Raw genomic sequence first — 994,967 nt, 5'->3', positions numbered from 1 at the left:
TGTTGTGAGAAAAGAAGCATTAGGCAGACAATCTGAGAGTAGCCGTTGTCTGTGTATGCTCTTGGAAACAGTGAATTTTATGTAGCTTTCCTTCCCTGAGCATGAAGAACTTGGGATGGTTCTATGCATTTCACGCTAAGCACATTTTTACCTTTTACAATTGTTTTAATCCTCTAATACTGCTAATTCTTTATGGCTTGATTTCTGTCTCCTTTCCCCTCTCCTCCTTCCCCTGCAAGTGGTGAATTAGTGGGTAATTTAAAGCCTTTTTCTAAAAACATATTGATAAAGTTTATACTTTGAAAAATACAGTGTGCTCTAAGTCCAGCAGCTACCTTTTTGGGAATGCGTTTAGTATAAATTACATATTCAAAAGTGTCTCCTGCCAAAAAAAACCCTACCAGAACACCTAAACCCATACTCTTAGGGTCTTTTTCTTTCTTACCTCCCATGTGTCTTGTAAGAACAGCAATATCTCAGGTAAACACAAAGCGCAAGATGTCTCTATCTCACACACATTCCTGCTGTTGAAGTCGCAGCTGAGGTAGTTATAACCACTAAGTCACTATGCAGCTCAGGTCAGCAATAACCAAATGTGCGTTACCCTTTGGCAGTTGGGGTTTTAATCATCCCTTGCATAACTTCCATTGTAAAGACAGTGCTGAGCAGGACCTCATCCCTTGCCTTCCTCCTGCTCTTTATGTTCCTGGCAATGACCTTGTCCTTGAATTCAGCCACTGGTGCAGGTTGTCCTGGTGCTTAGAAGTGACAAAACCACCTTATTCCCCTTTCAGGCCTGAGCAGTGTGATGGATAAACTGATCACTGCCAGTACCATGCCGTTTCGTTTGTTTTAAAGGAGTGTGCTTGAGAGATGAACTGAGTGCCTGCTATGGATTTAGTTTTCTCTGATTTTGGTTTTTATGGAAATGGTAACACTGTTGAAACAAAGAATATTCCAAGATTGAAAGTTGGTTGTGGAATCTCTGTCTTCAGAGAGGCTCAGACTTGGCTGGATGGGTCCTGGCACAGTCTTAGTTTGCTGGACCTGCTTTGGGCACGGGGCTGGACCAGACATCTCCAAAGAGCCTTTCTGAAGTATGGGGTTCTGTGGCAACAGCAGCTCCTTTTTGGGAGGCAAAAAATAATATCAGCAAACAAAATAGACTTAAAAAAATTGTCCCTTTTTAGTATTATTTTTATATTATGTATAAAATATTATGCAATTGTTTGCTTGGGTTTGGAACTTTCTGCTCATTTGGCTGAATAGAATAATGTGTCCACTTCACCTCTGCTAGCACCAGGGAACAGCTGAGTTGATCCTGAGGGGGAAATGTCCTGTTGTGAAATGCTGGAAGTAGGTTGATTTGCCTCTGTGTTTATATGAGTTTGGCATTCAAGATAGCCCTATGCAATCTTTACACTTTTAGTGTGTGTCTATGCACTGATGTATGGCATGAGATCACCTGTTTTTGTTAGAACTCCTCATTTTGGCTTGGTTTGGTTTAGGCTGTTTCGGCAGTCATATATGGCTTGCTGAATCATAGTCAATGATCTTCCATCTTTCAGAAGCTCTGGCACATGAATTTCCTCCTTTCTAGATCTGTTGGGTTTTGGGTGAGTTTGTTGTTTGCTGCAGTTGTTAGGGAAAGGTGTGTCTTAATCTGCTGGAGCCAGTGTGGAGAATTTACAGGCAATTTATGCTTAAAACAAGAAATCCTAATAAATACTTCCATAATCCATAACAAATACTTCATCCAGGCCCCCAGGCAATGTGTCCTGATGGCAAAAGCAAAAAGGTTGTGAAAGTTTAACTTCAATTCTGACTCTTTCGGTAACTCCCGTGGTCCTTGTCCATGTTTAACTTGTCTTGTTCACATCTTAGTGGATCACTTTTAGAAGTAAGACAAAGAGATCATATTTCCAAAAGGACTATTACATTTCAACTCCTGAGGGGTAGGTTCGTGTGTGCCAAGTTACCGTCTGAAAAGACTGAAGTTTCTAATTGAGTTAAGAGGCTTCTGAAGCTTTTATCTCAAGTCAGATGTGCATGCACAAAGGCTTTCTGTTCAGCAGATCAGGAGGGCTTTGCACCTTGTTGCCAATGCTGCTGTCCTTACTGCAGCAGTAGGTTCCTCAAATACAGTGGTCATCTGCATCTCCCTTGTAGAACCCCCAACATTTCTTATGCTGGCGAATCTCTGGAATTTAACTGAGAGCAAGGGCAGGAGGAAGGTCTTTATTAACATCCCCCAACCAAATAGAATGGATTGTTGTAGGGTTTTTTTACTGTACCTGCAGACTGTTTCATTTTGAGGAGGAATGTTGGTATTTGAAGTGAGAACAGGTTGTTTCATGCTTATTCAAGACCACAAGTACTAGAAATGCAGCACTGGGACCTTTGGAGATTGAGATGGACACGTTTGCCTCTTGATGTAACCAAGTTGAGCATCTGGTGGCATCAATAGCCCAAAGGGACTTCCTTCTTTTTGAAGAGCTCTTTTACACATTTAACTAAAGGAATGTAAGGAAAGTTCTCAGTCAGTATTTTTCACACTTGATACCAATGTAATAAAATCACATTCTTTTCCTAGTTTTTTAATACTTTTCTCCTACAGTATCATCTCTTCTTGTGTATTGATCCTGCCGGTGTGGCTTTCTCAGTTTCTAATGCAGGACAGTACATTGTTTTATTACTTTTCTATTACATTTGGTAACATGCTTCTTGATGCAGACATGCAGTCCTTTCTAAGGAAAACTTCAAGTAGAAGGTAATTGCACTGATTATTTTGGTTTTAAACTCCCTTTTTACTGTAAGACTTCCTTTTTGCATCTGCTGTAGCTGTTTGACATACTGTAAATAGTGCTATGTATAGCAAATTCTGAAATGCTGTGGATACCATTCCTTCTTGTTCTTGCTTTTTGGAATACTGCCATATTTTCCAGTATTGAGATATTAGCTTTGGGTTTTAAATGTTGTTATACTTTCTGTTTGCATCATAGAATGAATCCAAGGGCACAGTTGCTTTATTACAGTGGAAATATTTAGGGTTCATCTGAGTTTGTAAAGTATTTCTTCCTTCTTTATGCACATTTCTCTCACACTGTAAAGATACAAGGACAGGTTTTAAGCCATCACTGTGCTTGTTATCTGTGCAATGTTTAAATGCCAATCTTTGATATCACTGTTAGATAACTTATAGCATTAATGTAATATCCATACTATCAATTGTAGCTGTCACACGTGTTCCGTGCTTCTTCCAACATCTGATTCTTGTGTCATACGAAGAACTGGTCTGTGTGGCAAAATTAGTGGAATATTAGGGATTTGGGATCCAAGTTGCAATGTCTTGCTCTCTGTCCCTCCATGAGTGTGAGATTGTTGAGTGCAGTGGATGTTTCAGTGCTCTGAACTAAGAAATAGTGTTGTCTCTCTGATTGCCCTCATGAGAAGGCCATTGATGACCTCTCCATCAGTAGTTGCCTTTTGCTTCTGTAACCCTTGGAAACAGGAGAGACCCAAATTCCAGCCCCATTGTTTAGCGTTAGGATGAAGAACAGCAAGTTTTGCCTCCTGTTTCTGAGGGTTAATGACTGGAAAGATGCATTCAGCTGGGATGGTTTTAATCTCAAGGTAGGGGAGGGGGGTGTTGTGTGTGCTTGATGTGGCACCTAATCAGTTTTATCTCATTTAGTGTGTTTTAGTTGCTTTTTCTGTATTGTTTCTTTGCCTGAAGTGTTAATATGAATGTAATGGCTTGGCCAAATCACTACAAAAGGTGGGTTTGTGATACTCTCTAGTATCAAGCAGATGCAGTTAAAGGCTACCTCCTGTATTCTTCCATAGATGAATTCATTTTTAAAGTGAACCTACTGCTAAGCAGCCAAAATGCTCCCAAATGAACTATTTGTACTTTGTTTCTTGCTGGTGAATTAGCAGTGCCATACTGTGATCTTGGATGGCTGCTTGTTGCTCCTTCAGAAATGTGGCACGGTCGCTTTTGGTCAGGGTTACTCGATAGCAACAGCTCCCTCTTCAACCTCTCCCTTTACTCGCTGAGTTTGTAACACTTGTGTCCAAATGAGAAATGCTTTTGTATTGTAGCTATTGGCCCCAAAATGTCGTGTTTTCACTGAAAATGGTATGAAGGTGCTTGAAATCTATTTTGAATCTGAGGTAAAAATTATGTATTGAAATATTTTTTTAAGGTATTATTTAGCTAAGTTGACACAAGACTGTAACAATGAAAATACTGCATCATTCCCTGCTCAGATCATGATAACCTTTAAAATGGGGAAAACAAACCAAACCACCAAAAAACCACCCCAAACTCGAGTATGTTCATATGGTGACTGTTGAGTGTCAGTTATATGCAAAGCCTTGGCTGTAACTCAACCTCGAAATAAGTGCACACAGACTAAAGGTGCTTTACCTGACCTGAAATGAAACTGTACAAAACTGTGTTAACACATCGCATTTTGTTTACAATGAATCCAGACAAGCTTCCTCATGTCACAATTAACCACTCTGCTGACAGAAATACTACCTGTTGAAGCACAACGCACTGGTGTAGTCTAATAGCAGTGTTAGAGTTTATTCTTATTTATTTAAAAGTAACTGGGCTTTATGCTTCAGACATTGGCATCTCAGAAGTGAGTTTGCTGGGATTATATGCTACCTGCAATTTCATAATCTTCATCTTTGGGTGTAGACACTAAGGAAACTTCTTGATGGCAGGGAGGATTGATGTTCTGACTTTCTGCAGGCCAGTTCCTATTGAGCATTGGTGAGGGACTGAATAAATCAGCTCAGTAATAGCTGAATGGGGTAAAATCCTGGAAGTTTTGTTCAGTTCTCAGTTATAATTTAACAAAGCTCCTACCAAAAGCATGAATACAGGGGTTTGCTGTAGGGTAAGTGGCTGCTTTTCCGGCAGTATGTCACTACATCTTATATTACAGATCCATAGACACTATTGATGTTGCTGTGGCCTGGAAGGGGTTTCGTGCTGCAGGTGTGCCGTACCACTTCCCTGTGAGCATATTCTGGGGAAACAATAAGAGTGATGTGCTGTGCTTTCTAGACCAGGTCTGCAAATCTGAAGGAGTATTGGGAAGGAAGGAGCCCTGTGCTAGGGGCTTGTCATGCATTTTTAGAAGAGAAATGCCATCTGTGCTATGCCAGCTACCCCATCCCTTGTGGAAATGAGATAAGGAGGTGAGGGGAACCATTTTATTGCAGAGCCGCTAAAGAAGCATTTGTGAAGGTGACAGTTGCATTACACTCTCTTGGTTTTCCTCCTGGCTTCCCTGTGGGAGTGCAGGCATAGCTGGGGTACAGCCCCTTGCAGATGGGAAGCAGGCAGCCCCCTGGAGTTGCCTTCTGATTTCAGCCCTCTGTATTGAAGTGCATTGGACTTGGGTGGCACAAGGACAGGGGTGTTTGCTGGATTTGGAGGTGTGAGAGGATGGCAAAAGCCAGTCTTGGGAGCTTTGCACGCGGCAGCACTAAGTGGACCCGCAGCACAAGGTGAAGGCTGGCTGCTCCCTTCCTCCCATCTAAATATCCTCAGAAGAGGAATTGCTTTGAGTTTGTCCATGCACTGGGTCAACCGATGCATCTTAAAACTACCTGTGGCTACTCCTCAACCACCAACCTACCTATGGTCTTTTGAAAAGCCTGGTATTTGCATTACAAATGTGTTTTAAAGGGCATATTCATTTTTATGTGGCTCTGATGAGTGCACAGATTTTAGCCTGTTGTGGTTTCTTAATCCCAACCTTTTGGATGTGCTGTTTTACCAGGTTGCTTTAGTTTTGTTATTCCCCACACCCTTTCTTTAAGCACAACTGAAATACCTGCTGGAAATCGTCAGCAGGGATTACAGCTATTGACTAACCTGGAAGCAAGCCTTGGAATTGTCCTGAAATATAAAGTTTTCTGGCCATCTTATGGTTTTCTGAGTGTGCTTGACAAGCATGAATTGTGCAAAGGTCAGCGAGCAAGCTTGGGAGATACTAATCCCTTGGCTTGTGCTCTTTTATTTGCTTTGTTAGGTTAGATTTCCTGTCAGAAAACAAAAATACATTTAATATCGACTCTATTTTGTATTTCTCATCTTTTCTTGTCTTACAATCCATGAATAGAGGAGGCTTCACTCATGCCAGTGTATGTAAAATTGCACATTATTGCTTGCCACATACTTAACTCGCAGCACATCTGGTCTGTGCTTTCTGGGCACGCCAAAATCTCTGCTGCTTGTCTGTGTGCTGTGGGTAGGATCAAACCTGTTGTGTATCAACAGAAAATACAAGTTTGTTTCTAGATTTCATCAAAGTTAATTCTCTGTCAGCTGTGAGATGTTCGGATCCCACTGTTTCTGTGCTGTGAAAGCATAAGGTATACTGACATGAATTTTGTTACTCCTGATACATTTTCTCATAGAACTTCACAAGGCTGAGCCCTTAAATTGCTCATTCCCAGGCAACAACTTTGTAAGTGTATTTTAAATAACATATCTCTGTTTGCCTGACCTCTTGCTTCTAAACTTGAATCTTTAACTGATGCTCCGTTGTCTGTCAGTGTTGAGTCCCCTGCATGTTTCCCACCGAGAGATTGTTGCATTTTTCCACTTATTACCTCGTTTCAAGCAGTAGAAATAAGTTGGGGAGGGATGGGGTTAGATATTATGTGCTTTCCTAAATGAAGTTTACTTAAGGAGTAATTCCCAGTAGACTGCTTGGGAAAGCGAGGCATTTGTTCACGGAGGGGAAGGAAAGAAAAGAAAACCCCAAGAAACAACAGATATTTAGTTTTAGAATTACATATTTTGGAAAATCCAATTATTAATCAGGTGCAATCTGGAAAAGTTCTGTGCTGTCCTGAAGAGGGTTACCCACTTGTTTTCTGTAACTTGTTGACAAAGCTTAGTAGATTTTATGTATGGACGTATGTATGTGAGTATCCACGTGTGTGTGTGTGTGTGTGTGTGTATCCACACACGTTGGTGAGAGCAGGCCTGTTCATAGACTGTTTAGAAAAGCTTCAAAGGTGGTATCTTGCTGGAAATAATAAGCACAATTTCCCTGTTTTTTGCATTACAAAAATCCCTCAATTCAGGGCAGTTCAGGAGTCAAGATCCAGGCCCAGATTTCTGTGCAGCAAAGTGGTTAACTTGATCTTGGGAGGGCGAGATGGAACCCAGAATGTATTGATTAAATCCATATTTCTGTTCTTTGATTTTGGTACATTGCAGGTTTCACTGACATCTGTGAAGGTGTTCATCTTCTGTTTAGTAGTTGTCAAAATGTTTTTTAAATTATTTTTTATAAAATAACTGAAAAAGAACCAAAAATCCATTCAGAAATTTAATATTGTAAATGTTTTCCCTTGGATCCAAATGTTTGTATGACCAGTTAAAGTTTGCTATTTTTTTGAAAGAAGAGAATAAATAAATATGACGTTAAGGGCCTCATTTCAAGTGGTACTAAATGTATGTTGAGTAGTTTGTGTGTTGCATCTGTAGCCGGATGTCTTGCGCTTGCAGCATAGCGATGATGTAGTTCTGTCTGGCTAACAGTAGCACTTGTAATACAAAAAGCAGCCAGAAAAATACCTTCGATTGACTTTGAAATGCATCATCAGCATTGTAGAATTTACCACGTAGATTGTAAGCGTCGCTTTATGTTACTCAGCCAAGGCTTCACGTAGGTGTGTGTAGTTTAAACACATGCTGTGTATCTTGCTAGCGTAGTTGAACATTCGCATGATGCTGTGTGGCGATGCCACTTTAAATTAAGCCTTAACAAAATGAGAAATCTGTCAGAGCTTTTTTTCCTCAGAGTATGCAAAAATACTGTTTAACAGAGCAGGATGTTCCTATAAAGCTCAACCAGTAGAAATCTCCTCACTTGAGGAAGAAAAGGAAACTTGTCGATCTGTATATACTGTGACTGACCTCTTGAGGCACTGGCTGTCACTGTTGCTCTGCAGAAACCAGGCTCGCAGGCATCTCTCTGCAGCCTTCCAAAACCAGGCTTGCTCAAACCTCAGCTTCTTTCTTGGTGGTTATTGTTGATCGTATTTTCTTCCCTCCCCTGCTACGAAATCTCTGCCTGAAGGAGGATTGTGATTTAACACTTAAACTTACAGCGCGAAAAAGCTGTTTCTTGAGTTTTGTGCTTGCTTTCAGATAGTGCCATCGTCTCCACTTCTTAATGACTGACATAGACTCCTTTAAACATTTGAAATAGAGGCAAAGAAAGCATTGGGGACCCAGCTTCCTTTATTTTTTTGTCTGATTTGGATCTACCTCATTGAAACAGTTGGGTGCTATTGACTCAAATTGTTGAGGAGATTGGCAGAAGCGACCAAACTGCGTGTGCTGACCGACCTCTCCGGAGGCGGCATTTGTGAACCAAAACCTCTGCGTTCATTGTTCAGAGACAACAATATTGTGTTTGAGTTTGATTCTTTGTGCCTTTCTGTTTTGTTGTTCTTTTCTTTTCCCAGTGCATAACAATCAAAAGTCATCATCTTAATGAGAAACAGTAAGTGAATTTTGACCACAAAGTTTAGGAAAAGAATAAAAGCCACAAAATGCCATTTTAGCAAGGTTTAAAGTATTTATGTCTCAAGTCAGAAAATGTAGTGTCACAGCAGACCTAAGCAATGAGAAGTACCCAATAAATAAGTTTTGGAAGCATATAATCCCAACCCTGGCTGTGTACGTCTCTGTGCTTATATACATATACACACATATAGAGCACAGTTTGTTGTGTGGGTATGTGTGTGCATGTATATATAAAATAGATGCATGTGTGAGGGTGAGGGTATAAAACATCATTGACTTTTCCACAGTTTTGTATGTAACAGTTTACAACTATGTGTAAGTTTTTCTACTATGTGAAACCTTTTTTACTTAAAAAAAAAAAATAATTCCTTTTTGGAAAATTTTCAGTTGTGATAAACTATCATTTTTTGAAGTTTAAAAAGAGATAAAAAATATTACTTTTTACCAGTACCTAATGCAGAGGGGAGATTCTCTTCTGTAAAATTGTATTTAGTTTAACTCATAAAGAAAAGTCTATCTATGGAACTATAAAAGTGCTGACATTCCATCGTGGCAGGACTTCAGAGCTGTTTCCTACAGGCTTTCTGCTGCAGAGAAGACGTGAACAAAAGGAAGATGCCTCTGTTCAATGTGTTTTATAAAACTCCATCAGGTCTGTACTTAAGCTATATTTTCTAAAGCCTAATCATACTTTTAATATGCTGCATATAAATGATCAGCATGGTTGCACTTTCTCAAGAATAATGTACGCCCTGCAATTGGCTCATGGATAAGGACTTTAGTTTTTTAACAAAACCAATAGTACTTTGGGCAGAAGGTAATATTTATATAGGTACCTCAAGAAAAAAAAAAAAGAGCCTGAAAATGCTGCATTTTGTTCCTTTAACATTTTTCATGTAGCAGTTGTTCGCTTTGATTTTATTTTCTTAGATGACTAGCTACCTGTTTTGCTTTGGGGGACCCTGATAGCATTTTAGACCGTTGTGTTCTGTTGATCTCGTAGAATGTAGTATCCTTCCTTGGTTTCATGCAGTAGTTTGGGATGGGAATTGCCCTGGTTTATGTACACAAGGGGAGGGGGGACCACGAGGAAATACGCTTTATGTAGACATCAGGAAAAGGATACTATATTCCTAAAACAGACAATACATGTTCCTACTTCTTAATTATTAGTTTTTGGTTTGCTCGTACTGCTTTCTTGATTCTTTTCTCAAATACGAGCGTGGAGAGGGGCAGCTTGTAACGGAGGAAACCCAAACTGACCAAACTCACCCTTCTGGGTCCATGTTTTGGGGGTTATGGAGAAGCAGCAGGACATGAGCTTGGCCGCGCTGTGTGCCATACGCTGTTCAGGAGTTGTGCCCCGTCTCTGAGCAGGACCCATTCTGCTCTCTGGCCGCTTGCTGGTGTGGGTGCGTTGTGTACTTGTTTCCGAGTCAGTAAAAACCTACAAATGTGCAGAGATGGGGAATTTCTTTGTTGAGAACTGTTGAAGGAAGCTTCCAAGGCTGTGAAATTGAGCATTTATTGTCATGTTTTTAAGCTTAGGTGGGTCCTTTTCCAAGTTTGTTTTACAGCTTGCAAGGTAAAATAGTTTGCACTACTTTTGCAATAAACTCATGAAAAACCTAACAGTTTCTGTTTTGGTTTCTTACTGTATATATACAACTAATACTAAAGATTTAGCATAGTGTTTTTCACCTCAAAACATAAGACTTGTAACAAGCTCAGAATGCTGTAATTCCTGACAAAATAATGATGTGAATGATATTTTATAAAGTTATTTTGTATGGTGTCAATTTTGTTTTGCCTCATAGTATGTCAATAAAATAAAATTCCTCATCTTTACAAGTTGTTGTTTGATGTCTTTAATTTGGCCGTTTTCTGCAGTTACCTGTGGGCTGGGAGACTTTGTGAGCACACAGGGGGATGTATGTGGCCTAAGAAATGTTCCATAGTGAGTAGAGGATCACAGAACTGCAGAATCACATAGGTTAGAAAAGACCTTTAAGACTGAGAACAACCATTAACCTGGTACTGCCAAGTCCACCACTAAACCATGTCCCTAAGCACCACATCTACATGTCTTTTAAGTATCTCTGGGGATGGTGACTCCACCACTGCCCTGGGCGGCCTGTTCCAATGCTTGACAACACTTACAGGGAAGAAATTGTTCTTAATATCCAATTTAAACCCCCCCTGGCACAACTTGAGGCCATTTCCTTTCATTTCCTTGCTTGTTGCTGGGGAGAAGAGACTGGCACCACTTCACTCCATCCTCCTCTCAGGCACTTGTAGGGAGCGATCAGGTCCCCCCTGAGCCTCCTCCAGCCTAAACCCCCCAGGTCCCTCAGCCGTTCCCCATCACACTTGGGCTCCAGGCCCTGCACCAGCTCCGTTGCCCTTCTCTGGACCTGCTCCAGCACCTCCATGTCTGTAGAAGAGCAGGAAGATGTCTCATGAATGGGAAGCTGCTGAATGCCACTAAATGGAGAAACCACGCACATGGGTAAGAAGTCCCTCGGTACTATCCAAATAGCAGTTACTTTGCAGCATTGGTGCTGGTTTTTTCTTGCTGCCAGAGGTCAGAATCAAATCTAAAATTACTGATTGCTTGGTAGCTCAGAAACTTAAGAGTCCTAGTGGCAGACTGGGGATCCTTGCAGCAGAGATCCTTATGCTGTATCACTTTTTGCTCTGTCAAAGCATAATCCACATTTTAAGTTTGCTGGTCTGGAGGCTTTTTGTGACAAGAGAGAGCCAAAAAGTTCCCCTAGTCCCACTGCCAGCCCTTGCATTATACCTCTTGGATGTATTTCAGGTGGTTCCATGGGCACTCCGGACTTCAGAGGCAGTATGTGCTGCTTTTAACTATCTTAAAAGTTATAAATCTCCAATTATTTATGGAAGGTCAGCCTTTTGGAAAATACTTGCTTGAAATCTTACCTTTTGTTGCTTTCTGAGTGATTAAATACCAAGAAGTAGCTACTCGGTGTTTACTGTAAGACATCAAGGGGAAGGGGATATCCAAAAGAACTTCAAGTATGCTGAGGAGCTCCTGTTGGGAGCCCAGCCCTGCTGGCACAGAGTAGTTTTACTCAGTAACATGAAATAATGTCCCAGCAGTCTTCCATTTCAGACAGAGCTTTAACTTTCCCCTTGTTTTTGAAATGCGGCTTTGAATTGGACGTGGTTTTGCTCTGTGTCAAGCTCTAGGGGAAAACAAATACCACTTACTGGGTTTGATGGCAACGAGCCTTGGTGGATACAAGGCCTTGGAGATGGCTGTGGCAAACGCTGGCAGCTCTGAAGTCCCCATTGAGGATTCTGGCTGAATGAATACAGAAGGGAGTTCAAGATCTTGTGGTCTCACTAATTAACAGAATATGTTCATCATCCCACAGGAAACTTCTAAAGGGGGTGAAATACGGTGATTTGTACTTAGTAACACAGTTCTTTTGTCATGTTTTGCAAGCTTAAGAAGTTTCATCTCCTTTGAGCAGCTTTGGCTGGGGGGACGATCTCACCAGTTAGCACTGTAGGGGAATGTACAGCAATATCTATATAGTGATAGAGTCATCCTGGAAAGTGTCTCCTGGCCTGTGTTCCGCTGTCTGAAGTCCCTGACCACCTTAAACAGGCCAGGATACCCCAAGGAAACACCAGCAGCAGCTTCCTGCTTTGCAGCTCACTCCCCTGCAGTGCAGGAATGTTCAGCAACTGCAAGCTCTGGACACTCCAGAAAGAAAAAGCAGTGCTCCTCATAAGCAAACCTGGCACCTTCCCACTATAACCCTGCTCAGGACGTCTGCCATTTTGTTGAGATTTAGCTGTTTATTGTGACGTTTCCCATAGGAGATATGGACGGAGACCTGACCGCAGTACCTGAAAGGCTGTCGTTGGCATCATGGACTTTCCTGTTCCTCCTTTGGGTGCAGGAAGGTCTGCCCGGGCCATGGTGGCTGAAGCACTCATAGTTTTGATCCATGAATCAAATCTAAAATTACTGATTGCTTGGTAGCTCAGAAACTTTCAGAGTCCTAGTGGCAGATTGGAGATCCTTGCAGCAGAGATCCTTATGCTGTATCACTTTTTGCTCTGTCAAATCATAGAATCATAGAACCACAGAATAGTTAGGGTTGGAAAGGACCTCAAGATCATCCAGTTCCAACCCCCTGCCATGGGCAGGGACACCTCACACTAAACCATCCCACACAAGGCTTCATCCAACCTGGCCTTGAACACCGCCAGGGATGGAGCATTCACAACCTCCCTGGGCAACCCATTCCAGTGCCTCACCACCCTCACAGGAAAGAATTTCCTCCTTAGATCCAATCTAAACTTCCCCTGTTTCAGTTTGAACCCGTTACCCCTTGTCCTGTCACTACAGTCCCTGATGAAGAGTCCCTCCCCAGCATCCCTATAGGCCCCCTTCAGGTACTGGAAGGCTGCTATTAGGTCCCCACGCAGCCTTCTCTTCTCCAGGCTGAACAGCCCCAACTTCCTCAGCCTGTCTTCATACAGGAGGTGCTCCAGTCCCCTGATCATCCTCGTGGCCTCCTCTGGACTTGTTCCAGCAGTTCCATGTCCTTTTTATGTTGAGGACACCAGAACTGCACACAATGCTCCAGGTGAGGTCTCACAAGAGCAGAGTAGAGGGGCAGGATCACCTGGTTTTCCGTGTGTGTCCTCCCTTAGGGTGCACAGCTCCTCCACCCAACCACCTCCAGCTGGATTGTTCTTTCTCCCACTTCCCCTGCTCATCACATCTTTGGTCTGATACTGAAAGATATCGGTTGTGCAGAGCAAGGGCCTCGGAACTCATTGTGCTTGCTCCTTCTCCCCAGGCGCACGCCGTGGCGTTTTGCACCCTGGCCACAAGGCCAAGGTGACTGCCAGAGCCAGCGTTGAGGACATGGTGCATGCCAGGTCTCTTCCCAAGCAGTCTGGCTCTGCTCAGGCTGTGGAGCCACTGCTTGGGCTATGGGTGTGAGAGGGAAAGGACACATTCCCCTCTGCTGTCACCAACCTGGGATGCAGGACAGCGAAGCATGGCTGGCTGCTGGTGTGTGCTACCTGTGACCAGGTACCAGTTGCGAACAGAGCCCAGGTATGTGATGATGTGGTCAGGCAGTGGCCTTTTACCACTGCAGCAGAATTTCCTCCTTCAGCTGACCCTCAGAGGTCCTGTCCCAAGGAAAGCATTTTGTCTGTAGTCCCAGTACTCCCAGTTGTGTCATGGTGTCACATCGTGTCCTGGACACATCGGCTGAGCACGCAGGGACACGCTCCTCCCCAGGCTCATGAGCTTGTAGTGACTGAGGAACGTGTTGGGGGTTCTGGTTTTCTCTTGGGGGTGTCTAAAAGCAGAGTGTTGGTGTTACCTACCACATATCATAGAATCATAGAATAGTTTGGGTTGGAGAGGACCTTAAGATCATCCAGTTCCAACCCCCCTGCCGTGGGCAGGGACACCTCACACTAGACTGTGGGCAGGGACACCTCACCCAAGGCTCTGTCCAACCTGGCCTTGAACACTGCCAGGGATGGAGCATTCACAGCCTCCCTGGGCAACCCATTCCAGTGCCTCACCACCCTCACAGTAAAGAACTTCCTTATAGAATCATAGAATCATAGAATAGTTAGGGTTGGAAAGGACCTCAAGATCATCCAGTTCCAAGCCCCCTGCCATGGACAGGGACACCTCACACTATCCAATCTAAACTTCCCCTGTTTAAGTTTTAACCTGTTACCCCTTGTCTTGTCACTACAGTCCCTAATGTCCCTCCCCAGCATCCCTATAGGCCCCCTTCAGGTACTGGAAGGCTGCTCTGAGGTATCCGTGCAGCTTCTCTTCTCCAGGCTGAACAGCCTCAGCTTTCTCAGCCTATCAATCAGTGGTAACCATCTGCTGAGTTACCAGGCATGATCAGACACTGCAGATGATGGATAGTGGGAGATACTTGGGGCTGGCAGCTATTTTAGCACCTTTTACCAAATCACCAATGTTGTTCTTCATAAACTATACCTGGCATCAAGAATGGCTTTAAATAACTCACATTTCAGAGGATGCTGCATAATGGACAAGTGGATCAGCTGCTCAGACAGATTGAGAACAGAAAACACTGACTCTGAAACTAATCAGAACTGGAATTTCCATAAATGCAGCAGGAAACTTACCAGCCCTAATGCCTTTACCTCAAAATACCTGTGTCCAGCATAAAGACTGCTTTGCCAGGGCTGTTTGAGGTTGCTGCAGTCTTTGGTTGTGACCACCTAACATAACTGTGGGCCAGGTAGTGTCTGGCCTTTGTCATTAGTACCAGTGAGCTGAACAACACTGATGCCAGCTCTGTGATCAGGCTGGTCCTCTGTGACTCTTCAACACAACTGGGGTGCCGGCCAGTGGTTTATGCACTGTTGTGATTTAAGCCCAGTCGGCAACTCAGCCACGCAGCCGCTCCTGGAGGGATGGGGAGGAGAATCGAAAGAATGTAACTCCCACAGGTTGAGATAAGAGCAGTCCAGTAACTAAGGTATAACACAAACCACTGCTGCTACCACCAATAATGATAATGATAAGGGAAATAACAAGGGAAGAGAATACCACCGCTCACCACGCACCGACTGATACCCAGCCTGACCGAGCAGTGATCTCGCCCTTCCAGGTAACTGCCCCCAGTTCAGGGCATGAACGTGCTGTGGTATGGAATACCTCTTTGGCTAGCTTGGATCAGGTGTCCTGTCTCTGCTTCCTCCCGGCTTCCCCTCCTCCCTGACAGAGCATGAGGCTCACAAAGTCTTTGGTCAGAGTAAACATTACTGAGCAGCAACTGAAAACATCGGTGTTATCAGTGCTGTTCCCAGGCTGAAAGTCAAAACCACAGCACTGCACCAGCTACTAAGGAGAAAAATGACTGCTGCTGCTGAGCCCAGGACACCGCCATGTTTTTATTTATCTGATTTATCCCTATACTATTTACACTTCAGAATCATGATGGAAGTTTGTGCTGGGGTACAAGTACCTTTTCTGTTTCCCCAGAAAAGCTGGCAAGGACTGGACCCATGAAATGTTTGGTGATGGCACACAGTTTACATACCCTACTGCAGACAATCCCCTCCCTCCCAACAGACAGCATTCAGCCCTCAGTTTTCCCACAGATTTCCATGCATTTTTAATAACAGTATTCAAAAAACCAGGCAAACCAACCCTTTCAATAGTACAGCTCTGTGTGCCCACTTGGGAATTTCACTAGAGAGAAAGCATCACTTAGCACTCACTGCAGCGCTCCTGACACAATACCATTTCAATTTATGGTAACTTTGGGAATATTTTTTTAAAGTACAACATACTTTTGATCTTTTCAAGTAATAAGAGCACTTCTTGTGTGGCTCAGTAGCTTTACTCCTCTGCTAGTGTCTGATCTTACCTGCCTAAAGCCCTTTTTTTGCTTTCTTAGAACAAACCTGGAGTGTGATGGATTATAGAGTTGCCAGAGCTTTCTGTGTTGTGTTTTAAGAGCAGTTGAGTGTCTTTCTGTCTTCTGCCTAAGAGAAGTATTAGTATTTAGGCCGGATTGGATGGGACTTTGAACAACCTGCTCTAGTGGAAGGTATCCCTGCCCATGGCAAGGGGCTGGAACTGGAGGATCCTTAAGGTCCCTTCCAACCCAAACCATTCTGTGATTTCTTTGACTGGGAGTACAAAGTAAGTCTTTACCATACCATCCAAATTAGGGTGTTGCTGGTGGCATCTCCCTTCCTAACTGATTTAGGGCGTTTTGCTGCCCAGCTTTCTGGAGCGAGAGGTTTTGTTTCTTAGGCATGTTCTCATGCTTACTTGAGGCATTCTTCACACCCAGGGAGAGACTCTGGTCACTTCTCTCATTCTGATGACAACACTGTGCAAGCAGTAGCTGTATATCAGCAGAGGCTGACTGATCTATTTAGTATTGCTGACAGGGCCTACTCAAAGCAGTACAAAACCTTCTGTCCCTGCTTCCTTCCTGGAAGGATGAACAGTGAGAGTGCTGGACTTGTATGCTGATCATGTTGTGTCTGAAGCTGGACAGAACTGTGGAAAGTCTCTGCATCAACTCTCACTTTTCATACAAAACATTTATTTTTAATAAGTTGCATATAAAGGTCTACACAGGACGGTTACCATTTCTATAGTAAAAAACCCAACAAAACAAACCCAAATGATAAATCCAGCTCTGTCACTCAATAGGGAAAAGGGTTGCTCATCCTCACCAATCCACATCTAACAGACTTCAGTGTGCATTTTGGTAGAACACTTGAGACAAATTCAAGAAGTAGAGTTCACTGAAGGTTCTACATGTACATTTAAAGGTTCTAGATGTACATATTTACATACTTATCTAACAAACACGTGTACTTTATACCACCACAGCCGCAGAACCACATTAGCTCTTGGAACACATCTCATCCTCTACCCCATTTCTGTGCTGACATGGCTATTTGGGTTACATTACAGAAGGAGCAGTTTTTACAGAAGACTCTTTCAATTGGTTTGGTCTATACTAATGCCCCAGCACAGTCCCAGAAAAGTGAGAGTTCGATTGGTTATTTGCTCCCTGAGGAGGAGAAGGCTGAAGATAGTAAACACTGTATAAAACACTTCCTCTTACCTCATCATCCGCTCTAAGGGGAAATACAAATCGGGGAAGGAACCCGTTCTAGTTGGAGGGTGAAAGAGCTTTTGGACTGAAAGCTGCCCTTAGGAAATTTTACATTTGGATAATGATTGTCTGAAGAAGTAATTTTAAATCACCTGAGCAAGTTCTGCTGTCAGATTGGACAAGGCCAATGCAAGGTCCTGCACCTGGGTCACAGCACAAATGCCAAGCACAAACACAGGCTGGGCAGAGACTGGATTGAGAGCAGCCCCTCAGGAGGACTTGGGGGTGTTGGTTGATAAAAAGCTCAACATGAGCTGGCAGTGTGCGCTTGAGCCCAGAAACCACCTGTGCGCTGGGCTGCATCAAAAGGAGCATGAGCAGCAGGTTGACGGAGGGGACTCTGCCTCTCTGCAGCACTCTGGTGAGATCCCTCCTGCAGTCCTGATCCAGCTCTGGGGCAGCAGCACAAGAGGGATGTGGAGCTGCTGGAGTGAGCCCAGAGGAAGCCCTGGAGATGCTGCATAGGGCTGGAGCAGCTCTGCTCTGGAGCTAGGCTGAGAGAGCTGGTTCAGCCTGGAGGAGGCTCTGGGGAGACCTTAGAGCAGCTTCCAGTGCCTAAAGTAGCTACAAGGAACCAGGAAAGGGGCTTAAGGGCATGTAGTGACAAGACAAGGGGGAATGGCTTTAAACTGACAGAGGGGAGATTTGACATTAGGTATTAGGAAAATATTCTTCACTATGAGGATGCTGAGGCGCTGGCACAGGGTGCCTGGAGAAGCTGTGGCTGCCCCATCTCTGGCACTGTTCAAGGCCAGGCTGGATAGGGCCTGGAGCAACCTGCTCTAGTGGAAGGTGTCCCTGCCTATGGCAGGTGAGTTGGAACTGGATGATCTTTGAGATCCCTTCCAACCCAATCCATTCTATGGCTTTTATGATCTACATTAGCTCTTCTTACCCCACCATGTTTCTGAAGAAAGAATTCCATTCTTCAACAAGTGTAAAGTTCAATTTCTCAACTTCTTAAAGCAAAAGCAGATGGCTCAGTATATAAATATATCCAGCATCTGGATTCTCAGTCACAAAAATAACATCTTTTACAAAACAGAAAATGGATCAACTATGAAGCAATTCTCCATGGACTTAAGATCCAACATCTTCAACAGCTTCATCTTCATCCTCTTCCTCCTCATCCTCTTCATCATCTTCACCCATGTCTCCATCCTGCTTCTCTTTTTCAAGCATTTTTAGATATTTGCTAGCTAGGATCTTCTTTGGCAGGATATCTGGAAGGTAGAATTGTTTCTTTTATAGTTAGTTTGAATACTTATATTGCCTCATTAATACTCTTGCATCCTTACCACCAATGAAATAAAGTCAAAACTAGGGTTTGTTAAACTCACTATTATTTAAGTGAGTTACTCTGACCTATACAGCCGTAAGAACAAGAGGGAATCACCCACTCGCAGTACAAGTAACCAAGAGGAAGAAACATATTTTATGATGGATTACTGACAACTGTCTTTGCTATCTGCTCATGCACATTATTTATTTCATGTAAAACAGTGCTCAACTACTCGACTGCTTTAGATTCAACAAGCCAGCTACCCCATTTCTGTCCTGCAGAAGCAGTTTTCTGTGTTAAGGTACTTGTTCAGGGCAATAACAACAGACCTGAGACAAAGCAGGACTGTGTGCTCTGGAAGTATTTCCATGGGGAACCCAGAGACAGGTTGGGCTGGAACTATCTTATTCTCCACCTATTTCCTTGAGGTCTCAAGTATTACAACAAAAACCCAGTATCAGTAAAAAGTGTGCGCACACACATTTGCATACACACATACATATATATAAAGAAAGGAACCATATGATGACTCAGTTTGAGAAACAAGATTTACAGATTTAAATGTGGGATTCTGGGGCCGCATAATTTCTCACATGAAGATGTGCTGTGATCTTGTTTTATAGGCTGAAAGCTTTCAGATGGAGGTACTATAATTCAAGAAATGCTCAAGGCAATATGCTGAGATCTCCTTAGCCTTGTGTAATTTTGAAACGCCAGAAGAATTCGCATTCACAAAGAGATTTAAATCAGGTATCAGGAAGAAATTCTTCCCTGTGAGAGTGGTGAGACACTGCTCAGAGAAGCTGTGGCTGCCCCATCCCTGGCAGTGTTCAAGGCCAGGTTGGACAAAGGTGCTTGGAGCAACCTGCTCTAGTGGAAGGTGTCCCTGCCCATGGCAGGGGGTTGGAGCTGGATGAGCCTTAAGGTCCCTTCAACCTAAACCATTCTGTGGTTCTATGAAATGTGTTCAACGATATAGATTATGGGTTCCAGTTCAATGGTACACAGAAGATTAATGACCAGTAGGAGAATAATGCAACAACAGCAAGATTTCATTTTGAGTATTACATACTGGCTTTACCATCATGCTGTAGATACCTGCAAGGAACTGAAAGGTCTCGCACTCTTCTGCAGTATGAGACAGGTCACTGTAAGTTAAAGCGTTCTTCTCCTTGCCTTTGCCATGTTTGTAGGAGTATGCAGCCAAATACTGAACAAAGAGTTCCTAGAAAATTAAAACAAAAGCAAATTGTCAAACTAGGAATGCACATATATAGCTGGCAGCAGTTTTCTTCAATCCTTACTTAAAGGCACAAGCACCATATTTAACTGCACATATACTGGACACTGTGCTGAGAATCATTTCCGAGAAGTTTAAGGTCAGGTTATGGTTGCATCTCTTTGGAGCACAGACAGCAGGCTTGGCTTCTCGGACATAACTTCAAACACTTCCACAGTGCAGCAAATGCCACTCGGGATCAGGGAGCAGCAGCATCATTTCCACACAGGCTAATTTACATTGACTGCCAGCGGTGGAAATAAGAACGTCGCGATCGCTCCAGACTCGGAGCTCAGCTGGACGGCGAAAGCCGCTTTCGCACAGCGGGAACCCGAAGCGTGATGCTCCGTGGCCGAGTGACAGGCACAGGCAGGAGGGAGGAGGCGCTCCCTGGGGACGAGGCGGGCGCTGACACAGCGCGGCCGCGCTGCCCGGAGGCAGCGGCACCTCAGGGAGGCACAGGCCCAGCACGGTGGGGAAGAAGAGGGGTCGGCGCAGGGCGAAGGGAAGAGGGACCCGGTACCGTGGCTTTGGCGGTGAGGAACAGCGCGTCCTGGTTGATGCTGGAGACCTCCGGCGAGCTCTTCATGATCACACGGATACGCGACAGGGGCAGCGACACCAGCCGGTTCTCACCGCCGCTCAACCTCGCCGCCATCTTTCCCCCCGGACCGGCTCCTCCACCGCGCCGCCCGGCGAGCGCAGTGCGGCCCCCGCGGCGCGCTGGGAGCTGTAGTCTCCGGCCGCCATGGGGGGCCCCCCGCTGCCGGCAGCGGGACTACAACTCCCGCCGGGCCGCGCGGCCGCCGCCCGAGAGCCGAGCGCAGCGAGAACTACAAATCCCATCCGCGCCCGCCGCCGCCTTCCCCCGCGGCGGGGCCCGCGGTCCCGGTGTTCCGGCGGTCCGTGCCCGCTCCGGGCCGCGGGGGAGGCGGGTTTCCAGGGGGGAAAGGAGGGATGGGCAGCGGGGCGGCCCTTCCTCAGCCCCTCGACACGTGCCTTAGCCCCAGGCCAGAGCCTGACTTTTGGAAACTCGTTTTAAATGGCAAATAGGCACATCCTATATAGACGTAGTCCAATTACAGGCCAGTGGCTACAAAATTGTTAACTCAGACTGTAATTACAGCCGGCTAAATACCTCTTTTGCTGCTGTAGTACGCTAAAAGGGAATGCTGCCTGGTACTCCTGACATTTGTTTGTGGTATGTTGAGGTGTGGAGGGCACATGGAAACTATTAAGTGATTATGGGGTTTTGTCTTTATTATTAACACGTTCCTGTGTGTCTACTGTGCAGGTACCTGGTTACATGGTTACATGTCAGCCTCAGCCCGCTGAAGGCAGTGGGTGTTTTGCTACTGATAGTGTTGGGTCCAGGAGTTCATCTGTGCCCATTTGGATAGGAGCTACTGTACTACTGAGAGGGAGTCAGCTGTTCCAGAAATGATGAGGCATAGTTTGCATTTCATTAATGGGTTGAATAAATAGTTTCCAATATGCTTTACAAACAATATGCCCGATGATTAGTGTTGGTAAGAAGTCTGCTAAGGTCACTAATTAACATGAGAGAGAAGAATCAGAGAGCCACAGACTGGTTTGTGTTGCAAGGGACCTTAAAGCTCATCCAGTCCCAACCTCCTGCCACAGGCAGGGGCACCTTCCACTAGAGCAGGTTGCTCCAAGCCCCTGTGTCCAGCCTGGCCTTGAACACTGCCAGGGATGGGGCAGCCACAGCTTTTCTGGGCACCCTGTGCCAGCGCCTCAGCACCCTCACAGGGAAGGTTCTTTGGAACAGTCTTTTCCATAGTATACAGTGCTAGTTCACATAGAATTTAGGGAGGAAAGGGATGTACCCATAAAGATCATATGAAATGGAAAATACAGGGTCTTTGTTAACTGAATATTACTAGCTTATAAAGAATTTGTCCAGTAGATAAGGACAAGGCTTTCCTACAGATGACACTGATTTATTAACAAAAGATAGACCCTTAAGCAGTTGTAAGCACCTTAGTGCAAGGATAGTACAGTGATCGCTTGCATCAGTTCTAACATTACTGTATTTGGAGACCTCTGTTACAGTTAGCTATTACAGATAACCTACATCTCTTAGACTGCATAATTCCCTTGAGGTTACAACTTCTGTGAGGCCGTTCTGTTTAAGCTATAGCTGAAGCGAAGCACAGTATCCTATAATACCGTATGGATACTTAGCAGGCTGGTCTGTCGGTTCCTTCCCTTCTCCTTATCATCTTGCGACATCTTGTGGACACAGTTGACATTACTATGACAGTGAATCCCTCCCATGATTTCAACGTACATATAAACCCCTCAAACTACCAAGATTTCTGAGGATGTCGAGCTATTTGGATATCAATTTAGGGTCAGTATAGATCCCATGGGCTCAAGGGACCTGCCTGCAGTCATTCTACTCATCTGTGGACAATGCAGTTTAAGGTGGTCTGGACAAACCAGGACTCACTCTTTCTCCTCTTCTAGGTCCTATCTCATCATCAGATATCTCCTCTTTTCCTGTGCAGTGCTCCCTGAAAGGCCACAGTGGGACAAGTCTGTGTTCTTCAGTACTGTGATGGGCGGATGATGCCTTCCACCTGATAGATAACAGGAACACGAGCACAGCAAACTTAAAGGCATCTTTCCATGCTGCTAACACAACTCTGTGGGAGACAGAATCACGATGTAGCTTGTGGAGCATAAGATGGGTGTGCTCACACTCTGAGAGTACCATGATATTGCAGTGTCACTGATGTTTAATCATTTAACTTTTTTTAGTATACTTTGAAACAGCACAATTAATGTTGTACCAGTAATGGAATGTAACCTGTTCCTAATTAAAACAAACCAACCCATAGAGTAGTTCATAGTAAATTTTCTCCTGAATCACAAGTGAATTGGGATTGTTATTAAGAATTCTTTGTTAAGCCTGACTGGGAACAGGTAAAATTAATCTCTGCTTCAGAGAATTCAGAATAACAGTTTGCCTAAAAACTTAATACACCCTATTCAGTATGGACTGTTTGTACTAATTACAAACTGCGAAGCAGCATCACATCTTAGTCTTTCCTTTTCTCCTATTACTTGACTCACCAGTCTGCGCTTGAGTTCTTTCTGCTGTGCTTTGCAGACCTGAATAAGAAACTGCTCAGTGCAGGTTATTTTTGAACTCTCTAAATAAATTATGTCTAATAAAAGAGTGGCCAGAGATGCTATTCTTGTTCTTTAGGGAAGAATTGTTTCTTGTTGCTGACATTCTATTACAGAAAGTGCATAAGGCAATTCTAGCTGCACTGAAGATCTTGCATTTATTCTAGAGAGAGTATTACCAGAATATGAGGCAAAAAACTTCCTGAAGAATTTTCTTTACATAAAACCAGAGCATAGCTAAAAAGATTTGCCACTATGTTGCTGAGTGATGTTTTAAAACAAATTCATACACATTTAATAAGACTAATTAGAGGAGTAATTAATCTGTAATCACAAAAAAAATCACAATTATATGAAGAACAGTGGATAAGTGCTGGACTAGGGAAAAATCTGCTGGTGTCAGCAGACAAGGAAAAGAGCTGAAGTTGGTCTGGCAAAATATAAATGCAGTATGTGCATAAGTTGTTGGCACAGACAATAACAAATGTAAGGTTATATTTAAAGAAAGAGGTATCTAGCACAAGATGTATACTGTAACAAAAGAAATCCACTGCTGCAGCAGCATTCTTTAGAATTCAGATTTGCAGTAGAGCCATATAAAAGCAGCATTTATAAACCAGACAATGATGAAACAGAAATGTTTCTTGCGCAGTGCAAAGAAAAGCTGTTCTGTGGGGATCTGGTGAAGTGTTACTTGGTGGTGATAAGAAGGTTGCATCATATTCAAAATACAAGATAATCAATCATAGATTAAGAGGTTGGAAGGTACCAAAAGGATCTGAGCAGTTGGTAAACTGTATGTTACTGCACAAATGCAAATAGAAAATGGCTGAACTGACAACACTCACTTCAATGTATGTAAACATTTGGAGGTCTCGGGTAAGGCTCGCAGTGTAGCAGTTCCTCCATAAGCATAGCGGGAGCAATGAAGATTATCAAAAGCAAAAGTAAATTAACCAAGCTTTCAGGCAGACAATACCATGTGTAATGTTCCATTTCTGTTTTTGACAGATACACATTTAGGCAACTTCTCTTTGGAGTTGTTCTACCACATGGAACTATTCAGAGCATTACTTAGGAGACTGAGTAGCTTAATGGCAATAAGGGAGCTCTTAAACACAGCATTTGCAGAGCCACAATCTAAATCATCTTCTTGAGATAATAAAATATTAGATACTACAGTTGGGGCTGTTCAGCCTGGAGAAGAGAAGATGTGGAGACCTCAGAGCAGCTTCCAGTGTCTGAAGGGGGGCTATAGAGATGCTGGGGAGGGACTCTTCATTAGGGACTGTAGTGACAGGACAAGGGGTAACGGGTTCAAACTTAAACAGAGAAAGTTTAGACTGGATATAAGGAGGAAATTCTTTCCTGTTAGGGTGGTGAGGCACTGGAATGGGTTGCCCAGGGAAGTTGTGAATGCTCCATCCCTGGCAGTGTTCAAGGCCAGGTTGGACAGAGCCTTGGCTGACATGGTTTAGTGTGTGAGGTGTCCCTGCCCATGGCAGGGGGCTTGGAACTGGATGATCTTAAGGTCCTTTCCAGCCCAAACCATTCTGATTCTACGATTCTCTGGGTCACTGGGGCAATCAAGTCAGGTGCCAGTATGATCTATAGCTACAGGTTCTCAAGGCCAGCAACCTGCTCTAGTGGAAGATGCGCCTGCCCATGGCAAAGGGTTGGAACTGAATGAGCTTTAAGGTCCCCTCAACCCAAACCATTCTGGTTTGGGGAAATTGGGGATTGCCCTCACCCATGTGCAGGACCTTGCACTTGGCCTCACCGAACTTCATGACATTCCCACATCCTCCACTAGAAAAGCTCCCTACCTCTTGACACAAAGCTCATGCTTCCCAGTCTTCAGGGCTTTTTTTTTTTTTTTGCCCTTTAAGCTACAAGGCACCAATGGCTGATTTGAGGATGTGGAAGTGCTGGGAAGGCTCACTGACGGCCGCTACTGAAGTTTCCAGTTACAGAGCGGGGACAGCGGCAGCTGGGATTCACCTGCCACGTATGCTCACTGCTTTCAGCGAACTCCTCCTGTTCTGCGAGGAGTAGCTCGTGTTTGCAGACAGAAGCTGGGGTAGCGACGGGACAGGCACCACGGGCAGCAGACTGAGAGCGACCGATCCGCTCTCCACATGGCACCCGCCCGCACCGCCGCTTCCTCACGGCACCGCTGCCACACGCGGACCGGCCGCCACCGCTTCCTCACGGCACCGCTGCCACACGCGGACCGGCCGCCACCGCTTCCTCACGGCACCGCTGCCACACGCGGACCGGCCGCCACCGCTTCCTCACGGCACCGCTCCCTTCCCGACTCCCGCCTCCCGCCCGCCCAGTGCGCATGCCCGCGGTCCCCCATTGCCGTCAGTTCCGCCGCACCCCGCCCCTGCCCGCCCCGCTCGTCCGGCAGCAGGAGCAGGCGGGGCCGGTTCCTGTCCCGGCTGTGAGTGCCCCCCACACCTCCCTCCCTCCTTGGTCCCCCCGCGGCGGCCGCTGCCCCTGTACGCGAGAGACCCGGCCCCGCAGCGGCTCCTCAGGGCCCGTTCTTCTCCCGCTCCCCGTCAGACCCCTTCCTTGCTGGGCGCGGGGGGTGTGTGCCTGCCGCTGGGCTTGCCGCTTGTGTTAACGTGCGTTTCCTTTCCCCTCCTAAACTCCGTCGCGCCCAACGCAGGGGTCTGGAGGGTTGTGGGGCAGCGGAGCGGTGGCGGTGCCCCATTCGGAGCGGGGTGAAACCCCCATCCCGTCTTCTCTCTTCCTGCCTTCCCGCCCGCTGCGGCGGAGCGCGGTCGGGGCCGGATGCTGCTCCGCTGCCTGCGGGGATAGGGAAGGGGTTTTATAGTACCCGGTCTTGCACTGTCAGTAGTGATGGGAGCCCTTCAGAGCGCTGCTTTTCCACGGCTTGTGCTAATGGGTTCAGAGCTCTCTGGTTCGGTTTGGTCAAACCGGTAGTGTCAGTGTGAAGCTGTGCTGCGGGTTTGTTATTGTTGTTGGTTGCTTGTTTGTTTCTCTTTGGTTGTATGTACGTGTCAGAGGGTGCTTTGGAGCTGAAATTTACCAAGGGGTCTGTGTGGTTCGGAGGGCTCAGAGGGGATACGAGGGCTTTGCTGTGTGCCGGTTCATTGAAGACGCAGCTGCAGCACAGAAATCAGTTTTACGTAACTCAGTGGAGAAGGAACTCTAAATGTTTAATTATAAAAGCAGAAAACATTGCCTGCTCCTTCTGATGAACCTGCATGTGTTTTGAAACAAGAATGATTTCACTTTACTTCAAAAATAAGTGTTTTGGACTCGATTTTCCTCTGCCTGGCCATGTGCGAGCATTGGCAGCTGTGTGAAGTTTGGCCGTTTTGATTTGGTGTTGGTTTACATCCCACCTCACAGTTTCCCATATTTCCCCAAGATATGGACGGGGCTTGGAGCAGCCTGCTCTGGTCGAAGGTGTCCCTGCCCATGCTGGGGGTTGGAACTGGATGGGTATTTAAAGTCCCTTCCAACACAGACCATGGTGTGTTGGGATAGACTGAAGAGCCTGAGCCCCAGAGGAATTGCTTCCTCAGTGGCAAGCACTTTGTGGCTCTGGTAGAGAGAGTCTCTTGTTTCCCCATGTGTTAGGTTGCCTTGTGTGGCTGTGCAGTGAATAGGAAAGTAATTTGGTTGGAAAAAAAAAATGTATGGATTTTTGTTTGTGGCCATACTGATACATGACTGAGAACACTCCTTGAGCACTGTATAGCTGTGTCAGCAGCTGCATAACTAAATATTTAGTAAAATGCTGAAAGAAGTATTAGTATTGTAATACATGCATAAGAAGAAATTCTTCCATGTGAGAGTGCTGAGGCGCTGGCACAGGGCGCCCAGAGAAGCTGTGGCTGCCCCATCCCTGGCAGTGTTCAAGGCCAGGTTGGACACAGGGGCTTGGAACAAGCTGCTCTAGTGGAAGGCATCCCTGCCCGTGGCAGGGGTTGGAACTGGATGAGCTTTAAGGTCCCTTCCAACCCAGACCATAGAATCATAGAATCACAGAATGGTTTGGGTTGGAAAGGACCTTAAGATCATCCAGTTCCAACCTCCTGCCGTGGGCAGGGACACCTCACACTAGACCATGTCACCCAAGGCTCTGTCCGACCTGGCCTTGAGCACCGCCAGGGATGGAGCATTCACATGCTATGATATATACTGGATGCAGAAGTGTTCAGCATGGAAGTCCTGGTTTGATTCAGCAGCCATGTATACATGTGAATGTTAAAAAATAATATGCATTTTTCTCTTACTAGCGCGCAGTTGGTGCAAAATGAGCGTTCCTGACTACCTGCAGTGTGCTGAGGACCATCAGACTCTCCTGGTTGTGGTTCAGCCGATTGGCATTGTTCCTGAAGAGAGCTTTTTCAGGGTCTACAAGCGCATCTCGGCAGTGAGTCAAGTTAACGTGCGCGACTCTCAGCGGGTGCTGTACATCCGTTACAGGCACCATTACCCCCCAGAGAACAATGAGTGGGGGGATTTTCAGACACATCGGAAGGTTGTGGGGCTGATAACTATTACAGACTGTTCTTCTGCAAAGGACTGGCCTCAGACATTTGAGAAATTCCATCTTCACAAGGAACTGTACAGTGCTACTCTCTATGATTCCCGCTTGTTTGTCTTTGGGCTTCAAGGAGAGATTGCAGAGCAGCCCCGCACAGATGTGGCATTCTATCCCAGTTATGATGAATGTGAAACCGTGGAGAAGAGAATAGAAGATTTTATCGAATCCCTATTCATAGTGTTGGAGTCTAAGCGACTTGACAGAGCCACTGATAAGTCTGGAGACAAGATCCCGCTCCTCTGTGTTCCGTTTGAGAAGAAGGATTTTGTAGGTCTGGACACTGATAGTAGGTAAGCAGCTATTTTTGTCACTTTGCAGGTCTTGAGAAAACATGTGTGGCACTTGGTAGTCTTTAAATAAGCCTATTAGAGAGGACAAAGCACACTTTGTTGCAAGAAAGGTCATGCCCCGTTCTTATTGTGCATGTCTGCTGCAATTTAAGAGAATCTAATTTGTAGTCTGGCTATATTTGATGTTTTGAATTTAGATATATTTAATTTATGAGGCTAATCAGATAGGAGGATGAAGTCACAGGAAATGTTTGTCAGATTCTGCTATAAAAAGACTTTTTTTCTGGAAAGCTTCAAATGGTTTATAGATAATGCAGTATTAACAAAGAAATTCAGTTAACATTGATGAAAATTGTTTATTATGTTGAGTAGTATCTGACTAATCCTACTTACCATGTTTTTTTCTCCCTAAGCCTCTGTCTACTTTTTTATCAGTGACCATTTGTTTTGGTGACTAAGTCCAGCATCTTCTCCTGTCCCTTGTTTTATTTGTTTGATCTTGACCCATCTTGTTTTCCTGTTCTTCTCACAAGTGTTTTACTGTTGCTCTCACAAGTGTTCTCTTTGGTTTTGTGTATGTTATAGATCTATTTTTCTCATCACTTCCTAATCATCTGCATGCTCAGCTTTCAGATTTGAGTGTTACATAGTTCTTGTGTAAGGGATTAGTAATTCTGGCTTGCTAGCTACGGGTGGGTGCAAGATCTGTTTGAGTTCATTCTTCACAGTCAAATCCAAAGGATGGAAGCAACTGTCTTCCTTTTTTCTGGGAAAAGACAGAGGTGTGGAAGCCCTATCAAAATCCATAGTATGTATGGGAATAGTATTTTCATGTCTGTCTTGTATTGCTAGGGATGTAGCAGGGGTTATTGTGTGGAAGAACTCAGAGATATCTGGACAAGGTTGTCCAGAGCTCTCCAGGCAGGCTTTTGGAGCTTCTGATCGTGTTAAATCAGCTCTGCCTGCATAGTTAGTCCTAGCCTTAGAATCTATATGTAAGAATGTGATACACTAATTAGTTTCTAATTAGTTTGAAGCCCTCCATTAAATTGTCTCTGATTGCTTGAAGGACCAACAGTACCTTTCAGCTCTGCTCCTGATCCTCTTTGCTCTTGGGCAGTTGAACTTGCTCTGATTTGCTTTACCCAGTGTTGTTCCCTACCTGAGCTACTCTTTCAGTGTTCCGGGTAGTCCCTGCACTATTCGACTCTGTATAGCTGTATAAAGTACTAGGTTATTAGTTTTTGTACTCTGCATGGGTGTGGTAAAGTTGTGTAGACTAGACAAGCGCTTTTAAATTAGTGGCTTTAATTACTCGGTGTGGATGATTACCTTAAACGTAATCACAGAGATTTCCTTTTACAATTAGCTAAGAAAGCTGAGTTTTGGCCAAAAATCTCCAAATCAGAATTAATTATGCTGTTTGCTTGTGCCTTCTAATTAACATGCTTCCAAATTCTACTTTGGAAGTCAGTTGCTTGCATAAACGACTTATTTATAAGCAGTGGCTGTGTTGTAGCTAGTGGCTAAATAGTTCCTGGGAAGTTCTGAACTGGTGGGGACCTAAAATAACAGTCAGTGTGTTTGTCCACATGTATCCAAGAGGGGATTTTACGCTGTTGCCCTGACGAATTGAAACAAATTTAGTGTGATGCTTGAATTCTGTGCAAACCCCCTAATTCTGTAAATATATGGGTTTATACAGAATTAACCCCTGGTTCAGACAGACATACAGCATTGCTGGATGGTTTGAATACCGCAATTTTTCCATCAAGTCTCGATCAGTGGATATACCATGTTGCTGCACTTAACTGCCCAAAGAAAAGTTATTAAATACTCTCATCTTCCCTCTTTCAGTTCAGGAGTAAGAAAGTTTTTCAGCTTTATTTTGCTGTGGAGTTGGGACTTTTGATTGCTTTAAAACTTAGGATTTATATATGAATATATAAGATCTTTATATTCAGTTTAGTACTTTGCATGGATGAGGAAGCAAATATTCCGAATGCCTGGAGATTTTTAATATCTTTGAATTTTCTAACAGAAAGGAGAAGTTTATGTAATCCCAAGTAAGCTCAGAAAAGGAGTTGTCCTCTCCCTGTGCACAGTGTACCTGAGGTTCACTGCACAGGGACCTGGGCACCTTTCATGGAGCATGATGCGTCTCTGTTTCTGTGTTCTAGGTCACAGAAATTCAGGACCATGAAATGTAGTTGAAATAAGATTAGTTTATTAAACTAACCTACGCTTTCAAGCCAAAGTCTTGCGATGTGTAATAGTATATTGCATCATTATTTGGATTGCAATATGAGGTTTTTATTTTAGTGTGTTCTCTTTTGCAGTGACAAGTTACCTAAGGGGAAACCATTGCGTTAATTCCTAATAGGGAGATGGAGGCCCTGAAAGAACCTTCTTCAACAGAGTCCGGTGTCTGTTTTTGCAGGATGTGGTGTTGTATAATGCTGTTTAGAGAGGGGTAAAGGTTACCTGAATGCACATGTAAGAACATCTAGTAGAGTAACTTTATCTGCATTGTTGGTTTTGAGTCTGTCAGGATAATGAGTCTGAAGAATGAATTAAAAAGAAGGATATTACTGAGATACTGAGGCAAATGAGACAGCTTGTTCTGGATTATGTGGAAATTTCTAAAGGCTTAAAGGCAAAGAATATCCCCATACTCTTCTTTATATATATCTTATGTTCCTTTAAATTTATTAATATAATGTATCCTGACCTCTCAGTCAGTGTGCAACTAACTGGCTAAAAAGCACAAATAATCTGTATTAAATAGATGGAAGAGAAGGCAGTGAGAAAGAGATGAAAAAGAATGCTTGTAATAGAGAGTATATGTCTTTGCTGCTGTAGTTGCAGGTATCTGCTTAGGCTAAATAAGAGAATCTCTTCCTGTAACTTCCCAAAGTGAAACTAAATTTCACAGTGTGTAGCAAAGGTCTCATTATCTATAGAGTGCCGCTGTAACCTTGAGCTAATGAACAGGGTTGATAGATTTGGTTAAAGAATGTTAAGAAGTTAACGTTGGACATAGTAATTATGGTCATGTGATTTAAAGACTAAATGAAAAGTACTGAACTTTGGTTTTGTATCTTAGAAGAGATTTTAAGCAATTTATTGTAAAATATTAAGGTTAGTACTTGTGTTATGAGCAGGACTAGATACACAGAACTGATCTTCTCTCTCACACTGTTAGTAAGATGAGCATGAATTTGGTTGTATAACTGCAGTATGACGGGCTTCTTGTAAGATGCAGAGTTCATAGAATCATAGAATCAACTAGGTTGGAAAAGACCTTAGGAAGATGTATTATGCTCTATTTCAAGTAAGATAATTCCTGGAAAAAGTGGAGCTGATCTTCGTCATTTGCAAGTTAGTTGGGTAATGAGCAGAAGAGGCAACATTCCGAGATCTCGTACTGAGATGATGGTGTGCACAAACCCACTGTATTATTTGTGCAGATTTTTTGGCTGATAGAAAAAATAATGTATGAAAAATAGTGGGCTTAAGTCCTAAGAGGTTTTGAGGAAAGATTGAGATTGTTCTGTTAAATAAAAGTTGTAGGACTGGGAATCTGACCTTGGTTTAATTCCTAGAGCAAGGAACCAATAGATGATCTTGGTAAACATGTTCCTTTTTGTTCCTTCAGCTGCAAATTAGGTGAAATATTGATGTGATCATAGGGCTGCTGAGAATAATAGAAAAAGTTTCTGAAAACAGTTGTACTTGCTAGTTATTTGTAGAGGCCAGGAGACTGATTGAAAAGAATGAAAATGCATCTTCTCATGATGATACAAAGGTCCTACAAACCTGAATCTAGGAAACCTACTTGCCAGAAATACCAGCAGTCCCATTTGTTTAATTTGTCTATTTTATTTATGTTTTCGGCTGAAAAAAAGAAACATGCCCATGTATGATTATAAATCTACTTGGATAAGCTCATTTTAATGTTGTTTACATCAGTTTGTGTCGTCTTTTTTAATACTGGTAAGGCATCCATTTAATAGTAGTGAGTGATGAGAAAGTAGGGCTGTATTTATAGATGTGTCTTTCTCTACACGATATCGTAGATGGGATTTGTTTGCTGATTTATTGATGATACCTTAGTATGTGTATGTGGCTGTTAATTTTCTTTCTGTTCTCTGTCTTTCTAATTTTTGGTTTGTTCCTTGTTTTTTTTTCCTCCCTTCTTCTCTCATACTGCCCTGTGAGTTTGTTGTTGGGTCTAAAAAGGTAGGCTGTGATTGCGTCTATTTAAAAGTAGTTAGCTTTCTTCCATCTACTGCCTTTCCACTCCGCCTTCATTGCATATTTTAGTGTGGCTTTTTCTCTTTCTTTTTCAGTACACACAAAAATAATTGCTGCCTGGAGCCTTACAACTGTGATTGACCCGTTTTTGGCACATTTGGCAATTATATTTGGTAGCAAGGCTGAGTTCTGTTGTAGGACACACATAATTTGCTTAGGCGGCTGCTGGCCTCTGGAATTTGCTTTATTTTTGAAACTCCAAAGCCATGAAGCTGTTGCTGCCTGTGTTTGGTTTCCAAATTCAAAAGTTCTGGCAGTTGATCAAGTGCTGTAGCTGTGTCTTTTCAGTCGGGATAATGTAATGATTGGTGATACCTCTCTAGTTGTGCATGCTAACTGGAATTAGCAGGATTTGATGGACGTTTTTTTGTTGAAGCACTTTGCATGAATACTTTTGCAAATTCATTTTGCATGTTTCTTGTTTTTAAATTTGGCCACTTTGAAAAAAAAAAAAAAGGGGGCTTCAAACCTATTGCTGGATGGTTTGTAGTGAAAATAAATCCTGTCTTGAAATATAATATTGTTGCTCTGAATTTTCCATAAAATTATGCTGGGATCCTAGAAAAGAGTTGGGAATAAAAGGGTAAAGCATGTGTCCTTTATGAGGTAGAAATGGAAATGGTGTTGAGTGGTGCTTTTTGGTTCCTGGAACAGGTTTGTTCTCCAGTTTGAAGCAGTAGTAGCACTGATAGTCATGATCATGGTTATTATTCTGAAGAGAACATAGAAAGTGTGTTAGGTACCAAATTATCCTTAGAGAATAGGATTTGAAACAAGTTTTGTAGTCAACCATATGTGTAAATGCTTTGAGGAGAGGATCTTCTGAAGGAGTTTGGATGACTAATGCTCTGGAGTATTCCACATGTGACCCTGCATTATGTCACTGCTTTCCTTGAGGGTGTTTCCAAGTGCATCACACTTCTGAAGGGGCTTGCGGTATCTTTGGGTGAGACTTGGGTGTATCTTTGAAACTGGATGTCTTAAATGATCTTCTAGAGGAAAAATAAAGAGAAATGGGTCTTAGGAGTAAGGTCCTACAAGGAGCTGACCTAGAAAGGTTGTCATCTTATCCTAGAAGAGGTAGCAGTTAATATGCATGGACTTTCTGCCATCAAACAGATTAGAATTAAACAGTGTTTTAATAAAACAACTAAATCAGAAGTTATCTGTAAGTTTCTCACTTTCAGCTTCGTGGCAAGATTCTTCAGGTAAAGCTGCGAAGCAAAACTAGCAGGGTGTTAAAATGAATAGTCATAACTTTTTGGTGATATATATACACATGCATGATTTTTCCATTAAATTTGCACCTCAGTATGCTCTGAAGAAGCCATCAGTCACTTAGACATACTTGTAATGACCTGATATTATAAATTAATATTAGATTTTCTTCACAACAGGCTTCCCAAATACCAAGTAAATGAAGTTTTGCTGTCTGTGGAGAATGGGTTTTGCTTCAATAGAATCATGGAATAGTTAGGATTGGAATCTTTGCCTTTTGTCTTTTTGGACATACTTGCAGTAATTGGGGCAGTGCAAAGAAGCCTGAATTCATTGTATCTAATTGTGAGCGTTAAATTAAGACACAGTTTATACATATGGTGCAAACTTACTCCATGATTAGTGAGAAAATGTTTTCCAGGAGGATGGTGAAGGCTTGCAGGGACTGTAGGAGATAGGTCCTATCTTGGCACCACACTGAAAAGCCTTAAAGTAGGTGGAATGAATTCAGTCTTTGAATAATTCATAGTAAATTTCTTCAGCACCAGGGATAAATTATCTGTTTGTTTATAAATAAGGAGAGTTTCTAAGAGAGATGTGTTTTATATGAACAATATTTATTGATGTCTAAGTGAATAATGCATCCAAACTTTGCATATATTGACATATGCATAAATCTGCACCAAAATCAGGTATTGGTTAGGAAGAGCTGTTGGTGAGGCTGTATGATTGAAAGGACCTTGGTTTTAGGTTCTGATTTAGGAGTCTGCCACCATCTCTTCTCCTTTGGCTGTATGACTCATATTTATCAGCTTAATCGTATGCATTCTGGAAACCCACTTAAAAACTACAGTTTTGAGAGAATAAGAAGTGTAATTTGTCCATAACAGAGAGATCACTTGAAAGTGCAGAGAGAAGAAATCTGAAGTGTTACCATTTTTGAAGGGAATTAGAGCTGTGTAAGGAAAGAACGATTCTCCAATTCCCCTATTTATTCTGTAGCACTTTTAATTTCACTCTGAAATGCAGAGATTAGTAAAGCCTGACTTGTAAACAGCTTGCACTCTCCTGTACAATACTGATTTGAAAGTACAGAATATCTTTTTGATGGAGGTATTTCTTTCTAACCCAAAACTCGGATTGAAATCCTGATGAGCTTTGGTGCCTTTCCATGGTTTGTGTAGAGCAGCTTTAGTTTGCACTTTGAATTTTCTTGCCTTTTTTAACTTAAGAATATCTGTAAAGTAGATGCCTGTTGAAAAAATAAAAGAAATAGCGCAATTTTTTGACATATCTGAAACATAAAGGACAAGGGTCATAATTGGCTTCATTTAATGTCATCTTCACATCAGTTGTGAATATGATGTGATAGATCAGAGAAGTGGGAACATTTATATAGGAGTTACTTGTAACTTTTTAGGCAGAGAGGAGCAATAGGAGCCATGCTTCTTGCCTCCTTTTATCATTTCTTGTAATCAGTGACACTGGTTCTGGTTGCTTTTCTATTTAATTTTTAGAAGGGCATTGTATGTGCTTCCCTGTATCTTCTCTTTTTAAATGTCCTCCGTCCATATAGATCATTTACTTTCTCTTCATCTTGAGCTGTTCTTTTTCAAAGCAACTACAAGGAATGAGGCATTTGGTGGCTGAATGCAGTGGTTATCCTTTGGAATTGCTGCTTCTCTAGTGTAAAAAAACTCAATCCAAGAACCTCATAAGCAAACAAACCAGTAACATGTCATTGCTTTTATTATTACCATTTCTCCCAGGCTTTCTTCCTTAAAATTTAAAGGAAATAATTTAATATGCATATTCCTACCCATACACTTTCTGTGGTTCTGTCCTCCTTTTATTCCCCTCCCATTACAAAACTTCATGAAGGCAGTCTGTTCACATGTGTTAGAAGAGGTTATTTCAGCCTCACTTGAATTCATCTCTGGGGTCCTCTGTGAGGTTCTTTGTGGGGAAAAAACCCACCACCCCAAAACCACATTTCATTCCATAATTATGGTATTTCCTCTTGTAATCAACTCTTGCTCTAGGGCTGTTAGGGTTCAGTACCTGGAGAATGGATGTTACACTGTTTTGAAGTTGTTAGGTTCAAATATGCTAGGTAATTTTGTAAAAGGTATTTTCTTGAGCTTAGTTGAATTGAAACAGTATCACTACACCTACTAACATTTAGTAGATGTAGTGATCTACTAAAAGCTAAAAATGTGGAACTAAGACAGTCAGTACAAGATGGTTCTTTGTATTTTTTGTAACCCCTTTTAACCAGATTCTTTGGAGATGCTTCAGGTGTATAATAAAAAATGGCATCTTCAGCAATTCTTTTAATTAAAATTTAACTCTCAGGTAACTTTTAGTTTAGTTTAAACCAGCAAAAGAACAAAAATCCCTTGGGCAATAAAACTATAAGCCTATATATGTACTTAGAAGACATTGTTCAGGAAAAGGATATATTATTGGACTAATGTATATAGATGAATAAAATACCTAAGTTGGTGTTTAATTTTTCATTAAGAAGACAAGTCTATAGCTCAAAGCAAGGACATTCTTACTAGGGAATGCTTTTGCAGAAGGGCAAACAGGAGAATTGCTGATGGAGAGTAGCAGTGTTCTGAACTGGGGCTTAAGCCATGAGGTGCTTTGAATGTCTAGCATGGTGTACTTCACATCTGTTAATGTTTTTTTAGATGCAACTTACTAAACCCAAAAATGTAAATAGGTTAGTGCATTTATCACATGGTTTTGTGCCCAAGTCATGTTTTCAGTTGTACCAAAGTGTCTGTTTAATATATTCAGTAGGACTTCATTGGCCTTGGCTATTAGTTTTGTTTGGGAAAGGGAAGAACTTCACCATTTATTTTAATATATAAGAAAAGGAGGAGCAAGAGAAACCCTGCCAGTTCTTCCTTGAAGTGATAGTGGTCTTTCACTGGTCATCCCTTCAGAAGAAAAACACACTTGTTTCACGTTTCTCATTGTTTCACAACGAGAACAATCAGCCGTTGGAATACTCTCTCCAGGGAAATAGTGGACTCCTCAATGTTGGCCACTTTTAAGATTAGGCTGGACAGGGTTCTGGGACGTCTGGTCTAGGTTTTGATTTGCCTAGAAAGGTTGAACCAAATGATCCTTGAGGTCCCTTCCAGCCTGGTCTTCTATGATTGTTTCAGGACCATGACATTTCTAAAAGCATGATATTTCTCCACAATAATAAGCAACTCTACAAACAGTGAGAAGCCAGCGCTGGCAGCAGCAGCAGTTGCTGTGTGGTGAGAGGAGTGAGAGGCCTGGGAGCTCCCCAGTGAGTGTCTGAGGGGGGTTTCTGGGTACGTCCCACCCGTGGAGATGAATGGGGGTTCCCTGCTTCTTTCCCGTGTGGGCACCAGTGGCATGGTAAAGCAAAACCCCAGCAAGATCAAGCAGGAGTTCAGGGCCTTGGGTGCACAAGTAAAAGAGGCAGGGGCAGGCGCAAGTGGTTTTCTGCTTTGTCTTGTCAGTCAGAGATAGTCAGACGGAAGTCAATCCATCCTGAAGATCAATACCTGGCTTCATGGCTGGTGGCGTCATTAGGGCTTTGGTTTCTGTGATCATGGGAAGTCCTTCAATAAATACAGCCAATTTGGGAGAGACAGGATCCACCTACTCAAGCAGGAGAATCTTCGCTAGCAGATGGGCTGACTTCGCCAATACTGCTTTAATTAATGAACTTGGGAAGGTAGTGTCCAAAATTGTGTGACACCTGCATATTCATAAGGAACAGGGTGAATGAGTGCACCTATGAGAGTAGTTAGGGATGCTCCCCAGCCCTCTCCAAGGGCAAGATTCCTTGGTTCAGCCAAGTAATATGGGCAACAAAAAGGAGGAACTGATGCACCATGCCCAGTCTGGGAGTTATGATGTCAGGAACTACAGAAATGTGTGATTACTCATGACTAGAAGACATGAGTCAGGACAGCAAGGCTGATGAAACCTTCAGCTGCTTAAGGAAGATGTGGGCCATTAGAAGCTGCTTCTCATGGGTGACTTCAATTACACTGACATTTCTTGGGAAGTAACATAGTGGTGTACAAGTTGTCCATCAGTTTCCTGGAATGCTTCCTGCTATAGGTGTTGGACCTGCCCCTAGGAGCAGTGCTAGGTTACTGCTCACAAACCAAGAAGGTTTGCTTGGCAACATAGGTTCCAATGGTAGCCTTGGATACAGTGACAACGTTGTGAAGTTTAAGATCCTGCTGAGCCCACTGAAGACCAGTAGCAGCACAAAGACCCTGGATTTTAGAAGAGCCAACAAGAATATGTCTAGAGCCCAGATGCAAGGGATTCCATGGGAAGCATCCATGGAGGGCAAAGGAGCTTGTGAGTGCTGGGAGTTACTCAGGAACAGTCTCTTGGATGCACAAGAATGGTCCATTCCCTACTAAGGGAAAGGCAGAACAAGAGATTGCCCTGTCTTAGCTATGAGCTTTCAGGTATGTTTCAAAGCAAAAAAGAAGCATGCCAACTATGGAAAGGCAGCCAAATACCCATTGAGGACTAGGAGAACCTTGGTTTGAAGGTTTTCAAGATATAACTGGACAGGGTGCTAAACAATCTGATCTAGGCTCCCATTCCCATGAAAAGTTGGACCAGAGAAACTTCTGAGGTCCCTTCCAAATGGGATATTCTATGATTCTGTTTTACTTCATTTGTGACAAAGCCATTAAAGTGCTCTGAAATGCAGTCTTTTACCTTTGACTATCTGTATAAATGCTGCGTAGCCAAAATACATGATACATGACTTTTTTTTTCAACATATCCTCAAATTATTGGGTGTTTTGCATATTATGCTGGTTAGAATTTGCTCATTTGCTCAGAGACAGTAAATGAATGTTGATCTGCTATTAAGGAGGAAAGAAAATTGACTTTAAGTGTTTAATGCCTTAAGCATTTCCTGTAACTAACTGTAAATGGTATCTTTTATTTTGCAGGCACTATAAGAAGCGTTGTCAGGGCAGGATGCGGAAACACGTTGGTGACCTGTGTTTACAAGCTGGAATGTTGCAAGATTCCTTGGTTCATTATCACATGGCGGTGGAACTTCTGCGCTCTGTGAATGACTTTCTGTGGCTCGGAGGTAGGATCAAGTGATGGTGATTCAAAGAGTTGCTAAACCCAAGAAAATAAAACTGTCTTCTCTAACTTTCCTTCTGTATTGTATAAAATAGGGATGATTTTAGTGACCAACATCTGAATATCAGGCGTGATTAAGGAAGAAGTTTTAATAAAAATGAGTAAGAAGTGAAAAAGGAACGTGTTTGAAATAACCTGCAACATAAAATACGTCATTGTAGTGAAGTATATACTTTGAAAAAGAAAAATGATTCTTTGGAAAGTATTTTTTTTTTTTTTCAGTGGATTGTACAGATGTTTTAAAAATCTTTCCTGTGGATATATATTATGGACTGTTGGGAAACGATTTCTGCCTTTAGATCTACGAGGGTCACAAGTGTTAAACTTCCACTGGCATATATTCCTTCCATTCACGTTAGGTCCTAGCCTTCACTTGTCTCCTGCCTTTTCCTTCATCCTTTCCTTTTCTCATTTCTGTTTTTTTCTATTTATTGGATGTACAAGTGATCTTTGAGCACAATTTCTGCTTCTCAAATTCATACCCTTTCAGGACAATTGCTGTCTCCAGTTCTGCTTTTAGCTCTCTCATTTTACTTGAAAATCCATTTAGCTTCCTAAGGTTGCATATTTATCTTACATTTAATTATAGTTATCTAATTATGAATAAGTAATAATAGTTATTACTATCAATTATAATATTAATATTTATACATTTATATTATTTATTATATTATAATGTTACATTTAGCTCCGTAGGTTACACATTATGAAAACCATAACACTTCTGACCTTCCACTTAACTTCCTTTTACTTTTCCAAAAAGTTAATGGCTCAGGATTTTTCAATCAGGAAAGGAGATCTTGTGTAGAGCATAAAAGTATTTTAAGGCCCATCTGTTGGACAACCAAATTATGCTTAGAGACTCATAGAATAATTTGGGTTGGAAGCGACTTCTGGTGGTCCCCAAGTCTCATCTCCTGCTCATATCACATCCATTTAAATCAGGGTCCTCAGGGACCTGTCCAGTTGAGATTGAGGTATATTTAAGGATGGAAGTTCTGCAGTCTCTGAGCAACTTGTTCTAACTTTTTGCTGCTCCTAGTTTGAAAAAAAACCCAACAACAAACCACAAATTTTACTGTATTAAAGCAGAATTTCTTGTGTCAACTTGTGTTCGCCCTAATCCAATCACTGCACCTCTTCTGTGGTTTTGTGGATTTGTGTCCATTTGGATTAAGTGTTTTGTATGTCTATCTTCCTCTGTTGTGGCTGGTACAGATTCTGTTTGGGGAGGTCTGATGGTAAACCTTGCCAGTGAAAACAGAGACAAAAAGGATGTGGAGTATCTCAGGCTTTTCCATGACCTTTGTCACCGGAGGTCTCCAATTTGAGGTGCCCTTCATGTGTGTGTAAATAGACTTTACTACATAATACTTTGCTGCTTCTCTTCTAATCTGTTGTCCTTTTCTTTACAGCTGCTCTTGAGGGGTTATGCTCAGCATCGGTCATTTACCATTATCCAGGTGGTACTGGAGGTAAAGTTGGATCTCGCAGGGCACAAGGAGGTTCTCTTTCTGCTGAGGCAGGCAACAGGCACAGGCCAGGTAAGGATGGGATTTTGTTTTTACTCTGTTTGCCACCACTGAACATCTGGAAGTTTCCTCCCTGAGTGAGTCCTAACTCTATAAAACTACACCAATGACAGGATGGAGGAAGGGGGTGGGAAGGGAAGAACATATTTCTTTTAAAGATTATTACATCAATGCCTTTACTGTTTTAATCTTAATGTCAACATGTACTTTGCATAGAGTTGCAAAGGTTTTGAGCTCTTCATCTGATTGTTAGTAGTGGCTGCATTAGTTTGAATATTGCTGGAGGAGATGCAGACAGCTTTCATAAAGTACAGAATATGTGCAGCTCTGCTGCATCACAAGAAGTTAGGTACATTTATTCAGAGGTGTTTTGCTATTCTAAAGTCAATATTTAATAAATAGATTTGGTTAACTAAATACCGAAAATCAACATAATTTTTAAGGTTTAGCATACTTTTTCTAAGCTCTCAGAGTGAATAAATAATACAAGGATTAACACTGATGTGAGACATTCTTTGAGAAATGGTCTGCTTAAAGTATTTTAGAAATCACTAGGAGAGTAACACAGAGAAAAAAAATACCATTAACTCTGCTGTTCACCTGCATCTGGAATATTGTATGCCATTTCCCATAAGAAATCTTGTACCATTCAAGATGTTCTTTCCCTATAGTAAGCCCCATACCCCCCCCCCCCCCGTAAAGTGATTCAGAGAGTGGTCATGTTAACTGATCTTGATGGGTTTCACCCCTGGACAGCTCTGTTGGGTCTCTTTAGGTTCTTGGGGTTCAGCTGCTTGTCACTGTTCTTTGCTCCTTTGTGTTTGTGGCACAGAGCCTTTAATCACATAATGTAACACTTGCCACACAGTGTTAAGGCTCCTGGGAGTTTCTGGAGTTCCAGGAGAGGCTGCGTAGGGTTGTGAATGAAAAAAGTTTTGATTATTATGGGCTAGATGGGTCTCTGTTCTAACCCAGCTGCTGCTATGTATATACTCTGGTTCTTATGCAGTACTGAAATAACCAGAAGCTGGATTTAAGTGCTGGCATTAAGTCCTTTTGTGTGTAATGTGATCAGAATGAATTCTTCCATCAAAGGAAAACAACCACTCATCTTGATTCATGTCTAAATCATAATCTAGTTAATCTAGTAAACACTTGCTTTGTATTACCTTTATTGCAAAAATGTTGACACCAGGTAGTTGATATACTAAAATTACCTTATTTCAGGGGAGAATACTAGTTTTCCATATAATAACTAGTCATTAAAATCTGTACTTATGGTCCCATTACCTATGAGGGCATTTTATGTTGTCTGTTCAGTATAATTTCACAGTTATTGAACTTCATCCACTTTTCAATGAGTATTTAACAGTAGATGTTGCAATCTGTTTGTAATGGGTATTCCTTGTTTCTAAAGAAGGTAATAACTAAGTCATAGCTATCAAAATAATTGAATAAAATATGTTGTGGGTATATTATTGCTACTCCTCAATATAAATTATCTTGTAATTCCAAGTCCTGTTTGCAAACTTGTTAGTTTTGTCATACTTAGTTTCATATGACAAGACTTGCAGAGGATTTTTGTGTGAAGAAAAGCTGGTTACAGTTTTTTTTTGTCATCGCTTCCAGACAAAAATGTTACTTCAGTAGATATTGTTCCCTAACTCTACTTACGATCTCTTGATGTTTTCAGATCTGAACAGCTGAGTTCTGTCTAGCCAAACAGCTATTGGTGTGATGTCTTTTTCCTACAAGGTTTTCTGAAAGTTTCTTTTCAATACCTTTTTTTTTGACTCTGCAGTGCCTTTCATTTAAAAACTTTTCAAACTGCATCTTTCTTTATAATCCACATTATTATAATTAGTATTTGGGGACAGTATTTAATGTTGGGAAGAAATTCCAATGTATCTCTCTGTAGGGTAAGGCCAGAAACAAAAGGGGTTTCCAAATTCTTTGCAAATCAAGAAAAACTGCGCTTGGAACTGACATTCAATTTGTGCCCACTTTTGAGGCATTATAGATGTGAGTTACCTTTATTGCTTCCTGATGTGCCTGGAACTGCACCTCTTCTTGTGCCTGTACTTCAGCCTTGGCAGGACAGGGTTTCTTGGTACTGTTTTTGTGCCCAGACCCGGTCAAGAGAAACATCTTTCTCTTGAATCTCCTGTGATTTCCACCATTTGGCATGTTGAGGCTATTGCGCAGGACCTGGCTGCTTAAAAAGTGTGGTGGTGTCTGCTTTATATAGAAACATCTTGGGAAAGAGAAGCATTAATATCATCTCTATTTGTATGATACATAGCACAAGCTTGAGAGGACAGCATTAAAGGGTTTATTGGTGTACCCTTCAGCTTTTTCTGAAACATTTTGGATAGGACTAGTTCATTCAGAAGAGAGTTGGTTGATAACCTAGTGTTTAAAGTACTTGTCTGACGGAATGAGCATGGAATCTTGCCTGCTCCAAGGACAGGTTTCTTCCGTGGTCATTGCCATAAGCAAGCTGCAGTGTTCAGCTGATTGATTATGAAAAGACATGACATGGGCCTGTTGGAGGAGTCCGGAGGACACAATGAAGATGCTCCGAGGGCTGGAGAACCTCTCCTATGAGGGAGCCTGAGAAATCTGGGCTTGTTCAGTCTGGAGAATAGAAGGCTTCGGGGAGACCTTAGAGCAGCTCCAGTGCCTAAAGGGGCTACAAGAAACCTGGAGAGAGGGACTTTGGACAAAGACCTGTAGGGACAGGACAAGGGGAAATGGCTTTAACCTTCTAGAGGGGAGATAGAGATGGAATCTTAGGTAGAAGTTCTTCTTGTGAGGATGCTGAGGTGCTGGCACAAGGTGCCCAGAGAAACTGTGGCTGCCTCATCCCTGACAGTGCTCAAGGCCAGGTTGGATGGGGCTTGGAGCAACCTGCTCTAGTGGAAGGTTTCCCTGCCCATGGCAATGGGGTTGGAACTGCATGAGCTTTAAGGTCCCTTCCAACATAAACCATTCTATGATTCCATGAAAATGGAACTTTGATTTCTTCAAATCTTTAAGCAAGGACTTCTCATATTCCTAAACCCTTCTGTTTGTTAGGGGAAGAGCTTTAGGCTGTGTTCCCTTGAAGGGATGGATTCCTGTCTGTAGCTTTCAGTGTAAAAGATGATTTTGAATTGCTTAGTTCCTGTTGGCCAGGAACCTGGCCATATTCAGTTGGCTGTGTGATTTGTGTGTTGAATAACTCGAGTTTAGATTGCCAGTAAGGGACACATAAAGCAGTTTTGAGTTTCTCTGTTGTGTTTTATTTACTTGAAGTGCTAAGCTCTTAATTTTGTCACCTGACCTTCCTCTTTCCCCAGGCAGGAATAGGACACCTGAGTGAAGTGTTGGAATATTTTACTGATCTAGCTCTAAATCTCTACTTCACCAGCCTGAGGTCTGAGCAAATCAACTGAAAGGAGATCCAGCCTGGCTCAGAAAGCAATGTTTTTTGACTGCTTAACAATTTTACTCCCATGTTTAATCAAAGTTTAGAGCAACAAGGTGTTATATAGCTGATAATCCTACTTTGCAATACTCTTGGCAACTATTTTATGTGAATATCCTGGCTCGTTGGGTTGGCATGACTCAATTATTCAGAAAATTTGGTGGAGTGAAATTAATGGCAATTGAAAGAGATACAATTGCTTGGAAATATTATTCATGTGTATTGTGTAGATTAAATGAGCTCCCACAAGGAGATTGAAGTGCTATAGGAGCTGATGTTAAACTACAGTAAGTGGATTGTGACAGAAACTTGCCAACTAAAACAAGAAAGAAAAAGGATATGGCTTTAAATTACACACTGAAAATTCTTCAGTTCTTGATGTATTTCAGAATTCATTGCAAGTTTATGGGATTTTTACATTTATTTTTTTAACAAAATGAGATTTAACATGTGATGACTCCTTGAAATATAAATGGTAGTCCTGCAAAAGAGCAATGATGATCCTGATAAATCATATCATTTTGTTCAAGCTTATTGTGTTGGCTATATTTAAGGCTGAAAACAAAATCATTTTTGTTCCTCCTTTTAGGGGCACAAGAAGTTCTCATTGATCCAGGTACATTATTTTCATGCATGTTTCCAAAGTATTTTCTTTATTTGCATATGTTTTGCATTTGTATAGACAGTTACTGCCGTTAGCCAAAACTAGGACTGATTCCTGATGTTTCAGGTTTTGGCTATAAATCTTGAGGAAGCAAAGAGGCCTGAAGGGTAACTGGCACAAAATAAATGATGTAGTTCCATGATTGTGCCCCTGTAAATTTTAACCAAGATTGTTTCTTCTTATGAGTAGGGAGGATATACACTTTTTAAACTAACAAACCTAAATGGTCCCATGTAGTCTTGTAGTGCTATGGGGCTTTCTCAATCATAAATAACGAAGATTTTACATTTAACTTCCATGAAAACCCTAAGGTTTAATCTACAGATGTGCTTGGTAGGATTCTTTATAGGTTGATGAACATATAAAATAGTTGTTTCAGCATTTGAGCATAATGTGTTTCTGAATATGTACATGGAGTAGAAAGTGTGTTTAACTCTCTGTCCACTGAGTGTAGAACAGTTCTGAAACACAAGATTCCATCTCAATAGGGAAACCTTTTGGAAAAATAAATTGCCATATAATCCCACAGATGAGCATTTAAAAAGCTACAGAGCCTTGCTAAACTTTGGGTGTATGTTTTCAACTTTACAATGTTAACTCTGCAATAAAATTAAATTCTAGACATAAAATGTTCATGGTCTTTGTAATACCCCTGATTTCCTTGGCTTCTGCTTCAGATTCTTATGCCTTATGTATGTAAAGACTCTTTCTGTCTCTCACCTTCTTTCTCATATAAGAAAAGCAATTTCTTGCTGAGCTTCCTTTTAAACATGGAAGGCTCAGATTTGGTGGCCTTTGTTACAACACAACGCTTGGTTTTCTGTGATTGGCCATAGGGAAGAGAAGTATGTTTTAAATGACTGGAGGAGGTCACTGTTCTAATAACCAGTTTGTAAAAAAATACACTTTTTGTTTCTTAGGTGTGTTTTAAAAATACAGTTTTTAAGTAGAACAAGGAATAATTGAAAAATTAAAATCACGTATTCAGGCAATAATCTAGCTTTAGCAATCTGATATTTTATGCAGAGTCCAAACTTTCAGACAAGTGCAAAAGATGATGAATATATTTTGTTTTTACTAAGTGAAAGATTATTTCCTGTTTGCTGCTTTATGATTGAATCCATTTTTCATTTGTACTCTGCAGTGTAGTAAAACAGAGCTAGCATTTTCTAGGTAGGGCATGATTTCTTTATATGTAGGACAAGTATTTGTGTATGCTTTGGTCAAACCTACAGCATATCCTTGTTTTCTTCTTAGATATGTAGTATTTGCTGAAAGTCCTTCTGCTCATTTCTTACCCTGTTCTGTTCCAGGTGCGCTGACTTCAAATGGTATTAATGCAGATACCAGTGCTGAGATAGGACGTGCTAAGAATTGCCTTAGTCCTGAAGACATCATAGATAAATATAAAGAAGCCATTTCTTACTATGGCAAGGTAATCCTACTTCATTTTGAGAAAGTTCAGTGGAATTCTTGTGAATAATGAATTGCTGTGGTTTTGGTTTCAGAGGTCCTTCTGAAGCACATTCAATATGGTAGTGGAAGAAACAAGAATAATTTATACTATTGAATTAAGTGCTTGGTTTAGAGTCTGGGAATGCCAGAACTTAGGTCAAAGACAACAGCAATGTGCTGCTGTTTACTGTGTCTTCTAGTGCCTGGAGGTTTTGAATTAATTGTCTTGTATTTTTAAAGCACTCTAAGCAGAAGTATTAGATACTTGAAGGTCTGGTAACTCTTAACACGTTTATGGTCCTTAATACATACATCGTCAACTCTAGTGATGCTTTTATGTATTGTGTAAGCTGAATGCTTATTTACTGGACCTTCTGGAAGGTTCTCTGGGGAATTCAGGAGCTTATGAAGAGGTTGCTGATGATGGATACGATTTTAGGAGCTTGTTCAGGGAGGCTGGGATTTAGAGCATGTGGGGAAGTTAAGGGATCATGGAGGAAAGGTGAAGGACAAACATTTTTAAAAGAGGATTTAGAAAAACTAAACAGTTCTCAGCTCTACTGGAGCATTTCTTTAGATCTTTGTGCAAATGCTCAGCGCATAATATAAAGGTGATGAGGTAGCTTAATGTTTGCATTCATAACACAAAGAGGAAGAAATTATACTGTGACAATAGTGGCTCAGTATCCTAATCAACAGTAAAGATAAGTTTAATTGTATTGCATTGTAGTTATTTATGCTTTAATCACTGTTTAATTTCAGGTATCTGTCTGTGTGATATTGAAAGTATCTTCAGACTAAGCTATGTAAATATGACGTGGCATATCCATGTCTGTGTTGAAGGGAGACTCTCCAAATGAAACAAGATAAATTGTATGTGCGAGTTAATATATGATCTGGAGCAATGAAAGGTGATAGCTTTGGGGATGGTTTCACATAATTGAGTCCATCAGTATAACAGTAATTCTCAAGTATGCATTCAGGTTTTTGTTACCTTAAGGGTAAGTTGCTCATCTAGAAAGAATGAGATTGCTTTAGATGTATAAAATTGGGGCAGGATATTTATATTTTGACAGTAATAAAGTACATTCTGCTCTCAGCAAGTAATAACTATGTTTCTTAACAGCTTCACTTGCAGGTAACAAAGATCTTTGTCTTGGGACTTATCTGTAACTGTTCAGGACAATCATAGTTAGCTTTTGTCTGTTCAAGACTTACAGGTAGAATAACTCCTAGTTCTAATGCTGAGAAATCAGCACTTTCTATGTATTTTTTGTTGCCACTAAGAAACTTACGTAGCATTTTCTAAAATGGATTCAATCTCCAATGGTTTGGGTTTTGCTGCTGTAAATACATGAGAGGCTTGGGGAAGAGTGTGGAAAGCTGCTTATGAAAAAGGGCATGGGGGCTGCTGAACATGAGCAGCTTGTGCCCAGGCAGCCAAGAAGGCCAATAGCATCCTGGCTTGTGGCAGCAGGACCAGGGCAGTGATCATCCCCCTGATACATCCCACTGGTGAGGCCACACCTTGAATCCTGTTTTCAGTTCTGAGCCCCTCACTACAAGAGAGACGTTGAGGTGCTGGAGCAGGGCCAGAGAAGGGCAACGGAGCTGATGCAGGGCCTGGAGCACAAGTGTGATGGCTGAGGGACCTGGGGGGTTTAGGCTGGAGAAGGCTCAAGGGCACCATATCACTCTCTATAACAACCTGAAAGGAGGTTGTAGTGAGGTGGGATTGGTCTCTTTTCCCAAGTAACAAGTGATAGGACAAGAGGAAATGGCTTCAAGCTGCACCAGGGGAGGTTTAGATTAGATATTAGGGAAAATATCTTCAGTGAGACAGTGGTCAGGCATTGGAACAGGCTGCCCAGGGCAGTGGTGGAAGTCCTTGGGAGTGTTCAAAACCCATGTGGACGAAGCCCTCAGTGACAGTTTAGTGGTGGTCTTGGCAGTCCTGGGGTAGAGGTTGGGATTAATGATTTTAAAGGCCTTTTGCAACCTGGTTGATTTTGTGATTCTGTGAGAGGAGTACATAACTGCTTTGGTGAAGTAACTCTTGCATTTTGTTCTGAGCTTTATTTCCTCCATTAAATTTCAAACATGATAAATACTCAAACAGAGTTTAACTTCAGCAGGAGATGGGCTGACTGAAATAGCCAATATTGGCATTGTTTTAGGAAATAACTTTATCATATTGTCTCGAAAACCGCCTGTGTTTGTTGCCAAGCTTGGACAGATCAATATGCATCTACTTTGTCTTCTGCCTTTCTTAAGCAAGCTGGATAACTGAAGCAGTCGTTTACAGAAAATATTTTGTAAATAGATACTAGAAAACTCAGAATGGTTTGTAATTCGCTTGTCATCAATGAGAATGTTTTAACTAAAGAGAAAATGAATACAGTAAAATTAAAGTTGTTGCTACAGCGTCCTGTCCTGTACAAAGTATTTCATAATAAGTAGAAAAGGTAAGATTAATTCCTCATTTATCATGAGAGAACAGTTTCAGATGATTATGAATTGTTGTCAAACTGACCCTTTTGCTTACATACTCTCACACTGGAAGGTAGAATTTATTTCTTTGTTGCACACACCTCACTCACACCCATATATATATGACGTTACCCAAAATGATCCTGATATTCCCAATTTTTCTCCTCATCTGAACTCTCAATCTGAAGTTGTGCTGTGTCTCAAAATAAGGAAATGAATGAAGAGACTGAAAACCATTGTTTTGCATAATAATATTTTAGATGACACCTTAATTTTCAGCTGGATATATGCTGCTAATTGAACAGCATAGTCACTGGCATTAAGGAATAGCTGGGTTTGGAAGATGTGACAGCTGATTTATGTGTTGAGCAGAAATACTTATCAAATCTAGCAGGTGAAATACTTCAATATAATTTTAATTTTCTCCCTCTTAAAGTACAAGAATGCTGGGGTGATTGAACTGGAAGCCTGCGTGAAAGCGGTGAGAGTCCTTGCAATACAGAAAAGGAGCATGGAAGCCTCTGAGTTTCTTCAGAATGCAGTTTATATCAACCTTCGTCAGGTCAGTGTGGAAAGTCCATTTATTCTTTTCTGTCTGAGAGATTATACTGAGGTGTGAAAGTTATTTAGATTCAGGAAACTTCAGTTCATTTTCTGTATCACTACCTTCCTTCTCACTAGGACTTAAGGATTTTTCACATATGTGAGTCTGGTTTAAAAGGTATTCAGAGTTCATCTAAAAACATGAGGACTTAGTTTCAGATTAGACTCTATTGGTTTTTCTCCCTTGTGAAGAAAAAAATCCAATTGTGGTTCTGTTGTGATGTTTTACTAGAGAAAAATAGCTGCTTGGGACAGATCTGCGATGGATTTTTTTTGTATCTATCTTTTTCAATGAAACCGTGAGCAAATCGGAAATGGCCTTTTGCAAAGTGATCTTAGGAATGGTGAGAATGAATGATCTGAGGGTGCTGAGGTGCTGGCGCAGGTTACTGAGAGAAGCTGTGGCTGCCCCATCCCTGGCAGTGTTCAAGGCCAGGTTGGACACAGGGGCTTGGAGCAACCTGGTCTAGTGGAAGGTGTCCCTGCCTGTGGCAGGGGTTGGAACTGGATGAGCTTTAAGGTCCTTTCCAACACAAACCATTCTGTGATTCTTTGATCCTATGTATTTTTTTTGTCATTCAGTTGGAATTTAGGGAGTTAATGCAGCAGAGTGTTTGACACTGTTTTCTGTAGCTTTCTCCTGAACAAACTGGCAAGATACAGAGTGGATGGGTGGTCCGCAAATGGGTAGGAAGTTGTCTAACCAGTCTCTCTGAGGGTCGCGATGAAAGGTTTTTACTTGGGCTGGTAGCTTGTCACAGGTGGGGTCCCTGAGGGTTTGATAGAGGGCCCCATGCTGTTCAACACCTTCAAAATATCTGTGTGATGGGATTGATGATAATACCAAACTGGGTGGTGAGGTTGATGCATCAGGTGGAGGAATAAAGACTGGAGCAGCTTTCTTCCTGCTGGAGTAGGCAATGTTAATCTGGCACTTCATGTTCTTTCTGAATAACAGCTTTTGGGAATTCTAATAAACTGTTACTAAGTTGTTCTGTAGTTTACTTTTGTGCCTTGTGTTCTTTCCAGCTGCATTGATTCATGACAGTTTTCAGCTTGGTGCAATTGCCTCTTTCCAACTTTTGTTACAGGGACTGGTTTTTTGTACGGTTGGGTGGTATTTTTGCACTGGACCTCATCTTGAGGTTTCAGTTCTGAGGGAAATAGGAGCTTCAGCTTCAAAGATTGTCTGAAACTTTCTATAATGATTTACAAGTCTTATCTGCCTGTGTCTCTTTATATCCTGAAGTACTAAGATCTGAACTACTAGATAAGATCATTATGCTTTCTGTGAAAAGTAAGGCTGCTTTGAGGTCTCTCCTATCCCCATGTCTAAAAGTGACTTCTGAAAGCAGACTATTTTTTGGTAATTATATTAGGATTTAAGTGGCTAAAAGATGTTTTAAAGCTTCATTTGTAAGACCTAATTATTTCAGTAAAATTAAACGAATGTGGCATCATCTTTTGCTTTTGAGTGTTTCAAGTATCTGAAGTGAAATGCACAGAATCCACTGATTGATATCTTCAGGTTTGAAGAATGAGTTGCAGAAACGCTGTGTCTGTCCTTTAGTGCTATTTTTGCATGAAGTTTGTCATTTTAAACGCCTTTGCAAAACGTGTTAGAGTCATTTAAAGTATTTTATATTGCGTTTGGTTGTGCATGCCAGGTATTGTGCACTAGGTGTCAGCATCGGTTCATCGTCAGAACTTGATACTGCTTGTTAGTGGGATGTAGGCTTGAAGTGGTAGGTTCCAGAGTTTTGCAGCAGTTTCTTCTTGGCTGTCTGGTTTCAAAGCAAGGTAGTTATTCAGACCAGAGGAGAAAACAGTGGTTACTTGAGACTTGTGGCAATATATTGATAAGCTAAAGAAGCACATGTTGGTAGTTCCTCACCAAGTTTGTTTCAACCTTAAGCCTAACGGGACTTCCAGTAAATTCGTCCTCACTGATCGGCAGTCTGCATATCATGGAATGAAAATTTTGTGGCTTACAAGATCAGAGACAGATAAGATAGGCTATTAAAGTAAGAAAAACACTAACTCCAAGTAGTGGATAGATATTACTGTCTGAGATTTCAAGAGTAATAATTAGATTCAGTCTTACAGGGATGAAATTATTTAACTTTGTAAATCAGTAGAGTTTGGGGTTTTTTTTGTTTGTTTTGTTAGTTTTGTTTTGGTTTTTTTTGTTTTTTTTTTCCCTTCATTTTACAGGAGAGCTGGAGAAGAACTTTTTACAAGGGCTGTAGGGACAGGCCGAGGGGGAATGACTTTAACCTGCTGGAGGGGAGATTGAGATGAGCTCTTAGGCAGAAGCTCTTCCCTGTGAGGGTGCTGAGGCGCTGGCACAGGGTGCCCAGAGAAGTTGTGGCTGCCCCATCCCTGGCAGTGTTCAAGGCCAGGTTGGACACAGGGGCTTGGAGCAACCTGCTCTAGTGGAAGGTGTCCCTGCCTATGGCAGGTGAGTTGGAACTGGATGATCTTTAAGGTCCCTGTAACCCAGACCACTCTGTGATTCTGTGATCATGTTAAACATCTTCCATAAAATATCGAGCTGTTAGTGACTGTTCAAATAGAATCCTTAGAATCCTTAGTACTACTGAGAAATAAAGTTGGTAAAGAGCACTGTCTTTGCTGCTTTTGTTAGCTGCTGAACTTGAACCAAGCTTAAGTTCTCCTGTCAGTAAAAGCTGTCATGACTGACTATATGCAAATTCCCTGGCCTTCTTAGTGTTGGAGAAGTCTCTACTACATTTTTTCCCCCTGCTGCTATTTTTTGTTTAAATTCAGATATATGCTTTAAAATATTTCTTAAAGCCAGTCCTTTTCTCTTTTTCCTTTTACATTTCAGCTTTCAGAAGAAGAAAAAATCCAGCGCTACAGCATTTTGTCTGAGCTGTACGAGCGGATCGGCTTCCATCGCAAGTCTGCTTTCTTCAAGCGCATAGCAGCGATGCAGTGTGCAGCCCCCAGCATCCCAGAGCCTGGCTGGAGGGCCTGCTACAAACTGCTTTTGGAAACCCTCCCTGGCTATAGCTTATCACTGGATCCTAAAGATTTCAGCAAAGGTAAGTGTCTCTGGGACACTCTGACTTCACTCAACTGGCTTTCTGGAACCGATTTCCTTGAGAGATAACAGATGAAACTAATGTTGTTTACCTACCCAAAACTAGCTGCAGCAAATAGCAGTTCTTTAACACTGTACCATCATAGAATCATTTTCTTAGTGTTACTTTCAAAGCCTTAAAGTTTCAACGATTTAAATGAATGTAATGCTGTATTCCTCTGTTTGCAACAAATAATTGTTTTATTTATGAGAGCTTCTTCAAAATATCTTTGACTATACAGGACAAAAAAGGCCAAATTTTATTTTCAAGTATTTTTTTCCATGGAGCTCCTTCAACTTCTGCATCCACAATGGTATTTCTTCTGGTATGTGGTGCTGTTTGATCTTATAGAAAGAGTCTTTTACACATTTTTTTAGTGTGTGTATATATATATATATATATATATATATATATATATAGACACACATATGTATAATGTAATTATACATCTATATGTATTTGACCCTATCTGTAGGGTCAAATACATCACATTTTCCCACAAATTAGATTAGAGTGGTGTTATCTGTAAGCCTAGCATTCTAGCATTTGGTTAAGCCACTTCAACAGTTTTTAGAGGCTAGATACCCTTTGAATTACTATTTTGTTGCGTTTATTAAAAACCAAAGGAAAAAATAGTCCATAAGAACACATGCCAATTCCTGTAGTTGTTAAATGCTGTGTTCACTTAATGCAAGTTAAGTGCTATTTCCTTCCCCATTTAGATAAGGTATATTTCAACAATCTTATCAATGTTATCCAAAGCTGTATATAAAGTAATAATTCAAAAAGTTGTCTTGGTTTTAATGTACAATGCTGCATTTTTCCTCTAAAGGAATACATAGCTAAAATGCTGCTTGGGAACTCCTGTTGAGTAAACCTTTGTTGCCCCCAAACTTGCATTCTTTTGTATAGTGGAATTGTTGTGGACCATTCGCTAAATGTTGCTGCTGCAGGAAAGGAGCAGCAAGCAATGGACTGTGCATGTACTGGTGGAAAAGTGGTGGAGTTCACCAGTATAAAACCTCTGAACTGGTTTAAAAATGAATGAACAGCAGCTGGAATATTCTTGTCCCTTTTGTGAGTGTGCATTGGCCATTTCTGAGATTCCAGTTTGATGTTGGAAGTTCAATTGTCAGTTTAGTTGTTTGTGTGTGTGCTAGGTCACTTAGCCATTGAAATAATGGAGCTATCCAGTCAATTCAGTTAAGGAAGGATGTGGAAAAATCCATCTGACTAGCCACTAGGTGATACCTTCCAAGCTCTCTTAGCTCCACTGACAAAACATGCATGTGGACAACCCACTGTGTGTGTGGATAGTTAGCTATTTTTAAAACTGATGTGACTTCAGTAGTCACTGAAAGAAACGATTTGTGAGAGGAGGCAGAAAATGCCAACTGGACTAGACAAAAAGATACAAAGGATCTAGGAAGAGGGGGTGTGCTGGAATAGTGCCTTGATACAGCTCACCCTGAGCCACCTCCTGCTTCCCTAGTCCAGAGTAAGCACTCAGTCTGGGACAGGACATCTGTACACCTTGAAGGAACAAATAACATTGGCCCCAGTCACAAACAGGGGTTGGAACTAGATGATCTTTAAGGTCCCTTCCAACCCAGTTATGCTATGGCCTATGAGGGAAAAGGAGAAGATTGGGGTGGGCTAGTGTTGAGAGGAGAGGCTGTAGAAGTTCTGCAATAAGTGATGACATGATTGGTGTTTATCTTTCATATTTAACTTGCCTTCATGTTGCACTGAAGTGCTTTATCTGTTTTTTACCCCTAAAATGTCTGTTTCAGTGACATAACGAAAGATCACTGTAAAGTCTAAGAACTACTTGATAAGAACGACATTTCACACATATAAAATAACAAGAGTTATGTTCAGAATCTGAACTCCCTAGGTTGGGTTGCAGTAAATATGGCTAGAAAAGTTTGCTGTATGCTGAAGGGTGATACTAGAAAGAAGGCTCTGTAAAAGTTTATGAAGTATTGCACATCTTGGAATAGCTGTTACTTAGAAATTACTGCTCTTGCTTACTACTAAAAGCATGTTAAGTTTGATGAAGAGTACTGCATATTATGGATTTGAAAGAAAACTTACATTGTGATGATCTCTTTATTGTTACTGTAGATACTTTGTAAATATGAAATAATTTATAGTATAAAACTTAGTTTTTAAAGACTGAAAATGAGCAAATGTGCTTCATGTCCTGCAGTTTTATTGCTTCTGATTGACTTTTAATGGCCAGGAGAGAATTTAGAGAAAATACCTTTTACTTGATATTTAAAGAGACTTAAGAAGTACTTGATTTGGATAAAAAATAAGTTTTTGTATGAAACTATGCGTGGTGAGGCGCTGGCACAGGGTGCCCAGAGAAGCTGTGGCTGCCCCATCCCTGGGAGTGTTCAAGGCCAGGTTGGATGGGGCTTGGAGCAACCTGCTCTAGTGGAAGGATTCCCTGCTCATGGCAGTGGGGTTGGAACTGGATGAGGTTTAAGGTTCCTTCCAATTCAAACCATTCCATGAGTCGAAATCTCATGTGACTTTCTTGTTCAGAGAATTTAAAAAATGCGACACATGAAAGGTTTTGTGTGTCATTTTGTTTTTACTTCTTGGAAAATGTAACTTCATTTTCTGGTTTCTAAGGATAAATTTAGTACAGACAGGCATATATTTAGTATAGACAAGCATATACAACAAAAATTGCTTTCACATTTATATATTCAAGCAAATGCAAAGAATCTTAAGTACAAAAATTGGATTTTGTAATTATTGATTCCACTGGGTGATTCTTAAAAGTATCATTAAATTATTGCTTGATATATAAAGGAAACACAACTTTATGATGATATTCATCTATGATGATTTCTTTCTGAAGTATACAATGGCTGCTTACTTTATAGGAACTCACAGAGGATGGGCTGCAGTGCAGATGCGTTTGCTTCATGAGCTAGTATATGCTTCCAGAAGAATGGGCAACCCTGCTCTGTGTGTCAGGCATCTGTCTTTCCTTCTACAGACCATGCTGGATTTTCTTTCTGATCAAGGTATGGTTTTTAAAAGTCAGATGTTGGCACTTTCTTCTGCTTAGAGTCAAACAGTGTGACTTTGATTTGAAACATACTTAATTTGAGAAGAAATGGAGAGCACAGAAGTGATGGAATTCTGTGTGTGCTGGAGGTAGTTTATTGATGGTATTCAATTACTTTAAATATTACTGTTCTGACCTTGATGTGTAGTATCTAAAATAAAAATTCCTGTAATGCTTTCCATCTGTAGATTGACTCCCTCAAGCCTAATGCTCTGTTTCCTCTGTAAGAATTAAGACTATGAGCACAGGGTTTAATTTATGCATGGATTAAAAAAAGAAGTATTATTTAAAAATGCTACCAGCTTTCATAAGTGCTTTTAATGAAGAGATTGAGAGGAGCTGAGGTTGAAAAGTAAATGCAGAAGAGTATGGTACTTCAAACTGAATCTACCATGAGTTTTCTGATGAAATATGTTTTCTGAGGAAACACTGATTGTGTGGAATCAGAATTCATCTAAGTGAGTAGGCACAATCCTTGTTTCTGTGTTTGAGACAATGACCTTGTAGAATCTGTACGTGATGGAATTGAATTAAACCGTGTTTAACATGGGCAATAGGCTTAAGTTTTGGTGGTTTCTTTCAAAAGGTATTTTTTTAATCCAGCAATAGATTTCAGTGGAATTTGTTAGATTTGTAAGTGGATGTGATGTAATAAATGTGTCTGGATGGTTTTTAGAAGCGGTAATGGTGTGTTTGAGGACCCCTTTGTAGGGGAGAGCCATGCAGCATTTGCAGAGTACCAGCTGGAAAAGCAAAAGGTGAAATATTCTTCCTAAAAAATATAATAAAAGCAGACCAGTTGTCAAGCAGGTTTGTTCATCACCCAGGATAAAGTGGTTGAACTAGTGATGAAAGGGGTTTTAAAAATTGCTTTTGATTCACAGTAAGCAAGGTAAAAAGTTCAATTTTTCAGTATTCCCTTGTTTTATGATAAAAAGGATGGGAGAAAAATGTTGTAGTTTCTTTTCCCTTTTCTCCTTAGTTATGGCCAAGTTGACTCCTGCAGCAAAGAAGTTTGCTTCTGAGCTTTTGGCTGCTGATGAATTCCCTCTGTTTAGTGGCACAAATCAGTGGTGGAGGAAGGAGAGGAGCTGAGAGGAACTGAAACTGTTATAAATTATCTTTCTGTCTGTAAATCTTACTTCCAGTCAAAAGGTCCTTGGATATTCCAGGGCTTTTAATGAAGCTTAGTTGATCGATGTATGGAAAGCTTGGCTGAAGACAAGATTTCAAGCTCTTCTGCTGTGCTTGTTTACTTCAGGCATCGCTAATCCCTAATCCTAAAAATGTTTAAAATCCCAGAGTAAGGCATTTTTTGTTTCTTGTCTTCAGACATTATACGCCTGAGTAATCTATGGTAACAGGGATATTTAGTGTCTTTGAAAAATCACACTAAATGTTCTCAAGTGTGTTTGGAAAGTAGCTGAATCTTTTTATCTTTCTCTCCTGAAGACATCCAAAATAGAACTCACTGTTGTGTTTGAAGCCTTTTATTGATGGCATGTTGCTCAGACACGGTTAGTGGTGTTTCAAACTAGTTGGAGCACGGATGACAGTGCCAGGAATGTATTTATGAGATTGGTATTGTGTGATGTTATGCAAGGGTCTATTTAGCATAGAAAATGACTTAAAATTTATAGTTCTTTCTAAGATGTCAGAATATTAGGGAAAAATGAAGCAACAAAACTCCTTCAACCTTGGATTGTGATAAAAGGACAAAAGCAAGATGATTTGAATGCTAAGGTTTATGCTACTGACTGTTTTAAGTCTGTGGACAGTTTCCCTTATAATATGAATATTTAGAAAGTGTTGTAATTAGTATTCTTCTCTCATAATAACATGACTGAAACCTTCAGGTTTTCTTAACCAATTAAAGGCTGAATTAGGAAACTGAAGTAATACAGTAGCATTGGTGTTCAAGAATGCTAAGATCTGATTATTTTTCTGTGCTGCACAGAAAGTTTGCCAAGTTAAAAGTTCCTAAGGAGAGGAAAACTCTGTCTTTTAAAACTCAAGTTTTCACCTGAATGTGTTTTTTCTTGACTCAAATAAGCGTATTTTAAAGCCTGTAATTGATAGTATATGTCAAATCCTACACTTGTATTTAAAGATCAGGTAGTTTGGAGATCATCATTAAAACCAGAGTTAATAGAAGTGAAAACTCTACCTGGTGACTTTCAGCTTAAAACATTTGGCATTGGAACTTAATCTTCTAACCCTGTTTGTCTTCAGGATTAGCTGCCTCTAGACACAGGAAAAAGAGCATTCATTCTGGTTTGTGAATCTAATTCTGTTTATTTACTAGTTCAGTTGATGCTGAGATACTGAGACTTCAGAAAACAGAAAAAATTGATTTCTTCTTCAAGCAGGAGTTTAGAAGGTGAAATGTAGTATTTATGTGAAAGATCTATTAGTTAGAAGCTGTTGCTTCTACTCCCAGAACACAAATGCATGGTCAAAACTGGTTTGTCTTTAAAACAAAGCTTTATTGTATTTTAATTGAATGATACTTGAGAATTAGTTTAAAATATAACTTTTCTATATGTTTACTTGAATTACAATTTCCAGCCATTCAGCCTGGCAAATCTGAATAAAAATACCATCAAGGAAATGGGAAATGTCAGTCACTATTTTAACAACATGGAAGCTAAGAATCCGATTTAAAATTAAGCTATTTAGTTACATAAATATGTAAAATGCAGTCTTCTGCTTAGCAAAAAAGAGGTACCAAATTTTGCATAAAAGCTCTAATCTCAAGCCATTATGTTTTAACGTTAACAAGCCCTTGAGAATCACTTTTTCTTTAAATAAGAATTAAAATGTGCAATTGCAGAGTTGCTTGGAATTAAATCTCTCTCTTTTGCATAATGCTTTTTGAACCATAACACTGTGTAGAGCTCACACTGCATTCAATTTTGATAAGGTCAGATACTTTGGAAAAATCTGATATTTTATTGTGGATCTTTATTGATAATATCCATTTGACTTAAAAGGACTGTGATGTGTATTGTGTAGACTATTCCGAGCTAGCTCAGCTATGATTCTAAACCCAGAGCTTCATTATAAATGCACCTTTGATACGGTATTAAGGTCCTTTCCAAGCCTTATGATTCTAAGATAGAAGCATGCCCTCCCCGCAGTGGATGCTCATCACCTTGGCCACACTCACTGATTCTGATGGAAGACTTGAAATCTTCAGTAAAAGACTTGTTGCACAACACTTCAGCCAGAGGGCAGACGAGGTCCTGCATGTGATGAAGGACTTAGGGGTTTCTTAGTTGTAACTGGATGTTTTATCTTCAGAAGCAAACCATATCAGCAAAGTTCATCAGACTCCATAAGGAAGGATTTCTCTGTGTGGATTCTGATTTTCAGTATACCTACTCTGTGTGTCTCTATACTGGCATTGCACAGGAGACACCAGATTGTGGCTGAGCTCATTACTTGGTCAAGAGCTGTTTTTAGACTTTGTCTCAGATAGCGACTTCATGCCATGCTGTGCTTGGTCAGTGGGATGATAAAAACATAGCTGTACCTAAGCAAAAGGTTTTTGTTGCTTTCAAAGGTCCAGAATTGAATTTTCAGACATAAAACTAGTTGCCTGAATTTCACTGATGTGATTCTGAACTCCATGATGGCAGGATTCCATCCCTAACTGCAGTACTGGCTATTACTGGAACTTCATCTGACATGTTGATCCACACCATGCAAACTGTAGAAGTTTGTAAGTTTGGCTCCAAGCTTTTTTCTCATGAAAACAACCTCTCACCATGTAGAAGATGCTTATTCTCAGCCTGTGCTGAGATCATCCTCCCCAGTGAAGTATTTCTGCCAAAATTTCTGCTGAATGCTATTTCAGTTCCCCTCATCCATCAGTTGTGATAGACTTGTCAGTGTTGGCCGGGCAGACCACTTTGATGCCTTGACAGCTCGGAGTTGTTGGTAGCTGGAAGACCGGGGACTGCACACCAATAATCTGAGATCGCTTTCAGAACCTTTCCATCCTCCTTTCAAGATTGCAGTGCTCAGGTGATGGCTGATATGTCACCTGTGAGGTCTGTGCCTTGTGCAGAGAAGTGATGAGCTTCATCTAAGGAAAAAAAACCCTAAACCTTCTTTATCTTTAGAAATTACGATTAAGCCTGGACTGATCGTAATTTGATGATGTCAGACAGTGTCTGACAACTCTCAAAATATGCCTTTCTATCTCACAGCTTGAAACAGAAAACTATGCAGTATTTTACAGGCATTTTTATTTATAGAACAGATTGGATATGCATTCACTTGGTGAGATTTAAATTTCAAATTCCTCTGTAGCAATATGGGAAATAAGGAAGAATATTAAAGTGGGCTCATAAAAATTGACAGCTAGATCAAAAGCGAATGTGTAAATGTCTTTAACCCTTCTGCCAAGCATATCGGCAGCGGTAAAAACCAAACTCAGTTTCTGAGGATCTTTACTTCAAACATTGTCTTGAATTTCCACCCAAACACCTGGGAAAATGAAATTGAGCTGCGTGGGCACTTGGTGAGCTGTACTAAGTGGTGTTTCACTGGAGGAAGGGGTAAGGATAACCTATGAAATGCTGCAGCTGTAGAATGTGGAAGAATCTAAAGCTACCTTCTGATTTGAGGGGCAGCTGGAGCAGCTTGTTGCTGTATATTCACCTAGCCGTATCCTATTCCCTTGTCTATGTCTTGCTATGACTTCCTCCTTTTCTCCCTGTTTGGAATGCCCATAGCAAGGGTTCCTTGAGCTGGTTGCTTGCCATTACATGTGTTTGCTGTTCCTCCCACCTTACTTCTCCTTTCATTTCTCCTGTTGTTCATGTTTAGGTCCCAGGAAACAAGATTACAAGTATTAGAAATAAAATGTAGGATAAACAAACATGAATTCCTGATTTTAGAATAAAACCTTGACAGTAGTATTAAAGAGGAGGTACATAAAAGTATAGAAGGTAATTGGAAGAAATTAAAAGAAGGGGGTATGTTTGCTGGTAGCATGGAGACTGCTTAAAGATGTCACAGTGGATTCTCAGTAAGTGTATTCTCCTTCTCCATTAGAATAAATGTGAATGAAAACACAAGGGTAGTTAAACAGCAGAATAAAACCAGTTAAGGGAGAAAAAAGTTTACTGTATTAAAGCCAATGTTGTGTCCAAACATAGAAAGGAGAAGGGAATGTCAATCCTGCTAAATTAAATGAGGTGGGGGAGGAACATAAGCCCAGAAAAGATTTTGAGGCATAACTTGCTGAACTTATGAAAACTAATAACTTCTTCAAACATATTAGAAATAGGAAGCCTGCCAGAACTGAAACATAATCGAGGTATAAAAAGAGATGCTCGGGGAAGATTGAGATTGTCAGAAAATTTTGGTCAAGATTTGCTGTTTAGGAAGAAAGATTCTGAGGTTTGGTCCTTCTTCAGAGGATAAATCTGTGGAATTCTTCCAAAGTGTAGTTAGAAATGGTTTATGGTGCAGCATGCTCTGACCTGTAAAATGCTTAGTAACAAATTTGGGTACCAGATGAGGTTTAAGGATGTTAAAACAATGGTGAAATTGAACAGAATCACAGAATCACAGAATCCCAAGGGTTGGAAGGGACCTAAAAAGATCATCTAGTCCAACCCCCCTGCAAGAGCAGGGTAACCTACAGTACATCACACAGGAACTTGTCCAGGCGGGCCTTGAATATCTCCAGTGTAGGAGACTCCACAACCCCCCTGGGCAACCTGTTCCAGTGCTCTGTCACTCTTACAGTAAAGAAGTTCTTCCTGATGTTAACGTGGAACTTCCTATGCTCCAGTTTACACCCATTGCCCCTTGTCCTATCACTGGATATCACTGAAAAAAGCCTAGCTCCATCATCCTGACACCTACCCTTTACATATTTGTAAACATTGATGAGGTCACCCCTCAGTCTCCTCTTCTCCAAGCTAAAGAGACCCAGCTCCCTCAGCCTCTCCTCATAAGGGAGATGTTCCACTCCCTTAATCATCTTTGTGGCTCTGCGCTGGACTCCTTCAAGCAATTCCCTGTCCTTCTTGAACAGAGGGGCCCAGAACTGGACGCAATATTCCAGATGCGGCCTCACCAAGGCTGAGTAGAGGGGGAGGAGAACCTCTCTTGACCTACTAACCACTCCCTTTCTAATGCACCCTAAGATGCCATTTGCCTTCTTGGCCACAAGAGCACATTGCTGGCTCATGGTCATCCTCCTATCCACCAGGACCCCCAGGTCCCTTTCCCCTTCACTACTTTCCAGCAGGTCAACCCCCAACCTGTACTGGTACATGGGGTTGTTCTTCCCCAGATGCAAGACTCTACACTTGCCCTTGTTAAATTTCATCAAGTTTCTCCCCGCCCAACTCTCCAGCCTGTCCAGGTCTCGCTGAATGGCAGCACAGTCCTCTGGTGTGTCAGCCACTCCTCCCAGTTTTGTGTCATCAGCAAACTTGCTGAGGGTGCACTCAGTTCCCTCATCCAGGTCATTGATGAAAATATTAAACAGCACCGGTCCCAGCACCGACCCCTGAGGAACTCCACTAGTCACAGACCTCCAGCTAGATTCTGCGCCATTGACCACAACTCTCTGCCTTCTTCCTTTCAACCAGTTCTCGATCCACCTCACTACTTGATCGTCAAGCCCACACTTCCTTAGCTTATCTATGAGGATGCTGTGGGAGACAGTATCAAATGCCTTACTGAAATCAAGAAAAACTACATCTACCGCTCTACCATCATCCCTCCACCTAGTCACTTCCTCATAGAAGGCTATAAGGTTGGTCATACATGACTTCCCCCTCATAAAACCATGTTGGCTGTTCTTAATGACCCCCTCATCCTTGATATGCCTAGTGATGGAGTCAAGAATAAGTTGTTCCATCACCTTTCCAGGGATGGAGGTAAGGCTGACCGGTCTATAATTACCCGGGTCCTCCTTCTTGCCCTTCTTATAGATTGGTGTGACCTTTGCCATCCGCCAATCCTCAGGCACCTCGCCCGTTTCCCACGACTTACCAAAGATGACGGAAAGTGGCCTAGCAATGACCTCCGCCAGCTCCCTCAGCACCCGTGGGTGCATTCCATCCGGACCCATCGATTTACAGATGTCCAGATTGCATAGCTGATCCCTAACCCAATCCACATCTACCAAAGCAAACTCCTCCTTTGTCCTGACTCCTTCTGGGGCTATAGAAATCCGGGGCCCTCGGGGAGAGTCTGCAGGAGTAAAGACAGAGGCAAAGAAGGCATTCAGCACCTCTGCCTTCTTTATATCCTCTGTCTCCAGGGTACCCACTTCGTTCAGCAGTGGGCCTATATTGCCTCTTGTGTTAGTTTTATTTGCTATGTATTTGAAGAAGCCCTTTCTATTGTCTTTAACCCGACTAGCAAGATTGAGTTCCAAGGAGGCCTTAGCTGTCCTAATTGCCTCCCTACATCCTCTAACAACTGTCCTATATTCCTCCCAAGCGGCCAGCCCCTCCTTCCATAATCCATAGATTCTCCTTTTCCACTTGAGTTTGCCCAGCAGCTCCTTGTTTAACCACGCCGGTCTCCTAGATCCCTTACTTGACTTCCTACTTATTGGGACGCTCCGATCCTGAGCTTGGAAGAAGCGGTCCTTGAATGCTAACCAACTATCTTGAGCCCCTTTACCGCCTAGTACACTTTCCCATGAGACTTCCCTTAGCAGTTGACTGAAGAGGCCAAAGTTGGCCCTTCGGAAATCCAGAACTGTGGCTTTGCTAGGTATTCTATTCCTCCCACACAGGATCCTAAACTCCACCATCTCATGGTCACTGCAGCCAAGGCTGCCATTGACACAATTGAACTGTTAACATTTGCACTGAATGGATTTCTTAAATTCTCTTCATTCTCACTTTAAAATGGCAAATGCATCTTTGCATTTCTTTTAAGAGCTCAGAGATGGATAGAAACTCTTCTGAGGCTGATATGTCTGCAGTGTAGTTGTCTGCATCTGCATCATCCTGATGATCCTGGCCATCCCAGTGACTCTTTTGACAGGATTTATCACTCCCTTTACACATGCACAGCTGTCTCAGTACTGACTGGGTGTCTGTATCTGATCCTAGTCATCAGCGCTTCTCTTCTTAGAATGATAGAATCCCACGTTGGAAGGATCATCTGGTCCAACCTCTCTAGGCAAAACATGACCTAAATTAGATGTCCCAGCACCCTGTCCAGCCAAATCTTGAAAGAGTCCAGTGTTGTGGAATCTCTTCTTTGGAGAGGTTATTCCAGTGGGTGATTGTTCTAAGCGTGAAAAATTTCTCTCTTGTGTCAGAAATTATAGTAAATAACAGTAGGCACATGGATAATTGTGATCTGTGGGAAGGAATTACAACCTCTTTGAAGCATGACATCTTCCCAAGGAATAAGGGAGCATTTAAATAAGTGTGATTTAGGTAATACAATGTTCCTAAATTAAACAAACCCAACCAGCAAACCAAGAAACCTTTTGGTACATTAATTAATGATTAGAAGAGAGAGAAATAATCAATAAGTGAAGGAGATTATGGTGTTGGAAAGAGACCAGGGTTATTTAGAAGAGTTTCCAGAGTAGACTTGGTTGTGATATTCTTTCTTGAGAGTGGGAAGTAAGAGATTCTGTGTGGAAACCTTCTCTTTTAAGCTCTGCTGATGCTGACCATCATAAGTAAATCACCTGAAGTGCATGTAATGTAGGCACCAGCTGCTTTACTGTACAGTTGCTTTCCTTTTGTGCTGCAATTCTTGGAAATACAGACATAGCCTGTCAGTACTTCACAGTGTTTAATCATAAGGAACATTATTCCCAAATACTGCATTTAATTTAGGACAGCATTTCCTCTATGATCCTTTATAGTGTGTAAATTCATGTTTAGAAAGTTAAAAAAAGGGCTAAAAGGAATGAAGTTTTAATCAGACTGAAGAGAGAATATAATGCAAATTAAAACTTGATGTAAACTTCTGAGCTGAAGTGAGGTTTCCTTAACTGACATTAATGAACCGATTTTAATGCCCTGTGTTGTATTTTAGTTGACAAAGTATCTGCAAGTTGGTTTTGCCTCACCAATGCATCTTTCAAAAAGGAGCTAGTTTGGTTGGTCTTATGTTATTAAAATGAACTGATTCAGGATGGAGACTGAAATGTTCAATATAATTACCAGGGAATATTTATAGCAGCATGGTAGGTTCTTAGCCATTAATTGGAAATGTTTTATACAGCTTCAGCATAGTGCTATATATTATCTGTGTGCATATCTATGAAAAAATACGTATTTGTGTATATATATATAAAGTGTAATTGAAGAGAGATGTCACCCTCTGTGTGTTTGATGTATAGCAGTGGCACAATATGGAGTAAGAATGAATATATTAAAGCTTGAATGGAAATGCTTTCTGACATATTATAATAAAAGGCTTGGAGATTGTACATGAAGTAGGAGGAAGCTTCTTAGAAGCCACTTAACTCTTATTTATCATGGTACTATGACTTTAGCTTCTTTTCATCTAGTTCTGTGTTTTCTTCATTTGTGTATTATGAAACTTAAGGACTGTTTTGTACTCTTGCTCCTGAGAACTGTTCATCTGCAGCACTTTTTCCTGCCTTTTTAAATCCCTCCTTTATTTCCTTTTTAAATTTAAAGTAGCACCAGAGTAAAACTCTCTGGGCTTGCTTTATTCTTCTGTATCTCTCTCTGGAATTGGTGTTATCTAGAGATAAACTGGCTTATTAAATAACTTCACTCAACCTTTTATATTAAGAAGGTGTACTTCATTTTATAGAATCATAGAATCATAGAATAGGGTTGGAAAGGACCTCAAGATCATCCAGTTCCAACCTCCCTGCCATGGGCAGGGACACCTCACACTAAACCATCCCACCCAAGGCTTCATCCACCCTGGCCTTGAACACCGCCAGGGATGGAGCACTCACAACTTCCCCTGGGCAACCTTTGTTGTGTTCAAAGATGAATTTAAAATTTGATGCTTAAAGTGCCACATCACCTGAATTATTTTTGGAGCTCAGACTGCTTTGATACATTCTTTTCTAGAACATTGAAACAGTAATATCCTCACAGCCACAGTCATACTCGGGTTCGTTCCTCCAGTGCTTTTTGCTTCCCCCTGAGACCCTCTGTAATGAGTAAGAGCAGTTGCCTGTTAGTGCAGAATGTGTCCCTGCCCCATCCCATGCAGCAGCACATCCACACTAGTATCACAGAACCACAGGCTGGCCTGTGTTGGGAAGGACCCCAAAGCTCATCCACCTCAAACCCCCTGCTAAGGGCAGGGACACCCCCCACTCCTGGAATGCGTGTCTTTAGACTATGTAGAAAGTAAAACCCCACAATATTTATATATGTTTATGTTTGAAATAATGATCTGCTTATCCCAGGGATCCTTGAGGAGCTCTGGTTCAGATCTCAATTCAGTGGATTTCTTTTTCTTGAGGTAGAATGAATAAATGAGACACAGTAAACTAACAACAGTGCTAACATTTACATTCATTTGCATAGCATAAATTATAAAGACCAAAAGTTTAAGTCATGTTACACTGTAGATGAAGACTTGTCCAACTGGTCCAGCATTATAAATAAAGCCCAAAGTCTTTCACACATGATTTACCTTTGTTTAGACCCGTGTGTTTATGAGATACAGACAAAAATCCGGTCAATACCATATCCCAGTTCATAGGTGAAACAAAATATTTGTCATTACAATAAAATAGTGCTTTTCTTTATGACTGAAGTTCCTTACTAAGTTGGTTAAAGTCATTAATGAAAAAAAAATAAAATGAAGTTTCTGAGGTGTAGCTCAAAATTCCTGTCTTCATGGAGACAGCTCTGACTCTTAAAGAAGCCCAATTTGATTAATTGAGGGAAAAGATACAGGTGTTGAAATGAAGACAAGTAGCCAAGTTTTTGTTCCAGGAGAAAAGATTACTTTGGGAAAGACAAACTTTAATTGGTAGTAGGAAGACATGAAGAATTTGTGCTATATTTTTAGGAGATGCTATTTTGGTACTGAAGGAAGTACAGCTGTATCCTGGGCTGCCTCAAAAGAAGTGTGGCCAGCAGGTTCAGGGAGGTAATTTTCCCCATCTACTCTGCTCTTGGTGAGACCTCACCTGTAGTCTGTGGTCTGGGACCTCCAACATAAGAAGGATGTGGACCTGTTGGAGAAAGCCCAGAGGAGGTCATGAAGATGATCAGGGGGCTGGCACACCTCTGCAATGGAGACAGGCTGAGAGAGCTGGGCTTGTTCAGCCTGGAGAAGAGAAGTCTCCAGGGAGGAAGTAGAGCAGCTCCCAATGCCTAAAGGAGTTACACGAAAGGTGGAGAGGGGCTTTGAACAAGGGCGTGTGGTGACAGGACAAGGGGAATGGCTTTAAACTGACAGAGGGGAGACTGAGATTAAATATAAGGAAGAAATTCTTCCCTGTGAGGGTGCTGAGGCACTGGCACAGGGTGCCCAGAGAAGCTGTGGCTGCCCCATCCCTGGCAGTGCTCAAGGCCAGGTTGGACACAGGGGCTTGGAGCAACCTGCTCTAGCGGAAGGTGTCCCTGCCCGTGGCAGGGCGTTGGAACTGTATGAGCTTTAAGGTATTTTCTGACCCAAACTATTCTGTCATTCCATGAGTTCTCACTCACTTTGGTCATTTTTAGATCCAGTTGGCCTGTCAGCTTGCATGTGCTTCCTGTCTTAACTGGCTGCCTAATGACTGTAGGTAGGAGTCTGGAATGTGGCTATTCAGGGCAGTATAAAAACATAGGTAAGTGATGAGATTTATTGCGGGAGGGAATATTGGAATGAGAACCAAGCATTCCTTGTGTTGCTTTCAAAACAACTTGTTCAAGTGTCACATCTCTCAGTAGTTTGAAGTTACACTTACTTGCTCCATGTATTTTTCAGAAAAAACATCAGAGATGCTCTTTGTTTGCTAAAACTGTAGAAAATGACATCATCTGATGCGCATCAGACTTAATGTCATGGAAAACCAGGTGATGCTTGCCTGCAGGTTAGAGGAGACCTGCTCTTTTCTGCTGAATTAAACCACCACAATACTGAATTAGTGGCTTGCTCGTGCAAGTCTTGCTAAGGCACTTCACTCTCCACATTGCCTTGCTTGTGGTAGGAAATGTGCTGAGTACATAACTAGGATGCTTTCCGTCCATCTGTGTCTATCTGAAAGTGGAGTTGAGGGGCTGCCTTAAAAGGTCACGAAGACTTGCATACGTGCTATAATCCAGTCAAGCTAAAAAGTTTGTAGTGGCTACTGTCTATGAATACTCAGTTTCTACTTCAGCTTTTGTGAGGGTCTTACTCTATTTTGTGGCCTTTTGATATTAGTTTTTGCTGTAAAGAATATACTGCATCTTGATGTCAGGGTGATGCTGAAGAAGGCAGGGTGATGCTGAAGATATTGCTGGCAGCAGGCATGCACCGACCTTGTTTTTCTTCTCTTGCTGTCTGAGGGGTCACCAAGCCATTTTCTTCTTTCTTTTGTAAAGGAAAATATATATGGGTTTGGGTGCAGAAGCTACTGTTTCTATTGCTTTTAATGCTGTCAGACTGACTTTTCTGTCTTGTTACATGTTACTAGTAATTTATCAAGGAGATGTTGGTGTCTTTCTTCCCAAGGGAGTTGGGTACTGACTACTCCAGGTGTTCTTTGACTTCTCCTTTGTGAATGTTATTTGCTGTTTTCATGGGGGAAAGAAAAGCTCAGCCAGCACCAAGAACCCCGGGTACTAGGTTTATTTGTTACAACATTGATTCTGGGCTTATCACCAGGGAAAAAATGGAATTCAGGTGGCTTCGAGCTCTTAGTTTCTTGAGTTTCATTTTCAGTGTTTTAATGGGTTCCACGAGGAAACAAAGTCATTTGTCTTCCAGAGTAATTGGCAGGTCAGACATAAAATGTTCCCTTCATTCTACCTTGCTGTAGGTTGTTCTGTAAGGCACACAGTGACTTGATCAAAACAAGGTCAACCAGTTATTTGCCAGAAAGCAAACACATTCTTAATGTTTGACTTAGTTTTTAATGGGTAATGGCTGAAACTCAGTCTGAGGATTTAAAATCTGTTCAAATATTAAAGAACTGAAATATACAGTTAAAGCAATTGTGTTCATCTCATTTTAGCTGTTACCTGCCAAGTCATGAAATGCTGTTTGTGTGATACTGTTAAATCAGTTACTGAAGTGCATAAAAATACTAGTCTGTAACTGACCTTCCTTCCTTGTGTGTTTTTTCCATGGCTCCATTATTGTGAAATACTGCTTTACGTTATTGTGAAGCTAGCACAAAATCTCTTCTTTTTCACATTTAGAAGCTTTCAATCACAAGTGTGCACTAACTCTGTGTTCAGATTTTTGTGTTCTCACATTAGAAGAAGGTCCAGAAAATCTCTGGGCCAAAACCAGTGTTCATTGTGTTGCCATGAAGTGGTTAAGCAAAAAATTATCAAGAATGTTGTTGGAATATTAAGTTGTCAGAAGCAGCCAAAAAAAGGTAATGAAACCGATTTGGTATGAAATGGGGAAATTGTGCTAGGTTATACTGAACAAACAGAAGCATGTGTGCAAGTGGCAGCACTGGCTATGACTTGGTTGGATCTTTGATAGAGTCTGGAGAGAAACTGGGGGAAATAAAATGCTGAACGTAGTTATTTCTGATGAGAAAATAACCCATTGTTTGACACTCAGTAGATGACTCCCTGGAATACCTACAGGTGAGTATCCAGTAGTGTTCCCAGCTGCAGAGCAGGCTTTTAAGGCCATGAATTCACAGGTTAAAGGATCAAGTGGTAGTTGCTTTACTGCTGACGTACACAACCATGAAGACACTAGGTGGGTGAAAACCTCCAAGAGTAGCTGTTTTCTGTTTCTCCTTTGCAAGGAGAAGGATAAGTACTGGTGATAACTGTTCCAGTCATAGATAGTCATCTAAATGAAAGGTCAGGAAGACTTGGTAGTAGAATAGATTCTCCTGAGAGGTTTGTGCAGTTTCTGATTGTGTCAAATGCGATGACAGCCAGGCAGATGCTAGGAGAATTCAGAGCTGTTGGAAGGTAGCAGTCTGTAGCAGGTTTCTGGCAGCTATTAGGCTTTTCAAATTTGACTTAGTAGGGAAGTTTGAATCATACATTTATACCACAGAGGTCGGGTAGCAGAGGTGCTGAATGGAGAAAGGCTGGAGAGGGACTTTTTACAAGGGCATGTAATGATAGGACAAGGGATAATGGCTTTAACCTGAGAGAGGGGAGATTTAGAGTAGATGTAAGGAAGAAGTTCTCCACTGTGAGTGTGATGAGACAATGGAACAGGTTATCCAGAGAAACTGTGGCTGCCCCATCACTGGCAGAGTTCAAGGCCAGGCTGGATGGGGCTTGGAGCAACCTGCTCTAGTGGAAAGTGTCCCTGCCCATGGTAGGGTGTTGGAACTGGATGAGCTTTAAGATCCCTTTCTACCTAAACTGTTCTATGACTCTATAAAGATTAACTTTTAGAAGTGGCTCTCGAACAAGATCACGCATCTCTTGCTCTTCTGTATCATGAATGCTTCTTGATACGTCCTGTTGATGTAGATTGCTTTAGCATCTCAGCTGACATGAGGTGCTAAATAAAAGGTAATGGAGCTGCTGGCTTGGTAGCAGCATGTGTTAAGTGGCATTTCATAAAGTATCAGCATAGGAAAATGTCTTGTTTTAGCCTTGTCCTTGCAGAAAGCATGCTGAGCTTCTATGAAATAAAAATGTGACTCAAATCTATAAACAAATTAGTTTTGCAGGTGGCAGCATTCTTTCTTTGAACACAATAATTGACAGTGTTTCACACTAGGAAATAAAAGCCAGTTCTCAAGAATGACAGACCTCTAGTTTGATGCAGAATTAAGCTCATACTGTAGTGTTGTCTTCATCATTCTTGGTAGCTGTGAGCTTTCCATTTCAGTGGATTCTACTTGTACTATATGCCCTTGCTCACCTAACATGGAAAGTAACAACCTAAATGCTGTAGCCTAAAAATCTTGTTAAAACACTCAATCTTGAACCACAACTCCTGGCTGTGCTACACTGATCTGAATGTATGTGTATGTCTGGAAATGTGTTTTTTGGGAACATTTCCTACATGCAAATAGAATGTAGTTGAGTGGCTCAAGAGATAGTTCAGTGAAGCATAGCAGAAGCAAAGAAATTTGTCAGATATATGGCATTAATTTCATAGTGAAGGCAATTGCAATCAATGTTTATTTGCTTTGAAAGAGTACTCATGGCCTTAGAAGCTTACAGACTAAGCTGGATTCATGTGGGCAGCACGAACATTGATGGATGTTTGTGCCTTTCAAGGTGTTTGGGGCAGTGACATGGTTTACTGGATGCGTTTCTCTCACATTTTTCTCAGTCCTCCCCCTCACAGCTGCTGTGCAGGACTTTTTACCCATTCATTTACCCAGGGTGGTGATGCCCTGCCACAGTGTGCCCAGAGAAGCTGTGGCTGCTCCATCCCTGGCAGTGCTCAAGGCCAGCTTGGATGCGGCTTGGAGCAACCTGGTCTAGTGGAAGGTGTCCCTGCCCATGGCAGGGGGTTGGAACTGGGTGAGCTTTAAGGTCCCTTCTACCCTAAACCATTTCATGATTCTATGATTCTTAAATGTTATCACAACCATGCCACAAGCATAGCTGATGGGCTCAGCTTTGGGCAGTGATGGGTCTGGTTTGGAGTTGGCTGGAGCTGGCTCTCTCTGACAGGGAGCTACCCCTGGTGTCTTCTCCCAAAAGCCACCCTTGCAGCCCCCCTCACTACCAAAACCTTGCTGCATAAACCTAATACACTTTTTTAAGAAGTATTTTTGGAAAGCATTATTTGCTATCACCCTTCACTTTTCTATTTTATCCTTTAGTATTCTGATCTCTGAAGTATTTTCTAGAAACCGTTCAGTTATTGAATAGTTACTTTTTATTGGTAGCACATAGAATCATGTGGAGGAATGTTCACTGTACTTTAAAGCATAAATATATGCAATATATGTAAGACTTTTCACCTATGTCAGCCTTCTCTCTAAACACACACTCTCAGGCTTGGTTCTGTTTGCCAGCTCCCATTTCATCCGTGAAATAGTTTTGTGTTCAGGCCATACATTTCCAATACGCACTTTTTTCTGGAGGCATTTGTATCTATTGTTGAAAATGATTGTTGGATAAAATTCATAAGCATTTACTATCCATTATTGAAGATAAATAATGTTTGTCTGAACATTCTTGTATTTTTAAGCAAAACCAAAGAAAAGCTTTCCTACCAGTTGTTATGATTTAGTAGCATAATATAGTAGAAGTATTTTAAGAATTTAGGTAGTTTTAACACCTAAGAGAAGGCTGCGTACAGACCTCATAGCAGCCTTCCAGTATCTGAAGGGGGCTATAAGCATGCTGGGGAGGGACTCTTCATTAGGGACTGTAGTGATAGGACAAGGGGTAGCGGGTTAAAACGTAAACAGGGGAAGTTTAGATTGGATATAAGGAAGAAATTCTTTACTGTAAGGGTGGTGAGGCACTGGAATGGGTTGCCCAAGGAAGTTGTGAATGCTCCATCCCTGGCGGTGTTCAAGGCCAGGTTGGACGAAGCCTTGTGTGGGATGGTTTAGTGTGAGGTGTCCCTGCCCATGGCAGGGGGGTTGGAACTGGATGATCTTAAGGTCCTTTCCAACCCAAACCATTCTATGATTCCAACACAAGCTAACATCAAGTAATTTGTTTCTCTTCTTTGGTATTGTCTACTCTAATGTTTCAAAGCAGGGCTTGTTCACATAACGATGCTGTTATTATTAGCTATAATATGCTTGAGGCCAGTTTTGTTGGGTATTTACCTTTACTGGATAAATTGCAAGAATTTTTATTTTGACAATGAAAACTAAGAAAAAGTAGATATAAACAGAGACTTTACAAATCCTGGCAAGGCCAGAAAACTTTCTTGCTTTTAAGGTTGGTTGATATATTTGATCCATTCAGTAAAGCTTCTAGAGCATATCTCTAAGCATTGTATGTAAACATTAGTTGGCATTCCATTAGAGTTATTTTGTATAAATACAAAAGAAAACCAAATAAAACTTCTGGTCATAACTTCATCTTAACCTTTTGTTGCATGTATATTAGAATTTGGTTTTTAACTTTATTTTCAACAAATTTATTTTCTAGAAAAGAAAGATGTAACACAGAGCTTGGAAAGCTACACAGCAAAATGCCCTGGTACGATGGAATACATTACTCTTCCAGATGGTTTGAAGTTGCCTCCTGTTCCATTCACCAAATTGCCTATTGTGAGGTAAGACTCAAAAATACAATCTCTAACTTCTGCGCGGTACCTGTCACATTTTAAAAGACCCTGGAAGGATATAGACTTCTATAGCAGTTGCTCACTGTAACATGGCAAAATGTCAAAATGTCAGCTTGTTTTAATAAGTTACTAGACGAATATAGAGCCTTTGATCAGAAAATACTTTCTGTGGCCTTTAGTTTCAGGAGGAGAGTAGCTTTTTTTTTGTTTTAAACTGTCATTCAAGAGTTTCTGATACAGCTGAGATCTGCAACTGAGATTTAAGTTAGATACCGATCATAATGGAAGTCCACAAGTTGAATGCTGTCTCTGTCTGTGGAGCTTGGAACTCAGCTGGAACTGATGCTTTTTGTAGCTGTTCCTTTCCAGATGCTGCATTTTGAAACTGGCACCTTCACTGGCCAGTTACGCATCTGTGTTCCCTTTAGTGCCTGGGTGCCAAATCACGTCATGCAGTCAGTCCTATGAATAATACTGTGTTTAGGTTAACGCCTAGCATGAAGTATTAGAGTCAGAGAAAGAAAACAGCTACTGGGCATCAATGACAGAAGAAAAGGCTAAAAAAGTCTTTGTCAAGAAGTGGCTTTTTTGAAGAAGAGATTATTTCTATTCATAAAAGATATAGTAGAAGTTACTGAAAAGAGTTCTTAGAGAGTTTGGAGTTCACAGACGGATGTCATCAAACATTCCATGAAGCAAAAGTTCTAGTATGAAAGAACATAGGAGATAATAAAGTGCATAATCAAGTACTTAAAATTATATTGATTTTCAGATCTTAGTTCTTGAAATGAAAATGCATGTTTTACCCTATAGCCACTTTCTGTTACTATGTTCTAACTTATAAATTTCTTTTTACTGAAGAAAGAGACCTCGTCTAACTATCTGTAGTGCACTTAATATGATAGGCCTGTTCACACTAACAATGTTGTGTGGGAGGTGCTTGCTTGAGGTGCTTGCTTAAGGTGCATTTTTGACCAGAACATATGGCTGTCTGTGGGCAGATGGAATTGTATCTGAAATCGGAATGGTCACACCACTTCTAGTGTCCTGGCAAGAGTGTTTTATCTTCTGGTTGGGCCAAATAGAAAGCTATGTACTGACTGACCATCTGGGTCACCCACCCCTTTTAATATGTACTCACAGAGTACATATTTCTTGACGTCTTCCAGCATTGTCCCCTCAGTATATTCAGTTAGTGCTGGCAAGGCGTCTGGGTTGACTTTACAGGTACCTGCTTTGCATTGCCTCCACTGTGTTCCAGTGGTGCAGTGTGTACTTTGGAGTTGCAGCTGGTTTTGGCTTCTTGGTTGGAAAACATGCAATGTGAACATATGATCCCAAAATCATCACTGTTAGAACTAAAGCTGTGTATTACAGTGGGAATGTTAGTTGACTAATTTATTATCAGCTAACCTTGGAGTTGATTTAGTTTCACAAAATATGTATAGAGCTAAACTAGTCATATTTGACCACCCTAGATCACATTTGCAGTCAAGGCAAAGTAGCTGTTTCCAGGTTTTTCTAACATAATTTAGGTGTCTTGTTTAGGATGAATTGAATTACTGGCCTGTGTGGACTGTATTGTTTCATTTTCCGTTGGCTTCTTGGTTGGGTGGCCTGTAGCAGACCCCCATATAACATCGTCTGTCCTTGCCCTCCTTTTAACCCTGACCAATAAGCTTTTGGTTGGTGCCTTTTCCATCCCAAAGCATAGCTCCATGCACTCTAGGTGATCACTGACATAGAGGGCAGCACTCACTCCTCGTCTCACCTGCCTGTCATTCCTGTGGAGACGGTATCCTTCCTTCCAACACTCGTCATAGGAGCCATCCAAACATGGCAATAAGATTGAAGCTCTGCAGGGCATGCACGTGTCTCTAACTTCTTGGTTATTCCCCATGCTATGTACGTTTGCATAGAGGCATATACGTTTGTATGCTGAGAGAAAGGGACAAGCGCATTATCTTTACTTGTTATTCCTAAGCATAACTTTAAGAAATTGCTCACCATCCAGGTGCTTCATTTACACCATTAGCTTGCGCTGACCTAGCTGCACTCAGAGCACTGAACATAGTTGCTACTGTTTTGCCATGAGGTGAGGAGCCTACCATCAGCAGTATTTAACAGTGAAGAATTTCTGTTTGTGCTGTTCTCCTCCCCCTTTTCTTGTCTTTTGAAAGTTCTAGAAAAGCCATAGTGATAAAAATTGGTAATCCAACAAAATGCTAGTTGTGTCTATATATAAAGCCTCCATTTACATCTACACAGCAGATGTAGCTTGCTGTAGAGTTGTCCAGCTAGTTGGAAAATAGCCATGGTGCAGGAGTGCAGAGCTCTTTCAGCTAAATCATGCTAATATTTGAGGCATAAATTATGAGTGTGTAGACATGTGTTTTTGATTAATGTTGGATAATCTAAGTTTATGATTCAATCCATGCTAGAGCCTTCTAGAAACATCCACATTTTTACTGACAATGATGACTTCTGTTTAATGTTGACATTTCATGGTCTACTAGTTTTTAATCCATTTAATAGGGGTACTTAATTTGTATGTAGATTTTTTAATCAAAATGCTGTCAAACACTGAAATGCAACAGTGAAATTGGAACATAGTCATGCTGTTACCTTTTTCTCCCCCTTGCCTATAGGCAATAAAAAAGATATGTCTTGGCAAAACCTTTATATTCCATTACTCATGTCAACCTAGTATGTAATGTCTACCTGTTGTTTATTTAAGTATAGTCTTTATAGTCTTTCATTTTTTGGTGTGCATCATGTCTTTTAACTAGATGCTTGGTCATATCATAGGATGGTTTGAGTTGGAAAGGACCTTAAGATCATCCAGTTCCAACCCCTTGCCATGGGCAGGGATGCCTCACAGTAGACTGTGTTGCCAGAGGCTCTGTCCAGCCTGGCCTTGAACACTACCAGGGATGGAGAATTTATCATTTCCTTGGGCAACCCATTGCAGTGCCTCACCACCCTCGCAGTAAAGAACTTCTTCCTTATATCTAACCTGAACTTCCCCTGTTTCAGTTTAAACCCATCACCCCTTGTCCTATCACTACAGTCGCTGATGAAGAGGCCCTCTCCAGCATCCTAAGAGCAATCTGGAAAGCTCCTTGATGAATTTTTATTTCTTTCAATGAAGCTTTTTAAATTAAAAGCATGTTGGATTGGGAAGTATTCCATTATAGCATAGTATGAAATCATCATCTGCTATTTTCTCAAAAACCAGAATAATTTATTGCCTTTCTATTCTAACAGATAAGATTTCACTATTCCTATTTTCATAACTTACCTGTTATTAAAACTCATTTTCTTAGTAATATACTTAAATGAAGAAAAAAATTTACACTTTTGTTACTACTTTAAGTTTACTCGGGGCCATTTTTTATCTTCCTTTTGTCTACTTCATAGACTGGCATTTTTTATTTATCTCCATGTCACCTCTAAGCAAAGTTATTTTTAGTTAACATAACTTTTTCCAAATACAAGATTGTGATCTTTTGGGGTAGCTGGTGAAATTATGTTGTAATTCCTAATTGTCACTCATTTGGATTCAGTCTGGCTGGGCCAGGGACCAGAAAATGTGCATTATTGAAGCTTTTCACACAAAGAAATCAAATGATTTGCCATGTTCTATGTATGACTTGTTAGGGTACAGCTGATGTGGTTCAAGAATATTCCTTCCACTGTCATGCATTAAGATGAAGCTTATTAAAACTTATATAAATACTTATTTATACTATCAGTATTTATATGATAATGATGGATGAGCTGAATCACTTCTCTCTCTATAAATTAAGATTGCTTTTTATTAGTGCTTTATCAAATTTAATGTTTGCTTCCTTCATTGGTTGATATTCAAGGATCACCTGCTACAAGCTCAGGAGTGCTGCATCCCAACTAGAAGGAAGTGCGGAAGGAGGGCCAGATCTCCTTGGATGGATAAGGAGCTGCTGAGGAAAATTCAAAGGAAAAAAGAGGCTTATAAACAATGGAAGCAAGGACAGGCGGCCTGGGTAGAGTACCGGGATGTTGTCCGGGAAGCTAGGGACCAGGTTAGGAAGGCTAAGGCCCAGTTAGAATTAAACATAGCCAGGGATGTTAAGGATAACAGGAAGGGATTCTACAGGTACGTAGCAAACAAAAAACAGACTAGGGACAACATAGGCCCCCTGAGGAAGCTTTCAGGAGAACTGGCTACTCAGTATTTGGAGAAGGCTGAGGTTCTGAAAGACTTCTTTGCCTCGGTCTTCACTGGCAAAGGCTCTGACTGCACCACCCAGGTCTTAGAAGGTAGACGCAGGGACTGTGAGAGTGAAGCCCTTGGGCCCACTGTGGGAGAGGATCTGGTTCGAGACCATCTTAAAAATCTGAACGTGCACAAGTCCGTGGGACCTGATGGAATCCATCCGCGGGTCCTGAAGGAGCTGGCGAATGAAGTTGCTAAGCCACTGGCCATCGTATTTGAAAAATCATGGCAGTCAGGTGAAGTTCCCGACGAGTGGAAAAAGGGAAATATAACCCCCATTTTCAAGAAGGGGAAAATGGAAGACCCGGGGAATTACAGACCAGTCAGTCTCACCTCTATGCCTGGTAAAATCTTGGAGCACATTCTCCTGGATGGCATGCTAAGGCACATGAAGAACAACAAGGTGCTTGGTGACAGCCAGCATGGCTTCACTAAGGGGAAATCCTGCCTGACCAATTTGGTGGCCTTCTATGATGGGGCTACAGAATTGATGGATAAGGGTAAAGCTTGGGGGTGCTGGTCGATGTGAAAATGACCATGAGCTGGCAGTGTGTGCTCGCAGCCCAGAAAGCCAACCGTATCCTGGGCTGCATCAAAAGGAGCGTGACCAGCAGGTCGAAGGAGGTGATCCTGCCCCTCTACTCTGCTCTCGTGAGACCTCACTTGGAGCATTGTGTGCAGTTCTGGTGTCCTCAACATAAAAAGGACATGGAACTGCTGGAACAAGTCCAGAGGAGGCCACGAGAACGATCAGGGGACTGGAGCACCTCCCGTATGAAGACAGGCTGAGGAAGTTGGGGCTGTTCAGCCTGGAGAAGAGAAGGCTGCGTGGGGACCTAATAGCAGCCTTCCAGTATCTGAAGGGGGCCTATAGGAATGCTGGGGAGGGACTTTTCGTCAGGGACTGTAGTGACAGGACAAGGGGTAACGGGTTAAAACTTAAACAGGGGAAGTTTAGATTGGATATAAGGAGGAAATTCTTTCTTGTTAGGGTGGTGAGACACTGGAATGGGTTGCCCAGGGAGGTTGTGAGTGCTCCATCCCTGGTGGTGTTCAAGGCCAGGTTGGATGAAGCCTTGTGTGGGATGGTTTAGTGTGAGGTGTCCCTGCCCATGGCAGGGGGTTGGAACTAGATGATCTTGAGGTCCTTTCCAACCCTAACTATTCTATGATTCTGTGATTCTAAATAAGTATTATTCGTTTGTTTGGCTTTAAGTTGCACTCTAATTTCTAGCAGAATTCTATCAGAAGAGGTTTTAAAATACAAACTATTCAGGGATCTGTCACAGTGCTCTTTATTCTTCAGGCTCCTATCTGTTATTTTGCATTTGATTATGATGCAGACACTATCACCAGCAGATAATATATGAATGTAATTTATTTCTTGTTCCAACATACTTTTACTGTTATCTAGTAACTTCTCAGGTGTTTAATATTGGAGAGATAACGTGTCTCTGTAGTGGTACTCTTGCAGCTTTGTTGTTTTTCAGCAGTAGCTCATTGTCTTGGTTTTCTTGTATGCCTGTACTTTTTATAACCGTGCTGAGGACTTTTCATGCTCTCAGTAACAGCTCATTGTTTTGAAGTAAGCTATGATTCTGTAGCGTTGGCAAGTGAATGACTTCAGCGCCATCCTGTAAATGACACAGAATTGTTTTGATAAAGAATACTTATCTGCTTTTCAAAGTGAAGGTACTTACAGAATCGTAGAATCGTGGAATGGTTTGGATTCGAAGGGACCATAAAGCTCATCCAGTTTCCACGCTCTACCACAGGCAGAGACAGCTTCCACTAGAGCAGGTTGCTCCAACTCCCATCCAGCCTGGCCTAGAACAGTTACAGGGATGGGGCAGCTTCTCTGGGCAACCTGTTTCTGGGTGATTTTATTGTATATTATAATTTTTTAAGTAAGTTTTAAGTTGTTTCTATGACCTTTACAGTGGAAAAAGGCAGGTTTCTTTCTTACTGCTCCAGTGCTCTTGTCACAGTATTTGAAGCACTTCATAAAACATGAGAACTTAACTGTAACATTTATAATCTCTCTGTTTTTTTATGGCATTATCAAGGAATTCCAGAGAGCTAAGTTTTCCAGTGGGAGGTGGATGTAGTAAAGGGGGGAAGAAAGGAATTAATCGTTGAGGAAGTTGGGGTTTTATGACATTCTTGCACTTGGCCTCTTAATTTGTTTCAGAAGTCTCCTTGCGTTTTAGCTAGACTTATTCATGTGGCTCCTGAATCGCCTCTCTGGTGAGGTTTGTTTTTTTTTTTTTTTTGGTTTCTACAGTTTCCTTTGGGATTTGTTTTCTGAGAGCTTTCTGAAACTTTGTCTTCAGTTTGCTTGGGTTGGTATTACTTTCTTTTGTAATGCAGGTCTTTACTTCATGTTTTCTATTTCGTGTGTATTAATCAGTGTTCAGAGTGGCATTTAGTATTTATCAGTTCATTTTTAACACAATCAGCTATTATAAAATAGAATAAATTAAACTTTATAAAATTATTTTTACTCAACAGATCGGTGAAGCTCTTGAACCTCCCAACCAGTCTCCGACCTCACAAAGTGAAAAGTCTACTTGGTCAGAATGTGTCAACCAAAAGCCCCTTCATATATTCTCCAATTATTGCACACAGTCGTGGGGAAGAACGAAGTAAGAAAATAGGTAAGAATATTTTTCATCATTTTCCATTGTTTTGTAAAATTAAAAAATCTCCCTTGATCAAGGAAAGCAAATATGTACATTGCTTTCTTGTGTCGGAAATAATCAGCTTCTTAGCCTACAGTTCTGAAGGAGCAAAGTTCTGTTTTCTGTGAGACAGCTTCACATTCAAAAGAGGAATAGAGTCTCAGAGATGATCAAATTGATCTTCAGAGGAGATAAACTCATTTTATTTCCATCTCGCATAGAAGAGAAATCAGGGAAAACTTAGTTCTGACACATTCTATTCAGCAGTAGCCAGCTTAGCCAGTTATGTGTGGTGCCCTGAGATAGATGCATTGCTGGTGTTTCTCCTTTTCTGATAAGAGAAAAATACTTCTCTATTAGAGAAGAGATTCAGAGCAGCCCTGCAGAGAAGGATTTGGGGGTGTTGGTCGATGAGAAAATGAACGTGAGCCAGGAGTGTGTGCTCGCAGCCCAGAAAGCCAACCGTATCCTGGGCTGCATCAAAAGGAGCGTGACCAGCAGGTCGAAGGAGGTGATCCTGCCCCTCTACTCTGCTCTCGTGAGACCTCACGTGAGTGTTGTCTGCAGTTCTGGTGTCCTCAACATAAAAAGGACATGGAACTGTTGGAACAAGTCCAGAGGAGGCCACGAGGATGATCAGGGGACTGGAGCACCTCCCGTATGAAGACAGGCTGAGGAAGTTGGGGCTGTTCAGGCTGGAGAAGAGAAGGCTGCGTGGAGACCTCAGAGCAGCCTTCCAGTTTATCTGAAGGGGGCCTGTAAGTATGCTTGGGCAGGACTCTTCATTAGGGACTGTAGTGATAGTACAAGGGGTAACGTGTTCAAACTTAAGCAGGGGATGTTTAAGGAAGAAATTCTTTACTGTGAGGGTGGTGAGGCACTGAAATGAGTTGCCCAAGGAAGTTGTGAATGCTTCATCCCTGTCAGTGTTCAAGGCCAGGTTGGACAAAGCCTTGGGTGAGATGGTCTAGTAGCTTTAGTAATAAAATTGTCTATTACTTGCATTTGTGTCATATGTAACAAAAGAATTAGTAGAGTTTTATGGAATGACTTAATTCTAATGAAGTTACTTGGAACTGGATCTTAAGGTCCTTTCCAACCCTAACTATTCTATGATTCTATGATTCCATAAGGGTATCATGATGAACTTGAGGAAATAAGGATTAATGAGCTCCGGTTTCTTGGATGAAAGATGCAAATCCATAGGAAACTGGTCTCAGGTCATTCACCACCTATGGAATCCCAGTGTTAGACCACTCAGATTTTAAAATTGGTTTTCAATTTATCTCTTTCAGGAGAAAAAAATTCATCTAGCTGATATCTTATTATAATTTAACCTGCATTTTGTGAAATGGTTCAAGTTAGGATTTGTGTATGTGCTCTGTGTACCATAGGGGTTTTATATTCTACAGGGCAGTAGCTCCTTTTACGTTTTTATTTAGCCTAAGGAGATGTCTGAACTGTGTGTGTTCCTGTAAAGCATTTGTCTTTTGAAGTACATACACAGCGTGTTCACTTTTAAAAGCCTTTAATGTTTCGTTCAAAGTTTTGCAAACAAAGGAATGTACAAAATAGAATCAGATACTTCCTTTGAAAGGAGATGGGAAATTTAATGGACTTTGAAACTAATGAGAATATTTTAATTGCATGTATTTAATGAAAAGCAATGCTGTTAACAAATGAACAGTGTTTTTCTTACATGGAAGTATGTAAGCCATATTTTGGTTAAATTAGTGTTAGAGCAAAGGAAATCAAGTACTGCTGACAAACCAAAGCAAAACAAAATTCTTTAGGAAGTCTTGAGGAAATGTTTTCAGCTTGAAAAGCTTTTCTGTTTGGAAACAATAAATGGGATAATTATTTTCTGGTTAAATTGCTTTAATTGTATGCTTGTCATAAGAAATAAACCTGCTGATTCTGATATAAATTTTTCTTTGTTCTTTTAAAATGCTGATAGTCTAAAGCAGAAAGAATGCATAATGTAGTTCCATTAGTAAATCTGGCAGCTAATGTTATACCTATATTAGATGCTATAAATGTAGCTCTTTACCTAGGACCACATAACCTCGTTTTACCTTTGCTTTCAAAAACTTTTCCCCCAGGGAAGCAATTCTGTAGCATTGCCCTGATGTCTTTTGCCTAGGGTAGCTACATCTTCTGGAAAGGAGATTGGAGGTAACTAGTGAGATCTCAACATTTCATGGGAAAGGAAGCCCAGACAAGATAATCTAGCACCCTGTCTAGCTGCATCTTGAAAAGCTCTAATAATGTGGACTCGTAGCACATCTCTGGGGAGGTTGTTCCACTGAGTGATCATTCTCACTGTAAAAAAATTCTCTTACTATTAGATGAAACCTCTCTTGGTGCAGCTTGTACTCATTCCACCTTGCCTTCTCTGTTTCCTTGTGAAGAGAGCCTCTATCCTGTTTGTAGCAAGCCTGTAAGTACTGGGATATTGACAAGTTCCCCCTGAGCGTTCTCTTCTCTAGGGAGTAGAGACCTAACTCCTTCAGTCTTTCCTCATGGGGTTGTTTCAGCATCCTCTTGATCATTTTTGTGGCACTCCGCTGGGTTCTGTCCACGTCTGTCTTGAACTGTGCGGACCAGAACTGGACTCAGTACTCCAGGTGTGGCCTGACAATGACTGAGTAGAGTAGGGAGATCAAATCTCTGCTAGCAATGCCCCTGGAAATGCAGCCCAGGATCCAATTCACCTTTGTTGCTGCAGCAGTGGTGGCTCCTGTTCAGCTTGTTGTCCACCAGGATCCCCAGATCCATTCAACAAAGTTGCTTCTCAGCCATCTAGGGATCCTGGCATGTACTGGGCTCTTTGGTTATGTCATTGCAGGTGCAGGCCATTGCAGTTGTCACATCTTTGGACACTACCCTCCCAAGTTCATTAGTTTAAAGCAAGACTGGCAAGTCAGCCAAGCCCCTAGTGAAGGTTCTCCTGCTCTTCTTGGTAGTGAATCCTGTCTCTCCCCATTAGGCTGTATTTGTTGAAGGACTTGCCATGATCATAGAAACCAAGGCCCCAGTGACAATACAAGCCCTGAAGCCAGGTATTGATCTGCATGATGGGTTGACTTCTGCCTGCACCCCTGTATCTGATTGGCAAGGCAGAGAAGAAAATCACTTGTGCTGCCAGGGAGTATATTCCAGGGGTCATACCTGTAAAATTTAAATGATCCTAGAATCCTTTCTTTTTGGAAGGAGAGGCAGATAAAAGTACCAGACAAATCAGTGGTTTGTGTTTAATACTTCAACGAAATCAATAGTTTCCAACATATTCTTCTCATTTTCTAGAATCACTTTTTACAGTTATATTGATGAAAGTGTTTTCAGGAAAAACATCCCAATCATGTGGTAGTTCTTACAGTGTAGAAATTGATTTAGAAGGACTGAAGTGCCTCCTTTGGTTGCTACACGTGCTTATGTTGATTCAGTCAAGCGTAATGGGGCTTTGGTGCTTAGATCCCTTTGAAGCTCTGTACTATACCTCTTTTGAGGAGTAGATGATTCTTTTGGGGACTGCAGAATGCATAGGACATTGTGGACACTAATAAGCAGTTAAATAAAAAGAAATTTACAGAACACCCCTTAGAATTGTGCTTTTGAGTGTTTTGTTTTAATCCAGTTTTGCTTTTCAGCTTTCATAGTAATAGGACCTGTTAAAGCTTAGAATGTATGTTTTTAATTTCCACTAGCATTAATTGCAGTTAAACATTTGCATTAAGTACATCTCCCTGGAGCTCTCTAATATTGCTTGCAAAATGTAATCAGGTAGTAAATGGTTGTGAATGTACAATTAAGGTACAGATGGTTTCAACTGTGAATTAGAGTCTTAATGATATATATATGTATTTTTTACTGGACACTTTCAAATATCCTAGTAAAAAGAGTTAGTAACATATGTTAAAATTGAGTAAACTAGTAAAGGTTAATCCACAAATGTTATAGATTAGCTTATAGTCATGATTTATTTAACCAAACCAGTTAAACCACCTTTGTTTATTTGGACTGCAGGTCCTCAGTTTGTAGGCAGGATCTCATCACATTCAGGTTTAAGCCTGAATGTCAGGTGCGTGTGGTTAACTGTGAGAAATATGGAAGGCAGACAAGACCTTGTGGGCTGAAAAGGTTATGAAGTGCTGGTGTAAAATAATCTGCCTGCATTGTACAGTTCCTTAAAACTTGCATCCCTCCTGCTGCCAACACTTCCATAAACTTCTCGCCTCTTTAAATCAAAAAAACCACACAAATTTGGAACTTAGCAGGGTGAAGTGTCTTTAAAGTAGAACCTCTGTCTCTTGTTGTGAAATGTGTACTTTCAGTTGATCTTATTACCGGATCTATTTTTGTTCATTGTCTTTCCTAAGTATTTTCACAAGTTACCTAATTTCTTATTGCTTAAGTCTCCCATTTTGTCAACCTCAGAAAATCTGTATCCATAGATCTTAGTGTCATCTTCTCCTCCCACAGCACTAGTTAGTATTTCCCAAAGAAAATTAATAGGAGAAAACTAAGGTAGCATCTTGCTGGTGAGTAGTTGTTTCCTTCTGAATGTAGAATGATCTTTTATTTACTCTGTATCATCAGCTGTGTCTATATGAAGATTTGTTCCAGTTATTTTCAATTTCCTTCTTCCTGTTGTGTTCATTCCTCAGGTAGTTGCTGCTTATCTGAGTTAAATATCCAAGGTAATGTGTACTCTGTACCTAACTCCAAGTACATAAGACTTCAAGTGTTTAAGGATATGTGTAAATACTGCTTTGAATGGATGCCTGAGTTAATTTTGCAATGTAATGCTGGGTTTTTAGACCACTATTACTGTTATTTACCCCACTGCTTTCTTTGGGGTTTATACCTTGTATCCCTCAGTGCACATGAACAGGACTTGGATTGTGAAGATTATATGGAGATGTTAATTTAAAACACAGGATAATACAGCAATCTGACAGCTCAGCTGATGATGATTTTTTATGACACCGTGATTAGGTTAATTCATGCATTAATTTTATAATAATTTCATATAGAGTTCCAGTGGGTCCAGGGAGATGTATGTGAAGTTCAGTTGATGGTGTACAACCCTATGCCTTTTGAGCTTCGAGTAGAAAACATGGTAAGTGTCTTTCCAAATCTCTACTTGCTGATAGTTTTCTGGAAAATAATTCTCGTATGGACTTTTCTAAAATAGTTTAAAAGAACCATTTACCTCAGTATAACCTCAGTTGAACAGTGCAGTACTGTCAATTTTCTCATATTTGTTGGTGATGAGGTATTGAAATTAAAATCTCTGCCACTCAGTGTTTAAATGCTTTACTGTTACTGATCCATAAATCAATTCTGTACCTTTCTGCACTGACTAGAACTCGTGCTTCGTAATTTATATATACTGGTTTTCAAGTAATAATTATATTTCCAAACCTAATAATTAGTATATATTTGCCTCTGTAGTTTGAAAATCCTCTTTATGCCAACTAATTTAAAGGTAAAAAGTCATCCAACTACCAGAGCAACTTAATTTTCACTTGGTCCTAATCCAGTGTTGTCCTTTTTGTTAAATATTTACCTTTAATATAACTTTAAAAAATAAACCCTGTCTCTTAGAGCCTATTGTTAGGTAAGAGAAGAGAAGGCTCAGGGGGACGTTATCGCTTTCTACAACTGCCTGACAGGAGGATGGAGTGAGGTGGGGTCAGTCTCTTCTCCCAAGTAACAAGTGACAGGACAAGAGGAAACGGCCTCAAGCTACGCCAGGGGAGGTTTAGTTTGGATACTAGGAAAAATATCTTCAGCGAGAGGGTGCTCGGGCACTGGAACAGGCTGCCCAGGGCAGTTGTGGAATCACTGTCCATAGAGCTGTTCACAAACCTTGTAGATGAGTCCCTCAGTGAGATGGGTTAGTGGTGGCCTTGGCAGTGCTGAAGTAAATGCTCGATTTGATAATCTTGAAGGTCTTTTCCAGCTTAGTTGATTCTGTGTTTCTCTAAGTGAATCAGCATGTGCTTATTTGCTCAGCATTTTTGTTTGCTTGCTTTATTGATAGGTCTACTTCAGTGGCTAGTCAAACAATTTGACTCAAATTACTCGTAATATGGCACATATAATAAAGTGGTTTTCTGTGGGAAATGAACATGCCCAAAGGTTGTACTTCCAGCATAATACAGTTCATTCTTGGAAGCTGACACTCTGTTTTCTTCAGCAGCATTTTCTCTAACCCTCACAGAAGTATTCCAAATTGTTAGGAATGAATAGAAAAAGCAGTTTTAAAGCTCTGCATCAGAAGAAAGGACTCTATATAGGAATGAATTTATTTAAGAACGTTTTGACTTCTGGTCTAATTTCTATTGTGTAAGTAATGATGTAATTATATATTTAAAAAACTTTGTGTTTGGGTAATTTCTTAATTTCTTAATGAGAAAATTTCTTATGAGTGCTTACACACACTTAAGAACTCAGAATAGTTATTTGCATAGTTGTGCATTCCATCCATTCCCTGAGCAAATTAATTGTAGTAGCGTCAATACTTCTTACTGTTAGCGTGATCAAGTTCTGTCTTTGAATTAATATTCTGGTTTCATTGGTAAGCAGAGGATGAAGCAGGCATGCAAACTAGATACAAATAATTGAAGTGATTAACGTAACTCTTTAGTCAGTGCTCCATAAATAGAGTGCTTTGAGAAATTCTGCTGTGTGCTTGTGTCAGCTCATTGGTAGAAATGAGTTGATTTTGCTTGATTTTTCTGTGGTAGCAAGACTGTAGCCAGCAAGTTGAGGAAAGTAATTATACCCCTCAATTTGGCATGTGAGAGACAACGCCTTTAGAACCAATGCCAGTTTTGAGCTCCCTGTACAATAGAAATACTGACAGTCCACCAATGTTACCAAGATGTTACACTGTATAACTGGGCTGCATCAAAAGGAGTGTGACCAGCAGGTCGAAGGAGGTGATCCTGCCCCTCTACTCTGCTCTTGTGAGACCTCACCTGGAGCATTGTGTGCAGTTCTGGTGTCCTCAACATAAAAAGGACATGGAACTGCTGGAACAAGTCCAGAGGAGGCCACGAGGATGATCAGGGACTGGAGCACCTCCCGTATGAAGACAGGCTGAGGAAGTTGGGGCTGTTCAGCCTGGAGAAGAGAAGGCTGCATGGAGACCTCAGAGCAGCTGCCAGTGTCTGAAGTGGGCCTGTAGGGATGCTTGGGAGGGACTCTTCATTTGGGACTGTAGTGACAGGACAAGGGGTAATGGGTTAAAACTTAAACAGGGGAAGTTTAGATTGGATATAAAGAAGAAGTTCTTTACTGTGAGGGTGGTGAGGCACTGGAATGGGTTGCCCAGGGAAGTTGTGAATGCTCCATCCCTGGCGGTGTTCAAGGCCAGGTTGGACGAAGCCTTGAGTGACATGATTTAGTGTGAGGTGTCCTTGCCCATGGCAGGGGGTTTGGAACTGGATGATCTTAATGCCCGTTCCAACCCTAACTATTCTATGATTCTGTGATTCTATGATGCTATGATTGGCAGGCTGGAATGTATGACACATGATGTCAGGTTTGAGAGCTACATCTGCTAAGTTTGTAGAGGAGAATAATACTGGACTAATTCCTATTGCTTTCCTTGATCCCAAAATGGGAAAGTGTAGTGAAAATGGAATCACTCTTACTGGAGGTGCTCAGTGTAAGAGTCAGAGTTTCTGCAGCAATGAAAAACTTTCCTAATAGAAAATTCCCTTTTTTCCAGTCATGAGGGTCATCATACACTAGAACTGATTGCCTGGAGAGAGCATGGGATCTTCACCTAGAGAACTTGAGCAGTGAAAAACCTAAACTACTATCAAAGCTGGCCTTGTTTTGATCAGTGAGCTGGGCAGGAGGACCTTTAGCATTTCCTTCCAGCCTAGATTGTTCTTGTTTTCCAGTCTCATCTGTGAGCTTTCTAGAGTGTGGGAATAGTTATTACTTTATCAGAAGAAGAAACTGTTCTGGTTTTATTTTAATAATTCAAAGCATTGTTTAATATTTTAAGATGTTTTGTTTTATTATTAACATATACTCATGCCTGCAGTCTCCATGCCCCCTTGTCTGATTTCTCATTGTGTATCACTCTATTATATTAGTCTCACAGAATCATTCATAGCAAGTGTATCTTTTTCTGTCAGTTAGTGGGAGTTTCAGCCTGTTTGCCCCACAACCTTTTTCCTTCTGACTCGGCACCTTACCTTTACAGTATGACTACTCATTCAGTCTTGTTTCCAGTGATGGGCAGTATTAAAAGTTCTCCATTGCTTGGTTGCTTTTGTTCTTTACCCCTTTTGTTGTCCACTGTTAATCAGCATCTAACTGTTGTGAAATCTGTAGTCCTACTACCTTTATTCTAATTTTCCTCCTTATGTTACAATTTCTGATTTCTTGTTCTGTTTGCTTACTTGTTTTATGTTAAATGAATGCTGGAAGCATTGATCCAACCTTTTACCATGATACTTTTCCCAGTGTGTCTTCTTGGAGTTTAAGGCTGAAAGTTGTGATGGGAAACAACTTAGTATTGAGCCCAAGTCATTAAGGAGAGCGATTCCCCGTTGAAAGACTTCTCTAGCTTTTTGAATGATTTGAACTATTAATGCCAGGTACATGTTAGTTTAATTGAGGTATGCTGAAATAAAAGAAATCTGATTTTTAGACTTGACATGAGACTCTGGACACAGACTTTGATCAGTGTTGCTTAGATGATGAGCCCTGTACTACATGCAGAGTTGATGGAAATTTTGTTTTATTGTTCTCAAAGCTCTTTGCCCATCTTTCTTGTTCCTGCTGTTTATTCCCTGTCACGCATATTCATGATTTTGGACTCTCTTTAGATAGCCATTTTTCATTGTGAACAATTCCTGTGTTACTTTTCTATTTCATGTTTTTGTTTTGTCTTTATAGTTAAAAGACTGATCCATTGAAAGGTGCAATAGTGTTTGTAAAATGACGAATGAATATGTTTAAATACGGAAGGGATTCAGTCCGATGACTGTATTTTAGTCGATAAAGTGAAGCTGGGGAGGCCGTTGGGATGGTCAGAGGAAGTGCTTTAATAAAACTGAGCAGGTATCTGAAATAAGAGTGAGAGTGTAACAAAACTGAGCTTAACTTGCTTTGAGTTCAGTGGATTAAACAGATTATTTTTGCTGTCCTGGTTGTGGAGCCCAAGTTAACACGGAATAGAATCATAGAATAGTTAGGGTTGGAAAGGACCTTAAGATCATGCAGTTCCAACCCCCCTACCATGAGCAGGGACACCTCCCACTAAACCATGCCACCCAAGGCTCCCACTGGAGCTGTGATGTTCAGCTCTAAGTGTATATACCACTTTTTTTCCCTGGGATTACTGGTTTCTGCATAAACTCCTTCAGGTATGTGAATGAGCACCTCTCTCTCTTTTGCAGTTACTAAGACTTCTTTCTGTCCAGGAAAAAATGATCTTCAGATTTCAGGCCTTCAAAAATAACCATCAGAGATTTCCCAGATTTATGTTTGTATCTTGGGAGAAACGTTTGAAGTTAAAGAAAGTATGGTCTAGTGAGATCTGCTGTTAATAGAAAATTAATGTGAAGATGCATTGCAAGGTGCATTAAGTCCTCTAAGGTTTTTACTTTTTCCTCTTTGTTTCTCAAGTTTCATATAAAAGGGGATAAAAGAAAAAAAGCTTAGAAAGTTTGAGGTATTATTTATTGAGTGAAAGGATTTTTTTCTGCATTTATTGCAGCAGATAGAGCCTTGGTTCTGTAAAGGCTACAGTATATGCAGAACAGTGAGTTTAATAAATATTATCAGTATTTAATAAATTATTATAGAACTAAAAATACTACTCCAAAACATAGAATCATTGAATAGTTAGGATTGGAAAGGACCTTAAGATCATCTCGTTGCAAGGTCCATCTAGTGCTAGGCTCTGTCCAGCCTGGCTTTGAGGGATGGGGCATCTGAAACATTTCTAGTGCCTCACCACCCTCACAGTAAAGAACTTCTTCCTTGTATCTAACCTGAACTTCCCATGTTTCAGTTTGAACCCATCACTCCGTGTCCTGTCGCTACAGTCCCTGATGAAGAGTCCCTCCCCAGCATCCTTATAGGCCCCCTTCAGACACAGGAAGCTGCTCTGAGGTCTCCATGCAACTTCTCCAGGCTGAACAGCCTCAGCTTTCTCAGCCTGTCTCCATACAGGGGGTGCTCCAGCCCCTGATCATCCTTGTGGCCTCCTCTCGACTTGCTCCACCATAGGGATAATGTAATTTATAGTATGAAGTCATTATTAAAACAGAAAGTCTTTGTTCTGTAGTTCCTCTGTTTGGGGCCTGTATTTATTTGAAGACATCTTAAGTGTGGCGTTTTAATTAATAATGCTGTAAGAGTGGCTTTTAGATTACTTCATTTTTGTAAACTTCCAAACTATAATAGGAAAGAACTCCATGTTAAGGTTTAAAAACACTATCTGAAATTTTGATAAATCTTTATGATCAGTCCTATAGCTTAGTTTATGATCATTTAAATTTTTCCCATGAACCACTCTTTAGTGAATTCACATCTTTGTATTGTTTCTGCCATCTTGTGAGGGTGCTGAGGCACTGGAATGGGTTGTGAATGCTTCATCCCTGGCGGTGTTCAAGGCGAGGTTGGACAGAGCCTTGGGTGACATGGTTTAATGTGAGGCATCCCTGCCCATGGCAGGGGGGTTGGTCCTGCATGATCTTAAGGTCCTTTGCAACCCAAACCATTCTGTGATTCTATGATATTTACTTTACTGGTACGCTGCATTTAATTCAAGCTATCTTAGGCAAGAACATGCACAAGAAAGGTGAGGGGGAGAAGGATAAAACCAATCATGTTTGGTGTTTTCTAGGTCTGCCTAAAATAACCTTACTAGAAATAGTAGGGAAATCTTTCTTTTAAGTAAACCTCTGACCCATTTTGTGTAAAGTATTTGAGGACATTGTATAAAGTACATTCAGCATAAAAACTAACTTTGAAGGCAGTGTTACGTTAAAAAAAGAATGGTTGTATTTCAGGATTGGTAAGTAAAGCCTAAAGAAAGCAGTTACGTACTCGTATTGCTTTAACAGTATCCCCAAATGCTACCATATACATCCAAGTTGTTTTGTTACTCTAAAAATAAATAGTGGTTTGAAGTGATTGAAAGACATGCTGTGATAATAGCATGCATATATTCACTACGACAGTTTAAATTGCTTTGTAAGAATGCAAGAAAATGTAAGATTGTTTTTTGCATGTGCGTGTGATTCATATATTCCCTGAAGAAAGTCTTGTATCTGGGTAAACTTACCCTATAAGGTCAGAAAGAGCAATGATTACTAAGTAATTAATAAATATTATTACTTGAAATAAGACTCTAGGGGAAAGAAATCTAACACTTATTTCCTTTTAGTGTGTCTGATATGTTTGGCTAAAGCATATGACAGTACTTCAGCCTTGATTTGATTTTCACTGTTAATCTAAACAATTTTTAGGCACCAGAGGGCAATGTTGGGCAAATATTGCTGATCTATTCAGCAAACAGTGATATTGAAAATGTCTTTCAGTCATTGTAAATCTGTCATTGTCTTTTCAAACTTATTTGTGTGGGTCAAGTTTTAAGGGTAAGTATCTTGATTTCAGTTTATATCTGGAACTCAGAAACCCAGTTGAGGCTTATATTGGACTTTGTCCATTTCAGTGAATTTTTATATTTTCTTAATACCTTTACTTTAAAAACTTGAAGTTCTACTGAATACTAAAACTCTTACAATGAGAGAAATGAATGTTCTATTCTCTTTCATGGGATAATAGGTTTGAAGCTCTTTTATTTCTAGTCCAGGCATAGTTTGTGCTTAGTGTAGGTGTTTTGGCATTTGCATTGCATTTGTTCGCTAGAAAATCTCTCCGTTTTCATGGGGTTTGTTGTTAAAGAATAGACTGAGAATGCATTCTTAAAGCATTGTGAGAAAAATACCTTGTGCTGAGGACTTACTTTGCTTTAGCAGTTACCTGTGATCAACATGCTGTTATTGCGATCAGCATGATCCGAGGGTGTCATTTTGATACCATTTCAGGGGTTAGGGAATTATGTACACTGAAGATAGCATTTTCTTTTTCCCTGACTATTAAGAAATCATTTTAATACCATCAATTTTAATACTCATAATAGTAACTCTTCCTTCTTCTCCATAAGCACATGCATGTTTTGCATCATGTACTCCAGATGCATTCACGTGCCTTTTTGTCTATTACTTTATCTATTTATCTTGATTTTTGTCTGGATTTTGTCTGCTGTTAGTACACTCCTCTTAAATGCTTTGGCAGTGAAGGTGCTTTCTGTGACATGTGGGTTGCAATCACTGATTCTCCTGAGCCTTGACCATTAGCCTTTAAAAATATTACCATTGATTTATTTTTTTCTCAGGTCATTTCCCTGTTTTATTTCCCTTCATGGTTGTTGATCTTTAGTTTCTCCAGGGTTATGTAACTGATCCATTCCAAGCCTCAATTTCCTGCAGGAAGTAAGAGAGCTCATAGGTGTCATAGCTCAAAACTCTTAACTGGGCAGTAGGGTTTTGACTGGCACCTTTGGGGTCAGATGGCAGCCTGTGTATGTGCATGTATGGCTACTTTAGATGCATTTCCTGAGGCTGTGCTGGTTTATGGCCACCCTTCAAATTACTTTTTCCTTTACAGGACCCTAAAGAGCTTTCAGGGCAATGTCTTCCCATGCATCCCCTCAATTCAGTTTGATACTGGAGGATAGGGGCCTAATTCTTACTAAGAGCACAAGACTGATTATACTGCAAGAAGTGAAATGGTTGTATATAAATGTATGTCCTGCCATCCAGCTTGATTAAAAATGGGAAGCAGAGGAGTAAGGATGTGGGGGAAATCTCCCTCACTGCTTCCCTGTCCCCCTTGCCTGAAGGAAAACTGGGCTAATTAGGACCATTAAGAGGAGTTTCCCATATTCCAGAAAAGTGACCTGACTATGGTTTCACAATGGCATTGTAAGTAGTGTTTTGTATATGCTTGTAGATACTTGATAGACTGGCTAATTTGGGGAATTGGCTAGTAATGGAAAAATAATGATGTGTATTGCTTGTTTCAAGATAAGTCCAATGCAGTATAAGGAGAAAGTTTGAACTGGAAGGGCTTTCCAGTTTAACCACTGCATTAAATTACCTAATCCTCTTTTAGACACTACCACTGAGGGGCATTCTAAAACTCCCTAGATAAACATCCTGGGAGTGTTTAATATGGAGTTGGCTCTACTTCAGAGTAGGTAGGTGGATTAGATAATATTCAGAGGTCCCTATCAATTTATCATATTTACATTTGCTATAGCTGATACTGAACAAGACATTGGAGGGTGGTTTTTTTTTTTGTCATTGATTTCTTTCTAGGACTTTTAAGTAGTTGCATGGAAGTATTTAGTTGAGGTGAATCCTGAATAATTCAAATGTGTTTGGATATTTGGCCAAGTGATAGCTCAGTGCTTTTGGGACTGAGATATTCTTACAAAGCCTTCTGTACCTGTTTTCACAGTGAGTTTTGGAGAGTGTATGGGGTCACCTTTGTTTATGTTCTGAGATTTGCTTCAGCCACAGCAAAAGCAGAATGATTCTGAAGAAGACTGCGGCTAAGTCAGTATTAATGTGAATGTTCACCCCATTTCTGTGGGGTTAATCTCATGGAAGGATTCATGTTCAGTCACATACTATCAATTTTGTTTCATCATACCCAGTATTAGTTTGTATTGGCTAGTTATTACAGTAATTATTTTAACCTCCTTATTCTGAATCATTCCAGCCAATTGATGTTTGATTTCCACTGTCCAAAATATAAACAAATATATAAGGAAGGTCATAGGTACAGTTAAGCGCAGGTACAAACTGTCACCATGCAGACTGTATCACTCGTTCTTTTTACTGTGCTTGGATATAAGTAGTTATTAGTTTTTCTTACCTCATTCCCACCTCAGATCCTGAAACACATTCCACAGTTGAATACATATCTTGCCCTGATTCTAGATGCATGCTTCAGTCACTGGAACTTAAAACCCAAAGTAACTGCTATGAGCAAATGAGAATAAATTGTAAAAGTTTGGGTGATATAATGCAAGGGATTAAAATAGAAGTACATATCATAAAAGGAAAAGTGTACAGCGTACATGGATTAATCTGTGTAATATGACCTTTTCCAGGGTCTCCTGACAACAGGAGTGGAATTCGAATCTCTTCCTGCGGCTCTTTCTCTACCTGCAGAATCTGGTCTCTACCCAGTTACTCTTGTTGGTGTTCCTCAAACTACTGGGCAGATCACTGTCAATGGTAAGGGGTGTCTTCAGTCATTCTCTTTCTATCAAAACAACTGTGTTTTACATCTCTGTGGATTACATAAATTAGCATGCCACATATATATTTATCACTCTTAAGTTCTCCTCTCTAAGTTAAAGCAAAAACAAAAAAGACATGTTTTCTATATGAGACTTCATTAAAAGCGTGACCTGATAAGGTGCTTGCTTGCAACAGCAGTAATGAACACATACTTACAATATCTCATGTATGAGAAGAAAAGGATAATGAACACAAACTCCCCTTTATTAACACTTTCATTTGGAAAGCTTCCAAGGAGGATTACTTGAACCTTTTCATAAGAAAGCAGAAGATAATCTTGCAGTTGGTTTTTCTTAATTAACTGTGTTCATGTAAGATGACAGAATTTTTTTGCAGATTGTTTTTGTAGGAACAATTTAGCCAATGCATGCAGTGTGCTGCAGTTGAGATATTGTGTCACTAATAAGCCTAAATAAAATGGTGTTTGTAGTAAGTAAAGAGAATTAAAGAGCTTTTGTAGAAGACGAGCCGATCAGTCTCCTTGAAAAGGAGGTATATGTGAAGATGATAGATTCAACATGTACTGGGGCTGAATCATCTTAACAACATGCAATTTTAGGTACCTGTTCCTGGAATAAAGAATTACAGGGGGAAAAGCGTTTTGATAAAGCTAAACACCAGAAGAAGATGGCTTTGAACTTGAAGAAACACTGTGCTCACAGATTTTTACTTAAGTGCTTTTTTGTCTACTTGTAAAATGATTCTTCATATGATTTCTTTTCTTTTTCCAGGAACTATTTCAGTAAATACAGAATAGAATCAAAGCATTCAGAACATTTGTGCTGTAGTTGTCTGCTTTTAGTTCCATGTACTAAAAATATATTGCAAGTAGAGGAGTTGATTTCTGTACTTGGTGGCTGTTTGTATGTCTATGTATCAAAGTTCCTTACAGATACAGCATATATATATATTGTCCGGTAAGGAATTGGAGTGCAGGTGCTTTCCTTCTAAAATTAACATTTTAGAGGATCAGCTGTGGTCAAAAGGCAGGTGTGTAGAATTATAGAATGGTTTGGGTTCTACTACACCAGGTTGCTCCAAGCCCTGTTCACCCTGGCTTTGAACACTGCCAGGGATGGGGCAGCCAAAGCTTCTCTGGGGAACCCTGTGCCAGTGCCTCAGCACCCTCACAGTAAAGAACTTCTTTCTATTATCTAATCTAAATCTCTCTTTCAGTTTAAAGCCATTCCCTTTTGTCCTATGCTCATATGCCATAGTAAAAAGTACCTCTCCAGCTTTCTTTTGGCCTCCCAAGTTACTGGAAGCTGCTCTAAGGATTCCTCAGAGCCTTCTCCAGGCTGAACCAGCCGACCTCTCTCAGCCTGGCTCCAGAGCAGAGCTGCTCCAGCCCTTGCAGCATGTTCATGGCCTCCTCTGGACTTGCTCCAACAGCTCCACATCCTTTTTTTGTTGGGGGCCCCAGAACTGTATGCAGGGATGCAGGGCAGGCTCATGAGAGCAGAATAGAGGGGGTGAATCACCTCCTTGGACCTGCTGGTCCAGCTTCTTTCGATGCAGCCCAGGCTTTCTGGGCTGATACCTGTATGTGGGTGTGCATACATGTATGCATGTATACTTCTTTTCTTTTAACTAAATAATTTCCTTTAGCATTCTTTTAGCTTCTGGATGCAGTTGGAACTCTTTCCTATAAACAGTTTTTGGAGGATGTAGGGAATTATATCCTTTTGAAGGCTAACAAATTTTAAGTACACCCATGGATTAGGTGATGTCGTATAAAATCTTCATCTCTATACCTTGTGTTGTCATGGGAGTTTTAAGGTTTTGTTTGTTTTTTATCTTACATCTCACAGATACAAAGCCATATATGACTGTTGTTTGTAAGTTGTCATGTAATTATAAATGTTGTTGTTTGGGAGGCTTGAAAACCTTTTGCATACTTTTGTGTCCTGAGAAGATTTTCTTGTAGAGAAGGTGGTGATTTGAGTAGCAGAAATATTGGCAAGATCTGACTGGTAAGCTGAGTACTTTTAGACCTTTCAAAATACAGAAATACTCACAGCATACTGGTGTTTTCTTCTAAAAATCAGGTTACCACACTTCAGTTTTTGGTGTCTTCAGTGACTGCCTTCTGGACAATCTGCCAGGTGTCAAGACCAATGGCTGTACTGTTGAAGTCATTCCAGCTTTGCCAAGGCTGCAGATCAGTACCTCCCTTCCAAGGTGAGAAACTGAATTCAAGGTTGATTTAATCTGGTCCTATTTAAGCATTAGTCACATACTGAATAAAACCCCTTTTGTCTGAGTATATAATCAGTGCTTTAGTAAAACAAGACACAGACTGTATCCCTGCTATTTACTTTAGGATATAAATTTGAGTTTTTTGTTTTACTGGTTAAAACCTTGTGATTTCAGAGAAAATATTTTGAGATTTAATCAACTGAGGGATGATTAAACCATGTTGTAAAACTGTGTAATGGTCATTCATTGTTATAATCATACTGCTAAAGGAATGAATCTTATAAAGGCGAAATGGTCAGAAAATCTTAAAGAGGTAATCCATGGAGTTGTGTAGGTTGGAAAGGGTGCCTCTGGAGGTCATCTGGTCTGGGATCTTGCTCAAAGCAGGGATGGCATTCAGAAGTGGTATAACTTAAATGTTAGATCAGGTTACCCAGTTCACGATCTAGTTAAGTTTTTATTGTTTCCATGGATGGGGTTTCCCTCTCCTCTGTGGGAAATCAGTTCCAATGTCTGACCACATTCAGAAGAGTAAAAATCACCCTCTTCTCTTCTTCATACTGAACCAACCCAGCACTTTGAACCTGTCCTTGTGTGTCATGTGCTCTTGCCTCCTCATCATATTGATAACCCTCTTCTTGACTTGCTCCAGTGTATCATAGAATCATAAAATAGTTAGGGTTGGAAAGGACCTTAAGATCATCCAGTTCCAACCCCCCTGCTGTGGGCAGGGAGACCTCACACTAAGCCATGCCACCCAAGGCTTTGTCCAGCCTGGCCTTGAATATCAATATTTCCATTGTTCGAAAGGGGCCCAGACTTGATACCATACTACAGAAACAATATGTTTAAGAGGTACAGGCCTATACACTCATCAAAAAGGACACAAAAGTAGAGTGGGGTTTCATGCAGGTTATTTTGAAGAATGTGGCTGACTAATTATAGGATTTTAGAGAGAGCTGGTAAGACACTGATTCTGTTCACGTTTTGGAGCTGTTCAAACTTCCAGCTTGAACTGTTCCAGCTTTCATGTGTTAGTCTGCATGCTGATGACTGTATCTCAGTCTTGCCATCCAACTACCATTTTAGAAAGTGTTTTAAAACTACAGACTTTCAGGTTGGTTTGTTTGGAGTTTTCATTTTTTTAATTTATTTGTAATATTCCTTTTATGTATGGTTTGTCAGTAAAGCAAAGGAACCAGTTTGGTTCTCATTTTTCCATACTAAATTCTACTTTAAAGCTGGGGAATGGCCTGTGTTGATGGCATTGTATTACAGAGATATAAAAGTAATACCCTGATGAAGACAGCAAAATAATAAAATACTGCAATTAAGTTGCATGTTGGTAAATTCCCCATAAAAATTCTGCTAGACACGGAGTCTGTGTGGTTTAGCTGTAATCAAAATTAATACTGGATAGCTAAAGTTATGAATGTATTAAAGAACATCATAGATTTGAAATACAGAGGGAATTGCAATTGTTCTTAAATGAGCATAGTATCTGCTGTTTGTGGGTATATGTTCAGCTGATAACATGGAACAAGATTTCTTGAGAAGAGATCTTGGTGTTAAGCATCTGAAGAAACTAAGAGTTAATTTTAGCTTCAGAGCTCAATCTCAGTTGCTGTGACATCCTTGGAATTCAGGTGCGCTCCTAGCTACCTTGCAGTATGCCAGAGGGGTCTCTGTTTGCCATCACTTACTCCTTCTCCCAGCCTCTGTAATACCAGGAAATTGCCTCATGTAACTCCTGTCAACAGTGTTTTATCCTTTGGGTTCTCCAGAGGATGTTGCACTTCTAAAAGACATGGTAAAGAAATGAAACAAAGGAAGTTCTTAATTTGCAGACAGCAGGATAAAATCTGAATCTGATTTCTTGTATCTTTGCCCAGAGAGGTGGTAGATGCACCAGACCTGGAGACATTCAACGCCAGGCTGGATGTGGTTCTGAGCAACCTGATCTAGTTTTAGATGTCCCTGCTTATTGCGGGGGGTTGGACTGGATGAACTTTGAAGGTCTCTTCCAACCCAAACTATCCTGTGATTCTATGATCTTGCTGGTTTGCTTTACATCTACATTTGCACTGACACCCATCTTGCCAACATTTGATGTTGACCTCTGTTCTTGAGAGAGGGTCTTTTCCTTACACAGCACATTATTTTTTAGAGCTGATGGTCTTTGGAACCTTCATCTGAAGCTGAGCTGCCTTTTCTTAATTTTTCACCAAGTTTATGTGTTTTTGAAGCATTTCAGATAATCTTGATCATGTATTTATTGCCTTGTTTCTTTGTAGGTAAAACTGCTCATAAGTAGGAAAAAGTTTGTTTGAAAGGTCAAAGATAGATATCTGTTCTTAATTTCTTCAACAGTTGATTAATCTGATAGTAATTTTTGGGTATAGTTGTATTGGCAAGAATAATTCCAGGCCTTTCTAAGCATACCATAATGTCTTGTTAGAACTGTAAAATCTTTTTTTTTATTGATCTGTGCTATAGAAGGTCAATTTAATATGCTTAATTTAGCAGAAACTGTAATGAAGCTTGCTGTGAGTTGAGACTTTGTTAGTATATATTTTCATCATTCTGCTTATGCATAAATTTATATGTATCATATACATATAGTACATAAAAATATGACACTACTTAGTAAAACAGTCTTGATGGAAAAGCCTATAAAGTAAGAAAATTGAGGGAAGAAAATGCAAAACTATAAATTAATGAAGTAGTTCTAATATGGATGAGCTTAGACAAATATCGGTCATTTGCACAAGAAACAGAAGGTTTTCAGCCAGTGTGCCAGGTATTATAGGTTACTTTCTTGATGAGTCCTTTCTAATATGGTGCAATACTGTGTGCCCCATCTCTTACCATCCCATACCAGTAGTCCTCTCCACTGGATCCTGTCTCCCCTTCATAATGCCTCAGCTATCACACCAGTCCTGTGTTTCTCTCGCTATGTTAATCATAAATACCTCATTTAGTACACCTGCTTGTTACTACTATCTGTATAAAACTATGGTTGTGCCAAACAGAAGTAACAGAATCATAGAATAATAGAATAGTTAGGGTTGGAAAGGACCTCAAGATCATCTGGTTCCAACCCCCCTGCCATGGGCAGGGACACCTCACACTAAACCATCTCACCCAAGGCTTCGTCCAACCTGGCCTTGAACACTGCCAGGGATGGAGCATTCACAACCTCCCTGGGCAACCCATTCCAGTGCCTCAGCACCCTAACAGGAAAGAATTTCCTCCTTATATCCAATCTAAACTTCCCCTGTTTCAGTTTGAACCCATCACCCCTTGTCCTGTCACTACAGTCCCTAATGAAGAGTCCCTCCCCAGCATCCCTATAGGCCCCCTTCAGATACTGGAAGGCTGCTCTGAGGTCCCCATGCAGCCTTCTCTTCCCCAGGCTGAACAGCCCCAACTTCCTCAGCCTGTCTTCATACGGGAGGTGCTCCAGTCCCCTGATCATCCTTGTGGCCTCCTCTGGACTTGTTCCAGCAGTTCCATGTCCTTTTTATGTTGAGGACACCAGAACTGCACACAAAAAAGCAATAGGTGTAGCCACCAGGTCAAAAGAAAAAACTGCTGCTACAGCTATGGTAAAGTCAAAGCAAAGTTGCAGGTGGGTTGGGACAAGTTCTGAACAGTCACAGAATCAGACTAGTTTGGATTGGAAAGGATATTCAAGGATCATCAAAGATCATCTGCACAGCAGGGGCTATTTTTCACTAGAGCAGCTTGCTCCAGGCCCCTTCCAACCTGACCTTGAACACTGCCATGGATGGGGCGGCCACAGCTTCTCTTGGCAGTGTCTTGTCACACACACAGGGAAGAATTTCCTCCTAACATCCAAGCTAAATATCCCCTCTGTCAGCTTAAAGCCGTTCCCCCTTGTCCTGTCACTACAAACCTCGATTGAAAAGTTTCTGTGACTCTTATAAACACTCTTTAAATATTGAAAGGCTTCAGTAAGGTCTCACCAGAGCCTTCTCTTCTCCAGGCTGCCCTAGCCCAGCTCTCTCAGCCTGGCTTCAGAGCAGAGCTGCTCCAGCCGTTGCAGCATGTTCATGGCCTCCTCTGGACTTGCTCCAACAGCTCCACATCTTTCCTCTGTTGGGGACACCATTTCTGTGCACAGTACTCCAGGTGGGGTCTCATGAGAGCAAAATGGAGCGGGGGAATCATCTCCCTCACCCTCCTGGTCACACTTCTTATGGATGCAGCCCAGGGTATGGTTGGCTTTACAGGCTGCAAGAGCACATCGCTGGCTAATACCTAATTCTTCGTCTACGATTATACCTGTGACAAGCCTCAGTCCTGAGGTCTTGTAAGTCCAGAGCAAAGCTGAAACAAGGTATACAAGAATTAGGATGTCTTTTTAATTCTAAGAAGCTGCATTACAGAAAAGGATGCAGAAGCTGAATTTGCTTGGACTCGCATTTCACGTGTACCTGTATAAAGTAACTGAAGGTACCATTTGGTTTGTTAGTTTGCAATTCCTCGATGCTTTTGTCTAAATCTAAAGGGAGAAAAGAAATTCCAAATGCCCAAACTTCAGAGTGCTACAGTGATAATCATACATGACAGTAAACTTTCAGTGATCAAAAAATACTTGGTTTATGTGCTTGTTACAGGTTCATTCTAAAAGACTAAAATCTGCTTGTTTGTGGGTCCTGCTTACATTGTACTAAGGAAGGATAGGATCGAAAGGAAGGATAGCAGAAATACCTGCTGAAAGAAGTAGCTGAACCTGGGATTACAAACAGATTTATTGGTCATTAATTTCAGTAGCTTTTGCCCTTGTATCCTTGATGCCGTCTGACCACATTGCATAAGCATGAAAAATACAGTCCGAAACTGAACCTCTGCCCATCTGTCTTGTTCTGCAACCCTTCTTTCCCTCATTCGTGTTCTGTTGAGCTCATTTATATTCACTCTTTCACCTTTCACACTGTGAATTTCTTCCATGATCCATTCCCATAAGGTTTCTGCCCTCTGCTGTCCACTAAACTGCATTCTCCCAACTCCCACATTAATTCTCCCAGCAAAGGTCAAGGTTACTGCTTGGTTCTCCTTTATCCATGATGTGTTGTCCTAGTGCTGTGTATATCTGCTCTTTCAATAATTGATGTGTTTGACACATTTGTTCCATTAAAATTAAATCCTTCATACTCATTTAAATAACTTCTCTTGTTTCTGAAGCTTTAGATACCCATGCATTTTCTCTAGCATGTGCAAACTCAGAATAATTTTTTTCTTTACAATATATTGCTCTACTAAGTATGTCTTGCCTCATGGGTCTGATACTGTTACCATTCCTTAAGAAACGTTTGAGTGAACAGCTGCATGAGACAGCATTGTGTATCTGTCATTAGAGAGTCCCGGGCTAGTTTGGGTTGGAAAGAACCTTAAAGCTCATCCAGTTCCAACCCCTGCCACAGGCAGGGACACCTTCCACTAGAGCAGGTTGCTTCAAGCCCTTGTGTCCAACCTGAGCTTGAACGCTGCCAGGGATGGGGCAGCCAGGGCTTCTCTGGGCACCCTGTGCAGCGCCTCAGCACCCTCACAGGGAAGAGCTTCTGCTTAAGAGCTCATCTCAGTCTCCCTTCTGGCAGGTTAAAGCCATTCCCCCTTGTCCTGTCCCTTCATTCCCTTATTAAAAAGTCCCCAAACCATCATATGTTGGCGGAGTTTGGGAATGCCTAACAGTGTAAGATTATGTATCCTCATTTGTGAGTGAGTACAAAGGTTTCATTTTCTGCTGTTTCTTCTGCCAGCTGACTGCATTCTTACTTTTGTAGGCTTTATGGGCTGATCAGAGTACAAGGTGGACTTTCAGGGTCTTTCAGAGGACTTTCCACCTGGTTTCTCCAATGTAGCTCTCAACTTCATATTCTCCTCACGGATACTCATTGTTACTCAACACTAGCATTCAGTCACTAGGTAGATCAGATACCACTTCTGTCATGTTTGCTTATTCTAATGATCTGGTTTTCATTTCTTTTCCCTTTCTTACTGTTCTTCTGTTTTCAGCAATTTTAAACTAGCTCTCACAGCTGGGAATACATATTTTATATTGTTTGAAATTTGACTTGTCTTACGCATACATTATTAACATTTGTTCTCAATGGGCATAAAAATGATCCTGGCTAAAATGAGAATGGGAAATTGTATCTAATATGTTCAAGACTGGAGAGCAGTAGTTTCTGAGTCTTCAAGGAATAGTTAATAGATTACATACAGTAATATGGAATATATATATATATATATAGTAAATATATAGTAATATTTATAGTAAATACTAACTTGGACAGGCTTTTAACATTCTAATCATATTTTGTTCATGTGTCATATCTTATAGGTCTGCTCATACACTTCAGGCTTCTTCAGGGGATGAAATCTCTACTAATGTGTCTGTCCAGCTGTATAATGGAGAGGCCCAACAGCTTATCATTAAGTTAGAAAATATTGGAACAGAACCATTGGAGAAACTAGAGGTCACAGCAAAAACAGTCAACACTAAGGGTGTGTATGCTGGTTATGCTTCTAAATAATAATGATCACTTTTTCTTTGGTAAAAGAGGGGCTAGTTGAGTTACACTTTTTAGGTCAGTTTAGAATATATATTGTAATCTGTGTTATGAAACTGGAATCATTTAGTTTGATTTTATTGCAGGAATATAGAAATGAAGGAGAATGTAAGAAAATAGAATGAAAATGAAAGAAGCTGTGGAACCATCTGTATGTCAAACAGTATCACCTGCTTTTGAAAATCTGTATTTCATTTTAATGTTATTTAGGAAAAAAAAATCCCGAGGCATTAACTAGCCAAAGGCAGCAATCTTAGGTCTAAATATACTTAATATACATAAATATACTCCTTATGTCTAAATATACTGATTAGTTAATTAAATAAACTACCATTAGAAGTAATGTCTTATTTGAGGGAGCTGAAGTAAATAAGCCTACTTCTCTGTCACTCAGTGAACAATAAGAAAAGAATTGGGTAAAAGACTTTAAAAACCAGGGCAATGAATGAAATAAGCTATTGTGAGTTAAATGATTAATTGAAGGTATGGAAGAAATATAGTGCATCTTCTGCTCCCACTTACTTCTCCTGAAATGCTCTGTATATATTAGTATTAAAAAGTAGTCTGATGGATGAACCTTGCTTTTGTTTTGTGATCTGTTTTATCAGTTTTAGTTTGTCCTCTGGGGCATTGTTATGAAAATGATTATGAATGGAAGCACTGCAGATGACAAGCAAGATAATCTTTATTGACAATAGAAATACCTTATTTTATTGCAGGTTTTGTTCTCTCAGTGACAGAGTATTAAAATGCAGTGTGATACCTGGTGATTTTTGTTCATTTCAGTGTTTGAGCTCATGACTTTTTTTTAACAGAGTATCCTCTTCTCTGTAACCTGAGAGAATCAGAGTTGCCAGTCATTTAAGAATAGATTTTCTGCCCGCGACTTGTTACCAGGAATGATTTTAGAAGCTGAAATGTATGATGACTTACTGTTCTTATTTCAGTAAATCAACATGCTCTTACTGTGCTTGATGCTGTATGTATGTAACAGACCAAATACAGCACAAACATTGAACGGCGAATTTGATGAACTAAAATGTATTGAGTGGTGGTGTACATGGGCCTCTGAATCAGATGTTCATCAGATTCTTAGTACGTAACATTACACAATTAATTGGGTCAGGGTTTTGAAAAAGTGACTTGTCAACTTTAAATCCATCATCACTCAGTTACAACTTTTGTTAAAAACAATAGGGAAAGAGGAGAAAAGTTGATATATGCAGCTATGAGTTCAGTGAAACCTTAATTTTACTTCTTCGTTTTCTTTCACTGTAGAAAATGTTTACAGTGAAGCCTGTTCGAGTATTTGACAGATTCTTAGATGTTAAGTATGATAATTCTCTATCAGAAAAAGGAACACTAATGATGACCGAGTTTTTCTGATCATGCTGTTTTATTAAATCACCATTTTGGAAAACCAGAAAAGAGAGGCACCAAATGATTTTTGTCCTGAGTGTGAGAACCTTGCCATCAAATCCATAGAATATTAGAAGTCTTATGTGGGCAGGGACCTCTGGAAATAGTTTAAAATTGTATCCCTGTGAAGGCATCAGGTTATCCAGAGTCCTGTCCAGTAGAATCTTCAGCTTCTCATATTGTTTCACAAAAGCAAATGCACCCCTATATTTGGAAGTATCTGCTTGAGATGACCCCTGTTATCAGAAGAAAATACATACTTAAGTATGATGTTTTACGTCTCTGTGTGCTCTGGGCATGATGTAAAGCACTGAAATACTGTGGCAAAAGAGCTACATTAAGCATGTTATTTCAAATGGGATTGCATGTAGGCCTTGCAAAGGATGGATCTTTGCCTTCTTGGCAAATGGGCTCTCTTCCATTTTAGTTACTATTGTAAATTGATACAAATGCATAAGGATGGACTCATGATGTATGTGATGTGTGACATGTAATTCTGGTGATGAATGGGGAGCTAAAGATCTGTCATGTCATCAGCTCAGTTTAGTCAGTGAGTACTACGTGCATGGAAATAATGTGCTTACGACATTGAATAGTAATTAATAGTAATACAAACTCTTAACTTGATATTATATATCAAGCTGAGAGCATATGCAGACACTTACGAACTTGTCTGTAGTGCATTAAAAAGTTCTATTGGATGTTCTTTACTACTTCTCAGCTGCAACGTGCCTGTGATTTAAGCTGCTCAGGGCCTCCTCGAAAGCTGTTAGGCATCTTCATCTGCCATGACCACAGCTTGCCTGTCAGCTTCAGAGCGCATGCGAAGTTGTTGTCTAGTTTCAGCCAAATGCAGAGTTTTCAGTCATCTCTTATGTCACCTGATTTGCTTTGGGTTTTTCAGTCTTGGCAGTTGCTTGTAAATCTTTTGTACCTGCTACACGGCTGCCTGTCTGACTTCCATTTCCTTTCCTTGTGTTTCTGGGGCCATCTTTTAGCACAAAGATGGATGCTGTGAATGGCAAATGTTCTCTGGATGGGATTAGCTGTTGCAGTGCAGTGAGCTTTGTTATGTTAGCTATAGCCAGTCACTTCTCTTGAGGAAGCCCACTTCTCTGGCGTTTTCAATGGTGCCTTGTGAATGAGAACCTCTGGAGATCAGGCTTTGAAACTTGCCCTTCCTTACTTCTTCTGTCTTTCAGGTGCACCTTTTTAGTGCTTTTTCCACTCAGGCTTTCAGATAAATGACCAGAAATTGCAGATCACCCTGTGCGGCTCATAAAGGACATCACAGGGTTTTTGAGTCCTTCAGCAGCCGTGTGTTACGGAACAGATCCCGAGGCAAATCAGCAAAAAGGACTTGTCATGCTGGCACTATAAACACATCTGTCATGTCTTTTAATGTCTCGTTGCACGACCCTGTCTACCAGACTGTGGTGTCTGTAGGTTTGACATCACATGTATACTGTCAAGGTCAACTCTGTCACCTCGTGTTCTCCTTCACTAGATCAGATAGTCAAATACTTTATTTAGAATGATGACGTGCAAAGCTGGATGCCTTTCATAGACTCATAGAATGGTTTGGGTTGGAAGGGACCTTAAAGCTCATCCAGTTCCAACCCCCTTCCACAAGAGCAGGTTGCTTCAAGCCCCTGTGTCCAGCCTTGCCTTGAACACTGCCAGGGATGGGGCAGCCACAGCTTCTTTGGGCACTCTGTGCCAGCACCTCAGCACCCTTACAGGGAAAAACTTCCTTGTATGTAGTCTAAATCTTCTGTCAGTTTGAAGCCATTCCTCTTGTCCTATCACTACGTGCACTTGTAAAAAGTCCCATCCTTTGTTTCCGGTCAGCTCTTGGCAGAGGCTTGCTAGGTCTCAGCTGTGGGGTGCACTCTAAAACTTTTGATAACCCAACTGTTTGATCCACTCAGGCAACTATAACATGGATGTTTTCAAACTTGAAGCACTAAAGTGCGTGCCGGGCATTCTTACAGCTACACAGGTTGTTAGGCTATAGTACTGAGCACCAGCTGCACAGGAATGAACTTGGATGAATAAGAAAAACCTCAGTGATCTTTCTTAGAAGTGGTTGACATCTGGAATTTCAACATAGAGAAATAAATTCACCTGTCTTGCTCTATTCTTCCCATGGTCTTGGAACACATCTGCTTGTGCCTTAGTTGTTTAACTGTGCCAGACCACAAATAAAAACCTACTCTGAGGTCCAGGTAACCCATTTTAGGAACTGTGGATACCCTGGAATAGATCTGTTTATCTTCTTTTTTGCCAAACAAAACTGTGAAGTCTTTCAAATTGGGAATGCTCCATAGAGAGTTGCGAATGCAGGCAGGCTTTTCTCCAGTTAGTCCAAACGTCCTTGTGAAGGTAGGACAAGAAGATGTGTTAGGATTTCAGCCCCAGTCTAGCTGCCATGGATTTACTATCTGGGTTTCTCAGCTCAAGTCTCTTCTCTGCTCACACTGGCTGACTGAGATCATGATTTTGTATGATTCTTACTATTTTTTCCACTCATAAATATCAAATGGTTCATTATTTTAGAGCTGGTTTCCCCCTCTTTTTAGGGATACTTGCTAATTGCCTAGAGGAAACTCTCCTAGGTACGTTTACTTTGTAAACAGCATAACAAGTCCAGCAAGTTCATTTCTGCCTATCAGGTCTGAATTCTCAATACTCTGGATTGTCTCCTCAATTCAAAAGATGTTGTCTGTTCTCAGTATAAAAGTAAAATTAATAACAATATTGGTATGCTCCCTATTAGCCAATAAACTTCTTAGTGCTTTTAACCTTGTAATTCTAGTGTGCACACCCCACAGTTTCTGATTAGAAACAAAAGGTAGCAGATACTTTGCAGTGCTAAATACACAATGTTAATTTTTACTAGGATTTCATACACTGGGGGAAGTTAAGAGGTATGAATGCCAGTGCCTTTGCATTCAGAACTCGTAGTTATTTTGAGGTCCTGTGTTCTGTGCTAGGAATATCAATTTCAGTTGGTGAAGCATCAAGAGTCAGATGCACAGCTGACCATAGAAGTCTGAAGAGCTTTATTACCATGAAGCACGTCAGATTTCTGTCTTCAGGTGTCTGATCATAATTGTATTTAGTGTACTTTGTGCATATTGAATTCTGAGATGTGCAGTACTCTGGTCTCATCCTTTCGTGCTACTAGATGGAAGCTGCTCTTGCATTTATATTTCTTTTTTAGCTGCTTGGCTTGAGAAGCAGCAGTTGTTCTGGTTGTTCCACCCAAACTTCACCTTTCAGCTGTAGTTTCTTAGGGTTTTTTTCCACACAGTTTCTTTTTTGTCCTTACTTTTAAACTCTTCTCCCTCTGTTTTCCTAGTGGATCTCCAGGCTCAACTGCATCTTTTTATCCTCCTGTGGTCTTTTCTTCAGGTTCGCGTTTGTCAGGAATCTACGTATATGCTCATAACACTATTCTACGTATATACAGTTTCTTGGATGCTTTAAATTCAGTTTGCAGTTTGAGGCTATCTGCAGATCATAATGCTGTGCTTAACAGAGGAATCAGTGCCATCCTTTGTGTTCATCCACAGAAAGAGAAAGACATAAGAATTTAAATGTGATTCTAGTGCTAATGGTCCATCTAGCTCAATACTCACTAGGGGATGCTGCTTAGGGAGAGCATGCAAGTCTTGCCACTGTTGTTTCTGTTGTGCTTGCTCAGTGTGTAGATATATGCATGCATACTCTTTTAATTATTCTCTGTGGACTTGCCTATGAATTCGTCTATCCCATTCTGAAGCTGCTGGTACTGCTCTCCTCTGCAGCCTGCTGTAGCAACAGATTCCAGAAGTTCGCTACCAGATGGGTAGGAAAGTGCTGTATCTGTTTTAATCTGATCTCCTAGTTTTATCAAGTGTTCCCAGTTCTCATACCAGGGAATTTAGTGAACAGCAGTTCTGCATTCACTTTATCTGCCATCTTTGTAATGTTTATAATCTGCAGTCATCTTCTGCTCAGCCTTTCAAACTGAAGGGTCTGTGCTCATGTGGCAGCTGCTCCACACCTTCATCATTTCAGTTACCATTCTTTGGACTGTCTCTAGTTCTAGTATATCCTCCATGCAGTACAGAGATCAAATCTCCAAGTGTTAAGGATGTGAGCACACACAGGTTTTTTACAGTGGGGAACTGTTTCCCCCTTTGACTTGCTGTCATTATCCTTCCTGAGGATGACCTGGTGTTTTTTCTTGCTTGGCTTGGTTTGGTGTTTTCTGATGCTGCTCACTAAGCTGATGATTCGTGATGATTCCACGAGTCAATGATGAATCCAGTTTCTTTGTGGAGTTGCAATTGCCACTTCCAAGTTCAACATGCTGGGCACAGCTTGTTCTTCCCCCTCCTCCCAGATTGTATTATTTTACCTTTATATATGTATGTAAGTCCCATATTTTTCCCTACTCACTTGATTTCATGAGGTCCTTTTGAGTTTCCTGTTTATGACAGTACTGCTTCCCTAAATGATTTTGAAATCTGCTCAAGATAAACTCTCTGGAAATTAATCTGATCGAGTGGCCGATGTAATTTACAGACCAATTTAATGCTGATACCATTTTCTTTTTTGGCAGACCTTAAGATCTGTTAACTCGAAGTTAGGGTTAAGGGTTACCCAGCTTTAGATTCTGGTTAAGCTGTTCTATTTGTTACAATTATAGTGATTTAATATCAAGTAAAATAATAAAAGAGGTTAATAATTTAAACTCTTCACTAGCAGGCTATTCTGACTTCTTTGCTAAACACAAATTTTGGACTGTAGAAACCACTGCATGCAAGCATGCCTCAAGTAAGACTTTCCCACTGAACTGAAAGGTTTGAAGCCCCATGCCATAGTATAGAAGCTCTTCCCTATGAAGGTGGTAGACACTGACACAGGGTGCCTAGAGAAGCTGTGGCTGCCCAATCCCTGACAGTGTTCAAGCCCAGGTTGGACACAGGGGCTTGGAGCAAGCTGCTCTAGTGGAAGGTGTCCCTGCCCATGGCAGGGGATTTAAACTGGATGAGTTTTAAGGTCCCTTCCAACCCAGACTGTTTTGATTCCATGACTATAATTCACTCTGATGATGATTACTGAACAAGCTGAAGAAAACATTATTAAACTATAAAGCAATCTCAGATAAATATAAGTTAGATTTTTCTCTGCAGCTTAACTTACAGCTCAAATATTTAAACCTTGTCTTGTAATTGTAGGTGTTAAATTTGAGGTAATCTGCAAGGGCTGTTCTCACTTGGGAAGTCTTTTCAGTTATAATACCTTCAAATAAATTCCCTACTTAATGAACGTACATTTTGGAAACAATTTGTTTGTGAAACTGAAGATACTCTCAAGTACTTGGGAGATGTCATTCTTCTTTGCTTACACTGAGAAAAAACATCCCTTTGGCATAACGTTTTTACATATCAGGAAAAGGGGATAGAGATTGGCATTCTTGCTAAGCTACTACTTATCTTGAAAACAGAAGAAAATCAGAACACTGACATGGTTACAGCTAACTTATTAGAGGAGGTCGAGATGACTTTAAGAAAACAATTGCTAAGGCAATATTTTTATTCTTGCCTCATCTTTGTTATAAAGATGTCTATAATATTGATTCGATGTGAAAAAGCACAAGACAACAATTGATGGTTTGTGAGAAAAAGTTGTCTTAGACACAAAGGAGTTATTCTTTCTTAGGTAGAAGTTAATGAAAAAATATTCACCGTTTTCCACTTCTTTAGATGTGGTTGTTTCCATGCCAAGCAACCAAGTTTGAACTGGAATTCTAATGATCTTGTTTTAAAGACCCTTAATTCTAGATGGTGGTTGTTGAGGCAATATTCCCTCCCTGTTTTCACACGTAAGGATCGTAGATGAGGCGTTGGAAAGCCTCTGAAATGCCGATACACTAACTCACTCTTACATACAGTAGCCTGGTGTGAAGTGGAGATGAGCTGTGTGACTTTCAGTGGTCGCTGTGTTACACAAAGCAGAGCTCAAATGGTGTTTCATTGAGCCTCTAGAAGAATTCTTCAGTGTACTTTGGAATAGTATGCATTGCTATTCATGTGAATGAATAAATACAGTATTAGGATTCTCCCAGTCAAACCATCATGTTTATTTTATGTATTACAGGCTTTTCTTCAGTGTTTAGCATTGTATGCTGCCACAGATGTTAATGAATTTATGGAAGTAGCTGGGAAACGAAGCCCAAAACTGGTTGCTCATTCATGCTTCCCCCAGCAGGGGAGGGAAGTGAATCAGAGGACAAAAGTGCCAAAACTCACAGCTAGAGATAAAGGTTGTTTAATAAGCAAAGGAAAGAGGAAATAAAAAACAAAACAAAATGACATTTTATGGCATGGAATCGTAGAATCACAGCCTGGTTTGTGTTGGAAGGGACCTTAAAGCTCATCCAGTTCCAACCCCCTGCCATGGGCAGGGACACCTTCCACTAGAGCAGGTTGCTCCAAGCCCCGTCCAATCTGGCCTTGAATACTGTCAGGGATGGGTCAGCCACAGCTTCTCTGGGCAGCCTGAGCCAACTCACAGTGCAAGGTGAGTGGGAACAGAGAAAGCCTCGATGCTGTGCAGGTGCTACAGGAATAGCCAAAAAGCTGAGGAATTGTCAACAGTGTTCTAGTCACAAATCCAAAACACAGCACTGGGCAGGCCGCTATGAAGAAAATTAACTCCATCTCATCTAGACACTCTACAGCGGATTTCCTACCCCAGGATTATTCACAAAGTATAGAAAAGAAATAAGACATTAGCAGATACTACTTATGTCTAGTATCAGAAGTAAGGTGAATCCAAGAAGTCACAATGTGATTGTATCATTCTAATCTGTAACAACCTTTTCTGTTATTCTAAAAAGAAAATATTTCTCTTGCATATAAAGTTCACAGAATATCACTGTTTGATTGCTTTTGCTAAAGGATACTGAAATTTCTGTGCCTCTAGCTTTTTGCATGCTTCAGAATTTGGTATAAGACATAACTAATTTGCCCTTCTTCCTGAAGCAGACATAACCTTTTGCTCCTCTTTATTTCAAGATGGATCATTCAGTGTTACTGGAGCACTAAGGAGACTGAATAACTGGATAAATTATCTCAATACACTGATGAACAGTAAATATTAGGGTTATTAGGGTTATTTCCCTGGCATGTTAGGCTTAGGAGAGAGGTTAATTATTACAGATGCCTTATCTCATATGGACCAATGATAAATAATTTATCAAACAAGTATCTTTTAATATAAATTAATACTGTTTGGTCTTGTATACTTTATGCGTCCCAGTTTTTGTAGAATCATAGAATAGTTTGGGTTGGAAAGGACCTTAAGGTCATGCAGGACCAACCCCCCTGCCATGGGCAGGGACACCTCACACTAAACCATATCACCCAAGGCTCTCTCCAACCTGGCCTTGAACACTGTCAGGGATGGAGCATTCACAGCTTCCTTGGACAACCCATTGCAGTGCCTCACCACCCTCACAGTAAAGAACTTCTTCCTTATGTCCAATCTAAACTTCCCCTGCTTAAGTTTGAACCCGTTACCCCTTGTCCTATCACTACGGTCCCTAATGAAGAGTCCTTCCCAAGCATCCTTATAGGCCCCCTTCAGATACTGGAAGGCTGCTCTGAGGTCCCCATGCAGCCTTCTCTTCTCCAGGCTGAACGGCCCCAACTTCCTCAGCCTGTCTTCATACGGGAGGTGCTCCAGTCCCCTGATCATCCTCGTGGCCTCCTCTGGACTTGTTCCAACAGTTCCATGTCCTTTTTATGTTGAGGACACCAGAACTGCACACAATGCTCCAGGTGAAGTCTCACAAGAGCAGAGTAGAGGGGCAGGATCACCTCCTTCAACCTGCTGGTCACATTCCTTTTGATGCAGCCCAGGATTGCCCTGACCCATGTTTAGGACCTTGCACTTGTCATGGTTGAACTTCATAAGGTTGGCATTAGCCCACCTCATAAGCGTGTCGAGGTCCCTCTGGATGGCATCCCTTCCCTCCAGCGTATCAACCGGACCACACAGCTTGGTGTCATCGGCAAACTTGCTGAGGGTGCACTCAATCCCACTGTCCATGTCAGTGACGAAGATGTTAAACAAGACCGGTCCCAACACCATTGTTACTGGGTCTCTATCTGGACATTGAGCCATTGACCACAACTCTTGTAGAGAGGACTTTATGTTATTAAAAAAATGAAAGAGCCAGTGGTCTTTCTAGCCTTCTCCTTGCTCAGTGTGTAACTAATGGTGTTAGAGGTGCTTCAGAATTTGAACTGATTCATTTTGGTGTTGTATTTTGATGAAATTTTGTTTGCATTCATGTGACATTTCCTATATTGAAGTCTGTATGATTCAGAGCTGTATGAACTTTTGGCTCCCTTTCTGATTGTCTTTAAAGTGTATATTTAATGTTGCCTGTTGTGCAGTATTTCTTTTTTCTGGTAGTGGTCCTCTTCACTTAAATTTGTATTTTAAGCTTTGTGATCTGTATACTTCCAGGTCAGTGTCAGGAACTTCTCTGATATCTTTCTAGTATTGCATTCATTTTTCATGTCCCAATTTTAATCATTTTACAATTAAACAGTAAATGCCACTCAAGTTAATACTCTACAACAGTTATAAACTTAAACTGCCTTAACATGGGTTATGCTTATGACATAATTACTTCTTTTAATGCAGAGAAGCTGTATGGAGACTTCTTGACTTGGAAGCTAGAAGATACGCTCTCCCAGTTTCCTCTAAACCCTGGAAAGGTTGCAACACTCACTGTAAACATTAAAGTGAAGCTGGACTTTTCATGCCAAGAAAACCTTCTGCAAGATCTCAGTGATGGTAAATTTGTAATTTCTTCTGGCTGCAAGAGTTGTATGTACTCATAAGGATACCTTACCCAATTGTGCCATTTGGTTAAAATACAGTATTGATGTGGCTGTGTGTTTTCATGTTTTTATCTTGTAACCCAAAGAAAATTCCTCAGTGAGCTATAGGGATTGAAGACTGAATTGTCGTGACAGCGCTGTGCATGACAGTTTGATCAAACAGACCCATGACGAGACCTTGCCGTGGTATCTTCTTAAATCTTTCTTGATGGAGGGTGTTTTTGATATGCCTCTTCGTATAGAATCACAGAATAATTAGGGTTGGAAAGGACCTTAAGATCACCTAGTTCCAACCCCCTTGCCATGGGCAGGGATCCCCATCGTATCCTTATCTTACGAAGATAAAAATAGTTTGCAAACATCAGTGAGCTTTAAAGAGAAGTAATATGAAGTTGATTATTTAGTTATTCAAGATTACAGAATTAGTAATTGTGGTTGTCTGCAGTTTTGCAAGAAGTGACATACTGAAATGTCCCAACACAAGAGGACCTTGCTTGAGCAAGTCCAGAGGAGGCCATGAGCATGCTCTGATGACTGGAACATCTCTCCTATGGAGACAGGCTGAAAGAGCTGGGCTTGTTCAGCCTGGAGAAGAGAAGGCTCCAGGGAGACCTTAGAGCAGCTCCCAGTGCCTAAATGAGCCAACAAGAAAGCTGGAGGTGGGCTTTTTACAAGGGCAGATAAGGATGGGACAAGAGGGAATGGCTTTAACCTGCCAGAGGGGAGATTTAGATTAGACATTAGGAAGAAGTTCTTTACTGTGAAGGTAGTGAAACACTGGCACAGGGTGCCCGGGGAAGCTGTGGCTGCCCCATCCCTGGCAGTGTTCAAGGCCAGGTTGGACGGGGTTTGGAGCAACCTGCTCTAGTGGAAGATGTCGCTGCCCTTGGCAGGGACTTGGAACTAGATGAGCTTTAAGGTTACTTCCAACCCAAACCATTCTAGGAGCCTACATTTGTAGAGCAAAATGTCGTAATATCTGTACTGAAATAAAGTTTCATCTGCTTAAAATCATTGTTTCTTTTGGTAAAAAAACCCCATAATGTTTGCTTGTATTAAAATTATCTGGAATTACAAGTACCAGATACTTGTAATGAAGACTTCCTTTTTATAACAAACACACAGTCTCACTGGAGTAATTGCTATACTGCGTATTCTTTCAATTGCATGATATATTTACACTGATTGGATTAACTTGACAAAACAAGATATTCCTGTATTAAAAAACTATCATTATTATTTGGCCTGTTTCCCAGTATCCAGTTGCAGGTATGCTTATCACTATCATTAATCCTTAAAAATAAATGTTTCCACTGTAGAAAAAAAATACAGCAAAATTCTTTCCATAGCTTACTGAAGTGGAATAGGACTGATTTCTGTGAGTCATCTTGTAAATGCATTTAGACAGAAATTGTATTAATTGTTAGTAAGTATTAAAAGACTTTGTTTTTTAAACCTCCCTGGTGTAAAATACAGAAACTAGGTAAAATATTTGTGGATTTAATGGCACAAACCCCAGTGTTGCTGCACTAAGATTTACTTTAGAACTTGTTGGAAAATCTGATGGTGGAGGAAGTCCATACTGGAATATCAGTGTGCAAACACAGATGCCAAGGAATTGAGCATGCAACACAATTTCTGCTACAAATTGAGACCCAGGGACTGTGGGAGCATATCTGATGCTGACTCTAGGATGATTTTACTTTTTCAGGAGCAGATGATGCCACATTACTTACAGATCACTGAACTTCTGGCCCTCACATACGCTGTAGATGACCTCTCTTTTCCATGGAAATTCTAATGGCGTATCGCTTCCTTACTTTACAAGAGCTTTTCTTAGCTCAGAATTAAACTCATTATTTATTACATTGTGTGGAAAAGGGCCATGTCAGTTGATTCAAAATTTAAAGAGAACTTAGGAAGCTTAGCTTCTATATGTTGACAGGTTAACATTAATAGGAAAGAAATCGGAGTAATCCAGCTCACGGCCATAGGATTCCAGGCTTTTTTTCTCCTCCTTGTTTTCCTTTTTCCCCCCCAGTAGTAAGATGTCTGGCACAGTCCTTTAGTTTCAAGACAAGCATTGGTTTACAGTTGGACTCAATGATCCTAAAGGTCTTTTCTAACTTAAATGATTCTGTGATTCTAAATGAGAAGGAAGTTGATCGATGTAATCAATCTATCATGTATCAAAGTCAGTATTTTAAAATCTAGACATTAGTGTCTCTAGTGCCAGTTCTCTTGATTTCATTTTTGCTACTTCCAAATATTTATCTGTCTGTAGAATTTCCTTCATTTGCTTTGCATCCAAAACCTTTCAAGCACTCTGAAGCTGCATTTGCCCAGCAGTTTTTCAGATGAAATCACATACAGACAGAATATTTTCTAGAAGGAGAAGATAATGCTCCTTGTCAGTTTTGACATCAGACAGCTGTGGGATTTGGATTTAGGCCTCTCTTTCTTACCTGTATCTAACTTCTATGGGACAACATACGAAAAAGTTCTTTGAAAATCATTTTTACCTGATTATGTCTGCCCGCGTCGTCTTTGACTGGTTGTGGAGCTGAAGCCGGGGAGCAATTCAACCTTTTCTCATTCAGTGATGATAAACGAGTAGAATCCATTAATGTTTCTTTAGAACCTAGTTATATTTGAGTGCTATTTACTGTGTGTAATCTGAAAGTATTATTAGAGGCAGGCAAGAGCCTGATGTGAAGAACAGTAAAGAGCTAGAAAAATCGATGGCAACTGTGACCTGACTTCTATGGTAGCTGTGGTACCTTTTTCTTTTGAAGACCAGATTTACAATAATGATCAAAATACTTTTGTCTTTTAAATGTAATGCCCTTAGCAGGGCATCTGTTACTTTGATCTGTTTTCATTTGCTGCTGAAATTGTTTCCTTTTATGCTGTTTGTAATCAGGACATAGTACAGAAAGGATAAATTAGTGTTGTTTCTGATGAGACACTTATCCAATCGGAAAATAAACTAAGTTATCAATCAGAATTGCTGATCTAATTCTTGTGTGTTGATGGTATGCCATCTCGTAAAGAAAAATGTTAGATGTTCTTGTAGTTTAAAAGAAGCAAAAACACGAGTGGCTGTACAGGATCAGATCAGTGACTACCTACTCCAGTATCCTGGCTGTGATAGTGGCTAAGAACAGATGTCTGTGGGAGAATATAGGGAAAATCATGAACATACATGCTACTACTTTCCTTTAGGCTCTTGGGCTCCAACTAATGTTAACTTAGGAACTACCAAAGCCTGATATGTTTTTTTCTGGTTTTAGGCATAGTTAGTGGGTTTCTCTTTCATAAAGTTCTTTGTTCCCTCCTTCAGCACTGTACAACATGCTGTTGCAAGAAGAATCACAGCTAAATTACTTTTAGCAGCTTGGCACTTAGTGGTATCCTTACATTACCTGGTTCTTGTATTGCAAGAAATGGGTAACAGTGCATCTTCTAAATATCATGCCTACAGTCAGTATTTTATACGTTTCCTCATGTCATTGGTGCGGTGGTCTCTTTTGCAGACTGAAGGTTTCTAACTGGCTTAGTTGTTCCTGGCATGGGAACAGTTCCATACTTTGATCAGCCTTGTGCCTTTTGAACTCTTCCAGTTCTGTATGTCTGAGGTAGGCTGCACACACTATTTGAGAGGTGATCTATGTATTTCTGTAGTGATGTAATGATGCTCTGCATTTTGTTTTGTTTTATTTTTCTTAGAATAATGCAGTAATGCATTGTCATTTGCTTTTTTGACTATTGCTGAATGTTGAGTTGATAGATTCATGGATCTGTGAACCATAGCTCCAGGATCTTGCTCCTGAAAATAGCAATATGCTGAGGGCCTCGTATTTCACATGTCAGTTTAGGATTTTTTTTTTTCCTATTTATTTATACTGAATTTCATTGGACATTTTATTGCCCAGTTGTTAAGTTTTGTAAGGTCCTAGCTGTGATGTCAGGAGCATGCCATTCTGTTGTGTTGTACAGGCTTTTATGCTGGGAATGGGTTAATGCAAATACAGCCTAATAACACACCAGATAGATAAACATTTAATTTGATTCTAGGGTTGCTACACTAGGTAAGACAGGAGGAAACACTATAAGATTCATCTGCAGAAGGTGTTGGGACATCTAGTCTAGGCCATGCTTTGCCAGTTAAGGTTGGACCAGATGATCCTTGAGGTACCTTCCAACCTTGTGTTCTGTGACTCTGTGATCTGCTTGGTACAGGCAGGCTTAAGGAGCTTAAGCAATAAGGACTCAATCACCTGCTAAGGAGACCTAATGGGATGCTCACATTATCAGCTTAATGAATTCTCCTTCCCAGTCTTTATACTTTAATTTTTGAAATCCAGTATTTTATTGATGCTACTTGGGAAAGTAGCTGCTCTGTCTGGATTGCATTATACATGGTATCTTGTTAGTAGGAAGCAGTCTTAAAAAATGCTTCTGTTATATAGGACTAGTGTTTTCCAACTAAGTGAATTAATCTACAATGAGTACTTTGTTATGTAAAATGTTAGAAGCTCTTCCCTGTGAGGGTGCTTGAGGTGCTGCACAGGGTGCCCAGAGAAGCCTTATCTGCCCCATCCCTGGCAGTGTTCAAGGCCAGGTTGGACACAGGGGCTTGGAGCAACCTGCTCTAGTGGAAGGTGTCCCTGCCTTTATCAGGGGGCTGGAACTGGATGAGCTTTAAGGCCCCTTCCAACCCAAACCATTCTGTGATTCTGTGTCTGATTCTATAATCAGAGTGCCAGTCACTATACAAATATGTAATAAGAAATGTTTCAGGCCCCAAATCTTTACAATTTAAATAGCTAAGACAGACATGATGCAAATAACAATAAATTTTCTACTGACACATACAGGCTAATTGACCTGCCATCCTGTTGCGCTGTTTCCTTGCTGAGACACTTTATTTTAGCATCTAATGCAGTGTGCATAAATAATCTCTAGTCTTTGAATGTGAATTTCTTTACAGTTCATTTGTTTCTTTTGTTGCATTCACCCTTATTCTAAATTTAACTTCCAACTCCAGTTTAGTTAGTTCAAACCTCAGGAAGGAATCATTACTTACACTGCATTTGCTATTGTTAATGATTATTATCATCTTCAAGTGTAATGGAGTCTCGAAGAAGTGCTTAGTCTGCTATCTGTCATCTGTGCCCTGCTCCTTGGAGCCAGAGGGTTCATGCATTCCCAGTAGCTCTTCCTGGAGTTCTGCTACCTGCGGTCTCTTGTGTGACAGTCTTTGGTGTGTTTTTGAGAGAGGGAAGGAACTGCATCTTAATGTCTCCCTGTACTGAGAAGGGTAAAGTGGATTATATTGCCTTGGAATTCTATCCCCTTGTGTGTAACTCCCCTCTTTGTTGCAGACAGCAAGTTGCTAAAATTCTGTCTACTTCCAGCAGTATGCAAGATGGATCTTTTTTTTTTTTTCCCTAGGAAAAAAAAGGCCTATTCTGGTTTGCATTTGGCAAGAATACTCAATCTCCTGTCTGAAGTTCTTTATTTGTGCATGCTGAACGTGCATTAAAACTGTTCCAGTATTCTTAGGAGAATTTGCCTACCAAGAGGCCTTTTGTTTTGAAATTTCTATCAGGCAGTGGATTGACAAAAGAAACAAATGGGTTGAGAGACCATTTAGTTTTCATATTTTATGCTCAAGTTATGTACTTTCCCAAACCTAACATATCTCTCGGGTTATTATTTCAGACTGTTAAAACATTCATGTAAAGAATCAGTAAGTACAGTGGATTTATGTTTTTTAATACATGGTGGTTAGCCTTGACTGAGGGACCCCCCAGCTGCTTCTTCACGCCCCATCTTAGAATCATGGAATCACAGAATCGTTTGGGTTGGAAAGGACCTTAAGATCATCCAGTTCCAACCCCCCTGCCATGGGCAGGGACACCTCACACTAAACCATGTCACCCAAGGCTCTCTCCAACCTGGCCTTGAACACTGTCAGGGATGGAGCATTCACAGCTTCCTTGGGCAACCCATTGCAGTGCCTCACCACCCTCACAATAAAGAACTTCTTCCTTATATCCAATCTAAACTTCCCCTGTTTAAGTTTGAACCCATCACCCCTTGTCCTATCACTACAGTCCCTAATGAAGAGTCCCTCCCAAGCATCCTTATAGGCCCCCTTCAGATACTGGAAGGCTGCTATCTTAAACAGGACTGGGGGAGAAAATGGGATGATACAGCTCATGGGCTAAGGTAAAGGCAGAGAGATATCAGTTACCATCTGCTGTCATGGGCTAAACAGACTTGACTTGTGGAAAATTACATGATTTACTGCCAAATTAGATAGATCTGTGTGATGAGAAACAAAAAGGTTAACATTCATACAACACCTTCCTGCCCCTTTGCCGGTCCCACCTTCACCCCTATGTAAAATTAGGTATATTTCATTTGTCTTTAAAAGACAGCAATATGTAGGTTTGTACTGCTATTGGAATGTGAGTATTTCTTCTGTAAAGAAGGAGCAGTTCAACCTAAAATCTTACACTGTTTTGCACCATGTTGCCATTTACCTGTAGACTGCATTGAAACGCAAACAAACTGGTTCCTGGCTTCAGGAGCATGGTTATTTAAGGGTTTCCTTGCCACAGAGTTTGAGACCACAGTCGTTGTGGTGCACCTATTGAAAAATGGTTGTATTTTTGTCACGTGGATCAGGCCAATGATCATTGTTCAGCACAACAGTACAAGGGAGCTGTGGATTTTGGTCGATGAGAAAATGAACATGAGCTGGCAGTGTGCGCCTGCAGCCCAGAAAGCCAACCGTATCCTGGGCTGCATCAAAAGGAACGTGACCAGCAGGTCGATGGAGGTGATCCTGCCCCTCTGCTCTGCTCTTGTGAGACCTCACTTGGAGCATTGTGTGCAGTTCTGGTGTCCTCAACATAAAAAGGACATGGAACTGCTGGAACAAGTCCAGAGGAGGCCACGAGGATGATCAGGGGACTGGAGCACCTCCCGTATGAAGACAGCCTGAGAAAGTTGTGACTGTTCAGCCTGGAGAAGAGAAGGCTGCGTGGAGACCTCAGAGCAGCTTCCAGTGTCTGAAGGGGGCCTATAGGGATGCATGGGAGGGACTCTTTATTAGGGACTGTAGTGACAGGACAAGGGGTGATGGGTTCAAACTTACACAGGGGAAGTTTAGATTGGATATAAGGAAGAAGTTCTTTACTGTGAGGGTGGTGAGGCACTGGAATGGGTTGCCCAGGGAGGTTGTGAATGCTCCATCCCTGGAGGTGTTCAGGGCTAGGCTGGACAGAGCCTTGGGTGACATGGTTTAGTGTGAGGTGTCCCTGTCCATGGCAGGGGTATTGGAACTGGATGATCTTGAGGTCCTTTCCAACCCTAACTGTTCTATGATTCTATGATTAGAATGTCCCATGTCGGCAGTTTCTTCAGTGTTTCGTCATCAGGTTGTAGATGTACAGGTTTAGCTCCCTTAGTAAACTCTCCCTCATTCAAATACAAAACCTGTATTCTCAGGCAGCGTGGTGTGAAAGTGGCTAATGAAGTTAAATTGACAATTTACTTAACATTGAGAGGAGATAGGAAATGCTGGTAAGAGATTTTGCTCTGTTTTGACAGCAGTGATTGCGATGTTGGAAAGGCGCGCTGTATTTTTGCAGTTACCATGGAAAAAGTGTTGGTCATGTGCTGTTACCATGGAAATATTCAATGTGGATTCTAGAAATTAGGAAGATTTCTGGACAGAGTAGAAAGACAATTATTCTTTTTATAGTAAAAGGCTGCTCAAGCTGTTTGACAGTATGAGTTGATGAAAGAAAACTGTGGAGGATTTAGCATCTTCATACCTCTGACCTTTGTGAGAGAAAATAAAACATATAAAATCTCAAAAAAATATAAATATCAAGTGATTTAAAACTTGTGGTGAACTGCTTCATTGATGCTCTAACTGATGCTCTCACTCACCTCTTCTCTTACACCAGAGTTTGCAATCTACCAGGACGTTTAACAGAATGTGTTACCCCATTCTGTGGTGGCTGCTTAGTGTCTTGCAGAGGAGCTGGAGAAGGTTTAACCACCTTTGCTGGCTGCTTAAACCCCAGAAAACGTTAAATAATTAAACAAAAACATTGCTAGCAGCAGAACGTTGTTTTTTGTTCTCTATGGAGAAGTCCGCTTGAATAGTCAAAGATGTGAAGGGTGAGTCACAGAATCACAGTATAGCGCAGTGCCTTGCATTGGGCTCTGTGTTGTATGCCATATTGGAGCTCCACAAACTTCAAACAGAAAGGTCGACCACTACAGTGATTACCTTAGACATTCCTTTTAGCCTGGAGCAGAATAGATACTTTCTTTGCTATAACACTTCCTTTTGCAGGTACAATGCAGGATTAGAAAATTCCTTCTTCTTCCCCAGATAAATGTTTAAGCTAACCTTTTCCCTGAGAAAATGAAAATAGAACGGGTTTTTAAAAGATAAAACAGTTTAAAAAGACATTAATTGTATGTCCATGATGTTGTTTCAGGTATTATCTATTCCTTTCTCAAATAAAGGAAAATTTGTGCCTTTTATATAAAATGAAAAATCTAATGCCATGCGGTTCTTCCTGCTTGGTTTTCATGTTTTTCTTTGCAATTTTGAACACAAATCAGTGACAACTTTTGCTGTAAATACAGAACTGGCCAAAATCATTCATCAATTTGAAAATAATATTTTTCCTCAAGTAAACCTTTTTATTCTCATTAAAAATAGTGCCTCAAATAGATTTATGCTGAGTTGTGTTGGCAAGCTGTCTTGAACTTATTAGAATATTATTGCCTCAAATCTTAGGCTAATAAGTATGTTTGCATCAGTATCAGTTGGCTTTTAAGAGATTCTAAGAGCTGGTCTAGGAGTGGCTTGAAACTTGTTATTTCTTGTGTAAGTCAGAAATAAAATACTTATTAGCCTGTGGAGAATTCTTTCATGCTCTCATTTCACTTTGTTTTCTCTGATCTTTATAGGTTAGATCAGTGTATGATTTTATATAGATACAAGAGAGAAGACTTTCCTAATTTTAGTTGAATATTCATAAAAACTAGGTTTAGCTGATGTGCTGTCCAGTTTTCCAAGAGAGACGATTGTCTTCCTATGTGTAGCTACCCTGTTCAGACTTATCCCTTCTGATTTTTGTATCAGTTAGGTGCTGCTGATGGATTTTTCTGCAGTGGACCCACATCAACAAATATGATTTAATATTTAATATTAATGAATACTCTTAGTTTCAGTGTTCGTAGAATTTAAAGGAAGAATTCTAATAATGAGGAAAACCAGGTTAACGCTACGTATGTTTCAAATAAGTACAGTGTGGACATGTTCCTCTCATGCTGTGGTTGCTCTCTTTTGTTTGGGTTGGTTTGGGTTTGTGTTTGTTTGGTTTTGCTCTGAAGTGTAAGTCAATAACGACTTAAAGTTGAAAAGAAGCAGTGATGATGGAAAAAGAAGGTGAACTGGGCTTGGCCTACATGATCTCCAAAGCTTCCTTCTATGAAATGCATGGATTATCACTTGTTCTTATCGATGAGGCTATCTAAAACATGGAACAGATATTACATCATCTATTTCTCTGATAAATCTATGCGAGTCACTTCAATGTCTGCCCCTTAACAGTAACCTCTTAATAAATTTGCTACTGAACTGTTTAAAGCAATGTTTGCAGATGCATAAGCAAATTTATGCATGTGAAGTTTTAATTAATTCTTAGTAAATCTGCATTGCATGAGCAGGATGTTCTCCCTTGCCTGTTCTGCTTTCTTCCAGTAGCTGATACAACAGGATATTCAAGACATTGGCAGTATGTGTGACCAAAGATACAACATTGGAATATAGGGTATTAGTCTTCCACTTTGAAATCCTATCAGACTGTCCACTGAGGAGAGCTTGATCTGTGCTGGCTGCCTGAAGGTGGCTGGAAATTAATCTGACAGGCAAAAATTTATTTAATTAAAAATTCAATTAATTAAAAGATTAATTAATCTGGCTGGAATTAATCTGAGTGCTTCCATCAGATGGTTGACCACCCAGGTTAATGTAGGAAGACTGCAAGTTTTGTGGTCCTGTAAATTGATTAGGGGCTTTGTTGTATTTGCATCTTACATCTAACAAAACTCTATATGCCTGGTCTTAATGTATAGTACATAATGTCTGCTCATACCGAGCTTTTTTTCTATTCTTATACTGCCTGGTGATCTCACTATAATTCCTGATTTAGAATTGCTGCATTTAGTGACTAAAGGCTCTTTCTACATTAAGATGAGGCAGTAGGAATGGACTGATATGTAGAAGCGCTTGGTGCTAAAGCTGTTAACATTACACTGTGTTAATTCAGGTAGTTTACCTGTGTCCATACTTACTCTGGCTCTCTGTATAAAGGATCTCCTCTACCTGTGACCCAAATTTGTCATAAGGGCTGCTTGTTGGTTCAGGCTATTATGACCCATTAGGGGCTGGAGTACTTGACCTGTATGTACCCTGGGATTGAAGTCTTTGGTTTTATTTTCTTTACTCCAAGAGGAATCTAGTTTGTACACACTGAAACTGCTCTGCAAACCCAAGTACATGGGGATGATGATGATATTTGCTTCAAAACCATACCACCAACACATGAGGTGTAGCAATGGGAATGGAATGTGATATTAGCAAATATAATTTGATCAGAGCGGTTTCAAACCGTGAAATATCTTTGGGTTTTGTGTAGAGATCTGATGTTTCCCACATGTTTAGATAGCTCCAGTATGTGAGATTTTGCTTGTATTTTGGTGGTGTTTGTGGATTGCTGTTGCTGTGCACAGCATAAAGGAACAAAATCCTGCTCTTTGGACTATGTGTAAATCTAAATAATAACAAATTGTGAGTCTAGCTTTAATGTATGCTAAAACTTCACTATTTTAATTTTTTTGTTCTTCTCACTGGTTCTGATTCAATTTTCACACAATTTAATGGTTTGTGCTTAGAATATAGCTTTGGTAGGATGAGAAACTTGAATATGCCGCTGTGTATTTATTTAACTTCAAGTTATACAAGGTTGTCAGCAATAAAAGTTGCTACTAAGTTGTCATATTGTCTTTTATCGCTCTGCCTTATGCCAGTACACAGGCTGGTAGTAAATACCAAGCCGAGGGCATTGCTCTAAGGATATAATTTCTGTTAAGCTTTTTCTTGGTTATTAAAATGTAAAGCTCAGTTTCCATTCTGCTTTTCTTATACATGAGAAATAGTTTATATATTGCATCAGTAGATGGTGCAGAATCTGACTTCTCTATTTTCTATTATTTTCCACAGTATGTACTTGAAAAAGGTATCCTAAGGACTCATATTGGAATTTAGTTTAAAAGATATTAAGCAACTGATATGGCCAGTATCATGGAAAACAAACGTTTATCCTTGTTATCTTTTAATATTGCAAACATTAAACCTTGTTTGATATTATTAAGACATCTCTGTTGCAATATTCCAATTGCAGTGACCTTCAGTGTGTTTTTGTTCTATTACTGTTTGAGTATATTTGGTTTCTAGAGAAAAATGTGTCAGAATAATCTTCTTGTTTTACCTTTTTGTATAGAGTCTTAATAGTACTTTTTGCACATTTTCTCTCCCTTTGATGATAAATTTGTTCCAATAAAACAGAAAATTAGACAGCCAAAAGTAATTTTGTTTGTTCTGTTCCTAGATGGAATCAGTGTTAGTGGACTTCCACTCTCCAGTCCTTTTCGGCAGGTTGTCAAACCGAGAGTAGAGACTAAACCTATTAATCCCCAAGAAAGCAGCAAAGCTGGTGACTTCAGTCATGTGAAGGTAAGTGAGTGACATCAGAATAAGTAATAAACGTGGTGTTCATTGGGCTATGTTATGGTTTGTTCTGTGATTAAAAATAAAGGTTTCTTTGCTTCATAAATATTTCCCTTTGGGTTTTTTTTTAAGAACATCTTGATGTTCTGTGTTTGGATTGCTCCATTAGAGCAAACAAACAAAAAGGTCTAACAGGAGGAGTTGTAGAGTTGGTTATCAGTATGGTATGCTCAAGGAACTATCAATTGTTCACGTCATGTTGCTTTCTTATGCTGCCTACTCTGTAGGAAGGTGCTTCTGAATGATTTCTTGGTTTTGTTGTTTTAAAATGTATGGAAGGATGTTGTACCTTCTAAGCAGTTTGGGATCAAAGTCTTGCCTTCATACTTCTGGAAGGAAGCCTTTTAGAGGTGTTCTTATAAGTAATAGAATAGTTGAGAGAGCCAAAAGGAAAGTAAATAGAAGTAGCAGGATGAAAGAACAACTGTGTAGGTAGAGGCTGCACTGTGCTTACTGAGAGAGACTTTTCCCTGGGGTAAGCTGCTGTTTGTTTTTGATCTTACCTGTTGGATATGTGAACTTCCTCTTCTGAGCAGTCCTGTAAGAACAGCTTCATACTGGCCAGAGTTGCAGGAGATATAATTTAAAGTGATGATAACAAAGAATGTAAAAAATAATACTGTAGAACTTCACTGGTCTCTTCCATGGCTTTGGCGGATGTTTTGCATGCTTTGCAGTACTTGATACATTTCCTGCATGGGTCTGTATTCTCTGTCCGTTCAGAATTTAGATTGAGTTTTGTACAATGCAGTACACGACCTAGTGTGTCTTTGGCTGAGAAGCAAACATCAGCCTTGGTTTTCTCAGTAACTTGCTTTGCTTGTGAATTTGCATTCTTTTTGGTGAGACTTTTTACAATTCTGCTTGGTCAGTAAACAGGTGAAGCTGTCAGTTTTTAAGTATATTTATTTTAGACCATTAGCACTGCTAATTCATCATCACTTGATGCTGCAGTATAGGAAGGATGATGACAGCATGTGACGGATGATAAAAAATTAGGAAATCCTTTCTTTGTATTTTATGATGTAGCAAGGTATTTCCCAATTACTCATAAGTATAAATCAGCATGATTGAAGAAACGATTTGATACTTCAGTGAGTAAAATGTCCAGTATTAATTTTTAAGCTTAGAGGTTTGTGTAGAATGTCTGGTCTATAGACACGTCTGACTTAGGGAAGCAAGGGGAACATTATGTCGAAATAGGACTAAAACTCCAGAAATGCAGAACTTCTTTGCACTAAATACATGGAAAAAACCACCCCATTTTGGTGCACTTTTTCCTTGTCAGCCAGTTGTCCTGGCAACCAAGAAGTTGCTGGTTCACAGTGATCTATGTGAGTGTGTTACAAGAGTGTTGAAGAGCTGTAAAGCAAGAACTTAGTTTTACAGTGAAACAGTCTGGTGGGAATGCATGTGCTTGATTCAGTTTTTGTGTATCTGGAATGAATTCTCATTTACTCAATTGGCATTTTATGATGGAAGGATCTTGCAGGTCATCAGATCTGTGTTCAAGAGAGAATACGCATTCCAATAGTATTATTATTATTATTAGTATTATTATATAAGGGTTACTTGCTCTGTAAAGTTACCGGTATTTTGAGCCTAACTATTATGACTGCTGTACAGCTCCCATAGCATGCCCCAAACTAACAATTTACCATGTTAACATCTACTCTAAACCAGGCTTAATCACTAACCTTGCTCTTTTTGTATTGTTTAGAAGAGGTGATTTATAGAGCAGGTGGGAATAAAAATCAGGACAATAAAAAAGTCAACAGGACAAAGCTCTGGGGGATGTTTATAAAATCCTATTTCTAATTACTTAAGTATTATCATTCTGATCATGTATTTGCAGAAAACATACATGGTAGGAAAAATATGACTTAGTTTTCCAATATTTGTATGATTTGTCTGTTGTAGATGAGAGAGAAAACCACAGTAAGGTGGCACCGTCTGTAGGGTGATTTACTGGCTCATTGCATTCTAACAAATGTCCATTTCTGCAATTTCCATTTCTGTTTACAACATTAATATAAGTAATAATCTTATCTCAGTTTTTCCCAACTAAGCTATTATAACCCAATAATTTGCTCTACCTAGATTAAAAATGTTTATGAAGCTTTGAACTGTATAGAAAGAAGTATTTTTTCACCAGGCTATTCACATAATTATGTTTCTATGTACATGGACATACATAGCTGGTACTGGGCAAATGGGCAGAAGAAATTACCGTTCAGAATGGAAGAGATTACGTTTGTCTACTCAGATGGCTTCATTACATCCAGCTTTTTTCTCTGCTGTCTACTTCTGTTTAATGATGTCTATTTCTGTTAATAACTTCTTTCTACTTTGACAGTCCTCTCTAATGGGAAGAAACATAGGTATCACCAGTAGCTTAAAGACTAGGCAAATTCCAAATAAACTATCAGGCAGTTATTGTAAATAATTGAGTCTTCTATTAAAAAAATAGAATTAGAATGTGTTCTAGTCCAGTTCTTTTGGCTGGGTTTTGAGGAATTTGCTGTATTTTGGGGTTTAACTTTCTTGAGTTTAGACTGAATATCTTTGAGAGCACACAGATTCATCTTTGTTGTCAAATGAAAACACTTTTGCTCAATCAGAACGTTGTTGTCCAAAATGTAGCAAGGTGGGATATATACAGAAGAGGGGATCCATGGTTTCCTTTGAACTTCAGTCACAATTTGATATTTATGAATCTGTCAGAGTTCCCTAGACCCTCCTTAAAAGATACTTAATTTTCTCTGTTACTGCAGAACAATTCAGTGCTTGTGGTCTACTGCCTGTGTCGTGCTCAGTGACACCTGCGGTTGATTGCTTGATTATGTTTTAAGGTTTATCTTGTAATAGTCAAGCCAATTACAGTGATTTGACAAAGACTAATGTGAGAAGCAAGTGGGAGTTCTTAAGAAACGAGATCGATCTTAATTTGTATATGTGGTGAAAATGCTCTGCTGTCATTTATTCATGATTTAGCACTATGTGTCTGTGAATATTCAGGAGTAGTAGTTATTTTTCAGTCCTGCATACTGTGCAGAAGTAGTCTTCATATAAAGGTAATTTTTTGCAAGTGAAACTTAATGCACATCAGTGCTTCTCTTGTTGCTGGCTCTGAAATGTCCTTGTTTGGGTCTTTATAAGTCTAAATGCTTAAACCTTCCATCCCTACTAGTTTGCCTTACAATTTTGGTGTTTCAGTCTTGGATATTGCCAGTATTGCAGTTCAGCTTCTCTGCAATCTACAATTTCAGTTTTGCTACAAGCTCTCTTCTAATAAGCCAGTCACTGGCTTCTGGAAATGACTGTTATAATGATCTCATAAATTCAGTGTAAAAACTGCTGTATGACCTTATCATAAAGCTTGCTTATACCCTCAAGCTGGGTAGACTATCGTGGTGTGATGCCGTGTTCAGATGTACTATTCCTACTGTTTCCTACAGTTTGCTATGGAGTAGTTGTGGTAAGCATTGTCTAAAAACCTCGCATCTGTACAGCAGAGCGAGTTAGCCCCTGCTTAACTCTGCATTGCTGTGGTTATACTGGTATGTGAAACAGTCTGTTTTGAGGCTGGCTGTTACTTTTTGAGTACCACTGCAGTGTGTTTAGATATACAGCTGTTCTGTGTCTTAATGCAAAAGCTGCAGAGAGAAATTCGAACAAATCTCATAATCTCTCAGCAAACAATGTTATTTTTAACCTAGGGAAGTCTGTGCTGGTTTTCATGCTTAGAAGCTGAAATTACTTGGCTTAGTCTAGTTCTTCTTAGTGATGGAAGAAAGATGTTGTTACTCCATGCCACATATTATGGCCAAGAGGCTTAGAGATCAGTCTCAACCACGGAAATTTGGTCCTTAAAGTCCCAGTGATTACCATCATGTAATGATAATTCATTGGTTTTCTGGTTTTGTCACAAGGTGAAAAGGAGAATTATTCATCAAGGATGAACGTAATGTCCATGGTTTCATTGGAATAGATCTTCTGGGATTAAGAAATGCCACATGTCATTTGTTTTGAAACTTGTATGTTCAGGAAAATTTGCCTCTGCATTCTGAACAGGAGTTGTAATTCCACAGATTCAACTGCAGAAACAGGAGAGGTTTGAGTTATTTCATGGACACACTCTGTTCCGGCACTCTCAATAAATGGTAGGAAGTGTTAAAATATGGTAGGTAGAGTTAATATAAGTTAATACATTGTCTTTAGTGTATCTTTTCTGTCTTAGAAGTGTATAAAAATGAGTTACAGGCCTTAATTTGATTTTTTTTTTTCCCCATGTAGTTTTCAGGCTCTGCTCTTCTGGTATGGAAGTAAGCTGTTGACTGAGCTAAATTTTATATTGTCAATGTTTTTAGCTCACAGTCCTCTAACCCTTAATCCTTAAATCTATTCTAAGTTTAAGCCCTTACACAAAACAAGTTGGTTTTTTTTAAAGCTTTTAAATAATTCTGAATCCTGTTGAAGTTAGTGGGGATGTTGAATTTGCAAAATTGAAATTGAGATTCCTTCTTTCTGGTTGTCTGAATGTGATCTTAGGCACAAGTGTACAAACCAGGTTTAGATTTCTGCTTCCACACTGTCTTATTTTGGAATTCAATACTATGCTTGGAAATTCTGCGGCCGTGAGTTTTCCTTCAGTATTAAACATGTCGAGTCTTATGAAGAAAAAATAAAGGGAAGATACAAGTCTCTGTGTTTCTAGTAACTTTCAAGCCTTTGAAGAAGAAGATAAAACCCCCAAAATTCTTTCATTTCCCAAGTGGATTTTTTTAGTAAAATAATATCTATTTTTTTAATAATTAATTGACGTTTGTCAGATATGTGCTGGAAAGACATTCGTATTTCCTGAAGTCTGCTTAGATTGGACCCCTGAGCAAAGTCAGTCTTTGCCAGGTATGGAAGGTGGTTTTTATTGCCTTCCTGGACAAGAATTGCAGTTTCCTTTGAGGTAAAGTGGACAATAAAAGTAGAGTTGTTCTGTGAAAAGGAGAGTGGGCTCAATTCTTGGTGGTGGCAAAATGTGAGCGTCATCTGGATTTGGATGAAAGCCTGAAGTTTTTGAGTAGTCTGGGTCTCAATGCTCCTAACTTTCCTTCCCTGCGTGGTTTGACATTGCTGGTATTCCTTTAAGTGCTTTTGGGTTCTAGAAGTAGTTAGTTGAGTATTTAGCACTATTTCTGCTCACCAGCCCTGTTCATCTTCTGTGAATTGTTCCATGAAGAAATGAACACTCTGCTGTGCCCTAGAGAGGATTGTTTTTCAGAACACTAAGAAAATATTGTATTAAAGCTATTCTCTAGAGCGATGGGAAAAAATATTTGCTGCTCCCTCCTGGGTTTGAGTAAATTCAATTCATTTATCTCATCTGGTATTTTACTCTAAGTATTACCACTGTAGTACCTGCAATTTCAATCCAACGCATTTTACAATTTGAAGTACTTATTTTTACCATTTTATCTGACATGAAAGAAGCATTAAAAATTTTGTGTAGTACTGGTAGAAAAATGTGTATAGATTCACTGTCTGCTTGTCAAAAGGACTGTTTTCTCTGGACTTTTCTCATTGTCACTCAATAATAAACAAGAGTTGGTGGTCTGCTTATACCCAAACAAATGTCTCATCAAGGCTAGTTACAGCAGGTACAATCTACTATATCAACCACACGTCATCTATGTGTCTGCCTTGTGTAAAGATGAACTAAGAAAAATTAAAGTTGACATCAACACAATAAACAGAGTTTATGTCAGCAGTAAGAGACTCTGCAGTCATGACAGCTTCTTTACTGAGGAGCCATCATTGGCCTTTTTACTCAATGACAGTAAAATCCCATTGCTGTAGTTAGGATGTGTCAGTATTACACGAGATGGACAATTTCTGGTAGTCTTCCATCAGCATGCCAGACTACATTGGAGTCATTAATACAGTCAGTGAGCATCAACAGCAGACATCATTTGTATAGATGTTACCTGTGTTCAGCATATTCCAGTGCTGTCACACTGGAAATATTTCTGACCAAAGGAGTTCCTTCTGAGCAGCTATTGTCATTTGGAAGGTAACGTTGGAAGAACCCATCTGGGATGGGGATACCCTGAGATCACTGTGAAGTCCAAAGATTACTTCGGATTGTTGTACTTTGGATCATGGTAGTAGCTAAGAAGTGCAGTCTACAAATAGAACAGCAGTAAGTGGTTATTTTCATAATGACATCACAGTAAGAAAGCAGAAATGCTTAATGTTAAAGAAAACTTTGTCTACTACATGATGCCCACCTGAATAGAAGGGCATCAGCTCTATGGAAAGTGAAGGAAAAAATGGAGGGGAAGGTGACTGGGTTAAAGTAATGGAGAAGAGGTAAAGATGGGCTTATGTGAAGACTTGCTAAGGTGGAAACTTGAAGTGGGGAGAGGGTTGGAGCAAATATTTAGAATAGGGTGCTGAAAATCCAGTCAGCTCAGTAAGAAATTTAAGGAATGATTAGAAATTGAGATGTTTGAATGCTCTATTTGCATCGGATGCTATGTTTCCTCACAACAACTCTTCCAGAGGACAGAGATCATCTGTAGGCTAGATGGAGCTCTCAAAATGTAAACTGCTGTGTGCCACATGGTCAGATGTCACAAATACAGAATACCTCTGTAGATGCATACCTCAGTTTTGCTCTTGAGAGTTCTTGCGTGTTTAGTTTTCCTCTCTTAATAAGAACAGATCAGCTAGGTCAGACAGAGGGTTTAGACCAAAGACTACTCTTTATTTCAGGTGGCTTATATACATGTTCCTCAATCTGCGTACTGCTCGTGTTGTGGATCCTCTGGTAATGAAAGGACGTTGCAGTAGTCCTTAAGATTGCTTCTGCCAAATGGAGAATATTTCAGCACCAAGAATTAAGAGTACATTTGATCAGACCTCTGAAGACCTACTCCACTTACTAGACTTAGTTCACGACAATGAACTGCCTTTTGCTGGTACTCAGCCTCCGTGCTGATTTGGTCTGAATAAAATCCGTGTTGGATTTGGTCTGAATGTCTAAAGCATTTTTTTTGTCTCTCCTGTAGGTGAATTTTGATTCATTGTATGTACTCCTAAAAGAGAGTATTACCATCCATGTCTGAATCAGAAGCTCTGTAGCATATTGGGTATCATGCTCTGCTTCAGCTAATAAACTGTTTCTTTAAAACCTTGTTTATTTTATTCATAGTGCTATACTTTGACTACGTCTTCTAGTTCTTAAAAGACTTACTTTCAGTCATACCAGGTTCTGGACCAAGTGAGCTCAAGTATGTTTATGAAAAAAGCTGTAGGTAAGATCTAAAGATCTGTTTTATTCCTAAGTGCAAAAAATCTTAGTCTGAAACACAAGAATTCTTCCAGAATAATTTACCTGAAGATGTGGGAGGGCTTGTGTTCTGTTCCAACTAGAGACTCTTTCAAGCATCTGATATTTAGATTTCATTCATAATGGAAATTCTGGATATTCTGGTTAACTTTATGGACAAATGTATTTACGTGCTTCATCCTTACAAAGATTTCATAGAATCATAGAATGGTTTGGGTTGGAAAGGACCTTAAGATCATTCCAGGGATGCCTCACACTAGATGAGGTTGCTCAAAGCTCTGTCCGACCTGACACTGAACATTTCCAGGGATGGGGCATTCACATCTTCCTTGGGCAGTTTATCCCAGTGTCTCTCCATTTATGTGCATTGATAAACATGGAATTTTGCCATGCTCACTTATACTGGGCTCGTGATGATAATTTCTAAGGCTTTAGCTTAATCATCAGTGTGCAGTTGGCTGGGAGAAGGCAGGTGCTCTGATGGGAGAACATGCTGTCAGAAGCTGAAATGCACCAGACAGCAGAACTGGGGAGACCAAATGAGAGGGCAGCTCTGATCAGCTGGAGAATTATCCAGTGCCTACATAAATTGATCCAGTGAAGTTAATATATGTGCTTTTGAAACTGTAATCAAGATTTTATTTCAACGCTTGTGAGTGTGAAATTACATGCAGAGACTGTCATACAGTTAACTGTAACCTATGTTAACTTATTGTTCCTGTCACAACAAAGTAGCCATTTAATGATCAGTATCAGAGAGAATTTTACTCAAATCTTTAGATCTGGGCATAGAAGAAAATGTTGCACTATGTCAGATTAGAGTTTTGATTGTAAAGTATATCTTGTATTAAACAACTGAGAAAAGCTGGAGGTTTATTAAAAGTAATTTTGTGGATTTGGATTATTATTTTCTGTAAAGCAAAATTCTGAATATAAGGAATAGATGGAATCACGCTTTTTATTTAATTCTGAAATTACTGTTATTTCATCTATTTCAAAATCCTGGTACTACGTAGTATGACACACAGTTGTCCTCAATTGAGTATCTGTACATTCCATTTAGTAGCTTTGCATTTCATAGACTCATAGAATAGTTAGGGTTGGAAAGGACCTCAAGATCATCTAGTTCCAACCCCCCTGCCATGGGCAGGGACACCTCACACTAAACCATCCCACACAAGGCTTCATCCAACCTGGCCTTGAACACTGCCAGGGATGGAGCACTCACAACCTCCCTGGGCAGCCCATTCCATTGCCTCACCACCCTAATAGGAAAGAATTTCCTCCTTATATCCAATCTAAACTTTCCCTGGTTAAGTTTTAACCTGTTACCCCTTGTCCTGTCACTACAGTCCCTGACGAAGAGTCCCTCCCCAGCATCCCTGTAGGCCCCCTTCAGATACTTGGAAGGCTGCAATGAGGTCAGTTTTCCATGTAGGTTTCCTAAAATTCTTGGCTGTACTTTCATTTTTAGCTAGATACTTAAACCTTAATCCTTTTAAATGTGCTGTAATACAATCAATATTCTGCAAACTTGCTTGAACAATTTTTGTCTTCCATAATTGAACTTGTGCAGTTCTCTTGGTGCCTTGGCAGTGCTAAGGGCCTTCCATCTGCAGTTCTTCAGCTTGCCTTTCATCTGGTTAATTCAGCCTTTTGTTTCTCCACTTTTCACCATGTAGGTTTTAACTTGAAACTCCATGCTAAGATCTCTTTACCTCCATCCTCATAGCTGTTAGTTTATAACTTCGGAGCCTATAGATAACATATATAGATTCAGGTAATGTGAATCACATAGCAAAACACATAACAAATAAGTCCTGCTCATGCCTAACAAGGCACTTTTTTAGTATCTCTGCTTCTTGTTTTGACCCTGAAAATAAGGGAGACTGCTTTGTTACGGCTCTGGAAAACTGCCACCTAGAGAAAATAACTTTTCTCAGTGATTTAGTAAGAAAAGTAAGTTTACATGCAGCATCGTGAGTGTACATTGTATTTCCTTTGACTTAGACCCTAATAATGATGCTGTATTACTGTTATAAATCTTCCCCTGAAACAATAGCAAATGACCTGCCTCACAAAATCATTCTGATGTGACAGACTTAACCACATGAGCTTATCAACAGTCATTTAGAATAAAAACAATGTGTTCTCCAGAAGATCAGTTTGTGAGAAAGGAGGCATGATCTCCGAGTTATGGTAACTGGAACACTTATTCCATAAATGTGATACCACTCTGGATGCTGTGCAGGAATTGCATCCTGATCATCTTCCTTCACATCCCAAAGTGCCTGTTCAGGCTTTAATTTCATTGCTAGGTACTGGTAACACGCAATGTCTCCATCCTTATTGTTTTCATTTATGTAGCTCCTGTTTATTAGCGCTTTTTATTTATACTTCTTGTCTAGAGCCTATTACCAATAACTTCTCTGAATATATGGAAAAGACATGGATAAGAAAGGGTGATTAAGGTTATTTTTCCTCTCTTTGGAGCATTCTGAACTCTAAAATTTAGTTCTTGCATTATGAAATGGTCAGGTTCAAAATGTAATTATCGAAAAGTTTGCTGCTGAAGTTGGTTTCAACCTCATGTTACATTTTTGCTTAAATATTGTTCATGCTGCGTATGATAATCTGTTCTTGACAAATGCTTGGTGGAATTTTGTGAAATTCCATAGATTTTATCCATTTAATCTTTTTCTGTGGTCTTTTAACCACTAGGACCTATTGCACTGGTGAATAATGAAGAATAGCTTTTCTGAAGGCTGAGATAAACACAGTGTACCATAGACAGGATTTTCTTAGCAGCATGTGCTTGATTAGTTTCAAATGGCTCAGGTTTTAGTCTGTTGTTTTTTAAAGTACATAAGTTCTTTTTCAACTCGAGAATAAATAAATCTTCAATCAAGTTCAGTTTCTTAATAACTTTCGGGTAACTTTCTTGAATTATTCTTGATCTCTCCATCACTGGCACAGTTCATAGTTACTCTTAGAGGTTTGTTCTAGTGTTTTTGCAACTACCTAAAGCAGATAAAGAGCATCTTGATAAAGTAGAATCTTTAGACTGCAGGTCTTCATTTTCGCTAAATGTGGCATTCTTAATAGGTGTCTTACCCAGGAGTATGAGAGAGAGAATGAAGTTTAGTCATTTATCACTGTGGGGACTTCTAAAGAGTAGGTCAAGTGTGGTAGATTTCCTCAGAAGAAATTGGAAATGCAGAGTGTGATAGCTGTAATTGGTGCCAAGCCATTTTTGAAAGGGCACATCAAAATCTGCTTTACTAACTTGGTTTCATCTGGGGAAACGACTGGATGATCATCACAGCAAGCTCCACGTTTAATGTTTATGGGGTAAAACAGGTTTTAAATGTCATAGTTTGCAGGTTTTTAGTAAGATTGTTTGGGCTGATGTTCTCATTGAGGAATTGCTTAAGAGAACTTCAATTTTAGGGCTTTCAGCTGCTGTCAGTGAAAACAGGAATGAAATCCCAAATTTTAGTGCAGGTTTATGTGTAACTGTAGTATTAAGAATAATGTTGTGCAGACTTTATCGTTGTTCGGTGTTAAAGGCTGACTTTTTCTTGGGCTGAGTAAGAGAAGTTTGGCCTTAAAAGCCTTAAATGATCTAAAATTGTCAAAAGTAGGGGAGAGGAAAGTTGTAGTACATGGGGGGAAAAAGTGATACTTAAATAAAGAAATGCAGGTTTTAATATTGTGTTGCATGGAATAGATCCAAGTTATAGCTCATAATTTGTTGGCTGTTTTAGGAAACTGGTTTCTATGCATTGTCATTAGCCTGCTGTTCTTGCTGTGTATGGCAGTGACTGATGATGTGAGAAAGGAGAAACAGTCGAAAATAATTGTTACATAAAGAAGAGAAAGTGAAGGAATTTGGAGATGCTGATCAAGTAGAGTGTAATTGATTAGATTTTTCTCTATGGATTGCTTTAGACCTGATACTTTTTGTGGGTGTAAACTTATAGTAAATTAAATTTCTAATGTTACTGTGTTTAAATGGAATAAAAATCTTGTTCTCTGGTGGTAGAAGATGTAGATATGAGTGCTACTGTGGAAAAATTACTCCTTTGCACTGGAGCATGTTGTTTATGCCTTGAATATTTGCTATGCCCCTTGCCTTAGAGATCTGTAGGTTGATGGTGTATTAATATAAATATTACTAAGTGACTTTGATGTGCATCAAGTGTCTGTAGCCATTAAATACAATAAACCTAATATATCATCCTATGCAATTGTATTTGTAAAAGTGTAGAGCTCATAATGACTAGGCGATTTTAAACCTGAGACTCTTAAAACATATTGATTTAGCTGAAGTAGGTCTGGGCAGAAGGAAAAGACAAATGATATAAAGCAGTTAAAATCCATGGTTTTTAATAAAGTGATCCTCAGGAGCAAGGAGGCTTCTAGATTACTTTGAGGCAGTAGGTAGTTTATATAAATTGGATTAAGTTTGCTTTCAGTTCTGTTCTATCTTTGTGTAAACTGACTAGCCAACTGAGCAGTACATTTCAAGTACGGTATAAGTAACTTCATTAGAATTATGTCATTCCATAAAACTCCACTCATTTTTTTTCTTAGACACGGTGCAAATGCAAGTAATGGACAATTTTATTACTACTGCTACTAGACCATGTCACCCAAGGCTCTATCCAACCTGGCCTTGAATGCCACCAGGGATGGAGCATTCACAGTTTCCTTGGGCAACCCATTCCAGTGCCTTACCCTCACAATAAAGAACTTCTTCCTTATATCTAATCTAATCTGATCTAATCTGATCTAATCTTCCACTGTTTAAGTTTTAACTTAATATAGTGGCTGACAGTCCAGAACAATGGGTGAATGACTTGCTGAAGATAACACAGGACATAGAATTAGGAATATTTTTGATACAACCACTAAATGTGGTCCTCACTGGGACTAGTGTGAGAAACAAGTGGTATAAACCTATTCCTTAAGAGCATAAAAAAAAGGAGGGTCTAAAATGCCACATTTTTCACTGCTGGAGAAATTCAACATGAGCTTTTCTCTGCTCATCATCTTGATCATTTTTCCAGAAGCCGTTTCTGGAATTTGCCCCTTGTGCCATGCTTGTTTCTATAGGTAACTGTGTTCAAGGCCAGGTTGGATGAAGCCTTGTGTGGGATGGTTTAGTGAGAGGTGTCCCTGTCCATGGCAGGGGGGTTGGAACTAGATGACCTTGAGGTCCTTTCCAACCCTAACCATTCTGTGATTCTATGTCTGCGTGTTTTAACTTCTTCATGTTAATTTCTGTTGCACCTCAATGTATTTTTCTGTCTTTTTCTTGGTCAGACATTGCTGTCATCCATCCGAACCCTCTCCCTGAGTTTATATGACAGCTTGGTAGCCACCTGTAGAATGTATTGTTAGCTCCCGCTCCAGTGTAGAATAGCTACAAATGGAGAGCAAAGGAGTTGAAATACAAAAAGTTGGAATGTTATTCAGAAAAAAGCTGTCCCCAAATTTGCGAAGTTACTGTATTTAACTGAATAATAACTTTGACTAAGGTTTCTGTGGAGGAAAAAACCAAACCCACACAAACCAGAACATGTAACCCTCAGGTGTTAGTGTAGTGGCAGCTCTGCTTACCTTCCTTCTTTGGGGGAAGTCACTCGCTTTGAGAAGCCCCCAGTGCAAAAGGTAACTGCTGTGAATATGTGAGTCACAGAGAAGACTGGAAGTGGCAGAACCAGTGGGGACCATTTCCAACCTAGCAGCACTTTTTCATTGCATATTTTCTTGAGGCATTTGGCATGTGAATTTAAAATCATGACAGTGACTATATGAGAATATTGTCTCTTTATATACTGTATCCAAAGGGCCTTGTTTCCTCTGGAAAATCAGAGATGATGACATAACTTTGTGTGAAACAAGACATGGCATCTCTGCACGGTGTACTGCCAAGTCCTATTGGCTTGCAGGTACATCACGCTGGGCTTGCCTAAATGTGAATGTTCAATCTGCCCTGTAGCAGTAAGGAATGAGATAGGGTATTTGCAGTCATAGAATTGCAGAATCAAGGCATAGTTAGGGTTGGAAAGGACCTTAAGGTCAGCCAGCTCCAACCCCCTGCCATGGGCAGGGACACCTCACACTAGACCATGTCACCCAAGGCTCTGTCCAACCTGGCCTTGAACACCGCCAGGGATGGAGCATTCACAACTTCCCTGGGCAACCCATTCCAGTGCTTCACCACCCTCACAGTAAAGAACTTTTTCCTTATATCCAATCTAAACTTCCCCTGTTTAAGTTTTAACCCATCACCCCTTGTCCTATCACTACAGTCCCTAATGAAGAGTCCCTCCCAAGCATCCCTATAGGCCCCCTTCAGATACTGGAAGGCTGCTCTGAGGTCTCCACGCAGCCTTCTCTTCTCCAGGCTGAACAGCCACAACTTTCTCAGCCTGTCTTCGTACGGGAGGTGCTTGTGGCCTCCTCTGGACTTATTCCAACAGTTCCATGTCCTTTTTATGTTGAGACACCAGAACTGCACACAATACTCTAAATGAGTAATCCAGGAACAAACTTCTAGGGAGTACTGGCTGAAAGAGAAAGGGAGGAGGAATCCACGCATCAATTTAATAATTTTGCTTAATGAGAAAACCACCTTCTGTATTCTGGACAAAATTTACAGATGCTTCTCTAATCTTTGTTACTATGATACACAGCTCATTCCAGGGAGGAGTGTATGCGACATGAAGCCAGAAGGACAACTTGACGGTGATAACCTGAAATAGCTCTGTTTGTCATAACAGGGAAGAGGTGTCATAATTGCTACTGTCCAGTGACAGAAGAAAGGCCCAGATCAGTTCTGGTATCTGGAGGGTGTCTCCTGTGTACAGGGAACATATGGAAGTGCAAGGGCCATGTCACTGATGTAGAAGCGTCTTCTTCCACGTCTATACCTACATGTTTCTGTTGTAATTTCAGACATGTACACTGCTGCCTTATCCTTTCACTTAGTGTTTTCCTCCTTTATAACACTTGTATGTGTCTACCTATTTCTAGAAAGGTCTTTGCTGGGTAGGTTATTATTTTTATAATAAGCTGTTTGAAGTTTTTCTGCCTTTTGTTGTCACTTCTCTTCTCTCATAGTATTTTCTACTCACTGAAGTGCTTTGCCATGTACAAAACCCTGGCTTTCTTTTTCGGGAATCTTGCCATCTGTTGAGTACCTTGTACTAGCCTAATGTGTGAAAGTTAGTAAGACTTAGCTCATGTTCTCTTTTCCTCATTTGTTCAGCTTACAGGCTTGCCATCTTACTCAGAGAGAAACTCAAACTGTATGAACAGTAGGCTTTTTAAGGATATGTAGAAGAATAGCAAATGGGAATAAAAGTCAGTCTATAGCTGGGGCTGTAGTGCATTTTCTCAGTTCAACAAAATCTCTGTTTCAAAATACTTATGGTGTATATGTTCTAGATGACAGCATCATGAGGCCATATGGTTTGGGGTTCACAATTCAGTTTTTCTCATGTATTTGAACATACTCAAATGTGAGTCAGTTGAGAACTACCATGGTAGTAGGTGCACTTAAATTTGCTGTTAGAAGTTTTCAACATCCCTATTAAAAAGAAATAATAAAACATTAGGCGACTTAACTATTTTAAAGTCTTCAAACAGGCATATAGAGTCATAGAATAGTTAGGGTTGGAAAGGGCCTTAAGATCATCTAGTTCTACACCCCCTGGCTATGGGCAGGGACACCTTCCAGTTGACCAGGTTGCTCCAAGCCCTGTCCAACCTGGTCTTGAATACTTCCAGGGATAAGGCATCCAGAACTTCTTTGGGCAACCTGTGCCAGTGTCTCACCACCCTCATAGTAAAGAATTTCTTCCTAATAGCCAATCTCCCTTCTTGCTGTTTAAGGCCATTCCCCCTTGTCCCATCACTACCTGCGTTTATCAAAGTCCCTCTCCAAAACTTTATCAGACTTTTCCCCCCGCAAGTTGGTTTGACACCATTATAAAGTGTAAGATCTGGTGAATGTCATGTTACCAGGCTTATGTACCTGCAAAAACCAATCAAGAAGTAAAAACTTACTGCAGTCTTCTCAGTGAGTCAAGATTTAATTGCATTCAGAAGAGTTAGAAAGTCTGTGTATCTCCATTACTGTTCAGTATGCTTTCCCTCCCTGCAGACAATCTGGAGTTTATGAAAGTGGAACTTGCTTTTCGAACTCCAAGACTTTGGGTCAGAGGATTAGGAAAACAATGGAAAATGCCCTTTGTGAGCTTGTTCTCTGAGACGAGAAAAGCTTTTTTGAAGTTATTGCAAAGAAAAATTCAGAATGCTGCAAAATGAGGAGCTGGTGAAAGCCTCCACGACAGCGAAACACTTCATTAAAATTTTGTCAGCCACACTAAAGTGTTGGCCTCGGACTAACCTAAACAAATGTGATGGATTGGCACAAGGCATCTTGCAGTGCTACACAGCACCACAATTTTACAGCTTCTCTTATGTCTTTCCTCTTTTTTCCCCCTGCTGTATTCCTGCTTTGAAGGGAGGTACACATTATCTCAGTCATTTAGTTCTTGCGCTTTTAAAATCAATTCATCACATTTGTGTGGCTACCTCTTTGCAGTTATGGTGGGCCTGTTATTTTTCCAGCCGTTAAATAAGCCTTGAATTTTAGCTCATTGTACAGCATAAACAGAGTTTATTCTCACTGCTCTGTCTGTGTGACTGGCTTGCTGGTTTGCATTTTATTGTTGTTTTATGAGTTGGGAAAATCTTGAAGAATAGAAACAGACTTGAAAAGAGATTTCCATATTCTCCTCTATATAACTGGAAATGCAGTTCCTTGCAGTTTTGTCTGTGGGTTTTGTTCAGGGCTCTGCTTGATTTGGAAGCAATTAAATGGAATATAGGCACTACAGTTTCAGAGTTACTCTGCAAATTTCTCTGCCGGATTTATACTTGGGGAATAGGATCAGATCTGGAGTGGCTGATGGTAGTTGTGGGGAGTATCAAATGTGGATTGTTAGTTTAGAGCATGAGAAGCACTGGCGTTCTGGGAGATGAGGCATAACTGGGGAATTCTGAGGTGAAACAAATATGGATTGAGTGAAGTCTACTATTAAAGGAATTTTAAGTTGAAGAGGTGAGGGGTATCTATACATCCTTACGGATTACCGTTTTTCTAGAATATATTATTTATTTCATAGAATCCCAGCCTGGTTTGGGTTGGAAAGGGCCTTAAAGCTCATCCAGTTCCAGCCCCTGCCATGGGCAGGGACACCTTCCACTAGAACAGGTTGCTCCAAGCCCCATCCAACCTAGCCAGGGATGGGGCAGCCACATCTTCTCTGGGCACCCTGTGCCAGCAGCTCAGCATCCTCACAGTGGAGAATTTCTTCCTAGTATCTAATCTAAATCTCCCCTATTTCAGTTTAAAAAATTCTATATTTTTTCTATAAATCTATAAAATCTCTATATTATTTTTTCTATAGATCTATTAAATTGATAAATCTCCCCTCTTTCAGTTGAAACATTTCTATAACACTGTCTCCTTTTTTTTTTTTTTAGCAAGAGAACCAGGGACCAAAATTGACAAAGCATGAATAAGAAAGGGTTTTTGGATCATTGTCATATAAATTGGGTTATAGTTTAAGGTTTGCTCCAACAAACTGCAAACATAGTTCATAATTTGAATAATGCTTTTTATATGATGAGGCAAGGATCTTCCTTTCTCATTGAAGTAACAGGGTTAGGAAGGTAATTGTCATCTACTCACTGTATTCAGTTCAGGTACTTTTTTACTGTGTTTCTCCTTGCTTTAGCTACGTTAACTTGGTAACAGTTAATTAGAGTGTGAATTACTACAGCTACAAAGAAAATGAATGGGAAAAACACTGAAATTTGGGCATTACTTGCTTTTTTCCTCTAAATCTCATGCTAATGTCCAAGTTCCTGAAAATAACCGTGATTGCTACTGGGTTTATTTTTCCTCTTTCAGGAATTCCCCTAATTGCCTGATGATGATATAATCTATGGCAAATTGCTACCCTGCATCTTTAATAAATATTCAGGGCACAGAGTGAAAAGTAATATATGACCTCATGGAAGGAACTAAGATTTTTCTTCTGCAGCCAGAGGTTTTAATCTGTGCTATAAACAAAATGATTTAACTGCAAATAACCAGAAGGGAATTGTCAACATTTCACCTCCCTAATTGCATAGTTTTGTTTGCTTCCTCCTGGGCAGGTTTTCACTTTTCCTTTACTTTTTCACTTAGGAACTTAGAAGAAGTTATGCCTTGGAAACTTACCTCGTTCTGTAGCAGTGTTGTGATAACAGTGTCATGTTAAAAATGTCAGCAGTGTCAATACACCCATAGATAAGTGTGTCTATTTATGTCACTGGCCTTTAGAAAGCAATCTTCTTAGAACTGATGTGTGTGTCAGTGCTTATTCTTGAAAATGTAGTGATGCACCTGTTCTGAAATGAATTCAAGATGCTATTTCAGTGTTGTGGCAGGCTTGGCAAGTGTAAAATGCTTTAATCCTTATGTCCTACCCAAACGTGCATACTATTTGGATAAAGTTCAGCTTAAATTCTCACAGCATCCCAGCTACTTCTGCTGCCTTTTTTTTTTTTTTTTCCTCCCCCATTTTTTTTTTTTTTAGCTGGAATCTGAATCTTCCTTTATAGAAATCTGGTTGAAAGTCAAGCCTCTTAATATGTCACCAAAATGAAACTTCCCCATAAAGGTAATAGATTAATTTTTAATAGCTTTCTATTTTCCAGCAGCATATGGTTTAAGATAAATCTGAGGCCCAGTTACTAAAAACTTAATGATAGCTAGAGAAGGCATTCATAAAGTTACTTATCAGTTGGGCTTCACAGTAGCCACAATGGAAAGTTCATGCTATTTAAAAGAAAAGATACTTTAAAGAATACCACAGTTCACGCTTTGAAATGTGAGTTTACTTGTCCTGCCAGTAGCTTGTGATAGACTTTGAAGACGTGACTCTAGAAAAGTGGCCACTGGGAATGGAAAAAATGGACTTGTAACTCAAGATTTTATTTAAGAAATGTATGTAAAATTTAAGCAGGAATTCGTTATATGAATTTAATATTGCAAGGAAGGAATTTAGATATGATCTAAACATGAGTCCCCAATATTAATTTAATATCACAAGCTGGATTGAATTGTGGATGACAAGCTTCTGTCCTAAATACATACAAATGTTTCATCTGGATGATGAGCTCATAGTCTGTTGAAAGTTTATTTTTCATATATTCTATGCAAGAATACTTAATTTAAGTCAAATTGCATATGCATATGTATAGGAGGTGAAATAGTGGGAAAAACTCAGAAATAATACTGAAGAGACATCTTCTTTAGCAGAGAAATTTACACTGCTATTGGAAGTAATTGATCTATCAGGTGTTAAATAATTACAATAGAAAGGACTGAGATTCTTATGAGTTCCTACATTTCTTAGGACTACAACAGAGCATACAAAAAGCCCCTGAAGAAAATAATATACCAAACCAGTTTAGGAGTAGTCAGACTATATAATATAGAAAAGTGTTCAGAAAGATTATTTTTCTTAGATTCCACTACAGAAGAGAAATACCTCAATTTATTTAGTACCCAGGGAACACCTGTAAGCCTGAATAGTCTACATTTGTGTACACTTTCCCTTAGTGATTCAGAGGTTTGTAATATTGATCGTCTAAAAAATGCAACAATACAGTTTGCAGTGTAAGAAAACAAAGTAATCAAGGCTTTATGAGCAAGTAGTAGATATATTTGAGTAAGTGCAATGTTAAGGTATGGAGCAGAGAAATTTGGATCTGCTGATTTTTTTGATGGGTATTAGTGAAGGCTACCTGGTTAGTGATCTGAGGTTGTTGCTTCATACTCTCTTGCTGCGTCCTTTCCTTTTTGTCATATAATTATATGGTATATTCCCTGGAAATTTGTCCTACTTGCATTAAATATGTGCATCGATGCTTTTAGCGTTCTTAATCAATAGCCAAGGTTCTGAGCCACACAAGCTTGGAAATCGCAAAATAAAATCAATTCAGCATTATGAAAAACAGTTTAAGCTGATTATTGCCCTTAAGATTGCATACGAGTAGGTAGGTATAAAAGAAGAGAAAAATAACTTGCTTTTATAAATGAAACTGAAGATATTTCAGTCTTACTTGATTTATATTTAGTAAAAAACCCACAGTGTCTGTTCTACTTTCAGCTGTCATTTTTGTCAGTTCTTAATTTACTTTTTTCTAAACAAGTTTACAAATTTGTTCATTTAAAATTGAAAGTTGGCTGCTGCTGTTTCTGTTTAACACATGCTTGAAAATGTGCTACTTTTGAAGATGCTTATTTAGGTGAAAGCTGAAGTCAAGCATTGGAATGTGTTTACTTTCGGAAGTCTGTTTCGATTGTCTGCCCAACTAGATCGTTCATGTTCCTATGTTCTTATTTTGCTTGCAGGTGGCATAAAAACCCAACCACCATTATTTAAGACAAATTTGGGAACTTGTTTGTTTCTACTGAGGAATCTATTACATGAAGTTCTATACATATAGTTACGTATAGTTGTAGAAAGAGTCTGCTTACTTCTGCTGAGAAGTCCTGAGAAGCTGTAGAAATCCTTACAGTTAGACACTGAACTTTTTACCTGCATTTTTATGCTGAATGGTTTAATTCTGAAAGCTTACAGAATATGTAGTGGTTAGGATGTGGCCGCTTGAATGAAGCTTTGTGGTAAATTTCTCTCTTCAAGAGAGAATTTCTTTGTGTGCTTTGGCACACAAATAGGTTGATAATAAGAGCAATTGCTTGGAGTGGTTCAGCTCGAATCAAGCAGTTGAGGGATTTTGAATAGATTTTTCTGTTACTATAGAAGTGCACTTTAAGGGTTGGCTTGGCTGGTATCTGCTGTTAACTGTTCCTTCTTTGCATAAATATTTCTGGGGGCACTAGAAGATCCATTGGCTTAACACAGTTGTTTGGAATCGAAAGGACTCAGCCCAATTCAGGGCAGTGTAGTCTGTTAGGAGACCACTTTTCCATTTTAGTATGGGTTGCTCCATGCCATTTTTCATCCAAGAACTTCAAGGTCAAAGTGCTGAAGAGGAAAGAAATTGAAAGACATTTTTCAGAGTCAAACAGTATGTTCTTGTAGTTGTGTTATCATTTTTCTGCATTTCTCTGGAGAGATCTGCAGCATTCCTGCGGCATTTTTGACCAGTACCTGAAAAAGTCTTGAGGCTGTATGATGCTGGCTGTATTCTACATCAGAATCATCACTGTCAGAGTGGAAAACATAAATAGAAATATGAAATTATTTTATTTTTCAGGTTCTAATTCATTAAGGAACGTCAGTATTTGCTTTACTGAGTCATGTTCACTGGCTGGGAGCTGCACAGGTCAAGCAAGAATGGTATCTGCCTAAAATACAGTGCCGTCTCAGACAAGGTAGAGCAACACAGACAATTCAGGGAGTACAAGAGAACATACCAATTACATCTGTTTATTTATGTTTATGTAGATAGTTTATGATATTTATGTTTATGTAGATAGTTATTTATAAGGCATCATTCAGAGAATCAGACTCACAGAATGATTGAGGTTGGCAGGGACCTCTGGAGTTCATCTGGTCCAGCTCCTCGCTCAAGCAGGGCCAGCTCAAGCCAATTGCTCAGGGCCATGTCCAGATGACTTCTGAGTATCTCCAAGGATAAAGACTCTGCAACCTCTCTGGGCTGCCTGAGCCAGTACTTGGTCACCCTCACAGTAAGAAGGTGTTTCCTGATACTCAGTTTGAACCTCCTGTATTTCATTTTGTGCCCATTGCCTCTGGTCTGGTGGTGGGCACGATTTGATGGTGGACATGATTGGAAAGAGCCTGGTTCTGTCGTCTTTATACCCTAATAATCATTTTTAGTCCACATATCATTATAGAAAGAATAAAAATGCACTGTGGGTTGTTGTACACTGACTTCACACTAGGAAAAGGCGTAGAAACTATGCTGACCATCCCACTGCTCCTCTGGGTGCAAGGTTGACCTGAGTGCTGGTGAATTGTCAGCTACTGGTGTCCTTCACTGGGAGGAATATGACATAGATGGTTTCTTCTCTAGGGTACTCTTGGGGTACTTTCAGTATGTTTGCTAATGTGTTTTTACATCTTGCTTTTTCTCCGTTGGTCTGCAGCTCCATGTTACATCCAAAATCACTATATATGGTGCCTTTTACATCTGTTAGCTATTATTTGTTCTCTTTGTGTTTTTGTCCAGCTCTGTATCTACATTTCTTCATCTGACTGCTGGTGAGTTATTTACAGCCTTTGTTATTTCAGGTGTGAAGCATGTATCCTGTCTCTTGTCATGCCATGCCTGTATTTCTCTGTGCTGCAACCATGTCTCAAAGTGGCCCGTCACCAGATAGGGCAATACGATGTTACAGGACAACCCACTTAGGTGAGACAAAGCTTGGTTTAGATGATCAGTACACAACGGAGGTAGACATGGGTTCCATTCACTTCTGTAATGAATGTTCATTCAGGTGAATAGATAGTGATTTGATGGCACTATAGAATGCTAAGTTTTGAAAAAATAGGTGAGTTGAATTACTACTCCTTCAGAAAGATTGGGGTTTTTCTTCTGCCCAATTTATCACATAATTGTGTGTGCTCATTGTTGTCAGGAATAGGTTATATTAACATTGAAAACCAAAACTGGTATCTTTGAGTATTAACTGCTTTCTGTAAAACAGAGTTCCAACCCAAACTATTCTGTGATTCTATGAATAATTCTATTTCCTGAGTATGGAATCAGAGCAGTTTCTTCCAGTGAAACTATTAGAAGCAGTGGATTTTGGTTTTTGGCAATAGCTTTTCCCATTTTGTACTGTGAATAGCATCCCTGCTGAAATGTCTTACCTGAAATGCAATGTAAAAATGTCTTCCACAGGAAAATAGGCAATAGTTGTTCTCTTTGAGCATCTCAGTTGTTTTTCTTAAGGAATAGTTGAAGCATTATGTTACTACTTTGAAGGAAAATCATATCATATGAAGTAATATCTGATGCTTTACACATGTGGTTCCTTGATAATATATTTAATAACAGAAGAGGTACTGGACTGGAAATTGAGGTTGTGTTAATGACCATAGGCAGCAATGGTATCAATTAATCTTCTAGGTCATCAGATTTACATAGTTTGTTTCATATGAAGTTGAGATGTGATTACTTCTATTGGAAAACTTCAGTGTAGTATTACTTATTTAGTCAAGAAGGAAGGAGAGACAAAAGTCTTACTTGTAATTTTTGTTCAGTAGCTGTCCTTTATAATGTAACACTTTATGGCTTAATTGTTTGCTCTGTTTTAACTTCCAGTCAGATATTATTCCTGTGGCGTATCTGTATAAAGGATGAACATTGCCAGATATAATACAGTATTTCCCCTGATGGTCCTTTTTAATAGCTATGCAATATATTGTAGTCTTGGCACTTATTTTGTTGTGGGAAGGGGTGAAGGGTGAGTAATGATGGGAATATTTGTTGTGAGTTTGGGGAAAGGGAGAAAATAAAGGTCAACATCAATATGAGAAATCTTTCTCCCATGTTACTGTCTTCATCAAAGTGTCAGAACTTGGCTCTTCGCTTCTATGAATTGTTAAAAGAAAATATACAATGAGCCTGGGAAGGCTATTTGAATTTTTCAGATGTGAACAGAGTAAGCTCATCGATAAATTTTATTCTTGATATTCTGATTTATCTGCACTGAGTTTATTTCTCTGCCACCACTTTTTAAATGAAAGCTATGGTAATTTTAGCAACAGAACTCAAAAACCAAAGTTCAGCAATGTTTGCCCTTGCATAGCTGGCTTTTAGAGGTCAAAATCCAGGGACAAGCAAACAAAAAGCATACCCTTCCATTTCCCTCTTTCTTGAGATCATGCAGTTCATTTCCATCAATAGGAACTTTACTATTTTACAGCAATATTCAGATGGCATAGTGGTTAAAGTCCACCATGTTCCTAGTGCACTTTGGAGTTTGCAGGAAGAATGTGCAAATGGGAAATCTTGAACCATTCTGGTTCATAGAGGATTGTTTCTGTCCTCACCTTCAGATAAAACTGAAGACAAGGAGAGGAATTTAACACAGGGGAACGGATGACATGAGGCGGTTGGATGAGCCTAAAACATAGCATCCATTTAAAATGTGTAAGAGTATAAATAGTCACCAGATGGCACTGTGACTGAAATTTCAACAAGGCAACCATAAATAGAGGCAGATAGATCTTGGAATAAATGGTAGTTTTCTCTGAAGTTGTTACATCAAACAGTGTTTTGGGTTTTTTTCCCCCCTTTTTTCCCTGTGTTGAACTTTAACTGTACCTTTTCTTAGCTTCAGTAGCTAGTGCTCAGGAATTGCTCATTTATCCAAGCAAAAAACATATATGTAAATGGAGCCTTCCAACTGAAACTTGCTAGCGATTAATTTTAGACCATCTGATTAAATTATAATGAACTCAGGCAACTTTTGATATTCTACTTCTAAGGGAATACATGCAACAAATTATTTGAGGAGCACAGTCTGATCAGAGTCAAATGCTACTTGACCAAAGATCTATATTGAAACAGAGTCGTAAAGTAATAGAGTATTTGGTTTAAATCTGTGGCATGAGTTTAACTGGAACTCTTTATTGAACCGTTTACTGCCCTTGGAGTAAAAGCAGTTGTGTAGCAGACATTTTGCACAGAGGGTTCATCTAATTTCTGTTTTATTTGTAAGAATCAGTTACCTAAATGATGTTTTAAAAGAAATCTTTCAGTCAGGCTACTGCTCACTCTAAAGGCTTATTTTGTCATGAATTTTTCTGTTTGAAAAAATACATAATTAGATCTGACATAACTTTCCTTTAGTCGTCAGCATCACACTTTGACCGGTTGAGTAAAAATCTTAGTGGCAGTAATATCACTTGACAGAGATGCAAAAATCCTAGAGAGAAATGGAGTAGTACTGTCACTATCTGAATTTTCAGGAGTTCAGAGCTGTAATGTACCCTCTATATTCAAATTCCTCTGTGATAGATCTAGAAAAAAGATTGCAAGTGTTTAAACTTTGAAGAAAGAGCCGATGTGTAGTTGATAATGGACAAATCTGAGTAGAAGTGTTAATTAGTTTTGCCTTGCAGCCTGAATTCGCTGCCATGATCGAGTTGATCCATTTGCTTTATGAAAACAGCAATTCTAATTATCCCAAGAGCTTAATATCCAAAGAGCTTAAATGGGCAATACTTTTTCTTTCCTAGTCTCTGATTTTCACGTGAGTTTGGAAGTATACATCAAAGATCTCGCCTTCACTGCTGGAAGAACACAAATTCAGTGCACTTTAAACTTTGTTTAATGTCTTATTTTTAATGCAGGTAATACCTTTTAAAATCCTATTACTGAAACTTGCTACACACATATACACTTCTAAAATAAAATTAAAGACCTGGCTTACACTATATTACTCATGGCAGCAGTGTAGGCTGGATGCTGACTGGCTAGAAAGTAGCTTTGCAGAAAAAGGCTGGGTAGAGGACAGATACAACAGGAGTCAGCAATGGTGTAGTGTGAGGTGTCCCTACCCATGGCAGGGGGGTAGAACTGGATGATCTTAAGGTCCTTTCCAACCCTAACTATGCTGTGATTCTATGTGTTGGCCTTTTTCCATGAAGGCCAACTCCATACTTGGATGTATCAGCAAAAGGCTGATAGTCAGCAGAAGACTGGTATACTTGGATGTGTCAGCAAAAGGCTGATAGGCTATCAGTCAATAGGCTTAGGGAAGAGATTCTTGTGAAACCACATCTGGAGTTCTGTGCACACTTTTGGGTTTCTCTGTATGAAACATACATGGACATGCTGGAGTGAGTCCTGTGGAGGACTGCCATGCTGGGTAGGGCATTGGATTCCATGATGTGTGTAGAGAGTTGAGAGAGTTGGGTTTCTGCAGTCTTACGTGATGATGTCTAAGAGCGTTGTATGATGGGAGAGTGTAGAGAGGATGGAGCCAGGCTCATATTAGGAGTGTACAGTGAAAAACTAATAATCACAGGAAGGCTGAGATTGGAAAGCACACCAGGAGGTCATCTTGTTCAAGCCCCTGCTCAAGCAGGGCCACCTAAAGTCAGTTGCCCAGGTTCATGTCTAGGTGGTTTTTGAACATCTTTAGGGAGGGAGACTCTGCAGCCTCTCTGTGCAACCTGTATCAGGGCTCAGTCACTCTTGCAGTAAAAAAGTGTTCCAGATGTTCAGAGGAAAGCTTCTGTTTCAGTCTATGCTTGTTGCCTCTGGTCCTGTCCATTAAGTTTGTGCCCATCACCACTGCTCCTGTCACTGGGTACCACACAAATAATAAACAATAAGCACAAGCTGGAACGTAAGACATTGCAGTCAAATATTGGGCAGATTCTTGTTCACAGGGAGGGTACTGAAACACCAGATGGTTGCTCAGAGATGTTGCAGAATCTCCATCTTAACAGATGTGTTCAGAATTTGACTCAACGAACCCCTAAAACCACCCACTGTAACTTAGCCCTGCTCTGAGCAGAGGTTTGCAGTAGATAACCTTCAGAGCTGAGTTCTTCTCAACTAAAATATTCAATGGCACATGACATTATTTACTCTGCAAGCACATCTTTCTTTGTAAAGATCTTCGTTATTCATATCCTCACTTTTTTAATGGCCACAGTTTCTAGTGTGGAGTTGCTCGTTAGAAAATCAGCAGGCTGTATTTTTATTTACTAACAAAATAGAAACATTTCCCTGAATAAGAAAGGAAGCTTGTTTGCTTTGCATCAACGGACCTAACTGGCGACAGTGGTATTGCTGCCCTGTTATCAACTGTGATCACAAAGTTTTTGACTTAAGATGATGAAAATACTAAAAGCAGCAAGTGATATTTATAACTTTTATTGAGAGTGACTGAATTCATGACTACTGAATTTAGAAATCTGTTTTCAGGCTGTTTTCCTTTATTCATATCAAATAGTAGCTCATACACTAGTTAGTAAAATCGGTGTAACCATCATGTCCTTATTTCAGTTCTATGGATGTATGTTAGAAAGAAGCCGAGCTCCGGCAGCTCAGATGATCTGTGTGCTGTTGATTGCCACGTGCTCTTCCCCCTCCCTTCATAAAATGATTTTTATGCTGCCCTTGCTTCATGTACTTCAAATTCTAGGCATTACTTCATGTTTTATAGCAGCCTTTGCAAGGTTTTTTTACTGTTGTGCTTTTATTTGTAGTGTTACAGGGAGGAGGGAGGTCAAAAAAAGTCACTCTGTCTGTCTCCTGTGTGCCACAGATGTTCATTTCCAGCCTCGTGCAGAAAGAAATTGAAATTCGCTCTGTGTATGTGACAAAGTGTTTGTGAGGACAAGTGTTCAAATGCAATATTGTCAAGCTATTTTTAGCCAGCTGCTGTCCCTATAGTGCTGTTTAAAGATTCAGCTCAGGCTGCTAATAGATATATTTATAACCATTCTGTCAACTGCCACAGCGTGAGTGCTGTTACAGATGATAATTCTATTCTTGGAAGCAGTGCCATGGTTACCATTCCCCGAGCTGCTCAAATAGAAGCTATACATCTGTACACACTTAGTAACGTTTTAATATACCAACACGTTTTGTACACTGCAAGGGAGAATGAAGCTAGACGTGATATTAAAAGAAATAATGTATGCAGAAAAGCACATGAAATAATTAAAATTGGTGTGTTTACTTGTTTCAGAAAATAGAATTTCTTTAGTATTGTATATTCTGAAGTCTGGGTATGAAAGAAGTTTCATGGAGTGTTTTTAACTGCATTTTACTGGCATTTATTTTTAATGTAAGCAGTTCAGATTTACTGTCGTTCCTTTCATGTGAGGTTGCCATTGTATAGATATAGACAGTATAAGTGTGTGTAGACATGCAGTTGGTACTGTAAGAAGTCATTATGCTGCTAAGATGGGTATTGTGCCTTCTAAGAAATTCAGAATTTTACTAAATTGGAGATTCCCCTCAAAGGTGAAATTTAAAACAAAACATTTCACATGGGTTTACATTCTTGTGTTGTGCTCTAAGCATGGGTTCATGAGGTGCTTTTCCTTTGGAAGCCCCCAGCAGTGGCTTTAGTTGAGTGCCTGGCATCACAGCAAGCACCTGAGTCTATTGTGAGGCTGAGTTTCATGTGGAAGCCTCAGATACTCCTTCATTTGGACCTAAAACCGAAGTGATCCAAAGTCCTGAAGTTTTTTTAGTCTCTGATTCTTGGCTAAGTATTTGCTAAGTGACAAGGCAGAGTCTGGCACTCAGCTGCTTTATTTCCTTTGTTGAAACACTGAGGAGGCTTTAAACAGGTGTGACTGGAGTGAGGACATTAGGTCCCGTGTTTGAATAAGCTGTATTTCTAGTGGCTGCACAGTGCTGCAGCAGAGACTAGAAAAGAGACTAGAAAAGAGCGCAAACCTGCATAGCAGGGGATGGATCGGGTCTGTGGAGTTTTTATGTCTATTTTTGATCTGTTTTTGCTATTAGGTGTGCAGGGAATTGGACTGTAGAGCCATAAGCAGCAGTAGAAGGCTCTGAATAATGACGATGCAGTTCTTGGGATGATGTGCTATCATCCACCATGCTAGGAAAGCGATGACCTAGTCTAGTTTTACCCTGTTGCTTCTATGGAGTTGGGGAAAGGGCTTCTGTGAGTCATGGACAGCAGCAGTTAATTCTTCTTTGCCTTTACATTCATTAGGTACAGATCAGAAAAACGCTGTTTTTTGGGTTAGATCTGTGCTAAGAACTTAGGTTGCTGGATACTGAGAATAAAGGAGAGTGGTGATCATTTTGTTGCCTTGTTTGTCATATTCCTCCTTAAACAGATAACTGCTGTCCATTGTAGGATGGAGAGCTACAGGGACACCTGGCTTGTTCTGGTGAGATTAAGTCCTGTGTTAAGAAAAGGAGCAACAGGGCTCCATGTAGCCAAAGGATTTTGTTACAAAAGAAAGAAATGTCCACAAGTCACCCAGTAATATCAGAAAGCATCTTATTGGTGTAACTAAAATGCAAAAGCCAAGTTTGTTGCTTGGGCTGCTCAGAGGAAATTTTGTATTTTCAAAGGTTTTCATACTTTTTACTGGTCTATTAAGTGGGTTTTGTCAAATCTAAGGAATTTTTTGGACAGGTTAAAAAAAGATAATGTACTGGCGCATGTTTTCATGTAGATGGTAGAGCAGTTACTACTTTCACTTAGCAGTTTTGACTGTAACTTTTGTTGTAATCAGTGCATGCAAGTAGTCCGTGTCTTCTAATTGTGAATGTGATGAGGAATGAATACATCTACATTCAATCTCTTTTCATAGGTTTGCTTAAATTTCCTCCAGAAACGTGAATCATTCTGCAATTTGTCTTTCTAATTTATCCTTGGAATTGGGATGTGACCAGTTGTGACTACACGTGATGCATGTATCCAGCTGGTATTGTCTCAAGCATGAGAGCGGCACGCAGTTTCACTGGCCTTAAGAGATGGTTGCCGGGTCTCCATGTTATCTTAGTGCTTGGCAGAGCCATGCTTTAATCACTCCCTTTCTATTCTCTCCCAAACAACCGAGTTGTTTAACTGGTTGTTACTTCTCTTCCAGAAGTTTTCCCGTGGAATTTTTTTTAGATTCCTGCCAATGTGATTCCTGCCTTTTATGTGAGGCTGCAAAGGAGATTGTGACAGATTGGTTTGCAGTTTCATCAATATGCTGCTAATATTCATTTTTACATCTCCCTTTCATGAAACACAGATGGTCAGGTTTTTTAGATGATTAGTGTGTGACTGAAATTGGGTTTTGGCTAAGAGCTTGTTGGCTCAAAGTCCTCCTCACTGAAGCAGATGACACTGGTTGACAAAGGGGAAAAGATGGAAGGTAGGGATTTGTTTCTTCAAGAAGGTGTAGCTGTATTTAGTTGTCAGGACACATGGTACTTGGCTTAGGTCATTGCTTTTGCTTTTTTGATATAAAGAAAAAAGAGGCATCCAGTGATATTTCCTAATGTACATTTAAAGTGCCATTTTTAACTTTTATTTTACTTATGAGATGCTGGCTTTAGCTGATTATGTCAAATGTCATTTTTGTGGCTTTGTCTTCAGATGTATTGAATTCCAGTTACCAAGGATGTATCTGTGATATGAAATCTACTTTCTTCCGTTCAGCATTCTGCCTTTTGGAATGAGCATTACCTTCCAGAATGGTTTTTATTTCTATCTGAAGTCCTAACCCCAACTTTCTTTGCATCTGTGTATCTCAGTTTCCTGTTCTCTTGACTGAGAATAGATAGACTTCTTCGTAGATTGAGTCATTGTCATTCATCTTCTGCTTGGCATATTAGTTTCTTTCCTTTTAAGAAGTAATACTTCCCATACCTCGCTTAACAACAAATATGTGTGGCAGACAACAATGTTCATATCCACATTGTACTGAGATGGTATGTTAGATGTAGTTTTTCGGAGCACTCACACAATTAAATGCCTGCAAGTCTCAAGCGAATACCTGGGACAACCCCTGCATTTGAATGCAAATTGAAAAGAGAGATGAAGTTATCTAAAAATATCTGTAAGCCTAAAATACTGTTTGGTCTTTGAAAACATTACATTCATAAAGCGGTATCCAATTCCATTTACTGGAGCTGCACATCAAGAATTCCACCCATGTGTGCATAGAAACCGTGCATTTCTGTGAAGCTCTCAATTAAATTTGCTTTATATGGACGTAGAGAAAGTAGAAGTTTAATTTGCAAAATATTCCTTGTCTGGTTTCTGTGGTGATGCTTTTGTGATCTGTTTAAAAACTGATGTATGACATGTAGAATGTTGGAGACAATTCTGACTTCGAAGAAAACTTTCTGGTTCAAAGTTGATGGTTTCCTGGTCTTGTTTGTTTAGAGAGATGTCCCATACCCTCCAAAAATGCAGCACTGAGAAATCACTGTATTTTAGCATTGAATGGACATTGGAGAGTGCAAGGGAGCAATACAACTGGGCAGAGGGGTTGAAGAGAATCATAGAATGGTTTGGGTTGGAAAGGACCTTAAGATCATCCAGTTCCATCCCCCTGCCATGGGCAGGGATGCCTCACACTAAACCATGTCACCCAAGTCTCTGTCCAGCCTGGCCTGGAACACTGCTAGGGATGGAGCATTTACGTTGGACAGCCATGAAGTGCTAAGCAGTTGTAGTTTGCCTGCTCAGCTTCTATTTCATGCTTCCATCAAGTGTGAAAGAAATGGAGTAGGTGTCCTTCAAACGAGAGAAAGATGTATCCTGTGATGGGCTGAAATGGCCTTGACTATTCTTTTCTCTGTTCTTTTTGGTTATAGTAGGAGGGGCTTGTGGTACTGTGTAGTTTGACATAAGAGTAACAGCAGTTGGATTTGGTTTTAAATCTATCTATAACTGGTGTTGATATCTAGTGGCATATATGAATAACATAGAAGAATTTGGAAAACTTCCCTTTGTGAAAAGTATATTTCTGATAGTCTTATTTGCCATCTGTTTTTAATTTCTTTTTTTTCTTTTTGTCTCTTTTTGAAAGTATCTTTAAAGAGATTTTTAAAGAATTTATTGTTATTCTATAATCTGAAGACTCATTGGCTAGTAATTGTATTTATCATGGCCCTGGCTGTAAATCTCCAACATCACTCTTCTTCCAGGGGATCAAATCTTGTAATTCCTGAATGCCGTGGGGCAAGTTAAGACCTCTAATACCCAGACTTTGGGGTAGAGTAAGGAGGAACGTGATTCTCACCTTCAGATATGGACCATGCCTAATATCATAAAGGCCTTTCTCTTTGTCCAGGTCGGCTAAAAGAAGATTGATGGACTATTAGATCAGATTTCTCTGAGGGTCCAAGTTAACTTAATGGCTTTCTCAAAACCTTTTTCTGTCCACCCTCTGACAGTGACATTTTGATTTTGACATCCTCTCTTCCAGAAGCCTTGAATTCTCTGCTACTTTTTATTCTAGCAGAACTTGGCACTGTTATAGTGCAAGAGAAATCCTGCAAATGATTGGTTATCCCACTGTCCCATTCCCATAGTTTCAAGAATCCATCCATTAGCAAGTTCTCGTTTGTCTGAAAATTTGTGGCCAGCTCAGCATCTGCTCTATTGATATTTAAGAGAAGATAATTGCTACTAGACTCCTTGTAAGGACTCATCATGTTTCTTAGACTGTCAGTTTTAGGATCATTAGTGGTAGCACTGCTGATGAAAGCTGAATGCCCCATTATGAGAAAAAGGACTAAGCTTCTTCAGAAAGCTCTGAGTCATAAGCACAAAGAACTAATTTTTATAGCCTTAACGTAAGGACATCTATCTTTTTTCTTGATAAAAGAGCAGCCAAGAATACTGTATCTATTCGGAAGTGCTGTGTAAGCAGATCAGTGCAAAAAGTACTTGTTTTACCAAGGTAAAAGCAATTTACTTGCCATACAGCAACAGTACTTTTTCAAGCAGACAGAAGTTTTCAAAATGTTAGAGAAAGTAAGCATACCTTTCATGTGGGACAAAACCAGCCCATTTCACACTCAGGAATCCCTTGGATTTCTTGTGTCCTGCCATGTTGTTCCTTCCTAGTGGATGCTGAACGTTGTCCTTCATTAAAAGGAGGGCTGCAATTGGGAAATGTCTTTGTTGGCTTTAAATAAGGCTTCGTCTGCTTCTTGGTCATGCAGACTGTATTAATATGTCCACCATAACATTCTCTTGCTGTTTTATTTTGTATGTAGAATTTGTTGTCTGCCGAATAAGGCAGACATTCAGGTTAGATATCAGGAGGATATAAGGATATCAGGGTATATATATAAGGAAGAAGTTCTTTATTGTGAGGGTGGTGAGGCCCTGGCGCAGGCTGCCCAGAGAAGTGGTGAATGCTCCATCCCTGGCAGTGTTCAAGGCCAGGTTGGACAGAGCCTTGGGGGACATGGTTTAGTGTGAGTTGTCCCTGCCCATGGCAGGGGGTTGGAGCTGATTGATCTTACGGTCTTTTCCAAACCAAACCATTCTATGATTTTAAGAAATAAATACATTGATTAGCCTCTCTTTCCTCTCACCTCCACCCTGTGGTTGCTTAATCATTCTGTATTAATTCTCTGCAGAGAGTTTATTGATAGATTGTATTCATATTGCTTTGCAGTAGTCTCTATCTATCTGAAGAGCCTCAGTCTATTAAACCTCTCTTTTTGGGACTTGCTAACTACTAGCTATCCACAATGGTCAAGCTGTTATAAAAACCAGCGATTATAGTAAAAAACTTAGTATATCATTATATTAACATATTATTTGTAAATTTCACCACTTACCGTCAGCTTTGGTTTTTGATTGTGTTATCGTATTCCACAGCATCCAATGAGCCAGCACCATCTTGACCCCAATAGTAGTATTTCCCTGCACTGTTTCAGAACTGTTTGCAGCTCTGTTGTTTACTGTCTATTGAGCCAGTTTTCTGTGATGAAAACCTTTTCTCTTACCCCGTGTACCTTGGTTCCTTAAATGCTTTTTAGGAAGCTTTTGGAAAATTTGCACATAGATCCTTACTCATGTTGACAGCGACTTCCTTGGAAAATGGATTTGGCAGATGTTGTTTCTGACCTTAAAAAACATTCGAGCACTCCCATCCATTTGTCCACTAATGTTGTTTTCTGTTATGGTTCCTGCCCATTACCCTGTAATTTACAGATCCGTAATTTCCTTTTATCATTTGCTGAGAACCTCCTTCCTTTAAAAAGGAAGAAAAGCACATTGGACATTGTTTTGTTTTGCACTTTACTCCTACTTTGCAGATAGTTTATACAAGGGGTTCACCAGTTTGGTGTGTGAGTTCATGATGGTCTCTAATACAAATACCATTATGGCAATTTAGAATCAGAGAATCAGAGAATGGTTTAGGTTGGAAGAGACCTTGAAAGATCATTTAATAAATGTTTCTTCCCTGAAAGGGTTGTCAGGCATTGGAGCAGGCTGCCTATGGAAGTGGTTGAGACACCACCCCTGGAGGTGTTTAAGGCATATAGATGTGGCGCTTAGGGTCATGGTTTAGAGGTGGAGTTGGCAGTGCTGGGATTACAGTTGGACTTGATTTTAAGGTTTTTTTCCAACCTAAATGGTTCTGTTCCAGTTTAAAACTGTCTCTTGTATTGTCACTACACGCCCTTGTAAAAAGTCTCCATATTTATTGTAGGCGCCCTTTAGGTACTGGAAGCTGCTGTAAGGTCTCTCCAGAGCTTTTTCTTTTCCAGGCTGAGCAAGCCCAACTCTCTCAGCCTTTCCTCACAGGAGAGGTGTTCGGGCTCTTGCATCATTTCTGTGGCTCCCATTTGGTATTCTTTCGTTATTACTTCTAAAATTTACTGGCCTTCCACTTTGAAGGTAATTCTAAAGACTCATTGTATATAAAGGAAGTTTTATTGTAGTCTAATGCATAGAAAAAGAAAAAAAATACTGAGTGGTAGATAGTCACTGGGAAGTTTGCCGGAGAATTACAATACATTTGTATTGACAGTCTTTCTTTCCATTTATGTCTATGAATATGAAGAACTAAAGAAATGTCATTGAGTAACATTTAGAATGGTATGTGCTAGAAATGCTCAAACCCTTTTTGATTGGAAGCTGGCTCAAAACTTGAGTTTAGAAGTTGGAAATGTGACTCTCCTCTGCTTAGGCGGTGAAAAAAGTGAAGAGAAAAATATTCGCAAAACTTAAAAAAAACTTAGAATCACAGAATGGTTTGGGTTGCAAAGGGCCCTAAGAACAGCCAGTTCAAACCCCCTGCCATGAGCAGGGACACCTCACGCTAAACCATGTCCTCCAAGGCTCTGTCCACCCTGGCCTTGAACACTGCCAGGGATGGAGCATTCACCCCTTCTTTGGGCAGCCGTTTCCAGTGCCGCACCACCCTTACAGTAAAGAACTTGTTCCTTATCTCTATCCTGAACTTCCCCTGTTTAAGTTTAAAGCCATTCCCCCTTGTTCTGTTGCTACAGTCCCTAATGAAGAGTCTAAAAACACCCTACAGTGATTTTATTCTCAGTTATCTGTACAGACGGTTTTTTTAGGACCTAATTACAAATGAGGGAATCACAGGGAGTTAGTAAAATTACTTTTTGCTCAACTCTTCTCACATTTGTGTGTGTTGCTCTACCTTTTAGCAGTATTTGATTGCATATGATGTTGGTAACTGTTATAATAGTAGAACTTTTTTTTCTTCAAGAAGGGCTTGAGAGAGAAATGCCATGCTTGTCAGTGAATGATGAATGCATCGAATAAAGGTTAATTACTTTGTGATTCACAAAATAGCTGAAAGCACAGATGAATGCACCATGGAGACTGACTTCAAAGCAGGATCAGAGCTGACCTCAACTGGTGCGAGAAATAGTGAAAAGCAGTTTTCTAGCCTAAGAATGAGTAAGAGAACAGGGCTGTGTTTGAAAAGCTTTGGTATCTTTTGCAGAGTAACATCTTTTGTCTCACATTTGGGAACTTTCTGTGTAGGAATGATGAGACAAATACCAGTTACATCTCGGTAAACATTATTATACTGTGTCATCTTGAAACTTCAGTGCGTAGATTTTGGTAATAAAAGAACAATAGGTAAGAAAAGACAGTGTGCCAGCTCTAGATGAGCATTTGTATTTTCAGACTACTCAGAGTGATAATTCATTACTCCCTAAAGGTTAAAATAGTAGTAATTTTATTATGTTTGATGAGAAAAATGTGCATGTTTGCTATAGTGGTTGCATCAGTCATTCACTAACTGAAAGTTGTAGAATTGATAGTTAACATTACGAGTAACATCAGATTTTTCTATTTAAGTTTTAGATTCATGAGATGCTTCCCACTACTTGATGTTGCCTTGATCTTACAAATGTTCAGCATAGTAATATTTTCAAAGGTTAGAATTTGAAAAACTTGCAAATTTCCTCACAAACTGGAGATTACTCATTCCTACAAATGTTTCTCATTATACTTTTCTCTGACTGTCTTCTTCCTTATTAAGAGGCAAGGTTATCTGTTCTGTAGCTGCTGAACACATTGACGTTCTTTTTGCAGCTGATATCTGAAAGTCAGTAAAACCTAAATTATTTTAAAATTCCTGCTTAACAAAAAGTGAAATGTGATGTTCTTTTATGTGTGTGCCATTAAAATAAAATAGCTTCGGTTAATAATACTGCTGTATGATAAGGATTTTTATCAGAACCTTTTAAAAACCCTTCATATTCTGCCTGAAGAGAAAGTAGGATTTCATTGGGCTTGTGCTCACTTTCATTACTGACTTCTTAAACAGATATTCCAGCTGCAGTTAATAAATTTTCCTGTCTGTGTTTGTACAAGAGATGCTGAATAAATCACAGGAAGTAGAGCTGGAAGGGACTTTAAGAGAACAAACACCCAGTCTCTATCTTGCTGCCTCTAAGGTCCAGTTACCAAGAAGCGATGCCGAGGGCATTCTGGAAGAAGCATGTAAATTCCACAAGCTATATTTAATTATCTTTGTCTTCAGTGGAAAGCCATCCTCTGCTCATCACACAATCATAGAATGGTTTGGGTCAGAAGGGACTCTAAAGTTCATCTAGTTCCAAGCCCCTGCCACGGGGAAGGATGCCTATCACATCAGACTTTAAATTACTTAAAAAGCTGTTGTTTGATCTTTTGTTTAAGACATTTTTGAGTCTTGCAGATTAGGAGAAAGGATGCTAAATAGGAAATATAGTTTTAATTCAAAACTGAATCACTTGTTCATTTGTTGACTTTGGGAGAGACGTCTAACACAGCCATTTCAGGGAAAATTCAATTCAAGATGAAGATCTGCTACATCTGGTTGAGCAGAGCTAGATTAATTTCCTGGAGTGTTTCACTTACAGTCACTGCGCTGTTTAGATGGAAGACAAAACTGAATTCTGCAAAACAATGCAATAACTGAAAGATGTAGTCTATGTAAGAAGCAGACCCAGACTACTTTGACAGATTAAGAAACCTTCAATTCTCTTCTGGCATCCTGGCTGTGCATGGTTGATTTGGCAAATTTTTAATGTCAGAATGACTTCTGTTGTAAATTGAATAACACCATAGAATTGTGTGCTTTTTTGCTCTCAACTGTCAGGTGTAATCAACTAATTTGTGAAACTGTGAGAAACTGATTTTAACAGTAGAATTCTCTTTAAAATTTCTACAATTATGATACTTCTTTGAACAAGGCTTCTGAGCAGTAGTCAGAGTAAGGAAAAAGGTCAGTGAGCACTATTAGCATACAGTTTGAGATAGTGTGGGCAAACTCTTTGATTAGCTCTGATACAGAGTTTACAGCACCTTTACTTACTTGGATACCAGGTAGTTGTCATTTATTTTAAGGCTTTATTCAGAAGGGCATGTATTTTTTATGTTTAGGCTTTTATAAACTGAAGTACCTTATGGCACTAGAGTCACAAAGCAATGAAAGAATTGAGAAAAAAAAGAATGTGATACTGATTGGAGCTTAGGGAAAAAAAAAAAAAATTCCAGTTTTCTTCTCCCCTTACATTTTTTAAAGTTGCTTCGCCGAACTCCAAGAGGTAGGAAACAGATGGAATACTCTGCATAAAAAAATATGATAGACTTTGTTCATCACCTGCCAGGGTAGTATGCAATGCTGGCATACACAGTGCTTGACAAGAAATGCAGTATGTGTGCTTGAACTGGGAAGGCCAATAACTGTATTTGGAAACTCAATTCAACATAGAGTTCTTTAGATAAATAGTTTGGCTTTTACTATCTGGATTAGTTATTCATAAATTCCATTTCACTCAACTGTTGTTTAATAAAATTCCATGATCAGTTTCAATTGCGTTAATCAATTACAGTTTGTAAAGCTTCACAACAGAGCAGGGATATGGAATTGGACAATACCTTCTACCACTTGTGTTTTCCTTAATTTCTTTCTGAAGGTCCTAGATAATGTTTAAATGAAATGTTGAGTGCTTTGATTATTACATACAGTGGTTCCTTGCAGAGATAAAGGTGGCCAACATGAATTTATTGGTTGCCTATATGTATCAACTACTGATACTCTGAGCAAGGCAAGTTAGCAGTGTACACTGAAAGTGTGTGAAGATGCAGGGTTTATTTTACGTATACATGGTATATGTGCTTATGAAGTTTGTTTTTACTATGTGTGAGAGACTTAATACACACTGAGCTCTAGTTCTGTTAAATCTGCAAGTTGGCCTATTGGTGGAGACATTTTAATTTAAAGAAGACAGATTCTTTTCAAATTTGAAGTAGCAGAGTGCTGTACATAGAGCTGGTTATTCAGTTTGCCTCAGCAGTCGTCTTATTAAGCTATCACCTTGGATAGAATACATTAAATGATTTACAACAAATGAAAACATTGTTTCATAATTGCTATTAAAGTTATGAGCATTTTAGAAAACATTATAACGCAAACACACTGCACCAAAAAGTGCCTTTGTAAGTAAATGATTATGAAATCGCAAACGTTTTATATCAGCAGCAGATTTTTCGTTTATTGAGGATGGAATGTAGAGTAAAACATTCTTAAGCTTGAAATCTCTCGATGCATTTGATAACATGTGAAGCAAAGTCTTGCATTTCATGGTTTTGCCTTTTCAATGTTTTCTTGTAGTAAGGAAAGATTAATTCATCTTTCATTTGCTGCATCTTTCAGCAATATCAAACTTCTCCAAGTGTAGCCAATGAGATTAGTGTTTCTGCAGAGTTTTGAGGCTAAGATATATATTTTAGTGTAGGTGTTAGTCCTTTCGCGTGTTGTTAAATGTTTCTAACTTAGTCTGGGTTTCTACGAAGGCATATGGTGTCCTGTAAAGTCTTTAGGATTGTTAGAGGTTCTTGTCCCAGACTTCAGTGGTCATCTGGTTTGCTTGTCAGTTCCTGATGTTCTTGTACGTAATTACACAAGACAACCTAGAAAAACAGATAACTTTTTTCTGTATAGCTACATTTGCATTATGTATGCAGTAATATTAATGTAACCTTCATTATGTTTTCAGATGTAAAATGGTGGTAGCTTGTTTTCTAAGAACATATTTAGTTGGATTTAGTGGGCTTAGCTGTAATATTGTGCTCACAATTGACATAACTAATGAGATTTTTTTCTTTTCTCCTGACTGCTGAAATAATGGGGTACATAATTATTACCATAAAGAAGCAAAAAGTGTTTAAATTACTTGCACGTATAACAGATTGAGGCTCTCTTGAGATTCCATTGACTTGGGAAGGGGCATTCAGTTGAACCTCTGCAAAAAGCCTGTTTGCTTTGGCTATCTGAATATGATTTTTCACTGGAGCTTGGGTTCTTTCATTTATTTATTGTTCTTTCTTTTGGGCTTAGCTCACTGCTGTCCATTTCTTTAATATGGTCTTTGTCTCTGGGCCATAACTTCAAGAAATTTCCTTTCTGTGGATCGTCTTAAGGCCTTTTACTTGATTTTTTGTTCACTTCTGTTGTCCCTTTGACAGTTTGTGTTAGTGGGTTTTATTTGGAGAGGACTAACTGGAAGTTTAAATTATATTACAGTCACTACAGTTTTTGGAAACAATTCTTATTGGCTATGAGCTTGCTTTAAAAAAGCATAAAATCCCTGTGTCCAGATCTTGGTTTTGACTTAATATTGCATTATGTTTCTTAATCTTTTAAGACGCACATGGACTTTGACATCCATAGTAGTACAATATCTCTCCAGAGAACAGGAGACAGGTATAATGCATCAAAACTAATATTCTGGCCAATTCATTGAGCCCTCTTTTCTGCTGGGTTGTTTTGGTTTTTTGAGATGTTAACTTACTACTTCCAGTGCAAGGTTGCACAGTATTGCTTGGGTTTGGCCAGGCCATTGTTGCTTTTGGCTGAGATTTCTGCAGTGTAATGTACCATGTCACAATTCAGCAAACCTAATTAAGTTTGGCACTCCATTTACTCCAAGACTGTAGGTTTTCTGTAGATGTGAAAGGTTAAGCAAGCACCAGGTCTAAAGTGCAGATTGGCTGTGGAAAAGCTAACCAAACTGTTGCCTGGAAGACGAGTACTTCTTAAATAGCATGACAGCATGAGAGGATTACATGAGATGAGCGATGTAATGAGATATTTTTCTAGTAGCCTGTTCATTTATTAGCCCTTATTAACTGTTTATTACATTAATTATATTCCAGGTATAATTTTAATTGCATGAATTTTAAATTTCCTAGCCATGCGGGACTAGGGGAGTCAGTCAGAAAGTCCTCATGAAAGTGCATACGGGCAGAAGAAAATGTGGTTCTTGAATTCTCTTGTGCCATTACCAAACTCACTGACAAGCACAAAGCTCTTCCAGAGTCTGCAGTTCTGTGAGTCTTGAGTATTTGATTTTGAGGTCATACCTTTTGGTATCAAGGTGAGCACCTCCAACACAATCATTGTGCTTTGTTGTAAACATGCTGCATTGGGGAAGAGCTCCTGCGAGGACTTGAAGAAGGCACTATCTTTCCTAAGGGGTGCATAGGTGTGTTTTATGAGTCTCAGATGAATGAATTGCATTCACAACAAAGAAAGCATTAACATGCCTCTTTAAAATGGCTACAATAAAAATGTAAAATGCCTAGATGAGGAGATCGCACTGCAGAGCAATCTGTTTCACGGTCTTGCTGCAGATGTTTAATATAACTTGTTAGAAGTGTTAAGAAGGAGCTAACAAATATGTTCAGAATTTGTTTATAGGCTTTCTCTTTAGCTCCTTTTGCAAGTCAGTTTTGTATGCCAGGATTAAAATCTGTTGTTTGTTCCTTTATTTACATAGTATTGAAATGTTCAACAGGGTATGGTGTTACATATGGAAAATATAGGTAAGGGGAAAGGTAAGTGTCACGTTTGACGAAGAGTGAGCTTACCAGAGTTAAAGAGTAGAGCAATTTTCATGAGTCCTTGAGAGGATGTCTTTTATGTGTGTGATATCAAATGGAAGTGGTAGAGTGTAAGTCTGAGGTCCATCAAGAATAGAATATTAGTCAAAAAAAAAGTGATGATCTGTTCCCTACTAAAGGAAACAAAACCTTTTGGATTATTACATTAACATGATACGCTTGTAGTATTTCAAAATGCACAATACACATATAAAATTTGAGCTAAGGATAAACACTTCTCTGAGAGGGCTTTAGAAGCTTTTTCAGCAAAATGATTATGGTTTGAATAATGGGTGTAGTTGGATGTCAAGTAGTATAGTACTGTTTCACTGGTTACATGTATTTTTCAGATGAGTGGTAGGCTATTTTAGTAGGATATTTTTATTGCCAGTGGCAGTGCAAAAGTGATCTCAAGTGAACAACTGTGCTAAGAAAAAATCTTCTTATTTTTCTGGTTACTTCTTAGATTTCTCTTTCAGATGTAGTAAGTCAAATGGCTGATATCTTCAGAACTGTAGTGTAAGGACTAAATGTTTCTGTTATATTTCAAAAAGGCATTTTTGTTGGTTTGCTTTTTGTCTTGTCGTTTTCTTTCCTTACTCCAAAATCCTTGGTTTGCCCTATTTTTGAAACAATGAAAACATCCTTGTTCTGTTTCAATGTCTTAGTGTTTGCAGTTGATTTGAACTTAGCAATTCCTTCACATGAAAGTCAGTGATATGAAAATATCACTTTCTGTTTTGTCCCTTCTCAGGCTTTTCTAATACGTGGCATTATACCTTTGATATTGTAGTCTTAACTCTTCTAACAAGTTGAACAAATCTGTTGTATCATTTGATTTTACCTTATAAGTACTAAGCAACATGTTGCTTTTACTTCACCTATTTCCAAGGTTGCTTTTTAATTCTTACTCCTGATTAGTCATTAAAGCTTGTTTTGTATTCATTTTTTTTACTACTTATCCTGTTTACTTGTTTCCCTCTGGTGTAGTATTTCTGCTGTGTTTGTGGTATTCCTTGTATTGTAAGGAATATTAAAGAATTATCCCTATTCTACTCTGTGAAAACAAATATTATGCACGTATAATAGGGCTTTCTTTGGCCAACATGCAGAGACCAACTACGCTTAACAGGAGGATAGCTTTTGTTAGTAAGTAAAGGCTGTAAAAGGAGTCACTCTCTAAAACTCAGGTTTCATGGGTTAATGAATGCAGTCCACAAGCCTGTACATAGAAATGTTACCCAAGATCCCATATATATCAGCATGATTTTCACAAATGTTGCCTTATCTCTCCACCGCGTTTTATATCCCACACAAAACTGCTTAGTTGACATTTAAAATTGTCTACCAATCTGCTGCTCCTTATCTCAATGAACTAATTCCTTATATTCTGGTCTGAGAACTAAGGAGTAGCGTAACTTGTTTTGATGACCCTTCGACATCTGAAATTACAAGAGTAGTTAGCTGGAATATAATTGTCCAAATTAAAATTAGCCAGAATGTGAAGGTTAACACTTCTCTGTTTACAAAAACTGGTTTAAAGAATGGAGGACAGCGTTGCAGTCTTATGTCTCATCAGGAGGATAATGCTTTCAGCAATGTATTTAATCATGTAATGGTTTGGGTTGTAAGAGACCTTAAAGCTCATCCAGTTCCAAACCCCTCCCACAGGCAGCGACACCTTCCACTAGAGCAGGTTGTTCCAAGCCCCATCTAGCCTGGCCTTGAACACTGCCAGGGATGAGGCAGCCACAGCTTCTCTGGGCACCCTGTGCCAGCGCCCTCACAGGGAAGAACATTTTACTTCCATCTGGTCTAAATCTACCTTCTTTCACTTTAAAGCCATTCCCTCTTGTCCTGTCCCCTCCATGCCCTTGTGAAAAGCCCCTCTCCGGTTTTTCTGTTGTCCCTTTAGGCGCTGGAAGCTACTCTAAGGTCTCCCTGGAGCCTTTCCCAGGCTGAACAACCCCAACTATCTTAGCCTGTCTCTGTAACAGAGGTGCTCCAGCATTTAGTGAGCATCTTTGTGTCCTTCTCTGTACTTGCTCCAATATATCCACTTGAAGGCCCCACAGCTGAATGCAGTGGTTCAGATGGGGTCCCACCAGAGCAGAGTAGAGGGGGAGAATCCCCTCCCTCAACCTACTGGATGCACTCCATGGCACAGTTTGCTTTCAGGGCTGTAAATACTATACTAGTTTATAAAGTCATCCCCTCATCCTAAAGGAAGAGTGCACATTCTGTAAGATGAAGGATTTCTGTTTTTTCGACTGCATTATAAGATTTTAAACTATGTATTAATTTTTTCCACAACTCAAATGCAAGCGTAAAATCCTTCTGTAATGTGGCCCCCTTTACAGTTTGTTTTCTACTTCCTGCAGACTTCCACTACTTGCAATGTGCAAAGCCTTCATTCTTAATAAAAATAGAGAATGGGAATGGTCCCTTTAGTTCTTGGAACTAGTAAGGGTGAGTACAATGTAAGTGGCACATTTATTATGGTTCCACCACCTATATTTAACTCAAATTTGATGATATTTCTGACAAGCTGCTTGCATTTAGACAAGTCAGCAGTTCTCAAGGGCTGGGACAGGAGAACAAATCATCTGAAAAGGACAGAAAATAGAGGATTCAATGGTGAGATGTTAGGAAAGATGATATAAAGTAAATATTAAAAGGAATATTGTTAATTTTAATCAGTCATTTTGACATCTGTGAAGTGCTGAATGCTTCACTTTTTCTATTACACATGTGTGTGTAATAACTGGAATGAGCAATAGCGTCAAAGACCCAGAAAGACTTAGTTTGTTATGGTCTTTACAGGCACAAGAATATATAGTTTTAGTGAAAAGTTAGGATTCTACATGCCATATTTCATTTATTAACCTTTTTGAGTTCCTATTAATGATCATCAGTCAGAACTTCTGTGCTTGTTTTTTCTGGTTATTTCCAGTATACACTTCATTATTGACAAGTACAACTAGACTTGAGAATGAAAATCATGCCAGTGAATGAATTCATAAAAATGAACAACTTAGGGGAGGAGGGAGTTCACATTAGAGTGCTATTGACTGTCTGAATTCAGCTTTTTGTATGGTCATTGTAAGAGAAAAGCAGATTGTCTGTTTGGGGTCTAGTAAGAAGGAGTGTTTGAGATAATTATGTTTTTATAGACAATTCCAGTGCTGTGGAATGACCTTGGCTGGCTTCTTGGGTGCCCCCCAGCTGCTCCCCCTCCACAGTAAGGTGGGGAGAGAATTTGATGTAAAAGCTCATGAGTGGCAAAAGAGATGGTAACCGGGAGAGGTAACAGCCAAAACTCAGACTGGGCATTGCCAGAGAGTGGCATAATCCTTGTTGTTGTAAAGCAGTGAAGGAAGAGAGGCTGCCCTGCAGCCCCACAGCCAGCATCTGCTCACTGACACCCTGTTCATATAGGAAAATAATGTAAAAAACCTTCAGTCAAGAAGTAACTTCCACCCCAAAATGAGGTGCTCCTTTTCCCTCCATTCTTGGCTATTCTCTTGTCGGATTTTCCTGATGAAATTCCTTATGCTCTCAGGTTGAACATACAGTAATGGTGAAAAAACAGATCCTTTATGAGGTGATGCAGTAAAAAACATCCAATATCTGTAATGAATATGTGTGCAATTAAAACATGAAAATAACGCTATGTAAAACAGTTATTACACCATCCATTATGATCATTCAAAGGAACTGCTGTTTTAATAGCAGAACCAATTTTTACTTTGGCTGTCAGTGAATTTAGTGAGCAATTTGCTGTTAATACATTTGGAAGATTTCAAGGGTGAAAATTTGGAGGTCATGCTTTCAATATCAGTCTTTTTACAAGACAGGGGTTTTATCTGTCAAGGATATGATTGTTAGGAATCGCATGCAAAATCAGACTACAGTCCTTTCTCCTGTTTCTTGAGCTCTCCTCCGTGTGGTGCTGTGTATCTACAGCAGTACAAAGCTGAATTTTGGTGAGTAGCTTTCCTATACATTAAAACATGTGACATCAGCTTCTTAGTATGATTGAAGTACAAGAAAACATTACACATCTATAGATAAATCAGCAACCCGGAACTTTACATGCATGGATTGTCTGTCACATCTCTTATGTTTTGACTGATATAATAGCACTTAAAAACTCAGGCAGATTGGTGGGTTCCATTAATAAGGACTTAAAATGTAGTAGGTTAAATCTGAATTTATTGCCTCTCACATAGGTAATAAATCACATAGGTAATTCCACATGTGCAGATGAGTGCAGGATGGTATTCCAGAAGTGAGGAACACGCACTGTGTGGTAGGGGAAGGAAGTCTTGCAGACAGGTCTGCAGGAGCTTTGAAGTCCTGTTCCATACTGTAGCAGACCATTCTCTTTAGCATAACTATAAATCACAGAACATCCCTTTACAGATTTTGTTAAAAGCCCTTAAAGTTTCTAAATACAGATTTACGTTAGATATTAGCATGAAATTCTTCCCTATGAGGGTGCTGAGGCACTGGCACAGGGTGCCCAGAGAAGCTGTGGCTGCCCCATCCCTGGCAGTGTTCAAGGCCAGGTTGGACACAGGGGCTTGGAGCAACCTGGTCTAGTGGAAGGTGTCCCTGCCTGTGGCAGGGATTGGAACTGGGTGAGCTTTAAGGTTTCTTCCAAACAAATGATGTATGATTTACTCTGCATTACAACGGTGAGCATTTCGGTGAATGCCTGATAGGTTTTTATAGTAGCGCAGTGCTCTGATTTAGGGAAAATTTTAAGTAAATCAGATGAAAAACTAACAGCATAATTGAATAACACTGTTTTTGGTTTTTTTTTTGCTAATAAACCACAGAATTCCAAGTGCTGTCTATGGCCTAGACAGTGTGATGGTTCTGATTGTAGGACCTTAGGAGAAATTAGAGAGGTTTGTGAGTTTTGGATACAGTGGTAAGAGATTATTCCAACCGTTCTCTTGTAATATGGATCAGGGCTGCACTGGGACATGAATCACACTAAATTTGTAGACATGTCTGGTTTATGCCTATGAGAGAAAGTCAATCTCTGATATTGGGGGTTGAAACTAGATCATCTTAAGGTCCTTTCCAACTGTAACTGTTCTGTGATTTTATGATTCTATGATTTTACCAGGGAACATGTAAGACCTGGTTCAAAATGAGAGGCTGAAGTTCCACTTTGTAATAGTGATTTTGGTATGTTTGGATACAGCAGCAACAAGTAGTGCACAGCTTCTTAAAGCTACTTAAAGCAAATATCCATAAACCCAAGAAGAGTTGCTTAAAAGAAAGGAAGCAGTAGCTGAGAGCTAAATCTTGGTAGGTAGCATGGAAACTTCTAGAGGGCACCGTGTCAGAAGCGTAGAACGGAAGTATTTCTATAGGAAAAGCCTTTTGCCTATGAAGAATGATTTAAGAAGAGGGCAAGAGAAATTGGCATGTCCAAAGAGTAAAGCAGAAGAACACATTAAAAGCAGGATCTTTCAAAAGTGCCTTGAAAATGTTTTTTTTTTTAGCACCAAAATTTATGTGGAAAATAATATGGTATGGCTGAAGAAAACTAATATTCCTATCAGCAAGAACACTTCTGAACTGTGAAGTATTGTAATGGTTAAGTTGTCAGCTGTAGTTTGGCACCTCCTGCTTTCAACCATCTTTGTGCTTGAGGATTGATAGACTGATAGATGTCAAAAATAATGCCAGTACTTTCTGAGAATTCCAGATCTGGGACACTGCATGCTGCTAAGCCTGATGTCTTTATTGGACACTTTGATAGAATTTGTAATATGGAATGAGTGGACACATGAGTGTGTCCATTATACTGGGGACAAGTCTTTTTTGGTTTATTTTGTTTGAAGTCAGTGCTTCTCAGTCCATATGTTCTTTGAACATGTGAAGAAACACTTGAAGGAAGGACATGGTGAAAGTTTTTCTGCATTCAGGGAAATATTGAAAAGGCTCTGAGATGTTGGGTGGGGATTACTAAATACTTAGAAGCTACCTTTGTTTCAAGCAATCTCATAATGTAGTAGGACAAGGGGTGATGCGTTCCAACTGAAACGGGAAGTTCAGGTTAGATATAAGGAAGAAGTTCTTTACTGTGAGGGTGGTGAGGCAGTGGAACAGGTTGCCCAGAGAAGTGGTGAATGCTCCATTGCTGGTAGTGTTCAAGGCCAGTTTGGACAGAGCCTTGGGTGACAATGGTCTAGAGTAATGCTTGTTGTTGCTCGTGGGAGGGGGGTTGGAACTGGATGATCTTAAGGTCCTTTCAAGCCCAAACCATTCTATGATTCTATTTGTGACTGGGAGAGTGGGTTGGGAAGTGTTTTGTGTTCTTTCTCTGGTCTCTAGGCATCCTGTTTTGAGTACTCTATGCGGCCACTCTTATGGCCAATATGAACTGTAAAATATTATAATTGTTATGCAATAGAATTCACAATAACTACATAATAATAATATCTGCAGACTGTGCCATCAGTTAAATCTTAGTTATGATAGAAGACTCTGCTTTTAGATTATGTAGTGAATCTCACTATATTCCACCTATGGAAAGGATTGAATGTGGTGCATAGTGGTCTAGTTTTACTGGGAGAAAGAACAGTAAATGAGCATTAAAAATACACTCTCTGAATTAATTTTGAAGAGAATGACCCATCCCTGGCAGTGTTCAAGGCCAGGTTGGATGGGGCTGGAAGCAACCTGCTCTAGTGGAAGGTGCCTCTGCCTGTGGCAGGGGATTGGAACTAGATGAGCTTTAAGGTGATCTAGATTATTGCTTCCAGCTCAAACCATTCAAGGATTCTAAGATGCATCCTAGCAAGTACTGAGAGACAGCTGGGAGCTGGATCTTCTAATGCAAAAGTTCTGAAGTAAGAAACATCTGTTTTTTTACATTATTGAACTGATTGTTGATTTTTTTAAGGCATGGTTTTGTATTAGAACTCTTAGTGCAAACCAGGATTTCTTTTTGTTTTATATTTCTGTGCTCATGTATTGATTCTTGCATCAAACATTTCAAAGCAGCGCTTCAAAATGTGACAGTCCATATAACATGGTGTGATGATTTTGAGAAAATCAATGCAAACCTACAGGCACTTCTAGCACATTTGGTTGTTTAAGTTTGTATTATAATCTCCATTATATGGAAAATGGCTAAACCCTCTAATTATTCTTTCTCCAGTTACCAAGCTTAAGCTGTATATTGTGTTGGCCTCTTTCACAGCCTTAAAGGAGGTTGTAGTGAGTGGGGTCTGTTTCTTCTCCCAATTAACAAGCTATAGGAGAAGAGGGAATGGCCTCAAGCTGTGCCAGGAAAGGTTTAGGCTGGATGTTAGGAAAAGTTTATTCACAGAGAGGGTGGTAAAGCATCGGAACAGGCTGCCCAGGGCAGTGGTAGGTAGAATCACTGTCCCTGGAAGCATTCAACAACTGTATAGATGAGGCCCTTAGTGATATGGTTTAGTTGTGGACTTGGCAGTCCTGGGGTAATGGTTGGACTTGATGATCTTAAAGGTCTTTCCCAACCTTGTTGATTCTATGATTCTTTATCTTTTTAAACTAGTGTTGGTAAAAGTGAAATAGTTGAATTTATATGAAGCAGGAGAAAGGGAGACCAAGGCATAAAAGGTTTGAGTAATGTGGGCAGAGGACGAGTAGCATATAGTAACTTGCCATATATTTGCTCTGTAGAACAACAGTTTTCCTTGACGTCATCCCTAAAGCTGTCATACCCACACCACAATAGAAAGATACTTCTCTCTACAGATTTTACAGTAGTGCCCTTGTTTGATAGGGCACAACAGGAATTGTGTACCCTGTCAAAATTGGAAGTGTCCTGTGACAAAGTCTGAGACAAGTGGCAATCCTATAAATGGAAAAGGTGGCATTTACATCTATCAAAAGCAACCCCATTTTTATTTGTATTTCTGAGAGTTGTCTTATTTTTCCTTCTCGTTTTTCTATCTTTAGGATTTTAAACACTAAAATGAAAAAAACCACACTGAAATGCTGTCTGGCTCTGCCATGCTTTTTTATAATCTTAGAATCATAGAATCATAGAATGGTTTTGGAAAGGACCTTAAGATCATCCAGTTTCAACCCCCTGCCATGTGCAGGGACACCTCTCGCTAAACCATGTCACCCAAGGCTCTGTCTAACGTGGCCTTGAACACCACCAGGAGTGGATCCTGCATGAGCACTTTCTTCTCTTATCCTTAGATTTCTTCCTTTACCTTATTTAATTGGAAATAATGAAAGTGGAGCAAAGAAAGTTAATTATGAAATAAACTTGAAAATAATCTTTTCCTTGTATTTTTCCCTCAAACCATTAGAAGCTTGTGGTCATTCAAACAGATGGCTGAGGCCTGACCTGCAGACTGCTGTATGCTGACAAAGGCTTGTGAGTTCTTCTACTTGAACAGGTGCTCTGATGAAGCAGGCTGAAATAGAGCAGAGAAGCAAAAGCTGTGATGGACGTGGAGACCATAAATCACAAATGCTACATTCCAGTGCCTGAGGACATGAGGTTTTATTTTTATTAATTGAGCATATATTTAGAACAGTGCAAACTGTTGTCCACAGCACTTTCTTAAAGTGGTGAAAAGTGAGCACATGTTGATTTTGGTACTTAAAAATGCACAGTCATTCAGTGGTGTTATACAGCCCATCACGGATGTATTTCAAGAACAAATGCATTGCTTTGCAAGGGTTTAGCTGGGTAGTGGAGAAGGAGGGTAGAAAGTCCCTGCTTGCTGTGTCCTGACCACTGTGTCCTGAGTTGTTCTCAACCTTCTGAATATTTTTCCTTCTGGTGGAAGAAGGTTGAAAGGCCTGAGAGGAAAAGAATTTTGCAAGTGAGAGGTAAGAAAGGGGGAAAATGGGATGGCTGAAAGGATGGGAGCTCTGTCATCAAGAAGCTGAGACCTCAGCAGCCAGGGAGACTCATGGGAATAGCAAGAATTGGGTCGTTAGCTCTCTCTGGTGACAGAATAAATTGTCATTAGTAAGTAATGTGGCCAAAAAATATGTTTTTTTTTTAAAAAGTAACAGTTGCTTCTAAGGATAGGATGTCTATACTAATAGAGGGGAATGTTAGGTTAGACTGTCTCTAATCTGATTCTATGGACTTGGATGCCTAATAGTGGATGGAGTACCCCTTCCAGTTTACTATCTCAGAATCATTGCTGTTGGAAAGAATCTCTGGAGTCCTTCTCTGGAGAGAATGAATCTCTAATCTAGTCCAACACACCTGATCAAACTGTGGTCAGCTAGAGCAAGTTATTCAAGGCTATGTCCAATCAGATTTTGAGTATCTCAAAATGGGTGGACACTTCGCAAGCTCGTTGGGCAACCTGTTGCAGCACTTCATTATGGTAATAATAATAAAGCCCTTCCTTGTGATTAAAGGGAATTTTCTGTATTTCATTTGTACCTATTGCCTCTCATCCTTCTGTTCATCTAGTGATTGCCTCTCATCCTTCATCATCTTCCAGGCACTGAGAAGAGCCTGGCTCCATCTTCCTAGGTCCCTCCCACTGGGTATGCATGGGTAACATCTCCTTGAGCCTTCCATTCTCCAGGAAGAACACTCCAAGCTCTCTTTCTTTGTATGATGGATGCTCAAATATGTCAGTCGTCTTCATGAACCTGGGCTGGACTTACTCCAGTACACCTGTATCTCTACTGGGGAGCCAAGCAGTCCTGATGGGTCTGAGCAGTAGAGGGGAAAGATCACCTCCCTTGACCTCCTGGCAGTACATTCTAATGCAGTCCTTCAGGGTCACTCTGAAATAACCAAGTTTGCAGGCTTCAAGACAACTCCACAACATGAACAAAACCTTAGTTAGTTAGAACAAGCAGGGGACTGACCACAGAAGTATCTTCCTCATCCAGACAAACCAAATCCTGAAAACACACCCAATAAAGCCCAAGAGTGGATTGTGCAGAGTTCACACAAAGTCACTAAGGTGCACTGATAGAAACTGCAAGTAGGCAGGGGAGGACTTATTTAGAAAGCTTTTAATATTATCTTCTCTCTCATTTTGGTTTTCTTCTTTAAATGGCATCTGTTCTCTGAAGATTGTAACTTCTAAGGCAGGGGAAAGAGGCTTTTGGGAGAGAGAAGTTTGGGGGGGCTTGAGGTCTCATCATGATTTTGTGGTTAATTTTATTCTGTGGTATTTTAAACCTGGCTATTTTCTTTTTAACATTTGATGCCTACTGCAGTTACCTTTGCACAATTTTAGAACCAATATTTGAAGTATTACATATAACTCTAATAACTCACATTTTTCAGAACTCACTTGGATTTCTTGTCTGCTTTGGAAAAGTTAATTTGCTTTTTTAAATCCATAGAGCTCCATTTTTTCTCTGTTACAGGTTGAATCCAGATAGGTTGCCTTAGGCAAATAATTACAAATCAACTGTTAAGCAGCATCTTTAGAAGTAATTTACGCATTCCATATATTAAAGCTTCAAGGCTTACATGTTTAATCTGAGTTCTTATATGTCTTTATTTAAATAGGAAAAAGTTCCCCTCATGTTACCTGATAAAAATAGATCATAATTTGCCAAACAGATTGTTTACCATTTGGTGTGATAAAATTAAAATGGTAGAGATGGACAAGAACAACTTGATTCTTTATAATCTTACTATTTTTTTAAAGCAGGGGGTGACACTTGTCATCTAGGTGCAATAAATGTGGTCAACTATTCATTGTTGCTTGACTTCGAAGGCAAGCTTTGTCTACTATTTACTTCTTTTAAAGATATGATAGTACAAATTTACTGGTAAACAGTTCTTGACTTTTAAATGTTACAGTTCCTGACTATAATAAGTAAAAGCCCGTGTAGCAGAACACAGCTATGTAATAGTGTTCATAATTCTTCCTGGTAAGCACTGAAAGGAATCAATGTGTGAATAGGCAGGGAACACATTTTTTAGAGCATATGGTATCATCAAGTCCTTACCTGGAATTTAATCATTTAGCTTTAAATAGTGGAGCAGGCAAAGGAGGACTTCTGAATGGTTAGAATTATGTATTATGATACTTGAAATAACCAAATCTAATTGTCATGTAATTACTTCTATCTTCAAACAAACAAAACCAAACAAAAATCAACCCCCCTCAGCAAACTAAAGAGAATAAATTTGATTTGGTTTTCATTGACGCAAAGCACCGTCATTCAAGTTGAATCAATTTTAATTAAAAAAAAGAAAATCAAAATAACCAGTCAATCATTGTTATTTTAATTTCCTCCTTTTTTTTTTTTTTTTTTTTGTCATCCCTATTTTGTCTCAAAACTTTGTGTCGCATGCATTTTTTCCAATAGGGTACTGAATTTCTTCTGACTCTTGACTGTTATCAAGACTATTGTGTAATTGAATGGGATCGTACCAGAAATTATTCCTGACTTTAAGCCAGGAATTATCCCAGTTATTGCTGCAGTAACTTGGAAGTATTTGGCCTGTTGCATGCAAGTGCAATGTCCTGACCTGCTGTGCGGAGTGGGTATGTAGCAGTTCAGGGCTCTCTTCAGGAACAGGCTTCCCAGGGCAGTGGTGGCATCACTGTCCCTGGAAGTGTTCAGAAACCATGTAAATTAGGCCCTTAGTGACATGGTTTAGAGACAGACTTGGCAGTGCTGGGGTAAAGGTTGGACTTGATGATCTTAAAGATGTTTTCCAATCTGGTTGATGCTATGATTCTACATATATCACATTCTTTAAGCCCTGTAGAGTTAATTTGCTTTCACTGAACTGCTCAAAATAGTCCTTAGTGATTGCTAGAATATCCTTCTTTAGGCAAAATAAGTAATGATAGGCTGTTCGTTATAGTTTATACATTTTCAGACATATAGGTAGTTGACTAACCCTTTTGCTTAAAACTACTTCCTATGGGTTTCATTGTATCTCATGCAGTAGATTTGTCATTGGAGTGAGAAATGGGATGGATAGATGTTTTGATTCTTGTTTTTCTGTGATTAGATTAATCTGCTTGTGTGTGGTTTTTCCATTGTGTATACATTAGCTTGATTACTAAAATGTCTACAAAACCCTGCAGTATTTTACTAAGATTTGCAAAAATGAGGCATTCTTCCTGTTGGCTGTACAGAAATCACTACATTTAAAGTAATGGCATACATTTTTAATACTGTTGAAATTTAAAAAGATACTTTATTTCAAGACAGAATAGAGCATGATGATGTTTAGCAGTAACTCACTAAACACGTATTCTTAATTGCAAGACAAAATAGGAGCATGATGATGATATTTAGCAGTAATCCATTAAATGTGTTGTAAGTATCATAAATTCCATAAGAACAGGGTATCAGTACATTGTCTAACCAAGAATGTGCCAGGATTGTTGCAACTTTCAGTAGATACACACAAATAGAGTTTGAGATTGTTGCATGTTCTCATTTTTCTTTAAGTAAAAATGTTAATGTTAGATTTTGTTTCTTTATTTTCCTGAATCATTCATTCTTAAATAAGGTGAAGACAAAATCCACCTACACATCAACTGTAAAGGAAAGAATTATTTGTTCAGTTTATGTGAAATAGGGTTTTTTTCATGTAAGCTGTGAGGGATTAGCACTCTTCCCAGTTATCTCTTTTTGGTTGTTGTTTCCCTAATGCCCTTATTTCTGTGGCACGTAATGGATGGTCAAGTAGAACTCACAGAAGCAGGATGGTTTTGGCTTAGGATTTAATCGACTATGAGTAACAGTTGGAAAATTCATGGTTATGTGTCTGTTTTAAACCTCTGGAGTTATGAGTCACTGTTTGGGAGTTTCCTGCTGCATATTTATGAAGTTTAGTGAGCTGACTCAGTGTGTTTTTAAAATAAGCATTTGTAATCCTTTTAAATGTGTGTTAACCACTTAGATAGGAAATCAAGTTAGCATCCCTAATAAAATCGAAATAGTGATTTAAGCACCAGGTACCAGTACCATCCATCTATCTATCTGTCTATCTATCTGTCTATCTATCTATCATCTATCTATCTATCTATCTATCTATCTATCTATCTATCTATCTATCTATCTATCTATCTATCATCTACCTATCTACCTACCTATCTGCCTACCTATCAGCCTACCTACGTACCTGTCCATCCGTCCATCCATCCATCCATCCATCTATAATATTACATAGAATCATAGAATATTTAGGGTGAGGAAGAACCTTAAGATCATGCAGATCCAACCCCTCTGCCATGGGCAGGGACACCTCACACTAAACCATGCACCCTAGACTCCATCCAAGCTGGCCTTGAACACTGCTAGGGATGGAGCATTCCCAACTTTGGCCAGTCCGTTCCAGTGCCTCACCACAGAATATCTCAAGCTGGAAGGGACCCGTAGGGATCATTGAGTCCAACTCGCTGCTCCTCACAGTATTACCTAAAATTTAATCTTACTGGCACAGCATTGTCCCGATGCTTCTTGAATATGTAGATATTTGTATTTGTATGTAGAATGTGCATGTGCATATTTTGCAAATATCTTTTAAAATTAAGAATTTGCTTAGGTTGGTTCACCACTGGGGATCTCCAGAGAGTAAAGTAATCGCATGAGAAAGAGTTTTTGCTGTATATTTTGTGTGTGTATAAGCAGTTTTTGGAAGATGGGGGAATATGTTTAATGTTCTTGAGTATCTCAGAAAGAAAAGGAAAGAACCAGGGACTGTTTCCTGTTCACACAGAAGATTTTCTCTTCCTTCTTTTAGAAAGTGGAGAGTTCTGATTTATTAGCATATGGTGGTTTTAGGTGGTTTTACAACTGAGGTTCTGGAATTTGTCATGTTTCCTTCAGGAAAAGATCTCTGAACCTGCTGATTAATTCCTTGGTGGGTTACTGGACCTTGTGGTAATGACCTCCAGTTGACTTCTGAGCATCTGTTTTGTTCGAGGCAGGAAAAAATAAAAGTAACAACATACATACGTTAAGGCTCCTTTTTAAGGTTATTTTTAAGGATCTGCTGTTACTTTTAGAACATAATTGATCTACGTGAAGAATACAGATGTGTGAGTAGTGGCAGCTCAAAACCAAGAGTGGTCCAAGCTTTTCCCGAATTGCAAGATCATGCTCAGTAATCAATGATAAATGCATACTGCAGACTAGTGTGACAAGTGCTGTTCAAATTGTCACTGACTGGCCCTTTGTAAATCTGTATTTCTGAGAACACATTTTGTAATGCCTTTCACCTGTTTTAAGGCCTTTGCCTTTGAAAAATTTGTCTGGTTTTGTTGGAACATCACAGAATTCAAAGTGTATTCTCAGCCTTCAGGAGTCTTTAGTGCAGGTGGGACATGGAACAGGCAGTGGTGCTGGAGCCTGCTGGCATGGATTGTGTTTACCTGGCTAAATTAAGGCAAAATGGAATCAGTGAAGTAAGGAAATGAGTTTTAGTGTCATCTCTACTTGTGATTTGTATCTGCAATTATCTTCCTGTGTTTACTGAAGAGATACATCCAAATTCCCTATGTAGAGGAAAAACATTTGAGGAAATCACATACACAGGGCTTATTATGAGAAATGTATGTTTTAGTAATGTGAGTGGATGCTTGGTTGCTTGGCACATTAGCTTTTGGATAGCATACCCAGTGAAAGAAATAAGATACATTAGACAGTTGCTGTTCTGTAGCTCTAGGTAGGACCGATTTCTAGCTAAGCTAGAGGACAAATTTAATTTCTGAAGTGTTAGTGCCTGAAAACTAATTTCAGTATTTTTTCTTCTGTTAGTTTTTATCATCATAAAAAGGAGTAGGAATTTACAATATTCATTCCATATAAACCTCATTAAATCAGTGATAAATTTAGCTCAATAACTTTACTGATTTTGAAAACGATTGTGCTACTAGAGCCTCTATTTCCAACCCAAGTAGCAGCTGATAAATCTGAAGTACTCAGTCTTTCATATTTATATGTTAATGGCTGTGCTGAATAAACAGATCCATTGATTAAGTTGTTCAAGCATTCCTGTTTTAAAACCTCATTCTTCACTTACTCCCACTTTTGTACAATTACTTAATTGGGCTTATCCCCCCTAATCACAGGAATTCCTGAAAAATATGAGGATTGTTTAACACAAGAATACAGGAAAGCTCTTTCCTGACTTCTTTTTAAGGTATTTTAGTTACTGCAGAGGAGGATTTGCTTTACCTTTTGAGGGTGTGAGTATCATTTTCATTTACAGTACAGCAATATTATGAATAAAAAGTATACAAATAGTGAATGGAGCCAGGTTCTTCAGAAGAACAGTGAATGGATTTGAGATCTTCAGGAAAGCATTTGTACTTTCTATGTGCCCTTTGTATGGGGTAGATTTGTCTTGTAAAATAGAAGACTTATTTTGCTTATGTGTGTAATGGTGACTGTCTTGGACCAGTGCCAGACCATACATCGATAGGAGGTGTATTGGACTCTTCACTCTTTGTCTGGAATATAATCTTCTTATTCTCTTGTGGTTTAAAACTTTGGAATTTTGAAAAGTTAAGTTTTATATTGCTATTGGGACAGCAGAGTAACTAATACAATTTTATTATTAGTAAATACAGTAAAACCAGAAGTGTAACAGCAGAGTTAATAATAATCAGGTATGTAAGCTGGGATACACTGTTGAAAGGGTTTTTTAGGAAGGACACTTGCTGTAAGCAAATCTGTCAGAATTCTTTGAAGCATATGCTGAGCTCGTGAACAAAGGGAAAAATCATTGACACTGCTTACCTGATTCCTAAAACATTTCCAAAAAGACTGTCATAAAAGGCTTTTTGAGAGATACAAATATGCTGTGAGATGAAAGTGGAAGTCCTGTCATGAGTCAAGAGCTGGTTTAAGGTAGGATAAATGGCCCATTTGCTTAGTGAAAGGTGGTCTCCAGCCTAATTCATACAGATCTGTGTTGTTTTTGTGCTTGCTCGTAAAGGATCTGGGTACTAGGGTGGATAGGATTGTTTCAGTTAATTAAGGGTAGTATACATGAAAACCATGTTGAAGGACTGCAGGCTTATAATGTGGTAGAGGTGAGTTGTTATTAAAATGGGAGATGAAGATCAGCATTGATCCACATATGTGTTGTTAAGTAGTGCAATGATGAAAAGGCATTCTTAATTCCAAATACAGTGATGGGTGCCTAATTAACTGTTGTCATTCAGGATAGAGATCTTGGAGGTATATGACATTCTATGAAGATTCATTTTAGAAGTCTATGAAATGACTTTGTAGTAGCAATGCAAAAGGTAAATAGAATATTAGCAATAAAAGAAAGTAAAGGAATAAGGAGCCAACCAAAAAGTTTCTTCTGAGTTTACCCCACTTTGTGTGCAATCTCATCCCTGTTTCTTACAAAGGACATGGTAGAAGAAGCAGGGGAGGGATGGGTTAGGGTTGAGGAAGTGTGAAACAGTGTGGAAGTGTTTGGCATGAATAAAGTAAAACTGAAGAACTTCATTGTGTTACCCAGAGACTTCAGGGTGTTGCACATGAACCTATTAAGGCTTGGTGCTGTTGCTTTGATTCCCCTCCTGGGTGGGAGGGTTGGAGAAGAAAACTGTCACTCACACTTGCAAACATTGTCATACAGCTTTCTAAAATACTCCTTTGCTTATCTCAAAATACATACTGGCTTGCTGAGTCTCCTTTCACAACCCTTTTCTTAGGATTGTGACTGATTCTATACTGTGTTGTTACTTCCTTTATAATTTCATGACATGTAGGGCATTTATGCTTGACACATAGCATGTTCTTTGCACTGGTACGGCCTAGAGTTTGTTTTATCCACCTCTCACGGGTGTATTCTTTTAGTAAGAACGTAGCTGCCATCATCTTGTTCCTTTACTTTTGAGAACTCTGCCTGCAGGTTGTAAGGAGCAGCTTTCATTGAAGAAATACATTCAGTGATGCTTCTTTACAGCAACCACCATCTTACATTGCCATTGCTGGGAGAACCAGGCTGAGTTGTTGGTCTCCACATAGAGAAATTTCCCATTTGGAGGATGTTTATGTGTGTGTGTGATTTGTTCATCAACGTCTACCCGTGCATTTACTCTCCTTTTGTACCTTCCTACTTTCAGAATCAGGGCATGATTTTGGACTAAGATCTAAGTTACTGAGGAACACGTGGTGACTCGCTCTCCCATTCCTTCAAGTGCTCCAAGAACAGCAAGCAGGGCTGCCTAATTTCCTAGCACATATTTCTCAAAGAGGTTCTGCAGTTTAGTTTCTGCAGGAGACAGAAAACTCTCGATGAAATTCATCCACATAAAAGTTACTTGTGTTTGAACTATTTTAAATCTCTCATCTGTATCTCAGCCAAGAATGAGAGTCTGTAGTAGCTGTGGTCATCAGCACTAGGTTGATGGAGGTAAAACCTTTGAGGCAGTTAAGAACGTGCATGTTCTGATGCAATAGTACTGCCCTGGAGACCCAGATGCAATTTGCCTTTAAGTAATGAGATTAGAATTCTGTGATTAATATTGTATTATATTTCCTGTATATTTCCAGAGGGGAATTGAACTCTAGAAGGGAATTCTGTCCAGAGGAGTAATGCTGTATATCCCTATCATTCCCCTGCCTTTTGGAAGTAACAGCTTGTGGTCAAGCTAAACACCCAGAATAACTTACGAATGTGTGGCTGCAGTAGCCAGTTAGAAAATGCAGTTTAATGTGAGATGAATACTCTTCAGTAAAAAGTTACTGCATATTGTATTTTATCTGTCAGTCTGTCTGTGTGTGTGCTAGAATGACCTTTGATTCACCCTATTTGTTAATGCAGAATGACTATAGCAGCTTGCCTGTAAACTTCATATTATTCTGCTCACATCCCTGCTGTCATTATAAACATGGCTATTTTTAGCTAGCACAGATTCAGAATATGCCTGGCAAGCTTAAAGGGGATTTATTGAGCTCCTGTGTGTATTCACTAGAGATTCCTAGTTGAAGCTTACTGATTTAGGATTGGGGAGGGGTAAAATGTACTATTTAATCCCCGGCATATGCCTGCAGGAGCTATATTTAGCTTCAGCTACTTGTCATTGCCATTGTGCTATTTTTACAAAGGGATGCAGCAGTTTCATTGTTCAGGGGCTTAACGAGACATTAATGTGGATGGATGAGCTAGATCAACATTGGTGTACTGCAAGAATTGCTACTGAAAGTCAGTGTGTGTGCAGAAGGTGTGCTTGAGCAAAACTGTTAGAGCACAGCAGGCACGTTGTTTGATAGACTGTGTAAATTCATCTGATTAACATACATGATAAAAATTAGATGTAATTTTATTTTAGACTAACGAAGCAGTTTAACAGGAATAGCAATATAGGCTTTGTTTATATTTGTACATAGAAAGGTCTGACTCACTGCAGTGGCACAATTTATTTCATCGCTTAATCAGTTATTAAGAATTTTGTGATAGCTTTTGTGGTCGCCACGTATCCTTTTAATAGAATACAGAGGAGAAAAATTAGTATGGAGAATGCTTGCTGCAGTTCAGTGCTAGAGGATGATTACATTTGCGCTACAACCTGATTACATATGCATATCCATTTTGTAATGCATGTATCAGGGCTCTTGCCATCACTTACTATACTATTTGGTGCTTTAAGGAACAATATCTACTGGGAGAGTCCTCTTTTACTATTTGGGGAAAACCAGGAATTTTGCCTTGATTGATTAAGTATTTCAGTTGATTTAGATTTGCTTCATGATCTGCATTCAGAGAAATCAATGGGTACTTCCTGTCCTTTCTTGGCTGTTTAATGTCTGCTTAAAAATACAGGATATTTTTTTGAGCTAAATAAGAAAGGAGTTGTGTCACTTCTAAAAATACAGAAAACCTAAAGTATGTTTTGTGTATCAAAAAATCAGACAGATTAGCAGTAAGTGAAAATACTAATGTTTTTCAGTAAGAGACAGAGAACGAGGAATAGATCTCTTTCTGGAAATTTGCATGATATCTTCTTCTGCAACTTCTCAGTGTGAATGGAGGTGAGCATGTGGGACTGGCCTGAGGCAGTGAGGAGCAGAAGAGGGCTTGAATGCATGCATGGTTTGGAACCATGGCCTGCAGCCTGAAGCATCATGAAGGCCACGTGGGGCTGTGCATGTGCAACAGCCCTGAGGAATCACAAGATTCCACATTGGAAGGGACTTCAAGGATCATCTGGTCCAACCTTTCTAAGCAGAACATGACCTAGACTAGATGCCCCAGCACCCTGTCCTATCTAATTTTAAGTGTTCAACATTGGGGAGTCCACTACTTCCCTGGGGAGATTATCCCAGTGGTTTATTGTTCCCATTGGGAAAAATTTTCCTCTTGTGTCCAGTCAGAATCTCCACGGGAGTAATTTATGTCCATTGCCCCACGTCTTTTCCATGTGACTCCTTGTAAAAAGGGGGTCATCATCCACTTTGTAGCCACACTTTAAATACTGGAGCACGGTGAGAGAGTCCTCCTGAGCCTTCTTTTCTCTAGGCTGAACAAGCCCAGCTCTCTCAGCCTTTCCTCATATAGCTTCCCAGTCCTTAGATCATCTTTGTGGCCCTTCTCTGGACCCTTTCCAGCCTCATGTCCCAGCTGCAGTGAGGAAGCTAGGGAAGGGCAGAGGCTTGGAGATGGCACCAGCTCTGCATCGCCGCAGCTGTGGGACACCGTCTGTGCTAGCAACACTGACACTCCAAGCATGCTTTTGGCTGGCTATCTCTTTGCTATTTCTACTAACATTTATTGCCAGGGTTACCTGCTGCTGTTGAAAAGAGTGTGGCTAATGTGACAAACTTGCTTTCTTGTTGTTAATGCCAGATAACATATTAGTTACAGCCAGGCAGCTGAAATTCCTGATTTATTCACACAATCCTCAAAGCTCTTAAAGGAATTTAAGCATGGCACCCAATAGAAGAAACTGAGAAATTAATTTTATAGAGATTCTCTTGTGCCTTTTGCAAGATGGAACTGATGAAACAGTACATTTTTATTTCTCTTTATTACTGATGAATATCCATGATTGCCCATCAAGAGTTGAATACGGGAGGGGAATGGTCAGAGAAGGAGAGGAAAGAAGGAGAGAGGCAGAGACAGTTTATCAAAATTGGGGTTTATAGTCTGTTTAAGAAAAAAAATACACCCAAAGAAACCAGAAAACACAAGGCAGCCAATGGGAAAGGGGCCTAAAAGTCAGAAAGAAAGGCTAAACACTCATGGATGGGTGGAGCATGTCCTCCTCATGCTAATTTGCATGAGAAGCAGATCAGGAGCATGATGGAATTTGGGAGTAAAATGCATTTGCTCATGGACAAATAATTTTTATTTCTGTTTTTTTAAAGGAGGGCATATTTGATGATTCCACACCGAGAATAAATTCTTCTTTCAAATTTCAAGCCCTATTTCCATGAGAAATGATACTCACTAGTAAGAATTGTTTTCTATAAGCAGTTCAGGGAACTAAAATGGGAAGATCATATTCTGAATTTATATATTTTTAGTTTGGTCTTCATGGTCTTTTTTTCTTTCTTTAAAGGTTGTATCTTAATGGGGAGCTCTGGCATTTCTTTACAGTTACTGCAGTCAGGGTCTGCAGAGTCTCAGGAGCAAACTCCCTGTAGCTAAGTACTGGCATTTCATCGTGTACTAAATGTTGAGATCTACTCAGTGTCATTTTTACTATACTAAAGGAATTAGAAAAGACCTGACAAAGCAGCTTGTGAGCCTTCCTTACAAAGTATCGTTTGTTAATTTAATTATGGACAATACTGATTATAAATATCTCAAAAATTAATGTTCCAGTTTGGAAAAATATTTGAGGATAAAATCCTGCTTTGCTATCTGAAAGTCAAAATGCAGGATATGCAGTGGTACGGTACCATGAGTAGAAATGTTATAAACCAGAATCTTCTGGTTCTTCCAGTAGAAGATATGCACAGGGATAAAATCAGAGATAGTGCTAGTAAAATTGCTCAGGAAGAAAGAAACAAAAAATAAACAAATGCATATACTAAGGAGAATAGATGATGGACCAGTTAAACCCTGGAGCTTATGACCTGTAATGGCTCCAAGTTTGTATTTACGAAATCAAAAATTTAGATATGCTAGTGTTATTTAAATAGCAGTTATTTTCTAATTTTGCTTTGAATTCTAGTATGAAAGTGTATATAGGAAGGATTTCTATGGACAGACTGGAGAGAATCATAGAATCATAGAATAGTTAGGGTTGGAAAGGACCTGGAGGTCATCTAGTTCCAACCCCCCTGCCATGGGCAGGGACACCTCACACTAAACCATCCCACACAAGGCTTCATCCAACCTGGCCTTGAACACCGCCAGGGATGGAGCACTCACAACCTCCCTGAGCAACCCATTCCAGTGCCTCACCACCCTCACAGGAAAGAATTTCCTCCTTATATCCAATTTAAACTTCCCGTGTTTAAGTTTTAACCCGTTACCCCTTGTCCTGTCACTACAGTGCCTGATGAAGAGTCCCTCCCCAGCATCCCTATAGGCCCCCTTCAGATACTGGAAGCTGCTCTGAGGTCCCCACGCAGCCTTCTCTTCTCCAGGCTGAGCAGCCCCAACTTCCTCAGCCTGTCTTCATACGGGAGGTGCTCCAGTCCCCTGATCATCCTCGTGGCCTCCTCTGGACGTGTTCCAGCAGTTCCATGTCCTTTTTATGTTGAGGACACCGGAACTGCACACAATGCTCCAGGGGAGGTCTCACAAGAGCAGAGTAGAGGGGCAGGATCAAGAATAATTGTTTGTTTGTTTTTTAAACCGGTACCTGCTCTATACAGAAAATATGACTGAGGACAAAATGCATGAGAGAAACCAAAGTGGTAGATTTTTAATGGTTTTTCTGTAAAACATTTCTTGTTATAGAATCCCAAACTGGTTTGTGTTGGAAGGGACCTTAAAACTCATCCAGTTCCAACCCCTGCCACAGGCAGGGACACCTTCTAGTAGAGCAGGGTGCTTCGAGCCCCTGTGTCCAACCTGAGCTTGAACATTGCCAGGGATGGGGCAGCCACAGCTTCTCTGGGCACCCTGTGCCAATGCCTCAGCACCCTCACAGGGAAGGACTTCTTTCCTGTATCTAATCTAAATTGCCCCTCTTTCAGTTTAAAGCCTTTCCCCTTGTCCTGTCCCTACAGGCCCTTGTCCAAAGCCCGTCTCCAGGTTGTTTGTGGGCCCCTTTAGGTACTGGAAGGTAGTCAATATAGTAATACTAACATATGGTGCCATCGGTTGAGTGTCTTGTCATCTGGAACTTACAGCCAGAAACTTTCTTCACTAACAGAAGGAAGGACCAATGAAGTAGTGAAAAATGTATCAAGCCAAAGACATCATACAATGTTGAACAGTCATCCAGGATTAAACAATTTATCCTTATTTTTACTGCTGAGTTTCCAGAATGCAATTCTGCTTAAAAACAAGACTCCGACCTGCCTTGTCCATAGCTATTGTGAATTCTAAATGTGTTCAGCTTCTTTTCCTGGCTGCCTGCCCCAAGAGGCCAGTATACTCCATCCTTCCTTTCTTATCTTTTGTATGGATCATCCACAGGCAAAATTCTGTTCGTGGTGACACCCTGCTGTTTCTTTTTGTTAACAAAGTTTGGGGAAATCTAGTAAAGTCTATTGGTATTTGTAAAGATGAGTAGAATCTGCAGCTCAGTCTGTTAATGAGAGTTGGTTTGACAAGGCCATTGGAGTAAATATACAGCATTAGTTATATTGGGGGCTGTAGCATTTGGACCATTCTTCTGTGCAGGTGCTGCAGAAGAGAGTGGTAAATTGTTTTGCATTGCAGCTTTGTAAGTTTATGGAAGTGTAGGATTTTATTTCTATCCTAGAGATAGAAAATGAACCTTTCATATTGTATGTGAAATCCAAGGTGCGTGTGCAGAGATGGGTTTAAAGGAGATTGATTATTATTTGTTAACATTTTGTTCATATGATACTAATCCAGAATAATAGAACTTTCTCTGATCTCCTGACATCTCCTGTTCCCCCCCCTCCACATGCATTTATAGTCCTGATACAAAAGCTTGTCCTGGGTTCAGCAGTAGCAGTCATTTTTCTCCTTTTCAGTAGCTGGTGCAGTGCTGTGGTTTTGACTTTCAGCCTGGGAACAGTGCTGATAACAGCGATGCTTTTAGTTACTGCTCAGTAATGTTTAGTCCGACCAAGGACTTTGTGAGTCTCATGCTCTGCAAGGGAGGAGGGGAAGCTGGGAGGAAGCAGAGACAGGACACCTGACCCAAACTGACCAAAGAGGTATTCCATACCACAGCACGTCATGCCCAGGATGTAAACCGGGAGTTATTTGGAAGGGCTAGATCACTGTTGGGTTGGGCTAGGTATTGGTCGGCATGTGGTGAGTGGTTGTATTCTCTTCCCTTGTTATTTCCCTTATTATTATTGGTGGTATCAGCAGTGATTTGTGTTACACCTTAGTTACTGGACTGTTCTTATCTCAACTGTGGGAGTTACATTCTTTCTATTCTGCCTCCCATCTCTCCGGGAGCAGGAGAAGAAGAAGGGAGGGAGTGAGAGAGTGACTGCGTGATTTACGGCTGAGCTTAAACTGCAACAAGCCTGCCTGATGTTTTTACTTTGTGCCTGTGTGTATGTTTCTACAAACCTTGCAAATTAACACAGCCAGAGAAAGAATATAGGTTGGTATGTTCTGTGGTTCTCAGAGATACTCAAACTCTCATGTCCTCCATATTAAATATTCCCAGTTAGATCTTACATTTTGGGTGAGAAGAAATGTCCTCCTGTTGTCTAGATTACTAGAAGACCATTAGGTTTTATTTCTCCTGTTCCTTTTCCTATGGGACACGTGTAGGGTCATCAGCAGGTTTTCTTTGACAGATTCCTCACTTTGACAAGGACCAAGATTATGATGATGCCCTTAAACTGTCCTGCTCATCAATGGCACATAATGGTTGTATTTTTCAGTCTGTTTTTCTGGAGGCTTTTCATTTGATACAGGACGTTATGAAGGCTTTTGCATCTGGAATGCTAATGTGCTGTGACCTGTTAAACTAACATTTATTACGTGTTTACCTGTATTTATATGGGACGGGGCTTAATAAAGCGGCTTTGTGCCATAGTCTTGTGTAGAACGAACCATGGATCCATACCACAGTAGCTTTCCCGAGCAGGATACTCTATTACAGCAATAATAACGAACAAACAGGTTGCTCAAGGAAGTTTTGAACGCTCCATCCCTGGCAGTGTTCAGCGCCAGGTTGGACAGAGCCTTGGGTGACATGGTCTAGTATGAGGTGTCCCTGCCCATGGTGGAGTTTTGGAACTGGATGACGTTAAGGTCCTTCCAACCCAAACCGTTCTATGATTCTAAAGCTGGAGTTTTCACAATTTCCTAACTGAAATTGAAGTCCATTCTCACAATATGATGTGAGCAGTGCTAGATCCCTGCACTTACAGAGTCTGGCTCTGATTTTTATTAAGTGGTCCAGCCGGTTCATTAGAATGAAGTGTGTTTTGAATGGGTTTGCATTTTTTTTTATTATTGTATTTAATATTGATTAGTTCTTCTGACATGACATAAATTTGAGTTCATTAACAACGAATTAGGAATTGACATAAACTGAGTAGACAGTATGTCCAGACTGCCCAGGGAGGGTTTTATTTCTATTGTAAGGTGGCTCTCATGAATTTTAATGGAACTAAATTAGGAATTGGAGTTAGGCCACTTTACTCAGGTGAAGTTCCTGACGACGGGAAAAAGGGAAATACAACCCCCATGGGGGGACACCTTCCACCTCATCCAATCTGGCCTTGAACACTGCCGGGGATGGGACCGCCACAGCTTCTCTGGGCACCCTGTGCCAGTACTGCCTTCACTCCATGCTGTGAGATGTGGCAGTAGCAGCTGCTTGGGTAGCAGAGTAAAGGCTGAGTAAATAAAATCCAGTGACACTTCATGAATTCTTGCCTTGCTTCTAGCAGATTCTATTTTGGGAACATAATGAAAGAAGAGATAGTACAGAGTCTGGTTGAATCAAAGGTTTGCTCTGAGCTTGAGCACTGATGATAACCTGGGGACTGGTATGCTGGGACACTTTCCACATGCTGTTTGTTAAGGAAAAAGAAACAAAGCCCAAAATTTCATCACAGAAGTAAAGGCTTGGTGCTACTGAGGGTAATGAGTGTGTAAGACTAATCATCCTCATTTTTAATATTTGCTAACAAATCATGTTCTGTGAAACAAGCATCAAAGATGAGCATATGTTTACAGTGACTTGTTGAGAGACCAGATGCTTTTAGTTTTGCATAATCTTTATGTGTCCACACTCAAAAACTTAAAGTTTTCCATTTGATTATGAAGGTAATGGATTGGTGGTTATTTTTCAAGAATATGAAAGAGCATCTCATTTAATAAACCCTAATCTCTGTTAAGCAAAAATAAGCTGTTTGTTTTTTCTATGTTAAATGTGGTCTGGAGAGGAATTATGTAAAGGGACAACCAGCTGTCTTTGTTCTGTACTCTTTAGTTTTTGAAAGGATTAGGAAAAAAAGCAACTGTTTACCTAAGATGCTTACCTAATTTGTTAGATTGCCTTTTTTTCTGGAGATAATAGAATGGATGGATTAAGAAAGCAAATTCTTGAGGGCATGGAAACTCTGTTGGTAAATCTCTTCTATGGTCTAATTTAATTGAACTTGTGAAATGCACAGTAATGAAACATGGTTAATAAGTTATTTACTTTTATTTCTCTAGACACTGGAAGCTATTTTGAATTTCAAGTACTCTGGTGGACCAGGACATGTTGAAGGATATTATCGGAACCTTTCTCTAGGCCTTCATGTGGAAGTGGAACCCTCTGTTTTCTTTACACGTGTTAGTACCCTTCCAGCAACAAGGTAAGCCTTGTTTTGCCTGTTGTATATTTGACTCATTGTCTTATATTGGCTGTAACTTCAAAATCATGTTGGAAACTTTCAATGTCAGCAGCAACATAGAGGTAAAGAATTATGTGAACAAACTTTCAAAACTCACCATTTAGGATTTTGGCCTCCTTTAACTATGGAGTCTGATTAAAGCAGTCCACGTACACTGGACAGGTGCTGAAGTTCAGACATTTTTTCACGATGGTTTATTTTACCAGGGACAGAATAGCTCCTGTTTATTGTCAAATTTCATGATTTCTTCCATATCTTTTGGCTCTTATGGTTTGTTGCGCATTACATTGGCTTGTGTTTGTCTAACAATCTTACCCAAAGTTCATGTGTAAATGATTGTCTTTGGATGTGAGGAATAAATTGTAAGCATTCTCTCCTGTGGTGCTTGCTTTCTTTTGTAAGCCACAGCATGGTTTCACATATCCTAGTGAGTTTCAAAAATCATGGTAACGTGCGATGATGGTGAGATGCCATAATCATAAAAATCTGATTGCCTGAAATTCCTCAGCCACTGAGTGCAATCAGTTCTAATATGTTTTTTTCTTATAAAATTGTCTTTATTTGCTGCTAAATGCACAGTTTCTATCTTGTATGTTTTTATTAATTTTATGTTGCTTTACATACTGCTAAGCAAAGGAGCTTTTACAGAAATGAATTCTGTAAGTTAGTGATTTTGCTGATCCTTAACAATTATTTACTAATGTAAGTTCACTTATGTTAGTAGTTTGCTAGTACTAGTTTGCTAATTACGTTAGTAGTTTTTGCTAACATAAGTTCACTTTAGTAGTTAAATGCTCCACAATCTTTAAAATTTGGGATGTATTCAAACTCTGGCAGTTCCAGAGGTAGCCTTTTAATAGCTGTCATTCAAAGCATGAATAGTCTGGCTTGGGTTTTTTGGGAAGAAAGAAGATTGAGAATGGACTCTGTTACAGTGCAAAAATTCGGAGTTATAAATACTGAGGAAGAGGAAATACTCTTTTAGATGAAGAATTAAATTAGTGTAAGAAGAAGTTGTTATGAATTGGACAGGGATGTGCTACCCCAGCTATCAAGTAGAAGGATTATTGAAAAGAAAGCCAGTGTGTATAGTGGGAGCAAACATCTTTTGGTTTAAATTCTGGAGTAATTTCAGTGCAATTATGTGATACTACTACTAATAATAATTGAGAGTGAACTGAATCGGTCCAAAGCATTTCTTCTGATCCTAGATCTTTTTCATGACAGACTAGGCAGGAAGGAAATACACACCTAGGAGATATTGGGAACATATTTCATTTACAAAGGAAAGAAACGAGTCACGAGTTTCATACCCCTGCAGAAATGTCAAAGGGTGGATGGACAGCAACACAGCTTGTAAAACATGAAGTATTTCTTTTCTTCCTGTGAACAAAAGTAGTAAAACCTCAAGAAAATTTTGGGGCTTGATCTTTGAGAAACATGAAGAAAAATGGACAAGTTGGCGAAAGTCTAGAGCAAGAAGAGTGATGAAATGTGCCTTATACTAATGCGCAAGTTTAAAGAAACTCTTGGTCTTGCTGAAGCAGAGAAGACTGACAGGGGACTTTAATTTTGTAATTACATAGAATGTATTGCCAAGAGGCTATGTATCTGTTTTTCACAGCAGCTAATACAGTAGATAATGAGCTTTGCATATAGCAATGGAATTTTAGGTTCGGCAAAGCTAATGAAACACCAAAATAGATTTTGTACAAAATGATTAAAAATGAGACAAATAATATTTTGCTTTTAGGAGCAGATTGTGTCCAGCTCTTAAAAAAGAGACCTAAAACTGTGTGGCTTTATTGGTAAGCAAGTTTGTCAAGCATTTTGCTGCTTGAAATGACAGCATTATAGGCATCATTTTATTCTTTTAGTAACTGCTCTAGTAAAGTAAATATAATGCTACTTGCAAAGTCAGAGCATGGTATCCGGAACAGCTGTATGCAAAATTCCAGGAACCTTATTAATGACATTCAGAGTTTCATCCCTGCAATGGCACATTTTCAGGCCCTTCAAGGTTTAATAAGCGATCTCCCTTTATTGACCTGGAAGCACCATAGTATTGCCTTTAAATAGCTTTCAAGAAGGTTCATTGTGCAAGTTAAACTACTCAGATGCATTTGTTACTTGCATTCATAGTCCTTCCCTTTCAGCATCAAAAAAGTTCTTTGTATTCTGTCTGCTTTTAAATGGACTTCTCTTTGGTTCACTGCAATTCCTTTCCTGTAGTCACAGAGTAGATTGGGTGTGAAGCTTGGTTTTTTTTTGTGTGCTAGTTTTACCCAGCTGTGTTTTGTGTAAGACGGCGTTATCCTACCCCTGCCTTGTCAATCTATTCCCAGGAATTCACTATCTGAGGAAACTATTTAATCCTGAGATTGAGGTGCTGTAATTCAAAGGTAGAGTTTCTGTGTTGTTCAGCTGTGTACACTTTCACAAGTCTGGTAGCAGCAGAAGCTATATATAGTGGCTCCAATTCAGCCAAGTGCTTCAGCTCATATCGTATGCATTCACTTCATTCTTTGCCTGTTCATCATACTGATCAGCATTTAAGTCAGTGGAAACTTTTATTTTAAGTGATTTGCTGATTGGAGATGTAGTTAAAGATGTGACTGCTTTTAATTAGGGTGCCTAAAGCTTTGCTGAGTTGGGGGAAAATAGTGTGATATTTAAATTTCTTTCAGAAATCTTTCATTGAAACCCTGTCAAAAGGCAGGTTTGGGCTTTTTTTGTTATGTTGGGTATATATTTTCTACTAGGTTATGAATGCATTTAGATTTTAAGTGCTTATTATCTGTTGCTGTTTTGTTCCATATTTTGAGTTTTAGGGATCAGGAACACCATTCCTTTACTCTTGTGCTTCCCTGTGTTGAGTCTCCATTAGAATAATTCATGTGTCATTCAGTATTATGTTTTAGAATGAAAAATAGCAGGAATATCTTGTCTTCCAATCTGCTAAGTGTAACTATTTATCATTAAATGAAACAAAGTTTGCTTTTCTGCCCATACCTGAGACTCGATGACAACAAATTGTAAGTCAGATTTTGTACTTTTACTTGGCCTGTTAAAATCTTGAATCTGATTTTCTTTTGATTTACAGCTGAGATTTCATTGTTTAAATTCTATCGGAGCTGTATTGGTTTAGTCATGATAAGAAACTGTATTTTATAATTCACCTTTCTCAGCTGTCATTTCACAATGAAAGTTCTGTTTGCTTTCATTCTCTGGAGTCAATTTTTTCCCCTTTCTTTTATTGTTTTACTGTTTTTATTTTACATTGTACCTCAACAAAAGTAAGAAACAAAACAGCTGCTAGGCTTAAAAAGTCAAAGCAAAATAAAAAACTTTGAAAACTGACTTTTCCCTTAGGCCTTTTACTGTGAAATCCAGGAAAAAATGTTACTGAAATAACTTTTCCCCCCCATAGTTGTAACATAAAGTTTATGGTTTATGTAAAAGTCTTCCCAACTTAACCGGTATTTCTGTTATTTATCCAGTTGAGCAGATATGCATTGGAAATATCTCAAACAACTGGGGATTTTGGTTTTGTTTTTGTGTTCTAAATATCCAGCCAAAATTATGTCTTCCTTCCATGCACAGATTTCTGCTTTATAGAGAGAGTTTTCATTAAGTGCATCTTCTGTATATCTTAGGATGTGTTTATCCTGTTTAACTGGGCTAGTCTGTAGAGGCATCCATAGTTAGCTTGATACAGATCTTAAACATGCTGCAGGGCCTAATCCGTTGCCTAATTCTGATTCAGTTATCAGCTCTTCTATTGAAAGAGATGGTGTTCTGTCAGTAAACAGCCATAATTTCCTCCCAGGTTCTTCTCTGGATATATCAACCTATGTTCACTCAGCTCATTACATCTGAAAAGAGTGGCAGAACAGCTTTGTGCTGGGGAATTCTTTGCCTCTCACCATGTTCCCTGTAATCCTTGAGTTCTGCTTATTTATGCTTCCAGGGAGAGGATTGTCCCATGATGTATAATCAAGAATGCAGGTGTTTGAAGCAATCCTGAAATAGGGTATAAGAGATAATGGGTTAATGTTGTAAAGTTTTCCCAATTTGCCCTACAACTCACTGAAGTCTTAAAGGGCTTCAGGGATCTACTTGCTTAACCATTTATTTACCATAAGATGCAGATAGAATCATAGAATCATAGAATAGTTAGGGTTGGAAAGGACCTTAAGATCATGTAGTTCCAACCCCCCTGCCATGGGCAGAGACACCTCACACTAAACCATCTCACCCAAGGCTTCGTCTAGTAAAATTATATTCCTTGTCTTCTGTAATCGGGTGAATCATAGAATCACAACATGGTTTGGGTTGGAAAGGATCTTAAGGTTATCCAGTTCCAACCCGCTGCCATGGGTAGGGACACCTTCCACTAGTCCAGGTTGCTTAAGGCCCTGTCCACCCTGATCTTGAACACTGGCAGGGTTGGGGCATTCACCACTTCCTTGGACAGCCTGTTCCAGTGCCTCACCACTCCCACATTAAAGAATTTCTAAGGCATTATCTGCCAGTTTTGTGGGCACTGAACATCCTTCATTATTGCCTTTATCAAAGAGCAGAAAGTGTGAATAAAAGCCAGAAAAAAGACTGCTTCTCTCCCCATGTTTGGGAAGAATTCAGGTGAGGGCGTGCTCCGCATGCTGTGAAGTGCCAGTTGATCTCCTTGTGTCCCTTGCCATTGTGCCATCAATTCAAAAGTGTCTTAAATAAGAGTTTAAGTGTTCATCTACAAAGGTCAGAAAATCAAGGTTTCCTTATTGCAAAGATGGTGGGAAGGTCTGTATTTGTAGATGGAGTCAATCCACAATAACACAATAACACAATAACACAATAACACAATAACACAATAACAGGGAAGCTGTCTTCACTTGGACAAAGTTCAGAACCCAGATGTTTAAGAGGATTCTTAACTGTAAATTCTACAAATTAAAGGTGGTGAGCAAGGTAAATTTTATGAGGCAACAAACTTTTCTTCCTATTTTAAAACCACCGCACAGCTGACGAGGCATCAGCTGCGCATCTCTTTTGGCAAGTGCAGAGGCTTAGACTCTGTTCTTGTAATTGAGTCAGAAAACAGGCAAAATGAACTGCAGCAGGTCTGCCACTGTTAAATTCAAAATGTCAGTTCTGGAAGTTCAGGTTAATATTCCTTTCTACCATTTACGTAAATCATTTAATTGTCTGGTTTTGAATGTGTCAGTTCATAATAAAGCCTGCAACGTGCTTCCTTAGTCTAAGACTTTCATTGTTTTGTATTTAAAGTTGAAATATTTAAACCAGTTTTTCCAACTTGGTTTCACAAGAGTGCATGGAGACTGCAAAAGAACAGTTTGACTATGTTGAGGGCTCTCAGGAGATCCTCATATTGGTGCAGAGAACTTTGGGTCTTAATTAAATCCGGCATTAATTGTCAGAAATTCCATTCCAGTTTCCAGGGTTGTCCCCATTTTCACTGCAATAAATTGCAGCAAAGCTTTTTCAGCAGTCAGGTTCAGGGAAGAAAACCTGATCATTATAAATCATAGAAGGGAAAGAGTGAACAGCACGTTTCTTTGGCTGTGCTCAAATAGGCATTTTTTGCTATGCAATAAAAAAGTTCTGTAGCGTTTTCTGAAGCACTTTCTTGTTTTTATGTAGCTGAATTTATAAATTAAATTCTCACATTTGCCACATGCAGAGTGAGAATCAACCTGTTGACAGGCAGCTGGCTAGCTCTCAGTATTTCAGTGTTCAGATGTCATAGAGCTTTGAATGGTGGGGAGAAACTCTTGTTTGAGTGCTTGAAGAGCAATCTGTTTAGTGTGGAGGAAGGCAGAGATAAGATCTGTGTAAAATGAATGGATGGAGAAAGTAATTAGTATTAAAATCACTGTTTTGTTAATGAAAAATAGTAATAATAAAAGCCAATCAGAATGGAAACCAGGCAAATTCAACTGCAATATAAAGCTCTCATTTTGATCAATGAGATCAAATCAATGATAAGCTATTAGAGAAATCTGTTAAACAATGGATTTAATAACCCTTTTTTTAAATGTTCTCTTTCTAGAATATATTATTTATTGATACACACACCATCAAGCTCAATATAGACTCTACCAAGTTGGAACCCCTGACACACTGGGAGGTTACATCCAATAGTTAAATCATCGTGCTAACCTTAAACTCAGCTAATGGTATAAGGTTGAAGAGGGTTCATAGAAGAGCAGCAAAAAGCAGCTTTAAAGATTAAGAAAATTGATTTTTGAGATCAAAATGTTAAATATGTACGGTTTGGCACGTAAGATGTGAGAACATAAATCTGCAAATATTTATAGATGTGCTGGGAACATTTAGCATAATTGAAAAGGTTTACAACTGGGAGAAGTCAGACGAGGACAGTTCTTGGAATATGTGAAGAGACCTTTTAACAGTAAGATGGATAATCTGATTTAATCAGCTAAAGTTATTCTCAAAACTTCATTTTCAGAAGCTTTAACCAAAAATAAATGGAGTTAAAGAAAACCTACTGAATAACAATAGCACCAACAAATGCTGTAGTTTGTTGTTTTGCTGTGTTGCTCTTTGTGTTTGTCAGTGAATTTTGGAGAATGAGTTTGTCACCTGGCACACCATGGCCGGTGCATCTTCACTTTCTGATGTCCCACTGGGAGTAGGGATACCTCTTAAAGGAGAGCAGAAAAGAAACAAAGGAAAAACATGGTTGTGAAAACACTCCATGATTTCAGTGGATGGGGAAACCGAGCTGAATCAGGATGCAGGTAACTTACAAAATCCCCTGAGTGTTTCTTATTTAAACTGAGTTTAAAACTAAGCTAGAAACAGAACTGCAATAAGATTATTCACTGAAGTGAGCCGTCATTACAGTGTCGCAGCTGCATCTGGTTTTTCATACTGTGTTCAATGTTACTGAAGAATACCTGCTGCCGTTTCAGAGTGGATAGGAACAGTAGTTGCAGTACCTCTGAAGGAAATTTCTGTATCACAGTGTAATTGTCTTTTGCCTTAAGTTCCCTTAGCCCAAATTTTTGACTACTTCTGGAATTCTGACATTGTAAGATTTTCAAACTACAGCATGATTCATCCTGTCACTAACTTGGTTGTTCTATATGCAGAATTCTGCAACGGAGGAGAACAGACATTAATTTATACAAAAAAATCTTCAAGATGCTGTTAACTCAATTTTCAATTAAAAAAAGATAAGGATTCTTATTCTTTATTGTTTGAAATGAGCATTGACTTAAATTTGCATGTCATCGAGACCTTCACTTTGTAAATCAATCAACTGAGAAAGTTTCTTTGTCATTTTAGTTTTTACCTGAAACAGAGACTTTTGTGTTAGTTGTAAAAGAACATCTTAAATACAGAATTCATGCTAGATTTTTTGAAAGGAAACATCATGGACAAATAAGGAAGATTGCTGAAATGGAAAATGTTTGCACACTGTGATTTTTTATGTTCTTCCATTTAGGCTCTGAAACTCTTTGTTTGACCCAGGCTTGTTTCCTTTCCATTAGCAGTCAAAATGACAGATGTAAAGAAGTGTAAAAGCCTTTTGAGAACTTTTATTCTTTATCCTAGTGTCTATACACAGTCCAGTCCATCTTCATTTAATTTGGACTTTAACATAATGCAATCATTTGTATATCATGCCATTCAGACAAGACAGATGTTGTGTTTGTTGTGTCTGCTGTATTTTTCCAGGTTAATTTTATATTGTATTTCCTAGGGAAATGAAATTTATGTGATCACTCTGTTTCTCCCTCTCCCCATAGAACATTTTGACTAATTTCAGTCAGCTTTAGGGAGAAGTTAAATCTATTCCTGCAGACTGGTAACTGAACAGTGAAGAGATACCCAAATTTATGTCCCAGTGAGGAAAGGCAAAAGCAGGAGCTCAGCAATTACCTGCTCTATTCCCTGTGCCAGTTGGCAGGGTTGAGCTCAGGGCCAGCCAAAAGTATTGTGCTGTCCACTGTGGTTGCTGGATAGGTGGGAAAGTTTGGGTGGGTGTATGATGAGGAGCAGGAATGTGGATACATGGGAACTGAGCCTTTTGTGGTGCAGTAGTGTTTTTCTGTCCTGTATAGCGCAGAAGAATCAATAGAGTGGGTTATTTGGGTTTTGCAGAAATGGGAAACCTTGTACTAATTGATACTGTTCTCTTAAATGCTTTTAAGTCCTAAGTATATAGAATTAAACTAGATGATGGTTTAATTTTGTGTGTGTGTGTGATGATACCATGCTATCTCAACAGATGCTTTGGAGAAAAAATAACAGCCACAAAACCAAAACACCAAATACAAACTGAATTCTTTTAGATGTGTTTGACCCAAACTTACTTTAGACAGCTGCTTAGTAATAGCAAAATGACCCACAACCACTAAAAAGACTTCGAAGCCACTGATTAGCCTGTACAGTGTGTGAAACATTGAGTTCTCTGCCTTCTCTGAGATGAATGGTAACATCTACTTAAGTAGACTTAGAGGACTCAAAATCCTCTCAAAGTGGATTTTTTACCAGCAATTCACCCTTTACCTCTTTCCCTAGCCCACTAAATATTTAGTATAAACTATTACATGGTTGTAGAAAGGCTGGAAAAGGAAGAAATTTTATAAATGTGGGAAAGTCTTTCCTAGTTCCAGGAATCTGTGGCTTATGAGTGGTATTTAGAATCACAGAATCGTAGAATAGTTGCTGTTGGAAAGGACCTTAAGATCATCCAGTTCCAACCCCCCTGCCATGGACAGGAACACCTCACACTAAATCATGTCACCCAAGGCTCGATCCAGCCTGGCTTTGAACACTGCCAGGGATGGAGCATTCACAAGTTCCTTGGGCAACCCATGCCAGTGCCTCACCACCCTCACAATAAAGAACTTCTTCCTTATATCCAATCTAAACTTCCCCTGTGTAAGTTTGAACCCGTTACCCCTTGTCCTATCATTTCAGTCCTGTCACTGCAGTCTCTAAGCATCCTTAGTCTCCCCAGCATCCTTATAAACCCCCTTTAGATACTGGAAGGCTGCTATGAGGTCTCCAGGCAGCCTCTGTTCTCCAGGCTGAAAAGCCTCAACTTTCTCAGCCTATACTGAACCACACAGCTTGGTGTCATCAGCAAACTTGCTGAGGGCACACTCAATCCCACTGTCCCACTGTGTTTCTCAGCCAAAAATGTCAGTAAGCCATTACGGGCTATAAATTAATCATCTTTAGATACATTTATTGAGTGTGTTAAGTTTTTTATAAGCTTACACACTTTTTTATTTTAATTAATTATGTATTGTGGAGGGCAGGGTTAATGGTCTGAAATGTACTTAATTACCTTAAAATCCTTAAAAGAAAGGAGATGTTTGTCTGTGGTAAAAAGCTTAGTTTAAGTCAGTAACACATTGCTGACTGGACTTGTATGTAGAAGTTCAGCAAAGTCATGCTGGAGTTCCCTTCTCACATGTGTGTGAATATAAATTTGCCTCTCAAATCCCATTTACTGCCACTTTGAGACAGGTTCTTTAATTCCCATCTCACCTTCTGTAAGTTCAGCTGTAGTGAAAATTTATATTAATCGTTAATTTGGCTTTCTTGCTCATTCTTTCTTTTGCTTGAACATTCACTTTCACACAGCTTGTAACTCAGCATACACAGTCCAATTGATTTTAGCATTTCTAAGGTCCCTTCCAACCCTAAGCATTTAATCATTCTATGATTCTATGTTAAAAAAAAAAAAAACCACAAAAAAAAAAATGCTGCTTTTCAGATCTTCAGCAAATTCCTCTTCTAGAACTTGAGTGTTTCTTGCTTCCTTTTTAACTTTATTATACAGTTACCTCTAATTTTCCAGAGTTTCTGCTTTGTCTTGGTTTCCTTACCTGGCTGCAGCTTCCAGTATTGGGAATTTTAATTCAATTTAATTGCAATTTTAGTTCAAAGATTTTTGTAACCTTTAATTGTCTTTGGTTTTCATTGCTCTAATAGTCTCTTTGATACTATCTTGTACTTACTCTGAATGTCCAGTACTATCATTTTCTACACTCTTGAAGTTGCCTTCAACCATTTTATATCTTACTCTTCTAAGTTTTTAAAGTCCTGTAATAATTCTCAAACTTTTGATTTTTATTTTTTTTACTTAAAGATTTTCCTGGAGAATGAACTAAAATTTAAAAATCTAAGAATGATTTCCACTACGTGTCTATTTTGTGTAGCACTTGAAGAGGATGAAATAAATGTCATGCTGATGAATAATTCTCACTGCATAGTCCAGGAGTTCATATCTGGGACTTTTTAGTATTAGAGATGGTGTTTAGTCCTGAAGAGCTGCTGCTTATATACGTCCTTTGTATTTATGGCATGAATTGTTTTATTTACAAAACTTTGGTTCTGCTGCCAAAAGATATTGCACAAGGCTCGAGTGTTATTTCAGGCAATTTTTGGATTTTGCTATGGGGTAAATAAGAAATTCCTTCCATATGGAATTTTGTAAACATAGTCTTAGCAGAAGCTGCTTTTGCAGATCATAGACTGGGAGAGGGTAGACTTAGATTAGATATAAAGAAGAAATTCTTCCCTGTGAGGGTGCTGAGGCGCTGGCACAGGGTGCCCAGAGAAGCTGTGACTGCCCCATCCCTGGCAGTGTTCAAGGCCAGGCTGGACACAGGGGCTTGGAGGAACCTGCTCTAGTGTGAGGTGTCCCTGCCTGTGGCAGGGGGATAGAACTGAATGAGCTTTAAGATCCAACCCAGTCCATTCTGTGATTCTTTCATAACTTCGTATCTACTGGAGGGGCAGACGTTGTTTTACAGGTTTTATCCCACTCCCCCAGTGATGAGATAGAAGCCAGAGGTTTTTCTTCTTCCTCTTTCATTCCTTACTGGTAACAGGGTAGCTACAGACTCAAATAGTGCTCTTCCAGTTACTTCTTTCATGTGAACTGTTGAGGAAGAGAGTTTGTAATACAAGCTATGACTCCCTATATTTTCTAAATTCTTGAGTTTTGACACGTGCTTCAGGCGCTCAGCTACCCTCATGCCGCCTTCTCTCTATTCAGTATTCACCGGGGTTTTACCCAAAGAGAGTGAAAACCCTGAAAATGTATATAAAAAAGCCTCCACCCCCACTTCTGCTTTTTGCTTTTTCCAAGAGATGGGCCACTGCCTCCAAGGAGTGCTTGCTTGTTATTTAGTGCCTGACTGCATGTGACATTGCTATCACTTTTGTGACCTGAACCTTAAACTCCTGTACTTGTCCTGTGAGTGTTCCAGTCTCAAGGGTTTGCAAGCTAGCAGCACAGGTCCTCTTGTATATATGCTCTGAACATGATGTCTCTTCATTTTTCTTTTTGGAAGAGAGTTGTATTATGAACCAGAGAACCTGTTTCCAAAGTAGGAGAGCAGTTCTTAAACTCCTGTTCCTCTTCAGGGTAATTGCCTCTGGAATGGCTGGTCTTTGATTGTAAATTATTATGCAAGAGGATAAATATACTTGGTTGCCTCAGGCACAAAACTGTAGCTTACTTAGTTTGAATATGCATATTTTTGGAAGGATGGCTCTGATGACTCAGCTTACCAACATACTCCTCTTTCTTCCCTTTATGGAAACTTCTGGTTCCAAATGAACTCTCTCAAATTAATGCTGCTTGTGAGTTCTGCTTGTGACACCGACTACAAGATACTTGACTTACTGATTCTGATAGCAATTATATGGGATGAGATGATCCGTAATCTTTGTACAATGGCTGTATTATTTTATACTATAATTCACAATGTCACCTAATTTTGTTATATGTGCATTTAATCGTCAAAGACATTGATAGATAAAGCTAATTTGTAGTGATGCATAAGGCTGGAATATTTGTTGTTAGTCATAGAATCATAGACTGGTTTGTGTTGGAAGGGACCTTAAAGGTCATCTAGTTCCAACCATTCTGCCATTCACAGGGGCACCTTCCATTAGACCAGGTTCCTCTGTCAAAGCTTCATCCAACCTTGAACACTTAAGTAGCTTCTTAGGGAGTTTTGAATTTCAGAGTAGACTGATTAAGCAGTCTGCAGACATTCAAGTCCAGGCTGGATGTAGTTCTGGTCAACCTGATCTGATTGAGTATGTGTCCTGGGTTCATTGCAGGGGATTTGGACTAGGTGACCTTTGAAAGGTCCCTTCCAACCCAAACTATTCTATGATTCTATTGCAGCTCTATGATTGTATTTGACATTTCACTTTCTGGTTCTGTTGTTATTTGTGCATATTTTCATAAAGAAAAGTTTAGAAATAAGAATAAAAATTTACCATGAAGTTTCTTCTCCGTGGCTTTATCAGTTTGTTATTTCCTAAGGTGACCAGAAATGCAGTTGTTTTATTAATCCTGAATGTTTCTAAGGAAATTTGTATTTGAAGAATAGTAGCTGAAAAATAAACACTGTGAGAGATGCCTGTGTTTGCCTTTTTCTTACAGAAGGGACAGAGTTTTCTCAGAGTAGTTGCTATAATGGAAAAGTACTCGAGTTGGCAGCTTGTTTTGGTCTGTAGAGAAACCAGCTATGGTAGGAAATGGAATTTCTCCCTGACACTGGGCAAGGGTTTAAATTTTTGCTCGTAAATTTATTCTTAAAAAGATACTGTCAAGGTAATTTGAAATAATAAATCTCTTTCATGTGAATGCTCAGAGAACTGGAAAAATCTGTGTCTTTTTGATGGAAATGAATGAGAATTCAAATGCTATGGGACTTAGTATTGTGCAGGTTGTAATTGTAGAACTTCTCTTTAGGCTATACACTTCTGTTTTAGTAAAAATAGTACTCAGTTATTAGAAAAGTTATTCTTATTCACTAGAATTATTATTCACAAAAAATATTCAGTTATTCACTAAAAATACTATTATTTCAGTGAAAGACTAAAACAATATTTTATTTGGAGAAATATATAAAACATATATGTGAATGCATACCTCATAATGTTTTTGCATACCTCAAAGGAGGTGATCCTGCCCCTCTATTCTGCTCTCGTGAGACCTCACCTGGAGCATTGTGTGCAGTTCTGGTGTCCTCAACATAAAAAGGACATGGAACTGCTGGAACAAGTCCAGAGGAGGCCACGAGGATGATCAGGGGCTGGAGCACCTCCTGTATGAAGACAGGCTGAGGAAGTTGGGGCTGTTCAGGCTGGAGAAGAGAAGGCTGCGTGGGGACCTAATAGCAGCCTTCCAGTATCTGAAGGGGGCCTATAGGGATGCTGGGGAGGGACTTTTCATCAGGGACTGTAGTGACAGGACAAGGGGTAACGGGTTAAAACTTAAACAGGGGAAGTTTAGACTGGATATAAGGAGGAAATTCTTTCCTGTTAGGGTGGTGAGGCACTGGAATGTGTTGCCCAGGGAGGTTGTGAATGCTCCATCCCTGTCAGTGTTCAAGTCCAGGTTGGACAGAGCCTTGCGTGTGATGGTTTAGTGTGAGGTGTCCCTGCCCATGGCAGAGAGGTGGAACTGGCTGATCTTAAGGTCCTTTCCAACTCCAACTATTCTATGATTCAATGATCGGAGTGGAAGTTGTTCATGCCCATGGCAGCAGGTTGGTACTAGATGAACTTTAAGGTCTCTTCCAACCCAAACCGTTCTATGATTGTGTGATACATATTTTTATTTATGTATAAATACTAATTCTGATATATGTATAATAATTTTGTGTTATGTTACTGAAATTGTGCTATTCTTCTTTCCCCCCATCTGAACAGCACTCGGCAGTGCCATCTACTTCTAGATGTCTTCAATTCTACAGAACATGAGTTGACTATCAGTGCTAGGAATAACGAAGATTTAATTCTGCATCCTGGGGAGTGTCAGCGGTAAGTGCTTTCAGTATTAAAACAGCCCTTGGTTTAACCTGATTATTTATTTATGCATAATTGATGATGTTACGACTTACTTTTCTTTTTTAAACATTGTACTCATGTCAAAGAATATGAGTTTTACTTTCTCTGAGGTGCATCAATGAATTCTAGCAACATCTCAAGTGAATTTATTCTGACTATGAATCCAGTAGAACTGAGAATAAGAAAATACAGAATAGTTGGTTCTGAGGTGTATTGCTCAACTTATCTTTATAGAATGTTTTAATATATGTTTCGTGTGCTCTGGATGTACTTAAAACCTGCTCTCGCTAGTTTATTATCCTTTCCCAGTATTAAATAGTCTGTATGTGGTTCCCCAGCTGTTTCATTAGTTTTTGTAGAAAGAAAACTGCAGGAAAGAAAAACAGAATTGAAAAAGCAATCACAATTTCAGTGGAAAAAATATTTGACATTAAGTAGGCTGTTTTCTGTCTTGGTTCTTATAATCCTGCTATGGTGATGGTAAAGGTCATTTTGTAGCTAAGTATAACCATTATTTTATATCTACCTGGGTCTCCTACTGCTGGCTGTACCCTAGGTTACTTGGTTTATCTCCTTTAATGATCATTGCATCTTGATAACACCATTTTCATCTTAAAAAGGTGAAACTGAAAGAGGAAACATTTCCATTTGCTCATGGGCTATCTCTGCACAGTTCTCTTCTTTGGGAGAGTTCTGCTGCAGTTAAATGTTGAAATTGATGAGCTTATTTAAAGGGAAATACTTTTAAATCTTCAAATCTTAGTCTAAATAAGAAGTTAAAAGTAAACCCCCATCAATTGCAAGGAATGCAATTGTCAAAAAGAAATACAGAATAGGAAATGATAACAGCACATTTGGAAAGCTTTTTGCCTTAGTGACTCAAAAAGCACAACCACAACAAGTACATCGACTCAAAGCAAAGCTGAATATTCTCAATTTTACTTTATCAAGGAATGGACAAAAATATGAGTAACATACAGTGCTTGTTCCTTTTAGGTAGAAAGAATTGCCTTTTTCTCTCCTTTTTTTTTTTTTTTTATAAAGCAGTCTAAATATTCACCAGAATGTTCATGTTCTTATCTGTTTTGCAGTTAAAATTGCTTTGTAATTTTGGTTTTATGCCTCTTGCTATTTCACATCATTTTTGTAGTTGATAAACTCTGAAATTTTTCACTCTGAATTTTTTTGACAATGTGTAAAGAATAGAAGTAATGCTACAATAAGGTTATAAGATTACTTTGCATCTCCTGGATTGAATTACTTTTATTTTCCTGTGGTTTTAAGAATTTCAGTTTTAATATCCTTAAATCATTATATTGCAATGGATATAAACCCCTTCAGTAAGTTTTTTGAAACAGTCATTTATCAAGGCTGATTGTGTATTTGTTGCAAGTATTTAAACCTTTTAACACTAGTGATTTTTATTCTTAGTGCAAATTGTTTTATTGTTTGACCCTTGGTTAGAAATTACATGGGATTTCTTATCAGCTCTGAACTCTTTTGTTACCTACTTCTTAAATGATGAGTGGGTTTAATTGTAGTGATGTATGTATAGCTCCTGTGTATATTAGAGTTTTAATTCTGATTTTGATCAGAAATTGAGTTTTGATTCTGATGGATCTGCTACAGAAACATAGCTGGAACATACACTGGGCCTTAAAATGAGCTTTCCTCTTCTAGCAAAGGGCTTTGGATTATTTTACCAAAATAAAATAATAAAAAATCAGAAATCTTCCCCTTTTTTGAGCATTGGTTCCAGACCTTTCCTTTTTAACATAGGATGGTCATTCTCAGCAGCTTGCTTTTTCTTTCAGTCCAAATACACAATGCTTTCCACAAGGCCTACTCTTGGACTCTCCTTTTATCATATTTTTTCCTTTGGAGATTGATTTTTCGTAATATCTGATTAATATTTAAAGAAAGACTCTGAAGTTCAGGCTTTTTTCCCCGTTCCCTGTACCTTCTGGATTCCGTCCTCGTTCTTAATGTTTTCCTCATTCCACTTTTTTTGCCAGCTTTGGTTGTGCTGGCTTCCTTTTGTAATTTACGCTCCTTCCATTCATCACCATCATTTTGAAATCTCCTGTCCTGACAAAGTGTAGATAGCAGGAAATTGTTTTCTTCATTTCTGTGTTTATTGCTGCAGACTAGATGTGTTTTCATATTCTCTGCCTACAGACCTACAAAGAAGGATAATGCTGTATCCTGCTTACGCTTGCCTCTTTGCTTCTCACTTTGTATGTTTAGAAAGTGAAGCAACTTGGAAGTCTCTTGATGTGCTGCTTCTCTTTTCTGTATTACGGAGCCGTCACTGTAGAATACAAGTTTTGCTCCCTTGTGCCTGGTGAAAGGGAATTTGCAGGGGATTCTTCCATTGCTTTTATGTAAGATGAAGCATAGTAATGGAAGGTTCTGGATGCTACACTTGTTAAAGCACTCTCCATAGCATACTTGATTTATTACGAAGGTATACAATTGGCCATGGTGCTGGAAATGAGGAGGACATGGAATGAGAAATGCCAAGAAGAGTCTGGGATCATCAGCAGATCAGTACTGGCACTGTCAAATCTTGCTGGGTCTGTGCAGGGCAAGTCCCTATTATCAGCCTTATTATTTGGTGTGTTCCAGCTCCCTCCTTTTCTCCAGTTTATTTGTATTTATGTAAAATGGACCAAATGTGTAGAGCACTTGAAGGACTTCAGTTTGCTTCAATTAATTGAAAGATAGGGTAATAATAGCTGCTACAGTAAAACTGCATGCAGTATGAAAAAATGGTATTATACAGTTAAGGAAAAGTGACATTCTCTAGGCTGTTAAAATACTAACTGGAAAATATATGCCTCTTTTTGTACAGTCAGATTATTCCACTGACTAGTGAAGATTATAATTTTAGCTCTCAGAAAACCTTTATCTTACAATTTGCTGTAATTTTAAAGCTATTGATTGAGAATGTTTCATGTGTGCATTGTAACTGTTCTCAGAAGCAATGCTATTTTCCCTCTATTTTAGAATAGAGGAACACATGCTTGGCTCCCTGTTGTTTTAGGGTAAGAAATGATAATTTGGGTTTAGAGATTATTTTGTTCATTCATTTTTCTGTCTTTTATCATTCTATGTTCTGCAGGCATACAAATGGAAAGGATCAGCCTTTCATTTTTTCCCTCTATCCCAAGATGCTAATTAATTATGGATTGATCTTCATACTTCCCTTTTTGTTTTCTGTATGCTTTGAAATGTTCCTTTGTGTCGCATTGTGGGAGAAGTAGTTACATGTTTTGCTTTGAGCTCTTTTAAGAAGATTGTGGGGAGAAGAGGGAACTACGACTCATTTGGAGGAGGAAAGAAGAAAGGCAATTTGCTCTCCCTCTCCTGTGAGGTTGAATGTTGAATAAAAGAGGTGCAAGAAAGTTCATTACAAAGCTAGGTTAAAAATCAAGTTAGTTTTTGCTGCTTTACATCTGCAGTAGTTCTTTTTTTAATCTTTACTATACACAGTAAAATACATTGAACAACTTTTGTCCTGACAAAAAGTTGTCAGAGAAGTTACTCTGCTGAATTGCGTCTGCTGGAAGTGATGCCAAGATGTTGGTAAACGCCTTCAGTTGCAAATATGTTTGATATACTACACTGTGGTGTCAACATGCACTGTTAATCTATGCAGGTGAATGTAATTCACGTGATGATGAGGGGAACAAGTACTGTGAGGATGGTGAGGCGCTGGCACAGGGTGCCCATAGAAGCTGTGGATAACCCATCCCTGGCAGTGTTCAAGGCCACACTGTACGGGGCTTGGAGCAACTTCGTCTGATGGAAGGTGTCCCATCACAGGGGTTTGGAACTGGATGAGTTTTAAGGTCCTTTCCAACCCAAACCATTCCAAGATTCTGTGATGGTAAGGTTCTCTGCTATATGTTAGAAAGTTCAGCCTTCAGATATTTTTCTAGATTAGTGAGGTCACTTGTCTGCAAAGCTGTTTCTTGAAGCAGTCATATTACATGCTGTTGAAGCGGCTTTGCTATGAACTTAGGAATGTTTCAAATGTAATCAGGAGAGAAACTAAGCTTGTTTATTGTGGTGATGAGGCATTCAACATGTTGTTCTGAAAGGGAAGGGTGCGGCACACAGCTCTTGGAGGGGAACTGTATTGGGTATGTTAACAAAAAAGTGTTGCCACTAGCAGTGATTTTAATATATTGAAAAACTTAGGTATGGTAATTATTGTGTTTCTTACTTGATTATCAAACCATTAAAATTAATTTTCATGACAACCCTCATTTATGCGTAAATCACTTCATAATTCATGGTAATAGATGTTATCTCATTATGTGCCCCAGGATGTCTTATTTTGTACAACGTACCCTGCACTGCCTTTACATTTCCATTCTGTGCACGGTGTGTCTGGCATTCGGGAATGGCAAACATCATCATCACTGGAAGATTTAGCATGGTGATGGTCTGAGTAGATCAATCCTGTCATCTATCCTTATGGTACAACACAACTGAGTTGTTAAGGTCTTCCATGTGGATGAGACTCCAAAGTTGATGGCTGTAGATGTAAAACTGGTACAGTTTAAAGTTTTCAGACTCTTTTGAGCTTGGTGTGAGGACCAGAGGGATTAAGGCTTGGGACTGGAGTGAGGAGTTAAGAAATCAAGAGCAAACAGGACCTGGCTAAGAACAGGGTCAAATGGTGTCAGTTATGAGGAGCTGTGAAGTATTTCTTAATGATTTGGGCATCTTCCTCACCACAAAGAGATCTTCTCCACTAGATGCTGGAATGCCATCTAAAATATTTTGAGAGCTGCGTTTCCTTGAGAATAATAAGTAGCCCTGAAGTTCCGGATAGGTGCATCACTGGTACAGGCCTGGTGTACTGCAGTATTTGCAGTGTTAGCTAACACTGCCTATACATATTGAAAACAGTTTGCAAGAAGTCCTCTTCCAAAGGGTACGAGAATTAAAATTTCTGCCCCTTTTTAAACTGAAGTTCCCTTAATAAATTTATTGTCGCTGTGTAAGTAAATCACTATTGTGATTTCTCATAGCTGCCGAGTCAGTGCCTGATTTGTGTGTTTGTTTATGACAAGGCATGTTGTCTGTGTGAGAGATTAATGATTTTTTTCCTTACACTGCTGTTACAGTTTATGCTTTAAAGACAAAGCTGCTCTGACTAAGGCTTTATGTGCTGTCATCGAGAGAAAATAAAATTTCACAGCAATTTCTCTGGGTCTTCATGTTAAATCCATGCCAAGCTGAAAGCTTCTGAGATACCTTCAAGTCAAATAAATAGTACTAAAGGTTTTATTAACTAAAACATGACAATCACGTGCTGTTTTCAGGGTAATTGTCTTTATTTTGTCCTAATTTGGTATTTTTTAAATACACATCTAGTTTTTTTAAGGCTTGCCATTTTTTACTAATAACCAAATCAATTTTTAAGTATATACTACGTAATTTTGACTGAATAGTTAGTTATTTTTAGCAAAGAAATTGGAAAGGATATGTTTGGGTAGGGAAGGGTGATTTATCTAACACTGGTCAAATCCACAGTATGGTCCAGTTCTAATGTTCATATACATTACAAAGCACTATGAAAATATTGGAGAAGTTACAGGAGGAATATGCAAAAAATCTATACTGGCAAAATAATAAACAATGTAAAATAAAGAGCAATAGAAGGAATAATAAGGAGAAATGTCAGTTTGGGACTGCTTTATAGTTAAAACACGCAAGGAATTTCTTCGCAGAAAGGGTCATGCTTGCCGTGAGAAGTTAGTCCGGATGCTCTTTTGAGGTCACTTCCAACCTTGTCTCTTCTTTGATTCTGATTCTTTGGTAAAATGTAAAGGAAGGTGATTGCTTGTGGTTGGAAGTATTCAGTGTGAGTGTACTGCAGAAACCCAAAACAGGATAGGTGAAGAAAATAAGAAGTGAGAATTATGAAATTCCATTCTGCACACACTGCTATGAGAAAGAGGAGATCAAGTGGTAGAAGACACACATAATTGAGGAAAATAACGTAGATGTTGACTTCAGTTTGATAAGCGCAGCAAAATTTAAAAGTGATTATTAATGTATTCCGTAAAGTTGGGTGGATACAAGGACTCTCTTTGAAGGCTAACGGAGGTGAGGACACCCAGAAAAACTGAGCTTTGAGCTGTCTATGAGTACAGCTAGAAATGAAGAGATTTCTAGGCCTCAGGCATCTTCAGATTGTTCATTAGTCTCCCTTACAGAGAAGGCAAGGCAAAGAAGCCGACTGCTTCTGAGGTGTCAGTGAAATTTGGCAAAGACCTGTCTGCAATTGCTGCATTTTCCAACAGTAAGACCTTTTCCAGTGTTCTGTTGCTGTAATTGATGGTGGGAAAACAAATACCCTTGTAGCTTTTACAGCAACAAATACATGAATAGATGCCTGTTCCTCCTTCCATTTCCTCCCCAGTGCAATGGAGTTGTAGAAAAATAGAATCAACTAGGCTGGAAAAGACCGTTAAGATCATCAAGTCCAACCATTACCCTAGACAATGTCATCCTTTTTTTCTCAATACATAGTTATGGCGTTTTTCTATAGGTAATCAGAGAATTCCGGGTTGGAAGGGACATCAAGGATCATCTGGTCCAACCTGTTCTGGGGAAGCATGACTTAGAATAGGTGGCCCAGCACCCTGTGCAGCCAAATCTTAAAAGTGTCTAGTGTTGGGGAATCCACCACTTCCCTGGGGAGATTGAATGTGCAAGAGAATCTCTTTCCTATGATTTGCATTTGAATTCAGCATTTCTGGTTTTGTCAAAAACACACATATTTGAAACACAGACAAACATCCCTTCTGTAGTTGGTGATATGGAGCTTTCCCCTTGGGCAGGCTTCTCAGGTTTGTCTCATTAGGTGTTTCTCCAATCTCCTTCCCCAGCTTCATTTGAAAGACTCAAAGTATTGATTATATTGATTGGAGGATGCTACATTGGGAAGGCACCTGTTTTGGTATTATATGACTTCTCATAAGATGATTCTTCTCTTCCCACTTCTTCAAAAGGAGGTCTGAGCGAATGGACTGTTTTCCTAAATCAGGGGTGACTAACTCGCTGCATCTAGGCTGCATGGCAATTTTTCTGACCTCTTTGAACAGGGACTTGACCTCAGAAGGCCCAATTTGTGCTATTTCAAGTATTTTGTGTATGCAGTTAGGAATACAGGAGGTTTGTAAATGCAGGTCAAGTTTGTCTCTGACAGAATTTATGAAGTTTAATGGGGTATGTCATAAACATGGCTAAATAGGTTGGCCCATATACAAAATATCACACAGATTCAGCATAATTTTGCTGTCCTGGTTTTAGATGATCTATAAGTCACTCAAATTCCAAAATAATCATCTTTGTTTTCCCCTTAAATCAGAAGTAGATCACAGGTTGTAGGAAGGGCAGGGTTCAAAATCTGTCTCTTTGAAAAAGTCAGAATAATTGGTTTCAGAATTCAGATTTAGAAATTATTAACAAAAATAAGGTTTTGGGGTTTTGTTTTTCCTTCCTTTTTTATTCTTTTTTAATAGAAGAAACAAAATGTTTTTCTTCCTTAATTTTTTCAATACTTGGGAGACAATTGAAAATTTTGGGTGCTTGGCACATTGGTGGGAGCATTTGACAAAGCGCAGACCCAATAAAAATCAGCTGAATACAATGCTTTTTTATTGAGGGTTCATTTTTGTACAATATTTGTGGAAGGAAAAGTAAGAATGTAAGAAAATGTATATTATTTTCTTTTGTTAGAGAACAATGGAATCACAAGCTAAAGAGGAGAAAATACTGCTTCGTAGTTGAAGTGGTTTGTGCTTACCCTCAGTTCACACCTACTCAAGCCAGTAGATTCATACAGTGGTTTATAGAAAATCCATGTTTCAACATAGATGGAGGATGGAAAAATAGTGGAGAAAGAAGCTGAACATTATCAGCTTTTCACTGGGTGTTAGTCTCCTCATTAACTAAAAAATGCCAGTATTCACAGGAAGAAATGATTCAATGGAAATTTGGGGTTCATCTGTTCTTTTTAGTGGATTTTCTGAATGTTCAAGGAGACAGGTAAATAGTATTAACCAACATTGGTTTTGTCTACTGGTGTTTGTCAGTATTTGTGTGAGATGAAACTCAGTCAAAATGTCTGTTTTGTCCTGGCCTCTGCGGTCAGCACCCCTGAGATAGGCTGTTGCTGTCTCTCCTCTTTTAGTAAAGTTCGAAAGTTTCCAAGTTAGAGACCTAGGAACATGAAGTCAAATGATACACAACCACAAGGTAAAAAGAGGTGCCAGCTCTTATCTGCAGCTCTATTAATACAGTTGGCATGGCTCATTCTTCCCAAAGCCAATAGTGTTATGGGCACATGCCCATATGAATTGGTTCATCCATCACTTTCTTTTGTCCTCTGCGACTTCACGGTGTTTGTCCTGTTCTGTCTCTTTTTCGAGAGGACAAATGCCTTCCCTTAGCCTTTCTTCCTTTAATTTTCTGCTGTTACAGATGGCATAGTGCCAGTTTATGGTAAGGCTCATGGCCTTCAGACTCATAAATTACTTTAAGTAGTGGGTTACTGGGAGAAGAATGTGTTTGCACAATTCTCTGTCATAGGCCTGGTTAGACACATTACTCTTTCTTTTTGCTCACACTTAAAACCTGGTGCCTTATACATTCACCTAACAGCCAAAAAAATGCTGTGGAATTTATTTTCCTAATGAATTGATCCAATACTGTACTTGGAGACTGGAAATAAGAAGTGAAGGATATCTGGATGAGCAGAACCTTTAGAGGTTGTAGGTTCAAATGGTGAAGATATCTGAATAGTTTTAGTCCATTTCCTAATTAACCATCATCTTTATTTTTGGGGAAAAAGCCACCTAACACATTTCAGGGCATTTTTGTTTGTGCTGCCAGTAAAAGAGTGAGCATTTGGGTGTAGGTAAAGCTCTGGGTCACACCCGATCTGATCGATATCCTTAGATAAATAGATTCATTTAGCCTATAGCACTCTCTGTATTTGGGAGCACTTGCTGTGTTTTGTGGCTGTGGTGACATGGTGACTGCATTAATGGGATGAAAGAAGATTGTCTTGAGTGGCTGCCAGTTACGTCTGCTTTAATGGCCAAAGAATTTATTAAAGTTGCACTCTGATGTTGCACTGATTTGGCTTTCTGCCTGCTCTCTGATGTTCTGTAAAAGATCATGATGGCGCAGCATAGATTTTCTGAAGTTGGAAGTGAAAATACCCAATTCCTATTAATTTATCTTAGATGATCAAAAGTGTAATTAAAATAGCTGGTTTATGAGTCTTTCCTTCAAGGAAAACATTCATTTGAAATCAGCGCTTCAGCAGCTTGAATTTATTCTTCAGTCTTGACATCCATTTACTTCTTCCTTCATTAACTGGAAACAAAAGCTAAACCAACAGTGATCTGAAAAGATCACTGAAAGATGTTGTGGAAAGACTCTAGTATAGAAACTTAGCTTTTTGTGACATTTTCATTTTACAGTTACAAAGGTGTCTCTAGAAGCTGGAGTCTTTGTTTTCTCTTTGTTCTCCTGATGCTACTGTACTAACTGGGATCATAAGCAAAACATTGATGCCTTCTTTGAAGTAATGCAAGGATATATATTCTGCATTAAAAAAAATCCAAACTGCTAAGTTCTGCTATGTTTGAATACAAGGTATGATTAGCCCTATAGAAGTGCTTAATCTGATCAGGGAGTGGGGTGATGTTAAGTCCATAATCTTCCCTCTTCATTCACTCTGCCTCTCCACTCAAGCTCACTCTCTTGAAGGCTCTGTCTCCCCAAGGGAGAGCTTTACCCATGTTATCTTGGTATGCTTGTAGTTCACAACGCAGCATTTGAAACAAGTTTATTCAGTTACTGAAAATGCATACTGCTTCTAATTTGTTTTCTTACAGTTAACATCTGTAATTAAAATGAAGAATTTTGCTCTAGTTCTGGATTTTTAAAGAATAATAGCTCTCAACCAAGATCTGTGGAGTTGTTTCTTTTTCTGCCTTTCAGAAGTATTGTTGCTTGAGGGAGAGGAACTCTAAATCTGAATCCTGTAGTACTTTGATTTCTGCATAGTGTTTAAAACTTCCATATATACTTTTAGTATATACTTTTAATATATAAAAGTTCTATATATACTTCCATATGCACTTTTAAAGTTACTCCTTGTCTTATTTAGTGCTTTCAGGCTATGAAAGATCCTGAGATTCTGGAAACATTCCAGATTTATTATGTTGAATCATAAGTGGGAACCCTCAGGAAAGAGAGTGACTTGTAATAGGGAAGGTTAATTACAGGTTTATTTCAGTATTTTTTGTGTACAACTGCATTGTTTAAATGGGCTGAATTGGGAAAGATTAAACATGGTTTTATGCAGGGAAGATGTAATTTATAAATCCAGTGAAGTTCTGTTAAGGAGCTAACAAGCTTCAGGGTAATATAATTATTGACATGTGACAGAGCTTCCTACCAAAGTCTGATTGAGAATCCAAGCTGCTGTGGGATATGAAGGGGAAGTTATTAATTGGGTAAGAGGAAGGTGACAGAAGAGTGAATAATCACTTGTAGAGATCACGTCATCACTGGAGCCCTTCTGGGGTTTGGGCTAAGCCAGGAGCTGCTCAGCCTTCTTGGAAACTTGGGTGGGAAAAGGTGTGAGCAGAGGGCTGGGAAGGTCCCCGTAAACTGATAGCAAACTCTGGACCATAAGGAGGGATCTGACTGTGAGGGATTGCAGAAGGGCAAAATGATGAATTGGCAGGTGAACTTCAGCCTTAATAAAGGCACAGTGATGAACAGGGTGGAAAAAGAATCTGAACTTTAAATAGTGAATGAGCTCAGAGCTGTGTTTTACATCTTAGGAACTGGATGCAGGTTTTAATACGTCTGTGAAAATGCTGCATATGGCTCAATAGTAGTTGACTAGAAAAGCACCATCTTTTTGAGCAGATGTGATCAGCATGGGGTAGGATGTTTTCACTTTGGTACAACCTCACTAAATGAGAAGGTGATACTTGAAAAATATTTAAGTTGAAAGGAAGTGCTAGGAAGAAAACATTTGCAAAAGGGAACCTAATAGGAGAGGTAAATGTAGATATTGTTGCACATGGGGGGGAAGAAAATAAAAGCAAGCATGTATAAATGGAAGAATGAATTATAAAACTACTTCGTGTTTAATAGCCCAAGATGATTGGTAGTATCTTTATTCCCTTCTTTCAATTATGGGATTAAAGTTTTGCTGTCTGATTAAGTATTGGTAAGGTGGTTAAATGGAAACTGGTTTATTGATTCTTATCTTCACAAACTAAATTACTTACTTCTTGGTGAAGGTTTTGCTGCTGTCTGCAGATCTCTTCCTGACTCATGACCTGAAGGTTTCTGGGGTATTTCCACATGTGCAGCTGATGCAGGATTTGCATTGCTGAAGCATAGCTTTAAGGAGAGAAGCTGGTAATGTGTTGGAGCCTGTCTGTACTAGATAATTTGAGGTTGGAATAGTGGTTTTCCTCACACTGGCAGGTGCTGTTTCAGATTCTTTTAGTGCTCTTGTTTCTCTCTTCCCCAGTTGTTTATTCTCCTTTTTCATAGTCTGCTTTCCCATGAATTGTGTTGATGCCAGTCAGGTAGTTGTAGGTTTGACCTTCAAGTGAGAGGGGAAAGCAGTGGGCAAGCACCAACAGCAATCTTTGGTTTACTATTTTTAAAGTCAGCTGAAAGCATTATAAGTTCCATGACAAAATGAAAAGTTGTAATCTGGATAAATTCAGGTGTGTATTGAAACTGGATAAACTCAGTATAACAGAAGAAAGTTTGGCCAGTAGTTTAGTGTGGCTGCATGCCTTAAATAGAACTAAAATAATGTTTCTTTTTTGCCATATAAGCCTCCAGAAACTAAGCTCGTTTTGGAAAGGACCTACTGAATCATTGCTTGCATGAGGAAATTTTTCTCTCTAAATTACTCCTGCTATAACACTTTACTAGGTCATCTGTATTTTTCGTGAAGGGTTTATTTGTTGCCTTTATTTTTTTTTGTCAATTCAAACTGAAATATATGTCAGCTCCACAGAACCCATGGCAGAACATTAATTCTGTTAATAGTTGCTGTGAAACGTGTGGTAAAATCCCATCCATGGATGTATCTCAGCTAAACCTTCCCCTTTGACAAATGAGAGCCTAAAATGTCAATTATACACCATATAATATAATTGACATATAAATGTCAATTATACTCACCAGAGTTTCCTTCCAGGTTTACCTCATCAAGGAATCTTTGTTCTCAGCCCTATCTTTTATATCCAAAGGGTGCTAATGAGTGGTACATCTCCCAGGAAGTTGGCAGAGCTTGCTCAGCTTCAAGGAGATCTAACACCTGCTAATGCCAGTGCAGAAGCTTGGCTCCTGAGCTGCCAAGACCCCATTTAACAGGTTCGAAATCATAAGCTACCATTGATCTGTTTTTTGCAGCGTGTTCTCAAGTGATTTGGTTTTAGGAGATGAATGATTTAGACAAGTATTTTAGTATTTAATTTGCAGTGTTTAAAAGGGGAAAAGCTGCCTGTTTGTGACTAATAAAGGTAACAAAATGGAGTTTAGTAATAATTTATTGATAATTATTTCTAAGCTCATAAAGAAGATCGTTCTAGTAGGGTCCTTCTACTACATGAAGATTCAGTTCTGTATGAACAAAACCAGACTTGATAAGAAAGGAACTTCAAGCGGTACGCAGAGAAAGTTTTAGTGAACAGTATCTGCATTAATAGTGAGAGTAGGAACAGTGCCTGACACTGTGCATAAACCAGGTGTATCCCTGTGGTTCTGGCATAGTTGAATTAACACTTTCATCTGGACCAGGTTTTTAGAATATGGGAAAGTCCATCCACATGGATGGACATCCACATGGATCCACATGTGTACTTTAGTATCCCTGAACCACAGAATGGTTTGGGTTGGAAGGGATCTTTAAAGCTCATACAGTTCCAGTCCCCCTTCCATGGGCAGGGACACCTTCCACTAGGCTAGGTTCCTCAAAGCCCTGTCACTACCTAGTGATGGGGCAGGTTTGAACTTGGCTTTTTTTTTGGTAAACACTAGAAGTGGAAATTGAAATGGACTTTGTGTAGAAAAAGGAGAAACCTTGTTTCTTAAAGCTGTTCACACTGAATACTGGCTTGTGGTCTTTGGAAAAAGTAGTAATTATCTGATATAATTTCCAGCTGATAAATATATGTTTTAAAGAGCCGCACATTGTATTGGCAAATAAGAGAATTTCTACACTTCATTTTTTTACAAATTCCTGTTTTAGTTTCAGAATGTCTTGTTTTCCAATACAGTAAAACTGTTATTTTACTCCAGGTCCTGTGGCCGTATATTTTTGTGCCCCTCGGTGAAACATTTCGCTGTTTACTATTTGGAGTTTTGGCTTGAGTTGTGAGCTATATTTGTTTTGCAAAGAGTAGGCAAACCACGGGTAACATCTGTAAATCTAACCTGCTCCATTTAAATGAAGCTTACACTGAGGTCTTAACAGTTCAGTGACTGAAGAAGTGGAAAGAGAATATAGAATTAGAAAAATACATGTATTAAAGCTACTTGTGTAGCAGTTCACTTACCCGCTGCTCTTTGAAAAAGGGGGCAAGGAAGAAAACAGGGTCTTTAAATAGACTGTCAGGCTGCTGCTGCATCAACTTTCTTAGGTGACAGATACTGCATTTCTCATTAATGGTACCTTGCAAGTGCCTGTGGTTGCCATAGGAACTATCTCTGAGTTTTATACCTTAAATTTATCCTGACAAAGGTTATTGTGGCAGTTCCTACTAATTGGCTTTTTTTTTTTGCTGCTGCTATTTTTATTGCATCTTCTCCTCTATTTAAGTTACAGATCCTAATGGAATGAATTGGCAGAATGGTAGTGGGTGAAAAAATGCTTTACAGAGCAGGACAAATTGGCAGCTAAACTCTGTGTTTTGTACTTCAGCGCTTGGTCAGAAAAGTCTAAATCATAACTTTCAGTGGTAACTACCTGATTTGTCCTTCAAATATTTTAATATGAAATAGCATAAATGCTGCTGAAACACGGTTTTGGTTCATGCAGGCTTGTACTATTGTTTATTACCAAACATTAGTCATGTGTTTATTACCAGGCATTACTACCAGCAGAGATACAAGGAAGTAAGCCATATCCTGAAGACCTGAAAAGCTAATTTAAAGCAAGTCTCTAATAAATAAAATGCTGCACAATAAAGAGAGTTAGCCTGGTGCTATATTAGCACTTGGGACAGATGCTGTATTGGTACAAATACACTCACTGGGCTTCTGCTGGTCCAGCAGGTTAAATTAAAAAGTTATTCATAGGCTGATGATATCATTGTTTAATTTCCTGTGGGTGTTTTAGGTGACTACGGCTACAACAGTTCTAGTGCCCAAGAAGTCTCAAATTCAACTGTTTGATTGACTTCAGTCATGTTTTTCAGGCTCGGGACTGAGACAGCAAAGCAGTGACTTGATGAGCACTCCCAGAGTATTCATTTCATGGGTACAGAGCAGCAGAGAAAGTTACAGGTAGAAAGGGGGGCTGTCAAACACTGTGACTTCTCACAGTGTGGAGGGAATAGTTCAGTTCTGATGAAAAGCAAGAAGTGTGATTGGTACAAAATGCAGCGATGAAGAGCACAACACGGTAGGAGTGAATCAAGCCATGCTATTAGAGGAAAAGAAGGGGCAGAGGATTCTCAGCTTTTAGTAAGGTGAAAGATGCTGATGCACATTCAGCCCAGTGTTTTACACTCAGCCAATTTCTGCATGGCACAGTTCACCCAGAGGCGCAGCCAGCATTCATTTGACCTTTCTATTGAGATACATGAGAAAAACCTCCTAACGCTTCACAACCTTTAAACACTGAACTTTCGCAGTTTAATATCTTCAGTCCTGATGCACTTAAGTTTAGGGAACAGCAAACTTAAAGATGTAAGAAGTATTTTTTTCACAGTTGGCTTCTTCTGAAACATTAAGGCCGAGGCATTCAGTTGCTTTGAAGCCCAAGAATACATCCACTAGAACTTAGAACAATTTCATTTTCACTCCTTGTAAGAAGGAATTTACAAGGACTGTAATTAATGTCAGGGAATGAAAGTTTGCTACTAAGATAGAAAGATCCCTGTGGAAATCTTCTTTGGGCAGGATGGAGGAGATTTGGGAGTTGTACATCTCCTCAAGGGCTATGCAGGTGTATGTTTCATTCAGCATTGTTTCTTCTGGTGCAGAACTTTGTTCAGAAGCTACTTTTTCAATACAAAAACAAAATGGAAAGCTCCAGAAGATTGTAATGGGCTTCCAGCAATTTTAATTCTCTTCCTTCAGCTTGAAGGATAAGATGGGGGACAGCTTTATCCTAAGTAGGTGGACAGGACTTATATCTTGTTTACCGTAAGTCTGCCTGTCATATAATTTAAAATAATAGAGCTTTATGGAATGCAAAACTGGTATTTTGCTACTGCAAAGCCAGTTCAACGTTCTTCTGTAGTAACCTCATTCTCTTTCCTTCTGTATTTGATGCTACAATTCCTAATACAGTCGAGCTTTCTAGATTTTCCAGTATTCTTCACTTGGTGTGTCTGATCAGGAACAGAATTCAGAACTGGTGCTTGTGCATTTTTTGGGAACTTCATTCATTTCATGCAAAAGGTAGTAAATTGGCATAACTAAGTCCATCACATGTTTTTTTCATCTGTATGCTTAAGTACTTTATAACAGAGGTGTATGTTGTGATTTGGGGCCTCAGAGTAAGTGATTTTCTGGCTGTCACTCAGCAAGAAAGTGCCAAGAGCAGAAACACAATCTGCCTTTTTGGGTTTGGTATAGCCATTTCTATTTGAGTGCTGAATTCATTGCTCTGGCAGTAACTGAGCATGTACCACGTACGTGTATATGGCTATAGGGTATAAGTGCGGTGATCCTAAGAGCTGAGATGTGTAAAGAGCAGCTTGAAAATTGCCAGAAGTTTTAACTTTAAATACACTGGCAATAGTGGTCTGAAATGGAAGTGATAATTTACAGTCACATAGAGAATTCAGGACATTGGTCCAGACAAATCGTTTATTCCTGTGGTCAGTCCTGGAAATAGCAGAGCTCTATTGGAAATCTAAAACTCAATATGGGTTGAAGAAGACTTAGGAAGACTTTAGGCTGAGAGTTGGGGCTGTTCAGCCTGGAGAAGAGAAGGCTGTGTGGAGACCTCAGAGCAGCTTCCAGTGTCTGAAGTGGGGCTATAGGGATGCTGGGGATGGACTCTTCATTAGGGACTGTGGTGACAGGACAGGGGGTAATGGGTTAAAACTTAAACAGGGGAAGTTTAGATTGGATATAAGGGAGAAATTCTTTACTGTGAGGGTGAGGCACGGGAATGGGTTACCCAAGGAAGTTGTGAATGCTCCATCCCTGGCAGTGTTCAAGGCCAGGTTAGACAAAGCCTTGTGTGGCATGGTTTAGTGTGAGGTGTCCCTGCCCATGGCAGAGGGGTTGGAACTGGATGATCTTAAGGTCCTTTCCAACCCAAACCATTCCATGATTCTATGATTCTAAGACAGCTTTCACATGCCATTGTAATTTTTCAAGCTTTTAAGGCACTTAAGTTTTACATAGCAATTTATACTCATTTGCTGCATAAAGATGTTCTGGCTGAACACCTACTGAAGAGTTTTTCTTGTGTTGACTTTTCTGTTGTGTTGACCATTAACTATAATTTTTGTTTTCAGCAGTTTTATGTCTTTTTGTTTATAAATCCACTGACAATGGGATGTCTTTTTCCTTTGTGTGTGTTCTTCCTGACACAAAGTGGTTCTGATCGGTACTTAGTTTTTATCCTTGCTGCTGCAGAAATTACAATGATTAAGGAATAATACAAAGTTATAGTAAAAGAAAAAAATATCAATTTAAGTTGCAGCAGCAAATGTGTTCACATATCTTTCACTTAGGTGAATCAAATGTATTTTAATACATCATAGGTAGTAATTTTATTGTTGTCAGAGAAACTATAAAAAATATATTTTATACTATGATAGAATATAATGCATTTTACTGAAATATGAGCTCCATGTTTTATTCTTCATAAAACACTGTTCTATCCTAAGAGCGTGACATTCATAGAATCATAGAATTCTTTAGGTTGGAAAAGACCTTTAAGATCGAGTCCAACCATTACCTTTTCACTGCAAAGTCCACCACTAAGCCATGTCCCTCACTGATATGTCTACACATCTTTTAAATCCCTTCAGGGATGGTGGCTCCACCACTGCCCTGGGCAGCCTGTTCCAGTGCTGGACAACCCTTCTGGGGAAAAGTTTTTTCCTAGTACCAATCTAAACTTCCCCTGGCGCCCATCTCGCCTCAATCTCCTTTCAGGCAGTTATAGAGAGTGATAAGGTCCTCCCTGAGCCTCCTTTCTTTCAGGCTAAACAGTTCCTTCAGCTGCTCCTCAGGAGAGTTATTCTCCAGACCCTTCACCAGCTCCATTGCCCTTCTCTGTCCCTGCTCCAGCACCTCAGTGTCTCTCTTGTAGTGGGGGGCCCACTGAACACAGGATTTGAGGTGAAGCCTCACCAGTGCCCGGTACAGGGGGACAATCCCTGCCCTGGTCCTGCTGGACACATCATTGCTGATACAGGCCAGGATGCTGTTCTCTTGGCTGCCTGAGTACAAGCTGATTCGTATGCAGGCAGCTGTAGACCAGCACTCCCAGATCCTTTTCCACTGAGCAGCTTTCCAGCCACTCTTCCCCATGCCTGTAGCATTTCATGAGGTTGTTGTGACCCAAGTGCAGGACCTGGCACTGAGCCTTGTTGAGCATAATGCAATTGGACTCAGTCCATCAATACAGCCTGTTCAGAAAAGTCTAAGGTAACAATGAGTTTCAGTTGAAGTTAGTCACATACCTGGTTTTGAAAGAATTTAAGTTGGTATATAATAATCATTTAGTGTGTTCTTTCAGAATCTGCTTTGCAGTCTGTATTAAATCCTACATCTAGATAATTCCAGATGACTAAGCAGACTTACAAACTGAATGGGATACTCAACGCAGTTAACACATTTCTGTGTTTTCTTGCCATGTAAATCCAGTTTATGAGTGACTCACTGTAAGAGGTTTGTCAAAGCTCACGGAGGGTAATGGTCTAATAAAATCTGCAACAAAATTTAATTTGTTTAAAGTGACATAAAATTTCAGATTCATGCATTAAAATGTAAATCATAAGCTCCTGACAGCTTGAGCCATTCGGAGTTTTTTCTTTGTGTTGTTACCAACAACAGCTATGGTTTAAATGGAATTTATTTAAGATCATTTTGGTTTGGATGTGAATGCTCCATTAAAGATATTAATGAAATATGTTTTCACTGAATCTTTCATAGAATCATTTAGGTTGGGAGGGACCTCTTGACCTCCCACCCTGTACTCATGCAGGGTCACCTAGCTCAGGTGCTCAGGATCATGCTTAGTCAGCTTTTGAATGTCTCCGTGGATGAAGATTCTGTGGCTTCTTTGGATAACCTCTTTCAGTGTTCAGTCATCCTCACAGTAATTTCTTTTTGGTCTCACATTCAGATAGACTTCCGTGTGTTTTATTGTGTCCAATACCTCTTGGCTTGTCACTGGGCCCTACTGAGAAGAGTCTGGCTCCCTCATCTTCATTTTGGTTCATATATTTACACACATTGATGAGATCCATCCTGAGCCTTCCTTTCTGTAGGCTGAATGGGTCCCAGCTCTCTCAGCCTTTCCTCATATAGAAGATTCTCCAGTCCCTTAATCTCAGTGGCTCCATGCTGGACTCATTCCACTAAGTTCATATCTTTCAGTGGGTAGCCCAGCACTAGACCTAGCACTCCAGACATGTCTCAGCAGTTGAGAGGATGGGAAGAATCACCTCCATTGGTCTGTGGGCATCACTGCCTAATTCAGTCCAAGATGCTGTTGGCTTTTTTTGCAATACGGACATGTTACTGCCTTGTGATCAGCTTGTAGTCCCCTAGGAAAACAAGGTCCTTCTGTCCTTTTCAGCCGTTTGGTCTCCACCATATAGTGATGCCTGTGGTTATTCCTTCCCAGGTGCAGGACTTTACATTTCCTCTTGTGCAGGAGGGGTGGAACTTGATGATCTTAAGCTTCTTTCCAACCCTAACTATTCTATGATTCTGTGATTCTTTGAGATTCTACTTGGTCCATTTCTCCAGGCTGTCAAGGTCACTCTGAATGGCAGCATGACCCTCAGGTGTATCAGAAACTCCCTCCAGTTTCGCATTATCTATAAGCTTGCTAAGGATGCACTCTGCCCCATAACCATGTCATCAGTGAAGATGCTGAACAGCACTGGACACAGTACTAACTCCGGGGATATACTGCTAGTGACTGACTTCCAACTGAACCTTGCACCACCGATCGCAACCCTGTTGGCTCAGTAATTCAGCTAGTTTCTATCCACCTCACTGTCTGCTTATCTATCTCGTTCTTTGTCAGTTTGTCCATAATGATGTTATGGGAAACAGTGGCAAAGGCTTTACTAAATTTGAGGTAGGAACAATGCATGTTTCTGTCCCCCACCAACTGAGCTAGTCACCTCATTGTGAAGTTGTTAAAGCATGGTTTCCCCTTCATAAATCCATGCTAACTACTCCTGAACATCTTCTCATCCTAGGTGTTTCTTGGAAATGGTTTCTTTGATGGATTTATTTGATGGAATCCTTGATGGATTTTTTTTTTTTTTCCATCACTTTCCCAGGATTGAAGTGAAGCTGACTGGCCTTTACTCAAAAATGTAACTAGGTCTTTATAATATACTGTGTGCCATACATTTTGTCTTTGTAAAATCATAATCACTGTATGATGCTAAGAGGTACTGTAGATACCTCAAGACTCATAAGGGCATCTTCGATCTACAAAGGTTGATTTGACAGCTATTACTACTGGGTGCCAGACCTGGTAAAAGTACCAGACCACCAGACAGAGAGCTCCCTTGATGGAGAGTGGAATACAGCTCTCCAAGGGACCAAAGTGATGGGAAGACCATTCTTGATTCCGAGTACCTCCCAAGTATTCTATGTTTTACAAACTGATAGAAGCTGAGGCTCAAGGCTTAGCTCTGGTTAAATCTGATTATTTTGTGAAAAATTTGCTTAAATCCTTTAAAAGGTATGTAACTGAATGTGCTGTGAAGCCACATGCATATGATTTAAATATTGTGATTTTGTCTTCGTCATCACAACCTGGAAGCTAGCAGTTATGGTGAGGATTAGAGCTCTGCCCAACCTTGCCAAGCTTCCTTTCTGAATCTAATCTAACAAATTTGATGCGATTGCTTTTTCTGTTCTCTCGCTGCTATGTTTTGAATTTGCCAGAATATTGAAGACTGGAGGTCTCAAAGATAGATTTAATTGCTAAAAGTTTTGGCAAAATCATTGATGGGTAGAGAGGAAAGAGAAAAATCACTGCTGCTATTCTGAGAAAAAAAGTTAGTGAATGTATATTTGATTTGACACCTGGAGGTTTTCGATTGTTTGGCAGAGAACATGGAGAAATCAAATCTGAGGTTAGAGGATAAAGAAGAGGCAAATAACACAAATTCTTATGAAACAGACTTTGTTATTCTTTCTGCTTATGAAATAACTTCTTTGACTAAAAGTAGTGTTCTCAGAGGAAAGGATTTTCACCAAATACTTTCTGTGCTTCTGTTTTACTTTTGTTATAAAAGAATCTGAGTTTTTATCTCCACATGAGATAACTTGTTATATTGTCTTTAAGGAATATAGTGACTGGACAAAGAACAGAATCCTAGTATCAAGTGTACTCTTTTTGTTAAGGACTGAGTTTTCTAAGACATGATTTTTTTAGGCTGCTGTGTGCCTTCTGCTCCCATGCCTTTGAAAAGCAGTTCTGGAAGTCCAAGCACTTATCTCTACTTCTTCTAGGACTCAGTCCCGAACAATGAAAGGAGTAGGAAGGTTCCCCACAGAGCAGCCGATGAGTGAGTTGTGTAGGATGCTGAAAGTCCTCCCTTAACTGAGAGTGATCCAGGAACTATGGTGCCCAATAAAAATTTGTCCTTCTGGGGTCCATCCTGATGACTTTTTGCCCTTTATTTTTCAAATCTCTTTCTTGATTTTTTTTTTTTGTTAAGAATTTGTTTTGTTTGATGGATTTCTTATTTTTTTCTTCCTTTCAAAGATTAGAAAGAGTACCAGTATTATATTCAGTTTCTTTCAACTGTTCATTATTGTTTTTAAAGATGGCTTTACTGATGATGCTCATTGGACATGTGGAAATATACCCAGTCTTTTTTGCCATGATGCACAAAAGCTGAAGATTCTTCACTTGCTTTCATGGTGTCATTTTCTGTATCTCTTTCATGGGTTTTATTTGCATTAGCGAATTACTAGTTTTAAGTATCTAGTGGGAAATTTTCGTCATGATCAGATCTCAAAATCTGTGTTGGCATCTCCATTTTTGTCTGTATGCTTCTTGCAATTGCCTTTAAACCATCCTGTTCAGATCTGACCTGTGTCAGAGATTGGTGCCACACTGTTTTGTAGATTATATATGTATATATGTATTTTTTGGCTTTTTTTTTTTTTACCATGGTTGTATTTTCCACATTGGAGGCTTTTGAATTTTTCAATCTTGTGTATCCCTTAACTTTCCTAGCCTTTATTTGTGGAATGTTGGAAGTATATTAGAAAATCAGAAGTTAATTACTCAGTTCACAGTTTTCTTTTAGTGGTATATGGTAATTAAAAGCTAATGAGAGGTTCATAACTAAAAGGCTAATTTATTAAATGTGGATAAGTTTGTAATTTTCAAATGATGGCCGTGCTTGTGGTTGATGTCTGATCTCTTAAGACCAAAGATTATTAGGGTTTAAACTCTTTTTATATTCCAAGAGCTATCTTTGCTGCCTCAGTATTGTTAAAATAAAACTTGGGTTTGGTTTAAGTTGTTTTGTACCCTCTTTTCAGGTAAAGTATTTTTCCTTGTGTTACTGAAGGAAAATTACAAATAGTTTATGTGTATCTGTGCATCAAAACTGAACAGATGCAGATCAAGAATAAAATATGTGGATCTAAAAGAAGTTAACAGGTTTCCAAAATTACTGTATTTACTAGAAGATATTTTTGTTGCATCCAAATTACAGCTAAGCCTTACGGGGAGGATTCTAGAGGAAGCACAAGCATTAGAGAGGTATTTTCTGTTAGTGTGGGTGAGATAATACCTACAGGTACAGCATTACGGAGTACTGGAGTGATCAATTCTGCATTGACTGTTTCTGAAGCAGAGGCATCCATGTGGCTAATTTGCTTTATTGCCATCCTATATACAGTCTAAAAATGACTCCATGTCTGTTTTCTGAGTCAATGGGCAGCTGCAACAGGTTTTTCCCAGTTTTGCACAATCAATGTATAATGGTTGGTTAGCTGCTTTTCCAGCAGGAGGCATCCCTGCTTTTCAACATCTGCCAAGATACAGTATCCTGATAATTACTGTTTTCCAGATGTGGCTTCCTGACAACCTCAGCACATTTCAGTCATGCATGGCCTGTCTCCTTGTTCGAGGGTCTCTGAGTAGGTGAATCACAGAATCAGTCACACATTTATACAGTTCAATTCATTAAACTAGCATGTAATGGTTTTGCAACTGATTGTTATTAATATCTGAGTAATTACGTCAATGTTACTAGTGTGTTATTCAAACTGCTTATTATTATATATATTTATATATATATGTTATATATTATTATATATATTATTATATATTATAATTATGTTATTGAATTTACTTAAAGTCATTAGTGTCAGGTTACAGCAGTAGAGGTGGGACACTGATGCTTTGCCTGCAGCAGAATGCAGATTCTGGTTATATGCTGTGTATAATAAATGCATAAAATACACATGATGAAGTGGTAATGGATTTAAACTGAAACAGGGGAAGTTCAGATTAGATATAAGGAAGAAGTTCTTTACTGTGAGGGTGGTGAGGCACTGTAACAGGTTGCCCAAAGAAGTGGCAAATCCTTCATCCATGGCAGCGTTCAGGGCCAGGTTGGACAGAGCCTTGGGTAACATGGTCTAGTGTGAGGCCTCCCTGCCCATGGCAGGGGGGTTAGAACTGGATGTTCTTAAGGTCCTTTCCAAACCAAACTATTGTATGATTCTATGGTTTACTGTTACACGCACATTTCATTAGTTTTTAAAATGTTTTTCCTTGTTTCAGTTCAGAGATGTCTGAGTAGTTTCCGAACCCAATCTTGTTCTCTTAGTGTTTAAAGCAAAACCAATTCTTTTCAAACGTCTTGAATAATGTGCAGAATATGCTGATAAAAAATAAATTTTATAACGGAGGGGAAACAATAACAGTAACAACACTCACAAGATCAGAAAGCAGCAATATGCTCAGCCAGAGTTCTCTAACAAGTAACATTGGGGCCTCTGTTGTTATTAAACTGGTTTTATACCATCCAGATAAGCAAAGAGGGTACAAAACTCCTTTGGCCAGCAAATGAATCATGTCGTGTTTTTAGAACAGACAATGTGATCTTTGGGGTGTTGTGTCTGGCCTATGGATTAAGGTTGGTGTAAACACAATTTTTCTCATAGGAAAATGGTGTAATTAAGCAAGTGCTTGGTCAAAAAATTGAGTTCGGGACTGACTTTGCCTGAAGCTTAGAAAGTCAGAGAACCTGAGTGGTCTACAAGCTTAAGTATAAGGTGTGTCCATGGCCAGAAGTGAGGCTGAAGGCAGGAGACCAGGAGATTAATGCCAAAAACTACTATGGTGTGACAAGAGCAAGGGCAGAGCTTTGGCTATGTTGGGTGTTTGGACCAGAAGTGAAAACTGAAATTGGAGACCACTGAAGCAAGACATAAAAGCACAGAAGAAAAAAGCAAGGTGCCACAAATTAGACATTTTCTAGTAGGAAGAAAGTGTTGTTCTGTTCATTGCAGTGTAAATAAAGAGCAGCGAGAGTCACCTGTGTCAAACAGCACAAATGTTATATATGATAATGATGCAGACGTTCAGAGTTGGTCTTGATGAGATGTTTGTAATCCTTGTCAAGACTGTGAAATGGAAGGAGCAGGGATTAAGTAGGAGAGCATCAAAAACTGATATAAAGAAATGAATTTGAAAGTTTAGATAACACAGTCATTTCAGATTCAGGCAAAGAGATTGCATTCGGAGGTGACAAAGATGAAGAGCTGGGATTTCTTAGATTGGAAATTTGCATTATAACAAAGCAATTTAATAAAATGGAAATATAGAAGGAAAAATAAGTGAAAGAAATGAGAATGTAGGAACCTACATTCCTGTGCAACAGGGAGGTTAGTGTTGCTGGAATAGCAAAGAAATATCAGAGGAGAGAAGGATTCAGGAAAAAAGAGTTATTCTTAGTAAGTGCTTAAAAACACAACACCCTTGCTTCTTAGTGCTTGTTAATAAGGAGGAAAACAAGAGGAGAATTAGGCTTATAAACTCTCCAGTTCTCAACCAACATTTACTCTCTCTCAACTGCAGACTCCTTTCTGACATACTCCAGAAGACTGAGCTTTGTCTGTGTGGTTTGTGTTTATCTGCTGCCTTAGACTCTTCTGTTCCTCAGGGTAATTCTGAGTCATCTTTGAGACGTTGGTCTGCTAAAGCAATAAAGCATCTTTCTTGTCTATAAAATAAAGGTTCAATTTTGCATGGTGTGCCAGAAAAGCGATTATATTTGACAGTTTCAATATTTTGATTTCACACTGTGCCCCATTTTGAATTGCATCTGTCAAGGTAGAGCAAAGGTTTGGTTCTACAGAGAGCACTGTCTATAAGACATAGTCTTTATGATGCTGCTCAGCAAATTTGAGTATTTGTCTTCAGCAGGCAAAGAATCAGTTTCATTTTGGGTATTATTAAAAAAAGAAAGAATCCATAAGAAATTAAATGGTCATAAGTCAGATAAGGCTTGATAATAATGAAGAGTTGTATTACAGTTTTCTACCTTTTTGCTAGCTAGTGAAATGAAAGTGTAGAAACGTTTCAGAAAAGTTACAGAAAGTAAATAAAAAGAAATATTCAAATTAGCTGAATTACTGTGATTTAATGTTTGAGGTACAGAGCTTGCCATTAGTTCTCTTTTCTGCTTTGCACTCATCAGAGGTAATTGATTTAAAATAACTTGTTTTGAATGTACTGGCATAACTTCAGAAAATTGTTTCAGTTGTTTTGTTAATTTGCTCCTTTTTTTTGTTATTTTAGCCTTTTACATTGGAGAACACTTGTTATTACATGATGCAGTGATTTCTAGATAAAAGTAATAATGAGACTGGTCAAGGACTTGGTAGCCATCGTACAGAGTGCACACATTAGCTACTATAACATTATTTATACTCTTCAAGCCTTTTCAAGCCAATATCAGCTCTTTCAAGTTTCTTGTTATGAAGTCTCTCAAGTGTCCTCCTGGTTGGTCAGGAGAGCATTAATGAAGACAGCTGGCGTTTTGGCCTCTTAATCCAACAAGAGCTGCTGCTGTTGAAGGAGCAGTAGGGCATTGATATGCTTGGATGTAGGAGATGAAGAAGAAGAATCAATTAACACACATGTTTCAAAATCTGGCTTAAGGGCTGAGATGAGCAGTAAAGAAAAGGGAACACTAAAGAAAAATCTGCTTTTATGTCTAGTCTTTGAAATGTTTCAAATTGTGGAGAGTAATGTGAAAGAAAATGAATTTAATGGAAACAAGTGTTGAAACTGAGAAATGCTTTAAATAGTTCTTAAAGAGAAGCATGGACAACTATTTGACATCATCCTGAAATTCACTTCATTTACAGAATAAAAGTATTACACATAGTTGCTGCTATAACATAGACCATTTTGAGGAATAAAGCTTGAAATCTTGAATTTCACCAAAAATCCCTATGAAACTGTAATAGAGGGAAAATACAGATTTGATGTGCTTCAAGTAGTGTCTGGTACTGAAGTGATTGTTGTCAATGTGTTTGTGATACTAGAATCAGATACGTGCTCAGAAAAAGAACATGAGAATAAGAAACTTTGCCATTCTGGTGGAGGAGAGGGTGAATTGATACAACGTACTGAACGTCTTATTTCGATTTCATGTAACTGTTTTATAAGCACTGCATGTTGATCCGTTACATGATATTCAGCAATCTGAGAGAATAATCAAAGAGGATTTTCCTTTTTTTTTGAATCCAGCAGAAAGTCACTCCTGAACTGCAGTTTAGGAAGGACTATGCTGCATCCTAAGTCAGTGATCCAGGATGCTGGCAGAATGGTACTGAGCTTAGATGCACCAGCTTCTATGACCTTCTCAAATTAAAAGAGAATAGAACTTTTTCTGTTACAGCAATTTCTTCATCTATCTGAAGTTTAATGATGCATGTTTCGTTGGAGCTATCTTGGGGTATTATGGTTAGTTTTACTTATGACTCTTTGAACCAGCAGCCTCCTCCTCGTGTGATAGATCTTCACACTTCAGGAGATTCCCATAAGAACCCAGTTCCCTGTTCATTAATTTTCCAGAAATAGCATGCTTTATTGGTAGAGAATGTTGCTGAGTAACCTTAAAAACTGTAAATATTAAAAGCCATAGTAAAATGCGGTTTCACAGTCATTGTGATGATGGGGCTTTACTGATAAAACTCTCACTAGATTTAAGTTCAGAGCTCACTTTGAAAGCTGCTTGGTGGTTCAGAGAAGTACGTATGTATGAGTTTCCTTGTCTTCATGTTACCTATTTATTTCATGTTACCTGAGTGCTGAAGTGCTAAATTCTGCAGACTGTGTTCATCAGATGATGTGCCAACTATGTTGTTCTCAGATGAAGATCTGAGCATTACATCTGTCTTGTATCAATTCTGTATAAAAATCAGCATTATAAAACTCCTTAGGGCTTCCCTTTTACATCTTGCTCCCCTTCTCTCACTTATTCCCCAGTTTAACCTCTGCTTTCCTCTTACCCCTTCACCTTAAGCTGCTCCTTGTCTCAAATGAACATATTTCTGAAGCAAAAGACTTTTCTTTCCACACCGCTCCTCCCCCCGCCCCCGCCCCCCCCCCCCCCCCCCAGTAATATCCTGTGTAGATGTTGGGATTAACCCAAGGTTGGGGATTTCCTTACAGAGAATTCATTTTTGTGAAATTAATTGAAAAAACAGCATGAAATGAATGTAGAAAACTTTCGGGTTTTGTGAGGGCAGAGATAATGAGCAGGAGATGATCCCACAGGTTTCTGTGTATGTTTCTCTTCTGCTTTGTTAACACGTTTTCTGAGCTAACTATGCCTTATTCAAGCAATCTTTCAAGTGCTTGAATGCAAACCCATCTCTGCACAACTTCACCTGGTAAACAGAAATGCTCTCCTTTTGCAAATGTCATGAATATTTATTCCTGTAGACCAATCCCGTAAGTGTTTTGTTCTGTGTTTTTCAGCCCCTTTAATGTTTGGGAATGTTTTATTTATTATCAATGGAAGATTTTTTCTCCATTGCTTTCTAATTAGTAAACATAAACTGAAATCAGAAACTGTTTGAGGATAGACATCTGGAATAACCTTCAGACTGGCTTTTTGCCCTTCCAGTCTTCCTGAATTGTTTGAAGACAGAATTGTTGATGAGTAAGGTTACAGAATCACATATGCAATCACAGACCACATGGGGATTGCACAGACTCTGAACAACCTGTTGCAGCATTTGACCACCGTCTACTATGTCTAGATGGAATTGTCACTGTTTTGATTCGTGCCTGTTGCCTCTTGTCCTGTCATTGGGCACCACTGAGAAGAGCTTGCATCCGTCCTCTTTGCTCCTTGCCCCATCAAGGATTTATTCACATGGAGAAGATCCTCCTGAGCATTCTCCTCTCTGGGTTGAACAGCTCACTCAGCCTTTCCTCATATGACAAATATTCTCATCCGTTAATCATCTTCATCACCCTGTGCTGGACTTGCTCCAGTATGTCCATGTCTCACTTGTATTGTGGAGCCCAGTGTTGGACACTTGATGTGTCTCGCCAGTGCTGAGCAGAGAGGAACGATCCCCTCTCTCAGGCTGCTGCAGTGCTCTACTTAATGCAGCTCAGGATGCCACTGGCCACCTTTGCTGCAAGAACACATCACTGGTACATGTGCATCTTGCCCACCAGGACCCCAGGGCCTTTTCAGCAAAGCTGCTTTCCAGCCAGTCAACCCCAGCCTCTACTGGTGCTGAGGTTATCCCTTTCCTGGGGCAAGACTTTGTATTACATGATACATTGCTTGTTGCAGCTGGAAGCTGCACTTAGTGACCCTGGAGAATCCTTCCAGCAATAGGTTTTAATGAGACTAAGGAGAAGAATAATGAGCATACCTTCTCTATTTTTATTTTTTCTCTGAGCGTTTAAATTCTGCCTGTAGCTTAAGTATTTTTTTCCATTGATAAAGGATGCAGTGGTCTTTATTTCAAAATGCTGCTCTATTTACTTCAAAAAGGGAATACAAAACACTGCATATTTTTGCTATGTAGTTTCCTTTTATTTGTTGTCTTATCTTTATTTTCAGTGAACAGTCAGTTGATTTGGGATTTCAGCTCAAACCTCATTCCTTTCTTCTCTCCATCTTCTTCAATTATAGTTCTTAGTCTTCAATTTATACTTTATAATTTTGATCTACCAGGGTAAAGATACAGGTATGTCATTTTTAAAAGGCTTTCATTAGAACATGACTGTGTGTCTCCTTATCATGAATACAATATTAAACTGTTTCCGAAGTTATCAATATTTGAGTTAGAGTTTCCAATTTAGCACATGCTCTCTTGCAGGAAGCACTAGATAATTCTGAGTATGATTTCCCCATTAGTAATTAACCTCTAGCTGGGTAGTACTCTAAAGCTTTTCTGTGGGATGCTGTAGCTTATATTTTCTTCTCAGAGACATTATTGTGTTTTAATTTTTCTTTCTGTCCTGACTTCTGGTAGTGGTGAATTAACCTCATCTGATGTCTGATGAGTCCTCTACCAATGAAAGGAAATGGAAATTTGACATCTTGTGGAAAGGGTTGTTTTCTTGAGCTTCGCTTAACAGTAGAATCATTTAATCTTTTCCGTAATGTCATCCCCAATTAGATAAGTATTCTACAGAGCAAAGCCATTTGTATCTATTAGAGCAAGAAAAAAGATTTATTTGAAAATATATTGGGTTATTTTCAATATTTTATTAAGATTTCTACCCACATAAATATATATATTTCTTGCTTTTAATACATGGTCAGTAATTTTACTTGACACACTATCACAATCAGTACAGGTTTTGATCAGGCATTATTAAGCGGTGCTGCAGACGCTTTCTATCCTGAAATAGATAGAAAGAACTAGAAGAACTTTGTTAATATGCAGCAAACCCCCTAATTTATTTTGACATGCACCAGTGTTTGACTGTACTGTCCTTCTTCAAGGATATAACAGCCAAATTCATCTCATTTAATTTAATACATAATACTTAAGGCGTTTTGTGATTTCTCTCAGGAAGTTACTTGTTCATCCAGTCAAAGAGAGATTCTTAGGCAGAAAAAACTGTTTTAGTGTTCATGACTTGTTTGAGGTCATATTACCCAAACTTGACAAAATCTTATCAGTAACATTGACACTGAGAATCAAATATAATTACTGAGGAAAGGAGCATTTCTGTACATAGCTTTAGCTGGAAACGTGAAAGAACCTCAGGACACGATGGTGGTAAATCTATTTTTAAAAGAGAGCATTGCTATTTAATGAAATGCTGAGCCCAGGGAATGCAGTCAAGGATAATCAGAGGCACTTATCACGTTTGACAGGCTGCAGTATTTCTTATGGCTTTGTTTCAGCCCATGACTTCTTACTTTGGTAATCAAATGCTCTTTGTGCCTACCTCTGGAGGAAACATTAAAGTTTTAAAAAAGCATAGTAAGAAGAAAAGTATAGCTGGAAGGGATGGGAGAACGCTTGAAACATCACCTTTGAAATATTTAAACACCTTAAACCACAGGTTTAGTCCCAGGAGGACTGGCGTAGTCCTTCATCTTTTGCAAGCTAGATAAACTCAACTTGATGCAGAATCATTGAAGTCCCTGCTTTAGTGGTGTCAGAGCACACTTTTAAATGGTCTTGTTAGCTTGCTTTTTAAGATCTATAGAGACGAGCTCCCTATCACGATATTCTACCAAGCACAGTCCTGCCACAGCCAAAAAAAGTTCTCAATGAAGTCTGAATTTCCATTTTTATCACCATTTCCTCTATATTTTTCAACTTGAAGAAGCAAGAAGTGTGTTAAAGTAATGGCTGATTTAGCGTTCATCAGGAGATGGAGGAGAATGTATTAGAAGATCCACATAAACAAGGTTTCTCATGTAGTGTGATCAACAATGTACATGTTCTCTGCTTTCATAGTAATGGGGCATGGTGCACTATACTGGATTGTTGAAAACTAGTGGTTTCTGCCTTAATGCATCTTAAATACATTTATTCTCCTTTAGTACATTCATTAGTAAGTAGTGGAAAGGACATGCACCAAAGTTTAATTTCAGTTAATAAGTTCAACTAAGTATGCTGTGAACACCAGGAAAATGTTTCACTGATGAGATCTGCATATTCGAGATTACTCCTACATCTCAAGCCATTTTAGCTTGAGTATATCTCAGCATAATTGACACTGAAGAACCGTGTAGAAATAGCTGTGAACCAGTGGCAACACCTTCACTTTTGTCAACGGTATTTTCCTCATTGGAAGCTCTTCATAGAGCTTCAACTCTTTGTGTCTGCTGCTTCTGACCTTGTGGGTAGGCAGCTTAAAGTTATTTTTAGACCATTTGTGAGTGTATTTATGTGACACTGACTCTTTAAAATTTGAAAAGCCAAGAAGCTTTTTATAACATTGTTAAAGAGGCAGTGGTCATGGCTCAGTAGTTAAAATTGAATTCTATTTTACACTTAAAAGCTGAGATTTATCCTTTTAAGCCCTGCACTGGCTTAATGGTTCAATACAGCTGTATGTTTGCTGGGAAATGGTTTCTATCTGCCTTGCTCTGTTTGTGTGCATTTTTCCCTTAAAAAGACAAGGTATGGTTTGCACTGTGTGTCATCTTTGCTATCTTTCATGTTTTAATGGTTATTCATTTCTGCCATTCTGGATATTTTTGAAAAATAATGCAATCTGAGGATAAAACCAAAACTCCAGTTATACCTGAAATAAAATAAGGTTTCAATGTATCAATCAGTAATTTAAACTAGGGTGAAAACTCAGAGATATTGTAACTATTCTCATATTAATCACTGCATATTCAATGCATTCACGATTAAAATTTAGCCCAGAGAAAGACTGGTGTGTGAGGTACTGGAAAAGGGGCAGTTTCACCATGCAGTGACTTGCATTTTGTCTTTCTGATTTTTCTTTTTCCCCTGATGGAATTGAGAGGAGCTTGACTTGGAATCTCATAAAATAGCTTGCTGTTTCTGCATACATTATTTGATCAAAGGCTAGGATCTCCAGGTATTTTTCTGTTAATGAAAACTGGCTGTGGAAATAATGCTTTATAGCAAGCACATCTGTTCTCTTTGTGAAGTTTGCTTTTGATGCACTTTTTCTGTTATTAAAGTAAATAGTTGTGGGATGTTTTTTTTTTCCTTTGAGTGATTGCCCCATGCACAATTTCTAACATGGATGTGTGCAAATCCAGCTGCTTGCCATCAAATACTTTACCTTCTCCTGTACTGAATACCCTTAAAATATGTGGGTATCTCCCAAAGGAGGCTTCATCTACCTGTGTCATTCTTAGCATGGCATTGCAGCTGTGTTCTTTTAGTTTCCTCACTTTAGAATATTGCCTTGCTTGTGTTCTGAACTCTTAGACAATAATGTATATAGATAGTTTGCACTTTTGGATGTCGACTTCAAAGCTGTTGGGCTTTGAGGGTCTCACTTGTTTCAATCTGTTTCTACCTCTCAATTTTTTATATTTGATACCAAAGCACATAGATTTTCCATTCCTGATTTTCTCTTTTCAAATGAAAAAAGGTAAAAAGTTTCAGAATAGTCAGTCTTCAGGAAGGTCACTGGTTAGTGCTCTGTTGTGAACTGCAGAATTACCCTCTCTATTGCCTTATGGCCATGTGGGTATTTACAGTGTGGGGTGGAGTAGACCTCAGTCAAGCAGCCACTATCAGATGCAACTGAAGGACCAAAATAGTCTTCATCTGCTCTGATGGGTGCTTATGAGTTTCTGTCTTCAACAACTTGCTGCAGCCCTGTGTCAGGTCACAGTGCTCTTCAGTGAGCCCCACAGTTCCGGGGAAATCTCAGTCTTTCCCTGAAGCTTCCACAGCATTAAAACTTCCAGGACTTCCCAAGAACATTTTGGAAACTTTTCCTTGGTAATGCAATTGCCTTAATAAAAATATATCATCTATCTGTGTCCTTGACATAGCTGGAATTATTCCCATCCGTAACATACTATTTACAACATACCTGTTGTTGCTGTTAATGTGCTGAACTAAGGCAAACCTGTGTTGTGTCTCAGGTTGATGCAATAGGCATGTCCTGTTGCTTATATATGATTTCCTCAGTATCATAAGAGGCAAAATACTCTGCCAACAAGAAATTGTATTGCGGGAGAGCTGGAGAAGAGAGAGATGCAGTTAGTTCCTTGTGCACAATGTGTGCCTCTGGAGCTTGAAGTACCTTTACAAAAGATGCCATTTGTTCTTTGACCCCCTAATTGGGGTCCAGCAATGATCTGTAGCTTTACACAGGCAGTGTTAATCTCCCTTACCAGCTTTGGCTGCAGTTTTTGATTCACCAGTGATGGTCATCCTCATGGCATCCCAGACCTCCAAGAGACCATCCTCTTTGTTTCCTCCCTTGAGTTTAATGGGTGTCTGAACACCTTTGTAGACTGCGGTTCTTGAAGTAAATCCAGCTGTTAGGTCCCTCTTAAGAATAACTGCTTTGTCCATGGGCTTTTCTCTGTCGATTTCAGGAACATTCCTCATTAAATCCTGCTTAGAAACACCGCTAAATGTCTTCCCCACCAGTTTTCCTCTCATTTCATAAGAATGGAGCTTTACAGCAGCTGTTTTCCCTTAACAAAGAGAAAAAAAGGACAGAGACTTATTCTGAATTTCAGAAAATGGTGAACAGTTTTTGTGGTTCAAGTTAAGTGTGGTAACTGTGGTTGAAATAAACTTTTATCAAGGTCCTACACCTGGGTTGGAGCAATCCCAGGCACAGCTACAGACTGGGCAAAGAAGAGATTCAGAGCGGCCCTGCAGAGAAGGACTTGGGGGTGCTGGTCAATGAGAAAATGAACATGAGCCGGCTTCAGTGTGCGCTCGCAGCCCAGAAAGCCAACCATATCCTGGGCTGCATCAAAAGGAGCATGACCAGCAGGTCGAAGGAGGTAATCCTGCCCCTCTACTCTGCTCTCAGGAGACCTCACCTGGAGGTCTCTGCACTGTGTGCAGAACTGTGTGCAGTTCTGGTGTCCTCAACATAAAAAGGACATGGAACTGCTGGCACAAGTCCAGAGGAGGCCACGAGGATGATCAGGGGACTGGAGCACCTCCCGTATGAAGACAGGCTGAGGAAGTTGGGGCTGGTCAGCCTGGAGAAGAGAAGGCTGCATGGAGACCTCATAGCAGCCTTCCAGTATCTGAAGGGGGCCTATAGGGATGCTGGGGAGGGACTCTTTGTCAGGGACTGTAGTGACAGGACAAGGGGAAATGGGTTAAAACTTAAACAGGAGAAGTTTAGATTGGATATAAGGAAGAAGTTCTTTCCTGTTAGTGTGGTTGCCCAGGGAGGTTGTGAGTGCTCCATCCCTGGCGGTGTTCAAGGGCAGGTTGGACGAAGCCTTGTGTGGGAGGGTTTAGTGTGAGGTGTCCCTGCCTATGGCAGGGGGGTTGGAACTGGATGATCTTAAAGTCCTTTCCAACACGAACTATTCTATGATTCTATGATTCTATCACTTCATGAGGAAAACTAGCTTGTTTCTATCCATCTTCTGGGATGTGTGCTTTTCATATTTTGCATTTTCTACTGTAAATAGAATCAGTTTTTCATAGGTCAAGACCACTATCGGTAGAAGGATGTGTAGTTTGAATTCTGTGTTGCTCTGAGGCTGTTCATGGAGGTCTCTGCATCAATAGCTATTGTCCTGGGTTGAGCAGCAGCAGTCATTTTTCTCCTTCTTAGGAGCTAGTACAGTGCTGTGTTTTGATCTTTTGGCCTTGGAACAGTGATGATAACGCCGATGTTTTCAGTTGCTGCTCGAATGTTTGGTCTGGCCAAGGATTTTCTGAGCCTCATGCTCTGCCAGGGAGGAGGGGAGGCTGGGAGGAAGCAGAGACAGGACACCTGACCCAAACTAGCCAAAGAGGTATTCCATACCATAGCACGTCATGCCCAGGAGGTAACTTGGAGTTACCCCGCAAGGGCTAGAGGGATGCAGGGTTGGAGGAGGTATCGGTCGGTGCTTGGCTGGGGGGAGTGGGGTGAGTTATTGGTCGGCTGGTGTTGAGGTGTTGTATTCTTTCCTCTTGTTATTTCCTTTAGCACTATTATTATTGGTGGTAGCAGTAGTGATTTGTGTTATACCGTAGTTACTAAACTGTTCTTATCTCAACCCGTGGGAGTTGCATTCTTTTCGATTCTCCTCTCCGTCCCTCCAGAAGCAGGGGGAGGGCAAGAAGGGGGGGGGGAGTGAGTGGACGAGGTTTGTGGTTGGGTTTAAACCACGACAGCTATGTACATGGCAAGTTAAGTGGAGTTATTTTTTATCATTACTTCTAACAAGTACAAGGATTCCGAGAGATGACTGTGTAGCTTTCTCACTTACTCAAGCTAATTTGAGCCATGCTTTTCCTCTGATGATGAGACATGGCCAGCATCTGCAAAGAGGAGCCTTTCATCTTCAGCTTTTACCCTGTTACGGTTTTTCCCTGGTTAGGACACAAAATCTCTGACGCATTTAAGAGCACTGGAGCTTTGGGCTCCTTTTATATCAGCAGTGATCATGTTGCAGGTCCCGGTAGGTGTTAATAGGACTGTATGGTATGTAGTCAAGAAACTAGTGTAAAATGAAGCACAAAACCTTTTGATTTGTCTTCAGTAATTTCTCGCTTCCAAGATAAGGAAAATTCAAAGGAAAATTCAAAGGAAAAAAGAGGCTTATAAAAAATGGAAGCAAGGACAGGCGGCCTGGGTAGAGTACAGGGATGTTGTCCGGGAAGCTAGGGACCAGGTTAGGAAGGCTAAGGCCCAGTTAGAATTAAACCTAGCCAGGGATCTTAAGGATAACAGGTACGTAGCAAACAAAAACCAGACTAGGGACAAAATAGGCCCCCTGAGGAAGCTCTCGGGAGAACTGGCTCCACAGGATTTGGAGAAGGCTGAGGTTCTGAATGACTTCTTTGCCTCGGTCTTCACTGGCAAAGGCTCTGACTGCACCACCCAGTTCTTAGAAGGTAGACGCAGGGACTGTGAGAATGAAGACCTTGGGCCCACTGTGGGAGAGGATCTGGTTCGAGACCATCTTCAAAATCTGAACGTGCACAAGTCCGTGGGACCTGATGGAATCCATCCGCGGGTCCTGAAGGAGCTGGCGAATGAAGTTGCTAAGCCACTGGCCATCATATTTGAAAAATCATGGCAGTCAGGTGAAGTTCCCGACGACTGGAAAAAGGGAAATATAACCCCCATTTTCAAGAAGGGGAAAATGGAAGACCCGGGGAATTACAGACCAGTCAGTCTCACCTCTGTGCCTGGTAAAACCTTGGAGCACATTCTCCTGGATGGCACATGAAAAACAACAAGGTGCTTGGTGACAGCTAGCATGGCTTCACTAAGGGGAAATCCTGCCTGACCAATTTGGTGGCCTTCTATGATGGGGCTACAGAATTGATGGACAAGGGTAAAGCAGTTGATGTCATCTACCTGGACTTGTGCAAAGCGTTTGACACTGCCCCACACGACATCCTTCTCTCTAAATTGGAGAGATATCAATTTGATGGATGGACCACTTGGTGGATAAAGAACTGGCTGGATGGCCACACACAAAGAGTTGTGGTCAATGGCTTGGGAGTGCTGGTCGATGAGAAAATGAACATGAGCCGGCTTCAGTGTGCGCTCGCAGCCCAGAAAGCCAACCGTATCCTGGGCTGCATCAAAAGGAGCGTGACCAGCAGGTCGAAGGAGGTGATCCTGCCCCTCTACTCTGCTCTTGTGAGACCTCACTTGGAGTATTGTGTGCAGTTCTAGTGTCCTCAGCATAAAAAGGACATGGAACTGCTGGAACAAGTCCAGAGGAGGCCACGAGGATGATCAGGGGCTGGAGCACCTCCCGTATGAAGACAGGCTGAGGAAGTTGGGGCTGTTCAGCCTGGAGAAGAGAAGGCTGCGTGGGGACCTCAGAGCAGCCTTCCAGTATCTGAAGGGGGCCTATAGTGATGCTGGGAGGGTCTGTTCGTCAGGGACTGTAGTGACAGGACAAGGGGTAACGGGTTAAAACTTAAACAGGGGAAGTTTAGATTGGATCTAAGGAGGAAATTCTTTCCTGTGAGGGTGGTGAGGCACTGGAATGGGTTGCCCAGGGGGGGTTGTGAGTGCTCCATCCCTGGCGGTGTTCAAGGCCAGGTTAGATGAAGCCTTGTGTGGGATGGTTTAGTGTGAGGTGTCCCTGCCTATGGCAGGGGGGTTGGAACTAGATGATCTTGAGGTCCTTTCCAACCCTAACTATTCTATGATTCAAAAGTCAGTTGACTTTTTCCTTTTATCAGTCTCATTTTTTATGTTGAATTTAGTTTGGACATTGAGAGAAGCTGAAGGCTATGAGGGAAGCACACTAACCTTTTTTGGGTCATTTTCCAACAGCATGTGGATGGTTCAAGGCTTGAATGAGGTGTTACATGAGGTGTGATAAGGCTAAGATACACAATACCTTATGTGATTGTGACCAAAACATAAGCACCCAAATGGACCATGACATCTTAAAAGAACTTCCAATGTTTGGTGAACGACCTTCCTTTTCCATGTTTACAAAAACCAAAGTCTTTCTAGCAACAAGAGTGGAAAAATATTATGAAGGGTTGCATTATAGCCTGGCCCATGTTTAAGCTACAGAAATGTTAACTGAATTCTAGTTGCTTGGCCGAATTCTGACCTGCCTTTGCACTTTTCTTCTCTTCTGGGCATAGCAGAGACTTTGGAAAAGTTTGGTATTGATAGTGATGAATGGAAGGAAGATCGTAAACATTAATAATCTGAGTGTGGGGATTAGATGACTGGAAGGGAGGAATTAAAATGATAACCAAAAGCAATTTGATTTGGAGTCACTGACCCGTTAAACCATCAGATAGTAATTTAACTTAGTTTAAGCAATTTATGAGTAAGGCTGAAGTTTTGTCTACAGATTTGTCTATATTTTTGAGAAGACTTTTGTGTTCTGAAGAATCATTACATTATTAATAGAACTGAGAGTAGATGATGCCTTCACTGAAATGAGCAGGGTACATCAAAACGAAGTATTTTTGTACCTTGAGATCAGTAAACCTACATCTGCTAACTCTGTCACAAGAAATTGTAATTTATTTTCCTGGAAAGGCTCATGACAGTAAGAATCACGAAGGAATCAAAGTTTCCACCCTTAGAAAAGAAACTCCATTATTAAATCTCCTGAACTTTGGGGAGAATGGCAGTAAAAGAATTGTTATTAATTCCATGCACTTGCTTATGTATTTGATAACCATTATTGTTATGTGTTATCTTTTTAGCTACTTGATCAGATCTTACTGTTTTGAATCCTGACACGAATGTAACAATTTAGTTGCATTTTCCCCGCAAATTCAGTTTAGGTTTGTTTATACTCATTGCACTCTCTATATTCTTTATTATTCATTGTTCACTGGATAGAAAAGCAAAATATGTATGCAAAATGAAAGGTGAAAGTTAAGAAATTCAGGAACATGCATTTAAAGATAGGAAAGTGTATGCATCGTGCTTGAAGTCATGAGCCGAGGTCTTGTTTTTCATTTCAATTTAGACTTGTTAAGTAATAAAGTAAACATAGAAAGCGAAGTTTGTGTTAAGTCAATGAGGTGTTTTTTAAAATATCCATAATCTTAAATAATATTCAGTGCTGTGTTCTGTAAATAGTGCTCTAAACTGGTTCTTAACATATTTTACATTACTCATGAGCAGCCTTTATCTCATCTCATCCTACAGCAACACTGCCATGCCCAACAGCATCAGGCACAGCAAATGCATCTTACCAGTATTTCCTTTTTTTCGCTTGATATATTGGTAGAAAGCCTGCTTAAGATGGTCATCGCTTATTTCAGTTTATTAAAATAAGTATTTCAGTTTATTCCAGCAGCTTATTTCAGCTCTCACTTTCCTTCTGAATGCACAGGGACTTGAGTGGGATGGGACTTATTAACAATATTCAGTCATGACCTTTAATATGAAGTAAGAGAATTTAATGAAAGTAAGTTATGGTGTGATTAGTGAGCGCTGATAAAATGGTGACAGCAAGCAGTAAGTACATATGCCCAGGCTTTAATCATGGTATTTAAATCTAGATGAGGAACATTCTTATGTCAGTACTCATTGTTTGCTTCCTAGGCTGTTCTATGTGGGTTCAAGTCAACTTCTTTCATGTAATTTCTCCTGTATTTTGATGTTAGGTTTCCTTTTCTGGAAAGAGCCAGCCATTTGTAATTTTGAAGGAGAGTTCCTTGTCATTTATCTGGCTCTATCTGAGAGGCTCTGCAGGCTGGACTCCTGTACAATGATATGTTCAAGCACACAGTGACATTAGGTAGTTGGTTTTGTCTGCACTATTTGTCCTGAAAACACGCTCACCAAAACAAGCCCTGGTTTTTGTCTTTCATATGGCCTCTTGCTGTTCTCTGTGCTTATGTCAACTACACAGACTCACTTATTTTTGATCCCTTGTGCACAGAACTGTGTGAAACAAACAATAAACCATGACTTCTAATGATGAAATTATAATGTAAGCAGGGTTTCTAAACCTGCTTAGCATATATTGCAGTAGGATAGGAACTTTCTCGAGACAGAAGGTCACAGATTTGCTATTGATTTGGTATTATCTAAAGAAATACAATAATAAAAAGAGGTAAATAGAAAGTAAGTTACTGGGAATAATTTGAAGGAAAATAATTTGGCTTAGAATATGCAGGTTGTCCCAGGTTTGTCTCCATGTTAGCTGAACAAGTGCAGAATTAATTTAGTTCCAAAGGCAATTTGTGCATAGAGCTGTTTATCCATATCTGATACGAATGAAAATTTATTGGTTTGACTAAATCATATTGTATTTTTCTCAAAATGGGGTGAAGATGACTTCATTTTTGCCTTGTTTTGACAATATTCAGAAAGGAAAAATGTAGAAAAGCACCTGGGGAGAGATAAGCATTGCTTCTCCTCTTCCCCTGGCTTCTGCAGCCTAGGAAGGTCCGTTGTATCTGAGTTTTGGAGTATGCTTTCACCTTTGCCTTTCAGCTCCTGAAGTAGCTGCCAAGGGCTGGACCAAAGCACCTGTGGAGTGGCTTGAGGACAGGGCTCTGTGCACTGCTGAGCTGATGCTTGCAGCGAGCAATAGTTAGCCTCAATGCTAACAATGGCTAGAGATGAAGAGCCCCAAAGGTTGTCAATGAGAATTGTTTCACTGCATGTTTTTTTCCCCATTGTATTATTATTTTTGATGATATTCATTATTATAACCCCAAATCATCCCTACTTATTGTCACTCACATTACAGTTGGCAGTTAATGTAGTGATTTGGTTTAGTGGTTTCCTGCATTCTGTGTTAGCCTCTGAATTTCCTTAAGAGAACAGTCCAACTGACAAAAATGTGTGTAGGAACCTTTTCGAAGGATATTACAGCTAAAAAAAAGGAGAAAACTACTATTTTATTACTTTGTCCTCAATTTTGCATCATTAGGGTCTTGTATATTTAGGAAGAGTGCTGCTATTTAGCCCTACCACCTGGAAGTAACTTGATTTACAATTAAGAAAACCGCTCTTTCTAGTAATATGAAAACTCTTAACGTACTATTTTAGTGACATGTCATATAGTGTGTCATGTGCTGATTAAAGTCAAGATTTGTCCTTTTTGGGAAATGATTCTAATGTAGTCTAGTCAAAGAATTCCATTTAATTACATGTGTAATACAACTTTCTGCCTTTTACTTAATTGGTCTCGCCTACGATGTTTCTGCCTATTAGATGATAATTTAGCAATTTCCAATTTGTGTATCCCTGAGGGAGGCTCAATGGGAATGAATGGGAGTAAAAAAAATCTCTGCAGCTTTATTCCTCGATTTACTCCTTGGTGGTGTTTCTTTTTCAGTTGTGTGGAGGAAAAGAAATGGAGAATAGTAAGCAATATAAAAGGAAATCTTTTGTTAAAATGCTTAATTTCAGAACAAAGCAGATTGTGTCATCTTTGCTTAGTATATTTATAGTATTATTTGCTTTATATATATATATTTATATTTATATATAAACCTAGTTTTAATGATCTCTGCTTCTAGTTTTAATATCAACCCTATAATCTGTTTATACCTGTCTATTTGAATAACTCAGCAAATCAGCACATCAGGAGCATGGAGGTTTCTTAGTCGTGGATGGGAAAGTTTATAAAGCTACTACACAGTTCTGTGGTACAATTTGTCTGGTGGTAGTAGCCCGTCATTTTGGGATAATCTGACTGGGATTTACTGTATGAATTTGTTCTTTAGATGGGAAAGATTTGATTTTTATTGTAAAAACTGTCAAATTAGCCAAACACTGTTTGTGTCTGAATGTGGCCCCTCTATGTATTTGGAGACTTTTTTGGAGGCTTCTTTGCAGGAAGTGGGAACCAGATGGGACAGGATGTTTTTAAAGAAGAAAATATTGGTGATCTCAGTGCAAGTGAATTTCAGCTGTCTCATAAGCTGGAAGTGAAAATACATTGATTTTCCCCCCTTTTAAAAGTCGGCAATAAGATTGATTCCTAAACTGGATTCAGTTTGAAGTGGATGCCTAAATCTAGATATGGCTATAATAAAATAACGTATGTTTTTATTATAGTCAGAAAAATCTAATCGGTGAGTGGAAAGTATACGTAATTTCATGAAAGAGATCTCAGATCACTGTTTTCTGTTTTAGTACCTCTGAATTTTACCTTGCAGTTTGCATTTTTTAAAGGGAAAAATTGCCTTCCTTACAGAAAATTAGCATAATCTGCGGAGCTTTTATCTGTAAAGAAATGCTACAAAGAAGCAGAGATCCCCTGAATTTTTGTTAAAATTCTTTCTGAGTCCATAAAATTAAGGTTTAGATAGAATCATAGAATAGTTAGGATTGGAAAGGACCTTAAGATCATTCGGTTCCAACCCCCTGCCATGGGCAGGGACATCTCACACTAAACCATGTCACCCAAGGCTCTGTCCAACCTGGCCTTGAGCACTGTCAGGGATGGAGCATTCTCAACTTCTTTGGACAACCCATTCCAGTGCCTCACCACCCTTACAGTAAAGAACTTCTTCCTTATATCCAAACTTCCTCTGTTGAAGTTTTAACCCGTTACCACTTGTGCTATCACTACAGTGAATAGATGAATGAAAAGAATTGGTAAGTTCTTAGGTTAAAGAGAAATGCTGAACCCCCCCCCCCCTTCAACATTTACATGTTTTAAAATATTACCAAATCTTCAAGTAATATCAGGCTTTTTTTTTTTTACTTGATATAATTGTTTCTCAGTTTCGGAAGCACTGAGCAGATTAATCTAAAAAAAATGTGTTTTTAAATAGATTTTATATATTTATAGTCTACTAATAAATATTTTACATAAATAAAAATAAATTATTTATTTAAAATAAATAATCTATAAAATAATTATATAGCATTTATAAATATATATATATAAAAGAAATATGTATTTCCAGAAATTATATTTTTAGTCTACTAAGACTGAGTAAAATGACTGCTACTGCTGAACCCAGGACAGCCAGGTATTTTTAAAGCATTATTTAAACTAGCTGTGAGTGAAATACTTAAATGAAAAATTACAGCATTCCTTAATCCTGTTTGAGTACTCCTTATTTTAAGAATACTACTTCTCTAATGCTAATTTTGCAAAGCTTTAGTAGCAGACTTCACATGATACCTTCAGTGTGAACTTTTAATTGAAAGTTCAGATTTTGTGGGGTTTGATTTCAGTTGTTCCTCATCTGGAGGCTTTGTGCTGACTGCGAGAAGAAAGAGCTCTGGAAGTCTATCAAAGTGTCATCTCAGACACCATTAGTTGACTGCTCATAAACTATAGTATTTATAATCCCCCTTCCCTCCACTTCCTCCAAATGTAGTTAATAAATGTGTTTTCATAGAAGAAATTTGTGCATATGAAAATCACAGAATCACGCAGGATGCTTTGGGTTGGAAGGAATTGCTCATCCAGTTCCAACCCCTCTGCCATGGGCAGGGACACCTTCCACTAGACCAGGTTGCTCAGCCATTGCAGTCATTTTTATGGGAAAGATGATGAGCCTCCTGTTACCTATTCCCTGTATCCCTGAGCTGACTCAGTTCTAAGACTCTGGAGGTGGACAAGGGACCTCAGCTGGCAGCTCACCAGTTTTCACCCACTCTTAACATAACTTTCTAGACCATTCTGAGTACAAACTGTTCCATCTCTGCTGGGAGCTTTGGGGTGCTGTTCTCTGCATGTCCTTTTAGGGGACCTGAAATGATGAGAAATGTTGTTTTACTAGTGGCATCAAAAATCCTGTTTTTACTTCCGAGTTCTCTTATGCTAGATGCATATTCTGTGAAAGCTTCCCAAGCACGACTTTGCTCACAGGTGAAATTTTCCTTTCTAAAATCCCAGCTGCTGTGTTCAAACTCTTTTTGAATCATAGGAATCAAGAGCCTTATGATCTAGTTTGATTTTAAGAGGGGTTTTTAATTTGCTTTAGTTCTTTGAAGATGCTGCCTGGACATTAGGCAGGCATGCAAACAGGGCTGTGCAATCGATTGTCCGTATATAATGTGTGGTCCATACCACCCTAGTTAACTGAGGTAGGTTAACATGGCAGGGAACTGCTCCAAAATGAGTATTTTTCCTTTTGAATAATTAAATAACTGCTGCATTTCTAGCTCTAGCATTCAGCTCTAAGGCTGGTGGCCATTCAGTTTCACTACCCTTTCCCATGGGAGCTCAAGCTCATGGCTTGCTGAATAACAGAGCAACTGGCAGGGAAGTTATTTGATGAGAAATGGTGTCTTCCAAATGGGATGTTTTGCCTAAAATAACAAAGTATTTTAAAACTGTGATTATTTTTTAATGTACTAATAAGGCAAATCAGATGCAGTGCAGCAGTATGTGGGGCAAAGTGGGCACAGGTAAATCAATATAAACATGATGTGATAAAAATGAAGACAATCCTAGCTCTGCATATTGCTGAAGCTGGATCCAGGGCTGCCAAAGGCTGAGTGTAATTAGCAATAAAAGCAATGCCTTGGTTTATTAACCATTATTTCCTGTGCAAAGGTGCAGAGGGAAAGTGCTTTGAGGCTGTCACATTGACATTTATGAAGGATCTAACTGCTGTTGAGAAGACCAGTGTGGTCTTTCAGGCTGCTGCACTCCACAGTGGGAGAGTTTGGCTCTGGAAAATAGGTTGTTTCTGAGTATGCTTCTAAATGCTTGTTTATGTGTTCGTAGAGGAAGCATTAAATAAACTTATACATAACAGTATTTTTAGGGAAAAATACTGTTTAGGTGATGATTTTGTTTATGTGTGGTAAGGTGTGTATAATTTTTATTAATAGTGTTGAGCAGTTGACTGCTATGGGACCTGTACGCCTCCTCGGGTGAAGCTTACTCATCGGGACTTAAGGTTTTGGGAGCATGATTAAAGCTTCTTGTGCCCCCGCTCATGTTTGTGAATATTATTCCTAATGCCAGTCACAAAATAAGCTCTGCAGGTCAAAACTCAGACCATGTTGCTGTAGTGGGAGGTATTCACTGCTGTACTGGTGCTTTGCTTTCTTAAACTGATCAGGGAACTGGAGCACCTCCCATATGAAGATAGGCTGAGAAGGTTAAGGCTGTTCTGATTCGGAGAAAACTCCAGGAACAAACTTGCCAACAAAGTTTTCAAGCTGACAAGCAGGTATTCTTTATTGCAGCGCCGGGAGACACAAGGGATAGCTCCTCCTAACGTGCGTTTCCCCTATGTCTACGCAAGCCATCCTTATATAGCCACTGGGCATACACACATATTCACGAGGCTACGTATGGATTACATAATTTTCCAGAAAGTTCCCCGCATGCGTACAGGATTGCGGTGGTGGTCTCTGAGGGTCGTTTACTTCTTCCAACAATCTTCATCACTTCTAGCAGCCTTTGAAGCATGCACAGTAGAAGCTTATACCAACTTAATTGGTTTGTTAGCACCAGAGACATAATAATCCTCCTGTCCTCCTACTTATCGGTTGGATTAACTGTAGCCCATCCTGGACACCTGCCATTCCCAGATACTCCTTATCCCTGTGTCCTGTTCTTCCAGAATGTTCTTCTTAAAACTGTGTCAACTATAACAATTTATCTTGTACAGGAATTCTCAGTATGTTCTCTAGCTGCACTCTAATTTTTTCCTATGTATCATGCACCTCAGTAATTTTCCATTGCTACTGTTACAAAGCCATCAAATTTAACATTACTTAAAACTAATTCTAAAGGTTTATATATTCCATTTTGTGATTTTTCTGCCCCCCTTGTCTCAGTTCAGCCTGGAGAAGAGAAGCTGCGTGGAGACCTCAGAGCAGCCTTCCAGTATCTGAAGGGGGCCTATAGGGGTGCTGGGGAGGGACTCTTCATTAGGGACTGTAGTGACAGGACAAGGGGTAATGGGATCAAACTTAAACAGGGGAAATTTAGATTGGATATAAGGAAGAAGTTCTTTACTGTGAGGGTGCTGAGGCACTGGAATGGTTTGCCCAAGGAAGCTGTGAGTGCTCCATCCCTGGCAGTGTTCAAGGCTAGGCTGGACAGAGCCTTGGGTGAGGTGGTTTAGTGTGAGGTGTCCCTGCCCACGGCAGGGGGGTTGGAACTGGATGATCTTAAGGTCCTTTCCAATCCTAGCTATTCTATGATTCTATGTCCTGACTGTCCCCCAACTTTGCTCTTTGGCAGGCTAATTTTAAGTATGGCATTGCTCCCAAAACTTGCTTCTGGGACCCAGGAATCTTTAATAAAGCCTGTATAACTCTATACACCAAAGAATCAATGAATCTAATGCAAAATAAACATTTTCAAGTCCTTGGTCTAACTGGAGTGCGAGACTCTTTAAGGAATGAAACAAGGACTGCTCTGATCAACTGTTGTTTATTTTAAGAAATCTGGAAAATGTGAAGGTGATGTGTGATAGAAGTGTATGGGTTATGGATCTAGGAAGGAAAATCATTTGGGAAAACAGTGACTTGGGAAAGAATTTGGTTATCACAGTGAATTATCTCAAGGTGAACTTCTACTTCCGTGCTCTGGGGAAAGGGCAGATGTTATCTTTGTATGTAAAAATAGAAGACAAGCAAGTGGATTGTGAATTAATAATTCAGTATGAATGTAAAGTCTAGTTGTATCTCAAAGTGACAGTCCATGGTGAAACATCTACACTTGCACACTAAGATGTGTATATTATAATTTTACCAAAACATGTTTGAATCAGTTTCTTTATGAAAAACTTCTTTCACAAGGAAGTTCAATGTAAAGCTCTGCATCACTTAATTTCCTCTTCTATAATCAGTGAGATGGACTGCTTCATGTCATGATTTTTCACCTGTATAGCCTGTTCTGGTGTTCTGAGCACTTTTTGACTAGGACCTCAGTATCTTCTCTGAAGGTAAGCGTTCAGGTGCGTGCCACGCGTTGTAGTTATCTTCCTTGAAAAGAGGAGCATTGTCTTCAATCGCATGATATACTGGGGATTTTTAAGCCTTTTCTCTAAAAAGGTAGTTGATGAGAAGCTTGGCATGACCCAGCAATGTGTGCTTACAGCCAGAAAAGCTGCAGGTTGAGGGAAGGGATTCTTCCCCTCTACTCTGCTCAGGTGAGACCCCACCTGGAGAACTGCATCCAGCTCTAGAGGCCCCAACAACAGAACAATGTGGACGTGTTGGGGAGAGTCCAGAGGAGGCCATGAAGATGATCAAAGCGCAATTTTCTTAATCTTTCCTGAGAAGGTGGAGAAAGCTGGAATGTTAACTAGGCATGACTGTAAAATGAGTTATTTTGGTCTTATTTGTGGTACCTGACACAAAATATTTTTAATGTACTTATTTTTTCTTTTGAACTTTCTGCCATATAAAGGCAATATTGAATTATACAAATGAGCAACTGAATATGAACATATATCTTTTGAAATTCATATCTCCGATTATTAATATTCTACTGGAGGTAGGAGGTTCAGTATGATATTATTTTGGATAATGAGAGGATTACAGGCCTTGCATAGTTTAGCTGTGATAAAGGGAGGATATTCAACTCAATCTTCAAGTATTATTGTGCTTACTCTTTTCTAGATTTCCTAAAGATGTAAATGACTATTGATTATTAGTCTCTTGTGCCCCTATAGAAATTGCTGCCTCTATAGGGCAGGCTATTACCTCTGTTACTTTACATTTCTTATTTCAGTTTTGCTGCATAGTGATTGCCATAGAATTCAAAATTATTGAAATGGACAAGTAAAAAAAGGTGGAAGTTGAAGATAATTGTCCTGCCTCTTCATTTCTAGTTTATGAGTTTCAGGTTTGGAGTTAGGAATTAAAAGGCTAGATTCTCAGCATGCATAGTATAACCTCATTTAAACAGAAGATTTATGTAGCTAACTATCTCCTAACACTGTTCCATTTTCAAATATTACATTATATAGAGTAGAACTTTCCTAGTTAATTTTTTATCATTTGGAACGTTGTGGATCGGATAAGTGTAAGCTGTTGAATTTTGCAGACTTCAGCACTATAGTTTGACTTTTATCTCCTCTTCACTTATTTTAAATAAATAATTAAGTTCTAAATGCAAATTTTTTTAATTTAATTGACCGTTCCAAGATTAATGGAAAAAATTATCTTTTGCTCTGCATAGTTCTGATATTGAAGCAATCGTTTTTCTTTATGAAGTCAGTTTTAGGCCAGGAGGAGAGATCATTACTTGCAGGTCACTCGAGCTACTTATTTTTACTGTTATATTTTATAGTAGGGAATGAAATACAGATTGCAGTTCTAAAGCAGTGAAATAATTAGAAGTGAAAAAAAGGTGTATGTTAGTTTTAGTTACTTGACATTCCAATTTTCATCCGGGGATACATATATATTCATCTCACAGGAGATTTGATTCTTGAGGTCCCTCTTTGCCTGTAAATTATTATATACTAGTTTGTCACTCCTATTTTTTAGACCAGCCCTTGAACTTGTATTTAGGGTGGAATTATAAGTACCTGAAATATTGTGTTATAAAACCATTACTGATGAGATTGCACAGTGGAATTTTCTTTTCTTAAAGTAGACTTGTCTTTATGCATTTTATTTTTCCTTGTGAAAGTGAGAACAATAGTGTCGTCCTCACTTCCAGCTTTTCCTGAAATTTCAAGTCATTGAATCTACAGGGACTATTTGTATATGTAAGCATTTTGCATAAGCAGTAATGTGGTCTGGCTCTTTGTCTCTACTGTCTGCTTTATATAGGAAAGGAGGATGAGCATCATATTGAATGAAGTCTGCAACTGCCTCCTTTCAGCTTCATTATGAAAACAGCTTTCAAACTCATCTCTGGATGATAGTATTTAAATAGGTAGTTAACCATGAGGAAGAGTTTTTGGGTTCCTGCTATATTGTTTCTTCCTAAAGATAATTGAATAAGGACTATCTCTAGATTTTATTCTTACAACCTAAGCAGCATTATTTTATTTACTTAATGAAAGATGAAATTTAGCTATGTTAACCAGATTGCTGCTTTTCTTTTAACACCGTACCTGCTTTTAACTCTGTTTTATTTGGAAAGTGTCACATATTTCATTTTGCTTTATAGATTCATCCTCTTACAAGAGATGAGGACATCTACAGAGCTAAGATGCATCACTGGGGATAGTGTATGCCTGAGACCTGCCTGCTGTCTTGCTGGGAGCAAGAGCAAGAGTTTATAGCACTACAGGCAGTGCTCCTTTACTAAATTTTCCCCCTATTAGTTATATGTGCTACTTGCCACTTCCATGAGGCTGTTTGTGTTGCTTAGTTTTAATGGCTCTGCTTTAGCCAAGAGGGATGTGCAAGGCAGTGGCTTAGGAATTGTCATGATGCTGGTTACTGTAAGTGATTTTTCTCAATACAAAGCTCTTTCTGTTGTGCATTTCATTGTCAAGACGGAATAAGATTTCCAGTAAAGTTAAAACTCATTTTATGAGAAGTGGTGAAATGAACTGTCCAATGTCTATAACAATTCTGTACTGTTACTTTAATAGAACTTCAGATAACTGTCATTGAAATGTCTGCTGTACCATTAGAAGGTTTGTCTTTTTTTTTTGCCTCTAAGTCATCCTGACAGGAGACGTGAGATGATACCACACAGGCATATCATCACCATTGGCAATGAGCTGACCTTTTCCTCTTCATTCAGTTAATTTGTATTTGAATAATTTGCATCCCTGTAATGATGCTTGGCAGTCTGAGTAGCTGTCACAACGGCTTGGGCTCCTTTCATGACAAAACCCAGTAGTCTCAAAATGCGGTTGTTTCATTATTCATGAAAACTGTTGTTCCTTTATCCCTCCTCCTGCACAAGCAAGGTTAGCAAGAGAGAAGTAAAACGTGATTTGCATTTGCAGGATTGGCTGTTTAATGTTTTTACATGATGCAGAGTTCTTATACAAATACCTCATGATTTATTGAAAACTCTTCCTGTAGGAAATTTGGATAGCTACCCATGAGGCAAAGAAGGTTAAACTGAAATTCTAGTCCCTTTTCCTAGAGCAGTATATGTTTGGAGTTTTGAATTTTAAAATCCTTTATGTTTGCCCTGATATGTAATTGCTTTGAAGAGCAAGGTACTATTCGTCCAGGTGCCTTTGCTCAATGTGAGCCATTCATTATCCCAGGTATGTAATAAAGTGAATGACTGTTTCAGTCAGATTTGTCTTTTTTTCCTCTTTCTGTATAGATTCTATAGATTCGTATGTATCACAACAAATGAGGACAAATTTGGAGAGAAAAGAAGTGCAGAGAACTCTTGACAAGAAACAGGTTGTAAACTGTAGACAGAAGTGGAGGAAGACTTTTACAGCTAAAATGCATTTCAATTTCATGATTTTGGTGCATAGTACAGTGAGAAAGTTAGGAAATGTTCAAGAGGTCTTCACTGCTTTTTGCTTCTTTTAGGATAAAACCAGTGTGATTGAAATATGTGGTTTTCTAGTTGGCAATTGTAACCCAAGGTCCAGCTTATCTGTTTTCTGCTTCAGTCAACTGGCTTTGGGAATTGTTTGTTCATTTGTTAATACCTCTGTGGTGAAATGCATCTTTTGGGAGAAATCATCACATGAAAATAGCAGCAAAGAAGCTGTGTTTGTGTAGGGGTACATTTCTAAGCGTGAGTGACTGATTTAGGTTATGGTATTTATTTTTTTGTTTGATTTTTGTGTAAAGCTTTCCAATTTACTACACATTCCATAGGCTGTGGAATAAACACTGAAGCAACGTTATTGATAAAAAATGCAGAGACAAAACTCAATACAGATATTTTTAGCACAAGTGGAAGAAGAATACTGATGATGAAAGGCATATACGTCTAAGAAAAAGAGCTAGGATTTAATTTTGTCATGCTTTACTTGGAGTGTAACTATAGTCTCGAAAAACTTTGCTTTATCTCTTTTTGTTGCTTTCTTACCTTCTGAGTACATTTGTATTCATAATACTGTTTTGTGTGGTATTTTTCTCTGCGCAGTTCACTTTTACTTAGACCTCTAACTTTCTAACTGTTGGGGGTGGTTTTGTATCTTCTCATGTGACACATGGTGTCACTGTGCTAAATACAGTATACACAGTATAACTAAAAACATGATTAACAGAACTGGAAACATAGTAGAGGTTCTGAGTAGTAGGAGCCCTATTTAATGAAGTTTTCCATTCCTTAGAGCTTAATAAAAACTACTTCAGAGTTGTACAATGAGGCTATGTAAAGAGTAATCTAGGCTGTATTCCTGAAGCTGATGTGGATTTATTATAGACTGTTGTTGAAAAAAGTGCCTACATGCATTTTTAATTTCCAGAAAAAGTATCATCATATTGCCAGTAATGATCCATTAACAGAGGAATGTGTTCAGAATGCCCTCAGTTACATATTAAATATTACTAGGCAGGAATGCCTTTCTAATATATCATTCACTTAGAAAAGAGTGGCTCCATAATGGGGTGAGAGCTATTTTCTAGGTCCATTGGGAGATGGATTCTAGATATTTTTGACTGTTCAGAAACCAAGATAATTTGTTATCAGAATATGACTACAGGTAACTGGCTGTGAGTACTTATGTGAGAATTTAAGCAGTACTGTGTAGGTAATTAAAATCAAGTACTGGGTTTGCATCCGTTCGTGTACGAAGGAAGTTTGGAAACAAAGGCAAAAATGATTTCGGAATGTTCCAGTTGTCTTTGTCTTCCATATGCATTGCCCGTGCAAAATCCAAGAAACTCAACCTGCGCTTGCAGAATCAAATCATGCTTTAGTGCCAGTAAGACTTGATGTTGTTTGTCATGGTTTCAGGCCTGATTTTTAAAAACCCACTCTACAGATTTTATCTGGGTGTTTTTCATTGCGTTCTTTCGGCTTGATCCTGGCCATTTCTGTGATACACTTTTGTTAGCTCAATGTTAGCTTTTTTATATGCCCAGCACTTGATGGTCTTTGCATGCAAATGAAGAACTCTTAATGATCTCTCACTGTAGAAAAATAGCCAAACCAGAAACACCCACTTAGAGAGGAACAGATTCATTCCTCTGCCTTTCTTGATCTTTTAAATGTGAAGATCAGCAAAGATGTGGACTGCAGGAGAAGAGTTTATAGAAATAGTAATTGTGCCACTGTTGTCTCAGTGCTGTATTTGTACTTTTTAATGATGAAGGCAGTGTTGAAACATTAACAGCTTCTCTTTAGATGTCAGTTTTTGCTCAGGGTGAAACATGATGGGCCTATTTGAATTCATCTTTCCACAGTAAACTTCATAAGCTCTAGGTTATTCCTTGTTACTGTAATTGCCTTGTATTTTCTCCCAGTTACTTTTAGGGTCAAGACTCTCTGAAGTGAATACTAATTATAGAAAATCTCTTTTGGTCTGATGGGATTTCAGAGCTCCTTCTTGTTGACTTTTGTTCCTAGTGTTTTCCTTTTGCAGCATGTATAGAATACGTTTCTCTCTTTATATGCAGAAATAGGTAAAGGAACAAGAGTAATCCTGTGTTTTAATGAAATGCCCTTCCTATACCCTGTGTTAGATTGTAGTTGTTTCCGAAAGTGTTGCTTGATCTTCTGTTTTCCTTAAGTGCAAAGTCATCTCAAGAGCAATATATTTTAATTCTTCCCTAATTATTTTTGTATTTCAGACGATTCAGGAAATTAAAGCTGGTTTGGCAGCACAGTGTATTAGATCTGCTATAACCAGATTTCATGTGATGTGAGCTGGTCTAAATTCCCTTTTATATTAGATTAGTGATTCTGATTTAACATATAAATATTTAGTATGCATTACAGCCTAATATATTTAATTTAATTTGCTTTTATGCCTTACCGTACATTTAATAAAGCAATTATTTAACCATTTACTACCAATGAATTATAGTATGATATTGAAATTAATATTGTCTGTAATTCATGAAGATATATTAAGCAAGATGGAAGTATCTTCTTACAGAAGAAGACAAGGGCCATATTTAGGCCCTAGTACTGTGGCTATTTTGTCTTTCCTTCCTGGGTTTTATGTGGAAATTTTTAGAGGAAAATTTAGGAAGTTGTCTTGTAAAACTAATGATGTGTACATGGTTTTTTCCAAGTGTGTTACTGTTCACTTCAAGAAGCACTTTTGTCTTCAGTCTTAAGCACACGAGGAGCTTTTACATACCAAGAGTGATGGCAAGTGGACCTCGGCAGAACAACAAAAAACATCAACTGGTTGCAACTGCAGAACAGATGACTTGTGTGCCACTAACAAAAGCATTAAAATGTTGATTGATGATTTCTGAAAATTCAAACTGTCTTCAGTAGGGTTAGACTTCTATTTTCAGTAGCATAAATCATCTGGGTTATGTATCATTAGTACATAGACTAGATGCCACTGAGACTAATCTGTTATAGTGCTTGGTTTCACAGTGGTCTGCATTTTCTGCAGGAGTAATACCTGTAAAATTGTTATAGTAACAATCCCATTTTTATCCCTCTTTCTTTTCCCTTTGCTACAGTATGGCTATCCAAGTCGATAAGTTCAATTTTGAGAGCTTCCCAGAATCCCCTACTGACGGGACACAGTTTGCGAATGCAAAGCAGCTGGAAGAAGAAAGGCAACAAGCAAAAGGATTGGAGATTAACAGCAAGCTGGATATTTGCTGGAAAATTATATCCTTTCATAAATACTTGCTTTAAAAATACATAAATAGTGCCCTATGACACATTATATTTTGTAATTCAACTCACTTTACAGCAGTGTTACTGAAAAGAAATGTAATTAGAACTATGAAGCTTGTCATAATTATAGACTCTTTAAGGTTAATTGTGCTGTATATTATTTGGACAATGCTTGGATCTTACTATAATGGCTTTTCCTGAGTCATTGAGCCTACCATAAACCCTGTGTGTTTTTCCCAACTTTTAGGCAACAGTTAGGATTGATAAGTAGTAATTTTATAGGGTAATTTTTTTCTATTCTCCCCCACAATGAGTAACTGAATCTTGAAGAAATACGTGAAGTTGGATTTGGACAGTTTTCATATATTTAATTAAATTTGAGCAAATCAGAATATATTAGAATGATTTATTTCTGAGTCCTCTTTACAGATCTAGTTTTAAGGTTTAGAAAGGACTTGCATGGTGTCTTAGTCATTGTAAACATAAAATCCCTGTAATTCTACATGCAGTAAAATATTGCCTTAGTATTATTAATGAGAAATTACATTTGGTTTTGAGTTAAAATAAACCAATGATGTTGCAGTAAATTTAATGATTTCCATAAAAAAATCTTCTGCTTGGCTTGTCAAAAATTCACTTTTTCATGGTTTTCATCAGCAAAATGTTCCATTGAGCCAACAGCCCCCCAAGCCATGTGTTGATACTCAGTATGTTCCAGGAGATTTTTATTTTCACTCATATCATCCTCAAATTCATGTGATAGTGGGTGGCAGGAAATGAGAGAAGAGTGGTAATCAAATCATGTGTTATCTTTTTGTTCTTTTAGTTGTACTTTTATCTTGTGATCTGGTATGATTTTTCGTTACTAATTATTAAGTTAGTTGCTCAGGGGTTGTCAAAGGCAAGACACAGGACATAAATGAGATTCCCAGTGCCTTGTTCTGTCCAGGCTCCCTAAGCAACATTTCAGAGAGTGTTCTGTTTATCCAGAATATGTCAATATTTAACTGGAAATCACTCAGAAAATTCCTGTATTATGGAAGGATATTCTTTGATACCATACTTGAATTCCTACACTTGGAATTGAATGACTTATTGTAATATTTTTTTCAGGGTGTAAAAATACATTTGTTTCTGTTGCTGAGCAACACTGTTTACATCCATTCTGTATTTAAACCCAATTTTGATACCGAAACTATCGTGGCTGACATTTAAGTCAGTACCTGAGCAAGACAATAGGACAAGGCATGAATTCTTTGTGTTAAATTCAGTGCAAGAATTAGTTTCTGTGTTTTTAAGATTTGTCATTAATGTTCTCTCTGTTCTTAGAACTAAAACTGTTCTAATGCAAGGAAATGAGTTGCACACGTGCTTAAAAGCTCTTCAAGAAAGAGGTACGTTGTTTTCCAGATTACATGTCCTGATTAGAATCAGCTTTTCTCAGTCTTTCATTTATTATAGCAGCATTTAGATGAGAAATTGTAAACCCAAGAATTCTCCTCAGGTCTGCTGAGTTTGAGAAACTTCATTTCTGAGACATCTGTCCTCTAATCAGAATAATTTGACACTGACCAAGAGGGTTTATTTCCAACATACTGACAGACAGGTAACATGGAGAAAGGGATGGATAACTTGACTGTATAAGCCTTGTTTTCCTTCAGAAGCCAGCCTAAATGCAGCCAGGAGATAAGAAGTATTTGCAGAAATACAAAGGGATATACTGACTTATATTTCTTCCTAGAGAAGGCATTTTTGCAAAAAGCCTTTTGAATGGTAAGCCAATGAGATCTCTTTGGTGTCTAGTGTCTTTGAAATACTTTCTCTGCTAAGTGTATGCATGAGAAGAGGAAGGTATATTTTAGAGAACACAGCTGAGATAATGTTGTTGTAAATAATCCTACATTGTTAACATGGGAGGGGAATATACTATTTAGTTTGTAACTACTTGATTTCTTAACTGTATTTATTGATACCATATGAAACCATGACATAAAGAAGGCTTTAAATTTTATGTTTGTGGATTAGATTGACTGCAATAAAAAGTTAGTTATATGGAACTCCTGTGAAGGCCAAGAACGGGCTTACAAGGATAAGCATTTCAGGCTGTATTTGTATGTCTTGAGGAGCACCAGAAGTATTTTCCAGTATGGAAATTGTCCATTTTTCCATGTTTTGTCAATTGAAATATGCAGAGTTTCAAGTGATGAGATTTTCGGTGCTTCGTTTGTGGAAGTATGGTAAAACTTGATCGATTTTCATATTCTTTTGGAGGGCTGAAGGAAGAAGGTAAAGACAACATAGCGTATTACTCGGTTCAATTTTTGTCCATTTTTGATAGACTTAAAATAATTAGGAAAATAGGCCTTCTTATGAAAAAGTTTACTGCCATGCCATTCCGATTAAGAAACATTGTGGGGTAATGTAATTTAGTGTATCTTTGATATTATACTTGTATTGAGATCATTAAAATTAAGACCATGCTGTCTTGCTTTTTAGCATCTGTTAAATGGCATCTGGTATCAGTGCAACAACTGGAGTTTGTTTTAACACAGGATTTGAACAGATGGAGCACATGTAGTATTCAGGTGGCCAATATTTTCAAATTATGCTTCTTTTCATATTTTCTAAATATTTTTAAACAAAATTTATATTTCTTCAGGGACTTTCTAATCATTCTGACTCACGGATCGAGGCATCTGTACAAAGTGTTCTTTGAAGTTTCTAGAGTGCTGTGTCTCTTGCTGAGTAAACTAAGATTTTACTCCTGTACCTGAATTCTTCAAGATCTTGAGTTAAGAAATGTCATGTTCCCCATGTGGAAGATGAAGGGCAGGTTAAACTTCTCTTTGTGGTCTTTACAAGCTCTGTGTTAGATTGTTATTCTTCAAAGTATTCCATCGATTCCATCTACATTTTGACTTCAGAAATTCAAATATGGTCAGGATTATTTCAGAGTATTTGGTTACAGTGCAGGTGGTCCTCAGTTTTAGAAGCATAAGCAAAAGTTTATCGATGTTCAGATAGTGGAAGGAATTCTTCACAGGAAACACAGGAAGGTTTGGATAGGAACAGCATCAAGACATTATTTATGTTTCAGTTTCATATCTACTTTAGTTTGTCATAAACCTTGCTGCTGCCTAATGGGCAGTCTTTCCCTGTGTTCTAGCTCTGTGTGCCTCTTGTCACCCTCCTGATGAAGTGAGGTAAGAACATCTTTGCCAGCAGACTTGCTATGTTTAGTGAGTCTAGCTTTAAACTTGGTGCCTTGCAGGATGCACCCCAAAGCCTATAGAACAGTACAAGAAGGGGGAAGCATGGGCAGGAGAAAGTGATGGGTTAAGTTCACTGAATCTGCCCTGAGTTTTGAGCAAGCCCCTGTCAGATGCTTACAAAAGGGCTTGAAAAGCATAATGGAGGAAGACTTAGAGGTCAGTGCGCAGTTTAACAGCTCTGGTGTTATAAGGGTTTCAGAAAGTAGTAGTTTGAGTGAACATGGTGCACTGACAAGTGGGTACGGTTTATTTAGGAAGGTTGTGCAGAGCTGATGAGGAGGGATTGTTGTGTTCTGCGTAAAGGATGACTGAAGCGCACAGGGAATTGTTAGGAAATGAGAGAAAAAGCTTTTGAATCAAGGACAGAGGAGTCCAGCAAAGAGATACAGTGTGCATTTGCTACAGACTGCCCAATCAAGAATTGAAGCTTGAAGGATGAAGTATTCCTGGAAGAAGTCTTCCAGTTGCAGGTTAGATTTCTGGAGTACTTTAAGGATGAGCTATTTCTTCAACAACTGGAAGAAGTCTTCCAATTGTGGATTAGATTTCTGGAGTACTTAAAGGACACTTTATGTGTGCAGCTGCTGGATTGCTTGATTGGCATGTGCTGTACAGGATCTGCTACTTGAAAATAATGACGATCGAGTTGGAGGGGTGAGGTTTGACAGCAGCCTTGAGATGGTGGAGTTCAATATCCTGAGAGAAGTTAGGAAGGCAAGTAGCAGGATAATGACTCTAGACTGTAGGAGAGGAGGCTTTGGGGAACTGGTAGGCAGGATTGCATAAGCTTAGGCTTAGGGCTTCCAGGGGCAACCTTCTCAAAACCTAAGAGTTGTAGCAGTCAACAGTACATCTGGCTCTTCAAGCAAGGCATATCACAAGGTAACTGTAGTAAATTGCTGCCAGGTAAATTCTGGTTAAGCAGTAGGAGAAATCCTTTTTACAATGAGGATGCTCAAATAGTGGATCAAGTTGTCCAAAGGTTCTGTAAAATCAATGTCTTTGAAGATACTGAAAAATTCTGGACAAGGCCTTGAACAGCTTGGTGCAATTTCAGTATTTCCGTGCTTTGAGCACAGGTTTGGACAGTGACTCTGGAATTTCAATATCAATTATTCTGTGATTTGTGCAGCCATGCAGAGGGCTGGGGCAGAGAATGACTGTTGAAAACCAAACTCCTTTTCCTCCTCCTGTCTCCTGCTGTCCACAGGTTTGACTGCAGCCAGAGAATTTTTCTAATGTACTGTGAAAGAATTGCTATTTCAGAGAAATGAGACTATAACATTTTGGAGTAATTTTCTCGAAAATATTCTAAACCTGGCCCTAACAGCCTTGAAAACATGAGACTTCCAGCACGACCTTAAAAATCATGTTCCAGTCTTAACTTTTCTAATAGTTAGGCAATTTTTTCTTACTTCAACATTAATTTCTGTGATTTAGCTGATGCCTGTCCTATTTGCAAAGTTTTCTTACAGTTCTGAAATTGTATTGTGTGCCTTTCTTCTGTTTTCTCTTTCCTATATTTAAACCTAATTGCCAACATTTTTTCAAAGCCCATTTGCTTTCAGTCATATTGCTGATGTTCTGCAGTATAGCTATATTTTTCTCACTGTGTGGGATCCAAAGCTGTAAGCAATAGTTCAGGTGAGATTTCTCATAGAACAAAAGCTTTACCATCCATGTTTCAGGTAGAATGGTTACTCTGAGTACTGTTCTTGACTTCTTTGGCAAGTTTCCCATGTCTGGGTGATTTATTTTTTTATGTGGTCCAGTATAACTGAGTGAATGATTATTCCCAACTTCCATTTTTAGACTTGTTGATTCCTTCCAGGGTGATACTTGGAACTTTTCTTAATTGACTTTCATCCAAGTGATCTTCATACATTCCATTCATTTATTAGGTTGGTGAATGCTGACATCTTTTCCAAATACACACATTTTATGAATGTTTTTCTATTTCACCATTTAAGTAGCCAGTGGAAATGTTGAAGTTAATATGTATCGAACAGAACCTTGTGTCATCTCATTTGAGAAGTTCTCTGCTGTGAGGGTGGTGAGGCACTGGAATGGGTTGCCCAAGGAAGCTGCAAATGTTCCATCCCTGGAGGTGTTCAAGGCCAGGCTGGACGGAGTCTTGGGTGACATGGTTTAGTGTGAGGTGTCCCTGCCCATGGCAGGGGGTTTGGAACTGGATGATCTTAAGGTCCTTTCCAACCCAAACTATTCTGTTATTCCATGCTATCTAGGCTTGACAGCAAACCAGTGACAACTTATTAAAATTTACTTTTCTGTTTGTCTGTTCAGCTTTTGACAACTTCATCTTTATCATAATTATGAATCAGAAGTTATGAAAATATTGCATGCTGTGAAACTTTTGTACATCTGTAAAGGTTTCCTTAGAAATACTTTAGTTGGATGGAGCTTTACATTTACATGCTGAATTTGAGCTTAGCATCAACAATCCTTTGCAAAAGTAACTATTATTTCAGAACCTCAATAACTGCATGTAATTAGTTTAAGTAGTAAAGCACCACAGTAATAATCCAGCAGAAAGCTTAAAATATGACTAAGGCTACTGCTATATAAGTAAATTGTGATCATTAATCATTTAAATTTCTTTTTCATTAGTATAATTTCTCTTTATGAACAGTTGCTAATTTGCTTATGGTGTGTATACGCTTCCACCTGTATTTATTTGCAAAGGAAATGAGAAATATGTTATTCCAAATAAATCTGTTCAGAGCGATGCAAGATGTGGAATGCTGCAGAGAGAAAAAACATGACTACCTTTAAGATGTAGAGCATTTTTAAAAATGGATTGTCTTTTTGCAGTAGGTTTTAGACAGCATGCTGTGTTATTATTGTGGGTACCCAGCTACACGCTAGACAATCAGAATTAGTATAAAAGAGCAAAGTTTTCCTAGGGGACATAACGAGTTCATTCGACTGTCATTCATGTTTTCACTATGAAATGCTTTTATCATATACAATCTGTTGCTAAGGAAATGTTAAATAAAGATGCCTACAATGCAAAATTAGGGTTTGATTTTAAGGTTTTTTTAAAACAGCATTTGATGGTTGTGAGTTCTTTGGCTCTGAGGCCCCCATTGAAACTTATTTCATTGTGCAAATGAAAATGTCTTGAACTTGCCAAACATGAACTGTTCCACTGGAAACTGGAAGTCAACTGTTTCAGTCGTGGCTGATTCACATGTTGTTAGTAACAAAGATTTGACTGTTGGAAATGTGGCCTGAGTTAACAATTTAACAGTCTGACTCCGATGGAAGAGAGGGTTTATAATCCCAGTGAGATGATAACAAAATATTTGGAGGTTTCATTAAGTAGATAGATTCTACAAGGTCACACTTAACTTTGTCAGTCTGAACTTCCATTTGTCTGTGCATTTTTTAAATGAATCCTAAACTCTGGATCTTACACTTTTGTCTTTTATCAGGTTCGACTTTGAGCTAAGAATGAAAGGATATATTGACAATCCTTGTTGCAGCTGCTTTGCTTTCATTAACTTCTAAAGGCTTGTCTTAGGAAATAGGCAAACTCTTGAGTTAAGCTTTTCTCTTTTTCCTCTGAAATTTTATTAGTACACATTTTGGTTGCTTTTCATCTCCAAGGTGATGAGTTTGCTACAATATTCTGTTTGTGTTTGCGCTATAATGAGCAATTTTATATAATTGCCTGATATATAGTTAAGAGACAAAGATCAATGTTACAAAATTCTATGCTGTTTCTGTCTATTAGGAATGGTTAGGCCATACCAACTACACTAGTTTCTCTGTCAACTTAATTGATTTTTTTGCTTTGAGTCTCTTTGGCAGCAGAGTATAAACTAAATTAGATGCTTAGTGAACTCTGTGGACAAAACTTTGTATACTCATTAAAAACCTGTGTTTTGGGGAGATATTTTTAAAGCACCTTTTCTGAATCACTTGGTGCAAATCGGGCATTTACATTATGTCTGAGCCTCTTTTGCCGTATCTATAGGGCAGCCTGAATACTGCACTGAATGCCGCTAGGACTGCCACGTCTTCCTGGTGAGTAATCTGAAGACAGCAAGCTTGCACTGATCACACAATAATTTAGGTTGGAAGGAACCTCCTCAGCTCTGTTACAACACCCTGTCCTGCAACTTGTGTCTGTTGTCCCTCTTTGTATTACTGTGCTCCTCCAAGGGAAATCTGGCTCCATCTTCTCTATACCCTCTCCATATTTCTCCATAGCCTTCCTTCTCTTCTCAAGACCAAACAAACCCTGTTCTTTCAGGGTTTAATACGTTCCATGCTCCAGCTCTCTAATCATCTTGGTAACCCTCCAGGGATTTTTATCCCATATTTCAGTGTCCTGAACTGGGGAAGTCAGACTGGACACAGTAATTAAGAAGTGAAGGTATGTCATTTTTTATTAGTTGAGGTATAGGTTTGGATACTTTCTGCACTTATTCCAAGAAGCAGTTGGCTTCAGAAATCATTGGTAGCTGTATTGAATGTGAAATTTAAAAATGTGTTTTCCTTGTGAATTATAGAATTATAGAATCATTTATGTTGGAACAGACCTTTCAACTAATCAAGTCCAGACATTAACTTAGCACTGCCAAATCCTCCACTAAACCACCACACTACAAGTCTTTTAAATACCTCCAGGGCTGGTGACTCCACCAGTTCATTGGGCAGCCTGTTCCAATGCTTGACAGCCCTTTTGGGGAAGAAATTGTGCCTAATATCCAATCTAAACATCCCGTGGATCAGCTTGAGGCCATTTCCTCTTGTCCTGTCACTTGTTATTTGGGAGAAGAGACCAACCCCCACCTCACTACAACCTCCTTTCAGGTAGTTGTAGAGAGCAAGAAGGTCCCCCTTGAGCCACGTTTTCTCCAGGCTAAACCATCCCAGTTCTCTCAGCTGCTCCTGATAAGACTTGTGCTTTACCCTTTACTGGCTTTGTTGCCTTTCTTTGGACATGCTCCAGCATCTCAATGTCTTGCCTGGAGTGAGGGGCCCAAAACCAAACACAGGATTTGAGATGCAGCCTCATGCATGCGGGGGACAATCACTTCTCTACTCCTGCTGACCACAGTTACTGCTGATACAGGCCAGGGTGCTCTTGGCCTTATTGGTCACGCAGGTAAAAGCTGGCTTATGTTCAAGTGGCTGTTGATCAACACCACCAGGTCCTTTTCTTCTGAACAGCTTTCTAGCCACTCTTTCCCAATCCTGTAGCATTGCATTGGGTTGTTGTGGCCCAAATGCAGGTCCCAGCACTGAGCCTTGTTGAACTTCATCCAGTTGGCCTTGGCCCATCAATCCAGGCTGTCCAGAGCCCTCTGTAGATCCATGCGAATATATGGATCTGCTTTGATAGCATTTACCAACCATAAAGGATGGAGAATCGCCTATTTTATAGTCATTTTATAGTGGTATCTGAGACATTAAGTTTTCCATGGAGCTTTAAGCAGTAAAAATTTGCAATATTCCAGACACCAGTGCGAGCAAGTTAAGTTAGTTTAGCATTACAGTTAATGGCAGCCACTCTGTTTTAAAATGTGTTTTAAATACTGCCTTTTTATTAGTGTTTTCTCTCACTTATATTCCTTACATTAAGGATGTGCTAACAGCATTATTTATCTTTTCTTTCTATGGAGTAATCCAAATTGTGTATTCTCTGTCCTATAGTTTAGTTTATGGAAATTATTCTTTTGTGCTGGTGTCCTGGGTCGTATTTTTCAGCAGCAGCGTGTTTTGGAAGTTGTATTCTGCTGCCTTCAGTTTTCTAGTGCTTTTATTTAATGGTGTTTACAGCTTTCAGAGTCTACAGGGTTTGTGAATTCTTTATTTGTAGTCCTTTTAAGAGAAAAAAGGGGGAAAAAAAGCTATTTAAGACATTTTTCAGGGCATAATGAGAATATTAAAAATATTGTGAGAATGCTCTGCAATGTATTGATTTTCCTCTTCTATCTTCTCCTTGAGCTCTTGAGTCTCAATCACTGATTGTTAGATCTCAGGGTTTTTCTTTTACATCTCATGGAGAGCCTGTGAAATTATGTCCTGTGGTAGGAATTAGTTATCTGCAGTACTTCTTAATTTTCTTTTAGATGACACAGGTGGGAACGTACTTTTTCAGTCAGATAATGTGCCTCTCTTTCCAGAGTTGTGCAGAAAAAGGACTGATCACATTTAGGAGCTGTTTATAATAGGTATTCTTCTATTTTTTTAAATGTGTTTTTGAGGAACACGGTTCCAGTACTTTTGGAGTTGTTGGTTGAAACCTTGATCAAGCTTGTTAGGAGCTTAGGTTGTAGTTACGGTGGGGCACCACTTCTCTTACAGTTGTTTCATTTGAAGACTGTGATGTTGGGAAGGGAGTGCTTTCAAATCTCATAGAGGATCCTGCCTCTCCCTTGAGCTTTGTTCCTGTGTGATGCTCCCATTCTAGGAAAGCATGAGTTGAGCCATAAAGACAATAAAGATTTTGTCAGGGATGTTCTAGTGTAAGCACACCAAAGCTCATATGCTGTCTGTGTGTCAATGGTGGAGCTGTGCTTGCTCCACCTCTACTCCTTCCTCTCAACCTGGCTGAGAGAGGGGATTCTTGTGGTACAAAATTGTGCCAAGCCACTGAATGCAACTTTGGCCAAATAGAAGATGCTGCTGACATTTGCATGTGCTTCAAAGCCCTTTGCATTCAGTGGCTTTCTTAAGTAAGGGAATTAGGAATCCTGTTACAAATATGTGCCATCTTCATTGGTACATCACATGAAATTATTATTAATTTAAATGGATAATACTAATTTTGTGTTCCATTGGCTATTGCCTATGCTTTTATTTTAGCACCAGTGTAACCTGTTTTGAAGCCCTTCAGGAACAGAGATTCTGCTTTTCCCAGCTGTTTATTTCAGTGCTTCACTGTCCTTAGAGTGAGAACAAATTGCTAATTTTTCTCTCGTTTCAGTCTGATCTGGTTTCTGAGCTCATACAGGAGTGAGTAGAAAGGGAAGCTTGCAGGTTATGTGCGTGTGTGATTCTGGTGTGACGTTTGCCCTTGATATCGACATTGTTGCTGCATTGTCTAATGTCCCTGTACCTCCACAGAACTGGCACGGAGCCAGTATTCAAAGTTATCCTTGCCCCATTTGTTCTTTTTTCCTATTGCCCTATTAAATTTTATCCTTTTATTTTGAGATTGCGCTTACTATGTCATTTTGAACTCTGATCTTGCACCGCATCATGACAGGTTCTGCATTTTTACAGCTTCCAGACTTTTCTCCCCTTGTGTTTTACTGTGGTTCAAGTACATTTTACTGTTGCATTTTCATATTTAATGGTTCTCAGTGGAATTAAATTTTATATTCTGAAGATATCAGTTTCTCTAATTATTATTGTTAGTCAGTTCATGGGTTAATAAACCAAATCTATAACATTAACCTTTACGGAATTGCTAGCTTGCAGTTTTAATATGCAGTAATAAAAGTTGTATGTATTACATGCTCTTTTTCTCTCTGAAACAAAATTTTCCTTAATTCCAATTTACCCTTCCTTGAAGCGTGAAGGCGAAGCAAGTGTGGAAGGCGTCCTTAATCAACTGGTCCTGGAGAATCTACAGTTGGCTCCTCTCCAGTGGGGTGAGTAGTGTCAAAATCTATCGATGATCTTTTTAGAGGAGATGCTGGCTTGTAATTTTTGCATGATGAGAATAATAATGTTTTAATTTATTGACAATCTATGATACAGGATAATTTCCTGGGAATTGTATTTTCCTTGGTATATGTTACTTAGCTGAAGATAAACCTAAAATTGATATCTATTTTATTTTAAGTATCACTGTTCCATGAGAGTAAATCTGAAATCTGAGTATGCACTTTTTCCTGTAATTTGCAGTCCTTGTGTTGTATGAGAGATGGCCGCTACTTACATCTTCCCTTTCCCTGACAGTGTGTGGTTTTGAAGTAATTTCTTTAAAACATTTTCATACGGAATTGTAATATATGTTTTGGTGTATTTCTTACCATGATACATTTGCATTTGCAAATTTTTAGGTACAGAAAAGGTTGATAAGCTGTGTAGTGGAGAAGAACAGTTTCACATTTAGAATGATGTTCCAATGATGAAATATTGAACAAATTTGATTTCAAAGAGTCACAATAATGTGACTTCTGTTGAGGTTCTTATCAAGACTATTCAGAGCCTTTAGAACATGGGATGTTTTATCCCTAAAACTTCTATATCAGTTACAAGCTTCAGAAAAAGTCCCCAGTTCATCAATTTATACTCATATTTTAATTAATTTGATGACCGAGGGGAAGGCCAATTTCAAGGAACAATCGATGTTGTCTTCATTAACTGGTAAAACTAAAATCACCCCAAACTCTAGTATTTGTGTACTCTTAAATGCTTGAGGTTTTTTCAACCCATTGGACCATCATCAACCTGTATGTTAAAATCTGTAAGCATTTTGTTTATAGGTGAGACGATAAAAGTCGTAACGGTTTGAAGTTGCTTGTTGTAAACATGTGAAACTGTCTCTGAAATTTTGCTTATTTGGCCTCTGCTCCTCAGAGGATTCAAGGATTTGGTAGCACTTGCTTGTATGATTAGCCTTGGCTAAGATTGCCCCTGTCTTCATCAGTGAAACAAGTGGTTTGTGTCAGATGTGTGTTGTTGAGCTCAGACAGGTCACTTGAGAGTTATCTGAGTTCTGCAGAGTAGCATTGACCTTAAGCAGGTTTGTAACCTCGGCTCTGTGTCTGAAAATCTTCCCTTGGCACTTTTGCATTTTAGATCACATTAAGGATGAAAACCGTAGTTTCTTTCTTCTTCAGTTTCCTTGGGTTTCTTCTTTATTTTCATTTTCTTTTTAATTCCAAATTCCACTATTTTCTTAGTAAAAGAGGTTTTTATAATCATAAGATTGTATCCAGTATTCTTGTCTGAATGACGATATTCATGGGTACTCTGATGTGCTAGTTGAAAAATGTACATAGCGCTGATTCACAATGAAATCTGATTATCCGTTGAGTCGGTAATTTCTCAGGCTGTTGCTTAATTCTGTTAAATAATTCTGGTTACTTTAGTGTTCAGAATGTATGAACACCACCAACACTGCGATATTCTCTGCCTCATAACTTCAGAACCATTTGAAGCACAATCTTTTGCCTGGTTGTGTTTTAAATGTTAATTTTCTGTATTAAATAAAGAGAAAGTGCGATCCTATGGGATATCAAATACTTGGTTTTGAACAACTTATGTATATTTTCTTTTTGGAATGTTCTGGTGGTAGAAAATACTGTTTCTGATGAAATCTGCTGTATTTTTTCATGTCTAATATTTTCTCTATCTGAAAATGCTATTAACATAGTGTCTGTTTTGTATAACACAAAAAAATATGTCAAAGTAGAAGATGTAGCACTGCAGAGATTATTGAAGAGGACATTTTGATTAAATGCCTTATTCAACTTGAAAACAGCAAAAAAAAAAAAAAAATCGGAGACATTTTAGTTTAATGAGCCACAATTTCAAATATTCAGCAGTTAAATCTTTGCAAGTTGTTTTCACAGTGTTGTAGCCAGGTAGCCCTACCTGCACTCATCATGAGAAAAGCTACTGCAGTCCTTCCAGAAAGTGGTACCATGGCAATACAGGCTAATTTTGGTTTTATTAATGTGTGGGATGGAGGAAGAATTAAAAGGTTGTTTTTTTTCAGTTCAGTATGTGGGAGTAATAGGGAGTTGTTGGAACGTCTGGCTAATCAAGAGCGTGTGTTTGTGTACACTCATATTTAGACAATGTGACATACTACCTTTCGGAGTTTAAATTGACTTTTGGTGCTAGAATATATTTCCTATTCGGTTCTTATAGGCATGGAAAAGTGTTATGTGTTTCTAATCATCTAAGATGTGAGTCCTGTTTTTTCTATGGCTTTTTTCTTGGTGTTTTGATGTGATTGACCTGAACTATCTTGTAAGAATAAGCTGTTTCAGTGGTACTGATCTATCCCAAGTACCAATAATGACATAAACATATTCTTTGACTGTTAATATTTCTACTAAAAGAGAACTGTAAACTTATATATATTATAATTGATAAGGCAATAGTCTACAGATTTTATTTTCTCATCGTGCCTCATCCAATATTTTGATGTCATTGATAAGAAGGTACTTTAAAAGTGCCATAATATTGTAGTGTCAGCTAGATTATTTTCTTTTTCCTCTTGGTCATCTCACTGGTTGTAGTCACAGCCTTGCTTTGCTTTGAGTTTTGTTTTTCTGTATGCTAAGAGTAGATTGCATCTTAATGTGAACCCTTTACTACCAGCCATCACAGTAATATAATCCTTGCATATATTGGCTTGAAAAATTTGCCTTAGTTTTATGCAATAAAATTGATTCTATGATTATTCAGGATTTTTTGCTATACTGATGGTTACATTGAAAGGTTTACTGTATTATAAGTGCTCACAGTGAAACACAAATGAATATTTAACAGGGTTTCGATTAAAAAAGATTGCTGTCTCTTCTTCAAATTTATAAATGCTGGACTTCAAAATTCCTTTTTAATATGGCATATTCTTATTATATTTAATGTTACATTTCTAAAATTATAAAAGCATATTGAAATAGTTTTTCATGTAAATTTGACAATCCTGTTTTTTTATTCATGAAATGCAAGGCAAAGAGTAGAATTAAAAGTGGCACTGAAGTTTTGGTCTGAGGGTAAGAAGTCAGCTGTGAAGGCTGTCAGAGGGAAAAAACTGACTCAGTGAACACTGTTGGTTGTGATTTCATATAATTAAATGACTGGGGAAGGGAGAAGTATTTAAAACATGAGGAATCATAAAAAGGAAAATATGTCAAAGGCTAGAGTGAGAGCTCTTAATACGTTGTTAAAAGTGATTTTAAGATTTAGGACATGTCTATAAAATGAAGTTGTCTATAATGTCCGTTAGTAAATCACACGTAATTGAAAAACATAATCTTGCTCAACATCACCAAGTTCAATGTTCTTTACAAGTTAAGACATATTTTCTTTTTACTGCTGGGCAACAAACCAAGTGTAGGGATAAATGTGGTTATAAGGTGAATATATTAATATCATCAAATCAAGAAAACATTGCCTGCATAGTTTAATGAGGAGAACCAAGACTCTTCAAAGGCATCTGTCGTGCAAGTTCCGTGGTTAGATTCAAAAATGATCAGACGGAGGTATTTGTAGATGCTGGCTGTGCAGTATTTTCTCAGTCGTTATTTGATTTATGTTGCTAGGTTTTGCAAGCAAGCAGAATTCTGAGGCTGAACACTTAACAGTTTGATGGTACTCTTCTGCATTCATAGCAAAACTATCACAGGTATAAATTCTGAGCACAAAATGGGGCCATTGAACTTGAAATACACTGAGTTTGAAATGAACTGTTGATTTAACCTGGAGTAGGCTGGACTCGGGATGTTCTTACATTCAAATGGGAAGCACCTCTTGAGCAAGAGGTTCCCAGCACTTTGCATGTTTAACTTCTTTCACTGCCTGCAGCTGCAAAGTATAAACAGCTTTTCTTGATGATTGTCATATATATGAGTGATGATGTATTAGAGAAATTTGACACACAAATTCACAACTGTAGCCACCTAAAAGTGCTAAATGTTCTAATATAACAGAAAAATGCTTTTCTTTCTTTATAGAAACTAATTGAATAACTGAAAATCAATGACTATACATAAACTCTAAGGGTGGTATTTGCTGTAATATTCTAAGAAACATATATTTGTCAAGCTTCACCATGGGATAAGTCCCAAAAAAGGTTTTTCTTTTATTTCATTCACTCATTTATTTCATTCTTCTCTTCTTCCTTTATAATAAAGAAGAATTTCAAGACAGTTTGTAATGTTTAAATTAATTATGGATACCTTTTCACAATGCAGTGCATTTCATTTTCTAGTATGTGATTAAAGGGAAAACTGCTGCTGCATGCTGTCCGGATTATAAGGGTTCACACTGTATTGTGTGTCTACCTGCATCAAGTAGACATATTGTACTCAGAGAAAACTCAAACCTCATATTTGAAAGGTGTTTTTAAATTCTCCCTCACAGGTAATTGGAAACAATAGAAGAAGTATTTTGAAATGCTTTATGAGCATGTGGTTCACGACAGCTTGTTTTGGAGTTCTGTCTGGATAAGGTTCACCACAGATCTTATGGAAGCATTACTTTTAAAATGAATTATCTTAATAATCCATTGTATGTTTTAGCATCAAATCAGAATCAATTTTCACAGCTGGTATCTCTCATGGATCGTAAAATTACTGAAACTACTCACCCATTTTATTTTGCATTTTCCAATCTGACCTTAGACCATAATTAAATCTTTCCCTCCACAATATACGTGATTAACTGTTAGGGATTGTAGCAGTGTCAAATCACCGCATCCTGAACACAGACGAAAATATTTTAAAGTACCTGTCAGTAAGCAGGTGAGGAACTGATACATCTCTAAACCTGTGTTTTGGATGCTGCCTTGACACCCTGACAGCTTGTTTGTCCCCAAGGACCTAGTTAAAAAATGCCAGACATCTGCAGACATGATCACTAGTAACAGTTTTGCTTTAGTCTGGGCAGTCCTACAGTATTGCTTTTACCTCATATTTAAAATTCCAAGGCTGTCTTGCCTGTTTGTTCAAAGACTAGTTTTAATGGGGAACTGTAAGTTTTACTTTCTCTTTTCATACAGAAACCCCTCATAGGCCATCCAAGGACCATGTAGATTATATGGAGAGATGTTTGGAAATGTGGAGAGATCAGCACGGTGTATGAAGTTCTGCCCCGCAGAAAAGTGTTGAATGTTATTCTGTTCATTCATGAAACTGAAATATTCTTTCATTTCTATTTTAGAATTACAGTAGTCTGGCTATTATTGTCATTAGAAAGATGAAACCAGAAGTACTAGCCAGAAAATCTGAAGAGTAAGCTGTTCATAAGGTAGAGAACCACAGTCTGATTCATGGGAAGACTGAAATCAAGGAACAATGTGGTGGTAAATGGACTAGGCAACCAACCTTTACTATCCACTTAGAAAAATCTTCAGGTTTTTCATTTTGATTTTTAAGACACAAGAGAGGTGGGAACACTTTCATATCTCAACAGCTTGTGTGCAGGCTGTTTTGGAGGATATTTTGGCAATGTCAAACAAGCAACATGCTTTACTTACTGGGAAGTGTTAAGCGACTGGGGTAGTACATTGAAAAAATGGACTAACTTGATAAAACTAGGGCATCTGGCACATGAATAATGTTCTTGCATGTCAAAACATGCTATTGTGTGATATATTTTGAATCAGCTGTTGTTTCTAATTCCTACCAAAGCCTTGGTTACTCTGAACTGAAAGGAAAAAAAAACTTGTGGAGAAAAGGTTTTAGATATAACCAGACCAGTAGTGATTTCAAAGAAAAGATACTAAGAATATAGAAAGCATGCTAAAGTGAAAATAAATTAACAAAACCTCTTCTGAAAAGGCAGAGAGCTTGAGACAGGTTGGGTAGTGTGCCAGTGGTTACTTCTTAGCAGGTTTCTGAAAAACTGGTGGTTGAAGCTGCAGGTCCTGCATATCTAGTAAAGCAGTGAGAATAAAGTGATAAATACTAATGGAGTTGTCTAAGTATTGGTGTAGGACCAGTTTCATCAATGGAAATAATTACTGATTTTTGCTCTAAAAAGTAAGAAAAAAGAAAAACAAATATGAGGAGGAAGAATAAACTGATGAAATATGCTGATGGCTCAAAGATGAGCACCACCATCTCTCCAAAAAGAGATTAAGTAGTATATATACTACATGAAGTCACAGAATGATTTGGGGTGGAAGGGACTTTCAGATAACACCTAGTGCACACCCCTGCCATGGACAGGGACATCTAGGACACTAGATTAGGTTGAGCAAAGCCCCACCTAACCTGACCTTGAACACTTCCAAGTACATCCACAGTTTTTCTGGACAACATAATGGTATTGTATCCCTATCCTTATTGTAAAAGAATTCTTTCTTATGTCCAGTCTAAACCTACCATCTTTCAGTTTAAAGCCCCTGCCTTTTCTCCTATCACTCCTATCTTAGTTGAAGGTCTGTGTTTTTCTTATAATCTTTCAATAGGCTCAAATCACATAAATTTACCATAGTACCATAAATTAAATGGAGAAATTTAGTCCAGAACAGGTTATCTGTTCTGAGACCGGTAACACAGAAATCTGCTAGAAGTTCAGGTGTCTTAAGTAATTGGAAAACTTTTGGTCAAGAAATGAAGACTTAGTGTTGGGTTTATGCTATAGAGTTATTACACTGAATAAAATTAGATCAATTCACAAAGGCTGAGTAAATCTGTAATTTCTGTGCTTACTACTTAAACATCTACAGTCTTGCTTGTGTTAAGTCGCAGTGTCTCTGAAGTACATTTCCTTAATTTAGCAAAATCAAGAGTTGAATGATCTCCAGGAATCCATCAGAGGACTGGGTCTCAAGAAGGGGGAAATATTTCCTGAAGTAGGGCAACTTTTGGCATAAGAACATACTGAATAGTAACTGTTAATAAATAGTCTAGATTATTTTTTTTAAAAGACTTTAAGTTTTCAACACAAAATTACAGCAAAAATACTGATGGAGAGGAAGGTACCAAATAATGGGGTATAATCTGATACAGAAAGGAGAAAAACAGGACATTGCGGTAGCAGAAAAATTAACTCATTCAACCTAGATTCAGAAATATGTGCCTAATACATTCTGTTATGTTGAGTAAGTGACCTTGGTCTTAATAACTCATTTACAAACCCATTGTGGTTTTTTTGAAATAATGATAAAAAAAGGAAAAAAGCTATGCATAGTTTTCTCATTTATAGGGATGTTGCTTGTGACATTTCAGTTGGGCCTTAGCAGGGGATTGAAGAGCACCCTAATGATGATAAATTGTTGCACAGTTGCGCAAGGTACTTAATTTTGTAGGTATTGTTAGAAGTAAATTGAATAATAGATTAACTGAACATCCAAATTATTATGAAAATGGGTTACATGTTCAAAAAGAGCTGTGGAAATAATTGTAAGGAAGAAGATTGAAAAGACAAAAAGGCTGTCTTGTAAGCCAGTTGGTGAAAAATATCACTGAATCTGCAGAGAAATAGATTTTTATTCCTTTGATGGACACTGAAGATAGCATTTGAATAAAAATTTAGAAAAATATGATTCAGCTTGTGGACAATTAAAAAAAAAAAGAAAGTAGGAAAAAAGATCAGGAAATATATGTATTGACAAGAGAGGCAAGAAGGATGCTTTGATCAGGCAGGATTTTAATTGCCCAGCAATTAAACGAATTGTATACTTAAGTGTGTAGAAAATGAGAAATGGAAAATATGCTAATTGTAGTGGAGGAATATTCTGAATAGCCTATGTAGGACAGGTTCAATGTGTAATTGGTTGCGGGCAGTAAGCAAGAAGAGAGGCATTATTCCAGAATGTATGTGCTGAGCCTTTCTTATCTGGCTTCTGACATTTTTCAGCTTTTGTTTTGTTTCACTTGGAAAAATCACACATTTGCTTGGAACTGAATGCCATGAATGTTGTAAATGAAAGCAGGCTTTTCACTGACTATGTTGTACTTTGTATCAGACTGTTTTTCACTAATAAAGGGTGTCATTTGACTGTGCCATTATGTCTTCTCTGTAGGAGTGCAAATGTACTCTGTTGTAGTTTAAAGGTGGTAGTTAATCAAGTTAAGTGGAAACTTTTCCATTCAATTGTGTCTTTTACTAAAAGCAAGATCTTCCAAGTATTTGCATGTGTTCTCCCCCCACACCCTGTGTTTTGACTCCTTGGTTAAGGTCAGTGTGACCTATCATCAGTAGCAGTTCTCTAGCAAAGACATTTTGAGGGGTGGGAGGGTGGTTTGATTTTCAGTGTTCATTCTGAAGTAATCCTTTATTTTATCCAGGAATCAAAAGTGAATTAATGACATAAATCCACCTCAGGAAGCCACGTAATACTAAAATTAATAGCTTCCAATGGTCAAAACCTCAACAGTACAAGCACAGACCAGAACAGAAAGTTTTGTATGAAGAAACATAAGCTTGGACTGAAGTACTGTCTTTCATGTTATCTGTTTTTTCCATTTTAGTCTCTCTCTCTCAAAATTATCAGCTAAAAATCTAATTTTTAACATGATTTTTTTCTCTCCATTCAGTGATTTTTCGTAGGCTTTTTCTTCTACCTATTGTCCCTTTGGTAAAACAACATCAGAACTAGATTTTACTTGTGTTTTTATTTCGTACCTCAGACCTCTATATTAAGCAATCATAAACTACATTTTAAAAAGAAAGGTTGTACAGTTTTAGGCCAGCAGGAAGTTAATTTCATTTGAGTGATTTGAAGCATGATTTGATTACAAAGGAAGCCAGTCACACAGAAAATCGTTCCTAAGCTGTGATTGCGTGTGCTTATCGATCCTGTATACTCAGTAGTGAACTTAGACTTTTTTATTTTAGCATCATTTTCTTTGTTAAGCAGAAATTCGGGCTCACTTTAATATTACTTCTGATTACCTATGGATACACTAGAAAAAGTTACAGAAGGAGGACATTTTGGTTTGCATCATAAGATATAAAAGAGGAGCTGAACAGATGTGTTCTGTAGGATGGCTTTGTGCAAAAGGGCTTTTATCAAAAGATACTCGAGTTGTCTTCTGTTACTCATTACATTTTGTATAGTATATAGAGTTGTGGCTTAATAATATCAGACATGTACAGAGCTGTTACAGAACTTTCATACTGAGGTCAGACACAAGAGATGAAATACGGAAGAATTTTAATTAGAAATGTTAGTGTTATATAGAATGTGTAAAATGTCCCAGCAGTCTGGAATTACACAGAGAGAAATAATTGGTTGCCTCATGTGAAAACTTCAGGAAAGCAAAAAAGAGCAGCGGTAGCAATCCTCAATAACGAAAAGAAGTGTTAAGGGATAATTACATTTCTGTACTTTGATGAATGGTCAAGTGTCAGTTATCTGAGTGAATGATGGTGTTGGGTTGTTCGAGCCGAAGGAAAAACCCAGCTACTAAAATTTTTGGAGATCATAAATCAGAGATTTCAGAGCAGAAATGGGTGCCTCCAGCCCTGAATGATTCTCGTTGGGAGTCTTCCAACAGGGCTCCCAGCTGTAGGAGCATTTAGTAAATTGGTCTTAGTGGAACATGAAGTCTCAGAGTTGGTTTTATGCTACACATAAGTTTCTGACTCCAGCTACAGTGCTGCGGGGTGGGGGGGATCAGCAGCTCAGATCTGGCTTGGGCTTTGCCTTACTCATAGATCACACCAGTAGACTGGGTAAAACATGGCTTTGCACCTGTAAGGCAGGCTGCTTGGAGTCAGAGCCCTTGTTTGAAATGAGATGTATTTGTATTGCCTTCATTCTGCTCAGGAAATTGGGCCTATGTATAAACCGCCAAAATAGGAGTTGACTCCGCGGGAATGGGTGTACACACTGTCTTGCCTAGTGGGCTTCTTCATGGCCTTTAACTCCCAATAACTGCATCACCTCCTAATTTACTATCAAACTTTTTCCCATATATGCTTCACTTTCAGAAAGAAAACTTGCAGGTTTCTCTCACTAATGAAATAGCCAAATTGTGATAATGAGGCAGAGAAAGTTAAAAATGAGTGAGAAACAATCTAAGGTTTGAGATTTGGGTGAAAATAAGCTCAGTGAGCAGCTGTCGGTTGGAGTGAACATCCTGAACTTTGCCTGTTAAAGAGGTAAAATTACTTCTGGTTTCCTAGCGACTATAATTTTGTATAACTTGCTGGAGCAACCAGTGAGTTTTTGAACGTCTGTTCCTAATGAAGGTATTAATCAGCAATGTACTCACTTTTTGCTACTTATGAACTTTTAGTGTTAAAAGGCTGTATTTGAAGGAAGTTATTTCTGTTTATGGGTACTTAAGAATTAGTGGTTTGTATTGTCTACATATTGATTTAAATTAATCTCATAACATGGAATACACATCTTTATGCTATTTAATTCAGAAGTAGACTGCAGGAGGTGTCTCAATGTAATTTTGTTTGGAAAGCCTTTTGTAAACTTCCTGAGCTCCATCCGAGAAGCTTGCTGCGGATAGGAATTTCAAGATTAAATTTATTTGTGACTCATTTCCAGCCCTTTTGTTCTCATGTCAATATTGTTCTTTAGTTTAAATAGCTTCTCTCAGTCTCTGATGTTTGCCTTTTTTTTACTCTTGCTCTTTCTTTTGTGCACCAGTCAGGACTACCTCTAGAAGTCTTCTTGATAGCATAGGGCTATTTTATTGTATGCCCCACAATTATCTCAGTAGCTTTTGTCTGTGTCTGTTGTAAAGTGTTTTCTGTTTTCTTTGATCTTCATGACATGCTTAGATCTTCCATAGCTTTACTTCTGACACGGATCCTTAATGGTCTCTACCTGAATAAAATAAATCTGTGCTTTCATTTTCAAGTTCATTTATAGTCCTTTATGAATCAACTATTCAGTGAAATGCTAAATATTCACTATAATTTTGTTGATACATTGAGACCAACATTGTCTTTCTCACAAACACCAGTTTGAAACAGGCAATGATGGAATAAATCCAGCTTATTAAACTTTCTGGCTCATATAAATGTTACTGTATTAAGAATAATGTGAATTTTGTTGGTGTCTGGCTACCACATACTGTTCAGCAAGTTGCTGCTGTATTTCTCATGTATCTCTAGCAAGATCTTGAATGTTTAGGGTTGATAATAAAGTAATCACTCTGAGAAAATACAAAATAATTAAACCATAAAAACTTTAAGTAAATTTTGATTAAATTTCAAACTTCAGGTACTCAATGCCATGACTGATAGTATAGTAAAGCCATTATTTTACTACTAATCAAGCCTTATTTTTGACAGAGATTAATGTCATGAGGAAGCATCTGTAATATTTCTAATGTAGTACAGTTTAGTGATGTGAAATTCCCGTGTTAGGTTTCTTTCATTGCTTAAAGTCTTTCTTAGCAAACAGTAAGAAGGATGCTCCACATGACTTTGGGAGTCATTTCTCTGAGCAGCTGGAATGTTGTCGTATTTGTCAGGCCTGTGACATTCCCCTGGCAGTGCTGATGTTGCTATAGAAGATATTTTCTGAAGAAAAGGCTCCTTCCTGCTGTCATTTGCCCTGTTGCTGAGAAAACCATCCATTTGTGGCTGTAAACCCTGCACCTGGGTAGCTGTCTAGTAAGAACTGGATTGATGCCTGCAGCTCAATCACTAAATGGTCACATATACAACAGCTTTTTCCCTATTATCTAGGCTTGTATTCTGACTGACGAAGTGACATTTGTCCATCCAGGTGACTTGTATTGTCCTTATGAATGCGATAGAGTCAGTGCGTTTCTTGTAGCATCCTTTGGTGTTGCTAGCTGGAAATTCAACAGTTTTTAGGAAACCCTAAAATTCCCAGTTTAGGTTAGTTTTTATTACACAATAATTACAGTTTTCAACACATGGAAGCACAAAAACTTGGGGATCAAAGCATATGGGGTGTCCATGTCAAGATGTTGAGCACAAACCCCCCCTTGCAGCCCGGGCAGGGCCCCACGCCGCAGCGGGGGGGGATTTCCTGCAGGAGCTGCAGCCCTGCAAAGCCCCAGTGGGAGCGGGGGGGTCCCTGAAGGCTTCGTCCGGGGAAGGGCCCGCGCTGGAGCAGGGGGACGGGTGAGGAGGGAGCAGAGACCGAGGGGAACTGTGCTGGGCTGCGCGTGACCCCATCTGCACCTCTGCGCCTCGGGGAGAGGGGTTGGGAGAGAAGTGGGGACCGTGGGCTTGGGAAAGGGACAGGAAGGTGTTTTAACTTCTGGTTTAGTTTTTCTATTTTAATTGACAATAAGTTTAGTTTTCTTCCAGTTGAGTCTGTTTTGACTGTGACAGTACCTGGTAAGTGATCTCCCTATCTTTACCTCTGCCTGTGAGCTTTCTCGTCCTGTCTTCTTCCCTTGTCCTGTTGTGCAGGATAAGTAAGTGAGCAGCTGTATGGTACGTGGCTACTGAGCACAGTGGACCCATCACAAAATGCTTCTTCAGTATGTGCATATTCTCTTTCACTTACTGTCTTTTTGGGAGCTTTTAGTGCAGTTCACACAGTTCCTTAGAGCCAGTAATACTCAGAGATCTCTGCAAAAGCAGTAGATACTACGCAAAGGTAAAAAATAGTCCAGAATCACAGGAAACAAGGAATGAAAGTGAGACGATATAAGATTGTTTGCTTGTGACAAATCATTTTGGCTTTCTGGCTGTCACAGTACATAGTTTTGGTACAGGAGGTCTGTTTGGAAAGCTGTACATAATTCAGTCAAGCGAAAATGAGCAGAGGAAACAAGGACTGTGACATATAATGATACATGTCTGATAGGAGAGGCAGCTTGTAATAGAGGTTGGTGATGATAATCTGGAAGCTGTTCTTCAAAAGATGCAGTGGCAGACAATGAAATTGGTCTGTTATTTTGAGAAAGTGAAAAAATCCAACTACTTGATCATCATGCAGAGCTAACCTTCATGGGTTTCTTTCTGTTCTTGTAATAAATTGTTTTGTAGGCAATGCATTGTGTGAGATTAAGAACAGCTCTGACATACTGCATCATTCTTAATCCTTCTTGTTCCCTTTTAAAGTATTGAGAAGTATTTGCCATCAGTGCTGGCAACTTGGTAGTAATCCCGTCCTAATACTTAATTTATGGTAAAACACCACAGATGGCATTTACCTCTATCTTTCATCTGGGGTTTCAGTCTGTGGAGCTGTTTGTTTGCCATAGAGTGTGCCATAATAATCAGCAACCCTTCAGTCAAATTAAGTTGAGTTCAATGGTATGAACTCAGCAGAATAATGTTACAGGTCTAAATTTAATGAGGAAGGGACCAAAGCATTACAGAAATACAGAGATTTGATTCAGCCCAGGAACTACATTTTATTCAGGGTTTTTTGTCTGTAGATAGTGGCTAAAGTGTTGCTCCATTGGATTTTTGAAGCAGGTTGTCTGTGACTTCACTTAAATCACATTATAGTTTATTCTTCTAATTAGAAACTCACTGTATTCCATATGGGATAGTGAATGTTTCTCAGTTGCACAGATTCCAAATGTGACCCTTGATGAGTTATTTTTGTTTTGCATTAAAGTTCAAGCTAACAATATGCATAATCCCAGTGTGCCAGTCTTTTGGATACCATTGGGTAGTACTGCTGAATAGTACTATTTATACATAAACTTGAAGTAATAAAGTCTTTGAACTACCTTTGGGAAGAAACTTTAAACTGAAATACTGTAGTGTTGACTCCTGTGCTTTTCCTGACGTGCTAAAATCTAGAGAGGCTGCTATATAAAGGGCTTTTCTGAGCTCTGAGATAACACGGAAGAAGCAGGAGATGGAAGTGCAGGTTCAACTATTTTCAGAGCTAAAGTGGAATTGCCTTGAGCATTTCACTATAAATTAATCTGGCAATTAATAGCAAATTAAAACTGTCTTTATAAGCAGTGATTAGACAGCCTTTAATTGTCATTAATTCATATTCTGATGGCAAAGTGAATTTATTAAAGTTTGCAAATACTGAAGTAAACACAAGGAAATATTTTGCTCAGTAAAATTTTATTCCTGTGCGATAAAGTCTGGGTGAAAAGTCATTTGGGATTCTTCCTGTTTTGAAACAGGGATTAAAATGAATCCGAGTCATCTTGCTGTTCATTAAGTAGCTCACTTCTGCTCAATCGTAAATAATAAGTTGTTAGTGAAATTTGACTATCAGCAAGTAAGTTAATAGATACAAATAAAAAGTAAACTAATGTCAGCATAAAATGTCTTTGAAACTTTCCGAAGTTGTATGGAGAAGATCAGGATTGGATACCTTCTACTGCCTAACAAAGTGGAAGTTATCAAGATCTGCTTTTAGAGCTGTTCCCTGATTTTTCCATTTCCATCTGTCATTCAATCTAGCTATAATTGGCAAGAATATAGAATATTCATTTTCATAGGCTTGCCCATGAAACTGGATGATTTTCAGATGTTCATATGAGCTCCTTCTGTAAGATCCTAAAGATGTCAGAAATAGATGCATACTTCTTCCTTTCAGCTCCTATTAGCAGAGAAACCTCACTATGGAAGGTCAAGGCATTAGAAATAGATATACACTGACTACAGCCATGACCCCACAAAACCCAAACCTCAGCCCACACCATAAAACCCCACCTGAGATCTCTATCCCATTTCTGGGGTTCAGTAGCTTACAGGTTTTATGGGAAATCCTGGGAAGTTGAGAGGATGGTGCTGTGAGTAGAAGTGCATCTTTCATTCTCCTCTCTTTCCATCCTCTCCTTTTCAGTCTCCTGTGTGTCTTTTCCTGAAGCCAAATCATGTTTGTGATTTTAAAAATGTGTGGATTAAAATATTGTAGGCTCTGTTGGATGCCTGAAAGCACCGACAACACTGGAAAATTTATACTTTATCCTGCTAATTGTTGGAAAATATGAGCCCTTGATTGGTATGCAATTAGAAGTGTAACATTCTGTTAAACATATCACACAGCATATGGCATGTTAGTAGCAAATCCTCTAATTTAAAATGAAAAAAATACGTAGTTCTGCATAGTAGCAAATTTTTCAGGGAATCAAAATTTGCCATTTATTAAAATGTCAGAGGGGAAAAAGCCATCCTTGGTTATTTTGGTAATCTAAATTGGGTTGGTTTGATAAAATTTCTGTTCTCTTAACAATAAAGACATATAAAAGAGGAAAACCCATGCTATAGTTAAATGAGCCATTAGCTCCAACTAGTCAAAACCCTACCTTCTGCAAGTTTAAAATGCCAAAGCAAAAACACAATAGCAGAACGACAGAGAAGAAAAGTCAGAGGACCATGAGTGTAATTCATTGATGAGCAGTCAGAGGGTGCCCTGTTTTGTCAATTAAAAACAGAATGGATCCATAGACAGATGTTTCTTTCTTTAATAACCTCAATGGTTTCAAGGCTTCATATACTGGACAGGGTGCTGTGCTATCTTGCCTAAGTTGTGTTTTAGCAAAGAAGGGTTGGAGCAGATGATCCTTGAGGTCCCTTCCAACCCGGTGTTCTAGGATTCTATGATCCTATACCCTCCAGTCTTTCAGTTAATACTCTCTGATCACGTTTTTGTTTTAGTAGTGTGTTTTCGGGCATTTTTAAATAATATTTCCACATGTATACCAAGGTGCTGCAAGAAATACCCTTCTGTTAGAGGCTAAGTCTTGTTTGTATGTGCCCAGGGCTGGCTAGTACTTAGAATATGTAGTAGGCCATTTATAAGGCTAATTGTAAGTACTGCTAGTTGTAGGCATTCATCGAATGATGGTTTGGTAGTCCAGGCTAGGATGGGAGCAACTAAGCTGCATCTGAGAATGAAATAGTTTGTTTTCACAGTGGCTGTGCAGGGTTACTGTGTGTCTCCAAATACGATTAGTCTTGGAGGGTGTTGCATTTCATTTATTTACTACACATCCACTGTTATTTTTATTGGTGAAGTTCAAAAAGCTTTGAATGCTTTTTGTTAACAGGGCACTCAACAAGCTTATTATTTCTAATATTTGTAGATGGTCAGTTTATCTCATGTGTGGCAGGTAATATTTATCTTCTTCCTCAAAGTTTCTGACTTCGTAGTCCATCTTTCACTATCAGGATAACTCATCACTTTAAAAATGTGCCTTATTTCTGCTTTAATTTACATCTTCTCTCCGGTCTTCTTCCCATGGCACGGTATTTGTGAGACATCAATCTAATGTTACATTTGCCAAAGTAACCTCCTGACACTGGCTTTATTAAGTGTTTATCCTGAAGCAGTAAGTAGGATTCCCATTCTTCTTGTCTCCTTGTCGTCCCTGACTTTGTCACCCTCCTACTTGAGGCATTGAGAGTGACTTCCTGCAGTAGAGCTGAGCATGGCAGAGCTGTAGCCCAGCCTTGTGAGAATTTGCTTTCCTATCTTAAACTGGGCAGGAAAGAAGATTTTTCTGCTCTCGCAGATAACTGATCATTTATTATGCTCAAGTACTGACATCAGTTTTGTTGTGACTTTGTACTTCTTCTTGACATTGCATTATAGTCAGTTTGGCATTGAACTGGAGAAAATGAGAATATGAGGAAGCTGATTCCTCAAACTATTAATTTTATATCAAAGACAGCTCTCCAAAATGTTGCATGGGGGAAGAGGGAGTTCTTTTTCATTCTATTTTTCTCTCCAAATTACACAGGTACTTTGGAAATCTTGAATCTAGTAAATTTAAAATCAGCTTGGGCTACAAACCCTGAGGTTTGGTATCGGTTATTCTTGTTGTCTGCTGTAGTCGCTAATCCTTTTAATGAAGAGCTTTTAGCATTGAAAAGATTCTATTTATAGTAAAGCCATTAGAGCATAAAGCTCCTCATTGCTATTCTGCAGCATGTAGCTGTAATGTTTGTCAGTGGAGAAAAGATATTTTTAGCTGCAGCATTGAAAACTGAGGCTGAAAGGTCAAGAATCCTCGCGGGGATATGTTCTGCTACATCAGTGCTATCACACAGCTGCTGTTTACTCTCTTATCATTCTTCAGTAATAAGAAGATTTCTTTATTGTGACACTAAAGGTATAAAGCATCAAAGGGATTTTGTGCATGAAATGAATACTTGGGGTAGGATGATATATCCAATCACATTAAATGTTCTACTTCTCCTTAAGTGAATGATTTTATTTTCCCAAAGACTATCTCAATACCTATTTGTCAAAAGAGTCATTCTAGGATAGGTTTTTATTTTTTTTTTTTTACTATTAAAGAAGATAAGACCCAATGCAAGCAAAAGGCAATCTGCTGAAATAGCAAAGAATTTTAAGTACATGCTGTTCTGCCTGACATCTACACCATTCATTTTCTTAGCAGTGTACTGCATGAACGGGAGACATAATATCAACGTGTAGTTTGCCAAGGAAGAAAAAAGAGCATGGAGATTTCTATTGGTAATTTGAGGAACAGAATTGTGGGTGGTGGTGATTATATCTGCTACAGGACAGCTTGTAGCACACTGGATAGGTACTCAGCAAGCACAAAAAGATCATGTGGTCCTTTAAAACAGGATGTGATAGATGATATGTGAAAGGGAGAAGGGAGAAAGGAGGGGGAAAAAAGAGATAATTATAGGAATACAAGGCTGCATATATTAGTTGAGTGTGCAATGTGAAAGCTTCAGAGGATTTTCTAATATCTTTATATAAAAATTGGGGGAAAAAAGCTTAATTGCCATATTGAGAAAATTAGAGCTTTGTGATCAAAGGAAAGGCAGAGAAGAAATGGCCTGTTGACAGGTGGCTTATAAAAATGAAAAGATTTTTCAGAGGATATGAGTCTGGAGTTTTGTGCTGCTTGGGGAGACAGAGGCGCTGTCATCATATTTTAATAGTAATAAGCTGCTATGTCGCCCTTTTTACTCACCAAACATTATGTAGCGTAGGAAAAGTATGAGTAAAATAATACACTGTTAGCTACACTTTCTTCTCAGGCTATAGTGAGATTAACTGTACTTCTCTAAGAATTTCTTCAAGGTCTTGCTGCTGGAGGTTGTTCTTTTTTTGACACATGGAGTCCATTATCACAATACCTTTTGAAACAGGTTCCTTCACATCAGGAAATTATTCTGATTTTACTCTTTGTGCATACCCAAACCAGTTAACACTGTCTTTTCCAAGTTTTTTCTATAGGCAGTATTTGACTAGGTCCATATGAATACAACTTAGTTGCTCTGTCTCCTAGAATCCTGCCAGGCAGCAACATGCAATTAGCACGCATTAATAGGCAGCTCCTCTCCTTAGGATCTCATACATAAATAAACCTAAAACTGAAGGACTGTCAGAAAAGAATTGGAGAAACTGAAGAGATTCTGCAATTATTTTCTTTTGTAATTGAGTGAGATTTAGGTAAATGGGCATTGGCTGAGGGGCATGACAGAGAAAGGAAGGTTGTGGCTTTAAGAAAAGACATTAATGGCTTGTTCCTATAAAACCCAGTGCATGCTGCTTATTCCCATTATCTCTTATCTCTCAGTCTTACATGGAAGAAGCCCGTATATTTCTGGTTCTGTCACTTTTACTAAAAGAGTAGTTTCTCTTGTGTTTGTTTTTACTGTGAGGGGTGGTCAGGTTAGGAGGTTGATCAGCATGCCTGTATATATGTATACACACTTTCTTAATGCCTGTAAGAGGGTTCTGAGGCAAAGGAGCAGCTGGCTTATGCTGTGAGGAGTCATGGGTGGGCAGAATCGGAGGAATAGGAGCTTCTCCTCCTTCCAGCTGAGGTGATGAGCTCTTCATTTAGCTTCCCATCATAATGAAACACAAAACAAGTGTGAGGAAGGCCATGAGGAACAGGGATGGTATGTGGAGAGATAGAGGAAACCTGCATGAACAGGCAGTTGTCATGTGGAAGAGAATGACTTAAGGGGCTGTCAAAAGCTCTCCTGATGCCATTCAACGGGCTTGGTCCATCCTTGCTTTAACGCTTTAAGCCTACATTGGTATCAGCTCCTCAGAGCTTCAGGTCCTGTGATGCCAGGATAATTTTTTTGTTTTATTGCTTTGTTATCATCAAATATGCATGATTGGAAATAGAACAGTACCTGGGCCTTAGCACTGTTTTGGGAGGTAGGTTGTTGCTTATTTGTGAGATATGCACATAGCATATGGAGTGGAGAAATGTATTCTGAGTGCTCGGCTTCATGATCTGTATGTATACACACTTTCTTAATGGAAGAGATACTTTATAAATGTTGGGAGATGTTGGGAGAACTGGAAATTCCTCGATTTTGATGGTAGCGCATAGATTTCCTTCAAAGAATTCAGGATGTGTTTTTCTTTCTATAACTGCTAGAACAGAAGGAATCAGCAGAGAATATGATAAAAATACATAAATTCATGATCCATGACTTTCACTTCAAATTAGTAAGTTATTTTTTCATAACCTGTTGAAGTAGTTGTGGTGTTTGTGCAAGAAAAAGAGGAAGTTCTAGGTTCCAGATGGATAAATAGTTTTTAAATTGATTGTTGATTATTGTGTATGAACACACGTAGATTTTATGGTTGTAGCTACTAGAGTGTTGTGGAAATCTGGATGTAAATTTGGATTTTTCTCAACTTCCCTAGTTTTTCTCAACTTCCCTAGTTAATCTTGATGCTTTTAATACTCACTAGTCCTGTGAAATCCCATGTAGGTTGTCTGACTGTGCTGTGTTCTCTCTTGCTTTCTTAGACTAGTTCTTATTCAGGCTTAGACCAACTTTAATTACTTTAATGGTGGCTGCAATTTTGCAGTCACTATGACACTATGTAGTTTCTTTTTTTACAGTGAGCTGTTCACATGCTACCTAATTTGCTTTATTAACCAGACAGTCTTGGGAAAAACAAAGGTTTTTTTACCATTGGTGTCTTTGGTTACTAAAACCAGAGGCAGCTCATTTGGAGTCTAGTAGGCTAATGCTCCTGCTTGGTTGTGCCTTGGCATGAAGTTGAAGGCTGGTAAATTTTGGTATCTACTGACATTCAACTTCTAAAGTTCAGTGCAAGTCAGTTACTGAAACACTTTGTTTTCATTAAATTCTCCCCTGGATCTCTTCCATGGACAGAAATAGGTTAAAAATAATTACATAGTAGATGTGACACCCTTTATTGACATGTATTCTATGAACGTGCAGCAGCCTTGTACTGGTTTCATACTTTAAACACATAGTTTCTGTGAGAGAGTGAAAATGTCAAAGCTGTATCTGTAGTGAAGACAAAAATACTTGCCTGTAATTGCTGATCTCTGAAAAGGTTTTTCTGTGAGAGAGGTTTTATCTGTTCTCCTTTCTGCTGTATCTGAGATTCATGCATTCTTCTCTTGATTTGTTTGTTAACCAAGAGGAATTTTTATCTTTTTACTTGTCAGGGTTGGAGATTTATTGTGTGATTGCCTCTAATTTGAAACCTGACCAATTTTATAAAATCTGGAATTGTGACCTGGTTCTGCCCTCATATAGCTATAGTACATTTTGTAGCAATGCCCCAAGCATGTGTGATGGCCCTGCAAGTCCTTTTATTTGGAGTCTGTCATCCCAAAATGTATTTGGCTCCTGGTTACTATATAAAAGGATTAACAATTCCTGACACAGCTGAAGGTTTTGTTTTGGAAGCTCAGTTTAAATCTCCTCACAACAACTGAAATATCAAGGGTTGTTATTGGAGAAAGACTGATTTGCTTTGAGAGATGTGTGGAAAGCTATATGTACGTAGGAGAATCTGTTCATTTCAGCTGCACTTTTCTGTCTGGTACAGAGCAGTATCTGGACGTTTCAGTTTATCTACTTGAGCTAATCTGTGACTTTATTGTATAAACAGATCCTATGCTGTAGATCCAGTTCAAATGAAAATGAAGTATTAGATTTAGCTCATTTTGGGAGTCTTGTCAATGCTGATACTGTGTCCGTAATGCCTGTGATGACTTGTGATCACAGTCCTATTTGTAAGTGGATGTATTTTATGTGTAACTAGTGACTTGCTGCTTGTAGACAGTAAGTGTAACTACTGACTTGTTTCATTGTCTGTTTAAAGCTCTGGTGAATCTCTGCAGGAATCTCAAGACACATTTTTGCTGCCATTTCCTACTTGTGATGGGGCACCATTCAGGATTTGTAAGGAATTAAAGGTTGGATTCAATGATCTGACAGGTCTTTTTCCAACCTAAACTATTCTATGAATCTGTGAACTAAGAGCTACAAGTAGCCTTGTCTGACTGTGTCTCTTTCTATATAGCATTTCAGCATTTGGAATCCAGTGTAATTTATGTTAACAAAAGCTAAATTGGGTTACCCTTGAGGGTAAAACATTTCTGGAAATAAACTTTGTTGTTCTTGCTGTCAGTTAAATGAGTAGGTCTCAGTGTAAAATCTTCTTTGTTCAAGATTCTGACTTGTGTGTGGTTGACAAGCCAGAAATACAGATAAGGTGTGATAAAAGGCACTGTTGCTGTTGTCTGCCCACGTATGTAATTTGTTTGCTGCATAAATACATCTACAGGCTTGTTCCATACAGAGGTCTAAGTAACTACATAGAAACATGTATTTGCTTTGTTAATTCACACAGTTTTTCTGTGTTATGTTCAACATAAACATAGATAAATAAGCGAAGACTTCATCAGGGAAAACTCTGTTTCTGCCAATTTATGTTACAGTAGGCCAAAAAAAAATTCCTTCCGAAAGATTCCTAGTCACTTCTGAAGGGACCACCTCAATCAGTGTACGTGACTTCTAAAACAGTCTATGCCTATGGGGTAAAAGTTGAAGATGACAAAATAATTTTCCCTTTTCACCCAATAACTTTGTGTCTAGGAAATGTGCAGTGAATAATGCAAACTGATTTTTAAATTCATGGTATGATGTGAAGGAGCCAAAACCTATTAAGATGTGTAATGTGGGGACATCATGCATTGCGTCTAAGAACATAGTGATATATGGGCTAGAAACGTGAGTACGTAATCAAATAGCCCCTTTGATAGCTTAAGTTTCTAACTTGTTCCCTGAGGAAAGTGTTGCAAAATTCTCTTGCAGAGCTGCTAGAGCTCCTCTTTCATACTGTATATATCTGAAGAAACAACATTATTGGTCTCTGCAACTGCATTGCTGACCAAGGCTCCAGTGTCATTTTAATAACATAAATGAGCAAGTCTGTTTTACTGCAGAAGCAAATCCTATCTTCAACATTTCATCCAGTTCCTTCTCTGAACTGCTTTTCCCTTGTCAGCTTTCCAACTCAGCTTACACTAATACAACCTCCAGCATCTCCTTCATTTTTCTTGGCTTGTGTTGTCCTCCTGAGCTGTCAGAACTCAAGTCTTGCAGTTCTCGTTCTCTCTCAGGGTTCATGGAATGAAGATCTCCTCCCTTATAGCTCCAAAAGTCCTTAAACAGTCAAATGGGTATCTTTCTCTGAGGGCAGGGTGAACTTGTGGCTTTTCTTTCTTGGCCGACATTATGTTAATGATGCTGGAAGCTGACTTGAGAAGCTGGTTTTATGTATGTATTTTTCAGCCATAAAGCCTTGGAGAGCTGGATACTGGAGAATGGTGTATCTCCAGGTAAAAAGTTTGTTGTAACTTTGAAAGCATCCGACTGCACTGGTATGTGAAGACAGTTGTTTTCGTGCTGGTGCTTACCTCTTGTGAATTTATGATGCTATTTTCCTGAGAACACTGAAATGTTTTTTCTCATCAGTGAGGGAATCGTATCCCTGTGAGAAGCATAATGTGCATATTACATATAGACAGACTGAGAAAAGATCATTACTTTGCCTCAGGCTACGGAATAAGACAGTAATACAGTGGGAAGCTCAGTCTCGCAGTCTCCTGGTTTAACTAGTGAATGACTCATGAAAGTGGCTTAAAATGCAGTAGGAATGAATAATGGTAAATAAAGCTTAGAAAATGATTGGTCAGAACAATGTAGCCTATTCAGGGTTTAATAACGTGTGACTTTCACACCAGTTTTGAAATTAAACTAAAACTATGGAACTATATTTTGCTTATGGCAATATTCCTGATTAATAAGCAAAGCAAATATTTTTCTACATGGAATTGCTTCCAGTGTCTTTATTTACACATCAGTGTGTCAGAGTAGTCCTTTCATTTGTAATTTGGCTGTTTAGCAAATCTGTTTTTGTTATTTCGTTTAGCTGCTGCTGGCTTGGCAGTGAGGTGGCATTAGGCTTATGTCCTTCTGAACATGAAGACTTTGAAATATCCACCTCAGCATGACAGTAATATTTCTGTCCAAAGACCTTTCTGATCCTGGAATTGCAAGAAATCACCTCTGGGAAGAGGTTCAATTTTTTTATTACAGACAGACAGACCGTCAACAAACCTGTGCTAAATTTATTCCAAGTCCAATTCAGTATCAAGACTCAAAGGAACTTTAGGTGGGATGCTAAATTCCTAGTGTCCTTCAGATCCTGTAACTCACTGCTTTCCTTCTCCTTCCTCAAGTGTAGTTTCAGGAAGACTTTTAATTGACCAAAGATGAGGGCTGCTATGAGAAAGTATTTGTGCATTCCGCTTCCTGGTCGTGTACTGGGTTTTGGCTCTGGTGTTTGTATACCTGCCAGAAAAGTTAGCTGAAGGAGTTGATCTCTCTGAAAACAGTTTTCTCCCCTCACTGCTGAGTCTTCCTCCAGAATATTTCCTCAATTACTTTGCGCACTTTTACTACCTATCTTGTTCCAGCTTTGTCTTTTGTGAGACATCCCTGCACTGATTTAAAACACCAGTCCGACAGATGACAAACACAGTGAGAAAGGCAGATAGTTTTCTATAGCAGTAGTGATTTGAATGACTGGTTGGAAAATTTCCTTGGTTGTTTTGAGAACTGCAGGCTCAGATCCTCTGTTCCCCAAAAGAGAGAGGAAATAGTTTGCTAAGGAAGAAGAATCTCCTTCATCCCTATTCTGAACCTTCTGTATGTGATCCTCATTAAAACTTGTGTCTTATGACCGATGGTCTTCTTTGGGCTTCAGTGCACCAACCTTAAGACCTTTCACTGCTGGAGTACTTTATAATCCAAGGCTGGGTCTGAGTGTATTAAACCGCATCACAGGATATCATTAGATCTTTATACCTATTCAGCTAGGTGTTTTAAAATGCAAAACTCTTAGGAATTGACTGCTCAGTTGTACCCAGAATTTGCAAATTATCTGATGAAGTTTCATTTTCCTCCAGAGTTGTATGACTAAACACGAGTAGGCAAAACAGAGTACTCATCAGAGAAAATAAACAAATAATGACTTAATCACAAATCTATCTGAGAAAGTGGTTTTAATTATTTATAGAGGGTGATTTATCTTAAAACTTACTGTTAGGCTGGCAGCTGAAATAAAGGCAGATGTTTCTTCTTTGTCCCACAGGGCTGGAAATACTGGATTTGAGTCAAATTTGATATCCACTTAATGATCTGGAGGGTGTGGAGGTCTGTATAGTTGGTATTTGTGTAGGAAGTTTGTTTTCAGTGAACAGATGGAATCACTTTTTTTCATTATTTGTACTGTTTCTAGTTTCTTCTGTATGTTGTATAGAGACTGCACTGTAACATCTTTCATTTAGGACTGTTGCTGCATATTCTAGAACGAATATTTACAGGAAAAAAAATACAAATGAAAAATGCCAAGTATTAACATTTTACTAGATATTTTTAAATTGTGAAATCACTTCTAGTAATTACATTTCACTTTTGAAGTGCTTTGCAAATGCACTTAAATACCACAAACCCGGAGTTTCAGAATGCAACATTTAGATTAAAGGTGGAGGTGCTGAAGTAAGGTGGCGTTTGAAGGAAGAAATATATTTCTGGCAAAAGCTCTCAGAACGTGTGATCTTGTCCTCCACCTTTATCGTAAATTTATTGTGATACTCTGGATAAGTTGGCTTTATTTGCTTTGGTTGAAAGGATGGTTGTGAGGTATGAAAGTTTTAAAGAAGTTGAAAAGAACTAACCAGTGCAGTATGGAATCAGTACAGTGTAGCTGGACTGGACCTGTGCCATCATCTGGTCCGGACCCCACTCAGAGCAGGGCCAATCTTAATATAAAAAGAAATGCCAGCTCAGGCCTGGTGTGAGGGCCGTCATCACTTTTTTGACTTCCCAAGGTCAACCCATGAATTAAGAGGCACGTTTGACTGCTTGTATCCATCCCAGCACTGTCTCCTAGTTAACTTGCTAATAAATACCTTCAAAGGCCTCTTACATGCACTGTGATTTTTCTTCAGTAATTACACTATTTGTATTTAGAATTTAAGGTGATATAAATTATATAAGGTTAAGAAGAAAGGGAAAACAAGCTGTGAAAGTTAAATAGCTTTATTAGAATGGGAGCCCTCAATCTGTTGCCGTAGTTAAGATGTTAACAAGGTGCAAGAGTAACACAGAAGACCTCATTGGTAGAGAATGTTTTCTGCTCGTGTCATCTTTTCTTGTAAAAGTGTATGTATTAAAAATTTTGACTAGCGGTTTAGCTTCTCAACATTTCATTTAATCAGGTTTAAAGTCTATGGCATCGTCTTTGTTTGAAATGTGGTAGCATGAGCTTTTCTTGTAATAAAACCTCAACAAACCCAAATCCAAATCAGCATGCATCTGAATTCAGTGCTTATCCTGCTGATCAGCATATTTATGTGAAAATAATCCAGATTTACTTGAGCACAGTGAGAGAAGTTGTATTTACAGTTACATGTTTGTATTTTGCTTCTTGTCTCTGAATTTTGGGATGTGTTCTGTTCCAAATAGAGTTTATTAATATACATAAATAAATCATGCAATGCAACGGAAGGGAGCTAGCGGTGGGCTGCCTAGCTCTGCTCTCTCTCATCATAAGATCTTGTCTTGGACTGATGGTGTACAGAATTGCAACAGGCATGTAAGGATGTGCAGGCAACTACAGAAATGTAGTGCTGTTTGCCTGGCTCCCACTCTGTGTGTTCATGGCCTTTGTGGAATCAGGTTTGAAGCATGTTTTGTATTTCTTTGATGGGGCTTGTGTCTGGCTTTACTGGACATGGAGACCAATATGTTTTAGCTGTTTCTCTTGTGGAAATGCTAGAACCACACCAGTTTGCCTTAAAGATATTGCAAGAAAGCTGCTTTCCATTCAGTTCTTACTTCATCCATAAATCTGATCCTGTGGGGTTGAAAGATCTAGAATTATTTGCAGTTATTAAACAAAATTCCGTAGCTATTATGCTATGCTCAATCTTCCCAGTACTAAGTCCTAGGATTCCTATTTTTTTTATCTGAACTATGCCAAAACATATTAGCTTTTCATGTATTTTAATTCACCTTTTTCCTGGGCACCCTGAGAGTGTTTCCTATCAGCAACTCCATCTCAGAGATTTCAGTGTTTTTTCTCTAACATTTTCTTTAGAGAGTCAGTTCTTTTCTGGAAGCTTGTTGCCAAGCTAACTTCATTATGCTATTATTATTTAGTGGGTTGTTTTTTTTTTTCACCAGAGAACATCAGAACTTCCAAGAACTTAATTTTGTGAGAGTGGTTGACCTTCCGTGGTATTGAAAACCCACACATTTTCTTTGGGAAGAGGTTTATATTTTATCTGTGCGACCTGAGTCTGGAAAGACTGAGAGAACTTCTTTCAGCTACTTTTCTGTACTGATGCCCAAAATAAAACTGGTAACAATTACCAGTTTCTCTTCGCATAGCTTAATAATAGAACCTATGCTAGAACATTCTATCAACAGAAGATTTCATGTATCATTTCAAGAGAATAATGTACATGGAATTTTAACAGCCTCAGACCTGTCAAAACAGGCGACTTCTAAAATTGCAGTTTTCTATTGAAGGCAGTAGTTCATTTGTTTCAGCATTAACAGTATTTGGATCACTGCCTTAAACACACTGCTGACTATATGCTGAACCAATGTACACTCAACCTCTTAGCTGTTAGCTAGGTTCAAGTGCATGAATTTGAAGGAAAAGGGCCTTTGGCTCCCAATCATGTATGTTCTTCTATGTTTTTCTGCAAAAACAATTTTGTCCAGGATCATACTTCTTTAGTGTATGTCAAGTAAAAGGAAAGCATGAGATGGATAGATATTTGATCTCACTGGAATAATAGGATTTTGCCACATAACGAATTCTGGGTGAGCAATTATTACTGTTATTAGTATTACCTGTGGTTGTCACATAGCTGCACAGATTTCTGTTCCAGCCGGATAAATCAAAGTGACCAAGGGAAAAAGAATTAAATTGAGTATTTCAATTTAAATTTAAAAATACTACAAATTTTGAGATTTAGTGGTCTCTGTTCCTTTACCCAAAATCATCTTGGTACTCACTCGGGGACGCTCATACTTTTTGTTTCAGCTGTCACATTTTTTTTTCTAAAATGTTTTTTGTTGCTGTTTCTATTTCTAGACACACTTTTATGTGTTTCTATTTATAGAGTTCCAGTTGTGTGTGTGTTTATGTGCACATAGAAAAAAATCACTGAGGCTGCGTGCAGGTCAGTTTCCTTTATATGATTAGTGTGTGATTGTGCGAAAAATGCAAAATTTGAAGGAGAAAAAAAAAGCTTATCGACAAGATTCTGGAATCCAGAATACAGAAACTTGCTAATTTAGTCTTTGAAGGCACAAGTGATATTTTCACCCTGCATCCACTTGCTAAATATTCCATAAATAGACTTTATTCATATCCCCCTAGGAGAGACGTGGCTGCAATTTATGGAAACCTCATCATGCTCCATGGAAAAGCTGAATGCTGCAGCTTTCAAACTAAAACCCGCTGGTTCATAAATGTTGCAATGCTGTGAGCAGTGTGAAAGTGTACTTTTTATATTCCTTTCTGGCAGGTGATGTGATTTTATTGCTTGAAGATGATTCCCAGAGTTCAAAGAGAAAAAACATGATCTCAATGAATTTCTGAAAGAATTTAATGTTGGGTAATAAAAAAGATATAAAAAATAATCTGACAACCTGATCGACAACATGTGGTTTCAGTGGACCATATCATTCTGTTGCTTCTGCTCTGACCTGTGTCATGTTGCAATCAAATTCTCTATTCTTGATGTGCCTGTCAAGAACTGAAGTTTAGAGAGCAGCTCTGGATCGCTGCATACCTTAGAGCTTTCATACACTAACGGTGGTATGAAAATTAATCAATCGAAGAGAACTTTGCTGTGTAGTCACAATTTCTTTCTGAAGATGAAGGCTGTTCATCACAACAAACTGTATTCTTACACCAACAAGTGCATACATGCTGAGTAGAAATACTACCATAGTGAAACTCCTGCTGTTAATGTCCTTGTGGTGTCCTTGGCAAAGTGCTTGATGGATTGAGAGTGGTTCTGTTACACAGATTAGGTGCAACTCATTCTTCATAATCTCAATTGATGCATTGTTATTTACTATTCCATGCATACAAAATTAAAGTTCTAATTTAGTTATATTAAAGCCATATATTAAAAAAGTTAAAAAGGGATTCCTTGTAGTTACAACTTGCTGGTTTTGAGCTTGTAAAGTACCCCCAGCTCTCTGGTGGGGCCCACAACCTCAAGTTCTCAGTACCTTTGGAGACATGGCTGGACACTAAAGATTCTGAGTTGTCTTTGAGGAGGCACTAACTCTCTTAGCTCAAACCTTGTGTGTTTAAGTGTAAATGCTCCAACATAAAGTCAATGTGAGAGTACAGAATGAATATAGAGAATATAGCCTAGTAATACCTTAATGGGTGTAGCTTACAACTGGTTTCCCTCTTTCCTGCAACCTACAGTATGGTGGTGTTGGCTTTTCACTAAATAGAACAATCTGGAGTATAAGAAAGATGTAAGAAAGCCCTAAAGAAATATTGAAATGAATTAAAATTTCAAAGAAAGATTTTATTTTTACTTTTTAAGAAAGTGATTAAGTATCATGAATATTTTGGTTACTCTGCAGTAAGCAAATCCTTAAGGGATGAAAATATGCTCTAAGTAGCTGCTTTGCAAATGTATGAAATTCATAATGTGTTTGATTAAAACTTCTGTATTGCTTACTTAAGCTTTATACTGAATTCTACAAACAGTTCATAAAGAGTAGTTCATAAATCCTATCCTCTGTCAAAATCTGATGTATGCAGTGTTGAGAATGAAAAGATTGCTCAAAACCCGATAGGAAGTTAGAAATACCACAAAGAAAAAGGTCCTTCTATTACTGAGACCTTGGCCAGTGCCAAGACTTGCTTAGAATTGCCTTCTATATGTGATTATTTCACATATTCTTAAGCATCCTGGAAATATGTGACAAAGGATGAATGGGAAAGCAGTGCAGAAAAGGGCAGAAATATGGAAGTTGAGTTCTAAACTGGCAACAGATTGTTAAAGGGATTTCAATTTGATTTATTTTAATATTTTAAAAATAGAAGAGTTAGGATAATTTTACTTTCTTTTCTTGAAAACCTTGAACAGGTTCACCATGAAATAAAGGCTTTCTTCCCTAATTGTGAAGCTATGGGTGAACAAACTAATGTGATTCTCTAAGTAGAAACACTTACAAATAGTCATCAAATTAGTTTATAAATTCTCCTGCTGAATGCATGAATTGCATAATAATTAGAGGTTATAATCAAGTCTTAAATAAAGTGAGTTTGTCTAAATAACACATGTGATGCAAATGCTCGTTAATACAATGTTTTTTGAGAACCTGTTTCTTGAATGATCGTCTCTAGGTCACCTGCAGTACCCTTCTTACCTCTTTCTTTGCTGAATTTTATTATATACCCTGCTGATTTCCAACTCAGAAATAGAAGAGGGCCATAATGACATTATTGCTGCGAGTTTTGTTGCCGAATTTTCTCAAAGCCCTTGAGCAAAGTGAAACAGAACCAAAATCAGTGGCATTCATCAGTCACAGTGAGCAAACAGGATCACTCTTCACGTCAGAAAGAATTTTAATGTTTCATTACAATCCATAATTAAATACCCACTCTTTCCTCATCTCACTCTCTCCAACCTATTTACTTGGCCATTCATAATACTGACATTTATGCTGACCTGTGTTCCTTAAAATTATTTTGTAGGTCTTTAATTCCATTTTCCAGATTACCCTGAGGTGAAAATTTCTGCCATTCTCTTCAATGACAAAGGCTCTTGGAAACACCAACTAGTCTCGGTATAGCCTTAATCTCCAAATTCAGTTCCAAAAGCTTCAACAAAAAGAAATACTGAACAGAAAAAAAAGGGAAGGTGACATGAAAAACAATGTGTGATGTTTCAGTTGGAGGGAAAGAAAAGCCAATTGCATATTTTAATGTGTCGTAATATCTGAAATCTTATGCGGTGCAGAAAAAAAAATTACAAATTGTAATTCCTCTTTAACAAGAGGGTAAATCATAGGAAAAAAGGTCAATTTATATAGGTTTATATATCCCTAACAAAGTGACAATTAAACATTAGTCTGCTTGCATTTCAGATTAAATTAAAAAAGTAAATAGTAAAAGACATGAACTTGAAAGAAGTCAAACTTTTAGATGTTTGTAGTTAAATCTGGTCATTTAGCAATTTCATTTTATACTTTTCCTATAATAAGAAGTCATCTATGATAAAATGAAGTGTGATAGAAATGCAACAAAGAGTTTTGGATTCCCAAATGCTGTTATGTCTGTGGCCTGAAAACTGTTCCAGAGTGGTATAAAAAGGGAAAGAAAAAAAAAGGCTGGTCAGCAAGAATCCCTGGTCAAAATGAATCATGGCTCTACTTGTGTACTGCTCAACGCAGCACTTAGAGCAGCTGCTTCTGGTTTTCACTTTGGTGATTCAGAGCAAATTAAGTTTGGAAGCCCCAAACTTTGCCTTCTCAATAGAATTTAATATGTGGTACTCCTTTTGAGCTAAAGTATGACCCACCACAGATCTATGAGAACTTGCAAATACAAGAGTTATGATGCAGATTTCTAAGAGATTTCTTTTAAACCAAAGATAACACAGTAGTTGCTTATTGCAATGTAAAAATCTTCAGAAGCCAATAATGTTTGTCCAGACATTTACTTGTCAGTGGAATGTTCAAGACCTTTTAGACTTAGAAGAAGGTGTTTTACCTGTACTTATCAACCTAACTAAAACCCTGCCGTAATAACACCTACCAGTTTCAAATCAGAAGTTTTATGTTAAGATATTCAGAGCAAGGCTTTAGCTACAAACTTTGCTTTCAGTTTTATTCTGTGATGCACAGAACCTTAAAAAGAAGTTTGAGCCTGTTGAGACATGCATGCTTTCCTGACTGTAACCTTTCAAGTTGATTTTAACTTAATGCAATGTTTGCAAAATACCCTACATAGCGCATCTCACCTGCTCAGGAATTTAGCAGTGCACTTCAGTACATGAGCTCAGCATACAGCAAATAGGGAAAGCAGTGTGGAAAGTCCAGTCATCTGGAAAACAAACAGTGATCTGATTTCAGTTCAGAAATGTCAGGTTATTCTTAATTTTAGATGCCCTGGCATTTGCCGCTGATGTGATTATGGAAAACTTGTATTCATGTGTCGACACTTTCTCCCTTATGGGCCACGTTGAGTTGTTCATTGCAGTTTCCTGAGTTAAAAAAACTTCAGTAAGAGAAGAATGTGGAGACTTAATAGGAGTGTCTCCACATTTTGGAACAGTGTTGAAGATGATACGTATTGGAATGATTAATTTTCTTTGCTGTTAATTGCAAAAATCCATTTGGATTTAACTGACCTTTTATTCCAATTTGGCAATTCACCTGTGTGTGATGGCTAGCACAAGTGTTTTTTGAAAATACAAATCAAATTGATTAACAAGCATTTAATCCAAGGGAGACCTTTTTCTCGGAGACCTTTTTTCCCACTAGTAATAGCTTTCAGTATTTTTGCAACTGTTCCCTTTAAAAGAAATACCCATAATTTTGTTTAAATACAATAATAATAAAATAATTTTAATTTATATTTTTTTTACAAAATTAAAATAGCTGGTGTTGCATGTAAAAAAAGAAACTAAAAATATCCGTTGGAGTTTGGAATTTTGGCACTTGCAGCCCAGAAAGCCATCCATATCCTCGGCTGCACCAAAAGAAGTGTGACCGACAGATTGAAGGAGGTGATCTTGCCCCTCTACTCTGATCTCATGAGACCCTACCTGGAGCACTTCATTCAGCTCTGGGTTCTCCAGCACAAGAAGAGCATGGAACTGTTGAAATGAGTCCAGAGGAGGCCATGGAGATGCTGTGAAGGCTGGAGGAGCTCTGCTCTGGAGCAAGGCTGAGAGAGCTGGGCTGGGTCAGCCTGAAGAAGAGAAGGCTCCTGAAGGGGAGACCTTAGAGCAGCTCCAGTGCCTGAAGGGGCTGCAGGAAACCTGGAGAGGGGCTTTGGACAAGGGCCTGTAGGGACGGGACAAGGGGAATGGCTTTAACCTGCCAGAGGGGAGACTGAGATGAGCTCTTAGGCAGAAGCTCTTCCCTGTGAGGGTGCTGAGGCGCTGGCACAGGGTGCCCAGAGAAGCTGTGGCTGCCCCATCCCTGGCAGTGTTCAAGGCCAGGTTGGAAACAGGGGCTTGGAGCAAGCTGCTCTAGTGGAAGGTGTCCCTGCCCGTGGCAGAGGTTGGAACTAGATGAGCTTTAAGGTCCCTTCCAACCCAAAACATCTGATTATTCTATAGCATTGGAAAAGGAGTATAAGTAGTGTATCACCCATTTCCAAAAATGTTTTAAATCATGAGATTTACTTCTTTTGTAATGTTTTCTGTCCAGACTTTTTTTAAGGCAGAGCTTCTCTTTGAAGACCTAATGCAGTTATAGTTATGACTTACTATTTTGATTATTTTCTGAACTTTTTTTTTTATTTTACTGCCTTTGCTTATACATTCCAATTTAGTATCACTGAGCCTTGTTTTAGAAAAGATTAACTGCGCGGTATGTACTTTCAACTAATTCTGTCTGAGTGAGTGGGCAATGGTATTTGTTGTGGCTTGTTGTGTGGGTACAGGAAAGTAAGAGATGTAGAACTAAATTCAGCAAAGTGATTCTTAAGGAAAACAGTTTTTGTAAAACAGCAATAACAGAGTCTGATACACATACTGAGTCAAAGTTCCCTTGTTGGTTTTACAACAAGGTAAAGGTTGTAAAACCTTTTACCTTTTACAACAAGGTAAAGGTAAAGGCAAAGGTACAGCCTTCGCCCTCTAATTCTCTGTAGTTCCTGTTCCGCCTGAGAAAGCAAGAGAAATAAGGCCATTTCCTTTTAAAACATACCCAGGGGTAGGTTAGCTGTATGTTACCAGATTTCAGTTCCTTACATGCTCAAGCATTCATGGTAAATACTACTGAAAGTCATACTGTGGAAAGTATATTAAAGGCATAATTACAGGATGCTTCTTAATGGACTGTTTTATCTGTTAGTTTAAGCTTTAATTCTCTAAATACTTGGGCGTTGAGTAATTTTACACCTAGAAGTATTCATATTGAACCCCATGGATTGTTCACATTACGCCCATATGTACCTTTCAGAGACCTGGAGCACCTACGTTAGTAAGTAATTATGTTCATAAGCTAATGTAAGTGCTCCAGGCTGTAAGTAGCTCTGCTACCATCCTGCTTTGAGTAAGTTGCCAAATTCTTGTAGCTTTGTTTTCGCCTCCATAAATTCCCAGGTTGTGGTTTTTTTCCTCTAGACCTTGTGTAGCTCTTTTGACTTCTGCCTGCCTGTTAAGAAATAAACCTGACTTTTGTCTCTGGGAAAAATGCAGTGGAACTCTTCTCAGCAAAAGTGAATGCACCTGGGCATAGAAGTCTTAACTATGCAGCAATATTTGTGATAAGAACTATTTAATAGTAGCATAACATCAATCTGTTAGAATACTGTTAGGTTGCACAGTGATTTGATAGGCCTAAATAAAATAAGGATTTAATTTAAATCCAATTAATTTAATTGAAATCCAGACCTTGAGTCCTTTATGGGTTCTACTGGTATTTGTAAGTGAAAATTCTGACACTGTGTGTCAGAAACTCCCCAAATTCTGCTCTAAGAAATCAGCAGCTGAGCAACGACATCCTTACCTGCCAGCTGCCAGCAGCTCATTCTGTTGCGTATCCTGCAAAACCAGCCCTTCTCTTGTTTTATTGGAAAAAAATTGCTTTTGCCCTTATATTTCTTGCAGAAAAATTGACCTTTAGGAAGTCTCTCACTGCTTCCCCAATTTATAAATCACTATTTGACAGCGTTGTTCCTTCTACCCTGTGTGTAAATGAAACATAGATCTGTAGGGACAGATTCTGAAGGAGACCTGTAATAAAATCAGAATTCAAACCAGAGACAGTCTCATGCTTGAGCTCATTCTTCTTTCTTAGGGATGCTCATTCAGACATGTTATCCTGGTGCACACTGAGCTGCACTATGACTTGAGTTGTCTTGGGCTTTTCTGGTGGCTGTATGCGGTCTGTAACGCTGCAGCAAAACTGTCACAAAAGCTTTGCTTTAAGCCGTTTGTTTTACTGTTTCTGTCTTTACCGAATTCTTTCATGACGTATGAGGAGAGCTTATCTTCTGTGCACTGTTGCTTTCTGTGGCCACAGTAAAAACAATTTCTGTGTCTACATTTTTTGCCTATTCTTCCTCTCATATGAAGTGAGTTGACAGAAGCAGAGAATAGGAATATGCATAATTTCAAGAAAGAGTTCTTCCTAAAATAGGTTAGAAACCATACATGACTTCTTGGTTATAGGGGATATATGGGTGAAAAGGGCATGATGTGGTACTGCTGTACAATACTTTGTACTGCCTGTGGGAGCAAAACAGCAGGTAACTATGTCCAGACCTCAGCTTTTAGCTGACACTCACCTCCTTCGGCATTTTTTCTGCTTTAACTTCTGCCATCAAGCTCACCAAATTTGATAAATTTATCAAATGAAATTCGAACTAATGCTTTAGACCAGAGCTGAAATCTAAGCACCTGCCTAACTATAGGAAACTGGGGACAACAAAATCATCTGTTATATAAATTGTTCACTGCAATAGGTTACATCAATTTAACATTCCTTTTTTTTCCCCTGCAATTTTTAAGTTAAGACAAATGCAGCTGTTTCACAGTCAGAACATTCTGATGTTAAACCAGCTGCCTACCACATCTTGGTCTCAAATAAAATTGTTTGGAAGTATCTTATTCTCATTCAGAACCTTATTGAGTGACCACATGATGAGTGCTTCCTCCTTAGGTCACCTGTATCTACAGCCAAGACCAGTGTTCAGACACTTGTGTGACATTCGCGTAAAACACTGCAATGCCGTGTGCTCATGGTGCTTGGGAATAAAGTGTGAAAGATAAAGTAAGTGTATTAATTGCAGATTTTAACATAGATTAAGGAAATGTGAAGGATGAATTGAGGCTTTATAGCATATCTCTAAATGCAAAAAATGCATTGCAATAAAATGCAGTATTGTACTACAGTCATATCACAAACTTGTTTGTGTGGTCCACAAATAGAAACTGGTGTTGCCCAAATTTAAGATTTCAAAATGTAGTTTGCAGATTCAAAACCAAACTGCAGGAGGGCTGTTAGCAGAGGCCAATTCTGCAGCGAATTAACCAGTAACAGAGAACTGGTTGAGGATAGCTGGTTTTGCTATGAGTTCAGGAGATCTTAAAGCAGCTCTGTTAGGCAGCTCTAATAAGAAGTTACTTGTTCAGTGTTGGTTAAAGAAATTTACCTGGGCACTGGGCAGAAATCAGGAGTTCTTTAAGGGGCAGAAAAAGATTGCTGCCCTCTGAACAAGGAAGGGGTTCAAGTTGGAGACTTTCATCCTGCAAAGGGGGACAGGCAGATGGGCACCTTTTTGAAGCAGAGACTGCTGAAAGAGAGAGGATTAACTCAGCCGGCCCTTGTAGCTTGGATGGGAGTGCACTGAGTCTGCTGCCACTCGGAAAGGTGATACAAAAGCAAGATATTTTATTTTCTTACTTTCTCATCTGGTTGTTCTGAATGAACTCAAAGTAAATTTCTAGTTCATATTGTAGGAAAATGTAGTATTGGTGTCAATTCCACCAGAAATTGAGGGCTCTGTTCTGTCTCACTTTATGTCTGCATTTGCAATCGTATTCATTCTTGCTTTCCCTACCAGCTCTTTCACCAAATTGGGCTTTTATAAAAATGGCATATTCTTGCAGATTTACAATTTGCTACCATAATGTTTCATCCAAGACAAGGAATTTACACTGAAGATGCTTTCAGGGGAAAAAAAAAATATTCTGCTCTCTATTATAGCCTTAGGGTCAGTGTTCAGTCTGTTCCCATGTACAAAGCTTACTTAAGAGAAAAAAATCAAGTGAGATCTATACTGGTTTAAGTATCATGGTAAGTTTTTCTACACAACCTTCCATCAATTGTTTTTTAGTTACTTTTAAACTTCTTTCAGAGATGTATTGGTTTAGTGAGAGGTGTCCCTGCCCATGGCAGGGGGATTGGAACTAGATGATCTTGAGGTCCTTTCCAACCCTAACTATTCTATGATTCTATGATTCTATGATTCTATGGCTGAAGTTTGAAATGTTTGGTGCATAATGCTTAGTTTTTCTGGTAGTCATTAGGCGTTGCTGCTTGCAGTGCTGTGCAGTGCAACATATAAAGGTCCACAGAGATGGTCTTATTTTGATGTCAAGTAACCATCCTTTTCTGGCTTATTATTAGTGATTCTCTACTCAGAAAAAGATCTTAACATACTGAAAACCTGTATAAAACTGACAGTATTTTAAACAGCATATGTGTATTCTGTGTGGCTGCTTGACAGCGTGGACAAACAGGATCGTTATCTCAGCAGAGATTTTCTTCAAAATTCAAGGTTAATAGCTACTGTGTGCAGCTGTGGCATGAATGTGTGCTTTGAAATTTGGTCTATCAAGTGGTATCTTTAATGGGTTCATCTTCAACCAATTGTTTCTCATCAGAGCATTTCTCAGCTGTGAGATTGATCACTTGGGTGGTGACTATTCCTATAAACCTGTGTTTTACTCTTATACCTTGCTCAGGAAGCTTGGCACAAAGTCTGGCCCTTCTCCGATAGTCAGTGTGAAAAATAGGAGGCTTCAAACATAGAATCATAGAATGGTTTGGGTTGGAAAGGACCTAAAGGTCATCCAGTTCCAACCCCCTGGCATTTAAAAAAGTACCTATGATTCTTTCCAGGTTTAAAATAGCACAATTGTCAGAGAATGCAGTACCACACTGAGACTCATTCTAATGTCATTATGAGTTAGGGAGATGGCTGAGCAAGCTTTTCCTGCAGGATTGCCATATAAGAAGCCTAAACTGAGGCCTCTGCGCATCTGAATTCCAAGAAATTAAGGGAAATCTTACTTTTCAGAATTATGGTTTAGAAACTTAAAATTATGTTACCTGGAGTAAAAACAAGTAAAAACAATTGTCCTAGAAGTCAAGGAATGGAGTACAAGTGCAGGGGCTGGTTCAGTCTCTTTCTGTTTAATGCATGCTGGTTTTAAGAGGCATCAAGTAAAGTGCTTGTCCTGGTTCCCAAAGCAAATAACGAAATATTCTTGCTCATAAAATATAAATAATTTATAAATATATTTTTCTACTCATCCCTGCGAATGTTTCATTATATTATGCATTCATCTATTTTTTATTATTTGTACCTTACATTTGTCAGTGTTTGCACTCCTGGAAAACACATGTTCTTGCAAGGGGAAAAAGATATAAAAAAGAAAGAAAAAGTTTTCTAATGTTGATGGCAAATGAAATGGATGAGGTACACATTAATAATGAAAATAGTTTTTATTCACTGGCTTCAGACCACCAATGTATTTTACTGAGGATTTTGGTAGCAAAGGGAATAGATTTGAAGTTGAGCAATGTTGCCGGGGGCTCTGATTAACTAGAAAGATCTGGAGACACAAAGCAGGTGGTTCTTGCATGCATTAATTCAGTCTTTCCTAGGCTACATGTCAGCTCCTTCAGTTCAGGGCTCTCTGACGAGGTAAGATGGGAGAGGGTGGCCGTGAGTGCCCCTGTCTTTGAAGTATATGTCAAATACAACCAAAGTTGTAAAAATAGTAATAGCAGGGAAAAAAATGCCTTATCTGTTTATCAGTATGGGATGTCAAAGGGAAAGCTCTGAATCTGGATATGTGTTGGCAAGTTTACATAGCACAGAAAAGGGGACTATTGCAGAATACCGTGTGTTCTTTGTATCCAAAATTGTCAGGAAGGGACAAGATAAAGAAATCATACTTTTATTATGAAGGAGTCCAGTTCTTAACACTTCTAATAAACCCCAAATGCCCAGTAAAGGCTCAGAGGAGTTTTATTGCAGTGCTCCAGCCACACAGACCTATTGTAAATGGTGTCATTTGTGGGAAAGGGTGAGATGGCTTAGAGAAAACTACATTTACTTTTTGTATTTAAAAATCAATTTTAATGAGACCTGGAAGAAGAGAGCGTAATGTCAACCTGTAAGGATATTTTTAATTATGATGAGTTTCAGGTGTCAGTCTTTCATAGTCTAACAATGCTGGTGGCTGCTGCCCATACAATTGCTGGCAATACAATTTTTCTGGGAAAACACATAGTTCTGGAATGTTTTTTAAGTCATTTGGTAATCTCAGCTCTTGAAATAAGGAGTATGCTTGTCTGCTCTACAAGTCTGCAAATCATTAGTTATCCTGGGTCAACTGGCTTGTGTAGACACAACAGAGGTTAAAGATGATGTTCTCTTATGTTCAAATCTGACGGTCTATTATTTGTATTGTACAAAGTCTTATAGTTTGTAACATACCCACGTAGTCTCAGTTGGAGTAATCCCTTTGTGATTTGTAGGATGCTGAACCAGTGACTTGAAGCTGTCATTCATTGGTAGGATGAGAGAACACTTAATCTGTGTCTTTTATTTTGCTAGTGTTCATTAGCATCATGAATTCTCCTTGGGGGAAAAGGAAAAGGGAAAACAGAAAATGTTGAATTGAGAATATGTCATAAGGTGGAATAACAGTTTGTAGCTCGAAATATGAAATATAACTGGATGCTGCAGATGGATACTTTGAGTTTAGTGCACATGAAAATATTGCTAACCGACTGTTAAGGATGTTGAGGGAAGATATCTCTGGTATGCAAATGGTATCTCATACATTGGCAGAAAGGTCACCATCAATCATAGTGGAAGAGAAATTATTAATAGAAAGTTCTGTAAAGTTTCTTTCCCAGCTTCAAGCAGAATATTGGCAAACGCAACCTCAAACTGAGGCTCTGCTTTCAGGGAAATTTCCCTGCTTAATTGTAGATGCTGTAGTGCACAGTTGTAACATCTTCTTTAAGATTGCTCTAAAAAAATGTCCAAATTGCATTCATTTAGTAAAATACTTTAGCTAAGTGAATTTATTTTGAACTATTTATCATAGTTTATGGCAAAATGGGTATAGATAAATGGGATTTTGTCATGATGAAAAGACAAGTGAAAGGCAAATTAGATCTTTAAAAAAATTAAAGCAGAGAGGGATATGATTGCAGTAAAATGCGTTGATAATAAATACTTAAAAAAGAATCCTCAAACGAATATACAAGATGTATCATTGATAACTAACAGAAGGTATCTAGTTAGTGCTAATTTCATCACAGGAGCAGACGGCTGGCTGAAAGTCCCACACCTTGTGTCTAGTTTTCCTGTTGGTTATAAAGTGGAAGCTTCAACATAGGTTTAGAAAATTATTATTTATGATGATAATATATTGATTTTTTAAAAAGACCTGTAATCTGGACTTTCAGGCAGTTTCAGATGTGAACCAACTCCAGTATCTCCCATTTTGGTTTCAGACACTTTAGAAAACAAAACAAAAAGCCCATTAAGAACTTTTATTTGCATTCATGTAGTGTTGTCTTTGCTTTATCTAATTATGTCAGGGTGCTCTGCACAAATGATGCTGTGTCCCCTGGTCTATACTGTAACACCATGGGGGAGCCAAACTGTGTAGGTGGGTGAAGCTGTAGATGTAGTAAGCCTGTTGATTTCAGCACTAAGAGGATACTGGGTAGCCTTTGGGTGTTTTGGGTACTGTGAGAAGCAAACCTCTTACCTTTAGACATAGATGTGTGAGCCAAATTAAAAGTTTTATTTAAAGTATGGAATTGAAAGTATTTTATTACTAAAGTACGTTTAACATGTTAAAACTACAGTATATATTTTATTGGAATTCTGTAGACACACACATAAGCCAGCTTCTTTGGCCACGTTTTCCCTCCCAAGTTCATGACTTATTACTCACTCAGATCAACGACTCTGGTAGGAAGATTGCTTCATGCTTTCTTCTTAATCAAACATGAAGAAAAGGCAAGGAGAATAAAAGAAAAATGAAGATTCAGCTAAGAGATAGTTTTAACTTTTTCTATTAAGATGGCTCCTTTTCGTCTGGGAGGGAAACATGTCAACCAGATTTCCCCAAGTATAGAGGTAACATTTTGGAGATGTAGAGATACTGATTGATATTTTTAAATGGTAGGCAGGAATGGAGGGAGATACTTTAAAACTAAATCAAATCTTGTCTTTGTAACAACTCTGTGCTGGATTTAGTAGCTGGAAGATAGCTGCTTTCTTCTTGCCTTTAACTTTATGTGAGAACTGGTGGAGTTCCTTTGCTCTGTAGCATTCATTTTTCAGGAAGCTGTTCAGAACATTATACTTTTAAGACTTGTACTCATCGTGTCACATCAGGTTGAAATAATAAAAAAAAAAAGTATTTAAAAAAATACTAGAGAGGGAAAATTTAATTTGGAGAATGTGTTATTGAATAAATTTTGTTTTATTATGAAACCTGATGCACAGGAGCAAATCTGAGCCAGATATGCAGGGATTTTTGCCTTCTCTACTCACATTGTCGTCAAACACAAACTTAGCTGGATTGTCTCCATATTTTCCCCCAGCCAATCAATTAGCAGAAGCATTAATTTTTTATAAATGTCACACTGCTATAAAATTACTTTGTGTCAGTTGTTTTTCTCCTAGAACTAATTTTTATAGCACAGGGAGAAGTACTGAAGGGTACAATTTTTTGTATCTGAACAAGATTTGTTACAGTAGGATAATAACCGTATGCTTTTAAACAGATGGGATATAATTTATTTTCTTTGGGCCTGCTTTCTTTCATCACAAAACATTTAATGAATAATACAGCTGGTTACCAGTAATATCTTTCTTCTCACCCGTCGTGATGAGATATCGCCATCATGTAAGAGAAGCAAATCACTATCACAGGTCATCTTAAGTATCAAGTTTTTTATATTTCTTTATATTCTTTATATTTCTTGCTAATCCAAGGAAGGATTGTTGTTAGGGTTTTAATGGTCATGCCATATGTTACACTGCCATTACTTCTATTTTGATGCAGTTTTTGCTTTGGACAAAGGAAAGAATTAGGAGCAGAAAGAAAGATGTCTTAAGATGGGCCGTTCTGGTTGACTTCTGAATGTTTTTCTTTCAGAAGTGTCATTTCCCTGCTGAAGTTTTAACCTCTGAAATTCCAACTGCAGTATTTGGCATTTTCTTATGACTACAGGGAAATATACTGATTTTCTTGACATTTTACTTCAATATTTGTTATTTTTCACTGTTGAAAGGTGAAGATGTTAAGAACTTCTGCCATGTTCTTGAGCATTCTGGAATAAGTGTAGAAAAATACAACTGGGGACCAATGCTCACTGCTGTTCATAGACTTGCTCTGACCTGCCTGTGCAGTGGGAAGCATGATGCTGAACAGCCTTCCATCAAAACTTCTTGCCTTGATAATACACTTTCTTAGCATCTTGCTTAGTATTCACTAACAAAAAGCTAATGTTTCCTTTCCTTTGGTGTGAAACCATAAGAATTCCTGTTTGCTCAGTCCTTAAATGTGTGAAATTGTGTTTTACAAAAGCAGGAAAAAATGTTTTTCTTCTTCACTTCTGAATTTCTGTCTCAGGAGGGAGTCTGCGCTTTCACAAATCCCTGCGCTTTCACAAAGCTCTGCTCATAGGGATGATGCGTGTACAGGCAGGAAGAAGGAAGCTTGAAGTTCTTAGATAATTCTGCAATAACATTCCTCAATTCTCCTTAATATTCTCATACCAGTTTTTCTCTACAGTGAATGAAGAGCTGGCCTCACCTGGGAAATCCCAGTTTTTGAACTAGGATATGACTACTTGTTTTCTATACTCCTGCTTCTCATTCTCTTTGATTTTCTGTTTCATACCAAGCAGCTAAAAGACATTTGGTACTTTTTACTAAGGATCTGGTTAAGATATGTCATTAAAAAGAAATAATATTTCAAGAATACTTAGTAGCTACCCTGATGCATGTTTTCTTTCAGAGAAGGTAGCTGTATTTTATTGTAGTTTGTTTAGAAGTTATAAATCTGTATCTTTTTCTATAGTTTGGTGTTTAGGTGTGGTGTATGTTCATTCTTTATGACAGCTGTATCAACTTGAGATTTTGCGAGGGTACGTAATTGGAAAAGTAGGCTGTTAATTGTACACTCGGCAGGTTTGATCTACAGACATTGACAGACAAGAAACATTGACTCACAAAAATATCAATGTTCCTACAAAGCCATTTTTTTCCTGTCTTTTTAAAATAATCTTGTATGGCAGGGCCAAAATGTACTGCACAAAAGGAGACATAAACCAAAAGCCCACTAAGAATGAGCACTGCACGTGTGCTTTAATGTGGTCCACGACCTGTTTCCCATGATTGGGTTGTAAGACTATAACATGTACCATTTTTCTGCTCTTTCAAACAGCTGCATTTTCAGGGTGGAATTGGTTTTTGGCACTTCTAGTGAATTTTGTATGTGTGCTACTCATCAATCTGATAGAAATACAGGTTCTGATATGTTAGTATATCCACCTTCATCAGTCGAACTATTATACAGAGTAAACCCATTGTTACCCTTTTGAATTAAAAAAAGAATAGTCAAAGGCATTAATGCCCTCAAATGAGGGGATAAAGATCAATAAGCAAGAATCAGTCAGAATGAAATTTCTGATTTTTCAGGGGAAGTGGTAAGCCTTCTAGAGAGAAGAATGATGTATTTTGGAGGTTAGTAAGGTTTTGGCATTTGTTCTTATTAAACTTTAAGCTGCAGAAACGTGGCTTAGATTACTCTGGTATATAGTGAATGCAAAACTTGTTGGAAAAGTACCTACAGAACACAGTAGTTTGAGAGGTTTGTTCTGAGACCAGATGGATATTCTGAATGGAGCTCAGCAAAGACTTTTTCTGATTAATATTGTTATTAACAACCTAGGTGGTGCACTAGAAGGCATTCTTGTGAAGTTTGCAGATGCAGGAGAGCTGGGAGAGATTGCAGGCGTGTCAGAATACAGAATTAAAGTTCAAAAGTACTTGAAGACCTGGACTGAAAAATGGAAGAATTCTTACAGGAACAAGGACAAGCTACTAAGTTTAGGTGGGAGCACTTTGTGGATTCTCAGGTGTGCCTTTCCAGTAGGTTACAAACTAATTATAGCAAATTCAGAGTATAGTCATGGTTACAATTAGACATCTACACAGCATGATCTGAGGGAGAAATGAGACAATTTGGGTTATTTAACTTTGCAGAAGAGCAGGAGGTACATAACAGCCATCTAATATGTTACCTTTTGTACTGATTTTGGCTGGGGTAAAGTTAATTTTCTTCTTAATAGCTCCCATGGAGCTACATTTTAGGTTTGTGCTGAAAATGGATGTTTTAGTTAACACTGAGCAGTGCTTAGACAGAGTCAAGACCTTATCTGCCTCTCACACTGAATCATACGATCATAGAATACCAGGTTGGAAGGGACCTCAAGGATCATGTGGTCCAATCATGACAAAGTATGACCTAGACTAAATGGCCCAGCACCATGTCCAGCCAAATCCTAAAAGTGTCCAACTTTAAATACTGGAACATGGGGATGACATGACCCTTGTTTTCTCAAGATTGAACAAACCCAGCTCTCTCAGCCTTTCCTGACCCAGCTGCTTAGTCCTTGGATCATCTTTGTGGCCCTTCTCTGTCCCCTCTCTAGCCTCTCCACATCTTTTTTGTGTAGCAGGAACCAGATTTGAAGACAGTGTTCCAGGTATGGCCTGAGAAGCTCTGGGTGGGACAATGACATCTTTATCTCTGGGGGTGAACAAGGAGCTGGGAGGCGACACAGCCAACTGAGAGGGCTGAATACCTGCCTGCTGATGGGAAGTAATGATTGAATTCCTTATTTTGCTTTGGTTACACATGGCTTTTGCTTTACTTATTATACTGTCTTTATCTCAACCAACAAGTTTTCTCACTTTCACCCTTCCAACTCTTCTCCCATCCACCTGAGAGAGGAGTGAATGAGCGGTTGTATGGGGTTTAGCTGCCCACTGGGATTAAACACAACATCTGTGCTGCAAAAATGAAGAGAAAGGCAAAATAACAGATTATTTTGTTTCTGGTTGAAACAACTGTTGAAATAAAGTTACAGGAAAAAAGATTTAGAAGTTACCACAAAGTTATGGACAAGATTTTCTTGGGAGGCCGTGGTGGCTTTACCATGGAAACCTTTGAGATCCAACTAGACAGAAACTTCTCATGAATGATTAGGTGGAACAAGATCCTCTTGTGGGAAAAGGAGACGGAGCAGATGTCTTCTTCAGGATCAAGATCTTCTAATTTTCATGACAATCTCGCAAGGTTGCCATGCATGGTACACCAGGAATTTATGTGATTATCCATCCTCACCATTTTAATTGGTGGGTGTGTGCTCAGGCATATAAACTTGTCAAGCTGTATCCTCCATTGTTGATGAGTGAATAAATTAGATCTTTTATTTTTACATTTATGAGACTATAAAGGCTTCCCTTGCCTATCAAAACAGAAACTTACACGTTTACTAATGGGTTGTAGGAAGCAAATGAAGCTTGAATTCAGTTCTTTTCATTTTGACAACTGTTATTGATATGAAGTGTAATGAAAACAGCCTGTCTGTTGTTAGGCTTTTAGTTATTTGATATGCTGTTTCCAGCCTTTAATTTACAAAGATGAAGTAATTGACCTTGTATCCTTACAGGGCTGATGAGGAATTACTGACTGCAGTTATGTTTTATTTCACCTGTAGTGCTATGCCACTGAGAATAAATCGTTGTGTGTCTTTAATAAGCATAGAGGATGGTCTGGTGAAATGTTCTCTTAAAGGTTTTTGATACTTGGTAGCTTCTAATTGCACAAATGCAGACTGAAAACACCTTGTGAATGATAAGCAGCAATAAATTCAAAGGAAATGAAGCAGAAGAGATGGATTAATAGAACTACTGCTGAGTTTAGGTTCTCATGGCAAGTACAGACTATCGTGCTTTACTGTCCTACCACTGAGTCCCAAGGTGCTTGTGAAACAGCATGCTTTTTGGTGTAAGAATTATTTTCATATAACTGTCACTTCCTTCAGTTGGATCTGATTACCACAAAAGTTATAACACTTAATTCTTGTCATTTGCATCACAGATGTGAATATCCTTTGAAGAGAGTCCAAGCATAACTACTAAACATAAGTAAGCCTTTTGGAGTTCCCAAGGGCATAGCCACAGCATCAGAACAAGTTACTGGCTTTTTCTGTTGCAATTAGGGTCAGATTTCTATCAGCTTAACAAAATTGAGTTGCACATTGGTTATATTGCAGTTAGATTTTGGTGAGAAGATTACATGAGCTCTCTGATTGACATAGTGAAGGATATGACCTAGAAAATTTGAGACATCTCAAACCCCACTTTATGCTGACAGTAACTTGGCACCTCCTCCTCCTCTATACACATTTTTCAGCTATGCCCCATGCTACTACTGTCATGCTGGTATCTTGTTTGGGTATGTCTAATTGGAAAATTAAATATTTTTAATCATTAATTTAGAGAGTTATGTATAGAGTGGATTTTCTTGGATAAGAAGGGTTACTTGCTCCAAGTACCTTTCATCGTGCCCTCTGTGGGTGTTCTTTGATACTTCCTCTTAACTAGTCATCCTTGAACTTCCCACCTCTCCTCAGTTTATTGGTATATACTGTATTTCCTTCTTTTTGTGCTTTTTCTACCATACCTACTTAAATGTTAAAGTATCAAACATGAGAGTAAGAGATCGGTTCATCCCATACTATTTTGGGTGCCTTGCTGCAATATTTGAAGGATGTGCCACACTTGGTGTTTTCTATCCCTTGCTGCCTGGAACAGTGACCTATGCCAGATTATTTTCCCTTGAACAGTTTACTTTCCTGTTTAAACAAGCAAAGCCGTGTTGGTAGTTGTCTACTGAATCTTCATTTCCCATCTTCTTGCCATGCATCTGTTCTTCCTCTTGCTTAAAGCCTGCCTGGTGTCTTAAATCCTTGCATAGTTTTGCAAACAGATTTATTGTTGATAGTATATTATTAGTACAGTGCCTAACACAGAGCCTCTGGGTGGCACCAGAACATGAATAATGATAATTATAATGAGTCGAGCCAGCCATTAAATCACTTCACCTTCAAATCTTGGCTATGTGTGGAAGCCTTTTTTATTTCTAGAGCTGACTTCTTCCAAATCTAAAATTCATTACTCTGTGCATTTTTCATCTCCACAGACATGCTGGTGCTCAGAGAAAATTGGTCTGCAAAAAGAAACCGAAAAGGCTTTAATTAAAAAGCAAATAGCATTTTTTCAGCAGGGAAAAGAGGTGGTGAGATCTCCCCCAGGCTTTTCTTACTATAAAAAGATCCTTCTATTTTTGTTCAACTTGCCTTAGAAAATCCACCACCTACCTTATTTATTCATCCCTGCTTGGAGTTTACTGATCCAGTTGTAAGAGAGGTGTTCAAAATTAGCAGCTGTGCTGTGGCAGCCTTAAGGGGTATACAACTTCCTTCTGTAAAAGCAAAATTGCAGGCTCTGCACATTACTTGTACAGCTACTTCGCCAGGGGGATGAAGCTCTAATAGTGTCAGTACCTTTTATTTTCAATATTTAATTGCCCAGTGTGTAAAGACAGATTACTTTTGGCAATAAGTAGAGCAGGTAAGACATGGGGTTTATTTTTCAGAACAGAGCAGACTGATTGGAGAAGACAAAGTGAAATGCTGTGGTTGTCATCTCATTTCAATTTTCACAATTTCATTTAGGACAGTACTGGTTAGCAATTCCACTGTTGATATTCTAGGGAGAATTAAGAAAATCAGTATATGTAACTTTTAAGATATCTTTCACTTCTTTGAATAAATAATACACTTATCACATTTCCAAACTTTGCAGAGTTGGCTGAGTGGTGGGAGAATTGCTCTGCAAGCTTTTTTATGCAGTTTACCCCTTTGTATTAAAAATCAAAGCGCTGAAAGCCCTTTACAGTTTATTAGCTATTTGATGACCAATTTGAAATCAACTGTGATCTTTCTTTGTACTTCAGAAGAGCATATCTTGTTCTGTTATATTTAGCTGTAATTGGCATCTTTATTGGCAATCTTAAGAAAATGAAATGGTGGGCCCTGGGAGGTGATTAGGCCCTTTTAGTTACTGTATGTTTGTACTCCTGGGAGACACTTGACTGTAGCTGTGGCGAAGGGGACCTTCACCCTGCTGCTCCATTTTTAATTATCTTTGCAAAAATGCAGCAACTGCCACTCTGCTGAGCTTTCAGTTCACCATCCCTCATATGAACAAACCCGAAGAATTATATTCCTGAAATCATTTAAATATCTTTTTGAATGTTCAGCAGTATATTTCTAAGTGCTTCCTCAAGTGTTGAATGTTTCCATGTGCTGGAGTATGTCATCCATCGTATGGTGTGGGTTGATCTTCTCAGAGATGAAATCCTGGCTTTACTTCAGTTGGTAAGAATTTGATTATGGGGTTAGTGACAAGAAAGATGTCACCTTTAATGTCATATGTTAAGATGGCTTAGCCATCAGTTCATGTGGTCAATGATGGATCCTGGATCTAGCGAATAAGATGTCATTAGTATATTTTCTTAACTGACACTGAAATAATTAGTGTTACACTGTTGAAAAGTACTATACAGAAAACATGTAAACCTTGCATATTCTTATAATGTTGGAATTGCTGTGAACTGTACTGACAGTGTAGTTCAACTACAGTATCACTGAACTATATATAATTCAACATTTTTCTCTGACATTGTGGTTTATGAAATTCAGAAGTCATACATAAGTATCAACTAGCATGACTACAGGCTGTAGCCTGATTCTTCTGAAAACTGTAGTTGCTTTTCAAATAATGTTTGGAATTTTGAGGATTTCTTCATTAATAGGCAGACTTTGCTGCGGAAAGCTCTGCTCTCTGCATGAATGTTTAAAACGTCTCTGTACAGTCTCTCTGGAGGTAAGATTTGACTTCTGAAATGTGCCTCTTTATAGCTGCTTTGAAATGGAGAATTTGAACTTCAGCATTTTCCAAGCGGCATGGACATTACTTATGAGCATTTCTTACTTGAACAACATAAACTCCAGTCAACCAGTGAATCAATGAATCGGTCAATCTTTTTATAGAATAACAGAATCACAGAATGGTTTAGGTTGGAAGGGACATTAAAGAGGTTTCCAACCCCCTGCCACAGGCAGGGACACCTTCCACCAGAGCAGGTTGCTCCAAGCCCCTGTGTCCAACCTGGCCTTGAGCACTGCCAGGGATGGGGCAGCCACAGCTTCTCTGGGCACCCTGTGCCAGCGCCTCAGCACCCTCACAGAAAATGATTTCTTCCTAATATCTAATCTAAATCTCCCCTCTGTCAGGTTAAAGCCCTGTAGTCCTATGCCTACATGCCTGTGTAAAAGGTCCCTCTCCAGCTTTCCACCTTTAGGCACTAGAAGTTGCTGTAAGGTCTCCCTGGAGCCTTCTCTTCTCCAGGCTGAACAAGCCCATACCCCTCAGCCTGCTTTCGTAGCAGAGCTGCTCCAGGCCTCTCAGCATCTTTTTGGCCTCCTCTGGACTTGCTCCGACAGGGCTTTTCTTCATCCTCCTAACTGACTGACTTGGTCCTTATGCTAACTCAGATAAGCAGTTTGACAAAACTGCAGCTAGAGGTAATTTGACAGCCTATTTTTTTTTCTTTTTTTTTTTTTTTTTAGCTCATCACTTATGATAACCACATATATGAGTCCTTCTCCTTTTTTGTTAGGACATAGATGTTGGATATTGATCCTTCAGTGCAGTCTCTCTCCATAGCTGGCTGGTTTGCATTTGGGGGAGTGTAAAACCATCAGAATTTGGAAATACATTTAACCTTCTGCTATCAAATGAATGCATAAAACTTCAAGGCATATGGTTTAAAATCTTTCAGTAATAGAAAATCTTTTGAAGTCATAAATTTTATTGTAGACTTTTAGGTACTTTTAAGTCTGAGAGACGTTGTCTGGTGTGCCTGATTGCCTCTTCCTCTAGTCCATATTAGTGGTTGCAGTGAAGTTTCCATCTTGGTTGATGTTCTTTTATTAAAGACAGACTGCTGATAAAATGAACTCTGTAACTGAATGATGAACAGTGTTGAAATGAGTATCTGTTCATGTTGGAGACTATACTCAGAATTGTTGTATTAATGGGTATTTACTTCAAAAGGGACTTTATCCACATTATAGAATCATAGAATAGTTAGGGTTGGAAAGGACCTCAAGATCATCTAGTTCCAACCCCCCTGCCATGGACAGGGACACCTCTCACTAAACCATCCCACATATAAATTGCTTACCTTATCTTACCATATATAAATAAACTGATATTGGATGTGTTCAAGGATAGTATGATTTTTGTGAATAAAAACAAGTTTTCTATGTTTCTAGATAAAAATATTTCAAATTTCACTCTTTCAAACACTTGTTGGAATTCTTTCATAGCGAACTGAGACTTTCAAAGATGATGTCAACTTGAATCATCACATGAGAGGCTTTGGGTGTGCCTCTGAGGTTCCTGCTCTTCATTTTACCAGCTTATGATTTATATTTTCTTGGCTTTAAAAAGTTTGTCTGATAGTTTGAAACAGACTACTGTACATATACTTTGATATCTTCATAGTCCCTTTATTTCCAGCTTTTTAGGCAGTGTCAGTCACCATTGTTGTATCCAGCTTCTTGCCTTTTTCAGTCTGCTTTTGTCCTTATTTGTTCTCTAGCCAGGCCAATGACTGCTTTCCTTGGGATATTCAGATCCTCTCAGAAGATACATTTCCATTATGATGCCAACAAAACTACAGACAAGTTATAATGGTGCAAGTTGTGGTCCATAAATTGAGAAGGGCTTTGGGGTTTTGGTAGATGATGAAATCCCCCTCAGTAAAACAAGAATCTCAGGCACGCTCCTTTGCCAGCAATCCAGGCTGAAGCTGCCTTTAAGGAGCAACCTGAATAACCTTTTCAGCTCCATTTTCCACACGTTTTTCCATGCTGTGTGTCCTTGGGATTTGGGAAGTTTAATTTTCCCAGCATGAGCGCTAGAGGCTGCGAGTCCCTATCAGGGCTTGCTCAGCCACATCAAAGGGAGCAGGACACTTCAGAGGAGCAGAAGGGCTGCAGTCCCATTATCCCAGGGGGGTGAGGGGATGCTGCAGGCTCTGAAGCATCCCTCAGGCTCTGGAAGCAGGGTTGGATTAGCATCGTTACAAGCTCAGGCTGAAACCAGGGCAATGCTGTTGTGTGTCCTGGGCTGTAGGTGAGCAACGCTGGGGAATCACAGCAATACCCTTGTCAAGGTGGTCTGAGATGATGCTTTTCAGAAGTCATTCCTCTTCCAAAAGCAGCAGGAGGACACCTGTGTGATGACAGCCTCTGCCATCACTGCATCATCATCTCATCACAGAAAATGGGTAGAAATGAAGAAATCCGGTCCTGGGATAAAGGTTGGACTTGATGGTCTTAAAGGTCTTTTCCAACCTGGTTGATTCCATGATTCCAAGTTAAAGGCATTTATTAATCTTAAAGGCATCTATTAGAGGCATACCCACACTGCCTGTTTTATGTATTTTATAAAAAAGAAAAGGCAAAAAACGGGGATCTGAGAAGTCTCCATGTAACTGTCTTTTAATAGTCATCTTTCCGAAGTAGGTGCCTACAAGTTACCTACAAATTGTTGAAGCGCCTAAGATCAACAGCACTACTAGAAATAAAACCCAAAATCATCCTTAGAAGAGTGTTTGCAGACCTATTAGGCATTAACAGTACTCTAAGATTTGAAGAATGATACTTCAGAAATCAGCTTCTGTAATTAAAATATTATTGAAGGAAAAGAGGGGAAAAGATAAAGTGTCAACAGAAGTTAATGAAGCCTAATGATACCGTGTTATTAAATGTGTCTCACAAGTTTAAAATGTTCTTGGAAGTTGTCACAGTGGAAGTACAAAGCAGCAGAATTTTTTATCAATACCTTAAAAAGGTATTTTTGACTTGTTGGAAACAGTGATGGTCTCTTACAGACTTCAACTATTAGACTTGGAGACGAGTAACAGCATTTCTTCCCAGTGATGAATGACCACTTAGATTTTCCTTTCACTTAAAATTACTTTAGTGTAAAATGTGGTAGATTTTAAATTGGGAGAGGAGACTATTTATCCAGCGCTTCCTATTTGTTATATTTCTCCTCTAATACTCCATGGAAAAATGATCCCTTTCACACAGAAAAAAGATTGTAAGCACTGGACGATTTGGTATCATAGACTATATTTCTGCCCTTAAATATTCTGTTGGGAAAGAAGTGAAGACAATCTGAAGTTCTCCAGGAGCAGAAGATATATCTGTGATATCTGAAGTTCAGTAAATTGAATAGGAAAGTAAAAGGATCACACAGCACTTGAGTACTTAAACTAGGAAGAATTGTGCAGTAACTGTTTAGTAAATCAAGAGTCACATTGTCCTTTAAAGACAAAAGCAGGGAGGAGGAGGATGTGGGGTTGTGTGATGTGTCCTTTAAATTTTCCAGTTAAATTGCATTCTCTTTGGGAAGCTCTAGTTCACCTTCTGAGTGGCTGGGCCCTTCAGGAGGCATTTGTTCACCTGCCCAGAAAATCGATGGGAGCATCCATTCAGGCGGAGGACAGAGATTTTTCTGCCCCATGAATTGTCTTCCAATGGCCCCATTGTCTTCTAATCCCAGCCAGTGGCTGATGGCTCAGAAGGGAGTGTAAGGAGCAGGGACAATACAAGGTGATCGTTCCTGTCCTGTATATGCATGTCTGGGGTTTACATTCCCAGCTTCTGCAAATAAGCTGGTGGATATCTGCTCCAACATTAACCTCAATGTTAATTGGGCTTCAGGGGCGCAGCCTGCCTCATCATGATTTGCGTCATGGGCTGCAGGGGAATCTGCTCTAGTGCCTGGAGTACCTCCTATCCTCCTTCCTCACTGGCCTTGGGGTCTGCAGGACTTTTTCTTTCACACGGTCTCACTTCTCTCTCCTGCCTGCTGTTGCACAGCGTTTTTTCTGCCTTCTTAAATACTTTATCCCGGATGTGCTACCACAGCTGCTGATGGGCTAGGTGTTGACCAGTGGTGGGTCCGATTGGCATTGGCACCATTGGACATGAGGGAAGCTTCTAGCAGCTTCTTGCACAAACCAACCCTGTAACCTCTTGTCTGCTACCAAAACCTTGCCATGCAAACCCAGTACAGAATACCTATCTGCTTTCCTTTGTGATTCAGCTGCCATTTAATCACCCCAGCACTTAGGTGGTTTATCCAATGCTGCAATTTTTCACAGCAAGCTTTTTATTTTGATTATTCTGGACCATTTTATCATCAAAATTCATCCCCGTGCTAGTTGATAACTTTCTAGATCATGTGTAAATCTTTTCAACTGCACAGTTCCCCTTTGTGTTTCTCTGCTGTGGAAACCTGGTAAGTGAGCTATATTTTTAGCATACTTACAAATTTTTTTCCTGGTATATGTGAACATCTTTCTCTTTTAGAAGCTTTTCAGTGATCTGTATGTAAAGAATTTGGTGGTCTTCTCTTTGATCTTCTGCACATTGCTCTCAGCGCTGTCATGTTACAACCAAGATTGAGCAGGGGCATAGTAAATGTTGGAAGGAAGATGTTGTTGAACCTCCTTTCGCTTGCTCTGTGGTTTGTCTTGGTTAGGACAGAGGCTCATTGCATCCTCAGGTTGTGAGAGGTGTGCACGGCCATGGCTTGTACAGCCCCCTTTTTATGGATTAAATGGGGATTTAAGGATGAGTCACCATCAGCCTTGAGGCATTGTTGATAAATACCCATGGCAGGGGGGTTGGAACTGGATGATCTTGAGGTCCTTTCCAGCCCTAACTATTCTATGATTCTGTAAATGCAAAACACCGTATTTTCTTAGGGAAGTTTATGAAGCTGTGCAGTGATTTTTTGCTGCAGTCATTACGGTGTTATTAATCATTAGACAGAAAACTAGCAAGCAAGTAACTATTGATCAGCTGATAATCCCCATATTTAGATGCACATAATTGCGATTTCCCTTTGTGGGTTTGCTCTTTGGCTGTAGTCTGGCCCTCAGAATGAAGGTTGACATATTTCAATTTTATGATCCTTTTTTGCAGGCCAAAAGTTTGTCTGATCAGTGTTGCTGTATTTAATATTCTTTGCTGTAATGCCTTAAGTTGTGTGGTAGCGTATGCTTCTGTGGCAGAATAAAACTCTAGAAAACACTATGTATCAAATGTTTATATTGAACTATTTTTTGGTAGTATTCCAGCAGTGGGTTTTAATGATCGTCATGTGAACTGTTTGCCAGATGCATCGTTATATTTAGATTGCTGAGGTGGGCTTTTGGGGTTTTATTGGTTAAGAGAAAGCAGGATTCTGTCAATCTGAGGAAAGTTCCTACAGAAACCATGGCAGGCAGGGAGGCAGCATGCCCTGTCTTGAACACTGCTGCTTTGTAAGTGTGGCTGCTGTGTCATTGTAGTAGTTAAGCTGCCCACATACATTTTAAATTAAACACCTCCTAGTATTTCTGCAGAAATTAAAAACTAATTGTGAAGAACATTTCTGTTACCAGGTAGACCTGATCACACAGAGGTGTTTGTAATGTAGGTTTAATTGCATTTATTTCTATCAAGCCTCACTGGATAACGACAGGGAAAGGAGGTCCAGTTTCCATATAGGCTGTCCAATGAATTAGCACGCAAGTGTGCTGCAGAACTGGTGTCAGAGGTTTTGCTGATCATGGAATCATAGAACAACAGGTTGGAAGGGACCTGAAGGACCATCTGGTCCAACGTTTCTTAGCAAATGCATGACCTAGACTGCATGTCCCAGCACCTTCTCCAGCCACATCTTTAAAGTGTCCAACGCTGGGGAATCCACTTCTTCCCTGGGGAGACTAGTCCCACGGCCGATTGCTCTCATTGTGATAATTTTCCTCTTGTATCCAGCTGGAATCTCCCCAGAAGTAACCTGTGCCCATCACCCCATGTCTTTTCCATATTATTCCATGTAAAAAGGGATTCTCCATCATTCCTATAACTACCCTTTAAAAACAGTCCTGCCTTTTCTGCTGCTGTTACCCTTCCTAGCCCCAGTACAAAATCACTGAATACAAATTGTTATGGTATTCCTGCGAGTAGATCAGGTGCAGGGTAGTATTAACTCAGCATGTTATTTGCAAACTAAGGAATAGTATTATATGCCACATACTTAACTGTGTGTAGTTAAATTAAAGGAATCTCACTGAATAGGTGCAGTTTTGATGTGCGCTCTGGCTTTTCTTTCATTGCCTGCTTTTCCTGCTAGGAGGATTTAAGCAGAATACCTGGAGGCCTTGCTTATTAGTGTTAAGGGTTGAATTTATGTCTTCTTAGAAGTAGCTAAAAGCAAAAATAACAGAAACTGAGGTGTGAAATACTGTTTATGGAAAAAGTTGTTTTGTGTAACTGCTCCTTAGAGAAACCCACCTTAATTTTGAAGACTGGTACATTTCTTCGCAATTTGGCACAGAGGAACTCCAGTGTGGAAATTTTGAGGCTTATTAAGTTTATATAATGTCACACCTAAAGTTGGAGAGCTTTTATGTAATGTGAAATGGCATGGAATATTTAATGGCTATACATTGAAATTGTTTGGGAAGTCTGGTAGGAGTCAGGTGCCATCATGACACAGTTCTGGCCAATCACAACTGCTGTTTGTGTTTGCATTGAGGATGTGTTCTGTTAGCTTCTTCTGTATACTTGTTACTTTCACTAACACTTAAGTTGGGTTTGCTGATGTATTTGGCTACTCTTCCCAGTGCTTTAGGTTAGGATCTTCACAGGTTGAATAAGCTTGGCAGGATTTTTGGACCGATGAGCTGAGAACATTTTGTACAGCGCAATCTTGAGTCAGGGTGGGTTGTATTTCCCAGTTGCTTCTTGTATGGATGCTTGTTTAGTCCTTTCGCTTCTGGAAGTTGTGATCTCTCAGCTCTGAAGAGCTTTTGAAAGAAAACTCCGTGCCAGTTTTGAGGGGAAAATGCTTCAATGGTACTTTTGAACTCCAGTAAGAAACATTTTGAAGGTACACAAAACTAGAAAAAACTCTTTTTAGAGATTAAATTGGAAGAGAGCGAAAACATGGTACGTTTTCCAGGCATACATTAAAATCAAGACATAAGTGTCTTATTAGGTGCAGAGACAAATTAGAGATGACACCTTTCTGGCATGGTAACAGTTGGCACTTTGTAATGAATGATTGAAAAACTTATAGCTTTTAGAGTTATTCATTACTCTATAGACCAACACTTGTGAGCTACTTAGTATGCTGCAGGTCAGGCAGATGTGTTGCTGTGGATGTGATTCCTGTTACAGAAGCAGTTGGCACTTTTCTTCCTGGTCCTATTAGCAGTTATTTTCCTGCAGTTTCCCTCTGCTGTTTACTCAGTTACCATTAGCTAAGTTGGCAGCTCTAGCTTCCCAGGACCCAGTGCAGTATTATGTGGCTGCTGAATTTATTGTAGAATGACTCTGAAATGCTTTCAAGTCCCCTTTTTTTCCTCAACAGTCTTGTTGCAGAGCTATGGTCAACACATCTCATTGCAGAACACACTGGAAGTAGTCTTGTACCAAGAACAGCAACAATGAGGCAGTGGAATTACACATTTGTTTGGTCCATAGTGCTTTCTCAGTGCAAGATGTTGGGCTCTTGGCATATGAGATGCTGGCTAATCAAAGGGGTGGTGATGCAAGATTCCTTTCTCTAAAGTTCTGGTAAAAACATAACAGTCATGACATAGTTGGGACTCTTCATGAGGGATTGTTATATTGACAATGAATGATGGGTTCAAACTTAAACAGGGGAGATTTAGGTTAGACATAAGGAAGAAGCTCTTTACTGTGAGGGTGTTGAGGCACTGGAACAGGTTGCCCAGAGAAGTGGTAAATGCTCCATCTCTGGCATTGTTCAAGGCCAGGTAGGATGGGGCTTGGAGGAGCCTGCTCCAGTGGAAGGTGTTGGAAAGGGTTTTGAACTAGATGAGCTTAAGGGTCTTTCCAGCCCAAACCATTCAATGATTATAAGTGTTTAAAAAATAATTTAAAATAACTAAAACCAGAGGTTTGAAATCTACAGTTAGCTTAGTGTGTTTATAAACTGATATTTGAGTTCCTAAATAAATAAGCAACAGTTTTCAATGAAGCTAAATCCCAGTGGGTTTCATTGACTCAGTAATAGTTGTGGTGAAATGCAGCTGCATGTAGCAGAGCTCCGTGCCATTACAGATGACTTGTACTCCTTAATGTGTTAAATTCCAAACCTCAGAGAAGATTCAGCACTTAATATATTTGCAGGGCTGGATGAAATTAGTTTGCACTTGCATGTTATTTTTGCTTTTCTAATAAATTCAAAAATTAGTAACTATGACATATTCAAAGACCCTCAGGAGAAAGTATCCTGAGAAGTAGAGCTTTACAGCATAGGATGCGCTTATTTAATTTCTGGCTTACAGGGTATTCAGTAGTGGTTTTCTCAGAATTCTCTGAGACTTCACAGCCAGACTGTAGGTAGGTAGAAGAAGATAGATTTTTGAACTAGGAGATGTAAAGTGTGGAGGGAGGGATTTTTCGTGAATTTTATCAGGATGACTCTGCATTTAGACATAGATATTAGAGCCAGAAACCTGCTAAATTTGCCAAGAAGCATTACCAGTTAACATAGTTAATTAACAAGAAGCTGTGTTAAAATTAGTTTGGGGTTGGAGGAGGGGCGAGAGAGTGAGCTGTAATTAGAAAAAGAAATCACAGCTGCTATTTAGAGAACTGGTAGGGAAGTTTGCAGGTCTTGCTGTTGGAAGAAGCACTGCATTGCGGTTATGCCTCATTCATTCATTCCATTCTCAGTTTTCTAGGAAAGAGCTACTTTGGTATTATGTGTCATGATTTCCAAGCAATATTGATTTCCCTAATCAAATTTAACTTTCTGTGGGCTAATTTAATAATAAAAAGTTTTTTTTTTTTATTTCAGAACTTCTCAGGAAGGTGGGACTCTCTGTGTTTCTTGAGCATTTAATGTTTGAGAAATTATGCTAATTTTCGTCAGTTAAGGATTTGGATCCTTCTGAGTAGAATTTGCTCAAAGAAAAAATGCCGACTTCCACAGCTTGTATTGCCCTGTGTGCTGTTACCAAACAAAAAGGAAAAATCAAAGCATTAATCTTTGCAAACTGAAGTGAGTTTCACATTAGACATATGTGAAAGTTACCCATGAAGCAGTGAATGTTTCACAAATACCATTTTATTTTTCCAGTGAAAAATAAACTGCAGTTTATGTAATAGATAACTTATTTAACTGAGTTATAATATGATCAATTCAGCTTCCAGGAAGAGCAAATTTTGTTGATACAGAATCTGGAGAAATAGAAGTACATGAAACCTGAACAACTGATACTGTGGTTTCTCCAGCCAGTTCTATTTTAACCATCTTAAAGTGACATAGTCTGGTTTTAGGTATTCAAAGCCTTCAGGTTTTCTTTCTCAAATGCCATTCATCATTAAAGTTTGGGGAAATCTAAATCTTGTGCTCCATTCATGTTACCTTGTGGATGTGTACTCTGATCCCCACCACAGGAATGGGACCTTTTGTTTGTGCCTGTTTGTCAGTTTATAAATCACATCGGTGAGGGACTCTATTGTAGATCTGCAGAGACAATATTTGTGAAGAGCTCTGGTTACTGTCTTTGTGTCTTAAGTACGTGGCTGAGGAGTTGCCTAATGTCTTTGTGGCTCTTGTGAAGTGCATACATAAGTAGTGAAACTAGCATGAAGTCTTCTAAACACGTTAAATCATTACTTACTGCTCTGGCTGCATTCAAGAAAGGCTAGAACAGATAATATTTTTACTCTTTCTTTAAAAGATCTGCTTTTTAGTTTAACATAACATTTACTTGACTTTATAATGCAGTCGATACATCCTGAAAAGGTCTGTATGTACAAGCAATTCTATTTAAGGGTTATTAGAAATGACACTAATAGCAAATGTAGTAGCTTCTGCTTCCCATTCTCCTTTAGAAATCATGATCCTTTGTTTTTGCTGACATAATTACCTCTACGTGAGCCAGTTCTAACAAGGCAGAATTAAGAGTTCACATTCTAAATGAACAGTAGGAACAGATGGACTCAGATAATAGTCAGGTTTCATGCAAATATCAATAAAGGGGATTAGTAAAGCAATAGAAACATTTGGCTCATATGCTGGGGAGAGACTCTTCGTCAGGGACTTTAGGACAAGGGGTAATGGGTTCAAACTTAAACAGGGGAAGTTCCGGTTGAATATAAGGAAGAAGTTCTTTACTGTGAGGGTGTTGAGGCACTGGCACAGGCTGCCCAGAGAGTCATAGAATAGTTAGGGTTGGAAAGGACCTCAAGATCATCTAGTTCCAACCCCCCTGCCATGGGCAGGGACACCTCACACTAAACCATCCCACACAAGGCTTCATCCAACCTGGCCTTGAACACTGCCAGGGATGGAGCACTCACAACTTCCCTGGGCAACCCATTCCAGTGCCTCACCACCCTAACAGGAAAGAATTTCCTCCTTATATCCAATTTAAACTTCCCCTGTTTAAGTTTGAACCTGTTACCCCTTGTCCTGTCACTACAGTCCCTGACGAAGAGACCCTCCCCAGCATCCCTATAGGCCATGAATGCTCCATCCCTGGCAGTGTTCAAGGCCAGGTTGGACAGAGCCTTTGGCAAAATCATCTAGTGTGAGGTGTCCCTGCCCGTGGGGAGTTGGAACTGGATGATCTTAAGGTCCTTTCAAACCCAAACCATTCTGTGATTCTATGTTCCTTTGGATTAATAAAGACTGCCTAACTGGGAAAGTCTTGAGGCCAGTTGGAGTTCTGGGGTGTTGGGTGTTCTGCTTTTGTACATTGCAAAGTCAGGTTTTGGTTTTGAGAAGACGACGTTGCCATGAGTGGTGTTGCACTGCCAGGTCCAATATTCAAATTCATTATTTTTCACAGATTCATTTAGCTTAAGGGCTGAAAGCATTACATTTCATCCAGTGAAACAGATACTGAGCTGAGCAGCTTAAATTTGATTAAAACAGTGCTGTGACTAGGTAAAACAGGATTAGTGACCCTTTTGCTTGGTTTTTGATTTTCTAGTGTATGAGCCTTCACTTGCAGATTCCCCTGGCTGCAAGCCTTCCTCCTGTGTCTCCTTACTCTCTCTGGAGGTATTGGTCTTCTGCAGTGCTTTGCTTTTGTTGTTTTGTGGTGGTGCTGGTGCACTCCTGTATTTCTCTGTACCACATGGATCTGTGCCTTTTGGTTGATCTGTTTGTCCTGCTTTTTCTCTCACTACTGTAACTGCCAGAGGCAGGAGAGCAGCAGATTCTCTGGCAACATAGAAGAGAGGAAACAGCTGGAATATATATATCATGTATAGCACATGTCTATATATTCCTATCCAGGATTTTTTGGAGAGCAGTGTCACTGCACATTATGAAGCATTTGCTTGTTGACTCAGATGTGCTCTGGACTCATCAGAATATCGACACACACATTTGGATGCTACTTGTATGTGCTTGACAGGTGCTTTGGAATTGCTGCCGATGTAGTTGGTGTGCGCGCACACTGAATGCATGGACAGCCACATCGAGTCAGTAGCCCAGACTTGCCTCTGAAACAGCTGGAAAAATACCAGGAGTCCTTAGAATTTGTGTGAACATCATTTCCTAACAGAGGTATCTGAGGAAACCTGGTCAGCCCTCATCTAAATCAGAAGGTTAAGATTGCCTGCCCCTTTTTCTCACATGCTCAGAGCTGCTAAGAGTCACACCAACGTAAACATACATTTTTTGTTGGGGATACTAAATGTATGTGTGAAAAGCTATATTTACTCTGAAAACAAAATTGATTTCCCAGTGAGATAAAGCATACTGTATAGAAAGGCATCCAGCGACTTTTTGCCTTATTTCCCATTTACTAATGAATGAAGACTTGCAAAAAAAAAAAAAAAATTCTTCACTTGAAATTTGTGTAGCAAACTTCTTTCAGTTGTAAATATGGGAAATGCTCATTGCTCCAAGTAAGTCCTTAGGCAGAACAAGGCGATATATAAGATCTTTGATGGCAATAGGCCTTTTCATTACGTTTGCTTTAGGTTTATCTTCCCATGACTGCCCCTAACTCTTGTGTATATTTCTAGCTCTTAATGGAGAATTCAGAGAGGCCTTTGAAAAATATTACTATGGAGTATTTGTATATAACAGATCTCTTATTACCTTTGAATAACTTTGAAATACTGTACCTTTAATTCTTTTTTCTTCCACTTTATAGCATTTCTTCTCCTCAGTATTAGCAATGGATATGAAACCTTGGCTCTAAGCTTGCTTTCCTTAGTTTTTCTATGACCATTGAGACTTGTAGCAAAAACCCACTCTTGGTTTTTGCAGTCTGGTCTGGGAGGACAGGAGAGCTTTCTTAGCTAAAAACATAGCTTCATGCATTTCACTTAGCTTTTGATCGATTTTGTTGCTGCTTACTGTTGGTATTGTATTGCAGTTGTATTTTTATTGTTGTAAGCTCCTGTGTGCTGTGGTGGTTGGCAATCTAGAAATGTGTTAAATAATATTGATTTCTTTTTTCTCACTTGGCAAGCATTTTATTCTACTCTGTCTCTGATACTATTTTAAGTATCATTTACTGGTTTTATTTTCTTTCTTATTTACGACTTGGCATCGTGAAGAGCAAGGGGCCATCTCAGTGCCTGGAGAGAAGTCCTGAGAGAGAGGATGCTCATAAGAATATGCTTTCCAATTCTAATGCTAACTGCCTTTAGATAGCAGCTAGATGAGCCTGCACACTGTATTCTTATGACATTGTTAAACAGTAGGTGTGCATATTTGTCTCAGAGAAATAAAACTTGTTCTGCTTTTCACTGTAATATAAGTAACCTATCAGGCAGGTGTTTTGACAAACAAATCATCCTTCCTGGACCTCCAAGTGCCAACAGGATGGCACAAGAACCATTTCTGATATCTTTCACAATAAATACATGAATTTAGGTGGTTTCCACTTAAAGATAAAATGTGGGTCCATCTACTAAAAAGGACTTTCTCAATAGTTGTTGTGTGGCCTATGAAGGTATTATGGAAAGGAAGGCTGCCCTTCACCGGGAGGAAATAAAGATTTGCTCTGAAGTGCAGGTCCCTTCTAATGCTACAGAAGTTGTTCCTGCATCTTAGAGCCTTGTTCTTGTGGTTTTATCCTGAGTTGGAAGCCTGTGCTAAGCAGCAAGCCATGCTGAGGAGTTTAAGGTACAGACAACAGCTGAGTGATAAAGCTGTGATTTCTAACAGTGGTTTTCATTACAGCTGTTAAGGGAGCACAATGGCCTTTTCAGCTACGGTAATTGTTTGTTTCTGTTGAGACTTTTCTTGAAATAATACTAGGAGGTTAGTTTTTAAATGAAAAGAGGTTAATATAGTGGTTTATTGTCACTGTTTATTTGTTTCATTTTTGGTCTGTAGAGATTCTCAAATCTCTGAGTTGTTTCCGACAATGAAATGTTTCTTTAATAAATGGTGCTTCTATCCCAAATTTCGCTCAACTGTTGAAGTGTTTCATTTCAGAGGAATGGTTCAGACCTCAGGTCAGGCTGTTACGGCATCTGAAGCTCTGTGTGTATGTGTGCCAGGGGAAAAGGTTAACTGGTTTTCAGGGAAAAGATTTCTTTTTTAAAAGTTATGAACAAAAAATTTCAGAGAAATTCCATAATTATGCAAAAATACAACAGTTCTTTTTTCCGTTAGGAAAGCGTGTGTCTTGCTGATTGAAAGGGGTAAAAAGAGAAGCAATTCATCTAATTCTAATGAATTTCCTTTCTACCTAGGAAAGCAGGAAGGGGAGTTTGGAGAATGCTTGGAAACCCCTCCATGGGGGCATGAGCACTCATATTTTTCACTTGATTTTTTCTCTGTGGAGACTGATGATCCTGAACTTAGATCCTGACTGGATCCTGACCTTGGATCCAGTTCTCCATAATTTGAAGCAGTAGTGAGGTGGATACATGAATTTCCAAGGGAATGGTACAATATGAATCTTCCCTGGGGACAGAAATAAAACAGCCCTTACTTATGAAGTGAAAGATTTACTGCTGGTATGACTGAAATCTTAACAGTTTATTGAAAGAATGTTAGTTTAAACACTAATTATTACAAGTTGAGACTGTCCTCGCTGCGCTGCAGCGCAGTGATGGGCAATGAACTCAGCAGAGCCTGAAGAATGGAAAGTATTTCCATTGCATATGGAAATCTGAGCCATCTCTAGAAAAGAGTTTTCCCAGGTGATTTTGGCTGGGAATTAACACTGTTGCAATTGTATGTATGGCAGCTTGTAGACAAATTGAATCTTATTTGATTTATAATCTTAACTAAATACAATGCGGGCTGTAAGCAAAGAGAGGTGGCAAAGCGGATGGAAAGGTTAGGATAGTTGAATGCTGCAGCAAAGGTGTATTTTCAGTGTCTGTTTCAATTTCACTGACCTGTGTTTCTAAATCAGACCTGCCACTTGGAACTGTCAATAACTGCCAATGTCTGGATGAGTCTTTATTTTAGAATCTATTTGATAACCTAATTCTTCTCACTCGATTGATTTGTGACCTGACTTTCATTCTCGATTCAAATGGCTTTCTTAATAGCTTAGCTAACTACAGCTGCCAGTATAATTGATCCTTATTAAACTTTTTTTTTGCATATCTCAGCATTTTTTGCCACCCATCTGCTTTTAAACTGCCTGTTTGTATGGATTCTTTGCATAAATATTTTGTGGCTCATTTGATTCTCTGCATAATTATATAATTGCTTCTCACTTAGTTTTCTACATCACTAATCTACTGCCACATAATTAACAAACTCTTTAATTCCTTATTAATTATTTACTGTTCTTTTGAATATATGAATTAATTGACTGTTTAAATTGCTGCTGTGGTGATTTGACATCTAGTTAATTGTTTTGATTAATCAATTAATTAGCTGCTTAATCTCTGCTTGAAAGTATAGCCCTATGACTGCCTTGCAAATGTTTTAGCACCCTTCTTATTCAATGCTATTTGTATCTGGATGCTCAGTTTTATGTCCAGGCACACATGGAATTTTTGGGCTTACGTGTATCCATCCGTTCAGTGAAGGCATCTCTATAACCCCAGTGATGCTCCTTTTATCTCCTCCTCCAAATGTCTTTTCTTCCATGTGACACACTGCTCATACACTTGAACCTCAAGAGAGATTCAGCTCTGCTCTAACTCTGCCAAAATGAAAAGGGGAGAATCAGGAAGAAAAGAATTAAAAGTACTGAGGAATGGTAATACATGGGGTAAGGGTGATACAAGAATAGACTTTGTGAATTATGCATTTTATGGCATACAGGCTGAGGATCTTTCAGATGCAATATAACTACTGAAGACCTTTGTGGTAAGTTGGTATAGCTGATAAAGTTCCAAAACTTTATATTTATGTAAAGCTCTTCCACTAGACTTAGTTGTTGAGGCTGTTTTTTTCTGGCTTTTCACTACAGAAGAATTTTAGTAGAAAAGAACCTTTCTCTTCACACTTTGCTTTATTTATGTGCTAATCCTGGACCTAAGATTTCACAACTGGTTGCTGTAGAAACTGCTGTTCCCTTTGGGGACAAGGCCTTTGAAAGAGGTGTTGCCTTAAAAAGTATTTGGTGTTATATATCATGAATAAGCCGTCAGAAAACATACCCAATATTATGAAAACTCCTTCAAAATGTAATGGTTTGGTTTTTAAGTTCTCCACAAGGTGTCAGCTGCTCTTCGAAGGTATTTAATTGTGGCTTCTTATACAAGTGGAAGTGTGAGTAACAAAATGGCTTTATCAAGCAAGCAATGTGAAACATGGGAGGGTACGCTTATGTCTTTAAAAGAGGTTACTGAGTATTACATCTAATAGCAAGAAAAGAACCAGGTCAGAATTCGAATAGGTTGGACTTGCTCATACATATGATGGATGCTAACCTAATTTATTGTCTGATGTTGGGGGTTGGAACTAGATGATCTTAAGGTCCTTTCCAACCCTAACTATTCTATGATTCTATGTTCATCAATCTACAGATTAATAGTGAGAGTGGTTGCCAGAAATGTAGTACTTTTGGAGCAGATGAAAATGTATAAAAACTGTGTTATCAATTAAAATTTTCAAATACATGGTATGATTATGGTTATATATACTGTTATGTATTTAAAAGTTAACAGTAGGCATGATATGTATGTTATATCTTAAAAAGACTGTTTAGCATGATCATGTGTCTGCTAAACTTTATTAGACAGTAAAAGGCTGGAGCTGGTAGAGCAATTCCTTGGATCTTAGAAGCAATACTGTTCTGGCTGCCCAGCTTTTCCTCCTCCTGCATACCATTGACTTGTAGTCAATAAGTGCAGTCACCATTCACTAGCATTGACTGCAAACATAAACTGCATGTGGACATAGCAACATGAAGGAGACTAAATTTAGTTGCCTTAATCTTGAACTGAATCCTACCCCCAAGTATTTTGGCTTAAGCACTTTGGTAAGAAGGCTTACCAAGACCAGATGATCCGTGAAGAGCCACCTTTAACAGTGGTCTCTGTGCCTGAATGTATGGGATTTGCTCCTCTGATGGAAAACATTGGAGTACACACAGAAGTTGTCAATATTTCCGGGGAATGGATGCAGAAGTCTGATAATCTTTTTATCTCCAATTTCTTTGAAACTGATTATCATGAAAACTTCCTATGAAAAGATGCTAGGCAACATGCACAACCTACTGCAAGTGTAGACTTGAAGAATTTAAAGTAGTTTGCTTTCCTTTGTTTACCTTAGGCAGATTAACTAGAGGCTTTTTCTGGGCTGTTTTACCATATATTGAATCTAATTCATAAGGAGTCTGAAACAATTGGATTCCCTGAACACGTAGTGAATAATAATGAAAAACAAAAGATGAGGCTGTTGCTATTCCTCTGATGCTACTTTAATTAGGCTGGGATTTAATGAGTGTGCTGCAAAATATGGATCATCTCTTAGTCCTATATGTATCTCTGAAGAAAGAAGCTTTACTCTTAATATTTCCAGACAGTGCCTTATACAAAAACTGTTAATAACTATGATCAGCATTAAGTATATGTAAGTATTGCATTTCAGGGATGCTATTAATACAATTAAAATTAAGCATTAAAGTCAGATAACTCAATGGACCCAAGCCCTAACAGTATTCACATGGGAGATATGCCATTACAAAAAAATTAGTTTGAAAAGAGGTGCAATCTGAATGAAAAATGTAAATGATATAGGTTGGATAAATTAAAATTTTTATCATCCAGAAATATATACATAAGTACTTATTGACAGTATTTCTTAATAGTGAGAAAAAATACAGCAACAACTCGGTGGCCTATGGGAATTATTAGAGAAGGTGAAATAGCTGAGCCTGCAGGAATATAGTTCCCATTCAGCTCTGTCTCATTGCATTTTTATGTCAATATATAAATGCACTGATTCAGTGAAATTCAGCCCGCACCTTGATTTCTGTGTCTAACTCAAGCTGTGCAAGCAGAAGCCCATGCATTTCAGAGTTCCTGGTTTATTTACTGCTGAGAGAACATTATTCCAGTGTTGTTCAGAGGATAACATGGTTATTTGTTATACTATTTCTAAACTAAAGCTTCACGATTTTTTTGTATGTTTAGTAGCTCACTCTCAAATTTAAACTAGCTTTCATAATAATGTATTCAAATTGAATTTTACTATTCATTTTCTTTAGTTTTTTTTCTTAAATATAGAAGATTCCCATATAAAAATGCCATTGCTCAGTTGTTTAAAAATCTGTCATAATCAGAGCATGTTGCTGTTGGTTTCACGAACAGAGTTGGCAGACAGTATGTCAAATAAGAACATCTGAAACACTGGCTTCGCATGTACACAAAGATGTTGACTCTTCGATGAGCTCTTTTTTTTCAGGTGTTTACCTTTCTACTAGTAGCAAAAGGTTATGAACATAGGAAATATGTAAAAGAAACATCCCTCTTTTGGCAGGATTATGCACATTACTCTGTGTGTGATGGAGTAGTTATGGGTGACAAAAAGGATGGAGGCAGAATACCAGCAGCCATTGATTTGTCATGGGTTTGTGTTGTACCTCAGTCTCAGCAGTCTGGTGTTTAATGATTATCTGTACTTGCTAACGTTTGAAAGTTGTAAGGGAGGATGCAGTGTTTATACTGGAACAGCATTAGCTTGGCATTGTTTTAGCAAAACTTTGGAAACATAACTGCAAGTTATGAAAATTGGCTTCCTTTGCTGCTTTGTCTTCAATATAGAATTTATTTAGATTTTCAATTTATGTGGAAGTAAGATTTTGGGAGAAGCTCTGTATTCAACAGCTTAATACTTTAAGTGCCCAATATTAAATTTTGCTTAATTATAAAACAACACATAGAACTTTCTGACATAGGAACAAAGCATTACCAGCAGCTTGCTTTTGAAAAGGAAAAAAGCAGGTGATGAGACATTTAATAATGCTCAGTCATTTTACAATACTCCCTTGGAAGACAATGGAGTGTTTTAATGTATCAAGTAGAAATTATTCAGCTGTTATAACTTAATTTATGTACGAAGCAGAACAGCAAATTATTTTTGTGTGTATGTGCCTCAATACTTTCAGAAAAATGACTCAACTCTGTCTTTGAGTTTGACTTAAAGTAGCCCAGTGGTGTCTTAAAGCTTTCCAGAAATTAGGGAGAAGTCTGTACCTAATATCATCACCATTACCCTTCCGCACTTGAGCTTTCACGTCAGTTAAAATTAACCCCCTCCCAAACCACATATATTGAAACATTAAGCTTGGTCTTACAAGGGTTCTTTTGCTCAGATCTTGTGTAAAGCATTAATTACCAAAATAAACACTTGCCTTTTCATTGCAGTTAAAGCTTAGCTACTCATGTGTATGGTAGAGGAGGTAGTTGGGTTTCAAGCCTGTGGAATAAACCAAATATGCTGAAGCTACCTCTGAATTATAATATTTTGGTAGACTTGCGGTTTGAGCAGTCTGCAGAAAAGCATGCTCATCTGTATAATACGAGACCTCAGAGTAGGTGTCTTCCAGGTCATTTCCATATGAGGTCATAGAAACATAGAATCAACTAGGTTGGAAAAGAACTTTTAGATCAGCAAGTCCAACCTTTAGCTCAGTACTGCCAAATCCACCACTAAATTGTGCCTCTAAGGGTTTTGAACACTTCTAGGGACAGTGATTCCACCACTTCCCTTTCAGTGGAGAAATTGTTCCTAATATCCAGTCTAAACCTCCCCTGGTGCAGCATGAGGCCAATTCCTCTTGTCTTATCACTTGTTATATGGAAGAAGTGACCAGCTGCCTCCTGGCTCTATCTTTCTTTCATGTAGTTACCAAGAGTGGTAAGGTGCCCCCTGAGCCTTCTGTTCTCCAGACTAAATCCCCCCCACCTCTCCCCCAGGTCCCTTAGCCGTTCCCCATCACACTTGTGCTCCAGACTTCACCAGCTCCATTGCCCTTCTCTGCACCCGCTCCAGCACCACAATGTCACTCTTGTAGTGAAGGGCCCAGAACTGAACACAGGATTTGAGATATATTACTGTATTTGATTAAAAAGGTTCTAAGGTTACACTTGGTCCTGACTTGAGCATCAAGAAATGGAGAAATCTGCTTCCCTTTGTCTTTTGCATTGTCAAGTGGGAGCTGCAGAAACCATAGCAAAACTGGTCCTTTGAGGCAGCATCAGTCCTAACTCTAAGCTCCCCAGTTTTCACAGGCTCCAGAAGGACACAGCGATGCTGAATATCTGTAGCTATGCCTAAGTAGCGTTTCTGAGAACTCTGCTTGCGTTGCTGAAAAAGATGAAATAAAGCACGTAGTAAAACTGAATGCCACAATGAGCAGCAGTTGGGTTTTGCTCCTTCTGCTTTTTGGCAGTGACTGTCTTAAGCTACAGAGAGTGCTGGCAGCACAGTGGGGTCTGTCTCTCCCTGTGCTATATCTCACTGATGCATCCCAGACTTCTATCCTCCTGGCTCTTTCCTATAAATAACAGATTTTGCCAAGAAATATGCCTGTCAAGGAACTGGGGAAAAAGTTGGGAAATGACGTAGGACAGAAGGGCTGAGTGAGGATGCTTTTAATGGGGAAAGGAAAAAGATATATTCAGCAATAGATTTGCTTCTTAAATACTTCCACTATTCAAAGCATGTTTCTAAAGTTTAATTTCCCCTTGATGGTAACATCTGGCCGTCCTGTTAACTGACAAATCAGAATCTGTGCGTGGATGCAGCTATGGTTCGGTAGCAACAGCTTTTTCCACTGTCTGAGGCAGCCTTCTCGCTTCAGCAATGTCATGGTCTCCCAGAAGTTGTCTTTCATCTGAATTTTTGACTTAGTCCTTAGCAAATACTTGAATGTAATACCATATCCCAAAGTCAGTGAGTGCCAACTAACAAGTTGAGGCACATGTGAAGGGACTGAAATGAATTTGGGAGGATCAGAAACACAAATCTTGTCCTCCTCATGTTTTAAAATAAATTTGGGCTAATTAATTCTGATCTTTTAGACCAAAACATTATTCTGGGAGCACCTTGCTTGAATTAATCCAAATGTGAACCTTTAATCTGGCCTCATTTATATGTGGCAAGCAGATAACAAGATTATCTGGGTAAACACATGGATAAAAGAACATTTCAGCTGTTGAATCTTTGACTGAGAAATGTTCATTGTTAAATATAGAGCTGATGCTCTGGTGCAGTGATGTAAAATCCAGTTCGAGGTTCTGTTCCTCCACCTCCAACTGAATAACTTTCAGTCTGTTGCCCTGAGCAGTCTCTTAGTGTTTAAGTTTAGGAAGTGAGGGGTTCTGGGAAGGTACAGTTGAAATCAGGAGGATCTGTGGGAGCAGGGAATGGTGAGAGCATCAAGGCAATTGTGTCTTCCTACCTATGTATACATTCTACTGAAACAGGACTCTGAAACAACTTTCTCAGTTTCCATTTGTTCTGTGATTCACAATAAGGAGGGAAGTGGCAGACAAGAAATCTCAGCAGATGAAATCCTGAATTCTTTTTTACATTAATATATAACAGGCATAGACAATGTTTTCTGGGCATAAATGGCCTGAAAAGCACGTCTCTCTGACATGTGTGATTGCTGTAACAGGATTTATAAAAGGCCTGGATATAATAAATAATGGAAAATTTTCAAAGTCAGTACATGACTGCCACATCTTGACTTTTTAGAAGTCTTTTTCTTGCTTTCCATAGAATCATAGAATGGCTTTGCTTGGAAGGGACCCCTGCAATGAACACGAACACCTTCCACTAGACCGGGTTGCTCCAACCTCTGTCCAACCTGGCCTTGAATACTGCCAGGGGTGGGTCTGCCACAGCCTCTCTGGGCAACCTGTGCCAGTGTCTCACCCCCCTCAGATTTTCATTCTTCTTCTGCATGTCAACAGCACCCAGGGTCTGATACTATAAAGTTTATAAATGAAAATGCAGGTAGTGATGGTTAGTGTATGGCCAGTTTGTGCCTTGTAAAGTATTTTATGTTACAAAGTTTGCTTCTAATGAAGTATTGAGTGCAGTTCAATTCACTGTTAAGAATCTGTAGAGGAAGGTTTCTCAAATAGTTCTTGTTTAGAGAAATGTTTTGTGCCACAAATTCCTTATTTCTTCTGGTAGAAAAACACAACTGGGAGTGGAGGAGGAAGGCATCTGGTGGGAGGCTGAACATCAGTGTGTTCAGTACCTTTGCCTGAAGGACAGCTTCTTCATAGACGATAGTGGGAAAGTTGAGATTTATTTCTCATAACCCTGGGGAGCAAAGATGCAGAAAGGTCTAAAAGCATGAGGTAATGCTGTAGCTTAACTATAGCAGGAAACTGAAAATTCAAGCCCCCAAAATACAGGGAGAACATATATTTTGGGAAATTATGCAGTCAAAACAGACCAATTAGTAGTACCACAGACAGGGTTTCCCTTGGGTTCCTTCCTTGCATATGAACCATTATGAAAAAGTTCTTTCCATTGATTTTAACACAAATATCCTTTCTGAATGATACCTTATTTAGGCTTTTCCTTAAATGGGCATATTGTGCATTATGGAGCCATCAAATTGTGCAGAATTTTATGTCTGCATCTTGGTGAGCTGCAGCTCAAGAAAACTCAGCTGCTGTTTGGCTTTCAGTTCCCCTTGTGATGTGAAAGTCAGTTGCTGCTGTTTTGGGATTAGAAATAATCACTGCTAAATGGAGTCTGCAATGATAAATTTATTTAATAACTTTCTGGATGATGAAATCAAAATTGGATTTTTTTAACTTCCCAGACTTTTATTTATTCTTTATTCAAGAAAAACCAAGACATGTATCTGATTGAATTACTGAAATATGAAGATACAAATCTAAGTACTCAAGGTACCTTTTTTACAGAATGAAAAAGAATTATTACTTTTGAATATTGTCACATGATTATGAAAATTCTCGTTACAGCATTCCTGAGAGAATACCATCTTATTAGGAAATAGCTGTCTTTTCCAGCTTCTTCAGGTGATTTGAAAAACATGCAGATGTTAGCAACACGTCTGCTGCATGCAGAAAGGGATTTGGCTTTTGTGTTAATGCAGAGAAAAAATATTTGGCAGAAATACCAGCCAAAAAGTTGTTGGTTTTAATGTTGTCCATTAGAATTATCAAGTTGATTCATTTCTTCTCAAGATATTAGATTGTCTCATATGACTTCTTCCATCCTTGAGCCAGTTCTTGAACCATGATTTTAAATGGAAGAGACACAGAAAAGCAGCTGTTGTTCCAGTTCAGTGATAAATATTCAGCCTGCCTTTTGTAGCTGCTATGTACGATAGGAATAAAGTACAAGGGTTTAAGAGCTGTTTCTTTGCTTTCACTCATTTTACTATCAATTTCCTTTTTTAAATTTCATTCGAATAGATGTCTTCAGGTTGGTCACCAAAGCTTCTCCTAAGGTTCAGTTACTCAGTAGATATTATTCATAGACATGCTGACATCAGTAGCAGGAACTGCTGGTTGCTCTCCTTCTTATTTTGGTATTGTGTTTTAGTAACACCCCGTCTGGCAGTGCGTAAGAGAAAGTAGCTCAGTACCTTTGGCTTTTCTACAGCTTTTGTGTTTTATAATTGTGTTCCAGCAGAGTTGCAGAACATGAATGTCTTCATTTTGAGCTGTTAATTAAGAGTGGAAGCAGGATGTGTAGTAAACCATACAGATTTAACATCTAATTTGAAAGTGGTGAAGTTATGTTTCAGGATCTGCAGAAGATTGGAGAAGGAGCAGTAGAAAGTCTTTATTTCTACCCTTTCTTCAGAAAACACACGCTGAGGTTACAGAAAAGTATCTGGGGATAAATGAGAGAACAGGAAAATAAAGCACTCCTAAGCCTGCTCATGTTGGAATTCAGCAACAGGAGAGATTTTCTGAAGGCTAAAGGAGTTTTAAAAGTTACTTCAAATAATGGCTTATGACTTGCTGAGAGCAGAACCCCATCTCTCCGGAAGCTTGCATTTGAGTAACAGATGACAATACAAAAGGTTGCTAAGCTTTTAATGGTCTTAGATGTGTGTACATGTTAACACTTGTTTATATTTTTAGTTAAAGTAGGATAGCTACTAATATGTAAACTATAAAATAAAGTGATAAAGAGACAATATGGGGCTGAGAGGAGGCTACCGGTACCAAAGTGAATAGCCATGAACAGGAGTCTGCAGCTCCTTGTACCAAGTTCTTCTGGATTGGTGCCTGTACAGGTGAGCCTTGTGAACAGGGATGGGAACAAACTTAAACAAGGGCTTGGAGCAACCCTGTCTAGTGGAAGGTGTCTCTGCCCGTGGCAGGGGGTTGGAACTGGATGAGGTTTGAGGTGCCTTCCAACCCAAACCGTTCCATGATTCTGTGGATCTATGGCATATAGGGAGACTCAGCTCCTAGTGTGGATCCTCAGATGCGTCATCTTTCATATATAATGATTTTACTTGTGGATGCTTTTATCTAACAAACTCAAACTGAAATGGATTTTATTCAGTCATTAAAACTTAAAAGAGCAAAAGTCTCAAAGCTGAACAACCAGCCTTATGAGATAAATTAACTGTGCTTGTTTTACAGCAAGAAGCAAGTTCCTCAGTGTTGAAATTTGCTTGCCTAAGGTCAAAGTGAATTGACAACAGATCCCAAACCAGGACCTATGAACACAGTTTCAAGTCTCTAATTACAAGCTGGAAAGGGAACAGTTTTCTTAAGCTATTTTATTGCATTGCATCTTTGACCTCAACGTGGTCAAGAAAAATCAATATTTTCCATAGACTTCTGGAGTTGGCTTTGTGGGTGGATGAAGATAGTCTGATTTATTTAATGAAGCTGGTGGTATGAAGTAAATGCTGTCACAGAGTTTGTGACCACATATTGGAGGGAAAGCAATGATATCTAAGGAGGCTTTTCGCAATTTGCAATTCTGTTGATCTTTTGGTGGAGCCATAGGTACAGGTCCTTTTGTGATGCCAGATTATTTTATCAGTGATGCAACATGTGTTTCCTCCTCAGTCCATTTATATTCCCTTTAGGCACTGGCACAGCATGGCCAGTTTTCTGGCAGAAAAGTAGCATTTTCTTTTTGAGTTGGAGCATTCACCCTCTATCATTGCCATGCTAAAAATGTCTAATTACCAAGAACTGATGGAAATTTGGTTATAAAGAGCTAGTGGCTTTAAGGTTGTTACTGCATGTGCTGTGTCTTTCGGACATAAAAATGGGAGAGTCTCAATCGACTGTTCAGTGAAAGCAAATATTTCTTGTCAGATACTCAGAGGATCCCAATATGTTTCAAAAGGCTAAATCACAGACTCTGTATCGTTATTCTTGACAGCAATAAAGGACAATTTATGATGTGTTTTGCTCATGGATTTAAACACTAGTGGAATTAAGAAAGCCTCTTACAGTGTTACCAGAGTGATGACTGCCAGTTGCAAATTACAGGCTTTTTAGATCTGCTTATATCTGGTGTTATATTTTAATATTGTTAAACTGCAGCATGTACAATATAATGAGTCCCTAACCTTGTTTGATGGAAGTGAATAAAGCAAACTTGTTAAAGTCCTGGAAGTCTCATAATTTATGAAGTTTAAAAATGATTTTAAAAATAGAGTCTAATTGAGGTACATATTGCCATTTTGGGTTCTTCATGCTCTGCGAAGTCAATTAATTCTCTCAGCAAACCAGAATGTGTGACAAAGGAGGAATTGACCACAGCCCAAGCGTACTCGTATCTTTGAAGGTTTATTTTCGGATGGGATGCAAGCAGGAAACTTTTGAGCCTATGAGATTTCGTAAGTGTCTAGGTAGTCACAAAGGCACTGAATACCAAAGGCAGCTGAAGTCAGGGAGTTGCTTGACATGGGGACACAAGTAGCAATACAAGAGCTTGGAAAGGCATCCTACTTTGTGCTGGTGTTGTAAGTTGACCACCCTTGCAGTGTGTTTGTAAGACCATATAATCTAGCAAAATTGTATTTGTATGCTGAATAGGCAAGCACAGGGCTTTTATGTGTGACATATCTTTTTAGGGGGCTTGGAGACATGCAAGAGGGTTTCCAGCTGCCACTGCACCACTAGAGGGAACAGGAGGCTGGTCTAGGGAAATGCTTATCCAGATGGTTGGAGGAGTTTCGTGGCCCAGATCAGAGTGGTGCAGAAGAACTTGCTGCCTTAGAGACAAGTTTCTTAGTTATCTTTAATATTCATAACTTCCAAATAGCTTAGGTCAGTCCTTCTAACTCAGAGTGGAAGATAAATAAAGCAGTTCAGCAGTGGCTCAGTAATGGCATGTGGCTTCATCTTAATCCTTTTCCTTCTCTGAGAATTCATTTTAAAAAATCTGAAGTCCCATGAAACATTAGGTTTGCACTCAGTTAATTAGTTGAATTCAACAATGGCATCTTAATAAATATTAGCATTCAGTTCCTCTCTCTATCTTGTAGAAGTTTGCATCTAAACCAGGAAAGCTGTCTATTTACGGCTCACACAATAATTTATTTCCTACCTGCCAAAGAGATATTGCTCTTTGTAAGCAGAATAAAACAACCAGTTGCGTTTTTACCCTCTGGTGCTCTTTAATCTCTTTACCATCCTGTTTTCCAGCCAGGGTTTTCTTAGTACTACCAGTCTGATACTCTGAAGATAGAGATCTCTTTTTGCTAGTGTATCTATAAAGTGCCCTGAGCACAAAGTCATTATCTGAGAGCTACAAACTCGAATTGATCTGGTTTAGGCTTGGCATAATTTCTGTGTCTGGGCTGACCCGAATGTTATTGTTCAACAGGTTTCTGAAAATGTCAAGAGCCAGAGGGGAGGTCCCAGAGAAACTGAAGTTCTTCCTTCCCCCATAGTAACTGAATTTTAATGTCCTCAAGCTTTGTAAATAAAAGAGAAAAATTGGTAATGAGAAAGGGAATTAATAGGACAGTCTTTCACACAATTTATATAGCTTTCAAAAACTGTTGCATTATTCTGTTTAAAAGTGCTGGTCTGCAGCACTTTCATACCGGGAAGATAACTGGAAGATGCAGCTCTGGGAATTAGAAGCTGGGAGAGCTGATGGATTTGAAATGAAATAAAAGCTGCTATTGGGGGAAACTTATTTTGAAGCTAAAATAGTGTGGCTGCCAATAAAGTATTTAGAGGACTCGAATGTTTACCTTGATACGGATGTCACATTTCAATTTAGTAGATGAGTGCTTTTTTTCTGCTACTGTTTTCATTATGGAAATCAGCTGAATGAATCTCTGCCATGTAATACATTACAGAGTAAATTGGAATCCGATGTGAAGTTACTGTTATGCAGATGTTATATCCTGTTCGAATGCGTGTGCAAAGTCATGTCATTGCAACCCTCTGGAATATACTGCACTTGGACGTGAAAAGATTAAACCAGAAGCTAGAATGGTCTTTTAATTAGAAGGGAGAAAAATGTGATGCAGTGATGCATCTGCAGAGCATCTGTCTTTAATAAAGATTTCTTTTTTGGGAAAGCTATTTATTTTAAACCTCTAACATTTAGAGTGAAATACATCTTCGTGGTGAACCTTATTTTAGGGAAACAAGGACACAGGTTCTCGTATCAGAGGTGATGTGTTCACTCTTCGTGACTGATTTCTGTATGCCTCTCAACTCCTCTCTCTTTCTCTCAGATGTGTATGTGTTCTCATTTGTTGTCTTATTCATAGTTTTACCATGCAATCAATATATTGGAGATGAGATTAAGTTGATTGCTTCTGAAGTAAGGTACCATTGGAGCATTCCAAGTTCCTGTGGCTGTTTTATCAGAAAGTCTTCTCGTCAATACAGTTTTTGTAACTTTGGTATTTCCTTTGATAATTTCCTGCATGAAAACTCATGCAAAAGGAATCAGTGTTGCTGCAGTAAGGACAGGAATGCTGATTATTGTCTTTAATTGAATATGTGGTCTTTTCATTGGAAACTCTTTTTTTTTTTTTTTTTTTGCCAGCAATTTGCTGTAGGGAGTTTTTGCTTAGAATTTCTATCTCCTGATATTGTTGAGTTTCTGTCTTACTTATTTCTTCTCTTCCAAGGGCTTTAGATGTTTTCTAGGCAACCAAATTGATTGTTACACTGCAGTGCAGGAGGATTTTTGTTGTATTTGTTTGCTATTGCTCCTGGAGCTTCATTGTTAAAACTAACAAACTTCCATATTCCCTGCTCTGTTTTCTGCTCCATTTACACCTTTTTTTCTGGCTTCATGGACATAAGCTACACTAGTATTAAAAGGAAGTTAATGAACATAAGTGTGCTGCTGGAATTAACAGGACTGTGAATAGGAAATGCATATTCTTAGAAGTTTGGTGTCAGCAGAAGTCAGGATCACAGGATGAATTATTTCTTTTCTTGTTTTTTAATTTGTTCTTAGGCTATTTATCTACAGTATTCAGTTCAAAAGGAAGGAGGATAAAGCTTCTACCAGTATTTCCAGGAAAAAAAATGAAGTTTTAGTTTTGTCTGTTTAGAAATAAAGGGAAGCAAAAACATCTAAAGCAGACTTGGGCTAAAGATTTTTAGAAGTTAAGCTATTTTTTTCTGGTCTATAAATGCGATGCATTCCCTGGTAGTTAGCCTATAGAATACTTACATCGTAGAAAGAAGTGTCTATAGTATGTTGTAAAGCTAACAAATTCATAGGTGCAGTGGATGACATAAAATACATGCTTTGCATAACTCTGCATACCTGAACAAAACTCGTACCTACCAACAATGTTCCTTCAGGGAACTTGGCTGTATTTTGAAGGAGCCACTGCAGTACACACAGAAATATAGCACACCAGAAAGCAGAAGGCTCCATTAACCATAGCTGGGGACTGCACGCAGCTCTACATTGGAATCTATATTGAAATCACTAAATAATTGCAGCATATGCTGGAAGAGGGAAATTACCCTCTCTCCCACCTCTCAAACACCTTCTGGCACTGGCAGATGCATTACCAAATGGAAACTTCATGTCAGTGCCAAAAATTAAGGACAGACTACAGCTTGCTGATACTTCTTAACAACGATCATCAGTGAGTGCAGTCTGCAGAACCATGAAATGAGTCTGATAAATGTATATTCCCTACTATGCATTTCTACCAATGAGCATGATATCTTGTGGAAGTTGAGGGAAGATGAGACTTGCACAGCAGCACTTCATCACAAACCCTTGGTCAGGCAGGAGTTCTTTTCCTAGATTCATGTAGAAATTATGACCGATACCGTGGCAAACAGTATTTTGAACTTGCTGGATGCTCAAGACGTCAGAATATCAGAAAATTTATCTGGATGCTTAAACATAACACTAAAGCCTTTTTATTTTCCTTTGATTTTTTGTTGGAAAACTTGGGATTTTATGAACATTAGAGCCAGGAACCCCAACCAAAAAACCAAAAGCTTCTTCAGTGTCCAGAGGAATGGGACTTTCTCTTAAAAATTCATCCAGTAACCTGTTCCTGTGTTCCACAATCACCATTTTATAGGAACAACTGAAGAAGTGAACAGGCTTTGTTTTAACTCCCCTGTGCACACAAGGGAACTCCCAAGAGAAAATGATGGTATCTTTTCTGCATGGACATCTAGCTGTCCTCTGCATGTTGCATGCAAGCCTTGAGATCGAGCATGTCACCATGGCTTATGAGCTGGTTCTTTTAGAGTCAGAACTTTGTAAGTATGAAGGGAAAGGCAGGGTTTGTTTTATAGTTTCTGCAGTCATTTTGAAGTGTTTATAAAGTGCTTCAGAACCTTTTCCAGTAAAAGCCCTCATAAAATGTGAGAATTTTGGCATTAATGGCTTTATCAATAGCCTGAGATGATGGTAAAGAAGAGTACTTATCTGCAGGGCCACGAGGACAAGCTGAATATTATCTATTGGAAACAAGACCTGGAAGTCAGCAAAATCTTATTTTAGATAGAATTAGTAAATACATGTAGAATGAAGCAAGAAGAATGGTATGTGTAGGTACAGTGTTATGTTCTTGCCAAGCGTGGCTGCTCATCTGAGTGATTTATTTGCACTGTGGAGAAGCTAACCTGAGAAAATCTACCTCTATGATAACTTTTAATGGAATCGAGGTGGTTATGCAATACAGAAAACAAAAACCCTGAATGGATTGTCATAGTTAAAAATAGGGATTAATGGTCTGATATGTTTCCTGCTACTGTAGCATGCATGGCTCTGAATTACTGTGATTAGATGAGGGGAGTATTATCTAAACAGAGGTCAGTTGTTTTACCTCAGCACATGACTCTTAAAACAGTGGTATCATCTGTTTGTAGAATGCCATGTGCATCCTGGTGTTTCTCCAAACAGGTGATAAATGGTAAAGGATAACATTAATGACTCGGAGTTTTCTTCAAGTGAAAGCATCACAAAGAACTAATAAGAGGAGGAGAAAGTCCATTAAATGGGAAATCTCACTTTGCTGTGGTTGGGACAGAAGTGTCAACCATGCTTTAAATATTTAACACTTCCCAGAACAAGGTGGAAACCTGTATGTCATCTTGATGCTATGTGACACACATAGTCAATGCATATAGGCAAGGTAAACAGTACATACAGTACTTGCACTCCTATCTTGTGGTGCGATTGTATTCTTAGTATTCAGTTTTATAATGTACCAACAGAAAACATGTTAGATTCAGAGTGAGTCAAGCCACACTATAAAAAAGCTTTTCTGAGTAGCAAATCTGGGCATTCTGGGTAGCAAATCTGAGCAGTTGTGCTACATTAAAAAAATTGGATGCCTTAGGCTGTCAAGCAAGCTCTGCCCTTCAGCCCTTCCTGCTATGATTATATTCTGTATCTGAAGCCATGGGCATCTGTCTGACTCCCTGGATATTGTTCTCATTTCATGAAATTTTCAGTCCTTGTTATCTGAAGGAACTGGCAGTCAAAACAAGGTAGCAATTCCTGTGCCTAGACTGGGTAGTTCACTTTTCAGTCTTACATTTTTTGGTAGCAAAAATAATTAGTATATGCGGCAAGTGCTGCTATCACTGGCTGTTTTTCTGGTGGCACACCTGGTATGCAGTATTGCCTATCTCTAAATAGACAATGCTCCCATTCCCACTTGCCCTCTACAAGGGATTTTCTACTCTTGGCCTTGATGCCATCTCCTGTCTAATCAGTGGATATTCTTCCAGTTGAAATTCAGAGGTTTCACCCCTGAAGTCTTCATTTCTTCTTCTTCCCTTGATACCTTGGGAAAGAGATTGTCAAGATGTTGAGAGATGGTGAAATGAGATGAGAGTCTTTCATCTGAACCTCAGGTGCACTAGTACGTGGGCACTTGTAGCAATGCTCAGCCTTCTCCCTCCGTGGGTGAGAGCCTGGGCTATATCAGCACGCTCTGGCTTTTTTCCTGTATGTGTATTAAGTTGTTTCGGTAGTTTGGGTTTTACTTCTCTTGCTTACAAGAAGAGTGGCATTCAAAGTCCCCTTGAGTGTATCAGCGGCGTTTCAAATAGGCAGAAAATAAGCAGGTGTGGGAGCTCTGGAGACTGCAGCAGCACTGCTGCCCAGCAAATGCTGCAGAACAAGCCCTGCTAAGAAGGAATTGAGGTTTTGTTCAAGTACAGCAGGAGGGAGCACAATAGAATGGAAATGGGTAACCTGCCTCTTAGCAGTGATTTCCCGTATGTGTCAAAAATCTCCAAAATCGTGAACTTTTAGCAAACTATGGCAGAATTGGAGAAGTTAACAAATCTTTGTAAAAACCAGTGCAGGCCTAGCATTTGTAAAGAGAAACTGCCAGCTTGGAAAGCCAATGGGGGGGATTTCACTGCAGAAATGTTTTTGTCCCATGAAATTTCTAAGGTCCTTGAATTATCTGAAGCACCTTGATATGCTTAAAACTCCCTAGCTAAAAGCTGAAGTGATGTCGCAGAGTGACACAGCACAGTCTGTGTAGAGTAACCTTTGCTACCTGGTGTAGTAATAATAGCAAAATATAAGGAAAGCTTTTGTGAAGCTTTTGGGAGTGAATTCATACTCCAGAAATGAGCTCCTTGCTGTGTTGGAAAGTGCTTGATTTGGATGTGATAAGTTTTAAATAGATAATTCTATGAAAATAGCCTCTTCTTCTTTGCCTTTTTTTTTTTTTTTTTTGTTGTAGATGAAACTGAAGCTTTAATTAGCTCTAGAAGAAAACAAAGGCCACAAGCATATGTATTCTGAAAATGCACAAGGGAAATAAAATGCCTGTCATGGAGAGAAATGAGAGAACCATTTTCCCTTAGTTAATACAGTAAAAATTCAAACAAGTTACATATGGATTTGTTTTTTTTTTTTTTAATATATCCCTGATAAAGTTAGATTGGAAGAACTTGAACTGTGCATCAAGCTAATGGTAACAGTAATCCTCAAAATCAATACAGAAAAGCCTTGCTTATTTAGTAGAAATGTATTAATTGGGATACTCAAGGAATAAACCAGAATTAACTATTTTCTTTCCAGGTATATTTTGATAGGAGCATGTATTTTCTGACTAAGATGATTTATGGGAGAAGGGATTGCATTTATTGTTAAGTCCTTAGGCAGTTAGCTGAGAGCAAAATCCCATTTTTGCACATCTTTGCTGTGAACTCAGTTGCTATTTGCTTCATTTAATTGTATTTTTAGACTGATTCCTGCAGAATGAGGCTTTCTAAGCCTGTGCTTATCTCTCTCACCCCCCTACTACATTTCTAACCTATTGCGCAACCTAAACCAAATTTAAGAGTGGAGTACTCCTCAAATGGAGTTTAAAGATCTCCCAGTTTTACAAAAACTTGAAGAGACCACAAATGTTATCAGACTTGGGAAAAGGCTGGATTTGTGTGGTGTTTGGCAGCAGCTAATTTACAGGTCAAAATGAACCCCAGCACTTAATCACTTTTGCATAGTGACTTTACAATGGAGAGGAGTGCAGAAGCAGAGTACATATGTCCGTGGAGAGCCAGGCTTCAGCAGTTCTGTTTGCTCTGGTATTTTTGGCATTGCTTTAGCAAGTTATTTGGTGTCTCACAGCAAGCTCTTAACAAACCAGTGTGGGAAGAAATAGAGACCATCTGATGTGGACACCTTGAGTGCACAAAGGACCACTCCACCCTGCCCACAAGCAGAGTGAGCAAGCCTCTGGCTATAATGTACTTTCTACTTGAACTCTCACTTTAAAAGCCAGTTCACTGCACTGTTGTTGTTTTACTAGGTTATACTTTTTCTTATATTGTTCAACATAAAGACCAGTTATTGTTGCGGGTAAGTGCTGGACAAAATTATCCCCTGCAGCTTGATCAGCAGTATCAGATAGTGAAGTAGCTCCCTGAAGTGTGTCTTTAAGTGCCTTCTATACCCTACTTAACTTAGTAAACCTCATATTCTACAGCTTACTTTAACAATTGGGTAAAACCACAACCGTGTAGTTTCAATGATAATGTGGGTACATGCCAAGAACTGTTCTACTTGGTACTATCCTTCAGGGCAGGATGAATTAGTTGGCTTTGCTTTCTGGTGCTCCTTTATGCTGGAAGGATTGCATACTCAAGATCACTGGCAAAAGGGGACTTCATCCTTTACAAACCTGTAAGAGATGATTGACCATGCGTCAAAGAGCACAGCCTCAGAAAGACAGTTCATTAGTGGGAAGGTAAGATGAACAAATGGTTGATTGTGATGGACATTGAGTACAGAATAACAACAGATACCTGCAGTTTTGGCCAAAACAGTTAAATTTTATTCTTTGCTAAATGTTGCCCTTAAAAAAAACAAACTCCAAAACCCTCCTGAGTTGTTTTGAATTTCGGTAACTGAATTCAAGCTTCTACTGAGATGGCAATAAGCTGTACTGGGCTGGTGATGTACATTAATTTCTTGGCTGGTGTAATGAGGCATATAGTTGTCATGCAGGGTCACTCTGGGCATAGGAAATTGTGCCAGTTGGAAGTGATAACTTGCATTCTGTCCTGCCCAGGTGGAATTGCAAAGATTTGGCTGCACCAGCCCAGGCTGTAGCCAAGTGCTCATCATGCATGCAGAAACTTGAAAGATCAGATGGTGCCTTATGTGAATGGCAGGGGAGCAGAGATTAGTCAGGAACAGATATAGTTCGTATGTCAGCATATTTTATGTTTCTATTCTTTATTCTTGACTTCAGAATTCAAATTCATTGATCTCTTTTGCTTATTTCTTTAGCTTAGTTGGCTACATTTAAACTTCATTGGTATTGCAGTCCTTTCCCTGCTATGCTTTTGACACAAGCTGAGGATGCATCATTTAACATGATCCTGTGTTTTTGCTTTGTTCAATGAAATGACGACAGTAGGATGATGTATGTTGTGCTAAATATATCCTCAGGGTTTAAAAATGGCATTTGGTTGGACATATGGGGCAGTGCTGTACGACATCAAAAGTCAGGCTTAAAAAGATTGAATTTCACCATAAAAAACATACATTCTTTTGACAGTTCTCAAGGTGTGTTACAGACCCAGCTATTTTTGCTACTGATGTGATCTTAACAACGTGTTTCTTTGGGGTCTGACCTGTACTGTCATTTGTGGTAAAAAGATATTCCAACCTGAGTATCTAATACTGGAGGACATTAATATAATCAGCAAGAAAGATATCTTTTAAAAATAGAACTACATTTTACAGCAAATCAGAATCTTTTCTTTGCACCCATTCAAGAATGTGGTCAGCGTTAATTGAAGGACCATAAATCCAGGCTTTGGGTTTTAGAGGTGTTTAATTTTCCTTGCGTGTTTGGCCATATGACTTTGAGCTGTCATTGAAGGGCTTCTTTGCTGGAGTCAGTGATTTAGTTAGCCGCAGTGCAATATACTTTAGGTTAGTAGAAATTTTCCATAACTCAGTTTAGCATAAAATCGTAAAGAATTGTTCTTGTCACTTTTTATAGTGAAATGGAAAGAATAACTGTTATTTCCAAAGCATCCTGCATTATTGATGGCTAATCACAAACAGCTGTTTTGAACTGTAAAACAAATCAGTAAGAAAAACACCTGTAAAGCCACCTGCTTGTAGAATGCAGACCTACACCTTTGAGAAGATGTTTCATGCTTCTCATGGGATGCACACAACTGGTACCTTGATGATCAGCTGTTCAGATGCTCTTGAATCAATTCCATGTGTTGTTTTGATATAATTTTAATATGTGATTATGATTTGCTTATTGACTGGTGTAATAGATCATTAAATGCAAACTGGAGGTGCAATGTCATTCTTCACATGCTTGTGTACGGCTCAGCCACACTGGGATATGACAAATTGTCAACATGTGCAAAGTTATTTGGAAATATTTTTTTTTTTGGCCTTTCAGCTACTGAACAGTGGTGAAAAGGGATGGGAAAGAAAAGATTTCTTTTCTTGGGCAACCCCGAGTCCTTTATCCCTTAGTAGCTAAGGAGAAAGTGTATTTTCCCAGGGAAAATAGCATGGCATTGCAAGGGCGTTGAGCTGAAGACAGTCACTCCCATGCTTCTAGCTGGGGAAGACAAAGATATGTTAAAGGCTGGATTTGGTGAGCTGAAGGTTGGACTTGATCTTAATAGTATTTTTTAACCCAGTTGATTCTATGATTCTGTGAAAATAAGAAAAAGAGGTAAAAAAATGGCTGCCTTCCATTCTCAAAAAGAGCCTTGTTTTTCCCAGTCTGGTTTCGCTTGCAATAGCAGAAATTAGTTACTACCGAGCTTCAGGGAAGATTCTCTGGTTGGCTGGTTGGTTGCTTTAGTGTAGCTGATATGATGGGTTCATCTTCAGAAGAAACAGTTGCAGGAATGGGTAGAAAGTAGAAATGAGCTGTTGTGGGATCGTCAGCTCTCATTACTGTTCTTGAAGCTACATTGGAGAGCTCCAAAGTTCAGCAAAGAAAAGGCATCTGGTGAGTGGGATCTAGTGTGGCTAATACTGATGTATTTTCACCCAAAGACATGTCCTTGAAAAAGATGCCTGTGCCTAGTTGATTGCCCCAAATAACAGCCTGAAACTTCTCATCTGTTTCTCTCTCCTTCCCCTTCCTCTGTCATGGTACTCATGTTCTAAATATTTGTACAAGGATTTTGTCCATTTTCTGTTTCTGCCTCTTGAAACAAAATTTACTGTGGTATATGATAGATTTTTAATTCCTGTCCAGAGAAAGGCCAAAATTGTATTGTAGTTGCTTTGTCTTTTATTCACATAGAAAGGGATGAGTTCAAACAAATCAGAGTTATCCATTTCTAACAATGGTCTGAAACTGTGGTCCAGTGTTAAATTGAGAAATCACTTAGTCGAAACTTTTATCTGATGGATTTTCCTGTGATTTGATATGCTTAAGGGCTAGGGGAACAGGAAGCAGGAAAGCTTTAGCATATGGACTAAACCTAATTTGTGTGTGCTTAAAAATGGGGAAAAATTTCTCTGTCAGCCTTTTTGTGGGAAGTTAGAGAAGCCCCTGGCATGTTAAGCAAGCTGTTGAGATTATGTAGTAATGAATAATGCATATACACCAATGGAGAGATCTCACTGCTGATTATTTAAGTGGATATTTTTGTGGCCGAACTACTTGTGAAATATGCAGCAAATTTCTTATTATTGCAGAAATGATAAAGGGAAGATTGGACAAAGTTGTTGAATGATTTGGAGTGATTTGTCATAGGAAGTGGTTAACCATGCTAGCTGCATGATTTTTGGAAGACAGGCCGTATGCATCTGCAAGCAAAATTGTTACTATGACCTACAATGTAGAGATTCTTCAACCTACCTGGCTCAGAGGAACTCATCTGGAAGGTAATACAGTGCATCACAGCCTTCTTCGCTATCTTCCCCTTTTCTCTTGAGTAATTGATCCCAAACCAGATGCAACAGAAGACTTGGAGGGTTCCTGGTGCAGAGTTTTCATGCTGGGGGAAGTGGGAGAGGGAGGCAGACTCCCGCATTTTGGGAGTATTCAAGCAATTCGATGAAGCAGCATAGCACTGGTTCTTCACACAGTGACTGTCTCTTTAGGAAGGCTGGCACTTGGATTTCACTTGGAGACAAATCAGGATTGTGGCTTTCAGGGAAATAAAGCTGCTTCCCTGCTGTTCATAAAGATTTCACTCTCAGTGAGGGGCAACATGTAAAGATGTGCCTGTCACCTCCACATTATCTACCAGCTGAGCTTGATGTCTCCTGTGAAGCTGCAGAGGCCATGTGGCAGCAAGTCATCTGCCCGGGTGTCCTTCACACTTCCCAGTTCAGGTGTGTGACTTCAGCTAGACAGAAATTAGATGATAAGAGGGAATACTGTAACATAAATTTCTCTTTGTGGATCCAGCAATAGTTGCCTTCTAGTGCTACATCAGACAACAGGCCCTGTGTCTTGTTTTTTCAAGTGTCTGGACTTCTTTTAGAATTAAATGTGAACACTCAAATAATCACTTGGAAACAGTTATTTTAATATGCTGAAGGTATGTTTTTATTATGTTTTATTTGCTTCTAAGTCTTTTTGATTCATGTAACTCTTACAGAAAAGACAGAAAATATATTTAAGTTTCCTTATCCAAGAATTTGACATTATTTTTTATTATTGACAGAAGCTGTGGATGCAGTAGTTGGGCAGACTGAATTCCCCTCTTCATGAGCATGAGTGGCACAGGGCACACTTCTTCCATGCAGCAGTGCTAATGTCCTCCAAATCCAGTTCAAGGATAGTAACATTAGCTTGTTTCACATATGCATTTTGCTTCTGGCCTTTGTTTTTGTTTAAAGTTACCATTGTGTTACTTCACCCGGGGGCTGTTAAAGAGCTTTCATTCCTCATTCCAAAGGGCTGTGACTATGCTACAGTGAAGTGCCAAAGATCTTGACCCTTCCCAGATAGCAGATATAGAAATGTATCTCAGTTATATTTATTCCATGTTGGGTCATTGCAGTGGGCTGATTGTCCAGGCACTGGATGTAGGATGCAAAACACATGAGAGAATTCAGATTGTTGGAGAGATTCATGGTAGGATCCTTCAGCCGCTCGTAAATGCTATTAATTGACCCCATTGACACTCTTTGTACTCTTCTGATAACATATGAATTGAAATAACTGCACTGAATTTCCTCACTCATGTATTTCACTGTATCAAACACATCACATGGATTCTAGTTTATCACCCAAGCAGATAACAAAAGCTTTGGCTTCACTTTCAAAGGTCTGTGTGGCTCTCATCTCTAAAGTCAAGCTTTACATCCTCTGCTTTGCTGCCATCCTGCCCCATTTTTTTCAGCTTTTCTTCCTCTTACATGGCCTCTAACATATATATGTTAAAGGCATGTTGTGGCACTCTTTGGCTCACATTTAAGTTCACATAGGTTCCTCGTCAGAACTATTTTGCTTAAACTGAGAGTAAAAAGATTCTTTCCCTTTCCTAAACCTCAGTCAGTCAGACTGTGACTCCATGCAAACCCTATACCAAACCTTACTTGCTTGCACCTCACTTCATTTTGGGTGCCTTGTCCCTCAGCTTTGTATTTCTGTTGTGCTTTTGGTTCCATACAGCTACAGAGGTTTTACAGCTCATTTATAAATCTGCTTCATCCTCATAGTGTTTGCATCAGACATTGTCTTGTTCCAGTAGCAGATGATGTAATTTAATAGGTTGTTTTTTAGTTAAATGGTACTCTTATTGCTAGGAATTAAGTCTAAAATACACTGCATGTGATTTTTCTCCCACTCTTTACAATAATGATCCTAAATTCTTTCAAAAATTGCATTCTGAAAATATAACAATTACCAGGAACTGGAAATACAGTTCTTGACAGAGTTAGGGTTCTTTGATGCTCATTTTCTCTGTTTGTCATCACATATTCTTCATAGCGGAATAAATGCCACCTGGGTTTGCCATAGTTTCTAACATCTCTGGCTTCTTCAGTTTCCACTTCTTCCTCTTCCATACATCAAAAGCAATGCACAAATAAATGCAGTTTATAAATAGAATGAATTGGAGACAGTGGGACTAGGGGAAGAGATTTCATCATTTCTGTGATTTGATTCATTGGTGACGAGTAGATTTTAGCTCAAGAAAAATAATTTTAACAAGTATCTTTGCAATCTCTGCCCATCACTGCCTGCCCCAGGAAATGCATTAATACTTCAGAGCTTTCCTGTGCTCATCTGTGTCTTGCTTTTGGGGGAGTTAATGGAATTTACCCTGTAATTTCATTGAGCAGATATATTGCTTTTCTGTCTTATTTAGGTTACATGAAAGAATTGAGGAAGGAAAAAGCTCTGCAACCTTGTTGAGAACAGAGATTGTTAAAGGCACAAATGTCCTTAGAATCATGTAATAATAATAGTTTGCTTAAAAGAACATGCCAATTATAATGGAACAGTGACACTATTAGATAATGATTTTTGTTTTGTGTGCTTGCACATTAACAAGAGTAGCATTTTTGTGGTTAGTTTTTTGCTTATTTGTTTGTTTCTTCCTTTTTTCCTTTAGAGTAACCCAACAGGAGAGGCATAAGTAGAAAATAATTTTCAGAAATATACTATAGGGAGATGGAAACATCACAATTAACTCTATGTGTAAAACAGGTTTTAATGTGGCTGACCACAGGGATGAATTTAAATCAAACTTTCAGATAAGATTTAAGCATGAATATAGGAGAAACAAATATTTTTTGTATAGGTAACAAAGCCAAAGTAGACCATCTGGTTTATCTCCTATGCAGATTTATCAACTGTGTTGTCTTCCTGACCTTCCATGTTGCCTGTTTGTCTGTTTAGAGCAGCCTTTTGTTTGAAGACATATTTTCTGTGGATATTAGGTGGGGTTTACGTTTGTATGTTCATATAATTTAAGCTTCCATAGAGCTGTAGACATTTTGGTAAACCCATGGTGGTCATCTGCACCATTCTTCTATTCAGAGGGAGGTTGTTGCCAGCAGTAGGTCAGGTGAGATGTCACATGTCTAACAGAGTGTTAAAAGCCTCCCTGGAAGTTCCTACACCTTGATCTCCATCCTTCCAAATACCAAACTCTGATGCTTTTAAAGAGTTGTTGGATGATTTGTTCTCCAACTGTTAACCACTGATTGCTGAGTTTAATGACAGCCTGTATGAGGCCAGCTTTGTTATTTGAATTTGAGCATTTCAGCTCTTGGAAGGCCATACAGTATCTACCAGGCACGAAGTAATAAACATTAAATGTCTCTACTGCCAAGATTGGAGCACTAGCAAGGAATTGATATAGCAGAGAGAGAACACGATCATTTGAAGAAACAAGTCAGGTCCTATATTACAAAAGAAGGGAGAAAATAAATTCAAAGCTCATCCTTGCAAAAGATAGTCATATCAAAGGCCATCCAGTGAGACTTTGAAAGGCTTGTGACGTGAGCCCGTGCAAACCTCTTGAAGTTTAACAAAGCCAAGTGCAAAGTGCTGCACCTGGGTCACAGCAATCCCAAGCACAAATAGAAGCTGGGCAGAGACTGGATGCAGCCCTGAGAAGGACTTGAGGGTGTTGGGTGATGAGAAGCTACACATGACCCAGCGTGCACTCACAGCACAAAACCCACCTGTGTCCTGGGCTACACCAAAGGAAATGTGAGCAGCAGGTCGAGGGAGGGGATTCTCCCCCTGTACTCTGATCTCATGAGACCCCCACTGCGGCTCTGTAGCAGCAACACAAGAGGGATGCTGAGCTGTTGGAACAAGCGCAGAGGAGGCCACAGAGGTGCTGCGAGGGCTGGAGCAGCTCTGCTCTGGAGCAAGGCTAAGAGAGCTGGGCTGGGGCAGCCTGGAGAAGAGAAGGCTCCTTACGGGGAGACCTGAGAGCAGCTCCAGTGCTTAAAGGGGCTCCAGGAAACCTGGAGAGGGGCTTTGGACAGGGGCCTGTAGGGACAGGACAAGGGGAATGGCTTTAACCTGCCAGAGGGGAGATTGAGATGAGATATAAGGAAGAAATTCTTTACTGTGAAGGTAGTGAGACACTGGCACAAGTTGCCCAGAGAAGCTGTGGCTGCCCCATCCCTGACAGTGTTCAAGGCCAAGCTGGACAGGGCTTAGAGCAGCCTTCTCTAGTGGAAGGTGCCCCTGCCTATTCTATGAAATTGGAAAAGGAGTTTGAGTAATCTATCACTCATTTCCAAAAATAATTTAAAATATGAGATTTATTTTCTTCTTAATACTTTCTCTCCAGTTTTTTTTTTTCCCCCACCGTGCAGTAACCAATGGCTAGTACATTAGTATAAAGCAAAGTCACCTTTTTTTTCACACAAAACTACTTTCTCTTGACCTGATTTTGCTCTCTAGCCCTGTTTTTCTCACTGTAAGTAACCATCCAGACTGCATCTTCTGAGAAATATTTGCTCATCTATGTAGTAAGACCTGGATAGTGGCAGTCAGTTGCCACTTTTAGAGTCTTCCATAACGGAAGGGCTATATGGAATCATAGAATCAACTAGGTTGGAAAAGACCTTTAAGATCATCAAATCCAACTTTAACCCCAGGACTGCCAAGTCCACCGCTAAACCGTGTCAGAAAATATCTCAAGAATAGTCATAGAATATCTCAAGTCATGTCATAGAATATCTCAAGTTGGAAGGGACCCATAAGGATCTTCAAGCCCAACTCTCTGCTCCTAGCAGGACTATCTAAAACTAAACCATATAACTTAGAGCATCGTCCAGATGCTCTTTGAACTCTTGACAGGCTTGGTGCTGTGACCACTCCCAGGTATAACTTTAGTAATCATTTGTAATAGTCAGGATGGGGATGAAAGTCAAGTCTGGCCTTGACTCTCTTGAAAGCAGAGTGTGATGGCTCCGAGAGGAGATGCAGCACAGTTGTATGTGGAGGTATTGAGGACTGATTGTTGAAGCAGTTATTTTCAAGTAGCAGTATGGGGCTATCTGACATTTGGGTTGCATGTATGAGAAAGCAGCTGGTTTTTGTCAGGGTAACATACACCAGGATTACTAGCAAATTGTGTTTGTATTAGTTCAACTTTCTTGGCTGTTGGTGGATTGCACATTTTCGCACTTACCCTGAAAGGGAGGAAAACTTCCCGCTTTTAACTCTAACAAGTTATCAGCATCCTGTTGATTTGGAAGGCGTATACTTTGAAGGCTGAATTCTGTCCATTGTGCAGTGCTGCCTGCTCCCCCCTGGCCAACCGCGAGCTGACTGAGATGCTTGTAGGTCATTGCAGTGGTCTTTTGAAAGCTAGCCACAGGCTGTGGTTAGAGAAATCAGTTTTCCTCTAGCAATAGGTAACAAAGTGAAATACCTCTTGCAAAAGCCCTCTGTGATCTGTAATCATTCTGCTTGTCTGAGCTCCTGGTTTTGCTGTTCTGGAAGCGGGAGACAGCACTTGAGATTTTAATTTTGTGCTATCAGGAGAGCACAGTCTGAACCGATGTGACCAAAATGAAAAATTATTATAAACTTGCAACCACTGGGCAGGTACCAAAAAGAAGCAATTGTTAACATTTCCAGATTGTTTTATATTTGGAATCTGAATAAACTAAATCCAGGATGAAGGATTGCAGCAAACCTTTCAGATAGAACATTGCAACATTGGTTTTTGAGGAGATAAAGAAACTGTATTTCTGATAAGGTTTGCACATAAAGCCCATGAATCCTTATGCCATTGCAGATGAAAGCTCAGTTTATAAGGAAAAAAGGTAATGTAAAAGCCACTTCTTTATGTCACAGACTTTAGAGAGCAAAACATTTTCGTAGCCATAATATGCTCAAAGCGCTACATGTGCAATTTATTAATTGTCTTGAAGCTGGAGAAGATTAATCTGTGCAACATCTGACTGTGCCCAACGCATTGGACAGACGTCAGAGTTTTCCACTGACTTCATTTCTCCCTTGTCTGTACTTTTGATGTTTTCATTTCCTTTAATGTAAACCATCTGAATTTCCTGACTTTCTAATATTTGGAAGTCATTTGGTTTATTACTTTTCAAATTACCGGTTACCAAACTGTGCCTTTAGGCTTCACTTTGACTTAGCTTTTATTTGCAAGCTTGTAGTGTATTATGGTGCAACCTTACGGTATATAAGCTTCAACTTTCAGCAAAAACTGTAAGCTTTTAATTGCAAACATGTTACTCAACACTGAGAGTGAAAAATTAGAGTACTGCTTCAGCTTGCACTGCAATATTATGAAAAATTGATGAGACTAATGGATGAGAAAAAAATAGGTATTGACGATTACCTCTTTGTCAGATTTCCCCCGGAAAATCTCCTTGTTTTGCATGCTTTTCAAAGGAAGAATAAAAATGTCTTGTTTTCTCCCTAGTCTGTATCATTTAATCATTGCTTGTTGTGTACCGGCTCGTAGAATATCAGTTACAGTTCAATAGCTTTTGTCTAGAGCTCATTATCTGTAATTGAATGTATGCACCAAGCTGAATATGTTTGTTTGTAACTTGATAATTAAACTGCTGCAGGCACTTATTCTGGGAGAAGGGAGGAGAGGAGAGAGACAGCCTGTTATCCCACAAAGACTGCTCTGGCCTGATGTGGGAAATGTGTTTGAGGGTGATCAGAGTTCACCTCCCAGCATTTACAACCAACCTTTAAATCTCACTGGGGTTACATTTGTTTGTTCATTAGTCTCCAAGCAAATTGGGCACTGAGGAAAACGGGCTTCATCTTTCTTTTCATAGATTGTGTTGGCCCAAAACTTGCTTAAGAAAAGTGGCTTAAGGTAAGACTGATGCTGCCCAATTTTTACCACTGGAACTCCTAATTTTACTCTAACCTGTGTGTTAAGTAATGATTTCACTAGTTCTTAGGTAAAATGGGTAGGATATGCAGCAGCACCTTTCTGTTGTTACAGCTGATACCGAAGTATGTGGAGCTTCCTTTGGGGGAAGGAAAAATTGCTAACAGCAAGTTTAATGGGAGTATATTACATTTTCATATGTCTTGGTGATGAAAATGAGAGCCTACTGACGTCTGGTAGCCATGGTTGCTAACATTTCAGGAAGCACAAAAGCAGGGATGAACGTAAAAGTCTTTCTTTTTCAGTTCCTGTGAGGTTTTGAATAAATCAGACATATAGTGGCACCTTAATTTTTACTAAATATATCTTGGTTTGCTAATGTTTTCTCAGAGCAGACCTGAGATGACATTGTAGAACAGAACTGCTTTGTTTTTGCTCTAGTTACCCTTACGCGTTTTTAAAGTAGAGCATGTTCAGTTGAAGTTTTAGTTTCTGTCAAGTGTAAGAGCTGGTACTACATTATGTCCCATTAAACATGTTTTAAAAATAAGTCCAGATCCTGGGAGGAAAATCACTGCATTCACTGATTGACTCTCAAGGTAACAAAACAGGGAAAATTAAAATGCCTCTGGAAGAGCTATGACGCTGCAATGTCCTGGTCACTGCCTCTTATTCTCACAAAGTACTGAAGGGCATGTTTAATGTTTGTGCCTGAGTTGCCCTTCTGAAGCCAGTGGGACCAGAGGTTTTATGAACCTGAAAAGGAAAAGATGCTATGGCTTTTCAGGGGAGTGTAGTGCATGATTTGGGTCTTTCTGTTGCTGAATTTGAAGGCAGCCATATACTCAGGTATGCAGCGTATGCAAGAGAATAAACCAAGGAATAAATTTCTATCACTTGGTTAAAGATCTTTATAAACTCCTTGCTGAATGTTACCAGGTTTGCTTTAGCAAGTAGTCAACCTTAATAGTATCCTTGTAAATATTATAATGTAGCAGAGGTGAGTATTTTAACACAGCAACATGAGTAGTGAAATCTCACTGCCAAGTAGGATTTTTAGCCTAGAATTTATGGTAAGTGCATGTATAAATATGAACATACACAAAGGTGCACCACATTTTGTACCTTAAGGCAGGGTTTATTACCTAGGTTTAGTTTATGTACTGCTTTGTTTGGGGAAATTTGAGGTGTTAGATACACTCAGAGTTGTATGAGCTCTTACCTTTGTTATCTTCTGGGCACTGAAGCTATCTGTGGTGATAGCTTTGGTCCTCCCAAATTTTAATGGCAGGACTGCTTTCTGCCTGTTTTCTTTGATAACTATTGTTTGGTGATGTTATTCTTGTGCCTTGATGTAGGATCACAGCTCAGGGAGGATTGTTTTGAATCTTACCAGCTTGTCTTGGTATTTATTTTAGGTTTTGAGAAAAAATGTACCCAAAGCCATACTTAACGCATCGTCACAGACATGAATGCAAAGAACAATTGTATGAGGCTGCAGAAGGTGTGTGGTTTAGTATCATCACCTTTTTCTGACACTTCTATTAGAGACCCAAAAATAGTTTTGCATTTTTAATGCCATATTCTAGATTTAATGCCATATTCTAGAATAAAGTGGAATATAAGGGAGAAATAAATAGCTGCCTCTAACTTCACTTTCTTCCCTCAAAGCCATGTATGTTGAGTCTCTGCCTGGTACCATGTTTGAAAGACCGTTAAAATAATCCATTTGATATGATACTCTAAAATCTTTTTTTAATTCTGAAAGGTTGCCTTAATGCAGAAAAAGGAACTTAATGTGTAAATGATTAAAGCTTCTGAATTCATAGAATCTGAATATGGCAGATTTTTTCCTGTGATGACCACTGCATCAACTGCTGTAAGTTATTCATGGACCTAGGAAGATGTTTTCACCACAGGGATTTACCACCCTCACTTCATTCTGTAATGTACTTGCTTACTTTCCATGGAATAATATCAGTTAGAAAAAGGAGGATCTCCGGGGGTTCTCTTATCCACCCTTTGCCTGTATAAATTCACCGCATCTGTATTTCCTCAAACTTGTTTTTCCTTCTTATTGAAGTATTTTTCAGTAAGTGTCTCTGTATCTTGTGGCATTCTACGGTTCTAATATTCCCTATGTGTTAAAATAGTTTTGAAGGTTACTTCTCTGTTCATTTCATCATAACGTTAAAGTCTGTGGTTTTGCTGTTTAAATATTCTTTTGTCCTTGGAAATGGGCATCAGTTATGATTTATTTGTGGGTGGAAGGATCTTAGGAGTAAGTCTGTAGTGGATTTATTTTGCCCATTTGAATACAGTGAAAATAATTCACTGAGGGATTGCTGAATGCTGAGAAAAAGAGAAAAAGGTAATTAAACCTTTTGAATATTTCCTCTCTTTGCACAAGGATATTCTTTTAGAAGCAAAGGTAAAATGATACAGTATGAAAAGCATCCCACTCAAACACAACCGTATCTAAATTGAGAGTCAACAGTAGAAATGTGTGTGAAGACCTGTATTATCTCTTTGTCTATACATGTATACACCTGTGTGTATTTGTAGCTGTATAATTCATGTGTCCACTTTCCCAGTCTGATTTCTGATCCTATGCCTTACGTTTATCCTTTATCACACACCATTATTTAAATGCCAGCATACACTGTAAGTTATATATGGTGATCTCTGATGTTGTGGTAACAAATCATTGGAGCAGCTACATTTAGCATCATCTATTGTCTTAGATTGTAAAACTCCAAGAGTATTCCTGAGCAGTGCTGTCCATTGTGTTTTGTTGTTAGCTTGGTAAGACATTGGGGTGGTGATGCTGCCTTTGGGGTAGATTTTATTATTGAAGAGACTTGCTTTGTGCTCTCCATTTGAGAAGGAAGCAGAGCATGCCACAGCTGCAGCCTTTCAACCTGGGACAGCTCTGACAAATGCCCACAGTACACAAAGAAAGCGAGTGATAGATTTTCTGAATTACATGCTTTGAGTCCACAAGGCAGCAATCTCAGACAAATTATCAGACAAAATGCTTGACCAGTTGGCTCATAGGCATCTCGTACCGAATATTTGTACGAAACCTGTCTTTTTTTAGTTATATTTTTTTTCCTTTTGCCTAAACATAGGCACTAGTTTGGTATTCTTACTAACAGGGCTCATAGCTATTGCTGAGAATTTACCTGCTCCCTATAATGGTATAAGCAACTGAAATAGGATTTCTTGCCATGCCTCCATTTTGCTTAAGTCGCAGGTAGGTATTAAGTGCTTGCAAACATAAACTCTAGCAGCAGTTGGGCCAGTTTTTAGTTTTCATATTAACACTGAATAATAATGGGACTTAGACTTAACTTGATGATGCCTGGATGAGCATTTTTGGCTTGAATACTTGACTGTGATTTCTACAGTGACTGCTGGTGATAAACCCACCATCACCACCCCTGAAAAGAGCCCAAATGAACAACAAGAAAATCGTGCCTTATTTGGGCCAGTTTTGTCATGAACTGTTCAAAGGCCAATTTGTGTTTCTTGCAGTGGATTATGGAGAGTGAGCAGAATCAGGGGCTCCAATGTGATCTGTTTGAATGGATGGTGCAGTCTGGGGTGTGACTGGTTTAGTGTGTGGTGTCCCTGCCCATGACAAGGGTTGGAACTGGATAATCTTAATGTCCTTTCCAACCCAAAATGTTCTATGATTCTATGAACAGTGTTTTGAAATGGAAGAGCAATTTCCAAATCCTCTAAGCAAATTGGGGTTCCTCCTCAACTTCTGACAAACTGCTAGTGTTTGTCTACATTTGGATGGCTTTGGTAGGTTTGCAGAGTTTACAGTACGTTTTCTAATCCATTTGCAGCAACTGTCTGGATTTCTCTTCTTGCTTGAAATGCAAATGTTAAGATGTATTTGTTGCCAACTGACAGAAAGCAAGAAAAATTATTTTAGGAGAAAGAAATCAAGCGAGAAAGCATAGCCATTCATTATTTAAGTGACAGTGTTTCATGGCAGTTTTGTCTTGAAATAACTGTCTGGTTTTGTAAATTGCGCAGCACTGATTTTTCAGTAGCCAAAACTCTTTGTCACTCACTCAAAAGCCTTTGTGATGCATGCATTGATATCTCAGTAACAGGAACAGATAGCTGGCAAATAGTATTAACCAGTAGTATGTTCCAATGAGGGTACTGAATTGATATTTTGCTTTGGTAAATGCATGTTGGTATCCAAGCAATTTGGCAACCCTTTAGATTTGACCCGAGAAGATAACTAGAAGAGGATTTTTTGTCTGTTCCCACCTTTTGTATCCTAGAGTCATCTTTCCCATCCTGCCCTTCCACCCAGAAATGTGGAATTGAGAGCTTATTCCCCGCCAGTGCCAAGAAGTAAGTTTGTTGGCTCTTTCTCTTTCATTAGGATGACTATACAAAATGGACATTCTTCGTGAGGATCAGTCTGAGCTGAGGTTACAGGATATGCCAGTTTTTGAGGCTGCCAAGATGTTTCAGGAGAAGTTAAGAAGTGCCTGTGTTGTACATTCAGTATTTTTTCTTTGCCATCTGCCTGAAAGAAGTACGTTTAAATTGATTCAAATCAGGGAGAAATTGCAGTAATTGTTTCCAAATGCCCCATTTTGTGCTGAATCAGTTGCTTTAAAGATATGGTCTTTTACAAAAGATGTTTGGCTCCCCCCGCTTTTTATTACTACACAAATATTTAATGGGGATTCTTAACATTCTATCAGTATTATTTAAAGTTAGGTTTAATTTTTCATTAGGAGACCATCAGAGAGCTAGTGATATACACAAAATGTGTTGGTTCTCCCCAAGCTACTGGTATTAGAGAAGAGTTAGTATCTGAATATTGTTACAACATACCTACACACAGCCATCTAGACACTGCTTTTGCCTGGGCTTTGAGGGAAAATGTCTGACTTTCAAAGACACTTTTAGGTAACAAAATAATTGCCTTAGGATTCCAGTCATTTTCCCTTCAGAGATGAATTTCTTTTGCTATTCGCAGAGGAAACTTTTATATTGTTCATAACTCAGTTGTTTCATGATATGTGTGACTTCTTTTTCCTCGGTCTTTTGGCTTATAGCAAGTTGCCCTCTGTGTTATTAGTGAACTCTCAGCGACAGTAATCTCTGTATCTGTTATGATATGGATGAGCCCTACAATAGCACTCATAAAAGCTCTCATAAACACTTACTATGTGAGTGTAAAGGGCTCCAGGCAAGAGCTTGTTTAAAAGGGGTGCTGTATTTCTCATGTGCTGCTTTTCAGACTCTCAGTTCAGGAGTGGTTTACTGGAATTAAGTTGATTTTATATCTGTCATTAACAAAAATTCCCATTGGTGATTCTGCTTTAAAAGTCCCTTGGAGAGGGACTTTTTACAAGGGCCTGTAGGGACAGGACAAGGGGGAATGACTTTAAACTGATAGAGAGTAGATTTATATTAGTGGTTAGGAAGAAATTCTTCCCTGTGAGGGTGCTGATGCGCTAGCACAGGGTGCAAGGCCAGGTTGGACAGGGCTTGGAGCAATCTGCTCTAGTGAAAGGTGTCCCTGCCCATGGCAGGGGGTTGGAACTGGATGAGCTTTAAGGTCCCTTCCACCCCAAACCGTTCTGTGATTTCAATAATTTAAGGTCAGAAGGGAGAAAAAGCTGTGTTAGAGCCCTCAGTTACCTATGGAATCATAGAATAGTTAGGGTCGGAAAGGACCTTAAGATCATCCAGTTCCAACAGCCCTGCCATGGGCAGGGACACCTCGCACTAAACCATGCCACCCAAGGCTCTGTCAAGACTGGCCTTGAGCTCTGCCAGGGATGGAGCATTCACAACTTCCTTGGGCAACCCATTCCAGTGCCTCACCAACCTCACAGTAAAGAACCTCCTTATATCCAACCTGAACTTCCCCTGTTTAAGTTTGAACCCGTTACCTCTTGTCCTACCACTAGTCTCTAATGAATAATGTCCTACCACTACACTCCCTATGATAATGATAATGCTTGGTGTACACTTACACAGTCGTTATTCATCACTGTTCCCTGTAAAACCAGCCTCATTTTAATGGCTTATCATAGACATTTAGTAGAAGAATGTGCTTTGACTCAGTTCTTGAGAAAAAGGAACTGAAGCTGTTGCTCTCTTGGCCCTTCCTGGAATCTGGGTGGGGGAGCTGCCTCCACTTGCTGTGCAATGCTGGAGCAGCGCTGGAGTATTTACCCATGGAAGGTGATAATAAATAGGGGTTTGTACTGCACATTCAGGTCTTGAGCAGAGCAACGCTTTATGTTGGCTTCAAGAAATATTATAATAATAAAATTTAGCTACCATGTTTGTTATATTTCTTCATAGTGTTATGCTGAAGTATAAATAAAGAAGTAAGCACACTGAAGAAAGGGGAGGAGATGGTTGTGAGGCAGAGCCCACACTGGTACTGTTTGTACCCAGCACCTAAAATTACGTCTGTGTCATTAGTGGGGTTTCTAGGTATGGTTACCATTCAAAAAAGAAATCAAATAACCTTTGCTGGTCAGTATCTCAGTGTTATTAAATCAATGATTCATGACTACACAACAAAAACCTATTGTTGTCTGTGGACAAGTGGGCTGCATTTTGGACCTAAAAAGGGAAATTAAATTCATGAATTAGTGATGATATCCACTTTTGTGCTGTTTTTTCTCCTTTTCTTTGCCCTGATGCTGAGATTGTGTTATGAGCATCTTACACAGATGCATCAGAAAGCACCTGGTGCTGCAGCTTAACAAAGTGAATATTTAATGTTCCACAACAACATGCGACTAGGGCAGGCAATGGAATAAAAGAATCAGTCCATTATTGGCAGAGATTATACAGACAAAATACATTTCCTTCTTGCAGTGGGAAGCAAAAACGCCAGACCTCTTAGTAAAATGAATGTGCAGAGCTAAGATCACTGTTGAATGAGATTATGCTCTCATCCATTTAATAATGATGCAGTTGTAGGTTTTCTCCCTACCTTCTCTTGTAACTTTAAATATTTAGTGCTGAGCAAATTTTGCTTGTGTTTAAATGGGTTTATTTAATTTTTTTTTCTCTAAATAAGCTATAAATTTATGTAATCTGAGTATCTCATCTCACAACAGGCTAAACATATTTTCTAGTCAGCTTGTGATTTCAGTGTGTCTTCTTACTGCAGAGGCTACAGAGAAGAGCCTTTTTAGGACAGCGTATGAAAATTGAATTTAAAGAGAGCATTTTGCTTTAATTTGCTGGCTCAATTTGTTTAAATAGGCGGTAATCTTGTATTTGTCCTGGTGAGACCTTGGACAGGGAGTATATTTGGGCTTCATTCTTGATGCTGTAGAATATAGCACTTGTGATAATAACTGCTGGTTAAACTGATATGTTCATGTATTTTTACTCTGACTGATTTTGGGCTTATGTATTATTTGTGTTTGATTGCAGGTTGCCTATTCCTTTTCTTTCTGGCTGGGCTATGGAATGATAAATGACTCTTTTCTCTTTACTTCCTTATTCCCCTCTGTTCTCAGCCACCTCCCCAAGAGATCAGCTCCAATCTCAGCACTGTGTGACAGTTAGCAGTTGTGACAGGCTAGCCTATTTTTGGAAGTCTGTCCCCACTCTTTCCCTGCTGGAAAAGAAAAGCAAGTTATCTTTAAAATTTAATCCATCTGGAAGAGAAGGAGAAAGCTTTACGAGGCGCTTGGTGCTAGGGCAGCAGTTCTGCTAATTATTTGTTCAGCTTGTGTCATGGGATGGGAGACGTTTGTACTTTGCTTGGCATTGATCACCTGCCCTTAAGCTCTGCAAAAGCCCTTCTGTTCTGTGTGGAAAAAGCAGCAGACTAAAATACAGCATGGAGCTGCATGGATGTTGTCCAGTCATGTCTTATATTTCACACATTTCTGAGTGGCTTCTGCAAAACCAGAAATACTGCTGCTTGTCTCCAGGGAACAGAAAGAGAAGTTCAGAATTTGGCAGTTAGGGTGGAAAGATATCTTTTTTTTTTTTTCTCATTTATTTTGCCTCTTCTTTAGACTCTGCAGGCTCTACAAGTAGTAAAATATACGTGTTAAACTGTACTCTCAGTGGGGTAACATCTGTAATGACGTTTCACATGAAGAACTAACTGCTGTGTGCTTAGTAATTACATCTCTTATTTTGGTATGGTCTCCTAATCAAACTGCTATATCTCTGTATTGCAAACCCAGCCTGAATAAGGCAGATGTAGTCCTGGAACTTTCTCGGGGTTATCAATTACAGAATATAAAGCAAATGCTAATTTATGGTAAGGAAAGTATGGCAGTGTATGACAACAGTTATGTTGTCAATGGACAGTTTATATTGTGTCAAGAAAGCAAGAATTTCAAGTATGTGAAGCTAAGACCAAAATGGCTTTTAAATCCTTGTTCTGTGTTGTTGGTGTCCCTAAGGCTCAGGAGCACGCTGAACGGATCTCCCGAAGTGCTATTGTTTTGTTTTCTCATAGGTGGTTATTATTGGAACTTTAAAAATAGACTCTGCTGTCTGTCTTATCTATTCTTTTAATCTTGTTCTAGATGGTTCTCTTTATTTCCTTATATATGATGTGATACCTCTGTGCCTACACTTTATATACCTGTCATTACTAGAATATCAGAACACCTTTCCCTGGAAAGTCAGTGCTGAGTCATCTTCAGAAGATGCTCATCTTCCCCACCTCTTGCTATATAAGAAATTAAGTATTCAAAATGCCATTGATATATGTGCCACAAAGGAAGTTGGGAGCAGATGGTCACTCAGGGCTTATCCTGTATTTTTGAGGAACTCTGTGGAAGCTGCATCGTTTCAGGCTTCTGACCCACAAGGCACAGATTTATGATGTTAGTTGGCTGATGAGACAAATGCCATAAAAATCTCCAGAACAAAGTACCTTTGGAGGCAGGACTAATCACAGTGCTCTGTTTACAGAGGTAACATTTCTTCAATGTGGCTTTTCCTTTGTGTTCTTTTAAAGATCATGATAATTCTATATGGCTGTTTCTGTCCCCTGTGCCAGCGGAAGCCCAAAATAAACATAGGCTTCTCTGGGTGGAATGGGTTGAATTGAAAGTGAGGCAGTACATCAATTTACAGCTATGGCAAAATGTGTATTGATTCCTCTACTACTTTTTCTTCTCCTTTCTGCCTCCCAAATAAATGCATATGTTGCACATTTTAATCCTTCAGGGTTAAGACCTTCTTGAGGAATATAGCTCACCTGATAATATTCTCACCTAAAGGCTGTTTTTGAATTATTGCTTTATAATAACTTCACACATCTCTCTCATCAATGCCTTTCTTACCAGAAGATGCCCATGAGTGTGCAGGTACACACACCACGTTTATACTGTATCATATCAACCAGTGGAATGCATGTGCATGCTGCATAAATGCAGACTGACATGGCCAGTGAACCAGCCCCACGTGTTTGCACATCTTTGTTGTGCACTGTACATGATCAGTGGCATAAACTACATGGGTATTCTCTGGATTTTGGGGTCATAGTATCATACCAGTTAGATGTTCTGATAGAACAGAATTCCATTGTGGCAGATAAAGAAAGGGAGAGGAGAAGAAGATTTAAGGGTGATTTTTGGTACATATAGAGTCATATAATTGTAGAATGTTTGGGTTGGAAGGGACCTTAAAGCTCATCCAGTTCCAATGCTCTGCACATGCAGGGACACCTTCCACTAGAGCAGGTTGCTCCAAGCCCGGTCCAACCTGGCCTTGAACACTGCCAGGGATGGGACAGCCACAGCTTCTCTGGGGACCCTGTGCCAACGCCTCACCACCCTCACAGGGAAGAATTTCTTCCTTATATCCAGTCTAAATCTCCTCTGTTTTAAGTTTGAACCCATTACCCCTTGTACTATCACTACCATCCTTGATGAATAGAAATGGATATATGTATGTGTGTGTGTTGGTATGTATATATTACCTGTTATTTCCCATGGTAGATCTGTCTGGGGCATCTTCAATTGGGTGTTGTATTCCTTCTGCATGTCTTTGTACATGAAGGGAAAATGTTTCCTTAATTCTACCACTCATCTCCTTTACAGAATGTAAGCATAATTAGTCCTGTGAATTGATGATTACTCTTTCATATCCATCACCTCTAGGATGCAGCATTCTTAAGATATTTATTTAAGTACATGTGAACCAGCAAAGTAATGAATGAACTGTGCTTCTGGACTTTGTCTTTTCATATGCTAAGTAGTAATAGTTAATCAGCATTGGTATGTGGCGCAACATCAGATAATCAGACCAAAAACATCCATCTGCTTCTCTTGAAGTGAATCATCGTTCCAGCATTCTTACTCAATATCTTCAGTAGGAGGAAAATGAAACAAACTTCTTTTAGCCTAAAAAGTGTTTGCTTTATTCCAAATGAATATCAAAGAGGAGGAGAAAAAGAAGTGAAGTGATACAGGAAAGTATTTTTATAAGGCTGGATGATGTGTAGCATTATCTCTATGTCCTTTGGATCAGTGTATCAGAAACGAATGTGTTTCTCCACACTCTGGCTTGCTTGGGCGCGTGGGGAAATGTCTGCCCCTTGAAATAGACTTAATTACTTGAAGTAGCTCTTAATTTATACCTTGTGTGATTGGCTCCAGTCACCTAAGCTTTCCAGTTTGTATACTTTATTTTTCTAGGGAAAATATGAATCAATTTAATGTAATTGTGTGTATTTCAGTTAATAGCTTTCTGTGCACAGTGATCAAAAAATCATTCCTTCCTTTTTGGCTGTATGTGTAGATTTTATCTTTTTATCTGCTTTCCCTCCAAACATGTGGTCAAAATGGTCTGAATTTCCTTAATGAGTTCTGTAGCCACAAAATGTCATGACAAATTTCCAGTCAGTCCAGATTTGGACACATAGAACAAGTCCTGGGAAGTTGCTCTGAACTATTTCCAAGTTTAAACTGTTGTCCTCCACTTATATAAAAATCATTGAGGCAAAGGGTTTTACATTCACTGATCTGCAGTTGCTTTGAGATTAAATGCTATTTGTACTGTGTTTTTTCCTGTGGTCACTGTTCTTTTTTATTTCTTACATAATTATTTAAGACAAATGATGAAAATAGTCCTTCTTCTGTGTTACTAAATGCCCAATTAAAACTATAAACTGCAAGAAGTTACAACAAGTAACACTTTATATGTAGTCATGTTGGTGTTGTGATAGCTGTAACAAAAATGTAACCTGGTTTTTAGCCTTTTTTGAGGGTGCTTGATTTTGTTCAGCATGAATTTGTGCTCTAAGGTTGTATTTGCCAGGTTGTAGCACAAGTGGTGTGAAAGGGGCACTTTGCCCAGCAGCTCCTGATGTACCTAGTCCAATTCTTATGCCTCACAGGATTGATTGACAGCCAAATGGAGTGTCCCAAACAATCTCCTGAGTTGTTCCTGCTATAGAAGTGTTAAGATTGTACATAAGACATCAATAGTCAGTAGAAACTTTTCCGTGTAAGTGATTATGAAGAACAGGCTTTTGTATGTCATTAAGACTGGAGAGAGGTTTTGTGTCTAGTCAGGGTATATCAGTAGACCCATGTGGAGTACTGCATTCAGCTCTGGGGCCCCCCAAAAAGGGACATGGGCCTTTTGGAGCAAGTCCAGAGGAGGCCATGAAGGTGATCAGAGGGCTGGGACATCTATCATATGGAGACAGGCTGAGAGAGTTGGGGATTTTCAGCCTGGAGAAGGTTTTGGGGAGACCTTAGAGCAGCTCCAGTGCCCAAAGGGGCTACGAGAAAGCTGTAGAGGGGCTTTTTACAAGGGCAGATAGGGATAGGACAAGAGGGAATGGCTTTAAACTGGAAGAGGGGAGATTTAGATTAGACATTAGGAAGAAATTCTTTATTGTGAAGGTAGTGAGATGCTGGCACAGGGTGCCCAGGGAAGCTGTGGCTGCCACATCGCTGGCAGTGTTCAAGGCCCGGTTGGATGGGGCTTGGAGCAACCTGCTCTAGTGGAAGGTGTCCCTGCCCATGGCAAGGATTTGGAACTGGGTGATCCATAAGGTCCCTTCCAACCCAAACCATTCTGTGATTCTATGATTCCATGAAATAATGCATGTGCTGGTGTGGTCATAGGAGACCACAATCAGCTGGAATAAATAACTGAGCAAAAGGGATTTGAGGAGTCTCCTGACAAGCTCACACAACCTTCAAAGGGAAGTTTGGGAAATGTTGGAAAAAAAAGAAGCAAAGTAGAAGGAAAAAAGAGGCAAAGTATTTGTGTAAGGATGTAAGTTTGAGTTGTATATTTTGTGTCCCATGCAAATAGATGTGTGATGTGTGTCTGCAGTCAACTGAGGATGTGTAACTATCACTTGGAGTAGGTGAGAAAGTATATCCAAAGCATCTGGCAGATGTTGTTTCCTCATCTCCTTCACACCTCCCTTGGTCTCCAGCAGTGTCTCTTATTGGGGTTCCTGCACTGTGTCTTGCCAGAACTAGTGCAGGTCTGTGCTCTGGTGTTTCCACTACTTGGAGCCTGAATCAGAGTTCACAGTGCATTGGAAAATATAGAGGGTTAATTCCCTTTTTGCCCTAAGCTTGCTATTTCTATCCACAGGCATGTTAATCTGGTTTTAGTGTTAAACACTTACCAGTCCTTCTGTTCTTCTTTTGTCTCATTTAGATATAATGCATATTTTTTGCATTTTTTCCCCAAATTCTTCTATTTCAGGAGCTTTCCAAGGGCTAGTTATGCATATGATTGTAATTCTGCAAATCACAGAAATTCTGAAGCATGCAAATTGAAGTGCTTCCATATGGCCACTCAGCTTTAGCGATTTGGTAATCGATAGAGGAAGGGGTCTAGATGGATTTTGTATTACTTTTCTTCCTATACGAACTGTTCCTATATACTGTTGCATGATTGTCCTCATCTCCATGACTTTGTCATCATCATGCTTTGCTCTGGCACTTATCTGGTTGTAAAAAATGCTTCTTTATAGATTTGGTTGTTATACTTACTTCTCTTTGATTACTAACTTGCAAGCTGATCAGTGTCAAAGCACTTCCATAATACTTATTATAATACAGAGGAAGTCAATATCTGTATAATGGAATAAGAATATACGCATTAAGATTGTGAATTATGGTGGGGTGTCTGAGGATGACTGGTGTTTCTGGATTCTAGCATTTCAAAAGCCTAGGAGGATGCTGACTGAGAAAAATATAAATGACATAAGAGATCTGGTTCATGTAATTTTTCTTTACCTGGATTCCTAAGTAAATAGACCTGTTTGCTGCCCACATTGCTTTTTCACAGGGTAAACCAGAGTGCTTTATACTAACATGTCTAAAACCCACTGTGTAAGCACATTATTTTTTATTTATCTCAGACCTGGGGGAAATACTCCATTTTTCTCTCCTATTGATTAAAGAGCTTCCATGTTTACATTCTACAAAAACTCATCAAAACACAAGTGAAAACACAATTTCCTAATAGCCAAATATCACAATGTTAATATGTTTTTGTTCTCCTTCCTTACACAGTAATGATAATGAAAACTAAAGTGACATTGAGACGCCTACATAGTAGTGTAGAGACAGAGCTGCTATTTCAGTTAGCTGGAGTTACCTTATCAGATATAAGAAGTAAAAGTAAATACATAATTTCATCCAATCACCTAGAAATGACCCTTATGCCACTCCTCAAAGCTTGCTCATAGCTCTTCTTTTCACATAGTTACATCTGATGACTTGTGTGGCAAAGTGTTTTTTCTTATTGCTCAGGACCCTGGAAGCCAGGTCATCAAAGAGAGGCAGCTAATGATTGTTTATCACCATTATGGAATCACAGAATCACAAAATGGGTTGGGTTGAAAGGGACCTTAAAGCTCATCCAGTTCCAGCCCCTGTCACAGGTAGGGACACCTTCCTCTAGAGCAGGTTGCTGCAAGCTCCGTCCAACCTGGCCTTGAACATTGCCAGGGATGGGGCAGCCACAGCTTCTCTGTGCAACTTGTGCCAGCGCCTCAGCACCCTCATAGTAAAGAACTTACTCCTTATATCTTATTTAAATCTGTTCTTATTGCCTTTAAAGTGTTCATAATCTTGAGGGGTTTATAACCTGACTGAAAGGAATGTGCTGGGATTGTCGAACAATGTGCTCTTTTGTTCCTTTTGATGCAGTTACCTGTATTGCATCATAACATCTTGTGTTATGAACACTACTGGTATTCTTGCTGTGTTCCTAAGAAAATATTGGTGCAAGAGAATAGAGCATTTATTTAAGTGAAAATCCATTAACATAATATGTTTTTTTTTTTTTTTAGCAAAAGCAAAGCTGTAGAAATTCATCGGTATTTGCATGTGAGGGCATGGCTAGTGACATCTGGCATTTTGTTCAGTCTTGGATCAGTCCTCTGACTCGGGCAGTTTCCTTCCTGAATTGTTGTATCTGAATAATGGATTTTTTACCTCCAAAGTGGTGGTATTTGGTGATATTTTGCATGTCTTTTCTGCAAATCAGTTGAAGGCATTAAGAACTGTAAGGCTGTGTGGTCTAACTGATGCAGAATTGGGTTTGTGAAATATTTACTATTGGAGATTCTGTGTGAGACGATGATAATGCAAGCTGACTTTTAGATCCTGGGTTGATCATGAAGCACTAGGTTTTAGGGGAAAGCAGAACTGATGCGTTAATATGGCATTATGGATTCCTCACATGGAAAGCCATAAGGCTGTTTTTTCTAGGAATATATCTTGGAGCAGAGTCTGTTTCTCATCACCAGTGTCCTTCATATCATGTACTTTTATTAGATATTCAAATAAGAGGGGGAAGGATATCCCTACGCTGCTAATTTGGTCTCCGATCTTTCAAACACTTTCTTATATCCTTATGTTTATTCATGTGAGTAGTTCATTTGACTAGTCTCGTTGCAGAAAAAGAGATGCATTCTGAGTTTATTATGCAAAGTTAAGGAAGATAAGGAAAAGTATGCATATGTCATTGCAAGCTCATTTATTTCATAGTGTACTGCACAGAACACACCAACATGTTCTACGACAAAATTTATCCTTGTGCTGCTGGTGATACAGAGGAGTGAATAAAATACATTTGTTATAATAAGTCATACTAATATAGAATAAAATAGCATAAGTATATTGTTATAGATAGTGTGGCTGCAGTGTAACCCAGGGCAATATGTGAATAAGTAACATTTATTATTAAGTGTAATTGTTATGCTGCTGTGAAAGTGACAAACATTTGACATGTTCAGTTAATAGGTTTAATTAAATTCAAGGTTAATTATGAAGATGAGTAACTCTCCTTCATTACCTTGTAGGAACAAAAGATAGTTGCATTTGGAGAAAGAAAAGATGATTAACCCAGTAACATGTATCAGAAGAATTGCAAATACTCCCTTCCAGGAGTAGAGATCATAAATATTAAATTCTACCTCCCCCAGCAAAGAGGGAATGAGATTCAAAGTAAATTGGGTTTGCAGAACTGCTGGGTTTCAAAAATGCGATTTTAAAATAATCACAAGTACGCTTATCAAAGAGGTGAACCAGTGCTTCAAACTGATCAGGGATGATTAGAAGACGGGAAGGTGTTGGGATCTTGCTCTACATTTCAGCATGTTACTGAAGTATAACTCAAATGTAAAACACTGAATGTGGGATTGGTTTCCTGGGTTTAAGTTTTTCATATTCATCCCATGGTCATGTAAAAAACTAGAAAGAGGGTGTTCAACAACTATCCTAATTTCTTCCACTGTTTCCAAGAAAGTGGCAACACCAGCTGATTCATTGTAATATGTTATATTTATAGGTCAATTTAGCAGCTTTTTCTATTAAATCTTGTCAGGCTCTATGATTTGTATGTTATTTGTTCAGCATGCCTGTAGCAGACATGACTGGGTAATTTGAAATATGAAATGTGTTAACCTCTGAGTTCAGCTAATGATGAAGTCAAATTAGGCTAGTAACAGTTTAAAACAGCCATATGTTTTCTTTCAACTTATTAGGTTTACAATCTTAGATATGTTTTAGCCTCGTATAAAAATACAAAGTGTTATTTCTTTGTAAGTACAGCATGTTGTTCTGAAGGGTCACCTCCAGGTCTTCAACTTACAAGTAGGAGAAAAAGGGTTTTGGTTTTAATGTTTTGAAATTCCAGTCTTTGAAAGATGTCTCCTTGTATTTCTTGTGTCAGTCATCGGTATTTAGCTTAGATTCTTAATCAATTGCCAGATCTCACACATGGTTTGAAATGACTAGTATCATTTAATCTCTGCAGTCTTTTCTGTTGGATCCTTTGAATTAGCTTAAAATAAGCTATGAGCACTGCAACACTCACACGATTTTATGGATTTGATGTGAACACAAGGCATTGCTGTACCTGTCAGACAGAGAAACTCTTGAAACTCATCTGATGAGAGGAGAGTGTTTATGCCAGGATTCAACTCCTTACTATCAAACCTGACAAGCAAGTTGAGCTTTCAAAACTGCCCTCACTTCTTGGATGGTTGGTGTGTCCTTCTAGAATGTGCTGCAGTCAGACTATTGTAAATGTAAAATACTACTGAGAGGTGCCTTTTCCAAAAATGGAGTACTATATTTTGCTCATAAATGACCATCAATTTTTAGGAGTGACATTTGTGTCAGTGTCATGTCTTGAAGGTCACAGCTTGTTTAATGATGTCTCATCATTGCTATTCCTTTTATATCAGTTTTCCTACTTGTGTAACCCAATTTCTTATTCCTGGAAGCCGGGTCATCAAAGAGAGCCAGCTAATGCCTGTTTATCACTATCATGGAATCATAGAATCACAGAATGGGTTAGGTTGGAAGGGACCTTAAAGCTTACTAGTTTGCATATGAATTCCTGGGGAAACCCAGATTATGGGGTTCATTTAGACCTTGCTTCATCTGTGACAGTAAGCTTATGTCTGGCAGTGTGGAATTATTAATGGAGCTGTAAGATTGGGAGAAGGCAAGGGGCAGATCTGATGCAGACTCTTTTATTCTACAGGTTGAGAAATTCTCATTTCAATTAGGAAGACCCTGCTGGTGGCTCCTTGAATTGCTGTCATGAATATCCAGGTGTAGAAATCAAGCTTTTTGTGTCATTCCGAATAAATGGTAATGACTAGAAAAATTGGAAAACTTAGAAAATCCCTCCCCCTTTTTCTCTTTCCAATCATAAATTTACATCCAAAATGAGCCTTCTTTTCATTGTCTTGGTAAACAGACAGTTTATTTTTTCATCATCATTAGCTCTTTAGGGAAATTTTTATATATAAGTATAGATACACTTGCTGTGTTCAGGGTGTTTACCATCATCTAGAGTCTAAAGTGCGTGGTCATGAAGATTGGCTGTGGTGTGTGATATAGAAGCCGTAGAACATAATTAAGTTCCCAGAGAAAATTCCTCTGTTAGCTGACTCATCTAACACCTAGAGGTAACCCTTAAAATCATCCATATTTGTGCTTGAAAATGGTGGTTGTCAAAATGTTTCTTTTGCGGGGACATGGGTTTTTTATGCGGGCAAGATTACTGCTTGGATGCATTAGTGGAGAGCTGTGCTTTGCCATAGGCTGTGCAATAAACTTCAAGATCTTGACTGTCACAACAGAGGTACTGAACGAGAGTGTAGCTTTTCAACACATGGCTGGGAGATCAGAATGGAAAAGCTCAGGAAAATCTTTGGAATGGAGTGTATCAGTCATCCCACACATGCAAATGTATTTGCGTCTCACATAAAAATGTCCTGTGATATTAAGCAGTGACTACAACATATTTCTTGGGTAAGCCGTTGCCTGCTGGCATGGTAGCTTTGAATAGAACAAAGATGATCTGCAGCACAAATAAAACTGAAATGGAAATCCCTTTGCTGGGCACAGCTGTGCTGCAGATTGTTTAGGTATCTTGTGTGTCATTGTCCTTGCTTCTTTCTGATGCTCGACATTTATGTCAAGGGCTAATAGTCCCTCAGCATCCTATATCTGTTCAGTCCATCTCAAATGGTTTCCCAGCTTTTTTGTCAGCACTGATTTGGAAATTTGCTCAGTGATAGTGACTCTGCTTTGGGATCCTTCAGCCAATATGGTAAATCTGATGGGTTTTCTCTCTTATATTATGCCAAAAACCCCTTTTAGTTGTTTTTTTGAAAAACATAGGTCATAGCCACTGACATGGACAGTGGGATTGAGTGCGCCCTCAGCAAGTTTGCCGATGACACCAAGCTGTGTGGTCCGGTTGATACGCTGGAGGGAAGGGATGCCATCCAGAGGGACCTCAACACGCTTGTGAGGTGGGCTGATGCCAACCTGATGAAGTTCAACCACGACAAGTGCAAGGTCCTACACCTGGGTCGGAGCAATCCCAGGCACAGCTACAGGTTGGGCAAAGAAGAGATTCAGAGCGGCCCTGCAGAGAAGGACTTGGGGGTGCTGGTCGATAAGAAAATGAACATGAGCCGGCTGCAGTGTGCGCTCGCAGCCCAGAAAGCCAACCGTATCCTGGGCTGCATCAAAAGGAGCGTGACCAGCAGGTCGAAGGAGGTGATCCTGCCCCTCTACTCTGCTCTTGTGAGACCTCACCTGGAGCATTGTGTGCAGTTCTGGTGTCCTCAACATAAAAAGGACATGGAACTGCTGGAACAAGTCCAGAGGAGGCCACGAGGATGATCAGGGGACTGGAGCACCTCCCGTATGAAGACAGGCTGAGGAAGTTGGTGCTGTTCAGCCTGGAGAAGAGAAGGCTGCGTGGAGACCTCATAGCAGCCTTCCAGTACCTGAAGGGGGCCTATAGGGATGCTGGGGAGGGACTCTTCTTCAGGGACTGTAGTGACAGGACAAGGGGTAACGGGTTAAAACTTAAACAGGGGAAGTTTAGATTGGATATAAGGAGGAAATTCTTTCCTGTTAGGGTAGTGAGGCACTGGAATCGGTTGCCCAGGGAGGCTGTGAGTGCTCCATCCCTGGCGGTGTTCAAGGCCAGGTTGGATGAAGCGTTGGGTGGGATGGTTTAGTGTGAGTTGTCTCTGCTCATGGTGGTTGGAACTAGATGATCTTGAGGTCCTTTCCAACCCTAACTATTCTATGATTCTATTCTTACAGAAGATAGATCACCTTCTGGAACCTTGGTAGAAGCTGCCTTCTCACTGTCTTTCAATGCGAGGCTAATTGTGGGGCCATTATTGCTATTCTTCTGTTTTGCTTCAGGGTCTGAGGAAGAGCTTTAGATGCATGTCTTAGCTTACAGTAGTTGGTCTAACCAAAGTGATTGCCTCTTCTAGGAAACTTGCCTACATCGAAGAAATTATTCACTCTTACGGCTGAGAGGCCCAACTATTGTTGGAAGCCATCACCTGATGTTAGAGATTCAGTGGGTGAAAAAATAAGGCAAAATATGGTGTTCTTCATCTGCAAATAATACTTAATGTAATTTACTGTCTTTTGGGGGAGAAATAGAAAACTTGCATGTTTTCCAGTGTAGACAATTATAGGCTGAAGAGGGGAGGTTGCAAGGTACTTGATTAGAGACAAACATTTGTGTGGGATGACAAACGATAGCTTTTATGCATTGTTTTACTGCTGATGTTTTTTGTGTTGTTAGCAGACACATTTGAACTCTGAGCACATTTGGATCTTTTCCGAAGTGCCTTTAAACACAGAGCTGGGCTGCATTTCAGTCTTTGCAACGGACAGTCCAGATACTCTGACAGTTGGCATTGAGATATGCTTTTAGCCTTGAGGATTTCTTAGAATGTAGGACACAGAAAGTTTTCAGTGAGGGAAGTAGCTCATCCCTTTTACTCCTGAAAAGTACCTAGTCTAGAGCAAACAAAAATAACTGTTGATCTGTGCACTTCAGTCCCTCAAAAGGAGGTCCATAGAGATCTCTTCCATATTAATTTTTCATTTGTCCGTGGGAGACCCTGCAAAAGAAAAGGTTTTATCCAATTTAGTTATTGTACATTTTTCTCACTAAGATTTCAGGTACTTCCCCAGAAAGATTTGGCCCACAATAAATCAGGTCATACCTCCCCTAAAGCAGTTAGTAGGGAATAGGAGAAGATGATAACTTCTCATATTAGGCAAGGATATGAAGGCATGTTGAAAAGAAAGTGGGTTTTCCTTCATTTTCTTGTCAGAGTGACCTGAAATATTCAGAGCTGAGATGCCCTTCTGCGACTTTTGTTCTCTGTCTGGTCCCTATGGACATTATGCCATTTGCTACATTTTCCTGCTGATCTTCTCAGTATATTTGCTATGTCTGAGCCAGTGGGATGTCACATCTAAGAAAGTCTCACCCTTAGCCTCCTTTATTTCCATCCAGCAGGTCTAAGGCCTTTATACAAATCAGAAATAGGTTCCCATAGGTTGTCCTGGGTTCAGCAGCAGCAGTCATTTTTCTCCTTCTTAGTAGCTGGTGCAGTGCTGTGTTCTTGACTTTCAGCCTGGGAACAGCGCTGATAATGCTGATGTTTTTAGTTATTGCTCAGTAATGTTTAGGCTGGCCAAGGACTTTGTGAGTCTCATGCTCTGCCAGGGAGGAGGGGAAGCTGGGAGGAAGCAGAGACAGGACACCTGACCCAAACTAGCCAAAGAGGTATTCCATACCACAGCACGTCATGCCCAGGATGTAGAACTGGGGGCAGTTACCTGAAAGGGCTAGAACACTGCTTGGGTCGGGCTGGGTGTCAGTCGGTGGGTGGTGAGCGGTTGTATTCTCTTCCCTTGTTATTTCCCTTATCATTATTATTATTGGTGGTAGCAGTAGTGGTTTGTGTTATACCTTAGTTACTGGACTGCTCTTATCTCAACCTGTGGGAGTTACATTCTTTCTGTTCTGCCTCCCATCTCTCTGGGAGCAGGGGAAGAAGAAGCAGGGGGAGTGAGCGATTGGTTGCGTGATTCTGGGTTGCTGGCTGGGTTTAAACCATGGCAATAAGTTAATGAGTTAATAAACAAATGTTTTCTTAGACCACTTAAGTATGTCTTCGCTCTTCAGCTTTTTGGAATCTAGAAAGAGTAACCATACCAAGATTTGGTTTAGGTGAAATGAGATCTCCTACCCTAATCCAGTATCTTTTATTTCTGACTGTGGCCAGTAGCATGAGTATTTTTTAGGGAATAAAATGTCAAATCTAGAATAGCACTTTACTAAATGTGTGGTCTTCTAGTTTTGGAAGATGGTATCTCAGGCACATTTTGAGCCAGAGGTTGTAGCCACAGCTCTGTGTTTCTTAGGTCATGCTGAACTTTCTTTGATGGATTTATCTAATTAGTCTTTGAAAACACTTGTAGTTTTCAGTGTGTATATTGCAGTGAGTAAATTTTTATACATGGTTTATAGCAGCTTAAAGGGCCTCCTACAATTACCTACTTTTTTGTGTGTGTGTGTCTACAATAAATCCATTTCTAAGTGCATAAATCCAATTAATAGAGCTTTTGTTCTATCTGTTGACATTTTGGTAAACATCTCTACTTCATTTTTATCAACAGGTTTATATAATAAGCTATTATTCCAGTTTCTAAGTACAACTGTCCTTTTTTAGTTGTGGGAGAAGGAAATACTTTTACTTTGCCAAACTTCATAAAAGAAATGTACTGATAAAGATTTAAAGCTCTTTTAAAGCATGTAAAATTCAGATATAAACTCATATATAATTAGATTATCCAGCCTCATTCTCTCATCTTCTTTTTCTTACTGAAGCTGGTGTCAAACCCTAGGCTGTTTGGTTGTCTTTTGTGTAAAGGAAATGTATCTGTTCCACATAATTCTTTACAGAGCATGTCCAAAAACTTTTACTGTTTATTCTGAACTAGATATCAGATATTTCTTGCTATTCTAATTGAATTTACTGGCCTCATTGTCCCTTTCTTAAGCTTAGCATCCTATCATTTTCTCTACATTGTCTTCTGCTGTTAAAGAAATGTGGTTTCTATCACACTTCTCACTTTTCTTTAAAAAGTTTTAGATCTGATTGTGGTTTTATTCCAGGGCTAATGAGATTTTTGTCAGATAGCATTCAGTCCTTGGGTTTTAGGATGGGAAGGTTTATCAGTTAAGGATGCGTTTCATTACAGCCACTGGTATCCATTTCTGGGTTTTATGTGTCTCTTCTTTATCTTTTTCTCTTACTTCTGAAAAATCCGTTCATAATTTTTAAGGGGCACCAAAAAAAGGTGTGCTGAATCTTTATGAATATCACTTGGGTTTTATTTCTAGCCTTTTTTACCCTAAATTGGTGGGTGATCTTGTATCTACAGTGTTTTTCTTACTAGCCAGAAGGGAATAATGGACTTGCTTTAATATTTAATAGCATCTCTCCTCTGGAAGCCTTACAACTGTATGCTATTATTTCATGCTTTTCTTATCTTTCATGTTCTCTGTAGGGCACTTCCTTATTTAATTTTTTTTTCTTTTTAATTTTACAACAGTGATCTTTATTTTACTGGTCTTGTCTTAGCTTTAAAAATGTATTTATCTCTAGCTTAGAGGCTGTACTTCCAATTCCTCCTGACTCCTCGGTTCAGTTTTGGAGGTACCATTTCTGATCCAGCTCATCGGGAACCTCTCTCCTCACAGAGGCTGTTTCGTGTCTCTTGTCTTCCGCATATTCTGTTTCCCACTTGAAAAGCCACATTTTATTTGGTAAATTCTGTGTGGTATCCAGAGCTGTGATCTTCCCTGGGAATTTCTTTTGGAAAATAGCACTTGTAATTGCTCCTTCCTGTAGAGTATCTGTTTCATAACCAGAGGAGTAAAGGTAGGGGCTGAACAGAGATTGGTGGTTTTGGGAGATTTGGACATCTCACCCTTGAAACTCTGGCACAGAGCAGTGATACTGCAGGTTCCTGGTCTCTTAGATTTTATTTTTCTTCTTATAATATTTGTAAGTTTATCATAAGGATGAATTCAGAAATTAAGATATGTTTGGATGCTACTAACAGATGGCTGTAAAAGAGCACTACCAGACAGGGTGTCTTACAGATTTAAAACTACCTGAGCTTCCTTTTCAGTTGCCAAGCCATTTTGCTGGTGTTCCTCAGTATCAAAATATGTATCCCTATAAACCCCAAAGGAAGTAGTAAAAGATATCCAGGTAATGATTTCTGCAAAGGAGAAAAATAGGAGGAGTTTTTTAAAAAAGCAGTTTTGTTCTTGTTACCAAGCATTGGATTTAAGATTGTAAGATGTTGTTTCCACTTTTGTGATAAAAAGCAATTTTTCTGGAAATTCTTGAGCTTTTCCTATAATGAAAAGTCTTATAATGGAAAACCTAGCAGTAAGAGACACTGCAGTTTCATCTGTGGAAGACTGAGGGGGGATAACAGAGGAGGAATAAGAACCAAAAAAGAGGAAAAATAAAGGCTGTGGGTTTGGTGGCTGAAAGAAGAGGAAAGGGCCACAATAAGAAATGAAATCCAAGATATAATTCAAGGGTCAAGAGCTGAGAACATGCACATGCTGTTGTTAGATGTGACACAGAAGGGGAAGACCCCATAGGTAAAAGCTTACGTATCTTGGGAGGAAAGGAAAGATGCTTCTAGAGTATCAGACTAGGAAGGTAATTTTAGCAGCTGTGATTTGAACAGGCTTGCAAGGAAGAAAACATGTGGGAACTGGATGTCAGGTAGGAAGGAGTTACGGTAATTGAGGCAGGAGATGATGATCAGGGCAAGGATGAATGATTTAGCTGGGCTGGTAGGAAGAGTGTTTGATACTCAGTAAATTGCAAAGCAGGGAAGTGATGTGCCCTGCTGAGCATCCAGATGCTGGGCTGAGGGCAAAGTGAGCAGCAGAGCGGATGGCGATATTTCAAGGCTGCTTGAGCACAGAGCTGGGAATGGTGTTCCCAGACTTTGGAAAAGGAGAGGGATGTTGGAGGGAAAAGAACTCGCTCGCTGCTAGTGTGTGATGTGCCCTCCTGGCTGTGCAGTCTGGGTGGTGCACTGGAGACCGTCCAGCAACCGTGGCGTTGAATCTGCACTTTAGCTGTAACACAGTTGCTACTAGCTCATGAATGAGTGCACTTGTAGGCAAGGGAAGAAATGTGGAGGTGAGAACTTAATGCACACACACACTTTGCTGGTGGGAGAGTGAAAAGTGCTCAAAGGGAAGGTTAACTTTAACCCCTTAACACCTTACAGTTACACTATAACCCTGTACTGCAGCAAAGAAACTTTTTAGTGACATCTAATCCTGTTTACTCCAGTAGGTTTTGATTTTTCAGCAGAGTAGCCGTATGCTGTGTTTTCAGCTGGAGGGAATGACATATGGTGTTGTTTAATAACTGAATTTATTTTAGAGCATCATGTAACGTAATTGCCCTGGAAGTACTGTACATACTGCATAGCTGCCTCTGAGAATGAAGAATAGTGCTTGTTTCTTGCCTGCAACTGTGCTACTGTGGTCATAGATGAGCTGTGAACACCAGCAAGTGAAAATCAGTGATGTTAACTGATGGAAGTGATTCTGGAAGCACTTTTATCTAGGAAGGCAAGAGATTTTTCCTGGCTTTCTCTCTGCTTTCCTTGTCAGCTGGTTGTGACCATTTGCAGGTCATAATGAGAACGAGTTAAGACACCTAAGTGTCATTGGCTGCAAATGTGGTAAGTGTATTATGGAGTCATGGATGCCCAAGCACTTTTTAGTCTTGACTCCTCTTTGTCCATTAATACTTTTATTTGTGCAAATAGGGGAATAGTTAACATTTACTACACTTGGCCTTCATGTATCTACAGATTTTTCAGAGTGAGTTTTCACTTGGTCTCCTTTGCCCTGACATCCTCCTTTTTTTAGCAGGGCTGAAAATTGGGAGCATGTAGGAAGGTATTTGTGGAGCAGATTTCAGCAGCACCTGTAGTGGCAGAAATGCTCTCCCAACATGGCTCATGCCCACTGCTTTATCTGTCATTAAAAGACCTTGTGCAATGGGGAGATTCTTCCGCTTTATTCCCAAAGAGTGAATATCTGAGAGCATTGGGACTCTTCCTTGTCTGAGTCCCTGGTGATATTTTCTTGTTCCTGGGAAAGAAACTTTTCTTCTGATTGGATTGTGCTAGTGTATTATTTATAAGTATAAATATATAAAAAACTTCATTCTGTCTATTCATAAGATTGATTGTGAGCCAGAAACAGCAGGATTGATATTCTGCCTTGGTTGGATGTATTTTTTTTATCATAGTAGCAATTTTGTTGTCATATTGGTTTTCACTTTCATTAGTACAAGGCATTCAGATGTTTTTTTTCCTTTTGAGCTATCTGAAATCAGTTATAGCTTAATAAATGCAAGTAGCTGTGTATAAACAAAACCAGGATGGAGGGGGGAAATAAAATAAGAAATATTTAATATAGAGGTAAAGATTCTAGTTTCTTTTCTCATGCTCCCACAGGATCCCAGAACTGGCATTCACATTGCACACTGCACTGCAAGAAATTTCCCTGTGGAAGTGACCACAATACGATCCTTCCTCACATTGCTCTGAACCAAGCAGGGATTATATGCAGTCTGTCAAAGGGTTTCCCACCCTCTTGGATTTGTCCTTTATTTATTATAGTATACTGAAGTATTTATTATGTTGTAATATCTATTATTAACACTGTTAACTGCAGCAAATAACTTTATTCATAGCATTCTACATCACTTTCAGGTTCATAGGTCCCAAAAAAGTATATCAGCTTCTTTAGGGACTGTATTGGAGCAAGTTATTTTGCTTCTACAGTTTGACGTTGGGTTTATCAAGCTTCAATTAGTTCTTATAGTACTCCTGGCTACTAGTTTTTCTAATTTAGGGGAACATTCCTAACTATATTTGTAACTGTAAAATAATTATTTCTGGATAATGATTTGGCTTCATAATGTGTTTTTCCACTTTTGAATTATATCTGCAATTACACTTACTTGGGGGGAGGACAGTCCTTTTTCTGAGCTCTCTCAGGAAATAGTTTTTACCAGCAGATATTTCAGGAAGGAAAGCCAGAAAATCAAAGGCATCAGTCTCTATGTCCATTATGAGCCCATTAGCCGTGTGTTACAATGGGTTATTTTAGCTTTTTGGCTGATAAAAGAGGCAAATAATTCCTGGCTCCTGCTGAGGAATCACCTCTTCTATCCTTCCCTTCCATTTCCTTCAAAAGAAAATGAGAAGGACAATATGAAATGTAGTATCTATATAGGTGAAGATTTCACCAGCAATTCTCCTAGGCATGGCTGGTGGTCAGTAACCTGCCATACACATTGTCAGTCTAGAGAGTGGAGTAACTAGGAACTGCTTGCAATGACTCTGTGGATGAGGCTGTACTGATCTGGGAGGAAAAGAGTTCAATCATGTGTAAGTGAGACTTGCCATGGCTCATACCTGCCTGCTCAATTTTTTATACTGATTTAGTGTTTGAGGCTGCCAGAGCTCCTTTAGGAAGTTGAATCTCCAGCATCTTCTGGGAGAGATTCATTTGTGACCTCTTGGAAAGGGAAGACCATAAACTTAATTTCCAGACTCCCTGGTGGGGAGATTCATGGCCAGACACAAATGACTAGAGTTTCAGTAGGAGAAATGAATGCAATTATATATCCTGGGAAGTATAAGAGGTCAGTGAAAAAGAAGATATAATGTTACCTGTTGGTTGTAATGCCTATGGATCAGGGACAGACTCTCAAAGGAAACATTCATAAGTCTGAACTAGTTGCCCTGCTCAGTTTATTTTAAGCCAAACTGATGGGTTGGTGGTTGGTGTCTTTGCATCATGAATAGCAGCAAAGGCCCCTCTCTTCACTCGATATATAGGGACCTGAAATCTTACATCATCTTTGCAGAAATTATGTTTCTGCTGCATATTTTTCCACTGTTCTGCATGGCTACAAGAAAGACATGAAAGAATAAAGTCTATGCATATAATTCCTTGCTTCCTGACCTGTCTGGAGCTTGCAAGTCGTGTTAACAACGTATTGTACTGTTATTATGGCAGGCTGCTTTTTCCTGGAGCTTTCTACTTAATAACAAAAACCTTAAAGCCCCTCAAAACCAAGCCAGCATTTGGCATCAAAGAGGCTCAAAGAAGGATGACTGGATGAAAGACATATCACTGCTATAGACTGTAGAAATAACGAAACAAATCAACAAATTTATTGCATTCAAAACAGGGTTTTGATTTGAGTAGTTAAGAAGAAAGTAAATAATGACCTTGCATGCGTATGAGAGACTTCTCATTTGTTTGTATAAACAATAAAGAAAAATTGTATGTTTTTTAATTATCTCAGGTAATATTGTATGAAGCAGGATGCATTCTAACAAGATTCATATTACTTGATGCAGATGTCTGTATGTAATCCTGTTCTATTAGGCTACCTTTTTACTGAAAGGATAGTAAGAAGCAGTTGCGGGGTTTGAGTTGCTTGGCTTATATAGTTGTCTGGGTCAGGATCAGAGAATACTTGTGTCTGCCGTTGACCTTAAAGGGAGCACAGGGACATGTGAAACTGGTGAAAAAGAGCTACGTTTGCTGAGCTGAATTCTGCCTTAATTATTTCCTGTATTAAGGAGCTAAGTTTTTTCTAGCAGTTTGAGTTATGGAATACAACCTTGGAACAGCTCCAAACACACAGCATGCTATAGTATGACATAATGATAAAATTTTTATAGCTACTAAGAAGTCAAGCAGGGTTTGTGGTAACTAGCAATGCAAATGTTGCTTTACATCCCACTAACATTCACTGGCACGTATGCCAGACCAGAGCAATACTAATATATAAGTATTTAAATGTTGAAGCAAATATGGAAGCACTGTGATGTAAGCTATGAGATTAGTGATGCAAAAAAGGCAATATCATTTGGAGAAATTTATTTAAATAGTTGCTTTGTCAATTAAACTTATTTGGAGAAGTTTTATTGTCACAGATAAAATTTCACAATGGAATTTTCTTCTTTACTGTGAGAGTGGTGAGGCACTGGAAGAGTCTGCCCAAGGATTGTTCCATTCCTGACAGTGTTCAAGGCCAGGTTGGATGGGGCTTGGAGCAAGCTGGTCTAGTGGAAGGTGTCCGTGCCCGTGGTAAGCGGTTGGAACTGGGTGATCTTAAGGTCCCTTCCAACCCAAACCATTCAACACTGTAATATTACCCAGTGTATTGGTGGGAAGGATTTAATGTACATTTAATGTACATGCAGTTAGACTACTAAATACTTAAATGTGAACAAGGCCTTGATCCACAGTTTTGTGCGTAGGAATAGCAGAATGCACATTGCTTTCATAAAGTTACTGTTAAAACTGCACCATGTTGCACCTAACGGATATTTGAAGGGTGCAGGTTAGTTTTGTATGATCAGACCCAAAGCAGATTGGTTGTTTAATACATAACATTGAGTGGAGGAAAAGATTACGAGTGTGTCTTGAAATGTGACAGCACAACTACTGTAGTTTGCCCAGGGAATATTAAAGCAGTTAGTTGTTTGCTGAAAATGTGAAAGCAAATGCAACTGGATGCTAAACTGTTGGTGTTTGTTTGCTTTTGTTTGTTCCCATGAAGTTTGATCTTTGGAGGTGTCGATGTTGGTTGAGTAAACTGTGTCCCAGAAATTAAATGCCACTCAGAGAAAGAGAGGTAATTTACAAAACAAATGAGGTCTCCTGAGTTGACAGGTCTGTAGGGCTTTTTCTAGAGCACTACAAAAGGAAGCTGTAATATGTGATATAAAATTTCTATGAATTCAGTAACAACTTTGCTTTTGGTTCCTCTGTAATACCTACTTTCCATTGTTACAACTTTGCTTTCCTTCACTTCATGTCATGCATTTTTATGTGATGCAAAGGAATGTAATTAAGAGCAAAAGGAAATTGGAAATGTTTCCTATTGGAAAAACTCTTTGGTTAAGACGTGCTGTGCGGTAGGTCTTCTTGCAGTGGTAGTGGTGCTTATCACCATCATCATCATCATAGACTGGTTTGGGTTGGAAACACCTTAAAGATCATTCAGTTCCAACTGTCTGCTACAGGCAGGGACACATTCCACTAGAGCCAGTTGCCCCAAGCCCCATCCAAGCAGGACTTGAACACTGCCAGGGATGGAGCAGCCACAGTTTCTTTGGGCATCCTGTTCCAGTGTCTTACCACCCTCATAGAAAAGAACTTTTATCTAATCTAACTTTACACTTGCAAGGAGATGTGGGTTTTAATAGTGTTTTTTTCATGAAGTCCTAAGATGGTTTTTTTTCTCCTCAGGAGTTGGCATGTGTCTGAGATTTACTGGGCTTAAAATTGCTCTCCCTTAAAAGTTCATATGGTCAACAGCCCCTGCAATGTATACCAGCTCTAAAGTGTTCATGGTGACTAATGGCCTCCTTCCAGCGTCCTAAAATAGCACTGCTTTTTCTGTCCTGAATCCTGGTAAGGGTTTTGATAACTCAGCCACTAGGCATAGACCTAAATATGACAGTGAAAATCCCATTGGTATCTCAAGCTGTATAGCTTGAAGATAGACTGTATTTCCATGTGTCTGTCTCTACCACATCGAAATAATTATAGCTTTAGTATTAGGAAATTGATATTTTTTACTTTAAAAGAGAGAAGAAAAATAAGGAGAAAACTGAAATACAGTATCTGATTTTTGAAAGAGTACTAATGTGGGAAAGGAAATTAGAAAATATGCATGGAAAATGGAAAAATTGCTTATTTATTTTCTCAAACTTGTAATAGTTTATTATTACTATTTTTGCTAGCATAGAACATATAAATCTCTTTAATCCTGCTAACTAACTGGTGCATTCATTGCAAGCAATGGGAGAAAACAGGCAACTGTGTCCAGAAATAACCATCTGTTTAAAAGATGAAAGAAAATTAACTGAATGAGCTGGGGAGGATTCAAGAAAACAAGAGATGCTGTGGTTCACCACGATAGGCAGTGATCTCTAACATGTCAACAGCATTACCATTCTGAAACCTTTGTGGGCATCACGCTGGGGAAGTGCTTTAAAGAGCATAAAGTAATATAACTCTTCCAAGAGCTAATGGGCAGTGTAAGCAAGCTTGGAGAAAATCTTGATTTCAAATCAAACAGATGGGCAATGGATGTTCTCACATGCCTGCTAGAGGTGAGCACAGCCATCCAGTGCAGAAAGAGAGGAAAAGACACGGAGGACAGACTGCGGGAGAGGGTGAGAGCAAAGAAATGTGGCACGCATTACATTTCTATACTGCTAATGTGACGGTATGAAGTCAGAATTCATTAAAGCCTTTTTATAGGTACAGTAGCAACACCATATGGAATACTTCTGTCTGGCCATGGCCACGTGATAGTCTTTGAAGAATGTCATGTGCATTCAGTAGACTGAGACTGAAAATGTATATGAGTGTGTGGGTATACTCACAGACCTAAACTTCTCTAGTAGCCAACTAATACCTAGTGCATCCCCCTGCATCCTTCAGGTACACCCCACTCTCTCCGGGGCTCTGCACAGCTGCAATAAATCCCCCCCTGCTGTGGCGCGGGGCCCTCCCTGGGCTGCAGGGTTGATCTTTGCTCCCACGGGGTCTCTGCAGGGCTGAGGGGATCCCTTCTCCAGGCCTGCAGCACCTCCTGCCCTCCTCCTCCTCCTTCTTCTCTTGGGGTCCCGCTGCTGCTGCTCCCTCCTTGGCTTCCTCATCCTCTGCCTGCACCGCCTTTGGCCCTGCCTGGAACCTGTTCGCCCCCTCCCCCCCCAGGGGTCCCCCACTTGGCTGTGGGGCTCAGCTGGGTCCTGAGCTGGGCATAAACATCTGATACAGGGGGACATGTAAAAGGTCCCAATTATATCCACATATTCCATAATGGGACATTGCTGCTATGTTGCTGAATAAGAATGACCCAAAATACAGGATTTTCTACCCCCACCTTTACCTGTGGGAACATGGAGAATTTCACAAGACATGGTCAGAATCCCCTCACACATACTTTATCTGTAGAGGTATGAATATGAGAGCTTCTAATTACTCTAATTGGAGGAGATGCTACTGAGCAGCATAATTCTAAGCTACCAAATGGGTTTTCTTTCTGATTGTCCTAAATACTTTTTCAGTATGTGATAGCTGGCTCCTTCAATAAAGATTGTTTGCTAAGTGAGAGCAAGCAGGACATATTGCTGCTTACTTATTAACAGACCTCTGCAACTTCAAAATACATATATTTCACATGCTGCTCCTTAACACAGCATGTAAGGCATGACCTGTGGGAAATAACCACTTCCATCCTCATCTCAAAACATCCCCTTTCCTAATACCCATTCCAGGGAGTCAAGAAGAAAAGGAAGGCTTTATAGATTGTCGTTACACTGGCTCCATTAGATGTGGTAGATTCCGCTGGTGAATTAACCTCTTCAGTCTGAACAGAACTTAACAGCGTGGAGGAGCAGTGTTGGGGGAAGACTCCTGGTCTGAATTTAATATCTCTAAACAGACAAAAAAATCTGCCTAAACAGCTATAAACTTAGGAATGGAAATAATAAGACATCAGTGGTGGTTTTGTTGCTGCCATTGTCATTGTTGACAAATATCAAAATACTCTAATTCCACCAAGCCAGGCAGTGTTTGCAGTTCTTCATCATCTGAAGCCCATTTCAAAGCATAAGATAAAATAAGAACACTGATGCAAATCTTGGTGCAGATTGCAGATCTGGGGCTGAAACCATTTCCTTTTTCAGTTCAGCTAATTGATTTCCAGTTGCCTTTCATTTCACTGCACCCAAATGCTCATTTTCAAATCTGGAAGCAACTGCATTCCTAACTCTATAAAACAGAATAACTTTTGCTTGTGTTGTTGATTATCTGAAGCATTTTTGTGGTATCAGTGAACTTAGAGGTGCTTTTATAACGCTGACAGAGTTACTCGATTTGCATTACTCCTGCAAAATGTAAGCGTAAAAGGTTCCTGTTGATTCCTACCCTACTATTGTAATCATGTCAGAAAAGAAGTTCATCACTTGAAACTTCCGTAAAGACAGGACAAATACCTTGATGTCAGAAATGTTCTAAGATTCAAAAGAATTTCACATCAAGGAGAGATGCAGGTTTTGTTGGCTGTCTACACCCATATGGCAAGGCTCACATGTATGCCAGATGCAAATGTTTGATGTGTACCTTATAATTAGCTATCCCTTGTCAGCCCAGAATAAGAATTAATAGATTAGTTATGCTAAACTGTGGATGTTTTTATTTCTTTCTTAAATGTTTACATGCTGAGGAAGACATTTTCATTTGGAATAGAGATTTACCCCTCTGTCTGTTTCCAGTTTGCATGTCTGAGGTTGTCGATGCCCATCCTTCTTGCCATGCTTTGTGTTGTTGCACCTTTCCTCTGTGTATAAACTTCAAGAATTCATACTTGAACCAGCAAGTTACTGTCTCTATTTTCAGTAACATCAGGGAAGATAAAATACATCAGTTAAGCTTGATATATTTAATGTAGAAGCAGCATTGAGCACTAGTAACATCCAAGATGGTATTAATCACAAAATAAGAACAGCACTAATACACTTTATGAGTTGAAGATTGTTAATGTTTCCCTGATGAAACTTTTACATTTTGTTTGCCTGATTTGTGATGCTCTCCTCTTTCATTTTAATATTCCAGTTTTCTCTTTTACTTGCCTACTTAGAGAATATCTGAGAAACACATTTATGTTTATTTGAGCACTTAGAAGAATTAATGCTCCTTTATGCCTCTCAAAGATAATTATGTTTTACAATTAGCTACATTTTATTCTAGTTCTTCTAATTGTTTAGATGGCAGCAGCAAATCTAAAATGAAATCGTACAAACAAATACTTAAAAGGTATGTTGCTGAACCTCATGCTAACAAAGAAGGATGGCCTGGTTGGAATCCAGGACAGCCTGGACTCCAGTGACCATAAAGGCATGGAGTTCAGTGTCATGTGAGGACAAAGCAGGGCAATAAGATCACAACACTGGATTTCAGGAGGGCTAACTTTGGCCTCTTCAGGGCTCTTCTTGGAAGAATCCTGTGGGAATGAGCCCCAGAGGAAAGAGGGGTCCAGGGGAACTCATTTGTATTCAAGGATCACTTCCTCCAGGCTCCAGGTGCATCACCATGGGTGAGAGGTTGAGCAAAGCTGGCAGGAGACCTGCATGGATGAAAAAGGAACTGCTGTCAAAACACAAACACAATCAGGAGATATACAGGAGGTGGAAGCAGAGACAGGCCACTTGGGATGAATATAGGGATGTTGTCAGAGTATGCAGAAATGCAATGAGAGCCAACCATTTGGAATTGTATCTGTCTGGCTAAGGCTGTCAAGGACACAAGAAGGGCTTCTTCAAATACATCAATATTAAGAGGAAAACTAGAGAAAATTTGAGCCTGCTGCTGAATGGAGCAGGGATCCTCAGGACAGAAGACACAAAGAAGTCAGAGATATTGAATACCTTCTTTACTTCAGTCTTCAATGGAAAAGGCTAGCCTTCAAGAATCTGTAACCTAAGAGACCCAGTGAAGAAGGTCCCAAGAAAGGAAGTTTTTCCCTTGGTTGAGGAGGATTGGGTTAGAGGTCATTTGGACAAACTTGACATCCACAAGTCCATGGGCCCTGTTGGGATGCAGCACCCATGAGTACTGAAGGAGGTGGTGAGCATCATTGCTTGGCCACTCTCAATAATCTTAGAAAGGTCATAGAATTATGGAATCATAGAATGTTTAGGATTGAAAAGGACTGTAGGATCATTCCATGGCAGCCCGGAGAGGTGCCTGAAGACTGGAAGAAAGCAAATAGCAACCCAGTCTTCAAAAAGCACAAGAAGGAGAACCCTGGGAACTACAGGCCAGTCAGCCTCACTTCAATCCCTGGAAATGTAATGGTATGGATCATCCTGGAGGCCACCTCTAAGCATGTGGAACACAAGAAGTTGATCAGGAGTAGGCAGCATGGATTTGCCAAATGGAAATCATGCTTAATCAATCTGATTGCCTTCTGTGAAGGGACAAGTGGCTGAGTAGGTGAGGGAAGAGCAGTGAATGTTGTCTACTTGGGTTTCAGAAAGGCTTTTGAAATTGTCTCCCATGACACCTTCATAGGCTGGCTCAGGAAGTGCAGGCTGGATGAGTGGACAGCGAGGTGGATGGAAAACTGGCAGATTTCATAGGGTTATGATCTAGCTGAAGACCTGTAACTAGTTGTGTCCCCCAAGAGCCAGTACTAGGTCCAATATTTCTCTTAATCATCAGTGAAGAGGATGAAGGGACAGAGTGCCTCCTCAGCAAGTTTGCTGAAGATACAAAACTAGGATGGGTGGCTGTTGTGTTTTAAACTCAGCCACGCAGTCTCTCTCTCACTCCCGGCTTCCTTCCCCCCAACTCCCAGAGGGATGGGGAGGAGAATCGGAAGAATGTAACTCCCACAGTTGAGATAAGAGCAGTCCAGTAACTAAGGTATAACATAAATCACTGCTGCTACTGTCAATAGTAATGATGATAAGGGAAATAATAAGGGAAGAGAATACAACAGCTGACCACCTGCCGACCGATACCCAGCCCGACCGAGCACTCATCTCGCCCTTCTGGGTAACTGCCCCCAGTTCTACATCCTGGGCATGACGTGCTGTGGTATGGAATACCCCTTTGGCTAGTTTGGGTCAGGTGTCCTGTCTCTGCTTCTTCCTGGCTTCCCTTCCTCCCTGGCAGAGCATGAGACTCAGAAAGTCCTTGGTCAGACTAAACATTACTGAGCAATAACTAAAAACATCGGTGTTATCAGCGCTGTTCCCAGGCTGAAAGTCAAAACCACAGCACTGCACCAGCTACTAAGAAGGAGAAAAATGACTGCTGCTGCTGAACCCAGAACAGTGGCTGATACGCCAGGGTGCTGTGCTGTTATTTAGGAAGTCTAGACAGGCTAGAGATATGTGGACAGAGGAACCTTTTGAAATTCAGCAATTGCAAGTGCTGCACCTGCAGATGAACCCAATGCACCAGTACAAGCTGGGGGATGACCTTATGGAAAGTAGGTCCTGAAGGACCTGAGGATGCTGCAAGTTGTCCATAAGCCAGCAATATTTCCTTGTTGCCAAGAATGCCAATGGTATCCTGGGCTGTATTAGGAAGAGCATTGGCAGTAGGTCAAGGGAATTAATCCTCCCTCTCTACTCAGCTCTGCTGAGGCCTCACCTCAAGACTATGGGGCCAAACTCTTCTCAGTGGTGCCAGGTGATAAGAGGCAGTGGTCATAAACTGAACCACAGCCAGTTCCACTTGAACATGAGGAAGAACTTCACTGTGAAGGTGACTGAGCATTGAAATAGGTTGCCCAGAGAGGTTATGGAGTCTCCTTTCCTGGAGATATTCGGGAGCCATCTCGACACAATCCTGAGTAATGTGCTCTGGGTGACCCTGCTTGAGCAGGGAGGTTAGAGTAGCTGACCTCGGGTGATCCCTTCTGACCTCAGCCAGTATGTGATTCTGTGGTTCCTCTTCTCTGAGCTGGCCTATGTTCCTTACAAATAAGCCTGTGGGAAAATATTGACCAGCAAAATTTCGTTGTTCAGAGGCAGCACACGTAATGCACACATTAAATTCAGTCATTTTCTTGTGAACTTATGTAACAGCAATATGGAAATCTTGATGAAATCTGAGTATGGTAATCCAAATATAGAGTTGTATTTTATATATTCCCTTTGCACATTTTCAGTTGTAAGTTATTTTTATGTTTTCTTTTTTTGTAAAGTGATATTTTTATACCAAAGATTTTAAGATGTTATGTTAAAGCTATACGGGTTCCCAACATATGGATAGATTTTGATGTACTTGAATCTTTAGAGCATCTTGGCTACACCAATCCTGTTGTTACAAAGAGCTGTAGTTCTGAAAAACTGAATGAAATTCAGGAATGCTCAGATGACTAGAAAAATATATTACAGGGATTAGGAGGGAGCTCAATGTATTTAAGAATACAAGGTTATGACATGTTGATTACAATCTATGCATTTGCTTTGAGGAATAGGAAACTGGAGATGGAAGGAAAAAGTGGTGATGGCAAAGAAATATCCAGCAGCTGGAGACTGAAGCTAGGTATGTTCAGACTTGAATCTGGTAGCTTTTCTGAACAGTAATATCAACTCACTGATCACAGGCGCACTCATGTGAAGGGTGTTGGATTTACCATCGCTCAGCACCTGATTGATGCTTTCGCAGGAGTCATTCCAGCGCGAACACAGATGAGTTGGAGGAGTCTGGTGGTGTGTGTTGTAGAGGTCACTCTGCAAGTTCTAAGAAAAGCTGTTTTCTCTCTTAAGTTATGGCTAATGTGGGTGGACATGTTAGAGATGGTGCAACCTATAGAAATGACAGTGTGACCTGTGGATGATCTGGTGTCAGGTCTCCTCAGGGGTGTGATGCTCTCTGAACTTAAATGGTTTGCTAATATTCCGAATGCCCTAATTCTTTTATATGTAATAGGCAGACTGACAGGAACAGTCACTGCCTACATCATAAGAAGATGAAGTCCAGTTAGAGGCATGAAATCATAGAATCAGAGAATCATAAAATAGTTAGGGTTGGAAAGGACCTTAAGATCATAGAATCATAGAATAGTTAGGGTTGGAAGGGACCTCAAGATCATCTAGTTCCAACCCCCCTGCCATGGGCAGGGACACCTCACACTAAACCATCCCACACAAGGCTTCATCCAACCTGCCCTTGAACACTGACAGGGATGGAGCACTCACAACCTCCCTGGGCAACCCATTCCAGTGCCTCACCACCCTAACAGGAAAGAACTTCTTCCTTATATCCAGTCTAAACTTCCCCTGTTTAAGTTTTAACCCATTACCCCTTGTCCTGTCACTACAGTCCCTGATGAAGAGTCCCTCCCCAGCATCCTTATAGGCCCCCTTCAGGTACTGGAAGGCTGCTATGAGGTCCCCATGCAGCCTTCTCTTTTCCAGGCTGAACAGCACCAACTTCCTCAGGCTGTCTTCATACAGGAGGTGCTCCAGTCCCCTGATCATCCTCGTGGCCCTCCTCTGGACTTGTTCCAGCAGTTCCATGTCCCTTTTATGTTGAGGACACCAGAACTGCACACAATGCTCCAGGTGAGGTCTCACAAGAGCAGAGTAGAGGGGCAGGATCACCTCCTTCGACCTGCTGGTCACGCTCCTTTTAATGCAGCCCAGGATACGGTTGGCTTTCTGGGCTGCGAGCGCATGCTGCCGGCTCATGTTCATTTTCTCATCGACCAGCACCCCCAAGTCCTTCTCTGCAGGGCCGCTCTGAATCTCTTCTTTGCCCAGTCTGTAGCTGTGCCTGGGATTGCTCCGACCCAGGTGTAGGACCTTGCACTTGTCGTGGTTGAACTTCATCAGGTTGGCATCAGCCCACCTCACAAGCGTGTCAAGGTCCCTCTGGATGGCATCCCTTCCCTCCAGCGTATCAACCGGACCACACAGCTTGGTGTCATCAGCAGACTTGCTGAGAGCACTGTCAATTCCACTGTCCATGTCACTGACAAAGGTGTTGAACAAGACCGGTCCCAACACCGATCCCTGAGGCACACCAGTTGTTACTGGTCTCCAGCCGGACATCGAGACATTGACCACAACTCTTTGTGTGCAGCCATCCAGCCAGTTCTTTATCCATCCAGTGATCTATCTATCAAATTGATGTCTCTCCAATTTAGAGACAATGAAATGTGTGTTCCTGTTCTCCTTTTCATTGCTAAGTAATACTATAGGTATGAAGCGATAGTAGCCAGCATACATGGGCAATCATCTTTCAGAGTAGCAGACTTTTCTGCTCCATTATCAGGTACATGATTCATCCCATTGCATGACTTTGATTGAAAATAACCATAGTACAGTTCACACTTTTTTCCAGTGCTAGCTTAATACAGTAGGCTGAGTTTTCCAGAGGAGGTTAAAAAATCCAGTGTTTACTGATCACAGAATCACAGAATCACAGAATCCCAAGGGTTGGAAGGGACCTAAAAAGATCATCTAGTCCAACCCCCCCGCAAGAGCAGGGTAACCTACAGTACATCACACAGGAACTTGTCCAGGCGGGCCTTGAATATCTCCAGTGTAGGAGACTCCACAACCCCCCTGGGCAACCTGTTCCAGTGCTCTGTCACTCTTACAGTAAAGAAGTTCTTCCTGATGTTAACGTGGAACTTCCTATGCTCCAGTTTACACCCATTGCCCCTTGTCCTATCACTGGATATCACTGAAAAAAGCCTAGCTCCATCATCCTGACACCTACCCTTCACATATTTGTAAACATTGATGAGGTCACCCCTCAGTCTCCTCTTCTCCAAGCTAAAGAGACCCAGCTCCCTCAGCCTCTCCTCATAAGGGAGATGTTCCACTCCCTTAATCATCTTTGTGGCTCTGCGCTGGACTCCTTCAAGCAATTCCCTGTCCTTCTTGAACAGAGGGGCCCAGAACTGGACGCAATATTCCAGATGCGGCCTCACCAAGGCTGAGTAGAGGGGGAGGAGAACCTCTCTTGACCTACTAACCACTCCCTTTCTAATGCATCCTAAGATGCCATTTGCCTTCTTGGCCACAAGAGCACATTGCTGGCTCATGGTCATCCTCCTATCCACCAGGACCCCCAGGTCCCTTTCCCCTTCACTACTTTCCAGCAGGTCAACCCCCAACCTGTACTGGTACATGGGGTTGTTCTTCCCCAGATGCAAGACTCTACACTTGCCCTTGTTAAATTTCATCAAGTTTCTCCCCGCCCAACTCTCCAGCCTGTCCAGGTCTCGCTGAATGGCAGCACAGTCCTCTGGTGTGTCAGCCACTCCTCCCAGTTTTGTGTCATCAGCAAACTTGCTGAGGGTGCACTCAGTTCCCTCATCCAGGTCATTGATGAAAATATTAAACAGCACCGGTCCCAGCACCGACCCCTGGGGAACTCCACTAGTCACAGACCTCCAGCTAGATTCTGCGCCATTGACCACAACTCTCTGCCTTCTTCCTTTCAACCAGTTCTCGATCCACCTCACTACTTGACCGTCAAGCCCACACTTCCTTAGCTTATCTATGAGGATGCTGTGGGAGACAGTATCAAATGCCTTACTGAAATCAAGAAAAACTACATCTACCGCTCTACCATCATCCCTCCACCTAGTCACTTCCTCATAGAAGGCTATAAGGTTGGTCATACATGACTTCCCCCTCATAAAACCATGTTGGCTGTTCTTAATGACCCCCTCATCCTTGATATGCCTAGTGATGGAGTCAAGAATAAGTTGTTCCATCATCTTTCCAGGGATGGAGGTAAGGCTGATGGCAAGAACTGTGACTATTGTATGTCAAGACCTTTGATTTATTCATTCTGTTTTATTTTGTTTCTCAGTTGAGATCTTCTCTTATCCAAATCCGCAGTGATCAAGGAAAGGATGTAGGATTCCTTCATTATTTTCCCATTTCTTTCCATTTTTTTTCACATCTCATTGGATTTAGTACAATATTGGAAGAACATTATAAAATTTCAGGCTCTCAGTTATTTATTCCAAGCCACCATGAGCCTACTTTCTTTAAAACTTTGTTGCTACTCTGCATTCAATTTGCATTAGTTGCTGAAGACAATCCAGATATTGGGACTAATGCAGTTGGAATATTAAATATTTAAAATTAAATAGTGGGACATTAAGTCATGGTTTTCTGGTGTTACAAGAGGACAATCAGAATCAGAAATATCACTTTTGGGTATAAAAAGGGGGAAATTCTTTCCTGTTAGGGTGGTGAGACACTGGAATCGATTGCCCAGGGAGGTTGTGAGTGCTCCATCCCTGGCAGTGTTCAAGGCCAGGTTGGACAGAGCCTTGGGTGACATAGTTTAGTGTGAGGTGTCCCTGTCCATGGCTGGGGGGTTGGAACTAGATGATCTTGAGGTCCTTTCCAACCCTAACTATTCTATGATTCTATGATATTGGTGTACATAGTAGTTTTTAATGTGAATAAAAGTGACTTTACAGCCTTGAGAAACTTGTGTTTCACATGTGGGACCTCTATTTTGCAAGCAGAAACCTGTATCAGTGCCACACTCATGTAAATTATCTATATTTACAAGTTAAACTACATTATAAAATGTATTTTAAGATGTTTTGGTATATGGATTTAATACAGCTATTTAAAATGATACTAATTGTGAAAATCATTACTGACCATTGAGTGATAATAAAATGCATCTTTATTATTTTTTACTAATCAGTGGTACATGAAATAATGTGTTTCCTGTATATCATGTCGTCCATTCTAAAAATATCTTTTATACTGCTGTGTTACAAACTCCAATATTGACTTTTATTAAATTTACACTTAAAAAAGGAAAATTCATAGCAGTATTTCTACCTTCAAATCCCACATCTGGGATAACCGTGATCAACTTGCTACCATGGAGTGTTAAACAAGAAACCCAACTACACTCCAGAGACAAAAGGTTGGCAACTGGTGACTGGCTTCCAGACTTACTGAAGAAGGGAAAATAATCACTATGTGAAGATGTAGAGAAAAGAAATAAAAATTCCATGTAATTTTGAACTGCTTCTCTTTCTCAATCCCTAAATAATTTCAGCAGTTTTTACCCTCTTGGAAATCCAGTTTTTCTCAGTAATGTATTTATTTGCCTTATAGTCCAGGTAAAATGGTGAACCCAACAGTAGGACCTAATACTCACGTATATTAGAAGATGTACACAGATTGAGCTTGCTAGAGGAAAAATACTGTGGTTTTTGTATTCTTAGATACTGATCAGCATGGGTTTATTGCATTTTTTCAACAGTAGAGATAATTAAATGAATGGTGACTAAAAGAGGACATTTATATGACATTCAATTATTTAATGATGTAAACTGTCAAAAGTGTTTTATTCCAGGACTCTAAAAGCTGAATTTAGAAGCCAATCCAGTGGAGTTGGTGGAATTGAATTTTTCATTAGCTTTAATGACTTTTTTTTCAGTGGTTATTGTACAGGTCATCTGCAAATGCAGTAATTAAAGCACTGGTGGTAATTATATCTTACAGAAAATAACTGAAACTGAGTCTGAGTATAATGGCTGTCTTTATGCCGCAGGGCTACACCACAGGCAGGTATGCATGCTTTGTTGCCAGTTATCATGGTTTCCTTTCTATGGTGGATTCCACTGGGAAATAATTCCTCAGGAATTATGAATACCTTCCACCACATGATATTTAAGGCTCTTTTAAGGTTTTTTTCTAGTCAAATTTGAAAATAAGCTCATAGTGTCTAATATCAGAAGTGTGTTTCTTTGCCAGACAACCCTCTTTCTCAGCCCTTGGGCATTCTTCACAAATATTTCATGTACACAGTCCCAAACATTTTGACCATTAATACATGTGTGAATTAAAAATAGATGCCATAGCATATGTTTTAATTTTGACTGTCAGTGGTTTACTGTGGTTACAAACCTTAGTATTGGAACAGTCCAGTGGATAGGGTACTAGACTGAGGGGCAAAAGACCTTGTTTTCCAAGTTTTTCTCTACCCTACTGAATGAACACTATTTTCTATGTCTGTAAGAGAGGGGGGACATCTTCCTCTTTGGGGTATTTTGAGTCTAGGAGTGGAAAAAAAGATTTTAGGCCTTTTATTATTATTTTACTTTGGACTTCCTTGGACGGAGTGCACCGAAGATAGTCTCTTAAATATAATTTTAGGTTGAGTTTGACCTCGGCCATTCATTTATTTATTCAATTCGTTCATATTTCAGTTGATTCTATGATTCTGAGTTGGAACAGTCACTTAATGGTATGTTCCCTGTTCTTTGTCTATAAACATAAAGGTCTATAGGGGAGAGGATCCTGCACTTCTGTGCTTGATGTATTTCTTGATGACTTAAAATTACTGAACAGTTTTAAATAGGGATGATCATAATTAGTGTGTGTTAAATGCCCTTCAACATAGTGTCAAGTTGCACATCAACTGATTAAAATTGAGGACAATGTTGCTCCTACATAGTTTTGAGGCAAAATGTGTATTTCAGCATGGAGTACAGTGGCAGAAAAAACAAGGGAAAAGGAGCTGTGTCTGGTACTTATGGACTTCTGACCTGTTGAAGTTCTGCAGCAGAGGCCAAGAAATGGAACTGTTAATTGAGGTGTTAAGGTAAACAGATTGTCCTGTTCGAAGATGTTTTGAGACACGTGAATATGTGTAGTGTTCCCTTTCAAAGGTTAATAGTGAACTGAGAAGGTATACAATATGCTTATTGAATAGAATAGAGAAAGCTAAATGCAGATGAGTTTTGGAATTTTCTTTCTAATGTCTTTAGAAACAGATGAGAGCTGTGTCGTTTGCTTCATTAGTGTGCAGAAGTTATAAATGTCTTAGCTTTGGGGGAGTTTCTCAGGAAATACAGTTACTTTGGGTTTTGAATCATCTGTTAAAGTCCCAGGTTCTTGTTGACAAATCAAGATTCCATATGTGAAGCAGAATTGTAATTTCTTGGATTTTACTCTTATTTTTGCTCACAGTTTTACAAAACACTCTAGTCTCAGGGAAAAGTAGTATTATTACTTCAGCATTTTGAGTTTTTAGTACTGTGTGGCTTCCAGAATAAGTACAAACTCTTTCCTGGGAAACCCTGTTTTGAGTTTGTAGTAAAAAGGGATTTAAAGCTTGCAGATGTTCCAGATTTGGAAGCAGGCCAGACTAGAGCTACAAGCTGATTTTATACCCTATAAGGGTAAATAGATAAGAGAGATTTTACCAATACTGTACTAGCAGATCAGACTTCTCTTCAGAGAAAGCTACCAATTAAAAATCTCCCTCTTAATACTTAGTTACGTATTTTGGTTCTAAAGGTCAGAAGTCATGGGCCCAATTCATGTTCCTGTTGAAGTTAGTGAGGTCTGTCCTTCATCAGTATGTGACATTGTGGTTGGGAGAAGCTTTTCATTCTGCGTGTGTGTCACTAAGCACTCAGGAGCCTGACTCCGAAGATCTGACTCAGTCTACCTCATGCAAGGGTAAATGGAGATCTTTCCCAAGGAATGACTGTTTCATGTAGGAGTCCTTTGTATATAATGTGATTTGTAGTAAACAAAGAGAATTCTATTCCTCATAAAGTGCTTGCACACAATTCCCATTGGCTCATCCAGGGAGTATTTGTTCTTTCTCATCTGATCTTATAAAAGTAATGTCTACAGACCCTTAAAAATCCTGCTTTGTACCACTGGTAAGCTGAGGGGTGATTGCCAGCTTTTTTCTGCTGGTTGAGAAAGAATGGTTTGGTAAAGAGGGACAGTCATTAAAACACTTGATATGAGCCTGAGTGGCATTTCAGAAAACCAAGAAACTTTTTGAAAATGGGTAAAGATATGGCAAATTTTCATTGGCCTTATGTTTCAGAGATGTTTTGTGAAAAAGCTTTTGAAAGACTTAGTACCATTTTCCCTCCCTCTGTTGGAAAATTCAGGTTTTCTTAAATGTCAGATTTCTTGACATTGAGACAAAAGAATTAAAAAGGTGTGTTGCTCCTTTTTTGTTACCTCCCACTACCAGAAGATGAAGCTCTTTCCTTTATTTCTGAAGTATCTGGTGCAGAGATAGTGTTGGACTCGATGAGTCTTCTGTGCAGTTCAGCACAGTGATTTCCACAAACTACCATGAAATTGCATTACTGATCTATATGAATAGCTTCTGCGAAAGCATCCTATCCTTATGACTCTTTAAAAAAGCATAATATCCTTAACATGTGTTGTTTAAACTCAGAACTGTTGGCTACTCCTGTTACAGCAAGTGGGGGGAAGGAGCAAGCAGAATTTGTTCCACTCTAAGACACTAGAATATAGTGGATCTGGGTCAGCAGCTGAAGCTTGCAGGCCTTAGGAAGGAATCCATGAAAGAATGAAGATACATATCACAACATCAGTATTGCTTACCAAACCTGTCTGATGTTTTGAGCCTTCTAGATTCCTCCTGTGACTACATGCCATTTTGGTGGTAATAGAGAGTGTTGACAATAGCAGACTCTATCCATATATTGAAAGAATAGATTGCTTTTGACAGACGATGTAAAGACAAGTGAAATTTCAGGTTTCTAAGACATTTTGGTAGGGAGATTGTTACATTTTCCCATCTTGACAGAAGAGATTTTAAAGAACCAGCTGAAAGCACCAGTTGATGTGGTTTTGTCTGGATAATGACAGGTTCAAATCTACCTTGCAGCTTAGAGACCCTTTTAATTGTTTTGAACTGAAGTGCTCTCAGGAGGAAAAAGGAGTGTGAGATTGCCTTGAGCAACCTGCCTTTGGCTAAGTTGTGAATTTAGTCCACCACTGAGAGAGTAGCAAGCAATTCCCAAGCCAGAACTCAAGCAGACAAGGGCAAGAAATGTGTATCAGGGCGCTTACCGAACTCCTATCCATGGAGTCACTACCATATGTGCTCAAAAGGATAGATAACAAGACAGTTTTGTGAATATCTGCTGGAAGTTATTTTGGGTAGAAAACATACACCCTGAATCCCTTCTGTTTCTGTGCCCATAGTTGAGTGAGTTGTTTTGACCTCCAGATTCTCAGTTGGAGGTCTAAATGGAACCTCAGTTCTCTGGGATGATTTTCTCCTGTGTAAATACAAACTGTCGAAAGGCAATGTTTGAAGCGTTGACATCTGAAAACTCTGTTTTTGCCTGATATTTGGAATTGCCTTTGAGCAAAGGTAACGTTGTGTTTTCCTTTAAATGTATAGATTTTGATATGGTGGTTCTTAATTTACAAGGTAAATTTGCTCTGCACTTATGACTGCATTGAATCTGTCTAGTAAATTATTGTACTTGTTTTCACACTGTTCTTTAGAGAGATTATTTTGGTTTTCTGAGAGAATGATGATTGAATTTATAACTGTGTTCTCTATAGCAACATCAATTATTCCAATAAAAAGAGCTATTTACTTGTTTTCTCAAAGACTTGCTGGGACTTTCAAGTAGCTCAGATGTCTTTATCACAGCAAGCGTCTGTTAACACAATGAATTCTTATGCTGCCTTCACGTACATTCCCACACTATTGAGTAGAGAGGTCCATGAAAAGGCACTTGTTGATGCCCCAGAGACCAGCTTATCACGCTTTTTGTAGACTGTTTCCCCAAATAATGCCGTTCAATGCAATGGAACTTAAAATAGGAGTCAATGGTGTTGAAAATGGTTTTGGTATTTCATGGGGCGAGTGTCACTTTAGCAGAAGTATGTCTTTGGTCTGCTGGACTAAAATAAATTTGTTGCTGTTGAATGTGAAAAACTAGGAAGCTCCCTGCTGTTTATTTTGCAACAGCAAAGACTGTTGTTGTCTGTCTGTTGGAGTTCATACTATCCTTGTACAGAATAGAGAGGCATGAAGGATGGAGAAATCTCCATTTCTGCTGATACAAGGCAATTCTATTGTAGAATATATATATATATATATATATATATATATATACACAAAATACCACTAGAGGCCTCATCCTATGCGTTTGCCAAGTGGCTACTTAAGGTTTAAGTGTAAGTCAAGATGACCGCGCTGATTCACTCAGGCTCTGCTAAGTTACCACTTTTGAACTGCTTATTGTATAGCTGATGGATTGCTTGGCATAGAAGTTACACAAGTGAAATTTCTCAGATGTCCTCTTTTAAAACTGTGTAGAGAATGATAATTAACATGGGATTTGTTTAGATTTATCTTTTTTCCCTCAGAAAGTTAATTTTCATTATGTATGTCTGACTTACACTCTGACCATGATTTCCCTTAGCCTAAAACAAGGGAAATTACCTCCACAATTGAATATTTTACTTTGATTAAAATTTTCTAGCTCATGCAGAGAGTAGTAACACGGTTTATAGTTTTTTATCTTTACCATTCAGAGGGCTCCATAAAGAGCCAGGTGGCATTAACACCAATTTGTAGATAACAAATTGAAACAGAGAAAAGGAAATGCCTTTCCTAAGATTTCACTCAGTTGACCAATCTCGTGTCCTGTGTGATAAGCAGGTGTTGTTTATCTGTAAATAACTCAACTGAATGTTGGTGAATCAGATTATTTCATGCTTCAACTCTGTCTTAGGTGATTTAGCTGTATGCTGACCTAGTCTCACTTTGCAGACAGTGTGTGCTGTGACGTTAGTGGTCCTAATGCTAATAACAGAAAAACGTTAAGTACTTAATTTTGAGCTCTTTTTTTCATCTGTGATTGTAACAGAGAATCATATCTTTCTAGAAAAAATCATATTGAAATGTAGCAGATGGGAGAGCTGAGCTGCTAAAATGTCCCAAAGTTCAACTTCAGTGCCTGGGCATTGAAGATGAGGACAGTAGGCAACCAAATCTTGATATGAAAAGCTGACATTCTGAGAAACAGCCAAAGAAATGACACCTGAGGGACAGGGATCTCCAGCACTGCTCCTGACAGCACTGGTGTTTCCTGTAGCCACTTTATTGCTGGTTTCCTCATAGCAGTGGAAGGTATTGTAGTTGTACCAATAGTTTTAGATTTGCTCTGGAGCTTGCTGTTGGATGATGCTTATAGCACATGGTTTCTGGTCATGCATTGCTTAATGCTGGTAAAACATAGGACAAGGGGCAATGGGTGTAAACTGGAACATAGGAAGTTCCACGTTAACATCAGGAAGAACTTCTTTACTGTAAGAGTGACAGAGCACTGGAACAGGTTGCCCAGGGGGGTTGTGGAGTCTCCTACACTGGAGATATTCAAGGCCCGCCTGGACAAGTTCCTGTGTGATGTACTGTAGGTTACCCTGCTCTTGCAGGGGGGTTGGACTAGATGATCTTTTTAGGTCCCTTCCAACCCTTGGGATTCTGTGATTCTGTGATTCCACAGTATCTTTCAAAACACCTAAGATGAAACAAAAGCTTCATTATTTTCTGGAAGCAGGAGGTGAAAAGTTGGAGCAAACAGTACAACAGGAGTACCTAACGGGTGGCCTGAGTCTTTTCACCTTTTGATGAGTTTCTGTTCATAGGCAGCGGTAAGAACTGCCAGCTGTACAAGATTGTTTGCAAAAGAGGATTTCAGTCATGCTGAATTCAGTAATATTTTACAAGCTTTCAAAGGCAACAACTATGATGAGTTCTTGACTCCTAAATTCTATAGCCAGGTTTGATTAAAAATCTCCATCATTTGACTTCGTTTACTCACATGAAAAAGAACTGTTCACAGTAACCTTGTTGTAGCCGTGGTAGTCTGTAAGGGTATAAATGAGGTAAAGTTTGCAAGAAGAGGTCATCTCTCCTGTTACTTTTCTCTACAAACCCTTCATTTTCATTAGCATGCATTCTTATTCTCTCGACTATAGAAAACATAATCATGTACCAAAATGACTGTTCGCTTTGAGCTTTGTCACCTCAGGCTTTACAGTGTTACTGCGATTTGGTTCTTCATTTAAGAAATTACTCAAGTACTGTTTCTAAAAGAAGTTTGGAATGTTAATTAGGTCCAATAGGTCTGTGCTGAGGCCATCAAATTAATTTTGCTTCTGTCCTATGTAGATACAAATCTCAACTTCTTGAATTGAAAAGGCTATTACATTATGTACAACCCATTGTGTTCTAGAACTTCTGTATAATGCATTTATAGTACTTATCTGGCCCAAAGGAATATTTCTGCTCATTCAGGAGAAGTTTAAAATACCTTCTTTGGACAAGGTGGCAGCCTCTTCTGTCTCTTTTTACTTCTCATTTGTGGCACAGGTCAACTGCAGTAGTTAACTGAAGTTAAACTGAAATAAGTATGTTCTTACTTAAACCATAGGACTTTTATGCCAGCTTCAGAATTCCTGGATATTTAAAACAAAATGAATAAGAAATTCTGCATCTTTAGTTCTAATAACAATGGTTATTTTTTATAGAGTCCAACATACAGAATGTTGGATCTAAAATACTTTGCAAAGTGGAATGGTAATAGGCAGAAGGAGAATTCATGCCCTTGGTTTTTTTGAAGGAGGCAGGAATTTGTATCATTGGTGTTGTAAGTCCATTCTGATCCTACTAGAGATGGACATTAAAGCTACTAGAAGATACTATGACAGGTTTGCATCCCAGGCCAAAAAGGATGATAGCCATAGAATCATAGAATAGCTAGGGCTGGAAAGGACCTTAAGATCATCCAGTTCCAACCCCCCTGCCATGGGCAGGGACACCTCACACTAAACCATGTCACCCAGGGCTCTGTCCAAACTGGCCTTGAACACTGCCAGGGATGGAGCATTCTCAGCTTCCCTGGGCATCCCATTCCAGTGCCTCACCACCCTAACAGGAAAGATTTTCTTCCTTATATCCAATCTAAACTTCCCAAAGAATAGCTGCTTAAGGAAAGCATTACTCATGCCAGCCAAAAAATGCGAATTAAAATGTAACCCGTTGTGTAAATGGATAGAATTATGAGTTTTAACCATTCCTGCGACTTTCCTTGTGAACGAAATCTGGAACACAGCGCTGTTGTGCGTTTTATGAGGTAGGGAGGATTAGAATTTGTCTCGGGACTTCTTTCATTTACTTTTTTGCACTGACTTTGGCTCTGAGTTGCATTCACATCATTTGTGTGCACCAGTTCATGCTTCACATCTCCATCTGTTTCACATAGAACTCATAAGTATCTCAAATACCCACCTAGGACGCCTAATCTGTTTATAAAAGTAATGTTGGTTAGGAAGGACAGATTTAAAATCTTCCTAAAAATTATCTGTCCCTGTCCCTGATTTGGGATTTACTGGGGGGAGATAAGGAGTAATTGCTTGATGACACTGGGGGATCTTAAATATGATTAATGAATGACTGTAGATGCACTAAGAACTTACAAAAGATACACAGGACATAGAAAATATACTTATTTTAATGTCTCACTGCAAGGACCCTTTTTTCAAGTGAATATCTCTGGGATAATATAATTGTCATGATAGTAAATTAAAAGTCTGCATGGTCCTCTGTAATTTGTTTTTGGGTTTTTTTTTTTTTTCTTTTCTAATTGTCACCTTAGGAAGAAATTATTCCAGTTACATTTTTCACAGCCAAGCTGTAAACTGTAAGTTCAGCTTGAAGGAAGCTAATAAAGGAGTGCAGTAAGAAGATGCAATTTTATGTTTGATGTCAGGTGTAATTAGAATTTTTCTCTCAGAGGGAGGAAAAATAAAAGTCCTGGTCTTGGTCCGGAGCACAAAAAAAAAAAAGTCAAGTTTCCATTTCTGATATTTCCAATGAGAAAGAGATTTAAAAAATGTGAGATAGAAGCACTTTACTGAGCTCTGTACTAAGGAGACAAGTTACCCGCTGGTAGGAGATTGTCAGTAATATCTTTCCAGGCCATTGAACTGGACCTTGATTTCTGCATCATCAAAATTAAATCAGGGATTGACGTTTTGCTTCAGAGTATTTTGATTAACATAGGTGAGTACATTTGAATAGTTCTTTAGACATATTTGCCAGTAAGCTGAATTTAACCATCCAGAAAATTGCACCTGATATTAGTAGTACATTAAGTCGACAGCATTCTCCTTTAAGCACTCAAAACTTAAACAATGTACAGTTTGATTTAATGTCTTTGAAGTTCTCCTTGGGGACACTTTTGGCATTTGAGCCTGCTATATTCCCTGCTCTTCTGCAAAAGAAATCACAGCTCTTTTCCCCAGAAGCTTTACAAGGTAAACACCATGGTAAAGTCAGTGATAGGTACAGACTTTGATTTCATATGTGTCTTTTTCATACAACCTTTGATGTTAATTCTGAAGACAAATTTGTACAGTTTCTTTTGGGCGATTCAGGGCCATGAGGCTTGGTCTTCCCAACAGCAGGTGGATTTTCATTTCTTTATTCCATTTAATTTGTTGTTCTTATTAACCTGATCCCTGATGGTATGCAGCAGTCAAGAATGCACCATTCCTTATTGCTTTTCTTTCCCAGTGGTGAAGTAGCCAAATACGTCTTCACTAAAAGTTGTTTTTATATAATAAGAATCAAGTAAAAGCTAAACATTACTGCAGGGAGACTTACTTGACATAGCTTGGGTTGTCTGCTACTGTGACTGACCAGAGATGGATAGATGTCTTTAACTTTATAAATGTTGTGATGTTAGAAGTCTAAGATGAAATAGCGCTGTGTCGTGAGCTCAGTCAGCACTCAGGAGATGAATGCATCCGTCACTAGCGTTGTGATTAAAAAGCATAAAGTGGCACAAATCCAGTAATTTATTCCAGAATTTTGTGAGGCTTTTTGCATCTTTTAAATATGAAAACTTGTGTCAGGGGTTAAGAAATATTGAACTACAGAGTAATAGATTCTGTCCTTAAAAATTATGATCCATATCATAATGAATATATGACAAAACCCCCCATGGCAATAAAGGAAGACGGCCAAATCCATGGCAAGAAAAAAACCAACAAAACACCAATTGTGAAAATATGCCCAGTAATATATCCAAAAGAGTACATGAATTATCAAAACTAGAGCATAAAAACTGAGCTGGCTCTAAGTAAATTAATTGGGTATTTGAGGTAATAGCAAGAACTTTGGTAAATGATTGATCCAAGGGAAAGCTGTGCTGCTCTGCCACATTCATCTGCGTCCACTCTGCCTCCAGTGGTATGTATTTTGACTTTTTGCTGGGAGTGCCTGAAAAGATTGCAGTCTATCTTGCATAAATCTGTTTTTTCCTAGATTTTATGAGTGTATTATAGATCTTAGCATAATATTTTCTATGTGTTAGTTTTGATTAGAAGAAAAAGTAAAGCTTTTTGATCCCTGGATCTTCTGAGATAGACTAAGAGCCTGTGGGTTCCTGCTATATGTATTAATGTAACAGGAACATGCGGAGGCCTTTGGAACTGTCATTGGAATGAAGCATTGTCGCAGCTCTGTAGAAAGGATGTCCAGGGTGGAAATGCGAACAAGTACAGCATGAATTAGCTATTTGAAGGTTTTGGTCTCCAGGCAGATTGCTGTTTGGCAAATAGCAAATTTTTAGTCCAGACTGGACAGTCAAAATTAATGAATTTGATCGTTATAAAATAATGCCTTTGCTAAAATGGAAGATCAAATGGGGCCAGTTAGGAATTGAAGAATGTTGTAGAGGACTGTGAATGCATGTGTCTTAGAAGGTCCTGTGACTGAAACACATGTGGGGAGATGAGGAACATCTCTGTGTCTTCAAGATTTTTAAGGAAGTATACACCGTTGTAATAATAGTATCTGTCTCTTAAGCAGTTTCACATATGCGATGGATGGTTAAGCCATGAAGTGATCCTCATGACATGTCTATGAATGAAGAATTCATAGAATCATAGAATCATAGAATAGTTCGGGTTGGAAAGGACCTCAGTATCATCTAGTTCCAACCCCCCTGCCATGGGCAGGGACACCTCACACTAAACCATCCCACCCAAGGCTTCGTCCAACCTGGCCTTGAACACTGCAAGGGATGGAGCACTCACAACCTCCCTGGGCAACCCGTTGCTAATAAATTCACACTCTACGGCTTAAAAATGCATGTTTCGCTCTTTCAGAAATAGCCTGTCACTCTGTTAGTGATTCAGTGGGAGACCATGGTTTTAACTTCGGTGTGTTTCATACCTAGTATCTACTTACTTGAGCTGTGTACATTGAAGAGCCATAAAAACCTAGTTGGCTTCAAGAAAAAAAGAATAAAACAGACACAAAAACCAAGGCAACAACCAAGTATATTCATTGCTACAAATACAAATACATTTAGCAATAATTCTCTCTTTTTTCCTAACATGTTTTCCATGTCCTGGATACCCTCAAATCTTTTTACTGTGTTGAATTCATGGCTTCAAGTGGTGTGTCTGCTGCCAGGTGTTAAAGATGTGAGAAGGAATCGGGGTGAAAGCTTAGTAGGACCATCTGCAGTGCAATTCCAATATCTAGAAGAAGATCCCAGAAATACCAGATTGTAACAGAATGTTTTGGCTTCTTATTTTTTACTGTTACTTTGGCAAATATAGGAAGTTGCTGTCATCCCCCAGTGATTTTTCTACAGCATCTTCCTTTTTAAGTTGCAGAAGAATGTACGTATTGGTCATCTGGGAAAATGCATCGTCTAAAGCATTGAAGACCTTGTGTGATTTGATTATTTTCAGTTCAGGTCACTACTCCAAAGTCAACTCTCTGGGCATTCCCCCTCATCCTGTCCTCCAGAGTGTCTCCATGTAGGTCTTGGGTCTTGAATCTCATGATGTCTAAGCCACTGGTCACAGATAACATCTCCAGCATCGCTGGCAGGAACAGGAAATTAAAAAGCTGAAACAGAGGCCAGCAAAGAGTATTCATAGAATCATGGAATGGTTAGGGTTGGAAAGGACCTTGAGATCATCCAGTTCCACCCCCCTGACATGCGCAGGGACGCCTCACACTAGACCATGTCACCCAAGGCTCTGTCCAACCTGGCCTTGAACACTGCCAGGGATGGAGCATTCACAACTTCTTGGGGCATCCCATTCCAGTGCTTCACCACCCTCACAGTAAAGAACTTCTTCCTTGCCTCTAACCTGAAAGTCCTCTTTAAGTTTAAACCCACTAGTACACCTACTAATGAAGGCTTGTAGCCTTCAGCATTACTGCCTGTGGCCAGTGAAGGGTGGTTACCTGGTTCATGCCCAAAGATCCTGAATTTTCGCTGTAAAATCTCTCAGGAATCACACTTTCAGCAGGTGTGGTTTTGTCCTCTCACAATGTTTTCAGGGTGCAGCTTCAGTAAAACAAAATGCCGCACAATTGAAACAATCCTGTCTGGAAAATAGATTAAAACAAATTTCAACTGAACTACTTTAGATCACTTGTATGCTTTCTCTGCTAGTCAGGAGGAGCATTTGTATAATGCTTTTCTTGAATGATCTTCTTGAATTCCACCCACAAATGCTTTTCTGGAGGGAGGGCACTGAGTCCTTCAGAGACCATGTGGCTCCTTGTGGATTTACTTAGAAATTCTGTTGCTAGGAAGCTTGTAAAGAGAAATGTTGTATGAATAACATGAATACATACAGTAGTCCTCAAATAGCCCTTGTATCCATCTGTCATGTGTCAACATTTGTTTATGGAAATATCCTTTCCCAAATGTCAGTCTACTTCATTCAAAACTTTACAAGTTTGCTGTAGAACAGTCATCTTCAGATATGCAGATGAGTCCAAATAACTCTAGTGCAAATAATAAGCTTTGACCTCAAGCGGAGAACTTTTATTGTTGAGTTGCCGCATTTCTTCTTTAGCTTTCACTGCTTTTGTTCAGCTGCATGTGTAATTTATTCTTTCTTTTTTTTTTTTTTTCTTGTTACAGATTTCATAATACCAATTTTAGCATTACACTGGGACAGAGCAAAGATTAATTTGATTTTAATTCATTTTTTAATTGCAGTTTTCTCCAAAGCTTGGGTTACATTTCTCTGTGTATTTAAATTTGCTACTTCGGTCTAACATAAATATTAACCCACTTAAAGCTATCTATTACTTTAAATCTTAGAAAAATCCTCTCTTTAGTGTAGAAAGACATTAATCTCTGTTCACCATGAAATTGCCACAAGTAAGCAAGAATGGAGTTGTACAGTTAATTCCATGTGCGTGGCATTGAATCATTATTCTTCAAGGCATTTATGAATTATCCTTTGAATAAAGAATCTAGTTTTAAAGGAAGTTTAAGGATTTAATGTTATCTCAAGATCCTAATGTCTGAATTTTCCATGTTCTGTAACTAGACTAATGTTTGTCTGGGCAAGAGATATCTCCTGCCACTTGAGGTCAAAGTAAAAGGCTGAACACTTGTGCTAGAAGCAGAAATAAACTGGAGGATATGGAATCACGATTGTCACCAAGTTGTCCCACTGTCCAGATGCACTTTGCAACTCAAAATCCATTTTGGAATGTAAGTTTACAGCAGGATCTCCATCTTTGTTACCAAGTACCATGTGTAAAATAAAGAGATCTACTCAGTGAATTTATCTTATTGGCATATTGATAGGTTGATAATATGTGCTCATGTTAGTGCATCTTCCCAAAAAGCTTCAAGGTTTAATGTTTCTGCCCATTTGGTACTTATGGGAATGATGTCCCCATTGTATGTTGCTTTTTTTTCCTGGAAAGCTGGTTGGGCTAGGGCAGATCGTAATGCCAGAAGAAAAAACAATTATACAGGTCTTAACAGCAGAACTTACTTGGCTTCTAAATTTGTCTGAAGTATTAAACCAGCAAGATGATAGTCCGTTATGATAAAAGCCTTGTTAATTTGTATGATCTCAGAGTTCTATCGCTGTAAATGTCATTTGTTTTGAGAAATGGTGTTATTTACCTCTCTCAAATTAGAGGATCACTAGCATTGTGGACCTTTTCATTCCTACCGTTCCTTTCATGTTAGCAATCATGCTGTTCTTAGTAGGGGCAGGAATTCAAGATGGTAACGATTTGTTCCAAGAACAGGTACAGGTAGGATTTAATGTTAGCTCCTGAGGTTTTCAATCTCACTTTGAAGTAACAGACTACATCTGTCAGCCCTTAGTTGTGTAACAAGGCAATAAGCACTGTGTTGCATCATGATCCTGATAGGCCTTCCCTGGGTTTGCCTTGTTTTCAGGAGCAGTATTTCAGGAAGATCTGTAAGAATTTCAGGTGCCTCTTGTCAAGCACTGAGAGCAGATATGCTCCGAAGGCCAAAGGATGCAGTGATGGAGATGGAGATGGATGCCACTCTGACAGGGAGACACACAGGAGTGCTGAGCCAGCATGCAGGGCAGCAAGTCAGGACTGGGTCCAGAGACACTGCTCAGTGTCTCACAGAGCCCAGTAAAACCATAGAGATGAGACAGTTCCAGCATCAAGCCAGGAAGCCCAGGCATCAGGTTTGGATCTGGAAGGGGGATGAAGGAGACCAGGATGTATTTGCCAAGCATGTATGTGCCAAACATGTAATGTACAGTGGAGCATCAATGATAGTAGGAAATGGAAAGACTTACAGGAACTGTGCAAAGACAGGCTTCCAGGAACTTCAGACAGGTCATTTTAATAGATTCACCACATTATTTAGCCATTCCGAAGAATCTTAGAAATGCATCTATTCCCCAGCAATTTAAAAGCCATTTATTAAGATGTCACTCAAGTGGATTATTCTTGCTTGTAAAGTGTCACCTAAGTACTGGTCCTGCGTATGATGTTTCCTACTTGCTGACAGTAATGGAACTTTCTGATGTTGTTAGGAATTTGAGTATGTACTAAGACTTTATATAAGTACTAGTGTAATGCCCGTAAGGTTCCTGCCTTTCATGTGCTGTTTTGGGTACTGGTAGCTTAAGTAGTTTTATTGGTAGCTTGTGCTGCAGCTATGTCATTATAGCATTTGGAAAGATCTTGGTGAATCTCTGCCAAGTACTATGTCCTTCTTTTACAGAAAAGCTTTTCTTGGTGGAGATGAAGAAATAATGAAGGAATCTACAATTTCTATATTTATTTAAAATATGAATCTATTTCTTTTCCTAGCAGGTAGTCTATAACAAGAGGTATGAAGATATCATCTCAGTGAATCTTCCCTTTCTAGATAAGGTGGCCTTCCACCACATGATAATATATAATACTGCAGAGCTGCCTTTCCAGCGTATTTTACCACAATCTTGCCAATGATATAATAAGGCGATTGGGAATTACTGTGTTCTAACACCGCGTTTGTTATTGTTTTACACTGGTGCTTTGGAAAGAGAAGTGAAATAGGTAAGAATTAAGCCTATTAGTAAAACTACACGTCAGAAACTTGTACAACAAGGGCTGGTAACATGCCCAACTACTGCTGCTGTAGATACCAGTGCTTAGCCTATTGTAAATTTGCTCATGTTTGTGGTATTTAGGCATCAGCAATGAGCTATTGTTTCATGTTCCACATTAACAAAACCAGAGCTTTGCCTGAAGTTTTTGAATGAGCTCAGGGGCCTGTTTTTCTGGTTGTTGAACAAAGAGATGCAAACCGGGAAGATGAATGTAAAGGATTTGGGGAAGTGCTGTTTGGGTCTGCTCATTTGACTCCTGGTGCTTGTGCAGTGAGTGCTGCAGTGATTTTCTGCATTTCTTTTTCTGGCGTTTGTTTTCCATGCTACTGGTTATGCATTTTTTCATAGTGAGGTATTGAGGGTTTGGTATATGAAAGGATCTCTTCTCCAAAATCTATATAATCCATAATATTTGCTATACGCCTTGAACCTTCTGTGTGGTCATGTGTACCCATTCTGGAAAGATGACAGTTTTCTGGTAAGGATCAGGTGATAAATCACAATTGTACTTTTAACTAAGGTAATTGCACTCCTGAATTTGCTTAAGTGTTTAACTTTTCATACTACTTTATTCCAAACTTAGAGGTGATCTGAATGTTGTTTTCTTCAGCAACCAGGATGAGTAGAAACACTATGTAGGTGGCTGGCTAGAGGTTTTATCACATCTCTAAAATAGAAACAATATTCCTTTTCATTTGTGTGGAGACTTTTGCCTGAGGATGTTAATGCAGCTTTATAACATTCCTGGGAAATAGAAGAACATTATTAAATCCAGTCTGCCAGTAGAGTAGATTTAGTCACACTACAGCAGAGACAGTGTACCCCAGTGGGGAGCAGAACTATATTTTCCCGATCTCTAGAGTGTAGAGCTTATACTGGACAAAGTCACATGTTCTGACTTAAATCGGGGGATGTCTTTTGTGTGGCATGAATAAAAATAAGACAGGATACCACTCCCAAGATTTCCCTTTGAGAGTTGTCTCATTCAGGAATCAAAGCTCATGTCAATCCAAACCCAAAGGAATATATAGGCTTTTGTTACGGTTTAAACCCAGCTGGTAACTAAGTACCATGCAGATGCTCACTCACTCCCCTCTTCCCCCATCCAAGGTGGGATGGGGAGGAGAATCGAAAAGGTGTCAGGATGATGGAGCTAGGCTTTTTTCAGTGATATCCAGTGATAGGACAAGGGGCAATGGGTGTAAACTGGAGCATAGGAAGTTCCACGTTAACATCAGGAAGAACTTCTTTACTGTAAGAGTGACAGAGCACTGGAACAGGTTGCCCAGGGGGGTTGTGGAGTCTCCTACACTGGAGATATTCAAGGCCCGCCTGGACAAGTTCCTGTGTGATGTACTGTAGGTTACCCTGCTCTTGCAGGGGGGTTGGACTAGATGATCTTTTTAGGTCCCTTCCAACCCTTGGGATTCTGTGATTCTGTGAAAGAATGTAAAGCTGGCTGATGCCATGGGTAGTTCCCTTTGAGAACTGTATTTCTTTTTCTCACTTTGGAATAATTTTTCCTTCCCCTTCTCATTTTTATTCACCCTATTTTTCCAATTTCATAGAATCACAGAATAGTTAGGGTTGGAAAGGACCTTAAGATCATCCAGTTCTAACCCCCCTGCCACGGGCAGGGATACCTCATACTAAACTATGTCACCCAAGGCTCTGTCCAACCTGGCCTTGAACACCACCAGGGATGGAGCATTCACAGCTTCCCTGAGAAACCCATTCCAGTGCCTCACCACCCTCACAGTAAAGAACTTCTTCTTTATATCCAATCTAAACTTCCCCTGTTTAAGTTTTAACCCACTACCCATGGTCCTGTCACTACAGTCCCTAATGAAAAGTCCCTCCCCAGCATCTTTTGGCACACAGAAACTGGTGGAAGTTTGTTGATGAGACGCTGCCTCTGTTACAGTCATCCTGGCAGGACTGTTAAGCACTCCTTTCCCCAGTGCTCTTGTCCTCTTTCTTCCTTTGGAGGTATACTGGTCAATTTGCATAGAAGACAGCATCTTAACTTTGATCCCATAGATTTTCCTTATGGTCTGGTAACTACCATTGTAACTACAGTCAGGTGAAGCATGTAATGAACACAAGCTATTTATGACATTTACTGAAGACATTTAGGAAAGAGCATGTGGAAATTTATTCACAGTGGTACTGTGAACTAGGTCTTCTGATTCAAAGTGCTTGACTGTGTGCTTGCTCCATGAGGTCAGCAAAAGAAAAGCCTTCATCTTGTTCATGTTCTCTGCTTTCTGGACAACTCACACAAATTCTACCTGCCTTAGAAATGCCTCATTGTTTGCAGCCAGGACATAAATAGATGTGTTTATGTGGAAGTTGATTAAAAATCAAATAATCCAAATAAAAACCTTACTGTGTGATGAATTCTACATGCTTGCATAAGGAATCAATACCCTCTTCGATTTTCACAGTATGGATTCAATTTATATGTGCTGAGAGAAGCAGGAATGCCCTTTTCTAAAGGAAACAAAATTATTCTTTAAGTTGTTTATATAGAGAAATTTATTTGCAGATGAAGGGTATCATGTGCAAGTGTAATGGATCTGTCAGTTGCAAATGATTTCCATGTATATAAAAAGAGATCAAAGATATAAGCTTCCTAAAATAGACTTCTTTATGTAATTATTATAAAGTACTACCACAGGCAAAATAAATAGAGGGTCATCATAGTGGTAATATACATAGAAAGTTGAGTTCAAGCCTAATAAGGAAAGTATTTTGCTATTATTGCTGTTCATATATTTTAATTACTTATAAGCATACTATCAAGAATAAGACAGGGGTTTTACAGATAAAAACATTAGAAAGCTGCTAGCTTTTTCCTTTTACTTGCTTACAGGTTTTGACCAGTATAATTTTGTTCAAAATGTTTTATGTGGACTCTCTGATGTCAGTTCAAAGTGGGAAGGCAATGAGAATAATGTAAGAGAGGTTTGAGTATTTGACTCAAGTGAAAGGAACCAGTAACTGGGCTAATTTATAGCATGAAGCATCATTCCAGTTGTTTTTGCTGGGAAAATAAGGTATGAGCTTTCAGGTTGTTTTTCATGGGCAGCTTTGTATAACCCTTGTATAGTTTCAGCAGAGGTGGAGAAGCCACAGTTAAGATCCTGGAAGCATTTTTGCAGAAACCTTAACTTGGATGTGCAGAAGCAAAGATTTAGTGCTGTTTATAAATGTTTCTAGGGCTATGGCTTAGAAGAAGAAAATAAGTAGCAGAGTTTTTAGTTCACCCTGTTACCAATATAGCAATGTTCAGCAGAAGATCCAGTAGCTAGAGGCACTTCTGCTGGTTCCTGCCCCCCTTCCTCAAGTGAAGCAGTTGCTCAGTGCAGTCTGTTTGTGTTCTTTTTTCTTTTCTATTTTATTTTTTCCCCAGTAGTCATTTAATTATTATTTGGCTAAGCTGCACTCACTGCAGTATCTTTCATACTAATTCAGGCACTCCAGCTTTTGAATAATTAATGTTGACTCTGCTCAAAACTCATGTTGAACCTTTCCAGCCCTGAGTTGTGTCGAAGAGTAAGAACTAGTTTTGATGTGAAGTCCACTGTGCCCAACATGAATAACTAACGTGTGTCTGGACTGGTCTAACATATGTATTTTGTAAGTAATCCATTGACCTTGCTGTCTGGGCCAGTTTTAAGACTGTCTGAGTTACTGTCTTTTCCCCGGGTACTCTGGTGTTGCTGCTTTCAAGGTTTTTCTCTCAAGTATCTTTTTTCTCCCTCATGTAATTCTTGCTCTAACTCTTAATTCTGATCACTCTATATTCCGGCATTTTAACCTTTTACATCCTGACAGTATGGGCAATACTTAATCCAATAACTTTATGAAACAATTTCATTTTAGCCAAATCCAAGTCCAGCTTTTATGACATAGCTCTAGCTTTTATTAAGCAGCCCACTACCATCTACTATTACCACTTCTTATCTATCCTTTAACCAATTTTTGTTTATAAATATAAAACTTAATCTTTCATTTCAAATCTAGTAACTCGCAGTGGGAAGTGCTTTCATGGAGTTCAGACAGGCAGTTAAACGCACCATGTCCTCTACATTCACTAATTTGTGTAGGTTGATAAAAAATTGCTTTCTGCATGAATTTAAATATCCTGGGAGAGAGGATGTTTTGAAAGCTGTGTGGCAAGACATGTTCATATAGTAATTAATATTCAATGTAGAAGAGAATTTGGCTTTTAATTTTCACAAGTGTTTTATGACAGCAGTTGTGCTTTAATACAGAAAGCACTTCATAACTAGAGAAAATAGATAACTCTATTATCCATAAACAACAATAGAAACTATATATCAAGTTGTTTATGTAGCCATCCCATTTTTAAGATTTAGTGAGGCTTACTTTTAATTTTAGTTTCTACCAGGCCTTCCTGATTTATCACTTCAGCATCTCTCAGTTTATTGTAGCGCTGAACTGAGCACAGTCTCCCCTCCATACATAAAGACACCCTATTATTGTACTGTTTGTTAGTACAAAAGTCAAAAGTAACATTTAGGCATAAAATTGGTAGCTGTCTTCTCTGGTTTGTTCTGTCTTCTCATTAGCAGACCTGTTTGACAGTAGAGGGAAGATAAAATAGGAACATAAAATCTGTCTCAATGAGCTCAGGTGGTCCTTGCCACCCACTGTCCCTTTTCCAGGGCCAGGCTCTCACAGGTCTTCTGAGCAAAGAGGAACATAGCTGAGAAGCATTTCTGGAAATGCTTGCCAAGAGTCAAAATGGCTTCATAACCTTCCCAGAGTCTCGTCTGCTGCCCTGAAGATGAAAATGAGCACCTCTTCCATGTCTTTTTTAGTAATTTCAGTAAAAATCCATTCATTTGGTGGAGAAATGAAAGTTTATGCGGTCTAACTAAGCCACTGGTTTTCCTCATACCTTGAGAAATGAGTTTAAAATATGTACATGAAGTTGTGTTTTGATTTTACTATATCTAAAATACTAATCAGCCAATTGGTATCAACATGGGGTGTTTTCATGTGTGCAAAATTTGCATTTGGAAGTTTAAAATTTCTTTTGAAATCAGACAGCTATGAAACGGCTGCAGGAAAGCCAGAGGCCGGTGTACACTCCGCTCGTTTTGATTACTCTAACATTGCCCTGCAAATAATTCAGGCCTTAATTTTTAGGCAGGGAATACAGTCCTGATAATATTGGAGTATATTTAAAGGCAAGTGAGAAGTTGAGGGGAAGGAAGAGTTCATTAAAAAGCTATACAAAAAAGGAAACCAGGTACCAGTGACTATTTGTGTAGCTCTCCCTCAAGTATGTATGTTTTCTGCCCTTTCCATCAGTTTAAGGAATTTTCTTCTCCAGAGAAGAGAGGAGGTCAAACCTAAAGGAATCTTCCCATGCCCGCTAGGAACCTGCGGGGTAGCTCAGTGCCATAGAGATGAGTTGTGAGTGTGATGGGCTGTGCTGTTTTATCCTTGATAAGCCAGTTGTTCTCAGAATTGGGGAAAGAGCCTGGCAGTGTAAATGAAAAGTGGTTTTATTGCACCGAGAAGTGAATTTGTGGTTGGAAATGGGTAGGAATCACTGCTGCAAACCAGCATGACTAAGCGTCTTTGCCTCCAATGAAATACTCGCAAGGGCCAAAATGAAAAGGTAAACCAGTTCTAATATCTTTGCGTCTTCTGGATGCTGTGTTGGCTGACCACTCTGTGATAGCAAAATTGATCTCTCTTCAATATTAGTCCCAGTATTCTATCTTATCTTCCTTTCTAAATGCAGTGGAGGAGCCAGGCATGCCAAACCCTAAGGTTGGGGTGATCTCATGTGAAAAACTGATTTTTCAAGAAGAAAAATTCCGAAGACCAAAATTGTTGGTCCAATTAGCATGTTCTTCAAAAGAACCATAAAAAGAAAGTTTGGCTTGTAAAATGCCGTGGAGGTGAAAGCAAGACTTGTCTTTGTGTTAAAGAAATACTCAGTGGCACATGGGATTGAATATGGATTTCCTTTCCTGGATGAGTGCCCTAGCGCTTCTGCTGGTCGTGTACCTGCATGTACAGAGTGCTCTGTATAATGTGCTGCTGTAAGGGAGGCCTGGGAGAGATGTATTTGAAGTCTGAAATTGTGAGCCTCTGAAACAAAACCTGGCCTATTCTAGTCCCTCCATGGAAAGCTGACTTCTTTCTTAGGGTTTATTTTTAATGCACTCTTGACATCTAGCAATGGGATTTCTATCACTCCCTCAGCTGGTGGTTTGGAGGCTGATCTATTATTTCCAAGATGTGTTTGCCAAGACATGAAACAGTACTCAGACCTTTCCTGTTCTTCCACATCCTTAATTCAGGTTATAGCTACAATTTCAAAGGTAATCATAGAGGTTCTGAAAAAGCAAAAAGAAAGAGTGTTTTTACTGGGCTATTGACTTTGTCTGAAAGAGGAGAGTGAGGAAACATCAATATTTTGCATGAAATAATGGAGAGTAACCCTATTAATGGTGGATAAAATATATGTATTTGCACTCAGTTAATGACTGTGCATTTTAGTATTTGTAAAGTACGGAAATATTTAGATGTCTCCTGTGATTCGTGTAAACTTTGGGCCAAACAGCATTTGACAATGGTGCTTCAGTTGCTGCAAAGGTTTTTTACCAGTCCTCTCTTGGGAGAAATAAACTGCATTAAGAGAAGCTGCGGGTAGTCGTGGTTCTTCCTAGCCAAGCGCTAAAGCATTCAGCCTCATAGCCACAGAGGTGAACTGAGCTATAGACTGTGGATACAAAGCTGTGCTGTAAAGCACTTTATAACCTACCAGCACAATGTACTATTTTGCAAAGCAATTTATAGCACTATTCAAGCCTGGCCAGAGAAAACACATTACCACCTTGCAGGTGAGAAACATGTTATAAAACATGGCAGACAGGACAGTTTTGAATCCTGCTGTAATGGGGACCCTCTGAATGTACCAGAAAGATGCTCAACGTGTATTGAGAAGGAGCTGAGGTCTTGTCTATAGTCTAGGGAGGTGATACTTGATGAAATTGCATCTGTACTTTCTCATGTTATTTATATCTAAAGATATTGTATTCTGTCCCTGATATAATATCTGTATTATCTCTGGTATGTATATTCTCCCTCAGGCTTCTTGTGAAAATAAGGCATTTATGATTTCCTTGGAAAATTAGATTTTACCTAAATACATCCACACTGATTACAGAAAGCTCTGCAAAAATCTTCACATTTAAGGTTGCATGAAAGTTTCCATTCTAATTCCTTGACTTCAGCATTAAACCTGTCTGCGTTTTCCTCCTGAGGAGTTGTTTTTCCGTCCCAATTTCTGCCTGAAGACTAATACATGTTTTTTCAACCTGGAATAAAAGTTGTTCATCTGGTTATGAACAGAATGCTAGGCAGAAATATTTTTTTTCTTATTATTAAATAAGCACAAGCAAATAGGTCTTGCAGCTCAGGTTATATCCTTGATTATATAGTGCACCATCATTCATAGCTTGAATATCTTTATAGTCCTTAAGGAATAATTAAACTCTTAAAAGCGTTAAGCAGAATTTGTCTATGGTACTACAGTAGTTTCTTGTTGATTTATCTTTGGCAGTTTCTCTAAAGAAAGTTTGCCAATGTCTAAAGAGAAAGCATATAGGGTTTTTTTAACTCTTACTTAAAATGTGACTGCATTTGAAAGAAAAAAGGCTTTAGAGTAAAATGTTAGCAGTTTACTGACTGCTTTGTATCAGTCAATGGCACCATGAGTCCCCACAACATGATCTGGAAGACAGTAGTTTGTAGAAAGCAATGCAACCTGTTATTTCTGTTGCGACTGTTCAGCCTGTCTTACCTGTATTAAATTAGCACCATAGGGGACCACAGAGAAAGGCTTGGTACAGGAATTTCGTTTGTTAGATGTCATAGGAATAAATGCAACAGTATTTTTGTGGAAAAGAACTGGGGCAGGTACTTAGCTCAGTGCAGCAGCTGATACTTCTTGTAGGAAAACATTCCGTTTTGGTCGCTGGCAGGATACTCAAAATTGACAAAATGCTTGGAAGTTACAGGATTCATCTTGATTTGTATTGCTTTGCTCTGTAGAAAAGGAGCCAGCAAGGAGGTTTCTCTGTCTTCACAGAAGGAGGAAAAAGCATATTTGGACAGCTGAGATGCCTGGCAATTGCTACTAAAAAGAAGCATCCACGCCAATGTGCCATTCCTTATGCTTGATAAAATGCAAGTGAATGAATTATTACTTCATTTGTAAATCACCAGCAGCACATGAAGTCATAAAGAGGGGGTGTATTTTGAGTTTGGGCAGGTACGGATGGAGAAAGAAATTGTTTGCCAAATCCATATTACCTGCCATGGCTCCACCTTTCTGTTTCATTCCGTTTAGCTCTTCTGAAGAAGTACAACCTTTAAAAATTAATCAATGCGGTAATGATAAATCCAACAGTGGAAGGGAAAGGAGGAGACATTAGTTTAAAGGAAGACTTGGCAATCATACAGAAACATCCTTAAGCGAATATTTGGAGTTTTTATGTAAACCAGACCACTTCATTTAAAAACACTTGAAACAGAGTATAGAGCCCAAGCAACTGAAAGCTGATTTTAATTTTTAATCATAACATATCTGAAATTTACCAGGCAGACTTAAAGCAAAGCCTTTTCTTTTCAAAAGCAGCATCTACTTCATCTTCACTTCTTAGTTGCAAACTTCTCTGTGCCTACTAAGAGAGCGCTACAGTGGTGCTTGTTGCTGGCACAGTTCTTGTAAAAGTTCTAAGTGTAAAAAACTAATCAGCACCCTTGAGTTTCATATGTTAAATTCTTAAAAGAATTAGGTAAAAAAAAAGAGCATTGGAGATGTATGTTGGTAAAGCAGCGGTATCGTGTACCAGCTACTACAAAATTCAGTAGATTTGCATGCATATATCTAGAAATTTATCTAGCTAAGTTATAACAAAGTGTTTTGTATTTGAAGTAGGGCCTGATTGCAAATTTTCACATGAAAATGTTCATCTGGCTTATTGGATAGAGGAGGGGGGGGGGGGAAATACTGGGCAAGGTGAGTCTGGATGTAGGCAAATGTTTTGCACAAAATCACTGCACACTGTATAAAAGAGGTGGGATGATGTGGAATAAAGGGGTTTAGACCAGAGTTCCCATTTTGGACACCTTGAAGGGAGAAGGGAGATTGGTGCAATGGGTTTCAAGGGCAGGGCTGGGAAGTGGTTGTGACACTGAGGAGGTTACAGACAACAAACATTGACACCCTGCAGAGGTGGGGAAAGAGCTCCCATACCTCTGCACTTTGGTGTGCCAAGAAAATGGAGAGTTTTCTTAGAAGTCCATCAGTAACTCTTGATAAGAGTAGACCAGGCACAGAGGGAGCCTCTAAAGTGCATGGCTGAGTGCAATAAAGATGCCTTTAATCAATGCTTGCTTTTCTGTATTGTCAAGTCTAAAGCAAGCATGGAAAGAGAAATCCAGTCTAAGATTTTTCAGCAAGTCTGAGGTAGAAGTAACATGCTGTAGTTGTCACGGCTGTCTGACAAGGAGGCAGCTTTGATGTGCTTTATTTGCAGTAGGTTGGCTTGTTTTCGCCCGGCACAAACTGGCTTATTTTTCTCTCTCCCATTCCTTCATGTAGGTAGATGTTAAGTAACAAGGACCTTGTCCCCCTCTCCAAATTATAGGAAAATCTACAATATTGATGGCAGTTTGATGTGAAATTCATACATAGGGATGTTACCACGCCCCAGGGATGATGAGGGCTCATCATGCAGTCATCTGGGTGCAGCCTTTAGCTCCTCTTGCTTAGCTCTCTTAATGGGGCAAGTCCAGTGGAAAACAGATGCTCGATTACAGATCAAAGCACGTCTTGTTAATCTCCTTGTACTGCAAATCAGGATTAGAATAGTTTCTTTAATCCTGTTAGCAAAAAACTATTAATTCTTTTCTCCTCTCAAATGGTGTTTTGGAGACAAGTTCTACAGGCCTCATGTTTGAAATAAAACCCATGACGTTATAATTTGGGGTTGCTAACATACACTTTTTGTAAGTGATACACTGAGGAGCTGCTTGCAGCATTCTTGGGGGATCCAAGGGTTGTGAACACCTCTGGGGTATCTTTTCCATTGGCTTGAGGAAATCCCATGCATGTAGGTGCCTACCTACACCTTTGTGAGGCATTCATGGCATCCAAAATAATTGCCTAAAAGAAGCAAGCTAAACCTTTTAATGTCATCCCTTGTTTCATACTGTGGAAATGACTAAGCTGGATGTGCTGATAGCTTGCATGCTCCCCTGTTGTGTTTCTTATGCCAAATGAAATGTGCTTTTTGACATCAGTTAACTTCTCTTGGGTAGTTTTGTCTACTTGGAGCACTTTAGTGAACACCATACAGAGGTAATGAGACAGCAATGCTAGAGACCAAAAAATTGACACTGCTTCAGAATTGATGCAGCATATTCTTTCCCTGCAACACTATGTCATAAGTGTGCCTGGTCATAGATTTACGGTGTAGGCACTTGTCACTGAGGAAGTAGGCAAAGACCACTATATTACACTGCGAAACAGGCTGTAAGAAGGCTGCAGATTTCACTCTTTAGATTAGTGGGTTTAGTTATTGCAGAGCAAAGAAAAAACTGCCTGAAGCCTGTAATTGAAGCCTTTGCAATTCTGAAGTACACCAGCTTGTATTACTTTTGAAACTTGTCCCATTATTGTTAATGGAACCTGTTCATAAAATCTGCTTCCCCAAATGCTTACCAGAAAGAAAGCACTGCACAGCAAGATTTATAATTATAGAGAGATGCCTCTTCTCGTTTCTATACTTCTTAGTTTATCTGCGCTTTCTCTATTATATAGAAACATATGGAATAGAATAAATAGAAAAACACACATGATAGGGGGAAGGAAGAGAAATCAGAAGACATAGCCAAAAGAGAAAAAAATGTGTTTCCATGTATGTCATTTCCATCACTACAGTATATCAAGTTAACTAATAATCTGTCTCCTTGTTTATAAGACTGTCACAGTCTTTGCCAGATGATGGACTGAAGCACAAACGCTTGAGCTAAAAGCATAAATCCATGCTTTGTACTCATGAGCTCCCTGCCACAGCCAGGATGGTCCAGCTGCCTTCTTGGGTCATGTCCCAAATGGCATGCAAAGCACATTCTCTGAGTGGAGCAATCTGTGATGAAAGGTTGTTGTTTTAACAACGTATGGGTTGTTTTATGCTGTTGCCAATGACAGGATACTCCAGAGTCTTGCAGGCTTTTGGTTTGACCATCAGCCCAACTTTGCTTTCTGAAAACTTTGCAGAGATTTCAAATGAAGGCTGGAGACTGTGATAAATGGCAGAAAAAGGAAGATGAGGTGTTTTTGTAGCCAAGACCTGAAGCATCTGCCCAGTACTGAGTTTTTCTGGCAAGCCAGGCCTGGTCAGTACAAGGCTCTGCGAAATTAAAATACCTCCTTGTGACTGACACACATTTATAACTCTGCATCAGTTCTGTTTTAGCTCATAAATATCCTTTAAATACCCTTATTAAGATACATACCTTGCATAAAATTGCACAACTGATAAAATAATGCAAATATGTAGATAAATTAAAGCTTCGTTTAATTACTGTAGGTGGCTGAAGGACAGTGGGAACAGAGAGAGTTTAAATAGGTTGAGCTGGAATGCAGAAACAAGTGGAAAGTTTTCAAATCTCCCCTGTCAAAAGCAGAAACTCTTGTAATATTGATCCTTCGCTTTATATTATTTTAAGTGGTAGACATGTCCCTTATGGAAATTTATGGAAGTGCTTTGGAGATATCTATTTAGTTTTCAAGACTTAGCTGCAGGTTTATTGTTACCATTGTTTATAATTTGGAGTGACTCATCTGCTTTCCTGTATGTTAAGGCATGAGATCTCTTAATTTTGTATGTAGATCCACTTCTCAGTTAATGCGGTTGATGAAATATGGACCCTTTGCCTTAAGAATAAAGAGGCAGCACGAAACATTGAGCATTAGCTGCAAAAACTAGCTTCTGCACTGTTGTGTTTAGGACTTGCTTTGTAGAAAATTGTTTCTTTTCACTGCAATTTTGCTGTTACGGAGAGGAAAGATAGCGGCACACTGAGCCATAGCAGGGCAGTACATTAGAAATGTCTCTCTTTGATCAGAGTAAATGCATAACTAATTGCACCTTGTCTTGTCACCCAGTGGATTGAGGCACTTCAGGTTGCAGTGGCGTCTGCCCTTTTGAGTTGTGGTGTGACCGAGTATTGATCCTTTCACTTCTAATTGGGCAGATCTCCTCAGTTAGCAACCTGCAAAATGGTTGTGATAATTGTTACCTAGCCAGAAGAAATGTTATGAAGTCCAATTAGTGAATGTTTTAGTGTTCATGGCTGAAAAAAAATAAGGATGTACAAATGCTTTGATTTTTCTCTTTTAAGACTGTATCTATTAAATCTGCTACTGCGGTCTTGTTCACAGTGCTTTCATATATAAGACTGGTCATCTAAGAGGGCTTTGCCATCCTGAAATATTGTGGGTCTTGACCAGCCTGAAGTACAAAGGCTTTTTCTCACAAATGTGAGGAAAATAATGCTTCAGAGCCCTTCTTTTCAGTAGGGTTTTCTAAAGGGAAACTTTTAAATAGGAATGTAAAGCAAATCGTACCACTTCAATAAAAGCCTCATCTTGCCACTGTGTAAGGAGGTAAGTAACTTTTCACTTGTGAGTCTCCCTGTAAGTTTGCAAGGTCTACTTGAGTAGAAGTGTTTCCGAGACAGACAGTGTTACCTGCCTTTTTGACAAGCTTAGATGATTCTGTCTCTGATCTGTCTTTGTTCTTTTTTGGTCCTTTTTTTTTTTTTTTTTTTAAGGTTTCTCTCTATGTCAGTATTTCAGCACTTCCTAGGTAAATTAGACTCACCACAGCAAACCTCCCAGTACACTTCATGGACTCTTCTTCCAAGTGGCTTTTTCCTTACAGATCTTGTTCATTAAAGTACTGTTAAATAAAGTATGCTTCACAAAAAAATCCCCAAATCCTAAAAGTTGTCCTCCTGATAATAAAACATTTCTCGGCTTAGTGTTCTTGGGGAAGCCAATCCGTTGGTCAGAGGTATTGTAGGCCTGGCTCTGCTGTGTTTCATGGTGAGCTCTGTTAAAAATAGCCTCCCCAAGGACGTCTCTTTCCTGATTGTCATAGACTGAACAATAAATAAAGCTATAGCCAATGAAATTATAGTCCTGATAATGTGAATAGTTGGAATAGAAGAATCAGTGAAAATGCGCTGTAATTGCCTTTCAGTCTGAGATTGTGGTGTGGAGCCAGGTAGAGGGCTAGCCAATGGTTTTGGCCTGGTTTACCATGTAATCATGGCAGACTATGAAGCGTGTTGTCACTTAACACAGCAGCATGACTGGCATTTCAGAAATACGGTTCTAATTTCTGCTGTGAGCTGTCGGAAAAGGTAAATGAGGCAAGTGACCTCCTTGTCTTCTCCTCTTTGTCCTCTTCCCCCACTGCAGTTCAGAAAGTCCATGTGGGACTAGGCTCAATTGCTGTGGCATGATACCCAGCACGTGATAATGAGGTGTGACACTGGGGCACTATCTGAGAAAAGGCTGGTTAAACTAAAGTTATCCTGGTGTTTCATTTAATTAAGTGCAGGTTTCAGTAAGCAGGGGATAAGACTGCAGCCCTGCTGTGTTCTCACACATCTCCCTCTTCTATTTTGTGTGTATAAAATAATAGATGGGCCAATCTCTTTCCTGCTGTTGATTTAATAATCTAGTGGTGTAATGACAGAAGACCTTCCTACCATATCTTTACGTTTAGGAACAGTTGTTCTTTGAGATTTCGTTCTCAGAAACCATACACTGTTGTCTGCTATTTTGTCTGCCTGCGCATTTATGGTTAAGAGTGTCTCTCATATACCTTCACGTACTGCAATGCAAAACTTGCAGGGACATCTTGAGGTTTCATGAGGTGATTATGGTTCCAATTTAATTGTCAGGCAGGCCATAATACCATTATTATTTAATTATATAATTAACTTCCGTTTGTTTCATAAACCATTAAGGGAAAAGAAGTGTGGTTAAATATTTGACCATAGTTTTGACAGCCTAATCCTTGCCTGGAGCAAGGGCTTCTCTTCACTGCTCTTTCATTTGAAGATTATGCAAGCTCCTCCTTATTTTAATTTTACACTTGATTAATTCTACTTTGTTTATGAATTTGTTATTTGTGGCTGACTCCCCAGGATGCTAATTGCTACTGTAAACTGCAAATACTGCTGAGCTAATGCATTTTGAAAATACCAGGAAAATAAAGGATGCCATGAATGTACCATTAAAAAAAGAGCCACTGATATGTCAGATGAAATGGATAAAATAGAAAAAGATAGATCCTATATTCTTTACTTCTGTTGGAGAAAATTCCCATCGCCACTTTATTTATATCTGTCAAAGATGAGAGTGAATGTGGTAAAAAAAGAGAGGTTTGTTTTGTATTTGTTCTTGCGTTTGATACATTTTATTCTATAACTATTAAGAGGACAGTATGAGCCTGCATAGTCCAGTCAAAATTTCAAGGTTATCTAGACTATAATATTTAGGAATTGGGTCCTGGATAAAGTCTTCACCTAAGTGAAAGGAATAGAAAAATTGATGGAACCAGTCTTATAAGTTCTTGCATTCTTTCCTTGATGCCTTTTTCCTAGTGAAGAGAAAGTAAGATGATTGGTCAGATCAGCTGCAAGAAATACAAACCAAGATATCAGTCCTTTCATAGGGAGAGTTGTCCTATTGGATATGTGATGATCTGGATGAGAATCAAAAAATAAATCTGTTGCTTTGTTGATCTTCCAGACCAAGTGTGAAAGCCTAATGAGGAGTCTCCCTTACGGAGTTTGGCTTTTGGTGGAGGACTCTGGATGGACATCCAGATGTTGTGGAACTTTTGAATAGCCTGAGGCAAATCGGTTTAATCATTTGAACTCGAGTTTTGTACTTTCACCAATGTCGGCATATTTGTGTTTATCTGCTATTATAAGATGCCCCAGGGAGCAATCCTTCCCTGCCAGCGTGAGAGAAATTTTCTGCATCATACTGGTTTTCCCTATATCTCTTAGGTTTCAAGGTGGCATCGCCTTTTCCTGGTTCAGGATGGATTTTGTCTGCCTTATCCATCTTTTCCCAAAATATGACTTGTTCTTTATCACTTTTCCTGGTTCAAGATGGATTTTGTCTGCCTTATCCAATTTCCCCAAAATATGACTTGTTCTTTATCCCACTCAACAAGAGTCCTAGCTTCATCTTCTGGGCAATACTGAGATTTTATATCCTTCTTTCTTCTGGCAGGACAGTGGATTACTATGTGGCAGTGAGAGGCACTTCATAGTAGCATTCTGCCCTCTTCAGTCTTCGTTAAATACCTTAATTATTATGTTTGTGGCTCCAGGCTGCCTTTTCTTATTTGAAGCCTACTGTAGAAACACTGGTAATACTATATATGTCAGATTGCCTCAACTATTTAGACACTTGTTTTCAATATTTGACTATTAACTTTATCTGAATACTGATGAAAGGGGAAAAGAAGGTGCTTAGACCAAGTGCAGTATTATCCTCCCCAACAAGTCCTCTGATATGGGATGAGTTTTTCTCTGGCTTACTGCAGGATTCCTCTTACACCTACACTTTGAGAGTGTTTTGAGATCAACAAGCAAATACTTGCAGTGAAAAGCATGGTGTTACTGCTCAATAAGGAACACAGGAGTTAGCTGTAAAATAGGTGGAGATCCATATAGGAGTTGCTTAGCTGGCGGTGACTTTCCTCAGTGGCGTTTATAGTGTTTAACAGTCAAGGTAAAAGAATACTTGCCTGGGGGAACAGACAGACCCATCACGGTAGTGTCTGCCAGCTGCAGGAGTTTCATTTACAGTCCTGAAGAACTGTGCGGTGCCATGTTTTATCAGTGAATTACTATAGTGAAGGTGCTAATAGCTCATTATACAGCAAAGAGGTGGTGGAGATTCTTGCTGGTATATCTGGAGAGCCTGTGGAAGTGTGATGGTTCAGCTAGAAAGGCATCACTGGCCACTCTGGATTTTCTGCAGTTTCTGCCAGTTTCGAAGCAAACTACTATTTGCAGTGTTTGTCCAGGAGCTAGGGCTGTGTGCTGTGTTTTCCTGCTGCGTTTGGGCTGAGACTTTGCATTTTCATTGGGAAACATTAACATGCTGTAATATCCTGAGGATGAAGCAATTACCTTAATAGATGCTTCTGCCTTATTGTGTGGTCTAGACTAGAGTGCACCACTTGCATTCCCTTTCTCAGTGTTGCCTTCTGTAAATTGAAATATTTACCACCAGGCTCCTGCAGAGTCTTCAAAATAGTCTAAAAGTATTGCATTGCATATTAATGTAGCATAATAATAGTCATATGCAGAGATTAGAGGCTGACATAGTTTGTGCAGAAGTTAAAAAAAAAAAAGCGCAAAGCTATTTCATTATCTTTATTTAATCGTGCAAATGTGAAATCTCTGTGGCCTAATGTTCATCTCCTGGCCCCTGGGATTTTTGTTTAACTTGGGTCCAAATTGTAGAATCACAGAATCAATAGAATAGTTTGGGTTGGAAAGGACCTTAAGATCATCCAGTTCTAACCCCACTGCCTTTAGGCATTCTAACCCCAGGAATGCCTCGCACTAGACCATGTAGCCCTGGACTCTGTCTAACCCAGCCTTGAACACTGCCAGGGATGGAGCATTCACCATTTCTTTGAGAACCCATTCCAGTGCCTCACCACCCTCACAGTAAAGAACTTCTTCCTTGTATCTAACCTGAACTTCCCCTGTTTCAGTTAGAACCCATCACCCCTTGTCCTATCACTGCAGTCCCTAATGAAGAGTCCCTCTCCAGCATCCTTGTAGCCCTCTTCAGATACTGGAAGGCTGCTCTGAGGTCTGACGCAGTCTTCTCTTCTCCAGGCTGAACAGCCCCAACTTTCTCAGCCTATCTTCATACAGGAAGTGCTCCTGTCCTTGATCATCCTCATGGCCTCCTCTGGACTTGCTCCAACAGTTCCATGTCCTTCTTGTGTTGAGGATACCAGAATGGTACACCTTCATTTTTATGACAGTTGGGTTCTCATGGCCTCTGCTCTGATCTCCTTTGACACCATGTAGTACTTTGAACTTCAGTTCTAATACTGAATGTGGAGTTTGCAAGTCCTGAAATCAAATCAAACATAAAATCAGGATGTGCCCGGTAACTATTTAACTTGATTAGCATTTTGACTGCATAGGGAACCTGAAAAGTGTTGGATAGATGCAATATAAGGCTTTGCAGTGACTGTGAAATATATTACTTGTTTAATGTCAGCACTAAATAATGTAATGTTGATATCGTTGTCAAATGTCAATTTTCATTGCTATTTTCAGTGCAGCTTGATTGCTGGAAAATTTATACATCACAGTTTCAGAAATCTTACAGCTTTGCCATGAAAAAGTAATCTTCAGAGACAGCATTTGGAAGAATGAAGGTTTCTTCACCCCAGACACCAAATTCTAAAGTTAATTCTTAGTTTTTTATTCATTAAGGTCAACAGGGAGGGAGTAAATCTCAGACTTTCAGATTTTAAGTTGTAATTTTGAAAATCTTGTGATCTGAGAGTGTTCTTTAGGAAAGCAAAAGAGCTTTCTGCTTTGCATCAGTAATGAAATATCAGACTTCTCATATGAACAACATGCTGACGCTTAATTAAAAAGTATTTAACCAAATATTTAAATCTGAGCAAATGTAGAAAAAATAACATCCTGGTTTAATTAGAAAGAAGTTAAAAAAGATTTACATCACTGTAAATCTGAGAGGTGAATGAAGTATTAGGAAATAAGGAGTCCTGCCTTAGAAACGTCACAGCTTTGAGAGTGGCTGTCACAAAATACTGATGAATGTTTTGGCCCTGTGGCCAATACACATCTTTGGATTCTGTTCCCACCACCAAAAGCCTTTGTACAGGCACATCAAGTACCTACAATAGATTTTGTCTGAAATTAAAATCTAAATTCTGTTGGCAGTCTGGCTTGAATGTGTTTGTGTCACTTTGTATATGTACATTACAAATATTTCTTCAGCATATTTTATTCTGACATAATTTAATGGCTTTCTTTCAGAAGTACAAGTGAATATTAGTCTACTAAATTGCATTACTACTTGGGAAATCCCTCTGGTAGTTTTTCTTAGTCATTAAAAATACCACAGCGGTCAAATGCTGCATTTTACTTAAGCACAGCTAAGAAGCCTTTGTTCTCCGAAGTGGGGCACAGGATCCTCAGCTGTAATGTGACTACAGCAGTTTCTGCAGATGGAAGGAAGAGTTTGGTTTCTTACATTCAAGACACTTTCAAGGTGAGACCGTGATTTGTGTTGCTGTAAATCGCATCAGTGAGATTCTTGGTCAGCTTTCCTTTGATGCATTGTTAAAATGTTTTGGTGATGAGACACCCAAAAGCCAGTTTGTTGCTGGAGTCAATGTGCGGCTCTATCATATCTGAAAATGACACTGGAAGAATGTTAAATTGGGAAAGTAAAGACTGAATTGAAAAGTCAAATCTTCAAGGGGTTAGGAAGTGTAAAAATTAAGGCTTCTTCTGTGACTTTGACTCTTGTTGGACATTCAAGCTTTTCATAGGCCCCAACATTTTGTTTAAGGTTTCTTTACTTTCACTTCCTCAGACAGAGAATTTATGTTGAAACCCACACTGCTGTAAAGCTGACAAAGGCTCTTGGGCTTCCTTACCTGCAACTAATTGTGTGCATACATGCATGGCGAAAGGCAGAAGGGAGGTTTGGACATGCTTGTTAGTAATCCTGCTTTCTTTCCATTCTTCTGACATTGCTGAGACCTTGTGACAAGTGTCTTTTTCCCTTCTGCAATGGCCATGCTACAGATACGGTCCTTGAGATCTTGAGGCTTAGATGTTAAATCTCTTCACTTCCTTGTGTATACACACGGGGTTGTTCTATTTATTTGTTCTGTGAAAGCACTCTGTGCATCTGCTAATTGTTTTAATGCCTTCCAAAGTTATCTTGACAAAACCATCGTACTTCCCTTCTGCCTGAGCTTGTGAAAAAGAGAGGAGGAGGAAAGCAAGCAAAATCAAGATTCCTGCTGACTTGCATGGCAACAGCAATCTCCTTCCAGTTGGAATTAATCAATTCTGTAGTTGTGTGAATCAATTTATCTACAGCATGCTGTCAACTTATTATTAAGAAAGTGAAAATGAGTGCTAGCTAATCACTTGGAGCAGCTTGGAGCAGGCTTGGTTGTCATGGAAATAAAGTTATGGAAGAAATATCTTCTTGGTATGATACAGTTCTGCCTTGGGATGCACTAATGGGCCAATTGACCACTCTATGGAGTTACTTGCAATCAGTGCTAGGATATTTTTCTCCAACTTTGAATGAAGAATTTTGTGGCTTTTAGTGAATTTCAGGAGAATATGTTGATTTACATTTCTGATGAGTTTAAAGTTAGGTGTTAGGGTCTGCTTTTGAAGCAAATATACAAAACCAAGAACCACTGGGGCCAGAAAGGGTCCCAAGGTTATTAACAGCCATTGCCTCTGTACAAGGCAGCATTTTTATATATGAACTTCTTAAGCTGCAGAAGTTGATAGGGAAACCAGTAGTTCAGTGTGATCAGACAAATGAGTGAAATTGGGCAGTGAACCAAAATCATTTCTTGCTGTTCATGGGGTACACCTGCTCTTATGCAGACAACATGCTTGCTTATGTTTCTCTTCATGCTTATCTACCATGGTAAGAGGTGCTGTAACAGTGTTAGAGAAAAAAAACCACACATATATTATGAATGAAGAAGTCATGTTTTTTTGCTGTTGTTTTATTTTTATTTTTCTCAATGAATGTACAAACATGACACTTTTTTCTTTCTTCCTCAAAGTTTTCCTCTACCTTATGATTGATCTTTGAGGAAAATAACTACTCCTTTCATTCCTTAAATAGTTATGGTCTCTGTCTATGTCTACAAGGAAGATAAACATAATAAATAATGCAACATAGGCACTACAAAGACAGAAATGACAGCAGAAGGAAGACTAGTAATTTTGGAGATTTGTGTGGGAAAATGTTCTCGAGCTGCTGTTACCAGAACATTACCATTCTTAATTCACAGATAGATTTTTTAGGGGGTACCAGAAGCTTTCCCACTTATCCTAAGATAGCACATTGAAACCAGTTTCATAACTGGCATTAGTGTCTCTGGAAAAAAAATCTTCAAAATCCTGTGGTTCAGAAATAGAACTGGGATGGATTTCCACAAACTCTTTTGTGGGGATGCTGATGGTTGAAGGCTATTCAGGTGATTCAGACCTTTTATTAGTCATGGAAGAACCTGTTGCCTTAAACAGTGAGAATGACAGCAGAGGAAAATCAGCCTCTTACAGGATACAGAAAGTACGTGGGGAAAAACCCTCAATGTTTTCTACAACATGAAGTTAGGCAGTGTATGGATACTTTGCCCGACAGGTTATCATGCCTTCCTTAAAATATAATAATAATTGTAATGGAGTATTTGTGACATTAATGGTATAGAGCAACTGTGCATGTGCGTTGGTAATTTGCCAGAGCTGTCAGAAAACCTATTAAGTTGTATCAATCATAGTAAGTGTATCATCAAAGACTAGGTAATGAGAAATAAGAGGAACTTGAAGAATTGTAGACAACAAAAACTAGTTCCTACTTCTCAACTAAATATATTATTTTTGCTTAGAAAGGGTGTTATTACCAGAAGGAAACTACATTTTTGCCTTTCTTTCCTATCTTGTTGTATGTAGATAAAGAAGGATGTTTTGAATATAAATACTAGAAATACAACATTGTTCCATATCTTAACACTACAGGAGATTGTTTAGCAAGCACCAGTGATGTAACAGCATAAATGCGAATACAGAGGTGCTGTTTAACTTTTATTGGTGGCTTGTACTGATGTCCTCAGGAGAAAACCCCATGGAGACTGTTGCAGACATCCTGCACTTGAAACTGGCATCTTTTGCAGTCACTTAAGAGTACTGTATCGTACATCCAGTGTAAAATTTTATGTTTCTGCAAGTAGGTACTACCTGCAAGTAGCCTGTTGGGCAGAGCATATGCTGTGATAAGCTGTGAACCCTTCAAATTCAAGCAGCCTAACAATTTGGTTAAGGCTTCATTGCTAGCTTATCATTGTAAGTCCATGTGGTTTTCCCCATTTTGTTGGTGTACTATAGAGAGCTTCAGAAAACAACACTGCTAACCAAAAGCAAAGCATAACTTTGAAAATAATATAACAACTGTGAAGATATCGAGGCTATCAGACAAGCAACCTGGCAGTGGATATTTGCAGATAGATACAAGAAATAGCTAAAAATACCTCCAAAATACTGCAAAGATAAATTCAATTGATTTTTATCTTACTACAAGAGGTTAGAAGTCCAACAGGAATATGATTAAAAGGTGATGGACACGAAGCTCTCTAATACCTTCACAGCTGGCATGTAGCATATGAGATTAAATTTCAGCACTGAAGAGCAGAAAGAAAAACATTCAAGCATCCTTCCATTTTGGTGTCTGGTTGCTAAGGGTATCCTTCAAGAACTGAACCCCGCCCAATTGCTTATGATATGTTGATGGTTTAGAAAACTTAATCCAACTTTATGATCTTTTTTTTCTGTCACATCTGAGTCACACAGTAGTTGAGACTATGCTTGGTTTGCTGTAAGTATGAAATACTTAGCTAGCTTGCATTACACTTAGATGGTAAATTGATTTATAGTTTAGAGAACAATGTGAAGTTTGGTACTAAAATTGTATGAAATCAGAAGTTATTTTCACCCTCTGGTAGGTTCCTGTTTCTGCTGTGCTAACAAAATCAGACTAGCTTGGAAGTTCAGTTCCTGGACCCCTTTCAGCTAATATTTCTTTTGACAGCATCTTCAGGCATTAATGAATGTGCTTCAAGATTTAAATGCTCCATCCCTGGCAGTGTTCAAGACCAGGTTGGGCAGAGCCTTGGGCGACATCGTCTAGTGTGGGGCATCCCTGCCCATGGCAGGGTGTTGGAACTAGATGATCTAAGGTCCTTTCTAACCCAAGCCTTTCTGTGATTGTATGATTCTGTGGTTAGGACAGTGTATGAGAGTGTGCTGTTATTGAAGTGCCCTTAAATTTTGATTATTCCGTAGTGGTTTAAATAAACCTGTAAGTTCAGCTTGTGTTGAAGCATTGTTTTGAAAACAAGTCCTTTCCTGAATCTTGAATTTTAAGATTTGACTTTATAGAATGTGGTTGTGTCTGAGCACCCCCATTTTTTTTGGCTGGCAGCTCTCTCCTAAATTAGGGAGGAGCTTTTATCTCTTCTGTGCAGCTGAGAAGCAAGGGGAGAGAATTCATGACATGCCTCAAGGTGTGCAAGAGTACTGTGGCAGAGCAGGGGATGAAGCCTGGGTCTCCCAAGTCCTTCATTACAGCAATGTCACTAAATCTTGAACATGTGAGCTGCCTTCTTGATTCATTTCTTTTCATGCAGCTGCTCAGTCCCACTTGGACTGAGGAGTGAGAACTGATTTTAGGTATGAACATTTACTCCTTGACTCGGATTAAGGGCAAACAGAAAGTGTACGGTGAGTATGAACAATTGCAGCCAGCACTTGCAACTACTTCTTGTCTCGATGGAAAAACCTGAGCTATGGCTGGCTAGTACTGCTTTTTCTTAAGCTTCATAATCACCATCGAACTCAATGCCCGAGTTCCCTGGGCTAGCATTTGTTAGTCCAGCTCTGGGCTAAACCGTTCTCTTTTTCCAACTGTAGGCCTTGGTAGTGGTGGTTTTTATTAATCTTCTTTTCCAACATTTTTTTCCCGGTGGGTAAGACTGGCATATTGAATCACTACCTTTCTGAAAGCTAATCTAATAATGCAATGATTTTCAGACTCTTAGGTACAAAATGAGAGAAAAGCCTCTTTAGACTTCCTCCTTAATAACATTTACAGTGTTTTCTATTATCCACAGACATAGTTCCATTCCTAGGCTTGGAATATGTTCGCTTCATGGTCAGGCTTCCTAAATGAATGCCTGTTTCTTTTTCCAGCAGTTTTAATCTCTTTTAATTGGCGCTGGTCACAGGCCACTCTTGTCATATTTTGCCACCACCACTTCAGCGCTGGCTGTCCTCTGCTCCCTGAGCTCATCCCTTAACTTCCACCAATCCCCACCTTTTCCTCCTTCAGACCTTTCCATTACATCCTACCAGCTCTGCTCTCTTGTCAGTACAAGACTTTCAGCTCTCATCTTAGCCTTTTTCATGTGCACTGATATCTGAGAAAGAAATGGCTTGTTTTGTTCAGTTTGTCTTGTTTAGGTCAAAAAACCTTAGAAAAGGTAAGGTCCAGCAGCCTCTTGTTTCCGATGAACCTCTGATCTTTTGCAACTTTTGGGATATTAAATACTGAAATTATAGCTTTAAAGACAGCATTAAGTTGTGTAACATTCAACTTCTGTGTCCTGTAAGATTTATCTATAGGGAAAATGTCAGGTGTGTAACCTTAACTGTCAATTATATAATTAAAATAACATCTCTCGCTGATACATATTTTTATTTTGTACCTTTTCATATATTTATAAATGTATTTTTTAAACTAGATCCTAATTATATCAATAATAACCAACACACACCTACTCCAGTTTTCTTCATGTAGGTGGTTGTTAGTGCTCAGTAGCAGGAAGCCTGTGGTCTGTTTGCTTCTATTCTATATATTTCCTACTTTTAAAAATGAATGCTTTAGACTTTACTCCAGTTTATCTTAGCTAGCACTGACTTAACAGCATTGACTTCAGTGGAGTTAGCTATAATCTTCATTTATGTAGGAGGTAAATTGTGCACATCTAGCTAATTCTCTAGGTGTCTGGACTTGAAATGGAGTGTAATGGATCTTAGTCACTGTAGTGTTTTCATGCAAACTGTTAAATCAACACTTTATTTGCACAATTTCCTAAAGCAATGGAAAATAAAGAAGCTCATGAGCAGGCTTTTGGCTACAGAAATGCAGATCTAACATGTGCTGATTTCACAGTGAATGGCCCCGAGAGAAAGAAAGGAACTTTAGTAGCATCAGAGAAACTCCAAAATACCAACGGACAACAAATGTTTCCAGCTGTGACTCCTTGCTAAGGATTTTCTTAGTATTTTCTTAATGCATATTTTCTTAATTCTCATCTGGTTTTGTTTGTATTTGCCATTGGAAGCTGACATAGGTTGAGTGTGGTCCCTGCAAGCGTGGTTAAGAAGAAGCAGAGTGTAGCTGAATAGGGGACATAAACCAGAGCGCTTTGTCACTCTCTTGTTTTAATACCAAACATTAAACAAACCCCTAAGTGCAAGTGTTGTGCACTTGTGTTTGTGCAAAATGTTTAGACAGAAGGATGTCAACATAAACTGATGATAAGCCAGCTGGGAGCGGATGGGTCAGGTTCAGAGGGCAGAGCAATGCAGGCGATGCTGTGCTGAATGTCCCCCTACAGACAGAGTGTGCAGGGAGCAGGAGGTGAGGCCTTCTTCAGATGAGTGGAAGAAGCCTCACGTGGACAGGCATTTGTCCTCATGGGGGACCTTAATCACCCTAAAAGCTGGTGAAGGAGCAATAGAGCAGGGCACAAGCAATTCAAGAGGCTTCTTGAGTACATTGGTGAGCTTCCAGATACAGATTAACGGAGCCAGTGGGTGGACATCATCTGCTGGTCAAACAAGAGCTGGTCAGGGATATGGAAGTCAGGGGCAGCCTTGGCTGCAGTGACTGTGGGATTGTGGAGTTAAACGCCTTTCTAATTTAAAGCCTTGTCCTGTCTCTGTGTGCCTTGTGAAAAGTCCCTCTCCAGCTTTCTTGTAGCCCTGCCTTAGGCACTGGAAGCTGCTCTAAGGTCTCCCTGGAGCCTTCTCTTCCAAACAAACCCAGCTTTCTCAGCCTTTCCTCATAGGAGAGGAGCTCCAGCCCTCTGATAATTGTCATGGCCCTCTTTTGGACTCTCTCTGGCAGAGTCCAGCTTTAGACGCTGTATAATTCTCATGGGCAAAGTGATGAAGTATGGAGTAGAGAAATGACTAGTCAGGCAGACTGGGATGTGGATCTGACAGTCTCTAGTTCACACAGAAAAGCTTCAGAAAGCCTAGTGGTCCTCTCTCCTGGTGTGAAAAAAGAAAGCCTTGTATCTTATCCAGTTCAAATCTCTTCAAAATTACATATGGAACTATAACTCCATGCCATATGATTATATTTGGAAAAGGAAAACGAAGGAAATCTCTTGGTCCGAAGACCAGTCTGCTGGGAGATCTATTAGTTGTATTTAAAATGACATAAACCAATATAGGAAACACAACACAGTAGTGGAACAAGAGGCTGTAATTTAAGTTTCATTTAGCAGGGGCAGCAGCAATGCCTTCAGGCCCATGCTGTGCTCACAAGGGCTGCAAACTGTTTTTGACTTCTGCCTCTTGCATGCTACAGAGATGAACATGCCTCTTTTGGCTTCTGAAGGACAGCATCTGTGTGGTAGCACAAGCTCAGACATACCCATCCCTGCTTCTACATCACCTCTGTCTTCAGACTGCTCTCCCTGGCTTTCTTTAACTCCCATTTGTTTTTCAATACCATCTTCATTCCTGGTAATGAGTATTTTTATGCTCTTCTATTTGTTGATCAGGTGTTTGCCATTCCGTTCTCACACTGGCTTACATTAGTGAACATCCATCATTCCCTGTTTACCAGCTTTTGTCTGCTGTACAGCCATTGTTGCATTGAAATCGCCTTCTGGGGAAACTCGTCTGCCAAATGATTAAATATGTGAGAGAGTGAGCAGTGAATCAGATTTATGAAAAGCTCCAAGTCCGAGAAGATGGAAAAACTCCTGGTTCTTGCAGACCTCTGGTTGGATTCCTCCTCCCTTTTACTTTCAAAACAAGCCAATATAGATCTGATGTCTCTTTACCAAGCGTTACATTTAAGGAAAATCTATGGGAAATAATCTCCTTTTCTGCAGACAACTCTTTGTTAATGACTATTTTGACCCAATAAAATTAAATCCCTGCCAGAGGTTTCCTGCTGTTCCAGACCAACTATTTTATATCTATGGTATCTAGAAAAGCTCTTATTTCTGCTCTTATTTTAGGCTTCTTTGTCTTCTCTGCCTTTCATGGACATCATTATGAGGATGTGTTACCCCAGTCCTACCCTGCTGTTTATCTTCAGAAGGTGACTGAGAAGTAGGAACATACTGAAAACCACAAGGAACTGAATGTCTATCCCAGACGAGGGGCTAGTTTGCCACATTCCCTGACTTATGCAAGCCACCCCAGCTAACGCTGCTGTCATTCACTGCTTGGGTCATGTCAGTGGTTGCTTTAGTTGGAGTTATTTGCATTTACCCTTTACATCCATCACTCTTCATCCTCCCACCCAGGCTGTCCAGCATCACCCTTTATATCTGCTAGGTGCTCCTTTTTGTCAGATGATTTTCCCAATTTTAACAACAGACTTTCCCTCTTTTATTACGGTAGTAAGCGCCAGCTCACTGCTGTCTTTCTCTTCTCTCCCACTAACCACTGCAAAATGATATCCTTGAGTCCATCGGATTTATAAGCATCTTCAGTGAAAAGATACTATTCAATCTGCTCCCACATCCCACCCCCTCCCACCCCGTTCTGGGAGCATATCTGCCACTCCTTGATAATACAGTATGCTCAACAGCTTGAGTTTAATTGTGGAAAGCCACTGGTCTTTGTATGAAGAGGACAGGATAGGATTAATGCCCTTCTTTCCTGCCTAATCTGAACTTCTCCTGCTCCAGCTTCTAGCCTTTTAGTAATGTGTTTCTTCACTAAGTTAAAGAGTCCTTTATCGATCTTCATTACTCTCTTTAGGGATACTTACACGCTTATAAGTAATTACTTCAATCTTTTGGTTAAGATAAACAGATTAAGCTTTTTAACTCTGTCACTGAAAAAATATTTTCTCCAACCTTCAGTTATTTTTAGTTGTTTTTTGTCTTTTCTGCCTCCCTGTTGTTCTGCATTCCCTCTCCAAATGGGACACCAGCACAGCGTTGTGGTTATAGGGTTAATCTTATCAATGGCAGATACAAAAGTAAATTATTTATTTCTGCTTGTTGCCTGTTGATGCATTTCACCATGTTTTTTAATGGAGGATGGCATTAGAAGCAAAAGTTACTGTTCCAATTCTTTTGTCCACCCACTTTTTCTGAACCCAAGGAAACCTTTGATGTTGATAACTTACATTAGCAAGAGACTCTACAGCTTAACTGTGGTTTGTGTGGCAAGGCATGTCCTTTCATTGTTTTCAGTGTGCCATCTGCTACTTCTTTTTGACTTCCTCTGCTGCTTCTGATAGGAGACTGTGAACTGTCATTCCCTTCTCACCTACTCCATGTCCCTCATGTTTATGGATCTGTATCATAACCCTCCTACATCAGTTTAAAAACTACTGATTTTCATGGCATGTCTTCCACTCTCTGAGAATAACCTTTGTAACTTGGAGAAGTATGGATGTGTTCATTTGTATGTGTTTGTATCAAATAATGCTCTTTGAATGAACCCAGCTCTCTGAGTGGTTTGTGTTTTCCTTAGCACTTCCTCTGTCCTCATTATTTATTATCATCTCTGGGCTTGACAAGAAACAAAAGGGCTGTAATATTATTTCTGTGCAGTATTTTCTTTCTTTTTAAAAATTTGACGTTTGGTCTTTTCTGTACTTCTTCTCCTAGACAGGTTGACAGTCACCACAGCTGAGTAACAGTAATGTCACAATTAAGTCCAGCTTGCAATCTTAGATACTTAAACAGCATTAGCCAAATAACACTGATTCATTTATGATCTTTTTGACATGACCTTTCTTACAGATCTTTTAATGTAAAGGATTGCAGTAACTAATACTTACAAAAAACTCTTTTGATTCTCTTCTTTTAGGGAGGCAGATTAGGAAGTCTTCAGTGTAAATCCATGACTCCAGGTGTCCTTAACCCGCGGATATATTTGTTGCTGTAGATTTTATTTTGCATATTTAGAATACATTCCTATCCATATAAAATATCAGGGGTTCACTTTAACCCGGTAAGAGCAGCTCTGCAAATACTGACTTCTGTGGAGAAGATCAGGTACAAATTTCTGGTTGGAAAATAAATAAAAGCAAATCTTGTCTCTTCTTACCTGCGTCATGCTCTGGCACAAAAACACTTCCGGAATGAGTGGCCTGTTCCATAGGCTTGGTCTGTTAAGCTAACAGTGTTTCATAAAAGGGTTTGGGTAGGGGTGTGCTTTTTAACATGATGCTGGTGATAATTTGAAAGAAACCAACCTGCAGAGTATTTTATAGCTCTAAACAGAGTCATACGGTGAAAATCAGATTATTTCAGTTCTGTATTATACTACAACAAAAAAAAATCTGATTAAAATGGGATCATTAGGCAATAATGGGTAATTGCTGGGTGCTGGTCTCTTAAAAGTGTTCAGAGTGTAATGCTGAATGCACTTTCCCAAGAAATGATGTAAGGAAATTAGAGAAAAGATTTGGAGAAAAGCAGGTTTTTGCTTTTTTTCCTAATCTGGTAGTGACAATTCAGGAGCAGGGAGAGGGGAATTAAAAAGGAAAGGAAGGAATGAATGTTAAAAATAGTTCAGTTATTTTTTCAGTTAATCATTAAAGTTACTCATAATTAACTTCTTTTCCCAGCTGCTTCTAATGGAATTTATTAATCAATTTATGATGTGATTTATGTTTATGAGGACTTTGTCTTTCAAAATAGTGCAGTTGGGAAGAATGATATCTCTTCTCAATCAGATTGGATTGAGAAAGCAACTGATTAACTCAGTGCTTCATGGGACACCTTCAGAATTTGCAGTATCCAGAAGCACTGAAGATGCACTTAAACAGACTTTTGATTCCCATACATGGAAGTAGGAGAATGAGGATGTTATCAAAGAATGATGCAGGCTCTGTGTTGTGTTTGCCTCTTGTTAGAATCCTGATACAAATTGGAGTATGTGCCTGTAATGACAACTGGAATAACTTACGTAGAAACTTGGAACAACCTCCAATATGCTGAAAAATGTGTCTAGAGCCTGACCATAGCTCACTGCCAGAGCAAAGAGAGCAGATAAGTCTTTCTGACACCTGTAGCTAATACCTGGGTGCAACAGAGGTTTACCAGTACTAGTGAAGATGGTAAAATGGAAGCTTGACTTGGAAAGCTGTAGTGAGTGAAACCACGAAGTTCAGTATTTCAACAGCCAATCTCACAGCTCTCATTACTTACTTGCATACCTCACACGATCTGCAGAGCTGCATTTTCTGTACTTTATAAAGCTTCTTTTCATGAGCTACGTCAGAAGTATCTTATGAATAAAAAAGATCTGAGTTGTTGGACTCACCAATTGGTCCATTGCTCCAAAATCATAAGCCAGTTCGGGAGTGAGAGTAGACCTTGTGTATTGCTCCAAGGAAAAAACAGATGCTGTGAGAATTAAATTCACAGTTAACTATTCACAGAATAAAACAGTTGCTACCTAGGACCACACAGGGACTGGTTTAAAATTTCTTTGGTACAACTAAATGCATATTGGAATAGTAACATGAATTCAGACTTGCTCTTCCACTTTTGTCTTAGGTCCCTAATTTCTATTTTACCAAGGAGAGGGGGAAAGTCAAAAACTTGTGTAAGCTCTCGGTCAAAATCCCTATAAATTAGGTCTGAAAGTAGATGAATTACTCTTCTCTCCAGCTTTTCCCTCTCCTGTCACGTGCACATACATTCATACTCAGAAAAAGCATGCTATTTATGCAAAGGCTCCCCTCTTTGAAATAAAACTGATATTTTTTTTAATATTTCATAAGGAGCAGATAATTTGATTACCTCATACTCCTAAATTCAGCTTTTAATTATTTATTTGGAGGTGTTGGATGGGCTACCACAATTAGCCTTGACATATTCAATAGTTCTTTACAGTAATTGGTGGTTGATGCTATGCTGCTTAGAATAGGTTTCAATGTTTCATTCCTGTCTTGGAGCTGGCTGTAATTTTGAATTTTATGAAACACTTTAGGACACTGTAAGGAAAAACAAAAATAATCACATCAGAAGTGAGAAGTGTCGAGTAAAATTCCTTTTAGAGAAATGTGCCCATTGTAAATTTAGCCCGTAATTGGTACCATTACAAAGTGCTGAGATGGAAAACAAACAGGAGGAAACCTAATAATCTGTAATGGGAGGAGTCTGCACCTGCAGCTTGGTTGCTGTCTGCTTGCCAGTGTGTGAACAGGCTGTTGAAGAGGTAGAAGCTTTCAGCAGTAAGACAAAATAAGCTGCAGATACTCTGTGGAAAGGTGTCCAGCTGAGGAAACAAGAGGTAGGCAATGACCTTTCAGTTCTTATTTGCTTTTGTGGTCTTCGCTTTCACATGCTGTCGCTTCCAGGGCAGCAGGGCAAGACATTGGTTCTCCAGGTTTTCTCTCTGCCGGTACGCCTTCTCTCTCCATGGGCAAGCTGACCTCCGAGTTTTATCCAGTCTGTTGTTTGCTTTCACCTCTGGGCTTCTCACATCACAGTCAACTGGAATGGAGAAAAACCTCAGATCTGGCTGCATGGTGATACAACTGGGCTGTGTAGGTACATAGATCTGGCTCTGTAATATCTTCTGGCTGACTAGAAGATGTGCAAGCCAAAGGAGTTCTTCTCCTCTCACTCTGGGCCTTCTGACAGCAAAGGAGCAGCAGGATTTGGGTTTGCATAGAAATTCTATCCATCCAGGAGCTCATTTGGCATTCCTTATGCTGCCTCTCTCCTTCCATCACCATCCAGGTAGTCTGTACTTTGAAAGACTTACAGGGATGATAAAAAGGGCACTTGGAGAGCTGTACTGTGTCTCAGGCTTTCATACCTCCAGCAGAGTAAGATGGTGTTGATGTTGACATATTTCTCAGGGAGCTTCAGCACTCTGTTTCTTCCCATTTTCCTACACTCCTTACTTTCAGTTTAGGCACAGATTAATAATATGATACTTGTATGTTGTGGTTGATCCTTCCAGGAGCAGGCTTCTCTTAGGTCTTTCATTCCATGTTTGGGTCCAAGTTCCAGACATATGGCCATGGCTTACTCTCTTTATCTTCTTAAATCCTCTAATCTCTCCATCTCCCAGGAGCCACTGACTGTTCTCTGTGGATATTAGTTGGGCAATTGGCCACAAGCTTCTATAATGGAAAATGCTGAGACAATAGTTGAAAGTCCCAGAAGAATTGTTTTTGTACTGGAAGTCTGTAGGTTGTAGAGAGCTGATGATGTATCTGCTCTTTTCTGCTTATGGGAAGCTGCATGTCAAAGGTAGCTTTGAGAAAAACAGTATGATCTGCTCCACAGTGCTGGAGGTTTGACGGGTGCATATTTCCAAATGATGGCCTTTGTGCAAGGTGATGTGTGTCTCAGCATGCTCAGAGACCAGCTTTTCATTACCATCCCTCAGAAGCTGGCAGTAGGGCAGCATTTTTAGCCTTGTCTTCCTTTCCTTACTAATCAGAAGTCTATTTCAATTTGCAAATACATAGTAATTTCTCTGTGCAGCTGAAGCCATTGACCTTGCTGTCTTTAAATCTAGTATAACAGTGTTCTGAGAGGCTGAGAAAAGAGACAGCCTTTTTTCCCTGATGCCACTCTATGTCCTCTGCAATACCTTATGTTAAACTTCTGTCTTCATCATGACCTTCTTCAAGAAACAGTAGCCATAAAGGGCAGATAGATTTGGGATGGTGGCTTGTGGAGGGGAGGGGAGAACTGTGTGATAGAATATCTAATATAATATATAAGATATAATAGGGAAACTACATAAATTTTCCTTGGAGGAGAAAATAAATTCTTGTCTTTCCAGAAAGCCTACAGTTTTCTTTTTTTTTACGGTCCTATAAAAGGTAAGAAGTTTTGAAGGAGGAGATATGGTAATGTGTGCATGTATGTATGGAACCCTGATAGACTTTGCCGTCTATTCTACACTTCTGCAGGGATTTTGTCTGACCTGGAAGGATTCCTCTTGCTGTAAATCCCTGCTGCACCAGTGGTTTCTGGTGATATTTCTGTAAGCTGTCACTTCGTGGAGGGAACAAGAAGAATCCTGCTTGTTTCCCTCGTTAGAAGTTTCTAGTCAATTACTGTGTCCTCCTACATTGAGTTGTTTCTCTCTCTCTGCTCCTTTCACATACTAAACTGCCCTTTTCAAGGGGATGAACTTTCTATGAGATAAACTTGTGAACTGATTCTGACAGACTGTTGTCTAACACTGGAGGAGATAAGGCTTTTTTGCCTTTATCTGTTCCTTTAGGCCTCTGTATAAATTCAGACAGTGGTGTTTGATGTCATGATTGCTTGAATTTTGATAGAAGTTTAAATTGAATCTTAATAAAACTTTTTATAGTGATAAATAAAGGCAATTATATACACAGGTCAGGAAACCGAAGTCGTCTGTCCATTCAGCCAGGGGATGAGCTAACTTCTGTGCAGTGCTCTGTGAATACCTTTCCTTCCTAAATGGAATCAGTTATGTAAATACTTGTTTCTCGCTTTGAATGCTCTCCTGTCCCTAGCCTGACTTTGTCAAAATACACTGTGGAAGAGTATGTACCTAACAAACATCTACCACTTGTAGATGATTTTGGTAACCTTGTGCCTCGTTGTATAAAGTTGGCTTTGTATAATCAAAAGACCTAAGCTAGCAATAATTAATGGGTTATAGTGCGATGCTTTAAGTCTTAATCAGGATGCCCCATTTGAACACATTTTTCTGGTGTACTATTAGAATCATAGAATCATAGAATCATAGAATAGTTAGGGTTGGAAAGGACCTCAAGATCATCTAGTTCCAACCCTCCTGCCATAGGCAGGGACACCTCACACTAAACCATCCCACCCTAGGCTTCATCCAACCTGGTCTTGAACACCGCCAGGGATGGAGCACTCACAACCTCCCTGGGCAACCGATTCCAGTGCCTCACCACCCTAACAGGAAAGAATTTCTGTACAGCTCTGTCTCATTGCAGTAGACACAACATGTATATGTAACAGAGAGGATGTAGTGAACCTATCATCTAAACACCAAAAAAGGACTTCAGTTCTTGACAGTAGAGAAAAAGGGAAATCACGAAGGCGAGCATAATCAGCCCGTATTCCTGTGTGTTCCTGGCCTAGCATGAGTATTTGGGTGAGACATCTCTGAAACTACTGCTGTGAATGGGGACAGCTGTCACAGTAAAGGTTTGCAAGACTGTTTATTTTTGATGCGAGGAGGAACTGAAATATGAATGAATATCATAAAAAGTTGATCTGTTCTGTCTCCACTGTCTCATATCTCTCATCTTTCAACTTTTCTGTAACCTCTTGAGAATGGACTTTCCAGTGGGCTAATTAAAATCCTCCTGTGACATCCTCTTCTCTCAACAAACTCCTGTCTCTGTGTGATGTTTCGATACTGTCACTGGAAGCGTAAGTGTGGATTGTATGGCCTGTATAGCACACATATACTTGTATACCATACAAGGATAACAGGAAGGGATTCTACAGGTACATAGCAAACAAAAAACAGACTAGGGACAAAATAGGCCCCCTGAGGAAGCTTTCGGGAGAACTGGCTACACAGGATTTGGAGAAGGCTGAGGTTCTGAATGACTTCTTTGCCTCGGTCTTCATTGGCAAAGGCTCTGAGTGCACCACCCAGGTCTTAGAAGTAGATGCAGGGACTGTGAGAATGAAGACCTTGGGCCCACTGTAGGAGAGGATCTGGTTTGAGACCATCTTAAAAATCTGAACGCGCACAAGTCCGTGGGACCTGATGGAATCCATCCGCGGGTCCTGAAGGAGCTGGCGAATGAAGTTGCTAAGCCACTGGCCATCATATTTGAAAAATCATGGCAGTCAGGTGAAGTTCCCGACGACTGGAAAAAGGGAAATATAACCCCCATTTTCAAGAAGGGGAAAATGGAAGACCCAGGGAATTACAGACCAGTCAGTCTCACCTCTGTGCCTGGTAAAATCTTGGAGCACGTTCTCCTGGAAGGCATGCTAAGGCACATGAAAAACAACAAGGTGCTTGGGGACAGCCAGCATGGCTTCACTAAGGGGAAATCCTGCCTGACCAATTTGGTGGCCTTCTATGATGGGGCTACAGAACTAATGGACAATGGTAGAGCAGTTGATGTCATCTACCTGGACTTGTGCAAAGCGTTTGACACTGTCCCACACGACATCCTTCTCTCTAAATTGGAGAGATATCAATTTGATGGATGGACCACGCGGTAGATAAGGAACTGGCTGGATGGCCACACACAAAGAGTTGTGGTCAATGGCTTGATGTCCGGCTGGAGGCCGGTAACGAGTGGTGTCCCTCAGGGATCGGTGTTGGGACCGGTCTTGTTTAACATCTTCATCGCTGACATGGACAGTGGGATTGAATGCGCCCTCAGCAAGTTTGCCGATGACACCAAGCTGTGTGGTCCGGTTGATACGCTGGAGGGAAGGGATGCCATCCAGAGGGACCTTGACACACTTGTGAGGTGGGCTGATGCCAACCTTATGAAGTTCAACCACGACAAGTGCAAGGTCCTACACCTGGGTCGGAGCAATCCCAGGCACAGCTACAGACTGGGCAAAGAAGAGATTCAGAGCGGCCCTGCAGAGAAGGACTTGGGGGTGCTGGTCAATGAGAAAATGAACATGAGCTGGCAGCGTGCACTCGCAGCCCAGAAAGCCAACCGTATCCTGGGCTGCATCAAAAGGAGCGTGACCAGCAGGTCGAAGGAGGTGATCCTGCCCCTCTACTCTGCTCTTGTGAGACCTCACCTGGAGCATTGTGTGCAGTTCTGGTGTCCTCAACGTAAAAAGGACATGGAACTGCTGGAACAAGTCCAGAGAAGGCCACGAGGATGATCAGGGGACTGGAGCACCTCCCGTATGAAGATAGGTTGAGAAATTTGGGGCAGTTGAACCTGGAGAAGGGAAGGCTGCATTGAGACCTCAGAGCAGCCTTTCAGTACTTGAAGTGGGCCTATAGTGATGCTGGGGAGGGACTCTTCGTCAGGGACTGTAGTGACAGGACAAGGGGTAATGGGTTAAAACTTAAACAGGGGAAGTTTAGACTGGATATAAGGAAGAAGTTCTTTCCTGTTAGGGTGGTGAGGCACTGGAATAGGTTCCCCAGGGAGGCTGTGAGTGCTCCATCCCTGGCGGTGTTCAAGGCCAGATTGGATGAAGCCTTGTGTGGGATGGTTTAGTGTGAGGTGTCCCTGCCCATGGCAGGGGGGTTGGAACTAGATGATCTTGAGGTCCTTTCCAACCCTAACTATTCTATGATTCTGTGATTCTTTGATGTTGGTCTGATTTTACTAGAATGTGACCGTATTGGCTGGTTTTAAGAGTATGTCTGAGAGGAAAGTAATGGAAAAATGATAACAGCAAAATTTAATGAGGTCAGAAGAAAGAAAATGCCATGCCTGTGCCTACCTGAAGAGAAAGACATGAACTAAAATATAACGTATTGATGAAGACTGAAGCAATCGTGCTCATTCTTCTCAGAACTAGTCTCTGCAAACTCCTGTGCATTCTGGCTTTCTGCACATAACTCTATTATTTTAATTGAGTGTGCTATCCCCAGGTAAAATGGCATACTCGTTTATAAAATTATAATTATTTTCTTAATAGTGTGTACCGTTTTGGTGTAAGGAAGGCAAAATTTTTACAGGGCATCACGGCAGCTTATTTTGCATGTACAGTTAGTGCCTTCAATGTGTTGCATTTCCCATAATATAGTAAAATTTAAGCTGAAGGTTGCAAATAATAAGAACAAATAAGAATCTTTGTTTCTTTGGCTATGTCCTAATTGTCAGGTCTCTTGTCTATGGCAGAGGACTTCTCCTTTTGAGAGAGGAATGGTCATTAGCATCATAGAATCATAGAATAGTTTGGGTTGGAAGGAACCTTCAGAGATCATCTAGTCCAATCCTGCAATGAGCAGGGACATCTCTAACTAGATCAGGTTGCTCATGTTGGTGAGAGCTTTGTAGAAACTCAGTATTCACTATTCAGGACTCATGACCTTGTGAGGTGTATTTGTGTGGCAGTCATGTATATTTAATGGAAGGATTACCAGGGTAAAGCTGGTGCTTTCAAAAATTCAGTAGGCTCTGCTTGTGCTTCCAGCATCTGTATGATGAACAGGAATGATGTGCAGCTGGACCCCCCAAAAAATCATTTGTGGTCTCTCAATAGCATAGCCAGTTTCATTTTTCAGGAAGGTATTGCACGTATTGAAGTACTCTCTGTGTGAAGAAAGCTTGATTTCCTGTAGGAATACATTGTTTTTAGAGACTTAATCTCATAGATCACTTGTATGGTTTTCCATTTCTATCCTTTCTCTGTAGTCTAAACAATAAGCCTTTCTATCCACAGGTGGTTGTGTTGCTTCCTCAGGGTCTTCATTCTAGGGATTGCTTTTTACAGGATTTTATACTGCACTAAAAATGGAGATAAAATAAACTGTCCAGATTGGGCTTTAAAGATATGGACTGGAGAGATGTACAAGCTACACACACTGAGAATGGTTTCTGATAGCTCTGCAGTGTTATAAGTGAAGTGCACTTTCTTTGTGGTTCTTTTCTGCCTTGAAAGCCAAGTACAACAGAAACCCCTTTTTTACCATCATCATCATTGCTTTCATTTTAAACAAATCCAGGACTATGAGAAGGGTGCAGGTAAAGGACACCTGTCAGCACAGGGCATAGAGAGGACCTCTCAATCCAGACAACCAAGAAATCACTGTGACCCCTCTCTTGGGTTGTTTCATCTTCACATCTTAGTATGTAAGAATAGTTTCTGTGATGGTTCACACAGAGCTGCATGGAAACATCTCAGCATTTTCATACAGGGTCTTAGAACTGCTTAGTAGTGATTTTAAGTTGGTCATTTAAGGATTGAAGTCAGTATATTGTCATTATTAACCCCCCAAATGCCCACCTTAGCTCCTACAATATCTGTATTTAAGCTTTAAATAGAAGCATAAGATGTCACCTTTTAAAATGCTTCCTGACCAATAAAGAAGTAGAATCTCACGATTGTCAAATATTTGTATTCTGTGTTTCTCAGTAGTCAGTTTCCAGAGAGAGGGAACAGAAAGAGAGGGAGTTGGAGTGCTCTAAGGCACCGCAATAGGACCGTGGTTTAGGTTTTGGGAGACCAGGACTTTGGAGCAGAGCACCTATGTCCATCAGCCAGGAAGTAAGCAAGATGCACATCCAAAACACTAGGCCTGTAGGTTACACAATTCCTATTGTGGGTGCAGGTTGACATTCCCATCAAAATATAATACAGCAGCAAAATCTGGTGGGACAGCACTTCTGTCACAGAAAGCAAACCTGTGCCTTATATTTTGTTAGAAATCTAAACTGTTCAACCCTTTATAAGCCATTTAATTTACTTTAGATCATTTCTTAACACAAACAAATGTCTCTTTGTGCCAGTAGTATATTCTCCCAGGTACTAAAATCCTTCCTTTTGCTTGCCAGTACCTCAGTGGCTATACATCTGAAAACCCTAAACTCTGCAGCCTAAGTTCAAACTATTGAAAAATGTGCATTAAATCGTACAGGTGAAGGCAGCTATAACTTAAAAGCTTAAGATTGTTTTATTTTGAAAAGGATATATAGGTTCAGTGACAAAGTTAACATAAAGGTGTTATGTGGGATGGGTGTATTGCTCAAGGAAATCATGTATCATGGATTTTAATGTCTTTCAGTAAACTATTCTCAGCTACATTCAAAATACTAGAGCAATAACTAATAAATACAATCATATTAATTGAATAAGTTGGTAAGTAACTTTTTCAGGGATTACCACTGTATCTATGCTCAATTATTTGACAAGCTGTCATTAGCAGTTCTTGTCAGAAGCCACGTTTGCCCAGCTCTTATTCTAGCACTGATACTGAAATAATCTTTTAAAAGTTTATTTTACAGTCTGATCAAAAGGTTGAGAGCTAAAGCTTAAACTGATAATGTCCAAGTGAATGAAAGCATTGCATGGAATATAAAGCTTTACTTGATAGACATATCTAAAAAGAGGACAAGAAATGTCATTTGGAGCCAAAAAGATTGCCAGTAAAATTTCTAGCGAGTCAAAGTTCTTCAGTGAATGTTCATCAAGTATGCAGTAGCATGACAAAGAGGAAGATGAGCTTTTTCTATCAGTATTGCCTCACCTGAGCCATCTGTTTGACAATTTCAAAAGGAATAGGGATTTGGATCAGCATATTAGCTAGGAATGCCTGGTGCAGCACATTGCTAAATGTCTTGAATTAGAGGAGCCATGTTCCCAGGTAAGCTGTGCTGGAGGAGCTGCAGAGGTCTAGGGGCTCATAACACTGGTTTGCTTCACAAGAATCTCGTGATGCTGTCATGCTACAGAGCAACATGAGTGGAGAAACTGGAGAAATTTACCATCCTGCTATTTCTAAGTATCTGTTATATGAGCATGCAGGGTGGTAAATTCTTCCCCTTCCCTTTTCTGCTTCTCTTCCCTGGCTGTCCCAGTGATTTATGGGAATGAATTATTTTTAAAGTTATCTTTAAAAACCATTTTTAACCTGACAGTCTTCCTGTCAAGCACACTTGAGCAGAAGGGACCACACAAGGCACTTGCTACTGAACAGATCATAAAAGATGAAAGTGGGGAGTTAGAAATCTTGTGTGTTAAAGACCTTGCATTGTTTTTTTTCCTGATTATATAGTTTTAAAATAAACTTTCTCACTAGAGCACTGTTCCAATGTCAAAATCTGACTTTTTTTCTCATTACAAAGCCTTTAAAATAGTAAGCAGTGTTCTGCTTGACTGTTAATCTTAACCCTCATCTTCTTCAAACAAAAAGATACCCAAGAAATGCAGCCTGACTGAATACGATTAATTTGATGGCTCCTGCAGGAAATAGAGCACAAAATTTTTAGACAGAGGAGACTTTCAAGTTTGCCGTGTCCCACGGAAGGGGAAGAACCATGGGAACCATTATTAGATGAGAAGAAACATCCAAATTCTCACTGCAGGAAAAAAATGAGGATAAGAAAGAACATCTTCTGTATATTATTGAAAAAGTTGATTTTCTGTTCTTTACAGGTGGATGGGATCAACATATTAATTCATAGCGATACTAACTGGTCATCTAATTTAATACTTAACTGGGGAGTCTTTCCTGCTGCATTCTGGAATCCCTAATTAAATGTCAGGCTGTTTTCAAAGGCTTTAAGGGATTGGCCACTATTCGTTTCGTTTAAAATAGTGGCATTAGTTGTATTAATAAAGATGTTCTCTTTGAAAACGTGTGCAGCAATCAATGAAACATCCCTTGTTTTCTTCTGCCGTATAAAAAGCAGTTTCCTGACGTGCTGATAAAAAGCACTCTATAAATGTCTTTGGCCTTTGGAAGAAAGAGACCCTTTTTTGCACTTTTTATATCCTCAAAATATTTACTGAAGCAGAAGTGCCTCCATTTTGGAGTGTTTTTGCTCATTGCACGTTTCCCTTCCTGTTTAACAGGATATTAAAAAGATACCCTTCAGGGCAGGCACTGAAATGTAACAGCAGAAAGGTCACCCAAAGAGCAAGAAGATGGCCTTTGAAGAGCTAATTCTGCAGGAAATAGAGAAGAATTTGCTGTCTAAAATTTCATGTCAGGACTAAGAAGGTTTTCTTCTTTTCCCCTCCTTTTTTGAACCCAGCATTGCTACTTTTCCCCCTGCACTGATAACAACTGCCCTACTTTCAAGATTTTAGGATACTTTTTCTTAATATTCTGTAGAAGTTGTAGGGACCCAGAGTGCTACAGATGAAAGTTGTGCCGAGTGTATCTAATTTTGGGTTGTGCTTCAAAGGCCTATTTTAGCTTGTGGAAAAATTAATAGGCCTCAGTTTTCTTAAAATGTCATTACTTTTTATAGCTTTGATATAAACTTTCCTGTCTGATCATGTTAGCAAGAGGATGAGTCCTTCTACTAAAGGAGTGACAACAAGGACTGCATGAGTAACTGGGGTTGGCTAGAGTTTTAAGATGGATGGTGGCTGGTTTACCTTCACAAATCCTTCCTCCTTAGTAACCAGTTCTTGTTCCATGGTGTTGTTAATCCTTTAATTCAAATTGAAGTCATCATGCTTCTTTGCGTATGAGTACAGTAAAAGAAATAGTGCACAGGAGGAGGAATTGCATTCATGGCTTTGCCCTGTTTTAATTGTTTCAGGTCACACAAGCAATTTAAAGACATTATTGGTGCTACAACATCAGTTGTTCAGAACTGTATGTCTAATTTTAGTCTCAGAGTTTTAGAGCAGGTCGTTGAAAATGTTCATGTTACTTTTCTTCCTAAATTTCCATCTCACTTTGATATTACTGTCAGGGAGATGAGTTAAAGGAAATGTCTGTCCACAGATGAAAAACTAAAGAATTTCTCTGGTTTGAATGAAAGTTTTGAGTCCCTGGACACCTTTAAGAACATAAGGATGAGAAGGGGAGAGAAATGCAATAACCCAACTAATAATCACTTACTTAACAAAATAATTGAGTGACGGAACTAAAGCTGTTTTGATGGTCCAAATGGATTAGTCAATAAAGGAATGACACTTCTCTGACTCACCAGTTAAAATTAGTAGAGGAGTTATGATGGATTGTGTGCATGCAATAAAAAAAATGAAAAAATTTCATTTCGTTTTTATACTTAGATTTTTCTTTCAGTTTTCTGCTGCCAGTATAGAAATAACATTCCTTTGGGTGCTCTTCAGGTGCTCTTTTATTACAAAGAAGTTGTGTTTGTTTCCTTTTCACTGTTTTCAGACTGCCTTTTTAGGAGCTTTTGAAAGAGCTTTTTAGGAGCTGTATGGAAGACTTGTATATGTGGTGTTTTATAGCATCATATAGTCTGTGAAAATTCCAGTTGTTAAGTTTGGCTCAAAAGAAAGACATTTAGTTATGTCTCTTTATGACATATCTTTCATTAAAATGATGCATGTTCCATGATCTCCACAACTGGAGAACGGTTTGGGTTTGAAGACACCTTAAAGCTCAACCCCCTGCCACGGCCAGGGACACCTTCCACTAGAGCAGGTTGCTCCAAGCCCCTATGTCCAACCTGGCCTTAAACACTGCCAGGGATGGGGCAGCCACAGCTCCTCTGTGGGCACCCTGTGCCAGCGCCTCAGCACCCTCATGGTAAAGAACTTCCTAATACCTAATCTAAATCTACCCTCTTCCAGATTAAACCCATGACCCCTTGTCCTGTCACCACATGTCCTTGTAAAAGTCCCTCTTCAGATTTCTTGTAGGTATTGGAAGGCTGCTCTAAGGTCTCCCTTTAAGGAGCCTTATCTTCTCCAGCCCAGCTCTCTCAGCCTGGCTCCAGAGCAGAATTACTTCAGCCCTCGCAGCATCTTCATGGCCTCCTGTAGAGTCACTCCAAAGGTTCATGTCCTTCTTCTTATGTTGAGGACTCCAGAGCTGAACACAGTACTCCAGGTGGGGTCTCTCATGAGAGCAGAGAGTTGCCTCCTTCAACCTGCTGTCACGCTCCTTTTGATGCAGCCAGGATAGCACTGGCTTTCTGGGCTGCGAGCATACACTGCCAGCTCATATAAAGCTTCTTGTCAGCCACCCACCCCCAAGTCCTTCTCCTCACAGCTGTTCTCAATCCAGTCTCTACCTAGCCCATATTTGTGGTTGGGATTGCTCTGACCCAGATGCAGGACCTTGCAATTGGCCTTGATGAGCTTCATGAGGTTTGCACCAGCCTTTCTCTCAAGCCTGGCAAGGTCCTTCTGAATGGTATCTCTTCCTTACACCATGTTGATGTCACCATGCAACTTAGTGTTATCAGCAAACTTGCTGAGAGCGTACTCAATCCTAGCGTCCATGTCACCAACAAAGGTGTTAAACAGCTCTGATCCTGATTCCAGCCCCTGAGGAACGCCACATATAGAATCACAGAATAGTTAGGGTTGGGAAGGACCTTAAGATCATCTAGTTCCAAGCCCCCTTCCATGGGCAGGGATGCCTCACACTAGACCATGTCGCCACCCATCATTGGTCTCCACTAAGACACTGAGCCCTTGATCACAACTCTGAATGTTAATTCTTTAACATTCTTTATGCACTGAGTGGTCCATCCATCAAATCTTTGTCTCTTCAGTTTAGAGACAAGGTTGTCATCCAAGTGAGAAAAGTATTGCAAATAAATGACCAACACTTAATTCACTTGAAGAGCTACCTTTCCTCTTCTGATTGCCGTATTGCAGTCCTCCATACTTTATCAGTGACTAGTTCCACAATTATTTTGCTTTTCTTTTGAGTATTTTAAAGGAATTAATCTAACTCTAGATAGTCTAAGTCCAGGGAAGCTTTATTGTTTTGCTGTATGTAAATTCTATGTTAAGCCTTTGTTGAGGTCATTATGACATGAGTATAATTGAGGCAAAATACTGGAAATAAGATGCTATCACAAAAACTTTTCTCCTGTTCATGCTTTATTGCTTTTAGAGTAAATATTTATTTCTGTCAAAAGGTTGTTGACTTAGCAAAGCATGGCGATGCCTAATTACTTACATTTAAAAGTACAATAGAATTCTCAGTTGTAGCACAGTTAGAGGCGTTGCTCCCCAGCCTAGCCTGTAGTGAAATGATTACCTGAGCTAACTAAATAAAACTACCATACTGCTTTGTAATTGTTCTCAGGTTTGTGTCTATGTGCTGTTCTTCGTAAAGCCTTCCATTGCTAACCATGAGATCTGGAATCTGTCAGCCTTACCTTGAAACCCCTCAGTTCTTCGATCTCTGTTTTTTCAACTTGAAAAGTAGGAGTGCTATTCTAACATAATTTGGCTACTAAAGTGATACTGCTGCACAGTGAACTTATGGTATGCAGCAGGATGCATAGCAGGGGTACTAGTTTTCAAAGTGATCTAAGCATGACAGTGAAATAGAAACACAGTTGCTGTTATGACGAGTGGGTCTGTAATTCTCCGTGTGCTTGCTATTGACCTCTGTATTTTATTTCTCAGTTCCCCCAGAGGGAAGACTGGGAACTGAGTCACAACAAATCAGCTGCTTTTAGTCGTACTGAGGTCTCCTTCAGGGGAGCTGATGATGCTTTCTCTTAAAACCAGAAGAAACAGGGAGGCCCCCTCATCTCTTCTTTAATAAACGTCTTTAAAGCTCTTCTTTAATGGTTTTTGGTTTCCTCCTGTACCTCCACTTCTGGAGTTCCGAAAGATGTGGATAAGTCATGCCAATTATAAGTTATATGCCTATCTCTTTCTCCTTGAAAAGTCATGATGGAAACCTGACCCATTTGCCTGCCTTGTGCATAAGTACAAACCTAGATACTGAGCATCAGACAAAATGTTTGGTTGGAAGGGGCTTCTGGAAGCCATGTAGTCGTACTGCCTGCTCAGAGGAAGCCTAACCTCCAAGATACGTCAGACCAACCTTCAGCAAGTTATGTGAATCTCCAAGGATCAAGAGTCCACACTTTTTCCTTAGTGTGGGTGTTTTTTTCCACATCTTTGATAGAGATTTCATTCCCTACAACTTGCAACCATTGCCTCTTGTCCTGCTGTGCACCTCTGAGGAAATCTGGCCTGGTCTTCTCTGTAAGCTCTGCTTATGTAGGGATATTAAGGATAGCCTCCTATTCCAGTTTCTTAAGTCTTTCAGTGTACATTGTGTGCTCCAGCCCCCAACCATGTGGATACATGCCATTTTGTCAACAATTCTTTTGTACTGGGGGAGTCCCAAAAGAGCACGTCATATCCCAGGTGAGGCAGGTGAATGGAGGGGAATACTCACTTCCAGTTGATTTGCAGGCTGTGCTCTCAGGAAAGCAGTCCAGCATGAATTTAGCTGCTGTTGCTGCCTGGGTACCTGAGGTTGTTCCTTCCCAAATACAGGACTTTGCTTGTGCAGTTTTTGGCAGCCCATTCTTCCAGCTTCTGGATGTCCCTCTGAATGGCAAAATCCTCCAGCCTCTTGACAGATCTTCCTCCCCAGTTTTCAAACTTGAAAATTTCACACAGAATCATGGAGTCATAGAATAGTTAGGGTTGGAAAGGACCTTAAGATCATCTAGTTCCAACCCCCCTGCCATGGGTGTTGCATCTGATCAGCCAGATAAGGATGGGAAATTATATCAGCTCCTGTACAGACCCCCTTGAAGCCTCCCTTGTAATCATTTGTGAAAAGTTCAGGCTCATTAGCAGCGTTCTGGCTATGGTCAGATAGTTTCTTTTTACCCATGTAAAATGAAAATGGCTAGAGCAAGTAGGGGCTCTTTTTCCCTGGAAATGAGAAACTTCAATTCTTTCAGGATTGTTTTTCTGAATGAGAATGTTCTTTGCTGGCTTTTATGGTGACTTAGACTAGAATTATTGCATAGGAAAGCAGAAAAAGATAATTCTTGTAATTTTTTTGTACGCAATGTGATGTTCAGTTTTGTTCTAATAGCCTGGCTATTGCCCCTCATCTATTTCAGTTAAGCTGCAAAAAATCAAAAGTACTGCTTCAGTTATTCTAGACAAAATGCCCTTTCGAAAAGCAGCTTAAAACTTCACATAACCACTGGTATGGAACTGCCAATACTGGCCCTGGTCTGCATAATATTGATGTATCCATATGCCTGGGGAAGATGAGTGTGCTGGGCCTTAGATGAGTTTGATTGTCAAAAGGTTATGTGCATTTAGTTGAAGGATCTGGTTAAGAAGAAGAGGGATGTCCTTAGCATGCAGTTGCAGTCTGGAAAACTGCTCTGTCCTTATCACAGCCTCAGTCCCCTCTGATTCTTTTCACTTAGATCAATTTAATAACCTGACGGATATAAATATTTATTACTGGCAGCACAGCACAGCCAATATGGGAGCGAAAGATCAAGCTGTGTGCCTGCTCCACTTCCCTTATCAGCAACACGGTTGACAGCTTGGTTGTATCTCTGAGCTCCTCAGTGCAGGGATGAGGATGGACTGCTGGTGGAGGAAGGTTGGCAGCTGATATTTCTCTGGTTGTAGGCTGAACAACGTGGAATACCCTGTTTTGATTTGTAAACAGAGGAAGTTGAGAACAAGACCTGTTGGGGAATAGTTATGAGACCACGTATTTCCATGGCTGTGTGTGGCTTCAGTACGCAAAGTCAATGAAGATCTTTTTCAAAGAGACCAAGATTACTTTTTCTCCTTCCTAATGGCATCTGCCTAGACAGCTGACTTTTGCTGTGTGGATGGGATTACAGGTAGAGGAAATCCTCCTCCCCTTACCCATCCCCACAGGCAATATTGTCTTCTCTTGGGCAAACATGTATGTGACACATTTGTCCACCTCCCCACCTGAGACGCAGTTCAAGAACTGACTTGGCTGCCTGTATTTTTGTGATTGCTCCAATATCCAACATTTTAATATTTAATTTTTATTGTTTTAATGCAGCTGAATGTGCTAAATAACAGTGCTCTGCTTCTGAGGAGTGCAGGAAGATCACATTAGCTTTAGCCTGGCCTGGTTAATCACTGATGGAGAGGCGATAGCTCCTAGCCCATCTCCTTCCCTCCGCTTTTTTCGTTCTCTCTTTTCCCCACATGAAACTCAATTAATATGCTCTATTATTTCAGGACAAAACCTGATCTTAAAATATGCAAAATAAAGTTTTCAATTTTATGTCTCCAGTCACCTTGGCAGAGGGTATTTTTTCCCAATTTCCACATGAATATTATATCATCAAAGGGCTGATTAAAATGAGGTAACATGACAGGATTGACTCGTAGTGAATGGCTATGTTATTTGTCCTGTTGAAAGGACATTACTTTAACCTTGCCTGCAATCCTGCAGAGTGGTTCCCAGTAAGTTATGTACCATCTAATCTTCCCTGAAATTTATTCCTAACAATTGACATGTAGATTGTCAACGCAGCAAGAGTCTTTTATATTCTCTTTGGAGGAGGGGGTGGCAAGTAAGCAACCTTTCAAAAAGAAATCTAAAGCACCCATTGATAAAACTGGAGATACATAATTTAGAATTTTTTTAATTCTCAATTTCAGCAGAGAAGTAAAAAAAAAAAAAAAAAAAAAGCATTGAAAGAATTTGGCAGTCAAAAAAAAAGAAAACAGTGAGCTTTTTGTTCTCATTTCAAAGGGGTTTGCCTTCACTCGAGTAAGGTGTTTCATTTCTAAAGCAGATACCTGTTACAGTGTGAGCCTATTATTTTCAAGGTGACAGAGCGTTACCTTTTGTACTGAAGATTTACAATTAACCGATGAAAACGTTTCCTGGGTTAATAGTAACATCACTTTAGAAGAACATTTTTCGTCAAGATTGAAGTACTGAACAGAAGACATCAGGGTCATCCTTCACCACTTGATGGGTGGTGAAACCAGCACATGGAGTGAGCAACCAGTTTGCCCTGCATACCAGTGGCATGGCTCTAAACCTAATACAGGTTTTCAGGGTTCTGCTGTGGCACTATATGCTCAATGGTATCACTGGCACAGGAGGGTCTGCCATTGGCCATATCCTGTTTTCAAGAAACATCAAGAAAGTACTGCACGTGAAATATCTTTGCAGATTCATTCACCAGAGCTGTGTTCTCCTTTAAGGCATGCTGCTTCTCCTCACTCTTTCTTTTCACAGATCTGATGATTGAAAGGTCTGAAAGAGAACTGCTGTGGCCAGTAAATTCTGGTTGATGGACTGCAGGATTTTCAGAAGGACACCAGATCTTGCTTCACATTTTCCACACCCTTCAAAAATCAACCATCCTTATGATTAATTTTTCATTTCCTATTCTGATTTCTCAAGGCTTAACCTCTGCTGCTGGATTTCATTGTGCCTTTGCTAGAGTGGAGAGCCTTTCCAATACTGAATAAATGAAAGTTCCCCGTGCAGAGATGGTGACCCAGAGAAGACACCTTAAAGCTCATCCAGTTCCAGCCCCCTGCACAGGCAGGGACGCCTTCCACTAGAGCAGGTTGCTCCAAGCCCCTGTGTCCAACCTGGCCTTGAACACTGCCAGGGATGGGGCAGCCACAACCAAGTTAGGATGTTAGTGTAACTAAGTATAAGTTAGTATTGCTGTAGACAGAGCTAGAGACACATGGGGTTAAGAAAGAGGGACTTCTGCCTAGCAATATAGGCAGGAAGCTGGGGTTTAGCTTTATTTCCTAAGGAAATTAGTGTCTGTAATGCTGTCTATATGCCTGTCCCAATCATTTCTCAACACAGTGGTTGATTTCAACAGTATTTGAAATAGGACAGAACTCTCAAAAATAATTATGTTCCTACAAGCTGGCACAGATGAAGATCTCTATGGGTCAGAGATGGAGTTTTGTGTCGCTGAAGTATTCACAAGAGGCTGGGTGGGAGCCAAGATGATTGAAGGAGTGATGGTGCAGGACATGGGACAGTGAGCATAGCTTTTTCAGGAAACTGGGCAATTCTTAATCTTACTGCTTGCAGGAAAACGTGTTATCTGTGTATGTATGGGAGAGCATCGTGCAAGGGAATGGCTTCTGCTGCATATTGCATTGGGGCCACTTTGGAGGGGGTGAGAAGGATGAATTTCTTGACCATGAGCTGTGCTTTTGAAGACACAGGGGCAAGCTTTTGTCTGGGGAGAGTAGGGGAGACAGATTTAAGCCTATGTGGCAGTGAACACAATTTAGTGCAAATCTGTTTCTGTCCTTTCATTCTCTCTGTGCAGGAAAAGGCGCTTGTGGGAAAGGAATCATCTTAGCTCAAGGTTTGTAGCTGATGAAGGCAGATCATCCTTGGGCTGATTAAGGCTCCTGGTCAGGCAATAAAGTTTTTTGGCACATTTATTTTTGCTCATTCGATTCAACACACAGGGAAGGGAAGTGGGTGCCAAAGGGATGGTCAGGACAAGCTGTTTGGATCTGGTCTTAAATAGGAAACTGTCTCTCCATCCTTGATTTCTTTCTCACTTTATCTGAACTATATAAAGTGAATGTTGTGCACAAGCTATTTTCAGAAAGTGATAATTATATTAAATTTTCTTGTTCCGGTATTATTTCATTTTCTAATGTATTCAAATGCTGGTAAGACATTGTCCAGACAAGATGATGATAAAATCTGATCATCTGTTACTGTTTACTAATTGGAAGATTATGTAGCAACTTTAAAAAGGGTACTTTGACAGTTTTTATTTTATTGGAGTTGTTCTAGTCTATTATTTAACAAACCGTCTCTTTATTGCTTAAAGAAGTGATTGCAATATTTCACAAGGAGCTCATTTTTCTTCAATTTCTATTCACTTGTGGAGCATTCTCCTGATAGCTTTGTGCTCTGCTTCTCATGCTAATTCCTTTTACAGCAGCTGCTGGAGAACCTTAAAGAAATTTGGCATTTCAGCCCCCTTCGCTGCCTGCCATGTACAGTGCAGCAGCACAACCTGGTCGAGCATACATTACTACTTCAGCACAGGCTGGGGGTAGATCTGGCCACTCCTGATCCTGCAAACCTTTCCTCTTAGATTTTTCTATTTATATACATACCCTTTTTAAGTCACTGTGTATAAAGCAGACCATCTTTTCAGGATCAAATTGGTGTTGCTCCAGCAATGACCAAAGCTAAATATGTGTAGCAGAGGAAAAACGTGTATAAGGGAATTACTGTTTGTCGTGGTTTAAACCCAACCACAAACCTCGTCCACTCACTCCCCCCCTTCTTGCCCTCCCCCTGCTCCTGGAGGGACGGAGAGGAGAATCGAAAAGAATGCAACTCCCACGGGTTGAGATAAGAACAGTTTAGTAACTACGGTATAACACAAATCACTACTGCTACCACCAATGATAATAGTGCTAAAGGAAATAACAAGAGGAAAGAATACAACACCTCAACACCAGTTGACCAATAACTCGCCCCACTCGCCCCAGCAGAGCACCGACCGATACCTCCTCCAACCCTGCCGTCCCAACCCTTCCGGGTAACTCCCCGTTACATCCTGGGCATGACGTGCTGTGGTATGGAATACCTCTTTGGCTAGCTTGGGTCAGGTGTCCTGTCTCTGCTTCCTCCCAGCCTCCCCTCCTCCCTGGCAGAGCATGAGGCTCAGAAAGTCCTTGGCCAGACCAAACATTCGAGCAGCAACTGAAAACATCGGCGTTATCAGCACTGTTCCCAGGCCAAAAGATCAAAACACAGCACTGTACTAGCTCCTAAGAAGGAGTAAAATGACTGCTGCTGCTCAACCCAGGACATTATCCACCCCTTATTCCATGCCATTCACGTCATGCTCAGATCCCACATCTTCAATATGCCATCACTCTTACATATATATATACATCTACATACACACAGAGAAAAAGATCATTTCTTAGTGCATGGACCTATAAAGCTGCTGAGTCCATCTGGTCCATGATGTCAGGCTCCATCTCTTGTAACAGTCTCTCAGAGCAGGAGAGGCTGTGTGCAGTGTTCACACTAGTGAATAACCTGGGCAATAATGTCCATTGCTAAGTCCACCCCTCGATCATGAGTCCATCTCTATGTTGCATCTCTGCCCTGATGGCCTGAAGTGTCATGGGACCACCAGGCTCCAAATAATTCACTGTCCCCTTCAGCAGTTTCTGCAGCTTGTTGCTAGGGACTCCATAGAGCCGCCTTCCATCTCCAATGCTTCCAAAGCACTGGAGGGGCCCAGTGGACCAGATGCTCGCTCATACTGTCCCACACACACTGCCACTCATGACTGTCCAGCCTTGGGGAAGATCTTTTGGTCCTCCCATATTGTGGTCTAACCCCAGACAAGAAGCAAACCTGACTCTGCTTAACTTCTGAGATCAGACAAAATGGCGGTGGGTAGAACACCCTCTGTGTGTGTGCCACCATGCTGATCCCCATCGCAACCAGCAGGCAGGTCCCAAGGGTACCCAAAGGCCATTCAAACCCTTCAGAACTCTCCAATGACGCTGCTGTGCTTGTCCCTGGGGCTGGTGTCGCTGCTGTGCCTGCCGGCTCTCCCACCACCAGCTTCTCTCTTTCCGGGTGCAGTTCTTCCTCCTCTGCCGTGCTGGGAAATGCTGTGTGCCCTCCTGCATCCTCCTGGGGCTCGGCGGGCGGCTTCCGGGGGACGCTCTCGGCCGCCACGAGGCTCGGCTCCTCCGCGGGGCTCGGCTCCTCCGCGGGGCTCGGCTCCTCCGCGGGGCTCGGCTCCTCGGCCGCCTCCTCCCGCCGCTCAGCAGCCGCCTTCCTCCCGGCCTCGGGCCCCGCTCCCGCCGCCGCCTGGTCCCCGGGGCCGCTCTCCCGGGCCGCTTCGGCCGCCGCTCTCCCGGGGCCGCTCCCCCTCGGCTCCCCGCAGCCTCACAAGGACAGAGGCGAGGACAAGGGCCAGGGCGGTGAAGAGCAGCGGGACGGCCGGGTACAAGTCCACGGCCACGTCCATGCCTCCCTGCTGCCGGAGTCCGCCCGTATTACAAGCCATTGCCATAAAGTACAGTGAAACAAGAACCTTAGCCCAAGCCCCACACTTGATAAACACTAACACAGGGAATACCGGCTCTGAGTAATGTACTACATTCTGAAGCTCTGAGAGCAAGAGAAACAACTTTGAGAGCCAATAAATCAGCACTGTGACGACTATTAATCTGATCATCTCTGTTGTTATCTCAACCCTTCGTGCCCCACGTTGGGCGCCAAAAAAGAACTGTTGTGCTTTAAACCCAACCACAAACCTCGTCCACTCACTCCCCGCCCTTCTTGCCCTCCCCCTGCTCCTGGAGGGACGGAGAGGAGAATTGAAAAGAATGCAACTCCCACAGGTTGAGATAAGAACAGTTTAGTAACTAAGGTATAACACAAATCACTGCTGCTACCACCAATAATAATAGTGCTAAAGGAAATAACAAGAGGAAAGAATACAACACCTCAGCACCAGTTGACCAATAACTCGCCCCACTCGCCCCAGCAGAGCACCGACCGATACCTCCTCCAACCCTGCCGTCCCAACCCTTCCGGGTAACTCCCCGTTACATCCTGGGCATGACGTGCTGTGGTATGGAATACCTCTTTGGCTAGTTTGGGTCAAGTGTCCTGTCTCTGCTTCCTCCCAGCCTCCCCTCCTCCCTGGCAGAGCATGAGGCTCAGAAAGTCCTTGGCCAGACCAAACATTCGAGCAGCAACTGAAAACATCAGCGTTATCAGCACTGTTCCCAGGCCAAAAGATCAAAACACAGCACTGTACTAGCTCCTAAGAAGGAGTAAAATGACTGCTGCTGCTCAACCCAGGACACTGTTTAATATCGGTAGAACATTACTGCATTTTTTTGACCAAAACCAACCATCAGCTTACTCTCTGGTGCTATAAACTACTCTGACATTTCAAATTTTGTGAGTGATATGGTGAATACTATACTAATTCACATGAAAATCTGCCCTGATTTGAAACTGTTGGCAGGGAGTTCTGCAGGTTAATTGAATTAGAGTCTGTGTGTGCTACTTTATCATATCAATTTCTGTCTTTTAGTTTTATTGGTAGATCTTTTGATTGCATAGCCAGGAGAAAATGAACTTGAGAGTTCAACCAGTTTTCTCATTCTTTGACTGCTGTTCAATCATCAGTGTTTCTTCATTCCTCCTCCATAAGGGATTGGGTGAAACAGTTGTCTGCGTTCCTGCAAACACAATCAGGCAAATTTCATTTAGTCTGCAAAGGTTTGTCAGGTCTTATTTTCTTTACACCTAAGGATATATATGAGAGTATATATGAATATGTATGTTTTGTAGAGATAAGAGATTTGGGAATTTTAGAGTTGCTAATTTAAGTTGTAGCAAATAACTTATATTTAGTGCGCAGGCTTTCAAAGGAGCTTTTATAGATGTTAGAAATGGAAGGTAAAGGAGAATACGTTATGTATGTATGCAGACCATAAAAGTGGGGCTTCACTTCTGGCTTTTGGGGTTTTAAACAGGAAGTGTCCAAAAAGTTACTATGAGGATAACTGGCTTGTGGCATCCAGGTGTTCACACTTGCTTTTTCATGCCTCATTGTTGTCTCTTCCCATCACTGTGAAGCAGAGTTCATGAAGCACAGGGTTATCCACATGCTAATAGGGAACGTCAGATGGGGTTGAACTGTCATGAGACAGTTTTTACCCTACTGATGGTATGTTTTTGCAATAGCAGTCCTGCTCAGTTCACGAGGAACTGCAGGTTCAGAGCCCCGGTGTGTGTGCTTGGTTGAGGAGCCCCTGGTATGAGGCTGTCTATGGGCTTTTGGCTGAAACTCTTAAGTTGGAATCCCATCTGGATGTAGCAGTACCACAGTGCTGCCAGTGCCTCGGTGGGGTTGTGATAGCCTGCTACATGCCCTACAGGAGGCAAGTCACATGCAGAGAACCACTGACGGTTCAGACCAAAGTGGTGGGCAGATGCATCACCACATCTCCGCTGTTGCATAGCACATAATCATGAGCCACTTGGTCCTAAATCATTCATAGATGACCTGATTCTGGGTCAAGGTTTTGTGTGTAGCAGCTTCCTTGCTGTGACCTATTAGGAATCAGCCCTTGACACAAGCTTTTGTAAGGAATTCTTTTACAGGTTGCTCAGGGAGGTGGTAGATGCTCCACCCCTGAAAGCATTCAAGTTTACATTGAACCATCTGGTCTAGTTGAAGATGTCCCTGCTTATTGCAAAAGGGTTGGACTAGATGACCTTTAAAGGTCCCTTCCAACCCAAACTATTCTATGATGCTGTGATTCTGTGATTCACAACCTGTCTTGAAGACTTTGCCACCAAAGAGACATTTTTCATTCAACATCCTGTTTCACTTATCTGAAATACAAACCCACTGCAGGGCATATTTGTCTGCCTGCTTTCAGCTCTGCTGTTGTTTGCTTCTCTTAGCCATCAGTTCTGAGGCTCTGGCTTTTTGCAAACCAGAAGAATGAATTTTCTGTTACATACTGTGTCTGAAGGATCCATAGGTTGGTGTCTATCACCAGACAATATTTGTTCTTGTAGACACCATCCTTCAGATGTGCATTTCACTATAGCTCCGTATTCACCATTAGTATTACTATTATTTTGAATGTTTATGCTGATGCTGTATTTGTCAGGCAGACTCTGAGTGAAGTGCAAGTCCTCTGCTTTACATCAGGTAAGCAGAAATGTGTTTGAGTGTGTCGTGAAATTATCCCAGCCTGTTTTCTCCCCTCCGCCCTCAGCTCTATACTCATCGTATGTCCATTCAGACCTCACAGATTCATAGCAGTTGAAAATTGTGATATAGAGATGAGGTTTTCCTGTCCCTGGAAGGGGAGAGTCATGCTCCAAGCCCTCATCAGCTTTTCCAGACCTGCTGCTCAAGGAACAAGGGGGCTGCCTACAAACAGAGCCTCAGTGGTGTGTGCAGTGTTGTGATGTTGCTACAATGCTCAGGAGCAATTCCTGTGGATGGTGGAAGGTACTTTTAATAAGAACCAAATCATGCTTTTTTGAGGAGCTGGGTTGCCACTGGGGTAGTCACTTTTACGGAACTCGAAGGGTATCATGATACTGTTATTTTCATATTTATTTGGTGCTCTCTTTGGTTATTATTTTACTTTTACTGGGTCCACTATTGTATTTCCCATTCAGATCTAAACACTCCCAAGCCCTGGGGATCTTTGCAATTATTGCCACTGACAGAGCAAACAGGAATGAGGCATCTAAGCCGTTGCTATAGAGGCTTTATATAACGCAATACCGGTGGAGCACTGGGCATAATAACCACAACATGAAAAATGAGTTATTGATTCTCTGCCCACTTCCAGGGAATGAAAAATTTCCTCCCAGTCTGTAAACTAGTGTGCTGACAGCATCATCTGCCTGACTGCTTGTCCACAGAGGTCTGACTTCGTCCCCTGGTCACCATTTAGTTTAGACTAATGAAAATGCATGTGTATTTGAGGAAAAAGATTGTCATAGGATTATTTAGTGTCCATACAGCATCATCCATACAATGATTTCACGGCACTTACACATGCAAGATGCTGTTTTGACTTTGGTGGGTACCAGTCGTGCCTTACGTTTCAGGGAGGAAGTAGGGCTGAATCATGGAGAGAATCAAGAGGCAATTCTGGCATCCTTATTCATTCAGAGCATTGTTTCAACCTCTGCATAGCTGCACTGTGCATAAACAATCCTACTTGATGTGAGTGAAGGTGTCATGATTTAAGTGATTTTAGCCTAATCACACAGGAAATGTTCAGTAAAGATTAAGTCCCAGTCCTATGTCCTAAGTAGAGACAATGCAAGAAGTGGTCACTCCCATCCTCAAAGGCTAAAATTCGGCTGTTTCCTTTGATGTGATGTTATGCTTCAAATCTTCCTGTTGCTTCTCATTCTTGTGATTTTCACCACTGCCCAGTGCGGGTTTGCTCTGACTTGTGTGTGCAGTGTCTGATGGACACATGTTCCACGAGAATTAACATCAGTTTTCCTTTCCTTGACATCTCTGTCACTGGTTTTAGGTACAATTAGAGGGCAAAAAGCCCGCACAAGGCGGTATTAGTTCTTTGTGGGTAGCTGAAAGAGAAGTGCTATGTGGATATCAGCAAAACTTGGCCGCTTGTTTTACTGACATCGGTGCCAGAGTTTTCTTTGGTTTGCTCCATGCAGATTTGGGACCTTGTGTTTCATTTAGAATTTTGCTTGGGACTGAACCCAAGTTTGGGAGATAAAACTGCCAAGTTTTGTCTGGTTTTGTGTCAAGAACAACTTTGGATTGAAGCTGGAGCTGATCCAGGCATGTGATCTAACTCCTATACTGTCTCATACATTGAGGAAAGATAGCCTCGCCTAGCCAAGATGGAGTCAGACAGAGGGTGTTATGTGTTCCTTATGTAAGATTAAAGTAACATCCATGGACATTTTTCCTCTCCTTTTTATTCATAGTCTCACGAAAGAACATTTCTGGAACAAACTTTTAGTGTGAAGGTTATGAATGTTCTTTTTTCCCCCTCTCTATTTCTGAAGTAGCGCATTGAAGGATGACTGTCCTTTTTGAGTTCATGGTTGATGGAAAAGAATGTGGGAGCAGCAAGTGAAGCCCAGTGATTACGTCAGATTACGTCAGGAGTTGCTGCATCCCTGTAGCCTTGGAGGAAGGCCCCCAAAAGCAGCCTCTGACTTCCTCTTTAAAAGCTTCACAGTGTTCTGCAGGGTACTGTGCTGAAGGCTGTCCCCTGAGGGTAATACATAAGAAGCCAAAATAAATTCTTTGATGTGTCACTATTTCTGTTAATACAAATAATTAATGAGAAGATTGATTTTTGGACCAAATTCATCTCTCAGGGAGATGATCTCACTAAAGGTATCTTGCTCTTCATTTAGGTATTTCTGTGCTCTTTGTCACATACCGAAGCAGGCATTGCAAAAGGGAATTGGGATGGCATATTTAACCTGTTTTCAACAAAATCCATAGCATGAGTCTCTCAAATGTGAGCAGCAGCTCTGTGTAAGCCCGCAAACAATCAGGAGGCACAGGCAAACAACTGCTCTGTATCTGCAAACACCTTTTGTGCCCTGCTGTTGCCTCCCCTACATCATTATCCCTTCACTGACTCATGCCAAAGCATCTGTGTGCTGCTGTGCTGATCATTTATGCCTCGATGCTGGTTCTCCAAAACCAGAAAGGCCCTTCCATGGTCTTCTGCTGAGCTTTGCCTCCAGCACAGAGTAGAGACCTTGGGCACGGGCAATTAGTTTCTATGTTCCCACCTCCTGTTATTTTTGCTCATGCAAAATATCTGTGCTGTTGACAGGAATTAATTTGCCCAAATTGAGAAGACCAAAAGAGATGTTTTAGGGTATATTTTTGTTTTGGATGGAGATCTGCCTCCCACCTGTTCATAACTAGCAAGCTTTATTTTTAGCATATGGATGCACAGTGGTAAACAGGCAGGGAAATAAAAGCAACCTCCAACTGTTTTCAAATGTATAGATATCACTATTTTGTGGAGTTTCTGGTATTTCTCATCATACCAGTGCATGTTTCTGAGCTCTCTGCTGAATCAATCTATTTGCTTTCCCTCTTGGGCTGCCTTTCAAGCAACACCTGACCGATGCTGATCAGCCAAGAGAGATCTGATATGTGACCTACCCACTCAAACTGCAGCAAATTAGGCTCTGCACAGTCTATTTTTAGAAGTCTGGTTTCTGTGTTAGGCTCCTGGAATTCTGTGTTTGCTTCATCTGGAATACAACAAAAATCTTTTGATTAATTTTAGAGGCAAAGCTCCTTGGAATAAAATTTGGTTTAATAATGGAAGGGCATTAAAAATTGATATGAGAAATGGGAATTTACATCTCTCTGGGAACTTTGATTTAAATACAGTCTACCTGAAACAGACATTCAAGATGTAATAAACACAAGATTTACATTGAATGTTTGAGTCCCGCTGAGGTCTCCAATCCCATCCTGCTTCAAAACCTTTCTGTGCTACCTTTTTGCTGGTTACCCTTCCCACTCACAGCCTTTTTCTGTTTTCTAGTGTAAGTAAGCACACTCCCTCCGTATTTTCCCTTGGCGAGATGAAAGCCTTTCACCTATCTTGTTACTTGTCGTGAAAGGAAGACTTGGACGACTCGATATGAGTTAACAGCAAGCTTCGTTCACTGGGCTTCTACCTTCGGTTAATATAACAGTGAATATGCAAATACTAGGCACTTGATTGGTTCTGGCACAAATAAGGCATTGCGTAAGCTCTATATTTTTGCAGCTACACCGTGCACCCCCCCACCATCCTCCTTCTCATGCACTTATCGCTTAGTGTCCTTGGCTGTGATTGGTCATAGTATGTTGCTGTTTGCCGGTGTCCTTCAGTTCCTCATTATCTGGCGTGAGAGGTTTGCACCATGTTCTACACAGATGTCTTGTTCCAGCTCGTTGATGGGAACGTGACCTTTTGACCTTTTTCGACAAGCCAATCCTCCACAGTTACTATCCTCTGACCAGCGCTGAATCTCAATGTGTGGGCCAAATCCAAACCTGGTGTTTGTGCTATAATGCCAGCAATGCTGCATGCAATGGAGCGATGCCCTTGCGGACTGCCCTGCCTATGTTAGTACAGCTGAGAGGGATGTGTGGGTATTTGGATATACAAGCCTCTTGTGCCTGGTTAGCCAATCTGCTAGCAGAGAGCTACTGGTCCCTAAGGCAGGGGTTTGGGTTCGTTTGGGTTTTTTTAGTCACTGGGTATTTACATTTGCTTTCTTGATGAAGATTAGTATTCTATTATCTTCTTCAGTAAATTGCATTTTACTGATTTTGGGGATGAGTTAACAAGATCCCCTTGAATTTTATTTCATGTGCTCCAAACTAACACTAGCACTTTCCAGTTTAAATCAGTTTTCCTTTATTTTTTATACTTCCTGCCCTCCCTAAAGTTAAATTATCAATGAAAATATTGGCTGCACCTCCTGGGTTTCACCTCTTTGAAATATTCTGAAATATTTTTGACAAAAGATACCAGATTTTCAGTACTTGGGCCCACTGTAGGAGAGGATCTGGTTCGAGACCATCTTAAAAATCTGAACGCGCACAAGTCCGTGGGACCTGATGGAATCCATCCACGGGTCCTGAAGGAGCTGGCGAATGAAGTTGCTAAGCCACTGGCCATCATATTTGAAAAATCATGGCAGTCAGGTGAAGTTCCCGACGACTGGAAAAAGGGAAATATAACCCCCATTTTCAAGAAGGGGAAAATGGAAGACCCAGGGAATTACAGACCAGTCAGTGTCACCTCTGTGCCTGGTAAAATCTTGGAGCACATTCTCCTGGACGGCACGCTAAGGCACATGAAAAACAACAAGGTGCTTGGGGACAGCCAGCATGGCTTCACTAAGGAGAAATCCTGCCTGACCAATTTAGTGGGCTGCTATGTTGGGGCTACAGAACTGATGGACAATGGTAGAGCAGTTGATGTCATCTACCTGGACTTGTGCAAAGCGTTTGACACTGTCCCACACGACATCCTTCTCTCTAAATTGGAGAGATATCAATTTGATGGATGGACCACTCGGTGGATAAAGAACTGGCTGGATGGCCACACACAAAGAGTTGTGGTCAATGGCTCGATGTCCGGCTGGAGACCGGTAACAAGTGGTGTCCCTCAGGGATCGGTGTTGGGACCGGTCTTGTTTAACATCTTTGTCGCTGACATGGACAGTGGGATTGAGTGCACCCTCAGCAAGTTTGCCGATGACACCAAGCTGTGTGGTCCGGTTGATACGCTGGAGGGAAGGGATGCCATCCAGAGGGACCTTGACACACTTGTGAGGTGGGCTGATGCCAACCTCATGAAGTGTAGAGTCTTGCATCTGGGGAAGAACAACCCCATGTACCAGTACAGGTTGGGGGTTGACCTGCTGGAAAGTAGCGAAGGGGAAAGGGACCTGGGGGTCCTGGTGGATAGGAGGATGACCATGAGCCAGCAATGTGCTCTTGTGGCCAAGAAGGCAAATGGCATCTTAGGGTGCATTAGAAAGGGAGTGGTTAGTAGGTCAAGAGAGGTTCTCCTCCCCCTCTATTCAGCCTTGGTGAGGCCATATCTGGAATATTGCGTCCAGTTCTGGGCCCCTCTATTCAAGAAGGACAGGGAATTGCTTGAAGGAGTCCAGCGCAGAGCCACAAAGATGATTAAGGGAGTGGAACATCTCCCTTATGAGGAGAGGCTGAGGGAGCTGGGTCTCTTTAGCTTGGAGAAGAGGAGACTGAGGGGTGACCTCATCAATGTTTACAAACATGTAAAGGGTAGGTGTCAGGATGATGGAGCTAGGCTTTTTTCAGTGATATCCAGTGATGGGACAAGGGGCAATGGGTGTAAACTGGAGCATAGGAAGTTCCACGTTAACATCAGGAAGAACTTCTTTACTGTAAGAGTGACAGAGCACTGGAACAGGTTGCCCAGGGGGGTTGTGGAGTCTCCTACACTGGAGATATTCAAGGCCCGCCTGGACAAGTTCCTGTGTGATGTACTGTAGGTTACCCTGCTCTTGCGGGGGGGTTGGACTAGATGATCTTTTGAGGTCCCTTCCAACCCTTGGGATTCTGTGATTCTGTGATTCTGTGACAAGTGCAAGGTCCTACACCTGGGTCGGAGCAATCCCAGGCACAGCTACAGGTTGGGCAAAGAAGAGATTCAGAGCAGCCCTGCAGAGAAGGACTTGGGGGTGCTGGTCGATGAGAAAATGAACATGAGCCGGCAGTGTGATCTCTCAGCGCAGAAAGCCAACCGTATCCTGGGCTGCATCAAAAGGAGCGTGTCTAACTATTCTATGTTTCTGTGACTTTATGGTACTGTCTACTCCGACTAGCAGCTTCTCAACAACTCATTTGAGATACAGAAAAAAGGGTCACAGCAGGAAGTTTTGAATATTTGCCCAGAGGCAAATTTGGGGTTTTGCCATAGTCGCAATGATTTGCATGGCAGAAAGAAGTTCTCTATAGATGTGATTATCATCACAGCAAAGAGACTGCACTGAGAAGTTTTCTATGGAAGTGAGGAAGTAAGAAACTTTTGGGTACCAAGAGTGCCCTTTTTTCTGATGTATTTTTAGCATTGATCGCTATGTGTTAAGAACAGCAGTGAAATGTTGTGTAGTATATGCCAATTTGTTTTTTTTTTTACAAGGTATAATTTTTTTCTATACCTTCTTAACATGCTGTGTGTGTACCTAAAGCTTCCTGCCTAGCTCAGTTCAAATTCTTTCCAACAATTGGTCCTTCTTCCATCCCTGACTATGCTGTAGTCATTTGTCAGCTCATTTGGGTTTTTTCCTCCATAGTATATCCACCTCAAAGCACTCATCCCATTACTAAGAGCACAATCTGTTATCAAATTTGGTCTTTAAATAGGCAGATACAGTGAATGACTGGCCTGGTTCAGCTCTGTTAATTCATTAACTACACAGATGTAAAGAAGTCGCACAAATATATTACTATTGCAAGTAACACCAGAGTCAAGCCTACAGAAAAGCAAACCCTACCACAGTAATTGGAAGGTTCAGTCCATGTATGGAATTATCAGAGTCAATCAATAGATACTTGAGGTCATATCCTGAAACTCTTAATAGCGGGAAAGTTCATTGTGGGTGAACTTCTTGAAAGTTCTGTCACTTCTTAATCTCAATCCTGTTTCATGAAGAAAATTATTTAAAATTCAATTAGTTGCACTAAGGAGGATGAGGATTAATTGTCTTTGTGGATGAGGCTTTTTGATCTGCCAAATGCTGTTGCAAGAAGCATCACATAAGGCCAAGGAAATTGAAAAGGCACTAAGAAAACAAAAGAGGAAGGAAAAAAAAAAAAAAGCCCATTCTGTGGTTTTTGAGATTCCCTTTTGTAGCATGATTTATTGGTCTCTCAGTTTTGTTTCAGGCTCCAGCTTGGAGGACAGTAGCTTACAGTGCAACCACGTAGTCTGGCTTGACAGAGATGCATGTTAGATCTGTAATGTAGAGAAAGCTGGAAGGAAGGGTGTTGGAGAGTTCAGGGAAATAAGGGAGCTCTTTTTTTTTTTTTTTTCCTTCCTTTCTATCTTGAACTTTTCTTTCTTTTATCCTTCTTTTTTAATGGAGTTTGTTCATAACATCTATGAAGATAGGCTGAGAAAGTTGGGGCTGTTCAGCCTCAAGAACAGAAGGCTGCATGGAGACCTCATAGCAGCCTTCCAGTATCTGAAGGGGGGCTGTAAGGATGCAGGGGAGGGACCATTCATTAGGGACTGTAGTGATAGAACAAGGGGTAATGGGTTAAAACTTAAACAGGGGAAGTTTAGATTGGATATAAAGAAGAAGTTCTTTACTGTAAGGGTGGTGAGGCACTGGAAGGGGTTGCCCAAGGAGGTTGTGAATGTGCCGTCTGTGATGGTGTTCAAGGCCAGATTGGACAGAGCCTTGGATGACATGGTTTAGTGTGAGGTGTCCCTGCCCATGGCAGGGGGGTTGGAACTCGATGATCATAAGGTCCTTTCCAATCCTAACTATTCTATGATTCTATTTGCTGAACTATTTTTCCTTAGGTCATTGAAAGTTTTTATGTGCTTGTCCTCAGTATATTTTTGCGTTGGTTACTGTGTGCATGGAACTCTTACTCTATGTCATCAATTTCTCTTAATGACGAATAAGCCATAAATCAGCAGCAAGATAAACAACTTCCAATAGTATTGCCATGCATTGATATTTATCTTTACAGTGGAAACAAGATGAATTGCAGAAACCCTACCTACACTTGTAACACCTACATGCTTCTTTACTGGTTTTATGCCCATGTTATCTGAAAATGGATTTGGTATTAGAAATGAGCCTTCAAATACTGATAACAATAAAAAGGCATCCCACTGAATTACGGTAAAGTTGTGCCTGTAGGAGTTCGTGCATAATTATCTCTTCTGTACTATAGGTGATATTCATCTCCCTTAATTAGAATTGCCTGAAAGTCCAGGCTCTGTTTACTGTCAGTGGAGTGAGATTAGTAGTCCCAGAGTAATTCTTCCCATTGTACAAGAACTGTCCAAGTTAGGTGGAACAGAGACACATTTAGAAGGTTATTTATCTTCATGAAGTTAGAGAGAATCTTGTTCTTACATGGCTGCAGTTTGAGGAGATGAATCGTATTGACGTGAATGATTATATTAGTACTGCATTGTGCCTTATATGTAGAAGACGTGATAACACTTACTTAATGGGGCAGGTCTGAGGAAGAAGCATATTGTACCTGTCTGAAGAACTCTCCTGTGTCAAAATGCACATGTAGATGCATTAGAAATTAAGGACAGATAATCAACTCTTTTTGTCACAGGCCACTAAGCGTCACTCAACTACACTATTACCAGTCTGAAGACATAAGGGATGTATGTTTCAGTCTTTCAGAAATTCAGCTGGGGGCTTCAGGCGGAAAAGGAGGGAAGAAAAATCCTAGTGCACATGGCCCATGTCAAATTGCTATGTAGCTCCCTCTGAAGACCCTATTCTCTCATCTTCCAGAGAAAGTTAAAAAATCCCAAAGGATGGGAGGCTCAGTCTGTGCTGCAGCATCGTTGTACATTAGAAATAGTGACAGCTGTATCAAATGATGCTTTCCTGGCCCTTTTCTTCCTGGTTTGTGTTAAAATGCAGAACTTGCTGTTGCCTTCCAAGCTGCTTGATGTGAAGCCGCTTTGAGGAGAGGCTGTGGTTGCTCTTTGCAGCTTGCTCTTCCTTCTTGATATGCCTATCATGGCTTTGTATGGGATGAAGAAGTTGGGAGGCAATTCAACTGGAATTGCTTGAAGCAATGGATGATTATGATTTTCCACAGTGATTACAAGTCTTGGCATTGTCAGAGAATAACTCATCCTGGGTTCTTCTGATAAATTGGCTTGATCATGGCTGAGGAACGCTGTATAGCCACAGTAGCTGTGGCAGCGAATCTTTCAGAATCATTGCAAATGTGTTCATCTCCCAATAAAGTGATAGAGGCATTTTTTTTCCCAGTGAAACCTTTGTGATTGATGCCACAGACTGGTTTGGCATGACTAAAAATTCTCTCTGTCCATTTGCATTCAACATCTATTCAGCCTCACAATGTCCCTTTAACGAAACTGTTTAGGAAAATGATTCTATTTTGTGTTAATACTGGTAGGCCAGGGAGGTTCATACTTGTTAAACAAACTGGCTCATGCACTGACCAAATCACTGCTGCAGTACTCTCTTTGAGAAGGCATTTACCACTAAGTGTTTGTTAGCAAAGAAAGAGCCAAAGCTGTTTCTAAACCTTTGCAAATCTAATACAGAGAAGTCCTACCCTAGAATATCTTTTTAGGAGGTGAACTCAGGAGCTGTTAATGTATTGTTAGCAGAGAGAAGAAAATAAAATACATGCTGAAAAGGGAACATAGGATTAAATATAGTAGTTCTGCTGTAGGGGCCCCTTTAGGTGACCAGGAGAAAGAGAGTAAGGTTTGTGATACTCTTTTCTTTCTCTCATTGCCCAGAGAAGTCTTCATGTGCAAAATATTTTTAATCTCTTTTTCTATTTTGAGACTGTTTCGCAAAGTTATTTTTATACATCACAGTATAAACACTGCAGCAGATTTAAGAGGGATTTTGTGTCTGTCAAAATTAAGTGCATCAGTCTGTGTGCGAGGCTGGGAAATGTTAGGAGGCAATCACAGTGGAAAACAAACATACAAAAAAAGGCAAACATCAAGTATGGAATAGTTTTATGTTTCAGATAAGTGACTTTATTCCCAAAGCTGACTAATGACGGAGGAGAGAGAGGTTATTCAGTGGTTATCACAGACGGGGGATGATTGGGGCTTTTGGGTTCTTTTACTTTGGTGACTCATTTTCTGGCCTTTAATGAGTCAAACTCTGTGTCATTGTAGTCTGTAAGAATGAGTGTAGTAAGGATGTGTGTCCCAGAAGCGTTCTGAGCTTTAATTGACATTGGCAAAAGTTTTGGTATTTTTGTTTGAAGGCACTAAAATGAAAATAGCAACACTAGGGGAAGCACCAGCTTTTTCTGTGTGAACATTTCTGTACAGAGCCACACTCTTGTGGACCTAAATATTTTGCCTTTTCTTTGCTATCCCTTGGTTTTTATACTTTATGGATCGTGCAGAAAGCTGAATGTTTCCATTGGTGAATGCAGCAGTGCCACTCATATCTGACATCTGTGTCATCTTCCCATGTTTCTGTTTCTTCCTTCAGTGTGAATGCTTTTACACTGAAATTTAAGATTTATCCAAATTGAGCTTTCTCCTTGACAGTTGTTATAGCTCTGTTTTTGTATATGCTGCCAGGTTTTGGGGAGCGTAAATGTGTTAAGTCCCTCTCCCATGAAATTCTGGGACAAAATCGCATTGATTTTCAGTAGGGCAGGATCAGATTCAATATTAAGAAAACTCCATTTCCTGCTGATAATCTATTTTGGTCTGGAGACAATTTGCAGAGTTGCCTTTAAAACATGTCTAAATCTGATCATCTGCTTGTTTTGTTCTCTCTAAATAACCTGCACAAAAATACATTTATAAGGTTCAGTCCTGCAGATTCTTATCAGTGTTGTGACTGCTCATTCAAAGGTGACTTTTTATAAATGAGGATTACTTCTTAGAATAGAGGCTGGCAGTATCAAGGGCTAAAATTCTCACAGCCATTTGTATTTCAGACAAAATACATAGTCAGCTGACTACATTTGACTGCAGTGAAGCCTGGTAAATAGAAAGCGGATGAATTATTAGTGAGCTCAGCTCAAACAGGAAAGTTTGAAGTGATGCTGAAAGGCAAAAAAAAAAGGTTTTAGGCCTGAATTTGCATTTGCCATGTTGGAGGGCTCTTGGGTTACATGGTCAGTAATACTTAGTGCAACACCAGCCCTATCCTAAGCAGTATTACATTGTATTGCCCATGGCGTGGGGATTGGAACTAGATGATCTTTTAAGGTATCATCTTCCGACCTAAAGTATTCAGTGGTTCTGTGGTATTAAACAGAATATAAACAGGATCTTCAAATGAGTTCCAAATAGGGATTACATAATGCAAAGTAGGGGAGATACTACTAAGGAGGAATAGAAATTGTGAAGCAGCACATGGTTATGGTACACGCTCCAGAAAGAGACACTGAAGTGCTGTGTGTTTCTTGCAACATCCTTGATGAGATTTTGAGAGGTTCAGAGCTGGGCAAACACAAATCACAAGAGAAGAGCTGGCAGAGACACGGGGCCGTATTCAGACTGTTTTTCTCCAGAAGCCTATCTTTAGCATCTGAATTTGAGAAAGTGATCATTGATTCAGGCCACCTACAATCCAGCTCTGCCAGACCAGGCTGTCTGCACTGTCAGTGGAGAAGAGCAGTCATGATACCTGAATTAGCTACTGGGAGCAGATTAATCTGTATACAGCTCTGCATTTAGGAATGGAAGTAAGTTCTTGCACTGTTTAACTCAAGAAAGGTGGTGAAACAGCTGGGGACCTAAAAGCATGGAAGTGTGCATACTGCTTGGCTCTCGTTTCCCTAACTATGGAGGAATGTGAAAATCTGGTTTAATTTGAGGTAAAATTTAAAGGAAAAAATAAAAGGAGAATACAGAAAGTAATGGTGATTTCTCCAGTGCCCCTACATATTTTTGGGCAAGGGTATGAAGTCATGCACAGTGGGAAAATTCTAGGAATTCAGTGGGGAACCTTAAAACAGAAGTGCAGAACAGGACAGCGCTGCAGCAAAAAAGTCCATGTAATTGCAAGCATTGTGTTTAGCTGATGTGGTAATACCAGCAAACCTATTTATCAGGAATCACGTGTTCACTGTTGCTCTTTTTAATATGTTTGGTTGTTATCGAGGTTCTTTTGCATTGTTTTGCCTTTTTGTAGCTGTATTTTGGTTTTAACTCATTGTCATGCTATAAAATTTTAGTGCTAATAATAATTACAGACAGATTTTAGTTTCGATCTATTATGCTTACTGTTCCTTGTTTGGGTTTTTTTCCCCTTCTGTGTCTGGTATGTTGTGCTTAGAATTGCATACAATAATGCCTAATGAATTTCATGAGTGAAAATGTGCAAATAAGAGAGGAGGCAAAGAATAAAGAAAAGGGAGAAAATGAGGATGCCTCAACTCAAACGTGTAGGAAAAGCTAAGAAAATTATAGAAGAAAACCTGTATTACACAATTCTCTGCATATCTCTGACAAAGATGATTTTAGCCTCTTGATTTAGGAAAAAAAAATTATTTGGAAGTTAGTGGGTGGCTTTTCTAATGGCTCAGTGGGTTTTGGCTGACTAATACTTTGACTCTTAAAGAGTATGAGCAAAGTACTGTTGTTATCTGTCAGGGACGACATGATTGCTCTGCCCAAGAATTAAGCAATGTTTAGGATGGAATTCACTTGGCTGGATGTTGGGTGGCTATATCTGAGCTTATGCAAAACCTATGGGAAACCTCATCAGATTTTTTTTTTCCCTCTGGAGTGAGGTCCCTGAGGTCATGAAAGTGAATGCTGTCAATCTCTCAGTCTCAGATTGCTTCAGATAGGCACAAAATATGTGCCTGGTTTTAAATGGTGTAACGTAATGAGACTTCTTCCAACCCTAACTACTCTATGATTCTATTGTAGTGATAGGACAAGGGGTGATGGGGTCAAACTTCAATGGGGGAGGTTCAGGTTAGATATAAGGAGGAAGTTCTTTACTGTGAGGTTGGTGAGGCACTGGCACAAGTTGCCCAAATAAGTGGTGAATGCTCCATCCCTGGCAGTGTTCAAGGCCAGGTTGGCCAGAGCCCTGGATGACATGGTCTAGTGGAAGGTGTCCCTGCCCATGGCAGGGGCTTGGAACTGGATGATCTTAAGGTCCTTTCCAACCCTAACTATTCTCTGATACTTCTGATTCCCACCACTGTAAATGGAAGGAATAAAGTAGATCAGAAAGTTCCATTCAGCTGAGAGCAAGGAATTGTGACAACAGAGATGGTTCTGGAATGAGCCTGTAGGCAAATGGTTTGTATCCAAGCCTTGACCATTGTTAAGAAATAGTGCTGAACTTCTTTCAAAAGGAGAAAAGAATGAATGGCATTTACAGTACTGCTCTCACTTTCCAGGCAGAAAAAAAGCCAACCTTGTCAGGCAGTGAAACAAAGAAAGATCAAAAAAGCTCTTTCTCATTTGGGTTTGTTATCAAGACAGAGGTTGCTGTCAAGAAACCCTAAGGACTTTTGGTATTGATTTTACATGGAAGGTTTGAGCAGTTTGGTGAAAGATGGTGGCAAGTAAAATACATTTAATGATACATGGAGTCAGAGCTTAAAAGTCTCACTGGAGTTCTGTATGTCTTCTTTTTCTTCCTGACTGGGCCAGCATCTCTGCCTGGGAGTGTAAAGCAGGCAGCTAATGTCTTCCAAGCAAATGCCAAAATATCTTTTGTCAACCCAGTGGATGTAATGACTGGTATTTCAGAAATCAGTTTGTGCACTGTGTGGGTGCACATTGTGTTCATCCGTAAGTGTAGAAAAGACCAATTGAATATGTGCAGTATTAAGTAAGACTTCCAGATTCTGTCCTCAACAACTTCCCAACATGAGCAGCTGGATGTTTCCCACTAAATTCACTGGCTGACGATGTTGCTATTTGCAATGCACAAACACATCTTTCACTCGGCATTTTCCTATGCTGGCTTTGATTTCTACTTTAGTATCATGGAGAGCATGACACTGTAACTCACTTTCTCAACTCAGTCAATACGTGAAGAGAAATACCACTCAGAGGTCATAACATGCTGTTCCATCTTCTCTGTCCTGCCCTATATCATCGGCTGGATTTGCAAATAGGGTCACAGACATAAATGTTACATGGGGGCTAGAAGGAAGGAATTACAGTACCAGGTCAGAACAGTTGTCTGCTTCATCTAGGATTATGTCTGGCAGAGTTGGCACCATGGCCCTCAGGAAAAGGAGTGTACTGGAGAGCAAGATGAATGGTGATTTTGTGCCTTCATATCGCTGTGTTAAGGACATATTGAAAAGGACAAGAATTCACACATGGACTAGCCTGTGGCAATCTGCCCTGTAGCATAACTTTGTGGGAGCAAAACAAAAATGAAAGTGTGTGATCTTTCCTCTCTGGAAAGAAAGAGAGTAAATGTGCTTGCATTTTTGTCTTTCCATCTCTTTCTTCCCTGTCTCCCCCAGGGTCTTTTGAATTTGTTCACTAATTTTGCATGCAATTTGGTTAAGAGGTAGAGAGCTCAGTGACAATGAAATTCCTGCAAATCCATGAAATTTAGGGAGAGGAGAAAGACTTCATAGACACTAAGAAGCAAACTGCAGTCTGGGCAAAATCCTTTGCAGGCACCACCAAACCCACATCAAGGTAAAGATGTCCTTTGGAAGGCGCTACTGGAGGTCTCTAGTCCTGTCTCTACTCAAAGCACCGAACTATGTTAGACTCAGATTTGCCTGGGCTGAGTCTCAACCACTGCTGAGGCTGGAGATTTGACAGCTGCCCCAGATGAGCACTCTTCTGCAAGTGAAGAATCTTTTCTTGACATCCAAGCTGAACCTCCATCCTGGGGCCATTTGCCCATGATTGAGAATCATTTGTCTTTACAACTTTATCATCATTTTTACAGCTTCCATTGGGGTAGTGTTAGCCCAGAATTTGAGGCCCCTCAGCCTTCTCTGCACAAAACAAGCTGATGTTGAGTCAGTCAACAAGAAAAATGAGCTGTAGACAACCAGTATCCTCAGAATTACTTTTCTTTCTTTATAAATGGGCAGATAGAAGGATGAGAATTAGATATTTCTGCACTTCCTACAAAAATGTATAAATACAGCACTGCAATGCACTGAGCTCTACTTTCTTCTTGAAGAGTAACAACTATTGCTACAAGAACAACTACAACTGCTTTCTTTCCAAACAAATCATGAAGTATCTTACCTTATGTCAGCATTAAAGAACAGGAATCAGTCATCTCTCTGCCAGTGTTATGTTTCATGAGAAGCTCAGGTACTCTCCTGAGTAAATAACTTCAGAATTGAAAACTTCTTATTGTTTTACTATTTCTGCATTACGCTATTTCCCTTTTATTATTTTATAAAGATTTGAAACAGCAGTTGGTGCACAGAAAAATCAAGGTGTCAAGAAAACTGGATAATGGAAAAGAAATCTAGAAACTTGCAATATTTCCCATTAAATGTCAATTTACAGTGTTTGGGCCAGCAATGCGCAAGGATTTAGTAACTGTGTCTCACTGCAACCTAAGAACTGAAAACAGTAATTTTTAACATAGGGGTTGACTCTGGAGAGAAGTTGTCAAAGCAGCTGCAGGTAGGTTAACCCTCAGAGAAGGCTCCTGTAGCCCAAGAAACACAGAATCCTTCTTTGAGAATATGGTTAAAAGACCATGGTTGTTATTTAATAGAATCTATGAAAGTCTGAGCATGTGGGTTCCAGAGCTAACTCCAACTCTGCCTTTTCGTATGCTTCTGTAAAATAGCCACGGCCTGAGGTGCACTAGCCAGAGGTATTTGTGACAGATTGTCTTGTGGATGTGCTATGAGTAGAGAATGTCCTTAAATTGTCTACCCTTTTAAAACTGCAGTTATAGGGTCTTCTATGAAATGAACAAATTAGTTTTATTTCAGGACATTGGCAATTCTGCAAAAATTGGTCTTTTGACAAAGCCTGTTTTTATTAAAAACATTTTATGCTCTTCATTTTTAATGTGGTGCTCCTCTGTTTCTAGATGGTCTCTGGCTCTCAAATCCACTAGGAGACAAACTTAAAAACTCTTAAGTTGTGGAAGGAACCAGTCATCAAAGCCACTTTTGTGCACTTTTTTCCCCCTTTTTTTAAGTGAAGGTCTTAATCCCATTTAAAAGAAGTAGTGATCAGCCAGATGTGACTTCAGCTGCAGAAGTCCCGCCATCCCATCCTGAGCCAGGACACCTCCGGAGTTAGAAATCATGATTTATTTCAAATAAACCATGGGAACACTGCCGGCAAAAAGTCTCCTAGGGGGGTTTCCTGCTCCTTTCCAGTGCCTGTGAAGGAAAGTACGGGGCAGCAGCACACCGTTGGGGTCACCACCAGCCCGGAGCAAGGGAAGGCATTCCCAGAACATGGGCCACATTTATAAATGAAGTTCTATGTTTTCATTTTTTCCCCTGCCCCTGCTTAAAAAGTCTTAAAACTTCAGAGTGCAAGACTATAGTACAGAAACCTCCTGCAGCCCCGGCCCCTCACAGGTAGGAGCGGCAGTCATGCAGTTTGTGGCATCCATAGGAAACATTCTGGTACAGTCTGGGAAGGCTGAGGACTCTTAGAGATGAGGCAGCCAATGCATTAATATGAGTGAAGCTGAAATAAAAAGAGGATGGCATGCAAGGATAGAATCATAGAATAGTTATGGTTGGAAAGGACCTCAAGATCATCTAGTTCCAACCCCTCCCGCCATGGACAGGGACAACTCACACTAGACCATCCCACCCAAGACTTCGTCCAACCTGGCCTTGAAAACCGCCAGGGATGGAGGACTCACAACCTCCCTGGGCAACTGATTCCAGTGCCTCACCACACTAACAGGGAAGAATTTCCTCCTTATATCCAGTCTAAACTTCCCCTGTTTAAGTTTTAGCCTGTTACGCCTTGTCCTGTCACTACAATCCCTGATGAAGAGTCCCTCCCCAGCCAGGGAGGGGTGCTGGTTGATGAGTCCTCCACCAGGACTTGGGGGTGCTGGTCGATGAGAAAATGAACATGAGCCTGTAGTGTGCGGTTGCAGCCCAGAAAGCCAACCGTATCCTGGGCTGCATCAAAAGGAGCGTGACCAGCAGGTTGAAAGAGGTGATCCTGCCCCTCTGCTCTGCTCTTGTTAGACCTCACCTGGAGTATTGTGTGCAGTTCTGGTGTCCTCAACATAAAAAGGACATGGAACTGTTGGAACAAGTCCAGAGGAGGGCCACGAGGATGATCAGGGGACTGGAGCACCTCCCGTATGAAGACAGGCTGAGGAAGTTGGGGCTGTTCAGCCTGGAGAAGAGAAGGCTGCGTGGTGACCTCAGAGCAGCCTTCCAGTACCTGAAGAGGGCCTATAGGGATGCTGGGGAGGGACTCTTCGTCAGGGACTGTAGTGACAGGACAAGGGGTAACGGGTTAAAACTTAAACAGGGGAAGTTTATATTGGATATAAGGAGGAAATTCTTTCCTGTTAGGGTGGTGAGGCACTGGAATCAGTTGCCCAGGGAGGTTGTGAGTGCTCCATCCCTGGCGGTGTTCAAGGGCAGGTTGGATGAAGCCTAGGGTGGGATGGTTTAGTGTGAGGTGTCCCTGCCCATGGCAGGGGGGTTGGAACTAGATGATCTTGAGGTCCTTTCCAACCCTAAGTATTCTATGATTCTATGATTCTATGTTTACTACAGTTCCTCAGCCAAGCATGTTTCCTGTTGAGAAAGTCTAGCCAGAGCTGTCTGGTTAGGCTTGTCTACAAACAAGGATTCATAGCAAAGCATTTTGTGGGGGCATGGGAGAGGGAGGGATGGCAGGAGGCAGGGAGGGAAAGAGGCAAAACCCCATTCTCATCTACCTGAAAGCTGGATATAACAGCAGGGAGAGTTCTTTGGGATTAGGAAACTCCACAGACCACTTAAGTGAAGAGATCTGATCTTGTGATAGTTACATTTGCACAAGAAGAAGAGCAGCTTTTACCCTAATTAGTACTTTCCACAGATGTGACACTGAACTGAACTCTTAAAAGAGCACCAGATTTGCCCCTCTGCCACCATGCTCACTAAACTAGGCGATGAGGATAGGGTATTGCTTATAGCCTTATCCAGAGGTGAAACAGAGCTGAAGCATGTCAGAAGTCACTGGCACCGCGGTTCATGATTTTGGGGGTTGTGCCGTGAGGGCCAGGCCGGCTGTGTTGGTGTGTGCAGGAGGTCGATCTGCAGGAGGTGCTGCTGAACTCTAGGGGAAGTAAAATGCTCTGGGCCCAGTCCCTGAAGCTGCATGTTGAGAAAGGCAGAGGAGGAGAAGGAAGCGAACCGAGGAGCCTGGAATCTCCCAGTCCAGAGATGAAGGGCCACCTTTATTATGCCAATAGAGGGGGATCACGGTGGTCGCTCAGAGACGAAACACGGTTGCCCCACCGAGGTGTCCAGGCCGTGCGTTGGGAGTTTGGGCCCGATGTTGCAAGTGGGAGTTGTCTCGCACGCACGCGGGCCTAGCGGGGATGGAGCCGCTGCCGCTTTCCAGTGCTGCGGAGTCAGAGGATGCTGCCGATGGGCGATTCTTGCTGGTTCTGGGGCTGCTGGTCTCAGGTATTGGCGAGCACTGGGACAGCCCCTCACTGCCTGGCGTGTGGGTGCTCTAACGGCGTCTTCTGCGCCTCGTGCTGGGAGTTTGGGCCCGGCGTTGCGAGCGGGAGCGGTCTTGCACCCGCACGGGCCTGGTGGATCTTGAGGCGCTGCCTCTTTGTCGTGCTCTGGAGCCACGGGATGATGCTGATGGCCGCTGCCTGGTGGTGCTGCAGCTGCGGGTCTCAGGTGATGTGGAGCACTGGGAGAGCCTTGGCACCGCCTGGCTGCGGGTATTGCTCGCAGTGCGTGTTGCTGGCGGTCGGCTTCTCTCCTGCAATCTTCTAGGCCGCGTGTAGGGTGTCTGGGTGTGACGGGCGCACCGGGTTTGGTGTCGCTGTCGGTCAGGCCCAGGGGGGCTGGAGCGGCCGCTGCCCTCACACACTGGGAAACTGTGGCATGGTGCTGATGGCATGGGGCTGCTGCTGCTGGGGCTGCTGGACTCCTGTGCCTGAGCTTCCAGAGACTGCCGCGATGATGCTGGGCCGGCAGTGCTTGGACCAGCAAGCTCTGACCTGGCACTGGAGGCTACAAGGGAAAGCAGGAAGGATAAGGGCTTGGCTCCCAGGCCTGGGACAGGGTAGGCCAGAGCGGTGCCCCATCCCTCCTGGAGCAGACTGGCTCTGCCAAGCCCACACCAGGCACCCGCTGCCCGGCCTTGCCTGGCCCCTGGCCCCAGCCCCAGAGCACCCGGGGGCTTTGACACTTACAGGTGACCGAGCCAGCACAGCTGTCACACTCCCATCTGGCCTCATGGCTGCTCCCCAGGTTGGAGCAGTGCCTGTGAGTGCCCACAGCAGCGCAGGAGCAGCACAGGAACAGCTGCCAGGGCCTGGGGAAAGAAATGGGCTCATGTCTCTAAGGATAAAGTGCCCACAGCACGGGACTGTCCAGCAGAGCTCTTGTTCTCAGCCCTTCTGCTTCGAGCCCTTGCTGAGACAGAGATCCCAGCCGAGCCTCGGGGTGCCTCTTTGGCAACTTACCCGTCTGGCTCTGCCACCCCTCTGCCTCCTGGACAAAGGCACTCCGTGGCATCGCATCTCCTGTGCCTCTGGTACAGTTCTGCGTATGCGTTGTTGTCTTCCCATGACGCTTGTCTGAGGGAGAAAGGAAACTTGATGAGCTCCTGCTGCCACAGCATAAGTTGTATGCAGGGTCTCCCCGCTCTTCTTTCCCCACGCCCTATTTCCAACTCCTGCATGGAGCTAAAGCCTAGGCCTGGGGCTCAGCGGAGAGCCATAACTGCGGGGGCAGGTCTAGATGTGGCACAGTGCTGGCCAGGAGGACACCAACCTGACGGGGATTCGGATCCCCATGAAGAGCATTTCTGTTAGAAACGATTTTGTATTTTGACAGAGAGGGCACTGCAAGGAAAACATGCCGGCATGCATAGCCTGTCCCTGCAGGAGAAACAGAGAGAGCGTGAGTGAGGCTCTGGCGCTGCTGAGAGCCTGCCGCTCCCGGAGCAAGGGAACAGCTCCTACCTGGATGCAGGCCCTGTGGAACCAGGCATGTGTGCATGCTGGGCACACCATGGTCCCATAGGTGGTTCTGCCTTCAACAGGGTCCATGCAGATGAGGCAGTTGGTGTCCTCTGGAGCCGCCAGCTCTTGCTGCTGTGGGCGGTGCTCCCAGCAGAAGGAACTGGGGGAAGAGGGAAGGGATGGGTGAGATGAGAAGCGCTGGGTCCTTCCCTGGTGATGGGGAGAAGGGTAGAGGGGGTACCTGTAGGGCTGGAGGTAACGGGTGACGCATTCACCCTCCACGGCACAGGGGAGATGGAACCTGCGGTCGCAGCCCATCCCCTGGCAGGCGATGGTGGCCCCCCTCTCGCCACACACAAAGCAGACCTGGAAAGAGCAGAGCAGCCCCCATCAGCGGCAGCCTCAGGGTCTCCACAGCCAGACCCACACCTCGGGGCAGGGTGCAGGATGTGGCCCCAGCTGGATCACAGGCCACAGATCCACGTGGCAGAGCAGGCTCCTGTGCTGGAGCCTGTGTGGAGCTGCTGGGAGCAAGACTTCTGTCCCAGAGCTGGGCGGAAAGGCTGGGATTCCGTTCTTGGCATCTGCGCTAAGCTCCCGCAAACCTCTCCTCCCACCAATCACCCTGATCATCTCAGGTCCTCACCATCTGGGCTGCCTGGTCGACTGCACGTTGGATATCCGTACAATAAAATAACGTCTGTTCTTCCCGTTGGGTCCCTCGTGGACGAAGGTCACTGGCAAAAAACTGCAGAAGAGCAGAGACAAGGAGCAGATGAGGGGCATGTGGCAGGGCAGGTGCGTTGCAAAGATGAAACCAGCCCCAGAGGAACTCACCAGGCAAAAGCGATGGGCCCAGAGGTATTGATAATTCACTATTGGCCCGCAGATGTCCGGGTCTGCCTCTGCACGGCGACACAGCACGCATGCTGGAGGGGAGAGAGCAAATGCCACTGAGACTGAGCACCTCTGTGGGGCCAGGGATGCGTCCCTGAGGGATTGCCCCCAAGGGCTGCTCTGTCCCTGCCTAGCCGGCTGCTGAGCAGGGCTGGAAGCCTTGGAGAGGAAAGGGCACTGCAGGCATGGGTGTCCCGGAGGCTGCGCACTGCCCAGCCCTGGACCCGCTTGCCAAGCAGAGGAGCGGCCCTCCCCCACGGTGGCTTTGGAGCTCCTGCCTCCCCCTGCCAACGCTCCCGGTCCACGCCGACAGCCTCAGGAGTCCCTCTGCCAGGCTGTAGGAGGGGGACTTTGCTCTTACTCTGCTCCATGGAGTCGGGTGTCCTACACCTCCTTGCGGACGTGTCAGACATCAAAGGTGGGCGTTTGGAGAGTCCCTGTCCCAGCAGCGCTGGGCCTTCTTCTCCAAATGCTCCTCTGCTACCTCTGAGGGAGAAGAGAGACGCGGGTGGGCTTGCAGCACAGGCCCAGAGCCCTGCGGTGTGGAGCCCCCTCTCCTCCCTCGGCAGCCCCCCGAGAGCCCTGTCCCTGCCCTCTACTCCCCGCACCTCACCAGGTCGCAGCGATGCACTGTGCCCTGCGTTCCCCTTTTTATAGGCCTGCCCCCGCCCCCGGTCACAGTGGCCTCTGTGACGTCAGCACCGCTGGCCCGCGTGCGCCCCAAGTACGGGCAGGGGCACCCTCGGCCACACAGCACCCGCTGTGACACGGCCACTACCTCACAGGGCTGGCTGTGGAGCGCACAGGCAGGGACCCGAGCCCTTGGCACCCACGTCACCGGGGCGGCTGCTCCACCTGCAAGTGCAGACTCAAGGGCCAGCTTAGGGGCACAGTTTCCTGGTGAACTTGGCAGCGTTAGCTTAACGGTTGGACGCGATGCCCTTCACGGCCTTCTCCAACCTAGATGATTCCTGTGGCTCTCATTACCATTCCACTATTACTTTATCACCATTTGCTTACGCTATGATTTTCCTTCAGTCGTCGGTTCCTTACCATATGATCACCGTTTCAACACCATTTGATCGTCGCTTCATCATGAAGAAAGCCCTTTTAATTAACCCACCAAGGATGACTTCCCTGAATAATTCGCCCGCAACACCAGGACAAACACCAGACCGTGTCTGGAGCACAAGTGGAGTAGAAGAAAAGGAATGATGGAATAGTTTGGGTGGGATGGACCTTCAAAGGTCCACTTAATGGCTGGGGTACTGTTTGTCCCTAAAACTAGAGAAGCCGCTGTTGGTTGTGGCAGTCATCAAGACTGCATTAAACTCATGCGGTGAGCGCAGCTAAGAGAGGCAGCCAACAGACGAGTAGTTTCTCTGCTTTCCTTTGAGATCTCCTGGAAACTTCTAGGGCTGCTGGAGAAGTGGGAACTCTTCAAGGGTTCTCAGGGGGCTGGCTGCAGCTGGGAAGGGATAAGAACAGGAGGCCTGTGTTCCAGCAGGCTCTAGCAACTTGCAATGAGCTCTGCCAGCTATGCCTGATCAGAAGGTGCTTTGAGCTTTTTTCCTTCTCCAGCTGACTCCTAGTTTGGGAAGATCATCACCCTTTCAGCAGGTGCTGTGGAGAAGCCTATACAGCTGCTGGCCTTAAAATGCAGCTCCCAGAGGTGGCGGTTGATGCAGTAGTCGAGGAAGAGATTAGTTCTTCTCCAGGACCCTGAAGTTACAAAAGCCTGAGCCCGTAGCTGTACTGAAGAACGTGATGGAAGTCTGTGCTTATCAGGCTGGGAAATGAAGATTTTCATGGTGGCATAGGCAGGAGCTTGTGAGTTCTGGCCTCAGGAGGAAGGCTTCTGCTCCACCTGCATATACGCAACTACGGAATAGCTTCAGTTCCGTGGGAGCGGATGCGGGGCTGGAGCTCTGTCCAATAAAGCCTCTGAGCCTGAGGAGGAAGGCTGGTGGCAGTGGGTGACTGTGAGGGATGGAGTCTTCATCTGTTAACCCAGCCTGTGTGCTAGGGGATGTTTTGTGCTTACCGAGGGCTCAGATCTCGGATGTTGTAGACACACTGGTTGGGCTTGCCCAGCCCCTGGGCTATTACTCACTTCAGGTGAGCATCAGTGATACAGTCAGTGGCACCTGGAGCATATGAGTTATGGCAATCAGTTTTCACAGGTCATGGTTGAGGACATGTGGCCCAGATGGTTTTCTCGTTCATGGGCAGGGCTAGAGAAGGAGTGGACAGACCTTGTAGGTCTGCAAATATCTGCATATTTGGTGTCAACAGCAAGGACTGGGCTTTTATGACTATGGGATCTCCTTTGGGGATCAAAGGTGCCTACAAAGAAATGTCACCTTCCTGATCAAGTGGGGCAAAGCCATCACAGGACTGACAGGAGAGGGCAGTGAGGAACCACAGCAGGTTTTGCATATTATATGAGGGAACTTGGCCATGGGACCAAACGATGAGCCGGCTGGGAGCTGCTAGGTCGTACTCAGAGAGCAGACCAATGGAGGTGATGCTGCGGTGGGTGTTCACCACAGACCACCAGATCAGAAAGAAGGAGATGACTCCTTCTTCAGGCAATGGGAAGAAGCCATCCCAGAGGAGACAGGGATCAGGGGATTTTATCCATGTGTCTAAATATCTGATGGGAGGATACAGAGCCAGAGCCAGACTTCTTTGTGGTATCCAGTCAAAGGGCAAGAGGATATGGGCACAAGTTGAAATTTAGGAAATGCCATTAATAAAAACCCCCAAATGCACAGCTTTTCACAAGGTGGGTGTGTGAAAACTGGCAGTGACTGCCCAGAGAGGTTGTGGCCTCTCCATCCTTGCAGCTCCTCAAAGCTTGCTGGACATGGCCCTGGGCAACATGCTCTAGCTGACCCTGCTTTGAGCTGAGGTTGAACTAGGTGATCCTCAGAGGTACCTACCAGCATCAGTGATTCTGCAGCTCTGTGGGAATCCACAGTCCTTCTTTTCCTTTACATCAGTGAGGAACAAGGTACCTGATTTCTGGTGATGTGCATGGAGTTTATGTGGAGACAAGAAGCGGGAATGATTTGCAGCACAGCTTTCCCGAAGCATATTTGCTTTTTGGGAGTGAAATAATCTACCTTGAATTGCTTAATTCCTTGCAATAAAAGAAACCACAAGGCTGACCTGCAAATTACAGAGACTTTTTTACATTATCTGGAATTCATTGGTTTTTCTGACAATTTTATTTTAGTCTAGTATATTTTTCTAATGTCTTCCTATGCCAGAGGGTAGTGGAGGCTTGAAATGTTAGAAGGATATCAACATCATGCGGGAGTAGGATTATTTTGAGGCCAGAATATAGGCTATAACTAAGAATAATGGGATAAGATGAGGGTGGGAGCATTTAGACTGACACTTAAGGAGCGTTGTCAGTAAGATCCATTGAACTGTGAAGGTATTTCCTACAGAATATGGTGAAAGTCTCATAAATCTGAAGTTGCAATGACACATATTAGAAAAATTACTATACGTGGAGCAATCAGACTTACTTATAATTGGAGATTACCTCTCTTTTCAAACTAAATTTTGGCTATTTCTCCTCTTTTGCTCTATCCAGCCTCTTCAGCGGAACTGGACAGAATTTATGGTGAAAAAAACGTATGCTGTATTTGTATATAGGATTACCTGAGTAAACTGTACTGCAAAAGATAATCTGTAACTTTTCCCAGTGGAGCCAAGAAACCACCAAAGCTCTGATTTTTCTCCATTGCTAACTGCTGGGGAGAGGAATGATGTGACTGTTCCCTTCCTTGCTACCCAGTGACTTAATAAAACTATGTTTTCATAGCTAATAGAATTTTTGAGACAAAAATTGCAGAATAAGAGATCTCTTCCTTGAATGGCTACAATGGCGTCAATAATATGGTGAAAGTCGATTTGAATAGCTAATTGGAGAAGTGTGCCTTTCTGAAGTGCCGAGTTTGATTCTCTGTGGGAACTAGGGTTATGATGATGAAAGTGAGGTGTGGTAGCACCTAGATGCGGTGAGGCAATATAGGCCCACTGTTGAACGAGGTGTGTGCCCTGGAGACAGGGGATTTAAAGAAGGCAGAGGTGCTGAATGCCTTCTTTGCCTCTGTCTTTACTCCTGCAGACTCTCCCCGGAGGCCCAGGATTCCTGTAGGACAAAGGAGGAGTTTGCTTTGGTAGAGGAGGATTGGGTTAGGGATCAGTTAAGCGGTCTAGACATCTATAAATCAATGGGCCCAGATGGAATACACCCACGGGTGCTGAGGGAGCTGGCGGAGGTCATTGCTCGGCCACTCTCCATCATCTTTGGTAAGTCGTGGGAAACAGGAGAGGTGCCTGAGGATTGGAGGATGGCAAGTGTCACGCCAGTCTGTAAGAAGGGCAAAAAAGAGGACCCGGGTAATTATAGACCGGTCAGCCTTACCTCCATCCCTGGAAAGGTGATGGAACAACTTATTCTTGACACCATCTCTAGACATATCAAGGATGAGGGGGTCATTAAGAGCAGCCAACATGGTTTTACCAAGGGGAAGTCATGTTTGACCAACCTTATAGCCTTCTATGAGGAAGTAACTAGGTGGAGGGATGATGGTAGAACAGTAGATGTGGTTTTTCTTGATTTCAGTAGGGCATTTGATACTGTCTCCCACAGCATCCTCACAGATAAGCTGAGGAAGTGTGGGCTTGATGATCAGGCAGTGAGGTGGATCAAGAGCTGGCTGAAGGGAAGAAGGCAGAGAATTGTGGTCAGTGGGGCAGAATCTAGCTGGAGGTCTGTGACTAGTGGAGTACCTCAGGGGTCGGTGCTGGGACCAGTGCTTTTTAGTATTTTCATCAACGACCTGGATGAGGGAACTGAGTGTACCCTCGGCAAGTTTGCTGATGACACAAAACTAGGAGGAGTGGCTGACCCACCAGAAGGCTGTGCTGCCATTCAGCGAGACCTGGGCAGGCTGGAGAGTTGGGCGGGGAGAAATTTGATGAAATTCAACAAGGGCAAGTGTAGAGTCTTGCATCTGGGGAAGAACAACCCCATGTACCAGTACAGGTTGGGGGTTGACATGCTGTACAGAAGTGAAGGGGAAAGGGACCTGGGGGTCCTGGTGGATAGGAGGATGACCATGAGCCAGCAATGTGCCCTTGTGGCCAAAAAGGCCAATGGCATCCTAGGGTGTATTAGAAAGGGTGTGGTTAGTAGGTCAAGAGAGGTTCTCCTCCCCCTCTATTCTGCCTTGGTGAGGCCGCATCTGGAATATTGCGTCCAGTTCTGGGCCCCTCTGTTCAAGAAGGACAGGGAATTGCTTGAAGGAGTCCAGCGCAGAGCCACAAGGATGATTAAGGGAGTGGAACATCTCCCTTATGAGGAGAGGCTGAGGGAGCTGGGTCTCTTTAGCTTGGAGAAGAGGAGACTGGGGGCTGACCTCATTAATGTTTACAAATATGCAAAGGGTGAATGTCAGGATGATGGAGCTAGGTTTTTTTCAGTGATGTCCAGTGACAGGACAAGGGGCAATGGGTGTAAAGTGGAGCGCAGGAGGTTCCATGTAAACATCAGGAAAAACTTTTTTACTGTGAGAGTGACAGAGCACAGGAACAGGTTGACCAAGGGGGTTGTGGAGTCTCCTACGTTGGAGATATTCAAGGCCCGCCTGGACAAGTTCCTGTGTGATGTACTCTAGGTTACCCTGCTCTTGCAGCGGGGTTGGACTAGATGATCTTTTGAGGTCCCTTCCAACCCTGGGGATTCTGTGATCTGAGCCCCCGTGACTGTCAACAGTACATAGAATCACAGAATCAACGAGGATCGCTAGAATCAACTAGACCTTTAAGATCATCAAGTCCAAGCTTTAGCCTAGGACTGCCAAGTCCACCACTGATGCTGCCCCTTGAGAAAGGCAGAGGAGGAGGAAGCGAACCGAGGAGCCTGGAATCTCCCAGTCCAGAGATGAAGGGCCGCCTTTATTATGCCAATAGAGGGGGATCACGGTGGTCGCTCAGAGACGAAACACGGTTGCCCCACTGAAGGGGGCCAGGCCGTACGTTGGGAGTTTGGGCCCGATGTTGCAAGTGGGAGTTGTCTCGCACGCACGCGGGCCTAGCGGGGATGGAGCCGCTGCCGCTTTCCAGTGCTGCGGAGTCAGAGGATGCTGCCGATGGGCGATTCTTGCTGGTTCTGGGGCTGCTGGTCTCAGGTATTGGCGAGCACTGGGACAGCCCCTCGCTGCCTGGCGTGTGGGTACTCTAACGGCGTCTTCTGCGCCTCGTGCTGGGAGTTTGGGCCCGGCGTTGCGAGCGGGAGCGGTCTTGCACCCGCACGGGCCTGGTGGATCTTGAGGCGCTGCCTCTTTGTCGTGCTCTGGAGCCACGGGATGATGCTGATGGCCGCTGCCTGGTGGTGCTGCAGCTGCGGGTCTCAGGTGATGTGGAGCACTGGGAGAGCCTTGGCACCGCCTGGCTGCGGGTATTGCTCGCAGTGCGTGTTGCTGGCGGTCGGCTTCTCTCCTGCAATCTTCTAGGCCGCGTGTAGGGTGTCTGGGTGTGACGGGCGCACCGGGTTTGGTGTCGCTGTCGGTCAGGCCCAGGGGGGCTGGAGCGGCCGCTGCCCTCACACACTGGGAAACTGTGGCATGGTGCTGATGGCATGGGGCTGCTGCTGCTGGGGCTGCTGGACTCCTGTGCCTGAGCTTCCAGAGACTGCCGCGATGATGCTGGGCCGGCAGTGCTTGGACCAGCAAGCTCTGACCTGGCACTGGAGGCTACAAGGGAAAGCAGGAAGGATAAGGGCTTGGCTCCCAGGCCAGGGGCAGGGTAGGCCAGAGCGGTGCCCCATCCCTCCTGGAGCAGACTGGCTCTGCCAAGCCCACACCAGGCACCCGCTGCCCGGCCTTGCCTGGCCCCTGGCCCCAGCCCCAGAGCACCCGGGGGCTTTGACACTTACAGGTGACCGAGCCAGCACAGCTGTCACACTCCCATCTGGCCTCATGGCTGCTCCCCAGGTTGGAGCAGTGCCTGTGAGTGCCCACAGCAGCGCAGGAGCAGCACAGGAACAGCTGCCAGGGCCTGGGGAAAGAAATGGGCTCATGTCTCTAAGGATAAAGTGCCCACAGCACGGGACTGTCCAGCAGAGCTCTTGTTCTCAGCCCTTCTGCTTCGAGCCCTTGCTGAGACAGAGATCCCAGCCGAGCCCCGGGGTGCCTCTTTGGCAACTTACCCGTCTGGCTCTGCCACCCCTCTGCCTCCTGGACAAAGGCACTCCGTGGCATTGCAGCTCGTGTGCCTCTGGTACAGTTCTGCGTATGCGTTGTTGTCTTCCCATGACGCTTGTCTGAGGGAGAGAGGAAACTTGATGAGCCCCTGCTGCCACAGCATAAGTTGTATGCAGGGCCTCCCCGCTCTTCTTTCCCCACGCCCTATTTCCAACTCCTGCATGGAGCTAAGCCTAGGCCTGGGGCTCAGCGGAGAGCCATAACTGCGGGGGCAGGTCTAGATGTGGCACAGTGCTGGCCAGGAGGACACCAACCTGACGGGGATTCGGATCCCCATGAAGAGCATTTCTGTTAGAAACGATTTTGTATTTTGACAGAGAGGGCACTGCAAGGAAAACATGCCGGCATGCATAGCCTGTCCCTGCAGGAGAAACAGAGAGAGCGTGAGTGAGGCTCTGGCGCTGCTGAGAGCCTGCCGCTCCCGGAGCAAGGGAACAGCTCCTACCTGGATGCAGGCCCTGTGGAACCAGGCATGTGTGCATGCTGGGCACACCATGGTCCCATAGGTGGTTCTGCCTTCAACAGGGTCCATGCAGATGAGGCAGTTGGTGTCCTCTGGAGCCGCCAGCTCTTGCTGCTGTGGGCGGTGCTCCCAGCAGAAGGAACTGGGGGAAGAGGGAAGGGATGGGTGAGATGAGAAGCGCTGGGTCCTTCCCTGGTGATGGGGAGAAGGGTAGAGGGGGTACCTGTAGGGCTGGAGGTAACGGGTGACGCATTCACCCTCCACGGCACAGGGGAGATGGAACCTGCGGTCGCAGCCCATCCCCTGGCAGGCGATGGTGGCCCCCCTCTCGCCACACACAAAGCAGACCTGGAAAGAGCAGAGCAGCCCCAATCAGCGGCAGCCTCAGGGTCTCCACAGCCAGACCCACACCTCGGGGCAGGGTGCAGGATGTGGCCCCAGCTGGATCACAGGCCACAGATCCACGTGGCAGAGCAGGCTCCTGTGCTGGAGCCTGTGTGGAGCTGCTGGGAGCAAGACTTCTGTCCCAGAGCTGGGCGGAAAGGCTGGGATTCCGTTCTTGGCATCTGCGCTAAGCTCCCGCAAACCTCTCCTCCCACCAATCACCCTGATCATCTCAGGTCCTCACCATCTGGGCTGCCTGGTCGACTGCACGTTGGATATCCGTACAATAAAATAACGTCTGTTCTTCCCGTTGGGTCCCTCGTGGACGAAGGTCACTGGCAAAAAGCTGCAGAAGAGCAGAGACAAGGAGCAGATGAGGGGCATGTGGCAGGGCAGGTGCGTTGCAAAGATGAAACCAGCCCCAGAGGAACTCACCAGGCAAAAGCGATGGGCACAGACCCATTGATAATTCACTTTTGCCCCGCAGATGTCCGGGTCTGCCTCTGCGCGGCGACACAGCATGCATGCTGGAGGGGAGAGAGCAAATGCCACTGAGAAAGAGCACCTCTGTGGGGCCAGGGATGCGTCCCTGAGGGATTGCCCCCAAGGGCTGCTCTGTCCCTGCCTAGCCGGCTGCTGAGCAGGCCTGGAAGCCTTGGAGAGGAAAGGGCACTGCAGGCATGGGTGTCCCGGAGGCTGCGCACTGCCCAGCCCTGGACCCGCTTGCCAAGCAGAGGAGCGGCCCTCCCCCACGGTGGCTTTGGAGCTCCTGCCTCCCCCTGCCAACGCTCCCGGTCCACGCCGACAGCCTCAGGAGTCCCTCTGCCAGGCTGTAGGAGGGGGACTTTGCTCTTACTCTGCTCCATGGAGTCGGGTGTCCTACACCTCCTTGCGGACGTGTCAGACATCAAAGGTGGGCGTTTGGAGAGTCCCTGTCCCAGCAGCGCTGGGCCTTCTTCTCCAAATGCTCCTCTGCTACCTCTGAGGGAGAAGAGAGACGCGGGTGGGCTTGCAGCACAGGCCCAGAGCCCTGCGGTGTGGAGCCCCCTCTCCTCCCTCGGCAGCCCCCCGAGAGCCCTGTCCCTGCCCTCTACTCCCCGCACCTCACCAGGTCGCAGCGATGCACTGTGCCCTGCGTTCCCCTTTTTATAGGCCTGCCCCCGCCCCCGGTCACAGTGGCCTCTGTGACGTCAGCACCGCTGGCCCGCGTGCGCCCCAAGTACGGGCAGGGGCACCCTCGGCCACACAGCACCCGCTGTGACACGGCCACTACCTCACAGGGCTGGCTGTGGAGCGCACAGGCAGGGACCCGAGCCCTTGGCACCCACGTCACCGGGGCGGCTGCTCCACCTGCAAGTGCAGACTCAAGGGCCAGCTTAGGGGCACAGTTTCCTGGTGAACTTGGCAGCGTTAGCTTAACGGTTGGACGCGATGCCCTTCACGGCCTTCTCCAACCTAGATGATTCCTGTGGCTCTCATTACCATTCCACTATTACTTTATCACCATTTGCTTACGCTATGATTTTCCTTCAGTCGTCGGTTCCTTACCATATGATCACCGTTTCAACACCATTTGATCGTCGCTTCATCATGAAGAAAGCCCTTTTAATTAACCCACCAAGGATGACTTCCCTGAATAATTCGCCCGCAACACCAGGACAAACACCAGACCGTGTCTGGAGCACAAGTGGAGTAGAAGAAAAGGAATGATGGAATAGTTTGGGTGGGATGGACCTTCAAAGGTCCACTTAATGGCTGGGGTACTGTTTGTCCCTAAAACTAGAGAAGCCGCTGTTGGTTGTGGCAGTCATCAAGACTGCATTAAACTCATGCGGTGAGCGCAGCTAAGAGAGGCAGCCAACAGACGAGTAGTTTCTCTGCTTTCCTTTGAGATCTCCTGGAAACTTCTAGGGCTGCTGGAGAAGTGGGAACTCTTCAAGGGTTCTCAGGGGGCTGGCTGCAGCTGGGAAGGGATAAGAACAGGAGGCCTGTGTTCCAGCAGGCTCTAGCAACTTGCAATGAGCTCTGCCAGCTATGCCTGATCAGAAGGTGCTTTGAGCTTTTTTCCTTCTCCAGCTGACTCCTAGTTTGGGAAGATCATCACCCTTTCAGCAGGTGCTGTGGAGAAGCCTATACAGCTGCTGGCCTTAAAATGCAGCTCCCAGAGGTGGCGGTTGATGCAGTAGTCGAGGAAGAGATTAGTTCTTCTCCAGGACCCTGAAGTTACAAAAGCCTGAGCCCGTAGCTGTACTGAAGAACGTGATGGAAGTCTGTGCTTATCAGGCTGGGAAATGAAGATTTTCATGGTGGCATAGGCAGGAGCTTGTGAGTTCTGGCCTCAGGAGGAAGGCTTCTGCTCCACCTGCATATACGCAACTACGGAATAGCTTCAGTTCCGTGGGAGCGGATGCGGGGCTGGAGCTCTGTCCAATAAAGCCTCTGAGCCTGAGGAGGAAGGCTGGTGGCAGTGGGTGACTGTGAGGGATGGAGTCTTCATCTGTTAACCCAGCCTGTGTGCTAGGGGATGTTTTGTGCTTACCGAGGGCTCAGATCTCGGATGTTGTAGACACACTGGTTGGGCTTGCCCAGCCCCTGGGCTATTACTCACTTCAGGTGAGCATCAGTGATACAGTCAGTGGCACCTGGAGCATATGAGTTATGGCAGTCAGTTTTCACAGGTCATGGTTGAGGACATGTGGCCCAGATGGTTTTCTCGTTCATGGGCAGGGCTAGAGAAGGAGTGGACAGACCTTGTAGGTCTGCAAATATCTGCATATTTGGTGTCAACAGCAAGGACTGGGCTTTTATGACTATGGGATCTCCTTTGGGGATCAAAGGTGCCTACAAAGAAATGTCACCTTCCTGATCAAGTGGGGCAAAGCCATCACAGGACTGACAGGAGAGGGCAGTGAGGAACCACAGCAGGTTTTGCATATTATATGAGGGAACTTGGCCATGGGACCAAACGATGAGCCGGCTGGGAGCTGCTAGGTCGTACTCAGAGAGCAGACCAATGGAGGTGATGCTGCGGTGGGTGTTCACCACAGACCACCAGATCAGAAAGAAGGAGATGACTCCTTCTTCAGGCAATGGGAAGAAGCCATCCCAGAGGAGACAGGGATCAGGGGATTTTATCCATGTGTCTAAATATCTGATGGGAGGATACAGAGCCAGAGCCAGACTTCTTTGTGGTATCCAGTCAAAGGGCAAGAGGATATGGGCACAAGTTGAAATTTAGGAAATGCCATTAATAAAAACCCCCAAATGCACAGCTTTTCACAAGGTGGGTGTGTGAAAACTGGCAGTGACTGCCCAGAGAGGTTGTGGCCTCTCCATCCTTGCAGCTCCTCAAAGCTTGCTGGACATGGCCCTGGGCAACATGCTCTAGCTGACCCTGCTTTGAGCTGAGGTTGAACTAGGTGATCCTCAGAGGTACCTACCAGCATCAGTGATTCTGCAGCTCTGTGGGAATCCACAGTCCTTCTTTTCCTTTACATCAGTGAGGAACAAGGTACCTGATTTCTGGTGATGTGCATGGAGTTTATGTGGAGACAAGAAGCGGGAATGATTTGCAGCACAGCTTTCCCGAAGCATATTTGCTTTTTGGGAGTGAAATAATCTACCTTGAATTGCTTAATTCCTTGCAATAAAAGAAACCACACGGCTGACCTGCAAATTACAGAGACTTTTTTACATTATCTGGAATTCATTGGTTTTTCTGACAATTTTATTTTAGTCTAGTATATTTTTCTAATGTCTTCCTATGCCAGAGGGTAGTGGAGGCTTGAAATGTTAGAAGGATATCAACATCATGCGGGAGTAGGATTATTTTGAGGCCAGAATATAGGCTATAACTAAGAATAATGGGATAAGATGAGGGTGGGAGCATTTAGACTGACACTTAAGGAGCGTTGTCAGTAAGATCCATTGAACTGTGAAGGTATTTCCTACAGAATATGGTGAAAGTCTCATAAATCTGAAGTTGCAATGACACATATTAGAAAAATTACTATACGTGGAGCAATCAGACTTACTTATAATTGGAGATTACCTCTCTTTTCAAACTAAATTTTGGCTATTTCTCCTCTTTTGCTCTATCCAGCCTCTTCAGCGGAACTGGACAGAATTTATGGTGAAAAAAACGTATGCTGTATTTGTATATAGGATTACCTGAGTAAACTGTACTGCAAAAGATAATCTGTAACTTTTCCCAGTGGAGCCAAGAAACCACCAAAGCTCTGATTTTTCTCCATTGCTAACTGCTGGGGAGAGGAATGATGTGACTGTTCCCTTCCTTGCTACCCAGTGACTTAATAAAACTATGTTTTCATAGCTAATAGAATTTTTGAGACAAAAATTGCAGAATAAGAGATCTCTTCCTTGAATGGCTACAATGGCGTCAATAATATGGTGAAAGTCGATTTGAATAGCTAATTGGAGAAGTGTGCCTTTCTGAAGTGCCGAGTTTGATTCTCTGTGGGAACTAGGGTTATGATGATGAAAGTGAGGTGTGGTAGCACCTAGATGCGGTGAGGCAATATAGGCCCACTGTTGAACGAGGTGTGTGCCCTGGAGACAGGGGATTTAAAGAAGGCAGAGGTGCTGAATGCCTTCTTTGCCTCTGTCTTTACTCCTGCAGACTCTCCCCGGAGGCCCAGGATTCCTGTAGGACAAAGGAGGAGTTTGCTTTGGTAGAGGAGGATTGGGTTAGGGATCAGTTAAGCGGTCTAGACATCTATAAATCAATGGGCCCAGATGGAATACACCCACGGGTGCTGAGGGAGCTGGCGGAGGTCATTGCTCGGCCACTCTCCATCATCTTTGGTAAGTCGTGGGAAACAGGAGAGGTGCCTGAGGATTGGAGGATGGCAAGTGTCACGCCAGTCTGTAAGAAGGGCAAAAAAGAGGACCCGGGTAATTATAGACCGGTCAGCCTTACCTCCATCCCTGGAAAGGTGATGGAACAACTTATTCTTGACACCATCTCTAGACATATCAAGGATGAGGGGGTCATTAAGAGCAGCCAACATGGTTTTACCAAGGGGAAGTCATGTTTGACCAACCTTATAGCCTTCTATGAGGAAGTAACTAGGTGGAGGGATGATGGTAGAACAGTAGATGTGGTTTTTCTTGATTTCAGTAGGGCATTTGATACTGTCTCCCACAGCATCCTCACAGATAAGCTGAGGAAGTGTGGGCTTGATGATCAGGCAGTGAGGTGGATCAAGAGCTGGCTGAAGGGAAGAAGGCAGAGAATTGTGGTCAGTGGGGCAGAATCTAGCTGGAGGTCTGTGACTAGTGGAGTACCTCAGGGGTCGGTGCTGGGACCAGTGCTTTTTAGTATTTTCATCAACGACCTGGATGAGGGAACTGAGTGTACCCTCGGCAAGTTTGCTGATGACACAAAACTAGGAGGAGTGGCTGACCCACCAGAAGGCTGTGCTGCCATTCAGCGAGACCTGGGCAGGCTGGAGAGTTGGGCGGGGAGAAATTTGATGAAATTCAACAAGGGCAAGTGTAGAGTCTTGCATCTGGGGAAGAACAACCCCATGTACCAGTACAGGTTGGGGGTTGACATGCTGTACAGAAGTGAAGGGGAAAGGGACCTGGGGGTCCTGGTGGATAGGAGGATGACCATGAGCCAGCAATGTGCCCTTGTGGCCAAAAAGGCCAATGGCATCCTAGGGTGTATTAGAAAGGGTGTGGTTAGTAGGTCAAGAGAGGTTCTCCTCCCCCTCTATTCTGCCTTGGTGAGGCCGCATCTGGAATATTGCGTCCAGTTCTGGGCCCCTCTGTTCAAGAAGGACAGGGAATTGCTTGAAGGAGTCCAGCGCAGAGCCACAAGGATGATTAAGGGAGTGGAACATCTCCCTTATGAGGAGAGGCTGAGGGAGCTGGGTCTCTTTAGCTTGGAGAAGAGGAGACTGGGGGCTGACCTCATTAATGTTTACAAATATGCAAAGGGTGAATGTCAGGATGATGGAGCTAGGTTTTTTTCAGTGATGTCCAGTGACAGGACAAGGGGCAATGGGTGTAAAGTGGAGCGCAGGAGGTTCCATGTAAACATCAGGAAAAACTTTTTTACTGTGAGAGTGACAGAGCACAGGAACAGGTTGACCAAGGGGGTTGTGGAGTCTCCTACGTTGGAGATATTCAAGGCCCGCCTGGACAAGTTCCTGTGTGATGTACTCTAGGTTACCCTGCTCTTGCAGCGGGGTTGGACTAGATGATCTTTTGAGGTCCCTTCCAACCCTGGGGATTCTGTGATCTGAGCCCCCGTGACTGTCAACAGTACATAGAATCACAGAATCAACGAGGATCGCTAGAATCAACTAGACCTTTAAGATCATCAAGTCCAAGCTTTAGCCTAGGACTGCCAAGTCCACCACTGATGCTGCCCCTTGAGAAAGGCAGAGGAGGAGGAAGCGAACCGAGGAGCCTGGAATCTCCCAGTCCAGAGATGAAGGGCCGCCTTTATTATGCCAATAGAGGGGGATCACGGTGGTCGCTCAGAGACGAAACACGGTTGCCCCACTGAAGGGGGCCAGGCCGTACGTTGGGAGTTTGGGCCCGATGTTGCAAGTGGGAGTTGTCTCGCACGCACGCGGGCCTAGCGGGGATGGAGCCGCTGCCGCTTTCCAGTGCTGCGGAGTCAGAGGATGCTGCCGATGGGCGATTCTTGCTGGTTCTGGGGCTGCTGGTCTCAGGTATTGGCGAGCACTGGGACAGCCCCTCGCTGCCTGGCGTGTGGGTGCTCTAACGGCGTCTTCTGCGCCTCGTGCTGGGAGTTTGGGCCCGGCGTTGCGAGCGGGAGCGGTCTTGCACCCGCACGGGCCTGGTGGATCTTGAGGCGCTGCCTCTTTGTCATGCTCTGGAGCCACGGGATGATGCTGATGGCCGCTGCCTGGTGGTGCTGCAGCTGCGGGTCTCAGGTGATGTGGAGCACTGGGAGAGCCTTGGCACCGCCTGGCTGCGGGTATTGCTCGCAGTGCGTGTTGCTGGCGGTCGGCTTCTCTCCTGCAATCTTCTAGGCCGCGTGTAGGGTGTCTGGGTGTGACGGGCGCACCGGGTTTGGTGTCGCTGTCGGTCAGGCCCAGGGGGGCTGGAGCGGCCGCTGCCCTCACACACTGGGAAACTGTGGCATGGTGCTGATGGCATGGGGCTGCTGCTGCTGGGGCTGCTGGACTCCTGTGCCTGAGCTTCCAGAGACTGCCGCGATGATGCTGGGCCGGCAGTGCTTGGACCAGCAAGCTCTGACCTGGCACTGGAGGCTACAAGGGAAAGCAGGAAGGATAAGGGCTTGGCTCCCAGGCCAGGGGCAGGGTAGGCCAGAGCGGTGCCCCATCCCTCCTGGAGCAGACTGGCTCTGCCAAGCCCACACCAGGCACCCGCTGCCCGGCCTTGCCTGGCCCCTGGCCCCAGCCCCAGAGCACCCGGGGGCTTTGACACTTACAGGTGACCGAGCCAGCACAGCTGTCACACTCCCATCTGGCCTCATGGCTGCTCCCCAGGTTGGAGCAGTGCCTGTGAGTGCCCACAGCAGCGCAGGAGCAGCACAGGAACAGCTGCCAGGGCCTGGGGAAAGAAATGGGCTCATGTCTCTAAGGATAAAGTGCCCACAGCACGGGACTGTCCAGCAGAGCTCTTGTTCTCAGCCCTTCTGCTTCGAGCCCTTGCTGAGACAGAGATCCCAGCCGAGCCCCGGGGTGCCTCTTTGGCAACTTACCCGTCTGGCTCTGCCACCCCTCTGCCTCCTGGACAAAGGCACTCCGTGGCATTGCAGCTCGTGTGCCTCTGGTACAGTTCTGCGTATGCGTTGTTGTCTTCCCATGACGCTTGTCTGAGGGAGAGAGGAAACTTGATGAGCCCCTGCTGCCACAGCATAAGTTGTATGCAGGGCCTCCCCGCTCTTCTTTCCCCACGCCCTATTTCCAACTCCTGCATGGAGCTAAGCCTAGGCCTGGGGCTCAGCGGAGAGCCATAACTGCGGGGGCAGGTCTAGATGTGGCACAGTGCTGGCCAGGAGGACACCAACCTGACGGGGATTCGGATCCCCATGAAGAGCATTTCTGTTAGAAACGATTTTGTATTTTGACAGAGAGGGCACTGCAAGGAAAACATGCCGGCATGCATAGCCTGTCCCTGCAGGAGAAACAGAGAGAGCGTGAGTGAGGCTCTGGCGCTGCTGAGAGCCTGCCGCTCCCGGAGCAAGGGAACAGCTCCTACCTGGATGCAGGCCCTGTGGAACCAGGCATGTGTGCATGCTGGGCACACCATGGTCCCATAGGTGGTTCTGCCTTCAACAGGGTCCATGCAGATGAGGCAGTTGGTGTCCTCTGGAGCCGCCAGCTCTTGCTGCTGTGGGCGGTGCTCCCAGCAGAAGGAACTGGGGGAAGAGGGAAGGGATGGGTGAGATGAGAAGCGCTGGGTCCTTCCCTGGTGATGGGGAGAAGGGTAGAGGGGGTACCTGTAGGGCTGGAGGTAACGGGTGACGCATTCACCCTCCACGGCACAGGGGAGATGGAACCTGCGGTCGCAGCCCATCCCCTGGCAGGCGATGGTGGCCCCCCTCTCGCCACACACAAAGCAGACCTGGAAAGAGCAGAGCAGCCCCAATCAGCGGCAGCCTCAGGGTCTCCACAGCCAGACCCACACCTCGGGGCAGGGTGCAGGATGTGGCCCCAGCTGGATCACAGGCCACAGATCCACGTGGCAGAGCAGGCTCCTGTGCTGGAGCCTGTGTGGAGCTGCTGGGAGCAAGACTTCTGTCCCAGAGCTGGGCGGAAAGGCTGGGATTCCGTTCTTGGCATCTGCGCTAAGCTCCCGCAAACCTCTCCTCCCACCAATCACCCTGATCATCTCAGGTCCTCACCATCTGGGCTGCCTGGTCGACTGCACGTTGGATATCCGTACAATAAAATAACGTCTGTTCTTCCCGTTGGGTCCCTCGTGGACGAAGGTCACTGGCAAAAAGCTGCAGAAGAGCAGAGACAAGGAGCAGATGAGGGGCATGTGGCAGGGCAGGTGCGTTGCAAAGATGAAACCAGCCCCAGAGGAACTCACCAGGCAAAAGCGATGGGCACAGACCCATTGATAATTCACTTTTGCCCCGCAGATGTCCGGGTCTGCCTCTGCGCGGCGACACAGCATGCATGCTGGAGGGGAGAGAGCAAATGCCACTGAGAAAGAGCACCTCTGTGGGGCCAGGGATGCGTCCCTGAGGGATTGCCCCCAAGGGCTGCTCTGTCCCTGCCTAGCCGGCTGCTGAGCAGGCCTGGAAGCCTTGGAGAGGAAAGGGCACTGCAGGCATGGGTGTCCCGGAGGCTGCGCACTGCCCAGCCCTGGACCCGCTTGCCAAGCAGAGGAGCGGCCCTCCCCCACGGTGGCTTTGGAGCTCCTGCCTCCCCCTGCCAACGCTCCCGGTCCACGCCGACAGCCTCAGGAGTCCCTCTGCCAGGCTGTAGGAGGGGGACTTTGCTCTTACTCTGCTCCATGGAGTCGGGTGTCCTACACCTCCTTGCGGACATGTCAGACATCAAAGGTGGGCGTTTGGAGAGTCCCTGTCCCAGCAGCGCTGGGCCTTCTTCTCCAAATGCTCCTCTGCTACCTCTGAGGGAGAAGAGAGACGCGGGTGGGCTTGCAGCACAGGCCCAGAGCCCTGCGGTGTGGAGCCCCCTCTCCTCCCTCGGCAGCCCCCCGAGAGCCCTGTCCCTGCCCTCTACTCCCCGCACCTCACCAGGTCGCAGCGATGCACTGTGCCCTGCGTTCCCCTTTTTATAGGCCTGCCCCCGCCCCCGGTCACAGTGGCCTCTGTGACGTCAGCACCGCTGGCCCGCGTGCACCCCAAGTACGGGCAGGGGCACCCTCGGCCACACAGCACCCGCTGTGACACGGCCACTACCTCACAGGGCTGGCTGTGGAGCGCACAGGCAGGGACCCGAGCCCTTGGCACCCACGTCACCGGGGCGGCTGCTCCACCTGCAAGTGCAGACTCAAGGGCCAGCTTAGGGGCACAGTTTCCTGGTGAACTTGGCAGCGTTAGCTTAACGGTTGGACGCGATGCCCTTCACGGCCTTCTCCAACCTAGATGATTCCTGTGGCTCTCATTACCATTCCACTATTACTTTATCACCATTTGCTTACGCTATGATTTTCCTTCAGTCGTCGGTTCCTTACCATATGATCACCGTTTCAACACCATTTGATCGTCGCTTCATCATGAAGAAAGCCCTTTTAATTAACCCACCAAGGATGACTTCCCTGAATAATTCGCCCGCAACACCAGGACAAACACCAGACCGTGTCTGGAGCACAAGTGGAGTAGAAGAAAAGGAATGATGGAATAGTTTGGGTGGGATGGACCTTCAAAGGTCCACTTAATGGCTGGGGTACTGTTTGTCCCTAAAACTAGAGAAGCCGCTGTTGGTTGTGGCAGTCATCAAGACTGCATTAAACTCATGCGGTGAGCGCAGCTAAGAGAGGCAGCCAACAGACGAGTAGTTTCTCTGCTTTCCTTTGAGATCTCCTGGAAACTTCTAGGGCTGCTGGAGAAGTGGGAACTCTTCAAGGGTTCTCAGGGGGCTGGCTGCAGCTGGGAAGGGATAAGAACAGGAGGCCTGTGTTCCAGCAGGCTCTAGCAACTTGCAATGAGCTCTGCCAGCTATGCCTGATCAGAAGGTGCTTTGAGCTTTTTTCCTTCTCCAGCTGACTCCTAGTTTGGGAAGATCATCACCCTTTCAGCAGGTGCTGTGGAGAAGCCTATACAGCTGCTGGCCTTAAAATGCAGCTCCCAGAGGTGGCGGTTGATGCAGTAGTCGAGGAAGAGATTAGTTCTTCTCCAGGACCCTGAAGTTACAAAAGCCTGAGCCCGTAGCTGTACTGAAGAACGTGATGGAAGTCTGTGCTTATCAGGCTGGGAAATGAAGATTTTCATGGTGGCATAGGCAGGAGCTTGTGAGTTCTGGCCTCAGGAGGAAGGCTTCTGCTCCACCTGCATATACGCAACTACGGAATAGCTTCAGTTCCGTGGGAGCGGATGCGGGGCTGGAGCTCTGTCCAATAAAGCCTCTGAGCCTGAGGAGGAAGGCTGGTGGCAGTGGGTGACTGTGAGGGATGGAGTCTTCATCTGTTAACCCAGCCTGTGTGCTAGGGGATGTTTTGTGCTTACCGAGGGCTCAGATCTCGGATGTTGTAGACACACTGGTTGGGCTTGCCCAGCCCCTGGGCTATTACTCACTTCAGGTGAGCATCAGTGATACAGTCAGTGGCACCTGGAGCATATGAGTTATGGCAGTCAGTTTTCACAGGTCATGGTTGAGGACATGTGGCCCAGATGGTTTTCTCGTTCATGGGCAGGGCTAGAGAAGGAGTGGACAGACCTTGTAGGTCTGCAAATATCTGCATATTTGGTGTCAACAGCAAGGACTGGGCTTTTATGACTATGGGATCTCCTTTGGGGATCAAAGGTGCCTACAAAGAAATGTCACCTTCCTGATCAAGTGGGGCAAAGCCATCACAGGACTGACAGGAGAGGGCAGTGAGGAACCACAGCAGGTTTTGCATATTATATGAGGGAACTTGGCCATGGGACCAAACGATGAGCCGGCTGGGAGCTGCTAGGTCGTACTCAGAGAGCAGACCAATGGAGGTGATGCTGCGGTGGGTGTTCACCACAGACCACCAGATCAGAAAGAAGGAGATGACTCCTTCTTCAGGCAATGGGAAGAAGCCATCCCAGAGGAGACAGGGATCAGGGGATTTTATCCATGTGTCTAAATATCTGATGGGAGGATACAGAGCCAGAGCCAGACTTCTTTGTGGTATCCAGTCAAAGGGCAAGAGGATATGGGCACAAGTTGAAATTTAGGAAATGCCATTAATAAAAACCCCCAAATGCACAGCTTTTCACAAGGTGGGTGTGTGAAAACTGGCAGTGACTGCCCAGAGAGGTTGTGGCCTCTCCATCCTTGCAGCTCCTCAAAGCTTGCTGGACATGGCCCTGGGCAACATGCTCTAGCTGACCCTGCTTTGAGCTGAGGTTGAACTAGGTGATCCTCAGAGGTACCTACCAGCATCAGTGATTCTGCAGCTCTGTGGGAATCCACAGTCCTTCTTTTCCTTTACATCAGTGAGGAACAAGGTACCTGATTTCTGGTGATGTGCATGGAGTTTATGTGGAGACAAGAAGCGGGAATGATTTGCAGCACAGCTTTCCCGAAGCATATTTGCTTTTTGGGAGTGAAATAATCTACCTTGAATTGCTTAATTCCTTGCAATAAAAGAAACCACAAGGCTGACCTGCAAATTACAGAGACTTTTTTACATTATCTGGAATTCATTGGTTTTTCTGACAATTTTATTTTAGTCTAGTATATTTTTCTAATGTCTTCCTATGCCAGAGGGTAGTGGAGGCTTGAAATGTTAGAAGGATATCAACATCATGCGGGAGTAGGATTATTTTGAGGCCAGAATATAGGCTATAACTAAGAATAATGGGATAAGATGAGGGTGGGAGCATTTAGACTGACACTTAAGGAGCGTTGTCAGTAAGATCCATTGAACTGTGAAGGTATTTCCTACAGAATATGGTGAAAGTCTCATAAATCTGAAGTTGCAATGACACATATTAGAAAAATTACTATACGTGGAGCAATCAGACTTACTTATAATTGGAGATTACCTCTCTTTTCAAACTAAATTTTGGCTATTTCTCCTCTTTTGCTCTATCCAGCCTCTTCAGCGGAACTGGACAGAATTTATGGTGAAAAAAACGTATGCTGTATTTGTATATAGGATTACCTGAGTAAACTGTACTGCAAAAGATAATCTGTAACTTTTCCCAGTGGAGCCAAGAAACCACCAAAGCTCTGATTTTTCTCCATTGCTAACTGCTGGGGAGAGGAATGATGTGACTGTTCCCTTCCTTGCTACCCAGTGACTTAATAAAACTATGTTTTCATAGCTAATAGAATTTTTGAGACAAAAATTGCAGAATAAGAGATCTCTTCCTTGAATGGCTACAATGGCGTCAATAATATGGTGAAAGTCGATTTGAATAGCTAATTGGAGAAGTGTGCCTTTCTGAAGTGCCGAGTTTGATTCTCTGTGGGAACTAGGGTTATGATGATGAAAGTGAGGTGTGGTAGCACCTAGATGCGGTGAGGCAATATAGGCCCACTGTTGAACGAGGTGTGTGCCCTGGAGACAGGGGATTTAAAGAAGGCAGAGGTGCTGAATGCCTTCTTTGCCTCTGTCTTTACTCCTGCAGACTCTCCCCGGAGGCCCAGGATTCCTGTAGGACAAAGGAGGAGTTTGCTTTGGTAGAGGAGGATTGGGTTAGGGATCAGTTAAGCGGTCTAGACATCTATAAATCAATGGGCCCAGATGGAATACACCCACGGGTGCTGAGGGAGCTGGCGGAGGTCATTGCTCGGCCACTCTCCATCATCTTTGGTAAGTCGTGGGAAACAGGAGAGGTGCCTGAGGATTGGAGGATGGCAAGTGTCACGCCAGTCTGTAAGAAGGGCAAAAAAGAGGACCCGGGTAATTATAGACCGGTCAGCCTTACCTCCATCCCTGGAAAGGTGATGGAACAACTTATTCTTGACACCATCTCTAGACATATCAAGGATGAGGGGGTCATTAAGAGCAGCCAACATGGTTTTACCAAGGGGAAGTCATGTTTGACCAACCTTATAGCCTTCTATGAGGAAGTAACTAGGTGGAGGGATGATGGTAGAACAGTAGATGTGGTTTTTCTTGATTTCAGTAGGGCATTTGATACTGTCTCCCACAGCATCCTCACAGATAAGCTGAGGAAGTGTGGGCTTGATGATCAGGCAGTGAGGTGGATCAAGAGCTGGCTGAAGGGAAGAAGGCAGAGAATTGTGGTCAGTGGGGCAGAATCTAGCTGGAGGTCTGTGACTAGTGGAGTACCTCAGGGGTCGGTGCTGGGACCAGTGCTTTTTAGTATTTTCATCAACGACCTGGATGAGGGAACTGAGTGTACCCTCGGCAAGTTTGCTGATGACACAAAACTAGGAGGAGTGGCTGACCCACCAGAAGGCTGTGCTGCCATTCAGCGAGACCTGGGCAGGCTGGAGAGTTGGGCGGGGAGAAATTTGATGAAATTCAACAAGGGCAAGTGTAGAGTCTTGCATCTGGGGAAGAACAACCCCATGTACCAGTACAGGTTGGGGGTTGACATGCTGTACAGAAGTGAAGGGGAAAGGGACCTGGGGGTCCTGGTGGATAGGAGGATGACCATGAGCCAGCAATGTGCCCTTGTGGCCAAAAAGGCCAATGGCATCCTAGGGTGTATTAGAAAGGGTGTGGTTAGTAGGTCAAGAGAGGTTCTCCTCCCCCTCTATACTGCCTTGGTGAGGCCGCATCTGGAATATTGCGTCCAGTTCTGGGCCCCTCTGTTCAAGAAGGACAGGGAATTGCTTGAAGGAGTCCAGCGCAGAGCCACAAGGATGATTAAGGGAGTGGAACATCTCCCTTATGAGGAGAGGCTGAGGGAGCTGGGTCTCTTTAGCTTGGAGAAGAGGAGACTGGGGGCTGACCTCATTAATGTTTACAAATATGCAAAGGGTGAATGTCAGGATGATGGAGCTAGGTTTTTTTCAGTGATGTCCAGTGACAGGACAAGGGGCAATGGGTGTAAAGTGGAGCGCAGGAGGTTCCATGTAAACATCAGGAAAAACTTTTTTACTGTGAGAGTGACAGAGCACAGGAACAGGTTGACCAAGGGGGTTGTGGAGTCTCCTACGTTGGAGATATTCAAGGCCCGCCTGGACAAGTTCCTGTGTGATGTACTCTAGGTTACCCTGCTCTTGCAGCGGGGTTGGACTAGATGATCTTTTGAGGTCCCTTCCAACCCTGGGGATTCTGTGATCTGAGCCCCCGTGACTGTCAACAGTACATAGAATCACAGAATCAACGAGGATCGCTAGAATCAACTAGACCTTTAAGATCATCAAGTCCAAGCTTTAGCCTAGGACTGCCAAGTCCACCACTGATGCTGCCCCTTGAGAAAGGCAGAGGAGGAGGAAGCGAACCGAGGAGCCTGGAATCTCCCAGTCCAGAGATGAAGGGCCGCCTTTATTATGCCAATAGAGGGGGATCACGGTGGTCGCTCAGAGACGAAACACGGTTGCCCCACTGAAGGGGGCCAGGCCGTACGTTGGGAGTTTGGGCCCGATGTTGCAAGTGGGAGTTGTCTCGCACGCACGCGGGCCTAGCGGGGATGGAGCCGCTGCCGCTTTCCAGTGCTGCGGAGTCAGAGGATGCTGCCGATGGGCGATTCTTGCTGGTTCTGGGGCTGCTGGTCTCAGGTATTGGCGAGCACTGGGACAGCCCCTCGCTGCCTGGCGTGTGGGTGCTCTGACGGCGTCTTCTGCGCCTCGTGCTGGGAGTTTGGGCCCGGCGTTGCGAGCGGGAGCGGTCTTGCACCCGCACGGGCCTGGTGGATCTTGAGGCGCTGCCTCTTTGTCGTGCTCTGGAGCCACGGGATGATGCTGATGGCCGCTGCCTGGTGGTGCTGCAGCTGCGGGTCTCAGGTGATGTGGAGCACTGGGAGAGCCTTGGCACCGCCTGGCTGCGGGTATTGCTCGCAGTGCGTGTTGCTGGCGGTCGGCTTCTCTCCTGCAATCTTCTAGGCCGCGTGTAGGGTGTCTGGGTGTGACGGGCGCACCGGGTTTGGTGTCGCTGTCGGTCAGGCCCAGGGGGGCTGGAGCGGCCGCTGCCCTCACACACTGGGAAACTGTGGCATGGTGCTGATGGCATGGGGCTGCTGCTGCTGGGGCTGCTGGACTCCTGTGCCTGAGCTTCCAGAGACTGCCGCGATGATGCTGGGCCGGCAGTGCTTGGACCAGCAAGCTCTGACCTGGCACTGGAGGCTACAAGGGAAAGCAGGAAGGATAAGGGCTTGGCTCCCAGGCCAGGGGCAGGGTAGGCCAGAGCGGTGCCCCATCCCTCCTGGAGCAGACTGGCTCTGCCAAGCCCACACCAGGCACCCGCTGCCCGGCCTTGCCTGGCCCCTGGCCCCAGCCCCAGAGCACCCGGGGGCTTTGACACTTACAGGTGACCGAGCCAGCACAGCTGTCACACTCCCATCTGGCCTCATGGCTGCTCCCCAGGTTGGAGCAGTGCCTGTGAGTGCCCACAGCAGCGCAGGAGCAGCACAGGAACAGCTGCCAGGGCCTGGGGAAAGAAATGGGCTCATGTCTCTAAGGATAAAGTGCCCACAGCACGGGACTGTCCAGCAGAGCTCTTGTTCTCAGCCCTTCTGCTTCGAGCCCTTGCTGAGACAGAGATCCCAGCCGAGCCCCGGGGTGCCTCTTTGGCAACTTACCCGTCTGGCTCTGCCACCCCTCTGCCTCCTGGACAAAGGCACTCCGTGGCATTGCAGCTCGTGTGCCTCTGGTACAGTTCTGCGTATGCGTTGTTGTCTTCCCATGACGCTTGTCTGAGGGAGAGAGGAAACTTGATGAGCCCCTGCTGCCACAGCATAAGTTGTATGCAGGGCCTCCCCGCTCTTCTTTCCCCACGCCCTATTTCCAACTCCTGCATGGAGCTAAGCCTAGGCCTGGGGCTCAGCGGAGAGCCATAACTGCGGGGGCAGGTCTAGATGTGGCACAGTGCTGGCCAGGAGGACACCAACCTGACGGGGATTCGGATCCCCATGAAGAGCATTTCTGTTAGAAACGATTTTGTATTTTGACAGAGAGGGCACTGCAAGGAAAACATGCCGGCATGCATAGCCTGTCCCTGCAGGAGAAACAGAGAGAGCGTGAGTGAGGCTCTGGCGCTGCTGAGAGCCTGCCGCTCCTGGAGCAAGGGAACAGCTCCTACCTGGATGCAGGCCCTGTGGAACCAGGCATGTGTGCATGCTGGGCACACCATGGTCCCATAGGTGGTTCTGCCTTCAACAGGGTCCATGCAGATGAGGCAGTTGGTGTCCTCTGGAGCCGCCAGCTCTTGCTGCTGTGGGCGGTGCTCCCAGCAGAAGGAACTGGGGGAAGAGGGAAGGGATGGGTGAGATGAGAAGCGCTGGGTCCTTCCCTGGTGATGGGGAGAAGGGTAGAGGGGGTACCTGTAGGGCTGGAGGTAACGGGTGACGCATTCACCCTCCACGGCACAGGGGAGATGGAACCTGCGGTCGCAGCCCATCCCCTGGCAGGCGATGGTGGCCCCCCTCTCGCCACACACAAAGCAGACCTGGAAAGAGCAGAGCAGCCCCAATCAGCGGCAGCCTCAGGGTCTCCACAGCCAGACCCACACCTCGGGGCAGGGTGCAGGATGTGGCCCCAGCTGGATCACAGGCCACAGATCCACGTGGCAGAGCAGGCTCCTGTGCTGGAGCCTGTGTGGAGCTGCTGGGAGCAAGACTTCTGTCCCAGAGCTGGGCGGAAAGGCTGGGATTCCGTTCTTGGCATCTGCGCTAAGCTCCCGCAAACCTCTCCTCCCACCAATCACCCTGATCATCTCAGGTCCTCACCATCTGGGCTGCCTGGTCGACTGCACGTTGGATATCCGTACAATAAAATAACGTCTGTTCTTCCCGTTGGGTCCCTCGTGGACGAAGGTCACTGGCAAAAAGCTGCAGAAGAGCAGAGACAAGGAGCAGATGAGGGGCATGTGGCAGGGCAGGTGCGTTGCAAAGATGAAACCAGCCCCAGAGGAACTCACCAGGCAAAAGCGATGGGCACAGACCCATTGATAATTCACTTTTGCCCCGCAGATGTCCGGGTCTGCCTCTGCGCGGCGACACAGCATGCATGCTGGAGGGGAGAGAGCAAATGCCACTGAGAAAGAGCACCTCTGTGGGGCCAGGGATGCGTCCCTGAGGGATTGCCCCCAAGGGCTGCTCTGTCCCTGCCTAGCCGGCTGCTGAGCAGGCCTGGAAGCCTTGGAGAGGAAAGGGCACTGCAGGCATGGGTGTCCCGGAGGCTGCGCACTGCCCAGCCCTGGACCCGCTTGCCAAGCAGAGGAGCGGCCCTCCCCCACGGTGGCTTTGGAGCTCCTGCCTCCCCCTGCCAACGCTCCCGGTCCACGCCGACAGCCTCAGGAGTCCCTCTGCCAGGCTGTAGGAGGGGGACTTTGCTCTTACTCTGCTCCATGGAGTCGGGTGTCCTACACCTCCTTGCGGACATGTCAGACATCAAAGGTGGGCGTTTGGAGAGTCCCTGTCCCAGCAGCGCTGGGCCTTCTTCTCCAAATGCTCCTCTGCTACCTCTGAGGGAGAAGAGAGACGCGGGTGGGCTTGCAGCACAGGCCCAGAGCCCTGCGGTGTGGAGCCCCCTCTCCTCCCTCGGCAGCCCCCCGAGAGCCCTGTCCCTGCCCTCTACTCCCCGCACCTCACCAGGTCGCAGCGATGCACTGTGCCCTGCGTTCCCCTTTTTATAGGCCTGCCCCCGCCCCCGGTCACAGTGGCCTCTGTGACGTCAGCACCGCTGGCCCGCGTGCACCCCAAGTACGGGCAGGGGCACCCTCGGCCACACAGCACCCGCTGTGACACGGCCACTACCTCACAGGGCTGGCTGTGGAGCGCACAGGCAGGGACCCGAGCCCTTGGCACCCACGTCACCGGGGCGGCTGCTCCACCTGCAAGTGCAGACTCAAGGGCCAGCTTAGGGGCACAGTTTCCTGGTGAACTTGGCAGCGTTAGCTTAACGGTTGGACGCGATGCCCTTCACGGCCTTCTCCAACCTAGATGATTCCTGTGGCTCTCATTACCATTCCACTATTACTTTATCACCATTTGCTTACGCTATGATTTTCCTTCAGTCGTCGGTTCCTTACCATATGATCACCGTTTCAACACCATTTGATCGTCGCTTCATCATGAAGAAAGCCCTTTTAATTAACCCACCAAGGATGACTTCCCTGAATAATTCGCCCGCAACACCAGGACAAACACCAGACCGTGTCTGGAGCACAAGTGGAGTAGAAGAAAAGGAATGATGGAATAGTTTGGGTGGGATGGACCTTCAAAGGTCCACTTAATGGCTGGAGTACTGTTTGTCCCTAAAACTAGAGAAGCCGCTGTTGGTTGTGGCAGTCATCAAGACTGCATTAAACTCATGCGGTGAGCGCAGCTAAGAGAGGCAGCCAACAGACGAGTAGTTTCTCTGCTTTCCTTTGAGATCTCCTGGAAACTTCTAGGGCTGCTGGAGAAGTGGGAACTCTTCAAGGGTTCTCAGGGGGCTGGCTGCAGCTGGGAAGGGATAAGTACAGGAGGCCTGTGTTCCAGCAGGCTCTAGCAACTTGCAATGAGCTCTGCCAGCTATGCCTGATCAGAAGGTGCTTTGAGCTTTTTTCCTTCTCCAGCTGACTCCTAGTTTGGGAAGATCATCACCCTTTCAGCAGGTGCTGTGGAGAAGCCTATACAGCTGCTGGCCTTAAAATGCAGCTCCCAGAGGTGGCGGTTGATGCAGTAGTCGAGGAAGAGATTAGTTCTTCTCCAGGACCCTGAAGTTACAAAAGCCTGAGCCTGTAGCTGTACTGAAGAACGTGATGGAAGTCTGTGCTTATCAGGCTGGGAAATGAAGATTTTCATGGTGGCATAGGCAGGAGCTTGTGAGTTCTGGCCTCAGGAGGAAGGCTTCTGCTCCACCTGCATATACGCAACTACGGAATAGCTTCAGTTCCGTGGGAGCGGATGCGGGGCTGGAGCTCTGTCCAATAAAGCCTCTGAGCCTGAGGAGGAAGGCTGGTGGCAGTGGGTGACTGTGAGGGATGGAGTCTTCATCTGTTAACCCAGCCTGTGTGCTAGGGGATGTTTTGTGCTTACCGAGGGCTCAGATCTCGGATGTTGTAGACACACTGGTTGGGCTTGCCCAGCCCCTGGGCTATTACTCACTTCAGGTGAGCATCAGTGATACAGTCAGTGGCACCTGGAGCATATGAGTTATGGCAGTCAGTTTTCACAGGTCATGGTTGAGGACATGTGGCCCAGATGGTTTTCTCGTTCATGGGCAGGGCTAGAGAAGGAGTGGACAGACCTTGTAGGTCTGCAAATATCTGCATATTTGGTGTCAACAGCAAGGACTGGGCTTTTATGACTATGGGATCTCCTTTGGGGATCAAAGGTGCCTACAAAGAAATGTCACCTTCCTGATCAAGTGGGGCAAAGCCATCACAGGACTGACAGGAGAGGGCAGTGAGGAACCACAGCAGGTTTTGCATATTATATGAGGGAACTTGGCCATGGGACCAAACGATGAGCCGGCTGGGAGCTGCTAGGTCGTACTCAGAGAGCAGACCAATGGAGGTGATGCTGCGGTGGGTGTTCACCACAGACCACCAGATCAGAAAGAAGGAGATGACTCCTTCTTCAGGCAATGGGAAGAAGCCATCCCAGAGGAGACAGGGATCAGGGGATTTTATCCATGTGTCTAAATATCTGATGGGAGGATACAGAGCCAGAGCCAGACTTCTTTGTGGTATCCAGTCAAAGGGCAAGAGGATATGGGCACAAGTTGAAATTTAGGAAATGCCATTAATAAAAACCCCCAAATGCACAGCTTTTCACAAGGTGGGTGTGTGAAAACTGGCAGTGACTGCCCAGAGAGGTTGTGGCCTCTCCATCCTTGCAGCTCCTCAAAGCTTGCTGGACATGGCCCTGGGCAACATGCTCTAGCTGACCCTGCTTTGAGCTGAGGTTGAACTAGGTGATCCTCAGAGGTACCTACCAGCATCAGTGATTCTGCAGCTCTGTGGGAATCCACAGTCCTTCTTTTCCTTTACATCAGTGAGGAACAAGGTACCTGATTTCTGGTGATGTGCATGGAGTTTATGTGGAGACAAGAAGCGGGAATGATTTGCAGCACAGCTTTCCCGAAGCATATTTGCTTTTTGGGAGTGAAATAATCTACCTTGAATTGCTTAATTCCTTGCAATAAAAGAAACCACACGGCTGACCTGCAAATTACAGAGACTTTTTTACATTATCTGGAATTCATTGGTTTTTCTGACAATTTTATTTTAGTCTAGTATATTTTTCTAATGTCTTCCTATGCCAGAGGGTAGTGGAGGCTTGAAATGTTAGAAGGATATCAACATCATGCGGGAGTAGGATTATTTTGAGGCCAGAATATAGGCTATAACTAAGAATAATGGGATAAGATGAGGGTGGGAGCATTTAGACTGACACTTAAGGAGCGTTGTCAGTAAGATCCATTGAACTGTGAAGGTATTTCCTACAGAATATGGTGAAAGTCTCATAAATCTGAAGTTGCAATGACACATATTAGAAAAATTACTATACGTGGAGCAATCAGACTTACTTATAATTGGAGATTACCTCTCTTTTCAAACTAAATTTTGGCTATTTCTCCTCTTTTGCTCTATCCAGCCTCTTCAGCGGAACTGGACAGAATTTATGGTGAAAAAAACGTATGCTGTATTTGTATATAGGATTACCTGAGTAAACTGTACTGCAAAAGATAATCTGTAACTTTTCCCAGTGGAGCCAAGAAACCACCAAAGCTCTGATTTTTCTCCATTGCTAACTGCTGGGGAGAGGAATGATGTGACTGTTCCCTTCCTTGCTACCCAGTGACTTAATAAAACTATGTTTTCATAGCTAATAGAATTTTTGAGACAAAAATTGCAGAATAAGAGATCTCTTCCTTGAATGGCTACAATGGCGTCAGTAATATGGTGAAAGTCGATTTGAATAGCTAATTGGAGAAGTGTGCCTTTCTGAAGTGCCGAGTTTGATTCTCTGTGGGAACTAGGGTTATGATGATGAAAGTGAGGTGTGGTAGCACCTAGATGCGGTGAGGCAATATAGGCCCACTGTTGAACGAGGTGTGTGCCCTGGAGACAGGGGATTTAAAGAAGGCAGAGGTGCTGAATGCCTTCTTTGCCTCTGTCTTTACTCCTGCAGACTCTCCCCGGAGGCCCAGGATTCCTGTAGCCCCAGAAGGAGTTAGGACAAAGGAGGAGTTTGCTTTGGTAGAGGAGGATTGGGTTAGGGATCAGTTAAGCGGTCTAGACATCTATAAATCAATGGGCCCAGATGGAATACACCCACGGGTGCTGAGGGAGCTGGCGGAGGTCATTGCTCGGCCACTCTCCATCATCTTTGGTAAGTCGTGGGAAACAGGAGAGGTGCCTGAGGATTGGAGGATGGCAAGTGTCACGCCAGTCTGTAAGAAGGGCAAAAAAGAGGACCCGGGTAATTATAGACCGGTCAGCCTTACCTCCATCCCTGGAAAGGTGATGGAACAACTTACTCTTGACACCATCTCTAGACATATCAAGGATGAGGGGGTCATTAAGAGCAGCCAACATGGTTTTACCAAGGGGAAGTCATGTTTGACCAACCTTATAGCCTTCTATGAGGAAGTAACTAGGTGGAGGGATGATGGTAGAACAGTAGATGTGGTTTTTCTTGATTTCAGTAGGGCATTTGATACTGTCTCCCACAGCATCCTCACAGATAAGCTGAGGAAGTGTGGGCTTGATGATCAGGCAGTGAGGTGGATCAAGAGCTGGCTGAAGGGAAGAAGGCAGAGAATTGTGGTCAGTGGGGCAGAATCTAGCTGGAGGTCTGTGACTAGTGGAGTACCTCAGGGGTCGGTGCTGGGACCAGTGCTTTTTAGTATTTTCATCAACGACCTGGATGAGGGAACTGAGTGTACCCTCGGCAAGTTTGCTGATGACACAAAACTGGGAGGAGTGGCTGACCCACCAGAAGGCTGTGCTGCCATTCAGCGAGACCTGGGCAGGCTGGAGAGTTGGGCGGGGAGAAATTTGATGAAATTCAACAAGGGCAAGTGTAGAGTCTTGCATCTGGGGAAGAACAACCCCATGTACCAGTACAGGTTGGGGGTTGACATGCTGTACAGAAGTGAAGGGGAAAGGGACCTGGGGGTCCTGGTGGATAGGAGGATGACCATGAGCCAGCAATGTGCCCTTGTGGCCAAAAAGGCCAATGGCATCCTAGGGTGTATTAGAAAGGGTGTGGTTAGTAGGTCAAGAGAGGTTCTCTTCCCCCTCTATTCTGCCTTGGTGAGGCCGCATCTGGAATATTGCGTCCAGTTCTGGGCCCCTCTATTCAAGAAGGACAGGGAATTGCTTGAAGGAGTCCAGCGCAGAGCCACAAAGATGATTAAGGGAGTGGAACATCTCCCTTATGAGGAGAGGCTGAGGGAGCTGGGTCTCTTTAGCTTGGAGAAGAGGAGACTGGGGGCTGACCTCATTAATGTTTACAAATATGCAAAGGGTGAATGTCAGGATGATGGAGCTAGGTTTTTTTCAGTGATGTGCAGTGACAGGACAAGGGGCAATGGGTGTAAAGTGGAGCGCAGGAGGTTCCATGTAAACATCAGGAAAAACTTTTTTACTGTGAGAGTGACAGAGCACAGGAACAGGTTGACCAAGGGGGTTGTGGAGTCTCCTACGTTGGAGATATTCAAGGCCCGCCTGGACAAGTTCCTGTGTGATGTACTCTAGGTTACCCTGCTCTTGCAGCGGGGTTGGACTAGATGATCTTTTGAGGTCCCTTCCAACCCTGGGGAAACAGAGCTGAAGCATGTCAGAAGTCACTGGCACCGCGGTTCATGATTTTGGGGGTTGTGCCGTGAGGGCCAGGCCGGCTGTGTTGGTGTGTGCAGGAGGTCGATCTGCAGGAGGTGCTGCTGAACTCTAGGGGAAGTAAAATGCTCTGGGCCCAGTCCCTGAAGCTGCATGTTGAGAAAGGCAGAGGAGGAGAAGGAAGCGAACCGAGGAGCCTGGAATCTCCCAGTCCAGAGATGAAGGGCCACCTTTATTATGCCAATAGAGGGGGATCACGGTGGTCGCTCAGAGACGAAACACGGTTGCCCCACCGAGGTGTCCAGGCCGTGCGTTGGGAGTTTGGGCCCGATGTTGCAAGTGGGAGTTGTCTCGCACGCACGCGGGCCTAGCGGGGATGGAGCCGCTGCCGCTTTCCAGTGCTGCGGAGTCAGAGGATGCTGCCGATGGGCGATTCTTGCTGGTTCTGGGGCTGCTGGTCTCAGGTATTGGCGAGCACTGGGACAGCCCCTCACTGCCTGGCGTGTGGGTGCTCTAACGGCGTCTTCTGCGCCTCGTGCTGGGAGTTTGGGCCCGGCGTTGCGAGCGGGAGCGGTCTTGCACCCGCACGGGCCTGGTGGATCTTGAGGCGCTGCCTCTTTGTCGTGCTCTGGAGCCACGGGATGATGCTGATGGCCGCTGCCTGGTGGTGCTGCAGCTGCGGGTCTCAGGTGATGTGGAGCACTGGGAGAGCCTTGGCACCGCCTGGCTGCGGGTATTGCTCGCAGTGCGTGTTGCTGGCGGTCGGCTTCTCTCCTGCAATCTTCTAGGCCGCGTGTAGGGTGTCTGGGTGTGACGGGCGCACCGGGTTTGGTGTCGCTGTCGGTCAGGCCCAGGGGGGCTGGAGCGGCCGCTGCCCTCACACACTGGGAAACTGTGGCATGGTGCTGATGGCATGGGGCTGCTGCTGCTGGGGCTGCTGGACTCCTGTGCCTGAGCTTCCAGAGACTGCCGCGATGATGCTGGGCCGGCAGTGCTTGGACCAGCAAGCTCTGACCTGGCACTGGAGGCTACAAGGGAAAGCAGGAAGGATAAGGGCTTGGCTCCCAGGCCAGGGGCAGGGTAGGCCAGAGCGGTGCCCCATCCCTCCTGGAGCAGACTGGCTCTGCCAAGCCCACACCAGGCACCCGCTGCCCGGCCTTGCCTGGCCCCTGGCCCCAGCCCCAGAGCACCCGGGGGCTTTGACACTTACAGGTGACCGAGCCAGCACAGCTGTCACACTCCCATCTGGCCTCATGGCTGCTCCCCAGGTTGGAGCAGTGCCTGTGAGTGCCCACAGCAGCGCAGGAGCAGCACAGGAACAGCTGCCAGGGCCTGGGGAAAGAAATGGGCTCATGTCTCTAAGGATAAAGTGCCCACAGCACGGGACTGTCCAGCAGAGCTCTTGTTCTCAGCCCTTCTGCTTCGAGCCCTTGCTGAGACAGAGATCCCAGCCGAGCCCCAGGGTGCCTCTTTGGCAACTTACCCGTCTGGCTCTGCCACCCCTCTGCCTCCTGGACAAAGGCACTCCGTGGCATTGCAGCTCGTGTGCCTCTGGTACAGTTCTGCATATGCGTTGTTGTCTTCCCACGACGCTTGTCTGAGGGAGAGAGGAAACTTGATGAGCCCCTGCTGCCACAGCATAAGTTGTATGCAGGGCCTCCCCGCTCTTCTTTCCCCACGCCCTATTTCCAACTCCTGCATGGAGCTAAGCCTAGGCCTGGGGCTCAGCGGAGAGCCATAACTGCGGGGGCAGGTCTAGATGTGGCACAGTGCTGGCCAGGAGGACACCAACCTGACGGGGATTCGGATCCCCATGAAGAGCATTTCTGTTAGAAACGATTTTGTATTTTGACAGAGAGGGCACTGCAAGGAAAACATGCCGGCATGCATAGCCTGTCCCTGCAGGAGAAACAGAGAGAGCGTGAGTGAGGCTCTGGCGCTGCTGAGAGCCTGCCGCTCCCGGAGCAAGGGAACAGCTCCTACCTGGATGCAGGCCCTGTGGAACCAGGCATGTGTGCATGCTGGGCACACCATGGTCCCATAGGTGGTTCTGCCTTCAACAGGGTCCATGCAGATGAGGCAGTTGGTGTCCTCTGGAGCCGCCAGCTCTTGCTGCTGTGGGCGGTGCTCCCAGCAGAAGGAACTGGGGGAAGAGGGAAGGGATGGGTGAGATGAGAAGCGCTGGGTCCTTCCCTGGTGATGGGGAGAAGGGTAGAGGGGGTACCTGTAGGGCTGGAGGTAACGGGTGACGCATTCACCCTCCACGGCACAGGGGAGATGGAACCTGCGGTCGCAGCCCATCCCCTGGCAGGCGATGGTGGCCCCCCTCTCGCCACACACAAAGCAGACCTGGAAAGAGCAGAGCAGCCCCAATCAGCGGCAGCCTCAGGGTCTCCACAGCCAGACCCACACCTCGGGGCAGGGTGCAGGATGTGGCCCCAGCTGGATCACAGGCCACAGATCCACGTGGCAGAGCAGGCTCCTGTGCTGGAGCCTGTGTGGAGCTGCTGGGAGCAAGACTTCTGTCCCAGAGCTGGGCGGAAAGGCTGGGATTCCGTTCTTGGCATCTGCGCTAAGCTCCCGCAAACCTCTCCTCCCACCAATCACCCTGATCATCTCAGGTCCTCACCATCTGGGCTGCCTGGTCGACTGCACGTTGGATATCCGTACAATAAAATAACGTCTGTTCTTCCCGTTGGGTCCCTCGTGGACGAAGGTCACTGGCAAAAAGCTGCAGAAGAGCAGAGACAAGGAGCAGATGAGGGGCATGTGGCAGGGCAGGTGCGTTGCAAAGATGAAACCAGCCCCAGAGGAACTCACCAGGCAAAAGCGATGGGCACAGACCCATTGATAATTCACTTTTGCCCCGCAGATGTCCGGGTCTGCCTCTGCGCGGCGACACAGCATGCATGCTGGAGGGGAGAGAGCAAATGCCACTGAGAAAGAGCACCTCTGTGGGGCCAGGGATGCGTCCCTGAGGGATTGCCCCCAAGGGCTGCTCTGTCCCTGCCTAGCCGGCTGCTGAGCAGGCCTGGAAGCCTTGGAGAGGAAAGGGCACTGCAGGCATGGGTGTCCCGGAGGCTGCGCACTGCCCAGCCCTGGACCCGCTTGCCAAGCAGAGGAGCGGCCCTCCCCCACGGTGGCTTTGGAGCTCCTGCCTCCCCCTGCCAACGCTCCCGGTCCACGCCGACAGCCTCAGGAGTCCCTCTGCCAGGCTGTAGGAGGGGGACTTTGCTCTTACTCTGCTCCATGGAGTCGGGTGTCCTACACCTCCTTGCGGACATGTCAGACATCAAAGGTGGGCGTTTGGAGAGTCCCTGTCCCAGCAGCGCTGGGCCTTCTTCTCCAAATGCTCCTCTGCTACCTCTGAGGGAGAAGAGAGACGCGGGTGGGCTTGCAGCACAGGCCCAGAGCCCTGCGGTGTGGAGCCCCCTCTCCTCCCTCGGCAGCCCCCCGAGAGCCCTGTCCCTGCCCTCTACTCCCCGCACCTCACCAGGTCGCAGCGATGCACTGTGCCCTGCGTTCCCCTTTTTATAGGCCTGCCCCCGCCCCCGGTCACAGTGGCCTCTGTGACGTCAGCACCGCTGGCCCGCGTGCGCCCCAAGTACGGGCAGGGGCACCCTCGGCCACACAGCACCCGCTGTGACACGGCCACTACCTCACAGGGCTGGCTGTGGAGCGCACAGGCAGGGACCCGAGCCCTTGGCACCCACGTCACCGGGGCGGCTGCTCCACCTGCAAGTGCAGACTCAAGGGCCAGCTTAGGGGCACAGTTTCCTGGTGAACTTGGCAGCGTTAGCTTAACGGTTGGACGCGATGCCCTTCACGGCCTTCTCCAACCTAGATGATTCCTGTGGCTCTCATTACCATTCCACTATTACTTTATCACCATTTGCTTACGCTATGATTTTCCTTCAGTCGTCGGTTCCTTACCATATGATCACCGTTTCAACACCATTTGATCGTCGCTTCATCATGAAGAAAGCCCTTTTAATTAACCCACCAAGGATGACTTCCCTGAATAATTCGCCCGCAACACCAGGACAAACACCAGACCGTGTCTGGAGCACAAGTGGAGTAGAAGAAAAGGAATGATGGAATAGTTTGGGTGGGATGGACCTTCAAAGGTCCACTTAATGGCTGGGGTACTGTTTGTCCCTAAAACTAGAGAAGCCGCTGTTGGTTGTGGCAGTCATCAAGACTGCATTAAACTCATGCGGTGAGCGCAGCTAAGAGAGGCAGCCAACAGACGAGTAGTTTCTCTGCTTTCCTTTGAGATCTCCTGGAAACTTCTAGGGCTGCTGGAGAAGTGGGAACTCTTCAAGGGTTCTCAGGGGGCTGGCTGCAGCTGGGAAGGGATAAGAACAGGAGGCCTGTGTTCCAGCAGGCTCTAGCAACTTGCAATGAGCTCTGCCAGCTATGCCTGATCAGAAGGTGCTTTGAGCTTTTTTCCTTCTCCAGCTGACTCCTAGTTTGGGAAGATCATCACCCTTTCAGCAGGTGCTGTGGAGAAGCCTATACAGCTGCTGGCCTTAAAATGCAGCTCCCAGAGGTGGCGGTTGATGCAGTAGTCGAGGAAGAGATTAGTTCTTCTCCAGGACCCTGAAGTTACAAAAGCCTGAGCCCGTAGCTGTACTGAAGAACGTGATGGAAGTCTGTGCTTATCAGGCTGGGAAATGAAGATTTTCATGGTGGCATAGGCAGGAGCTTGTGAGTTCTGGCCTCAGGAGGAAGGCTTCTGCTCCACCTGCATATACGCAACTACGGAATAGCTTCAGTTCCGTGGGAGCGGATGCGGGGCTGGAGCTCTGTCCAATAAAGCCTCTGAGCCTGAGGAGGAAGGCTGGTGGCAGTGGGTGACTGTGAGGGATGGAGTCTTCATCTGTTAACCCAGCCTGTGTGCTAGGGGATGTTTTGTGCTTACCGAGGGCTCAGATCTCGGATGTTGTAGACACACTGGTTGGGCTTGCCCAGCCCCTGGGCTATTACTCACTTCAGGTGAGCATCAGTGATACAGTCAGTGGCACCTGGAGCATATGAGTTATGGCAGTCAGTTTTCACAGGTCATGGTTGAGGACATGTGGCCCAGATGGTTTTCTCGTTCATGGGCAGGGCTAGAGAAGGAGTGGACAGACCTTGTAGGTCTGCAAATATCTGCATATTTGGTGTCAACAGCAAGGACTGGGCTTTTATGACTATGGGATCTCCTTTGGGGATCAAAGGTGCCTACAAAGAAATGTCACCTTCCTGATCAAGTGGGGCAAAGCCATCACAGGACTGACAGGAGAGGGCAGTGAGGAACCACAGCAGGTTTTGCATATTATATGAGGGAACTTGGCCATGGGACCAAACGATGAGCCGGCTGGGAGCTGCTAGGTCGTACTCAGAGAGCAGACCAATGGAGGTGATGCTGCGGTGGGTGTTCACCACAGACCACCAGATCAGAAAGAAGGAGATGACTCCTTCTTCAGGCAATGGGAAGAAGCCATCCCAGAGGAGACAGGGATCAGGGGATTTTATCCATGTGTCTAAATATCTGATGGGAGGATACAGAGCCAGAGCCAGACTTCTTTGTGGTATCCAGTCAAAGGGCAAGAGGATATGGGCACAAGTTGAAATTTAGGAAATGCCATTAATAAAAACCCCCAAATGCACAGCTTTTCACAAGGTGGGTGTGTGAAAACTGGCAGTGACTGCCCAGAGAGGTTGTGGCCTCTCCATCCTTGCAGCTCCTCAAAGCTTGCTGGACATGGCCCTGGGCAACATGCTCTAGCTGACCCTGCTTTGAGCTGAGGTTGAACTAGGTGATCCTCAGAGGTACCTACCAGCATCAGTGATTCTGCAGCTCTGTGGGAATCCACAGTCCTTCTTTTCCTTTACATCAGTGAGGAACAAGGTACCTGATTTCTGGTGATGTGCATGGAGTTTATGTGGAGACAAGAAGCGGGAATGATTTGCAGCACAGCTTTCCCGAAGCATATTTGCTTTTTGGGAGTGAAATAATCTACCTTGAATTGCTTAATTCCTTGCAATAAAAGAAACCACACGGCTGACCTGCAAATTACAGAGACTTTTTTACATTATCTGGAATTCATTGGTTTTTCTGACAATTTTATTTTAGTCTAGTATATTTTTCTAATGTCTTCCTATGCCAGAGGGTAGTGGAGGCTTGAAATGTTAGAAGGATATCAACATCATGCGGGAGTAGGATTATTTTGAGGCCAGAATATAGGCTATAACTAAGAATAATGGGATAAGATGAGGGTGGGAGCATTTAGACTGACACTTAAGGAGCGTTGTCAGTAAGATCCATTGAACTGTGAAGGTATTTCCTACAGAATATGGTGAAAGTCTCATAAATCTGAAGTTGCAATGACACATATTAGAAAAATTACTATACGTGGAGCAATCAGACTTACTTATAATTGGAGATTACCTCTCTTTTCAAACTAAATTTTGGCTATTTCTCCTCTTTTGCTCTATCCAGCCTCTTCAGCGGAACTGGACAGAATTTATGGTGAAAAAAACGTATGCTGTATTTGTATATAGGATTACCTGAGTAAACTGTACTGCAAAAGATAATCTGTAACTTTTCCCAGTGGAGCCAAGAAACCACCAAAGCTCTGATTTTTCTCCATTGCTAACTGCTGGGGAGAGGAATGATGTGACTGTTCCCTTCCTTGCTACCCAGTGACTTAATAAAACTATGTTTTCATAGCTAATAGAATTTTTGAGACAAAAATTGCAGAATAAGAGATCTCTTCCTTGAATGGCTACAATGGCGTCAATAATATGGTGAAAGTCGATTTGAATAGCTAATTGGAGAAGTGTGCCTTTCTGAAGTGCCGAGTTTGATTCTCTGTGGGAACTAGGGTTATGATGATGAAAGTGAGGTGTGGTAGCACCTAGATGCGGTGAGGCAATATAGGCCCACTGTTGAACGAGGTGTGTGCCCTGGAGACAGGGGATTTAAAGAAGGCAGAGGTGCTGAATGCCTTCTTTGCCTCTGTCTTTACTCCTGCAGACTCTCCCCGGAGGCCCAGGATTCCTGTAGGACAAAGGAGGAGTTTGCTTTGGTAGAGGAGGATTGGGTTAGGGATCAGTTAAGCGGTCTAGACATCTATAAATCAATGGGCCCAGATGGAATACACCCACGGGTGCTGAGGGAGCTGGCGGAGGTCATTGCTCGGCCACTCTCCATCATCTTTGGTAAGTCGTGGGAAACAGGAGAGGTGCCTGAGGATTGGAGGATGGCAAGTGTCACGCCAGTCTGTAAGAAGGGCAAAAAAGAGGACCCGGGTAATTATAGACCGGTCAGCCTTACCTCCATCCCTGGAAAGGTGATGGAACAACTTATTCTTGACACCATCTCTAGACATATCAAGGATGAGGGGGTCATTAAGAGCAGCCAACATGGTTTTACCAAGGGGAAGTCATGTTTGACCAACCTTATAGCCTTCTATGAGGAAGTGACTAGGTGGATGGATGATGGTAGAACAGTAGATGTGGTTTTTCTTGATTTCAGTAGGGCATTTGATACTGTCTCCCACAGCATCCTCACAGATAAGCTGAGGAAGTGTGGGCTTGATGATCAGGCAGTGAGGTGGATCAAGAGCTGGCTGAAGGGAAGAAGGCAGAGAATTGTGGTCAGTGGGGCAGAATCTAGCTGGAGGTCTGTGACTAGTGGAGTACCTCAGGGGTCGGTGCTGGGACCAGTGCTTTTTAGTATTTTCATCAACGACCTGGATGAGGGAACTGAGTGTACCCTCGGCAAGTTTGCTGATGACACAAAACTGGGAGGAGTGGCTGACCCACCAGAAGGCTGTGCTGCCATTCAGCGAGACCTGGGCAGGCTGGAGAGTTGGGCGGGGAGAAATTTGATGAAATTCAACAAGGGCAAGTGTAGAGTCTTGCATCTGGGGAAGAACAACCCCATGTACCAGTACAGGTTGGGGGTTGACATGCTGTACAGAAGTGAAGGGGAAAGGGACCTGGGGGTCCTGGTGGATAGGAGGATGACCATGAGCCAGCAATGTGCCCTTGTGGCCAAAAAGGCCAATGGCATCCTAGGGTGTATTAGAAAGGGTGTGGTTAGTAGGTCAAGAGAGGTTCTCCTCCCCCTCTATTCTGCCTTGGTGAGGCCGCATCTGGAGTATTGCGTCCAGTTCTGGGCCCCTCAGTTCAAGAAGGACAGGGAATTGCTTGAAGGAGTCCAGCGCAGAGCCACAAGGATGATTAAGGGAGTGGAACATCTCCCTTATGAGGAGAGGCTGAGGGAGCTGGGTCTCTTTAGCTTGGAGAAGAGGAGACTGGGGGCTGACCTCATTAATGTTTACAAATATGCAAAGGGTGAATGTCAGGATGATGGAGCTAGGTTTTTTTCAGTGATGTCCAGTGACAGGACAAGGGGCAATGGGTGTAAAGTGGAGCGCAGGAGGTTCCATGTAAACATCAGGAAAAACTTTTTTACTGTGAGAGTGACAGAGCACAGGAACAGGTTGACCAAGGGGGTTGTGGAGTCTCCTACGTTGGAGATATTCAAGGCCCGCCTGGACAAGTTCCTGTGTGATGTACTCTAGGTTACCCTGCTCTTGCAGCGGGGTTGGACTAGATGATCTTTTGAGGTCCCTTCCAACCCTGGGGATTCTGTGATCTGAGCCCCCGTGACTGTCAACAGTACATAGAATCACAGAATCAACGAGGATCGCTAGAATCAACTAGACCTTTAAGATCATCAAGTCCAAGCTTTAGCCTAGGACTGCCAAGTCCACCACTGATGCTGCCCCTTGAGAAAGGCAGAGGAGGAGGAAGCGAACCGAGGAGCCTGGAATCTCCCAGTCCAGAGATGAAGGGCCGCCTTTATTATGCCAATAGAGGGGGATCACGGTGGTCGCTCAGAGACGAAACACGGTTGCCCCACTGAAGGGGGCCAGGCCGTACGTTGGGAGTTTGGGCCCGATGTTGCAAGTGGGAGTTGTCTCGCACGCACGCGGGCCTAGCGGGGATGGAGCCGCTGCCGCTTTCCAGTGCTGCGGAGTCAGAGGATGCTGCCGATGGGCGATTCTTGCTGGTTCTGGGGCTGCTGGTCTCAGGTATTGGCGAGCACTGGGACAGCCCCTCACTGCCTGGCGTGTGGGTGCTCTAACGGCGTCTTCTGCGCCTCGTGCTGGGAGTTTGGGCCCGGCGTTGCGAGCGGGAGCGGTCTTGCACCCGCACGGGCCTGGTGGATCTTGAGGCGCTGCCTCTTTGTCGTGCTCTGGAGCCACGGGATGATGCTGATGGCCGCTGCCTGGTGGTGCTGCAGCTGCGGGTCTCAGGTGATGTGGAGCACTGGGAGAGCCTTGGCACCGCCTGGCTGCGGGTATTGCTCTCAGTGCGTGTTGCTGGCGGTCGGCTTCTCTCCTGCAATCTTCTAGGCCGCGTGTAGGGTGTCTGGGTGTGACGGGCGCACCGGGTTTGGTGTCGCTGTCGGTCAGGCCCAGGGGGGCTGGAGCGGCCGCTGCCCTCACACACTGGGAAACTGTGGCATGGTGCTGATGGCATGGGGCTGCTGCTGCTGGGGCTGCTGGACTCCTGTGCCTGAGCTTCCAGAGACTGCCGCGATGATGCTGGGCCGGCAGTGCTTGGACCAGCAAGCTCTGACCTGGCACTGGAGGCTACAAGGGAAAGCAGGAAGGATAAGGGCTTGGCTCCCAGGCCAGGGGCAGGGTAGGCCAGAGCGGTGCCCCATCCCTCCTGGAGCAGACTGGCTCTGCCAAGCCCACACCAGGCACCCGCTGCCCGGCCTTGCCTGGCCCCTGGCCCCAGCCCCAGAGCACCCGGGGGCTTTGACACTTACAGGTGACCGAGCCAGCACAGCTGTCACACTCCCATCTGGCCTCATGGCTGCTCCCCAGGTTGGAGCAGTGCCTGTGAGTGCCCACAGCAGCGCAGGAGCAGCACAGGAACAGCTGCCAGGGCCTGGGGAAAGAAATGGGCTCATGTCTCTAAGGATAAAGTGCCCACAGCACGGGACTGTCCAGCAGAGCTCTTGTTCTCAGCCCTTCTGCTTCGAGCCCTTGCTGAAGACAGAGATCCCAGCCGAGCCCCGGGGTGCCTCTTTGGCAACTTACCCGTCTGGCTCTGCCACCCCTCTGCCTCCTGGACAAAGGCACTCCGTGGCATTGCAGCTCGTGTGCCTCTGGTACAGTTCTGCGTATGCGTTGTTGTCTTCCCATGACGCTTGTCTGAGGGAGAGAGGAAACTTGATGAGCCCCTGCTGCCACAGCATAAGTTGTATGCAGGGCCTCCCCGCTCTTCTTTCCCCACGCCCTATTTCCAACTCCTGCATGGAGCTAAGCCTAGGCCTGGGGCTCAGCGGAGAGCCATAACTGCGGGGGCAGGTCTAGATGTGGCACAGTGCTGGCCAGGAGGACACCAACCTGACGGGGATTCGGATCCCCATGAAGAGCATTTCTGTTAGAAACGATTTTGTATTTTGACAGAGAGGGCACTGCAAGGAAAACATGCCGGCATGCATAGCCTGTCCCTGCAGGAGAAACAGAGAGAGCGTGAGTGAGGCTCTGGCGCTGCTGAGAGCCTGCCGCTCCCGGAGCAAGGGAACAGCTCCTACCTGGATGCAGGCCCTGTGGAACCAGGCATGTGTGCATGCTGGGCACACCATGGTCCCATAGGTGGTTCTGCCTTCAACAGGGTCCATGCAGATGAGGCAGTTGGTGTCCTCTGGAGCCGCCAGCTCTTGCTGCTGTGGGCGGTGCTCCCAGCAGAAGGAACTGGGGGAAGAGGGAAGGGATGGGTGAGATGAGAAGCGCTGGGTCCTTCCCTGGTGATGGGGAGAAGGGTAGAGGGGGTACCTGTAGGGCTGGAGGTAACGGGTGACGCATTCACCCTCCACGGCACAGGGGAGATGGAACCTGCGGTCGCAGCCCATCCCCTGGCAGGCGATGGTGGCCCCCCTCTCGCCACACACAAAGCAGACCTGGAAAGAGCAGAGCAGCCCCAATCAGCGGCAGCCTCAGGGTCTCCACAGCCAGACCCACACCTCGGGGCAGGGTGCAGGATGTGGCCCCAGCTGGATCACAGGCCACAGATCCACGTGGCAGAGCAGGCTCCTGTGCTGGAGCCTGTGTGGAGCTGCTGGGAGCAAGACTTCTGTCCCAGAGCTGGGCGGAAAGGCTGGGATTCCGTTCTTGGCATCTGCGCTAAGCTCCCGCAAACCTCTCCTCCCACCAATCACCCTGATCATCTCAGGTCCTCACCATCTGGGCTGCCTGGTCGACTGCACGTTGAAAATCCATAGAATGAAAGAACGTCTGATCTTCCTGTTGGGTCCCTCGTGGACGAAGGTCACTGGCAAAAAACTGCAGAAGAGCAGAGACAAGGAGCAGATGAGGGGCATGTGGCAGGGCAGGTGCGTTGCAAAGATGAAACCAGCCCCAGAGGAACTCACCAGGCAAAAGCGATGGGCACAGACCCATTGACAATTCACTTTTGGCCCGCAGATGTCCGGGTCTGCCTCTGCGCGGCGACACAGCATGCATGCTGGAAAGGAGAGAGCAAATGCCACTGAGAATGAGCACCTCTGTGGGGCCAGGGATGCGTCCCTGAGGGATTGCCCCCAAGGGCTGCTCTGTCCCTGCCTAGCCGGCTGCTGAGCAGGGCTGGAAGCCTTGGAGAGGAAAGGGCACTGCAGGCATGGGTGTCCCGGAGGCTGCGCACTGCCCAGCCCTGGACCCGCTTGCCAAGCAGAGGAGCGGCCCTCCCCCACGGTGGCTTTGGAGCTCCTGCCTCCCCCTGCCAACGCTCCCGGTCCACGCCGACAGCCTCAGGAGTCCCTCTGCCAGGCTGTAGGAGGGGGACTTTGCTCTTACTCTGCTCCATGGAGTCGGGTGTCCTACACCTCCTTGCGGACGTGTCAGACATCAAAGGTGGGCGTTTGGAGAGTCCCTGTCCCAGCAGCGCTGGGCCTTCTTCTCCAAATGCTCCTCTGCTACCTCTGAGGGAGAAGAGAGACGCGGGTGGGCTTGCAGCACAGGCCCAGAGCCCTGCGGTGTGGAGCCCCCTCTCCTCCCTCGGCAGCCCCCCGAGAGCCCTGTCCCTGCCCTCTACTCCCCGCACCTCACCAGGTCGCAGCGATGCACTGTGCCCTGCGTTCCCCTTTTTATAGGCCTGCCCCCGCCCCCGGTCACAGTGGCCTCTGTGACGTCAGCACCGCTGGCCCGCGTGCGCCCCAAGTACGGGCAGGGGCACCCTCGGCCACACAGCACCCGCTGTGACACGGCCACTACCTCACAGGGCTGGCTGTGGAGCGCACAGGCAGGGACCCGAGCCCTTGGCACCCACGTCACCGGGGCGGCTGCTCCACCTGCAAGTGCAGACTCAAGGGCCAGCTTAGGGGCACAGTTTCCTGGTGAACTTGGCAGCGTTAGCTTAACGGTTGGACGCGATGCCCTTCACGGCCTTCTCCAACCTAGATGATTCCTGTGGCTCTCATTACCATTCCACTATTACTTTATCACCATTTGCTTACGCTATGATTTTCCTTCAGTCGTCGGTTCCTTACCATATGATCACCGTTTCAACACCATTTGATCGTCGCTTCATCATGAAGAAAGCCCTTTTAATTAACCCACCAAGGATGACTTCCCTGAATAATTCGCCCGCAACACCAGGACAAACACCAGACCGTGTCTGGAGCACAAGTGGAGTAGAAGAAAAGGAATGATGGAATAGTTTGGGTGGGATGGACCTTCAAAGGTCCACTTAATGGCTGGGGTACTGTTTGTCCCTAAAACTAGAGAAGCCGCTGTTGGTTGTGGCAGTCATCAAGACTGCATTAAACTCATGCGGTGAGCGCAGCTAAGAGAGGCAGCCAACAGACGAGTAGTTTCTCTGCTTTCCTTTGAGATCTCCTGGAAACTTCTAGGGCTGCTGGAGAAGTGGGAACTCTTCAAGGGTTCTCAGGGGGCTGGCTGCAGCTGGGAAGGGATAAGAACAGGAGGCCTGTGTTCCAGCAGGCTCTAGCAACTTGCAATGAGCTCTGCCAGCTATGCCTGATCAGAAGGTGCTTTGAGCTTTTTTCCTTCTCCAGCTGACTCCTAGTTTGGGAAGATCATCACCCTTTCAGCAGGTGCTGTGGAGAAGCCTATACAGCTGCTGGCCTTAAAATGCAGCTCCCAGAGGTGGCGGTTGATGCAGTAGTCGAGGAAGAGATTAGTTCTTCTCCAGGACCCTGAAGTTACAAAAGCCTGAGCCCGTAGCTGTACTGAAGAACGTGATGGAAGTCTGTGCTTATCAGGCTGGGAAATGAAGATTTTCATGGTGGCATAGGCAGGAGCTTGTGAGTTCTGGCCTCAGGAGGAAGGCTTCTGCTCCACCTGCATATACGCAACTACGGAATAGCTTCAGTTCCGTGGGAGCGGATGCGGGGCTGGAGCTCTGTCCAATAAAGCCTCTGAGCCTGAGGAGGAAGGCTGGTGGCAGTGGGTGACTGTGAGGGATGGAGTCTTCATCTGTTAACCCAGCCTGTGTGCTAGGGGATGTTTTGTGCTTACCGAGGGCTCAGATCTCGGATGTTGTAGACACACTGGTTGGGCTTGCCCAGCCCCTGGGCTATTACTCACTTCAGGTGAGCATCAGTGATACAGTCAGTGGCACCTGGAGCATATGAGTTATGGCAATCAGTTTTCACAGGTCATGGTTGAGGACATGTGGCCCAGATGGTTTTCTCGTTCATGGGCAGGGCTAGAGAAGGAGTGGACAGACCTTGTAGGTCTGCAAATATCTGCATATTTGGTGTCAACAGCAAGGACTGGGCTTTTATGACTATGGGATCTCCTTTGGGGATCAAAGGTGCCTACAAAGAAATGTCACCTTCCTGATCAAGTGGGGCAAAGCCATCACAGGACTGACAGGAGAGGGCAGTGAGGAACCACAGCAGGTTTTGCATATTATATGAGGGAACTTGGCCATGGGACCAAACGATGAGCCGGCTGGGAGCTGCTAGGTCGTACTCAGAGAGCAGACCAATGGAGGTGATGCTGCGGTGGGTGTTCACCACAGACCACCAGATCAGAAAGAAGGAGATGACTCCTTCTTCAGGCAATGGGAAGAAGCCATCCCAGAGGAGACAGGGATCAGGGGATTTTATCCATGTGTCTAAATATCTGATGGGAGGATACAGAGCCAGAGCCAGACTTCTTTGTGGTATCCAGTCAAAGGGCAAGAGGATATGGGCACAAGTTGAAATTTAGGAAATGCCATTAATAAAAACCCCCAAATGCACAGCTTTTCACAAGGTGGGTGTGTGAAAACTGGCAGTGACTGCCCAGAGAGGTTGTGGCCTCTCCATCCTTGCAGCTCCTCAAAGCTTGCTGGACATGGCCCTGGGCAACATGCTCTAGCTGACCCTGCTTTGAGCTGAGGTTGAACTAGGTGATCCTCAGAGGTACCTACCAGCATCAGTGATTCTGCAGCTCTGTGGGAATCCACAGTCCTTCTTTTCCTTTACATCAGTGAGGAACAAGGTACCTGATTTCTGGTGATGTGCATGGAGTTTATGTGGAGACAAGAAGCGGGAATGATTTGCAGCACAGCTTTCCCGAAGCATATTTGCTTTTTGGGAGTGAAATAATCTACCTTGAATTGCTTAATTCCTTGCAATAAAAGAAACCACACGGCTGACCTGCAAATTACAGAGACTTTTTTACATTATCTGGAATTCATTGGTTTTTCTGACAATTTTATTTTAGTCTAGTATATTTTTCTAATGTCTTCCTATGCCAGAGGGTAGTGGAGGCTTGAAATGTTAGAAGGATATCAACATTATGCGGGAGTAGGATTATTTTGAGGCCAGAATATAGGCTATAACTAAGAATAATGGGATAAGATGAGGGTGGGAGCATTTAGACTGACACTTCAGGAGCGTTGTCAGTAAGATCCATTGAACTGTGAAGGTATTTCCTACAGAATATGGTGAAAGTCTCATAAATCTGAAGTTGCAATGACACATATTAGAAAAATTACTGTACGTGGAGCAATCAGACTTACTTATAATTGGAGATTACCTCTCTTTTCAAACTAAATTTTGGCTATTTCTCCTCTTTTGCTCTATCCAGCCTCTTCAGCGGAACTGGACAGAATTTATGGTGAAAAAAACGTATGCTGTATTTGTATATAGGATTACCTGAGTAAACTGTACTGCAAAAGATAATCTGTAACTTTTCCCAGTGGAGCCAAGAAACCACCAAAGCTCTGATTTTTCTCCATTGCTAACTGCTGGGGAGAGGAATGATGTGACTGTTCCCTTCCTTGCTACCCAATGACTTAATAAAACTATGTTTTCATAGCTAATAGAATTTTTGAGACAAAAATTGCAGAATAAGAGATCTCTTCCTTGAATGGCTACAATGGCGTCAGTAATATGGTGAAAGTCGATTTGAATAGCTAATTGGAGAAGTGTGCCTTTCTGAAGTGCCGAGTTTGATTCTCTGTGGGAACTAGGGTTATGATGATGAAAGTGAGGTGTGGTAGCACCTAGATGCGGTGAGGCAATATAGGCCCACTGTTGAACGAGGTGTGTGCCCTGGAGACAGGGGATTTAAAGAAGGCAGAGGTGCTGAATGCCTTCTTTGCCTCTGTCTTTACTCCTGCAGACTCTCCCCGGAGGCCCAGGATTCCTGTAGCCCCAGAAGGAGTTAGGACAAAGGAGGAGTTTGCTTTGGTAGAGGAGGATTGGGTTAGGGATCAGTTAAGCGGTCTAGACATCTATAAATCAATGGGCCCAGATGGAATACACCCACGGGTGCTGAGGGAGCTGGCGGAGGTCATTGCTCGGCCACTCTCCATCATCTTTGGTAAGTCGTGGGAAACAGGAGAGGTGCCTGAGGATTGGAGGATGGCAAGTGTCACGCCAGTCTGTAAGAAGGGCAAAAAAGAGGACCCGGGTAATTATAGACCGGTCAGCCTTACCTCCATCCCTGGAAAGGTGATGGAACAACTTACTCTTGACACCATCTCTAGACATATCAAGGATGAGGGGGTCATTAAGAGCAGCCAACATGGTTTTACCAAGGGGAAGTCATGTTTGACCAACCTTATAGCCTTCTATGAGGAAGTAACTAGGTGGAGGGATGATGGTAGAACAGTAGATGTGGTTTTTCTTGATTTCAGTAGGGCATTTGATACTGTCTCCCACAGCATCCTCACAGATAAGCTGAGGAAGCGTGGGCTTGATGATCAGGCAGTGAGGTGGATCAAGAGCTGGCTGAAGGGAAGAAGGCAGAGAATTGTGGTCAGTGGGGCAGAATCTAGCTGGAGGTCTGTGACTAGTGGAGTACCTCAGGGGTCGGTGCTGGGACCAGTGCTTTTTAGTATTTTCATCAACGACCTGGATGAGGGAACTGAGTGTACCCTCGGCAAGTTTGCTGATGACACAAAACTGGGAGGAGTGGCTGACCCACCAGAGGACTGTGCTGCCATTCAGCGAGACCTGGACAGGCTGGAGAGTTGGGCGGGGAGAAATTTGATGAAATTCAACAAGGGCAAGTGTAGAGTCTTGCATCTGGGGAAGAACAACCCCATGTACCAGTACAGGTTGGGGGTTGACATGCTGGACAGAAGTGAAGGGGAAAGGGACCTGGGGGTCCTGGTGGATAGGAGGATGACCATGAGCCAGCAATGTGCCCTTGTGGCCAAAAAGGCCAATGGCATCCTAGGGTGTATTAGAAAGGGTGTGGTTAGTAGGTCAAGAGAGGTTCTCCTCCCCCTCTATTCTGCCTTGGTGAGGCCGCATCTGGAATATTGTGTCCAGTTCTGGGCCCCTCAGTTCAAGAAGGACAGGGAATTGCTTGAAGGAGTCCAGCGCAGAGCCACAAGGATGATTAAGGGAGTGGAACATCTCCCTTATGAGGAGAGGCTGAGGGAGCTGGGTCTCTTTAGCTTGGAGAAGAGGAGACTGGGGGCTGACCTCATTAATGTTTACAAATATGCAAAGGGTGAATGTCAGGATGATGGAGCTAGGTTTTTTTCAGTGATGTCCAGTGACAGGACAAGGGGCAATGGGTGTAAAGTGGAGCGCAGGAGGTTCCATGTAAACATCAGGAAAAACTTTTTTACTGTGAGAGTGACAGAGCACAGGAACAGGTTGACCAAGGGGGTTGTGGAGTCTCCTACGTTGGAGATATTCAAGGCCCGCCTGGACAAGTTCCTGTGTGATGTACTCTAGGTTACCCTGCTCTTGCAGCGGGGTTGGACTAGATGATCTTTTGAGGTCCCTTCCAACCCTGGGGATTCTGTGATCTGAGCCCCCGTGACTGTCAACAGTACATAGAATCACAGAATCAACGAGGATCGCTAGAATCAACTAGACCTTTAAGATCATCAATTCCAAGCTTTAGCCTAGGACTGCCAAGTCCACCACTGATGCTGCCCCTTGAGAAAGGCAGAGGAGGAGGAAGCGAACCGAGGAGCCTGGAATCTCCCAGTCCAGAGATGAAGGGCCGCCTTTATTATGCCAATAGAGGGGGATCACGGTGGTCGCTCAGAGACGAAACACGGTTGCCCCACTGAAGGGGGCCAGGCCGTACGTTGGGAGTTTGGGCCCGATGTTGCAAGTGGGAGTTGTCTCGCACGCACGCGGGCCTAGCGGGGATGGAGCCGCTGCCGCTTTCCAGTGCTGCGGAGTCAGAGGATGCTGCCGATGGGCGATTCTTGCTGGTTCTGGGGCTGCTGGTCTCAGGTATTGGCGAGCACTGGGACAGCCCCTCGCTGCCTGGCGTGTGGGTGCTCTAACGGCGTCTTCTGCGCCTCGTGCTGGGAGTTTGGGCCCGGCGTTGCGAGCGGGAGCGGTCTTGCACCCGCACGGGCCTGGTGGATCTTGAGGCGCTGCCTCTTTGTCGTGCTCTGGAGCCACGGGATGATGCTGATGGCCGCTGCCTGGTGGTGCTGCAGCTGCGGGTCTCAGGTGATGTGGAGCACTGGGAGAGCCTTGGCACCGCCTGGCTGCGGGTATTGCTCGCAGTGCGTGTTGCTGGCGGTCGGCTTCTCTCCTGCAATCTTCTAGGCCGCGTGTAGGGTGTCTGGGTGTGACGGGCGCACCGGGTTTGGTGTCGCTGTCGGTCAGGCCCAGGGGGGCTGGAGCGGCCGCTGCCCTCACACACTGGGAAACTGTGGCATGGTGCTGATGGCATGGGGCTGCTGCTGCTGGGGCTGCTGGACTCCTGTGCCTGAGCTTCCAGAGACTGCCGCGATGATGCTGGGCCGGCAGTGCTTGGACCAGCAAGCTCTGACCTGGCACTGGAGGCTACAAGGGAAAGCAGGAAGGATAAGGGCTTGGCTCCCAGGCCAGGGGCAGGGTAGGCCAGAGCGGTGCCCCATCCCTCCTGGAGCAGACTGGCTCTGCCAAGCCCACACCAGGCACCCGCTGCCCGGCCTTGCCTGGCCCCTGGCCCCAGCCCCAGAGCACCCGGGGGCTTTGACACTTACAGGTGACCGAGCCAGCACAGCTGTCACACTCCCATCTGGCCTCATGGCTGCTCCCCAGGTTGGAGCAGTGCCTGTGAGTGCCCACAGCAGCGCAGGAGCAGCACAGGAACAGCTGCCAGGGCCTGGGGAAAGAAATGGGCTCATGTCTCTAAGGATAAAGTGCCCACAGCACGGGACTGTCCAGCAGAGCTCTTGTTCTCAGCCCTTCTGCTTCGAGCCCTTGCTGAAGACAGAGATCCCAGCCGAGCCCCGGGGTGCCTCTTTGGCAACTTACCCGTCTGGCTCTGCCACCCCTCTGCCTCCTGGACAAAGGCACTCCGTGGCATTGCAGCTCGTGTGCCTCTGGTACAGTTCTGCGTATGCGTTGTTGTCTTCCCATGACGCTTGTCTGAGGGAGAGAGGAAACTTGATGAGCCCCTGCTGCCACAGCATAAGTTGTATGCAGGGCCTCCCCGCTCTTCTTTCCCCACGCCCTATTTCCAACTCCTGCATGGAGCTAAGCCTAGGCCTGGGGCTCAGCGGAGAGCCATAACTGCGGGGGCAGGTCTAGATGTGGCACAGTGCTGGCCAGGAGGACACCAACCTGACGGGGATTCGGATCCCCATGAAGAGCATTTCTGTTAGAAACGATTTTGTATTTTGACAGAGAGGGCACTGCAAGGAAAACATGCCGGCATGCATAGCCTGTCCCTGCAGGAGAAACAGAGAGAGCGTGAGTGAGGCTCTGGCGCTGCTGAGAGCCTGCCGCTCCCGGAGCAAGGGAACAGCTCCTACCTGGATGCAGGCCCTGTGGAACCAGGCATGTGTGCATGCTGGGCACACCATGGTCCCATAGGTGGTTCTGCCTTCAACAGGGTCCATGCAGATGAGGCAGTTGGTGTCCTCTGGAGCCGCCAGCTCTTGCTGCTGTGGGCGGTGCTCCCAGCAGAAGGAACTGGGGGAAGAGGGAAGGGATGGGTGAGATGAGAAGCGCTGGGTCCTTCCCTGGTGATGGGGAGAAGGGTAGAGGGGGTACCTGTAGGGCTGGAGGTAACGGGTGACGCATTCACCCTCCACGGCACAGGGGAGATGGAACCTGCGGTCGCAGCCCATCCCCTGGCAGGCGATGGTGGCCCCCCTCTCGCCACACACAAAGCAGACCTGGAAAGAGCAGAGCAGCCCCAATCAGCGGCAGCCTCAGGGTCTCCACAGCCAGACCCACACCTCGGGGCAGGGTGCAGGATGTGGCCCCAGCTGGATCACAGGCCACAGATCCACGTGGCAGAGCAGGCTCCTGTGCTGGAGCCTGTGTGGAGCTGCTGGGAGCAAGACTTCTGTCCCAGAGCTGGGCGGAAAGGCTGGGATTCCGTTCTTGGCATCTGCGCTAAGCTCCCGCAAACCTCTCCTCCCACCAATCACCCTGATCATCTCAGGTCCTCACCATCTGGGCTGCCTGGTCGACTGCACGTTGAAAATCCATAGAATGAAAGAACGTCTGATCTTCCTGTTGGGTCCCTCGTGGACGAAGGTCACTGGCAAAAAACTGCAGAAGAGCAGAGACAAGGAGCAGATGAGGGGCATGTGGCAGGGCAGGTGCGTTGCAAAGATGAAACCAGCCCCAGAGGAACTCACCAGGCAAAAGCGATGGGCACAGACCCATTGACAATTCACTTTTGGCCCGCAGATGTCCGGGTCTGCCTCTGCGCGGCGACACAGCATGCATGCTGGAAAGGAGAGAGCAAATGCCACTGAGAATGAGCACCTCTGTGGGGCCAGGGATGCGTCCCTGAGGGATTGCCCCCAAGGGCTGCTCTGTCCCTGCCTAGCCGGCTGCTGAGCAGGGCTGGAAGCCTTGGAGAGGAAAGGGCACTGCAGGCATGGGTGTCCCGGAGGCTGCGCACTGCCCAGCCCTGGACCCGCTTGCCAAGCAGAGGAGCGGCCCTCCCCCACGGTGGCTTTGGAGCTCCTGCCTCCCCCTGCCAACGCTCCCGGTCCACGCCGACAGCCTCAGGAGTCCCTCTGCCAGGCTGTAGGAGGGGGACTTTGCTCTTACTCTGCTCCATGGAGTCGGGTGTCCTACACCTCCTTGCGGACGTGTCAGACATCAAAGGTGGGCGTTTGGAGAGTCCCTGTCCCAGCAGCGCTGGGCCTTCTTCTCCAAATGCTCCTCTGCTACCTCTGAGGGAGAAGAGAGACGCGGGTGGGCTTGCAGCACAGGCCCAGAGCCCTGCGGTGTGGAGCCCCCTCTCCTCCCTCGGCAGCCCCCCGAGAGCCCTGTCCCTGCCCTCTACTCCCCGCACCTCACCAGGTCGCAGCGATGCACTGTGCCCTGCGTTCCCCTTTTTATAGGCCTGCCCCCGCCCCCGGTCACAGTGGCCTCTGTGACGTCAGCACCGCTGGCCCGCGTGCGCCCCAAGTACGGGCAGGGGCACCCTCGGCCACACAGCACCCGCTGTGACACGGCCACTACCTCACAGGGCTGGCTGTGGAGCGCACAGGCAGGGACCCGAGCCCTTGGCACCCACGTCACCGGGGCGGCTGCTCCACCTGCAAGTGCAGACTCAAGGGCCAGCTTAGGGGCACAGTTTCCTGGTGAACTTGGCAGCGTTAGCTTAACGGTTGGACGCGATGCCCTTCACGGCCTTCTCCAACCTAGATGATTCCTGTGGCTCTCATTACCATTCCACTATTACTTTATCACCATTTGCTTACGCTATGATTTTCCTTCAGTCGTCGGTTCCTTACCATATGATCACCGTTTCAACACCATTTGATCGTCGCTTCATCATGAAGAAAGCCCTTTTAATTAACCCACCAAGGATGACTTCCCTGAATAATTCGCCCGCAACACCAGGACAAACACCAGACCGTGTCTGGAGCACAAGTGGAGTAGAAGAAAAGGAATGATGGAATAGTTTGGGTGGGATGGACCTTCAAAGGTCCACTTAATGGCTGGGGTACTGTTTGTCCCTAAAACTAGAGAAGCCGCTGTTGGTTGTGGCAGTCATCAAGACTGCATTAAACTCATGCGGTGAGCGCAGCTAAGAGAGGCAGCCAACAGACGAGTAGTTTCTCTGCTTTCCTTTGAGATCTCCTGGAAACTTCTAGGGCTGCTGGAGAAGTGGGAACTCTTCAAGGGTTCTCAGGGGGCTGGCTGCAGCTGGGAAGGGATAAGAACAGGAGGCCTGTGTTCCAGCAGGCTCTAGCAACTTGCAATGAGCTCTGCCAGCTATGCCTGATCAGAAGGTGCTTTGAGCTTTTTTCCTTCTCCAGCTGACTCCTAGTTTGGGAAGATCATCACCCTTTCAGCAGGTGCTGTGGAGAAGCCTATACAGCTGCTGGCCTTAAAATGCAGCTCCCAGAGGTGGCGGTTGATGCAGTAGTCGAGGAAGAGATTAGTTCTTCTCCAGGACCCTGAAGTTACAAAAGCCTGAGCCCGTAGCTGTACTGAAGAACGTGATGGAAGTCTGTGCTTATCAGGCTGGGAAATGAAGATTTTCATGGTGGCATAGGCAGGAGCTTGTGAGTTCTGGCCTCAGGAGGAAGGCTTCTGCTCCACCTGCATATACGCAACTACGGAATAGCTTCAGTTCCGTGGGAGCGGATGCGGGGCTGGAGCTCTGTCCAATAAAGCCTCTGAGCCTGAGGAGGAAGGCTGGTGGCAGTGGGTGACTGTGAGGGATGGAGTCTTCATCTGTTAACCCAGCCTGTGTGCTAGGGGATGTTTTGTGCTTACCGAGGGCTCAGATCTCGGATGTTGTAGACACACTGGTTGGGCTTGCCCAGCCCCTGGGCTATTACTCACTTCAGGTGAGCATCAGTGATACAGTCAGTGGCACCTGGAGCATATGAGTTATGGCAATCAGTTTTCACAGGTCATGGTTGAGGACATGTGGCCCAGATGGTTTTCTCGTTCATGGGCAGGGCTAGAGAAGGAGTGGACAGACCTTGTAGGTCTGCAAATATCTGCATATTTGGTGTCAACAGCAAGGACTGGGCTTTTATGACTATGGGATCTCCTTTGGGGATCAAAGGTGCCTACAAAGAAATGTCACCTTCCTGATCAAGTGGGGCAAAGCCATCACAGGACTGACAGGAGAGGGCAGTGAGGAACCACAGCAGGTTTTGCATATTATATGAGGGAACTTGGCCATGGGACCAAACGATGAGCCGGCTGGGAGCTGCTAGGTCGTACTCAGAGAGCAGACCAATGGAGGTGATGCTGCGGTGGGTGTTCACCACAGACCACCAGATCAGAAAGAAGGAGATGACTCCTTCTTCAGGCAATGGGAAGAAGCCATCCCAGAGGAGACAGGGATCAGGGGATTTTATCCATGTGTCTAAATATCTGATGGGAGGATACAGAGCCAGAGCCAGACTTCTTTGTGGTATCCAGTCAAAGGGCAAGAGGATATGGGCACAAGTTGAAATTTAGGAAATGCCATTAATAAAAACCCCCAAATGCACAGCTTTTCACAAGGTGGGTGTGTGAAAACTGGCAGTGACTGCCCAGAGAGGTTGTGGCCTCTCCATCCTTGCAGCTCCTCAAAGCTTGCTGGACATGGCCCTGGGCAACATGCTCTAGCTGACCCTGCTTTGAGCTGAGGTTGAACTAGGTGATCCTCAGAGGTACCTACCAGCATCAGTGATTCTGCAGCTCTGTGGGAATCCACAGTCCTTCTTTTCCTTTACATCAGTGAGGAACAAGGTACCTGATTTCTGGTGATGTGCATGGAGTTTATGTGGAGACAAGAAGCGGGAATGATTTGCAGCACAGCTTTCCCGAAGCATATTTGCTTTTTGGGAGTGAAATAATCTACCTTGAATTGCTTAATTCCTTGCAATAAAAGAAACCACACGGCTGACCTGCAAATTACAGAGACTTTTTTACATTATCTGGAATTCATTGTTTTTTCTGACAATTTTATTTTAGTCTAGTATATTTTTCTAATGTCTTCCTATGCCAGAGGGTAGTGGAGGCTTGAAATGTTAGAAGGATATCAACATTATGCGGGAGTAGGATTATTTTGAGGCCAGAATATAGGCTATAACTAAGAATAATGGGATAAGATGAGGGTGGGAGCATTTAGACTGACACTTCAGGAGCGTTGTCAGTAAGATCCATTGAACTGTGAAGGTATTTCCTACAGAATATGGTGAAAGTCTCATAAATCTGAAGTTGCAATGACACATATTAGAAAAATTACTGTACGTGGAGCAATCAGACTTACTTATAATTGGAGATTACCTCTCTTTTCAAACTAAATTTTGGCTATTTCTCCTCTTTTGCTCTATCCAGCCTCTTCAGCGGAACTGGACAGAATTTATGGTGAAAAAAACGTATGCTGTATTTGTATATAGGATTACCTGAGTAAACTGTACTGCAAAAGATAATCTGTAACTTTTCCCAGTGGAGCCAAGAAACCACCAAAGCTCTGATTTTTCTCCATTGCTAACTGCTGGGGAGAGGAATGATGTGACTGTTCCCTTCCTTGCTACCCAATGACTTAATAAAACTATGTTTTCATAGCTAATAGAATTTTTGAGACAAAAATTGCAGAATAAGAGATCTCTTCCTTGAATGGCTACAATGGCGTCAGTAATATGGTGAAAGTCGATTTGAATAGCTAATTGGAGAAGTGTGCCTTTCTGAAGTGCCGAGTTTGATTCTCTGTGGGAACTAGGGTTATGATGATGAAAGTGAGGTGTGGTAGCACCTAGATGCGGTGAGGCAATATAGGCCCACTGTTGAACGAGGTGTGTGCCCTGGAGACAGGGGATTTAAAGAAGGCAGAGGTGCTGAATGCCTTCTTTGCCTCTGTCTTTACTCCTGCAGACTCTCCCCGGAGGCCCAGGATTCCTGTAGCCCCAGAAGGAGTTAGGACAAAGGAGGAGTTTGCTTTGGTAGAGGAGGATTGGGTTAGGGATCAGTTAAGCGGTCTAGACATCTATAAATCAATGGGCCCAGATGGAATACACCCACGGGTGCTGAGGGAGCTGGCGGAGGTCATTGCTCGGCCACTCTCCATCATCTTTGGTAAGTCGTGGGAAACAGGAGAGGTGCCTGAGGATTGGAGGATGGCAAGTGTCACGCCAGTCTGTAAGAAGGGCAAAAAAGAGGACCCGGGTAATTATAGACCGGTCAGCCTTACCTCCATCCCTGGAAAGGTGATGGAACAACTTACTCTTGACACCATCTCTAGACATATCAAGGATGAGGGGGTCATTAAGAGCAGCCAACATGGTTTTACCAAGGGGAAGTCATGTTTGACCAACCTTATAGCCTTCTATGAGGAAGTAACTAGGTGGAGGGATGATGGTAGAACAGTAGATGTGGTTTTTCTTGATTTCAGTAGGGCATTTGATACTGTCTCCCACAGCATCCTCACAGATAAGCTGAGGAAGCGTGGGCTTGATGATCAGGCAGTGAGGTGGATCAAGAGCTGGCTGAAGGGAAGAAGGCAGAGAATTGTGGTCAGTGGGGCAGAATCTAGCTGGAGGTCTGTGACTAGTGGAGTACCTCAGGGGTCGGTGCTGGGACCAGTGCTTTTTAGTATTTTCATCAACGACCTGGATGAGGGAACTGAGTGTACCCTCGGCAAGTTTGCTGATGACACAAAACTGGGAGGAGTGGCTGACCCACCAGAGGACTGTGCTGCCATTCAGCGAGACCTGGACAGGCTGGAGAGTTGGGCGGGGAGAAATTTGATGAAATTCAACAAGGGCAAGTGTAGAGTCTTGCATCTGGGGAAGAACAACCCCATGTACCAGTACAGGTTGGGGGTTGACATGCTGGACAGAAGTGAAGGGGAAAGGGACCTGGGGGTCCTGGTGGATAGGAGGATGACCATGAGCCAGCAATGTGCCCTTGTGGCCAAAAAGGCCAATGGCATCCTAGGGTGTATTAGAAAGGGTGTGGTTAGTAGGTCAAGAGAGGTTCTCCTCCCCCTCTATTCTGCCTTGGTGAGGCCGCATCTGGAATATTGTGTCCAGTTCTGGGCCCCTCAGTTCAAGAAGGACAGGGAATTGCTTGAAGGAGTCCAGCGCAGAGCCACAAGGATGATTAAGGGAGTGGAACATCTCCCTTATGAGGAGAGGCTGAGGGAGCTGGGTCTCTTTAGCTTGGAGAAGAGGAGACTGGGGGCTGACCTCATTAATGTTTACAAATATGCAAAGGGTGAATGTCAGGATGATGGAGCTAGGTTTTTTTCAGTGATGTCCAGTGACAGGACAAGGGGCAATGGGTGTAAAGTGGAGCGCAGGAGGTTCCATGTAAACATCAGGAAAAACTTTTTTACTGTGAGAGTGACAGAGCACAGGAACAGGTTGACCAAGGGGGTTGTGGAGTCTCCTACGTTGGAGATATTCAAGGCCCGCCTGGACAAGTTCCTGTGTGATGTACTCTAGGTTACCCTGCTCTTGCAGCGGGGTTGGACTAGATGATCTTTTGAGGTCCCTTCCAACCCTGGGGATTCTGTGATCTGAGCCCCCGTGACTGTCAACAGTACATAGAATCACAGAATCAACGAGGATCGCTAGAATCAACTAGACCTTTAAGATCATCAATTCCAAGCTTTAGCCTAGGACTGCCAAGTCCACCACTGATGCTGCCCCTTGAGAAAGGCAGAGGAGGAGGAAGCGAACCGAGGAGCCTGGAATCTCCCAGTCCAGAGATGAAGGGCCGCCTTTATTATGCCAATAGAGGGGGATCACGGTGGTCGCTCAGAGACGAAACACGGTTGCCCCACTGAAGGGGGCCAGGCCGTACGTTGGGAGTTTGGGCCCGATGTTGCAAGTGGGAGTTGTCTCGCACGCACGCGGGCCTAGCGGGGATGGAGCCGCTGCCGCTTTCCAGTGCTGCGGAGTCAGAGGATGCTGCCGATGGGCGATTCTTGCTGGTTCTGGGGCTGCTGGTCTCAGGTATTGGCGAGCACTGGGACAGCCCCTCGCTGCCTGGCGTGTGGGTGCTCTAACGGCGTCTTCTGCGCCTCGTGCTGGGAGTTTGGGCCCGGCGTTGCGAGCGGGAGCGGTCTTGCACCCGCACGGGCCTGGTGGATCTTGAGGCGCTGCCTCTTTGTCGTGCTCTGGAGCCACGGGATGATGCTGATGGCCGCTGCCTGGTGGTGCTGCAGCTGCGGGTCTCAGGTGATGTGGAGCACTGGGAGAGCCTTGGCACCGCCTGGCTGCGGGTATTGCTCGCAGTGCGTGTTGCTGGCGGTCGGCTTCTCTCCTGCAATCTTCTAGGCCGCGTGTAGGGTGTCTGGGTGTGACGGGCGCACCGGGTTTGGTGTCGCTGTCGGTCAGGCCCAGGGGGGCTGGAGCGGCCGCTGCCCTCACACACTGGGAAACTGTGGCATGGTGCTGATGGCATGGGGCTGCTGCTGCTGGGGCTGCTGGACTCCTGTGCCTGAGCTTCCAGAGACTGCCGCGATGATGCTGGGCCGGCAGTGCTTGGACCAGCAAGCTCTGACCTGGCACTGGAGGCTACAAGGGAAAGCAGGAAGGATAAGGGCTTGGCTCCCAGGCCAGGGGCAGGGTAGGCCAGAGCGGTGCCCCATCCCTCCTGGAGCAGACTGGCTCTGCCAAGCCCACACCAGGCACCCGCTGCCCGGCCTTGCCTGGCCCCTGGCCCCAGCCCCAGAGCACCCGGGGGCTTTGACACTTACAGGTGACCGAGCCAGCACAGCTGTCACACTCCCATCTGGCCTCATGGCTGCTCCCCAGGTTGGAGCAGTGCCTGTGAGTGCCCACAGCAGCGCAGGAGCAGCACAGGAACAGCTGCCAGGGCCTGGGGAAAGAAATGGGCTCATGTCTCTAAGGATAAAGTGCCCACAGCACGGGACTGTCCAGCAGAGCTCTTGTTCTCAGCCCTTCTGCTTCGAGCCCTTGCTGAAGACAGAGATCCCAGCCGAGCCCCGGGGTGCCTCTTTGGCAACTTACCCGTCTGGCTCTGCCACCCCTCTGCCTCCTGGACAAAGGCACTCCGTGGCATTGCAGCTCGTGTGCCTCTGGTACAGTTCTGCGTATGCGTTGTTGTCTTCCCATGACGCTTGTCTGAGGGAGAGAGGAAACTTGATGAGCCCCTGCTGCCACAGCATAAGTTGTATGCAGGGCCTCCCCGCTCTTCTTTCCCCACGCCCTATTTCCAACTCCTGCATGGAGCTAAGCCTAGGCCTGGGGCTCAGCGGAGAGCCATAACTGCGGGGGCAGGTCTAGATGTGGCACAGTGCTGGCCAGGAGGACACCAACCTGACGGGGATTCGGATCCCCATGAAGAGCATTTCTGTTAGAAACGATTTTGTATTTTGACAGAGAGGGCACTGCAAGGAAAACATGCCGGCATGCATAGCCTGTCCCTGCAGGAGAAACAGAGAGAGCGTGAGTGAGGCTCTGGCGCTGCTGAGAGCCTGCCGCTCCCGGAGCAAGGGAACAGCTCCTACCTGGATGCAGGCCCTGTGGAACCAGGCATGTGTGCATGCTGGGCACACCATGGTCCCATAGGTGGTTCTGCCTTCAACAGGGTCCATGCAGATGAGGCAGTTGGTGTCCTCTGGAGCCGCCAGCTCTTGCTGCTGTGGGCGGTGCTCCCAGCAGAAGGAACTGGGGGAAGAGGGAAGGGATGGGTGAGATGAGAAGCGCTGGGTCCTTCCCTGGTGATGGGGAGAAGGGTAGAGGGGGTACCTGTAGGGCTGGAGGTAACGGGTGACGCATTCACCCTCCACGGCACAGGGGAGATGGAACCTGCGGTCGCAGCCCATCCCCTGGCAGGCGATGGTGGCCCCCCTCTCGCCACACACAAAGCAGACCTGGAAAGAGCAGAGCAGCCCCAATCAGCGGCAGCCTCAGGGTCTCCACAGCCAGACCCACACCTCGGGGCAGGGTGCAGGATGTGGCCCCAGCTGGATCACAGGCCACAGATCCACGTGGCAGAGCAGGCTCCTGTGCTGGAGCCTGTGTGGAGCTGCTGGGAGCAAGACTTCTGTCCCAGAGCTGGGCGGAAAGGCTGGGATTCCGTTCTTGGCATCTGCGCTAAGCTCCCGCAAACCTCTCCTCCCACCAATCACCCTGATCATCTCAGGTCCTCACCATCTGGGCTGCCTGGTCGACTGCACGTTGAAAATCCATAGAATGAAAGAACGTCTGATCTTCCTGTTGGGTCCCTCGTGGACGAAGGTCACTGGCAAAAAACTGCAGAAGAGCAGAGACAAGGAGCAGATGAGGGGCATGTGGCAGGGCAGGTGCGTTGCAAAGATGAAACCAGCCCCAGAGGAACTCACCAGGCAAAAGCGATGGGCACAGACCCATTGACAATTCACTTTTGGCCCGCAGATGTCCGGGTCTGCCTCTGCGCGGCGACACAGCATGCATGCTGGAAAGGAGAGAGCAAATGCCACTGAGAATGAGCACCTCTGTGGGGCCAGGGATGCGTCCCTGAGGGATTGCCCCCAAGGGCTGCTCTGTCCCTGCCTAGCCGGCTGCTGAGCAGGGCTGGAAGCCTTGGAGAGGAAAGGGCACTGCAGGCATGGGTGTCCCGGAGGCTGCGCACTGCCCAGCCCTGGACCCGCTTGCCAAGCAGAGGAGCGGCCCTCCCCCACGGTGGCTTTGGAGCTCCTGCCTCCCCCTGCCAACGCTCCCGGTCCACGCCGACAGCCTCAGGAGTCCCTCTGCCAGGCTGTAGGAGGGGGACTTTGCTCTTACTCTGCTCCATGGAGTCGGGTGTCCTACACCTCCTTGCGGACGTGTCAGACATCAAAGGTGGGCGTTTGGAGAGTCCCTGTCCCAGCAGCGCTGGGCCTTCTTCTCCAAATGCTCCTCTGCTACCTCTGAGGGAGAAGAGAGACGCGGGTGGGCTTGCAGCACAGGCCCAGAGCCCTGCGGTGTGGAGCCCCCTCTCCTCCCTCGGCAGCCCCCCGAGAGCCCTGTCCCTGCCCTCTACTCCCCGCACCTCACCAGGTCGCAGCGATGCACTGTGCCCTGCGTTCCCCTTTTTATAGGCCTGCCCCCGCCCCCGGTCACAGTGGCCTCTGTGACGTCAGCACCGCTGGCCCGCGTGCGCCCCAAGTACGGGCAGGGGCACCCTCGGCCACACAGCACCCGCTGTGACACGGCCACTACCTCACAGGGCTGGCTGTGGAGCGCACAGGCAGGGACCCGAGCCCTTGGCACCCACGTCACCGGGGCGGCTGCTCCACCTGCAAGTGCAGACTCAAGGGCCAGCTTAGGGGCACAGTTTCCTGGTGAACTTGGCAGCGTTAGCTTAACGGTTGGACGCGATGCCCTTCACGGCCTTCTCCAACCTAGATGATTCCTGTGGCTCTCATTACCATTCCACTATTACTTTATCACCATTTGCTTACGCTATGATTTTCCTTCAGTCGTCGGTTCCTTACCATATGATCACCGTTTCAACACCATTTGATCGTCGCTTCATCATGAAGAAAGCCCTTTTAATTAACCCACCAAGGATGACTTCCCTGAATAATTCGCCCGCAACACCAGGACAAACACCAGACCGTGTCTGGAGCACAAGTGGAGTAGAAGAAAAGGAATGATGGAATAGTTTGGGTGGGATGGACCTTCAAAGGTCCACTTAATGGCTGGGGTACTGTTTGTCCCTAAAACTAGAGAAGCCGCTGTTGGTTGTGGCAGTCATCAAGACTGCATTAAACTCATGCGGTGAGCGCAGCTAAGAGAGGCAGCCAACAGACGAGTAGTTTCTCTGCTTTCCTTTGAGATCTCCTGGAAACTTCTAGGGCTGCTGGAGAAGTGGGAACTCTTCAAGGGTTCTCAGGGGGCTGGCTGCAGCTGGGAAGGGATAAGAACAGGAGGCCTGTGTTCCAGCAGGCTCTAGCAACTTGCAATGAGCTCTGCCAGCTATGCCTGATCAGAAGGTGCTTTGAGCTTTTTTCCTTCTCCAGCTGACTCCTAGTTTGGGAAGATCATCACCCTTTCAGCAGGTGCTGTGGAGAAGCCTATACAGCTGCTGGCCTTAAAATGCAGCTCCCAGAGGTGGCGGTTGATGCAGTAGTCGAGGAAGAGATTAGTTCTTCTCCAGGACCCTGAAGTTACAAAAGCCTGAGCCCGTAGCTGTACTGAAGAACGTGATGGAAGTCTGTGCTTATCAGGCTGGGAAATGAAGATTTTCATGGTGGCATAGGCAGGAGCTTGTGAGTTCTGGCCTCAGGAGGAAGGCTTCTGCTCCACCTGCATATACGCAACTACGGAATAGCTTCAGTTCCGTGGGAGCGGATGCGGGGCTGGAGCTCTGTCCAATAAAGCCTCTGAGCCTGAGGAGGAAGGCTGGTGGCAGTGGGTGACTGTGAGGGATGGAGTCTTCATCTGTTAACCCAGCCTGTGTGCTAGGGGATGTTTTGTGCTTACCGAGGGCTCAGATCTCGGATGTTGTAGACACACTGGTTGGGCTTGCCCAGCCCCTGGGCTATTACTCACTTCAGGTGAGCATCAGTGATACAGTCAGTGGCACCTGGAGCATATGAGTTATGGCAATCAGTTTTCACAGGTCATGGTTGAGGACATGTGGCCCAGATGGTTTTCTCGTTCATGGGCAGGGCTAGAGAAGGAGTGGACAGACCTTGTAGGTCTGCAAATATCTGCATATTTGGTGTCAACAGCAAGGACTGGGCTTTTATGACTATGGGATCTCCTTTGGGGATCAAAGGTGCCTACAAAGAAATGTCACCTTCCTGATCAAGTGGGGCAAAGCCATCACAGGACTGACAGGAGAGGGCAGTGAGGAACCACAGCAGGTTTTGCATATTATATGAGGGAACTTGGCCATGGGACCAAACGATGAGCCGGCTGGGAGCTGCTAGGTCGTACTCAGAGAGCAGACCAATGGAGGTGATGCTGCGGTGGGTGTTCACCACAGACCACCAGATCAGAAAGAAGGAGATGACTCCTTCTTCAGGCAATGGGAAGAAGCCATCCCAGAGGAGACAGGGATCAGGGGATTTTATCCATGTGTCTAAATATCTGATGGGAGGATACAGAGCCAGAGCCAGACTTCTTTGTGGTATCCAGTCAAAGGGCAAGAGGATATGGGCACAAGTTGAAATTTAGGAAATGCCATTAATAAAAACCCCCAAATGCACAGCTTTTCACAAGGTGGGTGTGTGAAAACTGGCAGTGACTGCCCAGAGAGGTTGTGGCCTCTCCATCCTTGCAGCTCCTCAAAGCTTGCTGGACATGGCCCTGGGCAACATGCTCTAGCTGACCCTGCTTTGAGCTGAGGTTGAACTAGGTGATCCTCAGAGGTACCTACCAGCATCAGTGATTCTGCAGCTCTGTGGGAATCCACAGTCCTTCTTTTCCTTTACATCAGTGAGGAACAAGGTACCTGATTTCTGGTGATGTGCATGGAGTTTATGTGGAGACAAGAAGCGGGAATGATTTGCAGCACAGCTTTCCCGAAGCATATTTGCTTTTTGGGAGTGAAATAATCTACCTTGAATTGCTTAATTCCTTGCAATAAAAGAAACCACACGGCTGACCTGCAAATTACAGAGACTTTTTTACATTATCTGGAATTCATTGGTTTTTCTGACAATTTTATTTTAGTCTAGTATATTTTTCTAATGTCTTCCTATGCCAGAGGGTAGTGGAGGCTTGAAATGTTAGAAGGATATCAACATTATGCGGGAGTAGGATTATTTTGAGGCCAGAATATAGGCTATAACTAAGAATAATGGGATAAGATGAGGGTGGGAGCATTTAGACTGACACTTCAGGAGCGTTGTCAGTAAGATCCATTGAACTGTGAAGGTATTTCCTACAGAATATGGTGAAAGTCTCATAAATCTGAAGTTGCAATGACACATATTAGAAAAATTACTGTACGTGGAGCAATCAGACTTACTTATAATTGGAGATTACCTCTCTTTTCAAACTAAATTTTGGCTATTTCTCCTCTTTTGCTCTATCCAGCCTCTTCAGCGGAACTGGACAGAATTTATGGTGAAAAAAACGTATGCTGTATTTGTATATAGGATTACCTGAGTAAACTGTACTGCAAAAGATAATCTGTAACTTTTCCCAGTGGAGCCAAGAAACCACCAAAGCTCTGATTTTTCTCCATTGCTAACTGCTGGGGAGAGGAATGATGTGACTGTTCCCTTCCTTGCTACCCAATGACTTAATAAAAACTATGTTTTCATAGCTAATAGAATTTTTGAGACAAAAATTGCAGAATAAGAGATCTCTTCCTTGAATGGCTACAATGGCGTCAGTAATATGGTGAAAGTCGATTTGAATAGCTAATTGGAGAAGTGTGCCTTTCTGAAGTGCCGAGTTTGATTCTCTGTGGGAACTAGGGTTATGATGATGAAAGTGAGGTGTGGTAGCACCTAGATGCGGTGAGGCAATATAGGCCCACTGTTGAACGAGGTGTGTGCCCTGGAGACAGGGGATTTAAAGAAGGCAGAGGTGCTGAATGCCTTCTTTGCCTCTGTCTTTACTCCTGCAGACTCTCCCCGGAGGCCCAGGATTCCTGTAGCCCCAGAAGGAGTTAGGACAAAGGAGGAGTTTGCTTTGGTAGAGGAGGATTGGGTTAGGGATCAGTTAAGCGGTCTAGACATCTATAAATCAATGGGCCCAGATGGAATACACCCACGGGTGCTGAGGGAGCTGGCGGAGGTCATTGCTCGGCCACTCTCCATCATCTTTGGTAAGTCGTGGAAACAGGAGAGGTGCCTGAGGATTGGAGGATGGCAAGTGTCACGCCAGTCTGTAAGAAGGGCAAAAAAGAGGACCCGGGTAATTATAGACCGGTCAGCCTTACCTCCATCCCTGGAAAGGTGATGGAACAACTTACTCTTGACACCATCTCTAGACATATCAAGGATGAGGGGGTCATTAAGAGCAGCCAACATGGTTTTACCAAGGGGAAGTCATGTTTGACCAACCTTATAGCCTTCTATGAGGAAGTAACTAGGTGGAGGGATGATGGTAGAACAGTAGATGTGGTTTTTCTTGATTTCAGTAGGGCATTTGATACTGTCTCCCACAGCATCCTCACAGATAAGCTGAGGAAGCGTGGGCTTGATGATCAGGCAGTGAGGTGGATCAAGAGCTGGCTGAAGGAAGAAGGCAGAGAATTGTGGTCAGTGGGGCAGAATCTAGCTGAGGTCTGTGACTAGTGGAGTACCTCAGGGTCGGTGCTGGGACCAGTGCTTTTTAGTATTTTCATCAACGACCTGGATGAGGGAACTGAGTGTACCCTCGGCAAGTTTGCTGATGACACAAAACTGGGAGGAGTGGCTGACCCACCAGAGGACTGTGCTGCCATTCAGCGAGACCTGGACAGGCTGGAGAGTTGGGCGGGGAGAAATTTGATGAAATTCAACAAGGCAAGTGTAGAGTCTTGCATCTGGGGAAGAACAACCCCATGTACCAGTACAGGTTGGGGGTTGACATGCTGGACAGAAGTGAAGGGGAAAGGGACCTGGGGGTCCTGGTGGATAGGAGGATGACCATGAGCCAGCAATGTGCCCTTGTGGCCAAAAAGGCCAATGGCATCCTAGGGTGTATTAGAAAGGGTGTGGTTAGTAGGTCAAGAGAGGTTCTCCTCCCCCTCTATTCTGCCTTGGTGAGGCCGCATCTGGAATATTGTGTCCAGTTCTGGGCCCCTCAGTTCAAGAAGGACAGGGAATTGCTTGAAGGAGTCCAGCGCAGAGCCACAAGGATGATTAAGGGAGTGGAACATCTCCCTTATGAGGAGAGGCTGAGGGAGCTGGGTCTCTTTAGCTTGGAGAAGAGGAGACTGGGGGCTGACCTCATTAATGTTTACAAATATGCAAAGGGTGAATGTCAGGATGATGGAGCTAGGTTTTTTTCAGTGATGTCCAGTGACAGGACAAGGGGCAATGGGTGTAAAGTGGAGCGCAGGAGGTTCCATGTAAACATCAGGAAAAACTTTTTTACTGTGAGAGTGACAGAGCACAGGAACAGGTTGACCAAGGGGGTTGTGGAGTCTCCTACGTTGGAGATATTCAAGGCCCGCCTGGACAAGTTCCTGTGTGATGTACTCTAGGTTACCCTGCTCTTGCAGCGGGGTTGGACTAGATGATCTTTTGAGGTCCCTTCCAACCCTGGGGATTCTGTGATCTGAGCCCCCGTGACTGTCAACAGTACATAGAATCACAGAATCAACGAGGATCGCTAGAATCAACTAGACCTTTAAGATCATCAATTCCAAGCTTTAGCCTAGGACTGCCAAGTCCACCACTGATGCTGCCCCTTGAGAAAGGCAGAGGAGGAGGAAGCGAACCGAGGAGCCTGGAATCTCCCAGTCCAGAGATGAAGGGCCGCCTTTATTATGCCAATAGAGGGGGATCACGGTGGTCGCTCAGAGACGAAACACGGTTGCCCCACTGAAGGGGGCCAGGCCGTACGTTGGAGTTTGGGCCCGATGTTGCAAGTGGGAGTTGTCTCGCACGCACGCGGGCCTAGCGGGGATGGAGCCGCTGCCGCTTTCCAGTGCTGCGGAGTCAGAGGATGACTGCCGATGGGCGATTCTTGCTGGTTCTGGGGCTGCTGGTCTCAGGTATTGGCGAGCACTGGGACAGCCCCTCGCTGCCTGGCGTGTGGGTGCTCTAACGGCGTCTTCTGCGCCTCGTGCTGGGAGTTTGGGCCCGGCGTTGCGAGCGGGAGCGGTCTTGCACCCGCACGGGCCTGGTGGATCTTGAGGCGCTGCCTCTTTGTCGTGCTCTGGAGCCACGGGATGATGCTGATGGCCGCTGCCTGGTGGTGCTGCAGCTGCGGGTCTCAGGTGATGTGGAGCACTGGGAGAGCCTTGGCACCGCCTGGCTGCGGGTATTGCTCGCAGTGCGTGTTGCTGGCGGTCGGCTTCTCTCCTGCAATCTTCTAGGCCGCGTGTAGGGTGTCTGGGTGTGACGGGCGCACCGGGTTTGGTGTCGCTGTCGGTCAGGCCCAGGGGGGCTGGAGCGGCCGCTGCCCTCACACACTGGGAAACTGTGGCATGGTGCTGATGGCATGGGGCTGCTGCTGCTGGGGCTGCTGGACTCCTGTGCCTGAGCTTCCAGAGACTGCCGCGATGATGCTGGGCCGGCAGTGCTTGGACCAGCAAGCTCTGACCTGGCACTGGAGGCTACAAGGGAAAGCAGGAAGGATAAGGGCTTGGCTCCCAGGCCAGGGGCAGGGTAGGCCAGAGCGGTGCCCCATCCCTCCTGGAGCAGACTGGCTCTGCCAAGCCCACACCAGGCACCCGCTGCCCGGCCTTGCCTGGCCCCTGGCCCCAGCCCCAGAGCACCCGGGGGCTTTGACACTTACAGGTGACCGAGCCAGCACAGCTGTCACACTCCCATCTGGCCTCATGGCTGCTCCCCAGGTTGGAGCAGTGCCTGTGAGTGCCCACAGCAGCGCAGGAGCAGCACAGGAACAGCTGCCAGGGCCTGGGGAAAGAAATGGGCTCATGTCTCTAAGGATAAAGTGCCCACAGCACGGGACTGTCCAGCAGAGCTCTTGTTCTCAGCCCTTCTGCTTCGAGCCCTTGCTGAAGACAGAGATCCCAGCCGAGCCCCGGGGTGCCTCTTTGGCAACTTACCCGTCTGGCTCTGCCACCCCTCTGCCTCCTGGACAAAGGCACTCCGTGGCATTGCAGCTCGTGTGCCTCTGGTACAGTTCTGCGTATGCGTTGTTGTCTTCCCATGACGCTTGTCTGAGGGAGAGAGGAAACTTGATGAGCCCCTGCTGCCACAGCATAAGTTGTATGCAGGGCCTCCCCGCTCTTCTTTCCCCACGCCCTATTTCCAACTCCTGCATGGAGCTAAGCCTAGGCCTGGGGCTCAGCGGAGAGCCATAACTGCGGGGGCAGGTCTAGATGTGGCACAGTGCTGGCCAGGAGGACACCAACCTGACGGGGATTCGGATCCCCATGAAGAGCATTTCTGTTAGAAACGATTTTGTATTTTGACAGAGAGGGCACTGCAAGGAAAACATGCCGGCATGCATAGCCTGTCCCTGCAGGAGAAACAGAGAGAGCGTGAGTGAGGCTCTGGCGCTGCTGAGAGCCTGCCGCTCCCGGAGCAAGGGAACAGCTCCTACCTGGATGCAGGCCCTGTGGAACCAGGCATGTGTGCATGCTGGGCACACCATGGTCCCATAGGTGGTTCTGCCTTCAACAGGGTCCATGCAGATGAGGCAGTTGGTGTCCTCTGGAGCCGCCAGCTCTTGCTGCTGTGGGCGGTGCTCCCAGCAGAAGGAACTGGGGGAAGAGGGAAGGGATGGGTGAGATGAGAAGCGCTGGGTCCTTCCCTGGTGATGGGGAGAAGGGTAGAGGGGGTACCTGTAGGGCTGGAGGTAACGGGTGACGCATTCACCCTCCACGGCACAGGGGAGATGGAACCTGCGGTCGCAGCCCATCCCCTGGCAGGCGATGGTGGCCCCCCTCTCGCCACACACAAAGCAGACCTGGAAAGAGCAGAGCAGCCCCAATCAGCGGCAGCCTCAGGGTCTCCACAGCCAGACCCACACCTCGGGGCAGGGTGCAGGATGTGGCCCCAGCTGGATCACAGGCCACAGATCCACGTGGCAGAGCAGGCTCCTGTGCTGGAGCCTGTGTGGAGCTGCTGGGAGCAAGACTTCTGTCCCAGAGCTGGGCGGAAAGGCTGGGATTCCGTTCTTGGCATCTGCGCTAAGCTCCCGCAAACCTCTCCTCCCACCAATCACCCTGATCATCTCAGGTCCTCACCATCTGGGCTGCCTGGTCGACTGCACGTTGGATATCCGTACAATAAAATAACGTCTGTTCTTCCCGTTGGGTCCCTCGTGGACGAAGGTCACTGGCAAAAAGCTGCAGAAGAGCAGAGACAAGGAGCAGATGAGGGGCATGTGGCAGGGCAGGTGCGTTGCAAAGATGAAACCAGCCCCAGAGGAACTCACCAGGCAAAAGCGATGGGCACAGACCCATTGATAATTCACTTTTGCCCCGCAGATGTCCGGGTCTGCCTCTGCGCGGCGACACAGCATGCATGCTGGAGGGGAGAGAGCAAATGCCACTGAGAAAGAGCACCTCTGTGGGGCCAGGGATGCGTCCCTGAGGGATTGCCCCCAAGGGCTGCTCTGTCCCTGCCTAGCCGGCTGCTGAGCAGGGCTGGAAGCCTTGGAGAGGAAAGGGCACTGCAGGCATGGGTGTCCCGGAGGCTGCGCACTGCCCAGCCCTGGACCCGCTTGCCAAGCAGAGGAGCGGCCCTCCCCCACGGTGGCTTTGGAGCTCCTGCCTCCCCCTGCCAACGCTCCCGGTCCACGCCGACAGCCTCAGGAGTCCCTCTGCCAGGCTGTAGGAGGGGGACTTTGCTCTTACTCTGCTCCATGGAGTCGGGTGTCCTACACCTCCTTGCGGACATGTCAGACATCAAAGGTGGGCGTTTGGAGAGTCCCTGTCCCAGCAGCGCTGGGCCTTCTTCTCCAAATGCTCCTCTGCTACCTCTGAGGGAGAAGAGAGACGCGGGTGGGCTTGCAGCACAGGCCCAGAGCCCTGCGGTGTGGAGCCCCCTCTCCTCCCTCGGCAGCCCCCCGAGAGCCCTGTCCCTGCCCTCTACTCCCCGCACCTCACCAGGTCGCAGCGATGCACTGTGCCCTGCGTTCCCCTTTTTATAGGCCTGCCCCCGCCCCCGGTCACAGTGGCCTCTGTGACGTCAGCACCGCTGGCCCGCGTGCGCCCCAAGTACGGGCAGGGGCACCCTCGGCCACACAGCACCCGCTGTGACACGGCCACTACCTCACAGGGCTGGCTGTGGAGCGCACAGGCAGGGACCCGAGCCCTTGGCACCCACGTCACCGGGGCGGCTGCTCCACCTGCAAGTGCAGACTCAAGGGCCAGCTTAGGGGCACAGTTTCCTGGTGAACTTGGCAGCGTTAGCTTAACGGTTGGACGCGATGCCCTTCACGGCCTTCTCCAACCTAGATGATTCCTGTGGCTCTCATTACCATTCCACTATTACTTTATCACCATTTGCTTATGCTATGATTTTCCTTCAGTCGTCGGTTCCTTACCATATGATCACCGTTTCAACACCATTTGATCGTCGCTTCATCATGAAGAAAGCCCTTTTAATTAACCCACCAAGGATGACTTCCCTGAATAATTCGCCCGCAACACCAGGACAAACACCAGACCGTGTCTGGAGCACAAGTGGAGTAGAAGAAAAGGAATGATGGAATAGTTTGGGTGGGATGGACCTTCAAAGGTCCACTTAATGGCTGGGGTACTGTTTGTCCCTAAAACTAGAGAAGCCGCTGTTGGTTGTGGCAGTCATCAAGACTGCATTAAACTCATGCGGTGAGCGCAGCTAAGAGAGGCAGCCAACAGACGAGTAGTTTCTCTGCTTTCCTTTGAGATCTCCTGGAAACTTCTAGGGCTGCTGGAGAAGTGGGAACTCTTCAAGGGTTCTCAGGGGGCTGGCTGCAGCTGGGAAGGGATAAGTACAGGAGGCCTGTGTTCCAGCAGGCTCTAGCAACTTGCAATGAGCTCTGCCAGCTATGCCTGATCAGAAGGTGCTTTGAGCTTTTTTCCTTCTCCAGCTGACTCCTAGTTTGGGAAGATCATCACCCTTTCAGCAGGTGCTGTGGAGAAGCCTATACAGCTGCTGGCCTTAAAATGCAGCTCCCAGAGGTGGCGGTTGATGCAGTAGTCGAGGAAGAGATTAGTTCTTCTCCAGGACCCTGAAGTTACAAAAGCCTGAGCCCGTAGCTGTACTGAAGAACGTGATGGAAGTCTGTGCTTATCAGGCTGGGAAATGAAGATTTTCATGGTGGCATAGGCAGGAGCTTGTGAGTTCTGGCCTCAGGAGGAAGGCTTCTGCTCCACCTGCATATACGCAACTACGGAATAGCTTCAGTTCCGTGGGAGCGGATGCGGGGCTGGAGCTCTGTCCAATAAAGCCTCTGAGCCTGAGGAGGAAGGCTGGTGGCAGTGGGTGACTGTGAGGGATGGAGTCTTCATCTGTTAACTCAGCCTGTGTGCTAGGGGATGTTTTGTGCTTACCGAGGGCTCAGATCTCGGATGTTGTAGACACACTGGTTGGGCTTGCCCAGCCCCTGGGCTATTACTCACTTCAGGTGAGCATCAGTGATACAGTCAGTGGCACCTGGAGCATATGAGTTATGGCAATCAGTTTTCACAGGTCATGGTTGAGGACATGTGGCCCAGATGGTTTTCTCGTTCATGGGCAGGGCTAGAGAAGGAGTGGACAGACCTTGTAGGTCTGCAAATATCTGCATATTTGGTGTCAACAGCAAGGACTGGGCTTTTATGACTATGGGATCTCCTTTGGGGATCAAAGGTGCCTACAAAGAAATGTCACCTTCCTGATCAAGTGGGGCAAAGCCATCACAGGACTGACAGGAGAGGGCAGTGAGGAACCACAGCAGGTTTTGCATATTATATGAGGGAACTTGGCCATGGGACCAAACGATGAGCCGGCTGGGAGCTGCTAGGTCGTACTCAGAGAGCAGACCAATGGAGGTGATGCTGCGGTGGGTGTTCACCACAGACCACCAGATCAGAAAGAAGGAGATGACTCCTTCTTCAGGCAATGGGAAGAAGCCATCCCAGAGGAGACAGGGATCAGGGGATTTTATCCATGTGTCTAAATATCTGATGGGAGGATACAGAGCCAGAGCCAGACTTCTTTGTGGTATCCAGTCAAAGGGCAAGAGGATATGGGCACAAGTTGAAATTTAGGAAATGCCATTAATAAAAACCCCCAAATGCACAGCTTTTCACAAGGTGGGTGTGTGAAAACTGGCAGTGACTGCCCAGAGAGGTTGTGGCCTCTCCATCCTTGCAGCTCCTCAAAGCTTGCTGGACATGGCCCTGGGCAACATGCTCTAGCTGACCCTGCTTTGAGCTGAGGTTGAACTAGGTGATCCTCAGAGGTACCTACCAGCATCAGTGATTCTGCAGCTCTGTGGGAATCCACAGTCCTTCTTTTCCTTTACATCAGTGAGGAACAAGGTACCTGATTTCTGGTGATGTGCATGGAGTTTATGTGGAGACAAGAAGCGGGAATGATTTGCAGCACAGCTTTCCCGAAGCATATTTGCTTTTTGGGAGTGAAATAATCTACCTTGAATTGCTTAATTCCTTGCAATAAAAGAAACCACAAGGCTGACCTGCAAATTACAGAGACTTTTTTACATTATCTGGAATTCATTGGTTTTTCTGACAATTTTATTTTAGTCTAGTATATTTTTCTAATGTCTTCCTATGCCAGAGGGTAGTGGAGGCTTGAAATGTTAGAAGGATATCAACATTATGCGGGAGTAGGATTATTTTGAGGCCAGAATATAGGCTATAACTAAGAATAATGGGATAAGATGAGGGTGGGAGCATTTAGACTGACACTTCAGGAGCGTTGTCAGTAAGATCCATTGAACTGTGAAGGTATTTCCTACAGAATATGGTGAAAGTCTCATAAATCTGAAGTTGCAATGACACATATTAGAAAAATTACTGTACGTGGAGCAATCAGACTTACTTATAATTGGAGATTACCTCTCTTTTCAAACTAAATTTTGGCTATTTCTCCTCTTTTGCTCTATCCAGCCTCTTCAGCGGAACTGGACAGAATTTATGGTGAAAAAAACGTATGCTGTATTTGTATATAGGATTACCTGAGTAAACTGTACTGCAAAAGATAATCTGTAACTTTTCCCAGTGGAGCCAAGAAACCACCAAAGCTCTGATTTTTCTCCATTGCTAACTGCTGGGGAGAGGAATGATGTGACTGTTCCCTTCCTTGCTACCCAATGACTTAATAAAACTATGTTTTCATAGCTAATAGAATTTTTGAGACAAAAATTGCAGAATAAGAGATCTCTTCCTTGAATGGCTACAATGGCGTCAGTAATATGGTGAAAGTCGATTTGAATAGCTAATTGGAGAAGTGTGCCTTTCTGAAGTGCCGAGTTTGATTCTCTGTGGGAACTAGGGTTATGATGATGAAAGTGAGGTGTGGTAGCACCTAGATGCGGTGAGGCAATATAGGCCCACTGTTGAACGAGGTGTGTGCCCTGGAGACAGGGGATTTAAAGAAGGCAGAGGTGCTGAATGCCTTCTTTGCCTCTGTCTTTACTCCTGCAGACTCTCCCCGGAGGCCCAGGATTCCTGTAGCCCCAGAAGGAGTTAGGACAAAGGAGGAGTTTGCTTTGGTAGAGGAGGATTGGGTTAGGGATCAGTTAAGCGGTCTAGACATCTATAAATCAATGGGCCCAGATGGAATACACCCACGGGTGCTGAGGGAGCTGGCGGAGGTCATTGCTCGGCCACTCTCCATCATCTTTGGTAAGTCGTGGGAAACAGGAGAGGTGCCTGAGGATTGGAGGATGGCAAGTGTCACGCCAGTCTGTAAGAAGGGCAAAAAAGAGGACCCGGGTAATTATAGACCGGTCAGCCTTACCTCCATCCCTGGAAAGGTGATGGAACAACTTACTCTTGACACCATCTCTAGACATATCAAGGATGAGGGGGTCATTAAGAGCAGCCAACATGGTTTTACCAAGGGGAAGTCATGTTTGACCAACCTTATAGCCTTCTATGAGGAAGTAACTAGGTGGAGGGATGATGGTAGAACAGTAGATGTGGTTTTTCTTGATTTCAGTAGGGCATTTGATACTGTCTCCCACAGCATCCTCACAGATAAGCTGAGGAAGTGTGGGCTTGATGATCAGGCAGTGAGGTGGATCAAGAGCTGGCTGAAGGGAAGAAGGCAGAGAATTGTGGTCAGTGGGGCAGAATCTAGCTGGAGGTCTGTGACTAGTGGAGTACCTCAGGGGTCGGTGCTGGGACCAGTGCTTTTTAGTATTTTCATCAACGACCTGGATGAGGGAACTGAGTGTACCCTCGGCAAGTTTGCTGATGACACAAAACTGGGAGGAGTGGCTGACCCACCAGAAGGCTGTGCTGCCATTCAGCGAGACCTGGGCAGGCTGGAGAGTTGGGCGGGGAGAAATTTGATGAAATTCAACAAGGGCAAGTGTAGAGTCTTGCATCTGGGGAAGAACAACCCCATGTACCAGTACAGGTTGGGGGTTGACATGCTGTACAGAAGTGAAGGGGAAAGGGACCTGGGGGTCCTGGTGGATAGGAGGATGACCATGAGCCAGCAATGTGCCCTTGTGGCCAAAAAGGCCAATGGCATCCTAGGGTGTATTAGAAAGGGTGTGGTTAGTAGGTCAAGAGAGGTTCTCCTCCCCCTCTATTCTGCCTTGGTGAGGCCGCATCTGGAATATTGTGTCCAGTTCTGGGCCCCTCTGTTCAAGAAGGACAGGGAATTGCTTGAAGGAGTCCAGCGCAGAGCCACAAGGATGATTAAGGGAGTGGAACATCTCCCTTATGAGGAGAGGCTGAGGGAGCTGGGTCTCTTTAGCTTGGAGAAGAGGAGACTGGGGGCTGACCTCATTAATGTTTACAAATATGCAAAGGGTGAATGTCAGGATGATGGAGCTAGGTTTTTTTCAGTGATGTCCAGTGACAGGACAAGGGGCAATGGGTGTAAAGTGGAGCGCAGGAGGTTCCATGTAAACATCAGGAAAAACTTTTTTACTGTGAGAGTGACAGAGCACAGGAACAGGTTGACCAAGGGGGTTGTGGAGTCTCCTACGTTGGAGATATTCAAGGCCCGCCTGGACAAGTTCCTGTGTGATGTACTCTAGGTTACCCTGCTCTTGCAGCGGGGTTGGACTAGATGATCTTTTGAGGTCCCTTCCAACCCTGGGGATTCTGTGATCTGAGCCCCCGTGACTGTCAACAGTACATAGAATCACAGAATCAACGAGGATCGCTAGAATCAACTAGACCTTTAAGATCATCAAGTCCAAGCTTTAGCCTAGGACTGCCAAGTCCACCACTGATGCTGCCCCTTGAGAAAGGCAGAGGAGGAGGAAGCGAACCGAGGAGCCTGGAATCTCCCAGTCCAGAGATGAAGGGCCGCCTTTATTATGCCAATAGAGGGGGATCACGGTGGTCGCTCAGAGACGAAACACGGTTGCCCCACTGAAGGGGGCCAGGCCGTACGTTGGGAGTTTGGGCCCGATGTTGCAAGTGGGAGTTGTCTCGCACGCACGCGGGCCTAGCGGGGATGGAGCCGCTGCCGCTTTCCAGTGCTGCGGAGTCAGAGGATGCTGCCGATGGGCGATTCTTGCTGGTTCTGGGGCTGCTGGTCTCAGGTATTGGCGAGCACTGGGACAGCCCCTCACTGCCTGGCGTGTGGGTGCTCTAACGGCGTCTTCTGCGCCTCGTGCTGGGAGTTTGGGCCCGGCGTTGCGAGCGGGAGCGGTCTTGCACCCGCACGGGCCTGGTGGATCTTGAGGCGCTGCCTCTTTGTCGTGCTCTGGAGCCACGGGATGATGCTGATGGCCGCTGCCTGGTGGTGCTGCAGCTGCGGGTCTCAGGTGATGTGGAGCACTGGGAGAGCCTTGGCACCGCCTGGCTGCGGGTATTGCTCTCAGTGCGTGTTGCTGGCGGTCGGCTTCTCTCCTGCAATCTTCTAGGCCGCGTGTAGGGTGTCTGGGTGTGACGGGCGCACCGGGTTTGGTGTCGCTGTCGGTCAGGCCCAGGGGGGCTGGAGCGGCCGCTGCCCTCACACACTGGGAAACTGTGGCATGGTGCTGATGGCATGGGGCTGCTGCTGCTGGGGCTGCTGGACTCCTGTGCCTGAGCTTCCAGAGACTGCCGCGATGCTGCTGGGCCGGCAGTGCTTGGACCAGCAAGCTCTGACCTGGCACTGGAGGCTACAAGGGAAAGCAGGAAGGATAAGGGCTTGGCTCCCAGGCCTGGGGCAGGGTAGGCCAGAGCGGTGCCCCATCCCTCCTGGAGCAGACTGGCTCTGCCAAGCCCACACCAGGCACCCGCTGCCCGGCCTTGCCTGGCCCCAGCCCCGGAGCACCCGGGGGCTTTGACACTTACAGGTGACCGAGCCAGCACAGCTGTCACACTCCCATCTGGCCTCATGGCTGCTCCCCAGGTTGGTGCAGTGCCTGTGAGTGCCCACAGCAGCGCAGGAGCGGCACAGGAACAGCTGCCAGGGCCTGGGGAAAGAAATGGGCTCATGTCTCTAAGGATGAAGTGCCCACAGCACGGGACTGTCCAGCAGAGCTCTTGTTCTCAGCCCTTCTGCTTCGAGCCCTTGCTGAGACAGAGATCCCAGCCGAGCCTCGGGGTGCCTCTTTGGCAACTTACCCGTCTGGCTCTGCCACCCCTCTGCCTCCTGGACAAAGGCACTCCGTGGCATCGCATCTCCTGTGCCTCTGGTACAGTTCTGCGTATGCGTTGTTGTTTTCCCATGACGCTTGTCTGAGGGAGAGAGGAAACTTGATGAGCCCCTGCTGCCACAGCATAAGTTGTATGCAGGGCCTCCCCGCTCTTCTTTCCCCACGCCCTATTTCCAACTCCTGCATGGAGCTAAAGCCTAGGCCTGGGGCTCAGCGGAGAGCCATAACTGCGGGGGCAGGTCTAGATGTGGCACAGTGCTGGCCAGGAGGACACCAACCTGACGGGGATTCGGATCCCCATGAAGAGCATTTCTGTTAGAAACGATTTTGTATTTTGACAGAGAGGGCACTGCAAGGAAAACATGCCGGCATGCATAGCCTGTCCCTGCAGGAGAAACAGAGAGAGCGTGAGTGAGGCTCTGGCGCTGCTGAGAGCCTGCCGCTCCCGGAGCAAGGGAACAGCTCCTACCTGGATGCAGGCCCTGTGGAACCAGGCATGTGTGCATGCTGGGCACACCATGGTCCCATAGGTGGTTCTGCCTTCAACAGGGTCCATGCAGATGAGGCAGTTGGTGTCCTCTGGAGCCGCCAGCTCTTGCTGCTGTGGGCGGTGCTCCCAGCAGAAGGAACTGGGGGAAGAGGGAAGGGATGGGTGAGATGAGAAGCGCTGGGTCCTTCCCTGGTGATGGGGAGAAGGGTAGAGGGGGTACCTGTAGGGCTGGAGGTAACGGGTGACGCATCCACCCTCCACGGCACAGGGGAGATGGAACCTGCGGTCGCAGCCCATCCCCTGGCAGGCGATGGTGGCCCCCCTCTCGCCACACACAAAGCAGACCTGGAAAGAGCAGAACAGCCCCCATCAGCGGCAGCCTCAGGGTCTCCACAGCCAGACCCACACCTCGGGGCAGGGTGCAGGATGTGGCCCCAGCTGGATCACAGGCCACAGATCCACGTGGCAGAGCAGGCTCCTGTGCTGGAGCCTGTGTGGAGCTGCTGGGAGCAAGACTTCTGTCCCAGAGCTGGGCGGAAAGGCTGGGATTCCGTTCTTGGCATCTGCGCTAAGCTCCCGCAAACCTCTCCTCCCACCAATCACCCTGATCATCTCAGGTCCTCACCATCTGGGCTGCCTGGTCAACTGCACGATGGATATCCATACAATAAAATAACGTCTGTTCTTCCCGTTGGGTCCCTCGTGGACGAAGTTCACTGGCAAAAAGCTGCAGAAGAGCAGAGATAAGGAGCAGATGAGGGGCATGTGGCAGGGCAGGTGCGTTGCAAAGATGAAACCAGCCCCGGAGGAACTCACCAGGCAAAAGCGATGGGCCTTGAGGCATTGATAATTCACTTTTGGCCCGCAGATGACCGGGTCTGCCTCTGCGCGGCGACACAGCATGCATGCTGGAGGGGAGAGAGCAAATGCCACTGAGAATGAGCACCTCTGTGGGGCCAGGGATGCGTCCCTGAGGGATTGCCCCCAAGGGCTGCTCTGTCCCTGCCTAGCCGGCTGCTGAGCAGGCCTGGAAGCCTTGGAGAGGAAAGGGCACTGCAGGCATGGGTGTCCCGGAGGCTGCGCACTGCCCAGCCCTGGACCCGCTTGCCAAGCAGAGGAGCGGCCCTCCCCCACGGTGGCTTTGGAGCTCCTGCCTCCCCCTGCCAACGCTCCCAGTCCACGCCGACAGCCTCAGGAGTCCCTCTGCCAGGCTGTAGGAGGGGGACTTTGCTCTTACTCTGCTCCACGGAATCGGGTGTCCTACACCTCCTTGCGGACATGTCAGACATCAAAGGTGGGCGTTTGGAGAGTCCCTGTCCCAGCAGCGTTGGGCCTTCTTCTCCAAATGCTCCTCTGCTACCTCTGAGGGAGAAGAGAGACGCGGGTGGGCTTGCAGCACAGGCCCAGAGCCCTGCGGTGTGGAGCCCCCTCTCCTCCCTCGGCAGCCCCCCGAGAGCCCTGTCCCTGCCCTCTACTCCCCGCACCTCACCAGGTCGCAGCGATGCACTGTGCCCTGCGTTCCCCTTTTTATAGGCCTGCCCCCGCCCCCGGTCACAGTGGCCTCTGTGACGTCAGCACCGCTGGCCCGCGTGCGCCCCAAGTACGGGCAGGGGCACCCTCGGCCACACAGCACCCGCTGTGACACGGCCACTACCTCACAGGGCTGGCTGTGGAGCGCACAGGCAGGGACCCGAGCCCTTGGCACCCACGTCACCGGGGCGGCTGCTCCACCTGCAAGTGCAGACTCAAGGGCCAGCTTAGGGGCACAGTTTCCTGGTGAACTTGGCAGCGTTAGCTTAACGGTTGGACGCGATGCCCTTCACGGCCTTCTCCAACCTAGATGATTCCTGTGGCTCTCATTACCATTCCACTATTACTTTATCACCATTTGCTTACGCTATGATTTTCCTTCAGTCGTCGGTTCCTTACCATATGATCACCGTTTCAACACCATTTGATCGTCGCTTCATCATGAAGAAAGCCCTTTTAATTAACCCACCAAGGATGACTTCCCTGAATAATTCGCCCGCAACACCAGGACAAACACCAGACCGTGTCTGGAGCACAAGTGGAGTAGAAGAAAAGGAATGATGGAATAGTTTGGGTGGGATGGACCTTCAAAGGTCCACTTAATGGCTGGGGTACTGTTTGTCCCTAAAACTAGAGAAGCCGCTGTTGGTTGTGGCAGTCATCAAGACTGCATTAAACTCATGCGGTGAGCGCAGCTAAGAGAGGCAGCCAACAGACGAGTAGTTTCTCTGCTTTCCTTTGAGATCTCCTGGAAACTTCTAGGGCTGCTGGAGAAGTGGGAACTCTTCAAGGGTTCTCAGGGTGCTGGCTGCAGCTGGGAAGGGATAAGTACAGGAGGCCTGTGTTCCAGCAGGCTCTAGCAACTTGCAATGAGCTCTGCCAGCTATGCCTGATCAGAAGGTGCTTTGAGCTTTTTTCCTTCTCCAGCTGACTCCTAGTTTGGGAAGATCATCACCCTTTCAGCAGGTGCTGTGGAGAAGCCTATACAGCTGCTGGCCTTAAAATGCAGCTCCCAGAGGTGGCGGTTGATGCAGTAGTCGAGGAAGAGATTAGTTCTTCTCCAGGACCCTGAAGTTACAAAAGCCTGAGCCCGTAGCTGTACTGAAGAACGTGATGGAAGTCTGTGCTTATCAGGCTGGGAAATGAAGATTTTCATGGTGGCATAGGCAGGAGCTTGTGAGTTCTGGCCTCAGGAGGAAGGCTTCTGCTCCACCTGCATATACGCAACTACGGAATAGCTTCAGTTCCGTGGGAGCGGATGCGGGGCTGGAGCTCTGTCCAATAAAGCCTCTGAGCCTGAGGAGGAAGGCTGGTGGCAGTGGGTGACTGTGAGGGATGGAGTCTTCATCTGTTAACCCAGCCTGTGTGCTAGGGGATGTTTTGTGCTTACCGAGGGCTCAGATCTCGGATGTTGTAGACACACTGGTTGGGCTTGCCCAGCCCCTGGGCTATTACTCACTTCAGGTGAGCATCAGTGATACAGTCAGTGGCACCTGGAGCATATGAGTTATGGCAATCAGTTTTCACAGGTCATGGTTGAGGACATGTGGCCCAGATGGTTTTCTCGTTCATGGGCAGGGCTAGAGAAGGAGTGGACAGACCTTGTAGGTCTGCAAATATCTGCATATTTGGTGTCAACAGCAAGGACTGGGCTTTTATGACTATGGGATCTCCTTTGGGGATCAAAGGTGCCTACAAAGAAATGTCACCTTCCTGATCAAGTGGGGCAAAGCCATCACAGGACTGACAGGAGAGGGCAGTGAGGAACCACAGCAGGTTTTGCATATTATATGAGGGAACTTGGCCATGGGACCAAACGATGAGCCGGCTGGGAGCTGCTAGGTCGTACTCAGAGAGCAGACCAATGGAGGTGATGCTGCGGTGGGTGTTCACCACAGACCACCAGATCAGAAAGAAGGAGATGACTCCTTCTTCAGGCAATGGGAAGAAGCCATCCCAGAGGAGACAGGGATCAGGGGATTTTATCCATGTGTCTAAATATCTGATGGGAGGATACAGAGCCAGAGCCAGACTTCTTTGTGGTATCCAGTCAAAGGGCAAGAGGATATGGGCACAAGTTGAAATTTAGGAAATGCCATTAATAAAAACCCCCAAATGCACAGCTTTTCACAAGGTGGGTGTGTGAAAACTGGCAGTGACTGCCCAGAGAGGTTGTGGCCTCTCCATCCTTGCAGCTCCTCAAAGCTTGCTGGACATGGCCCTGGGCAACATGCTCTAGCTGACCCTGCTTTGAGCTGAGGTTGAACTAGGTGATCCTCAGAGGTACCTACCAGCATCAGTGATTCTGCAGCTCTGTGGGAATCCACAGTCCTTCTTTTCCTTTACATCAGTGAGGAACAAGGTACCTGATTTCTGGTGATGTGCATGGAGTTTATGTGGAGACAAGAAGCGGGAATGATTTGCAGCACAGCTTTCCCGAAGCATATTTGCTTTTTGGGAGTGAAATAATCTACCTTGAATTGCTTAATTCCTTGCAATAAAAGAAACCACACGGCTGACCTGCAAATTACAGAGACTTTTTTACATTATCTGGAATTCATTGGTTTTTCTGACAATTTTATTTTAGTCTAGTATATTTTTCTAATGTCTTCCTATGCCAGAGGGTAGTGGAGGCTTGAAATGTTAGAAGGATATCAACATTATGCGGGAGTAGGATTATTTTGAGGCCAGAATATAGGCTATAACTAAGAATAATGGGATAAGATGAGGGTGGGAGCATTTAGACTGACACTTCAGGAGCGTTGTCAGTAAGATCCATTGAACTGTGAAGGTATTTCCTACAGAATATGGTGAAAGTCTCATAAATCTGAAGTTGCAATGACACATATTAGAAAAATTACTGTACGTGGAGCAATCAGACTTACTTATAATTGGAGATTACCTCTCTTTTCAAACTAAATTTTGGCTATTTCTCCTCTTTTGCTCTATCCAGCCTCTTCAGCGGAACTGGACAGAATTTATGGTGAAAAAAACGTATGCTGTATTTGTATATAGGATTACCTGAGTAAACTGTACTGCAAAAGATAATCTGTAACTTTTCCCAGTGGAGCCAAGAAACCACCAAAGCTCTGATTTTTCTCCATTGCTAACTGCTGGGGAGAGGAATGATGTGACTGTTCCCTTCCTTGCTACCCAATGACTTAATAAAACTATGTTTTCATAGCTAATAGAATTTTTGAGACAAAAATTGCAGAATAAGAGATCTCTTCCTTGAATGGCTACAATGGCGTCAGTAATATGGTGAAAGTCTATTTGAATAGCTAATTGGAGAAGTGTGCCTTTCTGAAGTGCCGAGTTTGATTCTCTGTGGGAACTAGGGTTATGATGATGAAAGTGAGGTGTGGTAGCACCTAGATGCGGTGAGGCAATATAGGCCCACTGTTGAACGAGGTGTGTGCCCTGGAGACAGGGGATTTAAAGAAGGCAGAGGTGCTGAATGCCTTCTTTGCCTCTGTCTTTACTCCTGCAGACTCTCCCCGGAGGCCCAGGATTCCTGTAGCCCCAGAAGGAGTTAGGACAAAGGAGGAGTTTGCTTTGGTAGAGGAGGATTGGGTTAGGGATCAGTTAAGCGGTCTAGACATCTATAAATCAATGGGCCCAGATGGAATACACCCACGGGTGCTGAGGGAGCTGGCGGAGGTCATTGCTCGGCCACTCTCCATCATCTTTGGTAAGTCGTGGGAAACAGGAGAGGTGCCTGAGGATTGGAGGATGGCAAGTGTCACGCCAGTCTGTAAGAAGGGCAAAAAAGAGGACCCGGGTAATTATAGACCGGTCAGCCTTACCTCCATCCCTGGAAAGGTGATGGAACAACTTACTCTTGACACCATCTCTAGACATATCAAGGATGAGGGGGTCATTAAGAGCAGCCAACATGGTTTTACCAAGGGGAAGTCATGTTTGACCAACCTTATAGCCTTCTATGAGGAAGTAACTAGGTGGAGGGATGATGGTAGAACAGTAGATGTGGTTTTTCTTGATTTCAGTAGGGCATTTGATACTGTCTCCCACAGCATCCTCACAGATAAGCTGAGGAAGTGTGGGCTTGATGATCAGGCAGTGAGGTGGATCAAGAGCTGGCTGAAGGGAAGAAGGCAGAGAATTGTGGTCAGTGGGGCAGAATCTAGCTGGAGGTCTGTGACTAGTGGAGTACCTCAGGGGTCGGTGCTGGGACCAGTGCTTTTTAGTATTTTCATCAACGACCTGGATGAGGGAACTGAGTGTACCCTCGGCAAGTTTGCTGATGACACAAAACTGGGAGGAGTGGCTGACCCACCAGAAGGCTGTGCTGCCATTCAGCGAGACCTGGGCAGGCTGGAGAGTTGGGCGGGGAGAAATTTGATGAAATTCAACAAGGGCAAGTGTAGAGTCTTGCATCTGGGGAAGAACAACCCCATGTACCAGTACAGGTTGGGGGTTGACATGCTGTACAGAAGTGAAGGGGAAAGGGACCTGGGGGTCCTGGTGGATAGGAGGATGACCATGAGCCAGCAATGTGCCCTTGTGGCCAAAAAGGCCAATGGCATCCTAGGGTGTATTAGAAAGGGTGTGGTTAGTAGGTCAAGAGAGGTTCTCCTCCCCCTCTATTCTGCCTTGGTGAGGCCGCATCTGGAATATTGTGTCCAGTTCTGGGCCCCTCTGTTCAAGAAGGACAGGGAATTGCTTGAAGGAGTCCAGCGCAGAGCCACAAGGATGATTAAGGGAGTGGAACATCTCCCTTATGAGGAGAGGCTGAGGGAGCTGGGTCTCTTTAGCTTGGAGAAGAGGAGACTGGGGGCTGACCTCATTAATGTTTACAAATATGCAAAGGGTGAATGTCAGGATGATGGAGCTAGGTTTTTTTCAGTGATGTCCAGTGACAGGACAAGGGGCAATGGGTGTAAAGTGGAGCGCAGGAGGTTCCATGTAAACATCAGGAAAAACTTTTTTACTGTGAGAGTGACAGAGCACAGGAACAGGTTGACCAAGGGGGTTGTGGAGTCTCCTACGTTGGAGATATTCAAGGCCCGCCTGGACAAGTTCCTGTGTGATGTACTCTAGGTTACCCTGCTCTTGCAGCGGGGTTGGACTAGATGATCTTTTGAGGTCCCTTCCAACCCTGGGGATTCTGTGATCTGAGCCCCCGTGACTGTCAACAGTACATAGAATCACAGAATCAACGAGGATCGCTAGAATCAACTAGACCTTTAAGATCATCAAGTCCAAGCTTTAGCCTAGGACTGCCAAGTCCACCACTGATGCTGCCCCTTGAGAAAGGCAGAGGAGGAGGAAGCGAACCGAGGAGCCTGGAATCTCCCAGTCCAGAGATGAAGGGCCGCCTTTATTATGCCAATAGAGGGGGATCACGGTGGTCGCTCAGAGACGAAACACGGTTGCCCCACTGAAGGGGGCCAGGCCGTACGTTGGGAGTTTGGGCCCGATGTTGCAAGTGGGAGTTGTCTCGCACGCACGCGGGCCTAGCGGGGATGGAGCCGCTGCCGCTTTCCAGTGCTGCGGAGTCAGAGGATGCTGCCGATGGGCGATTCTTGCTGGTTCTGGGGCTGCTGGTCTCAGGTATTGGCGAGCACTGGGACAGCCCCTCACTGCCTGGCGTGTGGGTGCTCTAACGGCGTCTTCTGCGCCTCGTGCTGGGAGTTTGGGCCCGGCGTTGCGAGCGGGAGCGGTCTTGCACCCGCACGGGCCTGGTGGATCTTGAGGCGCTGCCTCTTTGTCGTGCTCTGGAGCCACGGGATGATGCTGATGGCCGCTGCCTGGTGGTGCTGCAGCTGCGGGTCTCAGGTGATGTGGAGCACTGGGAGAGCCTTGGCACCGCCTGGCTGCGGGTATTGCTCTCAGTGCGTGTTGCTGGCGGTCGGCTTCTCTCCTGCAATCTTCTAGGCCGCGTGTAGGGTGTCTGGGTGTGACGGGCGCACCGGGTTTGGTGTCGCTGTCGGTCAGGCCCAGGGGGGCTGGAGCGGCCGCTGCCCTCACACACTGGGAAACTGTGGCATGGTGCTGATGGCATGGGGCTGCTGCTGCTGGGGCTGCTGGACTCCTGTGCCTGAGCTTCCAGAGACTGCCGCGATGCTGCTGGGCCGGCAGTGCTTGGACCAGCAAGCTCTGACCTGGCACTGGAGGCTACAAGGGAAAGCAGGAAGGATAAGGGCTTGGCTCCCAGGCCTGGGGCAGGGTAGGCCAGAGCGGTGCCCCATCCCTCCTGGAGCAGACTGGCTCTGCCAAGCCCACACCAGGCACCCGCTGCCCGGCCTTGCCTGGCCCCAGCCCCGGAGCACCCGGGGGCTTTGACACTTACAGGTGACCGAGCCAGCACAGCTGTCACACTCCCATCTGGCCTCATGGCTGCTCCCCAGGTTGGTGCAGTGCCTGTGAGTGCCCACAGCAGCGCAGGAGCGGCACAGGAACAGCTGCCAGGGCCTGGGGAAAGAAATGGGCTCATGTCTCTAAGGATGAAGTGCCCACAGCACGGGACTGTCCAGCAGAGCTCTTGTTCTCAGCCCTTCTGCTTCGAGCCCTTGCTGAGACAGAGATCCCAGCCGAGCCTCGGGGTGCCTCTTTGGCAACTTACCCGTCTGGCTCTGCCACCCCTCTGCCTCCTGGACAAAGGCACTCCGTGGCATCGCATCTCCTGTGCCTCTGGTACAGTTCTGCGTATGCGTTGTTGTTTTCCCATGACGCTTGTCTGAGGGAGAGAGGAAACTTGATGAGCCCCTGCTGCCACAGCATAAGTTGTATGCAGGGCCTCCCCGCTCTTCTTTCCCCACGCCCTATTTCCAACTCCTGCATGGAGCTAAAGCCTAGGCCTGGGGCTCAGCGGAGAGCCATAACTGCGGGGGCAGGTCTAGATGTGGCACAGTGCTGGCCAGGAGGACACCAACCTGACGGGGATTCGGATCCCCATGAAGAGCATTTCTGTTAGAAACGATTTTGTATTTTGACAGAGAGGGCACTGCAAGGAAAACATGCCGGCATGCATAGCCTGTCCCTGCAGGAGAAACAGAGAGAGCGTGAGTGAGGCTCTGGCGCTGCTGAGAGCCTGCCGCTCCCGGAGCAAGGGAACAGCTCCTACCTGGATGCAGGCCCTGTGGAACCAGGCATGTGTGCATGCTGGGCACACCATGGTCCCATAGGTGGTTCTGCCTTCAACAGGGTCCATGCAGATGAGGCAGTTGGTGTCCTCTGGAGCCGCCAGCTCTTGCTGCTGTGGGCGGTGCTCCCAGCAGAAGGAACTGGGGGAAGAGGGAAGGGATGGGTGAGATGAGAAGCGCTGGGTCCTTCCCTGGTGATGGGGAGAAGGGTAGAGGGGGTACCTGTAGGGCTGGAGGTAACGGGTGACGCATCCACCCTCCACGGCACAGGGGAGATGGAACCTGCGGTCGCAGCCCATCCCCTGGCAGGCGATGGTGGCCCCCCTCTCGCCACACACAAAGCAGACCTGGAAAGAGCAGAACAGCCCCCATCAGCGGCAGCCTCAGGGTCTCCACAGCCAGACCCACACCTCGGGGCAGGGTGCAGGATGTGGCCCCAGCTGGATCACAGGCCACAGATCCACGTGGCAGAGCAGGCTCCTGTGCTGGAGCCTGTGTGGAGCTGCTGGGAGCAAGACTTCTGTCCCAGAGCTGGGCGGAAAGGCTGGGATTCCGTTCTTGGCATCTGCGCTAAGCTCCCGCAAACCTCTCCTCCCACCAATCACCCTGATCATCTCAGGTCCTCACCATCTGGGCTGCCTGGTCAACTGCACGATGGATATCCATACAATAAAATAACGTCTGTTCTTCCCGTTGGGTCCCTCGTGGACGAAGTTCACTGGCAAAAAGCTGCAGAAGAGCAGAGATAAGGAGCAGATGAGGGGCATGTGGCAGGGCAGGTGCGTTGCAAAGATGAAACCAGCCCCAGAGGAACTCACCAGGCAAAAGCGATGGGCCTTGAGGCATTGATAATTCACTTTTGGCCCGCAGCTGACCGGGTCTGCCTCTGCGCGGCGACACAGCATGCATGCTGGAGGGGAGAGAGCAAATGCCACTGAGAATGAGCACCTCTGTGGGGCCAGGGATGCGTCCCTGAGGGATTGCCCCCAAGGGCTGCTCTGTCCCTGCCTAGCCGGCTGCTGAGCAGGCCTGGAAGCCTTGGAGAGGAAAGGGCACTGCAGGCATGGGTGTCCCGGAGGCTGCGCACTGCCCAGCCCTGGACCCGCTTGCCAAGCAGAGGAGCGGCCCTCCCCCACGGTGGCTTTGGAGCTCCTGCCTCCCCCTGCCAACGCTCCCGGTCCACGCCGACAGCCTCAGGAGTCCCTCTGCCAGGCTGTAGGAGGGGGACTTTGCTCTTACTCTGCTCCACGGAATCGGGTGTCCTACACCTCCTTGCGGACATGTCAGACATCAAAGGTGGGCGTTTGGAGAGTCCCTGTCCCAGCAGCGTTGGGCCTTCTTCTCCAAATGCTCCTCTGCTACCTCTGAGGGAGAAGAGAGACGCGGGTGGGCTTGCAGCACAGGCCCAGAGCCCTGCGGTGTGGAGCCCCCTCTCCTCCCTCGGCAGCCCCCCGAGAGCCCTGTCCCTGCCCTCTACTCCCCGCACCTCACCAGGTCGCAGCGATGCACTGTGCCCTGCGTTCCCCTTTTTATAGGCCTGCCCCCGCCCCCGGTCACAGTGGCCTCTGTGACGTCAGCACCGCTGGCCCGCGTGCGCCCCAAGTACGGGCAGGGGCACCCTCGGCCACACAGCACCCGCTGTGACACGGCCACTACCTCACAGGGCTGGCTGTGGAGCGCACAGGCAGGGACCCGAGCCCTTGGCACCCACGTCACCGGGGCGGCTGCTCCACCTGCAAGTGCAGACTCAAGGGCCAGCTTAGGGGCACAGTTTCCTGGTGAACTTGGCAGCGTTAGCTTAACGGTTGGACGCGATGCCCTTCACGGCCTTCTCCAACCTAGATGATTCCTGTGGCTCTCATTACCATTCCACTATTACTTTATCACCATTTGCTTACGCTATGATTTTCCTTCAGTCGTCGGTTCCTTACCATATGATCACCGTTTCAACACCATTTGATCGTCGCTTCATCATGAAGAAAGCCCTTTTAATTAACCCACCAAGGATGACTTCCCTGAATAATTCGCCCGCAACACCAGGACAAACACCAGACCGTGTCTGGAGCACAAGTGGAGTAGAAGAAAAGGAATGATGGAATAGTTTGGGTGGGATGGACCTTCAAAGGTCCACTTAATGGCTGGGGTACTGTTTGTCCCTAAAACTAGAGAAGCCGCTGTTGGTTGTGGCAGTCATCAAGACTGCATTAAACTCATGCGGTGAGCGCAGCTAAGAGAGGCAGCCAACAGACGAGTAGTTTCTCTGCTTTCCTTTGAGATCTCCTGGAAACTTCTAGGGCTGCTGGAGAAGTGGGAACTCTTCAAGGGTTCTCAGGGTGCTGGCTGCAGCTGGGAAGGGATAAGTACAGGAGGCCTGTGTTCCAGCAGGCTCTAGCAACTTGCAATGAGCTCTGCCAGCTATGCCTGATCAGAAGGTGCTTTGAGCTTTTTTCCTTCTCCAGCTGACTCCTAGTTTGGGAAGATCATCACCCTTTCAGCAGGTGCTGTGGAGAAGCCTATACAGCTGCTGGCCTTAAAATGCAGCTCCCAGAGGTGGCGGTTGATGCAGTAGTCGAGGAAGAGATTAGTTCTTCTCCAGGACCCTGAAGTTACAAAAGCCTGAGCCCGTAGCTGTACTGAAGAACGTGATGGAAGTCTGTGCTTATCAGGCTGGGAAATGAAGATTTTCATGGTGGCATAGGCAGGAGCTTGTGAGTTCTGGCCTCAGGAGGAAGGCTTCTGCTCCACCTGCATATACGCAACTACGGAATAGCTTCAGTTCCGTGGGAGCGGATGCGGGGCTGGAGCTCTGTCCAATAAAGCCTCTGAGCCTGAGGAGGAAGGCTGGTGGCAGTGGGTGACTGTGAGGGATGGAGTCTTCATCTGTTAACCCAGCCTGTGTGCTAGGGGATGTTTTGTGCTTACCGAGGGCTCAGATCTCGGATGTTGTAGACACACTGGTTGGGCTTGCCCAGCCCCTGGGCTATTACTCACTTCAGGTGAGCATCAGTGATACAGTCAGTGGCACCTGGAGCATATGAGTTATGGCAATCAGTTTTCACAGGTCATGGTTGAGGACATGTGGCCCAGATGGTTTTCTCGTTCATGGGCAGGGCTAGAGAAGGAGTGGACAGACCTTGTAGGTCTGCAAATATCTGCATATTTGGTGTCAACAGCAAGGACTGGGCTTTTATGACTATGGGATCTCCTTTGGGGATCAAAGGTGCCTACAAAGAAATGTCACCTTCCTGATCAAGTGGGGCAAAGCCATCACAGGACTGACAGGAGAGGGCAGTGAGGAACCACAGCAGGTTTTGCATATTATATGAGGGAACTTGGCCATGGGACCAAACGATGAGCCGGCTGGGAGCTGCTAGGTCGTACTCAGAGAGCAGACCAATGGAGGTGATGCTGCGGTGGGTGTTCACCACAGACCACCAGATCAGAAAGAAGGAGATGACTCCTTCTTCAGGCAATGGGAAGAAGCCATCCCAGAGGAGACAGGGATCAGGGGATTTTATCCATGTGTCTAAATATCTGATGGGAGGATACAGAGCCAGAGCCAGACTTCTTTGTGGTATCCAGTCAAAGGGCAAGAGGATATGGGCACAAGTTGAAATTTAGGAAATGCCATTAATAAAAACCCCCAAATGCACAGCTTTTCACAAGGTGGGTGTGTGAAAACTGGCAGTGACTGCCCAGAGAGGTTGTGGCCTCTCCATCCTTGCAGCTCCTCAAAGCTTGCTGGACATGGCCCTGGGCAACATGCTCTAGCTGACCCTGCTTTGAGCTGAGGTTGAACTAGGTGATCCTCAGAGGTACCTACCAGCATCAGTGATTCTGCAGCTCTGTGGGAATCCACAGTCCTTCTTTTCCTTTACATCAGTGAGGAACAAGGTACCTGATTTCTGGTGATGTGCATGGAGTTTATGTGGAGACAAGAAGCGGGAATGATTTGCAGCACAGCTTTCCCGAAGCATATTTGCTTTTTGGGAGTGAAATAATCTACCTTGAATTGCTTAATTCCTTGCAATAAAAGAAACCACACGGCTGACCTGCAAATTACAGAGACTTTTTTACATTATCTGGAATTCATTGGTTTTTCTGACAATTTTATTTTAGTCTAGTATATTTTTCTAATGTCTTCCTATGCCAGAGGGTAGTGGAGGCTTGAAATGTTAGAAGGATATCAACATTATGCGGGAGTAGGATTATTTTGAGGCCAGAATATAGGCTATAACTAAGAATAATGGGATAAGATGAGGGTGGGAGCATTTAGACTGACACTTCAGGAGCGTTGTCAGTAAGATCCATTGAACTGTGAAGGTATTTCCTACAGAATATGGTGAAAGTCTCATAAATCTGAAGTTGCAATGACACATATTAGAAAAATTACTGTACGTGGAGCAATCAGACTTACTTATAATTGGAGATTACCTCTCTTTTCAAACTAAATTTTGGCTATTTCTCCTCTTTTGCTCTATCCAGCCTCTTCAGCGGAACTGGACAGAATTTATGGTGAAAAAAACGTATGCTGTATTTGTATATAGGATTACCTGAGTAAACTGTACTGCAAAAGATAATCTGTAACTTTTCCCAGTGGAGCCAAGAAACCACCAAAGCTCTGATTTTTCTCCATTGCTAACTGCTGGGGAGAGGAATGATGTGACTGTTCCCTTCCTTGCTACCCAATGACTTAATAAAACTATGTTTTCATAGCTAATAGAATTTTTGAGACAAAAATTGCAGAATAAGAGATCTCTTCCTTGAATGGCTACAATGGCGTCAGTAATATGGTGAAAGTCGATTTGAATAGCTAATTGGAGAAGTGTGCCTTTCTGAAGTGCCGAGTTTGATTCTCTGTGGGAACTAGGGTTATGATGATGAAAGTGAGGTGTGGTAGCACCTAGATGCGGTGAGGCAATATAGGCCCACTGTTGAACGAGGTGTGTGCCCTGGAGACAGGGGATTTAAAGAAGGCAGAGGTGCTGAATGCCTTCTTTGCCTCTGTCTTTACTCCTGCAGACTCTCCCCGGAGGCCCAGGATTCCTGTAGCCCCAGAAGGAGTTAGGACAAAGGAGGAGTTTGCTTTGGTAGAGGAGGATTGGGTTAGGGATCAGTTAAGCGGTCTAGACATCTATAAATCAATGGGCCCAGATGGAATACACCCACGGGTGCTGAGGGAGCTGGCGGAGGTCATTGCTCGGCCACTCTCCATCATCTTTGGTAAGTCGTGGGAAACAGGAGAGGTGCCTGAGGATTGGAGGATGGCAAGTGTCACGCCAGTCTGTAAGAAGGGCAAAAAAGAGGACCCGGGTAATTATAGACCGGTCAGCCTTACCTCCATCCCTGGAAAGGTGATGGAACAACTTACTCTTGACACCATCTCTAGACATATCAAGGATGAGGGGGTCATTAAGAGCAGCCAACATGGTTTTACCAAGGGGAAGTCATGTTTGACCAACCTTATAGCCTTCTATGAGGAAGTAACTAGGTGGAGGGATGATGGTAGAACAGTAGATGTGGTTTTTCTTGATTTCAGTAGGGCATTTGATACTGTCTCCCACAGCATCCTCACAGATAAGCTGAGGAAGTGTGGGCTTGATGATCAGGCAGTGAGGTGGATCAAGAGCTGGCTGAAGGGAAGAAGGCAGAGAATTGTGGTCAGTGGGGCAGAATCTAGCTGGAGGTCTGTGACTAGTGGAGTACCTCAGGGGTCGGTGCTGGGACCAGTGCTTTTTAGTATTTTCATCAACGACCTGGATGAGGGAACTGAGTGTACCCTCGGCAAGTTTGCTGATGACACAAAACTGGGAGGAGTGGCTGACCCACCAGAAGGCTGTGCTGCCATTCAGCGAGACCTGGGCAGGCTGGAGAGTTGGGCGGGGAGAAATTTGATGAAATTCAACAAGGGCAAGTGTAGAGTCTTGCATCTGGGGAAGAACAACCCCATGTACCAGTACAGGTTGGGGGTTGACATGCTGTACAGAAGTGAAGGGGAAAGGGACCTGGGGGTCCTGGTGGATAGGAGGATGACCATGAGCCAGCAATGTGCCCTTGTGGCCAAAAAGGCCAATGGCATCCTAGGGTGTATTAGAAAGGGTGTGGTTAGTAGGTCAAGAGAGGTTCTCTTCCCCCTCTATTCTGCCTTGGTGAGGCCGCATCTGGAATATTGCGTCCAGTTCTGGGCCCCTCTATTCAAGAAGGACAGGGAATTGCTTGAAGGAGTCCAGCGCAGAGCCACAAAGATGATTAAGGGAGTGGAACATCTCCCTTATGAGGAGAGGCTGAGGGAGCTGGGTCTCTTTAGCTTGGAGAAGAGGAGACTGGGGGCTGACCTCATTAATGTTTACAAATATGCAAAGGGTGAATGTCAGGATGATGGAGCTAGGTTTTTTTCAGTGATGTGCAGTGACAGGACAAGGGGCAATGGGTGTAAAGTGGAGCGCAGGAGGTTCCATGTAAACATCAGGAAAAACTTTTTTACTGTGAGAGTGACAGAGCACAGGAACAGGTTGACCAAGGGGGTTGTGGAGTCTCCTACGTTGGAGATATTCAAGGCCCGCCTGGACAAGTTCCTGTGTGATGTACTCTAGGTTACCCTGCTCTTGCAGCGGGGTTGGACTAGATGATCTTTTGAGGTCCCTTCCAACCCTGGGGAAACAGAGCTGAAGCATGTCAGAAGTCACTGGCACCGCGGTTCATGATTTTGGGGGTTGTGCCGTGAGGGCCAGGCCGGCTGTGTTGGTGTGTGCAGGAGGTCGATCTGCAGGAGGTGCTGCTGAACTCTAGGGGAAGTAAAATGCTCTGGGCCCAGTCCCTGAAGCTGCATGTTGAGAAAGGCAGAGGAGGAGAAGGAAGCGAACCGAGGAGCCTGGAATCTCCCAGTCCAGAGATGAAGGGCCACCTTTATTATGCCAATAGAGGGGGATCACGGTGGTCGCTCAGAGACGAAACACGGTTGCCCCACCGAGGTGTCCAGGCCGTGCGTTGGGAGTTTGGGCCCGATGTTGCAAGTGGGAGTTGTCTCGCACGCACGCGGGCCTAGCGGGGATGGAGCCGCTGCCGCTTTCCAGTGCTGCGGAGTCAGAGGATGCTGCCGATGGGCGATTCTTGCTGGTTCTGGGGCTGCTGGTCTCAGGTATTGGCGAGCACTGGGACAGCCCCTCACTGCCTGGCGTGTGGGTGCTCTAACGGCGTCTTCTGCGCCTCGTGCTGGGAGTTTGGGCCCGGCGTTGCGAGCGGGAGCGGTCTTGCACCCGCACGGGCCTGGTGGATCTTGAGGCGCTGCCTCTTTGTCGTGCTCTGGAGCCACGGGATGATGCTGATGGCCGCTGCCTGGTGGTGCTGCAGCTGCGGGTCTCAGGTGATGTGGAGCACTGGGAGAGCCTTGGCACCGCCTGGCTGCGGGTATTGCTCGCAGTGCGTGTTGCTGGCGGTCGGCTTCTCTCCTGCAATCTTCTAGGCCGCGTGTAGGGTGTCTGGGTGTGACGGGCGCACCGGGTTTGGTGTCGCTGTCGGTCAGGCCCAGGGGGGCTGGAGCGGCCGCTGCCCTCACACACTGGGAAACTGTGGCATGGTGCTGATGGCATGGGGCTGCTGCTGCTGGGGCTGCTGGACTCCTGTGCCTGAGCTTCCAGAGACTGCCGCGATGATGCTGGGCCGGCAGTGCTTGGACCAGCAAGCTCTGACCTGGCACTGGAGGCTACAAGGGAAAGCAGGAAGGATAAGGGCTTGGCTCCCAGGCCAGGGGCAGGGTAGGCCAGAGCGGTGCCCCATCCCTCCTGGAGCAGACTGGCTCTGCCAAGCCCACACCAGGCACCCGCTGCCCGGCCTTGCCTGGCCCCTGGCCCCAGCCCCAGAGCACCCGGGGGCTTTGACACTTACAGGTGACCGAGCCAGCACAGCTGTCACACTCCCATCTGGCCTCATGGCTGCTCCCCAGGTTGGAGCAGTGCCTGTGAGTGCCCACAGCAGCGCAGGAGCAGCACAGGAACAGCTGCCAGGGCCTGGGGAAAGAAATGGGCTCATGTCTCTAAGGATAAAGTGCCCACAGCACGGGACTGTCCAGCAGAGCTCTTGTTCTCAGCCCTTCTGCTTCGAGCCCTTGCTGAGACAGAGATCCCAGCCGAGCCCCAGGGTGCCTCTTTGGCAACTTACCCGTCTGGCTCTGCCACCCCTCTGCCTCCTGGACAAAGGCACTCCGTGGCATTGCAGCTCGTGTGCCTCTGGTACAGTTCTGCATATGCGTTGTTGTCTTCCCACGACGCTTGTCTGAGGGAGAGAGGAAACTTGATGAGCCCCTGCTGCCACAGCATAAGTTGTATGCAGGGCCTCCCCGCTCTTCTTTCCCCACGCCCTATTTCCAACTCCTGCATGGAGCTAAGCCTAGGCCTGGGGCTCAGCGGAGAGCCATAACTGCGGGGGCAGGTCTAGATGTGGCACAGTGCTGGCCAGGAGGACACCAACCTGACGGGGATTCGGATCCCCATGAAGAGCATTTCTGTTAGAAACGATTTTGTATTTTGACAGAGAGGGCACTGCAAGGAAAACATGCCGGCATGCATAGCCTGTCCCTGCAGGAGAAACAGAGAGAGCGTGAGTGAGGCTCTGGCGCTGCTGAGAGCCTGCCGCTCCCGGAGCAAGGGAACAGCTCCTACCTGGATGCAGGCCCTGTGGAACCAGGCATGTGTGCATGCTGGGCACACCATGGTCCCATAGGTGGTTCTGCCTTCAACAGGGTCCATGCAGATGAGGCAGTTGGTGTCCTCTGGAGCCGCCAGCTCTTGCTGCTGTGGGCGGTGCTCCCAGCAGAAGGAACTGGGGGAAGAGGGAAGGGATGGGTGAGATGAGAAGCGCTGGGTCCTTCCCTGGTGATGGGGAGAAGGGTAGAGGGGGTACCTGTAGGGCTGGAGGTAACGGGTGACGCATTCACCCTCCACGGCACAGGGGAGATGGAACCTGCGGTCGCAGCCCATCCCCTGGCAGGCGATGGTGGCCCCCCTCTCGCCACACACAAAGCAGACCTGGAAAGAGCAGAGCAGCCCCAATCAGCGGCAGCCTCAGGGTCTCCACAGCCAGACCCACACCTCGGGGCAGGGTGCAGGATGTGGCCCCAGCTGGATCACAGGCCACAGATCCACGTGGCAGAGCAGGCTCCTGTGCTGGAGCCTGTGTGGAGCTGCTGGGAGCAAGACTTCTGTCCCAGAGCTGGGCGGAAAGGCTGGGATTCCGTTCTTGGCATCTGCGCTAAGCTCCCGCAAACCTCTCCTCCCACCAATCACCCTGATCATCTCAGGTCCTCACCATCTGGGCTGCCTGGTCGACTGCACGTTGGATATCCGTACAATAAAATAACGTCTGTTCTTCCCGTTGGGTCCCTCGTGGACGAAGGTCACTGGCAAAAAGCTGCAGAAGAGCAGAGACAAGGAGCAGATGAGGGGCATGTGGCAGGGCAGGTGCGTTGCAAAGATGAAACCAGCCCCAGAGGAACTCACCAGGCAAAAGCGATGGGCACAGACCCATTGATAATTCACTTTTGCCCCGCAGATGTCCGGGTCTGCCTCTGCGCGGCGACACAGCATGCATGCTGGAGGGGAGAGAGCAAATGCCACTGAGAAAGAGCACCTCTGTGGGGCCAGGGATGCGTCCCTGAGGGATTGCCCCCAAGGGCTGCTCTGTCCCTGCCTAGCCGGCTGCTGAGCAGGGCTGGAAGCCTTGGAGAGGAAAGGGCACTGCAGGCATGGGTGTCCCGGAGGCTGCGCACTGCCCAGCCCTGGACCCGCTTGCCAAGCAGAGGAGCGGCCCTCCCCCACGGTGGCTTTGGAGCTCCTGCCTCCCCCTGCCAACGCTCCCGGTCCACGCCGACAGCCTCAGGAGTCCCTCTGCCAGGCTGTAGGAGGGGGACTTTGCTCTTACTCTGCTCCATGGAGTCGGGTGTCCTACACCTCCTTGCGGACATGTCAGACATCAAAGGTGGGCGTTTGGAGAGTCCCTGTCCCAGCAGCGCTGGGCCTTCTTCTCCAAATGCTCCTCTGCTACCTCTGAGGGAGAAGAGAGACGCGGGTGGGCTTGCAGCACAGGCCCAGAGCCCTGCGGTGTGGAGCCCCCTCTCCTCCCTCGGCAGCCCCCCGAGAGCCCTGTCCCTGCCCTCTACTCCCCGCACCTCACCAGGTCGCAGCGATGCACTGTGCCCTGCGTTCCCCTTTTTATAGGCCTGCCCCCGCCCCCGGTCACAGTGGCCTCTGTGACGTCAGCACCGCTGGCCCGCGTGCGCCCCAAGTACGGGCAGGGGCACCCTCGGCCACACAGCACCCGCTGTGACACGGCCACTACCTCACAGGGCTGGCTGTGGAGCGCACAGGCAGGGACCCGAGCCCTTGGCACCCACGTCACCGGGGCGGCTGCTCCACCTGCAAGTGCAGACTCAAGGGCCAGCTTAGGGGCACAGTTTCCTGGTGAACTTGGCAGCGTTAGCTTAACGGTTGGACGCGATGCCCTTCACGGCCTTCTCCAACCTAGATGATTCCTGTGGCTCTCATTACCATTCCACTATTACTTTATCACCATTTGCTTACGCTATGATTTTCCTTCAGTCGTCGGTTCCTTACCGTTTGATCATCGCTTCATCATGAAGAAAGCCCTTTTAATTAACCCACCAAGGATGACTTCCCTGAATAATTCGCCTGCAACACCAGGACAAACACCAGACCGTGTCTGGAGCACAAGTGGAGTAGAAGAAAAGGAATGATGGAATAGTTTGGGTGGGATGGACCTTCAAAGGTCCACTTAATTTCTGGTGTTGATATCGGAATAAACTCCACAACTCGTTAAAGTTGTAAAGTAGGTATGCGTTTATTCAGCTGAAGGCGCATGGGGGATTGCTCCTCCAGAGGCATGCGCGCCTCAGTGTCGTTTTTTCTCTACATTTTTCGTCTAAAATAATACATATATATTTAGTTGCACAACACGCCTATACATATTTATGTTCTATCCCTGTTTCGTATTATAATGAGCTCAAAGGGCCTTTACACATGCGCTGTGCCTCCTGGTGGTCTTGGGCAGGGATCTCCAGATGAAGTAAAGGAGTCTTCCTCAGGCCTGAACCTTTCACCCTTGGTCTTCACGCATGCTCTTTATGAGCTTGGATGAGTCTTGTCTATGTTCAAATGATTTTTGCTGAAACCTAAATACCTATTTTCCTTATTAGGAGGTTTTGTTCTGGTACTGCCTGGCAAGGCACGATAAGTATTTGCTGAGTGATATATCTGTTAAGCAAGCTGTGTAACTTAAGCAATTCCTTCTCGTACACAATAGTCCACATCAGTTCCCCCCTTTTCTATAAAATAAGTAAATTCTTTTACTTAAGAGATATCTAGGTCCCTTTAACCGATCTACGAATCATATTCAATACACATTGGATTAAGCATGGAATTGTCATTAAAATTAGAAGAACTACAGCCAGAATCCAAATTTCTTGTTTGATTAATTCCTTAATCCATCCTGTGATCCCAAATCTATCTAACCAACCATCCAATCCTGAGTCAAACCCCTGAGTTCTGAGGGGTTTGAATGGCCTTTGGGTACCCGTGGGACCTGCCTGCTGATTGTGTTGGGGATCAGCATGTCGGCACACACACAGAGTGTGTTCTACCCACGGCCATTTTGTCTGATCTCAGAAGTCAAGCAAAGTCAGGTTTGGGTCTTGTCTGGGGTTAGACCACAATATGGGAGGAACCAGAGATCTTCCCCAAGGCTGGACAGCCATGAGGGGCAGGGTGTGTGGGACCGTATGAGCGAATATCTGGTCCACTGGGCCCCTCCAGTGCTTTGGAAGCATCGTAGATGGAAGGCGGCTCTATGGAGCCCCCAGCAACAAGCTGCAGAAACTGCTGAAGGGGACAGTGAATTATTTTAAACCTGGTGGTCCCATGACACTTCAGGCCATCAGGGCAGAGATGCAACATAGAGATGGACTCATGATCGAGGGGTGGACTTAGCAATGGGCACTATTGCCCAGGTGATTCACGAGTGTGAACACTGCACACACACACAGCCTCTCCTGCTCTGAGAGACTGTTACAAGAGATGAAGCCTGACATCATGGACCAGATGGACTCAGCAGCTTTATAGGTCCATGCACTAAGAAATGATCTTTTTCTCTGTGTATATGTAGATGTATATATATATGTAAGAGTGATGGCATATTGAAGATGTGGGATCTGAGCATGATGTGAATGGTATGGAATAAGGGGTGGATAATGTCCTGTGTTGAGCAGCAGCAGTCATTTTTCTCCTTCTTAGGAGCTAGTGCAGTGCTGTGTTTTGGTCTTTTGGCCTGGGAACAGTGCTGATAACACCGATGTTTTCAGTTGCTGCTCGAATGTTTGGTCTGGCCAAGGACTTTCTGAGCCTCATGCTCTGCCAGGGAGGAGGGGAGGCTGGGAGGAAGCAGAGACAGGACACCTGACCCAAGCTAGCCAAAGAGGTATTCCATACCACAGCACGTCATGCCCAGGATGTAACGGGGAGTTACCCGGAAGGGTTGGGACGGCAGGGTTGGATGAGGTATCGGTCGGTGCTCTGCTGGGGGGAGTGGGGCGAGTTATTGGTCAACTGGTGTTGAGGTGTTGTATTCTTTCCTCTTGTTATTTCCTTTAGCACTATTATTATTGGTGGTAGCAGTAGTGATTTGTGTTATACCGTAGTTACTAAACTGTTCTTATCTCAACCCGTGGGAGTTGCATTCTTTTTGATTCTCCTTTCCGTCCCTCCAGGAGCAGGGGGAGGGCAAGAAGGGGGGGAGTGAGTGGACGAGGTTTGTGGTTCAGTTTAAACCACGACAGAGGGTATCCCTGGCCACGCTCGATCCCCGCATATTAAGAAGTAACCTGGGGGTAATGCCTTAGGAATGGTAACATCATACGGGAGTGAAAGATAAGACCCAAGACAGTATGAGGTAACATTATGATACCAATCCTTCCCACTGGTCACTTTAGTTTCTGGAGTTCCATCTGACCAAGAACTGAATGTTATACAACTCTGATTACTTTGGGTCAGAGCTCCTGAACTGGGATGGTTGAATGACTCAGTCCTTTTATGATTCCTCCTGTTTGGGCTGATGCAACTGTCCAGTCGCCTGAAGCTCTCTTAACTACTCCGGTTACTATTGTAAGATTCAGGACTGAATCATTCCTCACCCACCCATAGAAATCGTATGGGTTTAGATAAGGAACACCAATTAAACATGTTTGGAATGGGTTTCCTACTTGTGTGAGTGCTAAACAAAAATTGGTAACACCGGTTCTATTTGCCCAAGTAAGCCAGACATTTGTCCCTGTTCCTAACAATGGTAACCCTTTGTCAAGACTTTGCGTGACCCCTAGAATCACAGTTAATCCTATGATTATTTTCATTGTCACTTGACTTTTCCCTAAATTTAGAGCACCGTGATCATAAACTTCTTTGCCGCTGGCTGTAATTGTGTAACCTGTTTGGGATGTCAGTAGTGCATGCACAGTGTACCTAAAATTCTTATCACATCGAATAAGAGTCTAAGGAATACGATTATTACATGTAAAACATATCTAAACAAAAAATCAAAAGTATCAAGAAAATCATAAATATCTACCATAGATAAAGTCTTACTGATTCATTAGTATTACTTGTTACGAGTTAGTTTTAGCTTTAGTTCATTCTTAGTTTGGATTGCTCTCCAGGGTGCCTTTGGTGCTTTCTTAACTCGAGTGTGATGAATCCAAGTGTTCTGCTCCTTAATCTTGACAGCTGTGAATGTAGTTAGTAACACTTGGAATGGGCCTTTCCACCTTGGTTCGAGATCATCATCTCCTGTAGGTTTAAAAGATTTTACATAGACATAATCTCCAGGCTGTATATTGTGTACTGGGCTATCCAATCCTCTGCTTCGAGTTCCAGCCACATGCTTTTCAATTTTCCTGAGCTGCTTCCCTAACTCCGTTATATGGGTGTTCATGGTTTCTTCTCCCGCTTGGGGAGATATTCCCTGTTGAACCCCATATGGCTTTCCATATAGGATTTCAAAAGGGCTCAATCCCTCTCGTGCTCTTGGTTTAGTTCTAGTTCTCAATAGAGCTAGTGGAAGGGCCTGGGGCCAAGGTAACCTGGCTTCCTGGCCTAACCTTAGAGTTTGTTGTTTGATTAAATGATTCATCTTTTCTACTTGTCCACTTGATTGTGGATGATAAGGGGTATGAAGTTGCCAATCAATTCCAAGATATCTGCTTACGTGCTGTACCACATTTGAAATAAAATGTGGCCCTCTGTCTGAGGATATTGTGGCTGGAACTCCAAAGCATGGTATTATTTCTTGTAATAGTGCTTTGGTCACTTCTCGTGCCTTTGCACTCCTAGTTGGAAAGGCCTCTGGCCAGTCTGAAAAGGTGTCTGTCAATACTAACAAGTGTTTATACCCCCCTTTTCTTGGCAGCTCTGTGAAATCGATCTGCCATTGCTGTCCCGGCCCCATTACCTTTTCCAATTTGACCCATTTTGAGTTTGGGGATAATTTTGGGATTTGTCTTAAGGCAAAGATCACACTGGCGAGTTACCTGTTGAATAGTGGCATATAATTTTCTGGCCATAATTTTGCTTGTTAAATGTTTATGTAAGGTGTCGGCTCTCCAGTGTGTTTTTTGATGTTCATTCCTTATTAAGGACCATAACATTGATGAGGGGACAATTACTCTTCCTTGTGGTGTGCTAGCCCACCCTTCTTCATTGAATATCTCGTTTTGATCTGCAATCAGTTTTTGATCTTCCTTATCATAATTTGGCTTACCTTCTAGGAAAACCTTCCCATCTGGGACTAGCGCTCTTTCGGTTGGTACCTCGCCTTTTGCTGCTTCTTTTGCCTCTCTGTCCGCTAGCTCGTTTCCTTCTTCTAATTCGGAGCTCACCTTCTGGTGTGCCTTGATGTGCATAATTATCATAGAATCATAGAATAGTTAGGGTTGGAAAGGACCTCATGATCATTTAGTTCCAACCCCCCTGCCATGGGCAGGGACACCTCACACTAATTGCCACCTTCTCAGGTAGTTGGACCACTTCCAATAGCCTCAATATCTCCTGTGCATGTTTAATGTTTTTTCCTTGTGAATTCAACAGTCCTCTCTCCTTCCAAATAGCACCATGTGCATGCAAGACTCCGAATGCATATTTTGAGTCTATGTAGGTATTTATGGTCTTTCCTTTTGCTAATTCCAGGGCTCTGGTTAGAGCAATCAGTTCCGCTTTCTGTGCGGAAGTGTTTCTAGGCAAAAGTCCAGATTCTATTACCTTTCTACAGGTGGTAACTGCATATACAGCATATCGCTTTCCGCTGATGACATAGCTGCTCCCATCAGTAAACCAAGTTTCTGTGCTATCCAAAGGAGTATCCTTCAAGTCTGGACGGCTGGAATAGGTGGCCTCAATGGTTTCCAGGCAATCATGATGTACAGGTTCTCCTTCGTTGCCACTGAGGAAAGAGGCTGGATTGACAATGTTAATTATTACTATCTCAACATCATCTTGCTCTACCATGATGGCTTGATACTTCAGGAATCTCTGAGGAGAAAGCCAATGGCCGCCTTTTACTTCCAGTACGGCAGACACTGTGTGAGATACTAGCACTGTCATTTTCTGGCCCAAAGTGAATTCGTGTGCTTCCTGGATATTTAGCACAACTGCTGCAGCAGCTCGAAGACACCCAGGCCATCCCTTGGCTGCTGCGTCTAACTGCTTAGAGAAGTAAGCAACTGCTCGTCGGTAAGGACCCAGATTCTACGCTAGTGTCCCCAGAGCAATCCCCTGTTTCTCATGGGAGAACAGAAAGAATGGTTTACTCACGTCTGGGAGCCCTAAAGCCGGAGCTGACATAAGAGCACTCTTTAACTGTCTGAAAGCCTGCATAGCTTTTGTGGCCACTGGAGATCTCTGTTCCCATTAGTGATGAGTGTATATAGAGGCTTTACAAGTAGTCTATAGTTATAAATCCACAATCTGCACCATCCTGTCATGCCCAGAAAAGTTCGTAGTTCTTTTATTGTTTGAGGTTTTGGGGTTTGATGTATTGCCTCTTTGTGCTCCTGTCCCAAAGTTTGCTGTCCAGCTCTAACTTCATAGCCCAGGTAGATTACTTTTTGTCTTACTATTTGAGCCTTTTTCTTAGACACCCTATATCCCTGGAGTCCCAAGAAATTTAAGAGGCTTACCGTCCAAGCTACACAAGCTTTTTCTGTCTGGGTGGCAATTAGGATGTCATCCACATACTGCAGTACTCTTCCTTCCTCCGGTGGGGTTTCCCAAGATTCTAAATCTTTGGCAAGTTGTCCTCCAAACAAGGTGGGACTGTTCTTAAATCCCTGAGGCAACACCGTCCATGTGAGCTGAGTTTTGTGTCCACTCTTGGGGTTTTCCCATTCAAATGCAAAAATTTCCTGACCGGCTTCGTGGAGTGGGAGGCAAAAGAAAGCGTCCTTAAGGTCTAAAACGGTAAACCAAGTTAGTTCTGGAGTCAAGCAAGTTAGTAGGGTGTATGGATTCGCTACCAACGGGTAGATATCCTCAGTGATTTTGTTGACAGCTCTCAAGTCCTGTACCAGCTGATATGATCCGTCAGGTTTACGGACCAGTAAGGGGTATTAAAATCGGATTGGCATTCTTTTAGTAATCCTAACTGTAAAAAGTTTTCAATTATTGGACAAATTCCTTCCCTATCTTTTTTTTTTTTTTTTTTTAAAGCGTACTGTTTAACCCTAACTGGTTGTTTTCCATCCTTGAGTTTAATCTGTATCGGGGGTGCATTTTTGGCTCTTCCGGGTATGTTTGTAGCCCAGACTCCGGGGAACACTTGATCTAATATATCTTCCCTGACCTTTTCTTCTGTCTGGGCTATGATCAGTTCTAGGCTTAACATTTCTATGTATTGCTGATCATTTACTTTCAAGGTGATCTTGCCTTCTTTGAATGTAATAGTGGCCCCCAATTGTTCCAACAAATCTCTCCCCAGGAGAGCTTTTGGGGCATTGGGCATATATAAAAATTTATGAATATCCCATTGCTTTCTCAGTTGATATTTCAGAGGCTTACAAAAGTATGCCTTTTCACTTTGGCCAGTTGCCCCTTTCACAGTAATGTGGTCTTCTCCTACAGGTATCCATGCTTTATTCAGAACCGAATATGTTGCCCCAGTGTCTACGAAAAATCCTATTTCTTTCTTTTCTTCCCTTCCCCTACCTTTGTTATAACCAGTGGATCCGCTAGGGAGGATTCCCCCGGTCCCCGTCAATCATCTACATGTGCCACTACCTGTTTTCTGGCTGTTTTATGTTGGTGATTTTCATTTTCCTTGTTTTCTGGACATTCATTTTTCCAGTGTCCAAATTGTCAGCATAGGGCACATTGTTGTCTTCCCAACCGAGGTTTCTGTCTTGGTCCTCTATTCCTTTCTTCTTCCACTACTGCTACTAATCTTCGCATTCCCTGTTTATAACTCTCTTCCCGATTACTGAACACTCTCCAAGCCTCGTCCAACAACACTTCTAAGTTCCTTCCCTCTGTTGGATGTAGCTTCTGCAGCTTTCTCCTAATATCGCCAGTTGACTGACCCAGAAACAAAGACACAAGTTGTTGTATCCCTATTTCTGAGTTAGGATGTTGTGGTGTGTGTCGGCGCATTGTGTCCCTGAGCCGATCTAAGAATTCGGAAGGTGATTCTGAAGGACCTTGCTTTACGGCATATAATGCTGACCAGTTTATGCTTTCTGGGATAGCTCGTTCTACTCCTTTAGTGATCCATTCCTGATATGCCTGTAACCTTTCTCGCTCTGCCGATTGGTTAGGGTCCTATTTAGGGTCCCGTAGCGGGAAGAATTCTTTAACATCCTTTTGTCTATTCCTATAATAGTCTTCAGCCAGGTCATTTGCCGTCTTTAAAATAAACTGTTTTTCAGTTTCTGTCATTGCCTCTAACAGTAACTGCATATCATTCCAGTCTGGATTATGCTGCCTCACCAGAAACTGTAAATATTTTGTGACATTGACTGGATCATTATGATAATCTCTGGCTACCTTTTTCCAAGCTTCTAGATCTGACGTTGTGAAGGGCACCTTTATTAACATAGTGTTTCCCTCTGGTCCCACTGCTTCCCAAAGGGGTGCCTGTAAAACCTGTTTGTGTCGTGTTCGGGAAAAAATTGGACCTTCTGAGGAAGTTTCTGAACTTTCTGACCCTGTACTTTCCCGTCTCTTTGATGGAGGCTTAAAAACATCCATAAATTCTTGCCCTGTATCCTGGTGTCGAACCTTTCCCTGTCTGGTACACTGCTGACCAATATCACAAGAGGAGCAGCAGCATTTGGGCTTAATTTGGCTGTCTGTTGTCTCTTTTTCCATAGCCAAAACAAGGGGATCCTGAGGAGGTATCATTCCACAAGCTCTTTGCCACTCTGGGTGGTTTTGGAGGGTGAAAAACATATCTGCATATGACACTTCATTCCATTTCCCTTCTCTCCTCAGAAACAGCATTAATTGTAACATAGTGTTATAATCCAGTGTCCCGTTGAGTGGCCACTTTACACCATCCTCTAACTTATAAAGAGACCACCATTGATTGCAATATTTAATTAGGGTCCTCTTATTTTCCGTGCCCCCATATCCTGCAATCTCCTTCCAATATGTCAAAATGCACCCCAAAGGACTCTTTTTCAAAATTTCCTTGTTCTGGTTTGCCCCCATTTTACTTTCGATATTTCTTTCCCTGAAATTCCCTTCGATATCTCCTGCAAATTTAACTCCACTGATCCTCCCTTATTTCTGGTCCTCTTGGTACTCTGTGACTATACCCACAAATCAAGCCGTATATTTTGGGTCCCAAGTGACAATCCTCGGGGTGGGTATGGTGGGCCCCCCAATATTTCCAACTACACCCAAAACAATATCTCTGAATCCACTATTGTTGTGAATGACTATAAAAGTAAATCTCACACAGTGGACACTGCCATATTATCCATGCAAAATGCCACTTACAGTATACAGTAATGCTCCCACAGGGTACACACGGGAATCCTCTCGAATATCGAAGGGTTTGTTCCGCGTGTCGTACCAAAAATTCAGGATCTGCTATCTGTCGTAAAGCTAACCACTGTGGGAGGGGTAATTGTACCCTTCCCCAATTCTTAAGCCGCCTAATGATTACAGATGGATTCTACAAGATGAGAAACGAGCCCCAATTTTCTTTTGAGTTAGCAAATATTTTACAGTGCTATTTATTGAGGAGAGGATAATTTACCTCCCTCCCAGCTTTTAGCAGCTTATGGTTATGACATATATGATGAAGACAGGACAGACAACATAAACACTTTGTCCGTTTCCAGCCGTTCCCCTCGCGGAGATACGGAAACGCGAATCGGGACTCTGCACTCGCTTCGTAGTTATGCTACAAAACCTAGAGCTCGATTGAGTGTTCGGCACACTCTCTATCGGCAGACAAGTTCCTGGATTCACCCGACCCACTCTCAGGACCGCTAGCGGCCGCTCTATCGGTCGATGAAATCCTTCCTGCTTGCAAGCCCTACCTACCAGGGGAACTATGCTGTGCGCCAGACGTCTCTGTACACCTCACCAGCAGCCCCAGGTCAAGCGTACGACTTATAGACCCTCCAAAATTATCAACTTTTGCAGAAAAAGAAATTCTGGTCATTTCATCTGGTCACCTCCCAAACTATTATCTTTTAATAGTGTCCCCGTAAGTGGTGTGCTGTGGGAAGTAAGGTCACTTGGCTACCTAATGGTCTCATGTGGAGAAGCCATCACATTTATAATTGTTATTTTAGGAGAAGGCTGGAGCGAAAAGAGCATTTGAGACCAACCTCAGTGACAAGGCTTTGGTCCTTATTGGAAATGGGGGCACAGCTCTAAGAACCATCAGAAATCAACCACAGTTTTTTTTTGCAGTGGTTCAGTGGAGAACAGGCATCTGGGGACATGATCCAAAGAAAGTGTAATCTGACCAGAATGATAGCCCATGAAATAAAGCTAGGCTACTTTGCCACTTTGATTAAAGTCTTCTGAGGCTTTCTTTGAGCCCATGAACTGTGTGATATGTAGTGATCACTGGTTTTTTGTGTTAAGTATGTGATACCAGCTCTAAGTATAGAGAGCCATTCCTGAGGCATCTGTTTGGGTCCTGCCAATTTAACAGACCTGTGACAGTGGTGTGAAGATAGAGAGAAATAGAAGAGAAACCAACTAGACAAGCAAATAATTTTTTAGTCTTTGGAGAAGAAAGGAATTGTTGTCCCCCTAACTTTCTGAATAATAACCATTTCTGAAGCATTAGGACTCATTTAATCGTTGGTGTCTCCATTGTTACAGGTCTCTTTCAGAAGGCAGTGTGGTAATTTGAAAAGCAATAATCATAATACCAGCTCTGCTTATTAGTATAAACAACCTGCAGAGAAAAACTTATGATAATTTATTAATTAACAGCTGTATTGTTCTCCCTCAGAAATCTCAACAGCAAGGCCATTCTTATGAGTGCCTAGCAGAAATGGCTTAGCTCTCAGAGCCAAAGATTGGCAGGTGGTTTTCCAGGGCCCTCAATACAGTCTATGTCATATTTCCATTCTACCCAGGGTTCGGCAAGTGGGCAGTCAGGGGAATGGTGTTTGCTGCCTTTGATGGCTATTCGCACTATGGCCAAGCCGTAAAGAGCCATGCTTGCAAATGATCCAAGAGAATATTACAGTTCCCTGTCCCAGACAATGCAAATTCTCATACAGGGTTCAAGTATTTAGGACTGCTTTGATAGGATGCTAAGTTTAGGTAAGGTAAATTGTTGCTCAGTGTTACTAACAGGCAAACCAGATCACAGAACAAAGATTGGTGTAAATACTTCAGCAAACTGCCAGAAAATTAAGTCATGCTGATCTCAGCTGGATTTTCCAAAGTGATTTTGCCATGATTTCTTTAAAATGTTTAAATTTCTTGTTGAGGTTATTGTGATCCCATGGATTCACAATGCATGAGAAAATATGTGCATGAAATACTTCTTCATTTGTAGAGGAAAGACTGACTGATCAAACATAGCCTTTCTTCCATCTCACTGTCAAGCAGAAATATTCCAGTTATATCTAGACCTCATACTCTTAGGCATAGAAATTCTGTTACTGGTACAGGATGGAGTCCTTCTGGACAGGCATAATTTGAAAGAAAATTCTATACTTAGTGAGCCATTAGATAGGGATGAACAAGGGATATATGAAAATGCCTAAGATTTAAAATGCTACAGTGACTCTCAAATGTATGGGTCAATGGACAAAAGAAGCTGACATGGTAAATAATAATTAGCTATTTTAATGATGAACCTGGTAACTGGAGTGATTACATGCATTCTGTGTATTTCGGTATGAACCTTGTGGATATATGCATGGATAATTTTACATATAAGTTCAGCAAGATCCTAATACCAAATTCAAATAAATGCAGGATGTCCAAATGCCAAAGCCATACAGGGTCTACAGGTATGTATGTTAATTGCAGTATCTTATGTGTTATAGTTGAGGGGAAGGTGTCCCTGCCCGTAGCAGGGGAGTTAGAACTAGATGATCTTGAGGTCTATTCCAACCCTTACCATTCTATAAGGCTGCAAGACCCTTCCTTTCTAGACCATCAAACTGTAGGCAGGACAGAAATTATCCCTGTGTATCCCTATCCAAAACTATCTCATTAATTTTTGACCAGGTTCATTGCTGTTTACTCACAGAAGACATAACTACAGCTCATATTTTGTTAAGTGAACTACAGCTTATATTTTATGAACCACAGGATGTTCCTAGGTTGGTTGCTCTTAATTTTTTTCCCTATTCCCACTTCTCTAAACTTTTTGAATCATGTTTTCTCATTAGCAGGATATACTTGATTAACTCACTTAATGAGGTGTTTGGGGATGGTAAAGACATTCTGCTGAATGACATTGAGATATTAAAAACCAAAGCTTTATAAGCGTCAATAGATCTCCTATTAGTCTTTACTGGTAGTTGTTCTTTGATGTGTGAGAATACTCAGTTCTGGCTAGCATTCCCCTTCAAGAAGGTGATTTTCAGATTGTTGTTAATAGCAAGTGTTGGCACACTGTGATGTTACTGGTTTCTTCTCTTAGACAAATAAGTAAGAGAAGGTCAAGCTTGCCTGATTTTCAATTAATTAAGAACTTTGTTAGGTTTTTGTATCCTACATTTTAGAGAGAAGAGAGTGATATTCATCTACATTAGATCTCAAGACTGTCAGAGGAAATGGACCTTTGCTCTTACAAAGCATTTTTTACTTGAGGCTGCCATGCTTCAGAATGTGAAAATGGAGCCGAGACACAAATTAAATGGGTAAAAAGAGAGGATGGGTTTTGAATTATTCAGATAATTAAAGACTACTGGATTGATCTTTCCTGTCAAAGGCAATTCTCCAGTATTTTTATAAGTTTTTCAGTGTTCTGTGGGTTTGTTGCTTCTGTACTCGTGTAAGAAACCTAAAAGTAGTGTTACCTTATTGCACTTTATGGTAACAAAGATCTTGTCTCAGTGTTTCTAAGATGAGGAGTGTGTTTGTTCCCTTTATACTGAAAGGTTGATGGTTTAGAGTTCAGTTTGCACAACATCTGCATTTCACTTCAACAGCTGGCAGACCCCTTCTGGAACATCTGCTTTCTATTACAGCTACTTTTCTCTGAGGCAGATTGAATGTGGCATCTGAAAGAGCTCTTAGCATACATGGAGATTTCACTGGTCATTACGTGACAAAGTGATTATTTAAGGACACAGACTTTGCATGTTTTCATACAGTGCCTGGTACACTAGTTGCTGTCAGAGGCAAATGCAAGACATGTTAAGAAATGGTCAGGAACAATGTGGTGATAGAGGAAAACAGTAAAGGAAACAAAGTTGTACATCTGTAGGTATTTACTACCGAACTTCTAAAGTGCTCAAACATAACTTCACAGATTTTGAATGTTTTTTGTAGTTTTGGATGTGATGCTTCACTTAACAGGTTATCCTACTGTGATAGCTGTTTAATATTGATGGTATTTTTAGAACCCTCTCAAAGTCAAACCTCTCATGCAGGTGGGTAATTTTTCACCTCTGATTTTTGTTCCATTTGCTTTGATCATACTCTTTTGATCAATTTGGTATCCAAATCTCAGGAAATCTCATCGTGTTTCTGCAATAATAGCATGTAACTGCTCTTATGGCTAGATATGACTCAGTGATACCTTTATGGAAGAAGAAATAGCTTGGATTTGGCCAGTGATCTTCCCAAATTACCATTTTATGCTCTCATTTCTCATGAAAAAAAATTCAAGACAGTCTTATTGAGTTGACTCAAGCAAAAAATGTGTTCAAAGAAAGCATCTATGAATGGTGTACTAATAGGTGATTATATAGCTATGGAAAGGAAGCTGAAGCCACCTGTACTGATGATGTGCTTGAGCAATAACATCTGAGACTATAGGTGAGGACATTTTGTTGACTCATAGTAACATCTATGAAGACTGGATGTAGTTTTTCCCTTCCTTGAAAGCATATCTTCTTCCAATCACATATGTCAGGTCAGGGTCCACCTGCTTTTCCCCATGCATGTAATGCAAGAGACTACCTCCTCCTTGCCCAGTCCTCCTATGTTCTCATATCCCCTGTGAATACCATCTTCATCTGACGAGTGAAGTAGTTCTCTGATGTGCACACTTACCAGCAGGCTCTTGCATTATGGTCTGCTGAGCATGGTGCAAGTACTGAGGCCCCTCTTTAGAGCACATGGGCTCATGCTGCAGGTGTTCGGTCAGTGTACCACAAGAGAACTAAGATTCCCACCTGAAGTTTCCTAAAGCTTGATTGAGGTCCCTGAGTGTGACTATCTTCTAGGAAGTAACTGCAGGCTTTTTATTTCCTGCTCCCGTCCTGGTGTTTTACTTCCATTCTGAAACGTTAAGCCAGTAATGGCACAGGCTGTATCCTCTGATTTACAAGGGTATAAAACAGGCTGAGAAAGTTGGGGCTGGTCAGCCTGGAGAAGAGAAGGCTGCATGGAGACAGAGCAGCTTCCAGTGTTTGAAGGTGACTACAAAGATGCTGGAGAGGGACTCTTCATTAGGGACTGGAGAGATAGGACAAGGGGTGATAGGCTCAAACTGAAACAGGGGAAGTTCAGATTAGATATAAGGAAGAAGTTCTTTACTGTGAGGGTGCTGAGGCACTGGAAGAGGGTGCGCAAATAAGTGGTAAATGCTCCATCCCTGGCACTGTTCAAGGCCAGGTTGGACAGCCTTGGGTGACATGGTCTCGTGTGAGGTGTCCCTGCCCATCGCAGGGGTTGGATCTGGATGAGCTTAAGGTCCTTTCCAACCCAAACCACACTACGATTCTGTGATCTATTCAGGACCTTTGTGGAAAAATAATTCAGTTATATTGTTGCCTGTTACTGCTTCCTCATAGCTGTTTATCCAGTTGCCATATTCTGCTGTGCTCTTGCCACTAAGCATGCTAATTCCATTAATGTAAATGGATAAGAGAGAACTTCATTTGTTTCAGAAAGTTTTCCAGGAGAGGGCAGCCACAGTTAATTCTGGGTCAGTTCATATAATACAATGTGAATGTAGATTACTGGCAGCATTTGGCTGTGATGCTGTATTGCCCAGTATGGTTTGTGTGCTTAGTTCTTTTAGTTTGTTCTTTTGTTTGGATGCAAGTGCGTAAAAGACCTTTTCACGAATTAATGCTGGAAAATACAAACCACATAATAGAGTGGTTAACTCCCTATGCCCTGTACTTGCTGAAATCACAAATGCTCTTGGGAACAGTTTCCATTATATGTCATTGTTTGCTTTATGTACTTTCCAACCAACTCATAAGCTTTTATTCAGTCTCTTACATAAAAAATACTTATGGAAAAGCATAGCCTGGATGCTTGACAGAGACCTGAAAAAATTCAGGGGAAAAAAATCTCCTTGCACTGAAAACTTTTACTTCTTTTAAGAGTTTAGAAATTATCAGGCCAAAATTATCCTCTCCTGTTTTACATAATGAGGATACATATAAAACCTCTATTGGTTTGGATGCAAAGGTGATAAGTTAGCATGAAGGGGCATATCCCATATCCACAGTTTGGAGACTATACTCATCCAAACAGCAATATTGATGTAGATGGCATCTACATTTAAAGTTTTAATACTGCCCTCCCAGCACTATTGCTTTGACAGAACTGCCTCTGGGACTGGGGTGGCAACCAAGACCTCTTGACATGCACCCTTAGTTTTGTAGTAAGACTGCAAGAAAAGTTGCCTTTTCATGTAAAATGGGAAGCTTCATTTCTTGGACCAATTCAAAATAGCAAAGCTGGTTTTCTCCTTTCCCCCTTTGTTTTCTATTTTAAAAATGAAATCAACTCTATTTTCCTGCACCACCAAATAAAAACTCCATGAAATACCTTCTGCCAGATCGCTAGGTAATGTAAATCCATGGATTTTTATGAAGTTAAAAACCAGGTCCCTGCAGGTACAGAGGTGATGGGGTTTGACAGGATGTTTTGTAGGAGGAAACAAGCTGCAGTCAGTATCACATCACATGTAAATCCACAAAATGATACATGACTTCAGAGGTACTACCGAGGAGCCCATCAAATCTTTCCCCATACATTGAGTTGTGAAGACTTTCCACTTCAATTTTGTCAACATTGTCAACTTCCTATGCTTTACAACCTCTCTTCATTCCTTAGGCATTCTGATGATGCGTTTCAAACATAGAATCATGGAATAGTTAGGGTTGGAAAGGACCTTAAGATGCATCGCAGTAGTCCATGTCACTCAAGGCTCTGTCCAGCCTGGCCTAATGTGTACATAACCTCAAAATACATAAGCCATTGAAAGATTTCACCACTGGAAGCTGGTCAGACTGCACTGTGTTGGTCTGCCTGCTATGGAGGTGAGCAGTTAATAATTTCTCTGCTTATGTGTCTGTGGATGTCTAAATGTAGAGCAGACACAATACTGTTCCTGTAGCTATGCTGATAGCTCTGGCTCCAGCCTGCACACAGAGCCCTATGAAAACAATTCTTAGAAGAGAGACCTAATCAGCCGCTGCACTACACTGATTTGCATGTAATAGTATCTGTCTTCTCAAAGCCAGAGATAAAAGGACAGAATTTGACACCTGCTCATTGCTCATTTTTTCCAGCAGCTCCACGGGCTGGAGCAGGGCTGCGGGGTATGAGCCAGGAAAGGGTTTGTCACCCGGATGGCCAATTAAAGGAGAGGGTTTGCAGGAATGCTTTGCAGCACTTGACAGGTGAAGCCTAAGGCATGGTTCACAGCCTTGGGTATGGAAAGGACTGAATGTTTTATTCTCTCTTGCTGAACTTAGTGTTTCTTTTCTTTTTTTTTCCTTCTCCCCCCCTTTCCGCAAGTATTTAATGTATAGTTTTAGTTAAACACAAAGTTTTCATCCTCTGCACTTCACTGTGTGGGTATCTGAGGTCTCCGTTTCTTCAGAATGCAGTGATGGGGAAGAAGGGGTTTCTGTGCTCTTACTTTATTTCTTCTATCAAATAATTAAATAGCAATTTTATTTCAGTTTACTTTTGCTAACAGTTGGGTTTCCTTTTATCCTCTCTCTCCCTTCCTTCATATCTTATAAATCCTCAGGTTTTACCTTAAGTTTAGCATAAGACTTATTCCTGTAAGGATTTGGAACCTTGGTGAGCCAGCATAGGGATTTTGAAAGCTTATAATCAAGACGAGCAGCTGGTCTAGTGGAAGGTGTCCCTGCCCATGGCAGGGTGCTGGAACTGGATGAATTTTAAGGTCCTCTTCAAACTATCCTGTGATTCTATAATTCTGTTCTTTATCTTCTGAAAGTCACCTTCCCCTCTCAATTCTGTTGGGTATCTTATGCATTCATTTCTGCACAGTGAAACTTCCTGACTGCTCTTCACAGGACAGGTTAACTCCTTCCTAAAATGTCCCCATGGCAGGGGGGTTGGAACTAGATGATCTTAAGGTCCTTTCCAACCCTAACTATTCTATGATTCTGTGATTTGGAAAAATGGTAATGTGCTCACTTCTCACCTCACCAGATAGCCTGAGACTTGAGATGCACAGATTTAGGTATTTTTAATGTATTTAAGGTTATTTATTTTATTGTTTCTAATTCTTTAGCAGTGTTTGCTGGGCATCACAGGAAAATAGGTCTGAATAGTTCTAAGTGCCAGACAAATTGTTCTGCTAAGCTTTTAGGAACATCAGTACTGTCCCTAAAAGTGTTAAGTCTGTTATATATATACACCTATGCATATATATATATACATATGCATATATATACACACACACACATACATATATATAGCATATATATATGCTATAAAAGTATATATGTTTGCTATATGGAATAAAGAAAAAGGTTAGCAAGGAAGAGGAATAGGGAAAATAATATAACAGAGTAACAGGAGAGAAGTAGTTTTGCACTCAATTTGTAGACCATAGGTAGCAGTGAGCACAATTTGCCACCTCTGGAGCAGTCAGAAAGCTGGTTTCTCTGAGTTTTACTGTGTGACCTCAGTAACAGGTTTCAGCTTGCACAGGAAAAGTTGGGACATTATGTGCAGATTTAGCTCTGGCTGAGCAGTACTGCAATAGCTAGAAAGTAGACAAGCTGGGAATGATGCCTATGTAAGGTGCCATGTGTACATAACCAGGTTATAGACCTTCAGGACAATCTTTGCAGCAAGGTCTTCAATAAAATAGAAGGGAACTAGTTTGGAGGTGTCAAAAGCAGGGGTGAACAGATTTTAACTGTTAAAGCTTATAATCCAATTATGTCTTAGACAAGGGCTTGGCAATGTAGGCAGAGTGAAAAGGTCAAATCTGGAGTTTTGTAGAAAGTGGCATCAGGATTTAATCACAGACAGGAGGTGTGAGTCATGAGAGGAGATCAAGTCAAAAAGAAAGTCAAGATTGGCAGGAAAAGTCTGATTTTATTTCTGAAATTAAGACACATATGGAAAGGACTTAATGAAAAAATCAGGAGCTGGGTTTTGAGCATGTTCAGTTTTAGAAAGTAGTAAATTATTAACAGAAAGAACTCAAGAGACAGGCCAAAAGTTGTTTGGTTTGATGACACCAGGCTTCAAGATTTTTTGTTTTCAGTAAGTTTGATTATTTGTTTGTTCATGTCCTGTCTAACCAGGAAGAGTATAGATTTGTGTCACGGAGGATGACTGAAAACCTCATCTACATGTATCTAGTAGTGCAGTTCTTTTGTGGATTCAAATTGGATTTTGAGACACATCATGATGTAGAAGGAGGATGCAATCAGAATAAAGAAGTCATAACACCATAGTATGGCTTCACAGTTTCCAAGTCACATCTGTCTGGATTACTGTCTCATATCTTAGTGCAGAAGTGTCAGAATGGACTAACCGTACATAGGAAAAAACAGTAAAACATTTTTCCTATTATTTATAATTTTTTCCAGTAAAAAAATGAATCCACTGCTAAGTTAAACAAATACGACTGAAATAGGCTGTGAGTGAAATTCAAAGAAACTTCATTAAGAATATGTCCATTTTAATGTGCGTCTCAGCTTTTGAGCAGCTCTGGTCTGTAAACATTAGGCACATGTAGTCTAGTAACCACACATCACACCTTCCCTGTGCATAAAGTGCTGCAATACAGCATTTGTACCTGGAGTTGTTTAATATCTCTCATTTAGCTCAGCTCATTGCATTTCAATCATAGTTGGCCTAAAGGAGGCCTGTGAGGCTCAGTGTCCTAGTGCTCATATTTACACAGTTACTGAGATGTGGTAAATCATCTACCTGCCTGTTAATAGGGGTTATATATTATCTTGCACCAGGCTTTGGCCGCTCTACAAGGACACAAAAATTCTTATAGCCTGGACATCTCATGCCATATTTCACTGTTCTTTTTCATGACAAGCATGGAAAATGGGTCATGTACCCATCATTTTTCTTTAAATAATCAATATCACTTTTTTTTTTGCTTTCTTAAAGCATCCTGTGTCTATACATTTGAACATGGAGATATCTGCTGTCTCATCTCTCTTCTCATCTGTGTTTGAGTTTCTTCTGCTTCCAACATCGTGTATTTCATCATGCAGGTCTCAAATATGACAGTTATACTACACATAGAATTAGCTTAATTAGTAACTTAAAAAACAGCTACCTGTTATGATTCCTTATCCTATGTAAGAGTCCAGAGTTGCACTGTGTGTCTGTTGAATGGATAATGCAGAACATACTGTTTCCACTTGAAACAGTACAAAATCCAAAAAAATAGTTTCCACTTCCATATTCCCATATTCAGTGAGTTTAGATAGTAGATTGAGTGGTGAAATACACATATTTGACTTTGCATGCACAGAATTGAGTACAGGAGCCTGGTCTGGTGTCTCTGCTGTTAAGTAGACATTACTTCTTTTGTGACCCTGTGCTAGCTCACTAGTATCTCCATAGGGAATGTACCACAATCACCATCCTTATCACTGATTTCTAGAGCAAGTAACACTCCCTGGAGGTCTGCAATCTATTTAGTGTCTAGACTAAACCTGCTTTGTGATCAGACTCCCAAACTAGCGCATAAGGGCTACAGACTCCTTTTTTTACCATTAACTTTCACAAGTCAGAAACTCTCACAAAGTTTGCATGAGAGCTTTTAAAATCTCCTCTGCAGAGGGACAGGCTTGTCTCACATCCATCACTGCAGAATGGCAGAAGGAGAAAATCTTAAGTCTCAAGGAACCAGTGAGGAATAAGGTGATTTTTCTTTCAGTAAGCTTTAGGTTAAGCCACGTTATTCATGACCTGCAGTAGTTTTGCACAAACCTGCCAGAACAGGAAAAAAAATAGTATTCTATTATATATCCTAGTATGGATTAGAATCATAGAATCAATTAGATTGGAAAAGGTGATTTAAGATCACCAAGTCCAACTGTTAACCCAGCACTGCCAAGACCACCACTGAAGCATAGTTTTGTTTAAATGTAATATAAGGCCTTTTTTCCCTTTTTCTTCCTTTCCTTTTTTTAACAAGGCTGGGTAAGAATGCTCTTGAAAGTAGATGTGCCACAGAGAAGCTATAGACAGAAAGTTTTCAATAACCTAAAATAACATGCAAATCCTGCGAAATTTCAAAACTCAGGCATCCATTGTGTGCCAGCCTGCCTGTGTAGCAGATAATAAAAAGAAGTCTTCTGCAAACCTGCTTGTGATGAATAGATAAAAAAGGGTTGGCCCACATTTGGAAACGAGGCTATTTAACCGAGATGGGGCTATGTCATTGAGTATTTTAAGATGAAGATAAGTCAAAAGGAAACACAGAGATTTAAAGTTTTAGAGGTCTGCCTTTGAGCATTTCGGTAAGGGCTGGACACAAGCAGTACGAACTCTGAAGTGATTTTCACTTTGACAGCAAATTGGGCACATCACCAAATGACAGGTTATCTTGGCTGCCAGAGGAGAAATGAGAGAGGCAGGTGCCATCCATGTGCCAGCAATTTCACAAGGAAGAAGAGATGTCTGTTGTAAAAGACACGTGCAAAAGAAAACAGCTCCCATCCAAACCAGAGAGGTTAAACTGAGCTACTCATCTCTTAATTAAACCTGTGGTTAATGTGGATTCAGGTTTGTTGTTTTATGATCCCAAATAGAAGTTGGAGGCAGTCAAACCCCAAAGCATGTTCACGCTTCTCTTTTGAGCTAGCGTGACCCAGGTATTTAGAGTTGATTGAAGAAGATTGTACTACATCTAAATGTTTACAGCCAGGATCAAGTAGCATTGAAATTGAACACTCATCACTTGTCTGCCAAGGATAGATTTGGAGATTAAAATTGGATATAAGCATTGTACTGATTTGGAAGAAGAAAGCTTCCTCGGTGCAAATGAACAAGGTTGAAAAGTCCTTTTGCAAGCGAGTCTTACAGGGATGCTGCAGCATCCTCAGTCTGTTGTCATCACAGAGTTAAGAACAGAAACAAACTCGAAGCCATTTGGCAAAAATGATAATCGGACCAGTCAGGATCTATCATCAGCATACGGGCCACTGCAGAAGAGTGATTAAACAGAAAGACACAGACAATTATCAAAGATTAATTGCTTATTGTTGTTAGAACTATATTTTAAATGTGGTGTGTTTTTTTAATTGCTTTTCAATTGTAAAATGTTTGGGGATGGGAATTCTGCCAGGAATTAGGCAGCTCAGAGGTCCTGTGAAAGCAATTGCCTCTTTCACTAGCATATATTCATGTTCAGCTATACCATCCTCTGCCAACTTTCTGTTTTCAGGTTTGTGCCCCTATATTAGCTGAAGGTCTCTGGGTTACTGGTATTTGCAGGAAGCTGCACTAGTTTGTTCATATCTTTTCCTGCATTTTTTATTCAACCCTGTTGAAAGGCCTTGACCCAAAGAGGAGCTGAACTCTTCAGGTCTGTAGGAGTTTTGGATCAGCAGGCTGAGTATAAGGGCGCTTTCTAGGACAGGACTAGCAGTGGTTGACAAGGTGAGATATTCATGTAAGTTGAGCCTGTTATAGTACAAACATCTGTATACGTCTGTGCTCTGTTTCTATTGACTGCAGTGAAATTATGCAGGGGATGGATTTGGCTGTGTTGTGTCAGTAGAACAATGAATGAACATGAGGATGTTTTTACAAGTTAAGATGCTCAGGTCTGGTGTGAGGAGCATATCAAAACCACATACAGAATGTTTTATGCAAATTGCTTTGAGGCTCTTGTGTTATAAAATAACCGTTCAATGTTTTCATGATGAGAGTGACAGGGAATCCAGTTTTTATATTCATAGAAATATCTTTCGTATGGATGTATTCAGCTCTGAAAATATTGCAAGAACTTGTAATGGACAAATGTAACCAAAGCTGTATCTCTGTGTGTAAATAGTTTGCATGAACAGTTTGGAAAATGAAAGGGAGCTGGTCTGTGTGAGGGAGAACAAGTGGGAAGAGGGGAAGCAGAAGCAATGTTTAAGTTCATAAAACAATAGAGATAGATACATAGGAAAATTCAAGGAGCCTTTTGTCTCAATAGAATGGCACATTACATGCCAGCTCCTCTAAGCAGCCAGCTGAACCCTAAATAACAGGATCCTAAAACTCTTGCTGACCTGACAGGCAGCATGATCGGAGGAGGGATGGGGAACTCTGATTTGGAGACAGGCAAGATCAGCTTGCTCTGTACATAGAGTGTTTCCCTGTAGTACAGGGTTTTTTTTCTCCATTCTGATCTCTGTCCCATCTGCACAATTTCTAAGATCAGAAACGGGCAGAGTTGTTCAGCCTATTTCTAAATGAATCATTAAAAAAATAAATACATAAAATCCTGTTTGCTTTTTAAGTCCCTTGCAAAATCCTGAACAAACATTCTTGCAGAAGAGGCCAGGAGAAAAGAAAATAAAAACCAACCTTGTTCCAGACAGCATGGCCTTTTCCTTGCTCTTTTAGGACAATTAGAAGTAAAGCTGGCCTGGGCAGACATTTTAATCAGCACTTTAGATTTGGTGAACACAGGAAAAGTGAATCATTCTGTTGAGATTTTCACTGCAGCATCTCTGCCTTGGGCTCTTGTGTTTGGCTTTCCTCCATCGAAGTACCTGATGAACATTATCTAGAGACATCAGTGTTGTTGCTGCTCCTCTCCCCTGCTCAAATCACAGCTCCCCCAGTTTCACAAATGAGTAAAACTTGTATTTAGGAACAGTTCTAACAGCATAAAAAATGGTTGATTGACTAAAATTCATCACAGTACACAGTACAGCTGGGCAATGCTTGCGTTTCTGGGCTCGAAGATCTCTTTTGCCTTTCATGTGAGAAGTGTTTACTCATTTCGGCATCTCTTGCCTAGAGTTTTATTGACCTACTTGTTTGTGCAAAGCCATGCCTCTGTGAGCTGTCTGCTTGAAGTCTTGAGCCGGGTTCCCAGCTGCACTGAATGGCAGGGGCCAGTGCATCTGCCTCAGCTAAGAATTCAACATCCAGTTTAAAAGCAAATATCCAATGGAAATTTCCCCATCCCACACTGCAGAGATGAGTGCAAAACACCCTGCCTGCCTTCCTCTGCAGCCTGTTTTTGAAAATCAACCCAAACTTGAGTGAGAAGAGTAAACATTGCTGGAATATGCATTTCCATTGAGATTAAACATGTATTTGTATGCAGCTTTCCAAAATAAAACTTTCATGGTGGCAAACAGTGTGTGGAAATGGAATTAGCCATGGCTCAGGACTCTTGACGTACAAGTGGGCCCATGAGTTGGGAACATTCATGGGGAAACTTGATAAAGTCACAAGAACAACTTACTATGTGTTAATATGAGCAGAGTAAATAACACAAAATGATGATAATGTTTGGTATTCATTTCCAAGGTGCTCCTTTGGGTGATGTAGGCAGAAGTGCACCTGACAGGTGATGGTAAATGATGGTTTTCTTGTGGAGCATTAGTTGTCTTCTTGTTAGTAACATTCATTCCCTTTTCTTGAGAATTTTAAAATCCCCAAAGAAAGGTGCTAAAAGAATTCTAAAATATTATTTTTGTGGTCTCCCAGACTTCCTGTGATGTCAGTAAGCATCACTTATCAGCTGGGCCATGAACTAGTTTTTCCAAATGAAAGATTAATTCATAGAGATCCTAAAAGGCTTGGCTAAGGCCATCAGTGAAAAAGCAAGGCTTTCCAATCACCTTTCTTAGTGGCTTGTATCATCTTCATCCTCTGCCTTCCAAATGTGTTAGACAATGTTTTCTACCTTGGTACAATAAACAGTTAGAGATCATCATAGAGAGGTCTGATTCCTGTTCATGGGTGCATGGCACAAACTGTGTCTTTCTTTTTCCATGGCTCTCAAGCATTCCAGGATAATGTTGGCACCAAGGTTGCCAACATAGTGGATGTGTATGTAAAAAAGCAGGAAAGGAGCGGGGTATAAAAAAGCAGCCTTCTGTTGGATTATTCAAGTACTTATAAGGATTTAATTTTTAATTAGAAGGAGATTGACAGGTCTTTGTTCTTTTTGTTTGCCCTGACAGCCAGAGTTTACACTTCCACCTTTTTTAATGTGATCTATGTATGCTGCTTGCATTATACTTGGTCCTTCTCTTTCTGTTGTACCTGAATCTTTGGAGGATGGAGGTACGGCCACCACTGTCTTCTGTGCTAGCGACTGTATCTTCTGATTCAGAGCTCCTGTATACCGAAGCCAATAATGATTCACTCTCACAGCAGTGGTGTGAGCAGTCTCAGTTTTTATACGCCATCTGTGTGAGTGAGCTGAATCTGCAGAAACGGGACCCCGTACACATGGCTTTTCCTCTGTTCATGGATGAAAATATTAAAGCAAATCCGTATGGTCCATGAGATGTTTTCTGTGTCAGGAAGGGAGTAAAGCTGCCTGTCAAACCAAGCTGTTCTCTCTGATGAAAGGGGACTGTTTTTAAACACTTCTTTCCATAGTATTTTGCACGCCAGCCATGTGTGTTTTCTCATCTGACATCTCATTGATATCCTTGGCTTCAGTACTGCAGGAGGGAAGGGTGTACTGGGAGGGAAGGAAATAATCTCTCAATATGTATGTGAGCATGTGCGCGCACACATGCTCTTAAATCCATCTTAATTGATTTTTTGTGGGGGAATAAGAAAGAAAATGAATCTGGTTGAGCCAGACTTAATTGCTTCCCTTTTGTTTGGATTTTCTGTTTTCACATGAAGATATCAGGCAGCAATGCTCTGAACTATTATTAGATAAAAAGGTGGAGACAGAGGGCAAAGGGTTCATTTACAATTCCTACAGAAGAGCGTTGAATTTAGAGCTAAAAGGCAAGTTGATGAGCAGCTTGAAAATGAATATTCGTCCATTTGACTTACTGAGTATTTTTGAAGGTTCCTGTTGATCTGGGGGTATGCTTGGGATTTTTTTAATGAAAGCACTTACCTTGCAGGGAGAAGGATAAAAACATAAACTGATATAAAGTGATGAATTAATACAAGCAACTGGACTTCACTTCTGTGGTGGGAGATTGAAACTAGATGATGTTGAGGTCCTTTCCAACCCTAACTGTTCTATGAGTCTGTGATTATACACACATGCATTGTTGTGTTTTCCCAGGTAGTGCAATACCATTATAACCACTACTTTACCTCCGTGGTGTTAGGGCAATCCTGCAAGAAGCAACTGGATCACCTTAGGCAGGAGAGCCCATAACAAATTAGAGTGTGGTATTGCAACGTGTGCAGTGCCAAGCAGTTTATCTAGCCCTTTCCTAAAAAGCAGTGGGGATTCTAACTTCTTTCACAGAATAACGGAATGGTTGAGATTGGCAGGCACCTCTAGAGGTCATCTGGTCCAACCCCCTGCACAAACTGGGCCACCTAGAGCCATTTGCCAAGGACTGTGTCCAGATGGCTTTTGAATACCTTCAAGGATGGAGACACCATGACCTTCCTGGGCAACGTGTGCCAGTGCTCAGTCACCCTCACAGCAAAAATATATTTCCTGATGTTCAAAACGAAGCTCCTGTTTTTCAGTTTGTGTCCATTGCCTCTAGTCCTGTCACTGTACACCACCAAAAAGAGCCTGGCTCTGTCCTCCTTGCACCCTCCCTTCAGGTGTTTATATACATTGATGACATCCCCCACTGAGCTTTCTCTTTTCTAGTCTGAAGAGTCCCACCTTTCTCAGCCTTTCATCAGAGGAGAGATGCTTCAGGCCCTTCATCATCTTCATCAGTCTCACCTCTGTGCCTGGCAAAATCTTGGAGCACATTCTCCTGGATGGGACACTAAGGCACATGAAAAACAACAAGGTGCTTGGTGACAGCCAGCACGGCTTCACTAAGGGGAAATCCTGCCTGACCAATTTGGTGGCCTTCTATGATGGGGCTACAGAATTGATGGGTAAGGGTAAAGCAGTTGACGTCATCTACCTGGACTTGTGCAAAGCGTTTGACACTGTCCCACACGACATCCTTCTCTCTAAATTGGAGAGATATCAATTTGATGGATGGACCACTCGGTGGATAAAGAACTGGCTGGATGGCCGCACACAAAGAGTTGTGGTCAATGGCTCGATGTCCGGCTGGAGACCGGTAACGAGTGGTGTCCCTCAGGGATCGGTGTTGGGACCGGTCTTGTTTAACATCTTTGTCGCTGACATGGACAGTAGGATTGAGTGCGCCCTCAACAAGTTTGCCGATGACACCAAGCTGTGTGGTTGATACGCTGGAGGGAAGGGATGCCATCCAGAGGGACCTTGACACGCTTGTGAGGTGGGCTGATGCCAACCTTATGAAGTTCAACCACGCCAAGTGCAAGGTCCTACACCTGGGTGGGAGCAATCCCAGGCACAGCTACAGACTGGGCAAAGAAGAGATTCAGAGCGTCCCTGCAGAGAAGAACTTGGGGGTGCTGGTCGATGAGAAAATGAACATGAGCCGGCAGCGTGCGCTCGCAGCCCAGAAAGCCAACCGTATCCTGGGCTGCATCAAAAGAAGCATGACCAGCAGGTCTACTCTGCTCTTGTGAGACCTCACCTGGAGTATTGTGTGCAGTTCTGGTGTCCTCAACATAAAAAGGACATGGAACTGCTGGAACAAGTCCAGAGGAGGGCCACGAGGATGATCAGGGGACTGGAGCACCTCCTGTATGAAGACAGGCTGAGGAAGTTGGGGCTGTTCAGCCTGGAGAAGAGAAGGCTGCGTGGGGACCTAATAGCAGCCTTCCAGTATCTGAAGGGGGCCTATAGGGATGCTGGGGAGGGACTCTTCGTCAGGGACTGTAGTGACAGGACAAGGGGTAACGGGTTAAAACTTAAACAGGGGAAGTTTATATTGGATATAAGGAGGAAATTCTTTCCTGTTAGGGTGCTGAGGCACTGGAATCGGTTGCCCAGGGAGGTTGTGAGTGCTCCATCCTTGGCGGTGTTCAAGGCCAGGTTGGATGAAGCCTTGTGTGGGATGGTTTAGTGTGAGGTGTCCCTGCCCATGGCAGGGGGGTTGGAACTAGATGATCTTGAGGTCCTTTCCAACCCTAACTATTCTATTCTATTCTATTCTATTCTATTCTATTCTATTCTATTCTATTCATGGCCTTTCACCAGACTCCTCCATTATGTCCATGTCTCTCTTGTACCAAAGAGCCTAGAACTGGACACAGTGCTCTAGATGTGGCCTCACCAGTGCTCTTATCAAAAACTGGGCATCTCCTTTGGAAAGAAAAGGCTGTGGCACAAAGGCTGTTTCAGCTGGGACGCTGGCAGAGGTTTTGGACAGCTGCAGCTTGAGCAGTGCAGGGTTGCTTTGTGCTCGCTCTGCCTCTTGTGTCTGGGACTTGGGGCTGCACTTGGGTACCTTTGGTCAAGGAGGTATTTTCGTCTGGGTAGCTGAGCTTTGCCGACCTGACCTCAGGAATACATGTCCCTTTCTGAGCTTGTTTTGTCTTTGGCACTAACTTTACAGGGTTTTTTTTCCAGTTGTTGCACTAAAGCTTGTTCAGTTTGCCAGGCTAAAGGACATCACAAGAACGTGCATAATTTTGTAGGTTTTTTGTCTAAGGCAACAAAGAAAAATAAGTGAAAAAATGCCACTTTGGTGTAAAATGTTGCTTTGTTTTTGTATTTTTTTTCTGTGAAAGCTCCTAAAGTATGAAAATAGTGTCTGTTCTTGAAGAGGGGATATTACTAATGTAAATCTGATGCTGTTGTCAGAAAATAATATTCTGTATGTCATAAGGCAAGCAACTGAGGAGGGGCTGGAGTGATCGCAATGCCTCACGGGCATATGAGATTGTGAGAATAGGTATCACACAGAGGATGCTTTCTTACATGTGCCAAGGGCTTTCTCTTATCTCTGAACATGAACCCATAGTGAAATGGAAAAGTTCTTGTATTAATAGTGCATCAGAGATAACCCTCATCTGGAAAATGCAGCAATACTGCACAACTGGGAGCCCTTTCAGAGTGGGGAATTGGACTGGCTATTTCATAGCGTGGTGGTGATGAAACATTTTGGTTCTGTATAAGCAAATGGGGAAGGTTAGTAGACACATTACTCTGGCTGTCATTGTCCCAGCAGTAACCAATTTAGAGGCTTTATATTTTCTACTATACCAGTAAGGGAAGGAAAAGTAAAAAGTTAAAAATAGAAATCCCACAATAAATTAAAGTACAAGGAGTAAACAAGCTCATGGTACTACTGTGTAATTTTTAAATCCCTTTTCTTTGTAATAAGCTGGGCTTTAATAGATGTATTACATTGCAAATTCTGGCAGTGTCTGTCCTTCTCCAAAAGGTCACCTCCATGCAGGAGGATTTACTCTGGCTGTAACATGTAAATAAGGATCTATCTAACTACCATTTGTACTGATGGTTCCTGTTTGTATTTCCCTTAATCTGATGCTGTTGATCTGCAGGAGGAGCATGAGAAGTTGTCTATGGCTTTGGCCTTCAAGGGAGGAGGCTAAAAAAGTGCCTTCTGATGCCTGTATATATGTTGGAATTGGGCTTTTCAATAGCAATTTTAACAGCTGTGGACATGTATTAGACTTAACTGGTTTTAGGAAGTAGTTGCCCTGCAACATGGCCCTGCACAACACTGCAGTGTTGGGTTTCCTTTCCTAATGTTAACCGTTATTTAATGGTTATTAGGTTAATTTAATATCATTCACTCCTGGTTTCATTGACATTACTTTGTCTTGTTCAGTTTCCTTTCAAGATTAATTAATTTTCTAAATCAAAGGGCCAACATTTTGAAGGATTGTTTTCTTGATTTGCAGATATCCTTGTTGATGGCCAGCTTTGTGACTGTGATATCGTGGTGAACTGCAAAGTAGGAGACCCTGTCCCGCTGCAGGTGAAGCTGACCAACTGGAGCAAACACAGTGTGGGGCCCTTCGCTCTCACCGTGATGCCCTACCAGGATTACCAGAATGGGGTGCACAACTATGAGCTGCAAGACACTATCACCTTTGTGGGGTCCAACACCTTCTACATTGATTCTGTAAGTCTTTCTATCATGTGTGTCATGATTCCGGATGATGTGTATTTGTAAAGGGCTTCATTATTCAACTGAGTGTTTTAAAGCAGATGGAGTCTTGGAAAGCGCCCTGGTTATGCCAACTATTGCTAAAGGTGCTGCTAAATTTGGGGATGTAGATTAATCTCTCTGAAATGGTTTATGACTAATTTCCTATCATGTAAACTATCAGAGCCAGTAACCTTTGGTCACTCTAGATCTGAATAAATGTGAGTGGATAACCTAGTTAAAATGTTTAGTACCATATTGCCAGTCCCTTGAGCCACCCAGTGCAGCTGCAGTAATAGATTTTAAGTAACTTTTCCTCTCTAGTCCCTAAGAAATACTCCTCAGGCTGAGGCAAGGAACTCAGCAAATCGGTTTTAGTCAGATCCTGAGGAACTGCAACAGACTGCAAAAAGAAAATGCTAAACATTAATGACCAATATGAGGAGCTGGTTCATTTCCTTGTTGCTTAGAATTTGGCTATAAAACTATAAAGAAAAATAGAAAACATGCTTAAGATGAGGGAAAGATAAGTCCTCATTTTAGAACAATTGAGATTTTGATTTTTTTCTCTCAATTTCTTCTTTGGACAATTCAAGTCTGGCAGCTTTTTGCTCCTAAGGCAAGAAACTGAAGATACCAAACTACTTTCTCCCACATCCTTCCCCCAAAAAATGCTACAAAAGATAAAAAAAGGAATGAAGAACATACAGACAGTACTGCAGAGATGAATAAACAGTATTTCTGTTAACTTATAAACATGAAGAAGAGGGTGTTTGGGATAGTGCTTAGGACCTTTGCTTAGGTCAGCTCCTCAGTTCGCTAATAAAATGTGCCTGTCAAAACTGAATATATAAGTGAACCTTAGTAAAGAAGAAATTAAAGGTTAACCACAGTGATAGTCACCATGCATATTCTTCAGTTACTCATCATGGGAAGAAAACATTTCAAAAAGCTAGTGATCATGGAATTCACTATCAACTTGAGTTTTAATTCTTAGCTGAATACTTTAAATATGTCAACAGAAATCATGAAGAAATGGCTTTCTTTGACTCTGACAATGTGGGCCTTTCAATCACAGTGGCAGTGTTTGGATGCCGAAGGGCCTGACTCTCCAGGCTAATGAGGGGAGAAGGAGGTGTCAGCCTGATCTATTCTTACCTTCTGACTGAGCCTCCTACTGGGCAAGAAGTCAGGAGGTCACATCTCTTGTGCCTGCCCAGGCAGCCTTCTCCTGCCTTACAGACCCTGCTTTTGCTCCACTGTTGAGTTCTTCTCCTGTAAACAAAGTCCCAAATAAGTTAAAAACAGAGTTGTTTTCTTCTGTTTGTTCTCCTTTTTATCCAAAAAGGTGAAATGAAGAAAATGCAGCTCTTGGGTGAGAAATGTTACATTTTGGGGTATGTAGTATTGATACTTGTGCTATACAGGATTGTGGAGAAAATGCTTAGTCATATTTCTTTAAGGGCATAGAGCCCTGCTCGTGGAAGAAAATTCTTCGAACAGTGTATCTAATGCTGTCAGAGGGCCCTTCATTCCCTGTAATAACTAATTCAGTAATGGAAAAAAGATTTCAGAAAGCCACACCTGGTTTGGGGACAAGAAGAAAGTGCTGGTTTGTGCATTTGGTGCTTCAGGGAAGAATGAACATTCCAAGAGTTGTGTTTGTGCTCTGAGTTTGGCAGAAACTCAGACAGACACCAGTTAAGAAACTGAAGAATCTCGTGTTTAGGTGACATGAAAGAGATTCAGAGTTCCTCTTTTTATATAAGTGAAAGCTGAGACACTGAGCCAGATTCCCTGCTGGTATAACTCAGTGCTATTAACCATGTGCCCGTTATTCTTGTAAACTGAGGTCATGGAGACACAACCATTTCACTTGTTAAATGGAGGTAAATTGGGATGCAACTTTTTCCCAGCTGCTTGTTTCTGCCCCTCTGCAGGAAAGATGCTCCCTTCCTCCCAGCACCCATCACGAGAGACAGTCCAAGCATTTGTTTTCTTGCAAAGTTGGCCAGTTTAGCGCAAACTACGTTTGTCAGCAGTTTAAGCTAATTGGGCTGACTTTACACTGACACTGGCAAGGAGGTGGTGACATGATTTATTGCGCTGCTGAGCTTGGGGCGAGGAAGGATGGAGAGTTAGCATATGGTTTGGCGTGTCAGTAGTGGGTGGTCAAGAACCGAGCAGGAGCATCAGGCATTACAGCAGGACAATGATACTTCTCACATCTTGAAAATTTGGTCTGTAGTCATTCTGCTGCAGAAACTCCATTATTGGTGCTCAGCTGAATGTGATTTCTCAGGGAAAAAAACAGAAACCAAACATGCTCTGTTTTCCTAATGTTCATTTCATCTTAAGCCTTATGCTCAGCAAATCATGGTTATTTTTGTTTCCAGACTAAAAAGTTTCAGATTGGTTTCTGCTGCTACCTGGGAGTCAGGGGATATACACAGGCATTTTCAGCATGCACATGCTGCTTCACAGCATGAATATAAATTGTGTAAAGGGTAAAAGTCATACGATTTCATATTTCTCTTTCTTGCTGCGGCTTGAAGTCCAGGTTAGATGATTTATCTTGGAAGTAACGTAGTGAGTGGTTATTCACCTTTTTGTGCCCTTACTTAATTCAGTGCAGCAGCCTGGGTTTGTGTTACAAAGTCTCTGCTGGGATATACTACTTCAAAAAGCAAATTCTTTTTACTGAAAGGTTTAAAGGATATTGAGATATTTCCATGCATTTTAAATTAAGTAGAATCTTTATTTTGAAGCACAACTTCTAATTTGGTTAACCTTACCTTTCTATGCCTGTATTTAACAGAAAAAGAAGCTTCATCAGTTAATATTTAGATAGCAGACATCTTTGTTCTGTGTGGGGTTTTGAAACATGAGATAACATGGTGCTCCCCCCATCCATTAAAATACATTGCATTGATTTATATCTTTATACTCACAGCCTGAAGTTTGGCTTTAGCCATATTATAAAAATATTCTTAGTTATTACCAATGGTGGATTGGGTTTTTTTACTAATTAGTTGATCAGATTTCATTCTTTCCAAATTAAAACCAAAAACTGTATCTTCTGTAGAGATTACTGTATCTGCCTTCCTTCGTCCTTCCTTGTTGCTCCTGCTTTTGCCATTACTATTCTCAAGCAGCTTTCTTAACTTTGTGTGTTATCACGCACTAGCTCAAGTGATTGGCAGTGGGAGATGAGGAGAAAATCATTAGTAGATGGTCATTTTGCATTATCTCAGGAGCTATGATGAACATTTGCTCACTTCTGGCAAGTCCTCTGTGGCCCATCTGGAACAAGTTAGTTTTCTTGGCACTGCCTTCCTCACACTGTAAACTCTTTGGGGCAGCGAACAGTAGCTGGCACTAGCCCTAATCTCCAACTGAGCTCCCTAAATACTACAACAGGAAAAATAAGGAATAATTAGTTCTATGCAATCGCAGTCCCACATGGTAGCAGGGAAGGATTAGAGATAGAAACTTAATTTTTCTTCTATCTCAGTGGAACAGAGAGGTGATGTGGGCATCTCTTTCTTGATTCTTCAGTCATTTTTTTCTGGAGTAGAAGTTTCCCATGTTTGCTTTCCATGGTTTGGTAGAATTTTAGTAAAGCTGTTTCAGCTCTGGTTCAACTCAGCAAGCATGTATTCAACAGCATCCCAGATCAGCACAACATATAGGCGAGAGCTGTGTGCTGCTAGATTGATTGACAATACAAATTTGGTCTGAATCAGGCACAAGTATGTGATCTTCATGTTTCTTGTTGGGTAGATGGATCATGCATTGCAGTGGTAGAAACATGTAACTTGTGTGCGCATCTAAACAAATCACTCTGAGCTCCCTTTGCAGGTAGTGGAGAGCAAGTCATCAGGGTTGATGGAGCTTAAGGGGGTATTTTGGGGGTTGGAACGAGTCCAGAGGAGGCCATGGAGATGCTGCGAGGGCTGGAGCAGCTCTGCTTTGGAGCCAGGCTGAGAGAGCTGGACTGGTTCAGCCTGCAGAAGAGAAGGCTCTGGAGAGAGCTTAGAGCAGCTCCTGGAGCCTAAAGGGAACCTACAGGAAAGCTGGAGAGGAGCTTTTTACAAGGGCCTGTAAGGACAGGGCAAGGGGAATGGCTTTAACCTGCCAGAGGGGAGACTGAGATGAGCCCTTAGGAAGAAGTTCTTCCTTGTGAGGGTGCTGAGGCACTAGCACAGGGTGCCCAGAGAAGCTGTGGCTGCCCCATCCCTGACAGTGTTCAAGGCCAGGTTGGACACAGGGTGTTGGAGCAACCTGCTCTAGTGGAAAGTGTCCCTGCCCATGGCAGGGGGTTGGAACTGAATGAGCTTTAATGTCCCTTCAACCCCAAACCATCATATAACTCTGGGATTACCTCATTCTACATTTGATCAGATGAATCTTTGTGTTGAACAGCTGACTCAGATGTGGACATCCACTCTACAGACATTTGGGTGGATTCAGTTCCAGACTGAGACATCTGAATGAGTAGATGTCACCATGGGATGCTGGCCAGCTAAGCTCCCATTAGTCAATGAAGATGTAGTCTGCAGCTAGTAGAACCTGGCTTACACTAACATAGACACAATGGATGAGATTCAGTTGCCTAAAAGTAGGTCTCTATCACCCTTTAGGTGCTGTGGGTATCCCATCTGGCCTCCACCTCCTGCCAGGAATCCTGTAAATCATCCTTTAAATCTTGCCAGTGCTGGGCACATGTCTCAATGTCTTAGATCATCCAAAATGTGATGAGATGCCTGTATTTAGGCAACTGAATCCTGACTCTAGTCTGGCTGGGTAGACTATTCTGTGTTTGCTCCAGTGGCTGCGTTGACCAGATGTCTTCTTTTTGTAATAGGAGCTTGGATACCTGGTGTGCAGAGAGACACCTAAATGTAGGTGGATTAACCTCAAAATCAGCGTTGTGCCTGGTACACCAGCTGTGCTGGATCTGGCTCTCTACTGACCTGCCTGCTTCTGATGTACCTATGGCCTTCTGGGAATGTTTCTAGGGAGCCCCATTACAGAAGCAGCCTTACTTTTCACAGTTACTATTTTGGAAGAAACTTCTTGTAACTTCTGCAGAGCCACTTACATCCCAGCAGTGCAGAGGTTTCAGGATACTTTTGCTTCTCTGATTCTTCCCAAACCATAGGTTTCGATTAGAGTAGGGGTGTACAAATGGCCATACAAATTTTATAGTCCCCAAACCATGAACGTTGTTGTCTGGTCTGTGCATACTGCAGACAGAGAGATGCAGTGCAGGCAGAACAGGACACATACCACTACCTGCCTCATTGGCTCTTCTCGTTGACAAGTAGTGATGGGTTTAAACTTAAACAGGGAAAATTCAGGTTAGATATAAGGAAGAAATTCCTTACTGTGGGGGTGGTGAGGCACTGGAACAGAATGCCCAAAGAAGCAGTAAATGCTCCCTCTCTGGCAGTGTTCAAGGCCAGGTTGGACAGAGCTGTGGGCAACATGGTCTAGTGTGAGGTGTCCCTGCCTATGGCAGGGGGTTGGAACTGGATGATCTTAAGGTCCTTTCCAACCCAAACCATTCTATGATTCTGTGATTCTATGATTCTGTAACTAGTGCAGAGACTTGTGCTATAAAGGCAGTAGGATGAGCGACCACATAGGCAGAACTTCAAACGAGTGAAAAGGTTGCATCCATGCGTGAAGCCACCTTCCTGCTTGTCAAGGGCTCTGATCAATGCTGTTGCAGATACTTCCTCATGGTGCAGCTAGATTAGGAAAAACAGACTGGGAGCTTGAAAAAGGTATGAGTCCTGAGGAGGCTCCATTTTTTGTTTGCCTCCACCCATTGCTGGCATTAGTGTCTGCCCCTGCTGCAAGTCCGCATCAGTTCCAGTGAGGCGGAAATAAGGAAGGAGGGGAAGGAAACAAGAGGGGAGGCAGCTTGATGTTGTTCTGCATGTCCAGACGCAATGCCAGAGGGCAAGAACTTGTACCCAGAGAGGAGGGGAGATGCCAAGGACAGGGTCATGAGAACAGCTGTGGCTCTTTTGATCATTCACATGGATGATAGAATGCCCATATGAGTTTGCTGTAGGTCAGCAAAAGTGCTCAGCACCATAGCCAAAGGGAGCCTGGGCTCTGCCAGCTCTGATGATGTTCTGTTGCTTGTGATCAGCCAGGCCTCTGTGCAGGAGCAGCAGTTTAGGGGGGTTCAACAAACAAGCCTGATACCCCAGGCATATACATGGTGCAGGTCTGCTGCCCAAAGGACCCAGCAATGAAGGTCAAAAAAGCCTCTAGAACAGGAGAAAACAGAAACAAACAGCTCATTCCCCTCATAACTGGAAGCTACAGATAACCTTCCTCACTGGAAGTGGTGGAAGGCAACTTTCAGCTCTCAGGCATATTTCTGAGGTGCCCAATATGCCTGGAAATTTCTTCTAGTGGTTCATTTGGCTGTGTTCAAGGCCAGGTTGGACCGAGCCTTGGGTGGCATGGTTTAGTGGGAGGTGTCCCTGCCCATGGCAGGGGTGTTAGAACTAGATGATCATAAGGTCCTTTCCAACCCTAAATATTCTATGATTCTATGATTCTCTCTCCCCCCTCTCTAGTGGTTCATCCATAGAAGAAGGATGATGGTCTAGTCACCATCCTTGTTCTGATCTTCCTATGCAAGGGCAAGATGTCCTTCAGCAAGGCGTGTCCATAGACACTTTCCCAGTTAATACCCCATTGTTGATATCCCAGTTTACCATATGACCAATTTTTTTGTAGTGGGCAAGAATCCTTATAACCTTTCTCAGAGCCTTAGCCTTATCCCTTCACTGTTCCAGGTGGCAGTGTCCCATCAATTCGCAGTGATGTCCCTTTCTTTTCTCCCCCTGAGTCCAATCAAGTCCAGCACACGTAGAGAGCTCTGTGCTTCAGCATGCAGCACCAGAGTTTCTGTTGTGGTTGGGTTTGGATCTTGGCTTAGCTGAGCAGTGGTAGGTCACATTGTCATTTGGAAGCAGCACTGGACTCTGTAACATGATGAGCACTGAAGCTTTTGCAGATGATCAAAGAAAGTCTCATTACCAATGAGTAAAAAATAATATATATGGACACAGGCCTACCCATGAAAGTAGGGATGACCCCATGAGTTTATCTTGATTTCATGGTTTCAGGATCCATGGAGCAGAAAGAAACTGGTAAGATGGCTTGGCTGAGGGAAGACCAGTACTGAGGAGCATCAGGAGCCCTTTATTGATTCTTTTCTGCCGGGATGGAGTTACCTTTCCCAGTTTATGTGAATAAATTCCATTCAATTGACTGACTTTGTGCTGATTCCATGTTTTGCATCTGCAACAACTTTAACCCAATTCTAGGCACCCAGAAACTGACTTAAACATCTTGTGGAAGCAGATATTAATTCAAACATTATCACATGCTGAACAGTCGTGGGAGTGTGAAAGTTGGGAATTACTTAAGTGTCTTGCTGAAATGATGGACTGAGATACATTATTTATTGTAAAGATATGGATCGTAAGTGGTTTTGTGATGAAAGGAGATACATAAATGTAGGAACAGTGTGAACTCTGTATTTAATTTGGACAAGTTAAATCAGGGTGGCTACTTTCTGTGGGATTTTTCTTGCTAAACTTAATTATTTCAGTGATGGTGTATATTAAAGATTCCTGTTCAGAGTCTGCAGTCAGATTGTGTCTGAATAATAAGTGGGCATGAATTTAGTTATAACTAAGTTGTTAAATGGTGTTTAACCATATGTTTGACATGAGTTCAGAGATATGATTTAAGCCTGGTTTGAGCTGTGCCACAGTTTTGCTGCACAAGAGAATAAGGCAGGATTTAATTTTCAATGCTCCAGTTTTAGCATTACAAGAAAAGGGACAAGATCTTTATTCCTGTATGTGTGAAGGCAATATTGATATGTGAATCTACAATGCTTTGAGATCATCTGAAGGAGCTACTGAATTGCAAAATGAAATTATTATTGGTTTAATTATACTGAGTTTCATGTTCTCTTTTCCAGGTGAAGCCAACCAAAGACTCTGTGTGCTTTGGAGCACTTCTTTTTCTCTACACAGGTGATTTCTACCTGACTATCAAATTCCATGAAGACATCTGCAACAGAGAGCTGCCTCTTTCCTGGTTCTGCCTTCCTAGTGTCCACATCCGTGCTACGGAGCCTGTGGTCCAAACTAAGCTGTAAATATGCTGTGTGCTGTTTGATTAACCACAGCTCACAGAAATGCTTGGCACATCCTCTGCTTGACCCCAGCTTGTTTCTGTCCAACCCCAGGCCACAGTCCCTCCTTTGGAGGAACAGCTGAACACTTTCTGAATTGGCTGATAGTCATTTGGGCAGCTGCTTTAGCTAATTTCAGAGAGAGACAGAGAGACAGATTGTAGCTATGCTAGAGTTTTCCTCCGCTTCAAAAAAGCCTTTGAAACTGCTAATATATGTATTATACTTCCACAAACTCTATTGATATCAGTGGATTTGAAAGGTTCTTGAGGGCTGAATTTAAGAGGGCTGAGTTTAACCATGTGTTTGAAGGTCTCAATTCCAAATTGAATAATCCCAGTTTAGCATTTTTCAACAGGAGTTGTGAAATTACTCCTGGCTTACACTGGACCTGTGACATGTACCCTTGAGGTGTAGGTCTCTCTTAGGTTTGTTCACAGGCTTGTTCTTGTTCACTTGTTTTCTGAGTATTTGGTATCTTTGGTTGGAAATAGCAGTGGTGATGCTTCTTCCTGTGTTACTGAAAGTAAGAATAGCAAATGTGTCTCCAGCTATTCAGTTCCTCCCCTGAGCTCAGTGTCTCTTGCTTCTGGTAAAGTCACTCCCTGTAGTTTGGTATATCTGTGAACAAGGCAGGAAAGGCAATGAACAGCTAGAGTTTTGTCCTTCAGAAAGGAAATGAACCAAGGTTTGGGTTGCCCAGGGCTTGCCTGTGAATTTGGGCTTTCACAGTTCGGTTTCATACAGCCACCTGAAACGATTGAAAGCAAAGAGCCACCAGAATTAATCAGCTGGTCATTAATATCACTCTGTGTGAGTTTTCATAACTTTTCTGATCAGATTTTTCGTGCTAATAGACTGGGCTTGAGACCGGTTGGTTATGTGGTTGTGTTTTTGTATAAAGAGACCCACATTTACCCCATGTAAAGCAGGGAGATGTATGATTAATACATTATTTGTTGGATCATATGTTTCTAAACTGTCTCAATCTTTTCTTAAATTAACAGCCTGCAGCTCTTAAAATTGATGGTGGATGTGGCAGGGGCACTTCAGGTAGCTCTATAGGTGCTGAAATCTACATGCACAACCTCTTTGTAGACTTTCTGTTTGTTTAGGCTTCATCCATATGTAGGCCCGCCACCTCATGCCTGACCTGGTCCATCCTGCTCATGTGGTGCATTAGCCCAGGTAGCGCATTCTGGCTCTCTGCACCATACCCGGATGTGTCTAGTGTTTTCTGTAGGGATGACAGTGCTCAGAACACAATTCATTGCATGTTTGCAAATGACTGTAATGTATTAACCATGTATTTCTGATTTGAGGGAACTATAGCTACAGCATGATAGCTGTATTTCCACTGTATGCAGGGTATTATCTCTAAAAACCTGTATTTTGGCAATGTTACCAGTGTTTGCTCTTGAGCCGTGGTTCTGTACACAGCTTCAAATGCCAAAGTGGAAGTCTTCTATCTCAAACTGGTGGAAAACTGAGACCAACTGAAGATTTACTTGCAATGATGTACTTCTCTGTCAGGTGCCAGCACGCAATGTCCAGTAAGAAAACTGTTCCTTAGACTTGAGCAGTGGCTCTGGAATAGAGACATCCATGGAAAGAAGGTCCAACCAGCCAAGTTAGGCATGATTTTGGTGTTGGTGGAGCTTGGTTGAGCAGGTTATGCGATAAGGCTAAATTCTCTGTCACTAGATAGGTGGTACGCACTGACAGATAAGATCACAGGAGAGCAGGAATTAAACCAGTTGATCTCCGTAAAAGCTTGCTTTTGACATGTGTGTCTGTACTGTGTTACACAACACTGTTACAGCAAAATCCAGATTGGGTTTTATTAAGTATTCCCAGCAGGTAATCTGCAGATGCTAGGAATACAGCTAAGGCTTTGTAAGGACCACTTGCATTTGAAACAAACACATTGCAAAGCAGATGCTGTTGCAGTCAGGATGCTTCTGCTTACCCATCTAAGGGGTCATTTCCTTAGATTAGTTTCTCTGAGAAGATATTGTTCTGTGAAGCCTATACTGGGATGCAACACTCCTTAGCTGTTTACTTATAAAGCATCCTGATCCACAGCCTGCTGAAGCTGTTGGGATGGGATCAGGTTTCATTATAACAAAAGCAAGCTGCTTATTTCCTGCGTATCCAATACGCCATTATAAATCTGCCATATGTGCTCATAAATACAAGTTTTTATATGTGAGCTGACCCTTAATGGTCTACCTGTTCATTATCTACTAGACCACTCTGTCCCTTGTCAACTTTGATGCTTATTTGCTTTTGGCATTTATGATATCTTTCCCAATTTTCTCACACTTTCGCTTGTCTTGGTGAGAGAGATAAAACACAAGAAATTCTTCCTTCTGGGGGTCATTTGTGACTTGTCCAGAAGGGGAGTATTTAAGTGTCAGCATAATTTGGAGAAGAGTGAGGGGAAGGTACTTAGAGTGAGAATACTATGTCACTTGGGTTGCTGTCAGGATTGGTCTTTGCAGTGCTTGAAAAAGGGATGATACTTCTTTTGATCTGCTCTCCTTTCCTGGAACTGAAAACTTGCTTTTATGTCTCCAAACTACCCAGCTATTATTTTGAACACGATGAGCCAAACCATGCATTGTTACACAGATGTAAATCTGATACGATCTCACTTGGTTGAATTAAATCATTCCTAATTTCAATCACTATTGCTGAGAGCAGATGTTGGCCCAATATATGCATTGGAGAAGCGCAAGTTGTGTAAATTGAAAAGTCTGAATAAATACTGTTCTGTGTTATTTACACCTCTGTCTGTCTCTTCTGTCTGTAATTCTTGATAGTGTTCTTCTGTAGTTTTACTGGGAATAATAACATATCTCTTGATGCTGCATTCTGTCTCTGAAAGGATGTATTTGACACTGGAACTGGAATTTTAGCCTTACTTGCACTTTCTCTTCCTAGATGAAGTCAGAGCAGATGAAGGTTGTGTGACTCCTGCGTTAGTGTCCATTAACTGTCAGCTGAGGGGAGAGAGGTGCGCTCACGTGAAAGGTTACTTATGCCTCAGTAGCCTAATATTGATAAGGAGGGTGGTGAAACACTGGCACAGGTTGCTCAGAGAGGTGGTGGATGCCCCATCCCTGGAAACATTCAAGGCCAGGCTGGATGGAGCTCTGAGCAACCTGATGTAGTTGAAAATGTCCCTGCCTATTGCAGGGGGGTTGGACTAGATAACCTATAATGGTTCTTTCCAAACCGAAGTATTCTTTTATTCTGTGAATTTATGATCCCTCCATCCTCTACAAAAACAGCTCAAAGGCTGAAAGAAGGACAACTTAGGGAGGTGGTATATCTGGGAATACTGACAGAAAGCACTTGTTTTCTGTGCACCATCTGATGTCCAGACTTGTTTGAGCTCCTTTTGTCAAAGAGTCCTGAGGCTCCTCTATTTGGGTTCCCAGTCTAGATCTTAAGCTTTCCTTAGTGAAAAGCCAGCTGCACTCCTCCTTCCTTGGATCCTCTGTCTCCCTTCCTGGGCGTGGGCAGTTTGTCTCTCACTGAAATGGGACTATCCATCCATACCACTTTCACTGTGCACACTAGAAGTGTCTGCCAGCAACATGGGATGTTAAGCATGCCTTCTAGAGCTCTGGGCTTGCAGCTGAGCAGTTCAGGCACAGGTTACATTTGAAGGCTTTCCTGCAGGTACGTGCTTTACAGAGGTTTTAAACACAAATGCTCTTTTCTCTAATACAGAAGACATACAGATTTCATGCCCAGTGTTCAATGCTACATGTTTGTTTGGTTTTGCAGATCATGCTGGGGCTTACATGAGCATCCTTGGGTTTTCCAGCATCTTTTAGCTCTTGTTTTTTCATCTCTTTCTCACCTCATCCTTCCCATCAGCACTTCCACTCACTGCATTTCTGCTTTTCTTTGGTTGGTCCTAATAGAAAGCATCAACTTACCCCTTTCTTTTTCTCCCTCATTCGTCTGCATCTCTGCGTCTGAGCCCTCCTAACAAACACTTTGATCATCTACTGGGGAAAAAAAAATGCTTCAAATCTGAAGTTGTTAAACTTGTTTCTCATTCCTCTTTTAAAAGCATCTTGTGATATTTCAGTTGAATGGGACCTTGTTGATTTTATTACTGTCTGGTGTTGCTTGTTTTAGTGACTGTCATGGTTTAAGCCCAGCCAGCAACCCAGAACCACTCAGCCACTCGCTTCCTACCCCCTTTCCTGCCCCTGCTCCCAGAGGGATGGGGAGGAGAACTGAAAGCGTGTAACTCCCATGGGTTGAGATAAGAGCAGTGCGGTAACTAAGGTATAACACAAACCACTGCTGCTACCATCAATAATAATAATGATAAGAAAAATAACAAGGGAAGAAAATACAACCGCTCAGCACCTGCCAACCGATACCCAGCCTGACTCCGGCAGTGATCTCGCCCTTCTGGGTAACTGCCGCCAGTTTATATAGTGGGCATGACATGCTGTGGTATGGAATATCCCTTTGGTCAGTTTGGGTCAGGTGTCCTGTCTCTGCTTCCTCCCAGCTTCCCCTCCTCCCTGGCAGAGCATGAGGCTCACAAAGTCCTTGGTCAGAGTAAACATTACTGAGCAGCAACTAAAAACATCGGTGTTATCAGTGCTGTTCCCAGGCTGAAAGTCAAAAACACAGCACTGCACCAGCTACTAAGAAGGAGAAAAATGACTGCTACTGCTGAACCTAGGACAGTGACTCTTAGGCTACTACATTCATGATGCACTAATAGGATTTGTGTAGGTAGATGATGTCATTTAACATGTATTGATTACTTATTCTCCCTGTGTTTCTGATCCGGCAAGATATCTAAGATATCTAAGCATGTGTTTAACATTAAGCACACCACTGGATCCACTGATTACTGCTAATTCAGTCATGCATGTGCTTGAGGAACTTGTAAACATGGGTCCAGATGTACAATCTGCATCTGAACCCACAGATCTGAGATTGAGGCTCCTGCCCCATTACATTGCATGGGCCACCACCACTGGCTCCCAGGATGCTTGGTACAAGAAGACATCTCACCAAAATCCAGCACTGTCATTTTAGTATGTGAGGGATAAATATACACAAGTCTTGGAGTGCAGAAGATCCTTCCAGGCTCAATGTATATCTTTATGAACTACAGCAATGAAACAGGAAGGTATAAATCACATGCATAGACTTGCTTGAGAAATCATGCTATACTCAAAGGTGAGGCAGTGCTCAACCACCTCCTGCTTGCAGTTGCTTTTCCAAGTGCTTCTCTTCCAAGGGCTGGTACCAGCACAGACTGTTCCAGCCTCCTCTTAGCCTCCCCATCTTCACATCTCCAGGAACTGCTCAGGAGTTACCTTGGTGTAAGGGAAGACATATGTTAACAATGAGGAAACACAGCACCACTTCGGTGACAGAAGGATGCACTAGGTCCTCTGAAGAGTTCATTTCAGCCCAATGTACTCTTGATACCATGGCTGAAGAAGGGTGATTTCAGCCCCTTTTCAGTGTATATTCAGTCTGAAGAAAGCAAGTGCAGATGCTGCCAGAAAGAAATCAGGCCAACTATTGAAATAGTTTAACAATGAGCATCTTGTTAATGGCTTTGAGGATGTCAACACTAATCTGTGTCAGAAACAGGGCCCTTCTGCTCTCCAAAGTCTGCCCATGGTCCAGTTTAGGCATCTCCCTACCACCTCCTTTCCCAACAGCTCAGATCCAGAGCACAGATCCCATTCCCTCCCTATTCCTTTGTCTGATTTGCCTCTTTGTGTGGCCACTCCAGACTGAACTCATGCGATGGGTTTGGGTTGAAAAGGGGGAAGAAAAGGCAGGGGAGTGTTTTCCTTTAGTGTGTGTACATGTGCGTGAGGGGTTATTGATGTGCAGCTCAATCATTGCACAGACTCTTGAAGCCCTCACGGACACATTTACACAGCACAGGGGTACATAAGCAGTGGAAAGAAGGGAGGGTTAAAATACAGAGAGAAATGATATGGGGCTACAAGCAGAGACACCTCTGCAAGGTGCCTAAAGTGAACTGAGATGAATCAAGGCCAAATGATGGGTTATGCAACTGCCATGGCATTAAAAATAGGTTACGCTGCATATTAAAATTTCATTTATAAACTATTTGTAAAGCAGTCATGAATGTTAGATAGAGTAAGCACGTTATGCACGTGAATGCTTTGTGTTCCAACATTGATGGCTCTACGTGCGGTAGCTGCAGGTATTATAGATGGTTAAGTCAAAGCTATAGAGACCATCAGTTCAATAGCAATATACAATAATTGATTCATCAATCACTTAAACATGTATTAAGCATTTATGTGTTCTTCGTAAATGAAACCTTAAATATGAACTGTGGCCTTAAGAAATGTGGAACAGGGAACTTTTCCCCTTTCATCTTCTCCTTTATTCCTAAAAAGAGAAGAGTTAAAATACCTCTCTCAATACAGTTTAATAATGATTGTACTTTCCCTCATCTCTGACTTGAGAGAAGCTACAGGCTCCTGAGAATTAAAAAGGTTTGGATGTGCTCCCCTTTGCCTGCAAATCTGTTTCATGTCTGTTGTGGATACAGGCTCCAGGGATGCAGGAGGATGTCACCCCAGGAGTGTGTCACCTTGCCAGCCCGGCTGTCTCCAGATCCCTGGAGGAAGCACAAGAGCAAAGATAACGTGAGTATGAAGTGAGTAAAGAGCAGAGCAGGAGAACCATGAAATGAACAGAATAATTTAACTCATTAAAATAAACCCTACGGCCAGCTGTGGGTATTTGCTTACATGGAAGAGAAGATGCCACCTCAGCACAAAGCAGGCCAGGTAAGAGGTTTCCCCTTCACTACCATGGCATCTGCAATGTAAACAGAAACCTGGAAGAAGGTGTAAAGATGTAAAGCTCATCCCATCCCAGTTCCCACTCTCTTGGAGAGCTAAGCATCACAAGATTTACTAGTGAAAGAGATACAAGATGCTCCTGTCTTTCCACACTTGGCTGATGTCCTGGCCAGGGCTGTGTCTTTACAAATCCCTTAAGGAGGGCATTGCAGGGACCTGGCCCAGGTCTGTAGTATTTGAATTGTATATTGATATTAGCCACTTCCATGTGGTGTCAGAACAAAGCCCTTGGATAATATGTGTTTAAATTTAGCACAAAAAATAAAATATGTGCTAATGCTTTGGGATAATATTTTCAGTACGAATATTGGGTAAATCCACCAGATTGCCCTTTTGTATAGCTCTCCAAGTGTTGCTGCCATTGATTTCAATATAAAATCATGTCCTCTAAATCTTGTGGTCAGTCCATATTAAGGTCACACAATCTCCGCAGGGAGAAACAACAGGAGGGATCTGTGATGTTAGTAACACAAACCTCTTTATTTAAAACCACTACGTATCATACAGGAGCCATATGATGTGATATACAGGGCAGTCATCTGTACTTCCCAAGGAGAAAGGGTCTCTGTGGAGAAACATCCACCCTGCATCAGAAAAGTCATGTTTCCAACCCGAAATGCATTTTTTGTTGCCTATAAAATGGCTATAAAGAGAAGCCAAGGTGACTAGTTGAGATGGAGACAGCCACTTACCAGACCAGTGCTTTTGGGTGAGACAAATCCCCCTACCCTGTCCCATCAAACACGGATGAAGTTAGCTGATGAGTTTAACAGTTTCAAAGGATGCAGGGGGACACCTCTGCACACAAACAGCATGAGCACAGGAGCATCATTTCTTTGAAGGCAGGCTCAACAAAACCCATCCAGAATGCAGTTGCATGGGGGCCAGGTTTGTACATGGGCTCTTCAGTGCTGCTGTGCTACAACTACCAGGACTGCAGCTCATTCCCAGTACTTTTCCTCTTTGCTCTGCACACCATCAGCCAGCTGCACAGTGACCTTCTGGGTGAGCAGGGCATCACGTGGTGTGTCAGCAACGAGCCACGTGATGGGGAAATAGAGATCTCCTGGGGACCACCGATGTTAAATGTCATGGGGAAGAGGGAAACCTGCTGCAGCTTTATCTGAGCTTTGTGCAAACCTGCTCTGATGAGACCCTCAGCTGAGAGGTGCTGTGAGCTGTTCCCAAATGAGCACGGTCATATTTTCCCTCTCACTTCTCCCCGCACCCGTTTGCTGCACTGTAGATAAGGCGGCAGTGTTTTGGCAGCTGGGAGGAGATGATACATCTGCTTGCACATATCGGGATGCTAACAGAAATGTGCCACCCGTCACCATTACTGGGGTTTAGTTTGCTCATCGCACTGGAGATACTGGCTGGTTCTTTTGGTGGCAATGCAAACAGCAACGATGCTGGGCACATCACAGACCAGGCAGATGTCTGCACTGACAACTGAAAAGCACCTGTATCAGCTTTCCTTTCTACTCTGCTCTGAGGTTCAGCTCTAAACCTCTTTTCCCCTCTGCCTCTTCAGATTTTCAATTTCAGGGATTTTTTTCTGACATCAGATGTATTTAACTTGTAATCCTTTGGTCTCCTTTGTGTCACTTCTATGCAACTTAGACCATATCATTTTGTCTGTTTGACCTAACCCTCTGGGTCAGAGAGACTCTTGGTGTCTGTGCCACAGATGAAGTTCTCCTCTCTGTTTTCAAATGCACCCTTCATTACTCAAGGCTTGTCTACCTCCTGTCCTGCTCTGCTGCCTGCCTTATTTCAAGGTGAGGCACTGGGAGAAGAATAAGACCCCAGCTTGGCTGGGTTCTCCCTTCAGACCTGGCATGTGTGGTTTGAACTAGCCCATGATACTGTGGTCCTCTCTGTCCTCCTACTGACTCCATCATACAGGTAAGACTGGTTCTGGTCACCTTGGTGTATTGGAAAGGAGGGAGGAGGAAAGGAGATTTCGTATCACCTTACTATCTCCTGCAAAATCCTTGTTTTGTTGCTTAGTGACAACATCTTTACATGCAACCCCAGGGCTACATGCAAAATACTGACTGCGAAGCTCCGATGTGCAGCAAGAAGTTAAGCTTCACTAAATACCATGTCTCCCTACTTGTCGCTGATGATGCAGTTGGTGGCTCCTCTTCCAAACACTTAAGGGTACATCAGCTCCCAGCACTGCAAATTGGCAGAGGGCCCCTGTCCCCCCTCCCCAGCTCCATGGCAGCATGGTGCTCAGCCAAAGCAGTGGTGGTGATTTCAGTCTCTCTGATGTTATTTGGGACACCCCAAATACTGCTGGTGTACAAGTGGGTGGGATCTGGGGGCAGATTTAAACTGCCTAGGAGGACAGTGTTCTTCAGATCACCCTGCAGAGCCCAAGAGTGCCAGATCTGAGTAACACTGTCCTCCTAGGAGAAGAGCATGTGTAGATCAGATGTGTAGATACGGCCTTGCTTAGCTTGACCCAAAGCTTATTTTTACTCTAGTCTTTCCCAGGAGGAAACACTTTAGCAGCTCTATTTCTCACTTCCACCTAAAGATATAAAGACAACTCATAACTGCTTTCAAGCCTCTGTCTTGATGATACTATAATTCACATTATAAATGAGGAACAGGAGCTACAGTCAGTCCAATCCTGCAGTAACAGCCATGGTGTGTACCAACCTCAAAGACTCAAGCAAGGGAACACATTGCCCAGCCATATGCTCTCCCTTGCCTTGTGAGCCTTGTGCACCTTGTGCTTGTGGGTCCAACAAAAGCAATATAGAACAGAACAGACCGAACAGAGGAGAATAGATTTAGAACAGGGTATATTTATATTTCAAATAGAACAGAACAGAAACAGAAGAGAATATATTAGAATGAAATCGAATAGACTATAATACAATAGAATATTTTTTATTGAATAGAATGGAACGGAACAGGGCAGAGCAGAACAGAATAGACTATTTCCATTGGAAGGGACCACAGTGATCACCTAGTCCAACTGCCTGACCCCTTCATGGCTGACCAGAAGTTAGAGCATGTTATTAAGGCCATTATCCAAATGCCTCTGAAACAGGACTGGGGCACTGACCACCTCTCTAGGAAGCTCACTGCAGTGTTTGACCACCCTCTGAGTAAAGAAATATCCCCCTCCTAACCCAAGCAATGTAAATTGGCAGCTATCAGGCTGGATCAGGCCATCCCCTCCGTAGCAGATGATGGCAGTGAGAAGTGAAGAGGGTTTTCTGTGCCTCCTCAATGTCTCCTCTCTGGTAGGAACAATTAGCAGCTGCTCATTTGTCACTCTGACAAAGCGAAGCTGGGAGAAGCAGGTCTGACCTCTGGCTTGTGACCCACGTTTTATCTGGTAACTGGATGTGTGAGATAAATAAACCAAGACCAAAACAGTGAGAAAATCCCCCAGCTGTATCCGAGAGAAGAGCTCAGGGATGAATGCCTGGTTCGATCGAGATGAGGTGACTGCTGTATGAAAATGCATATTTCATGGGCTACCTGTGACTGACAATGCACCGAATGTATTTTTGGGTAGTTTGCCTTGCTAGTAAACCCTGCCTAATCGACTCCAGGGACTGAAGTGGTTGCAGCAGCCTTGGCTACACCAACACACTATTCCATTTTTGTCTCATTTGATACCGTTTCATACAAGGCGGCACGCTCTCAGCTGAAAGCTGCACTGCTATTCTTATAACAAAAGAAAGATCTCCTCTCAGTTTAGGTGAAGTCTCCATTTACATTAAGAATGCCCAGGGGATGTGGATATACAAAAACACTTTATCTGAGGGAATTGTTGAACAGGGTTCCTGGTAAGTCCCAGCTCACCTGTCTTGGAACAAAAAGTGTAAAAGACCAAGTCAGGGCTGTAACACCATAGTTGGCCTTTTCTTTATCTGCTGGGCAGCAAACCAGCACCTGCAATGGTACACAGGAGGGCTGTAACAGCAAGAACATGCCTCTGAAATGGATTTAGAGATAATAAGAAATCATCTTAATGTGACTGTTGAATGTACAAGGGATCCGGTAACAGTCATCACAGGTACACTTTCATTAACTCCCTTTAATTTAAAAGCTCAGTGTTTGCAGCAATCTTTTACAGACAAGAAAAAGTCTGATCCAACATAAAAAAGGTCCTGCTGAAGTGCAAGAGCTGTACAGCACTGTCTGAAATCCATTTGAATAATCCATCCACCCAGGTCTTGCTCTTTGATGGGTCAGGCAGGCACAGCCAGTGTCACCTTATTACCCTGCCCCCCCCCCCCCCTCCTTATCTCTTTACTGCAGGGACCAGTGCTGACAGCATACAAAATGGAGCTTGGGAAGGATCTCAGCACAAGAAAGACAAAGAGCTACTGGAGAGGGTCCAATGGAGACCACAAGGATGCTCAGGGGGTCTTGAGCGTCTCTCTTATGAGGAGAGATTGCAGGAGCTGGGCCTGTTGAATCTAGAAAAGAGCAGACTTGAGAGAGAATCTCATCAATGCAGATCAGTATCTCAAAGTCAGGTGCCAGGAGGATGATGCCAGACTCTTTTCAGTGGTGCTCAGTGACAGGACAAGGAGCAATGGCCATAAACTAAAGCACAAGAAGTTTCACCTCAACATAAGAAAGAACTTATTTACGTTGAGGGTGGCAGAGCACTGCAACAGGCTGCCCAGGGGGGTTGTGAATCTCCCTCTCTGGAGACATTAAAACCCCACCATGTTCCTGTGTAAGCTGCGCTGGGTGGCCCTGCCTTGGCAGGGGGGTTGGACTAGATGGTCTCCAGTGGTCCCTTCCAACCCTAATGATTCTGTGGTTCTGTTTGCAGTGAGCAAAACACAAGTGACAGCACCTATCCATCACCAGAGGTGCAGCTTTACCCCATGCTCTGGGTGAGATAGTGAGCACAGTCCAGGTTTGCAGCAAGAAGAATAAGCTATGTTCATACCTACTAGGGAAAGAAAGAAGAAAATAGATGGTTTAATACATAAACCTAGTATAGTTCTGTGACAAAACCCTAAATTATATAATCAGGATGTGATGCAACTCTCATGAATGCTAATAAACTGTTTGACCTACCCAATACATGATCTGCACAAACCAGTAAGTTACAGAAATAAGGGATTTCGAACAAAAGCCCATAGTTTTTGAAACTTGTCATTGCTGAGGTGGGGTTTGGTGGGGGGGAGACAGACCATTGCTTCAACACAATATTACCCCTGTTTTCTCCTCCATTCCCCACCCTCCACCCTGCAGAGGTTACACTGTACAAGGAGAAAAGCTGACCCAAATGTTGGTTGACATTTCAACACCTTGCTGAGCTCTGCTCCTAGTTTTACTGTGAGCAATTGGGCTGTATGAGAACCTTCATGCAGACTGGGGCATTTAGAGGACAAATGCTGGAAGGCTGTTTTGGTGCAGTGATGGAGTATTCCCGTGGCTGCAATAGGAAATGCCTTTATTTGCGGAAGCAGGATGAGGGGTGGGGACACAGAAAGGAAAAATAGCTCGGTTCAGGAAAGGTTTATTAAAGGAAAATAACTCAACCATTAGATGCTATCTGTGTTGTGAATCACATACATTCCCAGCTCAGATTCAGTGGAAGACTCTGCTCAGTGGGGAGCGTGGTGTAGCAGCGTGGTGACCTTTGGGGGCAGTTTGGGGGGATTTAGGGCTAAGTGTGTCATAGATGCTTAACGCGTCGCCTCACCTTGCAGCTGAGACTTCTGTCACAGCTGAATTATGACGAGAAGTCATTCTAATGGGGATAACTAAAAGGGCTTTATTAATGATCAAATGGTGATCAGAATGTAATTAATAGAAGATAAATGAAAATCAAATGGTGATTAAGCAATAATTGAATGCTAGTTAAACAGTGATTTAACAATGATCCGACAATGATTTAACAATGCCTTAAATGATAATTTAGACAGTGATTAGACAGTGATTTAGACTGATTCAAACAATGGTCAAACACTGTACTACTTGCCACACTTCTAATAATTAGGCTATAGCTGGATATAGGTAAATGCTGCTAGTGTACAATATAATTTTAGGCCCAATGTAAAGCATCACTTACCTCATTCTAGATATTAAGCACTGGGTAAGGGGTGTCTCAACATCAAGGAGTAACCTTGATAAGTGTCCATGCTCAAGGGGGAGATCTAATTTAGGTATTAGGAAGAAGCTCTTCCGTGTAAGGGTGCTGAGGAGCTGGCACAGTTTGCCCAGAGAAGCTGTGGCTGCCCCATCCCTGCCAGTGTTCAAGGCCAGTTTGGATGGGGCTTGAAGCAAACCTGCTCTAGTGGAAGGTGTCCCTGCCCATGATGAGCTTTAAGGTCCCTTCCAACTCAAACCGTTATATAACTCTGGGGTTACTTCATTCTGCATTTGATCAGACGAATCCTTGTGTTGAACAGCTGACTCAGATGTGGACATCCACTTTGCAGACATCTGGGTGGATTCAGTTCCAGACTGAGACATCTGAATGAGTAGATGTCACCATGGGATGCTGGCCAGCTAAGCTCCCATTAGTCAATGAAGATGTCTGCAGCTGGGATGGATGCTGCAGTCCAACAGGAAAGTGTCTGGCTTGGGCCCTCTCTGGTTAGGCAACCACTGAGCCACCTGGAGTGGATTATTATCCATGAGCCTCCAGTCTGCAGGTTCAGCAGGAGAATGGGGACCTCAGCGGAAAACAGCTCTGAGAAGGCTCTTGTCTTTGTGAAACTCAACCCGTTACGGGCTGTGACCCCTGCAAAGCATCTCAGTATGGGAAATGGCTGCTCATCCAAACCATTCTCTCTTAAACCTCTAATGTTTTGCCCCAGGCTCAGCAGGAGCCTCAGTGACAGCAGGTTTGATCTCTGCAAAGTAGAATTAAATCCACCTTCTCTTGCAAGGGGCTGTATAGGGCACAGCCACCCCAAGGCTCTGAGTTTCATTTACCCAGCTTTTCACCATCCCTCCCCTAGTCCCAGTTTATGTAGCACCCTTCGCTGCTGAGGGCTGTTCCTTGGTACATTGGGCAGCTCTGGATGCATTTCTGCATGGAATAAGAAACAACATCGTATAAGAGAGCCCTGCAGGGTACAGCTCTCTACATGCTGAGATTTGCAGCAGAAGAACCAGTGCTACAAGACATTCCTTAAAGCTTTGGGTCCACTGAAGCTTCACAAGCAACCCAAGTGCCACTGGACCCCCTGTGAAACCTGGAGGAAACCTATTCCCGTGCAAGGGTCGGCTGGCACATGGATTTTTGTCTGAGCAAGCTGTAAAGGGTTTCTGCAGCGTGTAAAGCCTTGCAGCGTGTTGCCCATACGCTGCAGAGTGGCTGGCACGCGTGTCTCAGCAGGGTGAGTCACACCTCTACTCCACTTTCAAACACCAGGCACTACATACACATGCTCTCGGGTGTTTTTGGCAAGCAGCTTCATCCTGGTACCCCCCTCTGCATCTCCCCTTCACTACAGCACCTTGTGTAACTGAGAAATAGGGAATATTTATCCCATACCTCAGGCAGTTTCTATGCTCCTTCACTGTACCTTGGAAACCAAACTTCTATTCTTGCCAACAAATCACTTTCAGACATACGGGGGAGTGTGTGGTAGCTTGGATTTCTTTTCTTTTTTTTTTTTTTTTTTTTTATAATGAAATTTTTTGCAATCTAAGAAAAGACTTGAAAATCTATTTTTAAAGATTACCCCCCCCCCCTCCACCCACTGTGCTGCAATAACTGAACACTTTGGCTTGATGAGAGTATTAGTAAAGCAGTCACAATCTGTAGGGTGCACCTCTTAAAACTACATTGCATAATGGGACAAGTGGTGAGCATAACACAACCGAATGCAATGGGGGCTGGGATTTTCTGTAGTATGTGAACTGAAATGTCATGTCTTCATTGAGATTTGATCGCCAACTAGTTTGCAATAACCCACCCCCCAACCTTTCCTGCATTTGTTTCCCCAGATTTAAATCCATCAGTCTTAGAGGTATGCTAGAGCACGGTTAATACAATGTTCCGAGGGAAATGGAACTGCTAAAACAATCTCTTTCTCCTTCTCAATATATTTTGGTACTTAAGAAAACCAGTGAGTACAGCAATGGCAATGATACTCCTCTAAGATGGTTTGAAAAGTGTGCATTTATCATTAGAGTCTGGGGGAATTGCAGTAGCACTAATAAAATCCTGTAGGACTGCAGCAAGGGTAATAACTTTAAAATGTTGTTATTAGTAGCACTGTCAATTCTATTGAGAGATCTGCAGTGTCAACAAATTAGGTGTAAGGAAAAAAAATCCATTTGATTTGGTTGAAGGCTACTATGTGCAAGGAAAAATATAGCACTGTCTAGGTTTTATTGGGGGTCCTTGAGAATCAGCCACCCACCCAGGGTGTACTGAGTGATTAATGCTGGTCATGTGCTATTTATCCCTTAAAATGTAATCACAAGCTGATTATTTTGTTCAACACATTTTTGGTGATTTGATTAAGAAGCTGCACGGACTTAGCAGATGCAAAGGAAAACATGTGGAAGAGGAGTTGAAAGACAAAGGTTGCCGCTAGGTAAGGCTGTTCTCGGGACCTTGTTATGACCAAACATCTCTGATTAAGGTTCAGCTTTTACAGTGCTTTAGGCTTCTGCATGTTTGCATCTATCTGAAAAGAAGTGGGCTATGTTGATGATGGCAGATGAGGGAATATGGCCTAATTCTGCATACCTTTGTGCAGCTAAAAGGAGTATCATTGCGCTTCAGCTCTAAAGAACGTATAGGGGAGAAAAGGTGAAGATCTGACATGATGTTTTAAACTTCAGAGAGAAAGGTGTTAATTCTGAGCTGAGCTTCCCACTTGGAACAGCCACTCTTCAGGCTTGCCTTTGGGATCCAGCAAACAGGAACCCCTGGGTAATAATAGTAAAACAATGGTTATGTGGATCTTTGGATTATCATATAATGAACCACATTGAAAGACAGGTATGTGTAACTATTGCTGCTACTGAGATGGGGGTACAAGTGCACAGACAAATCATTCTCTTTTGATTAGCCAGCAAGCATAACACCGAGTTGTGAGACAGATATGATATTCTTTAGCCCACTGCTTATTTCCAGTTTCCTGAGCTAATCTGTGCTGGCCTACAAGAGAGTCAAAGCTATCTGTTTGGAATATGGTGAGAAGAGGAAGATGTTTCCTTCTTCCACAGCTATCTGTGGGCTTTGTTTGTTTGTTTTGGGGGTGGCTTTTCCTTTTCTTTTGAAGAGCTGAGATATGACCATGACAACTGAAATACCCTCTCCAGCAGGTGTTAGACATCAAAGTCCACAAGGAGACTTGTCAGAACCGGGACAAGCTGGGTCTTAATCGGCCACAGAAAAGCCTTATGCTGGCAATTGCAGGAAACAGAAAAGGAGATCTTGCCTGCCTATGAATGCAAAAGAGCTGATGTGAGAATGGAAGCTTATCCTAATTGAGTGAAAGCCAATTCAGTTTGACTGGCAACATGTGGAGGTTGAATTCAGTTTGCCTAATAACGGCTTGAGTTTAACCCTGTTAAGAGCAGAGCTGGGATCCAGGACATGATGCCTGAAGTTACTGGGACACTTCACGAGGTGTCTGTCCTTACCTGAGGAAGCAACTCAGGAAGGAACAATAAAGATATGCAAAAAGTTCTCAACCTCCATCTGCTGTGTGACAACTAGTTTTAAAAGTTAGAGAGACTGCATCAAACTAAAACAATGGTTCATATTCAGAGGTCCACAGACATTAAATGATCTTTGGCACTTTTTGGCTTTGCATGAGCTGAGGTGACATTCAAACATGTGTTCAGCCTGATAGCTGGAGGACAGTAGTGAGGGCTTGATAGCCCTTGAAAGTAGCTCATAGTTAAGCCTGAGAGCTTGAACTGAGGTGAACTTACACAAAAATAAACCTTTTGTTGAGTCCCATCACTCACAGTCTCTCTGAAAGCTGTTTGATTTGGAGGCAGTTATTTTGTTGTTTTCTAGAGTGTGTTTCTCCTGGAAGTGGTTCCTCTGCTTCCCAAGCACTGGCTGAGATTTTCTTGTTGTCTGTGCTGTCCATGCCAAATCTCTTCTCACCACCACTCCCTTGCCCTCACCTAGGTTCCCATTCCTACCTTCCACTGCTTGACACCTTTCAGGTGATTCTCCCTGCTATGGCAGACACACAGCATCGGCTAAGGACCTTTGCAATGCAGTGTCTCTCTCCAAGTAGCTTTCTTTATGTGTCCCATACTCCTTCCCTCCAGGAAATCCTCAAAATACTGCTCTCCCAGTCTTCTCCTGCCTTTCCTAGCCATCCCACCACCATGCATTTCATCCTTTTCCATTTTTTCACTGGAGCTTCACAGAAATCCATCCTTTTCTCACACTATGTATAGCACTTACATTTCTAGGTAGGCATTTCATAGTCACTCCATTCTCGGGCTGCTCCTCCTGATTCACGTTTTTTTGAACAGCCTATCTCATGCTGCACCATTGACTGAGATGGGCGATGCAGGGCTTCTTATCTTCTCTCTGCCAGGTCTAAAGCAGCTCTGTTCTTCACAGCAGTTAAACCTTTAGCTAAACCTAAAATGTTAAACTTTTTTAACCAAAGTTAAACCTTTGACAAACTCAAAAGGTGCCACATTTGAGTTTGTCCATCCCTTCTGGTCAGATCCCTGCCCATGTCAAATGACCAGGCCACCACACTGATGTACTGCTTGCAGTGCTTTACCTACCTGCTTGAAGCTCTTAAGGTGTGTGAGAGAGTCCAGCTCTTTCCATTTATGGTAGGAGGTGCTACAGCAGCTTTAGATGCCATTAAAATAATAGAGAGCAGAGGTTATTTCTCCCTGAAGCACAAAGTAAGAGGCATCTTGCAAGAAAAACCTCTTCTCAGGAAACAGCAGCAGAACATCTATCTGAGAATTGACTTAAATACCCCAAACCAGAGCTGCATTTGGTGTAATGTGGCGTTAAGTCCACTTAAGTCAAAGGAAGAGCTCAGATTCAAACCAGCCGAGTCTCTGGTCAGTGACAGACTTCATATAGGCTTCAGTTGAGACTGGTTTTGTACTAGAGAAGCCAGCACTCCACAACCATGGTCTCTAGTTTTTGGGTTGGGGTTTTTTGGGCTGTTTTTTTTTTCTCCTCCTCCTCCTTCCAAAGAATATCAGGGAAAAAGCTGCCAACTGTGGCACAAAAAGCTCTTGCAGCAGGGAAGGAGTCCAGTACAGGCTCAGCTACAGCAGGGGATTTTAAGCAATTATTGCCTCTTAGGTTAGATCAAAAGGCTTCTGGAGCATTGCGTGGCCCAGTGTGGGACCTGGGGAAAGCACTGCAGGGAATAGGACATGCTGCTGCCAGGCTGACTTTGGCTTAGTGGAAACATGATAGAAGTAGGATATCAGCTACCCATCTCTTTGAGGTTACCCCATGTCACAGGGTGCTGATGAGATGTGTGTAAGTAAGTGAGTTGCTGTCAGGGATCCAGAAGTGTGCTGGGATCAGTTGAATAAATCCAAAGCTGTAACTGAGAGCCAGAGATGGTCTTGCTAGTGACGATTCCTAAATATTAACGCAGCGGAGTGAGAGATAAGAAACCCGAGAGTCTCATTTATTGCTGCTGAAGAGAAAGACATGTTCAACACTGACAAATTTGTGCTTTTTTCATTATTCCTTTTTTCCTAAAGCCAGAGAAGCTGTTTCAAAACTATTTCCCACAGAATTGCAAGAGGCTGAGAAACGGAGTCGAGCAGAGGAGATGGCTGTAATTTCCAGCACACCCAAGTAAAGAATCGCTATCGACAAGGCTTCTGCCAGGCCATTAAAAAACCCAGCAGCCATTTTTTCACTCCTGGTATTGTGTGAGATAACAAAGTCGTCAGTAATACGGACAACTCCTGTCTCATTACTCTAACACTGTGCTCAATAGATTCCAACAAGGAGCTGCTGGAGATGGGACCAAAGGGTCTGCAGGGACTGAGTGATGCTCTGAGGCCACTTAGACAAAGCTGGGGGGCTCAGGCTGGAGGCTTCTGCCAGCAGTTCTGGGAATCTCTGGGAGCCAGAAACTAAAACCGTGGCTGGGGTGAGTGTTGTTGCAGTTAAGGGGTATAAATAACCTTGGCCTTCTCATTACTGGAGTGAATGAGCTGCTGCTTTCTTCCTTTGAGGAACGAGTTTCTAAACCATGAATAGTGTTATCCCCTCCAAATTATGGTTTAAACTCTTCATAGCTCTTCTAGTTCCTTTAGTGAACTGAATTCTGTGGAATTTCATACAATGGCTTAAAATCTTCTTAAAGCCCAGTTTATTAAGAAAACCAAGCCCATTGTTAATTTTCTAGAGGGAAACTTCATTAAGAGATTTTGCTGCAGAGTGTGCCTGTGTAAAGGCAAGATTTCTGAATGACAACCATGGGGAGAAATGCATCACCTGTGGTCTCTGATTCTACCACATCAATTTGATGCTGTGTCAACTGAAATTATGGAAAACTCCCATTACTTTCAGAATGGTTAGATTAAATCTCTAAGAGTAATGGTTTGGAGGCAGAAGTGTGGCCCATGTGGTTCTTTCCCTTTGATGTCTCGTTAGGATTCCTTTGAAAAAGATCTAACACAGGCATTTCACTTTTAAGCCACAATCTTATAGACAGTTCCAATCAATAGTGACTGGGTTGGTTGCCCTCTCCTGTGTGATCAGAGGGTTTCAAGACATGGACAGATAGTCTTAGAGCATTTCACTGTTTAGATGTCCACATCCTCCTAACCAGAGCCTTTTTTCTAGGCTCAGGGGTGCAATGAAGATGTGACTGGACCTCCATGTTAAATTATCCTCTCATGCTGTAGGTGATCCAATTAAGTCAAATTTGAAGAGAGCCAGAGAAGTTCATGCTCTGCCTTGCTGCGCATGAAGTCAGCAAGTTAATAATGGACATTGATTTCTAGGGTTGTAAGTCTGTCTAGGGCTGTGTGGAAGAGATTTCAGATTTACTTCTTTTTTATCACATCAGTACATCTCATCCTGCAAACAATGAACTCTGTAGTCTGCAGCTGTGAAAACACTAATTTGAAAGATATTATATATATCTATATATCCCCAAACTCCAGTAGCTCTGTAGTTCTTTTGGTATACTTTTCCCTTTCTGCACTTTCATATCAATTAAGTTATCTCTTTCCTCCCTTTCCCTCTGTTCCCTTTTCTTTTTTATCTCTCTCCCTCCCTTTAGTTGCTAAAGCAACAAAAACCTTCAGAGCAGAGGGGATTTACCCAGTACAGACTCTAAACATACAATGGCACCAAAGTCTGTTATGATTATAATACGAGCACTTCTCATACCTACCCCTCCATTACCCTCTAATATCTGCCTCTCCCTTTCTCAGACTGTAATTTCCCGAATCTGTTGGCTTCGTTCAGCTTTGTAATATCAAAAGAATAGCCCCTGGCTAGGACTGAGTGACACTATCTACAAAAGGAATTGTCACCCTGCGGTGGCATGTTCAAGAGTTTTTCTCTCCCCTTTCTATTCTGACTTCACCTTGTGTTTACTCCCTAGAGATCTCTCTGCTTTATTAGTCCCCACAGCTCCAGAGTCCTGTGGTAGTGAGTAAAGGCAATCTTTTTAGGACAGTTCTCCACCTAATCTATCAGAGGGATATCGGTGCAAAAGCTGGCACTGGGAATAGATGTTGTGAAAGCAACAATATTGTTAAATCTTGAGACAGTTTTGTCAGCCTGTGTCTTTTGCATTAAAGAAAGAAGATGCAATACCTGCCCTTCTGCTGCTGTGGAATGGTTATGGTTAAACATTCTAGCGTATACAACTGGGTGATGAAAAGCCACATTTCTGTCTGACTTAAATACAGGCTTGGAAAATAATGATGGGACTTAAAGTGTGACTAAGCACTTCCAAAGGCTGTCATGCTTGACACTGAAGGCAGCTGGTCATGCCCTTCAAGTCGTTTTTAATAAGATTACTGTGTTGCTCATTATTCGGAGGTCTAGAAAAAGCAATAAATTGTTATGTTTTTATGAAGGTAACTAGCTGCTTGGGTATGGCTGTATTTCTCCTGCACCAGGACTCCTGAAGAGACATCTCTGTGATGGTCAGTTTGGCCCCATGATATTTAATTTAGGATACGAACTTCCTTCTGAGAGTTGCCTATTTTATAAGGAGCCTTTAGTTGACCAAAGTCCTTAGATTTGTCCTAAAGACTTCTGAAGTCAGTAGCACATGGTTTACGTGTGTGACAAAAGACACACCAATGCCGTAGGCAATGCAGAGCAGCAGCTGGGGAGCTTCCAACACCGATCCTGAATGGCATTGTGTGGCCCAAGTCAGGTTATGGTCGATGTGAAAGGGTGCTTGATCTGCCCCTGTTATTAATGAACAAAAAGCAATCTCTCTCCTGTCAGAGTCTACACTGAGCTGGAAAATGAGCCATACAGGAAACCAGACTTATATTTCCTTTCCAATCCCCATGTTCAAATGTCCATGACTATGATTCATTACTGAGAAATGACCCTGTTCTACCTTTGTATGTTTTAACTAGATTAATATAGCCATTTCACATATATTGGTGATGATGGCTGGTGGTAAGCATATCTGAGATTGAATTAAAAGCCTCTAGAGCTGAAAGCATGAGTCATATGTACAGGCTGAGATCAGGAGTCAACCATTGTAGCTGGGCCTGAGAAACACATTTCTTGTGAATGAAGGACATGTGAAACCTCTGCACAGAGCTGGGTGGTAGTATTAGTCTCATCCCTTTTCTGTCTTCAGAGGGGAGCTACTGGCCACCAGTATTGGCCCATGTGTGTGGGGATGCTGGGGGTACTGACTCCTCCTATCATCAGCCTTTACAGGCTTGCTTGTAAAGGATAAATACCTTTGAGATTAGATGCATGACAAGGTTTGAAGATATATCCTTCACTGCAGGTAGTTGTTCACAAGTGTTAGCCTCGACCTGAATTCATCTTCCAGTGCAAGTGCTGCTGGTACCACAAAGGAGACTGAGAACCACCTCTGTGTGACAATACTATGCACTGCAGCAGGTGGAGTCAAAACTGGATTTCATTTTGAAGAGAAAAGATGTTGGAAAACCACAGATTGTCTTGAGCATCTGAGTAGGTCAACCTAAGTACAATAATAGGCGATCCTGCCCCTCTGATCTGGATAAGATGATAGGATAGGTGATCCTGCCCCTCTACTCTTCCCTTGCGATACCTCACTTGGAGTATTGTGTGCAGTTCTGGTGTCCTCAACATAAAAAGGACATAGAGCTGTTGGAACAAGTCCAGAGGAGGCCACGAGGATGATCAGGGACTGGAGCACCTCCCATATGAAGACAGGCTGAGGAAGTTGGGGCTGTTCAGCCTGGAGAAGAGAAGGCTGCGTGGAGACCTCAGAGCAGCCTTCCAGTATCTGAAGGGGGCTTATAAGGATGCTGGGGATGGACTCTTCATTAGGGACTGTAGTGATAGGGCAAGGGGTAATGGGTTCAAACTTGAACAGGGGAAGTTTAGATTGGATATAAGAAGGAAGATATAAGGTGGCGAGGCACTGGAATGGGTTGCCCAAGGAAGTTGGGAATGCTCCATCCCTGGCGGTGTTCAAGGCCAGGTTGGAAAGAGCTTTGGGTGGGATGGTTTAGTGTGAGGTGTCCCTGCCCACAGCAAGGGAGTTGGAACTGTATGATCTCAAGGTCCTTTCCAACCCTAACTACTCTATGATTCTATGATTCTGTAGCAATTAAGAGAGGGTTACTTTGGTTTGGTTTTGTCTTAAACCATGACACTGGGACAATGCCACCCTACAGCAATGGTGTATTAGATTGAAGTACATGTTGTGGGAAAGGCTGGGGTGATGCTGACATTTACCAGCATGCTCAAATTGGTCTTTTAGGAGGGACTCAGCACCTTGGTCCATGTAGACAGGATTTAATGCATGGAGATCTGGTCACTGGTCCTCAGCTGACTATGGTCAGTGATGCTGGAAACCATCATCAGCAGCAGGATGGTAAACAAATACTTAGCTAGTTTCAGTCTTTGAAGGAAAATATACATACCACTAAAGCTAAAATCACTGCAGATGGTGCCTGGGCAGCTGCTGACATGGACTGGCCAGGCCTCAGAGGCTAAACTGCCACTGTAACCCAAAAGCACCCTCCTAAACTGGGGCTGATGGCAGTTAAAGTGCTGTTTGTGTCCATGTTTCCTCCATTCCGTGGCACATGTCCAACACTGTTCCCAACCTGTAAGCAGCAGAAATGACTGTGAATTCTGAAATCAATTATCACCCTTTTTAATGGATTAGGCTGCTTTTGGATACAACGAATTCGGGTTCATTTTCAGCTTGGAGAAGTGAGTTTAAGCTATCTCTGACTTCTTTGAACCTGTGGAAATAAGAATAAAGCATGACCCTTTATGTCCTCAGTGGCCTAAACTGAATTGAAATAGATGATTATTTAAGGTTCAGAACAGGTTTGCTATCTCCCCTCTGCTGTACAGACAAGTCTCTCTCCACCTCTTTCTTACTTTTCCTTCCTCTGCCCTCTGGAAAAAGCAGATGTACCAAAAGCAGTCTTGGATTATATACATTCTTCAACAAAACAGAGTGGGAGTACTAAAAATCCAGTAAGAAAATATATTCTCCGAGGCCAAATGACCTGGATAGTCAACAAAGCTTAGGAATGAGTTACTGACTGCTCGGTATTTGCTGTCACTATTGGTTTTGTTTGTTTGTTTAAAAGTGAAGTGTTTGGGGCAGCCTGGACTGGACTTATTTTTGTTAATAAGCAGATATAGCTCTTTTCAACAGAGAGACACTGAAAAAAATCACTGCTGTGCTGCAGCCCTATCCATCTATGATGGATACAGGCTGAGAAAGTTGGGGCTGTTCAGCCTGGAGAAGAGAAGCTGCATGGAGACCTCATAGCAGCCTTCCAGTACCTGAAGGGGGACTATAGGGATGCTGGGGAGGGACTCTTCATCAGGGACTGTAGTGACAGGACAAGGGGTAGCGGGTTAAAACTTAAACAGGGGAAGTTTAGACTGGATATAAGGAAGAAGTTCTTTCTTGTTAGGGTGGTGAGGCACTGGAATGGGTTGCCCAGGGAGGTTGTGAGTGCTCCATCCCTGGCAGTGTTCAGGGCCAGGTTGGATGAAGCCTTGGGTGGGATGGTTTAGTGTGAGGTGTCCCTGCCCATGGCAGGGGGGTTGGAACTAGATGATCTTGAGGTCCTTTCCAACCCTAACTATTCTATGATTCTATGATACAGTCTATAGATCTGAAGTCACTGTTGAATGTTAGCATTCCAACACGATTTATTAGATTTCTAAGCCATTTTTGCTGTCACTGTGAGGCCCTGGTATTCAAGATTGAGCCATAGCAACTTCTAAAATCTGCTCTTTGCCTACTAGTTGTTTCTTCTGACTCTTTCTAACTCCTGTGTGCAGAACTGGTGCTGAAAATGCTTTAGCACCAGTCTCAGCCATCACAGACCAAGACACAGCCCTGTTTTGCAGTAAAAGACTGGAGCACTTTCTACTGTTGCATTTAACTAGAAGTCACTCTCTCTGTTTATTTCACGGCAGAAAATCAATGCCATAATAGCTATTCCTTTTTGGCAAGAGACTGATAGCATTGGCCAGAACCCAGAATAATGCAAGCTGGAGATACAGAGTTCTGCCAATGTACCTTAAATCTCCTGACCTTCAGCATCTCAGGATTTCCAGCCCTGAGAAGAGAGCTTTTGGGAGAAGAGATTGATAATTCTGCCTGGATGCGAGACTGTGCCTAAGAAAGAGCTCCACTGGGAAACTGAAAACCTTCTCTATGTTGCTGCTTCTCTCACAATAAGGTAAATAATGGCTGATGCCAGTGAAGCCAAGGGAACCGACTACCAAAATTAGGGCTAAAGGCAGCAAAATCAGTCCTCCCAGGCATGTCCTGGCTCCAGGACTGCGCTGTGCTGAGTTTGCTTGCAAATGTCTCTTTGATGAAAACAAGCATGTGCGTGGTGTGATTACCTTCTGCTCTGCAGATATTATCTTATATATATATATTATATATATTATCTTTTTGCTCTCAGTCTGTGTTTTGGAGAGGGAAGCCCTGCGGATGCTCATCCGCTCTTCCCCTCTGGGCTACCCACTTGCTATGGTTCTCCTGATTCTCCAAGCCAGCCAGGCTGTCTGACCCTTGGAGATTGCCATAAGACTGTAGTTGCAGTCCAGCATCTCTTGGCTTCCAGGAGTGCAACTTGCTCTGATTTTACCCTGATTAACCTGCTGTGTAGCTGATGGGCCAAGGCAAATTCACCCTGTTCTTCACACATTAACGTTTTACATCTTGCTGAATGGGAGGTTTTGGTTCACTAGTCGAAGCACAGCTCTGGGAGCCAAAAGCGCTGACATCTCAGTCTGCCTTGAGCAGGGACTTACCACATGACCTTGTCCCAGATGCTCTGGCTTTATTTTCCCCTCTGTAAAAATGGGTTTATGGATTCTCAGCAACCCACCTTTCCAAGAGTGTTTACTAACATGCAGAGTGGTAATTTTTCCTGTTTACTGCTCACTTGACTCACTTCATGAACTGGAGTGGGCTGCAGGATGTAATGATGCAAGGAAACATTGCCCCAAGCTGATCCCCATAATATAATTCCACCATGAAATATGACTTCTGAGGAGATATCAAACACAAAGATACTTATGCATTGCTGTATCTTTTCTCTCAGCTTTAAGCTTGCAGTCCTGTTGTCTACAACACAGCTGCCTCTCTAATCCTTCCCATAGTACTTTCACTTAATCTGTGAAAATGCCTTCAAGGGGATATTGTGCTGTGCATCTGTACTATTTTTTCTTTACAGTGAAGGAAACCATCCTGCCCACGTGCAAACAGAAGAGTGAAAGGGTACTGTTATTTCATAGCTCTTGGAACAAGTGCATCCATTATAACTGTTGAACCTGATCTTCCTCGTAGCCAGACTATGGAATTTTACCAATAGATTTCTGCATCAGTGTATATTTTTTACATCTATAATTATTTCTTTTTCTCCCTGAAAAAACACCCCAGCAACAGACAGCATCTCTTCAGACTCAAATGTTAGTTAAAAAAGGAAAAGCAAGAGTTAAGCTAAACTGGAAAGTGACAGTGTACCAAATGCATTGACACTAATGTGCCTCTTTGGAGTTCACGCCTAAAGGCTTTGTGTGCAATGATAAATATATTTGTTTTGGTTGCTGGAGGTGCCCTTAAATTATTAAAAGACAAAACAGAAAAAAGGGCTTTTCATTTTCTAGTCCCATTAACTTGTTTCACTGGTCAGAGACTCGAAAAAGGGTTCAGAATTGAAAAATCAAGGCTCAGACAGCCCTAAATTTAGTTATAATTTTCAACCTTTTGTTGTGGTTTGTGATCCTATCTGTCTAGGTCCTGTTACCAATGCTACTTAATTGCAAACCCCACAACCTCTGGCTGCTGCAAAAGTATTTTTACAATAAAAGAGGGAAAATAGGGCATTTTCAATATTTCATTTTATTGATTTTGTGTATATGTGTGAGAGAAAAGGAGAGAGAGGGAAAGAGAAAAAACACAATTGTGATAGAATAATAATACAGTAGGGGTGTAATTTTAGCAAAAGAACAGTGTTAAAAAGAAAAAATATCTCTTGGCTCTGTGAAGTTCCTTGATTGTTTCAAAGAAATATTTTGGGCTAAACTTTTTAAAGTGAAGTGAAGATTCACTTCCGTCAGGTGATCCTGCCCCTCTACTCTGCTCTCATGAGCCTCCACTTGCAGCACCATGTGCAATTCCGGTGTCATCAACATAAAAAGGACATGGAACTGCTGGAACAAGTCCAGAGGAGGCGACAAGGATGATCAGGGGACTGGAGCACCTCCCGTATGAAGACAGGCTGAGGAAGTTGGGGCTGTTCAGCCTGGAGAAGAGAAGCTGCTTGGAGACCTCAGAGCAGCTTCCATTGTCTGAAGGGGGCTTATAAGGATGCTGAGGAGAGACTCTTCATCAGGGACTGTAGTGATAGGACAGGGGGTGATGGGTTCAAATTGAAACAGAGAAAGATCAGGTTAGATATAAGGAAGAAGTTCTTTCCTGTTAGGGTGGTGAGGCACTGGAATGGGTTGCCCAAGGAAGCTGTGAATGCTCCATCCCTGGCAGTGTTCAAGGCCAGGTTGGACAGAGCCTTGGGTGACATGGTCTAGTGTGAGGTGTCCCTGCCCATGGCAGGGGTGTTGGAACTGGATGATGTTAAGGTGCTTTCCAACCCTAACTATTCTATGATTCCGTGATTCTATGTGCTACATTTTATCTATGCTGGCTGCATTTTTCTTCCTGTTGCCCATTCATTTAACCCATTGCTCCCTCCATAGCTTTCCAGATTACAGACCTTTTCAAAAAGGCAAGACCTCACCTGAATCTTGCACTGCTCCATAATTACTATTTTTTTCTTTTCCAAACTGAAAATAGACCATTATGTTGCATACTGCAGATTCTCTAGGCATTCATCCATGTTATGCTGAACTTGTGGCTCAACTCAGCCTGCTAGTGGTCAATGTAATGCTATGTGTCCATGAGCTCTTCATGTTCTTTATACCTTCGTCTGCTTGCTTTCAGGTACAGACTGAATGTTGATAAATAGATATCAAGCTTTGGGTCTCTTAGTTGTGAATATATTTTTCTTTAAAATAAAACCCAAAAAGTTATATTCTCTAATTACTGTGGAAAACGTCACTAGGTGCAGTATTATGAGACAGGTAACAACTTCCCAGGCTCTGGTAGCAATGTAGACTGTTTTGAGGTTTTTGACTGTTTCTGACACAAACCTCCTGACTGATGACAATAATAGAACAATATCCCACACAAAGACATGCACCCTTGGAAGAAAACCAAGTAAATCAGACACATCTGTTTTCATGAGTTCTGTGCAATGAAGAGGGGAGAATCTGTGCAACTAAGTGCACACAGAGCGGAATGGAGTGCTCAGGATCCCTGCAGCTTTACATGTTTTGATACCAGCAAGGCCTGTAGCAAACAAATACGTATAGGACACTAGGTAGAACTGCTTGTCTTGGGGCACAGGAGAGCTTACCAGCCTTTTCATAGTCAGTGTCTGTGAGATGGTGAATGGGGGCTAAACTGAATACATTGAGATGATGAGATCCACATTTAATGAAGCATTGATTCAAAGAAATGGAGGTGATTTTTTCTTCCTCTCTGGTTCGCTATGTTGTTATGTTTGGTATGCTGTTCACCCACATCCTTGGATACCTTTTCTATATGTTCCCTCCAACAGCTCCTCTACATAAGCATCAAAAGCCTATATACAAGGTCGGTCCTACTGACACCAGCTGATATGTATGTAATCATAAAATCATAGAATAGTTAGGGTTGGAAAGGACCTCAAGATCATCTAGTTCCTACCCCCCACACCCATGGGCAGGGACACCTTACACTAAACCATCCCACACAAGGCTTCATCCAACCTGGCCTTGAACACTGCCAGGGATGGAGCATTCACAGCTTCCATGGGCAACCCATTCCAGTGCCTCAGCACCCTCACAGTAAAGAACTTCTTCCTTATATCCAATGTAAACTTCCCCTGTTTCAGTTTTAACCCATTAACCCTTGTCCTGTCAATACAGTCCCTGATGAAGACACCCTTCCCACCATCCCTACAGGCCCCCTTCAGATACTGGAAGGCTGCTATGAGGTCCCCACGCAGCCTTCTCTTCTCCAGGCTGAACAGCCCCAACTTCCTCAGCCTGTCTTCATACGGGAGGTGCTCCAGTTCCCTGATCATCCTCGTGGCCTCCTCTGGACTTGTTCCAACAGTTCCATGTCCTTTTTATGTTGAGGACACCAGAACTGCACACAATGCTCCAGGTGAGGTCTCACAAGAGCAGACTAGAGGGGCAAAATCACCTCCTTCGACCTGCTGGTCACGCTTCTTTTGATGCAGCCCAGGATACGGTTGGCTTTCTGGGCTGCGAGCGCACACTGAAGCTGGCTCATGTTCATTTTCTCATCTACCAGCACCCCCAAGTCCTTCTCTGCAGGGCTGTTCTGAATCTCTTCTTTGCCCAGCCTGTAGCTGTGCCTGGGATTGCTCCAACCCAGGTGTAGGACCTTGCACTTGGCATGGTTAAATTTCATAAGATTGGCATCTGCCCACCTCACAAGTGTGTTGAGGTCCCTCTGAATGGCAGCCCTTCCCTGCAGCGTACCAACTGAACTACGCAGCTTGGTGTCATCGGCAAACTTGCTGAGGGTGCACTCAATCCCACTGTCCATGTCAGCGACAAAGATGTTGAACAAGACCGGTCCATACTCTCCAACCTATCCTAACATAAAGGGCAACTTCCACTCCCTGCCTGCTGGGCCTGTCTTTTCTAAAGAGCCTGTAACCTTCCATTCCAACACTCCAGTCATAGGACCTGTCCCACCATACATATGGGCATATCCCCTGATGCAGTTAGAAGCAAGAACTCTGGAATTCCTGAATGAAGAAATATCAGGGAACAATTAAGGCTTGGAGGAAGTTTAGGGGGGCACTGAAAAAGCAAATGCCACAGCAGTCAGCAGTGGACAGATGCCTGTGGCTGGAGAACAGCAGCCATCTACCCATCCTGAAATGCAAAGTGGTTTCAGGGATATATAAAACTAAAGGCAGTGGTTCCATGGGTGGGTTCAGTTGTAAGTAAAGTCTCCCACAAACTTTCGAGAATCTGGCTTTACCACAGTAAAATCTATGCATTTATTTTTTAAACTATGTTCTTTCAGGCTAACAAAGGTCCTTAACTATGATAACCTATGATCTTTCTCCCATTAAACATGCAGTGACATACTATCAGAACTCTCTTGTTAGTGCTTTGCCCAGTATGAAGCATTTTAAACTATCAAGTTCCATTCATTTCATAGGTACCTTCACCATAGGTAGTGGAACAACATCTTAAAGGTGCTGGGCAATCAAATATAGGTATATTTGAATGCAATTACAGCAGCAAATGATTGTTTACTGGTGAATCTTGATTTGATCTATGCTATACAATCACCTTTTGTACCCTTTTCATCATCTTATTTTCACCTCTTTTCTATGGAAAAACTACTCTCAAAATGAAGGAGCAAATGAAAGTAGTTTTAGTGTTAGGTTTTAAATCTTAGCTGGGTCTTCATTCAGGAACAAGCACAGACAGAGCTGACAGTGCAGCCTATAAAAATACCTAACAATTTCACATCTATATGACCCCTCTTTTCAAAAGTTTTGCCAGGCTTTCATACAATCATAGAATAACATTAAGCTGAAAAATGCCTATTTCTGAGATATTTCCTGGTTTTGTTTTTAACTGGTTGGTTGGTTGTTGAGATTTTTCTTAATATTATTTTTTCCCCCAAGACCTATTCTTTAATTTCAGCAAAAATGATCTGGTTGCAAGATGTACCAAAGAAATAGAAAAGCTGCTTTTTCTGCCCAGATGCTGAGATTTGTTGGGAAGTCGAGCATTCGGATGTTCCACAGCAGACATGACGTCCCCCTTGTGCCATGAATGTGCCTTCTCCTATTAAAATTCATCCTCATTAATTTTAGTAATGAGCTGCTGAAATATCTGTGCACATAGAAGGGATATATTTGAGCCTGCATGCTACATTTTACTAAGGGGACACCCACCCTGAGTATGCTCTACTCCCTCACTAGACCTCCTTGTTGGCAGGACTGGGTGTACAACTATCTAAAATATATTAATGTGTAAATTAATTGTATTAATCTACAATCTTCATCTGAGAAAGCTGCGCTTCCTTTATAGATAGCGCAGAACTGATCCCAATGGTCAGTAAAACTCAAGATATGAAACATTTCACCGTATCTTTGATCAGATCTATCGCGAACCCCAAGATCTCCATAGGAACACCACTAGCTTTCCATTGGAGGTTAAAAGCTCAGGTGGAGACATTGTGGACAAGTAGAGTTAGTTGAGATTGATTTTGCCTGAAGTAACTGATTTGCCCAGTACTGTAGGGATTAATTAGTTACATGTCCTGGGAATCTGTCATAATGAAATATTTAGAGGGAGAAATTACTTGCCTGGACATCAGTTTCACATCATTTCTGGGTGGAATTTCTGACACTTTCTTCCCAAATTAACTCAAGCTACCAGGGATTTCAGGACCATTCCAACTTCTCTAATGGAATGAGAAAAAGAAGAAAGAAACTGCAAACCTAGGAAGGTATCACTCTAGCCAGATGCAGTGAGGTGCCACTGGGAATTTTTCTTGTCCAAGGGTTAAAAGAAAAAGGAACAATGCTACATAAACTGACATTTTAAAGCAAAGACTCATATTTCTGTCACAGAAAAAAAGTATCTCCAACAAAAAAAGTAACTTTTTAAAAAGGGAAAGATTATAAATATTTTGAGAATAATCATAGAAATGGGTTTTAGTGTGAAATAGAAGACCTGTACTAGTTTGAACTAGATGATCTGAAGGTCCTTTCCAACCCCAACTATTCTATGATTATACGATTCTGCGACTCACACCATAAACTCAAGTGGAATTGCCTACTACGAAAGTACATGTCTAATGGATGGTGGAATACAACAACCAAATTCAAGCCTCAGTTTATATTGTGGATTTCCTAGACTCAAACTCCTCTGATGCTTTCATCTAACAGGCTTGTTAAATTAGCTTGGATATGCCTTATTAATAGCAGGAAAGCCTGCAAGTAGTCAGTCTTAGTGAATGAACATTTGCTTTCATGATGGCCATTACCTAGTGCTCAAGAAGATAAAATGGTGCTCCAGAAGAAACTGGTGAATTCTCAAGACTCTACATTCTCCTGTCTCCCAAGCCTGCTAAATTTATTTCAATACCTTCCCCTGTTTCTAATCCTTGTATGAGATCTGAACATGGGGATGATCCTCTCTTCTCCAACAGGCAGGAAAGGCAAGAGCTGCAGAGATGCCAGAAGATACTGCTTTTAGTGCAAAAGCTAGACCAATAAATTCTTGCAGAGAAATGCTGTTCCTTTAGAGGTGGACATACATCTACTCCCTCAGTACAAGAAATAACTGTTCTTGGAGATTCTCCTCCAAGAGCCTATGAAAGAGGAAATGACAGTCAATCCACAGACATACTTCCTAAAGAGCAGATAAGGATTTCAGTAAAAAATGGGCTGTTAGGTGATTTTGTGGGAGACTGAGGATGCAGCTACACAGCCAGAAAATTCCCTGCTCTTCTGATACATGCTTTGTGCTCTCCTGGTCTCACAGTTTTCATCTGTCTGCATTTTAGCTGTAAGAGTTGGACTCTCAATGAGTAATATCTGCAATGTAGTGAGAGCCTTGGAGAAGCAATCTCCGGCGACAGACAGTGGGAAGCCTGACTAAATTGGTAACCTCTGTTGCAGCCTCTGTGAACTGCTCATCCAGAAACTTCTCAGCTGTTTGTTAGCTACTGCACTTGAGAACATGACAATCCCTGGTGTTGCTGAAGAGTCTGTTTACTGCTACAACCCTTAATGGGATACAGCATGTCTCTGCTGCGTGTTCTACCAGCCCTAACAGCAAAAGGGAGGAGGAGAAGAAAGGGGTAGGGCTTTGCTTTCTTTTTCCATTAGGAGCACTGGGAGGGAAGCAGTTGGCAATAGATCCTGCATGTGGATACTGGGGTCTGCCAGTTCCTCTAGTATCTGCATGCCTTGTACTAAAAAACATATATAGAAATGCTTGATGATTCAGTAGCACTGGCCAGTTCTAGGCATGGCATTTCCACCAGCCTCAACAGATTCATTGGTAACTTCATATTTGTCATTCTAATATTGCTACCGATAACAACATAAATGATCATTACAGCTTTGATGAGTTTGTGGAGGGTGTCAGTGAAGGAATGGAAAATATCTCCTGATGCATTTTGTTTGGAGGTGATCTTCACCAGTGGCATCGTGTACTTGAAAGCTTGAGGAAGAAACAAGACTGAAACGGATTGCTGCAGACGGTGAAAGCTACCCCTTATCCGTCACCACAAGAGAAGGATGTGTCTCCAACATTTACTCCTCTCTACTGCAGTTGTTGCCAGCTCTCAGGCTCCACAGGTATAGGTGAAGATTATTTATTTGTTATTTGTAAACCTGTAAAGAAATGTGCTGAGGAGTTCCAGGGAAAGCAAATAACTACTTATGGCATTGCTGCCACACTGGAAGACCTTGCCAGCTGATCTAAAAGTGATGCTCAGTGTGAGCAAAGCTAAAAATAGCAGCATTGAAGTGATCGGAATTTGTGGTGGGTTAGTCTGGTGTTTGTGTGTATGTCTGTGTGTATGTTGCTTGTTCTTTTCCATAGATGAAACAGGTATCCAAAACTAATGAGTTTGGCTAAGAAACACAGACTATACTCTTCTTGGCTTTTGAAATGTGAAGGCTGTGCTGTCCACTTCCAGAACAACACAGTGCATTTGAAAGTAAAAATAAGTCTTCTTGTCCATTCACAAAGAACAGAAATTATCTTAAAACATATCCTCTTCTCCGGCTGCCAAGAGAGGGCTTGTTGCCCTATCTGCCTTTTGATCCTTCCCATAGCTCTTGCTACTGCCTTTCTCACCAAGTTCTTTTGAAAAGACATTAGGAAGGTATCTCTTCCGTTTTCACACTGAGGTGCCTTGTGGCCTGATGGATTTTCTTTCCATCCACAAAATAGCGTTTCCCACTTTATAATGAGGTTTTTCCCACTTAGATGAGCTTCTTGAGATTGACCAGGTTTTTATGAGTCTTGATGCTGGTCTTCAGGTCAAAGAGAAGTGCCACATTCTCATGAACTATAACCTTGAGCCAGATAAGCTTCCAGTTTCTCACCCCACTTGCTTGATTTGAAGGGCAGAAGCAGCCAAACAGAGCTACTAAGGAAATATTATGTCTCTGAAGCTTCCTACCATTACTCTGGTGGGAAGACGCGATCTAGTGGTCTTCTTCTGCCTCCCATTTTCATGGTCTCTGGCTTGGAATAAACTATTTATGCCTTGTGAACAACCTAGGGACAAGGATCCAGAAGTGCTAAGTTACCTTCTGATGTAGGTGTACTGACTGACTCAGCTACCCACTAACCCATGTGAAAGGGATTTTTTTTGAGCAGAAAATTAGGAATGAACATGTTACAGGCTTTTCTGAATGGAATGCCTATAAGACAGGATAGCAGGGACAAACTAAGAAGCAAAGATGCTGTAATGACAGCAGGTTTACTTTTAATTTGATTAGCTTTTCTTAGGGGCTTATTGTTGTTTCTCCAAAATTTATCTGTTTATACCCTTAAAAAGCAGTGCAGTGATTCTGTGCTGGTATGGTATTAGTGGCTGGCTAAGTATAGTCCAGTTAAGGTAGCCCAGACCAGTGACAGTGATTAATTTTTAGGACAAACTTCTGAACAGTTATTTCTGGCACTTGGTGTAGTTAAGAGCATCCCTCAGAAGCCTTGCACAGAGTTATCATCCTGAGAATAAGGAAGAGCTTGACTGGACCAGCATAGCTTTATGCGCAAAGCTACCATACCAGTGAGGAGAAAGGGGTCCTCTCCAGTGAGGTGGGAAATTGTCAGCACATCTCCTTTGTTCCCTGCCAATAAGATTGGCAGAAAGGATCTGCATAATTCCAAAGTTTCACAGCAACAATATACTCACAAGGTAATTTTCCAGCCTTAGGGAGTCCAGTTAGGTGGAAAATATTCCTTTGATTTATTGCCCTGAGATAGTCAGCTCATAATTTAACGTTTGTGTTGGCAGCTTCAATATGTGCCTTTTACATCGGAAGGCTGCAGGTAGCAGAGAGTGACAGGGAGGCATCAGACTAAGATGTGTAAAACATACAGAAACTGTGTTTATTTTCCGTGTCTCAAGTGAGAAGGCATTTCACTATGAGTGTTATACCATGGCTCTTTAAATGCTTCATTATTTATAGACATGACTTGGATAGTATCGAAAGCCAGATTTCTGGGTGACAGCAGTTGGTGAGGAGAAGTAAATAATGAAGAACAATGCAGTTAGACACAAAAGGTCTTAGATCATTTAAATAATTGGGCAAAAGATGACAAATTCAGTTCGGTGCAGATAAATGTAGAATAATGAGTCTTGGAGCACAGAATATAAAGACAGAATATGTTAACTAGGAGAATGCCACAGCATACCGACTAGCAAAGAAATCTGGGGAGCTAATGGAGAGAAATCTCCTTAAAGCTCAGGATATAACAGTTCCTCAATGGGTGGAGGCAGAGAAGAATAAGAAAAGGGTCAAGAATTGAATATTTCGTAGATATAAAACTCTTCAGTTATCTTGTCCATCCCCTTGCATCAGCTGGGAGACAATTCTTTCTGCAAAGAGCCCTATTATGTTGAATTATGAGGACTGTCAAGGTGATTTATAAGGCAGATTTAGTAGAGTGTGAACATTTTTGCTAGCCAACACAAAAAGCTGAATATTATGGATGAGATTCTGACCTCACTGACACAGATGTAAATAAAGTCACCTGTGCAGTTTTGAGTAGAATCTCTCATGCTATTCAGAAGTATACATGCACTTCTATATTCTCAGAACTGGAATCTTACCCTTGGCTTTCCAATACTGGGATTGTAGCCTCAGCTTCAGCTGAGACAATGCAGAATCTGGTGAAGACGGGTTTTCTGCCAGGGAAATTCGTAGAACCTGTGAAGCCCAAGCTGACTTGAGAATGGTAATTGGAATCCTGCTCCCTCTCTTGCATGGCTTTTCCATGGTGATTCAGTTCAGATGTTGAGCTGGATAAAAGGTTATCTGCTTTCTCAGCATATCCACTAATTTCAGAAGATACCAGCTGAGAGTGAAAAGAGTAGTAGCTGGCTCATGCAGCAAGAATATGAACACGAAAAGCAAGAATCAAAGCACAGAATTATAAGAATAAAACCCTGTGTTAACTCCCACTAGAAACAGACACATCTTCTATCAGGGAGTATTTGAGACCAATGTCTTTCATGTTCTCAAAGTTCTGCTCTCTTCTTGTTCTCTGCTGCTGGAATCTGCACCAAAGGCCATACGAGATCCAGAAAAAAGTCTAAATTCCTTGCCTTATCTGGGAATCAGAACACCTAACTTCTGCTCTTTCTCCGAGGGCTGACCATACACTTTAACAGGCACAATAGTGAGAAGAACCCAGACCTCCCTTTTCAGTGTGAAGTCAGAGCAGATGATAACACTCTTGTGCTTTTGCATAATGGGTCAATGAAGGTTGTGTTCCTTTCTTCTGTTGACACAAGGGCTGGAGACTTCTCCTTCTGAAGCTTGAAGTAACAGACATAGGTAAGATACCTGTTCCTATGAGTGGCACACTGATACCAGCGTCTGTGTTAAATAGCATAGAAATAACAACTGTGAGGGTACAGCATTGCTCTAAAATTGAACTAAACCCCTGCTCATGTCTTTCAGAGGATGGACTTCTGTCACTTCTTCAGGGAAGGCTGAGGGTCATCAAGACTTTCAGTTCTGTGAAGATGGGGGATCTCTCCCACTACCCTGGGCTGGTTGAAAAGCACAGGATGCAGAAGAATCCAGTCTCCCTGTGAAGTACTGCAGGGAATCAGCACTGGCTGCTGGGTCTTGGATCTTAAATGCCTAGGATCCTGCATAGCAGGCAGATATTATGCCTACATCTTTTCATGGAAAAAGCCTGAGATCTACAATGAGCTTAGTGCAGAACTAATAGGGTAATCTAATCAGAGCAGTGTCAATTTGTTAATTCAGCCTTGGAGAAACTTACCTCTAGGTAAACAATAGCTGCAATACCTGTTTGTCCTGTCAATGAGGTGTATATTCTACTGCATCATTCACCTCTGTCAGTTACTTCCAAATGTTGTTGGGAAAGCAGAAAATGCTTACACTGGTAAGCATAGGCAATTTAATAGAATTGAGAATATGAGATATTAATTAAAAATTTGATTTCCTAATCTCTAGTTCCTTTTTTCATTTCTGCTTGCATCAGGCTGAGTGAGCACTAGCTCTAAGGGGGTATAGCTGAGGTTGGGTAATGTGGAAATACATAACACAGGACTGATGGGAGCAAGGGGCACCAAACAGCTCCTTTTGTATAAACAGGTCCATTTTAACAGGGATTTTCCAAGAGTTGTACCCAGAATGTGGAAAGTGGAGGAAAACCCTTGATCCATCACAAGCTTTCTATACAATTGCAAAGATACTTCTGGCTTCATACCACTGTCTAAAACACATACACGCACATACAAAGTGCCTATAGAGCCCTTCTACGTCTCCCAGAGGCAGGATACCAAAAAATGCATTAAAACTCCCTATTTATGATAGCCTGCCATTAGGAGCTTTTAAAATGCTTGGGAGACTTTTTTTTGACACCCAATTCCTTTTCCTAAGAGATCTGCTCTTTCCATAAGGTGTGTTGTTTGTCATGAGACACTGAAACCCATCTGCAGCTTTGATGGTTTGTGCCAAAAGAATTTTGATTCGATATTACCAACTTTCTGAAGCAGTGCAAAAATAATTCTATTTTATTTATTCTTCCTATTTTCTTTCCAATCTGGGGTTACTCTCTGTGTGTTATAAAAGCTGCTAACAAGCCTTTGCAGCAATTTGTTTCTCATAAGGCCTCATTCACAAGGCCCTTGAAGAGTGTGAAATCACATTGGCTTTTCAACATATAAATGAAGTGGGTTTGCTGCTCTTTGATCTGCTAGAGGTTCCGAATACCTTTACTTAGTTATCAAATGGATGCCAGTGTTCAGTTACACGACAATCAGGCATTCATTTAACCTTTTGACACAGCAGAATGTCAAACGCTTCGAGATGACTTCCCCTTTCGAGCACAAAGATAGAGAACTTTCTCTTAAATTCTGATGTGTCTTAACATTCTGTTAATTTAAATGCTATATATAGCAAAAAAAAAAAAAAAAAAAGATACCCTGCTTAGTACTAACAAGCAGCTCCTATCTTGTGAGGGGGCACCATTCCATCCCAACACACCCAGTCAGTTGCCAGAACCTATAATAAATGTTCAGAACAATGTACATATATTCCGGCTGCTCCAGCCAACGAGCCGGCTTCAATTGGAGCTCATCTCAGATGCCTCTATACAAACACCCGTAGCATGGGGAACAAACAAGAGGAATTAGAGATGTGTGCACATCTACGGGGGTATGATATAACAGGCATCACAGAAACATGGTGGGATGGCTCCTATGACTGGAGTGTTGGAATGGAAGGTTACAGGCTCTTTAGAAAGGACAGGCCTGGCAGGCGTTGAGAGGGAGTTGCCCTTTATGTTAGGGATAGGCTGGAGAGTATGGAACTCTGTCTGGGGGCAGGTGAGCAGTTTACAGAGAGTTTGTGGGTCAGGGTTAAAGGGAAAACAGCCATGGGAGACATTACTGTGGGGATCTGTTACAGGCCGCCTGATCAAGGAGAACCTGCGGATGAAGCACTCTACAGACAGATAGGAAAAGCCTCACGCTCACAGGCCCTTGTTCTCATGGGTGACTTCAACCACCCTGACATCTGTTGGAACGATGGCACTGCACGGCACAAGCAATCCAGGAGGTTCCTCGATTGTGTGGAAGACAACTTCCTTCTGCAAGTAATAGAGGAGCCGACAAGGAGAGGTGCCATGCTTGACCTTGTGCTCACCAACAGGGAAGGGCTTGTTAAGAATGTGGTGCTCCAGGGCAGCCTTGGATGCAGCGATCACGAGATGGTCGAATTTGAGATCCCCAGGACAGTGAGAAGAGCGTGTAGCAAGCTCACGGCCCTGGACTTCAAAAGAGCAGACTTTGGCCTCTTCAGGAGCCTGCTTAGTAAGGTTCCATGGGATATAGCCCTGGAGGGCAGGGGGGCCCAAGACTCTTGGCTGATATTCAAGGATCACCTGCTACAAGCTCAGGAGTGCTGCATCCCAACTAGAAGGAAGTGCAGCAGGAGGGCCAGGAGACCTCCTTGGATGGATAAGGAGCTGCTGAGGAAAATTCAAAGGAAAAAAGAGGCTTATAAACAATGGAAGCAAGGACAGGCAGCCTGGGTAGAGTACAGGGATGTTGTCCGGGAAGCTACGGACCAGGTTAGGAAGGCTAAGGCCCAGTTAGAATTAAACCTAGCCAGGGATGTTAAGGATAACAGGAAGGGATTCTACAGGTACGTAGCAAACAAAAAACAGACTAGGGACAACGTAGGCCCCCTCCGGAAACTATCAGGAGAACTGGCTACACAGGATTTGGAGAAGGCTGAGGTTCTGAATGACTTCTTTGCCTCGGTCTTCACTGGCAAAGGCTCTGACTGCACCACCCAGGTCTTAGAAGGTAGACTCAGGGACTGTGAGAATGAAGACCTTGGGCCCACTGTAGGAGAGGATCTGGTTCGAGACCATCTTCAAAATCTGAACGCACACAAGTCCGTGGGACCTGATGGAATCCATCCGCGGGTCCTGAAGGAGCTGGCGAATGAAGTTGCTAAGCCACTGGCCATCATATTTGAAAAATCATGGCAGTCAGGTGAAGTTCCCGACGACTGGAAAAAGGGAAATATAACCCCCATTTTCAAGAAGGGGAAAATGGAAGACCCGGGGAATTACAGACCAGTCAGTCTCACCTCTGTGCCTGGTAAAATCTTGGAGCACATTCTCCTGGATGGGACGCTAAGGCACATGAAAAACAACAAGGTGCTTGGTGACAGCCAGCATGGCTTCACTAAGGGGAAATCCTGCCTGACCAATTTGGTGGCCTTCTATGATGGGGCTACAGAATTGATGGCTAAGGGTAAAGCAGTTGACGTCATCTACCTGGACTTGTGCAAAGCGTTTGACACTGTCCCACACGACATCCTTCTCTCTAAATTGGAGAGATATCAATTTGATGGATGGACCACTCGGTGGATAAAGAACTGGCTGGATGGTCTCACACAAAGAGTTGTGGTCAATGGCTCAATGTCTGGCGGGAGACCGGTAACGAGTGGTGTCCCTCAGGGATCGGTGTTGGGACCGGTCTTGTTTAACATCTTTGTCGCTGACATGAACAGTGGGATTGAGTGCGCCCTCAGCAAGTTTGCCAATGACACCAAGCTGTGTGGTCCGGTTGATACGCTGGAGGGAAGGGATGCCATCCAGAGGGACCTTGACACGCTTGTGAGGTGGGCTGATGCCAACCTTATGAAGTTCAACCACGCCAAGTGCAAGGTCCTACACCTGGGTGGGAGCAATCCCAGGCACAGCTACAGACTGGGCAAAGAAGAGATTCAGAGCGGCCCTGCAGAGAAGGACTTGGGGGTGCTGGTCGATGAGAAAATGAACATGAGCTGGCAGTGTGCGCTCGCAGCCCAGAAAGCCAACCGTATCCTGGGCTGCATCAAAAGGAGCGTGACCAGCAGGTCAAAGGAGGTGATCCTGCCCCTCTACTCTGCTCTTGTGAGACCTCACCTGGAGTATTGTGTGCAGTTCTGGTGTCCTCAACATAAAAAGGACATGGAACTGCTGGAACAAGTCCAGAGGAGGCCACGAGGATGATCAGGGGACTGGAGCACCTCCCATATGAAGATAGGTTGAGGAAGTTGGGGCTGTTCAGCCTGGAGAAGAGAAGGCTGCGTGGAGACCTCATAGCAGCATTCCAGTACCTGAAGGGGGCCTATAGGGATGCTGGGGAGGGACTCCATTAGGGACTGTAGTGACAGGACAAGGGTTAACGGGTTAAAACTTAAACAGGGGAAGTTTAGATTGGATGTAAGGAGGAAATTCTTTCCTGTTAGGGTGGTGAGGCACTGGAATGTGTTGCCCAATGAGGTTGTGAGTGCTCCATCCCTGGCAGTGTTCAAGGCCAGGTTGGATGAAGCCTTGTGTGGGATGTTTTAGTGTGAGGTGTCCCTGCCCATGGCAGGGGGGCTGGAACTGGATGATCTTGAGGTCCTTTCCAACCCTAACTATTCTATGATTCTACTCTATGACTTTTAGCTATATAGACTAAGAGAACTTCAGTTCCCTCTAAATGGCAAATCTCTGACTGTAGCCAGCCACAGAGAGAACAGATGATAAAGAAGCTTTCAGGTAGGCTCCTAGCATCCCAGTCTGACAATTTATCTTCTTGTGATCATAAAGAGCATGTCCTGACACAGGGTATGAACAGACTATAAACCTTGGGTTTCTGTGGGCATGGGAGACGACCTGATCTGATGAAGAAGATTGAGCAATTCTGCATGAGGTTGTTGTTAACCAGCTATCATTTTCTCTATCAATGAACCCTTTCTGCAGTGCTGCAGATGTTATTCCCCTTCTTTAGAGGACAGGTTCCAACACATACGTAATCTCTAGTGCTTACCGATATTCACATAGAATAGTTATAGTTGTATTTGAGATCATGTCCCACCAGCCCAGACCCTGGATTAATGTCACTTGGAGAAATTCCACATTTGAAAGACACGGTAAGATTCTTCCTAAAGAAAAGTTTGATGTATTGCAAACATAAAGCATGTTTCTAGTAACTAACTACTAGGAACAGTTCTGAAGAGGAAAAATGGTGTTCTTTCACTTCATTTTTTTCAGTCAAGAGCAAATATCTTTCCAAAAGTTATTGCTTATTTCAAAGAGGAAGGAGGAACTCAATGCAGCAGTTGCTGGCTGTAATCATGGAATCATAATAGCTGGTTACAGCAGTCCCCTCTCAGGTTGAAAATCCTGGGCAAAACTCACCAGAACAGGACAGGATGGGATTTTACCACATCAGGTGATGCTTTGTACATCCGGAAGATACATGCACATATCTGCAATTTATATTAACTCAGAATTTGAAATCTGTTTGATTTGTTTTGCATCACTCAGTACAGGAAGAACGCCAGAATCAGCTGCAAGAGGCAAGTACAACCAGTGTTTTGATTGAAAGGTGTCCAGTAGCAGATGGATGAGGATAGAAAACACTGAAGTGCTGGAGGTAGAAAGACTGGAGGATACTATCTACAAGCCTTGCTTCTGAACCTTAATAAAAGGAACAGAGCAGGACACGAAGCAGTGCTGTCATAGAGGAGGAGCGATGTGGGCTGATTTCTGACAAAAGTAGTCTGAGATCAGCCACACTGATGCATTTAATGTCAAAGCAAGCCTTCGAAGTCTGAGGCTGTAGTAGGACATATTAGCATGCATTGGAATATTTATAGTGATGGTAATTACTATCTAGGCTTGAAGGGAAGTGTTTATAACGTGTTGTAAATGTAGTGTGTGTATGTATATATATATATATATATATATATATATATATGTATATATACCTGGGCATGAAATGCATGTACATGGGCATTTGGACCTTTACCTATTTCGGATGAGAGTGGATGTCACTGTGATCCAGTGAGAAGGGAACTGGACAGGAGCTAAATTCAGCAAAGGAGACATGAATTTTCCTACAAGCTTTGTGGAGATAACTTCATCTGTGGAACATCTTGTGTAAAATCTCTAAATCTGTGTGCATTGTCTTTGCAATCAATGAAATGGGGGCATTGTTGTGTGTTCTGAATATAATGATATCTACAGTGACCAAAACCTTGATGTCAGAGCTAGGAGGCTCAGTATGGGTTTGTGGTAGCTGGCCTTATGGATGAGTAAAGGTCACACCTCACTCAAAAAGAGGATTAGAACCTTCTCGTGCCTTTTACTTGCTCTAGCAGGACACTGCTATTGGTGAAGCCTCTGATTAAGAAGCAGCACTTGGGAGATAACAAATTTTCAGTGATTACCATGGGAACCACAAACGATTTCATAAGGGTGGAGAAATTATAAAAAGTTCTAATTGAGAGAGGATACGGCTTCAAACAGTTTCTATGGAAACCAGAGGTGACATCCAAAAAAAAGTGTGTGTACTAATCTGATAGTCTGATTGGCAGGTAATTGGTGCAGTGCTGGAGTGAGGAAGCCTTCGGATGTGAGATGAAGTGTCCATCACACACATATATAAACCACATAGTCTTCTGAAGAGGAGCTGGAGCCTCAAACTCTTTCCCTCCCAGCAGAATAGGCTCATCACTCAACTGGAGATTCATTTTCATACTTGTCTCTGTGCTGAGTGAATCTGGTTTGGATTTTTCTCTTCTATATTATTGCAATGTTGAACAGCTTCAACAGAGGTGATTAATGGAGCTGCTTCCTCACCTTACGCAAAGGGTAGAAGTCATGAGGGCGCTTTTACGGACAGCAGGAGATAGGGTGCTTTTATGGATAACAGATGCGAGCTCCAGTGTCCTTCTCAGGAAGAAAAGAGAAAGGAACACAAGCCTTGCAGCCTTCAGTGAGCACTCTGAATAGTTAGATGAGATACTTGCCTGTGTTTTCCAGGGCTTCAATTTCTTCTAAGTGCCTGGCTAATATCCAGCTATGCTCAGTTCACAGAATTCAGAATTTCTGCAGTACTCTCACTTGTTAGATCACAGTGGAAAGTCCCAAGAATACAATGTCCTGTATGTCCTGTGAAGGAAATGATAGGCACACAATAAACCAGCTAACCTAGTGTTTGTTTCTACTAGACCCATTTGCTTTTAGAGCAAGTGGAAAACTGTTGACAAGATTTTTGGGGAAGACATAGGATAAGCAAATCAAATCTTTGCTCTCTTTCATGGGGCTACAGCCTGAGCACATTATACCTCCAGCTTGTTGCCTGAAGAATGAAAATAACGTAACACTGTTGTCAGTAAATTAGATAAATAACAGGCCTTTGGCCAGCTGCAAGTCACTGAAGTCCACAGCAAAATCTTTGCCAGCTCAGTGATTTGGCAGACACATGCTTTCCCCCAGTAGTATTCTCTGAGCTCACCAAATTCATTTCCCCGTTCAGCAGATGTGAACAGAGAAGCCTACCATATTGAAATAGAGCTGAAGTGTCCTGAAAGAAGAGAAGCCTTTCTGGTGGAAGACCTAGAAAGATGGTGTGCAATTTCTGTTCAACCCTTCCCCACTATTGCTATCCATAGTCGTGATCTGGATGAAGTATGGCAAAAGTATTAGGAGAAAAAGCATCCCTTAACTTGGTAAATGTGCACTTGGAGAATTTACTTTGCCCGTTCTCTGAATTATCAGTGCCAGAACTAGGATGGAGCCATCTCTAGAACAGCCACACTTCCCACAGGCCAAATTTTAAGCAAATTTGTATCCAGAAAGGTTGCTATATCATAACCCCTGCATGCTCCAGCATAAATTGGGTTTGAAGAAGAGTACACAAAGGTACTCAGGGAGATGGGGAAAGTTTCTTGCTCCACTTTTACTCTGGCCATTTTAGACAAACCTTTTGTCAGGCTTCAATCTGTGTTCTATATAGGACTAAGGTTAGCTGAGACTTACACATACCACACCTTTGCAAAACATTGAAATGCCTGGTTAAGCTGTAACCTTTCAAGGAATTTGTCTTTATAGTATGATAAAAAGATTGTTTTCCACAGACTGAAGGGCTCAGAGAGGCTATGAGGAAGGTGGTGGCATTCATTTAAAGAAGGCTTTTGGAATAATGCCATATTAATAGCTAACATACAACTGAAAGGGAGCTCGGGTTTTCACACTTTGCATAAAAATGTAACTCTGCTGCTCCACAAGGATCAAAAATACAAATCAGATGTTGGAAGAAAAGGATTTGACAACATAAGGGTGAACTTAATCATACTTACGCAGCTGAACAGCTCACATCCTGGTAACTGTATGGACTTGTGCCCCCTCTATCTCAAAAAGGTACAGTAGAACTGAAAGGGAGACACAGCAAGGGATAACTGTGAGGGATGATTAAAATACTAAGATTCTTTGCCTTCAAAAGGGAACAGCAAAGGAGGAATTTTAAAGAGGGTGTCATGGTTTAAACCCAACCACAAAGCTCGTTCACTCACTCCCCCCCCCCTTTTTTTTTCTCCCTCTTTCTTTCCTTCCCCCCCCCCACCCCCCGACCCTCCCCGCTCCTGGAGGGATGGGGAGGAGAATGGAGAGAATGTAACTCCCACGGGTTAGGATAAGAACACCCCAGTAACTAAGGTATAACACAAATCACTGCTGCTACCACCAATGATAATAATGATAAGAGAAAATAACAAGAGAAGAGAATACAATACCACCGCCGAACGAGTTCGACACCCCCCGAAGAGAGCCCGTGCCCTTCCGGGTAACTCCCAGTTACCTCCCTGGGCATGACGTGCTGTGGTATGGAATACCTCTTTGGCTAGCTTGGGTCAGGTGTCCTGTCTGTGCTTCCTCCCAGCCTCCCCTCGTCCCCGGCAAAGCATGAGACTCACAAGGTCCTTAGCCAGAATAAACATTACTTAACAACAATTAAAAACAATCGGTGTTATCAGCTCTTTTCCGAGGCTGGAAGTCAAAACACAGAGCTTGCACCAGCTACTAAGAAGGAGAAAACCGGCTACTGGTAAACCCAGAACAGAGGGCTTTTAAAGCCTAAGTGGTATGGAGAAAATGAAAGAGAATTTTCTTCATGTCCTCTTTCAATACAAGGACTAGGGGTTAATAATGAAACTATCAGGCTGCAGACTGCAGGTTCAGAGCAAACAAGAGGGTACAGTCCCTTGTGTCACATATAATTAGGCTGTGAAATTTCTTCCCATGGGATGCTGTAGATGCTAAAAGTTTACACAGGTTCAGGAAATGATCAGGCGGATTTATAGAAGAAAATATCTGCGAAGAACTATTAAATACATAGACATAATGTCTAGGTTGGGAATTCCTGGATGGCAATTTACAGAAGCTAGGCAAATATGAATACAGGGTAACTGAGTTCTTTCTCTTAGGAATCCACTTCTGGCCAGTGTCAGGGATGGCATAATGAGATGGAGGAAATTTGGTTCCGCCCTGGAAAAGCTGTTGCCTTGTGAAAAGAAGTGCACCTGTACAGGAATCTAGACGTGAGAATGAGAAGCTGAATGTGGAATGTGGAGCAGAAGAAACTAACACAAGACAGTGACAATACACTGATGAGATGTGCAGGTCAGGAGCACTAGGTAGGGTCTCAAAGAAATTTTTGCTTCTGTTTGAGTTCAAAATCACAACCCTAGACGCAACATTCAGAATTCTTTGCCACACTGTGAATATGCAGTCCTATAGATTAATATTTTGCTGCAATTTTAGGGGCTTGGCTAAAGGCACATTCAAATACTGATGTTCAAATGATGTGAAGTCCCATGACTGTTCAATAATGTCACAAACTCCAGGGACAACGAGGATCTTGGTTCAGCTGAAAGGAGTTCACATGTAGATGTTGCCTGATCCATATATTCAACAAAGAAAAACATCAGCAAGAAACTCTTTACTATGAGGGTGCTGAGGTGCTGGCACAGGTTTCCCGGAGCAGTTGTGGTTGACCCACCCCTGGCAGTGTTCAAAGCCAGGTTGGATGGGGCTTGGAGCAACTTGGTCTAGTAGAAGGTATTTGAACTAGATGAGCTTTAGGGTCCCTTCCAACCCAAACCATTCTATGACTCTATGAAGAAACTTTCTTGAGTTTCTTTTGTTTGTTTGTTTGCAGTTCTTTTTCAGATCACAGTGCATTGTGTGTGTCCCAGAGCACAACTTCATACTTTTTGGCATCATTAAACAAGTTCTGGGGGATGACAGATTAAGAGCATTTGTAAGATGTAAAGTCCTCACGTTCAGGGCCAGGTTGGACAGAGCCTTGGCTGACATGGTTTAGTGAGGGGTGTCCCTGACCATAGCAGGGGGTTTGAAGTAGATGATCCTAAGGTCCTTTCCAACCCTAACTATTCTATGATTCTAACTTAGTGTTTTATACTTAAACAAAACAAAAAAAAAAAAAAAAAAAAAAAAAAGAACATGCATGTCCCCAGTAAAAGAGATGATAAATCAAACTTTAAATTAAACACTGCCAGTTCTATTTGTAGGCATGCCAAGAGTTACATGAGAGTGAAGTCAATGTGCATGTTCCTAAGGATTGCTTACAGTCATTTGCTTGCAGAGTTTGCAAATATAATGATTTGCTCATTTGCTGAGTGACAGTTAATATAGTAGCTTGGCTAATATATTAGCCTGCTTTCCTCCAAGCTGTGAGGTAAGGTAACATTAATGGAATATAGGGAACAGGCAGAGCTGGGGAGTAATTTGCCATCAATAATATCTCTAATGAATGTTACTTTTCTTCTTTTTCTTGTTTTTCTCCTTCTGCTCACAAACTGTCCATGAATAGGCTGTGAATGGGATTTTGTGCTGAACAATTTCTGCCACTGTATCTCCATCTATCATGAACCTTTTTTCTATGAATGTGTGATTGACAAAGGTCAAGCTGCTTTGACCACACACATATCTTACATGGATTGTTTCTTTACCATCATTGGATGGCAGGAAATCTCAAAGTAAAGCCTTCTGGAAAAACAGCTGTAAAAACAAATCCTGAGTATGCCTGCTGATTGATTCAGTTATATTTTGCTGCTTTTAAAAGCTTTTCAAAGTGCATGACATGTTCCCTTCCAAAATCTGTCATTCACAAAAAACCTGGTAGCTCTTCATCTCAAAAGCTGAAGAAACTCATGAGCTTCAGTACAGAAGCATTCAGATCTGTCTTTCACACCATTTAGGATAAATAGTATGGCATTTGCCTAAGTACCCTGGACAGTAAAATTTTCTTACAAATATATTTTATAATCAGGGGGTACTATATATTGGAAAGCACCTCTGGAGGTGTCTAATTCAACCTCCTGCTCAAAGCAAGGCTCATTTCAAAGTTAGGCCAGCTTGCTTGAGGTCCTCTCTTGCTGAGTTTGACATATCAAAGGATGGAGATACCACAGCCTCTCTGCATAACCTGCTCCAGTGCTTACGTATCCTCACTGTGAATAATGTTTCCTTGCAAATAGCTGTAATTTCCCCTTCACTGCCATCTGTATCCACTGTTTTTTGTCTTTGCACCACCCCTGAGAAGAAACTGGTTCCATTGCTTCTATAAGCACCCACTGAGAATTAATAAAGTCTTCAGCTTTAATAATGGCAAATATGAAACACTGGGAGCAATACTTGTTTGCATAAGGTTATGTCCAAAGGTGAGCTACTTAGAAAATTAATAACTGGGATATTATCCCAGCTTCTAATGGCAAAATTCATCAGCACAGATGTCATTGAGATAGGGCACATGAAAACATAAAAGAAAAGGAAATAAAAAGAGACACATTTAATGAATAGGATAGTTTCTGTGTCTGTAATGTTCCTCATTACAGCAAAGTTCTCCTCCCATCCAAAACAACCCGCTTTCACTCCAAACTGCCACTTTTGTGTGTGCATACGGTGCTCATATAACCTGACTCAAATAGGCATGACTTTCTAAAATTTGCCATTAATTTAATGGCATTAACAGATATAGAACACTACAGGAAAGGAAGAAAAAAACCCACCATGTCCTACTGAAACTGCAGTGCATTTGTTCTGCGGGAAATAAATCCACTCCGTAAGCCCTGCCATATGCAATGTAATAGCAGAAGAAATTCAGAGTGGTTTACACGAGTCACTGTAATGATTGCAATTGCCAAGGAGAATTTTTCAGATGAGATTAGCATAGACATTGGGGATATACAGTTACAGTATTATGGCCTTTACTGGCTGCTTTACTGACTATTGTGCACTGTCTGCTTGCTGGTGATGGAGCCCTGAGGCCCAAGGTTTGCTAAAGTGGGTTTAGGGCATGTGGGTGGTGGTTTTCCATCCCCCTGAAGGTAGTATGAACACCAAGTTTAGCTGCCCAAGGGGGTTCTCTGCTCTCTGTCTTAGCTCCCCTTTCCCACACTGGGAATAGTAAGACCCCAGTACAGTCATTAATACTGAGATTTTTCTGTGTAGAATTAGCTTTACTCTTTATGGGGCACACTCAGAAAAGGATATCAAGTCCCTCAGAAGGCACACTTGGCTCAGTTATTGTTATCAGTACTGAGTTGTTCATTTCTGAAAAGGCAAAGAGTACACCGGTATCAAGTGGTACATTTTTGCCAAGGCACAGAATAAAACAACTGTTAAATACCAAAGCCCTTATTCTCCTGTGTGTGCTAACCTAGCCCTTTAAGGAAATTTTCAGCATATGTGTGTCACTAGTCAGACCCATTTTCATTACAGTACAGCTGTTTTAGTGCCTTTCTATAACCCTCATGGATCTCTCCTAGGCACTGAGTCAATACAGCATCTTTAAATGAACTGCTCTATTCAGCTCTTGTATTAGGGCTCTTGTGATGGGTCTCGTGGGAGAAAAGGAGGTCACAGGCAGAGCAATGCTCCTTGATGGCTATTCATAGTGGGATTGTCTCAAGACAATCTTGAGACTGTTTTAACCAGTATCATGAGCACACAAAGGGCTATCACTAAGACCAAGAGGGTATAAAGGTAGGTTAAAACAATCTTGATTCATACCAAATGGCTGTTGTGATGAATTCAGGCTCCTGGAACATAAACTAAGACAGTTTGTGTGATATTGTTGAGTGGAGGCACTGGAGTACTTGGTCCCGGATACTTAAAAGTATAGCAGCTGGTGTAAGACTCTCTTTTCCAGCTCAGTGTTGTCAAGTGATTTCAGTTAGGTTCAGAGGTAACTGCCATCTACTCTGACACATGTTAAGTGCTGGGCGCCTATATTGCACTGTATGCTGATGTTAAACTATGATAAAAGAGGGGTTCTGCTGGCAGTCTGGCCACTGACTTTAATGAAATAGCTAATTTGATCATTTTAATTATGAGTTGAGGCAAAGCAAGAGCATAAATGTTAAAACATCATTTCAAGCCAGCAGAGAGAAAAGTTGACATTTACCTAAAACAAGGACTAGATTGCTGGGAATGAAGGAGAGAGATAATGAGCAAATGCAAAAGAAAATAGGAATGAAAAGGTGAGAAAATCTGAAAGCTGACAAGACATGAGAAGGACATTACCTGGAGGCAGAGATGGCTGGAAAAGCCTTCAAGCAGAGAGAAGATGAGAAGTTTTGTGAAAAGGTTTCATGTACTTCTTTAGTTACGGAGGAAGAGTCTAAGTGCTGGAAAAAGGAGCATCTATTTCTTGCAGTTCTGAAACAAAGTATTGGATATCACACACACAACAATATCTCTGGCTTCTCTTCTAAATGGAATTATTTCTTCATTGGTAAAGCTAAATTTGATCAAATTCTCACAGGAAGAGAAGCGGGCATGCAGATTTCTTTCTTTTTTTTTTTTTTTTTTACAAATTAATCTATACTTGCACTATTAGAGGCTAACAACTACAGTGGGCTAACAACAATGTTATAAAAAGGAGGTTTCTAAGAGAGGGAGAAAAATGGGATTACACAATCTTTCTGATAACAGAAGCAGAGCAGAATTACCAAAGCACTGCAATTACAAACTATTCCAGCATCAAAGTACCTCCTCCTACACAGGTTGAGTTCTTCTTTTGTTTTAGCCATTGATTAGGTGTGTGGACTTCACCTTAACCATCTAAATTCCTTAATTGAACTTGTGGCATTGCAATTTTTCCATTGGTATCGCTGGGGGCCAAAATGCTGCTGTTAGTTTTGAAAAGAGGGTGTAAGAGTATTTACTGACTTTTCAGGGATGTTAGTCACTCATTGAGTGTTCCTTTAGCACTTGGATGGACATGGTGCTATGGCAAGGCTGACTGCATTTGAAGGCTGATCAACTCCTGCTTTATATACCTTTTTCTATACTTTGTGCTACAGTCAGGTTTTCCAAGCTTTTTTGGTCAAATCATTTCTGTCTTTATCAAGAAAACAAAATCTATGACCTGAATAATTGCAGTTAGCTGTGTCAATGGCTTTGCCCAAAAGCTGAGAGGTCAAAATCACCTTAAGAGCTGGCACCGCATGCTGTTGCTCCCTAGCCAGACTTTATACGGGTCTGGGAAAGTTGCTGTTAATCAGTAACCTCACCAGGAGATCCTGAATGGCATCTCAGGGAAATACAGAGCTGGAGGAAAGTTTCTTCAGAAGTAATTCCTCATGAGAACATATTTCGTCACAAAGGAAATTACCTGTTTCTAGTAAATTTAGTAGCAATACTGTAAAAAGAGAGTCCTTGCCTCGCATTAACAAAATTTGTTCTTACTAATGCAGTAGAGATAAATTCCCCAAGATCTTACAGTCTAGAAGACTACTTTGATCTTATATTGAAGATGTATAGTATCTGACAATTTTAGTGGTTTATTGTCTGTGTAATTAGCTGCAGTAAATGGATTGGGCCAAATTCTCAGCAGGTGTAAACTGATATCATTGGCAGCTTTGAAGCTGTGCATTATCTCCAGTTTCTGTCAGCTAAATATTTCAGTATCACTTTGAGATTATTATGTAGTGGTTTGAAATCTTGTTTGTGTGGGTCTAGCCAGGGAGCAGACAAAGAAACCTAGTCCTCATTGGTACTAAACAAAGGTACATGGTGAGGCAGATTGTCTCTTGTTCATAGCATTTGTGTCTGCATTGCTTTTGATTGATGTTTATGATCTGCACAGATTTCCTGTGTGCTCCCGGTCAATGCTGTGATTTCTCTAAGATGCAGTTCCCTGTCTGTAAGATGAGGATAGTAATTGAGCACTGAATTTCTCCTCACTCAAGTGATGCAAGGAGAAATCCATTGATGCGAGGCTTTTAGGTAATAGAGTAATGGTGGCTTTGAGCATCACGAATACCTGGGTCTAGTCCTGCAGAGGGATGCACTTTTATATTTATATGGAGATAAGAGCCATGTTTTTCTATCTGATACCAAACCATTTGACGTTCAGTGTTGAAAAAGCACAACTCAGGACAATAAATATCCTAATTACAGTTCCAGAGAAGAATTGTGTGGAAATAAGAAATGGAAAATTGGAAAGTGCTGTTTTAACTTCTGTTGTCATTTGCTCTGCCAAGCTATGGGAAGGTTCTGAAAAATAAAAGTGCTGTTTTGTGGCTCCTGCTCTCCCTCTGTAACCATACCCTCTATTTTCCTCTAAAGCATCATGACAGCATGTCAGTTAATAGTGTTCTTACATAGAAATAAATTCTCCCTCTGTCCTCATGCCCCTCAGACTCAGCTCCAGGTCAAGCCTGGAGCTCCTGTCCCATTCCTTAACCACACAAGTTGTGCTAGAATGGATTTAATGACATATTCATAATAGATGCTTTGGGCTAAATCCTAAATATCTTTTCATTCATTCTCAATCTCTGCTCACACAAGCCCCCAGTGAAAACAGCTATTTCCACCAAACCCAGACTTTCATTTACTAGACATCAAGACACACAGAGAATCAAGCATCTGCCTGAAATGAGGCTTGGGCTGGGCATCAGGTAATAGGCTCTTCTTCCCATGTACGAAGAAGCTGAGACCCAGAGGAGTGCAGAGTTGCGCTGTGCTGCACGGTCACCCTGTGCACAGCCAGGAACACGGACCTACGGTGGCATCTCATGAAGAGTGTCTGGAGCTTTTGGCTTGTGCCGTTGCAGAAGTGATTTTTACTGCAGACTTGCATGAGCTGGTGGCATTGGGGGTCAGCAGGACAACTGAATCCAGGAAAGTGAGAAGCATGGAAATAGCCATGGACTCAGGACAGAAAAAGCAAGATAAATAGAGCATGAGGGCCAGAGTAACTGCAAGGTAGGAACAGAAGTTGGATGGCGGCAGAGGATGCGATAACAGATGAGGCTACTATAAGAAGCCTCAACTATTAGTAGTATATCAGTCTTCTGTTTTACTTAGCACTGTGCTGGAAAGTGTGACGAATTCAATCTTGTATAGCTTGTGGAAAGGCAGCTCTACGTACATTTGAAATGCAGAAGATGGCAAGATCTGGAGTGGATCTCAGCGCCTGTTTTATCTTGCACACCTGACATTTACTGTTGAAAGAAGCCTGCAGCAGGAAATGGAGTGCGGTTTATTTCACGTTTATATGAAAAGCATTCAATCATATGCCCTGCTGTTCATACAGTTGCTAAGAGGATGAGATTGATAGTAAGTGGTCTTATGAAGCTATCAAGCAGCTTCATATTTAGAGCTCAGATTTCTGCCTTTTCAATCTGCCCAAAACAGGCCTTTTGAGGACTTTCCAATCTGCCCAACAGGATTTTTCAATCTGCCAGAAATTATTACCCTTGCCAAGACATGATCTTCAGGGAAATGTCCCAACCCCCTCCTTCCCCATCTCCTGTGCCTGACTCAGCAGGCCAAAAATACCACTTGCCATTTTCCCATAGAGTTTTGACCTGTAACTCTTGCCTGTTATTTAATGTGACTTCAGAGCAGGTTCAGCAAGGAGAAGCTCGGCAGCGCCCCAAGCACACACACTGGAGAGCCAGGGCCAGTTCCAGTCACGCTACTTGGCCAACGTTAACCACCAGCTTCTTTGCTGGCTGAGCAACATTGCCCGGGGGTGTGAGGAGGTGTGAACCGTGACTGTCTAGCTATGCTGGCACCATGTCCTAAAAGCAGTGCGGTTATACAGCGAAATCTGTGTGCTGCAATCAGACAGCTTGCTGTGCTGATGGGGAAAAACTACTAAGCTTATGCAAAGCTCTGCTTTGCAGGCAGGAGTCTGCAGATACTTGCAAAGATGCTTTGCCACCACAGTTTAGCAATAGGGAAATAGATCTACTGTAAACATAAAACTAATCCCTGGCAAAAGTATTTTTAAACAGCAATTTTCCCTCCTGAATGGTGTGTCCTGAGCAGCCTTTTCAGGAGAATGGTGGGAAAGGTTGTTTGGGAGGTTAAGGTCAATGCACCTCAGCTATCAGCACACACAGGGATTCTCCAGTTGCACTTGGGGAGGTTGGGACCAGAAAACTGAGGAGCCGGTGGAACTCTGGCTCTTTTTACCCCTCACACTATTGACACAGAGGCAAAAGTCTCTGTAGTGTTTCATCCATGCAGGAAAGAAGTCTTAGGAAGAGTTGTGTCTTCCTGGCATGATGCCTGTTGGAAACTCGGTTAGGATCTGAGAGTCCACTTTAGTCTACCAGTGCAGTGGCAACTTCACTGAACACAATGAGCCTTTCCCAATGATCCCCTAGAATTTGAACATTGCATGACAGGCTGTTATGTCTCCATGGGGAAAGTAAAACACAGATGCTATCTGTACCCTTCTCTGTTGTCTTCAACAAAAAATGCAAAGAGGATTCAGCCAGAGTCTCCAGACAGCTGAAGAAGCTGCAGACACAGCTGAAGTGGACATTGATAAACATTTTCTGCAATTTTGATTGCATATTTTCTTCACCCAGTGCCAAATGGTTGATTGCACTATCTCCCTCCTAGCCCCACATCATCAGGTCTTCATGCCTCCACCCACTTCCTTCTTCAGTCTCCCATACCTTTCCAGTCTGCTTTTCCTTCCCATCTAAGTTAGATCCCCTACATGACAGCCATCACTGTCATAATCTTCACTCTCTTTGTGCAATCTGCCCCTATCATTGATCATTTCTCTCTTTCGCATGTATATTATGAGACATCAGAGGCAGCTTTCCCTAGACTTGGCTGGTCCTCCAGGATGGTACTACTGAACACGGCATTACTCTCTAAACTTACTAGTAAGCATAAATTTTCAACTCCTACCTCAGCAACTTCAGTGGAATGTGGATTGTTAAGCAAAGCAACAGGTCTCAGAGTGATGAGATGTGACACCATGCAGGTATAAAGGCAGCAGCACCATGACAATGCCAGGTTGTCATTTTTGATAGCCAAGAGCAACAGAACCACAGAAATTCTCATCCTAGGTATTATTATAACCTTATTCAGTCAGACAGACTGGCCTGTACTGGGAAACCCCCAGGAAAAAATGCTGTCCCAGAGCACTGCTGTATGATATTTAGGATATAGCAACCTGAATTTGGTTCGTGCTCTGCCACTAATTCATTTGCTGGGCTTGTAACCATATATATAACAATGCTGTGCTTCAGAGCAACCATATGCAAATGGAGTGTAGTACTTAGTGAATCACAGGCATGTTGTGAGGCTTCATCAATCAGTTGTGGTTTTAAAAGCATTCTCAACTCCTGGCCCAAAAGTGTAAATCATCATAATTTATGTGATTGTTAGAACTTTTTCATACAAGTCTTCGTCTTATTCTTTTCTCCTAACAAATGTACCCTGGGTCAACTCTCTGGGTTGCTCCTGATTTAAATGTGCATAACAGAGCTGAGAATCAAATCCTTCATCTTCAGCCAGAGGAAGGCTCTTAACACTATAGCCATGTATGAACCCTCTAAAATGGAATCTTTTTCAAAGCTTTATTTGACTTCAACAGCAGGAAAATATGCACCTCACTTTCCTCAGCATCAATCCTTTTTAAAGCATATTGTGTGTTTACAAGCTGTCTGGAGCACTGAAATTGATTTTAGAGCTGGGCAGTTATTAAAGGTTCATTTTCCCTCCCTCCTCCAGTTTCAAACTAAGTGATAATATGAGGTGGTGAGAAATTCTGTCCATGAGATGGTTCTGCCTTTGCCCTGACTCTTGAGTTTCTCAGGAAAGGTTTTCACTAGAGTATATATCCTGCTTGATCTCTACAAGTAAAACTATAATCTTCCTTTCAAAGAAACAGTTTAGCCTTGTGTGTATACACAGGTTGGAATTTATTTTGGAAAATAGCTGTAAGAGACTCTGGCACAGCTAAATGTAATTGGATTAGCTGGGGCTTAAGCTACTGCTATGGTCTAATTTCTATTTCAACACAGTCAGACACAGTAATAACAATATTTAGCATCAATTTCTTAATTACTGGTTAGTCTGACCACTGCCTGGTTTTGGTGAGATAAAGCTGACACTTCCAGCATGTCTGTGGGGAAGAGGGAAGCTTTTCTTCCACTTGCTCTACGACAGATTGAGTTGTTTGGCCCTTGTGTGTCTTGTTGTTTGGCAAACTCCAAAGCTGCACCCACAACTGGAGTATTCAGGGGTTACACTGGAGTGTTCAGGCCTTAGACCACTGGGGCAGGTTTGCAAGAGAAGCAGGTGGAGGCAATGGGGATACACCAGGCAATGTCTGTTGTAATCTGTGAAAAATCCAGACTAAGGCTGCAGCTGGATAACCCATTTGCCACAGGCTTCTTTATGGTTTTGGTAAATCTCTCTATTCCCTACCCCAAAAAAATGTTATATGCAGGAGGAAAATGTTGTTTGGAAAAAGTTTTCCCATTACTGAGAGGCGGTTGGGTCATAAATGATGAGAATAGAGGACACTCTGAAAATTACGGAAGTATCTGAAGGGTGAGTGTATTCATGAGACCTTAAACAGGGGAAAAAAATAGAAGGAGGTGTGGAAGAGCCCACTCAATCTCTTCCAAATAAAAAGGATGTGTATAAATCAACCATTTAGTTAAAGGAGATAAAAGCTAGGTCCTGCTGCTTAAGCAGTCAACACAGAGAAGTAAGGTAAATCAGCACATTTTATTCAGCCTTATTTTAAATAACCCAAACAATATGGAGTCTTTTATTCTGGATGGGACAATGTCAAATATTCATGATAGCTCCTATCTTCCCTTTACAGTGGCATTCCATTAGTAACAGTTGCAGCTTACTTCACTAGCCAGAAAGCACCCTAAGCAATTAATTTTCTTCTTCGGTGGTGCTTTTAACAAAACACACACTTCCATTAGTTCATTCAGAATTTGTTGCATCAAAACATAGTACCCATTGCTATAGGAAGATGTCTCTCCCAGCACTCTGTATCTTTGCAGCTCAATTACCTTTGGTGATGATGGAGGAGGATGTAGCAGTACAAGGATCTTCCTTTCTACATTGCCAGGATTCTCTTTGAAGACTCATTCAGTGGCAGTTTTGGTATGCAAGGTAATGATGTAAAGTATGCATCAAATATTACATTGAGGCATCAGCTGCAGTAAATGCAAAAGTGCCAGTCACACTGCGAGCATTTGGTGATCTAGAAATAGATCTGGAAGTCACACTGGCTCAGGAGACTAAGGCGGAGTCGGTTCAGTAACAAATGCATCGATAATCAACACCTTTGCTGTATTAATTTCTCCAAGGCAGCCTGTTCCTCTATAATGTGCCTTCAAGACGTGCATACATTACTGTCAGCAAGTGATGCTGTCCCCTTAGCTGGTCATGTTTAATGAAAGCGCTGTGCCTATATATAAATCCTGTGTTTCAGTGAAACATCTTCCAAATCCTTCGCAACAGTTCTGGAAGAGACCTTTGGCTTGCACACTGAGAAGTGAATTCACCCCTTCTGCCATGCACAAGCTCTGCAGAATAAAAATGATACATGAATATAAAAATAGAACAGAAGAGACTATTTTGGTTGGACCAGATGCTCACATTCCTGCCGCTTAGGTGGATTTAAGATTTGTGAATTCCCTGTAAAAAGAAATGAGTGTGGGGAAAAATACGAAGCGTAGGTCTGATCCTGTTATTCTTTCTCGCGCATGTGAGCTTGCTTCACATAAGCACCCTCTCCCTAAGTCAATGAGACTTTTCGTGCATGTTTTCTGTCATTGCTGATTACTTCCAAGAGGACTGTCATGTTGCAGGCACAAGGCGGATGGAGGCAAGAATTAAAGCACCAGTCCCCCCGTTCTACCTTCTTCTGCTTAAACACTGTTTGAGGAAGGGAATGCTGTTGTCTCATTTGAGTGTATCCAACAGAGGTTGCTCTCCTTCACCATCAATGGGGAAAAGATAGAATAAAATGAGAGCTGCAAGGAGAAGGTTCCTTCCTCCATCATTTTCCTGTGGTACTGCTCTAAGGACACTGGTATATTCATCTAATAACCCAGGTTCAGCTTCCTCTCATGGTCAGCCAGATAAATCCATAGTCCACGACTATGGAAATGCACATGGCTGGCAGAAGGAAAAGACATGAAGGGAGTTTGTGAAACTAAAGGAAGTTTGGCTCCTTACAATAAAGTCTACAGTACTTGTGATTATCTTTTCATTTTGGTAACATCCTGATCCAAAGGCCCTCAGAGCTGATAGATACAGCTATAGTAGGCTTTGAGTCAGGCTTTTTTAAACCAAGACAGTTCTTAAAATGGCAATGTTTACCTCCATGCTGCAGCTGCATTATGAAGGACAGTCTTCATTCATGGTCAGACCATTTCATGAATGAGTTTTGTAGACTTACAGGGAAGAATTTTTTGAGGGACCTCTGGAGAGCTATTCTTAATCCCTGAAATTGCAGTGTTCTTCTTATGCTCTACCAATCTTGCTGGCTGTTGGAATTATAGAATCCCAGACTGGTTTGGATTGAAAGGAACCTTAAAGACCACCAAGTTCCAACCCCCTGCCATGGGCAGGGACACCTTCCACTTCCACTTCCAGGTTGCTCAAAGCCCCATCCAATTTGTCCTTGAACACTGTCAGGAATGGAGAACTGATACAGATCTGAGGCACTCCTCTCACGTAAACAGCATGGCTATAACCACTCATTCTATGTGACCACCTGCCACAAATAATTGGCTGTTGTTACTTAAAAGAATATCCACAGCAAATTTCAGCACCCACCAGGTACTGACATGGATCTGCTGCTTTCCTTGGGCATGTGGTCCTGGAGAGGACAGTCCCTCGCATGGTACTTTCATTGCAGGAATTCAAATAAATCCCCAAAATGAACAGAGACACTTCACAGGGCAAAGTGAGCCAGGGTTACACCTCTGCCTTGCTCTGTATGAAATAAAAGGAGCCTCTTCCCCTTATTGCCATGGCAGACAAATGGGGAAGCCACACAGAGCTGTTTTGTTACACGTCTGCATGGGGGACAGTGGCTAAAAAATGGGGCTAACTCCTTGAAATTCGAAGTCTCCATGAATGCCATGGATAAACTGCAAAATTTGCTCTCTCTTGCAGTACCCGGGATGGGGAACATTGAAGGAAGCCTGGTCTGAAGAATTAAATGGGAGTGCTTTTCCTGCTCTGAGTAACAGCTCTGTTGAACTCCTCCTTCAGGGAGAATGAGAATTTTTGCTGAGTATGCAAACATTTTAGCTATATTCGGGAAGAGAGGGGACAAGTGCTTGGGAGGAAGATCCATCATGGGTCACTAAACAGAACAACTAACTGAGGCTGAGAAAAAACCCTGAATCAAAATAGTCTGAGGTTAGGAGGGTATCTAAGGAGCTGGAAAAAGAATCACACATACGTGTTCTGTTTGTATTTCTCCCTCATGTCTGCTACAGACTCTGTAGAAGAGAGACTTTTGGGCTAAATGAACCTTGGCCCTGGACCAGAACTGCTGTTCTGATCATCCTCATGCCGCTGTTTCAAGGGAAAGGAAATAGTTTCTTGATAACCTCTGTAGAAAAACAAATAGGTTTATTAATTTTTCTTATATCATATATATATTTTTATACATGTATTATGAAGTCCTTTTTCTTTCTAGTTTTGTTCATGGGTTTTGGTTATTTTTCTGATTTGGAGGCTTTTTTCCCTTATCTGCTTTGTTGTGACTCCCATGGTTCAGCTGGAGGACGGCTCATGGGTTCAACCCCTTCTTGTACAGAGAGAGGCATTAGATCTCTCTCAAGGAGCGCCTCTGGCAGGTCAGCAGGAGTGACTGGACAGGTCCACAGAAGCGACTCAGGAACCAGTTGCTTTGAAACTAGCTGTTGCCTTCACTGCAGAGTGAATTCAAGGTAAAATGTGAGAGCTGCTATAACACAACAGCACCCACACGCTCTTACCTTGAACGTGGGAGACTTCTAACTCCTGTTGGCTTTTTGTGGAGAGAGTAGGCGAAACACTGGGTTAGCACAGCTGCCAGCAGCCGGGGCAACCACTACACATCTCAGGGCTATCTTACAACCTGCTTACTCTTTCTCAAGCTAGACTAAACCAAGAGGAGCCAAGACACAAGTTAACACTTTGAGTTAACCCTCCTTTTGGTGAATAAACAAGTTTCGCTCCTTCGGTAGCTCCATGTACAACAGAATAAAAGAATTTACTTTTTTACCTCATGGAGAAAACCTTTGGTCGTGAAAGATCTTTTTAGCCATTTCCATCTATTTTAAAGAGAGAAAAGCTTTTCACTCATCTTTTACCCCTCCAATTCTTTCCATGCCAGCTTTACAACAAGGTATTTTCTGGATTCTTCATCTTTACAATTTCCTTTTCTTTCAGTCATGCTATACACCCTGGGTCCCAATCCTACACTCAGGCTCACAATGAACTTTCTGCTCCTGGGTGCATGTGTCTCTGTCTCTCTCTTGCGTGATGCCAGCTCAGCCTGGCACTGCAGCAGAGCCATTGATCATCCTGTCCAATGTCAATCCTTCTCCCTGAAGTTTGCCTGACTGTTGTTGATGGAAAGATTGAATGACTTCTCTTTGGGCATTATTTGCTCTGTGGTTCACACAAGAGGCTTGTGCTGGTGAGTCTGGATGAGTAAAGACTGGTCCTCAGGTGAGTATTTTCTCAGCAACAAGGTCAGCAAAAAGGCAGGATGTAGATGTAAATAGATGTTTAAAAACTGTGATTTTTCTCTGAGCAATGTTGAAACCTTTGCAAGTACACAGAACTCCAAATATTTCCTGTTCTACAACCCCAGCAAAATGCTAATACTCAGATTTTTCTCCAGCAAGCACTACATCAATCTGCAGCCTGCCACTGCAGCCTCATCAGAGGAAGGCAGCAGTCCCTGTGCCATCCATGACAGTCACACTACACTGTGCCCTTAAGTCCCACTGAGACCCCATCCTTTCCCAGCTGCCCCACTTTTACCCCACACTAACCACCACTTTCCAGCTAAAGGTTAATTACTCCAGGGGATATTTCCATCCAAGCTGCTGCCTGCAGGTTGCAATCCCTGCCTGAGTGCTATTTTTAGCCCAGCTCCTTCATTGCTATTGATCCCAGTCACCCTCTGTTAATTAGATAGACACAACACACACAGCATTTGCAACTCATTTATCAATTCTGTTCGGCACCTCCCTCCCCTGAGATGTAATTTGGAGCCCTCCTTGAATGATGATATTGATCCTTCCCAGCAACTTTGCTATAGGATTCTCTGCGTTGCAAACTATTTATAGATTATTCTTCTTCTCCTGCACTCCCTTGGGGAATCAGAAATGGGCAACGGTAACCAGACTTCTATTTTTAAGGAGGTGATCAAAACCAGATATTTCCTCTTTTTTCTTTTTTTTTCCCCTCCTTTCCCCTGTTGCTGTTATGCACAGGCTTCCCCTGGCAGGCAAGACCTTCCTGCTCCATGTGGTGCTGCAATGATTCTGGTAATGTTCAGGTGATGTGATGCGGAATTTGCCCTGGGTGAAATCTTGTTTGCTGAATTAATGAAATTAATTCCTCCTCCTCCCTGTGTCCAACAGTTTCATAAAGGGCTTTGTGACCTGTTTTGTCTGCTCAGCCTGAGGCACACCTTTCAGAGGGCTTCAATCTCGGAGACTGCCTTCTCAACCCATGGATTCGGTCCATTTGCAATGCACTGCAAATCTGTTTCCATCTCAAAAAGGGTATCCAGAGGCCTTGGACAATGTGTAGTCAGGAGTGAGACAGATGGAGCTGATTTTAAGGATGAAGGATGACAGTAACAAGCCCCAGGGTCCTAGAATTAGAGAAAGACCTAAAATGAGGGAACATCACCTGAGGCTCACAGAAGTTGAGTAAGGTTGAAAATCCCAACTCCAACACAGGAGGAGGCCTACAGCTACCATGTTGACACCAGAAGGGACAGCCCTGTCTTGGGGCATACATGAAAGCAGCCCCAGTCTTCTGTGGTAGCACCTGTGGCTGGAAATCCAGTGGTGAAGTGGGAGAGAGGAGAGCCAAGAGGAGCAGGGCAGGATACAAGGGATGGCATGGGGTTCACCATGGGCAAGGAGAAGCCATGGGGACTACAGCCCCTGCAGCAGGGTTGCGGCTCAGAAGACAATGGCGCTGGTGCCTCTGAGCCACTGGGTATGTGGCACTGTGTGTGTGAATACGGTGCTGTGTGTATCTGTGCTAGGGGAGGCTATGCTGTGGCTGGGGAAGGGGCTGTGTGGTTGTGTGGGCTGGGGGTGGTATTCAAAGGGCTGTGGCTGGTTGCGTGATACATGTATGTCTGTGTGTTGTGTGGTGGGCTTTGGTGGGTGTGATGCTGTTCTGTGTTTGAACAAGGACTGTGGCAGGATGTGGTGTGTAGAGCTGGGTTTGGGGAGCTGTGGTGTGTGGGGCTGTGGTGTTTGGAGGTCAGTGTGCACGGGGCTGTGAAGTGTGGAACTCTGCATACATTGAGCAGTGAGGGCATGATGAGAGGCTGTGGTGCGTGTGGCTGTGTGCGTGCATGAGGGCTGTGGTGTGCGAAACTCGGTGTGCATAGGACTGTGTGTGGAGCTGTGGCTGGTATGGCCATAGTGGTGTGGATCATAGAATCAACCAGGTTGGAAAAGACCTTTTAGATCATCAAGTCCAACCGTTACCCAGGCACTGCGAAATCCACCACTAAACCACACCACTAACAGCCTCATCAACATGATCTTTGAACACTTCCAGGACGGTGACTCCACCACTGCCCTGGGCAGCCTGTTCCAATGCCTGAGCACCCTCCTGGCGAATAAATGTTTCCTAATGTCCAATCTAAACATCCCCTGGCACAGCCTGAGGCCACACATACATAAAAAGGATGTATGTGCATGCATGGAGCTGTAGTGCGTGGCCATGATCTGTGTAGCTGTGGTCTGTGGTGTGTATAGCTCTGGTGTGTGGGGCTGTAGTTTGTTCAGCAGTGGTGTGTGTAACTGTGGTGTGTGCAACCATGGTCTCTGGTGTGTGGCCGTGCTCTATGATGTGCATCACCATGGTGTGTATGGCTGTGGTCCATGGTGTGTGCCCATGGTTTGTGATGTCTGTCCCTGCAGTGTGTGTGGCCATGGTCCATGGTGTGTGCCCATGGTTTGTGATGTGTATCACTGCAGTGTGTGCGGACGTGGTCCACGGTGAGTGCCCATGGTCTGTGGTGTGTATCACTGTGGTGTGTGTGGCTGTGGTCCATGGTGCGTGCCCATGTTCTATGATGTGTATCACTGTGGCGTGTGTGCCCATGGTCCATGGTGTGTGTCACTGCAGTGTGTGTGCCCCCGTTCTATGGTGTGTGTCACTGCAGTGTGTGTGCCCACGGTCCATGGTGTGTGTCACTGCGGTGTGTGTGCCCCCGGTCCATGGTGTGTGTCACTGCGGTGTGTGTGCCCCCGGTCCATGGTGTGTGTCACTGCGGTGTGTGTGCCCATGGTCCATGGTGTGTGTCACTGCGGTGTGTGTGCCCCCGGTCCATGGTGTGTGTCACTGCGGTGTGTGTGCCCCCGGTCCATGGTGTGTGTCACTGCGGTGTGTGTGCCCCCGTTCTATGGTGTGTGTCACTGCGGTGTGTGTGCCCCCGGTCCATGGTGTGTGTCACTGCGGTGTGTGTGCCCCCGTTCTATGGTGTGTGTCACTGCAGTGTGTGTGCCCACGGTCCATGGTGTGTGTCACTGCGGTGTGTGTGCCCCCGGTCCATGGTGTGTGTCACTGCGGTGTGTGTGCCCCCGGTCCATGGTGTGTGTCACTGCGGTGTGTGTGCCCATGGTCCATGGTGTGTGTCACTGCGGTGTGTGTGCCCCCGGTCCATGGTGTGTGTCACTGCGGTGTGTGTGCCCCCGGTCCATGGTGTGTGTCACTGCGGTGTGTGTGCCCCCGTTCTATGGTGTGTGTCACTGCGGTGTGTGTGCCCCCGGTCCATGGTGTGTGTCACTGCGGTGTGTGTGCCCCCGGTCCATGGTGTGTGTCACTGCGGTGTGTGTGCCCCCGTTCTATGGTGTGTGTCACTGGGGTGTGTGTGCCCCCGGTCCATGGTGTGTGTCACTGCGGTGTGTGTGCCCCCGGTCCATGGTGTGTGTCACTGCGGTGTGTGTGCCCCCGGTCCATGGTGTGTGTCACTGCGGTGTGTGTGCCCCCGTTCTATGGTGTGTGTGCCCCCGGTCCATGGTGTGTGTCACTGCGGTGTGTGTGCCCCCGGTCCATGGTGTGTGTCACTGCGGTGTGTGTGCCCCCGTTCTATGGTGTGTGTCACTGGGGTGTGTGTGCCCCCGGTCCATGGTGTGTGTCACTGCGGTGTGTGTGCCCCCGTTCTATGGTGTGTGTGCCCCCGGTCCATGGTGTGTGTCACTGCGGTGTGTGTGCCCCCGGTCCATGGTGTGTGTCACTGCGGTGTGTGTGCCCCCGGTCCATGGTGTGTGTCACTGCGGTGTGTGTGCCCCCGGTCCATGGTGTGTGTCACTGCGGTGTGTGTGGCCGCGCTCTGCGCTGCCTTCGGTCGATCCCCGCACGGTGCCGCGGTGCCTCTTCCAGCGGGCGGTGGCGGCGCTCCCTGAGGTGCTTCCCCGCCCCGTCCCCGCCGCTCCCGCACCTGCCCCGTTCCCCAGCTCCGCGCCGTCCTCGCGGAGCCGCCACGATCCCGCCCCTCCGCGGCCCGGCCCCACTCCGCGGCCTGGGCGTGGCCAAGCAAGGGGGGGGGTGGGAAAGCGCCGCGCCGGGGCCGCTCCGCGGCTTCTCCGAGGCGGGGCGGCGCGGAGCGGACGGGGTTAACGCGGTCCCCGCGGCGGCCGGGGCAGCTCCCGCCTCCCTCTCCGGAGCGCACGCACTCACACACACACACAGACACGGGCAGGCGATGGCCGAGGGGCGCGGGCTCGGTTCTCCCCGAGATGATGTCAAGAGCTCGGGAGGAGGAGGAGGAGGAGGACGGCCGCTCTTTTTCTTAACGGCTTTGTTCTAAAATCATCCGAAATAAAGCAGCCCCAGCCCCGAGCGCCGGGGGAGCAGCCGCGAAAGTACCCTTTTTTTTTTTTTTTTTCCTCCTATTTTTTTTCCTTTCACCCCCTATTTTTTTCCTCCTCGCCTCTGCCTTTGTGTCCGCCCGGGGCTGAGCCCTCTCCTCGCTCTCTCCCCGGGGAAGCCGCCGGCTTTTTTCTCCTCTCCTCCCCGCAGCCAGAAGCCGGAGGCAGCGCCCGCCCCACCGCTGCCCCGGGCAGGTGCCTCGGCGGCCGCCGGCTCCTCGCTGCCCTCCCGCATCCCCATCACCCGCCCGCCGGCCGGGGCGGCTCCGCGCCGCTCCTCCCGCGGGGCGCTGGCTCCCCGCCGCCAGGGCCACGCCGGCGGCCCGGCTCCCCCGCCTCCTGCCGGAGCGGCGGCGCGGCCGATCGCGCCCGGGGATGCTGCCCCCAACTCCCCGGCCGCCGCCTGACACCGCCGCCGCCGCCCTCACCGCACCGGACCCCGCTCCGCTGCCCGCACCGCGGCCACCTGCAGCAGCCCGGCTCCCCGCCGCACGCCCCGCACCGCGGCGGAAGGAATAAAGCGCTCAGCCCGTCCCGACCCGCCCGGCCGGCGCTCCCCCGAGGCAGCCGGGACCGGGGCGGGTCGGGGCCCCCGCGGGCCACCCTCGACGGACGGAGCCCGGGCTCCCGCCGCCCCTCATCCCTCTGCGCGGCTCTCCGCGGATGGGCGCGCTGCCACCGCCCGGCCCCCCCCGGCCCTGCTGCGCCGCCTGAAGAAACTTGGGACGGCGGCAGGCTCCGCGTCCCCTCCGCGCCCCTCCCGGGCTGCGGGGGACCCTTCCCGCGTCGACGCGCCAACTTCGCGGGGGGACCCGCCGGCCGCAGGACTTCGTCTCGGGGCTGCCGGTCCTTGCCTGGCGGGGCGCAGCCCAGCGCCTCCTCCCTGCGGCGGGGACCCCCTGCCCCTGGCCGCGGTGCTGGGGAGGAGCGGGGGTGCCCTGGATGGCCCTGCGCGCTGGGACGGCTTGGTTTGGGCAGGTCCTGCGCAGAGTTTCCCGGCTCCAGGGCACTTGGTCTCGGCGCTCCAGCAGCCTCCTGTGCCTCTCCTCCTCCCAGGAACCCGAGCAGGCGGGCGGAGAGCGGCCGCCGCAGCAGCACAAGCTGCCCCGGAGCAGCGGCAGCGGCGGGCGCCGGCAGCCCCGCCGGCAGCTGCCCGCCTGCTGCGGCTGCTGCGGCCTGTCGGATCCCCGGGCGGCCAGGGGGGGACATGGTCCCCTCACTCGCCCCTTGCTGGCGGCCATGAAGAGGCAGAACGTGCGGACCCTGTCCCTCATCATCTGCACGTTCACCTACCTGCTGGTCGGGGCTGCCGTCTTTGATGCCCTGGAGTCCGACAACGAGATGCGGGAGGAGGAGAAACTCAAAGCCGAGGAGATCCGGCTCAAAGGAAAGTACAACATCACCAGCGAGGACTATCGGCAGCTGGAGTTGGTGATCATGCAGTCTGAACCACATCGGGCCGGCGTACAGTGGAAATTCGCCGGCTCTTTCTACTTTGCCATCACGGTTATCACGACCATCGGTGAGTGTCTCCCCTCGGGGAGGTTCTCTGGGGCAAGGGTGAGGGCTGGGGTGAAAGCCCCCCTGGTTGAGGAGAAAGGGCGGGGGGCAGCAGGGCATAGGAAGAGTTCTGTGCTTGGATGAGTTTTTTTGGCTTCCCTCCTGTGTTATGTAATTCATTGCTCTTCATGGGCACTTGTTGGATTTGGCAATGTCCCACACCTCTAACTCTTCGAGATGGAACCTGTGTCTCCCCACAGGGTGGGAATAGAGAGGAGTGAGGCAGGCCTGGCTGTGGGCATTGGTGCTGGCCAGTTGGCTACCATCAAACTGTGGCTTGGGTGTCAAGGAGGAGAGGGGAAGAAGCAGTGTGACACTCCTGGTGTTCCCCTCAGGAAGACGGAGGCCCTGTTGCCATGCTTCTCCTTGCACCTTTGCTTAAAGAGATATGGGGAAAACTCAGGCAAACGGCATTTGGATGAAGATGGAAATGATGAGGGCACGGGGGCTGGATCAGCTCGGAGAGCTCTGTATGTAGTCACACATAGCGCTGCTTTCACAAACTTAGTTTTGGTCTTGGGCAGGGCTATGAAGGGGGTTCCCACAGATGTGGTCCCATCGCTGGGCCTCTCCTTGGCATTCCTAGGGCGTTCCTGAAGTTTTTTATTGCAGCTGGAGGGTCGGCTGTGCCAACAGGTCACAGTCTGCGTCTGCTCTTTGTGGGCACATGGTCTGACAGGCAGAATGATGTCTGCTGTCACATCTGTGCTGCCCAGCTTCCCAGACATGCCACTTCCCAGGACAGTCGGGGACAGTCAGTGGACACAGCCACAGGCTGTTATTTTGTACTGCTCTGCTTCCCACAGCTAAAGCAGAGCATTTCACACAAAGTTTGCTTCCCTGCCATAAAAATAAATACCAGGATAACGAGAGGCTGTGGTGTGCATGCAGAACTGTGCCACAACTCCAGCTCTGGCTGGGTTCCTTCATCAGTGGTTTTGTATCCATTGAGGATGGAAGCATTTGGTAAAGTTCTTCTCCCAGCGCTTCTCAGTGTTCGCCCCCTTGCATCTGGGGAGATCTGGAAAGACCTCTCCAGCTCAGTGGCTGTTTGACAGTGCATTGTATGGAGTAGGACAAGAAACACCAGGTCTCTTACTAGTACAGGACTCAATTGTTTTACCATTTGGGGTTTGTTACAAGAAATTTGAGCATTGCCACTGATAGCTTTCAGCAGAACATACTATGGAATACCCTTTGAGCAGGGTCTACTTACATTTGTACTTGATTATATTATACCTGGAAGGTAAAAAATTTTCTTTGAAGGACAATCCAACAGTGTAAAGCCTATTTGCCCATACGAAAAGAAGAATTTAAAGGGAAAATTTCCTCTTCTTTTCTGTTATTAGATATATTATGTAAAACACATGTACTAACAGGCTGTAGAATTGGAGTAGAATGTGACTTTGGCTGCTGACTTAGGTTCCTACTGTTCATTACGATGTCAGAACTCCCCTTCCTCCTTTGGTCACTGATTCTTTCTTCCTCCATCAGTCTCTTCTCGTGTATTTGTGCCGAGTGTGTACCAGCTGGTCATGCCCCTCTGGATTTATGAGGCTTCCACGCACACGCCTATGTACTCATGGTGCCTGCTACTCCCACCCAAGATGTGGCTTCAACACTTTCTATGTTCTTAAGCTCAGTTGGTGACAGGTAGACAGGGTAGTTTGCTGTTTTGATCATATTTTACTTGGAAACAAGCCCAACTTGCTTGGGAAGCTGAAGCATTTTCTCCTGCAAAGATCTGGGATTTGTTTAGGAAGCTCGGAGAACCTCAGCGTGCAGAGCATGGCGTGTGTTTCTGTAGGCGGAGGCGCTTTGGGATGTTAGAATTGTTTAAATTTAAGATGTGTATAGCAACAGGGAACCACTGGGAGGAAAAGTGATAATAAAGAATGGTGCGGAAAGACAGACGTTCCTTAACGATTGTTCATTTGGGAAACTCTGCTCCTGCAGGATCCATCTTTTGAAAGTTTATTAATAGTTACTATCTGCATCTTCTATTCTGTGTATCATCTCTTTGGTACTAAAGTAGCTTTGTGATGGTGTCTCACTAACTGGTAGTCTGTAAAAGTGAGCATGGAAGGTTGTTCTTTAATTTCTTCTTTATCCTAAAATAATCTGGTTCATAGAGGGGAAGAAATTACTTCCTATATTTGAGTTCTCTGGAAAATAAGAGATTTCTTCTCTGTGATTCACAGGGCAGTGATCTTAAATGTTCATGTTAATCTTTTGTGAGTCTGAATTTTAATCTGTGTGTATGCTCTCACAGATTTCATTCTCCCTCTGCATCCTTCCATACTTGGAGGAGCACATGCAGTGGTGTGTGCACTTGTGAGCGTGCTGTAGTCAACCAGTGCTTCTGCAAAAGTGCGTCTAACTAACCATTGCAGGCTGATTTTTAAAACAGAGTGAATGAAACCCTTCGTTGCCTAATCTAGAGTGCTACATCTATCTCCACAAAGCTTCTCCTCAGATAAGTGTGATAAGAATCAGTGGACCACAAGGTCTAGCAATGCGTGTATGACAGGCGGCAGACTAATTTATGTCTAACTTAATTGCTCTCCTTGATACTGCCGTGCTAGCAACATGTCTGAAGCGATTACCCTTTCATTGGATCGATTCAAACCGCTGTGGCTTTCATTGCACCGAAGGCGTTTGTGGCTGGCCGTGGCCACCGGTACCTGTTTGAGTCCGGGTGTTCGCGGCTAGGGTGGCCCGTGGTGCTGAAGGGACAGCTCCCGCTGCCGGCTCGGGCCGCTCCTGCTCGGGCACGCCCCGCGGTCGGACGGGGCTTGCGAAAACTCATCACTGCAGACCTGTTTGGAAGGGAGGATGGCAAACTGAAAGCATCCCGTGAGAGGCGAAGCGCTGAGATTTGGTCAGCTCTCACATCTGCTCTAACACATGGCTCTCCGGCACAAAAAAGCTGGGTGGGGACTTTTCACAAGGGCATGCAGTGATAGAACAAGGAGGAATGGCTTTAAACTGACAGAGGGGAGATTTAGGTTAGATATTAGGAAGAAGTTCTTCGCTATGAGGATGGTGAGGTGCTGGCATGGGTTGGCCAGGGATGTTGTGGCTGCCCCATCCCTGGCAGTGTTCAAGGTCAGGTTGGACAGAGCTTTGAGCAACCTGATCTAGTGGAAGGTCTCCCTGCCCGTGGCAGGGGTTTGGAACTGGATGAGCTTTAAGGTCCCTTACAACCCAAAACATTCCACTATTCTGGCTTTTGTTAAAGGGTGGTAGGGCATTGCTGCTGTTTTGACAAACTGCCTATTACACAAAGAAGCGAGGGCTGATGAACTACATGGAAACAGAGGTTTTATCACCTGAGACACAACATTTTTTAGCTGCTCCCCAGGTGTAATGCTGTTAGTTTAACTGACCCAATAAAAACTATTAACAATCACAGCTGCTACAGCATTCAATATGTCTGATCTTAAAATCCATACGCAGAAGAAAAATACCCAGCTTCTGCAAAGTTCTGGTCATGTTTGAATTTGTGAAAGTTTGTAGGTGATCAAAATGAGCTAATAAGATGTATTTGGTTCTCACCAATTGCTGAGTTTATTTTGGGATTGTTCTCCCTTCAGAGTTCGGTAGTATAATTTCCTGTCCCTTTCCAGTTACACAACCATTTTCAGTTATGCAGCCAGTGCGATGACAAAGAGTAGTTTAATCAAGTTCTCCATCCAGCTGCTTATCTTTCATGAGATATGCTGTAGAATATGCTACAGAATTCATCAAGAGGCTGGACATGATGAATAGAAACACCGACTTTTGAAAATAAAAGGTAATTTCTTGTATTCCTATTAAGTTTTAATGCCCTTTCCCACAGGTTTATAAGAGTGAGTAAACTGTTTTGATGTAAGCAGGTGTCAACACTGTCAAAATGTGTTACTGGTATGGATATTGCTTCATCATTTAGGCCTTAAAGGGTGATAGTCATACTTGATTTAACACTACCAAGCTCTAGTAAACACTGAATATTTCTGGAGGCTTGTGCAGAATGTAAAGAACTGAAAGCTGTTTATGTCACCCTAAAATGAACTGAAACAACAAACAGATTGAGGATTTTTATTTATTTATTTATTTCCTGAGAAGTTACTATAAGGGGAGCATAATTAAATACGGTGTGTGCTGTGAATGCCTAGTCCCTTTTTCTAGACTTTAGGCCTTTGTTTTCAATTTCAAACGCACTACAAGCAGTGATTCAACTACCCTGGTGAACACAGACTTAATATTTTATAACAATACAGTGCAATACCTGTAATGGTGAATGGAATATCCACCTATTGACAGCTGTTTCACTACTGAATAGCTAAACACTCAGGATCTGTCTACATCCAGATGAGGGGATTACATACTTCTGGCAAACGGTGGCCTGTAAGGGAGTTTGGACCTGCGTTAATGAACTAAACAAACACTTGCTCAAATCCATTTCAGGATTAAGTCTCTCTATGCTTTCTTTAGCCTTCTGTAAAATGGGTATAAAAATACCAAGCTGGTAGTGTTGCAATATCTCTAATTTTGTGTTGAAAAAGTGTTTTCACGTATGAATTATGTTGTCAGCGTTGCTCCTCCTTGGAGACCAGGCTCTGTTGTTTTTGAGTCTGCTCTTGTTTTTTGATGGATGTTCATGTTTAAAGGCAGTCAATTGAAAAGCTTTGAATAGGGGATCGTGGCAGATGGACAGCTGGCAATGGAAAGAAAAGAAAGGAAGACAACAAGACATGAAAAGTGAAAGATAAGAATGAAGATATCAATAGTTTGGTTAGTTAACTACTGCATTCATGACTTGCCACCACCATGAAGGTCATATCTCATATAAAAACCCCCAAAACAAGTACAGAGTAGATTAAAGCCACTCTTATTAATAAACTCAGGTGAAAGTAGAGAGCAAGATTTTCTGGTGATACCAATGCTTGTAGATGCACTGGAGTAACAAATCTATTTGTTCACACCATCTGTAGCTTCACTGGAGAATACTGGATGAACAGGGCTTGAGTATCTGTTGGTCGTATCTCCCAAGCAAGGAGGCAGTGAGCTTCAGTGAGCTGCGTCAAGATGAACTGTGCATAGGATTTTGCTTGCCTGCATAACTGAAATATTCAGCAAGATCTTTTCACACTGTATTCTTTGTCTCATGGAGATTAAAATAATAAATACACAAAAGAGTGTTCTGCTAACATAGAAGGGACTAACACAAAAGGCACTTTGTGGCTACTTTAGTCACACCTCTATAGAAACAGTTCTGGAGTTCTTGAAAACTGGTTTGGCAGTGATATGTAACATTCCTGCCAGAGGCACATTAGCAAAAGCTTTGTAAAAATCACTGATAAGCAAGGCAAAAATACAGCTCAGACTGATGCTGAACTGCAGCTTCACACTGCATGGCTTACTGGCACTACAAATGCAATATCCAGTAAGGGTCTGAAGGCAGTTTTGGGGAAGCACCGAGAAACCTCTAGCCACTCATCTGGGTGATGGTGTCAGCAGCTTTCTGTAGTATAACCAGGCTTGAGAAATAGGTGTCTTGTAGTTTTTTAGGACTTGGTGCTTTTTCATTTCTTCCTAACTGATTCATAACTTTAACTGAAGCAAGAGAGATTTAGATTAGGCTAAAGAGGAAACTCTTTCCAGCTGTCAGGGTGGTTGCGTGCTGGGAGAGATTGCCTGAGGAGGTTGTGGAATCTCCATCATTGGAGCATTTTAAAAAGAGCTTAGACAAAAATCTGTCTGGAATGGTTGAGTTAGTGCTGCTTTATTTGCCTTTGGGGAGGAAGAGGGACTGGCTGACCTCTTGAAGTCTTTATCAGCCGTATGTTCTGTAATTTTCTGAATCTTTCTTTTTCAACTTCTTGAGCTATAATAGTTCCTGGGCTTGTTTTCTTGAGAAAGCAAGCCAAAGATCTTTGAAATTCCATTTTCTTCATGATATGGTCTTTGCTTATTGATTATTTTTTATGCAGTAGAACCATTTATCTACCTTTGAAAGTGTCAGCATGAAAGTATCTGTGTTTACCCACTGTTAAGGCTACAAGTTAGAGGTGTCGGTGTGTCTCCTGGGAAAGAAGTGAACTGAAGAAGAAAATGATCCTGCCGATATAAGGACGGCAAGCAGAAACTTAGAGGGCAGAATTGGAAAGGAGAGGAGGATTTCTAGGCTAAGAATAAGTGAAGAGTTTAGCTGTTAGCTAGGGGCTTATGCCTGCTTCAACTAAGAAGAATAAACCCACCTTGGCTTTCTCTGGGAACAGCATCGGAATGATGAGGCTTGATCTAAAGAAAAACTGATTAATGCAGAGCTTGCCTTTTGGACAGCATGTGTTTTGGCACAGAGGATGCTGGTCTGGCACAAGGCAAGGGCCAGAATGCTGTTGTCTTCCCTTGAAGGCAATTTGAGCTAAGATGCTTAGTTCCTTCAATGCTGGAGTAATTCCTTCATAAATGCTGAAAGCCATGCTCATGGCTTTGAGCTGGAGTTACACAGCACTTTATATTCAGAATACTGTACTGACATTAGGTGATTCATCTTCACAACACCTCTGTGTAAAAATTACCCTCAATTTAGAGACAAGAAGATAAAATGACTTTCTGAAGATTCAGGTTGGGAACTGTTTCTAATTGCCAAACAGCTCACTTCTCTCTCTTTCAGACCACACGGCACTAATTCACAGCCAGATTAAACAGTGAAGATGAACCAAAGGCAGAGGTCTGTAATGAATACAAGGTGATGTTAGCGAACTCCTGCAGTTTAGGTCTTCCGACATACAATAGTATCAGAATCAAGAGCTTTATTACATGAAGGAGCGTATACGTTGCTGCGTTGCTCCTCTGTTACTACTATGTGTCAAAGGCGCTTTAGGTTTTTAGGTACCCAGTTTCTATGGATTGTACTGAAGATACTTGACTGAATCTGGATGAAGGCCACATGAAATATCCCCTTCCCCTGTAACAGATGCTAGCAAGGAGACTTGCTGGTGATGCTGAACTAATCAGTAAGAGTCCTTGCTGCTTCTAAGTTGAACTAAGAGGTTACTATGGACTCGTACCAGCTACTTGCTGTGTGTAACAGGCCTATTCTCTTCTTTTTGGCTTGTGGATATTTCTGAGTGAAGCTATGGACTACCAAAATTTATTACACGTAGATTACTGCAATATATAAATAAATTTGAATTTATTTCCTTTTCTGGATTATAGTCCATGGCATCTACTGACTTTAAAATGTATAGATAAGAATCTTTCCCCCAAGTTACCTATTTGCTACCATGTGTCTCTGACTTGATGAGTGACGTTTATATTGTTGGTGTAGTGCGGCAGTTTCTTTGATTAAAGTGACAGGGTCTATGGATGAGGAAAAAATCCCCCAGAAATTAAGGCATGATCCAAAGCCTGCTGTAAATATTGAAGAGGGTATTTTGAGTCACTGTGGGTTTGGATCAGGTCATTATTTGACATGTATTCTACAATGCAAGTTGCTGTATTCTGCAGCAAACCAACTCCTGGAAAATACCTGTAAGAGCAGTTTTCAGCTTTATTTTCTTTTAAATAATGAAGCAAACAGAATTTGTAGAGTTACAGTATGGGCTGACTTGGGCATTTGTACTGATTTTTATTGGTTTTAATTGAAAGTTATTTGCCCCCTGCATACCTTAAACTTTGATAAAAGAGTAATTCTGAGGAAGGATGTTGATGCTTTTTATTCCATTTATTTGTTTTAGTGGTGGTTGTTGGTTTATTTTATTTTATTTTGCTTTCTTTCACTGCTGCCAGACAGTTAACAACCTCTTCTGATCCACTGAGATGCCTTTTATGTTTTTAACTTGTAATGCACGCTTACTTCTTTTCGAATTTTGGGGAAGAATCTCCTAAATTTCTTAGCAGTTTTTTTCTCTATCTGGCCAATTGCCACAAGAGGCTTCTGTAGTTATTAGCTGGCTAAAGGGTTCAGTATCCTTTTTAACTGCTTTCATTACGGAGATGATTAGGGCATGTCAGTGAAAGACATACCTCTATTAAGGACTCATGTATTTGTTACTTCTTAGGATGTCCTTTCAATTCCCTGCGCCAGCAAGAAAGAGCTTCAGAGCAAAGCAGACAAGTAGTGGGGTTAAAAGATCTGATTGTTTCCTTGCTCTCCTGTCAGAGAAGAGGATCGCTCCCTTTGCTGGCTGTGTGAGATTTACCAGCCAGGAACATTTCACAGACAGCTTTAGGGCACAGATTGATGAATGAAACCCGCAGCAGCTCTCTCTAATTGTAGAGTGCGGGAGATTAGCTGCGAGGAAGTTCTCGTAGACTCCCAATTTAGGGATATTCTTGACATATTGAAGGGAAGGTAGAAATAAAAGAGATCTACTCCCAAGGCAGTTGGCACTGTCAGCAATTTCCAATTCATGTTACCATTAGCTCATTACTGAGATGTTTTGGGTGCAGATGGAATGTTTTACTTCTTCCACCCTCTTTTCTCTTGATGTCCTCTAGAGAGGATGTCCTCCCCCTATGTTTAAACCATCACAGGCCATTGCTATGGGAACCGTATCAGAAATTAACTGTTGCACCAAACCTGTGCCCACGTGGAGTTTTGGATTGTCACTTTGCTGCGTTTCACATTCATTTGGAACTTTTCAGGACCAGACACAGTAAGAAAAGGTGTCAGATACTCTTGTTTTAAAGGTTTAGGCCTCTATTACTTGAACTAATGAACAGTTGCTACTAACTGTTAATAGTTTACACTGTTTGTTGAAACAGGTCTGACTTAGTGAAAACAATGTTATTGGCAGGAAGGACTTCTAAGCACCTGCAGTCTGGTGCTTAGGTTAACTTTGCTCTGGCGACTAGGGAACCTGCAATAAGAAAAAAGCAGGAGGAAAGATGCAGAGCCCTGACCATAAAGCTCTGCATGAAGGCTGTGTCTCATAAGATACTGCATCTGAAATGTTTTAAAAGTCTTACGAAACAAAGACTGAACTTGCTATCACAAACTTGCATCAGAGAAACACCTCGTACTTTCAGAGGTGATTTAAAGTCTCAGTGCTATCCCACAATTTTTTCTGGCCTTTGGGAAATTCTTGGGCTTCTAGAGGTAGACCAGAAGTTTTAGAAGAGTTCCTTACAGGATAAAGCATATAGTATTTTCTGCTGAGGACTGGAAACAGCAAAAGGATGCCCTTTCAGCATTACTGAGAATCGTTACCTATATACTAGTCTGTCAAAAAACCTGGATTGCCCTAGGCTGCCAAAGAGGGAAAAAAAAAAAAGCGTATTGTGGGATGGTTTGGTGTGGCGTGTCCCTGCCCATGGCGGGGGGGTTGGAACTGGATGATCTTGAGGTCCTTTAAAGAAGAGATTCAGAGTGGCCCTGCAGAGAAGGACTTGGGGGTGCTGGTTGATGAGAAAATGAACATGAGCCGGCTGCAGTGTGCGCTCGCAGCCCAGAAAGCCAACCGTATCCTGGGCTGCATCAAAAGGAGCGTGACCAGCAGGTCGAAGGAGGTGATCCTGCCCCTCTACTCTGCTCTTGTGAGACCTCACCTGGAGTATTGTGTGCAGTTCTGGTGTCCTCAACATAAAAGGGACATGGAACTGCTGGAACAAGTCCAGAGAAGGGCCACAAGGATGATCAGGGGACTGGAGCACCTCCCGTATGAAGACAGGCTGAGGAAGTTGGGGCTGTTCAGCCTGGAGAAGAGAAGGCTGCGTGGGGACCTAATAGCAGCCTTCCAGTACCTGAAGGGGGCCTATAGGGATGCTGGGGAGGGACTCTTCATCAGGGACTGTAGTGACAGGACAAGGGGTAATGGGTTAAAACTTAAACAGGGGAAGTTTAAATTGGATATAAGGAGGAAATTCTTTCCTGTTAGGGTGGTGAGACACTGGAATGGGTTGCCCAGGGAGGTTGTGAGTGCTCCATCACTGGCGGTGCTCAAGGCCAGGTTGGATGAAGCCTTGTGTGGGATGGTTTAGTGTGAGGTGTCCCTGTCCATGGCAGGGGGGTTGGAAATGGATGATCGTGAGGTCCTTTCCAGCCCTAACTATTCTATGATTCTATGTGGAAGTCTGGGGACTGATATCTGGGGAGTGAGAGTCTCTCCCAACATCTGAAGGGATCTACCCACCGTTACTGTGCCACATCCTCCGTAATAGTCCCTGATCTACTAGTTTTCTTCTGGATACCAAATATGAGTTATCATTGCAGTCTTTTTTTTTTTTCAGTATTACTTAGGTGTGTTAGAAATGAGATACAGCTCATTTTAGGCAACTGATAGTTAAACCAGAGACACTGTGTCTGTACCATCAGAAGCACCTTTAAATCCCAGTGATTTGACTTGAATTCTTTAGTTGACCTTTCAACTGATAAATTAAGAATTTAGTGATTATCTCAAACTCTCTGCTTCAGTTTCTCTCAGGCTTTCCTGTTTCATGTGGGGATGTACATCACAATAAGAGGAAGGAAATGGAAGCTGTTCAGTGTGTACTAGTGCTCTATTATCTTTTGCAGTCTTTTCTGGTATTTTTTGTCTGACAAACAAATAATTGATCAGCCACTCTTTTGGCAGCAAAGGCTTAAGCTCATGATTTGCTCTTAAAACACATCCTCCTTTGTAGTAAAACGCCAGCTATTTAAAGGGCAATTTTCAAAACAATTAGCGCTCTAGTAGCAATGTGTTTGCCTTAATGAGTGCACTCTGCCAGTCAGAGGAAACAGCAGAAACTGATACCTACTGGTGTAGGTCAACAGAGGCAAATTAGCAGTGTTACAAGTCAGTTAGTGAATGTACTGCATGTCCAAGAGGTTTCTTTTAATTCTTGAGAAGCACTAGGTGCGATTCAGAATGGCTTCAGTTTTGTTTTCTTCCCTAATATCCACCCCTAATTTTCATTTAGAAGCCTTCATATCACTCCAGTGTTTGTGGTAGCTTAATGTGTATGGGTTGCATTCAGCTCTGGTTTGACTTGTTGGATGGGCATCAGAGATCATTTTTCTTAGAGCTTCAGTCTTACTCCATTGGTGTCGTATGATGTTTGAAGTCTGTGTCCCCATGGTGCGGGCAGGTCAGCTGCTGGCATTTTGGTACAACATAGATTTCTTTTAAGGATTTCAGGAGGTTTTTGTTTTTTCAGGATGGTCCATGATAAAGGCTCGTGATACTGAAAAGGTAGATGCATGGGATGTAAGCCTGGCTGTGAGTCTCTAGTGATAGGTATCACAATAGAAGTTGCTGGCTCTTGAGCATACATGGTTTGATTTGGATGACTAGCTGAAACCTGACTGCAGGTTGAGTGATGAGCGCTCTGAAAAGAATCCAGCCTGCGGAACTTTTCAAATCTGATCAAAACCATGGTCTGCTCCGGAGGAACTTGGGTGAGGTGCCGTTAAACATCAGCAAGGAAGCATTAAGAGTGGCCACAGAGAAAAAAGATCTTTCTAGCAATGACAACAGTAAAAAAGTGAAATACATTCCTTGGGGAGGGGGTGGTCTCTTCTTTGCTAGGTCTTGAAAAACAGGATAGACAAGCATCTGCCAAAGATGGCCTGTGTATAATGTCCTGCCTCGCGGCAAGGTATGAACTAGCCTCCTCCTCCCTTTTAATGGTTCTGTACACACACACACAGGCTGTTTGAAGTTTGTCTTGGATCTTGCGTGGTATCTGAGTAAGTTTATTTTGTCCTTTTTTGCTGAAGGTTCCTGCTTCCTTGAGGGATTATCTGTGCATCCTACAATTTTGTCTCCAGCTGAATATCTGGATAAGAATCAAACCCCTTCTCTAAGCAGCAACTGTTCACTGTCAGCAGTGTCACCAGTTTTTTATGGCTGCTGTTTGAACAGCTCTACCAGTGGCTGTTGCAGGGAAAAATAAACATGCTGCCTATCTTTAAAAAAGGGACAGGAGAGAACATGGGGAGTTAATGCTCAGTCAACCTAAATTTGATACTCGGAAAGATATTTGACCAAGCTGTTAAACAATCAGCATGAAAGTTCCTCGGGGATAACAAGGGACAAGCTGGAACAAACACGAATTTTTCTTGACTAACTCACGTTGCACTTCTTTGGATTGTTTTTTTTCAGTAGATAACTGATAGTGGGGGAGCAAGAGATCATATCATTTATTACATGTGTGGCATTGTAATAGCATTGAGTTGCAGTAGAAAAATACAGCCTGGATTGAATTGCCACATGAGGATGCAAGGTCTGGATGCAAACACGCTGTGGATTAGAGGTTGCACTGTGGCTGGGCTTATCGCATGTATGAAAAGCACACACGCTGTGCAGGTGGTTGTAAATGGGGCAGAAAATGCAGACTCAGTTGCCCCCTGCTAAATCAGCCACTGGATAATTTCATATAACAGGAGAAAAAACAATATTTATGATTATTTTCCTGTCAAATTGGATGGACATAACACATACAGACCTATAAGGGTCTGTCTTGTGGTCAGTACTGTTCAATTTTCCCATTAATGGATTGTCTGGTAGAAAGAGAATGCACATATTAATTGTGAGAGGGGTGGCTAGCGCTTCAGAGGGCAAGAGAAGAATACAAAGTGGTTTTGATAGATTGGAGAAATGGTCTTAAATCAATGTGATGAAATTCAATGGAGACAGGTGGAAAGTATTACACTGCAGAAGGAAACATCAGGTGCACACACTGAGGAATGATATGAACTGACTCGATGCAAGTACCGCAACATCATGCTGGTAAAGTGGATTATAGTCTAAATATGAGTCCATGGTGTGAGATGTTCAAAACGGGCAAATGTTGGATGTAAGCCACAGAAGGTAGCTGTTCTGTTTTGTTGGTATTGGTAAGGCTTCAGCTTGAAACATGTCCAGTTTTGGGCACACACTGTTTTGAGAAAGGAAGAGAAAAATCAGAATGCTAATAAGAGACCTGCAGTCAGTGTGAAATGGACAGATATGTTTAGTCTTGGAAAGAAATATTTGAAGGGAGGCCTAATAACAGTCTTTGAGTATGTGAAATGCTGTTGTAAAGAGAACAGTGATCAGTATTTTCTACATATGTATAAAAGGTTTACTTGTCAGCATGGCAGATGTAGGTTCATTGTCAGCAGTGAAAACAGCAGGAACATGATCTCTAATGAACCTTCAAAGGGCCAGTAGTAGGATATTTATCTGAACGGGTTAACCAGTTGTCCAACACACATGGGCTTGGTATATCCTTCATCCTGCTTCAGATCTGGGTGGACAAGGTTACCCGTTGAGGTCCCTCCAAGCCGTGTGTTCCTAGGGGTGGGTGGCTGATAGCTGCTATACAAGAGCTGACCCATGAGTTGAGTAACCTCTGAGTGGTGGACTGAAGACCTGAACATCCTGAAACAGGTCAAATAGTTCATTGTGGCTTCTCTCAGCCCTCAGCTTCTGGTAGTATACACTCTATGGGTGCTTCTGAGTACCATGCTAACTGCACAGCAGTATTTGCTATCTGGCAGTGGACTTCGTCATGGCCAAGGCTCAATTTGCCTTGACGAGACCATTTCTGTTAGAATGGGCATCAATATGCGTCTTGCAACCACTGATCATCCTGCATTTTGGGTTACGAATTCTGTCATGCTGAAACAAAGAGGTTTCTCCTCTTTCCCTAAATCCCATGCATACAAACCAGCAATTTCCATAACACAGACAATCATCCAATCTGTTGTCTTGGCAGACATTAAAGCCTTTCTACTTTGGAGACAGGAAATCTATCCCATAATACACCTGTGCAATATATGGCGATGGTGGCTTTGTTGCTAACCCCCGCAGCAATTAGTTTATGTCCTCAAGCATGGGATTTGATTATCCTTGTCATTATTTTAGCAACAAATATTATTAGCAGCCATAAAATTGTCCATTAAAGTGAGAGGAATTACTTGCCTGCACCAAGGGCAGAACAGATAATTTACTACACAGATTTTAAGCCCAAATGCACTTTTTTTTCCAGAAGAGCCCTCTAAGCCATTGTGCAACTTCCATTTTTCTACTTTGAAACCTGCTTCCTCCATGGGCTTCAAGTCTGGGTCTTTTACTATAACAGTGAGGTAGATACATGTGGTTCTTGGAAGAAACCTCAGAGACGATGACCCTAAATTTCTTCATGTTCCATTGCTTGCATGAATTCATCCCTGATTCTGCAAGTTCAGATACCCAAACTTTGGTTGGGTTCCATAATTTCTTGACTTCAGTGCTGGTCCTGGCTTCATTTACAAACAGTTCTGGATGCCTGGGGCTGACTTGGCATGCATGGACTGACTGAACATCACTGGTTGAGTGTGGGTTGTTGATCTGGCAGGGTCATTTTTATAGGTTTTTCTTGATACTGCAATATTAGGTTTTTATGAGAGAAAGAGATAATGTGTCACAGGGGCCAAGAAAAGATGCTGTGTCTGAGTGGGTGAGATCTAGGGTAGTGTCTGAAAAATTTCTTTGTCTTCACTGGGAGTAGCTGATTCATTCCCTTCCCACCACCCTGTTAATTCCTGTTCATGTATCAGTTCACCTTAAAGCTGCCTTTTTATTCCCATGGGGTATTGTGTTCCCACCCCCTTCCATCAACAGGGAGTGGGAGAAACCACCTACAGCTTTCTCAACAGGCAATAGTGGTGGATCCTGGCAGACTGGAACAGATTCTGTTCACAGTTGCTCTCTGTAAGTCCTGTGGAACTTGGTTGTTTCGGTGTATTCACTGGCTTTAAACTGAGATGAATGCATGCAGAATCTGGTCTGGATAGCCTGTATTTTGAATGAAGCATCCCCTCCTACTCACCCAACAAATTCACACACGCACGGTGTAGCATCAGTATTAGCTCCTGTAGCAAACAGAAAATGTGCCAGTAGCCCAAGAGGAACAGAAAATGTTCTCAAACAGGGCTTAACAAAGTAAATAAGCATCATATAACCAACAAAATCAATACAGTTCCATATTAGCCATTTCAGATATCTATGACTTTTTCTCCATCATACTGTGCACATCAGTGCTGTGGAAAATGTATAACCCAGAGGACCTCATTTCAGAACTTGGGGATGGTTTATTAAATGCAGGGTCTGGGATAGACCGCCTGACAGTGATTCCTGTTAAGTAACAGAAGTAGTTTTATCCTTCCACCCTCCAAAAGAGCATTAACTGAATCAAACAAATTTAAATATATATCCAAAATGGATATATATTCATAGATGTTACAATGTTATTAGAAACAACTCCTCAAAAGCTCTTTTCTCCTGACTCATCTCCTCTGACTTAAAAAATTACTTCACAGGAACAAATGTTAGGACATCAAGAGCTTTCACCTTTCTGTTTTACAAGAGCTTTATATTCCTCAGATGCTCTTCTGCTTGGAGGGAATCCTAGACAGATGAATGTCCTTGTGCTTTCCAGTCTATGCCTCCCTCATTGCCTTCTTCCTTTACTCTTTGCATCTTCCAACACAATCAGTAATAATCAAGCTATTCTTGTGGGCTTCTCTGTTGAATTTGTTCAAGCCAAGCTGCTCTTGGCTGTTGAAGATGTTCCTTCTTCACCTCTTCCTTTGGGAACTTGGTGTTCCTATTGATCCAGGAAGTAAGAGTCAGGACTGCAGACTAAGCAATGGTTGGTGATCTTCTCAACCAGAAGACTGTGTCATCTCTTTCTCAGTTGAAGTTCTGCTAGATTTAAAGGGAGAAAATGCTTCTGTGACCCAAAGACATTTTTTGGTTGCTTGCCTAATACACCTAATATTGGGGGAACATCTTGTGTCTTTTGGATGGTGACTTGTGCTTCCATTCACAGTGCAGTGCTCTTTGCCAAGGGGAGCCTGGCAGGTTTTCTTGCACAACACATTGGAGAAGAGGAAGCTTGAAACATCTTTTGAGACAAAATGGACCATTGCTTGGAATCCCTCATTTGGGTGGTTTCCTCAAACAGAAGTGTCTGGTTTTGGTGGTCTTCAATCTTCTGGTGTTACAATTCTGTGAATCAGAAGGGGTGTGCATGCCCACTGAGTGCTGGAGAGCCACAGGACCTGTGCTTCACTGTGTTTGCTTTTCTAATAGAAAGATACTATTACCCAAAATGTAGATTGATAGATAATTTATTTTCTTTTGTGTGTAACCTTGTAACGTCACATGTGACAACCCTTTTACAAGTGTCCAAGGCCCTCTGGGAGGTCCACAGCCTTTCATCTTGAAGGGAAGGCAGAAGGCTTTTGTCTCTTCTCTGGCTTCTCCTTCCCCTCCCAACTGCAGTGCTTGATGTTGGTCTTGCTGCTCTAAGTGCCTGCAGCGTGTGTGAGACCTGGGGGCCTGGATTTCTTGTCTCTTTAATGGCGTTCTGTGAGCTTGTATTCAGAGAGAGACAGAAAGATCAAAGGCTGTGCGAGTGCACTGTACTTGATTTTGCTTACACCAATATGAATCGATTGACTTCACTGGGTTATGAGGGATTTACAACTACGGGAGAACAGATTCTGACCTAATGGCTCCAGAAGAGGCTTTTCTTGGATGAGCAATGTAATTAGAGCACTGGAACAGACAGATTTCGTGACTCATCTGTGGGTCTGCAGTCTTTCTTTGCTTCTAGTAGGGTGTTCACTAATGTCACCACACTTTCATTTCAGCCGTGGGCTGATCTAATGAAGGACCAAACTTTGTTTTAATGAAGATCTCTATTCAGCTGCAAAGCATCCTCCAATCTTCATGTCACTATGCAAACTTTATTTACTGCAGAGAACCCTAGGAAGAGACCAGCAAGCTCAGGGCCAGATGCTGCGGTAGTGGAAAATTCCCACTTTCTTCCTTTGCTGGAGTAAAGCAGGGGATTAAAAGAAATAGAAGAAGTGAGGTGAGGGCCAGGGAGAAATCATGACTGGATCCAGTTATTAATCCCAAATATGAGTCTTAGCAAGGGTCAAAATGTGGGGCACATGTGCCAAGACCAACCTGCTCTATATATCCAGCTGGAAAGCAATACATGTGTTTTGGTCTAGGGAAGAAATAGTTTTGTTAAAAGATACCAATTCATTGAGATTGCAAGGCATTAATTTGGGAAACTTTATTGAGAACATTCCCCAACTTTGGGGAAGAGGAGGTAATAATGGTCAGTGTAAGAGGGACAAAGCCTGTGTTTGGAATGAGGGGAGGTGAGCATATTCACAAGGCTGGGGCTTGTCCCCTCCAGCTCTTTGGAGGCTATGCTGTGCACCAGGGCCTCATGAAGAGGTGGCAACACTCAGGAGGGGGTGCAACATTGGCTGCCAGTTCTCCTTCAGTCCTAGTGCAACAGGAATAGGAATTATGGCCAGCTGTTGCAGTTTGGCTGGTGGCCACAACCATGACAACAGTAGCAGGGTTGTGTAATGGCTGAGTAGATAGAAGCCCCTACCCTGCTGCTCACATAGTCCCACCTCTTCTGATCCATATCTTTCAGCTGGGCTTGAGCTGTGAGATCCCTTCATCACCATGGCTGTTGCAGTGGCAGGCAGCAATGGCCTTGCTTTGGTCCATCACAGTAACAAGGAGACAGCAGACTCAGGAAAGGATACGGAGGCAGTGTTGCAGTGGACTAGAGTTTGGCATGGGATGGGAGAGGTGAGGCAGAGACACAATATCTGACATCACTGAGGGTTCCTCTAAAAAGATTGTGGTTATTGATATAGGAAACCCAATGGAGGTGCCTACCTTACATGCAACCCTATCTTGTGTGCCTGTGTGCTATCTTCTAAAGCCTTCAAGATGCCAGTGAGCATCTGTTCCAGAATCACAACCTACTGCATCTCTACCTCTGCAAGATTCCTAAGTGGGTTGCTGCTGGTGCGGTACTCAGCACAGATTGTAAGACCCACCTGGGAAGAAGGTGAATTGCTATGTGTGCCTCACCACTTGGCAGTGACAATAGCACAGCTATATCTGCAATTGGATTTGATGTTGGTTTCCTTCTGATTTGCCACTCACTGAAACTTAGAGCCAGTCATGTTGATTGGTCCTGTCCTTGGATGGAAGCCCTGCTGCACTGGGCTCTGCACCAGCATGAAACGCAGGGTAATATCAAAAAGTGTCTAGAAGACGATGGACCCAAAGTTCCACTCTCAAAAGTAGATTTTGCACTTAGGAGGCTACTTTCCAAGCCAAGTAAGCTTGTACCTGCCAAATACAGGTTTAGAAAACAGGTTGGTTGGGGTGTGAAGTTATTGAAGAACATGTGAAAAATCTGCCTTTCAGGACAGTGTGAAAAAAATAGGTAACTCTGAGTCTTTTGGTAAACCACTTTTCAGCTACCTGTCACATAAACTGCACTTGGAAGCTTTTCTTTTCCTTTTACTCCTGAGGGTGTAAGTCACCATGTGCAGCATTAATGAAAGCTGCAGTAGGTGCTGGTCTGCTTGTATGCAGAAGTTAGACCTGCTCTTTGTGCATGCTGACTCATGAGGTACCAACTCCTGGTGAAGCTTTATGAATACAAAACACAGGAGTAAGTCATTGCCTTGGAGAAATTCCTGTTGATGTAAATAAGACACAGATAAATGCAACAAGTGATAGCATAGAAGGAGGAGAAATAATGAAAATAATAACAATTATGTTCTGCTAATTGCTTTCAATTGCCACCATCACTGACTGGCTGAAGAATGTGTCCCAAGATAAAGTTTTGTGGGTTAGTTCAGAGACATCTTTTGTGTCCAAGATATTGTGAGGAACAATGCCTGGAGATATGTTTTGAAGAAGCCAAAAAATGCTAGTCACCGCTGGCACAAATGGCATTGCAGATGGGGAAGTGGGAGATGAGGAACGAGAGCTGGGAAAGATGGAGCGGGGCTGTGTGGTCATGAAAAACTTGGAAGATGTGGGAAAAAGAGAAGTCAATAGAGAGGGAAAGGTGAAGTTCTTAAGGTAACACTCTTCTCAGACTGGAAATTGTGATCTTGGTGTCCTTTGATGGTTTTTCTCAAGGTGCCTGAGGATAGCCCACCTGAATGGGGTATCCCTCAGGTATAGAACATCACAGCTTATGCAAGTGTTGTTTAGAACAGTTATGACATGATTGCCTTACCATGGGATACCAGTGGTAATTAGACTTGGCTGAGAGCTATCTTTGTGCCTTGCATGGTTGTGGGGATCTGGATGTGGGATGCACTGTCCTTTCTGAAGGCATCTGAAGCTACATATTTTCTTTTTCAAGCCTCCAGAGATTAGCACTACCATATATTCCCAGGCTATGTGCACTGCACAGCTGTCTGTAATATGGTCTAATACAACATCAGAGGTTGACACAGCCCAGAAAGCTGCAACATAGGCAGGGTTGAAGCATCCAGCACAGTATTGCCTGAACCTGCAGCTTTTATGTTCTTTCTGCACTAGGTTTAGCATCCTAGCACCAGTCTCACTAGTAGCACAACTCTTTTTAATGGTCACCAAGACTTTTCAGCAAAACTGTTCTGTCATGCAGAGGTATTTGGCTGTGGAAAGAGTTTTACCTCAGCAGGATTAGACAATATCCAAATAGAAATACGTATGCATTGAAGCCAGGTCGTTGATCAATAACCTGCAATCCTAATTGTCCAAGCCCAGGTACTTCTTAATGACTTCAGCTGAATTTGTGGATGCCTTCCAGCTTTGGGTGTCTTGAAAGAGGACTTCTGAGGAGGGAAGCTGCTGTTGCAAATGTGTGTCAGATACACTGATGCTTGTTTTCAGCCTGGGGCAGGGCCATGTAAGCTCCTTCCTGGAGCTATTCTGTAGGTTAAACCAGGCTCAGGGAGTACTAAATATTGTCATTACTGCTTATGTGACTGAAGAGAGCAAAATCACCTCGGGGAAGAAGAAACCGGCCAAATCCACTCTCCTGGCCTCATCGTCCTGAAGAAGAATTTGGATTGTGAGCAGCCCAGCTCCAAGCTGCCGTGATGTTCAGCTGCTGTCATTGTAACGCTGAGGCAGACGTGCTGCTTCCTCCCTGGATTGTGTATTTTGAGCACGTTTCAGTAGTGCCCTGAGTTAACATATTTTTTTTCCCCTTCCTCTACAGTGCCAGTCATTGCCTTTTCTTCATTTTTGTGATTAATTGCTCTAAATACTGCTCCTGGACTGCGGGAGTACGATTTCTGAGCTGTATTTCATTTGAACTCGCTATGCAAGTACAAGCGAACTTGGGGGTGTGCACACACCCACGTATTGCTAGGTAGAGATGGTTGCCAAAAGGACACCAAGTAAAAGAACAGTTAGTTCTTAAACAAGGGTATAATCTAATAAGCCAAAAAGAAGAAAATTACATACTGGAATCTTCAGTGCCTTTCCCCTTCCCCTCAGTTTCAGAATTTGCAGTTAGTACAACCCCTGACTAGAGCAATGATTTAAATATATATAGGCATCTGTGCTTCTAAGAAAAGGAAGTGTGTCTGTTTGGGGAGCTGTGTGGAATGAGTTGGTGGATCTCAGTCCAACTTCTGGCAGGCAGGTTTTCACATCACTCAAAGCCACCCCCTCCAGGGCTCGTGCCAAGCTCTTCATCTCTTCCTCGTATAATCCCACCTGCCTCAGCACCTTCTGCAGAGACGGAGAGTTCCTCATGTTCAATTGTGGTCCTTCTGGGCTGGTGCTGGGATGCGATGCTGGCCTGTCAGCCCTGCACGTGGGGGCTTGGCTGTCTTCTTGCTCTCTCCTCCAGTGCAATTGATCCTTTGCCCGTTGATCCCTGTGATCCCCACGTGTTACACACTTGTAGCCATCCCATGACTGGTTTTGCTTGGCATGTGGCAGCCTCTTTTCAGCATGCTGGAAAGAGGCCAACTGGAAAGCACCATGCTGTGTTTTGTTAGGACTGTGGCATGTCCCCTGTCATAAGGTGGACATGCTGACACACACCCCTCTTGGGTCCAGTGTGCCAAATGTACCAGGAGCATGGATATTGTCTGGGATGTGGTAGGACAGCATTTCTTCACATTTTCTATACTGTGGCTCTGTTTAGTTACACGCAAAAAGCTTCAGGACTTGGAACAAATTTAGCTGCTCAGATATAGGTTATTTCATGCTGCCTGGAGGTTACAATTTCCTCCTCAGCTCCGAGGCGGAAAATCCATGGCTTGCTGCTGCCCTCCTTCATCTGTTCTTCGGATGCCCATTGCCAGGGCCCTCAATCTGGTCTTGTTTATGTGCTGCCTTCCAAACCTCACTGTGCAGTTATTTCTCAGGAAGCTGTTGCTATGCCTGAGTGTATTTAGCTGGTTTAATGATCCTCTTGTGCCCTTTGAAAAGCATAACAGTCCTTTCTGATGAAAGCAGCACTCTTCAGGCTGAGTGCTTTTACCTTGACTCAAAAACTTTAAAGGAAATGTTAATTGCTTTAGTGGTGGTATTGTTGGAAAAAGGCACCAATGTAGCTCAGAAAGGTGAACCCTGGTGCTGATAAGGGAGAGAGCAATCTGTGCGAGCCTCTGAGAAATCAGTAGTACCCAGTAGTACCCAGTTCAGAAGTGGAATGGAAATATCTCAGTGATTTGCTTCCTCATTGCTTTTGTTTGGGGATGGTGGAGCTGACTGGCATCTCAGGGCTGTGTTAACTTCTGCACTGCTTTGTCACAGGCTCTGGGCTTCTTTGGTGTGCTGCCTGTGCTGCTTTTCCCTCTTATGGCAAGTGGCAAGCTGCAATGGAAATGCAAAGGGGAGAGGAGAAGAGAGATTCTTTAGGGAACACATTATTTACAGGAGTCATAAAGGACATGGGCACGGTGCTCACTCATCTCCACAGCTCAGAGATGCTGTGGATGGAACAGCACAATTGGATTGAATATTTATTCATGCCTGGGGGATTGAATAGGTCAGGAAAAGGTGACACAGCTCTCTGGGAGCCTGTGTTCAGATTGGGGAATACAACCCTCAAAACATGAGGATGTCCCAGCAAGTTCCCTTTCCTGGCTCCATACATGCATATATGGCCATACAGCCAAATCAACATGATCCTGTAGTTAATGGTGGTTCTAGATGTAGACAATGTGTCTCCATGTCTCAGGCTATCTCTCTTTGGTGCTCAAGTGATTTAACTGGATGCCTCCGCTGTTCCGTTTATTATTTTCCTTGAATTTTTGAGCTCTTTCAGTTAAACAGTTCCACTTTTGCATGTGTGCAGAACCACCCCTTTTATCATCTCAACACCTAACATGCGTTTAGGAATCCGTTAGTAGAAGTCACTTGAAGCTAGAGGAGGTAAGGAATGAGCGCTTTCTACCTGTGTTAAAAATGATCTGTTCCATAGAAAAGAATCCAGCAGGAGAGAGTAAAAAGAGAGTAGAAAGAGAGTGTGATGCTGTAACATGGTGATCAGATGATGAGAAAGACTTTGACTTTGTTGGTGTTTTTTTGTTCCTTGCATTGATTCTGTATTCTTTATTTGAATAAAGTACTTGAGCAGTCATGACAGCCACATCTCCCAAGCCCCTGAGACAAGGGTTTGAATTTTACTCTGTGAACTTGATGCATGAAGCATATGCATTGCTATACCTCTGTTCTGGGTGCCCAGGGACCTTACTGCTTCTACCCTTAACTTGACTGTGTCTCAATTTCCTATAAATGAAGTAGGTATAACAGTATCTCCCTCTTTCCCTACACGTATGGTCTGCGCTGAGAAAGAATCCTTGCCTTGTTTCTTACTCCATTTGGGCAGCTTATGTTATACAGATGCTTGGCTGGGGTTTTAAAAGAGACCTCAAATCCCATGAATGAATGTGTTATTTCAATTTCTGTTTGCACCTGTTATTGTTCTCCAAATTTCTGGATTCATTTTTTTTCTTTAACAAATTCATGCTTATTCTCCCCAAAGAGGTTTTAATGGGCAGAGGGAATTAAGGCAGACAGTCTGTAAATTCCAGACACTTGAGAAAGAGCAGCAACCTAAATTATCATCTCAAGTTATTGCTGTACTGTGTTACTGCTTATACTTCAAAGCGCTTTGAGCTGTGGGGTTTGTAATAGTGGAGCTGATTGGTATCAGGTAGAATCAGAAATGCCCCATTGTGTGCTATGTGGTAACAATGGTCTTCTGCATGGTGGAAGGTCTCCTGTGACAGAGAAATGACCACTGCCTGATGTGGCCACAAACTGACTGTAAATGTCTTTTATTTAACACTATCTCCAACTCATACTGCAGAATACCCAAAAAGATAGTCTATAATCAGTTAATCTTAGTGCTGGGTGTTGGGTCAGGAATAGAACAGCATAAAGAGCATCCTACTGGACAAATGGGAAAGGAAGGAACGTGTAGTTTGTAGAGTAGGAAAGAAAGTAGCCTGAGCCAATCTTGGATAAAAGGTAGTCTTATGCTCTGCAGACTTCTAGGCTGCCAAATTGTTCCTTACTTGTTTTTCCTTGCTTTCACATTCACTGATAGATTCACTCTCTTTGTATTACTCTTTTTATTTATTTTTTACTTTATCTCAAGCCATACCCCAATTCCCACCCTTTTACTCTCTTTTTGATCCTTATTCCATGTTATGTCTAGTTCATGGAATTTTCAACTAAGAGTATTTAATCCTAGTACAGGATAATGTTTTTTCTTGCCCCCTGACTTTTTAATCATGAGTAATAAAGACCATGGCAGTGTGGCTATAGTGCTGTGGCAGAATGTGGCTGCTTGGGTTTAACACCACAGTTGTGGTGGTGTTTGAGTGGGTTTCCCCTGATTTTCAGATTGGTCTCGTTTTCTGAGATGGTCCTTTTTTGTACTTGTCAGTGCTTCAGAGAGGGCAAGTGTTCAAGAGATGAATGGACTTGATTGTGACTTGGGTGAGATTCATGTTATCTCTGTGCTAACGGCTCAGTAAGATGCATAGAGAAGAGTAAGTCTGAGAGAGGGAAGGAAATAGTATTATTGGAAGCTTGATAGTGAGATGCCCAGATTCAAGTTGTTCATGAGTGGAGCTGTGTCCCTTAACTCTAACAACAGTGCTTTTCAGCCTGAATTTCATCCTGCTCCTAAGAAACGCCGTATGCCAAAAGTGGTGTATTCCCAAGCAGGGGGCAAGGGCTGGATCGACACTTTTAATAAAATAAAACAGGAAAATTACTGCATGTTCAGTATCTGCCCTCATTGCTGCAAGGGAATCCAGCTGAGTGTCCCGTATGTCTCCCAGTGGAAGCAGCAACTGTCTCTACAGCTCTGAATTGAAGCACAATCCCAGTGCAATCAGTTCTGTTCTTGACGTGAGTGGGGCTCCTTAATACGTCCCTGCAAACACAGTGAGAATGTCAGTATTTCACCTGAGATCTGCATCTCTTGGTAAAATCTAAGCAAGCAGAAGAGGGAAGAGTGAATGTCTCATTCGGCTCAAGTGACGGGCACAGGACTGTCCTCACAAATTCGCTTCAGGTATGTGTTTTAAGCAGGAGAGTGACTGCTTCCCATACTCTGAAAGAGTTGTTACTGCTGGGCAGCCCCAGAGGGTAATCTTTTTGGCCACTTTTCAGCCAGGCAACGCTGAAAGGAGCCAAAGAAAACTGGTATTTTCAAAGCTGTGTATGCAGCCACAGGGACCCTTGGAAAGGCAGCTGGCAAGTGGGACCTTCTGGGCAGATGAGGGGTCCCCCACAACATACCCTGGGCTGTTGAAGTAGGAACTTCATAACAAAAAGCTTCAGGGAGCCCAGTGTTGTGCTTCAGCCAATTTGAAATCATCTAATACGTTTTCCAATATCCTGTGAGCAGAAATAATGTAACTGTAGTGCTTTTTCTTTTATCCCTGACATTCATCACAAAGACGAAAGCAATGATGTTGTGACTCAGCCAACCTGAACGAGCCTGACAGCTCGTCTCTCTGATGGGTTGGGACTGGGTTATGATACCGAGTCATTTACTCTTAGTTGGTTTTCAAGCAGTAAGGACTTCAGAAATGTCCCTGGTGAGGTAGGGATGAGGGCACTTAGCACAAGACGTTTCTTCTCTAAATGACAAAAAAAAAAAGCTGTAAGAAGCTCCCTATTCCTGGTAGAAACGTAACATCGGCACAAAGAAGATGGAGTTGGAAAAATGCCTCATTCCAAAGTGTGTTTATCCATGGTAAAGTGCTTCTATAAAAGGCATCTTGGGACTCCATGTTTATTCCCCCTCAATGACTTCTAGACTGGGTTTGCTTGATTTTCAAGTCAACAGTGGTTTGTTGGTTTTTTGTTTTTTTTCCTACTGCCAACAGTATAAGCTCAGCTGGGTTCTGGAAATCAAACAGTGCTTCTGCCTCATGACTGTCGCCTCCAGTAATATCCCACAGTCAGCACATGGGAAACAGCTTTATTGGCAATACGTGAGCCAGTTTAGCTACCAGTTCATTCCGCACTGCACTGACCGTGTCGTGCTAACAGGGGTAAAGACCTGGTCCCTCTAAATAAAATCAGAAGACCTAATCTGGGGACATGCCACCTTGAGAAAGAAGGGGCAGCTTTTTACTTTGAGATAGTGGTAACAGTGGACTTCTACCTTTTTCTTCCCCCTAGTTCTCACACTCATATTTAAAGTTCACTTTTCACTGTGCTGATGCATGTATGCCTGTTTTGTGGTGGTGAAGAAGATAAACCCAAGTATGTACGTATCTTCTCACTCTCTGGAAGGTTATAGGGGTATTGCACTTGTACATTATAGAATCTGTAGGTTGGGATGTGCTATTTCCTGAAGGTTGCAGCTCGGAGGATGATTCCCAAAGGGGAATGTGCAATTTGGCATTAGATTTCCATTTGGATCGCTTGGATTTTGGGTGGGTGTCTGGGTCAGTTTGGGTCTTTGACAGTGTTACAAGGAGGGGAAGAAGGAGAATGATTTCTGTGAGTTGTTTCTGATGCAGCTCTAAATCTATTTTGTGTTTCTGAGGGCTCTTGCTCCTAATTTAGCTTCCAGTTTTGGTTCATGTGAGCTCCTTACGTAGAGCCACATGGCTTAGGTTGGAAGGCACCTCTGTTGATCATCAGTCCAAGCCTCTCCTCAAAGCAGACCCAGTTCTGAATTAGGACAGCTTCATCCAGTTGTGTTTTGATCATCTCCAAGGCAGATTTTTAACCAGCTGGAAATCACACAGCTCTGTCCCTGTTTGGTGTATGTTGTAAAGATTTTTGTCCTAACGCTGAACTTGAGTTTTCCTCTCTGCAGTGTGTAATCATTGCCTCTCATTTTGCTACGCACCTCTGGGTGTGCAGCTCTCTCTTCTCTTGACCTGCCATTTAAGCTCTTATTAATGCAACCCTGTGTGACTGGCCCTTGCTCCTGCAAGGGCACACCTCTGTCTCCTCTTCAGCTTTTTGTCCACCAGGACCCTCAGGTCATTTTCTGCTCTTTAACAAACCATGATGGTTTTCAGGCCCCTCATCACTGTTTCCAGCACTTGCACTTCGAGAGGATCACAGGGGCAAGAGCAAGGAACCAGGAATCCATCCAGATGAATATAAGGGGGTTGGAGCACCTTCTATGTGAAGACAGGGTGAGAAAATTGGGGCTGTTCAGCCTGGAGAAGAGAAGCTGCGTGGAGACCTCAGAGCAGCTTCCACTGTGTGAAGGGATCTGCAAGAATGCTGGAGAGGGACTCTTCATCAGGGACTGCAGTGATAGGACAAGGGGTGACAGGTTCAAACTGAAACAGGGGAAGTTCAGGTTGGACCTAAGGAAGAAGTTCTTTACTGTGAGGGTGCTGAGGCGCTGGCACAGTTTGCCCAGAGAAGCTGTGGCTGCCCCATCCCTGCCAGTGTTCAAGGCCAGGTTGGACAGGGCTTGGAGCAAGCTGCTCTAGTGGAAGGTGTCCCTGGCCATGGCAGGGGGGTTGGAACTGGATGATCTTAGGTCCTTTCCAACCCAAACCATTCTATGGTTCTATGATTAGACCTTTAAGCCTAGAATACCTTCAGCGAGGGGTCTGTCACCGAGGAGCCGAGCAGAGCTGCTTCCTTTTGTAGCTGGAGTGATGTTTTTTCCCTGCCTAAGTGTAAAGCTGCTAAAAAATTGCACAGTATCAGTTGTAACAGCAGCGTTACAATTTGCAAACATTCTAAGCAGTTAGTGTGAGGCTGCACGCCGGAGCCTGCAGGTTCCTCCACGGCTTTCGGCTGAATCCTCACAGATGTCAGATAGTTCTGAGAGTCTGTATCCATATTAAACGAAATCTTTGCTTTTTTGGAAAAGATCACTTTCATCGATGGCTCTTCCACTGGTGCACAGACTCAGTGTTTAGAGAGAGGTCCTAATTTTTAGCCTGCATTTTGTGTTTCATGAATTCCTTCAGTTCTTGATAGTTTTACTGCATCAGGTGAAGTTTTTGCATACTCTCAGTATTTACAGGCTGTTATAAAGTCCTCACCACAGGTTATATTTAGTCAAACTATATGTTTGACTGTTTTAATTTACCCTTGTTACTCCGTTCTTCCCACCACTGACATAATTTCTCATGCCTTTATTGGATTTCCTTATCTCGTACAATTGGTTATCCTGCCCTTCTGGGCCAGGGCTTACTGTGGAGAAGCACAGGTGAGATTTCACCTCTCGCTATTTCACCAGAATATTCACCTCAATTATATTTCATCAGTGATTTTAGCTTTTAATTTTGCCTTCTCTGATGAATGTGTGAATGTAAGAGTGGTGCAACTGCGTCAGCAAGTACCGCATTGAACCACGGTCTTCTGGAACCAAAAGCCACACCTGTAACTGAGGCTGAAATGGAGGTGCCAGACGCTGACCGACTGCCTTCATATTTCACTCTGCTCTTCAGAAACATGGCTTTTCCCAAGCTCAGCTTAGCTAACATCAAGGTCCTCCACAGTTAAAAGCTTAAAGTCGGACCAGCAAGTGGGACAAGGACAGGAGGATCACAGATTCACATTCCCCATTAATAAGGGGATGCTTAACATGTATTCCCATAGGCTTTTCTGAACAAGAGGTGTTCAATGAGCTGTGTTTCATTAAGACATACAAACAGACTGCTTCAGTCCTCAGTGATAATACTGGTGGAGATGACTGGGACAGGTGCTGAGTGACCAAGGGAGAAGATTTTGAGATTAATTAAGTCAGAAGCCATTCAAAATGCCTGAGGCTCTGAGAGATCACAGAGGAGCTGGTGAATGATGTCCCACCCACTTAAGCATCACTGCTGGTACTCACAGCAGTACCTGGGATGCTTTGGCTGGGAATCCAGCCCTCATGTGTGTGATGCCAATACACAGGTACACATGGTAGCACCCAGGAGAAACACTGTTGTTGAGAGCATTGTTGCAGGGCCCAATATAGAATCATAGAATAGTTAGGGTTGGAAAGGACCTTAAGATAATACAGGTTTGCTCAGCCTTCATCTTTCTATTAATTTTCAAGCTAGCTGATGGAATGCTGTGAAATAGATACCTGCGTTTCCAAAGTGAATTTCCAGGGGAAAAGGATGCTTGTTTCTCAAACGAGAGGCAAAGGGGAGAGAAGGATGTTCCTCCCTCCTCTCCTCTCTCCTCCTTTCACAGCTGAGGCAGCTAGCTGGATGAATTCAGCCCTGAAGTGGGGGGGTGAACTGCGGTTCCCGAGCTCCCCCCAGAGGCACGCCGGGGCCCCGCCATCCTCCGCAGGGCTTCGAAGTCTTTCGCTGTTTTTCCACCTCTTTTCCTTTTATTTCTTTCCCCCCAGAATCTGTAGATAAGTAAAATATTTCAGATCTTTAGCACAAATGTGATTCCCTCCTCCATTTCCTTTCCCTCCTCCATTTCCTTTCCCTACGAGTGGATTTTGTTTGTAGAATAAGGCACCATCACTGTCTGCAATCCCAGGTACTCTCTGATCGATCAGTCATAAAGCCTGTTGTGAATCTGGGGTAAGAACAACAAAAAACAAGTCCAGAAAAGGAAAGAAAACCCTCAAAATTCAATACCAAACAATTTAAACTGCTTTATTTTTGGTGTTGGCTTTTTAGGAGAGACTTCAGGGTGAAAGACATTTGCAGATGTCTGAGTGAGTACAAACACTTCTCATTATTTAGGCTGTCTGTTTAAGTACAAGTCATCACTGGAAATGGAGTATAGAAGGCAGAAGGGACACTTGTGCATAGTCCTTCGAAGGATGTGGTTGTACTTGGGTTTTGCCTCGTGGCATTTAGACATCCTGATATTGGATGTTCCTTTTGGCTCTGTGTTCCTGGCCAAACCAAACTCCCACTTTTAGGGAGTGCAGTTTCACGTCTCTAGGTAACGCTTGTTCCTGGCTGAGTTGTTAGGACTTCTGCAGGTTGGAGGGATGTGCTTGATGAAGCTGTGTTTTTCTTCTGATTGTGGTGGGGAATTTTGGATGAATTCCTCATACCATCCCACTTCTCCCCCTTTCCTCCCCAAAAGGGTGGGTTATTGTGATAATGAAAAATGAGCCACAGAGTATAGCAACGTAAGTGTGGGGACTGTTTGTCAGTCTTGCGCTGTGGAGGAGAGGGATGAGACAAGCAATAAACCAGTGTTTTGTAGTGGCTCTTCACATTACATGGGTTTCATGCAAGGGATTAAAGGAGGAGATGGTAATGATTTGTCAGTACTCATCTCCCAGGCCTGTATTGTGGTGTTTGATTAACATTATGGTGACATTTCACAAGATGATAGAACCATTCAATGGCTTAATGATTCTATTATGTGTTTCCAATCAATGTAGGAATTTTTTGTCCCTTTATGGCTTGGGTGCTAAAGACTGAAGCATATTTTCCAGCAACCACATTTGATGTTAGTTCAGCAACCACGAAGAGTTGTGCCCTGGGGTCACTGCAGCTACTGGGCAGCAGGGTAATACTGGTGGACACCAGAGAGGCTTTGGCATATGTCACAGTAAAGCATCTACCAGAGTAGATCTGGCCTGAAATTAGCTGGTCTGACATTTCTGACCAACAAACCTGCCTCTTTCTCTGTAGCTATGAAGCTCAGTGGGGTTGGAATTGCAGTGCTTTTCTTTTTCTTCTTTAAATTTCAGAGTTTTTTGGTAAATGATAAAAAATTAACAAGCTTTCAGGCAGTGATGTATAAACAAGAAATAAAGAGTTGGTGACTAAGTCCTCCAAATGCTATGAGTAGTAATGCTGTGTTAGATTAAAAGGACAATGATTTGGACTTGATGATCTTAAAGGTCTTTTCCAAACTACTTGGTTCTGTGATTCTATCATACCATGTAAAATTTTTTCACTGTGTGTAGATCTCATTCATAATAAAATGTTATATTCAAAATATGCTATTTGTTAGCCAGTATCTAATTAAATTTGACCTATGTTGTAGTGACTAGGAAACACTTAGAAACTGAAAAAAAAACCCTGTACCTCATTGAATGTGTCAGTAAGTAAATTCAAATCATATTATGTTCTGGTTAATAGATGTTTAATAGGACAGGATAACAAAAAACTGCCTTTATATGTTTAATTTCAAAGACTATAAAAAGCATAAAACACTGTGGATAATACACATGTATTTTGTATAGGTGCACTCCTAACTCAAGGAGGTGTTAGTAGCAGCACTCATGAGAAAATGTACACCAAAAGACTTCTTTTCAGAATGTAGTGAAAACCATGTTCAAAATGACCAAAGAATTCCACAGGAATGATACAGTATTAGGTCTCTGTTGATATTTTGTTAAAGTAATGTTTTGTTTTTTTGGTTTTTTTTTTTTTTTTTTTTACTTTCCAGACCATAAGGTTTCAATAAAAGAAAGTGAAGAACAGCAGTGACATTCACATTCTGATGGAATTGACTCAAATGATCAGTTCCCTTGTCTGAATCATTCAACTTTTCATCAACAGATTCATTTCTCTTCTTTTTTCCCCTTGATTTAACTATTCAGAAGTGCCACTACTTTATCATAATCACAAGAGAGCATTTTTAGTGTCTTCAGCAAAACAATATTTGGTGGAAAGAAGAAATGAAATAGTAAATCCTAGTGAAGACAAACAAAGGTGGTTTTTTTTCCTAGCAAAGGTGCTACTAAAATGTTAGGTGAAAATTATGAGATGTTTAAAATTGAACTTGCTGTTTGCCTTTTCAGTTAGGAGCTCAGTCAGTCACAATCTAACTGCCACCCCTCAGTATGAGCCAGTCACAGATATGGGATCAGTAGTCCTAGAAGTGCCTGCACTGACACAGAATCATAGAATCATGCTGTATCTCAAGTTGGAAGTGACCCATAAGGACTGAGTCTAAGTACCTGCTCCTTGCAGGACCACCTAAAGCTAAACCAATATGACTCAGAGCATCATCCAGATGCTTCTTGAACTCTGACTCAGTGCTGTGACCGCTTCCCTAGGGAGCCTTTTCCAGTGACCAACCAGCTTCTCCATGGAGAACCTTTTCCTGATGTCCCATCCAAACGTCCCCTGTCGCAGCTTCATTCCATTTCCATGCATCCTATCGCTGGTCACCAGAGAGAGGAGATCAACACCTCCCTCCACTGTCACCCTTAAAGAAGGTGTAGACTGTGATGGGGTCACCCCTCAGCCTTCTCTTCTCCAAGCTGAACAAACCAAGTGACATCAGCTGCTTCTCCTAACTCTTGTCCTTGAGGCCTTTCACCAGATTGGTCACCCTCCTCTGGGCACACTCATATAGTTTAATATCCTTCTTTTACTGGGGTGCCCAGAACTGCACACGATACTCAAGAGGGCTTTTATGCCTGTGCAGTGTAAAATGGGTCAGTCCCCTTCCTAGATCAGCTAGACCAGGCCATGGTTGTCCCTTTTGCCTGCCAGGGCACACTGTTGACTCATATTCAACTTGCCATTAACCCAAACTCCAGATCTCCTTCCATGGAGCTGCTCTCCAGCCTCTCTTCCACCATGCATTATGTATGCATAATTATCTGCTTCTAATACAAATATTTGATTAATTAATTGTTCTTTCCAGTCTTCATTTGTTGGTGCTATCTGTGCAGCTCAGGAAGCCACCCAGCCCTTCCAGCTGCATCCCGTGGTGTCCTCTCTTGGGACTGTAGGACTACTGAAGGAGCCTGGGGGCATTTAGAGCTGCTGTGGGAAATCTGCCCTGCCTATAACAGGAACCTCCTGTACCTGCAACAGAATTAAACTAGTGCTCAAAAGCTGGAAGGAGATGATTTCTCCTGACATGAGAAGTCAGAACAGCCAGAGTAGCCACACCATCATTGTTCTGGCTTTATCCTTCTCTCTAGAAACATTTAGAGGGACTGACAAACTTCCCTGAAAGGTCAGTCTCTGACCTGACAACCCAGTTCAGTGGGTAGATTTGGGGAAGAAATCCTCTTAGTTTTGCTCCTTCTCGCCTTTGTCTTGTTGGGTCATTCTGGGCAACTGGCTTAGATTTGCTGCCTCAGGTCCTTCCTCTAGCTGCAATGGTGCCCACTGCCTGAATCTCTGAGTCCTTGCTGAGGATTATTTAGTTAATGTTGGTGCTGTTCTGTGGGAGTAAAGAAATACCTGCAAAAGTGCTAATTGTTAACCCAAGTGATGAAATGCTGTTGTGCACAATAATGCGTTTCTTTTCTGGATGAATTGGGTAGTGGCAAATTAGCTAATGTTCAGAACAATTCACTCTAGGATTCTTCTTAGCTGGGTTTATCAGCCTCTAAATTATCAGGCTGACGTACTGTTACATGTTACACAGTGAAGCCATCAATATGCATCAGCAAAGCCTCTATTAGCAAGACAGGGTGGTATAATGCTCTAAGTTGCAGCCAAGTCCAATTGTCAAGTGAGAACATCTCTCCTGTTCGGTGTCCGCCAACCATTCCAATTGCATATCGATGGCATTCACTCCATTTAAGTGGCTTTGCTATCCCAGCCCTGGCTTCTGTTTCTCTGGTGGTGCTGCACAGTATGTTCAGAGGTTATTTCAGCTTAATGGTGGGATCGATTGAAGACAGGGATGGGGTTTGGACTAGTTGCTACCCCAACCATCATTTGCATGGGGTGGGAGTGCACGCGTGCTCTGTGGCCATCTCCCCCTAGACTTTCCTTCCTACACCCATCTTCCTCAGCTTTCAGTTTGGCTAAAAGAGCCAAAGTTCACCCTGAAGAGCTCCAGTTTGGCTTCTGAGCAGAGAAACCTGCACTGTCAGGCTTGTCTGCACTAGCTATTTCAAGCCAATGTGAGATGATGGGGATTCCTCCATCTCAGCCCTCCTGTTGCTGGTACAAAAGAGGGATTAGGCCCACGTCTGATCCTCCCTGCTAATCTGAGTCCAGACATGGTCTTTGTTTCCAATAATAGTTGCTGCAAAGACTTTAAGGATGTTGTCACAGCTACCCTCACAGGCAAAAGGAGCAGTTTGGCTGCTTCAGGCTGTGAAGATTTAATTGAGCTTTGAGGGAAGGCTCGAAGCTGAATTCAATCTTTTGTTGATAGAGAGCAAGGTCTGCCATAAAGAAATTCTCCTGATGCTTGCCTCACTCGTGTGCTGGCCATGCTGACCCAGGACCAGCTCTGACCCAGTCCAAAGCAGGGATTGTGCTCAGGAAACAAGCTGTTTGTCCTGCTGGAGTTACTTCTGATAAATAAAAGAACCCTGTTTTCTTCTCTGTTCCGTGTGCAGAAAAGATATTTAGGGCAACTGAACTGTCATTTTGTTGTAATTGCTGTCATTCTGCAGCTAGAGATCATGAGGTTTGCAGACTCTCAGCTGAAATGTCATAGCGAGATTTTTTCTTACAATTGTGTAAGAAGAAATTGTGTGTGAGAGAGACACGGGCCATGAAAAAGTAGATTATCTGTTTTCCTTAGTAATGTAAGGATGACACATGTATTAGTGTAGGAGCAGACTGGAGATTTGTCATAGGACCTCATGGGTTTTACTCCTGAATAAACTCCTCAAACTCTAGCATGTTTTGAGTCTCAGGCCAATTCTTCAGGTTTTTTTTACTGTCAAAGGTACCTGGTTGGTCCATCCCTTTAAGGATTACATGTGGATGTGCCTAAGGGACTAGTTTTATGCTGGTTACTTGAAATTAATTCCCCTCCATTTCCGCACAGTAAACACCTCTTAAATGGCTTTTTAACAATGCCTTCAGCCCTGTGTTGCTGTTGGTGGGTTTGACAAAGACATCCACAGCAGCCAGGAGTCCACTGCTGGAACATGGATTTGTGGGATCCTCTGGAGATGGACAAAGGCTCTACTCCTGAGCCTTGGAGACCCTGCAACATCTTTACGGGTATGTCCAAAAGAGCTTTCATGGAAGGAGATCTTTATGCAGAGTGTCATGAGCTGACTTGGGTTTGTCTGTGCTTTGTGAGCAGGAGGATTTAGGTTGTTCTACAAAATAGTGTGGTTTTGTTTAGGATCTGATATTTTGGTTTTATTTAAAGAGGAAATAAATATTGAAAATGTTAAAACCTCCCCAACTCTCTCTTTCGAGCAGTTTGGCAAAACCAAGAGGGGCAGATAGAATCATAGAATCAAGGAGGTTGGAAATGACATTTAAGATCATCAAGTCCAACCATTACCCCAGTACTGCCAAAGCCACCACTAACCATAAATGGTGGTATGAGTAAGATGTCTGGGTAAGGATCAGTACTACAGGGTATTGGTGTGAATGAAACTCTTGGAAATTTTTGGGGCACCACTCTTGTTACTTACTGTGGAGAGATGCTTGCTGAGAAGATATTTTTGTAATCACACAGTCTTTCCATAGATGTAACAGGAATTGAGAGAGGTCTCTCGGCATCAGTTTATGAACATACCCCAAACTTCAAGTCTCCTAAAGACTTTGTCTTTCTTTTTTTCAGAGAACCTCCCTTGTAACATGTCTGAAAACACTTCCTTTCAGATATAACTAGGCTGATATAGCTAACTACACCAACACTATGGTGTGAGAAGTATTTAAACTAGAACAGAGTTATTACAGAATTCAACCTTGGGATTACAGGAAAGCACAGAACTGGGCATGAATTAGAAGTAGATGTGAGGTGAGTGATAGGTAATATTCTTGGAGACTCTATGATTCCAGGAAAGAGGGAAATGTGAAATGGAAGGTGAGCTAAAATTAGAGGCCCTTCAGAGACACTAATAAATCTGAGGGGTGCTGATAAGTGCAAGGTTTGTGAGCAGCTTCCCATCTTTTGTGCAATTGAGGGATAATTCTTTCTGAATCAGTGAGATTCAGATCAGTGAATCAGCTAACCTGGTTCTTACCTTGCACCATCATTTCCACAGCACAAAAGGTGACATACGTCATAGAGGTGATGTGGTTTGGTGGTTCTGGACAAATGAAAGCAAGCATCATGGAGGCTACACCGAAATTTGCCCTGTGACTGTGGGATTTCATTGCACAGTTCTGGGTCTTAATTCTTTTTCATTTATCTGACATGACGAAATTAATCTAAACCAGATGTAGCCTCATCCATACCAAAACTTGAACCAAATCTAGTGCAAAAATGAACAGACCGGTGCCTATCACTGAAGCCTGTGGATGCCTCTTCCCTTCTTATGCTGAAACAGCACTGAGAAGGGATTACCTCTCCTGTAGGAGATCAGAGTCCCGTTATGCTGTTAATTCTTCCTGGTGACTTAGGTACTCCATCAAATCACTCTGCACGTAGCTTATTGCTGGAGCTAAGGCTCTTTGTGACCTTGGTGAGGTTAATCCTCATGTGTGCTAGCCTGAAAGCAGAATCCAGTCCATATGTTCAGCCTTGCGTGTGGCTCCAGGAAGTGCCGTGGGTGGGTTCAATATCAGAGTCATATCGCTGCCTCCTTGGGTAGATGGAAGCTTGCCACGGCTGCAGGGGAAAATGTTAGCTGGTATTCATGAAAGCAAGGACATTCATGATTCTTTCTTCTCCCACCTAAGTTAGACACCTGGAGAACCTGAGGACTTTTCTGTTTTGTTTTATGAGCAAAGAGAAAGACTGATTTTGATTCAAATGTCAGCTGACAGAATTACAGCCTTGCAATGCCTTGCATGCCCTTTTGTTCAAAAGAAGCATCTGCACAAGAATTGGTACCTGCCAAAAAGCCAATGTCTCAGACAGCAAAATTAAAGTGACTCTAAGCAACTGGTAAACACAAAGCACTAGTGTGCCTGAACCTGCCTCAGAAAGTTCCACTTCTTTTCAACCTACAGGGTGGGGGCAACAGTTTTCCCTAATCTTCTGATTTACATATCAAATTGTTCTGCAAAGCCTGTGAGCCATGGAATGTGTCATTGTCCCTGGGAGGTGAAGGGATGGGAAGATTCAGGAATAGTTTAGTGGGAGATGGTGGTAGTTTCTCAAGAGTCAGTGGCTCATTTGGGTTTGCTGGGTAAACTGATGGGGTCGGTTTCAAGAGTCCTGGGTAGTCTCAGGGGTCTTGTGTCCAGTTCTGGGTTGCTCAGTACATGGGGAGCATGGACATACCAGAGAGAAACCAGCAAAGTATCACAAGGGTGATGAAGTTCCTGGAGCATCTCTATGAGGAAAGGCTGGGAAAGTTGGGACTGCTTAGCCTAAAGAAGAGAAGGCTTTGGGTACTTATTAATGTACCTGAAAAGAGAGTGCAGAGGATGGAGCCAGGCTGTTTTTCAGTGAAGCCCAGTGACAGGACCACAGGAGGGTGCATCTGAACATCAGGAAGCACTTTTTACTGTGAGGGTAACCAGGTGCTGGCACAGGTTGCCCAGGGAGGTTTTGGAGTCTCCATCCTTGGACATGTTCAAAAGCTATACAGTCATGGTCCTGGGAGGACGGCTCTAGGAGGTCCTGCAGGGCAGGGAAGCAGGATGACCTCCAGAGGTCCCTATTCACATGGTATGACCATACCAATATCTTCGAGAAGTCTCTAATAGAGACTATCTTGGTTCTAGAGCTCCACTTGGAAACATGAAGCCCAGACTATGGGACAAGGATGTGCAGGCTGGTGTTGAGGTGCAGGCTGTGTGAAGTGATGTTTCACTGTGCTTTGCTCCCATAAATAGGCTTTGATGGAGGGACTTCCCTGTGTCTGAGGGCAGCATCTCAGGTCTGGGTAGCAGCAATCCAAGGGTTGAAGCTACAAACTCTCAACCTCCATCCCAAGTGGGCCTGCTGGGAGCTTTGCAGCACATCTGACTCGCCTTATGAGCCACTGAAACACTGTGCAGTGACCCAGCAGGCTTAAATAATGTCTGCAAGCCCACTGGTGTCTCCTGGAGAGGTCTGAACTACCAGTACCATGTAGTGCAGCGGAATAATGGGAAATGAGTTTTGAAGGGAGGAAGGGCCACAGTAAAGACAAAAATCGCTTCTAGTTCAAGAGGTTAATACGGGCCAGGCCAGTGAAGTGTTACTGATGATAGAGGTGTGGATAGGCCATGAAAAATTCATAACATCCTGAGCTCCTGTCAGACTGCAAAATGTTGACCTTAATCCCTCAAGCCTGTCATGCCATTGCCAGGCTGTAGATGCTGAGTCTTTGCAGAAGATTGGGTGCTGATGGTCAGTCTGCTTTCCCTGCAGCATTCTTCTAGGATCTGCTGATCTCTGTTTCCCACTCAGTGTCATCCCGGATATGGCTGGATATCTGATCTGTTTGCTCTGGAAAGGCAGAGCTAAGCCCTCACTGGAGGGCTGGCAGGAAGATGGGGGCTTGTCGTGGTTTAAACCCAGCCAGCAACCCAGAGCCATGCAGCCGCTCGCTCACCCTGCCCTCACCTTTCTCCCTGCCCCCCTCCTGGAGGGATAGGGAGGAGAATCAAAAGAATGTAACTCCCATGGATTGAGATAAGAGCAGTCCAGTAACTAAGGTATAACACAAATCACTGCTGCTACCACCAATAATAATAATGATAAGGGAAATAACAAGGGAAAAGAATACAACAACTCACCACCCACCGACTAATATCCAGCCCGACCCCAGCAGTGATCTAGCTCTTCCGGGTAACTGCCCCCAGCTTATATAGTGGGCATGACGTGCTGTGGTATGGAATACCTCTTTGGCTAGTTTGGGTCAGGTGTCCTGTCTCTGCTTCCTCCCAGCTTCTCCTCCTCCCTGGCAGAGCATGAGGCTCAGAAAGTCCTTGGTCAGAGTAAACATTACTTAGCAGCAGCTAAAAACATCGGTATTACCAGCGCTGTTCCCAGGCTGAAAGTCAAAACCACAGCACTGCAGCAGGAGAAGGAGAAAAATGACTGCTACTGCTGAACCCAGAACAGGGCTAAATGGTCTTTGTTCTGATGCACTGAGCTGTGATCTTCACTGACAACATGAGGAATGCATCTCATCCTAAAAGGTTCTAACTACCTCCTGTTCCATATCAGAGGGGTCTCTTTGGCATAGCAGTGGCATTGTAACTGTTTAGCATTTCTTTTTCTGCATTGATGCTTTTTTGTCTCCATAAAATTGTTGAGGATGCTTCTCTTTGCTAGAGGAAGGGAAGGCTCACCAGCTCTGCTCAATTAGATGAATACTAACCTAAAGTGTTCAAAAGTTGTTCTGTGTGATACAGATTTAATACCTTATGCCTTGTCAAAGCCCTGGATCATGTGGCCAATGGGAAACAAGGAACCTTCCAACATTTCAGTCCCAAAGAGGAGAAAGTGTTTGGAGGACCAGGCTAAAAATGAACTGTCTTCATCCCAGTTCTGATCCTGACTTGCCATGACAGTTGTGTAAGCACTCTCCTCACTCTCCAAAGCATCTCACTGCCTCACCAGTGTCAGAAGGTCTGATTGCCTTGTGTTTATAAGATGTTGGAAATAGTCCAGTGAAAGGCTGAGTGCTATTTCACTCCTTTAACAACCCACCATCTTGCATGAGCTGTAACCCCAGTGACAACCTTGTGTCACTCTTATTTTAAGCCTAACCTGATTTAAACTCACACAAAACCAGTGACAAGGACAGTTGGCCCCATGCGTACCTACTTAGATTTCCAGTTCAAAGACAGCGTAAGTAAAGAATAAAATCTGAGCAGGGTCTTCAGATCTTCAGAGTCTGTCCTTCAGGGAGCCCTTTCCTTCCCCTGTAGAATGAATGCAGTGGTAATGGGAGTCTCTTGTCTCACATCTCTGGCGCACCTCTTCAGGTGCTCTTGGAGACAAAGGTTGCTTCCACCTCTTGGGATGCAGCCCTCTCCACCATGCACTGTCTCACTCATGCACCATCGAGCCATGACAGAAAAAGCCAAATCCAGTTGATGCTTTGGGGTCCATCAGCTGGCAATTTACACTCATCAGCACTGAAAATGTGGTGGTCTTCAGGCATTACCACTGGAGATTTTGTCCATGCAGAGGGGTAAATGGATTTTATCCCCTTAGCAGAGGGGTAAATGGATGCAAACGGTACAACCGAAGCCAATTGAGGTCTTGTTAGCGATCTCCGAGCCATAGTAGTGGTCAGGCAGCTGTTTGTCTAGTGAAAGATTGAGTAATTACTTGCAGGGTAAATCAAATAGATGCGAGATTTACAGCTGGAGTCTCCTAGCACGTGCTGATTGAGTACTGGCTAATAAAAGCATAGATTGCATGGCTTCCATTGAACTCACAGACCTGAAAGATTTTACTGCTGGAGGTTAGGGGAACACTTGGGTACATAAAATAGTAATAAATCAGAGCCTGAAAAGTGTTGTGATTTGATGGGGTAGTGAACAGCATGGAAAGACCAAATATACCAAGTATCTCCTTCCATATCTTTTTCCACTCTTTCCACATCTCTTTCTCCCTTCAGTTTTTGTGCTTTGCCTAAAGGAAGTACTGAGAGAAGCTCCACAGCATCACTTTAACTAAGATGAAGCCCCCAACTGTTGTTTTGTTGGTTTGGGTTTGATTTTTTCCATTCTGCAGACACAAAATTTACAATGACAGCAAATCAATGGTGGTAATATGCTCCCCAATTTATTGATTGATTTGTGCATAAAAACGAATGTGAAATGCAGCATTCCTGCTGCTGACTGGTAGTTTTGTCACAAGGCGGCCAGAAACTATAGCTCTCCTGCCCATAGAGGGGGTGACCCCTCCTACTGGCTTCATTCATGCAGAAGTGATCAGGCTTCTCTTTAAGCTTCGTGGGCTTCCAAGTGATGCATCACTTTCAAATTCATTTCCTGTTTGGGTTAATAAACAATTGATTCATCTCCTTCTTCCTAGTTACAAGCTAGTTGCAATGACTCTGAATACTAGACTGCCAAGGTGAAAGGGAGGCAATCATGGGCAATAACAGACTGCAGAGGAGTTCAATTACTTGTTTGCATCAATCTTCACTCCAAAGCTATGTTCGCATTGGATTGGAAAGGGTTTGGGAGGCAGGATGAGGAGTGATGTGTGGAAAGGAATCCCTTTCCTCCTCCAAGTTTAAATTCATGAGTACCATTGACCTATTCCCACAAGCAAAGCTCTGTGAGCCAGAGTATTTCTGATATTATGTCCCCTGTGAGGGCACCGCTTCAAAGCAACTGGAAGACTATTCTGACTATGGAATTGCAGGTAATCCAGGATCCCATTTTGAGAATTTTTCCTTCTTTGCTCATGCTTTGTCAATAGAGTAATTAGAGGGGGGGAGGCAATACAGAGACTGAGAAAGGGAGCCAAAATCAACATGGCATTGGAACAAAGGGGGATTGTAAGGCTGCAGTACAGTAAGGAGCACGTCATGGGCACATCACTGTTGTACCCCACTGAAGTTGTCTGGGCACAGGTTTTGTTCCTAAGAACCAGGTCCTAGAAGAAAGGCACAGATCAGAGCAGTAGGGAAAACCTAGGTGTCTTTAAAGAGCTAAGCTATTCAGTATTACATAGGAGGTGCACAGCCATGCTGTTTAGCATTAAACCCAGTGGGACAAATGGAATAATAATGAAATTAAAATAAAGCAGTTTATTTTTGTGACTGAGCTCTTGACTTTACTATGCTTTGCTTACTTCACGTCATGGTGTTTGCAAGTATATTGAGAGCCCCAAGGATTTGGGAAAGCATCTTTTACTCTTCAAAGTCCAGTGATGATAAATCAATTTATCATTGATCAATGATTTTCCAAATATAGTGTGTAGCTTCTCGAATAAAGCAGTTACAAAAGATCATGGACATGGAGGACCAACTGGGAATCAACCATTAAAAGTTAAGAGTCAAAGAAAATTGTTTCCAAATAACTTAAGATCTATCTGCCAATTGCTTATAAACAATCAATACATTTAAAGAAAATCAGCATGGTTCCCACATGTTCTGCTAACCAAAATAGGGTTATTCATAATTCTGTTTCTTATGAATAATTTGACTGGGGAGAACTGGAGAGAGGCCAATGTATCCATCTATTTAATATGAACTACGGGTGATCCAAAGAATTATAGACTTCAATTATTTCAGTTGCTGAAAGAATAACTGTGAAATTAATTAAAAACAGGCAATACACCACCAGGATAAGTATAAGCATAAGCTGAAAATAGCAAAACTCTGTGGATTTTAAGGGTAAAATCCTGCATGCTTTCATTCATTTTTTTCTAGAGTCCGGATAAGTATTATTCCTTCTACTGGCATTTCTGTATCTACTAAGATCAGAACAAACAGAGATGGGGGCTTTCACGCGGTGTAGACAGAGATTAGCACGTTGCCACCTAATCTTTGCTGGTGTCTTTGAACACTGAAGCACTTGAATGCAAATAATAAATGATGTCTCTGATGTTAATAGCCCCTCAGTTTTTTGTGCAAGATGAAGAGCAAAGCAGATAAAGGAGAACTGGCAAATACAGTTAATTTAGATTTTCAAGATGTTTTTGGAAAAGTGCCTTGCAAGAAGTTATTAATGGGATTTGGTGGCTATAGAGGGAGACAGCAGACAGAGACATAGTTTCATCAGTGGTGGAGAGGAGGGACAGAAAGAGGAGGGCTAAGAGTTCAATTCTCAGCATGGGAAGAGGTTAATAACAAGGTCTGCCCAGAATCAGGTTCGTTAAGACTAGTGAGGAATAAAAGCAACTCCATAAAGGTCTAATAAACCTCAAAAATTGCCAACATGAATTTCAATATAGCCAAGCACAAGGCAGTGCGGCTAGAAAGGAATGATTTAAATGCTTTGTACATGCTGATGATTTCTGTATTTGTTTTAACCCTCCAGACCTTGGGACATCATAGCCAACAGCTGAAAGAAGAGATTTGACAGTACGCAGGGGGGGCTTGCAGCGGTGAGAAGACTGCACAGCTGAGTTAAGGGATGGATGGAGGGAGCTGTGGCTAATAATAATGATGTGGCTAATAATAATCTGATGAGCTAATGCTTCATCTGTACCCCCTGCTGTATTGCATCCTGATCACCCTTTTGTTGAGAAGAGAAACGGTAGAATCATAGGATCATTTAGGTTGGAAAAGACCTTTAAGATAATAGAGTCCAGCCATTACCCCAGCACTGACAAGTCCACCATTAAACCATGTCCCTAAGTGCCACATCTATACATCTTTTCAATACCACCAGGGACAGTGACTCAACCAGTTCCGTGGGCAGCCTGTTCCAAAGCCTGATAACCCTTTTGAGGAAGAGATCGTTCCTAATATCCAGTCTAAACCTCTCCTGGCACAGCTTGAAGCCATTTCCTCCTGTCCTATCTGTTGTTACCCAGGAGAAGAGACCAACCCCACCTCACTAGAACCTCCTTTCAGGTAGCTATGGAGAGCAGTAAGGTTCCATCTGAACCTCCTTTTCTCCAGGTTAAACCCTCCCAGGTCCCTCAGCTGTTCCTCATCACACTTGTGCTCCAGACCCTTTGTTGCCCTTCTCTGGTTAGCCAGGACTGGTAATAAATGTTGGACAGTGACAGGTAGGGCAAATAGGAAAATAATGGAGTGATCAGCACCATGTGGTTCCTCTGTATGGGGAATGTTCTTGAGAAGGAAAAGTGATAGGATTTAATCCATAGGTAAAGATGATGAATCAGTTAGAACTGATGTACTTCATAGGGTTAATACTCATAGGAAAAAGCTTGTCTGCCACTCTCTGGTTTTGCTTTTTGTCTTTTGATCATGTTTATGAACTGATGAGTACAAAGATGTACAAAGAAAGCTAAAGGCAGTTTGTTTCAGAGGGAAGAAGTGTTCTGAGGTTGCATGACAAGTTTGTGTACCTTGATGGGGAAAGTATTTCTTGGAATTTCATACAGGCTTACGTATGTATGGATCTATATATTATTTTTACTTAAGGATCTAATACTTTAAGGATCTAATAGTTTAAGGATCTAGTAGTTTAAGGATATAGTAGATCTAGTGCATTCCGGTGTCAAACTGGGAGTGGAAAGGGATGTCAGGCTGTGCAAGTATCACCCTATTCATAAGCGCTGCTGTGCACAAAATCCCTCACACACAGCAGTGATTGCAACGTGGATTATATCCTTCCAAAGGAGACGCACATGGTTCCAGATTTGATGGCATATTTTGGCTCTAGGTCAGGCTATCTAGAAGTTGCCTGTGCCCAGTGTGTGGTGTCCCAGACCACTCTGAAATGGCTTGGGTATGGGTGGGAGGCTTTGCCTGTGTGTGGCACCCAGCAGTTTTGGTTTAGTCTCAAGCTCAGTTTTTGAGCTTGTTTGAACCCCAGGAATGAAACATGGCTGTATGCAAATTCATAGCAATGATCCAGAAATAGTAATCCTTAATCATGGGTAATTTCTAAAATGAATCAAACACATTCTTTTCTTTCCAATTAATAATTCTCTTATTGGTAAGCATTAGTAATGATAAGGGCTTTCTAATGTCCTTACAGTATGTTTTTAAAAGGAATTGGTCTCTCCTTTTACTAAATTCCCTTTGGAAATGTTCAATTTAATTGAAAACCTTAGAAAAAAAGATGGGTCTGTTCAAAGCAGTCACTGCTGTTCAGCCTTAATTACATCAAGATGTTTTTTGTCTGCAGATTTAATGTATGTGTGTGGACGTGTGGCTCAGACTCTTCCTTAGGCATGCACTAACATGATGAGCCTTAATGGCCATGTGAGTGATCCACAGATGATAGGTCACCAAGAGACAGGGCATTTTGAAACTGCACATTTCAATCCATGCTACTGCACCTTTGAGGTGATTCTGAGGCAATCACAGGAACCAGCCAAAAAGCTGTTGTACTTTTGTTGTACCCATCATGGAGCATTCTAGAAATACCTTGGGTAGTGACTTTCATCATACCCCTGGTCTTCAAACAACTCTGAAGGACAGTTCTAAACTGCAGGAAGTTGAGCAAAATCAGAATGCCAGGGGAGGTTGTATTGGACCACATTACCCTGCACTGGTATTTCTCTGCTGATTTGGGATAAAGCTGCTGTAGGCCTGCTGAATAAACCTAAAAGTAAATGTATAAGCATACTCTGCCCTTGAGGCAATGTATGGAGTTAGTGGAGAAGCATCAGGAGGCATCTGGCTGGTAATGTCTGCCTTGAAGTGCTTGGACTCTGACTGGGGACATAACTGAGCTGGGCTGGAGATACACAGACAGTCACACACGTGCAATACACGCACAAGGCCTCACTGTCAGGAAAGTCATGTTTTCAGTGTGCCCTTCCACTCTTTCCTCCTCCTAGTCTAGGTGAAAAAAAGCACCTTCCATAGAGCCGAAGCAAGGAAAGACTGAGGAAGGAAATTTCAATGGATATTACGAGGGCTCTAAATGCAGAATTGCTGTTGAGTTAAAACACAGATGCTTTTGGCTCTGCAGATGGTATGGTAGCTGCATGGTCAGAATGCTTGTGTGCACCAGTGTGACAGCTGCCCTGGGAAGCATGATTTCATGTGGTTCCCCACTTATATGCCCACAGAACAAGTTTGTGAGCACTCAGTTGTATCTTCAGGAAGGCAGAGTTACACTCAGGAGTTCCTGGCAGTTTAATTCTTACTTCTCCCATAGGATGCACCTGGCACAGTAGTTATTTTACCAACTTACTTTTGGTAAGTCAGAAGTAAGAAGGTGTGGATTTCAGAGCAGAAGAAGTTTATCCCTTTCAGGAATGTGTTTCACTGGGAAATGAGAGCTTGTCCCATTTGTTGTTCCATGCTGCACAGAGTGTGTAGATCATGGGACAGGCCATTCCTGGGCAGTGTCTTGTTCTTTCAGTCTTCTTACAGTTGTACTCCGCTTGCCTTGGACTGTAGTCCCTGTGGTTCATGTGGACTCTCCACCTGGGTTTGCTCTCTTCCTACCCTCTGATGAAGAGGACCTTTAACTATGCAGAGTTAATGGGATAATTTGACTGAAAATTATCCTCTACCTGATCTGGATGTCATGCAGGACCCAAAGTGGCCTTGTAGGATGCAAGAGTCAATTACACTCTTCATGGGAGCCATGAGTCAAGTAATGCATGTGGGTTTAGAATTGCAGAAGACAAACATATACTGACAAATTTTTCCTATCCCATCCTTTAACATTAATTCTGTACATGCTTTCTTACAGAGAAACTGTTCTGCAAACATTATAGAGAGCTTTAACGTATTAAAATTAGGTTTAGATTAGCATCTGCCGACCTGGAAATCCAGGTGCTTTAGTTACCATGAGTTGAGCTCTCTGGAGCTTGGAGACAACCATAAAGCTTCAGTGAACATCCTTAAATAGCTATTTTGCACGTATAAATGCTTCTCATTGGAAATCAACTACCTCATTTCCAGAGCAAATGGCATGTATTGCTGTGTGTAACTCTCTCCTTCCCTGGGTATTAATTGCCCTATTCTTCTGCTGAAAAGCATGAACCAGGCCCCAGAGTGGCAGGTTTTGTATTACGTATTCCTGTCTGGTCCAATTTTCCTTCTCTGTTTAGTGGAAGGTGCAAGTGGGCAAAAGAGTGCCGTGTTGGAGAAGAAAGGGAAAGAAGCAGTGTGTGGATGATTTAAAAAATAATGGTACTCATTTGGAGGGAGACCTTTGATTCAGATGTTGAATTTATATTATTGAGGAGAAATAAAATGAGCTCTGAACACCGGACCTCTGCAACTGAAGTCTTTGGTGACACATGGCTAGACATTGGCTCAGAAACTTAAAGACACCTGATTAGTACCCCAGATTTTACACTTAGTGAGGCCTTTAATGTATTTAAATGGGTATCTGCTTTTTGACGGCATATGTAGGTGATATTAATATCTCTGAACAGCCAATAAACTGGGGTGACACTCACAGAATCACATAGCTGTGGAAGTTTGGGGGAATCTCTGGAGATCATCTAGTCCTGAGCTCAAACAGGGTTAGCTGGAGCGGGGTTCGTGAGGGCAACATCTGGCCAGGGGTTGATCCAGAGAGTATCTCTGAGAGTATTCGGAGAGTATTGTCCTGAGTGTCTCCAAGAAAGGAGACTCCACAGACTCTCTGAGCAACCTATTTTGATGGTGACCACTCTCAGGGTGAATGAGTTCCTTGTTTTAATGGCATTCCCTGTATGCCACTTTGTGCTTGTTGTCCTGTCAATGGGCACCACTGAGAAGAGTCTGGCTGCATCTTCCTTATGTTCTCCTATCAGGTATTTATACACATGGAGAAAAGATCCTCTTGAGCCTCCTCTTCTCCAGGCTGAACAGTCCCAGCTCTCTCAGCCTCTTCTTGTGTGACAGATATTCCCATCCCTTAATCATCTTCATGGCCCTTTGTTGGATTCACTCCAGTATGTCCATGTCTCTTTTGTATTGGGAAACCTGGCACTGGGTGCCTTGGCTGCAGGCACCATTCTTTGGAGAGCATCCACATTGTCCATCAGAAAATGATCAAGGCAGGTGGGATCTGGACCCGTAGGTCCCAGCTCCCTGCTGTGACAGCAAGGCCAGATTTTCTAGCCAGGCTTGGAGATGATTCCCTTCTGCGGCTTCCCTTCCTTGCTGTAATGAAAGCCTTGTTGGAGTGGTTATCAGAAGTGGAGAAGTTGATGAGTCACTGTCTTATAGAGCAGCACAATTTTGTGTGGAGCTCTGCACTGATCTGCCTACCCATCTTGGGTGAAGATTTATTTATGTTGCTTTCTGAAGTGATACTGTAATATACTTTTCTAGCCCGCATTCCCTCTGGTGCCTCCTCACTACGAGATTGGTGTTTGGCTTTCTTTTCCCCCCAAGTGTGTTAAATACAATTACAGCATATTGAGGGTGAAGGGAGCAGGATATTGTTAGGATTTTTATCACCAAATTACTTCTTTAAACAAACTGGAAGGCTCTGATCAGCCATGTAGAGCAAAGTGTACTGGTCCTGGCCTTGACAACTTCTCTCCTTTTAAAGCCCTAGCAAGATTCAGTGAGGATTCAGAGGTTACCCAAGGTAAAGGTGGAAAAAACATTGGTGTGAACATCTGTTCGTGGTGCTGGCTTCTTCACTCTCAGGGTGAGTTCAGAGGCAATAGATTTATCTCAGTGAAGCATCTCTTCTGCTTGGTAAGTCATGCTTCACTAATGTACTCAGCTACCAGGAGGCTATTTTCAGTTTATGCCCATTCCAAAACTGAAAGCACATATCCCCACTCCTCCCCATCCTCCTTGCTCTGCCCTGGGAGGGCTTGAGGGGCTGATAGAAGCATCTGATGCCTGCAGGGAAATGTGGGTGCTTTGCCGTCTTCTTCAACGCAGCGTGAGAAGAGTGATCTGCTGGAGGTGTCTATGACAGGCAGAGCTTGCCAACCACTGCTTTTCCCTCCTCTGCTGAAAGTGTGAAGGTGGTCAGGTCACGTTTAATTTTGATATAAGATTAAAATGTGTTTAGAGGCAAATTCGGAGTGTTGCCTGGCAGGGGACCTGCATTGCCCTCAACACGGCTAAGATTAGATTGCTAAGTGCAAGCGATGAAGTGGTACTTTCCCTGCTTCAGCAGAAGTCCAACTTCTCTCTTTCTACAATGAGCTGATTGATGCATTGTGGTGATGTTCCTTTCATGTCCTGAAATACTAAATTTGCCTTATTTTGACTCATGCTGTCTTTCAGTCAATATACAGAGGTCTAATACTCAAAACGTTAACCCAGAGGGGCAGCAGTGAAATGGTTAACACGAAGGACAAGGGAGCACGGAGATGGAGATGAAAGGGAGATGAAAAGGGGGATTATCCAAGTTGCTTTGGTTTGCTGCAGGGGGATGAGTCACTGGTGATGGTGCCTAATGTGGATTTTGAGAGATGTGGGTCTCTTTCTGTGTGAGATTTCCAGTGGAAAATATGGTTTAAATGTGGGCTAATGTGCAATGATGCAACGGGGACAGTAAAGTGCATATGCTAAACTGAACAGCTCTGCAGCCAGCCACCCGGTGAAAAGATTGATGAGCTATTTATTGCAGATTATATGACAGGGGAAGAAATCTGGCTCATCAGGGGCCAGGGAAATTAAATGTTATTCTCCTGCCACGGTAGGTGCTGAAATCAGTCTGTTACCTCCTGTTACCTCTTTTAATGAGCATGCAGAGCAGCCTGTTGCTCAGTGGATGAGGCCAGATTTTTAGAGTTGTAGTTGTCTAATTTTGAGGGCAGCAATAACATTTCTGGTTATGAATTTCAGAGTGTAAAATGTTTTCTGCTTAGATCAAGGAAGATGACATCCCTGCCAGGTTAAAATACTGATTGCCCATTATGGAAGTTTTTTACATAAAGACAGCTTCTTTGAACCATCAGAAAATAGTGCTACTAGAAGCATGATACTGAAGCAGACCTGTTATGCGCCATATTTGACTTCCATAGGTTTTGGGCGAGGTCACCAGGTTTACAGCCCTATAAGGGTTGACCCCCTCTTCATGCCATGCAATTCTGTGCCATTATGTGGATACTGTGTCTCTACTTCCTTGAGGATGTATGACAACATTTATTTAAGTCAAAAAACATGTGTTGGGAATGTGTTAGCCAGGGCAAATTTGGTTGTGTGCTTAGCATCAGCAATACCACTCCCATAACACTTCTTAGCTCTTTAAGCTTGGCTATGGTAAGGGGTTTGTGCCGTTGGTGACTGATACAGTTGGCCCAACTTTTCTTAAATCAGGAAAAGGTATTTCCTGCTTTGAAAACAGTAGTAATTTCTTTGTTCATCTGCCAACATCTGTCAGTGGGTGCCAGTCACAATTTACATGTCTTAATCCAAAGTATATCATGCTCTAATGCCTACCAAGCACCAGGGCTAAAGGGCATTGGATTATGCCTTTGAGGACCATTGCTATATATGGTTAATAGTGATAGCATATACACTGTGGGCCTTTATGGCTGTTAATACCAACATTTGGTGGATTTTGGCAAGTACTGAGCATTGAGGGTTGCCTTATGGCTATCCTTTATGTGCTTTGAGGTGCAGATACAAGCTAACAAGTATCTAAGCAGGCACAGCAGGAGAGATGTGACTGTTGCTTTTTCAGTGGGGGGACAGACTAGAAATCCGTGTGTACCCTATGACAAAATACAGATAAGTTTTTAAGGGACTTTATGTGCAAACTGATTGCTTTTTACTGGAGAGACATTTCTTGTGCTGTGAAGAACCTGGTGGCTAGCACCTGACAATGGCGTTCATTGTATTAGGCTTATAAAAATACTATTTATGTATCAGCAAAGATTAAGGACCTCAGACTGTTCCTACTGAAGTGGCTGTGAGGTTACCAAGCAAAGAGCACTCAAAATTGTGAAACGACTTGGTAAATCTGAATGAGATCAGTGATTGTTTTTGAGAGCAGTCTAAAGAACACCACAAACAAAGCAATCTGAATGCAAGCTGAATAGATGTGACACGCTGCTTTATGCAAGTGGCAGTCATATGGAGTCAGGACATGGGCAAAAAGCAAAGCTGACCAGCTTAGTAGAAAATGAGGCTGTGGCTGAGTGGAAGGAGATAGTCGTGTGATTTAAATGCTAACAGAGCTGTCAGGTTGGGGTTTTGCTCCTAACCCTGCCTCCAGCTGGTAGGTCCCCTGATTTGATATTGAGTCTCTCTCCAGTGGAACCTTGTTTCTGCTTCAGAGCTGCTGAAGTACAGGGTGGCCATGTGGGGAGCAAAAGGTTTTGCTAAAGACTTTGAGCTCATTGCAAAACCAGTCAAGTCTTGTTTGAGAGAGGGATGCTGGCAGCAAGGTTGATTCCTACAGTACCTATAGCCATATATGTATAGATGTATTTTTGCATTTATATAGCTATGTTTGTATAGCTTTAAGGCTGCCGTTCTTGCCTCTGCTTATCACAGATTTGGAAGTGCTTTTTAGGAAGTGATAAGGGAGGTCAGAATGAAGCTGTACCCTTGCGTTGTCCGTCCTGGTCACAGGCCCTGGAGGGAAGATTATGGGACCCGCACAAGGATCATCAGGCTTAAGTAAAAGCTGAGAGTGTTTTGTAATACAGTGTGGTATCTTAGGTAGAGGAACCTGCTCACTGTGATCGTCTAGCAGAATGGTGACCCTTCTGAAATACCCCTGCTATGTGGCAGACCCATATTGGGAAAATACATCAACTGCCTGCACATAAGGCAGTATTTGCCAGCAGGTTTTATGCCAAAGAGTCTGAGTCAGTGTTCTGCACGTGGGGAGCTTCTGGATGTCTCCATGCAGGCCCAGTGACCAGTAAAACCGAGCAGCAATGGTGCAGGCACTGGTCTTTGGAGGTGGCCAGTCTTCCTGCCACTGCTCACCAGCACCATGGAGGGGATGAAACCTTTCACGCAAATCACTTTTTCTTGTCTCGTGCACATAGAAAATTCTCTGGGACCACAGATTTTGCTGTGGAAAGTGGAAGGGAAAGGGAGGGACAGATGGGAAAGAAGGAGGCAGGTGGGCGAAGATAAATAGGTCAAATGCAGGATAGACTTGGAAGGAGTAGTGGCCAAACCTGCTAGCCAGAACATGCCAGGAAGAAGCAGAGATTACGGTGAGCCATCGAAACGTGCCTGGTATCCATTGCCAGTCATTTTTCCATGGAAAGGTAAAGAAAATAGGAGGCTAACTAACTTCACGTCATCCCAGGACCTTCCATCACAGTGTCATCAGCCAGAGCATGCTGTAGGGTGACCTTCACAGTATACTGAGTCAGACTTTGTCCTCTCTTGTTTTGGAGCCCCTCTCTCAGATGAGCCTGAGATGATTAGACTGCCAAGAGCCAGATTGTGAAGGGCTTGACAGGCCATGACGACCATCTCCTGCATGGCCAGGAGCAAAAATGAATGTGACATGGCTCTGCAACCAAAACACAAGAAAATATGAGTGGCACTGTCCCTAATTTGTCAGTCAGTCAGAGCTCTGGGAACGTGAGGAATGGGAGGTGACACCCCACGGCACATCCACCGTCAGGGAGGAGGATGCTGTGTGCATATGCTCAGCATTAGTGGGGCAATTATTTCCTACCAGTCCCCCTCCCACAGGCATACCAGAAAGGATCTGCCAATGAACTGAATTAGCTGTTTGACAGCAAAACCCAGTGAAATAGGAAATCTGGCAAAGAACGAGTTTTCTGGAAATCAATTACCTAAAATTCAACCTCCTTCTGGGTAAGGGCCTGCAGATTCCAGTACAGTGATTGCATTGCCTGATGGATTTCTTGTGTTGGGGATTGCTCTCTCCTCATTTTAATTATGGCAACTTTCTACAAATGCAGCAAGGAAACACCCTTTAAAGCCAAGTCAGGCAGCTCTTCCCCGTGTGCCTGTCAAACACAGGCAATGAGGCCGTTGATCTTGCCACCTTGTTACATCCAGAGATCATAAAATGAGGCTCGTGCTTAAGTGGATTATGTAGTTTTGCTCAGCGTCTTCACGTGGAGAGCAGAGACCATGAGCCAAGATTTCTGGTTCTGTGCACTGCTTGTTGGCAATGGCTGGGCTCTTCCACAGCGTGTGACATAGCCACCTGCTTCATTATGTGGTGGAAAGCTGGGGCTTCCTTTGAATGCACCTTCCTGGGGTCTGTCCTGGATCCTTGCCACAGAGCTGGATTTTCTTCCCTCTTCATTCCTTTCCTGTTTTCTTTATACACTTCAGTCTTCAACTCTGCAGAATGCGACTGGAAAGATGCTATGTAGATGAACTTAGAGATTGCAGCTTGCATGCGGATCCCCCTGGGCTCCTGGCATCACCTCCAGCTATGCTGTAGGTGCAGGGAGATGAGTAGATGCCTTCATGTTACGATATAAAATATGCAACGCTTCGTGCAAGCAGAAGCATAGTGGGGAGAAGCAATCACCATAAACAAAGAGAAGGAGATTGAAGGTGTTGCACACTATTAAGAAAGATGAGTTCTGCACTCATAGCTTGATCTGCAGACCTCATTACACTGTTAAAAGGTGGATTGCCAAGAAATGCACACAAAGCAGTGGGAAGGCAATGCAAAATGCTAGTGGAGGGTTAAACCTGGAGATCTTGTCCAAGGAATGAGCAAAAGTGCTGTTGCTACCTAGGTGCAAAATTCTAATGGACGTAGAAACTGAATAAAGGGTGGAATGATTTGGCTTAATCAAAGGGCATAGCACTCAGTAGTATTGGGGGGGGTGAGAGGGGGGGATTATGGAAGGTTAAAATCCAGGTTGAGTACAATACAAATTTGCAGTCAGAAGTGTTAGTATAGAACAAAACCTCCCATTGAGATATGTGGCACTTTGCTAGCGTTTTGTAACTAAGTGCACAGAAGGGGTAAGGGTGATCAATGGTATGGAAGCAAGTCTGCTGAGGTATGAATGAGTGTGAAGCTGTGTTGTGAGGACCCAAGGGGTTTTGCCTGTTAATAATATGAACAGAAGAGCTGGGAGAATCCAGTGGGATGGTTTCCCGGGCATCAATCCCAAGAAAAAACTCTTATGGTGAAAATCGCAAATCAGCAGAGTTTACTGGAACATTTTTATATCCACTGCTTGCTGTTTGGAGATCCCAGAACCATTTTCGCTTATTGATAGACAGGCACCACTATTCCCAATTTATGGAGGCAGTAAAGAGAAGACTTGGAAGGCTACAACTGTCTAGCCACTTAGTTGGTTAGCAGCTGACCTGAAAGAGTTTATTATTTCCTATCATTTAGATTTTTCTCTGAAGTTTGGAATTTCTGAAGCTCATATCTTTTATCTTTCTTTCCCCCTTTTCCAGTTGGTACTGGAACCTGCTGTACCAAAATGCTTGCTGAGAAGCTGTCTCTTGGAGGGAGGACAATCTCCAGCTGTATCACAAGAAAGATTGTACCTGGCAGATTTACATCACAAATTTTGAGGGGCTTTTAAATGCTTTCTAAAGATATTTGAAGCTGTAGATGGTTCTTCAGACTTTCAGGAGAAATGTCTGAGGTCTTTTCAGCAATCATGCTGGCAGCTTCATCCAGGAAAGAGCAGCTTTCTTGGCTTCTTACGGTACTTGTTGTTATACCTGGTATGAAGGAGTAGATATATTCTGAATTGACAGGAAGCCACAAAGTTCATGTTTTCGTTCATTTGTTTTTCATCCATGCACTGAGAAGGAGGCAGCCAACAGCTGGTGCACTGGAATCCAAGGAGGGAGAGAATGGCAGCAAATCAGGGATTACAAATAAATCCCTCGTGAACAAGTAGCAGGATTTCCATGTGAACAAGTCAGAGACATCTGTAATTGTTAAGGAGCCAGCCCCTAGCTAAGAAGTTGGTTTAGTGAAGTGCTCTGAAGAAATGCCGAGAGAATCACAACTGTTTGAAGTCTGCACATCTTGGAGCAGTTGTGAATTTGTTCTGAGACAGAGAAGTCCAGTGGTGACGAGACATCATTACATTTTCTTTTCTTTCCTTGCTCATTTGATTTTCCTGTTTATTCTTAGCTACACATGCAAGACAGTCATTTTCCCAATCTCTTTAAAGCCGCAGGATCCAGTTCTGCTCATTCTTCATTCTGTATTTATTTAATATGTGCGAGCAGAAGTTGGTTGATGAAACATGATACTGAACTCAATGAGGCCGTCACAGCACAAAATGGGTTTATTTTTCTCCTTAATAACAATTCAGATCAGTAGGCAATGACTCCTGGAGGAATTTGCATTGAGATCATGGAGTTACAAGCAGCTCTTCTTCCATAGTGCCCCTCAAAGCCTCAGCCTTGGTGCTAACGTGTCATTTTCATATGCTTTGATACCTTTCGGTACTGATGATGTTACGCAGTGAGATGCATTTGGGACTTGGAACAAAGCAGCCAACATGGACTTGATGTTCAAAGATCCCATGTTGATTACTGAACCCATAAATGTCAATAGAAATGTGCTACACATGCATCTCACCTCTAAACCTGAACAAAAGCATGTTGCCATGCCCCCCTTCCTTTCAATCTGTACGCCGTGTTGACTGATAACAAGAAGGTGGAATCTCTCTTATCTAAGGCCTATTTGTGAGCATAGTGGTCTCCAAAGTAGTACCTGGACAGAGTACCTCCAAGTCCATGAGCATGCAAAGTGCTAGCGTGGTGTTGGTTCAAAGACAGGCTTTGACATGCATGCAGTTGGCAGTCCAGACACCTGCTGCAGTGTGATGGTTGGCGTCCTGACTAACAGACCAGAGTTAACCAGACCAGACTCTGGTTAACAGGGTTAACCAGAGACACAAGATTAGTTTAAAGAAAAGCTATGTAGTTTTAAGACTTCCAAGACTAGTCATTGAAGAGGATGTATAACACACAGTGGTATGTCCCCACATCTGTATATGACTCTATCTGACACCCTTTACTGCTTAACTTAAATTACAGACTTCACAGCAGCAAATATCTTGCACATCAAACAGCAAGATCTTCCTGTTGGAGATGGGATTTTTTCCTAATTGGATAACATCAATTGCCTGTGCTTCCTGATAAACTAAATAACTGCAGTTGGGATCATCTTCATGGAAATTTCCATATGCCCCTCGCAGAGAAGCCAATAACCAGCTGTCAAGCAATGAACCTCAGCCCAAACCACCCGACAAGGATAGCTGCTAAATGGGTATGGAGGGAGCAATGACTCCACATCCAACTCCCGCCTGTGTGTGACGACAGGGTTGCATGACAGCTTGCAAAGCTGCTGTGGAGTGGCTGTCCCATCTATATAAGAAGCTCCTAGGTGGAGCTATGGGAACTACTGCTGTAGGTCTGCCCATAAATTAAGCCAAATTCCGGATGCAAAGGAGTCTCCTTCGTTTGGTGCCCATCTGTTTTTCAGTGCAGAGAGGAAATGAAATGTGACCATCAGCTTTGGCTTACTATAGCTGTTCCTTCGTGTCCATCAGTCTTTAAAGGTGTTTTTGTCTTCTCCAGCCCCTGCAGAGCTTCCATGTTTGATAGCAGGGTGAGCTTTGCTTTTGTCACTTACCAGGTTGTCAGCAAAACAATGCCTTTTGCAGCTTTCTTTCTTCCCTTGGAAAGGCTACTGTGTCCTGTTTCCCCTATGCTACTCAAGGAGTAGTAGAGATGGTGTATTTGGAGTATTTACAGTAGAAGTTTACCATTATCTAATCTGCAGCTTGAGAGAAGTAATACATGTCATTCAGCAACTATAGCAAGTTGTTTTGCTATTATTTTATTAAAAGTGCATTTTTTGGTAAAGGGGATCTTTAGCCAATAATCAAATAAGAAAAGCTGCAGATCATTAGGAAAACAATAAAGAATCAGACTTAGGCCTCATTTGCTCTCCAGTTAATTAAACAGACAACACAGATGCTGCTGCTGTTAATAATATCATTCAATTACTGTGCTGCTAAGTATTATGGTCCCTAGGAAACCATTACCCAGTGCTGATTGAGAAGGGGAATTTTGAAGGGCTACTTAGGGGACAATAAACCATGTCTCTGTTGAAAAGGGGGCTGAAAGCAGTGTTTAGTGGAGACACAAGGTGCTCTAGTGCAAGTAGGTGCAAGGTTGGTTGAGGAGCTGAAGGGTTCATCTGAAAAGCTACACTTCTACCCTTGGTGTGCTAATGAAGCTCACCAGTTGGGGGTCAATGGGAGGCAGTTCTATGAAGAAGGAGCTGGGGAGGAGGGCTTTTTGCTTGTGGAAATAAGAATGTGTGTGTATACCAGCTAGGAGATGGATAGTGAATAAAAGGGAATTGGAAATGGAAATGAATGTATTTCAGCACCCCTGAGTATACTAAGCATCTCTCTGAGGGGGACAGGCAATATCATAAAAGCCTCATTGAGCAGTGCAAGTAATAGATTCACTTGTCTGATATTTCCACTCTCCTAGTTTGAGGATGAGTTTAAAATCCAAGGCTGGCAGTAGAAGACCTCATTTCAGCCCTTCAGACTTCATCAAACTCAGCTTTCTCATCCAGGCATTGCAGTAACAGGGTCTATCAAGCTGAAGGGGCATAGCATGGTCCCACGTGCATAAACCTGCTTCCCCTGGCATCTGAAGAGTGTGATGGAGAAGGGTGTGAGAGGGCAGAGGATAGGTATTGAAAGGAAACCTTGATCTTCCCTAGAGTCCTGATGTCTTCCTGCACCATTTCATAGAATCGTAGAACTGTTTGGGTTGGAAAAGACCTTAAAGATCATAATGTCCCAAGCCCCTGCCATGGGCAGGGACAGCTTCCACTAGAGCAGGTTGCTCCAAGCCCCTGTGTCCAACCTGCCCTTGAACACTGCCAAGGATGGGGCAGCCACAGCTTCTCTGGGCACCCTGTGCCAGTGCCTCAGCACCCTCATAGTAAAGAATTCCTTTCTCAGTCCAGCCTGAATCTCCCCTCTTTTACTTTAAAACCATCATCCCTTGTCCTGTATAGGATGAGGCAAATATATATATATGTGTGTGTATATATGTATATATATTTTTATATATGTGTACAGGCCAAGCTGGACTGAGTCTTGGTTGACATGGTTTAGTGCGTGGTGTCCCTGCCCATGGCAGGGGGCTGGAACTAGATGATCTTAAGGTCCCTTCCAACCCTAACCATTCTGTGATTCTATGATTCTGTATCACAACAGACCCTGCTAAAAATTCCCCATCTTTCTTATAGGCCCCTTTTAAGTACTGAAAGGCTGCAATAAGGTCTCTCAGAGGTCTCTCCTTCAGGCTGAACAACCCCAACTCTCTCAGCCTTTCCTCCTAGGTGAGGTGTTCCATCCCTCTGACCATTTCTGTGGCCCTCCTTTGAACATCCAGGCCCTTGTGATCACCACTGTGGAGAAAGGAGATTTATTGTGAATGAAATCATTTTCTAAGGTGCTTTGATGTAAGCAAAGCATCTCTTTGTTTCCATACAGCTTGTCTCTGCTGGAATTCTGGATCTCCTTCACATCAGCAGGGCAGGAATTGGCTTCATGAGGCAGGAACATTGTGCTATGCTCCCCTGGTTGTTCGGGTTGTGTGGGAGAAGAAAGGGGCTGGTCCCTGTTCTGTGTCTGAGGAGACGGAAACCTTTCCAGGATACAACCTTCTATGATGCAACCTTCTTTGCATTTCAGCTCTCCCAGCCTCCTGGAAAGGAGCTGTGTCCCCACAGACACTCGCCTCCTGTGTTGTCAGGGTTGCTTGCTGGCCATGCAAACCTTCCCACTGCTCCCACTTTACCTTTTGTTGGTATCAGACCCCTCCTTTACTGCAGTTCATGCCTTGCCTTATCATGAAGTGCCTTATCTCATCACTGGCATCCCACTGCTGTTCCAGGAATGGAAATAGTAATATCAGCCCAGCTGCAAGCAGCTCAAAGTATGTGTGCAGGGGTGGACCTTTCTCCAGCAAGGCCAACACCCCATGTCTGCAGCCTGCTGATGTCTGTGCATCTTGGCTCCTTCTTCTGTCATTTCTCCACCTACCTGTTATTGTACTAAAGGATCCTCTCACTCAGAAGCTGCCACAGGCATTTCTTTAACCATGGTGAGAAACCACAGCTGGTAACTCTCCTGTCCGACACTGCATGTTGACATTTCCTATTTAATCCTTCAGCATTACTCATTTTCACAAGGGATTCCCTGTGGAGCATATTAATTAATCTCACTGGAGTACAACAAGAGCACACCTGCGTTTTTCCCTTCCTTCCTTCCTTCCTTCCTTCCTTCCTTCCTTCCTTCCTTCCTGCCTGCCTGCCTGCCTGCCTGCCTCCCTGCCTCCCTGCCTCCCTTCCTGCCTCCCTTTCTCCCTTTCTCTCTTTCTCTCTTATATAATGGTATCTGGGTTTTATATGTGCGGAGTTGTTCAGGACTTGTAACAAGTTCTCTGTCCCAGTTACTAGTCTCTGTCTGGACTTTGCCTGAGCATTAAGTAACCTCCTTCCTGCTGAAAACCAAGCAACATATTAATCTAATGTATGTCTCATCCTCATCCTACCCTTGTTCCCAGCTGCCTTCTTTCCTTACACATCCAAATAACCCTCTTCTAACTTGTTTTAACATTTTTTAGGCAGTTCTCATCTTAATCCTACATATAGAAACTGAGCAGACATGGATTTGTCAGTTTGTCCTTTATCCACTCCTTTCCAACATCCCTGTCAATTCTTCCCTTGCAGGAAGTATTACTGTTATCTTGCAGGTTGCAAGACTTATTGCAGTAAGCGTTGTTGTAATCTAATCCTGGTGTTCCTTGTGCATTTGTCATGGAGAAATCTCAAGCTGCTGTTTTATCATCTGTGCATTCTCCATACCAAGTGATTCAATTACTAATACCTTCAATTTTTCACCATTGCACTTTGGAAATTAAGGACTTGGATACCTGCTTCTGCTTATTTTTCCTTTAAATTAAACGATAGCAAACTTTTGATCATACAAACACTTTTCTGTAGTGTCCTCATTGTTGACCTAAACCAAGTCCAAAATAGAATTGCTTTTTGCTGGCTCTAGTACTGTTTCAAGGGGGGAAAAATCTATTGCCTGTTACATCCAGGAAGGACTGAGCTCAAGTATTGCTGGTAGCAATAATTCTCTGCTTGTCATCTAGAAAATTGCAAAATGACACATTTCCCAGTATTGTTCATCTTTCTAATAATTTTCCAGAGATCTCTTGCTGTGTCTGGATACAATGGCAGAGATCTGTAACAGCTTCCCAGAAAATGAACTGTATTCATATAGATCCTGTTATATGCGTGATCTCGTCTTTTAAATCCTTATGAGCTACTGTTATTCACCTGCACTACAGTTTCGCCGTTACAGCTTCTTATTCTTTCTCATATCATATCCCTCAGTACCACGTACCGATCGTATCATGTTCCTGTTATCACAGAAATACTCTGTTTTGCACCTGGTACCAGGAGTTCTTGTTCTTCCAAGCATCTACATTGCGTATCTGCCATTTTCCATGGGCAAGTTTTCCTTATCTTTTTATTCCCTCCCCACTTTCTCCTTTTCTCTCTCCTTTCTCATTCTTCATATCCTCCTTTCTCTTTTCAACCTCTTCACTCTGCTCTTTTAATCTCTCTTTCATACCCTGTCCCACCTCATCTTATTTTGCATCCTCTCCTTTTTCCTCTCTCTCTCTGAATTAGCTCCTGTGTCTTTATGAATCCATTTGAGCTTCTCTCCCTGCTTTAGGTTAGCCTGTGAAATAGTGACAGAGAACCACATTTTAAAGGCAGTTACGATGGGCTTAGTCTATAAAACATGGCATATGCTCAAATATAACAACTCTGTCTCTGTTCGTGTGCTGGTATGTGAGCAAGAGTTAAACAATCAAGGTCAGCGCAGTCTGGGGCTTGATTGCACACTGGACTACTCAAAGCCCTGCACATAATGACACTTATTCTCTCTGCTGGCCCTGTTTAACTGTTTTGCTTGTATTTCCAAATTCTGATATTTTTTACACCAAACTGCCCACTCCAGGCTACAAGTGGAGGAGGGAGAGGATGGGTCCAGTATGGGAAATGCAATAGAGTGTAAGAGCTGAGAAACGAGGAGGAGAGGGGCATGCGAAGGGGCTGGGATGTATTGAAGGTGGAGAGGTGTAATGAGAGGTGAAGGTTTAGATGATTTGGGGGGAACTGTGCTGGTCAGGGTGGAGTAAGAAGAGACATTCAGGCACCTGTATGATGCTGGAGATAGTACACTGGCCAAGACAAGCTCCAGATCTGTGCTCTATTACATGTATGCATGTGAGGGGAGGAGGAGGGAAAGTGCATGGTAAGCAAAGAGGAGCAGATTCATAAAGAGAAAGGAGGAAACTGAGCAATATAAAATGTACAGACTGGGTAAGAAGTGGGAGAGAGGCACCCCTGATACCCCTTGCATGTCTTTCTCACAGTGGGAGGCCACTGTTCTCTCTCCAACCAAGTTCCACTGGATGCCAGCATCACCCTGACTTTGTCTGCCTGCTGCACCCTATGAATGATGCCTGGCTGCAGCTTCAGTGCTCCCTCCCTGGATCAGCATCAGCAGCACTTGCAACAGCAGCCAATTATCTTGGTCATCCTCTGGCGAGCTGCTATAGTTAAAAACAGAACAGCAACAACAAACATTATATACATAAAAGAAGGAAAATGAAGCAACGATGGGTTGGGCAATTAAGCTAAAAGCATTTGAGAATGTAATCCAGCTCTCTCTATCAATAATTCAGGAGTCCAAGATCAGTCTAATTGATTGAACACCTTCCACAGTAGTCAGCCACTAATAAGACAAATGAAATGTCTTTTTTATTGTCAAATCTCCACTCACATTTGCACAGGCAAAATCCTGAAGGGCTTTTCATTTGAGGAGCTTGGGTATTTTTTTCTCTTGATGGAGATGAATTGAGGGCCAGCGTCTGTTTTTAAACAGCAGTGAATTAAGCTGGTCTGCTCCTTTGGCCACGGGTGGGTGGAGAAAGAGCTTCACACATTAAACTTGTGAGGGTTGCCAAAGTTGAACCCAGTTCCCACAGGACGTGTTATCACTGTGTGATGATTTGAGTGCTTAGGACACTTGGCCTTGACAGATTCCAAAGAATTACAGATCTTACCCTGAAGCCTGTGTTTCTTATCTCCTTTCCTCTAAAGAAGAACTACATTAGGCTCCTTGGTTTCTTAACAGTGGTATTGATGGTTACCTTCTAACGTGGCATAGTTATTTAAAGGGGTATGGACAAAGGTTTAATTTTTCCATTTTATGTCAGTAAATCACATCACAGGTTGTGAAAAAGAAAAAAGAAACAAAAATGGTGGATTGAAACTGTTCTGTGTTTTATAGTCGTCTTCCAAAATCCTGCCAAACGCAGTGATTTGAGCACCTCTGTGATGACAAAGTAGGGCATGCTCAGCAAATTTGCTTGATTTTGATTCCTTTGGACTGTATCTCTGAGGGGGTGGGGCAGGGGAGAGAGATTGCTCCAGCAGGATGGTGCTTGTGGGCACCAGCTCCTGAGCATTGCACATCAATAATCAAAACCTGTTTTGGAGAAGAGGTAAGGCCTGAGTTGCTACAGATGTATAAACAAGGTCCTATCTGCATGGTGAAAATCTGTGTGAGTGAGACTGCTTTAAAGCCCAGACACTCATCAGTTATGCCATTACATCCTCTTGTATGCACAGAGGCTCTGGGACTGGGTTTTTAGCTAACATAAATCAAAGTAGTTTCTTAGGGCATTCTGCTAACTTATACAAGCCGAAGATCCAGGCCTGGGGTGAGGGCACAGCTCTGATTATGATGTATGTGTGTGTGTTTAATTTGGAAGCACCACAAGCTGTGCGCATGCTCCGGGGTCCCCACCAGGTTAACCTTTTTGCTCAGGTAGCACAAGTTACCTTCTGAGCAAAGCAGGTCTGAAGACCTGGGTAGTGCCTTTCTTCATTTGCTGTTACTACATGTGCTTCCCCACAGCTTGGCTGGGGAGGGAGTGAAGGAGGGAAAGTGCCTAAGAGGTTTTATTTTGTCTCTATTACCTCTAAAACATAATATAATGTGTTCAAGCGCTTGATCTAACCAAGGAGTAGGTGATTTACCTCCTAATCTAATAACTTCATGATGTCTGTCTCCTCTGAGCTTTGCTCTAGCTTGACTGTGCAAATTCCACTTAATTGTGTTCCTGCTAAAACTGAAGGCCAGTAGCTTTGCCAAGGATGGCTAATTTTGTAATGCACCATGCCAGAATTAATCTTGACTGCAAAGATAAGTCTGATGGTTTATAGCTGGCAGTTGCAGTCATAGAACAACTTTGTATAGGGTGGTTATAGGCTATGAAGTTCTTTTAACTATTATGTATTGGCTAAGGAGACAGATGTTTGCCATAGTCAAGACGGAGGAGAATGAAGAAGGGGCAGATGGGAATGAAAGAAAGTAGGCAAAAGAGAGGACAAAAAGATGACCAAACAAAGGGAGGTAGCAGCAAATGAAAACAAGTAGGGTGAAGACACAGGAACAGCATGGGAGGGATGTGTAGGTGGGGCAGGGGAAGAAGAGGAATGGCTATGGCCAATAAGCAGGATGGGGGAGGTGATTCTGCCCCTCTATTCTGCTCTGGTGAGACTCCCGCTGCAGCCCTGATCCAGCTCCGGGGCAATAACACAAGAGGGATGTGGAGCTGTTGGAACGAGTCCAGAGAAGGCCATGGAGATGCTGCAAGGGCTGGAGCAGCTCCGCTCTGGAGCCAGGCTGAGAGAGCTGGGCTGGTTCAGCCTGGAGAAGAGAAGGTTCTGGAGACATATTATATAACAATCGTCCAGTACCAAAGGGGAACAGCAAGAAATTTGGAGAAGTTCTTTTTCCAATAGGATGTAGGGGCAGGACAAGAGGAATGGCTTTAACCTGCCAGAGGGGAGACTGAGATGAGCTCTTAGGCAGAAGCTCTTCCCTGTGAGGGTGCTGAGGCGCTGGCACAGGGTGCCCAGAGAAGCTGTGGCTGCCCCATCCCTGGCAGTGTTCAAGGCCAGGCTGGACACAGGGGCTTGCAGCAACCTGCTCTAGTGGAAGGTGTCCCTGCTTGTGGCAGGGGTTGGAACTGGATGAGCTTTAAGATCCTTTCCAACCCAAACAAACCATTCTATGGTTTTATGATTTTATGGTTTTATAATATAGAAAAGAAATAGAAAGAAGCTGTTGGGAGAAATAGGCCAGTGAGTACAGAAGTCTGTCTGAGATTCAGTGTAGGCAAAAAAGAGTTGTTTTTTTTTTTCTTTTGAAGGATATTTTCAGCTTCTCTGTCGTTAGGCCATGTACCACCTATCTGCCTAGTAAGAAAAGCAACGTGGTTACCCAGTGCTGATGCTCATTGGAGTCTTCTCCCTGGGACAGGCTCTCTCAAGCTGAGAGCCGGTCTTCTGCAGACATAAATAACCCATTGCCAGGTTTATAATCCTGTTGCTGCTGCACAGCCAGGAAATCAGGAGGTCTTCAGGACTAAGAAACAGCTTGAGCCTCAGTGTGAACACTTGAAGCAGGCGACAACAGCTCCATCACACTGCTTACGGTTTTGCAAAGCAAATGAGACCAACCAGCAAGTGAAGTAGCAAGTCTGAAAGTGGACTTGTTATTTCCAAGGCTTGCAAGCAATCAAGCAGGCAAATGAAAAATAGCTATTGGTGTGTATTGGGTTTACATAGCAAAGTTTTGGTAGCCGGCAGCTGCAGGGGTGGCTTTTGTGAGAAGACACCAGAAGCTGCCCCCACATTGGACAGCTTCAGCCAGCTTCAGCCAGCTCCAAGCTGTCCAAAGCTGAGCCCATCAGAGATGCTGATGGTACTGCTGTGTTGTATTTAAGAATGGGTAAAAAATGCCATGCAGCAGCCGTGAGAGTGATATTCTATGAGTGAAACAGCTCTGCAGACATCAATATCGCTGCAGAAGGAGGGGAGGAGATGCTCCAGGCACAAGAGCAGAGATTCCCCTGCAGACCATGGTGCAGACCATGGTGAAGCAGTCTGTGCCACTACAGCCCACTGAGGTCCATGATGAAGCAGATACCCACCTGCAGACCATGGAGAGGAGCCCACACTTTAGCAGATTGTCTGGCACGACTGGAGCAGTCTGTTCCTGAAGGACTTCACCCACGCTGGAGCAGTCTGTGAAGGACTGTAATCTGTAGGAGGAACCCCACGCTGGGGAAGAACGCGAGGGGGAAGGAGTGGCAGAGATGAAGTGCCATGGACTGACCACAACACCCATTCCTCATCCCCTTGTGCTAAATGGGAAGGACGAGATAGAAGAGTTAGGAAGGAAGTTGACCCTGGGAAGAAGTGAAAAGTGGAGGGAAGCTTTGCCTATTTATCACTATCCTACACTGTTATTAGCAGTAAGTCTTCCTCAAGTTGAGTCTCTTTTGCCCATGATGGTAACTGTTGAGCAATGTCCCTATTCTTACCATAAGCTGTAAGTTTTACCATCCTTTTTCCTCCTGTTCTGTTGATGAAGGGTGTCATGGTTTAAACCCAACCACAAAGCTCATTCGCTCACTCCCCCCCCCTTTTTTTTCCTCCCTCTTTCTTTCCTTCCCCCCACCCTGACCCTCCCCGCTTCTGGAGGGATGGGGAGGAGAATTGAGAGAATATAAATCCCACGGGCTGAGATAAGAACAGCCCAGTAACTAAGGTATAACACAAATCACTACTGCTACCACCAATGATAATAATGATAAGAGAAAAACAAGAGAAGAGAATACGATACCACCGCCGAATGAGTTCAACCCCCTCCGAAGAAGAGAGCCCGTGCCCTTGCGGGTAACTCCCAGTTACCTCCCTGAGCATGATGTGCTATGGTATGGAATACCTCTTCAGCTAGTTTGGGTCAGGTGTCCTGTCGCTGCTTCCTCCCAGCCTCCCCTTGTCCCTGGCAGAGCATGATACTCACAAGGTCCTTAGCCAGAATAAACAGTACTTAACAACAATTAAAAACAATCGGTGTTATCAGCTGTTTTCCCAGGCTGGAAGTCAAAACACAGAGCTTGCACCAGCTACTAAGAAGGAGAAAAATGGCTACTGGTAAACCCAGGACAAAGGGGAAGTAAGAGAGAGACTTGGTGACCAGCCAACTTACCACATCATTATAGATATTGATTCCCAGAAACACGCAGATGAGGGAACTTCCACAAAACTAAGATCTTTACTGAGAGTCCAAAACAGAGAATGTGCTGCAACTCCAATTCCAAACTAAGGAATGTGATGATATCACTGTGGAAATACAGGGCATGAGTGGGAAGGGTAGTGCAGTGAAGCATCATTATTATAGACAGGAACTCCAGTGGACCCTCAGCAGTGCTGTTTCTTACTTATATGTGCTTCAAAGCTTGCAAGTGAAGCTGAAACTGAGGCGTAAATCACTACAGGAGTTGTTCTAGAAGATGTTTTGTCCAAAGCAGTTTTAAATATCCCTCCCTAGTGGGTTTTCTCCCTTGTTGAACAGATTAACTTTCTAACTACATGGCTCTTTTTTGGGGGGGATATCAAACTCTGATCTGTATTATTCATTACTAGGCCTTCTCCCTTTCTGGTATAAATTTGTGGAAAATGCAGATGGTAATTCTCAGTGTCAGAGGAGAACTGTGAATAGTTGGGAACCATTCATATTATTCTATGTCAGTTATATAGTATGTGCCTTGGATCACAGTGGATGTTCTCAGGTATAAAATCAGTGCAAGTGATGGCTAGGACTGCTCAGAAACATCACATGAACTATTTTGTTAGTTGGATTTTTCAAGCTACCTTGTAAGGAGGAGTTCAGAGAATAAATCAATTGAAAAACACCTGTTTATGATATAAAAATACTATAGTAGGACACTGTTTTTCACCCATCAAAAAAGGAATGGTGAGGAGTAGAGGTTTGAAGAAGTTTTGGTAAGCGGCTTCCCATTTCTTCCCACTCAGCTTGACTATTCCTGGTGGCTGGGAATAGAAAACTAAAGTGATGGATTGCTCTGATTATGCCTAGTCAGGTGCATTAAATGGTGTCTCACTCCAGTGCCTCCTGCGATCTTGCTGCTCCGCATGCTTATCAGAGCTGATGTGGAAAGGGAGATGTCTGTAGACAATGAAGAAATGAAAGGGGGGTGAAAGATCTCGGACTGGTCTCAAGAAAAGTGTTTGTTAGGAACTGGAAATGTCTTGAGGAGATTAAACTGAGCCACTTTTAGAATAACTAATTGGGATATGCTTGTCAGCTTCAACACTCAGTAGCGCACTTGAACCCCATCCTGCTTTTCATGGGTCATTTGTTGGAGAGATGCTTGCAGTCTATGGAAAGTTCCTTTTTAGCATCCATCTGTTTAATGCTAAGATGGAGCTTAGCTCAAATGCCTGTCTCTAGTTAAACCATGAACTCATGGATACTTGAATTATGGTGCTGTGAGTTCATAGTCGCCAAGAAAGATTACTCTGTTTTCGCCAGTGTGAGACAAAATAAGATCCTGTAGATTTTTAGTGCTGTGAACCAGACAGGTAGGTTTGAGATGTGTACTTTATTTCAAGTTTTTTGTCAGTGCTGTGTACAAGATCTGTCTAAAACTGTATGAAATACTATACAAAGCATTGAATTTCTGTTTTTCTGTATCTAAATTTGGGTTGCTGATGTACAAGAAAATTAAATTCAAGCTGGAAAGGTGCAAAATGCTATGAGAGTGAAACTGTCTCATGCAACAGATCAGTAGTGCCTGGTTTATTCATTCTAGGGAAAAAAAACCCAAACAGGCTGGTGAGATATGCCTGATCTTTGTTAATCTATGGCAGTAGGGAAGATTGAGAGGATTGCTCTTTGAGCTAAGGACTTTACTTTCATGGAAACAAATAGACCATGTTTAGATTGAAAATAGGAAGATTTCTAGCTGTAAGAGCAGTGAGTTTAGGGACAGCATTATCAAATAGAGATAGGGGCTCTGAGGTGGATCTCTTATCTTTTTACGAAGGAGGTTCTCACTGCATGTGAGCTCAAGTTCTGGGTTTGATATCTCTTAGGCTCAAGTTCCTAAAACACCTGACTTAACCTTGGACAGTTTCTGCTGGTTGTATCAGCATCTTATGAGAAGCCCCTCTCGTTTTGGTTTGATGGGGAAAGGTACTGACAGTCTCTATGCTCCTGGTGTGTGTTTGAGATGAAAGTTGCAATCAGAGAAAAAGGATGAGGTGGCTTCATTCAGAAGTGCCAACCCAGTGAGTTAGACCGGCCCAGCTACAGCAGTATAATAACCCTGATCCTGCAATTCCAGCACATTTTCCTGTAGACAACCCTGTCTATAATAACCACTGCAAAACTTTGACCTTCACATTTTAGCTCAGCTCTTCTTTCTCAAAGAGCAAGGATAAATGTACCTCGGTGTTAGTACTGGCTCAATGGAAAACAAAACAGGATGGTAGAGTTAGGTAATTTATTTCTATTAACTTCCTTGGTTTCAGCTTCCAAAAATTCTTTCTCAGTCAGAATTACACTTCTTCTTTCACAGAACTTTCGGTTACATTATTTCAGCTTTTCAAAGACAATTGACAGAACACACTTAAAATATGTAAAGGGAAATTGAGAAATCTCTTTTTGCTTGTACTTTCAAGCATAAGCCTGGTTTGGAAATAAAAACAACAGAAAAAATCTGACATTGGTAACATAAACTCAGTCCAAAGTATTTGAGCAAAATACTTGTCTTCCTTTTTTTTTCAATAATACATGTATCCCTTTGATGAAATCTATCTATAAATCCAATTAAATCACTGCTCAGTCTGTATGTGTGATGCAGTGGGGGAAATGATGATGGACTCTACTTGCTTTGTGTTTTAGACCACTGAAGCCAGGTTTCAACTAATAAAGCTACTGCAAAATTAGAGTGTCTGCAGGGAAAATAGCCTTGGCCAAAACTGCAGCCAGACAGAGTGAGAAGCCATGCTTGGGAGTTCTTTTCATCAGAGAAGGGTACAATACATGCTGTAACTGATGTCAAGAAGTCTATGATTGCAGATGTCTAGAAGCAGGAAAACTTGTGTCCATTTGGCTAATTCCTTATTGTGGTCAAGAAGGGGCAGACAATGAGACATAAAGGAGAAAGAGAAATTGGCGTTTCCTCCTCACAAGACTGTTCACCTACTGAGACAGAGTCTACCCTGGAAGAAACACGTTTGTATCTGTAAAACTTTGTTTAGATCAGACCTTGCACCCATTTATCTGTATTAGTAAAAGTTGTGTCTCCTAATCGATTTGCTGGCATGTTTTACTAGCAGGGACCAAAGCTGAGCACAGTGGGAATCGATAACCCTTCCTTTAGCTGCCCTTTTGGATGAGGGAAGCCCTGTTTTCTCAAACAGCAGAAGCAGAATCTGCTCAAAATACCATGTGTCTATTAGTGTTTTCTGAAAGCTTGAAAAATATCACTTTTATCTTCTGCATGGGAACAATCTGCAGTAGATGTGGCATGAAATAAAAAACAGGTGAGCAAACTCACAGCAAGTTGTCTGTGCTCTTCTCTCGGTTGCATATAGACAGTCGCAGAAACAAAATGCAATTGCTTCAGTAAGAACACAGCTGAACCGCTTGCCTAAATGTCAACCCGCATCTCTCATTGGATGTGCTGCTTCACACTGGACATGCTCTGACAGCATTTGCTGTCACACTGATCTGCAAACAGAGCACTGTGAAGTGCAGTGGATAATGGCATCACAGATTTAGAGGATGTGGTTACTACATCAGTAATGATTCAAGCCACTCTGACAGGTTAGATATAAGGAAAAGGTTCTTCCCTGTGAGGGTGCTGAGGCATTGGCACAGGGTGCCCAGAGAAGCTGTGGCTGCCCCATCCCTGGCAGTGTTCAAGGCCAGGCTGGACAGAGGGGCTTGCAGCAAGCTGCTGTAGTGGAAGGTATCCCTGCCCATGGCAGGGGATTGGAACTGGATAAGCTTTAAGATTCCTTCCAACCCAAACCATTCTATGATTCTGTGATTCATTTTTGACCTCTTGCTAAGACATGAACCCTTGAGCTTCTTCCTGATGTATTTTTTCCACATGCCTCAGAGCACTGTTTGAATCAACTTGCCAGCCCTGCAGGTGGTGATTCCTTCATCTTCCTCCCTCCCTCATGGAGAGGTTGCAAATCATTGCCAATAAGCTGGGAGCAACCAAAATCAGTTACAGAATGCTATTAAAATTTCCTAAGAAGGCCATTTATGGCCATTTATAGAGGGGGTTGGGAAAAAAATAATGGTTAGTGCAATTCCATAGCAATAATAGAAGGAGCCTTTATGATGTAAGGAATGGCAGCATTAGGAAAAGTTTGCTATACAATGAAGACATAATGTTAGTGATGACCATTCAGACCAAAGAGGTTATTTTGCAGTCCAGAGAACTGATAACTGCTAGCATGGTTCTGCATTTATGACTGTGCACAACTTTAGCAAAGACCCTGAAAGTTTCCGAAGAGCAAGAGGAATGGCAGGCAAGCACAATAGAAGTGATCACATAAGGAGCTGCTTCTGAAGAGACATTTAAAATCTAAATCTAGCTATATGTTGTAAAACACCTATTGTCTTTCTTGCTACAGGTCTTTGCCCCAGAGAGCTCTGTTTATAGCTAATGTTGACTAAGCGATAAAGATGTGATTATTTCCAAGAAGAGTAAAGGAGCGAGTAATGATAGAGAGAAATGGGGTGTGTTGGATTGAGGGCTATAAAAGAACACTGTGATAAAAGGCAGCATAGAAAAGTACATGCTGTCTATGTAAAAAACCTTCCTAATAGCTGAATCTGGTAGACAGGGGAATAATTTCCTAAGGGAGGGAGAAGAAACCCTGTTATTTCAATCATTTAAACAAAACTGGACAAAGCCCTGGAGAATATATTGTGGGGAACAATTGCATGCTGGCCCTCGGGAATGGATAATGCGACGTGAAAAGTCTTTTCCTAGTGGTTGCTATGATCCTCTTCAGATTGAGAACTTCTTCTGGGCATATTTGTCTTGGGACTAGATGTGATGTGAGCCTCAGGTCAGTCCACTGATGTTTCGGAGAATGAAATGGAGAGGATAAAGAGGATAGAGAGGAAAGGCATGCAGGGGCAGTCAGAAATAGATAGCATGGGAAAATGTTGACTCCAAAGTGCTACCGGCGTTTGCGCATTCAGGTATCTCAGTGCCTGAGAGATACAAAACAGACGCAAAAGTTCACAGTGCTGAACTGGTGGTGTGCAGGCTTCAGAAAACCTGATCATTTTGTGCTTATCACACAGCTCCCAAGATCACAGAATGATTAGAGTTGGGAGTCTGGAGATCATCCAGTCCAACCCCCTGCCAAGGCAGGGCCATTCAGAGGAGGTTACACAGGAACGTGTCCATGGTGGTGTTTGAATATCTCCAGAAAGGGAGATATTCAACCCAATGACCCCCCTGGGTAGCCTGTTCAGTGCTCTGCTGCCCTCAGCATAAAGAAGTTCTTTTTCATATTGAGGTGAAACTGGTTGTGTTTTAGTTTAGGCCTTTGCTCCTCATCCTGTTGCTGGGCACCACTGAAGAGTCTGATGCCATCCTCCTGACACCCACCTTTGAGATATTGATCTGCATTGATGAGATCCCCTCTCAGTCCTCTCTTTTCTAGACTAATCAGGCCCTGCTCCCACAGTCTCTCCTCATAAGAGAGATGCTCCAGACCCCTAGTGTGACGATGTTTGAACCCAAAGAGTCATGGTAAACCTGCTCATCCTTGGACTTTGGAGGTTTGTTTTTATTGCTGTTACAAGAATCCAGCTTGTTGGCTGATGTGCCTTGCTGCATCCCTGGTGTGCACACATGCTCTCCTGGTGATGTGCCTAGCTGATGGTTTGTACTGCTGTTGATGTCTTCGGAAAGGTGGCCAGGCTCAGCTGCAGTCCAGGAATCCATCAACTACTGCCCAGCTGGAAAGCCAGAACAGAGCTACTGTTGGTTTTGGGAGTAGTTATGAAGTGATATACCAAAACATGGCCCAAATCACTGCTGTTTTCAGTGCTAGTCTCCTCATAGAACTGGAGTGGAACCTATTCCCTCTTCCCAGCTTTTTTTCTGAAGCAGAGGCAGTTGCAGAGATGAGTAGAGATAATGTTGTCATGTCAACAAAATTAACTGGCAAGTGTTGACATCTTTGGTTTCCTGGGGAGGTGGTACACAAGGTGGCAATTACCTAGGGTGCTCTGTCATCTTACTCAGAAGAATCGCCAGTGATCACAGGCATCTCTCATCTAAGCAGTTAAAGTAGATGGCTAAGTTCAACAAGAGGAGATTGGAGATAATCAGGTCTTCTGTGTCATAATAGATGAGCAGAAAGGTTGTCAGTGGTTTCATGTGACCGTTTGAACATTTCCACTTTCCCTCATTTACTTTTTTAGTAAAAACCCTTTATAGTGTAAATTTTACACAGAAAAAAAATGGAAATGGTTCATGTGCAAAAGAAAATATGACAACAAACAGAAATGCAGAACTCTGAAATATTTCGGTTCCTGTGAACTCCAAAACATCCTCAAATTCTCTTGAACCCTGATTTGCATCCTCAACCTTGCAAGCAGATAGGTATTCCATCACAGGCTGTCTGATGTAGACATCCTATTCCTGAAGTCGTATCCCATGCCTCTGTGTCTCAACCCACCTTGCAAGACCCCAAACTCCTGTCCCTTTCCTCTAACCAGAGGCCAGAGAAAGAGCTGATCACACTGCAGCTGACTTTGCACTATCTCTGCGTTGATTTTTTTTGGCCCTTTTACGTGTATTCACATATTGGCCAGATGGCAGGCCCAGCAGAACAGATTAATATCGAGTTTACATTACAGCTTCTTTAAGTGGTGGAAATTGGTGAGCATCTTCAAAACTATTGGTGAGGAAAGACAGATGGGCATAGATACAGATATATGTGGCTCATCATTATCAAGGAATGAGAATAGAAATAGAGCTAATTAGAAAAAGAAAAGTTTCTTATGGCTTGGTTTAAACTTGTAAACCAATTTCTTCATGCGGTAACCCAGTGGGTATCTGAAAGAGCCAAACATTGTGACCAAATCTCTGCTTCCCTGTTAGGCAGAAGCAATTTCTCTCACAATGGGGGAGCTGTGTCCTGTTGGTGTGTGAGTTCAGGAGGGATACAAGCTCTTTTCCAGCAGAAAGCAGAGAAGCCCCCAGGTCTCTCCAGCTATGGGGAGGGTGAAAACTGCGCGGGCACACACCACTGATGGGCACACAACCGAATGAGCACCACTTCCACCTGCTCTGCCCCAGTGACCTGAATAGGTTTGTACCCTCACCACACCAGGTAGGCATCCGACAGGTAATGTGTGATGGCTGCAGACAAAGAGGGAGTGAGAAAACATGATAGAGGATGGGTAGCACAGAAACTGGCATTGTTTTCAATCTTATCAGTCATTTTGGATGAGTCCTTCAGGTCTGCTGCTGGGCTGTTATGCAGACCATTTGCTGACAGTGCCTGGTGAGCTTACAGAGATCACTGTGGTGGGGGTAATTTCCATGGCTGAGGCACTTATCTGTCCTGACTTATGCTATGCATGGATCAGGGCTGGCTTTCTGCCTGCAAGACCAGCTTTGGCTGCACCCTCACCTGCCAGCTAGTGGATCAGAGAGAGAAGCCATTTCTTTTCCATATTTCTTTGCTGCGCATTGCCTGTGCATACGTGTGTGTCTGACTATCCGATCAGATCTGCTTTTGAAGCTGTTTGCCCTAAGCATCTTGACAGTTCGGTTCAAAGATCAACAAGAAAAGACATCTGTGGTGGGGAGACTAAGGTGAGGGGAGCCTGCTTCATCCTTGCTGCCCAGAATAGGAGATCTTCTGCAGGTCTTGATGCAATGGAAAACAGTGAGTGTAAATTCCAAGGTGGCATGGTCTTACCTCTGCAGTCAGGACATGGAACAGAGATGAACCAGGGTGAGAGGCTGTGCTGCCATTATTGAAGGATTTCAGATTTGAGGTTATACCTGGGGTTGGCACATCCTTTTTCCTCTCACAGGATGTGCCTGTCTTCAAACACAGGATGATGTCATCCCATATTGCTCTGCGTGCCTCTAGAGAGCCTTGTGCCATGCTTTGACCTGGTATTAGAGATTGCCTTTTGAGCATGGAATGGGAGGATGTCTTTGAGGATGGAAGGGGAGGATGTCTTTGAGGATGGAAGGGGAAGCTGTGCAAAACTAAGAGTTGGTGTGCTGCAGTGAGATAAGGGAATGAAAGAAATAAGGGGGTCCTGAAGATGTTTAAGGAGAAAGCAGGATTTGGGAAGAGTCAGTGGTGCTTGTGTGCCAGGAGGCTGGTGTAGTTGCACAGCAGCTTTCATCCATGTAACAGCAGCATCCATGATGTGCTCTCGATTTCCTTACATGAAAACTCCTTTTTCCTGGCAAATGAGTTACTACCAGTTAGAAAGATGAAGTATCTTCTTGATCCATACTGAAACCTCTTTCATCTGTACCTCAAAGGACATGTTTTTTGTCCCTGCTGAAAGCATGAGCAGCAAACCCAGAGGAGACACAGCCTTTTCTTTGTGGCAGTTCCTCTGACGTAGATGAACCTCTGAAGTGTGTGACATCAGGAAGATGTTTTAATCTGAATTATGTTTTCCCAATCTGAGTACCAGGTACCATTATCCCCTTTTCATTATCTCACGGCCAGGGCTGCTGCCAGCATGAGTAAGAAAGGTTTGAGTCACAGGGATGGAGTAAATAGTTCATTTCTTTCCAGAGGCTGTTGTCAGAGACAACCAGGCCCAAATGTCCATCATGGGGATGAATGATGTGTAGATGAATGAGGGGAGAAACCTCCTCCTGAGAGAAATAAAGCATCTCTCATGAATAACACAGTGTTGCTTCAAGATTCAAGACATCTAAAACCTGTTATACATTGAACGTGAATATGAATGAGGCTTAGCCACTCTGCAGCTACATGCTGGCCTGAATGCTACCTATAAATAACTTACCACTGCCACATTTCATTTTTATTTTTTAACACCGATCATGTATTTGGCCTGGTACCAGTGCATATCTAGAGACAAGCCTCTCCCAGTCTCTGATAGAGCCCAGTGTAGAAAAGCACCCTTTGCTTTGCACCATACAGGCTCCATCTATGCTACTAAGTAGAGCATCAGCTGTGTTTTGAAAATGCAGTATGGAGAATGTCAGTAACAGCTAAACACATGTACTGCTCCAGAGTGATGCTCAGCTACAGTGATCCCTGGCCAGTGTTAACCTCCATGGCTGGAGTGGTCATGGACTTTGCCTGGGACAGTGCTGATAGGTCCAGGGTAAAGCCATGACACAAACTGTGCTAATGACGTAAGTGTGGACAATCATGGGTTGGTGGTGGAATCCATCCCTTGTCCCAGTTTACTTTGCTAGAGTAGCTATTGCCTTGCACTATTGTAGTTGGTTCCATGTAGATGTAGTACAGTGAAAGGATTTTTTCCCATAATGTTTTAATTTTTATCATGGATTTACTTATTCTGGGCAATCTGTGTCATTGCAGTGCTATGGAAGTGTTTGTTGAGACCCTTTTTCCCCAGAAGCAAAGTGCTATTTAAGAGAATTTGTGTTGGAGGACAAGTCAGACATTACGGGCCTGTCTGTACGCTGCGGCTGAGCATGGTGCAAAGATCACTGATGTAGATCTAAGCAAGCTGGTCTGTCCACATGAGGCTATACAGTGCCAGAGATACTTGCTTAGAGTCTGAATGCAGGCATGGCATTTTTGTTTATAAAATGCCTCTAAAACCATGAGTGAGACAAAGAAGGGAAATAGGGAATGATTCATGTGCACTGTGTTCCACTGCATGCTAGGGTTGTGGCCTGGTACCCCAGCACAATGTACTTTTAGAAGTGAAAGACATTTGGATTGTCCTCCTGAATGGATCTTGCATAGGCTCTATAATGAGTTTCCCTCTGTGTCTCATCTGAAGGAAACCATGGAAAAATAAGCTTTGAAAGGGGTTGAGTAGGTTTTTCCCAGACTACACTCTGGCAAACAGGAAAATAGTATTCTTTCTTTCTAGAATTACATATAGAAGCATGTGGTCTTTGAGAGTTTTCCACCTGAGAATGGACAAGGTCTGGAAAGATCAAGGGCAGTGAAAACTTTTAACAGAGTACTCACTTGGTGTGTGAGGCCTTACAGTCTGACCCTTTGCCTCCCTTGCCTCCTTGCCTTCAAGTTCTGCTTGACATCTGTAGCTCAGCCCTTCTCTAATAGGGAAGAGACAGCTTTCGTCGTGCATTAGTGCTCTGCAGTCCAGAACTGGAGTAACAGTCTGAGACAGGGAATTTCTTCATGCCGAACCATTCTTGGTGGCAGCCCAGATGAGCTCTGTCTTGAAAGCCTAAGCAGCTGGGTGTTATTATGAAAGAGAGAGTACTAATGACATCACTTCCAATCAAGGTGACAGTTATTTAGATTGTCCTTGACCAATCAGATTATGTCTCATTAAATATCAGAGAAATCTGCCTGCTGTGGTCCCATTACTGTATTGTGGGAGTTCAGCAAACTGGTTAGTGTAGTAAAGTGGTATAGGTAGTACTTACCTAGGTGTGCTGCAATGTAAAGCTTCATCTGTACCTTTCTCATTGTTACCTCAGCCACATGGCTTGTTAGGGGATGCATTTGCTATACCTAATTTTAAGGTCTTCTCATCTTTCTTCTTCACCATAGAAGTGTGAGAAATACCAGTGTCGTGCTTAATCTTTCTACTTCTCTTTGAGCCTTGTGTTTCTTCTGTGAATCACGTGTTTCTTATGGTTCACATGGCATCATCTCTTTATATTCTGGTAAAGGGCAGAAACATTCATGTAGAGGAAGCTAGGCTGAATTTTGCCAGCTGAGATCTGCTACCAAGTGGCTTCTGCTTCTGCCTTTACTTCACACAAGTAAAACCCAGCTACCTGGAGACTGATCCTGGCATTAATGATCCTCTGTGCCCCTCTTCTTCTGGCAATGACTGACATCCTTATGTTTCCCAGAGTCAGTCTTTGATGTTGAGAAGACAGTGGTTCATTTTAAATTTGAGATTTACTGAATTTCAGAGAACGTGCAGTGCTGGAGTTTGCTTTTCATGCATTGCTGTGTATTGCTGGATAGATTCTGTAATGCTGAAGTAGTGGAGAGTTAAGTCTTTGTCTAGTGTATTTTGAAAGCCATCATTCCAGTGTTGGAGGAAATGGCTAAGGTGCCTATTCCTTAAAGCCGTATTGTACCAGAGAAATATATGACTCTGTTCCCCTATACATGAATCTATTTGCAAAGTTTTATTCCAGCTTCATTAATAAAGTCCTTCCTTTACCCCAGCTTCGTGGTGAAAATATGGTAAAATACATTTTTGTATTTTGCAATCTGATATTGTGGAAAGTGAGTATAACATGGGACAGAATAGAAATCCGAACTTCTGGATATTCTATCTACCCCTGTGAGTTATAGCCTGCTGGTGCCTGTGCTTTCCTGTCTGTAAAGCAGGGAATTGGTTCTGTTGCTGTCTTACGGGAGAGCTGTGAGTCCCAAGTTAATTATGAAGTCTGTGGCAAATGTTAGAAAAGCAGTTGTGAGATAGTGTGTAAGCATTAATGTTTTATAATCTCCCTAAATTGCCTCTATGGATATATTTAGTGAAAGGGATATAGCAATATAGAAAGGAATCTTTTTTCACCCCAGCCATTTTCTTTAGAACCCAAAGTGAAAGTTGTTTCCACCAACTGCCATCCCTGCAACCATCTGGAAAATCACATTTCCCGAAGCTTTCCTTCTCTTTATCAGCTGTAACTAAAGCTATAAAATGGGAAGATGTCCCTGGTTTAATTAACACCCCTGTAGTTCAAAAGCTGATCTTAGTAATGAGAGGCAATTATAGCCTTTATTGAGGGACAGTCAGGTGGAACAAACCCTGCATCAATCTATTCAAGACATTTCACTTTCCAGGTAATTTGGAAACTGCTTTTTATGATGAACAGGCTACCTAGCCCAATACAACAGGTGAATCCCTTTGTTTTGTAACCTAAAAAGAACTTTCTATATTCAGTTATGTGCTTCTTTTGTGCTTTTTACATAGAATAATAGAATCATAGCATAGTTAGGGTTGGAAAGGACCTTAAGATCAGCCAGTTCAAACCCCCTACCATGGGCAGGGATACCTCACACTAGACCATGTCGCCATCCATCTAGTAACAACTAGCACTGTGCTGAAGAAATGCCTGCTGCTTCTTGGAGGGCATTATTGCTCATTTTTTCATTTTATTTTCCTTATCCACCGTTGCTTTCCATTTTGAAGGTTGAATGGTGTTCATATTTTTGTACTAATAGAACTGCAGACTCCATGCTGTACTGACATCCTGAGGGCTATGCAGGGTTCTGGTTTCTGCACCTCAAAAATAATGCAATAGAGCTAAAGGAGGTCCAAAGAAGGACATTGAAATGACCAAGGGAATTCTGCTGTATGAGCTAAAAAGCCTGTGGCTCCAGTTCAGAAAGGAGAAAACTGAGAGCAGAGATAAAGCTGAGTTTAGCTGAAGGCAGATGTAGAACTCTGATGCTAAGGCTAAAAAGCACTAACTGAAACAAGGACATTGCTCTACATGATGAAGTACCTTTTAATGCAGCAGGTAGCGAATTTCTGTGATCTGTTGCCACAGGAGACTGAGGAGATGGGCAGTGTCAGAAGTTTCATAGAAAGGGTTAGTTAAACTCAGAGCAGGAGATTCATGACATGAGTCTAAAGGTGAGGGGTAGGACTGAAGCAGTATGAAGAGAATGTTCCTGCCTCAGTAATATCTAAGGTGCTGTCTGACCTCCAGCATCTGATTTGTAAGAGTGTGGGTCTGCTGTATGCCCTGTGTTTCATCTGGATATCCTGATATCTCAGAGATCTCAAATGCTAGTAAATGCTGCTAATTTAAACCCTTTGTGTCCACAATGCAGACACCTACATTGCACTGAAGTGGGGCTCTACTCATGATTAAGACGCCTGCATTTGGCTGTTTGCGTATGGCTGTCTACTTGTGTAGTAGGTGTCTAAATTGTTCTGCAGTTAACAGATGTTTAGCCACTCTAATGGGGACCCGATGAATATGGTCAATGGAAAAGTCTGTAGTATCATTTCATCTTGCCATAAGGTAGACTTGGGATGGTCAGTTAAATAACTCAGTACTACCTGTTTTCATTAAATCTTTGTTGACTGTAATGGAAGCTTGGACACCTAGCACACACATAGATGCAAAAATTTAGATGTATTAATCTTGGACTGAGTTCTGTCCCAGGATTTTTGTTATAATGACTGTAGAGAAATAGGTGTCTCCTGAGAACAACTCGTTGACCTAGGTATAGATGAGGGGAACTGCAGCTATGAAGTGCATGTTGCTATTCATTAACTTCAAGGAGAGTCTGGACAGTGGTACCTACATTGTCAATGTACACCATGGCCAGGTGGGTCCCAGCTATCCCATTTTGGAGACTTTGGTATTGTCACTTATATTCTCAGCTGTAAGAAATGTAGGGTTTTAAAGCAGTGTGATAGGAAAAAGTGAACTTAGAATTTCAAAGCAGCCCCCACCCTCTTTATGGTTCAATTTAGAATAAAGGCTTAGCTGTGATTTTACCTCCTGTAAACTATGCTGTCCTGGATTAGATGAAATTACCTTTGCCACATTAGCTGTAAAAGCTGTGAAATTACAAAACAAGCTTGTAAGTTGTTTATTCTTCAGTAATTAAAGATAGGGCAGATATCGAATCTTACAGTGTTACAGAAGAGGGTGGCTTTTATAGGGTGTCTAGCAGAAAGGTTTGTTCAGCCTGGAAGAGTATGAAGAGGAATTTCTTTCATTGGTGGGTCTGTTAATATTGTTAATTCCATGCTGCTGTAAATGTACTCTGGGTTTGAGATAGGGCAACACCAGCTCCTCTCAGAAAACACTGCGAAAGTGTCTATCTATTTCCAAAGTTTCCACTTTTGTATACGTTAAAGGATGGACATTTCTTTAGTGAATGAATTCAATACAGTCTTGTTTAGGAGACTGCACAGTTACTTGAAGTACGGTGGCTTGTCCGTCCTTTCATCTTTCCCACTCCTGTGTGTACAGTGGTTCTCTGTGTCTTACTTGCTTTGGATACAGGACACGGGCAAGGAGACAGAAAGGTTGTGTGACTGCAGTGTTCAAGTAGCTTTGGATCTGGCTGTGGCATCTAACTCTCTGCGATTCACGTGGCTGCCACAAAGGGGGACCTGTGGCCATGATCTGCCTTGCTGACTGTCCTATCTTTTCATTCCCAGGTTATGGACACGCTGCCCCAGGGACGGATGCGGGGAAGGCCTTTTGCATGTTCTACGCAGTCCTGGGGATCCCACTGACACTTGTCATGTTCCAGAGCTTGGGCGAGCGCATGAACACCTTTGTCAAGTACCTCTTGAAACGCATCAAAAAGTGCTGTGGGATGAGGAGCACCGAAGTCTCCATGGAAAACATGGTCACCGTGGGTTTCTTCTCCTGCATGGGAACACTCTGCATTGGAGCAGCAGCTTTTTCCCAGTATGAGGAGTGGAGCTTTTTCCATGCTTACTATTACTGCTTTATAACATTGACTACGATAGGTTTTGGAGACTATGTGGCCCTGCAGACCAAAGGGGCCCTTCAAAAGAAGCCTCTCTATGTGGCTTTTAGCTTTATGTACATTCTAGTGGGGTTGACAGTCATTGGGGCATTTCTAAATCTGGTTGTTCTCAGGTTCTTGACCATGAACAGCGAGGACGAGAGGCGGGATGCTGAGGAACGGGCATCCCTGGCAGGAAACCGCAACAGCATGATTATCCACATCCAAGAGGACTCCCAGCATGGTCGGCCACGGTACAAGGCCGAAGTAACTGACCTTCAGTCAGTTTGCTCCTGCATGTGTTACAGGTCCCATGAGTACACCAGCCGGGTGGTGTCCCACCAAAATTCGTTCAGCTCAAAGCTGAACCCCCAGTACTTTCACTCCATCTCTTACAAGATAGAGGAGATCTCGCCAAGCACATTAAAAAACAGCCTTTTCCCCTCTCCTGTCAGCTCCATCTCACCTGGGTTGCACAGCTTTACAGATAACCACAGGCTGATGAAAAGGCGAAAGTCCATTTAAAAGGATTTGTCTTCTTTTGCTTTCCTTGTTTCCCCCCAGTTCTTCTCCATTGTTTTGGGTGTTTTTTTGTTCCTTGAGTGAGACGGAGTGAGGCCAAAGGGAGCAGAGAAAGCCAGTCCTCCTCTGAGACTCAGCTCTTGAGCATGAAGCATGGATTATTACCGTTCCAGCAAAGTATGCCTTACATTACCCCCTCGGTGGATGTCAGAGGATTCAAGGTGACGTGAAGTGGGTACCAAATCCAAAGTTGCACACACAGCTGGGAGCCTTCATGTGCCATTGGCACTCCTGACCTAATAAACTCTTTTCCTCACGAGCAGGTTGTGTGCTTGCGTGCGTGTTGGGTGTGCGTGCGTGTGCGTGGAATTCCACGACTAGTGCCATGCGACAAAATTCAAAGCATCAGGTATTATTTTGGATTATTTTTTCCCTTGAAGCAATTGTGTTCCAGTCTGCTTTTAACTTTCAGATTGCTTCCAAAAGGAGCAGAGAGGGTGGGAGGGGAGCAAATTTGGTTCATTTCTTTTTTGCCAAGACAAGCATGCGCCATAAGCAGTCAATATACCAGGTGTATCATGGTAAATTTTTTAATGCTAGATTTTAGATTGTATTAACATTAATAAAAAAAAAAAAGGCAGGAAAAGATGGATCATTTTAGCTTGCCAGTTTAAAATTAAAAAAAAAATAAATAAAATAAAGCATGCACTTTGTAAAACTGGTATGCATAATAAAAACACAAGAAAAATTAGCAACTGAATTAATAATCAAAAGCAAATAATCCTATTGATTTAACTAGATTTTCTTTTATCGTTTTCAACCATTCCAACAATTTTTAAGATAAATTGGGAGAATTGTTGGAACCAAAGAGTGTATTTTGTTATTTTAATTTTATTTATAAATTATTATTATTATTATTATTATTATTATTATTATTATTATTATTATTATTATTATTATTATTATTATTATTATTATTATTTTGTGCAGCAATTACCTGCATGAATAGGAATTATATTTTTTTTTTGAATGCTTGGATTAGGATGGGTATAAATAGGTGGATGTATATTTTTTCTTATATAATAGTGACAGGGCATTTCCTTGTTTTAAATAAAAAAGTAAAGATGATTGTCTCTAAATGCTTTTGATTTGTAAATAATGGAAAGCCTTTGTTGGTCTCAGGAAGAATTCAAGGGACAGTATCTTGTGTTTGGCTCACTGGGAACTTGTGAGATAAGATGTGATACTGCTTTTTTGCTAGGTGGAAAGGCAAAATGCACTTAGCAGTGATGGACAAAAGCAGTTTTACTCCAGTGTTTGGAGGGTAATGTTGGGAGTGATTGCATTGGCAAGTTGTAGTGAAGGATGTTGAGACTATGTTATAGAGTTGTTCCTTGGAGATTGTCCATCTCTCGGCTGTTCCTCTGGACCAAACAGACTTTACAGGACTGAATTAGAGGCCTAATCCAGCTCCCTTTTAAGATAATAGGAATTTGCAATGATTACATGGGATTTAGTGCTTTGGGAGATTTATCTTTGATTTGACAGGGGTAGGACTGGGAGTTTTATAAACCTCTACCTTTGTCTCTGATTTAATCCTATCTTTTAAACTGCCTTTCCTGTTAATTCGCCATAAAAAACCCATCCTTTTTTGGCACTAATCACCTCCTGCTGATTCTACCATTTTGTGCTCTCAGTGTAAAAGCAATAATCCCCCTTTTTTTTTCCCCCTTAAAACTAGATAGTATGTTTCTGTACAAGTCCCAGCTCTGAGCTCTGTGTGCTGATGGATGTTGATACCCTTTCAAAGAGGCTTCTATAAAGAGAATTAATAGGGAGAAATAGGGAATTTCAATTCCTCCTCTGTTCTCTTCTCCCTGGCTTTAAATTATTTGGTATATCAAATATGTTCATGTTCTAATTTCCATATCCGTGCTTCAACAAGTAGATGAAAAGAAGGTATCCATGTCTTTGGCTCCCCTATGCAGCTTCCTTTGGGATTATACAATCCTGTGGTATGAAAATCTCCATTAAGATTAGTGAAGAAATAGCTTAGGATTCTTAATGAGGATAGATGAGGATTGACTTCTTTCAGCCTAACATGTGAGGATAACATCCCTGAATACAGTAGGAGAGCATGCTGGGTGCATTAATACTCCTCTGCTGGCACCATGTTCTAAGTCTGATGGCAGAAGTATTGAAGCAAGCATACTTAGAAAAGCAACTTTGGGATGTGTTAACCCATCTCAGTGATTGCCACCTAGAAGCTGGTTTCTTTCAAGATTGGCCCATGGGGTTCACAGTGCTGTCCAAATTCACTACCGCAATATTTGCTTGTGGCACTCCAGAAGTGCAAATCAATGTAGGTTTCTATTCCTGCTAAGGAGATGAGAAAAAGTATACCTGGAATATGCACATCAATATCATGTATACCTGCTGGGTGTATCTGACACTGGAGAAAAGCAGGGAAAGTTTGGGGTTTTGCAGAACTTAAGTGAAATTCTGTCTGCCTCGCAGAGAAGAACTTGTGTAATGGGACTTTTAGCAAAGTTTAAACAGTTTTGTGAGGAAAACAAAAACAATCCTAACAAACCGAAACCAACAATTTTATCTTATAAAACATTGGTCAGCTTTTTCCTTTTGTCCTGTAAGTGGAAAATTCTGCTGCATATAAAAATCATCTTTAAAAGTCCTAGAGATCATGTTGAACTCCAGACCTTCAAAGCTGTTACATACTCTAGCTGATTTTCTACTACAATCTTCCCTCTGGAACCATAAATGAAGAGTAAACTTTAGTACATGGGGTGTATAAGTAGGGAAGAAACTTACCTCGGCATGTCATGGGTCATCTTCTACTTATAGCCTTTGCATTAAAACTCAATGGCTTTGTAAAAGGTCTGCTTTAGTTTAGTTGAAGTTTATAGATGTTGCTGAAGAAATTCATATATGTTGTTAGGAAGGAGCCAGAGTAGATACCTGTATGAGTTTGTAAGTAGGACAGTGTTTCGCTAAGATGTATCTGCATTCCTTAGGATTGTAAAATATGTTTCTTTTTATTTTCTGCTTGAAGAACCCACAATTCTGTCCAATCTATATTTTTGTTACACACAACATTTTAAAGTGGGAAGACATTTCCTTTGCAAGACTGCACACATTTGGACGTTTGCATGAGCTCTTGCAGGACTTTGCTTTGTGCAGCCGTAAAGAACTCTCACGTGTACACACCAGTATGCCAGGCAAAATATGCCTCCTTCATCTCTTTGTGGTTCTTGGCTGGTATGTGAATAATGACTTGGGCTGTCTGGAACTGGAACACAGTGAAAGGGAAGCCTTTGTCCAATGTTAATTCCAGCTATTCAGTTGCACATGAAAAATCAGTCAGTGAAATGTGAGCTGATTTTTATCTGCTCTATCTCTGACTTCTTATTGCCCTACTGCTACAGTCCCTGATGAAGAGTCCCTCTGCAGCATCCTTGTAGGCCTCCTTCAGATACTGAAAACTGCTCTGAGGTCTCCACATAGCTTCTCTTCTCCAGAAAGCTGGAGAAGCCCCAGCTTTCTCAGCCTGTCTTCATAGGAACACCATTTTTCTTCCTACAACACTGCTTTTCAGAGAACATTCTCTCTGGTATATCATAAGTTTTCTTCCACATAAGACGTTAAGTCTTTCACAACAACCTCTCTTGCTCTCTACTCACTATTTTGAAATTCAGCAAAAGCAGGTAGTAGTGGTACTGCTTATGACAAGACATCCTAACGCCTGCTATCACTTTGTTATGCACTCTCATTCCCCAGAGTCTCATTTCCCCTACCCTTCCCTATTATTAAGCATTAGAAATAATAATAATAAATCAGATTAATCTATTTATGTCACACTAATGTGCTCTTCATCAAAACAACACAAATTTAGCTCCCTGCTGTCGACTTTGATTATATAACAACGCTATTATCCTATCATATTTCATATTATCATCAAAGGGAAAAATCAGTTTGATCAGTGAAGCACCAAAATAGCTTTGACTGAGCATGCTGTGATATGGAAACGAAAGAGGAAACTTAATAGAACAATGCAGGCACAAGTCTCTGCTTGGTCTTTGTTACTGTGTAAGGAAGATCCTGACTGATCTGACTGGGGCTGCTTTGGCAAAAATTTGTGCATACATCTGCTTTACAGGGATGACTGTAATGGGACAGCTCAAGAAGGGGTGTTTGGATGTTACTCCAACAGCCCCTAATAGCGTCTCAATTTCTAATGAATGGAGAAGACGTACAGTGACCTTTATCAGTAGACTTCTGTGTAGACTCCTCTGTAACAGCTCATTAGGACACGATCAACAACAAGGAAAAAGAGGGAAGTGACCAAGTTAATCTACTGTATTGTAGGTTGTCTCATTAGTTTCCTAGTGCTTTGATCGAAGAAATGCCAGAGCAGTAATCAAGATTATTGTGACTCAAACCTGAGCAAGATAATTCCTTGTTTTCTCTAACAGATTTGAAAGCTTTTTTTCATGGGGAAAAAGAAAGCATCATTTGTTGCTAAAAGCTTAGAAAAGAGCAGTCAATGGAACCAAGATGGAGAATGGAAACCTTCCAGAATGCTTTGGGGTGTGCAGACCAGTGGGCACGGGTTTGATTTGAAGTAGCTTTCAGCTGAAATTTCCATCCTCATTTAAATTTATGTAATATTCCTGTTAATATTAAGATCTAATTAGACAGTTATTTAAAATCTGTATGTGGAAGCCAGACCAGAGGGGAGTGTTGAAGTGTATCCATTACACTAATGTTATGGACTCTAATGCATATTTCAACAAGACACTATTATTGAATGGAATATTGCACAAATGACAGTGAGAATCACACCACCACTACTTTCACCAGCTAGAGATGTGTAATACAGAACTGAAAAGGTAATATTGCCTTTCTGACCAGCCTGCCTGTCATCTAACTTTAATATCAAACTTTATTTTGGGAACACCAGCAAGATAAAGCACACTAAGAGAGTTAGCCATCATAGCAATACACCAAAACTGAAACAAATGAAATAATGACATTGGACACAGAGAAACTGATTTCACATGGAAGGTGCTCTGGGACTCTTATGCTGGTTAATCTGAGCTCAGAGGCTGATCTAAACCCATGAAAACTGATGGTACACCTTGCTAAAAATAGGGGGGGTGGAATAAAAGGTGGTGAGAAGAAAGATTACTGCTGCAATTTTATTGGTAATTAATATTCACAGTTTTAAACTGTGTTGTCTTTCAGTTCACTTTGAGAAATGCAGAGCAAACAACAGCATGATGACATTTATCATAGCTGGCTAATTCACAAGTGGAGCAGCTAGCAAATACAATAATTGAAACTATGCTCTCTAATGCCTCTTACTCATGCATGAGTTCTCATACCACTAGTCTGGCTTTGATTCATTGTTTATCTGGTCTGTGGAACAGCTTGCATTAATTGCCATATCCAGAGCACTATACTTGAGGCTAGAAGAGAGATCCATTTCACAGACAGCGGCCCTCAGGCTTTCTCCATATGCCTTCCCCACTTTTGTACCCAGCTATTAACTCATTAGCTTGCCATTTCATAGATATATGTTCAGACCTAAGATCACCTCATTCTGTACTTTCCCCCTTCATCTATTAATGAAAAGCATTATGCTAAAGAACTGCACCCTGGGGAAGGAAATGTTCTACTCTATTTAGTACTGACAAAAGAAATCTACAGATTGATTAAAAACAATATGCAGGAAATCAAGTAGGAAATGTAAAGTCCATAAACCCGCACAGGTCAGATCCACTTCTTCCCTGGCTGGGATGCAATGCATTAGCCTGCAAGGAGAGTTTGAGAGAGTGTTTGTTTGAAGACTGTGAGGAGAAAGGGAGGCACAAACTACGTGATCAGGCATGATGAGACAGTGGCTTGGCGCATTGTCTGTAAATCATTGGTAAGGTCTGTGGCATGGTTTCCAGTTAAGGAAGAGCCATGATTCTTCTGGGTTTAGTAAAAACAATCATCATCCCAAGCAGGAGTGGCAGGATGTATGGGAAGGATGGATCATGGCTGATTCATGGTAGAGTGGATTATGGATGTCAAGCAGGAAGCAAGGAAAATTTCATCTTCTAGAGCATCTTCCCTCTACTATTCCTTGGAAGAGATCACTTGTACTATCCCTCCTGCTGCCTGCAGCAAACCTGCACTGTGGCTCCAAAACCTGGACTGTGGTATCCCTGCCTATCTTTGATAGCATCTCCCCAGAGCTATGCTGTAGAAATGTGTGGGAAATGCAAAGCTTCTCCAGCTGGGTTCAGAGGTGGCAATATAGCAAAGAATCCTCTTCAGATTGACTGTGTTTGGACAGCTTCTACATGTCAAAACATAATCAAAATTGACCTTTGGCGAAATAACATTAAGTCATTATTGGTGCTTCTCTCTGAGTATGCAGCTCCTTAATCATAATTATTGTTAAGAGGCTAATTAATCTGATAACAGCATTTAATTAGATTAGCTGAAGTAGAGTGTGTAAATTATTTTTGGCCTCCCAGAATCTGAAATCGCAGGTCTACAAAATTATTTGCAAAAGGCCTGTTTGGTGATACCACTGCTGACATGCAGGTCGTGCCATGGCTGTCCTATTGACAAGCATCATCTTGGCACATTGACTGGAGCTGGTCATGGGAGTACCTGGGAAAGGATTTTAGCTTCAATCCAATATATGCAGTGAGGCTCTTAATTCCCACTGAACTAAACATGTGCTTAAGTGTGGAGGTAGGCTTTGGGCCTGATTCTGTCTTACCTGTGGAGGAAAGGATCAGTTTTGTGTCATAGAGAGTTGGAATGATGCAGACGGATGAGTGAGAGGCTGTATTTCAGGATGGAGCATGTTTCTGGTACCCATTTGGTGCAGTAACCAAAGTGTCTCAGCTGTGCTGCCTGGAGTAGATCATGCTTCCAGGAGGAAGGGTTGCATGGAAGTGTGTCTGAACCACCTGGGGAAAGGGGAAGATACAGTTGAGTGTCTGTGTCATGAGCTAGGTTGATGAGGAAACTGATGCTATCCATACCCTTTTCCTCAACCCTCTCTGACCGAAGTTAATAAGGCAAAGCAAGAGACTGCATTTCTTTCTGGGTGAGGGTGATGGAGGACAGGGATGATTTCTAACTTGCACACTAAGCAAGAGCTCGGGGCAGCGTTCTCCTTAGGAACCAAGACAAGGAACTTTGGTGACAGAGCCTTCAGATAGCTCTATATTTGTTTGTTCTAATGTTTCCCTTAGCACATTTCTCTGATCTCTCTGATTTGCAGCTCTACTTCTGGGAGCCGCTTCTGCATGGCAATGCGGGTGACTTGGAGTTTCTTGTTCAGCATGCAGCAGTGGGCACATCTCATTATCTTCCTTGTGCCAGTCATCCAAATGGATCTGTGGGGCAGCTCACAGTTACTCATCCTGTTTGTGGCCGCCAGAACTTGGCCAAATTACTCTGGTTGCTCTGGCAGCTGTTGTTTTGCCAGAAGATTGACTAAATGCATCACAGGAGCAAAGACATAGACATGAGATCCTTTTAGTAATGCACAGTTAGTTGGTGAGAGGATTTTTATCTTCACTATACATTCCTTTCATGTTCTTTACCTTCGAAATTCCCTTTGCTCTAGCGACTTACCTTTCCATGCAACTTCTCTTTTCTTCTAAGAATTCCTGTCACACAAATTTTCCAGAAGTCTGGATGCCAGATTGCTCCTTTTTAGCATATCCTTTCGCAACGTGGAGAGATACTGCCATCAAAGGCAAGAACAGGAAATTCTTCTTCATTGCTGATACTGAGCCCTTTTTATTTTCCTGGGAATATTAGTAGAGCAGAGTCTGGTGTGGTCACCATCAACCACCACACTGTTATGCTCAACACAACTTAGTGTTCTTCTCATGCCAATTTATCTCCTTTTTAACTGCTCAGCTTCATCTACATTGTGGCAGATGCTTTCTGTCTAAGTTGTTAGCGCAGGACTATAATTCAAATATTGGAGGACAAGGATACTACCTGCATAACAAGAGAGGGATCCCACTGTCCAGGTTACAACTCATTTAAGACTCTGTTAATCTAGTGGTTGGCTTTGTTAAGTCATTTCCTGGGTACCATTCTGAGCACCGCTTTTTTGGACTTTAACATTAACAAATTTGGTTAATCCACACGAAGTCTGAGTGTAATTACTGTTGGGTTGACCCTGTTTTAAAACAAGGACTAGTATACACTTCAGAAAGAGTCCTGTCTACTACAGGTCTTTTTAACTAACTAATAAGCAGAAATAACGAGAGACTGTCTCATTCTTAAGAATACAAACCTAATCTGTCTTTCCTTTACTGAATGTAAATTTCCTATAATTTACATTCTTATTCCTATTCCTGTTCCTATTCCTATTCTTAATTCCTATTCCTATTTCTATTCCTATTTCCTATTTCTATTTCCTATTCCTGTTTCCTATGCTATATATCCAGTAATCCACCTGTTCTTTTTTTGCAAGGTCAGGAGTGAATTACGGAAGAAAAAAGTGTTTTCTTTTTCCTCTTCCCTTGACTTGTTGAGATTTGTGTGGCTGTTTGTTGCCATTGAGGAGGACTGACTGAATCTTTTGATCCTAGTGATAAGATGATAAAGGAAATTATTTGGAGCTGGATAGGTCAATGGAGAATGGGGGGGCGGAGGTTAAAAGTTGTTTCCAGTAGGCCAAAAGAATGTGGATACTGTCTCTTCAAGGTGCAATTTCTTACTTCAACAAACTGTTCATCTATGAGAAACAGGGATAAAAGTGTTCAATTTGGGACCTAAGGAGTTTATATGGAAATTCTTGGATTTCTTCCAAACACACATGTTGAAATTAAATTGTGATTCCTACTTTGGAGACTGAGCCTTCCTGCTCAGACAGAAGCGTGTGTGTATGTGTGTGTTTGTGAGTGCGTGTTGATGCTCTGTCTCTTTTGGATCTCTTGACACTTTTTGGTGCATTTTTGTACTTCTTTGAATGTGCATATGCAGACTTACCTATGGTGTATTGACGGCATTCTAAAGGCCCTCAACAGCCTGAGATAGAGCAAAACTCTTTAAATTTCTACCCTGGTCAATACATTTTCTGTGCAGCACACAGAGCATTAGGAGCACGGTCACCTAGAAAGAGGAACTGCTTGGTTGTGGAGACTGCACTGGGAATTTACCTCCTGGAAGCTGTTTTCTCTGCTCATTTCAGACCTCTAACTTCAACATAGTTGTTGACGTGGTCCTAGCAAAGGAGAAAGAGCAGGTCATGGCATCAAGATGCGATTTATTAAACCAGTGATAACTTGATTACAAAGAACCAAATTAAAGACTCTTTTATGTTTTCATTTCTTTTCCTGGCCTTCTCCATAATGGGAGAGGATGCCTTCACACATGGCCTTAGAATGCCGTACTGGAGTTAGAATGCAACAACAGTCAAATGAAAATAAGATGTATTGCAGCTTACATAAAGAATGAAAACTGTATCACACAAATGTTTACAAGTCCAAGTAGACAGCGAACCCCTGTACAATATGTAATTTATGCAAGGGATTGCATCTTTCTTTTGTAATGAATGCACTAAGCAACCCTGTATATATTTTACAATGTCTTTACAGAGAAAAAAGAAAAAAAGAATCATTTACTGTAGTGTTGTAAAATAATGCACTTTTCTAATTTTTTCATTAAAAATCCTATGGCACGTTTTCAAATGTATATTGTTTCTTTTATATTGAATGTGGAAATGTTAACTTCCTGTAAAATTGCACTACAGAAGTAAAATCCACTGATGGAACTTATTTTGTTAAAGCAAAGTCCCTTGACAACCAACAGTTGTTTATGATTATATGATATGTGTGTGTGCACATATATGTGTATATAGTGTATATGTAATGTATATATATGTATATGCACACACACACATATAACTAGTGATATGTGTATATATATAAAATGATATAGGTCCAGATTTATATATGATTGTATTAATATAATATCTATAGATTGATAGATATATAGATATGTATATATATTCATACATACACACAAGAATCACAATGTACAAACCCAGAAAGGATTACTCATTAAATTTAAGGGGGTTGGGGGGGGAGGGGCGGAAAGATGTCATATACAGAAGATATTTTGCATTGCAATAAAAGCTTTTTTGACAAAAGTACGTGCAGAGTGAAGTATGAACCTTCATCAGATACCCAACCACGCTGTTCCCAGAAGAATACAGCACGGAATAAGCAAAAGGGAAGTGCTTTAGGGGAGGCTTAAGAGCACAGTCAGTACATGGCAGACTGGAGTTGGCTGTTGAGACTCCCTCCACTGGAACATTGTGAAGCTGAAGGGCAAGATCTTAAGATATCAAAATGAACAGCGTAACTTCTCCTAACATGAGGCATTTCACTCACAAAGCTGTTAATCTAGTGCTTTCTATCAAAAGAGGGGAAATGGGACTCAGGATAATTCTAGCTGTGTTGCTGTGAGGCACAAGCATGATCTCTCGTTTGGGATGGAGCATTGGGCAGCTTGTACTGTTGTTGCTGCCCAGATGAGTCACAAGTGAAGTCAGGTACAGGATCTGCTTTTGTACTTAACGATGTGATTTCTACAAAATACTGCTTATGGAAGAATTCTAAGTTCCTGGAGCTAATATTTCATATTTGAGAAACATCTTACCAAGAATGGAACAATCCCGTCTTTTTTCTCTTTTTTTTTCTTTTGTATTTTCTGTTTTCTACTTTTTCTTTTGTTTTTATTTTTCCCTTTTTCTTTGTCATTTTCTCCTTTGTTTATTTTTTCTTTTTTTCCTTTTTTTTTTCTTTTTAATTTTTTCCCCGATGATGCCGTGGCCAGATGCTGATCCCAGCTGCACAGAGAGAATCAGAGGTTTTATATTTCCTTCCAACAGCCTTGATGAAAGAAAACATCTACATGAACAGTGAGATCAGTTAACCATTACAAGAAAAAACTGGTTGCAGCAAATTTTCCATGACACAGAGTGAGAAAAGAGACCAACTACTTTGTGCAGCCTTAGAGGAAGAAACCATTTCCTTAATGCAGAAAGTACTTGGTAGATGTCACTTCTATATTATAATGAGAGTGATATTAGCTTGTCATCATAGCCTTCATCTGTTCTTGCTGTATATGAGATTCATTTAGAAATGAGTTGAAAGCAAACGTATCTTGTGTGTTGGGACACAGTGGGTGTTATATTCACCCTGTACTCAGTCCCCAGCAACATTAAAACAACTAAAAAATGCTTGTAAGTACTTCATTTTCTGATGGTGAAGACAGGAGTTCTTATGGCACAGAAAGGAGAAAAACAATTTATTTGCCTCCATTTAGCAACAGAGATGAATATACCCAAGCAATCCCACGTGCGTTTGCTGTGCTGCATCAGACAACATCTCTGTTAGTCATTAAAATCAACAATCGTTTTTGGAGTGGTATTTGCCAGCACATTTTATCCTCTCAATTTATCCAGCAAGCACAGAGAAGCCAAAGTGGTGTTGAACCCTGTCCACTCCTTTTGCAAGCAAAAAAAGTCCCCTTTGAGTAATTAATTAAGCAATCGATAGTATAGACTAGAAGACCAGATTTTAAAAGGTTCCAGGCAGAGCAGTGGAATCCCAGGAGGATTTGGAGAAGACCTCATGTGTTGAACATTAACAACCACAAGAATATTAGACTTCAAGGGACGAACACCCTCCAATCTTTCATGTACAGGCATATAAATATATGTATAAATCTAAATCAAAGTCACAGATGACTGATTGCTCAGGGTTTGGCTGCTGACACGTGCCTGGGTCCCGTCTGAGAGGACGAAAGAAATGAAGCATCCTGCAGCAAAATGCAAGAGCCTGATCAGTCCACATCAACCGCTTGATTGACAGCAAATAAAATATCTCAGGCGCTGAAAATGGGTTTGCGTCTGTAATCATGCTGTGACCAAATCTCTGCATCTTTCTCACCTAAGGCAATGTCTTCAGTTCAGCTTGCCCGTTGTAAAAACAGTGATTTCTGAGAGAGGATAAATGAGGGAATTGTACTGGAAGTGTACAAAATAATGAGCATTACAGAAAAGGTAAATTAGCTCTTCCCTGAAGTGGTTTCTCACTCTCCCAGGACAAAGCAATACCCAATTAAACAGAAACCAAAGCATTCAGAACTGAGAGAAAGAAATGTCTTTATTTCTGCTATTAAAAGGAAAAAACACTGTTTTTAGGAAATAAAAAGCATATTTCTAGGATCTTCAGAGCCAGGAAAAAGCTGTTACTTGATTAAAATGCAGAAAACAAAAAGGTCTGGAAGACCTGCAGTGTATTAGTCCAAGTTCAGCCATTGAAGGAGCTATAAAAGACTAGTTGGTGCTTATATTCAGCCTATCTTTGGCTCCAACATTTTACTGCTGGGAAATTTTGACTATTGAAGCAAAGGAAGAAAATGTTCCTATAGATGAAGTTAATGTACTGTGCCACTTACATAGTGGCTATTAAAGGAAGCTCTTGGCTTTAACGCTTAATGCAGACTCAGACGAGCTGCCCTGTCTTAGCACTGTGGTTATTTGTTCCAGGTCTGACTGGGGTGGGAGCGTGTCACTTGGTTTCTAAGAGGTTGGAAATGCTAGAGATAGAAACTACTGACCTGTACCACTTCAGACTATATGGACTCCACCTGGAAGTTAATCTTTCCCTTCTACCTCCTAGTCAAGGTTGAGAGGAAGTCCTTTAGATAGCCACATTACTTCTGCAGACCTCATCCATCAATATTCTTGTATCACAAAAGAGCCCAATTTTACAGTGGAAGTTTGGATCATATGAATGAACTTGGTATTTCCAAAGGGAGTTACCCACAGCTCTGACTGTTCCCTAAATCTAAACCTTAGATTTCAGTTTGAATAAAAGGACAACATACGGTACATCCTGATCACAGGAAATTTCAGGCCTAACTCATGACCTGTTTCCATTTTGCATATATCTGCTACAGAGGACCTAGATTATCCTTAAAGGAGATGCTAGATTGCTGGTGCCACAGGGCAGGAAGAGCATCTCCTCAGTGTGTCATACCACAGTCAGCTTAATCTGGTGTCCTTCTGTAGGCAAAAGCCAGCAGCTGACTTTCAAGCAAAGAAGACAGTTTACACCATCCTCTGGTGTCCTGTGCTGCACAGTGCATCATGGGCAACAGCTTTTATCTTGTGTTTCGCTGTTGTACTGATGAGTGTTACCAGCTGCATTTTGAATAGTAGGATGCAGAGACAAACTGCAAGATGCTGACACGTCTGTGGAGTTTTAGGACAGAGGTTTGCTGTGCTGTACACAGAAGTGAGAGGAAAAGAGGCCAACTCACAACATGAGTGACCTTGATCTCAAACTGTGAGTTACAACTCTTGGTGACACATTTAGTGCTATTGCTGTTCATTTCTTTCCTTATTTCTTAACAAGAAATTCCATGTATAAAAAGGGGGCTGCTCAGACATGCAGTCACCCTGCTCCTGTAAGATTTCTTTGGGAATGTTTCCCCTATTTTTGCCTTAAAAATGTGGGTTGAAATGATTTTCCCAAAAAGCAAAGAGAAACAAGGAGCAGAGACGGAGCAAGAAGGCAACCTCCTGCCATTCTAGACTCATGTTGCCATTGTGGAATACGTGCAGTACGAGTGATCCCAGCTTGTATTTCTGTGTTAGTCTGTCTCTCCCCACACTGTGCTTGGGCTCTGACTATCACAGTATGGAAGCTGTATTTCAGAATCAATCTGATCTCAGCTCACTGAATTTATATTACTGTAAACAAGAGGAATATTTGGACTGATGTGTTAAATTAGTCTGTATTTTGGTACAAGAGCCTGTGGGTTGACATGAAACAAACTGTTGGTTGGCAGTGTAAAAACCAGCATCACTGAGATGGGACTCAGCTGAATATGGATGTGATGAAAAAGAATGGATTAGATAGAGCAGCAATTAATACAATCTGAATTATTTACCTAGTCAGATTTAATAGAATTTACCTAATTTTTTTCAGCATTGCACTAAGCAGTTTAATGTAGGCATAGCCTACGCTGGTGCTGAACTTTGCTTATTTGAGCCAACCCAGCAAATCAGTGCAAGTTACAACACTTTGCTAGTTCTACTTCTATGGTTTAGCTTTAGGTAGCCTTGCAAGGAGCAGGCAGTTGGACTTGGTGATCCTTATGGGTCCCTCCCAACTCAAGATCTTTAATGATCCTAAGATTGTTCTAAACACATGACTCTTCAGGACAGACGCAGACACACTGGGAAAAATGCCTCCTATTCTTTGGTCTTGTATTCATGATTACACATTATTTTGACTGCAGTTGTGCTTAATACCAAGCAAAAATGGGGCTGTTCAGCTTGGCATTGTACATGGGCAACACTGAGGCAAATTGGTCCCTCAGAGTGTTTATAATCTAATACGCTATTATGCACTACTTTCCTGGGACGAAAGAAGAAAGGAAGGGGAGGAACCATATTCTGCTGATCCAGTACATCAAGTGGTCACAAGCAGGTAACTGATGATGATGTGTCAGGAAGGTGGTGAACATCATCTTAGGGCTGTTTGTAGTGAAGATCGTAACTGAAAATGAGGGAAGGAAGGTACCACAGGGATGAAGAGGGTGGAAGAGCAGTTGTCTAGAGCAGATAAAAGAGTCAGCACCTGTACTGTGTGTCCATGCCCAGGAGGAGGAGGGCAGGAGGTGCTACAGGCCCAGAGCAGGGATCCTGTCAGCCCTGCAGAGACCCCACGGAAGAATAGACCCCCCATGCAGCCCAGGGAGGGCCCCACACGGCAGCGAGCAGGGTATCTCCTATGTTCCTTAGCCAAGGTGAAACCACCATAGCGGCCAAGTGGAAGAAATCCCAAGTTTGGTCTGACTTCAGCATTGTCCCAGATTGAAGCAGGAGGTTGGGCTGCAGAGCTCCTGAACTCAGGACCAGGCTGTGACTCTGTGTTTGACTCAATGTTAGATGAAGAGAATCAAGACTTGTCCCATAGATGTGACAGCAGCAACACAATGGCTACGTAAACATAGTCTCTCAATATCAACCACACTTCTCCAAAGATAATAGATCTGTCACTCCAAATGGACACAGCGGGAGAGTTGACCTGATGTTAATGAATTAGGAGGAAGCTTAAATGAAGCATAATCTAATTTTGCCCAGGGAGGTTGTGACTGCTCCATCCCTGGCAGTGTTCAAGGCCAGGTTGGATGTAGCCTTCGGTGAGATGGTTTAGTGTGAGGTGTCTCTGCCCATGGCAGGGGGGTTGGAACTAGATGATCTTGAGGTCCTTTCCAACCAGAACTGTTCTATGATTCTATTCTATGATTCCATTCTATGATTCTATAAACGCACTTAAAATGAATGTCCTGCCAAGCACAGTATCTCTTGCACATTCTTGTAGCACCCTGGACTTCTCTCATCAAGATCACTCATTCACCCCCCTATTCCACAGGATAAAGCATCATACAGCTCCCCTGCCTCCCAGGGAGAGCTGTGTGCAGGCTCTGGTGGGTAGACATTAATCATTCAGGACAGCGAAGTGACGGATGGCTGAGTGAGCAGGGCACAGTGTGCTTTCATTCTCAAAGAAGGCTGTGATAAGCAGGAGCCAGGGTTGTAAGGACACGATTATTAGTGTAGCAGTCTGATTACCAGAGCAACAGCAACAGAAAACACAATCTGGTTGCAACTGCTACCTGAACACCTCAGGGAAAGGTTAACTCATGAAGGAAACGGGTGGCCCTGCAATGATTACAGCCTTGTGAGCTGCCTGTGAAGCCCTGTTACATGCTGAGCAAGACAGAAGGCTGTTCCCTCTGCTTCTAGAGGAAGAGGTGACCCTGTACATATAGGCCATTACAAGTCAGTTTCTGTTTGACATCCCAACTCCATGGAAATGCATGGGGAAATGTAAGCTCTTTGACCACTGACTTGAGAAAGGGCTGGGGAAATGAGGGGCAAAGAAATAACTGCACTCATCAATGTTGCTGTGTTTTGCCAGGGAAGCTGCTGGAGGCTCAGTGGTGGGTCTGGGCTATCTCCTCAAGTCAGGGAGGATTTCCCTGTGTGTCACAATTGATGCTAGTGCAGACAGCAATACATGACCTCAGAGAGAAAGGTTGTTGACAGGTAGGTGTCTGGGTAATAAAAGCAGCATTCACAATGATGCCAAAAGTTTTCCTTAGTGGGGACCTCAATACAATGGTAAAGCAAGAGTGTGAAAAGGCCAGAATTCAAGGCCAGGTTTAATGCGACTTTGAGCAACCTGGTCTAGTGGAAGGTGTCCCTGCCCATGGCAGGGGCTGGAACAGGATGATATTTAAGGTCCATTCCAACACAAACTATTTTATGATTCTATGAAAAGAAATGAACTTCCTTCTAGCCACCTTCTAAGATGAACTTCGACCTCTGCTTTGGCATGTAACTTAGAGACAGATGCTTTACAGACCTCAGCAGGTGGTGGGGAGAAATGTTGCTGTACACACACCCCTTTGCCTTCTCCAGATAGCTTACATAGATGTTGTGACTGTTTATCTCCACCAACTTTATCAAAACCCATACTCTGGTGCCCATTACTAAAAGGCAGTCTGAATAAATCACAGTCACGTCAGCTGGGAGGCATGTGCTGCTGCCTCTGAGAAGAACAGAGGACTCAACTCTCCAGTTCAGTGGTGCTTGGCTCAATTGACTCACAGGGAAAATGGCCACAGAGGGAAAGAATGATGCTGGTGTATTTGTGAAGACTCCCACACACCCCTATAATATGTAAAAAATTACCTTTCTCAAAACTTAGTTTGGAGGTTGTCTGACTTACACAGCCTAGATTCGCTTCCAGCCACTCTTTTCCTGGCTCTGCTTGTCTCCAATATATGCCTTCATTCTGCTCCAGTCTGTTCTTCATCTGTGTCATCCATGTCTGAAGGACAAGGGTATTTCTCATCTACTTAACTTCTAGACAGGAAGCTACATGAACTCGTGCACCACCTCTAAGGATGCTTCTGAGGGAATACTCTGTGGCAGTGATTTAGAGGTCCAGAAGAAAGAAAAGAAACATTTGCATTCAATTTTCAATAAGCAGATGGTACACAGCTTGTTTTATACTGCAGTAAATCTTGAAGTCCCTACTGAAAAATAAGCAAAGCAAGCATATTCACTTTTATTTCAAACTTTCCCTGTTTCCATGGCAATATCCCAGTGAGGTATCACGAGTAAGTAGATGCTGGGATATGAGGTATTAAATAGTTATTTTTCTGTGCATCATGAAAGGCAATGCTGAGATCCACATGTAAAGAAAAGAAAGTCAGGAAATGATTCAGGGACACTGAAAAATTACTGCACTGAGGATGAGAAAAAATCCAACACTCTGAATCCAGAGAAGAGAAATCTTGATTTGTCCCTTTGCTTTAGCTCAGTGCAGCTCAACTGATTTTCCGTAGAACTGTACTAGCACTAAAAAGATGGGACCATTGTGGGGTCAGAACTAGATGATCATATGGTCCTTTCCAACCTAAGCCATTCTGTGAGTCTATGATTCCCACATTATATGGTTATGGAGAAGATGGAGGCAGGCTCCAGTTGGAGCTGTACAGCAAATGGATGAGCAGCAATAGACATAAGCTGTAGCAAGCGAAATTCCCATGAGGTACCAGGTAAAAATGAATAACAATGACAATGGTCAAGCCCTGGAACAGGCTGACCCAGTACTAACCTTGAAATAATCAAAGCCTGATTGGAAAAGCTCTAGAGCATCTTGATCTATCTTTGAAGCTGGCTCTTCTTTATTCAGAGGTTAGATGGTCAAATTTTGCTTCCAACCTAAATTATTGTTATTATTTTTAAAGGCATCTGTAGCTCACTGTAAAGTCTTACTGAGCCCCTAGAAATTCACCTTTACTTGTAGCCCAGCTTCTGTGATAACTCTGAACTGACTACCAAAATGAAAAGTAGCTGAGTTTATAAGTTCTGAAAGTCAAAGACCATTCTGCTATGGGGCCCAAGAAATCTGGTGTATTCCTATATCTTTGTACTTGTTCTTACTGGACTTAATTTATTACTTTTGTGGTTTATTATTCTATTCAGACTTATTGATATATTTATTACTGATTCATTATAGACTAAATATGCTTCTTTAACACAGCCTGGAATTTTCTAATGAATGTACAATACACCACTTCTCTAAATGCAGCAGGTGTCAGTGTCTTTGCTCAGTTCATAACTTCTTTGCAATCAGTGCAACACCACACATCTCTTTGTTTCTCTCAGGGTCATACCATCAGTGTTTCTCTTTCTTTCCTTTCTTTCCCAGTCTGTCCATTTGCCATCCTGTGTCTGCTTCTACTAGCAAAAGTCCTGAGCAGTGCCTCTCCCATCAGTCCCTTGTGAAACAGCCACTGGTTTGTGCTTCAAACAGTGATTCCAAGCTTGTTTCCTTCTTCCCTTAATCCTGGAAGAAAGCTGGTTGTGATGCTCACCACCTTCCCAGTGGTTCTACCTAGGGGTTGACGCAGAGGGCTGTGAATGCTCTCTGTTGGAAGCGGATCCTAAAGCAGTGGCATTGATTATTTGATTAGAGTGAATAATTTAAGTATACCTTGATCTTGCCTTCCTAGACAGAGAGGCACTACCTGGGCTCTTAGGTCCTGCAAGCCTTTTCACCCATCACTGAAAGGGCGAAAGGGTCCCCATGGGTCTACTGCTTATGGAGCACATAGAAAAGATTCTTGTCTTGCAGAAAATTGGGACAGAAACCCCCTTAGCACAGTCCCATCTCCTCAGAGAGGAACAACACATTGTTCTGTAGTGAAAAAGAAACCACTGGTTGTGAGGTAGGCAGTGATACAATCATAGAATGGTTTGGATTGGAAAGGACCTTAAGATCATCCAGTTCCATCCCCCCTGACATGGGCAGGGACAGGGAGAGGAAGGGACACCTTGCACTAGACCATGTTGTCCAAGGTTCTGTCCAGCCTGGCCTTGAATACTGCCAGGGATGGGGCATTTACCACTCCTTTGGGCAGCTGTTCCTGTGCCTCATCACCCTCACAGTAAAGAACTTCTCCCTTATATCTAACCTGAACTTCCCCTGTTTAAGTTTAAACCATCACCCATTGTCCTATAAATACAGTCCATGATGAAGAGTCCCTCTCCAGCATCTTTGTTGGCCCCCTTCAGATACTGGAAGGCTTCTATGAAGTCACCACACGGCTTTCTATGATTCGTAATCCATGACACCAGTAATTTCTGAGCTCTGCAAGCCATTTTGTCAGGACCACTTTAGTTGTGGAGAAAGGATTTAGGAGCATCAGTCCTGTTCTGACTCCAGGAAAGGCATCTGTAGATTCAACTGAACACACACTGGGATCCAGCCAGACCCTGAGGATGGGTGTGTTTTAGTAAAATGCACAACTGAAAGTGTTTGGTAAGACAGGTCCTGTCTGAGCACTGACCAGGAGCACCCCAAACACCAGACAACACCAACTGCTCAGGAGTTATTTAAGAAAACATACACTTTCAACAAGCACTTTCCTCTGTAGCAACAGATGGCTTGAAGCTGCCACGAGTGAGGATTCCTAATGAGGTCCTTCTGATGGAGCTCCTGCAAAAGGAAGAGGGAGAAAAATGTGCCCTAGATTCACAAAGTGCTCATCTGCACTCGTTCTGTCCTTCTCTGACCAGCTGTGAGGGAAGAAAAGAAATCTCGCTGCTTCCTTGCAGAGGTTAACTTCAGTTAGCAAAGTCAAGCCAATGAGATAAATACAAACCCAAGCTAACAGTTTTAAACAAAGACATGAGCTATAAGGCGGCTTGTTTTCAAGGTTCATTGACAGTATATTGGAGGGAATGTGGAGAACTGGGATGAAGCTTTTGTAGCTGCAAAAGCAATGACGTGTGAGTGCTGCGCGGAGGATGTCAGGCAGAGAGACCCCTTTGCCATCTCTGATGCAGACTGTCAGGAAATCAATACTAATAATATTAACATGCAGGGAGGCTGAAATAAAGTGTATGCACCAGGGCTGTGATATTTAAATATGGTCTTTTCAGTGATCAGAAGAGGATAACAAGATATGACAGGGAGAGCAATTCTCAAATCCAGAACTAATGAGAAACTTGGGCCCCTGAAGTTATTTTCTGTGATACCTAATTCTCACTCTGCTAGCTCTATGAGTAGAACTAAGTTGTCCTGCAGGAGATTTCCAGGTGTCCTGTATTATGTACAGAACACAAAACTGGGAGGCATATTTGAGGGACCAGAGGGTTGTCCTGCCTTTCAGAGGGATCTCAGTAGGCTGGAGAAATGGGCTGGTGGAACTTCACGGAGTTCAACAAAGGAAAATACCAACTCCTGTCCCTTTCCAGGGTCTGGAAAGCAGCTTAGCAGAGGAAGAACTAGAGGTCCTGTTAGACAACAAATTGCACATGAGCTGGCAATATGCCCTTGTAGCAAAAAAAGGTCCAACAGCCTCCTTGGCTGTATTAGGTGGAGTGTTGCCAGCAGATCAAGAGATATGGTCCTTCACTTCTATCCAGTGCTGATGAGACCCATCTGAAGTGCTGGATTCCTCATTAGAAGAGAGACATAGACATGGTGGGATGAGTCCAGTGGAGGGCCACAAAGATGGTTCAGATGTTGGAGCATCTAACACATGACGAGAGGCTCATATGGGACTATTCAGCCTCAGGAAGAGAGGGCTCAGGGAGATCTTATCTGATGCGGTGAAGTGATGTGGTGGAACTATCTTGTGTTGCCCAAGATGTCCTTGGTGGTGCCCAATGACAGGACAAAAAGAAATGACAGAAATTGAAATAGAGGAAATTTAATTTAAACATAAAAGAAAGCACTTCTATTGGAAGAAGAGAGGCTGAGGGGTGTAGACTCTGGAACCAGCCACTCAGAGAGTTTGTGGAGTCTCCATCTTTGGAGATACTCAAAACCTGAGTGTATGTGGTCCTGTGTCTACTCCTCTAGCTGATGCACAGTCCTGTTGACACTGTGGACCTCCATGGCCCGCAGCCTGCCTCACCATAGTCTGCACCATGGGCTGCAGGGGAATCTTTGCTTCAGTGCCTCCTTTACTGACCTTGGTGTCTGCACAGCTATTTCTCTCACATACTCTTATTCCTCTCTCTGGCTGAAGTTGCTCCTATCATACATAGTAGTGTTTTTCCCTTCTTAAATACATTATCCCAGAGGCACAACCACGATTGTTGATGGGCTTGGCCTTGGCCAGCAGTAGGTCCATCTTGAAGCTGGCTGCATTGGTTCTGTCAGACGTGGAAGAAGTTTCTAGCAGCTTCTCACCCCTATAACCTCCCCATTACCAAAACCTTTCAGTGTGAACCCAATACAATGACTCTGCAGAATCTGAAGACAAATAACGAGGCTTCACTCTGGCATTTGACTGTGGCCATCATAGGGAGTAAGATCATTTTCTTTTACAGTGACTTAATAATTTATTCCTGAGCACAGGAATATTCATTAAATATCTTTATTGACTATTTGGTTTCAAGGCAGTACTCTATTGAATGCTAGAGGGAGCAGGCCATGGTGTGGGGATAGAACACTCTACTTGACCTAGTAGGAAATCTTTGTATCCAAAGAAACTGCAAACTTAAATTATAAGCGAGAGAAGTGCTCTATGCACGGGTTGCCTTTTGTGAGGCAGCCAGATGGTGAATGGGTTGTGTGAGTCCTTGAATAAGAAGGCTGAGAAGCATCTTTCAGCTTATTAGCTGAATCACAGAGTGTGAAAGAAACTTTGAAACCTGCTAGACTAGAAAGTAGCATATTTATAGAAACATCTCTGTGAACCGTATTATCTATTCCTACACCACGTACTCTGCCTGGTATTACTACTATTTGCTCTTACCTTAGCTTGAAATAAAATGATTTAGAGATAATAGGCTAACACCATGTCTTTTCATCCTTTTGGCATGCCAGTCATTAAAATGAAATTGCTGAGCTCCAACAGCTCTCAATTCCTGGAAAATCACAAGTAAATTGGAATGTACATCCTCTCACACCCCACAGGGTGCCTGACAGCATGGTATTTGGGAGCAAAAAGAATCTTCCCATGGCTACTGTTAAGCCAGAAGTTCTTTGACGGAAGTTTGTGCTGAGACTGTTGAGCTCGCAAGGACTCTAAAGTAACACTGCAGAGCTATAGGCAACAGGCTGATATGGCAAGACCAGACTGATTCCACTACAACTGTGTCCTGAGAAGATTGTCCTCTCCGTGGAAGAATTGCTTGGCCCAGAGCCCAGCTCCTTGGGTTATAGGAGTAGACCATGAATAGTCTGGGTTTGGGGAAGCTACAGTTCATTTATTACAATTGGCCTGAGAACCAGCATCAGACAGAGCAGCACCTGCCACAGACAGTCCTGCTTTCTTCAGAATGCAGTTTTGTAGCAGATATTTATACCAGCAAACCAAAAATATCTGGGCTTATCAGGCCTGATCATGGAGATATATGTTTGTAGATCTTTCCCTGAGCATCTCGGTACTTTTCTTGATGCCAAGGTTAAGAAGGTTAGTGGTAGTGTGAGAAACAGTTACATCCTTAATCGATCAAAGCCTATTCAGTGAGAAGCAGATCAGTGTAACGCAGAGGATTAGTCCTAACAAAGGTCCAACCACTGCAGAATAGTAAAACCAATTCCCATGGTCCTCAGCTATCCTTGTAGCGGTCCACATGTGCTGGCAGAGATTAATTCACTTAAGTGATACCTACCAGGGTAAAAAGAGCACCTGAGATGTTAAGAGCTGGATGAGGCACAATTGCCATAGAATCAGAATCATGGAATAGTTTGGGTTGGAATGGACCTTAAGATCATTTAATTCCAACCCCCTGCCATGTGTGTCTCTCCTTTATGCAGAGAGTGGTGGGTGAGACTCAGCACACAAGGTGATGAATGGGATGAGGGGTATGTGTGGGGGGTAGACAAAGGAGGAATGTACCAGGGCCCAGAGAGCATCTCTGTACTGGTCTGTCTGAAGGGGTCCCTTCCCATGAGGAGACACTGTTAGGGAGCTACTTGGTGGACAACCCAGCCTTGCTGTGCTCTGCTGGGATGGAGGGAGGAGGAACAAGAGAGAGGGCACACAAGCATTCTTGTTCTACAAACACAAAACTGAGCTGGAAATCCAACTGTTTCCTAAAAAGTAATCTCTAGTGGGGTTCTCATATAAACATATAGTCCATAGCAGACATAGAGAAGGGTGCAGTATAGGACAACAGCAGTAGGAAGGCCAGAAGGAGCAATGAGAAGCTGGTTAGGAAGATACAGAAGGATGGACAAAGGGGATTGGCATTAAATAAGGAGCTGAGGGCAACTTGTTGGGGAAAATGAGGCATTATTTATCACTGCAGTGTCTTTATCTTAAGCCTTTTATTACAGGGCACTTATTTGTGCCCTCTAGCAAGATGCTTCCTGCTCTTCTCCCCATTCCTACAGGCCAGTTGCTCCTAAAGTCGCCTCCTCTCCCACCAAATTGCTGCTGAGCAGAGGAGGGTAATCAGCACATAACATATAACCTTTCAGGTGTTTTAAATCAGGTCAGTCTTGTGGCCAGATCTTGGTATGTTTGGGATTTGGAATAGGGGATTGTAATGTTTCAGCACAGCAGTATGTTATAATGCCATGGTATGATGACAGATTGCTTGGGGTGGTGGGCCAATGCATTACTGCTGTCTTCTGCCAGGTCTTCACCCCTCAGGGCTGGAGTATGAGCTTTATAAACAGGAATTGAGAACTGCCATGAAAGTAGGAGTGACCTGGTTTCTGCAGAGAATTATTTCTTTCTGTTTGCTTAGGTTTTTCTCTTTCTTTAATAGCAGTTGTGGTGTTTAAAATCAAGACAAAGGCTACTGCTTTGTGGGAAAAAAGCTAGAAACAATAAAAGAGTTGAAAACTCAGAACTGACGGACAAAATCTCTGCCTTGCAGGCATCACCTGAAACCACATGTGATCCTGGGCTTTTGGTTTTGAAAGTCTGTACTCTGCAGAAGGCAAAAGACAAAACCGTATCTCCTGGGGCTTGGGCAATGCTTGTGCTCCCTCGTACCCAACCCAGCGCTGCTAAGCAAAGGGTCTCCATTGATCCTGTATACTAGCTGCAGAGTCAATGGAAAGAGGCATTCCTTGATGTCAGAAAACTTCCAAGTCACAAATTCTAGGTCTGACATGACTTTTGTAGGTCTCTACAGAGACTTACACCTTCTGACCTGGTCCTTTGTTTCAATTCACCTCCACCATGCAAACAGCAGAGGAGACTCATCAGTCTTTTCTCTGCAGTCAGGTCTGGCTCCAGACTTTTGAATATCAGGGTTGGCAATATCAGATAATATCCCTTCTCAGTTTCCCCACCTTGGTATATGGTGCAAAGAGGGTCTGGAGAGATGTTTGACCTTCAGTGTTTGCCTTGTCAAGCTACCAAAGCAGCTGAGATACCTGACATTAAAGCTTCATTAAGCATCATAAGATTCATTAAAGCAATTTAGTTCAATAATCCAAGGAGGAATGTAAGCAAGGATAAGCAAAAGCCAATTCCTTACAGCCAAAGCCAGATTTTGGGTGTCTGGGGGTGCAGAAGTCTGGCCTATGTTGGATTTTCCTCCCTCAGGGAGTGTTTTCTGGGCAGAGCTGGGCTTTCTGTCTCAAAAGTATATTTTACACAGCCAGGACATGGTCTAGTTCTTTAAATGGAGAATCACAGAATCAGCTAGGTTGTCCAACCATTACCCCAGGACTGCCAAATCAACTACTTAAACATGTCACTGAGGGCCTCCAAAGTCTCATCAGTACCACATCTCTCACTCAGAGTACTGTATTTGTGGCTTGTTTGTCTCCCTTTTCAATGGGAGGTAGCTAAATTTTCTCAAATAGCAAGCCTCATCTTTGGGAAAGGGACTTGCAGCAACATCCCTCATAGGGTTGATGGGGGGGAACAGGACATTTCCAGCTGAGTAGATGTTTGAGTTATTGTGGAATTTAATATTCTTTTTTTTTCCTGAGGACATCCCTTTTCTTCTGTGGAAGTTATTTTTCATTTGCACTCTTAGTCTGCTATTCAAACTGATGCGAAATGCCTATCACAGATGATAGCAGTATCCAAATCTGCTGCAGGTATTAATGGGTGATTGAAGCAGAAATGCAGGTGAATGGTGAGCATCCTTCCGCACGTAATTGACTCATGTCCTCACTTTTACAGAAACTCACAGATCCAAGGTCTATTGGGGAGGAGGAAAAAACCCACCTGCACAAACAGAGATTTTGCTTTGTTTAAAATCTTCCTGAACCTTACGGTGAGATTTAAAAGAAAAACATTTATTTTTTTCCCCTGAAAATGATAACTTCAGTAGTTAAAATATAGGACGGAAATGCAGTCTCCCTGCAGGTGCAGATAACCTTCCAGGGCTTGCATGTGGGGCAGAGAAGGTAAAGCATAACTCACAAACAATGGAGAAAGGATGAGAAAAAAAATCTCTGAAAAAGCTTTCATCAAAGAAAATTGAATTTAGGGGATGTATTTGGCTCATAAATCTAGGAGTAAAAATAGCCAAGGCTGGCTGATAGTGGTCTGAAAAATGAGTTCAGTTAGAACGGTCACAGATGTGATGGATAGGGAAGCTGTTTCTTATCAGGTCAGGCCAGTAATGGAAAGGCAATGGGATAATCATCAAATAATTCTTTTTACTACCTATCAGTTACACATAAGTGGTTGCCTTACAGAACCAGTTAGCTGGTGACAGCAAATCTGAGCAGACCCTGTACTCTTCAAAGGAGGATCTCCTTGTGCTCCTCTCCTACTCATTCAAGTGCATTTTGGTTTTCCATCTCTGGTGTTGCCCAGTTTAGCTCTAAGTGCAGTTGCCATCTGATAGTGTCTTGGTACCTATGGAAGTGGGCTAGAGGTGCCATAATAACTTCAAGCAGGCACGCATCATCAGTTACCCGCCCTTCCCAGGCTTAACTGGGTTTGCCAGTACAGCTAAGATGAGATGCTTTAAGAGATTTATTCTTCAGATAAGAGTAAAGCTGAAGTCATGTCTATGGCTCCTACGAATAATGCTCTTGTTGCTACTGTTATTGCTACTGCTACTACTAATACTATTACTAATGCAAGTGATACAGATTAAGTAGTAGTGCTAACGATAAATGCAACAAGAAATAATAATAAAGACATTCCTCTCCTTTCTGAGCACTAAATCTCCCCTGGCAAGAATGAAAAGAATAGCACTGACTTCTCAGCAAGATCTCACCTTAGATCCATGCAGGGCTTTCCTGGTGTCTTGCTTTAAAGCTGGTGTTCTTTCAGTTTGCTGAAGGGGTACCTTTAAAATGAGGAGTGAAAAGTGTGTCTGTGTGAAGATAAACTGGCAGTGGGAGAGGCTGTGGTGGGGCTGTGAGCAGTACTAATATTATTAGAGTCAGGTGATAAAATTGTGACCATGGACACATTTGCATGAATGTACAATATGTCTCTTAGGATCATTTACCATTTTTACAGTAGAAATGATGCCCATATAGGTAGATACTTGGCTCCCTGTGTTTCCAAGTTGAAATACACTCCTGCTTTGTAAAACATTTACCTTTAGAATATTCTGGGTCAACCCTTGTTCTGAGGCATGGTGTATGCATAGAAAGCCAGGTTAGCATCTTGTCTGCCCACTGACATTTACTGTTTTCATTTTAAAGAAGATAACCCTGTAACTGGGCAGAAAGGATGGCTATTGGTATGGCACAATCCCAGTTGTTTCTGTTACTTAAGATGGTAATAAAATTTCATCTAAAGAATCTATTAGCCTAATGGCATACTCTTGGTCATGACAGGATTGCACCTAATGAAGGTACCAACCACCTCTGAAGTGCAAGGAAACCTGTAGCCATGCTCTGTACTCCCTGCTCTCCTCAGCTGGAGAGTAGAAGACATTGACCTTTCTCACTGAAACAGGGACTGTCTTTTAATTTGCTGCTAACATGCTCTGTGTAGTCCTAATTATATTGGGGGTTTGCATGCTGCTGCATTGTAGATACAGTAATAGTTCGTAAAAGGGAAATGACCACTTCTTTGTGCCTCTCCTTCTTTTAAAACCAAAAAATCTGCCAAAATGTAAACAGTCACCGTTTGATTACTACTGATGCTGTCTTTGTAGTTATCATCATCAAATCCTCATCTTCAGAGCTTCAGCTATTCACAGAGCTTTCAGTTTTCCTTCCAAAGCACCATATTATTCAGTGAAGCTTGAGCCAACTTGTGAGTTTAATTAGTTATGTGACTTAAAGGAAAACATGGTTGCAGTTTCCTACATGCCATGTTACACTGTGCATCTGTCAAATAGGCAGTGGGAGTCTTCCAAGAATTGCTTGCCCTATTATTCAGAAAGCCAAGGCCTTTTGTTCCCTTCAGCGGCAGCTTGACTTAGTAATTAATATTTAGCACTATGTAAACATGAGTTAATGCTACCCTAAGGCTAAGGATTAGTGCTTCCTTTACATGAAGGGGGAGACTGGGCCACAGTGAGCCCTGTTGTGTCTTCTCCAGTTATGATGACCCAGGAAAATTCAGGACTGTGATGTCCCTATAGAAGAAACTGTCTTTAGACAATGAACTGAAACAGGAGGGGTTTTTATTCAGTGCAGTAGGAAAAAATGCTCAGTATAGAGGATCTGAGCTTCTGGACCCTGATGTTCTTGCTGCTATAGCAGAAAGCCATGATACCCACAGTTTCCAGATATCGGCAGAAATTCATTCTGTCATAAGTGGGGACGGATAATAAAAATTCAGCTTCCATATCAAAATCATTCTGAAGGGACCATGACTCTCATGGCAGCTCCTCCTTTACCTTTGGGAAAGTTTGATGTCATAGACTGAGATAAATAGTGATTAGTCGGGCTTGTCACTCTCATCCTATAAATCAGGAGAAATGGTGGATCCTTGAAAGATTTGATAGTTACTTGCAGGTGCCAGAGTAAAATAGAATAGAGAACTCAGGTCAAGGAGAAACAATCCAGGTTCAAATAAATAACTCCATCAGATAATAATCCCTTGAGCATTTCCTTTTAGGAATACAGAAGACCATGCAGAGTCTCCTGCTCCACAGAGTAACTATGTAGAGTTTAGGATGATACAGATGATGCCACAATATGTTCCTCTTCTCTGCCCTTTCCTACACACCACAAACCCCTAAACATTCTCCGGTGTTCCTGTACCATAAGATTTCCAAAGCACAAATGACATACTGTCATGGAATGACATTTCATGGTCTGGAATTCAGACCTACTGATAAGATAAGCAGGACAAATCTGGTGTCAGCCATCTGCTCCATAGCCTTACTTTGGATTAGATCTCCTTATAGCTCGTCAGCTAAAGTTGGTAGACAAATACTGGGTTTTTTTTGAGCATGTCTTAGAGGAAACTTGTGTTCCCACGGTATATAGGTTAGCTGAGGCCTGATCAGTGGTTTTCAGTATGTTGATGATGCCTCAGCAATGGCTTGAAGATAGGGTAGGATAGGGTAGGGTAGGATAGGATAGGATAGGATAGGATAGGATAGGATAGGATAGGATAGGATAGGATAGGATAGGATAGGATAGGAGAAAATAAAGAGTGTCAATGGTTTGACCAATTCACTCTGGCAGAGCCAATAACTTCCGGTTCCTTTCTGTGTCTGCACACCTAGCTGGACATAAAACTGAGCCACAGCTATGAGTGTGTGCACTGTCATCCTTTTTCTCAGTGGCATCAAAGGCTAAAACACTGTAGCCAAAACTCTCTCGTCAGATTGTGGGTGACTTTAACCTCTTGCAGGTCAATGCACAGCTTGGCAGGGAAGGGACTCCAGAGGATGGAGAGGCCTTTTCTTCAAAGCAGCTTAATCCTACTAGGGAATTGCTTCTGAGCCCACTACTGGTTGTCATCCTCCCCTGCCTGCCTCAGCACTATGGCAAGGAGCAACTCAATGGCTTAAGCTTCTCCCTGTGACTCGGGCTTTTCCCCAGTGATTGCAGTGATGACGCAGTGGCAGCAGCTCATCACTGACTCACTCCATCGACATCTCTGAGAGGAGCAGGGACAGGAGGGGGATCTGTGTTTCCTTTATTCAAATTCCAGGTTTTCTGTGAAGCTGGCAAATCACGTCTGCTTGTCATGCTAGAGAGACCTCTGGGAAGCCGCCCGTGGCATCCAGCACCCCTCTGACTCAGAGCTGGTGGCGATCCTCTTTGTTTGTTTCACAGGACATAGACAGATGCATCATGTGGGAGATTGGGAAATGGAAAAGAATTAAAGGACAGTCACTGGCACAGTGGTGAATGCCGTAGCTTTTCGCACAACACAAGGGAAAAGAAGACTTGACAATAGCGGGATTAATAACATATATGTGTGCCAAAGCATGACAAGTAACCAGAAACAGCTGTATGTCGCACGGGCTTCCCCTGTTCACTGTGGCAATTGCCTTGGGAAGTCTGATAAATCACCTTTGTCTCAAGCTGAATTAAGAAAAAGGCCTCTTTTGTCAGTGCATGTGTTACGACCATGTTCCCAGTACTCTGATTCCTTGTCTGCAAAGCTACCATGCAGCAGAGCCTCTTGGAATCTGACAATCTTGGCATCTGACACAGTTTTGCCCTGAACATGTTGTGCCTTTGCAAATTATAATCCGATTTGAAAGTGATACTTATCTAAAATGGGCTAAATGACTTACAGTTCGTAATCCTGGACTTCAATAAAAGTCTAAGCATCAGACACACAATATCTCTCTGTCCAGAATGTAGTGTTATAATCTGTCAAGAGCCCTTATTTGGGAGGAGGGATTGAATTCCTTGTGTGTAGCACAGACATCACGGCTTGCATGATCCCCCAGCTTTCAAGTCATTACACCACTGACTGCTCCACTTCTCAAGAGACTTTTACAGCTTTGTTTCTGTGCCTGATCTAAGGAGTCTTATTTCCCTGGTTCACAGAGCATCACAGCAGAAATTTTCGTCATCAAACCATTGGTGACATTGATGTGTCAGAATTTAAAGTCTTATCCAGCTCAAATGTTTCTGCTAACAAATTTCAGCCCAGAGTCTTTTGAATAGAAAGGATATTGTCACATTCATCAAAACAGGTTGTTTTCAGTATTTTCTGCACAACGGTGTTCTCATCCATTAATGGGAGCTGTGTGGGCCTCCATACATGCACTATTATTAGTACAGATGACTTCGGTATGCTGGTGTCCTGATGCTCTGCACCAGTTCTTGTCACCAGGTGGATGATACCTGGGAGGGAAAATGCTGCTGGTAACTGGTGTTACAGATGCTACCAGCAACTGGTGTTGCTGGTAACTGGTCCTTGCTGGTAGCTCCTGTGATAATGACAGTGACCCTGGGGAGAATCTGGAAGTATGGCAGATAAATTATGACTAAGTCTATTTACATAGCTGTGACCTAGCACTGCAAGCATTGCAGTTCCCAAAGGATTTGCTCCAGGGCAAGGAAATGCAAAAAGTGTATTGTGAGAAGAAAGCAATGTTTAACATTGGAAGGCAACACCAAATATGCTTGTCTACAAAGACCCTGCAAATGTAAAGCATTACAAGGCAGGAACAGACAGCTGAAGAATGACTGAGGTGGTTCAGGGCATTTGGGTTGAATCTGTGCTTTGCTTGCCTTCCAGGCATTGTTGGACTTCATGAGGATCTGCTCAGCAGGCATTCAAGGTCCCATCTCATTACTGAGTGCAGACACTCAATGTCACCTGCAGACACTGCTGAGTTTAGCTCAGTGAGTGCCTTGGCTTCAGGTAGACACTGGATTAGCTTGTGAATACGTCGCAATATTTTGCTATAAAGCAATACCCTTCTTCAAATCTGGACAACCTTGAATAACCTTCCCCAGGCAGCTCTCTCCCTGCTTTTGAGTCTTTTCTTTTGCAAATCTGAAAAGAAGACAAGCATTTCTAGTTCGATGCTGCACCTTCCAGACACATAATGGAAGCAATGTGCTTTGTTTCTGCTCCTCTGGTTGTGGCACATAAGACATATTGAAACAGGTCTCAAAAAAGCCCCAGTGAGGAAGAGAGGAATAGAATGAGATTTTTCTGCCTCAAGTGGCTTCTGAAATGGATTTGTCTTCCTTTGCTTTGGGCACTGCCTTTGTGCTATGAACAGGATATATACTGCACTGCCTCAGAACATGTGAATGACGTATTCTGCTTGTGTGACCCATTTTATCCCCATATTTTCCACTACTGTATGAATCCCTCCAGGGATGGCTTTTTTACCTCTGGCACATCCCACCTTTATTTTCTAGTGTTACTGACATGCAAGCCATCAGGCTTCAAACTAGCTGTTGGGGAAAGTCTTGTCCAATAATTGGGTAAGAGTGGGATGAAATCCCAGGTTTTATGGGGTTTAGGTTTTTATGGTAAGGAGATTTGATTCCTCCAAGGACATTTGCTTGATGATGTTAAACTAGAATTTTGGAAATAAACCGGAGATTAACCCATGGTTTGAAGGCAAAATGAGGTGCTGTTACCAAAAATGCAGCATGGGCTGTCTCTAGAAATGGGAGATGTGAGGTCTGTGTATCTGGAGGGAGATTCTGTTCAACCCATTAGCAGTTTCATGGTGAAGCTTAGACAGCTGTATTATGGATGAGTGGCTCTTATACCTGTGGTTTGTTTCTGCCACAGATTCCTACAGAAATGTTATGAGTTAGAGAGTTATAAATCTTTTTATGGTCTGCACACCCCGCTATAAATCCAGGTTGCCTTAGTTACCATCTGGCTAACTGCACAGGTGAGGAAAAGGAGACAGACCAAGAGGGAAAGAGAGAGATTAGTGCTAATACACTTTTGAAATCTCAAAAGATCTTGTGAATTGTAATGTTGTGATACAGCAGAAAGCTTTCAAGACCTGTACAATAGAAGAGGACTATGAAAGGAAAGATTTGGACTGGCAGCTCTCTGACAAGATAGGGAACACATTTATGTGTCTTTTTATTAAGAAAATAATTAAATATTGCTTTAGCAAAGCTAATACTTTGTCCCTTCTTGAACACTTGCAGTATTAGGGCTGGAGAGCTTTCTTCCCTGATAATAAGCTGTGTTTCAGCCTCTGATTCTGAGAGTAGGTTGCATGATACAACTTATATGCATATGATTAAATCATCTCCCTGACCCCCTTGTCCAAACTGTGTATGGGGACCAGTCTAGTCTGTGCTACCTCCTGACCTGAGTGGTTAGGCTGCACTGTCCTGTGAAGCAGGCACAGGCACTGCCTTGTTTTAGCTAGTATGGACCAAAATGCTGCCACGAAGTAACCTGATGACTAAACTGTAAAGACTGGATGCAGGATAACACTATCTGGTCCATGCACTAGTCTGGTCAAGTGTAATTGGAGGCACAGGAAGCAAAGATATCCAAATACCTTCAAAACTGCTATGGCTGCTTGAACAAAGCAGGCTGGAAGGGTGGCACTGGTATTCCTGTGAAGTTTGGTGACACAGTTGTGAGTCACGTAATAGTTGAGGTTTTTCTTAGAGCAAATCCCAGCTGCCAGAATCAACAGCAAAGACTTGATATTCTCAGCCTGCATTTGAAAAGACAAAGGAGAAGATTAGATCAAATAATTCTAGCATACGCTGTCTAGAAGGAAAGTTTGCATGAATGGAGGTCCCCTGTGGGCAGAGGCCAGCATTTCATAAGAGCTGTTATTTTAAGCCAAGTTTGTAATCTTCTGAGAACAGACTAATTTCTTTGAGAGGAGTATTGCTAGCAGGTTAGATGCCTCTGACATTAAATGCTTTCTTCATTCAACTTCTCTGTGCATCCACAGTAAACCAAATTAGTTTGGGGAGCTTTTTTTGTGAGGCAAAATGCACCTAAACTGGAAGAAGTTTGGAAACAAAAATAGAAGTGCCTGTCCCATGTCTGTTCTCTCCACACAATCTGGAACAGTAGTTATAGCTCATTAGGCCCATGGATTGGCTTCTTTGTTAACTGCTACTGAGTAATATGATCATATAGGTTCAGAGCTCTGTATTGACTTACATGGAAGTCTGAGCCTCCAGGGAAGCTCAATACAGATGTTTGCAGTCACTCTTCTGTAAACAATACCCTGGGGATCTTGGATAGTAGTGATGAAAGCTCCTGACTGTCCTGACAAAAATAGTTTCTCTAAATTAGAATTAGGATAATAGGTAGAAATCAGTCTTTTTAGTGTGAGCTTGTACTGAAATGAGTAGGAAATGTGGTTGTGTGGGCACATTGGTTGTTCATTGCTCACTATCCCCTAATCCCTTATAAATTTCAACCTGATGGTCAGTTTCAAACAAATTTAACAGGAAGTTTAAGATGTCAGATCTCAATGTTCCATGTATATAGGATAAAAGATTCTAGGGGTGCTCTGACAGAAAGATCATAGGCATGGCAACTCCTACTAGTGGAAGGAGAATTCATATTGGAATACAACTTTAAGACATGGGACCCCCACCATGGCTTCCCACTTAACAGCCTACTAGTTTCTAGATGAGGTAGCAGAATGTAGGGTCCCAGAAACCCAATTGGATGTTGGGGATAAGTGGAAGAATGTGAAAGATGCCTTTATTTGGGGGCAGGGGAGTGAGCTGCAGCATTTCAAAAGAAAGTATATCTTCTTACCTTGACATGTTCAAAGGAGTTTCTATTTTATGTCGGAGGTGTGAAAGATTTGCTGCTTAGATCAGACTCTAGCTGGTGTGCTGCATCTCACTGAGGTTCTTTTAACTGTTCGTGCCCAACCAGTATGTTAAGGGTTAAGACCACACAGCCGCTTGCTTGTTCCCTTCCAGTGGAATGGGGAAGAGAATGCAAAGAGCCAAAGTGAAAAAAATTGTGGATTGAGATAAAGACAGTTCAATAGGTAAAACAAAAGCTGCACACAGAAGGAAAACCGTATGAGAGGTTTATTCACTATTTCCCATTGGCACAAAGATTTTTAGCCATTTCCAGGAAAATGGAGCTTCATCATGTGTAGTGGTTGCTTGGGAAGACAAAAAGCCATCACTCCAATGTCCTTCCTTCTTTTCCCATCCAGTGTGGATTGCTAAGCATGATGTCATGTGGTGTTGGGTCAGTTGGGTTCAGCTGTCCTGGCTGCATCCTTTCCCAGCTTCTTGTGCCCCCCTCCAGCATGCTCGGTGTTGGCCTGGTGTGAAGAGCAGAAAAGGCCTTGATTCTGTTTAGACATTGCTTAGCACTTGCTAAAATATCCCTGTGTTATCATAGCATCGACACTGTTTTCATCAGAAATCCAAAACATGTTACCATATGAGCTACTTATGAAGAAAATTAATGATCCTAGACAAAATCAGTGCACTTGCTAAGGAACTCAAATATTGTATGTGTTGAATAAAAAATGCCCCAGGTCTCTTTTTTCACTGGTAGTCATAGTAATGAACCATAACAGATGAGAAAATCAGGAATGCTAAGTTGATGTACTTCTTGGAAGGAAACAGGATCCTCCATTCTGGTGAAGGTGAACCCAGTCAGGCATTTGCTCTTCCTGCAGTACCTCTGGTTGCCCGGTGGTATTAGCTATCCCCATAATGTTCCCACCCTCTTTCACCAAGCCTGCACTCAGGCAAACGTGCTTCTTGGAATAATAAGACAAAACCAGTTCTATTGGCAACAGTGCATGTTGAAGGCAGAATTATTGAGGTTCATCCACAGATGGAAGACTTGGACATCAAATCTCATACTCAATTTTGGAACTGAAGATGTGGTTCCTCAGAACTTCTTTTTGTCCATTTCCATAATGAATACAATCACAATTTACCTGTCTTGTCTGTTGAGACTTTCCTAAAGAGATTATGACATAAAAACAGCTTTCAAAATGTAACTCAGGAATATTTATTCTCACTGATCACTGAACTATTTGGGATCAAATTCTAGACTGGAACACAGAGTTGAGTGCAACATACTGCCCAGTATTTTCTCCGTGACCCCCATCTTATTTTGCTGACTCGATGTCTGAAATGCACTGGACAGGTATTTTTTCAAGCAGTGTTATACATAGATGAGTAATTCTTATAGTCTTTAAAAATAGCTCAAACGAAGAACTCCCTATCTGCACCACTAATGCACTTAGAACCGCGACATCTTGAAATTGCCTGGCTTCCTTTAAGGACTTCTTGTTCCAGCAACTGAAGCTTACTGTAACCATAAATATGGCAACGCTGACATTTCTGATGGGGTGAGGAGCTCAGAACTGGTTACTGCTAATTTACTCCTTGAGGTGGTTTGAATTTTGACAAAAATATAGTGTTTTGCTGTCGCTGTTTCAGTTTGCTGGCTGAGCATTTCTTTAAATGCTTACTGCCTCTGCTCAGCAATATAAAAGCAAGATTGCTTTTTATTGCCATTCTCTCCCAGCACAAGATTGTTTCTGGGTCTTTTACAGACTTAGCTAAGTTTGTCAGTCTGGGAACTTCATTTGTAATTTGCCAGGAGCCCTGAGGCCATATTTCCTGCGGTAGTCCTCTGTCTCACAAGGAGATCACAGATTCACCCTTAGGAGTGTGGAATGGCAAAGGACCAGCATCCATCCCCCAGTGCAGGTTCTGTGGGGGCTTGTAATGCTATGGTAGCAGGGCTGCATGCTTTCCTTTGTGTCCCATTTGCAGCAGGACTAAGCAGCAAGCTGTGGGCCTGTGGTACTTCCCTGACTGTGGCACAGTCCTTACTGTGGCACTGTCCTTACCATGGCACTGCTCATTCCAGTGCTGTTCCCTTTCCTTACCCTCTAGCCCCCAGTCTCCTTATTGCATTTCCACTCATAACGTGGTCCTTGTCCATTCTGCTCCTTTTGGCTGCCTGGGTGTTTGTCTCCCTGCCTTCAGTCTCATTAGTGTCCCTACAAGCCAACAGAAGCAACCCAAGGGAAAATTTGGCCCAAAACCTGCTTGTTGGATTGAGAGCTTAAATGGACCCTGAGACTCTGTGCAATGTTCTACTGAAACTGCAGCTCATCAGATTGAAGTAGAGTGGACAGAACACTGCTGATAAGCGAAGCATGGAGGTGAGCATGAAGGTGCTAGAGAATCATCATGAAATAGTTATATCTATGTGCAATTCACTTCCCTAACTTGACTTTAGATTACTTAAAATCTGCTTCTTTCCCTTGTCTCATTCTTTCAAACAGCAAAAGCAATTTTGCTGAGATTTTGTAAGGACCCTTTTTCCATAGTCAAAGCATAGATGCGAGGAAAAATGGTTGACTTCCAAGCTTGCTGTTTGCAAATATCAGGGTGTGATAAGAAACTTCCGGTTGATCTCAGTGGAATTTGAGGACAAAGAGAGAAGGCTGAGACAGAAACATAGGGGACAAAGAGGAGAGATCAGTTAAAATGTGTCAGTCCAGTGAACACATGCAGCCCTGCCTTGGCAGCTTGCTTTTGCTTGTTTTCCTCCAACATTAAAATAAAGAGTGTCTTTTTGTGCTCTTGCAAGTACAGGCTGTGTCTCGCTGAAGATACTGAGAGGGGGAAGGGAAGGCTCAGAGAGGAGCTGAAAAGTGAAGGGAAAATTCCACTCATGATTCATTTCTGTGCTTGGAACTTGAAATTCAAGGTTCAAACTTCATTTAAGGGAGTATGATTAAAGCTTCGGGAGTTTTCTAAGGTATTTCTGCATACAGAGATGGGTAATGGTGCCGCACAGCACTTGCAAGGACCTAAGGTGGGTGGGTGCCTAATCCTCTACAATTCCTTTCTTAGGCTCTTTTGTAGATCATACTGAGTTTCTATCTCACATCTTAATATGCCTTTGTAAACCTTATGCAATCCTTTCTTCCTTAAATTCCTTTGCTTGGTTATAAATCAGGGGGTTATTCGCAGCAATGCCCTGTGAGAACAGAAGATGCTTTCAATCAGCATTTCTCCAGAATAATTTCCTTTCTATAAACTTTTCTATCTTCCCAGTAATAACAGCAGCCCCTTAGGAAAAGCAGAGCACAAGGGACATGGCTGACATTGACCATTCCCTGTATTTGTGCTGCACTGAGGCCGGTATGGTAGGAGCCAGCTGCACTTCATCCAACATAGCTCCAACCTGGTATTCATTCACTAGACACTGAAGTCTCTTGCTATGACATCTTCTCATTGTGTCACTTCTCTTTCTTACCTCTCAAAAAAAACAAGCACTTCAGTATCCAGCTGTTCCCTTCTTTGCTAAGTCTGAACCCAGATATTATGTGGCTGCATTTTTTCCCTCCTAGCTCCATTGTCTGAAATGGAAGAATACTGAAACTTTAAAGAGATAGCTATATATGTATGTATGTATCTATATCTCTTTATATATTTAGATAATAATATATATCGATATCCCTATACATAGATATATAGATATATGTATATTTATATCTATTTATATCTATTTATATATCTCACCATTTTGTGGCCTATTTTTAGGTGCTACTGCTGAGTGCCAGAAGATACTGCACATGAACAACATATTACAGGTTGACATATTCTGCCTTTTCCTTGTTTCTCATCTTCTACTACAACTGTAAAGAAAAATGTGGCTTGAAACAAAGTAAATCTGAGTAATTCACTTTAAGATTACTTGGAAAAGTCGATCAGTTTTTCAGAAAAACTTGTAATTGATTTTATATAAGAAAGTAACGGCCTAGCTAGCGGAATAAGTAGAGAGAAGTCAGTTTTATAAGAGTATTGTATTTGTCTAAATATCTATATGGAGGTGTTGGAATCTCAGACGTTGCAGAAAAACCCAACCCAAACAAGATAGGAAACAATGCCAGAAAAGGTCTTCAGAAGTTACCTATCTATTTATGAAGAAAGAAGCCAAAGCCTAGTAGATGTTTCTTTATCCCAACAGTACTGAAGCATTAGGTTACAAGCAAAAGGCCTGGTTCCTCTCATGTGTGTAAAGGTCTTTATCAAAAGCAGTCATTGATGAAATGTCATGTTTTTCTGTATTTTTATTGCCCCTTTTCCCTGTTTACCTTCCTCAAGCCTTATTCCTCTTCCACACCCATGTAACAGCTTGTGAGACTTTGGGATCTCTGCTGAAACTTCCTTATTCCACTCTGTACTGGTTTGGGCTGGGACTGAGTTAATTTTCTTCATAGTCACTGGTATGGTGTTATGCTTTGGATCTGTGATGAAAACAACATTGGTAACACACTGAACCCAACTGACCGAAGGGTTATCCCGTACCATATGACATCATGCTCAGCAATAAAAGGTGGAGAGAAGAAGGAGGAAGGGGTGACATTTGAAGTTACGCATCAGTCTTCTTAACTCACTGTTGCACACGATGAAGCTAAACAGCTAAAAATCTGCCTGCCAATGGGAATTAGTGACTGAATCCCTGATTTTGCTTTGCTTGCACACACAGCTTTGGTCCGTTGGTTTATGGACTGCTATTTTTGTTCTTCTGCTTATTCATCTTATGTCTGAACTAGAAAAAAGCCCGAAAGACATTTGAACACACCAATGTAATCTCTCAGCAAAGTTCTTAATGAGTGTGCCTTAGACAGAAACAAAGGAATGGAAAATATTTGCTTTCTTCTTTGGGTTCCTTCTGCAATATGCCAAGAAACATTGCTCTACACATTATCAGCAATATAAATCTAATCCTGCTTAGAAACACTTGTTTAAGAGATAAGAACCAGAAACCAAAATATATAAGAATTTGATGCTAGGTCTGCAACCATTGCTTCACAACAAATGATAGCAGGGATTTATTTTCCTATATTTCTCCTCTCAGGGAACTCAGGCTTTTGCTTCATGACAGATAAAAATATTTTTAATAACACTGCAACAAGGAATACAGTGTGTGATTCTTAAAACCAAGGCAAGACAAACAAACCCTTCTCTGCTTCAGGAGCATGAGTGATCAAAGAGTCACATCTGAAACAGCTCCGGTGCTGCCTGGTACAATTCCATCCATTGATGGCTCACTCTTTTTCATACAAGTATAAAAAAATCAGCACTATTTAATGCATTCATATCCAGTCCGTTTTTTACACTTCATTTCCTGTTCTTATTATGAAGCATTGTCAGACAGCTAGATCTCTGTACCTTCTGGTTCATTAGCACCCTTATCAAAACACTAACAGTATTATCCAGTGCTGAGGCGGACTCACTATTTGCACAAGCACATATCCACACGCACCCACACACAGGCTATTTAGATTGAATTCTTATTCGTAAATTAGTCTTAATTAGACTGATCATCAGTCTGAGAGATTACTTTCCCTGTTATGAGTAGCATTAAATTACTACTTAAAATTCATTACCATAGCTTGTTTTTCATGTGTGTTTTTCCCCACAGTTTCAAAATAACATCCTCTTATTGCTGATGGGATTTTGACATTGCCCCAACTTGGCATTAACTCCATAATCCTGGTTCCTTACGTTGCATAAGAGGGGAACAGTTATGGGACAAGATCTTATCAAGCAAAACAAGCTGACAGGGAAATGAAGTGATCAGGATCTGGCCCATATTGCATTCCCAAAGATTTCGTACATGTGATTCCACATCTACATCCTATGCAGACCCTTGCATTTCCAGCAGACTCTTTGAAAGGTAGCTCTTGACTTAAGGAGAGGGTTTAAATGACTGTTGCACTGAGAGACTTAGATCCTGAAGAGGAGATGGATTAAACTGTCCTTAGAGTTTTCTATTTCCTAGCACGGGTACTGTTGGCTTTCATGCATGGCCTTTATAGATCCTTTTGAGAAAAATCCATCCCCTTTTACTGAGACCCTGAGCACTTTTCCCAAGTGTAAGTTTTCTACTATAAAACCACACATCAAAATAGGATTTGCTGTCCTGAACCTCACAGAGGCTTATTGAAGCTTTGGGAGGGCTTGGCTGGACACAAAGGGTCAATGCACAAAGTGGGGGAGCCATTCCTTTTTCCTATGGCTGTCTCATATAATTTAATGCCTGCTCTTAGCTTCACAGTCAAGCTGTTTGCATGCAATCCAGGCTCCTGTGTCTGGAAATGAGACTTTGGATCTGGCATCTGCAGGAGCAGCTGGATCTTTCCCACCTTTTTCACTAGAAAATATCCACTTTGGGGTACTGTGTGCTGTTCTAATATCCTCAGCGTAAGAAGGACATGGAGCTGCTGGAGTAAGTCCAGAGGAAGCCACAAGGATGATCAGGGGCTGGAGCACCTCCCATATGAAGACAGGCTGAGGAAGTTGGGGCTGTTCAGCCTGGAGAAGGGAAGCTGGGTAGAGACTTTACAGCAGCTTCCAGTAACTAAAGGGGGCTACAAGGATGCTGGAGAGGGACTCTTCACTAGGGACTGTAGCAATAGGACAAGGGGTGATGGGTTCAAACTGAAACAGGGGAAGTTCAGGTTAGATATAAGGAAGAAGTTCTTTACTGTGAGGGTCGTGAGACACTGGAATGGGTTGTACATCCTCCATCCCTGGCAGTGTTCAAGGCCAGGTTGGACAGAGCCTTGGGTGACATGGTTTAGTGTGAGGTGTCCCTGCCCATGGCAGGGGGGCTGGAACTGGATGATCTTAAGGTCCTTTCCAACCCAAACCATTCTATGATTCTGTAATGCCTTCAGCTGGGCAGTGAGTTTTCCCTTTTCTCCATGATCCGTAACAGACTGCACACTCAAATGCTTTTTTGTTTTGCTTGTGACACAGTCAGGCAAGAGGCAAGAAAGCTCAGGAAAAAAATTATACAAGCAGCCAAGAAGAAGAAAAGACAAAACAAACCATCTCACTGAGGCAGAGACCTCAGAGCTCATTTATTTCAACTTCCAATTTGCGCTGAGATTTTCCAATTTGCTGATGTTGAGAAGTACATTGAATCTTGGCTCAGGTACAAAATCTCAAAGTTGGGTAGTTTTTTTATCCTTTTTTTTTTAAGCAGAATTTAAATCTACAGCAGCACAGGAGACAGACAGAAGAGCTGGCAGATGAAGCCTGCCCTTTCCAGTATGAGGAATTTGCAAGCGCTGTGATAGGTTTCTGAGACGGAGACTTGTTTCCTTTGAATTTCAGTTGTGTTGTGATATTGAAAGCCATCAAAGCTAATTTCCTTGTTGTTAGAACTGTGAGGGAGAAAAGAAACATTGCTGGGTTATTTACTTCATACTTTACCTTTTCTTTCCTTGGGATTGCAGTATCTGTGATCTTTCTTGATGATGTCCAGCTTGTCTAGCTATGATACTGAAGTGTTCTGCCAGTCTATTACCTCTGTTCAACCAAGGCTTCCAGGTACAAAAAGGACAAAAAATCATCTGACAAAGTGTGTTAAACTTGCTTTTCTTTCACTTGAGAACTGTTTTGAAGGAGAGTGCATGAGCTGCTGGGTGGAACTTTTGACACTCAGCCAGGACTAACCTGCTACATCATTACAAATCAATCATGTAATTAGAAGCATCTATTAATTTTCTTTGCTTCTTAGACAATATCTTTCCTTATGTATAAAACTCCAGTAATATTGCTCTGTGTTGGCTCTTCTTTGTGCCTAGTCTCTTTTCTCAGTAATAAGACAAGAGGAAACAGCCTCAAGCTGCACCAAGGGAGGTTTAGACTGGATTTCACCAAGAGGGTGATCAGATATTGGAACAGTCTGCCCAGGGAAGTCTTGGCAGTCCTGGGGTAAAGGTTGGAGTTGATGATCTTGCAGGTCTTTTACAACCTAGTTTATTCTATGATTCACTTGATATCATATCCCATGGTTTCCTCAGTGTCATAAGATGTAATGATTGAAGATCTTTGCTGCATTAACGTAAAGACAGTGGGAAAATGAAAGTTTACTGATAAAGTAGCTTGTATAGAGACACATTTAGGCTTCATGAGAAATGTTTGGTATCACAAATGCCCAACCTATGGGTGAGGACCTATTGGAAGCAGCACTGGTGCATACCACGACTTCAAATAGCTGCTGAGGTGACTGTCTTGTGAAGTGTTAGAAACTCTGTATGCTGTCTTCACAGAGTGCCCTTTCAAGGCAGTATTCCCTACAGGAAAACATATTTAACATTACAGTGACCATCTGAGTACTGGAATAGGTTAACTGCTGGAGCTATCTGTTTCCTGCTAGTGCAGTTTCTTTGCCTGACTGCTCACACTTTCAAGATCAAAGGACCACATCCTTACATCGGCCATTTATCTGACTAGTTTTTCCCTCCCAGAAAAAAAAAAAAAAAAAAAAAAAAGAATATGTGATGGCCAAAATTTCTCCTAAAAAAAAAAAAAAATAGAAAACCTATCAGAATACATGGTTTTCCTTGCTCAGGTCTCCACCCTGGATGGCCACTCAGGTTAGGCAAAGTGTTTTCAGAGGCTGAGTTGTTTTCTTCAGCAGCAGAAGTTAATGCCAAATGGCATCTAAGGGCCAGAGGGGTATCAGTCACACCAGTTTGTTAGTTGCTCTCTATGCAGGAGATAACAGCCTAAGAAATGTGATGAGTTAAGCTTGAAATTGTGCTCTACTACACTCTGTTTTGGACTTAGCAGGAAAGGGGGTACTATCTAGTTCCATAACTGGTGCTAACGCTATAGGAAGATTTATGCAAAAAATGAAAGCCACAGTGTTACTTTCACTAGGGGCCAGTAGCAGGAAGAAAATATTAGTAAAAAATAAAGAATAAGGTACAAAAGCATGAAGTCCAGGAAATTCCCCTAAGAGTGAGAAAAAGGGAAAAGTATGCATGAGAATGATAGGAATGAATATAAAGACAGGCTTAGGGCAGGGAGAAAACCATTAAAAGAACATGAGTCGTGGACATGGAGCAAAGCTTGGTGTCAGGAAACCTAAGATCTCCCACCAGTTTAGTCATGATTTGCCCTCAGGTGAATTGCTTGCTTTCTGTGGACATCTAATTTTGCCCTTCATCTATCAGCCTTTAGATGGAAGGTTCACTACAGCAAGGCCCCTCTTTGGTAGCTGTGTGAGGAGTGGCGCAGTGAATTCCTATCAGTGACACAGATAGAGTCATAGAATCATAGAATGATTGTTCAGCTTGGAGAAAGCTGAGGGATGCACTCATCACCCCTCAAGGGGAGCAATGGAGGGAGGTGCTGATCTCCTGTCTCTGGTGACCAGCAACAGGACATATGGACATGGAATGAAGCTGCATCAAGGTAGTTCAGATGGGACATGAGGAAAAGGCTCTTTACTGCGAGGGTGGTTAGTCACTGGAAGGCTGGCCAGGGAAATGGTGACAGCACGAAGCCTCTCAGAATTCAAGGAACATCTGGACAATGTTCTTAGTCATATGGTTTAGTTTTAGGTAGTCCTGCAAGGAGCTGGACTTGCAAGGAAAGAGTACATCTGAAGAAAAGCCTACCTCTTGGATGGATCTGGGATCCAAAGCAAACAGGAAGTGGGTTGAGTGAACAAGAACGCTGGTTATAGATGGTCCCCACCTTGTTTGGTGCACCAAGATCCCAAATGAACTCATGGATCAGGAGTTGTCTGGGGCCTCCAAATGCAGCCATGACCTTCAGCAGTCAGCCAAATGGGTTCATATCTCCAGAGTGACTTCAGAAGGTCAGGAGAAGGACGGTTTTACTTTCCTGGTGTCACCCTTCCATGATTTCTATCCAAGTAGCTGTCGTAAAGACATTGGAAAGTCACTGGACATGGAGCAGCACCTGGAGCAGGAGTGGTGAGAGTTACCTATGGGAGAAGTCTAAGGATAATTGAATGTGATGACAGACTTCTCTCCCATCTCTACTTGTGCCCCTTCCAAGTCCTTCATGCTGAACCTGGTGTCCACCTGTATCCTGGGTCTTCTTTAGTTGCCTGGATAGTATGGTTTTAGAGACCTCTTGATGTGAAATAATAACAAATGAAAGAGGTTATTGAAAACATTACAGGCCATAATTTTAATAAATGTTGGCTCCTGTCACTATGTTCTCTAGTATTTATAGTTTTATATACTGCCAACAGATCCAAGTGTTTTGTCTTTCTGACAAACATTTCATGCAATCATAAATTAACTCATTTTTCATCAAAATCTGACATCAGCAGTTAAGCTGTCAGTATATAGAAGTACTAGGGTTGGCAAATCCTCATCTCATCATGAAAACAAAGAGCTTTAAATGCATCCCAGACAGTGAGCTAAGTGTGGCTGGGCTGTGCCTGCTATTGCAGGCCACATTGGTCACAGAGCTGACAGGCAGTGATTCTGCAGCTCATGTATCATCTAAAAGGGCTATCACAGACATTGGCCTTATTAATAACCCTGCACAGGTATGCAAGAGCAGCTCCTGTGCTTTCAATGAACCTAGGGAACTGGAAGCTTCTTCATCGTTTCTTGCTGCTTGCATTGAGTCCATGTGTTATTAGTTTAGCTCTTAAGAGTTCTGCACCAGGGGTGCGGGGTTTTTTAGATACCATGCTAATAAAAACAGACTACAGACTGATAGGAGATTATTGTATTCATTTGATGCTGGGATTTACCTCCTTTCTGATTGAGTAGGATACTTCGGGCAGATAGATCTGCTGCCACCTCTTTTGAGAGAGCTGCAGAGGAGGCAGAGCTGCCCTGAGCTATGTAGAAGCTCAGGAAGAGCTCTGTTTATAGCTTTAATCCACACAAAACTTTCACTCTGAGCAAGGATTCATGCTTAATAAGAATAGTAGTTTAGTCTCATTAACTGCTCTATTTCTTAATGTTCTTAAAGAGAGGGCTCCTTCACTGACTTCCACAGGGGGACATCCTGCCTGCAGAAACCTGTCTAAGCATAGTGCTCTTAAGGCATTCCTCAAAAAGGGGAAACATTTCACCCTTCCAACACCTACATGTCTTCTCTGCACAAATATTGTAGATGAAATAATATCTATGGCAGGCAGTTGGAACTAGATGGTTTAAAGTCCTTTCCAACCCAAACCATTCCATGATTCTATTCTATAATTCTATGGACAATAAATTGTTCCTTGAAGGAGCTGGGGAAGAAGGCAAGAGCAAGGAAATGTACCAAGGCTACTACCAACACAGTTGTATTTGATGTGGAGATACAGGTGCTTTTGAAAGAGCACTTGGCAACCTTGAGAGGTTTGGGTGCCTACAGACCAACATAAGTCCTTCCAGAAGTCTTGATATTAACAGGTATCACGCAAACTCAATCTCGAAGGTCTAAGGTTAATGGTGAACAGGGATTTTATCCCAGTTCCAGGCGTGCATTTCTTAGAGGAAATGGCTGATCTTAGTATCAGGGAGCAATGTACAGTGAAAGCCCAGCTCACATTGCCTGGACTTCAAGCTGGCCATGTGTGTGCAAGGTCCAGGATCCATGAATGTTTCTTGGGAAACTGATTTTCCTGTCCTGGGTGAGGCACTGCACCAGCACAGCTACACATCTCCGACTGGAAACTAAATCATGCCAAGATAACTACGAGCAGGACTGAGCAAATTCAGTTTATTGGTGCATGCTGAAAAGTACTGACTGTTTAATTTGGATTGGTAAATTGTCTAGGTCAAGTTTTGGGAGACAATGTGAAAAGATATTCATAATTCACTCAGTTCCCACTGTGTAAACATAAGTACTTAGCCTCATCTTAGACTTTCTTGCACATCCCACCTGGATTAATGGTTTAGAGACCAACAATATTTATGACCCAATAGAGACCACCTGGCCTGTAAGACCCATGTCATATCTAGGGCATGGTCAGGCATTTTACGATGTTTGCAGAACTAAATGAAACCTTAAAATCTGTAGGAACCTTAGCAAAAACCTTCACTGTGCTTTGGAGTTAACTTCCAAGTGACTGGGGGATTTGTGATCCAGGAAAATTCTCCACTGAGGAAAAGGTTTCTATAAGCCTGTTTTGACTTCAGACTTCTGCTTGCACAGGGACAAGGAAAGAGCTGGCTTCCTGCACTAAGAGCCAGTGTGGAGCATTTCCCTTGTGCATTTCAGAGCCAAGCAGCAACAGCCTCTGTTGGTTTGATTCTATGATATATTCTCCAGTTCCCAGCCTGCTTTGGGAGTATGTGTGGCAATGGAGGACATTAAATTAAAGATATCCAACATTCAGTTTATACAGAGTTAATTACTAAGTTGAAGAAAATAAGTGCTTATGCTTTAATAAGAGGCAGCCTTCAGATTCGCTAGTGACAATAAAAGCAATACCATGCTGGTAACTTGCATTTTTTGTTCAGTGTTCCTGCTTCAGCTAATGTCTGCTCTCATTCATCACATCTTTTCAACATTTTGGCTTTCCTCCCAGGTAGGAGATGTTTGATTTTATGTTTGGTTTTTTTTTTCTAAAAGGAATGGAATATAATAGGAAGCATTTTCATTTAGGTGCAGCAAAATATACGAGGAGCTAAATAATACCTGAATCAATAAGGGATGAGACCGCAGGTCTTACTGTTTAAGGATTTAAACATTGCTTATTTGTCCATTCTTCCAAAGTGAAAAAAAAAGTGATTCTTTAGTCATTTAAAAGTAGTTATAGACATATGTTTGCAGAAGGCCTCTGTTTATCATTGTCTCTAGTGTGCTGTGTTCCTCTTGTCTTCACTTGTTTAATACAAAGCCTTTCAAGATCTTTTCTCTCAACTATTTTGTTGAGGAGTGCATGGAGTACTTAATAGAGTATAATGCTCAAAGTACCACTGACATCTCACTTATACAGTTGTAAAAGCACTTTGTTTTTTTTTGCTTACAGAAACAAAGCGAAGGAAGATGGAAAGCAAGGTAAAAAGGGTAGGTAATGATTTTTCTTAGCAGAGCTAGGCTAAAAGCAGATTTGGCAGGTCTTCACAGCTTAGTCTCCAACAATTCTGGTCCTTTGTTGATTTCAAACCCTGCTGAGAAATCTTCTTACTACCTGACTTGCACTCTGGGCTTCTGCTGCTGACCACCCAAGAAGAAAAGAAGAGAGAAGCATGAGGAAAATGTTCCTGAGAGCAAGGTTTGGGCATGAAAAGATTGTAAGAAAGGTTAGGCTGGCTTGTGTGACCTTATGCTCTGTTTGCTCCTCAATAATTACTGTTTTCTAGTAAAATACAGCTCATTTTAATAATGCTGTTGCTTCAGCCCCCCACTGGAGACTGTAGGCATTGTCCAGGTATTTACTCAGTAAGCTGATACAAAAGGTCAAAACAAGTATAGAAGTCCTAGCAGGAAACAAGAATGAATTCATTACCATTTCCTCTCCACAATCTAGAAAGAGTGAGAGTATCTGGAGACAGAAGTGGCTTTTGCTGTTAGAAACTGGTTTGTTTTACCACAGATTAGTTGAACCACAGCCAGGAGTACAGTTGCTTTCTATGGCAGTGATTTTCCGTTCCCATTCAGTAAACCTAAGCTTGATTGCTTAACGAGTTGATATATTCGAGCAAAGTGCTAATCACATCGTTCCCTGATTCTCTGTTAAATGTAAATATGGGGAGGCTTTAACTGCATCACCCCAGTGTTCTGTTTGTCTTGGAAATCCTTGCACCAGCCACCATAATCCATCTTCAGCAATTATTCTTGAGTATGTGTTTAAATGCTTCCCTGAAATGGGATTGTTTCCTCAACTGGGCTCAAGTGGCTTGTCTAAAAGCAGGCTGTACTGCAAGATTGTCAGTTCAACAGGTGGTTAAAACTAGTAAAGATTCTTGTAGTCTTTACACACAAAGGAGTGCAGCACTAATTAGAAATCAATTGTATAAGGATCTTTGACAAATCCGTTAGAAGAGTTTGGATGATTCAAGAACGGTTCACACCAAAGTGAACACTCAAACACTGGAATGGACTACTTGGTTCAACAAGTTCAGTTCCTTACTATTATAAACAAGTGTATAATAAAGATGTAAAACAGAAAGGTCTATAAAGCATTTATTACACCTGCCTTCACAAGCCAGTAAACCATTTTTAACAGCCTGTGTCCAGTCTTATTATCAAAAACACAAATGCCACCACTATACTGTGTCATGCAAAGAAGATCAAGGGCTTTGCCGTGACATCCTCCAGTAGTCATAGGAGACACACAGTGCAAAATGCTCCAGAAAAAGACAAAAATTCAATTCCATCACCCTTATCTGGGAGGCTCATCCCCCAAGGATGTGAGTGTGCCAGTGAGACTCACCAGCAAAGAGACAACATATCCCCTATGCGTGTCTGCAGCAATCTGCAGTGATTCAGAGAGAGGTAAAATCTTCCTCTAAAACATCCCAGGAGACAAATTATACCTAAGAAGCAAACAGTTCCTCCTCTAGGCAACTGGCAGAAACCCTGAGGAATGACAATGATATATTCAATGATCTAGGCTTCCTTGTCAAACCAATGGCATCACCTGAAAGCATCAGCTGCTTCAAAGGAAGTTGAAAGGAATAAAGCTAGCACCTAAAAAGAAATAAGAGGATAATAGGGGTGGTGGGTGAGGAAAGCTTTGTCTGGCATGTGGGTCTGGACCATTTCCAGTCTTCCTATAGTATACTATAGACAGATGCTCTGTGAAATGGGGAAGAAATAAAGGAAAGAAAAAGACAACTTACTCTCTGGCTTATGGGGAGATAAAACTATGCCACAGACCTACAGTGATAAGTATATGTCATGGACGTTTGTAATGTTCATGAAGAGGTATGTATGTTTGCTTAAATATAATTGCAAATATGCACCAAAGATATTTAATCAGGGAAGAGACAGTCTCAGAAAGTTTCCATCAGTGAAGTGTCTTCTGATTGCAGAGGCTTATAATGAAGTTAATGAGGATAACACTTTAATCATAGATAGCTGCTGTTGTGCGGAGTATAATAGCCACAGTGTTTAGGCTGGATTTTTGCTCTGACAAACAGAAATTTAGATCATAATGGTCAGATGTTTGGTTCCCAATTCTCAACTGAGTCAATTAAAATTAGAGAGAATAGGAGAGTTCTTGCTGAGAGATGAATGGGCCCAAACTCTTTTGAAAGGCAAATCTTTTTTGTTCACATCTCTACATATTGATTTAGGAACTTCGCAACTTAGCATTGGCTACTGAATTTAAATTAGGAGCCAAAAGATACTGCACTGCTTTATGAGCACGGTTAATGAATTAAGCTTCCCAGTATGCCCTCAAGGTAAGTAGCAATCATTATTTGAATTTCAGAAATGCAGAAAGCTAAGGCCAAGTAATCTCTGAAGTATCCATCAATGTGCCTAGTTCAGGATACCTACCTTTTGGTTTTCCAGAGGCTTGTTCAGCATTCTGCTGACAGCCAGTGCTAGAATAAAGCCAAAGGACAAGATCTGGAAAAACACCATAAGCACTTCCAATTTAGGTGTCAGAGGGTGAAAAACTGGATGTCTGTGCCCACTACTCTGCACCCTGAATGGTGAGAATAACGAAACGTGTGGCATCCCTGCCAGCTCAATAGGGAGAGGTTACCATCCCATGGGCAGTCACACATAGCCCGGCATTAAATAGACTGGTAGTGTTTGGGAGGGTATGTTCAAGTGCTCTGTAGAGTGCATGTGTTTGAATCAAGCATGTAGTTTAGATGCTTCCATCTGCTTGGGGTCCTTGGCTGAAAGAAATGTTGCTGTGCAAGGGGGTTATTTTCTCCTTGAAGGCGCTACTATGGCGGACCTCATTCAGATCCAAGTCTGTGTAGCCTCTAGGCTTTCCCTATATTCAAATATCTCAGCACTGAAAAGAAAATCTGAATCATATCTTTTACTGAAGCTAGTTTACTGTTTAGTCAAAGCTACAGGAGACGTCAGAAAGGAAGTTCCGCAAAGAGGTCCTAGTCATATCTCTATTTACATACTTTAATTAAGGATTATCTAATATGATGTGTGCAGAGCAAGGGCTGGAGAGAGCCTTCCTTTCAACGCAGTTGAGTCTTCAACAGCACAGCCAGGAGGCCAGCCAATGCAGAAGGTATGTTCCCAAGTCTGAGGCTGATGCTAGTCCTATACTCACATGTTTAGTAATTAAATCTGAAGCTGCAACAGTTACATCTTGCACCAGAAATATGCACCAAAAAGAAATACAATGAAGATGTCTGGTTGGTAAAGGAGGGTCACCTTCAAAGTGAAAACTTATTTTCTGATAACTATAGCTACATATTCTGAACATTATGTATGGTATCCAGATTTCTAGGAGTGTAGCAGCACAGAAAATTGAGCTTGTAATAGGGAAATCTGAGGGGAAATTGAATAAAGTTGGAAACTTGCACACTCACTGTCTGCTGCTTGAACGAGTCGGCAGCTGCTGTCGATGCAGCCTGGTACTCCTTTGGATTATATCCATAAAGCATGGTTTCAAAGGAGAAATTTTTCAAACTCTAACAAAAGAAAACACTGTGAGGAAGCATTTTCCTTCTATTTGTAAGGTAGGTGGAAGACATGGATGTGCTTATTCCACAACTTGTTTCAATAAGAGCAGCTGGTGGTTTTCCCTTAACTCAGAGATGATACCACTCTACTTCACAGGAAAGAGTTACCTCTCCAGGGCCTGTAAGTTTCTGCTTAGCGAAGACCATCCTGAGGACAGCAATTTTTATCCCTGCCAGATTCCATTATTTAAATCTTTTAAATGGTCTTTTAATAGCGCACATTACAGCTGCCTACCTTCTCCACACAATAGTGCGACAGAAAAGGAAAAACACTGAAAAGATTTCAAAATCTTCGACACAGAAATATGCCACTTCTGGGGGGAAAAACTTAAGCAGTATGAAGAACTCGGTGTCCTCCACATTTGTCTGGTTCAGCTTTCATTGTTGAGCTGACATCCCAACTTAAAGATCTTGAATTCAAAGGGAAGGGAAAACTGACACAAATTATTCCATCAGTAAGTGCTTTCAGAATGAAGCTCGAGCTTAGATAACCCAGCTTGACACACATTTAATTTCTCTACCTTTCAAAAGAAGAAATAAGCTTTCCTAAGATGAGGTAGTCAGAGTATTTGGAAAATGCCAAGGAGGATTTTGAGGTGTCTGTCTTCAGCTTCAACACAGTCACCTCTTCTCTAGCTTCTTGGTTGCTAGGCTTATATGCAGAATTTCTAATCAGTTTGGAAGTGTCTTGAAAGTAAAGCTCAGTGACCTGGAATGGAAATTATAACCTTGCAAACAGATGTGCCATTAAATGCACAGCCATGTCAACCATATTTTTAGTTATTACTGGAAGAAACCTCAGCTTTCTCTTTCCGAGTGGAGTTCCCTTTTGATTAAGTGCACATTTCAGGTCAACACATTCAAGTGAAGCTGAAATTTCCATGATGAAAATGTTGAAATCCAAGTTCAGGTCTGTCTTGTCAGATGGCCTCCTTAATGAATGCAGACAAGTAGCAGTGACACCTTACATATCCTGATAGTTGGCTGAGAATATGAGATGCTAGAGTTCTTGTTACTGCTGCTCTAAGAGCAATTTTTATGATACTGATGGCAATAATATACCTTCAGGTCTATCACTGCACTGTATTTTTTAATATAATGTTATGAGAGATTAAAAATCATGTAAAAATCAGTTAATTATTAGCTACATATTATTTTAACCTCCCATTTTGTGCAGATCTTACTGAAAAATCTCACCCTGGTGTTGGCCTTGAAGGATAGCACCGTGGAGGCACACCAAAGCCACGCAATTCAAGTCATAGAAGATATTTAGAGGCATCAACACATATCAGTGTTGAAAATGATTTATTGGTGCTGGATCTGAATTGACATTTCCATATACCCATGCTGGGGTTTGTGAAATAACTGGCTTGCTTGAGGATCTTTTGTCTGCACTTTATTGTGTTCTGTAGTTGCACACACACGTCTTTGATGTGTAGGTGGTCAATAAACGTTTATCCTCCTAGTCTAGTTCTATGGTTGGATATAATCAGTGAGGGAAAAAAAGCCCCAAACAAACCAAATCCCCTCAAAAACCTGTTGTGCAGAGAGTAGATAATGTGTCATTCAAGTGACCAATGCTGCCTACCTGGAGCAAGCTGACCATCAGCAGTCTGGTGGTGCATTTTGTGGGCATCCTTGAAAAGGTGAGTCCCAAAGAAGAGGATCTGGAGGAGTTACGACTGCACACTTCAAGATCATGTTCTCTTCAGCAGCAAAATGTGATTCAGGAGGCGAAGCTGATGTGAGATGACTGGTGGGTAGATGTGTACAATATAAGTACTTATGGCTTGATCACAGTGGCTGTAACCCTTTGCTGGTTTAACATGACCTGGGTGTGTAGCTCTCAAAGTTCTTCAGAACAATAGCTCCTTGTTAACCTAGCTCATTTTTGCTGAGGTAGGTTGAGGTGCACTGATACCATCTGGTCTGAAGAACACTTAGCAACTTTGGAGGGGGAAGCCTGGGCCTGCGGGGGTGATAATCTCTACCTGTGTCTGGGAAAGGATCTTACTGATGGCCTCAGGAGGACAGCAAAACCTTTAACTCCTTTTGACCTTCTTCATCCAGGGGATTGACTCATGAATCTCTTTTTTTTTTCTCTAAACAGGCATTTGTATCTGTATCAACATCACCAGAACAAAAGAGGAGCAGCTTGAAATGAGCCTCATTCTGTCTCCTGAACACAAAGGCTCCACAGTCTGTGTCAGTGGCCCCTCCAGTTTGATAGCGTCTACTGTTCTCGTGTAATTATTCCATTAATTCAGATTTCTACCAAAACGGGTTAGTCACTCCTGATTTCTCCTTTATGAGCTTTATCACATTAAAAAATATCTCAGTAATGGACACCTGAGCTTAACCTCAGTGCTGTGCTGATGTATTGTGATCATACATTAGGAACTATTGGTTAATGCATTTTACAGCACAATGCAACTTCTTGATAAATTATGAAACAGCCCCATCATAAAACACATAAATTATGATCCTCCTATGCCATTGGTATTTCGTCATTGTTTATTATACTTTATAGCACAATGCATGGCCATAAATATCTCTCCAATGACTAGCATATGACTAGGCTGCACAGTAATACTGTACGCTACCTCTGTGCAGATGTAGATGCAATCATAGCTTCTAGGGTCTGCGGAGGACAGTGGCTGGCCCCTACTATAAGGTAGAGTTGCCTCCAGCCACTGCACTCTATATTCAGCACACGTAGAGCTGAAGAGATTGGTGTATTTCAAAGACCTCAACTATTCTTGAATAGAATCATAGAATCATTTAGGTTGGGAAAGGCCTTTAAGATCATTGAGTCCAACAGTTAACCTAACAGGGGACTCTTCTTTTTATTACTGCCCTGGATTTTTGCATGTTTATTCCAAATCCTGGATTTCTACTTATTCAAGAAGTAGATCAGAGTAGATCTTATTCAAGAGCTTATTTTTACCCCCTTATTCCTTTCAGTGATTTTGGTGGAGCTACTTTTGGCCACCAACCATCAGGATCTCACCAGAGGACCAAAATATTAACCTTAGCTCTGATAAAATATGTCTTCTGATGTTTCTCAAAAAAGCATTGACTACAGTTCTAACGATCTGTAAGAACGGAGCCATCTGCTTTTGGTCAGGATTTGTCAAGTGTATTTTCTTAACAGTAGAGCAGAAAGACATGTTGTAGAAGGTGAACATATAGTGATGGATATTTTATTATCACGCAGTGTCTGGAAGTGTTGAACACTGTGAATATAACCTGGGAGATTACTCTTTTGTCTGAATGCTCTCTAAGCAAGAGCAAACAACAGTTGTTGGGAGGCGGTTGGAGGTGGAGGTTCCGTATAATCCAGCACTATTCAGAGAGAGAAAGGCAGAGCTGCCGGGGCTTGTTCTGGAAGCTGGTGAGGTGTTGACCCACACTCATTTATTCTATATTGAAAAAAGGGGGGAAAAAAAGTGGAAAAAAGAATTATTTTAAGTTAAGTAAACACCTTTTATTGTTTCAGACTGATCCCACACCCTTGAAGATGGAGGAGAAGTGGAACTTGAGAAGAGTTATTAAATTACCATAACATCTTCCTGGCTTTGCTCTTTCTGCAAAATGAAAAGGTTGGCCATGCTCTTCACCATCCTAAGCATTTCTGGATAATCTCATTGTTATAATTCTTTTCCTGCATGTGGATTGGAAAATGTAATTTAGAAGCACTTGAGCTTGCAGAAGGACAGTCCAAATAGTCTGGTCAGTCTTATGCAAATAGGGATTTAAGTAGATCCGTACTGAATGGGAAATTGCTGTGGAACAAAGACCCTTGAACGATGTTATATGGCTGCCTGCTTTCCTAGTCAGGTCTATGGTAATGGTGAATGTGTATCACTGGACAAGTGTGACCCTATTGTATGCAACAGACAAAGCTAAGGTCAAGGCAGCAAAATCCTTTCTGCAGGAACAGTGGTTTTGTTACAGGAAAACAAGCGAGAGGAATGGAAAGTAGTTTCTCCAGCTTCCTAGCATTAAAGCATGCCTGTCCTCAGTATGACTCTCCCTAGGTGCTGGCATGTTTTCCTTCTGGTGCAGTGTGTTCTGCATTACTAAAAGGCTTCTTGTTTGACCTCATCACTAGGTTTTTATTTTACTTTTTGATTGTAGTGACTAAATATAACAATAAATGATTTAAAGAGGAGACAGAAATAAGTGTTAGAGAAAACAAACAGCCTCCCCCCTGCCAAAATGCTGAGTGGCGTAGCAGCGAATGGTTGAAAGAATCAGATTTAATTAGGGTTCCTTTCAGCACTGAAAATTCCATTTATGCACACTATTAAAATAATCTTCTGCATTAATACTAATTTACATCATCAAAATAGCACTTCATCTATTATTCATATGGCATTGTAATTTCTCCCAACTGAGAGGGTGAAGCGTGGTAAGACTCTTTTGCTAAATACTGCACAGATATTAAGATATCAGTAATGGCTCAGGGCTTTTTTTTCCTACCTCATTAGATATCCCACAGTTTTTTCTTTTCTCTGGAACTGGGTAATGACCATTGTAATAACTATTGCACCCTTTCTGAGCACCTTATGGCCAAAAGGTCTCTCTTTCACAGGCATTCTTGCAAAGTCAATCTGTCCTTGCCTGCTGTCCAGGTGCAGCCTTGTTCAGGGAGGGTTCAGGAGCTGTTTAAGCAAGAGAGTAGCTCTTGAAGGAGGGCAAAGAAAAACCTCATTTCTTCTCGAGTCTGAGGAATGATAAGGAGAAGTAATGTGCAGAGTGCAACACAGCTGGAATTTCATGTGGTTTGTCCTGGAGATGGCAAACTCTTGCTTTCTGTGCAAAAAGCAAGTAACCAGTGCTAGTTGGCAGCTTTCACCCCCTATGGCAAGTTCTCCATGTGTACTTGTGCAGGATATTGGTGTAGCTCCCTCTTCTCAATAGGCATCATGGCACACACCTACCTCACACTACGCTACATGACAGACTGGGGCCTCTAGCTTTTTGAGGAGCAGGTGCTAATGGGCATGCCCATGGCATGGGGTTGGAATTGAATGATCTAAAGGTCCTTTACAACCTTAACTGTTCTATGATTCTGATCCTATGACATCATGATGCTTTTCGATTTCTGATCCCAACCCTCATTATGGTAAAAAGACAGACCAAAGGTGTCATTAGACTACTTTGGCAGCATAGAAGGGTCTTTCACTCTCTGTAACTACCTGAAAGGCGGTTGTAGTGAGGTGAGGATCAGTCTCTTCTCCCAAGTAACAAGTGATAGAGCAAGAGGTAATGGCCTCAAGCTGCACCAGGGAAAGTTCAGACTAGGTGTAAGGGACAATTTCTTCACTGAGAGGGTGCTCAGGCATTGGAAAAGGCTGCCCAGGAAGTGGTGGAATCAGTGTCCCTGGAAATGTTCAAAACCTATGTAGATTAGGCCCTCAGTGACATGGTTTAGTGGTGGCCTTGGCAGTGCTGGGGTAATGGTTGGACTTGATGACCTTAAAGGTATTTTTCAACCTAGCTGATTCTATGATTCAACAGTATAGTTTTCATTGTCATGAAATCACAGTTCCCTGAATGCTTACCAGGCAGATTCTTTCTTCATCTACCCATTTGTGAAGTGAAAATAGAAACTTCTGTATCACTGCTTAAGGACAAACTTCCCTGATTGTTTATCTATCAGGCTGAAAAAACTGTTTGTAGAGATATGAGAGCACTTACTGCATGGAACTTCAGCTTGTATCTCCTACTCTAGCTGAGTGAAGGGAGATGACCCAGCAGGACTTTCATGTTCTGTGCTGGAGTGAGTCACTGTGCTTCTACTGATTAATACAAAGGAAAAAATAATTGCCTACAAGGACTGCTGCTAATCACTGAATAACAACGTGGAGGGAGGAAGGGGGGTAGGTGCAGCGTAATTTTACTTTTGGTAAAGAAAGAGGTCTAAACAGGTTCCACGTGTCAGTTGAAGATGGAAAAAGACTTCCCGTGGTATTTCTTGGCTTTGGGTCTGAAGTGGCCTTTCTACTGCTTGTTGGTTTAGCACCTGCACCAATATGCACTATGACTCTGCAATGTTTAAAGAGCAATAATCATGTAGACTTGGAAATCAATAAATAAGACAAAGTCATTCCAGCCCTAATAACCTTAAATATCAGAATTCTCATGAAGGGATTATTTTTGCCATGAGTTTAAAGGCCTCCCTTTATTACCCTTGTAGTTTTGTTAATCTCTATAATGCCTTTTTTTTGCACCTAGGCTGGTGTTTATTAATTACTGTTTGACATATTCGTGGCTCTTTAGAATATATAAAGCGCTGTAGAGCAGATGTATGGTAAAGTGCAACTAAGCCTCACTGGTCATCATGGAACTGGCTGTGGGAAGGATACTTGGATAAAGACTTAAGTGTGGAGGGACTGTAAACTTGTGGATGTAGGCTGAGTTTTCAATGCACTTAGAAAACCATTAACTAACATGCCTTATGAATAGATTTCCATCTCTGATTTCTATTTCTTGCTGCTGCATGTGATCATAATAACATAATAAAATAAAGACCTCTGATAGAATAAAAATAAGTTTCAAAGTGGATTTATATGATTTAAAAGAATACATGAAAAAAAGATATTTTAATGTGTTCTGCATTATCTCTCACAGTGTGAGTTCTGGGAACTTCATGAGTTCTTGGTTAACTTATTGATGCATGATATTATAGTAACAATTAAGTCAGGGTCCTCGCAATAAGATATTCCTCATTGGTTTATTGATTAATTGGTCTTTGTAGCCAAAACCTTACTTGTTTAAATGAACAGCTGGGTATTTGTAGCAGAGGATATACAATGACTTCTTGCTCAAGGTCTCAGGGGATGTTTGTAGAAACCAGAAGTAGATTCTTGGCAAAAGAGATCCAAATTAGGTGGTAAAAGTTGGATAAGGTTTCACAAAGTTTTGTTGGCTCAGAACTGTAATGACTGGACAGAAGGGAGCTGTTTTGGAGGAACGAAGCTTCCTTTAGCAAATGTCAATGTCTATGACAGAGAAAGCTTGAACAGATGGTTAAGTTTTCCCTGCTCCATTTTGAGAACTTTCAATGAGAAGCTGAAGGACCATGACCTCACATTATACTCAAGATTCTCTGTGAAACTAAAGATTCTACTTTCCAGACCTACCATAAGTTTCAACATCAAGTTGTTAATGCGAAATAGGCCCAAACAGTAATATATCTATATTTACAGACATACTGGAAACAGCAAGAATGGCAGAATTTCAGAATATCATCAGATACTCTGACCACAACAAGGACACCCAAGTCACCAACTCAGATGTTAAGCAGGAAAATGCTGATCCTCAGATCACAGAATCACAGAATCCCAAGGGTTGGAAGGGACCTAAAAAGATCATCTAGTCCAACCCCCCTGCAAGAGCAGGGTAACCTACAGTACATCACACAGGAACTTGTCCAGGCGGGCCTTGAATATCTCCAGTGTAGGAGACTCCACAACCCCCCTGGGCAACCTGTTCCAGTGCTCTGTCACTCTTACAGTAAAGAAGTTCTTCCTGATGTTAACGTGGAACTTCCTATGCTCCAGTTTACACCCATTGCCCCTTGTCCTATCACTGGATATCACTGAAAAAAGCCTCGCTCCATCATCCTGACACCTACCCTTTACATATTTGTAAACATTGATGAGGTCACCCCTCAGTCTCCTCTTCTCCAAGCTAAAGAGACCCAGCTCCCTCAGCCTCTCCTCATAAGGGAGATGTTCCACTCCCTTAATCATCTTTGTGGCTCTGCGCTGGACTCCTTCAAGCAATTCCCTGTCCTTCTTGAATTGAGGGGCCCAGAACTGGACACAATATTCCAGATGCGGCCTCACCAAGGCTGAGTAGAGGGGGAGGAGAACCTCTCTTGACCTACTAACCACTCCCTTTCTAATGCACCCTAAGATGCCATTTGCCTTCTTGGCCACAAGAGCACATTGCTGGCTCATGGTCATCCTCCTATCCACCAGGACCCCCAGGTCCCTTTCCCCTTCACTACTTTCCAGCAGGTCAACCCCCAACCTGTACTGGTACATGGGGTTGTTCTTCCCCAGATGCAAGACTCTACACTTGCCCTTGTTAAATTTCATCAAGTTTCTCCCCGCCCAACTCTCCAGCCTGTCCAGGTCTCGCTGAATGGCAGCACAGTCCTCTGGTGTGTCAGCCACTCCTCCCAGTTTTGTGTCATCAGCAAACTTGCTGAGGGTGCACTCAGTTCCCTCATCCAGGTCATTGATGAAAATATTAAACAGCACCGGTCCCAGCACCGACCCCTGAGGAACTCCACTAGTCACAGACCTCCAGCTAGATTCTGCGCCATTGACCACAACTCTCTGCCTTCTTCCTTTCAACCAGTTCTCGATCCACCTCACTACTTGATCGTCAAGCCCACACTTCCTTAGCTTATCTATGAGGATGCTGTGGGAGACAGTATCAAATGCCTTACTGAAATCAAGAAAAACTACATCTACCGCTCTACCATCATCCCTCCACCTAGTCACTTCCTCATAGAAGGCTATAAGGTTGGTCATACATGACTTCCCCCTCATAAAACCATGTTGGCTGTTCTTAATGACCCCCTCATCCTTGATATGCCTAGTGATGGAGTCAAGAATAAGTTGTTCCATCACCTTTCCAGGGATGGAGGTAAGGCTGACCGGTCTATAATTACCCGGGTCCTCCTTCTTGCCCTTCTTATAGATTGGTGTGACCTTTGCCATCCGCCAATCCTCAGGCACCTCGCCCGTTTCCCACGACTTACCAAAGATGATGGAAAGTGGCCTAGCAATGACCTCCGCCAGCTCCCTCAGCACCCGTGGGTGCATTCCATCCGGACCCATCGATTTACAGATGTCCAGTTTGCATAGCTGATCCCTAACCCAATCCTCATCTACCAAAGCAAACTCCTCCTTTGTCCTGACTCCTTCTGGGGCTATAGAAATCCGGGGCCCTCGGGGAGAGTCTGCAGGAGTAAAGACAGAGGCAAAGAAGGCATTCAGCACCTCTGCCTTCTTTATATCCTCTGTCTCCAGGGTACCCACTTCGTTCAGCAGTGGGCCTATATTGCCTCTTGTGTTAGTTTTATTTGCTATGTATTTGAAGAAGCCCTTTCTATTGTCTTTAACCCGACTAGCAAGATTAGATCCCAGTTATGACTCTCAGATATGTGGCTATTTGCCTAATGTAACATCTTTTAAAGCCAGAAGGAGCTATATCAATTATCCAATATGAAATGCATAGACCAAGCCATAGGACGTGCTTTAACTGATTCCTTTTTTAAGCCCATTATCTCTCCTTGAGCTGTGATGCAACTTTCAGAAAAACATCCAATATTGATTTAAAATTTTCCAGAGATAGAAAATCCATCATAGCTGTTGGTAGGTTGTGCTGATAGTTAATTACCTTGCCTGTTGGAAGTTCATGACTTATTTCTTGTCTGAGCTTGTCTAGACTAAGCTATATCTTTCTGTGTGATTGCCTGTGAGACAGAGGAAACTTTAATTCACTTTTCAGTGCTGTATGTGATAACTGGTGGGCAGCTTAAATTACTCATGTGATCTCCCTAATATTTTGATACCCATCCTGAAATGCAGAGACCAGAACTAGAAGGAGTAATCCTACAGCTGCAATACCATTTCAAATTGAGATACTGTGTAATTTCTGATCATATACTCAGAAATCCTTCAATGTGTATATCCAGGACTCATATTAGCCATTCTGATTATGTTATATGCAGAAGGCATGATTTTTCCAAAGTCACTAATTTCCAAGAGGGAATTGGATAATACATTATTCTTTATTCCTCCATGTATAACTTGACAGTTGACAAAAGCATACTTTCAGTGTTTCTACTTTATTAGGTGGCTCTGTCTCAGTGCCCTCCCTTTTCAGTATTGGCTGCTTAGAAACCCAACTAAATATACACTCTGTTTGCAATTACATGTCAAAGACTATCAGTCAACCAGTTGTAAAAAGTTCAACATCTACATATTCATTTTGTATCCTCCTAGTTCTTGTACAAGTTGTTTCTGGTGTAAAGTCAAATACCATAGTGATTTCTACTGTTTTGACATTATTGTCTTTTTCATCCAAGCCTGCATTCTCAGAAAAAAATGCACTATATTTTAGCAAGATCTGTTCTTACACTTACATTTTGACTTGCATAGTGCCATCTTTAATCCCTTATTAATAAATTCTCATATTCAGCAGGGTATTTTTTTTTTCCTGAGGATAGGTGTCAGACAGAAATTTAGTTCTGTAATTGCCTATATTTACCTTTTAAAACATTTTGTCATGTGCATTTTAACCAGTTCCTTGGAATTTTACTAGTATCCTGAAAATGATTTGAAAATAAATGAAACATAGAATGGTTTGGGTTGAAGGGACTTTAAAGCTCATCCAGTTCCAATCCCCTGCCATGAGCAGCGACACCTTCCACTAGAGCAGGTTGCTCCAAGCCCTGTCCACCCTGGCCTTGAACACTGCCAGGGATGGGGCAGCCACAGCTTCTCTGGGCACCCTGTGCCAGCGCCTCAGCACCCTCAAAGGGAAGGATTTCTTCTTAAGATCTAATCTAAAGCCACCCTCCTTCATCTTAAAACCATTACCTCGTGTCCTATCCCTGCATAGTATCCCTCCCTTCAGGTACTCATAGACATCAATAAGCAGCCTTCTCCAAGTTAAACAGTCATAGCTGTCTCAGCTTCTCCTTTCTCTCATCTCTCTTTTATGAATCCAAATATCAAAAGAACTTTAGCATAATGAATCATCACATGTTCTGGAGGAGGTCAGTTACAGAGACTAGCGTTACAGCTGTCATGGCTAAATTGTAAAACAATATTTACAGAGCTGTTAGAGCCTTATGAACTCAAGATATGACACTGCTATTCCAGGTGAAAAGGGATACATTTCCCCATCTGTTCTTTCAGTCCTATCAGTTAGACATTAATTACTGGTATAATTCTGGCACATTAGGGATTGATTTGCCTGATTTGTGTGTGTGTGTGTTATTGAAGGGCCGCAATGAAGCATATAGTAATTTTAAACTAAAGAGCACTAACCTATAAGCTCTGGAGAATGTGTTTCACATCTGCCTTAATTTACTGGACCTTCAGTGTCTGAAGCATGTCCTTGATGAGCATTTACCAGTGTTATAAAATCACCAGAAGATGATCTGTTGCAGTGCTCAGAAACTCCTGAAGGCTGTGACAGGGCAGATGGCTCCAGCCAGGTTACAGAATGGACATTTTGCTTTCTGTCTATTGCTATCTTCTAACATGAGAACTCAACTGAGGCACACACAAAGGGTAAGCAACATCTCCAGGGTACACTAAAGACTTTACAAAGGCACATTTGACTTATACCTGCTTAAACACAGCGACTTTCACAACATTCAGAAAAGTCTAGCACCTATTGTCCCATGCCCTGGTTAATATTGCCTCACCAAAGTTGAAACCCAGCTTACGCAGCCTATGGGAGGAGCATACCTCTGACTTCTGGATTACCCTTGATCTGGCGTGGGGTGAAGGATTCACCTCTCTGTTTTTGCCGATACCTTTGGAACACTCTCTGTCTAACTTGGTTCTTGCAAGCACTGAAACACAGACAGCTCTTATGGTAAAAGCAGAGGGCGTATGTACTGATGAAATTCATAATTTACACAGCAACAATGTAGGAAATGAAGGTGGCCTTCTATGACTGTGTAGATTTATTCATCTTGAAGGGATTCACTCTATTTCAGCCCACTTGCTCAGCTCTACCAGCTGTGATGAAATCCTTCAGCAAGTCTTTAGCATTCAGAATTGCTTTCATTGACTGAGGTCTTGATCTTGTTTGTCTTTAGAGACAAGCATTTCCCTGGAGACTCATTTTGTGCTTGGGATTCTGCTCAAGTTCAAACCTCGCCCCTTGAGCACTTTCTATCACTCATAAAATTGATATATAATACAACCATTATGTTTTAACTTTTCATCTGAAGGGTCTTTCCAGCACATGCCGATCTTCAGAGGTGCTGGTGTCTTTTGAGTATAGATGGCATAATAAATGGATCTGCTGGCTGCCTGTAAGCCAAATTTACTAATTGCAGGTAGCAGTAATATACTCTGTGAAGGAAACTCTGACTGGGCAATGGGGTTTAAACACACTAAACTATAAAATACTGAAATATCAGACGTGTAAATATCAGTTGAGGATTATACTTATAAAAACATACATAAGAAACCAGAGTCTACAAGTGGCTATTTTGATTGTGACTATATACTGCAGAAGCTAAGTATAATTTTGATCTTTGTAGACTTGAGACAAACAACCCAACAACTCATCTTTGAAAGATACCACAAGGTGGACGTGCCACATAAGCTCAGTGGCTAAGTTAGGATGAAGGCTGAATCTTCATCTTTTCTCAGAACAAACAGGATATTGAAATATTGCCACAGTTTCACTTTTATCGTTTGCTGACTTGATGCCCTCTGGAGTTTTCAGCCGTGACAAATACCTCTTCTGTGAAGAAAGATGGAGAGAGTAGGGGTTGTTCAGCCTGAAAAAATGACTTCAGGAAGACCTTATCATTGGCTTCTATTACATACAAGGAGTTAGAACCAGAATATACTTAGATTAGAGATAAGGAAGACAATTTTTATGATGAGGGTGGTGAGGCACTGGAATGGGTTGCACAGGATTGTGGAAACCCCATCACTGGAAGTGCTCAAGGTCAGGTTGAATGGGACTTTGAACATCTTGATGTAGTGAAAAAAGTTCCTCCCCATGGCAGGGGAGTTGGACTTAGGTGATCTTTAAAGGTCCTTCCCGACCAAAACCATTCTATGATTCTATGAAATGTAATTTGGGTAAATTATATAGGTTTCTTCTAACACATCAGAACAGTTGCTTTCTCTTCCCCCTCAAGCCCTTGCCTGACTACTGTTTATTTGATATTTGCAAGTAATCTGTGTTTGATCTTTTCTTTCCTTTCACATCTATTACTGGAAAATACTTAATCTTTGAGCTAGCCACACTGGTAGGAACTATCAATCAGTTACAGGAAATCAGAAGGACTAAGGTAAAAGAGGCAGAATTTATCAGACACTTGCAGCAATGTCACTGCCAAACTGTGAGTTTTGGCAGCTTTTCTAAACTAAGCAAGGTCAAGCTAAATCAGTACCAAGATGAGAGCCCACCAAATAAAACCTTACTCAATAAGCAGCACTTCGTCTTTTCAAGCAGTTTTGTATGGCTCTTCCAGCACAATGTCATTAAAAGTTGTGTTCTTTATGAACGAAGAGCTATTGGAAAAAATCATACTCAGTGCCTTGCTGTCTTTCTTTTGTGCCCTTTTTTTATAGAAGGGAGACTTTAGTTTCAGGAAAAGTAAGAACTGCTTCAATATCCTAAATTTGATGAGTATGCTAGTTGTTACTGTCCCTAGGATGCTGAAGTGGAGCTTTATGTCTCTTATGAACTATCTCTTATTTACTGCTTATGAATGCCTCCCTCCTAAGGTAAATGGAATTTTCAGACAGTAGACTTCCTTGATCCCAAATGAAAACCTGGTTTTAAAACATATTTTTTCTTGAGCTGAAGCTGAACTGAATTGTTCCCCTTGAAATGGAGATGAAGCCAAACTGTTCCTTTGAAAGATGTTGAATTTAAATCTGTACTGAAACAGAAAACTCAGGTCATGCTTGAAACAAGATGAGATTTGAAGAAAAAGTTTCCTTGTGTTAATCCTTGTTTACAAATAGAAAGGCCTCCAAAACACAAAGTCCTCAAAAATATAGGTTTATGTCAGCTCTACAAAAGCAATCAGAAATAAGACAGGGCTTCCATTCTCATGTACCAATATTGGAATCATAATTCCTTGTGCAAAAAGAGTCTTACTTTACTCAGTGTCCCTGTCCAAGTGACAAGAGTGTCATTGCAAGTAATAAGGCAACACGAGTGAGGAAAGCTTTGGTGAAAGCCTGCTCAAGTGACACATTTGTTGACATTGGATCAGGCTCTGAGACCACAAGAGCATCCAAACTCCCCTGAAGGGTTTGGGCTTCCTTGGTGGATTTGGGGACCCCAAAGACAGTACAGATTGTCTTCCCACTGATTTTATTCAAGGAAAGTTAATATACTGTCTACAAACCAAATGTTTAGCTATTTGAACATCACAGCAACAGAGAGTAACACATCCCTCACTTATTGTAGCTACTCCTGGGGAAACTTTGCTAACAGGATTTAACAGTCTGTTGCACAAGGAAGCCAGTGGCATTTAAAACAAAACCCCTTCATTCCTCTCTTCTCTCTCCTTTGTTCAAAGATGCCAGATTGAAGTTTACTCAGTAAATATGCAGAGACTTAAAATTACCTTTCAGTTAGCATGGGCTGAAATGGGAAAAATCTAATTTACTGCCAGTATCAAGAGTGTCAATAGAAAAGAGTCATCAATATGACGTGCACATGGAAAATAATTCATTTCCCTGTGTTCCCAGGTGGTTGTAATGCAGATGCAGTGGTTGCCTGTGTCCCATAATTAAGCCCCAACAGCTTTGCAACTATATTGTCTGTTACATACATTATCCTCAAATTGTCTCCCTTCTGATGATGTATCTGACTGATAAACTGTGCTGCTAAACAGCTGACATGAGGATGATGATGCAGCACTAGCAAAACGAACCCTTTGATGCAGGTGCTGGCGTGATATATAACCTCATAATTGCTCTGTTTAAGCTGGGAAGAAAGCATCCAGGTGGGACAAGATGACAGAGATGGAAGCTTTCTGGGGAGCTGGAAATAACCTCCCATTTATGCTCTCTCTTCAGCACAGCTCCCCCTTCTGCTGGTTTTATAACAGTGGATTTCTAACCTCTCTTTCCTCCTCCCTGTGTGTTTAGATAACAATATTTAACTTTTTATAACACTGCAGTAGCAGGGGATAAACTGCCAATCATTGCTGAAAACAGAGAGAAAGTGCAATACAACCCCATTCAACAATGGCTGTTGGTTCCTGGTTCATCATATTAAACATTCTTGTCACTCTGTTCAAAGTTCTGCATAACTCTTCCTTTCCCTGCTTCTTCCCCACTGACATACTCCGTGGCCTCCTCACCCCATATTTGCTTCACTCTGTCAATGCTCCTAGCTTCATCAGGTTGCTGATCAATGAAGCCCACTGTTGCCTATGAGCCTTACCCCACATAGAACCCTCTAAAAAAATGGCCCAACTTCCACCCATATCTTAAAAACTCCTTCACCCTGTATTACTTAAAATGAATTGATTTAAATATACTCTGCCCAGGCAGAGGCTTCAAAGTCTGACAAGGTAGATGATTTTCTAACTAAGAGGTTAAGTGCAGCAAGTAGTTATTATTTGGTAGCAAATATACCTCATTAAAATTTGCTATAGTGAAAAGTCTGATCCTATTCATATTTGATGAGGAGTTAGTCCAAAAACTTGGCATCAAGTACTGTCTTTTGCTCCCAAAAGTAAGCTAAAACTGGCTCTGTGCCTGATTCTCTTTCTCTTCTTTAAACTACATCCATCCTCAGATCATGAGCTCCTGGCCATAAAATTCTCCCATCCTGAACCAAACAAAACTTGGGCAAAACTTTAATGAAACAATCATCTTTCATACAAATAATATCCCATAATGCTTTACTGGTTTAAGGAAAGCCAACTAATATTAAAAAAAAAGTAAAAGATAGGGCAATTTAGAGGAGTTGTGAAAAGTATTCATAGCAAAGGTTTGAAATGGGATCTCATACAGGACACACGGAAGAGGTCCATATGGACCCAGGTTGTTTGAATGAAATGAGCTACTGTATTCCAGAAGTCAAAATTGTAGTGTGGAGGTTAGGAAAGCATTATCTAAGGTAGCTTTCCAAGAGAGGGACAGTGATGGTCTTCATGATACAATATGAAGAGGTGCAACGAAATTAAAAAACAAGAAAGGAAGCTCAAATAAGATTGTACATTCTCAGGAAAATGCGTAAAAGTTGATTATAGACAAGAAAGCTGGGAAAGAAACAGGATTAGAAAGTACAGAGTGAAAGTACAGTGTGAGTAAGCACTTCAAACACAACAGTAATTCTGGATGGATTTAATCTTTTTGTAGACTTTTTGTGTACATGGTTCAAACCAAGCCAACACCATTGGCCATTGCCAAAAAACATCTATGTGACAGTTACAAAGAGAGGTGGGCTGTTCTGAGATGTCCAGTTGCATCTGATTCATGACTTCATTGGGAATTATACTGGAACTGTTTGCCTTTCTCTTAGTCAGGTTTTTAGGCTTTTTTTTCTTGGTTGATCTTCATCTAGCTATTCTGTGCTGCCTTTGGGCCCAATCCAAAACAATGAAAAATCAAATTGAGCCTTTCTACCAATTCAACAGATTTTGTGTCATGCCTTCAAAGTCATTAAAAAGGGATTTGGGAATACCTCTGTTGTTCGTCCATGGAACAAGGCTGAGAGAATAGAAGATTTCTTACTGTGTCCCCACTTGTTCAGATGGATCTTAAATGCTCCAATGCTGGGACTTTGGCTCCGTGCTTTTTTTCTTTTGGTTAAAAGGAGCTGCAGAAAACTTAGGAGAAGTCATTGGAAATGAAATGACTCATCCAATAAGGCAGTAAAGGTTTTAATTAGATCCCAAAGCAAGTAAATCTGGTTGGTACATAGCAGTATGGAGCAGGTGCCAAACATGACAAGCATCTTTGTGAGGGTGGAAAGCCCTGTCAGTACAGAACAAGAGGGAGGGGTGGGTGGAGAGGTGAAGGGTGCCAACTATCTGTCGATAACTCTACACAGGGAATACATAGCGGGAGGGAGAGACATGCTATCAATAAGCTCTACAGCTCATTGTGTCTGCCATGATCCCTGGAGCAGAAACTTATTGTGAAAGTCCCAGCATGCAGTGTTCTATGAGATCCTGCTCCAGGGTTTGTCATTTATTATCTTTCTCTGTGGCAAACAGGCAAAAAAGAAATTAAAATTTTTAAACAATGACAAGTGGGAAATTCAGAAAACAAGAATGGCTGAAAAATATCAGTTCAAAGACATTTAATGAACTGGGATTAAATAATTCATGTTTCAATTATGGCCTAACTGAAAGGGAGTTCAGCTCCACTCAAAAGGTTCAGTTCTGGCCCCCACCATAAAGTTCAGGTTTTATCTATAATATCTGTTGTATGGGAAAGCTTCACACTGGGTCTAGTCTGGAGGTTTGCTAGCTTTTGTTTTGTGTAATGGTGTTAAGGGAGGCTGAAGAAGGATGGTTACTTGATGCCTTTCAGGCACTCCCTCTTGGTGTGAAGAAGAAGGCTCCTAGAGTTTGCTCACACCAGGTCCTTCCTGACCCCTGAAGCAAGTCATGCATGAGTATGGTAGAAACAGCAGGTTAATGTCCTAATAAAAAAAAAAAAAAAAAGAGATCAGATGCAGGGCATCTCAACAGGGACCTGAACAATCACTTCTGCAGGAGAAAGATACAGTTCTGTAAACATAAACATGCTTATGGCCCACTTAACTCTTGCTATTATGAGAGGAGTGAATAGCTCCAGCTTCCATACAGCTTTGTTAACTGCACTTTTTCAGCAGGGGCCACTTGAGCCTCCTTCAAGTCAGATGCTTTTGCTTTGTTCCTCCTCTTGCCAGGGCACTGAGGGGTATTCAATGACTGCTTTATTTCCATTACAGAGCTGATCAGCCTTTTGCTTCCTTAAACAGCTGCCACCAGTTAAAATGAAGTATTTTCATGTATTACACCTTTTAGAATCTAGTCCTCTTCAGTTTGCAATCTCTTCCAGAAAGCTGTACTTTCACAAATTACATATTTGAAAGTAGAAGATATAAATTGATTGTAAAAGGAAAACGATTTAAAGATTTCAGTATAATTTAATGTAATTCAAACAATATTCTGTATCATTTTACCTATAATAGCTTGTCTTTGGTGATGGAAAGTTTTCTCTAACTCTAACCTACTCTATGGCAATTACTCATATCCTGGTTGAAAGGCTTTACATTCCTATAACTGTAATCTTTTATATTAATGATTTTCACATCAGCTACCCAGTAATATTTTATAGAGATTCTTCCTCATTCAACAAAATTCCTTCCTGCCTTTCATAAGTATTCAGAAACCGAAGAGCATAAAATGTGCCATTTGGAAAGGAACTTGTTGATAACCCTTATTCCCTGAGATTGTCAGTGGGAAGTTCCCCAAAACCAACAGCAGCCTTCATTTCGTAACACGGACTTAGCTTCAAGTACAAAGATAGTGAAATCAGGATATAGCTGTATTTTTCTTGGGAGTCAAAGATTGAAAAGTAAACTCTTGGATAGTTACTTGCTTACAAATATTTAAAAAATAGTTGGAAGCCGCTTAGGGCACCCACACTTTTAAGAAAAACAAAAGGCAAAAAAAAGGCCAATTGTCCTGCTTTGGTTGCTGCTACTAATGAGAAATTTTCCTCTCTCTAAACAACTTTGCAATGGTTGAAATACAAAGTTAAAGAGGACCAATAGCTCAACTTCTAATGAGCCACTGTGTCTACATGACCTCAAAAACTGTTAGGCACAGTGTGTCCAGATGCTGTATGGTAATAGTCTTATTTTCACTGTTGGGCAAGACAACAGTGTGCATCATTTAGAGATGCTCCATCATGGGGTTTTCAAAGCATTTTTAGAGGTACCATTTATTTGTCCTGCCTGAGGGGGATTTAACCTCATTGTGAAAACCACCTTGGAATTGATTTAATGAGGTTATTTTCATTTGGAGAGACTGAATACTGGGGGTGGAAGAGGAGCTTTATGCAACTTAATGTTTTCTGTCCTTTATGGGATCATGTTGATAAGCCCTAAAAATGCTTGGAGAACACCACAAAGGAAAACAGTTCCTCTAAACATGGTAATCACAGTTATTAACTCTATGAGTCCTTGTCTTAGGAATTCCTCTTCCAACATATTTATCAAACTGGATGAAAAAGTGAATTTTGACATGTCAAGGGAGTGCTTTTGTGGTAATAATATCATAGTGTAACCAATTATAATTGCTTGTATTTAAAATAAAGTAACATCCTTCCTATAAATGGCAGCTCATTTTTCAGTCCCTTAGACAAATTCATGCTGCTGTTGTAGCAGTTCTGTCAAACAATAATTCAGGTTGGCTTTGTTTTTCAGGGCAAAATGGGATATCAAATATGCAACTGCAAATCGGAGTAAGACCAATTTGCCAAGGAAAGAAAACAGGACAAAACGCTGCTTCTAGAGGAGTCCCTAACTTAACTTTTAATCATTCACATTTGGATTCTTGGAAAAAGTGATTGAAGTTGTGAAATAATCAACAAAAACTCAGAGTAAATTCCCGTTACTGATATTCCTCATAGCTGAGAACATCTTCCCTTTCTCTCACCATGCTTCTAATCTCACAGGCTGGGACTTTTCCCCTTCCCCACAGGTGCATGCAGCATAACTGGAATTTCTGATTCAATAATGCACTGTAGTTGTGCAAAGGAGCAAAACTTATGCTTGGAGATACAATACCAACTACAGGTTCAGAGATTCCAGGACTAAAGCATCCAATGGAACCACTGTAATCAGTCTGACCTGTTGCATAGTACACCCTTGAGGACCTCCCTGATTTTAACTGTCTTAGAACACGAGGGTATAGTTTCCAGCTCACTGTGATTTGGCCCTAAGTGTCTACAGATACTTGTCTCTAACTTCTGTCTACATGATTGAAAAGCACATAATCTATGAATATGCTGGAGCAGCCTGTTCCTGAAGGATGCACCTCATGGAAGGACCCATGCTGGAGCAGTCTGTTGCTGAAGGATGCATCCCATGGAAGGGACCCACACTGGAGCACCCCATGGAAAGGACACATGTTGGCACAGCTCATGGAGAACTGCAGCCCATGGGAAGGACTCACATTGGAAAAGGTGGGCAGCTGGCATTCAACAAAGGTCAACCCACCACAGCAAGGATGGTAGACTAGGATAAACTGACACCCACTTACTACCATTACAAAGATGAGAAGCACATATGCCTGTGCTGGAGGCACATGCACTTGTCACCTCCTGGCACTCAGGACTGTGCCTTAGTGGCTGGGTTGTGCTTTCTGAACAGTAAACATGAAATGCACTGCAATCCTATTTTATGTCAGGAAAGCAAGAAGTGTTGGGGATCTGTATTGCTCAGTTGCACATCAAAACTCATATTTAATATTTCCAATGGAAATAAAAATTTTAAAAGGGAATAAATGTTTTTATCATCAGGAGAAATAAAAAAAAAGGAGAATCTCTGAAGACTCATGGTGGAAAGTGTTTGCTTTGATCCTGTGCCAGCTAACAAATAGAGGATGGTGAGCTTATGATTTTAAACTACAATAGCAACAATATAAAATTAAAAGTTCATACAATATTAGCTCTTGCTTTGAGGACTCGATTGCATCTCATAATTACCAAAAGCATGTAACTCAGAAAAATATCATCTTCAAGCATATGGGTTTTCAACATTTCTAAAAAGCCATAAAAGTGCCAATTAAAATTCCCATAAATCATGTGTAGCCCAGGATGAATCTTTGATGCTTGATGTTAGATGTTCAATCCTGTCCCTTGTGAGCTTGGGATACATCCCCATTTCTGGTTTTTACTCCAGCAAAAGTATGTTCAGTGGTCCACTCTAAGCAAAATTATCCTATGGGTCTGGGTTAAAATGCCACTGAAACATCATGTCTAGACCTCCTTTTGCACAAATATTTAGTGTATATTATACCTTAGAAAAGAAATGAGTGAATAGTTATGCTGAGTTAGTCCTTAGGTTCTATTTATCAGGGCACTATTAGGAAAGATGCTATACAATTGTCAACCAGAACAATTGAACCATCAAAAGCTCACAGATTAGGTGGAAGTCAAGACACAGGAGGTAGTTATAACAGAGGCAGGAGAAATATTAAAGAAAGTTGTTTCTGCTGCTGGAGACACACATAAATTTTGGCCTTCGCATTTTGGGGTACTATTAGAATAGCACATGGTCATGAGCTTGCTCCAGAAAGCTCTGTTACCCCATTTCTGGCATCAGATATATGTATTTATTGAATAGGCATATATTCTGTAATTTTAAATATATATCAAAATAAACCAAAACTACCACCAACAAGAAAAAACCCAGCAAATGCTTATTCCAAACTTCTCACTTTTGAGAAGTATAGGGTGGGAGTGTATTTACATAGTAATTGTGCATTAAAGGCAAGTTGTCTCAACAGATTTTTTGGAACATTTCTCTGAGAAATACACAGTTTTATACTGTGTCTCAAGGATTTCTGCTGTATTGCTGTCTAAGCTATTCATGGTGAGACAGATTAGATTCTGTGAGCCCCATTCCTCTCTCAGGCAGCACATGAGCCTCTCCACTTGTGACTGTAGTCATTTGCACCAGTATCATTTGTGTATATAAGATGAGAATTTACCTCCCCTTAATGAATTTAAGGTGATGAACCAGTGAAATACAATCTAGAAACACTTTTGCAGCAGCATTTGTGTTTTCCTTATCCAGCCACCTACGGTAAAGCTGGGTGGAATTCTCTTCACTAATTGCCTTTCATTGCAGACCAAACTTACCTCCTGCTGGGATTGCTGCAGGGGCCAACAAATCTGTAGGCGTCTCATTAGAGGAAGTCTGATAGAGCACACACCACATTCATGGTGCTGGGCAGGAAACTGGATAAACAAGGAATAACTGGATCAATGAAAGGAACTTTCGAACTATCAAGTTATGCAACAGCTTTACTGAAGTAAGATGTGTGGATATATGCACAGGAGATGCTGCTGCGGAGTCTAAGGTAGGTATGAAAGGGAAGACGGATCTCTGAGGATCCTGTGGAAGTACTGGGCTCCCTCTGAAATACTCAGTGATGCTGCTACTAGAAAGGCATTCCAACTGCACCAGGCAGGGATGGGATGGACAGGTGAAAAAACTGTGACAGCATCAGTCATAAGGCTGTTGTGGTTGTTTGATGGATTTGTGAACTGTTTACTAGCACCCAGATACTCTGCTTTTGACATGAAAGAACAACAGCCTTTTGAAGGGATGTGTAGCAGACCTGCCCATCTCCAAACTCGTACCTTTGACATAAGTCTGGAGTGAGGCAACTGAGGCACTGGTTGTTATCATATATATGTTCCTCTCTTGCAGCATATGTTGTCTCAAAGACCCCTTTGAAACTCATGTACTGTAATGAGGGAAGGGTAGGAGGGAAATGAAGGCCTGGCTGTACAATAAAAATCAAGCTTCATAGTGGGTCAACGATCTCTTGGCTTTCGTTTTGCTATTCTTTTGCAAACCAGTTTCTTACAAGTTTTTCTCAAAGGAGCAGACAAAAGAGATGCATCCTGGAATATCAGCTTGGATGCAGCAGGAAGTTGCAGCTTCATACACATTCACAGCAAGTTTCCTACCCACAAGGCAATAAGTTATCTGGTAATGTTTCCCTTTTGTCTCACTTGTACTCTGATATCATACCTTTAAGTTTATGTATTGGCTTACAGCTGAGGCCTGGAAAACCTTATTGAATAATAAGCGTGCAGAGGAAGTTGGGGCTGTTCAGCCTGGAGAAGAGAAGGCTGCGTGGAGACCTCATAGCAACCTTCCAGTACCTGAAGAGAGCCTATATGGATGCTGGGGATGGACTTTTCATCAGGGATTGTAGTGACAGGACAAGGGGTAACGGGTTAAACAGGGGAAGTTTAGACTGGATATAAGGAGGAAATTCTTTCCTGTTAGGGTGGTGAGGCACTGGAATGGGTTGCCCAAGGAGGTTGTGAGTGCTCCATCCCTGGCGGTGTTCAAGGCCAGGTCGGATGAAGCCTTGTGTGGGATGCTTTAGTGTGAGGTGTCCCTGCCCATGGGTGTGGGGGGTTGAAACTAGATGATCTTGAGGTCCTTTCCAACCCTAACTATTCTATGATTCTATGCCATCAAGAAAGCCCAGACCAGTTCTTGCACATCCATTTGTAACTGTCAAACACTCCTTTCATCCTCTTCATAGAATCATAGAATATGAATCATAGAATATTCTTCTGTTCACTGTTGTAAAGGTCTTGAAAGGTGCTGTCTTTTGAAGAGTTAGGAGTTAATCTTCATTTTTTCTTCATCTTCATTGATAGAAAATAATCGGTTGTGGAAGTGAAGAATAGAAACATTGAAAGAGTAACACAAGCAGGAGTAAATGTGGTAGCAGCAGTATTTTCCATGTACTTTTCATTCCAAATGTGTGTGCCCAGGGAAGGTCAGTTGCATTTTCAAGTGATATGCAGCTTCTATTGGACTTCTATCATTGTTCTCCAGTTTATGGCATCATCTTCTTCACTGTAAGGTCCATGTGAATAGCAATAAAGAAGTGTGATAACATATTACATCTGGTTTAAATTGTTGTGAATGAGTTCAGGATAAGGAAAGCAAAGAGAGCTCCAAAAACCTTCAGTTTTGACTCATCTTGCAATTATGGGGTGGGGTCATTTTTCATATAGATATTATCTCCTTGCACCTGCATAAAAGATAGGGTAAAATAAGTAGCTTTACCGTGTTGCACCAATATGTATTTTAATCTCCCTCTAGGAGACGTTATTTAGTTGCATGCAGTACCATGCCTTTGGCTTCATTGTCCTCAACAAAGCTCATGCTCAATCCTTAGGGTTTAGGATTATAAATAGTGTATTTTAGGATAAAACATGAAGTGTGACATACGCCTAACAAGGAGCTATTCAATTCAAAAATCAAACTGAGAGAACAAGAAGACAGGAAGGGTTGGGGGAGAGGAAAAAAGGCCCATTTTTGATGCAGAGAAATAACTCCTTTGTCCTGCTTAGCATTGAATTGTCCTTCTCCTGTGGGTGTGTCCTCTTCCATTCTAGTATCATCAATCCACTGCATTAATATGGTGTTTCCTCCCTCTTCTAGATCGTTAATGTAAGTGTTCAATTTTCAATTCACTAATTAAAACTGACCTTGACAAAGACAGTTTAGGTGGACATTAGGGACTAGAAAGCATGTAGGAGGAAATCCTACATGGTGAGGATTTCCAAATAGGAGAGTTTTAGGATATGAAAACTAACTATCTAAAGTCAGAGAAAGTGCTGAAGTTCCTGGAAATTTGGTGATGTGTCACAGTTCACCAGAAACAAAACAGCAAAGCCCATGTGTGGTCAAGAAGATGCAGATATATTGTGGTCTGGTGATTACCAGACAGAGAAGTATCTGGGATTCTGTATACTGAAACTGTCAGCAGAACTGATTGCAAGCTTTCCAGTAAATCTCAGTTTACCTGAAAGCATGGTCTTATAATATATACTATTTGTGGCTAATGATTTAAAGGGCCTTCATTTTGATGACCAGATTCATGAAAGCAAAATAGGATTTGTGAATAAAGCAGGATGCTTTTCCAGGAAGTCAGACAAATGTATTGCATTCATTATTTGATATTGCTCATCTGAAATTTTCAGTACATAGACATGGAAGTATATAATTTATGAACAGAGTAAGATTTAATAATGTAATGCTGAAATATCATTTATTTAAAGGATGCCATAATGAAGAAAAGCGCATTTATCAGGTAAAACAATGATGAAGGATATGAGCCCTTTAGCCCACACATGCAGCATTAAAAAATGTCTTTTATAGCAGGTTATCTTCAGACACTGTCTCAGAAATTAAAATAAGGAAGAGAAAGTGTATTTTTTTAATTCATTTGTCTTTCTATACACAAATCTGTGTGTTAGACATAATGCTTTGCAAGAAAGAGTCCAGTTAATACTCTGTTAAAAGATAACTACTCTGAATAAATAAACATAAGTTGATCTTCCTCCATTAGCTGTTGGTACAGCAATTTTAATATCATCTGATTAAATTCATAATCTGTGAGTACAATTCTAGTTGGCTGGAGGAAGATTTCTCCTCATTGGTTCCTCACTACAAGAGAGACATTGCTGTGCTGGAGTGGGTCCAGAGAAGGGCAGTGAAGCTGGTGAGGGGTCTGGAGCACTAGTGTGATGAGGAGCGGCTAAGGGACCTGAGGGGGTTTAGTTTGTAGAAGAGAAGACTCAGGGGTACCTTATTGCTCTCTAAAACTGCCTGAGAGGAGGTTGTAGTGAGGTCTCTTCTTGAGGTGTCATTAGACTACTTTGGCAGCATAGAAGGGTCTTTCACTCTCTGTAACTACCTGAAAGGTGGTTGTAGTGAGGTGGAGATCAGTCTCTTCTCCCAAGTAACAAGTGATAGAACAAGAGGAAATGGCCTCAAGCTGTGCCAGGGAAGATTTAGATTGGATATTAGAAACAATTTCTTCCCCAGAAGGGTTGTCAAGCATTGGAACAGGCTGCTTGGGGAAGTGGTGGAGTCACCATCCCTGGAGGTATTTAAAAGATGTGTAGATGTGGTGCTTAGAGACATGGTTTAGTGGTGGACTCGGCAGTGTTAGGTTAGTGGTAGGACTTGATTATCTTAAGAGTCTTTTCTAACCTAAATGATTCTATGATTTTATTAATCTAGGATTTTTCTTTTCAGTCTGCTATCTGTCTCCCATGACTTCGCAAATTTTGCCTGCTGTTTTCAGAAACAAAAGCGTGTAACAAAGCTTAATATCCTGAAGCAAGTTATTAGATAATTTAAAATCCAAAAGCTGATAAATCAGCACCAGGTTGCAAAGTCAACAGAGAGTGTCCGGATTAAGGGATAACAACTAAAAAAGGCAAAAAAAAAGTCTTCAATTTAACCAGGTGATTATGTGGCAATGAGATAGCACAATCAGACTCCAGTAAAACCTCTGCAGTGTGCTGACATATGTTCTGTAGCTTCAGGTCAGCCTTGGTTTGTTCAGTAGCAGATCCGTCTGGCTAGCAAGTTTGCTAGCTCGGATCATAAATCATTAAAAAGTTATTCTGTTATTCCAGGCACTGATGTTCCAGTTTGTTGATGCTTTTCTCATCCAGGGGAACAGCACAGCTAAACAGGTCATTGTTTGACTTATGCAGCACTTCTAAGAGAGGTTGGTAGAATGTTCAGAATCGCTAATGCCCATTATGTGTCCACTGGCAATGACCTTTCTGAGAGATACTCAGAAAAGTACAGCTTGCACTGAAATTTACCACTAGGAGAATCTAGAAGCAATTTTTGTTGCTAGGTAGATGTTATGGATGAAGGCAATGTTAGCTGTTAGTTAAGCAAACGATGATCATGATGATATGATAAAATATCTCTGATACTGTATCTTTTCCACCTCTTCTTGGTACGCATTGAAGATGTGTGTGCTGGAATTTCCCGGTTGCTTTCTTACAGCCCTCCTTCTCTGGTCAGTACTTATCATGCTCTCCATTGTAAGGTCACTACACTCCCTACCACCAATGATGGCTTCAAAACTGCCCCTCATAGAAATTCCCATAAGTGTGTGAAGAAGTACAAGTCGAGCAAGGGAAAAAGGAGCAATCATACTATCTGTAACAGCACCATGAAAAGCAGTCTTGAATGTCATTGTTCTCTGACCAGTGTTCATCACTAAAGAAGCTTGCTACCAAGTTCTCATCCTATGCTGGATGTTCATCAAGATAGCTTTAGTCCAGGGGTGGAAGATGAGGTAAGTCAGCACACACATTGTTATGTACATTGACCTTCACAATGTACCTATCTACAATTCTAGACCTTTATTTCCAAGTGTTGATGTTCATTGATGTGTTTCCATAGATAATTCAATGAGCTGTCTAGTTCAGGGATAGCAGCTGTCTATGCTGGGGACTGGAGGGAAGAGAAGGAAATGTTAAGGTTACACACACGCAAGAGAATCAGAAGGGTCTCATATCCTAAAACCAGGTCCAACCAAATAAAGACCTGTGTTGGCCTTCCTAATGAAAAGGTTGCCAGTAGTGAGTTAATATGGCTGAGCTATAGAAGACAGCAGAAAAATCTTGAACATACATCAATAATGGGTAGTTTCCTATATAAGGGGATGGAAGGACTTCCAGCCACGATGCATTTGGAGAAGCCAGGGAGTGACTAATGGATGAGTAACTGTATGCTGACTAATTGCAGTGCCTGGGTCTGTGCATTTTGAGTCTTCATGGAGAACTTAAATACGTACCTTCAGCTTTCAACCTACTCCTAAGCCTCCCATTTGACTGTTCAGATCCTCCCTCTACGTCTGGTCCTTTGAAGTATGCATGCAAATAGCATGCTTCTCCAGCAAATACCCCGGGCAACAAGAGAGGCAAAATCTGTATGATCCCCCTCTATAAAATCCGGTATAAGTGGCTATGTCAAGCTCCCTTCTCCTCCTGCCTTTGTTCTAAACACACTGCATCACCTACAGCACAGCTTCATTTTACATGGTGTCTCTGGGACAAGCTGCATCCTCAAGCTGCAGCCCAGAGATAAAGAAAGAGCAATGCCATGAAAAGAGTTGTCAGTGTACTGGGCATATGGAGAGAGCTGGGACTGCAGAGGAATTGCAAATTAATGGAAAAAGTAAATAGGTGACAGCAACACTGCAGTACCTGCTTCAAGTGTAGGACATCAGCCAGAGCTGAAATGCTCCAACTCGGGGTGGTACTTCAGAAGGCTGGTTTTCTCTTGGTTCATATTTGTTAACAGTAGATCACAGCACATAAAGCTGACTTTGCTACTAGATCAAAAGTCAGATAATCTGGCTATTCACTTCGAAAGAAATGTTCTTGTTAATTAACGCAAAATAAAGCCTTTGGGGCTCACAGGTGTCAAAGCCAAGGCACAAGGGAGAAAGTGATAAAGACAGGCAACTGTGGATGGCAAAATGGGAAGATCATTAAAAAGGCTGGAAATGGACCTGTCATATTTAGTTTTGCTAGTAATTTAATTATCAAAATAATTACATTTTGATGATCTTAGAGAATAAATGGCTTGTTTTGCAGGGCTCAAAGGGAAATTCAAATAGACTGAAGGGAGATGCAGGCTCCCATGTATTATGTTTGTCTCCTTTCAGAAAACTGGAGGAAAAGGTCTCTTAGTGGTGATTACAGGAGCAGTCACTAAGCTTCATCTTTGGAACAAGAAAGTTGTCTTATCAATGGCTTAGCTTTGTTTTGTTCTTCCTCCATCACACCACTTCTGTATCATAAATATAACATATGGGGCTAATTCAAGCACCAGTGAAATATCCTGTCTAGCAATATGATCAGTGTTTTCTTGGGGACTAAAGCTATGGAACAGGTTATGGAGACTGACTCCTCAATGATAAAGAGTGATGTAGCAGTGCTGACTCTAGGTGCAGCTGAAGCAAAGAAAGAAAAAGGAGAGATTTTCCCCTTTGTCCTGGGTTCAGCAGTAGCAGTCATTTTTCTCCTTCTTAGTAGCTAGTGCAGTGCTGTGTTTTGATTTTTTGGCCTGGGAACAGTGTTGATAACGCTGATGTTTTTAGTTGCTGCTCAAATATTTGGTCTGCCCAAAGACTCATGCTCTGCCAAGGACGAGGGGAGGCCGGGAGGAAGCAGAGACAGGACACCTGACCCAAGCTAGCCAAAGAAGTATTCCATACCACAGCACGTCATGCCCAGGGAGGTAACTGGGAGTTACCTGGAGGGCTGGAGCACTGCAGGGTTGGACGAGGTATCGGTTGGTGCTCGGCTGGGGGGAGTGGGGCGAGTTATCGGTCAGCTGGTGTTGAGGTGCTGCATTCTTTCCACTTGTTATTTCCTTTATCATTATTATTATTGGTGGTAGCAGTAGTGATTTGTGTTATACCTGAGTTACTAAACTGTTCTTATCTCAACCCATGGGAGTTGCATTCTTTTCGATTCTCCTCTCCATCCCTCCGGGAGCAGGGGGAGGGCAAGAAGGGGGGGAGTGAATGGATGAGCTGTGTGGATCGGTTTAAATCATGACACACTTTGGTACCTCACTGTGCCCCGTTGGCCTCTCCTGTCCACTTGTAAAGTGATGGTGATGTGTACAACTGGGATCTCAGTGAGGCATATATACTCTAGATTGTGAAGCCCTGTTTGTATGATACCATATGAAGACAGGCTGAGGAAGTTGGGGCTGTTCAGCCTGCAGAAGAGAAGGCTGCATGGGGACCTAATAGCAGCCTTCCAGTATCTGAAGGGGGCCTATAGGGATGCTGGGGAGGGACTCTTCGTCAGGGACTGTAGTGACAGGACAAGGGGTAATGGGTTAAAACTTAAACAGGGGAAGTTTAAATTGGATATAAGGAGGAAATTCTTTCCTGTTAGGGTGGTGAGACACTGGAATGTGTTGCCCAGGGAGGTTGTGAGTGCTCCATCCCTGGCGGTGTTCAAGGCCAGGTTGGATGTAGCCTTGTGTGGGATGGTTTAGTGTAAGGTGTCCCTGTCCATGCAGGGGGATTGGAACTAGATGATCTTGAGGTCCTTTCCAACCCTAACTATTCTATGATTCTATACCAACCTGCAACAGCAGCTCTGGTCAGGAAGGACATTTGTGAATTCCTTGCTCCAGCTCATAGATATCTGACAGCTTCCAGGTTCTGTCTCATCTGGCTTTGGATGTAATCCTGTCCAAGGACAAAACTGGCATAATGTTCTTGGTAAGTTACCTAGAATCAAACAGGCTGGTGCCAGGAGGAGTGCTAGCATCAATGCACAGCAGTCAGGTATGCTAAGCAGAGGCTATGGCTTCTCTTTTACTCTTCTCCCCTTCACTCCTTTGTTTCACCAAAAGAACTTCTAGGAATCCTTAAATAAAAAAATTGAAATCTCTTGATCTCAAATCCCAGAGCGGATTGGTTTTTTTCTTGCCTTAATAGAGACTGTTGGTGCTACCAAGAGACTCATTAAACAAAAGACAGAATCACAGAATCACAGAATCCCAAGGGTTGGAAGGGACCTAAAAAGATCATCTAGTCCAACCCCCCTGCAAGAGCAGGGTAACCTACAGTACATCACACAGGAACTTGTCCAGGCGGGCCTTGAATATCTCCAGTGTAGGAGACTCCACAACCCCCCTGGGCAGCCTGTTCCAGTGCTCTGTCACTCTTACAGTAAAGAAGTTCTTCCTGATGTTAATGTGGAACTTCCTATGCTCCAGTTTACACCCATTGCCCCTTGTCCTATCACTGGATATCACTGAAAAAAGCCTAGCTCCATCATCCTGACACCTACCCTTCACATATTTGTAAACATTGATGAGGTCACCCCTCAGTCTCCTCTTTTGCAAGCTAAAGAGACCCAGCTCCCTCAGCCTCTCCTCATAAGGGAGATGTTCCACTCCCTTAATCATCTTTGTGGCTCTGCGCTGGACTCCTTCAAGCAATTCCCTGTCCTTCTTGAACAGAGGGGCCCAGAACTGGACGCAATATTCCAGATGCGGCCTCACCAAGGCTGAGTAGAGGGGGAGGAGAACCTCTCTTGACCTACTAACCACTCCCTTTCTAATGCACCCTAAGATGCCATTTGCCTTCTTGGCCACAAGAGCACATTGCTGGCTCATGGTCATCCTCCTATCCACCAGGACCCCCAGGTCCCTTTCCCCTTCACTACTTTCCAGCAGGTCACCCCCCAACCTGTACTGGTACATGGGGTTGTTCTTCCCCAGATGCAAGACTCTACACTTGCCCTTGTTAAATTTCATCCAGTTTCTCCCCGCCCAACTCTCCAGCCTGTCCAGGTCTCGCTGAATGGCAGCACAGTCCTCTGGTGTGTCAGCCACTCCTCCCAGTTTTGTGTCATCAGCAAACTTGCTGAGGGTGCACTCAGTTCCCTCATCCAGGTCATTGATGAAAATATTAAACAGCACCGGTCCCAGCACCGACCCCTGAGGAACTCCACTAGTCACAGACCTCCAGCTAGATTCTGCGCCATTGACCACAACTCTCTGCCTTCTTCCTTTCAACCAGTTCTCGATCCACCTCACTACTTGATCGTCAAGCCCACACTTCCTTAGCTTATCTATGAGGATGCTGTGGGAGACAGTATCAAATGCCTTACTGAAATCAAGAAAAACTACATCTACCGCTCTACCATCATCCCTCCACCTAGTCACTTCCTCATAGAAGGCTATAAGGTTGGTCATACATAGCAAATAAAACTAACACAAGAGGCAATATAGGCCCACTGCTGAACGAAGTGGGTACCCTGGAGACAGAGGATATAAAGAAGGCAGAGGTGCTGAATGCCTTCTTTGCCTCTGTCTTTACTCCTGCAGACTCTCCCCGAGGGCCCCGGATTTCTATAGCCCCAGAAGGAGTCAGGACAAAGGAGGAGTTTGCTTTGGTAGATGAGGATTGGGTTAGGGATCAGCTATGCAATCTGGACATCTGTAAATCGATGGGTCCGGATGGAATGCACCCACGGGTGCTGAGGGAGCTGGCGGAGGTCATTGCTAGGCCACTTTCCATCATCTTTGGTAAGTCGTGGGAAACGGGCGAGGTGCCTGAGGATTGGCGGATGGCAAAGGTCACACCAATCTATAAGAAGGGCAAGAAGGAGGACCCGGGTAATTATAGACCGGTCAGCCTTACCTCCATCCCTGGAAAGATGATGGAACAACTTATTCTTGACTCCATCACTAGGCATATCAAGGATGAGGGGGTCATTAAGAACAGCCAACATGGTTTTATGAGGGGGAAGTCATGTATGACCAACCTTATAGCCTTCTATGAGGAAGTGACTAGGTGGAGGGATGATGGTAGAGCGGTAGATGTAGTTTTTCTTGATTTCAGTAAGGCATTTGATACTGTCTCCCACAGCATCCTCATAGATAAGCTAAGGAAGTGTGGGCTTGACGATCAAGTAGTGAGGTGGATCGAGAACTGGTTGAAAGGAAGAAGGCAGAGAGTTGTGGTCAATGGCGCAGAATCTAGCTGGAGGTCTGTGACTAGTGGAGTTCCTCAGGGGTCGGTGCTGGGACCGGTGCTGTTTAATATTTTCATCAATGACCTGGATGAGGGAACTGAGTGCACCCTCAGCAAGTTTGCTGATGACACAAAACTGGGAGGAGTGGCTGACACACCAGAGGACTGTGCTGCCATTCAGCGAGACCTGGACAGGCTGGAGAGTTGGGCGGGGAGAAACTTGATGAAATTTAACAAGGGCAAGTGTAGAGTCTTGCATCTGGGGAAGAACAACCCCATGTACCAGTACAGGTTGGGGGTTGACCTGCTGGAAAGTAGTGAAGGGGAAAGGGACCTGGGGGTCCTGGTGGATAGGAGGATGACCATGAGCCAGCAATGTGCTCTTGTGGCCAAGAAGGCAAATGGCATCTTAGGGTGCATTAGAAAGGGAGTGGTTAGTAGGTCAAGAGAGGTTCTCCTCCCCCTCTACTCAGCCTTGGTGAGGCCGCATCTGGAATATTGCGTCCAGTTCTGGGCCCCTCTGTTCAAGAAGGACAGGGAATTGCTTGAAGGAGTCCAGCGCAGAGCCACGAAGATGATTAAGGGAGTGGAACATCTCCCTTATGAGGAGAGGCTGAGGGAGCTGGGTCTCTTTAGCTTGGAGAAGAGGAGACTGAGGGGTGACCTCATCAATGTTTACAAATATGTAAAGGGTAGGTGTCAGGATGATGGAGCTAGGCTTTTTTCAGTGATATCCAGTGATAGGACAAGGGGCAATGGGTGTAAACTGGAGCATAGGAAGTTCCACGTTAACATCAGGAAGAACTTCTTTACTGTAAGAGTGACAGAGCACTGGAACAGGTTGCCCAGGGGGGTTGTGGAGTCTCCTACACTGGAGATATTCAAGGCCCGCCTGGACAAGTTCCTGTGTGATGTACTGTAGGTTACCCTGCTCTTGCAGGGGGGTTGGACTAGATGATCTTTTTAGGTCCCTTCCAACCCTTGGGATTCTGTGATTCTGTGATTCTGTGACTTCCCCCTCATAAAACCATGTTGGCTGTTCTTAATGACCCCCTCATCCTTGATATGCCTAGTGATGGAGTCAAGAATAAGTTGTTCCATCATCTTTCCAGGGATGGAGGTAAGGCTGACCGGTCTATAATTACCCGGGTCCTCCTTCTTGCCCTTCTTATAGATTGGTGTGACCTTTGCCATCCGCCAATCCTCAGGCACCTCGCCCATTTCCCACGACTTACCAAAGATGATGGAAAGTGGCCTAGCAATGACCTCCGCCAGCTCCCTCAGCACCCGTGGGTGCATTCCATCCGGACCCATCGATTTACAGATGTCCAGTTTGCATAGCTGATCCCTAACCCAATCCTCATCTACCAAAGCAAACTCCTCCTTTGTCCTGACTCCTTCTGGGGCTATAGAAATCCGGGGCCCTCGGGGAGAGTCTGCAGGAGTAAAGACAGAGGCAAAGAAGGCATTCAGCACCTCTGCCTTCTTTATATCCTCTGTCTCCAGGGTACCCACTTCGTTCAGCAGTGGGCCTATATTGCCTCTTGTTTTAGTTTTATTTGCTATGTATTTGAAGAAGCCCTTTCTATTGTCTTTAACCCGACTAGCAAGATTGAGTTCCAAGGAGGCCTTAGCTGTCCTAATTGCCTCCCTACATCCTCTAAGAACTGTCCTATATTCCTCCCAAGCGGCCAGCCCCTCCTTCCATAATCCATAGATTCTCCTTTTCCACTTGAGTTTGCCCAGCAGCTCCTTGTTTAACCACGCCGGTCTCCTAGATCCCTTACTTGACTTCCTACTCATTGGGACGCTCCGATCCTGAGCTTGGAAGAAGCGGTCCTTGAATGCTAACCAACTATCTTGAGCCCCTTTACCGCCTAGTACACTTTCCCATGAGACTTCCCTTAGCAGTTGACTGAAGAGGCCAAAGTTGGCCCTTCGGAAATCCAGAACTGTGGCTTTGCTAGGTATTCTATTCCTCCCACACAGGATCCTAAACTCCACCATCTCATGGTCACTGCAGCCAAGGCTGCCATTGACCGTCACCACTTCGACCAAACCCTCCTTGTTGGCGAGTACTAAATCTAGCAGCGCTGCTCCCCTAGTTGGTACGTCCACCATTTGCATTAAGAAATTATCATCAATGCACTCGAGGAACCTCCTAGACTGTGAATGACTGGCTGTGTGAGTCTTCCAGCAAATATCGGGGTAATTAAAGTCCCCCACGACGACTAAGGCATGTAGTCGCGAGGCTACTTCCAGTTGCCTGTAGAAAGCCTCATCAACTCCTTCGTGCTGATCAGGAGGTCTGTAATAGACCCCCACAACTGTATCACCCGTGCCAGTCAGCCCCTTGATTCGTACCCACAGACATTCCACTTGCTCCTCATCCGACCCCGGACAGAACTCAATACATTCTAGTTGCTCTCTCACGTAAAGAGCAACTCCACCACCTCGCTTCGCTGACCTATCTTTCCTAAAAAGGACATAGCCATCCATGACCACATTCCAGTCATGTGAACTGTCCCACCATGTCTCTGTAATCGCCACTAGATCATAACCTTTAGCCCGCACACAGACTTCTAACTCCTCCTGTTTATTCCCCATGCTGCGTGCATTGGTGTACAGGCATTTCAGGGAGCCAGTCCTAGTACTCTTTTTCCCCTGCGGGACAGGGTCTAAAGAGCTATCCTTTCCCACAAGTGAAACAAGAGATTGATAGTCCTCCTTAGCCCGCCACCCTTCAATCCCTAGCATGTTCCTCTTGGGCTTGTCCCCAACAGGCCCAGTTAAATCCCCTCCCCCCTTCCTAACTAGTTTAAAGCCCTGTCAATAAGCCCTGCTAACTCCTGCCCCAAAACCCTTTTTCTTCTCTGGGACTGGTGTATCCCGCCTGTCACCAGCAAACCAGGTGTCCCATACAGCAACCCGTGACTGAAAAACCCAAACCCCTGCCTTTGGCACCAGTCACGTAGCCATACATTAACCTGCAGAGTCTTCTTATATATCCCTTCACCCTCGCTTGCAACAGGTATGGAGGCAAACACCACTTGCGCTCCAGACCCTTTAACCAGCCGTCCCAGGGCCCTGTAGTCTCTCTTCATTGCCCTTACGTTCCTCGTAATAATTTCGTCACTGCCAACCTGAAAAACCAGCAGTGGGTAGTAGTCAGACGGCTGCACCAGTTCAGAGAGCTTCTTTTTAACATCTCTAATCCGAGCCCCAGGCAGGCAGCAGACCTCCCTGTGTGGTGGATCCGGTCGACAAATGGGCCCTTCTGTTCCCCTCAGAAGGGAGTCACCCACCACAATTACTCTTCTTTTCTTCTTGGTTGGGGAAGTTCTGAGGCATGTGGGTGAGTGACTAGCCCTGGGTGACTCACTAGATAGATTTGCCTCACCATCTCCATTCACCCTCTGAAGCACCTCTTGTGCATGTGAAAGGAATAAAGGGGAGTTTTCCTAGAAGAAAAGTCAGTTGACTTCTTCACTCATAGTATTTTACATTTCTTTTCTTTCTTTTTGTTTTTCTGGATGTGTTTCAAACTGTTTAAAAGGATTGCTGTGCAATCACAAAGCAGCTGCTATGAGAGAAATTAGTGGTTTTTTAGTCATCAGTTGAGTATTTAATGTTTTAACAATGAAAATAACTTTTAGTGAGAAACCCTTTTTTTAATGTTTGTTTGTTAAGCCTCTGAAGATGGAAAGAAGAAAACCTTGGAACCAAGGGTTGGTTTTTTTTTTACCTCTGAAACAAGGAAAGTTTTCAGGGTGCAAATGTTTCTATTTTCTTCTTGTCCTGGGTTCAGCAGTAGCAGTCATTTTTCTCCTTTTTAGTAGCTGGTGCAGCGCTGTGTTTTGACCTTCAGCCTGGGAACAGCGCTGATAACACCGATGGTTTTACTTGTTGCTCAGTAATGTTTAGTCTGACCAAGGACTTTCTGAGTCTCATGCTCTGCCAGGGAGGAGGGGAAGCTGGGAGGAAGCAGAGACAGGACACCTGACCCAAACTAAATGAAGAGGTAGTCCATACTACAGCACGTCATGCCCAGGATGTAGAACTGGGGGCAGTTACCCGGAAGGGTTAGATCATTGCTGGGGTCAGGCTGGGTATCAGTTGGTGGGTGGTGAGCGGTTGTATTCCCTTGTTATTTCCCTTATCATTATTGTTATTGGTGGTAGCAGTAGTGGTTTGTGTTATACCTTAGTTACTGGACTGCTCTTATCTCAACCCATGGGAGTTACATTCTTTTGATTCTCCTCCTCATCCCTCCCGGACTGGGGGGAGGAAGGAGAGGAAGGGAGTGAGTGAACGCTGCGTGGTACTGAATTACCATCTGGGTTTAAACCATGACACTTCTGCATGATATATATCACTAAAAATGCTGTGATTTTGCTTGAGGCAACTTGGTTAATTCACAGCGACAGCATCCCAGAGATTTAAGTTCAACTTGTTTCTTGGCAGATTCTGGATGACCTCTCCTTTCATAAACCTGAAGCTACTTGGAGTGAAGGTCTGTCAAACTGTCCTTCTTCATTCAGAAACAGGCATTCAAAGGGCTCTATCATTATTCTCCATCATGTAAGAACTGGCACTTCATTACAAGGTGATTGTAACCATTAGGGCATGACTTAGTGCTCCACATTACTCAGTTCTGGAAGTTTCTGTTGTGCTCCCAGATGAGGAGAGAGACACTGGGTATTGAGGCCCTATCTGGGAACTGGGACAGAAAACAAGAGACATCATCCTCTAAATGTCTCTCTGGAAAGGCACTGGTCTGATTTAGGTGGTCTTGGTCCCACTTAAGCCTTTGTGTTTTCTACCGGCTTCTTGTATCTGAAAGCCTGAATTAGAGCCCATGGGAAGCATTAAGTCCAGGGCCACAGATGGTTCTTGGGCACATTAATCAGGGCTGGCAGCCCCAGCCCCTGTACAGCTGTGTGTGGAGCAAGTAACTGAAACTTCAGCCCACCAAATGCCATACCCAAGTGGAGAGAACATATAAGAAATGCCTTTTTGACTGGGAAACTATCACAGAACGAGTTTTACTGTGGAGCCTAAAATCAGTCATGTCAGCAATGGCATGAAAAAAATCAAGCCACTCATTGAACTGCTAGTGGCCATACAGGCTCAAGGGATATGTGCATCATCGTAAATGCATAGAACTCTTCTCACCTGAAGCACTATGGGCTCGCAACGGCAAAACTGGAAAAATCAGACCAGCATGAAACAGCATCAGAATTGCAGCATCTGACTGCAGTTGTACCAATGCAACCTTCTTAGTCTGAAGGATGTCTTATTTTTAAACACAGAGACAGAGGCAGCCGTCCCCCAGGTAGGTGAGGCAAAGAGGGGGACATGTCTAGGCAGGTCACTGGTGTTGAAGACCAGAAGCTTCCACATAGAGAAGGCTTTGTGGAGACCTCAGAGCAGCTTTCTAGTATCTGAAGGGGGCCTATAAGGATTCTGGGAAGGGACTCTTCATTAGGGACTGTAGTGATAGGACAAGGGGTAATGGGTTAAAACTTAAACAGGGGAAGTTTAGATTGGATATAAGGAGGAAGTTCTTTACTGTTAGGGTGCTGAGGCACTGGAATTGGTTGCCCAGGGAAGTTGTGAATGATCCATCCCTGGCAGTGTTCAAGGGCAGGTTGGACAGAGCCTTGGGTGACACAGTTTAGTGTGAGGTGTCCCTGCCTATGGCAGGGGTGTTGGAACTAGATGAGCTTAAGGTCCTTTTTAATCCTAACTATTCTATGATTCTATACACAAGAAACAATTGTGGTATGATGTTTGCTAACACAGGGGAAGAAGTTCAGGTATTTCTATAGCATAAACATTAAAGGAACAATTCCTGATGGATCCTTTGGCACCATAAATGAAGACTTGATTTCTTCCAGCCACTCTGTAGGAGATAAGTTGTTATTACTAAAAGGTTTCCAAGAGACATTTCACTGAGTTCCCTATACAATGAAGGGCAGTGAAATGAACAATCTAGAGACAGATGTAGGAAGGAGAGGGGTATGCTCTCATTTGGAGCAGGAGTTTGGTTCAGAGTCATCTTTAAAATGAAGAAAGACTTTTAAAAGTGTTTTAGTCATAGAAGGCGGGGTAGAGAAAACAAATAAATATTGATAAAGAATGAAGCGAGCATATAACGCCACATTCATTAGCTTGCTCTCTCTGAGCTCCTGTGATGTTTTATGCATTTTAAATGAACGAGTTTAGCAGAGGCCAGGTTAATTCCTACCACCTGGAAACGTATATATATATGTATATGTATGTACGTATATTTTGAAGGTGTTTCTAGAATCAGGAGGTATTCATCAAGTGTATGATTTGCTCTGCAAATTTTCATTTTAAATTGAAGAATGTCTCATAAATAATGATTTGAAGCCTCAAGAAGCTGAGGCCAACAGTAATATAAAAAACCTTGAGGGAAATAAACATGCAGAGAGAGATGACCACAACCAGGTCTATAGAAGGCATTAAAGTAATTTTATGGCAACCGTATTGTACCATTTATGCTCAAGACTGCAGAGAAATTAATCTGTTCAAAGCTTCCTGTTGAGTGCTTGGAGAATTTTTATGGCAAATTTGTTAATGACAAAATTCTAGTCATATTTTCACATAAATGCTTCCTTTCTCTTATCCCAGCTTTGACACTGACTCCTGTTGCCTTAAGCAATTTCCATACATTAATTGAAATTTAGCTATTCTAGCACTGGTTTGCTGCCTTTGTGAAGAATTTAATGAGTGGAGGTACTGTTTGTTGTTCATGTGTGAGGACAAAATCTTTCCTACTGGTTGGATTTGAGACACAACCTAGAGATGGAAATTTGCTCTTTGGTGTCCTTCCCTTCTCACAGAGCAGAGATTGCATAAGGAATGAATCCGGATGAAAATGTAACAGAAAATCAGGGAAACAGATTAGGATTGACTAAAATACTAAATACTTCTCTTTCATTGTGGCTGACAATCCAGATATGCATATTGGCAATTCAATCTATTTTACTGTAATGATTGAGGAGAGCCCGGTTTTCTATTTCTATAAAATGCCTGTTGCAGAGGATGGATGGTTGGATTGTTATTTCTTGGCATCATTTTGAGTGAGGAGCAGCAGAAATAGTTGCTGATCTTGTAGAATGAGAACAGGCACGGTGTTATTCATATCTTCCTGGGGAACTCCTTCTTTTCATCCAACTTGAAAATTGTGTCAGCCTCAGAGATGAATCAGACTTTAAAAAAATAAAAGGAAATATAAACATAATGAAGACTGAGGTATTGTCATTGATTCTGATTTATGTTTAATTAAGTTAGCTGCATAAATTTCACTAGTATTAATTCAGTTTCCTATTTGTCACTTATTGAGGGTTTGTTGTGAAATGGGGAACACAAAATCACAGAACCACAGGATGGCTGAGGTTAGGAGGGAGCACTGGAGGTCAGCTAGTCCAACCTCCCTGCTCAAACAGGGTCACCCAGAGCAAATTACTCAGGACTGTGTCCAGACACCTCTTAAATATCTCCAGAAAAGGAGACTCCACAACCTCTCTGGGCAACCTATTCCAATGCCCAATCACCATCACAGTAAAGTTCTTCCTCATGTTTATGTGGAACTGGCTTTGTTTTATTTTATACCAGTTGCCTCTCATCCTATCACTTGACACAAGCAAGAAGAGTCTGGCCTCATCCTCTTGGCACCCTCCTTTCAGATATACATTGATCAGAACCCCCCTGAGACTTCTCTAGGCTGAACATGCCCAGCTCCCTTAGCCTTTCCTCATATGAGAGGTGCTCCAGATCCTTAGTCATTCTAGGAACCCTTTGCTGGAATTGCTTCAGAAGCTCCATGTCTCTTGTACTGAGGAGGCCAGAACTGGGCTTAGTACTCAAGGTGAGGAGCAATCTGCAGTCCAGTTGCAGTTTAGGGAGAACTGAAATTGGACTCCTCCAAAGATCTGTCGCTGGTAAAAGGTCTCTCTACATTGAGGAGCAACCCTGAGAGGCATCCACCTCAAGATGGATGATCACCACCATACAGCCACGTTGTCTAGCAGGGTGAGCTCAAAGAAGGCTCACTTGGGCTTCCATACTTATGGAATGAGGTGATTGGCTCAAAGTCAAATTGCATACAATACATGAGACTCCTTGAACCCACAGCTTGCTTTGTTCTTCAATAAATGAGTCTCAGAAAAACCAACCACTATTCATGTGCTGATAGCATGATTAATGTTCCAAGATCATATGTATTGATGCCCACAGATTCACTCAGTCCCTTTGTGGGTTTCCTGGAGGAGGTTTTGGCATGGTTACAACTCAGGCCTTTCTCTCCTTTGGAACCTGTACCAAACTACACAGTTTGGTTAAGGGCATTGACTACAACTGCCACAGGTATGCGCAATTGATATTGCACATTTACAGTTTGTGGTATCATCAAAATCTATGTAAAAACTGGAGGATTTTCTGACCACATTTACAGTAAGATATAATTGGGGCTCTAGATACAAGCTCTGACAACCTTAGAAATCCTTGACTCATAAAATCATAGAATCATATAATCACAGAATGATTTGGCTTGGAGGGTATCTTGGTACCTTTGTTTTGGGTTGGAAAGTACCAGACCCCAATTCATTGCTTTCACCTTGAAATGAACGTCAGTCTGGTGAACTGCTGAAATGAGCTGTTTGTTGCAGCTCTTACATGGTGCCTGATTGCTTCCCAGTGTGTCCGTGATGATAGAGTTGATGCATTGGCCTGATCCCGCTTCCTCAGCACTGAGTCTGTAGGGGAGTACAACAGATTAGACATGATACACCACCACTTATTTCCTGCAGTATCTCAGGTTGTTGCTTGCCTTCATTCATCTGTTTTTCAATCTCTGATTCAAGCAATAGAACAATCTCTAAAATTAAAGCAGCCTTGTATGTACTTAGAATTGTTGCCTATGGCAGTGTTACCATAGCTGGCAGCTGGCACTGCCTCCAAGTTCATGTAGCCTGAGGAAGGCCAAGCCACAAGAAACTATTTTGCATACTGGACTTGCCTGTGATTTGTTTCGTTTTGCTGGGGCTTAGAAAATCCATGTGCTTTCTATTACAAGTAATGTAGTATTAGGTACCAGATGCGGTGTTATCCTGCATTGTACAATCACTCTCACTTCCTACATATTATACATAAAAAGAAATTAAACCTTTGGCGTGGATGTATTTATTATTTAGTTACTACACCGAGCACTATTTTGAGATAGAGAGCTCCAGCAGCGTTAAAGGTACAACCAATTAAGGAGGAGATGCCAGCACAAACCCTTCAAATGTTTAAGTCTCATTTTAATTCAGAAATGTTTTCTGACTTTCATGAATATCTGTGTTATTTATAAGCTTTTGCTAAATACCATCAATGAAAACTTTTCAATCTGTGCACTGTTTGCAAACTGTTCACTTCAAATCATCACTATTCATCATGTGTGTGAGCTCACATGGCCTGGGTGGTTTTTTTGCATCCTTTTTAGATGCCTGAATTACATTCCGAGGAAAATAATGAGTAGTACTTTCTCCAGTACAATCTGTTTAACATTCACAAATATTTTCCAGAGTGGGAAACAGTTCTCCAATTCAAAAGTATGCAGAAAATGAAGAGTGGGACCTGTTGAATAGAACAGCTCTAAATTAGAATCTAAATTAGATTCGATTATTCTGAAACGTATTCATGAATATTTCACTTAGTCAAAGATATGCAGTAAAATATTTAAAAAGGTAGGGCCTGACCCATGTTCGAAATAACTTCAATGTTCAGTATGAATAATGACAGACACTTTATGCAATTTCTGTCTGCATTCATATTATGCACATGACATTATGTACACATTATGCACATGGCATTATCATTTTAGAAAAGACAGGACCGGCAGGCGGGGAGGGGGAGTTGCCCTTTATGTTAGGGATAGGCTGGAGAGTATGGAACTCTGTCTGGGGGCAGGTGAGCAGTTTACAGAGAGTTTGTGGGTCAAGGTTAAAGGGAAAACAGCCATGGGGTACATTACTGTGGGGATCTGTTACAGACCACCTGATCAAGGAGAACCTGTGGATGAAGCACTCTACAGACAGATAGGAAAAGCCTCATGCATGCAGGCCCTTGTTCTCATGGGGGGTTTCAACCACCCTGACATCTGTTGGAACGATGGCACTGCACGGCACAAGCAATCCAGGAGGTTCCTCGATTGTGTGGAAGACAACTTCCTTCTGCAAGTAATAGAGGAGCCAACAAGGAGAGGTGCCATGCTTGACCTTGTGCTCACCAACAGGGAAGGGCTTGTTGAGAATGTGGTGCTCCAGGGCAGCCTTGGATGCAGTGATCATGAGATGGTCAAATTTGAGATCCCCAGGAGAGTGAGAAGAGCGTGCAGCAAGCTCACGGCCCTGGACTTCAAAAGAGCAGACTTTGGCCTCTTCAGGAGCCTGCTTAGTAAGGTTCCATGGGATATAGCCCTGGAGGGCAGGGGGCCCAAGACTGTTGGTTGATATTCAAGGATAACCTGCAACAAGCTCAGGAGTGCTGCATCCCAACTAGAAGGAAGCGCAGCAGGAGGGCCAGGAGACCTCCTTGGATAGATAAGGAGCTCCTGAGGAAAATTCAAAGGAAAAAAGAGGCTTATAAAAAATGGAAGCAAGGACAGGCGGCCTGGGTAGAGTACAGGGATGTTGTCCGGGAAACTAGGGACCAGGTTAGGAAGGCTAAGGCCCAGTTAGAATTAAACTTGGCCAGGAATGTTAAGGATAACAGGAAGGGATTCTACAGGTACGTAGCAAACAAAAACCAGACTAGGGACAAAATAGGCCCTCTGAGGAAGCTCTCGGGAGAACTGGCTACACAGGATTTGGAGAAGGCTGAGGTTCTGAAGGACTTCTTTGCCTCGGTCTTCACTGGCAAAAGCTCTGACCCCACCACTCAAGTCTTGGGAGGCAGATGCAGGGACTGTGAGAATGAAGCCTTGGGCCCACTGTAGGAGAGGATCTGGTTCGAGACCATCTGCAAAATCTGAACGTGCACAAGTCCATGGGACCTGATGGAATCCATACGCGGGTCCTGAAGGAGCTGGCGAATGAAGTTGCTAAGCCACTGGCCATCATATTTGAAAAATCATGGCAGCCAGGTGAAGTTCCCGACGACTGGAAAAAGGGAAATATAACCCCCATTTTCAAGAAGGGGAAAATGGAAGCCCCGGGGAATTACAGACCAGTCAGTCTCACCTCTGTGCCTGGTAAAATCTTGGAGCACATTCTCCTGGAAGGCATGCTAAGGCACATGAAGAACAACAAGGTGCTTGGTGACAGCCAGCATGGCTTCACCAAGGGGAAATCCTGCCTGACCAACTTGGTGGCCTTCTATGATGGGGCTACAGAATTGATGGATAAGGGTAAAGCAGTTGATGTCATCTACCTGGACTTGTGCAAAGCGTTTGACACTGTCCCGCACGACATCCTTCTCTCTAAATTGAAGAGATATCAATTTGATGGATGGACCACTTGGTGGATAAAGAACTGGCTGGATGGTCTCACACAAAGAGTTGTGGTCAATGGCTCGATGTCCGGCTGCAGACCGGTAACGAGTGGTGTCCCTCAGGGATGGGTGTTGGGACCAGTCTTGTTTGACATCTTCGTCACTGACATGGACAGTGGGATTGAGTGCGCCCTCAGCAAGTTTGCCGATGACACCAAGCTGTGTGGTCCGGTTGATACGCTGGAGGGAAGGGATGCCATCCAGAGGGACCTTGACACGCTTGTAAGGTGGGCTGATGCCAACCTTATGAAGTTCAACCACGCCAAGTGCAAGGTCCTACACCTGGGTCAGAGCAATCCCAGGCACACCTACAGACTGGGCAAAGAAGAGATTCAGAGCAGCCCTGCAGAGAAGGACTTGGGGGTGCTGCTCGATGAGAAAATGAACATGAGCCAGCTTCAGTGTGCACTCGCAGCCCAGAAAGCCAACCGTATCCTGGGCTGCATCAAAAGGAGCGTGACCAGCAGGTCGAAGGAGGTGATCCTGCCCCTCTACTCTGCTCTTGTGAGACCTCACCTGGAGTATTGTGTGCAGTTCTGGTGTCCTCAACATAAAAAGGACATGGAACTGTTGGAACAAGTCCAGAGGAGGGCCACGAGGATGATCAGGGGACTGGAGCACCTCCCGTATGAAGATAGGCTGAGGAAGTTGGGGCTGTTCAGCCTGGAGAAGAGAAGGCTGCGTGGGGACCTCATAGCAGACTTCCAGTACCTGAGCTGGGCCTATAGGGATGCTGGGGAGGGTCTCTTCTTCAGGGACTGTAGTGACAGGACAAGGGGTAGCGGGTTAAAACTTAAACAGGGGAAGTTTAGGTTGGGTATAAGGAGGAAATTCTTTCCTATTAGAGTGGTGAAGCACTGGAATGGGTTGCCCAGGGAAGCTGTGAGTGCTCCATCCCTGGCAGTGTTCAAGGCCAGGTTGGATGAAGCCTTGTGTGGGATAGTTTAGTGAGAGGTGTCCCTGCCCATGGCAGGGGGGTTGGAACTAGATGATCTTGAGGTCCTTTCCAACCCTAACTATTCTATGATTCTGTGAGTCTATGCCCATGTACAATACGAGCATTTTTAATTGCTGTAACACGTGACACCACAAAAATATATAAACTTTACAAGTGAATGTGCTTCCAATAGCAATGTAACATGTGGGCATCTTTACTATGATGATTTAAGTTAGGCTTAACATAAAGTAAAGATTAGCCTGACCAGATCCAACTTTTCCTTAAGAACTCTTTCACAGAATACCACAACTGGAACCGGGTTTCTGACTTCCCAACATCATGCTCTAAATTTTGTTAAAATGGTACCTTCTCAAAGTTATTAATTCCCAATATAACTCAATCTACAAAATGTTTTTTTAATACTCCAAATTATCATAGACTCATTGAATAGTTAGGGTTGGAAAGGACTTTAAGATCATCTAATTCCAACTCCCTGCCACAAGTTCAAACTTAAACAGGGAAATTTTAGGTTGGATATAAGGAAGAAGTTCTTTACTGTGAAGGTGGTGAGGCACTGGAACAGGTTGCCCAAGGTAGTGGTGAATGCTTCATCCTTGGCAGTATTCAAGGCCATGTTGGATGCAGTCTTGGGTGGCATGGTCTATTGTGAGGTGCCCCTGCCTATGGCAGGGGGTTGAAACTAAACGATCTCAGGTTCCTTTCCAACCCTAACTATTCTGATTGTATGATTTTATGGGCAGAGACGCCTCACACTATACCATGTTGCCCAGGGCTCTGACCAGCCTCGCCTTGAATACTGCCAGGGATGGAGTACCAATGTATTTAAGGCTTCCCATGATGTAATCTAGTTTTGTTGATTTTCATTAATAAATTACATGAATGCTTTTGACATCATTTCATAGTGACAATAACCTGCAACATCAAACATGTTTGCCTAAAGAATTTTAAAATCATTCAATTATTAATCTGATTTATGCAGTACTTTTGCACTTGTCATGGTTTAAACCCAGTCAGCCATGCAGTCTCGCTCACTCCCCCACATTCCTCCCCCCGCTCCCAGAGGAATGGGGAAGAGAATAGAAAGAATGTAAGTCCCATCCGTTGAGATAAGAGCAGTCCAGTAACTAAGGTATAACACAAAACCACTGCTGCTACCAACAATAATCATAATAATAAGGGAAATAACAAGGGAAGAGAATACAACCGCTCACCACCCACCAACCGATACCCAGCCCGACCGAGCAGTGATCTCGCCCTTCCGGGTAACTGCCCCCAGTTTATATACTGGGCATGACATGCTGTAGTATGGAATACGTCTTTGGCTAGTTTGGGTCAGGTGTCCTGTCTCTGCTTCCCCCCAGCTTCCCCTCCTCCCTGGCAGAGCATGAGACTCAGAAAGTCCTTGGTCAGACTAAACAGTTGAGCAGCAACTAAAAACATCGGTGTTATCAGCTCTGTTCCCAGGCCAAAAAAACCAAAACACAGCACTGCACCAGCTACTAAGAAGGAGAAAAATGACTGCTACTGCTGAACCCAGGACAGCACTCTTTTACCAAAAGCAGTTTGTGTATGACTTTTATCACAAAAAAAGTCTTTCAGAAGTGAAGCAGTACTTTTTGACAGTTATTCAAAAAGAAGAAAGAAATGATAGTGGCAGAAAATGAGAGTTGCAAAGTGCTGAGCTTTCAAAAATGATGTGGAGCTCATATTGGAGAGGATGAAAGAGTAAAGAAGATGGATAGTGAGAGAGTGAAGCAGGGCAGAAAGTGTACTTTGGTATGGTAATCTGTTGAAAATCTCAGAAAGTGAATCAGAGCCCTATTTTAATAGAATATGAATGATTTATACATATCCCACAATCTACTCTCCAGAAGCATAAGCAAAAAAACCCTGGTTTTTAACCTTTTATCACAATCAAATCTGCATCACATCTCTGCTTTGTAACTTTAATGTGCTTTCAGTCTTATCTCCAGCTGAAAATAATAATGGCAAGTACCTGAACCTCTTTAGCTAGTCTTGCAACAGCTCTTTTTATTTGTTCCGCTTTGTGGTTTGTGCAAGTACGCTGTCAGCAGCATTTAAGGGTGTTCTTTGAAGCTAGATGCTTCTCACTTTGGTGGCAATAACTATATATACTCTAGTAAATAGAAGATATAAAAGCAGAAGTGTAAGTGGGAAACCTTAATCTATGCAAGCTTCTGAGGAGCATTTAGGCATTAACTCAGGAAGGAACAGTGTGGAAATCTTGCATATTCTTTCACTACTCATTTCCTCAGTACCTAAAAATATCCCTTCACCATTAAACCAAGCGTGATGAGGGCAAGGTGAGCCAGCGTGAAATCAGAGGATGCTCTTTCTCAGAACTAAAATATCCAAGTAGATCGGTATGTACTGACATACATAACTGATGATCTGGGTTGTGTTCAAGGAGCCGTGGGGTGGAAGTGGTTTCCTTGGAAGTGGAAGAAGATTTGTGTATCTTTTGGGAAGAAGCAGGATTTGAGGAAAGAGCTTATTTTAACTTCAGGAAGCAGAGAATGGAGACTGTCATTGCTCTGAAAACCTTAGCGTCCAACAATAGCCAAATCCTTGTTACGTGCTGTTTTGCTCTGATTATATTCTGCATGCCTTGTCTTTTATGCATGTACAAATGAAGGCTATTCTTTTTTTTTTTTTCAGTGAAACAAATTAGAACTATTTTTAAAATGTATTTGTTCCTCTTCTCTGTTCGCTCTAAACTTCAGTTGTCAGGTTTCCAAGCCTGCTTTCTCATGTGCTGTAAATAAAACAAAAGAATCAGAGTTGGAAGATTTCTGCTACACTTATATAAGATGCACAGAGAACAAATTCCAAAGGAGACAATCACAGATGTCCTCAGTAGGGAAGACTGAATTTGGCTTAAGTTCCAGGATTAATGACTGTGCAGTTAGTTATTGTTAAAATTGGATTTACTGCCAAGTTTGCTAAAAAGTGTCAGTAATTAAGCCTGAAAATATTTTCTCCCTATATAAGTTAATGCAGTCATGTCTTTGAAGTCATCCTGCACCATGATTTGATTGGTGCTGCCCAGATTTTACAGGCATCTTTGGTTATTCTTTTCAAATAATTGACATGTCTTAGTGTTTTCATTTGATCAGTTAAATTTTCAGTTACTGAAAAAAAAATATTAGGTATTTTGATGCCAAGTAGAAGTAGTTTATGTATAACAGAAAGTAATAATTTAGTGCCTTGAGTGTTCTTGATGATGAACAGTGCTTAGAGAGAAAAGCTAAGGGCCACAATACAGTCAAAGTGGCTCTTTGGCGTACTAATGAGTCTTCTTCACCACAGCATAATGAGACAAATGGGACTTCAAGTTATTCAAAGAAACCCTTCCTGTTAAGAGAGTGGAATGTGTTACAGTTGAATCAAATGCTGACAGCAGAGAAATTCTGTAAAACAAAGTAAAAAATGCCCCCTTTTCAAACTGATTTCCCTGGGCTGGGAATTGTATAGGTGATAGATATGGTCTGTAGAGATGTTAACAAATAGTTAAGTTGGGATATGCAGGAAACCACAGCAGGTTTTGTTAGCCACAGGGGGATTCAGTCTCAGTCATGATTATAGTGATATAATCTTTGTATCTATATAATCTGTCTATCTATAGGGGGAGTCTACAGAAGCTGTAGGCCCCCTCCTCCTTCCTGTCTGCTCACATGAGAAAGGGAAGACGCTCGCTTAAAAGACAGTATATCTAGACACAGCAGTAGTATGTGGAATTATCAGCTTTAAGCTAACAGACAGATTTTGTAGCTAGGTTTGGAGTTATTATTTTCATTGTTTGTCTTGTTGCAAAACTGGGCAATTTTATGGTTGTCTGATGTTAGGGTAAGACTCAATGCAATGATTTAATAACTCCCAAGGGTCAGCCAAAACTGTTTAGTAAACCACTCATCTTCTGACTTGAGTTGTACAGCCATGGTTCTCTTCCTGTTAAAACTTTGATGAACTTTCCTTTGAACAGCTGCATGGAAGAAGTATTTGATGGAAGATTCAATTTCAAACTAATGCAATAGGCCTCAATCTAGCTTTCCAGAGCCAAGGTCTTGTTAATTGTCCTAGAGCTTCTTCATAACATCTGCAAATAAAACAGTTATACAGATTTTAAATTGCTCCTCTTGAAAGTTGGATGTTAATTAAGCTTGTTCCTATGAAAGCAAGTTAAGCATATTTGCTCACTCACGTTCTTATTTGTTTATGCACTTGCACTATAAAAATAATTCATTAAAAGAAAAAGGAGATCATATTGAGATGTAGAATAAAGACTCCTCAGCTACCGAGCTTGAAATGTTGCCATAAAAAACAATGCTTTCTGATGAGATACATTTTTGTAATGTTTAATGAAAGGTAAAATGAAGACTTTAAAAATGATAGATCATAAAAAAGCCCATACTTAATGCAGCACAAGGGAGAGAGATTCATGGCTCTGGTGCATGCACATAAAGGGAGTGGTTTCAGTGGCAAATCTGCTTTAACTCTGTTGAATTAGCAAAATATATTTTAGATGCAGAGTAGCACTGATTCCATTTTTGCTTCCTCATGTCCAGCACTGAATTGTTTCTCAAATTTATATATATATGTGTATATGTATACATGATATGTGTGATATATACATACGTGTTTGTCATGTTCAGGCAGACACCTAAACAGAGCTTTGTCTTAGCGTTCTCTAAATGTCTGCATATATATGTTGAGGGTTTTTTTCCCCTGTAGTTTTGTGGGGGGTTTTGTGGTTTGGTTTTTTTGTTTGCTTTTCTCTTTTTTTAGCAAATTCCAATGCTTTTATTGGAGATCCAGTGAATAGGGCATCTCACAGATCCCATGGCCATGATTGGTAAAAGATTCTTGTAGACACTCAAAGCTTGACTGCAAACGGCTCTGAGCAACCTGATCTAGTCTAACTACATTTAAGCAGGAGGTAAGATTAGGGACCTCCAGTGGTCCCTTCTGACCCAAGTCATCCTGTGATTCCATGATTCTTTATTTTCTGTAGGCCAGCTTGGACTGATTTAGTGCTAATATAAAGCTGTTAACCAGATTATATTCCCTATATGGCTTATTTTTGAGAGGAAGCATTTAGCAGCGTTTGTCCAAAATACAGAGGAAGGCGGTCAGCTCTTCTATAGAAAAGACCTGAATAGATTGTCTCAGTTCTTATCATTCAAAGTTAATAAGAGAATTATGAGGTTTAAGTTGATCAAAAGATATTAAAAATAAGTGGAATTCAGAGACAACTAGTTGATGATAAAGGAAACAATACTATGAATAAAAAAAAGTGAAGGTAGTCTTTTTGTTTAGGAAGCTTTTGGTGAAACTAAGGAAAGTGTGAGGACAAGTGTGTCGTCTGGTGTAGAAAACTTATTATTTGTCTCAAAAAGATACATATCCAATCTTCTATTAGGCGAATAGTGAAAAAATATGTTTGTTCTGTCTTGTTCTGGTCTCCAGAACACAGCAACATTTCAACAAAAGCCTTCTTCTCAACTACATGAATTGAGATGTGTTGCACATTGGAAAGATATCTATATATAAAATCATAGAATCATAGATTGGTTTGTGTTAGAAAGGACCTTAAGATCACCTAGTTTGAACCCCCTGCCATGGACCTAGACCATGTCACACAGGACTTTGTCCAGCCTGGCCTTGAGCACTGCCAGGTATGGAGCACTCAGAACTTCTTTGGGCAACCCATTCCAGTGTCTCACCACCCTCACAGTAAAGAATTTCTTCCTTATATCTGAACCGAACTTCCCCTGTTTCAGTTTGAACCCATCACCCCCTGTCCTATCACTACAATCCCTGATGAAGAGGCCCCCTCCAGCATCCTTGTAAGCCTCCTTGTTGTATATATGAGTTCTTTGCTCTACTATGTAATATAAAAAAACCAAATACCCTTTCTAAGTGGTCATAGGCTTCACATCAAAATTTCTGTCTTAATAATTCAGTATATAATTAACTTGGAATTTTGCAAATGTATTTCTATGAATTTATAAAGTAAACATTGTTTGGTACTCTTAAAGACCACATTCTTTCCAGAAGTGAACCTTTTCAGCCCTCAGTAACACATTTGATCATTCTGCATAGGAATAAGGAGATAAAGACTTGTAAAGGAACTAAAAAATCTACAGAATTACTGCTATGGAATTTAAGAACTATTTATAATTCAAAGAGAATCATCAGATTAAGAAGATTATTTCTGTAGTTACACAAAGCTAATTCTTGCAGCTCACATCATGCATTGTTTTCTAAGGATCCTGGTAAAAAATACGACCGTATCGACAGAAGTGAGTGATGACAAAACAGTTGGCATTCATTATCAAGGTAGAGGAGTATTGGATTAACATACAAAAGGAATTTCTGACCACAAAGGCTGGAAAAATTGCTGTAGGATGAAATTTGGAGTAAGGTTTACAAGTTTTGAAGGTCTGCTGTAATATAAAGTCTCAGTAGAAAATGAAAGAGAAGAAAGATACAGATATATTTGCTGGTCACAATGGCTGTGACCCACCAGACAAGGTTATAAGAAGAAAGCACCCTGAGATGCTTTAAGTGGGATTTCTCCATAAGAAGAGGGAAATTTTGATTCCATTGTAACAGACCTGGAATACAATGTACACCTCTCATCAGCATTATTCATGAGAGGTATTAAAATCAGAACAAGTTTACTAGAATGGGAGAATAGAAAAAAGTACTTTAAAAGCTTACTTTCTACAGACTAGCAAAATAAAAGCTAGCAGAGGATGTAATTATTACTTATAAATATCTACAAACAGGTGAATTCCAGGAAGAGATAGAAGCTAAAAGACAAGTGGGGTTTAGGATCCTGTGTGGGAGGAATAGAATACCTAGCAAAGCCACAGTTCTGGATTTCCGAAGGGCCAACTTTGGCCTCTTCAGTCAACTGCTAAGGGAAGTCTCATGGGAAAGTGTACTAGGCGGTAAAGGGGCTCAAGATAGTTGGTTAGCATTCAAGGACCGCTTCTTCCAAGCTCAGGATCGGAGCGTCCCAATGAGTAGGAAGTCAAGTAAGGGATCTAGGAGACCGGCGTGGTTAAACAAGGAGCTGCTGGGCAAACTCAAGTGGAAAAGGAGAATCTATGGATTATGGAAGGAGGGGCTGGCCGCTTGGGAGGAATATAGGACAGTTGTTAGAGGATGTAGGGAGGCAATTAGGACAGCTAAGGCCTCCTTGGAACTCAATCTTGCTAGTCGGGTTAAAGACAATAGAAAGGGCTTCTTCAAATACATAGCAAATAAAACTAACACAAGAGGCAATATAGGCCCACTGCTGAACGAAGTGGGTACCCTGGAGACAGAGGATATAAAGAAGGCAGAGGTGCTGAATGCCTTCTTTGCCTCTGTCTTTACTCCTGCAGACTGTCCCCGAGGGCCCCGGATTTCTATAGCCCCAGAAGGAGTCAGGACAAAGGAGGAGTTTGCTTTGGTAGATGAGGATTGGGTTAGGGATCAGCTATGCAAACTGGACATCTGTAAATCGATGGGTCCGGATGGAATGCACCCACGGGTGCTGAGGGAGCTGGCGGAGGTCATTGCTAGGCCACTTTCCATCATCTTTGGTAAGTCGTGGGAAATGGGCGAGGTGCCTGAGGATTGGCGGATGGCAAAGGTCACACCAATCTATAAGAAGGGCAAGAAGGAGGACCCGGGTAATTATAGACCGGTCAGCCTTACCTCCATCCCTGGAAAGATGATGGAACAACTTATTCTTGACTCCATCACTAGGCATATCAAGGATGAGGGGGTCATTAAGAACAGCCAACATGGTTTTATGAGGGGGAAGTCATGTATGACCAACCTTATAGCCTTCTATGAGGAAGTGACTAGGTGGAGGGATGATGGTAGAGCGGTAGATGTGGTTTTTCTTGATTTCAGTAAGGCATTTGATACTGTCTCCCACAGCATCCTCATAGATAAGCTGAGGAAGTGTGGGCTTGACGATCAAGTAGTGAGGTGGATCGAGAACTGGTTGAAAGGAAGAAGGCAGAGAGTTGTGGTCAATGGCGCAGAATCTAGCTGGAGGTCTGTGACTAGTGGAGTTCCTCAGGGGTCGGTGCTGGGACCGGTGCTGTTTAATATTTTCATCAATGACCTGGATGAGGGAACTGAGTGCACCCTCAGCAAGTTTGCTGATGACACAAAACTGGGAGGAGTGGCTGACACACCAGAGGACTGTGCTGCCATTCAGCGAGACCTGGACAGGCTGGAGAGTTGGGCGGGGAGAAACTTGATGAAATTTAACAAGGGCAAGTGTAGAGTCTTGCATCTGGGGAAGAACAACCCCATGTACCAGTACAGGTTGGGGGTTGACCTGCTGGAAAGTAGTGAAGGGGAAAGGGACCTGGGGGTCCTGGTGGATAGGAGGATGACCATGAGCCAGCAATGTGCTCTTGTGGCCAAGAAGGCAAATGGCATCTTAGGGTGCATTAGAAAGGGAGTGGTTAGTAAGTCAAGAGAGGTTCTCCTCCCCCTCTACTCAGCCTTGGTGAGGCCGCATCTGGAATATTGCGTCCAGTTCTGGGCCCCTCTGTTCAAGAAGGACAGGGAATTGCTTGAAGGAGTCCAGCGCAGAGCCACAAAGATGATTAAGGGAGTGGAACATCTCCCTTATGAGGAGAGGCTGAGGGAGCTGGGTCTCTTTAGCTTGGAGAAGAGGAGACTGAGGGGTGACCTCATCAATGTTTACAAATATGTGAAGGGTAGGTGTCAGGATGATGGAGCTAGGCTTTTTTCAGTGATATCCAGTGATAGGACAAGGGGCAATGGGTGTAAACTGGAACATAGGAAGTTCCACGTTAACATCAGGAAGAACTTCTTTACTGTAAGAGTGACAGAGCACTGGAACAGGCTGCCCAGGGGGGTTGTGGAGTCTCCTACACTGGAGATATTCAAGGCCCGCCTGGACAAGTTCCTGTGTGATGTACTGTAGGTTACCCTGCTCTTGCAGGGGGGTTGGACTAGATGATCTTTTTAGGTCCCTTCCAACCCTTGGGATTCTGTGATTCTGTGATAAACTGCTCATAAATATGGTTAGGCAGGGAATTAGAAGAAGCCTTAGAGGAAGAAGATTAATGCAGATCAGCTGCTCACTTGGAGTAGTGGTACAGATCACATAAACTACTTTTAAGAAGGAGTTTGATAAATGCACAACTGGAGTGATATGACATGACTTCCTGTGATGACTGAGGACTGGAACTGACTACCCCGGAGATCAGTTCCTAAGTGGAAAGATAATTGGTGGCGAAATGGGAGAATAAGCCAAGCAGCACATAGTGTTGGGAACTGAATAGAGAGAAAGGCAGAGATTAGAATTCATTTAACCGTTTAGGAAGTAGATATATAATTTAAGAGAGTCTTCTATGTTGAGCGTGCAGACAACACAGAACAATTTCAAAACACAATTCATCCCACCAAAACAGAGGCATATAAAAGCAGGGAATAAATTATCTTGAGTTATCTTTTTCTAAGTCCTTCTCTGTTGAAAATAACATGGGCATAAAAAGCAGTCTTAGAGACCCAAGCCTAGCTTTTCAATGGTTGCAGTTAGCTGAGTTAAATCTTGCCATATCTAAGGGAAAATGTGTGAATAAATAAGTAGCTACAGAGGGAGATGTGAGAAATTTGGCTGCAGACAGGAAAATAAGAACAGTGATTTGGCTTAATTCCCGTAGTTTTGTAATAACCTTGACAAATATTCGGCATTTAGATTACTTTTGCAAGTGATTTCTTTGGCAGTTGAAACAAGCTGACAGTGACAGCATGTTCATCAGAGAAGGCCTGCTACAGATGTGTGTTGGAAAAGTTGAAAGTTGAACATTTCATCTAAGGCTAAGAAAATCATTCTCTTATTTTCTGTCAGTGTCTTTCCAAGTTACAAAGCTTTTGCTACCTAATTATTCATTGTATTTGATCTCAGGAGCACTAGGGGTTTATACACGTTTTAATAGATTAAGGTTGGGACTGGCTAACTGTCCTCTATCACATTTACTATTGTCCTGGGTTCAGCAGCAGCAGTTATTTTTCTCCTTCTTAGTAGCTAGTGCAGTGCTGTGTTTTGTTTTTTTTTGGCCTGGGAACATTGCTGATAACGCTGATGTTTTTAGTTGCTGCTCAAATGTTTGGTCTGCCCAAGGGCTTTCTGAGCCTCAAGCTCTGCCAGGGAGGAGGGGAAGCTGGGAGGAAGCAGAGACAGGACACCTGACCCAAACTAGCCAAAGAGGTATTCCATACCACAGCACGTCATGCCCAGGATGTAACGGAGAGTTACCCGGAAGGGCTAGTTGACTGGAGGGTTGGATGAGGTCTCGGTCGGTGCTCGGCTGGGGGGAGTGGGGTGAGTTATTGTTGAGGTGTTGTATTCTTTCCCCTTGTTATTTTCTTTATCATTATTATTATTGGTGGTAGCAGTAGTGATTTGTGTTATACCTTAGTTACCAAACTGTTCTTATCTCAACCCGTGGGAGTTGCATTCTTTTTGATTCTCCTCTCCGTCCCTCCAGGAGCAGGGGGAGAGCAAGAAGAGGGGGAGTGAGTGGACGGGCTGTGTGGTTTATGGCTGACTTTGTTTAAACCTCAACAACTATAAAACCACAATTTTTTCTTATGTTAACCTGAGTGCTGAGTTCTGCAAAATTCTTCATCAGTGCACAGGATATTTTTCCTTTAATATTGTACTTTGGTATATTATAAGCAATTACCATAATACAGAAAATGCACTTATAACAGCAATTTGCAATTTCCTCAAAACCATGCAGACATCAAAGCTTGTGAGATACATCAATGGACAGTTTCAAATGTATGCCAAATGGGGCAAAAAATCAAGGGGCAAGATCAGTAGCAACTACCGAAGAAAAGGAAAATGCTTCTTTCTTATGTAAAGAAATAGCAATTCTTAGCAAAGATCATTAAACTTTGTATTGTTCCTGCCATGGCACGCAGATGAAAGCTTTCTATTTAATTTTTATAGGGAGTTGTTTGTCTTTGAGGGTTCTTTTCTTTGATGTGACCAAAAAGCCAGTTCAAAGTTACTTTAAAAATCCCTGTCACACAAGCACACATGTGCACACCCTTTGTCCTTTCACTTTTTCTAGGGGGTCATACTCTTCACCTGGGAAATATGACTTCTTCCTGACCTTATCCAAACTACTCAAATGGAAGAATTACTGATATCTGTAGGCAATGGCTGAAATAGTGATATCAGCTCTTACAAGGCAGTTGTTAACAGCAACGCTTTGCTTCTTGTGTCAGGTGCCAGAAGCCCACAAAGAAAACATCTGCCATTGTTTTCCATGTTTTACCTCACGTTGTCACAAACTGTGTGTAGTCCCATCTTAGATGATACGATCCCTCTTGACCAAGAAGGTGAACAATCACAGACTTAATATTCTGATCATTGCAAGTGATGTTTCAATTATGTCAGTACTTCCAATGGATAAAATTGGAGGATTTTATAATTTCAGAGATAAAGAGGTTGAATAACAATGTAGGAAGTTCTGCTGCCACACCAACATGTGCCATTATTTCCATATTCCCTGCAAGCAATAGTTGATGAATAAAATTAGTATAAAACTCTTTAGTATGCCACACGTTTCAAGCACTCAAGCTACAGTAGGCAACACACAGTGCTATCTCAGCAGGAGAGTTACTTGTCTTTTAAGAAGTAGATGTCCAGCTGGCTTCCTGGAGCTATTGCCCTGCAACTGGCCATTCCAAGGGAATATTCACTGCAGTGAATTTGTTGAGCCTGGGCAAAGTTGGCTTGGTTGGGTTAGTTTGTTGGCAGATTTTCATTCTGCAGCAGACAGAGGTTTGTTTTAATTACTTAGAAGTGTTGCATGCACACAAATCATTACCAAGCATTTGCTTGTAATGCAGACACACTAGGGGAAAAGCTTCTGCCAAGCAAGTATGACTGGGCCAGTATTTTACTGTGATTGCTATCTTGCAACTGAAACATCAGAATTTTTTACTACTTTTTTGATTGGTTTTGGCCTCCCAACTCCCCCTAACATTCTGGATTATACATTTGACCTGAACATCTGCAACAGAGTGAGGAAAGGAGAGGGTTTCCATCACACACGTCACCCTCCCTCCGGCACTGGAGCTGCCTTGTATTCTAAATATTTCAGAGCAAAGGAGGACAGATTAAGTAGTGCAATTACAGAAATGGAGATCTGGTGTTTAAAGTCCTTTTCCCTGTCCTAAGACATTAATATACAGGTAGAATCGTATAATCGCTTAGGTTGGAAAAGACCTTTAAGATCATCAAGCCCAACCATTAACCTGGTACTGCCATGCCCACCACTAAGCCATGTAACTAAATGTCCCATCTACATATCTTTCAGATAACTCCAGGGATGGGTACTCTACCACTTCCCTGGGCAGCCTGTTCCAATGCTTGACAACCATTCTGGAGAAGAATTTTTTCCTTGTATTCAATCTAAACCTTCCCTGATGTCACTTGAGGTGGTTTCATCTTGGTCCTCCCTGAGCCTTCTCTCCTACAGACTAAACCCTCCAGGTCCCTCAGCCACTCCCCGTAACACTTGTGCTCCAGGCCCTGCACCAGCTCCGTTGCCCTTCTCTGGCCCCGCTCCAGCTCCTCAATGTCTCTCTTGTAGTGAGGGGCACAGAACTGAACACAGGATTCAAGGTGTGGTCCCACCGGTGCCCAGTACAGGGGCCAATCACTGTCCTGCCCCCGCTGCCACACCATTGCTGATACAGGCCAAGATGTCATTGGACTTCTTGGCTGCCTGGGCACAAGGTGATTGGATATTCTTGTGTTTGGAGAATGCCTGGAGGAACCACCAGTAATAACTGATATATAAAGAGAGCTAGTGTTCAGACATCTCATCTGCAGTCTTGACAATTGTAGAAATACAAAGTAAATGGTTGTGCCTACTCTGAGATGCCTTTTCTCAACGGATGAGACATAAAAGGTGTCTGACAAACAGGAGGACTCTATAGAAAAGGTAACAAGCTGCAATAATATGCACCAGCTGCGTGCTCAGTTGTTAGTCCATTGGTAGCAGAAAGGACACCAGTTAAGTCACGGTGTACTGCATAGACAGTCACTGATGTGATAGCCATGAATTTCCCAACCAAGTACAGTTTTTCTCACAGTCTGCCATTTTCTATAATTTCTAACAAACTGGAGAGTGGATGGGGCCTGACTCAGCACAGAGGTTGACGACATCCAGCCATTTGGGCTGGACCACTTCATTGTTTTGGAGGAGATGGGGATGGTCAGACTTAGCACTGCATAATGAATTATTGCAAGTCCTTGGAGCTGTGGTAGCTGTCTGTGTACATCCTCTTAATTCATTGCATTTTGTCTTCCTTGAAATTCAGGTTTGGTTAAGTCACTGTGGGGTAAGAGCATGGACAGACTGTTACTGCAGGCAGGAAACAAGTTGCACCAAATCTAGGTGGCAGGGGAACTGCACTGTTCTGGATAACCCACAGTGCCCAGAGTGACTCCAGAGGCTGTGACTGGTCATCTGAACTCTATTCCCAAAATAACTGAGTCACAGAATAATTCCTTTGCATGCTTGAAGTGCCCCACAGCTTGTAAGACTTCTGTGCAGGGTTGGCTGATATGGTGCAGGATCAGTAGGAGACTTTTGATTGCTGAATGGTGGTTACAGAAAGGCCAGAAAATGATAGGACATGTGAACCTGGAGATGATCTGTACATCATGATATTTAATGTGACAAACACCAAGTTTTAAAATGTAAAACCATAAATGAAACCCTAAATGTAGAACTGATTTCCAAATTAAGACATCTGTACATGGATAATATGTCTGTCTAAATCTCCATGATAGTCAAAGTGGAACTGAGTTGTCTATCCACTGTTATATGAGGTGCATCTCAGACATCTTTATGTGTTGTCAGATATGACAGAGGGGCAGAATAAGTTTATTTAGCTTCTTAAGAAGAACATGAAGAACAGACAGGATACATAAGAGCATGTAAATTGGATTACTATGCCTAGGCAACCAGATAGGATGAGAACTGGTCAATGCAACTTAGGGAGCAATCCTAGACACACTACAATACTGAGTTGCACCTAGTTCCCACTGACTGCATTCTCTATATCTACATTAACTGCAATGGGAGCTTGAGTACCTTGCTGTCATGTAGTAAACTGCATGTTAACACCTCAGTTTAAGAGCCTCAGTCAGGAGGTCTTCCCCATCCAGTCTTCCTCTGTTTCATTTCTCCCACTTATAAAACATATCTAACAATACTTCCTTCAGTCCTGCCTACTTGGACTGTATTCTTTCTGATCAGCCCATCTCCTATATTTGCAAAGACCCTTTGTCCTATAGAGAGGTTTCTATGAATTACTTCAACACAAATAATGATTAAATACTTTAATACTAAAATATTTATATAGATGTTCAGAAATATAAATACTTTAACTAGCACCATAAGCATACTTTTCAAAACCCCATCTCCCCTTCTAATGGTCATCACATGTCTGTTGTGTCTGACTATTTCAGATCTTAAATCTTTAGAAGATTCCTCCTGGTCTTCTCACAATCACAATTACAATTAAAATTATGATTACAAGCTCACAATTAGAATCACAGAATCATAGAATCATAGAATAGTTAGGGTTGGAAAGGACCTCAAGATCATCTAGTTCCAACCCCCTTGCCATGGGCAGGGACACGTCATACTAACCCATGGCACACAAGGATCTGTCCAACCTGGCCTTGAACACCACCAGGGATGGAGCACTCCCAACGTCCCTGGGCAACCCATTCCAGTGCCTCACCACCTTCACAGTGAAGAACTTCTTCCTCATATCCAATCTAAACTTCCCCTGTTTAAGTTTTAACCCGTTACCCCTTGTCATAGAATCACAGAATCATAGAATCATAGAATAGTTAGGGTTGGAAAGGACCTCAAGATCATCTAGTTCCAACCCCCCTGCCATGGGCAGGGACACCTCACACTAAAGCATCCCACACAAGGCTTCATCCAACCTGGCCTTGAACACCGCCAGGGATGGAGCACTCACAACCTCCCTGGGCAACCCATTCCAGTGCCTCACCACCCTAACAGGAAAGAATTTCCTCCTTATATCCAATTTAAACTTCCCCTGTTTAAGTTTTAACCCGTTACCCCTTGTCCTGTCACTACAGTCCCTGATGAAGAGTCCCTCCCCAGCATCCCTATAGGCCCCCTTCAGATGCTGGAAGGCTGCTATGAGGTCTCCACGCAGCCTTCTCTTCTCCAGGCTGAACAGCCCCAACTTCCTCAACCTATCTTCATACGGGAGGTGCTCCAGTCCCCTGATCATCCTCGTGGCCCTCCTCTGGACTTGTTCCAGCAGTTCCATGTCCTTTTTATGTTGAGGACACCAGAACTGCACACAGTACTCCAGGGGAGGTCTCACAAGAGCAGAATAGAGAGGCAGGATCACCTCCTTCGACCTGCTGGTCATGTTCCTTTTGATGCAGCCCAGGATACGGTTGGCTTTCTGGGCTGTGAGCGCACACTGAAGCCAGCTCATGTTCATTTTCTCATTGACCATCACCCCCAAGTCCTTCTCTGCAGGGCCGCTCTGAATCTCCTCTTTGCCCAGTCTGTAGCTGTGCCTGGGTCCGACCCAGGTGTAGGACCTTGCACTTGTCGTGGTTGAACTTCATAAGGCTGGCATCAGCCCACCTCACAAGTGTGTCAAGGTCCCTCTGGATGGCATCCCTTCCCTCCAGCATATCAACCGGACCACACAGCTTGGTGTCATCGGCAAACTTGCTGAGGGCGCACTCAATCCCACTGTCCATGTCAGTGATGAAGATGTTAAACAAGACTGGTCCCAACACTGATCCCTGAGGGACACCACTCGTTACCGGTCTCCAGCCGGACATCGAGCCATTGACCACAACTCTTTGTGTGCGGCCATCCAGCCAGTTCTTTATCCACTGCGTGGTCCATCCATCAAGTTGATGTCTCTCCAATTTAGAGAGAAGGATGTCATGTGGGGCAGTGTCAAACGCTTTGCACAAGTCCAGGTAGATGACATCAACTGCTTTACCCTTGTCCATCAGTTCTGTAGCCCCATCATAGAAGGCCCCCAAATTGGTCAGGCAGGATTTCCCCTTAGTGAAGCCATGCTGGCTGTCACCAAGCACCTTGTTGTTTTTCATGTGCCTTTGCATGCCATCCAGGAGAATGTGCTCCAAGATTTTGCCAGGCACAGAGGTGAGACTGACTGGTCTGTAATTGCCCTGGTCTTCCATTTTCCCCTTCTTGAAAATGGGGGTTATATTTCCCTTTTTCCAGTCATCGGGAACTTCACCTGGCTGCCATGATTTTTCAAATATGATGGACAGTGGCTTAGCAACTTCATCTGCAAATCTATTTATTAGTTTTCTTTGTTGTCCCAGCAACTTTCAGTGATGTGACAGGCATGAAAACTCACAATTAACTTTATAGTAGTCCTTCCACTAATTCCAGTAAAAATGTAAATCATCATTAACAATTCTTTTGCATAGTTAAATATAAAAAAGGGCAAGAATGGCTCTTCTGTTTTAATAGCTTTGACTGAAAATAAGGGTTTGCTCTGCTGATTGGAGGTCTGAAATAAATGTACCTGCTCTAAAACCTAGGCAGCAGTTCACTTTACAAGTACGATATTTAATCACAGCAGGGTGGTCAGGCTTCTGGGGATCTTATAGCTGTGTTAAGACTAAAAATAGAGACGAGTTGGGACTAAAGTACCAAACTGCTTTTTCAATGATGTGTACTCAAATGTTAAGCACCTCAGCCTAGTGCCTTGAAGACATGTGGCTTGAATATTTATTGCATTGCATTTCATGTTGTGAATTAACTTTAGTTATCTGAAGTCCTTTAACTGAGGTTTTTTGACTGGGTGGTTTTGTTCAGCGTGAGTAGTCCCTCGTCGTGGGTAGCTGAAGTTACTGGAGACCTAGGCCACAATGACCTCTGCTTGGTTACGGTGAATGCAAGTTGGAAGGTAAAGGAGGTGCATCATTAGCAAGGGGAAACAACCTGAGAGATAAGAAGAAATTTTTGGCCTGCCTGAAGGTGATGAAAGAACCCAGTGATAGACAAGAAGGCCCCAGACCAAAAATCATCATTGCACCAAGAGGCATGTGCGTAGCATGTGTGTAGAATGTGACAGTTGGGTGCATAGAATGTAAGGGCATAAAACCCCGGGAATGTCTTTGTTCTGGCACACAGCTTGAGCTTCTCCTATGCCTGTACCACTCAATTATTACATTATTTTCCTAAGAACTGGATGTCTGAGACTCTGCTGTAGGAAACCTAGGGCAAATAATTTTCTTTAACAAAAGGAGAGTCATCTCATGTAATGTTTGCCTCTAGTATGGCATTAGTTAGAGGTAGAGCTTCTGTATTTGCTCTCACCAAGCTCTTCTTCACAGGGAAAATAAAAACAACCTGTAGATCTATTTGAGCTGTTTCATCCTCATGCAATCCTCCGATCTATTTGAGCTGTTTCATCATCATGCAATCCTCCTGTCGTTGGGTAAGCACCCAAGCTGTGGTGCAGAGTTTGAGGGGAATTTGGGTACTAAGCATAAGTCACAAGAATGGATGGGAAGTGTGGAAGGAGGAGGGCTGAGATTGCCTGAGATCATTCCCAGATTTGCTTTTCATCAGGCAGGGAAGAGATAGCTACAGTCTGCTCTTTGGACTCTCATAGCAACAACCAAATATATTTAGGCTCTCTGATGGGCTTCATGTCGCCATTAGCAGTGTATGCAAAGACCACCAGCTTGCATGAAGTGCTGTAAAGGTGTCCTTATGGGCTGGAACTGATTGCAACAATAATCCTCCTTAAGGGAAGACAGAAGTGCCTCTGTCACCTCATCTCTGAGTCAGTCCTCAAAGCTGTGCTTGCTTTTCTGCATACCATGGTGGCAGAATGTTTGGGCTGCCTGGCTGCAATTAGCACTGTTACTATGATAGTACAAAGTGAGGAGCAGCACTTTGTTGATGGCTTATGAAATTATGTGGGATAGAACAGTCATGTAGGTGGCTCTGACTGGAGCTGCAAAGAGCAACTAGCAAAATGACTCTGCAGGTAAAGAGGAAAGAGGGCTTTTTTCCATAATAAAAAGAAAATTACAAAACCCTCTAAATTGCACTTTTTGGAGCCTTCATACAGTACATTCAGGTAAAAACAGAATTATACATGTTTTGGCTGTCAAGAAATTATTTCATCTTACCACTCTGTTGTTTATGAGTGCTGGAGACAGGACCTAGTTTGGGAATATCTGGAGAAAGCAGCCAGGCCTTATAGGATATGATACACAATACGAGTTCCTGTGTTTATGCAGTGGGAAGTCCAAGGAGAATGCTTCCTTAGCAGCTTACATCTTTCCAGAAGCACTGCTGGAGCTTCAGAAGGATTAATACTACTAACTGTTTGTGGGACCTGAGTTTGTCACATTTACTGTGGAAAAAAATGCTGAATTCACTTGCTCTGTGATCATTCCTCTGTTGTGTTTGCTTCGGAAGACCTTCTAGTGAGTAAGCATACTGCCACATTGCTATGTGGATAACATTTCTTCCCCAAATTACTTTTAACTCAGTATTGGAATTAAAAAGAGGCATTGTAATTCTCCTAAGTTATTTGTTCGACTCCTATCATTTGTGCAAAATCACAAACATATTTAGCCTGATTCTGAATGTCAGTTTTTCTTCCTGGTCCTTAAATGGGTCTGTATTTCTTTTCTAATCTTTGTTGCTTACTACCCAGATTTTACTCATTTCTATAATTATATCTAGTTAAGGAAAGGGAAGTTTTGTGTCTTCAATTGCTCTTCAAAGTGAAGATTCATGATCTCTAGCTGCGTATTTTCTGTGCCTGTTCCTTTGTCCCATCTCTAGATGAAGTTGTCCCCATGGTGCTTTCAGATTGATTCTGTTCTGGGTGTTGGCTTGCTCCATCTCTTCCAGGATTTCCTACAGACACTGATAAATCTTCACCCTTCTTCCCACAGCTTCTCTCAGCCAGGCATTGGGTCTTTGCTGCTAGTCAGGTCTGGGACTGGCGCTGAGAATGGTTCAGAAGATGTTCCTGTGGAGTCCTGCTCTATGATTCTTACCAACAGCTTGGAATTTGCTCCAAGGAACACATTTCCTCCCCTTCCATAATTTGTGATCTTTCACAGGTTAGGACATAGCAGACTATTTCAGTTGGAAGGGACTGGAAGTTCTGTCCCTGACGCAGCATGCCTGCTAGATGTGGTGAAATGAACAGCAAAGTGTGAAGGAAAATGAGGCTCCTTACTGGATTTCCGCCTGCATTCTGGTTCACTGTGAGGGTTCCTGTGACAGTTATTTCATGTGTTTGTTTCCTCATCTCTCTGCTCTTAACTTTTTGAATTAGGGTGGCAAGTAAGTAAGTAATTAAGTAAACAAGCGAGTAAGCAAGTAGGTGAGTATTGAAGTGTTGTGTACTGCTCTGGTGTCCTCAACATAAAAAGGACATAGAACTGTTGGAACAAGACCAGAGGAGGGACACAAGGATGATCAGGGGCTGGAGCACCTCTTTATGGAGACAGGCTGAGAAAGTTAGGGCTGTTCAGCCTGGGGAAGGCTGCGTGGAGACCTCAGAGCAGCCTTCCAGTATTTGAAGGGGGCCTATAAGGATGCTGGAGATGAACTCTTTGTTACGGACTATAGTGGTAGGACAAGGGGTAACGGGTTAAAACTTAAACAGGGGAAGTTTAGATTAGATATAAGGAAGAAATTCTTTACTGTTAGTGTGGTGAGGCACTGGAATGGGTTGCCCAAGGAAATTGTGAATGCTCCATCTCTAGTGGTGTTCAAGGCCAGGTTGGATAGAGCCTTGGGTGACATGATTTAGTCTGCAGTGTCCCTGCATGTTCTAGGGTGAGGTGCCCCTGCCCATGGCAGGTGGTTAGAACTGGATGATCTTCAGGTCTTTTCTAACCCAAACCATTCTATGATTCCATGATTCTATGATACAAAGAATTAGAGACCACTGCAATTATGCTATCTTTATGCTGGAGGCAAATGAACTCCAACTGGAGCTTGCAGAGAAGAGTTACTTCAATGTTGACAGGAGTGAGAGCCTTTCTTAACTGGAGGGACTGAGCTTGGTTTGGTCAGACTACTAAAAGGCCCTGTCTGTAGGTGAGATTGTCTTTAAGCTTAAACAGTTCTTTTATCATCCAGGTGTTTACTCTCCTGTTCTATTTATAGGCAACAATGTTGGCAGGAGGGCAAACAGCTATAAAGTGACTAGAAACACATTTTGGCTGGAAACCAGAAGAAAGTTTCTTTCAGAGGAATTGAAGTTTTTCAGAATGAGAAATGGGGAAGAATCAATCTCATTTGTTTAACGAGGATGGTACATTGTGGCTCTGAATACAACAGAGCTGGGTTGTTGACATAAGACATTGGTTTTATTCCAAGGTCATAACAATTTGTTTCACATAGATGTTTAAATGTGCGCTGTGTTTCTGCAGTGCTAGCAGACTGGCTGGTTTGGAGTTCTCATGAAGTCCTTTAAATTTCTCCATTGTCTTTTTAAAAGGCACTTGTGAATGGGCTTGGGTGTGCTTGTGGATTTGTTGCTTATGATCATCTCGGATGGGAGAGAAGATAATCAAGGCATGATTCAACCACTGTTTTTGGTGACAAGTGCTGTAATTCACATTGTGCTGCTTCTGATGCTGACAGGTTATCACAAGGCCAGTGGTGAAGGACTTTAGCTTTTCCGAGGAAGGCAGAATTGGGCATGGGGGCTGCACATGTCACGTGTATTATTCTTTATCCAATATCAATTGCATATGCTGCAAATCTCCAGCTTTCTTTGGCCACCACTCACCGTGGGCATTCAGTAACTAGAAGGGCATACATATAAATAGAACAAGGAATTGGTAGTTACTGCTGCATACGATCTTCAGTTAGCAGTTGAGGGAACACTTCACCATGTGTTTCACTCTGAATCAGTTATCTATAGCTCTTTTGTTTTCTTTTTTCTCTTCTGTTTTTGTTAAGGGAATCAAATAATCCAGAAGAGAGACATGCATGGAAGAATGTCTCCCATATAAGTTCCCATTTATATGGGCCCATGTAAATCCAAGAGAGTTATTTGATACGGATTTAGATTGCATGTGAAAATGGCTTGTCACCACCACTGCCCTCATTCAAAATGATTTAGATGCAAGATTTTGGTTTTTACCTCTCACTGACGTCTACACTTTAATCTCATTATTTCTTTTACCTTGATGTTACAGACCAGGAAGTCTAAATTTTGGCCTGAAATATTCACTATTACAGAAAAATCTATTTAAGAGTGTTGTGTAGTATTAAATCATGAGAATCTTATAACTGATTCCTTAGTCCCCATTAAGTGTGTTGTCCTGGGTATGTTGTAGAAGTTGCATACTAAAACAGGAGCTCTGGCCTGTGTTCTCAGCCCTACTGCACATTCTCTGCCTTACCCTTGTGCAGTGTGCCTTAGTCCAGTGTTTGAAGTTTGGAACAGAATAGCTGAAATAAAAGGTTTGTTATGGCATTTTGGGAATTATTACTGCTTGCCCTATGTTCAGTTCTTGTCTTTGGGCTGTTTTCCTTTTGCACTGTTTTTCCTTTGTTGTTTTGAAAGTGCTGGTGTACATGCACAATATCATGTCTTATCAAGTATACTCAGGCAAGAAATTCCCACCAGCTCCCTTGACAATATAAGAGAGGATTTCTTCTCTCCAAGCAGAAAGTTACTCTCCAACTCAGAAAGTTACTGAAAAATTCTCTAAGGTCACCTTAATCATCCTTGTCCACCAGAGTTTTAATGCTGTAAAATCTAGGTCTAAAATATGACAATCCAAGGCTGACTTTCCTTTTTGCAGATTACCTTTTCTATAAATACTGTTTCTCCCATCCCAGACCTCTCTCCATTAGTAGTTATTAATGTCTTAATAACACCAGCATTCATTAGGAAAATGCATTTCACCTTCTATCACAAATCAGAATGGATTTTTTTTAACTTCAGAGAAGATATTTTTTTTCCAGCAGGTTGTATTTCATGTTGCAATTGAAAAGGATTTAATGATCCATTTATAATAATTAGAACTGTCATGGTTTTTTTCTTTATACATTTTGTGAATGACTAACTGCAGAACTTCCCAGCTGACCCCAGTAATACTTCATGGGGCTCTTTGCCCCACCAGGTCTGGAGAGTTTCGTAAAAAGAGTGATTTCAAATAATGGAAGTTAAAAGGGTGGTGTGTAAGTCTTTATTTGACACACCTATTCAATTAATTTGTCATGCAATGGAGTTGCTGGAATAAAACTATAAGAACAGAAAGAATGAAAAGTGTTACGTGGTCTTCCATAATTTGATGTTTTATTTACTCTATAACCTTATTTTACAATAACATTTGAGGCCCACCAGACCTAACACAACTAGAAACTGTAGCCTCAGGCTGTATTTGCCAGCTAAAAAGCATGACTGTGTTATACCAGGGGAGTCTATAAGGGTATAATAGCTTTATTGTTGGCTAAATGTAATTAATCATCTAATAAGACCTCAGAAAAAATTGTAATTGGTCACCCTGCATAGCAGGAGCTGGTTAGGAAGAGAATTAATGAATTTAAAGTTGTGCCATTTCTCTCATTACTTTACCTAAACATCTTACTGTAGCAATTTACTCATTCATTTATTCATTTTTTCATTCATTCATTTATGTTCTCAGCATTGCTAAACATCAGCCTCTTGTTCTTGAAATATTTGTTTTCTTCTATTTCTGACAATTTTCAACATGTTTTATGGGCTGGTACTTAGGTGTTTTGATGGATGGAGTATGAAAATGTTAATGGAAGAATAACTCTTTACCTGGTTAATCACCCTCTAAGATTCAAAGGAAAGAATAATTAGACAAGGATGTCAGTGAGAAATATGATTGCCAAGTGGCTTTATCAGCACCTAGAGCATGCCAGATCCATCTGGTTACTTTTTTGATAAGAGAAACACAGTATATTCCCTGTTTCTGGATTGATGCAGTATTAAAAAAAGCAAGATAGACTTGGAATTAACACATGCATTGTAAAATGTGCAAAGAACTGGGAAAAACTGGGGATGAATGTGGATTGTCTGAAAAGGAGAACTAACTTGTTTCAAAAGGTGACTTTGTCCATTTCCAGAATAGATTAGATGATGTGTCTGTCCTACTGGAGGAGGTTTATGGATCTGGAGACTGAAGAGATTCTTTCCAGGCCTGCCTTCCTGTGGAAGGAGTGAAAGAGGTGACATATTCAGAATCACAGAGCAGGAATTAAACTTCAACTTTAGCATCTTGGATGCTGAGGCGGTGGTAGACAAAGCTAGAGAAAACTTTCCTGAGATAAGGGACACATTTGCACCCAAACACCTGTTGGCTGTGTGGACTCAAATCAAACGTGTGTCCCAGAGGTATTGCAAAAGTAGATGCAAAAGTTTTCAAGCTTTCAGCACAGATAGAGCAAGAACACCAACACTTAGACATTTTAATGTTGTAGTAAGTGCTGAACATGCATATTATTACATGGGGGCACTGGATCCTTAAGATACTGTTGGGACACAAAGAACAACCATAACACAAACAGTAGCACACCAGTAGATTTTGGTAGGATGGGGAGTTTCAGGCACTGCCTTACACTCTGTCAGTCTTAAACAGATGAGCACAAATTGAATTTCATGCTAACTTGCTCTGGGCAATAAGCACCCAAGTTTTTAATTAAGTTTTAGTGAATTAGGGTATGTTAATTTGTTTCCCACACAGTTCATACATATAACAAAAATATTTTGCTAGCAATATCAATCCCCTCCACAGTATGTGATAGGCAAATGTTGGTGTCATTAGTGATACTGGTGAAATAAATGCATGTTGGCTGTGAAAGATGGCAAAAAACTGTAAGAAGTAAATAGCCTGGCATAGAATAAATAGGTAAAACTAGCAGAATTCATGTATTTAGAAGCAGCCAGGTGGGGGTGGGAGGAAGAACACTGAAACTGGAGAGAATGAAACTTTTTACTGTGGGAGTGGTTGAGTACTGAAACAGTTTTCCCGAAGAGGTTGTTGAATCTTCATCCTTGGAGATATTCAAACCACCATTGGACACATCCCTGAACATCCTGTTCTACCTGTCCCCACCCTGAGCAGATTGGATGGACTAGGTGATCCCCAGAGGTTCCTTCCACCTTCCATCTTCAACTAAGCTGTATGATTTTGTAGGAAATTATAGTTACATGGAAACCCTTGGTTCTGATGCTTGCTCATTTTTGAGTGCTTGATTCTGTAACACTCTCAGTCTTGTAATGTAAAGTGTTTATATACATCTGTAGAGGTGAGGAGTGTGGACATGAATATATATTTAAAAGAGAAATCTTTTTGAAATCTCTTCATATTTTTATTGCTTTCCATTTTAAACAGTGTCTTCTTTAGTAAACTATGAAACAATGGCTAAATATTTGTCATCTCCAGAGATATGCAAAGTATTAGTAGGAAGCAAAAATACCTACAGAAGAAAAACAAAAAGTAAAACAAAAGACACAACAACAGCAATAACAACAAAACAAACTAAAATCCCAAAGCAGTGGAGAACTGTGTGTGGTTCTGATGTCCTCAACAGAAGAAGGACATGGATCTGGAGCTATTGGAGCAAGTCCAGAGAAGGCTATGAGGGTGATCAGGGACTGGAGCACCTCCTGTATGAAGATAGGCTGAGAAAGTTGGGGCTCTTCAGCCTGGAGAAGAGAAGCTGCATGGGGACATCAGAACAGCTTCCAGTGTCTGAAGGGGACCTATAAGGATGCTGGAGTCGGACTCTTCATCAGCGACTGTAGCGATAGGACCAGGGGTGATGGATTCAAACTGAAACAGGGGAGAGTCAGGTTAGAGATAAGGGAGAAGCTCTTTACTGTAAGGGTGATGAGGTACTGAAAACAGGGTGCCCAGAGAAGTGATGAATACTCCATCCCTGGTTGAGTTCAAGGCCAGATTGGACAAAGCCTCGGGTGACATGGTTTAGTGGGAGGTGTCCCTGCCCATGGCAGGGGGTTGGAATTAGATGATCTTAAGGTCCTTTCCAACCCTAACTATTCTATGACACAGTTTAGTGTGAGGTGTCCCTGCCTATGGCAAGGGGGTTGGAACTGGATGACCTAAGGTCCTTTCCAACAACATTCGATGTTTTTGAACTGAGGGCAGGGGCGAGCAAGAATTGTTCAGGTAAGTGAAAGAAATACAATTTTAGATCCTATAGATAAGAATGCTACATGAATAAGGGGCACAAAACTTCCAGGACATGGGATGTCAGTGCCAAAGTCACAAGGGAGATAAGGAATAAAAGACAGCATTTGAAGACTGGCTCAGTGCTATAGAAATAGAGGCAATCTTGAATTTCAATGGGGAACCAGATTGTGAAAGAGCCTTATCTGGTCTTCTGCAAACATTTGACTGTCAAAAACTGAGCTGTCAGTTTCCATTTGCTTTTACTGTCACTCCTAATAAGTAGAGGAAGAGAAAATTGCAAAGAAGATGGTACAGAAAGCTTTTAAGAAGGGAGGAAATAGCAGAGTGTTTGGAAAGCTGTGAGGGTTTTGGAGTCAGATGAGAAGGGAGTCCGAGAAGAAATAGAGCAAAGCATATCTCATCAATGGACAGCCATTTTCATAGAATCTTGGAAGAGAAAAGTATGCAGAGAAGAACAGGAAACTTGTTCTGGTGAAGATATGGAGCCCAACCTGGCTGCCTGGGGGACCAGTGCTACCTCATCACAATATGGCAGGATTTTAGGCAGAGAAGAAAGAAAAAGAAATATTTTCTAACTTCAAAGAGGGCTGGATGTCCAAAGAACGGTCTCAGGAGAGTTATATTATGTTGAACTAACCATCACTGATGACCAGACTGATTTAAGACTGTTAAGAGAAGACATGCCCAAGAGACAGACTGTGAAATGTGAACCAAGATTACAGATATCACCAAAAAAAGGGGGAATAAAGTGTGATGGGACACTAGCAAGCACTTTGGAAGAGAAACCACTGGTAGGGAGCAAGAAGGATGGACTCTGAAGTGAGAGAGGTGGTTGAAAATCCCTCAAGATGGAGAATAGTAAAAAGAAAAAAACCTCAGAGGAGTGGCTGTTAATGTTGGAGGAAGCTGACAACCAGATATGCAGAAATGTAAAAACCTTGATCTTAATTCTGTTTTTTGTACAATAATCTTCCAAGAGACAGAAAAACATTACCACTAAAAGCACAGGAATTGAGATAGAAGAGAGCATGGAGTGAATATTCACTAAGGGGAGAAATAAAGTCTTGTAACATTAAAGATTTGTTTAAGATGGGATGTTGTTCTCCTGCCTCTAGTTGTTGCAGTTCTTGGACTGAAGTCCAAAACAAAAGCAGAGAAGGAAGATCCAGCCAAATTGCAGCTGGCAGGTTATCATAGATTCCTGGCAAACTGCTGTGAATGTGCCTGGCTTGCATTTTCTTACAGCCCTCACCAGCAGCTACTTCAGCCTCTTCAGTAATGAAGACGTGTCTCTCTCATTTACACATATTGAAGCTGTTCCATTTTAGCAGAAGTAATTAATTATTCATTGGAACAGGAACTAGGAGAAAGTGTCCTGTATCCCAGGTGAATGCCCAAACGACCGTATTATGGAGAAATTCCCACTTTCTCTTGCTCATTAGGTCTTAATTCAGCTATGCAAAGCAGAGCAGGATCAACAGAAGCAAATGAAATGGCTCTGTCCCAAATAACCATACAATGCACTGAGGAAAGCATCTCCAAGGAAGGTGAAAAGCCTATTTTCCAGCTCTCTGTCTACTTCATCTGAAGCAGAGCTCTGAACACTTAAGAAGATGTAGCTGCATGAGTATAGAGTTTTTTTAGGCTGAGGTCTTTTATATACACTTGGGCCATAAATTAGTTAAATTACAGATTTACTCACCCATAGAAAAAAATAATGTCCGTGTGAAAGGCTGCCTTCAGAACTTAAGATAGATCTAGGGGTGACCTCATCAATGTTTACAAATATGTAAAGGGTAGGTGTCAGGATGATGGAGCTAGGCTTTTTTCAGTGATATCCAGTGATAGGACAAGGGGCAATGGGTGTAAACTGGAGCATAGGAAGTTCCACGTTAACATCAGGAAGAACTTCTTTACTGTAAGAGTGACAGAGCACTGGAACAGGTTGCCCAGGGGGGTTGTGGAGTCTCCTACACTGGAGATATTCAAGGCCTGCCTGGACAAGTTCCTGTGTGATGTACTGTAGGTTACCCTGCTCTTGCAGGGGGGTTGGACTAGATGATCTTTTGAGGTCCCTTCCAACCCTTGGGATTCTGTGATTCTGTAAAGTCTTTCATTCTTAAAAAGGACCTCTAAGAAAAAGAGGGAGAAAACAATACACGGAGACTTTCCAATCCCTTACCTGCAGGGATATCAGCAACTTTTGTCTATTGACTCTTTTTCTTAAATGAAGATTGCAGATGGAAAAGAGAAACAAAATAGCAGGACATGAGTGAGTCAGAGGAATACTGCTTTAAATATGGGTATTTCATATGCCTGATGTACCTCCTAGTGCCTGGCTAGACTACTTAGAGCACTATGGGTATATTTACAAAGGGTAAAACAAATCAGGTAATTTCCATGTCTAGGCTAGTCAATGAAATGTGGTCATGCAAAACATATCAATATGCAGTAACTGATGAGCATTTTGAAGAAAATCAAATATACTAACACCATTGCTGTGAAAGCTAGCTCTTTGGGAGAATGAGTCAATAAGAGATCATTACAGAGCTACTAGAAGACATAGCTGCAATGACCCCAACATCTCCTCCAGCTTCTGTTGAGGATTTCCTCACTACAAACACTGATTGAAAGGACGTATCTGTGGTTTAAACCCACAACAAGGATCTAAGTATCTAAGTATCACATACCCACTTGCTTCCCAGGCAGGATGGGGAGGTAGAATTGAAAGAATGTAAAACCCATGGGTTGAGATAAGAACAGTTTAATAACTAAAATAAAGTCAACTACTAATAGTAGTAGTCCTACTACTAGGGGAAATAAAAAGGAGAGAAACATGAAATTAAAACAAGAGAGAAAAAAAAACAATAAACACAAGTGATACACAATACAATTGCTCGCTACCCTCCAACCGATACCCAGCCCAACCTGAGCAGAGATCTGGGTCTCCTGAGTGAGTTCCACCAGTTTCTATACTGGGCATGACGTGCTGTGGTATGGAATATCCCTTTGGCTGGTTTGGGGTTACATCTCCTGTCTCTGCTTCCTCCCAGCTTCTTGTGCCCGCCTCACTGGCAGAACATGAGACTGAAAAGTCTTTGATCAGGGTAAGAGCTACTGAGCAACAGCTAAAACATCAGTATATTATCAGCATTGTTCTCAGTCTAAAGCTAAAACACAGTACCATACCAGCTACTAGGAAGGAAATTAACTCCATCCAAGCCAAAACTAGGACAGTGTCTTTGTCAGTCTAGGAAGGTTCGCATGGCAGTGCAGAGAGTAAGGTGGTGGAAGCTCAGTAATAAGTTTGGTACCAGGACTCAGAAGTACTTGAGACATCAACCTGGTTACAATGAGCAATTTGCTGTACCGTGAGGAGGAAGAATGGAAAATGTTTGCCACAGGCTTTTAGAAGGACAGAATCATAGAATGGTTTGGGTTGGAAAGGACCTTAAATTTATCAAGTGCCACCCCCCCTATTATGGGCAGAGACTCCTTCCACTAAACCAGGTTGCTCAAATCCTCATCCAACCTGGTGTTGAACACTTCCACAGATGGGGCATCCACAGCTTCTCTGGGCAACCTGTTGCAGTGTTCCACCACCCTCAATGTAAAAATCTGCCTTCTTTAAATTTAATCTAAATCTAGCCTCTTTCTTTAGATTCCTGTGCCTTTCTCTCCCTTTCTTTTTCTGGGGAAAACTGGGAGATGATGAATGTTCGTTGTCAGGGCAGCTTTGATTTTACAGGGTTTGAAGAACACGAGATATAGAAAGCTCTGCATTTCTTATCACTGTCAAGGACTGAGATCATATTGGAATTTAGATCCATCTTCCCTTATGATCAGTGTAGAAAGTGTTTTCCAGGAGGTTGCCTTTGTTTTTAAAATGTATTTGCTGTTGCAAATACATCCTACAACTTGGTTTTCTGTTTCTAATAACAGCCTTACAATACTTTCAACAGCCTTTGACTGCTTTATTCATTTAGGGATGCCCCGTGTGGTGTGGATGCTTTTTCATGAGATTTGATGATGCAGTCAGGCAAATCCTTCGCAGTAGCTTGTTACTTGTCAGCTACAATACAGAGGAATTGATAGCACACCTACATTTTAAGGTGAAAGAAGCCTTCTCCTCAGGTAGCCAAACCCAGTGATTTATCCATTTGATACTCGATATCGACTTTGAATTACATGTTACCAAAAAAAACAACCCCCTAAGCCCATCACATGGGACCATGGGGAGTTACAAAAATCATATGCTTATATAGTGTCATAATGGAAGTGTGAAACAGCTTCACACCCTGCAAAAGCCAGGATACCTGGGAGTGCTGTATGAAGATGGGAAGTTGCTTTGCAAGAGGAAGTTCTTGCATAGCACAGTACTGGGATGCTGTTGGCCTCGTGACAAGCTTTGCAAATAGTTGTTAACGTTGTTCAGAGCTGACTGCTGCATGCAGTTACCTCGTTCAAGGAAGAAAATACTGTCAAAGAGATGGGGTGCATTTCTCTTTGATGGCAAGCAGCATCCTATATACTGGTGTCAGATAAAGGTCCTTTTCTATGCTGCCCCTTGATCTGGTGGGTGAAAAGGCCCTTGAACTGCCTGAAATGAAATGCATTTAATTTTCTTTTTTTCTTTATCTGCTGAAGTATTTCCTGGCTTAGTCTGTTTATGGTCACACTTTCTATGAATTTTTCATTATAAACAGCTAAAGGTTTAGTAAATAATTAATTGCTGCTATAAGCACCTTACAGACACTAGCACCTGCATAAGAGGCATTTTTAATTATGAAAAACTGTGGTGTGGGCAACCTATTGGGCTGATGGGCTTTCTGAAAGCTAATTTCAGAATGCTTATTAAATGATCAGTTTTAAATTAACCATTTGCAGGTAATCTTTGAGGAAGATTTGACCACATTTATATTCGAAATGGGCATTACAGAGCTTTTGGGTAATTGCTTTAGGCTCTTTTTCTGTCTGATTGTGGAAATACCTTTGATGGGGCTGGTTTGGAGCCAGTTTCAGATCAAAGCTGGTTGTGTGAGCTCTGATGTGCAGTGGGCTGGGGGTGCTGTGAAACTCTGAACTGTAGATCTTTGGAGTCATGCATCCTAAGGAGGTTATAGGGGTGACGCATTTGAAATTATAGGGATAGAGGAACGGCCGTGGTGTTCCCATGGCACTGAAGCACTCAGAAAGTGAGACACTGAAACAATCCTTTACCTGGTATGTCCTTTGCTCACTGCAACTAGCTCCAGTCATGCTCCTCTGTGAAACGTGGGATCTTGTCCTAAATAAACAAAAATCTTGTGATAACAGAACAAGTTCAAAGAATTAGATCATAGGAGGAAAATAAAAGGAACCTGTCTTGAAAGAAGAACCCAAACCAATCCCAAGCACATGTTTATCTCAATGAAAGTCTTTGATTGACAAAGACTTTATTTAGGACCAGTGCTAAGTTGACCCCCTCACTCACATTCAGATACCGATAGCACAGGCACACCTATGGGAAAAGGACAGTAGCTTTTCCTAGCAATTGCTTCAGTTCTTTCCAGCCATACCCCAAAAGGTTTCTCTTATGTTGAGCCCCTAAACTAGCATTGTGACATGGAAGAGGCTGGGATCAACACCTCTTTACAGTGTCCTTGATTGTGAGATCAAGGCTTAAGCTGTGTAAACGCAAGTTGTCCTTGCACGTTCTGAGAGCCTGCAGTGGCTTCAGACCCATCTTTATATGGACTGGGTACTTCTTTTTTAATCAATTCTTTTCATACTCTGATAAATGGAGGCTGTTCGAGAACACAAGAGACAAAAAAGAAGATAAAAGACTTCTCACCTGTTTGAAAAATTGCTTCACAGCCCAACAGCCTCCTCTCCCTCCACCCTCTTCACACACCAATCAGCACATTGCATTGCCTGGCTGTGTTATTCCTGATTCAGCTCCCCTCTCCCTTGCTGGGACCAGTGACCTTGTGCAATGTCAAGTGGCAGCAGAAGTCACGCAAGCAGGTTAGCGCTTGGGCTGTCTGCACTCAGGGGAGGGATCCTGCACAGGAGCTTGGCTTGGGATGATGTGCTGGAGCTTCCCCCAGCATCTCTCCTGTCGGTGCTAAAAACACAAGGCCAGATTGATGGAGATGTCAGAAGTACATTTTCCCAGAGGTCAACTAAATTCAGGTAATGATGCAATGCCGCATTGCACTCCTCCTAATCCAATCCAATAACATAATGGTTTAGGCTCTATCAAATAAAGTTCAAGGGAAGCATGTGAAACGTGGCTGTTCCTCAGCTGCTGGCAGCTTTCCTAAGTGCTGAGAATCAGATCAGAGGAAGAAAAAAGCCTCCCATTTCCAAAGAGAAACTTCACACAGACACACATATGTTAAAAGGTCAATACTTAAGTGCAGCTTGATTTGCTAGGCTTATTTTTGGCAATAATTTTGGTTTACTCTCATCTTCTTATTTTAAAGCCTATTTGTTTTAGGTCTAGATGATTTATAAAACTGCTGATGAATTTCTGTTCCTCGGTTTATGGGTTGAAACCATATCTGGACTGAGGAGTACTGATTTGTTCTCAGATGTGAGCAGACTCAGTACACGGGGGAAACTCAAGCCCTTGTTAATACTGTTTCTGTATAAATTTAATCTGTCAAACAGTAAATGCACCAGCAAAAACTCACACAGCTATTGATCTGATTTATTCCTTATTAAATATTAATTGAAGCTTCTCCATCATGTCCTATGAAAGTTGTCCAGCTGCGTAAGAAATATATGCATAGTCCTCTTTTGCGTAATGCAGTGCATTCATCCAAACAGCAGGCACCATCGACTAACACACCAGTTATCTCCCATGCAGAACGTTTGAATGAAAGCAAATTGGAGGTACTCTGAAGATCCATCTGCTACCTTCCAGGATGTGGCCAACTTTTAATTACCTGTGAGGGGATTATCCAGGACATGGATTAACCCCAGTGTGGCTGAAAAGGCTGCTGCCTGAGCTGGCTCAGACCTGCAGCCAGCAGGACTGCACTGGCCCAGTGCTGCAGATGCTGTGGATCTGGACTCCCCTGGGTTGTGCAGCCACCACAGACACCTTAAGCTTTAGCCTTCTTTGGTCTTTTGCTTGTGTTCTACTTTGCAGAATGAGGATAGAACCACAAATCACTGTCATGGCAATGAGTTAACTGTACTGAAACTCTGCTAAACCCAACTTATTAATGTAGAACCTGCTTAGAAGGAAAATGATCACTGAATTAATTACTTAAGACTGGGTTCCCTCTTCTGTTTCAGAGCCTCTGACTTTTGCTTTCTGATGAACCCAGCGTGCCCAGCTCCCCATTCACAATAACTTTCCCAGCTTCTGCACTGTTGTCTCACCAGTGTGATGTATAAGGAGTGAAACAGCTCCTCTCCTCTGATTTATTTGTGTTTCCTGCCTGCTGTGAGCTCAGGGGCCTGCCTCTGCCTGAGCAAGTGTTTGGAATCTGACTGCTTTCTCTGAGTGAGCTGTTGCTGCCAGTGTTTACTGTGACTGGGAAATGAAACTATTTCTTCCACATTGATTGCGACTCTTCCTAAACCACTGCTTTGAAATGTGCGATGTTTTCTGAAGAGTTCATTACACCTGCCAAGGCTTTTGTTTCACTCAAGTGCAGCTCATAACTCTGCAGTGTGGATCTCAGTTATTTCATCTGTTGGGGTATTTTGTAAGCTTGTTATTAGGTGACTTTCTTCAGCGTTATAGAAAAGGCAACTGTGACAGATCCAGCCATCCCAGAGCTAAACCTGAACGGTCATAGAGCAGTGGACAATGCACCAGCCTCCATCCTACATCCAGACCTTGTCCCTTCTGAGCACCCCTGGTCATTCCCATGGGAACGCCTGATGGGATGATCAAGCTACCTCTGGGAGAAGTCATGGGAGGCATCTGGCTTGCCTTATTCTGGGCCATTTGGGATTTGATGTTGAGATCAAGGCACTCCTGGATGTGGACAGATACATCCCATCCACTGTCCCATTGCTGCCTGCCGCTGCTGAAGCACTGCAACCTCAGCCTCAGGTATCCTGGGGAAACAGGGATCATCCTGACAATCTTGTGGGCGCAGCTGAGCAACCATAGTGGTAGCAAACCAGTGACAGCACAGAGCACGAAGCTGCAAAAGCAAGTGTTGACTCAATGCCAGCAATGCAAAGTACCTCTGCTAAACAGCAGTCCTGGATCAGTCTCTAACCAGGCATGTCTTCTCTTCCTTGCATTGCTAATAGAACACATTATAAGAACAGTCCCTCTCAGGAAGAGAGCTCTATCAGATGATACAACTCTTTTATCATATCCTAAAGCCTGATTCTACAGGGGAATGAACCACCATGTCCCAAAGTCTGAGAAATTTGATTTTGACAGAGTGTTTATTTGAAGCAGTCTTTTCAGGATATCTTTTCTTTGGTTACACCTAGTTTTCTAGATACAACCCAGTGTGAAAGATGTGCTTTTTAGGGAAGAAATGCATTTAAAGCTAAATTTCACCCTGAGATGCTCCTTTGTAACGCCTATTGCCTGGGACAAGACACAAGTGCAGGCATCTTAAGTCAGAAACTGCCTCTCATTTATCAGAAAACAGACATTATGGTAACATCTGGTTTATTCTTGGGAGGAAGCAACTGGGACAGCTTCAAAGTACTTCAAGAACCATTCATGCACATGATTTAAATCATGCTGTTCTGCTGACAAGCTGAAACTTACTAGGAAATGGGTTTTACTTGCTCTTTAAGTAGGTAATTTTGGGGGGGAACTGTGAAATAAGGGGATATGACAGGAGCAGCAGTTGTGATGGTGACAAAGACAGACAAACTTCATAAGAAAATGTTCATTAGGCATTCAGAAATAAATAGTTCTTTACTTTCTGAATAAAAATGACATTTTTAGATAATATCCTTTGAATGCTTATTTCTGTTTCTTTCATTTTTCTGACCACTTTGGGAGTGAAAACTTGCTTACCTTCTCCCAGTTTTACTAATGAGCCACAGGGTAGGAAAAAAGTGCCAAGGAATAAAGGATGAGCATGTGTTTAAGCTGAACTCAGGACAGTGTAAAGCAAAAATTACCCATTCATAGCCTCATCATTGATTTCTTGCTTTCCCCTTAACAAGTTTCTCAAGGCCGTGTGCAAAACAGTTATTCAAAAGACTAGAAACATGTCCAATGCATGCAGCATGGTGGGTGAAAAAGGGTCTGTCATCTCTGTGCTCAGCAGGCAACTATCCAGAGTGAGCCAGCAGAAGATGCTGATGACAGGGATGTTAAAATGTTGGCTATCCACTGCTTGATTCAGAGAGAATGCCTTTGTTTCCTCTGAATCCAGCCTGCAGCCACTCTTCGAATGTGTCACAGCTCCTTCCTGACTCTCATTGTATCCAACCAGATGAGATTTTCCTGGGTTCTCTGTTTTAATTTACTGTGCTTCCTCCTAAGTGCAGAGAGTTTTCAGACAAGAGGGAGAAGGAAGGGAAAGGATATTTATTCCCGAACAGGGTAGGAATAAGCATATCTTTATCACTTCAGTGATAAATATCTGTTCTTTAAAAGCTCTGTTGGAGGAGCTCTTCAAATTATCTGAGGTCTTTCTGGTGCCCTTCTTCATTAGCATCCTCTAACAACTTAATGTGAACTGTTTATTCGGCAAATTTCTTTTTCCCCATAGGCCTCTTTCATAAACAGAGTTTATATGGGTTGGAAGACCACTGATATATCCCTCCTTATATCATCATTTCCTGAACAAAACAAAGCCAGTTTCCCCACATGCCATTTTTAAACCTGCTATCCTTGCTGTTATCCTCTGGACTCTCTCCAATCTTTCTAACATCTTTGTGGGATGCCGAATACTAGACACAATACTCCAGCGGAGGTTTCACCACCAAGATAAAGGAGAATAATTTTAATTACCTCCTGTGTCTTCCATATGTTAATACAGTCAGGAATGAAATGTGCCTTTTCTGCAGCAGCAGCATATTTTTGAGTTCTATTTGGTGGTCAGCTCTCACCCTGACTTCTTTTCTGCAGTATTACTGCCTAGCCAGTTATTTCCCATTTTTGGTTAGGAACTCTCCTTCCTAAGCAGAGCACTTATTTATTGATTTTGGTTTTATCAGAGCAACTCCTCAATATGTCAGGATCATCTTGGTTTCTGATCCTGTCCTCTGGAGATCCTCTGCAATGCCTCTCAGCTTGACTTCATCAGCAGGTTTTATGGGCCTTTTCAATACTATCGAAGGTATTAGAGAAAATACTGAATGAGCTATATGCATGACCCTCACAGGACTCGTTTAATGACCTCATGTTGATAGCAAGGCCCAATTAATGGTTGAAATCCTGGATTTACCTGAATCCAAGAAATGTCTGTAATCTAAACTTCATCTTTGTGCACAGAGTCCATTAAAGAGAAAGGTTTTAATTCATGGACACCACTCATTAACTTCACCAAAGCAATGGCCATTTCCTATATACAGAGGCGCAGACAAGGTAGGTTGGGGTTTTAGGTTCTCATCCAAGGCAAGAGATGATCAATTGTCACTCTTTAATAGCTGCCTCACATTTATCAATGAGGAAGGGGCTGTGTAGACCTGTTCTTGTGAAGCTGTTAATGCATAGCAGCTTTTTGCGCTGCTGTGTTTCCCCAGGATAGCAAAGGCAGTCTGGCTAAATGCAATCTGAATATTCAATATTCTTGGGGCAGAGAAAACAGCATCCTGAGTATGGATATGTATGTTTGCAATGATGAGCACCCATTTTAGAAATACCTTTTATACAATATTCCTCTCAGCTGCGCATAGGGTGCTATGTGAGAATGCAAGAAAGCCTCAATAAAGTCAGCTTAAATCATATCCACCACTGCCTTCTCACCCAAATCTTGTGCTAGCTTGTCAGGAAGGAAATTGGGTTGATCTGACATGATATATTCTTTGAAAATCCGTATTGACTTTTTCTATCACCTGTTTTTTATCATGGTGCCTATAAATTGTTCCATAATTCCTTTCAGAGTCACTCTAGGGATAAAGATGAGGCTGACTGGCCTCATGATTTTGGGTCCTCCTTTCTCTATGCACTCTTTTCTCTCTGCTTCAGTCCTCTGGCATCCTTCATGTCTTGCACAAGTCCTCAGAGGTAACTGCAAATGGTTTGCATATTATTTTGTGAACTCCCTCTAAATCCTTTGGTGAATTCCATTTTACCTTATGAAGTTGAATAGCACTGTCTTATCTACATATTCTTTAACCTATTCATTTTCTATCTGAACTTGTCTTCTTGAAATGAATTGCCTTAAGTAGCTGTTCATAATTATTTAGCGTAGTCTTCAGCAAAGACAGTATTGAATTCTTCAGTCTTCTCTGGATTATGTGCTATTTGTTCTCCTTCTCTGTGAAGTAATGGGCTGGTACTTTCTTATGTTTTTTACTACCTTTAATGTACTTACAAAGCCATTTCTTATCACTATTAATGTGCCTTTCCACCTGTAACTTATTTTATCCCAAACCCTTCCTGAGGTTTTTATACCTTGTCCTTAATGACACCCTTTTTTACCCTTTGTGTCTTTTTTTTTTTCTTAGTTTACTTTCAGGCCCTTAAACAGCTCCTGATGCAGCCATAATGGTTTCTCACTGTGCTCTCTGTCCTTCCCCTGTATCAAGATAGGCTGCTACTATGCCTTTAATACACTCTTTTTCTGTAACTGCCAGCTTTTCTGCCCTTTTTTATACACCCTAAATTACTTTCACAAAACCCCCTATATATGAGTTCCCTGGATTTACTCAAATTTACTATTTATTTTTTGGGGGTGGAAGTCCATTATCCTTACTTTTTTCTCTGACTCCTACTTTTTTCTTAGAATAGTTATTCACAGTCCTTTTACGTGTCAGTGAGTTTTGCAATCCTTTTACCTTTTTTCCTTTTCAGATTCTTCACCAGTTCCTCTCTAATAGACAGAACCAAACCCAAAACTTTTTCTTTCGTTATCATTTCCTATGCCATTTGATACATCCCTGATTCATTTTAAGGACCTTATAAATAGCTTAAAAACACCATGCTTTCGCAATGTATATTTGGACACTTGATGTTCCTTACTGACACTACAACCTGCCCTTTAGGTGCTCAGGGTCTACAGAGGACCCATGTTTTCCCATTGTTCCTTCTCACACTCATGTGGAGACAGCAGCAAACCTGCACCGCTTCTGAACTTCATGGAAAATGCACATGATCTTGATGAAAACAAAACACCCTCTTTCCTTTCAATCCTTCCAAAACAAGCTGTCTCCCTTGTAGATATATTCTACTTTTCCTGCTTATCCCACTTACTGTTAAGGTAGGATAGTTCTTCTCAGTGGCAAGGTATGTAAAAGATTAGGTTCCTTCACAATTTCTTCATGATTTTTGCTTTTAAATCTAACAATTGTCATAGTTTAAGAGGTCTGGAAAGACCTGGGAGGAAACAGCAACATCAAGCTTGGTGTCCACACTGCCGGTCTGCAAGCAAGCTCTGGTTTGTTTTCTGTCTGAATGCATACAAGTCTCAGTTCTGGCTGATTCAGCTGTAGAGGGAGGCCTGAAAGAGGTGTTTCTTGAGGCAACACCTTATATGAAGATATATTTGAGGCTCCAGGGTTGGAGTTAAGACATCAAAGAGTCATACTGTGTCAGATGACAGTCCTTTTAGCTCGATAGCCTGTATCTATCCATTGGCATAGAAGATGCCTAAGGAAAGAATATCAAAACAGGTATATACTGATATTACCCCATTTTTGTGGCATAGTCTCCCACCTCTAGGCAGACTCCAGCTTGAGATTTTCCTGTGCTGCAGGTTCTATTTCTGCTTTGAGCTTAACAGACCCTGATAGCCTTTTCTTCCATGCAGCGCCTAATTGCTTTCTGAACCTATTTATAACTTCCAGAGCATCTTCCTGCAATGAATTCCATGTTTTAATTATGCACTGCATGAACAAGCACTTCTTTGTGTAAATCTTCTGGCTGATCGTTTCATCTGGTACTCACTAGTTCTTGTGTAATGACTCCATGCTGTGCCGAATTCTGTTACAGCCTTTCCACATCTCTTCCTTTTCGAGGCTAAAGACCCTGTCATTGATTAGAGCTGTTCTTTACCTTTGATCCCCTCTCATATCCTTCACTGTTGGCTTTCAAGTTCTCTGTACCTTTCTTAGATGGGATAACCAGAAACGCACATGCTGCATTTGGAACACGAGTGGCATACACTGGACTGGAAGGAGATGTTCTGGCTTCTTGTCTAGTCTTTTACTAATAACCCCTAACTCTGTTTGACTACTGGTCTCCTGCTGACATTGTGTTGACATTTCTGTATGCATTGCATCAACCTCTTTTTCTGGAGGTATATTTTAAAAGTTAGAGTCTATTGTGATGTAGGTACAGATAAGTTTTGTTTGATGATTCTCTTTCATGTCCTACCATACAGTTCTTTGTATTTATTGGCACAGAATTTAGTTCACCAGTTTCTCTGCTGTCATCAGAAGACTATTCTGCAGTGTTTTGCAATGTTTATGAGCACATAAAATATCATATCTGCAGTAAACTTTGTTGTCCTAGTACTCAAGTTTTTCTGCCTCTGGTCAGATGTAGTCTCTATTGATTATGCAGTTTTGACTCTATTGATTATGTGCTTATTCTGGACTCTCACATCTATTGTTTTTTCTTATTTTGTAATATTTCAAAATTCAAACAGTTTAAAAAGTTGATTTGGAACAAAGAGCTTTTGTAGGTTCTGTAGACCTACATTCAGTATTCCTAAAATATTTTCGTGATGCCCTTAATTCATCCCAATGAAGTAGAGAAGTTTGGTTGATGCTCTAGAGCACCTCGAGACTGGTAGCTTATGGTCTTTCAGTGATCTGAAGCCTCATCTGTCTCTGACTTCCCTCAGTTACCCTTAGTGATGAAAAGGTGGTTTTCCTTTAAAAGTTCATATAATCAGTGTTAAGGACACTGAACAACAAGGAAATTATTGTCTTCACTTTGAAGAACTGTGGCATTTTTGCAGATGTGTTTGCAAGCGTTTAGTAAGTGGGAGGCACTAGAGAGCAAGGCCCTTTATCCATCACATTACCTTAATAATTAAACTGTCAGCCAGGGATGCCAGGCTTTAACACACACACACACACACACACAAAAAAAAAAAAAAAAAAAAAAAAAAAGAAGGAAAAGAAAAAAGGACATTAAACAGTGGTAACAAAAAAACTGTGACTATTTCTTCAATTAAGCCTATAATTTGTTTATCTTAATCATTATGTTTGCAGGAGGCATTGCTCAGAACACACATTTTAACATTTTTTAATACTTTTTATAGGTTTTAAAATAACAAGAAGTTATTTAACAACTCTGCCTTGTTCTTGTGACTCTGGGAAACAACTATACTAAGAATCATTGGTGGTTTGTTTCTAAAATGAACTCCAAGGGTGTTTTCTAGGATCTCCAAACACCTTTTCCTTAAGGATGTAAATGCACCTTATGGTCTGCTGCTTCAGAACTCTTCCTGTGGGCTCATTCATCAAGCTGTTATATCAGTTCACTATCAGAGGGAGAATTCACCGAGCTGCTTTGGTCCGTTTATGGCTAGACATGGACAGCTGTCTCCCTTACATTTGCTGTACACTTTGAGTTTTCCAGCCTTTTCCCATCTTTCTGCTTCCCAGCTTGTGATTCAGGTAGCGACATAACATGTCTAGCGTGAAATGGGTGACCCTGAACTAGGGCTGTAGAGCCTGAATAGATGACCATGAGAAGCATGACAGTGAGGAGAGGTATTTGACCCTGGCAGGTGGCTTTGTCCTGTTTTAGAGGCATCATCCCTCAAACAGATTTCTTCTCCTTCTTTCACCTTTGCTTTCAGGATCTGTCCAGAGAAATGTTACCTAAGTGTAAGGATGAACTTTGGGGTAACTGTAGTTTTCCTCTTGGAAAGGGACAAAAAACACCTGAGACCTTTCTCGCTCCTCAATAGCGCCACTAGACATGCTGGAGGGCTGGAACACCTCTCCTATGAAGACATGCTGAGGGAGATGAGGTTGTTCAGGCTGGAGAAGAGAAGGCTCCAGGGAAATGTTAAAGCAGCTCCCAATGCCTAAAGGTGCCTACAGGAATACTGGAGATGGACTTTCAAGGACATGTAGTGACAGGACAAGAGGAATGGCTTTAACCTGACAGAGGGGAGATTTAGATTAGATATTATGAAGAAATTCTTTATTGTGAGGGTGGTGAGACATTGGAACAGATTGCTCAGAGAAGTTGTGGATACCCCATCCCTAGACAGGGCTTTGAGCAACTTGGTCTAGTGCAAGGTGTCCATGACTATGGTAAGGGGGTTTGGACCTGAATGATCTTTAATATTTCTTCCAACCCAAATCCTAGTCCTTCTATGATTCTATGATATCATCATGCCTAGCCAAAAGCTATTTAATTGTAAAGACTCTATGGTTTATCTGACTGAGATGATACCACTGGCCACAGAGGGTTCAATGGTATTTGAATGTGAATTCACACCTAAAGAAAAAGACCAGAAGTCACATTTATCACCTACCCTTGGATTAGTCATGAAGAAGATAATAACAATGTCTGCTTCTATATTTTGACCCATATTTTTCTACATTTGGAATAATAAAGAAATACAGTACATAGCACACTGTGAGAATAGGTAGAAAGTGCTGATTTCTTTATGTTATCATTTTCTTTAATGGCTCCCTGTGGTATACGACATTGTGATTGTCATCGCCTTTGTCCTCCTCTAACTAGGATCAGAGAGAAGTGTAAGGTTTTAGTATCCCATTACCCATTTCCTGAGCAACAGAATGCCAAGTTCCAATTTGCCTTCTAATTTTAACTACAGTATAGATTTTTAAATAAGCTTCAGGCTTCCTATTAACATGATCTGTCTGCTTCTATGGTGCTCTCTCATCCTATTCTGATCGACCCATGAATGGGCTCCCTGTATTATTCATTGTACACTAAATTAAGCTTTTAGTGTTAAAGGCTTTCAAGTGTAGCATTCTTTCCGTAGAACTCATTACCTGTGTCAATACACAAAGCAGAAGCACTTAATAGATTTAAAATATCTAGTATCTGCTTTCTTTTTTTTTTTTTTGGCTGTTATTAAGACTCAGGAGCATGTGTTATTCTGGTAATATTCCTTATTGTTCTGATATTAATTTCATTAGTCACTGAGTTTGCACTATGGAGCTCCAAAGTGTCTTTGCATCATATGAACTATAATTAGACTTGAGGTTTTCTAAAAAGGGTTAGGTAAATGAAAATTATTATTATTATGGTTTTGTACACCTTGAGAATTTGGGAAATCTGTTTTTATCACCTGTGGGAAAGCAGGAATAATAACATAGGAAAATCTCCATCTGCAGTCCTCGTTCCAGTCACAAAACAAGCAAATATGACACATGGCTTTAGATGGTCTACTGCTGGGTTTTGTTATGGTCCTCGAGCTTAGGTTTTGTGCGGAAACATTTAAATGAGTGTGTAGCTTCTTAGCTGCATTTCCCTGCACTACTCACTGAAGCTCCCTACAGAAGTTGTCACCCACAGATAGGTGACTCCTGCCTCACTCAGAGAGGAAGAATCAAGGAGCTAACTCAACTCTATGCTTACTAAACATTCAGGTAACACTTCATGGAAACGACTGGACAGGTTATTTCTCTCAAAGCTGCTGTTCCAAGCCTGTGCAGGGCTGTGGCTCTAGTATCCAACATTATCTTTCTAACCCCTTCAGTGTCCAAAATACATCTTCCTGCTCCCAGGCTGCAAGGTATTGTCCCTTTGCTTTAGTTATGCTATCATTTATAGGCCATGCATTAGAAGGAATTAATGAAACCAAAACTTTTAGAACCTGAATCATTTTACAGAGGTAGGTTGCAGTGGTTTGGGTTGAACATACTCCACTCCTTCCCTTGCCCAAAGAACCAATGTATTTCCAGTAATGCTTCACAAGCCATTTCAGTAGCTCAGCAATAACTGTGGAGTTGAAAACTGTCATGGGGAAGAAATGCCCAGTGGGGCTCAAAAGGGAGGCTGGAAACATGTGAACTTATCTGCTGCAGGAAGAATGGAAACAAGAACGGAACAAAACCCTCAGACACACAGACACAGCATGTGTGAGTTATGGGCATTTGGGGGTTTGCTTCATTTTCAAAGAAGCTGAGATACAAAAGAGCAGCTTGCAGGGCACATTAGCACTACCAGCTATCTGAAAACCTCAGTCTGCTATTCAACCTAGAACTAAATCCTCCTGGGTGGTCTGCCAAGCCATTTCTCTGCTGTTGGTTGAGGAATGAACTCTGACTGTACAAATAATGGCCAGACAATGTCTTGTTTAATTGACCTTGATGTAAATGCCAAGGAACCAGTCAGAGACATAGCTGCTACATGTCATGGGACCAGTGCATGGGAAGAGCAGAGCATTTAGGCTCAAAGTATGAATGAACGGGAAAACTTAACTATTTTGCTCATCTCAGCTCCTAATGTGAGTTTCTTTGTTGTGAAAGGATGACAGGACCATTGAAAAATGTGTTCTGTGGGTGTCTGTGTGATGTGGCCAAAGGACACAAATGTTCAGGTGTATGCCTCAGGGTCACAGCTTCTGTGTTTCATCAATGACTGTGTTCAGACACTTTTCTTGTGGATTTGTTTTTGCATGGACAAGCTCATTCTTTGTGAAGGTAGAGTTTGTAAAGGACACTGACATGACAGGATTTACCTCCCCACAGAAGATTCAAGTCCCTTGCATCTTTTCTAAGCTGATAGCTCCCATAAGTCATTTAAATGGTTAAAACAAAGACCAACTCCCTTTTTACTCTTTTTTATTCAATTTTTTTGTATATAACAAATATAAAACAGGGAGAGAGAAAACATTAGGTGTCTAATGACTACACTGTTTGAGAGTTGATAGTCAGACTCCAGGAGCTCAAACAGATGACCTAGCAGAGAAGGTGGGTGTAATGCATTCTGTTGCACTGGGTAATGTATTCTGAGCCTCTTAGCTCCAGGGGAGAGAATGTGAAATAAAACCCCCATCCAACCAAGCAAAACCCGAAACAAAACTCAGAAATTATTCTGGTTAGGGGAAGAAGTGATTTCAGTTCTGTTGCTGTTGAACAGCCCTTCCCTGCCTGTCCTCATCTTCACTCCTATATCAAGGTGAAAACAAGAAATCAGTAAGCCAGGAGTAGTGTCAGCTTGGAACATCTTCCAGGCTGCCTTTGTCTGCTTCCTAATAATGAAAGTCTATTTATAGCTCAGAGCAGAACAGGGAGAGTGTGCTCTGGGTGACAACGTGATATGGATTTCACAGTCCATCAGTTTGGATTTCAAGTTTACAGTCCCTTCTCGGACTAATTGAGAAGTCAGACATTGTTTTGGGATGTTACAGGCAATGCAAAATAGGGCACTTGGTGCTTGTTTAGCGAGCATTTGGGGTCAGGCTGGCTGGGGTCACGTCAGAGCACTCTGAGAGCAGTCAGGCTCTGCACAGTAGCCTGAGAAAACCCATCTCATGGAGAGGGGTTTTGTATGCTGAGTATAAACGTGCTCGTGGTCTCGATACCATCACTCCCCTTTGCTGTACTGGCACAGCTGAAAGGTGGCATCAGGACAAAAAATGGGGATGTACTGGGAGAGAGATGCAGTTCCTTGCAGGGAGGAAAAGGGGCATACTGGGATCTGGTGAGCTGCATATTGCACTAGTGACACTGTCCTGAAAAACAGCTTCTGCTCCAGAAGGTTAACATTTGAAGTTGTCAAAAATTGGGAAGAGAAATAGACACACAGAGATTGAGTTGATTCTTGTCAGAGTGGGAAACAGAAGTTGAGTCTTCTCCATTTCAGTCTGTTCTATCACAGTGATTCATTCATGAGTGAATCCCCCCACCACTTCGTAGCACCAGAAATATATTTATCCTTTCTGTGGAGGGGCAGAAGAAATGATCCCAGACTGATCCATGAGGTCTTTGCTCTTCTCATACAGGGACAACAGTGAACCATGCCCCAGAAGTGGTCATTGTGGTTATGTGGATTGGTCTCATCGTGTCTGCAGCTTCAGTGTTTTGGTGGTGCCACGAAGCTGATTGATTGTACTCAGGTTAGTATAAATGGGGCCAAACTAATAAGAAGAGGAAATACTCCTGCTAGATAATCAGTGGTCCTCAATAGCTTCCAAGCTGCTGGGAGCAAATTTCTGTCTGTGGTGCTGGGACTTCAGTGCTTCTGCTTCTAATTTCTCGTCCTACAAGTTCAGTCCTTTGCACTTGATTCCATCCATTTGCCTCTTTCCTGACATGTTTCCAGTGCTCTGCACTGGAAGGCAAGTATCTTGATGAAGCACTCCTGCCTAGTGCCTAACCTTTTCCTATTGCTATTTCAGCTAGTAACCCCTGCCCTTGAGGGTGAAAACCCCACACTTAGAGCTCCAACTCACCATGAGCCCATTCCAAGGGCTATTTTGTCCGAGCACTTCATCTCCACAGAGAAGATGCTACGAGTCATGAGTTGACATTTTGTAGCACTGAACTCTGGCAGCAATGAGATACACATTGAATGCAGTACCTAGTTTTAAGCCCTCGGGTTTCAGAGTTTTAGTCTTTGCTTTTCACATTTTCCTTCTTGTAGGTGAGTCGGATTTTATTTCATGCAGTGGTTATGCTGCTTTAGGCAGGGAGATGGACTATATGACATTCTGCATTTTGACCCCATTTTCTGACTAGAAGGACCATGGTAAGGCTCAGTAGTTTCATATGAGAAGAATCTGTTTAAAGCACTGCAAGTACTAGATCTTTATTAAAGAGTCATTTCCAGACTCTTTTGCTTGTAAGACTGTAAACACAATGTAGCATTAGCTCAATTAACTATGAACACAGCAATGGCTCTTCTTAGCTTCATGGTCAGTGCTTCAGGATATTCAGGGTCCTGTGGGAACATATTCAACAATTAGAGATAGTAGGCACCTGGGTCAGCATTTACATGCCTGTTTAGGTACTAAATTTCATAATCCCAGTGGAAATTCAGGTGCCTGTATCCATTTGTAGGGCTGGTCACTAATGATTTGGCAGTTTGGATGATGCTTATTGATCAAGGGCTGAGAATTATCTTGAGATGAGCACTCACCCCAGTTTTCACTGCCAGGTTTGTGATCACCTGAGGAACCTAAACATACATAAGTCTATGGGACCTGACAAGATGCATTCCAGAGTCCTGAGGGACTTGGATGATGTAGTTACCAAGGCACTCCCCAGGATATTAGAAAGTCATGAAAGTCAGGTGAAGTCCCCAGTGACTGGGAAAAGGGAAACTGCACCCATTATTAAAAGGGTAGAAAAGAGGACTGACCTGTCAACCTCACCTCTGTGCCTGGGAAGATCATGGAACAGGTCCTCCTAGAAGCTATGCTAAGGCAAATGGAAGGCAGGGAGGTGATATGAGACAGCAAGCATGGCTTCACCAAGGACAAGTCCTACCTGATCAACATAGTGTCCTTCTATGATGGAATGTCTACATCAGCAGACAAGTAGACAAAGCTACGTATGTCATCTAGGTGGACTTCTGTAAGGCCTTTGACACATTCCTCTACATCCTTGTTTCTAACTTGGAGAGAGATGGATTTGATGGATGGACTATTAGCCAGATGAGGAATTGATTAGCTGGTCACATCCTGAGGGTAGTGGTCAACAGATCAATATCCAGATGGACATCAGTGACAAGTGATGTCCCTTAGGGGTCCATATTGGCACCAGTACTGTTTAATATCATGATCAATGACACAGACAGTGGGATCAAGTGCATCCCCAGCAAGTTCATTAACAACACCACCTTCTTATGCTGATAGAATTAAGTCTCTTTTGGAGCAAAATAAGGCTGTTTGAGGCACTCTGCACTAGGAAGTTGACATTGAGAAAGGCAAGGCAACAACGAATTAGGTCTGATCACCTTTATACAGTTTTAACAGGGAGAGTTTGAACATAGTACTCAGATAACACAAATTCTAGCATCCACTGTTTTTTAATGCAGATAGATTTAGAGTCACTATTGCCATTTTCAACTTTCATCTCATTCCCTTTGTGTTTTCAGTTAAGTTCACACCCTTTCTGTTGACATGTCTGTAATTCAGTTTGCTTGACATAGTCCCAGTGTCTGATAATAAAAAACTTATTGGCTCTGAGAAAAACAAACAAATTTCAGCTGAGCCTCTCAACATTCTCAACTCTCAACTCCTGCTCCAACTCACCCACACAGAGGATTTTTTCAGCCTTAGGGGGAGCAGCATTACAGCCACAGTTACTAGTGTCATGAGTTCATAAGGTCAGTTATTTGACAAAGCCTCCACACCTTAGATTGTGTTGGATGACATCCCAAATTGCATCTGCTAAAGGATTATTCTGCATCCTTGTTGTCAATGGCTTGCAGTAAAGACATGAAGAAAGGAGAAAAGGTAGCTAATTTAGTCAGTGGGGCTAAAAATATACTCTTAGAAAACATAAGAAGCAAATTCCTGGATTGTTACATGTTCTGATACAAAGCAGTCTGAATACAACTCATTGTCACTTGCCAAAAGTAGTTTCTTCTTCCCTTTGCTGAGTAGCCTTTGGGTTCTGCTTTTGCACTGGGTAAAATGCAGCCTAGATCATCTGGTGATGACTGTACCATTTCTTTTCTACTGAAGAATCAAACAACTCCTTGCTAAGAGAAAAGTACAGCACCTTCAGGTTTACCAGTTTTATCACTTGTGTTCCAGGCTTGTAAAGTCTCCAGCTGTCAAGAACAAGGTGAACATCTCTATGACTTCCTTCTCTACTTTGTTCTCAAGAACCCTCATCTTTTCTATTTAAAGGACTGTCTTCTAAAAGCAGCAGAGATCGTACCAGGTCTGCTTACTTAACTTTGGCATGGGCTGGATGAGTTTGCACTCTGTCTTAAATAAGGCTCCATGCTTTAGCATTACTAGGCAGAAGAGACTTATTTAAGAATTGGAAGGATGTTGTGATCACCCTTAAGCCTTTGATGCCGAAAGCAAAACTTTGTCTATGCCAGGTACAAGATTCATCATTTGCATTGACTCCATTCTTCTCTGTATAAACTTGCTTAAAGCAACTTGCTTCTCTGTATGCTATTTGCTTAAAGCAACTTGGTCTTGTTCAGAGACTGCTTTGATATTCATAACTTTCTGCAGCAGACTTCCCAGAAAAAAACCCTGTTTGAATGCAGTTCATGGTGATAATCAGTCCTGATTTCTTTGTCCAAGCCTTGAACCTTCAGCCTGTCACACTTTCCCACACAGCAACAAGTACATCTGAATACTTTAAGTCCCTTCTTTTGAGGGTTTTCAGAGACATCCGGTACCCTCTGCATGTTTTACATGTATATACTTATTCATAAAAATAATTCTCTTTCACGCTTTAATTTTCAGTTTTTAATTAACAGGCTGTCAGTGGGAGAATCAGTAACATAACACAGTCTGTGGCATCAGCAATAAGCAGGGTAGGGCCATAAAAATACTGTAGGGCTGGGCAGTATGATCAGTGTAGAGCCAGGCTGGTGCAGCCACACAGTACAATGTTGAACATGTTCGCAGTAGAATGTGAATATGATAAAGGTCTTGGGAACCATATTAGTATGGCACTGCGTTAAAATGCTCTGTTCGTTAGGTGCAGAGACTGTTAACATGGGTCAATTGTTTCCGTCTTTGAAGTTATTGTGGGCTCTGCTAGTTCAGACACCATGAGACATTCCAGAGCTCAAGCAAGAAGTTACAACTATGAGCACCACAGGAGACTGTTTCTCAGCGGAAACCATTGGTGTTGGCACACAAGTTGGGGCCAACAGGCAGGGGTAGCAATGTTTTTGGCTTTGTGAATTGATGTCTTCTTCTATATGTCTTGGAGGATGTACAATGTCTTCCTCTACAAGGCACTGATGGCTTGGTTGCTCCATATTGAGGAGCATATTCACTTCTTACAGGTGAATTCCTACTCTTAGGAAGTGCATCATGGGAGAGGCAGGGGCATGCTTGTGGGGACAAAAAGAAAGTGATGCTTTCTGATGATGCTTTTGGAATCTGAAAGCTGTGGGCTCCTCCTTGGTTTTATGTCCTTAGCACAGGGAAGCTGTGTTGGCTCATCCTCATCAAGAATAAAACCATTTTGATGCACCCAGGTTCTTGTTTTTTACTGTATTTTCCAAATCTGCCAGTGGTGAGGGGTGAAGTGGAGGGAAGCGATTGGGAGCCTGAGAGAGCTGGCAGTAAGTAGCAACATATCCAAGCTTTGACAGACTCTGGTGGCGTAACTTAATTAACTAATGGCCTGTATAGAGCTGTAATGGGATCCAAAAACAGAAAGCTTTTAAGCAAAACTTAACGCCAACAGCATCAATAACAGTGAGCTGAGGGTACTTACTCCGTTTTTTCCTGTAAGACTGGTGACACAGCCCCTCACCTACTCTCTGTCCCCAAAGACGTTTCTCCATCTAGTGTCCCTGGGCAATAACTACAGCCAGCTTGGTCCCAGTATCCTGCTTTTGCTCCCATATGGCTCAGAGGTTTCCTCATAAGCTTACAGAAGCTTTAAGCAGAGAGAAAGAAGATGGATTCTGAAAGCATGCTCCATGGAGCTGTAGCCACGTGTATTGGTGCCTCTAGTCACTGTCTGCTTCTCTGGCATTTAGAGTGGTTTGGTTTGTCTTGCCATCATAGAGCAGACATGAATTTTGCTCTTCTGCTCTTCTTTCAGTGGTGCTCACTCTTTTGAAACTTGCTTTGGTTCAAGTCTCACCGTCTGAAGTTGCTTCAACAAGCTGCTATTGAACACAGGGTTTCAGGCAGCTGGGGCAGCCCTTTGCTTGTATGCATTTATCTTCCAGGGGGATTTAGTGTATGGGAACTACCTGCTTCTCCCCAGCATAACCTGCAAACTTCCCACTTCCCACAGCATCATCATGTGTCATACACATGATGTATGTTCACATAGCTCTGATGTCTAATGATGCATGTGTTTTAGGCAGCATCATGTCTAAATTGGGTAGGGTGGCAGAAGCTATGATTTAGCTTCACTACTTGCATTCTCTGCTGAGTTTTTAATGTAATTAAACCATTGTCTTTATTTGCACCACTATTATTAATTAGTTGGATGAAGTTGTCTCCTCTCTTCCAAACACAGTCTCCCTGAGGTCCTGAAGCATGCACATATGGCAACGCACCGCTCTGTTCCAGCAAGGGAGGTGGTCACGCTGTTCTTCTCCTCTCTAATTTCCTCTCCCATGCATACCTCTTTCTTAAAGGTCGACGTTACAGGCTTCTTGTCACATTTCCCTCTCAGCACCAGGTTTTTACGTGAGGCCAAACTCTGTTTGTTCTGCAGGACTGGGAGAACTTGCTGGGCATCAACAACAGCAATGGCAGAAAGGAAGCATGAACAGATGGCTCCTTGCCTAATCTCCTGCCTGTCAATGGCTGGCAACACCTCTGATATCTGTGGTGTTTCAGGGAGAGCAGGCAGAATGCTGCCAGCTCCTATGTTTAGTGTTGCTGGATGTACCTGCCAGGGACAACATATGGTCCATGGTACCTACAGAGAGAGTTGGACAGGAGATGGCTGCAGGTCGCCCACTGTGATTCAAGGCATGTCTGGTTCTGCTGGTTGGCACCAGCCAAAATGTCACACAGCAAAGTGTGTTGGGAGTGCTCCTGAGAGGGGATCTTATAGCCAAAAAGCAGGGAAGACATCAGGGAATCAAAAATACTGAGCCTGTGCTCTATCCTACTTCACACCATTTCATCAAAGGCTTTTGGGAACCAGGCTAATAAAAATGTCAACACTTGAGGATTATGTACTTGCTCTACCTGTGGCCAAGAATCATAGAATCATAGAATAGTTAGGGTTGGAAAGGACCTCAAGATCATCTAGTTCCAACCCACCTGCCATGGACAGGGACACCTCTCACTAAACCATCCAACACAAGGCTTCATCCAACCTGGCCTTGAACACCGCCAGGGATGGAGCACTCACAACCTCCCTGGGCAACCAATTCCAGTGTCTCACCACCCTAACAGGAAAGAATTTCCTCCTTATATCCAATCTAAACTTCCCCTGTTTAAGTTTTAACCCGTTACCCCTTGTCCTGTCACTACAGTCCCTGACGAAGAGTCCCTCCCCAGCATCCCTATAGGCCCCCTTCAGGTACTGGAAGGCTGCTATGAGGTCCCCACGCAGCCTTCTCTTCTCCAGGCTGAAAAGCCCCAACTTCCTCAGCCTGTCTTCATACGGGAGGTGCTCCAGTCCCCTGATCATCCTCGTGGCCCTGCTCTGGACTTGTTCCAGCAGTTCCACGTCCTTTTTATGTTGAGGACACCAGAAGAGGAAAGCCATGATGCAGAATGGACAGGGCAGTATAGTTTTCTTGCAGAATGATCTAATCTAACATTTCACATTCTAACTCAGGATAAGGATACCTCTGTCTGTCATCTTTACACATAGAATCAGAAGACAACATCCTCTACCCCTTTAGGATGCAAGGACCTGCTACATAGGTCCACAATGCATACTTCCCAGCAGCATAGCAATGCTTTGGAGCTCCGGAGGAGATCTTTACCCTGGATATGATTTCAGCTGTGTTATAGGAATCCTGTTTAAGATGTGGGGAGATTTGGTCCTGTGGCTCTAATAGAATTGATATTCTAAGGGTCTATTCAAGACAACAGAGTCATGGCTTCTTGTCTGGATCTTGGATGGGCCCCTTGCATGGCTTGGCATGAGTTCTTGGGAGTTAAACTTCTATTTAGGTGGAGGGCAAAAAAACTAAGATTTTTTTTCCACTGTGAAAATGATCTGATTCTGTATTCTTCCTACAGGAATATAAAACCTGCCAAATTCGGGGAATTTTAATTCCAGACTGAATTCCACAGATGACCACAAGACTGCAATGACCATAACACAAGCACAGGGAGAGATACTGCTGCAATGGAGTAGCAGGCTCAGAGAACATCTCCACAGACGCTGGTTCATATTGCACATAACTGATCAATAGCAAGAGCAGAAATGTTTCATGTTATGTGAAAGACTTCATGCCGATCAAATGTATTACTGCAGCTCTTGGACACATCCCTGAAATGGCACTTAATTAAATAGCATCAAGCTTAGTGCAAGATGTCTCTAGAGTCTTGGGGAGATTGTGTTATGACTAGTCTGTAATTAGTACTTAAGTTATTTAGTTTAGAGCTTACTCACATCCCTGTCTCATGTTGTACTCACCAACTCTGGGTATCTCCATTGGCAAGAAAAGGTGTGACATCCTGACATTCATCTTTTTAAAACCCATGGGAAGAAAGATACCCTTTACACTTCTGGCCAGGAGAAGCAATTGTGTCAGCCTGATTGATAATGTAGTCCTGAGTCTGCTCTATTATGTGAACAAACTCTTTACAAGATAGTTCATGCTTCTGATTTCCTTCCCAATTTTTGTTTAGGTTAGAAAGCACCATGTCTGTATTGAGATGCGGAATTTAGCACAATATGATCCAGATCCTAAGTGCGTAAAGATAGTCTTTCAGGGTAAAGAGGTGATGATACTAATTGTCTGGATCAGAGAGATGGAGACCCTTTGTGATAGCCAATAAGACTTCCACATGCCCTCTGGTTGTCATTAAGCACACAGCTTTGAAAGCAGCAAGGGACTTAGCAATTCTAGAAAACCTTAGAATCATTAAAAAGGGTTATTTCATAGTTAATCATAATTTCCTAATGAAAGGTGAAATGCTAATTATTTCCCCTAATTACACTAAAATCTTCAGAGGATTCAAATATTAGCATGACCTATAGTTTGCAGAGACCCAGATGACACCCACATACCACCTAATTAGCAATGACTTTCCACAGAAGGCATCTCTTTGAAGCATTACATTTTCCACATGCTTTTTCACATTAGCATTGTGAAAATAGCCCTCCCTACTTGCTACAATAAGGGATGAGTCAGGCACATCATCACAGAGCACCCAAAGCCTTCCCCAATAACCAGAATAATCCTTGTAACACTTGCTAATAAGTGAAAGCAGAGGGAGTCTGTTCTGATGTCCCTGTCAATGGAAGTTAAGTGCGCTTAGGGAAGTAAAGAACACAATTAAAATTAATAATTTGCATTAGATACACATTATAATGAATACACACCAACCATCAGGGAATAATTATCTGATTGCATTAGTAACCAGGTCATGCTTAGGTCTATGCCCTGCAGTCACAAGATATGACTTGTCTTGGTTTCCAAAGAGCACCAATGCTTCAGAGATATCCAAGTTGTCATAGAACTGCTGGGGAGGGCAGGGCTGGCAATTAACCACCAGTTTCAGACCTATATATGTCCCTTAGCTCAACTGGGTTTTTTTCTGCCTTTGTAGGAGGCAAGAAACATGGAATTTCGCAGACATAGAGGTTAAACTGGTTACCTTATGAAACAGCATCCTCTTTTCCCATCTGAAGCCTGCAGAAAGGAAGCAGGAGTTTTACTTTGTTTTCTTGCTGGATTTGTCAGCTCTACAAGTTGTTGTGTTTCGTCTAGGATTTAGTCATTGCAGCAATGTGAATAAATCATTCCCATGACAGCAGTGAAATACAGATGCTCTTATGCATGCTTAGGAAGCAGTGGGTAAACAGCAGGCAAAACTGGAAGTCAAGCTGTATGGAAACATGAGTGTCTCTCTTAGGTAGTAGAAGATTAATGCTTTCAGCAGGCTGATGCTCCTAGCTGCAGTTACCAGTGAAGAAAAATCTCCAGGTGTATCAGACACTGCATAGGGAACCTAACAGGAGAGAGGAAAACTGAGTGAAATCAGGCTAATGTAGAAGTTTGCCCTTACCTCCCCAATTTGTCTCCCCAGATTTCATTAACACAGATAATAATTAAAGCCGTAAGGAGAAGGCACTTTACTGAGACAGCTTTTAGCTTTCTGAATCATAGAATAGTTAGGGTTGGAAAGGACCTTAAGATCTGCAGTTTGTATTTTGACAGAGAGCTGGTTTCTTGTTTTCTCCACCTAATCCTAGAGGTGGTATGGGACATGGCACAGCAGTTAGTACAATTAGGATCTTCTGAGCAAACACTTCCCTCCTTCAGAGGATCTCAATGGGGCAAGGTAAAACTCTTGCATCTGGAAGTTTGCTATCTTTTATCCTGGCATAGAGGGGATTCCAGGGAAGTGGATTCCAGGTTGGATGGAGTCTTGGTTTAGTGTGTGATGTCCATGGCAGGCAGCTGGAACTAGATGATCTTAAGTTCCTTTCCAACCCAAACCATTCTATGATTCTGTGATTCCCCTGCCTTAAAAGAAATCACCATGGCCTAACACACTGTAGGGGAAAGGGAACACAAAGGAGGTGGCTAGTTCTGCGTGGGAGCCATACTTGCTTTCCCAAGTAAGAAACAATACATGCAGAATACATTCCAGGATGAAAAGGAGGAAAAAAGAAGTTAATACTCCTGGTTTCTAGCACAAAATGTCACACATTGGAATCGTAAATCCACACTATCTAAATGTTTGAAGAAATCTGCATTATTTTACTGGTTTGGAATAGGGTGGAGTTCAAATTCTTCCTAGCACCTTGTTTTTTATTCACAAGGCTAACACATATTCCATCAGCTTGCTCTGAACAGAGGTGGGTTCAGTAGACATGTGCTTCCTGTTGCAAATTATACAATAGTACAGTCCACTTCAGCTGTAGGTTAGATTTGGTGGAGAAGATGATAAAGAATGTATTTTTTTACCTTTTTATTTCCATATTTGTCCAATGGATTATTTGATGACTTACTCATTTTGCTCTGTAGCTTGTACAGTCCTGTTTTATTGAGTAATTTACATGACATATAGTAGCCACATTCAAATATATCATATTTTGGAGCTGTTTTGCATGTTTTTTGATCTCCATTTGTATCTTCCACCAGCAGAAATGCTGACACCTATTACACACAACATCCACTCACTCATTTTAATTCACTCCTCCTTCTAAACAAAGGACTTAAGGAAAGGAACAATTTCATTGAATAATTAGCATCATTAATCCTTGACTGTTGACACCTGAATTGTCATCCTAGCCCATAGAAGTGCTTATATAGCAGCTTTCATGCAATGCATTACAAAACACTTTACAAATAATAGTTTAATGAAACACAATAAAACAACAAATCATTACCAGAGCAAAAGGACATGTCATAAAATCTTCTTGAACAGTGAAAGTGATATCAAACGATTTAAAACAGATACAGTCTGTGCTCCTTATACTTTTCAGTAGAAGGCAATTCTGTGCATGAGATGCATAGCAAGTAAGAGCTTTTGAGCCATTCAGGTTTCAGGCAAACTTTTCTGTAGGCAGATTTTCCACTGATCTGAAAAGATGCCCATGGATATAAAAAAGCAGATTGTGCTTCCATTTAGGCTTTATTTTACATAGAAATTTACGATTTATTCATATCTGAATATAAACAGGGCAGGAATTTCAATCATGTGAGTATTCCTAGCTAAAATCCTTATATCTGGCCTTTAGCTAGTTCTAAGGACTTCATTTGCTAAGTGGACAAGGCAGTTTTGCACTTACGGGTGTCCTGGTGGAAACCTAATGAAAAATACGTTGTGAACTTTATATTCAAGGACATCCTAGCTGAATGTGTAGTAACTTTAACCTTCAAATATGTCTCTGATCTCTGCTAAATTTCAGGGACTTATTCCTAAGCAGTACCAGTGGGAAAAGACATAAACTCCTTGTTCTTCTGGACCTTAAGAGGAAAGAGAGAATGCTGAATGTGACATAAATCTCTTCTTTCTTTCTTTCTTTTACTGTGTGCAAAAGCAAATCCGAACCACAATAAATAATAGATGAGCTGTCTCTCTTCTTTGTGTGGTCTGTTCAAAGGGGTGAAAGTCATCAAGTTTCAGGGACAATTGCACCTTTGCAAAGCTGAAACTGCACCAGGATCCCTAACCCATCCTGGTGCATTAAACAATGACACCCTGTGTCCTCTTACAGGAAGAAACCCATGAAAGTTTTTCGAATCTGAAAGGTTTCTCTGCAGGAATAACTGGGAAATGTTTTTGATTTACAAGGTAAGATGGCAATGCTTCCTAGAGGCTGTAAAGTGGTACAACTGTGGACAACATCGACAAACAGACACATGGAAAATTGCAGTAATATCTGTGTGAAATATGTGAATAATGTTTTCGAGTCCCAGGTTAGACATTGCTAGCCATGACCCAGCAAGATATCTTCTATAAGATAATGTATAGAGCGGCACGCATTGCACAGCTGGTTATGCTGAGGCACTCCCATTGTGCTGAATGGATGAATGCCCTTTGATAAGACACTGAATCAACTCTTGCTACTAGCGCATAAGGGCAAGGGAGGATCTGCATAAACTGGGGAAGCATTCAGAGCTGTTCAGAGTACAAGAAAGGTGATCAAGTGATACTATGATACTATAGACTGTATTACAAAAGCATCTGGAAAACCTAGGTGAAGGTAGAATGGATGCGACTGCAATATAGAGTACCAGGCAAGGTCTGCTAGGCTTAGAGAGAAATAGGGGAGAAGTGATGTTCTGAAAGTCCCACAAGAGGTTTGTGGTTATTTTGATTCCTGTGCCAGCAATCTGATTTTGTGGCAATATTAAATCTATGTGTATTAAATCTATTAATTAATCATTAATATATTAATTCATATTACATTTTAATTTAATTTAATATTAATTAATCTATTGATTAATAATTAATTATTTATTAATTAAATCTATATGTACTATATGTAACTGGTTCCTAGTCAAAATGATGTAATGTAAATGGGAAAAGTGACAACAGAGTGCATGGGTTCTTAGTCAAGAACACATGGAAGTTCTGATGCAACAAGGATTGTTTGGTGTTCTAAAGCAGTTTCTAAAGCACTAATGACCTGGAGATGAAAACCACTGTATAAGACTTGAAGCTGACTGTGGCACTTGGTGCAACACATGTTAATTTTCTGTGAAACTGATGAATGTTGTTATTAACATGCTAGAGTCTATTCTCTTGCTAAATTTCAAAGAATTATAGAACACAGAATCATAGACTAGCCCAGGTTGAAAGGAATCTCAAAAGATCATCTGGTCCAATCTTTTATGGGAAAGGGAGGCAAGCTGACATTATCTAGCAGCCTACCCAGTCACCTCTTGAAAAATTCCAGTGATGGATATTCCACCACATTCCTGGTGAGGTTGTTCCACTGAATGATTATTGTCACTGTAAAAGATATTTCTTATACTGAGATGAAATCTCTCCTCATGCAACTTGTCTTCTCTATGTGGCTTCTTGTGAAGAGAGAGTCCCTACTCTTTGTAGACAACCTTTAAGTACTGGAATACTGTGATGAAGTCCCCCCTGAGCCTTCTGTTTTCCAAGTAGAAAAGACCTAACTCCTTCAGTCTTTCCTAATAGGGCAGGTTGTCCAGCATTTTGGTGATTTTGTGGCCTTTCTTTGCACCCTCTCCATTTGTCTGCATCTTTTTTGAGTTGTCGGGACCAGATCTGGACACGGTACTCCAGCTGTGGCCTGACAAGTGCTGCATAGAGTGGGTTGATCACATCTCTGTCTCTGCTAGTAATGCCCCATGGAAGCAGCCCAGGATCCAATTTGCCTTTGTTGCTGCAGCAGTGCACTGCTGACTCCTCTTCATCTTGTCATCCATCAGGATCTCCAGATTCCTTTAAGCAAAGCTGTTCCCCCACCACACAGGCCCCAGCCTGCTCTGGGCTCTTTAATTATGTCATCCCAGTTACAGGACTTTGCATTGTCTTAGTTAAACTTCATGCAGTTCTTGCTTGCCCACTCTTCCAGCTTGTACCAGGTCTCTCTGGGTCTGCTTTCTGATGTGTTCTCTTCACCACCCAGCTTGGTGTCATCCACAAACTTGGAGAGGGTGCTTTCAATCTCACTGTGAGGTCATTTATAGAGATGCTGAGCAGTGTGGGGTGAAGTAATCCCTGGGGGACCCCACTAGTGGCAGGCTGCCAGTCTGAGTAAAAACCATTGATCACCACACTCAGAATGCATCCAATTTCCTACCCATTTCACAAACCAACCATGCAGTCTGCATCTTGCCAGTTTGCTCAACAGAACAGTAACACAAGATAGAGGAGAACAAACAGTCTATAACCTTGAGAGGGCCCAAGTGCATTCAGCAATGTAATGCACTCTAGAGCTGGTAGTATCCTCCAGGATGAGCGCAGCAACATAACTCATATAAACAGACCTTCTACTTTTATAGTTTGCTATTATGCTCTCCACTCACACTGAGTATACTCAATAACTTTATCTACATGAATTTCAGAATTATGGCCTCATTCCAAGCATAAAAGTAAGGTAACAGAAGATAAAAAGTGTTTTAACAAAGTCAAGGACAATGACCTCAAAATGCCAATGAGGAAAAGAAATCTGCCAGTTTTTCCCGCTTTTTTTATGGATTTGGACAACGCTGTATATGTCTGTCCTTCCATTTAACACCAAATCAGTTAAAACATTTTAGATTCTTGTCAAATCACTTGAAGAAAGAGAAAAACCCTCCTTGTAATTAAAGTGTGTATGAACTGATGTGAAGAGCAACACTGGAATTACAAAGGTGTGTAGGTTCCTAAATCCTATCCAGCACTTACTTTACCTCATAACCAGGAATTGTAGGTCTTGATCCTTATCTTTTACAGGCCATGGAAAAAAGGAATTAATGTTAAATGAATAACCCCTTGTTTTCCTCTCTGGAGTGAAAAGGCCATTGAATCTTCTGGTGATGGGAGTCAATGGTCTTTCCTTTTGCTTACAGCTAATTGATGTCACATCACTTCATGGGGGTAGAGTCATGAGCTGCATGCACAGAACTGAGAAAATAACCTCATCTATCATATAACAATCCCAATAATTATCTGTGCACCCAAAGCACTTCCCTTCCACTCACTTCTGCAGATGTTACTGCCTTTGCTAATACTAGTGAATTCCTATCTTTAAACAACAGGGCAAGACAGCTTAGAGAATTTGCTCATTAAGATTAATATTCTCTCTGGTTTAGGGGTCAAGTCTGGCTTTTAAGAGGAAAGAGCCACAAATCATCCATATGACAACAGGGAAATTCCTCCCTGCCTTCTCTACACATTGACTTAAATCTCAGGATGGGAAAATGAAAAGTACCTGGGTGCTATCAGAACTTCTTTAAAGCAAGTACTATACAGCTTTCCCTCATTCTCCATTGTCACTGGGATGATCCATCACCTCTGTCAAGCAGCTGGAAATGGGCTGGGATATTGGCATGATGGGGTTGGTTTGCCGGCACCTGTCTCCCCAAATGTGCCACTCTCCTGATGGGAGAAGGTGGTTCTTGGCAACTTAATACTCATTATTACATCCTGAAAGTCCCATGCTGCTGTTGCAGCAGTGCAGTCATCAATGGTACGTCATCAATGTCATCTCTGCAGTCATCAATGGTAAGTTCCTTACCTTAACTATGGCAAAAACTAGAAGTCAGACAGAGAATCCTGACATCTTCCCAAAGCTCTTACTCCAGAGAAAAACTTTTTCTTGAGAAAGGAGTGTTTGAGCCAGTAACTCTGGCTTTGAGGTTGCAATGCTTCTTTCCTGCAAAGCCCCTGGAAAGCTTTGCAAGCTGTAAACCAAATCCTGGGATGCCCATGAAATCCTTACCCAGACAAAGGTCTCATTGGCATCAGTTGCATCTTAGTCAAAGACCACACTTCACTGGGATGTGAGAGATGTACAAATATCTTTATTACGCACAAATCCAGCCGCCTTTGGGGTGAGAAGGGAAGGAGGAATGAATATGGTGATCTCATATGGTAGAATAAAATAAGAAAACAGAAAATGTAGGTGATATTTGAAGAAAAAAAATATCTATCTTTAAGAGAAGTCTCGGATAATGTTTGCTTGAAACTATATATTTTTTGTTCTCTGTAACCAACTGTTAACCAATAATTATAATCGAATCATGGAATGGTTTGGGTTGGAAGGGACCTTAAAGCTCATCCAGTTCCAACCCCCTGCCATGGGCAGGGGCACCTTCCACTAGACCAGGTTGCTCCAAGCCCCGTCCAACCTGGTCTTGAACACTGCCACGAATGGGGCAGCCACAGCTTCTAGGGGGAACCATGTGCCAGTGCCTCACCACCCTCACAGGGAAGAACTTCTGCCTAACATCTATTCTAAATCTAGTCTCTTTCAGTTTATAGTCATTACCCATTGTCCTATCACTTCATGCCTTCCTAAAAAGCCCCTCTTCAGATTTCTTGTCTGCCGCTTTGCGTACTGGGAGCTGCTCTAAGGTCTCCCTGAAGCCTTCTTTTTTCCAAGCTGAACAACCCCATCCCTCTCAACCTATCTTCATTAGATGCTCCAGCCCTCTGATCATCACTGTGGGCTCCTTGGGAATAACTCTGGCATGTCCATATAATACTTATGTTGGGTGCCCCAGAGCTGGACTCAGTACTGTGGAGTCTCATGAGGAGCAGAGGGGCAGAATCACCTCCCTTGACCTGCTGGTCACACTTCTTTAAATGCAGCCCAGGATATGGTTGGTTTTCTTGGCTTCAGGTAGACATTTCTAGCTCATGCTGAACTTCTCATCAACCAACACCTGCAACACTTCTCCTCAGGGCTACTCTCAATCCATTCTCCATCCAGCCTGTATTTGTGCTTGGAAGACTTCTTCTAACATGCTAAAGCACATGAATGTTATGGCATGCTAAGGCACATGAAAAACAACAAGGTGCTTGGTGACAGCCAGCATGGCTTCACTAAGGGGAAATCCTGCCTGACCAATTTGGTGGCCTTCTATGATAGGGCTACAGAACTCATGGACAAGGGTAAAGCAGTTGATGTCATCTACCTGGACTTGTGCAAAGCGTTCGACACTGTCCCACACGACATCCTTCTCTCTAAATTGGAGAGACATCAATTTGATGGATGGACCACTCGGTGGATAAAGAACTGGCTGGACGGCCGCACACAAAGAGTTGTGGTCAATGGCTCGATGTCCGGCTGGAGACCAGTAACGAGTGGTGTCCCTCAGGGACAGGTGTTGGGACCGGTCTTGTTTAACATCTTTGTCGCTGACATGGACAGTGGGATTGAGTGCACCCTCAGCAAGTTTGCCGATGACACCAAGCTGTGTGGTCCGGTTGATATGCTGGAGGGAAGGGATGCCATCCAGAGGGACCTTGACACGCTTGTGAGGTGGGCTGATGCCAACCTTATGAAGTTCAACCATGACAAGTGCAAGGTCCTACACCTGGGTCAGAGCAATCCCAGGCACAGCTACAGACTGGGCAAAGAAGAGATTCAGAGCGGCCCTGCAGAGAAGGACTTGGGGGTGCTGGTCGATGAGAAAATGAACATGAGTCGGCAGTGTGCGCTTGCAGCCCAGAAAGCCAACCGTATCCTGGGCTGCATCAAAAGGAGCGTGACCAACAGGTCGAAGGAGGTGATCCTGCCCCTCTAGTCTGCTCTTGTGAGACCTCCCCTGGAGTATTGTGTGCGGTTCTGGCATCCTCAACATAAAAAGGACATGGAACTGCTGGAACAAGTCCAGAGGAGGCCACGAGGATGATCAGGGGACTGGAGCACCTCCTGTATGAAGACAGGCTGAGGAAGTTGGGGCTGTTCAGCCTGGAGAAGAGAAGGCTGCGTGGAGACCTCATAGCAGCCTTCCAGTATCTGAAGGGGGCCTATAGGGATGCTGGGGAGGGACTCTTCATCAGGGACTGTAGTGACAGGACAAGGGGTAACGGGTTAAAACTTAAACAGGGGAAGTTTAGATTGGATATAAGGAGGAAATTCTTTCCTGTTAGGGTGGTGAGGCACTGGAATGGGTTGCCCAGGGAGGTTGTGAGTGCTCTATCCGTGGTGGTGTTCAAGGCCAGGTTGGATGAAGCCTTGTGAGGGATGGTTTAGTGTGAGGTGTCCCTGCCCATGCAGGGGGGTTGGAACTAGATGATCTTGAGGTCCTTTCCAACCCTAACTATTCTATGATTCTATGAACATCTATAGCCTTTCCTGAGAGGGTTTGGTTGTGCTTATTTAGGATTACTAGTGATATCAATCAGGAGTGGATATAAGGTCTGGTCTTGGTGGTAGACATGTCAGGGTCAGATTTAGGTAAACAGAATGCAATTAAACATCATTATAGAATCATAGAATGGTTAGGATTGGAAAGGAGCTTAAGATCATCCACTTCCAGCCCCCCTGCCATGGGCAGGGACACCTTACACTAAACCATGTCACACAAGGCTCTGTCCAACCTGGCCTTGAACACTGCCAGGGATGGAGCATTCACAACTTCCCTGTGCAACCCATTCCAGTGCCTCACCACCCTTTCAGTAAAGAACTTGTTCCTTATATCCAATCTAAACTTCCCTGTTAAAGTTTGAGCCTGTTACCTCTTATTGTATCACTACAATCCCTAACGAAGAGTCCCTCCCCAGCATCCTTATAAGTCCCCTTCAGATACTGGAAGGCTGCTATGAGGTCTCCACCCAAATTATATTGCTATATTGGATACCAATACATCTGTCTGGGGAAAAAAAAGACTTCGATAGGTGTTAAGTGGTCAGTCATGGCAATGGACATGCAACGTGTCCCAGTGCTTGTTTGAACAAGTATATATGAGTAAGAGAGTGAGAATGCTATTACAGGCAGATGCTGGGGGCTTTTTGTAGCTCTGGCATTAATTTTTTACCTTGTGTTCCTTCTCTTCAATTTCTAGGAAGAGAAGAAACTGAGCTAACCATGCAAATGTCCCCCTGCTCTGTCTCCTGCTATCAGCTGAAGGGCTTAACAGCACTGAATTGTAGGTGCACACCCTCAATCCTTTCTAGCACAGTAGCTCTGGGAAGATCTGTTTGAAGGTGCAGCTCTTTAAAAAGACTCTGAAGCAGCAAAACAGAAGAATTTATCGCTAAATGTAGAAGCACACTTGCCTCAAGTGTGGATTGTGGGTTTCAGGTTCACCTTTGGATCTGAATTTCTAGATATGTTATAGATTTTAAAGAGAAAAGGTGAGATATAAAAGAAAGGAAAGAATCAGACAGTAAGAGTTCCTGCTGATGGGAAAAGGTGAGACTGGGCTACTAACCAGCAGTCTGTTGTGGCAATGGGAAGGCAAACACTTGGCATGAGATCGGTGAAAGCAGGAATCATATGAGGCTAATAATACCTGACAAAGCAATGTTATTTTAAGCTGTAAATGGTAGTCAACATGAGTTCAGTAAGCTGAGGTTTCCTACCCCTTTTCCCACAGAAAACTTAAGCCCTTTCTGATGGTTACAAACAGAGGTGACATTTCCCTGTGTTATTTTTGCTTTTGAGGAAGACATGTACTCTCAGCTGTGGTTGTTCCTGGGCTTGGGAGCAGATATTTTAAGACATAAAACCATAAGACTACTTCACGCATTCACATTGCTCATAATTATTTCATATCAGATCCACCTCTTGGGCAGCAGCAGAGTTTTCACACTGTTGAGGGGAAGAAAAAAGACCAAGGCAAGTGACCTATGAAGGAAGTGAAGAACAGAGTTTGTGGGGGTTCTGTTCTTGTTTGATATTGGTGCAATGTTGTCCTTAGGTACATGTGGGGCTGGGACTAAAGCAACAGACATAATCACTTGCCTAATACCACAAGGAACCAGGTTCCTGGTTCCCTGGTGCAGGACCTTTGGGAGGTATTTCCACTTGAACCCAAGAAATTTGGGAGTCAAACAGGACACAACAATGAGCCGCAAGTTTGGCAGTAGGTCCCTGGGTTTCTGAACACACTGCAAGCCTTCACCCCACTCTCCTTGCTGTGTGTTATCCACTGGGATGTTATTGCGCAGAAGCAGGACCCTTTCAGGGGTGCAAACCACCCCTCCCATCACAGAGTCATTTGGCACTTTGCTCTGATTCAGAGCTGACATATCATGCCTGTATCTTGCCCAGGGCAGTGAGCAACTGATGTTGGCTTCACATCTCTGTGTGCAAGATGTACTGTAACCTCCTTTGCATCAGCCATGTGTTAATCCTCTTCACACACATATTGTCTGTGAGTGGTTTGAATGTATGAAAGTGCAGGGAATTTGTTATGAGGAGTACGTAACAGAGGGGTTGACTCATTGTGTCTTGTCACATGAGAACAGGGGCCATCGGGTGAGGATCGTGGGAGATGGAGTGAAATCAAGGGGAAAAGATTCTTCATGGGATTATGTGAGATCTGCAGAACTTCCTGGGAGGAGAGGAGAGGGAAAGGAAGGGAAGGGAAGGGAGGGGAAGGGAAGGGAAGAGAGGTGAATGCAAGGCAAGGCAAGGCAAGGATCAATGAGGGGATAAACTCCCCACATTGGGGAAGTGGTGGGAGCTGGGACAATGCTGTGCAGGCAACGAGCTGGACACACAGCCCTTGTGGTCTGTGTGTCTGTCCTGCCACTGTTGGCTGGGCTCTGGTCACTAACAGTGTGGCTGTCCATATGCCCTTAGGTTTGCTTGTGTTTCTGTGTGTAGTTTCAAATGTGATGATTTGAGTACTATTAAAAGAGAATTTTTCACTAAATAATATACTTTGTGGTTGTTTTATTTTTTTCTTTGATTTTTTCTATTTGTCTCTTCTTTAGCTTATTTTGGTATTTGTTATGAGCAAGAAGTTCTCTCACAATTAGTTGCCTTGGCTACTAATGATTTTCTTCTATTCAAGTATAGCTTTTTTTATTTAAACACAGCACCTAATCTATCTGCTTTGTGTTGCTTAATGTGACAAGGCCCTAAGCTGCAAGGAGCTGGTGGTTACAGTTGTGATAACACTAAGGGCAACTTCAGTTTGGTCTTTGAGGCGTAGGGATTGCTTTTCTGGAAGTAATGTTTAGCAGAGAGACTCGATGAGATCATATTGAACCTCATATACTGTTTACAGTGCATCACAGCAACTATTCTCTGGCTACTGTGTGATTAAAGAAATGAAGATAGCTATGTCTATGTGTAAGTGTCTGGTACCTGGGAGCTCACAAGGCTATGGGTTTCTGCTGTGAGTTACAACCGTAAGACAAAATATAAGGAGTGCCCCATAGTGCCAAGCAGATCCTGATTCTGAATAAACAGTGTATTCTTACACAGTCATTTCCAAGTAAGAATCAAGTTAGCTGACAAAGGCGTGTCTGTTCATTGTGATTTAATCACGGTCACACCAAATATCTGTAACTGGGGCAGGAGCTGTGCCCAGATGCACTGGTCAGGCCAGAGGGTTTTGCAAAAGGTCAGCTTACCATCTTGGAGCTGGAATAAATGTTCAGAGGGGGCTTATGAGGGTTTCTCTAGTGGTGAGACAAAGGTGATTAATGCCCAAGTTAATTTTGCATGAGTTATGGGAAAGAAAAGAGCTCACTGAGGAGTTATGGCCTGATATTTTCAGTTAGAGGGATACTAAGGAAAGAATCTGTAGTCAGGTGCCTAAAGTTAGTTTTGTAGCTTGACTAATTAAGTAACCCCCGGCCATAGAAGTGAGACACAGTTGTTATTCCAGACGAAGTCAATGGGAGGCGGGGATGCTCTGCGCCTTTGAGAATCAACCAGTTTAGCCTCAATAAAGGGAGGTGAAGACAAACTAGAAAGCATCTTTTCTTCAAAACAATGCCACAAATGTGGCTCAGCTGGTGCCTGAAACCTCCTGCCAGCAGCACCTGTGCCACCAGCTCTGTGTTTTGGCTTCCTGCAACTTGAATTTCACATCATTGGAAGAAAAATGCAGGAAAGCTTCTTGTGCATCTTTTATCTGCTGGGTGAAACTATAACCATGAGAATAGGCAGGAGCAATGTAAAGGCTTTGCTATGTATGTGCCATGTTATATTTCACAAATACAGGTCATCCCACTGGGAGCACTGTGTGCTGTCCTGGTGTCCTCAACCTAAGGACATGAAACTGTTGGAGCAAGTCCAGAGGAGGCCATGAGGGACTGGAGCACTTGCTGTATGGACACAGGCTGAGAAAGTTGGGGCTGTTCAGCCTGGAGAAGAATAACTGCATGGAGACCTCATAGCAGCCTTCCAGTATCTGAAGGGGGCCTATAAGGATGCTGGGGAGGGACTCCTCATTAGGGACTGTAGCGACAGGACAAGGGGTAACTGGTTCAAACTTGAACAGGGGAAGTTCAGGTTAGATATTAGGAAGAAATTCTTTACTGTGACGGTGGGGAGGCACTGGCACATATTGCACGAAGAAGCTGTAAATGCTCCATCCCTGGCAGTGTTCAAGGCCAGGCTGGACCGAGCTTTGGGTGACATGGTCTAGTGTGAGGTGGCTCATGGTAGGGGGTTAGAACTGAATGACTTCAAGGTCCTTTCCAACCTAAACCATTCTTTGATTCCGTGGTTCTATGATTCTATTATCTGTCATGTTTAGGAATAAGCAATGTTTTGGTGAACAGAAGCACCAATCATAGAATCATAGAATAGTTAGGGTTGGAAAGGACCTCAAGATCATCTAGTTCCAACCCCCCTGCCATGGGCAGGGACACATCACACTAAACCATCCAACACAAGGCTTCATCCAACCTGGCCCTGAACACTGCCAGGGATGGAACACTCACAACCTCCCTGGGCAACCCATTCCAGTGCCTCACCACCCTAACAGGAAAGAACTTCTTCCTTATATCCAATCTAAACTTCCCCTGTTTAAGTTTTAATCCATTACTCCTTGTGCTATCACTACAGTCCCTGATGAAGAGTCCCTCCCTAGCATCCCTATAGGCCCCCTTCAGGTACTGGAAGGCTGCTATTAGGTCCCCACGCAGCCTTCTCTTCTCCAGGCTGAACAGCCCCAACTTTCTCAGCCTATCTTCATGCGGGAGGTGCTCCAGTCCCCTGATCATCCTCGTGGCCTCCTCTGGACTTGTTCCAACAGTTCCATGTCCTTTTTATGTTGAGGACGCCAGAACTGCACACAATGCTCCAGGTGAGGTCTCACAAGAGCAGAGTAGAGGGGCAGGATCACCTCCTTCGACCTGCTGGTCATGCTCCTTTGCATGCAGCCCAGGATACGGTTGGCTTTCTGGGCCGCGAGCGCACACTGCAGCCGGCTCATGTTCATTTTCTCATCTACCAGCACCCCCAAGTCCTTCTCTGCAGGGCCGCTCTGAATCTCTTCTTTGCCCAGTCTGTAGCTGTGCCTGGGATTGCTCCGACCCAGGTGTAGGACCTTGCACTTGTCATGGTTGAACTTCATAAGGTTGGCATCAGCCCACCTCACAGGCGTGTCGAGGCCCCTCTGGATGGCATCCTTTCCCTCCAGCATATCAACCGGACCACACAGCTTGGTGTCATCGGCAAACTTGCTGAGGGCGCACTCAATCCCACTGTCCATATCAGCGACAAAGATGTTAAACAAGACTGGTCCCAACACCGATCCCTGAGGGACACCACTTGTTACCGGTCTCCAGCCGGACATTGAGCCATTGACCACAACTCTTTGTGTGCGGCCATCCAGCCAGTTCTTTATCCACCGAGTGGTCCATCCATCAAATTGATATCTCTCCAATTTAGAGAGAAGGATGTCGTGTGGGACAGTGTCAAACGCTTTGCACAAGTCCAGGTAGATGACATCAACTGCTTTACCATTGTCCATGAGTTCTGTAGCCCCATCATAGAAGGCCACCAAATTGGTCAGGCAGTATTTCCCCTTAGTGAAGCCATGCTGGCTGTCACCAAGCACCTTGTTGTTTTTCATGTGCCTTAGCGTGCCATCCAGGAGAATGTGCTCCAAGATTTTACCAGGCACAGTGGTGAGACTGACTGGTCTGTAATTCCCCGGGTCTTCCATTTTCCCCTTCTTGAAAATGGGGGTTATATTTCCCTTTTTCCAGTCGTCGGGAACTTCACCTGACTGCCATGATTTTTCAAATATGATGGCCAGTGGCTTAGCAACTTCATTCGCCAGCTCCTTCAGGACCCGCGGATGGATTCCATCAGGTCCCACGGACTTGTGCGCGTTCAGATTTTTAAGATAATGGTCTTGAACCAGATCCTCTCCTACAGTGGGCCCAAGGGCTTCATTCTCACAGTCCCTGCGTCTACCTTCTAAGACCTGGGTGGTGCAGTCAGAGCCTTTGCCAGTGAAGACCGAGGCAAAGAAGTCATTCAGAACCTCAGTCTTCTCCAAATCCTGTGTAGCCAGTTCTCCCGAGAGCTTCCTCAGGGGGCCTATGTTGTCCCTAGTCTGTTTTTTGTTTGCTACGTACCTGTAGAATCCCTTCCTGTTATCCTTAACATCCCTAGCCAAGTTTAATTCTAATCAGTAAAGGTCTCAGCATCTGGGATGGATTCATCCTGGCTACTTGTTGTTTTTTCAGCTGTGTGTTAAATTTTTGCCCTTGAGCAGTTACTCATAGCTGTATTCAGTCTTTCTTGGCTCTGGACACAAGATTATGCTTTCGTCAAGGCTGCATGGGACTGGTCAGAGAAATAGGTTTGCAGCGTGAGATCTTAGCCCTGCTGAAGTCATGAGGAGATTTGCCATTAAACTGAGTGAATTGCATCTAAGGCCAGAAGAGGGGCTGTTATGTTCACATAGATTCTTACTCAGCGGCTCCCTTATCTCATCTTCATAACTCATGGCTGAACTCAATGCATAATGTCAAAAAGGCATAGTGTTAATTTACTACTGGACAGCACGCTAGTTAACTACTTGAAATACTTAATGGAAACATTGCACCTTGCATTATATTTCCAGTTTGAACTTCATTGACTTGCTCCCTGTCGATATACCTCTCTATGTCAATTACCACAATGGATATTCTTTTGGCCTTCTCTGAGGGTCTTTTTCACCTACTTGTTTCTTATTTTGCAGGAGTACAGGGGATATTAATAGCATGACTCTACTTCAAATGGTAGCCCTTTGAAGAGTTCATGTTTGTGCTGAATGAAGTTGCTGCCGAGTCACATCTGCTCATGCAGATGATCCTACTCCTTTGCCTGGAAAAAGGGGGAATGATGTCCTGCCTTTCCTTAATTATCCAAGCTCTCAACTAAAGTTATTTCTACATGGTCCAGTGGAAGCTAATGCAGAAAACCTCATTCTCATTAGGTTAGCTCATTGCTCGAGTAGTAGGTGGTGCTCTAAAGCGGGAACCCTTACATTAATGCTACTGACTGCCATATCCAAACCCTGGAGAGGGGTTCAAGCCTTGCTGCTTCAGGTAAGGTCTGGTCTTCTACCAGTCTCTTCCAGGAGCAGGTTTGAGAAAACAGTGTATATAGTTAGAAACAGAACCTTGAGGGTATGGTGGCCCCGTATCTACTCCTCCCTGCTTTCTCTATCTTCACTCCTTCGTCAATAGGGACAATAAGGCACTTTCAGTCTTGAACCAGCTGCTGTCTCCAGCCCTTACCATTGACAACAGAGAGATCCCATCACAGTTGCTTCCTAAGCAGGAATGTTTAGGTGCCTACAATCAGACAGGATGAAACCAGGACTAAGGGACATGCCAGCCTTTATCCTGGGGTATAACTGCTCTTCTCAGAACTGCTCTGAGATAAAGATGTACAAAATTGCTTTTAAATAAATGTTTCAGTGGAGGTATAAGAAAGTTTTAATGCCTGCAGCACTGTACTTATAATGAGCAGCCCTACAATAACTAAACAATGATTTCTATACATACCCAAGGGAAAAAGGGGTAGTAATAAGTTAAGGGATTAATATATGAACATTGGGTTAAACATAGTGTATTTTTAAAAATATTCAGGCAGTATCTTCCTATTCAACATTATTAAAATTGACCTGAGTAACTATTAACTACTATACATAAGCACACTCGTGTCATAACTCATGTTTTTTTATGCAACTACAGGTAAATACATAAAAATCCAATGTACTGTGTTTCACCTTGTTTAGATCGCTGTTCCAGTGAAATATATCACCAATAGATTTGCTCTGATAGCAACTCCATAGTAAATTACAGGGAGACTCATGAAGCTAATCCTCTTGTAATCTATTAAACACAATGTTTTTCCATTTATATTCAATGTGCATTTTGACAAATATGCTACATCATTCGAAGGAAAAAGAAAATCAAACCAAAAAAACAAACCAGAGCTTAAAGTCTCTTGAGGTCAGGATGAAATAGCTACTGACCTAGAACCTCTGCACTGAAATAAACTTCAAGAGAGTTCTCTTCATCTGTTGTGTCTAAGGATAAAGACTACATGACAGCACACAGTAGAACCACCACAGCAAAGAGCTGCCTTGTTCATGTCCCCAGATAAGTTCAGAGGAAGGACAGTTCAAACACAGTAAGGGCCAAGGGAATCTTTCCATCCTGTAGTAGTCAATAACCTTATTGAGTCAAAGTTTTCCTCAAGACCACTGTACTTAGCAGATTCATATATCTTCTGTAAACGTATGTAAACCCCACATGGACAGTTTAACACACTTAGGTACAGTTATGCCCTGTAGCAATAAGTTGGCAGCTTGGTTATGAGCTTTCTGAAACAGTAGCTTCCCTTGTTTGCTTTAAATCTAATGCCTGAGCACTTCAGCTAGTGTTTTCAATCTGTGTATGATAAGAAATAAATATAAGTATTTCCAATTAATTTTCTCCAACCCATTCATGATTATTTTTCTCCCTTGACTTTTCTTCAAGTTTCAGGTTCTTCCTCTGTTAAATGTTTATGCTTGTTTCTTCTTGCCATTCCTGGTGTTCTTTGGAGTTAAAGGGAAATTACATGAGGCTAGACATCAGTCCATGAAATAGCTGCAGTGCACTTACTCTTAACAAAGTAAGTTTACTTCAAGAACTGCTATACAAAATGGAAAGCTGAATATGGGCACAATTTCTCACTCATATAGGAGTGATGTCTTTGTCGGATGCCTGCTATAGAATATTTATGGACCACGATCAGATCAACACTAGAGTTAGGTAGGGATTAAATGAGACAAAATTCACTGTGAGTTTGGAAAGATTTTCTTTCATAAGAACACATTAGCTGAAAGGAAAACTTTATAGATCAAAAGAAATATATACACATCCCCCCCCAAGAACCACATTCTGGAGAGGAACTTGGGACAACACCATCAATGATTAATCTTGATGTAGATGGTGAAGCAAGTTGGTTTTCTGGGCCTTCGTTGATAATGTCCATATAAACTCTACAAATTATCATGAGATACAATAAATGGTTTTTTGAAACTTTGGCTGTTTTAAATATGAATTTTCACAAAACAAATTCTGAACTTATAACTAATGAGAACTATTGAACTGGTCAATAAAACCTGTGCTCCCTTCTGCAGATGTTCAGATCACCCACCTGTAATGTCAACTGCAGTGCTGTATCCAAAAGGTACAGAGGTATACAGTGTTCCCTAGGATTCATTGCAATTACATGCCAAAATCCCAACAAAATTCCCTTAAAAATAGTCACTCATCCCTCCTTGGTCCTCTAGAAGACCCCATCCCTAGACCTTTCCATCAGCACCGTCTTTGACTGATTCCTCTGTTATTCTGAGTGCAGAAATAAGCTACGCAGATTTATTTGAATAGAATAATAGAATCATAGGATAGTCAGGGTTGGAAAGGACCTGAACATCATCCAGTTCCAACTCCCCTGCCATGGGCAGGGACACCTCGCACTTAATCATGTCACCCAAGGCTTTGTCCAACCTGGTCTTGAACACCGCCACGGATGGAGCACTCACAACCTCCCTGGGCAACCCATTCCAGTGCCTCACCACCCTAACAGGAAAGAACTTCTTCCTTATATCCAATCTAAACTTCCCCTGTTTAAGTTTGAACCCATTACCCCTTGTCCTGTCACTACAGTCCCTGATGAAGAGTCCCTCCCCAGCATCCCTATAGGCCCCCTTCAGGTACTGGAAGGCTGCTATGAGGTCCCAAGCAGCCTTCTCTTCTCCAGGCTGAACAGCCCCAACTTCCTCAGCCTGTCTTCATACGGGAGGTGCTCCAGTCCCCTGATCATCCTCGTGGCCCTCCTCTGGACTTGTTCCAACAGTTCCATGTCCTTTTTATGTTGAGGACGCTGGAACTGCACACAATACTCCAGGTGGGATCTCACAAGAGCAGAGTAGAGGGGCAGGATCACCTCCTTCGACCTGTTGGTCACGCTCCTTTTGATGCAGCCCAGGATACAGTTAGAGCCTGCATGTGTATTGAGAATAGCTGTAAAGTCTGCTTCAGAAAAGTACACAGTTACCTACTTAGTTCTGTCCTTAGAGGCATATTTTAAATGTTCTTTTATTTATTCTAGAAATGTTCGGTTTTGTATATGCAGTAATATCATTATAACCCACTCAATTCAATTAGCAGCACCATGAAAAAGGGATGGAGGCTTTTGTTTGATTCAGTTGTAAGCAAATGAAGCAGTAATAAACCCCCAATTAGCACTGAGAAAAATAGGCTGAAGGATTTTTTTTCCTTAGCATTTCACTGTAAACAAAAATGTGTGGCTGGCATTCAAGAGGAAGGAAAATACAATTTGAAGACACTTTAAATCTTTAGTGATTAATGTCATGCCAAGTGACTCATTAAAATTCCAATAAAAATATGACCATAGAAAAGAAGTCTCTTCTGAAGAAAAATCAAATGTAATTAAAAAGAAAGAAAAAGAAAGAACAGGGGAGGAATTACCAGCCAAAATGAAGCTAAGCTCAGCTGCCAAGTAGCATGTTTCAAGGGGGACAAACAGACCCTTGTTGAGGGCATCAGACTGGGACTCAGGAGGACAAGAAGGAGTCCTGGGTAAATACACTCCTAGACTAACAAGACAGGTTGAATCCTCAACTTCAGAAATTGCTCCTTGCGAATTAAATTCGTCATGAATGTGTAGATGGAGGATTTGCTGCACTTAGGTTTAGGGATGCTTTGGACTCTAACAAACTCTCCATCCAGGGCTATGCCACTCACAAACAAGGACAATGCAGTGATATCTTATGAATCTTTGACCAAGTACAGATTTCAGGACCTGTCTTACTGCTCCTTAGTAATAGCTCTTGCAGCCTGTTCCAATGCTTGATAACCCTTTTGATGATGAATTTTTTTCCTAATATCCAATCTAAACCTCACCTGGGATAACTTGAGACTGCTTCATCTTGTCCTGTCATTTGTTATTTCAGAGAAGAGACCAACCCCCACCTCACTACAACCTCCTGTCAGGCAGTTGTGGGGAGCAACAAGGTCCCCCATGAGCTTTCTCTTCTCCAGACTAAACCCCCCAGTTCCCTCAGCCGTTCCCGATCAAACTTGTGCTCCAGGCCCTGCACCAGCTCTGCTGCCCTTCTCTGGACTTGCTCCAGCACCTCAACATGTCTCTTGTAGTGAGGGGCCCAGAACTGAACACAGTGAGATGGTAAGATTAAAAATGCCTTCCTTGTGGTCTGATAGGGCAAAAAGTGTCTTGATGGCAAGGAATCAGAGGTGTTAGGACCTCTTCCTACTGACAAGTCTTGAGCATCAGATCCCAAACTATCATGTTCCCCACTCTGAGGACAGATATATTTACAAACCCACCTCGTGGCATTAGGGCTTGACCGGATATTGGGCTGCCTTGCATCACTGACTTGCATTGCTGGTCCTTGTGACATCATGTCATACTGTCCATTGCAGGACCAGGTTTTGTCAGGAGCCTTCACTGATATCCCCTGCCTTGAATGTTTGAGTTTTTGCAGCCCCCAGCAATGAGCTAAAGATTTTGTTTTACTTGTGTTGTTTAGCATACATGCTAATTCATATCTGGCTTCAGCACACTCTATGCTATTTTTGAACGAGGAAAAATATTAAGATATTTTAGACACATAATAATATCTTAGTATCTTATTAAGATATTATAGACAAGTGGTCTAGCACAGCAGAGACAGCTCTGTTGTACGTGGCAAAAAAACCCAAGACAAAACAAAAACCAATATAAAGTTATTTTGATTTTAGCATTTCTTTTTTGGTTAGTGACTCCTTCAGTTTGATTATCCTGGATAAAATGCCGACCACATTTCATTTTCCATTGGTTTGGGTTTTTTTAAGATTGCTTGTTTCTGAAAAGGAAAAAAAGAAAAGGAATAAAATCTGTTTTATAACTGGTACCATGTACTGCAGATGTCCTATGAGGATTCAGTATGAGAGAAATACTTTCTGAATGCATAGTGCAGATAGGGAGGGGAGAAGGAAAGGGACCAGGTACTATTTATAGCCTATATTCAAGTCATCTGAGCTAAGTATTTTGACTACTTATCTCCACTGGCAGTGCAACAATAGACTGGGAAGCCTAAACTAGGCTGCCCACACTGCTCTTGAACAGAAACATCATGACCTTTGCATGTCTTAGCAAAGCACCTTTCTTAGCCTGCCTGATATGGCCCCAGGACTCTCAAGCTATAACCTAACACCAGCGAAGTTCTGTTGTTTGCCACTGAGATCAAGCAGATGGCACAACCCATGCCCAGAGCTGTGGGTCTGCCTTCGAAAAGACATCTGGGCATGATCCTAGATGTGATGGGCATGATCCTGGATGTGGTGGTGTCTGCATCATTCCTGGGCATTGTCTGGGAGACTTAAAGTAGTCATGGGCTGCAAACCCACAGGGGTCATGGCAAAAGTTGAACTGCCTGGGATGATTAGTGCAGTGAAGCACTCTGTAATATATGAAGTCATTGAGCTGTCAGACCAAGAAATGGCAGCTTAGATACAGATCTCGAGGCCAAATATGGTTGACACAAATAACTCATGCCCCTTGTAAAGTGACATTTTCCTTCATTAAACATAGATGCATGCAGTGCAGTGTTCAGCAGTTTGCTCTTTTATATCCAGGCTCTGATTGTTTTATTTTTATCCTTTAAGAGAAATCAGATGTTAGAGAGGAAGCTATTCTTAGACTGACTGTACAAGTGATCAAGCCAAGCATATCCATATAAGACAGCTGCTGGCAAATGATAATCCAGGGTTGTGCTTTCACTGCAGAAACAGCGGTGTGAGAGCTGAGCATGCAGACATGGCACCCTTGGGGTACAAGAGAGGAGCTGTCACTGTGCTTGTGGTTCTCATCTCCTCCTCATCAGTGATTCTTTTTATACCAATAATTTATATAGGAAAATTAATTCCTTGGTGGCACCACCTCATTTACACAGCCACTGGTCCTACTGCAGAGGTTGGCTGCAGCAGTGCTAACCCCAAGGTGATAAACTGTGCTGCTTGATGCTTCCTGGAGTCAGTCAGAAGTCTCTGCTCCACACTGCCAGGTTAGTGAGCATATAACCAACAATCAAAGTGGAGATCAGCAGTGGTGCTCAGGATCTGTCCTTGCTTGTAATAGTCTGAGTCTCATCAAAGAGAAGTTCATGACATGGTGGAGAACCACCACTCTTCTCTCTCTAGGAACAACTCTCTTAGCAGGTGACGTGAGCTGCATAGAGGGCAAACATACAGAGTTACGGTAGATCAGAGAGGGAAGGGAACACGCTTGAAAGGACAGGTTTCCTGTAGCAATAGTTCCAGGATCCCTCTGCAACAGCTCTGAGCTACACATCTGTTCCCTATAACACAACAGACATTAATTTTCCCTTTTGCCAGTTTGGGGTAGACTTAATCTTATCCCGGGTGCCCATACAGTATCCAGCCCAACAGACATATTCTCATTTGGCATTTTTAGGTATCATCACTGCACCAAGAAGAAATCCAACAATGTGGATGAGTGCATGTACCCGACCCAATAGCACTGGAAAAAGGCTTTGTCCAACAGTTCAGGGGACACAGCTGACCCACCATGTCACAAGTCATGGCTCTGAGAGCAAACACTTTTTGGCACACCAGAGCAGAACAGGGCTGTTAGTGTACACACGGTGCAGCACAAGAGAGGTTGTGATTGGCCTGGAAGTGTCAACAGTGAAGCAGACTATTGGTACTGGGTCTTCAGAGTCTATAAAAATGACGTGTTAGTAAAGGTTTTTTATTCTCTTGCTCCTGAAGAGTTACTGAGATAATGATAACGATTCAGTTCAGTTTGGACAAAGGTAATTAAATCAGTGCTTCAATAGTCCACACAGGGAAATATAAAAGGTCTGATATCTTTTCTTACTAGAATAATTATCACTCTACCTTGGGTGTTTTTTGATTAACCTGAGTTTAGCTGCAAATCAAGCAGTTGTAAATTTGCTTACAGAGACATGGCTAGCTTGTAAAATACAGACTGTTAGCTGTGAAGCTTTGCAGTATTTCAAAACAATGTTACCTTTTCATATATTCAAAGGATTCTGGTTTTTATTTAAATCTTTTTTGCAGTTGAAGGTTTTCAGTCTCACCTCCACAGATTAAAATCTTCTGGTAAAAACATGTGAAAAAGAAGAGAAAAAAAAATAGAAAATAGGTCAAATAAAACAGAATAAAGGAAAAGCTAGAAAAACACAGGTTTATAGCTGAATGAGCATTCAACAATGCTTGTGAGATACACAATTAGTGATGAGCAGAATCTCATTGTGTGAACAGATTGTTTTTGTTAGCAATTCATAGCAAATGGTTAAACGAGGCTTGATTGTGCACCACTAATACCACTTTGCTTTGTGTTGCTAAGTGATCAAATACTGGGTATCAGATAGTGCTCATAGCCAAGTGCAGAGCCAAACCCAAATCTGCCCAACCTTGTTGCTGAAATTTGCTAAGGTTGAGCAAGGGCAGATGCAGTAGCAGCATACATGGGGAGCAACAGCTCTACAGTGCTGGAAGATCCCCAGATCTGAATCTGCAGTGCACAGGCATGGTTGTACTGGTGTATGAGGGCAGCAGGACAGCAAATAAGTGAGGAAACACAGGGCAATACACTGTGGTCAAATCCTATGGAGGCCAATGGCATCATCTTTGAACATAGACCGCAATCAAGTCATGAAGATGTAGACCAGTCCAGTTTCTCAACTTGGAGGAAAGGAGTCTGAAAATAGGAATGACTGTTGCTGTAGAGAGTATACTATACATAGTAGAATATACTATTTTCCACCCCAGGGTGCATAGAGCAAGAAACAGAGGGCTTAAGTCATAGCAAAGATCAGGAACAGTGAGGATAATAAAGAACTTGTGAAGATGAGGGTGTTCAGTCACCAAATTTTTAAGAGTGTGGTAGACTAATACTGGGTGGGAATGGCTTAAATGTACCTAATCCTGCCTTAAGGAGGAGGGATGGATTATACACGAGATTAAGTTTAATTTCTATAAACCAAATCCTCCTAATTTGCAAATTAATTTGATGCCTGGCTCCAAGGATTCCCTTTAAATGTGCTGGATTAAGAGATTCTGAGCATTTTTGCTAATAGCTTCTCTACTAACCACATTAGTATGAGTTAATCATTAGTGTGTCTACTCAGATGACAATTTACTTATTGGCTTTTGCCTTTGGAGGGTGTGACCCTATCACACACCAAGGTCTTGGGGCTGAGCATTAGCAACTCACTGAAGTCAACAAGAGTCAGAAGTCTTCATTCGTGTACCTTAAGTTCCATTAAAATCGTTAAGCATTTTATTTATGTCCTAAGACACTATTATACGATTCTCTTAAGCTGCTACCCTGCTGATGATGCTTTTGGGAAACTGCCAGAAAAGATGTATTCTTGCCCTTTAAATGGATATTAAATTAATTTAGATTAAACTAACCCCAGCTTCTTCACCCTAATGAATGCTATATTTAACTTGCTTTTTATCCAGCCAGGGCCTTATACTCATGCATGTGAGTACTGGTTTCTCATGTGACTGAAGTCACTGAATAACTTGTAGAAGCCTTGGTCCTAGGAGTAAACTTTCAATTGTTTTCCCTTCATAGCCTGGTTACTTAAAGTAATCCTGTGCCTGGGTTCTCAGTCTACAGCTTTAATAGAACCTGCTGTTGGACTTCAAAGGAAGGATTTGTCATCTTGACAGCATTCTTCCCCTTTGGGGACTTCTTTGTGTTGGACAAACAGCCAGAATTTAAGCCTTTTCAGTTCCCAGGCATTGCAGCACGGAAAAATTGCATCTTATCTTTGAGAAAGCATGGGTTATGCCTGTCATCTGTTGATCTGTAATGCAGGGAATTTGAACAGAAATCCATTTCTATATGGGTTCTCTGATTCTGAGTCTAACAGGCTTGGTTTTCCCTTTTCTTTTGGTATGAGCCTCACTACCTAACTTCAATAGAAACTTTTAATCACAATCAGAGGGGGTTAAACTGTGGGCTTAAACTGTGTCTCACCATTTCCCATTGTTTTTTATGTAAAGACTTCTTTTTCCTGATGATACTTGTACTCCTTAAAAGTGTTTCTATAATTACACTTCCCTGGGTTTTTTTGCCGTCAGTCCGGAAAACCATATTCACAGGTGGAAATGGTCCTCCTCTTTCCTCACCATATCTACAAGGTAAAGTGCCAACATTTGATTTACTTCCCAAATTGGCTATTCTGTCATGCTGAATGAGGCCTTTCTCTCTCACCTCATAACCCACACTCTGCATTTGCATAGTTTCAAATAGATAATAAAAGCACTCATCTCCATTTATCTGAGCCCTGCTATGAATCTCCACGTAGCAGAGAGTGCAGCCTTTTGGCAGGAGCAAAGGCATGGCTTCATTGCTCACTGAAGAAAAGCATAACGGCTGCAGACATGCTCTTTCAGCAGGTGCTGTTGGGAATTAGTTCATCTTCCAGGGCTATCTCTGCCATGAAGCTAAGCCCTATGAGTCTGAAAACCATGGAGAATCCTATTAAAGGGTCAGGCAGAAGCAGGGAATTCACTGAATAGCTTGAAAGAGAAGCTGAATAATGTCAGGTGATGTCTTTGAGGAGGGAACTATTGATTGGCTGCAGCAGGGGAAGGTTATTAATTCAGATATTTACCTTTCAGTAAGATGAGTTTTCATCTGGCTCCTCTCTTTGGCTCCCCATGTCACCATGCCCCTGGGCTGCTGATTGAGCCACTTCCACACTGCAGAGGCTGCTCCACTCCATCTGATTTGTGCAGTTAATAGATAGCAAAGGTGCCTAGAGCTGTCCTTAATGCCTTATAAATCTAAATAAATGCAGCTTCTCTGCTCTGCTAGAAAACACTTGTGCAGCCCAAAAGGCTGGGTGCTGGTCAGAGGTTTCTGCCGATGATAGTGTCCTGGTCTGGTTGCTGGGCACAGATGGAAGGAGAATGGGGAGGAGCACTTAAGAAGCTGTAGGATTTCTCCAGTCAGAAATACTTGGCTCAGAAGACACTAGAAGTGAAGTACTGAAACCCAGGAGGGGAGACATTAGACCCTCATATACAGAAGATAATGCAAGTTTACAGTCCATTTAGGAGCACAAGCAAGGACACTTCAGTGATATCTTGCAAATCTTTGACCGAGTACAGACTCCAGGATCCATCTTACTGCTCCTTATTAGTGGCTTATTAATGGCTCTTGCTATCTGGAAGGCTGCAAGACAGCAAGACAGCTATACTTTGCCTAAATTGTAGGAAAACCTCTCATGTAGGTTCTCAAATGGTTTTTTGTGCTGATTAAACATCCTATCAAAGGTGAACTGTATTAGCTGGTCTTGAGTGACTCTGGGAAAAAAGTCAATTTTAGCTCCAATGCAACCTCAGTTATTTCTTCTCAGCCAACTCGTAGATGTACTTACAGAACTAGAGATTGCAGCTCAAGACTTTTTCAACCTCTTTTTAAGCTAATTGGCACATGGCCTCCACCCTAATCCCTCCACTTATCATGTACTAATCACTGCCTGGCTGCTACTGCCTCATCTTCATTAGAATGACACTTCAATATTCATGTAGATGCTCTCAGCCACCTTTTGCTGTCTTCAGTTCCCAAGCAGTGATATTTAAGCCTTAGTCCCAGAGTTATTGGTCATTACTTTAGTCTTTAATCATCATGAGAGACCAATGAGGGAGCTAACCTTTATATAAATCACCCTGTAACAAGAGAAGCAGTTAATGTTTTAGGAGATTTAGAACCAGAAGCTATCCCTGCTAAAAGCCAGAGGGCTGTTTACAATATTTAGGAAGGGAGGAACTCAATTTGGTGTTCTCAATCCCCATGCCGAAACAATTATACCTTTTCAATAATACTTTGCATTGCTATAACAGCACATTCTATCTGAACATTTAACTTTACACAAGCTATTCTTCTCTCGAGTAATTTACAGAAATTAGTTTTATGTTTCCCCATTCCTGACTTGACTGATGCTTGCCTCCTGTTTAAAGGTATGAAAAAGCAGATGTTCTTCAGCAGGAGCACTTGGTGACACCAGCAACCTGAGCTCAGAGCCTCATACTATGAGGTTATTTATCATATTGGTATATGTTAGCACTGAAGCACATACCAATATGATAAATTAAAATGGTATATGCTTCCTCTTTCTGCCAGTGCAGCATCCAGGACCTGAAAGGTATTGGAGTGAACATCTGCCTGGCTGTCGTTGGGAAGATCTCTCTGTGCCCGCGCGTCCTCCTGTGGCATCTGGGAGAGCCCAAGGTTGTTCTTGGGATTTCTGGGCACAGGGGAGTGTGAAGAGCAGTTCATGTGCAGGAATACACTAGACTCAATGTGATTGACAAGGGGAGTGCTGTATGCAATGATTTATGAGGTTCCTACTCAAGGTTGCTTTTGGTAAACTGAGGCACAAGAGAGCATGGTTTCCTATAACAAACCTGTGCTCAATAGGGCTGTAATAATCAGCTCTGTGTTGGACAAGGAATGGGGTTTAAAGCATTGGGCACCCAAGTGCAGAAACATGTTCCCACATTACTTGTGCCTGGAGAGGGGAAGTGTGCAAATAACAAGGGTCACTTCTTGGGTCTGTTAGTCATAGCAGTAATGCTTTACCCAGTGCTATAGCCAAGACTTTGTCTACTGCTCTCACCTCTGGGCAATGCCCTTCTCTTTTCATGCAGTGATCAAGCAGAAATCTTGAAGACAGCTACCCCCTGTTTGAGATACAAGCCTTTCCTCTGTGTGTGTTTCTTTGGGCAGCACTGAATCCTCGTTGGCATGTCCCAAACCTCACCACTGTCAGCATCGCATGATCTTTATGGGAAAAAGACACTCCACACTCTCGAGGCTGAGAATCTAATTATTTTAAAAGTGTCTTTATGTCATTATATTTGCATTAAAAGAATAATTTATCTCTTTTCATTGCACTCTTAATGATGCTTGAAAATAATGGGCTTGAATCAGTACTGTGCCCAGTATAAATGCAGTGGAAGAACAGTGAGGACTTTAGTAAAGCTCATTGCTTTTCCCTGATTTTTGGCTGATTTGCTGTTTTGACAAAGTATCTGTTCTGAGGACAAGCTCCTGCCATGCAGATTGATCCTGCTGAGGGGCTCAGTGAGACCCAGAAGTTGAATGTCCAGTGTTACATTTTGATGCATCTATGGCACGTTGTGCTAAGGGCACATGAAGAGTTCGTCTGTGTATATATATATGGGTGTATGTGTATATACATCTTTAGCTACATAAAAATCTTCCTTTTTAATAAAATCCCTTGCATAGATTGTTAATTGAACTGATTAAAAGGCAGCAGCTGATCCTTGGAGCAGCTATAAGGTCTGGAGTGTGGGGTCTCCAGAGTTTAACGAGGTTTGTCTGCTGTTTTCCTCTACTTCTCTGTGCACAGTGGAATTGGTGTAGAAGATGGTGGAGATTTGGCTTGCAGGAAGTTACATGGAAAACCAGGAATATTTCTGCACTTGTGGCAGGTTTTGGTGCTCTGATTACTTTGACTTCATTGTAGTTCTTGCAGTGGCAGTTACTGTATCTGGACTCAGGATGTCTCCAGGGCTGCAAGAACATCCTCTGGAAGAGGCTGGGATAAAAACAGGCCAGAGCAATTTAAACCCCATGGCAGGTTTTTCTGTCTGCATGGCACCAGAGTGGCTCAAGTCAGGGTCCATGAAAGTCCCTGAGCACTTCTGGAGAGCTTTTTGTAAAGGCATGAGGAATTACACAGCTTGACATTACTGTGGCACTAAGCCTACCTCCACCTGCAACTACACCATTCAGAAGATTAGTTAGATTTAGGTCTTTACCAGAATCCCCCATTCAGCCTGATCACATCAGAATTTCCTCCCTCCTGAGCTCTCATTTTTGATACTGAGTGTTGCACTGCAAAGCTAATGTATACCCTGATAAGAAAGGTTAGAAATAGAGATGCAGTAGAGGATGACGGGAGGAAATCTGCTAGCTGAGGCATCAACTAGCTTGGATTAAAGAAAGCCCAAAACCTCCTGACATGTTATGGAAGGTCAGATATGGTTTTAGTTTTCTATTTACCAGACTGAGAAATAAAAAGAATACTGTCCTAATTATCTGTGCTGAATTGCCATCCTCCTCAGCTCCATCTCCATCAGCAAATAAAGTGAGATAAGGGCTATTTTCTAGTCTCCTGGTGAGTGGCTGAGCATTGCTTATGTGGCTGAGTAGGGGGCCATGTGTAAACTCCTTGCTGGGAAGAACCCCTTGCTCATACTACCTCCAAAGTCATCACAGGCTGTGGCTGGGAAAGTGCTGCCAAAATTGTGATGAACATGATGGTAACAGGTAAGCAGCAATGGGTAGTGTTCAGATCCACGCCAAAGCCATGTTCAGTTTAGCACTGCAAATGCTAGATGGTCTGTTTCTCTTTAGCATCCTGTATATGAGGATAAAAGTACACTTGTATTGCAAAAGAGATTGTTGATGACTTCTAACCTGAAAAGTCTGACAGATACAGACCTCCACACAACACAGCCTGGAGAAGGAGACTGCATTATCCTCCGGTAGTGTTTGGGGGGAAATGTATCCAGATGGAAGACATCAATCACCTTTGGATTCAGTTGTGTGTCAATGAGTAGCCTCCAAGCCTGGGAAACTATTTGGGCAACCACCCTGAAGCCAGACATGGAAAATCTGAGTGTACAGGCAGGTAATTCCAGCTCTATACTCCTAATTTTATAAATATATTCTATGATTCTATGTGACTCCTAGCTCACACATTCCTGGTTTGGCTGAACCGGCTTTGTTTATGGGAAAGTTAAATCTGGGATAAGTTAAACAAGTTAAAGATTTGAGCTTAACCCTGCTCAGCCCAAGTTCTGTCCTTTACATGACCTGATGTACTCCAGAAATTTTTCAGCTAAAAAACAGGTTTATCAAAAGTCTTCCTGGCAACACAAAATGAGGTGAATAACACATAGGATGCTGCTGGGGCTTAGGCTCAGCCAAATGGGACTAAATGAGTTGCTGTGCCATTTATGTCTGTCTCTTCCCCCAATTTCAGTTAATTAAAGGTAGTGAAATAATCTTATTTATTTTGTTCTTTAACATAGAGTTTGTTGAATATTTTTAAAATCATCTGTCTTCTATTTCACAGGTAGCTGCAAAGGAGTACTCTATAAGCAGACTTGTTCCCACATCCAGGTTTAAAAAACAAATGCAGATATACATCCACATCTCCAAATAGACATCACAGATTTTAAAGCACAGCTTCACTGAAGCTAAGGGAGGAGCTTTAGGAGAACAATTAAATACTTATCCCAGGCTGAGACTTTAAAGTACGAGTTATGGTTTCTGGAGTGCCCAGGGATACTTTGTGAGTATTCAGGGTAAATGGGGTAAGGTTATCTGCTTCATGCCTTCATATCTCGTAGCCTGATTCCTGCCTTCTTATGGGACATATTCTTGAGTGTCATGGGAAAATGCATATTGATGAACTTCCCAATATATAGCCAAGCTTGGCTGCATCCTTTATTTTTTCATTAGTCACTAACCATTTCAATTAGACAGAACATTAGCTCACAGATCATAAACTCAGGAGAGGAGGAGGTATCCCTCACTGCTCTGCAGTGGGATCTAATTTCTTTGCTGCAACAACAGAGAAAGTATTTAAAGTAATGTCCCTTATGGATAGTCTCCAGTACATGTGGTGACTTTTTTTGTAGTACTCAGTATATTTACAATGAAGGAGAGCAAAATTGTGAGCAATCCTGTTAGAAAGAGAGAGGTTTAAAAAAGAAAACAAAACCAAACCATACCAGAGCAGGAAAACCCCAAGCATTCATACTGTATAGGAGCTCAACCTTTGGTGTTATCTACCTGCAGCCTTCCTGCCTATGGGCGTTGGTGGTGTGTGCAGGAGGAGCAGTGGTCAGAGCCTGGCATCCAGGCTATGACTATGGAATGCAGAAATGAACACGTGCAGCTGATGAGTCCTCTCTGTCCTATGCACAGCTTAATCTCACTTTAAAATACACCTCTGCCTTCAGCAGACCCCTGCTCCTCTGACTGCTGAACTGTGTTGACTGCTGTCCTGCTCCACAATGTCTCATTGAGTTACACTCCTGGTGCCACTGCGAAAAACACAGCAAATACACATGGGAACAGCAATGTGTAGTGTCCCTTCTTTTCCATCTTAAAGCAGTGGGAGCAGAGAACATAAAATATTTAGACTCCAGATGTCTTTATTTGCCAAAATAAAAATTCTTGCTTCAAAATATCTACAAAATGTAATTAAAATTGCCATTTATTTTGCTCGGCATTGCTAACATCGCTGGCAAAACTGAGTCATTTGGTGCTGCCAAATATAGAATTCCAGGTGTAAAACACTTTCAGATGTTCATGACATTTTGCACGTAAATAGTGAGTCATTGAGAATGATCTGGTACTATCCATATGCCTGCTACAGAAATACTGCGGAGAGTGGGAGATCAGTATACACACACCACGGGATAATGTTTGAGAGTGAAAAAACTGTGTTTGTGCATCGTTCCTAATAAAGGTACTGAATTTTGCATGTATTGATTCTGCTTTCAAGACCGTTTTAAATGGAGGATGACCATGTCCCTCTATCCTCCTACTTGCTGCTTCATCTCTGAATGTCAAGTTGGAGGTTTGTTTTTTTTGTCATAGGATGTTTCCCTTTTCCAATTCCTTTTTTCCCTGTTTTTTTTTTTGTAACATAGCTGTGCGAGGGACTTGTAAACCATGCTGTGCTGTAGATGGCATCTGAATGTACTGAAGGTAACAGAATGATGCCTACCGTGCTGCTCTCTGTCCAAGAACGTTCTCTGCCAGTCATCTTTTCAATCTGCCTTTTGGCGGTTGCTGCTGCTTTACACCAGGCAGCAATATAGGATGTGCTTTCAGGCATCATGTTTTCTGAGGAAAATGGGTGTGCTTGTGGAAAGCATGTGGGAATGGTACACCCCGCAGTCACACTTGGCCTGGAGAAAGGCAGTGTGGCTGAAGTACAAGCCACTATGTTGAGATTAATCATTTCAGCTCGACAGACGTCTCTCTTCTCGTCATGTACATGAGGGGAAAATGTCCTTTGCTGTTACAAGTGTGTGAGCTCAGAGTCAGACCTGTGCTGAGCCATATGTCATGGGCAGTCAGGCTGGTCCAGTGGAACCCACATTGATCTTGGAGTGACCTTAAGCACTTCTCACATTGGGCACACAGAGAGGCTCTACTCCTTGACCTTGAAGAAATACTTCCTTTCTTCACCTGACAGTTAATCCTGCCATACTCTCTCTCACTTTTCTATCTATTATTTGGGATAGCAATAACATTCCATCTTCAGACTTTGTCGTGCTCAAAAAAGCATGGTTTTTTTTGAGCAAAAAAGATGGTTTGGTACCTTGTGCCTGTTTTCTAAAGGAAAAAAAGTGCTTCACTTCTTGTTTCCTTCTCTGTCAAGGGAAATACACTGAACTGTGCTAATGTAACATCACTGACTTGCTTGTTATACAGCTTTCTGTGCTTTCTCCCTGCTATCTCTCACCACAGGGCATTTCTTGTTATCACCTTTTGCATTGAATTGTTTACTCTGCATCTCCACATTGCTTCTCCTTCCACCAATTCTCCTTCTTTTTTTCACCCAGTTCCACTTTCTGTTATTTCCTCTTATTCCTTCTCCTGCTCAATGCATTTCCCTGATGTCTTACCATGTTGATCATCCTGTCTGTGCTGTAGAAAAGCCAGGCCATAAGGGAACATCACTGGGAGGATTTACAGGGAGGCTTCTGTGAGAAGAGATAGTGTTCCCATCAGTGCCATCAGGAGTTCATTAAATAGTAGTAAAGATAATAAAGCCTGTATGAAAGATCATTAACCTGGAAAAATGATTTTCTTATTTTTGATAAAGCACAGGAGCATCCCCATTGACTTGTTCAGTTCTGTGTTCCCATTTGTCTAATTGTATTGGGTTTGAATGGCAAGGCTTTGGTACAGGGTGGCTTCTGTGAGAAGCTGCTAGAAGCTTCCCCTGTGTCTGGTACAGCCAATGTCAGACGGCTCCAAGATGGACCCACCACTGGCCAAGGCTGAGCCCATCAGTGACAGAGGTAGCACCTCTGGGATGGTGTATTTAAGAACAGGAAAGAGTTACTGCATGGATAAACAGCGGCCAGAGAGAAGAGTGAGAGGTTGTGAGAGAAACAGCCCTGCAGACACCAAGGTCAGTGTAAAAGGAGGGCAGGAGTTGTTCCAGGCACTGGAGCAGTTTGTTCCTGAGAGACTACACCCCATGGAAGGGACTCACAATGGAGCAGTCTGTTCCTGAAGGGTGCACCCATGGAAGGGACACAAATTGGAGCAGTCTGCTCCTGAAGGACTGCACCCCATGGAAGGGACCATCTCTGGAGCAGTCTCTTCCTGAAGGATGCATCCCATGAAAGGGATCCTCACTGGAGTACTCTCTTCCTGAAGGATGCACCCTATGGAAGGGACCCATGCTTAGGCATTTCATGAAGAACCGCAACCCATGAGGAAGACTCACATAGGAGAAGTCCATGGAGGACTCTCCTGTGGGAGGGACCCCATGTTGGAGGAGGGGAAGAGCGTGAGAAGTCCTCCCCTGAGAGAGGAGCAGCAGAGACAACATGTGATGAGCTGACCACAACACCCTGTGCCACTGAGGAGGAAGGAGGTGGAGAATTTGGGCCTGAAGTTGAGCCTGGGAAGAAGGAAGGGTTGTGGGGGAATCTGTTTTTAAGATTTGGTTTCTCATTATCTTGCTCTAATTTGGTTGGCAATAAATTAAACTAATTTCCCCAAATCCAGGCTCTTTTGTCTGGCCGTAACTGATGAGTGCTCTCTCCCTGTCCTTACCTTGACCCATGAAACTTCCTTCATGTTTTTCTCTCCCCTGTCTGAGGAGGGGAGTCATAAAGTGGCTTTGGTGGGCATCTGGACAGGGTCAACTCATCTCACTAATGGTGGATTCTAGGCATGAATTGCATTCATATTGCTTTTGAATTCCATTCAGAACAAAGTGTAGGACTAGAAGGGATGAGAAGAAGTCACCCTTCCGCAGTGCAGAAGGATCAAATAAATCTTGGCCACCACCAGCAGAAGACTGTGTAACATCTTAGAAGCTTCTTAGCTTTTAATAAACTGTCTTCTGAGCAATCTGTAAGAGCTCCACTGCCCTTCCTGTTGGAAGATTTGTTGTCTGTTTTCCCTTTCCTATTAGCTAGCATGTATCTTTGTGCTGTGTTGTGGTTAAAGCCACAAAGTAGCTGAGTGGTAACTCAGAAACCACGCAGCTGTTTGCTCACTCCCCTCCTTCCACCCCCTGCTCCCGGAGGGATGGAGAGGAGAATCGAAAGAATGTAACTCCCATGTGTTGAGATAAGAACAGTTTGGTAACTAAGGTATAACACAAACCACTGCTGATACCACCAATAATAATGATGGTAAGGGAAATAACAAAGGAAGAGAATACAACCACTCAGCACCCACAGACCGATACCCAGCCCAACCGAGCAGTGATCTAGCCCTTTCAGGTAACTGCCCCCAGTTTATATAGTGGGCATGACGTGCTGTGGTATGGAATACCTCTTTGGCTAGTTTGGGTCAGGTGTCCTGTCTCTGCTTCCTCCCGGCTTCCCCTCCTCCCTGGCAGAGCATGAGGCTCACAAAGTCCTTGGTCAGAGCAAACATTACTGAGCAGCAACTAAAAACATTGGTGTTATCAGTGCTGTTCCCAGGCTGAGAGTCAAAACACAGCATTGCACCAGCTACTAAGAAGGACTGCTACTGCTGAACCCAGGACATGCTGAAACCAAGATATTTGAGTTTTGATGGGGTTTTGCCCTCTGTGGACACAGAGAGCAGTGGAACAGTTTTCTTTATATCAACCTTTTAGACAGTTGAAGGTGGTTAAGGCATACTCACATATTCACAAACCAAATCATTCTTCATCAGCCATGCTTTTTAGCACTTGTATCACTCCTTTTGCTCTGCTCTGGGTTCCCTCCAGTTTGTCTTTACCACAGTGTTGAGTCTTTACTATAGCAACTGAATCTTCTCCCTGCCAGGTTCAGTGAACAATTCCCTCTGGCCCCTTAGGTAAATGATGCTGTATAAGAAGTCTCTGAGTGCCATATACCTTGTTTGAAGCAGTGTCACAGAGTTTGTCTGCAGAGCAGTCACTGTAAAAATCTGTTTCTTTATGTGATGCTCTGGCTTCTCCACACTAATTCCCTGTGGGGACGCCCCAGGCTTGCATTAAGGGCAAGGGCTTTATTTCACTTCAAGAGTGGAAATGTGAGCAAAGATGGAATTCAGCTCACGTGAGCCTTTTTTGTGCCCACAAAGAGATGTCTGCCTGTCAGCACGGTGTCTTAATTTACCAGTCGAAATGTAGGGCCAGGTTCAATTGTCTAAGGAGACCCATTTGGTACTGTTGGAGCTGCCCATAGAGCCCCACCTCACATCTGGACAGCAGTCCCAAAAGACATGGGTTTTCATTAGATGCTGTATCCCATTTCCCAGCCCAACCTGGAAGCCTGCTAAGAAATCTCAACCATATTAACCACATAACTGAGCTGAGCCCTGGTGTCTGCTTTAGGGTGAGCTGAATCACTTGCCAGAACCCACTGAGTGTATTGACTAAGGAGCCATAAAAGCCTGTGGACATATTTTAGGCAGTCTGTAAGTTGGGTCTCTAAGGTTGCATTTAACTGATGGAGACAGAGTACCTGCCCCTCCCTTGAAGTCTGCCTGCATTTGAGATGTCCTTGAGTATCCTGCTTGGCAATTGCAATCTATAGCTTTCAGATTACAGGGGCATTGGTACAAATGTGTGCAGCTCCATCGGCAATGAGCAGTTAACTGGTCTCTCCCTGCTCTGTGAACTGTATTGGTTAGTTCTCCATAGACAACTCTGTGCACAAGGAAATATCCTCCTTCCAAGAAATGCATCTGTTTCAGAGGGTTGTTTATGGTGCTGAGGCCATATTCGCTCCCTTGGCACCACTGACAGGATAAACAGGTAGATCTTAAGCACGCAGTTTTGGTGCTTTAATCACCATTACATTAACTCAGAACTACAAGAAACTGGCAAATTTGGCTACAAATTTTTAAAGAAAAAAAGATTATTAAAAATTAAAATAATTAAAAATTCACATTCTACCCAGAGGAGGTTGCTGAAAGTCATGGAACCACATTACTACAATGTGAGAATTTACAATGTCAAAGATTTGTGCTTCCGCCTACTAACTAGGTAAGCTTTCCTGTCTTCGCCTGGGTGGAAGCAAGCTGTTTATAGCAAAGCAGTGCTGGATGTTTCATATCACTTTCCTTTAGATGCTTATGTATCAGCTGTTTCACTGCTCAGTCTATTTTCTTTCCAAGCACCAAAGTTTGACTAATCTGGAATTCACCTCTCTTTTTACAATAGTACGACTTGTCCTTTTTTTCTCTTTTGGTACTTTTCCTCCATCACATCTTAAAGATAATCTCTTATCACGCAGCAATTGCTTTTGATAGTTCCTGATGTACCCTCCAGCATGTTTCATCAGTCCCCAATGGCTTGCAGGCACCTAACTTACCCAAATAGTATTCAACTTGTGCTGACCTGCTCTTCTTTCTATGCACCATTACTTTCAATTAAGTTGATAATTTGGTCATACTTACTTTCTTTTTCCTTTTCACCAGTTAGGTTGAAGCAAAAAGGTGCTATAGAAAGCAAGAAAGACAAAGCCATCACATTGAAAGAGCAGTCCAGGTACATAGTTTAGGAATTACATAGCAACAGCTGGCCATGAATTATGGGGAGAAATTATCCACAATCTAGATGGCTCCATTCAGCTAAAAAATTGTGCTCTTCCAAAGCTAAAAATAACATAAAAATCAAAGGGGGGCTAAAATTTTAACGGTGCTTGAAGGGAAAGGAGGAGTTTGGGTAAGTGAGGCTGATGGGAGTCAGTGAAAGGCTGACAGTCTGCCTGTATCACAGAAAGGCAGGGAGACAAAGATGCGGTGACAGAGTGAGATGCTTCTAACTCTAAAGGATGAAAGGATGCAAATTTATGAAGATGCACTTAATGGCCATGCATTTAGCTGGAGTGTGGTTGGTTGTTAGACTCTGTTCTGAAAGCTTTGTGCCTTACAGGAATAAGTTAATGTTTTCTGCTGAAGAAGGTTGCTTTCGCTGTTGCAGATGGATGCAGCTACAGGCAGCTAAAAGGCAAGTTTTCAAGGTCAGAGTGCTTGATGGACCTATGAAAGCAGACAAAATGGAAACTTTCAGGCTTTAAGGAAGGTTTTGGGCTACAGGATACCCAGAAAAACAATGCTGGGGAAAAGAGATAGGGAAGGGGCTGAGCCCTTTGTCCACTTACCATGACATAGAAACCCAAGGTCAGCTCAACTGAGAGCCTAGACTGTTAAAATGACGCATGAGTAGGGTGGGTTTGCATGCAATGGACTCTATCTATGCAAGCAAGACAGACAGAAACATGGATCTTGCATCCCTCTGTTTCTCCAATCTTTATCTTACCTTTAGTCATGAAAAGATTATAAACTCTTCAGTACAAGGGAGACCTTTACTGCACATATATAAGAGAGCAAACATTGCACTGGAGCCAAGCATTGCCACTGTTTATTAATGTAGGCAGCAAAAATAACAGTGAAGAATTGAGTAAGGGTCATACAATGGAAAGTAACTCAGGGTAACAGGCTGAATTTAAAACTGCAAAAAAGACTCTGATTATCAGCACAAAGTCCTTATAAAGACATTGATCAGGATGTGGTGCGGTCTCCCAGGAAAAGCAGTAAAACAGTCATCATTTGTGTCCTTTATGATCAGATTGGGTAATGTTTTGTGTAGAACAATCAATCCTGGTTTAGTCCAATGGGAATAGACAGTAATTTTCATCTGTAATTTCAATTTCAAAGATGGATAGATTGTATTTCTTTGTACAGAAAGTGCAGAAGTTTAGAAAAGGAGTTTTATACATCTCCTGAGACAGCAGAGATTTGGCTGGAATTATTAGAAGAGTAGAGGGCAGGGCAAGAGGGAAAAAATCATGGAGATGCAAAGAGCTCTTTCTATTCAACTGCAGCTGGATCAGTTGCTGGTCTACTCAGGCCAACTTATAGAGAAACCAACTTGTAGTGGAATAAAAGGATATTGATGAAGAAGATGGATGTCTGGTTGTCAAGACCACAATTCACTTTCTGTCTGCAGAGCATGGAAAAGCTTGTTTGTGCCTGTTAATGAGCAGCTACTGTTTGCGATCTGACCAAAGATCAGACAGACATAGATGGATTTTGTAAATGTCCAGGTAGTCCAACCCTCCTAATAAGATTAAGGGAATGGCTCCAGGAGATAACTACAACTAAAACCAGAAGAAGGGCGAATTTTTTGCAGCCTTTTGCTTTATCAAAACGTGGAATGTGATGCAGTCCAGGGAGCCCACAGAAGAAGAAACTGTCATATCTAAAATGAGACATCACTATACCACTTATAGAATCATAGAATCATAGAATAGTTTGGGTTGGAAAGGACCTCAAGATCATCCACTTCCAACCCCCCTACCATGGGCAGGGACACCTCACACTAAACCATCCCTCACAAGGCTTCATCCAACCTGGCCTTGAACAACACCACGGATGGAGCACTCACAACCTCCCTGGGCAACCCATTCCAGTGCCTCACCACCCTAACAGGAAAGAACTTCTTCCTTATATCCAATTTAAACTTCCCCTGTTTAAGTTTTAACCCGTTACCCCTTGTCCTGTCACTACAGTCCTGATGAAGAGTCCCTCCCCAGCATCCTTACAGACCCCCTTCAGATACTGGAAGGCTGCTATTAGGTCCCCACGCAGCCTTCTCCTCTCCAGGCTGAACAGCCCCAACTTTCTCAGCCTATCTTCATACGGGAGGTGCTCCAGTCCCCTGATCATCTTCGTGGCCTCCTCTGGACTTGTTCCAGCAGTTCCATGTCTCTTTTATGTTGAGGACACCAGAACTGCACACAATACTCCAGGTGAGGTCTCACAAGAGCAGAGTAGAGGGGCAGGATCACCTCCTTCGACCTGCTGGTCACGCTCCTTTTGATGCAGCCCAGGATACGGTTGGCTTTCTGGGCTGCAAGCGCACACTGAAGCCGGCTCATGGTCATTTTCTCATCGACCAGCACCCCCAAGTCCTTCTCTGCAGGGCCGCTCTGAATCTCTTCTTTGCCCAACCTGTAGCTGTGCCTGGGATTGCTCTGACCCAGGTGTAGGACCTTGCACTTGGCGTGGTTGAACTTCATAAGGTTGGCATCAGCCCACCTTACAAGCGTGTCAAGGTCCCTCTGGATGGCATCCCTTCCCTCCAGCGTATCAACCGGACCACACAGCTTGGTGTCATCGGCAAACTTGCTGAGGGCGCACTCAATCCCACTGTCCATGTCAGCGACAAAGATGTTAAACAAGACCGGTCCCAACACCAATCCCTGAGGGACACCACTCGTTACCGGTCTCCAGCCGGACATTGAGCCATTGACCACAACTCTTTGTGTGCGGCCGTCCAGCCAGTTCTTTATCCACCGCGTGGTCCATCCATCAAATTGATATCTCTCCAATTTAGAGAGAAGGATGTCGTGTGGGACAGTGTCAAACGCTTTGCACAAGTCCAGGTAGATGACATCAACTGCTTTACCCTTAACCATCAATTCTGTAGCCCCATCATAGAAGGCCACCAAATTGGTCAGGCAGGATTTCCCCTTAGTGAAGCCATGCTGGCTGTCACCAAGCACCTTGTTGTTTTTCATGTGCCTTAGCATGCCATCCAGGAGAATGTGCTCCAAGATTTTGCCAGGCACAGAGGTGAGACTGACTGGTCTGTAATTCCCCGGGTCTTCCATTTTCCCCTTCTTGAAAATGGGGGTTATATTTCCCTTTTTCCAGTCGTCGGGAACTTCACCTGACTGCCATGATTTTTCAAATATGATGGCCAGTGGCTTAGCAACTTCATTTGCCAGCTGTAAGTAGCAATTATAAGTAGCAATTTAGTAGTACAACAGTCTAGGGACATCAGCCCGTCTCCTGAGTACATCGTATAAACTATACATCAGAGAGTCCCTCAGGCATTAAGTCTGCAAATGACAGCATTCTTTAAGGCAAGGAGGAAGCTTTGCAGAGCTATGTAACCAAACTACAATATTAGACCAAAATAAGTCAACGGAATAACAGCAAAACCGGAGTGAGAGAGTCAGAAAGCTCTTGGCTTTGCAAAGTCTCACCCATTCCTTATGCAAAGGGAACAGGATAGTCATTCGCCGTACCAAAAGATGAGTGAAGGCATGCAGAGATTTGTAAGACTGGTGACTCTTCTACATTATGCATGTATCCATGTACCCATGAAGGAATATATTACAACTCTAAATATTATCAGTGCCATCTCTGGGAAGCGTACAAGGAAACGTAGTGTGGAAGGACATGGTCTAGGGTGAGGCGTCCCTGCCCATGGCATGGGGCTGGAACTGGATCATCTTAAGGTCCTTTCCAACTCAAACCATTCTATAATTCTATGATTCTATGACATCTGTGGTCAAATTGCTCATCAGCCTGAGCAGTGACCCGGAGCTTTGAGCTGTGCTGTGAGTCAGACAGCGCAGGTGTGTGGAGACAGCCCTGAATAGCCTGCTTGGAACAGGGAGGTGGGATGAAATGACCTCTAGAGGCCCTGTCCAACATCAGCAATGCCGTGATGCAGAGTATTTTCATCTCTAAACTTCCAAATCACCAGCTTGGTTTGATTTATTTATGTGTTTGAGTGGTTTTAGCTGTGGAATGGGAACCTCTCTTAGGAATATTTTTCTTTAAAATCTTGACTTTGCTTTGATAGGTGTGAACTGAAGACAAATATGACAAACAAAATCAAATAGACAGGTCAGATGGGACTTTGAGAAACTTGGTCTAGGGGAAGGTATCCCTGCCCATGGCAGGGGGATTGGAACTGGATAATCTTTAAGGTCCTTTCCAACCAAAACCATTCCGTAATTCCGTGACTCTGTGCTTCTATGTACTTAATAGGCTCAGGAAAACAAAACCAATATTTTTGATTGATAGCTTCAATTTATATGCACGTAGCCAAAATACATGATACTTAGTTAGCATTTCAGCTCAGTGAGAGGTTTCTTGGTCAAGGAAATTTGTGAATACAACTGAAAGTAACTGCTGAAAAATCAGCATCTGCTTCATGGTAGTTTAAGTTTGAACTCATTTCCCCTTATCACTACAGTCCCTGATAAAGAGGGGTGTAAGTACTGATGTACATATAACATGGAGGCTTTGCAACACAGTAGCTATAATTTCTGCTATTGCAAGTTAAAGGCTTTGCATTGACCTGAAGTCAGAGCTTAGTCAGTCCAGGCTGATGACCCTTGGCTTGCCTAGATTTTAACTTTTATACCAACAGGAACAGAAAAACTGGATAATGAGCATAATCAGAAGGAAGAATGTGTTAAGAAAATGTATTAAAACAAACCCCAGCAGACCCAAAACCGAGGAAGGGCAGAACATCGGCATCAACATTCAATGCCACCCAGAAGAGGAGATAAAGAAAACCCCACCAGAAAAATAGTATTGCTTGTACAGAAATCCCAGATATATGATAACATATCACAACCTCCCAGTCTTCCTGAGTAAGGCTGAAATGCTCAGCCGTAGGAGCCAGACAGGCACTGATAGAATGAGGGCAGTACCAAAAAAAGGATGGAGATAAAAAAGCTGGTGTTTTGTTTCTTTTTTTCCCCTTTTTTTTTTTTTTTTTTTTTTTTGAATAAGAATTTTAACAGCATTACTGAGTCTTCTCTGCATTCATTTGGACTATGCATTTATAATTTTATGACTGGAATAACCACTTGGACTATTAGGTTATGAAAATTCTAACTAGATTATCAACAGCTTCATGTTGCTCGGTATCTATGTGAGGTATGCTCCATTGCTGCCCACAGCAAGATTTTGAGTATGACATCTTAGAAGCCCATCATAAATCTGTCAGAAGCACCAATTAGCAGTCTGGTTCCTGCATTTCCAATTTGCTGGCCTTCGTGCATGAGACTCATGGGCTAAGTCTGGAGGGAGACTGTATGGGATCTGTGTGTTCTGGGAATAAGGATATATTACATTCAGTCTTAGCCAGCAAACACTTGTGGAGGCATACTGTTGATACACTTTCTTGTCTAGCTTATTATCTACCATAAAAGTGTGAACATTAGCAAAGGAGGATGTGTTTGGCTCCCCTTTTCTTCAGATCTGCTTTCAAGATACCCAACATCTGGCTGCAGCAACATTTAGATGCAAGCAAAAAATTAAAAGAGGAACAGAATTACCCCCAGTTGCTTATGCAAGCAGTTAGTGAAGACAAACCCTACAGAAACAACTGTCCTGGTCTTGTAAGGAATATACCTTATGTACCTAATACACCTGTATATACCGTAACTGTTAACAAAACTATTGTATATAGGTGCGAGAGGTGATGTAGCCTTCTTTTCTACAGACAATTAATCTGCAACTTAGCATATTGCATGCAATAGATGTAGTTGAAATTCTTTCTCATTTTCATGGGAATAGAGGACTCTGACGGGATTTACCACTGATGTCTACAATGGTACAAATGGAAGGCAGAAAACAATGGGTCTGCTCTCTTGAGCCTCTGCTTACATCAGGGATGTTGTTCTAAGTCAGGGAGATCTGAAGGTTCCTCTGAAAATTATGCATGATTTTCTTTACTTTAAGAAAGCAGCCTATAAGCTGATTACCCCCTTCTCTATTGTATTTCAGCCTTCAATGTAATTTGCCATTTGCTATTTCTTTATGCTTCCCATGAACTTTAGAACAAGATTGTGCATTCCTTTTCTTTTTAAAAGCTTAAATCCTCTTTTTTCTTTGTAACTTCTCTTGCAAAGCCCTTTATTTTCCCCCAAATAATCTGTACAGAGCCAACCCACTTGTGCCTCAGGCTTTTCTGACTGTTTTGTTTTCAAAGGCTGCTGAAAAAGCAGGACAGAACATTGTCACAAGAGCCTTAAATGCGGCTGGGCAACTGCTCTCCGTGTGTGTGCAAACAAAGTGTGCAAGAGACTGTGTATTTATCATACAAGGGGAAGTAGTTTACTGCTGATGCTTTTGAAAGAGCTGAGAGGAGTCAGCTAGAGCTTTCAATAACCCTGTGCAATGCCTCAGACATGTTGGCTGCTGTCTTCATGATACTTTGCAGGTAGTTAGTATAAGTCTATATTTTGGAGTTCCCAAAATGCCTTGGTGATGCTAGGGCATGTCTCAGTATTTTTTGTTGGCTCTTCATGACTGACTGTAGCAATGGGCCAAGCGGCAATGGCTTTGAACTTAAGCGGAGGAAATTCAGGTTACATGTAAGGAAGAAGTTCTTTACTGTGAGGGTGGTGAGGCACTGGAACAGGCTGCCCAGAGAAGTGGTGAATGCTCCATCCCTGGCAGTGTTCGAGACCAGGTTGGACAGAGCCTTGGGAGACATGGTTTAGGGTGAGCTGTCCCTGTCCACGACAGGGGACTGGAACTGGATTATCTTAAGGTCCTTTCTAAAACATATTCTATGATTCTGTGTTTCTATGACTCCCAATCCAGGAAGATTTAGAAGGATTTTAAATACTAACTCATAATGCTCACTTACTTAGCCCAATGAGCTGCTGTCATTAGAAAGAACAACTGATTAAAATAAATACATATTTCCATCTTTCTTTTTATTATTGAAAACTCTCAGCACCACCAATTCCCGACCTAACTATAAGCACGTATCTCTTGTCTGTTCACTTTTGTGGGACTCTGGAATTCAGATAAACAACAACCAAACACATTGTGGATAAAAAAGGACAGAATTATAAATGAAAAAATAAATCAAGAGCCCATTTTCACCAAGGTTGAAGGACTTCTCCCATGGATTGTGGAAACAATCCTAGCACAGTAGATAAGGAGTCTCGAAGCAGAGAGTTAACTCTCTCAAACAATCAAATCCCATAGGGTTGAGCTTGACTCAAATCAGTATGTTAAAAGCCAAATACAGGAGGGGCATTGTTTGTTTGTTTTGTTGTTGGGTTTTTTTTAGGAGGGGTTGTTCTATTGATTTTTTTTTTTTCCTGAAAAAAATCTTATTTCCTGGTTTTATTGCTATTTGTTAAGTGACATTGGGACTGCTGAATCTTTCCAGCCATTGACTATCACTATCTAGAAGGATCTATCCTGCTTGGGGAAGTAAGACCTGCCTTATAGTGTGGGGAGCCACTCCGGTCCTTTTGGGAGGGCAAAGTCCTGAGAGCCTTCAAGAGCATTAACTCCTAATTAGAGGTAAGCTGGCCCACTAGTGTGTTTCCAAGGCTAACGTGCCAGCCAGGTGCATCAGGCTAAAGAAAAATCAGAGTAAAATAACTTTGGTGGCAAGAAAGAAGCAGAGCCCAAAGGGTTAGAAACACAGAGTCCATAATGAGGGCAATATCAGCTGCTCAAATGGCTGCAGTCAACCTCCTGTCATTATTGGAATAGATCACTTCCCCTTTGCTGCCTGCACAGCAGTCTTTGCATTATGCTGGTTGTAAATATATGAGGGGCTATTGTTCGATGGTGTTTAAACTGTGACCAGCATAATGGGGCCAGGAGAAGGCCTGGTTTCCATTTTGACCCCATGAAGATCTGCGGTTGCATGCACTGATGTTGCAAGGGCACATTCAAATTCTGGGACTTTTCTTGCTCTTCGTGCTGGGGTGTGTGAACTGACTGAAGTTTACCTTAGGAGCTGGTACTTCTGTGAACCTTGTTACGGTTCTGCTCTGTGCAATGAATGTACATATTGTACCTGGTAACCGCGAAGACTTGATGTGGCTTGAAACACCTCTTTCTCCACATATAGATAGGCTGAGAAAGTTGGGGCTGTTCAGCCTGGAGAAGAGAAGGCTGCGTGGAGACCTCAGAGCAGCCTTCCAGTATCTGAAGGGGGCTTATGAGGATGCTGGGGAGGGACTCTTCTTTAGAGACTGTAGTGATTGGACAAGGGGTAACAGGTTAAAACTTAAACAGGAGAAGTTTAGATTGGATGTAAGGAAGAAGTTCTTTACTGTGAGGGTGGTGAGGCACTGGAATGGGTTGCCCAGGGAAGGTGTGAATGCTCCATCCGTGGTGGTGTTCAAGACCAGGTTGGACAGAGCCTTGTGTGACATGGTGTAGTGTGAGGTGTCCCTGCCCATAGCAGGAGGGTTGGAACTGGATGACCTTGTGGTCCTTTCCAACCCAAACTATTCTATGATTCTATATCTCACTGTAGGCTACCAGCCTTCCTTGGATTTATGCACCCCTTCGCACAATGGAATTTGGATATAACAGAAATGATTGAGCTTTCAGAAACCAAACTTACACAGAAACCACATCACTGTTTCTTCTGGAAATCAGACGATTTCTACTTAGGTGCTAAAACACAAATGCTGGGGCATTATTTTATGAATCAACACCTTAATTACAGGGCAGGTGTGATTTGTGGATTTTGGGACCACATAACCCAGTGAAAAGAGACCAAAGACAAGCTGAACGAGAAGCAGAGCACAGAACAGAAGGAAAAAGTACGAAAGGATGGAAAATGTTCATGATGGGTGAAAGATAGGTGGAGGACAGGGATTATTTTAGGGTATTTAAAGTAACAATACTTTCTTCAAAGAAGCAAGAAGAATCCAACACATTCACATTTGCTTTTGTTTTGATAGACAGAATCTGTTCAGCCCCTAAGTGCCTGCAGCAACGCTGACCCTAATCTTCTACTTCTTATCTCCCTGCAGGATTTCTAAGACTCTCAGTTCTCCTGAGCAAGCAAGGCACCTGCACACCCCACCACAGCAGCTTGAATACTTCGGAGTAACCAGAACTCATCAGGAGAAGGAATGATAAAACAACGAGCAAAGCAAGAGCTGCCGGGCAGGCTGGTAAGTGAGGAAGTGATGGGTTTCTTATGGATTATACAGGAGTCTTGCTAAGAGAAATGGCTGGAAATTTCTACCTTTGAACGCGTTACTCTGAGAAAGCTGAGAGCAGGAGCCAGTGCTGATAAGAGGGATCAATGCCAACCATGGGTGGAATGAAGTTATTAATTAATAAGACTGAACTTGGGAGCTAATCGCATAAAAAAGACATTTTCTAGTTGGGGCATTGCACAGGCACTTGATTGCCATAGCAATGGCAATGAAGAGATTAGAAACAATGAGCTGTACAACAAAAACTGGCTGAAAATCCCTCCTCATGGAAGCATCTATTTAAAAGAATGGGTAAACCAGAACAATTTTCTGGAAGAGATATATTTCAGGATATTTAACAGGGGTTGTGAACAGGAACCAGTGATCTCTGGAGCATGTGAAAACTGAAACTAATGGTGGCAAAAGATGCCAGATAAGTTTGCAACGTCAATGCTTCTAGTTATTACTAGCAGGGTGACAATTTCACACAGCTGGAAAGTGAGTGTCTGGGCTCTACACATTTCTCCACCTGCAGAGACCATCTCCCATTATGCAATACTCTTGTTCAGCCTTTGGAATCTTTCTCTGAAGCACCACTTAGTGTAAGCTTTAGAGAAGAGGCCTGCAGCTGTGACTGAAAGGGAAATATTTCCCCCCCCAGTTACATTGCATTCCCAGCAATGTCTATTCTTCCTATTCAGTCTGGATGGGTGCAAAATCCTCTACCAAACTCTCTATATTAAAAAAAAAAAAAAAATATATAGAAGTACAACTTTTCTGTAGCTTTCCTTACTATATTTCTTTTGATTTTTCTAGAAGTAAAGCATGTTTATAGTTTTTCATGATCTATTTGTCTTCTCTATTGAAATCCCCACTGTCTTCTGATAGATTAGAAAATTGCTACTGCTAAAATAGAATAGCTTATCCAGTTACTTAAGTAACTCTAAAGCTAAGCTATTAATAACAACCTCCATCAGCTTTTCACTAGTGGTGAAAGGGTTCAGGAGAATTTTAAGCCTGATTTGCCTAATTTCCTTAAGGAACTCTCCAAGATCCAGGAATTGAACGAGGAAATTAATAGGAAGCAGAGGAGAATGCTTTGGTTATTTCTGCAATATGGAAAGGCATCTAAAGGGAAAATGTCCCACAAGGAGGGTACTAGACACAGGGACTTTGTAAGCTTGGGGTCCCACTGGGTAGTTTTCCAAATGAGGAAGGCACTTCAGATGCTTTTTGGAGAAGTGGGGAAAGAGATGGAATTTCTATTCCAGTTTCAGCAATACTAGTCATTTTGCTTTCCCAGCACATCCGTACTGCAAAACTGGCAGAGCACATAGAAACCTGTGAGAGGCCTGAGGTACAACGATGAGAGTGAATCTGTGTGTTGCACAAGGCATAGCTCACATTCTCTACCTGAACTATGCAAACCTTCTGTAGCCCATCAAGATAAAGAAATTCTCCAGGATGGTGCTGTGAAATGAAACCTGCGATGTGGGGTGCTTGGTGGGTTTGCAGATGTGTTGCAACGTAGCTTCTTGTATGAGTTCAGAGTAGACTGGCTGTGCCACAGTCACACTGTGTAAGAAAGACCAACTGTGCTGCTCCTATCACTGCATAGCAATGATGACAATGTTTTGGGAATGTTTCCTCACAATCTGAAAGGAGTAAGAGACCACTAGACAAAAAAAAAACAACCCGCTTTCCTCCCCCATCCACTCCCACACTTTCCAGTCAGCACCTTATTTTCACGAGATGATGATTTGCTGTTAGCCTGAAGACCATTGAGATATTTATTTAGTCCCCTTTCAACATAGGAACCACAGGAAGAGAGGTTAAGTTTGCTTTTGCTCCTCAGTCTGAGCACTTGGAGATTAAGAGCTGAGTTCTCTGCTAATTCTCTCCATATTTTTGTAATCTGCCATGAGGGACTAGACCAAATATCCTGCAGGGCACCAAATGGGCTTGGTTTGCCATTATTTCTAACAAGTAAGTGTGTCTGGCTAAACTCTGGCTTTGGTCTTATATGGCAAGAGGAACTAAAATCCTTGTGTGTTTAGTATACAGTTTATATACATCTCCAGTGTTGTTCATTGCTCTAAAATGCCTAAAGATAGTCTTGAATGATATCAATGACTTTCTCTGATTCTCTTTAATCCCTTCACCCTTACCCCAAACCTTGCTGGGAAGAAGATGTTTAAAACCAACTCTGGCCAGGGGCTATACTGAGGGTAATAAGACACACACAGTACCATCTACGTATTTGAAGCAGCAACACACATAACATCCAGCTGCCAAATGAGATGTATAGACAGCATGGTAGGTTTGGCAGGATGTAAAATGTCCATAAGGATGGACAGTGAATGACTCCATTGAGCGTGGACCCCTCCCCCTGAAGATGTTCCTAGAGGTGGGGAATGAACAGCCACTGCTCTTCCACAACAAATACCCTGCAATGCCTGTTCACATGTATTTGCCCTTTTAGCTGCCTTTCTGGCTTACTTATTGGATATGTTAATAGCATCTAAAGCCATCTGGAGATTTAGTTATCATTCAAGATGATGAGAAAGAAAAGAAAATATATCTGAACATAATTAGAGAGCTCCCCTTACCTCCCTTGACCTGTTAAGAAAGTGCAATCTATGTAATAGCTTTAACTTCCCTTCCTATAACGCTCTGATAGGATTTGCTTTTCAAAGCACTCTGACAAGATAAGACAGTGATCTGCTGAGTTGGGTTAAGTAATATGGACACACAGAAGTGGTGTGTGTGCTAAGACACGCACCACCCTGATGTCTAAGGTAGCCCATCGTACCTCTCTATCAGAGAAAACTAAAGTCATTCCGAGTTTCATAGGGAGAAATTGTCTCCTTCACAAGTAAATTTCAAGGACCAGGAGCGGAAGCTGTGGTGAGACAGAGCAATGGGAGACAGTTCTGAAGAAATGGACAGAATGTCCAAGCGATAAGAGCAAACTAAGGTGTTAAGAGATGCTAAGGGCGAGTACCTGGGTAGTCTGAGGTCTTTGGGAGATAGTGCTGCTATTGGTAACATCTTTATCCTGAACATAAGACTACTGGTGTAGACAGATACTTTTAACAGAGCTAAAAGGCTCGTCCTACTGAGCACAGAATTCTATTAATGAGGAAAACTTGGTGTTCTTCTGGAACACCAGGAGGAAGCAAGACTATGAATACTTGAATTTGAGGCCTCTCATGGTATTTAGAAAGGTGATAGGTTTCATATTCACCTTTTTCCACTTTGAGGGGACTGTTTGCATGTATGTGTGAGCACATGTATAGGTGTTTACACTGGATCCTCAGCTAAGGAACATACACAATGCCCAAGAGGGATATGGATTGGAGGTTTCATTGCTCTTTAGCTACACATAAAATTGCATGAAGGTGCAGTTTGTAAAATTGTGCTGGTGCTGATGGACAACTTCTGTCTTCACAAATGTAAAAGTGAAAATCTATTTCCAGCCTCCCTTTCCTTGCCCAGTTGTCTCTAAGATGACAGAAAACACATTGCCAACTTCTCTCTCTTATCAGAAGCAGTCTCTGGGATGCAGTTCCTTGAGGGCTTTCTGAGCACTGCAGCTCTAAAGACCAGCAAAAGCCTTAAAATCCACAGCACATACATACCCCAGTTTTCAGATGGTCCTGGTGCATGTGGAAAAGGCCCCAGCTTGATTCTGCCTCTGTTGAAATCAAGGGCAGCATCACCATTGACTGCAAAAGGACCAAGGCCTTTTAGGATCAGGAGATTTCCCAGGGTATGCCTCTGTCATGCAGCATATACATCCAACTTCCAATGATACTGAAGATTTCATTGTTGGTTTACTTGTAACACCCATCAAAGTGAATAAAAACATTCCCACTGATAGCTGAATTTCTGATTGCAGTGATATATTCCCAAGTAGAACAATAATTTGTTAGGAAGGTCTTCAAAACACTGTTAATACTCGTTAACTTGACTGGTTAATTAGCAGAAGAAGAGGTCTTTCTGAATGGGAGGGAGAGAAACTTACCTTGAGAAGCACAAGGCTGCCTTAATGCTGGTGTTCCAGAAAGCTGCTTTGTTTGTTCTTTGCAGTGAAATGTGTTTAACTCTCAGGAGAAAAGAGTTTTCCTTTCCCTCCTAACCCCTGGCTACAAAGCAATGGTAATAAGTAAGAGAAAAATATAAAATAAAGGGTACTGAGTAATCAGAATTCCTAGGGAGCTGACAGGACTGAATTCAGAAAGATTGCAATGAAATGAATGTATAAACCTCCATGTGCGCACTTGGATTAATAGGGGTATCTGCAAGTGAGGGTGTATTATTCATTGGAAAAATCACTGGAATGACACTAGTATATAAAAGTTCAGACGCTCCCAGGCTTGGTGGAATAGTGCTCCTTAACTGTACACAGTTGCTTTTAAATTAGGAGACAAAGGGTGGAACTAGTGATGTTGGTGCAATGAGTTTTTGTCTGTTTTAACATTGGTTGTCTTTTGTCCAAGAGTTGAGCACAAGAACCGGAGTGAAACAAAGAGTCTGTTTTCATTTCCAGATTAAGTAAAGTCAACTGCTAAGTGTTGAATTAAAAAGTGATTCAGGACTGATGGACCAGAAAGTGCTCCAAAGTACAGCTCTCAAGTGCTAGGATCTCACACCTCATGGTTCAGAAGAAATCAAAACTGCTGCTGTATGGACTTTCAATGGTACACTAAAAGTCTCCAGGACAGAAAGAGCAAATTCTGAATGAGATAATTGCTCTCAGATTTCACAACAGGACCAGTTGCAATTAATGCAATAACAGCATTTGTGTCCTACGAGTCAAAGAGAGGACAGAGAAATATAATAAAAGATCTATAAGGTCTTTAATGACCTTTTGGTAATAAGCTAGGTAGCATAATACAGCTTAGCTCCCGGGTTCCTAAGGAAGGGGGCAAGTTACTTGGTGCAGTTTGACATAGAGTTGTGTTGCTTTTCTTCAAATCCACAGCCATCAAAGTCAAATATCTCTTCAGAGGTTATTTGCATCCATAAAACTGCACAGGTAAAGAAAAAAAAGCAGAGAAAAAACCTGAAAAAACCCACCTTTCTTTATGGTGGGATCAGAAAATGATACAAGATCCTGAAACCTGATTCAAGAGGCTCTCCAAAGCTCCTGCTCTGTCCAAATATATTGGCTGAATGTTGAACCTAGGACAAGAACAGAAAGGCAGTAAGCCCCCATGAACTCTCTATACAACAGGGATGAAATGATTAAGGGAGTGGAACATCTCCCTTATGAGGAGAGGCTGAGGGAGCTGGGTCTCTTTAGCTTGGAGAAGAGGAGACTGAGGGGTGACCTCATCAATGTTTACAAATATGTAAAGGGTAGGTGTCAGGATGATGGAGCTAGGCTTTTTTCAGTGATATCCAGTGATAGGACAAGGGGCAATGGGTGTAAACTGGAGCATAGGAAGTTCCACGTTAACATCAGGAAGAACTTCTTTACTGTAAGAGTGACAGAGCACTGGAACAGGTTGCCCAGGGGGGTTGTGGAGTCTCCTACACTGGAGATATTCAAGGCCCGCCTGGACAAGTTCCTGTGTGATGTACTGTAGGTTACCCTGCTCTTGCAGGGGGGTTGGACTAGATGATCTTTTTAGGTCCCTTCCAACCCTTGGGATTCTGTGATTCTGTGATTCTGTGAAATCTTGAACGGGTTTTTAGCTCCTCATAGCACGGTGCTTGGTCTGGTACTGTGAGTATAACAGGAGCATCTGGCTGGAGCCCTGGGTGCAATGCAGTTATTTGGCTAAGTTTTATTATAACATCTTCCCCTCCCTCTAGGAGCCTACCTGGTTACATTACTGTCTCTAACCTGCAGGAAACTCAGAATTGCCCAGCTGGCTGCAGATAGAAACAGATGCCACAAGGAGGAAATGGGATAAGAATTTAATTCTCAGTAGTTTACAGAGAACCTGTGGTTGGTGACAAGGTGGTTGGTGACAGCCACCATGGCTTCACTAAGGGGAAATCCCGCCTGACCAATTTGGTGGCCTTCTCCAATGGTGCAACGGAACTGATAGACAGGGGTAGAGCAGTTGATGTCATCTACCTGGACTTGTACAAAGCGTTTGACACTGTCCCACATGACATCCTTCTCTCTAAGTTGGAGAGATATCAATTTGATGGATGGACCACTTGGTGGATAAAGATCTGGTTGGATGGTCTCACACAAAGAGTTGCGGTCAATGGCTCAATGTTCAGCTGGAGACCAGTAATGAGGGGTGTCCCTCAGGGATGGGTGTTGGGACTGGTCTTGTTTAACATCTTCGTCGCTGACATGGACAGTGGGATTGAGTGCGCCCTCAGCAAGTTTGCCGATGACACCAAGCTGTGTGGTTCAGTTGATATGCTGGAGGGAAGGGATGCCATCCAGAGGGACCTTGACACGCTTGTGAGGTGGGCTGATGCCAACCTTATGAAGTTCAACCATGACAAGTGTAAGGTCCTACACCTGGGTCGGAGCAATCCCAGGCACAGCTACAGACTGGGCAAAGAAGAGATTCAGAGCGGCCCTGCAGAGAAGGACTTGGGGGTGCTGGTCAATGAGAAAATGAACATGAGCCGGCTTCAGTGTGCGCTTGCAGCCCAGAAAGCCAACCGTATCCTGGGCTGCATCAAAAGGAGCGTGACCAACAGGTTGAAAGAGGTGAGCCTGCCCCTCTAGTCTGCTCTTGTGAGACCTCACCTGGAGTACTGTGTGCAGTTCTGATGTCCTCAACATAAAAAGGACATGGAACTCTTGGCACAAGTCCAGAGGAGGCCACGAGGATGATCAGGGGACTGGAGGACTTCCCGTATGAAGACAGGCTGAGAAAGTTGGGGCTGTTCAGCCTGGAGAAGAGAAGGCTGCGTGGAGACCTCATAGCAGCCTTCCAGCATCTGAAGAGGGCCTATAAGGTTGCTGGAGAGGGACTCTTCATTAGGGACTGTAGTGATAGGACAGGGGGTAACAGGTTCAAACTGAAACAGGGAAAGTTTAGATTGGATATAAGGAGGAAGTTCTTTACTGTTAGGGTTTTGAGGCACTGGAATGGGTTGCCCAGGGAAGGTGTGAATGCTCCATCCCTGGTGATGTTCAAGGCCAGGTTGGACATAGCCTTGTGTGCCATGGTTTAGTGTGATGTGTCCCTGCCCATGGCAGGGGGATTGGAACTGGATGATGTTAAGGTCCTTTCCAACCCTAACTATTCTAAGATTCTATGATTCTAAGCTATCTGCAGTTTTCTTCAGCTGGGACAAATTGATTGGAGAAGGTATTACAGTGTAAGTTGCTTGCCAAAGGTCTCCCATTATGCTTTAACCATTCTAGAACAACTTTATACAGAGACATGAAGGAAGAGGTATCTTTGTGTTTGGATTATCTTCTCCAAATAGGGGAATTTGACTGAAATTGCTATTCTGGTTGATTCTATTTGAATGTCTAGAAGGGTGCTTCATCCTGTAGATCCTAATTATAGCAGGTGTAAAATGAAATAATGGTGAGAGCAGTGAGATCCAGCAAAGTCATCAGATCATTTATAAGCCAATTCAGCCTAGTTTTGAGGGTTCTAAATCATAGAATCCCAGAATGGTTTATGCCGGAAGGTACCTTAAAGCTCATTCAGTTCCAACTCCCTGCCATGGTCGGGGACACCTTCCTCTACAGCAGGTTGCTCCAAGCACCATCCAGCCTGGCCTTGACACTGCCAGGGATGGGGCAGCCGCATCTTCTCTGGGCAAGCTGTTCCACACATAGCAGGTAATCCCACTCTTTAAGTCAAAGGAAACATGTTTGTTCACACAAATCAGTGTCTACGAAGAGTGGGATCTACCTGCTTAGTTCTTTTTCGAATGGATGCTCTCTTGCCAGAGAAATTTATTCATGTTTGTGGATATTTTATCTATTTCTTGTTCAGTGAACAGTGGTACAGGTTTCAGCAATGTCACCATGCAGTCATGCTTTATTTCAATGGTTAGACTTGAACGGGCTTTGCTCCTATAGCAACAGATTTTTAGCTGTGATTTTTCTCATGTTTCTGAAGGTCCCATTAATCATTGTACCCAGCAGCCTGGTTCTCTACGTGGCTTGGGCTTTCCAAGACTGGATCTCAAAGTGTCAAGGTTACACCGGGCAAAGGGAAGGGAAGTGAGTGACTGAGAAAATGAGATCAAGTCTTTTTTTGTCTTTTTCCTAATCCTGGGCCAAAGCAGCCCTAGCAAAGCTTATAGCAGCTAAGAGGCTGCTGCAAATTCTACCAGCCTCAATGGTTCCTTGTGGAGGACCATGCCAGCACCCTCTTTTCTGCCCCATCCTGATTCCTTTCTGTGGCATTATGCCCAAAAGTGAGCAAAGCTCTCAGTGTGCCAGCTGCCACAGGGATCTTCATCTGCTTCTTGAAGACATTATCTCTGGGGCTATGTCAGCAAACCAGGTGGAGTTATAGCTAAGATTCTGGCAATATCTGCAACTCTGGGGCTGTGTTTAAGGTCACATTTCAGTAGCTGTTCTCGCCTTCATTTAATCTTGTTTGCTCTGACGTCAATGCAAATGTAGCAGCAAGCCCATGCTGTTACATGCTCTCTGTATTATTATGGCTTTTCTCTCTTAAATCATAGTTGGTTTCTTACAACTGAGTTAAATTTACTACGGAGAGGGGCGGGTTGTTTTACCAATGCAGTTGCTAGTGTGCTGGCATATTCTACCTAAATACAGAGTACCTGTGCTTAATAAGTCTGCCAATTGATTCTTGTTGTAACAGCCAAAAAGCTGAGCTCACTGTTAGCTCTGTCTACCCTGGTGCGATTCAGCCCTGAATGATAATGTATTAGTCCTGCCTATTTTATACATAAACAGTATATTGCCTTTGTATGAATTAAATTTTCATGACATAGATTAATGTATTCTGCTTACCATCTGGAACATCCTACAGCGGTCTCCAAATGGTGCAGGGATTCACATGACATTGAAATGTGGCCCTTCCCAGAGCAGAGCACAGGAGCTGAATAGCACCATTCAACTTTAGGACCATTGGGCAGAATGGAATAAACCAGTGTGTCCTGCTGAAGTTAGAGGTAAATTAAGGTTGGAAGAGGTTATAGTGATTTTCTTGAGCAGTGCATCACTTGATTGCAAGGCATAGAGATCTTCAGTGGCTTGTCTATTGCTGTGGAGCAGGTCCTTAGCAAAAGTAATAACAGTTCCTACATTCCCTGCCTGCCCACTGCAGTGCTCTATAAAACAGACTCTGTCTGAAGAGCAAAAGGGAGAAGAGTCAGATAATAGGTTTGAGGATAAAAGAAGTGACATCAAAATCTCTCAACATCCATGTTATTAGTGGATCAGAGGATGGGCTGTCGTTGACTCTTCTGGCTTTAAAAGCTACATCATTCAACAAGGAAACTGTAAGTTTTCAGGGAATTGGAGAGCTGTGGATTTTCAGGTCACATTTAATCATTTTTCACAAAGAAGTTCTATTTGTAATACCTCTGCTGTCAAAGCATCAATGGATTAACAGGACTAGCAGGTAATTCTGCTTTAACGTTACTACTGGTATAACAGTATGTGCTGCCTACAGCTTAACAGGAACATTTGAAAAGTGTTTTTGTGGAGTGACAATATGAAGGGAATAACAGCAATAGCCATAGAATGTAGGTAAGGAAATTATCACAAAAGGTAGAACAAATATTCAAGGCTTGTCCCAGACACTAAAGAGATTGAGTCTCCTTTTTTTGGCTCCAGTCCACTGTTGGCTCCCTAGCTTAACTTTAACCACAAAGTCACCGAAGTGGGGAGAGATCTCCTGGAAGGCAGTCACCCCACTCTGTACAGTACTACTGTCTCAAGCACCTATTCTCAGAGAGCAGGAACTGGTCCTTCTCCATTCCTATTGAGGGTGCCCTAGTCATCCAGATCAGACTGGACTCTTAATGGCTGAAGAGAGCACAGCTGGCTTCTGATTGTACACAGCCTTCAGATAACTCACAAATGCCTTCCCAAAGCCCTTCCTACTAGAGGAAATCCTCTTGTCTGATGAGACTACATCTGAAGCATCCCTTTGGGAGCATGTCCTAACTAAAGCGTGGGCTAGAAAAAATCTCAACCCCTTCTGTTGGATGGCGGAGATGAAAACGTGCCGTAGTAAAGTGGAAGAAAGTAGGAGACGAGATTTTACCCTTGTAGCTGGACATTCAGAAAGGTTTTAGTACTGAAGCCCCTCTATATTAAATTGTCTTTGTCAAAGGGCACCTCCAAAGATGCCCTTACTGCCAGCCTGTATAGTCATGCCAGGTTTTCACATCTGGCCTAATTGGTGTAACAAAACCAGAACGAACAATTCTGACAGGAGTAATAACCCCATAATACTGTGAAGAGATGGGATATCAGGACTTGAGGGTCTCTTTTCTAAGAAGTAAATTTCCTAGCCTGTATGTTTTGAAGAAGGATAATGGCACTGCTGACACCTCCTTTTCAGAAGACAGGGATGCTCATTCTTCCATTCTGAATGAAATATTGCAGGGGAGAGCTAAGAAAAGTTGCTTGTCTCCTGGGTATTTCTGAGTGCAATGGATGAGTGGCATCCAGAGAACAGGCAGATTGAATGATTGCAGAGCTGCTCTCACTGCCTCCAAGGTGCTGGCCTCTGTTATCAGTGGGCTAGTGCAGGGTACCAAATTAATTCCTAGACATGAGCTTCCACTGTAGCAGATAGCTCCATCTCTCTGGATTTTACAGTGCCAAGCTCTAAATTAAGAAAAACTGGCAAGGGGAGAGCTCAATCTCTTTGTCTCTGTGAGTTTTCCTCATGCCGTTATCTTCGTAGGCATGTAATGTAAGCAGGAGCTGGTAGTTAGCAGGGGATATTTCATTTTTCATTTCTGCTTTGCTCCACTCACAGCAGTGAGAAGATTTAGGCTAGTGCTGTAATGCCACACACACATACACACCACTGTAAGCATGGGTCCAACTGCAGATGTGGACCTTTACTTCTCATACAGTCTTGTTGAAATGACCGGGATTTGCAGATCATTAGGACTTTGGGGAACCAATCTCCTTATTCTGACAGTTAAGGCTAGGATTTTCAAAACTGAAGCTAGAATCTGAATTATGATTTATATCCTTGAATAAGTTGGCTGAATTTAAGAAGTGCTAATGTTGAAAAACCAGGTCATTTATTTATATCTCAAATCTAGATTTGGAAGTCTAATATTAGTTGCTCATTTTTTGCAAATCTTTGTCTTGGTCTAAATAAGGAAGGAGGTCCCTATTTAGATGTGGAAGTTGGAAGAGTTGGCTTACGTGACTTACTCATCATCACAGAGGGCTAATAAGAAGCTCGGAACTGGAGTTCTGCATCTCCTTTTCTTTCCTGCAATATTACAAATCCCTTCAAGAAGCTTCCCAAGACTTAGGTTGCTCAGTAAAGACTGGAAGTCATTTGGGAAGTCTGGAGACTGTGATTTGCAGACTGGATGAGCCTGAAAGGGTAGGTCTGCTGTAGGTTTCATAGAGCTCACTCTGATCTCCTTGTCTATTCAAAGAGGAGCTATTAAAGCAATGGCAGCATTAAGAAGGAAAGGGTACCAAATTGTATGAAACTGTAATTCTTTTTAAGATCCCTCAAACTTTATGAACAAATTTTATATGTGTTTTCACAAACCATTCCTTTTGGTTAATGATTGCAAACACTAAGTCATGTCCTTCTCTCACCTACAAAATAAAACACACAGTGTAAAAACAAGTCCTTTACAAAGCAAAACTTGTAATAAAGATCTGTAAAATCCTACGGAACATAAAGAAATTGGCAGAAGAGCATTGAGAAAAATGTTGCATCCCTGCTTAGCATTTCCTTATGGAATTTTCAAATTATTATTGATTTTTTCATGCTTTGGTTATTCAACAGGTACCACCTTCTGCAGAGTACTTGTTTTATGAAAACGAAGTTATCTGAAATTGAACCTACTTTGGGAACTAACATAACTCCATTTTACCTGGTGCTGAGTAACTTCTATTCTCTAATATACTTATATCCAAAATGTTCCTGTGGGATAGGAGAAGGAATCAGTACAGGTGGAAAGTCATAGGGGTACAAAGCATTTTCCCTGACAATAGATGAGCAGCCTGTGGTAGAAAAAGGATTTTCGGTGGATTTCCTGATACTGGGCTGGTTTTGTGAACACTCAACTGTCTTTGTTCTGTTTTGAAACTCTTCTTGCTATCGTTTTAAGATACCAAGTAGTGCAATGGAAAGCAAGTTGTGGCAGAATGATGCATCATCTCTGGTTATTGCACTGAGGAGGCTCAGCAGCAACTTGCTTGGGTGACGTCCCCCTACTCACTCCACCTTGGTACCTGGTTGTTTTGGTATCGAAGACAGCTAGGTGTGCTCGTAGCACTGCTCCCAGTTCTGCTGATTACAGGCACTGTTAGGTTTTCGCTTCACCAGCCCAATGGATCATTGGACCTCCTAGGACACAAATGCTCACAGAAAATATTGAGGGTTTTTTTCAGTTTGGTTTTTTTTTTTTTTCATTGTTTCAGGGTCTTTTCAGGTACAACAAATGATGCTGTAAGTCTCTGACAATGCGAGTGTGATCTTCATGCCAGATGACAAAAGCACACAGCAGACAGAGTACTGTGAGGCTGGATATTTCAGGCTTTCCTGGCTGTTATTTGGGTGCTGGCTCTGTTGCATTGTCCATTTGCAGTGAGCTGAGCTATTTACTGCACAATGGAAACAAAACTATTCATTCCTAGATGTTTAAGCTGCATCATTTTTCTCTCCTGCTGAATAACAAGACATGTAATGGATCTCCGCGTACCAGAGGGCTTTTTAGTAACAGAGCTTCAGGCATCACCTGGAGAATTAAGGCACACTGCAGGCTTGCTGTTAATTTTGGGATTGAACTCAAATTGCCCTCCATTGTGGGGACAACCTTTTAACCTGATAAGCTGGAGGATTTGGTCTGTGAACATCCTTTCTTAGTATTTCTGTCCTCCCCTTTGAACCTCAGTGATCAGTTGATACACGTGATGATAGGAAGAAAAAGCATCTGAGTTGTGTAACATCTGCTTATCACTACAGATTATCTTGTAAGCAATGAGATTAAAGCTTTTCCTTGTGTAGGAAAAGATTAGGATTTAGAGCTGGGTGTTTTTTATGGTTTGAGGTTTTACTCCCCACCTTTTTTTTTTTTTCCTCATGTAATGTATGCAAAATTACGTAATTTACTTATGTAAAGTATGTAAAATCTGTTTTCATTAAGCAAGGACAGGAAGCTTCACAAGTGTTATTAAGAAAACAGGGATTTTTAAAGAAAGTTAATATTTTTAAAGGATTCCCTTTAACCATGATCTATCTATAATCATGAATACTGTAATCCCAGTGTTGCCTCTTGTTGGTTACTCTTATGACTGGACTGAAATGGGGGAGCATTTCAGAGCCATACAGGGAAGTGACTCGCATAAAACTGGTTTGCATCTCAAACCCTGGAGAGCTTTGTGATAGCACAGCAGCTTGCTGCTTTGTCCTGCTGACAGATTGACTTTCTGTCTGAAGTCCAGCTGGTTGTCAGGATATCTAAGCACATCCTGTGTGCATGGCCCCATTTTGATTTCCCATTTCCAACAGGTACCTATCAACAGAAAACCTTAGCACTCCTGAGGCTGCTTTAGCTCTGTCTGATTTCATCATCTGTAGAGCAGCAGAGGCTGAGGGACAAGACTGGAAAAGGACCTCAGCTCAATCCTTTCTCTTGACCTCATCATAAAGTTATTGAATGAGGTTTCAAAACAGCATCAGGTTTCCTTAAAACTCTTTGAAATCTCACTTTACCCCTATAAATGAAGCAGTTTTGCCCTGCAATGATCAGACTCCTGAAATTAAAATGAAGTAAAAATTGAAGAAGTGCCTCTCTCTGAGGACCATCCAGTCTGGGCACTAAGATAGCTTAAGTAGAGAAACATCAGATTCATGTTTAAGGGGGCATAAAGTTTCATAGATCTGAGGCCACTCCATGTTCATATGCCACTGAGCTACAGTGTATAAAATAAATTAAGTTAAATAGTGATAATGTACCATGACTCTTTTGCATCTTCCCTTCCATTACTGTGCAGTGTATATCAGAAGGATCAGCAAGTTGAGGCCAGGGAAGAAAGTATTTAAATTACATGGAGGTTCTGGTTTCTAAATAAAGACTGGTGGTCCCTTTGGTAATACCACTATCACAATACTTTGATCCTGAGAGCTTGAAGCGGTCATTCTTTGTATGGGTCTCTCATTGACTGCAAAGGGACTTTTGGGCACAGAGCAATTACCTACACAAGATTGGGCCAATTACTTAATTAAATTTTAAGTAGGAGTATATACATAGCAGATGGACATTTTAAGAAGGCACTGAGTAATGTGTGCAGGGTAACGGAGGATGCAGCTTATCTTGCATATTAGGCAAGGATGGGGTTTAAGTGTATTAACATTAGGACTCCAATCAGATTTAGGTGGTGTGCAAAATTTCTTCAAGCCTTCTTAACTTGGCTGAATTTTCCTAACATGAATGAATCAGAGAATGATCCAATCACTCAATCACTGTTGTCTAAAAACAGCATGAAAACAAAGAATGTCCATAGCTAGGAATAGGCATTGTCTAGGCAGGTTGTTCAATAGGCTTGGATAAGTGTCTGGGTTTTAGTTAAATACTCACTTTTTAAAGGCAGATAAAAGATCTTTTAAAAAATTATAATTTGTAGGTACTATGTTATTTACCTTTTCTTCCTTCCCATTCCCATACCTCACTTTGCATTGGAGCTTTCATTCTGTCTCATTGCTGTATGTGCTTGCATTTTAGGACAAGGCTTTGCTTATGTTTATTTCATTTAACTTCAGATTTACAGAATTGCAGACAGCTTTAAGTGTTTTCCTGGAACATAAGACACAGAACGGCCAAGAGGGGTATTATTTTTATTGGCAATGATACTAAGCTCATGTCTTAGAAGAAACAATTCCCGCCAGTATCAGTGACCAGGAATTACCAACACAGATTTGATCAGATGAGATGAGAGGAGCTGTGAAGTAAAAAAGCTCATGTTCTCTGTCTGACAGAGGAAAAAATAAGTTAGTATTATTATTTAATAAAATATCTTTATGATAATAAGGTCTAGAAGTTCAAGATACAGTCAAGAATATTCCTCTTGAGTATCCCATAAAATGCATAGTCTGTACAGGAAACAGGTTGGGAATGGGAAAGGGAAATTGTCTATCCTGTGAAATTAGGCAGAATTTTGGTGGAAATAAAGATGCTTGCCCTGTCCTATAAAGCACATGTCAGTATATGCACAGGAGTGAGCTAGATAATCACCCTCATCAGAAAAACCCAGCACTCAATATGTCAGAGGAAAAGGGAAGGAGCCACATCTGAGCCGGAAGTAGGAACTTCCCAAAGATAACATAAATTATCTGATATTTTACATGTGTTGTGCAGGTCCTCACTTCAGTGACTGCACTGTACAGGCTGGTGCTGCTCACTGCTTGGAAAGTACATTCAGTATTTGGGACAGAGTGGGAGGAAGAATGGTAATTCTGTTTGAGATGCTTTGGTGACTGTCAGGGAGGAAACAAGCCCGGATTCCCCAGTTGTCAGGCATATTTATTCTCTAGGCATAGAGGCTATGTTTTCCCTTTGCTTTAGATTAGTCTGGGGTAAGAATATATAGGATTTATGGTTATGAGGAGTTATGGTTATGAGGAGCATGCTTCAACGGACACTGAGCTTGCACTCTTGTCACACTCCCAGACATCATATAAAAGCCAAAAAGTGATGATTAATACAATATATGAAATCATGTGCTTTGTTTCAGGGTCCCTCAATGGCTGAAGAAAAGCCCAAATACAACTGCGCTGTCAGTGAAGTCACCATTGTGAACCTGCACCCTCAGAAAAGTCTCACCTTACCAGGAGGGAAGCCAGGAAGTGAACATAGGAACCTCAGTTTCCAACCTCCTTCACCAAGGATTTCAGAGAAGAGGCTATCCCAGGGAGAGAAAAAAATGTGGCCAGAAAAGGTGAAAAAAGAGGTAGCTTTGTCTCCCAGCCTGCATCGCACAAATGAGCTGTGTAGCACAGAGAATGTCACCCTGAAGAGGCCAGTGAAGTTGGCTCCTCTGGACATCCCAGTGGAAGTAAAAGAAGCCCAGCTCCAAAGGATTATGAGCATCCAGAGAGAAGCCCAAATGGCTGCTCAGAAGCTGACAGTTATTAACTCCATCAGCAATGAACCCCATGTGAAAAGGGTAAAGAACCTGGCTCAGGGGGAGCTGGAAAACCTTCAGAAGGTAAAACTGAGTGAGAAGGCTGCTCTGGAGGATAAAGATGATTCCCTACCTCCTAAAAGCAGCAAACCCCTTGGAGAGATCCAAATTGTTTTGCCTCCAGAGACAGCCTTTAAGTTGACTAAACAACCGGGTATTGAAGAGGTTCCCAAGACACTGCATAAGCCATTAATCCCCACTGTCCAGATATCTGACATGCATGAAGAGCCCAACAGCCCTGACAGCACCCCTGATCCTTGCCAGAATGCTTCTCGGCGCCGATTCAGAGTAAGGCACATGACAGAGCTGCAGGAAGACCATGGGAAAGCCAAACCCTTAAAGGTCACGGATCCGAGTGTGGGAGAAGGCAAGCAGAGATCTGCAGGTCAACGAACACAGAAAACCCTCAGTGATGCAAGCAAGCTCCTTGAAAACGTCACCAAAAAGCAGAAGGAACGAGTAGCAAAGCACAGGGAAATGGATGAAGCCTCTTTAGTGAAGAGGCAGTCTACTCGAAGGATGGCCTTGGGAGACATCATCCAGGTGGATGAAGACTGAGTATCATGCACCATGTAATGCACAGGAGACTTAGATGCAACAGCTACCCAGTAAATGATCTTAGATAGACTGGTTAGATAGAAAAATGTCTGGAGATATTACTACAGCACAAAGTGAAAATGAGTTAATATTGTTGAACAACTCTGTCATTTCTGAGATGCTCAAATGAGTGGACCATAGGGAATATATCCTACTCTGCTCAACACTAGAAAGGCTCTAGCTACAGTCCTGAGTGCAGCATGGATTTTAAGTTTTCATGACACATACGGATCATGCAGAAGAAATCTGGATGGGGATGGGGTGGAGGGACGAAGAGAACAACAATAACCTGGGAAATACTGTGGCTGGGGCAAGACAAAAAGGAAAAACATCATTTGTCCTAAGAACACATCCCTCCCTCTTACAGCTGTGGCAAGTTGGTTTCAGGAAGACAAGATTACATTTTTCTCTATATAAATAGTGGGCAGAACAAAAAGTAATTAAAGATTTAGCAAGAACATTTAAGTCAGAAAAGAAGAAACACTTTTAAGGACAATAAACACTGAAGAATGCTGTTTACAGAGATGGGAATCTCTGACACTGAAATGTTAAATAATACATTAGGATAACACCTGCCAGGGATGATTTCAGATTAATTAAGCCTTCATTTAGATACTAAAAGGGGCATATGATCTGTAATGTCCTTCAGCATTCATTTTCCTGTATTGCGTGGTCTGTCCTTTCAGTTATATACTTCAGGGCTCCTAACCAAGCCATGTAGATCACAAATGTACATTAAATACAGCTTTTCACTTTGCATGATTTCCCTTCATCGTCTTACAGCTCGTGTCAAGATACTCACTGAATCCTTCAGAAGGCTACATCTAATAGGTGACTGCTTCTCCTTGAGTTCTTCAGGTCTACTTCTGTTTGCTCTTTCCCAGTTTCTCTGGAACAGCTAATCCTTGTATCTTTATTGTTTTAGCTCAAACAACTTTGCTTGCACTTTTTACCTGTTCATCCTTGGTCACCTTTTAAGATCATCATCATTTGAAGAATGAATATTATTTTTATGTATAATATGAAATAAAACAAGAATGCACAGTCTCAATTTAGTCTCAGAAATCTTTTTAAGGGCCAAAAAATATTTTGAAGGTTTTTAAACAGCAATTATGACAAGCTGCAAGAGATTCTAGCGCAGTGCAAATATTGCTAATAAGGCTAATGTGTAATGAGATTTGCTTTGTAAATTACTTCTACAGCAAGAATCAGGATGTTTGCTGTCTTCTGGTAGTTCATCTGGTTGGCTGCTACTTGGAGTTTAGTAGACGTGGTCTCTGCTTACCAAGTGATCTTAGAAACTGGGACTTAAAAGAGCAATGGTGTGTACATTGTTCCGGGCATTTATTATAGGTGTTGGCAACTGACTGGGTGTGTTGGGATGGAACGGTGCCCCCCTTCCCCAACACATCTAGTTTAAAGCCTCCTTGACCAGTCTGGCAAGCCTCCTACCAAAACTGTTCTTCCCCTTCTTTACCAGAGCAGCTCCATCAGCCCCCAGTAGATCTGGCCTACTAACTTCAGTCCTATGTTCAAGACACCCAAACCCCTGACTATGACACCACCCTTTTAACCATTTATTAACCTGGCCAATCCTCCTAGCTTTTTCTTGATCCTCCCCTGTGTCCTGGAGAATTGATGAAAAGACTATCTGAGCTCCAGAGCCCCTAACCACCTCTCCCAGGGCTCTGTAGTCTTTCTTTATGGTCCCCAGTCTACTACTATCTCTATCCCTAGCACCCACATGGATCACCAGGAGCGGGTAATAGTCCATGGAAATTACTAGAGCAGGCAGCCTCTCTGTAACATCCCTGATCCATGCCCCTGGTAGGCAGCACACCTCCCTCGAGACCGGGTCAGGCCGACAGACGAGTGCTTCTGTCCCTTTCAAAGTAGAGTCCTGCCCCTCTATTCTGCTCTTGTGAGACCTCACCTGGAGTATTGTGTGCAGTTCTGGTGTCCTCAACATAAAAAGGACATGGAACTGCTGGAACAAGTCCAGAGGAGGGCCACGAGGATGATCAGGGGACTGGAGCACCTCCCATATGAAGACAGGCTGAGAAAGTTGGGGCTGTTCAGCCTGGAGAAGAGAAGGCTGCGTGGGGACCTAATAGCAGCCTTCCAGTATCTGAAGGGGACCTATAGGGATGCTGGGGAGGGTCTCTTTGTCAGGGACTGTAGCGACAGGACAAGGGGTAACAGGTTAAAACTTAAACAGGGGAAGTTTAGATTGGATATAAGGAGGAAATTCTTTCCTGTTAGGGTGGTGAGGCACTGGAATCGGTTGCCCAGGGGGGTTGTGAGTGCTCCATCCCTGGCAGGGTTCAAGGCCAGGTTGGATGAAGCCTTGTGTGGGATGGTTTAGTGTGAGGTGTCCCTGACTGTGGCAGGGGGGTTGGAACTAGATGATCATGAGGTCCTTTCCAACCCTAACTATTCTATGATTCTATGATTCTATAAAATTAATAGAGTTGGTAAAAATACATGGACGCCTCTGAAAAGAAAAAACAGAAGGTCGCTTGAAAAAGTGGGACTCAGCCTTTAAATGTGCTGGGGTTGGTGGGAGAAGAAAAAAGAATGAAGAGCATTCATTATAGAAAAGAGGTAAACCTACATAGCCAAAGACAAGGTCTTTGGTCAAGTGGAGGTCTTGAAAATAAGTTGAGCATTATTCTGCATTCCATTATTTCAGAAAGCATTTTCACTTACTGGAAAAGTACTAGAAGGCTAATGTGAACCCTGGGAAATTTACCATCCATGTGATAGGGGAGAAGTTTGACCCGTAGTTTATCCAATGTTCTTTGAGAAGAAGAGAAAAAAAAAAAAAAGAAAGATATAAAAAATCCAGTGGAAGCTGAAACTTGAGAAATTCATACAGGAATAGGGTTTAGCATTGTAAGTCAGGCTGCTGTCTGATATAAATTCATGTTGTCCTGGCTCTTTGTTCACCTTAGAACTTCCCACCGCCCTCAAACAGCAGTGCAGTGACCTCGAACAGAGAATTTTACATAACAAATTCCCCCAAAAGATGAGTTTTCAACCAGTCTTTATCTATCGAATAGCTTTAGTAATGTTTGTGTCAGCATGAAGGAGGTCAGAACAGAGAAGTACACATTCATTCTGGTGAAAAACTTCACTTCTGTTTTGATAAAGGCAATAAACTACCATATTAAAGTACTAAGGGACACAATGGGCTCTGTGACATGATACAAATACTTTAAAAATTCGGGCTTCATCCTTATAATTCTGTATACTGAGGAATAATGGTGGCTTTGGTATAGAAATGCCTGGCCAGTATTAGCTGGAAGGGCAGTTTAGGGAATGTCATGTTCCATTCCCTCTTCTGAATCTGTGCATCCTTCTGCTCTGCTATTGTTACAAAATAGAACCATAGAACAGTTAGGGCTGGAAAGACCTCAAGATTATCTAGTTCCACCTCCCCTGCCATAGGCAGGGACACCTCACATTAAACAATGTCATTTAAGACTTTGTCCAGCCCCTTGAACACTGCCAGGGATCGAGCGTTCACAACATCCTTGGATAATTTGTTCAGGTGCCTCACCACCATCACAGGGAAAAACTTCTTCCTTATATCCAATCTAAACTTCCTCTATTTCAGTTTTAACCCATTACCCCTTGTCCTGTCACTACAGTCCCTGATGAAGAGTCCCCCCCCCGCACCAGCATCCCTATAGGCCCCCTTCAGATACTGGAAGGCTGCTATTAGGTCCCCACGCAGCCTTCTCTTCTCCAGGCTGAACAGCCCCAACTTCCTCAGCCTGTCTTCATACGGGAGGTGCTCCAGTCCCCTGATCATCCTCATGGCCCTCCTCTGGACTTGTTCCAGCAGTTCCATGTCCTTTTTATGTTGAGGACACCAGAACTGCACACAATACTCCAAGTGAGGTCTCACAAGAGCAGAGTTAGAGGGGCAGGATCAGCTTCTGGTCTAGCAAGCGCACACTTCCTGCTCATATTAAGGAATCACCAGGAATGTGATTATAATCACATTTTCAATAACAGAAAACTGTATCAATGTGGGAGCATCAGGGGATCTCTCATATTTATCTAAACTGTTAGATGTTCCCAAAATGTTACGTTTTTCTAGTAAAATAAGTGTGACTTGATGTTATCTATGCTTGCTAGGGTATAAAGTGGGTAATGGAAAACGAGTCCTGTGCACACACAAAATATCATTTACAGGGCAAGTGCAATTTCAGAAGAATTCTATTGAAAAAGCAAGATTAAGAGAAAATAGGGATTTTTGCCAGAGAACTCCGGCTGCATCAAGGTGGGTATCATGGAGGGGAACCAAGCTCTGCTCCCATTTACATGCTGCATGTAAAGCATCACTTCCTGAAGTCAATTCAGTTGATTTTGAGATGAGAAAACTCTGACTCAGTAACACGTTTGAACTGGGGATGACACACTCAGTGAAGCTGAGATCTAATTGAGCCATAAAAACATTCTGAAATACTGAATTCAAAGGAAAAATTTAGCAAATAAATAACGAAGTGGATCCATTCTTATGTAAATAAAGTTCTTAAAGGAATAAGCACTGTTTTAATACATGTATCTGTTCAGCAGGTGGTTCCCAGAGAAAACCTCTTTAATTCCCTAATCCACTTTTTTGCCTTTGCTTCCAAGGTTTCTGCAATTCAAAAAAACAGGGTAATTTGTTTTCTGAATTCAAATCCAAGCTCCATTCCTTTTACCCTGGGGTGTGGAAAAGCAGGACACAAATATGGTCTCCAGTCCAAAGGTTTTTTAGCCTCAATGCAAAATAAAGGAGAGTGGGTGGACACAACAAACACAGACCAAGTGGAATAGTGAGATCCTTTCCAAATCAGTTATGAGCAAAAGTTGCAGATTAGTGGAACAATTATCTAATTTAGGAATAGTGCATCTTTCATAAATAGCACTTTCCACCCACAGAGCGTTTTACAGGCCTCACAGCACAGCAGAATAACACTTCCTGGGATGAGGAGGAAAGGACAATTTCTTGATTGATTCGTAGACCTCTAAAGCCAGACGTGGCTCATTGGAAGTGTGAAGAGTACAACCAGAGATAAACTGGATCCCAGACACGATTTGAAAAGTATGGGAACACTATGAAATAGCCAAATGTCTTGGCTGTCCCCTACAGTGTGCAGAAATGTCCCTGGAGACGCTGCCTGGGTGTTTGCTTTCAGTTCTTTCTCCTTTCAGCCTGCAGCAGGAAAACTCAGTCTTGGATGGAAAGCAACACAAAAGAGAAGAGATTCAGAAAAGCTTTTAGAAGTGAGGACCTGGAGCAGCAGACTAAGATTATTTTTATCCTTCTTATTGCTTATTATTATAGAATCATAGAATAGTTAGGGTTGGAAAGGACCTTAACATCATCCAGTTCCAGCCCCCCTGCCATAGGCAGTGACACCTCACACTAAACCAAGTCACTCAAGGCTATCTCTGGCCAACCTGGCTCCTTGGATGGAGCATTTACAGCTTCCTTGACCATCCCATTTCTGTGCCTCACCACCTTCATAGTAAAGAATTTCTTCCTTATATCCAGTATAAACTTCCCCTGTTTAGGTTTTAACCTTTTACCCCTTGTCCTACCACTACAGTCCCTAATGAAGAGTCCCTCCCAACATTCTTATAGGCCCCCTTCAGACACTGAACGGCTGCTATTAGGTCTCCATGCAGCCTTCTCTTCTCCAGGCTGAACAGCCCCAACTTTCTCAGCCTATCTTCACACAGGAGGTGCTCCAGGCCCCTGATTAGATTCCCTTTACAATTGGCCTTACAATGTCAGGGCTATTGCTATATGGATTTTGTGGAGAATTATAAGAATTGATAATGTAATCATCAACAGACTGGAGGAAGGGAAAGATAAAAACCAGAAACATGGAACCAAGAAAGTCTCCATAGACTGTCTTCACTCTGAGTGCCATTCATGCTTGCTGTGAAACTTTCCCTGTCTCTTCAAATTGTGAAGATTGGAAGTTTTAACAGTCCCAGGAAAAGTTTGTGCAAATCTGGAGGAGCCTGAGACAGGACCACTAATAATGAATCAAAGGCTCTGCACTGGACTCTGTCCATGGGGTGAATCACAGGGAGCAGGATCCCACAGTAGAGTCTGTAATCTCCATTGGCATTGACTGACTTGGAGCTTAAGCAGCAGTAGGGCTCTTTCCAGAAGAGCTCAGCAATTAGCAGCAGTAGGGAAAACACTGTTGTTTTAAACTGGGATTTCTACTTGTTAGTGTGGGGCTGGAAGAGTTTAAACACCAGCTCTGATTTCTCCCTCTCACCTGGGCACATTAAACCTCTTGGAAAGCAGCCGTACAACTTCAGGAATGAGCTGGCACCATGCTTGCCTTTGGGATCAATGTGCTAATGCTCTCAGGCCATTTATACCAACAGGTTGCCTTAATTCTCAGTTTGTGAGAGACATGATTTTAAACATAATCGTTTCCTCTGAATATTCACCTAGGGCCTGGGAGTGACATGCTTTCAGCAACTGCAGCAGGAGCATCAACAAAAGGAGCAGTGCTGGAAAATCATTAGCAGAGAGTACTTTTAACTTTGTTCCATGAGTACATAGGCTTTTACACTGGGCAGGCTGCTGACACTTCCTCTGTCTCCAGATATTTATTGTAGCAGCAGAAGCTGAAATTAGTTCAGTTAAAATAAAGGATGTGTGGAACCTCCAGCTAAACCCACAAGCAAAGCCAAATGATGAGATGTTAGAGGTACAAAACATAGAGTGCATTTTTCTTCCTTATATTTCTTTTCTTGCTAATCACAGAATCACAGAATCACAGAATCCCAAGGGTTGGAAGGGACCTAAAAAGATCATCTAGTCCAACCCCCCTGCAAGAGCAGGGTAACCTACAGTACATCACACAGGAACTTGTCCAGGCGGGCCTTGAATATCTCCAGTGTAGGAGACTCCACAACCCCCCTGGGCAACCTGTTCCAGTGCTCTGTCACTCTTACAGTAAAGAAGTTCTTCCTGATGTTAACGTGGAACTTCCTATGCTCCAGTTTACACCCATTGCCCCTTGTCCTATCACTGGATATCACTGAAAAAAGCCTAGCTCCATCATCCTGACACCTACCCTTTACATGTTTGTAAACATTGATGAGGTCACCCCTCAGTCTCCTCTTCTCCAAGCTAAAGAGACCCAGCTCCCTCAGCCTCTCCTCATAAGGGAGATGTTCCACTCCCTTAATCATCTTTGTGGCTCTGCGCTGGACTCCTTCAAGCAATTCCCTGTCCTTCTTGAATTGAGGGGCCCAGAACTGGACACAATATTCCAGATGCGGCCTCACCAAGGCTGAGTAGAGGGGGAGGAGAACCTCTCTTGACCTACTAACCACTCCCTTTCTAATGCACCCTAAGATGCCATTTGCCTTCTTGGCCACAAGAGCACATTCCTGTGGGAAATAGGAACAGAAGCTCTGAAACACCTTTTGAGTGTTTCTAGCCCAGTAAGGAACAGAAAGCAGCATGCAAGGCCCTTGGAAAAGCCTCTGCCAGGTTTTCAGAGCAAGAAAGATCCAAAAAGCCCAATAATGTTGAGATGAGCAAAGAGCACATGAGGTCGCGGTGTGACCAAGTCTTTCTATTTGATTTTGTAGTCAATGGGAGTCTATCAGCAGGACTTCCGTGAATTTCTGAGGCAATCTTTTCTCCTTAGGCCTCCTGCAGCTACACCTATCCAACTCCTGATGGACACCTGATTTATTCTAATAGTGCTACACTGTATGTTGGAGAATGCACAACGAGAGATATTTCAGCTCAGAATGGAGGAACTAAAAAACACCTCAAAAGCAAAACTCTGGAAGTCCTAGGTGAAATTCACTCAGGTTCTAAAAGCAACATTGTCAGGTTGTAAAAGCTACATTCTTTCTGGAATCCTGACTTCAGGCGACTTGGTTGAATTGTTTGGCTAGTGTTTGATTTTTCCAGGCTGCATATTTTAAGATGTACATGCAGACTTAGCATGAGAGTGTGTGGGGAAAATACTGAACAGCAGTTCTTGATTACAGATCACTTAATGAATAAGGAAGTATAGAGGAAGTATAGAGTTGTTAACTTGTCACAAAACAAAAGCTGGGAGGGAGCTTTTCCCCTTACATTTTCATTTCCAGTTTCTTCATTGAAATCAGAAAAGGAAGATCACTTACTGGTTACCCTCTTCATCAGGGACTGTAGCAATAGGACAAGGGGTGATAGGTGGGTGCACAGAGAGAAGCTCCACCACCCTTCTGTAGAGAGGAAACCCAGTGACAGTCCCTGATCTAGTCACCCCACCAGCAAAACGACCTCTGTATCCAGAGGCAGCAGGATGTAAAGTCACGTTTAATAAGCTCTCAGTCCCAACAACCCAAAACTGCTGCATTAGGAGCAGAGATGTGGAAGATTTAATTTTTCCTCTTGAAAGTGAGCATCCTTTTTCATGTCTATAATTCAATTAATGTTTTTCCATCACTTGGTTTCCTCTGTTCATCATTTTCGCATTTTAGAGACCTGTCAGTGGAATGTAATGAAAATGTAAGCAAGCCAGTGTTGTGCAGGAGAGAAGTAAACTTTGATGTTAAGTTAAAGATCACAGTTTGAGGTCTGGGTGCACTTCCAGTGGTAACTCACTTGGTAAATCAACCAGTTTGTCCTGTCATCAAGCTGTCATTTCTAAGCACTGCTGCACCAGGTTACTGCCAGATACTATTAAGCAAGTCATTATTATTTGAGCTCCATTAGCTATCAGGATACACCTCTCTACCCAAGTAAAGATGTTCATCAGCTTTGCCTTGAAGCACTTTATTCAGCCTTTTGCTTCTGATATATAGCTTCCCGCAGCACTACTAAGTACCAACTCGAACTATGGGGCATAAAGAAGAGCATTCTTAACCTGTTCCTTCTTCATCTGACCATAGTGGCAAGTAGTGAAGACAAGCTTGGGACCAGGAGCTACAGATTCCATCAGAAAAAGAATAAAAACACAGTCTTAGTTTCCTAGGTGAACATGGTTATCAGTTCATTCCATTGCCTCCTTCCTCCTTTAGTTACATTTGAAAACAGAATATATAGAATCATAGAACAGCTTGGGTTAGAAGGGACCTTAAAGCTCATCTGGTTCCAACCCTCTGCCATGGGCAGAGACACCTTCTACTAGAGCAGGTTACTCCAAGCGATATCCAACAAGCTTGAACACCTCCAGTTATGAGGCATCCACAGCTTCTCTGGGCAACCTGTTCCAGTGACTCATCACCCTCATAGTGAAGCATTTCTTCCTAATATATAACCTAAATCTACCTTCTTCCAGTTCAAATCCATTCCCCTTCATCCTATCATTACATGCCCTTGCAAAAAGTACCTCTCTAGCTTTCTTGCAGACCCCCTTTAGGCACTGGAAGATGCTCTAAGGTCTCCTTGGAGCCTTCTCTTGTCCCCAGCTGTCTCAGCCTGTCTTCATACAAAAGGTGCTCCAGCCCTCCTATCATCTTCATGGACTGCTCTGGACTTGGTTGAGCATGTCCACATCCCTCTTGTGTTGTTGCCCCAGAGCTGAACATAGTTCTCCAGGTGGGGTCTCATGAGAGTGGAGTAGAGGGGCAGGATCACCTCCTTTGACCTGCTGATCACGCTTCTTTTGGTGCAGCCCAGTCATGGTTGGCTCCCTGGGCTGCGAGCCCACACTGACAGATCATGTGGAGCTTCTCATCAAGCAACACATGCTGTGTTGGTTCACATGCTGTGAAGACACTTAGATGCCCCTGATATTTGTCCCTTGGCCCTAGTTACCAAAGGATCAGACTTGGAAATTCACTCCCATTTTGCCAGAGGTAACCAAACCTGCTGGGCTTCAGGACTCAGAGAGTCTCCTCCTCTCTCAGTGCAATAGCTTTGAGACTGCTGCAGTTGTGTGTTCCCAGGTCCAGCCTGGGGTGAGGTTATGCATGTGTTCCCATAAACACACACACACATTCACACACACTACTGACTGCACATACACTCAGACACACAGACCAATGCAGGCATACTGCTTTTAATGTTTTATTGACATCCACATGAACAAACCAAGCACCCACAGAAACATGAGGAATATGGCTCAAACCTCTCCTCCCCTCTGGCTGATGAGGATTGAAGGCTGCTGTTGGAATCATAGAATCTTTAGGGTTGTAAAGGACCTTAAGATCATCCATTCCAAACCCCCTGCCATGGGCAGGGCTGCCTTACACTAGGCCATGTCCCGAAGCTGTCCAACCCGGCCTTGAACACTGCCAGGGATGGAGCATTTACTACTTCTCTGGGCAGCCTGTTCCACAAAGAAGTAAAGAACTTCTTCCTTATATCCAACCTGAACTTTCCCTGTTTAAGTTTAAACTCATTACCTCTTGTCCTATTGCTACAGTCCCCAAGGAAGAGTCTCTCTCTCTCTGGCATCCTTGTGGCCCCCTTCAGATACTGGAAGGTTGCTCTGAGGTCTCCATGCGGCTTCTCTTCTCCAGGCTGAACAGCCCCAACTTTCTCAGCCTATCTTCATACACGAGGTGCTCCAGCCTCTGATTATCCTCATGGCCTCCTCTGGACTTGCTCCAACAACTCCATGTTCATCTTATGCTGGGGACAGCAAAACTGCACACAGTGCTCCAAGTGGGGTCTCACGAGAGCAGATGTGGGTCTCTCCAGCTGCTGTTCTGGGATCCTCATTCTGTGCAATACCCAGTTCCTGACCATGGTCTTCTCCAATAGCTGGCACCCAGACCTCTTATTCCAGTCTCCAGATAGCCTACCTTGCAGCTCACTAGCATTGATACATGCTTAGAATAAAGAGGGTAGTTAGAAACAGGATTTCACAAGGATATAGGATGTGCTGTAGTGATTAAGCACTGTCTATGCAGTGAGACAAATATACTCACCAGTAACATGGTAGCACATGTCTCTAAATATCCCATCATACATTTTGCACAGTTCTATAATCCCCTTAAAACCTTCCATCCCAAATTTTACACAATCCCCAAATTCTCTTCCTGTGATAAGTTCTGTACCTCTTTAAGGCAGTAAATTCTTCAGATGGCATGGCTTTCTTGGGAAGGAATGTCAATGGCTGGCTCCTCCTGGTGGGTTCCACACCAGGATAATGTTCTAGTCCTTATCCTCTGAAGGTCTGAGAGGCAGCTGCTTTCAGTGCTCCGGTTTTCATTGCATGGTTTTCACCATATAGATAAGTGGTGAATCTGTGCTTACTGTTTTCTGCTCTATCCCTCCTCATCACAGACATACCCATCTCTGTCATCCTTTAACACCTGCCTATTCTTAAGGGGTCTCTGCATAGTTTCATCATTTTCTTTACCAAACTGCTTATTTTTCATAAAGTTTGATGAAAAAAACTGGATTTTCTTTTCAAACATCAGTAAGCAGCTCCTGTCTGTAGTTATTGCAGCACTACTCCAGCAGATGGCTGGCTTCTGTCAGGAATAAAACTCTCCCAAGGAAAGTACATAGCGCAGGGGCATGTTTGCAGAAAAGAGCCGAGATTGATTTCTTTCGGCTATTGATTAATACAGCGGCTCTCTTTCCATTTTGGATTCATTAATGAAATTCGAAATAAAAACAACCCTGTGTAGTTCAAGGAGGACAAATACGACAAAGTAACTGGCTGACATGAAAAGATTCACTATCTCCTGAAGAAAAGCTGCTGTACTCAATTCCTGGTTCAACTCTCGTTTTCACAAACTGGTAGTGCTAATGTATTTAACACTTTTACTCTGGATGGATGCATTTCAGGCCATGCTAAAGGAAGTGCTGTTCCCTTCCCTAGAACCAAAGGAAAAGGCTGAATGTATTTAAGCAAAGAGATTCCATTTGTCTCAGTAGGAGAGCAGAAGTTGAAAGAAGAAATGCCGGGTGAGGTGATCTTGCAGTTCTTGAACATTCAGATCTGTGAATTAAAGTGAATGTGCTCAACAGCAAAGCCAGCAAATCTGCAAAAGCTGGGAGCTGTTAGACTCAGGGTGTTTCGGAACAAAATGTGCCCTAAAATCTTTCAGCTTTCAGTTTTGCATACAAAAGGAGATAAATCCCAATTCTTCCCAACTACTGAAGTAAAACAGGATGGAAAGGGCGCCGAGCCCAAGTGTTTTAAATGACATAGGTGGAACTGACACACTGGTACCATCCCTGTCACCTCCGCAATAGCTAAGCTGACAGACAATTTGATGTTTGCCACTGCATTCAGTAAAGGAGTGAAGATATGGCTAGGGAGCCGCAGCTGTTGGGTGAATACTGTAGTACAGTAAATCACAGAAAACAGGGCTTAAGGGACTTCCAGAGACTCTCACCTAGTCCATGTTCCTGCTGCACATGAATATGTTCTAGTAGTGCTTTTCCAGCTTCTAAAATAACCCCAACCAAACCCCCACACTTTCCAAGAATAAAGATTTCATATCCATTTCAGTAGCTTTGTGAACATTGTTTTTTTTCTCTGCCAATTTATCTTTATCTCCCTAAAGACGACTGAAGTCCATTGCTTGTTGACCTAACCCAGATAGGTATGCAGAAAAATCTACTACCTGTCTCCTTTTAACCTCATACATATTTCAGGATTTCTATCATGTTCACCCTCAATTTCCTCTTCACTAGGCAAAACAATCCATTCCTTTATGTCATTTTTTCCTGACTTTTGAGCATTAATCCAGCTTCTGAATAGTGTCCAGTTCAACTGCTTCATTCTTGTAAAGTAAGGCCTGAAACAGAACACAGCACTGAGTGTTGTTAAAAGCTAGTGATTAAGAGTACTGGATAAACATCTTTTGGTCTGCAAATGAAAGCACCTGTTCTGCCATATGGCTGTTGTCAATTCAGCATGAGCCTTTCTATTTTGTTGGTGTAATGCCCTCACCAAGTGAAGAGGTGAAGGGATGAAACATATTTGCCTTTATTCCAAGTAACTGGATAGGAATTTATATTTGGAATGTGAACCAATCCACAAAAGTACTTTAAAAGAGGACTTTGAAAAGTATTTCAAAGGTCCTCTTTCACATCCCATCTGCACCACAGGAGCAAACAGACCCATAGGTCATCCAGGGCAGTATTTTCTGTCTGAGAGTTGTCATCTTTGACATTTAAAGAAGGCATCATTAAGCTCATAAGTAATCACTGTGGGATGCTGTGGGCATGGGTAAGTGTTTTAATTCCATGAGAGAGAATGCCTAATGCTTTCGAGTCTGATAGTTTATGTCCACTTTTAAATGCATGGTATAATCCTCACTCATGAAGCTTGTTCAAGTTCTCAGAGTGCTAAATTGTTGGGTGAAGAAATCCGTCACATCCCATTGGATCAATTTAATCATCTTCCTTAAGAAGTAATGGATTAGTAGATACAGGGGAAGTGACATAATGGCACTTGCTGACTTCTGCTGGCTTTTGGCAAGGCCTGATATGATATACACAGTAAGTAAAGATGATGTGTGGATAACAGATTGGAAAATCACTCCCCAAAGTGCTCAGCTTGAGTGGAGATTCTAAGTAGACTCCTAGCAGAGTCTGTACTGAATCCAGTTACTGAACTATCTTCATTAAAGGCTTGGATGATAGAAGAGAGTGAATTTTAGTAAATGTACAGCTAACACCATGACAGTAGCAAGAAAACTGAGATTAAGCTATTTCTCTTTATTCATGTTGATTTATGAATGGACAAGTATGTGCAGGTACTGACATAGACTTCAAGAGACTAATTACATAAGTATGAGCAAAAAGCAACAAGGCTGGAAAAAGCTTTTGAGAATATAGAATTATAGAATCATAGAATGGTTTGGGTTGGAAAGGACCTTAAGATCATCCAGTTCCACTCCCCAGCCATGGGCAGGGACACCTCACACTGAACCATGTCACCCAAGACTCCTTTCAATCTGGCCTTGAACACTGCCAGGGATGGAGCATTTACCACTTCTTCGGGCAGCCTGTTCCAGTTTCTCACTACCCTCATAGTAAACAACTTCCTTATATGTAACCTGAACTTCCCCTGTGTAAGTTTAAACCCATCACCCCTTGTCCTAGTCAGATAATTTCTTTGTTTTAAAGAAGTAACAATTAACTTTTCCCAGTTCATTCTGCAGAGGCCACATACATCTTAGGTCATAGCAAAAGATATTTAGGAAAAACATACTAACTTTAATAACTGTCAAGTATTAAGAAAACACTATCATTACCCAGGTTAGACAGACTTCCGCTGGGAAGTTCTAAGTTATCAGATCATTCGATGAACTGGGCAAACACAGTCCATGTGCCTCAAAAAATGCATAGAAATGGAAAGTGAATATAGGGAAGCTTCAAAACTTGCAAGACTCTGGTCTCAATGCCATGGCAACATGCATAGTTTTGTAGAGTGAGGTGAATTCTATACACACTTGTGGAATGAAGCTCACTGATACACCACGTATCATTACCACTCCTTTGAGTTTTGTAAATGACACTGCAGATTCTTTCTGAGACTGTGTTGGACAGAATATAACTGTGCTGCTGTGCTCACTGCTGATATTTGCTTAGTTTGGACACCCTACAGTCATCAGAAACTAGAAGATCTAACTTCCCAGTGTAGGAGAGGAACATTCAGCATTGACAGAAGCAACGGGAAGGTCTCAGGCTTCCTTTGAGACTGAGTTAGATCCTAAAGGGATACATTTGTTTAACCTGTGTTGAATACTTCACTAAAATTATTCAGCCAGTTTTTGGCTCCATTGTAATATTTCTTTTCATCACTAGTGAGAAAGCTATAAAAAGTCCACGAAGAATCTGTTGTAACGGGGAGCCACATAACCCAGTGAAAGGAACAGAACAAGCTGAAAAGACCAGACAGAGATTAATGTATCCTCCGATGAAACAAGAGCAATTCTTCAACTACTCTGGCATTTGTGAGGGCAGAGAGGTGGTAAAGGTCAAATCTGCCTTCCCATTTTTTTTAGCTGTGCTTCCTGATCATGACTGATTGTTCTCTCTGATGCTTACCACATTTGTCTCTAGCAGAAAGGGATCTGGCCTTGCCCAAGATAGACCCAAAGTACACTGCCTTCCTCCACGCATGTCAGAACTGAGTATCATGGGAAACTTATACCTGAAGGTCAGACATTTATTCTGTGCACAGCGTAGATAAGGAGCCTTGATCAAAAATGTGTTTGGTGAAAAATCTTTAAAAAGGATCAGATTGTTTCATAAAGTTTTTTTTTTTTAGCAAAAGTCCTGAAAATTAAAATTTTCACATTAAAAATGTTGGGAATTCTGGAAAGAAATACAGTAATTTTTTGCAGGAAATATTTTTAGTAAGGCTTTTTACCTTATTTTGATGCTGAGCTTTTCCCACCCATCCGTGGGACAAAGCACTAATGGCTAATCCAGAAAAACATTGCTGACTTCTTTTCCTGTAATCTGGCTATTTATCCTCCTCCAGGATTTCATCAACTTGTCTTAACTGTACATTTTGTTTTCTAGAGACTTTCAATGGGGCTGTGCACATCCCTAACACAACTAACTGCTTTCCTTTTCCATGGTCTTCCTAAGGTTATGTCTGACTTTACCCAGATGTTGGATTGGAATGTTGATCTGCTTGAAGGTAGCAAGGCTTTACAGATGGATCTGGACAGGCTGGATTGACAGGTTGCTGCCAAACAATGCTACAGGCTTGGGGAAAAGTGGAAGAGCAGCAAAGCCGGTGATG

At 42.5% G+C, this 994,967-nt stretch overlaps 3 protein-coding genes across 10 annotated transcripts; 2 read left to right on the top strand and 1 right to left on the bottom strand.

The window, feature by feature from the left end:
* Positions 1–16,671: 16,671 nt before the first annotated feature.
* Positions 16,672–20,535, bottom strand: CHRAC1 (chromatin accessibility complex subunit 1). The gene is made up of 3 exons (XM_065669020.1): positions 20,359–20,535; positions 19,655–19,781; positions 16,672–18,497 (listed from the first exon to the last, which is right to left on the bottom strand). Exons 1-3 carry the CDS (start codon positions 20,491–20,493, stop codon positions 18,355–18,357), a joined length of 405 nt encoding a protein of 134 aa, XP_065525092.1. The 5' UTR covers positions 20,494–20,535; the 3' UTR covers positions 16,672–18,354.
* Positions 20,536–25,385: 4,850 nt separating this feature from the next.
* Positions 25,386–625,925, top strand: TRAPPC9 (trafficking protein particle complex subunit 9). 8 transcript variants are annotated; one of them, XM_065669011.1, is made up of 23 exons: positions 25,386–25,440; positions 27,272–27,872; positions 38,384–38,529; positions 40,001–40,129; positions 44,176–44,202; positions 45,564–45,685; positions 48,632–48,757; positions 51,650–51,866; positions 54,806–54,949; positions 72,198–72,324; positions 79,106–79,251; positions 84,312–84,397; positions 93,503–93,629; positions 95,744–95,876; positions 102,265–102,428; positions 112,625–112,777; positions 124,539–124,663; positions 190,775–190,917; positions 204,700–204,810; positions 257,399–257,552; positions 268,374–268,464; positions 614,652–614,875; positions 622,923–625,925. In XM_065669011.1, exons 2-23 carry the CDS (start codon positions 27,289–27,291, stop codon positions 623,100–623,102), a joined length of 3,459 nt encoding a protein of 1,152 aa, XP_065525083.1. In that variant the 5' UTR covers positions 25,386–25,440; positions 27,272–27,288; the 3' UTR covers positions 623,103–625,925. The 8 variants fall into 8 exon arrangements, with proteins under 8 accessions (XP_065525083.1, XP_065525088.1, XP_065525087.1 ...); XM_065669016.1 differs by lacking the exons at positions 614,652–614,875; positions 622,923–625,925 and adding exons at positions 396,138–396,206; positions 400,512–400,650; XM_065669015.1 differs by lacking the exons at positions 614,652–614,875; positions 622,923–625,925 and adding exons at positions 396,132–396,206; positions 400,512–400,650.
* A 62,810-nt stretch (positions 625,926–688,735) lies between these two features.
* On the top strand, positions 688,736–769,001 carry KCNK9 (potassium two pore domain channel subfamily K member 9). Its single transcript, XM_065669447.1, has 2 exons — positions 688,736–689,315; positions 768,160–769,001. Exons 1-2 carry the CDS (start codon positions 688,736–688,738, stop codon positions 768,999–769,001), a joined length of 1,422 nt encoding a protein of 473 aa, XP_065525519.1.
* Positions 769,002–994,967: the final 225,966 nt, after the last annotated feature.

Source organism: Lathamus discolor, chromosome 2 (assembly GCF_037157495.1).
Source record: "Lathamus discolor isolate bLatDis1 chromosome 2, bLatDis1.hap1, whole genome shotgun sequence".
In the NCBI taxonomy this organism is placed as follows: domain Eukaryota; kingdom Metazoa; phylum Chordata; class Aves; order Psittaciformes; family Psittacidae; genus Lathamus; species Lathamus discolor.
This window is presented reverse-complemented; position numbering and strand designations above follow the sequence as displayed.

Excerpts from the sequence above, each read along its gene's own strand:
- CHRAC1 (XM_065669020.1), bottom strand. The coding sequence starts at position 20,493 with ATGGCGGCGAGGTTGAGCGGCGGTGAGAACCGGCTGGTGTCGCTGCCC. Across the intron at positions 19,782-20,358 it reads TCCTCACCGCCAAAGCCACG|GAACTCTTTGTTCAGTATTT; the intron begins GTACCGGGTCCC and ends TTAATTTTCTAG. Across the intron at positions 18,498-19,654 it reads GACCTTTCAGTTCCTTGCAG|ATATCCTGCCAAAGAAGATC; the intron begins GTATCTACAGCA and ends TCTACCTTCCAG.
- TRAPPC9 (XM_065669011.1), top strand. The coding sequence starts at position 27,289 with ATGAGCGTTCCTGACTACCTGCAGTGTGCTGAGGACCATCAGACTCTC. Across the intron at positions 102,429-112,624 it reads AAAAACAGTCAACACTAAGG|AGAAGCTGTATGGAGACTTC; the intron begins GTGTGTATGCTG and ends CTTTTAATGCAG. Across the intron at positions 614,876-622,922 it reads ACACCTTCTACATTGATTCT|GTGAAGCCAACCAAAGACTC; the intron begins GTAAGTCTTTCT and ends TCTCTTTTCCAG.
- KCNK9 (XM_065669447.1), top strand. The coding sequence starts at position 688,736 with ATGGCCCTGCGCGCTGGGACGGCTTGGTTTGGGCAGGTCCTGCGCAGA. Across the intron at positions 689,316-768,159 it reads CACGGTTATCACGACCATCG|GTTATGGACACGCTGCCCCA; the intron begins GTGAGTGTCTCC and ends TTTCATTCCCAG.